The sequence below is a fragment of the Ranitomeya imitator genome, chromosome 2 (assembly GCF_032444005.1).
Source record: "Ranitomeya imitator isolate aRanImi1 chromosome 2, aRanImi1.pri, whole genome shotgun sequence".
NCBI classification, from domain to species: Eukaryota; Metazoa; Chordata; class Amphibia; order Anura; family Dendrobatidae; genus Ranitomeya; species Ranitomeya imitator.
In genome coordinates, this window is record NC_091283.1 from 105,203,188 (window position 1) to 106,170,696 (window position 967,509).

Sequence of the window (967,509 nt, forward strand, 5' to 3'; positions counted from 1 at the left end):
AATTTTTAATTGTATTATTGCTCTTTATACTATACTTAAAAATTAGATTTTTTTATGGACATTTTGATAAACGGTGTGAGCCTGAATATATTTGGATATGCCCTTTCTCGTAAGCCATGCTTCTTGTGAAAGCCACTCTTATTTTTACAATAATTCCTTATTTGTGTATCACCCTTTGAATAGCTCTTCAAGGTCAAAATCTGTGAATTATTTCGGACATATCAATTGACTACATATGATTGACTACTGCACTGTTGACATGATGTGCCGGAGACTAACCAGTTGACCCATGAACAGTGAGTACATGAGTGTAGCACGTTTTATTTTCGTACACTAAACTGTGTCCAGTTTAGTTTAGAAGATTGTCTGAAAGGGGACAACCCCTTTAAGCTCTTTTAGGAATGACTGTTTTCTCATCATGGCATCAACAAGGCATTCATTAAGTCTGGTTTTTCTACTGTGGTCGGGCATCTAACGAGCCTCCTCCTTTGTGAATATAGGCTCCTACTTTTACCCATCGTACATTTCTGCTTTTGGGCTAGAATGTATTGGACGTTAAAAAAAATACCACCCTCAGATAAACATAATAAATGGGCAATGGATGCATCAGGTTGGGTATACAAATGGTAATTTCAGAGACTAAAAGCCTAGAAGTAAGAACATTGGATGCATGATACAGGACACCTGTACACCATCAGAGCTGCAATGTAGAACTGATGTTTAATCTAAGAAATCTGAGCGTGGTCTGTGATGCTAATGGGGTAACGGTCCTTGGTTAATAATATAAAGTAGCTTGCGAAAGTATTCACATTCCTTGGCTTTTTACCTATCTTGTTACATTATAATCTGTGTTTAAATATTTTTGTAATCTGATTTGTGCATGCTGTATCAGCACTATAAAGTGTAAGTTGGTGAAATGAGAAAAATGTAGGTATAAATTTTAAAAATTGGCATGTGCATATGTATTCACCCATTTTGCTATGAAGCCCCTAAAAATTTCTGGAGCAAAAAATTACCTTCATAAGTCACATGCTTATTGATAGGAAGTCCCCTATGTGCACTCTAAGTGTCACATGGTCTGTCAGTATATACACACCCTTTCTGAAAGGCCACGGAGGTTGCAACCAATCAACACGATGAAGATCAAGCATATCTCTAAACAAGTCAAGGACAAAGTTGTTGAGTAGTACAAGTCAGGGTTGGGTTATAAATAGTTTTCTCAATCTCTAATGATGCCCCGGAGCACCACAAATCCATTATCATCAAATGGAAAGAACATGGTACTACAACAAACATGCAAAGAGAGGAATGCCACTCAAAACTCTAAGCTTGGACAAGGAAGGCATTAGTCAGACAGGCAGCACAGAGACCAAATATATCCCTCAAGGTGTTGTAATGTTCCCAAGCAAAGACTGGAGTATCTGTCCTCATGACGACAATAAGCCGTACACTCAATAGAGGGGGCCGTTATGGAATAGTGGGAAGAAAAAAGCCTTTACTTACAAAATTGAGTTTCTAAAAAGACATGTGTAAGTCCCCACTATCCCCACGAAGAAACATGGTGGTGACAGCATCATGCTGTGGGGATATTTTCCAGCAGCAGAGACAGGGTAAATGGTCCCAGTAGAAGGGAAGATGGATGGTGTGAAATACAGGGTTATTCTTGAGCAAAACCAATTTCAGTCTGTCAGTGTTTTGTCACTGGGACCCAGGTTCACCTTCCAACAAGATAATGACCCAAAGCATACTACTAAAGCAACACTCGAGTAGTTTCAGGGGAGGAGTGTAAATGTTTTGGAGTGGCCTAGTCAAAGCCAAGACTTTAATCCAATTGAGAATCTGTGGTCAGACTTGAAGATTGCTGTTCACTAGAGGAAACCATCAAACTTGAAGGAGCTGGAGCAGTTTCGTCTTGAGAAATAAGCATAAATTCCAGCATCAAGATGTGGAAAGCTCAAAGAGTCTTTTCGAAAGTGAGCTGCTGCTGTAATTGCGGCAAAAGGAGGCTCTACAAAGTACTGACTTTAGGGGGGTCAATAGTTATACGCACATTTTTTTGTCCTATTTGTTGTTTTCTTCACAATAAAACAAATGAACTGATGCAAGCCCTCACAAAAACAGTGAAATTCCAGGTTGACAGGTAGTGAAACACAAAAATGCCAGGGGGTGAATACTTTTGCAAGCCACTGTATAAGTGGTCAAAAGTAACAGCCACTGTGTTCAAGGGTAGGATAATTACCCGAAATCCACATACCCAGTGGATTAGGCACATTGACCCCTTAGTGACGGAGCCAAATTTTTGAAATCTGACCAGTGTCACTTTGTGGTAATAACTCTGGAATGCTTCAACAAATCCCAGTGATTTTGAGATTTTTTTTGTGACACATTATACTTTATGATAATGGTAAATTTAGGTCAATATGTTTTGTGTTCATTTATAAAAAATATCAGAAATTTGAGAAAAATGTTAAAAAATTAGCAATTTTCAAACTTTGAATGATTATCCCTTTAATCCAGATAGTTATATCACAGAAAAACCTTAATAAATAACATTTCCCACATGTCTGCTTTACATCAGCACCATTTGTACAATGTTATTTTATTTTCTTAACTCTTTTGGAAGGTTTAAAAATGTAGCAGTAATTTTTCATTTTTTCAAGCAAATTTACAAAATTTATTTTTTTAGGGACCTATCCAGGTTTGAAGTGCCTTTAGGGGTTTCATATATTGGAAAAAACCCCAAAGTGATACCATTTTAAAAACAGCACCCCCTGGCATATTGAAAACTGCCGTCACAGTTTATTAACCCTTCAGGTGATTTTCAGGAATTAATGCAAAGTGGCATGACAGAAACGAAAATGTGTATTTGTGTCATCTAAATGTCACTAACTTCTGAACAGGTTACAACAGCCGTCAAACTCTAAGGCCGCTATTTGGTCATGAATTGCCATGGCAAACATCAGGACCATACAATCATGATCTGAGGGCACCAATTGGGATAAAGAGGAAGCCCCCACACTCTGTTAACAGATTTGGATGGTGCCAACACTGATCGTGGCTAATGCAGCAAGGGTCAGCTATAGTGGACAGCCGGCAGGTGCTGGATTGTCACCTGTATGGGAATGCTATTCTCTTATATCTCTAGTCAGTTAAAAGTCGTATTGGCAGTAATTAAGGGGTTAAGTTAAAGATGTTGTCTCATGCTGTATCTTCAGTAGAGCACTGCGTCTCAGGTTTTTGACTTCCGGCTTTATAGGCGATGGTCTGCTACTAATTGATTGACAGTCCAGGCCAGCAGCATTCTTGCACTGGGGGGCCTGAATTATGCACTGTTCCAGGATGCTTTATTAGGCAACTTTGAAAGGAAAGCTGAAGTTGACCAGGATCAATAGCAAACAGTGCGGTCCAGTGATCTGGTTAACTTCAGAGCAGTGATTCCAAACTCTATAGAAAAGAGTTTGCAGCACAGCATTCTTTGCCTAGACCAACAGGCCACTGCTAATAAACTGCAACACTGGCCAAAATCTTAGGCAACAAGAATATATATATATATATATATATATATATATATATATATATATATATATATATACACACATACACACATATATATAATATATATATATATATATATATATATATATATATACACACACAAAGCAGGGATGTGAAGAGAATGGCAGACAGAAATGACAAGGAAATTGCATAATTTATACTTTTTTGCTGTGGACCATTTTCTATTTCTATAGAAGTTAAAAAATTGTTGAATTTAGCCTTATAAAATATGAATGCAACTTTTTAATTTTTCAACATTAATAAAAAAAAACACTAAGATAAAGTAATAACACAATAACGGCAACATGGCAATATATTTATTCATATAATGTATCCCTTGCATTTCAACTGATAAGCTTCATATTAGATTATGTTTTTAATGCGATTAGAAGCTTGGTGACATTAGTAGAATTCATTGAGAGCAATTGTTTTGATTCATCAGTAATAAAACCTGCTGCAGTAAATGTTATGTCCTGTAGTTATAACACCATAAACAAACAGCTAGACTCACATTATTTAGCCTTTCATCCCAAGTGACCACTTCTTCAAAATACAATCAAGCATAACTGTATTGATTGCACTGGGCAAACACATTTACTACCTATTTATCGAGCTACATTTCACTGGCACCTACTTGTTTAAGACGCTAATGGTCCTTCAACACAGTAGACATGTTGACAATTATAAGAAGAATAACACAGGCAATCCAGGCTGAAAGCTATGTAATCTAATTAAATAAGTCATGCATATTCAGGCCGCACATCATGTGCTCTGTGAGTTCAAGATGCTGATGGCAAAGATACAAGCAGAAGATCTTACCCTGTTTCGTATGCGAATATTTCTATTTACAGTACAGATGTATTGTACATAAGCTACTGAATTTTGCAAAATCAATCAGAGAGAACACTCGGAAGCTTAAATGCCAATAAAAAATATCAAATTTTATTAAATCACAACAATAAGTTAAAAACAAGTCTCATAGTAGCCAGTGGGAATACTAGTGACAGAATAATACTGACTACGTATAGGAATATGCCAAGTCACATAATACATTTACCTATATCTAAGGCATTAGCCACGCATAAATAAGAAGGTAAGAAAGGTAGAGACAAATCTCCTATATATATAGCCTATCAAATTTAGCCCAATCCTTAAGAACTACAGAAAATAAACATATGTGTAGCTCTATGATAGTGTACATATACCGTATTTTTCAGACTATAAGACGCACCGGGCTATAAGGCGCACCCAGGTTTTAGAGGTGGAAAATAGGGAAAAAAAAATATTTGAAGCTAAAAAATGTGGTAAAATATTTAATAACATAAATGACATACTATTATATGTGGTGTTATTATATATAATAGTATGTTATTATGTTGGAAGCTGCGGGACAAGTGTGGTGTCTGTACAGTACTATATGAAGATGCTGGAGGGTGAGTATAAGAATGGGGGCACAGGGCTTATATTTAAAGCACCACTCCAGCACTGCAATATAACATTGGAGTGCTGCTTTAAAATCCCATGGGAGAACTATAACTCCCAGCATGTCCTGCAGATCCTATGACATGCTGGGAGTTATAGTTCACCAAAGGAGTGGCAGAGTGCTTTATTGTGTTTTGTAAAGACTAACCTCTTAAATGTGGCAGCCAGCCACACTATGGTGAGGTTAAAGCTGGAGCATCCCATTACTGTACACAGAGCAGTCCCTCTTTCATTTCCATAGCACAGGTTATGAGGAAGCTGCAGTGGAGACTGGAAAGCCTGAAGGACCTGTGATGATGTCAAGAAGAGGGAGGGCTCTGAGCTGCCATGTGATGCTCCAGCCCGCCCACTCCTGACATCATCACAGGTCCTCCTGCACAGAACTCAGCGTCCAGCCCAGGCATGGCAGGCAGGTATGCAGCCATCTCCTCTCTCCCTTGGCCCCTGCTGCTGCCTCCTCTCCCCCGGACACACAGACCTGCCCAGCTGCTGCAGGAATCAGCGCTGGAGAAGCCATGTGTGTCCCTGCTTAAGCATTTGCTGCTCCCGGCTCACCGCTCAGCTGATAGGTGGGCGGGGAGCCGCTAATGAATATTCACTGCACTTAATCGTCGGGAGCACATGGTTTCTCCAGAGCTGATTCTGGGCAGCGGGGACATCCTGAAGTGGGATAACAGTGCGATCCCACTCACTGCTGCCCCCCTCCCCACATGCTACATCCGTACCATAAGACGCACCCACACTTTCCTCCCAAATTTGGAGGAAAAAAAGTGCGTCTTATGGTCGGAAAAATACGGTAAATGTTATAATGTCATATATCTAAATAAGAAAGGAGGGGCCTTAAATAGTAGTGAGGATAAGGGCAAATATATGCACAAAAATCCAATAGGGGTCCTCATACTGAGCTGCGTCTTTAGGTAATATGCCCTCTCTTTATTTTTAGGCCGATTATATGTCTTGCTTTATCGGATAAGGTTTTGCTTATTAGCAACTTTGCTATATATTGTGCCTGAAGGTATTAACCTTTTCCTTTATTATTTATGGTAACATCATTATCTATTGGCAGACATATTGGATTTTTGTGCATATATTTGCCCTTATCCTCACTACTATTTAAGGCTCCTCCTTTCTTATTTAGATATATGACATTATAACATTTATATGTACACTATCATAGAGCTACACATATGTTTATTTTCTGTAGTTCTTAAGGATTGGGCTAAATTTGATAGGCTATATATATAGGAGATTTGTCTCTACCTTTCTTACCTTCTTATTTATGCGTGGCTAACGCCTTAGATATAGGTAAATGTATTACGTGACTTGGCATATTCCTATACGTAGTCAGTATTATTCTGTCACTAGTATTCCCACTGGCTACTATGAGACTTGTTTTTAACTTATTGTTGTGATTTAATAAAATTTGATATTTTTTATTGGGTTTTAAGCTTCCGAGTGTTCTCTCTGATTGATTTTGTATTTATGGGAGTGCCTTTTGAGTTAGGCCTATTATTTGGTCAATGAATTTTGCAAAAGTAATTTTTTATAGTAAAGGATTTTTACAAAAATGGGAGGGTAGGGGAAGACATATTGAAACAAAGAATAATTACAAATGAAATTAAAAGTAATCAGATATAATACAAGTATGTCGACCCAACTACTTAAAAGCAGAAAAAAACTGGGAAAACAAGGAGTGGGAAAAGGGAAAGAGGAGAGGGAAAGGGAAGGGAAGAGAGAAAAAGAAAGGGAAAAGAATATGACCCCCTTAGTCATGTATGATCACGATTAACAAAATTACATAAGCAGTTGTATATGAAACACAAGAATATTATCTGGCATTGAAAACAATAACAGTTATGACAAAAGGTAATCTTTGCTGGGTGTATAGATGGCATCTCACAAATCTCAGCAGGATCGATATTAAGTTAAGGTATTATTCCTTATGGCAAAAGAATGCAAATAAATCATGACTAGATATTTTCTCAATAATGCCATAAATAGTTGGAATATTAGGAGTTTTCCATTTTGCATCAATGAGCAACCAAGCGACAGCTAAAATATGTATAAATAAATGTCTAGTTTCAATGGGAATGGATTCAGCTCCAAGAGAGAGAAGAGCAAGATGGGGGGAAATAGTCACTGAATTTTCCTTAATTTTGCTCAAACGTGCATCAATAGCTTTCCACAGAGGCCTAATTTTCTGACAGGTCCAAAATATATGGAAGATACTTCTGCTCTGGCCACAATTCCTCCAACATACATCAGTGTAGTCTGGAAAAAATGTCTTAAGTTTCACTGGAGTAAGGTAGCAATGAGACAATATTTAATTTTTTTTTTCGTGAATGTTGTCATTCAAGTGAAATTTATAAGTACACAACTTCTTTTTTCCCCCAAGACTGGGAAGAAAACTCTTTATTTAGGTCTTGTTCCTAATTTAGGATAGGTTTAGGTTTTACAAATTCAATCGGTGTTGAAAATAATATATACATTTTTAATGTTCCCAATCAAGTCTGATAGAGGATTATCTAAAAGAGTTATTCTAATTCTCGGAAGAGCCACAGAGAGAGCCAAGAGTATTCTTTATTCTTTATATACCTCCTTAGATTTAAAAGGATAAATATTTTCTCATCTGGTAGGCCATAGGAAATTTTTAACATTAAAAAATTAGAGATTGAAAATTTCTTATCTGCGGAGAGCAAAGAACAATAGTTGCCAATACCTAGATTTATCCATTTTTTTTATAAAGGAAATGGAGAAATATAAGTTGAAAGAAAGAAATGGGAATTTTCTCTAGAGCATAACTAGACATGTTGTTACAGGTTAATTTATATCATTTTTTTCCACATAGTAACTGCAGATTTCAAAGTCAGATGAGCAGAAGAAGGAAGGGAAGGGTCAAATAAATGTCCTACGATAGAGAGTAAAGGAATATTACTAGAAAGCTCATCTTCCAATTGAACTCAGTTTGGTTTAATATTAGACGAAAGCAAATTACGGGTTTGGAGGATAACATTAGAGTCTTTATAAGCTTTATAAGCCTGTATATTAGGAAGACCAATGCCATCTTTATTTTAGCTTTTAAACAAGAAAGTTGCATCAATTCTGGGTGGCTTATTTTGCCAAATGAAGTTAGAAAATTGTTCATGCAGCTTGTTAATCCACATAGCTGGTAAACATAAAGGGAAAGCTCTAAGAAAATGATGTACCGTGTTTTTGGAAGGATAATCATCTTACAAATAGTTATTCTTCCTAACCATGAAAGGTTTATCTTATTAAATTTTGATATCTCAGAATGAATCTCATGACAAATATAGGAAAAGTTCACATCCAGATTATGGCTTAATAGGTTTGTCATTTTGATACCCAAGTAGGTTATGCTTGAATTTTCCCAGGTAAGAAGGGGGTCTAAGGGGTATCGTTTCTCCTTATGGAGAGTGACATACCATCTCTGGCTTGTCAAGGTAAGGAGGCTTATTCACCGTGCAATGCTCCTCTGGGAAATATAATACACAAATTGCCTCTTCTGAGAAAAAGAGGACTTAAACTCTATAGCGCCACCTGTTGGAAGTAGCGATCCTACAAGGGTTGATTGTGACTTGTAGGATCGCTACTTCCAACAGGTGGCGCTATAGAGTTTAAGTCCTCTTTTTCTCCTTTTTCTCAGAAGAGGCAATTTACATATCCCAGGTAAGAAGGAATTCATCCTTCATTGCAAGATGAAGATTTTGATCCAGATTAAAACTTAGGATTTTTGGATTTTGTGTTATCAATGTTATAATATCTGGGGAAAAACTGTTTAGAATTTCAGAAACTTTCCTGAGGGAGTTAACAGGGTGAGTTAAGGTAATAAGAGAGTCTGCGAATAATCCTATTTTGTGTTTTGAAGGCCTGATGAAATACCTTTAATAGAACTATTAACTTTAATCGATTCCGTATAGGGTTCCATTACTAAAATTAACAGTAAGGGCAACAAGGGACAACCCTGTTTAGTTCCATTTGTTAATGCAGTATCAGAAAGTATCAGAATAATTATTGCTAACAATTACTAGATACATTCCTTGAGAGTTCTAGCTTCCAAAATGGTGTCACTTGTGTTTTTTTTCACTGTTTAGGCACATCAGGGGCTCTCCAAATGAGACATGACACCGACAGACCATTCAATCAAAGTCTGCATTCCAAAACGTCAGTCCGTTTCTGAGCCCCACCGTGAGCCCAAAAAGTAATTTACCCCCACATATAGGGTATTGGCATACTCAGGATAAATTACATAGCAAATTGTTTGGTGCAATTTGTCTTGTTACCTTCGTGAAAGTGCAAAATTTGGGCTACAAAACATTTTTGTAGGGAAAATGTGAATTTTTTTAATTTTCATGGCACAATGTTAGGAACTTCTGTGAAGTACCAGTGGGTTCAAGGTGCTCACCACACATATAGATATGTTTCCTGAGGGGTCTAGTTTACAAAATGGTGTCACTTGTGTTTTTTTTCTGTTTAGGCACATCAGGGGCTCTCCAGATGCGACATGGGGTTTGCTAGATATTCTAGCATATTTCACATTCAAAAAGTCAAATGGCGCTCCTTCCCTTCCGAGCACTGCCATGTGCCGAAATAGTGTTTTTTTCCTACATATGAGGAATTGGCATGCTCAGGAGAAATTGTACAACAAATTTTGTGGTCCATTATTTCCTGCTATTTTTGCAAAAATAAAAAAAGTTGGTTAAAATTAAAATTTTTGTGACAAAAAGTTAAATGTTCATTTTCCCTTTCACATTACAGAAATTCCTGTGATGCACCTGAAGGGTTAACAAACTTTTTGGATGTGCTTTTGAGTACCTTGAGAGGTGCAGGTTTTAGAATGTTGTCATTTTCGGGTATTTTATTTAATATACAACCCCTGGCAAAAATTATGGAATCACTGGCCTTGGAGGATGTTCATTCAGTTGTTTAATTTTGTAGAAAAAAAGCAGATCACAGACATGGCACAAAACTAAAGTCATTTCAAATGGCAACTTTCTGGCTTTAAGAAACACTAAAAGAAATCAAGAACAAAAAATGTTGTAGTCAGTAATGGTTACTTTTTTAACCAAGCATAGGGGAAAAATTATGGAATACTCAATTCTGAGGAAAAAATTATGGAATCACCCTGTAAATTTTCATACCCAAAAATAACACCTGCATCAAATTAGATCTGCTCGTTAGTCTGCATCTAAAAAGGAGTGATCACACCTTGGAGAGCTGTTGCACCAAGTGGACTTACATGAATCATGGCTCCAACAGGAGAGATAATTGAAACAAAGGAGCGGATTATCAAACAACATGGGAAGGTTGTTAAAGGCAAAAATACTGGTAGACCAAGGAAAACATCAAAGCGTCAAGACTGGAAACTTAAAGCAATATGTCTCCAAAACAAGAAATGCACAACAAAACAAATGAGGAACGAATGGGTGGAAACTGGAGTCAACGAACTGTAAGAAGCCACCTAAAGGAAATGGGATTTACATACAGAAAAGCTAAACAAAAGCCATCATTACCACCTAAACAGTAAAACAAGGTTACAATGGGCTAAGGAAAAGCAATTGTGGACTGTGGATGACTTGATAAAAGTCATATTCAGTGATGAATCATGAATCTGCATTGGGCAAGGTAATGATGCTGGAACTTTTGTTTGGTGCCGTTCCAATGAGATTTATAAAGATGACTGCCTGAAGAGAACATGCAAATTTCCACAGTCATTGATGATATGGGGCTGAATGTCAAGTAAAGGCACTGGGGGAGATGGCTGTCATTACATCTTCAATAAAAGCACAAGATTATGTTGATATTTTGGACACTTTTCTTATCCAATCAACTGAAAGGATGTTTGGGGATAATAAAATCATTTTTCAAGATGATAATGCATCCTGACATAGAGCAAAAACTGTGAAAATATTCCTTGAAAAAAGACACATAAGGTCCATGTCATGGCCTGCAAATAGTCCGGATCTCAATCCAATTGAAAATCTTTGGTGGAAGTTTAAGAAAATAGTCCATGACAAGACTCCAACCTGCAATGGTGATCTGGCAACAGCAATCAGAGAAAGTTGGAGCCAGATTGATGAAGAGTACTGTGTGACACTCATTAAGTCCATGCCTCAGAGACTGCAAGCTGTTATAAAAGCCAGAGGTGGTGCAACAAAATACTAGTGATGTTTTGGAGTGTTTTTTTGTTTGTTTGTCATGATTGCATAATATTTTCCTCAGAATTGATCGATTCCATAGCTTTTTCCCCTATGCTAGGTTCAAAAAAGTAACCATTACTGACTACCACATTTTTTGTTCTTGATTTCTTTTAGTGTTTTTTAAAGCCAGAAAGTTGCCATTTGAAATGACTTCAGTTTTGTGCCATGTCTGTCATCTGCTTTTTTCTACAAAATTAAACAACTGAATGAACATCCTCCAAGGCCGGTGATTCCATAATTTTTTCCAGGGGTTGTAGGCCCCTCAAATTAATTCACATGTTCTGTATTCCCCAAAAAATGGTTTTGTAAATTTTGTTGGAAAAATGAGTAATTGCTGACCATCTTTAATCCTGTATAACTTCTCAGCGAAAAAAAAATTATGTTCCAAAAAATGTGCTGATGTAAAGTAGACAAGTGGCAAATGTTATTAACTATTTTGTGTGATATAACTCTGATTTAAGGGCATAAAAAATAAAAGTTTGAAAATTGCAAAATGTTATTAGTTTTCACTTATAAACACAAGTCATATCAAAGACATTTAACCACTGTAATGAAGTACAATATGTCGTGAAAAAATAAGTTCAGAACCCATGGGATCTGTAGAAGCTTTCCAGAATTATTAGCTCATAAAGTGACTCTGGTCACAATTGTAAAAATTGGCCTGGTCATTAACGTGCAAACAGTCTTGGTGGGTAAAGGGGTTACCGTATTTTTCTGACCATAAGACGCACTTTTTTTCCTCCAAATTTGGGAGGAAAGTGTGGGTGCATCTTATGGTACGGATGTAGCATGTGGGGAGGGGGGCAGCAGTGAGTGGGATCGCACTGTTATCCCACTTCAGGATGTCCCTGCTGCCTAGAATCAGTGCTGGGGAAACCATGTGGTCCCGATGATTAAGTGCAGTGAATATTCATTGGCTACTCCCTTCCCACCTATCAGCTGAGGTGAGCTGGGAGAGGCAAATGAATACTGCACTTAAGCAGGGACACACATGGCTTCCCCAGCGCTGATTCCTGCAGCAGCTGGGGAGATCCGTGTGTCTGGGGGAGAGGAGGCGGCAGCAGCAGGGTCTGGGGGAGAGGAGATCGCTGTACCTTCCTGGGCTGGAGCTGAGTGCTGTGCAGTGTGCACAAGGAGGTCCTGTGATGATGTCAGAAGTGGGCGGGCTGGAGCATCACATGGCAGCACAGAGCCCTCCCTCTTCTTGACATCATCACTGGTCCTTCAGACTCCAACACTAGAATCTGCTGGCTTCCATTACCTGTGCTGTGGAAAGGCAACAAGAGGGAGGGCTCTGTGTGCAGTCATGGGATGCTTTTACCTCACCACAGTGTGGCTGGCTGCCACAATTAAGAGGTTAGTCTTTCCAAAACACAATAAAGCACTCTGCCACTTCTTTAGTGAACTATAACTCCCAGCATGTCATAGGATCTGCAGGACATGCTGGGAGTTATAGTTCTCCCATTGGATTTTAAAGCAGCACTCCAGTGTTATTTTGCAGTGCTGGAGAGGTGCTTTAAATATAAGCCCTGTGCCCCCATTCTTATACTCACCCTCCAGCATCTTCATATAGTACTGTACAGACACCACACTGGTCCCGCAGCTTCCAACATAATAACATACTATTATATGTGGTGTTATATATAATAGTATGTTATTAAATATTTTACCACATTTTTTTGCTTCAAATATTTTTTTCCACCTCTAAAACCTGGGTGCGCCTTATAGTCCGGTGCGTCTTATAGTCCGAAAAATACGGTAATTTAAATATTTCATCTTAAATCCTCAACCTCAAGGGTTGGCACTGTGGCTCAGTGATTAACACTGTTGCTTTTTCAGCACTGGAGTCTGTTAGGTGTCGAGTTCCCGCCTCTGCACAGGGGGAATCTTGAACCATCTCTGCTGCGGTCTCCCATTCTTCTCCAGCCGCAGTGGAGTCTGCTCAGCAGAGACGTCGGTCCCAGCGTCTTGCTCAGTCTCACTCTGTGCATAGGGTTGCTGCTGCTTTTCCTGCTTCTGCCATTGAAGCCAGTGCTGGGCAGCAGCGAGCAGACGCTTCTGAGACTAAGTCCTACTTTGCACACACTGAGCATGCCCAGGGCAAGATCTCTCAGTGGAGATCTAGGGTCACATGCTCAGGTACTGCAGCGACTTCCATTGGTCCTTCTCACGGAAGGTCCTGTAGATACTAGGACTAAGTTCTGCTTTACACACTGAGCATGCCCAGGGCAAGATCTCTCAGTGGAGATCTAGGGTCACATGCTCAGGTACTGCAGCAATTCCATTGGTCCTTCTTTGAAAGGTCCTATACGTGCTGCAGCTATTTAAGGCTCGCATGGCCGCACGGCCATGCGCTAGTGTACATTTGTAAACGTGTGTGTGTGTTGTGAGTGAAAGTCGCTCTTTAAATAACCCTCCCTATTGGATGACTGTTCGCGGAAGGTGTATGATTGCTATCTAGCGCCCGACTTATCCTACAGCACGTTACACACTAATACAGCGTCTGGTTGCTGTGTCCGCCAGTGCGGCACCGTGCGCTTTCACAGCGCTTTCCTGACCCAAGCCTGGGTGGTTAGTGGTGTCTGCCAGTGCGACACCGCACGCACTCTCGTGCATTCCTTTGTTATTATTTTGGTTACGCTGACACCTCAGTTGCGGTGTCGACCGCAAGTGGTCTACACAGACTCAGATCCCAAGTCTTAGGACTGAGCTCGGAGACTCCTTGCTTGTGCTCTTGTGTGCGGTACCGCAGCCCCGTGACTTAACAGGGTTTGCTTCCTTCACACAGGGTGAAGTTAACCCGTGTGTATTCACATTGCACCGCCATATAGTCCGTCAATACTTGGCAGCAGGTTCCATCTCTGCACGGTGGACCCCGGGCTGCAAACGCACCTTATTCTACCTATCTTATTATTTGGTGCGTTCCGCTAGCCCTAACAGGAGTCTTGTATTCAAATCCCACCAAGAACAACATCTCCAAGGAGTTTTATGTTCTCCCCATGTTTGCGTGGGTTTCGTCCAGGTTCTCCTGCTTCCTCCCACACTCCAAACACATACTGATAGCGAATTTAAATTGCGAGCCCCAATGGGGACAATAATGATGATGCTTGTTAAGCGCTGTGGAATATGATGGCACTATATAAGCAATAATAAATAAATAAATGCTGTGAATAGGATTTTAAGTATCGACTTATTCAACCATCAGTGACAAGCTTGATTGGGGGAGTACTATTATTACTTTTAAGAGTCTGCTTGGCACATGATCAGATCACATAATTCTTCCATGTGGTCCCTTTTAGATAATCTACCTACTGAGTCAAGAATAGATTAAGAGACTTGAAGAGGACACCGAGTTAAGATTAAATAAAATGAAAAATATAACAGACAAACAAGTTTACCAAGAATAAGAAGAATACCAAGAATAATTACTTGTCTTCTTCACTGAGATGAATCATTTACAAGAAGAAGAAGACAAGAAATGTTAAATGACAGCATGACAGCAGAGTGGGAAATGGATTATAGCCATAAAAATTAAATAAGGAATGCATTTAAATAAAAATTAAATAAAAAATTCCAGTATTTTTATAGGGTTTAAAATTTTACAAGGAACAGACAAAAAGAAACTTCTAAACTATAAGACTAAAGTCGGGGAAAGGAAAACGGTTAACAGGAATTGTAGGCGGGAAGGAAAAGAAACAAATTTTAATAATGGGGAAAAATTGAAGGGAAGGGAAAATAATAGGGAAATCAACAAATATACATTACATTATTATTATATACAGTACATAGCATCTTCATCGGAAACAATGTATTTAAATACAATGTATTGCAATATTGTAAGGGAGTTGCTTAAACATTCAAAATTATTTATCTAATCTATCTATCTTCTTAGTTGCTCCATATGTATACTGATTGGGGTCAATGCACTTGACCTGGTAAAAGGGTAAAAGTTTAGTTCAGGACAGGATATTGAAATTTCTTGAGAACAGAGTTAGTGCCAGTTCAGAATTAAATGTTCTTGATGCAGACCCTTTTGTCCTTTGAAGTTCACTCAATTACCCCAGGTTTAAAGCAATAGCAAGAGAAGGAATTAAAAAAAATCAAAATATAATGCAAATTGAGATGACAATTGTTACAAAGCTAACTAAATTGCCAAAGGACACTGTGAAAATAGGATTAAGACCACTGTAAAGCATTTGCTTTAGGGCAATACATACATCCATGAGAACAAACTTAAGATACAAATATACGTAAGATTTGAAAAATGTGCAATTGTATGGGGAGATTGTACACAGGGTTCAGAAATTCTGAAAATACAGAATTACAGTGGTATGCTTCACTGAAGGATTTATAGCCTTAAGAAACAAGTCCCTGAAACAAAAGGGTTATACATGTTCACTGACATATAAAACATGTAAGGAACAAAACCTCCGGAATGGAGAACACAATAAATGTGAAAATATATTGAATATCGTTTGAAACTTATGAATAGGATGGGTAGGTAAACTTTAATCGTATATTATTGTATATACAAAAGAAAATTCTGGACGGTCTATCCACAAAAACAGAAAAAGATGCGAACTCAAGACTGCCGAGCCTAGTGCATTTCCTAGAAGCAGAGAGTTACCAGCTTGTAAGTTCTCTGACCTTTTTTGCCCCCTTAGTGATGGTCACTGTATGTGTTCTGCAGCTGTGCACTCTCACTGTATATAGCAGGTTCAGGACCTGAGCCCGCTCCATGTAATGCGGGTATCAGCTATGTTACATAGTAGCCAACACTTGGCAGTAACTGATGTGATTGGAGCTAGCTCTGATTACATCAGCTTAACCAAACAAATGCTGCTTTCCTACATAACACCAGCATTTCAAAGTTTTCAAGATTTCTGTCAGCACTCAAATAGCCATTGGCATCACGTGATCACATTGGTTGCCATGGCAGTCTTCTGAAGACACCCCCATGTTTGCCAAATTAGATCTCAAATGGAGCACAGCCAGGCTTTATAGAAAATTGTATATATCACAATACACTGCAATACTTGAGTGTTTGAGTGTGGTATTGCTCAACTGATTAAAAATAAGTAAAATAGATATAAAAATATAACCGCCCCTTCAAAATGTAAACATATTAATCACCACCTTTTCCCAACTGTAAACTGCATAATGTAAAAAATATTTTGTTTATACATATTTCATATCTATGGATGAGAAATGGCCTTGACTAATAAACTATAAACATATTTACCCCATACAGAAAATGCCAAAATAGAATAAAAAAAGAGAAATGCCAGAATTGATGTTTTTTGGCCACCACGATTCCCCGAATAAATGCACTAAAAAATTATCAATATGTATGTGCCCCAAAATAGTATCAATAAAAATATCAGCCAGACGAAAAAAACAAGTTCTCAAAAAAACAAAAGTCATGGGTCTCAGACTACACAAGTTTGGTACTGTCATAATTCTGCATATTATGTTGTCAGGTCATTTTAATTGCACAATGAATGCCGTAAAAACAAAACAAAACCACCAAAATAATCATGGAGTTACATTTTTCCACCATTACACAGCGCTTGGATTTTTTTCCTCATTTTTCAGTATCTTATATGGTTATTTAAATGGTGAAATCATAACTACTACTCATCCCCACCCCTCAAAAAAAGCCCTGAGATCAGGCTCATATTTGGTGCTCACTCTGACCTAGGCAATCTAAGTTGTGATGCACCCTACTGATAAGTAGAGAACGACAAGGCACTCAACAAAAAATAACTTGTGGATGGTGCTCAAGTAGGGTATCCAACCTGTAATCTAAGCAAAAATAAACTTGGCCTCAATGAGTCCTTGGCATTTGTCTCTTTTCTATAGGATATGGTGATATTGTGGTTCCTCTGTCCCTACTGCTTCTGCCTTTTATTGTAATTGTAAGTATTGTTTTATCCATTGTCTCACTTTTTTTTATCTCTATTATAGTGATTTGCGCCACATGATATCCATGTGAAATTGGGAGCATCCACCGTATGTGGGATGGGAAGTCTATGGACCATGGACCTTCTATTTATGGACTTTTTATGGATTATTGATGGACTGTAATGGTTATGAAGTATAATATGGTCCTGTGTCGTGTCTCTTCCAACAAGATATCTTGGCGATAATTTATCCCTTTCCCCCTTTTTTTCTGGCCCCTCCTCCTCTTTTGCATGTCTTATCAATTTGTGTATAATGATTCCAATATATAGAGAATTGATATACTATCTATTAACTCTTTATAACATTTGATAAGCGCCTCTTTATATGGTTTGGAGTGATATGCATTTTTATCATGTTATAGTGACCAACATTGCATGGATATCTTTTCCTTGCGGACTTTGTGGCAGGCATGGAGTCTACTTACCCATTGGGGCTTCCTTTTGGTCATCAGTGGGTATTGCGACTTCTTCCCCTGCCGTTTTGTATTGTCATGGGGTGTTTTTTTTTCTCTTAGTGCATTTCAGTGTTTCACGCTCTGTCGGATTCACGCATGCGCAAATCTAACTCCCCTCTCTTACCATTTTTTTCATTCTGTCCCTGGCTCACTTTTCCCTGGCTCTCAGCAGCGATGCGGGCGGTTCTGTGCGGTGGCTTGGCGCCGGCCGCCGCATGTGACTGCATCTTCCAGAGTCTGTGTTGCCTGGGTTACAGAGTGTTCACCTTAAGGTGCATGAGTGACTCTGATTATCGTGATTGGTGCTATTCCACCATGTGACTGGGGAATCAGGGTATTTAGAGGCAAATCTGCTATTGTTAGCCACGCCCCCATGAGGAAGCAAACTTGTGTGTTTGTGAAACGTACATCGGGGTTGACCCGTGCTCCCGTGCTGTTACTACAATGGGTAAATGTTAATTTGATTTTATTGTGATATTGCATTCATGAACCTTGCATCAGTGACCCCCTCCAGCGGTTCTTTTTGACCGCTGTCATTGTCTGCAGAGGGTGCATTGTGCAAACACATGCAGATTATACCTTATTAGCAACTTACCACCGAACCGTTCTCTGCTGCTTCTCAGTGGGGTCTTGCAACCCTCTGAGTCCCATAGTGGATTAATGATAAACAGTCAGCGACTGTTTGTGTGGCTTGTTTACCCTTGTCCTTTTACATTTGGGTCTGCACTGGTCTCTATCACGTCTGGGTGATGGTCATTTTTTCTCCTCATCATTCAACATTTATTATGTAATTACTCCTAACAGGTTCTGATCTCATATGTGTCTTGTTTATATTATAATAAAGTTGTACCTTTTTAGTAGAGGACTGTCTCTCCTCCTTTTTTCTCATATCTACTTTAAGTCTATACTACACCTAAAATTCATGGGGATATTTAGCACACTGTTGCTTTACGTCTAAAATGCAATATTGGAGATTTTTTGCAGTAGTTAAAGTCCCGCATACACAACAGACTAATGTCGGTCAAACTCACTGGTATCACCGGGTTCGGGTGACAGTCTAATGGCGCCTGCTGACAAGTATATGACAAATCACCTGAGTTTCATCCAGAAAATTTGGACAATTTCTTTCTAATTTTCATCGGATTTTAATCCATGTGTCTGTTTTTTTATGTCCGTGTGCGATCAGTTTTTATACAACTACTTTAAAACACATCCATGATCACATACAGTTTCCTAGATTTATAATAGAAATCTATTCTTAAAAATTGGATGCCACTTGGATATTCCGTGTTGGATCAGATTTTTTTCTCGCACCCAAAGACTTCAATGTGTGAATCTCATCCGAGACTCGGTAGAAAGTAGGGCATGCTGCAATTATTTTCTCATGGACAGTCAGACCGCAAAAAATGATCCTTCATCTGAATAGCACTATTGCATCACATTGATCGATGCGGTGTCCATGTGCAATCTGATCACAAATCAGACAGCAAACGGACGATTTAAACGCTCATCTGCATGAACCCCAAAACAGCGGCTCTATCATGGAGAACTTGGTGTATGGGTTAGATGACTTGTTGTTTATAAATCATCTTTATCACTTTATACCTCTTAAAGGTAAAGATAACTCTGATCCAAACGTCATCTCCATAAAACTCACCTCCCACGTCACTCTGTCCCTGTGACATCGGTCACTTGAGATGAAACCTGGCATGTGTGCATTACTGTTTTCCTCTTTACGCCACAGTCTTCTGTCCAAACATCAAGTGCCATTTCCACTGTTCTCCGGCCCGTGCATCTAATCACACTGGAAACACCAAATGCAGAAGACACTTGATGCCTAGGACACAAGACTATGGAGGAAAGAAGAGAACAGCAATGCACACATGCAAGATTTCTTCTCGAGGTACCCTCACATGTAGCCTGTAACCCCATATCTACTCTCACATACATAGCCTGCAACCCCATATGTACTCTCACATATATAAAGCATGCACCCACATTTAGCCTGCAACCCCATATGTACCCCCACATACATAGTCTGCACCCCCGCATATATACTCTAACATACCGATTCACCTGCAGCCCCATATATACCGCCACATACCTCACATACTTAGCCTGCAACCCCACATATAGCTTCATAGGTCTCAACTGATCTAGATTCAGCAGGACTGTCTAACATCCCACCATAGCTGGTGACGACCTACATCCTCCGCTGGGGACGACCTACAGTGAATTGCATATTTTGTTTATATTAGCCAATTCTCCAGTGATCAGGACTCAAACTCATATCTCCATGTTCTCTACCAATGAGCCACAGCTTATAATGATACACATTGCAGAATTTGGTAATATTGACCCCTATTGCAGGCAATGAACCTAGAAGCAGAATATACATATCCCTAGAGATACATTGGATATATAACAATGCATTTCTATGGTCCCTTTACATGGAGGTGAAGAAAAATATATTTTTTTGCTTCTATAAAATTAGTAAAAATAATAATGACCAATTATAAAAGCATCATTTTACTTACATATACAGGTGCTTCTCACAAAGTTAGAAGATCATCAAAAAGTTAGTTCATTTCAGTTTTTCATACAAAAAGTTAAACTCATGAATTATATAGAGTAATTACAAACAGAGTGATGTATTTCAAATGTTGATTTCTGTTAATGTTGATGAGTATGGCTTACAGCCAATGAAAACCCAAAAGTCATTATCTCAGTAAATTGGAATATTTTATAACACCAGCTTAAAAAATTATATAAAAATCCAAAAGGTTGGCCTACTGAAATGTATGTTCAATAAATGCACTCAATATTTGGTTGGGGCTCGTTTGGCATCAATTACTGCATCAATGCGGCGTGGCATGGAGGTGAACAGCCTGTGGCACTGCTGATGCGTTATTGAAGCCCAGGTTGCTTTGATAGCAGCCTTCAACTCGTCTGCACTGTTGGGTCTGGTGTCTCTCATCTTTCTCTTAACAATATCCCATAGATTCTTTATGGGGTTACAGTCAGGCGAGTTTGCTGCCAATCAAGCACAGTGATACTGCTGTTTTTAAACCAAATATTGGTACTTTTGGCAATGTGAGCAGGTGTCAAGCACCGTGAGCTAGCGGGGATCTCACCGTGGTCGCTGCAGTCAAGCTCGGCTGGGAATCAAGCCTCACTGACCAGCAGTAATCTCAATGATGTCACCGCCGGTCACTGAGGATGCGCTCGCAGCAGCTCTATTCATGAGAACTGCGCCCCCTGTGGTCTAAAGAGGTGACTTAACTGTGTGGTTTGGTGCTTTTTTCTCTCTTGTCTATCTGGAGCCTAAAAAAAATTGTGTAAAAAAAACTGCAGTTACTTTTTTTTAAAGTGCAGAATCAAAGCATTACTGTACTATAAAAAACACAAATTGAAAATGCGCCTTTACTTCTGCACCAAAAACACGTTAAATTTCTTGTTTAGTTTGGTGGAGACATCTGATGAAATTAAAAAAATAGTAATTCTGCAATGTGTGAACACTGCCTTACAGACACAACATAAGCCAGCTGTTGTATAGTGATGCTGCATAAAGATGAGAAAGTTGTGAATATATGAACAAAAAATATCCCACAGGTCCCAACTAGAGATGGGCAGGATGCACAGATGACGCTGGCTAATCAAAAGCTGCTCTGGGGACGCCAGAAGGTTAGAGATTTGCTGCCTCCCATCAAGCTGCCAGGTAGCATGGATCTGCATGCTGGACCAGAGACCCATGAATCCATCTGCTCATATCTTGTCCCAACTGTCCCTGTTACAGTGGACAGTCTTGGATTTGGGTCTACACCCTGCAGTCTCGGGTGTATGCTGAGTTTCCCTCACTGTCAGCGCCCGTCTGACAACTCCTCCTGCCAGGAGAGAAATAAATGGTAAATGGGCATGGATTGGGGTGTGGCCAGGGGTGCGGTACACATGACCTGTCCCTCTTTCTATTCATAAAAAGATGGGAGCTTGCACCCCCATATAGCATGCACTATGCATATGTACCCTACACCAGCATATCTACCCTGCATCCCATATGTACCCCTGTTGCCTAATTACCTGTCAACAGTACCTCTTCCTGCGTGGGAAACACTTAATCACTTGTAATCTGAAGCATGTTTTCCCCATAAGTCACATGCCCATGACAATCACAGGTCCTTCAACTCTAGGATTTTTCTTTTTTCCAATGGGGCAGGGAGCTGATCAGTGCTCCTTTGCCCATGCATACCCCCTTCTAAAAAAGAAAACCAAAAAAAAGATTGCAGTTTTCATCCACAGTCCAACAGAAGTAAGATAAAGAGCAACATTTAAAAAAAATTAAACAAAAATATTCCTTCATGGTGCCCCCCGCAACCTTGCACCCTTAGGCACCTATCCTCGAGTGCCTAGTGGCAACTATGACCCCGCCTGAGATAACTATGGCTATGTCAGCTGAAAAATGTTACAGCTTTTAGAAGAAGGAGCGAAAAAAACAAAAGCATAAAACCAAGAGATTGCCCAATGCTTAAAGAGGTTGTCTCACGAGCAAAGTACATTGTAATTTAATAGATCTTAGAATAAAAGTAAGTTTACCAATTGGACGTGTTGAAAAAATGTTCCTGTGCTGAGATAGTCTTATAAATGTGCCCCTGCTCCGTACTGCGTAATGGCTGTGTCTGACTGTACAGGAGTATGAACTGATCATACCACAGCTCCTGGGCAGGGGAAGTATGCAGACATCACAGCATGGGATCTCCGCTTATTCTTTCTATGAGGTAAAACGTGTTTAAAAGCAAGCAGCAAATGTTTTACCTCACAGAAAGGATCTCATTCACTGGAGTGCTTGTTCGGCTTAGCACTACTGTGTCCTCTATGAGAGAGTCGCCGCCTGACATGATGGCCAATGACTTTTCTCTGGGATAAGAATACGATCAATAGACCAAAATTTAATATGTGCGCGAGACATGTCCACCAACAATCAGTCGGCCAGTGTTCCCATACATATGAGGCTGTTGGCAGAACCTTGTATGGGAACCTTTATCCAGTCACTGTGTCCTTATGAAAGAGACTTATATCTAAAAATACCGTCACACATAACGATATTGTGACGCCCAGGAGACCGGGGTACCCAGCACCGGACCAATGGGATCTGTCTCTTGAGGGAGATGTCACGGGTGGCTTGACCCGGTGCTGTGGCCTCAGGCAATGCACAGTGTAAGGGGTATCATGAGGGAACAGGCACTTACTTGATCAGCAGCAGGTTCTCCCAGCGGTGATGATCCTGATCCTGGATAGATGGCTATTGTCCAAATGAAAGACCGAGGCACTGAAACGTTTAACCAGTTTACTTCAACATAAAGGGATTTACAACCAGTCCTGTCACCGGAGTCTGTATGGGAACTCTAAATTACTTTGACCCTGCCGGGGTCTTCGCCTCTTATTGTACACAGTTTCTGTGTGGCCCTGCTGCTGTATGTGAACTGGCTGCCGGCCCAATTTGTCCCCTCCGGGTACTGGTTCGACGGGCAACCCGAGTCCTTTTATCGGCTTACCCCCTCCAGGAGTACCGCTGAACTCTGTGTCTGTTGCTGCGTCCGGCCCTAGTGAATCTGATATCACCTCACGTTTTTCCGGTTGCTGTATTATATATAATGAATACAGCCACGGATCCGGTATCCGTCTTTGCGCCTGTTCTGGGTAGTGATTAATGCTACCCGGTTCTCACAATGTCCTTTTTCTCTGTCCCTCTTCTCCTCAGGCCAGTGATTTAGGCCTGGAAACAGTCACAGGGCTGTTAGAAATTCAGCTGTATGACCTCTCACTTTCAGCTCCTTAGCCCAACTGCCAGTTTTTCTCTCAGACCAGAATGGATCAAGGGGAGTCTCTGGAGCTCCCCCTTCTGGCCGGAGGTGGTAGTGCAGTTTTGCTATCTTAGTACTTGTATTTAGTGTCAGTAACTATTTTTGTGGCAAATACCCCTAGGGGTGCCACAATATCGTTGCAACGTCACGCCTTTGGTGACGTAGCAACGATCCCGCTAACGATCTCGTTATGTGTGACAGCGACCAACGATCAGGCCCCTGCTGGGAGACCGTTGGTCGTTGGGGAATGATCAGGACCATTTTTTGGTCGCTGATTACCCGCTGTCATCGCTGGATCGGCGTGTGTGACGCCGATCCAGCGATGTGTTCACTTGTAACCAGGGTAAATATCGGGTTACTAAGCGCAGGGCCGCGCTTAGTAACCCGATATTTACCCTGGTTACCATTGTAAAAGTTAAAAAAAAAAACAGTACATACTCACATTCTGATGTCTGTCACGTCCCCCGGCGTCCAAAGGGTTAAAACTGCTTTTGGCAGGAGCGCTGCTAATGCACGCGCTGCTGCCGAGATGCACTGACTGTGTCAGCGCCGGCCGTAAAGCAGAGCACACGCTGTTACTGCCGGCGCTGACACAGTCAGTGCATCTCGGCAGCAGCGCGTGCATTAGCAGCGCTCCTGCCGAAAGCAGTTTTAACCCTGTGGACGCCGGCGGGGGACGTGACAGACATCAGAATGTGAGTATGTAGTGTTTTTTTTTTTTTTTTACTTTTACAATGGTAACCAGGGTAAATATCGGGTTACTAAGCGCGGCCCTGCACTTAGTAACCCGATGTTTACCCTTGTTACCCGGGTGCTGCAGGGGGACTTCAGCATCGTTGAAGACAGTTTCAACGATGTCGAAGTCTTTCCCCTGATCGTTGGTCGCTGGAGAGCTGTCTGTGTGACAGCTCCCCAGCGACCACACAACGACTTACCAACGATCACGGCCAGGTCATATCGCTGGTCGTGATCGTTGGTAAGTCGTTTAGTGTAAAGGTACCTTTAGCCATCCAAAGTGAGCTCATAAACTTCCTGCCATAAATCAGCAACAATGCTTTTTACTTGTGCTTTGCGATGATAGCAGTATCTTATGACAGGGCCAGTCTCACTGCTATCAGTCAATTGAATGCCATGTTTACTCAATAGGTAGATACATTGTTGGACATCTTTAACTCCGCTTTTCAATCATGCATTAGGACTTTAAGATGCTCATCTGCGGTGCACAAAATGTCACAATCTCATCAGTTTCTGCTAGTCCTCCTTCTCCATGTGTCTACATCTAATGTAAAGGCAAATAAGTAAATCTATCCCTCATCATAAAGTTTTGGAACCTCGAAAAGTGAAGATTTACAATTTTGATGTCTGTGCAACAACTATTAGTCAAAACCTAAGTGTTTCAGAAATGTGATAAGTGGAATTCTAAAGAACAAAAACCCATCTAAACATATTGCATTTCCTTTCAGTTTGATACTTTGCATCATAAAAGCCAATTCACAAGAATTTTCCTTTCGAACATTAGTTTATGCAATTGCATTTCTCTCCATCTGTTCCAATTACATTTTAGACGTTCATTATTTTACACAGTGGAGAGAACACAAAATTACAGAGCAGGTCACTGTATAACATTTGTATTGCTTATGTTCATTGTTAGGCTTAGACTCTAATTGCTCAGACCTGAGTTTGGAAAACAAGATTTAAAACAAACAACATTTAAATCCAATAATTAAAAATACCTTAGAGTGCTTTCCACGGTCTCAGATCAACCTTTAGCATCATTTAAAAAGTCTAGAAAGCATTACTTGAGAATGCATGTGGTACATTCGTACATCTATAAGTGGATTATGTGTTCCTGCTTCGCAGCCTCTACAATAAGTCTGTAATTTATACATAATTTCAAATACATTTCAAAGTATTTATACGGCTTTTGTAGGGTTGTAATCAAAACAAGGGTTTTACAGGTATTGAGGTTTTCTTTAAAGGAGCAAACAAATTGTACATTCAAAGGTAATAATGTTATGTTTCTGATGCCGTTCATTTTTTAAAAGCTACTTTAATTTGCTAATTAAACATTATTAAAACTAGCAGTTTGTTGAAACCACATTTTTCTAGTACTTAGATCTAATGCATAAAGGCTCCATGTAACCTCCATCTTTAGGTCCATACTGTACCTTTGTAATTGAACAGTCTCCTTTACAAGGCTCTGCTTAGTGTATGAAGTCTATATCTTGAAACCTAATTAGAGATGAGGAGATCATTTAAAATTGGATTTGCGGGGTTAGAGTACTGCACTGACCAAAAGAACTTAGGCTATATGCACACGTTGCGGATTTGGCTGCGAATCCACAGTGTATTGGCCGCTGTGGATTCGCAACTGTTTTCCAGGTGGTTGACAGTACCATGTAAACCTATGGAAAACCAAATCCGCAGCGCACATGCTGCAGAAAAAAGCACGTGGAAACGCTGTATTGTATTTTCAGCAGCATGTCAATTCTTTGTGTGGATTCCGCAGCGGTTTACACCAGCTCCTCAATAGGAATCCGCAGGTGTAAAACCGCAGGTGGAATCCACACAAAAACCGCAGGAAGTCCATGCGACAGAGAGAAAGAGAGAGAGCACTGCACTGACCAAAAGAGCTTACACTGTATGGAAAGATGACTATGCTGACCAAAAGAGCTTAAACTCTACAAGAGAGAGACAGAGGGAAAGAGAGAGGACTGTGCAGACCAAAAGCGCTAGCACTCTACGAGAGAAAGTACTGCCCTAGCTGTTATGGACCTGGTGGTTAGGAGCACCCGGAACGACCTGATAGTTAAACTCACACAGGACAAGCTCTGGGATGTGGGAGCTCTGCTGACCGCAACCCCTAATCCTATCACACAACTAGAAATAGCCGTGGAGCGTACCTAACACGACCTAGATGCCTCTTCACAGCCTAAGAGCTAACTAGCCCTAAAGATAGAAAATAAAGCCTACCTTGCCTCAGAGAAATTCCCCAAAGGAAAAGGCAGCCCCCTACATATATTGACTGTGAGTTAAGATGAAAGTCACAAACACAGAAATGAAACAGGTTTCAGCAAAGGGAGGCCAGACTTACTAAACAGACTGAGGATAGGAAAGGTATCTTTGCGGTCAGCACAAAAAACTACAAAAGACCACGCAGAGTGTGCAAAAAGACCTCCGCACCGACTCACGGTGCGGAGGTGCCACTCTGCATCCCAGAGCTTCCAGCTAGCAAGGCAAAATCATGATAGCCAACTGGACAAGGAAACAATGAACAAATAATTAACTAGCAGGGACTTAGCTTCTGCTGGAGTAGACAGGTCACCAGAAAGATCCAAGAGCGAACTGAACCAGTACAAGAACATTGACAGCTGGCATGGAGTAACGATCTGAGTGGAGTTAAATAGAACAGCCAGCCAAAGAATAAACTACGTCACCTGTGGAAGGAACCTCAGAAGCAGCAGCTCCACTCACAGCCACCAGACGGAGTCCATGGACAGAACTCGCCGAAGTACCATTCATGACCACAGGAGGGAGTTCAAAAACAGAATTCACAACACCTAGCCAAAATAGCTTACATTCTATGAGAAAAAGAGAAAGGACTGTGCTGACCAAAATAGCTTACACTCTATGAAAGAGAGAAGACTAGGCTGACCAAAAGAGCTTACACTCAGAGGGAGAGGACTGCGCTGACATACATAGAGAACATTCTCTAATGCTACAGTATTGTGTAAAATGATGTAGGCCATTTTTTTAAATTTTGCGATCCTCACCAACTGACTCGCAAACAATTAGAATTTTGCAAGGACCTGCAAATTTTAAGAAAATAAACTCGAAGTTGATCTTTTGTGGATAAGTCTGCTTTGTGCTCCTATGAATATACAAATGCTTCTCACAAAATTAGAATATCCTTAAAAAGTTAATTTACTTACTACTACAGTTCTTCAATACAAAAAGTAAAACTCATATTATATAGAGTCATTACAAACAGAGTGATCTATTTCAAGTGCTTATTTCTGTTAACGTTGATGGTTATGGCTTACAGCCAATGAAGACCCAAAAGTAATTATCTCAGTAAATTAGAATAATTAACAAAAAACACATGCAAAGGCTTCCTAAGCATTAAAAAAGGCCCATTAGTCTGTTTTAGTAGGCTCCACAATCATGGGTAAGACTGAAGGCTTGATAGATGTTCAGAAGGCAGTCATTGACACACTCCACAAGGAAGGTAAGTTAATGGAAAGTTGAGTGGAAGGAAAAAGTGTGGTAGAAAAAGGTGCACAAGCAACCGGGATAACTGCAGCCTTGAAAGGATTGTTAAGAAAAGGCCATTCAAACATTTGGGGGAGATTCACAAGGAGTGGACTGCTGCTGGAATCATTGCTTCAAGAGCAACCACACACAGACATTTCCAAGACATGGGCTACAAGTGTTGTATTCTTTGTGTCAAGCCACTCATGACCAATAGACATCGCCAGAAGCATCTTACCTGGGCCAAGGAGAAAAAGAACTGGACTGTTGCTCAGTGGTCCAAGTTGTTGTTTTCAGATTACAGTAAATTTTACACTTTATTTGTAAATCAAGGTCCCAGAGTCTGGAGGAAGAGTGGAGAGACCACAATCCAAGCTGCTGGAGGTCTAGTGTGAAGTTTCCACAATCAATGATCGTTTGGGGAGCAATGTCATCTGCTGGTGTAGGTCCACTCTGCTTCATCAAGACCAAAGTCAGCGCAGCTGTCTACCAGGAAATTTTAGAACATTTCATGCCTCCCTTTGCAGACAAGCTGTTTGAAGATGGAAATTTCATTTTCCAGCTGGACTTGGCACCTGTTCACACTGCAAAAAGTACTAATACAGGGTTTCAAAACAACAGTATCACTGTGCTTAATTGGCCAGCAAAATCATCTGACCTTATCCCCATAGAGAATCAATGGGGTATTGTTAAGAGGAAGATAAAAGAGACCAGACCCAACAATACAGATGAGCTGAAGGCTGCTATCAAAGCAACCTGGGCTTCCATAGCACCTCAGCAGTGCCACAGGCTGATCGCCTCCATGCCACGCCACATTGATGCACTAACTGATGCAAAATGAGCCCCAACCAAGTATTCAGTGCATTTACTGAACATACATTTCAGTAGACCAACATTTCGGAATTTAAAATCATTTTTCAAGCTGATGTTATAAAGTATTTTAACTATCATCAACATTCTAATAATCATCAACATTAACAGAAATAAACACTTGATTGATCACTCTGTTTCTAATGACTATATAATATAGGAGTTTCACATTTTGTATTAAAGAAATGAAATAAATTAACTTTTTGATGATATTCTAATTTTGTGAGAAACACTTTTAGCTTTATGAGCACTGCATGTTGCTGTTAATCAAGGTCTCCACACTATTGGTATTTGTACACTGTATGATTGCATTATTTGGTCACTATGTTGTACAGAAATAAAGAAGGGGTCATCAAAAGAAGATACTGTATAGAGAACTATACAACATTAGTCTGCCCTTGATCATGATTAATATTAGAGACCAGGGTGTGGATTGCCATCTGTCATTTAGCGCAGAGGTCCCCAACTCCAGTCCTCAAGGCCCACCAACAGGTCATGTTTTCAGGATTTCCTTTGCATTGCACAGGTGATGCAATTATTACCTGGGCAAAACTAAGGAAATCCTGAAAACATGACATGTTGGTGGGCCTTGAGGACTGGAGTTGGGGACCTCTGATTTAGAACATGTTATCAGTAGACAAACTTCTTATAAATTGCTGGCTAATTCAGATAACTTTCATTGACATGCCATTACAGAATCCGTACAGAAATACAAGCAATGGGTGGATTAAGGGTAGCCAGGGCCCCGGGCTGTTCAGACACTGTGGGCCCCCCGGTCATGTGACGGGGTCATGCGATGGGGTCATGTGATGGGATCATCATATACCTGAACCAGACTATTCCAGAAGAATAATTGCTGTGTGAAACTACAACCTGTCAAACATCCATTGATCTAGTCAATTTACCCTTCAGTTAGGAGAAAAAAACAAACAAACCGTACTATCACCATAAGTGCCAGTATTCACAGGAGATCTGTACTTAGTATGCAGTGTCTGTGTAGAGGTAATACAGTGATCACCGGTGACATTGTACACATGTCCTCTGTATATAGTATACAGTGTATAGTGTCAGTGTATAGGCAACACTGACTCACCAGTGATGTCTCTAGGTGAAGTCCTTCATCTTTCATCCAGCACAGACCACCATCAATTCATCCAGCCAGGTCTCGTCTCTGCAGGAAATAACACAGTTATCTCGAGCTCCGCTTGCAGAACACATTACTTAATTTTTCCCAACTTCTACCTTACACCACATGAAGAAAAAGAGGCAACATAGTGTCACTCTACACAGTAACAGGACTGCCCCCCCATTTAATACTGTGTCCTCAAAAAATAAAATAAATACATCACTACAGTAATAATATCCCTTAATTAGCCCCTATGGTAATAATAATATCCCCCATCCTGGCCCCGTGTATCTCACTCCTGGCTCCAGCCATATGTTCTCCCATCCTGCCCTCATGAGTATCCAATCCAGCCCCATATGATCTCCCCATCCTGCCCAATCAGTCTCCATTGTATCCATTCTGCCCCATGATCCTGCACGATCTGTCTCCAATCCTGCACCATGTCTTTCATTCTGCCCTGTGTCTCCAATCATGCCCCGTCTCTACATTCTGCCCATGTATCCAATCCTGCCCCATCTGTGTCCAGCATCCTGCCCCCATTGTGTCCAGCATCCTGGCCCCAGTGTGTCCAGCATCTCTGCCCCAGTATCTAGAATCTCTTCCCCCAGTGTCCAGCATCCTGCTCCCAGTGTCCAGAATCCTGCCCCCAGTGTGTCCAGCATTCTGCCCCCAGTATCCAGAATCTCTGCCCGCAGTGTCCAGCATCCTGCCCCCAGTGTCCAGCATATTGCCCCCAGTGTGTCCAGCAATCTGCCCCATTGTATCCAGCATATTGCCTCCAGTGTGTCCCTCATTCTGCCCCCAGTGTGTCCAGCATTCTGCCCCCCAGTGTGTCCAGCATTCTGCCCCCAGTGTCTCCAGTATATTGCCCCAGTGTCTCCAGCATATTGCCCCCAGTGTGTTCAGCATTCTGCCCCAGTGTGTCCAGCATTCTGCCCCCAGTTTGTCCAGCATTTTGCCCCCAGTGTGTCCAACATATTGCCCCAGTGTGTCCAGCATATTGCCCCAGTGTGTCCAGCATAATGCCCCCAGTGTGTCCAGCATTCTGCCCCAGTTTGTCCAGCATTCTGCCCCCAGTGAGTCCAGCAATCTGCCCCCAGTGTGTCCAGAAATGTGCCCCCAGTGTATCCAGCATATTGCCCCCAGTGAGTCCAGTATTCTGCCCCCAGTTTGTCCAGCATTTTGCCCCTAGTGTGTCCAGCATATCGCCCCCGTGTCTCCAGCATATTGCCTCCAGTGTCTCCAGCATATTGCCCCCCAGTGTCTCCAGCATATTGCCCCCAGTGTCTCCAGCATATTGCCCCCAGTGTCTCCAGAATTCTGCCCCAGCGTCTCCAAAAATCTGCCCCCAGTGTGTCCAGCAATCTGCCCCCAGTGTGTCCACCATATTGCCCCCAGTGTGTCCAGCATATTGCCCTCAGTGTGTCCAGCATTCTGCCCTAGTGTGTCCAGCATTCTGCCCCCAGTGTCTCCAGCATATTGCCCCCCAGTGTCTCCAGCATATTGCCCCCAGTGTCTCCAGAATTCTGCCCCAGCATCTCCAAAAATCTGCCCCCAGTGTGTCCAGCAATCTGCCCCCAGTGTGTCCACCATATTGCCCCCAGTGTGTCCACCATATTGCCCCCAGTGTGTCCAGCATATTGCCCTCAGTGTGTCCAGCATTCTGCCCTAGTGTGTCCAGCATTCTGCCCCCAGTGTGTCCAGCATATTGCCCCCCGTGTGTCCAGAATTCTGCCCCCAGTGTGTCCAGCATTCTGCCCCAGTGTGTCCAGTATTCTGCCAGAGTGTGTACAGCATTCTGGCCCAATGTCTCCAGCATATTGCCCCCAGTGTGTCCAGCATTCTGCCCCAGTGTGTCCAGCATTCAGCTCCCAGTGTGTCCAGCATTCTGCCCCAGTGTGTCCAGCATTCTGCACCCAGTGTGTCCAGCATTCTGCACCCAGTGTGTCCAGCATATTGCCCCGAGTGTGTCCAGCATATTGCCCCAGTGTGTCCAATATTCTGCCAGAGTGTGTACAGCATTCTGGCCCAATGTCTCCAGCATATTGCCCCAGTGTGTCCAGCATATTGCCCCCGTGTGTCCAGCATATTGCCCCCAGTGTGTCAAGCATTCTGCCCCAGTGTGTCCAGCATATTGCCCACAGTGTGTCCAGCATTCTGCCCCAGTGTGTCCAGCATTCTGCCCCAGTGTGTCCAGTATTCTGCCAGAGTGTGTACAGAATTCTGGCCCAATGTCTCCAGCATATTGCCCCCAGTGTGTCCAGCATTCTGCCCCAGTGTGTCCAGCATTCAGCTCCCAGTGTGTCCAGCATTCTGCCCCAGTGTGTCCAGCATTCTGCACCCAGTGTGTCCAGCATATTGCCCCAGTGTGTCCAGTATTCTGCCAGAGTGTGTACAGCATTCTGGCCCAATGTCTCCAGCATATTGCCCCAGTGTGTCCAGCATATTGCCCCCAGTGTGTCAAGCATTCTGCCCCAGTGTGTCCAGCATATTGCCCACAGTGTGTCCAGCATTCTGCCCCAGTGTGTCCAGCATTCTGCCCCAGTGTCCAGCATTCTGCCCCAGTGTGTCCAGAATTTTGCTCCCAGTGTGTCCAGCATATTGCCCGTAGTGTGTCCAGCATTCTACTCCCAGTGTGTCCAGCATTCTGCCCCAGTGTGTCCAGCATCCTGCCCTCAGTGTGTCCAGCATTCTGCCCCCAGTGTGTCCAGAATTCTGCCCCCAGTGTGTCCAGTATTCTGCCAGAGTGTGTACAGCATTCTGGCCCAATGTCTCCAGCATATTGCCCCCAGTGTGTCCAGCATTCTGCCCCAGTGTGTCCAGCATTCAGCTCCCAGTGTGTCCAGCATTCTGCCCCAGTGTGTCCAGCATTCTGCCCCAGTGTCTCCAGCATATTGTCCCCAGTGTGTCCAGCATTCTGCCCCAGTGTGTCCAGCATATTGCTCCCAGTGTGTCCAGCATATTGCCCCCAGTGTGTCCAGCATCTCTGCCCCTAGTGTGTCCAGCATATTGCCCCCAGTGTGTCCAGCATCTCTGCCCCCAGTGTCCAGCATACTGGCCCGAACTTGCGAGGGGATTGCCGCCCGTTCGCAATATAAAAAAAATGAAATAAAAAAGAGTTCTCCCCACTTGTCCGCGCTCCTTCGGCGAAGCTCTCTGCTCACAGCTGAAGCGCGCACTCGCTGGCGACTGACAATGATGTCAGATGCTGGCAACGTGAGCGCTGCGGCTGATGTCAGCTGCCAGCCTCCGATTGGCTGGTGGCTGTTAACGCCCGCACATCAATAGCGTTTAACTGCCACAGTGCCGGTAGGGGCCGGGGGAGCAGATGAGACAGGGCCCGATGCAGGCCCCCTCTGCCCACCGGGCCCATACTACGCCAGTCAGGGCAGTAATGCCCTGATGGCAGCGGGCAATCTGAGCGGTAGCCCAGGTCCCCCCCACACCACTGGGCCCTGGGCTACCGCCCAGATTGACCCTATTATAATCCGCCCCTGAATACAAGATGCAGCAGACAGCAGAATTCATCAAAGACACATCTTGCATTTATAATATAGTGACAATAGTAATATTATTCTGAAAAAAATATATGGTACCAATAAAAACTTAAACTCGTCCCACTAGACACAACTCCTTCATGACTCTGTTGACTGAAATATGGGAAAATTATAGCTCTCAAAATATGGGGCTGCAATTTTTGCAATAAAAAATGTATTTTAGTGTGTGACAGCAGCCAAGCATAAAAACCCGATATAAAACGGTTATCACTGTAATTGCACCAACCTGAAGAATGAAGTTGTTTAATCGCTTATACTGCACAAGGAAAAGTGTAAAAAATAAAACCAATTTTTTACCTGCTGTTGATTTGTTCATTCTTCTGCCTCCCAAAGATCGCAGTAAGGCTCGGCGCACATTTATCCTACGCTCTACTCTGAGCGCCTACCGTGGGGTCTCCATGTAAATCTCTGAAATACATGATTCAGATGGAACCCCAGACAGAAGATTCCCCTATAGCGAGTCAGATGGAGGCACTGTGGACATCATCTGACCTATTATCTGGCAGTGTCCATCTTTTTAGGCGTGCATAAAAGTGCAGTCGGCCAGAGTTTTGTGCACTTTTGAAAAGAAGGGCACCGCTGAGCAAAGGTCAGACAGTCCAAGGTAATTCTGTTTCCTTATTATAGTGAATGGATCCCTCAGGGGTTTCATCTGAATCACGTCAAAGATTTAGATGGAATCCCCAATGTAAGTACTCAGCATAGAGCGCCAAATAAATGTTACCCCAAACGTTATATAAAATGTTCCCAATAAAAGCTTCAACTCAATCCGCAAAAAAAAGCAAGTGCCCACTCAGGTCCGTTAACAGAAATAAAGGGGACTTCCACGTTACTAATAGCACATAGACTCTGGCTGCTCACTCTCCAAAAGAAATTCAGCAAAATTATGTGCTGCCAAATCCAAATGACCCACTCCCTTCTGAGCCCCAGTATGCCTAAACCACATATAGAGTCCCAAAATTTGGGGCATAATTTCCAAAATGGGGTCACTTGAGGGAGGGCTTCTGCTATAGCACTTGGGGCTCTGTATATGGAGTCGGCAAACTATTCTTGGAAAATCTGTGCTCCAGCAGGCAAATAGCGCTCTGTCCCTCCCGAGTCTTGTCATGTGGCTAAACAGTATTGTACAGCCACATATGAGGTATTGCTACTTTCAGTAGAAATTGTGGGACAATTTTTACTGTCTGAAAAGCATTTCCTGATTACGTGTAGGGTATTGGCGCACTCAGGAAACAATGGACCACAGTTTGTTGTAGAAATTTCTCCTATTAGCCCTTAGAAAAATTAAAAACTCGGGGCTAAAACAATATTTTAGTGGTAAAAATGTAAATTATTCTTTCTTCACCGCTCAATGGTATAAAATTCTGTGAGGCACAAGTGGTGTCAATATGAACACTGTACCCAGAGATTCATTGGGGGCTTTAGCTTGTAAAATGAGTTCATATTTGGGGGGGATTTCCATTGTTCTGGCACCTCAGAGGCTCTGCCAATGTGACATGGCACCCTCAAACCATTCCAGCAAAATCTGAACTCTAATATGGCACTTCTTCCCTTCTGCGTTTTGCACTGTGCTTCAAAAGTTTTCCCCCACATATGGGGTATCGGCGTACTCAAGAGAAAAAAATTGCAAAACAAGTTGTACAGTGCAATTTCTCCTGTTACCCTTATGAAACTAAAAAATGGGGCTAAAATTTTTTTTTTTTGTGGGGAAAACATGATTTTTTTTTTATTTTCACAGCTCAATGTTATAAACTTTTGTGAAGCACCTGGTTGTTCCAGGTGCTCAGCACACATCTAAATATATGCTGTGAGGGGTCTAGTTTCCAAAATGTGGGTCACTTCTGGGGGTTTCCACTGTTTAAGCACCTCAGGGGCTCTTCAAATTTGACATGGTATCCGCTAATGATTCCAGTAAATCTTACATTCAAAAAAAGTCAAATGACACTCCTTCCCTTCCGAGCCCTGCCATGAGCCAAACAGTAGTTTTGTCACACATATGAGGTATCAGCACACTCAGGAGAAATAGCACAACAAATTTTATGGTGCAATTTCTCCTATTATCTGTATGAAAATGCAAAATTTGGGGCTGAAAGCATTTTTTGTGGGAAAAATATAATTTTTTTATTTTCGCGGCTCAATGTTATGAACTTCAGTGAAGCACCTGGGGGCTCAAGGTGAACACCACACATCTAAATACATTCCTTGAGGGGTATGGTTTCCAAAATGGGGTCACTTGTGTCTGATTTCCACTGTTTATACACATCAGGGGCTCTCCAAACGCGACTTGGTGTCTGCTAATTGTTCCACCAAATTCTTAATTCGAAAAGTCAAGCAGTGCTCCTTCCCTTCCGAGCTCTACCGTGCGCCCAAACATTTTCCCCCACATATGAGGTATTGGAATGCTCAGGAGAAATTGCACAACAAATTATGGGGCCCATGTTTCCTGTTACTCTTGCGAAAATTGAAAAAAAAAAAATGGGCCAAAAGTAAAATTTGTGAAAAAAAAGCTAAATGATCATTTAAAAAAAAAACTTCTTGAGGCCGGTTTCACACATCCAGATAATTCCGGTACCCGAGAAATCGGTACCGGAGTTATCCGTGTCTGTGTGCTCACGTGGCACATCAGTGTGGCACACGTGCGGCAGCCGTGTGTCGCCCGTGTGACGACTGAGGACCACACGGACCGTGCAGGAGACAGCGCTACAGTTAAGCGCTGTCCCCTGCTTTTCATTCCTTCTCCCCAGCAGCGTTTCCTGGAGAGAAGGAATGAAAAATCATGTTTTTTTTTTGGTGTTAAAAATAAAATTTGTGGCTCTCCTCCCGCCTCCCATCCCCTGTGAGCCCGCCCGCTTGCCGAGAAATACTCGGCAAGCCACCCAGCTCCTGAGATGTATGCTCTCAGCGCCGGCAGCAGGTCCTGTGTGAGCGGTCATATGCGCATATTCATCACTATAATGAGCGGTACCATGCGACCACTCACACAGGACCTGCTGCCGGCGCTGAGAGCATACATCGCAGGAGCTGGGTGAGTATTTCTCGGCAAGCTGGCGGGCGCACAGGGCATGGGAGGTGGGAGGGGAACCACAAACTTTATTTTTAACACAAAAAAACCCTTGATTTTTCATTCCTTTTATCCAGCGAACGCTGCTGGGGAGAAGGAATGAATGCCGGCTTCAGCACCAAAAGCAGGGGACAGCGCTTAACTGTAGCGCTGTCTCCTGTACGGTCCGTGTGGTCCTCAGTCGGCACACAGGTGGCACACGGCTGCCGCACATGTGCCACACTGATGTGCCACGTGAGCACACGGACACAGATAACTCCGGTACCGATTTCTCCGGTACCGGAATTATCTGGACGTGTGAAACCGGCCTGAATGTGGTTTTAACCCCTTCATGACCCAGCCTATTTTGACCTTAAAGACCTGGCCGTTTTTTGCAATTCTGACCAGTGTCCCTTTATGAGGTAATAACTCAGGAACGCTTTAATGGATCCTAGCGGTTCTGAGATTGTTTTTTCGTGACATATTGGGCTTCATGTTAGTGGTAAATTTAGGTCAATAAATTCTGTGTTTATTTATGATAAAAACGGAAATTTGGCGAAAATTTCGCAATTTTCACATTTTGAATTTTTATTCTGTTAAACCAGAGAGTTATGTGACACAAAATAGTTAATAAATAACATTTACCACATGTGTACTTTACATCAGCACAATTTTGGAAACAACATTTTTTTTGCTAGAAAGTTATAAGGGTTAAAATTTGACCAGCGATTTCTCATTTTTACAACGAAATTTACAAAACCGTTTTTTCTAGGGACCACCTCACATTTGAAGTCAGTTTGAGGGGTCTATATGGCTGAAAATACCCAAAAGTGACACCATTCTAAAAACTGCACCCCTCAAGGTGCACAAAACCACATTCAAGAAGTTTATTAATATATGTATATTCGTGCTGGAGGTACCTATTTAATCTGAAAAACAATTAAAAAAGAGTTTGCTACATAGAATAATATCCACCGCACTATGTTCATACAAATACCTTATTGGCAGTGCGTTATGCAGCGTCTATTGTCCATATACAATCCCAGCGGCTACCAGATGTTCGCACATATATGTTCGTGACTAGGGTCTCCCAGAAATATGCGTAGCAGTAACTTCCCAAGAGTATGTGAGGAAAGGGTGTTAAACCTGTCCCGGCCGGTGACAGTCACCCCTTACCTCACAGTCGATGCTTCCAAGTCTCCAGCGGTAAAGACCGCGCTTCTACAAACAAATTGCCGGCGAGGTGCAGTAGAGCTGCAGGACCTCGCGTGACGTCACATACACGTGATGCTTCACGTGACCGGCTGACGGAATGCACCTAGGACCAAAAAGTTCTATCCAACGCGTTTCGAAGTGGACAGACTCCTTCCTCAGGGAAGGTCCTAGAGCACTTTAAACCCCCAGGTGCTTCACAAATTGATCCGTAAAAATGAAAAAGTACTTTTTTTTTCACAAAAAAATTCTTTTAGCCTCAATTTTTTCATTTTCACATGGGCAACAGGATAAAATGGATCCTAAAATTTGTTGGGCAATTTCTCCTGAGTACACCGATACCTCACATGTGGGGGTAAACCACTGTTTGGGCACACGGCAGGGCTCGGAAGTGAAGGCGCGCCATTTGGCTTTTTAAATGGAAAATTAGCTCCAATCATTAGCGGACACCATGTCGCGTTTGGAGAGCCCCTGTGTGCCTAAGCATTGGAGCTCTCCCACAAGTGACCCTATTTTGGAAACTAGATCCCCAAAGGAACTAATCTAGATGTGTGGTGAGCACTTTGAACCCTCAAGTGCTTCACAGAAGTTTATAACGCAGAGCCATGAAAATAAAAAAAAAATTTTCTTTTCTCAAAAATGATTTTTTAGCCCTCAATTTTTTATTTTCCCAAGGGTAACAGGAGAAATTTGACCCCAAAAGTTGTTGTCTAGTTTCTCCTGAGTACGCTGATACCCCATGTGTGGGGGTAAACCACTGTTTGGGCACACGTCGGGGCTCAGAAGGGAAGTAGTGACTTTTGAAATGCAGACTTTGATGGCATGGTCTGCGGACGTCACGTTGCGTTTGCAGAGCCCCTGATGTGGCTAACCAGTAGAAACCCCCCACAAGTGACCCCATTTTGGAAACTAGACCCCGAAAGGAACTTATCTAGATATGTGGTGAGCACTTTCAACCCCCAAGTGCTTCACAGACGTTTACAACGCAGAGCCGTGAAAATAAAAAATCATTTTTCTTTTCTCAAAAATGATGTTTTAGCAAGCAATTTTTTTATTTTCTCAAGGGTAACAGGAGAAATTGGACCCCAATAATTGTTGCGCAGTTTGTCCTGAGTATGCTGGTACCCCATATGTGGGGGTAAACCACTGTTTGGGCGCACGTCGGGGCTCGGAAGTGAGGGAGCACCATTTGACTTTTTGAATTCAAGATTGGCTGGAATCAATGGTGGCGCCATGTTGTGTTTGGAGACCCCTGATGTGCCTAAACAGTGGAAACCCCTCAATTCTACCTCCAACACTAACTCCAACACACCCCTAACCCTAATCCCAACTGTAGCCATAACCCTAATTACAACCCTAACCCCAACACACCCCTAACCACAACCCTAACCTCAACACACCCCTAACCCTAACCACAACCCTAATTCCAACCCTAACCCTAAGGCTATGTGCCCACGTTGCGGATTCGTGTGAGATTTTTCAGCACCATTTTTGAAAAATCCGCGGGTAAAAGACACTGCGTTTTACCTGCGGATTTACCGTGGATAGCCAGTGTTTTTTGTGCGGATTTCACCTGCGGATTCCTATTGAGGAACAGGTGTAAAATGCTGCGGAATCCGCACAAAGAATTGACATGCTGCGAAAAATACAACGCAGCGTTTCCGCACGGTATTTTCCGCACCATGGGCACAGCGGATTTGGTTTTCCATGTTTACATGGTACTGTAAACCTGATGGAACACTGCTGCGAATCCGCAGCCAAATCCGCACCGTGTGCACATAGCCTAATTCTAAAGGTATGTGCACACGCTGCGGAAAACGCTGCGGATCCGCAGCAGTTTCCCATGAGTTTACAGTTCAATGTAAACCTATGGGAAACAAAAATCGCTGTACACATGCTGCAGAAAAACTGCACGGAAACGCAGCGGTTTACGTTCCGCAGCATGTCACTTCTTTCTGCGGATTCCGCAGCGGTTTTACAACTGCTCCAATAGAAAATCGCAGTTGTAAAACCGCAGTGAAATGCGCAGAAAAATCCGCTGCGGAAAAATCCGCAGAGGACCAGAATACGTGTGCACATATCGAAACCCTAACCCTAACCCTAACCCTAGTTCTAACTCCAACCTTAGTGGAAAAAAAAAAATTATTTATTTTATTATTGTCCCTACCTATGGGTGTGACAAAAGGGGGGGGGGTCATTTACTGTTTTTTTTATTTTGATCACTGTGAGGTTTTATCACAGTGATCAAAATTCACATTGGAACGAATCTGCCGGCCGGCAGATTCGGCGGGCGCACTGCGCATGCGCCCACCATTTTTGAAGATGGCGGCACCCAGGAAAGAAGACGGATGGACCCCGGGAGGCTCGGTAAGTATGATGGCGTGGGGGGGGGAGCACGGGGGGTGGATCGGAGCATGGGGGGGTGGATTGGAACACGGGGGGGGTGGATCGGAGCACGGGGGGTGGATTGGAGCATGGGGGGGTTGGATCGCAGTGCGGGGGTTGGATCGCAGTGCGGGGGTTGGATCGCAGTGCGGGGGGTGGATCGCAGTGCAGGGGGGTTGGATTGGAGCACGGGGGGTGGGATTGGAGCACGGGGGGAGCGGACAGGAGGACGGGGGAGCGGAGCAAAGGACGGAGGGGAGCGGACCACAGATCGGGGGGCTGGGGGGGGTGATCGGTGGGGGGGGGCACATCAGTTTTTCCAGCCATGGCCGATGATATTGCAGCATCGGCCATGGCTGGATTGTAATATTTCACCAGTTTTTTAGGTGAAATATTACAAATCGCTCCGATTGGCAGTTTCACTTTCAACAACCAATCAGAGTGATCATAGCCACGGGGGGGGGGGGGGTGAAGTACAACTCCTCCTGTCCCTTTAGGCCAGGTGAAATTACAGTTAACCCTTTCACCTGGCCTGCAGGAGCCCAATCCGGCCATGACGCATATGCTGCGTCACAGGTCGGAATGGCACAGGTTTTCATGACGCATACGGTGCGTCAAAGGTCGGGAAGGGGTTAAGCACCATGACGAATGCAGTTTTTAGAATGGTGTCACTTTTTGGGTATTTTCTGTCATATAGACCCCTCAAAGTCAATTCAAATGTAATATGGTTCTTAAAAAAATGGTTTTGTAAATTTTGTTGGAAAAATAAATCTTTGGAGAACTTTTAACCCTTATAACTTCCTTACAAAAAAAAAATGTTGCTTCAAAAATTGTGCTGATGTTAAGTAGACATGTGGGAAATGTTATTTATTAACTATTTTGTGTGACATCTCTCTCAGATTTAAAGGCAAAAGAATTCAAAGTTTGGAAATTGCTAAATTTTCCAAATTTTCACCAAATTTACACTTATTTCCCAAATAAACCCAAGTCATATCAAAGAAATCCATTGAAGCGTTCCAGAGTTATTGGACAGGTCAGTGCAAACCACCTTGGGGGTAAAGGGGTTAAGGATATGTTTACACATAGCTTTTTAGGCTACTTTCACACATCAGGCTTTTTGTTTCAGGCACAATTCGGCAACTTTTAAAAAAACGGATCCGTTTTTTTTTTACGCCGGATCCGTTTTTTTCACATAGAGTTGTATTTGTGCCGGATTGTGCCTGATGGCCAGACGTTTCTTCCGTTTTTTGCCAGATCCGTTCAAATAGTCGTTTCCAGCAGACGGAGAAAACGTTTTTTTGTCTGGCGGAAAAAAACGCATAGTGACGGAATCGGCCAAAAACACATGAAACGGAGGTGTGAAACAGTAATCTGGGGTCCAGATCAGGTTTTCACAGCAATTTCTCTCTCTCTCTCTCTCTCGTCCCCAGAATCAGGAAGTCGCAAAAATATCCATGCGCATTAAAGACGACCGGATCCGGCGCATCAGTTTTTTGCAAGTTACGTCGGATCCATTTTTTTAAACATTGGCCGGATTTAGCCTAAAACAAAAAGCCTGATGTGTGAAAGTAGCCTTACACAGAGTATTTGGTGCTTAAAATATGCAGCGCTTTACAGTACCAGCATAACCTAATACATTTGTTAAATCATATGCACATACTGTTTTTTTTTCCTGCTTGTGTTTTGAGCCCTGTTGTATTTTTGCCAAGACGCACCATGTTAATTCTTTCAGAATATTTGCAGCACTTTTCATTCATTTAATTAAAAAGGCTGCATATTGTATGCAATGTTTGAACATGCCGTTATTTTATGTGTACAGACTTTTTGTCTGCTAGGTGTTTTAATTTTATTACTGGGTGTTCTGTATCTCATAGGGTGAAGCCAACATATAATATACAAGTTCACATTTACACCTCCGGGAGTGACTGTGACTTCAGCACTGTTTATAATTCCGCTGATGTGTTTGATGAACTTATTAATTAATGAATGAAATCCTTCAATTAAATATATTTAAAATGCTTCTTTCCAGCAGGCCTTGACTATTTCCATTTGTTCTGACAATCTTAGGTCTTAATAACAACATTCTTTCCCATCTCTGCAGAATAATAATCAGCGTGAAATTGATTTGATTGAGGATATGTTCCTGCTTCTTGGTTGCACTAGAACATAAATAATTTTCCTGCTTGTCGGGCTTACAATTGCCTTCTGCCTTTTCACTGCCAAATGCATCTCCTTCTGCTGAAAAACTAGGAAAAGGAAATAACACGTTTATTCTACTTTGAAACAGTTTGCTTTTCTCAGTTGTAAAAACAAGTTTCTCTGGGGACCAAAAAAATCTGGAGCAGCACTCTGATTTCATTTGCTCTTTTCAGGTTCTAATGTTATTGATAATCATGTCAAACAAAATGATGGTTTACTGACCAATACAAAGGCAATTAATCTGTGGACTGCTTACTCTCTGAGGCCTCCTACATACATCCTGATATTTCTATCCATGTCTGTGTGTACAATCTGTGTGTCATGGGGCTACCCCGACAGAGAGGTTCCAGAGAACCGCGGCGCTCTGGGCCTCCTTCACACACAATGAACAGAAGCTCTTCTCCTCAATTCTGACCTGGCTGTCTTGTGCCAGCAGGGCAGAAGTTAAACCTGGTTACTGAAGTTACTGAGAGCTTGGTCTCTCAGCTGATTTGGTTTTTGTAATCTCTGCTCCTATATAGACTCAGCTTTGACTACAACTGTTGTCAGAGATCAGTTCTGCTGCCTGGCTTGAAGTGGGAAGGAGCAGTGGTGTTTGGAGGTTTATCTACAGAGATTGTTGTCTGCAGTTTTGGTTGCATGTTAAACCTGTTTTCCTTCCTTGTTTTTTCCTTCTCTTCCCTTCTCTGTGTTTCCTATGTGGTTGTGTGAGCATTTGGTGAGTTTGAGATTTTAGTTACTTCTTCTGCATACCCTGTTTAATTGTCGTATTTATACACTGGTGCAGTCCACCTCCCTTGGGGGGAGAGGGGGCCACTGATAGGGTCTGCACAGGAGACAGGGATATGCTGGCGGCTCAGGCCTCCTAACCATTATGGGTACCCCTGAGATAAGGGAAAGTAAGGGCCCCATTATAGTGACAGGGACAGGTGCGGGTCCCAGTACGCCGTCCTGCCCCTTTATCGCCGTTAATGGCGTGACACTGTGTGTCATCCGTTTGTGCGTATGTACCATACATGTGGCATCCATGTGTCATTTGTTTGCAGCATCAATGTGACATGTATTGAAATAAAGTGCAGAATAGAAATGACAGATGTTTAGACGTGCTAAGATAGAAAATAGATAGAAAGATGTCCATGAGAGAGAGAATATATATATATACTCACACTCACACTCTACAGATCGAAAGCTTGGACACACCTTCTCAGTGAAAGATTTTTCTGTATTTTCATGACTATGAAAATTGTACATTCACACTGAAGGCATCAAACTATGAATTAACACATGCAGAATTATATACTTACCAAAGCAATGAAATTATGTCTATTATTCTACGTTCTTCAAAGTAGCCACATTTTGCTTTGATGACTGCTTTGCACACTCTTGGTATTCTCTTGATGAGCTTCAAGAGGTAGCTTCAAGAAAAATCTTTAATTGAGAAGGTGTGTCCAACTTTTGGTCTGTACTGTATATCTATCTATATAATCGTCTAAGGGGTACTTCTGTCTGTTTGTCTGTAACGAAAATCCTGCGTCACTGATTGGTCGTGGCCGGCCACGACCAATCATAGTAACATAGTAACATAGTAACATAGTTAGTAAGGCCGAAAAAAGACATTTGTCCATCCAGTTCAGCCTGTATTCCATCATAATAAATCCCCAGATCTACGTCCTTCTACAGAACCTAATAATTGTATGATACAATATTGTTCTGCTCCAGGAAGACATCCAGGCCTCTCTTGAACCCCTCGACTGAGTTCGCCATCACCACCTCCTCAGGCAAGCAATTCCAGATTCTCACTGCCCTAACAGTAAAGAATCCTCTTCTATGTTGGTGGAAAAACCTTCTCTCCTCCAGACGCAAAGAATGCCCCCTTGTGCCCATCACCTTCCTTGGTATAAACAGATCCTCAGCGAGATATTTGTATTGTCCCCTTATATACTTATACATGGTTATTAGATCGCCCCTCAGTCGTCTTTTTTCTAGACTAAATAATCCTAATTTCGCTAATCTATCTGGGTATTGTAGTTCTCCCATCCCCTTTATTAATTTTGTTGCCCTCCTTTGTACTCTCTCTAGTTCCATTATATCCTTCCTGAGCACCGGTGCCCAAAACTGGACACAGTACTCCATGTGCGGTCTAACTAGGGATTTGTACAGAGGCAGTATAATGCTCTCATCATGTGTATCCAGACCTCTTTTAATGCACCCCATGATCCTGTTTGCCTTGGCAGCTGCTGCCTGGCACTGGCTGCCCCAGGTAAGTTTATCATTAACTAGGATCCCCAAGTCCTTCTCCCTGTCAGATTTACCCAGTGGTTTCCCATTCAGTGTGTAATGGTGATATTGATTCCTTCTTCCCATGTGTATAACCTTACATTTATCATTGTTAAACCTCATCTGCCACCTTTCAGCCCAAGTTTCCAACTTATCCAGATCCATCTGTAGCAGAATACTATCTTCTCTTGTATTAACTGCTTTACATAGTTTTGTATCATCTGCAAATATCGATATTTTACTGTGTAAACCTTCTACCAGATCATTAATGAATATGTTGAAGAGAACAGGTCCCAATACTGACCCCTACGGTACCCCACTGGTCACAGCGACCCAGTTAGAGACTATACCATTTATAACCACCCTCTGCTTTCTATCACTAAGCCAGTTACTAACCCATTTACACACATTTTCCCCCAGACCAAGCATTCTCATTTTGTGTACCAACCTCTTGTGCGGCACGGTATCAAACGCTTTGGAAAAATCGAGATATACCACGTCCAATGACTCACCGTGGTCCAGCCTATAGCTTACCTCTTCATAAAAACTGATTAGATTGGTTTGACAGGAGCGATTTCTCATAAACCCATGCTGATATGGAGTTAAACAGTTATTCTCATTGAGATAATCCAGAATAACATCCCTCAGAAACCCTTCAAATATTTTACCAACAATAGAGGTTAGACTTACTGGCCTATAATTTCTGGGTTCACTTTTAGAGCCCTTTTTGAATATTGGCACCACATTTGCTATGCGCCAGTCCTGCGGAACAGATCCTGTCGCTATAGAGTCCCTAAAAATAAGAAATAATGGTTTATCTATTACATTACTTAGTTCCCTTAGTACTCGTGGGTGTATGCCATCCGGACCCGGAGATTTATCTATTTTAATCTTATTTAGCCGGTTTCACACCTCTTCTTGGGTTAGATTGGTGACCCTTAATATAGGGTTTTCATTGTTTCTTGGGATTTCACCTAGCATTTCATTTTCCACCGTGAATACCGTGGAGAAGAAGGTGTTTAATATGTTAGCTTTTTCCTCGTCATCTACAACCATTCTTTCCTCACTATTTTTTAAGGGGCCTACATTTTCAGTTTTTATTCTTTTACTATTGATATAGTTGAAGAACAGTTTGGGATTAGTTTTACTCTCCTTAGCAATGTGCTTCTCTGTTTCCTTTTTGGCAGCTTTAATTAGTTTTTTAGATAAAGTATTTTTCTCCCTATAGTTTTTTAGAGCTTCAATGGTGCCATCCTGCTTTAGTTGTGCAAATGCTTTCTTTTTACTGTTAATTGCCTGTCTTACTTCTTTGTTTAGCCACATTGGGTTTTTCCTATTTCTAGTCCTTTTATTCCCACAAGGTATAAACCGCTTACAGTGCCTATTTAGGATGTTCTTAAACATTTCCCATTTATTATCTGTATTCTTATTTCTGAGGATATTGTCCCAGTCTACCAGATTAAGGGCATCTCTAAGCTGGTCAAACTTTGCCTTCCTAAAGTTCAGTGTTTTTGTGACTCCCTGACAAGTCCCCCTAGTGAAAGACAGGTGAAACTGTACAATATTGTGGTCGCTATTTCCTAGATGCCCAACCACCTGCAGATTTGTTATTCTGTCAGGTCTATTAGATAGTATTAGGTCTAAAAGTGCTGCTCCTCTGGTTGGATTCTGCACCAATTGTGAAAGATAATTTTTCTTGGTTATTAGCAGAAACCTGTTGCCTTTATGGGTTTCACAGGTTTCACTTTCCCAGTTAATATCCGGCTAGTTAAAGTCCCCCATAACCAGGACCTCATTATGGGTTGCAGCTTCATCTATCTGCTTTAGAAGTAGACTTTCCATGGTTTCTGTTATATTTGGGGGTTTGTAACAGACCCCAATGAGAATTTTGTTACCATTTTTCCCTCCATGAATTTCGACCCATATGGACTCGACATCCTCATTCCCTTCGCTAATATCCTCCCTTAAAGTGGACTTTAGACAAGACTTTACATAGAGACAAACCCCTCCTCCTCTCCGATTTTTACGATCCTTTCTAAACAGACTGTAACCCTGTAAGTTAACTGCCCAGTCATAGCTTTCATCTAACCATGTCTCGGTTATTCCCACTATGTCAAAGTTACCTGTAGATATTTCTGCTTCTAGTTCTTCCATCTTGTTTGTCAGGCTTCTGGCGTTTGCGTGCATGCAGTTTAGAGGATTTTGTTTTGTTCCAATCTCCTCGCTGTGGATTGCTTTAGAAATGTTCTTACCTCCCATCTGAGTATGTTTTCCTGGGTCTTCTTTGTTCAAGTCTAATGTTTTTCTTCCCGTCCCCTCTTCTTCTAGTTTAACGCCCTCCTGATGAGTGTAGCGAGTCTTCTGGCAAATGTGTGTGCGACAGGCTTAGTCCGGCTGTGAATTGGCCCCTCCCTACTCAAGTCAGTGCACCCTCCCTACTCCCCTCCAGTCAGTGCCAGTGTGTCGCCCCATCCCAGACCAACTTTTTACTATTGATGCTACCTATGCAGCATAATAGTAAAAAGATATAATGTTAAAGATCCTAAAAAAAGAAAAAATTGTGCTATTCTCACCTTCTGCCGTCCACCGATGTGTGCGATGCTGCCGCCAGCTTCCGTTCCCAGTGATGCATTGTGAAATTACCCAGATGACTTAGTGGGATATGGTGCCCACACTGGTATGTCTGTATGTCTGTCTGTCTGTCTTCCGGCTGTTTGTCGTCTGTCTGTCGGGCTGGAAATACGCGCACCGCTGACCCCGTCTCGTGATCGGTGGTCATCGGTTCGTCACCATAAGAATCAGTGGTCTCCTTGAGACCTCTATGGTTATTGATGCCAGATTGCTATGAGCACCACCCTGTGGTCGGCGCTCATAGCAATGCAGTAATTCTGCTATATAGAGGTGACCTGAGCATCGCCTCTATGTAGCAGAGCCGATCAAGTTGTGGCAGCTTCTAGCTTCCTATGGAGGCTATTGAAGCATGCCAAAAGATAAAGAAAAATAGTTTTAAAAATATATAAATATATAAAAGTTTAAATCCCCCTCCCCTTTCACCCCATTCAAAATAAAAAAAAAAATCAAACACACATATTTGGTATTGCCCCGTTCAGAATCGCCTGATCGATTAATATAAAAAAATCGGTTTAACCTGATCGCTAAATGGCATAGCGAGAAAAAAATCGAAATGCCAGAATTACTTTTTTTGGTCACTGCAACATTGCATTAAAATGCAATAATGGGAGATCAAAAGAACGTATCTGCACAAAAGTGGTATCAATAAAAATGACCGTAAAGCACGCAAAAAATAAGCCCTCACCCAACCAGAAATTACAAAAAATGGAGACGCTATGGGTATCGGAATATGGCCCCATTTTTAATTTTTTTATTTTTTAGCAAACTTTGGAATTTTTTTTCACTACTTAGATAAAAAGAACCTAGACATGTTTGGTGTCTATGAACTCTTAATGACCTGGAGAATCATAATGCTTGAAGTCAGCTTTAGCATTTAGTGAACCTAGCAAAAAAGCCAAATAAAAAACAAGTGTGGGATTGCACTTTTTTCCCCAATTTCACTGCACTTGGAATTTAGTTCCCATTTTTGAGTACATGACATGCTAAAAACAATGTCGTTCAAAAGTACAACTCGTCCCACAACAAATAAGCCCTCACATGGCCATATTGATGGAAAAATAAAAAAGCTATGGCTCTGGAAAGAAGGGGAGCGACAAACGAAAATGCAAAACTGAAAAAAGCTCAAGGGGTTAATAGGCTGGGAAGGTCCATAAATATTGGCCCCTCCCCAGTCTACTAAGACTAGCCCTCAGGCGCCTCAGAAATGCATTCATTGAATCTGGTGCTTAGCCTTGGCTCTTCCTGATTGCGACGGCACCAGGGCAATCTGGATGATGAGATTGAGGGGATGATAATCCTATAGTTGGTACAAGTTAAGTAAAGACACAGCCAGAATAAAGTCTTTTTATTAATTAAAACACAACACAGTTTTACCATTTTATTGTTACTCCTAATCCATGCGACGCCCTCGATTTCCTGTAAGATAATAAACCAACAATATACCCATAGGTCTTGGTATGACCAGATGGAAATGCTCCTAACTTGATATGTATGTGGCACTATACAAATATTTGTGTGCTCTAGGTCTAAGTATGGCCAGATGAAATTGCTGCTAATTTCATATGTATTTTGCGCCATAAATGTATTATTAGTGATTTAAATACAGACCATATGGATTGTTAGCTACTATATGCAAAAGATTGGTTTGGAGATGAATATCAATTTATGAGAAGCATATTTTGCTGATTGATTTTCTCATTATTGGATGAATTGTACCTGTATATTCATTCTGTAGGTGAAGCATCTGCTGTTATTTTTCCCCTGTTTTAATATTTTTATATAGATTTTTCTAATTGTCTAATAAAGTTAACATATGGTTTTCTAATACTTATGGCATAGACTTCTTTGTGTAGGTTTTAATATACCCATACCTGTCCGTTGTTTTGTCCCACACCATAATCCATATCTGGGGTATATACAGTTTTCAACCAGAACGGTGCCAAGATGTGATCGCCCTGGCTGAAAACCATTGGTGAATGAGGAGATGCTGCCAGCGCAGCTTCAGTGACTAACGGTGCCGTCACTGAAGCTGCGCTCCCTCCCAGCCTGACCTGCGCTGAACTCTGGAGGGTGGCAAAATGAACTGGTTAAAAAATCGCACTGCAATCGCAATGCACTCAGATGTAAATCGGATGCTAGGTGTGAAAATCACATTGCACTCGCATGACACTCATCCGTTTTTTCGGTCCAGATTAAGGACAGTTTTTTTTTCTCACATATGAGTATGAGCCCTCAGACTTATTACCTATATAAATTGCACCCGTTTGAACTTGTTTCATATATAAAAGACACCTGTCCACACACAACCAATTACGTTCCAACCTCTGCACCATATCCAGAGATGCCCATTCTTCGTAGGTGGGAAAACTTTGCAAAATCACCAGTGTATCAAATACTTATTGTCCCCACTGTATACATAAAATGGAAGTATACAGAACAGAAGAAAGACTTGGGCATTTTGGTTACAAGTAAGCCGAGTAGCAGTACTCAATGCAAGCAGCAGCCCCAAAAGCAAACAAGATTTTATGGTGCATAAAAATAAAGATAAAAAGCCTGCAATCCCGACTTATTGTTACTTCTTTATAAATCACTTGTGAAGCCAAAACTAGAACATGGGATCCAGTTTTGGGCTCCACATTTTAGAAATGCTATGCAGAAATTAGTCAGTTCAAAGGTTGGCAACTAGATTATTACAAGGGATGGATGGCCTCTCATACGATGAGATGTTGGAAAAGTTGAGCTTGTTTATCTGAGAAAAAAGACATCTCAGATACCTTTATTTTTGACCAAAGGGCAGCTGCAAAGAGCTGTTCTTTCACCCCAGGACTTGGCATACCGATCCATGCATTATCTGGATAGCCTATTTACTTCAATGGACGTCAGAGTAAGGTCTACTACATTGCTGGTGCATTCGCCTTATTCCTGTGATCAGCATGTTATTGGGAGTCTTTTTATGTGGTATAACTCTTCATAGAAGTGCGAACATCTCCAAACACAGTACAAGGTGCTCTCTGAATCTAGTTGTATCTTTTAAGTTGCTGTTATACCACAATGTATATTGCAGAATTTTCTGTCTTTTTTTTTTATCATTTCCAGCTATCTAAAAATCCAAACTAGAGATATATTTAGACTTTTATTCTCTATAGACCCCTTTGCACCAAACAAGTTGAAGAAACACGTTGTCATTCTGCAATAACCGGTTCTCATTTATTATTTACACACTCCCAATCTTCCTTTAGAATTGAGCTTGGGTTATATTCAGAGCAGTCAGTAGGAGGACTACAGTGATGGTAACTGCACAGTTCGGCCCCCTCCACCTGTGTAGTCAGAGGCATGGCATGCATCAAAAAAACTGCTCCAGATCCTTCAAAGAGGAGGGCATGACAGCAGCGGGCACAGCACAGCTGTTCTTAATACAGGTGAAGAGAATGTCAGCTCAGATCAGAGAGCACAGTGACAGGCTCCCCGGGGCGGAAACTCTACACGAAACGGCAAATAAGTCAGGCAGTAATCCCTTTCCTCCTAGAATGATGTGTGCTGCAGTACATAGCATTGTGAAACACCAGCTTATTATTTTTCACAAGGAACATTTTTTAAAAAGTGTTTTTTTTTCCTCTTTTCAATGAGAACTTTGTGCAAGAACTTTAAAGGGGTTGTCCGGGACTTTAACATTGATGACCTATCCTTAGTCCTTAGGATAGGTCATCAATGTCTGATCGGTGGGAGTGTGACACCCGGCAACCCATCTGAACATCTATTCCTGGTGTTGGCCGGAACAGGTCAGTTGCGGAGCTTCACAACACAGCTATGTTGACTGTATAGTTGCTGCATCTGGGTACTGCATATCTGCCACCTATTCAAATCAATAAGAAGTGGATGTGCATTTCCCAGCCAAGACCACTATACAGTCAACGAAGTTGTGCTGTGCAGCTCCACTACTGAGCATTTCCAGCTACTGCCGACACCAGGAACAGCTGGTTGGCAGGGGCCTAGGTTTTGCACACCCACCTATTAGACGTTGAGGATCTATCCTAAGTATAGGCCATCAATGTTAAAATACTAGATGACCCTTTTAATCTCTTCCTAATTGGTCAATTTTTCATTTTTTGGGGCTTTCATTTTCTCCATCAACTCTAGCCATGTGAGTTCTCGTTTTTTCCAGTTTTGTATGATTGATTTTACCATATAATGTACTGAGAATTAGGAAAAAATTCCATGTCAGGTGAAATGGTGAAAAAATAGAATTCCGACATTGTTTGTTTTGACGGCTTTCATTGTGTGGTAAAAATTACATTGCAACATGATGATTAATGTCTGCATGATTACGGCTATACCAAACTTACAATGTTCATGGCTATCCTTAAGATAGGTCACCACCAGTATTAGATCTGACTGATAACCCCAGTTACATACTATAGATTCATCCTATTTAAGTGAATGGTATTGAGATATAATACCAAGTACAACTACTAGTAACAGTATGGAGCGGAGCCTGGTAAACAATGAAGAAAGTGTCCCAGCCCCTACAAACAGCTAATTGATAAAAGTGCCAAGAATCGCACCATGATAAATCAATCTAGATGTGGGAATAGAGCTCACAATAGGGTGTTACCCTATGGACTGAGAGTGGGTAAGTGCTAGCTACGATCAACTAGTGGAGTTGTGACATGCACAACTTCTATGTAGTAATCGTAGGGTTTCACTCGTAGGCATTAGGCATTAGACCTTAGGTAGCGTTTACACTGGCAAAGTAGTTTTGGTCCAAACACATGCAGGTTTATTGCTTTCCACAGCACTAAAACAAATTCCTAAACATAAATCCCTAGCCTTGTCCAGGTGCTAGCTAAATAGAACAGACCCTGGCTGAGCTATCCCCAGCTCGGTCAAACAAAACAGCTATTGTCCAAAGAAACCACTGAAACTTGCGGTTCTCTGCACATAGCCTGCACAGACTCTTCTCAGAGAGACAATCTTGCACTGCAGCTGTCACTCTCTGTAGCTACATGACGCATCCAGTCTCGTCAGCCTTCCTGAGATGTCTGACTTAGATGAACACCTAGCCCGTTTATACTCTGACCCAGCCAGGTGCACAAATCAAAGCCTGCAGAACTAGGATATAACCCTAGCCTACCTGGCGTTGCTACATCATGAAGAAAAACAGCTGCTGCTGCCCCATGGGCGGCGCATAAATCCTCCATTATATTTTGGATCCAGTTGGATAAAACACATAAGGTGGGCTGCGCTATTAGAGTAAATTGATTCTTCAACAGTGATGATGATAAAGTTATTTTTTTTTTTAAATTTACAACGCATTTCATTGCCGTACCGGGGTCTTTATCAAGTGAAAAAAAGTTTGCGTTTTTCATTCGATCTGAAAATGCTACAGTATTGAAACATGTTGTGAATAAAAAAAACCTTTTTATCGTCATCATTGTTGAAGAATCAATTTACTCCAAAAGTGTATGTGTTTTATCCAACTAGATCCAAGAATCGCAACGTAACAATTTTGATATCAGTAGGCTATCCTAAGAACGGACTATTAGTTTTGAAGTGCTGGATAACCTCTTTAAGGACAGCACAAAGGAAGATAATATACTGATTAAAATATAATCAGGATGGAAAAATGGAGGAAGCAAAGTGATAACCAGAAAGAACATGTTCAAAGGAAGGGGAAGGAAAACACGCCTAAACATATGTTGTAAGCTAACTTGACTGGAATTAGAGCATATGGCAAGTTTCGGAGATGATTGCAGGATGTCTTAAGAGATATGAAGAAAATGCTGGTAATTGTTTGGTGGGAGAAATTAAAGCATAAAGACGTAGATAATTAGGGCATGTGTGTGCTATGGAGCGTATGATTATCAACTTTCACTAATAACCTGTTCAGATAGACTTCTTAGTATATCTTTTAAATCTATTGCATTTCTGTTGATTGTTTTTTGGTAATTGACGTAGATGAGGATTTACACTCTGCTACTGGAGGTTACCATTACAAATGGCAATTAAGAGTATGGCAGTCAAGGGGTTAACAGGAAACAGAATTACACGTTGTAGCTTTTGCGGCTGTCTCTTGATTCTACAGATCTGATGTCTTTTTCAGGAGCTGCACTGCTTGAGGCAATATAGATTTACCTTTTAAATATCTAATTGCATGCATGACTCATTTTAATTTGCATGTATGTCTATAGTGAAGAACAAAGTCATGTTTCACTGAGGGCGCTGTGGTTATTCGCTTCTTTAATAACATTTATCCTGAAAGAAAAGACAAACAAGTGTCTTTTAAAACACGATCTCTTCTTCCCATCGACTATTGCTGAGAATTGTAACAAACAGCATTATAAGGGTTCTCTGGGATTTATTACTTTTATTTAGTGGCCCCTTTTTTTGGAGAATAAAACGGCTTTAAAGTTGGATGTTTTCTAATGGGAGTCCGTGAGCCCACAGCACATAACATTGTAGGGAATATAGCAACCTGTACAATTAGCACCTTTAGGGTACAAATTGCTGGGTCTGTTCTCTGGAAACTGAAGCTTAATCAAATATGCTAATTAGGGTGCTCAGTGCACGTTACGTGTGGCCAAGAGGCTCAGTGCACCCACTGATATTGCAAGCCCACACCTGTCTTCTCTGTTGATTGGCTTTCTTGCAACAAGCACTGTCTGCAGAAAGTTGGAGGAAAACCACAGCTATTGATTACCAGGGAGAGAGGCAAGCAGGTAAAACCAGTGGGTGGAACAGTACACTGAACCTATGGCCACACCAAGGGTTCACAGAGCACCTTAATTTGCATTATTGATTAAACTTCAGTTTCTGAAGAATGGAGACAATCATTAGAACACCGAAGGTGCAATTTTTAGATAGGTTAAATCCCCTACAAGGCTATGTGCTTAGTTTACATTATCAGCTTGAACTTACCGACTCCCATTAAGGGAAGAGTCAGCCGGCTGTATAACTCTGATGAGGATCGCAACGCAACGATAAAACTTTCCGTCTGCTTTCCTGACCCAAGTGTGAGAGCCCATAGTCGGGAGAGCCCATAGTCGGAGCATTGCGTTGCGATCATCATCTGTATTATACGGCCTTCTGACTCTTCCCTCACGCCTCTGCTACAGACTCTTTAAAAGGGGTAATCCAGTTATTATAAGTTGTCACCTATACACCCCCACAAATCTCCAGAACAGTAGCACCGGGTGTCCCATTGGAAAGTGATTGTTGCTGTGCATGTTCTTTGCTACTTATTTCCATTCTATTGGATGAATAGTGATAGGTGAGGACAGCACCCAGCTATCTCCTGCAGTAACAAAGATTGAAATCTGTAACAGTGGTCATATGTGACCTGACCACCACTTCAATTAGGGTTTACATTTCTTCTCTGCTGGTGAGTAGGGGGGTTGCAGCGGTAGAAAAGTTGCAAGCGGGGCCCTCACTCCTTTTGGTATCTGTTGATTTATGGGTCATTTTGTAATATCTTTATTGCAAGTCCTCTTTAAAATGTAAAGTGTTGCAGAATATGTTGGCAAAATAGAAATAAAGCGTATTAGTATTATTAATAATAACTCCAAAGATGTAGAAATTATCACCTATCTTTTGGAAAGGTGACAACTTGTAGTACCGTACCTGGAATACCCTTTTTAAAAAGTTGAACAAACACCATAACTGTGTGTAAAATCAATATCTCAGTATAATTAATAAACCCAGCCAATGTACCTGTACAATTATGTGCTGTAGTATTAATAATTACTTATCTATGATGAAGAGGATCATAGTTTTTTTCCCTTGTGCAAAATGTATTGTATTACAAATGTAGAAGAAGAATTAAAATGAAGAAGTTAACAGAACCAGTCTTTTCATTTCATTTTGGGTTAACATTCAAAATAATTTTTTTATTAAAAAGTAATCAAATCTTTCATCTATGTCAAGCATAACTAAGCATACAAAATTAATTTTATCACTGGATTTGACACAGTAATGACCTATAAGGGACAGTCTCTAAAAGCAATGAGGCTATGTGCCCACGTTGTGGATTTCTGTGCGGATTTTTCCGCTCAATTTTTGAAAAATCCGCAGGTAAAACGCACTGCATTTTACCTGCGGATTACCCTCAGATTTACAGCATTTTTTGTGTGGATTTCACCTCCGTTTTAACACCTGCGGATTCCTATTAAGGAGCAGGTGTAAAACGCTGCGGAATCTACACAAAGAATTGACATGTTGCGGAAAATAAACCACAGTGTTTCCGGTGGTAGTTTCCACAGCATGTGCACTGCAGATTTTATTTTCCATAGGTTTACATGGTACTGAAAACCAGATGGAAAGCTGCTGCGAATCCGCAGCGTCCAATCCACTGCAGATCTGCAGGCAAATCCGCAACGTGTGCACATACCCTAAATCTTTCCACCAAAACTAAAAACACATAGCTGTGTCTTCCACATACATTGGCATGATTGTGGATACATGTTTGATTGCACCTGCACTATTCATGGGGGCCAGTGCTCTCTCTAAGGCCGGCTTCACACTCAGCGTATGAAAATACGGTCCGTATATTATGGCCGTAATACGCTGAAAAGTCCCGAAAATAGTGGTCCGTAGCTCCTCCGTAGGCAGGGTGTTTCAGCGTTTTTTGCGCATGGCATCCTCCGTATGTAATCCGTATGTCATCCGTACTGCGTATTTTTATCGCAGGCTTGCAAAACCGACATACGGCTATACAAGGGATACATGTGTAAAAAAAACCCAAAACATATATATATATATATATATGTCAGGCTTCCCTAGTCTAGTGTTTCACTGTTTGGGCTCAGTCCTTTCATCTGCCCTTATTCACACTGAGGTCAACATTGACACATGGTAAGGTTTTAATATTAGATAGTTTAGGACTGTCCCGATCAGAGTTACCGTGGCGAGGTGGGATGGCTTTTGTGCTATTTTTTGGGGCCTTTTAAAAGGAAAAGTCCTTCCTTCCTTCTTCCTTCCTTCCTTTCTCCTGTGACCCATTTGTTGTTCAAGAGATAAGCCACTGCCAGAGCTGTCCAACAGCAGCAGTCTCCAATCTTCCCTTTAAAAACACAGGGGCATTCTGCTAAGCCCTCATGTATGAAAGCTTTAGGCCGAACAGCCAAATGAGTGGACCTATTCTAGTGTGGTTTCTTGTTTCAGCAATCAATGGATATTTGAGAGATATGCCCCACTATTGATTTAGCTTTACAAGCATTCACAAGCATCCACCTTCAAATCTAAAAAAAAATGCAAAATGCATTTTCTGTGTATTTACTTTCACTCATTGTAGATTAGAATTTAGTTACCAAATTTACTTGTTATATACAAGAGCTTTTCACAAAATTAGAATATCATCAAAAAGTTATTTTTTTCAGTTCTTAAATAGAAAAAAGAGAAACTCATATTATATAGAGTCATTACAAACAGAGTGATGTATTTCAAGTGTTTATTTCTGTTAACCCCTTCCCGACCTGTGACACAGCGTATGCGTCATGAAAGTCGGTGTCAATCCGACCTGTGACGCATATGCTGTGTCACAGAAAGATCGCGTCCCTGCAGATCCGGTGAAAGGGTTAACTCCCATTTCACCCGATCTGCAGGGACAGGGGGAGTGGTAGTTTAGCCCAGGGGGGGTGGCTTCACCCCCTCGTGGCTACGATCGCTCTGATTGGCTGTTGAAAGTGAAACTGCCAATCAGAGCGATTTGTAATATTTCACCTATTATAACGGGTGAAATATTACAATCCAGCCATGGCCGATGCTGCAATATCATCGGCCATGGCTGGAAATACTAATGTGCCCCCACCCCACCCCACCGATCGCCCCCCCAGCCCCCCGATCTGGCCGGTACACTGCTCCGGCTCCCCTCCATCCAGTGCTCCGCTCCCCCCCGTGCTCTTGTCCGCTCCCCCCATGCTCCAATCACCCCCCCGTGCTCCAATCACCCCCCCTGCATTCCGATCCACCCCCCCGTGCTTCGTTCCACCCCCCCGTGCTCCGTTCCAGCCCCCCCGTGCTCCGTTCCACGCCCCCCGTGCTCCGTTCCACGCCTGCCGCGCTCTGATTCCCCCCCGTGCTCCGATCCCCCCCCCGTGGTCCCCCCCCACCCCATCATACTTACCGATCCTGCCGGGGTCCCGTCCGTCTTCTCCCTGGGCGCCGCCATCTTCCAAAATGGCGGGCGCATGCGCAGTGCGCCCGCCGAATCTGCCGGCCGGCAGATTCGTTCCAAAGTGCATTTTGATCACTGAGATAGATTATATCTCAGTGATCAAAATAAAAAAATAATAAATGACCCCCCCCCCTTTGTCACCCCCATAGGTAGGGACAATAAAAAAATAAAGAAATTTTTTTTTTCCACTAATGTTAGAATAGGGTTAGGGTTAGGGGTAGGGTTAGGGGTAGGGGTAGGGGTAGGGTTAGGGGTAGGGTTAGGGTTAGGGCTAGGGTTAGGGCTAGGGGTAGGGCTAGGGTTAGGGGTAGGGTTAGGGGTAGGGCTAGGGTTAGGGCTAGGGTTAGGGTTTCGGTATGTGCACACGTATTCTGTTCCTCTGCGGATTTTTCCGCTGCGGATTTGATAAATCCGCAGTGCTAAACCGCTGCGGATTTATGGCGGATTTACCGCGTTTTTTTCTGCGCATTTCACTGCGGTTTTACAATTGCGATTTTCTATTTGAGCAGTTGTAAAACCGCTGCGGAATCCGCACAAAGAAGTGACATGCTGCGGAATGTAAACCGCTGCGTTTCCGTGCAGTTTTTCCGCAGCTTGTGTACAGCGATTTTTGTTTCACATAGGTCTACATTGAACTGTAAACTCATGGGAAACTGCTGCGGATCTGCAGCGTTTTCCGCAGTGTGCACATACCTTTAGAATTAGGCTATGTGCACACGGTGCGGATTTGGCTGCGGATTGGCCGCTGCGGATTCGCAGCAGTGTTCCATCATGTTTACAGTACCATGTAAACATATGAAAAACCAAATCCGCTGTGCCCATGGTGCAGAAAATACCGCGCGGAAACGCTGCGTTGTATTTTCCGCAGCATGTCAATTCTTTGTGCGGATTCCGTGGCGTTTTACACCTGTTCCTCAATAGGAATCCGCAGGTGAAATCCGCACAAAAAACACTGGAAATCCGCGGAATATCCGCAGGTAAAACGCAGTGCCTTTTACCCGCGGATTTTTCAAAAATGGTGTGGAAATATCTCACACGAATCCGCAACGTGGGCACATAGCCTTAGGGTTAGGGTTGGAATTAGAGTTGTGGTTAGGGTTGTGATTAGGGTTATGGCTACAGTTGGGATTAGGGTTAGGGGTGTGTTGGGGTTAGGGTTGTGGTTAGGGGTGTGTTGGGGTTAGGGTTGTGATTAGGGTTATGGCTACAGTTGGGATTAGGGTTGGGGTTAGTGTTGGGGTTAGTGTTGGAGGAAGAATTGAGGGGTTACCACTGTTTAGGCACATCAGGGGTCTCCAAACGCAACATGGCGCCACCATTGATTCCAGCCAATCTCGTATTCAAAAAGTCAAATGGTGCTCCCTCACTTCCGAGCCCTGACGTGTGCCCAAACAGTGGTTTACCCCCACATATGGGGTATCAGTGTACTCAGGATAAACTGCGCAACAATTACTGGGGTCCAATTTCTCCTGTTACCCTTGTGAAAATTAAAAAATGCTTGCTAAAACATCATTTTTGAGGAAAGAAAAATGATTTTTTATTTTCACGGCTCTATGTTGTAAACGTCTGTGAAGCACTTGGGGGTTCAAAGTGCTCACCACATATCTAGATAAGTTCCTTGGGGGGTCTAGTTTCTAAAATGTGGTCACTTGTGGGGGGTTTCTACTGTTTAGGCACACCAGGGGCTCTGCAAACGCAATGTGACGCCCGCAGACCATTCCATCAAAGTCTGCATTTCAAAAGTCACTACTTCCCTTCTGAGCCCCGACGTGTGCCCAAACAGTGGTTTACCCCCACACATGGGGTATCAGCGTACTCAGGAGAAACTGGACAACAACTATTGGGGTCCAATTTCTCCTGTTACCCTTGGGAAAATAAAAAGTTCTGGGGTAAATAATTATTTTTGAGGAAAGAAAACGTATTTATTATTTTCACGGCTCTGCATTATAAACTTCTATGAAGCACTTGGGGGTTCAAAGTGCTCACCACACATCTAGATAAGTTCCTTTCGGGGTCTAGTTTCCAAAATGGGGTCACTTGTGGGGGGTTTCTACTGTTAAGCCACATCACGGGCTCTGCAAACGCAACGTGACGCCAACAGAGCATTCCATCAAAGTCTGCATTTCAAAACGTCACTACTTCACTTCCGAGCCTCGGCATGTGCCCAAACAGTGATTTACCCCCACATATGGGGTATCAGCGTACTCAGGAGAAACTGGACAACAACTTTTGGGGTCAAATTTCTCCTGTTACCCTTGGGAAAATAAAAAATTGCAGGCTAAAAGATCATTTTTGAGAAAACAATTATTTTTTTTTTTTTCATGGCTCTGCGTTATAAACTTCTGTGAAGCACTTGGGGGTTCAAAGTCCTCACCACACATCTAGATTAGTTCCTTTGGGGGTCTAGTTTCCAAAATGGGGTCATTTCTGGGGGATCTCCAATGTTTAGGCACACAGGGGCTCTCCAAACGTGACATGGTGTCCGCTAATGATTGGAGCTAATTTTCCATTTAAAAAGCCAAATGGCGTGCCATCCCTTCCGAGCCCTGCCGTGCGCCCAAACAGTGGTTTACCCCCACATATGGGGTATCAGCGTACTCAGGACAAACTGGACAACAATATTTGGGGTCCAATTTCTCCTATTATCCTTGGCAAAATAGGAAATTACAGGCTAAAAAATCATTTTTGAGGAAAGAAAAATTATTTTTTATTTTCATGGCTCTGCGTTATAAACTTCTGTGAAGCACCTGGGGGTTTAAAGTGCTCAATATGCATCTAGATAAGTTCCTTGGGGGGTCTAGTTTCCAAAATGGGGTCACTTGTGGGGGAGCTCCAATGTTTAGGCACACAGGGGCTCTCCAAACGCGACAGGGTGTCCGCTAACAATTGGAGCTAATTTTCCATTCAAAAAGTCAAATGGCGCGCCTTCCCTTCCGAGCCCTGCCGAGTGCCCAAACAGTGGTTTACCCCCACATATGAGGTATCGGCGTACTCGGGAGAAATTGCCCAACAAATTTTATGATCCATTTTATCCTACTGCCCATGTGAAAATGAAAAAATTGAGGCTAAAAAATTTTTTTGTGAAAAAAAAGTACTTTTTCATTTTTACGGATCAATTTGTGAAGCACCTGGGGGTTCAAAGTGCTCACTATACATCTAGATAAGTTCCTTGGGGCATCTAGTTTCCAAAATGGGGTCACTTGTGGGGAAGCTCCAATTTTTAGGCACACGGGTGCTCTCCAAACGTGACATGGTGTCCGCTAAAGAGTGGAGCCAATTTTTGATTCAAAAAGTCAAATGGCGCGCCTTCCCTTCCAAGCACTGCCGTGCGCCCAAACAGTGGTTTACCCCACATATGAGGTATCAGCGTACTCAGGACAAATTGGACAACAACTTTCGTGGTTCAGTTTCTCCTTTTACCATTGGGAAAATAAAAAAATTGTTGCTAAAATATAATTTTTGTGACTAAAAAGTTAAATGTTCATTTTTTCCTTCCATGTTGCTTCTGCTGCTGTGAAGCACCTGAAGGGTTAATAAACTTCTTGAATGTGGTTTTGAGTACCTTGAGGGGTGCAGTTTTTAGAATGGTGTCACTTTTGGGTATTTTCAGCCATATAGACCCCTCAAACTGACTTCAAATGTGAGGTGGTCCCTAAAAAAAATGGTTTTGTAAATTCCGTTGTAAAAATGACAAATCGCTGGTCAAATTTTAACCCTTATAACTTCCTAACAAAAAAAATTTTGTTTCCAAAATTGTGCTGATGTAAAGTAAACATGTGGGAAATGTTATTTATTAACTATTTTGTGTCACATATCTCTCTGGTTTAACAGAATAAAAATTCAAAATGTGAAAATTGCGAAATTTTCTAAATTTTCGCCAAATTTCAGTTTTTATCACAAATAAACGCAGAATTTATTGACCTAAATTTACCACTATCATGAAGCCCAATATGTCACGAAAAAACAATCTCAGAACCGCTAGGATCCGTTGAAGCGTTCCTGAGTTATTACCTCATAAAGGGACACTGGTCAGAATTGCAAAAAACGGCAAGGTCTTTAAGGTCAAAATAGGCTGGGTCATGAAGGGATTAATGTTGATGGCTATGGCTTACAGCCAATGAAAATTCAAAAGTCATTGATCAGGGTCATTTGGAAGTTTAGGGTTGTCATTATGATTTAAAAAGAGAAAACACAGTATTTTGACAATAAATGGCTTCACTCAACCACTAACCATGAGTGGAGAAAAAATGTTGGTGTTATCATTCATATTCTCTGAAAAAAGGCAAAAAAAACAAAAATTCTGCCGGGGTATGTAAACTTTTGAGCACAACTGTATGTAAAAGAAACCCAGCCACAGCGCTGTTTCTCAAAATTCCAAACAATTCATCTTCTATAATTACCATTGTATATTTGTCATTCTTCCATCAATTTTTCACATTCCCAAATCCATCAAGTACAGTGGAAATTTGTACTCCAAATTTATGCCTTGTATCGTGGTCTTCTAGAGGTAGGCCTCATTTGGTGACCTATATAACCATAAATGCCTAATTCCTTTCACATCAATTAGAATTAAATACAACATTCCTCGCAATGAGTCATTTAAATACTTATGACATATTGATGAATCAGGACATACTAATTTCATGCTCATTATCTCAACTATCCAAACTGTTACGCCTTTAATTTGTATAAATGAATTAGGTATCAGCAAACTACCATATCAGAATAGAAGCAAGTCATTTCATTGCTCTATTTACAAACTTAATGATTAAAGTTTCAACAAATCATGAATATGAATATTTTTGCATCAACTTTCTGGATCTGTCAATCATCTAGAAAAATTCTAGCAAAATTGTTTATGGATGGTATATCACAGTTTATAAATTAGCACAAATGTATATGCAAATTGCCTCTTCAGAGAAAAAGAGCACTTGGAATCTATAGCGCCACCTGTTGGACGTAGCGATCCTACAAGTAACAATCAACCCTTTAACGAGTCTTGCAATATGACTTAGGATAAGAGCCAAATCAGTATCTCAATTCGCAGACACGGTGTTTTGGGCTGTTGGCCCTCGTCAGTAGAGTTGAGCGACCTTGACCTTTTTAGAGTCGAGCCGGGTTTCGCGAAACCCGACTATCTCAAAAGTCGGGTCGAGTGAAATCGGCCGATTATGACGTAAAGTCTGGATCGACCGAAACACGAAACCCAATGCAAGTCAATGGGGCAGCATAGTCGGCAGTGAGTGGGGGCCAGGAAAACACCTAGAGTGCCCATTTTAATGTCAAAACCATCCATTCTTCTTAATGAAGCTTGTCAAGCGTAATTTACCTTATAATAATTGGAAGGCATTTGAAATTGGGGGTCATTTGGCTAAAGTTGTGGTGGGTAGGGCTGGTTCAAGTAATTAGTGGGCCCAGGAAATCTGGACCACGTCACGGCAGTGGAGCAGGGAGAGGTAAGTATTTCAACTTTGCAAGTGCTGTGAACCTGAGCAAGCAGGGGGGGCCCACTCGTTGGCATTGGCACTGGCACAGGGCCCCTCAAAGTACAGCGGTGTGTTTGCACGGCGGGGGCGCCTCCCACCGGCAGCAACACTTTTGCGTACCATGAGAGGCCCTGTGCCAGTGACGTCGCCAACTAGTATTCCTCCCCCCACCTGATGAAGGAACCTGCACTTTCATCTGCACCTTCCTGTTTGTCCCCGTGTAAGGTGGTATGGTATGCGGGAAGGGGGACCTGACTTTCAGCAGGGTCACAATCTTGCAGTGTAGCGTGCACGGGAAATGTTGCGTTATGGGTCAATGTACCAGCAGACTCATCTATCACTGGCTGGGCAATGGGCAGGATGAGGAGGAAACACAGATATAGGCCCAAAGAATAAAGTGGGCTAAATGCAGTTCAAAATTGGTAACACAGGACTAATCAGGGGGCATTGCAGTGGAGGACAACTGGAATGAGAGGCTGACACAGAGAGTAGGCCCAAATCAGTAGGTAGTCGAAATGCAGTTCAAAATTGGCAACAGTAGTAAACAGGCGGCACAGCTTTGTTCAGTGGAGGAGAACAGCAAGGAGTGGCAGACACCGATAGTAGGCCCCAACCCAACTAGTAGGCCAAATGCAGTCTAACATTAACAACTACTTAACGAGCGCCTGAAAACGGAATTTCAGGACAGGAAACCAGGAGAACAGCAAGGAGCGGCAGACACCGATAGTAGGCCCCAAACCAACTAGTACGCCAAATGCAGTTGTTCCGTTTAACCACAATTTAATGAGAGCCTGAAGATAGAAGTTCAGGAAAGGCAACCTGGAGAACACCTTGGAGTGGAACACACCATCTCTCTACACCCCATACCCAATTTGTAGGTCTAATGCAGCGTAGTTTCCAACAACTACTAAACGAGAGCATGATGATCGAAGCATTGGCGAGGAAACCTGGGGAACACCTTGGAGTGGAACACACCATCTCTCTACACCCCATACCCAATTTGTAGGCCTAATGCAGCGTAGTTTCCAACAACTACTAAACGAGAGCATGATGATCGAAGCATTGGCGAGGAAACCTGGGGAACACCTTGGAGTGGAACACACCATCTCTCTACAGTGGAACACACCATCTCCAGTTTTGGGCACCGGTGCTCAGGAAGGATATAATGGAACTAGAGAGAGTACAAAGGAGGGCAACAAAATTAATAAAGGGGATGGGAGAACTACAATACCCAGATAGATTAGCGAAATTAGGATTATTTAGTCTAGAAAAAAGACGAATGAGGGGCGATCTAATAACCATGTATAAGTATATAAGGGGACAATACAAATATCTCGCTGAGGATCTGTTTATACCAAGGAAGGTGACGGGCACAAGGGGGCATTCTTTGCGTCTGGAGGAGAGAAGGTTTTTCCACCAACATAGAAGAGGATTCTTTACTGTTAGGGCAGTGAGAATCTGGAATTGCTTGCCTGAGGAGGTGGTGATGGCGAACTCAGTCGAGGGGTTCAAGAGAGGCCTGGATGTCTTCCTGGAGCAGAACAATATTGTATCATACAATTATTAGGTTCTGTAGAAGGACGTAGATCTGGGTATTTATTATGATGGAATATAGGCTGAACTGGATGGACAAATGTCTTTTTTCGGCCTTACTAACTATGTTACTATGTTACTATGTTACCCCATACCCAATTTGTAGGCCTAATGCAGCGTAGTTTCCAACAACTACTAAACGAGAGCCGGAAGATCGAAGCTCAGGAAAGGCAACCTGGAGAACACCTTGGAGTGGAACACACCATCTCTCTACACCCCATACCCAATTTGTAGGCCCAATGCAGCGTAGTTTCCAACAACTACTAAACGAGAGCCGGAAGATCGAAGCAATGGAGAGGAAACCTGGGGAACACCTTGGAATGTAACACACCATCTCTCTACACCCCATACCCAATTTGTAGGCCTAATGCAGCGTAGTTTCCAACAACTACTAAACGAGAGCCGGAAGATCGAAGCAATGGAGAGGAAACCTGGGGAACACCTTGGAGTGTAACACACCATCTCTCTACACCCCATACCCAATTTGTAGGCCTAATGCAGCGTAGTTTCCAACAACTACTAAACGAGAGCCGGAAGATCGAAGCAATGGAGAGGAAACCTGGGGAACACCTTGGAGTGTAACACACCATCTCTCTACACCCCATACCCAATTTGTAGGCCTAATGCAGCGTAGTTTCCAACAACTACTAAACGAGAGCCGGAAGATCGAAGCAATGGAGAGGAAACCTGGGGAACACCTTGGAGTGTAACACACCATCTCTCTACACCCCATACCCAATTTGTAGGCCTAATGCAGCGTAGTTTCCAACAACTACTAAACGAGAGCCGGAAGATCGAAGCAATGGAGAGGAAACCTGGGGAACACCTTGGAGTGTAACACACCATCTCTCTACACCCCATACCCAATTTGTAGGCCTAATGCAGCGTAGTTTCCAACAACTACTAAACGAGAGCCGGAAGATCGAAGCAATGGAGAGGAAACCTGGGTAACACCTTGTAGTGCAACACACCATCTCTCTACACCCCATACCCAATTTGTAGGCCTAATGCAGCGTAGTTTCCAACAACTACTAAACGAGAGCATGAAGATCGAAGCAATGGAGAGGAAACCTGGGGAACACCTTGGAGTGGAACACACCATCTCTCTACACCCCATACCCAATTTGTAGGCCTAATGCAGCGTAGTTTCCAACAACTACTAAACGAGAGCATGATGATCGAAGCATTGGCGAGGAAACCTGGGGAACACCTTGGAGTGGAACACACCATCTCTCTACAGTGGAACACACCATCTCTCTACACCCCACACCCAATTAGTAGGCCTAATGTAGCGTAGTTTCCAACAACTACTAAACGAGAGCCGGAAGATCGAAGCTCAGGAAAGGCAACCTGGGGAACACCTTGGAGTGGAACACACCATCTCTCTACACCCCATACCCAATTTGTAGGCCCAATGCAGCGTAGTTTCCAACAACTACTAAACGAGAGCCGGAAGATCGAAGCTCAGGAAAGGCAACCTGGGGAACACCTTGGAGTGTAACAAACCCTCTCTCTACACCACGGAAGGGCTGATTCTTAGGAAGGAAGGCTGTCGGAAAGAAGCAGGGCGCGTCCGAGGGTGATTATATTCTTATTAGGTATATACTCACCCTCGGACGCGCCCTGCTTCTTTATTTGTAATGAATGTTTATTTGCAATGTGGTTTTGACTTACTCTATTTTTTTGTTAAATAATGATTTTATTATTTTCATTGTTTTGCATCTTCTTGGCAATAATATAAAGAAGACGCGACAGGACAAAACTCGGTGGATGCCATATCTGTGTTTAAAATTGAAAAAACCTTTCAGTTAACTACTTGCAGGAGAAAGTTATTGTAGCTGGTGGCCATTTTTAGTACTGTACCAGATTTTTGTTGTATGTGTTTGTTTTTAATGTTAAAATGTCTGCATTTGATATCTCTCCAGTATTTTCTTTTTTATAAGCAAAATACTTATTTTTATATTTTCTGATGTTGGTTCCAGGGGTACACGGGCAGCAGTGGTGTGGTCAGTGGAGGCCTAGTGGAAGGAGTGACCGCAGACAGGCATCGAAGGCCTAAAATAATAACACATGGCTGTAGGCAATTTTAAATTGGTTCCAGGGGTACACGGGCAGCAGTGGTGTGGTCAGTGGAGGCCTAGTGGAAGGAGTGACCGCAGACAGGCATCGAAGGCCTAAAATAATAACACATGGCTGTAGGCAATTTTAAATTGGTTCCAGGGGTACACGGGCAGCAGTGGTGTGGTCAGTGGAGGCCTAGTGGAAGGAGTGACCGCAGACAGGCATCGAAGGCCTAAAATAATAACACATGGCTGTAGGCAATTTTAAATTGGTTCCAGGGGTACACGGGCAGCAGTGGTGTGGTCAGTGGAGGCCTAGTGGAAGGAGTGACCGCAGACAGGCATCGAAGGCCTAAAATAATAACACATGGCTGTAGGCAATTTTAAATTGGTTCCAGGGGTACACGGGCAGCAGTGGTGTTGTCATTGGAGGCCTAGTGGAAGGAGTCACCGCAGACAGGCATCGAAGGCCTAAAATAATAACACATGGCTGTAGGCAATTTTAAATTGGTTCCAGGGGTACACGGGCAGCAGTGGTGTGGTCAGTGGAGGCCTAGTGGAAGGAGTGACCGCAGACAGGCATCGAAGGCCTAAAATAATAACACATGGCTGTAGGCAATTTTAAATTGGTTCCAGGGGTACACGGGCAGCAGTGGTGTGGTCAGTGGAGGCCTAGTGGAAGGAGTGACCGCAGACAGGCATCGAAGGCCTAAAATAATAACACATGGCTGTAGCCAATTTTAAATTGGTTCCAGGGGTACACGGGCAGCAGTGGTGTGGTCAGTGGAGGCCTAGTGGAAGGAGTCACCGCAGACAGGCATCGAAGGCCTAAAATAATAACACATGGCTGTAGGCAATTTTAAATTGGTTACAGGGGTACACGGGCAGCAGTGGTGTGGTCAGTGGAGGCCTAGTGGAAGGAGTGACCGCAGACAGGCATCGAAGGCCTAAAATAATAACACATGGCTGTAGGCAATTTTAAATTGGTTCCAGGGGTACACGGGCAGCAGTGGTGTGGTCAGTGGAGGCCTAGTGGAAGGAGTGACCGCAGACAGGCATCGAAGGCCTAAAATAATAACACATGGCTGTAGGCAATTTTAAATTGGTTACAGGGGTACACGGGCAGCAGTGGTGTGGTCAGTGGAGGCCTAGTGGAAGGAGTGACCGCAGACAGGCATCGAAGGCCTAAAATAATAACACATGGCTGTAGGCAATTTTAAATTGGTTCCAGGGGTACACGGGCAGCAGTGGTGTGGTCAGTGGAGGCCTAGTGGAAGGAGTGACCGCAGACAGGCATCGAAGGCCTAAAATAATAACACATGGCTGTAGGCAATTTTAAATTGGTTCCAGGGGTACACGGGCAGCAGTGGTGTGGTCAGTGGAGGCCTAGTGGAAGGAGTGACCGCAGACAGGCATCGAAGGCCTAAAATAATAACACATGGCTGTAGGCAATTTTAAATTGGTTACAGGGGTACACGGGCAGCAGTGGTGTGGTCAGTGGAGGCCTAGTGGAAGGAGTGACCGCAGACAGGCATCGAAGGCCTAAAATAATAACACATGGCTGTAGGCAATTTTAAATTGGTTCCAGGGGTACACGGGCAGCAGTGGTGTGGTCAGTGGAGGCCTAGTGGAAGGAGTCACCGCAGACAGGCATCGAAGGCCTAAAATAATAACACATGGCTGTAGGCAATTTTAAATTGGTTACAGGGGAACACGGGCAGCAGTGGTGTGGTCAGTGGAGGCCTAGTGGAAGGAGTGACCGCAGACAGGCATCGAAGGCCTAAAATAATAACACATGGCTGTAGGCAATTTTAAATTGGTTCCAGGGGTACACGGGCAGCAGTGGTGTGGTCAGTGGAGGCCTAGTGGAAGGAGTCACCGCAGACAGGCATCGAAGGCCTAAAATAATAACACATGGCTGTAGGCAATTTTAAATTGGTTCCAGGGGTACACGGGCAGCAGTGGTGTGGTCAGTGGAGGCCTAGTGGAAGGAGTGACCGCCGACAGGCATCGAAGGCCTAAAATAATAACACATGGCTGTAGGCAATTTTAAATTGGTTCCAGGGGTACACGGGCAGCAGTGGTGTGGTCAGTGGAGGCCTAGTGGAAGGAGTGACCGCAGACAGGCATCGAAGGCCTAAAATAATAACACATGGCTGTAGGCAATTTTAAATTGGTTACAGGGGTACACGGGCAGCAGTGGTGTGGTCAGTGGAGGCCTAGTGGAAGGAGTGACCGCAGACAGGCATCGAAGGCCTAAAATAATAACACATGGCTGTAGGCAATTTTAAATTGGTTCCAGGGGTACACGGGCAGCAGTGGTGTGGTCAGTGGAGGCCTAGTGGAAGGAGTCACCGCAGACAGGCATCGAAGGCCTAAAATAATAACACATGGCTGTAGGCAATTTTAAATTGGTTACAGGGGTACACGGGCAGCAGTGGTGTGGTCAGTGGAGGCCTAGTGGAAGGAGTGACCGCAGACAGGCATCGAAGGCCTAAAATAATAACACATGGCTGTAGGCAATTTTAAATTGGTTCCAGGGGTACACGGGCAGCAGTGGTGTGGTCAGTGGAGGCCTAGTGGAAGGAGTCACCGCAGACAGGCATCGAAGGCCTAAAATAATAACACATGGCTGTAGGCAATTTTAAATTGGTTACAGGGGAACACGGGCAGCAGTGGTGTGGTCAGTGGAGGCCTAGTGGAAGGAGTGACCGCAGACAGGCATCGAAGGCCTAAAATAATAACACATGGCTGTAGGCAATTTTAAATTGGTTCCAGGGGTACACGGGCAGCAGTGGTGTGGTCAGTGGAGGCCTAGTGGAAGGAGTGACCGCAGACAGGCATCGAAGGCCTAAAATAATAACACATGGCTGTAGGCAATTTTAAATTGGTTCCAGGGGTACACGGGCAGCAGTGGTGTGGTCAGTGGAGGCCTAGTGGAAGGAGTCACCGCAGACAGGCATCGAAGGCCTAAAATAATAACACATGGCTGTAGGCAATTTTAAATTGGTTCCAGGGGTACACGGGCAGCAGTGGTGTGGTCAGTGGAGGCCTAGTGGAAGGAGTGACCGCAGACAGGCATCGAAGGCCTAAAATAATAACACATGGCTGTAGGCAATTTTAAATTGGTTCCAGGGGTACACGGGCAGCAGTGGTGTGGTCAGTGGAGGCCTAGTGGAAGGAGTGACCGCAGACAGGCATCGAAGGCCTAAAATAATAACACATGGCTGTAGGCAATTTTAAATTGGTTCCAGGGGTACACGGGCAGCAGTGGTGTGGTCAGTGGAGGCCTAGTGGAAGGAGTCACCGCAGACAGGCATCGAAGGCCTAAAATAATAACACATGGCTGTAGGCAATTTTAAATTGGTTACAGGGGTACACGGGCAGCAGTGGTGTGGTCAGTGGAGGCCTAGTGGAAGGAGTGACCGCAGACAGGCATCGAAGGCCTAAAATAATAACACATGGCTGTAGGCAATTTTAAATTGGTTCCAGGGGTACACGGGCAGCAGTGGTGTGGTCAGTGGAGGCCTAGTGGAAGGAGTCACCGCAGACAGGCATCGAAGGCCTAAAATAATAACACATGGCTGTAGGCAATTTTAAATTGGTTACAGGGGAACACGGGCAGCAGTGGTGTGGTCAGTGGAGGCCTAGTGGAAGGAGTGACCGCAGACAGGCATCGAAGGCCTAAAATAATAACACATGGCTGTAGGCAATTTTAAATTGGTTCCAGGGGTACACGGGCAGCAGTGGTGTGGTCAGTGGAGGCCTAGTGGAAGGAGTGACCGCAGACAGGCATCGAAGGCCTAAAATAATAACACATGGCTGTAGGCAATTTTAAATTGGTTCCAGGGGTACACGGGCAGCAGTGGTGTGGTCAGTGGAGGCCTAGTGGAAGGAGTCACCGCAGACAGGCATCGAAGGCCTAAAATAATAACACATGGCTGTAGGCAATTTTAAATTGGTTACAGGGGTACACGGGCAGCAGTGGTGTGGTCTGTGGAGGCCTACTGGAAGGAGTCACCGCAGACAGGCATCGAAGGCCTAAAATAATAACACATGGATGTAGGCAATTATAAATTGGTTACAGGGGTACACGGGCAGCAGTGGTGTGGTCAGTGGAGGCCTAGTGGAAGGAGTGACCGCAGACAGGCATCGAAGGCCTAAAATAATAACACATGGCTGTAGGCAATTTTAAATTGGTTCCAGGGGTACACGGGCAGCAGTGGTGTGGTCAGTGGAGGCCTAGTGGAAGGAGTGACCGCAGACAGGCATCGAAGGCCTAAAATAATAACACATGGCTGTAGGCAATTTTAAATTGGTTCCAGGGGTACACGGGCAGCAGTGGTGTGGTCAGTGGAGGCCTAGTGGAAGGAGTCACCGCAGACAGGCATCGAAGGCCTAAAATAATAACACATGGCTGTAGGCAATTTTAAATTGGTTACAGGGGTACACGGGCAGCAGTGGTGTGGTCAGTGGAGTCCTAGTGGAAGGAGTCACCACAGACAGGCATCGAAGGCCTAAAATAATAACACATGGCTGTAGGCAATTTTAAATTGGTTCCAGGGGTACACGGGCAGCAGTGGTGTGGTCAGTGGAGGCCTAGTGGAAGGAGTGACCACAGACAGGCATCGAAGGCCTAACATAACAAAAATGTCAATACAATGGTATTGTCAGTGGCAGGCATTGAAGGATGTCAGCGCATAGACTAAACATTGGTGGAGCTGTGAGATAATTTTGCAAGTGGTAGAGCACTGTTTGAGCTGGGGTGGGGGGAAACTGTCTTGTGGCCGGCGGTACAGGCCCAGGGCCCCTCATATTACAACGGTGTGTCTGACGTTGGGTGCGCACCACCACCACCAGAGACACTTTATTGTACTAGGAGGGACCCAGTGGCAGTGCCGTCAACCAAAAGCGGGCTCACCCACCTCTTCAGACAAACTGCACTCTCACGGGTGCTGTCGCCAAGTGTCGATACCACGGCCCCGTGTGGGGAGTTTGGCCATTTAGTGAGGTGTAAACATGTCGTATGCTGGACAATCAGGTGCAGAAAATTACGAGATTGGAAAAGGCATTCAGAATAGTCCACAGGCAAGACCTTTTCATAGGAAAGCTAGGTGTCAGCCGGGCAAGGTGGGGCAAAAGATTTCGAAATCCAGTTGTGGTTCATTTTAATGAAGGTTAGATCATCTACATTTTGGGTAGCCAGACGAGTCCTTTTTTCTGTTAGTATTGAACCTGCAGCACTGAATACTCTTTCTGATAGGACACTAGCTGCCGGGCAAGCAAGCTCCTGCAATGCATATTCTGCCAATTCTGGCCAGGTGTCTAATTTTGATGCCCAGTAATCAAATGGGAATGACGGTTGAGGGAGAACATCGATAAGGGATGAAAAATAGTTTGTAACCATACTGGACAAATGTTGTCTCCTGTCACTTTGAATTGATGCTGCAGTACCTGTCCTGTCTGCGGTCATAGCAAAATCACTCCACAACCTGGTCAGAAAACCCCTCTGGCCAATGCCACTTCTGATTTCTGCCCCTCTAACTCCTCTGGTCTGCTGGCCCCTGCAGCTCGTGTGAGAACGATCACGGGCGCTGTGTGCAGGGAATGCCAGAAGCAAACGGTCAATAAGAGTTGATTGTTTGGTTGCTAATATTAGTTCCAAGTTCTCATGTGGCATTATATTTTGCAATTTGCCTTTATAGCGAGGATCAAGGAGGCAGGCCAACCAGTAATCGTCATCATTCATCATTTTAGTTATGCGTGTGTCCCTTTTGAGGATACGTAAGGCATAATCCGCCATGTGGGCCAAAGTTCCAGTTCTCAAATCTGCGGTTGTGCTTGGTTGAGGGGCAGTTTCAGGCAAATCCACGTCACTTGTGTCCCTCAAAAAACCAGAACCCGGCCTTGCCGCGCCACCAATTTCCAGTGGCCCCGGAAAAGCTTCCTCATTAAAAATATAATCATCCCCATCATCCTCCTCGTCCTCCTCCTCCTCTTCGCCCGCTACCTCGTCCTGTACACTGCCCTGGCCAGACAATGGCTGACTGTCATCAAGGCTTTCCTCTTCCTCAGCTGCAGACGCCTGATCCTTTATGTGCGTCAAACTTTGCATCAGCAGACGCATTAGGGGGATGCTCATGCTTATTATGGCGTTGTCTGCACTAACCAGCCGTGTGCATTCCTCAAAACACTGAAGGACTTGACACATGTCTTGAATCTTCGACCACTGCACACCTGACAACTCCATGTCTGCCATCCTACTGCCTACCCGTGTATGTGTATCCTCCCACAAAAACATAACAGCCCGCCTCTGTTCACACAGTCTCTGAAGCATGTGCAGTGTTGAGTTCCACCTAGTGTTGAGCATTCCGATACCGCAAGTATCGGGTATCGGCCGATACTTGCGGTATCGGAATTCCGATACCGAGATCCGATATTTTTGTGATATCGGGTATCGGTATCGGAAGTGTAAAATAAAGAATTAAAATAAAAAATATTGTTATATTCACCTCTCCGGCGGCCCCTGGACATCAGCGGGAGGATCCGGCGTCCGGCACGGCTTCTGTCTTCAAAATGCGCGCCTTCAGGACCTGTGGTATGACATCCCGGCTTCTGATTGGTCGCGTGCCGCCCATGTGACCGCCACGCGACCAATCAGAAGCCGCGACGTCATTCCTCAGCTAAAGTCCTAGAATGAGCGCCTTTTAGGACCTGAGGAATGACGTCGCGGCTTCTGATTGGTCGCGTGGCGGTCACATGGGCGGCACGCGACCAATCAGAAGCCGGGACGTCATTCCACAGGTCCTGAAGGCGCGCATTTTGAAGAAAGAAGCCGTGCCGGACGCCGGATCCTCCCGCTGATGTCCAGGGGCCGCCGGAGAGGTGAATATAACAATATTTTTTATTTTAATTCTTTATTTTACACTTTAATATGGATCCCAGGGCCTGAAGGAGAGTTTCCTCTCCTTCAGACCCTGGGATCCATGAGGATACATTCCGATACTTGATGTCCCATTGACTTGTATTGGTATCGGATATCGGTATCGGCGATATCCGATATTTTTCGGGTATCGGCCGATACTATCCGATACCGATACTTTCAAGTATCGGACGGTATCGCTCAACACTAGTTCCACCTTGTTGCAACGTCTATGATTAGGCGATGCTGGGGAAGGTTCAAAGAACGCTGATAGGTCTGCATACAGCTGGAGTGTACGGGCGAACGGCGGATATGTGAGCAAAGTCCACGCACTTTGAGGAGCAGGTCGGATAACCCCGGATAACTTTTCAGGAAGCACTGCACCACCAGGTTTAAGGTGTGAGCCAGGCAAGGAATGTGTTTCAGTTGGGAAAGGGAGATGGCAGCCATGAAATTCCTTCCGTTATCACTCACTACCTTGCCTGCCTCAAGATCTACAGTGCCCAGCCACGACTGCGTTTCTTTCTGCAAGAACTCGTACAGAACTTCCGCGGTGTGTCTGTTGTCGCCCAAACACTTCATAGCCAATACAGCCTGCTGACGTTTGCCAGTAGCTGCCCCATAATGGGAGACCTGGTGTGCAACAGTGGCAGCTGCGGATGGAGTGGTTGTGCGACTGCGGTCTGTGGACGAGCTCTCGCTTCTGCAGGAGGACGAAGAGGAGGAGGAGGGGGTGCGAACGGCTACAGCCAATTGTTTCCTAGACCGTGGGCTAGGCAGAACTGTCCCAAACTTGCTGTCCCCTGTGGACCCTGCATCCACCACATTTACCCAGTGTGCCGTGATGGACACGTAACGTCCCTGGCCATGCCTACTGGTCCATGCATCTGTTGTCAGGTGCACCTTTGTGCTCACAGATTGCCTGAGTGCATGGACGATGCGCTCTTTAACATGCTGGTGGAGGGCTGGGATGGCTTTTCTGGAAAAAAGTGTCGACTGGGTAGCTCGTAGCGTGGTACAGCGTACTCCATCAGGGCTTTGAAAGCTTCGCTTTCAACTAACCGGTAGGGCATAATCTCTAACGAGATTAGTCTAGCTATGTGTGCGTTCAAACCCTGTGTACGCGGATGCGAGGCTAAGTACTTCCTTTTTCTAACCATAGTCTCATGTAGGGTGAGCTGGACTGGAGAGCTGGAGATCGTGGAACTAGCGGGGGTGCCGGTGGACATGGCAGACTGAGAGACGGTGGGAGATGGTATTGTTGCCACCGGTGCCCTAGATGCAGTGTTTCCTACTACGAAACTGGTGATTCCCTGACCCTGACTGCTTTGGCCTGGCAAAGAAACCTGCACAGATACTGCAGGTGGTGCGGAAAATGGTGGCCCTACACTGCCGGAAGGGATGTTGCGTTGCTGACTAGATTCATTGGCCGAGGGTGCTACAACCTTAAGGGACGTTTGGTAGTTAGTCCAGGCTTGCAAATGCATGGTGGTTAAATGTCTATGCATGCAACTTGTATTGAGACTTTTCAGATTCTGTCCTCTGCTTAAGGTAGTTGAACATTTTTGACAGATGACTTTGCGCTGATCAATTGGATGTTGTTTAAAAAAATGCCAGACTGCACTCTTTCTAGCATCGGATACCTTTTCAGGCATTGCAGACTGAGCTTTAACCGGATGGCCACGCTGTCCTCCAACAGGTTTTGGCTTTCCCACGCGTTTTGGGCAAGATACGGGCCCGGCAGATGGAACCTGTTGCGATGTTGATGCCTGCTGCGGCCCCTCCTCCTCCGCTTCAGAACTGCTGCCGCCTGCACCCTGTTCCCCCAATGGCTGCCAATCGGGGTCAAGAACTGGGTCATCTATTACCTCTTCTTGTAGCTCGTGTGCAACTTCGTCTGTGTCACCGTGTCGGTCGGTGGTATAGCGTTCGTGATGGGGCAACATAGTCTCATCAGGGTCTGATTCTTGATCAGCACCCTGCGAGGGCAATGTTGTGGTCTGAGTCAAAGGACCAGCATAGTAGTCTGGCTGTGGCTGTGCATCAGTGCACTCCATGTCAGATTCAACTTGTAATGGGCATGGACTGTTAACTGCTTCACTTTCTAAGCCAGGGACGGTATGTGTAAAGAGCTCCATGGAGTAACCCGTTGTGTCGCCTGCTGCATTCTTCTCTGTTGTTGTTTTTGCTGAAGAGGACAAGGAAGCGACTTGTCCCTGACCGTGAACATCCACTAACGACGCGCTGCTTTGACATTTACCAGTTTCACGAGAGGAGGCAAAAGAGCTAGAGGCTGAGTCAGCAAGATAAGCCAAAACTTGCTCTTGCTGCTCCGGCTTTAAAAGCGGTTTTCCTACTCCCAGAAAAGGGAGCGTTCGAGGCCTTGTGTAGCCAGACGACGAACCTGGCTCCACAGCTCCAGACTTAGGTGCAATATTTTTTTTCCCACGACCAGCTGATGCTCCACCACTACCACTACCCTCATTACCAGCTGACAATGAACGCCCCCGGCCACGACCTCTTCCACCATACTTCCTCATTGTTTTAAAAATGTAAACAAACTAACGGTATTTGTTGCTGTCACACAAATTACACGGTGAGCTATAACTTCAGTATGATTTAGCTACCCCTTTACAGGTGAGTGAGACCACAACGAAAATCAGGCACAATGTTACACACTCTGTTGTTGGTGGCAACAAATGAGAGAGATGCCACACACGCAGGACTGTCACTGAAGCACAAATGTAAATATTAATCTCCCACTGATTTGATTTTTTTTTTTTTTTAAGGGAGACTTTAGGAAAAAAAAATAATAGAATAAAAGGTTTTTTTCAGGAAGAATTTAGAAACCAAATAAAATAAAATGATTTTTTCAGGGAGAATTTAGAAAACAAATAAAACAAAAAAAGGCTTTCTATGGCCCACTGAGTGAGAGATGACGCACACAGGAGTCAGGAGTGGCACACAAGCCCAGAGGCCAATATTTATCTCCCACTGATTGATGTAGTGATTTTTTCAGGTAGATTTTGGAACCCAAATCAAGCTAAAAAAAATAATAGGCTTTCTATGGCCCACAATTGGAGAGAGAGAGAGAGATGGCACACCCAGGAGTCAAGACTGGCACACAAGCAGAAAGGGCAATATTAATCTCCCACTGATTTGTTTTTTTTTTGTTTTTTTTTCAGGGAGACTTTAGGAAAAAAAAAATAGAATAAAATGATTTTTTCAGGAAGAATTTAGAAACCAAATAAAATAAAATGATTTTTTCAGGGAGAATTTAGAAAACAAATAAAACAAAAAAAGGCTTTCTATGGCCCACTGAGTGAGAGATGACGCACACAGGAGTCAGGAGTGGCACACAAGCCCAGAGGCCAATATTTATCTCCCACTGATTGATGTAGTGATTTTTTCAGGTAGATTTTGGAACCCAAATCAAGCTAAAAAAATAATAGGCTTTCTATGGCCCACAATTGGAGAGAGAGAGAGAGATGGCACACCCAGGAGTCAAGACTGGCACACAAGCAGAAAGGGCAATATTAATCTCCCACTGATTTGTTTTTGTTTTTGTTTTCTTTCAGGGAGACTTTAGGAAAAAAAAAAATAGAATAAAATGATTTTTTCAGGAAGAATTTAGAAACCAAAGAAAATAAAATGATTTTTTCAGGGAGAATTTAGAAAACAAATAAAACAAAAAAAGGCTTTCTATGGCCCACTGAGTGAGAGATAACGCACACAGGAGTCAGGAGTGGCACACAAGCCCAGAGGCCAATATTTATCTCCCACTGATTGATGTAGTGATTTTTTCAGGTAGATTTTGGAACCCAAATCAAGCTAAAAAAAATAATAGGCTTTCTATGGCCCACAATTGGAGAGAGAGAGAGAGATGGCACACCCAGGAGTCAAGACTGGCACACAAGCAGAAAGGGCAATATTAATCTCCCACTGATTTGTTTTTTTTTGTTTTTTTTTCAGGGAGACTTTAGGAAAAAAAAAATAGAATAAAATGATTTTTTCAGGAAGAATTTAGAAACCAAATAAAATAAAATGATTTTTTCAGGGAGAATTTAGAAAACAAATAAAACAAAAAAAGGCTTTCTATGGCCCACTGAGTGAGAGATGACGCACACAGGAGTCAGGAGTGGCACACAAGCCCAGAGGCCAATATTTATCTCCCACTGATTGATGTAGTGATTTTTTCAGGTAGATTTTGGAACCCAAATCAAGCTAAAAAAATAATAGGCTTTCTATGGCCCACAATTGGAGAGAGAGAGAGAGATGGCACACCCAGGAGTCAAGACTGGCACACAAGCAGAAAGGGCAATATTAATCTCCCACTAATTTGTTTTTTTTTTTTTTTTTTTTCAGGGAGACTTTAGGAAAAAAAAAATAGAATAAAATGATTTTTTCAGGAAGAATTTAGAAACCAAAGAAAATAAAATGATTTTTTCAGGGAGAATTTAGAAAACAAATAAAACAAAAAAAGGCTTTCTATGGCCCACTGAGTGAGAGATGACGCACACAGGAGTCAGGAGTGGCACACAAGCCCAGAGGCCAATATTTATCTCCCACTTTTTTTTTTTTGTTCCAGGGAAAATTTATAAACCCAATAAAAAAAATAATAAATAGGCTTTCTATGGCCCACTATCTGAGAGACAGAGAGAGATGGCACGCTTAGGACTGGCACACAAGCCCAAAGGCCAATATTAATCTCCCTTTTTTTTTTAAGGGAGAATTTATAAAACTAAAAAAAAATAAATAAATAGGCTTTCTATGGCCCACTATTTGTGAGAGAGATGGCACGCTCAGGACTGGCACACAAGCCCAGAGGCCAATATTAATCTCCCACTTTTTTTTTTTTTTTCCAGGGAAAATTTATAAACCCAATAAAAAAAAATAAAAATAAATAGGCTTTCTATGGCCCACTATCTGAGAGAGAGAGATGGCACGCTTAGGACTGGCACACAAGCCCAAAGGCCAATATTAATCTCCCACTGATTGATTTATTGATTTTTTCAGGTAGAATTTAGAACCCAAATCAAGCAAAAAAAAAAAAAAAAAGGGCTTTCTATGGCCCACTGAGTGGGTGATGATGCACACAGGAGTCAGGAGTGGCACACAAGCCCTGAGGCCAATATTTTTCTCCCACTGATTGATGTAGTGATTTTTTCAGGTAGATTTTAGAACCAAAATCAAGCAAAAAAATAAATAGGCTTTCTATGGCCCACTGAGTGAGTGATGATGCACACAGGAGTCAAGAGTGGCACACAAGCCCTGAGGCCAATATTTTTCTCCCACTGATTGATGTAGTGATTTTTTCAGGTAGATTTTATAACCCAAATCAAGCAAAAAAATAAATAGGCTTTCTATGGCCCACTGAGTGAGAGATGACACAGACAGGGATGGCACTCTAGCAGAAATGTCAATCTTAATCTCCCACAAAAAAAAAAAAAAAAACAGGGAGTGTCCTTCAATTACTATCTCCCTGCAGTAATCTCAGCCAGGTATGGCAGGCAGCAATAAGGAGTGGACTGATGCACAAATTAAATAAAAAGTGTGTACAAACCAAAAAGATAGCTGTGCAGAAAGGAAGGAACAAGAGGATTTGTGCTTTGAAAAAAGCAGTTGGTTTGCACAGCGGCGTACACACAGCAATGCAGCTATCAGAGAGCCTTCTAGGGCAGCCCAATGAGCTACAGCGCTGAGGGGGGAAAAAAAAAAAATGTAGCTTCCACTGTCCCTGCACACCGAAGGTGATGTTGGGCAGTGGAAATCGCTACAGCACAAGCGGTTTGGTGGTTAATGGACCCTGCCTAACGCTATCCCTGCTTCTGACGAAGCGGCAGCAACCTCTCCCTAAGCTCAGATCAGCAGCAGTAACATGGCGGTCGGCGGGAACGCCCCTTTATAGCCCCTGTGACGCCGCAGACAGCAAGCCAATCACTGCAATGCCCTTCTCTAAGATGGTGGGGACCAGGACCTATGTCATCACGCTGCCCACACTCTGCGTTTACCTTCATTGGCTGAGAAATGGCGCTTTTCGCGTCATTGAAACGCGACTTTGGCGCGAAAGTCGCGTACCGCATGGCCGACCCCGCACAGGGGTCGGATCGGGTTTCATGAAACCCGACTTTGCCAAAAGTCGGCGACTTTTGAAAATGAACGACCCGTTTCGCTCAACCCTACTCGTCAGTTGTGAAGCATGAGAACTGATTTGGCTAGTTGAGAGGATTTGGACTGAGATTTAAGGGGTAAGGTTTCTCCTTGTGGAGAGTGACATACCAGCTCTTTTTCCCTGAAGAGGCAATTTGCATATTAAATTTCCCAGAGGAGCATTGCACGGCGAATAAGCCTCCTTACCTTGACAAGCCAGATCAGGTATGTCACTCTCCACAAGGAGAAACCTTACCCTTTAGACTTCAGTCCACAAATGTATAGAAATTTACTATTGCCGCTTGCTGGAGATTCGGTAGAGATAAGGCTGATACAAACATTTAGGGTACAATAATTACAAATTTTTGCTATTGAAAATCTTATTTGTGATATGCAAGTGTGTAATGAATTTTACCCCAATGCAAATGTAGGATGCTAGCAGGTGTGTAGGATGCAGTGACACAGGAGGCAGAACAAGAGTTAACAGGTTCTTTATGTATAAGAACAGTAATGGTACAAGCAGGGGGTAAGGAATGTGATTGGAGGATGGGGGGGAAGTCAAATACAACAGAATGTAACAGGTTAACTTATCAGTCTCTGTGCGCTGGAGAAAGGCGGCTGGGAGATCCCACGGCGGTGCCTCAGGCGGTGCGAGATGTCTCCAATCCGGTCCTGCAGATGAGCGATGCACTTTCTCCTTGTGATGACGAATCCTCTGGGTTCTTTGGCACACGATCTCCTGTTCCGTGCGCCTGGGGAGGCAGGGGTGATGGTAGGTGGCACAGAAGAAAAACCAGAGAGTTCAGTGAGCAAGGCCGCAGTAGGAGCACACATTCCAGGGGATACAGCCACAGGCACTGGCCGGTCCTCAGCAGGCACCGCAGGGATGGGACTAAGCGATGCCTCCACTGTGATGAGCGGAGCGAAGATCTGTACTTTATCCTGGTCACCACCCGGTGAGGAAGTCTCTCTGTACTGAGGGTAGGAAGCGTTGGCAATCTGGCTAGCTGGGGTATAGGCACAATAGCGGGTCCGTGAAGAGGGAGTTAACCGTCTTACTACTCACAAGCTCGGTCCCCCACAAGTGTCCTGTCTTCCTGCTCAAACTGCTATTAAAGTCCGACCCACCCCCATCAGTCAGGTGCCCTGTACTGCTCTATTCAGTAATCTCTTCCCCCTGCAACACTGGTGACGGCCCTGACTGTTCTGGCCCAGTGTTGTGAAAGGTAATTCAGTACCACAATGGACATAGAGGTCAGAACACATACAGTGACCTGACAATAACCCAAAAACATAGAACGAGCTCTGAGACGTGGGAACTCTGCTGACCGCAATCCCTAATCCTCTCCAACCAAACTAGAGGCAGCCGTGGATTGCGCCTAATGCTCCCTATGCAACTCGGCACAGCCTGAGAAACTAGCTAACCTGAAGATAGAAAATAAGCCTACCTTGCCTCAGAGAAATACCCCAAAGGAAAAGGCAGCCCCCACATATAATGACTGTGAGTTAAGATGAAAAGACAAACGTAGAGATGAAATAGATTTAGCAAAGTGAGGCCCGACTTTCTGAACAGAGCGAGGATAGGAAAGGTAACTTTGCGGTCAACACAAAACCCTACAAAAACCACGCAAAGGGGGCAAAAAGACCCTCCGTACTGAACTAACGGCACGGAGGTACACCCTCTGCGTCCCAGAGCTTCCAGCAAGCAGGAAAAAACAAATAGACAAGCTGGACTGAAAAAACAGCAAACAAAATAGCAAAGCGGAACTTAGCTATGCAGAGCAGCAGGCCACAGGAACGATCCAGGAGGAAACAGGTCCAATACTAGAACATTGACTGGAGGCCAGGATCAAAGCACTAGGTGGAGTTAAATAGAGCAGCACCTAACGACTTCACCACATCACCTGAGGAAGGAAACTCAGAAGCCGCAGTACCACTTTCCTCCACCAACGGAAGCTCACAGAGAGAATCAGCCGAAGTACCACTTGTGACCACAGGAGGGAGCTCTGCCACAGAATTCACAACAGTACCCCCCCTTGAGGAGGGGTCACCGAACCCTCACCAGAGCCCCCAGGACGACCAGGATGAGCCATATGAAAGGCACGAACAAGATCGGAAGCATGGACATCAGAGGCAAAGACCCAGGAATTATCTTCCTGAGCATAACCCTTCCACTTAACCAAATACTGGAGTTTCCGTCTTGAAACACGAGAATCCAAAATCTTCTCCACAATATACTCCAACTCCCCCTCCACCAAAACCGGGGCAGGAGGATCAACAGATGGAACCGTAGGTGCCACGTATCTCCGCAACAATGACCTATGGAATACGTTATGTATGGAAAAAGAATCTGGAAGGGTCAGACGAAAAGACACAGGATTAAGAACCTCAGAAATCCTATACGGACCAATGAAACGAGGTTTAAACTTAGGAGAGGAAACCTTCATAGGAATATGACGAGAAGATAACCAAACCAAATCCCCAACACGAAGTCGGGGACCCACACAGCGTCTGCGATTAGTGAAACGTTGAGCCTTCTCCTGGGACAAGGTCAAATTGTCCACTACATGAGTCCAAATCTGCTGCAACCTGTCCACCACAGTATCCACACCAGGACAGTCCGAAGACTCAATCTGCCCTGAAGAGAAACGAGGATGGAACCCAGTGTTGCAGAAAAACGGCAAAACCAAGGTAGCCGAGCTGGCCCGATTATTAAGGGCGAACTCAGCCAAAGGCAAAAAGGACACCCAGTCATCCTGATCAGCAGAAACAAAGCATCTCAGATATGTTTCCAAGGTCTGATTGGTTCGTTCGGTCTGGCCATTAGTCTGAGGATGGAAAGCCGAGGAAAAAGACAAGTCAATGCCCATCCTACCACAAAAGGCTCGCCAAAACCTCGAAACAAACTGGGAACCTCTGTCAGAAACGATATTCTCTGGAATGCCATGTAAACGAACCACATGCTGGAAGAACAATGGCACCAAATCAGAGGAGGAAGGTAATTTAGACAAGGGTACCAAATGGACCATCTTAGAGAAGCGATCACAGACCACCCAAATGACTGACATCTTTTGAGAGACGGGAAGATCTGAAATAAAATCCATAGAGATATGTGTCCAAGGCCTCTTCGGGACCGGCAAGGGCAAAAGCAACCCACTGGCACGAGAACAGCAGGGCTTAGCCCGAGCACAAATCCCACAGGACTGCACAAAAGTATGCACATCCCGCGACAGAGATGGCCACCAAAAGGATCTAGCCACTAACTCTCTGGTACCAAAGATTCCAGGATGACCAGCCAACACCGAACAATGAACCTCAGAGATAACTTTATTCGTCCACCTATCAGGGACAAACAGTTTCTCCGCTGGGCAACGATCAGGTTTATTAGCCTGAAATTTTTGCAGCACCCGCCGCAAATCAGGGGAGATGGCAGACACAATTACTCCCTCTTTGAGGATACCCGCCGGATCAGATAAACCCGGAGAGTCGGGCACAAAACTCCTAGACAGAGCATCCGCCTTCACATTTTTAGAGCCCGGAAGGTACGAAATCACAAAGTCAAAACGGGCAAAAAACAGCGACCAACGAGCCTGTCTAGGATTCAACCGCTTGGCAGACTCAAGATAAGTCAAGTTCTTATGATCAGTCAAGACCACCACGCGATGCTTAGCTCCTTCAAGCCAATGACGCCACTCCTCGAATGCCCACTTCATGGCCAGCAACTCTCGATTGCCCACATCATAATTTCGCTCAGCAGGCGAAAACTTCCTGGAAAAGAAGGCGCATGGTTTCATCACCGAGCAATCAGAACTTCTCTGCGACAAAACAGCCCCTGCTCCAATCTCAGAAGCATCAACCTCGACCTGGAACGGAAGCGAAACATCTGGTTGACACAACACAGGGGCAGAAGAAAAACGACGCTTTAACTCTTGAAAAGCTTCCACAGCAGCAGAAGACCAATTGACCACATCAGCACCCTTCTTGGTCAAATCGGTCAATGGTTTAGCAATGCTAGAAAAATGGCAGATGATAAAATGGCAGACGATAAAAATTAGCAAAGCCCAGGAACTTTTGCAGACTTTTCAGAGATGTCGGCTGAGTCCAATCATGGATGGCTTGGACCTTAACAGGGTCCATCTCGATAGTAGAAGGGGAAAAGATGAACCCCTTCTGAAACCTTCTGAACACCAAAGAGACACTTTGATCCCTTCACAAACAAAGAATTAGCACGCAGGACCTGAAACACCGTTCTGACCTGCTTCACATGAGATTCCCAATCATCCGAGAAGATCAAAATGTCATCCAAGTACACAATCAGGAATTTATCCAGGTACTCTCGGAAGATGTCATGCATAAAGGACTGAAACACTGATGGAGCATTGGCAAGTCCGAATGGCATTACTAGATACACAAAATGGCCCTCGGGCGTATTAAATGCAGTTTTCCATTTATCGCCTCGCTTAATACGCACAAGATTATACGCACCACGAAGATCTATCTTGGTGAACCAACTAGCCCCCTTAATCCGAGCAAACAAATCAGATAACAACGGCAAGGGGTACTGAAATTTAACCGTGATCTTATTTAGAAGGCGGTAATCTATACAAGGTCTCAGTGAACCATCCTTCTTGGCTACAAAAAAGAACCCTGCTCCTAATGGCGACGATGACGGGCGAATATGCCCCTTCTCCAAGGACTCCTTCACATAACTCCGCATAGCGGCGTGCTCAGGCACAGATAAATTAAACAGTCGACCTTTTGGGAATTTACTACCAGGAATCAAATCGATAGCACAATCACAATCTCTATGCGGAGGTAGGGTATCGGACTTGGGCTCATCAAATACTTCCCGGTAATCAGACAAGAACTCTGGAACCTCAGAAGGGGTGGATGACGAAATAGTCAGAAATGGGACATCACCATGTACCCCCTGACAACCCCAGCTGGACACAGACATGGATTTCCAATCTAATACTGGATTATGGACTTGTAGCCATGGCAACCCCAACACGACCACATCATGCAGATTATGCAACACCAGAAAGCGAATAACCTCCTGATGTGCAGGAGCCATGCACATGGTCAGCTGGGTCCAGTACTGAGGCTTATTCTTGGCCAAAGGCGTAGCATCAATTCCTCTCAATGGAATAGGACACTGCAAGGGCTCCAAGAAAAACCCACAACACCTAGCATACTCCAAGTCCATCAAATTCAGGGCAGCGCCTGAATCCACAAATGCCATGACAGAATACGATGACAAAGAGCAGATCAAGGTAACGGACAGAAGAAATTTTGACTGTACCGTACCAATGGTGGTAGACCTAGCGAACCGCTTAGTGCACTTAGGACAATCAGAGATAGCATGAGTGGAATCACCACAGTAGAAACACAGCCCATTCAGACGTCTGTGTTCTTGCCGTTCAACTCTGGTTAAAGTCCTATCGCACTGCATAGGCTCAGGTTTAAGCTCAGGTAATACTGCCAAATGGTGCACAGATTTACGCTCACGCAAGCGTCGACCAATCTGAATGGCTAAAGACATTGACTCATTCAGACCAGCAGGCATAGGAAATCCCACCATGACATCCTTAAGGGCTTCAGAGAGACCTTTTCTGAAAATAGCTGCGAGCGCACCTTCATTCCATTGAGTGAGTACGGACCACTTCCTAAATTTCTGACAATATACCTCTATCTCATCCTGACCCTGACACAGAGCCAGCAAATTTTTCTCTGCCTGATCCACTGAATTAGGTTCATCGTACAGCAATCCGAGCGCCAGGAAAAACTCATCGATATTACTTATTGCAGGATCTCCTGACGCAAGAGAAAATGCCCTGTCCTGAGGGTCGCCACGTAAAAAAGAAATAATGATCCTAACTTGTTGAACTGGGTCACCAGAGGAGCGAGGTTTCAAAGCCAGAAATAGTTTACAATTATTTTTGAAACTCAGAAATTTAGTTCTATCTCCAAAAAACAAATCAGGAATAGGAATTCTCGGTTCTAACATAGAATTCTGAACCACAAAGTCTTGAATATTTTGTACTCTTGCCGTGAGCTGATCCACACATGAAGACAGACCTTTAATGTCCATCGCTACACCTGTGTCCTGAACCACCCAAATGTCTAGGGGAAAAAAAAGGCAAAACACAGTGCAGAGAAAAAAAAATGGTCTCAGAACTTCTTTTTTCCCTCTATTGAGAATCATTAGTACTTTGGGCCTCCAGTACTGTTTTGAAAGGTAATTCAGTACCACAATGGACATAGAGGTCAGAACACATACAGTGACCTGACAATAACCCAAAAACATAGAACGAGCTCTGAGACGTGGGAACTCTGCTGACCGCAATCCCTAATCCTCTCCAACCAAACTAGAGGCAGCCGTGGATTGCGCCTAACGCTCCCTATGCAACTCGGCACAGCCTGAGAAACTAGCTAACCTGAAGATAGAAAATAAGCCTACCTTGCCTCAGAGAAATACCCCAAAGGAAAAGGCAGCCCCCACATACAGTAGGGCAAAAAAGTATTTAGTCAGTCAGCAATAGTGCAAGTTCCACCACTTAAAAAGATGAGAGGCGTCTGTAATTTACATCATAGGTAGACCTCAACTATGGGAGACAAACTGAGAAAAAAAAATCCAGAAAATCACATTGTCTGTTTTTTTTACATTTTATTTGCATATTATGGTGGAAAATAAGTATTTGGTCAGAAACAAACAATCAAGATTTCTGGCTCTCACAGACCTGTAACTTCTTCTTTAAGAGTCTCCTCTTTCCTCCACTCATTACCTGTAGTAATGGCACCTGTTTAAACTTGTTATCAGTATAAAAAGACACCTGTGCACACCCTCAAACAGTCTGACTCCAAACTCTACTATGGTGAAGACCAAAGAGCTGTCAAAGGACACCAGAAAGAAAATTGTAGCCCTGCACCAGGCTGGGAAGACTGAATCTGCAATAGCCAACCAGCTTGGAGTGAAGAAATCAACAGTGGGAGCAATAATTAGAAAATGGAAGACATACAAGACCACTGATAATCTCCCTCGATCTGGGGCTCCACGCAAAATCCCACCCTGTGGGGTCAGAATGATCACAAGAACGGTGAGCAAAAATCCCAGGACCTAGTGAATGAACTGCAGAGAGCTGGGACCAATGTAACAAGGCCTACCATAAGTAACACACTACTCCACCATGGACTCAGATCCTGCAGTGCCAGACGTGTCCCACTGCTTAAGCCAGTACATGTCCGGGCCCGTCTGAAGTTTGCTAGAGAGCATTTGGATGATCCAAAGGAGTTTTGGGAGAATGTCCTATGGTCTGATGAAACCAAACTGGAACTGTTTGGTAGAAACACAACTTGTCGTGTTTGGAGGAAAAAGAATACTGAGTTGCATCCATCAAACACCATACCTACTGTAAAGCATGGTGGTGGAAACATCATGCTTTGGGGCTGTTTCTCTGCAAAGGGGCCAGGACGACTGATCCGGGTACATGAAAGAATGAATGGGGCCATGTATCGTGAGATTTTGAGTGCAAACCTCCTTCCATCAGCAAGGGCATTGAAGATGAAACGTGGCTGGGTCTTTCAACATGACAATGATCCAAAGCACACCGCCAGGGCAACGAAGGAGTGGCTTCGTAAGAAGCATTTCAAGGTCCTGGAGTGGCCTAGCCAGTCTCCAGATCTCAACCCTATAGAAAACCTTTGGAGGGAGTTGAAAGTCCGTGTTGCCAAGCGAAAAGCCAAAAACATCACTGCTCTAGAGGAGATCTGCATGGAGGAATGGGCCAACATACCAACAACAGTGTGTGGCAACCTTGTGAAGACTTACAGAAAATGTTTGACCTCTGTCATTGCCAACAAAGTATATATTACAAAGTATTGAGATGAAATTTTGTTTCTGACCAAATACTTATTTTCCACCATAATATGCAAATAAAATGTTAAAAAAACAGACAATGTGATTTTCTGGATTTTTTTTTCTCAGTTTGTCTCCCATAGTTGACGTCTACCTATGATGTAAATTACAGACGCCTCTCATCTTTTTAAGTGGTGGAACTTGCACTATTGCTGACTGACTAAATACTTTTTTGCCCCACTGTATAATGACTGTGAGTTAAGATGAAAAGACAAACGTAGAGATGAAATAGATTTAGCAAAGTGAGGCCCGACTTTCTGAACAGAGCGAGGATAGGAAAGGTAACTTTGCGATCAACACAAAACCCTACAAAAACCACACAAAGGGGGCAAAAAGACCCTCCGTACCGAACTAACGGCACGGAGGTACACCCTCTGCGTCCCAGAGCTTCCAGCAAGCAGGAAAAAACAAATAGACAAGCTGGACAGAAAAAACAGCAAACAAAATAGCAAAGCGGAACTTAGCTATGCAGAGCAGCAGGCCACAGGAACGATCCAGGAGGAAACAGGTCCAATACTAGAACATTGACTGGAGGCCAGGATCAAAGCACTAGGTGGAGTTAAATAGAGCAGCACCTAACGACTTCACCACATCACCTGAGGAAGGAAACTCAGAAGCCGCAGTACCACTTTCCTCCACCAACGTAAGCTCACAGAGAGAATCAGCCGAAGTACCACTTGTGACCACAGGAGGGAGCTCTGCCACAGAATTCACAACAGCCCAGATACGCAGGAGAGACCATCAACTTGGTTCTCCTCCCTACACAATGTATATTGTCATTAGCACTAGATATATTTCTTTTAACAGAAAGCAATAACAATGCTGAGGCTAGATGGTGACTTTGGCCGTGACATCTTTTGCACCAAAATTTAATATTCCAACAGTATTTGATTTTTTGCGACTTGCTTGCCAGAGTCACAGTATGCTAGGTGTTGCAATGTGACCCCATTAACTTGTGTTGCGCTTTGATGTACCAGTGAAACCTATCAAACTTTAGTCTCATGACAGGCGTCGTGGCCAGAGATACTGTGTAGCCTCAACCTTAAGTCCACATTGATTGCCTCTAGATCACTAAATTGTTAAATATTAAATCCACCTTCATTATCTTGTCATCTCTTCTCTCCATTGTTTGCACAAGTTGTAGACAATGTGACCTTGGGGAAAGTCTGTTCTATCATTGGGGTCCATCAGGTAGTCGTTTCTTCTATCTGATAGAATCTACACTGCTCAAAAAAATAAAGGGAACACTTAAACAACAGGATATAACTCCAAATAAGTCAAAACCTCTGTGAAATCAAACTGTCCACATAGGAAGCAACACTGTTTGACAATCAATTTCACATGCTGTTGTGCAAATGGAATAGACAACAGATGGAAATTATTGGCAATTATCAAGACACACTCAATAAAGGAGTGGTTCTGCAGGTGGGAACCACAGACCACATCTCGGGTGCTTTCTGGCTGATGTTCTGGTCACTTTTGAATGTTGGTTGTGCTTTCACACTCGTGGTAGCATGAGACGGACTCTACAACCCACACAAGTGGCTCAGGTAGTGCAGCTCATCCAGGATGGCACATCAATGCTAGCTATGGCAAGGTTTGCTGTGTCTGTCAGCATAGTGTCCAGAGGCTGGAGGTGCTACCAGGAGACAGTCCAGTACACCAGGAGACGTGAAGGGGGCCGTAGGAGGGCAACAACCCAGCTGCAGGACCGCTACCTCAGCCAGAGCCCTACAAAATGACCTCCATCAGGCCACAAATGTGCATGTGTCTGCACAAACTGTTAGAAACCAACTCCATGAAGATGGTCTGAGTGCGCCACGTCCACAGATGGGGGTTGTGCTCATAGCCCAACACCGTGCAGGATGCTTGGCATTTGCCACAGAACACCAGAATTGGCAAATTCGCCACTGGCGCCCTGTGCTCTTCACAGATGAAAGCAGGTTCACACAGAGCACATGTGACAGACGTGACAAAGTCTGGAGATGCCTTAGAGTGCAATCTGCTGCCTGCAACATCCTTCAGCATGACCGGTTTGGCATTGGGTTAGTAATGGTGTGGGGTGCCAATTCTTTGGAGGGCCGCACAGCCCTCCATGTGCTCGCCAGAGGTAGCCTGACTGCCATTAGGTACCGAGATGAGATCCTCAGACCCCTGGTGAGACTATATGCTGATGCGTTTGGCCCTGGGTTCCTCCTAATGCAGGACAATGCCAGACCTCATGTGGCTGGAGTGTGTCAGCAGTCCCTGCAAGATGAAGGCATTGCAGCTATGGACTGGCCCGCCCGTTTCCCAGACCTGAATCTGATTGAACACATCTGGGAACACCATCCACCAACATCACGTTGCACCAAAGACTATCCAGGAGTTGGGGGATGCTTTAGTCCAGGTCTGGGAGGAGATCCCTCAGGAGACCATCCGCCTCCTCATCAGGAGCATGCCCAGGCGTTGTAGGGAGGTCATACAGGCATGTGGAGGCCACACACACACTACTGAGCATAATTTTCTTGTCTTGAGGGATTTCCACTGAAGTTAGAACAGCCTTCAACTTCATTTTCCACTTTGATTTTGAGCATCATTCCAACTCCAGACCTCCGTGTTGTTATTTACGTTTATCATTTTTAGGTTTTATGGTTCTCAACACATTCCACTATGTAATGAATAAAGATTTACAACTGGAATATTTCATTCAGTGATATATAGGATGTGGGATTTTAATGTTCCCTTTATTTTATTGAGCAGAGTATATTCTGCAGGTTGGAGGACTATATAGCTCTTTGTTTTTTGGACTTGTTGAACCAAAATGGTAGCAAAAAGTAGAATATCTCTCAGGCTGTCTCCATATTGAAACCAGATCTGTGGTATTTTACTCTCTCTACTAGTGAAGGGGAATTTGCAGTTCCTAATCTCTGGGTATATGCACTTGATGTCTTAAAGACATCGGCCTATCCATATAGCTTTTAAAGCACAAGATACTTTGTTAAAATGACAAAGCGGCATTTTTCCTGAAGTGTCTTCGCCTGATTTGTCACAAAATCTGATGGGTTTACTGATGCCGGCAAATTGAATGAGAATCCTGAAGTCTCATGCATGCGTTGCTTATTCTTGAATTCCAGATTTGGGGCAGATTTATATCAGCAGCATGTCAATTCTTTCAGTGTTTATGCTGCTGATTTCACCCATACTAATGAGTGGGAAAAATCTGCATTAAAAATGCAGGAAAAACCTCAACAAAAAAGTGCAAAACTGTGCTTTTTTGCCACTGTTTTTTTCCTGCCAACAGATGTAGAAATGTTTGCACCAAACATCTCTACTTTTGGTCTCTCACCTACAACAGTTTCATATGTTATCACCTATATATTGAAGAAATGTTTGAAATTCTAGGCACAGAACAGCTCAAATAAGCAAAATTCAATGGTTATTGTTTTTCTCTCTTTGCCTGTTAAAATATAGGAGAAATGTAGGAATATCTTTGCATAAGAACATCAGCAATAGCGCCACTAACAGGCACATTTAGGAATGCAAGGTATTTGAAGAAAGCCTTATCTCCAAGGTTTATATTGATCTGCCCACTACAACAATCTCTATAAATATCAAACATATAGCATAGTGAAAAAACAGTCAAAATAGAACGTGAGGATGGGTATTCTCGCACCACTGCATGCAGGGAGAAAGAACAAACCCACAAATGAATAGAGTGCTCTCAAAAGCCTACAACTTAGGAAGCAGGCAAAATTAAATGAAGTACGGTAATCCTTTCCCCCCCCCCCATCTGTAGCTATGTTCTGCGTATAGTTGGTGCTAGATATTTATTGCCACTAATGTTCTTGGTTGTCTTTCCTTTTCTAATTCTTATTATAGTATGTAAAGATTTATATGTTTGACACAAGAGTATACATTGCCTTAATGCTCAGTGAATCTAATACCTTTCTTTTTTTCTTAAAAAAATAGGTAATTGGGATTTTTGAAATATTTTTGCTAGCCTGCTTTTATGATGTTTCCAAGAACAAGTCTAGAAGTTTAATTTCATATATTGAAAGTGACTTATTGGCAATAGCTTTACATTATCTACAGGAAGCAGCCTGTAAGACATTCAGTGACAAAAGCGTAACACACAGGACTAAGCAGATTTGTGGGCGTCTTTTCAGGACCATTGCAACATAAGAAATTACGGCCCGATATTTTAATATTCACAGGAGACAACAATGACATCAATGAAATCAGGAATCAGGATTACATGATAAACTAATGAACAAGCATATTGGGACAAATTTCCAATTTTTTTAATATTTAAAAAGTGCTGAATTTGTCACAGTTGTTCATGCTGATGCATTTGATGTATCTTAGAAACTTTTGTCTAAGTTGACGCTACCTATTGGTTGTCTTACTTATCAGAAAGGGGGCAAAGCTTATCCGATGAGTCCCTCTTGCTTGTTGATTGCATTGTTAAAAGTGTCTAAACAAATAATAAATGGCATGCATATCAATTTTTGGGCACATTCATTATTGCTTTCTTCCAATTTTTTGGCATAAATACCTCTCACTTAGTGACTTTTTTGATTTGCAACAAATTCATCATATCACCTGTTCCTTTTTTCAAGTTGTCTTTTGTTAATTTTCAAAAAACATCAGCGAAAACCACAAATAAAAAAATGAAAATTGACTTAAAAAATCTTCAAACTATGAATTGAGTCAATTACTGTAAGTCAAAATTCTAGTGCATTTAGCTTTATTAATCTACACCAATATATTAATCTCTTCATTTTATAGCATTTTGGTCTCCACTCTCCATTCATCATTTGTGTTTTTTTTTTAGTCAGTTTCCTTTTTTGACTTGTGGTGTTATTTGCTGTTTTGGTGACAAATTTATCAATTCGTGAGTTTGGCTTTCTTCCCATCTTGAACTCTTTTTGTGACTTTTGGAGCCTAAAAAGTCTCAAATTGCAGCAAAAGTCTGATGTACTCAAAAATACATCCGGGGATGAAATGGTGGAAAAGGGGAGCAACTAGAGTGAAATTACACCAAATTGTGCAACTTTTTAAAAAGTTGCAATTTTTATACTGTACCAGAAACCATCTGGAATCACCAAACGCTGTTCACAAAGTGGAAAGCATTAAGGAAAACAGGCGCATGCATATCAAATATACTTTAAAAAGGTGCAAATAGAATACTGGATTGGGAGCAAAGAAAAAAATGGCGAGAAACAAACAAAAAAGGTGCAAATGCAATGATGAATCAATCGGGGCCTTCGTTCTAGTGCCTTCAGCTTAGGCTACTTTCACACTAGCGTCGTACGACGCACGTCGCAATGCGTCTTTTTGGAGAAAAAACGCATTCTGCAAAATTGCTGGAAGGATGCGTTTTTTCTCCATAGACTAACAATAGTGATGCATTGCGACGCTTTGCCACACGTCGCAACCATTGTGCGACGGTTGCGTCGTGTTGCGTCGGACCGTTGAAACCAAAAAATGTTGCATGTAACATTTTTTGGTGCATCGTGTCCGCCATTTCCGACTGCACATGCGCGGACGGAACTCCGCCCCTCCTCCCCGCAGCTCAGAATGGGGCAGCGGATGCGTTGAAAAACTGCATCCGCTGCCCCCATTGTGCGGCGCTTGCACAGTATGCGTCGGTACGTTGCAACGTGGCATTGCGATGTGCGTCGTACGACGCTAGTGTGAAAGTAGCCTTAGATGAGAGTTTTAGAGCTTGAAGCTGCATTGTTCCCACGTTTCTTCTGCACTTTTTTTTTTTCAACTGAAAGTAGCATTTCACAATACCTGCAAAGTGACAGAGATTTCTGAAATCTCATGCGGCCATTTTCTTCTTTGTGGATTTGAACCACTAGAACAATTTTTTCAAAAGTTTTTGCATCACTTTTCACCCATACAAATGAATGGGAACAATATGCATGTAAAAATATGTAAAAACTGGGCATATTTTAGGCAACATTTTCCTGCCAACACTCTGGTTTACTGCATAAAAATCTGCAGCAAATGCATGCACATACCTGTACAATAAACACACTGTATTTGTATAACTTTTACATCATTGTTGCTAAAACACATTTGTAACATGTTTCCTAAAGCGTGAGCAATAACAACAATTAGGTAGCACGTAGAGCTCAGCCAGCAATTAAAGGGTTTTCAAAGACAAAATAATAAGGGCGGACTGCCAATTAACCCATTACTTGCCAAATTAAATTTTTTTACAAGTACGGATTTTTCAGAAAAGGGCATCCCAATATTCAATTAAAAATGACAATGACATGATTTCCTATTTTGAAAACATTCATTTTACAAACACAACACAAAAAATTGGACCTAATTATAAAAATTATAAAATCTTAGTTGCTAGAAGCTAAAGATTAGGTGTCCCAAAAAAAGGACATTGGTAGATAATGGGTTAATAGTTAACATCTCCAGTAATACGCATTGAGAATAGAAAATACTGTATGCTAACACTGCTCAGATGATCAAACACCATTTCATCCTGCATTGGCAGCAGTGACTTACCTAAGTAAGGTAAACATGATTATTCTGCATTTCTTGCAGACACATTTGGGTCAACATAAAAGCAAAGCGAATACCTTGAGACATGCCAGGTGTCAGATTCGTTGGCAGGAAGAACATAACTACATTGCAGGGTCTTATAAATCAAGCAGATACTAATTCATCCTTATTGCTCATCATTAGTTCTTACTGATGAGATCTTACTGCAGACTGTACTGGTAAATCCATCCATTTAAAGGCAGGTGGTACTGAGCCGAGGTTAGGGCGCGTTGCCATCAATCAAGCTCTGAAACAAAAAAACAGCAAAAAAATAGATAAATTAGTCTGTTTGTGTAATATTTGTATGTGCCTTATATACATTTATATCACACTGTGCTAACTCACAAAGCTAAATTTAGCATTTATGAATTTGTATTGGTCGGTTTAGTGTTGGACGCACATAAATGTTTCTGAAGGAAGTGTTGGTAGAAGAACATATTAATCATTTCAAATTCATATGAATTATACATTCTCTACTAGCTGTTACCCATGTATTGGTCCAGAGTACAGCTACATTTGGGTAATGCTTAGCTGATGTTTCGTTAGCGTTGGCAGTTTGCTTTTTTCTTGTTCTCCACTTGGTCCCAGTAATGATCAGACATTTCAGGTTAAGGTAGCCTGAAATCCCATCTCTTGATTAAGGATGAATGGATTGATCCACGGACTATTGAGTTTGAGACTGATTTCCTAAAATATGCGGCTTCATGCAAATTCGAGCACTGACATTCAATATGGGATTCACAAGAAAAAACACACTGCTGAAGCATTAGAGAGTGGGCTACTGTCACTTTGTACTACCTCATGGGCTTTCCCATAATGCCTCTAGAATGTAAGCTTTTATGGTCAGCAGTGTCCTCTCTTCTGTACAGTATAAGCTTTTATGGTCAGCAGTGTCCTCTCTCTATTCTGTAGAGTGTAAGCTCTAATGGTCAGCAGTGTCCTCTCTCTATTCTGTAGAGTGTAAGCTCTAATGGTCAGCAGTGTCCTCTCTATTCTGTAGAGTGTAAGCTCTAATGGTCAGCAGTGTCCTCTCTCTATTCTGTAGAGTGTAAGCTCTAATGGTCAGCAGTGTCCTCTCTCTATTCTGTAGAGTGTAAGCTCTTATGGTCAGCAGTGTCCTCTCTCTATTCTGTAGAGTGTAAGCTCTTATGGTCAGCAGTGTCCTCTCTCTATTCTGTAGAGTGTAAGCTCTTATGGTCAGCAGTGTCCTCTCTCTATTCTGTAGAGTGTAAGCTCTTATGGTCAGCAGTGTCCTCTCTCTATTCTGTAGAGTGTAAGCTCTTATGGTCAGCAGTGTCCTCTCTCTATTCTGTAGAGTGTAAGCTCTTATGGTCAGCAGTGTCCTCTCTCTATTCTGTAGAGTGTAAGTTCTTATGGTCAGCAGTGTCCTCTCTCTATTCTGTAGAGTGTAAGCTCTTATGGTCAGCAGTGTCCTCTCTCTATTCTGTAGAGTGTAAGCTCTTATGGTCAGCAGTGTCCTCTCTCTATTTTGTAGAGTGTAAGCTCTTATGGTCAGCAGTGTCCTCTCTCTATTCTGTAGAGTGTAAGCTCTTATGGTCAGCCGTGTCCTCTCTCTATTCTGTAGAGTGTAAGCTCTTATGGTCAGCGGCGTCCTCTCTCCTGTAGAGTGTAAGCTCTTATGGTCAGCGGGGTCCTCTCTCTATTCTGTAGAGTGTAATCTCTTATGGTCAGCCGTGTCCTCTCTCTATTTTGTAGAGTGTAAGATCTTATGGTCAGCGGGGTCCTCTCTCTATTCTGTAGAGTGTAAGCTCTTATAGTCAGCAGTCTCCTCTCTCTCTTGTAGAGTGGAAATGCAACACCCGCTAGTGCCGTGGGGTACTCAGAACTGGGTTGTACAGCTCTTAAAGGGGTGGTCACAGCAGCAGTGACCCAGCCCGTGGCCCTGGGCGTGCAATTAAAAGGGAGGGTGATGGAAAGGAATAAAGTTTACATAAGAAAAGGGGATTGTTCGTGATGCCACAAGGGTTACAGTTTCCTTTACCTTTAATGCCAGGTTGCAGGTGTAGTCAGGGGCACAAGTCACAGCTGGTGATGGAGATCCGGGAAGCCTGGAAGCATTTCAGAATCCACCTAGCCAGGTGGATTTGGAGGCCTTCCCTCTGCACTGTTCTCTGGGTGCTAGGTGCTTTTAGTTATCCTCAAGTCCCTCTCTGTCTGTCCACTAATTGAAATACTAGCCACATGACAGGCAGCTTGAGCAAGTTCCAGGTGTCATTCCCTCGTGGTGACTCAAGGCTGTCCTATGCTGCTGTGCCTCTGGGTGTCCAATGGGGTTAGGAGACCTGCAATCTCCTGTGCTCCGGATTTGGTTGCGGGACCTGCAGTTCCCACACAACCATGGACTCTGGTGTCCAATCTTTGGCACTTAGTCCTGGGGTGAGCTAAGACGCAGCTCCTATCCCCCAGATTCACCTCACTTCTTGCCTCCTCTTCCTTCACTGTCTGCTCCCTCACACACACACACCAACTAACCCCGCCTCCAGACCAGAACTTATAGAGAAGTTCCCCTGAAATCCGGCTTAGAGCTCCCCCTTCTGGTCTGGAGTCAGGAAAGGTGTTGCATGTTGACTGTATTACCTGCTTAGGGGATCTCTTCTTGCTTCCAGGCATGGCATCACCCCCCTGAGGAAGGCAATGCCACTGTGGCAACCGGACTCCTGGGGTGCCACATAAGCTCTTATGGTCAGCGTGTCATCTCTCTCCCCCGTAGTGTGTCAGCTCTTATGATTAGCAGGGTCCTCGCTCTCTATTCTGTGGAGTAGAGTGTAAGCTCATTTGGTCAGTGGGGGTCTCTATCTTTCCTGTAGGGTGAACTGTAAGCTCTCATGGCCAGCAGGGCCTTATCTTTCTCTCTCCTTTCTCATGCGTGTTTTCTAAGAAATTTCAAGCTTTCCAATATTGAGATCTGTGCACATTTATTTATTTATTTTTTTTAGTAAAATTCGGCAAAGTTGATGAATTCAGATTCCAGGCTTTCATGGATGCCCAGTTTATCCTTAGTGAAATTTACTTGTTTAGACCAACCACATTGTAGAAAAATGCCAAAAAAGCCCATTATAATATGAAAGTGCATACAGAGAGGATTCCTAGTTAACAGTAAGTGCAAAATTCTATAAATTACAAAGTAATGGCAAAGTTACAAATACAAAAGAAAAGAAAAGGGCACATGCAAATAAGATCCAACAAAGGAAACCTTTCCAAGAACACATCTTTATAGAACTCATGATGTATCATTTCACAGAGATAAACAGTTCTGAGAAAAACTAATTGCACTGGTTTTCAATTCCATAATTGACATATGTAAAAATCTGATCCTTTGAATGTCTTAAAATTAGGTGAATACAACCTCAGATGAAGAAAAACTCATGAAAAATTCCACAGTGTCATCACTTATTTACCAACATTTAGACCACCTTTAGCTTAACCCTTTAGTGACAGAGCCAATTTGGTACTTAATGACCGAGCCAATTTTTACAATTCTGACCACTGTCACTTTATGAGGTTATAACTCTGGAACGCTTCAACGGATCCCACTGATTCTGAGATTTTTTTTCGAGACATATTGTACTTCATGGTAGTGGTGACATTTCTTCGATATTACTTGCGATTATTTATGAAAAAAACGGAAATATGGCGAAAATTTTGAAAATTTTGCAATTTTCAAACTTTGTATTTTTATGCCCTTAAATCAGAGAGATATGTCATGAAAAATAGTTAATAAATAACATTTCCCACATGTCTACTTTACATCAGCACAATTTTGGAAACAACATTTTTTTTTGTTAGGGAGTTATAAGGGTTAGAAGTTGACCAGCAATTTCTCATTTTTACAACACCATTTTTTTTTAGGGACCACATCACATTTGAAGTCATTTTGAGGGGTCTATATGATAGAAAATAATGAAGTGTGACACCATTCTAAAAACTACACCCCTCAAGGTTCTCAAAACCACATTCAAGAAGTTTATTAACCCTTTACGTGCTTCACAGGAACTGAAACAATGTGGAAGGAAAAAATGAACATTTAACTTTTTTTAGCAAACATTTTAATTCAGAACCATTTTTTTTATTTTCACATGTGTAAAAACAGAAATGTAACCATAAGTTTTGTTATGCAATTTCTCCTGAATACGACAATACCCCATATGTGGGGGTAAACCACTTTTTGGGCGCACCGCAGAACTTGGAAGTGAAGGAGCGCCGTTTGACTTTTTCAATGCAGAATTGGCTGGAATTGAGATCGGACGCCATGTCACGTTTAGAGAGCCCCTGATGTGCCTAAACAGTGGAAACTCCCCACAAGTGACACCATTTTGAAAACTAGACCCCTTAAGGAACTTATCTAGATGTGTGGTGAGCACTTTGAACCCCCAAGTGCTTCACAGAAGTTTATAACGTAGAGCCGTGAAAATAAAAAAATTGCATTTGTTTACACAAAAATGATCTTTTCGCCCACAAATTCTTATTTTCACAAGGGTAACAGGAGAAATTAGACCACAAAACTTGTTGTGCGATTTATCCTGAATACGTCGATACCCCATATGTGAGGGTAAACCACTAATTGGGCACACCGCAGAGCTTGGAAGAGAAGGAGTGCCGTTTTACTTTTTCAATGTAGAATTGGCTGGAATTGAGATCGGACGCCAAGTCGCGTTTGGAGAGCCCCTGATGTGCCTAAACAGTAGAAACCCCCACAAGTAACCCCATTTTGGAAACTAGACCCCCCAAGGAACTTATTTAGATGTGTGGTGAGAACTTTGAATGCCCAAGTGCTTCACAGAAGTTTATAATGCAGAGTCGTGAAAATAAAAAATATTTTTATTTTCCACAAAAAAGATATTTTAGCCCCCAAGTTTTTATTTTCACAAGGGTAACAAGAGAAATTGGACCCCAAAAGTTGTTGTCCAATTTATCCCGAGTACGCTGATGCGCCATATGTGGGGGTAAACTACTGTTTGGGCGCACGGCAGAGCTCGGAAGTGAAGGAGCATAGTTTTGGAATGCAGACTTTAATAGAATGGTCTGTGGGCGTTATGTTGCGATTGCAGAGCCCCTGATGTACCTAAACAGTAGTAACCCCCCACAAGTGACCCCATTTTGGAAACTAGACCCCCCAAGGAACTTATCTAGATGTGTGGTGAGAACTTTGAATGCCCAAGTGCTTCACAGAAGTTTATAATGCCAGAGTCATAAAAATAAAAAATATTTTTTTTTCCCACAAAAAAGATTTTGTAGCCCCCAAGTTTTTATTTTCAAAAGGGTAACAGGAGAAATTGGAACACTAAAGTTGTTGTCCAATTTATCCCAAGTACGCTGATGCCCCATATGTGGGGGTAACCCACTGTTTGGGTGCACGGCAGAGCTCAGAAGGGAGGGAGCACCATTTGACTTTTTGAGCGCAAAATTGGCTGTCGTGTTTGGAGACCCCCTGATGTACCTAAACAGTGGAAACTGTCATGATCCCAATGGCAGGGGATCACTAAAGGACAAGCACAGATACAAACAAGCTCTAGGGCGATGGAACCTGAGCTGACCGCGACCCTGAACCTAACACACAAATAACAGTAGCCGGGGAACGTGCCTACGATGATCCTAGACGTCTCGCTCCAGCCGAAGATCTAACTTCCACTATTAGAAGAAACACAGACCTCTCTTGCCTCCAGAGAAATACCCCACAGAAATAGCAGCCCCCCACATATAATGACGGTGAAATGAGAGGAAAGCACATACGCAGTATGAAAACAGTTTCAGCAAAATGAGGCCCGCTAAAGCTAGATAGCAGAGGATACAAAAGTGAACTGCACGGTCAGCGAAAAACCCTTCAAAAAACCATCCTGAAATTACTTGAACTCATGTGCCAACTCATGGTACATGAGGAGCAATTTCAGCCCACTAGAGCAACCAGCAGCAAAGAATCACATATCTACAGGCTGGACTAAAAAACCAAATAAAGCAAAACACCAAAACAGGAAAATCCAAACTTAGCTTGACCAGAAGGTTCTAGGAGCAGGGAGCAGAGGTAACAAGACACACTGGATACATTGATAACCGGCGAGGAAATGCCAGCAAAGCCAGGTTAAATAGGAAACTCCCATATCCTGATGGAACAGGTGGAACCCAGAGACCCAGGAAAGACAAGTCACCCAGTACCATCAGTAACCACCAGAGGGAGCCCAAAAACAGAACTCACAACAGTACCCCCCCCTTGAGGAGGGGTCACCGAACCCTCACGAGAACCACCAGGGCGACCAGGATGAGCCCTATGAAAAGCGCGAACCAAATCATCAGCATGAACATCCGAGGCAACCACCCAAGAATTATCCTCCTGACCATAACCCTTCCACTTGACCAAATACTGGAGTTTCCATCTGGAAACACGAGAATCCAAGATCTTCTCCACAACATACTCCAATTCTCCCTCCACCAGCACTGGAGCAGGAGGCTCAAGCGAAGGAACAACAGGTACCTCATACTTCCGCAACAACGACCGATGGAACACATTATGAATAGCAAACGATGCCGGGAGATCCAAACGAAACGACACAGGGTTAAGAATTTCCAAGATCCTATAGGGACCAATGAACCGAGGCTTGAACTTAGGAGAAGAGACCTTCATAGGAACAAAACGAGAAGACAACCACACCAAGTCCCCAACAAGAAGTCGAGGACCCACGCAGCGACGGCTATTAGCAAACTGCTGAGCCTTCTCCTGGGACAACTTCAAATTGTCCACCACATGACTCCAAATCCGATTCAACCTATCCACTACCATGTCCACTCCAGGACAATCAGAAGGTTCCACCTGACCAGAGGAAAAACGAGGATGAAACCCCGAATTACAAAAGAAAGGAGAAACCAAGGTAGCAGAACTAGCCCGATTATTAAGGGCAAACTCGGCCAGCGGCAAAAAGGTGACCCAGTCATCCTGATCAGCAGAAACAAAACACCTTAAATAAGTTTCCAAGGTCTGATTAGTTCGTTCAGTCTGGCCATTCGTCTGAGAAGGGAATGCAGACGAAAAGGACAAATCAATGCCCATCTTAGCACAGAACGTCCGCCAAAATCTAGACACAAATTGGGATCCCCTGTCAGAAACGATGTTCTCAGGAATCCCATGCAAACGAACCACATTCTGAAAAAACAGAGGGACCAACTCAGAGGAGGAAGGTAACTTAGGCAAGGGTACCAGATGAACCATTTTAGAAAAGCGATCACACACAACCCAGATGACAGACATTTTTTGAGAGACAGGGAGATCCGAAATAAAGTCCATGGAAATGTGCATCCAAGGCCTCTTCGGGATAGGCAAAGGTGACAACAATCCACTGGCCCGAGAACAGCAAGGCTTAGCCCGAGCACAAACCTCACAAGACTGCACAAAAGAACGCACATCCCTCGACAAGGAAGGCCACCAAAAAGACCTGGCCACCAAGTCTCTAGTACCAAATATTCCAGGATGACCTGCCAACGCAGAAGAATGGACCTCGGAGATGACTCTACTGGTCCAATTATCCGGAACAAACAGTCTCTCAGGCGGACAACGATCAGGTTTAGCCACCTGAAACTCCTGCAAAGCACGTCGCAAGTCTGGGGAGACAGCAGACAAAATCACCCCATCCCTAAGGATACCAGAGGGCTCAGAATTTCCAAGGGAGTCAGGCACAAAACTCCTAGAAAGAGCATCCGCCTTCACATTCTTTGAACCTGGCAGGTACGAAACCACAAAATTGAAACGAGAAAAAAACAGTGACCAACGAGCCTGTCTTGGATTCAGACGCCTGGCAGACTCAAGGTAAATCAAATTTTTGTGATCAGTCAAGACCACCACACGATGTCTAGCACCCTCTAGCCAATGACGCCACTCCTCAAATGCCCACTTCATGGCCAAAAGTTCCCGATTACCAACATCATAATTCCGCTCAGCCGGCGAAAACTTTCTAGAAAAAAACGCGCATGGCTTCATCACTGAGCCATCGGAGCTTCTCTGTGACAAAACCGCCCCCGCTCCAATCTCGGAAGCATCAACCTCAACCTGAAAAGGGAGCGAAACATCTGGCTGACGCAACACAGGAGCAGAAGAAAACCGGCGCTTAAGTTCCTGAAAGGCCTCCACAGCCGCAGGAGACCAATTAGCAACATCAGCACCCTTCTTAGTCAAATCCGTCAAAGGCTTAACAACACTAGAAAAATTAGATATAAAACGACGATAGAAATTAGCAAAGCCCAAGAACTTTTGTAGACTCTTAAGAGATGTAGGCTGCGTCCAGTCACAAATAGCCTGAACCTTGACGGGATCCATCTCAATAGTAGAAGGGGAAAAAATATACCCCAAGAAAGAAATCTTCTGGACTCCAAAGAGACACTTTGAGCCTTTTACAAACAAGGAATTGGCCCGCAGGACCTGAAACACCTTCCTGACCTGCTGAACATGAGACTCCGAGTCATCAGAAAAAACCAAAATATCATCCAAATACACAATCATAAATTTATCCAGATATTCACGGAAAATATCGTGCATAAAGGACTGGAAGACTGAAGGAGCATTAGAAAGTCCGAAAGGCATTACCAAATACTCAAAATGGCCCTCAGGCGTATTAAATGCGGTTTTCCACTCATCACCTTGCTTTATTCGTATAAGATTATACGCACCCCGAAGATCAATCTTAGTGAACCATTTAGCCCCCTTAATGCGAGCAAACAAATCAGTCAACAATGGCAAAGGATACTGATATTTTACGGTAATCTTATTCAAAAGACGATAATCTATACAAGGCCTCAAGGAACCATCTTTTTTGGCCACGAAAAAAAAACCTGCTCCCAAAGGGGACAAAGATGGACGGATATGTCCCTTTTCCAAGGACTCCTTAACATAATCCCGCATAGCAGTATGCTCTGGCACTGACAGATTGAACAAACGACCTTTAGGAAATTTACTGCCTGGAATTAAATTTATAGCACAATCGCAATCCCTGTGAGGAGGAAGCGAACTGAGCTTAGGCTCCTCAAAAACATCCCGACAGTCAGACAAAAACACAGGAATCTCAGAAGGAGTAGATGAAGCGATAGAAATCGGAGGTGCATCATCATGAACCCCCTGACAACCCCAGCTTAACACAGACATCGATTTCCAGTCAAGGACTGGATTATGAGTTTGCAACCATGGCAGACCAAGCACTAGGACATCATGCAAATTATACAGTACCAGGAAGCGAATCACCTCCTGATGAACAGGAGTCATACGCATGGTCACTTGTGTCCAGTACTGAGGTTTATTCATAGCCAAAGGTGTAGAGTCAATTCCCTTCAAAGGAATAGGGACTTCCAGAGGCTCCAGACTAAACCCACAGCGATTGGCAAATGACCAATCCATAAGACTCAGGGCAGCGCCTGAATCCACATAGGCATCGACGGAAATGGATGATAATGAACAAATCAGAGTCACAGACAGAATGAACTTAGACTGTAAAGTACTAATGGCAACAGACTTATCAACCTTTTTTGTGCGTTTAGAGCATGCTGATATAACATGAGCTGAATCACCACAATAAAAGCACAACCTTTTTTTCCGCCTATAATTTTGCCGTTCACTTCTGGACTGAATTCTATCACATTGCATTATCTCAGGTGACGGCTCAGACGACACCGCCAAATGATGCACAGGTTTGCGCTCTCGTAAACGCCGATCAATCTGAATAGCCATAGTCATAGACTCATTCAGACCAGTAGGCGCAGGGAACCCCACCATAACATCTTTAATGGCCTCAGAAAGGCCATCTCTGAACTTTGCAGCCAGGGCGCACTCATTCCACTGAGTAAGCACCGACCACTTACGAAATTTTTGACAATAAATTTCTGCTTCATCTTGCCCCTGAGAGAGGGCCAACAAAGCTTTTTCAGCCTGAATCTCTTGGTTAGGTTCCTCATAGAGCAAACCCAATGCCAGAAAAAATGCATCCGCATTAAGCAACGCAGGGTCCCCTGGTGCCAATGTAAATGCCCAATCCTGAGGGTCACCCCGCAGGAAAGATATAATAATCTTGACTTGCTGAGCAGGGTCTCCAGAGGAGCGAGATTTCAAAGAAAGAAACAACTTGCAATTGTTCCTAAAATTCAGAAAACGAGATCTATCTCCAGAAAAAAACTCTGGGACAGGAATTCTAGGTTCAGACATAGGAGCATGTACAACAAAATCCTGTATATTTTGAACCTTAGCGGCAAGATTATTCAGGCTGGAAGCCAAACTCTGGACGTCCATGATAAACAGCTGGGATCAGAGCCATTCAAAGATTAAGAGGAGGAGGAAGTAGCCAGGCTGCAATAATGCTAGGTAGCAAACTCTGAGGGAAAGAGAAAAAAAAAAAAACTTCCTCAGACTACTTATCCTCCTACTTTAGCCAATACAATTAACACTTTGTGGGCCGGTTATACTGTCATGATCCCAATGGCAGGGGATCACTAAAGGACAAGCACAGATACAAACAAGCTCTAGGGCGATGGAACCTGAGCTGACCGCGACCCTGAACCTAACACACAAATAACAGTAGCCGGGGAACGTGCCTACGATGATCCTAGACGTCTCGCTCCAGCCGAAGATCTAACTTCCCCTATTAGAAGAAACACAGACCTCTCTTGCCTCCAGAGAAATACCCCACAGAAATAGCAGCCCCCCACATATAATGACAGTGAAATGAGAGGAAAGCACATACGCAGTATGAAAACAGTTTCAGCAAAATGAGGCCCGCTAAAGCTAGATAGCAGAGGATACAAAAGTGAACTGCGCGGTCAGCGAAAAACCCTTCAAAAAACCATCCTGAAATTACTTGAACTCATGTGCCAACTCATGGTACATGAGGAGCAATTTCAGCCCACTAGAGCAACCAGCAGCAAAGAATCACATATCTGCAGGCTGGACTAAAAAACCAAATAAAGCAAAACACCAAAACAGGAAAATCCAAACTTAGCTTGACCAGAAGGTTCTAGGAGCAGGGAGCAGAGGTAACAAGACACACTGGATACATTGATAACCGGCGAGGAAATGCCAGCAAAGCCAGGTTAAATAGGAAACTCCCATATCCTGATGGAACAGGTGGAACCCAGAGACCCAGGAAAGACAAGTCACCCAGTACCATCAGTAACCACCAGAGGGAGCCCAAAAACAGAACTCACAACAGGAAACCTCCTAATTCTAGCTCCAACCCTAACCCCAACACACCCCTAACCCTAATCCCAACCCGATCCATAATCCTAATCACTAACCCTAATGATAATCACAACCCTTACCCCCAAACAACCCTAATGTCAACCCTAACCATAACCCTAATCAAAACCCTAAATCCAACACACCCCTAATCCTAATCTCAACCCTAACCTCAAACCTAACCCTAATCCCAATACACCCCTAATCACAACCTTAATCTTGACCCTAATCCCAAACCTAACCCTAATCCCAAGCGTAACCCTAATGCCAACCCTAACCCTAATACCAACCCTAATCCAAACCCTAACCCTAATCCCAACTCCAACCCTAACTTTAGCCCCAACCCTAGCCCTAACTCTAATCCTAAATTTAGCCCCAACCCTAACCCTAGCCCTAACTTTAGCTCCAACCCTAACCCTAGCCCTAACTTTAGCCCCAACCCTAACCCTAGCCCTAAGGCTACTTTCACACTTGCGTCGTTTGGCATCCATCGCAATCCGTCGTTTTGGACAAAAACGGATCCTGCAAATGTGCCCGCAGGATGCGTTTTTTGCCCATAGACTTGTATTGCCGACGGATCGCGATGGATGGCCACACGTCGCGTCCGTCGTGCACTGGATCAGTTGTGTTTTGGCGGACCGTCAACACAAAAAAACGTTCAATGTAACTTTTTTTGTACGTCGCGTCCGCCATTTCTGACCGCACATGCGTGGCCGTAACTCCGCCCCCTCCTCCCCAGGACATAGATTGGGCAGCGGATGAGTTGAAAAACTACATCCGCTGCCCACGTTGTGCACAATTTTCACAATGTGCGTTGGTATGTCAAGCCGACGCATTGCGACGGCCCCGTACCGATGTAAGTATGAAAGAACCCTAACCCTAAATTTAGCCCCAAACCCTAACCCTAAATTTAGCCCCAACCCTAACCCTAAATTTAGCCCCAACCCTTACCCTAAATTTAGCCCCAACCCTAACCCTAAATTTAGCCCCAACCCTAACCCTAAATTTAGCCCCAACCCTAACCCTAGCCCTAACCCTAATTTTAGCCCCAACTGCTCTTCCCTGCCGGCCGGCAGATGGCGATAGATGGTGGGCGCACTGCGCATGCGCCCACTATTTTCTTTCCCCATGAAGACGCCGGTGGGCAGGAGAGGACGCAGGAGGACCCATGGACACCTGTGAGTATAATAGGGTCCCCGAATCCCCCTATTTCTCTGTCCTCTGATGTGCGATCACATCAGAGGACAGAGAATTACACATTGCTTTTTTTTTGCGGTCGCCGGTAAACAGTTAATTACCGGCGATCGCAAAACAGGGGTCGGTAAAACCGACCCTGATCATGTTCTTTGGGGTCTTGGCTACCCCCGGCAGCCGAGACCCCAAAGATCCTCCCGGTGCCGGCCGGCTGGCGCACTGCGCATGCATCCGCCATTTTTTTGCCGGAAAAAGATGGTGGCGCCCATCGGGAGCCACGAGGAGCACCGGGGGAGACAGGTGAGTATCGGGGGGCTATCTGGGACCCCTTTTCTCTGTTCTCTGATGTGCGATCACATCGGAGGACAGAGAAATTAAAAGGGAAATCGCGTTTTGTTTTTTTTTTGCGATCGCCGGTAAACGGTTAATTACCGACGATCGCAAATGCGGGGTCGGTAAACCCCCCGAATCATGTTCTCTGGGGTCTCGGCTACCCCCGGCAGCCGAGGCCCCAGAGAAAATTGGACTCTTAATTAACGGTGCTGTGGTTTAAGTACCCTTAACTGCCACCGTTAAAAGGCGTATCGGCGGTCGTTAAGGGGTTAAATTACTTGAATTAATTGAATTCTTCTGACTTTAGTCTCTCAAATTGTTTTAGCCTACAGTTCTTTACAGCATTGCATAACGGAAACCCGTCATGCTGCACATGCAGTCCGATCTGTAGAGATCACAGTGTACAGAAGGAGAAGCTGAGAAGAATGATATACAGGATTGTTGGAAAAGTTTTGGTATAGCTTGTATTTTACCCTAGTGTCTGTTTGCATTTGAGTCCAGTGGGCTGTCCGCATTCATTGATATTTGTGGGCATTCATTTATACTCCAACTGTAACTGTTGAAGTGTGTTACATTGCATTGTTTTTATTGTCTGTACATGTCACCGCTTAATTGTAAAGTGCTGCGGAATGTGTTAGCGTTCTATAAATAAAATAATTATTATGTCTGGAGTTTGACTGGGCCACTGCAACACCTTATTTTCTTCTTCAGCTGATGTAGATAAATCAATCTTAATTATTTTACTGTCAAACTTGAACATTTAACATGCTAATTTAGGCCTTTAGGGTCTGAGCTGTACCTTGTGTTTCTTTTTTTTTGCAATTTCTCATAGCATTGCACAGTCTGACTGTGGGGTGATTTTTTTGGACTCCTGCAAAGATTGTCAACTGTCTTGGATGTTTTCCTCTTGTGAATAATATTTTTCACTGAAGAATTATGGACTCTAAATTGTTTGGAAATCACAACCTAACCACTTTCCAGATTGAGTGGTGTCAACAATTGCTTCTTCAATATCATTGCTGATTAGTGTTGAGCATTCCGATACCGCAAGTATCGGGTATCGGCCGATACTTGCGGTATCGGAATTCCGATACCGAGATCCGATATTTTTGTGGTATCGGGTATCGGTATCGGAGGTGTAAAATAAAGAATTAAAATAAAAAATATTGTTATATTCACCTCTCCGGCGGCCCCTGGAACATCACCGCGAGTCACCGGCGTCCCGCAGGCTTCTTTGTTCAAAATGAGCGCCTTTAGGACCTGCGGAATGACGTCGCGGCTTCTGATTGGTCGCGTGCCGCCCATGTGACCGCCACGCGACCAATCAGAAGCCGCGACGTCATTCCTCAGATAAATTCCTAGAATGAGCGCCTTTAGGACCTGTGGAATGACGTCGCGGCTTCTGATTGGTCGCGTGGCGGTCACATGGGCGGCACGCGACCAATCAGAAGCCGCGACGTCATTCCGCAGGTCCTAAAGGCGCTCATTTTGAACAAAGAAGCCTGCCGGACGCCGGTTCCTCGCGGTGATGTTCCAGGGGCCGCCGGAGAGGTGAATATAACAATATTTTTTATTTTAATTCTTTATTTTACACCTCACTATGGATCCCAGGGCCTGAAGGAGAGTTTCCTCTCCTTCAGACCCTGGGATCCATCAGGATACCTTCCGATACTTGGTGTCCCATTGACTTGTATTGGTATCGGATATCGGTATCGGCGATATCTGATACTTTTCGGGTATCGGCCGATACTATCCGTTACCGATACTTTCAAGTATCGGACGGTATCGCTCAACACTATTGCTGATGTCTTTCCTCTTTTTCATGGTTTTAACAGAAGTCTGAGCGTTCTAGGTGCTGCTATTTAGAATCTTAATTTATATGGAAGAAGTAAGGATGTACTTCATTTTACAAATTCTGCCTTTACATGTTGGCTTAGGCCCAGGTGTAACTACAAAGTGAGGGGCCCCGATGCGAACTTTCAAATGGACCCCCCCCCGCGCCAAAATATTTCCACGGAAATTCACATTGTCGACATGGCCGACTGCTATGTGATAAAACATTGCATATCATTCTGCCCAGTATTATTCTATGGGGCACATCAGATCTGCGATTTTCTCATGCCGATTTGGACCAATTGTGGCATGCTGCAAAATGTCAACACACTCCCTTACAATTCTATGGGTGCATCATCTCAGTGCAGTCCGATATACGCCGAGTCAGGCAATGGAAGAGATGGAGAAATTACTTTCTCCATCTCCTACTCGGCTGTGCTGCAATTTTCTCATTCAAGAGGATCGGAATATAGAAGCATGACACTCGGATCACGCTCACAGCAGAGCCGCAGCTGAGTGTCATTAGCATATTGCATCCGCTAGTCTCATACACTGCCGTTAATCTGGCCAGCATTGTGTATCGCAGTGCACGGACCCAGCGGCTCTATGTGCCGCAATACACTTTATATGAAAGAGTCACCGGATGCACATCCAGTTGAAGTAGACCCTGGCATCAGCGGGCCCCCCTAGCACGGGCCCCGGTCGATTGTACCCTCTGCAGCAGCGATAGTCACATGTTATGTATGCTAATGACAGGTGTTATGAAGGCAATCCAGAAACACAGTGTGCTTAGCGATCAGAGCGCACACAGTGATCTGACAAATACCCAAAAATACAAGAACGAGCTCTGAGACGTGGAAACTCTGTAGACTGCACACCTGATCCTATCCTAAACACAACTAAAAGCGGCTGTGGATTGCGCCTAACAACTACCTAGGCAACTCGGCACAGCCTAAGAAACTAGCTAGCCTGAAGATAGAAAAATAGGCCTGACTTGCCCCAGAGAAATTCCCCAAAGGAAAAGGCAGCCCCCCACATATAATGACTGTGAGTAAGATGAAAAGACAAAACGTAGGGATGAAATAGATTCAGCAAAGTGGGGCCCGATATTCTAGGACAGAGCGAGGACAGTAAAGCGAACTTTGCAGTCTACAAAAAACCCTAAAGCAAAACCACGCAAAGGGGGCAAAAAAAAACCCACCATGCCGAACTAACGGCACGGCGGTACACCCTTTGCGTCTCAGAGCTTCCAGCAAAACAAAAGACAAGCTGGACAGAAAAAAAGCAACAAAAAAGCAAAAAGCACTTAGCTATACAGAGCAGCAGGTCACAGGAACAATCAGGAGAAGCTCAGATCCAACACTGAAACATTGACAAGGAGCAAGGATAGCAGCATCAGGCTGAGTTAAGTAATGAAGCAGTTAACGAGCTCACCAGAACACCTGAGGGAGGAAGCTCAGAAGCTGCAGTACCACTTGTGACCACAGGAGTGAATTCAGCCACAGAATTCACAACAGTACCCCCCCCTTGAGGAGGGGTCACCGAACCCTCACCAGAGCCCCCAGGCCGACCAGGATGAGCCGCATGAAAGGCACGAACAAGATCGGAAGCATGAACATCAGAGGCAAAAACCCAGGAATTATCTTCCTGAGCATAACCCTTCCATTTAACCAGATACTGGAGTTTCCGTCTAGAAACACGAGAATCCAAAATCTTCTCCACAATATACTCCAATTCCCCCTCCACCAAAACCGGGGCAGGAGGCTCAACAGATGGAACCATAGGTGCCACGTATTTCCGCAACAACGACCTATGGAATACATTATGTATGGAAAAGGAGTCTGGGAGGGTCAAACGAAAAGACACAGGATTGAGAACCTCAGAAATCCTATACGGACCAATAAAACGAGGTTTAAATTTAGGAGAGGAAACCTTCATAGGAATATGACGAGAAGATAACCAAACCAGATCCCCAACACGAAGTCGGGGACCCACACGGCGTCTGCGATTAGCGAAAAGTTGAGCTTTCTCCTGGGACAAGATCAAATTGTCCACTACCTGAGTCCAGATCTGCTGCAACCTATCCACCACAGAATCCACACCAGGACAGTCCGAAGACTCAACCTGTCCTGAAGAGAAACGAGGATGGAACCCAGAACTGCAAAAAAATGGAGAAACCAAGGTAGCCGAGCTGGCCCGATTATTAAGGGCGAACTCAGCCAACGGCAAAAAGGACACCCAATCATCCTGGTCTGCAGAAACAAAACATCTCAGATATGTTTCCAAGGTCTGATTGGTTCGTTCGGTCTGGCCATTAGTCTGAGGATGGAAAGCCGAGGAAAAGGATAGGTCAATGCCCATCCTACCACAAAAGGCTCGCCAAAACCTTGAAACAAACTGGGAACCTCTGTCAGAAACAATATTCTCAGGAATGCCATGCAACCGAACCACATGCTGAAAGAACAAAGGTACCAAATCAGAGGAGGAAGGCAATTTAGCCAAGGGCACCAGATGGACCATTTTAGAAAAGCGATCACAGACCACCCAAATGACTGACATCTTTTGAGAAACGGGAAGGTCAGAAATGAAATCCATCGAAATATGTGTCCAAGGCCTCTTTGGGACTGGCAAGGGCAAAAGCAACCCACTGGCACGAGAACAGCAGGGCTTAGCCCTAGCACAAATCCCACAGGACTGCACAAAAGTACGTGCATCCCGTGACAGAGATGGCCACCAGAAGGATCTAGCCACTAACTCTCTGGTACCAAAGATTCCAGGATGACCAGCCAACACCGAACAATGAAGTTCTGAGATAAGTTTATTAGTCCACCTATCAGGGACGAACAGTTTCTCTGCTGGACAACGATCAGGTTTATTCGCCTGAAATTTTTGCAGCACCCGCCGCAAATCAGGGGAGATGGCAGACACAATGACTCCTTCCTTGAGGATACCCGCTGGCTCAGATAAACCCGGAGAGTCGGGCACAAAACTCCTAGACAGAGCATCCGCCTTCACATTTTTAGAGCCCGGAAGGTACGAAATCACAAAGTCGAAGCGGGCAAAAAATAACGACCAACGGGCCTGTCTAGGATTCAAGCGCTTGGCAGACTCGAGATAAGTCAAGTTCTTATGATCAGTCAATACCACCACGCGATGCTTAGCTCCTTCAAGCCAATGACGCCACTCCTCGAATGCCCACTTCATGGCCAGCAACTCTCGATTGCCCACATCATAATTACGCTCAGCGGGCGAAAACTTCCTGGAAAAGAAAGCACATGGTTTCATCACTGAGCAATCAGAACCTCTCTGTGACAAAACCGCCCCTGCTCCAATCTCAGAAGCATCAACCTCGACCTGGAACGGAAGAGAAACATCTGGCTGACACAACACAGGGGCAGAACAAAAACGACGCTTCAACTCCTGAAAAGCTTCCACAGCAGCAGAAGACCAATTAACCAAATCAGCACCCTTCTTGGTCAAATCGGTCAATGGTTTGGCAATGCTAGAAAAATTACAGATGAAGCGACGATAAAAATTAGCAAAGCCCAGGAACTTTTGCAGACTTTTCAGAGATGTCGGCTGAATCGAATCCTGGATGGCTTGGACCTTAACTGGATCCATCTCGATAGTAGAAGGGGTAAAGATGAACCCCAAAAATGAAACTTTCTGCACACCGAAGAGACACTTTGATCCCTTCACAAACAAAGAGTTAGCACGCAGGACCTGAAAAACCATTCTGACCTGCTTCACATGAGACTCCCAATCATCTGAGAAGATCAAAATGTCATCCAAGTAAACAATCAGGAATTTATCCAGATACTCACGGAAGATGTCATGCATAAAAGACTGAAACACAGATGGAGCATTGGCAAGTCCGAACGGCATCACTAGATACTCAAAATGACCCTCGGGCGTATTGAATGCAGTTTTCCATTCATCTCCTTGCCTGATTCTCACCAGATTATACGCACCACGAAGATCTATCTTAGTGAACCAACTAGCCCCCTTAATCCGAGCAAACAAGTCAGATAACAATGGCAAGGGATACTGAAATTTAACAGTGATCTTATTAAGAAGGCGGTAATCAATACACGGTCTCAGCGAACCATCCTTCTTGGCTACAAAGAAGAACCCTGCTCCCAGTGGTGATGACGATGGGCGAATATGTCCCTTCTCCAGGGATTCCTTCACATAACTGCGCATAGCGGCGTGTTCGGGCACGGATAAATTAAATAATCGACCTTTAGGGAATTTACTACCAGGAATCAAATTGATAGCACAATCACAATCCCTATGCGGAGGTAGAGCATCGGACTTGGGCTCTTCAAATACATCCTGATAATCAGACAAGAACTCTGGGACCTCAGAAGGGGTGGATGACGAAATCGACAAAAATGGAACATCACCATGTACCCCCTGACAACCCCAGCTGGATACCGACATGGAATTCCAATCCAATACTGGATTATGGGTTTGTAGCCATGGCAACCCCAACACGACCACATCATGCAGATTATGCAACACCAGAAAGCGAATAACTTCCTGATGTGCAGGAGCCATGCACATGGTCAGCTGGGCCCAGTATTGAGGTTTATTCTTGGCCAAAGGTGTAGCATCAATTCCTCTCAATGGAATAGGACACCGCAAAGGCTCCAAGAAAAACCCACAACGTTTAGCATAATCCAAATCCATCAGATTCAGGGCAGCGCCCGAATCCACAAACGCCATGACAGAAAACGACGACAAAGAGCATATCAAGGTAATGGACAGAAGGAATTTGGACTGTACAGTACCAATGACGGCAGACCTAGCGGACCGCTTAGTGCGCTTAGGACAATCAGAAATAGCATGAGTGGAATCACCACAGTAGAAACACAGACCATTCAGACGTCTGTATTCCTGCCGTTCAACTCTAGTCATAGTCCTATCGCACTGCATAGGCTCAGGTTTAACCTCAGGCAGTACCGCCAAATGGTGCACAGATTTACGCTCGCGCAAGCGTCGACCGATCTGAATGGCCAAAGACAAAGACTCATTCAAACCAGCAGGCATAGGAAATCCCACCATGACATCCTTAAGAGCCTCAGAGAGACCCTTTCTGAACAAAGCTGCCAGCGCAGATTCATTCCACTGAGTGAGTACTGACCATTTCCTAAATTTCTGACAATATACTTCTATATCATCCTGACCCTGGCACAAAGCCAGCAAATTTTTCTCAGCCTGATCCACTGAATTAGGCTCATCGTACAGTAATCCGAGCGCCAGGAAAAACGCATCGACACTACTCAATGCAGGGTCTCCTGGCGCAAGAGAAAATGCCCAGTCTTGAGGGTCGCCGCGCAAAAAAGAAATAATAATCAAAACCTGTTGAATAGGATTACCAGAAGAATGAGGTTTCAAGGCCAGAAATAGCTTACAATTATTTTTGAAACTTAGAAACTTAGTTCTAGCTCCAAAAAACAAATCAGGAATAGGAATTCTTGGTTCTAACATAGATTTCTGATCAATAGTATCTTGAATTTTTTGTACATTTATAACGAGATTATCCATTGAAGAGCACAGACCCTGAATATCCATGTCCACACCTGTGTCCAGAATCACCCAAATGTCTAGGGGAAAAAAAAAAAGTGAACACAGAGCAGGAAAAAAAAAAAAAAATGATGTCAGAACTTTTTCTTTCCCTCTATTGAGAATCATTAGTTGGGCTCCTTGTACTGTTATGTATGCTAATGACAGGTGTTATGAAGGCAATCCAGAAACACAGTGTGCTTAGCGATCAGAGCGCCCACAGTGATCTGACAAATACCCAAAAATACAAGAACGAGCTCTGAGACGTGGAAACTCTGTAGACTGCACACCTGATCCTATCCTAAACACAACTAAAAGCGGCTGTGGATTGCGCCTAACAACTACCTAGGCAACTCGGCACAGCCTAAGAAACTAGCTAGCCTGAAGATAGAAAAATAGGCCTGACTTGCCCCAGAGAAATTCCCCAAAGGAAAAGGCAGCCCCCCACATATAATGACTGTGAGTAAGATGAAAAGACAAAACGTAGGGATGAAATAGATTCAGCAAAGTGGGGCCCGATATTCTAGGACAGAGCGAGGACAGTAAAGCGAACTTTGCAGTCTACAAAAAACCCTAAAGCAAAACCACGCAAAGGGGGCAAAAAAAAACCCACCGTGCCGAACTAACGGCACGGCGGTACACCCTTTGCGTCTCAGAGCTTCCAGCAAAACAAAAGACAAGCTGGACAGAAAAAAAGCAACAAAAAAGCAAAAAGCACTTAGCTATACAGAGCAGCAGGTCACAGGAACAATCAGGAGAAGCTCAGATCCAACACTGAAACATTGACAAGGAGCAAGGATAGCAGCATCAGGCGGAGTTAAGTAATGAAGCAGTTAACGAGCTCACCAGAACACCTGAGGGAGGAAGCTCAGAAGCTGCAGTACCACTTGTGACCACAGAGTGAATTCAGCCACAGAATTCACAACAGTCACACACCTAAAAAATCTATATAATTATGTATACAATTTATATAGTGAAATTTGCTGACAGATCGGTTCTAAAACTTAGCCGAAATGATGACAAAAAGAAGATGAAAGACATGAACATGTCTGCCAATCTTACTTGTGGCGGAGCTGTTTTGAATGAAACCCCAATTGCTTCCAGTCTCCTTGTGATGGACACAACTGCTATTACCCTTATGACCCCCTAGTAAAATTTCATTGTAGCCATTTTACAGGGAAGCCTGTGTCAGTGATCTGACCTCCAAATAAAAACTTCCATGACCCTTTCAGTACTTCTCATCAGTAACACTGAGGGCTGTCAGCTCCAATGAACAATATCAAGTAGAAAACAGATGTAAACAGGACCACATAGCTGGACCTTTCTATCAAACAGGATTACAATCACATTCATGTGGACACAGATTGCTTTTACTCTATTAGGGCTCATTTCCACTTGCGAAAAAAACGGAAGAGTGCAATCTGATAAAAAAATCGGATTGCACTCGGACCAATGTTAGTCAATAGGTGTCTTTTCATTTGCGATTTTTTTCTCAGCCGAAATCGGACTGAGAAAAAAATCGCAGAATGCTGCGTATTGCTGCGATCCTCGGACGAGACTCTCCAATGCAAGTCAATGGGTGCGAGAAAAAAAACGCATGGAATACGGACCATCCGTATTCCGTCCGTTTTTTTACGGATACCTTACCATTCTGTGGCATAGAACACTGTAAATGGTCCTGTAAATGACTGTATAAAAATAGTTGCAGAGAAGAAAAAACGGATTGCATACGGATGTCATACGGATGTAAAACGGATGGTGCGATTAAAAAAATCGCATTGAACTCGCATGGCAATCGCATACTTTTCATCCCTTTTTTTCGGTCCAGATTACGGACCATTTTTTTTCTCGCAAGCGGAAATGAGCCCTTAGCCAGGGCTTTTAGTAAATGCCCTAAAATTGGCAATGAAAGAAACAAAGTCATGGTTTCTCTTTTGCCTTGATTTCGTGATAAATAGAACACTGAACATTGTTAATTTTTTTTAAGCTAATAGTTTTATAGAAAAGGCCTCTCCTTCTAAATAAAGTTATGTAAACAGGGACATTTCAGTTATTATTGAAAGGGGTATCCACATTTCTAAAAAATGAAATAGTAGCACATGCTTTAAGGGCAATGTGTCTGCATTATTTTTTTGCAATGTAATCAGACAGCATCAAACTGTAGAGACAGATACCCTAATTCCAGTGATGTATCACTTACAGGGCTGCTTGGTGTAGTTTTGATAAAGCAGTAATTTTATCAGCAGGAGATTATCAGTAGAGGACTAGTAAACCTGCCATGTAGTCCTCCATATTCATGATTTCTCGCCCCCCACCACTGATTGGCAGGTTGTTGCCTATGCACCGCGTACACAGAAAGCTACCAACCAGTAGTGTGGGATTATACAGAGCTCGGAATTCTGAGAACTGGTACATCTGTAAAAGGGACTTTATCAAAACTGCAGCAAGCAGCCAAGTAAGTGACACATTGCTTGACTGACATCAGGGCTGCCACTAGAAATTTCGGGGCCCCATACTGGCAAAATTTTCAGGGCCCCCTTGAGACTTCCCCCAGGCTCCACCCTAACCCCGCCTCCACGCTCTACCCCTCAAACTGTCCACGGTCCCACCACTCTCTCTTGGAAAAACTCCACTTCTCACCTATCACACATTAACAGTTCCCATCCCCAGATCACATACATAGCCAGCAGCTTTTGTTGTGGCCAAGAGATTTTTTAAGCCGCCACCATAACACAGTAGACACTTTTGGCTGGGCCCTACTCTTCTGTAACCTATTAAATATTTGTTAAAATATGCAATACAATTTAGGTATATTTTTATTTATTTTTCAATTTTTAAAATGACCAATAATGTGACATACAAGGAACAAATACTGCTACACCATGACCAGATTACATATTACCACCACATTGATCGAATAATATCACATACAAGGAACAAATACCGCAACACCATGTCCAGACCACACATTACCACCACATAGTGACTGAATACTACAATTCTGATCAGTAATAAAAAAAAGCATCATACTATCACCATAAGCGCCATTATACACAGGAGATCTGAACTTAGTATGCAATGTCTGTGTACAGATAATACAGTGATCACTAGTGAAATTTTACACAGGAGCTCTGTATATAGTATGCAGTGTATAGTGTCAGTATATAGGTAACACACTGACTCACCAGTGACGTCTCCAGGTGAAGTTTTTCATCTTTCATCCAGCACAGACCGCCATCACTTCTTCCAGCCAGGACTCGTCTCTGCAGGAAATAACACAGTTATCTCGAGCTCCGCTTGTAGAACACATTACTTAATTTTTCCCAACTTCTACATTACACCACATGAAGAAAAAGAGGTGACAGTGTCACTCTACACAGTAACAGGACCGCCCCCCCATTTAAAACAGTGTCCTCAAAAAATAAAATAAATACATCACTGCAGTAATAATATCCCTTAATTAGCCCCTATGGTAATAATAATATCCCCCATCCTGGCCCCATGTATCTCATTCCTGGCTCCAGCCATATGTTCTCCCATCCTGCCCTCATGAGTATCCATTCCGCCCCATATGATCTCCCCATCCTGCCCCATCTGTCTCCATCATATCCATCCTGCCCCATGATCCTGCACAATCTGTCTCCAATCCTGCCCCATCTGTCTCCAATTCTGCCCCCAGTGTCTCCAATCATGCCCCCATGTCTGCAATCCTGCCACTTGTCACCAATCATGCCCCCTGTGTCTCCATTCTGCCCTATTTGTCTCAAGTCATGGCCCCATGTCTTTCATCCTGCCCCGTGTCTCCAATCATGCCCCGTATCTCCATTCTGCCCTGTGTCTCGCATTCTGCCCCAATGTCCAGCATTCTGCCCCTGTGTCCAGCATTCTGCCCCGTGTCTCACAGTCTGCCCCTGTGTCCAGCATTCTGCCCCTGGGTCTCACAGTCTGCCCCTGTGTCCAGCATTCTGCCCCATGTCCAGCATTCTGCCCCATGTCCAGCATTCTGCCCCGTGTCCAGCATTCTGCCCCTGTGTCCAGCATTCTGCCCCTGTGTCCAGCATTCTGCCCCGTGTCTCAGTCTGCCCGTGTCCAGCATTTTGCCCCGTGTCCAGCATTCTGCCCGTGTCCAGCATTCTGCCCCAGTGTCCACCATTCTGCCCCCGTGTCTCACAGTCTGCCCCTGTGTCCAGCATTCTGCCCCCGTGTCCAGCATTCTGCCCCGTTTCCCGCATTTTGCCCATGTCCAGTATTCTGCTCCTGTGTCCATCATTCTGCCCCTGTGTCCAGCATTCTGCCCCTGGGTCTCATAGTCTGCCCCTGGGTCTCACAGTCTGCCCCTGTGTCCAGCATTCTGCCCCCATGTCCAGCATTCTGCCCCAGTGTCCAGCGTTCTGCCCCAGTGTCCAGCATTCTGCCCCAGTGTCCAGCATTCTGCCCCAGTGTCCAGCATTCTGCCCCTGTGTCCAGCATTCGGCCCCGTGTCTGTCTGCCCATTTCCAGCATTCAGCCCCATGTCTCAGTCTGCCCCTGTGTCCAGCATTCTGCCCCTGTGTCCAGCATTCTGTCCCATGTCCAGCATTCTGCCCCTGTGTCCAGCATTCAGCCCCTCTGTCCAGCATACTGCCCCTGTCCAGCATTCTGCCCCATGTCTCAGTTTGCCCGTGTCCAGCATTCTGCCCCAGTGTGTCCAGCATTCTGCCAAGTATCTCTGCCCCAGCGTGTCCAGCATTCTGCCCCGGGGCCCCCTGGATCGCCACTCTAAAAAAACGAGTTCTTATCTGGCCGTGCTGCTGCGGCAGGCGAAGCTCACTTCCTCCACGCAGGTGAAGCACGCACACGCCGGCGGCTGACAATGACGTCAGACACCTGTGAAGTGTGTACTGTGGCTCAAGTCAGCTGCCAGCCTCCGACTGGCTTGTGGCTGTTAACTATTGACGTGCGGGCGCCTGGAACGCGGACAGGTGAATATTACATACTTACCTGCTCCCGGCGTCCCGCTCCTTCTCCCGGACAGCTGTCTTCGGTGCCGCAGCTTCTTCCTCTATCAGCGGTCACCGTTACCGCTGATTAGAGAAATGAATACACGGCTCCACCCCTATCGGAGGTGGAGCCGCCTATTCATTTCTCTAATGAGCGGTCCCACGTGACCGCTGATAGAGGAAGAACTGCAGCACAGAAGTCCGTGGGACGGCAGGGGGAGCGTCAGGATCGCTGGGACTAGGTAAGTATACCTCAGCGCCCTCTCCCCCTCACCCGCTGACCCCACCGCCGACCGTGACTCGAGTATAAGCCGAGAGGGGCACTTTCAGCCCAAAAATTTGGGCTGAAAATCTCGGCTTATACTCGAGTATATACGGTAGCTTATATTGATCACATTTTTAGGAACATATAACTTTTTAAATCACTTTTTATTATACTTTTTTATACTTTTTGGGACATGGAGTGAAAAACAGCATTTCTGTATTCCTTTTTTTTCTTTTAAAGAGTGTTCATCTGTCAGTTTAATTGACCCTTTTCAGTCTAAAAGTTTATTACAACTTTTTGCTAAAGAAAAGCAAATACAATATTTGGTTACCATTTTTGAGACCCATGACACTTACTTTTTTCTAAAGGCAGAGTTGTGTGAGTGAATAATTTTTGCAGGACAAGTTGTATTTTTCAGCAGTACAATTTGAGTATTTTTTGCTAATTTTTTATTCAAATTTTTTTGTACAATGGAAGAAAAAAAATAGTTCTGGCTATGCTTTTTTGTATTTTTTGGTGTTGAAATTTTGCATAATAAATAAAAGATATAGTTTTATAGTATATATCAATTTAATTACAGCGATACAAGAAAAACAAAATAGCATCATATTCTGAGTGCCGTATTAATTTTTTATACTTCATAGATATCTGTGAGGTTTTGTTTTTTGTGCAACATTCTGTATATTTATTGGTACTATTTTGGGATAAATAAGACTTAGTGTTTATTGTGGTGCTAGATGAACAAAAATGTAAATTCTGTCAGATTTTGTTTTCAACATTCAGCATATAGGATAAATTAGGATACAGTTGTATTCTACTGATCATTGTGAATTCAGTGATACCAGATATGTACATTTTCTTTGCGTTTTTTATTTAGTATTAGATGAAGCTTCTTTTTATTTGAAAAAAAATTATTTTACATTATTTTTAAACATGTAAAAACATTTTTTAACATTAAGAAGTTTTCATCTTTCTACAAAATAGGTGATAACTTACTGGGATTACAAAAATTCCAAGCGTGGGGCACTGCAACGGCCGCATTGAATGGAGCAGTGGTTTCCCATTGTATATGGGACTGCAGGAGACAGCTAGGCTATATCGATGCTCCATTCTAAAGTGGGTATTTCAGAGCTCCATTCTTGAGATCTGTGAGGTTCCTATAGCTGAAACACCCAGCAATCAGCAATTTACCATATATCACCGATATGAATAGGTGTTATATTTGTAATATTTGCATGGTGCATCATTTTTTTGTGTTCATTTTAATTATTTCCAATTTACACTAAGGGGTAAAAAAAAACATTTTTTTGCTTATGCATATTTTTTCTTTAAGACCATTTTTATGCTCAGTATAGCATAAATGACAAATTGCATGAAATTGCAATGCTCCTACGTGATTTTTCATTGAAGGGAAAAAAGTCATTTACTGAATAGACTCCTTTGAAAAGCATCTGTCATACCTGGAACCATTCATCCATCAACAATTAAAACAAAGCAAGTTCTCAGTATGACTAGTTATGTTTCTTTGTACATTGTGACAATAGCTATAAGGTTGGCAGTAATGATCACTAATTCTGTCATTTGATAATGCGAGTCAGGGTCACAAGTGACTGGTACATGTATTTTAGATGCCAACATTTTCAATAGTTAAAAGGAACCTGTCACCATGAAAATGCAGTCCAATCTGCAGGTACCATGATGTAGAGCAGGGGAATCTGAGTAAATTGCCAATTAGTTTTGTGAGAAAAGACTCAGTATAAGGCCGGGGACACACACAACGTATAAAAAAACGGTCCGTTTTTGACGGACGAGAATCGCACAAATTTTTACAAAACAGTGATCCGAGTGCAGTGTGAGGATGCGATTTTCTCGCATCAAATGATCCGTTTGACATCCGTGTGACATCCGTATGACATCCGTATGGCGAGAATTTCTCGCAGGCTTGCAAAATGGACATATAACGGTTTTTCCACCTGAAAATATTTAAATCATCACCAAGAACATTATTTAATGGCCCAAAACACAGGTGCCACCCACCAATCTATGCAGTAGAGTCCCTGCTTGTGTTGATGCACTTCGGATTGATGAGCAACATGTCTGATCGACTGACTTTCAACACCACAGAGCGTGTGCTTTTCAACTGGGTACTTTCCCAACGTTTTGGCCAGCCATACCCAGTTATTGTAGATCCGAGGAGGCGGAGACGGATGTGGGTACATCCACTTATCAAACAACGCATCAATAAAGGCCATTTCAGCCGTCTGTATGCTGCTCTGAGGACTAATCCGGACAAGTTCTTCAACTATTGTCGGATGAGGATTCAAACCTTTGACATTTTGTTGGAGATTTTGCGTCCAGGGATCACGAAGAAGGACACCAGGATGCGCAAATCTATTTCAGCTGAGGAGCGCCTTATCCTTACCTTGCGGTATGCCTTAATACTAATTGACCCAATATGTTACTCATTTTTTTGTCGATACCCCTTCTTCAAATTATATACTTAAATGGTTAATTAACTTCAACATAATTTTTACTTATTTTCTTAATGTAATTTTTTTAAAAGATCAAAGCCATAGCTTTTTTTATTTTTTTAATTTTAAAAAAGTGTTTGATTGCCCCATATCACCCTGTATTGTGTTAATTTTATCTTTGCTAAAAATATTATTTTGTCTTTTAGCTTCCTTGCCACTGGCCTATCATATGCGGCCCTGCATTTAGAGTTTTTATTGGGCAAATCTACAATTTCTGGGATTGTGCGGGATACATGCACGGAAATCTGGAGAAGACTCCATCAAGAGGTGATGCCTGAACCAAAAATTGCAGACTGGTTACGTATTGCTCAAGGATTTCAGGACACATGCCAGTTTCCGCACTGTATTGGGGCTCTTGACGGAAAGCACATCCGTGTGCGTAAGCCGCCAGGTTCAGGGACCCAATTCTATAATTATAAACAGTTTTTCTCTGTAGTGCTGTTGGCCCTAGTCGACAGCAACTACAGGTTTATAATTGTAGATATTGGGGCCTATGGGAGAACTGGAGACTCTAGAGTCTTCAGTTCTTCCATTATGGGTCGGCGGCTGCGCAACAATGAATTGGATCTCCCACCCCCAAGTCACATACCAGGTGCTAATTTGGATGCGGTGCCTTACATGATGGTAGCAGATGAGGCCTTTCAATTATCAAGGAACGTCATGAGACCCTATCCACAGAGAGGCCTGGACTACCGGCGCAGAATCTTTAATTTGCGTCTTTCCCGTGCCCGCCGTCTGGTCGAGTGTTCATTTGGCATTCTCAGTGCAAAATGGCGGGTCCTTCAGTCTGCAATCCAACTGAGTGAAGGCAATGTAAATGGTGTGATAAAAGCATGTGTTGTTCTTCACAACTTTACAAGAGACCATGATTGCCCATCATCTGCTGCAGATGACATTGATTATGCAAATACTGTCTTGACAATTACACGTGTTCGTCCTTCACGTCGTCAGCCCTCTGGCCTAAAAGTTCGTGATGTTTTAACCAATTTTTTTGTGTCACCAGAGGGATCTACGGTTTGGCAAGACAATGCTGTTTTGCCTTAATTTTTGATTAGATTCTAAGTTAATAAATCACATAATTTCCTTCAGAAATTGGTGTAATATGTATCTGATGATGAAAAGATGTAAGTGTGTAAAGCTGACAAATCATGTATGTAGCTGGACCAAGACATAAGACTCTGTTTTCAGAACAAATTTTTACTGCTCTGCGCATATATATATGCATTCCCAAAACATATTTCAATTTTCATATGTAATTTAAACAAAACAAACAACACAGCTTTACATGCCATGGTCACAAAAAACTAAGGCCAACAAAAGGCCAAAATGACAGGCAAAATCTAACATCCAAAACATTACAGGTTATGGTAGGTTGGGGGTGGTGATGGTGATGGCGGGTGTCCAGCATGTGCGGAACTTGGCCTGGGTGGTTGACCAACCACTCTGTCTACCTGTGTTATTGCAGATAGAAATTGCGGGTGTTGCTGCAAGCTGCGATCATGTGTATGACCTAACACTTGATGTGGAGGGTAGAAAGGCATCAAGTCCTGGCTACTGGCTTGACCCATTTGTTCCGAACCCCCAATATGACCATGTCGAGCAGACACATGTTGGGACCAGCCTCCAAACATGTGTCTGTTCAAGTGGTCAAATTGGGGATGTGCTGCAAAATCATAAATACCCCTGTTTTGGCCTTGTTGTGTGGTTTGTACAGGCTGTGGAGCTATAGGTTGCGGGGGTGGTGCTGACACAGTTTGTGATTGGTCCTGTGGAAGGTCTTGCACCGCCAGAAGGTTGGTAGATGACATTTGCCACCGTTCAAGATAATTAAAGATATTAGTCGGGTTGTTTGGGGGTGTTGCCGCATCTAGCAAAATTTGGATGCAACCTCTGGTCCGCAGCCTGAGCGAGCGGGGAATGGGACGTAAATAGCGGGCAAGACTGCGGAAGTAAGCTTCCTCCCCATCATCATTGGCAGCTCGGGACAAATAGTCCAACACCCCGGTATCAACTTGCCTCCTGGTGCCAATGTTCAAAGCCACCCTTCTGCGACGACCACGGTTTGGTCTGGTAGTAGGCTGTGGTGATGTATCCAGAGCCAATGTTGGACTGCTGCTCTGGCCTCCTTCATCAACCTCAGGATTTGCCTCCTGTGGAGCGGTAGACGCTGCTGCTGGTTGTGGTGGTGGGGGAGGGTGGTTGCTGCCTGTTGCTTGCCCAGATGGTCCAGCCAATTCTGCATCTTCAGCAACAGGGTCAATCAGCAACTCAGAGTCAGATCCAGTCTCTCTTTCAGTCAGATTTGACTCTGTTCTGTATTTCACAAAACATTATTTATATTAAAAAATACATACATATTCACATCATAAAATGTGTTAAATATTTGTACACATGCATGCACTTACGGTCGTAGCTCCATCACCGGGGCAAGAAAATTTAGGCGGTCATAATAAAGGTATTTCCTTTTTTTGGGGGCTGCATCACCACTCCGCCCATGAACTTGACGCTCACGCCGGTATTGGTCCCGGCAACTCCGCCAGCGTCTATTTACATCATTGACTGCAAATATACAAAACATTTGAGATAAATATCACACACAAACAGTTACAGGCTTTGCAAAAACACATGGGCTAGGGGGACATAAAATTCCTTTGGCCCTATATTAACGGACTATAGCTAAATTAATTTAAAGCCATATTTGTGTCTCTTGGGAATGTTTTGGCATCTTCAACCAAGAGCATGGATGATTTACTAACATCATAAGCAAAACACATATGATGCTTTCAGGCTTGCATGAAAAAAAAAAACATTTGAAGAATGGTACTTACATATTTCTTGCTGAACCTCTTGAGGTCGCTCATCAAAATCGGGGAACATGTGGCGACATATTGCCCTCCATGCTGCGTCTTTACGTGCACGGTCTGCATAATGTGCGTCGAGTTGGTCCCATAATTCGGGCCTATCATGGACCAGAGCAATGAGCATCTCCACATTAATATGCCTGGCCATGCTGCTACTACAGAACACTCCGTGGAGGCGTGCTTCCTGGTTTGCAATCCAGCGTGGGCCTGAAATTAGCATTCCAAAGCTTCCTGATAATGGATGATTCAATTTCCTGTCACCTGGAGAAGTCTTCCGTATTTCTCGCAATGCACACGCATGGTCCGTATGTAATCCGATGTTTTCTCGCACCCATAGACTTTCATTGGCGAGTCTCGCCTGAGATACGCTGACAATCGCAGCATGCTGCGATTTCACTCGGATCCTGAATACGGCCGAGAAAATATCGGATGATGGGAGTTGCCCCATAGATTAACATTGGGGCGAGTGCTATGCGATTTTTTATCGCCTTGCACTCGTCCGTATTACGGTCTAGTGTGACCCCGGTCTAAGCTGTCCGCCCTGTCTACACCTTTTCCACTCTGTCGTGCTGAACCAATACCCAAATCTGGCCTGCCTGAGTAAAGTTCTGATCCTGATCCATCTGACTCACACCTGTGCTGCTAATCTCGCCTGCCCAGTATGAACCGGCACCACTGAAACTGCATCTGTGATCCTGTAACTGTGTCTCATCGAACAACGATCTTCCAGCCAAACCATCCCACTAAGGAGTTCCTGGCCAGTCCTGTATCCCTGTCCCCTTTGGGGATTACCTGGCACGGCTCCATGGGTCCATCCTGGAGTAGCACCTGGAGCCAAGTCTGGCACCACCATCATGCGCTTTAGTGATGAGTCAGGTGTTGGTTTACTTACACCCCTCCAGGCTTTTCCCGGACCATGGCACAGTGGTTTCACAAACAGTGGTTCCACAACCATGTGCATAAGGCTAGGTTCATATTTGCGTTGTGCAGTCCGTCTAGCGCATACGCTAATGGACTGCGTTAACAGAATGTCTAAAAAGGGATCACGTTTAGCGATCGCGCTAGTGCAGATGCCCGATCTGCGCTAGCGAGAACGGACCCAAAAACGCTGCAGACAGCGTTCGAGGTCCGTCAGAAAATAACGGAACATCGCTAACACATGCCAAAAATGGCATGCGTTAGGGATGCGTTACATACATTGCGGTCAATGGGTGCGCTAACGGATCCGTTACATTGCGTTAGTGGCGCTATGTAACGGATTCCGTCAGCGGACACCCAATAACGCAATGTGAACCTAGCCTAACACACACACACAAATATGGAATATTCAGGGGAGCAGCAGGAAAAAAAAACCTGTCTGCTTTTGACCTGGTGACAATTTTTCTTTAGCCACAGAGACACCATCAAATTTGAACAATAATGAAATGATCTTTTTTATGATCTACAAAAAAAGCTACTGTGGATGTCACTACAGTGGATAATGTTTTTAAAAGGTACCCATTTTTATTTCTGCAGTTAGGTCTAGAAATATTTGGACAGTGGCACAAGTTTTGACATTTTAGGTATAAAAGATACAGTTATATTATCAATATGAACTTCAAAAGCAAATTCTCAGCTTTCATTTGAGGCTATTCAGATCCTGTTTGGAATAAGGGTTTAGGAATTACCTCTCTTTAATGTGTTGCAGTCTCTTTTTAAAAGAGACCAATAGTAATCTTAAAAGCTCTTTAATTGGTTGCCTTGGCTACTCTCGTTAATCTATCATCAGTTAAGCAAGCAAAAAGTCTGGAGCCGATTTCAGGCATGGTATTTGTATTTGGAAGCGGTCACTGTGATCCCACAATAAGCGGACAGAGGAGCTCTGAATGGGAGAAGAACAGATCATCATTAGGCTGAAAAACAAAAATTAAAAAATCCATCAGAAAAATAGCAGAAATTTTAGGAGTGGCCAAATCAACAGTTTGGCACATTCTGCAAGAAAAAAAAAGCACTTTTTAAGCTTGGGAACTTAAAAAGGTCTAGAAGAAAATAAGTGGTGTATGATCACAGAATCCTTTCCATGGTTAAGAAAAACATCTTCACAACATCCACCTAAATGAAGAACACTCTTCAGGAAGTAGGTGTTTCAGTATCTAAGTATACCATATGGAGAAGACTTAATGACAGCAAATAAAGAGGGTTCACCAAAAAGTTCAAACCATTAATCAGCCTTAAAAATAGGAAGGGTTAGATTAGAATTTGCCAAACAACATCTAAAGAACCCAACCTATTTCTGAAAACGTATTCTTTGGACAGATGAAACTAAGATCAACCTGTACAAGAATAATGGGAAGAAGAAAGCATGAAGAAGGCTTGGAAAGGCTTAAGGTCCAAGCGACACCACATCCTCTGTAAAGCATGGTGGAGGCAGTGTGATGGCACAGGCATGCATGGCTTCCAATGGCACTAGGTCACTAATGGTTATTGATGATGTGACTGAAGACAAAAGCAGTAGGTGGAGTTCTGAAGTGTACAGGATGATACTTTCTACTCAGATTCAAGCAAATGCAACAAGGAACATTGGACAGCGTTTCACAGTACAGATGAACAATGATCCAAAACATACTGTGAAAGCTAGTGTTGAGCGATACCGTCCGATACTTGAAAGTATCGGTATCGGATAGTATCGGCCGATACCCGAAAAATATCGGATATCGCCGATACCGATATCCGATACCAATACAAGTCAATGGGACATCAAGTATCGGAATGTATCCTCATGGATCCCAGGGTCTGAAGGAGAGGAAACTCTCCTTCAGGCCCTGGGATCCATATTAAAGTGTAAAATAAAGAATTAAAATAAAAAATATTGTTATATTCACCTCTCCGGCGGCCCCTGGACATCAGCGGGAGGATCCGGCGTCCGGCACGGCTTCTTTCTTCAAAATGCGCGCCTTCAGGACCTGTGGAATGACGTCCCGGCTTCTGATTGGTCGCGTGCTGCCCATGTGACCGCCACGCGACCAATCAGAAGCCGCGACGTCATTCCTCAGGTCCTAGAAGGCGCTCATTCTAGGACTTTAGCTGAGGAATGACGTCGCGGCTTCTGATTGGTCGCGTGGCGGTCACATGGGCGGCACGCGACCAATCAGAAGCCGGGACGTCATTCCACAGGTCCTGAAGGCGCGCATTTTGAAGAAAGAAGCCGTGCCGGACGCCGGATCCTCCCACTGATGTCCAGGGGCCGCCGGAGAGGTGAATATAACAATATTTTTTATTTTAATTCTTTATTTTACACTTCCGATACCGATACCCGATATCACAAAAATATCGGATCTCGGTATCGGAATTCCGATACCGCAAGTATCGGCCGATACCCGATACTTGCGGTATCGGAATGCTCAACACTAGTGAAAGCAACTCAGAAGTTTAAGGTAAAGATTTGGAATACTCTGCAATGGCAGAATCAATAACCAGATCTCAACCCCATTGAAAATGATGCTTAAAATAAAACTTAAAGCAGAAAGACCCACAAACAAGGAACAATTCAAGTCAGCTGCAGTAAAGGCCTGGTAAAGCCTCACAAAAGTGGAAACCCAATGTTTGGTAACATCATTGGCTTCCAGACTTGAGGCAGTCGTTGCCTGCAATGGATTCGCTTTAAAGTTTTACAAAGCACTTTATTTATGATAAAGTACATTTTCCAATTACTTTTGAGCCTCTGAAATGAGGGGGCTTTGTAGAAAAATAGTTGCAATTCCTAAACATTTTACAAGATATTTTTGTTCAACCTCTTTAACCCCTTAGTGACAGAGCCAATTTGGTACTTAATGACCGAGCCAATTTTTGCAATTCTGACCACTGTCACTTTATGAGGTTATAACTCTGGAACGCTTTAACGGATCCCACTGATTCTGAGACTGTTTTTTCATGACTAGTGTTGAGCGATACCGTCCGATACTTGAAAGTATCGGTATCGGATAGTATCGGCCGATACCCGAAAAATATCGGATATCGCCGATACCGATATCCGATACCAATACAAGTCAATGGGACATCAAGTATCGGAATGTATCCTCATGGATCCCAGGGTCTGAAGGAGAGGAAACTCTCCTTCAGGCCCTGGGATCCATATTAAAGTGTAAAATAAAGAATTAAAATAAAAAATATTGTTATATTCACCTCTCCGGCGGCCCCTGGACATCAGCGGGAGGATCCGGCGTCCGGCACGGCTTCTTTCTTCAAAATGCGCGCCTTCAGGACCTGTGGAATGACGTCCCGGCTTCTGATTGGTCGCGTGCCGCCCATGTGACCGCCACGCGACCAATCAGAAGCCGCGACGTCATTCCTCAGGTCCTAGAAGGCGCTCATTCTAGGACTTTAGCTGAGGAATGACGTCGCGGCTTCTGATTGGTCGCGTGGCGGTCACATGGGCGGCACGCGACCAATCAGAAGCCGGGACGTCATTCCACAGGTCCTGAAGGCGCGCATTTTGAAGAAAGAAGCCGTGCCGGACGCCGGATCCTCCCGCTGATGTCCAGGGGCCGCCGGAGAGGTGAATATAACAATATTTTTTATTTTAATTCTTTATTTTACACTTCCGATACCGATACCCGATATCACAAAAATATCGGATCTCGGTATCGGAATTCCGATACCGCAAGTATCGGCCGATACCCGATACTTGCGGTATCGGAATGCTCAACACTATTCATGACATATTGTGCTTCACGTTGGTGGTAACATTTCTTCAATATTACTTGCGATTATTTATGAAAAAAACAAATATGGCTAAAATGTCTAAAATTTTGCAATTTTCAAACTTTGAACTTCTATGCCCTTAAATCAGAGAGATATGTCACAGAAAATAGTTAATAACATTTCCCACATGTCTACTTTACATCAGCACAATTTTGGAAACAACATTTTTTTTTGTTAGGAAGTTATAAGGGTTGACCAGCGATTTCTCATTTTTACAACAAAATTTACAAAACCTTTTTTTTTTTAGGGACCATCTCACATTTAAAGTCACTTAGAGGGGAGTACATGACAGAAAATACCCAAACTTGACACCATTCTAAAAACTACACCCCTCAAGGTGCTCAAAACCACATTGTCAGATCTTTTGGAACACCTGGAGTGGACCCGCAGATTCACGATAATGATCCTTCCAAGGGTGAGCTTACTAGGTAGACCACCCCCTATACAGGGAGCGTTAGGGGCAGACCCAAGGGAGACTATTGCCGCAAAAGCTGGAACCCGGAGACAGGTAGTAGGAGGTACAAAATAGAGAAGCTGGGCATTGGACGGACAGAGCGGGGTGAGATGAAGTACAGTACAGTTTGGTAAGAGCTGAATACAGGTGAGACCAAAGGAGCACTAGGAAGGGGAAGACACAAAGGAAGCAGGACAGGACAGATACACCAGACTAATAGAGTATGGAGCGGACACTGGGAAGGCTGGACTGGACGAGGAGACAAGGAAGCCTGGGAGAGGCAGAGAAGCTGAACTGGCTGGACAGAGCGGAGACTCAGAACAGGCAGTGCAAAGACAAAGGTGGACCTGAGTCACAGAAGCCCAAATCACAGACAGGCAAGGAGCAGAGGATGGAATTGCCTTAAATACATGGAGTGCTGAAGGACTTCCGGGTCATGGTCCCCCTGGATAACAGAGAGGAGATACAGAGCACCTGTAAATCAGAAAGAGGAAGTGTTGGAGTGGGCAGTGCGCACGCGCACCCGACGAGAACCAGGGAGCGGAGAAGAATGAAGGAGAGGACACGCGCCTGCAGGAGGAGCACGCCGCAGCAGGTAAGTATGAGCGGAGGGAGCAGCGGTGGTCCCGGCAGCAGGCACGGCCACAGAAGGAGTGGCCGTCACACACATTCAAGAAGCTTATTAACCCTTTACGTGCTTCACAGGAACTGAAACAAAGTGGAAGGAAAAAATGAACATTTAACTTTTTTTGCAAACATTTCACTTCAGAACCAATTTTTTTTATTTTCACAAGTGTAAAAAGAGGAAATTGCACAACAAATTTTGTGGTTCAATTTCTTCTGAAAATGCTGATACCCCATCTGTGGGGGTAAACCACTGTTTGGGCGCACGGCAGGGCTTGGAAGAGAAGGAGCACCATTTGACTTTTTCAATGCAGAATTGGCTGGAATTGAGATAGGATGCCATGTCGTGTTTGGAGAGCCCCTGATGTGCCTAAACAGTGGAAACCCCCACAAGTGACACCATTTTGGAAACTAGACCCTTTAAGGAACTTGTCTAGATGTGTGGTGAGCACTTTAAACCCCCAGGTGCTTCACAGAAGTTTATAACAGAGCTATGAAAATGAAAAAAAAATTAATCGCATTTTTCTGCAAAAATGATCTTTTCACTCCCAAATTTTTATTTTCACAAGGGTAACAGGAGAAATTAGACCCCAAGACTCAGAGTTGTTGTGCAATTTGTCCTGAGTATGCCGATACCCCATATGTGGGGGTAAACCACAGTTTGTGCGCATGGCAGAGCTTGGAAGAGAAGAAGTTCCGTTTGACTTTTCCAATGCAGCATTGCCTGGAATTGAGATCGGACACCATGTCGCATTTGGAGAGCCCCTGATGTGCCTAAACAGTGGAAACCCCCCACAAGTGACCCCATTATGGAAACTAGACCCATTGCAGAACTTATCTAGATGTGTGGTGAGCACTTTTGAACGCCCAAGTGCTTCACAGAACTTTATAATGCAGAGCCGTGAAAATAAAAAAATCCTTTTTTTTTCACTCAAAAAATAGAATTAGACTTACCGGTAATTCAGTTTCTAGGAACCTTCCACGACAGTCTCCTTGGAGGATGTCTCCCCGCCCTAATGGGGGACAGGAAACACAAAGAGGTTAAATAACCCTCCCCTTCCTGCTGTCTCCAGTGTTTTTTTCTGGACACACAAGCATGTATAGTTACCACAAAAAAAGCAGGAATCATCCAATAGGAATATCAGAGGGAAATTAGTGCTGTCGTGGAAGGTTCCTAGAAACCGAATTACCGGTAAGTCTAATTCTATTTTCTCCAGTCACCTTCCACGACAGTCACCTTTGAGAAATACCAACATCGACTTCTTTAGGGAGGGACTACAGCTTGCAGAACATGTCTGCCAAATATTAGATCCCTGTTAAAGCTCAGTCTATAATGTCTAGTGAAGATATGTACAGAAGATCATGTAGCCGCTCTGCATATCTGCTCAGATGAAGCATTCCCTCGCACTGCCCAGGATGTAGAGACCGACCGGGTGGAGTGAGCCTTTAGTGAAGCAGGAGGAGGAAGATCTTTTATCGAGTACGCTAGACAAATGGCCTGTTTGATCCAGTTTGCAATCATGCTTTTAGCTGCCTTCTTACCTTTCTTTTGGCCTGAAAACTGAATAAAAAGATTCTGGTCAATCCTCCAATCCCTGAATTGTTCCAGGTAATGGAGCACCACTCTGCGGACATCCAGAGTGTGGAAATTTTCTTCCTTTGCATTAGAAGGATTTGGACAAAATGAGGGCAGCACAATATCTTGACCCCTATGGAAGTCTGAGGAAACCTTGGGCACAAAGGAGGGATCTAAACGTAAAACTATACTATACCTTAAACTTAACCCAAACCTAACCCTAATCCCAAACGTAACCCTAATGCCAACCCTAATCCAAACCCTAATCCCAACCCCAATCCCAACTCTAACCCTAACTTTAGCCCCAACCCTAACCCTAACTTTAGCCCCAACACTAACCCTAACTTTAGCCCCAACCCTAACCCTAGCCATAACCCTAATTGGAAAAATGGAAATGCATACTTTTTTTTTCCTAACTAAGGGGTTGATAAAGGGCTTATTTACTATTTTTTTTATTTTGATCACTTTGATAGGATCTCACAGTGACCAAAATAAAACAAGAGGAAGAATCTTCCGCTGCCGGCCGACAGATCACCTGGAGGAAGAAGCCGGCGGCCAGTAGGGGACGCAGGAGGGTCCATGGAAGCCGGTAAGTATAACAGGGTCCCCGATCCCTCTATTTCTCTGTCCTCTGATGTGCAATCACAGAGGACAGAGAATGACACACCGCTTTTTATTTTGCAGTCGCCGGTAAACGGTTAATTACCAGCGATCGCAAAACAGGGGTCGGTAAAAACCAACCCCGATCATGTTCTTTGGGTTCTCGGATAGCCCCGGCAGCCGAGACCCCAAAAATCCACCGGATGCCGATCGAAAAAGATGTTGGCGCCAATCGGGAGTCACGAGGAGCATCGGGGGAGACGGGTGAGTATCGGGGGCAATCGCGGACCCCATTTCTCTGTCCTCTGATGTGTCCTCTGATGTGCGATCACATCGGAGGACAGAGAAATTAAAATGGGAAATTGCGTTTTTGTTTTTTTTTTGCGGCCGCCGGTAAACGGTTAATTACCGGCGATCGCAACCCGGGGGCCAACCCAAATCATGTTCTCTGGGGTCTCTGCTACCCCCGGCAACCGAGACCCCAGAGAAAATCTGACTTTGGGGGCGCTATATGCTTTTTCCACAGCGCCGTTAATTAACGGCGTTGTGGTTTAAGTCCCCTTAACTGCTGCCGTTAAAAGGCATATCGGCTGTCGTTAAGGGGTTAAATCTGAAAGTCTACATTTCAATTCTTCAATTGCAACTCAATTGTTTTGTTTTCAATCCAAAATAGTGGAATACAAAGCCCAAATCACAAAGATATTGTCACTGTCTGAATGTGTCTGGACCTAACTGTAACATAATTAACTTTTGTTTAACAGAGCTGATAAGTGAGCATATGGATCAGGAGTAAGGGTACCATCACACTGAAACGACGCTGCAGTGATACGACAACGATGTTGATCGCTGCAGCATCGCTGTGTGGTCGCTGGAGAGCTGTCACACAGACCGCTCTCCAGCGACCAACGATCCTGAAGTCCCCAGGTAACCAGGGCAAACATCGGGTTACTAAGCGCAGGGCCGCGCTTAGTAACCCGATGTTTACCCTGGTTACCAGCGTAAACGTAAAAAAAACAAACACTACATACTTACATTCCGTGTCTGTCCTCCGGCGCTGTGCTTTCCTCTGCATTGTCAGCGCCAGTCAGCCGTAAAGCAGAGCGGTGACGCCACCGCTGTGCTTTCCGGCTGGCCGGCGCTCACAGCCAGTGCAGAGAAGCACAGTGTCGGAGGACAGACACGGAAGATAAGTATGTAGTGTTTGTTTTTTTTACATTTACGCTGGTAACCAGGGTAAACATCGGGTTACTAAGCGTGGCCCTGCGCTTAGTAACCCGATGTTTACCCTGGTTACCAGTGAAGACATCGCTGAATCGGCGTCACACACGCCGATTCAGCGATGTCAGAGGGAGATCCAGCGACAAAAGAAAGTTTCAAACGATCTGCTACGACGTACGATTCTCAGCAGGATCCCTGATCGCAGTAGCGTGTCAGACACAGCGATATCGTAACGATATCGCTGGAACGTCACGAATCGTGCCGTCGTAGCGATCAAAATGCCACTGTGTGACGGTACCCTAAGTTTAAGCACGTGGCAGACATACAGTTGTGTGAAAAAGTGTTTGCCCACTTCCTGATATCCTATTCTTTAGCATATTTGCTGCACTTAAATGTTTCAGATCAAACAAATATAAATATTAGACAAAGATAACACTAATAATCACAAAATGCAGTTTTTAAATGAAGGTCTATATTATTAAGGGAAAAAGAAATCCAAACCTGCAGGGCCCGGAGTGAAAAAAGTTATTTCCCCCTAATCTTAATAACTGGTTGGGCCACCCTTAGCAGCAACAACTGCAATCAAGTGTTTGCAATAACTGGCAATTAATCTTTTACAACGCTCTGGAGGAATTTTGGCACACTCATCTTTGCAGAATTGTTGTAATCCAGTCACATTGGATGGTTTCCGAGCATTAACCGCCTTTTTAAGGTCATGCCACAGAATCTCAATCGGATTAAAGTCAGGCCACAGCATTTGGGGATCTGAAACATTTAAGTGTGACAAAAATGCTAAAGAATAGTAAATCAGGAAGGGGCAAATACTTTTTCACACAACTGCATTATTGGTGAAACGAGTGTAGCTGCATAGGAGCACAAGACATAAGGGGGGCCCATTTTCACCTTCAACTCAGAAAGTATGTTCTGTCACGGACACAAAGAGGGAACCATACAGTTGTGCTCAAAAGTTTACATACCTCGGCAGAATTTTTTCCTTCTTGGCCTTTTTTCCAGAGAATATGAATGATAACTCAAAACATCCAAATGACCCTGACCAAAAGTTCACGTACCCCATTTCTTTATACCGTGTATTGCCCCCTCTAACATCAATGACAGCTTGAAGTCTTTTGTGGTAGTTGTAAATGAAGTTCTTTATTTTCTCAGATGGTAAAGCTGCCATATATATTTTTGTAGAATGTTTTTTTATTTTTTTATAGTGAACTGGTATTTAAGGGGTGAGTAGTGTTGAGCATTCCGAATACCACAATATCGGGTATCGGCCGATATTCGCTGTATCGGAGTTCCGATACTGAGTTCTGATACTTTTACAATATCGAATACCGGAATCAGAAGTTCCCATAATGCAATGAGCCAGTTTTATTCTAATCAGCCAATGAGGATACTAAGAAGTGTGGGCACATCCTGTTAGGCATGTTAACTAATAGCATGGCTGTGATTGGCTGCTCAAATGATGTCATGATGGAGTGAGTGTGGGCATTGCGTGGGTGGAAACTGCATGTCTGTGTGTGCGCGCGGGGTCTGTGCGGGCCTGCTGGGGGTCTGTGCGGGCCTCTCGGGGGTCTTTGTGTCTGTGTGCAGAAATCGTCCGATGGGACTACAAGTCCCATCGGGCTATGCCTGCTACAATGACAGTGATTGACACATTAGCCAATGATGGGACAGTAGTAGTCCCATCATCCGGCTAATGTGTTGAATGTAAAAAAAACCCCACAAACATACATACTACATACAACATACTACATACATACATACTACATACATACAACATACTATATACTACATACATACTACATACATACAACATACTATATACTACATACATACTACATACATACAATATACCATATACTACATACATACAACATACTATATACTACATACATACTACATACATATTACATTCATACTACATACATGCTAAATACATGCTACATAGAATACATTCATACATTACATACAATACATACAGTACATATAACATAGAGTACATAGTCACCATCACTTGTCACTTTGTTCCCCGAAGCCAGTGTCATCTGTAAAAAATATTAAAATAATATACAAACAATATACTCCCTGATCCGCAGAAATCCACGAGTGTCCCACGACGACCTCTCGCGGAGAACAGCAGCATCAGCTAATGCGACCGCTCTCTAGGGGCTCCAGGAATACAATGACAGGAGGAAGGTATCCTTCCGCACTGTATTCCTCCGCCACTGTAAAAAATAGTCTCACTTTTGGCATTGCTGTGTTAGAAAGTTCCCACGCAGCTTTTGCCATAAAGTGAGACCAGTCAACTAAGGTAACTTCTCAGTGATGCACTGCAGGAGCCATTGTCTCCTGTCAGGTTGTCGCTGAGGGTCCTATAGAGCAGTGACATGTCACTGTTCTATAGGGGAGATCGTCGTGGGACACTTGTTATTAATTGGACTGCGTCAGACAGGAAGTATACGGTTTATTATTTTACATTTTTTGCAGGCACTGAAGTACGGTAGATATGGTTAAATTAAGAATAATAAAATACTTTTTTCTGGCTGTGTCTTTATTTTGTTTTTAACCCTTTCACTACTCTAGGAATAATAATTGATAGGTGTCTTATTGACGCCTCTCCATTATTAACCCGGCTTAATGTCACCTTACAATAGCAAGGTGACATTAACCCCTTATTACCCCATATCCCAGCGCTACTCGGAAGTGGGAAGGGAGGGGCTAAGTATCAGAATTGGCGCATCTTACAGATGTGCCATTTCTGGGGTGGCTGCAGCCTGGTATTTGTAGCCGGGGGGGGGGGGGGGGCAATATCCATGGCCCCTCTCTAGGCTATGAATATCAGCCCACAGCTGTCTGCGTAGCCTTTCTGGCTATAAAATATAGGGGAACCCCAGGTCATTTTTTTTGGGGTCCCCCTATTTCAATAGCCAGTAAAGGCTAGCAGACAGCTGCAGGCTGATATTCATAGCCTGGGAGGGACAGTTTTTTCTTTATGTTCATTTATCAACATCGGCCTATCTATGGATATATCTATAGATACATAGATGTTTCTATCCATACAGTTAGGGCCAGAAATATTTGGACAGTGACACAAGTTTTGTTATTTTAGCTGTTTACAAAAACATGTTCAGAAATACAATTATATATATAATATGGGCTGAAAGTGCACACTCCCAGCTGCAATATGATAGTTTCCACATCCAAATCAGAGAAAGGGTTTAGGAATCATAGCTCTGTAATGCATAGCGTCCTCTTTTTCAAGGGACCAAAAGTAATTGGACAATGGACTCTAAGGGCTGCAATTAACTCTGAAGGCGTCTCCCTCGTTAACCTGTAATCAATGAAGTAGTTAAAAGGTCAGAGGTGGATTCCAGGTGTGTGGTTTTGCATTTGGAAGCTGTTGCTGTGAGCAGACAACATGCGGTCAAAGGAACTCTCAATTGAGGTGAAGCAGAACATCCTGAGGCTGAAAAAAAAGAAAGAATCCATCAGAGAGATAGCAGACATGCTTGGAGTAGCAAAATCAACAGTTGGGTACATTCTGAGAAAAAAGGAATTGACTGGTGAGCTTTGGAACTCAAAAAGGCCTGGGCGTCCACGGATGACAACAGTGGTGGATGATCGCCGCATACTTAATTTGGTGAAGAAGAACCCATTCACAACATCAACTGAAGTCCAGAACACTCTCAGTGAAGTAGGTGTATCTGTCTCTAAGTCAACAGTAAAGAGAAGACTCCATGACAGTAAATACAAAGGGTTTACATCTAGATGCAAACCATTCATCAATACCAAAAATAGACAGGCCAGAGTTAAATTTGCAGAAAAACACCTCAAGAAGCCAGCTCAGTTCTGGAAAAGTATTCTATGGACAGATGAGACAAAGATCAACCTGTACCAGAATGATGGGAAGAAAAAAGTTTGGAGAAGAAAGGGAACGGCACATGATCCAAGGCACACCACATCCTCTGTAAAACATGGTGGAGGCAACGTGATGGCATGGGCATGCATGGCTTTCAATGGCACTGGGTCACTTGTGTTTATTGATGACATAAGAGCAGACAAGAGTAGCCGGATGAATTCTGAAGTGTACCGGGATATACTTTCAGCCCAGATTCAGCCAAATGCTGCAAAGTTGATTGGACGGCGCTTCATAGTACAGATGGACAATGACCCCAAGCATACAGCCAAAGCTACCCAGGAGTTCATGAGTGCCAAAAAGTGAAACATTCTGCAATGGCCAAGTCAATCTCCAGATCTAAACCCAATTGAGCATGCATTTCACTTGCTCAAATCCAGACTTAAGACGGAAAGACCCACAAACAAGCAAGACCTGAAGGCTGCGGCTGTAAAGGCCTGGCAAAGCATTAAGAAGGAGGAAACCCAGCGTTTGGTGATGTCCATGGGTTCCAGACTTAAGGCAGTGATTGCCTCCAAAGGATTTGCAACAAAATAATGAAAATAAAAATATTTTGTTTGGGTTATGTTTATTTGTCCAATTACTTTTGACCTCCTAAAATGTGGAGTGTTTGTAAAGAAATGTGTACAATTCCTACATTTTCTATCAGATATTTTTGTTCAAGCCTTCAAATTAAACGTTACAATCTGCACTTGAATTCTGTTGTAGAGGTTTCATTTCAAATCCAATGTGGTGGCATGCAGAGCCCAAATCGCGAAAATTGTGTCACTGTCCAAATATTTCTGGCCCTAACTGTATATCTATCTGGCTAATTTCACACATCAGGTTTTTGCCGTCAGGCACAATCCGGCGAGTTTTGAAAAAAAAGATCTGTTTTTTTTTCTGCTGGATCCGTTTTTTCTCATAGAGTTGTATTAGCACCGGATTGCGCTTGTTGGCCACACCTTTCATCCGTTTTTTGCCAGATTCGTCAAAAAAGCTGTTTCCGCCGGACTGAAAACAGAGGAACATTTTTTTCTGTCCGGTAAAAAAACGCACAGCGACGGATCCGGCAAAAAACGGATGCGAAAATATTCAGAAAATAGTTTCCTGAAGGAGTAACATGCCAACAATTCTTGAGAACGCTGTCTGTACACCAGAAAAAAAAAAAAGATCTACACCTGCAATGAGCTAAATTATATTTCTGCATAACTTTATGGTATAAATAATAATAAATCAGTGGGGCTTTGCTTGCCTTTGCCCTCTTTCTTAGCAAAATGCCTATAGCTGAAGACAATTGTAATCTTTATATGACAATTTTCTGGCATACACGTCTAGATAAAATTACCCCCAAAGCATTTTAGGCTTTTATGTTGGGCGAGGGGTTGACATTGACTTTTAGGATTGCTACTTCCTATAGGTGGCACTAGAATGTTAGTCTTCTTCCTCTCTGAAAAGACAATTTGCATATGTCCCAGAGGAGCATTGCAGCTTAAACATCTCATCTTGACATGCTTGACATCTCACTCTCCGCAAAGAAAAACGTTACCCCTTGGATCACAGGCTTTTATGTTAAAATCTGTGCTAATCATTTCTGTTAGCAATTGTCATGACTCATGACTTGGGAATCGTACAGTGTTGTATTGTTGCTGTTGCCTTGCTATGCAGTAAGGTTTGCCTATTAGAATCTTGTCCTCCCTCTATCCCTGTCTGCCTTCCTAGCTTTGATGTGAGTAAGTTCTCTCTTCTTCTGTCTCAGTCTCTGTATGTCTGCCATCTTAAGAAATGTATGTCTTGTAGATCTGGTTAAGAATATATTTTTTCACTTACTGCAGCTGTTAACACTCCTACTGCTGTAATTGTGCATAACTACAATAATTTAGATTGAAAATAAATCTTCTGGAATCGTCATACGTGTCTCTGCAGTCGAGTCAAGCTATCTGATAAAATCTCTTTGTGTGAGTAATGGTACATAGAGACAGCTATAGAAACGATGTCTCAATTTCATGGGCCATACACTCACAGCCTAGTTATTAAGTCAAAATAGTAAGGAATTTTTGTGGTACAGGATGACATAGAAAACATGGGACTCCATAGAAAAAGTCTTATTTGGAGCTCTCCTTCACATGAAAAAAATGATTGGCCTTGTAAGCACATTGCAGGCACTTAGGAGCAGTCACTTAAGGAAATACTAAAAGCGGATAATGCGGATAGGATCAGGCTCAACCATTGTTGGGTACTCTGCGGTAAAACGGTAAGACAATACAAAAAAGATTTAACCCCGACACACTCGAAAAACGTGAAGACAGAACTGTTCCTTTTAAAGTATTTTTAATATATCTTGTGCAAAAGAGAATGGAAACCATTCTCTTTTGCACACGATATATTAAAAAAAAAAAAAAAAAACTTTGAAAGCAACAGTTCTGTCTTCACATTTTTGGAGTGTGCCGGGGTTAGATCTTTTGTATTGACTTAAGGAAATACCTCCCAACTTTTACAGACAAAGAGGGGGCAATATATTAAGTCATGTACATTGGAATTGTTCCTGTACTAAAGCCCCTTAATATTTTTGCCCAATACAATAGTTTTTAATGGCTCCCAGAGTATGATACTCCTAAAAATGCCATTCCATACACAGTACGATACCAGCACAGTGAATTCTTCCACACAATTTTTCTCCACAGTACCCCCACATGCACAGTATGATGAGCCCACAGTGCCCCAACATAGTAGGATACCCAAACAGTTCCCCCAAAACAATATGATGCCCACACAAGGACCCGAACACAGTATGATCCTTCCCAGTGCCACCAACACAGTGAGATACCGTACCTCCACACAATATAATGCCTGCACATCTCGCAATACATATGATCACCCCCACATGCAATCTCTTTATTAAATATTTAAAAAATGCATAAAAAAATCCTACACTCATAAAGCTCCTTGATTGCAGAACAAACTAAAAATTGTCAAAATATGATTTAATTAATATTTAAACAGAAGCTATCTTCAGAAAATTAGCTATTTAAATCAGGTTTTTGTGTGTATATATATATATATATATATATATATATATATATATATATTTTTTTTTTACAATGGATTTTTATTACATATTACAACCTGTATTACAAGAGAGTCTGTCATTATGATTTCATACACAAAATCTTTATATTTGCATATAGCCCTTTCAAAGACGAAGTGCTCCTCTTGCTTTACATATGGCTCTTTCGCCTGAAATAAAACAACATAGAGACTATCAGTCAAGTAGGAGAAGATGGCACTGGGTGGGGAATAGGGCTGCAGTGACAGAGGCCTCCGAACTAAAGCCTCATTTGCATATATTTCCCAGTAACAGACTGTTTATGTAAAGATATTGCTGGGTTTGTCTCTGAAAGAGCTAAGAGCGCATGTAAATAGTTGAGAGGGTGGTGGTGGGGGAATTCTGGTTTTCTTACCTGAACAAATAAAAAAAAAAAATATAGAACTCTTGCTATTTTTACACTGGGGACAGACTTTTTTTTAAAACTCTAAATTACTATTGTTTCAGGAAATAATACATGTGCATTGCCACAATAGTTAGATCCCGGCACCATATTTTGTATTGAAGCATATAATGAGCATGTGCAAAGGTCATTGTAAAGGGAGGGGTATGGGGTCAGCTGTGGCATTGCCTGTTGCAATTGGTCGATCCTGTATTATGAGCTGGGTTACCTAGGTGAAACAGCAAAGGTGTTGGCTATCATTGTAAGCCTGCCTCTGACAACAAAGCCTTGCTAAAAACTATTGCTGAAAGAACAAGTAATAAGAGTCTAAAAATCCCCCCAGCGGCCAGTATAAAAATTGCAAAAGTACAATTTTTTTTTATAAAGATTCTAATATGGAAAAAAGTCATAGCAAATTTTTAAAAATACATGTAGCACAAAAACCTGGTTTACACAATTGGTTATTTTCTGACAATAGCGTCCGTTTAATATCTATATTACTTTGATAACTGGTGCGGTATGTGAACGTCAGAGGAAAAATAGCTCTAACGTTTTATGTGCCCCTGTGAGTATGTGAAAATATGTTACAGAACCGATATGACCCCAGAGTACTGTGTTTTTACATATCTATTACATTAGCAGCAGAGGCCAAATATGTTACAGATATTGTCGACTAAACATTAAATGTAATTCCATCAGTTGTGTTCCTTTTGTTTATAGCTCATAAAACATTCACAAAGTGGACAGTTTTGATTGACTCTTCCAAAATGCTAACTTTGCTATTTAAGAGCTACATAGACATGTGTACGCATATCCACTAATGTCAGCGGTAATACATACAATACAGCATATTTTATGAAAATTACTACTGTGCATCTGTCCTTTGATCATGTATCTTGTGATCTCGATGTGAACCCATCTCATTGAGGTGTGATTGACATTCTCTCATTCATCCTGTGTCATTCACTATCCCTGGTAATAGAAGAAAATTTGCGTGGAGGATCTCTCTACTAGATCTACACTGAGATGTCCTCTCCTTTATTCCTTTTATTTTCCTTTTATCCTGCCATTATTCGTGTACTGTATCCCTTTTTTATTGACCTACATTATGCTCTATTCCTATGTATCATTTTCTTCATTAGTTATATTTTTTTGAAAATGTAAAAAGTGGTTTTGTACATACTTTACATGTTGCATATGCTGGATGGTGCAACGGCTATTAAAAATAATGATTCTGGAGTTCTTCTAGCTCACAATAATACACTCAATCAGAGGTTGTCTGTTTCTAGCTCTGGTGGACAAAATGAAAGATTTTACAAGGCAACTGTCCACTTCTATGAATCCTGACCTTTGTGGGATGGAGCGGTCTGCATCCCGTCTTTCCACTAGATGCTAATTTATCCTGGTGAAAAACAGTAAATAAACAGTAATCTTAATTTACATTGTTCTGAACAACTGTGCAATGATGTGTAAAAAGATAAACAATGCTAGAAGCTGCAGAGACTTTCCTACTGAACCATTGTTCATTGTCTTCCAAAATGTAAAATTAAAGGGAATCTGTCAGATTTTTGCTACCTAAAGTAAAAGCAGCATAATGTACAGTACATTGAAGAGCAACCTAGATTACAGCGGTGCAGGGCACCTAGGACCTATAGTGCCATCGGGTCAGCCAGTTTGGGCATTTGCGCTGTCCAGCTGGAGTAAACAGCTTCCTGCCTTGGTCAACAGGGAAGCCAGAATATAGTTTCACTTGCCTGGTTCACAGCTCTTGTTGTTCTTACTTGTAATAAAGCAAGGCCTGTTTCCGGACTATTTTGTCATCTTCTGATTTTGTACCTTGACAGCCATCCTGGTTCTGACCCATGTTCCTTATTTATCCTTCCACCCTGTTTCATTGGTCAGCAATAGTGATGGGCGAACATGCTCGAATAGGATCTTATCTGAGGATGCTCAGTTGTTATCCGAATATTTTGGGCGTACTCGTATATTATGTTAGAGTCCCCGTAGCTGCATGATTTGTGGCTGTTAGACAACCTGAATGCATGTGGGAATTCCCTAACAACCGCAAATCGGACATAATATACAAGCACGCCCAAGATAGTCGGATAACACCCGAGCATCCTCGGATAAGATGTTAACCGAGCATGTTCAACCATCACTAGTCAGCAGCCAACTCCATGGCCCAAACCCAAGGGTCACTGTGTAAATCCAGATCCCTAAATAGTGGATAAAGTTTGAAGGCAAAGGCAATATCTACAATCAGAAAATGGAGATGCTTGTGTTAAGACTGTCCATGGTAGCCATTTTCCGAGTTTCCAGGTGACCATTGACAAACCCACACCATACTGTCTATCCCGCTGCTTATGGTAGATCAAAAATCAGCTCAACACATGCAATGCTTGGACTCCTACACCCTCCTGGTTAAATGCCTTCTTGATCCTGGAGACCAGCATTGATACCATGATGGCCTAAAACATCATCTATGGCTATCCCAAAGGATGAAAGCACAACTGAGAAATAAAGGTAGTGGTACACGCCTCTCAGAACTTGCTCCCAGCTAATCAGAAAATTTGGAAATAGAGATAGCAGATGGAATATATGGAATATTTTCTGAGCAATTTAACAATTATCTGCCACACTGTATGTAATATTATACACTATCTTCAATCGGGGCCGACAAATCATTGGTGCAACCTGGCCATAGACACCTCAGGGAGGCGCACACAGACTGAATAAGAAACAGGAGTTGCTGGCGCCAACCCCCTATGCACACAGATAGAAAGTGTAGACAGAGCAAGCGGCCAAGAAGCACATGGCATGGAGCCGGCAAAAGACAGATCTCACAGCATGGCACAGGGTGAATGAGTTGATATATCAAGCAGGTGGGGGATGGAAGGCCATGCAGTGATGCTGGAAGGGTTGTTACAGTAGCCCTCCTTTACGCCCCCTCTTCTTCAAACCCACCAGAATGATCTGTAGTAGAAGAAAGTGTTCACTCACAGTCCAAGTCATCATAACATCTTCTAGGTAGGATAAGGCAAGCGGGTCACCAGGAATCTCAGAAAACAAAGTATCTTTATGATCAACAGGGTTAGCTTCCACAACGGGCTGGACCATTTCCACCAGGTAGATCGGAAGCAGGGACTTGGATGCTATAGTCTTGACATCTGCATCAACCGGACACGTGGAAACTGGAAACCCTCTTACAGGGTTCAAATTCTACCTGTAGTCCCGAGAAAACTGGACCTCCTCTTCCAGATCAGGGGAACTCAGAGACAAGAAAACTTCTGAGATGGTATCTTCACCAGCCGGCCAAACGGAAGCTGAAGGAACTCTCACAGGATACATCTTCTGCATCTTCAGGTAGCAGAGATGTTCTAGAGTACTGAACACAGGAAAAATCATTAGAGCTGAGTGTGGAGAACAACAACTCCACCGGATCAGAAAAAAACTGAGAGGAAAAAACTTCTGTTTCGGAATCTTCACCAAACCGCCAAATGGATGATGAAGGTACCCACATAGGAACCATCTTCTGCCCGTTATCCAGAAGAAAATGTGCAAGAGGCAGGGATGTTTCCAGGAACAGGTTACTGGTATAGTCACTGGAGAGGTGTGGAGAGATAGTCACAGCTTCCCCATCTTTGCAGACGTTAGCACACCTTGACTCGATGACTAGCAGACCAGTAGAAGAAGACGACACAGTTGACTGTCTTTGACGCATGGGAAACAGACACCTCTCACGACTGGGTAAATTCAAATGAAGCATTTTGCTGGAACTCTGGACCAGAGCGGGTGGTAGAGTCCTTGGCTCAGAATGACCCATGGGCATAACAGACAGCATACAGGTTACAAACTTCTTCGAGTACAAGACTCAAACCTGGAGCTGTAGTTGTCCTTGAAGGACTAGACTGTTCTTGAGTAGGGCTTGACCAACTTCAGACAACGCCCTCACTGGATTTTGGAGCTGTATGACGGAGACCACACACCGACTCCGAATGGCTGGCGAATTTACCACACCAAAGCTTCCAGAAAACAGAGACACAGTCTTTGATTTTGGTGGAGAGGAAGTACTCTCACCTACGGCAGCCTCTCCTGCTGGCCCAGGGTTTTGGAGTTTTAGATCTACAGGGCAGAGACTGTCTGGATGTTCCTTGCAACCGCAGCGATACTGTGTTCCCTTCTTGCGCGTGAATTTGGGTTGCTGCTTTGCCAGCCCACTTTTATCAGCCTTCTTGGGTCTTGCTTGGGTAGCTGCTGGGACAGGTAGAGGCTTTAGAAATACCCTGGTTTAGGGAAAGAGGGAAAAAAAGAGACAAGTGCGGCGCTTCCTCTGAGCGTAATACGTTTTTACTTTTTACCAACAGTAAAAAAAATTATTTTAGTTGTGGTTATGCTCACCTTCTATCGGTAAGAAATGCACTTTGAGATTCTCAAGGAATCAATGCTTTAGGCAGCTCTTCTCCGTGTGTTGTATAAACCAATAAGGTGTGCAGCTCACTTTGGAGAACTATGTGTTGATCCTGCTTCGGATCCACATAGGTGGCGAATTCAAAGGGAAAATAAACTCCTAGTAAATGTGGCGCTAAGCACCTTAGGATTTTTTGAATGCATCCAATTCCAGTGAAAAATGTTAATAAAAATTCATTTATTTTCTCAAAACAAAAAAAGGGAAAAAAATATATATATACCGTATATACTCAAGTATAAGCTGACCCAAGTATAAGCCGATCCCCTTAATTTTGCAACAAAAAACTGGGAAAACTTATTGACTCGAGTATAAGCCTACCGGTAAATGCCAAAAATAAAAATAGATACCAATAAGAGTAAAATTAATTGAGACATCAGTAGGTTAAGTGTTTTTGAATATCCATATTGAATCAGGAGCCCCACATAATGCTCCATACAGTTCATTATGGCCCCATAAGATGCTCCATATTAAAATATGCCCCACATAATGCTCCATGCAGTTCTTTATGGCCCCATAGATTCCCCATATAATGCTCCATGCAGTTCTTTATGGCCCCATAGATGCTCCATATAATGCTCCATGCAGTTCATTAGGGTCCCATAGATGCCCCATATAATGCTCCATACAGTTCTTCATGACCCCATAGATGCCCCATATAATGCTTCATACAGTTCATTATTGCCCCATAGAAGCTCCATATAAAGCTGTGCCACATTTAATGCTCCATACCGTTCATTATTGCCCCATAGATGCTCCATATAAAGCTGTGCCACATATAATGCTCCATACCATTCATTATTGCCCCATAGATGCTCCATATAAAGCTGTGCCACATATAATGCTGCTGCAATAAAAAAATGACATACTCACCTCTCGTCGCTGCCCACTGCTCCTCAGCATCCCGCCTCTCCGCAGTGACTGTTCAAGCAGAGGGTGGCGCGCACACTAATACGTCATCGCGCCCTCTGACCTGAACAGTCACAGCAAGAGTACGGGAAGATGGAGCGGCGCCCGGCGGGTGGAACGCGGACAGGTAAATATGAAATACTCACCTGCTCCGGCGCGGTCCCTGGCTCCTTCTCCCGGACAGATGGTCTCCGGGCACTGCAGCTTCTTCCTCTGTCAGCGGTCACTGGTACCGCTCATTACAGGAATGAATATGCAGCTCCACCCCTATGGGAGTGGAGTCCATATTCATTACTTTACCACGGTACCACGTGACCGCTGAACAGAGGAACAGAGGAAGAGCTGCGGCACCCGAAGACCATGGGACAGGCAGGGGACAGCGCCAGGAGCGCCAGGAGCAGGTGAGTATGCGACAGTCCTCTCTCCCCCTCACCTGCCGACCCTGCCTCGAGTATAAGCCGAGAGGGGCACTTTCAGCCCAAAAATTAGGGCTGAAAATTTCGGCTTATACTAGAGTATATACAATGCGCTTTGGCTGCTATTTTTTACAGTGCAGCCTTCATCAGGTAGCAAAAAAAAAAACAGACATACAATAAGCACTATAAAGTATAATGCTGATTGTATGTCATCATACACTAGCTATTGAACCCGTTCTATGCCTGGGTGGCGAGCATTTATATTGGTATATGGTCTCCATCCTGGTATGTGTTGCTTCCATCCTGCGCCCTAATCTTGTCATGTGCTGCTCCCATCCTGCGCCCCCATCCTGTCATGTGCTGCTCCCATCCTGCGCCCCCGTTCTGTCATGTGCTGCTCCCATCCTGCACCACCGTTCTGTAATTTGCTGCTCCCATCCATATGCCCCATACGCTGCTCCATAAAGGTTGATGGCCCTCATAAGATGCTCCGTAGTATATGCCTCATATGCTGCTCTATTATGGTTGATGGCCCCCATAAGATGCTCCATAGTATATGCCCCATATGCTGCTCCATTATGGTTGATGGCCCCCATAAGATGCTCCATAGTATATGCCTCATATGCTGCTCCATTATGGTTGATGGCCCCCATAAGATGCTCCATAGTATATGCCCCATATGCTGCACCATTATGGTTGATGGCCCCCATAAGATGCTCCATAGTATATGCCTTATATGCTGCTCCATTATGGTTGATGGCCCCCATAAGATGCTCCATAGTATATGCCCCGTATGCTGCTCCATTATGGTTGATGGCCCCCATAAGATGCTCCATAGTATATGCCCCGTATGCTGCTCCATTATGGTGGATGGCCCCCATAAGATGCTCCATAGTATATGCCTCGTATGCTGCTCCATTATGGTTGATGGCCCCCATAAGATGCTCCATAGCATATGCCCCTTATGCTGCACCATTATGGTTGATGACCCACATAAGATGCTCCATAGTATATGCCTCATATGCTGCTCCATTATGGTTGATGGCCCCCATAAGATGCTCCATAGTATATGCCCCGTATGCTGCACCATTATGGTTGATGGCCCCCATAAGATGCTCCATAGTATATGCCTCGTATGCTGCTCCATTATGGTCGATGGCCCCCATAAGATGCTCCATAGTATATGCCCTGTATACTGCTCCATTATGGTTGATGGCCCCATAAGATGCTCCATAGTATATGCCTCATATGCTGCTCCATTATGGTTGATGGCCCCCATAAGATGCTCCATAGTATATGCCCCGTATGCTGCTCCATTATGGTTGATGGCCCCCGTAAGATGCTCCATAGTATATGCTCCGTATACCGCTCCATAAATGTTGATGGCCCCCATAAGATGCTCCATAGTATTATATGCCCCGTATGCTGCTGCAATATATAAAAAAAATAACATACTCACCTATCGTCGCTGGGCGCCGAGTGCTGGGGGCCTGAGCAGGCGGGGACACCGGCGTGCTGTGGGGGTCAGGTGCCGGAGTCGCCGCTAGCTCAGGCCCCCGACACTTGCTATAGTCACCTGGCCCTGATCCAGCGCTGCGTGCCGCTCCATCTTCCAGGTCCTCTGGCTGTGACTGTTCAGTCAGAGGGCGGCGCGCATTAAGCGCGTCATCGCGCCCTCTGAACTGAACGTCACTTTCAGAGGACCCGGAAGATGGAGCGGCACGCAGCACTGGAACAAGACAGGTGACTATAGCATACTCACCCTCCTGGCACGTCCCTGCTTCTCCGTTGGAGATCGCGGTGTGCATTCAGTGCTTACGCATACCGCGATCTCCTGGGCTGCGTCACTCTGTGGGGTCCTGACTGCGCCGGCGCTTGCGCAGTCTATAAAGGCTTCGGACAGAGTGACGCTTCCAGCGATATATTATAGATATATATATTTTTTCCCCCCTTTTTTTGTTTTGAGAAAATAAATTAATTATTAACATTTTTCACTGGAAGTGGATGCATTCAAAAAATCCTAAGGTTCTTAGTGCCACATTTGCTTGGAGTTTATTTTCCCTTTGGGACAGGTAGAGGAACAGGCTAGTTTTGGACGGATTTGGTCTGACGTGGCGGTTTCTTCGGGGGATTCGCTCGTCTGGACCGCCTCTGGGATCTAGTGAGGGAAGACTTTGCAGGAGAAGCTGACTTAGCCGCTTTGAAGGCTTTAAGGAAGACCTTCAGGAAGGCCTCAAGGTCAGAGAGGATTGGATCCCTTGCTTCCCAGAAGGGGTTAATCCAACTTAATGCATCTCCTGCTAGATAGGACATCAGGAATCCCACCTTGTACCGATCGGAGGGAAATTCAGAAGCATTCGATTCAATATACTGTACATCAAACTGCGCATCAGGAACTCCATGCACTCCTCTGGATCCCCATAGAATTTTGGTGGAGGCTTCAGACGGAGTTCTTCATAAGCAAGCTGATAATACGTCATCAGAGATTATGAATCGACCACCTGGAGTAGGTGTAGGTAGATCGTCCAATCGGATATAAAAATCTCTCGGGGGCCAATACTGGCTAGAAAAAAATTAATCTCGCTCCGAGAGCGACGGCTCATGGGACTCAGTGGGGATCATGGCCTGAGCAATATGTAACGCTCGCGCCAAGACTGGTTGGTGTGGGCATCCAGGGGAGTGGCCCCACTGGACCACAGACCAGACTTCCCTGGAAGAAGCGTAACTAAGTAGCTTCCTAGCTGTTCGCTGGAGCCTCTGATGGTGAGGACAGACTTGTGTGGCAGGTAGCTACCAGGTACCACTCCAGGGTGAGGTCGTACTGTGGATGCTGATCCCACCGGGGGACAGGACACAGGCAAGTAGGCACGGCAGTGACACTGGCTGACGGATGGGTATGGCAGAGGCCCTGACGGGCAGACTGGCTTGACAGAGATACTGGCAGGCAGACGGGTACGGCTGGCACTCTGGCAGACATGGCTGGCATTCTGGCAGACAGGTGGGTGTATGGAGACAGGTAAGATCCTGTTCAGAGTGGAGAGTATATGGAAACAGGTAGTGTTTCGGACTGGTGAATATAAAGAGACAGGTAGAGACCTGTACGGCAAGTTGCAGAACAGAGATATAGCAAGGCCACAAGAGCGGAAGCAAAGCGGAACCACAGGAGGTGGAGTTATGAGCAGGAGGTGGAGCCAAGAATAGAAACGCAGGAAAGAACAGAGAAGGAGAAGACTGAGCTAAGAGCAGAGAAGAGGAAGGCGGAGCTAATAGTGAAGAAGGAAAAGGCAGAGAAGGAAAGGGAGGCGGAGCCAAGAGCAGATACGTTGGAGGCGGAGCCAAGAGCGGAGATGCTGGGGGCGGAGCCAAGAGCGGAGGCACTGGAGGCGGAGCCAAGAGCGGAGATGCTGGAGGTGGAGCCAAGAGCGGAGACGCTGGAGGTGGAGCCAAGAGCGGAGATGCTGGGGGCAGAGCCAGGAGCTAGAAGGCACAGAGCCACAGGTAGTGGCGAGCGAAGCAAAGAAGCACAGAGCCTCGGGTAGTGGCAACCAGAGCAGAGAAGTGCAGAACCACAGATAGTGGGAAGCAGAGCAGAGAGATAGCGCAGAGATACACACAGCAGAGTGGGATTTGCAACAACCAAAGCAGGAACAGGAACAGACATAAACCAGAGTTCAGACAGGAATGGACATAGACCAGACTACAGCCACAGAAGTAACAGAAGAAAGATTCAGACCAGGGTAAGATGCCCCACTGGGTGGCGAACACAGATCAGGGTACTATGCCCCACTGGGTGGCGGACACAGAAATAGAACCAGACACCTCAGCAGCAAAGTACTAACTGAGGAAGTACGTTTGCTCAGGCATCCTCCCATGGGTGAGGACGCCTTAAGAATCAGAGGCCTCTAAGCTATTGGCCAGAGACACCTTAGGGAGGTGCACACAGACTGAATAAGAAACAGGAGTTGCTGGCGCCACCACCCTATGCACACAGACAGAAAGTGTAGACAGAGCAAGCGGTCATGAAGCACACGGCATGGAGTTGGCAGCAGACAGATCTCACAACATGGCAAAGGGTGAGTGAGTTGATGTATCAAGCAGCCGGGGGATGGAAGGCCATGCAGTGAAGCTGTTTTGAACAGCTGACATGTGCCCGCAATAGCGGCGGGTGGATTTGCGATTCACCTGCTATTAACTAGTTAAATGCCGATGTCAAATGCTGTAAAAAAAAAAAATCAAACCTACACATATTTTGTATTGCCGAGTTCAAAATCACCCGATCAATAAAAAAAGGGATTAACCTGATCATTAAATGGCATAATCCAAGAAAAAGAAAAAAAACGGTTTGCACTCACCAAGCCCGATAAAAAAACTCTTCTCTTTATTAGGACATGTGCGATACAGATTGGTTCACATGTTTTCCCTAAGGACGACAGCTGTTTCGCGCACAATGTGCTTCCACAGGTCCTGATGCCCAAAAGGAAATGAGGTAACGATTTAAACATTTTAAACCCCTCCCACCTATTGACATCATACAAAAACTCCCTTACACCAAAATGTGAATAAACATACACCAAAGCAATCACAAAAACATTAATTAAAAACAATCAACATAGATAGGAAAAAGCAGATACATAACATAGTATTTAAAACAAAAACTCAAAGAAGACTGACATGTCAATTTTTTCATCCAAACCCATTGGTCCCGTTGCGCATGTACGCAATATCCATATAGCTTCCCTCCTCAAAAGCAACCTGTTCAGACTGCTGCCCCGCTGCGGTAAAGATACCCTTTCCAAACCAACAAATTAGAGTAACCTTGTGTCACTACCATGGTGTTGTCTCACAAGATTTATAAGACTGGGAACACCCTTTCCTGTACGGATCGAATTGAAGTGTTCCCTTACTCGTACAAATAAAGGTCAAAAGGTTTTACCTATATAATAAAAGCCACAAGGGCACATTATGGCGTAAACAACATGTGTAGTTTTGAAAGAAATGAAATCCCACACATAGTGATCAATGGGGCCGATTTTAAAAGTCTTACCCGTTAAATGGAACGAACAGAAATTGCACTGACCACATCTGAAATTACCTTTAGGGACACCCTCGGTTAACCAATTATTTCGATCAGATTGTAAACGATTATGCACCAATAAATCTTTTATGCTTTTGCTGCGACAACTGGCAAAGAGGGGACCATTACTAGCCCTGTCCACCAGGTCACTATCCCTACTCAAAATATGCCAGTTTTTTCTGATTATTGATCTAATATAATCATCCATGGGGCCAAATTTGAAACAGAAAATAAACAGTTTGTCCTTCTCCATTTTTTTCTTCTTACCTGCGGTTCTGGAAGAAAAATTATTATCATTGCTCTTTTCCCTTGCAAAAGCCACATCCAAAACAAAACGTGGATAACCACGATCTTGAAACTTTTTGCAGTTCCAAAGATTGTTTCCTGAAACCAGCTAATGTGCTATTAATTCTTCTTACACTTAGAAACTGGCTGTAAGGTAAGGCGTGCTTAGTATAGTGTGGATGTGCGCTATTATAGTGTAGTAGCGAATTCGAAGAGGTTGGTTTATGAAAGACTTCAGTGTGAACAACACCCTCTCTTACCTCCAACTTAACGTCCAAAAATTCCAAAACTGCACCTCCGAAATGCGATGTAAATTTCATATTCATAGTATTTACATACCCCAAATACACTACAAATTGTGTAAAAATATCCTGAGCACCATCCCAAACCACCAAGATATCATCAAGATACCTTATAAATAGCTTAATATATTTCAAAAACGGGTTATCCATAGAATAAATAAATTTCTCCTCAAGGACAGCCAAAAAGAGGTTAGCCAGAGGATAAGAAATTGGACATTAAATTGGTAAATTTACAGACAGAAATAAAACAAAGATAACGGGATAAATTCATCCGTGATAAAGGTGACTGAGTCGGGTAGTTTTTACATGGAACAAACATGGTCAACAACAAGGCAACCATAGACATTTCAGAAAGAACTGAAGGAATAAGAGAAGGAATAAGATATTATCTCACCACGGACTCGGACACTAGTGCGAATGAGGATGGTACTGTGCCAGTGGAATCTACTGATCTTTTAGGTCCATGCCCATCATCAGTAGTCCCTTTAGACGTAGGACGCGGCGAGGGGGGAGGAGGAACAACATCTCGCAAAAGGAAGCAGGTCTCGTGGAGACCAGCAACATAGATCTTGTACCAGCTAATGTGATCAATTTAACGGACCATACTCTTAATGTGGCACATTATTCAGTCCTGTCTAAGGGTCTTAATTTTTGTTTACCAGAAGCTTTTGATATAGTGCAGTTTAAAGTGGATTTGTATAAAGTGGTTAGGAAGATTCATCTGTATAAATCGTTTAAATCCTCTAAACAGGTTGAAATAAAAAGGGCCAGGGGCGGTCCCATGTCAAGTGGGTCCTCTGGGGTTCATGGCGGTGGATAGTCAGGAGGGTGATTTTCAGAAAGATACACATCTTCTATTGAGCCTTACAGATGCCTTGGTTGATATGACAAGTTCTAACTGTGTTCCAGTTGAACCTTTTATGGGGGGTGTTAAATCTACCTTTGTGCCACCTGTTTCCCCGGGTAGTCCTATAGATATCTTTGAAGCACAGGTCAGTAAGGATATGGAAGCTGTGATTTACCGTACAGTACCCCCTAATCTTAATTCTGCTGAATTATGGGCTTTAAAGGACATACAAGGCTGGTTAGATACAGTGGTACGCCCCTTCGATGCGGGGGGCAATATCGTGCTTTTGTCTAAGGAGTATTATATAGCGGAAGCATTAAGACAGCTCTCAGACAGCATTACGTACGGTAAATTAAAGGGTGACCCTACACTGAAGTTTAATAATGAATTGCGTATTTTTTTGAGGCAGTATGTAGAGAAAGGGGTTCTGTCAAAAAAACAGGCCGAGAAGTTGATAGCTGATTTTCCTAATAAGCCATGTTGGTATCACATCCCTAAAGTGCACAAGTGTTTAAATAGTCCGCCAGGACGCCCAATAGTTTTGGGGGTGGGGTCTGCGACGGAGCCTCAATCCAGATACTTAGATTGGCTTTTTTTTTAGACCGCTTTTGTGGGATGTTCCGTCTTATGTGAAGGACACTAAAGACTTCTTACGTATCATCAGGCGTTTTGTATGACAGGAAGGTTTTAATTTAACTTCTATAGCTGTTGAAAGCCTTTACACTAGGATCCCGCATAACAAGGGGGTCGCAGCCATCAGGGATGTTTTGTCACATACACCCACGGATGAGGGTACAATTAACTTTATCTGTGAGGGCTTGTCCTCTGTTCTCAATCATAATGCTTTTCAATTTAATGACTCATGGTGCATACAGAAGAAGGGTACTGCCATGGGTACATTGGTTTCATGTACTCTGGCTAACCTCTTTTTGGCTGTCCTTGAGGAGAAATTTATTTATTCTATGGATAACCCGTTTTTGAAACATATTAATAATTATACTATTTATAAGGTATGTTGATGATATCTTGGTGGTTTGGGATGGCGCTCAGGATGTTTTTCACAATTTGTAGAGTATTTGGGGTGTGTAAATACGATGAATATGAAATTTACATCCCATTTCGGAGGTGCGGTTTTGAAATTTTTGGACGTTAAGTTGGAGGTAAGAGAGGGTGTTGTTCACACTGAAGTCTTTCGTAAACCAACCTCTTCGAATTCGCTATTACACTATAATAGCGCACATCCACACTATACTAAGCACGCCTTACCTTACAGCCAGTTTCTAAGATTAAGAAGAATTTATAGCACATTAGCTGGTTTCAGGAAACAATCTTTGGAACTGCAAAAAAGGTTTCAAGATCGGAGTTATCCACGTTTTGTTTTGGATGCCGCTTTTGCAAGGGCAGAGAGCAATGAGAATAATTTTTCTTCCAGAACCGCAGGTAAGAAGAAAAAAAATGGAGAAGGACAAAGTTTATTTTCTGTTTCAAATTTGGCCCCATGGATGATTATATTAGATCAATAATCAGAAAAAACTGGCATATTTTGAGTAGGGATAGTGACCTGGTGGACAGGGCTAATAATGGTCCCCTCTTTGCCAGTCGACGCAGCAAAAGCATAAAAGATTTATTAGTGCATAATTGTTTACAATCTGATCAAAATAATTGGTTAATGGAGGGTTTCCCTAAAGGTAATTTCAGATGTGGTCAGTGCAATTTCTGTTTGTTCCATTTAACGGCTAAGACTTTTAAAATCGGCCCCATTGATCACTACTAGTGTTGAGCGATACCTTCCGATATCGGAAAGTATCGGTATCGGATAGGATCGGCCGATATTCAAAAAATATCGGATATCGCCGATACCGATACCCGATCCCAATGCAAGTCAATGGGACCAAAATATCGGAATTAAAATAAACCCTTTCTTGCCTTGTAGGTTCATTCTACATGAAGGAAAACAACTAAGAATAATGCCGGATGTATTTGGGGAGGTGGCGGAGACATTAAAGTCATAGAGGTTTATCCCAATCAAATAGAATAGCATGTTTTTTTTTTTTTTTAAGACGTTCGGAGTGACAAAGATATTGACTATGTACATTTTTTTTTTATTTTGTCAGATATTGATGTTTCACTATTCCACGCCCTTCCCCTTCTTTTTTTTCTTTTTTTTTTTTCTTTTCCCACACTTTCATCTTCATCATCATCAGCATCTTTGACATCAACTTCTTCTTCACCTTATTCATCTTCTTCTTCATCCTTTACCTTTTTTTTTTTTTTATTACATTCTTCATATTCATTTTATTCAACTATTATTATTCTTCCTATTCTACATATTCTTTTTATTCCACTGTTATTATTCTTCCTATTCTACTTCTTCATCATATTCTCATTTGTGACAGGCATTCCCGTATTTGTTATCTATAAAAGTTGGAAGATTACACCTTCCGTTCTGCCAGTCACAAAAGTTACATTTGTCCGCGTTCAGTTTGGCCTGCAGCATCAGGCTTTATCCAGGGGCACCACGAGGAGGAACGGACTCACCCCCATACACTGCTTAGTCTTCTTCTGCATATAATTTAGATAATATCTTTTGCTCTGATATTAAGTCTTATGCTTAATGTTCTTCTGCTCTTTGTTATGCAGCCTCTTGTTCTTCTGCTTCTCGGTCTTCCATGTCGTCGTCTCCAGGGTCGTCGTCTCCAGTGTCGTCATCTCCGCCGTCGTCGTCTCAGCCGTCGTCGTCTCAGCCGTCGTCGTCTCCGCCGTCGTCGTCTCCGCCGTCGTCGTCTCCGCCGTCGTCGTCGTCGTCATCGGGGTGGTCTTCCGGGTCGTCGTCGTCGTCATCGGGGTGGTCTTCCGGGTCGTCGACTTTAGGGTCTTCAACTTGGAAATGTAGCAGAAGGTACAAGAAGGCTGAGAAAATGCCAAGAACCAGCTGATGGAACTGGAACTCGGATGGCTACCCGAAGGTTCAAGAGCCTATGGAACTACCGAGGACCAGCTGACGTTACTGGAACCCGGTTACTAAGCAGGAGGTACCCGTGCTAAAAAGCACTACCAAGGACCGCCTGATGTTGGCGGAACTCGGATACCCAGAAGGAGGCACCTAAGCCAAAGGCTCAGCCCGGAACCAGCTGACGGTACTGGAACCAGGATGGGGAGCAGAAGGTACAAGAGCAAAAGACACTGCCGAGAACCAGCTGACGGTACTGGAACCCGGATGGGTAGCCGAAGGTCCAAGAGCCAATGGAACTACCGAGGACCAGCTGACGTTACTGGAACCCGGTTACTAAGCAGGAGGTACCCGTGCCCGAAAGCACTACCAAGGACCACCTGACGTTGGTGGAACTTGGATACCCAGAAGGAGGCACCTAAGCCAAAGGCTCTGCCCGGAACCAGCTGACGTTACTGGAACCAGGATGGGGAGCAGAAGGTACAAGAGCAAAAGACACTGCCGAGAACCAGCTGACGGTGCTGGAACCAGGTGGTGGACCTGAAGGCCCACAGGAGAGGAGAGAACAGCTAGGCCGCGAGGCAGCCGCAGTTACCGAACCCCAACAGTCCTACAGGGGGAGCTGGGCCTACTGGCACTACAGAACCAGCCTTGACTACCAGTTCACGCAGCCCACATAGGAAGCTCCTAAACTGGAGGCACCCTGGAGTTGGCTAACCCGACAGCACCACGACGGGGCAAGCATAGGCGTCTCAGTGAGCTTGACACAACCCGGAAACAGCTGACGGTGCTGAAACCAGGCTTGGCACGAGGGAGTACCTGTGTCAAAAACACTGCCGAGAACCAGCTGGCGTTGCTGGAACCCAGATGCGTTGCCCCAGTGTGCAAGAGCCAATGGCACGACCGAGGACCAGCTGGCGGTGCTGGAACCCGGTTACTAAGCTGTAGGTGCCCGCGCTTAAAAGCACTACCAAGGACCGCCTGACGTTGGCGGAACTCGGATACCCAGGAGGAGGCACCTAAGCCAAAGGCTCGGCCTGGAACCAGCTGACGGTGCTGGAACCAGGTGGTGGACCCGAAGGTCCACAGGAGAGGAGAGAACAGCTAGGCCGCGAGGCAGCCGCAGTTACCGAACCCCAACAGTCCTACAGGGGGAGCTGGGCCTACTGGCACTACAGAACCAGCCTTGACTACCAGTTCACGCAGCCCACATAGGAAGCTCCTAAACTGGAGGCACCCTGGAGTTGGCTAACCCGACAGCACCACGACGGGGCAAGCATAGGCGTCTCAGTGAGCTTGACACAACCCGGAAACAGCTGACGGTGCTGAAACCAGGCTTGGCACGAGGGAGTACCTGTGTCAAAAACACTGCCGAGAACCAGCTGGCGTTGCTGGAACCCAGATGCGTTGCCCCAGTGTGCAAGAGCCAATGGCACGACCGAGGACCAGCTGGCGGTGCTGGAACCCGGTTACTAAGCTGTAGGTGCCCGCGCTTAAAAGCACTACCAAGGACCGCCTGACGTTGGCGGAACTCGGATACCCAGGAGGAGGCACCTAAGCCAAAGGCTCGGCCTGGAACCAGCTGACGGTGCTGGAACCAGGTGGTGGACCCGAAGGTCCACAGGAGAGGAGAGAACAGCTAGGCCGCGAGGCAGCCGCACTTACCGAACCCCAACAGTCCTACAGGGGGAGCTGGGCCTACTGGCACTACAGAACCAGCCTTGACTACCAGTTCACGCAGCCCACATAGGAAGCTCCTAAACTGGAGGCACCCTGGAGTTGGCTAACCCGACAGCACCACGACGGGGCAAGCATAGGCGTCTCAGTGAGCTTGACACAACCCGGAAACAGCTGACGGTGCTGAAACCAGGCTTGGCACGAGGGAGTACCTGTGTCAAAAACACTGCCGAGAACCAGCTGGTGTTGCTGGAACCCAGATGCGTTGCCCCAGTGTGCAAGAGCCAATGGCACGACCGAGGACCAGCTGGCGGTGCTGGAACCCGGTTACTAAGCTGTAGGTGCCCGCGCTTAAAAGCACTACCAAGGACCGCCTGACGTTGGCGGAAATCAGATACCCAGGAGGAGGCACCGAAGCCAAAGGCTCGGCCTGGAACCAGCTGACGGTGCTGGAACCAGGTGGTGGACCCGAAGGTCCACAGGAGAGGAGAGAACAGCTAGGCCGCGAGGCAGCCGCAGTTACCGAACCCCAACAGTCCTACAGGGGAAGCTGGGCCTACTGGCACTACAGAACCAGCCTTGACTACCAGTTCACGCAGCCCACATAGGAAGCTCCAAAACTGGAGGCACCCTGGAGTTGGCTAACCCGACCGCAACACGATGGGGCAAGCATAGGCGTCTCAGTGAGCTTGACACAACCCGGAAACAGCTGACGGTGCTGAAACCTGGCTTGGCACGAGGGAGTACCTGTGACAAGAACACTGCCGAGAACCAACTGGCGGTGCTGGAACCCAGATGCGTTGCCCCAGTGTGCAAGAGCCAATGGCACGACCGAGGACCAGCTGGCGGTGCTGGAACCCGGTTACTAAGCTGTAGGTGCCCGCGCTTAAAAGCACTACCAAGGACCGCCTGACGTTGGCGGAACTCGGATACCCAGGAGGAGGCACCTAAGCCAAAGGCTCGGCCCGGAACCAGCTGACGGTGCTGGAACCAGGTGGTGGACCCCAAGGCCCACAGGAGAGGAGAGAACAGCTAGGCCGCGAGGCAGCCGCAGTTACCGAACCCCAACAGTCCTACAGGGGGAGCTGGGCCTACTGGCACTACAGAACCAGCCTTGACTACCAGTTCACGCAGCCCACATAGGAAGCTCCTAAACTGGAGGCACCCTGGAGTTGGCTAACCCGACAGCACCACGACGGGGCAAGCATAGGCGTCTCAGTGAGCTTGACACTACCCGGAAACAGCTGACGGTGCTGGAACCAGGTTTGGCACGAGGGAGTACCAGTGACAAAAACACTGCCGAGAACCAGCTGGCGGTGCTGGAACCCAGATGCGTTGCCTATTAAAGATTGTCTTCCTAGAGCCCCAACTAGCGGTGCTGGAGCAAAGGGTAAGCAGGGGGAGCAGAGTGTAGGCCGAAGCCTGCACTGGAGGCAGCTTTGTGTCAGCGTTGCATTTGCAGGACACTTTGCCGGCTACACAGTGTGGGAACAGCTGGCGTTGCTGAACCCCACTAACACAATGGCGGGTGTTTTTCTCTGTGCAGCTAGCACTTGCGGGCAAAAACTTGCGATGTTAGAGCCCGTGGTGAAGCAGGAGGAGGAGGAGAGGAGCAGAGTGTAGGCCGAAGCCTAGTTGAACCAATTTCAAAGGAAACCTTTAACCCCCCCTCAGGTGTTACAAACTACAAGAGACACACCTTGTGCAGTATTAATGCTGCACAAGTGAAAGGTTGCTCTATTAATTTGTCTACTTGCACACGCTGAATGAAAGACGTACACAATTTAGCCCATTCTACAGTCAAACTGTAGTGGATGCGTGACTTGGCTTTTTAAGGAGATGCAGCACAGGTGTCCCAAATAACGCCTTGGTGCTTGGCGCAGCTTCCTGAGCGTTGTTATTTGCTGTACAGGAGTCTGCGCTCTTGTGTTATCCCTTGGCAATGCCCTGTTAGAGCTGCCCGTCTTATGACCTCATTTCATGTTGGCCGGTGCGGTTAACGATGGCCATAAATCCCAGACCCACAGTGCCTTTTCATAAAGTCACACTGCGGTGCTGGGATTCGTGGCCTTGAGCAGTAAATATTTTGGCCGCTCACACACGTCCTTACACCTGCTTCAGACTGGGCGGCCTCTGCTGATCCCTTCTCGCATGCCGCGGCCATGAGGCTGCACAGTCTGAAGAAGGCGGAAGGAGATGAGTTAAGACAGGCGAAGATATGCACTGCTCATGCCCATCAATCACACCCTCGCAGTCAAAATATATGAGACAACGAGGGGCGTTGTGTCGGGCAGGGCGGACGCACAGGCACAGCCAGCCAACCAATGATGTCAGAAGACGGGCAGCGCTAACAATGGGGGTGCTGCGTGTCATTAGAAAGGAAAGTCACACCTCAGGGACAGTGGAATGGTCTCTAATGAGACACATTTTGTACGTGTTGAGTTCCACGTGGGCAAGGAGAAAAAGTCAGCCACCTTGTACAAATGCAGCAGTACTGCTGTACAAGGTGGCTGTTATACATAGAAACACCTGGGGGGGTGGGGCCAGGTTACCTTTAATTTCAGTTCATGTGCCTGTGTGGCGTTTGCAGGTCACGTTGCCGGCTACACAGCAGGGGAACAGCTGGCGGTGCTGAACCCCACTGACACAATGGCTGGTGTTTTTCTCTGTGCAGCTAGCACTTCCGGGCAGAAACTGGAGGTGTTTGAGCCCAGGGTCAGCAGGAGGAAGAGAGGAGCAGAGTGTAGGCCGAAGCCTGCACTGGTGGCAGCTTTTGGTCAGTTGTGCCAGCGTGGCTTGTGCTGGACACGATGCCAGCTACACAGCGGGGGAACAGCTGGCGGTGCTGAACCCCACTGACACAATGGTGGGTGTTTTTCTCTGTGCAGCTAGCATGTCCGGGCAGAAACTGGCGGTGTTTGAGCCCAGGGTCAGCAGGAGGAGGAGAAGGAGCAGAGTGTAGGCCGAAGCCTGCACTGGTGGCAGCTTTTGTTCTGTTGTGCCAGCGTGGCTTGTGCTGCACACGATGTCGGCTACACAGCAGGGGAACAGCTGGCGGTGCTGAACCCCACTAACACATTGGCTGGTGTTTTTCTCTGTGCAGCTAGCACTTCCAGGCTACAACTGGCGGTGTTATAGCTCAGGGTCAGCAGGAGGAGGAGAGGAGCAGAGTGTAGGCCGAAGCCTAGTTGAACCAATTTCAAAGGTAACCTTTAACCCCCCCTCAGGTGTTGCAAGGTACAAGAGCCACACCTTGAACTGCATTAATGATGCACAAGTCAAAGGTTGCTCTCTTAATTTTGCTCCTTGCACATGCTGAATAAAACACGTACACTATTTAGCCCATTATACTGTCAAACAGTAGTGGAGGCGTGACTTGTCTTTTTAAGGAGACGCAGCACAGGTGTACAAATTTACACCTAGGTGCTGGGCGCAGATTCCTTACTGTTGTTATTTGCAGTACAGGAAACTGCGCTCTTGTGTTATCCCTTGGCAATACCCTGTTAGTGCAGGCCGTCTCATGACCTCATTTCATGTTGGCCGATGCGGTTAACGATGGCCATAAATCCCAGACCCACAGTGCCTTTTCCTAAAGTCACACTGCGGTGCTGGGATTCGTGGCCTTGTGCAGTAAATATGTCCGCCGCTCACACATGTCCTTACACCTGCTTCAGACTGGGCGGCCTCAGCTGATCCCTTATCGCATGCCGCGGCCATGAGGCCGCACAGTCAGAAGAAGGCGGAAGGAGGGGAGTGAAGACAGGGGAACATATGCACTGCTCGTGCCCATCAATCACACCCTCGCAGTCAAAATATATGAGACAACGAGGGGCGTTGTGTCGGGCAGGGCGGACGCACAGGCACAGCCAGCCAACCAATGATGTCAGAAGACGGGCAGCGCTAACAATGGGGGTGCTGCGTGTCATTAGAAAGGAAAGTCACACCTCAGGGACAGTGGAATGGTCTCTAATGAGACACATTTTGTACGTGTTGAGTTCCACGTGGGCAAGGAGAAAAAGTCAGCCACCTTGTACAAATGCAGCAGTACTGCTGTACAAGGTGGCTGTTATACATAGAAACACCTGGGGGGGTGGGGCCAGGTTCCCTTTAATTTCAGTTCATGTGCCTGCGTGGCGTTTGCAGGTCACGTTGCCGGCTACACAGCAGGGGAACAGCTGGCGGTGCTGAACCCCACTGACACATTGGCTGGTGTTTTTCTCTGTGCAGCTAGCACTTCCGGGCAGAAACTGGAGGTGTTTGAGCCCAGGGTCAGCAGGAGGAGGAGAGGAGCAGAGTGTAGGCCGAAGCCTGCACTGGTGGCAGCTTTTGGTCGGTTGTGCCAGCGTGGCTTGTGCTGGACACGATGTCGGCTACACAGCAGGGGAACAGCTGGCGGTGCTGAACCCCACTAACACATTGGCTGGTGTTTTTCTCTGTGCAGCTAGCATGTCCGGGCAGAAACTGGCGGTGTTTGAGCCCAGGGTCAGCAGGAGGAGGAGAGGAGCAGAGTGTAGGCCGAAGCCTAGTTGAACCAATTTCAAAGGTTACCTTTAACCCCGCCTCAGGTGTTGCAAGGTACAAGAGCCACACCTTGTGCAGCATTAATGCTGCACAAGTAAAAGGTTGCTCTATTTAGTTTGCTCCTTGCACACGCTGAATAAAACACGTACACTATTTAGCCCATTATACTGTCAAACAGTTGTGGAGGCGTGACTTGTCTTTTTAAGGAGACGCAGCACAGGTGTCAAAATTTGCACCTAGGTACTGGGCGCAGATTCCTGAGCGTTGTTATTTGCTGTACAGGAGTCTGCGCTATTGTGATCCCTTGGCCATGCGCTGTGAGCGCTTCCTGTCTTCTGACCTCATTTCATGTCGGCCGTTGTGGTTAGCGATGGACATGAATCCCAGACCCACAGTGTGTTTTCAAAAAATCACACTGCGTGGCTGGGATTCGTGGCCTTGTGCAGTAAATATGTTTGACACTCACACATGTCCTTACACCAGCTTCAGACTGGGCGACCTCATCTGATCCCTTATCGCCTGCCGCGGCCATGAGGACACCCAGTCTGAAGAAGGCGGAAGGAGATGAGTGAACACAGGCAAACATATGCACTGCACATGCCCATCAATCACACCCTCGCTGTCCAAAAAAATAAGACACCGAGGGGCGTTGTTTCGAGCAGGGCAGACGCACAGGCGCAGCCAGCTAACCAATGATGTCAAAAGACGGGCAGCGCTAACAAGGGTGGTGCTGCGTATCATTAGAAAGGAAAGTCACACCTCAGGGACAGTGGAATGGTCTCAATGAGACACATTTTGTACGTGTTGAGTTCCACGTGGGCAAGGAGAAAAAGTCAGCCACCTTGTACAAATGCAGCAGTACTGCTGTACAAGGTGGCTGTTATACATAGAAACACCTGGGGGTGGGGGGCAGGCTCACTTCAATTTCAGTTCATGTGCCTGCGTGGCGTTTGCAGGTCACGTTGCAAGCTACACAGCAGGGGAACAGCTGGCGTTGCTGAACCCCACTGACACATTGACTGGTGTTTTTCTCTGTGCAGCTCGCATGTCCGGGCAAAAACTGGCGGCGTTAGAGCCCAGGGTCAGCAGGAGGAGGAGAGGAGCAATGTGTAGGCCGAAGCCTGCACTGTTGGCAGCTTTTGGTCGGTTGTGCCAGCGTGGCTTGTGCTGGACACGATGCAAGCTACGCAGCAGGGGAACAGCTGGCGTTGCTGAACCCCACTGACACATTGACTGGTGTTTTTCTCTGTGCAGATCGCATGTCCGGGCAAAAACTGGCGGTGTTAGAGCCCAGGGTCAGCAGGAGGAGGAGAGGAGCAGAGTGTAGGCCGAAGCCTAGTTGAACCAATTTCAAAGGTTACCTTTAACCCCCCCTCAGGTGTTGCAAGGTACAAGAGCCACACCTTGTGCAGCATTAATGCTGCACAAGTAAAAGGTTGCTCTATTTAGTTTGCTCCTTGCACACGCTGAATAAAACACGTACACTATTTAGCCCATTATACTGTCAAACAGTTGTGGAGGCGTGACTTGTCTTTTTAAGGAGACGCAGCACAGGTGTCAAAATTTGCACCTAGGTACTGGGCGCAGATTCCTGAGCGTTGTTATTTGCAGTACAGGAGTCTGCGCTATTGTGATCCCTTGGCCATGCGCTGTGAGCGCTTCCTGTCTTCTGACCTCATTTCATGTCGGCCGTTGCGGTTAGCGATGGACATGAATCCCAGACCCACAGTGTGTTTTCAAAAAATCACACTGCGTGGCTGGGATTCGTGGCCTTGTGCAGTAAATAGGTTTGCCGCTCACACATGTCCTTACACCTGCTTCAGACTGGGCGGCCTCAGCTGATCCCTTATCGCCTACCACGGCCAGGAGGCCGCACAGTCTGAAGAAGGCGGAAGGAGATGAGTTAAGACAGGCGAACATATGCACTGCTCGTGCCCATAAACCACACCCTCGCTGACAAAATAAATATGACAACGAGGGGCGTTGTTTCTAGCAGGGCGGATGCACAGGCGCAGCCAGCTAACCATGATGACAAAAGACGGGAAACGCTACCAAGGGGGGTGCTGCGTATCATTAGAAAGGAAAGTCACACCTCAGGGACAGTGGAATGGTCTCAATGAGACACATTTTGTACGTGTTGAGTTCCACGTGGGCAAGGAGAAAAAGTCAGCCACCTTGTACAAATGCAGCAGTACTGCTGTACTAGGTGGCTGTTATACATAGAAACACCTGGGGGGGTGGGGCCAGGTTCCCTTTAATTTCAGTTCATGTGCCTGCGTGGCGTTTGCAGGTCACGTTGCCGGCTACACAGCAGGGGAACAGCTGGCGGTGCTGAACCCCACTAACACATTGGCTGGTGTCTTTCTCTGTGCAGCTAGCACTTCCGGGCAAAAACTAGCGGTGTTTGAGCCCAGGGTCAGCAGGAGGAGGAGAGGAGCAGAGTGTAGGCCGAAGCCTGCACTGTTGGCAGCTTTTGTTCTGTTGTGCCAGCGTGGCTTGTGCTGGACACGTTGCCGACTACACAGCAGGGGAACAGCTGGCGGTGCTGAACCCCACTAACACATTGGCTGGTGTTTTTCTCTGTGCAGCTAGCACTTCCAGGCTACAACTGGCGGTGTTATAGCTCAGGGTCAGCAGGAGGAGGAGAGGAGCAGAGTGTAGGCCGAAGCCTAGTTGAACCAATTTCAAAGGTAACCTTTAACCCCCCCTCAGGTGTTGCAAGGTACAAGAGCCACACCTTGAACTGCATTAATGATGCACAAGTCAAAGGTTGCTCTCTTAATTTTGCTCCTTGCACACGCTGAATAAAACACGTACACTATTTAGCCCATTATACTGTCAAACAGTAGTGGAGGCGTGACTTGTCTTTTTAAGGAGACGCAGCACAGGTGTACAAATTTACACCTAGGTGCTGGGCGCAGATTCCTTACTGTTGTTATTTGCAGTACAGGAAACTGCGCTCTTGTGTTATCCCTTGGCAATACCCTGTTAGTGCAGGCCGTCTCATGACCTCATTTCATGTTGGCCAGTGCGGTTAACGATGGCCATAAATCCCAGACCCACAGTGCCTTTTCCTAAAGTCACACTGCGGTGCTGGGATTCGTGGCCTTGTGCAGTAAATATGTCCGCCGCTCACACATGTCCTTACACCTGCTTCAGACTGGGCGGCCTCAGCTGATCCCTTATCGCATGCTGCGGCCATGAGGCCGCACAGTCAGAAGAAGGCGGAAGGAGGGGAGTGAAGACAGGGGAACATATGCACTGCTCGTGCCCATCAATCACACCCTCGCAGTCAAAATATATGAGACAACGAGGGGCGTTGTGTCGGGCAGGGCGGACGCACAGGCACAGCCAGCCAACCAATGATGTCAGAAGACGGGCAGCGCTAACAATGGGGGTGCTGCGTGTCATTAGAAAGGAAAGTCACACCTCAGGGACAGTGGAATGGTCTCTAATGAGACACATTTTGTACGTGTTGAGTTCCACGTGGGCAAGGAGAAAAAGTCAGCCACCTTGTACAAATGCAGCAGTACTGCTGTACAAGGTGGCTGTTATACATAGAAACACCTGGGGGGGTGGGGCCAGGTTCCCTTTAATTTCAGTTCATGTGCCTGCGTGGCGTTTGCAGGTCACGTTGCCGGCTACACAGCAGGGGAACAGCTGGCGGTGCTGAACCCCACTGACACATTGGCTGGTGTTTTTCTCTGTGCAGCTAGCACTTCCGGGCAGAAACTGGAGGTGTTTGAGCCCAGGGTCAGCAGGAGGAGGAGAGGAGCAGAGTGTAGGCCGAAGCCTGCACTGGTGGCAGCTTTTGGTCGGTTGTGCCAGCGTGGCTTGTGCTGGACACGATGTCGGCTACACAGCAGGGGAACAGCTGGCGGTGCTGAACCCCACTAACACATTGGCTGGTGTTTTTCTCTGTGCAGCTAGCATGTCCGGGCAGAAACTGGCGGTGTTTGAGCCCAGGGTCAGCAGGAGGAGGAGAGGAGCAGAGTGTAGGCCGAAGCCTGCACTGGTGGCAGCTTTGGGTCGGTTGTGCCAACGTGGCTTGTGCTGGACACAATGTCGGCTACACAGCAGGGGAACAGCTGGCGGTGCTGAACCCCACTAACACATTGGCTGGTGTTTTTCTCTGTGCAGCTAGCAGTTCCGGGCAAAAACTAGCGGTGTTTGAGCCCAGGGTCAGCAGGAGAGGAGCAGAGTGTAGGCCGAAGCCTGCACTGGTGGCAGCTTTTGGTCGGTTGTGCCAGCGTGGCTTGTGTTGGACACGATGTCGGCTACACAGCAGGGGAACAGCTGGTGTTGCTGAACCCCACTGACACATTGACTGGTGTTTTTCTCTGTGCAGATCGCATGTCCGGGCAAAAACTGGCGGTGTTAGAGCCCAGGGTCAGCAGGAGGAGGAGAGGAGCAGAGTGTAGGCCGAAGCCTAGTTGAACCAATTTCAAAGGTTACCTTTAACCCCCCCTCAGGTGTTGCAAGGTACAAGAGCCACACCTTGTGCAGCATTAATGCTGCACAAGTAAAAGGTTGCTCTATTTAGTTTGCTCCTTGCACACGCTGAATAAAACACGTACACTATTTAGCCCATTATACTGTCAAACAGTTGTGGAGGCGTGACTTGTCTTTTTAAGGAGACGCAGCACAGGTGTCAAAATTTGCACCTAGGTACTGGGCGCAGATTCCTGAGCGTTGTTATTTGCTGTACAGGAGTCTGCGCTATTGTGATCCCTTGGCCATGCGCTGTGAGCGCTTCCTGTCTTCTGACCTCATTTCATGTCGGCCGTTGCGGTTAGCGATGGACATGAATCCCAGACCCACAGTGTGTTTTCAAAAAATCACACTGCGTGGCTGGGATTCGTGGCCTTGTGCAGTAAATATGTTTGACACTCACACATGTCCTTACACCAGCTTCAGACTGGGCGACCTCATCTGATCCCTTATCGCCTGCCGCGGCCATGAGGACACCCAGTCTGAAGAAGGCGGAAGGAGATGAGTGAACACAGGCAAACATATGCACTGCACATGCCCATCAATCACACCCTCGCTGTCCAAAAAAATAAGACACCGAGGGGCGTTGTTTCGAGCAGGGCAGACGCACAGGCGCAGCCAGCTAACCAATGATGTCAAAAGACGGGCAGCGCTAACAAGGGTGGTGCTGCGTATCATTAGAAAGGAAAGTCACACCTCAGGGACAGTGGAATGGTCTCAATGAGACACATTTTGTACGTGTTGAGTTCCACGTGGGCAAGGAGAAAAAGTCAGCCACCTTGTACAAATGCAGCAGTACTGCTGTACAAGGTGGCTGTTATACATAGAAACACCTGGGGGTGGGGGGCAGGCTCCCTTCAATTTCAGTTCATGTGCCTGCGTGGCGTTTGCAGGTCACGTTGCAAGCTACACAGCAGGGGAACAGCTGGCGTTGCTGAACCCCACTGACACATTGACTGGTGTTTTTCTCTGTGCAGCTCGCATGTCCGGGCAAAAACTGGCGGTGTTAGAGCCCAGGGTCAGCAGGAGGAGGAGAGGAGCAATGTGTAGGCCGAAGCCTGCACTGTTGGCAGCTTTTGGTCGGTTGTGCCAGCGTGGCTTGTGCTGGACACGATGCAAGCTACGCAGCAGGGGAACAGCTGGCGTTGCTGAACCCCACTGACACATTGACTGGTGTTTTTCTCTGTGCAGATCGCATGTCCGGGCAAAAACTGGCGGTGTTAGAGCCCAGGGTCAGCAGGAGGAGGAGAGGAGCAGAGTGTAGGCCGAAGCCTAGTTGAACCAATTTCAAAGGTTACCTTTAACCCCCCCTCAGGTGTTGCAAGGTACAAGAGCCACACCTTGTGCAGCATTAATGCTGCACAAGTAAAAGGTTGCTCTATTTAGTTTGCTCCTTGCACACGCTGAATAAAACACGTACACTATTTAGCCCATTATACTGTCAAACAGTTGTGGAGGCGTGACTTGTCTTTTTAAGGAGATGCAGCACAGGTGTCAAAATTTGCACCTAGGTACTGGGCGCAGATTCCTGAGCGTTGTTATTTGCTGTACAGGAGTCTGCGCTATTGTGATCCCTTGGCCATGCGCTGTGAGCGCTTCCTGTCTTCTGACCTCATTTCATGTCGGCCGTTGCGGTTAGCGATGGACATGAATCCCAGACCCACAGTGTGTTTTCAAAAAATCACACTGCGTGGCTGGGATTCGTGGCCTTGTGCAGTAAATAGGTTTGCCGCTCACACATGTCCTTACACCTGCTTCAGACTGGGCGGCCTCAGCTGATCCCTTATCGCCTACCACGGCCAGGAGGCCGCACAGTCTGAAGAAGACGGAAGGAGATGAGTTAAGACAGGCGAACATATGCACTGCTCATGCCCATAAACCACACCCTCGCTGACAAAATAAATATGACAACGAGGGGCGTTGTTTCTAGCAGGGCGGATGCACAGGCGCAGCCAGCTAACCATGATGACAAAAGACGGGAAACGCTACCAAGGGGGGTGCTGCGTATCATTAGAAAGGAAAGTCACACCTCAGGGACAGTGGAATGGTCTCAATGAGACACATTTTGTACGTGTTGAGTTCCACGTGGGCAAGGAGAAAAAGTCAGCCACCTTGTACAAATGCAGCAGTACTGCTGTACTAGGTGGCTGTTATACATAGAAACACCTGGGGGGGTGGGGCCAGGTTCCCTTTAATTTCAGTTCATGTGCCTGCGTGGCGTTTGCAGGTCACGTTGCCGGCTACACAGCAGGGGAACAGCTGGCGGTGCTGAACCCCACTAACACATTGGCTGGTGTTTTTCTCTGTGCAGCTAGCACTTCCGGGCAAAAACTAGCGGTGTTTGAGCCCAGGGTCAGCAGGAGGAGGAGAGGAGCAGAGTGTAGGCCGAAGCCTGCACTGGTGGCAGCTTTTGTTCTGTTGTGCCAGCGTGGCTTGTGCTGGACACGTTGCCGACTACACAGCAGGGGAACAGCTGGCGGTGCTGAACCCCACTGACACATCACCTAGTGTTTTTTCTGTGTAGACAACACTTCCAGGTGGCAACTGACAGTGTTGAAACCCAGGGAATCAAAGAGGAGCAGAGTGTAGGCCGAAGCCTGCAGTGGAGCAAGTTGAAAGGGAACCTTTAACCCCCCCCCCCCAGGCATTTGTTGCTGAAAGAGCCATCTTGTACAGCAGTAATACTGCACATGGAAAATGGTGGCTCCGAAAATTATGCTCCTTGCAAACGCTGAAGTACACACTCATATAATGTGTCCCCTCACACCGTCAAACCATCCCGGAAGTGGGACTTTCCTTTGTAATGTGACACAGCACAGCCGTCATTCCAACCCCCTTGGTGCCGGGCGCCACCTCCTCAACGTTGTTTAGTTCTGTTACGGAGCCCGCGCTGTAATGTTATCCCTTGGCCATGCACAGTTAGCGGTGCCCGTCTTCTGACATCATGTAGGTGTCAGGCTGGCAGTGCCTGTGCGTCCAAGCTGCCCTAGATCCAACCTTGCAGTGTCATCTAATGTAGTCCCACTGCGGGCCAGGGATCCATGGGCATGCGCAGTGCATATCATCGCCTCTCACTCACCTCATTCCTGCTTCTTCAGACTGTGCGGCGTCACGGCCGTGGCATGCTATTAGGGATCAGCTGACGCCGCCTAGTCTGAAGAAGCATGAAGAAGGGGAGTGAGAGGCTAGTATATGCACTGCGCATGGCCATGGATACCAGGCCCACTGTGGGATCACATTAGACGACATTGCGAGGTGTGATTTCGGGCAGCGTGGACGCACAGGCGCAGCCAGGACGACAACAAATGATGTCAGAGGACGGGCAGCGCAAACTGTGCATGGCCAAGGGATAACATAACAGCGCAGGGTCCATGACGGAATCAAACAACGCTAAGGAGGCAGCGCACGGTGCCAAGGGGGTAGCAATGACGGCTGTGCTGCGTCACATTACAAAGGAAAGTCCCACCTCCGGGACGGTTGGACGGTGTGAGGGGACACATTACATGAGTGTGTAGTTCAGCGTTTGCAAGGAGCATAACTTCAAGAGCGACCTTTCCCTTGTGGAGTATTAGTGCTGCACATGGTGGCTCTTTCAGTAACAAACGCCTAGGGGGGGGGAGGGGACAGGTCCCCTTACATTTTAGTTGTGCCAGCGTGGCGGTCGCATGACACGTTGCCGGATACACAGCTGGGGATCAGCTGACGTTACTGAACCCCAATAACAGAGGAGCGACTGTTGACTGTGCACACAGCACTTCCAGGCACCAACTGGCGGTGTTAGAGCCCAGGGACAGCAGGAGGAGCAGATTGGAGGTATTGCCGCACATACAGCTGGGGATCAGCTGACGTTACTGAACCCCAATAACAGAGGAGCGACTGTTGACTGTGCACACAGCACTTCCAGGCACCAACTGGCGGTGTTAGAGCCCAGGGACAGCAGGAGGAGCAGATTGGAGGTATTGCCGCACACACAGCTGGGGATCAGCTGACGTTACTGAACCCCAATAACAGAGGAGCGACTGTTGACTGTGCACACAGCACTTCCAGGCACCAACTGGCGGTGTTAGAGCCCAGGGACAGCAGGAGGAGCAGAGGAACAGAGTGTAGGCCGAAGCCTGATTGGAGCAAGTTGAAAGGGAACCTTTAACCCCCCCCAAGACGTTTGTAGCTGAAAGAGCCATCTTGTGCAGCACTAATGATGCAAAAGGAAAAGGTGGTTCTTTTAATTATGCTCCTTGCAAACACCGAAGTAAACACTAAAAATGTGTCCCCTTATACCGTTAAACCGTCCCGGAGGTGCGAATTTCCTTCGTAATGGGACACAGCACAGCTGACATTCCTATCCCCTTGGTGCCGTGCGCTGCCTCCTCAGCGTTGTTTTAAGCTGTCACGGAGCCTGCGCTGTTCTGTTAGCCCTTGGCCATGCCCAATTAGCGCTGCCTGTCTTCTGACATAATTTGGTGTCAGGCTGTTACTGCCTGTGCGTACACGCTGCTCCAGATCCCACCTCGCAGTCTCGTCCAACGTAATCCCACTGCGGGCCTTGGAACCATGGACATGCACAGTGCATATCCTCGACTCTCACTCCCCTCCTTCCCTCTTCTTCAGACTGTGCGGTGTCACGGCCGTGGCATGCTATTAGGGATCAGCTGACGGCGCACAGTCTAAAGAAGGCGGAGGGAAATGAGCGAGAGCCCGAGGGGAAGATATGCACTGCGCATGGCCATGGATCCCAGGCCCGCAGTGTGACTCAATCAGAAGACACAGCGAGGCGGGATCTCAAGCAGCGCGGCCGCACAGGCGCAGCCAGCCTGACACCAAATTATGTCAGAAGACAGGCAGCGCAAATAGGGCATGCCCAAGGGATAACAGAACAGCGCAGGCTCCGTGACAGCTTAAAACAACGCTGAGGAGGCAGCGCATGGCACCAAGGGGGTAGGAATGACGGCTGTGCTGCGTCACATTGCGAAGGAAAGTCCCAGCTCCGGGACAGTATAACGGTATCAGTGAACACATTTTATAAGTGTTAAGTTCTGCGTGTGCAAGGAGCTAAAAAAAAAGAGCTACCTTTTCCTTGTGCAGCATTACTGCTGCACAAGATGGCTCTTTCAGTAACAAACGACGGGGGGGGGGGGATTCAGGTTCCCTTACATTTAGGTTGTTGTGCCAGCGTGGCGGTTGCAGGACACATTGCCGGCTACACAGCTGGGGATCAGCTGACGTTACTGAAACCCAATAACACTGGGTCGTATGTTTTTACTGTGCAGCCTGCACTTCTGAGCCGCAACTGGCGGTGTTGGAGCCCAGGAATAGCAGTTCAGGTGGTAGAAAGATGAACACAGCAGGAGACCTGGATGACACCCAATTACTTAATCAGGCAGAGGAGTGGCAAATTCCTGCGAGATCCAGGCCTGGTTCATTTTCAGGAAAGTAAGCAGGTCAACGTTATCGGAGGATAGTCGCATGCGACGGTCTGTTAGTACACCACCTGCGGCACTAAAGACACGTTCCGATAAGACACTAGCCGCAGGGCAAGCCAGCACCTCCAATGCATACTGGCTTAGCTCTGGCCATGTATCCAGCTTAGAGACCCAAAACTTGAACGGGGAAGAGCCGTCTGGGAGTACAGTAAGAGGGCAAGCCATGTAGTCTGTCACCATCTGACGGAACCGTTGCCTCCTGCTGACTGGAGCCGCCGGTGATGGTGTAGACATTTGGGGCGGGCACACAAAAGTGTGCCAGAGTTGTGCCATACTGGGCTTGCCTTGGGCAGAGGCACTGCTTCTGCTCCCTCTTTGGGCAGAGCCTCCCCCACTGCCTCGACGCACTGAGCTGCTTTGTAAAGCACTAGCAGCACTCCTCTCAGTTGGACAGGAGAAGATGATGGAATTCACCAGTGTGTCGTGGTACTCCCGCAATTTACGCTCCCGGGTCAACGCGGGGATGAGGTTTTGGACGTTGTCCCGGTAGCGAGGATCGAGGAGGGTGAACACCCAATAATCAGGCATGTTGAGAATGTGGTCGATGCGGCGGTCGTTTCTCAGGCACTGCAGCATGAAATCCACCATGTGCTGCAGAGTGCCAACTGGCCCAGAAACGCTGTCCCCTGCTTGAGACATGATCTCTGCCCGCTCGTCATCACCCCACCCTCGCTGTACACACTGACCACTGGACAATTGTGTCGCTCCCTCCTCTGGACGGAGCTCTTCCTCCTCCATTGACTCCTCCTCATCCTCCTCACAAATTGGCCCCTGCGTACCCCTTTGTGAGGAACCACGTGGCGCTGACTCTCCAGAAGCTGATGGAAAAGGTGACTCCTCATCCTCCACCTCTTCCACAACATCATCCCTTAACCCTTGCAAAGTTTGCTGAAGCAGGCAGATAAGGGGGACAGTCATGCTGACTAGTGCATCATCTGCACTTGCCATCCGCGTGGAATAATCAAAAGGACGCAAAACCTGGCAGACGTCCTTCATAGTGGCCCACTCTGTGGTTGTGAAGTCTGATCGGCGCTGACTGCGACTTCTTTGCGCCTGATGCAGCTGGTACTCCATAACTGCTTGCTGCTGCTCACACAACCGCTCCAACATATGTAACGTGGAATTCCACCGGGTAGGTAGGTCACATATGATACGGTGTTCCGGAAGGTGGAATCGGCGCTGCAGAGCAGCAATGCGGGATCTGGCCAAGCTGGAACGCCGCAAGTGAGCACACTCTAGGCGGACCTTGTGCAGCAGGGCATCAAGATCCGGATAGTCCCTCAGAAAACTCTGCACAACCAAATTGAGCACATGTGCCAGACATGGGATGTGAGTGAGGTTGCCAAGGGCCAAAGCTGCCACCAGATTTCGGCCATTGTCACACACTACCATGCCTGGCTGGAGATTCGCTGGCAGTAACCACACATCGCTCTCCTGCTTGATGGCATTCCAGAACTCCTGCGCTGTGTGGCTTCGATGCCCCAATGAAACTAGTTTCAAGACGGCCTGCTGACTTTTGGCCACGGCTGTGCTCATGTCGGTCATAGGTAAACGTTCACGGGTCCATGTGGAGGTGGACTGTGACGGATCCTGCAGAGAGGAATCTGAGGAACTGGTGTAAGAGGAGGAGTCGATGCGTACAGACTGGATTCCTGCAATCCTTGGAGTGGGCAGGACACGTCCTGCGCCACTCGCACGATCTGTACCTGGCTCAACAACATTAACCCAATGGGCAGTGAGGGAAACATATCGCCCCTGTCCATGCTGACTGGTCCACGCATCGGTGGTGAGGTGGACCTTGCTACTGACGGCGTTCAGTAGCGCATGTTTTATGTTTGCCTCAACATGCCTGTGCAGGGCAGGGACAGCCTGCCTGCTGAAGTAAAAGCGGCTGGGCACCTTGTACTGTGGGACTGCCAATGCCATCAAGTCACGGAAGCTGTCAGTCTCCACCAGCCTGAACAAGAGCATTTCCAGGGACAACAGTTTGGCAATGCCTGCATTCAGAGCCTGTGCTCGGGGGTGGTTGGCCGAGAATGCCCGCCTTTTCTCCCATGCCTGTACTACCGATGGCTGTAGAGTAGACTGGGAGTGTGAGGATGACTGGGAAGGTGGTGCTGTGGGTGGAATTACACTAGGTCTCTGGACAACAGTGGAGGAAGAGGCAACACGAGATGAAGAGGTGGTAGCTGCCGCTGTTGGTTGGCCTACGTCTTCACTGTGTTTCTGTAACTCCACCGCGTGCCTGTTCCGCACATGTTTCCACATATTTGTGGTATTGAGGTTGCTGACACTTTTACCTCTTTTTACTTTCTGATGACACAGCTTGCATTTGACAAAACAAATGTCATCTGCAACTGTGTCAAAAAAGGACCAGGCACTGCAAGTCTTGGGAGCGCCCTTTTTGGCTTTGGAAAGAGACAGGCTCCTAACGGGTGCCAAAGTGGAGGCTACAGGCTCTGCAGTCTTCCCCCTCCCTCTCCCTCTTTGGCCCGTAAGGGGAAGCTCTTCCTCAGAGCTGCTCCCACCACCTTCCTGTTCCTCACGCCACGATGGGTCAAGGACCTCATCATCTCCACTACCCTCTGCCACCAACTGCTCCTCCTGGGTAGTCTCGGCAGCACAGTACGCATCAGAAAGCGGCACCTGAGTTTCATCATCAGATGCGTACTGCGCTGTGGTCACCGGAGGCACTGGCCCACCTGCCTCTTCAGAGTCAGAGAGAAAAAGCTGTTGGGCATCACTGCACACTGCCTCTTCTTCCATTTCTCCAATGCTGCTTGGCTGGCCCCCTGTTTCCAAGCCAAGAGATTCAGAGAACAGAAGTAGAGACGGCTCCTGTCCTGGGCTCTCTGACTGCCTGGCCAATTTGGCAGGTGGTGAAGAGACAGATGGCTGCTCTCCAGTGCTCTGTGCCTGAGAGGATGTGGCACTAACTGAAGTCGATGCCGAGGCGTTAGCTGCCATCCACCCGACAACGGCTTCAATTTGGTCTTCACGCAGCAGCGGTGCACGGCGCTTTCCGACAAAGCTGCGCAAGAAGGACTGTTCCCTGCTGAAACTGAGTGACGACGAGTCACCGGCGCCCGCAGCAGGCACAGAATCACCACGTCCTCTCCCTGCTCCTCTCCCTGCTCCGCGCCCACGCCCACGTGCCTTACTCCCTGCCCTCTTCATCTTGGTTGACAGATAAAGATAAGCAGAAAAGTACTAAGGCCTTAGCGTGCTTATTCCTGAAATGCTCCTTCTAACAGGTGTAAGAAACACTAATGTTGTAAAGTGTGGACTAAACTTTATTATTTTTCAAATGTGGCCTACACAAGTGTTAAGTTGTGTTTGGTGAACTTTACTTTTTTTTTTGTGCAGATCGGGCTACAGAGCTAGTTTAAATCACACGGAGACCGTGCAGACAGCCGTAAACGGCGCTGCAAGGCCAAAAAACCCTCCTCTAGGTTATCCTATGTAGTGTTTTTCCACTATTTAGCTGGAGACGGGTGGAAAAACACTAATAGGGATTTTTTTTTTTAAATTTTAAACAGGCTGCACTATTTGAAAAAAAGGAAATTGTTTTTCAAGGTATGAGGCAGTAACGCACCCTGAGCTGAATCCAACCGGCTATGGCTGCACACAGACTACAGGGCGAGCTGCGCTCACACAGAGACCGTGCAGACAGCCGTAAACGGCGCTGCAAGGCCAAAAAACCCTCCTCTAGGTTATCCTATGTAGTGTTTTTCCACTATTTAGCTGGAGACGGGTGGAAAGACACTAAAAGGAATTTTTTTTTTTTAAATTTTAAACAGGCTGCACTATTTGAAAAAAAGGAAATTGTTTTTCAAGGTATGAGGCAGTAACGCACCCTGAGCTGAATCCAACCGGCTATGGCTGCACACAGACTACAGGGCGAGCTGGGCTCACACGGAGACCGTGCAGACAGCCGTAAACGGCGCTGCAAGGCCCAAAAACCCCCCTCTAGGTTATCCTATGTAGTGTTTTTCCACTATTTAGCTGGAGACGGGTGGAAAAACACTAATAGGGATTTTTTTTTTTAATTTTTAAACAGGCTGCACTATTTGAAAGAAAGGAAAATTTTTCTCAAGGTATGAGCCAGTAACGAACCCTGAGCTGAATCCAACCGGCTATGGCTGCACACAGACTACAGGGCGAGCTGGGCTCACACGGAGACCGTGCAGACAGCCGTAAACGGCGCTGCAAGGCCCAAAAACCCCCCTCTAGGTTATCCTATGTAGTGTTTTTCCACAATTTAGCTGGAGACGGGTGGAAAAACACTAATAGGAAATTTGAGAAAAAATGTGCAGCAGGCTGCACTATGAGCAAAAAAGGACAACTGTGTGAGGCAGTGTGAACCCCCCCTGAGCTGAATACAACCGGGTATATGGCTGCACACAGACTACAGAGTGAGCAGCACACACACACACACACACAGAGACCTTGCAGAACGCTGTTAAAACAGCGCTGCAAGGCAAGAGCAAGGTGAACAGTGAAGAACACACAGCGTTTTGCTAAATTAGCCTTTGGAAAGGAAAATAAAGCAATTAGCTAGCTCAACTGGCCCTCAGTTAGAACACAGCATCCTGTCCCTAACTGAAATCACAGCAGAGTGAGCGCAAAATGGCGGCAGCGTTTTTTATAGTGCAGAGTGACATCATTTCAGCAGCCAATCACAGCCTTGCCAGTACTTACATGCCCACCATGCTAAACAGGATGTGCCCACACTTCCAATCATTCCTCATTGGCTGCTGCGTTCTGTTTGAATTCTGGGAACTTCCGATTCCGGTATCCGATACGCGGGAAGTATCGGAATTCGGTATCGGAATTCCGATACCGCAAATATCGGCCGATACCCGATACTTGCGGTATCGGAATGCTCAACACTAATCACTACGTGTGGGATTTCATTTCTTGCAAAACTACACATGTAGTTTACACCATAATGTGCCCTTGTGGCTTTTATTATATAGGTAAAACCTGTCGCCCTTTATTTGTATGAGTAAGGGAACACTTCAATTTGATCCGTACAGGAAACGGTGTTCCCCGTCTTATAAATCATGTGAGACAACACCATGGTAGTGATACAAGGTTACTCATTTGTGGGTTTGGAAAGGGTATCTTTACCGCAGCCGGGCGGCAATCTGAACAGGTTGCTTTTGAGGAGGGAAGCTATATGGATATTGCGTACATGCGCAACGGGACCAATGGGTTTGAACGAAAAAATTGACATGTCAGTCTTCCTTTGAGTTTTTTGTTCTAAATACTATGTTATGTATCTGCTTTTTCCTTTCTATGTTGATTGTTTTTAATGTTTTTGTGATTGCTTTGGTGTATGTTTATTCAAATTTTGGTGTAAGGGAGTTTTTTGTATGATGTCAATAGGTGGGAGGGGTTTAAAATGTTTAAATCATTACCTCATTTCCTTTTGGGCATCAGGACCTGTGGAAGTGCATTGTGCGCGAAACAGCTGTCGTCCTTTGGTTCACATGTTCTCCCTGTCTGTATTGCACATGTCCTAATAAAGAGAAGAGTTTTTTTATCGGGTTTGATGAGTGCAAACCTTTTTTTTCTTTTTCTTGGATTATTATGTACTTTTCGGTTTTGCACCTGAAGTGCCCGTTTATATAGGAGGTGGTATGAGCACTGGAGCAGCATTTTTTTTTTTTTTAGCAAAGTTTGGATTTGTTGTTCATTACTTAGATAAAAAACAACCTATACATGTTTGTTGTCTATGAACTGAGCCAAACAAAAAAAAACAGTGTGGGATTGCACTTTTTTTGCAATTTCACCGCACTTGGAATTTTCTTCCCATTTTCTAGTATATGACATGGTAAAATCAATGATGTCGTTCAAAAGTACAGCTCGTCCCACAAAAAATAAACCCTCACATGGCCATATTGACAGAAAAATAAAAAAATTATGGCTCTGGGAAGGAGGGGAGAGAAAAACGAAAACACAAAAATACCCCGGGTCACGAAGGGGTTAATGTCCACTGTAATTGCATGGCATGCCATTTTTTATTAGTTCATTATTGATTATTATACTGATAATTAAAATAGTACTAATTTGAAATGGTGCAGACATACTTGAGTAGATGTACCCTTCTGGCCTTGGTTCCAGCCTATGTAGTATTTCTAGGTTTTTTTTCCCCTATCTCAGATACTTTACTATATGCATCAGTATATAAATCTTGCAGATGCAGAATGGCTTTTACTGACTTATTTCCATAAATATTCAGGAAATTATTTTCTACAATATTGGTAAGAGGAAATGAATACAAGTAACAGAAGGCATTTGCTGTTAAAATAAATCTTAAAAAAAAAATTCAAGTGTGGAATGCAAGTCATTGTTTGGGCAGGAGATTTAATCCTGCTCAGAGTAAATCAGGAGACCATCTTATCAGGGTAACAATAAATAAAGCAAAGTGTCATAGATTTATAGTTTGAATACATTACTGTGATCTGGGACATGATCCAGAGAGTGGAAATAAATCCACGAAAATATATTCTTTGTAATCATAAAAAGTACACTTTGCACATTCTGTTCAGATCTATATCATGAGAAAATCCATAATCCAGAGAACAGCATACTCAACATAAAGGCAGGCCACACCACTACTGTGAGACCCTTTGTAAAATGAGGCCCAGGGCGTGAACCCCTGTGCCAGCTATTGGGTGCAGCAGTCCAAAAAGCCAGTATAAACCCTTTATGCAGGAGAAGTTGGTCAGGGAGCTTCAACGGGATACACATGCAACACTAACTAGGTAGAGCCAAATAAGGCAGCTGGGTGCTCGCAAGGCTAGTGAGCACAGCCAAACAGGAAAAAAATGAGACAATAGCAGCACACCACGGATGAAAAAAAACTTTATTCAGGCATAGCAAGCCATATTAAAAACATGAAAAGCCTTACTTGTTTCAGGTGCATAAACAGCACCCTTAGGCCGGAGTCACACTACAGCGAGATACAGCCGAGTCTCGCAGGTTTAAAACAAGCTCTGGCATCGGCACTCCGGAGCGGAGCGTGTGGCTCCATGTATTGCTATGCGGCCGCACGCTCCGCTCTGGAGTGCCGGTGCCAGAGCTTGTTTTTAACCTGCGAGACTCGGCCATATCTCGCTGTGTGTGATCCTGGCCTTAGTCATAGGATAAACCCTTTAAGGAGTCTTGCCATGTGACTTAGGATAAAAGCCAAACCAGAATGTCAATTTGACACATCTTCAAATTGAGATTCTGGTTTGTCTTTCAGCCCAAGTCATGTGACAAGACTCGTTAAAAGGGTCGATATCGACTTTTAGGACCATTACTTCCAATAGCTGGCACTACAGAGAGAAAGAAGGTTTCAACTTAAGATGCAATTTGCAGACTTATTTAGAAAAAAAAATCCCCAACTTTTTTTCTTACTGCAATTTAATAAAGCCAAGCTCATCAATAGGTTGTGCATCCTGTTATGAATAAATAATTCAGAACCACAATGGACCTTGAAGTTCAGAGCACACAAGTGACCTGACAAAAACCACAAAACATAGGACGAGCTCTGAGACGTGGAAACTCTGCTGACCGCAATCCCTAAACCTATCAAACCACACAAGAGGTAGCCGTGGATTGCGCCTAACGCTCCCTATGCAACTCGGCACAGCCTGAGAAACTAGCTAGACCTGAAGATAGAAAAATAAGCCTACCTTGCCTCAGAGAAATTCCCCAAAGGAAAAGGCAGCCCCCCACATATAATGACTGTGAGTAAGATGAAAATACAAACACAGAGATGAAATAGATTTAGCAAAGTGAGGCCCGACTTACTGAATAGACCGAGGATAGGAAAGATAGCTTTGCGGTCAACACAAAAACCTACAAACAACCACGCAGAGGGGCAAAAAGACCCTCCGCACCGACTAACGGTACGGAGGTGCTCCCTCTACGTCTCAGAGCTTCCAGCAAGCAAGCAAAACCAAAAAAACAAGCTGGACAGAAAATATAGCAAAAAGTAACACAAGCAGAACTTAGCTTATGCTGAGCAGACAGGCCACAGGAACGATCCAGGAGGAAGCAAGACCAATACTAGAACATTGACTGGAGGCCAGGATCAAAGCACTAGGTGGAGTTAAATAGAGCAGCACCTAACGACTTAACCTCATCACCTGAGGAAGGAAACTCAGAACCCGCAGTACCACTTGTGACCACAGGAGGGAGCTTGATCACAGAATTGACAACAGTACCCCCCCCCCTTGAGGAGGGGTCACCGAACCCTCACCAGAGCCCCCAGGCCGACCAGGATGAGCCATATGGAAGGCACGAACAAGATCGGCAGCATGGACATCAGAGGCAAAGACCCAGGAATTATCTTCCTGACCATAACCCTTCCACTTAACCAGATACTGGAGTTTCCGTCTCGAAACACGAGAATCCAAAATCTTCTCCACTATATACTCCAACTCCCCCTCCACCAAAACCGGGGCAGGAGGATCAACAGATGGAACCACAGGCGCCACGTATCTCCGCAACAATGACCTATGAAATACGTTTTGGATGGAAAAAGAATCTGGAAGGGTCAAACGAAAAGACACAGGATTAAGAACCTCAGAAATCCTATACGGACCAATGAAACGAGGCTTAAACTTAGGAGAGGAAACCTTCATAGGAATATAACGAGATGACAACCAAACCAAATCCCCAACACGAAGTCGGGGACCCACACGGCGTCTGCGATTAGCGAAACGTTGAGCCTTCTCCTGGGACACGGTCAAATTGTCCACTACATGAGTCCAAATCCGCTGCAACCTGTCCACCACAGTATCCACACCAGGACAGTCCGAAGACTCAACCTGCCCTGAAGAGAAACGAGGATGGAACCCAGAATTGCAGAAAAACGGTGAAACCAAGGTAGCCGAGCTGGCCCGATTATTAAGAGCGAACTCATCCAACGGCAAAAAGGACACCCAATCATCCTGATCAGCAGAAACAAAACATCTCAGATATGTTTCCAAGGTCTGATTGGTTCATTCAGTCTGGCCATTTGTCTGAGGATGGAAAGCCGAGGAAAAAGACAAATCAATGCCCATCCTAGCACAAAAGGCTCGCCAAAACCTCGAAACAAACTGGGAACCTCTGTCAGAAACGATGTTTTCTGGAATGCCATGTAAACAAACCACATGCTGAAAGAACAATGGCACCAAATCAGATGAGGAAGGCAATTTAGACAAGGGTATCAAATGGATCATCTTAGAGAAGCGATCACAAACTACCCAAATGACCGACATTTTTTGAGAGACAGGGAGATCCGAAATAAAATCCATAGAGATATGTGTCCAAGGCCTCTTCGGGATCGGCAAGGGCAAAAGCAACCCACTGGCACGAGAACAGCAGGGCTTAGCCCGAGCACAAATCCCACAGGACTGCACAAAAGAACGCACATCCCGCGACAGAGATGGCCACCAAAAGGATCTAGCCACCAAATCTCTGGTACCAAAGATTCCAGGATGACCAGCCAACACCGAACAATGAACCTCAGAGATAACTTTATTCGTCCACCTATCAGGGACAAACAGTTTCTCTGCTGGGCAACGATCAGGTTTATTAGCCTGAAATTTTTGCAGCACCCGCCGCAAATCAGGGGAGATGGCAGACACAATTACTCCCTCTTTGAGAATACCCGCCGGCTCAGGCAAATCCGGAGAGTCGGGCACAAAACTCCTAGACAGGGCATCCGCCTTTACATATTTAGAGCCCGGAAGGTACGAAACCACAAAGTCAAAACGGGAGAAAAACAGCGACCAACGAGCCTGTCTAGGATTCAACCGTTTGGCAGACTCGAGATACGTCAAGTTCTTGTGATCAGTCAAGACCACCACGCGATGCTTAGCTCCTTCAAGCCAATGACGCCACTCCTCGAATGCCCACTTCATGGCCAGCAACTCTCGATTGCCAACATCATAATTTCGCTCAGCAGGCGAAAACTTCCTGGAAAAGAAGGCGCATGGCTTCATCACCGAGCAATCAGCACCTCTTTGCGACAAAACAGCCCCCGCTCCAATTTCTGAAGCATCAACCTCAACCTGGAACGGAAGCAAAACATCTGGTTGACACAACACAGGGGCAGAAGAAAAACGACGCTTCAACTCTTGAAAAGCTTCCACAGCAGCAGAAGACCAATTGACCACATCAGCACCCTTCTTGGTCAAATCGGTCAATGGTTTAGCAATACTAGAAAAATTACAAATGAAGCGACGATAAAAATTAGCAAAGCCAAGGAACTTTTGCAGACTCTTCAGAGATGTCGGCTGAGTCCAATCATAAATGGCCTGGACCTTAACAGGGTCCATCTCGATGGTAGAAGGGGAAAAAATGAACCCCAAAAATGAAACCTTCTGAACACCAAAGAGACACTTTGATCCCTTCACAAACAAAGAATTAGCAAGCAGGACCTGGAACACCATTCTGACCTGCTTCACATGAGACTCCCAATCATCCGAGAAGACCAAAATATCATACAAGTATACAATCAGGAATTTATCCAGGTACTCTCGGAAGATGTCATGCATAAAGGACTGAAATACTGATGGAGCATTGGCAAGTCCGAATGGCATAACTAGGTACTCAAAATGGCCCTCGGGCGTATTAAATGCAGTTTTCCATTCATCGCCCCGTTTAATACGCACAAGATTATATGCACCACGAAGATCTATCTTGGTGAACCAACTAGCCCCCTTTATCCGAGCAAACAAATCAGATAGCAGCGGCAAGGGGTACTGAAATTGGACCGTGATTTTATTTAGAAGGCGGTAATCAATACAAGGTCTCAGCGAACCATCCTTTTTGGCCACAAAAAAGAACCCTGCTCCCAATGGCGACGACGACGGCCGAATATGACCCTTCTCCAAGGATTCCTTTACGTAACTCCGCATAGCGGCATGCTCAGGTACAGATAAATTAAACAGTCGACCCTTAGGAAACTTAATACCAGGAATCAACTCGATAGCACAATCACAATCCCTATGCGGAGGTAGGGCATTGGACTTGGGCTCATCGAATACATCCCGGTAATCAGACAAGAACTCTGGGACCTCAGAAGGGGTGGATGATGAGATAGACAGAAATGGAACATCACCATGTACCCCCTGACAACCCCAGCTGGACACAGACATTGTTTTCCAATCTAATACTGGGTTATGGGCTTGTAGCCATGGCAACCCCAACACGACCACATCATGCAGATTTTGCAACACCAAAAAGCGAATATCCTCCTGGTGCGCAGGAGCCATGCACATGGTCAGCTGGGTCCAATACTGAGGCTTATTCTTGGCCAAAGGCGTAGCATAAATTCCTCTCAATGGAATAAGACACTGCAAGGGCTCCAAGACAAACCCACAGCGCCTAGCAAACTCCAAGTCCATCAAATTCAGAGCAGCGCCTGAATCCACAAATGCCATGACAGAATAGGAAGACAAAGAGCAGATCAAAGTAACGGACAAAAGAAATTTCGACTTTACCGTACCAATGGTGGCAGACCTAGTGAACCGCTTAGTGCGCTTAGGACAATCGGAGATAGCATGAGTGGAATCACCACAGTAGAAACACAGCCCATTCTGACGTCTGTGTTCTTGCCTTTCAGCTCTGGTCAAAGTCCTATCGCACTGCATAGGCTCAGGTTTATGCTCAGATAATACCGCCAAATGGTGCACAGATTTACGCTCACGCAAGCGTCGACCGATCTGAATGGCCAAAGACATAGACTCACTCAGACCAGCAGGCATAGGAAATCCCACCATGACATCCTTAAGGGCTTCAGAGAGACCCTTTCTGAAGATTGCTGCCAAAGCATATTCATTCCATTGAGTGAGCACAGACCACTTTCTAAACTTCTGACAATAAATCTCTATCTCATCCTGACCCTGACACAGAGCCAGCAAATTTTTCTCTGCCTGATCCACTGAATTAGGTTCATCGTACAGTAATCCGAGCACCAGAAAAAACGCATCAATATTACATAATGCAGGATCTCATGGCGCAAGGGAAAATGCCCAGTCTTGAGGGTCGCCACGTAATAAAGAAATAATGATCTTAACTTGTTGAACTGGGTCACCAGGGGAGCGAGGTTTCAACGCCAGAAACAGTTTGCAATTATTTTTGAAACTCAGAAATTTAGCTCTATCTCCAGAAAACAAATCAGGAATAGGAATTCTTGGTTCTAACATAGAATTCTGAGCCACAAAGTCTTGAATATTTTGTACTCTTGCAGTGAGAAGATCCACACATGAAGACAGACCTTTAATGTCCATCACCACACCTTTGTCCTGAACCACCCAAATGTCTAGGGGAAAAAAAAAGGCAAAACACAGTGCAAAGAAAAAAAAATGGTCTCAGAACTTCTTTTTTCCCTCTATTGAGAAGCATAGTACTTTGGGCCTCCAGTACTGTTATGAATAGGTAATTCAGAACCACAATGGACCTTGAAGTTCAGAGCACACAAGTGACCTGACAAAAACCACAAAACATAGGACGAGCTCTGAGACGTGGAAACTCTGCTGACCGCAATCCCTAAACCTATCAAACCACACTAGAGGTAGCCGTGGATTGCGTCTAACGCTCCCTATGCAACTCGGCACAGCCTGAGAAACTAGCTAGACCTGAAGATAGAAAAATAAGCCTACCTTGCCTCAGAGAAATTCCCCAAAGGAAAAGGCAGCCCCCCACATATAATGACTGTGAGTAAGATGAAAATACAAACACAGAGATGAAATAGATTTAGCAAAGTGAGGCCCGACTTACTGAATAGACCGAGGATAAGAAAGATAGCTTTGCGGTCAACACAAAAACCTACAAACAACCACGCAGAGGGGCAAAAAGACCCTCCGCACCGACTAACGGTACGGAGGTGCTCCCTCTGTTGTGATAGGCAATTCAGTATCACAATGGACATAACGGTCAGAGCACATACAGTGATCTGACAATAACCCAAAATAATAGAACGAGCTCTGAGACGTGAGAACTCTGCAGACCGCAATCCCTAATCCTCTCCAAACAACACTAGAGGCAGCCGTGGATTGCGCCTGACTCTGCCTATGCAACTCGGCACAGCCTGAGAAACTAACTAGCCTGAAGATAGAAAATAAGCCTACCTTGCCTCAGAGAAATACCCCAAAGGAAAAGGCAGCCCCCCACATATAATGACTGTGAGTTAAGATGAAAAGACAAACGTAGGGATGAAATAGATTCAGCAAAGTGAGGCCCGACTTTCTTAACAGAGCGAGGATAGGAAAGATAACTTTGCGGTCTACACAAAACCCTAAAGAAAACCACGCAAAGGGGGCAAAAAGACCCTCCGTACCGAACTAACGGCATGGAGGTACACCCTTTGCGTCCCAGAGCTTCCAGCAAAACAATTAGACAAGCTGGACAGACAAAATAGCAAACAAATAGCAAAGAAGAACTTAGCTATGCAGAGCAGCAGGCCACAGGAATGATCCAGGGAAAAACAAGTCCAACACTGGAACATTGACAGGAAGCATGGATCAAAGCATTAGGTGGAGTTAAGTAGAGAAGCACCTAACGACCTCACCAGATCACCTGAGGGAGGAAACTCAGAAGCCGCAGTACCACTTTCCGCCACAAACGGAAGCTCCCAGAGAGAATCAGCCGAAGTACCACTTGTGACCACAGGAGGGAGCTCTGCCACAGAATTCACAACAGTACCCCCCCCTTGAGGAGGGGTCACCGAACCCTCACCAGAGCCCCCAGGCCGACCAGGATGAGCCACATGAAAGGCACGAACAAGATCGGGAGCATGGACATCAGAGGCAAAAACCCAGGAATTATCTTCCTGAGCATAACCCTTCCATTTAACCAGATACTGGAGTTTCCGTCTTGAAACACTAGAATCCAAAATCTTCTCCACAATATACTCCAATTCCCCCTCCACCAAAACCGGGGCAGGAGGGTCAACAGATGGAACCATAGGTGCCACGTATCTCCGCAACAATGACCTATGGAATACGTTATGTATGGAAAAAGAATCTGGGAGGGTCAGACGAAAAGACACAGGATTAAGAACCTCAGAAATCCTATACGGACCAATGAAACGAGGTTTAAACTTAGGAGAGGAAACCTTCATAGGAATATGACGAGAAGATAACCAAACCAGATCCCCAACACGAAGTCGGGGACCCACACGGCGTCTGCGATTAGCGAAACATTGAGCCTTCTCCTGGGACAAGGTCAAATTGTCCACTACATGAGTCCAAATCTGCTGCAACCTGTCCACCACAGTATCCACACCAGGACAGTCCGAAGAGTCAACCTGTCCTGAAGAGAAACGAGGATGGAACCCAGAATTGCAGAAAAATGGCGAAACCAAGGTAGCCGAGCTGGCCCGATTATTAAGGGCGAACTCAGCCAAAGGCAAAAAGGACACCCAGTCATCCTGATCGGCAGAAACAAAGCATCTCAGATAGGTTTCCAAGGTCTGATTGGTTCGTTCGGTCTGGCCATTAGTCTGAGGATGGAAAGCCGAGGAAAAAGACAAGTCAATGCCCATCCTACCACAAAAGGCTCGCCAAAACCTCGAAACAAACTGGGAACCTCTGTCAGAAACAAGATTCTCTGGAATGCCATGCAAACGAACCACATGCTGGAAGAACAATGGCACCAAATCAGAGGAGGAAGGCAATTTAGACAAGGGTACCAGATGGACCATCTTAGAAAAGCGATCACAGACCACCCAAATGACTGACATCTTTTGAGAAACGGGAAGATCTGAAATAAAATCCATAGAGATATGTGTCCAAGGCCTCTTCGGGACCGGCAAGGGCAAAAGCAACCCACTGGCACGAGAACAGCAGGGCTTAGCCCGAGCACAAATCCCACAGGACTGCACAAAAGTACGCACATCCCGCGACAGAGATGGCCACCAAAAGGATCTAGCCACTAACTCTCTGGTACCAAAGATTCCAGGATGACCAGCCAACACCGAACAATGAACCTCAGAGATAACTTTATTCGTCCACCTATCAGGGACAAACAGTTTCTCCGCTGGACAACGATCAGGTTTATTAGCCTGAAATTTTTGCAGCACCCGCCGCAAATCAGGGGAGATGGCAGACACAATTACTCCTTCCTTGAGGATACCCGCCGGCTCAGATAAACCCGGAGAGTCGGGCACAAAACTCCTAGACAGAGCATCTGCCTTCACATTTTTAGAGCCCGGAAGGTATGAAATCACAAAGTCAAAACGGGCAAAAAACAGCGACCAACGAGCCTGTCTAGGATTCAAATGCTTAGCAGACTCGAGATAAGTCAAGTTCTTATGATCAGTCAATACCACCACGCGATGCTTAGCTCCTTCAAGCTAATGACGCCACTCCTCGAATGCCCACTTCATGGCCAGCAACTCTCGGTTGCCCACATCATAATTTCGCTCAGCAGGCGAAAACTTCCTGGAAAAAAAAGCGCATGGTTTCATCACTGAGCAATCAGAACCTCTCTGCGACAAAACAGCCCCTGCTCCAATCTCAGAAGCATCAACCTCGACCTGGAACGGAAGAGAAACATCTGGTTGACACAACACAGGGGCAGAAGAGAAACGACGCTTCAACTCCTGAAAAGCCTCCACAGCAGCAGAAGACCAATTGACCAAATCAGTACCCTTCTTGGTCAAATCGGTCAATGGTTTGGCAATACTAGAAAAATTGCAGATGAAGCGACGATAAAAATTAGCAAAGCCCAGGAACTTTTGCAGACTTTTCAGAGATGTCGGCTGAGTCCAATCATGGATGGCTTGGACCTTAACAGGATCCATCTCGATAGTAGAAGGGGAAAAGATGAACCCCAAAAATGAAACCTTCTGCACACCAAAGAGACACTTTGATCCCTTCACAAACAAAGAATTAGCACGCAGGACCTGAAAAACCGTTCTGACCTGCTTCACATGAGACTCCCAATCATCCGAGAAGATCAAAATGTCATCCAAGTACACAATCAGGAATTTATCCAGGTACTCTCGGAAGATGTCATGCATAAAGGACTGAAACACTGATGGAGCATTGGCAAGTCCGAATGGCATCACTAGATACTCAAAATGACCCTCGGGCGTATTAAATGCAGTTTTCCATTCATCGCCTCGCCTGATTCGCACCAGATTATACGCACCACGAAGATCTATCTTGGTGAACCAACTAGCCCCCTTAATCCGAGCAAACAAATCAGATAACAATGGCAAGGGGTACTGAAATTTAACAGTGATCTTATTAAGAAGGCGGTAATCTATACAAGGTCTCAGCGAACCATCCTTCTTGGCTACAAAAAAGAACCCTGCTCCTAATGGCGACGATGACGGGCGAATATGCCCCTTCTCCAGGGATTCCTTCACATAACTGCGCATAGCGGTGTGCTCAGGCACGGATAAATTAAACAGTCGACCTTTTGGGAATTTACTACCAGGAATCAAATTGATAGCACAATCACAATCCCTATGCGGAGGTAGGGCATCGGACTTGGGCTCATCAAATACATCCCGGTAATCAGACAAGAACTCTGGAACCTCAGAAGGCGTGGATGACGAAATTGACAGAAATGGAACATCACCATGTACCCCCTGACAACCCCAGCTGGACACCGACATGGATTTCCAATCCAATACTGGATTATGGGCTTGTAGCCATGGCAACCCCAACACGACCACATCATGCAGATTATGCAACACCAGAAAGCGAATAACCTCCTGATGTGCAGGAGCCATGCACATGGTCAGCTGGGTCCAGTATTGAGGCTTATTCTTGGCCAAAGGCGTAGCATCAATTCCTCTCAATGGAATAGGACACTGCAAGGGCTCCAAGAAAAACCCACAATGCTTAGCATATTCCAAGTCCATCAAATTCAGGGCAGCGCCTGAATCCACAAACGCCATGACAAAATACGATGACAAAGAGCAGATCAAGGTAACGGACAGAAGAAATTTTGACTGCACTGTACCAATGGTGGCAGACCTAGCGAACCGCTTAGTGCACTTAGGACAATCAGAGATAGCATGAGTGGAATCACCACAGTAGAAACACAGCCCATTCAGACGTCTGTGTTCTTGCCGTTCAACTCTGGTCATAGTCCTATTTCACTGCATAGGCTCAGGTTTAATCTCAGGTAATACCGCCAAATGGTGCACAGATTTACGCTCACGCAAGCGTCGACCGATCTGAATGGCCAAAGACATAGACTCATTCAAACCAGCAGGCATAGGAAATCCCACCATGACATCCTTAAGGGCTTCAGAGAGACCCTTTCTGAATATAGCTGCCAGCGCAGATTCATTCCATTGAGTGAGCACGGACCACTTTCTAAATTTCTGGCAATATACCTCTATCTCATCCTGAGAGCCAGCAAATTTTTTTCTGCCTGATCCACTGAATTAGGCTCATCGTACAGCAATCCAAGCGCCAGGAAAAACGCATCGATATTACTTAATGCAGGATCTCCTGACGCAAGAGAAAATGCCCAGTCCTGAGGGTCGCCACGCAAAAAAGAAATGACGATCCTAACCTGTTGAACTGGGTCACCAGAGGAACGAGGTTTCAAAGCCAGAAATAGTTTACAATTATTTTTGAAACTCAGAAATTTAGTTCTATCTCCAAAAAACAAATCTGGAATAGGAATTCTCGGTTCTAACAAAGAATTCTGAACCACAAAATCTTGAATATTTTGAACTCTTGCCGTGAGCTGATCCACACATGAAGACAGACCTTTAATGTCCATTGCTACACCTGTGTCCTGAACCACCCAAATGTCTAGGGGAAAAAAAAGGCAAAACACAGTGCAAAGAAAAAAAAATGGTCTCAGAACTTCTTTTTTCCCTCTATTGAGAATCATTAGCACTTTAGGCTTCCTGTACTGTTGTGATAGGCAATTCAGTATCACAATGGACATAACGGTCAGAGCACATACAGTGATCTGACAATAACCCAAAATAATAGAACGAGCTCTGAGACGTGGGAACTCTGCAGACCGCAATCCCTAATCCTCTCCAAAAAACACTAGAGGCAGCCGTGGATTGCGCCTAACTCTGCCTATGCAACTCGGCACAGCCTGAGAAACTAACTAGCCTGAAGATAGAAAATAAGCCTACCTTGCCTCAGAGAAATACCCCAAAGGAAAAGGCAGCCCCCCACATATAATGACTGTGAGTTAAGATGAAAAGACAAATGTAGGGATGAAATAGATTCAGCAAAGTGAGGCCCGACTTTCTTAACAGAGCGAGGATAGGAAAGATAACTTTGCGGTCTACACAAAACCCTAAAGAAAACCACGCAAAGGGGGCAAAAAGACCCTCCGTACCGAACTAACGGCACGGAGGTACACCCTTTGCGTCCCAGAGCTTCCAGCAAAACAATTAGACAAGCTGGACAGAAAAAATAGCAAACAAATAGCAAAGAAGAACTTAGCTATGCAGAGCAGCAGGCCACAGGAATGATCCAGGGAAAAACAAGTCCAACACTGGAACATTGACAGGAAGCATGGATCAAAGCATTAGGTGGAGTTAAGTAGAGAAGCACCTAACGACCTCACCAGATCACCTGAGGGAGGAAACTCAGAAGCCGCAGTACCACTTTCCTCCACAAACGGAAGCTCCCAGAGAGAATCAGCCGAAGTACCACTTGTGACCACAGGAGGGAGCTCTGCCACAGAATTCACAACATCCCTCTGCGTCTCAGAGCTTCCAGCAAGCAAGCAAAACCAAAAAAACAAGCTGGACAGAAAATATAGCAAAAAGTAACACAAGCAGAACTTAGCTTATGCTGAGCAGACAGGCCACAGGAACGATCCAGGAGGAAGCAAGACCAATACTAGAACATTGACTGGAGGCCAGGATCAAAGCACTAGGTGGAGTTAAATAGAGCAGCACCTAACGACTTAACCTCATCACCTGAGGAAGGAAACTCAGAAGCCGCAGTACCACTTGTGACCACAGGAGGGAGCTTGATCACAGAATTCACAACAGCATCCTAGTCAGTTACTGTCACTCACTCCACAAGGTAGGGCTAAAGGCACATGGCTTCCATGGTACATGAACAAAGTGCCCCTATACAGGTGAACTATAAATTTACGGCAAACATTGACTTTATAAAAATGTTCATCTGTTGAAGCACTTAGTGGCAGTAAGGGTATTATTTCTGGGAAATTGACAAATATTATCTTACATAAATGTAATAGGGTGCAGGGTTGAGTATGTCACCACGGAACAGACAGACCAACTGTTGAAGGGGATTTATTAACAGGGGTAAAATTCTCCTTGCAGGGAGTAAACAGGGGGTTAATAGAGACAAATCAAACAGTAAACAGTTAAGCGGAATCAAAAGAGTTAACGAGTGTTCTTGTAACTTATGAGCCCAGGGAGGTCCTGACTGGAGGGTCCTTTTTCCAACGTGGGTACAGTCACCAGCAGGGCTTGAGATCCTGGTCTCTTCTCTGTCTCGTGGAAACTCCGGGGTTAAGTATCTGCAGCCTGTTCTTCTCAAAGTGAAACTGGAACCAGGAAATAGCACAGTCTTGTCAGTCACTGCTGCAGGAGTCTCTGTAAGCCTGGCAGCTTCTCTGTAGTAAGGATGTCACACACACACTGGGCAGTTACTTATCACACTCAGGGATCTTCGCTTGTCACTGCGGTCACCAGGGCTGCACTCGAGTCACTGTCTCTGCTGTTATGATCCGGTGACCTTGGAGCAGCATGAAAACTTTCACTGGAGTAGGTGGTAACTATACTGAGCGCAAATCCTGATCTTAACACCGCCACTAGAAGTAGCCGTGGGGTGTACCTAACAAGCCCTAGACACCTCGTCACAGCCGGAGGACTAAATACCCCTAAAGATGGAAATAGGAATACTATCTTGCCCCAGAGCAGAACCCCAAAGGATAGGCAGCCCCCCACAAATATTGGCTGTGAGTAGGAGAGGAAAGACACACACAGTCAGAAAACAGGATTTAGCACAAGAGGCCACTCTAGCTAAAATAGGAAAGGATAGGACAGAGTTCTGTGCGGTCAGTATTAAAACCCTTCCAAAAATATCCACAGCAGATTATACAAAAATTCTTCCATCTAACTAAAGACATGGAACGTATATCTGCAACTCCAGAGACTACTAAACTCAGAGCAGGAATACAATCAAAAACAAGCACACAGCTTGTGTGCCATAGAAAAAGAAACAGACACTTATCTTTGCTGAATTGGCAGCTAAGCAGGAGAAGCCAGACAGAGATCAAATACTTCCCAAGAAACATTGACAACTGGCAAGGACTAATGAGTCCTGCAAACCTAAATACTCCAGTCAGAACTGCAATCAGTAGATACACCTGTCCAGGACTGCAGCCCAGAGACAACTGCATTACCACCTACAACCACCGGAGGGAGCCCAAAAGCAGAATTCACAACACTCTGCACTGTCAGGGGAAGAGTCTTCTCAGATTATAGAGGCTTCCAAGTCCCCACTCTCACTCCAGCCTTAGTGCCCTCACGGGGAGCACTCTGTCATGGGGAGCACAGCGCTGCAGCCTGCTTTCTCTCTGGCACGCTGTCCCCTTTCTCTGGCGCGCTCTGGTCTCCCGCACTTTACTGACCACACCCCCGTCTCTTCCTCCCTGCCCCAGCCATCACATGGTCCCTTGTGTCCAGAGCAGAAAGTCTTCCCCCCGGCAACCCAGCTGTCTGACTAAGTGGTTCCAGGTAAGGAGCAGGGACAGCAACATCCTTACATAAACACCTCGATACAGGTATGAGAAGCCTATAGCAAGTCAGTGAGCCCTTACAATAGGCATTTCATCATGAGGCTTGTTTATTATGAAAGAACACCTATATTATGAAGCTAAAAAGCAAGAAAGATAATGCATGATGTAAATTCTCCAGTTATCTAGTTCTAAAAATCAGAAAAAAGGCAAACTATGTTGTTTTTTAATCCAAACTCGTAATGTTTTCCAATACCTTACTCATCACCATGTAAATGCAGTCCAATCTGTAGGCATCATTATTTCAGAGCAGGGGGAGTGAAGCAGATTAATATATACGCACGTGGTCAAAATTGTTGGTACCCCTCGTTTAGTGACAGAAAAACTCACAATGGTCACAGAAATAACTTGAATCTGACAAAAGTAATAATAAAAAAAATTCATGAAAATGAACAAATGAAAGTCAGACATTGCTTTTCAACAATGCTTCCATGGAATTAAAAAAAAATTAAAATTAAAAACTCATGAAACAGGCCTGGACAGAAATGATGGTACCCTTAACTTAATATTTTGTTGCACAATCTTTTGAGGCAATCACTGCAATCAAACAATTCCTGCAACTGTCAATGAGACTTCTGCATCTCTCGAGAGGTATTTTGTCTGACTCCTCAAGAGCAAAACTGCTCCAGTTGTCTCTTGTTTGAAGGTTGCCTTTTCCAGACGGCAGGTTTCAGCTCTTTCAAAAGATGCTCAATAGGATTTAGGTCAAGGGTCATAGAAGGCCACTTCAGAATAGAAGACCAAGCTTTCTGACACTGGGCAGCACATTTCTCTCTAGAATCCCTTGATAGTCTTGAGATTTCATTGTACCCTGCACATATTATAGACACCCTGTGCCAGATGCAGCAATGCCACCCCAGAACATAACAGAGCCTCCTCCATATTTTACAGTAGGGACAGTGTTCTTTTCTTGATATGCTTCATTTTTCCATCTATAGCTGATGCCCCTTGCCAAGAAGTTCCACTTTTGTCTCATCTGTCCATAGAACATTCTCCCAGAAGCTTTGAGGCTTGTCAACATATAGTTTGGCAAATTACAGTCAGGCTTGTTTATGATTCTTTTCAACAACAGTGTCCCTCCTTGGTCGTCCCCCATGGAATCCACTTTGGTTCATACAATGACGGATGGTGCAATCTGCCACTGATATTCCTTGAGCTTGAAGTTCACCTTTAATCTGTTTAGCAGTTTTTCTGGGCTCTTTTGTTACCATTTGTATTATCCGTCACTTTGATTGGTCATCAATTTTCCTCCTGCGGCCACATCCAGGGAGGTTAGCTACAGTCCCATGGATCTTAAATTTCTGAATAATATGTGCAACTGTAGTCAAAGGAACATCAAGCTGCTTGGAGATGGTCTTATAACTTTTACCTTTCACATGTTTGTCTATAATTTTCTTTCTAATCTCCTGAGACAACTTTCCTTCGCTTCCTCTGGTCCATGTTGAGTGTGATACACATCATGTCACCAAACAGCACAGTGAGTATCTGTAGCCCTATATACAGGACCACTCACTGATTTCAAGATTGTAGACACCTGTGATGCTAATTAGTGGACACACCATGATTTAACATGTCCCTTTTGTCACTTTATTTTCAGGGGTACCATCATTTCTGCACAGGCCTATTTCATGAGTTATTTTTTTTAAATACTCGGTGGAAGCAAGGTTGAAAAGCAATGTCTGACTCTCATTTGTTCATTTTCATAGATCTTTTATTATTATTTTTGTCAGGCTTCAAGTTATTTCTGTGACCATTTCTGTCATTAAACGAGGGGTACCAACAATTTTGACCACGTGTGTAGTTTTGTGAGTAAAGTGTTGGTATAACCCGAGTTTCTATAATTGAATCTTCTGACCTTTCTGGGATTTTCAGTCCAGTGGGCGGTTCTGTAAGTGACTGACAGCTTCCTTTGTACAAGAGTGCATGCAGAGAAAGATTTCAGTCACTGATAGATTCACCCACTGGACCGAAAAACCCAGAAACATCAGAAAATTGATGAAAACAGAGGTTATACTGAATCTTTCTCAAAACAATATATCAATCTGCTCAGCTCCACTTGCTCTATAACATGGTACTTGTAGACTGGACTGCATTTTCATCCACAGGCTGCAGAGAAAAGCTGTCGGTCAGCATCAGGGTGCCAGGTCAATTATGTGAGTACAGCTTCTGAGCATGTGCAAATACTGTGAGCAGTATAGTTCAGGGGTGTCAAAGTATAGTTCAGGGGTGTCAAACTGCATTCCTCGAGGGCTGCAAACAGGTCATGTTTTCAGGATTTCCTTGTACTGCACAGGTGATAATTTAATCACCAACTCATTATTTGTGTAGGTGATTAAATTATCACCTGTGCAGTACAAGGAAATCCTGAAAACATGACCTGTTTGCAGCCCTCGAGGAATGCAGTTTGACACCCCTGGTATAGTTAATGCAGCAAATCCTGCTAATTGCACCAAAGATGCACTTAAAGGAGTTGTCTGGTCTTGTGGTGAACGTCTGCAGTCACTCTTTGCATAAAAAGATGTTTTATCCCTTAGTGCAATGGATAATAAAAGGTCGGAAAAATAATACATTTGCAGCATTTCCATTTTAAGCTTTAAGTGTATTCTGCAGAAATCAAACTATCAGTGATATAATGCAGACTTACAGGAAAAATAAGAACTGATGGACATTTTCAGCTACATGCCATTAATCTGCGCTGGGATTTATTGCATTACACTGCCTGATCATACGAGTTTACAATATTTCCAAAAATAGAGATTTGAACATTGCAACCCTATGGGGTATCAAGGAATTGAATCGCTGCTGAAGAAAAAGGCCTGTCTTGTAATTACCGTAGACGTAAGCATCGCCACATGAAAACCAGCAAATTCTATTTAACCAATCCTGCGCCGCTCTATATTGCACTGCAGTGTTCTGCAATGAAAATTATGCACCAAAGACAGGCATGGAAATCATTGTTTTTCATGAAGTGATCATTGTGGCTGCATTTACAAGGTGGGTATTCAATCCAAATGTATGACTGATTGATCACCCTTTTTATGGGAGAGATTTTTTGAGACGGAAAGACACTTGTGCCTGAGATAACCATGTAGTATTTTCAGTTCAGAGGAAAAAAAATGTAAAGAGGAAGCTGCAGAATACACCATAATTGCATATAGCTAGGTGAAAGTATAGAAAGGTATAATTAGCCATACTTTTCTTATATAGTCATGAATATGTCCTGGAACTGGATTACATGGTGATAAGACACTTATACATCACCCACATCAAGACTGCATTAAGTCTATGGGTTTATTATCACAATTCAAACGATTGGCAGATGCTGTAATGGAATTAATTTTTTTGTTATAGGTGAATACAAAATATTGCATTACTAAGTATATCTTCTACCAAAGCAGCTCATGGGCATTTACATTCAATGTCTATCTATGAAGTTTGAATAATATGGCCTCAGCTGTTAGTACTCTATTTGTCTACACTGAAACTGCAGACTTTTAAAGAAAATGTCCAGTCAGAAGCTCTTAAATGAAATGCAAGTCAGTACCCCAAAAATATGATTACATGCAATTTGTTTCTATCAGGTCTTGCTGCTTCACTACTTTTTAGCTAATTTCCATTGAGGCAGAGTTGTAATTATAGCTTAGCTACATTGTCTATAGGGAATGAAAAGTTACAGTAACAAGTCCTGGATGGGAGGTGGATGTCACCAAAGTGGCTAGTCTTGGTGATGTAGGACCTGCAGACTAAGGCTTCAGCACAGATGATTCCATCAGTTTTTTTTTTGTGCCTAGATTTCGGGTCCGTGTTTTAGGAATAAACTCAGAAAAACAACAGCACTCAGAGAATGTATTCAAATTGCATCATAAACGTGAAATATTAACTGAGGAGCACCACAGTGATCAATAAAGTATTGAGGTCTATCGGCCTAACAGACCACTGCGCTCTGCAAATGACTTTTGTATAACCTCTGCACTAATCCGTACCTCCCACTCCCGACTCCAAGACTTCTCTCGTGCTGCGCCAATCCTCTGGAATGCTCTACCCCAAGATATTAGGACCATCCACAATTTGCATAGTTTTAGGCGCTCGCTCAAAACACATTGGTTCAGAGCTGCCTACCACATTCACTAATCAAAGTCATTTTATGCTTGTGTGTGTGTAGCCCATTCACTATCACCATCTATCCCGCACCCCCTGAAGATGGCTGGACCATCATTGTAAATACATCATTGTAAATACACACCAGTGCTTTGTATCTCCCCCACCTCATTGTAGATTGTAAGCTCTCACGAGCAGGGTCGTCTTATTATTATTATTATTATTATTTTATATAGCACCATTGACTCCATGGTGCTGTACATGAGAATGGGTTACATACAAGTTACAGATATCACTTACAGTAAACAAACTAACAATTACAGACTGAGACAGAGGGGCGAGGACCCTGCACTTGCGGGCTTACATTCTACAGGATTATGGGGAAGGAGACAATAGGTTGAAGGTTGCAGGAGCTCCGATGTTGGTGAGGCGGTAGCTTCGGTAGTGGTGAGGATGCAGCGGGGTCATTGCAGGCTGTAGGCTTTCCTGAAGAGGTGGGTTTTCAGGTTCCGTCTGAAGGATCCGAATGAGGTTGATAGGCGGACGTGTTGGGGCAGAGAATTCCAGAGGATGGGGGATATTCGGGAGAAGTCTTGGAGGCGATTGGATGAGGAGCGAATAAGTGTGGAGGAGAGAAGGAGGTCTTGGGAGGACCGGAGATTACGTGAGGGAAGATATCGGTAGATTAGTTCAGAGATATATGGAGGAGACAGGTTATGGATGGCTTTGTAGGTTAGTATTAGTAATTTAAACTGGATACGCTGAGGGAATGGGAGCCAGTGAAGAGATTTGCAGAGGGGGAAGCGGAGGAGTAGCGAGGAGAGAGATGAATTAGTCGGGCAGCAGAGTTAAGGATGGACTGGAGAGGTGCAGGAAGGCCGCAGAAAAGGATGTTGCAGTAGTCAAGGCGGGAGATGATAAGGGCATGCACAAGCATTTTAGTAGATTGACGGTTGAGGAAAGGATGGATTCTGGAGATATTTTTGAGCTGGAGGCGACAGGAGGTGGAAAGAGCTTGGATGTGTGGTTTGAAGGACAGGGCAGAGTCGAAGGTTACTCCAAGGCAGTGGACTTCCGGCACGGGGGGAAAGCATGATGTCATTGATTGCGATAGATAAGTCAGGTAAGGAAGATCTATGGGATGGAGGAAAGATGATGAGTTCAGATTTGTCCACATTGAGTTTGAGGAAGCGAGAGGAGAAGAAGGAGGATATGGCTGATAGTCATTCTGGGATTCTGGACAGCAGAGTGGTGACGTCTGGGCCAGAGAGGTAGATCTGAGTGTCATCAGCATAGAGGTGGTACTAGAATCCATGGGACTTTATGAGTTGTCCCAGGCCAAGTGTGTAGATTGAGAATAGTAGGGGTCCTAGAACAGAGCCTTGAGGGACTCCAACAGAGAGAGGGTGGGATGAGGAGGTAGTGTGGGAGTGGGAGACGCTGAATGTGTGATTGGAAAGGTACGTGGAGATCCAGGATAGGGTGAGGTCTTTGATGCCAAAGGAGGAGAGGATCTTTAGTAGGAGGCAGTGATCAACTGTGTTGAAAGCAGAGGACAGGTCTAGAAGGAGGAGTCCAGAGTATTGTCCATTAGCTGTGGCGATAAGTAGGTTGTTAGTGATTTTGGTCAGGGCTGTCTCAGTTGAGTGATGGGGGCGGAAACCAGATTGCAGATTGTCAAAGAGCAAGTTAGATGAGAGGTGGGAGGAAAGTTCAGCGTGGACGTGCTGCTCCAGGAGTTTGGAAGCGAATGGGAGCAGCGATATCTGGACATAGCAGTTGGATCGAGGGTTGGCTTTTTAAGGATAGGCGTGATTGTGGCGTTTTTGAAAGCAGAAGGGAAGGTGCCAGAAGTTAGTGATAGATTGAAGAGGTAGGTTAAGGATGGGATAAGTGTGGTGGTGAGGTTGGGGAGGAGGTGGGATGGGATGGGGTCGAGCGCACAGGTGGTGAGGTGCGATTTGGAGAGGAGACAATTAAGCCCCCCTTAAGTGATGTTGGATAGGGAGGTTATGTGGTTTGGGCATTGGTCTGGTATACAAAGGGGTTGTGGTGGTTGAACAATGAAGACTTGCCTTGTCTGGTCGATCGTATTTTAAAAGTGTGTGGCAAAGTCCTCAGCAGAGATGAGGGAGGTTGGAGGGGGCAGTAGTGGGCGGAGGAGCGAGTTAAAGGTTTTGAATAACTGTTTGGGGTTGTAGGATAGGGAAAATATGAGTGTCGTGAAGTAGGCCTGTATAGCAGAGGTGAGAGCAGATTTAAAAGCGAGTGTTGCTTGTTTGAATACAGTGAAGTCATCTTGCGAGTGTGTTTTCTTCCAACGCCGCTTCGCAACCCTGGACACTTGCCGGAGCTTTTTAGTGGTGTTATTGTGCCAAGGTTGTCTATTAATATATTGCACTCTGCCATGGATGAGAGGGGCAACCATGTCAATAGCTGATGCAAGAGTGGCATTGTAGAAAGCAGTGGCAGTGTCTGTGTCGTGGAGTGAGGATATGGATGCCAGTGGTAGGATGGAGTCAGAGAGTGTGGTGGTGTCTAGGTGTGCAAGGTTTCTGCGGGGGTGCGCATGTTGCTGGACATGGATGACTGGTGAGGAGGACAGGGATGAGAAGGTGAGCAGATGGTGGTCGGATAGAGGGAGAGGGGAGGTGGTGAAGTTAGATAGAGCAGAGTCGAGTGAAGACCAGGTCTAGGGTATGTCCGTCTGTGTGGGTGGCTGCGGAGGACCACTGAGTAAGTCCAAAGGATGAGGTAAGGGACAGAAGTGTGGAGGCTGTTGACTGAAGGGTATCAATGGGGATGTTGAAGTCACCCATGATGATGGTGGGAATGTCAGCAGAGAGAAAGTGAAGGAGCCAGGTGGAGAATTGGTCAATAAAGGCAGTGGCAGTCTTATTGTGCTTTAATTATTGTATTGTTAACGTTGTTACTTATGACTGTTGTGTTTGAAACTGTTAAACTGTAAAGCGCTGCAGAATATGTTGGCGCTATATAAATAAAGATTAATATTATTATTATTTTTATTAAGGTAACGTTTCAACTCCTTGATGGGTCTTTATCAAACCTCACTTTAAAGTGGGGAGCAATAGGGAAAGGAGAGGATGCTGTCCAATGGATGGACAAAAAGGCTCCACAAGATACCAAAAACAGCTGGAGAGTACGGGGGTCCCGTACGGCATGGACAGGGAGCAGGATCCCTAAAGGCACTGTGGGTCCAGTGGCAGGGAGATCGGCGGTGGTGTAGACTGACTAAGCATTGAGACTAATGTAAATAGGTGGAGAGCATACCTCAGAGAGACTGTTTTACTTTAGGTTATACTGTTTTGCTGGTGAAAGTCCTTTTTTGTATTCATTTTAAGAAATGTGTAGATTAATAAATCTTTCTTTTTGATTAAGAACTTTGTTGCCTGTGCTTACCTCAACTGCTGCCAAAAAGTGTAATTCCAACATTGGGTGGAGAACGTGGACAGAAGTCCCAAGGAGCACAGGTTACTGCCGTATAAAGACTATGTTTTGGATGAAGGCAGCCTCTGCTGTTAAAGCATGGCCTAAAGCTATGGAGGAGCTAATTAAACAGCTGGCACAGGTTAACATACAGCAGCAGCAATGGCATCAACAACAGTGAGCCCTTCTGGAGACAACTAAACCAGCTGCAGCAGCAACAGATACTGCAGCGGTAGAAGAGGACGCTCTTGGCAGAGACAGTTCCCATCTGGAAAATTGCACCAAGCTGAAGTGACAAGACACAGGTGAGGAAGACAATAAGACGGACATTACAGAAGAGGACTTCTGGTGATGATTTGAGGCATTCCTGACTTTGTTCAGTCTCATGGTGGACCGGGAGAAGTTCCTTCTGAAACAGTGGGCAGGTGTTCTGGCGCCATATCTGAGTGGGGAACCTCAGAAGTTGTACTTTGACCTGGCTTTTTAGGATGCCAAGGAGTACAGCAAACTCAAGGAGGAGATCTGGGAACCACTGGGACGATTGCAGGGACAAGCCTACCCAATCTCAAATGTCTGACCTCTTCTGCACCTGAAGCAAAAATGACTGCAGCCTGAGACTTCTTCCCCAGCACAGATGGTGGAGAGAGTTGTGATGGATCGGTTTATCTGCTTGCTACGAGGACAATTCAATACTGGGCTGCCCGGGGAGATCCCCAGAATGCAGATGACCTGAGGAGCCTGGTGGAAAGATACCAGGAGGTTGAGAGTTCTCTTTGAAGTCAAGGTGTTTTGACAGCACATTACGGAGATCAGAAAGGAGGGGGGGTGCTGACAGAAGGGGGACTAAAACTGCACCTATGAGGCATCCAAAGTACAAGGAGGGATCGGTTCCATGCTGTAGTCTGCTGGAGGTGTGATGTCACCGATGTGATAGATCGACTTACTCAGCTGGACATGGAGATAGAACAAAAGTTAAAATAAACAAGACCCTTAGGGCAAAGCAGAGAAGCAAAACAAAATTCCTACATAGACACACGGAGTACATGTCCACAAAAACTGTCTCATAAAAATGTAGTTTATTAAACAAATATACAAAAGTCACACAAAAAAATCATGATAAAAACAGCTCATCATTGTAGGGCACAGAGGGCTTCCATGTGAGGACACAAGAAACAGAAAAAAAACCACTGAAAGAAATCAGGCTGGGCAGACTAACGGACATCATAAGATTTTCACCCCATTCAACTTTGATGCAATGGCAAAAAGGTGCATAATGCAAATAAAGGTGCAAACAATAGATCGAATGTCACAAGGTAGAGGGCTTAGTATGGGAGAGCATGCACCGCTCAATATAAACCCACTAACCAAATATCACTACCCAAGGGACAGAGACCATGTTCAGACAACGTCCTATTTACCCATGTAACCTGTCAGCGTGTGTCCAGAGCAGTCCCAATGCGCGCTTCACGTGGGTTTGTATATTTGCTTAATTTACTACATTTTTATGATACAATTTTTATGGACATGTACTCCGTGTGTCTGTGTAGGAGCTATATATTTTGGAGTGTTCTTGATCTTACTGATCTAGTCCTTGGAAAAGGCATTTGACCAGATTTGGTAACAAATGTATCAGTGGTTTTTGTTCAAAACAAAATTGTATACAATCTCGGCAGCTGCTGGGGATACGCCCGCTCAGGATATCACAAGTTCAGTACAGTTTAACACAAAACCATTTCTCTGGCGCAGCCAGCACCAGACCCAATGAACACCAAATGACTCAAAAAGGCTGGCTATTTATATCCCAGACCACACCCTGGGGTGGAGATATGAAGAACAACCTTCCACCCACTCTGTAATTGTTCTCAAAAACCCATTCCTTTTAAAAATGGATGTTTAACCCTTCTCAAAACTTAGTGTGCTGAAGCAAAACTTCTGGGTTTCAAATCACTGAAGCTAGTAGCCTCATTGAAAACATATCTTCCCTCCAGTGACTTTGTTACACTGGTCATATAGCCGTCCGGTGTCCCAAGATCTTGAAGCCCATGGACTGCAGCATAGGCCAGTGCTGTTCCTACTTCATATACCCTGCCTACAGCGCTGTTCCTAATCCTAGCGAGGGGCCCCAGGCATGCCTGTTATCTGTGAATGAGGTGCAATTGACAAGATTTCAGGACTTCGGGAGTTTGGTTACTCTGGTAAGGGCCATACTTCCACGATAGCTAGTCCTTGGGAAGGTGGTGGGTGTAAAGAATTATCCTGTTGCCCATGTTGATGTAAGCACCAACTCTGGTACCACATCCCATGTAGTTGTGGTGGTTAAGGAGATGTTACACCCAGTGATTATAGGACATGTCTTTCCTGTGTTTTGGGACTTGTGGGGAAAAGCAGTATCGCCTGATGACTTGGTTGACAACCTGGTCACAACCAAACAAATCTCGTCTTATGTTGCTGCTGATGAGCTTCCATTATGTGGTCCATTTTGACCAACTAAAGTTACCTAACTCTATGCCCTGGAAAATGTGACAGTGTTGAATGGTTTACCACAAGATTTGGGGGCTGACACACGGTACCCATATATTGTCACGGATGCTGAACCTGGCGATTATAGAAGTGTTGGTGCCAAAGTCAGATGGAGCATGGTACTGCTGTAACTTTTACAGAAAGCGGTCTCAAAGTTTGACGCCTACCCAATTTCGCTCTGGCCACTGGAGGACAAGATGGCATTTCAGGAATTAAAGTTAACCTCCTGTTGGCAGCCAGTGGAAATAGCGCTGGACTTTTCAAAGGAGTTTGTGGTCCAAATTGATGCATCGGATGACTGGCTGGGTGCAGTATTGTCACAGGAGGTTAATGGGGAGGCTGAACTGGTGATGTACCCAAGTTGGAAACGGTCCACTAGCTATCAAGTGGGCATTGGACACTCTTAGATCCTACTTGCTGGGAAGGAAATTTAAATTAATGTCTGACCATGCCCCACTAAGGTGGATGCAGGAGAAGAAGGGGAACAATGACTGGGTGGCATGATGGTTCCTGGCTTTACAGGAGTTTAGTTTTCAGGTCAAGCAAAGGCCTGGGAAACAGTATGGGAATGTGCATACCCTGTCATGGATATATTGCATTTTGGCAGAAGATGCTCAGCCCCTTGACTTTTGGCAGAGGGGTGGTATATAAAATTTCAGCCGGCAAGTCTTGGATGGGAAGTATGTGTAACCAAGGTGGACTCTTAAAAGAAGGTTCCAACACAGATAGTGCTGAGAGTTTTCTAATCGGCCCTAGTTTTAGGAATGACTGGAAGAGCTGGGTGGGAATGGTAATCCCCATTCTCCTATATATGCTTTGCAACCTATGTAAAATGCAACTGAGCTGCCTCATTTATTGTCTGGAAGTAGATGTGGGAACACTTCTGTTGTCTTGATCAGTTCCAGCTAAGAATGAGTAAGCATTGAGACCGATGTAAACAATAGGAACCCTGTACCTCTGAAAGACTGTTTTACAATATGTTAAACTGTGTTGCTGGTGAAAGGCCATTTTGTTTTCATTTAAAGATTCATTATTTTCAATAAAGCTTCCTTTTTGACTAAGAGCTTTGTTGTCTGTGCCTACCTCAACCCCTTATAAAGAGTGGAATCCCTACAGGAGCCAAAAGAGACACACTATCTATTTTGTCATTGGTTCAGGGAGCAGCTGTCTCCCACCCTCTTTTACTTTGCCTCCTTAGATTGGCTGCTACATATAAACACAAGTCTGTCATAGTCTAACCAGGATATTAGTGCGTGTAGACCAGATTTCTATATCTGGCTCAGTGATCAGCACTGTTTTGCAGAACTGAGGTCCTGAGTTCAAACCTTACCACAGACAACACCTGGAAAGAGTTTGTATGTTCTCTGAATGTTTGCATGGGTTTCCTCTGGGTTCTCCAGCTTCCGCTCACATTCCAAAAACATACTGAAAGGGAAAATAGATTGGGAGAGCCAATGGGGACAGTTATGCTGAGTCTAAAAATAAAAGGCGCTATGTAAGCAAATTCCTGGGGATCTTTCAGAACTGCTGCCAATTCATTATGGCTACATCATGAGTGACATTGATCTCTCATTCTACAGGAAACAACCTAGAAGACCTCAGCCCTGGTTGGAAGAATACAGATTTGTTCCACTGACCATCGCTGAACAATGGATACATTTGGAAAAAGCTAGGATTGGCACCTGCCAATTGCCTGGCTCCATGGAGATGTTCGGAGAAGCCAGGTTGTGACCCTCGTGTCAACTGGCCTTGGACCTCATTAGACTGTCATTTTCTTAAGCTTGTCATTACCTCCTGTGCATGTAACACAGGTGGGGTAGTCGACCCTAGCAACGCTGAAGTAACAGTTGCCATTATCCCGGTGAGTCAGCAGAAGGGCAAGACTCTAATGTGCACCATCTTGGGGTATTTTGCTGGGACTGTTCTACATGCTGCCTGTTTTGTGGTTCAATAAAACATTGCCACAGTTTTCCCACCACCTTGTGTTGTCTGAGTAGCGTTATGTCCATGTTTAAAAGCAGAGCGAGCATTCGGCGAGACAATCCCTGGTCCATGCGGTTTCAGGTAGCGGACCTGAGTGCCCGCTGACCCCCGGGTCTCCACACCTTATGTAATCCAAACAAATTCTGGTGACAGAAGAAGAAAAAAAACAAACAAAAAACCCCCCACAGATTTCTATATGTAGAAATGTATTTCCAAAAGGCAAGCCAAAATTTCCAAGCCAGGTGATAAAAAATAAATACATGCTTTCAACTTTCATAATCATTTGAAGAGTAATTAGGAGACAGGTGTAACTAATTACTAATTTACAAGATGAGCTAATCAACCAAACACCTGATCATGTCTGTGTCTATAAGGAACCTATTACACTTGCAGGTTTAGATTAGTTGTGTGGTGGAGTTTTTGAAGCTAAAGTGAGTTATGGATCCTAAAAAAGGGCTGACACTTTCACTTTTCTGAAAACCTGAACAAAACTTTAAATGTGCTATAAGACCCACAAAAAGTGAAATACTTGCAGTATAGAGTTTTAGAGCACTCATACAGTATGTGTACACAACGCAGAAAAATTTAAGGACATTGTATATGACCCCAGAGAAGCTTCTGAGAAATGCTATCACTAAACAGTTTGAAATTTACTAGTGAGAACAAATTTTACAGTGATAAGGATTATTTACAAATTGAGAGCTTTTAAGTTGACAATCTTCCAAAATGTTAGCAATCATCAGAATCAGCCCAAGGTCAGACCATTTGTTGTTCAAAGGAATAAAGAAAACCCTAAGGCTATGTGCCCAAATTGCAGAATAGAAGCAGAATTTTCTGCTTCAAATCTGCATACCCTTGGCAGGAAAAACACATGCGGCTTTAGACGCGCTTTTCTTTTTTTGTTTCAATAAGTTTTTATTATTTGAAAAATAACACAAAGTTCTCCCAACATGGGAGTTCTGGTTTTACAGTAAATACAAAAATATCAACAGCACCTTAATATTATGTGAGGGAGTTATAAATGTTGATACGTTTAAGACAAGACAAAGACAAGACAGAAACAAGGGGGATTAGGTACAGAATCATGAGTGATATAAAACTGTTCCACAATTTTACAAAATTGAAAATGAGAAAAGAGTATTTTTTTTTTTTTTTCCCCTGTGACAACAAATGTTGGTCCAGCCCCAGCACCGGCCCCCCTGGTGCCCCCATACCGCCACAAAGTTCGAAAAGATGCAACTCGTCATGGAGATAGGGTGAGAGCCCTCCTCACTTGATCATCCGGGTATAGTTCCAGCCATGGTGACCAAATTTGGAAAAAGGAGTTCCAGTTATCTGTCCTTGTCGCTTGAATGCGCTCGTAAATCATGATGGTGTTCATCCTATCTTTAACCTGAGAGATCGAGAGCAAAGGAGACTTCCACTTTGACGCAATGTGTATTTTGGTCGCCATTCCCAGCATGACCACCAGTTTATATAGGTTTTTGGGCAGTCCCTTTGGTTTTAAGCCCAGCAGGAAAGTCATTGGGCTCATTGATATCTATTTTCCATGCATCCTTTCTACCAGAAGCTTTACCTCTCCCCACAGATCGGTCGCCGCTGGGCAGGACCACCATATATGACCCATATCTCCTGGTGCATCACAGCCTCTAAAACATTTATCAGAAACCTGAGGATATATGGTATGCAGTCTCGTAGGGACCAAGTATGTTCTATGTAAGACCTTGAGGGAAGTCTCAACCAGGGATACCTGGTGGGACCCTCTCGATAAAGCACCACAACAGTTTTGCCATTCTTCCAGTGAGATATTAAACCCCAGGTCCTCCTCCCATTGTTGCATAAATCTATGTTTCTTTTCCTCCTTTGTATTGGTGAAGGATGAGTATAAATAAGAAATGACCCCTCCTCCCAGTGGGTCGGTTAAGCACTTCTGCTCGAACCCAGTTACTCGGAAAGACCTCCCATTCGTTGCACTCTTTCTTGCTAAATCAAAGACTTGATTAATACGAAATGTCTCTCAGACTGGCGGTTCGTATTTTTGAATAAACTCCTGTTTAGAAAGGATTATGTTAAACGGGGAGCAGAGATGTTTTATAGTGGTTATTCCTCTCAGGATCCACCATGAGAAGGATTGAGAATTGAGACCCGGGGGAAATACTGGGTTACCAAATAGCGAGTTTAATGGCGTATTTCTAGTCTGCAGCTCAATCTTAAACCTCTCTTTCCTCCAGAGGAGCAGTGACTGGGCCGCGAAAGGTGAGATGTCAGCGACGTGTTTAGGGAGTTTAGCCTCTGTCCACAGCAGACCTATCAGGGAATAGGGTTTTAACAAAAATGACTCCAGTTGGACCCATCTAGGTTTGTCTACAGTTGTGCATATTCTAGTTAGTTGGGCAATTTGGGCCGCTTTATAATAGTTTATAAAATTAGGTAAGGAGAATCCTCCTTTTTTCCGGTGGATAAACATAGTCTGTTGTTTTATTCTAGCTTTTTTCCCTAGCCATATAAATTTGGAGACCATTGTGTGTATTTCTCGTATTACTCTCAGGGGGACCGTAATGGGAAGGGAGCGGAAAAGGTATAAAAACCTAGGGAGAGAGACCATTTTTATGGCGTTTATTCTACCTAGCCATGAAAGAGTCAGCGACGACCATTTAGTCAGATCCCGTTGGAAATTTTTTATAAGGGGGATGTAGTTCCATTTATATAGATTAGATCGGTTAGACGTAAGGTTAATCCCTAGATAAGTTAGGTAGTGCTCTTTTTTTTCAAAACCAAAATGCGACACTAGATGTGCTTGATTTCTTTCAGGCGTATTCAAGAAGAGGGCCTCCGACTTGTCTATATTTATTTTAAGTCCTGATACTAACTCAAAGTCATGTAATAGCGAGAATAAATTTGGAAGAGTGGTATGTGGGTTAGAGAGGGTCAGGAGCAGGTCGTCAGCAAACAGACTTACTTTATATTGCTCCCCTAGATCGGGGGGTCCCAAGATGTCAGGGTTTGTCCTTATGGCTTCGGCTAGCGGCTCCATTGCCAAGGCAAACAGCGCTGGCGAAAGTGGGCATCCCTGTCTAGTACCTCTCTTTATGTTTATCGGGGTAGGTTGCAATGTTGGGAGTTTGAGGTATGCTGTTGGGTTATCATATAATAGTGTTAAGCAGTTGATTAATTTGTGGGGTAGTCCAAACAAGGATAGTACTTTGAAGAGATATGGCCATGACACTGAGTCGAATGCCTTCTCAATGTCTAAGGCTAAGAGCATAGTAGGTCTTTGTGAATTGTTTGCTGAGTTTATTATATCTAGATTGCGTCTTATATTGTCCGGTCCTTGTCTCCGCGGTATAAATCCCACTTGATCCCTATGTACCAGAGAGGGGAGCACTCTGTTGATTCTTTCTGTAATAATGGATGTGAATATTTTTAAGTCTACATTAAGTAGTGAGATAGGCCGGTAATTTTTCGTTAACTGATGATCTTTTTTGGGTTTGGGAATCACTGCAACGTGGGCAATATAAAATTCGGGGGGCATTTGGTTGCCGTTTAGAAGTGCATTGCAGATTTTTGTAATGTGTGGCGTGAGAATTTCTTTAAACTTTTTATAATATGGCGCTGAAAGACCATCGGGTCCGGGGGCTTTATCAGTTTTCAGTTTTTGGATTGTTAATTGTACATCTTCGTTTGTTATTTCAGCCTGCATTATTTGGGAGGATGATTCATTAAGTTTAGGGAGCGATAGATGTTGTAAAAAGTTTTGAAGTGAATGCGAGGGGGGGGCCTTAGGTGGAGAATATAGATTTTGGTAAAAGCTATGGAATTCTTTGTAAATTTCTTCAGGGTGGGCTGTGACATGGCCGTTACTTTTTTTAATTGAGTGGATGGTGTTCAATAACTCTTTTTGGCGCAGTTGCCGTGCTAATAGTTTGCTAGGCTTGTTTGCCAGCCTGTAAAAGGAGGCCTTTGTCCATGTTAGGGCACGTTCTGTTTTATGTGTGAGGACAGTATTCAATTGGTGTTTAACGTCTCGTATCTGTTTGATTAGGTACCGTGAGGAAGATTGTTGGTTGGCTTGTTCTAAGTTAAATAGTTTATTTTCTAGTTTGGTTTGTAATTCCGATCTGTTTTTTTTCCTGGTTGATGCCAGTTTAATGATGGTTCCTGTGATAAATTTCTTATGTGCCATCCATATGTTACCCGGGGATGACTCTTCACTAACGTTCGTTTGAAAGTATAGTTTAAGGTCATTGTTAATAGTTGCCGCTATTTCTGGGTCTGTCAATAGAGAGCTATTTAACTAGACGCACTTTTCATGCGAATTTTTAGCATTTTTGTAATGCTTGTCTATGGGTGCGGAATTGCCGCGATTCCACAAAAATAATGAACATGCTGCGTTTTTTTCTGCGATACGTTTACTGAAGAAATACACTGAGGAAAAATATATTTTCCAGGACATCCCTCCTGACAGCACCACCAGGAGGTTGTCCTTCGTAACCTTGATAGGGACAGGAACACAGAAGATGTTAAATAGCCCCTCCCCACCACCACCCATCAGTGTTTTTCCTGTACCCATCAGGGACAGATGCAGGAGAGGAGCACGGAAGGTGCGAAGACAGTTACCTGGAGTCCGGTCGAGCAGGACGGCTCCCGGTGAGATCCCATCCCTCCCTAGTGAGCTCTGGGGTGGTAAAGGATCGGTGACACGAGCTCTACAGCATTGCTGACACCGCAAGAGGTCCCTCAGTGGCCGGTTGAGCTGTGCGCTCCAGGTGCTGGCCACATCCCTCCTCAAAGGGCTCTGGGCAGCAGTTGCTGTGGCGGCGTTCTCAGGATGGGCTGCCATGAGGCCTGAACTTCTAGTCAGGAGGCACACCGCTGGTGAGTTCAGGGGGAGCCTCTCTGGCCGGCATCTCCCTGCTTCACTTCCGGCGAACCGCATCATCAGACCACACACCAGTGACGACTTCCGGGGGGCGTGTCCAGGGATACGGGAGCCAGGGTTTCTGGCGCTCTTCATTGTCAGGGGCGTGCCAGGTCAGGTCTTGGGGGGCGTGTTTTTGGGACCCAAGGAGAAGCAGGCGCTGAGCAGGAGTGCTTACGGTCCAGTCAGCGTGCGCTCCACTGGGCGCATGTGCAGTATGGTTGAACACCTACAGCAACAATATTGAGCAGCTGAGCTTGGAAGGAGGGCTAATCAGATGTATTGAAGGCTTCTTAACTACTTATGACAGACAGCTGACAGCACAACTGACTTAGTTAAGATGGAGAGTGCTAGCCATCCTGACATCCAGTCCTTAGAGCTATCATTGGACCACGTGAGTGGGGTATAGCAAGGGTGTCTCAGCTGAGCTATATCCAAAATAACTACAGGACCTTCCTTTCCATATTGTTTTCTAGGACAAGGAGACGCCTAAGCGATCCACGACAGCAATCAAAAGGAAGTCCGATAAGTGCCCATTATGCTCCACCAGACTTCCTAAAGCATATGACAAGAAAAAAAAACTGTGTGAAACATGCATCGTCAAGCTCCTTGCACAGGAGCAGACCTCTTTAGTGACTATTTTCAGACCAGGATCAGGGAAGAGGTTCAGGCTAGTGTCACTGCATTAGGACCATCCCAATCTCTCTCTCCTAAGAGACCCAGATGGGACATGGATCCAAGCTCGGAAGAAGGGGGAAGTGTCCGACTGCTCTGACCCAGCTTCGAGCAAGATTTATTTCAGAATAACGGAAGAGATAACCCTTTTCATCTGAGGACACGGACACTCTACTGCAGGCGGTCCAGGGTACCATGAAAGTTGAGGACTCCACGGAGCTATTAACAGTTCAGGATTAAATGTTCGGTGGCCAGAGGGCTCGTAGGAACAGGGCATTTCCCGTGAATAATCATATAAGGGCAATGATGCTAGAAGAATGGGAAGACATGGGGAAGAAGCTGGTGGTCCCAAGGGACTTCAAGTTTCGCCTTCTCCTTAATCCGGAGGAAAAAGGGAATTAGACCTACCGGTAATTCTGTTTCCAGTAGTCCCTCAGGACAGTACCATGGATGTAGTTCTTCCTTGACCTATAGCGGGACAGGATCACAGAGAGGTTAAAAGGCCCTTCCCACCTCCACTGTCCAGTGTTTTTTCAAAGTACCACAGAAGGATGGAAGGAAATTGTCTAAACACGCCCTTACACACGCGTATGTAATAAACCATTTAATGGCTTCATCTTAATCTCGAGCCATGGCAACCCAACGGATGAATGATCTGTCAGAAGATTGATCCTGTGCAAGCCTAAAGAGAAGCAGAAGAGAGGGAAATAAGGGTGCTGTCCTGAGGGACTACTGGAAACAGAATTACCGGTAGGTCTAATTCCCTTTTTCAATTACATCCCTCCGTACAGCACCATGGAGAATACCAAAGTAAAGGTCCCAGGGTGGGTACAGAAGTCCAAGGACAAAAGTCCCTGGCAAAACCAGGCTAGATATAGAAATGATCTGAAAGATGAAAGAAATATATATATCTAAAGAGATTCACAAAAGATAATCACCGTAGTGAGTGTCTGATATATGTCTATAATGGCCAATTTCAGTATGAATGTTGAAAACAAGGTATGGAGCAACACACACATTGTGCCCCAATACCAATAATGAACCGCAGTGAGATATTACAAGTTATTGTGATAAACACCGCAGCCCCAGGATAGGTTTAAAAACCTTATTGCCCAGCAAAAGTATGGTGATAGTCATAGACACTGCACAATGAGGAGTGTACAGACCAATAATCAGCTGCATGTGTTTATAACACAGGACTGTTCCTTCATCGGTCCTCCTGGGCGCAGATTAAATTTTGGTTAGAGACCAGCTTTCCAAACTACAAGGAGACCTGCAAGACAGAGACCCTGGACTGCGGGAAGATCAAAGCAATAACAGTTAGTACATGGATAATGGCACAGCATTGGGATGTATGCACATTACTCATCCCAGAGATTATGTCTATTCATAATCCTTAGAATCGCGATCTGCCCGCACCTATTAACTAGTTAAATGCCGCTGTCAAACGCAGACAGCGGCATTTAACTACCGCTTCCGGCCGGGTGGCCGGAAATGACGTCATCGACGACCCCCGTCACATGATTGGGGGTCGGCGATGCATCAGGATGGTAACCATAGAGGTCCTAGAGACATCTATGGTTACTGATCACCGGTGGCTGTGAGCGCCACCCTGTGGACGGCGCTCACAGCACACCTCCATTTCTGCTACATAGCAGCGATCATCAGATCGCTGCTATGTAGCAGAGGCGATCGAGTTGTGCCTGCTTCTAGCCTCCCATGGAGGCTATTGAAACATGGCAAAAGTTTAAAAAAAAAGTTTAAAAAAATGTGAAAAAAATAAAAAAAATATAAAAGTTTAAATCACCCCCCTTTCGCCCCAATCAAAATAAATCAATAAAAAAAATCAAATCTACACATATTTGGTATCGCCGCGCTCAGAATCGCCCGATCTATCAATTAAAAAAAAGCATTAACCTGATCGCTAAACGGCGTAGCGAGAAAAAAATTCAAAACGCCAGAATTATGTTTTTTAGGTCGCCGCGACATTGCATTAAAATGCAATAACGGGCGATCAAAAGAACGTATCTGCACCAAAATGCTATCATTAAAAACGTCATCTTGGACGCAAAAAATAAGCCCTCAACCGACCCCAGATCACGAAAAATGGAGACGCTACGAGTATCGGAAAATGGCGCAATTTTTTTTTTTAGCAAAGTTTGGAATTTTTTTTCACCACTTAGATAAAAAATAACCTAGACATGTTAGGTGTCTATGAACTCGTACTGACCTGGAGAATCATAATGGCAGGTCAGTTTTAGCATTTAGTGAACCTAGCAAAAAAGCCAAACAAAAAACAAGTGTGGGATTGCACTTTTTTTGCAATTTCACCGCACTTGGAATTTTTTTCCCATTTTCTAGTACACGAAATGCTAAAACCAATGATGTCATTCAAAAGTACAACTCATCCCGCAAAAAATAAGCCCTCACCTGGCCAAATTGATGGAAAAATAAAAAAGTTATGGCTCTGGGAAGGAGGGGAGTGAAAAACGAACACGAAAAAACGAAAAATCCCAAGGTCATGAAGGGGTTAAAGAATGAAGCAAAAGACGTTGGATCTGGGTCCAAAGCACAAAGACTTTAAAACCAGAGTTGAGGCCCAAGATAAAATGTGAAGTGGTAGGCCGATGATACAATGTGCGGCCATGCAACAAAGCACAAGTCAGAAGGTCTAACCCAAAGGCCTACAGCCAGAGGCAAAACAAGGCACAAGGCCCAAGGAACTACAGTATGAAGCACAGAGGCACTATGACAGACTAATGATACCCCATGAGGCACAGAAGCACTATGATGCAATAAGATGCACATAAGCACTGACACATTTTGATGCGTAAAGGCACTATGAAGCTTCATGATGCAACATGAAGCACCTATGATGCAATATGAAGCACTATAATGCAATATGAAGCACTATGATGCACTTATGATGCAATATGAAGCACTATGAAGCAATATGATGCAATATGAAGCACTTTGATGCAATATGATGCACAGAGGCACTCACAACACATCTAGATGAGTTCGTTAGGGGGTTTACTTTCCAAAATAGTGTTACTTGTGGGGGGTTTCAATTGTTTAGGCACATCAGTGGCTCTCCAAACCCAACATGGCGTCCCATCTCAATTCCTGTCAATTTTGCATTGAAAAGTCAAACGGCGCTCCTTCCCTTCCGAGCTCTCACTTGTGCCCAAACAGTGGTTTACCCTCACATATGGGGTATCAGCGTACTCAGGACAAATTGTACAACAACTTTTGGGGTCCATTTTCTCCTGTTACCCTTGGTAAAATAAAACAAATTGAAGCTGAAGTAAATTTTTTGTGAAAAAATTCCAGAAATTCCAAAAATTCCTGTGAAACACCTGAAGGGTTAATAAACTTCTTGAATGTTTTTTTGAGCATCTTGAGTGTTGCAGTTTTTAGAATGGTGTCACACTTGGTTATTTTCTATCATATAGACCCCTAAAAATGACTTCAAATGAGATGTGGTCCCTAAAAAAACTAAATGGTGTTGTAAAAATGAGAAATTGCTGGTCAAATTTTAACCCTTATAACTCCCTAACAAAAAAAATTTTGGTTCCAAAATTGTGCTGATGTAAAGTAGACATGTGGGAAATGTTACTTATTAAAGTATTTTGTGTGACATATCTCTATGGTTTAATTGCACAAAAATTCAAAGTTGGAAAATTGGGAAATTTTCATATTTTCGCCAAATTTCCATTTTTTTTTACAAATAAATGCAGGTAATATCAAAGAAATTTTACCACTGTCATGAAGTACAATATGTCATGAGAAAAAATTGTCAGAATCACCAGGATCCGTTAAAGCGTTCCAGTGTTATAACCACATAAAAGGACAGTGGTCAGAATTGTAAAAATTGGCCTGGTCATTAACGTGCAAACCACCATTGGGGGTAAAGGGGTTAAAAAAAAAAAATCGAGTCTCGAGCCGGAAAAGAGGAAAACATTTTTGGGTGTCATCCTAGCAGAAACAATATTCTCCTGGGCAGAACTCAATGTAAGATCCATAACGGCAGTACATCTGAAAGGCGAAAAAAACCAGGTAGCAGATTTTATCAGCAGGAAGAAAATACAAGCCTGTTGTGAATTCTGTGGCAGAGTTCACTCCTGTGGTCACAAGTGGTACTTCGGCTGATTCTCTCTGGGATCTTCCGTTTGTGGAGGAAAGTGGTACTGCAGCTTCTGAGTTTCCTCCCTCAGGTGATCTGGTGAGCTCGTTAGCTTCTTCTCTACTTAACTCCACCTGATGCTTTGATCTATGCTTCCTGTCAATTTTTCAGTGTGGGACTTGTTTTTTCCCTGGATCATTCCTGTGGCCTGCTGCTCTGCAAAGCTAAGTTTTGCTTATGTTATTTTGTTGCTATTTTTCTGTCCAGCTTGCTTTATTGGTTTTTCTCGCCTGCTGGAAGCTCTGAGACGCAGAGGGACCACCTCCGTACCGTTAGTCGGTGCGGAGGCTCTTTTTGTCCCCTCTGCGTGGTTTTTTATAGGTTTTTGTGCTCACCGCAAAGTTATCTTCCCTATCCTCGTTCTGTTCAGCTAGTCGGGCCTCACTTTGCTAAATCTGTTTCATCTCTATGTTTGTGTTTTCATCTTACTCACAGTCATTATATGTGGGGGGCTGCCTTTTCCTTTGGGGAATTTCTCTGAGGCAAGGTAGGCTTATTTTTCTATCTTCAGGATTAGCTAGTTTCTCAGGCTGTGACGAGGCGCCTAGGTTCTGGTCAGGAGCGCTCCACGGCTACCTTTAGTGTGGTTTGATAGGCTTAGGGATTGCGGTCTGCAGAGTTCCCACGTCTCAGAGCTTGTTCTATTATTTTGGGTTATTGTCAGTTCACTGTATGTGCTCTGACCTCCATGTCCATTGTGATTCTGAATTGCCTTTCATAACAGTACAGGAAGCCAAAAGTGCTAATGATTCTCAATAGAGGGAAAAAAGAAGTTCTGAGACCATTTTTTTTTCTTTGCACTGTGTTTTGTCTTTTTTTTCCCCTAGACATTTGGGTGGTTCAGGACACAGGTGTAGCAATGGACATTAAAAGTTTGTCTTCATGTGTGGATCAGCTCATGGCAAGAGTTCAAAATATTCAAGATTTTGTGGTCCAGAATTCTTTGCTTGAACCGAGAATTCCTATTCCAGATTTGTTTTTTGGAGATAGAACTAAATTTCTGAGTTTCAAAAATAATTGTAAACTATTTCTGGCTTTGAAACCTCGCTCTTCTGGTGACCCAATTCAACAGGTTAGGATCGTCATTTCTTTTTTGCGCGGCGACCCTCAGGACTGGGCGTTTTCTCTTGCGTCAGGAGATCCTGCATTGAGTAATATCGATGCGTTTTTCCTGGTGCTTGGGTTGCTGTACGATGAGCCTAATTCAGTGGATCAGGCAGAAAAAAATTTGCTGGCTCTTTGTCAGGCTCAGGATGAGATAGAGGTATATTGTCAGAAATTTAGAAAGTGGTCAGTGCTCACTCAATGGAATGAATCTGCGCTGGCAGCAATATTCAGAAAGGGTCTCTCTGAAGCCCTTAACGATGTCATGGTGGGATTTCCTATGCCTGCTGGTTTGAATGAGTCTATGTCTTTGGCCATTCAGATCGGTCGACGCTTGCGTGAGCGTAAACCTGTGCACCATTTGGCGGTATTACCTGAGCTTAAACCTGAGCCTATGCAGTGTGATAGGACCTCGACCAGAGTTGAACGGCAAGAACATAGACGTCTGAATGGTCTGTGTTTCTACTGTGGTGATTCCACTCATGCTATCTCTGATTGTCCTAAGCGCACTAAGCGGTTCGCTAGGTCTGCCACCATTGGTACTGTACTGTCAAAATTTCTTCTGTCCGTTACCTTGATCTGCTCTTTGTCATCATATTCTGTCATGGCATTTGTGGATTCAGGCGCTGCCCTGAATTTGATGGACTTGGAATATGCTAAGTGTTGTGGATTTTTCTTGGAGCCCTTGCAGTGTCCTATTCCATTGAGAGGAATTGATGCTACACCTTTGGCCAAGAATAAGCCTCAATACTGGACCCAGCTGACCATGTGCATGGCTCCTGCACATAAGGAGTTATTAGGTTTCTGGTGTTGCATAATCTGCATGATGTGGTCGTGTTGGGGTTGCCATGGCTACAAGCCCATAATCCAGTATTAGATTGGAAATCCATGTCGGTGTCCAGCTGGGGTTGTCAGGGGGTACATGGTGATGTTCCATTTCTGTCAGTTTCGTCATCCACTCCTTCTGAGGTCCCAGAGTTCTTGTCTGACTACCGGGATGTATTTGATGAGCCCAAGTCCAATACCCTACCTCCGCATAGGGATTGTGATTGTGCTATCAATTTGATTCCTGGTAGTAAATTCCCTAAAGGTCGATTGTTTAATTTGTCCGTGCCTGAGCACACCGCTATGCGCAGTTATGTGAAGGAATCCCTGGAGAAGGGGCATATTCGCCCGTCATCGTCGCCATTAGGAGCAGGGTTCTTTTTTGTAGCCAAGAAGGATGGTTCGCTGAGACCTTGTATAGATTACCGCCTTCTTAATAAGATCACGGTTAAATTTCAGTACCCCTTGCCATTGTTATCTGATCTGTTTGCTCGGATTAAGGGGGCTAGTTGGTTCACAAAGATAGATCTTCGTGGTGCGTATAATCTGGTGCGAATTAAGCAAGGTGATGAATGGAAAACTGCATTTAATACGCCCGAGGGTCATTTTGAGTATCTAGTGATGCCGTTCGGACTTGCCAATGCTCCATCAGTGTTTCAGTCCTTTATGCATGACATCTTCCGAGAGTACCTGGATAAATTCCTGATTGTGTACTTGGATGACATTTTGATCTTCTCGGATGATTGGGAGTCTCATGTGAAGCAGGTCAGAACGGTTTTTCAGGTCCTGCGTGCTAATTCTTTGTTTGTGAAGGGATCAAAGTGTCTCTTTGGTGTGCAGAAGGTTTCATTTTTGGGGTTCATCTTTTCCCCTTCTACTATCGAGATGGATCCTGTTAAGGTCCAAGCCATCCATGATTGGACTCAGCCGACATCTCTGAAAAGTCTGCAAAAGTTCCTGGGCTTTGCTAATTTTTATCGTCGCTTCATCTGCAATTTTTCTAGTATTGCTAAACCATTGACCGATTTGACCAAGAAGGGTGCTGATGTGGTCAATTGGTCTTCTGCTGCTGTGGAAGCTTTTCAAGAGTTGAAGCGTCGTTTTTCTTCTGCCCCTGTGTTGTGTCAACCAGATGTTTCTCTTCCGTTCCAGGTCGAGGTTGATGCTTCTGAGATTGGAGCAGGGGCTGTTTTGTCGCAGAGAGGTTCTGGTTGCTCAGTGATGAAACCATGCGCTTTCTTTTCCAGGAAGTTTTCGCCTGCTGAGCGTAATTATGATGTGGGCAACCGAGAGTTGCTGGCCATGAAGTGGGCATTCGAGGAGTGGCGTCATTGGCTTGAAGGAGCTAAGCATCGCGTGGTGGTATTGACTGATCATAAGAACTTGACTTATCTCGAGTCTGCCAAGCGCTTGAATCCTAGACAAGCTCGTTGGTCGTTGTTTTTTGCCCGTTTTGACTTTGTGATTTCGTACCTTCCGGGCTCTAAAAATGTGAAGGCGGATGCTCTGTCTAGGAGTTTTGTACCCGACTCTCCGGGTTTAACTGAGCCGGCGGGTATCCTCAAGGAAGGAGTAATTGTGTCTGCCATCTCCCCTGATTTGCAGCGGGTGCTGCAAATATTTCAGGCTAATAAACCTGATCGTTGCCCAGCGGAGAAACTGTTTGTCCCTGATAGGTGGACGAATAGAGTTATCTCTGAACTTCATTGTTCCGTGTTGGCTGGTCATCCTGGAATCTTTGGTACCAGAGAGTTAGTGGCTAGATCCTTTTGGTGGCCCTCTCTGTCGCGGGATGTGCGTGCTTTTGTGCAGTCCTGTGGGATTTGTGCTCGGGCTAAGCCCTGCTGTTCTCGTGCCAGTGGGTTGCTTTTGCCCTTGCCGGTCCCGAAGAGGCCTTGGACACATATCTCTATGGATTTTATTTCTGACCTTCCCGTTTCTCAAAAGATGTCAGTCATTTGGGTGGTCTGTGATCGCTTTTCTAAGATGGTCCATCTGGTACCCTTGTCTAAATTGCCTTCCTCCTCTGATTTGGTGCCTTTGTTCTTCCAGCATGTGGTTCGTTTGCATGGCATTCCAGAGAATATTGTTTCTGACAGAGGTTCCCAGTTTGTTTCGAGGTTTTGGCGAGCCTTTTGTGGTAGGATGGGCATTGACTTGTCTTTTTCCTCGGCTTTCCATCCTCAGACTAATGGCCAGACCGAGTGAACCAATCAGACCTTGGAAACATATCTGAGGTGCTTTGTTTCTGCTGATCAGGATGACTGGGTGTCCTTTTTGCCTTTGGCTGAGTTCGCCCTTAATAATCGGGCCAGCTCGGCTACCTTGGTTTCACCGTTTTTCTGCAATTCTGGGTTCCATCCTCGTTTCTCTTCTGGACAGGTTGAGTCTTCAGACTGTCCTGGTGTGGATACTGTGGTGGACAGGTTGCAGCAGATTTGGACTCAGGTAGTGGACAATTTGACCTTGTGCCAGGAGAAGGCTCAACTTTTCGCTAATCGCAGACGCCGTGTGGGTCCCCGACTTCGTGTTGGGGATCTGGTTTGGTTATCTTCTCGTCATATTCCTATGAAGGTTTCCTCTCCTAAGTTTAAACCTCGTTTTATTGGTCCGTATAGGATTTCTGAGGTTCTTAATCCTGTGTCTTTTCGTCTGACCCTTCCAGATTCTTTTTCCATACATAACGTATTCCATAGGTCATTGTTGCGGAGATACGTGGCACCTATGGTTCCATCTGTTGAGCCTCCTGCCCCGGTTTTGGTGGAGGGGGAATTGGAGTATATTGTGGAGAAGATTTTGGATTCTCGTGTTTCAAGACGGAAACTCCAGTATCTGGTTAAATGGAAGGGTTATGCTCAGGAGGATAATTCCTGGGTTTTTGCCTCTGATGTCCATGCTCCCGATCTTGTTCGTGCCTTTCATGTGGCTCATCCTGGTCGGCCTGGGGGCTCTGGTGAGGGTTCGGTGACCCCTCCTCAAGGGGGGGTACTGTTGTGAATTCTGTGGCAGAGTTCACTCCTGTGGTCACAAGTGGTACTTCGGCTGATTCTCTCTGGGATCTTCCGTTTGTGGAGGAAAGTGGTACTGCAGCTTCTGAGTTTCCTCCCTCAGGTGATCTGGTGAGCTCGTTAGCTTCTTCTCTACTTAACTCCACCTGATGCTTTGATCTATGCTTCCTGTCAATGTTTCAGTGTGGGACTTGTTTTTTCCCTGGATCATTCCTGTGGCCTGCTGTTCTGCAAAGCTAAGTTTTGCTTATGTTATTTTGTTGCTATTTTTCTGTCCAGCTTGCTTTATTGGTTTTTCTCGCCTGCTGGAAGCTCTGAGACGTAGAGGGACCACCTCCGTACCGTTAGTCGGTGCGTAGGCTCTTTTTGTCCCCTCTGCGTGGTTTTTTATAGGTTTTTGTGCTCACCGCAAAGTTATCTTCCCTATCCTCGTTCTGTTCAGCTAGTCGGGCCTCACTTTGCTAAATCTGTTTCATCTCTATGTTTGTGTTTTCATCTTACTCACAGTCATTATATGTGGGGGGCTGCCTTTTCCTTTGGGGAATTTCTCTGAGGCAAGGTAGGCTTATTTTTCTATCTTCAGGATTAGCTAGTTTCTCAGGCTGTGACGAGGCGCCTAGGTTCTGGTCAGGAGCGCTCCACGGCTACCTTTAGTGTGGTTTGATAGGCTTAGGGATTGCGGTCTGCAGAGTTCCCACGTCTCAGAGCTTGTTCTATTATTTTGGGTTATTGTCAGTTCACTGTATGTGCTCTGACCTCCATGTCCATTGTGATTCTGAATTGCCTTTCATAACACAAGCCGCAGAGTGGGCCTCAAATCAGGAGGTCTTTGCGCAACTTACCAGGGTCTGGGGTTCTCCAGAAATAGACTTGTTCGCCTCAAAGAGAAATATAAAAGCAGAAGACTTCTCGTTAAATCCAGCAGACAATCCGACTGCAGTAGAAGCCTTAGCACAGGACTCGGATATGGGGCTAGCATACATCTTCCCTCCACTGCCCTTAATACCAAGGGTTCTACGGAAAATCCAGGAAAGTCAGACATCAGTTATTCTAATAGTTCCGTACTGGCCCAAAAAGAGCTGGTTCCCGGTGTTGAAACAGATGTTGTTAGAAGACCCAATTCTCCTACCATCACAATGGAATCTTCTGACGCAGGGCCCTCCCATTCAACAGAATCTAGAGTTCTTGCAGCCTTCAGCTTGGATCTTGAGAAGGAGATCCTGAAATCAAGGCGCTTGTCGGAGTCAGTCATATCTACCTTGCAAAAGAGTAGAAAGCCTGTTACCTCAGCTATATAACTCAAAGTCTGGAAAACATTGTGTTCAGACTGTGCAGGCTCAGTATCCCTTCAGTAAGGATCCTAATATTCCTCAGGTTCTAGACTTTCTTCAGGCTGGCTTCAATAAGGGTCTAAGGCCTAGTACATTAAAAAGTTTTAGCCCTGGGTCTTTTTTTGATTATCCTCTGGCAGATCACCCCTGGGTGGCAGGGCCGCCATCAGGGCATTACAGCCATGACTGGCGTATGGGGCCCAGTGAGCAGAGGGGGCCCGCATCGGGCCCCATCTCATCTGCTCACCGGGCCCCCCCTACAGGCGCTGCGGCACGCCATTGACGTGCGGGCCCGCGCCCGCACATCAATAGTTAACAGCCGCCAGCCAGATGCTGGCAGCTGACTTGAGCCGCAGTACGCACTTCGCCGGCGTCTGAAGTCATTGTCAGCTGCCGGCGAGTGCGTGCTTCACCTGCGTGGAGGGAGTGAGCTTCACCCGCCGCAGGAGCACGGCCAGGTAAAAACTATTTTTTTTTTTTTTTTTTTTGAGAGTGGCGATCCAGGGGGCCCCGGGGCAGAGATGCTGGACACGCTGGGGCAGAATGCTGGACACGCTGGGGCAGAATGCTGGACAGAGGGGCAGACAGAGACATGGGGTAGAATGCTGGAAATGGGCAGACAGAGACGGGGGCAGAATGCTGGATATGGGCAGACAGACACGGGGGCAGAATGCTGGACACGGGGGCAGACAGAGACATGGGGCAGAATGCTGGAAATGGGCAGACAGACATGGGGGCAGAATGCTGGACACGGGGGTAGAATGCTGGACACGGGGGCAGAATGCTGGACACGGGGGCAGAATGCTGGACACGGGGCAGACTGTGAGACCCGGGGGAAGAATGCTAGACACGGGGGCAGAATGCTGGACACGGGGGCAGACTGTGAGACCCGGGGGCAGAATGCTGGACACAGGGGCAGAATGCTGAACATGGGGGCAGAATGCTGGACACAGGGGCAGAATGCTGGACACAGGGGCAGAATGGAGATACGGGGCATGATTGGAGACACGGGGCAGGATGAAAGACATGGGGGCATGACTGGAGACAGATAGGGCAGAATGGAGACACAGGGGGCATGATTGGAGACAAGTGGCAGGATTGCAGACATTGGGGCATGATTGGAGACACTGGGGGCAGAATTGGAGACAGATGGGGCAGGATTGGAGACAGATCATGCAGGATCATGGGGCAGGATGTATATGATGGAGTCAGATGGGGCAGGATGGGGAGATCATATGGGGCAGAATGGATACTCATGAGGGCAGGATGGGAGAACATATGGCTGACGCCTGTAATGAGACACACGGTGGCCAGGATGGGGAATATTATTACCATAGGGGCTAATTAAGGGATATTATTACTGCAGTGATGTATTTATTTTATTTTTTGAGGACACTGTTTTAAATGAGGGGGCGGTCCTGTTACTGTGTAGAGTGACCCTATGTCGCCTCTTTTTCTTCATATGGTGTATGTAGAAGTTGGGAAAAATTAAGTAATGTGTTCTACAAGCGGAGCTCGAGATAACTGTTATTTCCTGCAGAGTCGAGTCCTGGCTGGAAGAAGTGATGGCGGTCTGTGCTGGATGAAAGATGAAGGACTTCACCTACAGACGTCACTGGTGAGTCAGTGTGTTACCTATACACTGACACTACACACTGCATACTATATACCGAGCTCCTGTGTATAATTTCACTAGTGATCACTGTATTATCTGTACACAGACACTGCATACTAAGTGCAGATCTCCTGTGTATAATGGCACTTATAGTGATAGTATGGTGCTTTTTTTTTATTACTGATCAGAATTGTAGTATTCAGTCACTATGTGGTGGTAATATGTGGTCTGGACATGGTGTTGCGGTATTTGTTCCTTGCATGTGATATTATTCGATCACTGTGGTGGTAATATGCGGTCTGGTCATGGTGTAGCGGTATTTGTTCCTTGTATGTGACATTATTGGTCATTTTAAAAATTGAAAAATAAATAAAAATATGCCTAAATTGTATTGCATATTTTAACAAATATTTAATAGGTTACAGAAGAGTAGGGCCCGGCCAAAAGTGTCTACCGTGTTATGGCGGCGGCTTAAAAAATCTTTTGGCCAAAACAAAAGCTGCTGGCTATATGTGTGATCTGGTGATGGGAACTGTTAATGTGTGATAGGTGAGAAGTGGAGTTTTTCCAAGAGAGAGCGGTGGGACTGTGGACAGTTCGAGGGGTAGAGCGTGGAGGCGGGGCTGGGGTGGAGCCTGGGGGGAGTCTCAAGGGAGCCCTGAAAATTTTGCCAGTATGGGGCCCGAAATTTCTAGTGGCAGCCCTGCTGGGTGGTAAGGTTCATTAAGGCCCCTCAATGTATTACACCCACAATACGTAGCTCCGTGCCCCCCGGGACCTCAATTTAGTGCTAAATTATCTACGAAAAGACCCTTATGAACCTCTAGACCAAGCAGACCTCAAGTTGGTAACATTCAAAACAGTTCTTCTTTTAGCAATAACCTCAGCAAGACGTATAGGAGAAATCCAGGTTCTTTCCATAAGAGACCTGTATCTAAGGATCCAGGAGGACTGCATCATCTTAAAACTGGATCCTGCCTTTCTTTCCAAGGTGGTGACTGACTTACACAGACATCAGGAGATATTATGGTTTTGGCAGGAGGTGGGCAATACTAACGAGAAAGAAGGCTCTCTCCACTCTTTTAACATCCAAAGGACAATCCTACAGTATTTAAAACTCATGGAGAGTTGGAGAATGGACTCAAACCTCTTCATCCAGATAGCAGGAAAGAATAAAGGAAAGAAAGCATCAAAAGCCACCTTAGCCAGATGGATAAAATCACCGCAGCATATACTTCGGACAGACTCTGCCGGAAAGCCTCAGGGCTCACTCGCTGAGAGCAGTCTCAGCAACTAACTGTGAATACAATTGATGGAACAGAGTCATCAGCTCCCTCTTCCATCATTGAGCCTGTGCTTCTCAGAGAGCAGCAGGTGTAACAATGTCCCGATATCACGTGTGGGTGTCATACAGTGCTTGCAGGGCACCTGTGTTGGCATCATACTTTATGGGGACAATTAAAGTAAAAACTAACTAGGAATTCAATAGTATGAAAATTACTCAACAAGGGCTGCAAGTTGTGAGACATGTCTTCTGTGACCCACTAAAGATTTTTTTCCTTTCATTTGGGGCAAATAGGGGTGTGGGTGGGGGCATTTGAACTTCTGCTAAGGGGGCTCATGATTTCTATGTATGCCCCTGCTAGTGTGGCATGGCATTATATTGTGTTGTGAGCTGTCAACCAAGGTACAAGGACTTAATAAAAGCATATGCAGTATATAGAGTCTATAAGAAGCAGTGAATTATATCTTGCCGATTAGCTGCTACAGGGAAGAATACAGGTTACAATAAACTCTAATGTAACAAGTAGGGTTGAGCGAAACGGGTCGAACATTTTCAAAAGTCGCCGACTTTTGACAAAGTCGGGTTTCATGAAACCCGATCCGACCCCTGTGCGGGGTCGGCCATGCGGTACGCGACTTTCGCGCCAAAGTCGCGTTTCAATGACGCGAAAAGCGCCATTTCTCAGCCAATGAAGGTAAACGCAGAGTGTGGGCAGCGTGAGGACATAGGTCCTGGTCCCCACCATCTTAGAGAAGGGCATTGCAGTGATTGGCTTGCTGTCCGCGGCGTCACAGGGGCTATAAAGGGGCGTTCCCGCCGACCGCCATGTTACTGCTGCTGATCTGAGCCTAGGGAGAGGTTGCTGCCGCTTCGTCAGAAGCAGGGATAGCGTTAGGCAGGGTCCATTAACCACCAAACCGCTTGTGCTGTAGCGATTTCCACTGCCCAACACCACCTTCGGTGTGCAGGGACAGTGGAAGCTACATTTTTTTTTTTTTTTCCCCTCAGCGCTGTAGCTCATTGGGCTGCCCTAGAAGGCTCCCTGATAGCTGCATTGCTGTGTGTACGCCGCTGTGCAAACCAACTGCTTTTTTCAAAGCACAAATCCTCTTGTTCCTTCCTTTCTGCACAGCTATCTTGTTTGTTTGTCCACACTTTTTATTTAATTTGTGCATCAGTCCACTCCTTATTGCTGCCTGCCATACCTGGCTGAGATTACTGCAGGGAGATAGTAATTGAAGGACAGTTCCTTTTTTTTTTTTTTGTGGGAGATTAAGATTGACATTTCTGCTAGAGTGCCATCCCTGTCTGTGTCATCTCTCACTCAGTGGGCCATAGAAAGCCTATTTATTTTTTTGCTTGATTTGGGTTCTAAAATCTACCTGAAAAAATCACTACATCAATCAGTGGGAGAAAAATATTGGCCTCAGGGCTTGTGTGCCACTCCTTACTCCTGTGTGTGCCATCTCTCAGTGGGCCATAGAAAGCCTATTTATTTTTTTGCTTGATTTGGGTTCCAAAATCTACCTGAAAAAATCAATAAATCAATCAGTGGGAGATTAATATTGGCCTTTGGGCTTGTGTGCCAGTCCTAAGCGTGCCATCTTTCTCTCTGAGATAGTGGGCCATAGAAAGCCTATTTATTATTTTTTTTATTGGGTTTATAAATTTTCCCTGGAAAAAAAAAAAAAGTGGGAGATTAATATTGGCCTCTGGGCTTGTGTGCCAGTCCTGAGCGTGCCATCTCTCTCACAAATAGTGGGCCATAGAAAGCCTATTTATTTTTTTGGTTGATTTGGGTTCTAAATTCTACCTGAAAAAATCAATAAATCAATCAGTGGGAGATAAATATTGGCCTCTGGGCTTGTGTGCCACTCCTGACTCCTGTGTGCGTCCTCTCTCACTCAGTGGGCCCTAGAAAGCCTATTTTTTGTTTTATTTGTTTTCTAAATTCTCCCTGAAAAAATCATTTTTTTTTATTTGGTTTCTAAATTATTCCTGAAAAAAATCATTTTTTTTGTATTTTTTTTTTCTAAAGTCTCCCTGAAAAAAAAAAAAACACAAATCAGTGGGAGATTAATATTGCCCTTTCTGCTTGTGTGCCAGTCTTGACTCCTGGGTGTGCCATCTCTCTCTCTCCAATTGTGGGCCATAGAAAGCCTATTAATTTTTTTGCTTGATTTGGGTTCCAAAATCTACCTGAAAAAATCACTAAATCAATCAGTGGGAGATAAATATTGGCCTCTGGGCTTGTGTGCCACTCCTGACTCCTGTGTGCGTCCTCTCTCACTCAGTGGGCCCTAGAAAGCCTATTTTTTGTTTTATTTGTTTTCTAAATTCTCCCTGAAAAAATCATATTATTTTATTTGGTTTCTAAATTATTCCTGAAAAAAATCATTTTTTTTGTATTTTTTTTTCTAAAGTCTCCCTGAAAAAAAACAAAACACAAATCAGTGGGAGATTAATATTGCCCTTTCTGCTTGTGTGCCAGTCTTGACTCCTGGGTGTGCCATCTCTCTCTCTCCAATTGTGGGCCATAGAAAGCCTATTAATTTTTTTGCTTGATTTGGGTTCCAAAATCTACCTGAAAAAATCACTAAATCAATCAGTGGGAGATAAATATTGGCCTCTGGGCTTGTGTGCCACTCCTGACTCCTGTGTGCGTCCTCTCTCACTCAGTGGGCCCTAGAAAGCCTATTTTTTGTTTTATTTGTTTTCTAAATTCTCCCTGAAAAAATCATTTTATTTTATTTGGTTTCTAAATTATTCCTGAAAAAAATAATTTTTTTTGTATTTTTTTTTTCTAAAGTCTCCCTGAAAAAAAAAAAACACAAATCAGTGGGAGATTAATATTGCCCTTTCTGCTTGTGTGCCAGTCTTGACTCCTGGGTGTGCCATCTCTCTCTCTCCAATTGTGGGCCATAGAAAGCCTATTAATTTTTTTGCTTGATTTGGGTTCCAAAATCTACCTGAAAAAATCACTAAATCAATCAGTGGGAGATAAATATTGGCCTCTGGGCTTGTGTGCCACTCCTGACTCCTGTGTGCGTCCTCTCTCACTCAGTGGGCCCTAGAAAGCCTATTTTTTGTTTTATTTGTTTTCTAAATTCTCCCTGAAAAAATCATATTATTTTATTTGGTTTCTAAATTATTCCTGAAAAAAATCATTTTTTTTGTATTTTTTTTTCTAAAGTCTCCCTGAAAAAAAACAAAACACAAATCAGTGGGAGATTAATATTGCCCTTTCTGCTTGTGTGCCAGTCTTGACTCCTGGGTGTGCCATCTCTCTCTCTCCAATTGTGGGCCATAGAAAGCCTATTAATTTTTTTGCTTGATTTGGGTTCCAAAATCTACCTGAAAAAATCACTAAATCAATCAGTGGGAGATAAATATTGGCCTCTGGGCTTGTGTGCCACTCCTGACTCCTGTGTGCGTCCTCTCTCACTCAGTGGGCCCTAGAAAGCCTATTTTTTGTTTTATTTGTTTTCTAAATTCTCCCTGAAAAAATCATTTTATTTTATTTGGTTTCTAAATTATTCCTGAAAAAAATCATTTTTTTTGTATTTTTTTTTTCTAAAGTCTCCCTGAAAAAAAACAAAAAAAAACAAATCAGTGGGAGATTAATATTGTCCTTTCTGCTTGTGTGCCAGTCTTGACTCCTGGGTGTGCCATCTCTCTCTCTCTCCAATTGTGGGCCATAGAAAGCCTATTAATTTTTTTGCTTGATTTGGGTTCCAAAATCTACCTGAAAAAATCACTAAATCAATCAGTGGGAGATAAATATTGGTCTCTGGGCTTGTGTGCCACTCCTGACTCCTGTGTGCGTCCTCTCTCACTCAGTGGGCCCTAGAAAGCCTATTTTTTGTTTTATTTGTTTTCTAAATTCTCCCTGAAAAAATCATTTTATTTTATTTGGTTTCTAAATTATTCCTGAAAAAAAATCATTTTTTTTGTATTTTTTTTTTCTAAAGTCTACCTGAAAAAAAAAAAAAAAATCAAATCAGTGGGTGTTAGGAGTCGAGTTTCCTCTGCTGCACAGGGGGAATCTCGATCCGTCTCCGCTGCGGTCTCCCATTCCCCTCCAGCCGCAGTGGAGTCTGCTCAGCAGGGACGTCGATCCCAGCGTCTCGCTCAGTCTGACTCTGTGAGAAGAGTTATTGCTGCTTCTCCAGCTTCTGCCTTTGAAGCCTATTCTGGTCAGCAGCGAGCGGACTTCTCTGGGACTAAGTCCTTATCTGCACACACTGAGCATGCCCAGGGCAAGATCTCCCGTTGGAGATTGAGGGTCATGTGCTCAGGCTCTGCGGCACATTCCATTGGTCCTCTTGGCAGGTCCTAGAAGGGCAAAAGTTCTGTAGCCATTTCCTGTGCTGCAGCTATATAAACTGCGCATGACCGCACGGCCATGCGCTAGTATTGTCTTACAATTGATATGTGTGTATGTGTGAGTGCAAGTCGTTCTTGGTTACCCCTTCCCTATTGAATGTCTGTTCGCGGAAGGTGTACGGCTACTATCTAGCGCCCGACTTAGCCTACTACACTAAACACACATCACAGCGTCCTGTAGCTGTGCCTGCCAGTACGGCGCCGTGCGCCTGCCTTGCGCTTTCCATACCCAAGTCTGGGTGGTTAGTGGCGTCCGTTAGTGCGGCATCGCTCGCGCACTTGTGCGCTTATATTTCTGAAGGTTCTCTACACACCCAGTTGCGGTGTTGTGCCAGCAAGGGCCTAATCGGGCTTCAATCCCTTCTGGGGTTAAGTCCGCTGGCCACTTGCTCGCTCTCTAGTGCGGTATTGCGGTCCTGTGAATTAACAGGATCGCTTTCCTCACGCTGGGTGAGGTTTAACCCACGCGTGTTTACTTTAGTGTACCGCTATAGAGTCTGCAAATTGCTAGCAGCAGGTTCTCACCTGCACGGTGGACCCCGGACTGCGAACGCATCTTCGTCACCTGTCTTGGTGCGTTCCGCCAGTCCTAACATAATACTAGCGCCAGGGTCTGGCTAGTAAATGGCAGACGGTCAGCGTCTACAGCAGTACATCCAGCAGCTGGAGGGTAGGTTGGCGGCTCTCGAGCGCACAACCTCAGCTGTGGACGTTACTGCTGTCGCTGTTCAGGCTGCAAGTGCAGCTGCAGCCAGCTTGTCCGCTGCCACCCCTGCTCCGACCTTATCCCGTCTCCCGCTTCCAGACAAGTTTGCTGGTGACAGTAAGCCATGTCGGGGATTCGTGAGCCAGTGCTCCATACATCTCGAGCTGCTGGCTGCACGTTTTCCTACGGAACGGGCGAAAGTGGGATTCATTATATCTCTCTTGTCGGGCAGGGCGTTGGAGTGGGCAACGCCGCTTTGGGAACGTGGTGATCGTGTGGTGCAGAGTGCTCCTATCTTCCTGGACGCTCTGAGGCAGGTCTTTCTGGGACCTCGTGTCACCCACGATACCGCGCTCCAATTGTTGGCAATTACTCAGGCTTCGTCCATGGTCAGCCAGTTTGCCATCCTATTCCGGACTCTAGCTTCTGAGCTGGAATGGCCGGATAAAGTCCTTATTCCGGTGTTCTGGAGAGGACTGGCAGATCATGTGAAGGACGCCTTGGCCACCAGGGAGATTCCCGCCACACTGGAGGAGCTTATTACTATAGCTACCCGCATCGATCTCCGTTTTAACGAGCGGAGGTTGGAGCGGACCCAGTGTAGGCAGAGGTTTCGGCTGGCTCCCATCTTTGCCAAACCTCTAGAATCTCCTGTTATGGCGTCCGACTCCCATGAGGCCATGGAGGTTTCTCGAGCGGGATCTAGGTCTCAGACCGCTCGAGTGCCTGTGCTATGTAAAAATTGCCAGCAACCGGGACATTTCGCTAATAAATGTCCACGGCGGTCGGGAAAACGATCGCGTCTAGTGTCCATTGGAGGAGGTTCACTGGACACCGCGGCATTTTCCTCAAAATTGTCCTTTAAAGGGACAATCCTGTTAGGCATATCCACTCTTACAGTAGAGCTTTGTGTGGATTCAGGAGCAGAGGGAAATTTTATGTCTTCTGCTTTTGCTCAGCGCCACGCAATACCTCTGGCTATGCTAGCCAAACCAGTAACCGTGAGAGTGGTGAATGGGTCGACACTTCCATTACAGATCACACATCAGACTGTCCCTTTCACGTTAGCCATGTCCCCATCCCACCAGGAGACTATTTCCCTTCTTGTCCTTCCCGAGGGAATGGATGAGATTCTGCTGGGAATGCCCTGGCTTCGTTTCCACTCCCCACATATTGAGTGGACCTCTGGGAGGATATTGGGTTGGAGTGAATCCTGTAAGGGCAGATGTGTGAAAGAGTGCGTTCAGGTTTCCACCACTGAGATACCCGCAGATCTCTCTACTCTCCCCAAACACTATTGGTCTTATGCAGACGTCTTTTCCAAAAAAGCCGCGGAGACCCTTCCGCCTCACCGTCCCTATGACTGTCCTATAGATCTCTTGCCTGGAGCAGAACCTCCTCGGGGACGTGTCTATCCCCTCTCTCTCCCGGAAACGGAGGCTATGTCCCAATACATCCAGGAGAATTTGGCAAGAGGATTTATTAGGAAGTCAGTGTCACCAGCTGGGGCAGGGTTCTTCTTCGTACAGAAGAAGAATGGAGAGTTGCGTCCTTGCATAGACTACAGGGGTCTTAACGCCATCACCGTTAAAAATAAGTACCCGCTGCCCCTGATTTCTGAGCTTTTTGATAGGCTACGGGGAGCTAAGGTATTTACCAAATTAGACCTGCGGGGAGCTTATAACCTGATTCGCATTCGTGAGGGGGACGAATGGAAGACGGCGTTTAACACCAGAGATGGGCATTATGAGTATCTGGTGATGCCCTTCGGGCTCTGTAATGCCCCAGCCGTTTTCCAAGACTTTGTCAACGACATCTTCCGGGATATGCTTTCCACCTCGGTCGTAGTCTATCTGGATGATATTCTCATCTTCTCTCCAGATATTGACTCCCACCGGAGAGATGTTGGCAGAGTCTTCGACCTCTTACGGGCAAACTCTCTTTACGCAAAGTTGGAGAAGTGTGTGTTTGAGCAGGAGTCTTTACCTTTCTTGGGCTATATCATCTCTGCCCAAGGATTGGCTATGGATCCTGCCAAACTACAGGCTGTGATGGACTGGCAAGAACCCCATTCACTTAAAGCGGTGCAGCGCTTTATGGGGTTCATTAATTATTACCGCCAGTTCATCCCCCATTTCTCAACTTTGGTAGCTCCCTTGGTAGCCCTCACCAAGAAGGGAGCAAATCCCAAAGTGTGGTCTGAAGAGGTCTCCAGGGCCTTTTCTTCTACTAAGTCTCATTTTGCTAGCGCTCCCATCCTACATCGTCCCGATGTCGATAAGCCGTTTATAATGGAGGTGGATGCCTCTTCCGTTGGTGCTGGAGCAGTCCTCTTCCAGAAGGATGCTCAAGGTCGGAAGCATCCGTGCTTTTTCTTCTCCAAGACCTTCACACCAGCGGAGAGGAATTATTCCATCAGGGACAGGGAGTTGCTAGCGATGAAATTGGCTTTCTCTGAGTGGAGACATCTCTTGGAGGGGGCTCGTTTTCCCTTTCAAGTATTTACAGACCATAAAAATTTGCTATATTTGCAAACAGCCCAGAGGCTAAATTCTCGCCAGGCCAGATGGTCCTTATTCTTCTCCCGATTCCACTTCACCCTCCATTATGTCGCTGGGGAGAAGAACATTCGAGCTGATGCTCTTTCTCGCTCTGTTGTGTCATCTGAGGAGGAGGAAGGAGAGCCTCGGCTTATTGTTCCTTCTGAGAGCTTGAGAACCGTGGCTCCGGTGTCGCTTGAGTCTGTGCCTCCAGGCAAGACTTTTGTGCCCATAAATTTGCGACCGGAGGTTCTCTCTTGGGCTCATTCCTCCAGGGTGGGTGGACACTTTGGGACTAAAAGGACATCTGAGCTGCTGGCGAGGACGTACTGGTGGCCGCATATGCTGCGAGATGTCAGGGATTACGTTCTGGCGTGTGTCTCATGCGCCAAAAATAAGTCTCCTCGACAACGGCCGTCTGGGTTACTCTATCCCTTGCCGGTGGCAGACAGGCCCTGGGAGATGGTCGGGATGGACTTTGTAGTGGGTTTGCCCAAGTCTCGCGGCTGTACCGTCATTTGGGTAATTACCGATCATTTCTCGAAAATGGTGCACTTGGTGCCGCTTCCACGGTTACCTTCTGCACGGGCCTTGGCAGCGTTGTTCATAAGACACATCTTCCGCCTACACGGCATGCCAGACAAAATTGTCAGTGACCGGGGTCCCCAGTTTGCGTCTCGGTTCTGGAGAGAGCTTTGTCGTCTTCTCAGCATTGAGTTAAATCTCTCTTCCGCATATCATCCCGAGACGAATGGGTTGGTAGAGAGGGCCAATCAGACTCTGGTCACATATCTGCGACATTTTGTTTCTGCCAGGCAGGATGACTGGGCATCTTTATTACCATGGGCAGAGTTCGCCCTTAATAACGCTGTAGCCGATTCCACCGGTCAGACTCCTTTCCTCCTTAATTACGGCCAGCATCCGCGGGTTCCTGTGCCTATGCCCGTGTCCTCTGCTGACTCCAGGGTGGCAGACTGGGCAGTGGAGGCACGGGACATTTGGGACCGCACTCAGGATGCCATTCGGGCCTCGAAGGAGAGAATGAGGTCCTCCGCCGATGCACATCGGCGCCCTGCCCCGGCCTTTGCTCCTGGCGACTTGGTGTGGCTCTCCGCCCGTAACATCAGGCTGCGAGTTGAGTCCACTAAGTTTGCTCCTCGCTACTTGGGCCCATTCAAGGTCCTCGAGCAGGTTAATCCCGTGGTCTACCGCCTGGCTCTTCCTCCACGCTTGGGTATCACCGACACCTTTCATGTGTCCCTCTTGAAACCCGTATACATGTCCCGGTTTTCCGAGTCATCTGCCGGGACATCGGGTTCGTCTACGGACGATTACGAGGTGAACGCTATTTTAGGGTGCAAGGTGGTACGCGGCAAAAAGTTTTATTTGGTGGATTGGAAGGGTTATGGTCCAGAGGACAGGTCTTGGGAGCCTGCTGAAAACATTCGGGCCCCACAGCTCATAGCTGCCTTCGAGCGTAGCGAGGCCCAAGGAGGGGGGGGCCCTAGGAGGGGGGGTAATGTTAGGAGTCGAGTTTCCTCTGCTGCACAGGGGGAATCTCGATCCGTCTCCGCTGCGGTCTCCCATTCCCCTCCAGCCGCAGTGGAGTCTGCTCAGCAGGGACGTCGATCCCAGCGTCTCGCTCAGTCTGACTCTGTGAGAAGAGTTATTGCTGCTTCTCCAGCTTCTGCCTTTGAAGCCTATTCTGGTCAGCAGCGAGCGGACTTCTCTGGGACTAAGTCCTTATCTGCACACACTGAGCATGCCCAGGGCAAGATCTCCCGTTGGAGATCGAGGGTCATGTGCTCAGGCTCTGCGGCACATTCCATTGGTCCTCTTGGCAGGTCCTAGAAGGGCAAAAGTTCTGTAGCCATTTCCTGTGCTGCAGCTATATAAACTGCGCATGACCGCACGGCCATGCGCTAGTATTGTCTTACAATTGATATGTGTGTATGTGTGAGTGCAAGTCGTTCTTGGTTACCCCTTCCCTATTGAATGTCTGTTCGCGGAAGGTGTACGGCTACTATCTAGCGCCCGACTTAGCCTACTACACTAAACACACATCACAGCGTCCTGTAGCTGTGCCTGCCAGTACGGCGCCGTGCGCCTGCCTTGCGCTTTCCATACCCAAGTCTGGGTGGTTAGTGGCGTCCGTTAGTGCGGCATCGCTCGCGCACTTGTGCGCTTATATTTCTGAAGGTTCTCTACACACCCAGTTGCGGTGTTGTGCCAGCAAGGGCCTAATCGGGCTTCAATCCCTTCTGGGGTTAAGTCCGCTGGCCACTTGCTCGCTCTCTAGTGCGGTATTGCGGTCCTGTGAATTAACAGGATCGCTTTCCTCACGCTGGGTGAGGTTTAACCCACGCGTGTTTACTTTAGTGTACCGCTATAGAGTCTGCAAATTGCTAGCAGCAGGTTCTCACCTGCACGGTGGACCCCGGACTGCGAACGCATCTTCGTCACCTGTCTTGGTGCGTTCCGCCAGTCCTAACAGTGGGAGATTAATATTGCCCTTTCTGCTTGTGTGCCAGTCTTGACTCCTGGGTGTGCCATCTCTCTCTCTCCAATTGTGGGCCATAGAAAGCCTATAAATTTTTTTGCTTGATTTGGGTTCCAAAATCTACCTGAAAAAATCACTTAATCAATCAGTGGGAGATAAATATTGGTCTCTGGGCTTGTGTGCCACTCCTGACTCCTGTGTGCGTCCTCTCTCACTCAGTGGGCCCTAGAAAGCCTATTTTTTGTTTTATTTGTTTTCTAAATTCTCCCTGAAAAAATCATTTTATTTTATTTGGTTTCTAAATTATTCCTGAAAAAAAATCATTTTTTTTGTATTTTTTTTTTCTAAAGTCTACCTGAAAAAAAAAAAAAAAAATCAAATCAGTGGGAGATTAATATTGCCCTTTCTGCTTGTGTGCCAGTCTTGACTCCTGGGTGTGCCATCTCTCTCTCTCCAATTGTGGGCCATAGAAAGCCTATTAATTTTTTTGCTTGATTTGGGTTCCAAAATCTACCTGAAAAAATCACTAAATCAATCAGTGGGAGATAAATATTGGCCTCTGGGCTTGTGTGCCACTCCTGACTCCTGTGTGCGTCCTCTCTCACTCAGTGGGCCCTACAAAGCCTATTTTTTTTTATTTGTTTTCTAAATTCTCCCTGAAACAATCATTTTATTTTATTTTGTTTCTAAATTCTTCCTGAAAAATTCATTTTTTTGTATTTTTTTTTCTAAAGTCTCCCTGAAAAAAAAAAAAAAAATCAAATCAGTGGGAGATTAATATTGCCCTTTCTGCTTGTGTGCCAGTCTTGACTCCTGGGTGTGCCATCTCTCTCTCTCCAATTGTGGGCCATAGAAAGCCTATTAATTTTTTTGCTTGATTTGGGTTCCAAAATCTACCTGAAAAAATCACTAAATCAATCAGTGGGAGATAAATATTGGCCTCTGGGCTTGTGTGCCACTCCTGACTCCTGTGTGCGTCCTCTCTCACTCACTGGGCCCTAGAAAGGCTATTTTATGTTTTATTTGTTTTCTAAATTCTCCCTGAAAAAATCATTTCATTTTATTTGGTTTATAAATTCTTCCTTAAAAAATCATTTTTTTTTTTTTTCTAAAGTCTCCTTTTTAAAAAAAAAACACAAATCAGTGGGAGATTAATATTTACATTTGCGCTTCAGTGACAGTCCTGCGTGTGTGGCATCTCTCTCATTTGTTGCCACCAACAACAGAGTGTGTAACATTGTGCCTGATTTTCGTTGTGGTCTCACCCACCTGTAAAGGGGTAGCTAAATCATACTGAAGTTATAGCTCACCGTGTAAGTTGTGTGACTGCAACAAATACCGTTAGTTTGGTAACGTTTTTAAAACAATGAGGAAGTCTGGTGGAAGAGGTCGTGGCCGGGGGCATTCATTGTCAGCTGGTAATGAGGGTAGTGGTAGTGGTGGAGCATCAGGTGGTCGTGGGAAAAAAAATATTGCACCTAAGTCTGGAGCTGTGGAGCCAGGTTCGTCGTCTGGCTACACAAGGCCTCGAACGCTCCCTTTTCTGGGAGTAGGAAAACCGCTTTTAAAGCCGGAGCAGCAAGAGCAAGTTTTGGCTTATCTTGCTGACTCAGCCTCTAGCTCTTTTGCCTCCTCTCGTGAAACTGGTAAAAGTAAAAGCAGCGCGTCGTTAGTGGATGTTCACGGTCAGGGACAAGTCGCTTCCTTGTCCTCTTCAGCAAAAACAACAACAGAGAAGAATGCAGCAGGCGACACAACGGGTTACTCCATGGAGCTCTTTACACATACCGTCCCTGGCTTAGAAAGTGAAGCAGTTAACAGTCCATGCCCATTACAAGTTGAATCTGACATGGAGTGCACTGATGCACAGCCACAGCCAGACTACTATGCTGGTCCTTTGACTCAGACCACAACATTGCCCTCGCAGGGTGCTGATCAAGAATCAGACCCTGATGAGACTATGTTGCCCCATCACGAACGCTATACCACCGACCGACAAGGTGACACAGACGAAGTTGCACACGAGCTACAAGAAGAGGTAATAGATGACCCAGTTCTTGACCCCGATTGGCAGCCATTGGGGGAACAGGGTGCAGGCGGCAGCAGTTCTGAAGCGGAGGAGGAGGGGCCGCAGCAGGCATCAACATCGCAACAGGTTCCATCTGCCGGGCCCGTATCTTGCCCAAAACGCGTGGCAAAGTCAAAACCTGTTGGAGGACAGCGTGGCCATCCGATTAAAGCTCAGTCTGCAATGCCTGAAAAGGTATCCGATGCTAGAAAGAGTGCAGTCTGGCATTTTTTTAAACAACATCCAATTGATCAGCGCAAAGTCATCTGTCAAAAATGTTCAACTACCTTAAGCAGAGGGCAGAATCTGAAAAGTCTCAATACAAGTTGCATGCATAGACATTTAACCACCATGCATTTGCAAGCTTGGACTAACTACCAAACGTCCCTTAAGGTTGTAGCACCCTCGGCCAATGAAGCTAGTCATCAACGCAACATCCCTTCCGGCAGTGTAGGGCCACCATTTTCTGCACCACCTGCAGTATCTGTGCAGGTTTCTTTGCCAGGCCAAAGAAGTCAGGGTCAGGGAATCACCAGTTTCGTAGTAGGAAACACTGCATCTAGGGCACCGGCGGCAACAATACCATCTCCCACCGTCTCTCAGTCTGCCATGTCCACCGGCACCCCCGCTAGTTCCACGATCTCCAGCTCTCCAGTCCAGCTCACCCTACATGAGACTATGGTTAGAAAAAGGAAGTACTTAGCCTCGCATCCGCGTACACAGGGTTTGAACGCCCACATAGCTAGACTAATCTCGTTAGAGATGATGCCCTACCGGTTAGTTGAAGGCGAAGCTTTCAAAGCCCTGATGGACTACGCTGTACCACGCTACGAGCTACCCAGTCGACACTTTTTTTCCAGAAAAGCCATCCCAGCCCTCCACCAGCATGTTAAAGAGCGCATCGTCCATGCACTCAGGCAATCTGTGAGCACAAAGGTGCACCTGACAACAGATGCATGGACCAGTAGGCATGGCCAGGGACGTTACGTGTCCATCACGGCACACTGGGTAAATGTGGTGGATGCAGGGTCCACAGGGGACAGCAAGTTTGGGACAGTTCTGCCTAGCCCACGGTCTAGGAAACAGTTGGCTGTAGCCATTCGCACCCCCTCCTCCTCCTCCTCGTCCTCCTGCAGAAGCGAGACCTCGTCCACAGACCGCAGTCGCACAACCACTCCATCCGCAGCTGCCACTGTTGCACACCAGGTCTCCCATTATGGGGCAGCTACTGGCAAACGTCAGCAGGCTGTATTGGCTATGAAGTGTTTGGGCGACAACAGACACACCGCTGAAGTTCTGTCCGAGTTCTTGCAGAAAGAAACGCAGTCGTGGCTGGGCACTGTAGATCTTGAGGCAGGCAAGGTAGTGAGTGATAACGGAAGGAATTTCATGGCTACCATCTCCATTTCCCAACTGAAACACATTCCTTGCCTGGCTCACACCTTAAACCTGGTGGTGCAGTGCTTCCTGAAAAGTTATCCGGGGTTATCCGACCTGCTCCTCAAAGTGCGTGGACTTTGCTCACATATCCGCCGTTCGCCCGTACACTCCAGCCGTATGCAGACCTATCAGCGTTCTTTGAACCTTCCCCAGCATCGCCTAATCATAGACGTTGCAACAAGGTGGAACTCAACACTGCACATGCTTCAGAGACTGTGTGAACAGAGGCGGGCTGTTATGTTTTTGTGGGAGGATACACATACACGGGCAGGCAGTAGGATGGCAGACATGGAGTTGTCAGGTGTGCAGTGGTCGAAGATTCAAGACATGTGTCAAGTCCTTCAGTGTTTTGAGGAATGCACACGGCTGGTTAGTGCAGACAACGCCATAATAAGCATGAGCATCCCCCTAATGCGTCTGCTGATGCAAAGTTTGACGCACATAAAGGATCAGGCGTCTGCAGCTGAGGAAGAGGAAAGCCTTGATGACAGTCAGCCATTGTCTGGCCAGGGCAGTGTACAGGACGAGGTAGCGGGCGAAGAGGAGGAGGAGGACGAGGAGGATGATGGGGATGATTATATTTTTAATGAGGAAGCTTTTCCGGGGCCAGTGGAAATTGTTGGCGCGGCAAGGCCGGGTTCTGGTTTTTGGAGGGACACAAGTGACGTGGATTTGCCTGAAACTGCCCCTCAACCAAGCACAACCACAGATTTGAGAACTGGAACTTTGGCCCACATGGCGGATTATGCCTTACGTATCCTCAAAAGGGACACACGCATAACAAAAATGATGAACGATGACGATTACTGGTTGGCCTGCCTCCTTGATCCTCGCTATAAAGGCAAATTGCAAAATATAATGCCACATGAGAACTTGGAACTAATATTAGCAACCAATCAACTCTTGTTGACCGTTTGCTTCTGGCATTCCCTGCACACAGCGCCCGTGATCGTTCTAACACGAGCTGCAGGGGCCAGCAGACCAGAGGTGTTAGAGGGGCAGAAATCAGAAGTGTCGTTGGCCAGAGGGGTTTTCTGACCAGGTTGTGGAGTGATTTTGCTATGACCGCAGACAGGACAGGTACTGCAGCATCATTTCAAAGTGACAGGAGACAACATTTGTCCAGTATGGTTACTAACTATTTTTCATCCCTTATCGACGTTCTCCCTCAACCGTCATTCCCATTTGATTACTGGGCATCAAAATTAGACACCTGGCCAGAATTGGCAGAATATGCATTGCAGGAGCTTGCTTGCCCGACAGCTAGTGTCCTATCAGAAAGAGTATTCAGTGCTGCAGGTTCAATACTAACAGAAAAAAGGACTCGTCTGGCTACCCAAAATGTAGATGATCTAACCTTCATTAAAATGAACCACAACTGGATTTCGAAATCTTTTGCCCCACCTTGCCCGGCTGACACCTAGCTTTCCTATGTAAAGGTCTTGCCTGTGGACTATTCTGAACGACTTTTCCAATCTCGTAATTTGCAGCACCTGATTGTCCAGCATCCGACATGTTAACACCTCCCTAAATGGCCAAAGTCCCCACACGGGGCCGTGGTATCGCCACTTGGCGCCAGCACCCGTGAGAGTACTGTTTGTCTGAAGAGGTGGGTGTGCCCGCTTTTGGTCGACGGCACTGCCACTAGGTCCCTCATAGTACAATAAAGTGTCTGGCGGTGGTGGTGCGCACCCAACGTCAGACACACCGTTGTAATATGAGGGGCCCTGGGCCTGTACCGCCGGCCACAAGACAGTCCCCTCCCCCCAGGTCAAACAGTGCTCTACCACTTGCAAAATTTTCTCTCACAGCTCCACCAATGTTTAGTCTATGCGCTGACATCCTTCAATGCCTGGCACTGTCAATACCATTGTATTGACATTTTTCTTATGTTAGGCCTTCGAAGCCTGTCTGCGGTCACTCCTTCCACTAGGCCTCCACTGACCTGTCTACTGCTGCCCGGGTTCCCCTGGAACCAATTTTAAATTGCCTACAGCCAGCCCAATTTATTATGTTAGGGCTTCGAAGCCTGTCTGCGGTCCCTCCTTCCACTAGGCCTCCACTGACCTGTCTACTGCTGCCCGGGTTCCCCTGGAACCAATTTTAAATTGCCTACAGCCAGCCCAATTTATTATGCTAGGGCTTCGAAGCCTGTCTGCGGTCCCTCCTTCCACTAGGCCTCCACTGACCTGTCTACTGCCGCCCGTGTTCCCCTGGAACCAATTGTAAATTGCCTACAGCCAGGCCAATTTATTATGTTAGGGCTTCGAAGCCTGTCTGCGGTCCCTCCTTCCACTAGGCCTCCACTGACCTGTCTACTGCCGCCCGTGTTCCCCTGGAACCAATTGTAAATTGCCTACAGCCAGGCCAATTTATTATGTTAGGGCTTCGAAGCCTGTCTGCGGTCCCTCCTTCCACTAGGCCTCCACTGACCTGTCTACTGCTGCCGGGTTCCCCTGGAACCAATTTTAAATTGCCTACAGCCAGCCCAATTTATTATGTTAGGGCTTCGAAGCCTGTCTGCGGTCCCTCCTTCCACTAGGCCTCCACTGACCTGTCTACTGCTGCCCGGGTTCCCCTGGAACCAATTTTAAATTGCCTACAGCCAGCCCAATTTATTATGCTAGGGCTTCGAAGCCTGTCTGCGGTCCCTCCTTCCACTAGGCCTCCACTGACCTGTCTACTGCCGCTCGTGTTCCCCTGGAACCAATTGTAAATTGCCTACAGCCAGGCCAATTTATTATGTTAGGGCTTCGAAGCCTGTCTGCGGTCCCTCCTTCCACTAGGCCTCCACTGACCTGTCTACTGCCGCCCGTGTTCCCCTGGAACCAATTGTAAATTGCCTACAGCCAGGCCAATTTATTATGTTAGGGCTTCGAAGCCTGTCTGCGGTCCCTCCTTCCACTAGGCCTCCACTGACCTGTCTACTGCCGCCCGTGTTCCCCTGGAACCAATTGTAAATTGCCTACAGCCAGGCCAATTTATTATGTTAGGGCTTCGAAGCCTGTCTGCGGTCCCTCCTTCCACTAGGCCTCCACTGACCTGTCTACTGCTGCCCGGGTTCCCCTGGAACCAATTTTAAATTGCCTACAGCCAGCCCAATTTATTATGTTAGGGCTTCGAAGCCTGTCTGCGGTCCCTCCTTCCACTAGGCCTCCACTGACCTGTCTACTGCTGCCCGGGTTCCCCTGGAACCAATTTTAAATTGCCTACAGCCAGCCCAATTTATTATGTTAGGGCTTCGAAGCCTGTCTGCGGTCCCTCCTTCCACTAGGCCTCCACTGACCTGTCTACTGCTGCCCGGGTTCCCCTGGAACCAATTTTAAATTGCCTACAGCCAGCCCAATTTATTATGTTAGGGCTTCGAAGCCTGTCTGCGGTCCCTCCTTCCACTAGGCCTCCACTGACCTGTCTACTGCTGCCCGTGTACCCCTTGAACCAACATCAGAAAATATAAAAATAAGTATTTTGCTTATAAAAAAGAAAATACTGGAGAGATATCAAATGCAGACATTTTAACATTAAAAACAAACACATACAACAAAAATCTGGTACAGTACTAAAAATGGCCACCAGCTACAATAACTTTCTCCTGCAAGTAGTTAACTGAAAGTTTTTTTCAATTTAAAACACAGATATGGCATCCACCGAGTGTTGTCCTGTCGCGTCTTCTTTATATTATTGCCAAGAAGATGCAAAACAATGAAAATAATAAAATCATTATTTACCAAAAAAATAGAGTAAGTCAAAACCACATTGCAAATAAACATTCATTACAAATAAAGAAGCAGGGCGCGTCCGAGGGTGAGTATATACCTAATAAGAATATAATCACCCTCGGACGCGCCCTGCTTCTTTCCGACAGCCTTCCTTCCTAAGAATCAGCCCTTCCGTGGTGTAGAGAGAGGGTGTGTTACACTCCAAGGTGTTCCCCAGGTTGCCTTTCCTGAGCTTCGATCTTCATGCTCTCGTTTAGTAGTTGTCGGAAAGTAGGCTGCATTAGGCCTACAAATTGGGTATGGGGTGTAGAGAGATGGTGTGTTCAACTCCAAGGTGTTCTCCAGGTTGCCTTTCCTGAGCTTCGATCTTCCGGCTCACGTTTAGTAGTTGTTGGAAACTACACTGCATTAGGCCTACAAATTGGGTATGGGGTGTAGAGAGATGGTGTGTTCCACTCCAAGGTGTTCTCCAGGTTGCCTTTCCTGAGCTTCGATCTTCCGGCTCTCGTTTAGTAGTTGTTGGAAACTACACTGCATTAGGCCTACAAATTGGGTATGGGGTGTAGAGAGATGGTGTGTTCCACTCCAAGGTGTTCTCCAGGTTGCCTTTCCTGAGCTTCGATCTTCCGGCTCTCGTTTAGTAGTTGTTGGAAACTACACTGCATTAGGCCTACAAATTGGGTATGGGGTGTAGAGAGATGGTGTGTTCCACTCCAAGGTGTTCTCCAGGTTTCCTCGCCATTGCTTCGATCTTCCGACTCTCGTTTAGTAGTTGTAGAAAACTACACTGCATTAGGCCTACAAAATGGGTATCGGGTGGAGAGAGATGGTGTGTTACACTCCAAGGTGTTCCTCAGGTTGCCTTGCCATTGCTTCGGTCTTCCGACTCTCGTTTAGTAGTTGTAGAAAACTACACAGCATTAGGCCTACAAAATGTGTATGGGGTGGAGAGAGATGGTGTGTTCCACTCCAAGGTGTTCTCCAGGTTGCCTTTCCTGAGCTTCTATCTTCAGGCTCTCGTTAAATTGTGGTTAAATGGAACAACTGCATTTGGCGTACTAGTTGGTTTGGGGCCTACTAACTGTGTCTGCCGCTCCTTGCTGTTCTCCTGGTTTCCTGTCCTGAAATTCCGTTTTCAGGCGCTCGTTAAGTAGTTGTTAATGTTAGACTGCATTTGGCCTACTAGTTGGGTTGGGGCCTACTATCGGTGTCTGCCACTCCTTGCTGTTCTCCTCCACTGAACAAAGCTGTGCCACCTGTTTACTACGGTTGCCAATTTTGAACTGCATTTCGACTACTTACTGATTTGGCCCTACTCTCTGTGCCAGCCTCTCATTCCAGTTGTCCTCCACTGCAATGCCCCCTGGTTATTCCTGTGTTTCCAATTTTGAACTGCATTTAGCCCACTTTATTATTTGGGCCTATATCTGTGTTTCCTCCTCATCCTGCCCATTGCCCAGCCAGTGATAGATGAGTCTGCTGGTACATTGACCCATAACGCAACATTCCCCGTGCACGCTACACAACAACATTGTGACCCTGCTGAAAGTCAGGTTGCTCTTCCCGCATACCATACCACCTTACACGGGGACAAAGAGGAAGGTGCAGATGAAAGTGCAGGTTCCTTCATCAGGTGGGGGGAGGAATACTAGTTGGCGACGTCACTGGCACAGGGCCTCTCATAGTACGCAAAAGTGTTGCTGCCGGTGGGAGGCGCCCCGCCGTGCAAACACACCGCTGTACTTTGAGGGGCCCTGTGCCAGTGCCAATGCCAACGAGTGGGCCCCCCCTGCTTGCTCAGGTTCACAGCACTTGCAAAGTTGAAATACTTACCTCTCCCTGCTCCACTGCCGTGACGTGGTCCAGATTTCCTGGGCCCACTAATTACTTGAACCAGCCCTACCCACCACAACTTTAGCCAAATGACCCCCAATTTCAAATGCCTTCCAATTATTATAAGGTAAATTACGCTTGACAAGCTTCATTAAGAAGAATGGATGGTTTTGACATTAAAATGGGCACTCTAGGTGTTTTCCTGGCCCCCACTCACTGCCGACTATGCTGCCCCATTGACTTGCATTGGGTTTCGTGTTTCGGTCGATCCCGACTTTACGTCATAATCGGCCGATTTCACTCGACCCGACTTTTGAGATAGTCGGGTTTCGCGAAACCCGGCTCGACTCTAAAAAGGTCAAGGTCGCTCAACTCTAGTAACAAGTATTAACAGTAACAGTGAGACAGCAGACTTAGCCCAGTATAAAGTGCTAAAAATTGATATAAAACAGTAATAATTAACAGCATTAATTTCGGCGGATTAGTTCAGCGATCCACAACAGTCATGGTTTCTCATGCGGCCATATGGAAAAATGTATTGCCCACCCCTGGTTTAACTGGTTAACATGTTCGGAGACTGCCATTGAAAGATCACTGTTTGAATGAGGCCTTGTTTCTACCCTTAGACATTGTCCTAGAGAAGTTTCCAACCCTCCCCTGGCCTTATAATCAGTGAATGAGGATTGTGCGGCGTGGAACATGACTTATAAACATTTATGAATGCAGCACTTGTGATCAACATTATGTTGATGTATACAGAATGTATTAGGATGCAAATCCATGCGTGCAGTTTTGGCTCTGCATAAGATTTTTTTACCGATGCAAAGCTACTGATGAAGCCCCCTGGGCAAATTCACTGTACACAGATATCAACATGACAACTGCAGAACATGAAGAAGCAGATGGTAAAATTTATGTACATAGTAATTTTACTTTCCGCATTGGGAAGACCAAACAAGCGTACTTTGCCTGCTGTCTTTATCATAGTGCTGGTATTAGTACTTTTGTTACACTGTCTAATAATATTTTTACAAAGGCATCAAATTGTATTGGATTGTCTAAATAGCATAGGATAGTAGATTTGGAAAAAAAAAATCAATCAGGTTTTATCAGTATAAGCGCGCCCCAACCACCGATTAGCAGCTTTCTGGCTATGCACACTGTACACAGAAGGGTGCCAATCAGTGGTGTGGGTGGGGTTATAAAAAGCGCAGCATTTAGAGAACTGCTAGATCTGCAGCAGATAAAACAGGGGTTTTATTAAAACGACGTCAAGCAGCCCAGGAAGTGATACATTGCTGAAATCAGGGCTCCTTCATTATGCGGCTGTCGAACGGGGTAGCCCAATGTAAAAAAAAACAACATTTACCTCCCTCACTGGTGCTGACCCAGCAATGTTGGAAACAGGTCTTCTGAGGATCACTTGAGAGACATTATTATAACACATGGGCACTTCAGTGAAGACCAATGTGCTGCAGGTTCACACTTCCATTAAATGTCAGGTTTGTTTTAAGGACAGATCAAACAATAACTTCAGAGTGCCAAGCAAGGGCGTAACAATCACAGTTACACAAAATTAAGTAAAATCTGCGCTCCCATCCTTCTGAATGTTTGCATTACTGTAGCAGGGAGAACCCACTTAATTTATGAGATGTAGGTCTGCAAAAATACAAGTTGTGCACAATGTTTTGGGCACCAAGCTAGAATATTTGCAATTTTCATTCTGCAAAATCCAGTGTTCTTATTTCTTGAAAGCACCACTGGGGTCATATTATTCACTGCACCGTAGTGGAGTTCCCAAAAGGGTGTAATTTCAGAAATAGAGCTATTTAAGGGATTGTCTGATGTTCTAGGACTTAGGGGCTTTGCAAATGGAGTCTGCGAGTTATTCTAGAAAAATCTATGCTCCTAATGTCAAATTATTGACCTTTCCTCCAGAGCCTTGCCATGTGTCCAAACAGTACTGTACAGTCACCTATGGGGGATTGCTACATGCGGGAGAAATTGTGTAACCCATTATTGGGTCAAATTACTTGAGAGTGCAGTTTTCAAGTTGGGGTAACATGGATTTTTTTTTGCTTTTTTGGCACCTCATCGACTCTCCAAGTGCAACAAGGCATTCATAGTTAACTAGATGGTGGCCCGATTCTAACACATCAGGTATTCTAGAATATGTATGTATGTATGTATGCATATAGCAGCCACATAGTATATAGCACAGGCCACGAAGTTTATAGGAGCCATGTAGTATATAGCAAATACTATGTGGCCTGTGCTATATACTATGTGGCTGCTAATTACATGCATACATATTGCAGAATACCCGATGCGTTAATACAGGCCACGCAGTATATAACAGTGGCCACGCAGTATATAACCCAGCCCAAACAGTATATAACACTGTCCACATTGTATATAACACTGGCCACGTAATTTTATAACAGCCCACGCAGTATATAACACAGCCCACATAGTATCTAACACTGGCCAGGTAGTATATAGCAGCCACGCAGTATATAACACAGCCCACGTAGTATTTAGCAGTGTGGGCACCATATCCCTGTAAAAAAAGATAATTAAAATAAAAAATAGTTATATACTCACCCTCCGGCGCCAGCAAAGCTGTGCCGATGCGCGCGCGGCTGCCGCCATCTTCCGTTCCCAGGATGCATTGCGAAATTACCCAGATGACTTAGCGGTCTTGCGAGACCGCTAAGTCATCTGGGTAAGTTCGCAATGCATCTCTGGGAACAGAAGCTGGCGGCAGCCACGCGTGCCTGGGCAGACTACGGAAGGTGAGAATAGCAGGTTTTTTGTATTTTTTTAATTATTTTTAACATGACATCTTTTTACTATTGATGCTGCATAGCCAGCGTCAACAGTAAAAAGTTGGGGACACACAGGGTTAATAGCAGCGTTAGCGGAGTGAGTTACCCACGGCATAACGCGGTCCGATAACGGTGGCATTAACCCTGTGTGAGCGCTGACTGGAGGGGAGTATGCGGGCGCCGGGCACTGACTGCAGGGGAGTAGGGAGGGACTAATTCTCAGCCGGACTGTGCCCGTTGCTGATTGGTCGCGGCAGCCAGGACAGGCAGCTGGCGAGACCAAATCAGCGACGCGGGATTTCCGTGATGGAAGTTGCCGACAAACAGACAGACAGAAGGACAGACAGAAAGACGGAAGTACCCCTTAGACAATTATATAGTAGATTGCAGTAAAAATTGCGTTCCAAAAGTCTGTAATCATGGGAGTTTAGTTTTGCGACACTGAATGTTGTCATCACTTTGATTAATGTTTCAGGAACCAAGAAATATGTACAATAGCCTAAAATCTGCCTCTTGTACTGAAAGCATGTCCTGAATCCAGCCTTTATGAAGAACTGTGAAACTTGTAACTTGAAGCCCTGTGAATTTGCTTTTGCAGCGCCGAGGACCTAAGGGTATACATTTGTGGACTTGCCTTCATATTGAGCCCCAAGTGTATTTCTATGCCTATATCCTAAACCCCAAAATGTGCATCCTGAACCATAAAACCTTATCATGGAAATACCAAAAGTAGCAACATTTATGCACATGGTCATTGTAATTATGAAAAGTCAAGGGGAATTATTTTAAGGGGACACTTTCTTTAGGGAGCATTATTATCACAAGGAAGTACAGGACGGAAAATTATATTGTTGTGTAGGGGCACAGAAGGAAGGTACTGTTACTGTGCAAGACACCTAGGGGGAATTACTGCTCTCTATGATAAGGGTTAGAGCACAATATGGTTTGTGTAGAGGGGCAAAATGTGAGGAGGGGGCTGGTAAAGCAGTAAGCTGAAGATAACTCTATGTCACATTTTACAGGGATGAGCTATGGATGGGACAAGAAGTCATGGTGGTCTGGGTCCAATGGAAAAGAAAAGGAAAAAATGAATGACTATGATCACCAAGAACGTCACTGATGAGAACTTACACAGTAGATGTATATATGGTGAGTAGAGCACTGGTGTAAAACTGATACCATCATATGGGCTCTGTATGGTGGTAATCAGTGCTAGTGCAAAAGTTTTGGTTAATGATAGGAAGGGTGGTATTACCACTAGTTTATATGCTGGTGATATTTGTCTATTATATTGCAAACTTATTATTAAATCTTATAGCGGTATTATTGGAAATACAGGTCATGTAGTAAATCTTGATTTCCTGTAGTCCCCTTCCTTCGTAAGGGGATGGAGCTGTCGTGGGTCTGTGTTTTTTCAAATGCCAGGGCTGAATTATAATCCCAGTCCGTCAATGCTCACAATGCTTCCTGAGGGACAGTCTGCACTCTCCTCCTCTTTATGCATTCCAGGGTTTTGATGCACCAAAAACCTGCATCAAAAACAGCACAAAAACCCTCATCAAAAACAGCACAAAAAGCCTGCATCAAAAACTGCACCAAAAACCTGCATCAAAAACAGCATTAAAAACAGCATCAAAAACAGCACCAAAAACCTGCATCAAAAACAGCATCAAAAACCGCATCAAAAACAGCACCAAAAACAACATCAAAAACAGCACCAAAAACCTGCATAAAAAACAGCATCAAAAACAGCACCAAAAACCTGCATCAAAAACAGCATCCAAAAGCGCATCAAAAACTGCATCAAAAACCGCATCAAAAACAGCACAAAAAATACATCAAAAACAGCACCAAAACCTGCATCAAAAACAGCATCAAAAACTGCATCAAAAACAGCACCAAAACAGCATCAAAGACAGCACCAAAAACTGCACCAAAAACCGCATCAAAAACAGCACAAAAAGCCTGCATCAAAAACTGCACCAAAAACAGCACCAAAAACAGCATCAAAAACAGCACCAAAAACCTGCATCAAAAACAGCATCCAAAAGAGCACCAAAAACTGCATCAAAAACCGCATCAAAAACAGCACCAAAAATGCATCAAAAACAGCACCAAAAACCTGCATCAAAAACAGCATCAAAAACTGCATCAAAAACAGCACCAAAAACAGCATCAAAGACAGCACCAAAAACCTGCATCAAAAACTGCACCAAAAACAGCATCAAAAACAGCATTAAAAAACTGCATCAAAAACAGCATCAAAAACCGCATCTAAACCAGCACCAAAAAATGCATCAAAAACAGCACCAAATTTCACAAATGTCACAACAAATTTCACAATGTGCGTCGGTACGTCGGCCCGACGCATAGCGACGGATCCGTACCGACGCAAGTGTGAAAGAGGCCTTTATGAGCATTGAATAAAAAAAAACAAAAAAACGGCGTGGGCTTTCGCGCTATTTTCTGCGCCAGAGGGGGAAAGCCGACGGCTGGGGGCCATATTATGATCTGGTGACCTTGGAGCAGCATGAGAGCATGAGATGTACTTTGGAGAAGGTGGTCCCTGTACTGACCGCAAACCCTGAACCTAGCAGCTCAACTAGAAGTAGCCGTGGGGGGTACCTAACACTCCCTAGACCCCTCGACACAGCCTAAGATCTAACTACCCCTAAAGACAGAAACAGGAAACCTATCTTGCCTCAGAGAAAATCCCCAAAGGATAGATAGCCCCCCACAAATATTGACTGTGAGAGGAGAGGGAAAAAACATACGCAGATATGAAATCAGATTTTAGCATAGGAGGCCATACTAGCTAAAAAAAAAGAATAGAACAGAGTACTATGCGGTCAGTATAAAAACACTAGAAAATATCCACCACAGAAAATACGGAGCACCACATCTGACTAAAGACATGGGGGTATATCTGCATCTCCAGAGAAATAGCTAGGCTGCAAAAAATCCTTCACAGACCAAGCTGGACAAGACAAAAACATGAAAATGCACAGAACTATAAGGTCCACTACAGGTGGACAGCAAAAACAAAGTCAGGACTTATCTTTGTAGAAAAACACAGCAAACTGGAGAGACCAGCAGAGAAGTGAATCCTTCAAGAACAATGGACAACTGGCACTGACTAAAGGATCCAGCAAAGCTATATACCCCAGTCAGTTTTGCAATTAGTAGATACACCTGTCCACTCCTGCAGTGCAGGCACAACTGCATTACCCTCTACAACCACCGGAGGGAGCCCAAAAGCTGAATTTACAACAGTACCTCCCCCTTGAGGAGGGGTCACCGAACCCTCACCAGAGCCCCCAGGCCGATCAGGATGAGCACGATGAAAGGCACGAACCAAATCAACGGCAGAGGCAGAAACCCAAGAATTATCCTCCTGGCCATAACCCTTCCACTTGACAAAGTACTGAAGCTTCCGCCTCGAAAAACGGGAATCCAAAATCTTCTCAACAACATATTCCAACTCCCCATCGACCAATACAGGGGCCGGAGGATCAACAGAGGGAACAACGGGCTCCACATATTTCCGCAACAAAGATCTATGGAAGACATTATGAATAGCAAAAGAGGCCGGAAGCGCCAGGCGAAAGGACACCGGATTAATAATCTCAGAAATCCTATAAGGACCAATAAATCGAGGCTTAAACATAGGCGAAGAAACCTTCATAGGAACATGATGGGAAGATAACCAAACCAGATCACCAACCCGAAGCCGGGAACCAACACACCGACGACGGTTAGCAAAACGCTGAGCCTCCTCCTGAGACAGCACCAAATTGTCCACCACACAAGCCCAAATCTGCTGCAACCTGTCGTCCACAGAATCCACACCAGGAAGGTCAGAAGACTCAACCTGCCCAGAAGAAAAACGAGGATGAAAACCAAAATTACAAAAAAACGGCGAAACCAAAGTAGCCGAACTAGCCCTATTATTAAGGGCAAACTCGGCCAATGGCAAAAAAGCCACCCAATCATCCTGATCAGCAAACACAAAGCATCTCAAATAGGTCTCCAAGGTCTGATTAGTTCGCTCAGTCTAGCCATTTGTCTGAGGATGAAATGCAGAGGAAAAAGACAAATCAATGCCCAGCTTGGCACAAAAGGCCCGCCAAAACCTAGAAACAAACTGGGAACCTCTGTCGGACACAATATTCTCCGGAATACCATGCAAACGTACCACATGCTGAAAAAACAACGGAACCAAATCAGAAGAAGAAGGCAATTTAGGCAAAGGCACCAAATGAACCATCTTAGAAAATCGGTCACAGACAACCCAGATAACCGACATTCTTTGGGAAACAGGAAGATCGGAAATAAAATCCATAGAAATATGCGTCCAAGGTCTCTCAGGGAACGGCAATGGCAAAAGCAACCCACTAACGCGGGAACAGCAAGGCTTAGCCCGTGCACAAATCCCACAGGACTGCACAAAAGAACGCACATCCCGTGACAAAGAAGGCCACCAAAAGGACCTACCAACCAAATCTCTGGTACCAAAAATCTCAGGATGGCCAGCCAACACAGAACAATGAACCTCAGAAATCACTTTACTAGTCCATCTATCAGGAACAAACAGTTTCCCCACAGGACAACGGTCAGGCTTATCAGCCTGAAATTCCTGAGGAACCCGTCGCAAATCAGGGGAGATGGCAGAAAGAATCACCCCTTCCTTCAAAATGCCGACCGGCTCAAGAACCCCAGGGGAATCAGGAAAAAAACTCCTAGAGAGGGCATCAGCCTTAACATTCTTAGTACCAGGAATGTACGAGACCACAAAATCAAAACGGGAGAAAAACAGGGACCATCGAGCCTGTCTAGGATTCAGCCGTTTTGGCAGATTCGAGGTAAATCAGATTCTTATGATCGGTCAGGACCACAATACGGTGCTTGGCCCCCTCAAGCCAATGTCGCCACTCCTCAAATCCCCACTTCATAGCCAACAATTCCCGATTGCCGACATCATAATTGCGTTCCGCAGGCGAAAACTTCCGAGAAAAGAAGGCACACGGTTTCATCAAGGAACCATCAGAATTCCTCTGAGACAAAACGGCCCCTGCCCCAATCTCAGACGCGTCAACCTCAACCTGAAATGGAAGAGAAACATCTGGCTGACACAACACAGGGGCAGAAGTAAATCGGCGTTTAAGCTCCTGAAAGGCAGAAACAGCCGCGGAGGACCAATTCGTCACATCAGTGCCTTTCTTGGTCAAATCGGTTAGAGGTTTAAACACACTGGAGAAGTTGGCAATGAAACGACGATAAAAATTAGCAAAGCCCAAGAATTTCTGAAGGCTCTTCACAGATGTGGGCTGAATCCAATCATGAATGGCCTGAACCTGATCCATTTCTATAGATGAGGGAGAAAAAATGAAACCCAAAAAAGAAACCTTCTGCACTCCAAAGAGGCACTTTGACCCCTTCACAAACAAAGCATTATTACGGAGGATCTGAAATACCATCCTGACCTGTTTCACATGAGACTCCCAATCATTGGAAAAAATCTAAATATCATCCAAATATACAACCATGAATTTATCAAGATAACTCCGAAAGATATCATGCATGAAGGATTGGAACACAGATGGGGCATTAGAGAGTCCGAATGGCATCACAAGGTATTCAAAATGGCCTTCTGGCGTATTAAATGCAGTTTTCCATTCGTCACCCTGCTTGATACGAATAAGATTATATGCCCCTCGAAGGTCAATCTTAGTAAACCAGCTAGACCCCTTAATCCTAGCAAACAAATCAGTAAGCAAAGGCAAGGGGTATTGAAATTTAACCGTGATCTTATTCAAGAGGCGATAATCAATACAGGGTCTCAAGGAGCCATCCTTCTTGACAACAAAAAAGAACCCCGCTCCCAACGGTGAAGAAGATGGCCGAATATGCCCTTTCTCCAAAGACTCCTTAATATAGCTCCGCATGGCGGTATGTTCAGGCACAGACAGGTTGAAAAGTCGGCCCTTAGGGAACTTACAACCTGGAATCAAATCAATAGCACAATCACAGTCCCTATGCGGTGGAAGGGAACTGGATTTGGGCTCATCGAATACATCCTGGAAGTCAGACAAAAACTCAGGAACTTCAGAAGAGGGGGGGGGAGAGGAGATTGACATCAAAGGAACCTGATCATGAACCCCCTGACAACCCCAACTAGTCACAGACATGGATTTCCAATCTAACACCGGATTATGTAGCTGCAACCATGGAAAACCCAGCACAATATCATCATGCAAATTATGCAACACCAGAAAATGACAATCTTCCTGATGGGCTGGCGCCATGCGCATGGTCAGCTGTGTTATGTTTGCTAATGACAGGTGTTATGAAGGCAATCCAGAAACACAGTGTGCTTAGCGATCAGAGCGCACACAGTGATCTGACAAATACCCAAAAATACAAGAACGAGCTCTGAGACGTGGAAACTCTGTAGACTGCACACCTGATCCTATCCTAAACACAACTAAAAGCGGCTGTGGATTGCGCCTAACAACTACCTAGGCAACTCGGCACAGCCTAAGAAACTAGCTAGCCTGAAGATAGAAAAATAGGCCTGACTTGCCCCAGAGAAATTCCCCAAAGGAAAAGGCAGCCCCTCACATATAATGACTGTGAGTAAGATGAAAAGACAAAACGTAGGGATGAAATAGATTCAGCAAAGTGGGGCCCGATATTCTAGGACAGAGCGAGGACAGTAAAGCGAACTTTGCAGTCTACAAAAAACCCTAAAGCAAAACCACGCAAAAAACCACCGTGCCGAACTAACGGCACGGCGGTACACCCTTTGCGTCTCAGAGCTTCCAGAAAAACAAAAGACAAGCTGGACAGAAAAAAAGCAACAAAAAAACAAAAAGCACTTAGCTATACAGAGCAGCAGGTCACAGGAACAATCAGGAGAAGCTCAGATCCAACACTGAAACATTGACAAGGAGCAAGGATAGCAGCATCAGGCGGAGTTAAGTAATGAAGCAGTTAACGAGCTCACCAGAACACCTGAGGGAGGAAGCTCAGAAGCTGCAGTACCACTTGTGACCACAGGAGTGAATTCAGCCACAGAATTCACAACAGTACCCCCCCCTTGAGGAGGGGTCACCGAACCCTCACCAGAGCCCCCAGGCCGACCAGGATGAGCCGCATGAAAGGCACGAACAAGATCGGAAGCATGAACATCAGAGGCAAAAACCCAGGAATTATCTTCCTGAGCATAACCCTTCCATTTAACCAGATACTGGAGTTTCCGTCTAGAAACACGAGAATCCAAAATCTTCTCCACAATATACTCCAATTCCCCCTCCACCAAAACCGGGGCAGGAGGCTCAACAGATGGAACCATAGGTGCCACGTATCTCCGCAACAACGACCTATGGAATACATTATGTATGGAAAAGGAGTCTGGGAGGATCAAACGAAAAGTCACAGGATTGAGAACCTCAGAAATCCTATACGGACCAATAAAACGAGGTTTAAATTTAGGAGAGGAAACCTTCATAGGAATATGACGAGAAGATAACCAAACCAGATCCCCAACACGAAGTCGGGGACCCACACGGCGTCTGCGATTAGCGAAAAGTTGAGCTTTCTCCTGGGACAAGATCAAATTGTCCACTACCTGAGTCCAGATCTGCTGCAACCTATCCACCACAGAATCCACACCAGGACAGTCCGAAGACTCAACCTGTCCTGAAGAGAAACGAGGATGGAACCCAGAATTGCAAAAAAATGGAGAAACCAAGGTAGCTGAGCTGGCCCGATTATTAAGGGCGAACTCAGCCAACGGCAAAAAGGACACCCAATCATCCTGGTCTGCAGAAACAAAACATCTCAGATATGTTTCCAAGGTCTGATTCGTTCGTTCGGTCTGGCCATTAGTCTGAGGATGGAAAAATAGGCCTGACTTGCCCCAGAGAAATTCCCCAAAGGAAAAGGCAGCCCCCCACATATAATGACTGTGAGTAAGATGAAAAGACAAAACGTAGGGATGAAATAGATTCAGCAAAGTGGGGCCCGATATTCTAGGACAGAGCGAGGACAGTAAAGCAAACTTTGCAGTCTACAAAAAACCCTAAAGCAAAACCACGCAAAGGGGCAAAAAAAAACCACCGTGCCGAACTAACGGCACGGCGGTACACCCTTTGCGTCTCAGAGCTTCCAGAAAAACAAAAGACAAGCTGGACAGAAAAAAAGCAACAAAAAAACAAAAAGCACTTAGCTATACAGAGCAGCAGGTCACAGGAACAATCAGGAGAAGCTCAGATCCAACACTGAAACATTGACAAGGAGCAAGGATAGCAGCATCAGGCGGAGTTAAGTAATGAAGCAGTTAACGAGCTCACCAGAACACCTGAGGGAGGAAGCTCAGAAGCTGCAGTACCACTTGTGACCACAGGAGTGAATTCAGCCACAGAATTCACAACACAGCTGTGTCCAAAACTGAGGTTTACTTTTAGCCAACGGTGTAGCATCAATGCCCCTCAAAGGAATAGGGTTCTGCAAAGGCTGCAAGGGAAAACCACAACGTCTGGCAAATTCTAAGTCCATTAAGTTCAGAGCGGCGCCTGAATCCACAAATGCCATGACAGAAAATGATGATAATGAGCAGATCAAGGTCACAGATAACAGAAATTTAGGTTGTATAGTACTGATGGCAACAGAACTAGCGATTCTCTTAGTACGCTTAGGGCAATCAGAAATAACATGAGCAGAATCGCCGCAGTAAAAACACAGCCTATTCTGACGCCTGAATGTTTGACGTTCAGCTCTAGACAAAATCCTATCACACTGCATAGGCTCAGGGCTCCGCTCAGAGGACAACGCCACAGTGTGCACAATTCTGCGTTCGCTCAAGCGCCGATCAATCTGAATGGCCAGAGACATAGAATCACTCAGACCAGCAGGCGTGGGGAACCCCACCATAACATCTTTAACGGATTCAGAAAGACCCTTTCTGAAAATTGCCGCCAAGGCATCCTCATTCCATTTAGTCAGTACAGACCATTTTCTAAATTTCTGGCAATACAATTCTGCCGCTTCTTGACCTTGACACAGGGCTAACAAGATTTTCTCAGCCTGATCCACAGAATTAGGCTCATCATACAACAACCCCAATGCCTGAAAGAACGAATCAACATTAGGCAAAGCAGGATTGCCATATTCCAGGGAAAATGCCCAATCCTGTGGGTCACCACGCAGCAGAGATATGATGATTTTAACCTGCTGAATAGGATCACCAGAAGACCGGGGTCTTAAAGCAAAAAAAAAGTTTACAGTTATTTTTGAAACTCAAAAATTGGGATCTGTCACCAAAGAATAAATCAGGAGTGGGAATCTTAGGCTCTAAGGCAGGAGTCTGAACAATGAAATCTGAAATACCCTGTACCCTAGCAGCAAGCTGATCCACCCGAGAAACTAACTCCTGAACATTCATGTTAATACTAGACTCCGTAGCCACCCAGAGGTAAAGAGGGAGGAACAGACCAAACAGGCTAAGGGAAAAAAAAGGCTCAAAATCTTTCCACCCTTCTTCTGAGATGCAATTAACTCATTGTTGGCCAGTTGTACTGTTATGATCTGGTAGCCTTGGAGCAGCATGAGACGTACTCTGGAGAAGGTGGTCCCTGTACTGACCGCAAACCCTGAACCTAGCAGCTCAACTAGAAGTAGCCGTGGGGGGTACCTAACACTCCCTAGACCCCTCGACACAGCCTAAGATCTAACTACCCCTAAAGACAGAAACAGGAAACCTATCTTGCCTCAGAGAAAATCCCCAAAGGATAGATAGCCCCCCACAAATATTGACTGTGAGAGGAGAGGGAAAAAACATACGCTGATATGAAATCAGATTTTAGAATAGGAGGCCATACTAGCTAAAAAGAAAGAATAGAACAGAGTACTATGCGGTCAGTATAAAAACACTAGAAAATATCAACCACAGAATATACGGATCACCACATCTGACTAAAGACATGGGGGGTATATCTGCATCTCCAGAGAAATAGCTAGGCTGCAAAAAATCCTTCACAGACCAAGCTGGACAAGACAAAAACATGAAAATGCACAGAACTATAAGGTCCACTGCAGGTGGACAGCAAAAACAAAGCCAGGACTTATCTTTGTAGAAAAACACAGCAAACTGGAGAGACCAGCAGGGAAGTCAATCCTTCAAGAACAATGGACAACTGGCACTGACTAAAGGATCCGGCAAAGCTATATACCCCAGTCAGTTTTGCAATTAGTAGATACACCTGTCCACTCCTGCAGTCCAGGCACAACTGCATTACCCTCTACAACCACCGGAGGGAGCCCAAAAGCTGAATTCACAACAGGGCCAATATTTGTAGCCTGCTATGAATGTCAGCCCGCAGCTGTCTGCGTAGCCTTTACTGGCTATTAAAATAGGGGGACCCCCCCAAAAATGACGTGGGGTCCCCCTATATTTTATAGCCAGAAAGGCTATGCAGACAGCTGCGGGCTGATATTCATAGCCTAGAGAGGGGCCATGGATATTGCTTTCCCCTTCCCCCCCGGCTACAAATACAAATACAAAGTACGCAGCCGCCCCAGAAATGGTGCATCTGTAAGATGCGCCAATTCCGGCACTTAGCCCCTCTCTTCTCACTCCCGTGTAGCAGTGGGATATGGGATAATAAGGGGTTAATGTCACCTTGCTAATAAGGTTCCTGGTCGTTGCAGTAATATCATTCTCCTCTAGGGGGGAGTGATGTTACGTTTGGAGGCAATAAAGGAGATATTTTTACCTGGTACCACAAGCATACAACGTATTTCATACTCCTGTCCACCAGGGGGAGCTATGCTCCTATTTATTAGGGCACTCTTCACACTTAGGTAAAAACTGGTGGCCTGGATAGGAAGTTAGGCACATGCTGACTGGGTGTGATCACCTAATATTACAAATGCGCATGGGTAAGGCTTGTATAAGGCATCAGTCACATAGATGTAGTGCGCACTGTCTGGTTTATATCCTATTAGTGACACCCATGCTCAGAGCCGAACTGGGACTAAAAAAAAGTAGCCCTGCCACACAATTCTCACCAGCCCACATACTATAACACTCCCCACCCTGATCAGCACATTTTGCTATACTTTGTCGTGCCCTCAATACTCCTTCTAAAGGCATTATTTGAAGAGCCACATATGAATGGCGTCGCAGTGCGCATAATCGACCACAGCTCCTTTTACATGGTGCTCTTTAGATCACCAGTTCTTGGGATTATGGGGGTCCCATCGGTCAGACTCCAGCGACTGCAAAGTTCTCGGGACAGGGGATTACTTGGGAAAATCCATTTTAAATGTGTTTTCCAATATTTTTATTTTTTAACCCCTTCACGACATGCTCCGTACTAATGTGGCGCATGTCGTGTCTCCCCCTGTGATGTGGGCTCCGGCGCTGAGCCCACATCAAAGTCGCGACATGTCAGCTGTTTCGTACAGCTGACATGTGCGCGCAATAGCGGCAGGTGGAATCGCGATCCACCTGCCGCTATTAACTAGTTAAATGCCGCTGTCAAACGCTGACAGCGGCATTTAACCGGCGCTTCCGGCCGGACGGCCGGAAATGAGCGCATCGCTGACCCCCGTCACATGATCAGGGGTCAGCGATGCTTCTGTATAGTAACCATAGAGGTCCTTCAGACCTCTATGGTTACTGATCCCGGCTAGTTGTGAGCGCCACCCTGTGATTGGCGCTCATAGCACACCTGCATTTCTGCTGCATAGCAGCGATCTGATGATCGCTGCTATGTAGCAGAGGCGATCGAGTTGTGCCAGCTTCTAGCCTCCTATGGAGGCTATTGAAGCATGGCAAAAGTTAAAAAAAAGTTAAAAAAAATGTGAAAAAAATAAAAAAATATAAAAGTTTAAATCACCCCCCCTTTCGCCCCATTCAAAATAAATCAATAAAAAAAATCAAACCTACACATATTTGGTATCGCCGCGTTCAGAATCGCCCGATCTATCAATAAAAAAAAGCATTAACCTGATAAGTAAACAGCATAGCGAGAAAAAAATTCAAAACAGAATTACGTTTTTTTGGTCGCCACAACATTGCATTAAAATGCAATAACGTGTGATCAAAAGAACGTATCTGCACCAAAATGGTATCATTAAAAATACCAGCTCGGCTTGCAAAAAATAAGCCCTCAACCGACCCCAGATCATGAAAAATGGAGACGTTACGGGTATCGGAAAATGGCACAATTTTTTTTTTTAGCACAGTTTGGAAATTTTCTTCACCACTTAGATAAAAAATAACTTAGTCATGTTAGGTGTTTATGAACTCGTAATGACCTGGAGAATCATAATGGCAGATCAGTTTTAGCATGTAGTGAACCTAGCAAAAAAGCCAAACAAAAAACAAGTGTGAGACTGCACTTTTTTTGCAATTTCCCCGCACTTGGAATTTTGTTCCCGTTTTCTAGTACACGACATGCTAAAACTAATGTTGTCATTCAAAAATACAACTTGTTTTGCAAAAAATAATCCCTCACATGGCCATATTTACAGAAAAATTAAAAAGTTATGGCTCTGGGAAGAAGGGGAGCGAAAAACGAACACGGAAAACGGAAAATCCCAAGGTCATGAAGGGGTTTTTAATAGAGTCCGCTGCACCTGCCAGTGCATTTGTTTTGGAGGCCTGAGCAGGTAATCATCTCTGCTTTTTTCTCTGTAACTTTTTTTCAAGAATAGAGGGGCCCCCACTAGAGATGAGCGAATATGTTCAGAAAACAATATTTAATAACAAACATAAATTCGACACAAATATGGCACATTCGGATTTGTGCTCAGAAACACGAACATTTTTTCTTAAAATCGAAAAAAAATCGGTAAAATTCTGTAAAAGTGCAAGAAAATAATTGCGTTACCACTAAAGTATTTTAAAGTAGATGAAGTAGTAGTAAAGTAGATGATAGATAAAAAGTCGGCAATTGAGCAGCTGCGTACAGTAAAATCTCAGCAGGACCCGACAGGATAGAATAGATGGATTACATACAGTATATGCATAAAAAAATAGTTATACAGATATCATTGACATACTTAATTAGTGCAGTGTGTGTGCAGCTTACTGTACATGTACTTAATTATTAAAAGATTATTTTTCTGAAAAAAATTAAGTGGGGGCAGATGTTTATAACTTGGGAAGAGGGTAGTACCCATGGAGCTTCCCAGGCTATTAATATCAGCTCACAGCTGTATACTTAGCCTTTACTGGCTATTAAAATGGGGGACCCAAAAAAAAAGATGTAGGGCCCCCCTATAATTAATGACCAGCAAAGGCAAAAAAAAATTTAGAATTGAGAGTCCTCAGTGGTTGACACCTTTTAATGGTTCGGCGGGCACGTCAAAACGCTGCATGGGGAATCATCCACATACAACACATCACCACGCATGTCCCTGAATACAGAATGTTAAGGATAGGTACGCAGGACGGATGTATGCCGATCTGAATGTAAGAAGTACGCAGCCCTATGCTGCATACACAAATGCTAGTGTGAACCCAGCCTAAGTCTATGCCTGATGAAGAGACCCGAGTAGTCTGACATCACCGCGAGCGTGAGAACTTGCTCGCAGTGTTGTCAGAAAGGTCCTGGGAGTTTACAGCCAATGAACTCACTTCACCTAACTGAGGTCAGCCCTCGCAGTGGGAAAATACAGTGGGGCAAAAAAGTATTTAGTCAGTCAGCAATAGTGCAAGTTCCACCACTTAAAAAGATGAGAGGCATCTGTAATTTACATCATAGGTAGACCTCAACTATGGGAGACAAACTGAGAAAAAAAAATCCAGAAAATCACATTGTCTGTTTTTTTTATCATTTTTTTTTTTTGCATATTATGGTGGAAAATAAATACTGACTAAATACTTTTTTGCCCCACTGTATCTAATGGCACTCATTTTATAGACTTATTTCCATTACTAAGCCATGGGCTTGATGTCATCTGACAATACAAAGGTGACAACAACCCCACAAATAGGAACCCCACTTGCCACTGCTGCAGGGCAAGTGAGAAGAGCTGGCCAAAGCACCAGAATTGGCGTATCTAATAGATGTGCCTTTCTGGGAGGCTGCAGGCTGCTATTTTTAGGATGGGGAGGCAATATCCATGGCCCCTTACCAGCCTGAGAATAGCTGCCCCAGCTATCTGTTTTAGCTTGACTGATTGTCAAAAATGGGTGGGACCCCACGCCATTTTTCAAACTTTTTTTATTTAGATAAAGTCTGAAATGTTGACTCTTCTTTTATGCAGGGTCATTGAGCAATGATGTTTGCTGATATGCTAAATGCACATTGTCTAGGTCAGCTAGTTTGTTGACTTGAAAAACAGAAGAGGAAAAAATATGCAAATAGATCACCATTCGTCCCCTCTGGGGAATGCTGGTTTGAAGGATATTTGTTAACTATACAAAGGAGAGAGAACTCCAGACAGCCAAAAGATCCAGAGAACGAGATACTTCTACAGGACAGCAGCCAAGACATCATGGTTCCATCACGAGGGACACAGATTTGTCATTCTACAGGATGCCAGCTTAGGGGACTTCGGCTCTGGCTTGAAGAATTCAGATATGCTCCATTGACCATTGCTGAAACATGGATACATTTATGAAAGCCAGGAATGAGACCCACCAGTTGCCTGGCTCCATGGAGATGTTCGGAGAAGCAAGGTTGTGACCCTCCGGTTAACTGGCTTTGTACCTGAATGGACTGTCATCTTCCTAAGCTTGTTGTTACCTCATCTCTGTGTGCATGCCACAGATGGGGTAGTCGGCCTTCGTAGCTCTGAAGTCACAGATACTCCTATCCTGACAAATCAGTAGAAGGTTTAGACTCTGTAATGTGCACCATCTTGGGTATTTTGCTGGGGCTGTTCTATTGTTATCTGCCTGTTTTGCAGCTCAATAAAGTATTGCCACACTGGTTTCTCCTTAACCTGTGTTGTCTGAGTAGTGTTATGCCCACGATGAAAGGAGCGACCCCCACAGACAGAGGTTGACTAGTCTGTGATCAACTGCATCAAAACATTGTGGAAAACTTTCAGTAAAATGTTGTTCAACATAAAATTTCCACTGCAGTGTTTTTTTTTTCTTTATTTCAGAGCTGGAGTCATGCTACTTATGCAAGATCCCTCCTCTTAATATTATACTTACCAGCTGCCATCTTCAGCTTTTCCCGAGGCTGCTCTGGCCTGTGCCGCCATATTGTTACCACAACTGTTAACTGTCTGGAACTCAGAGGTAGCTATCACAAGTTCTTCTCAGTATAAGTCAATGACAGCCTTGTTCTGGTCTCGTTCTGGGTTTCATAGACTTACATGGAGTTGTGACTTCTGGCTCACACAGCAACAACTGGAACGTTGTGGCAGGTCACAAACTACTGGAGACCGACTGGTGCGGCACCGAGAAAAGATGAAGATGACTGCTGGTAAGTAGAAGACTAGGGGAAGGCAGCTTACATTAGTGATAGCACTCCAGTACTGCAACAAAAAATACTGAAGTGGGGAAAAAATTAAGTTTCTAAAAGAAAAAAAATAAGTTTGCGTTACCATACACTGAGACTCATAATATCATTAATATAGCTAAGTCATCATTTTTACATGTTTCCTAAAACAAGTGTTCTCTGTTCATATATAATGAAGATTTTGCTGACACATAACAAGGACATATTGTCTATAATTGTTTTTTATTTTCCATAACGTAGTCTGTTTCTTCCACACTGTGTGCTCTGTCATTTTAATGCCATCAACACATTATTATGGAACCTTGACTGAATTTAATAGCTGGCACTTATAGCTTGGCAAAGTAATTCCATTAACTTCATCTGCTTAAACCAAGTCTTAAAAGGAAGAAAAGCACAAGATTAGATGCAAAGTACTGACGTATTCACACTATAGGAAGCAAAGAATACGTAGATTAAGGGTACCGTCACACAGTGGCATTTTGATCGCTACGATGGCACGATCCGTGACGCTCCAGCATCGTAACAATATCGCTCCAGCGTCGTAGACTGCTGTCACACTTTGCAATGTACGACGCTGGAGCGATAATTTCATGACGTATGTGCGATGTAGAAGCCGTTGGTTACTATGCGCACATCGTATACAATATCGTGCACACCTTTGTTACACCATGCGATCATGCTGCCACAGCGTGACACTAGACGATGAAATAAAGTTTCAAACGATCTGCTACGATTCTCAGCGGGGTCCCTGATCGCAGGAGCGTGTCAGACACAGCGAGATCGCTGGAACGTCACGGATATATCGCTGGAACGTCACAAATCGTGCCGTCGTAGCGATCAAAATGCCACTGTGTGACGGTACCCTAACAGTTGTCACAGTGAAAAGTTTTATCTCTCTGAACAGGGGGAAAGTAGCCACAAGGAAATAATAATGGATATTGGGCAACATCTGTGAATTAATTTCTAAGTGGAAAAAATACTAGAAGATTAGTAGAAATGAGCAGCATTAACCCCTTCCCGACCCATGACGCCACGTAGGCGTCATGAAAGTCGGTGCCATTCCGACCCATGACGCCTATGCGGCGTCATGGAAAGATCGCGTCCCTGCAGATCGGGTGAAAGGGTTAACTCCCATTTCACCCGATCTGCAGGGACAGGGGGAGTGGTAGTTTAGCCCAGGGGGGGTGGCTTCACCCCCTCGTGGCTACGATCGCTCTGATTGGCTGTTGAAAGTGAAACTGCCAATCAGAGCGATTTGTAATATTTCACCCATTATAACGGGTGAAATATTACAATCCAGCCATGGCCGATGCTGAAATATCATCGGCCATGGCTGGAAATACTAGTGTGCCCCCACCCCACCCCTCCGATCGCCCCCCCACCCCCCCAATCTGGCCGGTACACTGCTCCGGCTCCCCTCCGTCCAGTGCTCCGCTCCCCCCCGTGCTCGTGTCCGCTCCCCCCGTGCTCCAATCACCCCCCCGTGCTCCAATCACCCCCCCTGCACTCCGATCCACCCCCCCCGTGCTCCGTTCCACCCCCCCGTGCTCCATTCCAGCCCCCCCGTGCTCCGTTCCACGCCCCCCGCGCTCCGTTCCACCCCTCCCGCGCTCCGATTCCCCCCCCCGTGCTCCGATCCCCCCCCCCCCGTGGTCCCCCCCCACCCTATCATACTTACCGATCCAGCCGTGGTCCCGTCCGTCTTCTCCCGGGCGCCGCCATCTTCCAAAATGGCGGGCGCATGCGCAGTGCGCCCGCCGAATCTGCCGGCCGGCAGATTCGTTCCAAAGTGCATTTTGATCACTGAGATATAATCTATCTCAGTGATCAAAATAAAAAAAATAATAAATGACCCCCCCCCTTTGTCACCCCCATAGGTAGGGACAATAAAAAAAATAAAGAAATTTTTTTTTTTCCACTAATGTTAGAATAGGGTTAGGGTTAGGGGTAGGGGTAGGGCTAGGGTTAGGGTTAGGGTTAGGGGTAGGGTTAGGGTTAGGGGTAGGGTTAGGGGTAGGGTTAGGGGTAGGGGTAGGGTTAGGGCTAGGGTTAGGGTTAGGAATGTGCACACGTATTCTGGTCCTCTGCGGATTTTTCCGCTGCGGATTTGATAAATCCGCAGTGCTAAACCGCTGCGGATTTATGGCGGATTTACCGCGTTTTTTTCTGCGCATTTCACTGCGGTTTTACAATTGCGATTTTCTATTGGAGCAGTTGTAAAACCGCTGCGGAATCCGCACAAAGAAGTGACATGCTGCGGAATGTAAACCGCTGCGTTTCCGTGCAGTTTTTCCGCAGCATGTGCACAGCGATTTTTGTTTCCCATAGGTTTACATTGAAATGTAAACTCATGGAAAACTGCTGCGGATCCGCAGCGTTTTCCGCAGCGTGTGCACATACCTTTAGAATTAGGCCATGTGCACACGGTGCGGATTTGGCTGCGGATTCGCAGCAGTGTTCCATCAGGTTTACAGTACCATGTAAACATATGAAAAACCAAATCCGCTGTGCCCATGGTGCGGAAAATACCACGCGGAAACGCTGCATTGTATTTTCCGCAGCATGTCAATTCTTTGTGCGGATTCCGCAGCGTTTTACACCTGTTCCTCAATAGGAATCCGCAGGTGAAATCCGCACAAAAAACACTGGAAATCCGCGGAAAATCCGCAGGTAAAACGCAGTGCCTTTTACCCGCAGATTTTTCAAAAATGGTGCGGAAATATCTCACACGAATCCGCAACGTGGGCACATAGCCTTAGGGTTAGGGTTGGAATTAGGGTTGTGGTTGTGGTTAGGGGTGTGTTGCGGTTAGGGTTGTGATTAGGGTTATGGCTACAGTTGGGACAAGGTTTAGGGGTGTGTTGGAGTTAGAATTGAGGGGTTTCCACTGTTTAGGCACATCAGGGGTCTCCAAACGCAACATGGCGCCACCATTGATTCCAGCCAATCTCGTATTCAAAAAGTCAAATGGTGCTCCCTCACTTCCGAGCCCTGACGTGTGCCCAAACAGTGGTTTACCCCCACATATGGGGTACCAGCATACTCAGGACAAACTGTGCAACAATTACTGGGGTCCAATTTCTCCTATTACCCTTGTGAATCTAAAAAAATGCTTGCTAAAACATAATTTTTGAGGAAAGAAAAATGATTTTTTATTTTCACGGCTCTGCGTTGTAAACGTCTGTGAAGCACTTGGGGGTTCAAAGTGCTCACCACATATCTAGATAAGTTCCTTGGGGGGTCTAGTTTCTAAAATGGGGTCACTTGTGGGGGGTTTCTACTGTTTAGGCACACCAGGGGCTCTGCAAACGGAACGTGACACCCGCAGACCATTCCATCAAAGTCTGCATTTCAAAAGTCACTACTTCCCTTCTGAGCCCCGACGTGTGCCCAAACAGTGGTTTACCCCCACATATGGGGTATCAGCGTACTCAGGAGAAACTGGACAACAACTTTTGGGGTCCAATTTCTCCTGTAACCCTTGGGAAAATAAAAAATTCTGGGCTAAATAATTATTTTTGAGGAAAGAAAACGTATTTATTATTTTCACGGCTCTGCATTATAAACTTCTATGAAGCACTTGGGGGTTCAAAGTGCTCACCACACATCTAGATAAGTTCCTTTCAGGGTCTAGTTTCCAAAATGGGGTCACTTGTGGGGGGTTTCTACTGTTTAGGCACATCAGGGGCTCTGCAAACGCAACGTGACGCCCGCAGAGCATTCCATCAAAGTCTGCATTTCAAAACGTCACTACTTCAATTCCGAGCCCCGGCATGTGCCCAAACAGTGATTTACCCCCACATATGGGGTATCACCGTACTCAGGAGAAACTGGACAACAAATATTGGGGTCAAATTTCTCCTGTTACCCTTGGGAAAATTAAAAAATTCTGGGCTAAATAATTATTTTTGAGGAAAGAAAACGTATTTATTATTTTCACGGCTCTGCATTATAAACTTCTATGAAGCACTTGGGGGTTCAAAGTGCTCACCACACATCTAGATAAGTTCCTTTGGGGGTCTAGTTTCCAAAATGGGGTCACTTGTGGGGGGTTTCTACTGTTAAGCCACATCAGGGGCTCTGCAAATGCAACGTGACGCCCACAGAGCATTCCATCAAAGTCTGCATTTCAAAACGTCACTACTTCACTTCCGAGCCCCGGCATGTGCCCAAACAGTGATTTACCCCCACATATGGGGTATCAGCGTACTCAGGAGAAACTGGACAACAACTTTTGGGGTCAAATTTCTCCTGTTACCCTTGGGAAAATAAAAAATTGCAGGCTAAAAGATCATTTTTGAGAAAATAATTTTTTTTTTTATTTTCATGGCTCTGCGTTATAAACTTCTGTGAAGCACTTGGGGGTTCAAAGTCCTCACCACACATCTAGATTAGTTCCTTTGGGGGTCTAGTTTCTAAAATGGTGTCATTTCTGGGGGATCTCCAATGTTTAGGCACACAGGGGCTCTCCAAACGTGACATGGTGTCCGCTAATGATTGGAGCTAATTTTCCATTTAAAAAGCCAAATGGCGTGCCATCCCTTCCGAGCCCTGCCGTGCGCCCAAACAGTGGTTTACCCCCACATATGGGGTATCAGCGTACTCAGGACAAACTGGACAACAATATTTGGGGTCCAATTTCTCCTATTATCCTTGGCAAAATAGGAAATTCCAGGCTAAAAAATCATTTTTGAGGAAAGAAAAATTATTTTTTATTTTCATGGCTCTGCGTTATAAACTTCTGTGAAGCACCTGGGGGTTTAAAGTGCTCAATATGCATCTAGATAAGTTCCTTGGGGGGTCTAGTTTCCAAAATGGGGTCACTTGTGGGGGAGCTCCAATGTTTAGGCACACAGGGGCTCTCCAAACGCGACATGGTGTCCGCTAACAATTGGAGCTAATTTTCCATTCAAAAAGTCAAATGGCGCGCCTTCTCTTCCGAGCCCTGCCGAGTGCCCAAACAGTGGTTTACCCCCACATATGAGGTATCGGCGTACTCGGGAGAAATTGCCCAACAAATTTTATGATCCATTTTATCCTACTGCCCATGTGAAAATGAAAAAATTGAGGCGAAAAGAATTTTTTTGTGAAAAAAAATTACTTTTTCATTTTTACAGATCAATTTGTGAAGCACCTGAGGGTTTAAAGTGCTCACTAGGCATCCAAATTAGTTCCTTGGGGGGTCTAGTTTCCAAAATGGGGTCACTTGTGGGGGAGCGCCAATGTTTAGGCACACAGGAGCTATCCAAACGCGACATGGTGTCCGCTAACGATGGAAATAATTTTTCATTCAAAAAGTCAAATGGCGCTCCTTCCCTTCCGAGCCTTACCATGTGCCCAAACAGTGGTTTACCTCCACATGTGAGGTATTGGTGTACTCAGGAGAAATTGCCCAACACATTTTAGGATCCATTTTATCCTGTTGCCCATGTGAAAATGAAAAAATTGAGGCTAAAAGAATTTTTTTGCGAAAAAAAAGTACTTTTTCATTTTTACGGATCAATTTGTGAAGCACCTGGGGGTTCAAAGTGCTCACTATGCATCTAGATAAGTTCCTTGGGGCGTCTAGTTTCCAAAATGGGGTCACTTGTGGGGGAGCTCCAATTTTTAGGCACACGGGGGCTCTCCAAACGTGACATGGTGTCCGCTAAAGAGTGGAGCCAATTTTTGATTCAAAAAGTCAAATGGCGCTCCTTCCCTTCCAAGCCCTGCCGTGCGCCAAAACAGTGGTTTACCCCCACATATGAGGTATCAGCGTACTCAGGACAAATTGGACAACAACTTTCGTGGTTCAGTTTCTCCTTTTACCATTGGGAAAATAAAAAAATTGTTGCTAAAAGATAATTTTTGTGACTAAAAAGTTAAATGTTCATTTTTTCCTTCCATGTTGCTTCTGCTTCTGTGAAGCACCTGAAGGGTTAATAAACTTCTGGAATGTGGTTTTGAGTACCTTGAGGGGTGCAGTTTTTAGAATGGTGTCACTTTTGGGTATTTTCAGCCATATAGACCCCTCAAACTGACTTCAAATGTGAGGTGGTCCCTAAAAAAATGGTTTTGTAAATTTCGTTGTAAAAATGACAAATCGCTGGTCGAATTTTAACCCTTATAACTTCCTAACAAAAAAAAATTTTGTTTCCAAAATTGTGCTGATGTAAAGTAAACATGTGGGAAATGTTATTTATTAACTATTTTGTGTCACATATCTCTCTGGTTTAACAGAATAAAAATTCAAAATGTGAAAATTGCGAAATTTTCAAAATTTTCGCCAAATTTCCGTGTTTATCACAAATAAATGCAGAATTTATTGACCTAAATTTACCACTAACATGAAGCCCAATATGTCACGAAAAAACAATCTCAGAACCGCTAGGATCCGTTGAAGCGTTCCTGAGTTATTACCTCATAAAGGGACACTGGTCAGAATTGCAAAAAACGGCAAGGTCTTTAAGGTCAAAATAGGCTGGGTCTTGAAGGGGTTAAAAACAAAGCAAATTAAGATATTCTGATTCATTGTAAAAAAAAAAAAAGTTAAATCTTCACATTAACATTGTAAAGAAGCATCAAATATTTTCTGGTATTCTTTTTAATATACTTATCATCCTGTTCTTTGAGTAAAGTGGCTTCAACACGTCCTGTTCTGCCGCTGTATAATTTTTGAGAGATAAGGACAAGCTATGCTTATTCCGAGGCCTTGAGGCCTTTGCCGGTTCAGCTGGTACCTAATGTTCTATTACGGGTGACAAGAAATCATATTTGACACAACAGGAAAATAGATTTCCCACTACCTCGTAGTTAAAGATGCCCTGTTATCACCTATAATATAATTTTTCAACTAATGAAAACTTTATACAAAAACATATTTTTTTATAATCAGTTTTAACCCCTTTCCAATGTTGAACGTAATAATTCAACCACGTCAGAATCCCTCCTTGAGCCCATATCTTTCCCAGAACGTTACCTGTTTTGAACAGCTAATGTGTGCCTCTAACACTAGTTAACTAGTTAAATGCCGCTGTCAATCTCCAGCAGCAGCATTTAACTTGCGCTTCCGGGAAGCACGCCGGAAATCCCGCCCATCGGTAACCCCTTCACGTGATCGTGGGTCACCTATGGGTTGGCATGCCAATCAGAGTTCTCCAGCAGGTTGTCATAGCCAAATTGCTTTGAGCACCGCCAGGTGGTCAGCGCTCATATGATCATCGCCTTTATGTAGCAAAGTCGATCAGACAACTGCAGCTTGTAGTCTCCCATAAAGACTATTGAAGCATGACAAAAGTAAAAAAGAAAAAAAAGTTTTTAAAAATCTAAAAAAATATATAAAATCTCAAATCACCCCCCTTTCGCCCCAATCAAAATAAAATAATTAAAAAAATCAAACATACACATATTTGGTGTCACTGCATTAACAATCGCCCGATCTATCAATATAAAAAAAAAATTAACCTGATCGTTAAACATCGGAATTAGGAAAAAAGTCAAACCGCCAGAATTAATTTTTTTGGTCGACGCTACATTGCAATAAAATGCAATAGCAGGCGATCAAAAGATCGTATCTACACCAAAATGCTAGCAATAAAATGTCAGATCGGCACGTAAAAAATAAGCCCTCACCCAGCCCCAAATCATGAAAAATGGAGACGCTATGGGTCTTGGAATATGGCACTTGTTTTTAAAACAAAGTTTGGACTTTTTTTTCACCACTTAAATAAAAAAGAACCTAGACATGTTTGGGGTCTATGAAATCATAATGACCTGGAGAAGAATCAAAATAGCAGGTCAGTTTTAGCATTTAGTGAACATAGTAAAAAAAACCCAGAAATCCACATTTTCTTAATATGTAAACGAGCTGTTAAAATCTCTGGATCGGACACTGATCTCCCTGATTATCTGACTCCAGAGATTATTTTAAATGAAAAGGGAGTTACCAGTGTAAGACATGTAGATCAGGAGAGCAGACTTTCGGTCATTACATGTCTCACACTGGTAACATCCCCTGTCATGTAAAATAAGCCCTGGAGGCAGATGCTCCAGGAGATCTGTGCCGGACCAAAGATCTTAAGGCTATGTGCACACGTTGAGGATCCGCAGCATTTTTGGACACACGGAATTGCATCAAATCCACAGTGTAGTGGACAAGCAATGTTAGTCAATGTGAAATTGACATTTTGTGTGCACATGCTGTGGAAAAAAATGCTGCTTTTTTTTTTCCACAGCATGTCAATTCTTTTTGCGGATCTGCAGTGCTTCTGCACCCATTGACTTCCATTGTGTCAGGCCAATCCGCAGCAAAACCGCAGGTTTAAAAAAAATCTGCGGATTTGCTGTGGATCTGCCTGTGAGAAATGTTGCAGATCGGGAGGGGAGAGTGTGTGGGCGGATACTATGTGTGTGGGCAGAGACTGTGTGTCTGCGGAGAAGATGTGCGGGTCTGTGTGTGGGTGTTTGTGTGTGTCTGCGGGGGTGTGCGGGTCTGTGTGTGTGTGGAGAAGATGTCCGGGGCTGTGTGTGTGTGTGTGCGGGTGTTAGTGTGTATCTGTGTGGGTGTGCGTGGGTGTGCGGGGCTGTATGTGTGTAAGTGCCGGGCTGTGTGAGTGTGCGTGCGGGTCTGTGTGTAGGCAGGCATCATCTGATGGGACTGCTAGTCCCATCCGGCTATGCCTGCTACAGTGACAGGTAGCCGGATGATGGGACAGTAGTAGTCCCATCATCCAGCTACTGTGTTCAAGTGTAAAAAACAAAAACGACAAAAAAACATACACATATGTGGCACCCCTAGGGGTATTTGCCACAAAAATAGTTACTGACAGTAAGTACAAATACTAAAATAGCAAGACTGCACTACCATCTCCGGCCAGAAGGGGGAGCTCCAGAGACTCCCCTTGATCCATTCTGGTCTGAGAGAAGAAATGGCAGTTGGGCCAAGGAGCTGATAGTGAGAGGTCATACAGTTGAATCTCTAACAGCCCTGTGACTGTTACCAGGCCTAAATCACCGGCCTGAGGAGAAGAGGGATAGAGAAAAAGGACATTGTGAGAACCGGGTAGCATTAATCACTACCCAGAACAGGCGCAAAGACGGATACCGGATCCGTGGCTGTATTCATTATATATAATACAGCAACTGGAAAAACGTGAGGTGATATCAGCTTCACTAGGGCCGGACGCAGCAACAGACACAGAGTTTAGCGGTACTCCCAGAGGGGGTAAACCGATACAAGGACTCGGGTTGCCCGTCGAACCAGGACCCGGAGGGGACAGATTGGGCCGGCAGCCAGTTCACATACAGCAGCAGGGCCACACAGAAATTGCGCACAATAAGAGGCGAAGACCCCGGCAGGGTCAAAGTAACTCAGAGTTCCCATACAGACTCCGGTGACAGGACTGGTTGTAAATCCTTTTATGTTAAAGTAAACTGGTTAAACGTTTCAGTGCCTCAGTCTTTCATTTGGACAATAGCCATCTATCCAGGATCGAGATCGTCACCGCTGGGAGAACCTGCTGCTGATCAAGTAAGTGCCTGTCCCCTCATGATACCCCTTACACTGTGCATTGCCTGAGGCCACAGCACCGGGTCAAGCCACCCGTGACATCCCCCTCAAGAGACAGACTCCATTGGTCCGGTGCTGGGTATCCCGGTCTCCTGGGCGTCACAATTGGCGTCACGAACAGGATCTAGCCAGCCCGTATACCGGGTATTGTGTGCCGTGATTGGAGCCCAAAACTGTGAAAACTGGGATGAAAAATCTTGAAAATTGACTTTATTAAAGAAAAATCCATTCCCCATTGAAAACTATTGAAAGTGACTTTTCCCCATTGGTTATAATGGAGTAAAGATGGCCGCCATCCCCTGAGGTAATCACTTCATAACCGTTAGGCACGAGACTGTTAATTGAGCTACGCCATCACCTGAGCCCCAGTCTAACTGAAAAACTTCAGAATCCGCCTTTACAGAGCGCGGTGGGTGGGAGCAGCAGGGGGCGTGTCATTGTGGGCGGCACCAAGCTGAGCGCTCTGACATCAGAGCAAGGGGAAAATCGATCCTGCTGCACAGCGGAACGAATCTACACTATCCCGACGGAAGCGGAGGACCGGAAGGGTCCGGATTAACTAAGGGGGCACAGTATGTCGCAGCACGGAGACGCCGCAGCACTCGGCAACGCTAATGCAGCTGAAAGACAGAGTGTCAATAGAGAGTCCGGCAGCGCAGCGGTTCAAGGAGTGGCGCCCATCATGCCGGTGCTGATGCCATATACCCCGGGTGGCCCATGGCTTCCAATGTATGAAGGTGAGCCTAATACCCTTGACGATTTCAGAGAAAAGATGCTGGCCCATTTTGACATGTTCCCTGTGGGTGAAGTTCAGCGTGTTAGTCTCCTGATGATGCAGTTAAGTGGCCATGCTAAGCGAGAAGTTACAGCATGGGCAGCTGATCTAAAAGGCACTGTTGAACGCATATTTGCTGGATTAAAAGCTACATTTGAAACCACGGCCAGCAGCAAAGCTAAAATACGATTCTTTAGTTGCAAACAAAAAGCTAATGAGGGCGTGAGAGACTTTGCCTTAAACCTGCAGGAAGCCCTTAAATCACTTACACTGGCTGAACCCATTTTTAACACCGGAGCGGATAAACTGCTAAGAGATCAATTTATTGAGGGACTCTACACCCCTTCTCACCGGGGGCATGTGAGCATGCTTGTTTTTAAGAACCCTGAATTGACATTTGCCCAATTAAAGGAGAGCGCTATACGTCTCCAGCTGGCAGAGGCACCTCGGGATCAGGATCCTGCGCAACCCATGGCAGAGGCACCTCAACAACAGGGAGTGCCAGTGACATCAGCTATGTCTGGGGCCATTGCTAAGCCCCTGGGGCCCAGTACTAATGAGGCTCTTCAACAAAAGCTTGACTCTTTAGCTGATGTTGTTGCTTCAATGGCTAAAACCATGCAGGAGATGAGAGGACACAAGATGGAGTTGGCAAACTGTAGAGAGGATGTTCCATGGATGAGACCCCGGAGATACCTGACATGGAGAGGACGACCCCGCGACCGCTACCAACCGGATGGACAGCCCATTTGCCGCCGTTGCCAGCAGCCGGGCCACTTTGCACGAGATTGTGATTTAAACGGGAATCCCCTGGGAATGCGGGCCGCTTCGCAGGAATGAACTTTCAAGGCCCAACACCCTGGCACAACAGGTACATCGGAGGACGACCCATTATCCCTATCGTGCTGGACGGAATTCCCCTCAACGCTTTGCTGGACACAGGTTCCCAGATTTCATCTATACCGTATATCCTTTATAAGAGGTACTGGGCTGATGCAGATATTGATAAAGGGCCCTCTGATGTTGAACTAGATATATGGGCCAGTAATGGTAAGTTGGTACCGAAACTAGGATTCAGGGAGATGACCATAAAGATTGGTAAAGTAGAACTGAAGAAACAGGGTTTAATTGTTGTTGATGTTGACCGGCGGAACTGTGAACCAACTGTATTGATAGGAATGAATGTGTTAGAGAACTGCTTTTCCGAAGTCATTTCTGTCTTACAGCAAATTGCTGAAACTGCCCAATCCTGCCAGCAGAGAGTTCTCCGGAGGGAAATAAAAGTATTGATGTTAAGGCAACAGGTAGAAGTTGCAGGTGGAGAAATCGGCAGTGTGAGGGTAAGTGATCCAACGTCTATTGTAATCCCACCAAAAACAGAAATGCTGGTATGGTGTAGAGCAGCCATTGGTACTAAGGGACGAGATTATCAAGCCTTAATAGAACCAGTGTACACCGACAGCAGGCCCACTATACTCACAGCACGAGGGATAGTCGAGGTACACCGGGGACGAGTGCCGGTACGACTTTTGAACTGTGGAGAGGAAGAGGTCACTTTGCCAAGGTATGCTACAATGGCAAAGCTATATACTGTTGACAACAATGCCATCACAACCATTGAGCCCTTAGAACCAACCTGTCAGGTGGAAGGCAATGGCTCAGATGGAGAAATGGAGGATTGGTGCCAACAGCTACACGTGGGCATAAATTCAACACCTACCCATCAAAAACAAGGGGTGTATAGGCTAGTGATGGAATATGAACAAGTCTTCAGTAAACACCCATTGGACTTCGGACGGATAGAAGGGGTAGAACACACAATCCCCACAGGTGACCATCCCCCAATAAAAGAAAGATATAGACCCATACCGCCCGCTCACTATCAATGTGCAAAAGATATGCTGAGGGAAATGAAACAGGCCGGGGTAATAAGAGACAGCTGTAGCCCCTGGGCGGCCCCTCTAGTGATTGTCAAAAAAAAGGACGGAACCATGAGAATGTGCGTAGACTACCGGAAGATTAATAACATCACCCATAAAGACGCCTACCCCTTGCCTAGGATAGAAGAGTCCTTAACTGCTTTGAAATCTGCTAATTATTTTTCCACCTTAGACTTAACAAGCGGGTATTGGCAAGTCCCTGTGGCTGAGAGAGATAAGGAAAAGACGGCATTCACCACACCAATGGGTCTATGTGAATTTAATCGCATGCCGTTCGGACTCTGCAACGCATCCGGTACCTTCCAGCGGCTGATGGAATGCTGCCTCGGACACAAGAACTTCGAGACCGTCCTCCTGTACCTAGATGATGTGATTGTCTACTCAAAGACTTACGAACAACACTTAATAGACCTGGCAGAAGTGTTCGAAGCCTTATCCAGGTATGGCATGAAAGTCAAGCCATCCAAATGTCACCTTCTCAAGCCAAAGGTACAGTACCTGGGACACATCGTGAGTTCGGAGGGAGTAACACCAGATCCCGAGAAAATAAGCGCCATAAGGGATTGGCCAAGACCTACCAGCGCAAAAGAAGTGAGACAATTCCTGGGATTGGTGGGTTACTATCGCAGATTTATAAAAGGATTTACCAAGTTGGCAGCACCCTTGCAAGACACCTTGGTAGGGCAGACGAAGAAACCTTCAAACCGAAACCCTCCTTTTCAGTGGAACGACGAAAGGGAAGACTCCTTTGAACAACTAAAGAAGGCACTAACTGGAGAAGAGGTTCTGGCATACCCAGATTACCATAAACCTTTCATCCTCTACACCGATGCCAGTAATGTGGGACTAGGAGCGGTGCTGTCACAAAAGCAAGAAGGTCGGGAGAAAGTCATCGCCTTTGCAAGTAGAAAGCTCCGGCCTACTGAAAGAAATTCAGAAAATTACAGCTCCTTCAAATTGGAACTACTGGCAGTAGTTTGGGCTGTGACGGGGCGTTTCAAACACTATCTGGCCGCTGCAGAATTTATTGTCTATACTGACAACAATCCGTTGACCCACCTGGACACAGCCAAATTAGGTGCGTTAGAACAGCGATGGATAGCCCGGTTATCTAATTACAACTTCATAATCAAGTATCGAGCAGGTCGCAAGAATGGAAATGCCGATGCCCTATCCCGGATGCCACACTTGAGAGATGTAGAAGAGGAAACGGGGGAGCTTGAAGAAATTGAACTACCAGCCTTCCATCGTCCCAAGGCAAAACATCATCAGTCAAGTACCTATCAGAAACAACAAGAGGTGAATTTTAATCCGTTAGCACACTATAGATGGGCTGACACCCAAGACAGCAATCCGGCTGTGAAGTTGGTGAAGGAACTGTTGACTGAGCACAGTGCATATCCCTATGAGGATGCCCCAGAAGAGATGCATCAACTCTGGAAAGAGAGAGGCAAAATGTTCCTGTATCAAGGGAAGCTCTGTAGAAGATACACCAATCCGAAAACACATGAATTGGTTTGGCAGATTATTGTGCCTAAACAAGATGTGAAGATGGTCCTCGAAGCTTACCATAATCGTGCTGGTCACTTCGGTTGGAAAAAGTTAGAAGTACTTCTAAGAGAAAGATTTTATTGGGTCGGGATGAGAAAATCAATCGAACAGTGGTGCAGAAATTGTGGCCCGTGCAACCTCAGAAGAAACGATCAAAAGAACCAAAGAGCACCACTGCAGCCCATAATCACCAAACAACCACTTGAACTTGTAGCCATGGACCACGTGAAGTTGACACCAAGCCGGTCCGGCTATGTCTATGCCTTGACCATCGTGGACCATTATTCACGTTTCTTGGTAGTAGTACCCGTAAAAGATCTGACAGCAAAAACAGCAGCCAAAGCGTTCCAAACGTACTTTTGTAGACCCCATGGATATCCGGAACAGGTTCTCACCGACCAAGGTACAGCCTTTGAATCAGAGATCTTCAGAGAATTCTGTAATATGTATGGTTGCAAAAAGATCCGGACGACGGCCTATCATCCACAAACAAACGGCTTATGCGAAAAGATGAACCATATTGTAATAGACCTACTAAAGACTTTACCTGAGACAGAAAGGAATCAATGGCCAGAGAAATTGCCTGACTTGGTGGATCTGTATAATCATGTCCCGGTGAGCTCCACCAACTGCACCCCAGCTTACCTTATGCGTACAAGACCCGGCCAATTACCAATCGATCTAGAAATGGGAATTCTGAAACCAGACGCAGAAGTTCAAGACTCCAATTGGGATATCATACGGCAAAAGCAGTATCGCCAAGTGCAAGAGAGTGTGGAAAGAAGCCTTCAGCAAACTAGAGAAAGACAAGAGCGAACTTTCAACCAGAATGCTCTAGCGACCCCATTAAGACCGGGTGACCAAGTGCTCAAGAGAAATCGTCGAACCAATAAACTGGACAATCAGTGGGAAGCCGTACCCTACACAGTTTTACCAACAAGAGTGGATAATCCTAAAATGTGTCTCATTAGCAAAAACGGAGGCTTAACATCTGTACTAGTGTCAAGAGACAATCTTAAATTATGTCCGGAAGCATTGAAAGAGCCAGACGTTGTCCAGCCAGAACCAGAAGTTATTCAACCCATACAGGTTCAACCAGTAAAGGAAAAAGAAGAGGAAGTGTATCACACCTGTATAGGAGACTTTCCCAAAACCCTACTAACATACCATGGTGCAGTAGTGGTTCCCATGGTGGCCTTTTACCCAACACCGAACCCAATACCAGAAGTCCCAAGACAGGAAGAGGCTGACCCCGTACTACAGGAGGTTCCAGGCCAGGAAGAACAGATTCCTGGTCAGAGTAATCCCATTCACGGTGGACTTGCCAACTCCATAGTCGTGGAATTATCTTTAGCAGAGCGGGCAGATACTACATCCGCAGTAGACAGTAGTACACCACATGAAGAGACACCGCTATTACGTAGATCACAGCGTAGTACCCAGGGTCAATTACCGGCCAGGTATGCAGATTACCAACTATAAAGCTCATAATGTGAATTGTATATATGTTATGCCGTATATAGTTAAACAGAAAATGTAGTATAGTCATTGCTATCAGTCTGCAACGTTTAAGCCCAGTGCCTACAGAGACTTGTCTGTATGAACTTATTGCATATTCTTGAACTTTTTATCAGCCCGGAGGTACTAAATCAAAGCTCCGGAAAGACTGCTTTTTGAACTTTGCTTTTTGCTCTTTTTGAACTTTCTTTAGACTTTATATTGATAACTCCGTTGGAAAAATGGAACTAAATTCCTGGACACTAAGTACAGTGCCGTTCCTAATACCTTCAAGGATAGAACTGTATTAATGGACGCTATTTGAAGTGACTTTTTACAGAACTCTATTTTTGTTTCCTTGAGTGGTTTTTGTAACTTTTCATTTTTAAGACTCTGTACATATTAATTGTTATTTCAAAATGTTATTGTCCCACAGTCCCGGAGTACTGTTCTTAACTAAGGGGGAATGTGGCACCCCTAGGGGTATTTGCCACAAAAATAGTTACTGACAGTAAGTACAAATACTAAAATAGCAAGACTGCACTACCACCTCCGGCCAGAAGGGGGAGCTCCAGAGACTCCCCTTGATCCATTCTGGTCTGAGAGAAGAAATGGCAGTTGGGCCAAGGAGCTGATAGTGAGAGGTCATACAGTTGAATCTCTAACAGCCCTGTGACTGTTACCAGGCCTAAATCACCGGCCTGAGGAGAAGAGGGATAGAGAAAAAGGACATTGTGAGAACCGGGTAGCATTAATCACTACCCAGAACAGGCGCAAAGACGGATACCGGATCCGTGGCTGTATTCATTATATATAATACAGCAACTGGAAAAACGTGAGGTGATATCAGCTTCACTAGGGTCGGATGCAGCAACAGACACAGAGTTCAGCGGTACTCCCAGAGGGGGTAAACCGATAAAAGGACTCGGGTTGCCCGTCGAACCAGGACCCGGAGGGGACAGATTGGGCCGGCAGCCAGTTCACATACAGCAGCAGGGCCACACAGAAATTGCGCACAATAAGAGGCGAAGACCCCGGCAGGGTCAAAGTAACTCAGAGTTCCCATACAGACTCCGGTGACAGGACTGGTTGTAAATCCTTTTATGTTAAAGTAAACTGGTTAAACGTTTCAGTGCCTCAGTCTTTCATTTGGACAATAGCCATCTATCCAGGATCGAGATCGTCACCGCTGGGAGAACCTGCTGCTGATCAAGTAAGTGCCTGTCCCCTCATGATACCCCTTACACTGTGCATTGCCTGAGGCCACAGCACCGGGTCAAGCCACCCGTGACATCCCCCTCAAGAGACAGACTCCATTGGTCCGGTGCTGGGTATCCCGGTCTCCTGGGCGTCACAATATATAAACATACAGAACATACAACGTACAGTATATACTCACCATACACCTAGTACCCGAAGCCCTTGATCACCTGTAAAAATAATAAACCAACAGTATACTCCCTGATCCGATATAATCCATTTAATAACGAGGGTCCCATGACGATCTCCCATGGAGAGCTGTCACATCGGCAGGGGCTCCGGGTATCTCCAGGGGCTCCGGGATACAATGATGAAAGGTATCCTTCTGCACTGTATCCCTATGATGCTGTGAGTACAGTAAAGTTCTCATATTCTCATGCAGCAGTCCCATAAAGTGAGAGACCATTGAACCCTCGGTGATAACACTGCAGGAGCCTTTCTTTCCTGTCAGTGTGTCTCCTGATGTGACAGCTCTATAGGGGAGATCATCATGGGACTCGTTATTAATGGGACTGCACTGGACCAGGGAGTATACTGTTGGTTTATTATTTATTATTTTTTTGCAGGTGATCGATGGCTTCGGGGAATTAGGGGTGGTTTTAAGTATGGTGAAATTAAGAATATTAAAATACTTTTTTCTGGCTGTCTTTATTTAACTCTTTCACTACTATAGGATTAGTAATGGATAGGTATCTTATTGATGCCTCTCCATTACTAACCGGGCTTAATGTCACTTAGCAATCAAAGGTGACATTAACCCCTTATTACCCCATATGCCACCGCTACAGGGCAGTGGGAAGAGAGAGGCTAAGTGCTGGAATTGGCGCATCTTACAGATGTGCATTTCTGGGGTGGCTGGGGGCTGGTATTTGTAGCCAGGGAGGGCCAATATCCTTAGCCCCCCTCTAGTCTATGAATACCAGCCCATAGCTGTCTGCATAGCCTTTTCTGGCTATTAATTATAGGGGGACCCCACGTCATATTTTTTTGGGGGGTCTCCTATTTTAATAGCCAGTAAAGGCTAAATATACAGCTGAGGGTTGATATTCATAGCCTAGGAAGCTGTTGTGAATTCTGTGGCTGAATTCACTCCTGTGGTCACAAGTGGTACTGCAGCTTCTGAGCTTCCTTCCTCAGGTGTTCTGGTGAGCTCATTAGCTGCTTCGTTACTTAACTCCACCTGATGCTGCTATCCTTGCTCCTAGTCAATGTTCCAGTGTTGGATCTGAGCTTCTCCTGATTGTTCCTGTGACCTGCTGCTCTGTATAGCTAAGTGCTTTTTTGCTATTTTGTTGCCTTTTTTCTGTCCAGCTTGTCTTTTGTTTTGCTGGAAGCTCTGAGACGCAAAGGGTGTACCGCCGTGCCGTTAGTCCGGCACAGTGGGTCTTTTTTGCCCCCTTTGCGTGGGTTTTGCTTTAGGGTTTTTTGTAGACTGCAAAGTTCGCTTTACTGTCCTCGCTCTGTCTAAGAATATCGGGCCCCACTTTGCTGAATCTATTTCATCCCTACGTTTTGTCTTTTCATCTTACTCACAGTCATTATATGTGGGGGGCTGCCTTTTCTTTGGGGTATTTCTCTGGGGGCAAGTCAGGCCTATTTTTCTATCTTCAGGCTAGCTAGTTTCTTAGGCTGTGCCGAGTTGCATAGGTAGTGGTTAGGCGCAATCCACAGCCACTTTTAGTTGTGTTTAGGATAGGATCAGGTGTGCAGTCTACAGAGTTTCCACGTCTCAGAGCTCATTCTTTTGTTTTTGGGTATTTGTCAGATCACTGTGTGCGCTCTGATCGCTAGGCACACTGTGTCTCTGGATTGCCTTCATTACACCTTTCATTAGCAGACATAACAGTACTAGGAGCCAACTAATGATTCTCAATAGAGGGAAAGAAAAAGTTCTGACATCATTTTTTTTTTTTTTCTCTGCTCTGTGTTCACTTTTTTTTTTCCCCTAGACATTTGGGTGTTTCTGGACACAGGTGTGGACATGGATTTTCAGGGTCTGTGCTCTTCAATGGATAATCTTGTTATAAATGTACAAAAGATTCAAGATACTATTGATCAGAAATCTATGTTAGAACCAAGAATTCCTATTCCTGATTTGTTTTTTGGAGATAGAACTAAGTTTCCAAGTTTCAAAAATAATTGTAAGCTATTTCTGGCCTTGAAACCTCATTCTTCTGGTAATCCTATTCAACAGGTTTTGATTATTATTTCTTTTTTGCGCGGCGACCCTCAAGACTGGGCATTTTCTCTTGCGCCAGGAGACCCTGCATTGAGTAGTGTCGATGCGTTTTTCCTGGCACTCGGATTACTGTACGATGAGCCTAATTCAGTGGATCAGGCTGAGAAAAATTTGCTGGCTTTGTGCCAGGGTCAGGATGATATAGAAGTATATTGTCAGAAATTTAGGAAATGGTCAGTACTCACTCAGTGGAATGAATCTGCGCTGGCAGCTTTGTTCAGAAAGGGTCTCTCTGAGGCTCTTAAGGATGTCATGGTGGGATTTCCTATGCCTGCTGGTTTGAATGAGTCTTTGTCTTTAGCCATTCAGATCGGTAGACGCTTGCGCGAGCGTAAATCTGTGCACCATTTGGCGGTATTGCCTGAGGTTAAACCTGAGCCTATGCAGTGCGATAGGACTATGACCAGAGTGGAACGGCAGGAATACAGACGTCTGAATGGGCTATGTTTCTACTGTGGTGATTCCACTCATGCTATTTCTGATTGTCCTAAGCGCACTAAGCGGTCCGCTAGGTCTGCCGTCATTGGTACTGTACAGTCCAAATTCCTTCTGTCCATTACCTTGATATGCTCTTTGTCGTCGTTTTCTGTCATGGCGTTTGTGGATTCAGGCGCTGCCCTAAATCTGATGGATTTGGATTATGCTAAACGTTGTGGGTTTTTCTTGGAGCCTTTGCGGTGTCCTATTCCATTGAGAGGAATTGATGCTACACCTTTGGCCAAGAATAAACCTCAGTACTGGGCCCAGCTGACCATGTGCATGGCTCCTGCACATCAGGAAGTTATTCGCTTTCTGGTGTTGCATAATCTGCATGATGTGGTCGTGTTGGGGTTGCCATGGCTACAAACCCATAATCCAGTATTGGATTGGAATTCCATGTCGGTATCCAGCTGGGGTTGTCAGGGGGTACATGGTGATGTTCCATTTTTGTCGATTTCGTCATCCACCCCTTCTGAGGTCCCAGAGTTCTTGTCTGATTATCAGGATGTATTTGAAGAGCCCAAGTCCGATGCCCTACCTCCGCATAGGGATTGTGATTGTGCTATCAATTTGATTCCTGGTAGTAAATTCCCTAAAGGTCGATTATTTAATTTATCCGTGCCCGAACACGCCGCTATGCGCAGTTATGTGAAGGAATCCCTAGAGAAGGGACATATTCGCCCATCGTCATCACCACTGGGAGCAGGGTTCTTCTTTGTAGCTAAGAAGGATGGTTCGCTGAGACCGTGTATTGATTACCGCCTTCTTAATAAGATCACTGTTAAATTTCAGTATCCCTTGCCATTGTTATCTGACTTGTTTGCTCGGATTAAGGGGGCTAGTTGGTTCACTAAGATAGATCTTCGTGGTGCGTATAATCTGGTGAGAATCAGGCAAGGAGATGAATGGAAAACTGCATTCAATACGCCCGAGGGTCATTTTGAGTATCTAGTGATGCCGTTCGGACTTGCCAATGCTCCATCAGTGTTTCAATCCTTTATGCATGACATCTTCCGTGAGTACCTGGATAAATTCCTGATTGTTTACTTGGATGACATTTTGATCTTCTCAGATGATTGGGAGTCTCATGTGAAGCAGGTCAGAATGGTTTTTCAGGTCCTGCGTGCTAACTCTTTGTTTGTGAAGGGATCAAAGTGTCTCTTCGGTGTGCAGAAAGTTTCATTTTTGGGATTCATCTTTTCCCCTTCTACTATCGAGATGGATCCAGTTAAGGTCCAAGCCATCCAGGATTGGATTCAGCCGACATCTCTGAAAAGTCTGCAAAAGTTCCTGGGCTTTGCTAATTTTTATCGTCGCTTCATCTGTAATTTTTCTAGCATTGCCAAACCATTGACCGATTTGACCAAGAAGGGTGCTGATTTGGTCAATTGGTCTTCTGCTGCTGTGGAAGCTTTTCAGGAGTTGAAGCGTCGTTTTTGTTCTGCCCCTGTGTTGTGTCAGCCAGATGTTTCTCTTCCGTTCCAGGTCGAGGTTGATGCTTCTGAGATTGGAGCAGGGGCGGTTTTGTCACAGAGAGGTTCTGATTGCTCAGTGATGAAACCATGTGCTTTCTTTTCCAGGAAGTTTTCGCCCGCTGAGCGTAATTATGATGTGGGCAACCGAGAGTTGCTGGCCATGAAGTGGGCATTCGAGGAGTGGCGTCATTGGCTTGAAGGAGCTAAGCATCGCGTGGTGGTATTGACTGATCATAAGAACTTGACTTATCTCGAGTCTGCCAAGCGCTTGAATCCTAGACAGGCCCGTTGGTGGTTATTTTTTGCCCGCTTCGACTTTGTGATTTCGTACCTTCCGGGCTCTAAAAATGTGAAGGCGGATGCTCTGTCTAGGAGTTTTGTGCCCGACTCTCCGGGTTTATCTGAGCCAGCGGGTATCCTCAAGGAAGGAGTCATTGTGTCTGCCATCTCCCCTGATTTGCGGCGGGTGCTGCAAAAATTTCAGGCGAATAAACCTGATCGTTGTCCAGCGGAGAAACTGTTCGTCCCTGATAGGTGGACTAATAAACTTATCTCTGAACTTCATTGTTCGGTGTTGGCTGGTCATCCTGGAATCTTTGGTACTAGAGAGTTAGTGGCTAGATCCTTCTGGTGGCCATCTCTGTCACGGGATGTACGTACTTTTGTGCAGTCCTGTGGGATTTGTGCTAGGGCTAAGCCCTCCTGTTCTCGTGCCAGTGGGTTGCTTTTGCCCTTGCCGGTCCCAAAGAGGCCTTGGACACATATTTCGATGGATTTCATTTCTGACCTTCCCGTTTCTCAAAAGATGTCAGTCATTTGGGTGGTCTGTGATCGCTTTTCTAAAATGGTCCATCTGGTGCCCTTGGCTAAATTGCCTTCCTCCTCTGATTTGGTACCTTTGTTCTTTCAGCATGTGGTTCGGTTGCATGGCATTCCTGAGAATATTGTTTCTGACAGAGGTTCCCAGTTTGTTTCAAGGTTCTGGAGAGCCTTTTGTGGTAGGATGGGCATTGACCTATCCTTTTCCTCGGCTTTCCATCCTCAGACTAATGGCCAGACCGAACGAACCAATCAGACCTTGGAAACATATCTGAGATGTTTTGTTTCTGCAGACCAGGATGATTGGGTGTCCTTTTTGCCGTTGGCTGAGTTCGCCCTTAATAATCGGGCCAGCTCGGCTACCTTGGTTTCTCCATTTTTCTGCAATTCTGGGTTCCATCCTCGTTTCTCTTCAGGACAGGTTGAGTCTTCGGACTGTCCTGGTGTGGATTCTGTGGTGGACAGGTTGCAGCAGATCTGGACTCAGGTAGTGGACAATTTGACCTTGTCCCAGGAGAAGGCTCAACTTTTCGCTAATCACAGACGCCGTGTGGGTCCCCGACTTCGTGTTGGGGATCTGGTTTGGTTATCTTCTCGTCATATTCCTATGAAGGTTTCCTCTCCTAAATTTAAACCTCGTTTTATTGGTCCGTATAGGATTTCTGAGGTTCTCAATCCTGTGTCTTTTCGTCTGACCCTCCCAGACTCCTTTTCCATACATAATGTATTCCATAGGTCATTGTTGCGGAGATACGTGGCACCTATGGTTCCATCTGTTGAGCCTCCTGCCCCGGTTTTGGTGGAGGGGGAATTGGAGTATATTGTGGAGAAGATTTTGGATTCTCGTGTTTCTAGACGGAAACTCCAGTATCTGGTTAAATGGAAGGGTTATGCTCAGGAAGATAATTCCTGGGTTTTTGCCTCTGATGTTCATGCTCCCGATCTTGTTCGTGCCTTTCATGCGGCTCATCCTGGTCGGCCTGGGGGCTCTGGTGAGGGTTCGGTGACCCCTCCTCAAGGGGGGGGTACTGTTGTGAATTCTGTGGCTGAATTCACTCCTGTGGTCACAAGTGGTACTGCAGCTTCTGAGCTTCCTTCCTCAGGTGTTCTGGTGAGCTCATTAGCTGCTTCGTTACTTAACTCCACCTGATGCTGCTATCCTTGCTCCTAGTCAATGTTCCAGTGTTGGATCTGAGCTTCTCCTGATTGTTCCTGTGACCTGCTGCTCTGTATAGCTAAGTGCTTTTTTGCTATTTTGTTGCCTTTTTTCTGTCCAGCTTGTCTTTTGTTTTGCTGGAAGCTCTGAGACGCAAAGGGTGTACCGCCGTGCCGTTAGTCCAGCACAGTGGGTCTTTTTTGCCCCCTTTGCGTGGGTTTTGCTTTAGGGTTTTTTGTAGACTGCAAAGTTCGCTTTACTGTCCTCGCTCTGTCTAAGAATATCGGGCCCCACTTTGCTGAATCTATTTCATCCCTACGTTTTGTCTTTTCATCTTACTCACAGTCATTATATGTGGGGGGCTGCCTTTTCCTTTGGGGTATTTCTCTGGGGGCAAGTCAGGCCTATTTTTCTATCTTCAGGCTAGCTAGTTTCTTAGGCTGTGCCGAGTTGCATAGGTAGTGGTTAGGCGCAATCCACAGCCACTTTTAGTTGTGTTTAGGATAGGATCAGGTGTGCAGTCTACAGAGTTTCCACATCTCAGAGCTCGTTCTTTTGTTTTTGGGTATTTGTCAGATCACTGTGTGCGCTCTGATCGCTAGGCACACTGTGTCTCTGGATTGCCTTCATTACACCTTTCATTAGCAGACATAACAGGAAGCTCCATGGGTATTAACCCTTTCCCAGGCTAGAAACATCGGCCCCCAGCGTACAGCTTTCGCTCTCTGGCGCAGAAAATTGTGCAGGAGGCCACGCCATTTTTTTTTCCTTTTTTAAAAAATTAAAGATATTGCGTGCAGATTTTGTGTGTCTTTATTTAACTATTGATGTACCATTTTATTAGGTTCATTACTAAACATCGGCCTTGGTATTATCTATCTATCTATTATCTATCTATAATGATAATAATCTTTATTTTTATATAGCGCTAACATATTCCGCAGTGCTTTACAGTTTGCACACATTATCATTGCTGTCCCCGATGGGGCTCACAATCTAAATTCCCTATCAGTATGTTTTCTTGGAATGTAGGAGGAAGCCGGAGTACCCGGAGGAAACCCACGCAAACATGGGGAGAACATACAAACTCCTTACAGATGTTGTCCTTGGTGGGATCTGAACCCAGGACCCCAGCGCTGCAATGCTATCCACTGAGCCACCGTGCTGCCCTATATTATATATACATTATATTATATATCTATATCTGTCTATTATCTATCTATCTATCTATCTATCTATCTGTCTGTGTAAACATTATTCTTCAATGGAGTATGTAAAATAAGAGGTTGGACAAAGAAATTACATCACAATTCTTTTTTGTTAAAGAATAGATCTTTATTTAGGTTACAAAAACGCAGACAAATCCGCATGAAAAAACGCATGAAAAACAGCATGAAAAACGCAGCAAAAATGGATCAAAAACGCGCAATTTTTACCTGCGTTTTTTGCCAAGAGATGCAGATTCTGTGCAGAAAATTCTGCAGACAAATCTGCAATGTGTGCACACACCCTAACAGCTCGTTTAAATATTAAGGAAAATTTAGATTTCTATGGAATAAGACATTGAATCGAAGATATTAAGGTATCATTTTATTCAACTTCCTATGATCTACATATAGATGGTTTAGGAGGGGTGATCTTGTTGAGAGATTTTCTTTGCATAAGCCCTCTTTTCTAGGTTGAACAACAATTGCTTTGCAGCAGCCACATTGACATAAAAAAGTGTGTAGAATACTTATTGCCTTCTATGAGAAAACAATGTTATATTCAACCAGCTTTAAATTTGAAGTGCTGCCTTTTTGCAATCTTGCCTGTGTTATAACTGTTATGAAGGCTAAGATGGTAACTTGACATGTCAGCCTACTATGAAGCTCAACCTACTATGAAGCTCAGGGTTCAGTGTGAAAACAGCTAAATATCAAAAGGGTTGAAAGAATATTGAAAAACAAGTAACTCATCTTGTAGCAGAGTGGAAGAAAGATCAGGACCCTCTGAAGATCATATAGTTTTGTGTTATGATCTGGTGACCTTGGAGCAGCATGAAAACTTTCACTGGAGTAGGTGGTAACTATACTGACCGCAAATCCTGATCTTAACACCGCAACTAGAAGTAGCCGTGGGGTGTACCTAACAAGCCCTAGACACCTCGTCACAGCCGGAGGACTAAATACCCCTATAGATGGAAATAGGAATACTATCTTGCCTCAGAGCAGAACCCCAAAGGATAGGCAGCCCCCCACAAATATTGGCTGTGAGTAGGAGAGGAAAGACACACACAGTCAGAAAACAGGATTTAGCACAAGAGGCCGCTCTAGCTAAAATAGGAAAGGATAGGACAGAGTTCTGTGCGGTCAGTATTAAAACCCTTCCAAAAATATCCACAGCAGATTATACAAAAATTCCTCCATCTAACTAAAGACGTGGAACATATATCTGCAACTCCAGAGACTACTAAACTCAGAGCAGGAATACAATCAAAAACAAGCACACAGCTTGTGTGCCATAGAAAAAGAAACAGACACTTATCTTTGCTGAATTGGCAGCTAAGCAGGAGAAGCCAGGCAGAGATCCAATACTTCCCAAGAAACATTGACAACTGGAAAGGACTAATGAGTTCTGCAAACCTAAATACCCCAGTCAGAATTGCAATCAACAGATACACCTGTCCAGGACTGCAGCCCAGAGACAACTGCATTACCACCTACAACCACCGGAGGGAGCCCAAAAGCAGAATTCACAACAGTACCCCCCCTTGAGGAGGGGTCACTGAACCCTCACCAGAGCCCCCAGGCCGATCAGGATGAGCCAGATGAAAGGCCCGAACCAAATCAGCGGCATGGACATCAGAGGCAAAAACCCAAGAATTATCCTCCTGGCCATAGCCCTTCCATTTGACAAGGTACTGAAGCTTCCGCCTCGAAAAACGGGAATCCAAAATCTTCTCAACAACATATTCCAACTCCCCATCAACCAACACAAAGGCTGGAGGATCAACAGAGAGAACAACGGGCTCCACATATTTCCGCAATAAAGATCTATGGAAGACATTATGGATAGCAAAAGAGGCCGGAAGACCAAGTCGAAAAGACACTGGATTAATAATCTCAGAAATCCTATAAGGACCAATAAACCGAGGCTTAAACTTAGGAGAAGAAACCTTCATAGGAACATGACGGGAAGACAACCAGACCAGATCTCCAACCCGAAGCCGGGAACCAACACACCGACGACGGTTAGCAAAACGTTGAGCCTCCTCCTGAGACAACACCAAATTGTCCGCCACATGAGCCCAAATCTGCTGCAACCTGTCAACCACAGAATCCACACCAGGACAGTCAGAAGGCTCAACCTGCCCAGAAGAGAAACGAGGATGAAAACCAAAATTACAAAAGAATGGCGAAACCAAAGTAGCCGAACTAGCCCGATTATTAAGGGCAAACTCGGCCAATGGCAAGAAAGCCACCCAATCATCCTGATCAGCAGACACAAAGCATCTCAAATAAGTCTCCAAAGTCTGATTAGTTCGCTCGGTCTGGCCATTTGTCTGAGGATGAAATGCACAAGAAAAAGACAAATCAATGCCCAGCCTAGCACAAAAGGCCCGCCAAAATCTAGAAACAAACTGGGAACCTCTGTCGGACACAATATTCTCCGGAATACCATGCAAACAGACCACATGCTGAAAAAACAACGGAACCAAATAAGAAGAGGAAGGCAATTTAGGCAAAGGCACCAAATGAACCATCTTAGAGAACCGGTCACAAACAACGCAGATAACCGACATCCTCTGGGAAACCGGAAGATCTGAAATAAAATCCATAGAAATATGCGTCCAGGGCCTCTCAGGGACCGGCAATGGCAAAAGCAACCCACTAGCATGGGAACAACAAGGCTTGCCCCGCGCACAAGTCCCACAGGACTGCACAAAAGAACGCACATCACGCAACAAAGAAGGCCACCAAAAGGACCTACCAACCAAGTCTCTGGTACCAAAAATGCCAGGATGACCAGCCAACACAGAATAGTGAACCTCAGAAATCACTCTACTAGTCCATCTGTCAGGAACAAACAGTTTCCCCACAGGACAGCGGTCAGGTTTGTCAGCCTGAAATTCCTGAAGAACCCGTCGTAAATCAGGGGAAATGGCAGAAAGGACCACCCCTTCTTTCAGAATACCGACCGGTTCTAAGACCTCAGGAGAATCAGGCGAAAAACTCCTAGAGAGGGCATCAGCCTTAATGTTCTTAGAACCTGGAAGGTACGAGACCACGAAATCAAAACGGGAAAAAAACGAGGACCATCGAGCCGGTCTATGATTCAGCCGTTTGGCTGACTCGAGGTAAATCAAATTCTTATGATCGGTCTAGACCACAATACGGTGCTTAGCTCCCTCAAGCCAATGTCGCCACTCCTCAAACGCCTACTTCATAGCCAACAACTCCCGATTGCCGACATCATAATTGCGTTTAGCAGGCGAAAACTTATGGGAAAAGAAGGCACACGGTTTCATTAAGGAACCAACAGGATCCCTCTGAGACAAAACGGACCCTGCCCCAATCTCAGAAGCGTCAACCTCAACCTGAAACGGAAGAGAAACATCCGGTTGGCGCAACACCGGAGCAGAAGTAAATTGACGTTTAAGCTCCTAAAAGGCAGAGACAGGCGCAGAGGACCAATTCGCCACATCAGCGCCTTTCTTCGTTAAATCGGTCAAGGGTTTAACCACGCTGGAAAAATTAGCAATGAAACGGCGATAAAAATTTGCAAAACCCAAAAATTTCTGAAGGCTCTTCACGGATGTGGGCTGAATCCAATCATGAATGGCCTGAACCTTAACCGGATCCATCTCTATAGACGAGGGAGAAAAAAATAAAGCCCAAAAAAGAAACCTTCTGCACCCCAAAGAGACACTTAGACCCTTTCACAAACAGGGCATTGTCATGAAGGATCTGAAATACCATCCTGACCTGTTCCACATGAGACTCCCAATCATCGGAAAAAATCAAAATATCGTCCAAATATACAATCAAGAACTTATCAATATAAGTCCAGAAAATATCATGCAAGAAGGACTGAAAAACAGATGGAACATTAGTGAGCCCGAATGGCATCACAAGGTATTCAAAATGGCCTTTGGGCATGTTAAACGCAGTTTTCCATTCATCACCCTGCTTAATACGAACAAGATTACATGCCCCCCGAAGGTTAATCTTCGTAAACCAACTAGTTCCCTTAACTAGTTCCCTTAACATGCGCATGGTCACCTGTGTCCAAAACTGGGGCTTATTTTTAGCCAAGGGTGTAGCATCAATGCCCCTTAAAGGAATAAGGTTCTGCAAAGGCTGCAAGGGAAAACCACAGCACCTGGCAAACTCAAAGTCCATTAAGTTCAAGGCGGCGCCTGAATCCACAAACGCCATGACAGAAAATGATGACAATGAGCAGATCAAGGACACAGATAACAGAAATTTAGGTTGTACAGTACTGATGGTAAATGAACTAGCGATCCTCTTTGTCCGCTTAGGGCAGACTGAAATGACATGAGAAGCGTCGCCACATTAATAACACAACCTATTCTGACGTCTGAATCCTTGTCGTTCCGTTTTAGACAGAATCCTATCACACTGCATTGGCTTAGGAGTCTGCTCTGAGAACAACGCCACAGTGCGCACAGTTCTGCGCTCCCGTAAGCGCCGTTCAATCTGAATGGCCAGTTGTACTGTTATGATCCGGTGACCTTGGAGCAGCATGAAAACTTTCACTGGAGTAGGTGGTAACTATACTGACTGCAAATCCTGATCTTAACACCGCAACTAGAAGTAGCCGTGGGGTGTACCTAACAAGCCCTAGACACCTCGTCACTGCCGGAGGACTAAATACCCCTAAAGATGGAAATAGGAATACTATCTTGCCTCAGAGCAGAACACCAAAGGATAGGCAGCCCCCCACAAATATTGGCTGTGAGTAGGAGAGGAAAGACACACACAGTCAGAAAACAGGATTTAGCACAATAGGCCGCTCTAGCTAAAATAGGAAAGGATAGGACAGAGTTCTGTGTGGTTAGTATTGAAACCCTTCCAAAAATATCCACAGCAGATTATACAAAAATTCCTCCATCTAACTAAAGACGTGGAACGTATATCTGCAACTCCAGAGACTACTAAACTCAGAGCAGGAATACAATCAAAAACAAGCACACAGCTTGTGTGCCATAGAAAAAGAAACAGACACTTATCTTTGCTGAATTGGCAGCTAAGCAGGAGAAGCCAGGCAGAGATCCAATACTTCCCAAGAAACATTGACGATTGGAAAGGACTAATGAGTCATGCAAACCTAAATACTCCAGTCAGAACTGCAATTAGCAGATACACCTGTCCAGGACTGCAGCCCAGAGACAACTGCATTACCATCTACAACCACCGGAGGGAGCCTGTTATGATCTGGTGGTTTAGGAGCAACATGGAACGAGCTCTGAAGGAAGTGGTATCTGTACTGACCACAGTCCCTAAGCTCAACACAACACTAGAAGTAGCCGTGGGATGCTCCTAACACTCCCTAGGCACCTCGTCACAGCCTGAGAACTAACTACCCCTAAAGATAGAAACAGGAAAACTATCTTGCCTCAGAGAAAATCCCCAAAGGATAGATAGCCCCCCACAAGTAATGACTGTGAGTGGAGAGGGAAAAGACATACACAGAATGAAACTAGGATGAGCATAGGAGGCCAGTCTAGCTAGATAGATAGGACAGGATGGAATACTGTGCAGTCAGTATTAAACACTACAAAAAATCCACACAGAGTTTACAAAAATCTCCACACCTGACTAAAGGTATGGAGGGTAAATCTGCTTCCCAGAGCTTCCAGCATCACAGAATTACATAGTAACATAGTAACATAGTTAGTAAGGCCGAAAAAAGACATTTGTCCATCCAGTTCAGCCTATATTCCATCATAATAAATACCCAGATCTACGTCCTTCTACAGAACCTAATAATTGTATGATACAATATTGTTCTGCTCCAGGAAGACATCCAGGCCTCTCTTGAACCCCTCGACTGAGTTCGCCATCACCACCTCCTCAGGCAAGCAATTCCAGATTCTCACTGCCCTAACAGTAAAGAATCCTCTTCTATGTTGGTGGAAAAACCTTCTCTCCTCCAGACGCAAAGAATGCCCCCTTGTGCCCGTCACCTTCCTTGGTATAAACAGATCCTCAGCGAGATATTTGTATTGTCCCCTTATATACTTATACATGGTTATTAGATCGCCCCTCAGTCGTCTTTTTTCTAGACTAAATAATCCTAATTTCGCTAATCTATCTGGGTATTGTAGTTCTCCCATCCCCTTTATTAATTTTGTTGCTCTCCTTTGTACTCTCTCTAGTTCCATTATATCCTTCCTGAGCACCGGTGCCCAAAACTGGACACAGTACTCCATGTGCGGTCTAACTAGGGATTTGTACAGAGGCAGTATAATGCTCTCATCATGTGTATCCAGACCTCTTTTAATGCACCCCATGATCCTGTTTGCCTTGGCAGCTGCTGCCTGGCACTGGCTGCTCCAGGTAAGTTTATCATTAACTAGGATCCCCAAGTCCTTCTCCCAGTCAGATTTACCCAGTGGTTTCCCGTTCAGTGTGTAATGGTGACATTGATTCCTTCTTCCCATGTGTATAACCTTACATTTATCATTGTTAAACCTCATCTGCCACCTTTCAGCCCAAGTTTCCAACTTATCCAGATCCATCTGTAGCAGAATACTATCTTCTCTTGTATTAACTGCTTTACATAGTTTTGTATCATCTGCAAATATCGATATTTTACTGTGTAAACCTTCTACCAGATCATTAATGAATATGTTGAAGAGAACAGGTCCCAATACTGACCCCTGCGGTACCCCACTGGTCACAGCGACCCAGTTAGAGACTATACCATTTATAACCACCCTCTGCTTTCTATCACTAAGCCAGTTACTAACCCATTTACACACATTTTCCCCCAGACCAAGCATTCTCATTTTGTGTACCAACCTCTTGTGCGGCACGGTATCAAACGCTTTGGAAAAATCGAGATATACCACGTCCAATGACTCACCGTGGTCCAGCCTATAGCTTACCTCTTCATAAAAACTGATTAGATTGGTTTGACAGGAGCGATTTCTCATAAACCCATGCTGATATGGAGTTAAACAGTTATTCTCATTGAGATAATCCAGAATAACATCCCTCAGAAACCCTTCAAATATTTTACCAACAATAGAGGTTAGACTTACTGGCCTATAATTTCCAGGTTCACTTTTAGAGCCCTTTTTGAATATTGGCACCACATTTGCTATGCGCCAATCCTGCGGCGCAATTAAATCATACTGACAAGCTGGACAAACATAGAAAGCACAGAACGGATAAGTCCACAACCTGTGGACAGAAAAGAGCAAGCAAGGACTTAGCTTTGCTGAACTGGTCAGGATAACATAAGTAAAAAAAATTTTTACAGCCTGCAGACCCTTATCATGTGGAATACTGCTGTATAAGGCTTCCACATCTATGGAGGCCAGATGTACATGATCATTAAGAGTAACTTCCTCCAGCTTAAGAAGGAGATCAGATGAATCCCTGATATGAGGGCAAAGACGTAAAAAAGGGCCCCAGCAACTTATCGATGTAAACACTTGAATTTTAGGTGATAGTGGCTGGGATTGATTCTATTGGCGTCAACGCCCCCTGACTAAGCCAACACAAAACGTGCATTGGGGCTGCACGGTAGTGAGCCAGACGAAACCACAAAAAGGGTAAGATAGCCAGGGCATGGGAGGTTATCATATTGACAGGGCACTGGTCTCTGGGGATGTAGGATTTCTACACCAGCTACATCTACCACCCTTTTTCCTGGTTCTCTTTCCTATTTGTTTCATTACAAGGCACTATGCACTTTACTTCATAATGTATGTGGTTATCTCTGACTGACCCAGCGGTCATTTCGATCTGTTTTCCTCTCTGAATTTCTAATGGTCATCAGTATTTTAGCTATTTTTTGCTCACTACTTGTGAATAATGTGCTAATTTTTATAATACATTTAAAGCTTTTTAATCTATTTGGACTTGAACTCCATTTTTTCTTTTTGGGTACAAGGATTCAATGTTGGAGTGTCCCCATCTTTATTCTTCTGCTCTCTGCTCCCCCACTTGGTGTTAAGCATGCATGACAGACTAATATATATTTCTTCCATTGTGGGTTGTATTTATCTCATTGTATGATATGTATTGTATAATTTACTTGTTGCATCTTGTTAACTGTTATAACTATTGCAAGTTTTCCACCAAATCTGAGGAAATAAATAGCTCATTGATTGTGCCTGCCTTGTGTTCCTCAGCGTGCTGTATTCGACCACCTGCTAACACGTGTAGTTACATCACAGTGAGCATTACCCCGTTAAAATTAGCTTTCTATCAGAACAGGAATCCATAAATAGTGGCAGAAGCATTATCCTAGAAGGGAGTACAACTTGGTGGGAAGCTTGGAGAAGCCTGAACGGGAACATAGTTGGGAATTGTGGAACACAGTTACTGGTGGTTTTGAGACTGCTGTGGGCTACACAAGGTCGTCCTGATACAGTGTTGGACTGTCAGGCGCCAACCTAGTGTGGAAGATTTAGTGAGGAAATTCTGTGTCTTGCCTCATGGGAGTGTAATGCAGGTGTGTGGATGCAATGCAGAGAGAGCACGAGGCGGGAACAGCCAGGGATCATTATAGTTCTATTTATATACATCAAAAATGTAAGGCCATGTTCACACAGTGCGTTTTTTACTGCGGAACCGCAGCGGTTTTGCCGCTGCGGTTCCGCAGCTGTTTTCCATGCAGGGTACATAACAATGTAACCCTATGGAAAACAGTCACTGCTGTGCACATGATCCGTAATTTCGTTTAAAAAGCCGCGCAGAATAGCTGCGGCAAAAAAGAAGGAGCATGTCACTTCTTTTTCCTGAACCGCAGCGGTTCTGCACCCATAGACCTCCATTGTGAGGTCAAAATCGCAGTAAAACCCGCAGATCAAAAATATATCTGCGGGTTTTACTGCGATTTGATGTGCAGAACTGCTGCAGCAGGAAGTGCGGGGGAGCGGGCGGAAGTGCGTGGGCGGAGTGTGGCTGCCCCCCCGTGCTCCGATCCCGCCCCCCCGTGCTCCGATGCCCCCCCCCCCGTGCTCCGATGCCCCCCCCAGTGCTCCGATGCCCCCCCCCGTGCCCTAATCTCCCCCCCTTATACTTACCCGGCGTCCCGGTGTCCGTCCGGCCGTCTTCTCCCTGGGCGCCGCCATCTTGCAAAATGGCGGGCGCATGCGCAGTGCGCCCGCCGAATCTGCCGGCCGGCAGATTCGCTCCAAAGTGCATTTTGATCACTGAGATATAACCTATCTCAGTGATCAAAATAAAAAAATAGTAAATGACACCCCCCCCCACTTTGTCACCCCCATTGATAGGGACAATAAAAAAATTAAGAATTTTTTTTTTTTTTTTCACTAAGGTTAGAATAGGGGTAGGGGTAGGGTTAGGGGTAGGGTTAGGGTTAGGGGTAGGGTTAGGGGTAGGGTTAGGGTTAGGGTTAGGGGTAGGGTTAGGGGTAGGGTTAGGGTTAGGGGTAGGGTTAGGGGTAGGGTTAGGGGTAGGGTTAGGGTTAGGGGTAGGGTTAGGGTATTTTCAGCCATTTTAGCCCTAAAAAGCTTCCTAGGAAACACACAGTCTCTGCATAGAAAACTGCATAAAAAAAGGATAAAAAAAGCATCAAAAAACGCATCAAAAAAGGACAAAAAAAGGACCTGCGTTTTCTGCCAAGAGCTGCAGTTTTTTAAAAAAACTGTCCTGAAAAAAAAAAGGATGGAAATCCTGAACGTGTGAACATACCCTAACAGTGATTTTTTAAAGTAACTGTAAACAATTAGTGTTAGTAACTAAAAGATCAACATTCAAACAAGAATAAAATTAAACTTGGAAAAGCAAAGAACGTCTCACTATCAAACATTAATGTTCTTTTCACAAAGGGGGCGCGCCAAGTTGTGGGAGTCACCATGTAAGTTCTCTCTCTGCAGCTCTGGCCCTAGTGGGAATCACCGGATTTTCATGCTAGGTCACATGTGTTTTTCTGACATAGTCTATCCCAGCCCGTTGAGCCTCCCAAGCACCAACAGGACCCCTCCCAACCTATGGTCCTAATGGTCCTAATCCCAGCCGATCCTGATACCATAGGTGATTTCTGGAAGTGATGGCCCTGCTCACACGCGCAGTTTGCATCTCAGCTTTGGGAAAATGGCCGCCGCGATCTCTTGTGCGCACGCGCGGCATCCCGCGGCCATTTTCCTGAAGCCCCGTGCAGCAGAGCACTCCATCTGCGCACGCGCGGCCCCAGGAAGATGGCCGCCCCCACCGATGAAAGGGATGACAGCGCAGATCGCGTGCTGTGTCTTCACGTGGGTGCAGGGAATTCGGACCTTGGACATGCGCACACCACTACGCCACCAACGGAAAGCTGGGGAAGAAAAGAGCGCTGTGAACACGCCCACCTGACCAGACCAGCCTGATTGACAGGCGAAAACGGCGACTTTGGTAATGTATTTCTCAGCATACATGGGGAATCAGGGTACACTACATACACTATAGTAACGCACAGCACAGGCCCTATTTAACAGTATTTATAGCTCAATCTGAAAAAACGGGGTGACAGGTTCCCTTTAATACATTTAATTGCACCAAAGTGCTTTCATGGTTGCATTTTAATTCTCCATGTATTAGACGCTGACAAAAAGAAGTATGTTCAAAATTGGCCTCAATTAGGCAACTTACATTTAGAATGTAGGTCACAAGTACAGGAAAAAACAATTACTTTGTTAAATGGTATTATCAATGGGTTTAGACATATTTAGCTCTATAGACAGCTTTAGGTCTACCCATTAATCGTACACTGTGCTCTGCTTTGTAATCTATGAATTAAAGGCATAGTCTAAAGGCTTATAGCTAAACAGTTCCAAAATAGTGCACATTTGTGTTTTCCATAGCATATTTGTACTGGTATTACTGTCTGTAAGTGCTGAAATATATACAGTATATAATATATATATATATCTACTATATAATTGTCTAAGGGTCACTTCCGTCTATCTGTCTGTCTGTCTGTCTTTCTGTCTGTCATGGATATTCATTGGTCGCGGCCTCTGTCTGTCATGGAAATCCAAGTCGCTGAAACAAAACAGCCACGACCAATCAGCGACCGGCACAGTCCGGCTGCAAAATGGCCGCTCCTTTCTCCCCGCAGTCAGTGCCAGCTCCATAATCCCCTCCAGTCAGCGCTCACACAGGGTTAATGGCAGCCTTGACCGCGGTGTAACGCACTCGGTTAACGCTGCTATTAACCCTGTGTGACCAACTTTTTACTATTCATGCTGCCTATGCAGCATCAATAGTAAAAAGATCTAATGTTAAAAAAATAAAAAAATAGTTATATACTCACCGTCCGTCGGCCCCCCGGATCAGGAACAGGTCTTTCACGCTCCTCGCGATGCCCCGGTGACCGCTCCATGCATTGCGGTCTCGCGAGATGATGACGTAGTGGTTTCGCGAGACCGCTACGTCATCATCTCGCGAGACCGCAATGCACTCTTCCGACCGGAGCGCGCGAGGAGCATCGGTCACTGCTCCGATCCGGGGGCCAACGGAGGGTGAGTATATAACTATTTTTGTTTTAATTCTTTTTTTTAACAGGGATATGGTGCCCACATTGCTATATACTGCGTGGGCTGTGCAATATATTACGTGGGCTGGGCAATATACTCCATGGGCTGTGCTATATACTACGTGGGCTGTGAAATGTATGCTGTGCAATGTGCAGCGCGGTCTGTGCAATGTACTGCGCGGGCTGTGCAATATAGTGCGCGGGCTGTGCAATATAGTACACTGGCTGTGCAATATAGTACGCGGGCTGTGCAATATAGTACGAAGGCTGTGCAGTATAGTACGCAGGCTGTGTATATACTGCGTGGGCTGTGCTATACACTACGTGGCCTGTGTTATACACTACGTGGCCTGTGTTATACTCTGCGTGCATGGTACTGCGCGGGCTGTGCAATATACTACGCGGGCTATGCAATATACTACGTGGGCTGTGCAATATACTACGTGGGCTGTGCAATATACTACATTGGCTGTGCAATATACTATGTGGGCTGTGCAATATACTGCGTGGGCTGTGCAATATACTGCGTGGGCTGTGCTATATACTCCATGGGCTGTGCTATATACTCCATGGGCTGTGTTATATACTATGTGGCTGTGCTATATACTACATGGCTGTGCTATATACTTCGTCCGACATCCCCTGGACGAAGCATTTCTTGCGAAATGCGCGTCGGGTGTGGTGGGTCTCCCATTGGTAACTATGCCTTAAGTCTTTTCAGATAAATGTTTGATCCTTATCTGTATTGGTGACAGTGTTGCATGCCTGCTTAATTTGTGCCTCTACTGTGGTCTTACTATATTTGTTTACTTTATATTCCTTATTTGGGTATGTACTTATACTTAGTTTTTAACCTACGTATGCACCGCTTGCACTTTATGATCTTGTGGCTTGCATGTTTCAAGCATTTATTATATTTGGATCAATCATTTACATACTAGGTGCAAGCTTTTTTTGGCTGCACCATGAAGTAAGACTTGGGGGTGTTGTTCGGCGGTTCCCCACCGTTTTGTTCCTGCATGTTTTGGGTTTATTTGTGCTTTCTTATGTGAATAATATTAATAAAGATATATATTTTCTATTACGTTGCCTTGTGTGAAGCTATTTTTTAGGTTTTGTTGTATGTTTCGCTTCATGGCCCCTTAGGGGATTTATTAGGTGTTCTTTTTAATGCAATGTTGCGGCGTCCAAAAAAACGTAATTCTGGCGTTTTGATTTTCTTTTATCGCTACGCCGTTTAGTGATCAGGTTAATTCTATTTTTACTGATAGATCAGGCGATTCTGAACGTGGCGATACCAAATATGTGTAGGTTTGATTTTTTGTCATTGTTTTATTTTGATGGGGTGATTTGAACTTTTATTTTTTTTATTTTTGTATATTTTTAAACACTTTTTTTTAACTTTTGGCATGCTTCAATAGCCTCCATTGGAGGCTAGAAGCTGCCATAGTGCGATCGCCTCTGCTACATAGAGGCGATGCCCAGTTCACCTCTATGCAGCAGAATTACAGGCTTGCTATGTGTGCCGACCTCAGGGTGCACCGTACATGGTCAGCCGAATGATTCACTGCGCCTGCACGCAATTCGCATAATAAGTGCTTGCATATGTGTACATCAGCGATTTATGTTATTTCAGTGGAAAATTCAGAATATACTGTTTCAGAAAAAGTTCACATATGAGTTTTTAGAATTATAACAGAATATTATTATGTGTCGTGTCATTTCTCAAAAAAACCTTACGTGATAGGAAAAATCTGAAGTCATTTCTGAAATCAGCATGAAAAAAAATCAATCAGGAACACTCAAAATTGTCCGAAGGACAGAACCTTTGTAACACAGTGTAGGCAGGTCCTGTACTATGAAGGTATTGTTGCCAGTTACTGGCCCTCACATTCCCAAGAACTGAACCCCTGAGCATGAGAAAACAGACTGAATAAGATCTGCCTTCAAATGGCAAGCATGCATTTTACAAATGTTTCCGAAATTAACCCTGATAGACTCTATACATCTTCCTATCACATTGGTAACAGCCACCTGTTCAGACAAGTAGAAGAAAGTAAAGGAACTGGATGCACAGGTAGTTTTTTCTTCTATCCTTCCAGTAGACGGGCATGGCACCAGGAGATGGAACAGGATCCTTGATGCGAACAACTGGCTAAGACGATGGTGCAGACAACAAGGATTCAGATTCCTGGACCACGGTGTGAATTACTTCTACGATGGACTCCTCGCCAGAGACGGACTACACCTCAACAAACCTGGGAAACACACATTCGCCAGAAGACTCGCTACACTCATCAGGAGGGCGTTTGTTGTGAGTTCTGTTTTTGGGCTCCCTCTGGTGGTTACTGATGGTACTGGGTGACTTGTCTTTCCTGGGTTTCTGGGTTCCACCTGTTCCATCAGCATATGGGAGTTTCCTATTTAACCTGGCTTTGCTGGCATTTCCTCGCCGGTTATCAATGTATCCAGTGTGTCTTGTTACCTCTGCTCCCTGCTCCTAGAACCTTCTGGTCAAGCTAAGTTTGGATTTTCCTGTTTTGGTGTTTTGCTTTATTTGGTTTTTAGTCCAGCCTGCAGATATGTGATTCTTGCTGCTGGTTGCTCTAGTGGGCTGAAATTGCTCCTCATGTACCATGAGTTGGCACATGAGTTCAAGTAATTTCAGGATGTTTTTTTGAAGGGTTTTTCACTGACCGCGCAGTTCACTTTTGTATCCTCTGCTATCTAGCTTTAGCGGGCCTCATTTTGCTGAAACTGTTTTCATACTGCGTATGTGCTTTCCTCTCATTTCACCGTCATTATATGTGGGGGGCTGCTATTTCTGTGGGGGATTTCTCTGGAGGCAAGAGAGGTCTGTGTTTCTTCTAATAGGGGAAGTTAGATCTTCGGCTGGAGCGAGACGTCTAGGATCATCGTAGGCACGTTCCCCGGCTACTTTTATTTGTGTGTTAGGTTCAGGGTCGCGGTCAGCTCAGGTTCCATCGCCCTAGAGCTTGTTTGTATCTGTGCTTGTCCTTTAGTGATCCCCTGCCATTGGGATCATGACAGGCGTTAAACTAGAAGAAGAGGGGACGGGAAGAAAAACATTAGACTCGAACAAAGAAGACCCAGGAAAACATACTCAGAAGGGAGGTAAGAACATTTCTAAAATAATCCACAGCGAGGAGATTGGAACAAAACAAAATCCTCTAAACTGCATGCTCGCAAACGCCAGAAGCCTGACAAACAAGATGGAAGAACTAGAAGCAGAAATATCTACAGATAACTCTGACATAGTGGGAATAACCGAGACATGGTTAGATGAAAGCTATGACTAGGCAGTTAACTTACAGGGTTACAGTCTGTTTAGAAAGGATTGTAAAAATCGGAGAGGAGGAGGGGTTTGTCTCTATGTAAAGTCTTGTCTAAAGTCCACTTTAAGGGAGGATATTAGCGAAGGGAATGAGGATGTCGAGTCCATATGGGTCGAAATTCATGGAGGGAAAAATGGTAACAAAATTCTCATTGGGGTCTGTTACAAACCCCCAAATATAACAGAAATCATGGAAAGTCTACTTCTAAAGCAGATAGATGAAGCTGCAACCCATAATGAGGTCCTGGTTATGGGGGACTTTAACTAACCGGATATTAACTGGGAATCAGAAACCTGTGAAACCTATAAAGGCAACAGGTTTCTGCTAATAACCAAGAAAAATTATCTTTCACAATTGGTGCAGAATCCAACCAGAGGAGCAGCACTTTTAGACCTAATACTATCTAATAGACCTGACAGAATAACAAATCTGCAGGTGGTCGGGCATCTAGGAAATAGCGACCACAATATTGTACAGTTTCACCTGTCTTTCACTAGGGGGACTTGTCAGGGAGTCACAAAAACACTGAACTTTAGGAAGGCAAAGTTTGACCAGCTTAGAGATGCCCTTAATCTGGTAGACTGGGACAATATCCTCAGAAATAAGAATACAGATAATAAATGGAAAATGTTTAAGAACATCCTAAATAGGCACTGTAAGCGGTTTATACCTTGTGGGAATAAAAGGACTAGAAATAGGAAAAACCCAATGTGGCTAAACAAAGAAGTAAGACAGGCAATTAACAGTAAAAAGAAAGCATTTGCACTACTAAAGCAGGATGGCACCATTGAAGCTCTAAAAAACTATAGGGAGAAAAATACTTTATCTAAAAAACTAATTAAAGCTGCCAAAAAGGAAACAGAGAAGCACATTGCTAAGGAAAGTAAAACTAATCCCAAACTGTTCTTCAACTATATCAATAGTAAAAGAATAAAAACTGAAAATGTAGGCCCCTTAAAAAATAGAGAGGAAAGAATGGTTGTAGATGACGAGGAAAAAGCTAACATATTAAACACCTTCTTCTCCACGGTATTCACGGTGGAAAATGAAATGCTAGGTGAAATCCCAAGAAACAATGAAAACCCTATATTAAGGGTCACCAATCTAACCCAAGAAGAGGTGCGAAACCGGCTAAATAAGATTAAAATAGATAAATCTTCGGGTCCGGATGGCATACACCCACGAGTACTAAGAGAACTAAGTAATGTAATAGATAAACCATTATTTCTTATTTTTAGGGACTCTATAGCGACGGGGTCTAATCCGCAGGACTGGCGCATAGCAAATGTGGTGCCAATATTTAAAAAGGGCTCTAAAAGTGAACCTGGAAATTATAGGCCAGTAAGTCTAACCTCTATTGTTGGTAAAATATTTGAAGGGTTTCTGAGGGATGTTATTCTGGATTATCTCAATGAGAATAACTGTTTAACTCCATATCAGCATGGGTTTATGAGAAATCGCTCCTGTCAAACCAATCTAATCAGTTTTTATGAAGAGGTAAGCTATAGGCTGGACCACGGTGAGTCATTGGACGTGGTATATCTCGATTTTTCCAAAGCGTTTGATACCGTGCCGCACAAGAGGTTGGTACACAAAATGAGAATGCTTGGTCTAGGGGAAAATGTGTGTAAATGGGTTAGTAACTGGCTTAGTGATAGAAAGCAGAGGGTGGTTATAAATGGTATAGTCTCTAACTGGGTCGCTGTGACCAGTGGGGTACCGCAGGGGTCGGTATTGGGACCTGTTCTCTTCAACATATTCATTAATGATCTGGTACAAGGTTTACACAGTAAAATATCGATATTTGCAGATGATACAAAACTATGTAAAGCAGTTAATACAAGAGAAGATAGTATTCTGCTACAGATGGACCTGGATAAGTTGGAAACTTGGGCTGAAAGGTGGCAGATGAGGTGTAACAATGATAAATGTAAGGTTATACACATGGGAAGAAGGAATCAATATCACCATTACACACTGAACGGGAAAACACTGGGTAAATCTGACAGGGAGAAGGACTTGGGGATCCTAGTTAATGATAAACTTACCTGGAGCAGCCAGTGCCAGGCAGCAGCTGCCAAGGCAAACAGGATCATGGGGTGCATTAAAAGAGGTCTGGATACACATGATGAGAGCATTATACTGCCTCTGTACAAATCCCTAGTTAGACCGTACATGGAGTACTGTGTCCAGTTTTGGGCACCGGTGCTCAGGAAGGATATAATGGAACTAGAGAGAACAAAGGAGTGCAACAAAATTAATAAAGGGGATGGGAGAACTACAATACCCAGATAGATTAGCGAAATTAGGATTATTTAGTCTAGAAAAAAGACGACTGAGGGGCGATCTAATAACCATGTATAAGTATATAAGGGGACAATACAAATATCTCGCTGAGGATCTGTTTATACCAAGGAAGGTGACGGGCACAAGGGGGCATTCTTTGCATCTGGAGGAGAGAAGGTTTTTCCACCAACATAGAAGAGGATTCTTTACTGTTAGGGCAGTGAGAATCTGGAATTGCTTGCCTGAGGAGGTGGTGATGGCGAACTCAGTCGAGGGGTTCAAGAGAGGCCTGGATGTCTTCCTGGAGCAGAACAATATTGTATCATACAATTATTAGGTTCTGTAGAAGGACGTAGATCTGGGGATTTATTATGATGGCATATAGGCTGAACTGGGTGGACAAATGTCTTTTTTCGGCCTTACTAACTATGTTACTATGTTACTATGTTACAATTACCCGGATGAGGTCAGGTTGAATTTAATGTGCGTTTGTGCTGCTTGCAGATTATTTCAGATTTCAATTGGCTGTATTAAACCAATGCAATCTATTATATGAGTACTCCATCTAAGTAATGCTTCAGCTAAGCCACTTAATCAAAATGTCTGTGTGCATTTGCATGATTTTAATGTTATTGTTTTGCATTTGTTTCTATTTGCAGGCACTTTTAAATATAACAGATTGACAGTGCTGGGATAGCTCAGTTCCAGAATGTATAAGCTGCTCGATAGCATGCAAAATACTGAGCAATATAACCCTTTTACGATAGCTCTGTCTGCTATGACTCCAGTTATGGCAGCTTAGAGTACATGAACTTGGGATTAGTGCTGAATGCTATAAATAGTTATGACATACAATTTAGGAAAATGCAGTGAATTGTTAAAATAGCACAAAAGTTATACTGAAATCATTTGTAAGGAGAAAGACATATTGCCCATGTTCCTCCTTGTAGAAACAATTGTGATATATAATGTGAATTGTGACTTGTTTTAGTAATGTCAATAATAAGGAAAGCAAAAGTTAATGGTTGGGATCAGCCCAGAGTGGGAGAGGCCAACCTGAAGGGAAAGAGACAGTTTCCAGTTGTGAAGTCAAATAGATTGCGTTAGTCTTATATGGCACTATTTTAGGGTGCCAGTCCATATACAAGGAAAAAAATAGAACTTGGCACTCCTTTTCAATGCCTAAATAATATATTTACTTCACAAATAGAAAAAAACAGAAAGATCCACATAAAAAAAGCATTGACTTTTTCGGCCTAATCGGCCTTCCTCAGAACATGAGGTGGGTCAGTGATGAATAATAATTGCTGTATACTGTACAGGCAGTAACGCCTGCAGTAGAAATGAAACATCCTGCGCTGCAGAGAAAAGCACAATCGTGCTGGGGAAATGTCAACACATTTTGTTATGTGGATCTTTCTGTTTTTTCTATTTGTGCAATAAATATATTATTTCAGCATTGAAAAAGAGTGCCAAGTTCTATTTTTTTTTCTTCATGAAGTCAAATAGAGTTCAGATTGCGTAATGAAGAGACCTAATAATAATCTAATAATAATAATAATAATCTTTATTTTTATATAGCGCTAACATATTCCGCAGCGCTTTACAGGTTGCACACATTATCATCGTTGTCCCCGATGGGGCTCACAATCTAGAATCCCTATCAGTATGTCTTTGAAATATCTAAGGTCTGGTGTGAGCAGTAGAGATGACCGAACTTGCTTCCCAATCTCAAATTCGGCACAAATGTAGCTCATTCGGATTCCAAAGCATTTTTCCCTCAAAGTCTGCAAAATTCAGATGCAGTTTGCATTTCCACTAGTGCTTTTGTTAGGATTTTGGTTAGGATAGTGGTGCTGTATGATGAGCGGGAGAGATGCGTTGGATGTGGGGAGAGGTCAGAAGAGCCGACTGTAATATATATATATATATTTACAGTACAGACCAAAAGTTTGGACACGTCTTCTCATTTAAAGATTTTTCTGTATTTTCATGACTATGAAAATTGTACATTCACACTGAAGGCATCAAAACTATGAATTAACACATGTGGAATTATATACTTAACAAAAAAGTGTGAAACAACTGAAATTATGTCTTATAGTCTAGGTTCTTCAAATTAGCCACCTTTTGCTTTGATGACTGCTTTGCACACTCTTGGCATTTTCTTGATGAGCTTCAAGAGGTAGTCACTGGAAATGGTCTTCCAACAATCTTGAAGGAGTTCCCAGAGATGCTTAGCACTTGTTGGCATTTTTGCCTTCACTCTACGGTCCAGCTCACCCCCAAACCATCTTGGCGTAGCATCCTATCACTCTCCTTCTTGGTCAAATAGCCCTTACACAGCCTGGAGGTGTATTTGGGGTCATTGTCCTGTTGAAAAATAAATGATGGTCCAACTAAACGCAAACCGGTTGGAATAGCATGCCGCTGCAAGATGGTGTGGTAGCCATGCTGGCTCAGTATGCCTTCAATTTTGAATAAATCCCCAACAGTGTCACCAGCAAAGCACCCCCACATCATCACATCACACCTCCTCCTCCATGCTTCACGGTGGGAACCAGGCATGTAGAGTCCATCCGTTCACCTTTTCTGCGTCGCACAAAGACACAGAGGTTGGAACCAAAGATCTCAAATTTGTACTCATCAGACCAAAGCACAAATCTCCACTGGTCTAATGTCCATTCCTTGTGTTCTTTAGCCCAAACAAGTCTCTTCTGCTTGTTGCCTGTCCTTAGCAGTGGTTTCATAGCAGCTATTTTACCATGAAGGCCTGCTGCACAAAGTCTCCTCTTAACAGTTGCTGTAGAGATGTGTCCAAACTTTTGGTCTGTACTGTATATATATATATATATATATATATATATATATATATATATATACAGTTAGGTCCATATATATTTGGACGGAGACAACATTTTTCTAATTTTGGTTATAGACATTACCACAATGAATTTTAAACAAAACAATTCAGATGCAGTTGAAGTTCAGACTTTCAGCTTTCATTTGAGGGTATCCACATTAAAATTGGATGAAGGGTTTAGGAGTTTCAGCTCCTTAACATGTGCCACCCTGTTTTTAAAGGGACCAAAAGTAATTGGACAATTGACTCCAAGGCTATTTCATGGACAGGTGTGGGCAATCCCTTTGTTATGTCATTCTCAATTAAGCAGGTAAAAGGCCTGGAGTTGATTTGAGGTGTGGTGCATGCATTTGGAAGGTTTTGCTGTGAAGTAAACATGCGGTCAAAGGAGCTCTCCATGCAGATGAAACAAGCCATCCTTAAGCTGCGAAAACAGAAAAAACCCATCCGAGAAATTGCTACAATATTAGGAGTGGCAAAATCTACAGTTTGGTACATCCTGAGAAAGAAAGAAAGCACTGGTGAACTCAATAAATCCAAAAAGACCTGGGCACCCACGGAAGACAACAGTGGTGGGTGATCGCAGAATAATCTCCATGGTGAAGGGAAACCCCTTCACAACAGCCAACCAAGTGACCAACACTCTCCAGGAGGTTGGCGTATCAATATCCAAATCTACCATAAAGAGAAGACTGCATGAAAGTAAATACAGAGGGTTCACTGCACGGTGCAAGCCACTCATAAGCATCAAGAAGAAAAAGGCTAGACTGGACTTGGCTAAAAACATCTAAAAAAGCCAGCACCGTTCTGGAAGAACATTCTTTGAACAGATGAAACCAAGATCAACCTCTACCAGAATGATGGAAAGAGAAAAGTATGGTGAAGGCATGGTACAGCTCATGATCCAAAGCATACCACATCATCTGTAAAACACGGTGGAGGCAGTGTGATGGCTTGGGCATGCATGGCTGCCAGTGGCACCGGGTCACTAGTGTTTATTGATGATGTGACACAGGACAGAAGCAGCCGAATGAATTCTGAGGTCTTCAGAGCCGCCATACTGTGTGCTCAGATCCAGAGCATTAAAAAGGAGGATACACAGCGTCTGGTGATGTCCATGAGTTCAGGACTTCAGGCAGTCATTATCAACAAAGTGTTTTCAACCAAGTACTAAAAATGAACATTTTATTTAAAATTATTGAATCTGTCCAATTACTTTTGGTCCCTTTAAAAACAGGGTGGCACATGTTAAGGAGCTGAAACTCCTAAACCCTTCATCCAATTTTAATGTGGATACCCTCAAATGAAAGCTGAAAGTCTGAACTTCAACTGCATCTGAATTGTTTTGTTTAAAATTCATTGTGGTAACGTCTATAACCAAAATTAGAAAAATGTTGTCTCTGTCCAAATATATATGGACCTAACTGTATATATATATATATATATATATATATATATATATATATATACAGTATATATTTTATTAACTTAATGTGTGTCAGGACGGGAGCAGTACAGGGGCACGACTGGGTAGCATAGCTATTGTCTACTTTTCCCTTCCCCTTAAATGTACATGAGGACGCTCCTGAAAAACGACTGATGTGGTGAGATCAAACCATTTTTATTGAGCACTGGTTATTTTGAGCACTATATGCACTTTTCACTGTTTTGTCCATAAAAAATCATTTTAGAAGGATATAAATAAAGGTTATGTTTTAGATTTATCAGGTTCCTCCTGGCTTTATATATATTGTGTGAAATCGACCTTTCAGCATCTAACTAATTTGTGTTGATAGTGTGTTGCAGGCACCAGCCCGCATTTCATAAACCAATACCTAGACACTTTTGCCTACACCATCAGTGTGACCCCAAACATCTGAAGATATGGGGGATTGATAGAATACGTGCTGGCATTAGGGTGGGTGATTTGAAGCGCAAATTAGCGCAATGTGAATGTAGGTGGATCACTTTACTTAATACTCTGTCCCCATTAGGGCTCAACGAACACCTTAGTTTCAGTTCCTTCTTATAAATTGTCTCCAGTTTTCTTTTTATTTTTGTTGTATTGTCTGTGTTGTGTATTGTATTTGTGTCTAATCTTATGTCTTTTATATTTTTTCTATTATTTCTATGTATAGTCTTTACGCCCTACAGCATATGTGTGCTGATGTATTGAATGTTCCGGATGCAACTTGGATCAATATTATACTGCCTGTGATTGAAGCGCTGCCATCAGTTTTCATATTGGACTATTCACCTTCACGAAATATGGGATTTCCAGTGGCGGACATTATAAATGGATGGATTTGTTCACATGTATTGTCTTATATTTATTTTTTCCTTTTTTCTCTTTTTTCCTTTTTTTATGTTTAGTTGCATATTGGTGTTTTCATTATGCGTCACAGATATTAGTAACACAATGTGATCTCTCTGTGTACCTGTTGGTGCGCGGAGAGGAATTATATAATGACTGACACAGTCCATTATCTGTGGAAATAATATATATAAAACAATTTGTTTTGATTATATTTTTATGGAATATTGTATGGTATATATAACATCATGATACTGGGCATTTTTTGTGGACTGTATCGTCATTTAATGTGTCTATTTTCAAGTGTCATTTATCACTAGCACTGTTATTAGTCTAATGAATATGTAGTCCGCTATCTATTGTTATGCACGAACGCACTTTTAACACGTCACCTTGTGCCATATGAGTGATGGCTTGTGGCTTCTGTTTAGTGCCGAGTGCGCATGTCCTCTATGGTTGCGGCCGGGGCATTGTGGGCGGCGCCCTGTAATGACGTCTGCGGGTCAGTGGCGTCACCTTGACGCGACTGTGAACCGCGGCGCCATGTTGGATGCGGCCTGGGATGCAATTCCCGGCGCGACTAATGGAGGAGATGCGCCGCAATCAGGCACAGCTGATCCGGAACGCTAGGCATTATAAATCTGGCCCAGTACAATGCACTGCACTGCCCCCTGACGAAGCCAACGCGAAACGTGCGTTGGGGCTGCGGCGGTGACCCCTGGAGATCGCAGTTCACTTTATATGGGTAAGAGCCACTAAACCAGCTTTTGTTATGATTTAGGCCGTTGTCTTTCTTGGACTATCGGCACCCCACTGAGGGAAGTTAAGAGATGTACCTGCATTTTTCTGGAGGTGGTGGCGTTTGCCTGCTCTAAGTATCTGTACTTGATTGGAATCTTTATTACAAAATGGTATATGCGGATCTCTGGGGTTCACCGTAGCTGTAATTTTTTCAGTGCTATCCCAAGTCTCCCTTATCTGTGTGTTCTGTATTTGGTGATTACTTGTGTTTTTAATATTGTGAAATAAAGTATATATTTTTATATTTCTAAGATGGGACGTGTACTCTATGTGTTTTCTTCTGGGTTTCTTACAGTCCACATTTCAGCATATAAATCTTTTGTGCTAATTCTGTGGTCTATCTACACTATCTTAGCCAATAAATATTGATTTTTAATTTTGTGACAGGTGACTGACAAATCTGGGCCTTGGGTTGTGAAACAGCTTGTTAAAAGAGGGGAAGTGTGCATCCACCATGATTGGGAAAAAGCAAGGTTGTGGTGGAAGGTGGTAATGTTACTGAAAGCCCCAGTGAACCAACATCGGCTTGTCCTATCCATAGAGAACTGCCAACTTCTGTTACTGGCTGGATTACTCAACTCTTTCTTTGGCAGCAGCACAGCAGTATGCCTTGTAGATGAGGGTTACGCCCCCAGGAAGAAGCTTACGGGTGAAACGCGCGTCGGGGCGCACCTGGACGGTTCGGTGGGCTCATATCTCTCGATCACAGTCTCCCTGGGAACACCCGTGTGTGTAAGTAAATGCCTTAGGATATATGCTGTATTTTAATAGCGGTGTGAGTACAGGACTGTCAGTCTGGAAACACTCTAGATATATGGGTCATTTACACACTCATGGTTTCCCGGTATCAGTGGAGTGATATGCATGGTGGATAGGCATGGTTGATTCTGAATAGGTGATATATCGCCATTAGGACTATAAATAGCAAGTCCACTACATGTCGTCCCTGAATAGGCTGTTACAGTAATATATGATAATTAATAGCAATTGATATATAAATATATTGAGTTGAGCTCTACTTATTCCACTCCTTTTGACACATTTTTGTTGATGTATGTCTTACTTGCCTGTGTGTATATTTTTATAGAATTTTGTGTTAATAAAATAAATCTTGGTTTTAACATACGAATATGGATCTCTTCATGCGGCAGCTTTGGATATAAGTCCGCTATTGTTAGGAGTATTGTTGGAAGTGCCATAATCTATTTTGTTGGTGGACTATTGAGGTGGCTTGTAGATGAGGGCCAGAAAGAGCATGTGCTTCAGTCGATGGCAGCACTGCATCAAGTGGCCTATCCTCCTCTTCCTCTACCTTCACATCACACACAGTACAGTCCTCAGAGATGGCACCACACTTAAGGCCCCGTCACACATAGCGAGATCGCTAGCGAGATCGCTGCTGAGTCACAAGTTTTGTGACGCAACAGCGATCTCAGTAGCGATCTCGCTATGTGTGACACGTACCAGCGATCAGGCCCCTGCTGTGAGATCGCTGGTCGTGTCGGAATGGCCTGGGCCATTTTTTGATCGTTGAGGTCCCGCTGACATCGCTGAATCGGCGTGTGTGACGCCGATTCAGCGATGTCTTCACTGGTAACCAGGGTAAACATCGGGTTACTAAGCGCAGGGCCGCGCTTAGTAACCCGATGTTTACCCTGGTTACCATCCTAAAAGTAAAAAAACAAACAGTACATACTTACCTACCGCTGTCTGTCCCCGGCGCTGTGCTCTGCTCTCCTCCTGTACTGGCTGTGAGCGTCGGTCAGACGGAAAGCAGAGCGGTGACGCCACCGCTCTGCTTTCCGGTCGCTGTGCTCACAGAGACAGTACAGGAGGAGTGCAGAGCAGAGCGCCGGGGACAGACAGCGGTAGGTAAGTATGTACTGTTTGTTTTTTTTACTTTTAGGATGGTAACCAGGGTAAACATCGGGTTACTAAGCGCGGCCCAGCGCTTAGTTACCCGATGTTTACCCTGGTTACCGGCATCGTTGGTCGCTGGAGAGCGGTCTGTGTGACAGCTCTCCAGCGACCAAACAGCGATGCTGCAGCGATCCGGATCGTTGTCGGTATCGCTGCAGTGTCGCTATGTGTGACGGGGCCTTTACCCTTATTTCTACCCATGTCACTACTCTCCATCTGCCCAACTGACCCAGAGTACATATAGTATAATTGTGCAGCATGGATGCATGGGGCAGGGCCTGGAACAGGGCTTGGACTAGCATTTCTAGCTGAAACATTGATCAGTAATAGTGGATGAGTAACAGGTATAGGCCTGGTGCTCTGAGAACCCAGCCAAATTCAGGCAACACACATGAAGGAGACCCAACTAGTAGCCCAAACATTTCCAAAAATTAGGGACAAACACCACTAAAGTATCATCAATTTCCCCAGAGTAAAAATAGTATAATGCTGGTCTGACACACCTTCCACTACAGGCAACCTAGCAGATGGAAACACAACTTGGAGTCTCCACATTTCAAAAAAATTGTTAGTAACATTAGCAGCAGTAGCAACAGCAGACACAGAAGCCATTACAAAGGTGTCAGAGACTGCTATAACGCAATATCAATACAGCACACTAAAAACTACACCATCGCCTAGTCTGCCCAGTCTGCGACTGGGGTGCAAATGTGGAGATCCATGACTTGCTGATCTCAATGTAAGTTAGGTTGTCTACACTTTCAAGAAACAGCTGGATATGATTATCCATCAGGACACCACTAGCAGCGCTGAAGACACATTCTGAGAGAACGTTGACTGCCTGGTATGACAAAACCTCCAAGGTGTGACTGGCGAGCTCAGGCCACTCTATTTTTGAAGACCAAAATGCAAAAGAATCCAATCACCCTGATTGCATTGATATTGAGCTCCAGATACTCCTGCACCATCCTCTCCAGTCTTTCACAACGTGTCAGACTTGAACACTGTTTTGCTGGTGCATGGGCTGCAGAATATGTTAGCGCTATATAAAAATAAAGATTATTATTATTATTATTATTATTATTATTATTATGGGCTGTTGTAAAAAATGTGAGATGCAATTCACAGAAATTGCTTCTGCCACTAACACTGCTGCTAATGTTCTCAGTGTTGGAAGTCTATAACTGAGAAGCACACTGTGCCTCAGTGCTGTCTTGGAGAAAACCACTCATAAGATTGTCTACAAATGTGTTTCGATACTCCAGCATATGTGCATCCCTTTCCAAGGGGGAGGAAGAATCTGGCAAAATGTATTCTTGTACCATTGATCTAACAGAGTGGCAACCCAATGGTCAACACTTTTTTTTAACCCTAAGAATACTGGCATTATACAGCAGATAGTGCATTAAGAAGGCGTTTATGTGTAAATGCTTACTTGAGGTACAAGTCCATGGTGTGTTGGTGGGGTAACGTCCCCTCCAACCAATCACTGACAACAGAGTGGGGATCATTATCCTCTTCAACTCCTGACTGTGCCCATCACCTTTTCCTCCTACTCCATTTGTTCTTTGGCTCCTGCACCTTAGCTGACCTTAACTAACAGTTTGTCCATTACCATGACCCCCCCTTCGATCACTGTAAACCATCTTCCCATGGCACCCGCTTGAGCGATGACAGTTTGGAACTTAGAAATATTGCTATCCCTCCCGCATCCTCCTCTGTTTTCTCTTCTTCCTCCGGGACCACCAACTCCTCCTGCAGACTTTTCAAAAGTGTGCTCCAGAATGTTGATGACAAGAATAGTGATGTTGAGGATATCGTCAGCGCTAACCATCTTAGTAGCCATTTGAAAATTGTGCAGAAGAGAGAAGAGGTCATTCATCTGTGCGCAATCCACAAACTCAAAAATATTTTCCTGGATCCATACATTCCTTAATCAAGAATCTGCAAAAACCCTAGTCCATTCACTCATCTCCTCCAACAAATGAACAGGCTTTACAGGATTGCTTTCATCTTACAGACTGGGATGTGCTGCTTGGGACAATGGACGAGTATACAAATGTTAATGAAGTGGTTGGTAGAGTGACTGACTACATTAACTTCTGCACTGATATGCTGGTGCCGACTAAAAAGATTAGGTGTTTTGCAAACAACAAGCCATGGATAACAAAGGAATTGAAGCATTTGCTCAACAGGAAAAAAAAGGCATTTAAAGTAGGTGACAAAGAGGAAATTAAAATGATACAGCATGAATTGAAGCATAAAATAAAGGAGGCCCAGGAAGCCTTCAGAATTAAACTTGAAAAAGAAACTGTCCCACAATAATACCAGAGAGGTTTGGTCAGGAATGAAATTACTGACTGGGCTTAAGCTGAGGCCTGAAAATCATGGTGGAAATCTAGACAAGGCTAATGAGATGAACGAGTATTTCAACAGGTTCAGCAGTACATGTGTACATGTGCCAACTGATAGTGGAGGGGACCTGGGTGCAAATTCTGCAACATCGATATTGGAGGATGAGCAGACTAATTTTAGAGTATCCGAAAATGATGTGAGGAGGCAGTTTAAGTCACATAACATTGGTAAAGCTGCAGGACCTGATGGACTCAGCTCACGTGTCCTTAAAGTTTGAGCAGACCAGCTGTGTACTGTCTTTACACGCCTATTTAATGGAAGTATACAAACACAGAGGGTACCTGTGTTATGGAAAACTTCCTGTCTGGTGCCGGTACCCAAGACTTCTTCTCCTGCAACCCTAAATGACTATCGTCCTGTAGCCTTAACATCTCACACTATGAAGGCCTTGGAAAGATTAGTGCTTGCTCACTTAAGACCAAGGGTCAATGCTTTTATCGATCCCCTTCAGTTTGCTTACCGACATAGATTGGGGGTGGATGATGCTATTCTTTCTCTGTTACATAGGGTACATTCATTTCTGGAGATTGACGGAACCACGGTGCGAGCGATGTTCTTCGATTTCTCGAGTGCATTTAACTCCCTGCAGCCACTTTTACTACACAAAAAGATGACTGATATGAAGGTTGAGGAGGGGATGAGAAATTGGATAACTGACTACCTATCAGATCGGCCACAGTTTGTACAGATGGGAGCAGTGGTGTCAAGCAGATTATTGAGCAGTGTAGGTGCCCCCCAGGGAACGGTGCTTGCACCCTTTCTTTTCACTCTGTATACTTCAGACTTTCAGTATAAATCTGAACTTTGCCACCTTCAAAAATTTTCGGATGACTCTGTGGTTGTGGGATGCATTAGGGGAGATCAGGGGGATGAGGAATACAGAAGTGTGGTGTCGAATTTCGTGGATTAGTGCAATGGTAACTATCTACAACTAAATGTTAAGAAAACTAAGGAGTTGGTGGCCAACTATAGCAGGATTAAGTTGGAATGCTTACCGATCACTATTGCTGGTCAGGAGGTCTAGCAGGTGGAGAGTTACAAATATTTGGGGGTCCATTTGGATAGCAAACTGGACTGGAGATGCCACTCAGAGTTTGTCTACAAGAAGGGGATGAGCAGATTGTATTTCCTAAGGAAACTGAGGTCTTTTAATGTGTGCAGCAAAATGTTAGAAATGTTCTACCAATCTGTAGTGGCAATTGCCATCTTTTTTGCAATCACGTGCTGGGGTAGTAGTGTGCAGCCTCTGATGCTAATAAGCTGAATAAGATTATCAAGAAGGCAAGTTCTGCTGTGGGCTGCAATCTGGACTCTTTTGAGGAGGTAGTGGAGAGAAGAACTCTGAAAAAGTGTATGGCAATTATGAACAATAATGCACATCCATTATATGAGCTATTCATGAGACAGAAGAGCACCTTCAGTAATCGGCTAATACTTCTGAGGTGTAAGAAGGAAAAATATAGGAAATCATTTGTGCCAACTGCCATGGGAATGTACAATAATAACATTAGGGTTAAACCACCAAGGTGAAAGTCTACTTATTTCTCTACATTTCAGTTCACTCGTTGTGTATGTCCTATTCTAATGTATAATGTATAATGTTCTTCTGTCAACAAACTGTCATGTCAACTATGTAATTCCTTTATGATTTTTATGATTTAAGTTGTGCTGCTGTGATACCATAATTTCCCACGGGATCAATAAAGTGTATCGTATCGTATCGTATCGTATCTCCCACTTCGACTACTTCTAACACTCTCGCACCCCTCCAATCAATCCTAAACACTGCTGCCTGACTAATCCACCTATACCCCAGCTATTCCATGGCCTCTCCTCTCTGTCAATCCCTTCACCAGTTCCCCAGTACCCAGAGACTCCAGTTCAAAATCCTAACTATGGTATACAAAGCCATCCACAACCTGTCTCCTCCATACATCTGTGACCTAGTCTCCCAAGACTTACCTGCACACAACCTTCCATCCTCACAAGATCTCCTTCTCTACTCCCTTGTTAACTCCTCTTCCCACAATTGCATACAAGATTTCTCCCGTGCATCCCCTATACTCTGGAACTCTACCCTAACATATACTCTCGGATACCATGGGAGCCTTCAAAAGGAAACTGAAGAACCACCTCTTCAGACAAGCCTATAACTTACAGCATCCATTGTTCCACCATACCACTGCAGCTCTACCATCACCTATTGTATCCTCACCCATCCCTTGTAAACTGTGAGCCCTCACAGGTAGGGTCCTCTCTCCTCCATTATCAGTCAGTGACTTGTATTGTTTAAGAATATTGTAATTGTTCTTATTTTGTATACCCCTTTTCACATGTAAAGCACAATGGAATAAATGGTGCTACAACAAAAAAATAATATCTCTGTGTGGCTGCCAACGAAAGGGAGTTGGGTAGCCCGTCTGGTAATAAGTTGTCAAAATGCTGCACAATTATACTATTCTACCATGGGGAAATTAATGCCACGTTAGTGGTGTGTGGCAATAATTTTTGGAAATGTTTGGACTGCAAGCGTGGTCTCCATCATGTGTGTTGTCTGTAGCAGTAGGGCTCCCAGGCTGGCAGGCCTGCACTTACTTTCAGTCAACTACCTGTTAGGGCTAGCGGAACGCACCGAGTAGAAATAGATATTTATTATTAATGGTGCGTTCGCAGCCCGGGGTCCACCGTGCAGGAAGAACCTGCTGCTAGTGAATGGTGGCACAATATGGCGGTGTAGACTAGCTCTGTTACCTCACAGAGCAGCCGCGAGAGGAAAGCACTGCGCCCTGTTAGCCTCACAGGAGCACACGCTTACTGCCAAGCTGATAGCAGTCTGTGGTTAAGCAACACGCAATCTCCTCACCGGAGAAGCCGGTATTCTAGGGGCTTATTTCAGCCGGGTCCCTAAACACACTCATACAATCTCCTCACCGGAGGTGCCGGTATTCTAGGGGCTTATTTCAGCCGGGTACCTGAACACACTTGTGCTAACCACACTGGCGCAAAGCACATATGACTTGATACTAGCGCATGGCCGTGCGGTCATGCGCAGTTTATATAGCTGCAGCACAGGAAATGGCTATAGAACTTTTGCCCTTCCAAGACCTGCCAAGAGGACCAATGGAATGTGCCGCAGAGCCTGAGCACATGACCCTCGATCTCCAACGGGAGATCTTGCCCTGGGCATGCTCAGTGTGTGCAGATAAGGACTTAGTCCCAGAGAAGTCCGCTCGCTGCTGACCAGTATAGGCTTTAAAGGCAGAAGCTGGAGAAGCAGCAGTAACTCTTCTCACAGAGTCAGACTGAGCGAGACGCTGGGATCGACGTCCCCGCTGAGCAGACTCCATTGCGGCTGGAGGAGAATGGGAGACCGCAGCGGAGATGGATCGAGATTCCCCCTGTGCAGCAGAGGAAACTCGACTCCTAACACTACCTGTGTTATTATCATTAAATGTTTCTAACAATAGTTAGAAAATGAAGCTAATATTTGGGCCACCTGAGTGTGGCTGAGCAGAAAAGCAGTTTGAGCTGTTGCATGAGGTATCAGGAAATCAGAGAGGAGGAGGGGTTTGTCTCTATGTAAAGTCTTGTCTAAAGTCCACTTTAAGGGAGGATATTAGCGAAGGAAATGAGGATGTCGAGTCCATATGGGTCGAAATTCATGGAGGGAAAAATGGTAACAAAATTCTCATTGGGGTCTGTTACAAACCCCCAAATATAACAGAAACCATGGAAAGTCTACTTCTAAAGCAGATAGATGAAGCTGCAACCCATAATGAGGTCCTGGTTATGGGGGACTTTAACTACCCGGATATTAACTGGGAAAGTGAAACCTGTGAAACCCATAAAGGCAACAGGTTTCTGCTAATAACCAAGAAAAATTATCTTTCACAATTGGTGCAGAATCCAACCAGAGGAGCAGCACTTTTAGACCTAATACTATCTAATAGACCTGACAGAATAACAAATCTGCAGGTGGTCGGGCATCTAGGAAATAGCGACCACAATATTGTACAGTTTCACCTGTCTTTCACTAGGGGGACTTGTCAGGGAGTCACAAAAACACTGAACTTTAGGAAGGCAAAGTTTGACCAGCTTAGAGATGCCCTTAATCTGGTAGACTGGGACAATATCCTCAGAAATAAGAATACAGATAATAAATGGGAAATGTTTAAGAACATCCTAAATAGGCAGTGTAAGCGGTTTATACCTTGTGGGAATAAAAGGACTAGAAATAGGAAAAACCCAATGTGGCTAAACAAAGAAGTAAGACAGGCAATTAACAGTAAAAAGAAAGCATTTGCACTACTAAAGCAGGATGGCACCATTGAAACTCTAAAAAACTATAGGGAGAAAAATACTTTATCTAAAAAACTAATTAAAGCTGCCAAAAAGGAAACAGAGAAGCACATTGCTAAGGAGAGTAAAACTAATCCCAAACTGTTCTTCAACTATATCAATAGTAAAAGAATAAAAACTGAAAATGTAGGCCCCTTAAAAAATAGTGAGGAAAGAATGGTTGTAGATGACGAGGAAAAAGCTAACATATTAAACACCTTCTTCTCCACGGTATTCACGGTGGAAAATGAAATGCTAGGTGAAATCCCAAGAAACAATGAAAACCCTATATTAAGGGTCACCAATCTAACCCAAGAAGAGGTGCGAAATCGGCTAAATAAGATTAAAATAGATAAATCTCCGGGTCCGGATGGCATACACCCACGAGTACTAAGGGAACTAAGTAATGTAATAGATAAACCATTATTTCTTATTTTTAGGGACTCTATAGCGACAGGATCTGTTCCGCAGAACTGGCGCATAGCAAATGTGGTGCCAATATTCAAAAAGGGCTCTAAAAGTGAACCTGGAAATTATAGGCCAGTAAGTCTAACCTCTATTGTTGGTAAAATATTTGAAGGGTTTCTGAGGGATGTTATTCTGGATTATCTCAATGAGAATAACTGTTTAACTCCATATCAGCATGGGTTTATGAGAAATCGCTCCTGTCAAACCAATCTAATCAGTTTTTATGAAGAGGTAAGCTATAGACTGGACCACGGTGAGTCATTGGACGTGGTACAGTGGGGCAAAAAAGTATTTAGTCAGTCAGCAATAGTGCAAGTTCCACCACTTAAAAAGATGAGAGGCGTCTGTAATTTACATCATAGGTAGACCTCAACTATGGGAGACAAACTGAGAAAAAAAATCCAGAAAATCACATTGTCTGTTTTTTTAACATTTTATTTGCATATTATGGTGGAAAATAAGTATTTGGTCAGAAACAAAATTTCATCTCAATACTTTGTAATATATCCTTTGTTGGCAATGACAGAGGTCAAACGTTTTCTGTAAGTCTTCACAAGGTTGCCACACACTGTTGTTGGTATGTTGGCCCATTCCTTCATGCAGATCTCCTCTAGAGCAGTGATGTTTTTGGCTTTTCGCTTGGCAACACGGACTTTCAACTCCCTCCAAAGGTTTTCTATAGGGTTGAGATCTGGAGACTGGCTAGGCCACTCCAGGACCTTGAAATGCTTCTTACGAAGCCACTCCTTCGTTGCCCTGGCGGTGTGCTTTGGATCATTGTCATGTTGAAAGACCCAGCCACGTTTCATCTTCAATGCCCTTGCTGATGGAAGGAGGTTTGCACTCAAAATCTCACGATACATGGCCCCATTCATTCTTTCACGTACCCGGATCAGTCGTCCTGGCCCCTTTGCAGAGAAACAGCCCCAAAGCATGAGGTTTCCACCACCATGCTTTACAGTAGGTATGGTGTTTGATGGATGCAACTCAGTATTCTTTTTCCTCCAAACACGACAAGTTGTGTTTCTACCAAACAGTTCCAGTTTGGTTTCATTAGACCATAGGACATTCTCCCAAAACTCCTCTGGATCATCCAAATGCTCTCTAGCAAACTTCAGACGGGCCCGGACATGTACTGGCTTAAGCAGTGGGACACGTCTGGCACTGCAGGATCTGAGTCCATGGTGGCGTAGTGTGTTACTTATGGTAGGCCTTGTTACATTGGTCCCAGCTCTCTGCAGTTCATTCACTAGGTCCCCCCGCGTGGTTCTGGGATTTTTGCTCACCGTTCTTGTGATCATTCTGACCCCACGGGGTGGGATTTTGCGTGGAGCCCCAGATCGAGGGAGATTATCAGTGGTCTTGTATGTCTTCCATTTTCTAATTATTGCTCCCACTGTTGATTTCTTCACTCCAAGCTGGTTGGCTATTGCAGATTCAGTCTTCCCAGCCTGGTGCAGGGCTACAATTTTGTTTCTGGTGTCCTTTGACAGCTCTTTGGTCTTCACCATAGTGGAGTTTGGAGTCAGACTGTTTGAGGGTGTGCACAGGTGTCTTTTTATACTGATAACAAGTTTAAACAGGCGCCATTACTACAGGTAATGAGTGGAGGAAAGAGGAGACTCTTAAAGAAGAAGTTACAGGTCTGTGAGAGCCAGAAATCTTGATTGTTTGTTTCTGACCAAATACTTATTTTCCACCATAATATGCAAAAAAAATGTTAAAAAAACAGACAATGTGATTTTCTGGATTTTTTTTTCTCAGTTTGTCTCCCATAGTTGAGGTCTACCTATGATGTAAATTACAGACGCCTCTCATCTTTTTAAGTGGTGGAGCTTGCACTATTGCTGACTGACTAAATACTTTTTTGCCCCACTGTATATCTCGATTTTTCCAAAGCGTTTGATACCGTGCCGCACAAGAGGTTGGTACACAAAATGAGAATGCTTGGTCTGGGGGAAAATGTGTGTAAATGGGTTAGTACCTGGCTTAGTGATAGAAAGCAGAGGGTGGTTATAAATGGTATAGTCTCTAACTGGGTCGCTGTGACCAGTGGGGTACCGCAGGGGTCGGTATTGGGACCTCTTCTCTTCAACATATTCATTAATGATCTGGTAGAAGGTTTACACAGTAAAATATCGATATTTGCAGATGATACAAAACTATGTAAAGCAGTTAATACAAGAGAAGATAGTATTCTGCTACAGATGGATCTGGATAAGTTGGAAACTTGGGCTGAAAGGTGGCAGATGAGGTTTAACAATGATAAATGTAAGGTTATACACATGGGAAGAAGGAATCAATATCACCATTACACACTGAATGGGAAAACACTGGGTAAATCTGACAGGGAGAAGGACTTGGGGATCCTAGTTAATGATAAACTTACCTGGAGCAGCCAGTGCCAGGCAGCAGCTGCCAAGGCAAACAGGATCATGGGGTGCATTAAAAGAGGTCTGGATACACATGATGAGAGCATTATACTGCCTCTGTACAAATCCCTAGTTAGACCGCACATGGAGTACTGTGTCCAGTTTTGGGCACCGGTGCTCATGAAGGATATAATGGAACTAGAGAGAGTACAAAGGAGGGCAACAAAATTAATAAAGGGGATGGGAGAACTACAATACCCAGATAGATTAGCGAAATTAGGATTATTTAGTCTAGAAAAAAGACGACTGAGGGGCGATCTAATAACCATGTATAAGTATATAAGGGGACAATACAAATATCTCGCTGAGGATCTGTTTATACCAAGGAAGGTGACGGGCACAAGGGGGCATTCTTTGCGTCTGGAGGAGAGAAGGTTTTTCCACCAACATAGAAGAGGATTCTTTACTGTTAGGGCAGTGAGAATCTGGAATTGCTTGCCTGAGGAGGTGGTGATGGCGAACTCAGTCGAGGGGTTCAAGAGAGGCCTGGATGTCTTCCTGGAGCAGAAAAATATTGTATCATACAATTATTAGGTTCTGTAGAAGGACGTAGATCTGGGGATTTATTATGATGGAATATAGGCTGAACTGGATGGACAAATGTCTTTTTTCGGCCTTACTAACTATGTTACTATGTTACTATGTTACTAGGACCCCTGGCACAGCAGGTCTACACTTGTCCCTCACCCACCTCTTAATTCGAACTTAAATTGAAAACTGTAATTGCTGGCCCAGACCCTGGCTCAAAAATTGCCCATGCCTGACTGTTGCTTTGCCTTTATGAAATTTCTACTGTGGGTTAATTGATACCACTTTTCCTTGCGTTTGCCCCTAAGTTTTGTAAATGGAATTGTTTGGACTCCTAGTTGGGTCTCCTTCATGTGTATTGCCTGGCTCTCAGAGGACCACGCCAAGACCTGTCACTTGTCCACCTGTTACTGATCAAAGTTTCAGCTAGAAATGCTGGTCCAAACCCTGTCTCACGCCCTGACCCATGCATCTATGCTGCTCAATTATACTATTTTTACTCTTAGTCAGTAAAGTGGTTGGAGAGTTTCGCCACTCCCCCTCTACCACCTTTCCCCATGCCCTCCCCTCATCAAACACGTCCTTCCCGCTCATCATACATGTCCTTCCCGCTCATCATACGGCACACTATCGTAGCCAAAGTTCTAACAAAACCATTTACCGAACTGTGGCCAAATTTTGCCAGCTTTGAGGACAAATGCTTGTGAATCCAAACACGAATCCGAATGTGCTACGTTCATGCCCAATTTGAGATTGGTGAATATTTTCCAAACAAGTTCACTCATCTCTAGTTTTGAGCCCAACTCTAGTATGATAAATTAAATATAAAATTTCACTGCTGAAAAAAAATTGCAGTATTACTATTGCAGGAAAATTTGCACACCTCAGATGGATGTATTCGACTGCAGAACCAATATAGCAATGCTACTGAGATCCAACCAAGTCTGACTGTATGCTTTTCACACACAACTGCCACAGTAGAAATGGTGTACAATATTTTCCCTGCTCAAAGCAATTTGCAGGATTAAGAGCAAAAAGAATATTAGCCCTGAGAAGGGGTTATAGTATGAGTTGCAGGCCGCAGCATGAAGGACGTGCAATTCACCCTAACCTGTCCTACACGATCCATTAAACAAAATCTCTCCCTAAGTGCTACTAATAGGAGTATTACTATTGATTAATAGAGATGAGCAAATATTTCAATGATCGGTTTGGATTATGATCACCAAATTTGCAATATTCGACAATTTATTTAGTCGAATATTTGCCGAACATAGCCAAACGCCATTCATATCAATGGGAGGCAAAAACAAACACATGCAGAACACTTTATAAGGGCCCCAAATGCTGCCAAAACACATTAAGTGAGGGACAGACACCAGGAAAGTTGCCTCAATTCACCCACAGTACAAATTGTAACATGGCACTGCAGCAATAAGCCATGCATGAGGTATCGGGGTCTGGGACAGCATTTATAACTTTCAATTGAACATCACAGTAAGAAAAGGTGGGTGATGGATCAGTGTAGGCCTCCTTTGCTAGGAGTCCTGAAACCACATGTAACACCTCTACCTGCTTTCATCCTGAGCCACACTCAGGTGACACAAATATCAGTTTTGTAGACTACCTGTCACGATCAGCTGCGGCCGCAGATGAGGCCCAGCCCATAGACGCCCCAAAGCCGACCAACCTCAGAAGGCGTGGGGCGCGCGTCCCCCGGGGACGAAATACGGACCCTTTAAACCGCAGAGGGGGACCCGGCCTACCCGAACTAGGGGAGGGCAGCGACCGGGGTTCTGTGGCAGCTGAGCATGTGGACAAGGAAAGAAACACGTAGGACATGATTACACCAATACTTCAGGTATAGAGAAAGTAAAGTTTACTAAAGTAAAGTCACACAGTACATAAACAAAACATGACGATGTCAGGCTCCCGATTCCACACCTCAGAAGGGTACCACCTAGTGGACCCCAAGGCACCAACGGATCACCGAGGCACAGATAGGTGGGACATCAGGACCCAGGCAGGTCATCAGGGTACATGAGGACATCAGGGTACAGGCAAGACATCAGGATACAAACTGGACATCAGGACATCTGGACTCAGGAAAGACCTCAGGACATCAGGACACAGGCAGGGCATCAGGGTACAGACAGGACATCAGGACATCAGGGTCCATGAGGTCATCAAGACCCAGGCAGGACATCAGGATACAGACAGGACATCAGGACATCTGGACCCAGGGTCACCGACAGACATCAGACAGGAGTCGTTCGATTCCGGACATCCGACACGACCTACAGGCACCACCAGAGTCATCAGGCTCCAAGCTCCAGACAGCGGTCATCAAGTTCCAGACTGCGGTCGTCAGGCTCCGGGCATCGGACCTAGGAGGGAACTCAAGCGTGATGGTGCAAACACCGCCGTACTGGACATGAGCCAGACGGGGTTAACACCACATGGTAGTCAGAGCACAGAGTAGTAGATGCTCAGCAGAAACACCGATTTCAAGAGACTCAAAGTCACTGGGAGTGAGGCTCCAGATGCAGAGGGATTCCAGGAACATAATCACAGCAGACACAGTTCAGACAGGTACAGGATCAAGGATTCGGGCCTGGATATACCACCTCCAGGACAGGCGCCAGAACAGGACAAAACAGGATTCAAGGCAAGGACTTTGGTACCAAAACATGGGAGAAGTGCAGGAACACAAACACACATAGCAAAGTTCAAGAGCTTTGTGAGTGTAGCTCAGGCCCCACCCATAGGGCAGGGGAGCTTTATATATGAGCTGCCCCTCAGCAATTGGCTGGGGACAGCATTTGAAGTACACACCCTAACCCTGATAAAAGCAGGGGAGGTGTGCCCTTGCACGCCCTAAGCACACACAGAAACCATTACAGCACCATCAGTGCAGGATCTGAGGCTCAGGGCACCTGGCTGAGATTGCATGCACTGAGCCACGTGGAAAGTCATGCACAAGCCGCAAATGACCTCACAACCCGCGAACAGCTTCACAGCAGCAACAAGGGACCGCACATGAGGAAGGTATGCAGCAGGGCAAATACCTAAACACCCATGTACGACTGCGCAGCAGAGCAGGGAACTGAGAAGGCTCCATTCAGGTAACAACCAACAGTATCCCAGCTCAAATTGGGGGGAAAAGAGTTAAGGGTTAAAGCAAACATATGCATTGTCATGCCAAAAACCAGAAACAGACAGAATGGCATGACACTACCATTGTCATAAAAATTTAAGGATAGTAACACAGTAGTGGAGTCCAAGGAAGTGGAGGCCTGACGGCCTCAAAGACCTACTGCCACAGGCAACACACATGAAAGAGACCCGACCAGGAGTCTACGCATTTTCAAAAATTATTGGCAGACCATACCAAAGTGGCATAAATTTCACGAAAGTATAAATAGTATAATAGGGACCGACAGGTCTTCCACTACGCCCAATCCAGCAGATGGACACCCAACCTTGAGTTTTCACATTTAAAAAAAATGAGGGTCTGACACCGCCAAAGTGGAATAAATGTCACAAGAATAGAAATAGTATAATTGGGACCGACACGTCTTCCACTACAGCCAACCCAGTAGATATAAACCAACCATGACTGTTCACGTTTCCACAAATTTGTGTTAACATTAGCAGCAGGCACAGAAGCCACACTAAAGATATCACAGAGTGCAGTTATGCAACATTTATGCAGCATACTAAAAAAATTCAATATCGCCTAGTCTGTACAGTCTGCAATTGGGGTGCAAAAGTCCTTGGAGATCCATGACTTGTTCATCTTGATGAAAGTTAGGCGGTCTACACTTTCAGGGGATAGCCATCTGTGCTTATCTGTCAGGACACTACCAGCAGCGCTGAAGACATGTTCTGAGAGAACACTGGCTGCCAGTGGTGATAAACCCTCCAAGCCGTGTGAGGCAAGTTTAGGCCACTCACCCATTTTGGAAGACCAAAATGTGAAAGGGTCCATACCCTCCCTGATGGTTTTGATATTCAGTTTTAGATACTTATGGACCATCCTCTCCATTTGTTCACCACGTGTAAGACTTGGACTCTGTTGTGCTGGTGCACGAGTTGGTCTAAAAAAGTGTCAAAGGACTCACAGAAGTTGCTTCATCCACTTCCACCGCTGCTGCTGCTAAAGTTTTGGCGTTGATGAATTGACGTGCCGGAGGTTGTAAGTCTACAGCTGCAATGCGAACTGTGTACTTCGTTGCTGTCTTGGGGGAAAAGCTCTCTTAAGGTTGTGCAAAAGCGTGATTTGATACTCCAGCATTCACAGGTCCCATTCTAGGGTGGGAATCATCTGTCAAAATTTGGTTTTATAACCTGGATCTAATAAAGTGGCAACCCAGTAGTTAGCATTATTCCTAATCATAACTATACTGGGATCATGTTCCAGTGCAGCAAGAAGGCACTTATATGTCCGGCTATACCATGACGTCCAAGCCCATGCTGTGTTGGTGGCTGGATAACAATGAGGCTTGTTACCTCCATCCCTTCCCGCCAACCACGAACAACAGAGAGGGGAGGATTATCCTCTTCATCTGACAGTTGCTCACCCAGCACCTCTTCCTCCTCCATTTGTTCCTTGGATCTTGCACCTTCGTTAACAGTTTGTTTGTTATCACCAGCCCCCCTCGATCGTAGTAATCCACCCTCCCATTGCTCCCGCCTGTGTGACAACTGACTTGAACATAAAGACAATGTTATCCCTTCTACATGCTCCTCTTCTTCTGGGACCACCATTTCCTCCCGGAGGCTATTCAAAGTCTGCTCCATCATATAGATGACCGGAATAGAAATGCTCTTGACAGCATCGTCGGTGCTAACCATCTTAGTAGCCAATTCGATACTGTGCCCACTCTGTAAACATGATATGCACCACGTCCATAGTGTGTTGGCCCAGATTATACGACATGACATACTGCATCAAGGCTCATTGCTGCTGCAACAGTTGGTGCAACATGTGCAGAGGGGAATTCCATTGTGTCAGCACATCGTATATCAACCCGTTAGCTGGCATGAACAAAGACCTCTATATCGATGCAAGTTGATGACCCGAGAGGTGTGAACAGCGGAAATGAGCACACAGCTTACGTGCTTTCTGGAGCAGCTCACCCAGGCCAGGATAGTGGCATAGAAAACGCTGTAACACCAGGTTGAGGATGTGAGCCATGCAAGGTACGTGTGTGAACTTGTCTGACCATAGGGTCGCCACCAGGTTCGCAACGTTATCGGACACGGCTTTCCCTGGATGCAGGTTCAGCAGAGGCAGTCATTGATCAAACTCAGCCTATAGAGCTGTCCACAACTCTTCAGCTGTATGACTGCGATCTCCAAGGCATATCATTTTTAACACTGCCTAAGTGCAGTGAGCCCTGGATGCGTAGTACGGAAGTGGTGGGGATTCACTCTGCACTGTTAGAATGAGTGTCTCATTGAGGGTGCAGGTGGAGGCCCTAGATGAGATAGAGGAGGCAGAAGCAGTGGAGGAAGTGTTAAATCCAGAGTTTGTCCTGCAAGCCTTGGAGATTCCCAGACTTGTGGAGCAGCGCCTGTCCCCACAGCCACCAGAGTCATCCAGTGCCCAGTAAGTGAGATGTAACACCCTTGGCCATGCTTACTCGTCCTAGTGTCTGTGGTGTAATGCACCCTGGCAGACAGAAATTTTGTCAAGGAATGGGTGATGTTGTCTGCAAAATGCTGGTGTAGTGCAGGCACAGCTTTCTTAGAAAAGTAAAGTCGAATGGGTAATTGGTACTGTGGGACTGAGACGGCCATCAGCTTTCAGAAACCATCTGTATCTACCAGGTGGAAAGGTAGCATTTCCGTGGCCAATAGATTGGAGATGGTAGAGTTCAACCTTTTAGCTTTGTCATGGGTAGGAGGAAACAATCTTTTATGTGACCACAACTGCGGAACTGTGGGCTGGCTGCAGTGCTGAGAGAGGGTGGAGTACTGTGAACCGGACAAACTGCTGGACCGTGAGAGAGGTGCAGGCAGAGAAGTTACTGTGGATTGAGAAACTTGTGGTGTGATCATTCTCTGAGATCGGTAAAAAAACAGCAGGCATGTCCGCTTCTGTTACAGCTGACAGTGAGCTCTGTCAGCGTGACTGAAGCGGTTAAAGAAACCGAGGTTCTGCAGTTGAAGACCTGGGTCCCAATAGTTGGCACGGTAACAGAGGAGGATGAAGAAGCAGGAAACTTGATTTGTGGGGCAGCTGATGGTTGTTGAGGCCCACTGGTCAGCATTTTTGCGCAGTAGGATTCACACAGTAGCGCATGTTGATTGCGTATATGAAGGTTCATACATACAGTAGTCAAATTATTGCAGTTTTTACGTTCATTCAGTTTTTTTTGCAAAGTTGGCAGATTATGCGAGTTGGCTCATCCTTTGCAGTGTCAAAAGAGGCCCAGGCTAGGCAACCTGTTATGATCTGGTGGTTTAGGAGCAACATGGAACGAGCTCTAAAGGAAGTGGTATCTGTACTGACCGCAGTCCCTAAGCTCAACACAACACTAGAAGTAGCCGTGGGATGCTCCTAACTCTCCCTAGGCACCTCATCACAGCCTAAGAGCTAACTACCCCTAAAGATAGAGACAGGAAAGCTATCTTGCCTCAGAGAAAATCCCCAAAGAATAGATTAGCCCCCCACAAATAATGACTGTGAGAGGAGAGGGAAAAAGACATACACAGAATGAAACCAGGATGAGCACAGGAGGCCAGTCTAGCTAGATAGATAGGACAGGATGGAATACTGTGCGGTTAGTATAAAACACTACAAAAATCTATGCAGAGATTACAAAAATCTCCACACCTGACTAAAGGTGTAGAGGGTAAATCTGCTTCCCAGAGCTTCCAGCAACAGAATTAAATCATACTGACAAGCTGGACAAACATAGCAAGCACAGAACGGATAAGTCCACAACCTGTGGACAGAAAAGAGCAAGCAAGGACTTAGCTTTGCTAAACTGGTCAGGATAACAGGGAAATCCAAAGAGATGTGAATCCAACCAGGAACCATATACAAGTGGCACTGGCTGAAGAAAGAGTCAGGCATAAATAGCCAAGCAGAAAAGACAATCAGTGGAAGCAGCTGAAGACAGCTAAATCCAAGGAGCAGCCATACGATTTGAAACCACAAGAGGGAGCCCAAGAACGGAATTCACAACAGCAACCCTTGCCACCCCTGCGAGCTGCTGGTCACAGCCAAATTTGTGGCTGGGGATGCATTGCTTGTCGTGGCTGCATCACTACATGTCTGCCACAAATGGCACAACGTAACCTCCTCGTTTTCCTCCTCAGATGACCTAATCAGCTGTGTGCCTCTATGTTCATGCCAACTGGGATCTAACACCTTATCATCATCCTCCTCTATGTTATCACATTCCTCACTCTTGGAGTCACCCTCCTCCTCTTCCTGCTCTGACAGCAAAGAACAGTCTGCATGAGCCTCAGCTATCTGAGTCTCATCAGGATCGCCTCCCCCAGGGGTTAATGTCTTATGACGAGGGTCAGGATGCTGTTCGGACCCTACTTCGTCCTGCTCCGGATCCAAGCTAAAAAAAGTTTGGGTATCGGTGCAGATTTCCTGCTCTTCAGTCTGTGGAGCTTTTGAGTACACTTCTGGTGACCATGGCATAGAATGTGTGAACAACTCTTCATACTCACCCATCTGTGGTTCCATACAGTCAGTTGTACAGTTGGAGAGTTGGGACGTGGGGTGAAGCAAGGGGAATTTGGGTATCACCTCTGTAGACTGTACTGGGTGTGATGTTGAGGTGGAGGAAGAGGAGGAGAGGCCACTTGAAGTTGCGCTTGCCATCCACTCGAGTACATGCTCTTTCTGGGCCTCATCAACAAGGCGTACAGCTGTGCGTCTGCCAAAGAAAGGTAGTGTAGCAGCCCGTCCAGTAACAGAAGTTTTCAGATGTCTTTGCATAGGACGTGACATTTTTGGTTCACTAATGCTTTCACTAACCTTACTACCTACCCCACGTACACCTTGAACACCAAGCCTAATTCCCCTTCCGCCACGGCCTAACTTTTTCCCAGTCATACTGCTCAGACAGTGTGGTAGGAGCACAGTATTGGCAGCAAAAATTTGATTTTAAACTCTGCACTACCTCTGCAAAGAGTTGAATTTCAGCAGCAGTAAATTCCGAGATGAAATATGGCATGCTGTATCACATTAGTCACAGAAGAAATAATTGTTTGAGTGTTGATAAGGCCTGTATGACATAGAAGATATACTACAAACAATTTGAAAGTCCGATATCCCCTACTGTATGACATTATTACCATAAGCATTTTTTGTGGCCTCTGGATCAGGCATCTATAATATACTAGATGCTACTAACTATTTTAAAGTCAGGTCCCCTACTGTATGACGTTTAGCAACAGAAAAAAAATTGGTTACAGTTGTGCTCAAAAGTTTACATACACCAGCAGAATTTTTGCTTTCTTTGCCTTTTTTCAGAGAATATAATGATAACACTAAACCTTTTTCTCCACTCAGGGTTAGTGGATGGGTGAAGCCATTTATTGTCAATTGTTTTCTCTTTTTAAATCAAAATGACAACCCAAAACATCCAAATGACCCTGACCCTGATCAAAAGTTCACATACCCTATTTCTTAATACCGTGTATTGCCCCCTCTAACATCAATGACAGCTTGAAGTCTTTGTGGTAGTTGTGGAAGAGGTTTTTTATTTTCTCAGATGGTAAAGCTGCCAATTCTTCTTGGCAAAAAGCCTTCAGTTCCTGTAAATTCTCTGAGTTGTTGCAGTGTCAAAATGGCGCTATAACAAGATGTCCGCTGATTATATGGAGAAAGACATGTGATTTCAACAGTCAATGACACAAGCGGCTGTGTCAGGACATTGCGGATGTTTCCTGGGTCCTGATTGGCTAACCGCAATGTGCACACAAAAAGTTAGGGAAAAAAAAAGTTTACAAGAATGCCGTGCCTCGGAGCTCTGCAATCCTCCTCCCCTCATTAAACACATGCCAAACGCTCATGATGCACCACCATTATCGTTGCAAAAGTGCTAAAAATACTTTTGTGGCAACGCAAATATTTTCCCGCTCTTTCTACCAAATGTTACCAATTTTTACCAATTTTATAAAATTTTACTCGTGTTTCTGATCACAAATTTGAATGTGCCACATTTGTGCCGAATTTATGTTTGGCGATCATTTTCAGAACAAATCCGCTCATCACTATTGATTATTATTAGCCCAAGAAGGACAATGTTGCACTTAAAAGAAATGTTAAAGTGGTTGAATCCTTGGCTAATGCGCAGGCACGTTTCTGTCCTTCTTTCACCAGCACCTCTCCTTGCTCAACTTGTCCCTGGCGTACAGTGTTAGGAGCAAAGCATCATGGGTCTTATATAGACCTGACGAAGCTATGTGGCTAGCCAATCACAGTAATGCCACAACCAAGATGGCCATGGCATTACAGTGACAGGCAAGCAATCCCCACATGTTCATTAGTTGTCTGTCTAAAAAGCACCAAACATGTGGGGCGGGGACTCGAGCTCCCGCTCAAACATTAAAAGAATATTCGCTGAGTAACGAGCATCCTGAGTACACTGGTATTCGATTGAGTAACGAGTAGTGATGAGCACGCTCACTCATCACTAGTCACTGCCATTAGGGCATACCTCTGCTATAAAGGGTTTACATCGTCTACAACAGGGATTTCAAACTCAAATACACAGAGGACCAAAATTAAAAGCTTGGAAAAAGTCACAGGCCTGCTTTGATATTTATGTGTCTACAGTTGAGGAAATGTTTCCTTAATGTCACAATAGGACTGGCGAGTAAACTGGGACTAGGGGTACCTTTCCTGACCCTAACACTAGGGGGCGCCCTAACACGCCCTGTTCCCCGGGATACCTCAGATGGCGAGGATGCCAGGGCCTCCGCCCTTGCCCTGTCTCCTAACTGCAGCCCTTCCCCCACCGACAGACGGGAAGAAAGACTAGAGTAAAAGAAAAGTCCACTCAAACAAATATACTCTCACAAATAACAGAGGCATTCACCAGGGTGTGAAGGTCGGGGGAAGAAAATAAGGCATGTAAGGATGAGGAATTTTCAAGCATACAAACCAAGCAACAGTTGCACAATAAACTCCTCCAGCTCTCCAGACACCAGCTCTTCACTCTCCAGATCTATCTAGCAAGTGCTAACTCAGACAAGGATCTGGCCAGAAGGCCTAGCTTTTATAGGAGAGAGGGGTGGCTAACCAAGCACAGCTGAAAGCAGGGATTTCCACATGGCCAATTAACCCCCGTCCTGCTCAAAGAAAACAAACAAATTTAATACACCTGAGAAGTGCTTCTTCTCAGCAGCGAAGCAGGAGCCATCAGACGCTGTGGTCTCCTGGTACTGCTCTGTCGTGGTAACTCCGTGACAGTACCCCTCTTCTATGAGGGAGCTTCGGAACCTCAGGGTCTGGTTTATCTGGGTGGGCCACATAAAAGGCCTGAACCAGTCTGGTCGCATGTACGTCAGAAGCTGGAACCCACATCCTCTCCTCTGGACCGTACCCCTTCCAATGTACCATGTATTGAAGTGACCATAGAACAAGACGAGAAGGCTATGTGCACACATTGCAGATATGACTGTGGAATTTTCTGTTCAAATTCTGAATTTCTTGGCAGAAAACGCAGGTCAGAATCTGCACCTTCTTTTGGTATGTGCACACATTGCAGTTTTTTGTGCAGATTTCTTCCTTTTTTTCCCCTGCAGATTTCTATTATGGAATGGGTGCAGAAACGCAGCAGATCTGCACAAAGAATTGACATTCTGCTCCTGTTTCTTCATGGTGTCTTCAGATCCTCTGCACATCTCGGCACATCGGGCACGTTGTAGTGATGTCATTATGCTGGCTGTGCTGAGATGTAAAACGCAGAATAGGAATAATGGGAAAAGGAGCATCAGCTACCACTCCCTCGACCATCATTGCGTTTAACTATATTGGTATTCAGGATGCTGATCTTTTTGAAAGGGTGATGCTGGGTGAAAGTGCGATGCCTGGCAGGAGACCAGCCTGGTGTTGCGGGCCAAATACGCTCGAGGGATCGGCCCTGGCGTCGTGGGCCAAATGTACTCACCCTGCTTGCCAGATTTGGCTCATGGGCCAGAGTTTGACATATGGGGTCTACAACAATGTTTAGGTAAGGGGTAATGGTCAATGCGACTTCCACTTAAATGCCAGGACCCATTGTGGTGTTTTGCTGATGACACTGTTAGTGATTTATTCAAGGCACATGTACCCAGTATAACTGTGAGGCATCAGGTATATAAGGTGTGCTCCCCAGTAGGGAGGTGTGTTGTGAATTCTGTGGTCAAGCTCCCTCCTGTGGTCATGAGTGGTACTTCGGCTGGTTCTGTCTATGGGCTTCCTCTGGTGGATGTGAGTGGGGCTGCGGCTTCTGAGTTTCCTTCCTCAGGTGACGAGGTTAAGTCGTTAGGTGCTGCTCTATTTAACTCCACCTAGTTCTTTGCTCCTTGCCTCCAGTCAATGTTCCAGTATTGGTCTCGCTCTCTCCTGGATCGTTCTTGTGGCCTGTCTTCCCTGCATAAGCTAAGTTCTGCTTGTGTTTCTTTGTTTGCTATTTTTTGTCCAGCTTGCTATTTTTGGTTTGTCTTGCTTGCTGGAAGCTCTGGGACGCAGAGGAAGCACCTCTGTACCGTTAGTCGGTGCGGAAGGTCTTTTTGCGCCCTCTGCGTGGTTGTTTGTAGGTTTTTGTGCTGACCGCAAAGCTATCTTTCCTATCCTCGGTCTATTCAGTAAGTCGGGCCTCACTTTGCTAAAATCTATTTCATCTCTGTGTTTGTATTTTCATCTTTACTCACAGTCATTATATGTGGGGGGCTGCCTTTTCCTTTGAGGAATTTCTCTGAGGCAAGGTAGGCTTATTTTTCTATCTTCAGGGCTAGCTAGTTTCTTAGGCTGTGCCGAGGCGCCTAGGTCTGGTCAGGAGCTCTCCACGGCTACTTCTAGTGTGGTGTGATAGGATTAGGGATTGCGGTCAGCAGAGTTCCCACGTCTCAGAGCTTGTCCTATGTTATTAGTAACTATCAGGTCATTCTCTGTGCTCTTAACCACCAGGTCCATTGTGGTTCTAAATCACCAGTTCATAACAGAGGTGCCTGAGCAACCACCTTGATTTAGTTAGTGTGGTGTAACTAGTTAGTTACCAGGTCTTCTGTGATGCCCGAATTTGTAATACCGGTGTAGTCCAATACTGAACCTGTTCTTGAAACCTGTGCTATCTGTCCCTGAACCTGAAGTTGCTCCTGCAGTGCCTGAACCTGAAGCCACTCCAGCAGAACTTGAAGCTGAAGCCAGTTCTGTCTTCCTCACTAGTATTCCAGCATCCGAGTCTTGCCCTGCCAGTGACTACGAGCCCGTGTCCGTGACTGCTATCCTAAACCATGGGATCCGCAGCTGCAGTACTTGGGACTGCCCCAGAGTGGAATCTGGTGGCTACCGGTAGCGCTAGACTAACTCGACCATCAGGAGCTCTAGTGAAACCCAGATAGCCACCGCTCTCCTCGGTAAGTCCGGATTTTGGCAAAGTGAGTCCACAATCCACGTGTGTGACAGTTTTGCTGTCTTCAGTCTGAATCTGCAGTGTGTACATTCCAATATGAACAAGGAAAATTGTTGCATGTCCAAACATTTGACTTATACTGTATGTTTCCAGCACAATCTTAAAAACCCATAGAGAAAAGATAACAAATTTTGCGAATTATATCATATATGCTGTGAAAAACAAACACGCAGAATAAAATAGATGTACCCCATCATATCCTATCTCTCAAAACATAAGCACTAATATATACTAATAGAAATTTTAAAAGACTTATAGATTTTGAAATGTGCCAAAGCAAAAACAACATTTCAGTAAAAAATGATTTTAGAGCAAAGGTGCAATATCTCCTACAGGACATCTAACTATCATGTGCCTTTAGTACTATTGTTCTTCCTACATAAGCCAAAGGGAATGACCAGAAAACATTGAAAACAGCTTTGTACTGAAGTTCAAAACAGATTACTGGGTATGAAAATAGCACTGTAGAAAAATTCTTACAAATATAAAAAGATGATTATTGTGAAAATATAGTCTAGGTGTAACTTGCATGTTTGGTTTTTTTTTTTTTTTTGCTTTTGTGATAGAAATATATATATATATATAAATATATATATATATATATATATATATATCATGTAGATCTCACTTGCATGTATACTCCTCTATAATCATATATACTCATATATCCACAGCTAATATATACTCAGCTAGTTTATAATCAATTGCTCGATTTGACCACATAAGCTAGGCCAGATGGTTCCTCGGTGTTTTCCAGACACCCGAAAAGCAGAACAACACTAGATCTATTACGTGCTGATCAGATGTCTCAACTTTGTCCCAGATGCAGAGATCTACATTTTAGTTGCTTAATCAGCATTCATATGTGCATTAATCACAATATTCCATATATATTTAGGTAACCAATAACAGAGGAGCTAGACAATATGGTAATTAACTAACCACCCCTAACCACTCCTTTCTATATGCAATTATAAAACTATGTATGTACAATAAAGTATCAGTATTGATGAAATGCTTTTCTGTCACAATGGTGTACAGTCTATTCTTGATGAGTACTCAAAATACTCAGTCTTATTGGGAACGGCCGCAGCACACACAGGGATAGATTTATCCAAACCAAATTTCCATAACATCTGGCGCCCAACAACCTGTCTAATGTTTTCTTCAGTGTTCCCCTTCACCCGGATGACCAGTACCTGTTTGCGTTAATGCACCAGGGGGGACAGCATACATGGACAGTGATGCCACAGCGGGCCTAGAACAGCCCTTCACAGTTCAGCAAAGCAATGTCCACAGTCCTTACCAACTGGCTCACAGAACATGCAGAAGTAACCCTGCTACAATACGTGGACGATCTACTCCTTTGTGCAGTTGACATTGACACGGGTAAAGCCCGTTCCTTGTCTCTCCTACTCTACCTGGTGGAGCAGCACTGCAAGGTCTCAAAGAACAAAGTCCAGTGGTGTCTGAAGCAAGTTACGTTCTAGGGACACTGTATTGCTTACCAGATGAAACACCTGACAGATGACCGAAAGACCACAGTGGAGAAGATGGTTCCTCCAACAACTCCAAAGGCGCTACAGGCCTTCCTTGGTCTAGTTTCGTATTGCAGAGCCTGGATCCCTGATGCCTCAGTCCTAATGCAGCCTCTGTACGATTACGTCAACATAACCCCGTTCCTCCTGACAGATGCAGCCTTCAGCTCGTTCAAGAAGTTATAAGGCTCTGTAGTCTCAGGACAAGCACTAGGTCTACCTGACTACGAGAAGCCCTTCCGTCTCTACCTGATGGAAAAAGATATAAAAATACCAAAAGACTAACAAACGGACTCTCAATACTAATAAATAAATAAATATATATATATATATATACGTAAAACAAAGAAATGTACCTATATATATAGAAGGCCACAAGAGGATAAATTAGATGAAAAAGCCTTTATTTATAATAGTATGGCAACATTACAACATTAACACAAAAAGTGCATGTGCTTGGGGAATAAATACACACAGGTATACAGGTAAAAATATACGGTAAAAATATATACAGTATATCTCTAAACAAGTCCCACAATCTGATTATAAGCGCATGTAAAAAAGATAATTGTGTGCATACACAGGAGGTAGACACAAAAGAGAATAGTAAAACCAAAAACACTCAGTTTGAAAAAATGTTGCAGTAATCCGCAAGTGCTAGTAAAAGATGTAAAAAACAGGGTATTTGGTTGATACGTTTTTTGCAAAAAATGTATACTAAGCTGCTCTACCAATCTTCACGGTATACCCTTATCAGAGCAGTCCTAACTAATGTGTTCCTGTTTCCATACACAGGAGGTAGTGTTGTAAGTACAAAAAGTGCTGGAACTAATAAATAATAAAAAATTTTTTTGTGCAAATGTGTCCTCAATAGGACAGTGTGCAGGAAGGTGAAACCAAAAATTTGCGTGCAAAATTTGCATATAAAAAGAAACTAAGTCTACAAAGTGCCAAGTGTCCTCCACTGCACAATAGTATCAAAAGTACGTGCACCAATATACACTGTAAGATATGTGGGAATCTACCAAATGTTCTCCGTATATATACCTGATGATCCTGCGGGCCCAAGCACAGAGCACCCCGACGCGCGTTTCGATGATTTCTTCGTCAGGGGGTGATGTGCAGGCAGAACCAAGGGGGTATATATACTCACCAAAGGCGCCGATAAGTGTGAGCTAAGACTATTGCGGCGCACGCGCTGTTAGGAGGACACCGGAAGCGCTCAGAGCCAGCGTCACGCAACCCGGCAGTGGAGGAGCCACTGCTAGGCAACCAAGACGCTGGATGAGCGCCAGCCGGGACACAGGCAGCGCATACGCACAGTCATGCCCAACACTATGGACGCTGGATGGTAAGAAACAATGCCAGGTATGGAGAATAGATGGGCGGGGAACTGAGACTGAGTGAAGAGGGAGGATGAGAAAGGGAAGGGGAGGGGGAAATCTACGTGAAACCGCTTTATCCACAGATCAAAAGAAACGGTCACTACCAAGGAAAATCTATGCAGAACCGTTCATCTACACTGATCTAAAAAACAGTAACTACCATATGATACACCTTCTGGGTATAAGTGTAATATAATATAAATAAATTAGATGTGCAAAGACCAAATGAGTAAAAAATAAATGATAAATAACTAAATTATCTCATTAATATTATATAGTGTATAAATGTGTATAAAGAATACACAGTAAAACATACCACATGTATATCAACCCGTAAATCAGTGGCCATAGAGAACATATAAGAAAATGTATTACACAAAAAAATAACATTTGACATAAATAAACATAATATGACGAAAAAATCTTTATCTTCATTTCAGTGAGATCCATATGGAGAAATCTTGACACGATCATGGTATCACGGAATCAAGGAAACATCATTCCAAGTAATACAGGCTTATTATTATTATTATTATTATTTATTGTTATAGCGCCATTTATTCCATGGCGCTTTACATGTGAGGAGGGGTATACATAATAAAAACAAGTACAATAATCTTAAACAATACAAGTCATAACTGGTACAGGAGGAATGAGGACCCTGCCCGCGAAGGCTCACAATCTACAAGGGATGGGTGAGAATACAGTAGGTGAGGGTAGAGCTGGTCATGCAGCGGTTTGGTCGATCGGTGGTAACTGCAGGTTGTAGGCTTGTCTGAAGAGGTTGGTCTTCAGGTTCTTTTTGAAGGTTTCGATGGTAGGCGAGAGTCTGATGTGTTGTGGTAGAGGGTTCCAGAGTAGGGGTGATACGCGAGAGAAATCTTGTATACGATTGTGGGAAGAGGAGATAAGGGGGGAGTAGAGTAGGAGATCTTGTGAGGATCGGAGGTTGCGGGTAGGTAAGTACCGGGAGACGAGGTCGCAGATGTATGGAGGAGACAGGTTGTGGATGGCTTTGTACGTCATGGTTAGGGTTTTGTAGTGGAGTCTCTGGGCAATGGGGAGCCAGTGAAGGGATTGACAGAGGGGAGAGGCCGGGGAATAGCGGGGGGACAGGTGGATTAGTCGGGCAGCAGAGTTTAGAATAGATTGGAGGGGTGTGAGAGTGTTAGAGGGGAGGCCACAGATCAGGAGCTTGCAGTAGTCAAGGCGAGAGATGATGAGGCATGGACTAGGGTTTTTGCAGATTTATGGTTGAGGAATGAACGGATTCGTGAAATATTTTTGAGTTGAAGTCGGCAGGAAGTGGAAAGGGCTTGGATATGGGGTTTGAAGGAGAGATCAGCGTCAAGGATTACCCCGAGGCAGCGAGCTTGTGGGACTGGGGAGAGTGGGCAGCCATTTACTGTAATGGATAGGTTCGTTGGGGGGGTCGCGTGAGATGGGGGAAAGATGATGAATTCTGTTTTGTCCATGTTAAGTTTCAGAAATCTAGCGGAGAAGAAGGATGAAATAATGGACAGACATTGAGGGATTCTGGTTAGAAGGGAGGTGATATCTGGTCCAGAGATGTAGATCTGTGTGTCGTCAGTATAGAGGTGATACTGAAAGCCATGAGATTCTATGAGCTGTCCCAGGCCAAAGGTGTAAATGGAGAAGAGCAAGGGCCCAAGGACTGAACCTTGTGGGACTCCGACAGATAGGGGGCGAGGTGAGGAGGTGGTGTGTGAGTGGGAGACGCTGAATGTCCGGTCTGTTAGGTATGATGAGATCCAGGATAAGGCCAAGTCTGCGATGCCAAGGGATGAGAGGGTTAGTAATAATAGGGAATGGTCCACTGTGTCAAAGGCAGCCGACAGGTCGAGGAGGAGGAGGACAGAGTAGTGTCGCTTGCTCTTGGCGGTTAAGAGGTCATTGGTGACTTTAGTTAGGGCAGTTTCGGTGGAATGGTGTGACCGGAAGCCAGATTGTAGGCGGTCAAAGAGGGAGCAAGAAGAGAGATGGGAGGACAGTTCAAGGTAGACGTGTTGTTCCAGTAGTTTGGAGGCATAGGGGAGAAGTGATATAGGGCGATAGCTAGATACAGAGGATGGGTCAAGAGAGGGCTTTTTGAGGATAGGTGTGATGGAGGCAAGTTTAAAGCTTGAGGGGAAGACACCAGTTGTTAGTGATAGGTTGAAGAGATGGGTTAGGGTTGGGATGAAGATTGTGGTGAGGTTTGGGATGAGGTGGGATGGGAGTAGGTCAAGTGCACAGGTGGTGAGATGCGATCTTGAGAGTAGAGTGGAGAGTTGATCTTCTGTAATGGTGGAGAAGTTGGTTTTGGAGGTGGAGGGCTGGGAAATCGGGAGGAAGGGCTCTGGGGGTTGTTGACCAAAACTGTCTCTAATGCTATCAATCTTCTGCTTGAAAAATGAGGCAAAGTCTTCAGTGGAGATAAGTGGGGAGGGAGGAGGTGCTGGGGGACGGAGGAGAGAATTGAAGGTGTTGAATAACTGTTTAGGGTTGTGAGAGAGAGCGGATATGAGAGATGAGAAGTAGGTTTGTTTAGCTGTGGCGAGTGTGGTCTTGAAAGTAGTGAGGGACTGTTTGAATGCGATGAAGTGCTCGTTGGAGTGGGATCTTTTCCATCTGCGCTCAGCAGCCCTGGAAGCTCGCCTCAGTTCTTTAGTCAGGCTGGTGTGCCAGGGCTGTCTGTTGATTTTGCGAGCTTTGGTATGTGTAAGTGGGGCAGCAGATTCCAGAGCTACAGCTATTGTGGTGTTATATAGAGCAGCAGCGTCATCCGTATTGTGTATGGAACTTATGCCTGTGAGGGGGAGGAGGGATTCAGAGAATGAATGTAGGTCAAGATGTTTAATATTTCTGTGAGGGTGTGAAAGTTTGTGGGGTGGGGATTGTAGACATGGAGTGGAGAGGGATGAGAATGTGAGAAAGTTGTGGTCAGAGAGTGGAAGAGGTGAGTTAGAGAGGTTAGATAGAGAGCAGAGGCGGGTGAAGATGAGGTCCAGTGTGTGACCGTCTTTGTGAGTGGCTGCAGAAGACCATTGAGTGAGGCCGAAGGAGGAAGTGAGAGTTAGAAGTTTAGTGGCAGCTGAGAGGGAAGTGTCAATGGGGATGTTGAAGTCACCCATGATGATAGTGGGGATGTCCGCAGAAAGGAAATGAAGTAGCCAGGTGGTGAAGTGGTCAAAGAAGATGGTGGCTGGCCCTGGGGGGCGGTAAATGACAGCCAGTTGGAGGTTGGTGGGGGAATAGATGCGCACAGAGTGCACCTCAAAGGAAGGGAGGGTAACAGAGGGTGGCAGTGGGATTGGGGTGAAGGAGCAGTTATCTGACAGAAGAAAACCAACTCCTCCGCCATGTTTGCTGCTGGGGCGGGGTGTGTGGTAAAGGTGGAAGCCACCGTAAGAGAGTGCAGCAGGGGAGACTGTGTCAGAAGGGGTGAGCCAGGTTTTGGTGATGGCGAGGAAGGAAAGTTTGGTAGTAACAAAGAGATCGTGGATGTAGGAGAGCTTGTTGCAGACAGAGCGAGCGTTCCACAGAGCTCCTGTAAGTGGGACTGGGGAGGCGGGGGCTGGGCGAATGGGTATAAGGTTAGAGAGGTTACGGAAGTTTGTGCTAGAGCGTGGGTGGGAGGTTGAAATGATTGTGGGAATATGGTGAGGAGGACCAGGATTTGGAGAGATATCACCAGCAGTGAGAAGGAGCAGAGAAAGTGTTAGCAGGTGGGAGCAGGAGAGGGCATGAGGGGGCTGTCTGTGCTTGGAGACAGAGGATTGTATGTTAAGGAACAGTTCTGAGGAGGAGGTGAGATGGATGGGGAGGATTGAAGAGGAGATGAACAGTTCCTTACTTGGTGTAGGGATCAGGGAAGTTAGCAGAAAGTGAAGGATTATAGGGGTGAAAGTGAAAACTAAGAGAAACATTGTTTACAGTGACTGTGGCCAGTTACCTTCTGTTCGCTTAAAAAGAAATTTGATTATAAGGTTAAAAACACCAGTAAAATCTATAAACATTAATACTGGAAACATGGTTAAAAAGTAAATATATAAATAAAAACGGAAGGAAAGGGAAAGGGGGTGGGGGGGAAAGGGGGAGGGGAAGGAGGAGAGGGAGGGAGAGAATGTTGTAAAGGGGGAGGGGGGGAGGGAAAGGGAAAAAGGAGGGGGGAGGGGAAGGGGAGAAGAGGAAAGGGAAGGAAGGAATCGGGATAGGGAATGGGATGGTGGGGATAGGGGGGGAAGGGGGGGGAAGAGGGGAGGTGGGGGGAAAAGGGAAGGGGAATAAAGGGGGGGTGGAGGGGGGGGAGGGGACGAAAGGGAAGGGAAAGAAAAAGGGAAAGAGAAGAAAAAAAAATGGATGGAAAAAGAAGGCCTTGCTACTGGAGTCCTGATGCAGCTTCAGGGGGGAAAGCAGAGACCTTTGGGCTACTTTTCAGCTCATCTGGATCCAGTTGCAAGGGGAGCCCCTCCTGCATTAGAGCAGCATCATTCTTGGATATCCATTAGAAATCCTAGCTCCGCATGACATCTCTGCAATCCTCAACCGAACCCAGCCAAAACATCTCTCCACCGCCAGGCATCTTCACCTCCAGTGCTCTCTACTCCTGCCTGACAATGTCACCATCTCCAGATGCACAATCCTCAACCCGTACACTCTACTCCCACTCCCAAGGGGGGATACAGATATGGACCCTCAGATCAAAATTCTGATCAAAATCTGCATGATACCTTCCGCAGGGATCTGGATTTGCTCCGGACGGATGACCATGATTGCTTCAGCATCATGCAACAGGAAACAGCAGGACTACCCAAGGTGGCAGAAGAGCAACTGACCAAGCCAGAGTTGATCCTCTACATAGATGGCTCCAGATTTGCAGATGATGAAGGAAGATTCCACATGGGATGTGCAGTGACCAGCAATCAAGAGATCCTGTGGTCCAGAAGTCTGCCGCCTAGTCTGTCAGCCCAGGAAGCAGAACTGATAGCGCTGACAAAGGCCTGCCAGATTGCAGAAGACAAAGCTGCAAACATATACACAGATTCAAGATACTCGCAAGGCGTAGCACACGACTCTGGACCCGTCTGGACTGCAAGAGACTTCATCACAGCAAGCGGAACAACCGTGAAGCATCATGGAGCCATCAAGGACCTGCTGGATGCACTCCAACTTCCAAACATGGTGGCAGTACTAAAAGTCAAAGCACATGGAAAATTGAACACAGCAGAGGCACAGGGCAACAACATGGTGGATATAGCAGCCAAAGAAGCAGCCAAAGGAAGACAATATGGAGAAGTGGGAGAGGTCGTAGAGCTGGATGGCTACTACATGACGACTGAAGACAAGAAACCTGACCAGATGACGTCCTGGGATCTGATCAAAAAGCTGCAAGAGCAAGCCCCAAAAAAGGACAAGAAGGAATGCTGGATGCGGAAGGGAGCAACACATGAAGAAGGACGGGTATACTCAATGGACTACAAACCCTGTTTACCCCTAAGCATGTACCCTATCGTGGTCCAGTGGGCACATGGGCCCACACACAGATCAAAGACACAAATGAATGATCTGATTGGTGCTTACTGGTTCGCTCCAGGGATCTCTACCCTAACAGCCAAATTCACTAGCAGCTGTCTGACCTGCGGCAAATGCAACCCTGGAAGAATGCAGAAAGTTCCCACACATCATCTTGCCTGACCACTGTACCGCTTCCAGAGGATCCAGATAGACCACATCCAGATGCCGCCAAGTGGAGGATTCGAATATGCCCTTGTGGTCGTGGACGTGTTCTCAGGATGGCCAGAAGCTTTCCCATTGAGGAACCAGTCAGCAAAGACTACTGCAAAGAAGCTACTCTCAGAGATGAGATATGCAGATATGGGGTACGAGAAGTGATAGAGAGTGACCAGGGACCCGCATTCACAGCAAATGTCACACGGGAGATCTGGTCAGTAGTAGGGTCAGACTTAGGCCCACACACTCCTTACAATCCCCAGGGTAGCGAGAAAGTGTGAAGACTGAATGGGACACTTAAGAACAGGATGTTGAAAGTTGCCCAAGAGAGACACAAACCATGGCAGGAGACACTCCCAATCACACTACTTAGTGTTAGGCACACTCCTAGAGGCCCAGGAAAGCTGTCACCATATGAAAGTTTGTTTGTTTGGGTCTAGTCCCAGGTTAGGGGTATTCTTTCCTTCAGCAGCTGACTATGCAATATGATACTTTGTCTGCTTATGTAATTGAACTCACCAAGAAACTTGCTAATATCCATTCTCGAGTTTTTTCTTCATTGCCAGATCCAGATTCAGTGTCCGGTACGTACTCCTTGAAGCCAGGAGATTGGGTGTTGGTGAAAAAAGTTTGTAAGGAGAACACCACTAGATCCCAGATTTGATGGTCCTGTCCAAGTTCCGCGGATGACACCAACCTCTGTGAAGCTGGAGGGAAGACCCACTTGGATCCACTCATCGCATTGCATGTAAGCTCCCCTACCAGAGGATGACACCCAAGCCAGAATGATGTTGTGGATGCCCTGCCTGACCGAATAGATGACCTACCTGATAAAGAATACACTACACATGCTATTTGTTGTGAATTCTGTGGCTGAATTCACTCCTGTGGTCACAAGTGGTACTGCAGCTTCTGAGCTTCCTCCCTCAGGTGTTCTGGTGAGCTCGTTAACTGCTTCATTACTTAACTCCGCCTGATGCTGCTATCCTTGCTCCTTGTCAATGTTTCAGTGTTGGATCTGAGCTTCTCCTGATTGTTCCTGTGACCTGCTGCTCTGTATAGCTAAGTGCTTTTTGCTTTTTTGTTGCTTTTTTTCTGTCCAGCTTGTCTTTTGTTTTGCTGGAAGCTCTGAGACGCAAAGGGTGTACCGCCGTGCCGTTAGTTCGGCACGGTGGGTTTTTTTTTGCCCCCTTTGCGTGGTTTTTCTTTAGGGTTTTTTGTAGACTGCAAAGTTCGCTTTACTGTCCTCGCTCTGTCCTAGAATATCGGGCCCCCACTTTGCTGAATCTATTTCATCCCTACGTTTTGTCTTTTCATCTTACTCACAGTCATTATATGTGGGGGGCTGCCTTTTCCTTTGGGGAATTTCTCTGGGGCAAGTCAGGCCTATTTTTCTATCTTCAGGCTAGCTAGTTTCTTAGGCTGTGCCGAGTTGCCTAGGTAGTTGTTAGGCGCAATCCACAGCCGCTTTTAGTTGTGTTTAGGATAGGATCAGGTGTGCAGTCTACAGAGTTTCCACGTCTCAGAGCTCGTTCTTGTATTTTTGGGTATTTGTCAGATCACTGTGTGCACTCTGATCGCTAAGCACACTGTGTTTCTGGATTGCCTTCATAACACCTGTCATTAGCAAACATAACAGCTATTGACTAAGAGACTGATTGCAACGAACCCCCGTTAGGGACAGATCTCCTGGCCACCCATTTGCGAAAAGTCTGTACGGAGTGAGGCGTAGGCGCTAGGCTTGCGTCAGTTCACCGGCAGCACAAAAGAGTTGCAGCGCTTTGGGACAGGAGGCTAGGATTAGGGCAAGTGATATCTAAGGGGGCTTGTGATAGAAATATATACAGTATATCATGTAGATCTCACTTGCATGTATACTCTATAATCATATATACTCATATATCTACAGCTAATATATACTCAGCTAGTTTATAATCAATTGCTCAATTTGACCACATGAGCTAGGCCAGATGGTTCCTCTGTGTTTTCCAGACACCCGAAAAGCAGAACAACGCCAGATGTATTAAGTGCTGATCAGATGCCTCAACTTTGTCCTAGATGCAGAGAGCTACATTTTAGTTGCTTAATCAGCATTCATATGGGCATTGATCACAATATTCCATATATATTTAGATAACCAATAACAGAGGAGCTAGACAATATGGTAATTAATTAACCAACCCTAACCACTCCTTTCTATATGCAATTATAAAACTATGTATGTACAATAAAGTATCACTATTGATGGAATGCTTTTCTGTCACAATGGTGTACAATCCATTCTTGATGAGCGCTCAAAATACTCAGACTTAGTGGGAATGGCCGCAGCACACACAGGGATAGATTTATCTAAACCAAATTTCCATAACAAAAACCAAAAACAACTAATCTAATCAATAACTTTATTTCAAAACCATTGGATTAAAACAAGCACGACACCGGGCAGGGGCGCCATATTGCGTCCAAGAGGGTGCCAACCTCCGCAGATAGGCAGGGAGCATATATTAGGGATATATAGGATTTTTTTATCCCATTTTTTTGCTCCCTTTACCTTTGCCCTTCTCTCACCAAACCGGGCTTTTTATAAACCCACTCCTACCATAAGGAGTTGGGGTGTCGTGCTTGTTTTAATCCAATGGTTTTGAAATAAAGTTATTGTTTAGATTAGTTGTTTTTGGTTTTTTCTATTGATACTAATTCTGGCTTATCAGAAACTGTACTTTTTTCAAATTTCCATAACACTTTTCTGATTGAGAGTTGTTAACTTTAAAACTTAGTACCAAACTTTTTACACAGCCCAATATGTGGTATGTGCCTCTGAGTAAATTTGGTGTATTTAAATACAACTATTTTCCATTTAATACTAGAGTATTAAATGACAATTTCAATAAATCTACCTCTGTGTTAATGAATCTATTTCCAAATGAACATGATGAAGAGGAATATTTATTAATAATTCTAATGCGCACATTTTTTAAGGTGCCTTCCTGTTACTAAATCTATGCAATGTATTACATTCGGAAGAGAGTCAATCTGCTTTTGCTCATTTCTAACATTTTGCTCTAGAGAGAAAATAAGAGAAAAACATGAAAAGATGCCATCTGTGGTTCAATATTATGTATATATAATTTCCTCTTTCATCAAGGAAAACGGTGCATCTGGGTACAATAAATGCGATTTCCATTATAAATAAACTTCATCTACTGACTGACCACTTCAATAGAAAGTACAATGATTACCGTTACCACTAATAACTAGTATTTATTGTCACTTTAATTAACGTAGAATGATTGTCAAAAAAACCATTTAAGATAACATGGAAAACATAAGCACTCCAAGTTATTTTTAATGCCTCATGGACACAGCTACATTTGACATTGAGGACAGAGCATTTTTTGTGAATTTTCAAGTCACAGGTCACACATCATGGCAAGACTGAGCACAGCAGCAAAACACAAGGTAGTTATACTGTATCAACAAGGTCTTTCAAGCTTTTTTAAATTGAATCTGTCACCCTCTGGGGTGTATATAACCTATTAATGTGGGCATAAAGGTGATACTGTAGAAATGTTAAACTAGTCCTACCTGTATGCCTCATATTAGCGGTCTTGTTGTTGAGAAAACTTATTTTATTTATTTATGCCAATGAATTCTCCCAGGCTCCGGGGCGTGCGGTGCCTGGAAGAGATCCCTGCCTCCTGTCTTCATTATAATATCACCCACCTCCCATGAACGTCACAGTGCCCTGTGAAATGTTGCTGTGGTGCCGAATACTGTGCCTGCGCCCTGCACTCCATCCACAATCCATATCTTTTCTCCATATTCCCTGGAGCATGGAAGAAATCATTAGCATAAAGAAATACAATACATTTTCTCAACAGCAAGACTGCTAATATGAGGCATACAGGTAGGACTAGTTTAACCATTCTATCACCTGTAAACCCATATTAACTCCTTTCCGACATCAGGCATAGTAGTACGCCAGTGTCGGACTCTCCGTTTGGTGCGGGCTCCAGCATGGAGCAGGCACCTTCCGGGCACATGACATGATATATATAGCTGACATGTGTTCGCAACAGCGGCGGGTGGAATCGTGATCCACCCGTGGCTGTTTACTAGTTAAATGCCACTGTCAATCTCGGACAGGGGCATTTAACTCGTGCTTAATGGAAATACATCACTAATCCTGCCCATCGGTGACCCTGTCTCTTAATCGCGGGTCACCAATAGGTCAGAATGACAACCAGAAGTCTCCAGCAGACCTCTATGGTTGTCATAGCTGGATTGCTATGAGCACTGCCCAGTGGTCGGCACTCATAGCAAGTGAGCATTTCTGCTACACACAGGCGATCTGATAGTTAGTAGGTTATACACATCCCAGTATGTGACAGATTCCCTTTAAATCACCAATAAATAGGCAACATTGGGAAACCATAGATTTAGTGGTCTGCCAAGGAAGTATAATGCAGCAGATGAAAAACACATAATGCTTATTTGCCTTCAAAATTGTAAGGTGTCCATCAGTGCCATCAATTCAGAACTGGCAGCAATCAGTGTTACCCAGCTATACCCATCTACTGTTCGGAGAAGTCTGGCCAGAAGTGATCTTCAGGAAAGAATTGCTGCCAGAAAGCCCCTTTTTTTTCTTTTACATAAAACATTGCCTAGCGACTCAGCTATACATAAAAATATAGATACTAGGGTGCAGAAAAATGGCAGCAGGTGCATTGGACTGATGATTTTTAGTTTTAACAGAAGGCAGTTTGTTCACTGAAGTGCTTGAGAGCGGTATAATAATGAGTGTTTGAAGGTGGCAATAAAGAATGGTAGGGATTCCTGCAAAATTCCTTCAAAATCTGTGTGCGAGTGTATCTAGAATTTGATTGTAAGGTAAATGTTGGTCACATCAAATAATGATTTAGTTTTGATTTCTCTTCTGTTCATTCACTTTAAATTTTATTAATTGATAAACACAGTACTGTCTATACATATTGTAGAGATTCAATCTCTATAGCAAATGTTAGGGTACACACCGGAACATGGTTTTGTGTCAAACAGTGTAAGTTTTCTTATACTTAATAAACTTCCACAAAGCCCAAAAGAGAAGAAACAACAGCCCTTTTCCAGCACAAATGAATAACAGAACAGTCCTTTCTCTGGGTAGGCAGAAATATTTCAAAACTGTCTATCCCAAATAGCTTTACATACACCTCAGGCTTTGGCAGACCATCATTCCACTGTCAATGGCCTTTTCCATCTTTGAGCACCATAGACACTGCTGAGCTAGCTCAGATGCTTGCTATTTGATGAGCAAATCCCAGGCTGGAGTGGATGGGAGCGACCTTTCCCACCCAAGCTATTTTGGTCGCTCCTAAATCCCGGACCCAAAATCTGGTTCAAAAAAAGAAAATCATCTCAGTAATCAGTTTTTACCGGCGTAGTTTCCTCTGGAAGGTACATCACTGAAGCCAGCCACCTCAGTGACACATACCTGCCATCCAGTACTTTACCTCTTGCTTCCCTACAATATGCATATATATTTATGTAATGGGAGTGGTGGAACCACTGTGCCATGGTCTGAAGAGAGCCTGGAGGGCTGTGACTTTTCATCAGAGCCTCTGATGTTGGGGTTAAGCTTGGCTCCATAAGAACAACAGGTGCTGCTCCAGGACAGACCATGGGCACACAGCAAATTATCCCCAAGAGACTGGTAGCTGTATCAACTGGAGGGAAAGGACAGCTGATGCAGGTAGGCACTGGCGGAAGCAGACTAGTACGGCTGATACACAAGTTGGCATGGCAAGTGCACATGAGTACGGCTGATGTACAGATTGGCATGGCTGGTACAGGCAGGTTCGGCTAATTTACAGATTGACATGGCTGGTGCAGGTGGATCCAGCTGATATACAGATTGGCATGAGTGGTACAACCAGGTACAGCTGATATATAGATTGGCATGGCGAGTACAGGCGGGTCTGGCTGATATACAGATTGGCAAGACTAGTACAGGCAGGTCCGTCTTATATACAGATTGGCATGACTAGTTCCCGCAGCTCTGGCTGATATACAGATTGGCACAGCTGATATACTGTACAGACTAGCATGGCAAGTGCTGGTGGATCTGTTGTAATATAGACTGACAAGGCATGTACTGGCAAGGAGGTTAGGGACAGACAGACACTATCGAGAGCTAGCAGACTGGGACCTTAAAACTAGCAAGCATGTTTGGGAAAAGACCAATGACATTGCACAGGCACTTCCCATCAGGTGGCAAAGGACACTTTAGAACAGTGCACACTGTCCTTTTAAAAGGGTGGCACTGGCCAAGTGCGCACCCTAAGTGCTGTGCAAGGAAACCTGCGAGCCATGCGCAGACCCCAGGCAGCAGCAGGAGAAGGAGGAGGGAGTGCGGGGCCGTGGTTATGAGTGAGTCAGCATCCCTTCATAGCAGAATGTCAGTCAAGGGTCAGATGGAGTAATATTAGCACGTTCAGTGTGTAGTGTGTGGTGACTGCTACAGCCCTCTGCACCACCCCAATAACAGGAAGAAAGCAGCTGCAGAGAGAATATAGTTTAATTTTCTCCCTGTAGTCAATGTTTCAGTCAAACTGCCAAAACATGATTTAACGCCTTCTCAACATCCACCACAGATGGCAAATAATGGCTGTGACACACAGCCAGGATCTTCTCTAACAGCTGTGAGCTCAGCCCGCAACTGTTAATCTATTAACCCCTTAGTCATGGAGCCACATTTTTTAAATCTGACCAGTGTCACTTTATGTGGTAATAACTCTGGAATGCTTCAACAAATCCCACTGATTTTGAGACTGTTTTTTCGTGACACATTATACTTTATTATACTAGTAAATTTAGGTCAATATGTTTTGTGTTTATTTATAAAAAATATAAAAAATTTGAGAAAAAAGTTAAAAAATTAGCTATTTTCAAAGTTTGAATGATTATCCCTTTAATCCAGATAGTCATACCACAGCAAACCATTAATAAACAACATTTCCCTCATGTCTGCTTTACATCAGCACCATTTGTAAAATGTTATTTTAATTTGTTAGCATTTTAGGAGGTTTAAAAATGTAGCAGCAATTTTTCATTTTTTCAAGGAAATTTACAACATTAATTTTTTTAGGGAAGTATCCATGTTTGAAGTGACTTTAGGGGTCTCATATATTGGGAAACCCCCAAACGGGATACCATTTTAAAAACAGCACCCCCTGACATATTGAAAACTGCAGTCAGGTAGTTTATTAACCCTCCAGATGCTTTACAGGAATTAATGCAAAGTGGTATGACAGAAATTAAAATGTGTATTTTTACCACCTAAATGTCGGTAACTTCTGAACAGGTTACAACAGCCGACAGACTCTAAGGTCGCTATTTCGTGAATTGCCATCGCAAACATCAGGACCACAAAATCATGATCTGGGGGCATCAATTGGGATAAAGAGGAAGCCCTCACACTCTGTTAACCATTTATAATGATGTAGTCACTATTGACAGCAGCATCTAAGGGGTTAAACAGATATGTACAGTGCAAACACTGATCATGGCTGATGCAGCAAGTTGTCAGCTACAGTGGACAGCCGGCAGCTGCTGGATTGTCTCCTGTATGGGGATGCTAGTCTCTTATATCTCAGGTCAGTAAAAAGACGTATTGGCTGTCATTAAGGGGTTAAATGTCGCTTTCAATCTTTTACTTATGCATTAAAAGTGATGGCATGGGGTTATGTCATTCTATGTGCCCACTGACCGCCCCACAATTTATCTCAGGGCACTGATGGGTTGTTTTAACAGTCAGGAAGTGCCTGTCATCACAGAGCTCCACAGAAAACCAAGCATGTTGCTGGGCTTCAAAGAGACCATGATTTTTGCCATATACCCCAGTATAGTGGTAATGCAGTATGTAACACTAGCGATCAGATAAGGGGACTATACAGTACAGTAAGAATTAAAAAAATAGCAAAATCTGAAAAAATATAACAGTTTTCCCACCCTTTTTCCTTGTTAAAAACAAAGTTATAAGACTCGTGGAAGTTGTTCATGGCTGGCATCCCACTAATATTTTCTTGGGTGTAGATTTAAATACCCTTCATGACATCTTCCTTGACAGATCCACACCTCCGCCTGCATCTCATTCTTCAAGTGGAGCGCTTTCTACCCTGCTAGATAGACTTGATCTAGTTGATGCTTGGAGATACTGCCATCCTACGGAGAGAGAAAACACTTTTAATTCTAGAGTACATGACGTTCATACTCGTATTCATTATTGGTTATTCTCTGCCCCACTTGTTTGCTTCTTAAAAACAGTTGATATCCTCCCATTGGTTATCTCGGACCATTCTCCGGTTTTATTTACTTTGGAACTCCCCACTAGAAGAACTGTAACTTTTCGTTGGCGTTTTCCCTCATATCTTTACACTTCGGATGAATTCAAACACTATATGACTGGTTGGTGGGAGACTTTCATGAATGTTAACTTGGAACACTTGGACGATATTAACTTGTTTTGGGCCACTGCTAAGACGGTGCTTAGAGAACATATTATCTCCTTTGTACCTAAAAAAAAAATTGTTGTCCTCCCTGTCACCTCTCTTGGACCCGCTTACTCAAGCATATAGGGATTTTAAGATACATAGTACTCCTTCCTTATCTTACAACTAAACAAAATTTAAACACCTTACGGCACGAACAAGCACACAATCAGTTAGCTCATCAACATAACCGATCTTTTCGGTGGGGTAATAAATTAGGCCGTCTTTTGGCGTCCTTGATGAAGCCATTCAAAGCAGCCACTAGAGTCTCTAATATTACATTATCCGATGGCTCTATTACCCATAACCCAACTCAAATCTGTGCAGTTTTTAGAGATTTTTGCGCAGACCTTTATGGCCCATCCCTAGACTCCAGGAGGGATGGATACAAATTTTTACATAAGGTTGATCCACCAAAACTTTCTGCTTCCCAAAGGGACACTTTAAATCAACCGATTTCTCCTGGAAAGGTGGGATCAGTCATTAAGTCTTTAAAGTTGCTTAACCCCTTCATGACCTTGAGATTTTTCGTTTTTCCGTGTTCGTTTTTCACTCCCCTCCTTCCCAGAGCCATAACTTTTTTATTTTTCCGTCAATTTGGCCATGTGAGGGCTTATTTTTTGCGGGACGAGTTGTACTTTTGAACGACATCATTGGTTTTAGCATGTCGTGTACTAGAAAACGGAAAAAAAATTCCAAGGGCGGTGAAATTGTAAAAAAAGTGCAATCCCACACTTGTTTTTTGTTTGGCTTTTTTTGCTAGGTTCACTAAATGCTAAAACTGACCTGACATTATGATTCTCCAGGTCAGTACGAGTTCAAAGACACCCAACATGACAAGGTTATTTTTTACCTAAGTGGTGAAAAAAAATTCCAAACTTTGCAAAAAAAAAAAAAAAATTGCGCCATTTTCCGATACTCACGATCTGGGGTCGGTTGAGGGCTTATTTTTTGCATGCCAAGATGACGTTTTTAATTATAGCATTTTGGTGCAGATATGGTCTTTTGATCGCCCGTTATTGCATTTTAATGCAATGTCGCGGCGACCAAAAAAACGTAATTCTGGTGTTTCGCATTTTTTTCTCGCTACGCCGTTTAGTGATCAGGTTAATGCTTTTTTTTAATTGATAGATCGGGCGATTCTGAGCGCGGCAATACCAAATATGTGTAGATTTGAATTTTTTTTAATTCATTTATTTTGATTGGGGCGAAAGGGGGGTGATTTAAACTTTTATATTTTTTTTATTTTTTTCACATTTTTTTAAACCCCTTTTTTTTACTTTTGCCATGCTTCAATAGCCTCCATGGGAGGCTAGAAGCAGGCACAGCACGATCGGCTCTGCTACATAGCAGCGATCTGCTGATCGCTGCTATGTAGCTGAAAATCAGGTGTGCTGTGAGCGCCGACCACAAGGTGGCGCTCACAGCTGCCGGGGATCAGTAACCATAGAGGTCTCAAGGACCTCTATGGTTACTATTCTGAAGCATCGCCGACCTCCGACCATGTGACGGGGGTCGGCGATGCGGTAGTTAAATGCCGCTGTCTGCGTTTGACAGCGGCATTTAACTAGTTAATAGGTGCGGGCAGATCGCGATTCTGCCCGCGCCTATTACGGGCACATGTCAGCTGTTCAAAACAGCTGACATGTCCCGGCTTTGATGCGGGCTCACCGCGGAGCCCTGCATCAAAGCAGGGAATCTGACCTCGGACGTACTATACCGTCCGAGGTCAGAAAGGGGTTAAAGCACCTGATCCGGATGGGTTCTCGGTTGAATTCTATAAAATGCTACAACCTTTACTCACTCCTCACCTAACTTCTCTTTTCAATCATATTATTGACTCGAGTTCTATGCCTGACCGATTCAATGAGGATTGATTATCTTTGTTGTTAAAACCAGGCAAGGATCCGCTTCTCCCTGCCTTTACCTTCTTTAACTTTGTAAGGACAATTTATACCAATCTCCAATCTTCATTGTGGCTTAATGGCATTCAGTCAACTTCTTTTTCCATCTTCGGGGTACGAGGCAGGGCTGTCCATTGTGACCTTTGTTATTTAATATTGCCCTAGACCCTTTGCTAAGATGCCTGGAGATGATCTCTTCCTTTGGGAGTATTGGGATCGGCCACCATACACTTAAAACATTGGCATTTGCTGATGATATTTTCCTCATGACAGCCAATCCTAAGGAATCGATTCTTTCTATAATGGATGCTTTTAATGAGTTTAGAGCAGTTTCAGGATTTCGTATAAATTATAAATCTCATGCTTTGGCGATCTTCAAAGCTGCTCAGAAACGGTGGTCGTTCCCTTTCCCCTTTCAATGGAGGAGAGATTCCTTGCATTATCTTGGAGTATATTTAGCCTCAAATCCTCATGACATTTATAAACTAAATGTTTGAGCCCTCATTTCTGCAGTTATACATGAAATACAATCCTGGAAATCTCTTAAACTATCCTTTGCAGGCAAGGCCCATCAGATTAAAATCATCTCTGTCTATAGAATACTTTATCCCTTACACAGACACTACTGGTTCCACTATCTAAAACTGATGAAAGGCTTTTGACAAAAGTCTTCCGTCAATTTATCTGGGGCTCAAACTGGGGCTCTAGATTAGTATTTTTAAATTACAGCAAACAAAATCCCTAGGTGGCCTTAATCTCTCTAATCTATGCCTATATAGTATAGCGTCTGTTTTTCACCACTCCCTGGATGGGATCTACGCCTTCACCCACTTCACTAATACTCCAATAGATGAGGTGATGTGCAGACCTTTTAGTCTTCCTACCCTGCTTCACTTATGACAAGCCAAGGTCCCAGTGGAGGTTAGGGATAACCCCCTTCTGTGGTCAGTAATCTCGGGATGGCATCATGCTAGATTAATTAGTAGACTAGACCCTCATATCTCAGTGTTTCTTCCCTTCCAAGGCAGTCCCTCCTTTCCATGCTTGAGAATAATGGCTGTCAATTGGTTAGGGACATGTTAACAGACAATCAGTGTCCTCTTACTTTGAAAGATACTCTCTTGAAATACCCAAATTAGACACTATGTAGGCTCAGTACTGCGGGAAATACCAGATAACGATAGAATACACCCTTTAAATTTAATCTCCATTAAAGCCCACACAGGGAATTATTCTTTCAGTCTTATATACAAATGAATAAAACATTCCATACAGTGATCAGACTCTTCACCGGGTCCGAGGAGGTGGGTATCGCAACTAACCGACTGTCAGGTAAAAGACCTCTTGAAAGCTAGATTACGTATTAAATCTATGTTACCGTATGATAGCTACACAACCATGACTCTCATGATATTCCATAGAGCACATATCTCCCCAGAGGTTAAATTTAAAATGTCCCTTTCAGGTGATTTTTCCCTGCCCTAAATGCTTACATTCTCCAGCTAATATTTGGGGTGGAAAGTTGGTTATAGTTATAATACACTGTTTAATATTTAAAAGTACTGTAAAATTTTATTTCTCAAATCTTTTCTGATGCTTTTGCACAATGTTTATACACTCTGTTTTTTGTTCAATAAAGACGGTTTATAAAAAAAAAAAACAAAGGTAAAAAAAAGACGTGGTATTGCCACATCCAGAAAAGTTCGATCCATCAAGATATAAAAATAATTAAATTGATTGGAAAACACCACAAACAGTGAACAATAAAAAAAATGTTAAAATTGCATTTTCTGGGGTCACCATAGCACCAAAAAATCCTGTAAGAACCAAAATGTCATACCTATTCCAGAATGGTAATAATAATAATGCTGCCCTCACAAAGTTCCATCAACTGAAAAATGAAAAAGTTACAAGTCTGGGAAATTGGCAATACAATCAAAAAAGTGTTTGTTTTTTCTGTTTTTTTCACCACTAAAATAATAACAAAACTGGACAAGTTTTGTATCAGTGGAATGGTTTTGATGAGGAAAATCATATTGCCAGGTCAAATTTATCACAAAATGTATGCCTTAAAAACACGTGCCAAAAACCTATTAGAATCGTGCTATTTTTGTAATCTCACCTAACTTGGATTTTTTTTCTTGTTTTCCAGTGTAGTATGTGTAAAATAAATCATGTCATTCAAAAGCAAAACTCTTCCCACCAAAAACAAAACAAGCCCTCTTATGTCTAGGTGGACAGAAATATTTAAAGAAAATGGCTCTTGGGGAAAGGAATGGAAAGAACTTACAGATTACCCCTTTATCTGCAGGTAAATAGTGCATTTAAATATCACTGGTTCTCTGGGAGGCTGTACCAATACATCTCTTGTAATTGCTTGCCAGTTCCAAACCTGAGTGCTAGAGAGGAGCAGATTGCTTTAAATCCGAAAAACTTTTATTAATTGAATTTTCCCCCAAATTTGTTTTACAGTGAGTAAATTTGCTGTCAATCTTAATGGTGCAAACTAAGCCTCTAATTGTTTTAGGCCAGACAACCCTTTTAAAGCCATATGTCAAAATGGCCAATTATGATATGACTTGTCGCAAGGACTGATATTCCATACATTTGTATCATTTTTTTTCCATAATCAAATAAACTACTTAAGTCAGAAGCCAGCAGTGCATAACATTACTATTACTCATCAGTGATGGCTGGGCTAATATCCTGAGCTTGTGAAGGAAACTTTATGCAAATCTCCCATACAATGTCTAAAGGTACCTTCACACATAACGATATTGTTAACGATATCGTTGCTTTTTGTGACGTAGCAACGATATCGTTAATAAAATCGTTATGTGTGACAGCGACCAACGATCAGGCCCCTGCTGGGAGATCGTTGGTCGCTGAACAAAGTCCAGAACTTTATTTCGTCGCTGGATCTCCCGTGGACATCGCTGGATCGGCGTGTGTGACACCGATCCAGCGATGTCTTCACTGGTAACCAGGGTAAACATCGGGTAACTAAGCGCAGGGCCGCGCTTAGTAACCCGATGTTTACCCTGGTTACCATCCTAAAAGTAAAAAAAACAAACAGTACATACTTACCTAACGCTGTCTGTTCTCCAGCGCTGTGCTCTGCACTCCTCCTGTACTGGCTGTGAGCGTCGGTCAGCCGGAAAGCAGAGCGGTGACGTCACCGCTCTGCTTTCCGGCCGCTGTGCTCACACAGACAGTACAGGAGGAGTGCAGAGCACAGCGCTGGAGGACAGACGGCTGTAGGTAAGTATGTACTGTTTGCTTTTTTTACTTTTAGGATGGTAACCAGGGTAAACATCGGGTTACTAAGCGCGGCCCTGCGCTTAGTTACCCGATGTTTACCCTGGTTACCGGCATCATTGGTCGCTGGAGAGCGGTCTGTGTGACAGCTCTCCAGCGACCAAACAGCGACGCTGCAGCGATCCGGATCGTTGTCGGTATCGCTGCAGCGTCGCTTAATGTGAAGGGGCCTTAACTGCAAAGGGTAATGTAGACTATACTTTACATTCCTCTTGCCAGGAGGCAGCAAACAATGCTCACCAATTCTGCAAACAGCAGAAATAGACGTGACACTTGCACTTACATATTCAAGTCATGAAACAACGTATCAGCAATAAACGAAAGGAGCGGGTATTCCTAATCCCTGCCACCAGAAGTAGATAATTGCTTCAAGACACTAATATGTCAAATCTCTACTTTTGTGTCCTGCAGCTTTATTTAAGAGGGCTTGAGTAATATGAATTTTAATGAGACATTACTTTACACAATAACACAAGTATATACTGTAAATGTTACACTCAATCTTGCAACCTTACAATATTAATAATATACTAATATTACAAGGAGATGATATAAAGTCAGAACAAAATGGATACAAATGTTGCCTAACTGTGCTCTGTGTGACTCTACAACCCCCATATTTTTTACTCACTCTTATATACACTCATATGTGTTTGTATAAATATGGTCTAGGAACACTTTTTCCTGCAGGAGTATAAAACGCAGATCATCTGCCAGTGACTGGCGCTAGCTCCAATTGCTCCCGCTCAACCATTTAAATGACACTGTCAATCACTGACAGTGGCAATTAAATTGCTGCTTGCCATTGCGAACCAGCTTCCATTGCCCCCTCTGCATGGCAATTACAGGGACTGATGGGTTATCTTGGTAGCCTTGGGCCTGCCAAAGACCCCCATGGCTGTCCTTGTAGATTTAATGTGCAGTGCAGTAGTGTCAGGCTGGGCTTCATAAGAAAATAGCAGTTACATTATATGCTAAAATAGCGTGGTTTTGCAGGTTCAAGTTCCCTAGAAAAATAAATAAAAACATAATAATTTAAATATCTCCAAAAATATATTGAAACAAAATACAATAAATCAGAAAGTTTAAATCACCCCCACTTACAATTTCAATAATCCAAAAATGTAAAAAAAAAAAAAATATTTGGTATCATTGTGTCCGTAAAAGTCCAGTCTATCAAAATATAAAATAATTTCAACAGGGCATTAATCGGAAAAAAGAAAAAATTGAAACGCGATACTTGCTGTTTTTCAGTGGCTGTACTCCTTCAGTTTGGTATTGCCTTACTTGTACTGACCACATTGTCAGGTCATTTTTACAACACTGTGAAAACAGTAAAAACAAAACCCAAAGCACAGTAGTGGAATTGCGTTTGTTTGTTAAACGTTGTGGCTTTTCAAAGAGCAGGAGGAAAATATGAAACTGCAAAAAAAAAACATTGTCAGGTCCTGAAAGGGTTAAAACAGAAATACATACAAATTACTCATCTAATTCAACTCAGAAAGGTATTCTGATAACAACTGTGGTCCTAGCAGCTCCATTTTCCTCTTGGGTTTGACACAAAAGACAGATTCCTGTGATGGCACTTGATTAAAGGGAACCTGTCACCTGAATTTGGCGGGACTGGTTTTTGGTCATATGGGCGGAGTTTTCGGGTGTTTGATTCACCCTTTCCTTACCCACTGGCTGCATGCTGGCTGCAATATTGGATTGAAGTTCATTCTCTGTCCTCCGTAGTAGACGCCTGCGCAAGGCAAGATTGCGCAGGCGTGTACTACGGAGGACATAGAATGAACTTCAATCCAATATTGCAGCCAGCGGGTAAGGAAAGGGTGAATCAAACACCCGAAAACTCCGCCCATATGACCAAAAACTGGTCCCGCTAAATTCAGATGACAAGTTCCCTTTAAGTACTGAAATGCCCAATCAACTAATCCCCCTTCACATATATTAATGTCAGATCTGCCCTTTGTTGAATACATGATGGAAGTGAAGACCACCTTGATATCCTGAGAATGGGGAACCTTTCTTAATGAAAGTGTATGAGTAAATTCTATATGATTCCATTTTAGAAACATCTAAAGCAATATTTTTTAACAGCTGATCATCCCTTTTAATTATACAAGTTAGTATGGTCGGGACAACGCCAAAATCCTAAGGCTAGATATTTTCATGTACAGCGGACATTGCACATCAGGTATTAGCTCATATTTTGGCCTAAATCTACAGTCTGGAATTCACATCAAGAGTCATCATTTTCTTTGCAATCAATTCACAGTATCAATAAAATAAAGCCCCTGAAAATGTACTTTGTTTCACCAAGAAAAATTCATATTGGTATTTTATAGTTTATGCTGTATGTCTGTGTGCCCAAACCAGACCTTGGCAAAATAAGAACCATCCAGGTAAAAATAATGGAATCCTTACCTGTCTGAGGACTTCCAAGGGTTTAATCTGCACCATTTTGCTTTATTTTCCGTTCTTTTCTCTTCCGTCACTTCTATAACCATTCCTGCTAAGCTTGGGTGTATTGGTTTAATAGACACATTCCTGTAACTGCATAATGGGCATCACTCCTACATAAAAATAGTGCTTCAATAGTGATAGAGTAGTAATTCCTGTTGTGACCACCAGTCTGTGTGTGGCCAACTTTAGAATTGCCCATAAATAAGCCGAACTGAAAACAATATTATTTGTGCACCTTAGATACATTTTTGTAATACATTTTAAAGAAATATGAGTAAAGACAAATAAAAACTTAATTTTATTTTATGCATGATGAATTTTAATTAATGAGGTGAAATAAGTGAAAAAAATATCTACACTTGCCATTTGTCTTAATTTAGCTTGTTAATTAAATAATTTTAGATTGTGTTGATCATTTGGACAATACACTGTGTTGTGTATGGGTGCTCTCCAAATTGCATGTCTTAACTCATCATCCTGTTTCATGATTTCTTTATTGAGTTATTTTTAATTGAATTAGTCTTCTGCAATCTATTGCTAAGCGGAGTTCAACAAGAAATGTGGCCTCTCAGTGACAAGCACTCATGCCCTCAGCTTTTTTTACATTTGAAACATGTATCAAGTGGTTTACATAAAATTATTGCCTGCGATATTTATTGACTCTCATTTATTATATCTGTATGATTAAATGTTTTGAAATCTAAATTTGCTTAGTTCAATGAATATTTCCCAAACCATGTGATTCATAGCAAATTAACTTGCTGTGAATGCAATACTGCAAAGTCTCAGATTGCCCTGAAAAGGCATGTGAAACAATCTTTGGTGTTCTACCACTGTATCCAACCCCGTTCAAGCTCTTTAAGATAAAGACAGCCTTAGCAATGTCATAGTGACCTTACAATGTAAACATATTTTAACCATGTAGTAACAAACTGTCCATTTAATAACAAAGCACACTCAGACTTTTTATGTCTTTTTTAACAAAATTGGTCTAAAAATTATCCATCTTTGTCATTTTTGACCAGGCAGACTGTTCTGAATCAAGCTGATGGAGTCGCTGTCAGAGGTAACATTATCCTGACACGACTAAGTCAAGTGATGTGCTACATATTCTATAATCCCCTCAACTACTTCCCACTAATATGCATGTGACTTGTTTTTTGCAGTACTACAGCCCAGACAACTGTTGAAAGTGTCTCAAAAAAAAGGACAAATGGAGTTTTAAAAAAAAATGTACAAAAGCCTTTATTGACACAATAATAAACATACAAAAAGACAGATAAAACCATGTGCTATAAGGGACACCAGAAAAAGTGGTTGCGTTCAGTACAAAGTATAGCTCAATTCACAGTAACTAAGTAACTAACTTAGTAATAGTAAGAAGAGGACGTACTGGTTGAGCTCAGATAGTCACATAACAATGCCCCCTGCTGTAGTCAAAAAGTACTATCAGCCATTATACTACTCCTATGTCTATACTAATACCCAGGATTGCATGGTTTGTGGTCAAGAGCCCAGGGTCCAAAACCAATCTGACATGACAATCATCAAAGGTTCCCCAAGTTCATTTGTATAATACACAGTCACAAAATCATCTTACACCCATGCTGAAATGCCAGCACCCAAATCCTGACATGCGTTTCGCTGTCCCTTGACTCTGCTTCCTCAAGGGGGAGTACTATTCTTAGTCAGGCTACAGGACCCTTTATCTCCATAGTAACAAGTTGTGATAATCACATGACCGACCTCACATGGTAAAGTATTAATGTAATGCACCATGGAATAAATGGCGCTATAATAAATAATAATAATAATGACAGGACCTTTCATCTCCATAGTAACAAGTCATGTGACAATCACATGACCTGCCTCACATGGTAAAGTAATAACGGCAGGACCTTTCATCTCCATAGTAACAAGTCATGTGACAATCACATGACCGGCCTTACATGGTAATGTACAGTATTAACGGTGCATGCCCCCTGTGGCCAAAACACTGCCGCACCCACGCCACCTGGCAAGCTCCACAGACCATTGAGCGTGGGGGAGACGGCAATTTCCAAAGCCCTCGGTTGGGCGTCCGAGACGCCAAAATGCTGGATAGCAAGGGGCAGCAGTAGTGCTGGGCAAGCCGGCGCACGCACACCACCACCATAGAGCCTGGAGGATATATATGTGTGGGAGATAACGCCTGTGTATGACACTATAATCATATACCTAGTCAATGCAATAATAAACATCAAAAAAGGCAAACTAGAAGCAATGTAGCCATAAAATAGTCAAATTTTTATTAGAACACATATATACACAAAATATTCAAACGGATAAAAAGTGGGGCAGGAAAATATGCAAATAGAATAACCACCATCAGGCAAAACATACTGTAAAATGCCAATTATGCCATATAGAAAAAATAATAATAAATAGGTTAAGTAACTCCAATTAAATATAATAATTCATGCGCAATATAGAGCAAAAAATGGTAAAAAGAGTCACAAAAGGACTTCTGAAAATAAAATAATGACAGATATGGGTGTAGCATACATTGCGCATAAATTAGAACATCAAACAGGCATGCTAAATGGTTCTACCGAACAATATCCTCATAAAACATATAGAGTATAATCAAAAAAGTGAAGATCCTCCAAAATAAACCATAGTAAGGTAAGTAAAGTGCTGCAAGGAAGACTATATACTAGGAAAAAGATCCTTAGCCAAAAAACAGCCTCATTATAAATAATTAAATGGTCCAAAAATTTGTTTTGCAACAGAAACCATATATGCAAAATAATACATATGGTGCCAGATCCGTGTCTAAAAAAAGAGATTAGATTACTTGAAAAGTGCACACAGCTAGGCAGTAACGAAAGAGGATCAAATATGGATAGAGAACCTATCTCAATGTAGACTCATATATGTAAAAGCTTATAGTATAGCAAGTGTGAGGATAGCAGCCAGGAGAATTACCTGTCGGTGGTAGCAGCAACCCGACGCGCGTTTCGCGTGTAGCTTCGTCCGGGGATGAATGCATGGGCATTCATCCCCGGACGAAGCTACACGCACGTTTTTACCTGTCGGTGGTAGCAGCAACCCAACGTGCATTTCGCGTGTAGCTTCGTCCGGGGATGAATGCCCATGCATTCATCCCCGGACGAAGCTACACGCGAAACGCGCGTCGGGTTGCTGCTACCACCGACAGGTAATTCTCCTGGCTGCTATCTTCACACTTGCTATACTATGAGCTTTTACATACTGTATATGAGTCTACATTGAGATAGGTTCTCTATCCATATTTGATCCTCTTTCGTTACTGCCTAGCTGTGTGCACTTTTCAAGTTATCTAATCTCTTTTTTTAGACACGGATCTGGCACCATATGTATTATTTTGCATATATGGTTTCTGTTGCAAAACAAATTTTTGGACCATTTAATTATTTATAATGAGGCTGTTTTTTAGCTAAGGATCTTTTTCCTAGTATATAGTCTTCCTTGCAGCACTTTACTTACCTTACTATGGTTTATTTTGGAGGATCTTCACTTTTTTGATTATACTCTATATGTTTTATGAGGATATTGTTCGGTAGAACCATTTAGCATGCCTGTTTGATGTTCTAATTTATGCGCAATGTATGCTACACCCATATCTGTCATTATTTTATTTTCAGAAGTCCTTTTGTGACTCTTTTTACCATTTTTTGCTCTATATTGCGCATGAATTATTATATTTAATTGGAGTTACTTAACCTATTTATTATTATTATTATTTCTATATGGCATAATTGGCATTTTACAGTATGTTTTGCCTGACGGTGGTTATTCTATTTGCATATTTTCCTGCCCCACTTTTTATCCGTTTGAATATTTTGTGTATATATGTGTTCTAATAAAAATTTGACTATTTTATGGCTACATTGCTTCTAGTTTGCCTTTTTTGATGTTTATTCCAATTTGGAGCATTGCCATGTAACTAGGCAGGTATTTCTCCTATATTTGATCAATGCAATAATATTAAGACAGTTACAGTATAGAAGCCCCACAAATATTCCTCTTCACAGGTAATTAATATCATATGCAGAGACAAGTTCTTCTTAGCCATAGATGGCAGTCACATAACATTTTAGACATTTGACAATGGAGATGATATCTATCCATTAATCCACAGAAGACTAAAATTAGATAAGCCAAATATACAAAAAATTAACATATAACAAGACAATAATTAAAAACAATTAAACGATACAGATGGAGGGGGTGACAGCTTATAGCTACTTCATAAAAATGGTGCAAAATTCAATGATTTTTTTAAACCAGCAGCTTTCATGGTTCCCAGCCTAACGATCCATTGTATTTCCCGTCTTGCAAGGAGTTGCTTTATATTTCCACCGCGTATCCCCCATGGACAATGTCTATCCCTAGAACCATAAATTCTGTGGGATCGCAGTTGTGGGTCAACTTAAAGTGCCTTGGGATGGTTTTTAATTCCAGTGGATCCACTGTAGTCCTTGCTGCGCCAATGTCCCGCACATGCTCCCTCACTGTCAACCATAGCTTTCTGGAGGTAAGTTCCACATATATAAGTGGGCAACTGCATGATGCAAATATATCATATTTGTACTGCTGCAATTGATATATTACCTAATTTCAAAATTTCTTTTACCGCCAGCGGAGTGAAAAGTGGAGCTGCGAAGGACATTGGCGCAAGTGGCACAGTGGCCACAACTAAAGCACCCCTTCATTGTTCTTCTTGCCCCAAAAGGATTTTTGACCGATGCAACATAATGGCTCTTAGTCTTTACTAAAAGATCCTTCACATTTTTGGACCTGCGAGGGGTCATCAGGGGGTAATCCGCCAGATAGGGTCCCAGGGAGGGTTCCGCACTCAATATAGGCCAATATTTCTTTAAAATGGCCCGCATTTTCTCCCATTCATGGTTGTAAATGAAATAAATCTAATTTTATAGTCCGTCTTACCTTTCTTTCTATTTTGATACAACAATTGATTCCGAGGTGTGGATTTAGCCCTGTTGTATCCATATTTCACACACCTTTTGCTATAACCACGCTGATAGAATCTTGATCTTAAGTTTCCTGCCTGTACCTCAAATTTCTGGTCTGTAGAGCATATCCGCCTCATCCTCAAGAACTGTCCAACCCGAACAGCCCCAATGTTGGCTTGACTGTGTGCAGACTTCGCATGGATCAAAATGTTAACTGCAGTTTTTTTTTACGAAAAACATCATTCTGGATGGAAAGATTGGCATCCACCTCCAGGCTGATGTCCAAAAAGTCCATTTTTGACTGATTATACCTACAGTTAGGGCCAGAAATATTTGGACAGTGACACAAGTTTTGTTATTTTAGCTGTTTACAAAAACATGTTCAGAAATACAATTATATATATAATATGGGCTGAAAGTGCACACTCCCAGCTGCAATATGATAGTTTCCACATCCAAATCGGAGAAAGGGTTTAGGAATCATAGCTTTGTAATGCATAGCGTCCTCTTTTTCAAGGGACCAAAAGTAATTGGACAAAGGACTCTAAGGGCTGCAATTAACTCTGAAGGCGTCTCCCTCGTTAACCTGTAATCAATGAAGTAGTTAAAAGGTCAGGGGTGGATTCCAGGTGTGTGGTTTTGCATTTGGAAGCTGTTGCTGTGAGCAGACAACATGCGGTCAAAGGAACTCTCAATTGAGGTGAAGCAGAACATCCTGAGGCTGAAAAAAAAGAAAAACCCATCAGAGAGATAGCAGACATGCTTGGAGTAGCAAAATCAACAGTTGGGTACATTCTGAGAAAAAAGGAATTGACTGGTGAGCTTGGGAACTCAAAAAGGCCTGGGCGTCCACGGATGACAACAGTGGTGGATGATCGCCGCATACTTAATTTGGTGAAGAAGAACCCGTTCACAACATCAACTGAAGTCCAGAACACTCTCAGTGAAGTAGGTGTATCTGTCTCTAAGTCAACAGTAAAGAGAAGACTCCATGACAGTAAATACAAAGGGTTCACTTCTAGATGCAAACCATTCATCAATACCAAAAATAGACAGGCCAGAGTTAAATTTGCAGAAAAACACCTCAAGAAGCCAGCTCAGTTCTGGAAAAGTATTCTATGGACAGATGAGACAAAGATCAACCTGTACCAGAATGATGGGAAGAAAAAAGTTTGGAGAAGAAAGGGAACGGCACATGATCCAAGGCACACCACATCCTCTGTAAAACATGGTGGAGGCAACGTGATGGCATGGGCATGCGTGGCTTTCAATGGCACTGGGTCACTTGTGTTTATTGATGACATAAGAGCAGACAAGAGTAGCCGGATGAATTCTGAAGTGTACCGGGATATACTTTCAGCCCAGATTCAGCCAAATGCTGCAAAGTTGATTGGACGGCGCTTCATAGTACAGATGGACAATGACCCCAAGCATACAGCCAAAGCTACCCGGGAGTTCATGAGTGCCAAAAAGTGGAACATTCTGCAATGGCCAAGTCAATCTCCAGATCTAAACCCAATTGAGCATGCATTTCACTTGCTCAAATCCAGACTTAAGACGGAAAGACCCACAAACAAGCAAGACCTGAAGGCTGCGGCTGTAAAGGCCTGGCAAAGCATTAAGAAGGAGGAAACCCAGCGTTTGGTGATGTCCATGGGTTCCAGACTTAAGGCAGTGATTGCCTCCAAAGGATTTGCAACAAAATATTGAAAATAAAAATATTTTGTTTGGGTTATGTTTATTTGTCCAATTACTTTTGACCTCCTAAAATGTGGAGTGTTTGTAAAGAAATGTGTACAATTCCTACATTTTCTATCAGATATTTTTGTTCAACCCTTCAAATTAAACGTTACAATCTGCACTTGAATTCTGTTGTAGAGGTTTCATTTCAAATCCAATGTGGTGGCATGCAGAGCCCAACTCGCGAAAATTGTGTCACTGTCCAAATATTTCTGGCCCTAACTGTATAAGTCAGTTTAATGTTGAAAGTATTAGAATTTAGCACAGCCATGAAATCCCCGAGCTGCTGCGCCATTTATCGCCAAAAAAATGAAATATCATGGATATAATGCAGCCAAACCAGCACATGGTCAGCGGCCCCTGCCCCCGCATCACCGAAAACCAACCTCTCCCTGTACCTTAGAAAGAGGTTGTCGGGCGCACCGGCCGCAACCATGGCCACCCCGTGTTTTTGGTGGTAAAAACGGGCTTTAAAAGTAAAGAAATTGTGCGATAGCACAAACTGCAGCAGCTCAAGGATAAGCTCACACAGGCCTTGGTCGGAGGCCTTGAGAAAGAAGCGGACAGCCCACAGAACATCAGCGTGGTTAATACAAGTGTACAGCTTTTCAACGTCCTCTGTCACGAGTAAAATTCCAGCATCGACAAAGATGTTGTCAACCCTGGTTTGGCCATCCATCGTGTCTTTAGCAAATGACGGCAAAGTTTCCACTATTGCCTTGAGGTAGAAATCAATAAATTTACAGATGAGATCGGACAATCCCCCCATTCCAGACATGATTGGGCGAACAGGTAGAAAGTGGGAACCTTAGGAAATTGGACTGTCAAGCCCTCCAAAAAAATTTTAATTAATTATTCCCTGTTCAAAGGCCTATTCAAACTGTTGAAATTGGTAGTAATAGTCCTAGACTGCTGTGGTATGTATTATTTTCATTGACACTACCTCAAAAATTATCCTTGCAGCTTCATCTTTTACCATGCATTTTTTACAACACTATAATTAAATTTGACAGTCTTTTCAATCCCATTTATTCAACCCTTACCAAAAAGGACGTAATAACGAAATACTAGGTAGGTAGGTACATGTACAGAAAGCAAAATTCGTCACAGCAAGCGGCAGTACAGGTGTCACGTATATGGTTTTCACATTTGACTAGTAAAAAGTGTGCATAAACAGACATGTACTGCTAAATATCTACATTAGAAAAAAATGTAACACAAAAAAAGATTAATTGATATATTTTTAGCAAAAATCAACTGTCCAAAACACAACTTGATAAAAAATGATATGTAGGTGCGCATCCAAAAAGTCAGCATCTATAACATGTTATGGTATGTATGGATGTAAAATATTAAAAATAGAAAAGCAGGAGCACCACCAGCATAAGGTGGGTGTAGAGTCTCCATGGCAAAAACCAAACCATACACATAAAAAGTAACAAATGGAGGCCACAAACTAGACAATATGGTAAAAAAGTGGTTTATTAGCCCATAGTGGCAGTGGCGAATGCTTTCAGACCACATATCGTAGTCACTTATTTACAGTCATGTTAAATAATCACAATCTGTTACATTAAAAATAACAGTTAACAATACTCAGGGGCTGACTGGCAAATTTTGGCCTGGGGGGGCAAGCACACAGCAGTGGCCCATGAGTAGCGGCTCATCCTTAAAGGGGTCTTCAGATCTTATGCTACATGTCTACAGACACTATGTGTGAATCCTCATATCATGCGCGATGAAGATTCTCTGGTGCCGGCAACAGGTGGTCTTGTGACTGCAAGCATGCGATATATATATTCCCAGCCACATTTCGACTAGACTGTTTTGGGCCTTGTTCAATACAGTTGCATTAGGCCATGCAAGTCTAGTCTGCATGTGACCGCATGTATGCAAATCACAAACTTACAGCCACACACCTGCCAAATGACCACAGCACTGCCAGCAATGTGAGAAGCACAAGTCTGCAGTCCAAAGAATGACAGAGTGAATGCACCAATGACACACACATGCACAGCCCCACTGTATAATGACACACATGCACAGCCCCACTGTATAATGACACACACACAGCCCCACTGTGTAATGACACACACACAGCCCCACTGTATAATGACACACACACAGCCCCACTGTATAATGACACACGCACAGCCCCACTGTATAATGACACACAGCCCCACTGTATAATGACACACAGCCCCACTGTATGACACACGCACAGCCCCACTGTATAATGACACACACACAGCCCCACTGTATAATGACACACACACACGCACAACCCCACTGTATAATGACACACACACACACATGCACAGCCCCACTGTATAATGACACCCACACAGCCCCACTGTATAATGACACCCACACAGCCCCACTGTATAATGACAGGCACATGCACAGCCCCACTGTATAATGACAAGCACATGCACAGCCCCACTGTATAATGACACGCACGCGCACAGCCCCATTGTATAATGACACGCACATGCACAGCCCCACTGTATAATGACACACACACACACGCATGGCCCCACTGTATAATGACCCACACACACAGCCCCACTGTATAATGATACACACACACGCATGGCCCCACTGTATAATGACACGCACAGCCCCACTGTATAATGACCCACACACACAGCCCCACTGTATAATGACACACACATAGCCCCACTGTATAATGACAGGCACATGCACAGCCCCACTGTATAATGACACACACACGCACAACCCCACTGTATAATGACACACACACGCATGGCCCCACTGTATAATGACACACACACACGCATGGCCCCACTGTATAATGACACACACACGCACAACCCCACTGTATAATGACACACACACACACGGCCCCACTGTATAATGACACGCACACGCACAGCCCCACTGTATAATGACACGCACACGCACAGCCCAACTGTATAATGACACACACACGCACACAGCCCCACTGTATAATGACACACACACAGCCCCACTGTATAATGACAGGCACATGCACAGCCCCACTGTATAATGACAGGCACACGCACAGCCCCACTGTATAATGACACACACACACGGCCCCACTGTATGACACGCACATGCACAACCCCACTGAATAATGACACATGCACAGCCCCACTGTATAATGACACACACGCACAACCCCACTGTATAATGACACACGCACAGCCCCACTGTATAATGACACACATGCACAACCCCACTGTATAATGACAGGCACACGCACAGCCCCACTGTATAATGACAGGCACACGCACAGCCCCACTGTATAATGACAGGCACACGCACAGCCCCACTGTATAATGACACGCACACGCACGGCCCCACTGTATAATGACAGGCACATGCAGCTCACACGCACGCAGCTCACACACACACACACGCACGCAGCTCACACACACACACGCACGCAGCTCACACACACACGCATGCATGCAGCTCACACTCACGCACGCAGCTCACACACATGCACGCAGCTCACACACACACGCAGCTCACACACACACATGCACGCAGCTCATACACACACGCACTCTCCTCATACACACTCACGCACTCTCCTCATACACACATCACACACTCTCCTCATACACACATCACACACTCTCCTCATACACACACACATACACACTCTCCTCATGCACACATCACACACTCTCCTCTGTGGTGCAGGGCCGGCTGATGTCCATGTGCAGCTCTTCAGTTTCTCCTGCTCACAGCTCTGCACTGTCCGGGCACCTCCCCCGTCTCTACTTCTCTGCTGGGATAGCAGATAAGAGCAGGAGAATCTGGAGCTCCGTGCACACACAGGTCAGTATGCCGGTATGCTGACCTTTCATCTTGGCTGCTGGCTCTCTCCCTCAGAGTGGCAGTGGCGCATAGGAGCTTGCTCATCACATACCCCTGCAGCCTGCATGTCAGGGCTGCTGGCGGGATGACACCACCGCGCACTACAGGTGCGCTATGTATTAGTCACTGCCAGTCCTCCAGCAGCCCTGTGCAGCTGCTTAGACTCCGGCCCGGGGGGCATATGCATTTCTGCCACCCGGCCCAGCCCGCGCCTGACAATACTTTAATAGCACATTGAAACTACTTCTACTACTATTAATAAAATCTACTACTAATGAATTGTGGTATTTTGGATAGAACATATAACGTGTAACACTTGGAATAAGTTAAGAAAATATATTCAATAAAAACCCTGGTGGTTTGCCTTGTGACCTACAGTCTGTCCGTAAAGTCATGGTGCACTGTATAGTTTACATTTTGGCGCCCTTTCTCTGGCCTAATCATATCAGACCTGTTCATCAGGAGAGATAACAAGAACCAATCAAGCAACACAAACTCATTTAAGCTGTTGCTGAGCCCTCAGTCAGATTAACCCCTGATAAACTTAACTGATGAACCCCTTAACCCCTGGAGCTTTTTCGGTTTTGCATTTTTGTTTTTCGCTCCCCTCCTTCCCAGAGCCATAACTTTTTTAATTTTAATTTTTCCATCAATGTCGCCATGAGAGGGCGTAGTTTATTGTGGGTCGAGTTGTACTTTTGAACGACACTATTGGTTTTACCATGTCGTGTACTAGAAAACAGGAAAAAATTCCAAATGCGGTGAAATTGCAAAAAAAGTGCAATTGCACACTTGTTTTTTGCTTGTCTTTTTTTGCTAGGTTCAATAAATGCTAAAACTGACCTTCCATTATGATTCTCCAGGTCATTATGAGTTCATAGACACCAAACATGTCTAGGTTATTTTTTACCTAAGTGGTAAAAAAAATTCCAAACTTTGCTAAAAAAAAATAAATTGCGCCATATTCCGATAGCCGTAGTGCCTCTGTTTTTCGTGATCTCGGGTTGGATGAGGGCTTATTTTTTGCATGCTGAGCTGACTTTTTGAATAATACCATGTCGGTGCAGATATGTTTATTTGATCGCCCGTTATTGCATTTTAATGTAATGTCACGGCGGCCCCAAAAAATTAATTCTGACGTCTTTAATTTTTTTTCTCGCTACGCTGTTAGGCGATCAGGTTAATTCTTCTATTTTATTGATAGATCGGGCGATTCTCAAGGTGGCGATACCAAATATGTGTAGGTTTTTTTTTTATTGTTTTATTTTGAATGGGGCAAAAAGGGATTATTTAAACTTCTATATATTTTTTTCATATTTTTAAAAACATTTTTTTATAACTTTTGCCATGCTTCAATAGCCTACATGGGAGGCTAGAAGCTGGCATAGCCTGATTGGCTCTGCTACATAGAGGCAATGCTCAGATCGCTCCTATGTAGCTGAATTACAGCATTGATATGAGGGTTGACCACAGGGTGGCGCTCATAGCAATCTAGCATCAACAACCATAGAGGTCTCCAGGAGACCTCTGGTTGTCATGCCGATGCACTGTTGACCCCCGATCACGTGACGGGGGTCTGCGGTGTGAGCATTTCCAGCCCGATGGCTGGAAGCGTTTGTTAAATGCCACTGTCAGAGTTTGGCAGCGGCATTTAATTAGTTAATAGGGCCTATTGCTGGCACATGCAGCTGTTGAAAACAGCTGACATGTCGCAGCTTTGAGGAGGGCTCACCACTGAAGCCCACCTCAAAGTGGGGGTACTGACCTCGGATGTACTATTCCGTCCGAGCTCAGTAAAGAGTTAATACACTGCCAGGTCTGTGACATCATGCAACCACAAGCTTATGCTATCGCTTGGATGTGTGTAGGGCAACAAAGGGAGCCCACATCGAACTGCACTGAATAGGTATGAAACTGGGAGATTTTTTCTTTTATTTGGAGCAGATTTCACATTTCTATCATTTTTTTGTTGCTTTCCAGTGACTGGTCAAAAGTGCACTATGACTTTACGGGCACAGTGTATTTAAAGTTTTACCCACCTATTTGGTTGTCATCCAAATACTCCCTTAACTTAGACTTGCTTTTTAGATTCTTTTTGCTTATTTCAAAGTTTTGCACAGTACAAATATCAATCATAATGACTAGAGATGAACAAATATTTTGAAATTAAAATTGGCCAGCTTTGATACATTTTTTTCAGTCATTGAAACTCACGATTATCAACTTAATGATCTGGTGGTCTCCCTAGCAGCCATGAGCAAGGTGTTCGATGACCCGATAATCAGAGAGAAGATTGTAAAAATGAAATTCAAACTCGTCCCGTAACAGTAACCGTTACCTTCCTGTTTCAACCACCAGTCCCAGAGACTTTGAGAGTTCTCACATATCTAAAATGACCTCATGCAAGTTGCCAGCCTATTAAAATGTGAAAGTGCTGAGAAAAAAGAATGGAGACTTCAGGAAAATCAATGTTTGTATTGTATCAAGTCGGACCACTTTCTTATCAATTGTCCTTCTCGACTACATAAGGCTGGTTTCACATTTGTGTTTTTTGCCGCTGCGTTTTAGCGCAAAAAAAGCATGCATTTTTTTCTATACTTAACATTAAAAACGCATGAGTTTTCTTGCATGCGTTTTGCCGCGTTTTGACGACGCATTCGTTTCTATGCTTGGTTTTGTTGTGGAAATGCAACATGTAGTAATTTCTAGCTGCGTTTTTTTGCGGCAAAAAAACGTATTGCTGTCTATGTAAATGCATGCGTTTTTAAACGCATGCGTTTCAATAGAAACACACAAGAAAACACACTGATAAGCCACCCCCCAACCATAACCCTAACCCTAACCCTAAAGGCATCCTAACCGTAACCCTAACCCTAACCCTAGGGATCCTAACCCTAACCCTAACCCTAAGGGGGTTAACCCTAACCCTAGGGATCCTAAGGGGTTAGGGTTAGGATCCCTAGGGTTACTAGTAGTGTTGAGCATTCCGATACCGCAAGTATCGGGTATCGGCCGATACTTGCGGTATCGGAATTCCGATACCGAGATCCGATACTTTTGTGGTATCGGGCATCGGTATCAGATCCATAGGGATGTGTAAAATAAAGAATTAAAATAAAAAATATCGATATATTCACCTCTCCGGCGGCACCTGGACATCACGCTGGTAACCGGCCGGCTTCTTTGTTTAAAATGAGCGCCTTTAGGACCTGAGAATGACGTCGCGGCTTCTGATTGGTCGCGTGCCGCCCATGTGACCGCCACGCGACCAATCAGAAGCCGCGACGTCATTCTCATTCACTAAACTCCTAATTCTAGGAATTGAGGACCTGCGAATGATGTCGCGGCTTCTGAATGGTCGCGTGGCGGTCACATGAGCGGCACGCGACCAATCAGAAGCCGCGACGTCATTCGCAGGTCCTAAAGGCGCTCATTTTAAACAAGGAAGCCGGCCGGTTACCAGCGTGATGTCCAGGGGCCGCCGGAGAGGTGAATATATTAATATTTTTTATTTTAATTCTTTATTTTACACCTCACTATGGATCCCAGGGCCTGAAGGAGAGTTTCCTCTCCTTCAGACCCTGGGAACCATCAGGATACATTCCGATACTTGATGTCCCATTGACTTGTATTGGTATCGGATATCGGTATCGGCGATATCCGATATTTTTCGGGTATCGGCCGATACTATCCGATACCGATACTTTCAAGTATCGGACGGTATCGCTCAACACTAGTTACTAGGGATCCTAACCCTAACCCTAACCCTAGCTATTTCTGCTTATAGTGGGTTTTCTAGTTGATTTTGATGATTGGCAGCTGTCACACACTTCTCATCATGCGTTTCAAAAACGCAAACGCAGGAAAAAACGCATGTAAACACGTCAAAACGCCGCATTTGTTTTAACACATGCAAAAACGCATGCGTCTAAAAAATGCAGCGTTTGCACGCGTTTACATGCGTTTTTTTTCACCACTTGCGTTTGCGTTTAAAACACTGCGTTTTTAAACGCAAATGTGAAACTAGCCTAAAACAGTGGCAGTGGTAGGGAATCCAAACTTTTCTTACAAAGTATCAGTGTTGTCTGAACTAGTGCCTCCTCCAGTGAATGCCATCATCCATTCAATTTCCTCTATTGCACCCAACATAAAAAAAAGAAAACAAGGACTCTCATTGCTTAATTTCTATGAAGCTTCAAGTTGATTGTCAATGGATTTCCAAATCAGCCATGGTTGACTCAGAAGCAAACTGAAATTTTATGGACATCTCTATCACAAAAGAACATTGGGTAAAAATTAAAAACAGGCCTTCATCGATTATTATGGAAACTGTTGATGGATCTCCACTAAATTTGAAACCAGTAAATCAAGAGACTAAGCCTTTAGTGATAGTTATGCAACCTAATTGTTAGGACTACAGAGATGGGTACGAGAGTGGACCCTCTGGACCGTGGAAGTCCCCCTCGTGGGCGAGCAGACCCGGTGTTAACCAACCCCTATACAGGGGCTGTTTAGGAGCAGGCCCAGAGGTTACCATACCACGGTAGCGGATACCAGAAGGGACGGCTCAAGTAAATGGAAGGTTGGCGAGAGGACAAAACTGAGGACCGGAATGAGCAGCGGGAAATCCAGAGGCAGAAGGTACGGGAACGGAAGGCAGGAACGACAGAGGAGAACCAGGGACGGAGAGGGAACTGGAACAAAGAAACGGAAAAAGCAAACACAGTAAATACTAGCGCCGAGCACAGAGCTAGTACAGAGGTAAAGCGAACGGCCAGAGACTAAGCAAACACTAAAGACACTCAGGCACCTCCTAGCAGAGGAGGTGGCCTGAAATACCGTGCTCTCCATGGTGATTGGCTGCAGATGCACCACACCCGGTGCTAGAAGATCCGGAGCCGAGAGGCTGTATCTAACGCTGAAGACTGCGCGCCTGCGCAGGAGCGCCGGAAGTAAGGACGCAGGAACGAGCGATGCCGGAAGAAGAGGGCGCAGCCCGAGAGGAGGAGAGGGCAACGCGCCGAGCGCTGAAAGAAGAGCGGTGAGCAGCCGCTGTAACAGTACCCCCTCTTTAAAATCCCCCTTCCTAAAACTAGAGAGGAATTTATTAAGTAGACGAGGTGCATTAATATTCTCCCGAGGTTCCCAGGATCTTTCCTCAGGCCCAAACCCCTTCCAATCCACTAGGAAAAACTCTCTCCCGCGAATACTCTTCTTGGCTAGAATATCCCTCACTTCAAAGATGTTATCAGCATGGACAGGCTGAGGAGAGATGCAGGAAGAAGGATGGAAGCGATTAAGAGCAACAGGCTTGAGCAGAGACACATGAAAAGTGTTGGGAATCCGGAGCGAAGCGGGCAACTTCAGCTTGTAGGCAACTTCGTTGACTCGACTCAGAATCTCGAAGGGACCGATGAAACGAGGACCAAGTTTATAGGATGGTATCTTGAGCCTAATGTAACGAGAGGCAAGCCAAACTTTTTCGCCTGGTAAAAATGAGAAAGAATCTAAGCGCCTCTTGTCGGCATGTCTCTTCATTTTAACAGATGTCTTTTTGAGGGCTTCTTTAACCTCACCCCAAATTGCAGAAAAATTCAAAGTCAAAGAGTCTGCTGCTGGAACTCCTGTAGAGGAAGAAATTGGAAGAGGCATATTCGGATGTTGTCCGAATACGACAAAAAAAGGAGATTTAGCTGAGGATTCACTAGAATGGTTGTTATAGGCGAATTCGGCCCAAGGCAGAAGGTTTACCCAATCATCTTGGTGGGAATTGATGAAATGACGAAGATAGGCAGTCACAATCTGATTTGTCCGTTCAGCTTGACCATTAGTCTGAGGGTGATAGGCTGATGAGAAATCTAGTGATACCTTCAAAAGTTTGCATAACGCTCTCCAGAACCGTGACGTAAACTGGACTCCTCGGTCAGACACGATGTTTAGAGGGAACCCATGGAGTTTGAAGATATTGGAAATAAAGATCCTCGCCAATTCTGGAGCTGAGGGAAGTCCAGACAAGGGAATGAAATGGGCCATCTTAGAGAACCGATCTACCACCGTAAGGATGACTGTACAACCAGAGGATCTCGGTAAATCGGTAATGAAGTCCATGGCAATGTGTTGCCAAGGACTCGAAGGCACAGGAAGAGGAAGTAACCCTCCACGAGGTAATTGTCTAGGCACCTTGCACTTGGCACAGGAAGGGCAGGAGGCGACAAACTCCTCGACATCATGACGTAACGAGGACCACCAATAGTAGCGAGAGATGAGAAGGAAGGTTTTTCTAATCCCGGCGTGGCCTGCCAGTTTGGAGGAATGTCCCCAACGCAGCACTGTCTCTGTGTCCTTCTCAGTGACAAAAGTCTTACCCGGAGGTGGACAGCTTATACTTAAAGGGGCCACAGTAACGATTTTACCGGGATCCACAATATGCGCTGGTTCCTCGTCGATGTCCTCAAGCTGCGATAGTCTGGACAGGGCATCTGCTTTGACGTTCTTGTCGCCAGGACGAAAACGAAGCTCAAAGTCGAAGCGGGCAAAAAACAGGGACCATCGAGCTTGCCGTGGATTAAGTCTGTGTGCGGTCTGAAGATAGGCCAAATTCTTGTGGTCAGAAAAAATCACAAACGGATGAACGGCTCCCTCCAGAAGATGCCTCCACTCCCCTAGAGCCAGCTTTATGGCCAAGAGTTCTCGGTCCCCAATGGTATAATTACGTTCCGATGCTGAGAATGTCTTGGAAAAGAAGCCACAGGGAACCAGGCGACCAGTAGAAGATCTTTGAGAGAGCACTGCCCCGGCACCGGTCGAAGAGGCATCCACCTCGAGAATGAATGGTCTATTGATCCTCGGATGATGTAAAACTGGAGCGGAGGAAAAGGATTGCTTCAGAAGCTCAAAAGCTTTTTCGGCCTCTGGGGTCCAAGACTTCGGATTGGCACCTTTACGAGTGAGAGCAGCAAGAGGCCGAACTACCGAGGAGAAATGTGAAATAAATTGCCTGTAGTAGTTGGCGAACCCTAGAAAGTGCTGGATGGCTTTTGTTCCATAGGGATGTGGCCAACTGAGAATGGTCTTCAGCTTCTCAGGATCCATCTTGAGACCAGTATCCGAAATGACGTATCCGAGAAAAGGCAGTGAAGTTTGTTCGAAGAGACACTATTCAAACTTAGCATAAAGACGATTCTCTCTAAGGCGTTGCAAAACCAAACGGACGCTTCTTCTGTGAGATGATAGGTCAGCCGAAAAAATTAGGATGTCGTCTAGATATACTACAACACAAGAGTAAAGAAGGTCTCGGAAAATGTCATTGATGAATTCTTGGAAGACAGCGGGAGCATTGCAGAGACCGAACGGCATGACCAGGTATTCATAATGCCCGTCCCGAGTATTAAAGGCAGTCTTCCATTCGTCGCCGGCCCGGATTCGAACTAGATTATAAGCACCTCGAAGATCCAGCTTCGTAAAGATTCATGCCCCTCTTAATCGGTCGAAGAGTTCAGGAATAAGGGGCAGAGGGTACTTGTTCTTGATAGTAATGTTGTTCAAACCTCTGTAATCAATGCAGGGTCGAAGAGATCCGTGTTTTTTCTTGACGAAGAAGAACCCCGCACCGGCAGGGGAAGAAGACTTTCGGATGAATCCCCTAGATAGATTCTCTTGGACGTACTCAGACATAGCTTTAGTCTCAGCAGGAGACAGAGGGTAAATCCTCCCTCTAGGTGGAGTGGAACCGGGAAGAAGTTCAATCGGGCAATCGTAGACTCGATGCGGAGGAAGACTCTCTGCTTCTTTCTTGTCAAAAACATCAATGTAGGACTGATATGGAGTACGTAGTCCAGGGAGAACGGAATTAGTCGGAAGCGAAACTACAGGGCGAACAGGCAGAAGGCATTGTGTTTGACATGTAGATCCCCAACGGAGTACATCACCAGAACGCCAGTCCAGGGTGGGTTCGTGCAAACGGAGCCAAGGTAAACCTAGAAGCAGAGTATGGGTTAGATTAGGCAAAACATAGAGAGTTATCTTCTCACGATGAAGAGCCCCGATACATAGGTCTATCTCCTCCGTAATCAAAGTGACGGCGTCTTGCAAGGGTCTCCCATCTACGGAAGCAATCTGACAAGGGGAATCCAACGAGAGAACTGGAACGCGAAGCCTCCGAACCGCCTCAAGACTGATAAAGTTGCCCGCCGCGCCCGAATTCACATACGCGACCTCAGAAAAACGCTTCTGATTAAGCACTAACAAAACGGACAGAAACAAGGGTTGAGAGGAATCAGAAACACCTAGGGAGGCCTCTCTTACCTGTCCTAGGCGGAGGAGTTTTCCGGCCTCTCAGGACATGCTCGTAGTAAATGTGAGGCGCTACCGCAGTAAAAGCAGAGTCCTTGGGATCGTCTCTCCCGACGGCGTTGCTCTGCTAGCTTGACCCGATCTATTTGCATGGGCTCTGGCAAGGAAGTTGTAGTAGATGACAAGGGACGCGGACTTCCTGACCTGCGGATGGGAGGTAGAGAACGAACAGACCTCTTTTCTCTAGTGGCCTCACGCGTTCGCTCCTGAAAGCGTAGGTCTATGCGCGTGGACAGGGAAATGAGGTCATCTAAAGACGTTGGGGTATCCCGTCCAGCCAGCTCATCCTTTATTCGACTGGACAGGCCTCGCCAAAAGGCGCCTACCAGGGCCTCGTTGTTCCACCCTAATTCAGAGGCTAAAGTACGAAAACGTATGGCGTATTGGCCAACAGATAGAGAACCTTGCTGGAGGTTGAAAAGCGACTCAGTTGTGGAAGCTAGGCGCCCGGGCTCATCAAAAACCCTGTGGAAAGTCTCTAGGAAAGAAGCCAGTTGGGTAACTACGGGATCATCCCGCTCCCACAGAGGATTGATCCAGGCCAAAGCCTCCCCCTCTAAATGAGATACTATAAAAGCCACTTTGGCCCGGTCGGAAGGATACTGTTCGGGAAGGAGCTCAAAGTGGAGGCGACACTGGTTCAGGAACCCCCTAAAGAGCTTGGGATCCCCGCTAAACCTGGGAGGTTTGCCGAGGCGAGGAAGCGGATGGGGCGAGGGAGTCGAATCTTGCGAAGCCTGAGCGGAAGCCGTAGAGAGAGACTGCAAATTAAATAAACGGTCGTCTATGGAAGCCAAATAGGATAGCATACGCGCCTGCGTATCGCGTTGTTGGGAGAGTTCCTGCTGCATGACTGCAATTTGATTAGTATTAGCAGGGTCGGCGGTTTGCAAAGAGGTTAGGCGAGACTCCAAATTTTTTAAGAAGGACATGATTCGCTGCTGATTGTCGCGTATGTGTGCCAGTTCCTTCTGAGCAGAAAACGCGGCACCCGCGGGGTCCATGGCCTGAGTGTACTGTTAGGACTACAGAGATGGGTACGAGAGTGGACCCTCTGGACCGTGGAAGTCCCCCTCGTGGGCGAGCAGACCCGGTGTTAACCAACCCCTATACAGGGGCTGTTTAGGAGCAGGCCCAGAGGTTACCTTACCACGGTAGCGGATACCAGAAGGGACGGCTCAAGTAAATGGAAGGTTGGCGAGAGGACAAAACTGAGGACCGGAATGAGCAGCGGGAAATCCAGAGGCAGAAGGTACGGGAACGGAAGGCAGGAACTACAGAGGAGAACCAGGGACGGAGAGGGAACTGGAACAAAGAAACGGAAAAAGCAAACACAGTAAATACTAGCGCCGAGCACAGAGCTACTACAGAGGTAAAGCGAACGGCCAGAGACTAAGCAAACACTAAAGACACTCAGGCACCTCCTAGCAGAGGAGGTGGCCTGAAATACCGTGCTCTCCATGGTGATTGGCTGCAGATGCACCACACCCAGTGCTAGGAGATCCGGAGCCGAGAGGCTGTATCTAACGCTGAAGACTGCGCGCCTGCGCAGGAGCGCCGGAAGTAAGGATGCAGGAACGAGCGATGCCGGAAGAAGAGGGCGCAGCCCGAGAGGAGGAGAGGGCAACGCGCCGAGCGCTGAAAGAAGAGCGGTGAGCAGCCGCTGTAACACTAATCACCATGATGTTTTACCCTTCTAATCTCATCTCCAAATTTTCCAATAATCCTGGAGTTGCCATGGCTACAGACTCAAAATCACAAAATCAATTGAGAATCCAAAGACGTGTCTCTTCCTTCTGCTATCAACTCCCCACAGGCTGTGCCAAATGATGAGGTTGTAGAGGATTCTGAACAATCTTCTAAACTACCATCTATATACAGCATGAAGATTTTGCTGATGTTTGTGACAAGAAAAATGCTGACAAACTCCCTCCTCATCGGCCATATGATAGTCCAATTGATCTATTGCCTGGTGCAGCAATACCGTTCGGAAGCATTTACCCCTGGCAGAACAGGAATTAAAAACATTCAAGGAATACATCAATGAAAATTTAGCTAAAGGGTTCATTTATCCATCTTCATCACTGGAAGTTGCTCCTTTATTTTTGTTAAAAAGAAAGACGGTTCCTTAAGACCCTACGATAATTACAGAGAATTGAATAAAATTAAGGTAAAGAATTCTTACCCTCTGCCTTTTATCCCTGAGTTTCTGGACAGAGTTCATCATGCAAAGTTGTTTACAAAACTAGATCTTTGAGGGGCATATAACTTGGTTCATGTTAGACCAGGTGATGAAAAGCAGCATTTAGATCACTTTATGGACACTGAGTACTGAGATTCAAGCTATCATTGAGTGGCTAATGTCAAAAAAACATGAAAAAAATCTAATGGCTTGTAAGCTTTGTCAATTTTTACAGAAGTTTCATTAAGAATTTTAGGGTATAATGGCACCAATCAACAAATTAACAAAAAAGGCATATTGTATGTTTTGTATCCTCAATCACAAGATGCTTTTTCTTGCCTGAAGACGAAGGTCACCACAACTCCTATGCTGATTCATCCCAATCCTGGTCATGCCTTTATTGTAGAAGTGGATGCTTCAGGTGGTGCAGTAGGGGTCATTCTATCACAAAGAATAGGAACAAAAGATTTGCTACATGATTGTGCCCATTTCCCCCGAAGTTTGACCGTGTCAGAAAATAATTATGCTGTGGGGAACAAAGTGCTCTTAGCTATCATTGCTGCTTTCAAGGAATAGAGACATGATCTAAGAGCAGCTCAACAAATTGTTGTTGTAACTGACTATCATAACCTTGAATTTATCTTGTCTGCCAAATGTTTGACCCCCCCCACGCAATCTTGAAGGAGTCTTTTTCTTAACCCATTCAATTTTATTATCTCACAAATCTGTCTTCCGTAGTGGTAAGGCTGATGCTTTATCTAGGATGTTCTCCAAAGATTATTCTATTGCAGCACCACCAACAATATTCTGCCTGACTCCAACCTTGTAGGAGTGATCTGTAACAAAGACTTGCTGGAAGATATACGGGACGCATATGAGACAGACCCAATTCTTCTGCATCCACCAGATGATATATCTCTTACCTTTCAAAATAAAGTATGGATTAGTGATGAGGGAACGTGCTTGCCACTACTCGTTACTCGCCTGAGTATCAGTGTACTCGGTGTACTCGCCGAGCACCGAGCATTTCGGTGATTATTCGGCGGTAACTGGTGTCTCCACCCAGCATTTTTGGTGGACTTTAGAGACCCAATCACGTTGCAGGGATTGTCTGCCAGGCCATGAAACGCCGCAGCCATCTTTGTTGTAGTCGTGCAGTGATTGGCTTGGCCATGCAGCATCATCCCGAGTATAAGAGACCTGGCGCCGCCCTGCTCGCCGCATTCAGCTCTGGATTCAGCGAGAGTAGGGAGAGCTGCTGCTGAGATAGTGTCAGAATCATGGTTTTTATAGTTAGTGTAGGTCTGCAACTGTTAAATCCACAACTCCTGAGAAACCAACATTCCTTTTTAGGGCTAATTCATGGGTCCCGATATTGCAGCGCTAAATGGGCAGGGCACAGCATATCCACATCAGTACAAGGCCTGCAGGCACTGTATGTGCGTACATTGCTCCCACTGCATCCCTCTCAAAGCTCCATAACTGTCTGCTGCTGCTGCAGCTTCTATACTATATACCTAGTTGCATTTTTTTTCCCAAAAAATTCACCCCCCCAAAAAAAATTATACAGTCTGTTCTGTCAGACTGAGGCCTGTTGTAAGGATTCCTGTTATGAAAGGCAATTCAGTATCACAATGGACATGGAGGTCAGAGCACATACAGTGATCTGACAATAACCCAAAATAATAGAACGAGCTCTGAGACGTGGGAACTCTGCAGACCGCAATCCCTGATCCTCTCCAAACACAACTAGAGGCAGCCGTGGATTGCGCCTAACGCTACCTATGCAACTCGGCACAGCCTGAGAAACTAACTAGCCTGAAGATAGAAAAAATAAGCCTACCTTGCCTCAGAGAAATACCCCAAAGGAAAAGGCAGCCCCCCACATATAATGACTGTGAGTAAGATGAAAAGACAAACGTAGGGATGAAATAGATTCAGCAAAGTGAGGCCCGATATTCTAGACAGAACGAGGATAGGAAAGATAACTTTGCGGTCTACACAAAACCCTAAAGAAATCCACGCAAAGGGGCAAAAAGACCCTCCGTACCGAACTAACGGCACGGAGGTACACCCTTTGCGTCCCAGAGCTTCCAGCAAAACAAATAGACAAGCTGGACAGAAAAAATAGCAACAAATAGCAAAGAAGCACTTAGCTATGCAGAGCAGCAGGCCACAGGAATGATCCAGAGAAACACAAGTCCAACACTGGAACATTGACAGGAAGCATGAATCAAAGCATTAGGTGGGGTTAAGTAGAGAAGCACCTAACGACCTCACCAGATCACCTGAGGAAGGAAACTCAGAAGCAGCAGTACCAGTTTCCTCCACAAACGGAAGCTCCCAGAGAGAATCAGCCGAAGTACCACTTGTGACCACAGGAGGGAGCTCTGCCACAGAATTCACAACAGATTCCCAGACTTCCCTTGTTCCTATTCGCCCTGATCCAAGACGGAGTCTTGGATCTCACCCTGTCATGGAACTGCCTGTCTGTCCTGATTATTTAAGTTCGAGTCATGTGTTCTTCTGTGCCTGAGTATTTTGTGCTGCTGGCTCCTGAGCTTCTGCCTGTGGTCTGGTGAACTCCCAGTTTCAGCTGCTCACTACTCAGTGGTCTGCCTTCCCCTGTTCAGCTGCTTCTCACCTCCGGAACTGCTGTGATGAGCAGCACACCTGTGGAAGGTTTTCCCTTGTTTGTTGAACTTTTCCCAGTGTTGTGCCTCTTTGCACAACCACACCAGGTGAGCAAGATTCAAGTGTTGCTTTTCTCACCAAGAAAGTTTTACTCATCTACTACGTTTAGATAGCGCTCTCCCTCTTTTTCCCTTCATCATCTTTCTCAAGACTTCATGCTCAACGCACCACCTGCGTACTATTAAACTTCCACAAACAAGTGCTGTGCGCACGTGTGATCAAGTTTTGCTGGACTTCCACGTTTAATTACTGTGTGCATTTACACTAATAACCTACTGGACTTCCTTGTCAAGAGCCTTGTTTGCTGCCTCGTCATATCCTTGCTGGACTGGTTCATATTAGCGGCCACGTCCCGCTATTCACTGTGCTGTGATTTACTATATTGTGCTGAGTAATGATTTAAATACATCATTTACTGCAGATTTACTCTCAGACTGGTTTTATCCCACTCTATCAGATTCCTTAGTACCTACATAATTGTTACACCTGTTTAAAAAACATAGTTTGTCAGGTATACATAGCATAGTTGTGTGTGCTAGCCTTGTGCCACTGTTTTTTTGTTGTTTTTTTTTGGGGGGTGTAGCATGGCTAAAGGGTGTCTAATCGATGGGAGATATGTCCCTTATAGATGGCTTGCTACTGTGATGTAACCATAGCTACCTATATGTGTTTCAGGACCTGTGGTGATGTCACAACCACATGTCTGGTCATGTGATGGGTTCTGGGTGTGGTTAGACATATAAAAGAAAGCCTAATGCTTAACACAGAGAGATATGTGTGGAGGTGAGACCCTCCTGAGTGTGTTACGGCTTCAGGACTGAGCCGGATGAACTGGACCCTTGTTTTTCTTTGCCTGACCCAAAGGCTATTTGCTTTCTGTTGTTTTGTCATATGGTTTATGGAGCAATATACCCAGTGAACTTTAAAGGAACCTGCCTCCTGAGTGTCAGCCGTCGCAGCTGAGTGAGTGGAACCCCTACAATTGGTGGTAGACATGCGAGCAGCGTTCCCAGCGGAGAAGTGAGTTTATTTTTTGAATGTCCTGGGTCAAGGCTGTTGCAAGCCAGCAAGCATTGCCGGAGAAAATGGAGGACTTGCTGAAACACTTGGTCCAGCAGGAGCAAAGGCAGCAAGAGACCAACAGGCTGTTGATGCAGCAGGTACAACAGAGCCAGTAGCAGATGCAGCTTCTGGCAACCGCCATCCAGGGCAAGGCGAGCGCCCCAACCCCAGGTTTGGCTGATGACACCCACGTCCGAAAGACGGTAAGACGCGCATTGCAGAAAATGACTCCCGGGGATGATGTTGAGGCCTTCCTGACGGTGTTTGAGAGGGTCGCTGAGAGGGAAAAACTTCCGCCAGAGCAGTGGGCAGAGGTACTTGCGCCGTACCTGACAGGAGAACCCCAGAAGGCGTACTATGATTTGACCTTGCAGGATGCCAAAGAGTATCACAAATTGAAAGCCGAGATTCTCGCACGTTTGGGGGTGACACTGACTGTCAGGGCACAGCGAGTTCACTCCTGGGGCTATCACCAGGACAAACCACCTCGTTCCCAAATGTTTGATCTGTTGCACCTGGTCCAGAAATGGCTGCAGCCAGAATCCTCTGCGCCTGCACAGATGGTAGAACGGGTGATGATGGATCGGTTTGTCCATTCCCTCCCGAGGCCTATACAGTCTTGGGTTGCCCAGGGTGATCCCCAGAATGCCGACGAGCTGATCGGACTGGTTGAGAGATACCAAGGGTTGGAAGGCTCCTTCGGGAGGCAGCCCATGCTGTACTGGGGGTCCCAGAAGGCAGCTGAGTCCCAAAAAGGGGTGGTGCGTCCAAGGTCACAAAGGGCGGGGGAGGTGGTGCCCAAGGTCCCCACGGGTGATATTATTTGTTGGAGGTGCCACAAGCCAGGACATATAGCTGCCCGTTGTTCCCAAACCACTGAGCAGATGGACTGCAGTATGGGACGCCGTTGTTCATACTATGCGTATCCAGCCTGTAGTGTGAACTCTCCATCTAACGAGGGACCTCAAGCGTGTCCCGTAAAGGTGAACGGTCGAGCAGTAACGGCACTGTTAGACTCGGGGAGCCTAGTGACCCTGGTGAGGGCCACTTTTCCTCTCCACCTGCTCCCAGGAAAGAAGGTCGGAGTGCGGTGCATACATGGTGATGCAAAGGACTACCCTATGGCCAGGGTGGACATTGAAACGGCATGTGGCACTGAGTCCCACATAGTCGGCGTAGTTCAGGACTTGTTGCACCCTATAATTATTGGCCGGGATTTCTGTTTGTTTTGGGATTTGTGGGGAAAAGGTTCTGAGCTCCCTGGCAGGGAACCAGTGAACCCTGGAAGGGTATCGCCACACCCAGAGGCAGACAGCTTTCCTTTTTGTGTTCTGGTTGGGGATGAGGAGGAAGTATCCCCTACATCTGACATTTTGGAGTTAGAAGTTACCGGTGAAAATTTTGGGACTGCCCAACATAGGGACCCCACTCTGAGGGAAGCCTTTAATAATGTCACAGTTATTGACGGGGTGGTACAGGAGCCGGGGGCAGACACAAGATTTCCCCATTTTCTGTTGAGGGGGGAGTTGTTGTACCGGGTCACGAAAATAAGGGAGGAGTTGGTAGAGCAGTTGATAGTGCCGGGTCCGTATAGACGGAAAGTGTTGGACATGGCCCATTCACACATCTTGGGTGGACACCTGGTGGTGGAAAAAACGCAGGAACGGGTTGTGCAGAGGTTCTATTGGCCTGGGTGTCACCGGGAAATAGTGAACTATTGCAGGTCCTGCCCTACATGTCAGTTAACTGCTCCCACTCCTCATTTCCGGAACCCCCTTGTGCCACTGCCCATTATTGAGGTACCGTTCGAGAGAATTGCCATGGACTTGGTCGGTCCCTTAGTTAAATCAGCTCGGGGCCATCAGTATATATTAGTCATCCTGGACTATGCCACACGCTATCCTGAGGCAATTCCCTTGAGAAATTCTTCCTCAAAAAGCATAGCCCGCGAGTTGGTCCATGTCTTTTCCCGGACAGGTCTGCCAAAGGAGATCCTGACTGACCAGGGTACACCTTTCATGAGCAAGGTGATGAGGGAGTTGTGCAAAGCCCTGAAGATCTCCCAGTTGAGGACCTCGGTGTACCATCCCCAGTCAGATGGCCTTGTTGAGAGGTTTAACAAGACACTAAAGAGCATGCTGAGAAAAGCTATAGAGAAAGACGGTAGAGACTGGGATTGTCTCTTACCCTATCTGATGTTTTCCATTCGTGAAGTTCCACAGGCCTCCACAGGGTTCTCACCGTTTGAGCTTCTATATGGCCGACATCCACGAGGACTCCTGGATATAGCCAAGGAAACCTGGGAGGCCGAAGTCACGCCCCACAGAAGCGTCATTGAGCATGTGGCCCTGATGCAGCAGAGGATTGCAAAGGTAATGCCGATCGTGAAAGAACACCTTCTCCAAGCACAAGAAGCTCAAGCCAGGGTCTACAACCGGTCTGCAAGAGTGAGGCAGTTCAATCCGGGAGACCGAGTTCTTGTGTTAGTTCCAACGGTGGAAAGCAAGTTCTTGGCCAAATGGCAAGGGCCATATGAGGTTGTCGAGAAACTTGGTGAGGTAAATTATAAAATTCATCAACCAGGAAGACGGAAACCATTCCAAGTTTACCATGTCAACCTCATCAAGCCATGGCAAGATAGAGAGCCGACAGTAACTCCGTCATTGTTAAGCAACCCAGAAGGTGAGGTTGGAGCGGTTACTATAGCAGAGACGCTATCAAAGACCCAGAAACAGCAGTGCCGGGAGTTACTCCAGAAAAACAGGGACCTGTTTTCAGAATTGCCAGGATACACGAAGGTCATAGAGCACGAGGTCCTAACAGAGCCACATGTGCGGGTGAATGTGAAACCTTATCGTATTCCTGAGGCTCGTCGAGAAGTTATCTCCAAGGAAGTGGAGCGTATGTTGAGGCTTGGAGTCATTGAGGAATCCAAGAGCGGTTGGTCGAGCCCAATTGTCCTGGTCCCAAAACCTGATGGGAAGTGGAGATTTTGCAACGACTATAGGAAGTTGAATGAGGTCTCTAAGTTCGACGCATATCCCATGCCCCGCGTTGATGAGCTCATCGAAAGGCTTGGGCCCGCCAGGTACATAACCACCTTGGATTTGACGAAGGGGTATTGGCAGATCCCCATGGCACAGGAAGCCAAGGAGAAGACGGCGTTTTCTACACCAGATGGGTGCTTCCAGTATGTCCGGATGCCATTTGGCCTACAGGGAGCTCCGGCCACCTTCCAAAGGGCTATGGATAGAGTCCTTGCACCCCACAAGGCATACGCTGCTGCGTACCTAGATGATATCGTCATCTTTAGCCCGGACTGGGAGAGTCATCTGGAGAAAGTCCAAGCGGTGTTTGATGCTATAAGAGAGGCCGGATTTACAATAAACCCGAAGAAGTGTGCATTGGGTAAAGAAGAAGCTAAGTACCTTGGATACATAGTGGGTCATGGAGAAATAAAACCCCAAATCAGTAAAGTGGAGGCAATTCAAACATGGCCAAAACCAGTTTCCAAGAAGCAAGTTAAAGCCTTTCTGGGAATCGTGGGATATTACAGGAGGTTCATCCCAAACTTCGCCACAATGGCGGCGCCTCTGACTGACCTGCTAAAAGGGACAAAATCAGTAATGGTTAAGTGGTCCGAAGAAACAGATTCAGCCTTCCAAGAAATGAAAGAGGCTTTATGTAAGCAACCCGTTCTGATGGCCCCAAACTTCAAGAAAGAGTTTATTCTTCAAACAGATGCCTCAGATGTTGGGGTGGGAGCAGTCCTTTCCCAAGAACTACATGGAGAGGAGCATCCTGTTCTCTATCTGAGTAGGAAGCTGTCCTCGTCTGAAAAGAACTACTCAGTCGTTGAAAAGGAGTGCTTGGCCATAAAATGGGCAGTCGACACATTACGATACTATTTGCTGGGACGTAAATTTAGACTGATATCCGACCATGCCCCACTTAGGTGGATGAGGGAAACGAAGGGTAGAAATGCTAGGGTCACCCGTTGGTTCTTAGCCCTGCAGGACTTCTGTTTCCATGTGGAACATAGGGCCGGAAAGCTGCACGGTAATGCTGATGCCCTGTCAAGAATCCCTTGTCTAGTGGGAGAAAGTGCCAAGCCCCACGGCTTTAGGCAGAGGGGGGAGGTATGTAGCGTGGCTAAAGGGTGTCTAATCGATGGGAGATATGTCCCTTATAGATGGCTTGCTACTGTGATGTAACCATAGCTACCTATATGTGTTTCAGGACCTGTGGTGATGTCACAACCACATGTCTGGTCATGTGATGGGTTCTGGGTGTGGTTAGACATATAAAAGAAAGCCTAATGCTTAACACAGAGAGATATGTGTGGAGGTGAGACCCTCCTGAGTGTGTTACGGCTTCAGGACTGAGCCGGATGAACTGGACCCTTGTTTTTCTTTGCCTGACCCAAAGGCTATTTGCTTTCTGTTGTTTTGTCATATGGTTTATGGAGCAATAAACCCAGTGAACTTTAAAGGAACCTGCCTCCTGAGTGTCAGCCGTCGCAGCTGAGTGAGTGGAACCCCTACAGGGGGGAGGGGATTAAATTCACCAAAAAAGGCCTCATACTGTATATCTGCGAGCTTCAAGTTTTTGGCATTTTAGGCCATTTTGCCACTTTTTTTTGCTGTCTGTTACTCTAATTATATACAGCACTATTTTGAATTAAAAGAAAAACAGGCCACATATTTGGCAGTATGGTATTTCCGTGACAGGCCTCATATATCTGCGTACTCCTAGTTTGGCCATTGTAGGCCGGTTTCCCACTTTTTTCCTGTCTGTTACTCGAATTATATTCTGCACTTTTTTGCATTCAGAAAATACAGGCTACATATTTGGCAGTGTGATATTTCCATGACAGGCCTCATATATCTGCTTGCTCCAAGTTTGGCCATTTTAGGCCGGTTTCCCACTTTTTTCCTGACTGTTACTCTAATTATATACAGCACTATTTTGCATTTACAAAAAACAGGCCACATATTTGGCAGTGTGGTATTTCCGTGACAGGCCTCATCTATCTGCCTGCTCCAAGTTTGGCCATTGTAGGCCGTTTTGCCACTGTTTTTGCTGTCTGTTACTCTACTTATATACAGCACTATTTTGCATAAATTAAATTCACATAAAAGCTCCTAAAAAATAGAATACAGTCTGTATGTCAGACTGAGGTCTGCCTGATGTCTGTCTTTGAAAAATCGTAGATGTGCATGCATTCTGATCAGATCTTTTTTTGCTCCTAATAAATGCATTTGTGTTGAGCTTTTGAAATAGTGCATTAGTCTATTTAAAATGGGCAAGGGAAGGGGCAAGGGACAGGGAAGTAGACGTGATGGTGCATGCAGAGGACGAGGCTGTTTTGTCTAAGGTGAAAGTGGGCCACAGCAAAGACCCATATCTTCTCGCTCGACTTTCCTGTCCCAGTTTCTAGAGGACCACAGCACACCACTATTGAAGCCAGAGCAGTGTGAAACGGTTGTTTGTTGGATAGCCGATAATGCTTCCAGTCATTTAGCCGCCACCATCATGTCTTCCACACAGTCAAGTCTGAGTAGCCGTGAGTGTGGCCCGGATAGTTCTCACCCTGGTCCTCCTTCCTCCCACCATGTCGAGTGCCCTGAGACAACTGATCCCACACTTCGACACTCTGAAGAGCTGTTCAGTTTTTCATTTCAAGATTCCAGACTCTCGGCCGGTCAACTTAAAGTGGTGACAGCTGAGATCGCATGTAGAGATGCCCAAAGCTTTGACCAGCCCCGGTCACACAAAGGCGATGGTGGGAAAGTGTCAGAAGAGGTGGACGATGATGAGACACAATTGCTAGAAAGTCAGGAGGAGGAGCAGGGTGCAGATGTGGAAGACGAGGTGGTGGATGACTATGTGACTGACCCAACCTGGCAGGAGGACATGCAGTGCGAGGGCAGCAGCACACATGGAGAAGGAGGCATATCATCCCAACAGGCAGGAAGAAGCAGTGTGGTGGCCACAGACAGAAGGCATGCATCCGTTCCAGATAACACCAACATGAGGGAAGTTGCCATTCCAACTGTTAGGTCTTCCTGAGTCTGGTTATTTTTTAAAGACTCTGCCGATAATCCCAAACAGGCCATTTGCAGCACCTGCCATTCTCACATCAGCAGGGGTAGCAAAACAACCAGCCTGACCACTATCAGCATGATCAGGCACATGGCAGCAAAGCATCCGACTTTGTGGGCCGACCCTAGGCTCCAGGACCGCTGTCTGCAGGTCACACCATTGCTTCTTCCACTGTTTTGTGTAGAAGCCAATCCCCAGTCCACCATGCATGTGAAGATGCCTCTAGCCCTGCACATGTTGTTGCCCACAGTCAAGCAGCACCATCTTCAAGCCTGTCCATGTCCTTGTCCCAGTACAGCCTTCGGTTGTCTATACCCCAGTCTTTGGAATCCAAGCGGAAATGCCCAGCCAACACCCCACAGGCCACAGTCCTAAATTCTAACATTTCTCTTCTGCTTGCTCTTGAAATGTTGCCTTTTAGGCTAGTTGAGATAGAAGCTTTCCACAACCTGATGGTGGCGGCCGTTCCAAGGTACTCGGTCCCCAATTTGCCCCTATTTCTCCCTGTGTGCCGTACTGGCATTACACCAGCATGTGTCCCACAACATTACCCATGCCCTCAGCAATACTGTTACAGGGAAAGTCCACGTAACCGTGGACACGTGGACAAGTGCTTGTGGGCAGGGACGGTACATCTCAATGACTGCACACTGGGTTAACATAGTGGAAGCTGGTACCCATTTGGACCTTGGGATGGAACACATCCTCCCCATGCCGAAGATTGCTGGCCCTACGTCAATCAGGGTTGCCCACACAGTCTACAGTTCCTGCACCTCCTCTTCCTCCTCTTCATCCTCCATCTCTGAAATCAACACATCAGTCAGAAGTTGGAAGCACTGCATCACTGCCTCAGCCAAGTGGCAACAGGATGTGCTGAAGCTAATCTGCATAGGTGACAAACCGCACAATGCAGAAGAGTTGTGGACAGCGCTGAAAGAGCAGTCAGATATTTGGATGACACCACTGAACCTACAGCCAGGCGTGGTCATGTGTGACAATGGCCATAACCTGGTGGCAGCTCTGAGACAAGGTGAGCTCACACACGCACCTTGCTTGGCCCATGTGCTTAACCTCGTGGTTCAACATTTTCTGAAAAGCTACCCGGAGCTGCCGGATCTGCTAGTGAAAGTACGCCGTCTGTCTGCCCATTTTAAAAAGTCAGCTACAGCTTCAGCTGCCCTTGCTGTGCTTCAGCAGCGTTTGCAGCTTCCAGCTCAATGACTGGTGTGTGATGTCCGCCGCGCTGGAACTCTACGCTGCATATGTTGGAAATGATTTGTGAGCAGAAGAGGGCAGTTGTTGACAACCAGCATCAACGAAGCCATTGATATTCAGTTCAGACTCCACACATAAGACCTCAAGAGTGGGCATGGATGTCAGATATGTGTACCATCCTCCAAACCTTTGAGGACTGCATTAAGATGGTGAGCGGCGATCACACCATAATTAGCGTCACTATCCCACTTCTCAGCATTCTGAAAATCTCTCTGCTCACAATTAAAGAGGATGCATTGCAGGCAGAGTACGAGGACATGGAGCAAAGAACCATACAGGGGGAATACACTCAGCCCAGCCTCATGTCTTCTCAACGTGGATTGGTAGGCAATGAGGAGGAGGAGGAGGAAGAACAGGAGGTACTTTCATGCGCTATAGACGGTACTACAAGCACAGCTGTCATACCGTCTGTTCAGTGTGGATGGCCTGAGGATAGGAAGGAGGAGGATGAAGAGGAGGAGGAGGACAGCATGGTCAGCTGTCCTGTTGGTGAGGACACGGAACTCTTTCCTGTTAGCAGTCTGGCACGCATGGCTGACTTTATGTTGCACTTTGTTTTAAGTCATCCTCACATTATAAAAATTTTGGATGACACTCATTACTGGTTGGTGACACTTCTAGACCCACGCTACAAGGAGAACTTTCAATTTCTTCTGCCAGAGGCAGAGAGGTGTACTAAAATGTTGCAGTAGCAGAGGGCACTTGTCGCGGAATTACTTAGAAAATTCCCATGTGAGAACGCTGGCAGCAGAGTTGGTTGTACAATCAAGGACTCCAAGGAAGAGAGGCAGAAGTGCAATCCAGCTCCGGCAGGGGAACAATGGCAAAGTTTTGGGACAGTTTTCTCAGACCCTCCCATCTTGACGGCACAGGGGCACGGGGTGCTGTCACAAGAAGTGCAATGTTTGGGAAGATGGTGAGGGAGTACCTTGCAGATCGTACAAATGTCATCCGTGATTCCTCTGTGCCTTTTTATTATTGGGTATCCAAGCTGGACACGTGGCATGGACTGGCTCTCTATGCCTTGGAGGTCCTGGCCTGCCCTGCTGCTAGCGTTCTGTCAGATCGGATTTTTACAGTAGTGCCGCTGGTGGAATTATAACAGATAAGCGCATCTGCCAGTCAACTGAAAATGCTGACAGGCTGACTCTTATAAAAATGAGCAAGGGCTGGATTGGGAAAGACATCTGTACACCACCAAGTGAAAACAGCGAAACATAAACTCAAATACATTCTCTGTTTTGGGGAAGTCAAGGAAAAAGAGTAGCGGTCACCGCACAGAATAGTTGGAGATCAACCAAATGCATATATATAGATATATATATAACAGTAAAAACCAAACAAAGAGAAGATAAGCACACAACTGGGATCAACCTCGGAAAATATGTAATCTTTATTAAATCCAATGCAAAAACACAACCAGGCAAAACATACTATGTTAAAAACATTTAAAACCAAGAAAGATGGATGATAGGCCAAACATCCCCCCAGGTAAATAGATAACTTGTCCAGACAATAGATATAAAGAATGGGATGCTCAAACCCCCTGCCTATCTACTGCCAGCTATACAGGATATCACTCTAATACAACGCCCATATCCTAAATACAGGGATATTAGTGTAGTCATATTTACCAAACATGCTGTGCAGGAATCAGGTCCAAAAAGTAGAAAGAGACACCCCAAGGGAACCTATAGTCACTTATCAAAACTGTTAGTCCGGACACCTAATAAACCTAGGTGGTCAGATGGAAATACAGCGACCGGTAATCAAGTGCTGACCATGGGGGGAGAAAGGAACCAAAGCCCCACGCGTATCGACACTATCAAAGCGTCTTCATCAGGGGAAGTACAAAAAGTACAAAAAACATCATCCCGCCCCGTTTTATATACACATACATAATCGAATAAAGGAATAATCACCTGTGGGCATGCATCGGCGCGCAGCTTTCATGGCGTGTCTAACAGAGTGAACTACTTCCGATTCGGCGAGTTCACAAACTCGCACCTGCGCAGTAACACGCATTTGCGCAGATGCTGCGACTGCAGTTGTCAGCATACTGGGAGAAGGGAAAACCTCCAATGTAAAGGTACGAGCCTGCGCAGAGGTGTACTAAGACAATGAGGCTGCGTGAAAATACACACAGTCTCTTCTTATTCCTCCTTAAAGTTACTAGTGACAGTCACTTATAAAGGTACGACGACTGCAGTAGTGCAGAATACTCGGCGAGGGAGCAACCCATCATATAGAAAGAATCATTAAAGCCCAAAAACTGCATAGAGGAACCCACAGTCTCATGGCAATAGTTTCTAAAGTTACAGTTAATGTTCTATATAGCTATGCGCTTGCGCTTATCATCCAAGAATTTGTCCAAAATAAACAAATCCCTATACCCAAGTAGGGAGATCACAAACTGCCACATTATGAAGAGAGTCGCTGACCTTGTCCCAATCTAGTTTGTTTAGTATCCAAATATACACAAATGTGGGCAGATTGTACCAAACAAAGCTGCCAAAAAGTTAATACGAAGATTTACAGCGGTAACATAGTGATATTGAATGATCACCTATTGCTGGTATATGTGCACAGTAATATAATACATCCATTGTACTGGCTGACAGACAGTCACATTTGCTTATAAAAGCCAGTGTATAGCAGTTCCTCATTGATTCCTCCCCCCCAAGGGTGGTTTGCACGTTAATGACCAGGCCAATTTTTACAATTCTGACCACTGTCCTTTTATGAGGTTATAACTCTGGAATGCTTCAACGGATCCCAGCGATTCTGACAATGTTTTCCCGTGACATATTGTACTTCATGTACTTCATGATAGTGGTAAAATTTCTTTGATATTACCTGCATTTATTTGTGAAAAAATGGAAATTTGGTGAAAATTTTGAAAATTTCGCAATTTTCCAACTTTGAATTTTTATGCAATTAAATCACAGAGATATGTCACAAATACTTAATAAGTAACATTTCCCAGATGTCTACTTTACATCAGCACAATTTTGGAACCAAAAATTTTTTTTGTTAGGGAGTTATAAGGGTTAAAATTTGACCAGCAATTTCCCATTTTTACAACACCTTTTTTTTTAGGGACCACATCTCATTTGAAGTCATTTTGAGGGGTCTATATGATAGAAAATACCCAAGTGTGACACCATTCTAAAAACTGCACCCCTCAAGGTGCTCAAAACCACATTTAAGAAGTTTATTAACCCTTCAGGTGTTTCACATAAATTTTTGGAATGTTTAAATAAAAATGAACATTTAACTTTTTTTCACAAAAAATTTATTCAGCTCCAATTTGCTTTATTTTACCAAGGGTAACAGGAGAAAATGGACACCAAAAGTTGTTGTACAATTTGTCCTGAGTACGCCAATACCCCATATATGGGGGTAAACCACTGTTTGAGCGCATGACAGAGCTCGGAAGCAAAGGAGCGCCATTTGACTTTTCAATGCAAAATTGACTGGAATTGAGATGGGACGCCATGTTATGTTTGGAGAGCCACTGATGTGCCTAAACATTGAAACCCCCCACAAATGACACCATTTTGGAAAGTAGACCCCCTAAGGAACTTATCTAGAGGTGTGGTGAGCACTTTGAGCCACCAAGTGCTTCACAGAAGTTTATAATGCAGAACCGTAAAAATAAAAAATCATATTTTTTCACAAAAATTATCTTTTTGCCCCCAATTTTTTATTTTCCCAAGGGTAAGAGAAGAAATTGGACCCCAAAAGTTGTTGTACAATTTGTCCTGAGTATGCTGATACCCCATATGTGGGGGTAAACCACTGTTTGGGCACATGGGAGAGCTCGGAAGGGAAGGAGCGCCGTTTGACTTTTCAATGCAAAATTGACAGGAATTGAGATGGGACGCCATGTTGCGTTTGGAGAGCCCCTGATGTGCCTAAACATTGAAACCCCCCACAAGTGACACCATTTTGGAAAGTAGACCCCCTAAGGAACTTATCTAGAGGTGTGGTGAGCACTTTGACCCACCAAGGGCTTCACAGAAGTTTATAATGCAGAGCCGTAAAAATAAAACAAAACTTTTTTCCCACAAAAAATATTTTTTAGCCCCCAGTTTTGTATTTTCCCGAGGGTAACAGGATAAAATTGGACCCTAAAAGTTGTTGTCCAATTTGTCCTGAGTACGCTGATACCCCATATGTTGGGGGGAACCACTGTTTGAGCGCATGGCAGAGCTCGGAAGGGAAGGAGCATCATTTGGAATGCAGACTTAGATGGATTAGTCTGCAGGCATCACATTGCGTTTGCAGAGCCCCTAATGTACCTAAACAGTAAAAATTCCCCACAAGTGACCCCACATTGGAAACTAGACCCCCCCAAGGAACTTATCTAGATGTGTTGTGAGAACTTTGAGCCCCCAAGTGTTTTAGTACAGTTTATAACGCAGAGCCGTGAAAATAAAAAATCTTTTTTTTTCCACAAAAATTATTTTATAGCCCCCAGTTTTGTATTTTCCCAAGGGTAACAGGAGAAATTGGACCCCAAAAGTTGTTGTCCAATTTGTCCTGAGTACGGTGATACCCCATATGTTGGGGTAAACCCCTGTTTGGGCACACGGGAGAGCTCGGAAGGGAAGGAGCACTGTTTTACTTTTTCAACGCAGAATTGGCTGGCATTGAAATCGGATGCCATGTTGCGTTTGGAGAGCCCCTGATGTGCCTGAACAGTGGAAACCCCCCAATTATAACTGAATCCCTAATCCAAACACACCCCTAACCCTAGTCCCAACGGTAACCCTAACCACACCTCTAATCCAGACACACGACTAACCCTAATCCCAACCCTATTCCCAACCGTAAATGTAATCCAAACCCTAACCCTAACTTTAGCCCCAACCCTAACTTTAGCCCCAACCCTAACTGTAGCCCTAACCCTAGCCCTAACCCTAACCCTAACTCTAACCCTAGCCCTAGCCCTAACCCTAGCCCTAATGGGAAAATGGAAATAAATACATTTTTTTAATTTTTCCCTAACTAAGGGGGTGATGAAGGGGGGTTTGATTTACTTTTATAGCGGGTTTTTTAACGGATTTTTATGATTGGCAGCCGTCACACACTGAAAGACGCTTTTTATTGCAAAAAATATTTTTTGCGTTACCACATTTTGAGAGCTATAATTTTTCCATATTTGAGTCCACAGGATCATGTGAGGTCTTGTTTTTTGTGGGACGAGTTGACGCTTTTATTGGTAACATTTTCAGGCACGTGACATTTTTTGATCGTTTTTTATTCCGATTTTTGTGAGACAGAATGACTAAAAACCAGCTATACATGAATTTCTTTTGGAGGAGGCATTTGTACTGTTCCGCGTTTGGTAAAATTGATAAAGCAGTTTTATTCTTCAGGTCAGTATGTTTACAGCGATACCTCATTTATATCTTTTTTATGTTTGGCGCTTTTATACGATAAAAACTATTATATAGAAAAAATAATTATTTTTGCCTCGCTTTGTTCTGAGGACTATAACTTTTTTATTTTTTTGCTGATGATGCTGTATAGTGGCTCGTTTTTTGCTGGACAAGATGACGTTTTCAGCGGTACCATGGTTATTTATATCTGTCTTTTTGATGTTATTCCACTTTTTGTTCGGCGGTATGATAATAAAGCGTTGTTTTTTGACTCATTTTTTTTTCTTACGGTGTTTACTGAAGGGGTTAACTAGTGGGACAGTTTTATAGTTTGGATTGTTACGGACGCGGCGATACTAAATATGTATACTTTTATTGTTTGTTTTTTTTATTTAGATAAAGAAATGTATTTATGGGAATAATATATATATTTTTGTATTATTTATGAATTTTTTAAAATTTTTTTTTACACATGTGGAACATTTTTTTTTTTACTTTTTTACTTTGTCCCAGGGGGGGACATCACAGATCGCTGATCTGACAGTTTGCACAGCACTCTGTCAGATCAGCGATCTGACTTACAGGGCTGCAAGCTTACCAAGCGCCTGCTCTGAGCAGGCACTTGGTGAGCCACCTCCCTCCCTGCAGGACTCGGATGCCGCGGCCATTTTGGATCCGGCCTGCTGCAGGGATGGGAGGTAAGAGACCCTCGCAGCAACGCGATCACATCGCTTTGCTGCGGGGGTCTCAGGGAAGCCCGCAGGGAGCCCCCTCCCTGCGCGATGCTTCCCTGTACCACCGGCACACCACGATCATGTTTGATCGCGGTGTGCCGGGGGTTAATGTGCCGGGGGCGGTCCGTGACCGCTCCTAGCACATAGTGCCGGATGTCAGCTGCGATAGGCAGCTGACACCCGGCCGCGATCGCTCTGGACGTATTATTCCGTCCATGGGAATTAAGGCCCACCCCACATGGACGGAATAGTACGTCAAATGACAGAAAGGGGTTATGCGGTGGCACGCTATATGATTGAATATGGATTTGGGGGCCCGTGAGGCGGCGTGGCGCAATCAGGTTTCTGGTGTTTTTGGCTGCACTGATGGTACATTAGCAGCGCCCGCAGAGCATGATGAAAATTTCGCTAAACTTTGTGGTATGGGACGCATGCTGTGTCCTGCATTGCCAATGACATCATCCTAAAATGTGTTCCTTACAAAATTGCCAGAACAAATCTACAGGTAGCACCAGGGCCGGACTGGGACTGAAATTCAGCCCTGGCATTTGAAGTTACACAGGCCCACTTGTCACATGATGACTGTATAATATCTTTGTACATTTGTAGGCAGGGCCGGATTTAGGCAAAGTGAGGCCCTAGGCATAGTTTAAAATGGGGCCCCAAATTCTAACATATTGCACATCACACAAAAGCATTTCAGTTGCATTTAGAAGCGCTGAGTTCAGGCCGCTAAATGAGTTTGATCGACAATACTGAAGTTGTTCAACGCTTGTTTCCCGGCCTATTTCCACCAGCTGAGGAATAATGGTGGGACAGAACGACCACTAATAGATCACTAACAGATCACCGTACAGTATCATGTTATCAGCAGCACATCTACAGTTTACGCTGGCGATACGCTGCTCAGAACAATGATTTTTGGTCCAGCAAAAACAAACTGAATATGCAGAATTTTACTTGTTTAATAAAATACACCCCATAGTCCTCCATATATTATAATGTGCACCACAGTCCTATATACAGTATAATCCACTCCCTATAGTACTCCATATAGTTTAATGCACTCCTCATAGTGCTCCATATAGTATAATGCACCACCATAGTCATCGTTGTAGTACAATACACCTCCCATAGTATAATGCACCCCATAGTTCTTCATATAGTATAACGTATTCGCAATAGTCCTCGATACTGTTTAATGCAGCCCACATACAGTATAATGCAGCCACCACCCTACAAAATATAATGCAGTCACCCCAGAGTATAATGCATCCACCCCAGAGTATAATGCAGCCACCCCATAGAATATAATGCAGCCGCCTCATAGAGTATGATGCAATCACCCCTCAAAGAATATAAATATAATGCTGCCCCCCATAGAATATAATGTAGCCCCGAATAGACTATAATACAGCCCACCACCCCACAGAATATAATGCAGCCCCATCAAAGAGTATGATGCAATCATCGCTCATAAAATCTAATACAGCCCCCATATAATATAATACAGCCCACCTCTCCATAATATAATGTAGCCCCATAGAATATAATGCAGCCCCCCATAGTATATAAGACAGCCTCCCCCATAGAATATAATATACCCCCATAGTATATAACACAGCCTCCCCCATAGAATATAATATACCCCACAATAGTATATAACACAGCCACATAGTATATAACACGGCCTCTCCCATAGAATATAATATACCCCCCATAGTATATAGCAAAGCCAGCATAGTATATAGCACAACCCGGATAGTATATAGCACAACCCACATAGTAGATAACACAGCCCACGTAGCAGTATACAGCACAGCCCATGTAGCAGTATACAGCACAGCTAACGTAGCAGTATACAGCACAGCCCACATAGCAGTATAAAGCACAGCCCAAGTAGCAGTATACAGCACACCCACGTAGCAGTATACAGCACAGCCCACATAGCAGTATACAGCACAGCCCACGTAACAGTATACAGCACAGCCCACACAGTAGTATACAGCACAGCCCACGTAGCAGTATACAGCACAGCCCACGTAGCAGTATACAGCACAGCTAACGTAGCAGTACACAGCACAGCCCATGCAGCAGTATACAGCACAGCCCAAGTAGCGGTATATAGCACACCCACGTAGCAGTACAGTATATAGCACAGCCCACATAGCAGTATACAGCACAGCCCACGTAGCAGTATACAGCACAGCCCACATAGCAGTATACAGTATACAACACAGCCCACGTAGCAGTATACAGCACACCCACGTAGCAGTATACATCACAGCCCACGTAGTAGTATACAGCACAGCCCACCTAGTAGTATACAGCACAGCCCACACAGTAGTATACAGCACAGCCCACGTAGCAGTATACAGCACAGCCCACGTAGCAGTATACAGCACAGCCCACGTAGCAGTATACAGCACAGCCCACGTAGCAGTATACAGCACTGCTCACATAGTAGTATACAGCACAGCCCACACAGTAGTATACAGCACAGCCCATGTAGCAGTATAGAGCACACCCACGTAGCAGTATACAGCACAGCCCACGTAGCAGTATACAGCATAGTCCACGTAACAGTATACAGCACAGCCCACACAGTAGTATACAGCACAGCCCACACAGTAGTATACAGCACAGCCCACGTAGCAGTATACAGCACAGCCCACGTAGCAGTATACAGTATACAGCACAGCCCACATAGCAGTATACAGCACACCCACGTAGCAGTATACAGCACAGCCCACATAGTAGTATACAGTACAGCCCACATAATAGTATACAGCACAGGCCGCATCTCTCCTCCCCCCTCGAGAATGGCCCCACAGTCCAGTAAAAAAAAAAACACACTCCTCACCTCTCCTCATGCCCGCGTTGCTCCCTGCTCCTGACTCGGCGGCTGCCGCTGCGCTGCCTTGCACAGAGTGAGTTCGCGCGCACCCGCAGTGTCAGAGGCAGAACGGGGAATTATGGGAGAGGGGACATTAGCAGACACTCTCTTTTCCATCATTGCATTCAACTGTACCGGTGTCATAGATGCCGGTATAGTTGAATGCGGCGACGCTGGTTGGGGTGAGTCGGCGTGCAGCGGCCCACTACTGGCACCGGCCCTTCTGGCATTTGCCCGAAGTGCCCGATGGCCAGTCTGGCCCTGGGTAGCACATAGTGTATAGTAATGCATTAGGTATACACTTTATCCACATTACCAGATGCTTAATTTATGCAGCCCTAATGTACTCTGTGTGTGAGAACAACATGCCCGCTTCATGTGTTGTAGGTAGAAAAAAGACATGCTATTACTTACCTAGAGCTCTATTTTTCACAAATTGGCTTGCTCAGGAGGTCAGATTGCTTGAAACAATTAGTAACATGTAAAACAGTAAAACAATTAGTAAGATTTATCAACAGTGCTATTGGGTGTCCTGAATTAAAAGTTGGCAAAAAGGTGCAAACAAAATTATTCTCGCCCTCCCCCATTACATTGGAAATTTGCAAGCTTGGTGCTGTTTGCAAACAAGAATATGTTAACCTCTTAAAAACTCAGGATTTTTCCTTTTTGCCCTTTCATTTCTTCCCCTTCTTCCAAGAGTCAACACTTCAATATTTTTCTTACCAAATTGGCCATTAGAGCTTGTTTTTTTGTGGGACAAGATGTAGTTTTGAGTAGCAGCATTCACTTTACCATGTAACTTACTAAGAAGTGGGTAAAAAAAAAATCCAAGCATTGTGAAATTGAGAAAATAAAAACAAATTCTGACATTTTTTTCCCAGGTGTTTTTATTGCATTCATTGTGCGATAAAAATATCCTTACAAATTGATTTTCCATTTCAATTATATAGCTGTAAGAAAGCTTGCTTTCGCATGCTGAGCTGATGCACTTATTTGTACCAATTTGAGGTACATGCAATGTTTTAATAATTTTTTTTATTGTATTTTTATGGAAAAAGTAGCAACTGAAAACCTCCAATTTTGGCTTTTAGGACATTTAACCCCTTCATGACCCAGCCTATTTTGACCTTAAAGACCTTGCCGTTTTTTGCAATTCTGACCAGTGTCCCTTTATGAGGTAATAACTCAGGAACGCTTCAACAGGTCCTAGCGGTTCTGAGATTGTTTTTTCGTGACATATTGGGCTTCATGTTAGTGGTAAATTTAGGTCAATAAATTCTGCGTTTATTTGTGATAAAAACGGAAATTTGGCGAAAATTTTGAAAATTTCGCAATTTTCACATTTTGAATTTTTATTCTGTTAAACCAGAGAGATATGTGACACAAAATAGTTAATAAATAACATTTCCCACATGTTTACTTTACATCAGCACAATTTTGGAAACAAAATTTTTTTTTGTTAGGAAGTTATAAGGGTTAAAACTTGACCAGCGATTTGTCATTTTTACAACGAAATTTACAAAACCATTTTTTTTAGGGACCATCTCACATTTGAAGTCAGTTTGAGGGGTCTATATGGCTGAAAATACCCAAAAGTGACACCATTCTAAAAACTGCACCCCTCAAGGTACTCAAAACCACATTCAAGAAGTTTATTAACCCTTCAGGTGCTTCACAGCAGCAGAAGCAACATGGAAGGAAAAAATGAACATTTAACTTTTTAGTCACAAAAATTATCTTTTAGCAACAATTTTTTTATTTTCCCAATGGTAAAAGGAGAAACTGAACCACGAAAGTTGTTGTCCAATTTGTCCTGAGTACGCTGATACCTCATATGTGGGGGTAAACCACTGTTTGGGCGCACGGCAGGGCTTGGAAGGGAAGGAGCGCCATTTGACTTTTTGAATCAAAAATTGGCTCCACTCTTTAGCGGACACCATGTCACGTTTGGAGAGCCCCCGTGTGCCTAAAAATTGGAGCTCCCCCACAAGTGACCCCATTTTGGAAACTAGACGCACCATGGAACTTATCTAGATGCATAGTGAGCACTTTGAACCCCCAGGTGCTTCACAAATTGATCCGTAAAAATGAAAAAGTACTTTTTTTTCACAAAAAAATTCTTTTAGCCTCAATTTTTTCATTTTCACATGGGCAACAGGATAAAATGGATCCTAAAATGTGTAGGGCAATTTCTCCTGAGTACGCCGATACCTCATATGTGGGGGTAAACCACTGTTTGGGCACATGGTAAGGCTCGGAAGGGAAGGAGCGCCATTTGACTTTTTGAATGAAAAATTATTTCCATCGTTAGCGGACACCATGTCGCGTTTGGAGAGCTCCTGTGTGCCTAAACATTGGCGCTCCCCCACAAGTGACCCCATTTTGGAAACTAGACCCCCCAAGGAACTTATTTAGATGCCTAGTGAGCACTTTAATCCCTCAGGTGCTTCACAAATTGATCTGTAAAAATGAAAAAGTACTTTTTTTTCACAAAAAAATTATTTTCGCCTCAATTTTTTCATTTTCACATGGGCAGTAGGATAAAATGGATCATAAAATTTGTTGGGCAATTTCTCCCGAGTACGCCGATACCTCATATGTGGGGGTAAACCACTGTTTGGGCACACGGCAGGGCTCGGAAGGGAAGGCGCGCCATTTGACTTTTTGAATGGAAAATTAGCTCCAATTGTTAGCGGACACCATGTCGCGTTTGGAGAGCCCCTGTGTGCCTATGCATTGGAGCTCCCCCACAAGTGACCCCATTTTGGAAACTAGACCCCCCAAGGAACTTATCTAGATGCATATTGAGCACTTTAAACCCCCAGGTGCTTCACAGAAGTTTATTACGCAGAGCCATGAAAATAAAAAATAATTTTTCTTTCCTCAAAAATGATGTTTTAGCAAGCATTTCTTTATTTTCACAAGGGTAACAGGAGAAATTGGACCCCAGTAATTGTTGCGCAGTTTGTCCTGAGTATGCTGGTACCCCATATGTGGGGGTAAACCACTGTTTGGGTGCATGTCGGGGCTCGGAAGTGAGGGAGCACCATTTGACTTTTTGAATACAAGATTGGCTGGAATCAATGGTGGCGCCATGTTGCGTTTGGAGACCCCCTGATGTGCCTAAACAGTGGAAACCCCTCAATTCTAACTCCAACACTAACCCCAACACACCCCTAACCACAGCCCTAACCCCAACACACCCCTAACCCTTATCCCAACTGTAGCCGTAACCCTAATCACAACCCTAACCCCAACACACCCGTAACCCCAACACACCCCTAACCCCAACACAACCCTAATTCCAACCCAACCCTAGCCCTAAGGCTATGTGCCCATGTTGCGGATTCATGTGAGATTTTTCAGCATCATTTTTGAAAAATCCGCGGGTAAAAGGCACTGCGTTTTACCTGCGGATTTACCGCGGATTTCCAGTGTTTTTTGTCCGGATTTCAACTGCGGATTCCTATTGAGGAACAGGTGTAAAACGCTGCGGAATACGCACAAAGAATTGACATGCTGCGGAAAATACAATGCAGCGTTCCCGCGCGGTATTTTCCGCACCATGGGCACAGCGGATTCCATATGTTTACATGGTACTGTATTGCGATAAATGAGGTGCTCACTGTAATTAGAGGTGCTCAGGAGAAAATCAATATATATAGATGAAAAAACTCCGGCACACTGAGAAGTCCAAATGAGATTAAGGTTTATTTTCCAGCAAATTTCAGCAATATGTGCTATCACAAAAGATTTCCAAAAAAGACTTTTTCTGTACACTTTGACGGACATACACTTTCTCAACGTTTCGGCTGAGGCAGCCTTTTTCAAGAGAAAAAGTACTCGCAAGTATGTTTTTTCTCACATGTACACACGTGGTGGTGGCAGATTTCCAGCGCTGATTCATTTACACTTTCTGGTGCAACATATATGGCTGTTAATAATCACCTTATATAGGGTACTCAATCTGATCTGATTATATATCATGGCGTACAATTTTTCATGTATATGGTGACTTATCTGAGTATTCCGTCTTTTCCATAGATGGATTTTTTTACATTTGATTTAGAGGAGCCTCTATGGTTTAATCTTTTTCTGGGTCTTTTTGACATTTCTTTATTCAGAAGAGACATGATGTAATCTTCTCCAGCTCTTTTCTTTACTTTATTTTATATTAGTGATTTATGTTATTCTCATGTATTTTTCAGAAGGACAATTAATCTCTTGAAAAAGGCTGCCTCAGCCGAAACGTTGAGAAAGTGTATGTCCGTTAAAGTGTACAGAAAAAGTCTTTTTTGGAAATCTTTTGTGATAGCACATATTGCTGAAATTTGCTGGAAAATAAACCTTAATCTCATTTGGACTTCTCAGTGTGCCGGAGTTTTTTCATCTATACATGGTACTGTAAACCTGATGGAACTCTGCTGCGGATCCGCAGCGGCCAATCCGCACCGTGTGCACATAGCCTAATTCTAAAGGTATGTGCACACGCTGCGGAAAACGCTGCGGATCCGCAGCAGTTTCCCATGAGTTTACAGTTCAATGCAAACCTATGGAAAACAAAAATCGCTGTACACATGCTGCAGAAAAACTGCACGGAAACGCAGCGGTTTACATTCCGCAGCATGTCACTTCTTTCTGCGGATTCCGCAGAGGTTTTACAACTGCTCCAATAGAAAATCGCAGTTGTAAAACCGCATTGAAATGCGCAGAAAAAACATGATAAATCCGCCATAAATCCGCAGCGGTTTAGCACTGCGGATTTATCAAATCCGCAGCGGAAAAATCCGCAGAGGACCAGAATACGTGTGCACATACCGAAACCCTAACCCTAACCCTACCCCTAACCCTAACCCTAACCCTACCCCTAACCCTACCCCTAACCCTAACCCTAACTCTAACCCTAACCCTAACCCTAACCCTAGTTCTTACCCCAACCTTAGTGGAAAAAAATATATATATATATTTTTTTTATTGTCCCTACCTATGGGGGTGACAAAGGGGGGGGGTCATTTACTTTTTTTTTTTATTTTGATCACTGAGATATAACCTATCTCAGTGATCAAAATTCACTCTGGAACGAATCTGCCAGCCGGCAGATTCGGCGGGCGCACTGCACATGCGCCCGCCATTTTGGAAGATGGCGGCGCCCAGGAAAGAAGACGGACGGTCCCCGGGAGGCCAGGTAATTATAAGGGGGGGGAGATCAGGGCACGGGGGGGGCGTCGGAGCACGGGGGGTGGATCGGAACACGGGGGGTGGATTGGAGCACGGAGTGGGGGATCGCTGTGCGGGCGGGTGGATCGGAGCACGGGGGGGAATCGCTGTGCGGGGGGGGATTGCTGTGCGGGGGGGGGATCGGAGTGCGGGGGGGGGATCGGAGTGCGGGGGGGTTTGATTGGAGCACGGGGGGTGTGATTGGAGCACGGGGGGAGCGGGCAGGAGGACGGGGGAGCGGAGTACAGGACCGAGGGGAGCAGACCACAGATCGGGGGGCTGGGGGGGCGATCAGAGGAGTGGGGTGGGTGCACATTAGTGTGTCCAGCCATGGCCGATGATATTGCAGCATCGGCCATGGCTGGATTGTAATATTTCACCATTTTTTTAGGTGAAATATTACAAATCGCTCTGATTGGCAGTTTCACTTTCAACAGCCAATAAGAGTGATCGTAGCCACGAGGGGGTGAAGCCACCCCCCCTGGGCTAAACTACCACTCCCCTTGTCCCTGCAGATCGGGTGAAATGGGAGTTAACCCTTTCACCCGATCTGCAGGGACGTGATCTTTCCATGACGCATATGCTGCGTCATGGGTCGGAATGGCACCGACTTTCATGACGCAGCGTATGCGTCAAAGGTCGGGAAGGGGTTAATGTACATTTTCAATAATTTTATATTTTAATGTATGAGACATTTTGGGATTCCATGATACCAAATAGGGTATGTTTATTTTTTATTTTTAAAGTTAACAATGGGGAAAAGAGGGTGAATCAAATTGTTTTATACTATACACTGCATTATTACTATAATACTATATAGGTGTATATAGGGAAATTGTGTTTTTTCGGTGGCACTCAGCCTTTAGTTGAAATTATTTTGAGGGTGAAGTCATGTCGGAAGGAGGCCATAGAAGTCCAAACAGTTGTACTTACAATTGCTTCTGTTAGACATGTCAGCATCATTTCTGTGGTTGCACTCGATCAATTGGAGGAAGCTCTGTCTTCTGTAGTTACAGGCACATGCCAGCTGTGTAACACTGCTGTTATCTGTGCTTCATAATGTCGGGGCAAGCAGTCTGATTTCAGTGATGTATCACTTACTGGGCTGCTTGGGGCAGTTTTGGTAGAATCCCTGTTTTCTTTGCTGTACATCTACCAGTTCTCTGAATGCTGAGCTCTGTACCTAACCCCGCCCACAACACTGATTGGTAGCTGTGCACACTGTATATTGTCAGAAAGCTGCCAATCGGTGATGGGGCGGAGTTACACCGATTATCTGGACTGCCTGGCATGAGAAACCTAGTCCTGCAGTGATAATTTATTGCTGATAAAACACTGATTGTCTTCAAATTACAGCAAGCTGCAGACCAAGTGACACATACCTGGAATCAGGCTCTCTGACCCTACGTTATGTTGCTCTCAGGTTGAGTAGCAAAAAGCTTCCAAAAGATTCTCTTTAAGGGGTTAAATAGATTAGTTGTGTCAATGTAACAAGTGTTTCTCCAAATTCGGCACAAAATGTCAATTTTGTTGACAACGGCAGTGTTAGAATTATTCCATTCTTTCATGACAATTGTTATTAGAACTCAGAATGTAGAATTATAAAATGGTGCAAAAAATAAAATAAAAAAAGATAATTTCCTTCACAAACAAGGTAGTAGTTACTAAAATAGTAATGGTATTGAATATTCCTAGAGATACAGATGGAGACATACAGTAATTAGCAAGTTTTAGTTGGCATGATACATTTTGTGCAGCTCTAGGGATGTCTTCAGTCCTTACTGAAACATCAATACCTTCCTAAAAATTAATTTGATACACTTTGCAATTATCATATAGTTAGAAAATCATCATATAGTACAAAATTGGTAAAGTAAGCTGTCATTACTGTGCTGTGTGAGAAGGAGCAGTGCCGCCAGAACATCCGCATGCTGGGTGACTTTTTTTTCTCCTTTTGCTGTAATCTGTCTGATGCTGTTGATTTTATTAAGATGCAAGCTTCACCTTAATCACAAACATCCTCTCTATGATTAGCTTTCTTTCAGTTCCTTCCTCAAAAATCAAGAATTGTACATAGAAGCTCACACTGCAATCATGGGCTCGAAACCATACTTTTCTCAACTAATCAAAGGCACTCACAGTAAGGGTAAGTTCACACGGGGCGTTTTTTCAGCATTTTTTCTGCAGCAAAACTTGATCTCTTCGCAGAAAAGAAGCTGCAGAAAAAATCAGGTTTTCCTTATTTTTTTCTTGCGTTTTTGCTGCTTTCTTGTACAGTTTTTGCTGCAGTTTTGGCATGATAGATGTGTCTTTTGTACATGCTGATAAAGTTTAGTGTTGAAAAAAGTCTATTCTATACAATCTGGTTTGGGCATAAAAAACGCAGCAAACCTGCATTTTTGGTGCATTTTATCAGCGGTTTTTTTCACTGCTCATTAATTTCAGTGAGTGAAAAACGCTGAGAGAAGTGACATGCTCCATTTTGCAAAAAACTATGCAAAGCACAAAATCTTGATGCCCCAAAACAAGCTTTGTGCAAGGAATTTCTAAAATCTCATAGACTTTGCTGGTGCTTTAAAATGCAGCTGAAAATTCGCATTAAAAAAAGCCTTAAAAAAGTTGCAAAAACGCCTAGAGTGAAGTTATCTATATATATAAGAGGAATCGTGATTACTCGCTAATCCCGCCCCCTGCACAGTAGCTCTGCCTCCCACCACATTACCACACACAATCCCGCCCCCACCACATTACCACACACAATCCCGCCCCCCACCACATTACCACACACAATCTGCACATCACCACACACAATCCCGCCCCCCACCACATTACCACACACAATCCCGCCCCCACATTACCACACACAATCCTGCCCCCACATTACCACACACAATCCTGCCCCCACATTACCACACACAATATCGCCCCCCCACCACATCACCACACACAATCCCGCCCGCCCACCACATCACCACACATAATCCCGCCCCCAACACATCACCACACATAATCCCGCCCCCCCACCACATCAACACACATAATCTCACCCCATTATCACACATAATCCTGCCTCCCACCACGTCACCACACATAATCCTGCACCCCCACCACATTACCACACATAATCCCGCCCCCCCACCACATCACCATACATTATCCCGCTGCCCACCCCATTACCACACATAATCCTGCCCCCACCACATTACCACAAATAATCCCACCCCCCCACATTACCACACGAGGCTCTGTCCTCACACATTACCACACGAGGCTCCGTCCCCACACATTACCACATGAGGCTCCGTCCTCACACATTACCACATGAGGCTCCATCCTCACACATTACCACACGAGGCTCAGTCACCACACATTACCACACGAGGCTCCGTCCTCACACATTACCACACGAGGCTCTGTCCACACACATTACCACACGAGGCTCCGTCCACATACATTACCACACGAGGCTCCGTCCACGCACATCACCACACGAGGTTTCGTCACCACACATTACCACATGAGGCTCCGTCCCCGCACATTACCACACAAGGCTCCGTCCACACACATTACCACACGAGGCTCCATCACCACACATTACCACACGAGGCTCCGTCCCCACACATTACCACACGAGGCTCCATCCTCACACATTACCACACGAGGCTCCGTCCACACACATTACCACACGAGGCTCCGTCCCCACACATTACCACACGAGGCTCCATCCTCACACATTACCGCACAAGGCTCCGTCCCCACACATTACCACACGAGGCTCCGTCCACGCACATTACCACACGAGGCTCCATCCCCACACATTGCCACACGAGGCTCCGTCCCCGCACATTACCACACGAGGCTCCGTCCCCATACATTACCACACGAGGCTCCGTCCCCGCACATTACCACACAAGGCTCCGTCCCCGCACATTACCACACGAGGCTCCATCCCTCACACATTACCACACGAGGCTCCGTCCCCGGACATTACCACATGAGGCTCCGTCCCCGCACATTACCACACGAGGCTCTGTCCCCGCACATTACCACACGAGGCTCCGTCCTCACACATTACCACACGAGGCTCCATCCCTCCACATTACCACACGAGGCTCCATCCTCACACATTACCACATGAGGCTGCGTCAAGGAAAGATCTTTGAAAATGTTAACTTAATTTGTTTCGTTATGAAATTTGTTTAGATGCTGGAATGAATAAAAAACGCACATCTTACTGAATCCAGTTTGTTTTTTATTTTACACTGTGAATAAATTGTATTATTAGTATTATTCTGATTTTTAATTATTATTATTGTTATTAACTTAATTTTAAGTTAATTTACCACCTGCGTAAGCGCTATTGAATGTTGTTATTATTTACATTAGTTTAATCACCAGCAGCGTTAATTAGATAGCAATGAGCGTGCCGAGCGTTAGCTGGCTGGAAACAGCTAGTCCTTAATATAGACAAACTGAATGATGCAAATGGAGAATAAAAATCCTCTATTCTACTATCCAAGACTGTTGGTAACCTTGGTCATGGGTCGCTTGCTTTAGTTTGTTCACCTCTTAGCCTAGTGACATAGTTATCTGCCATCCTTGCAATAAAAAACATATTAAAATCTGTAAAATAATTTAAAGCTTGATGTAATATATGACGATATTTTACTGGTAAATTTTATCATTTAATGATCTTAAGGAAATGCTGTCACCAATAAGATAATAATAGGTAGCCACATATTAAACAGTTATCTAAATATCTCTAATAAAAAAGAAGTGAAGAATACGCTTCCTAAACGGCCTCAGAACTGGTTTACTGTTGTAACAACTACACCGCCACAAGAATGCAATTACAAAATGTGATATGACCTCTGTGTATGAATACAGCATCCCAGCTGAGTATTCATGTTCTCATTTTTTAAATAACCCCTTAGTGACGGCGCTAAATTTTTTAAATCTGACCAGTGTTACTTTATGTTGTAATAACTCTGGAACACTTCAATGGATCCCAGTGATTTTGAGACTGTTTTTTTGTGGCACATTACGAGGGGCGATCCAAAAGTAATGATAATCGGTTATTTCTATTGCACACAGAAATTAAAATATAATTTTTTTTTTCTCTCTTAGGTACCCACTAGTCCAGGAAAAAAAAATCACTTAAATAGACCACGATTCCCGGGAGCTACATTCATTTGAATATGAACTGCCGAGGAGTGAACATCAAAATGGAAAAAAACGAGCTCAGAGCTGTCATCAAATACCTCAGCTTGAAAAAAATGACTACCAAAGACATACACAGCGACTTGGTGGAAACATTGGGGGACTCTTCTCCTCCATATTCCACAGTTGCATGCTGGGCCAAGGAATTTAAGCTGGGAAGAACATCGACGGAAGATGAACATCATGAAGGACGCCCATCCACGTCCCTCAATGAAGAAAACGTGAAAAAAGTTGAAGAAGTTGTATTGGCAGATCGAAGAGTGACTATCAGGCATGTAGCTGAGGTCACAGGGATCTCATATGGCAGTATTCAACGAATCCTTGCAAAAGAATTGCATATGAGAAAGGTCTCCGCGCGATGGGTGCCAAAAATGTTAACCGACGAGCAAAAGAAGAAACGAGTTGACATTTCAATAGCAAATCTCGAAAAGTTCCAAGCAGACAAGGAAAATTTTTTGTCACGTTTTTTGACCATGGTCAAGACCTGGATCCACCACTTTGATCCCGAAACTAAACAACAATCGATGACGTGGAAATGAGCCGACGAACCGACGCCGAAGAAATTCAAAGTGTCAAGCTCAGCAGGGAAGGTTATGGCGTCCGTTTTTTGGGACGCTGAAGGAATTATTATGGTGGACTATTTGGAGAAGGGAGCCACTATTACGGGCTCCTACTACGCAGAACAAATAAGAAGATTGTGGGAGGCTATCAAGGAGAAAAGGCGCGGCAAACTGCGGGCTGGAGTGCTGTTTCACCAAGATAACGCGCCGGCTCACAAAGCTGCAGTTGCCATGGCTACCATTCAAGAAGCGGGCTTTGAACGGGTGGAACACCCCCCCTATTGGCCAGATCTAGCCCCCAGTGACTTCTTTCTCTTTCCTCGGCTCAAGGAACACCTCCGGGGCAAGAAATTTGATGACAATAGCGACGTGATAACCGCTGTTGGGGATTTTTTTGAGGGTCAAGATCAAGAATTTTTTCTAAGGGAATTCTAAGTTTAGAAAAGAGATGGACTAAATGTATAGACTTGTTAGGAGGCTATGTAAAAAAATTAAAAAAAAATTTGACTATATTCATTGTGTTTAGTATTGATTATCATTACTTTTGGATCGCCCCTCGTGATATGTTTTGTGTTTATTTATAATAAAAAATATCAGAAATTTGACCAACATTTTTAAAAATTAGCAATCTTCAAATTTTGAATGATTAACCTTTTAATCCAGATAGTCATACCACAGAACAACATTAATAAATAATATTTCCCTCATGTCTGCCTTACATCAGCACCATTTGTGAAATGTTATTTTATTTTGTTAGCATTTTAGGAGGTTTAAAAATGTAGCAGCAATTTTTCATTTCTTTAAGGAAATTTACAAAATTTATCTTTTTTATAGAACTATCCAGGTTTGAAGTTATTTGGGGGCTCCTATATATTGAAAACCCCCCGACATATTGAAAACTGTTGTCAGGTAGTTTATTAACCCTTCAGGTGATTTTCAGGAATTAATGCAAAGTGACATGACCAAAATGAAAAGTGTATTTTTACCACCTAAATGTTGTTAACTTCTGAAGGGGCCACTATATCCGGCAGACGCTAAAGGTACCTTCACACTCAGCGACGCTGCAGCGATACCGACAACGATGTCGATCGCTGCAGCGTCGCTGTTTGGTCGCTGGAGAGCTGTCACACAGACAGCTCTCCAGCGATCAACGATCCCGAGGTCCCTGGGTAACCAGGGGAAACATCGGGTTACTAAGCGCAGGGCCGCGCTTAGTAACCCGATGTTTACCCTGGTTACCAGCGTAAAAGTAAAAAAAACAAACACTACCTACTTACCTACCGCTGTCTGTCCCCGGCGCTCTGCTTCTCTGCACTCCTCCTGCACTGGCTGTGAGCACAGCGGCCGGAAAGCAGAGCGGTGATGTCACCGCTGTGCTTTCCGGCTGACCGACGCTCACAGCCAGTGCAGGAGGAGTGCAGAGAAGCAGAGCGCCGGGGACAGACAGCGGTAGGTAAGTATGTAGTGTTTGTTTTTTTTACTTTTACGCTGGTAACCAGGGTAAACATCGGGTTACTAAGCGCGGCCCTGCGCTTAGTAACCCGATGTTTACCCTGGTTACCAGTGAAGACATCGCTGGATCGGTGTCACACACGCCGATTCAGCGATGTCTGCAGGGAGTCCAGCGACGAAATAAAGTTCTGGACTTTCCACAGCGACCAACGATCTCCCAGCAGGGGCCTGATCGTTGGTCGCTGTCACACAGAACGATTTCCTTAACGATATCGTTATGTGTGAAGGTACCTTAAGGCCGCTATTTGGCCGTGAAATGCCATGGCAAACATCAGCACCACACAATCATGATCTCAAGGTGCCGATGGGGATAAAGAGGGAGAAGCCACACTTTGATTGCCTTCTAAGGTTTAGAAAAATGCTGGCTGAAGGCCTCATTTTGCTAAATCCATGTGGATTTTTGGCAAATAAAGATTTTTGTTAAATTCTATTACAATTCAATTTCACTGCAATTTATTCACTCATCTCAGCTCAATACCTGAATACTGGGCTGCCACTAGAAATTTTGGGGCCCCATACTGGCAAAATTTTCGGGGCCCCCTTGAAACTCCGCCCAGGCTCCACCCCAGCCCCGCCTCCAGGCTCCACCCCTCGAACTGTCCACAGTCCCACCGCTCTCTCTTGGAAAATCTCCACTTCTCACCTATCACACATTAACAGTTCCCATCACCAGATCACACATATAGCCGGCAGCTTTTGTTTTGGCCAAAAGATTTTTCAAGCTGCCACCATAACACGGTAGACACTTTTGGCCGGGCCCTACTCTGCTGTAACCTATTAAATATTTGTTAAAATATGCAATACAATTTAGGTATATTTTTATTTATTTTTCAATTTTTAAAATGACCTATAATACTACATACAAGGAACAAATACCACAGCACTATGACCAGATGACATATTACCACCACAGTGATCGAATAATATAAAATACAAGGAACAAATACCGCTACACCATGACCAGACCACATATTACCACCAATGACTGAATACTACAATACTGATCAGTAATAAAAAAAAAGCCACAATACTATCACCATCAGTGCCATTATACACAGGAGATCTGTACTTAGTATGCAGTGTCTGTGTAGAGGTAATACAGTGATCACTGGTGACATTATACACAAGACCTCTGTATATAGTATACAGTGTATAGTGTCAGTGTATAGGTAACACTGACTCACCAGTGACGTCTCTAGGTGAAGTCCTTCATCTTTCATCCAGCACAGACCGCCATCACTTCATCCAGCCAGACTCGTCTCTGCAGGAAATAACACAGTTATCTCGAGTTCCGCTTGTAGAACACATTACTTAATTTTCCCAACTTCTACATTACACCACATGAAGAAGGCAACATAGTATCACTCTACACAGTAACAGGACCGACCCCCCATTTAAAACAGTATACTCAAAAAATAAAATAAATGCATCACTGCAATAATAATATCCCTTAATTAGCCCCTATGGTAATATTCGCCATCCTAGCCCCCGTGTGTCTCATTCCTGGCGTCAGCCATCTGTGTCCAATCCTGCCCCATCTGTGTCCAGCACTCTGCCCCATCTGTTTCCAATCCTGACCTGCCCCATCTGTTTCCAATCCTGCCCCATCTGTGTCCAGCACTCTGCCCCATCTGTGTCCAGCACTCTGCCCCATCTGTTTCCAATCCTGCCCCATCTGTGTCCAGCACTCTGCCCCATCTGTGTCCAGCACTCTGCCCCATCTGTGTCCAGCACTCTGCCCCGTCTGTTTCCAATCCTGCCCCATCTGTGTCCAATCCTGCCCCATCTCTGTCCAGCACTCTGCCCCATCTCTGTCCAGCACTCTGCCCCATCTCTGTCCAGCACTCTGCCCCATCTCTGTCCAGCTCTCTGCCCCATCTGTTTCCAATCCTGCCCCATCTGTGTCCAGCACTCTGCCCTATCTGTGTCCAGCACTCTGCCCCATCTCTGTCCAGCACTCTGCCCCGTCTGTTTCCAATCCTGCCCCGTCTGTGTCCAATCCTGCCCCATCTCTGTCCAGCACTCTGCCCCATCTCTGTCCAGCACTCTGCCCCATCTGTGTCCAGCACTATGCCCCGTCTGTTTCCAATCCTGCCCCATCTGTGTCCAATCCTGCCCCATCTGTGTCCAGCACTCTGCCCCATCTGTGTCCAGCACTCTGCCCCATCTGTGTCCAGCACTCTGCCCCATCTCTGTACAGCACTCTGCCCCATCTCTGTACAGCACTCTGCCCCATCTCTGTCCAGCACTCTGCCCCATCTCTGTCCAGCACTCTGCCCAATCTCTGTCCAGCACTCTGCCCCATCTCTGTCCAGCACTCTGCCCCATCTCTGTCCAGCACTCTGCTCCATCTCTGTCCAGCACTCTGCCCCATCTCTGTCCAGCACTCTGCCCCATCTCTGTCCAGCACTCTGCCCCATCTCTGTCCAGCACTCTGCCCCATCTCTGTCCAGCACTCTGCCCCATCTCAGTACAGCACTCTGCCCCATCTCTGTCCAGCACTCTGCCCCATCTCTGTCCAGCTTTTTGCCTCTGTGTCCAGCGTTCTTCCCTGGGCCCCCCGGATCGCCGCTCTCAAGGAAAAAAAAAAAAAAAGTTCTTCTTACCTGGCCGTGCTCCTGCGGCGGGCGAAGTTCTCTGTCTCCACGCAGCTGCAGCGTGCACTCGCCGGCGACTGACAATGATGTCAGACGCCGGCGACATGCACGCACGCTGCGGCTGACGTCAGCTGCCAGCCTCAGATTGGCTGGCGGCTGTTAACTATTGACGTGCGGGCCCGCGTCAATAGCTTTAAACAGCTGCAGCATCGGTGCTAAGGGCCCGGTTAGCCTGCGGCTGCCGGTAGGGGCCCGGTGAGCAGATGAGACGGGGCCCGATGCGGGCCTCCTCTGCCCACCGGGCCCCATATGCCAGTCACGGCCGTCATGCCCTGATGGTGGCCCTGTAAAATGCTCACATATATACATACAGTATACCAGTATATGACGTCTTCTCACGCATTATAGGTGAGGTGTGTTATTAAAGATAATTAGTGTTGAGCATTCCGATACCGCAAGTATCGGGTATCGGCCGATACTTGCGGTATCGGAATTCCGATACCGAGATCCGATACTTTTGTGGTATCGGGTATCGGTATCGGAGACATAGAGATGTGTAAAATAAAGAATTAAAATAAAAAATATTGATATATTTACCTCTCCGGCGGCCCCTGGACTCAGCGCGGGTAACCGGCAGGCTTCGTTGTTCAAAATCAGCGCTTTTAGGACCTGAGAATCACGTCCCGGCTTCTGATTGGTCGCGGGCCGCCCATGTGACCGCCACGAGACCAATCACAAGCCGCGACGTCACCGCAAGCTATTAACGCGCTCATTTTTAAAAATGAGCGCGTTAATGGCTTTCAAAGACGTAGCGGCTTGTGATTGGTCGCGGCCACGCGACCAATCACAAGCCGCGACGTCACCGCAAGCTATTAACGCGCTCATTTTTAAAAATGAGCGCGTTAATGGCTTTCAAAGACGTAGCGGCTTGTGATTGGTCGCGGCCACGCGACCAATCACAAGCCGCTACGTCTTTGAAAGTCATTACCGCGCTCATTTTTAAAAATGAGCGTGTTAATAGCTTGCGGTGACGTCGCGGCTTGTGATTGGTCGCGTGGCCGCGACCAATCACAAGCCGCTACGTCTTTGAAAGTCATTAACGCGCTCATTTTTAAAAATGAGCGCGTTAATAGCTTGCGGTGACGTCGCGGCTTGTGATTGGTCGCGTGGTGGTCACATGGGCGGCCCGTGACCAATCAGAAGCCGGGACGTGATTCTCAGGTCCTAAAAGCGCTGATTTTGAACAACGAAGCCTGCCGGTTACCCGCGCTGAGTTCAGGGGCCGCCGGAGAGGTAAATATATCAATATTTTTTATTTTAATTCTTTATTTTACACATCCCTATGGATCCCAGGGCCTGAAGGAGAGTTTCCTCTCCTTCAGACCCTGGGAACCATGAGAATACCTTCCGATACTTGATGTCCCATTGACTTGTATTGGTATCGGATATCGGTATCGGCGATATCCGATATTTTTCGGGTATCGGCCGATACTATCCGATACCGATACTTTCAAGTATCGGACGGTATCGCTCAACACTAAAGATAATTCATAAAAATACACACATGCATTGTGTGCTGGCATTAGGGTACAGAGTGCAGCACTCCTCTGTAGACATGGAATCTCTACACTGATAGAACTATAATATATATACATACACACACACTGTACATTGTGTACAATATATGCTACAGATACAAGGATCATATATATATACAGTGGGGCCAGAAATATTTGGACAGTGACACAATTTTCGCGAGTTGGGCTCTGCATGCCATCACATTGGATTTGAAATGAAACCTCTACAACAGAATTCAAGTGCAGATTGTAACATTTAATTTGAAGGGTTGAACAAAAATATCTGATAGAAAATGTAGGAATTGTACACATTTCTTTACAAACACTCCACATTTTAGGAGGTCAAAAGTAATTGGACAAATAAACATAACCCAAACAAAATATTTTTATTTTCAATATTTTGTTGCAAATCCTTTGGAGGCAATCACTGCCTTAAGTCTGGAACCTATGGACATCACCAAACGCTGGGTTTCCTCCTTCTTAATGCTTTGCCAGGCCTTTACAGCCGCAGCCTTCAGGTCTTGCTTGTTTGTGGGTCTTTCCGTCTTAAGTCTGGATTTGAGCAAGTGAAATGCATGCTCAATTGGGTTTAGATCTGGAGATTGACTTGGCCATTGCAGAATGTTCCACTTTTTGGCACTCATGAACTCCTGGGTAGCTTTGGATGTATGCTTGGGGTCATTGTCCATCTGTACTATGAAGCGCCGTCCAATCAACTTTGCAGCATTTGGCTGAATCTGGGCTGAAAGTATATCCCGGTACACTTCAGAATTCATCCGGCTACTCTTGTCTGCTCTTATGTCATCAATAAACACAAGTGACCCAGTGCCATTGAAAGCCATGCATGCCCATGCCATCACGTTGCCTCCAACATGTTTTACAGAGGATGTGGTGTGCCTTGGATCATGTGCCGTTCCCTTTCTTCTCCAAACTTTTTTCTTCCCATCATTCTGGTACAGGTTGATCTTTGTCTCATCTGTCCATAGAATACTTTTCCAGAACTGAGCTGGCTTCTTGAGGTGTTTTTCTGCAAATTTAACTCTGGCCTGTCTATTTTTGGTATTGATGAATGGTTTGCATCTAGATGTGAACCCTTTGTATTTACTGTCATGGAGTCTTCTCTTTACTGTTGACTTAGAGACAGATACACCTACTTCACTGAGAGTGTTCTGGACTTCAGTTGATGTTGTGAACGGGTTCTTCTTCACCAAATTAAGTATGCGGCGATCATCCACCACTGTTGTCATCCGTGGACGCCCAGGCCTTTTTGAGTTCCCAAGCTCACCAGTCAATTCCTTTTTTCTCAGAATGTACCCAACTGTTGATTTTGCTACTCCAAGCATGTCTGCTATCTCTCTGATGGATTTTTTCTTTTTTTTCAGCCTCAGGATGTTCTGCTTCACCTCAATTGAGAGTTCCTTTGACCGCATGTTGTCTGCTCACAGCAACAGCTTCCAAATGCAAAACTACAGACCTGGAATCCACCCCTGACCTTTTAACTACTTCATTGATTACAGGTTAACGAGGGAGACGCCTTCAGAGTTAATTGCAGCCCTTAGAGTCCATTGTCCAATTACTTTTGGTCCCTTAAAAAAGAGGACGCTATGCATTACAGAGCTATGATTCCTAAACCCTTTCTCCGATTTGGATGTGGAAACTATCATATTGCAGCTGGGAGTGTGCACTTTCAGCCCATATTATATATACAGTATAATTGTATTTCTGAACATGTTTTTGTAAACAGCTAAAATAACAAAACTTGTGTCACTGTCCAAATATTTCTGGCCCTAACTGTATGTATATATATATATACTAGCTGAAGAGCCCGGCGTTGCCTAGGCAAAGTAAATATCTGTGGTTAGTTATAGCACGTCACTTCTCTTATTTTCCCATCACGCCTCTCATTTTTCCCCTCACATCTCTCATTTTCTCCCTCACACCTCTCATTTTCTCCCTCACTCCTCTCATTCCCCCCTAACACTTGTCATTTTGACCTCACATCTGTCATTTTCGTATCACTACACTATTTTCCCTCACTCCTCTCATTTTGCACTCACACCTTTTCATTTTCACCTCACACCTCTCATTTTCACCTCAGTATATACATGTTTGTAATCTCCCTTATATATAGTATACACCTGTATGTCATCTCCTGTATATAGTATATACCTGTATGTCATCTCCCCTGTATATAGTATATACCTGCTGTGTGTCATCTCCCCTGTATATAGTATATACCTGTATGTCATCTCCTCCTATATATAGTATATACCTGTATGTCATCTCCTCCTATATATGGTATATACCTGTATGTCATCTCCTCCTGTATATAGTATATACCTGTAGGTAATCTGCTCCTGTATATAGTATATACCTGTGTGTCATCTCCTCCTGCATTTAGTATATACCTGTATGTCATCTCCTCCTGTATATAGTATGCACCTGTATGTCATCTCTTCCTCTATATAGTATATACCTGTGTGTGTTGTCAAACCAATCTAATCAGTTTTTATGAAGAGGTAAGCTATAGACTGGACCACGGTGAGTCATTGGACGTGGTATATCTCGATTTTTCCAAAGCGTTTGATACCGTGCCGCACAAGAGGTTGGTACACAAAATGAGAATGCTTGGTCTGGGGGAAAATGTGTGTAAATGGGTTAGTAACTGGCTTAGTGATAGAAAGCAGAGGGTGGTTATAAATGGTATAGTCTCTAACTGGGTCGCTGTGACCAGTGGGGTACCGCAGGGGTCAGTATTGGGACCTGTTCTCTTCAACATATTCATTAATGATCTGGTAGAAGGTTTACACAGTAAAATATCGATATTTGCAGATGATACAAAACTATGTAAAGCAGTTAATACAAGAGAAGATAGTATTCTGCTACAGATGGATCTGGATAAGTTGGAAACTTGGGCTGAAAGGTGGCAGATGAGGTTTAACAATGATAAATGTAAGGTTATACACATGGGAAGAAGGAATCAATATCACCATTACACACTGAACGGGAAACCACTGGGTAAATCTGACAGGGAGAAGGACTTGGGGATCCTAGTTAATGATAAACTTACCTGGAGCAGCCAGTGCCAGGCAGCAGCTGCCAAGGCAAACAGGATCATGGGGTGCATTAAAAGAGGTCTGGATACACATGATGAGAGCATTATACTGCCTCTGTACAAATCCCTAGTTAGACCGCACATGGAGTACTGTGTCCAGTTTTGGGCACCGGTGCTCAGGAAGGATATAATGGAACTAGAGAGAGTACAAAGGAGGGCAACAAAATTAATAAAGGGGATGGGAGAACTACAATACCCAGATAGATTAGCGAAATTAGGATTATTTAGTCTAGAAAAAAGACGACTGAGGGGCGATCTAATAACCATGTATAAGTATATAAGGGGACAATACAAATATCTCGCTGAGGATCTGTTTATACCAAGGAAGGTGACGGGCACAAGGGGGCATTCTTTGCGTCTGGAGGAGAGAAGGTTTTTCCACCAACATAGAAGAGGATTCTTTACTGTTAGGGCAGTGAGAATCTGGAATTGCTTGCCTGAGGAGGTGGTGATGGCGAACTCAGTCGAGGGGTTCAAGAGAGGCCTGGATGTCTTCCTGGAGCAGAACAATATTGTATCATACAATTATTAGGTTCTGTAGAAGGACGTAGATCTGGGTATTTATTATGATGGAATATAGGCTGAACTGGATGGACAAATGTCTTTTTTCGGCCTTACTAACTATGTTACTATGTTACTATGTTACTATGTTATCTCTCCTGTACATAGTATATATCTGTGTGTCATCTCCCCTGTATATAGTATATACCTGTGTGATCTCCTGTATTAGACCTCGTTAACACGTTATTTGCTCAGTATTTTTACCTCAGTATTTGTAAGATAAATTGGCAGCCTGATATATCCCCAGCCAACAGGAAGCCCTCCCCCAGGCAGTATATATTAGCTCACACATACACATAATAGACAGGTCATGTGACTGACAGCTGCTGTCTTTCCTATATGGTACATTTGTTGCTCTTGTAGTTTGTCTGCTTATTAATCAGATTTTTATTTTTGAAGGCTAATACCAGACTTGTGTGTGTTTTAGGGCGAGTTTCGTTTGTCAAGTTGTGTGTGTTGAGTTGTGTGTGGCGACATGCATGTAGCGACTTTTGTGAGATGAGTTTTGTGTGGCAACATGCGTGTAGCAACTTTTTGTGTGTCGAGTTGCATGTAACAGGTTAGTGTAGCAAGTTGTGTGCAGCAAGTTTTGCGCATGGCGAGTTTTGCGCGTGGTGAGTTTTATGTCTGGTGCCTTTTGAGTATGTGCAAGTTTTGTGTGAGGCAACTTTTGCATGTGTTGCAAATTTTGTGCATATGGCAATTTTTCCGCGTGCGCAAGTTTTGCGTGTGGCGAGTTTTCCATGAGGTGAGTTTTGCACTTGTGGCGAGTTTTGCGTGAGCCTAGTTTTTGCATGTGGCGAGTTTTGCGCGTGGCGAGTTTTGAGTGGCGACTTTTGTGTTTCGACTTTTATGTGGCGAGGTTGGTGTATGTGTGGTGAAATGTGTGCTGAGGGTGGTATATGTGTTCAAGCACGTGGTAGTGTGTGGCGCATTTTGTGTGTGTGTTCATATCCCCATGTGTGGTGAGTATCTCATGTCGGGGCCCCACCTTAGCAACTGATCGGTATATACTCTTTTGCGCCATCGCTCTCATTCTTTAAGTCCCCCTTGTTCACATCTGGCAGCTGTCAATTCGCCTCCAACACTTTTCCTTTCACTTTTCCCCATTATGTAGATAGGAGAAAAATAGTTTGGTGAATTGGAAAGCGTGGAGTTAAAATTTCACCTCACAACATAGCCTATGACGTTCTCAGGGTCCAGACATGTGACTGTGCAAAATTTTGTGGCTGTAACTGCGACGCCTCCAACACTTTTCATTTCACTTTTTCCCCATTATGTAGATAGGGGCAAAATTGTTTGGTGAATTGGAAAGTGCGGGGTTAAAATTTCACCTCACAACGTAGCCTATGACGCTCTCGGGGTCCAGACGTGTGACTGTGCAAAATTTTGTTGCTGTAGCTGCGACGGTGCAGATGCCAATCCCGGACATACACACACACACACACACACTCAGCTTTATATAGTAGATATATATATATATATATATTTATATATATATATACACACACACTGTACGCTATACATTAACAACACTACATACTGCAGATACACTATTACGTATACAAGGATCATCTCCAGTATATCCATACACATTTACAAACAAGAAAATACATATACTGCACACTATATATTACATACACTATATACTCCATAGTATCATACGCACACTATTATATATACTTACCTATGCTGCAGGGCCTTCACCACCTGCACCATTATCCCAGGCTAGCAGACAGCCAGGGCAGCAGTCAGCAGGAGACTATAGAGCAGCTGCTTCCTCTTCCAGTGCAGACCCTTGGTCACCCCCTCCCCCGTCCCGACTGCAAGTGATGCGAGTACAGGGAGACTTCCTACACAGCAGTTTCCTAGCACTGGTGTTATAGAGGGACAGAGAAGTGTAGTGTAGCATAGTGCCGGCAGCTTGATCCCACAGGAATAGTGGGGCCCCGGGGTCCCTCCTGCAGCCCAGTGAAGCCCTAGTTCTGGAACCACTAGGAGGCAGCATCACAGAATTGCTGACCTTTCCTGGCTTCAATCTCTTCCTGCAGAGCTCCGGTCACTGCTGCTGTTATGTTCTGGAGTAGGTGAGGGTGAGAGATGCTGGAGGCGGCACCGAGCTCTGTACAGAGCAAAAGCCCAGGTCCTTGTGCAGCGTCTGCTGCAGTGAGTGCGGCCACATCAGACAGGAGCGATGCAATCACCTCATAATGTCTCCAGACCGGCAGGAAAAGAGGTGGGGCCCAAAGTGTATGAGACATGCTGACTGCGTGTCTGGTCAGTCCGGGCCCTCCCTCCTTACCTCTCCTCACCGGGCCCCTTACACATGTAATGGCTGTAATGCCCTGATGGCGGCCCTGCCTGAATAGTTTATTTGCATTAGCATGTGTTGTGGATTCTGATATATGCAGCAGGTCTGTAGGACACCTGCTCATATCATGCATTCTCAACGATCTTGGCTCAGAAACAAAATGAACATTTTAAAATAATCTAAAATCTAATGTCATTTTTTGTTCTTCTTAACTTATGCATTTTTATCCTTTTTATGATTGGCTGCCATGATTTTTTTTTTTAAATCTGATATTAGCAGAATCATATTAAAGCATACGCATGGTGAGTGCAGATAAAGTCCAATTTATTCATTCCAATTTTTTTTTCTGCTAATGTAATATTTTCAAATAAAAAAGCCGAGAAAGGTGATGTAAGACAGGAGAAATCCCATTTGAATACAAGCGAGAGCCTTGTGTCACTACCAAGATTACTTACTGTAGTGTTACCATGACAGCTTCCAATTGAAAGCCCAGACACAGAGGCAACCATCCTTAAAGGGACACTGTCACCTGAATTTGGAGGGAACAATCTTCAGCCATGGAGGCGGGGTTTGGGGGTTTTTGATTCACCCTTTCCTTACCCGCTGGCTGCATGCTGGCTGCAATATTGGATTGAAGTTCATTCTCTGTCCTCCATAGTACACTCCTGCGCAAGACAAGATTGCACCTTGTGCAGGCATGTACTACAGAGGACAGAGAATGAACTTCAATCCAATATTGCAGCCAGCGTGCAGCCAGCGGGTAAGGAAAGGGTGAATCAAAAACCCCCAAACCCCGCCTCCATGGCTGAAGATTGTTCCCTCCAAATTCAGGTGACAGTGTCCCTTTAAGGCCAGTCTCACACGTCCAGATAATTCTGGTACCGGAAAAATCGGTACCGGAATTATCCGTGTCCGTGTGTCCGTGTGCTCACATGGCACATCAGTGTGGCACACGTGCGGCATCTGTGTGCTGCCCGTGTACCGAGTGGGTACCACACGCACCGTGCAGGAGACAGCGCTACAGTTAAGCGCTGTCCCCTGCATCTGGTGCTGAAGCCCCATTCATTTCTTCTCTCCAGCAGCGTTCGCTGGAAAGAAGGAATGAATAATCTTTTTTTTTAATTTATTTTTGTTTTTAAAATAAAGTTGCCGGTAATCTGCCCCCTCCCACCCCCTGTGCACCCGCCCGCTGGCATTAAAATACTTACCCAGCTCCCTCGGCGCTTGCATCCTCTCAGCGTTGCAGCTCTTCCTGTATGAGCGGTCACGTGGTGCCGCTTATTACAGTAATGAATATGCGGCTCCACCCCTATGGGAGGTAGAGCCGCATATTCATCACTGTATTGTGCGGCACCACGTGACCTCTCATACAGGACAAGCAGCGACGCTGAGAGGATGTAAGCGCCGAGGGAGCTGGGTAAGTATTTTAATGCCAGCGGGCGGCCGCATAGGGGGTGGGAGGGGGCAGATTACCGGTAACTTTATTTTAAAAACAAAAATAAATAAAAAAAAAAGATTATTCATTCCTTCTTTCCAGCGAACACTGCTGGAGAGAAGAAATGAATGGGGCTTCAGCACCACACACGGGGGGGACAGCGCTTACAGTAGTGCTGTCTCATGCACGGCACGCAGACTGCACACGGACAACATCCATGTGTGGTACGTGTTTTACACGGACCCATTGACTTTAATGGCTCTGTGTAATACTTGAGCTCCAACGAGCACTGACATGTCTCCGTGTTTTCCAAACGGACACACGGTCCGTGAAAACACGCTGACATGTGCAGACACACATTGATTTCAATGTGTCTACGTGAGTCAGTGTCTCCGGTACGTGAGGAAACTGTCACCTCACGTACCGGAGCCACTGACGTGTGAAACCGGCCTAAAATGTGTGGTCAGTCAGCCTTTTAGCTGCTGCAGGGGTCATACTATTGGATGGTCATGTCTTATCAAGGGATGGCCAATAAAGGAGTGTATAAATGCAACGCGAGTGACTAACAGGGCACACTGCAATTTACAATTGTCCTGCGGCTGATGCTGGTCCCCATTTTACTTCTAAATTATCTTTTTTCTTATTAAAGTATTATTAAGTTTATTTTTCTTAACAAATATCTTCTAAATTACTGGTTTATTTTATAATGTTAGGCCACACATAAGACGTTAGCTGACATCAAAGTCTTTGTTGTTTGGTCTTTCAAGTGGCATTTAGTAATTCCTTACGTGCGAAATCACTGATGCCTTGCCGATGTTTCCATCTCTAATTATGCTTTGTTTTTTGAGACGCTTTGTGCATTTATTCTGAATTGTGGCATTATACAGAGAATGTGCTATAAATGTTGCTTTCTGCTCAGGTAAGCAGCAACACTCAATCATTAACATTACTGTTTCTTCACTGATTATGTAATGAAAAACAGAAAGCTGTCACAGCTGATGGACAGAGTTTTTAACATTGCTGTTCAGGCATCCAACCTTAAATATATTAATAGGTATAAGGTATAGTGCAAAAAAAAGAGAAAATATTAATTAGGACCCGTCACTTCTCCTAAAGTGTTTTGGTAAATATTTGTATTCTGCATGAAATTAAAATTCTGCTACACTTTCTGTAGAAGTCTGCTTCATGCTGCTCCAAGACAGCTAGAAATTGAAAACTGAGCGTTATCTTGTGGAGTTGTACCAGTAGGAACATTCGTTTTTACATATGGGTTCTATTTGTGTTTTCCAAGCATAGGATATGTACCCATTATACTCCATTCATTTTTCTGTGGTCCACAAAAAGATCTGGAGACATGTTCATTTCATTTGTTTTATCTGTGTCACAGATCAAAATCACCATGAAATTCTATAGGTTTGGGAATTTTTATTTTTTTTAGCAGATGACAAAATAGCTTATAATACAATGATGATAAAAACAGACACATGGAGCAAATACTTATCAAAATCTAATCCAGCAAACTAATGAAAATCAGGTTTGCAAGAGAATAGAAAAGGATGTCTGACTGAGGTCTACCCTGTTTAAGAGTACAGTGCCGGCAAAAAAAAAATCTTTACACTTGCGCAGCAAAAAAAAACTTTACATATAAAATCCACATCATAATTTCACTTTTTAAAAGTGTACACAATGGGGGAGATAATAAAAAACTGTCTAATATTAAAGCTGGCTTTGTTGCAAATATCAACCAATCAACGCTCAGTTTTTACTCCTCTGGTAAAGCGAAAGCTGCACTCTGATTGGTTGTTATGTGCAGCTCAGCCAGTTTTGCTATTAGGCAGTCTTTTATTATCTCCCTCAGTTTTTTATTATCTCCCACAATGGGTCGAAAGAAGCTTAAAATGGAACAGAAATCTCGTGCCTTGACTCTGCTCGAGAAGGGGGATTCGGTGATTGTTGCAGCTAGAGATCTGGGATTGTCAAGAGAAGCAATTTATCAACTGAAGCGGTCGGCGGCATCATTGCCTCCTGGGATGGTGCCACAGAGGAAGCCAGGCTCTGGCGCACCTAAGAAGACTTCACCGAGGACTGATAAGCTTCTGAAGCGTGAAGTGATGTCACATCCTTCTATAACTGCTGTTGAACTAAAAAACAAGTACCCTGTGCTCCTCCAGAACATCGCAACTAGGACAATTCATCACCGCCTGCAGAAGGACCTGGGTCTACCAAGTTGCCGTGCCGCAATGAAGCCCCTGCTCACAGCAGCAATGAAGAAGAAAAGGCTTGCCTTATGTAAGAAATATCAAGATTGGACATCTGAAGAGTGGAAGAAAGTGATGTTTAGTGATGAGAGCACTTTCAGGCTGGTCAGGGGAGGCTCAAAGGTTGTGCGTCATCCGAGAACCGTGTCACGGTATGACCCAAAATATACAGTTAAGACTGTTAAACACCCTGACACTGATGGTGTGGGTAGCACATACTTAGCCAGCCTTGCTGAATCCATGCCTAAACGACTGCAGATGGTGATAAAATTTAAGGGTGACATGACAAAATACTAACTGTAATAAAATATCCACAATAAAACACTTGAATCCACTTGAATATTAAGATTTTGTGGTTTCATTGAACTTGTAAAGATTTTTTTTTGCCGGCACTGTAGGTGCACATGACTGTTTTCTCTCCATCCGAAAAAAAATTGTCCTGTTATTCTGGTCAGAGCTGATCAGAATGGGATCAGTTTTTCCCAGAATTAGCGAGGGAGAAAAAAGTTTTTCACCTATTAAATTGAATCTGTCAGCAGGTTTTCACTACCTCTTCTGAGAGCAGCATGATATAAAGACAGATACCCTGATTCCAGGTGTGTATCCTTTAGTTTAATGTGTGCTACAGTTGTGATAAAACAGTTTTGTCTGCAATAGATGTAGCAGAGCTCAGAATGCTGTACTTAATATAACCCCACCTATATCACTCTGTATTGTTAGAAAACTCCTAACCCCTTGGTGTTGGTAGGATTACACACAGAAGGTGACTAAGGGGCACAAGACACCTAGTCCTGTAAAGATAATCTGCTGATATAAGACTGACTTTATTGAAACAACAACCCAGCCTAGTAAGTCGCACATCACTGAAATCAGAGTCTCAGTCCCTACATCATGCTGCTGTCAGATTACATATCAAAAACCTCAAGAGACATTCCCTTTAATCTCAAACGTAGTGAGCCAAGTGATACCCTCCAAATTGTTTTAAATAGTAGTGTGCAGAGAAAATTGTCCATACAAATATTCCAACCAGCACATGAGGATATCCAAATAGTCTGGCCACAGAGCCCATGCATGTATGTATGCTCTATAAGGGCAGTTGAATTTAATGACGTGGGTCCCTGAATTAGAACACCTTTTAATTGTACCATCAAACCTTTCCCCTCTTGGTTTGGATAAATGATTTCCTAACATAGTTAAAGAAAAATTATTTTATCTTACAATTTTTGTAAGGATTCCATAATGACTTCCACATTTTTTTGTATAAATTTTGTAACATTTCATTTTATTATTTCAAGAAAGGTTTAGTACTCTTTTAGGCTGGTTTCACATTGGCGTTTTTTCGGGTGCGTTTTTGCGGTAAAAAACGCAAAAAAACGCATGGTGAAAAAACGCATGTAAACGCGTGTAAACGCTGCGTTTTTTTGACGCATGCGTTTTTGCATGTGGTGAAAAAAACGCTGCGTTTTACCGCGTTTACATGCGTTTTTTCATGCGTTTACGTTTTTTAAACGCATGCAGAAAAATGTGTGACAACTGCCAATCATCAAAATAAAGTAAAAAACCCACTATAAACAGAAATAGTTAGGGTTAGGGTTAGGGTTAGGGGTAGGGTTAGGGGTAGGGATCATAACACTAACCCTAAAGGGATCCTACCCCTAACCCTACCCCTAACCCTAACCCTACCCCTAACCCTAACCCTAAGGGATCCTAACCCTAACCCTAACCCTACCCCTAACCCTACCCCTAACACTAACCCTAAAGGGATCCTACCCCTAACCCTACCCCTAACCCTAACCCTACCCCTAACCCTAACCCTAAGGGATCCTAACCCTACCCCTAACCCTACCCCTAACCCTACCCCTAACCCTACCCCTAACCCTACCCCTAACCCTAACCCTAAGGGATCCTACCCCTAACCCTAACCCTAACCCTACCCCTAACCCTAAGGGATCCTACCCCTACCCCTAACCCTACCCCTAACCCTACCCCTAACCCTAACCCTAAGGGATCCTAACCCTAACCCTAACCCTACCCCTAACCCTAACCATAAAGGGATTAGGGTTAGGGTTAGGATCCCTTAGGGTTAGGGGTAGGGTTAGGGGTAGGGTTAGGTTCCCTTTATCACCTTTATGCTGGGGGGTGGCATATCAGTATGTTTTCTGGTTTTTTAATAAAAAAACGCATGCGTTTTTTACCGCAAAAAACGCATGCACCAAAAAACGCATGCGTCCCCATTGACTCCAATGTATTTTTTGACCCAAAAAAAACGCATGAAAACGCATGCGTTTTTTTTTGGTCCAAAAAACGCTTCTAAAAATACTACAAGTAGCATTTCAGAAAATGAACGCATGCAGTAAAAAAACGCATGCGTCAAAAAACGCGACCAAACGCGTACACAAAAAAACGCATGCGTTTTCAATGTTAAAGATAGGAAAAAAAAACGCATGCGTTTTTTTGAAAAAAAACGCTGCAGACAAAAACGCAAGTGTGAAACCACCCTTAGATTGTCCAAAAACTAGATTATTGTCTTGCAATGGCCTTTTGTGCTCTCCCTCCTCTAAACACACTATAATAATAAATTATAGGAGTTGTCCCAAGATTGCAACTTATCACTTACAGACACTCCTGTTTATGGAATGTTTTTTCTTCCTCTTATTGGTATGTGCATATAGTAGATTCAGATGGAAGGCATTAAAACCATTAAGAAGCACTTATGGAAACAAGATGTAAAGAAACATGAGTGAAACAAAGCAGAATATGTGTTAAACCTTAGTTCTTCAAAGTAGCCCCTTTTCTGTAATGACAACTTTACACACCATTGGCATTCAATAAAGCAGCTTAATCAGGTAGTTAACTGGAATTGCTTCAAAAGAACAAGTATACTTTGTCAAGAGTTCATTTGTGAAATTTTCAGCCTTTGGAACGTATTTGCAACTATTAGGTGTGTTTTGCAGAGGAAGTGTTGATACACAGTTCCACACAGTGTTAAGGCCAATTCCATAACTGTTTTAAGCTAGAATATGGTAAGTACCACTCAACTAAGTAAAGTGAACTGACAGACCATATTTACTTTAAGAGATGGAGGTCAGTCATTCCATAAAATTGCTTGAGCCTTGAAGGTATTGTCATGCAATCATGAAAACCATCAATCTCTATAATTAAACTATCTCCTATCAGCACTGTCTCAGAAAACGAAGACCAACAATTACCTTTGCTGCAGAGGATAAGTTTATCAGTGTTTGCTGTCTCAGAAACTGCAAATTAACATCACCTCAGATAAGTCTTTATAAATTCTACAAAGACATCAAGTAGCAGACAAATCTCAACATTAACTGTTGTGAATTCTGTGGCAGAGTTCACTCCTGTGGTCACAAGTGGTACTTCGGCTGATTCTCTCTGGGATCTTCCGTTTGGGGAGGAAAGTGGTACTGCAGCTTCTGAGTTTCCTCCCTCAGGTGATCTGGTGAGCTCGTTAGCTTCTTCTCTACTTAACTCCACCTGATGCTTTGATCTATGCTTCCTGTCAATGTTTCAGTGTGGGACTTGTTTTTTCCCTGGATCATTCCTGTGGCCTGCTGCTCTGCAAAGCTAAGTTTTGCTTATGTTATTTTGTTGCTATTTTTCTGTCCAGCTTGCTTTATTGGTTTTTCTCGCCTGCTGGAAGCTCTGAGACGCAGAGGGACCACCTCCGTACCGTTAGTCGGTGCGGAGGGTCTTTTTGTCCCCTCTGCGTGGTTTTTTATAGGTTTTTGTGCTGACCGCAAAGTTATCTTCCCTATCCTCGTTCTGTTCAGCTAGTCGGGCCTCACTTTGCTAAATCTGTTTCATTTCTATGTTTGTGTTTTCATCTTACTCACAGTCATTATATGTGGGGGGCTGCCTTTTCCTTTGGAGAATTTCTCTGAGGCAAGGTAGGCTTATTTTTCTATCTTCAGGATTAGCTAGTTTCTCAGGCTGTGACGAGGCGCCTAGGTTCTGGTCAGGAGCGCTCCACGGCTACCTTTAGTGTGGTTTGATAGGCTTAGGGATTGAGGTCTGCAGAGTTCCCACGTCTCAGAGCTCGTTCTATTATTTTGGGTTATTGTCAGTTCACTGTATGTGCTCTGACCTGCATGTCCATTGTGATTCTGAATTGCCTTTCATAACAGTACAGGAAGCCAAAAGTGCTAAGGATTCTCAATAGAGGGAAAAAAGAAGTTCTGAGACCATTTTTTTTTCTTTGCACTGTGTTTTGTCTTTTTTTTCCCCTAGACATTTGGGTGGTTCAGGACACAGGTGTAGCAATGGACAGTAAAGGTCTGTCTTCATGTGTGGATCAGCTCACGGCAAGAGTTCAAAATATTCAAGATTTTGTGGTCCAGAATTCTTTGCTTGAACCGAGAATTCCTATTCCAGATTTGTTTTTTGGAGATAGAACTAAATTTCTGAGTTTCAAAAATAATTGTAAACTATTTCTGGCTTTGAAACCTCGCTCTTCTGGTGACCCAGTTCAACAGGTTAGGATCGTCATTTCTTTTTTGCGCGGCGACCCTCAGGACTGGGCGTTTTCTCTTGTGTCAGGAGATCCTGCATTGAGTAATATCAATGCGTTTTTCCTGGCGCTTGGGTTGCTGTACGATGAGCCTAATTCAGTGGATCAGGCAGAAAAAAATTTGCTGGCTCTTTGTCAGGCTCAGGATGAGATAGAGGTATATTGTCAGAAATTTAGAAAGTGGTCAGTGCTCACTCAATGGAATGAATCTGCGCTGGCAGCAATATTCAGAAAGGGTCTCTCTGAAGCCCTTAAGAATGTCATGGTGGGATTTCCTATGCCTGCTGGTTTGAATGAGTCTATGTCTTTGGCCATTCAGATCGGTCGACGCTTGCGTGAGCGTAAACCTGTGCACCATTTGGCGGTATTACCTGAGCTTAAACCTGAGCCTATGCAGTGTGATAGGACCTTGACCAGAGTTGAACGGCAAGAACATAGACGTCTGAATGGTCTGTGTTTCTACTGTGGTGATTCCACTCATGCTATCTCTGATTGTCCTAAGCGCACTAAGCGGTTCACTAGGTCTGCCACCACTGGTACTGTACAGTCAAAATTTCTTCTGTCCGTTACCTTGATCTGCTCTTTGTTATCATATTCTGTCATGGCATTTGTGGATTTAGGCGCTGCCCTGAATTTGATGGACTTGGAATATGCTAAGCGTTGTGGGTTTTTCTTGGAGCCCTTGAAGTGTCCTATTCCATTGAGAGGAATTGATGCTACGCCTTTGGCCAAGAATAAGCCTCAATACTGGACCCAGCTGACCATGTGCATGGCTCCTGCACATCAGGAGGTTATTCGCTTTCTGGTGTTGCATAATCTGCATGATGTGGTCGTGTTGGGGTTGCCATGGCTACAAGCCCATAATCCAGTATTAGATTGGAAATCCATGTCGGTGTCCAGCTGGGGTTGTCAGGGGGTACATGGTGATGTTCCATTTCTGTCAATTTCGTCATCCACTCCTTCTGAGGTCCCAGAGTTCTTGTCTGATTACCGGGATGTATTTGATGAGCCCAAGTCCAATACCCTACCTCCGCATAGGGATTGTGATTGTGCTATCAATTTGATTCCTGGTAGTAAATTCCCAAAAGGTTGATTGTTTAATTTGTCCGTGCCTGAGCACACCGCTATGCGCAGTTATGTGAAGGAATCCCTGGAGAAGGGGCATATTCGCCCGTCATCGTCGCCATTAGGAGCAGGGTTCTTTTTTGTAGCCAAGAAGGATGGTTCGCTGAGACCTTGTATAGATTACCGCCTTCTTAATAAGATCACGGTTAAATTTCAGTACCCCTTGCCATTGTTATCTGATCTGTTTGCTCGGATTAAGGGGGCTAGTTGGTTCACAAAGATAGATCTTCGTGGTGCGTATAATCTGGTGCGAATTAAGCAAGGTGATGAATGGAAAACTGCATTTAATACGCCCGAGGGTCATTTTGAGTATCTCGTGATGCCGTTCGGACTTGCCAATGCTCCATCAGTGTTTCAGTCCTATATGCATGACATCTTCCGAGAGTACCTGGATAAATTCCTGATTGTGTACTTGGATGACATTTTGATCTTCTCGGATGATTGGGAGTCTCATGTGAAGCAGGTCAGAACGGTTTTTCAGGTCCTGCGTGCTAATTCTTTGTTTGTGAAGGGATCAAAGTGTCTCTTTGGTGTGCAGAAGGTTTCATTTTTGGGGTTCATCTTTTCCCCTTCTACTATCGAGATGGATCCTGTTAAGGTCCAAGCCATCCATGATTGGACTCAGCCGACATCTCTGAAAAGTCTGCAAAAGTTCCTGGGCTTTGCTAATTTTTATCGTCGCTTCATCTGCAATTTTTCTAGTATTGCTAAACCATTGACCGATTTGACCAAGAAGGGTGCTGATGTGGTCAATTGGTCTTCTGCTGCTGTGGAAGCTTTTCAAGAGTTGAAGCGTCGTTTTTCTTCTGCCCCTGTGTTGTGTCAACCAGATGTTTCTCTTCCGTTCCAGGTCGAGGTTGATGCTTCTGAGATTGGAGCAGGGGCTGTTTTGTCGCAGAGAGGTTCTGGTTGCTCAGTGATGAAACCATGCGCTTTCTTTTCCAGGAAGTTTTCGCCTGCTGAGCGTAATTATGATGTGGGCAACCGAGAGTTGCTGGCCATGAAGTGGGCATTCGAGGAGTGGCATCATTGGCTTGAAGGAGCTAAGCATCGCGTGGTGGTATTGACTGATCATAAGAACTTGACTTATCTCGAGTCTGCCAAGCGCTTGAATCCTAGACAAGCTCGTTGGTCGTTGTTTTTTGCCCGTTTTGACTTTGTGATTTCGTACCTTCCGGGCTCTAAAAATGTGAAGGCGGATGCTCTGTCTAGGAGTTTTGTACCCGACTCTCCGGGTTTATCTGAGCCGGCGGGTATCCTCAAGGAAGGAGTAATTGTGTCTGCCATCTCCCCTGATTTGCGGCGGGTGCTGCAAAAATTTCAGGCTAATAAACCTGATCGTTGCCCAGCGGAGAAACTGTTTGTCCCTGATAGGTGGACGAATAGAGTTATCTCTGAACTTCATTGTTCGGTGTTGGCTGGTCATCCTGGAATCTTTGGTACCAGATAGTTAGTGGCTAGATCCTTTTGGTGGCCCTCTCTGTCGCGGGATGTGCGTGCTTTTGTGCAGTCCTGTGGGATTTGTGCTCGGGCTAAGCCCTGCTGTTCTCGTGCCAGTGGGTTGCTTTTGCCCTTGCCGGTCCCGAAGAGGCCTTGGACACATATCTCTATGGATTTTATTTCTGACCTTCCCGTTTCTCAAAAGATGTCAGTCATTTGGGTGGTCTGTGATCGCTTTTCTAAGATGGTCCATCTGGTACCCTTGTCTAAATTGCCTTCCTCCACTGATTTGGTGCCTTTGTTCTTCCAGCATGTGGTTCGTTTGCATGGCATTCCAGAGAATATTGTTTCTGACAGAGGTTCCCAGTTTGTTTCGAGGTTTTGGCGAGCCTTTTGTGGTAGGATGGGCATTTACTTGTCTTTTTCCTCGGCTTTTAATCCTCAGACTAATGGCCAGACCGAGCGAACCAATCAGACCTTGGAAACATATCTGAGGTGCTTTGTTTCTGCTGATCAGGATGACTGGGTGTCCTTTTTGCCTTTGGCTGAGTTCGCCCTTAACCCCTTAATCCCATAAGACGTACTATCCCGTCCAGGTGACCTGGGACTTAATTCCCAGGGACGGGATAGTACGTCATATGCGATCGGCCGCGCTGACTATCGCAGCTGACATCCGGCACTATGTGCCAGAAGCGGTCACGGACCGCTCCCGGCACATTAACCCCCGGCACACCGCGATCAAAGATGATCGCGATGTGCCGGCGGTGCAGGGAAGCATCGCGCAGGGAGGGGGCTCCCTGCGTGCTTCCCTCAGACGATCGGTACACGGTGATGTACTCACCGTGTACCGAGCATCTTCTCCCTGCAGTCCCCGGATCCAAAATCCGGGGACTGCAAAGTGAACCTGGAAATTATAGGCCAGTAAGTCTAACCTCTATTGTTGGTAAAATATTTGAAGGGTTTCTGAGGGATGTTATTCTGGATTATCTCAATGAGAATAACTGTTTAACTCCATATCAGCATGGGTTTATGAGAAATCGCTCCTGTCAAACCAATCTAATCAGTTTTTATGAAGAGGTAAGCTATAGACTGGACCACGGTGAGTCATTGGACGTGGTATATCTCGATTTTTCCAAAGCGTTTGATACCGTGCCGCACAAGAGGTTGGTACACAAAATGAGAAAGCTTGGTCTGGGGGAAAATGTGTGTAAATGGGTTAGTAACTGGCTTAGTGATAGAAAGCAGAGGGTGGTTATAAATGGTATAGTCTCTAACTGGGTCGCTGTGACCAGTGGGGTACCGCAGGGGTCAGTATTGGGACCTGTTCTCTTCAACATATTCATTAATGATCTGGTAGAAGGTTTACACAGTAAAATATCGATATTTGCAGATGATACAAAACTATGTAAAGCAGTTAATACAAGACAAGATAGTATTCTGCTACAGATGGATCTGGATAAGTTGGAAACTTGGGCTGAAAGGTGGCAGATGAGGTTTAACAATGATAAATGTAAGGTTATACACATGGGAAGAGGGAATCAATATCACCATTACACACTGAACGGGAAACCACTGGGTAAATCTGACAGGGAGAAGGACTTGGGGATCCTAGTTAATGATAAACTTACCTGGAGCAGCCAGTGCCAGGCAGCAGCTGCCAAGGCAAACAGGATCATGGGGTGCATTAAAAGAGGTCTGGATACACATGATGAGAGCATTATACTGCCTCTGTACAAATCCCTAGTTAGACCGCACATGGAGTACTGTGTCCAGTTTTGGGCACCGGTGCTCAGGAAGGATATAATGGAACTAGAGAGAGTACAAAGGAGGGCAACAAAATTAATAAAGGGGATGGGAGAACTACAATACCCAGATAGATTAGCGAAATTAGGATTATTTAGTCTAGAAAAAAGACGACTGAGGGGCGATCTAATAACCATGTATAAGTATATAAGGGGACAATACAAATATCTCGCTGAGGATCTGTTTATACCAAGGAAGGTGACGGGCACAAGGGGGCATTCTTTGCGTCTGGAGGAGAGAAGGTTTTTCCACCAACATAGAAGAGGATTCTTTACTGTTAGGGCAGTGAGAATCTGGAATTGCTTGCCTGAGGAGGTGGTGATGGCGAACTCAGTCGAGGGGTTCAAGAGAGGCCTGGATGTCTTCCTGGAGCAGAACAATATTGTATCATACAATTATTAGGTTCTGTAGAAGGACGTAGATCTGGGTATTTATTATGATGGAATATAGGCTGAACTGGATGGACAAATGTCTTTTTTCGGCCTTACTAACTATGTTACTATGTTACTATGTAAAATGGCCGCCGGGCTGCATCCGGGTTCTGCAGGGAGCACTTCCGGGTCAGGATCAGGCTGCAGCTGCAGCTCTAATCCTGCCCGGCTGTATGTCAGATCACCGATCTGATAGAGTGCTGTGCACACTGTCAGATCGGTGATCTGTGATGTCCCCCCCTGGGACAAAGTGAAAAAGTAGAAAAAAAAATTTCCACACGTGTAAAAAAAAAAAATATTATTCCCATAAATACATTTCTTTATCTAAAAAAAACCAAAAAAACAATAAAAGTAGACATATTTAGTATCGCCGCGTCCGTAACGACCCGACCTATAAAACTGGCCCACTAGTTAACCCCTTCAGTGAACACCGTAAGAAAAAAAAAAAAAACGAGCCAAAAAAACAACGCTTTATTATCATAATGCTGAACAAAAAGTGGAATAACACGCGATCAAAATGACAGATATAAATAACCATGATACCGCTGAAATCGTCATCTTGTCCCGCAAAAAATGAGCTGCCATATAGCATCATAACCAAAAAAATAAAAAAGTTATAGTCCTCAGAATAAAGTGATGCCAAAATAATTATTTTTTCTATAAAATAGCTTTTATCGTATAAAAGCGCGAAAACATAAAAAAATGATATAAATGAGGTATCACTGTAATCGTACTGACCCGAAGAATAAAACTGCTTTATCAATTTTACCAAACGCGGAACGGTATAAACGCCTCCCCCAAAAGAAATTCATGAATAGCTGGTTTTTGGTCATTCTGCCTCACAAAAAATCGGAATAAAAAGCGATCAAAAACTGTCACGTGTCCGAAAATGTAACCGATAAAAACGTCAACTCGTCCCGCTAAAAACAAGACCTCACATGACTCTGTGGACCAAAATATGGAAAAATTATAGGTCTCAAAATGTGGAGACGCAAAAACTTTTTTGCTATAAAAAGCGTCTTTTAGTGTGTGACAGCTGCCAATCATAAAAATCCGATATAAAAAACGCTATAAAAGTAAATCAAACCCCCCTTCATCACCCCCTTAGTTAGGCTAGGTTCACATTGCGTTAATGGGTTAACGCTAACGGACAGCATTGCACGGCGAAAATGTCACAATTAATGCCGTGCAACGGGTCCGTTAGCACACCCATTGACAGCAATGTGATTTTCGGGTGTAGCGCATCGCTAGAGCGTGCCATTTTTGGCTCGCGCTAGCAAGGTGCCGTTCTTTTGTGGCGCGCCTCGGACGCTGCTTGCAGCGTCCGTGGCGCGCCCGAGGTCCGATCCCCGATCTTCCAGAGCGGGGACGTTAACGCGACCACTAAACACGACACCTAAAAAGACATTGCGTTAGCGCAATCCGCTAGCGCTAAACGGATTTCCCTAACGCAATGTGAACCTAGCCTTAGGGAAAAATAATAAAATTTAAAAAAATGTATTTATTTCCATTTTCCCATTCGGGTTAGGGCTAGGGTTAGGGTTAGGGTTTGGATTACATTTACGGTTGGGATTAGGGTTGGGATTAGAATTAGGGGTGTGTCAGGGTTAGGTGTGTGGTTAGGGTTACAGTTGGGATTAGGGTTAGGGGTGTGTCTGGGTTAGAGGTGTGGTTAGGGTTACTGTTGGGATTAGGGTTAGGGGTGCGTTTGGATTAGGGTTTCATTTATAATTGGGGGGTTTCCTCTGTTTAGGCACATCAGGGGCTCTCCAAACGCGACATGGCGTCCGATCTCAATTCCAGCCAATTCTGCATTGAAAAAGTAAAACAGTGCTCCTTCACTTCCGAGCTCTTCCGTGCGCCCAAACAGCGGTTTACCCCAACATATGGGGTATCATCGTACTCGAGACAAATTGGACAACAACTTTTTGGGTCCAAGTTCTCTTGTTATCCTTGGGAAAATAAAAATTTGGGGGGCTAAAAATCATTTTTGTGGGAAAAAAAAAGGATTTTTTATTTTCACGGCTCTGCGTTGTAAACTGTAGTGAAACACTTGGGGGTTCAAAGTTTTCACAACACATCTAGATAAGTTCAGTGGGAGGTCTAGTTTCCAATATGAGGTCACTTGTGGGGGGTTTGTACTGTTTGGGTACATCAGGGGCTCTGCACATGCAACGTGACGCCTGCAGACCAATCCATCTAAGTCTGCATTCCAAATGGCGCTCCTTCCCTTCCGAGCTCTGCCATGCGCCCAAACAGTGGTTCCCCCCCACATATGGGGTATCAGCGTACTCAGGACAAATTGGAAAACAACTTTTGGGGTCCAATTTATTCTGTTACCCTTGTAAAAATACAAAGCTGGGGGCTAAAAAATCATTTTTGTGAAAAAAAAAAGAATTTTTATTTTCACGGCTCTGCGTTATAAACTGTAGTGAAACACTTAGGGGTTCAAAGTTCTCACAACACATCTAGATAAGTTCCTTGGGAGGTCTAGTTTCTAATATGGGGTCACTTGTGGGGGGTTTGTACTGTTTGGGTACATCAGGGGCTCTGCAAATGCAACGTGACTCCTGCAGACCAATCCATCTAAGTCTGCATTCCAAATGGTGCTCCTTCCCTTCCGAGCTCTGCCATGCGCCCAAACAGTGGTTCCCCCCCACATATTGGGTATCAGCATACTCAGGACAAATTGGACAACAACTTTTGGGGTCCAATTTATTCTGTTACCCTTGTGAAAATACAAAACTGGGGGTTAAAAAATAATTTTTGCGAAAAAAAAAAAAAAATTATTTTAACGGCTCTGCGTTATAAACTGTAGTGAAACACTTGGAGGTTCAAAGCTCTCAAAACACATCTAGATAAGTTCCTTAGGGGGTCTAGTTTCCAAAATGGTGTCACTTGTGGGGGGTTTTAATGTTTAGGCACATCAGGGGCTCTCCAAACCAACATGGCGTCCCATCTCAATTCCAGTCAATTTTGCATTGAGAAGTCAAATCGCGCTCCTTTCCTTCCGAGCTCTGTCATGCGCCCAAACAGTGGTTTACCCCCACATAAGGGGTATCATCGCACTCAGGACAAATTGCACAACAACTTTTGTGGTCTAATTTCTTCTCTTGCCCTTGGGAAAATAAAAAATTGGTGGCAAAAAGATAATTTTTGTGAAAAAATATGATTTTTTATTTTTACGGCTCTGCATTATAAACTTCTGTGAAGCAATTGGTGGGTCAAAGTGGTCACCACACATCTAGATAAGTTCCTTAGGGTGTCTACTTTCCAAAATGGTGTCACTTGTGGGGGGTTTCAATGTTTAGGCACATGAGGGGCTCTCCAAACGCAACATGGCGTCCCATCTCAATTCCTGTCAATTTTGCATTGAAAAGTCAAATGGCGCTCCTTTCCTTCCGAGCTCTGCCATGCGCCCAAACAGTGGTTTACCCCCACATATGGGGTATCAGCGTACTCAGTACAGATTGTACAACAACGTTTGGCATCCATTTTATCCTGATACCCTTGGTAAAATAAAACAAATTGGAGCTGAAATAAATTTTGTGTGAAAAAAAGTTAAATATTCATTTTTATTTAAACATTCCAAAAATTCCTGTGAAACCCCTGAAGGGTTAATAAACTTCTTGAATGTGGTTTTGAGCACCTTGAGGGGTGCAGTTTTTAGAATAGTGTCACACTTGGGTATTTTCTATCATATAGACCCCTCAAAATGACTTCAAATGAGATGTGGTCCCTAAAAAAAAATGGTGTTGTAAAAATGAGAAATTGCTGGTCAACTTTTAACCCTTATAACTCCCTAACAAAAAAAAAATTTGGTTCCAAAATTGTGCTGATGTAAAGTAGACATGAGGGAAATGTTACTTATTAAGTATTTTGCGTGACATATCTCTGTGATTTAAGGGCATAAAAGTTTAAAGTTGGAAAATTGCGAAATTTCCGTTTTTTTCACAAATAAACGCAAGTTATATCGAATAAATGTTACCACTAAAATGAAGTACAATATGTCACGAGAAAACAGTGTCAGAATCGCCAAGATCCGTTGAAGCGTTCCAGAGTTATAACCTCATAAAGTGACAGTGGTCAGAATTGTAAAAATTGGCCCGGTCATTAACGTGCAATCCACCCTCGGGGCTTAAGGGGTTAATAATCGGGCCAGCTCGGCTATCTTGGTTTCACCGTTTTTCTGCAATTCTGGGTTCCATCCTCGTTTCTCTTCTGGACAGGTTGAGTCTTCAGACTGTCCTGGTGTGGATACTGTGGTGGACAGGTTGCAGCAGATTTGGACTCAGGTAGTGGACAATTTGACCTTGTCCCAGGAGAAGGCTCAACTTTTCGCTAATCGCAGACGCCGTGTGGGTCCCCGACTTCGTGTTGGGGATCTGGTTTGGTTATCTTCTCGTCATATTCCTATGAAGGTTTCCTCTCCTAAGTTTAAACCTCGTTTTATTGGTCCGTATAGGATTTCTGAGGTTCTTAATCCTGTGTCTTTTCGTCTGACCCTTCCAGATTCTTTTTCCATACATAACGTATTCCATAGGTCATTGTTGCGGAGATACGTGGCACCTATGGTTCCATCTGTTGAGCCTCCTGCCCCGGTTTTGGTGGAGGGGGAATTGGAGTATATTGTGGAGAAGATTTTGGATTCTCGTGTTTCAAGACGGAAACTCCAGTATCTGGTTAAATGGAAGGGTTATGCTCAGGAGGATAATTCCTGGGTTTTTGCCTCTGATGTCCATGCTCCCGATCTTGTTCGTGCCTTTCATGTGGCTCATCCTGGTCGGCCTGGGGGCTCTGGTGAGGGTTCGGTGACCCCTCCTCAAGGGGGGGGTACTGTTGTGAATTCTGTGGCAGAGTTCACTCCTGTGGTCACAAGTGGTACTTCGGCTGATTCTCTCTGGGATCTTCCGTTTGTGGAGGAAAGTGGTACTGCAGCTTCTGAGTTTCCTCCCTCAGGTGATCTGGTGAGCTCGTTAGCTTCTTCTCTACTTAACTCCACCTGATGCTTTGATCTATGCTTCCTGTCAATGTTTCAGTGTGGGACTTGTTTTTTCCCTGGATCATTCCTGTGGCCTGCTGCTCTGCAAAGCTAAGTTTTGCTTATGTTATTTTGTTGCTATTTTTCTGTCCAGCTTGCTTTATTGGTTTTTCTCGCCTGCTGGAAGCTCTGAGACGCAGAGGGACCACCTCCGTACCGTTAGTCGGTGCGGAGGGTCTTTTTGTCCCCTCTGCGTGGTTTTTTATAGGTTTTTGTGCTGACCGCAAAGTTATCTTATCTATCCTCGTTCTGTTCAGCTAGTCGGGCCTCACTTTGCTAAATCTGTTTCATTTCTATGTTTGTGTTTTCATCTTACTCACAGTCATTATATGTGGGGGGCTGCCTTTTCCTTTGGGGAATTTCTCTGAGGCAAGGTAGGCTTATTTTTCTATCTTCAGGATTAGCTAGTTTCTCAGGCTGTGACGAGGCGCCTAGGTTCTGGTCAGGAGCGCTCCACGGCTACTTTTAGTGTGGTTTGATAGGCTTAGGGATTGCGGTCTGCAGAGTTCCCACGTCTCAGAGCTCGTTCTATTATTTTGGGTTATTGTCAGTTCACTGTATGTGCTCTGACCTCCATGTCCATTGTGATTCTGAATTGCCTTTCATAACAATTAACTGTCCAATGTAAACGGTGAGAAGCAGGCCTTTATGGTTGAATGGCTGCAAAGAAGCCACTACTGAGGATTGCAAACAAGAAGAGACTTTTTGGACCAAGTAGCACAAGGCCAGAACATTGGATCAGTTGAAATCTGCACTCTGCACTTAGTAGGACTATCATTTGTGTTGCAGCAGGAAATAACTTGCCAGGAGTAATTTCTTACAATGCTGAAGGATCAGAATGCAAGTTAGCATATTTGTGCGTTGCTGCACAGGCTTTCCAATAATGCCCTGCAGCTATGATATCTCATGGATTATCATACATTGTGTAGTAGGAGGGGGTTGGTACCTGGCACATCTAATGGAGCTTCCCAGCCTGCTTTTCCTTAGTTATGAAAAAATGGGGGGGACCCTTGGAGAAAGACTTGGTGTCCCCCTTATTTTTAGTAACTAGCTAAGGCAAAGCAGGCTGGGAAGCTCCTTTAGATGCACCAATTATGGCACTCAGCCTTTGCTCTACCCGATTGCACTGGTGCACCTATAATGTAATTCATTGTGGCATCCACAACCCCAGCGATTCTCTACTGCAACCTATGGAGCGTCGTTTTGAGAATGATGCTCCATAGGTGACTCCTGGTCATGTCTCATGAGCGATGGTGTCATGGGAACCAAGAGTAACCAAGATGATGATGCTGGGATTATTTTTTAATAATAAATGTGTGAACCAAGAAATGTGTTGGGGAGTCTTTATTCAAATAATTTTTTTTTCTTGTGTGTGAGTGGACTTTATGCCAGATAACATCAATCTCAAAAACTATTCCCCCTATTGCCACCACACCAGGGCAATTGTCAAGAGCCAAGAAGTAGGTAGCTGGGTGACAGAAGAAGTGGTAGAGGGTAGTGCTAGGGAGTCCATCTCTGTTCTCTGATCTGGCACTTCCAAGTTAATATGACTATTTGGCTGATATTAGGAATGCAAGCCCAGAACTGTGATCACTACAGCAGAGCGTTGCAACCAGGAAAACCACTGCTATAGGAAGGAGGGAAATGGTAGTGCAGCAGAGGCCACAGGTGTTCATGGTAGGGGACTCCATAATCAGGAGGACAGGCAGGGTCATTTGTCGCCGAAACAGTGAATGCCAAACAGTGTGTTGTCTGGTGGGTGCTTGGGTTTGATATACTGCTGATGGGATAGACAGATTACACATCAGCACCAATGACAAAGTTAGAGGGGGTGGAAGGTCCTTAAAAGCTATTACAGGGAACTAGGAGAGAAACTGCCATGGTGGTGTTTTCAGAAATACTGCCCATGTCACGAGCATCACTAGAAAGACAGAAGGTGCTTAGCGAGATAAACAAATAGCTTAGAAATCGGTTCCAGAAGGAAGGGTTTGGGTTCATGGAGAACTGGGTTGACTGCTCTGTTGGTTTAAGGCTCTACAGTAGGGACAGGCTGCACCATAATGGCGAGGGCGCAGCTGGGCTTGGGGAAAAATGGTCATACAGATGGAGGAGCTTTAAAACTAAGATCATGAGTAAGACCTCACAGTCGAAATGCGTTGGTCGTTATTCCATCCTAATCCCTTTGTGTGCTCTCAACATGTTCATTTTAATGCATTACCAGTAAATGTGAAGTCTTAATTTACCACGCTGGAGACATTCTTCCATATAGCTTTAAAACTAAGATCTGGTGGGTGGGAGGGAGGGTGGTTTGGCTAATAAGGGGACAGATAGAGTAGACAAAGAGAGTGAGGCCATAGGGATTAATGAGAATTTTGGGGGTCTCGAATATGCAAGGAAAGTAGGAAGCTGAATAACAAATGTTCTAATAGTATTATATGTCTGCTGGCAAATGTAAGAAGTCTTGCAAACAAAATGAATGAACTGGAGACACAGGTGCACCTCACAAAATTAGAATATCATCAAAAAGTTAATTTATTTCAGTTCTTCAATACAAAAAGTGAAACTCATATATTAGATAGTCATTACAAATACAGTGATGTATTTCAATTGTTTATTTCTGTTAATGTTAATGATTATGGCTTACAGCCAATGACAACCCTAAAGTCATCATCTCACTAAATTAGAATACTATATAACACCAGTTTGAAAAAATCATTTTAACATCCGAAATGTCATCCTACTGACATGCATGTTCAGTAAATGCACTCAATACTTGGTCGGGGCTCCTTTTGCATCAATCACTGCATCAATGTGGTGTGGCATGGAGGCGATCAGCCTGTGGCACTGCTGAGGTGCTATAGAAGCCCAGGTTGCTTTGATAGCAGCCTTCAGCTCATCTGCATTGTTGGTTCAAGTGTTTCTCATCTTCCTCTTGACAATACCCCATAGATTCTGTATGGGGTTAAGGTCAGGCAAGTTTGCTGGCCAATCAAGCACAGTGATACTGTTGTTTGTAAACCAGGTATTGGTACTTTTGGCAGTGTGGACAGGTGCCAAGTCCTAATGGAGAATTAAATTTCCATCTCCAAATAGCTTGTCTGCAGAGGGAAGCATGAAGTGCTCTAAAATTTCCTGGCAGACGGCTGCGCTGACTGTGGACTGGATAAAACACAGTGGACCTACACCAGCAGATGACATGGCTCCAGATATTTAACATCCAGATATCAAGAAAATAGCTAAGTACTGATAATTCCTCTGTCTGAAATAAATCATATTGAGTTAAATTGATCACTGTTTTTTAACTCTTAAAAAAGAAATATTGTACCTGTTTTGTCAACCAAATTTATGGAGTAAATGGCCCGTGCTATACCATAGCCACAGACTTGTCGCCTTGTTACAGTCATATGGCTTTTATACCTTTTTGATCAAAGGGGTGTTAAGCTAAGTACCCCATGATATTTCCATTTATTGCTATTTGATCTCTTGCTGCAGTGTGCATGCATATTATGTCTTTATTCTAGGTTTTGGTTGTTGATGGCTACAGCGTATATCTGGACTGCACTTACATATTAATAATAATAATAATAATAATTTTATTTATAAAGCGCCAACATATTCTGCAGCACTTTACTTTATAGAGGGGATTTGTACAGACAATAGACGTTACAGCATAACAATAAGCACAGATCAAAACAGATACCAGGAGGAGTGAGGGCCCTGATCGCAAGCTTACAATCTATGAGGAAAAGGGGAGACACGAGAGGTGGATGGTAACAATTGCTTTTGTTGTTCGGGTCAGCCATAGTGTAAGAAACAGGTGTTCAAATAAAGCTGCATGAACCAGTTGACAGCCTACATATGTAACATATTACATTAATATTCATGGATAAGTCGGCCCTGTCTTTGATTTCCCATATAAATCCATGCACACGACTCTGCCTTATGTGTGTATTGTCAAACATGATAAAATAGAATATGTCATCCTTAAATTAAAAAGAAGCCAAACAGGCACGAAATAGTGAAAATGCATTAACAGTAATCATAGCACAGGGGTGGGGAACCTCAGGCCCCAGGGCCATTTACGGCCCTCTAATCAGGCCCCCGAGCAGATTCTCAGGGACCGCATTCTTGGGCAGGGAGGTTTATTTTGATTACAACCAGCTCATTAATTTCTTCTTTCTCTGTTAACACACACACACACACATACACACACACACACACACACACTGTTCACTACTAAACATTGAAGGGCATGCAATGAAAGATTACGTCCTGAGACCAGTGCCAGAGTCAGGTTGTACTTTGTGGGCGGAGTTTGTACGGCCCCCGAAGGATGGAATAAATATTCAATTTGCCCTTGGCAGAAAAAAGATTCCCCACCCCTGTCATAGCACATTCTTGTTTACAGAATTATGGACCTTTTTGGTAAAATTTTCCAAAGTTCACTATGCATACAGTATATTAGATACATCTCATTAATTTCAGGCTATTTATCTAAGCGTCTATGTCACTTCTCTTACAAGTTTTGAAAAATAAACTGGATTAAGGGATTATTTGGTTGCAGATTTAATTTTTTTACTGTTTTGCATCTTTTGCTTCTATTTATTAGTAAAAACATATTAATTTGAGTTAGTAAACAAGCTGTAAGATGTAAATATGTTTCTTTAATTAATAAATCTAATAAATCTCCACTGTGCAAATAGGTGTGAATGTTTTACCAAACTAATTTACTATGGGAATTGTTGTACAGAATGAATGACATGCTACATACATAGTGAGGTTAATGGTGCTGTACATTCTAGCATTTATTTTTGCATAACAGATGCGCATTGAAAGATGTAAAGCTTTATATGTAAACAACAGGGGCGACGTTCACCCCAAGGGGTTTAGAGGCGACCGCAGCACCGATAGTGGAGAGATACAGTCCTAATCATCTTCACTCATTCTGGTCCTGTGCCTCCTCCTGGGAAATTAGGGGCTCACAATGATCTTGGTGTTTTATATACATTTTGTAGGTGTAAAGAGAATTTGTCAGCTCTGGTTCACAAGATTTAAGGAGATGGAATTAGTTTCTGGCTGTCCAGTGGGTTTGGAGAAAAACTTGCCTGACGTTAGATAAATGGTAAAATGTGAGCAAAAAAGAATTATCGCTTAGGGTACTTTCACACTAGCGTTTTTTGGAAATCCGTCACAATGCGTCGTTTTGCAGAAAAAACGCATCCTGCAAAAGTGCTTGCAGGATGCGTTTTTTCCCCATAGACTTCTATTGGCGACGCATTTGCGACGGATTTGCACACTTCGCATCCGTCTTGCGACGGATGCGTAGTGCTTTGGCGGTCCATCGGGAAAAAAAAACCCTAAATGTAACGTTTTTTTCTCCCGACGGACCGCTTTTTCCGAGCGCGCATGCGCGGCTGGAACTCCGCCCCCACCTCCCCGCACCTTATAATGGGGCAGCGGATGCGCCGGAAAAATGCATCCGCTGCACCCATTGTACAATGCAGCAAACGCTAGCGTCGGAATCTCTCCCCGACGCATTGCGACGGGGAGATTCCGACGCTAGTGTGAAAGAAGCCTTAGTTAAAAAGTAACTCATTTTAATTTTTATCTCATGGGACTCATGAAAATAAGAAACATATCTAGTTTATAAGAGAAATCTGCGTCTTTCTCCATCAGGACTGATCATTGGTTTTCAAAATTCTCAATTGATGGGAAAATCTGTATTCAGTGAATACAAATTATTACATTACTGATCAAAGAGGTGATAGTTACTACTAGGGTTGAGCGAAACGAGTCGGCCATTTTCAGAAGTCGCCGACTTTTGGCAAAGTCGGGTTTCATGAAACCCGACCCCTATGTGGGGTCGGCCATGAGGTCGGCGATCTTCTGAATCTGGTATCGGAATTCCGATACCGAGTTCCGATATGTTTGCAATATCGGAAATCGGTATCGGAATCCATATTTAAGTGTAAAATAAAGAATTAAAATAAAAAATATTGCTATACTCACCCTCTGACGCTCCCTGGTACTAACTGGGAGCCTTCCTTCCTTAGAATCAGCATGTTAAGGGCCTTAGATGACGTCGCGGCTTGTGATTGGTCGCGCGACCGCCCATGTGACCGCTCGCGCGACCAATCAGAAGCCGCGACGTCACCGAAGGTCCTTCAAGCGCTGATTCTTAGGAAGGAAGGCTGCCGGAAAGAAGCAGGGTGCGTCCGAAGGTGAGTATATACCTAATAGGAATATACTCACCCTCGGATGCGCCCTGCTTCTTTCCGGCAGCCTTCCTTCCTAAGAATCAGCGCTTGAAGGACCTTCGGTGACATCGCGGCTTCTGATTGGTCGCGCGAGCGGTCACATGGGCGGTCGCGCGACCAATCACAAGCCACGACGTCATCTAAGGCCCTTCACGCGCTGATTCTAAGGAAGGAAGGCTCCCGGTTAGTACCAGGGCGTGTCAGAGGGTAAGTATAGCAATATTTTTTATTTTAATTCTTTATTTTACATTTAAATATGGATCCCAGGGCCTGAAGTAGAGTTTCGTCTCCTTCAGACCCTGGGAACCATTGGAAACCCAATGCACTGCATTGGGTTTCGGGTTTCGGCCGACCCCGACCCTGACTTTTTTATAGGATCGGCCGATTTCACTCAACCCGACTTTTGAAAAAATTCGGATTTCGTGAAATCCGACCCGATCCTATAAAAGTAAAAGTCGCTCAGCCCTAGTTACTACTGATAAGATTCTATGTCGATGCAAGGAGGGAGGAGGAAGCTCTAGCTCCTCTCCATTCCCATCTTCAAAAATGTTATCAGCACCAATTATCATCTTCTATCTCTTTATTGTGAAAATCTGTCTTCACTGAAGACAGATTTTTACTCAGGAATTCAGAATTTTGAAAATGAAAGATCAGTCCTGGCAGAAAAAAAAGCAGATTTCTTGGATAAAATATATTACAAAGTTTCTTATATTCACATGTATTGATTTTATGAAATAAAAATAAAGTGTATTAGCAGAAATAAGAATACAGATAATAAATGGGAAATGTTTAAGAACATCCTAAATAGGCAGTGTAAGCGGTTTATACCTTGTGGGAATAAAAGGACTAGAAAGAGGAAAAACCCAATGTGGCTAAACAAAGAAGTAAGACAGGCAATTAACAGTAAAAAGAAAGCATTTGCACTACTAAAGCAGGATGGCACCATTGAAGCTCTAAAAAACTATAGGGAGAAAAATACTTTATCTAAAAAACTAATTAAAGCTGCCAAAAAGGAAACAGAGAAGCACATTGCTAAGGAGAGTAAAACTAATCCCAAACTGTTCTTCAACTATATCAATAATAAAAGAATAAAAACTGAAAATGTAGGCCCCTTAAAAAATAGTGAGGAAAGAATGGTTGTAGATGACGAGGAAAAAGCTAACATATTAAACACCTTCTTCTCCACGGTATTCACGGTGGAAAATGAAATGCTAGATGAAATCCCAAGAAACAATGAAAACCCTATATTAAGGGTCACCAATCTAACCCAAGAAGAGGTGCGAAACCGGCTAAATAAGATTAAAATAGATAAATCTCCGGGTCCGGATGGCATACACCCACGAGTACTAAGAGAACTAAGTAATGTAATAGATAAACCATTATTTCTTATTTTTAGGGATTCTATAGCGACGGGGTCTGTTCCGCAGGACTGGCGCATAGCAAATGTGGTGCCAATATTCAAAAAGGGCTCTAAAAGTGAACCTGGAAATTATAGGCCAGTAAGTCTAACCTCTATTGTTGGTAAAATATTTGAAGGGTTTCTGAGGGATGTTATTCTGGATTATCTCAATGAGAATAACTGTTTAACTCCATATCAGCATGGGTTTATGAGAAATCGCTCCTGTCAAACCAATCTAATCAGTTTTTATGAAGAGGTAAGCTATAGGCTGGACCACGGTGAGTCATTGGACGTGGTATATCTTGATTTTTCCAAAGCATTTGATACCGTGCCACACAAGAGGTTGGTACCCAAAATGAGAATGCTTGGTCTGGGGGAAAATGTGTGTAAATGGGTTAGTAACTGGCTTAGTGATAGAAAGCAGAGGGTGGTTATAAATGGTATAGTCTCTAACTGGGTCGCTGTGACCAGTGGGGTACCGCAGGGGTCAGTATTGGGACCTGTTCTCTTCAACATATTCATTAATGATCTGGTAGAAGGTTTACACAGTAAAATATCGATATTTGCAGATGATACAAAACTATGTAAAGCAGTTAATACAAGAGAAGATAGTATTCTGCTACAGATGGATCTGGATAAGTTGGAAACTTGGGCTCAAAGGTGGCAGATGAGGTTTAACAATGATAAATGTAAGGTTATACACATGGGAAGAAGGAATCAATATCACCATTACACACTGAATGGGAAACCACTGGGTAAATCTGACAGGGAGAAGGACTTGGGGATCCTAGTTAATGATAAACTTACCTGGAGCAGCCAGTGCCAGGCAGCAGCTGCCAAGGCAAACAGGATCATGGGGTGCATTAAAAGAGGTCTGGATACACATGATGAGAGCATTATACTGCCTCTGTACAAATCCCTAGTTAGACCGCACATGGAGTACTGTGTCCAGTTTTGGGCACCGGTGCTCAGGGAGGATATAATGGAACTAGAGAGAGTACAAAGGAGGGCAACAAAATTAATAAAGGGGATGGGAGAACTACAATACCCAGATAGATTAGCGAAATTAGGATTATTTAGTCTAGAAAAAAGACGACTGAGGGGCGATCTAATAACCATGAATAAGTATATAAGGGGACAATACAAATATCTCGCTGAGGATCTGTTTATACCAAGGAAGGTGACGGCACAAGGGGGCATTCTTTGCGTCTGGAGGAGAGAAGGTTTTCCACCAACATAGAAGAGGATTCTTTACTGTTAGGGCAGTGAGAATCTGGAATTGCTTGCCTGAGGAGGTGGTGATGGCGAACTCAGTCGAGGGGTTCAAGAGAGGCCTGGATGTCTTCCTGGAGCAGAACAATATTGTATCATACAATTATAAGGTTCTGTAGAAGGACGTAGATCTGGGGATTTATTATGATGGAATATAGGCTGAACTGGATGGACAAATGTCTTTTTTCGGCCTTACTAACTATGTTACTATGTTACTATGTATGTTAGCTAATATATGAAATGTAATCATTTTAATTTCTATGAATCTTCACGCATCTTTTTAGATACAGTTTTGAACAAATAATTTGAAGACTTCCCTCCTGTCCAAATAGTCTGTCTCCGGCGTCTTTTTAACCGTACGTTTTTCTCTGAAAACAACACAATATCTCCGAGTAAAACATACCTGGCTGAGATCATACAGGCACGAGTTGGACAGCATGAATCAGATGCCAGGTTCTCTTTAACAACGAAGGGTAGGGTACAGATGTGACCTTTCAAACTTTTTCCACATTTTGCTAAGAGCTTCCATTTTTCCGGATACACATTCAATGCGGGATTCCAGAAAAACCTTGAACATTAATGCCTGAGGGTGGTGAGGTGACACACGTAAGATAAACATCTCCCAACAGAGTATCATAAAATTATGTTTGTTTTGTCTTTTTTTTTCCAACCAGCTCCCCTCTCCTGTCGAGTTATGTACAGCCAAGAGGAAAAGTTAAAAAAATCAGACATTTGTAACTCAGATCGCCCCATTATTCTGAACCGTGGCAGCTAATTTGTCCCTGTTTTCATGATCCTGATATAAAAGTTGAGGAGTTGCCCAAACGATTCCAGCAAATCTTATGTCAAAGGAAAATAATAAAGAACTTGTGTAATAAAAATATGGACGACTCGGGGGTATACAAATCTGGCAAATAAATAATGTTAATATTCTCTAAATGAATATGATATTTTTGCCTTTGCATAAATATAGCATTCTATTTACAATAAAAGGCAGTGATCGCTCTCCCAATGTTAAGCTGCACACACTGGCCGCACATGATCCCTAGCAATGGATAAGAAGACACATTATTATTTTTTTCCCCCCTCCTAAGGATATGGACGTTATGGATGCATGGAATCTAACGACAGGAAAAAAAAAACAACAAAAAACCAGACTGTTTCATGTCGGTCGCTTGTTGCGATGAATGAAAAATCCAGATTAACCTCTTAATGTCCTGTAATATACTACAAAGTTCTGGAAGCTTTCTACACGCTGCCCGCAATATACTTAATTACTTTAAATGCATCATCAGCTGCCATCGCCATAGAAACCTACAGTTCTAAAAGCTTACTGGGTGGAGTGGATGGCTTAACCTCTTCTTGGGTGATGACCGTGCATTGCACCCCAGGATAATATTGATAATATTCTCATGATATGTGGTGACATCTGGCAACCTCTATATTTGTTAGGACTGTGCTCTGTTTTTAAAACAATACAAAAAAAAATATTACTGTAGTAATAGTATAATAGTCATAACAACGGTAATAATAAAAAATAACAAATGCAGCCAGGTAATGACGTATTTGGGAAAAGTTACACTGTTCATTAGTTAAGTTTCTAGATCTTGTGGTGACTTTGAATTAGTTCTACCGAATGACCAACCATCTTCTGCTACGCCGAGATCCTCAGCTCTGCTACGTGTTTAATTTGACAGATATCAAACAGGTATTGAGAATGGCGAAGTTGGAAGAACAAGGAGACGGTTTGCTAATTTTTGGCCCTTTTTACAGTAGCGCACCCATCAAAGCAGAGATTGTGGACGGATCCTGAGTGTGCATCCGCATTGGTGGCATGTGTATGTGTGCAAGGTGTTAGGCAGAGGCTGACGGAGGGAAAGATGGGAGGGAGAGGATAGAGGGAGGTGCGTGCATTGCACTGACGGCTGCTTCTGCTCCCTGAAACACACACACATACAAGCATCATACAACAGCATCCGCAGCCTTCATCCAAAGGTAGCCCTTTCCAGGAAGCATTTTCTCATCTATTTGGGAAATGATGACAGACAAGACCGTTTTATGGCATTGTGCGATACAACAATGAGTTATGGTAGGGGTCTGCTAAACTCTCCCCTGTTTTTCCACTGGAAGATGCTCTGATCTCCAGGTTTCTATTGAATCAAAGAAACCATGATATTGCTGCTGTATATAATCTCTAAATGGAAAAGAGGTTATTGGTTCCTTTTATCGCTGTAGAGAAGATATAAGAAGAAAGTGCCGTCATTAATACCTACGGTGTTTATTTATTACAGTTCCTTTTCTGCAGCCATGGGGAAGTTTGGGAGAGACTAGGAATATGTGTGACTTAATGGACTTACTGGGCATCGTCTTAGGTTGACAAGAGGATGTATAGCAGAAGTGGATGCAGCGTACACAAGGAGATCTCTGATCATGTAGACCATAAGTGTCAGCCTAGGTAAGTCCATACCATCTCCATCTATTGTTCTCTGTTGTATCCCTGCTCGCCAAGGGGCCTCGAGCAGACAATCTAAGCAATGCTGTGCCAATACAGGTTAAATAGGCAGGCGGTATTAATTATTGATGTCTCAGATCATTTTCATATCATAATATTTAATGAATTCTGCGCCGTAATTTTTTTGGGGATTCGCTGTACCTATCCTTCACCCTGACCTGATGCACCATAAACCTTAGCTTAAGTATTAATACCCACCAGAAAGGAAAAGCCGGAGTTAAGGCAATTAAAGGAGCCTGATGTTTAGTCCACACAGTGATTCACGGAATTAGATCCGCTGCATTGGCAGAATATTTAAATATTACTTCGGGTTTTTTGTCTGACCCAGTTTTTCAACACTGGAAATTCTGTTTTGTGCTCGGTTTCTAAAATAAAAAAAAAAAAAGAATGTGAATTGTTCCAGTGTGATCCTTGACCTCTTCAATGTCAGGTTTATTGCTTATATGGCGCCGCCATACGTACGAACACTTACTGGCTGCATGATACAACACACAGTCACAGCGATATACGTGAACTGACAGCTCGTGTTTACAAGCGCACATTTTTGGAGATTTTCTCCTTGCTCTGCTCCTCAGATCTGCATAGTGTCCTGCGTCTTGAGTGGGATCGGATGGCAAGCCTTTGATGGCTCTTTTGTTTTTATGATTGCAGGTGAAGGTTCCCGTTCTGATCGTTCAGGAATGGCTAGTTATTAGTAAGAATAATTCATTTATTAGATTATTTTGAAGGCGCCTTGAATGATTATGTCGCTGTTCAGCCCCTGCATGGTGTGTTCGCCTGAACGAAGAGGGAATGTAATGCTGGGAGCAGATTTAGGGTATTGGTCCGCACCAATCACTAAGCTCCTGGCTATTATTATTCTTCTGAAATGTATGGATGGCTAATAAAGCAGCTGCATCATCCTTATACCTGGATATTTGCAACAGGTAGATCCCTTCCTATAAATGATTTAGTAAAGCAGCAGCTAGGACTGCTGATGTCTTATCTTCCTTACATGTAGCCATGTTACATGGATTAGTGCAGTATGGACCCTGTATATATTGTGCTTTTATAGCCGTATTCTGCACACACACATCATAGTGCAGATCTTCAAGGATGTCGACTTCATTGCATCATGAATATAAGCGGTATTAGTGCAATATATAGATGATCATTTTTAATACCTTTATTTAAAGGGAACCTGTCACCCCGAAAATCGCGGGTGAGGTAAGCCCACCGGCATCAGGGGCTTATCTGCAGCATTCTGTAATGCTGTAGATAAGCCCCCGATGTTACCTGAAAGAGGAGAAAAAGACGTTATATTATACTCACCCAGGGGCGGTCCCGCTGCTGGTCAGGTCGGATGGGCGTCTCCGGTCCGCTGCGGCGCCTCCTATCTTCTTTCCATGACGTCCTCTTCTGATCTTCAGCCACGGCTCCGGCGCAGGCGTACTTTGCTCTGCCCTCTTGAGGGCAGAGGATAGCACTGCAGTGCGCAGGCGCCGGAAAGGTCAGAGGCCCGGCGCCTGCGCACTGCAGTACTTTGTCTGCCCTCAACAGGACAGAGCAAAGTACGCCTGCGCCGGAGCCGTGGCTGAAGATCAGAAGAGGACGTCATGGAAAGAAGATAGGAGGCGCCGCAGCGGACCGGAGACGCCCATCCGACCTGACCAGCAGCGGGACCGCCCCTGGGTGAGTATAATATAACGTCTTTTTCTCCTTTTTCAGGTAACATCGGGGGCTTATCTACAGCATTACAGAATGCTGTAGATAAGCCCCTGATGCCGGTGGGCTTACCTCACCCGCGATTTTCGGGGTGACAGGTTCCCTTTAATGGTAAAGGGCCCATTTTACAGCATACATGAGAATGTTATAAAAATCATGTAATTCACCAATAATACAGTTTAAAAACATATATCATTTTACATAAAACTGGACTAAAAGCAAAATATTGCTACCCTAGTCCCCCACAACCAACTTAAAATGAATTTGTGAACATAATATGGCCATGAAATGTTCTTATTTTCATGGTTTGTTAGTTGCCATCCTCTTTTTTTTTTATAGCTGTTCCTTTTCGTCAGCACCATAGGTGCCGGAACTTTCTTTCCTCATCACCCAGCATGCATTGCTACTGTGACCATTGACCAAATAGGAGGCTTGAGCAGATTATTTTATGCTGATATATTTGTTCATAGAAGGCCAATAATAGTTATTTCTATAATCAATTGCTTGATTTGGTTGACAGCTTTACTATTTGAATGTTCCAGTGCAGTAAACCTGACGCTGTGGAGTTCCCCTCGCAGGTCACTGTTATTGGGTAGCCACAAATGAATGCTATGTTTGATCTTGGATAATGACTCATCCCAGGATTCTGGCTAAGGGATGGCACATGTTTGGTGACCTCTTCTTCATTGCCATATCTTGCTCTAATAAGATGAACACCCCTCTTATGTATAAACTGTTTCTGCACCTGTACAGTATGAATTGGGCGTCCATTTTCATCACTATCAAATACTGTTTGATTTATGATGTACTAGGCCATTATTATTAATACAATGTCACTGTGTCACTTATATGGTCGAATTTACTAAATCTATTGTTTAAATCATTTTCTTATTATCAGATGACTTGGACCTGGATAGGCCCCAGCAGTAGTACAACAAAAGTAGTAGAGGCATTTTACAGACACAATAGGTCCCCTGTTTCTAAAGTGTCTGAGAGGCCTAAAGGATGACAGATCCTGTATAGATTTCAAAATCAGATGTCTATACACTTGATATTTATCTATTTATTTGATTGTATATATTATCAAATAATCATATATATATATATATATGTATGTATGTGTGTATATATGTGTGTATACATATATATATATATATAATGAATACTTACAAAGAAATATGCAAACAGAAAATCAATAAAAAATATATTCTTTATTGTATAACAAAATAATTTAAAGCATTAAAATACTAAAGGTAGGTAACTGATTATAACAAAACTTCCTTGTGTGAACACTACAAATCAAGACTGAGTTATATGCAAACACAGTATTGAGCATTGATACTTGAAAGGTACAAGCCAAAATAACCAGTGGTGTATGTTATGTCCCTTTTAAGATACATGCAGATAAACGGGGAAAGTGAGAAAGTTCATGTCATCATAATATTGCACAGTGGCATGAAGGACACTTTATCTATCAAAGACAATGTACCCGACGCGCATTTCTCCTCAAGCTTCCCTCTTATATATTACTAGATGGCAGCCCGATTCTAAAGAATCGGGAGTCTAGAATCCATATATACTTTATTTATTCAAATGTAAGAATAATACAATTAATAAATAATAGTAAGAAAGAACAAAAATAATAGGCAGTATATGGAGAAAACACCAAACAAAAGTTCAAAATTGGTGTGAAAATGTCACTGAACCACTTCACAACTAAATATATATAGTTTTGGTAAATGGTATTATCATTTTTTTGACGAAATTCGGCAGGAGCTTGAAGAGCAACGTCACTGGGCCCGCCTCCACGCAGTAGAAACTTGCTGTGAGGTAAAAATTCAAAAATCACACCAAAATGGCGGGCGGAGTGTGTCACAGTACGGCACGTTTCTGATTGGTCGCTCGCAGCAGGCGGCAACCAATCAGACACTGGACACTGTTGACGTCACTTATCTCCGGACATTAGCTCCGGACATTAGCTCCGGACATTAGCTCCGGACCTTAGCTCCGGACAGGAAGTTGGCACAAATTGCAGGAAGTAGTATTCTAGGCAATTATATATTAGATATTAATTTATGTCTCAATATTATCTAATGGGTCTGTGTCCTCAGTAAGATATGCTTAGGTATTAGGCCGTGCTACCTCTCTGGCCTTTAGTTTTTGGACACTGCATCAATATTGCCCTTCCTACTGTGCTACCACTTTATTACTCTTAGGCCTTATTCACACCTTCAGTATTTGGTCAGTATTTTACCTCAGTATTTGTAAGCCAAAACCAGGAGTGGGTGATAAATACAGAAGTGGTGACGTGTTTCAATTATTGTTCCACTCCTGGTTTTGTCTTACAAATACTGAGGTAAAATACTGACCAAATACTGCTAGTGTGAACGTGGCCTAAGAATGCATTTGATGATTGTGATACTTCTGCATTTGCCAATTGCATGGTCCAATAGGTCAAAAGTAGTGTTGAGCATTCCGATGCCGCAAGTATCGGGTATCGGCCGATATTTGCGGTATCGGAATTCCGATACCGAGTTCCGATATTTTTGTGATATCGGGAATCGGTATTGGGATTAAGATTGATGTGTAAAATAAAGAATAAAAATAAAAAATACTGATATACTTACCCTCTGACGCACCCTGGTCGTCACCGCTGCAACCGCCTTGCTTTCGTTCCGAGCGCGTAAAGGGCCTTCGATGACGTCGCGTCTTGTGATTGGTCGCTGAGCGGTCATTTTATTTTTATTCTTTATTTTACACATGAATATGGATCCCAGGGCCTGAAGGAGAGTTTCCTCTCCTTCAGACCCTGGGATCCATTACAGGATACCTTCCGATATTTGTGTCCCATTGACTTGTATTGGTGTTGAGCGATACCGTCCGATATTTGAAAATATCGGTATCGGATGGTATTGGCCGATATCCGAAAAATATCGGATATCGCGGATACCGATATCCGATATTTTTCGGATATCGGCCGATGCCATCCGATACCGATACTTTCAAATATCGGACGGTATCGCTCAACACTAGTCAAAAGGCAATAATGGCGTCTGTTCAGCTTCTGTATTAGTGTCGAGAATGTTACTAGACTAAATACTACTACACGCTTTACTATTTTGTCTGGAATTTTTAATCCCATTACATTCCACTTTTGGAAGAGAGCTGATGTTTAACCTATAAATCTGTTTGTATGTACATTAGACAAACTGTACATCAAAATATTCTACTATTATACTAGTTAAAAAAAAGAAACAAACACACAAAAACCATGACATGTATACCAAACAAGGTGTCTCCTGTCTATGAACGCTGTCTGAAGTGTACAGATGGACAGAAATGAAGGGCCCTTTTATTGTAATCTGTTGTGGTTCTGTCTATTTCTCTCCAGTGAATTGCTAATAGATTGCGTGGTTGATATAATTGATTTCCACATCCTCCCCAGACATTTACATCAGACACAGCAGTGATGATAATAGTGATCATCGGGCATTCTCTACTATTTCACCAAGTTCTTAAAAGTCAAATGAAAACAATGCTACATCTCATATTTCGCTCCTATTCTGCTGAACAAGGGAGTTACCTACCTTTCAAGTACTTTTGATTATATCTATCTGCAAAAGGAAAGCAAGTGCTCTCTACACTGCTGTTCAATGGTATTTGACTTGTAAACCGTCAGATATAACGGTAATACAGCCCCTTCATTGAATTACTTTGTGGAGTAGGTTTGAAAAAGTCATTGACAATTTATTCCCTATTTGATTGAATCATGTGCCATTTCCAGGATTTAATTCCAAACTGCATCAATATATTGTCAAGGAGTTACCATAAATAAATATAGATATATGGATACATCCATGAACCTATTAAACACATTCAAAGCAATCTCTTTGTCCAAACGGTTTAGAATGGAAGCGCTCTCATTTAAAAAAAGAGTGAAAAATTGTATTTATTCCTATATTTGAAAAAGGCTCATTGCCAGAGCTGAAACGTGTACATAGGCTTGGAATGAATAACATTTTTCACTTTTTCTAATGGGAGTGCTGCCATTCTTCATTGTTTGGATTTTATACTTAAGTGGTCTGGACTCTGACTTTTCCCCTTCACTTTTTGATCAGTGCTGATTTACCCCCCTTTTTCTGGGATTGTATCTATTTATCCATCTATAATGCCACCTAAATTCATACCATTTGTTTAACATCTTTACCCGAGCATACACAACTACCTGTTTAACACAAAAAATATTCTTAAACTGGCCATACATATTAGATTGCTGTCGGCCCAACTATTATTTGGTTAATAGATCTCCCTTGACTATGACATACTCCCCCATCTCTAAGACAGATCTGCTGCCAAAATGATCTGGCAGTGTCTAGTCTCTCCAATAAGCAAAAGGATCAGGTGTTTACATTCAAGGGACAGTCAGGACTCAGGAGCCCCTTATATACATGAATTGGTGGTTAGATCCCACCAAAACCGGAGTGTTCAACTTACTTTTATCGAATGTGAATGGTGTCTTTTCTGATTCAACATAAAGGTATAAGAGGTGTAATATTTTTTTACAGGTAATTATGTAACTTTTGTTTTGCATTAAAAACTCTTTCGCCATTGTTGTACATACATGACATATCATCTTAAAGGGACACTGTCACCTGAATTTGGAGGGGTTTTTGATTCACCCTTTCCTTACCCGCTGGCTGCATGCTGGCTGCAATATTGGATTGAAGTTCATTCTCTGTCCTCCATAGTACACGCCTGCGCAAGGTAAGATTGCCTTGCACAGGCGTGTACTATGGAGGACAGAGAATGAACTTCAATCCAATATTGCAGCCAGCATGCAGCCAGTGGGTAAGGAAAGGGTGAATCAAAAACCCCAAAACCCCGCCTCCATGGCTGAAGATTGTTCCCTCCAAATTCAGGTGACAGTGTCCCTTTAAGACACTAATCATGATATATATTAATAAATTATGAATTATACAAAAACGTAATAAACTCCAGTAGCCTATTCGGATTAGTTGTCCATTGCTGAACCTCATGGACCACATGGTGGCTCGGTCCACCAAGGAGATATTTGCTTCCCTGCTGGAGCATTGTGACCCTGAATAAATTACAATCTGATTGTTCTAAATTAACATGCAGACAGTATTTATAAAAATATAATAAACTTTTTTTTTTATAAAAATATTCTTTTATTTAAATTACCGTATATACTCGAGTATAAGCCGAGATTTTCAGCCCAAATTTTTGGGCTGAAAGTGCCCCTCTCGGCTTATACTCGAGTCACGGTAGCGGTGTGGTCAGCGGGTGAGGGGGAGAGGGCGCTGAGGTATACTTACCTAGTCCCAGCGATCCTGGCGCTCCCTGCCGTCCCACGGTCTTCTGTGCTGCAGCTTCTTCCCCTCTTCAGCGGTCACGTGGGACCACTCATTAGAGAAATGAATAGGCGGCTCCACCTCCCATAGGGGTGGAGCCGTCTATTCATTTCTCTAATCAGCTGTGCCGGTGACCGCTGATAGAGGAAGAAGCTGCAGCACAGAAGACCGAGGGACGGCAGGGGGAGCGCCAGGATCGCTGGGACTAGGTAAGTATGTCATATTCACCTGTCCGCGTTCCACACGCCGGGCGCCGCTCCATCTTCCCGGCATCTCTCCACTCTGACTGTGCAGGTCAGAGGGCACGATGACGCATATAGTGTGCGCGCCGCCCTCTGCCTGATCAGTCAGAGCGGAGAGACGCCGGGACCGGACGCCGGGAGCTGCAATCAAGAGAGGTGAGTATGGCTTTTTTTTTTTTATTGCAGCAGCAGCAGCGGCACAGACTTATGTGGAGCATCTATGGGGAAATATGAACGGTGCAGAGCACTGTATGGGGCACAGCTATGGGGCAATATGAACGGTGCAGAGCATATATGGGGCACAGATATGGGGCAATATGAACGGTGCAGAGCACTATATGGGGCACAGATATGGGGAAATATGAACGGTGCAGAGCACTATATGGCACAGATATGGGGCAATATGAACGGTGCAGAGCACTATATGGCACAGATATGGGGCAATATGAACGGTGCAGAGCACTATATGGGGCACAGATATGGGGCAATATGAACGGTGCAGAGCATATATGGGGCACAGATATGGGGCAATATGAACGGTGCAGAGCACTATATGGCACAGATATGGGGCAATATGAACGGTGCAGAGCACTATATGGCACAGCTATGGGGCAATAATGAACGGTGCAGAGCACTATATGGCACAGCTATGGGGAAATAATGATCTATTTTTATTTTTGAAATTCACCGGTAAATGCTGCATTTCCACCCTGGGCTTATACTCGAGTCAATAAGTTTTCCCAGTTTTTTGTGGCAAAATTAGGGGGTCGGCTTATACCCGGGTCGGCTTATACTCGAGTATATACGGTACTCCTGGTAACTCTATACTCAAAGATTTATTCTACAGTATAAATAATTGTGTTTCCGGTAGCCTGAATAGAAGAGCAAAATGAAAAGCTTTATACTGTAAAAGGATTTTATCCATGTTACCTATTACTCGTTGGCCAGTTGATATTACAGGGACAACTCTAAAAGTGTAGTTGGCCATTATGAGAGAAATGTTTCATTAAGTATAATTGATTCTTGATATTTCATGACCTTTTCATTAACCAGACAGAGAAAGTGGCAGGGTTTATGTCAATTCGCTTTGGTGGTTTAGGTGCATTATTGGGTGAAATGCAGGTAGAGTTTAAAATATAAAAATAAGTATTTCATGTTTTCAATACAAATAAGTCACTCTTTGAGCTGACCAGAAAAAACCTTCTCAACAAAGAGAAGTTCACATGCACTGATTAATTGAAAATACTGCTTAATAAATTACCAATAAGAATTTAATTTTAATTTACGTTTGCCTTAAATCCAGTTTTCTCGTAAACTCAAAATTGTCAAAATAAGTAGTTATAGTCATGTTACAATTATGACTACAATTTCTACATTGATATGCTCAATGTGACAAGCAGTGCTTTCCATTTAATATCTACATCTCTAAAAAAAAACTCTTCAATTACCAAGCCAAGACTCTAAGAATATCATAATATGAATAACAGACATACAATTTCAATAGAATTAACAATTGTTGGCCCTCATGTAAGTGGCATAGATGTTTAATGGTGACACCTGGAAGCAGAGCCATTGTGAGGCAGGCAATAAAATCTCTATGCATACATCTGATGGCAAGATCTTGATGAAGCATTTATGCGAAACGCAGCGGAAAAAATATCTGCATTCCCCATGTATATTGAGGTACGGTAAATACTCTATATAAGTCGATACTTAGCTGTTATACTTTAGTTCTAAAAGGTTTTATAGCTATGAGTCTGAGGTCTTATGTTACAACTAGATGGTGACCCGATTCTAACGCATTGGGTAGTAGTATATTGCCCAGCGATGTAGTATATTGCCCAGCCACGTAATATATTGCCCAGCCACGTAGTATATTGCCCAGCCACGTAGTATATTGCCCAGCCACGTAGTATATTGCCCAGCCACGTAGTATATTGCCAAGCCACGTAGTATATTGCCCAGCCATGTAGTATTTTGCCCAGCCACATAGTATATTGCCCAGTCACGTATTGCCCAGCCACATAATATATAGCAGAGCCACATAGTATATTGCCCAGTCACGTAGTATATTGGCCAGCACAGAGCCACGTAGTATAGAGACTTAAAAAAAAAAAAAACATATACTCACCTATAGCCCGTTGAAGTCCTGCTATACTTACCATCCGCCGCCTTTGCCGCTCCTCGCCACGCTCCCGGGACCGGTAACCGCTCCATTGCAAGCGGCAGCTTGTGTTCCCAGGGCTGGTGTGAGCAGGACCTATGATGATGTCGCGGTCACATGACTGTGACGTCACGGCATGTCCTTGTCGCACACCAGCCCTGGGACGGGACCGGAAGCTGCCGCTTGCAATGGAGCGGTCCCGGGAGCGTGGCGAGGAGCGAGAATGGCGGTGGAGGGTGAGTATAGCAGGTTTTTTTTTTTTTTTTATTATTTTTAACTTTACTATTGATGCTGCATAGGCAGCATCAATAGTAAATAGTTGGGGACACACAGGGTTAATAGCAGCGGTAACTGAGTGCGTTACACCACGGGCCGTTACTGCTGCCATTAACCCTGTGTGAGCGGTGAGTGGAGAGGATTACAGAGCGGGCGACGGGCAGTGAGTCCAGGGGAGTAGGGGAGGGACTAATTGGACTGTGGCCGTCGCTGATTGGTCGTGGCAGCCATGTCAGGCAGCTGCCGAAACCAATCAGCGAACGAATAACCGTGACAGAAGGACAGACAGACAGACGGAAGTAACCCTTAGACAATTATGTATATAGATAGAGCCAAAAACTTGTAAGATTGCAATTTAACTATTTTGTTTGACAATAAGACTCAAAGTTTTGCCGTAATTTTTCTTAAATTCAAATCAAACGTTTATTGTAGAATACATTAGGGTAGATTTGCAATGACAAATTGGTCAGAATTCTAGCACAGATTGCACAATAGAAAGCATGCATGCCGTGTTTTCGAGTTGTTACATGATTTAGTCACTTAATGGGGGGCATGGCTAAGTGACACCCTAAAATGCACAAAAATTATCATTGATATGTGCCCCATTCTTAACACAATGGCATAAAATAGAGAAACGTTTGTAACATGTCTATCACGATTTGTCAAATCTATCAAACAGCGTTTGTGCAATGTGATGAAGTTGTTGTGTCTTCGGCCTGTCTCTTCTGGGTGTTTTCTGTCTTTATTTTTGACAATATTAATAAATCTTCCTAAATATGTTTTTAAGAAACGTGAATGCATCATTTAAGGCAACGTCATCCATCATTAATAAAAGTGAGAGATGTTTGCTAATGTCTAGAACTTCATGTTTTTAGACGGTTCGCTGTTATATTTGTTCTAAGCATTCTGTATATCTATTTGTTATAAAATGTTACATTTTGAATTCTTATTATCAATATATGTATAAAAAGTAGTAATCGGAATAATAAAGTCAAAGTAATAATGACACGATCACTTCTAAAAATCAGTTTTGTTTCTGCATTAAAGGAATTGTCCCATTAAGACAACCCCTTCTATAAAAGCAGTGGCCGCAGCTATAGCTGATATTGCTGCTGGCAATTTTGATTAACCAGTAAAATATATAATATTACATTTCAATAAATGATAAGCTTTGTAATGCTAATATATTTTAACTATTTAATAAAGTAAAACAGCCATTCTCTGGATCAACACTTCATGTTAAGGCTAGAAACAATCATGTAATTTTTGATGCAGTGTACTGTAAGTCCTTTCTTTACATTTCTCATGACTCCACGTCTGGCTTTGTTTCAGCACCAGTACCAAAAACTGTCACAAAAACTACATGTGTAGCTTCAGCTTAATAGGTTAAATTTAATGGACTTGAACATTCACGTCTTTAATTTATTGCTCAGTACCTTATAATGTTACAAAATCTATATATCCATTCAATATACAAACACGAAGGCCCAGATTCATCATTGCCTTTGTTCCTGTTTTTGTCTAATTTTGTGTGTTTTGCGCCTTTTTTTGTACGTACTCAATTCATTATACTATTTACACCTTTTTTTAAGTCGATTTTATATTTACTGATCTGACTTTTTTTGTTTATGCTTTGTGGACAGGGTCTAGCAATTCCAGTCCCATTTTCGTTCCAGTCCCTTCCTTGTATATTTTTTTACTACGTCAGCACTTTGGCACAATTTTTGCAACTTTTGGAGATAACATAATACCAAAAAACAAAAAACAAAATAGGAAAGTAGCTTAAAAAAAAACAAATGATGAATCGGCACCTATATGTTAAGTAGCAATAAATAATAATTTCCATTATTTTCAAATATGTTTTAAAAAGAAAATGAAAAGAAAAATAAGAAAAAAAAAACCTATGCCTCAAATTTATCATTTGCAGATTCTTTGAAACTATTTTTCTTTTTTGTATTGTGGTATTCGTTGAAGTTTTTTTTTCACCAAGTTGTTCAAAATGGTGCAGGAGTGGTTGATGAATTTTGCACAAACTCAATGATGCTCTTTTTCTTGGTTTTTTTTATCATTTTTTTTTCTTTTTTAAGCAAAAAGTAGGTTGGAAAATCCCACAACATGTAATTAGACTTCAACTGCACACATACAGGTATGACTAATTTCAGCTGTATACAACTTGTATGCCCATATTAACTCAAAAAGGTGATAGATTCTCCTTAAGTACACCTTTCCACCAACTTATTTTCCATCTATCTCTGCCACTCTATGGCTCCATGAGACCAGAGCTATCAAAGAGGGGAAGAGATATTGGGAAAACAAACAGGTGGGAAAGTGTGTTTAAATGTTTGGCCACGCAATTGTTGCACTGAGCACCAGAGTTTGGTGAACAGTCTGTGCTGACAGCACCTTTCAATGTAATTTTATTGGGAATGTATTAAAAAAAACATGTTGCATACAGCTCTGGCAAAAATTAAGAGACCACTGCAAAATTTTCAGTTTGTCTGATTTTTCTCTTTATAGGTATATTTTTGAGTAAAATGTAAATTGTTCTTTTATTCTATAAACTGACAACAAGTTTCTGAAGTTCCAAGCAATAAATTTTGTATTTATTTTCTGAAAATTAGAAACGGCCAAAATAACAAAAAAATGCATTGCTTGCAGACCTCAAATAATGCAAAAAAACAAGTTCATAATCATTTAGAAACAACAATACTAATGTTTTAACTCAGGAATATTTCAGAAATCAATATTTTGTGGAATAACCATGATTTTTAATCACAGCTTTTAAGCATCTTGTCATGCTTTCCACCAGTCTTTCACACAGCTTCTGGGTGACTTTATGCCACTCCTGGTACAAAAATGTAAGCAATTCTTCTTTGCTTGATGGTTTGTGACTATCCATCTTCCTCTTGATCACATTCCATAGGTTTTCAATGGAGTTCAGGTTTGGAGTTTGGGCTGCCCATGACAGGGATTTGATGTGGTGGTCCTTCATCCACACCTTGATTGACCTAGCTGTGTGGCATGGCGCATTGTCCTGCTAGAAATACCAGTCCTCAGAGTTGGGGAACATTGCATGAGCAGGAGGAAACAACTTTTTTTTCCAGGATAACCTTGAATGAGGATTGATTCATACGTCCTTCACAAAGATTAACCTGCCCAATTCCAGCCTTGCTGAAGCATCCCCTGATCATCACCAATCCTCCACCAAATTTCACAGTGGGCATAAGACACTGTAGATTGTACACCTCTCCAGGTCTCCATCTAACCATTAGATGACCAGGTGTTGGGCAAAGCTTAAACTTAGACTCATCAGAGAAGATTACCTTACTCCAGTCCTGTATGGTCCAATCCTTATGGACTTTGGCAAACTTCAGCCTGGCTCTCCTTTGCTTCTCATTGACGACAGTTTTTTTCTAGCTTTACATTAGTTGAGTCCTGCCTCTAGGAGCCTGTTACAAACTGTTCGTGCCGTGCACTTCACCGCAGCTACCATTTGGTATTCCTTTTGTAGGTCACTTGATGTCATCCTACAGTTGCTGAGTGACATTCGAATAAGATGACGGTCATCCCGGTCAGTGGAGAGTCGTTTTCGCCCTCTGCCGGTCTGTAGCTTTGTTGCCTTCTGCTTGACCTTGTTGTAATGGATTGATGTCTTAGAAATTTTAACCCCTTACTGACTTCCGCCATACTATTACTGCGGAGGTCAGATCCCCTGCTTTGATGTGGGCTCCGGCGGTGAGCCCTCCTCAAAGCTGGGACATGTCAGCTGTTTTGAACAACTGACATGTGCCCGCAATAGTGGCATTTGAAATCGCGATTCACCCGCCACTATTAACTAGTTAAATGCCGCTGTCAAATGCTGACAGAAGTATTTAACCGGCGCTTCCATTCATCGGGCAGGAAATGAGCGCATCTCCGACCTCCTTCACATGATCAGGGGTCAGCGATGCATCGGCATAGAACCAGAGGTCTCCTTGAGACCTCTATGGTTGCTGATGCCAGCTTGCTGTGAGTGCCACCCTGTGGTCGGTGCTCATAGCAAGCCTGTAATTCAGCTACATAGGAGCGATCTGATGATCACTGCTATGTAGCAGAGCCGATCAGGCTATGCCAGCTTCTAGCCTCCCATGGAGGCTATTGAAGCATGGCAAAAGTAAAAAAAAAAGTTTAAAAAAATATGAAAAAAATAAAAAAATATAAAAATTTTAAATCACCCCCCTTTCGCTCTATTCAAAACAAAGCAATAAAAAAAAATCAAACCTACACATATTTGGTATCTCCGCGTTCAGAATTGCCAGATCTATCAATAAAAAAAGGATTAACCAGCTAAGCGAGAAAAAAAATTAGAAATGCCAGAATTATGATTTTTTTGGTCGCCGCGACATTGCGTTAAAATGCAATAACAGGCGATCAAAAGAACGTATCTGTACCAAAATGGTATCATTAAAAATGTCAGCTCGGCACACAAAAAATAAGCCTTCACCTGACCCCAGATGACAAAAATGGAGACGCTACGGGTATTGGAAAATTGCACAATTTGTCTTTTCTTTTTTTTTTAGCAAAGTTTGGATTTTTTGTTTTACCACTTAGACAAAACGTAACCTAGCCATGTATAGCGTATATATGGACTTGTAATGACCTGGAGAATCATAGTGGCAAGTCAGTTTTAGCATTTAGTGAACCTAGCAAAATAGCCAAACAAAAAACAAGTGTGGGATTGCACTTTTTTTGCAATTTCACCACCCTTGGAATTTTTTTCCCGTTTTTTTTTAGTACATGACATGCTAAAACCAATGATGTTGTTCAAAAGTGCAACTTGTCCCGCAAAAAAAAGAAGCCCTCACATGGCCAAATTAATGGAAAATTCAAAAGTTATGGCTCTGGGAAGGAGGGGAGCGAAAAACGAGAACGCAAAAACGGAAAAGGGCAAGGTCGTGAAGGGGTTAAGGATGGAGGCAACATGACGCTCACTGTGTCCCTCTGCTTGTAAGCCAGAATTGAGTCCTTCTTTTCCTCACTCACGACTTTTCTTTTCAACTTTTGGCATGGTTAAAAGTTATTTTTTCATTCCTATTACTTTTGGGATATTACTAGCACTTGTTTTGCTATCCAGCTTGTCCTATTGCAAGAAGATTGTGATCACCACAGCAGGGTTTTTTATACTTTCCTTCGTTAAATAAGATTTGGTTCAGGTGATCACCTAATCAGAAGCACATTAAGTAGAATGAGGCGTACTCTGGTTGGAATTCAACTGACACTGGAATGGAATAGCTGTCAGACATGTAGCGAAGCTGATTTTCATAAAACTGTGCAGTGGTCTCTTGATTTTTGCCAGAGCTGTATGTGACCTGCATAGAAGAGAAATTGACCCATAGCAAAGGTCAAAATTGGTCCACCACATTGTGATGTTGAATTTGACCACTCAGGGTAGGTGTGTTGGTTTCCACGCCGCGCCCATTCCATGTTCAATCCGAACGCCATTATTTTTTAATAACATTTCATTTCCTATGGACAGGAGGATTCTCGCATAGGTTTTTGCAACGTGGTAGCATAAGGTATTGGGCCAACTATAGCTAGACTCTCTCTTACTTGTCCCATACTAACGCCACATTCTTCTTCTACAGAATGCCATTATCTGCATCCATATAGCACTCTACGATCTTATGCCACCGATCAATCCTCGCTTTCACAGTACATAGTTGTCACCATAATTCCCTGTTGATTAGCACAGAATTGTGATTAAGAAATAAGAGCACTTATTAATCATTAAATTGCTTTATGGCATGTAGAGAAGCAAACTGTTGCTAATTAATTGTATTTTTTTAAATGCGTACTGTGTATTTGTACTGAGGTCTGACTATTTGCATGAGAAACCATGTATAGTTGATCTGGTTTGATTTTATTTGAGCAATTACAGTGTATTTTTATTATTTATTCAGCAGGGTGCTTTCAACCATAGGTCTGATTACTTCATTTGTATTTTAGTCAATACTAATTTGAGAACGTGCTTCTCCTCAGAGCTACCAAATGATGCAACCAGTAGAGGAAACTGCATTTACCAGGCTGGGTGGAATGCTAATTAGCAGTTTGCAGTTCAATTAGTTAAACTGCTAGCAATAATTGTATCTGTTGAGAAGAGGTTTTCAATGTGTTTTAACACAATGTCACCTTTCCTTGCCTGTTAGCTGTGGCTGGCTGTATTAGGTTAATCTGCCTGTGAAATGGTGCAATTTAACAGGCTGCAAGGCAAAAGCAATAAACAGAAACAACAGTAAAAAAAATAAAAAACAATATATATACAAATAACAAGATGGTGGCCCGATTCTAACGCATCAGGTATTCTAGAATATGTATGTCCACGTAGTATATTGCCCAGCCACGTAGTATATTGCCCAGCCATGTAGTATATTGCCCAGCCACGTAGTATATTGCCCAGCCCACGTAATATATTGCCCAGCCACGTAGTATATTGCCCAGCCACGTAGTATATTGCCCAGCCACATAGTATATTGCCCAGCCACGTAGTAGATTGCCCAGCCACATAGTATATTGCCCAGCCACGTAGTAGATTGCCCAGTTAGGCTGCCATCACACTAGCAGTATTTGGTCAGTATTTTACCTCAGAATTTGTAAGCCAAAACCAGGAGTGGAACAAATAGAGGAAAAGTATAATAGAAACATATGCCCCACTTCTGCATTTATCACCCACTCCTGGTTTTGGCTTGCAAATACTGATGTAAAATACTGACCAAATACTGCTAGTGTGACGACAGCCTTACATTGTATATTGCCCAGTGACATAGTATACAGCAGAGCCACATAGTATATTGCCCAGTGACGTAGTATATTGCCCAGGGACGTAGTATATTGCCCAGTGACGCAGTATATTGCCCAGTGACGTAGTATATTGCCCAGTGACGGAGTATATTGCCCAGTGACGTAGTATACAGCACAGAGCCACGTATCATATATTGCCCAGCCACGTCTGACACAGGTTAAAAAAATAAAAAATAAACATATACTCACCTTCCGCAGGCACATTGTAGCACTGTCGCCTGTGTGGGGTGCAGGCGGCATCTTCCGGTCCCAGGGTGTGCTGACGTCGCGTTCACGTGACCGTGTCGCGGTGACATGATCGTGATGTCACGGAAGGTCCTTGTCATGCAGGAGCTGTCATGACGTCGCGGTCACATGACCATGTAGCGGTCACATGACCGTGACGTCACGGCAGGTCCTTTCCGCGCAGGCTCGCAGGACTTGTGATGACTAGGGTTGAGCGAAACGGGTCGTTCATTTTCAAAAGTCGCCGACTTTTGGCAAAGTCGGGTTTCATGAAACCCGACCCCTGTGTGTGGTCGGCCATGCGGTACGCGAATTTCGCGCCAAAGTCGAGTTTCCATGACGCTAAAAGCGCCATTTCTCAGCCAATGAAGGTGAACGCAGAGTGTGGGCAGCGTGATGACATAGGTCCTGGTCCCCACCATCTTAGAGAAGGGCATTGCAGTGATTGGCTTGCTGTCTGCGGCATCACAGGGGCTATAAAGGGGCGTTCCCGCCGACCGCCATGTTACTGCTGCTGATCTGAGCTTCGTCAGAAGCAGGCATAGCGTTAGGCAGGGTCCATTAACCCCCAAAACCGCTTGTGCTGTAGCGATTTCCACTGTCCAACACCACCTTCGGTGTGCAGGGATAGTGGAAGCTACATTTTTTTTTTTTTTCTCAGCGCTGTAGCTCATTGGGCTGCCCTAGAAGGCTCCCTGATAGCTGCATTGCTGTGTGTACGCCGCTGTGCAAACCAACTGCTTTTTTCAAAGCACAAATCCTCTTGTTGCTTCCTTTCTGCACAGCTATCTTTTTTGTTTGTCCACACTTTTTATTTAATTTGTGCATCAGTCCACTCCTTATTGCTGCCTGCCATACCTGGCTGAGATTACTGCAGGGAGATAGTAATTGTAGGACAGTCCCTGTTTTTTTTTTTTTGTGGGAGATTAAGATTGGCATTTCTGCTAGAGTGCCATCCCTGTGTGTGCCATCTCTCACTCAGTGGGCCATAGAAAGCCTATTTATTTTTTTGGTTGATTTGGGTTCTAAATTCTACCTGAAAAAATCACTAAATCAATCAGTGGGAGATAAATATTGGCCTCTGGGCTTGTGTGCCACTCCTGACTCCTGTGTGTGCCATCTCTCACTCAGTGGGCCATAGAAAGCCTATTTATTTTTTTTATTTGGTTTCTAAATTCTCCCTGAAAAAATAATTTTATTTTATTTGGTTTCTAAATTCTTCATGAAAAAATCATTTTATTTTATTTTGTTTCTAAAGTCTCCCTGAAAAAAAAAAAAAAATCAGTGGGAGATTAATATTGCCCTTTCTGCTTGTGTGCCAGTCTTGACTCCTGGGTGTGCCATCTCTCTCAAATAGTGGGCCATAGAAAGCCTATTTATTTTTTTGGTTGATTTGGGTTGTAAATTCTACCTGAAAAAATCAATAAATCAATCAGTGGGAGATAAATATTGGCCTCTGGGCTTGTGTGCCACTCCTGACTCCTGTGTGCGCCATCTCTCACTCAGTGGGCCATAGAAAGCCTATTTTTTTAATTTGGTTTCTAAATTCTCCCTGAAAAAATCATTTTATTTTATTTGGTTTCTAAATTCTTCCTGAAAAAAATCATTTTATTTTACTTTGTTTCTAAAGTCTCCCTGAAAAAAAAAAAAAAAAATCAGTGGGAGATTAATATTGCCCTTTCTGCTTGTGTGCCAGTCTTGACTCCTGGGTGTGCCATCTCTCTCTCTCAGATAGTGGGCCATAGAAAGCCTATTTATTTTTTTGGTTGATTTGGGTTCTAAATTCTACCTGAAAAAATCAATAAATCAATCAGTGGGAGATAAATTTTGGCCTCTGGGCTTGTGTGCCACTCCTGACTCCTGTGTGTGCCATCTCTCACTCAGTGGGCCATAGAAAGCCTATTTTTTTTTTAATTTGGTTTCTAAATTCTCCCTGAAAAAATCATTTTATTTTATCTGGTTTCTAAATTCTTCCTGAAAAAATCATTTTATTTTATTTTGTTTCTAAAGTCTCCCTAAAAAAAAAAATAAAAAATGGGAGATTAATATTGACATTTGTGCTTGAGTGACAGTCCTGCGTGTGTGGCATCTCTGTGATTTGGTGCCACAGAAAACAGAGTGTGTAACATTGTGCCTGATTTTCCTTGCGGTCTCACCAACCTGTAAAGTGATATCGAAATCATACTGAAGTTATAGCTCACCGTGTAAGTTGTTTGACAGCAACAAATAAAGTTACTTTGGTTAAGTTTTTAAAACAATGAGGAAGTCTGGTGCAAGAGGTCGTGGCCGTGGGCGTTCATTGTCAGCTGGAAATGATGGTAGTGGTAGTGGAGCATCAGGTGGTCGTGGGAAAAAAAATATTCCACCTAAGTCTGGAGCTGTGGAGCCAGGTTCGTCGTCTGGCTACACAAGGCCTCGAACGCTCTCTTTTCTGGGAGTAGGAAAACCGCTTTTAAAGCCGGAGCAGCAACAGCAAGTTTTGGCTTACCTTGCTGACTCAGTCTCTAGCTCTTTTGCCTCCTCTTCTGAAACTGGTAAATGTAAAAGCAGCGCGTCGTTTGTGGATGTTCACGGTCAGGGACAAGTCGCTTCCTTGTCTTCTTCAGCAAAAACAACAACAAGAGAGAAGGATGCAGCAGGCGACACAACGGGTTACTCCATGGAGCTCTTTACACATACCGTCCCTGGCTTAGAAAGTGAAACAGTTAACAGGCCATGCCCATTACAAGTAGATTCTGACATGGAGTGCACTGATGCACAGCCACAGCCAGACTACTATGCTGGTCCTTTGACTCAGACCACAACATTGCCCTCTCAGGGTACTGATCCACAATCAGACCCTGATGAGACTATGTTGCCCCGTCACGAACGCTATACCACCGACCGACACGGTGACACAGACGAAGTTGCACACGAGCTAGAAGAGGAGGTTATAGATGACCCAGTTGTTGACCCCGATTGGCAGCCATTGGGGGAACAGGGTGCAGGCGGCAGTAGTTCTGAAGCGGAGGTGGAGGAGGGGCCGCAGCAGGCATCAACATCGCAACAGGTTCCATCTGTTGGGCCCGTATCTGGCCCAAAACGCGTGGCAAAGCCAAAACCTGTTGGAGGACAGCGTGGCCATCCAGTTAAAGCTCAGTCTGCAATTCCTGAAAAGGGATCCGATGCTAGGAAGAGTGCAGTCTGGCATTTTTTTAAACAACATCCAATTGATCAGCGCAAAGTCATCTGTCAAAAATGTTCAACTAGCTTAAGCAGAGGTCAGAATCTGAAAAGTCTCAATACAAGTTGCATGCATAGACATTTAACCACCATGCATTTGCAAGCCTGGACTAACTACCAAACGTCCCTTAAGGTTGTAGCACCCTCGGCCAATGAAGCTAGTCAGCAACGCAACATCCCTTCCGTCACTGTAAGGCCACCATTTTCCGCACCACTGGCAGTATCTGTGCAGGTTTCTTGCATGTTAAACAGCGCATCGTCCATGCACTCAGTCAATCTGTGAGTACAAAGGTGCACCTGACTACAGATGCATGGACCAGTAGGCATGGCCAGGGACGTTACGTGTCCATCACGGCACACTGGGTGAATGTGGTGGATGCAGGGTCCATAGGGGACATCAATTTCGGGACAGTTGTGCCTAGCCCACGGTCTAGGAAACAGTTGGCTGTAGGCGTTCGCACCCCCTCCTCCTCCTCCTCGTCCTCCTGCAGAAGCGAGAGCTCTTCCACAGACCGCAGTGGCCCAACCACTCCATCGGCAGCTGACACTGTTTCACACCAGTTGTCCCATTATGGGCCAGCTACTGGCAAGCGTCAGCAGGCTGTATTGGCTATGAAGTGTTTGGGCGACAACAGACACACCGCGGAAGTTCTGTCCGAGTTCTTGCAGCAAGAAACGCAGTCGTGGCTGGGCACAATAGATCTTGAGGCAGGCAAGGTAGTGAGTGATAACGGAAGGAATTTCATGGCTGCCATCTCCCTTTCCCAACTGAAACACATTCCTTGCCTGGCTCACACTTTAAACCTGGTGGTGCAGTGCTTATTGAAAACTTATCCTGGGTTCTCCAACCTGCTCCTCAAAGTGCGTGGACTTTGCTCACATATCCGCCGTTCGCCTGTACACTCCAGCCGTATGCAGACCTATCAGCGGTCTTTGAACCTTCCCCAGCATCGCCTAATCATAGACGTTGCAACAAGGTGGAACTCAACACTGCACATGCTTCAGAAACTGTGCGAACAGAGGTGGGCTGTTATGTTTTTGTGGGAGGATGGCAGACATGGAGTTGTCAGGTGTGCAGTGGTCGAAGATACAAAACATGTGTCAAGTCCTTCAGTGTTTTGAGGAATGCACACGGCTGGTTAGTGCAGACAACGCCATAATAAGCATGAGCATCCCCCTAATGTGTCTGCTGATGCAAAGTTTGATGCACATAAAGGATCAGGCGTCTGCACCAGAGGAAGAGGAAAGACTTGATGACAGTCAGCCATTGTCTGGTCAGGGCAGTGTACAGGACGAGTTAGCGGGCGAAGAGGAGGTGGAGGACGAGGCGGATGATGGGGATGAGTATATTTTTAATGAGGAAGCTTTCCCGGGGGCACTGGAAATTGGTTGCGTGGCAAGGCCGGGTTCTGGTTTTTTGAGGGACACAAGTGACGTAGATTTGCCTGAAACTGCCCCTCAACCAATCACAACCGCAGTTTTGACAACTGGAACTTTGGCCCACATGGCGGATTATGCCTTACATATCCTGAAAAGGGACACACGCATTACTAAAATGATGAACGATGACGATTACTGGTTGGCCTGCCTCCTTGATCCTCGCTATAAAGGCAAATTGCAAAATATTATGCCACATGAGAACTTGGAACTAATATTAGCAACCAAACAATCAACTCTTGTTGACCGTTTGCTTCAGGCATTCCCAGCACACAGCGCCCGTGATCGTTCTCACATGAGCTCCAGGGGGCAGCAGACCAGGAGTGTTAGGGGTGCATACATCAGAAGTGGCGTTGGACAGAGGGGTTTTCTGACCAGGTTGTGGAGTGATTTTGCTATGACCGCAGACAGGACAGGTACTGCTGCATCAATTGAAAGTGACAGGAGACAACATTTGTCCAGTATGGTTACAAACTATTTTTCATCCCTTATCGATGTTCTCCCTCAACCGTCATTCCCATTTGATTACTGGGCATCAAAATTAGACACCTGGCCAGAATTGGCAGAATATGCATTGCAGGAGCTTGCTTGCCCGGCAGCTAGTGTCCTATCAGAAAGAGTATTCAGTGCTGCAGGTTCAATATTAACCGAAAAAAGGACTCGTCTGGCTACCCAAAATGTTGATGATCTAACATTCATTAAAATGAACCACAACTGGATTTCGAATTCTTTTGCCCCACCTTGCCCGGCCGACACCTAGCTTTCCTATGAAAAGCTCTTGCCTGTGGACTATTGTGAATTACTTTTCTAATGTCTAATTTGCTGCAGCTGATTGTCCAGCATACGACATGTTTACACCTCCCTAAATGGCCAAACTCCCCACACGGGGCCGTGGTATCGCGACTTGGCGCAAGCACCCGTGAGAGTGCTGTTTGTCTGAAGAGGTGGGTGTGCCCGCTTTTGGTCGACAGCACTGCCACTGGGTCCCTCATAGTACAATAAAGTGTCTCTGGCGGTGGTGGTGCGCACCCAACGTCAGACACACTGTTGTAACATGAGGGGCCCTAGGCCTGTACCGCCGGCCACAAGAGAGTTCACCCACCCCCAGGTCAAACATTGCTCTGCCACTTCCACAGTTATCTCTCACACTTCCACAAATGTTTAGTCTATGCACTGACATCCTTCCATTCCTGCCACTGACAATACCATTGTGTTGACATGTATGATGGTACTTAACATAGTCAGGGGCAGTGTCCTCTATTTACCACAGTAAATTCTTTGCGCTAAATTAGTAGGTCTGAAACTACGCAGAGGATCCCACCCCTGTGATCCTGTGATTGCACCATTTAGTGTTTTCGTTTTGTTTTAATGCGAGACATTCACATTTATTTATTGTTTTGGACTACTAACTGGCAGACACTCATTACAATCGGCCTCCGCTGACCAGACCACTGCTGCCCGTGTACCCCTGGAACCAATTTTAAATTGCCTACAGCCAGCCCAATTTATTATGTTAGGCCTTCGAAGCCTGTCTGCGGTCCCTCCTTCCACTAGGCCTCCACTGACCTGTCTACTGCTGCCCGTGTACCCCTGGAACCAATTATAAAGTGCCTACAGCCTGTCCAATTTTATTATGTTAGGCCTTCGAAGCCTGTCTGCGGTCCCTCCTTCCACTAGGCCTCCACTGACCAGACCACTGCTGCCCGTGTACCCCTGGAACCAATTTTAAATTGCCTACAGCCAGCCAAATTTATTATGTTTGGCCTTCGAAGCCTGTCTGCGGTCCCACCTTCCACTAGGCCTCCACTGACCTGTCTACTGCTGCCCGTGTACCCCTGGAACCAAATATAAAGTGCCTACAGCCTCTCCAATTTTATTATGTTAGGCCTTCGAAGCCTGTCTGCGGTCCCTCCTTCCACTAGGCCTCCACTGACCTGTCTACTGCTGCCCGTGTACCCCTGGAACCAATTATAAAGTGCCTACAGCCTGTCCAATTTTATTATGTTAGGCCTTCGAAGCCTGTCTGCAGCCCGTTCTTTCTACTACTCCTACACTGACCAGACCACTGCTGCCTGTGTACCCCTGGAACCTATTTAAAAGTGCCTACAGCCCAATATTTTTTTATGTTAGGCCTTCGAAGCCTGTCTGCGGCCCGTTCTTTCTACTAATACTACACTGACCAGTCTACTGCTGCCCGTGTACCCCTGGAACCAATGTTAAAGTGCCTACAGCCCAATATTTTTTTATGTTAGGCCTTCGAAGCTTGTCTGCGGCCCGTTCTTTCTACTACTCCTACACTGACCAGACCACTGCTGCCCGTGTACCCCTGGAACCTATTTAAAAGTGCCTACAGCCCAATATTTTTTTATGTTAGGCCTTCGAAGCCTGTCTGCGGCCCGTTCTTTCTACTACTACTACACTGACCAGTCTACTGCTGCCCGTGTACCCCTGGAACCAATGTTAAAGTGCCTACAGCCCAATATTTTTTTATGTTAGGCCTTCGAAGCCTGTCTGCGGCCCGTTCTTTCTACTACTCCTCCACTGACCAGACCACTGCTGCCCATGTACCCCTGGAACCTATTTTTAATTGCATAGAGCATCCTTTTTTTAATAGTAGGCGTACAAAGTCTGTCTGCGGTCCACTATTGAAATTGTCCTCCACTGCCCAGAGCAATGCTGCCTGTGTACCCCTGTAACCTTTTTTAAGCTGCAGTGAGCCACATTTTTGGTTTAAGGCCTACTACCTGTGCCTGTCTGCGCCACTCAATACAGCTGTGTTCCTTTGAAAAAAGCTGAGCGTCAATAGTCTTGTTTTCAGCCTCTAGGAATTTTAAAACTGCATTGGGGCTACAACTTTGGTAGGGCCTACTAACGGTGTCTGCCGCCCCAAGGTGTGCCCCAGGTTTCGTCCACATTGCTTCGATCTTCCTACTCTTGTTTAGTAGTTGTTGCAAACTACACTGCATTAGGCCTACAAATTTGGTATGGGGTGTAGAGAGACGGTGTGTTACACTCCAAGGTGTTCCCCAGGTTTCGTCCACATTGCTTCGATCTTCCTACTCTCGTTTAGTAGTTGGTGAAAACTACACTGCATTAGGCCTACAAATTGGGTATGGGGTGTGGAGACGGTGTCTTCCACTCCAAGGTGTTCTCCAGGTTGCCTTTCCTGAGCTTCTATCTTCAGGCTCTTGTTAAATAGTGGTTAAATGGAACAACTGCATTTGGCGTACTAGTTGGTTTGGGGCCTACTAACAGTGTCTGCCGCTCCTTGCTGTTCTCCTGGTTTCCTGTCCTGAAATTCCATTTTTAGGCTCTCGTTAAGTAGTTGTTAATGTTAGACTGCATTTGGCCTACTAGTTGGGTTGGGGCCTACTATCGGTGTCTGCCACTCCTTGCTGTTCTCCTCCACTGAACAAAGCTGTGCCGCCTGTTTACTAAGGTTGCCAATTTTGAACTGCATTTCGACTACTTACTGATTTGGGCCTACTCTCTGTGTCAGTATCTCATTCCAGTTGTCCTCCACTGCAATGCCCCCTGGTTAGTCCTGTGTTACCAATTTTGAACTGCATTTAGCCAACTTTATTCTTTGGGCCTATATCTGTGTTTCCTCCTCATCCTGCCCATTGCCCAGCCAGTGATAGATGAGTCTGCTGGTACATTGACCCATAACGCAACATTCCCCGTGCATGCTACACAACAAGATTGTGACCCTGCTGAAAGTCAGGTTCCTCTTCCCGCATACCATACCACCTTACACGGGGACAAAGAGGAAGGTGCAGATTAAAGTGCAGGTTCCTTCATCAGGTGGGGGGAGGAATACTAGTTGGCGACGTCACTGGCACAGGGCCTCTCATAGTACGCAAAAGTGTTGCTGCCGGTGGGAGGCGCCCCCGCCGTGCAAACACACCGCTGTACTTTGAGGGGCCCTGTGCCAGTGCCAATGCCAACGAGTGGGCCCCCCCTGCTTGCTCAGGATCACAGCACTTGCAAAGTTGAAATACTTACCTCTCCCTGCTCCACTGCCGTGACGTGGTCCAGATTTCCTGGGCCCACTAATTACTTGAACCAGCCCTACCCCCCACAACTTTAGCCAAATGACCCCCAATTTCAAATGCCTTCCAATTATTATAAGGTAAATTACGATTGACAAGCTTCTGTAACAAGAATGGATGTTTTTGCCATTAAAATGGGCAGTGTAGGTGTTTTCCTGGCCTCCACTCACTGCCGAATATGCTCCCCCACTGACTTGCATTGGGTTTCGTGTTTCGGTCGATACCCGACTTTTCGCGATAATCGGCCGATTCCACTCGACTCGACTTCTAAGATAGTCGGGTTTCGCGAAACACGGCTCGACTCTAAAAAGGTCAAGGTCGCTCAACCCTAGTGATGACGTCACGGTCACATGACCGTGACGTTATGGCAGGTCCTTCTGCCAGACCATCCGTGCGACCGGAACGTGCTGGCTGCATCGCGAGGAGCTGGAAAGGCGGCGTAGGTGAGTATATAATCATTTTTTATTTTTTAATTATTTTTAACATTCGATGATTTTACTATTGGCGCTGCATAGGCTGCGTCAATAGTAAAAAACTTGGTCACACAGGGTTAATAGCAGCGGTAACGGACTGCATTGCACCGCGGGCCGTTACCGCTGCCATTAACCCTGTGTGAGGGCAGACTGGAGGGGTGTATGCGGGCGCCGGGCAGTGAGTGCGGGGAGTAAGGAGCGGCCATTTTCTTCCGGACTGTGCGCGTCGCTGATTGGTCGCGGCAGCCATGACAGGCAGCTGCCGAGACCAATCAGCGAACGAATAACCGTGACAGAAGGACAGACAGAAAGACGGAAGTGACCCTTAGACAATTATATAGTAGATGCTTGCAGACTTGCTTTTCCTGGACTCACAGCTGCATAGACCAAATCAATAAAGAGGGTACAATGCTAATTCAGGGCTGCACCATCCTTACTCTGTCTTTTGTCAATCATGTAAAATACTAAAAATAACCCATTACTTTAAACGTAGGCATCCTACTTCGATATATGCAAGATAAGTTTCTGGCATAGAACCTCAATGACTTTATAATCCACTTGTTTAATATTATACTCACATACCATAATAAGTCAAAAAGGCCATCAGAACAAGTTCAAATATATATAAATTATTTTCTGTTATGCCTGATTGGTTTCGCCTTATATCTGACACTAGTGCTTCCTCTGGGGTGAAAGAATGCTGAGAAGCATCCTCATGCCCAATCAAAATTACATGCCGCTCTCACACAGGAAATTAATTATGACACTTACCTAGACCACGCTACACAGAAAGTTTTCACAATTTTCATGTTGTATCCAGGTGATTTCAATCAGGACAGTGAGTTGATACCGAAGTTAATAGGTCACATTTGTTTCTGTGTATCTCAATAATCCAAGTTTTGTAACTATTGATCTTATGTCTAAAAATATTCAAAAATATCTATATCAATTGGGTCTGAATAATAGATAACAAACAAATAAATATACAGTGGGGCAAAAAAGTATTTAGTCAGTCAGCAATAGTGCAAGTTCCACCACTTAAAAAGATGAGAGGCGTCTGTAATTTACATCATAGGTAGACCTCAACTATGGGAGACAAACTGAGAAAAAAAAATCCAGAAAATCACATTGTCTGTTTTTTTAACATTTTATTTGCATATTATGGTGGAAAATAAGTATTTGGTCAGAAACAAAATTTCATCTCAATATTTTGTAATATATCCTTTGTTGGCAATGACAGAGGTCAAACATTTTCTGTAAGTCTTCACAAGGTTGCCACACACTGTTGTTGGTATGTTGGCCCATTCCTCCATGCAGATCTCCTCTAGAGCAGTGATGTTTTTGGCTTTTCGCTTGGCAACACGGACTTTCAACTCCCTCCAAAGGTTTTCTATAGGGTTGAGATCTGGAGACTGGCTAGGCCACTCCAGGACCTTGAAATGCTTCTTACGAAGCCACTCCTTCGTTGCCCTGGCAGTGTGCTTTGGATCATTGTCATGTTGAAAGACCCAGCCACGTTTCATCTTCAATGCCCTTGCTGATGGAAGGAGGTTTGCACTCAAAATCTCACGATACATGGCCCCATTCATTCTTTCATGTACCCGGATCAGTCGTCCTGGCCCCTTTGCAGAGAAACAGCCCCAAAGCATGATGTTTCCACCACCATGCTTTACAGTAGGTATGGTGTTTGATGGATGCAACTCAGTATTCTTTTTCCTCCAAACACGACAAGTTGTGTTTCTACCAAACAATTCCAGTTTGGTTTCATCAGACCATAGGACATTCTCCCAAAACTCCTCTGGATCATCCAAATGCTCTCTAGCAAACTTCAGATGGGCCCGGACATGTACTGGCTTAAGCAGTGGGACACGTCTGGCACTGCAGGATCTGAGTCCATGGTGGCGTAGTGTGTTACTTAAGGTAGGCCTTGTTACATTGGTCCCAGCTCTCTGCAGTTCATTCACTAGGTCCCCCCGTGTGGTTCTGGGATTTTTGCTCACCGTTCTTGTGATCATTCTGACCCCACGGGGTGGGATTTTGCGTGGAGCCCCAGATCGAGGGAGATTATCAGTGGTCTTGTATGTCTTCCATTTTCTAATTATTGCTCCCACTGTTGATTTCTTCACTCCAAGCTGGTTGGCTATTGCAGATTCAGTCTTCCCAGCCTGGTGCAGGGCTACAATTTTGTTTCTGGTGTCCTTTGACAGCTCTTTGGTCTTCACCATAGTGGAGTTTGGAGTCAGACTGTTTGAGGGTGTGCACAGGTGTCTTTTTATACTGATAACAAGTTTAAACAGGTGCCATTACTACAGGTAATGAGTGGAGGAAAGAGGAGACTCTTAAAGAAGAAGTTACAGGTCTGTGAGAGCCAGAAATCTTGATTGTTTGTTTCTGACCAAATACTTATTTTCCACCATAATATGCAAAAAAAATGTTAAAAAAACAGACAATGTGATTTTCTGGATTTTTTTTTCTCAGTTTGTCTCCCATAGTTGAGGTCTACCTATGATGTAAATTACAGACGCCTCTCATCTTTTTAAGTGGTGGAACTTGCACTATTGCTGACTGACTAAATACTTTTTTGCCCCACTGTATACACATTTGCAATTGGAAGATGTGTGCTGGAGTTTTGTTATTAATTGTGTGAATTGTAAGTCCTACTTCAGATACTCTGATTTTTCAGAGTCTACACTGGGACCAATTGTATCAAATGTAAGGCAAATAGATGACAGTTCTTCCAGGATGAAGAAACTCTAGGCTACCATGCTTCTCTCTGAGTGACAGATTAGAGTCATGAACATGACATCCTTCAGAATTACCTAGAAGGACATTTGAATGTATTTTTTAAATCAGGAAACCATATTAAAGGCAGCATCTTATCTAAGTATGGCTCAGAAGGGTTACTACAATAATCTACATATAAAATGTATAGTTCTTTTATAAAAATACTGGATGGAAGCCCGATGCTATCGCATGGGGATGGCGGTAATGTCACAATGAGGGCAGGCTTTGCAGCATTGAGAATTGCTCTTCCAGAGTCTCATTTGCCCGTTGTTGTCTTCGATGTTGTGCCTTTGCTGCTTTCATTGTAATTGGCGTACTTTTTAGGAGGAGCCATGTTGGGGTTGATATTTGCTTTTTAAAGGGTTTTCTCACAAACGAAAGTTCTTTTTAAAAATTGTCTTTGTCTGACCATGTACAGAACATACCACAGCTCCTGGGCAGGGGAGGATGCAAAAGACAATATTGACATTACAGCAGGAGATCACAGAGGATACATTTTGTGAGGTAAAATATTGTTTAAAAACAGTCAGTGAAATATTTTACCTCACAAAATGAATCCACTGTGATCCCCTGCTGTAATAATGTCAGTATTGTCTTTTGCATCCTCCCCTGCCCAGGAGATGTGGTATGCTCTGTACACGGTCAGACACAGACAATTTTTCAAATTAACTTTCGTTTGTAGGAAAACTCCTGTGACCGGCTTCCTCTGCCTGTAGACACGTCGTGCATCTGCTGTTGGGATCAGCCGAATGATTCACTGCACCTGCGCGGAATTCGTGCAGGCACAGTAAATCAGACCGCTGCCATCTTTGTGCAGACAGATAGTGGCGGTCACATTAAAACTGTGTACGTGCTCTTCCTGTACAAAGATGGCAGCAGTCAGTGAATCAGTCGGCTGATCCCGGCGGCGGCGTGTTCGTGACGGTGTTCCGCTTGTAGTACCATGCAAGAGGCTGCGTACAGCATATGCAGTGTGGGTGTGTGTGTGGTGCTTACTGCATGCATAGTGTGTGTTTAGTGTATGTGTGTTGTGTATGGCGTATACAGTGTGTGTGGTGCGACGGTGGTGGTACAGCGCAAGAGGCCGGTACCATCAGCAGCTTCCATATTGAGACACCCATCACTTTGGTGTCCCAATATGGCAGTCGGTGAACTTCCACCGCTTGGAATTCTGGGATCCGGACACATCTAGATGGAACAGGATGTGAAGACATTACAAGGTAAGTATATATTAAGATTGCACTGAAATTTATGAATCCAGTGTATGCACTGAAAAGAGGATTCTTGTGCCTCTCCTCACCTTTTTGTTTCCCTCGCATCAATCATTCCCAAAATTAAAAGCAGCAGCAAAATATTGCTTAGGTCAATCTCATGCTGCCAAAACTCCTTGATCTCATTTTTCAAACCAGTTAAACATTTTTTTGCAATGTGGCGAAGTGCATTATCCTGCCAAATTAAGTTATGTGCTTGGAGCGCCCCCAGACACAGGGCCACAGTTCACTCGGTACCGGTCCTTTCTGCTCGGTTCTGGGGCTGTCACGGTGGCTGGACCCGGTCGTAACCCTGCTAAGGGGCATCCAATGAATATGGTAGTACAGTCTGTCAGTAGTTCGTGACGCCACCTGTGGTGTTCGGTCAGGGTGACCGACGCTGCTGTGGGGTCCACTGGGGTGATGGAATAGCAGCTGGATGGTATACCTTCCCACAGGTGAAGTAAATCCCCAGGGCTTCCCAGTAGTGTGGATGGAGATGGTGTGAGGTGCAGATGGAAATCGTTGCCTACCAATAGCGCCTGTGTGCTGTAGTCCTACCCTGCTGAGCATTTGGAATAGTCCTCACAACTGCTGTTCTCCTTTGTTCATTCTCTACAGCTTTCTCTCTCTCTCTCTCTCGTTCTTTGGTTCCAGATGTTGCAAGTTTCTAACGTCCCCCAGATATAGTATGTCTAGGATGCCACCCGTTTGACGGGAATGCTTGGAGGTCTTCCGGGACCCTAGAGATGCCCCTCTCCCAATGTTGCCCCTATGTCTTCATAGGTGTAAAAGGTAGACAGCCAACCTATATTCAACTGCCCAGTGGAATTTGAAGTAAGGCCTGAAGTCAGTTACTCCTACGGTGATCCGGCCACCAACTACGCGCCTCAGTAAGATGTTGCCTTCCTCTCTCGGCACGACTCTTACTGGCTCTCCTTTGTGCTGATCTCGTTTACACTGTTCCACAATATTCTTCCCCTCTTGTCTCTTTCTTAGGATACCGCCGCAAGGTGTGCAGGTGCGGTTCAGTTCCTTTCTGTTCTGTTTGCTAGGCGCCTGCCAGGTTCCCACGCCTGATCGGGACCCCCCTGTGTCTTCTCCCCACAACACCCCCTGCCACGGGATGTTGCCTGGTTCCAATCCAGTCAGCTTCTGACTAACTTCCTCCCCAGCCCCTAGTTTTACCAGTGTGAGTAGTGGCCCAATAAATAAAGCCTTTTTCTCCCTCTAGTGGCCGGAGTGTGAAGTGTAATGTGTTCTGGTGATACCTGGTCAGGAGAACTCCTTAGTGCCATCGGACGTACCGCTACTCGCCTTGGGGCCATACTGCAACGACCAGGTCTCTGGGGCGCTGCATGCTCACAATGAGTTTTTGGTGACTTTTTGATGCTGTGTATTTTCGCTGTGTCATAAATGCCGGGTCTCCTAGTTCCAGCAAAGTGGATGCAATTTATAGAAATCTCATGCCCATTATGCTTTTTTACTCAGCGTAAACTGACCCATGATGGGTGTTTTAAATCCACAGCATGTCAACTTCTCGTGCAACTTCTTCTGAGTTTTAGGTGTAGATTTTCCGGCCACCAACTAGCAGTAGATGCGTAAATTCTTCAAGTAAAAAACGCACATGCATTTTTAGTGCGTTTCTTCAGTGGAAACATATAAAAAACACATGTAACCTGCACATGACTAAACCAATAAACTTATGTCAAAGCCAAATATCAGCACCAAAAACTATGCAGCTTTATTTGAAACATGATATACCAGCAAGGCTATGTTTCCATGATGAGCTTTTGGTGAGTTTTTTGATGCAGCGTCAAAAACGCATGTAAAAGAATGCATAAAAAAATACAAGTTCAGAAATTATGCAAATATCTGTAACATCAAAAACTCACAAAAACTTCATCATGGGAATGTAGCTTTAGAACAATGCTGTTTGGAAATACTTTGCCATGAAGGGTCGTACTTGTTTGGCAGCAATTAATAGGTAGGTGGTACACGTTATGGCAAAGTCACTGGCATGGTGCTGCAGGGGAGATATGTTTCACTAACGCTAATGACTTCAGTGATTTAAACACTCAGAAGTTTTTCCTTCAGCACATTAAGTGTGGCAAGGGGTTAACAGCCAATTTGTTTAAAGTGCTGTTTTTTTGTGGATAACCATAGATTGGGTGGGAGGTTGCCCAACTAAGCTCCACCCACAGGGTGTGTTCTGGGGCTTAAGTAGCTGGCCTCCAGAGGCAGTCAGTGTTCAGTGTCTGGAGAGGAACACTCCAGAGCAGTGGTTGTGTATGCTAATACCTGATCCGTGGGTCTTGCTATCTCTGAGTGGGCTGATACCCCGCTAAAACAAGGACTGTGTTTTGTGCTACTACAGGGTGGGCCATTTATATGGATGCACCTAAATAAAATCGGAATGGTTGCTGATATCAACGTTCTGTTTGTGGCACAGTAGTATATGGGAGGGGGAAAACTTTTCAAGATGGGTGGTGACCATGGCGGCCTTTTTGAAGTCGGCCATTTTGGATCCAACTTTATTTTTTTCAATGGGAAAAGGGTCATGTGACAAATCAAACTTACTGAGAATTTCACATGAAAAACAATGGTGTGCTTAGTTTTAATGTAACTTTGTTCTTTCATGAGTTATTTACAAGTTTATGACCACTTATAAAATGTGTTCAAAGTGCTGCCCGTTGTGTTGGATTGTCAATTTAACCCTCTTCTCCCACTCTTGAAACAATGATAGTAACACCACAGAAGAAATGCTAGCACAGGCTCCCAGTATCCATTGTTTCTCATATCTTCACAGCATAGACAATTGCCTTCAGATGAGCCCAAAGATAAAAGTCTAAGGGGGTCAGATCAGGAAACCTTTGTGGCCATTCAACTGGCCCACGATGACAATTCACTTTCCAGGAAAATGTTCATGTAGGAATGCTCGGAACAGACTCCCAAGATGGTGCACCACTACATTATGTTTGTCAGGTCTGAGCATTCCTACATGAACAGTTTCCTGTTCATCCACCCTATCTGCCAATATATGAGTATCGAGATTTGAGATTTTTTGAGGGTTACTCACAAGTCATCATCTGGACACTTGCCTTTTATAGCTGTTTGATAGACCTGGCCCTAATGCACTAAGCTGGCAGACAGCCACCAGCCACACATGATGGGTCCATGAGACTCATGTTGTTCGCGAGCCATAGGTTGGGGACCCCTGACCTAAATAGTCTGTTTAATAAACAGATACTTATTTCTTTGAAATCCATTACTTAAACTCATACATTGCAGCAGACTTAAGACAATTGAGATTCTGATACTGGTATTTCAGCTCATAGAACAAACCTTTAAAATAACAAAAAATTATTTTGCCATTGTTTTATTTAGAACAATGAAGTTTTCGAAATAGCACTCATGAGGTCGCTAATTTTGTGCAAAAAGTGAAATTATCTGGTAAAATGTAGCAGGCAACTCTAACATTTCAGCAACAACTTCTGGTGTCCAAAAAAAGAAATCATTCCATGGGAACACTGGAGTACATTTGCGCTAATATTATACAATTCTACAAAATCACAAATAGCGAACCAGCCAGAAATATCTGTAATATGAATATGAAATTTTCATTTGTGGTTGTCATGAAGGAGTCTGAGTGACTCTGAAATGCGTTGACAATAAGGCCAGTCTCTCACGTCCAGATAATTCCAGTACTGGAGAAATCGGTACTGGAGTTATCCATGTCCGTGTGTCCGTGTGCTCACGTGGCACATCAGTGTGGCACACATGCGGCAGCCGTGTGCTACCCGTGTGCCGATTAAGGACCACACGGACCATGCAGGAGACAGCGCTACAGTTAAGCGCTGTCCCCTGCTTTTGGTGCTGATGCCGGCATTCATTCTTTCTCCCCAGCAGCGTTTGCTGGAGAGAAGGAATGAAAAATTAAGTTTTTTTTTGTTAAAAATAAAGTTTGGGGTCACCTTCCGCCTCCCACTCCCCGTGCACCCGCCCGCTTGCAGAGAAATACTCACCCAGCTCCCGCGATGCCTCCTCTCAGCGCCGGCAGCCTGTCCTGTGTGAGCGGTCACATGGTACCACTCATTACAGTGATGAATATGCGGCTCCACCCCTATGGGAGGTGGAGCCGCATAATCATCGCTGTAATGAGCGGTACCACGTGACCGCTCACACAGGACAAGCTGCGACGCTGAGAGGAGGCATCGCGGGAGCTGGGTGAGTATTCCTCTGCTAGAGGGCGTGCGCGTGGGAGGTGGGGAGGGGTGGGAGGCATTAGATGACCCCCAAACTTTATTTTTAACAAAAAAAACTTGATTTTTCATCCCTTCTCTCCTGCAAGCGCTGCTTTCAGCCGAGGAGGACAGAAGGGATGACAGGGGACAGCACTTACTGTAGCGCTGTTCTGTGTGGTCCTCAGGCAGCACACGGATGGCACACGGATAGCATCCGTGTGCGGTATGTGTTTACATGGACCCATTGACTTTAATGGGTCCGTGTGATGCGTGCACTCCCTCGAACACTGACATGTCTCCGCGTTTTGCAAAAGGACACACGGTCCATGAAAACACTCTGACATGTGCAGAGACACATTTATTTTAATGTGTCTACGTGAGTTAGTGTCTCCGGTACGTGAGGAAACTGTGACCACACGTACCGGAGCCACTGACGTGTGAAATAGGCCTAAATCAGCATCCCATATTCCATTGTGGCTTGTCATTTTTCCAGCAGCGCACGATACTTCCATTACCAGTCGCAAATTTCATACAAAATTCTCTGGAGGCTGCAGCAGCTGGAGTCCATGCATTTCTAGTTGTCGTGTCTTATACAACCCTATAAGGTGAGAATAATGATCTATTGATCCATCTTCACTACTTGGATAAGATCCTATTGTGCTTCTTCATTTTTATCAAGGAAGCAGAGAAATAATACATGACCACAGGATCGGACTGCACAGAATTGTATTTTTAGTTTATAAGCAGGAGGCAACAAATGCATGAACCTAGGCCAGCACTGGAGCTTTGGACACAAAACGATTGGAGTTTTTTTTCCTAAAAAGAAACAATATGGCATGATGCAAATTTTTAATTTTAGGTGTTTTGGAAATTTGACTGTAAAGTTATACAGGTCCTTCTCAAAAAATTTGCATATAGTGTTAAATTTCATTATTTACCATAATGTAATGATTACAATTAAACTTTCATATATTATAGATTCTCTATCCACCAACTGAAATTTGTCAGGTCTTTTATTGTTTTAATACTGATGATTTTGGCATACAACTCCTGATAACCCAAAAAACCTGTCTCAATAAATTAGCATATCAAGAAAAGGTTCTCTAAACGACCTATTACCCTAATCTTCTGAATCAACTAATTAACTCTAAACACATGCAAAAGATACCTGAGGCTTTTATAAACTCCCTGCCTGGTTCATTACTCAAAACCCCCATCATGGGTAAGACTAGCGACCTGACAGATGTCAAGAAGGCCATCATTGACACCCTCAAGCAAGAGGGTAAGACCCAGAAAGAAATTTCTCAACAAATAGGCTGTTCCCAGAGTGCTGTATCAAGGCACCTCAATGGTAAGTCTGTTGGAAGGAAACAATGTGGCAGAAAACGCTGTACAACGAGAAGAGGAGACCGGACCCTGAGGAAGATTGTGGAGAAGGACCGATTCCAGACCTTGGGGAACCTGAGGAAGCAGTGGACTGAGTCTGGTGTGGAAACATCCAGAGCCACCGTGCACAGGCGTGTGCAGGAAATGGGCTACAGGTGCCGCATTCCCCAGGTAAAGCCACTTTTGAACCATAAACAGCGGCAGAGGCGCCTGACCTGGGCTACAGAGAAGCAGCACTGGACTGTTTGCATGTCATTCGGAAATCAAGGTGCCAGAGTCTGGAGGAAGACTGGGGAGAAGGAAATGCCAAAATGCCTGAAGTCCAGTGTCAAGTACCCACAGTCAGTGATGGTGTGGGGTGCCATGTCAGCTGCTGGTGTTGGTCCACTGTGTTTCATCAAGGGCAGGGTCAATGCAGCTAGCTATCAGGAGATTTTGGAGCACTTCATGCTTCCATCGGCTGAAATGCTTTATGGAGATGAAGATTTCATTTTTCAGCACGACCTGGCACCTGCTCACAGTGCCAAAACCACTGGTAAATGGTTTACTGACCATGGTATTACTGTGCTCAATTGGCCTGCCAACTCTCCTGACCTGAACCCCATAGAGAATCTGTGGGATATTGTGAAGAGAAAGTTGAGAGACGCAAGACCCAACACTCTGGATGAGCTTAAGGCCGCTATTGAAGCATCCTGGGCCTCCATAACATCTCAGCAGTGTCACAGGCTGATTGCCTCCATGCCACGCCGCATTGAAGCAGTCATTTCTGCCAAAGGATTCCCGACCAAGTATTGAGTGCATAACTGAACATTATTATTTGATGGTTTTTTTGTTTGTTATTAAAAAACACTTTTATTTGATTGGATGGGTGAAATATGCTAATTTATTGAGACAGGTTTTTTGGGTTATCAGGAGTTGTATGCCAAAATCATCAGTATTAAAACAATAAAAGACCTGACAAATTTCAGTTGGTGGATAATGAATCTATAATATATGAAAGTTTAATTGTAATCATTACATTATGGTAAATAATGAAATTTAACACTATATGCTAATTTTTTGAGAAGGACCTGTACTCTTTGTTTTGTAATGCATTGTTATTTTCAATTCTTTTAAATAATGTAACTACTCTCTCCATTTTTCCATTGGGCTATTGGGATAGAACCTGAACTGTAACAAGTCATGTGAAAATGTTTGGTGTAAATCTGGGGTGGTGAATAATAAGTAATTGCCTAGTCTGGAACATTATGATGATATGGTGGTAAGCTGTTACAGATTTTGATGGGGTTTTTGATGTGTCTTTGTGTTTAGACGCTCTAGCTTCTTTTTTGTCATGAAAAGAGAAGAGCAGATCAGGAAAAATTTAAATTTGCTGTTTGTGTAAACCAGGGGTCCCCAACTCCAGGCCTCGAGGGCCGCCAACAGTGCAGGTTTTCAGGATTTCTTTAGTATTGCATCGGTGGTAATGTGATCATCTGCACAGGTGATGATTCCAACCCCTGTGCAATACTAAGGAAATCCTGAAAACCTGCACTGTTGGCGGCCCTCGAGGCCTGGAGTTGGGGACCACTGGTCTAAACTGTCCCGGAAATTTGATTCATGGAGAAGGTTTTTTTTGTAAATTGAATGTCCTTTATTAAGCCCAGGACTTTCTCCAGACATGAAAGACATGTAATATTTAAAAAATCGAAAATAATCCTTACACTCACCTCACCGCTCAACTCTATGGCCTCTCCGCTGCTCATCATCACCTGCCCAGTCTTTGTCATAGCTTCCGATCCTCGCAGCTTGTACTGAAATTCTCAGGCTTCTCATGCTGAGCCAGGACTTCTGACTCTGATTCGGCCCAGGAGGACTCTGCGCAAGCACATGAAAAGTCATGGCAGCACCACCTTGCGCGTACTTTCCTGGGCTTTGAGATTTCACTGTGAGCGGCTGGGATCAAAAGATGCTATAAGGACCAAGCTTGTGAAGGTGAAGAGTGAAGGGGCCAGAAAAGTGAGCGGTAAGCCAAATATGTAAGTATGAGGATTTTTTTAACCCTTTGACTGCTATTTACAGTTCAGAAAAAATGGCAGCTGTGCAGAGGTGACTTACAAAAAATATGCTTTCGGGCTGTGCCTAAATGGTGGAAAACCTTGAAGAAGGGTAAATTTAATCAAAGGTTTATATGGGTTATCTGTGGGGAGATTTGTTTTTTAAATTATGGAAATTAGTAAAAAAAAACAAAAAAAACACCTTACCATGTGGTTGACTGCAGTACTGTCCATGTGATTGACTGCAGCAGTTACATGTCACCGTGGCTAAACATCACGACTACAGAGATCAGCAGGGACCAGAGAGTGATGGAACATAATAAGCAGAGATTGGTGAGTAGACTATGGCTTTTTTTTTAATCACTAATTTCCAATATTTTGCCTCAAACAATGTCTTTAATATTAATACTCTAGGCATAGCCATCAAACATAAGTATCATGAGGAGTGGTGGCAGAGTAGAAGTTCTCTTGGGACACATAGAAACATTATTTTGATATTTTGACAAGTTGGTTGCGGTATGAGACAGAAAGGTTTAGAAGAGAAGTATAGAATGAGAAAAAATAGTGTAATTTTCCTTTTTCTTTTTTTTTGTATGTCTTACATTTTAGCCTCCTTGATGAGCTTTTCTATTAGTCTATTCACTTGCAAATGATTATACTTCATCTGAAACATGTCACAATTTCATAAAATTAAAAAAGAACATGCACTGTACTAAAATAATGCTATTGGGGATTAGGAAGTTGGTCTGATGCCAGTACCATTGATCTTCATTTAGAGGCAGCAAACACTTCAGATACGGAGCCATGTGGATAGTTACTGCATGAGGAAGTATACATGTCCCTGACCGTGTTTGTACCAGGGCGGGAACTTGTTCAAAGCAATACAGGCATGGAGAAACCTTTGTCAGGCCAAATAGAAGTAGTGATGTTTCTTTCATTACTGAGCCTTTTCTGCAACTATTTGCCTATCGTTAAGTCTAAAGTGACGTGAAGAGTAGCGGCCATTTATTCTCATAAGAAACTAATTACACTATCCATCAGAGTCACAGATAGGTAACTAAATAGCCACGATTTTCCCGGGCATCATTTTACCATTAAAAGAGAAAATTCATCAGCTAAATTAACTGTGTTCATCAGTATCACAGGCCCAAATCTATTAACACTGGCAATGCAATTTTATGTGTCAGATTGAAAAAAAGGTTTTGAAGTGAATTACAATTTTTATAATGCATGCACGCCTTTTTATAAATGCGGTGCCTAAAATAAACTAAATATGTTCATTCTTTGGGCAGCTTCCACTTAGATGCTGCTCATTGTTTGTCTAGCGTTCAAAATACAAGGAAAAGACGCAGCAAAAACAAAGGTTAAGAATGCCAATTAAACACTCCAGGAAAAACACTGCTGGCATTTTTCCTGAAGTGTATTTGACTTGGAAACTTCATCAGATATGCTGGTTGCTAAAATACACTGTTTGCACATGGCCTTAATGTTTGTTGCGATTCCATAGATATACAGGTGCTTCTCACAAAATTAGAATATCATCAAAAAGTTAATTTATTTCAGTTATTCAATAGAAAAAGTGAATCTTATGTATTATATAGAGTCATTACAAGCAGAGTGATCTATTTCAAGTGTTTATTTCTGGTAATGTTGATGATTATGGCTTACAGCCAGCTTCTTTAGCAATGACCTTTTGTGGCTTACCCTTGTTGTAGCTGTTTGCATTCTGACCCAATGTCAGACATGCCAGATTACCAGTGAGGTCAAATCAGGAGGTTAAGCCCTTCATTGACAAGCGCGCTTGGAGAAAAAGTAAACTGCACATGTGCTGTGAGCAAAGTCACTTTATCTGATCTAATGGAGCAAGAGGCAGCATTTTATACCATTTACAACAAATGTAACTCTCAATGTAATTCATGTAGCCCTCCCCCCTGTTACCCCGGGTCATGCTGGCCTTTTTTTCTCATGTACCCAGAACATGCTGTTTGCTGACTATTGAAAACATATAAGAAGTATACAATCCTTGAAGAGGAGACTACCAGACTACAGCATCATAAGAATACATTCTAGCAATTCTAGCTATTAAAGGCAAAAGGCAATTAAAGGCAAAACATTAACCCTTCTATATCACCCTCCTTGTGGAGTGCGTCAATGACTGCCTTCTGGACATCTGTCAAGTCAGCAATCTTCTCCATGATTGTGGAGCCTACTGAAACAGACTAAGGGACCTTTTTAAATGCTTAGGAAATCTTTGCAGGTGTTTTTTGTTAATTATTCTAATTTACCGAGATAATGACTTTTGGGTTTTCATCGGCTGTAAGCCATAATCATCAACATTAACAGAAATAAACACTTGAAATAGATCACTCTGTAAGGACTCTATATAATATGAGTTTAACTTTTTGTATTGAAGAACTGAAATATATTAACTTTTTGATGATATTCTAATTTTTTGAAATGCACCTGTAATGTACACAGTTGGCCATAAATTTAAAACCACTAAATATTTATTAGCGCATTATAATGGTACTCATCAAGAGGTGGGATGAACAATATGTGTGTATGTAAGCAGTCAGTACTTGAAATTGATGTCTTGGACTGGATAACAGATCTTGTGGGATGTTCCCAGTATGAACTAGTTAGCAGCACCTATCAAAAGTATTCTAAGGAAAGACAACCAGTAAAATGTCAACAGGAACATGTGTGCCCAAGGTTGTATGTGGGGAGATAAAGTGTTATTTCCAACTGAGTAAGTCGTCACCAAGCCACAAGATAGGAAAAAAGTTACTGATTGATTCGGCCAGAACACTAGGACCCTACTGAGCCCAAGGCCCTGAAATTGCGTAACAGATTCCCTCGATGTGAGACAAGTTCGGAAATGCTATAGGCCAGAGTAGCACTTTTTTAGGCCAAGCAGGCAGCTCAAGGTATGACCAGCAATATGCAGCTGGTGTTGTGTTGAGAAAGAGCACTTGGGACACTTGAGAGAAATAGCCACACCATGGGATCTACAATTGATCCATTTTTTGCTATAATTAAAATTGGATGTCACATAGCAAGCCTAAGGTGTCAAACAGTGTATATACAAACTATCGGAAGGCAGTGGGTTATGAGCCACTGAATTTACACCACCACTCTCAAAGGCTACCATGGTGCTCAGCGAGATGAAAATGGGGACAGGAAAGGAGGTACTGTAAATCCTCATCATCCATGAGTTCCGCTTTTGGCTGGGAAGAAATAGTAGACAATGGTAGCCATAGATAGGTCTGAAAACAACGTCGGCAAAGGCATGAAGGAAACATAAAATTCTCCGAATAGCTGATTCTCAACATGACAAAGCCAGGCCACATGTTGCTCATTCTGCTGTGAGCAGCCTGCAAGCCCTACACATGCTGCCATGGCCTGCAGCTTCTCCTGACTTGTTTCATCGAGTACATCTGAGGTGTAATTGGTCGGCAACTGCAACGGAGCTACCAGTAGTACAGTAATTTGCCCAAGTACATTCAGCTTGGCAGAACATTCCTCAAACAACTAGTAGTAATCTCAATGATAGCAGCCAAGGTGTGAGAGTGCATGGATTTCTGTACGTGGCCCACATACTTGATACTAAATAAATTGAGATGTTTCGAACATTTTTTCCATTTTTTCATAATTTGCATATCATTAACCTGTGTATCCATCCTGTGATTTTCAGAATTCAATAACTTTTTTTCTGGTGTGATTTCATTTACATGTTTTTAAAAATAAATGTCAAGTTTTTATCTAAGTTTTGTTGCAGTTGCTGAGCTTTGCCATAATTCATTGTTTTTGCAACAGCACATGCCAGTTAACAGGTGTGCCTAATTCATTACGTGACATGTGTCTCTTAATGCATTAGGCACATCATAACCGAGCAAGCCCCTTCGTTAACATGGGCATGTGCAAATCAGTGTTCATGAATCTTCACATAAAACGTACAAGACTTCGGCACGCAGGCCTTTCTCTTTCATGTTATTTCTCTGCTCATTTGAGGTCCAGACACATAGAGAGGTGGATCTTTAGAACTTAGAATTTCATATAAAATGAGGCCACCTTGTCGCTGATGGGAGGGTCTATATTGTTTTAATCAAAACTGTAAACTACATACCTCACAATTTTTAAATGTGTAGCTATAGTGGAGTTCATGTATTCATGAATGCAGATTGTTGTTCTTCCCCTCTGACACTGATTGTCTGCAGCAGTCAAGTGACCAACAATGGACACATCACTGAGATTGGAAGAGCTGTGCCTGTACAGATAGGGTACACCTTGTTATTGGGGGTAAGTATAAAGTTTCTATTTTATGATGAGCTAGCTGTAGAACCTGGCGCTGCCTGGGCATAGTAACTAACTGTGGTTATAACAAATTATACACAACCTCATACTGCAGCAGCACCTCACTCCTCTCATTTTCCACTCACACCTCTCATTTCCCCCTCCCCTCATTTTCCCCTCATGCCTCTCTTTCCCTCACACCTGCACAGCAACTTCCTGTTATGAGCACAGCAGTGTAATCCATGAGGCTCCTCCCTTTCCCTTGACATCATGCCTCACAGGAGCAACTCCATTTTAGACACGACGGAGCTAGATACTCTGAAGGTGGTGGCCCTGATTGCAGCTCAAAGCAGCTGGAACATTGCAGCCGGTGTGTTTTGCAGGGTGGCTTTCGAGGTGATTGTGTCTCCACTCTTGTGCGCTAACAACATAGCTCGCGTGGACTGGGCTTTGCGTGTGGAGTCAGTATGGCTATGCGGAGTGGGTGGGGCTATGTGGAGTGGGCGATGCTTGATAAACACACATATACATACACTCAGCTTTATATATATACAAGCTTTGTTATGCTGAGAATGTCCTTTGTTGCCTATATTACCCAATCAGAGCTCAGATTAATTAACTGTTGCAAAATAGAAGCTGAGCTGTGATTGGTTGTTATTGGCAGCCTGATAAATCCGCAGCCAACAAGAAGTACTCCCCCCTGGCAGTATATATTATAGGGGTTAAGTATAACGTTTCTATTTTATGATAAATTTAAGGCCTATTCATAAGTGGACAACCCCATTAATGATGAAATTAGATGATCCATAGACAGAGGTCAGTTCAAAGAACATTGGCTCCGATTCTTCATAATGTTAACTCCTTAGAAACAGAATGTTTGGATTTAGCAACTTTGGGCATTATTACTCTAGTTTTTGGCAGCACTATCAAAAGGGGCAGAGTTGGGGAGAGCGTAGGATGGGGCATAGCAACACCTGCCTGACAAATTCATAAAAAATTGCTGGCATTGCTTACTCCAGAAATGGCCATGACTTGGGTAAAATTTCTGGTCTGGAGAGGCAAAGCCATTGATAAATGCATCAAATTTATTTAGTGTCGCTTCTCCCTTATTAAATTAGGTGAGTCTCATTCCTGCACGATCATCATTGAGGTTGGTGTGCATAATATCAGTCTAAATTAATCGGGGTCTTCGTGTCCGTTATCTGTCATCTAATACATTTTCTAGCCTGCTCAGGGGTAATGGAACCTGCATCGTGTACTTAACAAATTAATGAACGACCATTTGTCATTTTGACAAATTGGAACCAAAGTAAGAATAACTATGTAGCATAACAAATGTCTTGTACTGATATGCTACTTGCCATATCTTTTTCTGCATCATTAGGAGCCGAAACCTCATTGTGTATGATTTTTATATTTGCTCTTGTGGTTATTGAGTGCAGAAGATAAGGGTGGGGTGAAAGGGGAATCCTATCCAACTGAAAAAGTGGAAGTGGTTTTCATTGTCACACTTCAAGGCTTCCTCTCTGTCCATTTGCTATTGATAAAATGCAAGTACTGCAGACTGTAATGTCAATTTAATTTAATATAAAACTAATGAATCTTTTCTGAAGTCAGTTAGGGCTTGAAATTAAGTTTTATTTTATTTGAATTTCCAGCTTCCTTCCACCCAGTAAACAGGATCAATATTTTGCATGTTATTATATGTTTTCTTATAGTTACAAAATTTACATTTAGGAAAATAGTAAATACTACTAAAGCACACCGCATCTGTGGTTGATTTTCATTCTGTCAAAGTTGAAGTTAACTGATAAGAAATAGAAGAATTTATCTAACATACGTGGTGATCCAAAGTTGTAGCTCAAGATCCACTGATAGGCCTTCAAGTGTTGACCTAAGTGTGAATATGGTTTGGGATAATAAAAGTGGGAAGGTAGGGTCTCATGTAAAAACATCAAAATGGGGCACTGTGCTGTGCCATTACATGTCACCATACCTGACAATCTGGTGACATGTGAGCCAGTGCATGTTGCTTTGGAGGATTGGAGGCAGTATTACTCTCTGGGCTTTAGCTACTTGAAAATGAGTCTAGCGTAGTCCCATGACATTGGAAAGATGGGCAGAGCAGGCCTGAGCGGTGCCGATATTTCTTTTGCAAACAGAGAGGAACAGAGAGGAACAGGACTAGAACTCTAGTGCCACCCATATAAAGTAACAATCATAAAAATCAATATCAACTTTTTAACGAGCCTTGTCACATGATTTAGGATACAAGCCAAAACTAAAATCTCAACTTACAGACACTGTGTTTCAATGTATTACCCCTCGTAAGAGCAAAGTGTGAGATCTGGTTTGGCTAGGTGAGAGGCATCTGACCGGGATCCAAGGGGTAACGTTTCTCACTGCAGAGAGTAACAAGTCAAGTCAGACATGTTGAGGTGAGGAGACTTTTAAGAAGCAATGCTCCTCTGGAAATGTGCGAATTGTCTCTTCAGAGACTGAGAGGAATAGAACTCTAGTGCCACCTATAAGAAATAGCAATCCTAAAAGTCAATGTCAACCCTTTAATGAGCCTTGTCACATGACTTAGGACACAAGCCAAGATCTTTGTTATGGTTTCATTACTGTGACAAGGGTTTTTTCTATGATGTGTTCCATATGCATGTATACTGCCTGTACTGACTAATCAACTTATAGCATATAGGTTCATTATGGGTAGAACTCTACTAAGCAGCAGGACAAACAAGTGCTTCCATGTCAGCATGTCAAACTACTGGCTGGTACATTTTACTATATGATCCTTGCTCCATTTTAGAACCACAGTCTGTAGCCTTTTTGTTCATTTACAGCAATAATATGATCTGGCTCCTTGCAGAAGGGATTTTCATAGAAAATTATATTATGGTACACAGTTGTGCTCAAAAGTTAAAACATACCCCGGCAGAATTTTTTCTTTCTTGGCCTTTTTTCAGAGAATACGAATGATAACACCAAAACTTTTTCTCCACTCATGGTTAGTGGTTGGATGAAGCCATTTATTGTCAAACTACTGTGTTTTCTCTTTTGAAATCATAATGACAACCCAAAATATCCAAATGACCCTGGTCAAAAGTTTTCATACCCCATTTCCTAATACTGTGTGTTGCCCCCTCTAACATCAATGACAACTTGAAGTCTTTTGTGGTAGTTGTGGATGAGGTTCTTTATTTTCTCAGATGGTAAAGCTGCCCACTCTTCTTGGCAAAAAGCCTTCAGTTCCTGTAAATTCCTGGGCTGTCTAGCATGAACTGCACACTTGAGATCTTCCCAGAGTGGCTCATTGATACTGAGGTCAGGAGACTGAGATGGCTACTCCAGAACCTTCACTTTGTTCTGCTGTAGCCAATGACTTATGTTTTGGATCAGTGTCATGTTGGAACGTCCAAGTACGTCAGGGAACCTGGCAGCAGGTTTTACTACCACAAACCAAACACATCTATGTTAGATTGCTGTAATCCAGAATCAATCCAAACCTTTGTTTTTGTAATCCTTCATTGCATTCCAAAATAATCCTCTATTCAGTTTATATGCTAATGAGTCCCAAGTGTAGAGGGCTAAGCTTGAGCCTGCACTAACAGCAAACCATCTTCTTTCCAATATTCCTCATCCCCAGTAGTCCTTTGCTTCCTGATTGACATGTCACTCTTGTCTGAGTAACCTGGCTCCCTGCCTGAAAACTTGTGCAGTTCTCTCAAAACTTGTGCAGGTCACTCAGGCAAGGAAACCTGGCAGCAGGTTTTAATACCTGAGCCCAAACACATCTATGTTAGGTTGTTGTAATACAGAATTAATCCATACCTTAATTTTTGTAATCCTCTATTCAATTTTTACCCTAATTGGCTTGCATCTACAGCTCTCCTCTTTCCAATCCTTTTCACCCAGCACCGTTCCTTGCTCCTTGACTGACAGGTCACTCTTATCTGAGTCACTCCGCATGGCGGTCAACTTCTTGGGAGGGCGCGGAGCATGTGCAGAGCCATAGTGATGATCTTGCTGTGGCGCCATTAGGACTTTACTGCATATGGATTACAGCCACCTAACAAATGTGTTTAGTTTGTGGCTCACTTTCAGTAATTATCTTTTATACAGTAAATACAAATGTTAACATATCTAATGTATACTAGTATTAAAACTGGCATATTGTGTTCTAATATCTAAATTTTTCTCTAACTGCAATATCCATCCATATGTAGTGTAGTACATGCTGGAAAGACAAAATGAATAGTGTTATGACACGAAAAAGAGAACAACACAGAAAAAAATGGACCCAAGACAATTATAGAAAGTAATGTTCAATTCAATGAGTCTGCTTTATGATTGGAAGTGTTGTTCATCCTGATAAATCAGAAGGTCACTTTGGGTCATCCAAAACTAAAATATATTTTCAGTCTAAATGACATGACATAAATAACATAATTAAAAAGTCCCTACCGTTCCTTCACTATTCTGTCTAACTGCATTATATGTTTTTTACTACTTCCTCTTTGACAACGCTTTGTTTGAGAATCCCATTGTATACTGGGATAGTCAAACAAGTCATCATCAGGCGGCAGAGGTGACGGTCACTGACGCAGCCTATGGCACCACACTGAAATGTTGTATCATCATTGACATTCCTTTCAGGGATTGGGTTAGCCAATACTCTATGGAGCATGCATCGGCTGTCAATTCGGATGTACGCTCAGTTGATTCTTGCTACTGTGCAATATACACAGTGACAGTGCGCTCGCTCTTCTTCTCTGATCAGAAGTAATAAGCCAGCGAGGGAGTGTACTGTCACTATGCATATTATACATTGAGTAGAATCTACTGAGCATACCTCAGAGGTGACAACCAACACATGCTCAGTAGAGTGAGGACTAGCACAGCCCCTGAAAAGGATGTCACTGTTGATGCTTCCTTTCAGGGAGGAGGCAGAGGTTGCAGTAGTGACCCCTGGTGATGACTTGTTTGACTATCCCAGCATGCACTGGGATTCTCAAACAAAAAGTAGTAAAAAAATAAATAAAGCAGTTAGAGCAGTGAGGGAATGGTAGGGACTTTTTAATTAAAGTATATTAGAAAATAGATTAGATTATGACATTAAATTAGATAGACATTTAGAATTACAATACATTTTATTTTCGGATCAAACTTTTAAGTGTGGAGTAAAAACAGCATTGAATTATCTGAAAATTCCAAGAGAATTAAAAAGGCTAAAAGCCTAAAGGTGCCATTACACCTCTAACAGCTGAGCCCAATCGCTATTCCTTCAAACCACGATTGAAAACACATGCATGCTCCGCTGAATTCTAATTGTAGAGTATGCCGCTCCTAGACACCTCTGGCAGCTATGGCTTATTCACCCAGAGAATAGAAATATCAGCTGTTACAACCAAACATGCTCAGTCCTTTTTCCTATATCCTCTGTCAAAGAAAAATCAGGTGGCCCCCCTCAACTTTGACTAAAATTGACAGATTTATCCATATTCACTCTTTTTTTTAGATGACTAAATAAATTAGTATATTTTGTCAAGCTTTATATCATGCCAAATCTTAACAGTGTGTAAAATACACACTTTTATGATTTTTGGATTCCGCTCTGCTTTCTGTTGTGAGTGATTATCACATGACTAATTGTATGCAATTTTGTGTACTTGCACTCATATGCTGATGACCTTGTCTTCCTGCTTTTCTCAATTGAACATTGGAACCTAGAGAGAAGAAAGTAACCACAAGGTCCACACCACTAGGATTCGTCATGAAACAGTGCCAGCTGAAAACTAGCCCTGGCCCCTTTAACTTTGCAACTACTGAAGTACAACAGATCATACCAGACTGTGTCCCCTAATTGTCTTTTAACGTGCTCCATATCCTATTCCCATTTTAACATTATGTCATCTGATGGTTGTAGCTTCTCTTCCAGAATTATATATTGGAATAACTTAATCCCACCAAGGACAACATCTGCAAGGAGTTTGTATGTTCTCCTCATGATTCCTCCGGGTTCTTCGATTTCCTCTCACACTACAGAGACATACTGATAGGGGATTTAGATTGTGACCCCCAATGGGGACAGTGCTGATAATTTCTGCAAAACGCTGCAGCATATGATGGCGCTATATGTTGTGAGTTCTGTTTTTGGGCTCCCTCTGGTGGTTACTGATGGTACTGGGTGACTTGTGTTCTCTGCGGTCTCTGGTGTCCACCTGTTCCATCAGGTTATGGGAGTTTCCTATTTAACCTGGCTTTTTTATCATTTCCTCGCCGGCTATCAATGTAATCAGCGTGTCTTTTTTACCTCTGCTCCCTGCGTCTGTTATCTTCAGGACGAGCTAAGTTTTGATTTTCCTGTTCCACGTCTTGCTTAATTTTTGTCTTAGTCCAGCTTGCAGATATGTGATTCCTTGCTGCTGGTTGCTCTAGTGGGCTGAAATTACTCCTCATGTTCCATGAGTTGGCACATGAGTTCAAGTAATTTCAGGATGGTTTTTTTGAAGGGTTTTTCGCTGACCTCGCAGTTCACTTTTGTATCCTCTGCTATCTAGCTTTAGCGGGCCTCATTTTTGCTGATTCTATTTTCATAACTACGTATGTGCTTTCCTCTCATTTCACCGTTATTACATGTGTGGGGCTGCTATTTCTGTGGGGTGTTTCTCTGGAGGCAAGTGAGGTCTGTGTTTCTTCTAATAGGGGAAGTTAATCCTTCGGCTGGCGCGAGACGTCTAGGAATCATCGTAGGCACGTTCCCCGGCTACTGCTAGTTGTGTGTTTAGGTTCAGGATCGCGGTCAGCTCAGGTTCCATCACCCTAGAGCTTGTTTTGTTTTTGTGCTTGTCCTTTTGTGATCCCATGCCATTGGGATCATGACAGTATAGCCGGCCAAAAAAAAAATTGGTCATCGTTTTGGCTGAAGTAGGAGGAAAAGTAGTCTGAGGAAGTTTTTTTTTTTTTTTTCCCCTCCTCAGTGTTTGCTGCCTAGCCTTAATTGCAGCTTTCCTGCTTCTTTCCTCCTCTTAATCCTTGAATGGCTCTGACCTCAGCTGTTTATCATGGACGTCCAGAGTTTGGCTTCCAGCCTGAATAATCTTGCTGCTAAGGTTCAAAATATACAAGATTTTGTTGTACATACGCCTATGTCTGAACCTAGAATTCCTGTCCCAGAGTTTTTTTCTGGAGATAGATCTAGTTTTCTGAATTTTAGGAACAATTGCAAGTTGTTTCTTTCCTTGAAATCTCGCTCCTCTGGAGACCCTGCTCAGCAGGTCAAGATTGTTATATCTTTCCTGCGGAGTGACCCTCAGAATTGGGCATTTGCATTGGCACCAGGGGATCCTGCGTTGCTCAATGTGGATGCGTTTTTTCTGGCATTGGGTTTGCTCTATGAGGAACCTAACCTAGAGATTCAGGCTGAAAAAGCTTTATTGGCTCTCTCTCAGGGGCAAGATGAAGCAGAAATATATTGTCAGAAATTTTGGAAATGGTCGGTGCTTACTCAGTGGAATGAGTGCGCTCTGGCTGCAAAATTCAGAGATGGCCTTTCTGAGGCCATTAAAGATGTTATGGTGGGGTTCCCGGCGCCTACAGGTCTGAATGAGTCCATGACTATGGCTATTCAGATTGATCGGCGTTTACGGGAGCGCAAACCTGTGCACCATTTGGCGGTGTCTTCTGAACAGGCACCTGAGATAATGCAATGTGATAGAATTCAGTCCAGAAGTGAACGGCAAAATTATAGGCGGAAAAATGGATTGTGTTTTTATTGTGGTGATTCAGCTCATGTTATATCAGCATGCTCTAAACGCACAAAAAAGGTTGATAAGTCTGTTGCCATTGGTACTTTACAGTCTAAGTTCATTCTGTCTGTGACGCTGATTTGTTCATTATCATCCATTTCCGTCGATGCCTATGTGGATTCAGGCGCTGCCCTGAGTCTTATGGATTGGTCATTTGCCAATCGCTGTGGGTTTAGTCTGGAACCTCTGGAAGTTCCTATTCCATTGAAAGGAATTGACTCTACACCTTTGGCTATGAATAAACCTCAGTACTGGACACAAGTGACCATGCGTATGACTCCCGTTCATCAGGAGGTGATTCGCTTCCTGGTACTGTATAATTTACATGATGTCTTAGTGCTTGGTCTGCCATGGTTACAAACTCATAACCCAGTCCTGGACTGGAAAACAATGTCTGTGTTAAGCTGGGGATGTCAGGGGGTTCATGATGATGCATCTCCGATTTCTATCGCTTCATCTACTCCTTCTGAGGTTCCGGTATTTTTGTCTGATTATCGGGAGGTTTTTGAGGAGCCTAAGCTCAGTTTGCTTCCTCCTCACAGGGATTGCGATTGTGCTATAGATTTGATTCCTGGCAGTAAATTCTCTAAAGGTCGTTTGTTCAATCTGTCAGTGCCAGAGCATACTGCTATGCGGAATTATGTTAAGGAGTCCTTGGAAAAGGGACATATCCGTCCATCTTCGTCCCCTTTGGGAGCAGGTTTTTTTTTTGTGGCCAAAAAAGATGGTTCCTTGAGGCCTTGCATAGATTATCGTCTTTTGAATAAGATTACAGTCAAATATCAGTATCCTTTGCCATTGTTGACTGATTTGTTCGCTCGCATTAAGGGGGCTAAATGGTTCACTAAGATTGATCTTCGGGGTGCGTATAATCTTGTGCAGATAAGGCAGGGTGATGAGTGGAAAACCGCATTTAATACGCCTGAGGGCCATTTCGAGTATTTGGTGATGCCTTTTGGACTTTCTAATGCTCCTTCTGTCTTCCAGTCTTTTATGCACGATATTTTCCGTGAATATCTGGATAAATTTATTATCGTGTATTTGGATGATGTTTTGGTTTTTTCTGATGACTGGGAGTCTCATGTTCAGCAGGTCAGGAAGGTGTTTCAGGTCCTGCGGGCCAATTCTTTGTTTGTAAAGGGTTCTAAATGTCTCTTTGGAGTCCAGAAGATTTCTTTTTTGGGGTATATTTTTTCCCCTTCTACTATTGAGATGGATCCCGTCAAGGTTCAGGCTATTTGTGACTGGACGCAGCCTACATCTCTTAAGAGTCTACAGAAGTTCTTGGGCTTTGCTAATTTTTATCGTCGCTTCATAACTAATTTTCTAGTGTTGTTAAGCCTTTGACGGATTTGACTAAAAAGGGTGCTGATGTTACTGATTGGTCTCCTGCGGCTGTGGAGGCCTTTCAGGAACTTAAGCGCCAGTTTTCTTCTGCTCCTGTGTTGCGTCAGCCAGATACGTCGCTTCCTTTTCAGGTTGAGGTTGATGCTTCCGAGATCGGAGCGGGGGCGGTTTTGTCACAGAGAAGCTCCGATGGCTCAGTGATGAAGCCATGTGCGTTCTTTTCTAGAAAAGTTTCGCCCGCTGAACGGAATTATGATGTTGGTAATCGGGAGCTTTTGGCCATGAAGTGGGCATTTGAGGAGTGGCTTCATTGGCTTGAGGGTGCTAGACATCGTGTGGTGGTCTTGACTGATCACAAAAATCTGATGTACCTTGAGTCTGCCAAGCGTCTGAATCCTAGAAAGGCTCGTTGGTCACTGTTTTTCTCCCGTTTCAATTTTGTGGTTTCATACCTGCCAGGTTCAAAGAATGTGAAGGCGGATGCTCTTTCTAGGAGTTTTGTGCCTGACTCTCCTGGAAATTCTGAGCCCACTGGTATCCTTAGGGATGGGGTGATTTTGTCGGCTGTCTCCCCAGACTTGCGATGTGCTTTGCAGGAGTTTCAGGCGGATAAACCTGATCGTTGTCCGCCGGAAAGACTGTTTGTTCCGGATAATTGGACCAGTAGAGTCATCTCCGAGGTCCATTCTTCTGTGTTGGCAGGTCATCCTGGAATATTTGGTACTAGAGACTTGGTGGCCAGGTCTTTTTGGTGGCCTTCCTTGTCGAGGGATGTGCGTTCTTTCGTGCAGTCTTGTGGAGTTTGCGCTCGGGCTAAGCCTTGCTGTTCTCGGGCCAGTGGATTGTTGTCACCTTTGCCTATCCCGAAGAGGCCTTGGACGCACATTTCCATGGACTTTATTTCGGATCTCCCTGTCTCTCAAAAAATGTCCGTCATATGGGTTGTGTGTGACCGCTTTTCTAAGATGGTTCATCTGGTACCCTTGCCTAAGTTACCTTCCTCCTCTGAGTTGGTCCCTCTGTTTTTTCAAAACGTGGTCCGTTTGCATGGCATTCCGGAGAACATCGTTTCTGACAGGGGATCCCAGTTTGTGTCTAGATTTTGGCGTACGTTCTGTGCTAAGATGGGCATTGATTTGTCCTTTTCGTCTGCATTCCATCCCCAGACGAATGGCCAGACGGAACGAACTAATCAGACTTTAGAAACTTATTTAAGGTGTTTTGTTTCTGCTGATCAAGATGACTGGGTTTCCTTTTTGCCGCTTGCCGAGTTTGCCCTTAATAATCGGGCTAGTTCTGCTACCTTGGTTTCTCCTTTCTTTTGTAATTCGGGGTTTCATCCTCGTTTTTCCTCTGGTCAGGTGGAGCCTTCTGATTGTCCTGGAGTGGACATGGTGGTGGATAGGTTGCATCGGATTTGGAGTCATGTGGTGGACAATTTGAAGTTGTCCCAGGAGAGGGCTCAGCAGTTTGCTAATTGCCGTCGCCGCGTGGGTCCTCGACTTCTTGTTGGGGACTTGGTGTGGTTGTCTTCTCGTTTTGTTCCTATGAAGGTCTCTTCTCCTAAGTTCAAGCCTCGGTTCATCGGTCCCTATAGGATCTTGGAAATTCTTAACCCTGTGTCGTTTCGTTTGGATCTCCCGGCATCGTTTGCTATTCATAATGTGTTCCATCGGTCGTTGTTGCGGAAGTATGAGGTACCTGTCGTTCCTTCGCTTGAGCCTCCTGCTCCGGTGCTGGTGGAGGGTGAATTGGAGTATGTTGTGGAGAAGATCTTGGATTCTCGTGTTTCCAGATGGAAACTCCAGTATTTGGTCAAGTGGAAGGGTTATGGTCAGGAGGATAATTCTTGGGTGATTGCCTCTGATGTTCCTGCTGCCGATTTGGTCCGTGCTTTTCATAGGGCTCATCCTGGTCGCCCTGGTGGTTCTCGTGAGGGTTCGGTGACCCCTCCTCAAGGGGGGGGTACTGTTGTGAGTTCTGTTTTTGGGCTCCCTCTGGTGGTTACTGATGGTACTGGGTGACTTGTGTTCTCTGCGGTCTCTGGTGTCCACCTGTTCCATCAGGTTATGGGAGTTTCCTATTTAACCTGGCTTTTTTGTCATTTCCTCGCCGGCTATCAATGTAATCAGCGTGTCTTTTTTACCTCTGCTCCCTGCGTCTGTTATCTTCAGGACAAGCTAAGTTTTGATTTTCCTGTTCCACGTCTTGCTTAATTTTTGTCTTAGTCCAGCTTGCAGATATGTGATTCCTTGCTGCTGGTTGCTCTAGTGGGCTGAAATTACTCCTCATGTTCCATGAGTTGGCACATGAGTTCAAGTAATTTCAGGATGGTTTTTTTGAAGGGTTTTTCACTGACCGCGCAGTTCACTTTTGTATCCTCTGCTATCTAGCTTTAGCGGGCCTCATTTTTGCTGATTCTATTTTCATAACTACGTATGTGCTTTCCTCTCATTTCACCGTTATTACATGTGGGGGGCTGCTATTTCTGTGGGGTGTTTCTCTGGAGGCAAGTGAGGTCTGTGTTTCTTCTAATAGGGGAAGTTAATCCTTCGGCTGGCGCGAGACGTCTAGGAATCATCGTAGGCACGTTCCCCGGCTACTGCTAGTTGTGTGTTTAGGTTCAGGATCGCGGTCAGCTCAGGTTCCATCACCCTAGAGCTTGTTTTGTTTTTGTGCTTGTCCTTTTGTGATCCCCTGCCATTGGGATCATGACCGCTATATAAACAAAGCATAAATTAGATATTGACCACAGTCTTGGGTCCTAACCTTTGTAATGGATAATTTTGATGTCTAAAGAAATTGTTCTGTTCATTGAGAGTGTAAATATATACTTTCTTTCGTGTGATATATCATGTTCCACTATAAATTGTGTTTGTAAAATGAACAAAATCAATAAGAAATGTCTCTAATTCATCAATACTGTTATTAGTTCATGTCAAAAGACTGCATGTGGGAACATTTGGACCACATTATTAATTTTTATCTTCATCATACAAACAAATAGTAAAACCACAAAACCACTCTAATGCTGAATAAAAGTTCACCGGTCCTAAATCTTTTTTCTCATTTTCACATTTTTTTTACTTCATTTATTCATATCTGTCTACATTTACTACCAATGCAAATTATGCTTTACATACACCCCATTTACATATGCACCTCTACCAAACTCAGTGGCATACCGCCATTGGCGGCAGGCCATGTGACTGCTATGGGGCCCGAGGGGTGAGGGGCCCGCTGGAGTTGGACTGCAATGGCTGTGCTGTGCCATGTGCCTTTAATTAAATGTGTGCGCCGCCGTCACTCTGTACCTGGCTCCTCCTAACTCCTCCTTTCTAGTCCTGCACTGCTCCCGGCTGAACTCTCTGGCTGGATTTGCATAAGGATGCCATGCCTCCTGGCTGACGTAGCTTTCTAGCCAGAGAGAGCAGTGTATGGTGGGCCCAGCCGGAAGTAGTTGCACATGTGAGAGCGGCTACCGGCTGTTGGAGGCGGAGTGTAAGGAACTGAGGTTGTGTGGAGACGCAAGATAGAGAGCTGGGCCCGGCGGTGAATTTTTTATTTTACGTGTCCCATTGCCACTATGCTGGCACTTAGAAAATAATAATATGTCTGGCTCTTGAACACAATTTGGAGGGGTAAATAGTGGCTGCACTGCTGCAGTTTGCACCTTATAGTGTGGGGGCAGTGGAGGGGAATATTTTGCCTGCAGGCCCCTGCACACAATTTGGAGGGTGGAGGAGGGGGTTAAATAGTGGCTGCAGTTTACACCTTACAGGGTGGGGGGAATATTCTGCCTGCAGCCCTGGATATAATTTGGAGGGTGGAGGAGGGGGTAAATAGTGGCTGCACTGCTGCAGTTTGCACCTTATAGTGTGGGGGCGGTGGAGGGGAATATTCTGCCTGCAGGCCCCTGCACACAATTTGGAGGGTGGAGGAGGGGGTTAAATAGTGGCTGCAGTTTACACCTTACAGGGTGGGGGGATATTCTGCCTGCAGCCCTGGATATAATTTGGAGGGTGGAGGAGGGGGTAAATAGTGGCTGCACTGCTGCAGTTTGCACCTTATAGTGTGGGGGCGGAGGAGGGGAATATTCTGCCTGCAGGCCCCTGCACACAATTTGGCGGGTGGAGCAGGGGGTTAAATAGTGGCTGCAGTTTACACCTTAAGGCTATGTTCACACTTTGCGGATTTTGCTGCGGATCCGCAGCGGATTTGACCGCTGCGAATCCGCAGCAGTTTCCCCTGAGTTTATAGTACAATGTAAACCTATGGGAAACAAAAAACGCTGTGCACATGCTGCGGAAAAAAACGTGCAGAAACGCTGCGGATTACATTCCGCAGCATGTCACTTCTTTTCTGCGGATTTTCACCTGCTCCAATAGGAAAATGCAAATGAAAATCCGCATAAGAATCCGCAGTAAAAACCGGGATAAATCCGCAGTAAAAACCGCGACGGGTTTTCACTGCTGATTTTGGAATTCTGCTGCGGAAAAATCCGCAGTGGAATCCGCAAAGTGTGCACATAGCCTAAAGGGTATTCTGCCTGCAGCCCTGGACACAATTTGGAGGGTGGAGGAAGGGGGTAAATAGTGGCTGCTGCAGCAGTTTACAGATTACAGGGGTGGGAGGATATTCTGCCTGCACACAATTTGGAGGGTGGAGGAAGGGGGTAAATAGTGGCTGCTGCAGCAGTTTACAGATTACAGGGGTGGGAGGATATTCTGCCTGCACACAATTTGGAGGGTGGAGGAAGGGGGTAAATAGTGGCTGCTGCAGCAGTTTACACATTACAGGGGTGGGAGGATATTCTGCCTGCACACAATTTGCACATTAGTGTGGAGGAGGAGGGGGGTAAACAGGGCCTTTTAATTGTCTTCTATTTCAAGGCAATCTCTTTCTTGTACAATGTTTGGCCTATATCTATAACATGCATGCTTGGAGGTAAGAGCACCTGTTGATTATTTTATTTATTCATTTTTTTTTTTTTGGGGGGGGGGGGCATTCAGACTTTTGCTATGGGGCCCCATGATTTATATGTAAGCCCCTGACCAAACCTGTTCATTGTTCCATTTATTATGATCTGGGTCTCTATATTACTGTATAACCTCATTAAAGCAGCCTGGATTCTAAGAATAGATTGCTTAAATTCATTTGTTTTCTCAGAAGTACCATCCCAATGGTCTGAGTGCCAAGTCCCGGTAATTAAGCCATGCTTTAAATGTGATATGTTCAGCGTGCTAATTAAAAAATCTCGTCATATGTATATCCACTGCAGCGCTGACACATGTTTCCACAATATGCCTCAGTTCTTAGTAGTGTTAGAGAATATAGAAAATAGTTGAATAGGAAACATTTAAAGGGAATCTGTCACTCCTTGGGATGTACAGTGGGGGAAATAAGTATTTGATCCCCTGCTGATTTTATAAGTTTGCCCACTGACAAAGACATGAACAGTCTATAATTTTAAGGTTAGGGTAGGGCAGCAAGGGATCAAATGCTTATTTCTCCCACTGTATGTGACCTATTAATATGGGTGTACATGTAATAGAAATGTTACACTAGTCCTACCTGTATGCCTCATATTAATGAACTTATTGCTGAGAAATGTTATATTCTGTCTTAATGATTTCTTCCAGGCTCTGGGGCATATGGTGCCTGGAAGATATCCCTGCCTCCTGTCTTCATTGTAATAGTACCCCCTCCCATGCACATCAGTTGTGGGCCTGGAATCTCGCGCCTGCGCCCTGCACTCTCTTGGAAATCCATACCTCATCCTCCCTTTTATGGACACTGCATTTAGGGATGTTCTGCGCAGGTGCCGGCGGGTCACTGTGACCTCCGATATGTGCGCCAATAATATGCTCTCCCCACTTTTTTCCTTGCATAGTCATCGCTATGTACACATGGTTCCTAGCGATGTGTCATGCACAGTGTAGGAAGGACTAAGTGCAACAAGTAGGGATAAGGGGAAAGGAGTCCAACACTAGGGAAATGGGGAATGGCGAGTCCCTAAGCAGATCTAACGTTACCCTGTCTGCCCTAAGCGACCATAAATTGGTTATGAACCTATCACTGAGAAGGATACCTATTCCCTGTCTGACCCTAGCTGTAAGCCCTACTTAAGGATAGACGGGGTAGCACTGGTCGATACCCACTACAACTAAAGACAAATGGGATAGACAAACAAGGGGAACACTTAGCTTGAGTAGACTCAGAGAGAAACATAGAGTTCCTCCAAACACCAAAGAGGAAGACAGCCTACTGCTATAGCTCCAAGCCTCAATTGGGGGAAATGGAAATATCACTGGCAACTCCTAGAAGCAAGCTGGGAGTTATAAACACCCAGGTCCAGGTGTGTCCATTAGAGTAGAAGGAAGGTTGCCACTGGTTCCTAGAGTCAGAAGGGCCAGGAAGAAGTCTACAAAGCAAACTGCTGAGACCTTCTGCAGCCAGATGCAGTGCGATGGTCTGCAGCCTCTGACAGTGCGATGGTCTGCAGCCTCTGGAGGGAGCATAGTGTTATGAACAGGTAATTCAGAACCACAATGGACCTTAAAGTTCAGAGCACACAAAGTGACCTGACAATTACCAAAAACATAGGACGAGCTCTGAGACGTGGGAACTCTGCTGACCGCAATCCCTAATCCTATCCAACCACACTAAAGGTAGCCGTGGAGCGCTCCTGACCAGTCCTAGGCGCCTCGAGCACAGCCTGAGAAACTAGCTAGCCCTAAGAAAGAAAAATAAGCCTACCTTGCCTCAGAGAAATACCCCAAAGGAAAAGGCAGCCCCCCACATATAATGACTGTGAGTAGAGATGAAAATACAAACGCAGAGATGAAATAGATTTAGCAAAGTGAGGCCGAACTTAATGAACAGACTGAAGATAGGAAAGATTGCTTTGCGGTCAACACAAAACCCTACAAACAACCACGCAGAGGGGGCAAAAAGACCCTCCGCACCGACTAACGGTACGGAGCTGCTCCCTCTGCGTCCCAGAGCTTCCAGCAAGCAAGAAAAACCAATATAGCAAGCTGGACAGAAAAAATAGCAAACAAAAATGACACAAACAAAACTTAGCTTATGCAGGATAGACAGGCCACAGGAACGATCCAGGAGAAAGCAAGACCAATACTAGAACATTGACTGGAGGCCAGGATCAAAGCACTAGGTGGAGTTAAATAGAGCAGCACCTAACGACTTAACCTCATCACCTGAGGAAGGAAACTCAGAAGCCGCAGTACCACTCTCATCCACCAAAGGAAGCTCATAGACAGAACCAGCCGAAGTACCACTCACGACCACAGGAGGGAGCTTGGCCACAGAATTCACAACAGAATCCCCCCCCCCTTGAGGAGGGGTCACCAAACCCTCACCAGAGCCCCCAGGCCGACCAGGATGAGCCACATGAAAGGCACGAACAAGATCGGCAGCATGGACATCAGAGGCAAAGACCCAGGAATTATCTTCCTGACCATAGCCTTTCCACTTAACCAGATACTGGAGTTTCCGTCTCGAAACACGAGAATCCAAAATCTTCTCCACTATATACTCCAACTCCCCTTCAACCAAAACCGGAGCAGGAGGATCAATAGATGGAACCACAGGTGCCACGTATCTCCGCAACAATGACCTATGGAACACGTTATGGATGGAAAAAGAAGCTGGAAGAGTCAAACAAAAAGACACAGGATTAAGAACCTCAGAAATCCTATATGGACCAATGAAACGAGGCTTAAACTTAGGAGAGGAAACCTTCATAGGAATATAACGAGATGACAACCAAACCAAATCCCCAACACGAAGTCGGGGACCCACACAGCGCCTGCGGTTAGCGAAACGTTGAGCCTTCTCCTGGGACAAAGTCAAATTGTCCACTACATGAGTCCAAATCTGCTGCAACCTATCCACCACAGTATCCACACCAGGACAGTCCGAAGACTCAACCTGCCCTGAAGAGAAACGAGGGTGGAACCCAGAATTACGGCGAAACCAAAGTAGCCGAGCTGGCCCGATTATTAAGGGCGAACTCAGCCAAAGGCAAAAAGGACACCCAATCATCCTGATCAGCAGAAACAAAACATCTCAGATATGTTTCCAAGGTCTGATTGGTTCATTCAGTCTGGCCATTAGTCTGAGGATGGAAAGCCGAGGAAAAAGACAAATCAATGCCCATCCTAACACAAAAGGCTCGCCAAAACCTCGAAACAAACTGGGAACCTCTGTCAGAAACGATGTTCTCTGGAATGCCATGTAAACGAACCACATGCTGGAAAAACAATGGCACCAAATCAGAGGAGGAAGGCAATTTAGACAAGGGCACCAAATGGATCATCTTAGAGAAGCGATCACAAACCACCCAAATGACCGACATTCTTTGAGAGACGGGGAGATCCGAAATAAAATCCATAGAGATATGTGTCCAAGGCCTCTTCGGGACCGGCAAGGGCAAAAGCAACCCACTGGCACGAGATCAGCAGGGCTTAGCCCGAGCACAAATCCCACAGGACTGCACAAAAGAACGCACATCCCGCGACAGAGACGGCCACCAAAAGGATCTAGCCACCAAATCTCTGGTACCAAAGATTCCAGGATGACCAGCCAACACCGAACAATGAACCTCAGAGATAACTCTATTCGTCCACCTATCAGGGACAAACAGTTTCTCCGCTGGGCAACGGTCAGGTCTATTAGCCTGAAATTTTTGCAGCACACGCCGCAAATCAGGGGAGATGGCAGACAAAATTACCCCCTCTTTGAGAATACCCGCCGGCTCAGGCAAACCCGGAGAATCGGGCACAAAACTCCTAGACAGGGCATCCGCCTTCACATTTTTAGAGCCCGGAAGGTACGAAACCACAAAGTCAAAACGGGAGAAAAACAGCGACCAACGAGCCTGTCTAGGATTCAACCGTTTGGCAGACTCGAGATAAGTCAAGTTCTTGTGATCAGTCAAGACCACCACGCGATGCTTAGCTCCTTCAAGCCAATGACGCCACTCCTCGAATGCCCACTTCATGGCTAGCAACTCTCGATTGCCAACATCATAATTTCGCTCAGCAGGCGAAAATTTCCTGGAAAAGAAGGCGCATGGTTTCATCACCGAGCAATCAGAAGTTCTCTGTGACAAAACAGCCCCTGCTCCAATTTCAGAAGCATCAACCTCGACCTGGAACGGAAGCGAAACATCTGGTTGGCACAACACAGGGGCAGAAGAAAAACGACGCTTCAACTCCTGAAAAGCTTCCACAGCAGCAGAAGACCAATTGACCACATCAGCACGCTTCTTGGTTAAATCAGTCAATGGTTTAGCAATACTAGAAAAATTATTGATGAAGCGACGATAAAAATTAGCAAAGCCCAGGAACTTCTGCAGACTCTTCAGAGATGTTGGCTGAGTCCAATCATAAATGGCCTGAACTTTAACAGGGTCCATCTCGATAGTAGAAGGAGAAAAAATGAACCCCAAAAATGAAACCTTCTGAACACCAAAGAGACACTTTGACCCCTTCACAAACAAAGAATTAGCACGCAGGACCTGGAACACCATTCTGACCTGCTTCACATGAGACTCCCAATCATCCGAGAAGACCAAAATATCATCCAAGTATACAATCAGGAAGTTATCCAGGTACTCTCGGAAGATGTCATGCATAAAGGACTGAAACACTGATGGAGCATCGGAAAGCCGAATGGCATAACCAGGTACTCAAAATTGCCTTCGGGCGTATTAAATGCTGTTTTCCATTCATCGCCCCGTTTAATACGCGCAAGATTATATGCACCACGAAGATCTATCTTGGTGAACCAACTAGCCCCCTTAATCCGAGCAAACAAATCAGACAGCAGCGGCAAGGGGTACTGAAATTTGACCGTAATTTTATTTAGAAGGCGGTAATCAATACAAGGTCTCAGCGAACCATCCTTCTTGGCCACAAAAAAGAACCCCGCTCCCAATGGCGACGATGACGGGCGAATATGACCCTTCTCCAAAGACTCCTTCACGTAACTCCGCATAGCGGCGTGCTCAGGTACAGATAAATTAAACAGTCAACCCTTAGGAAACTTACTACCAGGAATCAAATCGATAGCACAATCACAATCCCTATGCGGAGGTAGGGCATTGGACTTGGGCTCATCGAATACATCCCGGTAATCAGACAAGAACTCTGGGACCTCAGAAGGGGTGGATGATGAGATAGACAGAAATGGAACATCACCATGTACCCCCTGACAACCCCAGCTGGACACAGACATTGATTTCCAATCTAATACTGGGTTATGGACTTGTAGCCATGGCAACCCCAACACGACCACATCATGCAGATTATGCAACACCAGAAAGCGAATATCCTCCTGGTGCGCAGGAGCCATGCACATGGTCAGCTGGGTCCAATACTGAGGCTTATTCTTGGCCAAAGGCGTAGCATCAATTCCTCTCAATGGAATAGGACACTGCAAGGGCTCCAAGACAAACCCACAGCGCCTAGCAAACTCCAAGTCCATCAAATTCAGGGCAGCGCCTGAATCCACAAATGCCATGACAGAATAGGAAGACAAAGAGCAGATCAAAGTAACGGACAAAAGAAATTTTGACTGTACCGTTCCAATGGTGGCAGACCTAGCGAACCGCTTAGTGCGCTTAGGACAATCGGAGATAGCATGAGTGGAATCCCCACAGTAGAAACACAGCCCATTCTGATGTCTGTGTTCTTGCCTTTCAGCTCTGGTCAAAGTCCTATCGCACTGCATAGGCTCAGGTTTATGCTCAGATAATACCGCCAAATGGTGCACAGATTTACGCTCACGCAAGCGTCGACCGATTTGAATGGCCAAAGACATCGACTCATTCAGACCAGCAGGCATAGGAAATCCCACCATGACATCCTTAAGGGCTTCAGAGAGACCCTTTCTGAAAATAGCTGCCAGCGCACATTCATTCCATTGAGTGAGCACGGACCACTTTCTAAACTTCTGACAATAAATCTCTTTCTCATCCTGACCCTGACACAGAGCCAGCAAATTTTTCTCTGCCTGATCCACTGAATTAGGTTCATCGTACAGCAATCCGAGCGCCAGAAAAAACGCATCAATATTACATAATGCAGGATCTCCTGGCGCAAGGGAAAATGCCCAGTCTTGAGGGTCGCCACGTAATAAAGAAATAATGATCTTAACTTGTTGAACTGGGTCACCAGAGGAGCGGGGTTTCAAAGCCAGAAATAGTTTACAATTATTTTTAAAATTCAAAAACTTAGCTCTATCTCCAGAAAATAACTCAGGAATAGGAATTTTAGGTTCTAACATAGGATTCTGAACCATTAAATCTTGAATATTCTGTACATTTATAGCGAGATTATCCATCAAAGAGAACAGACCCTGAATGTCCATGTCCACACCTGTGTTCTGAACCACCCTGATGTAAAGGGGAAAAGAAAGACAGAACACAGTGCAAAGAAAAAAAAATGGTCTCAGAACTTCTCTTTTCCCTCTATTGAGAAGCATTAGTACTTTGGGCCTCCAGTACTGCTATGAACAGGTAATTCAGAACCACAATGGACCTTAAAGTTCAGAGCACACAAAGTGACCTGACAATTACCAAAAACATAGGACGAGCTCTGAGACGTGGGAACTCTGCTGACCGCAATCCCTAATCCTATCCAACCACACTAAAGGTAGCCGTGGAGCGCTCCTGACCAGTCCTAGGCGCCTCGAGCACAGCCTGAGAAGCTAGCTAGCCCTAAGAAAGAAAAATAAGCCTACCTTGCCTCAGAGAAATACCCCAAAGGAAAAGGCAGCCCCCCACATATAATGACTGTGAGTAGAGATGAAAATACAAACGCAGAGATGAAATAGATTTAGCAAAGTGAGGCCAAACTTACTGAACAGACCGAAGATAGGAAAGATTGCTTTGCGGTCAACACAAAACCCTACAAACAACCACGCAGAGGGGGCAAAAAGACCCTCCGCACCGACTAACGGTATGGAGCTGCTCCCTCTGCGTCCCAGAGCTTCCAGCAAGCAAGACAAACCAATATAGCAAGCTGGACAGAAAAAATAGCAAACAAAAATGACACAAGCAAAACTTAGCTTATGCAGGATAGACAGGCCACAGGAACGATCCAGGAGGAAGCAAGACCAATACTAGAACATTGACTGGAGGCCAGGATCAAAGCACTAGGTGGAGTTAAATAGAGCAGCACCTAACGACTTAACCTCATCACCTGAGGAAGGAAACTCAGAAGCCGCAGTACCACTCTCATCCACCAAAGGAAGCTCATAGACAGAACCAGCCGAAGTACCACTCACGACCACAGGAGGGAGCTTGGCCACAGAATTCACAACAGGATAGTATTATAATGAGGACAGGAGGCAGGGATTTCTTCAAGGAAGCACACGCCCCGGAGCCTGGAAGAAAACATTAACATAAAGAAAGAATACAACTTTTCTCAGCAACAAGACCATTAACATGAGGCATACAGGTAGGAATAGCTTAACATTTCTTAACAGGTGTTACCTGTGAGCATATTTATCAGAAATGAGGATCGGTGGCAGTTTCTATTATGTCATTTCCCTCTGCACATTGCTGTTGTGTATCATAAATGAATTATATCAATTGATTCTATTGCTATTTCACATGTTGTGAATACTCACTTTATGATTTATAATGGTATATATTCCAAACTGTTACATTCCAGACCTCTTTTTTAGCTTTCTCGGGTTAAAGGGCATCTGTCAGTAGGATCATCCCTCCTAAGCCATCTATATGGGCATGTAGGTCATAGAAAGCTGAATAAAATGATATATTGACATCTGTGATCCGATGTCTTATTCCAGAGTAATCCAAATTTTTCTTAATATGAAAATGAGCAGTTAAGATCTATGAGGGGGATATAGATCTCCCTGAAAATCTGCCTACAGAGCTCATTTTAAATGAAAAGGGTGGGAGTGTTACCAGTGTGAGACATGTAATGACTGACCGTCTCCTCTTCTGATTGACATGTTTCACACTTCTAAGTCTTCTTTTCATTTTCAATAAACTTTACAGTGAGATCAGTGTCCGGCCCATAGATCTTAACAGCTCATTTAAATATTAAGAAAAATATAGATTTCTCTGGAATAAGGCCTCAGATCAGATATCAAGGTATCATTTTATACATAAGAAGTTGCACTCTGTCGTGCTAAAGCAAGTAATATGGAATATATGAAATATGAATAGCAATACTGCTCTGGATAATAAGAAAAAATTGAGACGCTTAGCACATAATTTGGCCAAGTCATGCCTGCCTAGCAACCTATGGCAAGGTGGTCTCAAGCTGCTGGGTCCTTACGTGTCTAGTGTCAATACCTCTAGTGTAATTAAAACCACATGTTGAAGGGCGGAGTGCTCGGTCAGAGAGCTAACATACAAATAACAAAAGACCGAGCAGTATTGATAATCATATTTCACATTGACATGCTTTAGCACTACAGAGTGCAACTTATTTTGTATATTGTATATGGAGGTGGCTGCTCCTAGTATGCACTTGTTCACACGAGCTTGGGAGTGCCAATCAGTCTTCTGTTATAAGGTATCATTTTATTCATCTTTCTATGACCTGCTACTGACAGATCCCCTTTAAGTTCCCACAATGAGTTTTTGTACAGTTTTTGATGCGGCAGTTTGCACTGTTTTGTTATGCCAATAACGCAGCGTCTTACAGCCCCAGCAAAGTGATTGGGATTTATAGGGATCTCCTTCCCACTGTGCTTTTTTAACTCCTCATAAACTGATCTGTGTTTGAAAACGATAACATATCAATTTCTGTTAAGGGTGCGATGAGTTTTATGTGTGGATATTTCCCATAGAATAGCATTAGAAACAGAGTATTTGTAGTTAAAAAGCGCACGCTTTTCTTTTGTGTTTCCTCTGCGGTAAGCGCTAAAAATGCATTTAATCTGCGCGTCTGTATCTATTATTATTTTTTTCGTCCAAGACAAATACTGAGGAGTCTTAAAAACTTTAAAAAAAATTGTTATGCAAATTTTCAGTCGCGCTTTTCAGCATCGGCAAAGTCTATGAGATTTCAGAAGTCTAATGCACACTGCTTGTTTTTTGTCCTCATTATTTTGTGCAAATACAGCATGTCACTTCTTTCAGTGTTTTTTCAGTGTTTCTCACCCATTGAAAGAAATGGGTGTTGCAAAAAAAAAAAAAACGCTGAAAAAACTATGCAAAAACGCAGGTATCAGGTTTTGCTGGATTTTTGATGCCAAAACCTGATGAAGTAGAATCAGATTTTTTTTTTATGCACTAAACTTTATCCGCATGTGCAAGGGATAGATGAACCCTGATAAAAATGCAGCAAAAACGCAACAAAAACTAAGCAAGATCTGCTTTTTTAAGGCAAGTTTCTTACTTCCAAGAGAACAGGTTTTGACTTATGAAAAAAATGCAACATGTAAACATAGCCTAATGCTATGTGCCCACGTCGCAGAAAGTATGCAGAATTTTCCTGATGAAATCCGGACGCCCATCGCAGGAACTCCGCTTTTTTTGGCGTTTTAATCACGTATTTGTCTTGTTTTTTTCGCGGATTTTTAGCTTTTTTTTTTTCCAATGGTCCAAATACAATTCTATAGCAGCAAAACTGCCGATTTTTCGCAAAATTAATGAACATGCTGCATTTATTTCCGCAATGCTTTTCCGCTGCGGGAAGAAAATGCAGCATGGGCACAAAAATTGCGGAATGCATTAAAATAATGGGATGCTTTATGTAAGCATTTTTTAAGCGTTTCCGCAGGGGAGAACCGCTGCAAAAACGCGTAACAAACGCTAAAAATCCAGAACGTGGGAACATAACTGGCTTTTTTTTGCTTTTTTCTTGAATTTTTCTTGCAGCTTTTGGGTCAGAAAATGTGCTTTTTCCATACCGAACTGCATGAAAAAAAAAATCAGTGTAAACTCGCTCTTAGGTATGGAATGGCACATTTCTTGAAAAGGAAAAGAACATTTGCTGAAGCTTGACCAGTGTTTGTATATGCTCCAGTTAGTGGTTCGCACTGGTTATTTGCAGTAAATAGCAGCACTGGATTTATATCTGGCCAAGATGAATATCATCAGGAAGCTTCTATGCTTTTCTTTTGCGTTGTTGCCTGGCTTACTATTGCTTCCTCCAACAATCCATAATTTTCCTCCTATGGAATAATCCTAAGGGTATGTGCACACGTTGCGGATTAGCCTCTGAAATTTTTTGTGCAGATTCTGCGTCACTTGGCAGAAAAGGCAGGTGTGGATTTGATGCGTTTTTTATGCGGATTTTGTGCGGATTTGCTGTGGATTTTGTGTGGATTTCTTGCGTTTTTTACCCCTGCGGATTTCTATGATGGAATGGGTACAAAAACACTGCAGATCCGCACAAAAGAAGCAACATTCTACTTCTTTTAAACCGCAGCGTTTCCACGTGGAATTTTCCGCACCATTAGCACAGCATTTTTTTTTCCATTGATTTACATTGTACTGTAAGTCACTTGCGGATCTGCAGCGTTTCTGCATGGTAAAAAACGCTGCAGATCCGCAGAGAATCCGCAACGTGTGCACATGGCCTAAGTGTGCGTCTGAAATAGGCAGATTAAAACCAAACCCCCCATCGGACTAATCTATGTACCTCGCCATGGAATATGTTGGTGCTATACATGTAGCACGAAAAAGATCAAATTAATTTCTACTGACCCAATTAGTGATTGGTGTCTGACTCGTAGAGAACGATGCTCACTCATGAGCCTGGGTGCAATCGGCATTGCCAGTTTTCTTAGGGTATGTGCACACATTGCGGATTTCCTGCGGATCCGCAGCGTTTTTTACCGCGCAGAAACGCTGCAGATCCGCAAGTGATTTACAGTACAATGTAAATCAATGAAAAAAAAAAAATGCTGTGCTAATGGTGCGGAAAAATCCGTGCGGAAACGCTGCGGATTAAAAGAAGTAGCATGTCACTTCTTTTGTACGGATCTGCAGCATTTTTGTACCCATTCCATTATAGAAATCCGCAGGGGTAAAAACGCAAGAAAGCCGCACAAAATCCACAGTAAATCCGCAGCAAATCCACACAAAAAATGCATCAAATCCGCACCTGCGTTTTTTGCCAAGAGATGCAGAATCCGCACAAAAAATTCCAGAGGCTAATCCGCAACGTGTGGACATAGCTTTACATTGTAGCAAAAGATTGGGAATGTTTGAAGAACTTTAAGAAGTTTTCTTAGGGTATGTGTCCACGTGCAGGAAACGCTGCGTGTCTGACGCTGCATAGAGCCGCAGCGTCAGACACGCAGCGTCCAGATGTTACAGCATAGTGGAGGTGATTTAATGAAATCCCGTCTCCACTATGCGTGGTAACACGTACGCGGCGGCCCTGCGACTCCGGACATGCTGCGCGTCTTTTCAGATCGCAGCATGTCCGTATATCTTGCGGCGACGCTGCGTCGCTGCAAGATATAGCACAGGGCCCTATGGTGGGGAGCGATGATGCCGGATGTGTGCTATGAACACATCCGGCATCATCGCGTCCCAGAAAGGGGGCGGGGCTTACCGCAGAGCTGCAAAGCCGCTCCGACGATGCCGCCGGCCATCCTGAAAGTGGACACATACCCTAAGACTTACCATAATTTACCGTATCTAAAATCTGCCCAATTTAACTGCATAGTCATTTTTGCTGCCCATTCTGTATGAAATCAGATTAGATGATGTGAAGGAAGAACTCCGGCTTAGTTTCTTATTTATTTTCAGCCAAAATTCTGTCTGCTTGCCTTACATTTTTAACCTTCCTTCAGAAACAAAAAAAAAATCTATTAAAACTGTTGTCAATGCAGAATAAAATTTCCTTGGATGAGAAACAACCTCTGTACTTAAGATATTACGGAAGTGACTTGCATTGCAGTATTGTTCTAGCTGAGGATTCTGCTGACTTGTGCACATTTGGTGCAGATATGCAGAGAGACTGGAACTGTGGATTTATTTTGTATATGCTGTGAAACAAATTAATTGTTTAAAAAGGTAAAGAAATGTATTTTCTTTGGGATAGTTCTGACGGACTGTTTGTGCCATGTCTGTGTATAAAAAAAAAAAATGATGACCGTGGTCAATTTAACAGAGAATAAAATAGGTTAGGGTATGTTCACACGCTGCGTTTTGTGCATTGTTCTTTTCAGTGCATTTTTTGTCTGTTTTAAAGTACCAGGAAAAAATGTGATTTCTGAAATCTCACCCACATGCTTCTTTTTTTTTTTTTTTTCTGGTGTATTTTATCCATCAATGCCTTTTTCCAAATCTGCCGCAATTTTTTCAGTGTTTTTTTTTTTTCAGCGCTTTTCACTAAAATTCGAATGAATGCATAAAAAAACAAACAAAAATGCAATGAAAATGCAACAAAAACACACATATTACACATAATGCTGCAAAGCTCAATGTGTGAACATGCCCCTAGAAAAGGCGTTCACAAAAAATAGGCCTGTGTTTCATCTAATAATGTTACAGTCTAAAATTAGAAAAATGAATTAGAAAAGATGAAGGGACCTTGGATCAAACATTGTATTGACTTTTTTTTCTTTCGGTGCACTGATTGATAGGTATATCACCACACCACTAGGCATTTTCTGCCTTTTAATTGGATTAATGCACAGTATAGACTTATTTGACAGCTTCCAGCCATGAGACGCGAGTATTGACAGACCGCAAAGAACATCATGTACTTTTCTTTAATACTAGATCATGTATGCAGTAGTAAATGGATCTCAGTGGTTTTCACAGACACTTTTTAACGCTCTGGACATTTCCAGTGGAGCAAGACTACCATTGCCCTTAGGCCGCCGTCACACATGCGAGTTTTACGGACGTAAGAGCGCAGAATCTACGTCCGTAAAACTCGCAAAAAATACGGCACAATTATTCTCTATGCCCCTGCTCCTATTTGCCGTATTTTACTGATCAGTATTATACGGCTTTCTACGGCCGTACAAAATCGCAGCATGCTGCGTTTGTCACCGTACTGCGCAAGAAATACGCCAATGAAAGTCTATGGAAGCGTGAAAAATACGGATTACACACGGACAAGCAGTGTGACTTGCGAGAAATACGCAGCGCTGTTAGAGAGAAAAGCCGGTAATTCAGTGCGGTGTACAGTAAAATCACACTGACAGCTTACAGAAGAATAGGTAGAATAAATGTGTACACATAGAATAGGTATATATATATATATATATATATATATATATATATGTCAGTGAGACACATATATGTATATATATTAATATTTATTCCAGCGCTATACAGCTTGAAAGCCGGTAATTCAATTACCGGCTTTTTCCTTCTCCTTCCTAAAACCCGACATGATTTGAGACATGGTTTACATACAGTAAACCATGTCTTCTCTCCATTTTTTTTGCAGATTCCACACTACTAATGTCAGTAGTGTGTATCTGCAAAATTTGGCCGTTCTAGCTCTTAAAATAAAGGGTTAAATGGCGGAAAAAATTGGCGTGGGCTCCCGCGCAATTTTCTCCGCCAGAGTAGTAAAGCCAGTGACTGAGGGCAGATATTAATAGCCTGGAGAGGGTCCACGGTTATTGGCCCCCCCCTGGCTAAAAATATCTGCCCCCAGCCACCCCAGAAAAGGCACATCTGGAAGATGCGCCTATTCTGGCACTTGGCCACTCTCTTCCCATTCCCGTGTAGCGGTGGGATATGGGGTAATGAAGGGTTAATGCCACCTTGCTATTGTAAGGTGACATTAAGCCTAATTAATAATGGAGAGGCGTCAATTATGACACCTATCCATTATTAATCCAATACTAGTAAAGGGTTAAATAAAACACAAACACATTTTTTTAAATTATTTTAATGAAATAAAAACAATGGTTGTTGCAGTATTTTATTCAACGCCCAATCCAGTCACTGAAGACCCTCGTTCTGTGAGTAAAAAAACATAATAAACCAACAATATACTTACCCTCCGCAGATCTGTAACGTCCAACGATGTAAATCCTTCTGAAGGGGTTAAAACATTTTGCAGCAAGGAGCTGTGCTAATGCAGGCTGCTCCTCGCTGCAAAACCCCAGGGAATGAGGCTAAAAATAGATCAATGATCTATATTTAGCTTCATTTGCGGTGAGGCGCCCTCTGCTGGATGTTTATAGATCGTGGGAACTTGCCTAGAAAGCCTGGGAGCTTTCTAGGTAATTTCCCACGATCTATGAACAGCCAGCAGAGGGCGCCTCACCGCAAATGAAGCTAAATATAGATCATTGATCTATTTTTAGCCTCATTCCCTGGGGTTTTGCAGCGAGGAGCAGCCTGCATTAGCACAGCTCCTTGCTGCAAAATGTTTTAACCCCTTCAGAAGGATTTACATCGTTGGACGTTACAGATCTGCGGAGGGTAAGTATATTGTTGGTTTATTATGTTTTTTTACTCACAGAACGAGGGTCTTCAGTGACTGGATTGGGCGTTGAATAAAATACTGCAACAACCATTGTTTTTATTTCATTAAAATAATTTTAAAAAATGTGTTTGTGTTTTATTTAACCCTTTACTAGTATTGGATTAATAATGGATAGGTGTCATAATTGACACCTCTCCATTATTAATTAGGCTTAATGTCACCTTACAATAGCAAGGTGGCATTAACCCTTCATTACCCCATATCCCACCGCTACACGGGAATGGGAAGAGAGTGGCCAAGTGCCAGAATAGGCGCATCTTCCAGATGTGCCTTTTCTGGGGTGGCTGGGGGCAGATATTTTTAGCCAGGGGGGGGCCAATAACCGTGGACCCTCTCCAGGCTATTAATATCTGCCCTCAGTCACTGGCTTTACTACTCTGGCGGAGAAAATTGCGCGGGAGCCCACGCCAATTTTTTCCGCCATTTAACCCTTTATTTTAAGAGCTAGAACGGCCAAATTTTGCAGATACACACTACTGACATTAGTAGTGTGGAATCTGCAAAAAAAATGGAGAGAAGACATGGTTTACTGTATGTAAACCATGTCTCAAATCATGTCGGGTTTTAGGAAGGAGAAGGAAAAAGCCGGTAATTGAATTACCGGCTTTCAAGCTGTCTAGCGCTGGAATAAATATTAATATATATACATATATGTGTCTCACTGACATATATATATATATATACCTATTCTATGTGTACACATTTATTCTACCTATTCTACTGTAAGCTGTCAGTGTGATTTTACTGTACACCGCACTGAATTACCGGCTTTTCTCTCTAATATATGTGTCTACTGACACATATATATATATATATATATATATATATAGACAGTATATATATATTTTCTTTTCTTTTTGGGACACATGGATCACTTCTATAGCGGTATGTTGGTTTTGCTAGCCTGCGAGAAAACCACGCAGTACGGATGCCATACGGATTACATACGGAGGATGCCATGCGCAAAAAACGCTGACACACCCTGCCTACGGAGGAGCTACGGACCACTTTTTTCGGGACTTTTCAGCGTATTACGGCCGTAATATACGGACCGTATTGTTTTACGCTGTGTGTGACGCCGGCCTTAATGACCCTGGTAAGTCACTGGGGACTCGTATAGAAAGATATATAACTGGCTAATCCACTGTCTGTGAAGAAGAAAAGTTGTCTAGAAGCTTGTATGCCAGGTAGAAAGAGATGATCCAAGCTACTTCTCTCAGTGACATTCACAGAGGCTACAGGGAGGACTCAATGACACATTTCCCATTGCCGTGGCTGCAGACTTCTCCAGAAGGTAATGGCATTGCAACTTAACCAGTATGGCCTATTTATAATGTGCGATATATATTATCTATAATATAATTAGGGAAAACCATGTCATATTCTTGAAACATGTCCCTCAATATTAGACATAATCAATATTAAAGCGCTATAGTCAAAGGGAACGAATAGGGATCACAATATGGATTTGTACCAAGACGCATTGCCTTGGACATGTCGTTCCCGCCTGAGTAATCAGTAATTACTGCTGCATGGACCGGGAGGTAGGTGGATACCAAGGAGCAACTATATGCTCAATATATACTTGACACCCCCCAGAAATGAGACTTTTCATCACACTGGTTGATTTATAGCATTTATTTCCCTTTAACTACTTGCTGACTGCCTTAAATTAGGCACTATGCCCAAATGCTGACACTTTGGGTGAACCGCCATTAGTGAGAACCTTGTGCCCTTATTTTGTCTTCATTATTTAATACACTATATTCACTAGAAGTCATGTGACAAGGGAATCTGTCATCAGGTTTTGGCTTCCCTATCTGAGAACAGCATGATTTTGGGGCAGAGTCCCTGATTTCAGTATTGTGTCACTTGCTGGACTTGTTGCTGCAGTTTTCATAAAATAACAGTTTTATTGGCTATGGTTCTCTGAATACAGAGTTCTGTGTAACCCCGCCCACACCACTGATTGGCAGCTTTCGGTGTACACTGTGCATAGGCAGAAAGCAGACAATGAGTGGTAGGGTTGGTCTACATGGCAGCAGGTTTACTAGTCCTGTAATGATAATCTCCTGCTGATAAGACAGTGATTTTATCAAAACTGGGGCAAGCAGCTCAGTGACATCACTGGAATCAGGGTCTCTGCCTCTTCATTATGCTGCTCTCAGATTAGATGCCAAAAGCTTGGTGACCGATTTTCTTTAAATATACTATGTCTCATATTTGATAAATTTATTAGAATCTCATATTATTAAATGTTTACAAGTTATTAACTGGGAAATAAGAGTAAAATGTTCAAGGGTTCTCCCACAGATTCACGAATGTGAATTACTTGGCTACATATAGTAAAATACAGTCAGCAGTATTCCACCTATAGAATACTGTATTTGGTAAAATCTTTCCAATCATCATGTGTCTTAAGTTACAATTATAATCAAATGAGACCATCTAGTGCCTAGCTTCTAATAAACTCCTGAAATGTGAATAATCTAACCCTGCATATCATCCATTATTTGCACCAGTATAAAGTCTTTTCACCTCTTCTTTTTTACATTTGTAAATCAGTATTCTGTCCTTCATCTACTATATAATTGTCTAAGGGTCACTTCTGTCTTTCTGTCTGTTCTTCTGTCACGGTTATTCATTCGCTGATTGGTCTCACCAGCTGCCTGTCATGGCTGCCGCGACCAATCAGCGACGGGCACAGTCCAGAAGAAAATGGCCGCTCCTTCCTCCTCGCAGTCAGTGCCTGTCGCCCACATGCTCCCCTCCGGTCACCGCTAACACAGGGTAATGCCGGCGGTAACAGACCACGTTATGCCGCGGGTAACGCACTCCGTTACCGCCGCTATTAACCCTGTGTGTCCCCAACCTTTTACTATTGATGCTGCCTATGCGGCATCAATAGTAAAAAAGTAATGTTAAAAATAATTAAAAAAAACAAAAAACCTGCTATACTCACCCTCCGTTGTACGCTGAGCCACTCCCGCCGGCCGCCATCTTCCGCTGCAGTTTCCGGTGGCAAAGATGGTATGGCAGAAGGACCTGCCATGACGTCACGGTCATGTGACCGCGACGTCATCACAGGCCCTGCGCGCCTGCGCGACAAGGACCTGCCATGACGTCACAGTCATGTGACCGCGACATCATCACAGGCCCTGCGCGCCTGCGCTAGGAAGACCTGCCATGACATCACAGTCATGTGACCGCGACGTCATCACAGGTCCTGCGCTGTGATACCAACCCTGGGACCGCAAGCTGCCGTGGCCTTCGGAAAGGTCAGTATATGTTTATTTTTTCACCTGTGACAAACCTGGCTGGGCAATATACTACGTAGCTGGGCAATATACTATGTGACTGGCCAATATACTACGTGGCTCTGTGCTGTATACTATGTTGCTGTGCGATATACTACATCACTGGGCAATATACTACGTAACTGGGCAATATACTACGTAACTGGCCAATATACTATGTGGCTGTGCAATATACTATGTGGCTGGGCAATATACTACGTGACTGGGCAATATACTACGTGACTGGGCAATATACTACGTGACTAGGCAATATACTACGTAACTGGCCAATATACTACGTGGCTGCGCAATATACTACGTCACTAGGCGATATACTACGTGACTGGGCAATATACTACAAAACTGGCCAATATACTACGTGGCTGCGCAATATACTACGTCACTGGGCAATATACTACGTGGCTGGGCAATATACTACGTGGCTGGGCAATATACTACGTGGCTGGGCAATATACTACGTGGACATGCATATTCTAGAATACCCAATGCGTTAGAATCGGGCCACCATCTAGCAGTCTATAAACCACTTTAACGTCACTGTATCATTATTGCTATTAAAGTGAATCTGCTATGTCCCAAAACGGTATTATCCTGCAGATATTGGGTTAATCTGCCAGTTCATAGCGTTCTAAAGCCATGCCACAAACTGATATACCAAGGAGTAAATTAACTTTATTGCTCCCGGCAGCCTCAAGCTTTCAGTCATAGAGGCACAATCGGTGTGACTTCAGTTATCGTTCAGTGCATAGTGAACCATGCCTGTAATCTCGCCCCTAGCACTGACTGACAGCCAGCTCAGCGAGTGAATCAGTACAGAGCTGGCTGTCAGTCAGTGCCGAGGAGTAGTTACATCCGCCGCTCACTATGTACTGAGCAGCAACTGAAGCCGTGCTGGCCACGCCTCTATGACTGAAAGCTCGATGCTGCTGGGAGGATTACAGTTCCTTTCATTATTTCAGCAGCATTCTTTCAGTGCAGTTTTTAAAATGCTGTTAACCTGTAGATTAACCCCATATCTGCAGAATATCATTTTTTGACATTGAAGTCATCTATCAATTATTTTAAGAGAATATTTAGTTTTGTTATGTTCTTGTAAATATTCTTTCTTATTCCTTTAAATTGAAGCCTTTATATCTTACTAGATCTAAGTGATAGCATTTAATAAGGGAAAATGATCCAACCTGCAGGTAATACGGCTCCACTGTGCTCAGAAAACCAGGCAGCGCAGCAGGGAAGGCGATTAGAAAGTAATCTTATTGCGCAGTTCTTGCTCTACTATGTAATCGGGGGAAAAATACAACATTTTTTTCCCTGTGACAAATAAAGTTACATTGCTCCAGAGAGGGAAAAAGCCTTGAAGGCCAAAATTATGACTGGGACCCGACTTAAATCTTTTTACGTGTGAGATTCATCTTGCCCTAAAATGTGCCACCAAGAGATTCTTCAGCCTGTAAACCTGAAAATCAGAATCTAATTCTTTCCACAAATTATACTTAGTTTAATCATAAAAATTTAACGCCATTTGGTTCAATTTTTGGAGTTAATTGAAGGAAAAATGAAATATTTGGCACATGGCTAAACATAGGAGACGGCAGCTGCAAATCAGGAATCCTTTTGGAAGTTTATCTTCTCTTTTCTTTTTTTTGGCATTTCCCATGAATGGCTGTAATGTAATACTTAAAGCCATACTAAAAGGTTTTCTTATTAGCCATTAACACATTATGACATGTTATCGATGAGATCCATAAACCTGGGCGAATTGCCGAATTACTGCCTGATTTCTGTAAAACCTGCTCCGTTCATTTCAGTGGAGTTGTATCAGGAGAATTGTCAAAAGAATCAAGTTTCAGAATTCTCCGACGATACCCAAAGGCTTTCTGGTGCTTCACTGCGGCTTCTCTAACCTAACAATAACTAGGGATCTGAATCACCAAAAATATTTTGTAGCGGGTCCCAGAAGCATGGATGTCTTCTCATATAAACCAGAAGGAGGAGGGAATTAAAGTAAATTCTCCATCATGGAGCCACTTTACAGAACGTATTAGTAAATTCCTACAATGGCAAGTCTCTAAAACAGAATTATTATAACAAGGGGTAATTTATTAACATGCTGGTCCTTGGAGCGCTTTGAGTTTTCCTTGTAGATTTTTCCACAGACACAGATGGTTTTATGATGTCAACCATTGGAAGCCATGAAGATCCTTGGCAGAAATTTAGTTGCATAATCTTACGATACCGGTGAAGGATGGCTGGAATCCAATGGCTGGAGGAGCATTAGCGGGGAACAGCAGACGGTGGTGGAGGTAGCAATAGGAGTTGTAGGAAACACTCCAGAGAGGGGTGGGAACAGTCTGGGAAAGACAATTTTCAGGAGCTGGAGACTTGAACTAGACAAGCAGCTAGACACAATGCTCAAGCATGAGTGAGGGATCCATGTGGCTTTAGGTAGGTCCAAACAGGAAACAAGATGGCTTCCACAGGCTCACAATCTGCCATCTTAGTAAAGAGCGATTGCGGAACACAACAGCAGCCTCTAGTGGTAAAGAATGGAACTGCATCATAATTATCAATGGCAGCCACTAGTGGTCAGCCCACAGAAAGACAACAGGAATCCTGACACATCACTTGATTGCAAATGGAGCTGAATTTTCGTCACTTGAATAGTGAATAATTGAGAAAAAGATTTCAGACAATATTTCCAGGAATGACTTCTTCAAGGAAAAGTATAAGTATACTCTATTCTAGGACTGTGTCCAAATGGTCAGTCCACTCTCACCTGCTCATTTATATTTTTTTATTATGTTATTCTTTCCCTTTCTTTTTTTTTTTATTTTTCGTTCGTTATTATTTTTTTTAAAAAAGTCTTATTTTTTTATTTCTATTATTTTTTATGTACCTTAGGGATAGTACATCTGTGAAAGGTCTTTAGCACTTCTCTGAATGACATGGTAACTCTGCAGTTTGTCTCTTTTTGGTATTTGTATACATTGTATTTTTGTGTATTAATAAAGATTTATATTTTTGCGTTTGGGCATCTACTTCCTTGTTCTGTAGATTTTTGGTATATCAGTATTTCCCTTCAAAAAGAGTTTTGTAGCCTAAGCCAGGAATTCACTTCATAGCAAGAAGCCAGTTAACTATGTGATAAGAGTATTTGATTCTAGAGTGGAACATTGATTTGGAGCATCTAAGCTATAGGGTTGTGGGGTCGGATACATTGGAGTAGGATTGTGTATTATAAGGTTGTTCCCAGAAAAGTAAGTTATCCCTTTAGAGTCCCATATACCTGTGTACCTCCGCTCCATTGAAGAAAGGGCCGTGCAAAGATCTCTTCCCGGGGTCTAGTGCATCATATTTGGGGTTCCAGTAGTTGGCCCTCAATCATCAGTAAGTAATCCCCTATGCATTGAATAAGGAATAATTACTATTTTATCAATAACCCTTTAATGTATCCAGTAGCAGTCAATGAACTTTTCATAGTGTATATCGGGCTCATAAATGTAATATTAGGACGTTAATCTGCTCATGAATATAATAGATAGACTTGGCCTTGTTCATTGTAAGTGTATTGAGCAAGGACAGATACAGTCTAGTATAATGTGGCCAGAAATATGCAAATCACATACTTGGGGTCACATGACCCACTACTCTTGGCGCTGACACCGGAGAATCCTCACAGCGGTTGCTATCCTTCCAAACCTTTAACTCAAGTATATGTATTTGTATTCTCTGTTTATGTACAGTCGCTTCTTCTCTATTACTTTCCGATGACCCCAATCATCAAGAACACTCATTTTTACTGAAGGTTTTAATATTATTATTTTGCATCTTGAGCCAGAATCCATGCATTGGTTTAGGGTAAATTTGAAATGCTTTATGTCGTCTTTTCCACCTAATGACTATATATGTCAGGACACATTATGGCAACCTTGTGCATTCAAGGAAAGGATCTAGTCTTCACGGTGGATATAAACTGAAATTATCAGCTGAATAAACATTCTAGAGAAGCCCCATGGGTCTGTTATGACCTAGGTGACTTCACAAGCCAGTTTTTGTTGTCTTTGGAAACAGTATTTCCTCATCTGTATGGTTAGTTATTTCATGTTGCCTTAGCCGAAAATGGGTTGAAAGCAGATTGTCTCGATGTTCTGCTGTGCAAGGTAATTTACCAGACACAATGTATGCAGACTTCATTGTGTCGGTTGATCTTTCTGCCTCCCTATGTAGTCCAGGTTCCTAAGTTCACCCGAAGGATTTGCAGCCCCATATGTTTCTTTCTAAATTAGATAAGGTCACCTTGGATGTGAGTGATACCTTTCTCAAGTTCATCTTGTTTTATAATAGCATGTAACTCGTCTTCTGTCAAAACAAGGTAAATTAAGACAATATTCAGAGAGGTAGGACAAGCAAGCACTGCCCAAAGGACTAACGTCTGTCAAATCAAAGGCCTTCATTAACGTCACGGTCAAAGAAGATGCCAGTAAAAAAGAGTTTTTCCCAATAGCACTAGACCACACCTGTGCCCTATATCTTTTTTTATTATTATTAATTTGAAGCATTAATAGTATACCATACTCAAAGGTTTTTTGTACAGCTTATTTTTCAACTTTGCTTTGTAGACTGGGACAGAGTCAGCGAAGGATGACAGATAAATGCACCATTTAGCTGCTGGAGGCTTGATAAACCAGGTCAACACTATACAAACAAATGCCATCTCTATATGCATCATTTTATTTTCTACCAGCTAAAATTAAAATTGCCTATACACATAAGGTAAATGTTTGCCAAATCAGCTTATTTCTGCTGGATGGGCTACCACATAATCAGTATGTGGGTCAGCAGTCTTTTCCCTGATATCGGAGAAATGAAGGATGTTATATGGGATTTCGAACTGCCCAATCCTTTGATCCAGTGTGAGATAAGCCGCTGCAAAAGGCATCTGACAGAAGTTTATTGCCTTCTTGTGATTAGAAATATAAGTCTACCCAATGAAGTTGAGTGTGGATTTATTATGGGGAAAACAAAAGGGATGAATGTCATGTGAATAAGTGCCCTGCTTACAGCCAGCTAGGGGCTCTTGTAAGACATTTTTGCTGTTTTTTCCATTATTTACCCATTTCTCTAACTCCCTTGCCAACAAAATGTGCAGAAATATACAATAGGGTATGTGTACACCAAAACTGTACAACTCATTTCAGACAAAACAATCCCCCAGGATGATGTTCATAAGCAAATAAAAAAGTACTCGAATGAGGAAAAAACCACCACATATTTGGCATCACCTAATTTGTACCAACCCATATAATGAAGTTTCAATAATTGCACAGTTTCACTCTGATGGGTGTATAAGCACTGCACCACGGGCCAGGATTAGCCTGGAAGGGTGTAACTAAGCTGCTACCTGGTCACTCACTCTGATAGTGAGGTTAAGCTTGAGCTGCGGCTAGCCACCAGGCACCATTCCAAAGCAGTCCCTGTTACTGCAGCAGCTTAAGTCCCCAGTACTGCAGCAGGGGTCAGGAATGCAGGTACGGGGTTGGAGTGTCTGGCAGGACAAAGACAGGAAAACTGTCAGACAGGATGGCTGGTTTAAACAGGATGGGTTCAGGATCACTGGCACTGGGTCAGAAAGGGAGGCTGATATAAACAGGACAGGTTCAGAATCATAGGTACTGATTCTGACAGGATGGCTGGTTCAGACAGGATGAGTTCAGGATCACATGTACTGGTTCAGGCAGGGCAGCTGGTTTAAACAGGATGAGATCAGGACCATAGGTACAGATTCAGGTACTGGATGGGGACCTGACAATGAACTAGAAGTTTAGAAGACAAGTTAGAAACTAAAATTGCCCCGGCACCTCCCTACAGAGGAGGGTGCCTTAAATACATGATACCTACCAGCAATAGGCTGGAGACACTTTTGGAGTGCACTTGCTGTCCCTTTAAGAAGCAGGCAGGCGGAAAAGCAGAGCAGCCATGAAAGTGAGCATGTCGGCGTCCCTGCGGGGGAAGAGGGTAGAGGGATGTAGAAACACCGGCATTGCATGCAGTTTACAACGAAATAAAATAAAACAACAAATGTAGAGTTGCTGTTTTTTGCACTCCTTCTTACCAAAATAGTAAAGTTAATCAATAACTTATAAGTACCCCAAAATTGATGTGAATACTTTTCTGCCCAATGATGACAGAAGTATTCTATGAGTGATACCTTTATTGGCTAACCAGAAAATAATATGTTTGCAAGCTATCAGAGCACAGTGGCTCCTTCTTCTGGCAAGATTACAAATAGGTACCACAATACAATTTGTTATTGTACATCAAGTACCCCAAAACAATGCCACTAAAAATACAACTTGTCTTAGAAAAAAACAAACAAACCCCTACACATCTACATTGATAGAAAAGTAAATAATGGCTCTCGGACTGTGATAATAAAACAACTTCTGAAAAGGGGTTTTTACATTAAATACATTTTCACTTAACTGCAGGATAATTGATAAATACACTGCTCAAAAAAATAAAGGGAACACTTAAAACTATAACTCCAAGTTAATCACACTTCTGCCAATTGTGAAGCAACACTGACTGTGAATCAACTTATCCTGCTGTTGTGCAAATAGAACAGACAACAAGTAGACATTTAGCAAGACACCCATTATAAAGGAATGGTTCTGCATATGGTGACCATAGACCATTTCTCTGTTTTCATCTGTTTTGGCTGTTGTTTTGGTCACTTTTACATTTTGTCATTGCTCTCACCCCTGGAGGTAAAGTAGCATGAGGCATTGTCTACAGTACAACCCACAGACGTTGCTTAGGTAGTGCAGCTCATCCAGGATGGCACATCAATGCGAGATGTGGCAAGAAGGGTCGCTATGTCTGTCAGCACAGTGTCAAGAGCATGGAGCAGATACAAGGAGACAGGCCGGTACACAAGGAGATGACATGGAGGGGGCCTTAGGTGGGCAATAACCCAGCAGCAGGACTGCTACGTCCTCCTCCTTTGTGCAAGGAGGAACACAAGGAGCAGGCCACTAACATTCATGTGTATGTTCAAAATATCAGAAACAGACTCCACGAGGATGGAATGAGGGCCCAACGTCCACAAGTGGTTGTTGTGATAACAGCCCAACACCGTTCCGGTCAATTGGCATTTGCCAGAGAACACCAAGATTGGCAGATTCGACATTGGCGCCCTGTGCTCTTCACAGATGAGAGAAGGTTCAGTCTGAGCACATGTCACAGATGTGATGGAGTCTTGAGACGCCGTGGAGAATGTTCTGTTGCCTGCAACATCCTCCAGCATGACCGGTTTGGCAGTGGGTCAGTAATAGTGTGTGGTGGCATTTCTTTGGAGGGCCACACAGCCCTCCATGTGCTAGCCAGAGGTAACCTGACTACCATTAGGTATCGGGATGAGAACCTCAGACCCATAATGAGACCATATTCGGGTGCATTGGGTCCTGGGTAAATTCTGATGCATTGCAATGCTAGGCTTCATATGGCTGAAGTGTGTGAGCAAAACCTGCATGGAGAAGTTATTTATGCTATGGACTGGCCTGCCCGTTACCCTCGACATGAATCCAATCGAGCATATCTGGGACATCATATCACGTTCCATCTACCAATGCCATGTTGCATCACAGGCTGTTCAGGATTTGACTGATGCTTTAATCCAGGTCTGGGAGGAGATCCCTCAGGAGACCATCTGCCTCATCATTATGAGCATGCCTAGGCATTGTAGGGAGGTTATACAGGGACATGGAAGCCACACACACTACTGAGCATCATTTCATTTTCTTGAGGAATTTCCACTGAATTTGGATCAGCCTGTAATTTGATTTTCCACTTTGATTTTGAGTATACCAAATCCAGACCTCCATGGGATATTCATTTAGATATACATTGATCATTTTTATGTTTTATTGTTCTCAACACATTCAACTATACAATGAATAAAGATTTGTAACAAAAAAATGTAATTCGGTGATATCTAGGATGTGTAATTTTAGTGTTCTCTTTATTTTTTTGAGCAGTGTATAATGATCTCTGATCGTCCAATTCATAAAAACAGCAGTCCGCTGTGTGAATGGAGCAGTAGTGTCCATACATAACCATCATTCCCTTAATTTTCTATGGCACTGAGGCTAGATGCACACAACCGTGTATTCTCCTATCTGAGAATCGATTACAAATCACACTGATTATAATGTGATCCAATTCTCTCAATAGCGAGAAGATGGAGAAAAAAAATCTCCATTTAGTCAGTCTGTGAGCATGGGACTGTACTCAAATGTCATCCAAGTGCAGTCTGATGGTTTTCATGAACGCATTGACTTGCATGGCTGAGTGTGATCTCAATATCATATCAAACTCTGGCATGCTGCGATTTTGATGAGTGCAATACGTCAAAACAATGGATAGCACTCATCTGATTATTACGGTCGTTTGCATGAGCCCTAATGGAGATCGTCCACAGCCAATTATGTAAATCCCTTGCCAGTATATAACGTGATAATAAAATGTATTTAATGATTTAGTGGAAAAAGAGTATGAGGTATGGATAAATATTTAAGTTATACCTATACAAATAATGTATTTTTTTAAATCTGATATAGAATTTTTTTAAATTATGAAACTACCTTTCTTTTTAAAACGTGTACGTTTCTCTACCTTTTTAAGTATATCTTCCCTTATTTGAAAAAGAAATATAAATTGTTACCCGGTCTTACCTTCTTTGAAATTAGAATGAAACTACTTTCTATGTGTCAAAAATGACAGCATACCATAGCTGACAATTATCATGGGAAATTATTCCGAACTAAGGGATGCAAGCTGTAAAAAGGCTGACAGCAAGACAGATACTGACAATGACATTAGAAGAAATCTTTGCCTCACCTACATAGAGACCCTTCAGTGTGCGATGCAACATCAGGAAAGGCCTGCTACCAAGAAAGGATATTGCAGAGACATTGCCATAAAAAGCATTTGTAAAATAAGATCATTGGAAAAAAGAATCTGGTTAAGAATATGAGTGTTACAATCAGACATATAGTAAGTAATTTTCCCCTTGTCATCACACCTTTCACCCTGCAGTAGGACATAATCAAAATGTGCTGTAGTAGTTTTGCAGATACTTCAAAAAGACCTGAGCATGTTAATATTTGTGTGCTGTCCAATCAATGCAGCTCGATATTACATTGATTTGGTTGTAGAACCAGTGGTACAGCCATTTCTCCAATGTTCCCAGGACCCTTTTTTTAACACAGCTATGCCAAAACACATGTTGCTCGTACTACTACTACTACTACTACTACATTTACAGAATGGGAGGAATAGTAAGATAGTAACATATTTAGCAAGGCCGAAAAAACCATTTGTCCATCCAGTGCCGCCTATATTCCGTCAAAATAAATCCCCAGATCTACGTCCTTCTAAGAACCTAATAACTGTATGATACAATATTGTTCTGCTCCAGGAAGACATCCAGGCCTCTCTTGAACCACTCGACTGAGTTCGCCATCACCACCTCCTCAGGCAAGCAATTCCAGATTCTCACTGCCCTAACAGTAAAGAATCCTCTTCTATGTTGGATTAAAAAACCTTCTATCCTCGAGACGTAGAGAATGCCCCCTTGTGACCGTCACCTTCCTTGGTATAAGTTAATACCAAGTTAATACCAGTTAATGAGATGCTTGTGTTCCAGGGCAGGACTGCAGGCAGAGTCTTATCTTCCTGCTCTAAGCCAGAGAAACCAAGGAGAGACCTGCCCACAGGCCGCCCCGAAGCACAGTCAGTCTGTCTCTATGATAAGGAATATATTTGTGATTCGGGGCGGCCTGTGGGCAGGTCTTTCCTTGGTTTCTCTGGCTTAGAGCAGGAGGATAAGACTCTGCCTACAGTCCTGCCCCGGAGCATGGGCATCTCATTAACTGAAAACTTCTAACACTGATTACACAAGGACTACAAGATGGATTTTTGCACCACAGGTATGCTTTTAACCAGTATAACAGCGACGACTTACAGTTTACTTTACAGTTTACTTACAGTAGTAAGGGGGAGGTATGTTTTGTCAAAAAGAAATCTGACAGGTGCCCCGCCCACTATCAAATTGATATCAAATTGTATCAAATTGATCTTATAGGGAATTAAATAGATATTGTACGGCTATTATACGATCATCGTATAATATCTATTTTATTCACTTTAATACACTACGATAGCCGTACGATATCTATTTACCGTATATACTCGAGTATAAGCCAACCCGAGTATAAGCCGACCCCCCTAATTTTGCCACAAAAAACTGGGAAAACTTATTGACTCGAGTATAAGCCTAGGGTGGAAATGCAGCAGCTACCGGTGAATTTCAATAATAAAAATAGATCATTATTTCCCCATAGCTGCCCCATATAGTGCTCAGCACCGTTCATTATTGCCCTATTGCTGTACCCCATACAGTGCTCTGCACCGTTCATTTCGTTTGTTTTATTTGGTTCTCTTTATCTACTTTTAGGACTCGTGAAAATCTTTCTAATTTTTCACCAAATTTATGTAGACATGTGGAAAATTCTGAGAGGTTCACAAAGTTCCCAGCACCACTGTACATGAGTCAGAAATCAATATTGAATATTGTAGTTTAGAAGTCCTCTGCAGGAGAAATATTTAGAATACGTTTCCTTGTTTATGAGACCTTGTTCTCTAGAGACAGTAATATATTACCTGCTGAAGAAATCAATATGACAAATAGTTTCCATTTATAGTAGGCTCCCAGCTAAACTTAGAAATTAAACATCAAACAGATATTAACTGTTCCAGTTTACCAGGGTGCGAGACTATAGTGCATGTTTCTCGCAAGTGTGACCCCGGCCTAACACAGATTTTGTGTGTGTCTTTATTTAACTCTTTATGTACTATTTTATTATGCTTGTTACTAAACATCAGGCTTGGTATTATCTATCTATCTATCTATCTACAGGCCGGGGTCACAATTGCGAGACACTCGCATGAATCTCGCATTTCAATACCCGGTACTGCCGCCGGGACCGGAGTGTGCGGCAGCATGTATTTCTATGCAGCTGAATGATCCGGTCGAGTGCCGGTGGCAGTGCCGGGTACTGAGGTGCGAGACTCGTGCAAATTTCTCGCAAGTGTGACCGCAGCCTAAGGCTGGATTCACACTGCCATTTTCTCGTGCAATAATCGCATTGCACTGCACGGACTGGCCTTCACCTCTCCTGACCCAAGCATGACAGCATGATGGTTTACTATTCAGCTGTCAAGATCAGGTCAGGAGAGCCGTCAGCGAGTACAAGTTTTACCATGCGATTCTCGCAGGAGAAATACTGCAGTGTGACTCCAGCCTAACACAGATTTTGTGTGTGTCTTTATTTGACTCTTTATGTACCATTTTATTATGTTCATTACTAAACATCAGGCTTGGTATTATCTATCTATCTATAAATATATATATTTATTTATCTATATATATATATATATATATATCTATAGATACAGTATATCTACCCATCTAGCTATCTATAGACCTATCTATCTACCTATCCGTGTGTGTAAACATTATTCTTCAATGGAGTATGTAAACAGGGCCGCCATCAGGGCATGACAGCCATGACTGGCGTATGGGGCCCGGTGGGCCGAGGGGGCCCGCATCGGGCCCCGTCTCATCTGCTCACCAGGCCCCCCTGCAAGCGCTGCGGCACACTATTGACGTGCGGGCCCGTGCCCGCACGTCAATAGTTAAACGTCGCCGCCAGCCAGTCGGAGGCTGGCAGCTGACTTGAACGGCCGCAGTGCGCAGTCGCACCTCGCCGGCGTCTGACGTCATCGTCAGCCGCCGGCGAGTGCGTCCTTCACCTGCGTGGAGGAGCTTCGCCCGCCGCAGGAGCACACGGCCAGGTAAGAAGTATTTTTTTTTTTTTTTGGTAGCGGCGAACCAAGGGAGGGGGCCCGGGGCAGTATGCTGGACACGGGGGCAGAATACTGGGCATGCTGGAGGCAGAAAGCTGGGCAGAGAAGATGCTGGACACGGGCAAAATGCTGGACAAAGGGGCAGAAAGCTGGGCAGAGGAGATGCTGGACACAGGGGCAAAATGCTGGACAAAGGGGCAGAAAGCTGGACACGGGCAGAGGAGATGCTGGACACGGGGGCAGAATGCTGGACAAAGGGGCAGAAAGCTGGACACAGACAGGGGCATTATGCTGGACACATGGGCAGAATGCTGGACACATGGGCATTATGCTGGACACAGGGGCAGAATGTTGGACAAAGGGGCAGTATTCTGGACACGGGCATTATGCTGGACAAAGGGGCATTATGCTGGACACAGGGGCATTATGCTGGACACAGGGGAATTATGCTGGAAAAGGGGCAGTATTCTGGACACAGGGGCAGAATGCTGGACACAGGGGCATTATGCTGGACAAAGGGGCAGTATTCTGGACACAGGGGTATTATGCTGGACAAAGGGGCATTATGCTGGACACAGGGGCATTATGCTGGACACAGGGGCATTATGCTGGACACAGGGGCAGAATGCTGGACAAAGGGGCAGTATTCTGGACACAGGGGCAGAATGCTACACAGGGGCAGAATGCTGGACACAGGCATTATGCTGGACAAAGGGGCAGTATTCTGGACACGGGCAGAATGCTACACGGGCAGAATACTGGACACGCTGGGGCAGAGATGCTGGACACAGGGGCATTATGCTGGACAAAGGGGCAGAATGCTTGACAAAGGGGCAGAATGCTGGACAAAGGGGCAGAATGCTGGACACAGGGGCAGAGATGCTGGACACAGGGGCAGAATGCTATACAGCAGCAGAATGCTGGACACGCTGGGGCAGAGATGCAGGACACGGGCATTATGCTGGACACAGGGGCATTATGCTGGACACGGGCATTATGCTGGACAAAGGGGAAGTATTCTGGACACAGGGGCAGAATGCTGGACATGCTGGGGCAGAATGCTGGACACGGGCAGAATGCTGGACAAAAAGGCAGTATGCTGGACAAAGGGGCAGTATGCTGAACAGAGGGGCAGTATGCTGGACACAGGGGCAGAATGCTGGACACGGGCAGAATGCTGGACAAAGGGGCAGTATGCTGGACAAAGGGGCAGTATGCTGGACACAGGGGCAGAATGCTGGACACAGGGGCAGTATGCTGGACACAGGGGCAGTATGCTGGACACAGGGGCAGTATGCTGGACAAAGGGGCAGAATGCTGGACAAAGGGGCAGAGATGCTGGACAGGGGCAGAGATGCTGGACACGGGCAGAATGCTGGACATGGGCAGAATGGAGATACGGGGTATGATGAAAGACATGGGGGCATGACTGGAGACAGATGTGGAAGGATTGGAGACAGATGGGGCAGAATGGAGACACAGGAGGCATCATTGGAGACAAGTGGCAGGATTGCAGACATGGGGGCATGATTGGAGACACTGGGGCAGAATTGGAAACAGATCTTGCAGGATCATGGGGCAGGATGGATATGATGGAGACAAATGGGTCAGGATGGGGAGATCATATGGGGCAGAATGGATACTCATGAGGGCAGGATGGGAGAACATATGGCTGACGCCAGGAATGAGACACACGGGGCCAGGATGGGGAATATTATTACCATAGGGACTAATTTAGGGATATTATTACTGCAGTGATGTATTTATTTTATTTTTTGAGGATTCTGTTTTAAATGAGGGGGCGGTCCTGTTACTGTATAGAGTGATACTATGTCGCCTCTTTTTCTTCATGTGGTGTAATGTAGAAGATGGAAAAATTAAGTAATGTATTCTACAAGCAGAGCTCGAGATAACTGTGTTATTTCCTGCAGAAACGAGTCCTGGCTGGATGAAATGATGGCGGTCTGTGCTAGATGAAAGATGAAGGACTTCACGTAGAGATGTCACTGGTGAGTCAGTGTGTTACCTATACACTGACACTATACACTGTATACAGAGCTCCTGTGTATAATTTCACTAGTGATCACTGTATTATCTGTACACAGACACTGCATACTAAGTACAGATCTCCTGTGTATAATGGCACTTATGGTGATAGTATGGTGCTTTTTTTTTATTACTGATCAGAATTGTAGTATTCAGTCACTATATAGTGGTAATATGCGGTCTGGTCATGGTGTAGCGGTATTTGTTCTTTGTATGGGATATTATTGGTCATTTAAAAAATTGAAAAATAAATTAAAATATACCTAAATTGTATTGCATATTTTAACAAATATTTAGTAGGTTACAGTACAGTAGGGCCCGGCCAAAAGTGTCTACCGTGTTATGGTGGCGGCTTAAAAAATCTTTTGGCCAAAACAAAAGCTGCTGGCTATATGTGTGATCTGGTGATGGGAACTGTTAATGTGTGATAGGTGCGGCACGGTGGCGCAGTGGTTAGCACAGCAGCCTTGCAGCGCGGGAGTCCTGGGTTCAAACCCCACCAAGGACAACATCTGCAAAGAGTTTGTATGTTCTCTCCGTGTTTGCGTGGGTTTCCTCCGGGCACTCCGGTTTCCTCCCACATTCCAAAGACATACTGATAGGGAATTTAGATTGTGAGCCCCATCGGGGACAGTGATGATAATGTGTGCAAAATGTAAAGCGCTGCGGAATATGTTAGCGCTATATAAAAATAAAGATTATTATAGGTGAGAAGTGGAGTTTTTCCAAGGTCATCATGGTAGACTGTGCTCCACCTTGTTTTGTGATAGGTGCAAGTAATTATGGGGAAAACATGATCAAGGTCATGGAAGCCTTCTCTGGATGATGCAGTCTCTGCAATGTGTAAAATGTGAGCAGATAATTAAGACAGTTTGCACAGAGAGGATTTCCGAGAATTCGATACTTATTCGAGTTGCTCATCTTTAATATTTTCCACTTTTTCCCAAAAATTTAAAAGCAATCACTAAAATTTGGACACCTTCTGTGCAAGCTGTAGAGATATTTTAGCAAAATCAGTTTGCAATCATAGCCAAAGGAATTCTCCAAAACGCTCATGGACAGGACATCAATGTTTAATTGGTGCAGCTTAGACCACTGGGACTCCTGCAAATCAGTATGATGAAGCAATTGTGGAGCAACTGTGACTGCCACAATGGAAACTCCCTTAAAATGGTGGCATTGTTCAGTCTACAAATTCCCAGGGGTTGCCCTGGCCTTTATCCGTGAACCCCTGTACAGAGATCTGGTCTTAGGGGTACGGTCACACTATCAGTATGTGGTCAGTATTTTACATCAGTATTTGTAAGCCAAAACCAGGAGTGGAACAAAGAGGTGAAAGCTATCATATAAACATGTCACCAAGTCTGTATTTTTGACCCACCCCTGGATTTGGCTAACAAATACTGATGTGAAATACTGACCAAATACTGATAGTGTGGCCACAGTCTTAGGGCCCCTTTCCACTTAAAAAATCGGATTGCACTCGGACCAATGTTATTCAATAGGTGACATTCCATTAGCGATTTTTTTCTCAGCTGAAATCGGACTGAGAAAACAATCGCAGCATGCTGCGTATTGCTGCAATTTTTGGACGAGACTCGCCAATGCAAGTAAATGGGTGCGAGAAAAAAAATTGCACAGCACTCGCACCATGCGAGTACTGTCCGATTTTTACACACCGGTGTCCTTTGAAAAGCCGGCAATTCAGCGCGGTGTACAGTAAAATCACACTGACAGCTTAGATTAGAGTAGATATATACACATATAATAGGTATATATACATATATACAGTGGGGCAAAAAAGTATTTAGTCAGTCAGCAATAGTGCAAGTTCCACCACTTAAAAAGATGAGAGGCGTCTGTAATTTACATCATAGGTAGACCTCAACTATGGGAGACAAACTGAGAAAAAAAAATCCAGAAAATCACATTGTCTGTTTTTTTTAACATTTTATTTGCATATTATGGTGGAAAATAAGTATTTGGTCAGAAACAAAATTTCATCTCAATACTTTGTAATATATCCTTTGTTGGCAATGACAGAGGTCAAACGTTTTCTGTAAGTCTTCACAAGGTTGCCACACACTGTTGTTGGTATGTTGGCCCATTCCTCCATGCAGATCTCCTCTAGAGCAGTGATGTTTTTGGCTTTTCGCTTGGCAACACGAACTTTCAACTCCCTCCAAAGGTTTTCTATAGGGTTGAGATCTGGAGACTGGCTAGGCCACTCCAGGACCTTGAAATGCTTCTTACGAAGCCACTCCTTCGTTGCCCTGGCGGTGTGCTTTGGATCATTGTCATGTTGAAAGACCCAGCCACGTTTCATCTTCAATGCCCTTGCTGATGGAAGGAGGTTTGCACTCAAAATCTCACGATGCATGGCCCCATTCATTCTTTCATGTACCCGGATCAGGTGTCCTGGCCCCTTTGCAGAGAAACAGCCCCAAAGCATGATGTTTCCACCACCATGCTTTACAGTAGGTATGGTGTTTGATGGATGCAACTCAGTATTCTTTTTCCTCCAAACACGACAAGTTGTGTTTCTACCAAACAGTTCCAGTTTGGTTTCATCAGACCATAGGACATTCTCCCAAAACTCCTCTGGATCATCCAAATGCTCTCTAGCAAACTTCAGACGGGCCCGGACATGTACTGGCTTAAGCAGTGGGACACGTCTGGCACTGCAGGATCTGAGTCCATGGTGGCGTAGTGTGTTACTTATGGTAGGCCTTGTTACATTGGTCCCAGATCTCTGCAGTTCATTCACTAGGTCCCCCCGCGTGGTTCTGGGATTTTTGCTCACCGTTCTTGTGATCATTCTGACCCCACGGGGTGGGATTTTGCGTGGAGCCCCAGATCGAGGGAGATTATCAGTGGTCTTGTATGTCTTCCATTTTCTAATTATTGCTCCCACTGTTGATTTCTTCACTCCAAGCTGGTTGGCTATTGCAGATTCAGTCTTCCCAGCCTGGTGCAGGGCTACAATTTTGTTTCTGGTGTCCTTTGACAGCTCTTTGGTCTTCACCATAGTGGAGTTTGGAGTCAGACTGTTTGAGGGTGTGCACAGGTGTCTTTTTATACTGATAACAAGTTTAAACAGGTGCCATTACTACAGGTAATGAGTGGAGGAAAGAGGAGACTCTTAAAGAAGAAGTTACAGGTCTGTGAGAGCCAGAAATCTTGATTGTTTGTTTCTGACCAAATACTTATTTTCCACCATAATATGCAAAAAAAATGATAAAAAAACAGACAATGTGATTTTCTGGATTTCTTTTCCTCAGTTTGTCTCCCATAGTTGAGGTCTACCTATGATGTAAATTACAGACGTCTCTCATCTTTTTAAGTGGTGGAACTTGCACTATTGCTGACTGACTAAATACTTTTTTGCCCCACTGTATATGTCAGGGAGACACCTATATATATATTTATATTTAATGCAGCGCTAGATAGCTTAAAAGCCGGTAATTCAATTGCCGGCTTTTGCTATCTCCTTCACAAACCCGACAGGATATGAGATATGGTTTACATACAGTAAACCATCTCATATCCCCTTTTTTTTTGCATATTCCACATTACTAATGTTAGTAGTGTGTATGTGCAAAATTTGGGCGCTCTAGCTATTATATTTAAGGGTTAAATCGTGGAAAAAATTGGCGTGGGCTCCCGTGCAATTTTCTCCGCCAGAGTGGTAAAGCCAGTGACTGAGGGCAGATATTAATAGCCTAGAGAGGGTCCACGGTTATTGGCCTCCCCCTGGCTAAAAACATCTGCCCCCAGCCACCCCAGAAAAGGCACATCTGTAAGATGCACCTATTCTGGCACTTGGCCACTCTCTTCCCATTCCCGTGTAGTGGTGGGATATGGGGTAATGAAGGGTTAATGTCACCTTGCTATTGTAAGGTGACATTAAGCCAGATTAATAATGGAGAGGCGTCAATTATGACACCTATCCATTATTAATCCAATTGTATGAAATGGTTAAAAAACACACACACATTATTGCAAAGTCTTTTAATGAAATAAAGACACAGGTTGCTGTAATATTTTATTAGACTCTTAATCCACCTGAAGACCCTCGCTCTGTAACAAAGGAAAAATAAAAAAACAACAATATCTCATACCTTCCGATGAGCTGTCACGTCCCACGATGTAAATCCATCTGAAGGGGTTAAATAATTTTACACCCAGGAGCTCTGCTAATGCAGTTGTGCTCGTGGCTGTAAAACCCCAGCAAATGTATGGAAAGTAGGTCAATGACCTGTAGTTACTTTCAGTTCCGGTGATGCGCCCTCTGCTGGATGTCCTCATATGAACTCGAGTGTGGGAAAATATTCAGAAAAGTTCCCAGGCTCGAGTTCATATGAGGACAACCAGCAGAGGGCGCATCACCGCAACTTAAGGTAACTACAGGTCATTGACCTACATTCCGTTCATTCGCTGGGGTTTTACAGCCACGAGCACAGCTGCATTAGCAGAGCTCCTGGGTGTAAAATTATTAGGTACCTTTAAGGTACCGTTACACTAAGTGACGCTGCAGCGATATAGACAACGAGCCGATTGCTGCAGCGTCGCTGTTTAGGTCGCTAGGAGACGTCAAACACGGCAACAGCTGAACGATGCAGGAGCGATCCAGTGACGTACTTATCGTTCTCGCTGGTTGTTCGCTCCATGAAAAAACATTGCAGGCATCGTTGCTTTTGCTGTCAAACATGACGAATCACGCCGACCTGATGACCAAATAAAGTTCCGGACTTCTAGCTACGACCAGCGATGTCACAGCGGGATCCTGATCGCTGCTGCGTGGCAAACACGAGATCACTATCCAGGACGCTGCAACATCACGGATCGCTGTCGTTCTCGTTCTAAAGTTGCTCAGTGTAAAGGTACCTTAAGAGTCTAATAAAATATTACAACAACCTGTGTCTTTATTTCATTAAAAGACTTTGTAATAATGTGTGTGTGTGTGTGTTTTAACCATTTCAGACAATTGGATTAATAATGGATAGGTGTCATAATTGACGCCTCTCCATTATTAATCTGGCTTAATGTCACCTTACAATAGCAAGGTGACATTAACCCTTCATTACCCCATATCCCACCGCTACACGGGAATGGGAAGAGAGTGGCCAAGTGCCAGAATAGGTGCATCTTCCAGATGTGCCTTTTCTGGGGTGGCTGGGGGCAGATGTTTTTAGCCAGGAAGGGGGCAATAACCATGGACCCTCTCCAGGCTATTAATATCTGCCTTCAGTCACTGGCTTTACCACTCTGGCGGAGAAAATTGCGTGGGAGCCCACGCCAATTTTTCTGCGATTTAACCCTTAAATTTAATAGCTAGAGCGCCCAAATTTTGCACATACACACTACTAACAGTAGTGTGGAATATGCAAAAAAAAAGGGGATATGAGATGGTTTACTGTATGTAAACCATGTCTCATATTATGTCAGGTTTGTGAAGGAGATAGCAAAAGCCGGCAATTGAATTACAGGCTTTTAAGCTATCTAGCGCTGTATGAAATATAAATATATATATATAAGTGTCTCCCTGACATATATATATATATATAACTATTCTATGTGTATATATCTACTCTAATCTAACCTGTCAGTATGATTTTACTGTACACTGCGGTGAATTACCGGCTTTTCAAAGGAGACCTGTGCGTAAAAATCGGACAGCAATACGGATGTCATACGGATGTTGCGATAAAAAAATCGCATGGCACTCGCATGACACTCGCATGACACTCGCATGACAATCGCACACGTTACATCCGTTTTTTTTGGTCCGTAAATCGGACCGTTTTTTTTCTCACAAGTGGAAAGGGGCCCTTACACAGAGACTCCTGGGCTGGGGCCATAGGAATGGCTAGTGTTCGGTGTGGCAGGCCGGCAGGAACGACCACGTAGGTGTTTCAGAAGAAGCAGAGTAGACCAGGTCCAAATATATCAGGCAAAAAAATGGACAAAAAATGAGCTTTGGTTAGAAAGGGGTGAATCCACAAGAAACCAAGAGCTCAAAATCAGTTTAATGATTAAAGAATCATGTAACAATTCAAAACCACCTGAAAAACAACACCAAAAACACTCTCATTGGTGACATAGTGTTAATATGGTGTGGAAATAGAAATGGACGATGCACTCTGTACTTTCCAGGCTAATGATTGCATTAACAATAAGTAGCTCTCATTGGTGATGCAGTGTTATTGTGCTTGAAATAAGCGGTACTTACTCAGCCCATATGTTGGTGTTGTTATTAAGTCCAGTGTGGAAGGTGGTGGTTAAGATTGGAACTGCATCAATGGAGGTGGGAGACAAATTGCTGCAAGTTTGCAGGGACCTAGCAATGAGGAAATGAGAGGCCGCGGGTGTAGAGCCAGGGGTGCTCCGGCCGGTAGCGTCCCTGGATACCTGAATCCAAAACGGACGGCGGAGCTGAAAAAAAGTGTGGCATCGCACAGTACGGAGTCCCCTAGGTGCCAAAAAGGAAACCAACGCGTTTCGGGAAATGCTTCATTCCTGTTCGTCAGGGTAATTGCTCCAGGCTGTACATAGTGAGCCTTTTATGATCGGGAATGCAGCCTTCCTTTGCTTGTTATAGAAGATAACTTGTTGCATTATGAACACTTTATATGTCTGCATTAAATTAATTGATATGATTGAATATACCACTTGAATATGTGAGAATAGGCAATTTTATTCTATAAGAATGTGATTTTATTTTTAAATATATTTTAGACCTCACTATTTCAGTAGATCAAAGTCAGTTAGTAACAAGAAATTTCCCGAAAGAGGTCGACTCAAAAAGTTACATACCAATAACCAGTTGTTATCTTCCATCATGGCTGCTTAATATAACAAAAAGTCAATTCACTCGAATCCGGAGAAATTGCAGCCGGATTACGGACTACATGGAGGAGGCCCAATTTTTGAAGAACCAGTTCATTGTTAAAGGTTACCCTATGGAAAGGCTGGGATTCTCACTCGAAGTCCAGGATATAAGATCATCACTGATCCATAAAACTAATCTAATACAAATACCTCCTAAGTTGAAACAACAAATATAGAAAGTACCTATTATTACCCAATATCACACAAATAATGTTTATTAAAAAAGATTATTAAGAAATATTGGCACATTCTCAAAGAGGACAAGATTATTGGGGACCTGTTACCAGCATTTCCAAAATGTGTATATAGACGAGCACCAAATTTAGGTTTAAAGCCCCCACTAATAAGGGCATATGCCCAACTGTATCCAAAGAAACTAATAAACAACAAACTGTGGGGGGCTTCTTTCCATGTGGTTCCTTGCACTTGCTGTAGACAACTATCAAGAAGGAACCCCGGTAGAATTGACTTTCAAAATTCAGAAGCTATCAAAATGTACTCCATTAGGGATAAAATCTCATGTTCCACTACTGGTGTCATTTATATTCTTAAATGCCAGTGTGATAAAATGTATGCAGGATGTGCAAAACGGAAATCATCACAAAGGATAAATGAACACCTTAAGAATATTAAAACGTTCTTTGAAGGGCATCCATTGTCAAAGCTATTTAAGGACCTACATAATCAATCAATCAATGTAAGGACCTGGAATTTGTTGGCATCCAAATTATTCTTACACATTGGAGAGGGGGTGACCATATTAGCCCCATGTCAAGAGTAGAATCAAAATGGATCTTCCTTCTAGATAACCTGGCACCAAAAGGCCTGAACTTTGAAATTGAGCTATAGGCCTTGTGATGCAGTGACCCATGCTGCTGCTAGGGGGCGCTGTATGTGCACCTCAGCATATGCATGGAGGCGTAACTGTAATGGTGATAATGAGATAATGACTGGCATTATTGTAAATGGCCGGTATGTGTCGCGGAGGGAGTCTGCGCTGTAAGCCTGAAGTAATGTTGTTGTTCTGGGACCTGTAGTCCCACAAGTGTTTGTATAGTTGTAAAGGGAGGCTTACAGGGTTAGTTTGAGTGCTGGGCGGGTCAAACTAACCACACACCTCCTACCTATGTGAGTGGTTACAGGTACATAATGTGACCATGGTGTGGTAACATGGTCTCTGTAAGGGAGAGTGTGTACATCCGGGAAGGCTTGTGTGTTGGGAGGTCCTGTGTGTTGACCAGATCTTTGAATAGCACATTGAGAGGCTGTGGATCTGAAGACTTGTGTGTTGAGAGATACTGGGACTAGGATCGGATCCCTGAATAGTGCACTGAGAGACTGGTGTGTTGGACGGTCCCAGGTGGGGACGGACGTCCTGAATAGCACACGCAGTGGCCTGTGTGTTGGATGGTCCCACGTGGGGACGGACGTCCTGAAAAATGCATGGAAAGGCTGAATGTATGCAGAGTCTGCAACGGCACTGCATTGGGGGAGCTACAGCCCGTCTGAGGATCTGGACTGTCAGGTGGCCTGGTGAGCAAGGCATTGTCTGGGACGGTGATCCCAGTTCCACAGCTTCCCTGGGAACAAGGACTGAGGAGGAGTCAGCGTGTGGAGCAGGAGCTCCAGGAAGGTAACCCAGAGTATGGGGAACTGTGTGCACTGACAGGGGGTCAGTTAATGAACTGTGCAGTCACCCATGGTAACTGGACGGATTAAGGTCCAGCATGTTTAGAGACTGCAACTTAATGTTATCTGTTGGTGCCTATTGTGTTCTATGAAGTATACAGTAACCTGTGCATAACCTCGTTTATGACTGCATAATAAACCGCATGGACTGTTTATGTGAGAAAAACGTGCCTGTGTGACTGAATCCCGTTGCTAAGCGAGTGTCCCTAAATACATGCAGTAAGCGCTGTCTTACAGCCTTTCAATGCAATATACTGTATAATCCCCGTTGTATCTTCCCCCTTTTTTTCCTCTCCATTTTCTTTTGTTTCTCATAATTTCCCTATTTGTTCCATTTCCCCCGTTGTTTTACGTATCCTCTCCATTTTCTTATATTACGTTAATCATATTAATTTTATTATTATATATCCCATCTTTTGTAAACACATAATTTTATCAAAATACACTTATATATTATTTTTAATCATATTGAATATATCTATTTTTTAATGATGATACTAATAAATATATATACTTTAAAAAAATCATATTCTTACAGAATAAATTGCATATTCTCACATGTTCAAGTGGTATATTCAGTCATATCATACTGTAGGTATGATTAATGAATTCCTTTAATACAGACATACTGAGTATTCATAATGCAACAAGGTATGTTCTAGAGCAAGCAAAGGAAGGTGGCATTTGTGGGGTTAAGGAATTTTCATAAAGGAGGCTGACAGTCCCCGATCATAAAAGGCCCTCTATGTACAGCCTGGAGCAAAAACCCTGACGAAGGGGAACTGTTGTGAATTCTGCTCTTGGGTTCCCTCCAGTGGTTGTAGGTGGGAATGCAGTTGTCTCTGAGTCACAGTCCTGGCCAGGTGTATCTGCTAATATCTGTTCTGACTGGGATATTTAAGTGTGCAGGATTCTGGCTTCTCCTGCTAGCTGCCAAATTCAGCAAAGATAAGTGTTAGGTTTTTTGTGTCTGTGGCACACTGCTGTGTGCTTGTTTTTTTTTGTATTCCTGCTCTGATTGTAGGATTCGCTGGAGTTGCAGATATATGCTCCTACATCTTTTGTTAGATGTAGGAAGTTTTTGTATATTCTGCTGTGGATATTTTTGAAGGGTTTTAATACTGACCGCACAGAACTCTGTCCTATCCTGTTCTGTTTAGCTAGAGTGGCCTCCTGTGCTAAATCCTGTTTTTCTGCCTGTGTATGTTTTTTCCTCTCCGACTCACCGCCAATATTTGTGGGGGGCTGTCTATCTTTTGGGGATCTGCTCTGAGGCAAGATAGTATTCCTATTTTCATCTTTAGGGGTATTTAGTCCTCCGGCTGTGACGAGGTGTCTAGGATTGTTAGGTACACTCCATGGCTACTTCTAGTTGCGGTGTTAAGTTCAGGATTGCGGTCAGTATAGTGACCACCTTCTCCAGTGAAAGTTCTCATGCTGCTCCAAGGTCACCGGATCATAACAGGGAACGAAGCATTCTCCGAAACGCGCTGGTTTCCTTTTTGGCTCCTACGGGACACCATACTGTGTGACATCACACTTTTTTTTAGCGCCGCCATCCATTTTGGATCCAGGCATCCAGGGACCGAGCGCCCTTGGCTCTACACATGCGGCCTCTCCTTTCCTCGTTGCTGCCTCCCTGCAAACTCGTGGCAGTGTGTCTCTTGTCTCCAAGGATGCAGTGGGAAGGTGCACTGAATTGTTTGGCCCCACTAAGGGTGCACCGAGCACCTATGATTTGTTTGAACAGTTATTTTGTCATGACAGACTCCCTATAATCTCGTTGATTTTATCAATAGGAAAGGTACCATTTTGCAGCTTTTTATAAACAGTACTCTCTACAACACTTAAATATAAAATCAAACAAAAAGATAGAAACAGAAACAAATAAGCTACAATCACAAAGCGGCAGTTCCACATCTGCTATTTTGTAACAATGTTAACATTTGTACATTACAAAGTGAAATGTTATATCCTCTGTATTTATTAAAGCCCAGAATAACAGTATTTATAGTTAGGATTAATCGTTCATTGGCTTTCGGGAGGGTAAAGAGATTGACTGAGCAAAGAATTTCTTTCTAACGAAGTCGCTGCTTTCCCTTTAATGCCTGAGGATTACAGTCTGTGAAAAGCTCAGCTGTTGGCAGTATAAATTGAAAGATGTAATAATAAATGTTGGGTGTCATTGTGAGCAGTTTAACAGAACAGTGCTAACCTTTAGAATTTCGCTCACAGGTACATTTCAGTATCAATTCATAGACACAAGGTAATCTTTATCCTTTTCAGCTCTTAAATTATAGGGTCTGCTGACACACTGACTAAGACAAGGCTGTATGAATTTCAAGATCTACCCCCTAATATTCCAATATAATGATTACAATACTAGTTATAGGTATCATTCTTACAGAGATTTTATCAGTATAGCAAGTGGATAGAGTAAATCCTATTATACATTGAGGCTGGGTTTACATATATCCAGCCCTGTCTCATCATTTCTACCCATATCCTGTCCTGCATCGTCATTTCTATCCATATCCAGCCTTGTGTCATCATTTCTATCCATAACCAACCCAGCGTCGTCATTTCTATCCATAACCAGCCCTGTGTCGTCATTTCTATCCATATCCAGCCCTGCGTCATCATTTATATCCATAACGAGCCCTGCGTCGCCATTTCTATCAATATTCAGCCCTGCATCATCATTTATATCCATAACGAGCCCTGTGTCGCCATTTCTATCCATACCCAGCCCTGTGTCATCATTTCTATCCATAACCAGCCCTGCGTCATCATTTCTATCCATATCCAGCCCTGCGTCATCATTTCTATCCATAACCAGCCCTGCGTTCCCATTTCTATCCATATCCAGCTCTGCGTTATCATTTCTATCCATATCCAGCCCTGCGTCGTTATTCCTATCCATATCCAGCCCTGCGTCATCATTTCTATCCATATCCAGCCTTGCGTCATCACTTCTATCCATAACCAGCCCTGCGTCATCATTTCTATCCATAACCAGCCCTGCGTCGCCATTTCAATCCATAACCAGCCCTGCGTCATCATTTCTATCCATAACCAGCCCTGCGTCATCATTTCTATCCATAACCAGCCCTGCGTCATCATTTCTATCCATATCTAGCCCTGCGTCATCATTTCTATCCATAACCAGCCCTGCGTTCCCATTTCTATCCATATCCAGCCCTGCGTTATCATTTCTATCCATATCCAGCCCTGCGTCGTCATTCCTATCCATATTCAGCCCTGCGTCATCATTTCTATCCATATCCAGCCTTGCATCATCATTTCTATCCATAACCAGCCCTGCGTCATCATTTCTATCCATAACCAGCCCTGCGTCATCATTTCTATCCATAACCAGCCCTGCGTCATCATTTCTATCCATAACCAGCCCTGCGTCATCATTTCTATCCATAACCAGCCCTGCGTCGCCATTTCTATCCATACCCAGCCCTGCGTCATCATTTCTATCCATAACCAGCCCTGCATCATCATTTCTATCCATAACCAGCCCTGCATCGCCATTTCTATCCATAACTAGCCCTGCGTCATCATTTCTATCCATAACCAGCCCTGCGTCGCCATTTCTATCCATATCCAGCCCTGTGTCATTGTTAATATCCAGTATTTAACAAAAACACCAGATAGAAACTGATGAAAGAACTAATCACGTTTTTGGCAATGGAATAATTTGCCCTTTGTCCTGCACATGAGTTGTTGTGCTTGATAGGTGCGGATGTTCTGGCCATTTCTATCCATACCCAGCCCTGCGTCATCATTTCTATCCATAACCAGCCCTGCGTCATCATTTCTATCCTTATCCAGCCCTGCATCATCATTTCTATCCATAACCAGCCCTGCGTTCCCATTTCTATCCATATCCAGCTCTGCGTTATCATTTCTATCCATATCCAGCCCTGCGTCGTCATTCCTATCCATATCCAGCCCTGCGTCATCATTTCTATCCATATCCAGCCCTACGTCATCATTTCTATCCATATCCAGCCCTGCGTCGTCATTCCTATCCATATCCAGCCCTGCGTCATCATTTCTATCCATATCCAGCCTTGCGTCATCATTTCTATCCATAACCAGCCCTGCGTCATCATTTCTATCCATAACCAGCCCTGCATCATCATTTCTATCCATAACCAGCCCTGCGTCATCATTTCTATCCATAACCAGCCCTGCGTCGCCATTTCTATCCATAACCAGCCCTGCGTCATCATTTCTATCCATAATCAGCCCTGCGTCGCCATTTCTATCCATACCCAGCCCTGCATCATCATTTCTATCCATAACTAGCCCTGCGTCATCATTTCTATCCATAACCAGCCCTGCGTCATCATTTCTATCCATAACCAGCCCTGCGTCGCCATTTCTATCCATATCCAGCCCTGCGTCATTGTTAATATCCAGTATTTAACAAAAACACCAGATAGAAACTGATGAAAGAACTAATCACGTTTTTGGCAATGGAATAATTTGCCCTTTGTCCTGCACATGAGTTGTTGTGCTTGATAGGTGCGGATGTTCTGGCACACTACGTTTCATATAACATCGTGATCCAGATTTGGAACAGCTCCTAGAAGTAATTGAGAAAAAGGCCCAATGGCAACATATGTAAATTTGCATCAGTTCTGTTCTGGTTTAAAACGCTGAGCCTGATGCAATGGATATATGTAGATCCTGCCTTAGACATGATTTTTTTTTATTATGTCTGAAATAGTTAAAGGGTTATTTCCAAGATAAAAACATATATCTTATCAAGTAATTTATCCCCTGTACATAAAATCATAGAATGTTCGAGTTGGGAAGGATCTCCAGGGTCATCGTGTCCAACCCCCTGCTCAATGCAGGATTCACTAAACCATCTCAGACAGATGTCTGTCCAGCCTCTGTTTGAAGACTTCCATTGAAGGAGAACTCACCACATCTCGTGACAGCCTGTTCCACTCATTGATCACCCTCACTGTCAAAGTTTTTTTTCTAATATCTAATTTGTACATGTTATTATTCTTGGGAATTATTCTTTAAGTAGAATAGAAGTGCGGAGAATAATCTAACTTGTAGATCTTCCATTTTTTGCATGCCATACACCGACTCAATATAATGGTAAATGAAAACACATACCGTTCTAAAAATATCTGGAAATGTATTGGTGCATTCATGACTAATTGCTCAAACTAATACCAATAGTGTCTCCTTGGCACACCACATGCTGGTATGATTCCCCATTCCCCATCACCATTCCTAATCATCATTCCTCTTTCTTCTACTGCTTTTAAATTCAAGAGTATATAAAAGTATATCAGATCAAAAATGTGAAAAAACCCTTTAAACTCAAACACATTAGACTAATATCTGTGGATCTCGGTCTGATAGACGTGGACCTCACCTCTCGGACCACCACGTATCTTCAGAACAGGTCCCTGTCTCATGCTGCTAAGTAGACCTGAATGGATTACTTCTCATAATCTGGTCCACGGTCAAAGTCAGTGATCTCTGGCGGTGGACAGGAGCTGCCCGAATCTCCAGAGTTTCTGAATTCCCCAGCGCAGTAATGTATCAGTGGCTTGGCGTGAAGTCATTTGTGCAGAGTGTGATACACAGATGATGTCTCTCCTGCCGGGCTAATCATAAGCTGAGCCTGGGATCCCAGAGGGGTAGGAAATTCATGCAGCTCCTGTCCAAGGCCAGACAGCACTAATCTGGATAATGGACCAGGTTTGACCAAGCGATCCGCTCATTTCTACTGCTGAGTCTACAGATGTGACTCTCTCTACTTCTATAGAAAGCTAAAAAAGGAGCAATGCTTGGCAATTTTTGATAGGTGTGTTTTTATTTTTTAATTTTTGAAAACACTTTTTTTTTACTTACCCAAAGAAACATAAATGTGTGGTCATGGTATTGCATATACTATATACTATAATACTGCAGCATTGCAGAATATAGGTAATTTATCAGTCTCCTATTAAGTTAAACTTTGAAAGACCAGAAAATGGCAGTGACCGAGTCTCTCAGTAGCCATCTGGCTGGCAGAGCAACCCATTGACAATGAGGAGGGCAAAAGAAACTGTAATCAGTAGGGTTGAGCGAAACGGGTCGAACATTTTCAAAAGTCGCCGACTTTTGGCGAAGTCGAGTTTCATGAAACCCGATCCGACCCCTGTGCGTGGTCGGCCATGCGGTACGCGACTTTCGCGCCAAAGTCGCGTTTTAATGACGCGAAAAGCGCCATTTCTCAGCCAATGAAGGTAAACGCAGAGTGTGGGCAGCGTGATGACATAGGTCCTGGTCCCCACCATCTTAGAGAAGGGCATTGCAGTGATTGGCTTGCTGTCTGCGGCGTCACAGGGGCTATAAAGGGGAGTTCCCGCCGACCGCCATGTTACTGCTGCTGATCTGAGCTTAGGGAGAGGTTGCTGCCGCTTCGTCAGAAGCAGGGATAGCGTTAGGCAGGGTCGATTAACCACAAAACCGCTTGTGCTGTAGCGATTTCCACTGCCCAACACCACCTTCGGTGTGCAGGGACAGTGGAAGCTCCTTTTTTTTTTTTTTCCTCAGCGCTGTAGCTCATTGGGCTGCCCTAGAAGGCTCCCTGATAGCTGCATTGCTGTGTGTACGCCGCTGTGCAAACCAACTGCTTTTTTCAAAGCACAAATCCTCTTGTTCCTTCCTTTCTGCACAGCTATCTTGTTTGTTTGTCCACACTTTTTATTTAATTTGTGCATCAGTCCACTCCTTATTGCTGCCTGCCATACCTGGCTGAGATTACTGCAGGGAGATAGTAATTGAAGGACAGTTCCTTTTTTTTTTTTTTTTTTTTTTGTGGGAGATTAAGATTGACATTTCTGCTAGAGTGCCATCTCTGTCTGTGTCATCTCTCACTCAGTGGGCCATAGAAAGCCTATTTATTTTTTTGCTTGATTTGGGTTCCAAAATCTACCAGAAAAAATCACAACATCAATCAGTGGGAGAAAAATATTGGCCTCAGGGCTTGTGTGCCACTCCTTACTCCTGTGTGTGCCATCTCTCACTCAGTGGGCCATAGAAAGCCTATTAATTTTTTTGCTTGATTTGGGTTCTAAATTCTACCTGAAAAAAATCAATAAATCAATCAGTGGGAGATTAATATTGGCCTTTGGGCTTGTGTGCCAGTCCTAAGCGTGCCATCTCTCTCTCTCTCAGATAGTGGGCCATAGAAAGCCTATTTTTTTATTATTTTATTGGGTTTATAAATTTTCCCTGGAAAAAAAAAAAAAGTGGGAGATTAATATTGGCCTCTGGGCTTGTGTGCCAGTCCTGAGCGTGCCATCTCTCTCACAAATAGTGGGCCATAGAAAGCCTATTTATTTTTTTGGTTGATTTGGGTTCATAATTCTACCTGAAAAAATCAATCAATCAATCAGTGGGAGATTAATATTGGCCTTTGGGCTTGTGTGCCAGTCCTAAGCGTGCCATCTCTCTCTCTCAGATAGTGGGCCATAGAAAGCCTATTTATTATTATTTTTTTTATTGGGTTTATAAATTTTCCCTGGAAAAAAAAAAAGTGGGAGATTAATATTGGCCTCTGGGCTTGTGTGCCAGTCCTGAGCGTGCCATCTCTCTCACAAATAGTGGGCCATAGAAAGCCTATTTATTTTTTGGGTTGATTTGGGTTCCTAATTCTACCTGAAAAAATCAATCAATCAATCAGTGGGAGAAAAATATTGGCCTCAGGGCTTGTGTGCCACTCCTTACTCCTGTGTGTGCCATCTCTCACTCAGTGGGCCATAGAAAGCCTATTAATTTTTTTGCTTGATTTGGGTTCTAAATTCTACCTGAAAAAATCATTAAATCAATCAGTGGGAGATTAATATTGGGCTTTGGGCTTGTGTGCCAGTCCTAAGCGTGCCATCTCTCTCTCTCTCAGATAGTGGGCCATAGAAAGCCTATTTATTATTATTTTTTTTATTGGGTTTATAAATTTTCCCTGGAAAAAAAAAAAATGGGAGATTAATATTGGCCTCTGGGCTTGTGTGCCAGTCCTGAGCGTGCCATCTCTCTCACAAATAGTGGGCCATAGAAAGCCTATTAATTTTTTTGCTTGATTTGGGTTCCAAAATCTACCAAAAAAAATCACTAAATCAATCAGTGGGAGATTAATATTGGCCTCTGGGCTTGTGTGCCACTCCTGACTCCTGTGAGCGTCATCTGTCACTCAGTGGGCCCTAGAAAGCCTATTTTTTGTTTTATTTGTTTTCTAAATTCTCCCTGAAAAAATCATTTTATTTTCTTTGGTTTCTAAATTATTCCTGAAAAAAATCATTTTTTTTGTATTTTTTTTTCTCTCAAGTCTCCCTGAAAAAAAAAAAAAAAATCTGTGGGAGATTCATATTGCCCCTTCTGCTTGTGTGCCAGTCTTGACTCCTGGGTGTGCCATCTCTCTCTCTCTCCCCAATTGTGGGCCATAGAAAGCCTATTAATTTTTTTGCTTGATTTGGGTTCCAAAATCTACCAAAAAAAATCACTAAATCAATCAGTGGGAGATTAATATTGGCCTCTGGGCTTGTGTGCCACTCCTGACTCCTGTGTGCGTCATCTGTCACTCAGTGGGCCCTAGAAAGCCTATTTTTTGTTTTATTTGTTTTCTAAATTCTCCCTGAAACAATCATTTTATTTTCTTTGGTTTCTAAATTATTCCTGAAAAAAATCATTTTTTTGGTATTTTTTTTTCTCTCAAGTCTCCCTGAAAAAAAAAAAAAAATCTGTGGGAGATTCATATTACCCCTTCTGCTTGTGTGCCAGTCTTGACTCCTGGGTGTGCCATCTCTCTCTCTCTCCCCAATTGTTGGCCATAGAAAGCCTATAAATTTTTTTGCTTGATTTGGGTTCCAAAATCTACCAAAAAAAATCACTAAATCAATCAGTGGGAGATTAAAATTGGCCTCTGGGCTTGTGTGCCACTCCTGACTCCTGTGTGCGTCATCTGTCACTCAGTGGGCCCTAGAAAGCCTATTTTTTGTTTTATTTGTTTTCTAAATTCTCCCTGAAACAATCATTTTATTTTCTTTGGTTTCTAAATTATTCCTGAAAAAAAATCATTTTTTTTGTATTCTTTTTTCTCTCAAGTCTCCCTGAAAAAAAAAAAAATCTGTGGGAGATTCATATTGCCCCTTCTGCTTGTGTGCCAGTCTTGACTCCTGGGTGTGCCATCTCTCTCTCTCTCCCCAATTGTGGGCCATAGAAAGCCTATTAATTTTTTTGCTTGATTTGGATTCCAAAATCTACCAAAAAAAATCACTAAATCAATCAGTGGGAGATTAATATTGGCCTCTGGGCTTGTGTGCCACTCCTGACTCCTGTGTGCGTCATCTGTCACTCAGTGGGCCCTAGAAAGCCTATTTTTTGTTTTATTTGTTTTCTAAATTCTCCCTGGAACAATCATTTTATTTTCTTTGGTTTCTAAATTATTCCTGAAAAAAAATCATTTTTTTGGTATTTTTTTTTCTCTCAAGTCTCCCTGAAAAAAAAAAAAAAAAAAAATCTGTGGGAGATTCATATTACCCCTTCTGCTTGTGTGCCAGTCTTGACTCCTGGGTGTGCCATCTCTCTCTCTCTCCCCAATTGTTGGCCATAGAAAGCCTATTAATTTTTTTGCTTGATTTGGGTTCCAAAATCTACCAAAAAAAATCACTAAATCAATCAGTGGGAGATTAATATTGGCCTCTGGGCTTGTGTGCCACTCCTGACTCCTGTGTGCGTCATCTGTCACTCAGTGGGCCCTAGAAAGCCTATTTTTTGTTTTATTTGTTTTCTAAATTCTCCCTGAAACAATCATTTTATTTTCTTTGGTTTCTAAATTATTCCTGAAAAAAATCATTTTTTTTGTATTTTTTTTTCTCTCAAGTCTCCCTGAAAAAAAAAAAAAAAATCTGTGGGAGATTCATATTGCCCCTTCTGCTTGTGTGCCAGTCTTGACTCCTGGGTGTGCCATCTCTCTCTCTCTCCCCAATTGTTGGCCATAGAAAGCCTATTAATTTTTTTGCTTGATTTGGGTTCCAAAATCTACCAAAAAAAATCACTAAATCAATCAGTGGGAGATTAATATTGTGCCACTCCTGACTCCTGTGTGCGTCATCTGTCACTCAGTGGGCCCTAGAAAGCCTATTTTTTGTTTTATTTGTTTTCTAAATTCTCCCTGAAACAATCATTTTATTTTCTTTGGTTTCTAAATTATTCCTGAAAAAAATCATTTTTTTTGTATTTTTTTTTCTCTCAAGTCTCCCTGAAAAAAAAAAATAAAAAAATCTGTGGGAGATTCATATTGCCCCTTCTGCTTGTGTGCCAGTCTTGACTCCTGGGTGTGCCATCTCTCTCTCTCTCCCCAATTGTGGGCCATAGAAAGCCTATTAATTTTTTTGCTTGATTTGGGTTCCAAAATCTACCAAAAAAAATCACTAAATCAATCAGTGGGAGATTAATATTGGCCTCTGGGCTTGTGTGCCACTCCTGACTCCTGTGTGCGTCATCTGTCACTCAGTGGGCCCTAGAAAGCCTATTTTTTGTTTTATTTGTTTTCTAAATTCTCCCTGAAACAATCATTTTATTTTCTTTGGTTTCTAAATTATTCCTGAAAAAAATCATTTTTTTGGTATTTTTTTTTCTCTCAAGTCTCCCTAAAAAAAAAAAAAAAAAAAAAAAAATCTGTGGGAGATTCATATTGCCACTCCTGTGTGCGTCCTCTCTCACTCAGTGGGCCCTACAAAGCCTTTTTTTTTTTTTTTTTTCCTAAATTCTCCCTGAAACAATCATTTCATTTTATTTGTTTTATAAATTCTTCTGTAAAAAATAATTTTTTTTTAATTTTTTTTTTTCTGAAGTCTCCCTTTTAAAAAAAACAAACACAAATCAGTGGGAGATAAATATTTACATTTGCGCTTCAGTGACAGTCCTGCGTGTGTGCCATCTCATTTGTTGCCAACAACAACAGAGTGTGTAACAATGTGGCTGATTTTCGTTGTGGTCTCACCCACCTGTAAAGGGGTAGCTAAATCATACTGAAGTTATAGCTCACCGTGTAAGTTGTGTGACAGCAACAAATACCGTTCGTTTGTTAACATTTTTAAAACAATGAGGAAGTCTGGTGGAAGAGGTCGTGGCCGGGGGCGTTCATTGTCAGCTGGTAATGAGGGTAGTGGTAGTGGTGGAGCATCAGCTGGTCGTGGGAAAAAAAATATTGCACCTAAGTCTGGAGCTGTGGAGCCAGGTTCGTCGTCTGGCTACACAAGGCCTCGAACGCTCCCTTTTCTGGGAGTAGGAAAACCGCTTTTAAAGCCGGAGCAGCAAGAGCAAGTTTTGGCTTATCTTGCTGACTCAGCCTCTAGCTCTTTTGCCTCCTCTCGTGAAACTGGTAAATGTCAAAGCAGCGCGTCGTTAGTGGATGTTCACGGTCAGGGACAAGTCGCTTCCTTGTCCTCTTCAGCAAAAACAACAACAGAGAAGAATGCAGCAGGCGACACAACGGGTTACTCCATGGAGCTCTTTACACATACCGTCCCTGGCTTAGAAAGTGAAGCAGTTAACAGTCCATGCCCATTACAAGTTGAATCTGACATGGAGTGCACTGATGCACAGCCACAGCCAGACTACTATCCTGGTCCTTTGACTCAGACCACAACATTGCCATCGCAGGGTGCTGATCAAGAATCAGACCCTGATGAGACTATGTTGCCCCATCACGAACGCTATACCACCGACCGCCACGGTGACACAGACGAAGTTGCACACGAGCTACAAGAAGAGGTAATAGATGACCCAGTTCTTGACCCCGATTGGCAGCCATTGGGGGAACAGGGTGCAGGCGGCAGCAGTTCTGAAGCGGAGGAGGAGGGGCCGCAGCAGGCATCAACATCGCAACAGGTTCCATCTGTCGGGCCCGTATCTTGCCCAAAACGCGTGGCAAAGCTAAAACCTGTTGGAGGACAGCGTGGCCATCCGGTTAAAGCTCAGTCTGCAATGCCTGAAAAGGTATCCGATGCTAGAAAGAGTGCAGTCTGGCATTTTTTTAAACAACATCCAATTGATCAGCGCAAAGTCATCTGTCAAAAATGTTCAACTACCTTAAGCAGAGGACAGAATCTGAAAAGTCTCAATACAAGTTGCATGCATAGACATTTAACCACCATGCATTTGCAAGCCTGGACTAACTACCAAACGTCCCTTAAGGTTGTAGCACCCTCGGCCAATGAAGCTAGTCAGCAACGCAACATCCCTTCCGGCAGTGTAGGGCCACCATTTTCCGCACCACCTGCAGTATCTGTGCAGGTTTCTTTGCCAGGCCAAAGCCGTTAGGGTCAGGGAATCACCAGTTTCGTAGTAGGAAACACTGCATCTAGGGCACCGGTGGCAACAATACCATCTCCCACCGTCTCGCAGTCTGCCATGTCCACCGGCACCCCCGCTAGTTCCACGATCTCCAGCTCTCCAGTCCAGCTGACCCTACATGAGACTATGGTTAGAAAAAGGAAGTACTTAGCCTCGCATCCGCGTACACAGGGTTTGAACGCACACATAGCTAGACTAATCTCGTAAGAGATGATGCCCTACCGGTTAGTTGAAAGCGAAGCTTTCAAAGCCCTGATGGACTACGCTGTACCACGCTACGAGCTACCCAGTCGACACTTTTTTTCCAGAAAAGCCATCCCAGCCCTCCACCAGCATGTTAAAGAGCGCATCGTCCATGCACTCAGGCAATCTGTGAGCACAAAGGTGCACCTGACAACAGATGCATGGACCAGTAGGCATGGCCAGGGACGTTACGTGTCCATCACGGCACACTGGGTAAATGTGGTGGATGCAGGGTCCACAGGGGACAGCAAGTTTGGGACAGTTCTGCCTAGCCCACGGTCTAGGAAACAATTGGCTGTAGCCGTTCGCACCCCCTCCTCCTCCTCTTCGTCCTCCTGCAGAAGCGAGAGCTCGTCCACAGACCGCAGTCGCACAACCACTCCATCCGCAGCTGCCACTGTTGCACACCAGGTCTCCCATTATGGGGCAGCTACTGGCAAACGTCAGCAGGCTGTATTGGCTATGAAGTGTTTGGGCGACAACAGACACACCGCGGAAGTTCTGTCCGAGTTCTTGCAGAAAGAAACGCAGTCGTGGCTGGGCACTGTAGATCTTGAGGCAGGCAAGGTAGTGAGTGATAACGGAAGGAATTTCATGGCTGCCATCTCCCTTTCCCAACTGAAACACATTCCTTGCCTGGCTCACACCTTAAACCTGGTGGTGCAGTGCTTCCTGAAAAGTTATCCGGGGTTATCCGACCTGCTCCTCAAAGTGCGTGGACTTTGCTCACATATCCGCCGTTCGCCCGTACACTCCAGCCGTATGCAGACCTATCAGCGTTCTTTGAACCTTCCCCAGCATCGCCTAATCATAGACGTTGCAACAAGGTGGAACTCAACACTGCACATGCTTCAGAGACTGTGTGAACAGAGGCGGGCTGTTATGTTTTTGTGGGAGGATACACATACACGGGCAGGCAGTAGGATGGCAGACATGGAGTTGTCAGGTGTGCAGTGGTCGAAGATTCAAGACATGTGTCAAGTCCTTCAATGTTTTGAGGAATGCACACGGCTGGTTAGTGCAGACAACGCCATAATAAGCATGAGCATCCCCCTAATGCGTCTGCTGATGCAAAGTTTGACGCACATAAAGGATCAGGCGTCTGCAGCTGAGGAAGAGGAAAGCCTTGATGACAGTCAGCCATTGTCTGGCCAGGGCAGTGTACAGGACGAGGTAGCGGGCGAAGAGGAGGAGGAGGACGAGGAGGATGATGGGGATGATTATATTTTTAATGAGGAAGCTTTTCCGGGGCCACTGGAAATTGGTGGCGCGGCAAGGCCGGGTTCTGGTTTTTTGAGGGACACAAGTGACGTGGATTTGCCTGAAACTGCCCCTCAACCAAGCACAACCGCAGATTTGAGAACTGGAACTTTGGCCCACATGGCCTGCCTCCTTGATCCTCGCTATAAAGGCAAATTGCAAAATATAATGCCACATGAGAACTTGGAACTAATATTAGCAACCAAACAATCAACTCTTGTTGACCGTTTGCTTCTGGCATTCCCTGCACACAGCGCCCGTGATCGTTCTCACACGAGCTGCAGGGGCCAGCAGACCAGAGGAGTTAGAGGGGCAGAAATCAGAAGTGGCGTTGGCCAGAGGGGTTTTCTGACCAGGTTGTGGAGTGATTTTGCTATGACCGCAGACAGGACAGGTACTGCAGCATCAATTCAAAGTGACAGGAGACAACATTTGTCCAGTATGGTTACAAACTATTTTTCATCCCTTATCGATGTTCTCCCTCAACCGTCATTCCCATTTGATTACTGGGCATCAAAATTAGACACCTGGCCAGAATTGGCAGAATATGCATTGCAGGAGCTTGCTTGCCCGGAAGCTAGTGTCCTATCAGAAAGAGTATTCAGTGCTGCAGGTTCAATACTAACAGAAAAAAGGACTCGTCTGGCTACCCAAAATGTAGATGATCTAACCTTCATTAAAATGAACCACAACTGGATTTCGAAATCTTTTGCCCCACCTTGCCCGGCTGACACCTAGCTTTCCTATGAAAAGGTCTTGCCTGTGGACTATTCTGAATGCCTTTTCCAATCTCGTAATTTTCAGCACCTGATTGTCCAGCATACGACATGTTTACACCTCACTAAATGGCCAAACTCCCCACACGGGGCCGTGGTATCGACACTTGGCGACAGCACCCGTGAGAGTGCAGTTTGTCTGAAGAGGTGGGTGAGCCCGCTTTTGGTCGACGGCACTGCCACTGGGTCCCTCCTAGTACAATAAAGTGTCTCTGGCGGTGGTGGTGCGCACCCAACGTCAGACACACCGTTGTAATATGAGGGGCCCTGGGCCTGTACCGCCGGCCACAAGACAGTTTCCCCCCACCCCAGCTCAAACAGTGCTCTACCACTTGCAAAATTATCTCACAGCTCCACCAATGTTTAGTCTATGCGCTGACATCCTTCAATGCCTGCCACTGACAATACCATTGTATTGACATTTTTGTTATGTTAGGCCTTCGATGCCTGTCTGCGGTCACTCCTTCCACTAGGCCTCTACTGACCACACCACTGCTGCCAGTGTACCCCTGGAACCAATTTAAAATTGCCTACAGCCAGCCCAATTTTTTTATTTTAGGCCTTCGATGCCTATCTGCGGTCCATTCTTTCAACTACTACTACACTGACCAGGGCACTGCTGCCCGTGTACCCCTGGAACCAATTTAAGATTGCCTACAGCCATGTGTTATTATTTTAGGCCTTCGATGCCTGTCTGCGGTCACTCCTTCCACTAGGCCTCCACTGACCACACCACTGCTGCCCGTGTACCCCTGGAACCAATTTAAAATTGCCTACAGCCAGCCCAATTTTTTTATTTTAGGCCTTCGATGCCTGTCTGCGGTCCATTCTTTCAACTACTACTACACTGACCAGGTCACTGCTGCCCGTGTACCCCTGGAACCAATTTAAAATTGCCTACAGCCATGTGTTATTATTTTAGGCCTTCGATGCCTGTCTGCGGTCACTCCTTCCACTAGGCCTCCACTGACCACACCACTGCTGCCCGTGTACCCCTGGAACCAATTTAAAATTGCCTACAGCCAGCCCAATTTTTTTATTTTAGGCCTTCGATGCCTGTCTGCGGTCCATTCTTTCAACTACTACTACACTGACCAGGTCACTGCTGCCCGTGTACCCCTGGAACCAATTTAAAATTGCCTACAGCCATGTGTTATTATTTTAGGCCTTCGATGCCTGTCTGCGGTCACTCCTTCCACTAGGCCTCCACTGACCACACCACTGCTGCCCGTGTACCCCTGGAACCAATTTAAAATTGCCTACAGCCATGTGTTATTATTTTAGGCCTTCGATGCCTGTCTGCGGTCACTCCTTCCACTAGGCCTCCACTGACCACACCACTGCTGCCCGTGTACCCCTGGAACCAATTTAAAATTGCCTACAGCCAGCCCAATTTTTTTATTTTAGGCCTTCAATGCCTGTCTGCGGTCCATTCTTTCAACTACTACTACACTGACCAGGTCACTGCTGCCCGTGTACCCCTGGAACCAATTTAAAATTGCCTACAGCCATGTGTTATTATTTTAGGCCTTCGATGCCTGTCTGCGGTCACTCCTTCCACTAGGCCTCCACTGACCACACCACTGCTGCCCGTGTACCCCTGGAACCAATTTAAAATTGCCTACAGCCAGCCCAATATTTTTATTTTAGGCCTTCGATGCCTGTCTGCGGTCCATTCTTTCAACTACTACTACACTGACCAGGTCACTGCTGCCCGTGTACCCCTGGAACCAATTTAAAATTGCCTACAGCCATGTGTTATTATTTTAGGCCTTCGATGCCTGTCTGCGGTCACTCCTTCCACTAGGCCTCCACTGACCACACCACTGCTGCCCGTGTACCCCTGGAACCAATTTAAAATTGCCTACAGCCATGTGTTATTATTTTAGGCCTTCGATGCCTGTCTGCGGTCACTTCTTCCACTAGGCCTCCACTGACCACACCACTGCTGCCCGTGTACCCCTGGAACCAATTTAAAATTGCCTACAGCCAGCCCAATTTTTTTATTTTAGGCCTTCGATGCCTGTCTGCGGTCCATTCTTTCAACTACTACTACACTGACCAGGGCACTGCTGCCCGTGTACCCCTGGAACCAACATCAGAAAATATAAAAATAAGTATTTTGCTTACAAAAAAGAAAATACTGGAGAGATATCAAATGCAGACATTTTAACATTAAAAACAAACACACAACTAAAATCTGGTACAGTACTAAAAATGGCCACCAGCTACAATTACTTTCTCCTGCAAGTAGTTAACTGAAAGGTTTTTTAAATTGAAAACACAGATATGGCATCCACCGAGTGTTGTCCTGTCGCGTCTTCTTTATATTATTGCCGAGAAGATGCAAAACAATGAAAATAATAAAATCATTAATTACCAAAATAATAGAGAAAGTCAACACCACATTGCAAATAAACATTCATTCCAAATAAAGAAGCAGGGCGCGTCCGAGGGTGAGTATATACCTAATAAGAATATAATCACCCTCGGACGCGCAATGCTTATTTCCAACAGCCTTCCTTCCTAAGAATCAGCCCTTCTGTGGTGTAGAGAGACGTTGTGTTACACTCCAAGGTGTTCCCCAGGTTGCCTTTCCTGAGCTTCGATCTTCCGGCTCTCGTTTAGTAGTTCTTGGAAACTACACTGCATTAGGCCTTCAAATTGGGTATGGGGTGTAGAGAGAGGGTGTGTTACACTCCAAGGTGTTCCCCAGGTTGCCTTTCCTGAGCTTCGATCTTCATGCTCTCGTTTAGTAGTTGTCGGAAACTACGCTGCATTAGGCCTACAAATTGGGTATGGGGTGTAGAGAGAGGGTTTGTTACACTCCAAGGTGTTCCCCAGGTTGCCTTTCCTGAGCTTCGATCTTCCGGCTCTCGTTTAGTAGTTGTTGGAAACTACGCTGCATTAGGCCTTCAAATTGGGTATGGGGTGTAGAGAGAGGGTGTGTTACACTCCAAGGTGTTTCCCAGGTTGCCTTTCCTGAGCTTCGATCTTCCGGCTCTCGTTTAGTAGTTCTTGGAAACTACACTGCATTAGGCCTTCAAATTGGGTATGGGGTGTAGAGAGAGGGTGTGTTACACTCCAAGGTGTTCCCCAGGTTGCCTTTCCTGAGCTTCGATATTCCGGCTCTCGTTTAGTAGTTGTTGGAAACTACACTGCATTAGGCCTACAAATTTGGTATGGGGGAAACATTGGCGCATCTGCGGTCCCTCCTTCCTCTAGGCCTCCACTGACCTGTCTACTGCTGCCCGTGTTCCCCTGGAACCAATTTTAAATTGCCTACAGGCAGCCCAATTTATTATGTTAGGGCTTCGAAGCCTGTCTGCGGTCCCTCCTTCCACTAGGCCTCCACTGACCTGTCTACTGCTGCCCGTGTATCCCTTGAACCAACATCATAAAATAAAAAAAAAAGTATTTTGCTTATAAAAAAGAAAATACTGGTGAGATATCAAATGCAGACATTTTAACATTAAAAACAAACACACAACTAAAATCTGGTACAGTACTAAAAATGGCCACCAGCTACAATTACTTTCTCCTGCAAGTAGTTAACTGAAAGGTTTTTTAAATTGAAAACACAGATATGGCATCCACCGAGTGTTGTCCTGTCGCGTCTTCTTTATATTATTGCCGAGAAGATGCAAAACAATGAAAATAATAAAATCATTAATTACCAAAATAATAGAGAAAGTCAACACCACATTGCAAATAAACATTCATTCCAAATAAAGAAGCAGGGCGCGTCCGAGGGTGAGTATATACCTAATAAGAATATAATCACCCTCGGACGCGCAATGCTTATTTCCAACAGCCTTCCTTCCTAAGAATCAGCCCTTCCGTGGTGTAGAGAGACGTTGTGTTACACTCCAAGGTGTTCCCCAGGTTGCCTTTCCTGAGCTTCGATCTTCCGGCTCTCGTTTAGTAGTTGTTGGAAACTACGCTGCATTAGGCCTTCAAATTGGGTATGGGGTGTAGAGAGATGGTGTGTTCCACTCCAAGGTGTTCCCCAGGTTGCCTTTCCTGAGCTTCGATCTTCCGGCTCTCGTTTAGTAGTTCTTGGCAACTACACTGCATTAGGCCTTCAAATTGGGTATGGGGTGTAGAGAGAGGGTGTGTTACACTCCAAGGTGTTCCCCAGGTTGCCTTTCCTGAGCTTCGATCTTCATGCTCTCGTTTAGTAGTTGTCGGAAACTACGCTGCATTAGGCCTACAAATTGGGTATGGGGTGTAGAGAGAGGGTTTGTTCCACTCCAAGGTGTTCCCCAGGTTGCCTTTCCTGAGCTTCGATCTTCCGGCTCTCGTTTAGTAGTTGTTGGAAACTACGCTGCATTAGGCCTTCAAATTGGGTATGGGGTGTAGCGAGAGGGTGTGTTACACTCCAAGGTGTTCCCCAGGTTGCCTTTCCTGAGCTTCGATCTTCCGGCTCTCGTTTAGTAGTTCTTGGAAACTACACTGCATTAGGCCTTCAAATTGGGTATGGGGTGTAGAGAGAGGGTTTGTTCCACTCCAAGGTGTTCCCCAGGTTGCCTTTCCTGAGCTTCGATCTTCCGGCTCTCGTTTAGTAGTTGTTGGAAACTACGCTGCATTAGGCCTTCAAATTGGGTATGGGGTGTAGAGAGAGGGTGTGTTACACTCCAAGGTGTTCCCCAGGTTGCCTTTCCTGAGCTTCGATCTTCCGGCTCTCGTTTAGTAGTTCTTGGAAACTACACTGCATTAGGCCTACAAATTGGGTATGGGGTGGAGAGAGATGGTGTGTTACACTCCAAGGTGTTCCCCAGGTTTCCTTGCCATTGCTTCGGTCTTCCGACTCTCGTTTAGTAGTTGTAGAAAAGTACACTGCATTAGGCCTACAAAATGGGTATGGGGTGGAGAGAGATGGTGTGTTACACTCCAAGGTGTTCCCCAGGTTGCCTTTCCTGAGCTTCTATCTTCAGGCTCTCATTAAATTGTGGTTAAATGGAACAACTGCATTTGGCGTACTAGTTGGTTTGGGGCCTACTATCGGTGTCTGCCACTCCTTGCTGTTCTCCTGGTTTCCTGTCCTGAAATTCCATTTTCAGGCTCTCGTTAAGTAGTTGTTAATGTTGGACTGCATTTGGCCTACTAGTTGGGTTGGGGCCTACTATCGGTGTCTGCCACTCCTTGCTGTTCTCCTCCACTGAACAAAGCTGTGCCGCCTGTTTACTACGGTTGCCAATTTTGAACTGCATTTCGACTACTTACTGATTTGGCCCTACTCTCTGTGTCAGCCTCTCATTCCAGTTGTCCTCCACTGCAATGCCCCCTGATTAGTCCTGTGTTACCAATTTTGAACTGCATTTAGCCCACTTTATTCTTTGGGCCTATATCTGTGTTTCCTCCTCATCCTGCCCATTGCCCAGCCAGTGATAGATGAGTCTGCTGGTACATTGACCCATAACGCAACATTTCCCGTGCACGCTACACTGCAAGATTGTGACCCTGCTGAAAGTCAGGTCCCCCTTCCCGCATACCATACCACCTTACACAGGGACAAACAGGAAGGTGCAGATGAAAGTGCAGGTTCCTTCATCAGGTGGGGGGAGGAATACTAGTTGGCGACGTCACTGGCACAGGGCCTCTCATAGTACGCAAAAGTGTTGCTGCCGATGGGAGGCGCCCCCGCCGTGCAAACACACCGCTGTACGTTGAGGGGCCCTGTGCCAGTGCCAATGCCAACAAGTGGGCCCCCCCTGCTTGCTCAGGATCACAGCACTTGCAAAGTTGAAATACTTACCTCTCCCTGCTCCACTGCCGTGACGTGGTCCAGATTTCCTGGGCCCACTAATTACTTGAACCAGCCCTACCCCACACAACTTTAGCCAAATGACCCCCAATTTCAAATGCCTTCCAATTATTATAAGGTAAATTACGCTTGACAAGCTTCATTAAGAAGAATGGATGGTTTTGACATTAAAATGGGCACTCTAGGTGTTTTCCTGGCCCCCACTCACTGCCGACTATGCTGCCCCATTGACTTGCATTGGGTTTCGTGTTTCGGTCGATCCCGACTTTACGTCATAATCGGCCGATTTCACTCGACCCGACTTTTGAGATAGTCGGGTTTCGCGAAACCCGGCTCGACTCTAAAAAGGTCAAGGTCGCTCAACTCTAGTAATCAGCAAGCTGCCAGGAACACACTACTTCACTACACTAAGGACTGACAGTGGCAGTTAAAGAGGACTTATTAATGTAGAGAAAAATGCAAGAAGTTACAGTGCTCAAAATCTGGAGAGGTTGGTATGTACTAACTTTGAGAGGGGGGACAATAGTATACAGCATCTTAAAGAAGCACTCTTCCTCCCATCAAAATTTTTATCCTCTTAATATATTGCATTCACATATTATACAGCACGGTTTACTTACAATTGCTCATTTTGACTTTCTACCCAGAGAATTAATCTCTTTTCCATTAGGTCTAAGACTTCAAGTGATTAAAAAGTGACTAGCTGAATCCTTTTAATCTCTATGTAGAAAAAGGAGGTCACTTTTCCATCTATGATTCATGAGTCACTGCAAAATTCCCTAGTAGAGGACTGGGGGAAACAAGTGGATCAGGAGTTGAAGAGGGGAATAAGAAGAGACTTCTTGTTTCTACATAGAGCAGAGAAAAGAGAAATATTAGCTGGGTAGAAAGGCAAAACGAGCAATTGTAAGTACACAGTGCTATATAATATGATGACTGCAATATATTAAGAGGATTACAACTTTGATATGGGTGCAACTTCAATGTGAAAGGGAGCCTTGTGCTTAGATCTTCAGGATTTAGGGTGACTTTGTCAATTCCCTTGTTTTGTCAAGTTACTTATCTATTGGTCTCAATGGTAAATGTATAACTTTTTATCCTAAATTCTCCTAAGATTCACAAACATGATGATCATTTTCACAAACATAATGATCATTTTCACAAACAAAACCAAATGATCAGATAATGAGTGAGATACAAATCATCGAAAACTTTTCTCCCCTTCAGCCAGGAGCCATGACTTTACTTTACCCTCACTATTGTTATTTATCAAACATAAAAACACTTAAGGATGTGAAACTTCTTTATAAAAGGCTGAAAAAACATCTTTATTGTAAAAAGGTAGTTAAAAAGACATATACAGCTCTGGCAAAAATTAAGAGACCACCGCAACAAAACCCTGTCATGGGCAGCCCAATCTCCAGACCTGAACCCCATTGAAAACCTCTGGAATGTAATCAAGAGGAAGATTGGATAGTCACAAGCCATCAAACAAGGAAGAACTTCTTAAATTTCTGCACCAGAAGCAGTGTGAAAGACTGGTGGAAAGCATGCCACAACGCATGAAAGCTGTGATTAAAAATCATGGTTATTCCACAAAATATTGATTTCTGAACTCTTCCTGAGTTAAAACATTAATATTGTTATTTCTAAATGATTATGAACTTGTTTTCTTTGCATTATTAGAGGTCTGAAAGCACTGTTGTTGTTTTTTTTTTAATTTTGACAATTTTACCTTTTCAGAAAAAAAATATTATTGTATTGCTTGGAACTTCAAAGACATGTTGTCAGAAGTTTATAGAATAAAAGAACAATTTACATTTTACTTAAAAATATACCTATTAACATATCAAAAGGCGGTACATAATGACCACAAAAAGAGTATAATCCTTAAATAAACATTTTATTGAATAACAAACATCACAAAAATCGCGAACAATGGATAAAAAGGAACTACTGGAAACCACTAGTCAAAGGGAGCACTGTGACCAGCACACAGCCAATGCCTATGTAAACACGATCACTCAATACTAGGGTTGAGCGAAACGGATCGTTCATTTTCAAAAGTCGCCGACTTTTGGCAAAGTCGGGTTTCATGAAACCCGACCCAATCCCTGTGTGGGGTCGGCCATGCGGTACGCGACTTTCGCGCCAAAGTCGCGTTTCGTATGACGCGCTTGGCGCCATTTTTTTCAGCCAATGAAGGGGCGTGGGCAGAGTGATGACATAGGTCTTAGGGGCGTGGACGCCTATTGCCATGTTGTCGCTTGTGCGCTGTAGCGATTTGCACTGTGTAACACCAGCTTTTCAGTTCAGGGACGGACGGAGGAGAGAGAGAGAGAGAGAGAGAGAGAGAAAGAGAGAGAGAGAAAGAAAGAAAGAAAGAAAGAAAGAAAGAAAGAAAGAAAGAAAGAAAGAAAGAAAGAAAGAAAGAAAGAAAGAAAGAAAGAAAGAAAAAAAAATCCCCATTGGCTTTGCATTAGGTTTCGTGTTTCGGTCGATCCTCGACTTTTCGCCATAATCGGCCGATTTCACTCGACTCGACTTTTGAGATAGTCGGGTTTCGCGAAACCCGGCTCGACCCTAAAAAAGTCAAGGTCGCTCAACCCTACTCAATACCTCTCAAATGTTAATGTGCAAGGTACAGACATAGCGGTCTGTACAAATGGCTTTGGATTAAATAGCAGCATTTCATTATATCTAAAGTGCATAGTGCATCATGTCCATAATGGACCGTTTTTGGAATGCATAAACCATGCATATTACCAGCATCATGCCTGCTTAAGTCTGTAAGTATTTCATACCTCTCTTTTATGTTTGGTTTATGCATTCCAAAAACGGTCCATTATGGACATGATGCATTATGCACTTTAGATATAATGAAATGCTGCTATTTAATCCAAAGCCATTTGTGCAGACCGCTATGTCTGTACCTTGCACATTAACATTTGAGAGGTATTGAGTGATAGTGTTTACATAGGCATTGGCTGTGTGCTGGTCACAGTGCTCCCTTTGACTAGTGGTTTCCAGTAGTTCCTTTTTATCCATTGTTCGGGGTTTTTTTTTATGTTTATGTTATTCAATAAAATGTTTATTTAAGGATTATACTCTTTTTGTGGTCATTATGTACCGCCTTTTGATATGTTAATACGTATTTGAGTTTTTGTCCTACTAGACCTTTTTGGGGCATTTGTTTTGTGTTAATATTAAAAATATACCTATAACAGACAAACTGAACATTTTGCAGTGGTCTCTTAATTTTTGCCAGTGCTGTATATAAAACCAATATCACAATAAATTAACAAGAAAGGGAGAAACAAGTGCAGGAAAAGGGTGGGTACACCTGGGTAGTATACCGTATGATACACTGTACAGTCCATATGAAATCCGGCAAATGCAAATAAGCATTGTGCCAGACAAAACATAGTGTCCATATGGCAAATCAGAAGAGGTGCTATGTAAAGCGCGAATAAGTCACAGTGACGATCCTGCATAGCACCAATCTATCGAGCAATATATAGGCTACACATATAGGACTAAAAATAAAGGTAACATTACCAGCAGTGTATGGAACCAGGGACCCACCACACCCTACTCTCCAGGGACAAAGCATTTCATTGCAAAACGCGCGTCGGGTGTGGTGTGGCCCTGGTTCCATACATGGTCTTTGTTTACTTTTTAACGTTTCTCAGACGATGATAGGTCCCTCTTTAAAGAGAATCCAGCCTAATGTAGAGACAGACACCCTCATTCCAGTGATATATCACTTACTAGTCTGTTTGCTTTTCACAAGAGGACTAGTAAACATACTGCCATGTAGTTCTTCATATTCATTAGCTCTGTATAACCCCTCCACCACCAAAGCTTTCTGCTTATGCACAGTGTACATAGAAAGCTACCAATCAGTGGTAAGGGCGGGGTTATACAGAGCTTAGCATTCAGAGAACTGGTAGCTCCACAGCAGATAAAACAGGGATTTTATAAAGACTGCTGCAAGTAAGTTATACATTGCTGGAATCAGGGTCTCTGCCCCTTCATCATGCAACTAGCAGATGAGATAGCAAAAAAACTGATGGCGCATTAACCGAGCATGCTAGGGTGTTAGCTGAGTATCATGGGGGCTTGAGTACTATGTTCAAGTCCCCACGGCTGAATGATTTGAGGCGGATAGACAGCTGCAACACATGCAGGTTTGCCTATCAACCATGAGGCATGCAGACGTGGGGATTTGAACATATTACTCGAGCCTCCGCAATACTTGTATAACACCGGAGCATGCTCAGATAACGCTGTATCAGAGCACGCTCGCTCATCACTACTAATATACTTTACTATACATTACATGATGGCCATTCATGAACAGATCAAGATCACCAAACTGTTGCTCTGTTCTGACTTATAGGGGAAGGTTCAAAGCAGGGGGCCCTCCATAACCGGGTCTGTATGCTCAATAGGAAAAATGAAAAGCAAAAAGACACGGTCAAAAGAGCGCTAAGGATCAGAGGTTAAAATGATGAATCTTTATTCCACTAGGCGTTTCAACGGACAACGCCATCTTCATTAGGTGGCAATGGGTAGCCACGTAGTGGAAAAAAGAGTCATCATTTTAACCTCTGATCCTTAGCGCACCTTTGACCTTGTCTTTTTGTTTTTCAGTCATCCTTCCCCCTTCTGAGGGTACACGGCTGGAGCTGCAGCGGACCCACCACTTCCCACCTCTGACCGGCTCACAGCGCTCCTGAAGACAGAGGTTGTCTTTATTGGACAGCTCCTTTAAATGGTATTTGGTTACCAATCAGTATGCAGTAGGAAGAAATAGAAGAAATTATGGAGCTCAGAGGGTAGAGGAACAACAATGCAAACCGAGAAGAAAGCGCACTAAAAAGAGCATATCTCATGACGGCTACAATATAAAGAGTGTGCATAGAATTTATTGTACTAGTGTTTGATTGAGTATGACTGAGTGGGCGCCATGGACCCTGGGAATTACAATTTAGCAAGGATACGTATCTGCAATAGACGTTAATGGCAGGTTACATCAACCTCATAAATCTTGAGACAAGTGGGGAACAAAAATCAATATGCAAGGTGATATTCAATAACATTGTCTCCGGTGGTTTGACTGTCCTTAAGGAAAAGGAATAAGATTCTTTGCAGAGATAGCAATAGGAGACACAACCCACCAATCTTCTATTTCTTATTATTCCTCTTCTTTCAGAAAAGGGAAAGCTTAGTTTGTGTTATAGAATCACATATGTTCGTTATGTAACTTACCAATGACACGAAGAATCAGATACCCAATATGTCTTCCCCTGACTGAAGACTAGATGGTAACGAAAACCACTAATGATCCTATTAAGGCAGAAAAAGAATAGCTATTGATCTATCGGGTCTGTTTGCAGGATGCATTTTTATAAGCCGCTACAATGGGGGGATATAATTAACCCCTGCGAGATATGTAATAATCTGGAGCAGTGCAGAGTGCGGGGGAGGGGGGCCGAAAATACATTTTGAAATTCATGCTCTTAGTTCCAGTGTCAGGTGCATATAATCAGCATTGGTTCTCAGTGATTTTAATTAATTTAATTGGCCATATGAGCTCAGGTTGTTGCCTCAGAACAGAATTGTCCTTTACGCGACCTTTAAACATCTGGATATCGGATTCAACAAATGGACATATTAACAATTTGTCACCAAGGCTTTATAACAATGAAGCAAGTGTTTATTATGGCTGAAATGCCTTTTATTACAGCTTATTCACACAGTCCGGTCATATTGTGGCCGCACATTAATGTACCCCTAAAGTGTCAGGCTCATCATGCTACTATTAAAAAGTTAATATTTAATTAATTAGGTTTTATACTTAATTTTTTACAAAATTAAAATTGGATTTAAATATGCTTTCAAATCAATGTGATTTCAGAGTCAAATTCTCATAGGCAAATATTCGCTAGGTATTTGTTTTTTTTAGAGGAAGCCTATCATTTCAGAGAACATTTTGTTTAAGGCCTCTTTCACACTTCAGTTGTTTGGCGTCTGTCTAAAACCGCCATTTTCCTCAAATAATGGATCCGTCATTTTTTTTTGACGGATCTGCTATTTTCCCATAGACTTGCATTAGCGACGGATTGTGACGGATGGTCGTCCGTTCCATCCGCCATGCGACGGATCCGTCGAAATTTGGCGGACGTCATCTAGAGATAGACGGACATTATAACGTTTTTTGTCAACGCCGAAATGGCGGATCGCGACGGATCCGTCGCGTCCGCCATTCCATAGATTGCCCTCCTATGTGCGATGGATCCGTCGCGACCGTCATTTCGGCGGATCCGTCGCCCCAATCCGCTTTTTCAATTGCGCATGCTCCAAAAAGTAGATACTTTTCCCAGACAACCCCCAAGTAACGGATCCGTCAAAAAAACGGATCTGTTAGAACCGTTTTCTCAACAATTGTGACGGATCCGTCGATCCGTCACTATGTCAGAAGTGACTGACGCGTGAAAACTGAAGTGTGAAAGAAGCCTAAGTAGCAGACTAAAAACCATAGGGTGAGGTGAGACTAGCCCTGGCCGGCTACTCCCAGCACTTCTCTAGGTGATCGACAGACCTATTTCCTGTGTGTACTTAGCGAGAGATCTGACAGTCGCCTGGAGCAGAACTACTGGTTTTATTTTTACTTGCCGATTCGGCATGAGAAAAAAATAGCTGCATGCTGCGATTGGTAGCATATATCAGATACCGCGCACCCATACAAGTTTATAGGTGCATGCAAAACATCGGACTACACTCTGATATTATCTGATTGCAGGCTGAAAAACGCCACTCGCTGAATGGAGAAGATGGAGAAACTAAGTTCTCTGATTCTTCCATGAGAGACAACCGGATCACAGTAAAGTTACACTCCGCTCATGCTCACCGCTGAGTTTGAGCCGAGGGTCGTTTCCTTATGGCATGAGAGACTCATCAGATGCTGTACGCTAGTTTGAGTGAACCCTCAGAATCTTCGCCGTTTGTCTCAATGTTCTATCGAATGAAGTGGGCAGAGACTCTAGTCAGCAGATGACCACAAGCCTGGCAATCACATCTCCATGGTTGAGCGACGACCTCTGGAACTGGCAAATGGACAGTACAAACCATTACTATTCAACAAGCTAATAATACAAAAAAATGTACTTACATCGTGCCAACATATACCGCAGCACTTTACAATTAAGCTAGCGAAAATTTACTCAAGGATTAAGAACTGCTTTGAATAGGACCTTTCACCACATTATTCATATTGAGCTGGACACATCATGTAAAAGTGGATGCAGGTCAATGATTTGAAAATCAATGTAAGACCCCTGTTCTCCAGATAGGTGCGGAATCTGACCCGATCAGACCTTCATTACTTGTGGAATTGATATAGATTCTTCTTTGAAAGTTTCTTTTTCTTCTAGTATACATTCAGAAATGTGATGATCACATGCCTTTAAAACCTATACAATACTGTAAAAAAATATTATTTGTTTCTCCTGTAAATAACATATCCGAAAATTGCTTCAATCTTCCATGTGAGTGCTTTGATAATAATTTGCCAGACTGTGCTGCCCTTTTCTTGCCACAGATGAAAGTCGCTACTTATCATATGCTACTTATTATAGTCACGGTGGATGAAGAAATGTCTTCAAACCGCTCATGAAGCTTGAGGGAATAAAATCGATGACCTTGTTAATAGACAATCCTTAAAAACTTTGCATGACATGGCCTCTCTTTCACCTCCTCAGACCGGTCTCTAGACAGCAGCCAATATTTCAGGAACTTTATATTACCTAATGGAGGAGGTCTCTGGTGAAGCGTGTGCTCGTATCTATAGTTAGACTGATTCATCTTTTCTGTCATACATGTATATACAAACCTTTGCTTTTAAGGGATTCCCGAGGGACCAGTTTATAGGTCCATGAAATAATAATGGTCATCTAGCAAGCTCAATTCCTATTATTTACTTATCACCCTAACAAACCTATGTTATCAATTTTACGTCCTGGAAAAACCAACACTGGGAATAAGAATTTTTTTTTTTACTTTCACTCTGTTTTCTACTTTGGTGTGCTGATGTAATTTTAAGAAGGGGAAGTCTTTTGTTAGTACTATAAGCTAGATGTCTAATAAATACAAGAGGTTGTATGGGAAGGGATGTAAAGAACATTCAACATAGAAGAAATGAATGATAAAAACAAATAGCAATAATCTTGCCTAGTTTGTTTGTCAGTCTACTGGATTATATTTATGTCGAAAAGGCAAAAAACTTCCAAGAGTACAAAAAGGAGTTCATTTTATTTAGATTTTATGCATTTTTGGCTGTCAGACAAAAAGATGGGGTTAGACAGGTATTTTGGTGTAACATTCAGTTGCTGCAGGTACTTATCTCACGCCAGACACATGACTGATACATCTGTCATAAAACTGTTGAAAATGGCAGAAATTTTGGTCTTAAATAGTAGAGATGAGCAGATTGATCTGCGGATGATTGAGATCGAGTCAAATTATGACTATTTATATGAAACTATGTGAAATTTGAGTCGTAGTTTGTAAAAAAACCTTTCCCCATCATCACTTCCCATACTGCTGAAGCTATGATGCATTGCAATCATGACATCTAGTGGGTTATCATATCTTGTACAGTGGGGGACAGTACCAGGGCCATTGCCGATCAGCGGTTTCCCATGGAGAACATTTTGTACGGCAGAGTCATTTTCCATCTCGAGAGTCACTGGGTAAGTCTTTCTCTCCTGTAGAGTGTAAGCTCTTATGGTCAGTGGGGTCCTCTCTCTCCTGTAGAGCATAATCTCTTATGATCAGCAGGGTCTTTTCTCTATCTCTCCTGTAGAGTGTAAGCTCTTATCATGGACCTCTCTATCTCTGTCCTATAGAGTGTAAGCTCGTATGATGGACCTCTCTTTCTCTGTCCTATAGAGTGTAAGCTCTTATCATGGACCTCTCTTTTTCTGTCCTATAGAGTGTAAGCTCTTATGATGGAACTTTTTCTCTCTCCTATAGAGTGTAAGCTCTTATCATGGACCTCTCTTTTTCTGTCCTATAGAGTGTAAGCTCTTATGATGGAACTCTTTCTCTGTCCTATAGAGTGTAAGCTCTTATGATGGAACTCTCTTTCTCTGTCCTATAGAGTGTAAGCTCTTATGATGGACCTCTCTTTCTCTGTCCTATAGAGTGTAAGCTCTTATGATGGACCTCTCTTTCTCTGTCCTATAGAGTGTAAGCTCTTATGATGGACCTCTCTTTCTCTGTCCTATAGAGTGTAAGCTCTTATGATGGACCTCTCTATCTCTGTCCTATAGAGTGTAAGCTCTTATGATGGAACTCTTTCTCTGTCCTATAGAGTGTAAGCTCTTATGATGGACCTCTCTATCTCTGTCCTATAGAGTGTAAGCTCTTATGATGGACCTCTCTTTCTCTGTCCTATAGAGTGTAAGCTCTTATGATGGACCTCTCTTTCTCTGTTCTATAGAGTGTAAGCTCTTATGATGGAACTCTTTCTCTGTCCTATAGAGTGTAAGCTCTTATGATGGACCTCTCTATCTCTGTCCTATAGAGTGTAAGCTCTTATGATGGACCTCTCTATCTCTGTCCTATAGAGTGTAAGCTCTTATGATGGAACTCTTTCTCTGTCCTATAGAGTGTAAGCTCTTATGATGGACCTCTCTATCTCTGTCTTATAGAGTGTAAGCTCTTATGATGGACCTCTCTTTCTCTGTCCTATAGAGTGTAAGCTCTTATGATGGAACTCTTTCTCTCTCCTATAGAGTGTAAGCTCTAATAGCCAGCGTTGTTCTCTCCCTCCCTCCTGTAGAGTGTAGGCTCCTATGGTCAGTAAGGTGATCTCTCTTCTCTCTCTGATGTTTATTTTCTGAGCAATTTTAAGCTTTCCAGTATTGAGATTCATGCAAATTATTTGCTGCAAATCAAATGGGGTAAGGTAGTGAGTCATATACATGGATCTAAATATGGTTATGAGATCCACGTGATAACCCAAGCGTCCCCTCAACTCAATGTGCACACCCGGAAGAAGCTGGTGGTGAAACGTGCGTCGGGGTGAGGGGACGCTTGGGTGATCAGGCCTATGCACAGTGTACACAGAAAGCTGCAATCAGTGGTGGGGCAGGGTTATACAGAGCTCATGAATACTGACTATATGGCAGCAGGTTTAAGGATGTGAGCGGCACATCCGTCCAACAATAATTAAAAATGTTTTCATGCTTTATTCAAAATGCATTAAAGATGTGGAATCCAAAAAATATATATAAAACCTGATACGATTCTGGAGCAAGTGCACTTAATCATTAGACATCCTATGACTAAGGGCGCTTGGACGCCAGAAACGCATCGTCGGGTTTTATATATTTTTTGTATTACATGTTTTTAATGAATTTTTAATAAAGCATGAAAGAATTTTTTCTTTTTGTTGGACGGATGTGCCGCTCATTTCCTCGTATCCTTGAACCTTTGGCTGAACTTCACCAGCAGGACCGACACCCGACATACAGATCTCAACCCTAAACATCGGACGATATGGCATGGTGAGCTCACAATTCCCCTCTGGCAAAATGGCAGCAGGTTTACTTTTCTCCCATACTTTTTTACTTTTATCTGGGAGGACTAACTGGTTCCTTCTATTTGTTGCTCCTTCACCTTATTTGAATCTGTCTTAGCGTCTCACCTTGGGTTCTTGTATCTCTCCTCACACTTGCCTTTCCCCTTATTGGTAGTGTGTTTCGGCCTCCACTCTGGTTCCTCAGGGGGTACGAGAAATTCCTTGAAGGCCTTTTAGGGAGCCAGGTCCGAGGTGGTGTTTTTTAGTTGTGTGGCTAGGGCCTCTCTAGTCTGTACAGGGACCAAATGGGTGTGAGTGTGAACACGTTCATAACACACATAAATCAGTGATTGTGTTAAAGGCACAGCAAGCAGCCTAGTAAGTGACACATCATGGGAATCAGGGTCTCTGTCTCTACTTTACTCTGCTCCCAGATTAGGTGAAATCTGGTGAAAAATTCGCTTTAATACAGATCATAAAAAAAAATAAAAATAAATGTAACATAAAAGCCTGATTTAAATATTAGATCATTCCCTTTAAGTCATCTATCCAGTACGTGCCAAACACTGCCTGCCTATATCACTACCATTACCTGACAGATTCATTTGTATTTTTAGCAGCTATTCCTGCTTTCTCTCCTGCACCTGTTTAATACTTAAAGGGACACTGTCACCTGGATTTGGAGGGAACAATCTTCAGCCATGGAGGCGGGGTTTTGGGGTTTTTGATTCACCCTTTCCTTACCCGCTGGCTGCATGCTGGCTGCAATATTGGATTGAAGTTCATTCTCTGTCCTCCGTAGTACACGCCTGCACAAGGCAATCTTGCCTTGTGCAGGCGTGTACTATGGAGGACAGAGAATGAACTTCAATCCAATATTGCAGCCAGCATGCAGCCAGCGGGTAAGGAAAGGGTGAATCAAAAACCCCAAAACCCCGCCTCCATGGCTGAAGATTGTTCCCTCCAAATTCAGGTGACAGTGTCCCTTTAATGGTGTTTTCATGTTATTGCCGCTTCTGTATGGCTAGTAATTATGATAATGTGATTTACTACTTAGTGATCTGTTATTTGTCCTAACCGATAACAAAACCGTCATAATTAATAGAAAACAAAATACTTCCTGCCTATTTTTTTTAAGTCTTCTTTTTTCACTCTACTTTAGTTTTGACAAACTGGAAGTATAAAGCAAGGAGCAATAATGAACAAATTTACTTATATTCTCTTAATATTAGTAATATTAATATCTATCAAATATATTTAGACTAGATAGTGGCCCGATTCTAACGCATCGGGTATTCTAGAATATGTATGTAGTTTATTTATGAAGATTTGAGAATAATGCAATGAATACACAGGATTCGGCCGGCCAGCCGGGTGCGACCAATTAGTGAAGCGTGGTTCAAATCCCGCGCCAATTGGTGGCCGGACTGCATCTGTCGCTGATTGTTTGCGGCCGGCCGGGCACGACTAATCAGTGGAGCCAGGGCGAACTCCAGGTTTTTGAGGACTCCGGGCGAAAGAGTCTCACAGCCACGTAGCATATAACACAGGCCACATAGTATATAGCACAGCCCACGTAGTGTATAGCACAGCCACGTAGTGTATAGGACAGCCATGTAGTATATAGCACAGCTATGTAGTATATAGCACAGGCACGTAGTATATTGCACAGCCACGTAGTTTATAGCACAGCAGCCGCATAGTATTTATCACAGCCCACGCAGTATATAACACAGGCCATGTAGTATATAACACAGCCACATAGTATATAGCACAGCTGTGTAGTATATTGCACAGCCACGTAGTATATAACACAGCCACGTAGTATATAGCACAGCCAACGTAGTATATAGCACAGCCCACGTAGTATATTGCACAGCGACGTAGTACATAGCACAGCAACATAGTATATAACACAGCCCACGCAATATATAGCACAGCCCACACAGTATGCAACACAGCCCACATAGTATATAGCAATGTGGGCACCATATCCCTTTTAAAAAAAGAATTAAAATAAAAAAATAGTTATATACTCACCTTCTGGCGGCCCCTGGATCCAGCGACGCTCTGTTCCCAGTAATGCTTTGCGGCAATAACCTGTGATGTAGTGATCTCGCGAGACCGCTACGTCATCTCCGGTCATTGCTGCAATGCATTCTTGGGACCAGAGCGTCACGAGGAGTGGGAAAGACTGATGCGGACGGCGGAAGGTGAGAATATAATGATTTTTTATTATTATTATTTTTAACATTATATGTTTTTACTATTGATGCTGCATAGGCAGCATCGCTAGTGAAAAGTTGGTCACACTTATAGGGTTAATGGCAGTGTGACTGGACTGCGTTACACCGCGTTGTGCCGCAGTCCATTAACGCAATGTGGGCTCTGACTGGAGGGCAGTATGGAGGGGGCACTGACTGGAGGGGAGTAGGGAGGGGTGAATTCGTGGCCGGACTGTGCCTGTCGCTGATCAGCGACATGGGATGTCCGTAACAGACAAACAGGCAGACAGACAAAGATGATTATATAGATAGGTCAAAAGATTTCCCCATTTGACACTTAGACCCATAATTATTATACATTATTTACATTATACCATCATAATATGTTAGATAATTAGATAATCTGTGATTTTCTATACTGATTTTAATTTGGTGCTTGACACGTCTCCGGAAATCATCCAACGCACACAAACCTGACAGCTGCCAAAAAATAAAAGACAAAAATGGATTTAACCAGTCTTTAAATAGAGCAAGAACAATAGATCCTGGGGTCTGGCCAGAGGCAGTGCAGAGAAGCACAAAGCAAACACTTAGAAACCTAGCTTCACAGGATAAGCAATGATACCTGTCTGGAGCCACAAGGAGCTCCGTCCCAATTTAGAAGTATTAAATGTATTCATCTGGAGCTGCTGAAAAGCTTCATCTCCATCCGCCAGACTTATTGCAGGGATTCTCTGTGGCTGTGAGGCCTTGAAATGTATTATTAGCAAATATCATAGTTTCAAGAAGTAATGCTCGGTGTTAGAAGAACTTGCTGAGGTGCGGCCTTCGTAGTTTTAAAATGTCAGGGCTCTGAGGAAAAGCTATGACATAAGCATGTCAGGATTTGCGGAAAAGTGACAATGACTTACGTCCAGGGAAACAGATATCTGAAATGTACTTGTTGTTCCTAGACTGTATCCTATTCAGTGTTATTCTGAGAATTTAGGCATGAAAGAATCATACTTTAACCTATTGCTCCCAGATGATGTTTAAAGGGAATCTGTCAGTAAGATCAACCCTCTTAAGCAATCTATATGGACATGTAGGGCATAGGAAGCTGAATAAAATGATACCTTAATATCTGCAATCCAATGTCTTATTCCAGAGAAATCAAAGTGTTTCTTAATATGCAAATGAGCCGTTAAGATCTATGGGCAGGACAAAGATCTGCACGAGAATCTGCCTCCAGAGATTATTGTAAATGAAAGGGAGTGTTACCGGTGTGATGTGTAATGGCCGCTCTCTGCTCTCCTAATCTCACTGCAGAGCGGTGTGTGATTATAGCCAACACATCTTGCAGGTTCCTCTCAGCTTCCGCTTCCATCTCGCAGTCGGCCAGTACAGTTCAGCAGAGCTGTGAGAACCTCAGTTGCTAACGTGTTTGTAAGGAGACAATGTTCGGCTCTACTATTCTGTTTTAGTTGTATGTCTCACACTGGTAACTCCCCCTTTCATTCTGTCAAGTGCACAAATGTGAAATACCAGGTATATTAGAAATATGTAGAACTTTTCTCTCATGCACTGGTTAATGGGGTTGTCCATCAATATGTCAAATGAATGAACCTTTTGGGGACATTATAAAATAACAAACAACCATGCCTCAAATATCATATCCAGTGCTGCCCCAACTCTGATGTCCCAGTGGTCCCTGCAGTGATAACGTGCCACACCAGTGATACCGGTAAGTACGGTAGTTATCTGCTGTATATACCGTTAATACTACTGAGGTGAGTGATTAGTTGCAGCATTATTAGTAGACAAAATTTCAACAAAGACCATCATGGACCACATGGATTTGATGAGTAATCGACAATTTTTGTATAACATTTTCTGCAGGTACTTTCATTACACTCTAGGTCTAGGACAATCCCTTAAAATACATAAGGCCTCTACAAAGTTACTGTTTGTGAGGTCTTAAATGACTATTGTATTTCCAGGAAACTTGATCTTATATAAAGGGAATCTGTCAGCAGATTTTTGCTATATAATCTAAGGGCAGCGTGACATAGGGGCTGAGACACTGATTTCAGTGATGGTACACTTTTTAAGCTGTTTACTGTTGTTTCAATATAACTGTTTTATTAGCAGAAGATTATCATTACAGGACTACAGCTCATGTGTATCCTGGTCCAACTCCGCCCCTCCACTGATTATCAGCTTACTATCAATTTAAAATGTACACTGAAAGCTGCTAATGAGAATTGTGGGTGGGGTTAGCTTTCTCAGCTTTGCTACATGCTACATCTTAAAAACTCTGATTGTGTCCCAACTGCTAGACCTAGAAAACTAAGTGATACATTGTTGGAATCAGGGTCTCTTTTCCTACATTATTCTGCTCTCAGATGAGGTAGCAAAAATCTGGTGACAGATTCCCTTTAACAGGAAATCTGTTTAATAGACAGTCTGCAAACCACTAAAGGTCACTCCAAGGTAATGGTTATTCGATGTCTCTCTTTTGACTAACTAGCTGCTTGTTGCCTATTATATAGGAAATCTGTGTTAGCATAAAAGATATCTGAGATGGATTACAGGAATTGTGGTGGGGCTTTAATTCTCTGCTCCTTCTCTTCTGTCTATTAAACTGCATGGAGGCATAACAGAAAAGAGGGCTTTTACAGTGAAGGAAATAAGTATTTGATCCCATGCTGATTCTGTAAGTTTGCCCACTGACAAAGACATGAACAGTCTATAATTATAAGGGTAGGTTAATTTTAACATTGAGAGATAGAATAACAAAAATAAAATCCAGGAAATCACATTGTAAAAATTATTTAAATTTATTTGCATTTTGCATTGAGAAATAAGTATTTGATCCCCTACCAACCATTACGAGTTCTAGCTCCTACAGACCAGTAAGGCCGGCGTCACACTGGCATTTTAAATGGCCGAGTGCAATGCGATAAAAAAATCGCATTGCACTCGGACCAATGTTAAGCTATGGGGCAGCTCCCACCAGCCGACTTTTTGTCGGCCGTTTTCCTCGGTCCGAGACAATCGCAGCATGCTGCGATTGTCTCGGACCAAGGAAAACTCTCGGCTCACTCGCACCCATATAAGCCTATGGGTGCGAGTGAGACAGCGCACACCACTCAGATATCATCCGAGTGATGTGCGTTATAAGGGGACCCCAGCAATGAAGGAGATGGAGAAATTAGTTTCTCCGCCTCCTCCGCAGCTGTGCTCCGATCCTCCCGGTGTGAGAAAATCGGAGCACAGACGCATGACACTCGGCTCCTGCTCTGCTGCGAGCAGGAGCCGAGTGTCATTAGCATATCGCATCCGATGATCTCGCATCGGTGCAATACGCCAGTGTGACGCCAGCCTTAGACGCTCCTAATCAACTCGTTACCTGGGCAAGACAAAAGAGCTTTCTAAGGATAACAGGGACAAAGTCATAGACCTGAACAAAGCTGAAATGGCCTACAAAACCATAAGTAAAGCGCTGGGTGAAAGGGGTCAGTTGGTGCAATAGTAAGAAAATGGAAGAAATACAAAATAACTGTCAATCAACAGTGATCTCGGGCACTATGCAAAATCTCATCTCGTGGGGTATCATTGATCATGAGGAAGGTGAGAAATCAGACTAAAACTACACCAGGGAACTTGTTAATAATCTCAAGGCAGCTGGGACCACTGTCATCAAGAAAACCATTTGTCACACATTACGCCGTAAAGGTTTAACCCCTTTTACAACCAGAGGTATTTTTGGTTTTGCATTTTCACTTTTTGCTCCCCTTCTTCCCAGAGCCATAACTTTTGAACGACACCATTGGTTCACCATATCGTGTACTAGAATACGGGAAAAAATTCCTAGTGCGGTGAAATTGCAAAAAAAAAAGTGCAATCCCACACTTGTTTTTTGTTTTGCTTTTCTACTAGTCTTACTGAATGCTAAAACTGACCTGCCGATATGATTCTCCTGGTCATTACAAGTTCATAGACACCAAACATGTCTAGGTTCTTTTTTATCTAAGTGGTGAAAAAAAAATCCAAACTTTGTTAAAAAAAAATAAAAAATTGTTCCATTTTCTGATACCCATAGTATCTCCATTTTTTGTGATCTCGGGTTACGTGTGCACTTATTTTTTGCGTGCCGAGTAGTGTTGAGCATTCCGATACTGCAAATATCGGGTATCGGCCAATATTCAGTGTATCGGAGTTCTGATAATGAGTTCCAATATTTTTACAATATCGAATACCGGAATCGGAAGTTCCCATAATGCAATGAGCCAGTTGAGGATCCTAAGAAGTGTGGACACATCCTGTTAGGCATGTTAGCCATGTTAACTAATGTCATGGCTGTGATTGGCTGCTGAAATGATGTCATGATGTCATGTAATGGAGTGTGGGAGGTGCGTGGGCGGAGACTGCATGTCTGTGTGTGCGGGCAGGGTCTATGCGTGACCCTGCGGGGTCTTTGCGGGCCTGCCGGGGGTCTGTATGGGCCTGCTGGGGGTCTGTGCGGGTTGCCGGGGGTCTGTGCGGGTTGCCGGGGGTCTGTGCGGGCCTGCCGGGGGTCTGTGCGGGCCTCTCGGGTGTTGTGTATACCGGAAACCAATACAAGTCAATGAGACAAATATCGGAATGAAAATAAACCCTTTCTTTCCTTGTACATCCCTGTCGGGAGGGGGGAAGAATGTGGGCGGTGCGTGGGCGGACACTGTACGTGTCTGTGTGTGCGGGCGGGGTCTGTACGGCCTCTCAGGGTCTGTGCGGGCCTGTCGGGGCCTGTACGGGCCTCTCAGGGGTCTGCACGGGCCTGCCAGGGGTCTGTACGGGCCTCTTGGTGTCTGTGCGGGGCTGCCAGGGTTCTGTGCGGGCCTACCGGGGCCTGTACGGGCCTGTCGAGGGTCTGTGCGGGCCTGCCGGGGGTCTGTATGGGCCTGCCGGGGGTCTGTGTGGGCTGCCGGGGGTCTGTGCGGGCCTCTTGGGTGTTGTGTATACCGGAAACCAATGCAAGTTAATGAGACACAAATATCGGAATGAAAATAAACCCTTTCTTTCCTTGTACATCCCTGTTGGGAGGGGGGAAGAATGTGGGCGGTGCGTGGGCGGACACTGTACGTGTCTGTGTGTGCGGGCGGGGTCTGTACGGCCTCTCAGGGTCTGTGCGGGCCTGTCGGGGCCTGTACAGGCCTCTCAGGGGTCTGCACGGGCCTGCCAGGTGTCTGTACGGGCCTCTTGGTGTCTGTGCGGGGCTGCCGGGGGTCTGTACGGGCCGCTCGGGGTTCTGTGCGGGCCTGCCGGGGCCTGTACGGGCCTGTCGGGGCCTGTACGGGCCTCTCAGGGGTCTGCACGGGCCTGCCAGGGGTCTGTACGGGCCTCTTGGTGTCTGTGCAGGGCTGCCGGGGTTCTGTGCAGGCCTACCGGGGCCTGTACGGGCCTGTCGAGGGTCTGTGCGGGCCTGCCGGGGGTCTGTATGGGCCTGCCGGGGGTCTGTGTGGGCTGCCGGGGGTCTGTGCGGGCCTCTTGGGTGTTGTGTATACCGGAAACCAATGCAAGTTAATGAGACACAAATATCGGAATGAAAATAAACCCTTTCTTTCCTTGTACATCCCTGTCGGGAGGGGGGAAGAATGTGGGCGGTGCGTGGGCGGACACTGTACGTGTCTGTGTGTGCGGGCGGGGTCTGTACGGCCTCTCAGGGTCTGTGCGGGCCTGTCGGGGCCTGTACGGGCCTCTCAGGGGTCTGCACGGGCCTGCCAGGGGTCTGTACGGGCCTCTTGGTGTCTGTGCGGGGCTGCCGGGGGTCTGTACGGGCCGCTCGGGGTTCTGTGCGGGCCTGCCGGGGCCTGTACGGGCCTGTCGGGGGTCTGTGCGGGCCTGCCGTGGGTCTGTGTGGGCCTCTCGGGGGGTCTTTGTGTCTGTGTGCAGGCATTGTCCGATGGGACTACAAGTCCCATCGGGCTATGCCTGCTACAATGACAGTGATTGACACATTAGCCAATGATGGGACAGTAGTAGTCCCATCATCCGGCTAATGTGTTGAATGTGAAAAACTACATACATACTACATACATACATGCAACATACAGTACATACTACATACATACATACATACTACATACATACTACATACATGCAACATACTATATACATACAATATACTATATACATACTACATACATACAACATACATACTACATACATACATACAACATACTACATACATACGACATACATACTACATACATACAACATACTATATACATACTACATACATACTACATTCATACATTACATGCAATACATTCATACATAACATACAATACATACATACAGACATACAGTACATATAACATAGAGTTCATACTCACCATCACATGTCACTTTGATCCCCGAAGCCAGTGTCATCTGTAAAAAATATTAACATAACAAACAAACAATATACTCTCTGATCCGCTGAAATCCACAAGTGTCCCACGATGATCTCCCGTGGGGAATAGCAGAATCAGCTGATGCGAACGCTCTCTAGGGCCTCCAGGAATATAATGACGAGAGGAAGGTATCCTTCAGCACTGTATTCCTCCACCGCTGTAAAAAAAATAGTCCCTAGTCTCACTTTTGGCATTGCTGTGTGAGAAGGTTCCCACACAGCAATTCCATAAAATGAGACCCTTAACTATAGTAACCTCTCAGTGATGCACTACAGGAGCCATTGTCTCCTGTCAGTGTGTCACTGAGGGTCCAATAGAGCAGTGACATCACCCGATGTCACTGCTCTATAGGGAAGATCATCGTGGGACACTCGTTATTAATTGGACTGCGTCGGACAGGGAGTATACGGTTTATTATTTTACGTTTTTTGCAGGTGCTGAAGTATGGTAAGTATGGTTAAATGAAGAATATTAAAATACTTTTTGCTGGCTGTGTCTTTATTTTTTTTAAACTCTTTCACTATTGACATAGTAACATAGTAACATAGTTAGTAAGGCCGAAAAAAGACATTTGTCCATCCAGCTCAGCCTATATTCCATCATAATAAATCCCCAGATTTAGGTCCTTCTACAGAACCTAATAATTGTATGATACAATATTGTTCTGCTCCAGGAAGACATCCAGGCCTCTCTTGAACCCCTCGACTGAGTTCGCCATCACCACCTCCTCAGGCAAGCAATTCCAGATTCTCACTGCCCTAACAGTAAAGAATCCTCTTCTATGTTGGTGGAAAAACCTTCTCTCCTCCAGACGCAAAGAATGCCCCCTTGTGCCCGTCACTTTCCTTGGTATAAACAGATCCTCAGCGAGATATTTGTATTGTCCCCTTATATACTTATACATGGTTATTAGATCGCCCCTCAGTCGTCGTCTTTTTTCTAGACTAAATAATCCTAATTTCGCTAATCTATCTAGGTATTGTAGTTCTCCCATCCCCTTTATTAATTTTGTTGCCCTCCTTTGTACTCTCTCTAGTTCCATTATATCCTTCCTGAGCACCGGTGCCCAAAACTGGACACAGTACTCCATGTGCGGTCTAACTAGGGATTTGTACAGAGACAGTATAATGCTCTCATCATGTGTATCCAGACCTCTTTTAATGCACCCCATGATCCTGTTTGCCTTGGCAGCTGCTGCCTGGCACTGGCTACTCCAGGTAAGTTTATCATTAACTAGGATCCCCAAGTCCTTCTCCCTGTCAGATTTACCCAGTGGTTTCCCGTTCAGTGTGTAATGGTGATATTGATTCCTTCTTCCCATGTGTATAACCTTACATTTATCATTGTTAAACCTCATCTGCCACCTTTCAGCCCAAGTTTCCAACCTATCCAGATCCATCTGTAGCAGAATACTATCTTCTCTTGTATTAACTGCTTTACATAGTTTTGTATCATCTGCAAATATCGATATTTTACTGTGTAAACCTTCTACCAGATCATTAATGAATATGTTGAAGAGAACAGGTCCCAATACCGACCCCTGCGGTACCCCACTGGTCACAGCGACCCAGTTAGAGACTATACCATTTATAACCACCCTCTGCTTTCTATCACTAAGCCAGTTACTAACCCATTTACACACATTTTCCCCCAGACCAAGCATTCTCATTTTGTGTACCAACCTCTTGTGCAGCACGGTATCAAACGCTTTGGAAAAATCGAGATATACAACGTCCAATGACTCACTGTTGTCCAGCCTATAGCTTACCTCTTCATAAAAACTGATTAGATTGGTTTGACAGGATCGATTTCTCATAAACCCATGCTGATATGGGGTTAAACAGTTATTCTCATTGAGATAATCCAGAATAACATCCCTCAGAAACCCTTCAAATATTTTACCAACAATAGAGGTTAGACTTACTGGCCTATAATTTCCGGGTTCACTTTTAGAGCCCTTTTTGAATATTGGCACCACATTTGCTATGCGCCAGTCCTGCGGAACAGACCCCGTCGCTATAGAGTCCCTAAAAATAAGAAATAATGGTTTATCTATTACATTACTTAGTTCTCTTAGTACTCGTGGGTGTATGCCATCCGGACCCGAAGATTTATCTATTTTGATCTTATTTAGCCGGTTTCGCACCTCTTCTTGGGTTAGATTGGTGACCCTTAATATAGCGTTTTCATTGTTTCTTGGGATTTCACCTAGCATTTCATTTTCTGCCGTGAATACCGTGGAGAAGAAGGTGTTTAATATGTTAGCTTTTTCCTCGTCATCCCCCTATATTTTATAGCCAGAAAGGCTACGCAGACAGCTGCAGGCTGATATTCATAGCCTAGAGAGGGGCCATGGATATTGCCCGCCCGGCTACAAATACCAGTCCGCAGCCACCCCAGAAATGGCGCATCTGTAAGATACGCCAATTCCGGCACTTAGCCCTTCTCTTCCCATTCCCGTGTAGTGGTGGGATATGGGGTAATAAGGGGTTAATGTCACCTTGCTATTGTAAGGTGACATTAAGCCGAGTTAATAATGGAGAGGCGTCAATAAGATGCCTATCCAGTATTAATCCTACAGTAGTGAAAGAGTTAAAAAAAAAATAAAGACACAGCCAGAAAAAAAGTATTTTAATATTCTTAATTTAACCATACTTACCATACTTCAGCGCCTGCAAAAAACGCAAAATAATAAACCGTATACTACCTGTCTGCCGTAGTCCAATTAATAACGAGTGTCCCATGAAGATCTCCCCTATAAAACAGTGACATCGGGTGATGTCACTGCTCTATTGGACCCTCAGTGACACACTGACAGGAGACAATGGCTCCTGCAGTGCATCACTGAGAGGTTACTATAGTTCAGGGTCTCACTTTACGGCAAAAGCTGCGTGGGAATCTTCTCACATAGCAATGCCAAAAGTGAGACTAGGGGCTATTTTTTTACAGCGGTGGAGGAATACAGTGCGGAAGGATACCTTCCTCTCGTCATTGTATTCCTGGAGCCCTTAGAGAGCGGTCGCATCAGCTGATGCTGCCGTTCTCCACGGGAGATCGTCGTGGGACACTCGTGGATTTCTGCGGACAGGGAGTATATTGTTTGGTTGTTATTTTAATATTTTTTACAGATGACACTGGCTTTGGGGATCAAAGTGACAAGTGATGGTAAGTATGTACTCTGTTATATGTACTGTATGTCTATATGTATGTAATGTATGAATGTATTGTATGTAGTATGTATGTATTATGTATGTAGCATGTATATAGTATGTATGTTGTATGTATATATGTAGTATGTATGTAGTATGTATGTATGTAGTATGTATGTAGTATGTACAGTATGTAGTATGTATGTTTTTTTGTTTGTTTTTTTTTACATTCAAAACATAAGCCGGATGATGGGACTACTACTGTCCCATCATTGGCTAATGTGTCAATCACTGTCATTGTAGCAGGCATAGCCCGATGGGACTTGTAGTCCCATCGGACAATGCCTGCACACAGACACAAAGACCCCCCGAGAGGCCCGTACAGACCCACGGCAGACCCGCACAGACTCCTGAGAAGCCTGTACAGACCCCCGGCAGGCCTGCACAGACCCCCAAGAGGCCTGTACAGGCCCCCGGCAGGCCCGTGCAGACCCCTGAGAGGCCTGTACAGGCCCTGGCAGGCCCGCACAGACCCCAAGAGGCCGTACAGACCCCGCCCGCACACACAGACACGTACAGTGTCTGCCCACGCACCGCCCACATTCTCCCCCCCTCCTGACAGGGATGTACAAGGAAAGAAAGGGTTTATTTTCATTCCAATATTTGTGTCTCATTGACTTGCATTGGTTTCCGGTATCGGAATCGGCGATACCCGATATTTTTTGGGTATCGGTCCGATCCAATCCGATCCGATATTTCCTGATATCGGAAGGTATTGCTCAACACTAGTGCCGAGCTGATATTTTTAATGATACCATTTTGGTGCAGATACGATCGTTTGATCACCCGTTATTGCATTTTGATGTAATGTCACGACGACCAAAAAAAATGTATTTCTGGTGTTCTGACTTTAGCAATTAAGTTAATCCTTTTTTTTATTGATAGATCGGGCGATCTTAAATGCGGCGATGCCAAATATGGGTATGTTTGATTTTTTTATTGCTTTACTTTGAATGGGGCGAAAGGGGGGTGATTTGAACTTTTATTTTTTAAAATTTTTTATATTTTTTAAAACATTTTTTTACTTTTGCAATGCTTCAATTGTCTCACTAGAAGTTGCCATAACCTGATCAGTTCTGTTACATGCAGGCGATGATCAGTTCACCTGTATGTAGCTGAATTACTCACTTGCTATGAGCGCTGACCACTGGGTGACACTCACAGCAAGCCGGCAGTGAACCATAGAGGTCTCCAGGAGAAATCTGGTTGTCATGCCAACCTATCAGTGACCCGCAATCACGTGACGAGGGCCACCAATGGGCGGATTTCCGGCTCGATTGTGCATGTTTGACAGCAGCATTTAACGGGTTAATAGCCGTGGGTGGATCGCGATTCCACCCATGGCTGTTTCGGTCACATGTCAGCTGTTCAAAACAGCTGACATACCAGGAAATATGTGGACTCACCGCCGGAGCCCACATCAAAGGGAGGGTGTTCGACATCGGCGTACTTTTCCGCCCAATGTTGGAAAGGGATTAAAATCCTGCAATGTCCACAAGGCCCTCCTGCTCAAGAAGGCAAATATGCAGGCCTGTCTGAAGTTTGCCAATAAAAACCCGGATGATTCTCTGAGTCATTGGGAGAAGGTGCTGTGGTTAGATGAGACAAAAACTGAGCTCTTTAGCATTAACGCAACCCGCCATGTTTGGAGGAAGAGAAATGCTGCCTTTGACCCAAAGAACACTGTCCCCACTGTCAAGCATGGAGGTGGAAACATTATGTTTTGGGGGGTTTCTCTGCTAAGGGCACAGGACTACTTCACCGTATCAATGGGACAATGGATGGAGCCATTTACCATAAAATCCTGAATGACAACTTCCTTCCCTCCACCAGGACATTAAAAATGGGTCATGGCTGGGTCTTCCAGCAGGACAATAACCCAAAACATACAGCCAAAGCAACAAGGGAGTGGCTCAAAAGAAGCACATTAAGGTCATGGAGTGGCCTAGCCAGTCTCCAGACCTTAATCCCATAGAAAGCTTATGGAGGGAGTTCAAGCTCTGAGTTGCCAAGTGACAGCCTCAAAATCTTTATGATTTAGAGATGATCTGAAAAGAGGAGTGGACCAAAATTCCTCCTGACATGTGCACAAACAACATCATTAACTACAAAAAATGTATGACTGCTGTGCTTGCCAAGAAGGGTTTTGCCACCAAGTATTAAGTTAAGTCTTGTTTGCCAGAGGGAACAAATACTTATTTCTCACTGCAAAATGCAAATAAATTTATGTAATTTATACAATGTGATTTTCTGGATTTTATTTTTGATATTCTATCTCTCAATGTTAAAATTAACCTACCCTTGAAATTACAGATAAGTTCACGTCTTTGTCAGTGGGCAAACTTATAAAATCAGCAAGGGATCAATAAATTATTTCCTTCACTGTATTATAGAATAGTCAAGAGAATGACAGGAGAAAGACATGCTGGGAGTGAGGGAAAAGAAGTTCTTGCACCTATAGTGCGGCACAATGTTGATAAAGAGGAATCGCCCACTAAAGAAGACTCAGTAGCAAGGTAAAAGGCCTGAGTATGAGGACAGTTCTTACTGGACTGGCACTTGAAGCAAAGGCAATGTGCTTTGTTGTAGAGAATGAGGCTATACTAATCTACAGGCTTTAGATGAAAACACAAGTACGCATCTACTATATAATTGTCTAAGGGTCACTTCCGTCTTTCTGTCTGTCCTTCTGTCTGTCTTTCTGTCACAGATATTCATTGGTCGCAGCCTCTGTCTGTCATGGAAATCCAAGTCGCTGATTGGTCGCGGCAAAGCAGCCACGACCAATCAGCGACGGGCACAGTCTGGAAGAAAATGGCCGTTCCTTACTCCCCGCAGTCAGTGCCCGGTGCCCGCATACTCCCCTCCAGTCACCACTCACACAGGGTTAATGTCGGCGGGTAACGCACTCCGTAACTGCTGCTAATAACCCTGTGCGTCCCCAACATTTTACTATTGATACTGCCTATGCGGCATCAATAGTAAAAAAATACAATGTTAAAAATAATAAAAAAAACAAAAAAACTGCTATTCTCACCCTCTGTAGTATGACGATGTGCTCGTGCCGGCCGCCATCTTCTGTTCCCGGCGATGCATTGCGAAATTACCCAGAAGAAGTCATCTGGGTAATTTCGCAATGCATCCTGGTTATGGAAGATGGCGGCAGCCGGGTGCGTATCGCCGGAGCTTCGCTGGATCCCAGGGGTGAGTTTATAACTATTTTTTATTTTAATTATTTTTTTTAACAGGGATCTGGTGCCCACACTGCTGTATACTACGTGGGCTGTGTTAGATACCGAGTGGCTGCTATATACTACATAGGCCGTGTTATATACTATGTGGACTGTGTGATATACTCCGTGGGCTGTGCTATATACTGCGTAGGCTGTGCTATATATTACGTGGCCACTGTTATATACTGCGTGGGCAGTGTTATATACTACGTGGCTGCTATATAGTGCGTGGGCTGTGCTATATATTACGTGGCCAGTGTTATATACTGCGTGGCCTGTGTTATATATTATGTCGCCAGTGTTATATACTGCGTGGCTGCCATATACTGCGTGGGCTGTGTTATATAGTACGTGGCTGTGCTATATACTGCGTGGCCACTGTTATATATTGCGTGGCCTGTATTAACGCATCAGGTATTCTACAATATGTATGTATATAGCAGCCACATAGTATATAGCACAGGCCACGTAGTATTTGTCTGCTATATACTACATGGCTCCTATATACTACGTGGCCTGTGCTATATAGTATGTGGCTGCTATATACATACATAAATACATATTCTAGAATACCCGACGCATTAGAATCGGGCCACCATCTAGTTTTTTAATAAAACCTTTATGCAAAAAAATTATACTGTAGCTTGTAACAAAAAAAGCATTGAAAGTTATTCTGTTCGAAGTAGTAAATTATTAAGATCAATGAAGTGTACAGATTTAGAAGAAGATTAATGTTCTTGCATATTATTTCCTTTTATTTTCATTTAGTCGATAGTGCTGTAGCTCTCCCTGCACAATGACACTACGGCGCGTAACGTCCTGGCAGATAATGACAATGGCTCCACTTACTCTGTGTTTGGCTCTTAGGATCGATTTTGTTGTTCATATTGTTTTCAATTGCAAAAACTCCCAGTCTTTAAAGAACTGCAATAATTGATGGCGTTTAACCGACTGGTTGCTAAATCTGTATCGATCTTCACAAAAAAATCGAACTCATGTCATGCAGGCTGTCACTGTCGGTCGAGTTCTGCTCGGTCTTTAGCTGAAAAAGTAAAATGATTACTTGGCATTTTACTGCTATTTTTCATGATACAATGAAGGGAAGCTTCCCAGTTCGCACATGTCAGATGATGGCTGTGCTTTACATCCGGCATCTGTGTGTAACGGCAGCGATCAGAGCTACATCCGATTACTGTTGTTTGATCTTAATTAGTGATGAGCGAATATACTCAGTACTCGAGATTTCTCGAGCACGCTCGGGAGTCATCCGAGTATTTTTTAGTGCTCGGAGATTTAGTTTTCTGCGCCGCAGCTGAATGATTTACATCTGTTAGCCAGCATAAGTATATGTGGGGGTTGCCTGGTTGCTAGGGAATCCCCACATGTACTTATGCTGGCTAACAGATGTAAATCATTCAGCTGCGGCACAGAAAACTAAATCTCCGAGTACTTACAAATACTCGGAGGACACCCGAGCGTGCTCGGAAAATCTCGAGTACCGAGTATATTCGTTCATCACTAATCTTAATACCATTATCAAACACCAATATCACTGCATTTAATTGGAGTGATGTACCATTTCCTATCAACCCCCTGCAATGCGATCTCAGGGTGTCGATAGGTTATCATGGCAACCATGGGCCTGCCAAAGGCGTCCATGGCTACCATCTTGCTATTCCAGGGAAATCCAGCCACAGTAAATGCTGCAATATTGAAGCATTGCAAAATATAAAACAGACAAACAATCAAAGGAATGATTGCAGGTTCCATTCCCCTAAGGGGATTAAGAAAAAATGAAAAAAAAAAAAAAAGTTGATAAAATCTAACAAAAAATAAAATAAAAAAATGTACAAAATTTGAAACATCCTTTTTTTCCAGTTTAAAATAAAAATCAAAAAAGCATATTTGGTGTCACTGCAGCTGTAAAGGTAAAGAATCCATACCATAGACTCCATAAAGAGAAAAAAAAACATGCAGATACTAGAATTTCAGATTTAGGTTGCATGCCATAACAAATAATTGAAACAATTACACGTCCCAAAATAGTTTCAAAAACACCAGCCTGCCATGCAAAAGGCATCTGAGGGTATGTGCACACGATGCGGAAAACGCTGCGGATCCGCAGTGCTTCCACAGCAGTTTCCCATGAGTTTACATTACAATGTAAACCTATGGGAAACAAAAAACGCTGTGCACATGCTGCAGAAAAAAATCGCGGAAACACAGCGGTTTACATTCCACATCATGTCACTTCTTTCTGCAGATTCCGCAGCGGTTTTACAGCTGCTCCTATGGAAAACTGCAGTTGTAAAACCGCAGTGAAAACTGCAGAAAATCCATGGTAAATCTGCGGTAAATCCGTGATAAATCTGCAGCAAAAGCGCAGCGTTTTTGCCCTGCAGATTTATCAAATCCGCTGCGGAAAAATCCGCAGTGGGCCAGAATACATATGCACATAGCCTAACAGTTCCATTGCTAGAAATATGAGACAGAAATCTCAGAAAATGTTGATAAATTTGTATTTTTTGCACAGTTATGCATTATGAAAGTTACTAATATAATTTAAAAAAAACTATACAAGCTTGGTATCTCCATATTCATACTGACTTGAAGAATATGTTGAACAACATTATTTTGAGATATAAATGAAATCTTTAATAAAAAAGTATTTAACTATGGAATAATGAAAATTAAGTAACTATAGCTTTATTAAATTACTATTTTTAAAAATAGTAAGAATAAAACAGAAATTGTCTCTGGTAGGGGCATGGAATGTACCTGGAAAATACCCTGTAGAAATAAGAAACAAATAGCATTGCATAGAAACATATGGAGAAGAAAATTTGTAAATGTGCCAGTGCAAAGTATAGAAAATGTCCTCCTCCTATTGTTATCTAGAGTAATATGCACTGAATAGATAATAGTACCCAATGCTACCTATATATAAATTAATTATTCTATAGGTGTAAATAATTCTTAGGGCAGAGAAACACTGCCGTATTTCTCGTGGGAGAATCGCATCGTAAAACCCGTACTGGCTGTTGGCTCTCCAGACCTGAGCCTGACAGCTGCCTAGTAATCCATCATGCTGCCATGCTAGGGTCAGGAGAGGTACCGATGCGATGCGGCAATGTCTCTGCCCATAATAATAAAATCACCTCTGATGGGAATATGTCCAGCTCTGTGTCCCTACACCCTGACGCGTGTTTCGCCTTGCTTCTTCCATAGACACGGAGAGTGGCATATTCCCATTTTTCATTATTCCATAGTTCACTTCTTTTTTTAAAATTTGTTTTATGTCTTAAAATAACATTGTTCCATGGTAAGTTTGAAGTTGTATGTAACTTTATCAGGACACTATTAACAACTGAAGAATATATTGTCATGTCATTTTTACCATACACTGAATTTTATACAAACTAAACCCAAAAAACAATGGCGGAATTGCATTTTTGTTTTTCACCAATTAATTCTACTTGGATTTTGTCTGACTTGTCAGTACATTATATGGTAAAATGAATCATGCCATTCATAACTCCAACTTGTCCTCCCAAAAACACACTCTCATTTGGCTACATTGAAGAAATGAAAATAGTACCTAAAAACCAAAGCATAAAATGAAAAATTATTAATATAGGAGAGAATATATAGAAAGCATTAATAATGGTGGAATTCAACATTTCTAAGTACTAAAACAGTTAATTAAGTTCTTTAAATTGAAGAATATTCATAATTTCAAGAAGACATATATCTTTCTCGGCACCATCTACGGTAATTCTTCCGAAAGAAGTTCAGTATAAAGGATACTTCTAATTTTTACTACAGTAGATAAGACTGTGTCCACATCCCTTTACATTCAATTAACTTTTTGAAGCATAGGCTCCAGAAGTTTGTTTGTGTGTGTATATATATTTACATATATTTATATATTATGTTTTTGATTGAAAATTGTTGCACTTCCCACTACAGTTGAGACGAATGTAAACTGTTGTTTACCAGCTAAATCTATACAACGACACACTTTTGACATGCATTTGGCTGATAATAGCCTAAGGGTCCTTGGTTACAAGAGACAAACGTGAGCACATTTAATAGAAAATTGTGCTTGATGGCATACTGCAAAGTGACAGCCAAATCCAAGTACAGCGACAAGCTGCTATAATAATCATATCCCTTACACTAAAACAGTCACTACATATTAATTACACATGGAATTTTCTAAAAAACAAAATCACATATCATGGCTTTATGATAATGATACAGTAGGAATTTACATTGTATACACAGATCGTCGCATTACACAGCATTATGAGCAAATATCACACAACTTTAGTAGACGTTAGGGGGTTACCTATGGTATCCTAGCCCCATATAATCTTTTCATCAGTTTTTTTCATTGAAACATATATTTTAATTTCTTATAATGAGGTTTTATAGTTTGCATGTGTATATACAGTACATGTGTAATTACATATATAGTAGCTAAGCCAGGTAGGCTCGGGTTCAATCCTAGCGTCCCAGCACTAGAGGCTCTGAATGGGTGCACCTGGCTATCTCTACATATTTCCAGGCTAGGTGTTCACCTTCATCAGTCAGCTGTGGGAAGCTGAGCAGACCAGATTGTGTTGGAGCTAAAGAAAGACAAGCAAAACTCTCTCTATCAGAAAAGTCTGTAAAGGCCGTGTGCATGAAACTGCAAGTATCAGTGGTTTGCTATGGATGATAGCTGTTCTGTGGGACCAAACTGGTACTAGCTCAGTGGTGTCTGAAGTAGCCAGGGTCTATATTGTTTAGTTGGTGTCTAGACAAAGATTTATGGTTTTGTTTTCAGTGCTGTGCTACCTGTGGAAATGAAACTGATGAGCATGAATAGCTACAATATATATATATGTATATATATATATATATATATATACACACACATATATATATATATATATATATATATATATATATATATATATATATATAGTACAGACCAAAAGTTTGGACACATCTCATTTAACCCCTTTACCCCCAAGGGTGGTTTGCACGTTAATGACCAGGCCAATTTTTACAATTCTGACCACTGTCCCTTTATGAGGTTATAACTCCGAAACGCTTCAACGGATCCTGGTGATTCTGACATTGTTTTCTCATGACATATTGTACTTCATGATAGTGGTAAAATTTCTTTGATAGTACCTGCGTTTATTTGTGAAAAAAACGGAAATTTGGCGAAAATTTTGAAAATTTCGCAATTTTCAAACTTTGAATTTTTATGCAATTAAATCACAGAGATATGTCACACAAAATACTTAATAAGTAACATTTCCCACATGTCTCCTTTACATCAGCATAATTTTGGAACCAATTTTTTTTTTTGTTAGGGAGTTATAAGGGTTAAAAGTTGACCAGCAATTTCTCATTTTTACAACACCATTTTTTTTTAGGGACCACGTCTCATTTGAAGTCATTTTGAGGGGTCTATATGATAGAAAATGCCCAAGTGTGACACCATTCTAAAAACTGCACCCCTCAAGGTGCTCAAAACCACATTCAAGAAGTTTATTAACCCTTCAGGTGTTTAATAGGAATTTTTGGAATGTTTAAATAAAAATGAACATTTAACTTTTTTACACAAAAAATTTACTTCAGCTCCAATTTGTTTTATTTTACCAAGGGTAACAGGAGAAATTGGACCCAAAAAGTTGTTGTCCAATTTGTCCTGAGTACGCTGATACCCCATATGTGGCAGTAAACCACTGTTTTGGCGCATGGGAGAGCTCGGAAGGGAAGGAGCGCTATTTGACTTTTCAATGCAAAATTGACAGGAATTGAGATGGGACGCCATGTTGCGTTTGGAGAGCCACTGATGTGCCTAAACATTGAAACCCCCCACAAGTGACACCATTTTGGAAAGTAGACCCCCTAAGGAACTTATCTGGATGTGTGGTGAGCACTTTGACCCACCAAGTGCTTCACAGAAGTTTATAATGCAGAACCGTAAAAATAAAAAATCATATTTTTTCACAAAAATTATATTTTTGCCCCCAATTTTTTATTTTTCCAAGGGTAAGAGAAGAAATTGGACCTCAAAAGTTGTTGTCCAATTTGTCCTGAGTACGCTGATACCCCATATGTGGCAGTAAACCACTGTTTGGGTGCATGGGAGAGCTCGGAAGGGAAGGAGCGCAGTTTGACTTTTCAATGCAAAATTGACAGAAATTGAGATGGGACGCCATGTTGCGTTTGGAGAGCCACTGATGTGCCTAAACATTGAAACCCCCCACAAGTGACACCATTTTGGAAAGTAGACCCCCTAAGGAACTTATCTAGAGGTGTGGTGAGCACTTTGACCCACCAAGTGCTTCACAGAAGTTTATAATGCAGAACCGTAAAAATAAAAAATCATATTTTTTCACAAAAATTATATTTTTGCCCCCAATTTTTTATTTTTCCAAGGGTAAGAGAAGAAATTGGACCTCAAAAGTTGTTGTCCAATTTGTCCCGAGTACGCTGATACCCCATATGTGGCAGTAAACCACTGTTTGGGCGCATGGGAGAGCTCGGAAGGGAAGGAGCGCCGTTTGACTTTTCAATGCAAAATTGACAGGAATTGAGATGGAACGCCATGTTGCGTTTGGAGAGCCACTGATGTGCCTAAACATTGAAACCCCCCACAAGTGACACCATTTTGGAAAGTAGACCCCCTAAGGAACTTATCTGGATGTGTGGTGAGCACTTTGACCCACCAAGGGCTTCACAGAAGTTTATAATGCAGAGCCATAAAAATAAAACAAAATTTTTTCCCCACAAAAATTATTTTTTAGCCCCCAGTTTTGTATTTTCCCTAGGGTAACAGGAGAAATTGGACCCCAAAAGTTGTTGTCCAATTTGTCCTGAGTACGCTGATACCCCATATGTGGGGGGGAACCACCGTTTGGGCGCATGGGAGGGTTCGGAAGGGAAGGAGCGCCATTTGGAATGCAGACTTAGATGGAATGGTCTGCAGGCGTCACATTGCGTTTGCAGAGCCCCTAATGTACCTAAACAGTAGAAACCCCCCACAAGTGACACCATTTTGGAAAGTAGACCCCCTAAGGAACTCATCTTGATGTGTTGTGAGAGCTTTGAACCCCCAAGTATTTCACTACAGTTTATAACGCAGAGCCATGCAAATGAAAAATATTTTTTTTTCCACAAAAATTATATTTTAGCCCCCAGTTTTGTATTTTTCCAAGGTTAGCAGGAGAAATTGGACCCTAAATGTTGTTGTCCAATTTGTCCTGAGTACGCTGATACCCGATATGTGGGGGGGAACCACCGTTTGGGCGCATGGGAGGGCTCGGAAGGGAAGGAGCATCATTTGGAATGCAGACTTAGATGGATTGGTCTGCAGGCGTCACATTGCGTTTGCAGAGCCCCTAATGTACCTAAACAGTAGAAACCCCCCACAAGTGACCCCATATTGGAAACTAGACCCCTCAATGAACTTATCTAGATGTGTTGTGAGAACTTTGAACCCCCAAGTGTTTCACTACAGTTTATAACGCAGAGCCGTGAAAATAAAAAATCTTTTTGTTTTCCCACAAAAATTATTTTTTAGCCCCCAGTTTTGTATTTTCCCAAGGGTAACAGGAGAAATTGGTCCACAAAAGTTGTTGTCCAATTTGTCCTGAGTACGCTGATACCCCATATGTTGGGGTTAACCCCTGTTTGGGCACACAGGAGAGCTCGGAAGGGAAGGAGCACTGTTTTACTTTTTCAACGCAGAATTGGCTGGAATTGAGATCGGACGCCATGTCGTGTTTGGAGAGCCCCTGATGTGCCGAAACAGTGGAAACCCCCCAATTATAACTGAAACCCCAATCTAAACACACCCCTAACCCTAATTCCAACGGTAACCCTAACCACACCTCTAACCCTGACACACCCCTAACCCTAATCCCAACCCTATTCCCAACTGTAAATGTAATCTAAACCCTAACCCTAACTTTAGCCCCAACCCTAACTGTAGCCCCAACCCTAACCCTAACCCTAGCCCTAACCCTAGCCCTAACCCTAGCCCTAACCCTAACCCTAACCCTAGCCCTAACCCTAGCCCTAACCCTAGCCCTAACCCTAACCCTAGCCCTAGCCCTAACCCTAGCCCTAACCCTAGCCCTAGCCCTAACCCTAGCCCTAACCCTAGCCCTAACCCTAGCCCTACCCCTAACCCTAGCCCTAACGGGAAAATGGAAATAAATACATTTTTTTTTATTTTTCCCTAACTAAGGGGGTGATGAAGGGGGGTTTGATTTTCTTTTATAGTGAGTTTTTTAGCGGATTTTTATGATTGGCAGCCGTCACACACTGAAAGACCCTTTTTATTGCAAAAAATATTTTTTGCAATACCACATTTTGAGAGCTATAATTTTTCCATATTTTGGTCCACAGAGTCATATGAGGTCTTGTTTTTTGCGGGACGAGTTGACGTTTTTATTGAAAACATTTTTGGGCACGTGACATTTTTTTTATCGCTTTTTATTCCGATTTTTGTGAGGAAGAATGACCAAAAGCCAGCTATTCATGAATTTCTATTGGGGGAGGCGTTTATACCGTTCCGCGTTTGGTAAAATTGATAAATCAGTTTTATTCTTCGGGTCAGTACGATTACAGCGATACCTCATTTATATCATTTTTTTATGGTTTGGTGCTTTTATACGATAAAAACTATTTTACAGAAAAAATAATTATTTTTGCATCGCTTTATTCTCAGGACTATAACTTTTTTATTTTTTTGCTGATGATGCTGTATGGCGGCTCTTTTTTTGCGGGACAATATGACGCTTTCAGCGGTACCATGGTTATTTATATCTGTCCTTTTGATCGCGTGTTATTCCACTTTTTGTTCGGCGGTATGATAATAAAGCGTTGTTTTTTGCCTCGTTTTTTTTTTTTTCTTCTTACGGTGTTTACTGAAGGGGTTAACTAGTGGGACAGTTTTATAGGTTGGGTCGTTACGGACGCGGCGATACTAAATATGTGTACTTTTATTGTTTTTTTTTTTTTATTTAGATGAAGAAATGTATTTATGGGAATAATATTTTTTTTTTTTTTTCATTATTTTGGAATATTTTTTTTAATTTTTTTTACACATTTGGAAAATTTTTTTTTTACTTTTTTACTTTGTCCCAGGGGGGGACATCACAGATCAGTGATCTGACAGTTTGCACAGCACTCTGTCAGATCACTGATCTGACATGCAGCGCTGCAGCCTTCACAGTGCCTGCTCTGAGCAGGCTCTGTGAAGCCACCTCCCTCCCTGCAGGACCCGGATCCGCGGCCATCTTGGATCCGGGGCTCGAGCAGGGAGGGAGGTGAGGAGACCCTCGCAGCAACGCGATCACATCGCGTTGCTGCGGGGGGCTCAGGGAAGCCCGCAGGGAGCCCCCTCCCTGCGCGGTGCTTCCCTGCACCGCCGGCACATCGCGATCATCTTTGATCGCGGTGTGCCAGGGGTTAATGTGCCGGGGGCGGTCCGTGACCGCTCCTGGCACATAGTGCCGGATGTCAGCTGCGATAAGCAGCTGACACCCGGCCGCGATCGGCCGCGCTCCCCCCGTGAGCGCGGCCGATCGGCTATGACGTACTATCCCGTCCAGGGTCAGATAAGCCCAGGGCACCTCGACGGGATAGTACGTCTAAGGTCACAGAGGGGTTAAAGATTTTTCTGTATTTTCATGACTATGTAAATTGTACATTCACACTGAAGGCATCAAAACTATGAATTAACACATGTGAAATTATATACTTGACAAAAAAGTGTGAAACAACTGAAATTATGTTTTATATTCTAGGTTCTTCAAAGTAGCCACCTTTTGCTTTGATGACTGCTTTGCACACTCTTGGCATTCTCTTGAGGAGCTTCAAGAGGTAGTCTCCAGGAATGGTTTTCACTAGAGTTGAGCGACCTTGACCTTTTTAGAGTCGAGCCGGGTTTCGCGAAACCCGACTATCTCAAAAGTCGGGTCGAGTGAAATCGGCCGATTATGACGTAAAGTCGGGATCGACCGAAACACGAAACCCAATGCAAGTCAATGGGGCAGCATAGTCGGCAGTGAGTGGGGGCCAGGAAAACACCTAGAGTGCCCATTTTAATGTCAAAACCATCCATTCTTCTTAATGAAGCTTGTCAAGCGTAATTTACCTTATAATAATTGGAAGGCATTTGAAATTGGGGGTCATTTGGCTAAAGTTGTGGTGGGTAGGGCTGGTTCAAGTAATTAGTGGGCCCAGGAAATCTGGACCACGTCACGGCAGTGGAGCAGGGAGAGGTAAGTATTTCAACTTTGCAAGTGCTGTGAACCTGAGCAAGCAGGGGGGGCCCACTCGTTGGCATTGGCACTGGCACAGGGCCCCTCAAAGTACAGCGGTGTGTTTGCACGGCGGGGGCGCCTCCCACCGGCAGCAACACTTTTGCGTACCATGAGAGGCCCTGTGCCAGTGACGTCGCCAACTAGTATTCCTCCCCCCACCTGATGAAGGAACCTGCACTTTCATCTGCACCTTCCTGTTTGTCCCCGTGTAAGGTGGTATGGTATGCGGGAAGGGGGACCTGACTTTCAGCAGGGTCACAATCTTGCAGTGTAGCGTGCACGGGAAATGTTGCGTTATGGGTCAATGTACCAGCAGACTCATCTATCACTGGCTGGGCAATGGGCAGGATGAGGAGGAAACACAGATATAGGCCCAAAGAATAAAGTGGGCTAAATGCAGTTCAAAATTGGTAACACAGGACTAATCAGGGGGCATTGCAGTGGAGGACAACTGGAATGAGAGGCTGACACAGAGAGTAGGCCCAAATCAGTAAGTAGTCGAAATGCAGTTCAAAATTGGCAACAGTAGTAAACAGGCGGCACAGCTTTGTTCAGTGGAGGAGAACAGCAAGGAGTGGCAGACACCGATAGTAGGCCCCAACCCAACTAGTAGGCCAAATGCAGTCTAACATTAACAACTACTTAATGAGCGCCTGAAAACGGAATTTCAGGACAGGAAACCAGGAGAACAGCAAGGAGCGGCAGACACCGATAGTAGGCCCCAAACCAACTAGTACGCCAAATGCAGTTGTTCCGTTTAACCACAATTTAATGAGAGCCTGAAGATAGAAGTTCAGGAAAGGCAACCTGGAGAACACCTTGGAGTGGAACACACCATCTCTCTACACCCCATACCCAATTTGTAGGTCTAATGCAGCGTAGTTTCCAACAACTACTAAACGAGAGCATGATGATCGAAGCATTGGCGAGGAAACCTGGGGAACACCTTGGAGTGGAACACACCATCTCTCTACAGTGGAACACACCATCTCTCTACACCCCATACCCAATTTGTAGGCCTAATGCAGCGTAGTTTCCAACAACTACTAAACGAGAGCCGGAAGATCGAAGCAATGGAGAGGAAACCTGGGGAACACCTTGGAGTGTAACACACCATCTCTCTACACCCCATACCCAATTTGTAGGCCTAATGCAGCGTAGTTTCCAACAACTACTAAACGAGAGCCGGAAGATCGAAGCAGTGGAGAGGAAACCTGGGGAACACCTTGGAGTGTAACACACCATCTCTCTACACCCCATACCCAATTTGTAGGCCTAATGCAGCGTAGTTTCCAACAACTACTAAACGAGAGCCGGAAGATCGAAGCAATGGAGAGGAAACCTGGGGAACACCTTGGAGTGTAACACACCATCTCTCTACACCCCATACCCAATTTGTAGGCCTAATGCAGCGTAGTTTCCAACAACTACTAAACGAGAGCCGGAAGATCGAAGCAATGGAGAGGAAACCTGGGGAACACCTTGGAGTGTAACACACCATCTCTCTACACCCCATACCCAATTTGTAGGCCTAATGCAGCGTAGTTTCCAACAACTACTAAACGAGAGCATGAAGATCGAAGCAATGGAGAGGAAACCTGGGGAACACCTAGGAGTGTAACACACCATCTCTCTACACCCCATACCCAATTTGTAGGCCTAATGCAGCGTAGTTTCCAACAACTACTAAACGAGAGCATGAAGATCGAAGCAATGGAGAGGAAACCTGGGGAACACCTTGGAGTGGAACACACCATCTCTCTACACCCCATACCCAATTTGTAGGCCTAATGCAGCGTAGTTTCCAACAACTACTAAACGAGAGCATGATGATCGAAGCATTGGCGAGGAAACCTGGGGAACACCTTGGAGTGGAACACACCATCTCTCTACAGTGGAACACACCATCTCTCTACACCCCATACCCAATTTGTAGGCCTAATGTAGCGTAGTTTCCAACAACTACTAAACGAGAGCCGGAAGATCGAAGCTCAGGAAAGGCAACCTGGGGAACACCTTGGAGTGGAACACACCATCTCTCTACACCCCATACCCAATTTTACTTACAGGGAGAAACAAGAGTTTTCTTGGGTAAACAGTAAAAGGTCAAAATTTATTGATAGTTCACATTACATATCATAAATAATTTTCAAAGAACAATCAGATAAAGTGATACATGTGCAGATACAATACCGGGGTAACCAGGAATCACCGGTTGCATTTGCCCCTTAGTGCAAAATAATCCATTTAGACATAAAGTGCATGTGCATTAGGGTATAGCACCAGTAAGTAGCCTTGCCCAGAATCGATCTTATATATATAGTAACAAGGGGTCTATATAATATAGTACCCTACAGGGCCGGTACACACTTACCACGGGCAAACGCTGAAGGGGACCTGGGGCGGGTGTAGAAAAAGCCCGACGCGCGTTTCGCGTCTCCAATAGAACGCTTTCTCAAGGGAAGTGAGAATAACATATGCAGGAGGACCTTTTAAGGTCAAAGAGTGCATCACATGCCCATCAAGGGCCAATCAAAGGTGGCCGAATAGCGGCGCATGCGCACCGCGTGTCACAGGTCCTGGCAGTGCAAAGGAGCGTCAACGTTACTGCGCACGCGCGGGGAGTAAATAATAATCCCCAGGCGTGCGAGCAAGGTAATAAGACGCGCCGTCGCTCAGCAGGAATCCCGGGCACTGGCGCGCATGCGCACAGCCACTATATCACCAACGTAAAGAGGAGAAACCTCTACATTGCACCGGAAGTGCAGAAAACGTATAGTACCAAGTACGGTACCTAAGAGAAATTGAACATATATATGACATCATAAGAACCACAATATATCAATAATTATATCACAGATCACAAGTAACACAGTAATCAAGTTTAGTTCGATCCAAAAAGTGGTTCTCAGTCCATCAATTTCACATGATATTGTCTTGTGCATCTTCCGGCAGTTGATAAGTAGCACAGATGGTGACAGTTAGTATCCTGAATCCAAAATAGATGAAAGAAGGGGCCACAGACTTTTGAGGTCCCACTGCAAGGTTATAAATGTAACAGAATTACACAAAACATAAAAAGAAATTAAAAACAATAAAAACATAGACACCCTAACCAAATGTCCATAGGACCATGACAGGAGCAAAAACCAATAGAATATAAGGAATAGATAATCAGGATCCCAAAAATGAGGCAAAAGAAAGGGACTCATTCAGCCCCCTAGGGGTCAGTGTATCCAATAATGTGATCCATTTCGCCTCGACTTGTGCCAAGGTTTTCTTGTAGTCCCCCCCTCTTATACCAAGATGAATTACATCTATCCCCCTCACCTTAAATGAAGATGGTTCACAATTATGGTATTGTCTAAAGTGACGGGGGATGGTTTTGAGGAGGGTAACATCGGTCGCTGTCCTGGCCGCACAAATGTCCCGCACATGCTCCCGCACCCTTATTCTAAGCTCTCTTGAGGTGAGTCCCACGTAAATTTTGGAGCACCCACATGTAGCATAGTAGATCACATTTGTGCTGCTACAAGAGATCCGATGTCTTATATCATAAGTTTTTTTACCGTCTGAAGAACAGAAGGTAGAGCAGCGCAGGACATTTGTGCAGGCAAGACAGCGACCGCATGGTATGGATCCCAATGTTGGACCCCTAGAACTGAATGGGTGCTTCGTGGTAGGCACATAATGGCTTTTTACAAGGAGATCCTTTAAATTTTTGGATCTCCGTGCAGTCATTAGGGGGTAATCACCCAAAGATGTTCCCAGGGAGGGCTCAGTATTCAAAATTGACCAGTGTTTAGAAAGGATCTGCCGCATATCCTCCCATTCATGATTGAATATTGATATAAACCGAATAGGTCCATTCTCGATTGTACGTGGCCGAGCCCTGGTAGCTTTGAGGAGATCGCCACGTGGAGTCGCCCGTGCCCTCCGATATCCTTGTTTGATGCACCGGTTAGAATAACCGCGTGCAGCAAATCTGGATTTAAGATCGGAGGCCTGTACTTCAAATTTTGCATCAGACGAACAGATCCGCCTCATCCGGAGGAACTGTCCGACCGGGACGGCCCTAATAGTAGAGGAAATGTGAGCTGAGGACGCATGAATCAAAGAATTCACAGATGTCGGTTTACGATATACATCTGTTTGAATGGACCTATCATGGTCCACTTCAAAGGTAACATCTAAAAAATTAACCCTCTTGACATCATAATTATAGGTCAAAAATATATTCAAAGGATTCCGATTCAGCGTCCCCATAAATTCCTCGAGTTGCTGCACCGTCCCATCCCACAAAAAGAAAACATCATCCAAATACCTATGCCAGCACAGCACATGGGAGGCGGCCCGTGGGCCCTCGTCGCCAAAGATTGATCTCTCCCAGGCTCCCAAGAAGAGATTAGCATACGAGGGCGCACAGGCCGCGCCCATGGCTGTGCCACGCCTCTGTAAATAAAAACAGTCCTTATAGACAAAAAAAAAAAGGACTGTTTTTATTTACAGAGGCGTGGCACAGCCATGGGCGCGGCCTGTGCGCCCTCGTATGCTAATCTCTTCTTGGGAGCCTGGGAGAGATCAATCTTTGGCGACGAGGGCCCACGGGCCGCCTCCCATGTGCTGTGCTGGCATAGGTATTTGGATGATGTTTTCTTTTTGTGGGATGGGACGGTGCAGCAACTCGAGGAATTTATGGGGACGCTGAATCGGAATCCTTTGAATATATTTTTGACCTATAATTATGATGTCAAGAGGGTTAATTTTTTAGATGTTACCTTTGAAGTGGACCGTGATAGGTCCATTCAAACAGATGTATATCGTAAACCGACATCTGTGAATTCTTTGATTCATGCGTCCTCAGCTCACATTTCCTCTACTATTAGGGCCGTCCCGGTCGGACAGTTCCTCCGGATGAGGCGGATCTGTTCGTCTGATGCAAAATTTGAAGTACAGGCCTCCGATCTTAAATCCAGATTTGCTGCACGCGGTTATTCTAACCGGTGCATCAAACAAGGATATCGGAGGGCACGGGCGACTCCACGTGGCGATCTCCTCAAAGCTACCAGGGCTCGGCCACGTACAATCGAGAATGGACCTATTCGGTTTATATCAATATTCAATCATGAATGGGAGGATATGCGGCAGATCCTTTCTAAACACTGGTCAATTTTGAATACTGAGCCCTCCCTGGGAACATCTTTGGGTGATTACCCCCTAATGACTGCACGGAGATCCAAAAATTTAAAGGATCTCCTTGTAAAAAGCCATTATGTGCCTACCACGAAGCACCCATTCAGTTCTAGGGGTCCAACATTGGGATCCATACCATGCGGTCGCTGTCTTGCCTGCACAAATGTCCTGCGCTGCTCTACCTTCTGTTCTTCAGACGGTAAAAAAACTTATGATATAAGACATCGGATCTCTTGTAGCAGCACAAATGTGATCTACTATGCTACATGTGGGTGCTCCAAAATTTACGTGGGACTCACCTCAAGAGAGCTTAGAATAAGGGTGCGGGAGCATGTGCGGGACATTTGTGCGGCCAGGACAGCGACCGATGTTACCCTCCTCAAAACCATCCCCCGTCACTTTAGACAATACCATAATTGTGAACCATCTTCATTTAAGGTGAGGGGGATAGATGTAATTCATCTTGGTATAAGAGGGGGGGACTACAAGAAAACCTTGGCACAAGTCGAGGCGAAATGGATCACATTATTGGATACACTGACCCCTAGGGGGCTGAATGAGTCCCTTTCTTTTGCCTCATTTTTGGGATCCTGATTATCTATTCCTTATATTCTATTGGTTTTTGCTCCTGTCATGGTCCTATGGACATTTGGTTAGGGTGTCTATGTTTTTATTGTTTTTAATTTCTTTTTATGTTTTGTGTAATTCTGTTACATTTATAACCTTGCAGTGGGACCTCAAAAGTCTGTGGCCCCTTCTTTCATCTATTTTGGATTCAGGATACTAACTGTCACCATCTGTGCTACTTATCAACTGCCGGAAGATGCACAAGACAATATCATGTGAAATTGATGGACTGAGAACCACTTTTTGGATCGAACTAAACTTGATTACTGTGTTACTTGTGATCTGTGATATAATTATTGATATATTGTGGTTCTTATGATGTCATATATATGTTCAATTTCTCTTAGGTACCGTACTTGGTACTATACGTTTTCTGCACTTCCGGTGCAATGTAGAGGTTTCTCCTCTTTACGTTGGTGATATAGTGGCTGTGCGCATGCGCGCCAGTGCCCGGGATTCCTGCTGAGCGACGGCGCGTCTTATTACCTTGCTCGCACGCCTGGGGATTATTATTTACTCCCCGCGCGTGCGCAGTAACGTTGACGCTCCTTTGCACTGCCAGGACCTGTGACACGCGGTGCGCATGCGCCGCTATTCGGCCACCTTTGATTGGCCCTTGATGGGCATGTGATGCACTCTTTGACCTTAAAAGGTCCTCCTGCATATGTTATTCTCACTTCCCTTGAGAAAGCGTTCTATTGGAGACGCGAAACGCGCGTCGGGCTTTTTCTACACCCGCCCCAGGTCCCCTTCAGCGTTTGCCCGTGGTAAGTGTGTACCGGCCCTGTAGGGTACTATATTATATAGACCCCTTGTTACTATATATATAAGATCGATTCTGGGCAAGGCTACTTACTGGTGCTATACCCTAATGCACATGCACTTTATGTCTAAATGGATTATTTTGCACTAAGGGGCAAATGCAACCGGTGATTCCTGGTTACCCCGGTATTGTATCTGCACATGTATCACTTTATCTGATTGTTCTTTGAAAATTATTTATGATATGTAATGTGAACTATCAATAAATTTTGACCTTTTACTGTTTACCCAAGAAAACTCTTGTTTCTCCCTGTAAGTATGTTTGTTTGAGTGGGTATACTTTCTTTTTGTATGGGCTAATTTTAGCCTTCTATGCTGACAGAATTATGTCAAAGAGGTTGTGGTGGCTACTAATTATTTCTGTGTTTTTCACAGTGGACCTCTATGGTAATATGGATTTCCGTGCGCGCGATCAGACGTGGCGCGCACTAATTAATGATACTGTGCAGGATGATGCAGAGGGTTGTTCGGTGGGATCTGACAGGAGCATACAAGATGCTATTAACAAATTTAAAGATCTATTAAGGAGACGGACACGTATTTGGTGGAACCATGCGTTCCTAGAGAAATATATACAAAAAGATCTGATACCCCGAGGTTTACGGGTGCAGGTCTTCCCATCCTTTCCTGTTGAAGACGAAACATTTAAAAACAAGTGGGAAACCTTGACTAACACATGCTCTAGAGGTTTCCTGGAACTCCTGAAAAATATGAACCAGGATTCCCTGACCTCTTTGGAGGTCGAAATTGAGGAGTTACAGGTTATTCTACGTAGGGATATGACGACTGACGCCCTCAAAAAGCTAAATGAGGAGATGGACTCGCTCTCCCAAAAATGGGCGAATGAAATCCAGACTACGAAAAGTAAGAAATTTCAGAGGGATGTGGAAGATAAGAGGCTCTCACGGATCTATAGGTGGCGGAGTGGTAATGATCGGTCTAGGCCACAATTTAGAAATTCGTCATATTCAAGGTCACGATCGACATCCGCTAGATCTAATATTTCAGGAGAGGAGGAGATGGTATCTAAAAACACCAAACTGAGTGGGACTTCGGGAGGCACATCAAGTTATAAACGGACAACGAGACAGATTGTTAAATCTAAGGCCAACACAGGGGCATCATCCGATTCCCAGGGGGGGCTCCAGGTAGTTAATCTATCATCCTATCAACTTACAGATGTTCAGTTACAACTCTTATCTAAGGGATTATCTTTTTCTCCTACTAACTCATTTCATTATTTTACAGCTATAAAGGATCTGCACTTATTCTCCCGGAAGCTTCTATTAAAGAAATTACATCAGAAAAAGAATTTTTGTGAACCCATGACTGAGATCGAGAGGGAGGCTCTCCAGAATCTGGAGGATCTTCTGGATGAACAGGTTGGTTCAGACACCAATAAATTTCCTACTTCATCCTTACCCAGATCTACCAGGTTCCCCCCCTTGTCTCTGAGCCCGGCGATTGAGGTCTTCACTAGATGTGTTAGTGAGGACTTCAAGAAACTTTCAACAAGGAGACGTTATGATAATTTGACACATAAGGAACGCCTGGCTTTATCTCAATTACAATCTTTGCCTGATATTGTCTTTAAATCAGCAGACAAGGGGGGGAACATTGTGATCTGGCCTCAGGATAAATACGAGCGTGAGGCCCTCAGACAATTGAGGAACCCCGACACATACTCCAGATTATCCTGCAGTCCTCTGGTTGGCTTCTCTCTCGATCTACAGGGCATTTTGGTCCGAGCCTTGGACAGAGATGTTATTACTAAACAGGTGTTAGAGGGTCTAACGGTGAAATTCCCTAAAATTCCAACCTTCTACCTGTTACCTAAGATCCACAAGAATGCCCTCGACCCCCCAGGGCGTCCCATTGTGTCTGGCATCGGGGGTCTCTGCAATCCGATCTGTCAATTCATTGACTTTTACCTTAAACCCCTAGTGGAGACATTACCGTCATATGTACGGGACACAACGGACGCCCTGGCGAGGGTTGACGGCATTCTTGTGGACCATGATACTTTGATGGTGACCGCCGACGTGGAGAGCCTTTACACTTGTATTGACCATCAACATGGCATGGAGGCAGTCCGCCTCTTCCTGGGGGCCTCCGACCGTGACGGCCCTTTATGCGATTTTATCCTCGAGTTGCTGCACTATGTCCTTACCCATAATTTTTTTGTCTATAAGGACTGTTTTTATTTACAGAGGCGTGGCACAGCCATGGGCGCGGCCTGTGCGCCCTCGTATGCTAATCTCTTCTTGGGAGCCTGGGAGAGATCAATCTTTGGCGACGAGGGCCCACGGGCCGCCTCCCATGTGCTGTGCTGGCATAGGTATTTGGATGATGTTTTCTTTTTGTGGGATGGGACGGTGCAGCAACTCGAGGAATTTATGGGGACGCTGAATCGGAATCCTTTGAATATATTTTTGACCTATAATTATGATGTCAAGAGGGTTAATTTTTTAGATGTTACCTTTGAAGTGGACCGTGATAGGTCCATTCAAACAGATGTATATCGTAAACCGACATCTGTGAATTCTTTGATTCATGCGTCCTCAGCTCACATTTCCTCTACTATTAGGGCCGTCCCGGTCGGACAGTTCCTCCGGATGAGGCGGATCTGTTCGTCTGATGCAAAATTTGAAGTACAGGCCTCCGATCTTAAATCCAGATTTGCTGCACGCGGTTATTCTAACCGGTGCATCAAACAAGGATATCGGAGGGCACGGGCGACTCCACGTGGCGATCTCCTCAAAGCTACCAGGGCTCGGCCACGTACAATCGAGAATGGACCTATTCGGTTTATATCAATATTCAATCATGAATGGGAGGATATGCGGCAGATCCTTTCTAAACACTGGTCAATTTTGAATACTGAGCCCTCCCTGGGAACATCTTTGGGTGATTACCCCCTAATGACTGCACGGAGATCCAAAAATTTAAAGGATCTCCTTGTAAAAAGCCATTATGTGCCTACCACGAAGCACCCATTCAGTTCTAGGGGTCCAACATTGGGATCCATACCATGCGGTCGCTGTCTTGCCTGCACAAATGTCCTGCGCTGCTCTACCTTCTGTTCTTCAGACGGTAAAAAAACTTATGATATAAGACATCGGATCTCTTGTAGCAGCACAAATGTGATCTACTATGCTACATGTGGGTGCTCCAAAATTTACGTGGGACTCACCTCAAGAGAGCTTAGAATAAGGGTGCGGGAGCATGTGCGGGACATTTGTGCGGCCAGGACAGCGACCGATGTTACCCTCCTCAAAACCATCCCCCGTCACTTTAGACAATACCATAATTGTGAACCATCTTCATTTAAGGTGAGGGGGATAGATGTAATTCATCTTGGTATAAGAGGGGGGGACTACAAGAAAACCTTGGCACAAGTCGAGGCGAAATGGATCACATTATTGGATACACTGACCCCTAGGGGGCTGAATGAGTCCCTTTCTTTTGCCTCATTTTTGGGATCCTGATTATCTATTCCTTATATTCTATTGGTTTTTGCTCCTGTCATGGTCCTATGGACATTTGGTTAGGGTGTCTATGTTTTTATTGTTTTTAATTTCTTTTTATGTTTTGTGTAATTCTGTTACATTTATAACCTTGCAGTGGGACCTCAAAAGTCTGTGGCCCCTTCTTTCATCTATTTTGGATTCAGGATACTAACTGTCACCATCTGTGCTACTTATCAACTGCCGGAAGATGCACAAGACAATATCATGTGAAATTGATGGACTGAGAACCACTTTTTGGATCGAACTAAACTTGATTACTGTGTTACTTGTGATCTGTGATATAATTATTGATATATTGTGGTTCTTATGATGTCATATATATGTTCAATTTCTCTTAGGTACCGTACTTGGTACTATACGTTTTCTGCACTTCCGGTGCAATGTAGAGGTTTCTCCTCTTTACGTTGGTGATATAGTGGCTGTGCGCATGCGCGCCAGTGCCCGGGATTCCTGCTGAGCGACGGCGCGTCTTATTACCTTGCTCGCACGCCTGGGGATTATTATTTACTCCCCGCGCGTGCGCAGTAACGTTGACGCTCCTTTGCACTGCCAGGACCTGTGACACGCGGTGCGCATGCGCCGCTATTCGGCCACCTTTGATTGGCCCTTGATGGGCATGTGATGCACTCTTTGACCTTAAAAGGTCCTCCTGCATATGTTATTCTCACTTCCCTTGAGAAAGCGTTCTATTGGAGACGCGAAACGCGCGTCGGGCTTTTTCTACACCCGCCCCAGGTCCCCTTCAGCGTTTGCCCGTGGTAAGTGTGTACCGGCCCTGTAGGGTACTATATTATATAGACCCCTTGTTACTATATATATAAGATCGATTCTGGGCAAGGCTACTTACTGGTGCTATACCCTAATGCACATGCACTTTATGTCTAAATGGATTATTTTGCACTAAGGGGCAAATGCAACCGGTGATTCCTGGTTACCCCGGTATTATATCTGCACATGTATCACTTTATCTGATTGTTCTTTGAAAATTATTTATGATATGTAATGTGAACTATCAATAAATTTTGACCTTTTACTGTTTACCCAAGAAAACTCTTGTTTCTCCCTGTAAGTATGTTTGTTTGAGTGGGTATACTTTCTTTTTGTATGGGCTAATTTTAGCCTTCTATGCTGACAGAATTATGTCAAAGAGGTTGTGGTGGCTACCCATACCCAATTTGTAGGCCCAATGCAGCGTAGTTTCCAACAACTACTAAACGAGAGCCGGAAGATCGAAGCTCAGGAAAGGCAACCTGGGGAACACCTTGGAGTGTAACAAACCCTCTCTCTACACCACGGAAGGGCTGATTCTTAGGAAGGAAGGCTGTCGGAAAGAAGCAGGGCGCATCCGAGGGTGATTATATTCTTATTAGGTATATACTCACCCTCGGACGCGCCCTGCTTCTTTATTTGTAATGAATGTTTATTTGCAATGTGGTTTTGACTTACTCTATTTTTTTGGTAAATAATGATTTTATTATTTTCATTGTTTTGCATCTTCTTGGCAATAATATAAAGAAGACGCGACAGGACAACACTCGGTGGATGCCATATCTGTGTTTAAAATTGAAAAAACCTTTCAGTTAACTACTTGCAGGAGAAAGTTATTGTAGCTGGTGGCCATTTTTAGTACTGTACCAGATTTTTGTTGTATGTGTTTGTTTTTAATGTTAAAATGTCTGCATTTGATATCTCTCCAGTATTTTCTTTTTTATAAGCAACATACTTATTTTTATATTTTCTGATGTTGGTTCCAGGGGTACACGGGCAGCAGTGGTGTGGTCAGTGGAGGCCTAGTGGAAGGAGTGACCGCAGACAGGCATCGAAGGCCTAAAATAATAACACATGGCTGTAGGCAATTTTAAATTGGTTACAGGGGTACACGGGCAGCAGTGGTGTGGTCAGTGGAGGCCTAGTGGAAGGAGTTACCGCAGACAGGCATCGAAGGCCTAAAATAATAACACATGGCTGTAGGCAATTTTAAATTGGTTCCAGGGGTACACGGGCAGCAGTGGTGTGGTCAGTGGAGGCCTAGTGGAAGGAGTGACCGCAGACAGGCATCGAAGGCCTAAAATAATAACACATGGCTGTAGGCAATTTTAAATTGGTTCCAGGGGTACACGGGCAGCAGTGGTGTGGTCAGTGGAGGCCTAGTGGAAGGAGTGACCGCAGACAGGCATCGAAGGCCTAAAATAATAACACATGGCTGTAGGCAATTTTAAATTGGTTACAGGGGTACACGGGCAGCAGTGGTGTGGTCAGTGGAGGCCTAGTGGAAGGAGTCACCGCAGACAGGCATCGAAGGCCTAAAATAATAACACATGGCTGTAGGCAATTTTAAATTGGTTCCAGGGGTACACGGGCAGCAGTGGTGTGGTCAGTGGAGGCCTAGTGGAAGGAGTGACCGCAGACAGGCATCGAAGGCCTAAAATAATAACACATGGCTGTAGGCAATTTTAAATTGGTTCCAGGGGTACACGGGCAGCAGTGGTGTGGTCAGTGGAGGCCTAGTGGAAGGAGTGACCGCAGACAGGCATCGAAGGCCTAAAATAATAACACATGGCTGTAGGCAATTTTAAATTGGTTCCAGGGGTACACGGGCAGCAGTGGTGTGGTCAGTGGAGGCCTAGTGGAAGGAGTGACCGCAGACAGGCATCGAAGGCCTAAAATAATAACACATGGCTGTAGGCAATTTTAAACTGGTTCCAGGGGTACACGGGCAGCAGTGGTGTGGTCAGTGGAGGCCTATTGGAAGGAGTGACCGCAGACAGGCATCGAAGGCCTAAAATAATAACACATGGCTGTAGGCAATTTTAAATTGGTTACAGGGGTACACGGGCAGCAGTGGTGTGGTCAGTGGAGGCCTAGTGGAAGGAGTGACCGCAGACAGGCATCGAAGGCCTAAAATAATAACACATGGCTGTAGGCAATTTTAAATTGGTTCCAGGGGTACACGGGCAGCAGTGGTGTGGTCAGTGGAGGCCTAGTGGAAGGAGTGACCGCAGACAGGCATCGAAGGCCTAAAATAATAACACATGGCTGTAGGCAATTTTAAATTGGTTCCAGGGGTACACGGGCAGCAGTGGTGTGGTCAGTGGAGGCCTAGTGGAAGGAGTGACCGCAGACAGGCATCGAAGGCCTAAAATAATAACACATGGCTGTAGGCAATTTTAAATTGGTTACAGGGGTACACGGGCAGCAGTGGTGTGGTCAGTGGAGGCCTAGTGGAAGGAGTGACCGCAGACAGGCATCGAAGGCCTAAAATAATAACACATGGCTGTAGGCAATTTTAAATTGGTTCCAGGGGTACACGGGCAGCAGTGGTGTGGTCAGTGGAGGCCTAGTGGAAGGAGTGACCGCAGACAGGCATCGAAGGCCTAAAATAATAACACATGGCTGTAGGCAATTTTAAATTGGTTCCAGGGGTACACGGGCAGCAGTGGTGTGGTCAGTGGAGGCCTAGTGGAAGGAGTGACCGCAGACAGGCATCGAAGGCCTAAAATAATAACACATGGCTGTAGGCAATTTTAAATTGGTTACAGGGGTACACGGGCAGCAGTGGTGTGGTCAGTGGAGGCCTAGTGGAAGGAGTGACCGCAGACAGGCATCGAAGGCCTAAAATAATAACACATGGCTGTAGGCAATTTTAAATTGGTTCCAGGGGTACACGGGCAGCAGTGGTGTGGTCAGTGGAGGCCTAGTGGAAGGAGTGACCACAGACAGGCATCGAAGGCCTAACATAACAAAAATGTCAATACAATGGTATTGTCAGTGGCAGGCATTGAAGGATGTCAGCGCATAGACTAAACATTGGTGGAGCTGTGAGATAATTTTGCAAGTGGTAGAGCACTGTTTGAGCTGGGGTGGGGGGAAACTGTCTTGTGGCTGGCGGTACAGGCCCAGGGCCCCTCATATTACAACGGTGTGTCTGACGTTGGGTGCGCACCACCACCGCCAGAGACACTTTATTGTACTAGGAGGGACCCAGTGGCAGTGCCGTCGACCAAAAGCGGGCTCACCCACCTCTTCAGACAAACTGCACTCTCATGGGTGCTGTCGCCAAGTGTCGATACCACGGCCCCGTGTGGGGAGTTTGGCCATTTAGTGAGGTGTAAACATGTCGTATGCTGGACAATCAGGTGCAGAAAATTACGAGATTGGAAAAGGCATTCAGAATAGTCCACAGGCAAGACCTTTTCATAGGAAAGCTAGGTGTCAGCCGGGCAAGGTGGGGCAAAAGATTTCGAAATCCAGTTGTGGTTCATTTTAATGAAGGTTAGATCATCTACATTTTGGGTAGCCAGACGAGTCCTTTTTTCTGTTAGTATTGAACCTGCAGCACTGAATACTCTTTCTGATAGGACACTAGCTGCCGGGCAAGCAAGCTCCTGCAATGCATATTCTGCCAATTCTGGCCAGGTGTCTAATTTTGATGCCCAGTAATCAAATGGGAATGACGGTTGAGGGAGAACATCGATAAGGGATGAAAAATAGTTTGTAACCATACTGGACAAATGTTGTCTCCTGTCACTTTGAATTGATGCTGCAGTACCTGTCCTGTCTGCGGTCATAGCAAAATCACTCCACAACCTGGTCAGAAAACCCCTCTTGCCAACGCCACTTCTGATTTCTGCCCCTCTAACTCCTCTGGTCTGCTGGCCCCTGCAGCTCGTGTGAGAACGATCACGGGCGCTGTGTGCAGGGAATGCCAGAAGCAAACGGTCAACGAGAGTTGATTGTTTGGTTGCTAATATTAGTTCCAAGTTCTCATGTGGCATTATATTTTGCAATTTGCCTTTATAGCGAGGATCAAGGAGGCAGGCCAACCAGTAATCGTCATCATTCATCATTTTAGTTATGCGTGTGTCCCTTTTGAGGATACGTAAGGCATAATCCGCCATGTGGGCCAAAGTTCCAGTTCTCAAATCTGCGGTTGTGCTTGGTTGAGGGGCAGTTTCAGGCAAATCCACGTCACTTGTGTCCCTCAAAAAACCAGAACCCGGCCTTGCCGCGCCAACAATTTCCAGTGGCCCCGGAAAAGCTTCCTCATTAAAAATATAATCATCCCCATCATCCTCCTCGTCCTCCTCCTCCTCTTCGCCCGCTACCTCGTCCTGTACACTGCCCTGGCCAGACAATGGCTGACTGTCATCATGGCTTTCCTCTTCCTCAGCTGCAGACGCCTGATCCTTTATGTGCGTCAAACTTTGCATCAGCAGACGCATTAGGGGGATGCTCATGCTTATTATGGCGTTGTCTGCACTAACCAGCCGTGTGCATTCCTCAAAACACTGAAGGACTTGACACATGTCTTGAATCTTCGACCACTGCACACCTGACAACTCCATGTCTGCCATCCTACTGCCTGCCCGTGTATGTGTATCCTCCCACAAAAACATAACAGCCCGCCTCTGTTCACACAGTCTCTGAAGCATGTGCAGTGTTGAGTTCCACCTTGTTGCAACGTCTATGATTAGGCGATGCTGGGGAACGTTCAAAGAACGCTGATAGGTCTGCATACGGCTGGAGTGTACGGGCGAACGGCAGATATGTGAGCAAAGTCCACGCACTTTGAGGAGCAGGTCGGATAACCCCGGATAACTTTTCAGGAAGCACTGCACCACCAGGTTTAAGGTGTGAGCCAGGCAAGGAATGTGTTTCAGTTGGAAAAGGGAGATGGCAGCCATGAAATTCCTTCCGTTATCACTCACTACCTTGCCTGCCTCAAGATCTACAGTGCCCAGCCACGACTGCGTTTCTTTCTGCAAGAACTCGGACAGAACTTCCGCGGTGTGTCTGTTGTCGCCCAAACACTTCATAGCCAATACAGCCTGCTGACGTTTGCCAGTAGCTGCCCCATAATGGGAGACCTGGTGTGCAACAGTGGCAGCTGCGGATGGAGTGGTTGTGCGACTGCGGTCTGTGGACGAGCTCTCGCTTCTGCAGGAGGACGAAGAGGAGGAGGAGGGGGTGCGAACGGCTACAGCCAATTGTTTCCTAGACCGTGGGCTAGGCAGAACTGTCCCAAACTTGCTGTCCCCTGTGGACCCTGCATCCACCACATTTACCCAGTGTGCCGTGATGGACACGTAACGTCCCTGGCCATGCCTACTGGTCCATGCATCTGTTGTCAGGTGCACCTTTGTGCTCACAGATTGCCTGAGTGCATGGACGATGCGCTCTTTAACATGCTGGTGGAGGGCTGGGATGGCTTTTCTGGAAAAAAAGTGTCGACTGGGTAGCTCGTAGCGTGGTACAGCGTAGTCCATCAGGGCTTTGAAAGCTTCGCTTTCAACTAACCGGTAGGGCATCATCTCTAACGAGATTAGTCTAGCTATGTGTGCGTTCAAACCCTGTGTACGCGGATGCGAGGCTAAGTACTTCCTTTTTCTAACCATAGTCTCATGTAGGGTGAGCTGGACTGGAGAGCTGGAGATCGTGGAACTAGCGGGGGTGCCGGTGGACATGGCAGACTGAGAGACGGTGGGAGATGGTATTGTTGCCACCGGTGCCCTAGATGCAGTGTTTCCTACTACGAAACTGGTGATTCCCTGACCCTGACTGCTTTGGCCTGGCAAAGAAACCTGCACAGATACTGCAGGTGGTGCGGAAAATGGTGGCCCTACACTGCCGGAAAGGATGTTGCGTTGCTGACTAGCTTCATTGGCCGAGGGTGCTACAACCTTAAGGGACGTTTGGTAGTTAGTCCAGGCTTGCAAATGCATGGTGGTTAAATGTCTATGCATGCAACTTGTATTGAGGCTTTTCAGATTCTGTCCTCTGCTTAAGGTAGTTGAACATTTTTGACAGATGACTTTGCGCTGATCAATTGGATGTTGTTTAAAAAAATGCCAGACTGCACTCTTTCTAGCATCGGATACCTTTTCAGGCATTGCAGACTGAGCTTTAACTGGATGGCCACGCTGTCCTCCAACAGGTTTTGGCTTTGCCACGCGTTTTGGGCAAGATACGGACCCGGCAGATGGAACCTGTTGCGATGTTGATGCCTGCTGCGGCCCCTCCTCCTCCGCTTCAGAACTGCTGCCGCCTGCACCCTGTTCCCCCAATGGCTGCCAATCGGGGTCAAGAACTGGGTCATCTATTACCTCTTCTTGTAGCTCGTGTGCAACTTTGTCTGTGTCACCGTGTCGGTCGGTGGTATAGCGTTCGTGATGGGGCAACATAGTCTCATCAGGGTCTGATTCTTGATCAGCACCCTGCGAGGGCAATGTTGTGGTCTGAGTCAAAGGACCAGCATAGTAGTCTGGCTGTGGCTGTGCATCAGTGCACTCCATGTCAGATTCAACTTGTAATGGGCATGGACTGTTAACTGCTTCACTTTCTAAGCCAGGGACGGTATGTGTAAAGAGCTCCATGGAGTAACCCGTTGTGTCGCCTGCTGCATTCTTCTCTGTTGTTGTTTTTGCTGAAGAGGACAAGGAAGCGACTTGTCCCTGACCGTGAACATCCACTAACGACGCGCTGCTTTGACATTTACCAGTTTCACGAGAGGAGGCAAAAGAGCTAGAGGCTGAGTCAGCAAGATAAGCCAAAACTTGCTCTTGCTGCTCCGGCTTTAAAAGCGGTTTTCCTACTCCCAGAAAAGGGAGCGTTCGAGGCCTTGTGTAGCCAGACGACGAACCTGGCTCCACAGCTCCAGACTTAGGTGCAATATTTTTTTTCCCACGACCAGCTGATGCTCCACCACTACCACTACCCTCATTACCAGCTGACAATGAACGCCCCCGGCCACGACCTCTTCCACCATACTTCCTCATTGTTTTAAAAACGTAAACAAACTAACGGTATTTGTTGCTGTCACACAAATTACACGGTGAGCTATAACTTCAGTATGATTTAGCTACCCCTTTACAGGTGAGTGAGACCACAACGAAAATCAGGCACAATGTTACACACTCTGTTGTTGGTGGCAACAAATGAGAGAGATGCCACACACGCAGGACTGTCACTGAAGCACAAATGTAAATATTAATCTCCCACTGATTTGATTTTTTTTTTTTTTTAAGGGAGACTTTAGGAAAAAAAATAATAGAATAAAATGATTTTTTCAGGAAGAATTTAGAAACCAAATAAAATAAAATGATTTTTTCAGGGAGAATTTAGAAAACAAATAAAACAAAAAAAGGCTTTCTATGGCCCACTGAGTGAGAGACGACGCACACAGGAGTCAGGAGTGGCACAGAAGCCCAGAGGCCAATATTTATCTCCCACTGATTGATGTAGTGATTTTTTCAGGTAGATTTTGGAACCCAAATCAAGCTAAAAAAAATAATAGGCTTTCTATGGCCCACAATTGGAGAGAGAGAGAGAGATGGCACACCCAGGAGTCAAGACTGGCACACAAGCAGAAAGGGCAATATTAATCTCCCACTGATTTGTTTTTTTTTTTTTTTTTTCAGGGAGACTTTAGGAAAAAAAAATAGAATAAAATGATTTTTTCAGGAAGAATTTAGAAACCAAATAAAATAAAATGATTTTTTCAGGGAGAATTTAGAAAACAAATAAAACAAAAAAAGGCTTTCTATGGCCCACTGAGTGAGAGATGACGCACACAGGAGTCAGGAGTGGCACACAAGCCCAGAGGCCAATATTTATCTCCCACTGATTGATGTAGTGATTTTTTCAGGTAGATTTTGGAACCCAAATCAAGCTAAAAAAATAATAGGCTTTCTATGGCCCACAATTGGAGAGAGAGAGAGAGATGGCACACCCAGGAGTCAAGACTGGCACACAAGCAGAAAGGGCAATATTAATCTCCCACTGATTTGTTTTTTTTTGTTTGTTTTTTCAGGGAGACTTTAGGAAAAAAAAAATAGAATAAAATGATTTTTTCAGGAAGAATTTAGAAACCAAAGAAAATAAAATGATTTCTTCAGGGAGAATTTAGAAAACAAATAAAACAAAAAAAGGCTTTCTATGGCCCACTGAGTGAGAGATGACGCACACAGGAGTCAGGAGTGGCACACAAGCCCAGAGGCCAATATTTATCTCCCACTGATTGATGTAGTGATTTTTTCAGGTAGATTTTGGAACCCAAATCAAGCTAAAAAAAATAATAGGCTTTCTATGGCCCACAATTGGAGAGAGAGAGAGAGATGGCACACCCAGGAGTCAAGACTGGCACACAAGCAGAAAGGGCAATATTAATCTCCCACTGATTTGTTTTTTTTTTTTTTTTTTTCAGGGAGATTTTAGGAAAAAAAAAATAGAATAAAATGATTTTTTCAGGAAGAATTTAGAAACCAAATAAAATAAAATGATTTTTTCAGGGAGAATTTAGAAAACAAATAAAACAAAAAAAGGCTTTCTATGGCCCACTGAGTGAGAGATGACGCACACAGGAGTCAGGAGTGGCACACAAGCCCAGAAGCCAATATATATCTCCCACTGATTGATGTAGTGATTTTTTCAGGTAGATTTTGGAACCCAAATCAAGCTAAAAAAATAATAGGCTTTCTATGGCCCACAATTGGAGAGAGAGAGAGAGATGGCACACCCAGGAGTCAAGACTGGCACACAAGCAGAAAGGGCAATATTAATCTCCCACTGATTTTTTTTTTTTTTTTTTTTTTTCAGGGAGACTTTAGGAAAAAAAAAATAGAATAAAATGATTTTTTCAGGAAGAATTTAGAAACCAAAGAAAATAAAATGATTTTTTCAGGGAGAATTTAGAAAACAAATAAAACAAAAAAAGGCTTTCTATGGCCCACTGAGTGAGAGATGACGCACACAGGAGTCAGGAGTGGCACACAAGCCCAGAGGCCAATATTAATCTCCCACTTTTTTTTTTTTTTCCAGGGAAAATTTATAAACCCAATAAAAAAAATAAAAATAAATAGGCTTTCTATGGCCCACTATCTGAGAGAGAGAGATGGCACGTTTAGGACTGGCACACAAGCCCAAGGGCCAATATTAATCTCCCACTGATTGATTTATTGATTTTTTCAGGTAGAATTTAGAACCCAAATAAAGCAAAAAAAAAAAAAATGGGCTTTCTATGGCCCACTGAGTGAGTGATGATGCACACAGGAGTCAGGAGTGGCACACAAGCCCTGAGGCCAATATTTTTCTCCCACTGATTGATGTAGTGATTTTTTCAGGTAGATTTTAGAACCAAAATCAAGCAAAAAAATAAATAGGCTTTCTATGGCCCACTGAGTGAGTGATGATGCACACAGGAGTCAAGAGTGGCACACAAGCCCTGAGGCCAATATTTTTCTCCCACTGATTGATGTAGTGATTTTTTCAGGTAGATTTTATAACCCAAATCAAGCAAAAAAATAAATAGGCTTTCTATGGCCCACTGAGTGCGAGATGACACAGACAGGGATGGCACTCTAGCAGAAATGTCAATCTTAATCTCCCACAAAAAAAAAAAAAAAAGCAGGGAGTGTCCTTCAATTACTATCTCCCTGCAGTAATCTCAGCCAGGTATGGCAGGCAGCAATAAGGAGTGGACTGATGCACAAATTAAATAAAAAGTGTGTACAAACCAAAAAGATAGCTGTGCAGAAAGGAAGGAACAAGAGGATTTGTGCTTTGAAAAAAGCAGTTGGTTTGCACAGCGGCGTACACACAGCAATGCAGCTATCAGGGAGCCTTCTAGGGCAGCCCAATGAGCTACAGCGCTGAGGGGGAAAAAAAAAAATGTAGCTTCCACTGTCCCTGCACACCGAAGGTGGTGTTGGGCAGTGGAAATCGCTACAGCACAAGCGGTTTGGTGGTTAATGGACCCTGCCTAACGCTATCCCTGCTTCTGACGAAGCGGCAGCAACCTCTCCCTAAGCTCAGATCAGCAGTAGTAACATGGCGGTCGGCGGGAACGCCCCTTTATAGCCCCTGTGACGCCGCAGACAGCAAGCCAATCACTGCAATGCCCTTCTCTAAGATGGTGGGGACCAGGACCTATGTCATCACGCTGCCCACACTCTGCGTTTACCTTCATTGGCTGAGAAATGGAGCTTTTCGCGTCATTGAAACGCGACTTTGGCGCGAAAGTCGCGTACCGCATGGCCGACCCCGCACAGGGGTCGGATCGGGTTTCATGAAACCCGACTTTGCCAAAAGTCGGCGACTTTTGAAAATGAACGACCCGTTTCGCTCAACCCTAGTTTTCACTTCACAGGTGTGCTCTGTCAGGTTTAATAAGTGGGATTTCTTGCCTTATAAATGGGGTTGGGACCATCAGTTGTGTTGTGCAGAAGTTTGGTGGATACACAGCTGATAGTCCTACAGAATAGACTGTTAGAATTTGTATTATGGCAAGAAAAAAGCAGCTAAGTAAAGAAAAACGAGTGGCCATCATTACTTTAAGAAATGAAGGTCAGTCAGACCGAAAAATTGGGAAAATTTTGAAAGTGTCCCCAAGTGCAATGGCAAAAACCATCAAGCACTACAAAGAAACTGGCTCACAAGAGGACCGCCCCAGGAAAGGAAGACCAAGAGTCACCTCTGTTTCTGAGGATAAGTTTGTCCGAGTCACCAGCCTCAGAAATTGCAGGTTAATAGCAGCTCAGATTAGAGACCAGGTGAATGTCACACAGAGTTCTAGCAGCAGACACATCTCTACAACAACTGTTAAGAGGAGACTTTGTGCAGCAGACCTTCATGGTAAAATAGCTGCTAGGAAACCACTGCTAAGGACAGACAACAAGCAGAAGAGACTTGTTTGGGCTAAAGAACACAAGGAATGGACATTAGACCAGTGGAAATCTGTGCTTTGGTGTGATGAGTCCAAAGTCCAGTGGAAATCTGTGCTTTGGTCTGATGAGTCCAAATTTGAGATCTTTGGTTCCAACCACCGTGTCTTTGTGCGACGCAGAAAAGGTGAACGGATGGACTCTACATGCCTGGTTCCCACCGTGAAGCATGGAGGAGGAGGCGTGATGGTGTGGGGGTGCTTTGCTGGTGACACTGTTTATTCAAAATTGAAGGCATACTGAACCAGCATGGCTACCACAGCATCTTGCAGCGGCATGCTATTTCATCATGTTTGCGTTTAGTTGGACTATCATTTATTTTTAAACAGGACACTGATCCCAAATACACCTCCAGGCTGTATAAGGGCCATTTGACCAAGAGGGAGAGTTATGGGGTGCTACGCTAGATGACCTGGCCTCCACAGTCAACAGACCTGAACTGTTGTGAATTCTGCTCTTGAGTTCCCTCCAGTGGTTGTTGGTGGGAATGCAGTTGTCTCTGACTCGCAGTCCTGGCAAGGTGTATCGGATAATTACAATTCTGACTGGGATATTTAGGTGTGCAGGATCCTTTAGCCCTTGCCAGTTGTCAATGTTTCTTTGGAAGTATTGGATCTCTGCCTGGCCTCTCCTGCTTAACTGCAAATTCAGCAAAGATAAGTGTTTTGTTTTTGTATCTGTGGCACACTGCTGTGTGCTTGTTTCAGTTTTATTCCTGCTCTGTTTGTAGGATTCACTGGAGTTGCAGATATACGCTCCTGCATCTTTAGCTAGATGTAGGAAGTTTTTTGTATATTCTGCTGTGGATTTCTTGAAGGGTTTTAATACTGACCGAACAGAACTCTGTCCTATCCTGTCCTATCTAGCTAGAGTGGCCTCCTGTGCTAAAATCCTGTTTTTCTGCCTGTGTATGTTTTTTCCTCTCCGACTCACCGCCAATATTTGTGGGGGGCTGTCTATCCTTTGGGCATTTTCTCTGAGGCAAGATAGTATTCCGATTTCCATCTTTAGGGGTATTTAGTCCTCCGGCTGTGACGAGGTGTCTAGGTGTGTTAGGTACACTCCACGGCTACTTCTGGTTGCGGTCTTAAGTTCAGGATTGCAGTCAGTATAGTGGCCACTTTGAAGCTCATCAAGAGAATGCCAAGAGTGTGCAAAGCAGTCAAAGCAAAAGGTGGCTACTTTGAAGAACCCAGAATATAAGACATAATTTCAGCTGTTTCACACTTTTTATATATAATTCCACATGTGTTAATTCATAGTTTTGATGCCTTCAGTGTGAATGTACAATTTTCATAGTCATGAAAATACAGAAAAATCTTTAAATGAAAAGGTGTGTCCAAACTTTTGCTCTGTACTGAATATATATATGTATATTTTATATTGTAGGGATAGATTCTAAAGATTCCTAGAAGTTTATATTGTAGGGATAGATTCTAAAGATTCCTAGTGGTTTCCTATAGTAACCCTCCCATTATAATTCATTAATGGGGAGTTGCACCAAATGAACTTATGGTCCATTTTCATTGCATGATTATAGTGATCGAGTGGTTCTAGGAATACTTTTTTTCATGATAATCTTGTATTGAAAACAATCTGCCAATCACTGGACTAACGGTCAAACTGCTCATTCATTGGGTGAAATGATCTTTTGGATTCCTCAAAGATCATCGTTCTCAACAGCACATCGTCCTATGTAGCCAGGACTTTGAACTGTCAAGAACAATTTCAGCCTGTGTGCATTGAGTGATATATTGCTGATCTATTACAGGCTGTGCAGTGTGCATCAGAAGGACAGTCTGCCTGTGTAAACAGGCTTACTAGATGACCGCCAATCAGCAAAAATCCAAAAATCAGATCAGACTAATGCATTCTGTGAGGTTTTTTTTCACACTGACCATTGTTATTGGATCAGGGTACTTTTTGCTGACCATCTAAACTAGACCTAATACTGATACAGTAAGGAGGAAGACCGGACTGCAGGTACCTGTGCCTGACCGGTTCCGGAACTGTTGAGGCTGCATCCCATGTTGTCCGGGGAAAGGCAAAAAGGCCCGGACAGGTTCCCTGACCCGGAAGCTGGGGGGCGCAGTTAGAAGTAAAAGCGTGTGCAGCATCGGACAGTTTCTCGCCAGCGGTGACATAGGCAAGGTGCGTGCGTAGCGGGCTCCAAAGGGTGTGCAGCCAGGCCAAAACGACACGCGGCTGATCCGATGCCAGGATGCTGCTGGAGCCCACCGCAATAATAAGGAAAAAGCCGGAAGCTCTGTTCAGCTAAGCGCCGCACGCCAGCCTAAGTGCCAGGGCAGAGTTCAGGAGTTGGATTGTTCGCTGCTGCTCTCGTTGTTGGACCATTGTCTACAGGACCTTTTTGGAGAAACCTCACGCCAGCTGTTGTCGGCATTACAGACTTTGTGGGAACAGGCAGCACGTAGCACAGAGAGAGAAGTTCAGCATGCCCGGTGGCTGACAGAGAGCGAGGTGCCTTGTGCTTCGTGACCTTGAGTACAGCGCACATGCCACAAAGAGGGAACCGGGTACTGGACAGATGCTTCTAGCTTACCTTATTAGCATATACCTTCCCACCTGTGTGTGCTAGCCTTGTGCCACTTTTTTTTGTGCTTTAAATTCACCGAAAATATATCAGCGTGCTCCAAGTTTTTGCATTTTAGGCTGTTTTGCCACTGTTTTTGCTGTCTGTTACTCTAATTATATCCAGCACCATTTGGTATTTTAAAAATATAAAGGCCACATATTTGCCAGTGTGGTATTTCCGTGACAGTCCTCATATATGCTCCTCATATATGCATATATGCCCCATGCTCAAATTTCCTCCCACGTCTCATCTAACTCTCTCCTTGACAACCTCCAATCTGGCGTCCGCCCCCACCACACTCCACCGAAACTGCCCTGACAAAAATTACTAATGACTTACTCACAGCCAAAGCTAACAGACAGTTCTCCATCCTCCTCCTTCTTGACCTGTCCTCTGCTTTCGACACAGTCGATCACTGCCTACTGCTACAGATTCTTGCTTCCCTTGGCATCAAAGACCTTGCCCTGTCCTGGATTGCTTAATACCTTTCTGACCGCACATTTAGCATTTCCCACTCCCACACTACCTCCTCATCCTGCCCCCTCTCTGTTGGAGTCCCTCAAGTCTCTGTCCTAGGGCCCCTACTTTTTCCATCTATACTCTTGGCCTAGGACAACTCATAAAGTCCCATGGCTTCCAGTACCACCTGTATGCGGACGACACTCAGTTCTACCTCTCTGGCCCAGATGTCACCTCTCTGCTGTCCAGAATCCCAAAGTGTCTGTCAGCCATATCCTCCTTCTTCACCTCTCGCTTCCTAAAACTCAATGTAGACAAAACCGAACTCATCATCTTTCCCCATCTCACGTATCCCCCCTACCTGACATATCTATTATGGTAAATGGCATCACGCTCTCTCCCGCACCTGAAATCCACTGCCTCGGGGTAACTCTCGACTCTGCCCTGTCCTTCAAACCGCACGTCCAAACTCTTGCCACCTCCTGTCGCCTCCAACTCAAAAATATTGCCAGAATCCATTCCTTCCTCAGCCCACAATCTACCAAAATTGTTGTGCATGCCCTCATCATCTCCCGCCTCGACTACTGCAACACCCTCCTCTGTGGCCTCCCTGCTAACTCTCTTGCACCACTCCAGTCTGTCCTCAACTCTGCTGCCCGGCTAGTCCACCTCTCTCCTCGCTACTCCCCTGCTTCTCCCCTCTGCAAGTCCCTCCACTGGCTCCCAATTCCCCAACGAATCCAGTTCAAACTACTAACACTGATCTACAAAGCCATCCACAACCTGTCCCCTCCCTGTATCTCTGAACTAATCTCCCAATATCTTCCCTCCGATCCTCCCAAGACCTCCTTCACACTTATTCGTTCCTCACACAACCGCCTCCAAGATTTCTCCCGAATATCCCCCATCCTCTGGAATTCCATGCCTCAACACATCCGACTATCCACCACCCTAGGAACCTGAAAACCCATCTCTTCAAGAAAGTCTACAGCCTGCAATAACCATTCTGACGCCTCGCCATTGCCAGAGCCACCGCCTCGCCATTGCCAGAGCCGCCGCCTCGCCATTGCCAGAACCGCCGCCTCTCCATCGCCAGAGCCACCGCCTCGCCCCTACCTTCTGCCTCTTCCCCACTATCCCATAGAATGTAAGTCCGCAAGGACAGGGTCCTCTCCCCTCTGTACTAGTCTGTCACTGTAAACTTGTTTACTGTAAACGATATCTATAACTCTGTATGTAACCCCTCTCTCATGTACAGCACCATGGAATTAATGGTGCTATATAAATAATAATAATAATATATCTGCGTGCTCCAAGTTTTGGTATTTTAGGCCGTTTTGTCACTGTTTCTGCCATCTGTTACTCTATATATACAGCACTATTTGGCATTTAAAAAAAAACAAAAAACATATTTGCCAGTGTGGTATTTCCGTGACAGCCCTCATATATCTGCGTGGTCCAAGTTTGGGCATTGTAGGCCGGTGTACACCTTTTTTTGCTGCCTGATACTCTAATTCTATACAGCAATATGTAGCTTCAAAAATTATAAAAAGGCCACATATCTGCCAGTGTGGTATTTCTGTGACAGCCCTCATATCTGCGTGGTCCAAGTTTGGGCATTGTAGGCCACTGTACCCCTTTTTTTCTGTCTGATACTCTAATTCTATACAGCACTACTTTGCATAAATTTACTTCACAAAAAAGCCCCCCAAAATTGAATACAGTCTGTTATATCAGGCTGAGGCCTGCCTGGTGTTTGGGTTTTAAAAATCGTAGATTTGCAGGCATACTGATCAGATATTATTTCGCTTCTAATAAATATATTTGTGTTGAGCATTTGAAATAGTGCAGTAGTCCATTTAAAATGGGCAAGGCAAGGGCCGGGTATTGGACGTGATGATGATGGTGCATGCAGAGGACGTGGCCGGGGCCAAGGTGAAAGTGGGCAACAACAAAGACCCACATCTTCTCGCTCGACCTTCCTTTCCCAGTTTCTAGGTGACCGCAGCACACTACTATTGAAGCCAGAGCAGTGTGAAACGGTTGTTGGTTGGATAGCGGATAATCCTTTCTGTCACTTAACCACCACCACCACCATGTCTTCCACACGGTCAAGTATGAGTAGCCGTGAGTGTGGCCCGGATATTCCTCACCATGATCCTCCTTCCTCCCACCATGCCGAGTGCCCTGAGACAAACAGATCCCACACTTGGACACTCTGAAGAGCTGTTCAGTTTTCCATTTCAAGATTCTGAACTCTCGGCTGGTCAATTTGAAGTGGGGACAGATGAGATCGCATGTACAGATGCCCAAAGCTTTGACCAGCCCCAGTCACACAAAGACAATGGTGGGAATGTGTCAGAAGAGGTGGACGATGATAAGACACAATTGCCAGAAAGTCAGGAGGAGGAGCAGGGTGTGGATGTGGAAGATGAGGTGGTGGATGACATAGTGACTGACCCAACCTGGCAGGAGGACATGCAGAGCGAGGGCAGCAGCACACATGGAGAAGGAGGCATATCACCACAACAGGCCGGAAGAAGAAGTGTGGTGGCCACAGACAGAAGGCATGCATCCGTTCCCCGTAACACCAACATAAGGGAAGTACCATTCCAACTGTTAGATCTTCCAAGTTTGGTTATTTTTTAAAGAGTCTGCCGATAACCCCAAACAGACCATTTGCAGCACCTACCATGCGCGCATCAGCAGGGGTAGCAAAACAACCAGCCTGACCACCACCAGCATGATCAGACACCTGACTGTGTGGGCCAAACCCTAGGCTCCAGGACCACTGCCTGCAGGTCACACCACTGCTTCTTTGACTGTTTGCCGAGAAGCCAGTCCCCAGTACACTGTGTATGTGAAGATGCCTCTAGCCCTGCACCTGTTGTGGCCCACAATCAAGCAGCACCATCATCAAGCCTGTCCTTGTCCCAGCACAGCCTTCAGTTGTCTATAACCCAGTCTTTGGACACAAGCAGAAATACCCCGCCAATGCCCCACAGGCGACAGTCCTAAATTCTAATATTTCTCTTCTGCTTGCGCTAGAAATGCTGCCTTTTAGGCTCGTTGAGATGGAAGCTTTCCACAACCTGATGACGGTGGCTGTCCCAAGGTACTCGATCCTTAGTCGCCACTATTTCTCACGGTATACCGTACCGGCATTACACCAGCATGTGTCCCACAACATTACCCGTGCCCTCAACAGTGCTGTTAAAGGGGAAGTTCACCTAACCACGGACACGTGGACAAGTGCTTGTGGGCAGGGATGGTACATCTCACTGACGGCACAGTGGGTTAACATAGTGGAAGCTGGGACCCAGTCGTACCTTGGGATGGAACACATCCTCCCCATGCCGAGGATTGCTGGCCCTATGTCAATCAGGGTTGCCCCCACAGTCTACAGCTCCTGCACCTCCTCCCCTTCATCCTCCATCTGTGAAATCAACACATCAGTCAGAAGCTGGAAGCACTGCAGCACTGCCTCAGCTAAGTGGCAACCGGCTGTGCTGAAGCTAATCTGCATTGGTGACAAACCACATAATGCAGAAGAGTTCTCAACAGCGCTGAAAGAGCAGTCAGATGTTTGAATGACACCGCTGAACCTACAGCCAATCATGGTCATGTGTGACAATGGCAGTAACCTGGTGGCAGCTCTGAGGGAAGGTGAGCTCACACACATACCTTGCTTGGCACATGTGCTTAGCCTCGTGGTTCAACATTTTCTGAAAAGCTACCCGAAGCTGCTGGATCTGCTAGTGAAAGTATGCCATCTGTATGCCCATTTTAGAAAGTCAGCTACAGCGTCAGCCGCCCTTGCCGTGCTTCAGCAGTGTTTGCAGCTTCCAGCTCACCGGCTGGTGCGTGATGTCCCCATGCGCTGGAACTCTAAGCTGCTTATGTTGGATAGGCTTTGTGAGCAGAAGAGGGCAGTTGTTGACTATCAACATCAACAATGCCACCGATATTCAGTTTAGACTCCTCAGGAGTGGACATGGATGTCCGACATATGTACCATCCTCCAAAACTTTGAGAACTGCACCAAGATGGTGAGCAGAGATGACACCATAAATAGCGTCACCATCCCGCTTCTCTGCATTCTGAAAACTTGTCTGCTCACAATTAAAGAGGATGCATTACAGGCAGAGCACTTGGACATGGAGCAAGGAACCATACAGGGAGATTACACTCAGCCAAGCCTCATGTCTTCTCATCAAGGATTGGTAGTCAATGAGGAGGAGGAGGAGGAGGAAGAACAGGAGCTATGCTCATGCGCTATAGACGGTACTACAAACACAGCTGTCATACCGTCTGTTCAGCGGGCATGGCCTGAGGACTGGGAGGAGGAGGATTAGGAGGAGGAGGACAGCATGGTCAGTCATCCTGTTGGTGAGGACACGGATGTCTTGCCTGTTAGCAGTCTGGCACGCATGGCTAACTTTATGTTGCACTGCGTTTCACGTTACCCTTGCATTATAAAAATTTGGGGTGACACTCATTACTGGTTGGTTTCACTTCTAGACCCATGCTACAAGGAGAACTTTCAATCTCTTCTACCAGAGGCAGAGAGGTGTACTAAAATGTTGGTTGCAGTACCAGAGGGCCATTGTAGTGGAATTACTTAGAAAATTCCCATGTGAGAATGCTGGCAGCTGACGTCAGAGTTTGTTGTACAACCAAGGAGTCCAAGCGAGAGAGACGGAAGTGCAATCCAGCTCCGGCAGGGGAACAATGACAAAGTTCTGGGACAGTTTTCTCAGACCCTCCCATCGTGATGGCACAGAGGCAAGGGGTGCTGTCACAAGAAGTGCAATGTTTGTGAAGATGGTGAGGGAGTACCTTGCAGATCGTACAAACGTCCTCCACGATTCCTCCGTGCCTTTTAATTATTGGGTATCCAAGCTGGACAAGTGGCATGAACTGGCTCTCTACTGTTATGAACTGGTGGTTTAGGAGCAACATGGGACGAGCTCTGAAGGAGGTGGTACCTGTACTGTCCGCAGTCCCTAAGCTCAACACAACACTAGAAGTAGCCGTGGGATGCTCCTGTCACTCCCTAGGCACCTCGTCACAGCCTGAGAACTAACTACCCCTAAAGATAGTTTTCCTGTTTCTATCTTGCCTCAGAGAAAATCCCCAAAGGATAGATAGCCCCCCACAAGTAATCACTGTGAGTGGAGAGGGAAAAGACATACGTAGAATGAAACCAGGATGTAGCATAGGAGGCCAGTCTAGCTAGATAGATATGACAGGACGGAATACTGTGCGGTCAGTATTAAAAACTACAAAAATCCACACAGAGTTTACAAAAATCTCCACACCTGACAAAAGGTGTGGAGGATAAATCTGCTTCCCAGAGCTTCCAGCTTAACTGAATTAATCCATACTGACAAGCTGGACAAAACATAGAAAGTACAGAACGAATAAGTCCACAACATGTGGACAGAAAAGAGCAAAGAAAGGACTTATCTTTGCTGAACTGGTCAGGATATCAGGGAAATCCAAGAGAGATGTGAATCCAACCAGGAACCATTGACAACTGGCACTGGCTGAAGGAAAGAGCCAGGCATAAATAGCCGAGCAAAAAGACAATCAGTGGAAGCAGCTGCTAAATCCAAGGAGCAGCCATTCCACTTAAAACCATTGGAAGGAGCCCAAGAGCAGAACTCACAAAAGTGCCACTTACAACCACCGGAGGGAGCCCAAGAGCGGAATTCACAACACTCTACGCCTTGGAGGTCCTGGCCTGCCCTACTGCTAGCGTTCTGTCAGAGCGGGTTTTTAGTGCCGTTAGTGGAATTATAACAGATAAGCGCATCAGCTTGTCAACTGATAATGCTGACAGGCTGACTCTTATAAAAATGAACAAATGCTGGATTGGGAAAGACTTCTGTACACCACCAAGTGAAAAGAGCTAAACATAACCTCAAATACATTCTCTCTTTTGGGGAGGTGTATTCTCATGCACCTCTTCACAACCACACATGGGTATACGTTTCCTGATTTGGTCTGTTTGTTGTTTGTTGTTTGGTCCTCATCATCCAGAACCACTAGATGACCAGGGTGAACGGGCTCTGTACTGTTATAGGCCGGAGAATTTGGGGCACGGGGGCTGTGAAAGCACTATTTTATTTAGTAAAAACAGGACCCCACATTGGGGAATTGGCCATTACATTACATTGGGCTTACTTCTTAACTCTGTCTCCTGCAATGTGTCCTTTAACTGCCATTAGATGACCAGGGTGAACATGCTCAGTACTGTTATAGGCCGGTGAATTTTGGGCAAGGGGTCTGCGATGGCAATAGTCTATTTTTAAAAAAGGTACCCCCATTGGGGAATTGTTTGGCAGCTCATGCACTCCATTTTAAGTCTCAGTGACCCACACCACTACATTGGACTTACTTCTTAACTCTATCTCCTGCAATGTCATATGTTGATCTAAAGCCACTAGGTAAAAATTTATATACTGAACATGAGGTTTTCAGTTTAACATTCTGATCAGACTGTATGAAGCCCACCTCCACGCCATGGCAAACCTCGTAGTGGGCCCTACCGCCTTAACGGAGCGGAGCCGTGCGGCGACCACCATCACAGCGGCAATGCACCAGCAGGGCAGATGGCCTGTTGCCCCACAGCACCCAAGCTGCAAGATTGAGCCCCCACTCCATACCGTGCCGCCCCACCAACACAAAGCCACGGCAACAATGTCCGCCACACAGCACCAGCACCAAAATGAAAGGAGCACTGAAACTCGCCTTCGTCCAGCACTTCAGTGAGAGACAAAATGGGCTAGACCCCTTACTTTGCAGTCTCCTGCTAATTAAAATCACCTGTGCTAAATGGGAGGAGTGCTGGTCCAAGAAAGACTAGAACATGCTTTGTACAAAAAGAAAACAAGAGCATGAACATTCTGATCAGACTGTATGAAGCCCACCGCCATGCCACAGCAAACCTCGTAGTGGGTCCTACCACCCTAACGGAGCGGAGATGTGCGGCGACCACCGTCACAGTGGCAATGCACCAGCAGGGCAGACAGCTTGTTGCCCCACAGCACCCATGCTGCAAGACTGAGCCCCCATAACTCCAGACCACGCCGTCCCACCAGCACAATGCCACGGCAACAATGGCCGCCACACAGCACCAGCACCAAAATGACACAGGCTTAAGACGATCCACCTGCATGGGTTCTGGGGCAGAATTAGCAGAAGAAGACCGAGGATGGGAAGAGCTAAGAGAAACAGGAGGAAGTCGAGGAAATCTCTCTCTAGCGGATTCTCGAGAACGTTCTTGAAAACCTAAGTCAATGCGGGTTGCCAACGAGATGAGATCCTCCAAGGAAGTCGGAGTATCATGACCTGCCAACTCATCCTTAATTCGAGGAGAAAGCCCCTGCCAGAAGGCTCCCACCAAAGCCTCATTATTCCATCCTAATTTGGATGAAAGGGTGCGAATCGGGATAGCGTATTGTCCCACCGAAAGCGTACCTTGTTGAAGGTTGAACAGAGACTCGGTGGTAGAGGCCAAACGACCCGGTTCATCAAACACTTTGTGAAAAGTATCAAAGAAGGTGGAGAGTTGAGAAACAAGGGGATCATCCCGCTCCCAGAGAGGATTAACCCACGCCAATGCCTCACCCTCTAAGTGAGAAATTACAAATGCCACTTTAGAATGGTCAGTGGGATACTGCATGGGAAGTAACTCAAAATGAAGCTGGCATTGATTTAAAAACCCTCTGCACAATTTTGGATCCCCAATATAGCGAGGAGGTTTAGCCAGATGGGGAGGTGGGTGAGGAGCCGAGACCAGAGAAGATACGGGAGCCGAAGACTGGAGGGCGCTCCACAGAAGCCATAAAATTTAGAATATGAGCTTGAGTGTCACGCTGTTGGGCCAGCTCCTGTTGGAGACTTGCTAACTGCGAAGCGCTCCCAGGATCGGAGGCCTGCAGGGACGAGAGATGAGATTCCAGGGTTTTCAAAAAGGACATAATCCTAGACTGATTCTCACTAAGGAACAATAATTCCTTCTGGGTAGGAGACCGGGTACCAGCGGGGTCCATGGCCTGTCTGTACTGTGAGATCTTTCGGAACACCTGGAGTGGACCCGCAGATTCATGACACCAGACCTCCCAAGGGTGAGCTGACCACGTACACCACCCCCCATACAGGGAGCGTTAGGGGCAGACCCAAGGGAGACTATTGCTGCAGAAGCTGGAACCCGGAGACAGGTAGTAGGAGGTACAAAATAGAGAAGCTGGACGGACAGAGCGGGGAAAGATGAAGTACAGTTTGGTAAGAGCCGAGTACAGGTGAGACCAAAGGAGCACTGGGAAGGGAAAGACTAAAAGGAAGCAGTCCAAAAAAAGAGAAAAAAATCTCAAAAGGCTTTGAGAAAGAACATACCATTGTTCCAAACGCGTAGCTTGCTAATCTTCACTATGTGATTTATTGGATTGGACTGGACTTTGCCTTTTATCCTGAATAAATTTGTAAGTTTTTGGAAGCTGGATTTTTTTTTCTCTTTTTTTGGATTGCTTGCTCACGTGATGACTACACGTTATCCGTGCTTCCCCACAACACATGCCGACAGGTGAGCTGGTATATATTTTTTTCTTTTTTCTGCTAAAAGGAAGCAGGACAGGACAGAGACACCAGACTAACAGAGTATGGAGCGGACACTAGGAAGGCTGGACTGGACGAGGAGACAAGGAAGCCTGGGAAAGGCAGAGAAGCTGAACTGGCTGGACAGAGTGGAGACTCAGAACAGGCAGTGCAAAGACAAAGGTGGACCTGAGTCACAGAAGCACAAATGACAGACAGGCAAGGAGCAGAGGAAAGAATCGCCTTAAATGCATGGAATGCTGAAGGACTTCTGGGTCACGGTCCTCCAGGATCACAGAGAGGAGATACAGAGCGCCTGTAAATCAGTAAGAGGAAGTGCTGGAGTGGGCGGTGCATACGCGCACCTGACGAGATCCAAGGAGCGGAGAAGAATGAAGGAGAGGACGCGCGCCTGCAGGAGGAGTGCGCCGCAGCGGGTAAGTATGAGCGGGGGGAGCAGCGGTGGTCCCGGCTGCCAATGTGTAAAACAAAGGAGTACGGGAGTACAAAATGCATATTTTGAAGTTGATTTTCCTGGGCACATCCAGTATGTATGTTCAAAGGCATAATGGGGTGCATATGAATTGCTAGAAGGGGAGGCCTTGAATTCAATGCAACATTTTTTCAGGACTCCACCCTGGACATCTTATGAAAGGGGTATTGTAGTGCGTCGTAATTCTTGGCAGCGCATCCACCCACAGCCTAAGCTACAACAGCTTAGGAGACCCACTGTTTCATAATGGCCCTTTAAGAAAATTAATGCCGCCAGATTCACCAGTAAAAATAGGCTCTATGACTTTGAGTCCCTCCTTCATAAACGAAACAAGATGGGTCTGCTTATGAGTCACACACCACATGGCCAGCTAGGGGTGTTAAATGTTACAATGACATTTCCCAGTGAATGCATTTGTATTGGTTGAAAGCAATGTTAAAGTTGAAAAACGCTTAAAAAACGCTGCATCTGAACTAAGCCTAACTGGGGGAAGAAATTTTGGTCTGGGGTTAAATATTTGGCCTTACAGGCAAGTTATTATCCTGCAAAGGATGTACCTTGACATATTTCCCAGCAAAACCCGTTTTGGTTTCGTTTTAATATGTTTTTTGTGGCAGCGGGAAAAATGGCATCAATCTAGGAAAAAATTGATTAAAACTGTGAACTAGGAGTCAGGAATGCTTCCAGGGGCGATCCCCATGATGTCCCTGTGTCATTTGAGCAGTGTTTCCATCATTTTCAGACGTTTGTAGACCTTAAAAGGACCCGGGGGGGGGGGGGGATCGCGGTAAAAATACTCGGGTCTCCAATAGACTTACATTGGGCTCGTTGTTCTGGCCGAGTACTCGAGTATTCCAATCTGCTCGACCCGAGCAACAAGCACCCAAGCATTTTAATGCTCGCTCATCACTAATGAACACACATACGCAGACATGCACACATACAATACACAAACATGCACACACATAATAATAATAATAATTTTATTTATATAGCTCCAACATATTCCGCAGCGCTTAACAAATTATAGAGTGGACTTGTACAGACAATAGACATTACAGCATAACAGAAATCACAGTTCAAAATAAATACCAAGAGGAATGAGGACCCTGCTCGCAAGCTTACAATCTATGAGGAAAAGGGGAAACACGATAGGTGGATGGCAACAATTGCTTTAGTTAGTCGGACCAGCCATAGAGTAAGACTCAGGTGTTCATGTAAAGCTGCATGAACCATTTAACTGCCTAAGTATGTAGCCATACAGACACAGAGGGCTATTAACTGCATAAAGTGTATGAGAACATGATGTGAGGAACCCAATTATGTTTTTTTTTTTTTCTTTTTGAATGGCCACACAGGGAAAGTTAGGTTAATGCGTTGAAGCGGTAGGCCAATCTGAACAAATGAGTTTTTAGGGCACGCTTAAAACTGTGGGGATTGGGGATTAATCGTATTAACCTAGGTAGTGCATTCCAAAGAATCGGCGCAGCATGTGTAAAGTCTTGGAGACGGGAGTGGGAGGTTCTGATTATTGAGGATGCTAACCTGAGGTCATTAGCGGAGCGGAGGGCACGGGAAGGGTGGTAGACTGAGACCAGAGAGGATATGTAGGGTGGTGCTGAGCCATGGAGTGCTTTGTGGATGAGGGTAGTAGTTTTGTACTGGATTCTTGAGTGGATGGGTAACCAGTGTAATTACTGGCACAAGGTAGAGGCATCGGTGTAACGTTTGGTGAGGAATATGATCCTGGCTGCATCATTCAGGACAGATTGGAGAGGGGAAAGTTTGGTAAGAGGGAGGCCAATTAGTAGAGAGTTACAATAGTCCAGACGAGAATGAATAAGTGAAACAGTAAGAGTTTTGCAGAGTCGAAAGTAAGAAAAGGGCAAATTCTAGAAATGTTTTTGAGATGCAGATAAGAAGAGCGAGCCAGTGATCAGATGTGGGGGGTGAATGAAAGCTCGGAATCAAGTATGACCCCAAGGCAGCGGGTATGTTGCTTTGGAGTAATGGTGGAACCACACACGGAGATGGCAATGTCAGGCAAAGGTAGGTTAATAGAGGGAGAAAACATGAGGAGTTCAGTTTTTGACAGATTCAGTTTCAGATAGAGGGAGGACATGATGTTAGAGACAGCAGTAAGACAATCACTGGTGTTTACTAAAAAGGCCAGCGTGATAACAGGAGAAGAAGTGTATAATTGGGTGTTGTCAGCATAGAGATGGTCCTGGAACCTAAATCTACTGATTGCTTGTCTAATAGGGGCAGTATACAAAGAAGAGGAGGGGGCCTAGGACTGATCCTTGAGGAACCCCAACAGTAAGCACACATACACAGACATGCACACATACAGTATACAGTGCTGATGTGCTTTCTTTTTTCTATATAATGCAGTCTGGCAGCTTGCACATATTCATACTTAGGAGGTGCTGGTTAGTCTTTTTGTATATTTGACTATGGGATGTTGGCTGCATCCAGCCTTATTCTGCACTCCTCCCATTGACCTGCCGGTGGCCATAATCAGCTCTACTTGCCCATAAATTGTAGGCTAAACCCAGGAGCAGACATGAGTGTCCAAAATTGAAGGTTGATAGTCAAAGAGAAGGCATGTACAGTAGAGCAGGAACCCAGCAAAGGGGGGTTACCTTGCCATGGTTGATGGGCATACATGAATTGGCCAATTTATGCGCTAAGAACATTCATTTTCATTCATTTCCGTAAGTTTAAAAAGAAAATTATTGAAAAAAAATATATTTGAGTAGTAAAATCTAGATTATATGTTTTTAATGTTTTTCTGTGTTTTCACATAACCTAAACTTATACGTAGTGCTGCTATGCTTTCTTTTTTCTATATAATGCAGTCTGGCAGCTTGCACATGTTCACTGTACATGCACACATTCAGTACACAGACATGCAAACATTCACACACATATGTGGACATGCACACACATATGAAGATATGCACACATACAATACGAAGACATCTACACACATACGCAGACATGCACACATACAGTACTCACACATGGTTTTGGGTGTATGCTTTCCTCAGTGTCCTATTTGCATTTGGTTGGTGCATTCCTATCCCTCCCTATATAACTCTGTACCTTTGGTGTTTTGTATGTTTGTTGCCCTCTATTATCCCTATCTGTCTTACATGCTAAAACACTAATATATCTGTCCCAGTCCTGCTGGGGAAGAGGGAAGGGACAACTTAGGGAATAACAGGAGAACAGGGGATTTGGATGTTTCGCCCCCAGAAGTTCGCCCCAGCTGTTCACCCCCAGCAGTTCGATTCCAGCAGTTCGCCCCCGGGTACATTTCACCCTTGTACCCTGTTTTGTCCCCAGAATTTTGTGTTTGGATGTTTTGCCAGTTTGTCCTTGTGGTTCATGAATTGCAATCCGTCATCAATCCACATGTCACAAAAGTACTGAACAGAGAACTGCACTTTTGTGACATGTTAAATCAACTGTTTCCATCTGACGTCACGGGGAACCGCTGGACTGCACTCCGTAACTCAAGGAGCTGCAGTAGCGACAGGTAAGTATCATCCTGGGGACCAAATGCTGGGGACAAAATGTGCGTGGGCGAAATGTACCCGGCGGCAAACTACCGGGGGCGAAACATCCTATAACCGGAGAACAGTATGGCTAGTGACCCAAACCTTCTCATCTTTAGAGGTACCTTTGGGAACAGGGATAGTTAGGGCCCCAGTCCTAAGGACTGTTCAGGGCCCCTTTCCTTATTCATATACAGTCACAGTGCGACCACATGAGAACTGACAACCAACGTCTGCTCAGTAGAGCAAGCACTAGTCGAGCCCCTAAAACAGAGGTGGGGACAGAGGGTGGGGACAGAGGCTGTGGCAGTGACCGCCGCCTCCGCCCCTGATGACGTTCTGTTTGAATATCCGAGCATGCACTGGGTATTTTCAAAGATTCATCAAAACAGAATTAGGTAGAAGATAAAATAAAGCAGTTACATTATTATTATTAGTATTAATGCCAGCATCATTATCATTTTTTCGGTCATGCACTATGCAGCTATGTAGTGTTTCTAACAATTGCTCCAATATAACATTTCTGTTCTATTGCTTCTGGATTAATTATACAAGCTGTTTAGCAAGGGGGCAGCGCATGAGTTAATCATACGCATCTTTACAGCCAGGTATTTGTAGCACGGTACCTTCTATTTCTTTTGACTAATCCAAGTTATGCCTATATTTGTATAATGTTATGCCCACTTTCTACAATCAGTCTTATTTAAACCACTTGTGCAATTGGAATTATCTACAAGCTATTTAGACCTGTCTCAAAACATATTCATCTCAGCAAAATGTTCAAAAGAAGTTGTAAACCTCATTTTACATTTTATTTAACAGAAAAAAAATACATACCACAGCCAAGTGAACTGGGCACATAAATAAGAAATGTTTGCAGGTCCCTGTAGAACAACTAATTTAAATAAATATTTGATTAAAAAAGTATGTGATTTATACTGAAGTGGCAAAGGAATATATTAGTGCTGGATTTCTCACAATCAGAAAACCATAGCCTGCCTGGGAATCACACTGTAACGAACTGCTATGATACTCAAACATTTATAGAGATGCACAATAAAAGCTAATAATTAAAAGCCGATGGCCATAAATAGGCTCGCATTAATGTTTATAATTCAGCAGAATATGGGAGTAGTGCTTAGCTGTTAAAAATAATATAATATGCACAGAACAGAATTCTTTACTTGTTGTGCTTTATTATAGGAGACAAACAGAGATCTTGTGTATTCCAGAATGTTCCTCAAATGCCATGTAAATTGAGAACATTGGCTTTGGTGTAAACTGTAGGGGGCTCCATATGCGACCAGCAATGAGAGGAAAGAGCCGTCATATGGAGGACCCAGTATTTTTGCCAAGTGCCCAATTTGTGCTGAAACAATAGACACCCGCTGACGGCTGAGTCTCCAGTAACTTCTGACCAAGGAAATAGCTAAAAGTGATTTAATAAATTAATCATTCTTTAAATATAATTAATAAAATAATAGTGCCATAGAAAAAGCAGAGTAAGATGAAAATCCTGCAATTCTGCACTTTAGTCCAATTCTCACAAAGTGCTCACATAACCAAGATGCCAAATTAAGATGGACACATCTTATCCATAAAATCTCGGAGAAGAAAATATTGCACTTAGAGTTGGTCCTGCTGGGGCACATAATTTATTAGACACGTTGGATTCCTATAAGTGGTTCGAAAGTAAATGCTGAGCCTGTCACATGTCCACTAAGCCACCATGCCGCAATTGCCAACACACCACACCATGAGTAGAAACATTTTCTCTGTCAAAGAAGCATGTATAGAATAAATTAAAGGGGTAGTCCATGGAGATTAAAATGTATTTTCATCAACATAAAATAAAAACTCTAAAGGCTCATATCTATATTACTGATTTTAATTGCAACTTTATTGAGTGTTCCCCCTCCCTTCTGGCATGCTGTGTGACAAATCACGAAGCATGGCTTGCTTCTGCCACCTTTTATGCAACCAGCCCCCTGACAAAGCATCCTTCCTAGAAGTCACATATCAAGAGGTGTAGATTGTTGTGTTGTCCCATACAAGTCATGTTCCTGACAAAGTCCTGACTCTGATAGTAGCCTGTTTGTATTGTCATGCCTAGATCTCTGCCTCCCACCCTTCCTGTGCTCCCTGCCTGCACTTTCACAGCTTTTATGTAACACTAGATGGTGGCCCGATTCTAACGCATCGGGTATTCTAGAATATGTATGTATTGTAGCATAGAGCCTACTACGTGTCTTGGGGGACACTCGCTTGGCACGGGATTAACGCACTCAGGCACGTATTTCTTATAAAACAGAGTCTTTTAGGTTTATTTCACATGACATAAAGCACATCCTCAGGAACTTGGCAACAGCTTGAACACCATCTGGACATATTCAACTTCACCACAGTTCGTCACTAACCCCGGTTAGCATAATACACGGATCCCTATCCGTTACCTGTGGGCAACCTTCACAGGTTCCTGGACACCTCTTGGCCTCAGAGGTGCCCCATACACAATGACTCTCTCTTCTAACCCCGGTTAGCATAACACGGACCCCTTTCCGTTACCTGTTGGTGCCGCACAGGTTTCTCAGATACCTCTCCTCCACAGAGGTATCCTTCAGACGTTTCTCACTCTGACCCCAGTCAGTACAACACGGATCTCCATCCGTTCCACACACTGGCATGTGCTAGGTCCAAGAGCCCTGCCATGTGCTCTTCAGGAATCCTATTCTCCAGGACTTCCAACACAGGCTTCCAGGACCTTCCGGCATAGATCATTCAGGTCCACACTTCAAGACCATGTGACCAGACCTCAGTCACATTATATAGTACTAACCACTCCCACAGGTGGGAGTGTGGATGTGTGGCTAGTTTGTCCCGCCCATCTCACACAACTAACCTAGTAAGTCTCCCTTACAACTACACCATACATATACACACTCTTGAGGGACTACAGGTCCCAGAACAACAATATTGCATCAGACTTACCACGCAGACTCCCTCTGCGACACATATCGGCCATTCACAACACTGCCGGACTTTGTCTCATCAGAATTATGCCTCCAAGTGCATCTTGCAGCGCACACACAACACCCACTGGCTGTACCATTGGTCACTACACCACAGTATGTATGTATATAGCAGCCACATAGTATATAGCACAGGCCACGTAGTATATAGGAGCCATGCAGTATATAGCAGACAAATACGATGTGGCCTGTGCTATATACTTTGTGGCTGCTATATTCAAACATACATACATATTGTAGAATACCCGATGCGTTAATACAGGCCACACAATATATAACAGTGGCCACGCAGTATATAACACTGCCCAAACAGTATATAACACAGCCCACGCACTATATAACACAGCCCACGCAGTATATAGCAGCCACACAGTATATAACACAGGTGACGTAGTATATAACACAGGCCACACAGTATATAACACTGGCCACGTAATATATAACACAGCCCATGCAGTATATAACACTGTCCATGTAATATATAACACAGCCCACGCAGTATATAACACTGGCCACGTAATATATAGCACGGCCCACGCAGTACATAACACAGCCCACATAGCATTTAACACTGGCCAGGTAGTATATAGCAGCCACGCGGTATATTACACAGCCCACACAGTATATAACACTGGCCACGTAATATATAACACAGCCCACGCAGTATATAACACTGGCCACATAATATATAGCACTGTCCACGCAGTACATAACACAGCCCACATAGCATCTAACACTGACCAGGTAGTATATAGCAGCCACGCTGTATATTACACAGCCCACATAGTATATAGCAGTGTGGGCACCAAATCCCTGTTAAAAAATATAATTTAAATAAAAAATTGTTATATACTCACCTGCCGGGATCCAATCCAGGGAAGCTTTGGCGCAGGCGATGAGTGCGCGGCTGCTGCCATCTTCCGTTCCCAGGATGCATTGCGAAATTAAAGTCTTCTGGGTAATTTCACAATGCATCTCTGGGAACGGAAGATGACGGAGGCCGCGCACGGCTCGGCGGACTACGGAGGGTGAGAATAGCAGGATTTTTGTTTTTTTATTATTTTTAACATTACATCTTTTTACTCTTGATGCTGCATAGGCAGCATCAATAGTAAAAAGTTGGGGACACACAGGGTTAATAGCAGTTACGGAGTGCGTTACCCATGGCATAACACGGTCCGTTAACCCTGTGTAAGCGGTGACTGGAGGGGAGCATGCGGTGACTGGAGGGGAGCATGCGGGCGCTGGGCACTGACTGCAGTGACTGGAGGGGAGCATGTGGGCACCAGGCACTGACTGCGGTGACTGGAGGGGAGCATGTGGGCGCCGGGCACTGACTGCGGTGACTAGAGTGGAGCATGCGGGCGCCAGGCACTGATTGCGGTGACTGGAGGGGAGCATGCGGGCACCAGGCACTGACTGCGGTGACTGGAGGGAAGCATGTGGGTGCCGGGCACTGACTGCGGTGACTGGAGGGGAGCATGCGGGCGCCAGGCACTGATTGTGGTGACTGGAGGGGAGCATGCGGGAGCCGGGCACTGACTGCAGGGGAGTAGGGAGGGACTAATCGGACTGTGCCCGTCGCTGATTGGTCGTGGCAGCCATGACAGGCAGCTGGCGACACCAATCAGCGATGCGGGATTTCCGTTACGGAAGTTGCAGACAGAAAGACGGAAGTACCCCTTAGACAATTATATATATAGATGTTAAGGAATGTGAAGTAGCTGTTTCCTCTGCAATCACTCCACGCTTCTTGACATTTCACATACAAGCTGTAATGAAGCAGACAGGAAGGACAGAGAATGTGAGGAGGCAAGTAGATGTTATGTTGGCATAAATATACTATAATTCCAGCCAAGTACCCCTTTAATGGTTGGGTCATCCAATAAATAAATATTGAAATCCATACAATTAGTCATATGATCAAAACACAGGCATAAACTGGGCAGTTTTACATAATAAAATGTAAGATCAAGCTACAATCTTGGAAAAATCACGTGTAATATGGACCTAAATATGGTGATTTATAGAATCTCTGTGTTCATGTTACTGTATCACTGTATGGCACCATTGGGAGGCAAGATATTCTGCTTTATTTACCAAAAATGTTGAACCGCCTTATAATTATAACTCTATGACATATCCTAGTATTGGAAGAAAAAGTGCTAGGAGACCAAAAGGAGCACAATAGGGTCTTATCCAATGGCATTGGTAGAATAAGTAATATGAGACCACTCATCTGATGTAGTTGCAAATAGCAACAAGAGATAAACACGTATTTCAGCTGCTGCAGGACACAGGTCACAATGTGCCCAGGGTGAATAAAAAGTAAGAAGGAGGTATCATCGACTGTGCTGCTGATAAGGACTCAAAAACAGGAACTTCACAAGGTAGAAGTTAAAAAAATAAACAACCGATATTTGCTTTATTTTATGTGAAATACAATTATATTGTTAAGGCTCACCAGGTGAGTTGAAATCACTAAGTCTTAGGTCTGGGTGGGCACATGGACCCTGGGCATTGATGTTCCAATCAAAAAGGCATTTTGGCATTGAGGACTGTAAATGTACACCAGGAATGTCAGGATTAACAGGATGGATGCACACACAGCACACATGGTGGAGCACACCTGACAAAGAAATAAAGGAGTCTTAATCCCAATACAAAGTTGTGTGTGTCAATGGGCCTTAAATACTGTATGTCTAGGGAGATGGTGGCATTGCTACATGCCGAGCAACTTGCAATGCCTCATGTGGAGCACAACACAGAGCAGTGGAGGCAGGGGAAGGAAGCGGAACCGCAGAAACCCGGGACAGATGTGTAACATATATAATACAAAATAAATCTTCATGCTTTTTAGGTGGTCCTGGCCTTAGACCTTAGCTTTAAAAGATATATACAAGCTGAAATGCTTTGTCTTCTGCACTGGGATACTATTATAATTCATTATTTTGTATTGTAGAATAATAAATTATGCATTATGCATACTGCAGAATCATGGCCACATATAGTAACATTTTGGCAGAGATACATTACAATAAAAAAAAATACTGTGTGATTTAATTTTGTAAACAAATTGTCTTAGTAATGAGCAAAGATGCTCTGATTTTCATGTAGATGGGGTTCAGTGAACATGTTTCTAGATTAAAATTCAGAACAAATGCAGGACATAAAATCTCATTACTAAAGTGGATAGTTAAAAAACAATAACTGCTGCAACTCGAATAATAAAATGAGATGATGCATTTGACAGGAATACCACTTTGATGAACAAATAGAGATGGCAATCATCTGTTCAATGAGAATAATGCAGTTTATGGAGATAGGAAGACTAGATAACTGCTGGGCATGGCAGAGTTGAATTTAGTCTAGACTATATAGACTTGTTGTCATGTTTGGTATACAAGCTGCAGGAATTAGTCCTCATTTAAAAATTAAATAATCAGTCAATAGTTTCAAGACACATAGCCTTTAATGGCTGAACGTGGAAAAGCCTAACATGGTCATATCACTCCTTTCAATAACTAACATATTCCAGGTATTAACTCAGAAACAAGAAGCTTCCTCACGATCTATGCCTAAATATCCTACAAATACATTAAATAAATTAACGGTAATCAAAATGTTTTGTAGGTGTTTTGGGGGCTCCTGAGAGGTAGAAGCGCATCATCCATTATGAAAAGTGAAAACTTCTCAGACAATACCCTTCTCTAACTGCAAATATACTATATCTGGCATAATATCTTCATTTTCAACCTCCAATTGGGCTAACTGTTTGGTGCTATTTCGTATTTTGGCTCTGCCTAAAAAAAAAAAAGCTAAAAACACCATGCTGAAAGACTATTGGAAATAATTTTGTGAATCCCTAATGCTAAAATAATTGCCATCCACAGCACAAACACTTACAGGGCACTCTGTAAATATTCTGTTCTGAAACATTATAAATACAAGCAACAAAAATACAATGAAGTAAATCTTCATGAGACTCTTGGAGAAATGGTCGTTTTGAACATCATACAATATAGCATACCTTACATACATTCTTCTAGCTTTCATTGATCTAACATTCTAACATTACAGAATTTAGTATTAAAATTGAAGATAGTACCAAGCACAGAAAGATGAACCCTTGGTTTCTTTATAGAGATAGTTTTGACTAAGGTATATAGATAACCTCAAGCTCTCTCAGATCTGGTAACAATTTCTCAGCTGAAAATGGTCTTTGACAGTCAGGTTTTGTGCTCGATTCTTTGTTTAGCACAGAATTAGGTTCTTTTTGGCTTTTGCCCTACAACCTCTATATAACCATCTGGTCTTGCTGCCGGCCGAAAACAGTTTTGGACAGGGGTGCGAAGGGCCCATCAGTGACATTAATTCTGATGGTCCGCTGATCACCTACATGCAATATTATTTAATCCTTGTTCATGAATTTGTATATGTTTCTCTGTAATAATAATCTGGGTAATTTGTTAAATGAATGATAGGATGCTGCAATTGTCTGTACATGTTTCATCAAGTGTACTATGACAGAAACTTCACCTAAGTGGGTGGCAGGGCCACTCCTGTAAGTCTACCTTCCCAATCCTTCCCAGATTTGCCTGCTAAGTAGCCTTGAATCAAAATTAAACTAGCCAAGGCCAAAACCATATCATCAACCAGTGCAGACTGAGAACTAAAAACAAAGTGAAGGATAAATAGGAATTAGTGAGACCAATCTAAATCAATCCAGAATGTGCAACCATGGGTTAATCCAAAAGAATAATCGTGAATAAAGCCAGGTCGCAACAGCAGAATAATAATCTAATTTGTGTACCACCATAGTATAGAAAATACAAAAGGTGGCACAGAGATTAGGAGTTAAATATGCACCTTTTCTTCAGAGAGGAAGAGGACTTGAACTCTAGTGCCACCTATTTGGCTTTTATCCTCAGTCATATTTCAAGGCTCGTTAAAGGGTCGATAATGACTTGTAGGATTGCTACTTCCAATAGGTGGCATTACAGTTCAAGTCCTCTTCCTCTCAGAAGAGATCATTTGCATATTTAATTTCCCAGAGGAGCTTGCAAGACATTTAAATCTCCTCATACTGGCATGCCAGACCTGGCATGTCACTCTCCACAAGGACAAACCTTACCCCTTAGATAGGAGTTAAATAGAAACTCTAAAAAAAACACTGAACACACACTGAGATTCGTCCACTAAACGGCTCCACAAATTGACGACTGCCAAGTCAGATGTTTGGAGGACCAGAAGCGTTACCTGTCAATATATATATGATGCCCAGTATCTCTACCAATGTCACTGAAAAGACAGAAATTATGACATCAGAAAAAAAGTATGGATTTCTTGATGACGTAGGGAAAAGGGAATTTATGATTGATGCCCAGTGGTACACAGATGATGATGGGTATAGAGCATGAAGGGAAGAAGTACAAACTAAAAAACTGTATCTATGGCTGGACAGGTTGGATTTTGGTTATATTATAAGACGCATTTAGGTCAGAACCATTGGAGGTAACTGGGGTTATTGTGCTTGGATAAACAGGAATTTAAGGTCAGTTTTCTAAAGGGGGTTAAGATCAATATTGTTCTTTCTTTGCAAATCTACAACAGTTGTGGCACAGTGTCAACTTAATAGGTACCATCATCCTGAGTAGCATTTACTTAAGTGGGTTGTCCTTGACTTTAACATTAATGGTCTTTCCTTAGGCTAGGTCATCAATGTCTGACGGGCAGGAGTCCCTGTTGATCAGCCGCCAATGAAATAGTGGACGCAGCTGGGTACTACACATGCATACCGTATTGATTTGAATAGGTGGCGGATATGCAGTACCTGGCAGCGACCACTATTCAGTTGATGGAGCTGTGCTTTGCATCTTTGAAACTGTGCAACGAGGAGATACGGGACCGGAAATGGGAGCATGAGGTCAGACGCCGAGGGTAAAAGACACTCTCATTTAAGAAACTCCTGATGGAGTAATCCATTTATGCCACTCACTCAAATAGGATCTGTGACACAGATGGTCACACCTAGACAGTAGAATACCTGCCACAGCAGGATTTTACTCTATGTATTTCTTATTGGAGAAATCTACATCTTTTTCCCACTTAATGCATGACTTTTAGATTCCCCTGATGAATCCCCCTTATTGTGGAAGAAACGCATAGGGAATACACATTTATAGAGTAATGGTGGGCACCCCATAGCAGTGTATACTTGGGGACCGTCCTTGTCAGGACGGGAGCAATACAAGGGCACGACAGGGAAGAATAGAAATATCTTCTTCCCTCCCAAGCAAATATATTGGATCATGTATCCTGCTCCTGTCCAGGCTGAACCTGCTATGGGAAAACATATATTGCAATTTTTTAATTGAGCACTGATACTCACGAGCACTTTATTGGTATTGTCTTTTGTGTCACTGTTATTGTTGGTCCGGAGGAAATTTAATTTTAATATTTGTTATTAAAGGTTAGATTTTATCTTATTGAATTAGGACTCATCGCTAAACTCCTATCCTAAGGATAGGCCATCAATGTTAAAGTGCCTGACAACCCCTTTAAGGGTTTTATCTGCATTTAGTGCTTCTTCTTACAGTCCAATATAGTAGGAGCAGGTTATTCAGATTTTCTCTAATGGCGAAAAACTATAAGCTCTACTGGAGCAGGGGTGGATAGGAATGAAAAATTAGTAGATAATTGGAAAGCATTGAATAATATTTTGCAGCATACAATTAAACTCAAATAATTAGCTCTGCAGTAAGAATGATTATCATGTAAAAAGCTTACACAAACAAAATGCATTGGCCTTAAAATGCTTGCAAATACATATTTCCACATTGGAAGGGGGTCGATGCCAAATATTTATCAGCACTTCATTATTCTTTTATTTGCTGGTTACAATCTGCATGATTCCTATCCTTAGTAAGAATTGTCACCACTCTAGATGGAACACTAACTGTATGTTATTAATTCAAAATTATACCTCTCTCAAAATCCTCCACTATACTTACTTTAATATGCTGTAAAGCATAGAGCATTTAAGGGTTTATTAATTATTTCTGCAATCTTCCTAAAGTCGTAAAATAGTATTATAGTACATTAATATATACTGTATGTATAGTGTAGAAATACATATTTATATAATACATATGATGATTCATGTTATTATTGAGCGAACATAGTGATGGTGGTCAATCTAAGGATAATAAACCTGGATATTCAAGGAAGAAAAACTGAGGTTTTGTTTACATAGGAAAATATCGGTGTGCAGAACTATTATTCAACTAAATGAAAAGCGTACATTTTTCCATCTCAATTGTTTGTCTTTATCCATTAAAATGAGACTAATAACCAATCAACTTAAAATGTCCAAAAATAAATTTCTTACAATTAAAAAAAAAAAAATCAGTGACCAGTATAGCCTCCCTTTTTTTCAATTCCAGTCATAAGCCTTCCATCTGTGGAGTTGGTCAGTTTCTTAATCTGTTGATCAACTTTTTGGGCATCTCCAATCACAACCTCCGGGACAACGATCAAAGAGGTGACTGTTTTCTTTCCCTGTAAATCTCCTGTTTAAGAAGAGCTCAAAGGTTTTAGTTTAGCTAGCTCATCTTTAATAATACCAGCCCACAGCAGTACCCAACTCCACCATACTGGTGTCTGATTCGAATTGGAGGGTTCAACCCATTACTGATTCAATCACTGTCCCATCTATCTGGTCTGTCGAAAGTCACTCTCATCTCATCAGTCCATAAAACCTTTCAAATCTGTGTTGAGATATTTCTTGGCCCAGTCTTGACGTGTCCAATTCTGTGTCTTGTTCAGTGGTAATCGGATTTCAGCCTTCCTTACCTCGGCCGTGTCTCTGAGCACTGAACACCTTTTATTTCTGGGCACTTCAGGGTGTTTGCAGTTCTGGAATATGACAGCACTGGAGGATAATGGGTTCCTTCACATTTGATTTTTCTCAAATCTTTGGCAGTCAATGTGCATGTGTTTTTCTCAACTTTTTTTGTGACCCTGTTGATTTGACTGCAGAGAACCCAAAACGAAGCTACCAATACCCTGTAGAACAAATAAAGACACACAAATTGATGGGTCAAGGTCAGTCACAGCTTTTCTTATTAATATACAGTACAGACCAAAAGTTTGGACACACCTTCTCATTTAAAGATTTTTCTGTATTTTCATGACTATGAAAATTGTATATTCACACTGAAGGCATCAAAACTATGAATTAAGTCATGTAGAATTATATACTTAACAAAAAAGTGTAAAACAACTGAAATTATGTCTTATATTCTAGGTTCTTCTAAGTAGCCACCTTTTGCTTTGATGACTGCTTTGCACACTCTTGGCATTCTCTTGATGAGCTTCAAGAGGTAGTCACCAGGAATGGTCTTCCAACAATCTTGAAGGACTTCTTAGAGATGCTTAGCACTTGTTGGCCCTTTTGCCTTCACTCTGCGGTCCAGCTCACCCCTAACCATCTCGATTGGGATCAGGTCTGGTGACTTTGGAGGCAAGGTCATCTGGCGTGGCAAATAGCCCTTGGTCAAATAGCCCTTACACAACCTGGAGGTGTGTTTGGGGTTATTGATCTGCTGAAAAATAGATGATGGTCCAACTAAACGCAAACCAGATGGAATAGCATGCTGCTGCAAGATGCTGTGGTAGTCATGCTGGTTCAGTATGCCTTCAATTTTGAATAAATCCCCAACAGTGTCAGGTGGGAACCAGGCACGTAGAGTCAATCCTTTTCTGCGTCGCACAAAGACGCAGTGGTTGGAACCAAAGATCTCAAATTTGGACTCATCAGACCAAAGTACAGATTTCCACTGGTCTAATGTCCATTCCTTGTGTTCTTTATCCCAAACAAGTCTCTTCTGCTTGTTGCCTGTCCTTAGCAGTGGTTTCCTAGCAGCTATTTTACCATGAAGGCCTGCTGCACAAAGTCTCCTCTTAACAGTTGTTGTAGAGATGTGTCTGCTGCTAGAACTCTGTGTGGCATTGACCTGGTCTCTAATCTGAGCCGCTGTTAACCTGCAATTTCTGAGGCTGGTGACTCGGATAAACTTATCCTCAGAAACAGAGGTGACTCTTGGTCTTCCTTTCCTGGGGCGGTCCTCATGTGAGCCAGTTTCTTTGTAGCACTTGATGGTTTTTGCCACTGCACTTGGGGATACTTTCAAAGTTTTCTCAATTTTTCAGACTGACCTTCATTTCTTAACCCCTTACTGACATCGGACGGTATAGTACGTTCGATGTCAGCTCCCCTGCTTTGATGCAGGGCTCCGCGGTGAGCCCGCATCAAAGCCGGGACATGTCCGCTGTTTTGAACAGCTGACATGTGCCTGCAATAGCGGCGGGTGAAATCGCGATTCACCCGCCGCTATTAACTAGTTAAATGCCGCTGTCAAACGCAGACAGCGGCATTTAACTACCGCATCCGGCCGGGCGGCCGGAAATGACGTCATCGCCGACCCCCGTCACATGATCGGGGGTCGGCGATGCGTCAGGATGGTAACCATAGAGGTCCTAGAGACCTCTATGGTTACTGATCACCGGTGGTTGTGAGCGCCACCCTGTAGTCGGCGCTCACAGCACACCTCCATTTCTGCTACATAGCAGCGATCAGCAGATCGCTGCTATGTAGCAGAGGCGATCGTGCTGTGCCTGCTTCTAGCCTCCCATAGAGGCTATTGAAGCATGGCAAAAGTTAAAAAAAAGTTAAAAAAAATGTGAAAAAAATAAAAAAAATATAAAAGTTTAAATCACCCCCCTTTCGCCCCAATCAAAATAAATCAATAAAAAAAAATCAAATCTACACATATTTGGTATCGCCACGCTCAGAATCGCCCGATCTATCAATAAAAAAAAGCATTAGCCTGATCGCTAAATGGCGTAATGAGAAAAAAAATCGAAACGCCAGAATTATGTTTTTTTGGTTGCCACGACATTGCATTAAAATGCAATAACGGGCGATCAAAAGCACGTATCTGCACCGAATTGGAATAATTAAAAACGTCAGCTCGGCACGCAAAAAATAAGCCCTCAACTGACCCCAGATCATGAAAAATGGAGACGCTACGAGACGCTACGAGTATCGAAAAATTGCGCACATTTTTTTTTTTTTTTTTAGCAAAGTTTGGAATTTTTTTTCTCCACTTAGGTAAAAAATAACCTAGTCATGTTAGGTGTCTATGAACTCGTAATGACCTGGAGAATCATAATGGCAGGTCAGTTTTAGCATTTAGTGAACCTAGCAAAAAAGCCAAGCAAAAAACAATTGTGGGATTGCACTTTTTTTGCAATTTCACCGCACTTGGAATTTTTTTCCCGTTTTCTAGTACACGACATGGTAAAACCAATGATGTTGTTCAAAAGTACAACTCGTCCCGCAAAAAAATAAGCCCTCACATGTCCAAATTGACGGAAAAATAAAAAAGTTATGGCTCTGGGAAGGAAGGGAGTGAAAAACGAACACGGAAAAATGAAAAATCCCACGGTCATGAAGGGGTTAAAGTAATGATGGCCACTCATTTTTCTTTACTTAGCTGCTTTTTTCTTGCCATAATACAAATTCTAACAATCTATTCAGTCGGACTATCATCTGTGTATCCAGCAGACTTCTGCACAACACAACTGATGGTCCCAACCCCTTTTATAAGGGAAGAAATCCCACTTATTAAACTTGACAGGGCACACCTGTGAAGTGAAAACCATTCCTGGTGACTACCTCTTGAAGCTCATCAAGAGAATGCCAAGAGTGTGCAAAGCAGTTGTGACGCCCAGGAGACCGGGATACCCAGCACCGGACCAATGGAGTCTGTCTCTTGAGGGGGATGTCACGGGTGGCTTGACCCGGTGCTGTGGCCTCAGGCAATGCACAGTGTAAGGGGTATCGTGAGGGGACAGGCACTTACTTGATCAGCAGCAGGTTCTCCCAGCGGTGACGATCTCGATCCTGGATAGATGGCTATTGTCCAAATGAAAGACTGAGGCACTGAAACGTTTAACCAGTTTACTTTAACATAAAAGGATTTACAACCAGTCCTGTCACCGGAGTCTGTATGGGAACTCTGAGTTACTTTGACCCTGCCGGGGTCTTCGCCTCTTATTGTGCGCAATTTCTGTGTGGCCCTGCTGCTGTATGTGAACTGGCTGCCGGCCCAATCTGTCCCCTCCGGGTCCTGGTTCGACGGGCAACCCGAGTCCTTTTATCGGTTTACCCCCTCTGGGAGTACCGCTGAACTCTGTGTCTGTTGCTGCATCCGACCCTAGTGAAGCTGATATCACCTCACGTTTTTCCGGTTGCTGTATTATATATAATGAATACAGCCACGGATCCGGTATCCGTCTTTGCGCCTGTTCTGGGTAGTGATTAATGCTACCCGGTTCTCACAATGTCCTTTTTCTCTATCCCTCTTCTCCTCAGGCCAGTGATTTAGGCCTGGTAACAGTCACAGGGCTGTTAGAGATTCAACTGTATGACCTCTCACTATCAGCTCCTTGGCCCAACTGCCATTTCTTCTCTCAGACCAGAATGGATCAAGGGGAGTCTCTGGAGCTCCCCCTTCTGGCCGGAGGTGGTAGTGCAGTCTTGCTATTTTAGTATTTGTACTTACTGTCAGTAACTATTTTTGTGGCAAATACCCCTAGGGGTGCCACATTCCCCCTTAGTTAAGAACAGTACTCCGGGACTGTGGGACAATAACATTTTGAAATAACAATTAATATGTACAGAGTCTTAAAAATGAAAAGTTACAAAAACCACTCAAGGAAACAAAAATAGAGTTCTGTAAAAAGTCACTTCAAATAGCGTCCATTAATACAGTTCTATCCTTGAAGGTATTAGGAACGGCACTGTACTTAGTGTCCAGGAATTTAGTTCCATTTTTCCAACGGAGTTATCAATATAAAGTCTAAAGAAAGTTCAAAAAGAGCAAAAAGCAAAGTTCAAAAAGCAGTCTTTCCGGAGCTTTGATTTAGTGCCTCCGGGCTGATAAAAAGTTCAAGAATATGCAATAAGTTCATACAGACAAGTCTCTGTAGGCACTGGGCTTAAACGTTGCAGACTGATAGCAATGACTATACTACATTTTCTGTTTAACTATATACGGCATAACATATATACAATTCACATTATGAGCTTTATAGTTGGTAATCTGCATACCTGGCCGGTAATTGACCCTGGGTACTACGCTGTGATCTACGTAATAGCGGTGTCTCTTCATGTGGTGTACTACTGTCTACTGCGGATGTAGTATCTGCCCGCTCTGCTAAAGATAATTCCACGACTATGGAGTTGACAAGTCCACCGTGAATGGGATTACTCTGACCAGGAATCTGTTCTTCCTGGCCTGGAACCTCCTGTAGTACGGGGTCAGCCTCTTCCTGTCTTGGGACTTCTGGTATTGGGTTCGGTGTTGGGTAAAAGGCCACCATGGGAACCACTACTGCACCATGGTATGTTAGTAGGGTTTTGGGAAAGTCTCCTATACAGGTGTGATACACTTCCTCTTCTTTTTCCTTTACTGGTTGAACCTGTATGGGTTGAATAACTTCTGGTTCTGGCTGGACAACGTCTGGCTCTTTCAATGCTTCCGGACATAATTTAAGATTGTCTCTTGACACTAGTACAGATGTTAAGCCTCCGTTTTTGCTAATGAGAGACATTTTAGGATTATCCACTCTTGTTGGTAAAACTGTGTAGGGTACGGCTTCCCACTGATTGTCCAGTTTATTGGTTCGACGATTTCTCTTGAGCACTTGGTCACCCGGTCTTAATGGGGTTGCTAGAGCATTCTGGTTGAAAGTTCGCTCTTGTCTTTCTCTAGTTTGCTGAAGGCTTCTTTCCACACTCTCTTGCACTTGGCGATACTGCTTTTGCCGTATGATATCCCAATTAGAGTCTTGAACTTCTGCGTCTGGTTTCAGAATTCCCATTTCTAGATCGATTGGTAATTGGCCGGGTCTTGCACGCATAAGGTAAGCTGGGGTGCAGTTGGTGGAGCTCACCGGGACATGATTATACAGATCCACCAAGTCAGGCAATTTCTCTGGCCATTGATTCCTTTCTGTCTCAGGTAAAGTCTTTAGTAGGTCTATTACAATATGGTTCATCTTCTCGCATAAGCCGTTTGTTTGTGGATGATAGGCCGTCGTCCGGATCTTTTTGCAACCATACATATTACAGAATTCTCTGAAGATCTCTGATTCAAAGGCTGTACCTTGGTCGGTGAGAACCTGTTCCGGATATCCATGGGGTCTACAAAAGTACGTTTGGAACGCTTTGGCTGCTGTTTTTGCTGTCAGATCTTTTACGGGTACTACTACCAAGAAACGTGAATAATGGTCCACGATGGTCAAGGCATAGACATAGCCGGACCGGCTTGGTGTCAACTTCACGTGGTCCATGGCTACAAGTTCAAGTGGTTGTTTGGTGATTATGGGCTGCAGTGGTGCTCTTTGGTTCTTTTGATCGTTTCTTCTGAGGTTGCACGGGCCACAATTTCTGCACCACTGTTCGATTGATTTTCTCATCCCGACCCAATAAAATCTTTCTCTTAGAAGTACTTCTAACTTTTTCCAACCGAAGTGACCAGCACCATTATGGTAAGCTTCGAGGACCATCTTCACATCTTGTTTAGGCACAATAATCTGCCAAACCAATTCATGTGTTTTCGGATTGGTGTATCTTCTACAGAGCTTCCCTTGATACAGGAACATTTTGCCTCTCTCTTTCCAGAGTTGATGCGTCTCTTCTGGGGCATCCTCATAGGGATATGCACTTTGCTCAGTCAACAGTTCCTTCACCAACTTCACAGCCGGATTGCTGTCTTGGGTGTCAGCCCATCTATGGTGTGCTAACAGATTAAAATTCACCTCTTGTTGTTTCTGATAGGTACTTGACTGATGATGTTTTGCCTTGGGACGATGGAAGGCTGGTAGTTCAATTTCTTCAAGCTCCCCCGTTTCCTCTTCTACATCTCTCAAGTGTGGCATCCGGGATAGGGCATCGGCATTTCCATTCTTGCGACCTGCTCGATACTTGATTATGAAGTTGTAATTAGATAACCGGGCTATCCATCGCTGTTCTAACGCACCTAATTTGGCTGTGTCCAGGTGGGTCAACGGATTGTTGTCAGTATAGACAATAAATTCTGCAGCGGCCAGATAGTGTTTGAAACGCTCCGTCACAGCCCAAACTACTGCCAGTAGTTCCAATTTGAAGGAGCTGTAATTTTCTGAATTTCTTTCAGTAGGCCGGAGCTTTCTACTTGCAAAGGCGATGACTTTCTCCCGACCTTCTTGCTTTTGTGACAGCACCGCTCCTAGTCCCACATTACTGGCATCGGTGTAGAGGATGAAAGGTTTATGGTAATCTGGGTATGCCAGAACCTCTTCTCCGGTTAGTGCCTTCTTTAGTTGTTCAAAGGAGTCTTCCCTTTCGTCGTTCCACTGAAAAGGAGGGTTTCGGTTTGAAGGTTTCTTCGTCTGCCCTACCAAGGTGTCTTGCAAGGGTGCTGCCAACTTGGTAAATCCTTTTATAAATCTGCGATAGTAACCCACCAATCCCAGGAATTGTCTCACTTCTTTTGCGCTGGTAGGTCTTGGCCAATCCCTTATGGCGCTTATTTTCTCGGGATCTGGTGCTACTCCCTCCGAACTCACGATGTGTCCCAGGTACTGTACCTTTGGCTTGAGAAGGTGACATTTGGATGGCTTGACTTTCATGCCATACCTGGATAAGGCTTCGAACACTTCTGCCAGGTCTATTAAGTGTTGTTCGTAAGTCTTTGAGTAGACGATCACATCATCTAGGTACAGGAGGACGGTCTCGAAGTTCTTGTGTCCGAGGCAGCATTCCATCAGCCGCTGGAAGGTACCGGATGCGTTGCAGAGTCCGAACGGCATGCGATTAAATTCACATAGACCCATTGGTGTGGTGAATGCCGTCTTTTCCTTATCTCTCTCAGCCACAGGGACTTGCCAATACCCACTTGTTAAGTCTAAGGTGGAAAAATAATTAGCAGATTTCAAAGCAGTTAAGGACTCTTCTATCCTAGGCAAGGGGTAGGCGTCTTTATGGGTGATGTTATTAATCTTCCGGTAGTCTACGCACATTCTCATGGTTCCGTCCTTTTTTTTGACAATCACTAGAGGGGCCGCCCAGGGGCTACAGCTGTCTCTTATTACCCCGGCCTGTTTCATTTCCCTCAGCATATCTTTTGCACATTGATAGTGAGCGGGCGGTATGGGTCTATATCTTTCTTTTATTGGGGGATGGTCACCTGTGGGGATTGTGTGTTCTACCCCTTCTATCCGTCCGAAGTCCAATGGGTGTTTACTGAAGACTTGTTCATATTCCGTCACTAGCCTATACACCCCTTGTTTTTGATGGGTAGGTGTTGAATTTATGCCCACGTGTAGCTGTTGGCACCAATCCTCCATTTCTCCATCTGAGCCATTGCCTTCCACCTGACAGGTTGGTTCTAAGGGCTCAATGGTTGTGATGGCATTGTTGTCAACAGTATATAGCTTTGCCATTGTAGCATACCTTGGCAAAGTGACCTCTTCCTCTCCACAGTTCAAAAGTCGTACCGGCACTCGTCCCCGGTGTACCTCGACTATCCCTTGTGCTGTGAGTATAGTGGGCCTGCTGTCGGTGTACACTGGTTCTATTAAGGCTTGATAATCTCGTCCCTTAGTACCAATGGCTGCTCTACACCATACCAGCATTTCTGTTTTTGGTGGGATTACAATAGACGTTGGATCACTTACCCTCACACTGCCGATTTCTCCACCTGCAACTTCTACCTGTTGCCTTAACATCAATACTTTTATTTCCCTCCGGAGAACTCTCTGCTGGCAGGATTGGGCAGTTTCAGCAATTTGCTGTAAGACAGAAATGACTTCGGAAAAGCAGTTCTCTAACACATTCATTCCTATCAATACAGTTGGTTCACAGTTCCGCCGGTCAACATCAACAACAATTATACCCTGTTTCTTCAGTTCTACTTTACCAATCTTTATGGTCATCTCCCTGAATCCTAGTTTCGGTACCAACTTACCATTACTGGCCCATATATCTAGTTCAACATCAGAGGGCCCTTTATCAATATCTGCATCAGCCCAGTACCTCTTATAAAGGATATACGGTATAGATGAAATCTGGGAACCTGTGTCCAGCAAAGCGTTGAGGGGAATTCCGTCCAGCACGATAGGGATAATGGGTCGTCCTCCGATGTACCTGTCGTGCCAGGGTGTTGGGCCTTGAAAGTTCATTCCTGCGAAGCGGCCCGCATTCCCAGGGGATTCCCGTTTAAATCACAATCTCGTGCAAAGTGGCCCGGCTGCTGGCAACGGCGGCAAATGGGCTGTCCATCCGGTTGGTAGCGGTCGCGGGGTTGTCCTCTCCATGTCGGGTATCTCCGGGGTCTCATCCATGGAACATCCTCTCTACAGTTTGCCAACTCCATCTTGTGTCCTCTCATCTCCTGCATGGTTTTAGCCATTGAAGCAACAACATCAGCTAAAGAGTCAAGCTTTTGTTGAAGAGCCTCATTAGTACTGGGCCCCAGGGGCTTAGCAATGGCCCCAGACATAGCTGATGTCACTGGCACTCCCTGTTGTTGAGGTGCCTCTGCCATTGGTTGCGCAGGATCCTGATCCCGAGGTGCCTCTGCCAGCTGGAGACGTATAGCGCTCTCCTTTAATTGGGCAAATGTCAATTCAGGGTTTTTAAAAACAAGCATGCTCACATGCCCCCGGTGAGAAGGGGTGTAGAGTCCCTCAATAAATTGATCTCTTAGCAGTTTATCCGCTCCGGTGTTAAAAATGGGTTCAGCCAGTGTAAGTGATTTAAGGGCTTCCTGCAGGTTTAAGGCAAAGTCTCTCACGCCCTCATTAGCTTTTTGTTTGCAACTAAAGAATCGTATTTTAGCTTTGCTGCTGGCCGTGGTTTCAAATGTAGCTTTTAATCCAGCAAATATGCGTTCAACAGTGCCTTTTAGATCAGCTGCCCATGCTGTGACTTCTCGCTTAGCATGGCCACTTAACTGCATCATCAGGAGACTAACACGCTGAACTTCACCCACAGGGAACATGTCAAAATGGGCCAGCATCTTTTCTCTGAAATCGTCAAGGGTATTAGGCTCACCTTCATACATTGGAAGCCATGGGCCACCCGGGGTATATGGCATCAGCACCGGCATGATGGGCGCCACTCCTTGCACCGCTGCGCTGCCGGACTCTCTATTGACACTCTGTCTTTCAGCTGCATTAGCGTTGCCGAGTGCTGCGGCGTCTCCGTGCTGCGACATACTGTGCCCCCTTAGTTAATCCGGACCCTTCCGGTCCTCCGCTTCCATCGGGATAGTGTAGATTCGTTCCGCTGTGCAGCAGGATCGATTTTCCCCTTGCTCTGATGTCAGAGCGCTCAGCTTGGTGCCGCCCACAATGACACGCCCCCTGCTGCTCCCACCCACCGCGCTCTGTAATGGCGGATTCTGAAGTTTTTCAGTTAGACTGGGGCTCAGGTGATGGCGTAGCTCAATTAACAGTCTCGTGCCTAACGGTTATGAAGTGATTACCTCAGGGGATGGCGGCCATCTTTACTCCATTATAACCAATGGGGAAAAGTCACTTTCAATAGTTTTCAATGGGGAATGGATTTTTCTTTAATAAAGTCAATTTTCAAGATTTTTCATCCCAGTTTTCACAGTTTTGGGCTCCAATCACGGCACACAATACCCGGTATACGGGCTGGCTAGATCCTGTTCGTGACACCAATTGTGACGCCCAGGAGACCGGGATACCCAGCACCGGAACAATGGAGTCTGTCTCTTGAGGGGGATGTCACGGGTGGCTTGACCCGGTGCTGTGGCCTCAGGCAATGCACAGTGTAAGGGGTATCGTGAGGGGACAGGCACTTACTTGATCAGCAGCAGGTTCTCCCAGCGGTGACGATCTCGATCCTGGATAGATGGCTATTGTCCAAATGAAAGACTGAGGCACTGAAACGTTTAACCAGTTTACTTTAACATAAAAGGATTTACAACCAGTCCTGTCACCGGAGTCTGTATGGGAACTCTGAGTTACTTTGACCCTGCCGGGGTCTTCGCCTCTTATTGTGCGCAATTTCTGTGTGGCCCTGCTGCTGTATGTGAACTGGCTGCCGGCCCAATCTGTCCCCTCCGGGTCCTGGTTCGACGGGCAACCCGAGTCCTTTTATCGGTTTACCCCCTCTGGGAGTACCGCTGAACTCTGTGTCTGTTGCTGCATCCGACCCTAGTGAAGCTGATATCACCTCACGTTTTTCCGGTTGCTGTATTATATATAATGAATACAGCCACGGATCCGGTATCCGTCTTTGCGCCTGTTCTGGGTAGTGATTAATGCTACCCGGTTCTCACAATGTCCTTTTTCTCTATCCCTCTTCTCCTCAGGCCGGTGATTTAGGCCTGGTAACAGTCACAGGGCTGTTAGAGATTCAACTGTATGACCTCTCACTATCAGCTCCTTGGCCCAACTGCCATTTCTTCTCTCAGACCAGAATGGATCAAGGGGAGTCTCTGGAGCTCCCCCTTCTGGCCGGAGGTGGTAGTGCAGTCTTGCTATTTTAGTATTTGTACTTACTGTCAGTAACTATTTTTGTGGCAAATACCCCTAGGGGTGCCACACAGTCATCAAAGCAAAAGGTGGCTACTTTGAAGAAACTAGAATATAAGACATAATTTCAGTTGGTTCACACTTTTTTGTTAAGTATATAATTCCACATGTCTTAATTCATATTTTTGATGTCTTCATTGTGTATGTACAATTTTCAGTCATTGGTCTGTACTGTATATATATTTATATATATACATTAGGTCTCGAGTTCCCGCCGCTGCACAGGGGGAATCTCGAGCCACCTCCGCTGTGGTCTCCCATTTTTCTCCAGCCGCAGTGGAGCCTGCTCAGCGGAGAAGTCCGTCCCAGCGTCTGGCTCAGGTTAATACTGTGCACTGGGTTACTGCTGCCCTTCCAGGCTCAGCCATTGTAGCCAGTACTTGTCAGCGGCAAGCAGACGCTTCTGGGACTAAGTCCTGCTTTTCTCCTTCTGCTCAGGTCCTGTTGCGGCTCCTATTGGTCCACTAGGAAGGTCCTGAAGAAGCTACAACTATACAAGGTTTGCTTGGCCGCACGGCCATGCGCTTGTATCAATTGTGTTTGGCTGTTGCCAGTGAATACTCTACCACTCAGTCATATGTGGAGAGTCTGTTTAGCTCTGGGGCTGTACACTCAGGCAGGCAGCTAGCGTCAGTGGGGGCCATTAGCCTTGGCTTAGCATCTGGTTCCTTCATGTGTGCGGTTAGCACAGAAGAGTTCCAGAGCAAGCACAACCCTAGTTAGGGTAATAGTTTTCTGTGTACAGCGTGAATCTGTGAAGCAACAGAGGTCGCTTACATTTCACACGAGGTGAGGTTAACCCACGTGTGAGCTCAGTGTCCATCCACCATTACTTAGCAGCAGGTATCTCTGCAAGGTGGACCCCAGGCTGTGGACGCACCTCGCATCTATCTCTCTTTACTCGGTATGTTCCACTAGCCTTAACATATATATATATATATATATATATATATATATATATATATATATTGTAGTGTAACAATAATAAGGATGGCATTTAAAACTTTTGAAGAACTGGGCTAGTAGCCAAATGTCCTGTAGCACTTCAACAGGCAAGTCAGCCTACGTAGATAAAACATCCCGGCGCTCCATTTCTTTAATTAAACAGCCGATGGACTTGAATTTCTATAACAAAGTAGCAAAACTTAAAAACACACACAAAGAGAGGGGAGCAAGGGTGAAATGAGCACCTAAGGGACCCAAAATTAAAAGAGGATGAGGCTGGCTATGGGTGAACATGAAAGCAAGACAAAGAAGTTGTACTGACTATTCTGGCTCTTATTAGCCACCTTACAAGGAACATACCACTCACCAAGACAATATAGGGGTGGGGCGGAAGACATCATAAAGCATCCCAAAATTGGGAAGGGGCGCTGCAGTAAAACCACCGCAGTGAAGGCCTGGCAGAGCTTCTAAAAAGGAGGAAACACTGCGTCTCGCGATGTCCATGAGTTCAAGACTTCAGGCAGTCATTGCCAACAAAGGGTTTTCAACCAAGTACTAAAAATGAACATTTTATTTAAAATTATTGAATCTGTCCAATTACTTTTGGTACCTTTAAAAACAGGGTAGCACATGTAAGGAGCTGAAACTCCTAAACCCTTCATCCAATTTTAATGTGGATACCCTCAAATGAAAGCTGAAAGTCTGAACTTCAACTGCATCTGACTTGATTTGTTTAAAATTCATTGTGGTAATGTCTATAACCAAAATTAGAAAAATGTCTCTGTCCAAAAGTATATGGACTTAACTGTATATATATACTGTATATATGTGTATATACACATATATATATATATATATATATATATATATATAATGATTATGCATTTCTACATGTCATCTATATATATAATTACCTAAGGGTTTTTCCGTCTGTCTGTCTGTCTTTCTGTCTGTCTGTCCTGGAAATTCCGTGTCTCTGATTGGTCGAGGCCGCCAGGCCTCGACCAATCAGAGACCGGCACAGCATCGACGTAGAAATCCCGCGCCTCTGATTGGTCAAGGCCGCCAGGCCTCGACCAATCAGCAACGGGCACAGCGACGATGATGTCATAAAGGACGTAGACATCTCACGTTTCTGATTCAGCGACGGGCACAGTATCGACGTAGATGTCATAATGGTTGCCATGGCGACGACGATGTCATAAAGGTTGCCTCGACCAATCAGCGACGGGCACAGTCTGCCGAGAATTCTGGAATCATCATTGTCCATATACTATGGGGACATGCATATTCTAGAATACCCGATGCGTTAGAATCGGGCCACAATCTAGTCTATATATATAATTGTCTAAGGGTTTTTCTGTCTGTCCGTCTGTCTGTCTGTCCTGGAAATCCCGCGTCTCTGATTGGTCGAGGCCGCCAGGCCTTGACCAATCAGCGACGGGCACAGCATGGCGACGATGATGTCATAAAGGTTGCCTCGACCAATCAGCGACGGGCACAGTCTGCCGCGAATTTGCCTCGACCAATCAGCGACGGGCACAGTATCGACGTAGATGTCATAATGGTTGCCATGGCGACGATGATGTCATAAAGGTTGCCTCGACCAATCAGCGACGGGCACAGTCTGCCGTGAATTCTGGAATCATCATTGTCCATATACTACGGGGACATGCATATTCTAGAATACCCGATGTGTTAGAATCGGGCCACAATCTAGTACATATATATTTATATAATTTAAGCTGAATTGTTGGGTTGTTAGTTGTGGTAAATGCCTGGATTCAATTTTTCTGAGACTTAATAAAGTGGGTGTTCACCGGAAGTCATCTGTCCCATAAAATGACTTAGAAGTAAATCCAATGACTTGCTATAAGGCTGTTGGTGCTCCTGATACACACATTATGTGTCTGGCTCATACGGGCAGAATCCAATAATGAAGGTATGTATCTATTTTTTTTTTTACAGAATGCATAGTCTTTATATGTAGTATCATGTTGTAACATCTATATCCATAATATTTTTATGGAATGATGGTGAATAGACTTTTGCCCAAGACTCTAATAAATTTTCAGAAACAATGCAAACAATTGGTCGACAATCTTGATATGTACTACTATGGTTAGTCTGAAGGATAGGCTCAAATGGTAGAATTATTTGTAGATAATGGTAATTACCAGCATCCATTGAGACTAAAGAATTCTTCCATGACCCCCAACTCCTTTGCTATTTCTTTTTTCCTTCATATCTATTACACATTACAGAATAAATGAAAGATCAATTCTACATCTATGGTTACGTCAGTTGCAATAAAACCTGGTAGATATGGGGTTAAACAGTTGCTCCTGTTAGAGACATCTAAGAGGTTTATGAACGTCTGGTGAAATAGAGGATGAAAGGATAAGGTAGGAATTGGATGTGATTTGTTTCAAGAGGACCCATAATAACCAATACATCAGTTTTCTGTGCTATGGTACAGATTCCACAGGGATCCCAGTACAGCAGAATTACTTCAAATAAGCAGTGTGTGCAGCAAACCACAGCTGCTTCCACCGACGATTAAAATAATTCTGCATTTCAGACATGTTTTTAGGTTGTTTAACCACATCCAGTAATTTTGTTTTATCTTTTCAAACCGGCTGTCTCTTTCATTATTTCGTCCTTTCTCTTTCGTTTCACCTCCCCTTCATGTAATGCCTTTGTGTTTAGTTAAATGCAGATAAAGTACATTTTGTCCTAGTTAGACAATCCATCTTTGTTTCCTGAACTCGCGGACCATATTAGATGCTTAACTTTTATAAGTGCTGATTCTATTACATATACTCGGTATTGTGGAATGCAATAACAAATCCATCTACCCGGCCCATAAACAGGGCGAATGGTAGAACATAATAAACATGTGTTGTTCCACACATATGAGGACTTAATAAATTAAAGAAGCATTACCATCAACTTTTTTATCCTCTTAATATATTGCAATCATCATATTATATAGCACTGTGTAACAATTCACAGAGGAAAATAGGTAAAACACTAGAAACTGTAGCTGACCCAGCCTATTCCTGTACAGACTAGGAATTCAGTCCCTAGAGGTTGGAACAGCCCAAACAATAGACTAAATGATGGCAGCTCGGACCTCTGCTGCCTGAAAGGCCATCAAGTGCTTCATGTTCCTCCCAAGGAACTGAAGGGCAGAGCAGAGTGCGGTTTACCTACAGAAGGGAAGGTGTATTGAAATAGAAAGAGTGAGTTAAAGAGTGAGTTAAAACAAACCACAAAATACAAACTGAGTATGCCGCCTACTTCCTAAACAAGAAACAGAACATAGGTGCAGGGTGAAAAACATAATCAGCAGACAGATAAACCCTTGCTGGTCTTCCACTGACTAGCATAAACAATGGCAGTATGGCTGGACATCCAAATTAGGCTATCACCAGCAGGAGGAAAGTATATATAGCCGCACCCACAATGTGATAGGGCAGATAAATGAAAACACCTGTTAGCTTAAAATGTCTAACGCAAGGATAACAGACAAGAAACACCCGGAGAAAAGGTGTGGCTGCTGTGGCTCAGCGGATAGAGAAGACTACTCCAAAGTGCAGGACCAAGGGTTTGAGCCCAGATGCATGACAGGAGTTGAAGAGGAGGATAACTCATGCAGGGTCAAGTCTATGACATCATGTGATTTAAAACTGACGAGCTAAATCCTTCTAAGTTCTATGTAGAAGCAGGAAGTCTCTTTTTCCTTGCATGAATTATCCCCCTCTTCAATTTTGTGGGGTTTGATTTAAGATAAAAACAAGTTATATTATGTTTCAGCAATGGTGGTCACATACAGAAGAGAGCCCCTGTGCTAGAACAATAAATGTGGCTGTAACAAGACCTGGTTGCTACTTTGGAGGTGAAAATAGCTCCCTCACACCTTGAGCCCCTGTGCAGCTGCTCAGGGTGCACCAATGGTATGCCTGCCCTTGTGTTTCAGACAGCAATCTGAATTTCTCCATTCAGTTATCATGATATTCAATAAACTGATAGTTTGAAACATGGCTCCAAGTTTCAGACTTTTCTCTTATGGACGTGTCCCTCATAGTAATACATGCTAGATTGAAGATTTGTCTCTATCCAGGGGGCTGCTACCTTTATTAGTTCTCATGTGTCAGAACAGATTAGTTTCTAGAGCAATTTCGCAATGTGTTTTGAATCAGATCTACCCTCCCTAATAACTTACATGCTTTCTCTCTGACTCCTCTAATGTGTTTTTCACCACATCTACACTCTCTAATAACTTACACGCTTTTTCTCTGACTCCTTTGATGTGTTTTTCACCACATCTACACTCTCTAATAACTTACACGCTTTCTCTCTGACTCCTCTAATGTGTTTTTCACCACAACTACACTCTCTAATAACTTACATGCTTTCTCTCTGACTCCTCTAATCTACTATGTACAACCACTTCACCTTTCCTGCTGTTATCTATAATACTGATAGAAAGAAAGGAGAGAGCAAATAAAGAAAGCCAGTGGAGCGGAGCTCTGAAGTACATTTATCAGACTGTGCTGATTGACTTGCTAGACAAAGGTCTGTGCAGCAGCAAAACTGTAAGAAAATTTGAGTGAAGACTTTTATTAACCCCTCTGTGACCTTAGACGTACTATCCCGTCGACGTGCCCTGGGCTTATCTGACCCTGGACGGGATAGTACGTCATAGCCGATCGGCCGCGCTCACGGGGGGAGCGCGGCCGATCGCGGCCGGGTGTCAGCTGCTTATCGCAGCTGACATCCGGCACTATGTGCCAGGAGCGGTCACGGACCGCCCCCGACACATTAACCCCTGGCACACCGCGATCAAAGATGATCGCGATGTGCCGGCGGTGCAGGGAAGCACCGCGCAGGGAGGGGGCTCCCTGCGGGCTTCCCTGAGACCCCCGGAGCAACGCGATGTGATCGCGTTGCTGCGAGGGTCTCACCTCCCTCCCTGCTCCCTCCAGCCCCGGATCCAAGATGGCCGCGGATCCGGGTCCTGCAGGGAGGGAGGTGGCTTCACAGAGCCTGCTCAGAGCAGGCACTGTGAAGGCTGCAGCGCTGCATGTCAGATCAGTGATCTGACAGAGTGCTGTGCAAACTGTCAGATCACTGATCTGTGATGTCCCCCCCTGGGACAAAGTAAAAAAGTAAAAAAAAAATTTTCAAATGTGTAAAAAAAAATAAAAAAAAATATTCCAAAATAATGAAAAAAAATATATATATTATTCCCATAAATACATTTCTTTATCTAAATAAAAAAAAAAAACCAATAAAAGTACACATATTTAGTATCGCCGCGTCCGTAACGACCCGACCTATAAAACTGTCCCACTAGTTAACCCCTTCAGTAAACACCGTAAGAAAAAAAAAAAAAACGAGGCAAAAAACAACGCTTTATTATCATACCGCCGAACAAAAAGTGGAATAACACGCGATCAAAAGGACAGATATAAATAACCATGGTACCGCTGAAAGCGTCATATTGTCCCGCAAAAAACGAGCTGCCATACAGCATCATCAGCAAAAAAATAAAAAAGTTATAGTCCTGAGAATAAAGCGATGCAAAAATAATTATTTTTTCTGTAAAATAGTTTTTATCGTATAAAAGCGCCAAACCATAAAAAAATGATATAAATGAGGTATCGCTGTAATCGTACTGACCCGAAGAATAAAACTGATTTATCAATTTTACCAAACGCGGAATGGTATAAACGCCTCCCCCAATAGAAATTCATGAATAGCTGGTTTTTGGTCATTCTTCCTCACAAAAATCGGAATAAAAAGCGATCTAAAAATGTCACATGCCCGAAAATGTTTTCAGTAAAAACGTCAACTCGTCCCGCAAAAAACAAGACCTCACATGACTCTGTGGACCAAAATATGGAAAAATTATAGCTCTCAAAATGTGGTATTGCAAAAAATATTTTTTGCAATAAAAAGGGTCTTTCAGTGTGTGACGGCTGCCAATCATAAAAATCCGCTAAAAAACCCGCTATAAAAGTAAATCAAACCCCCCTTCATCACCCCCTTAGTTAGGGAAAAATTAAAAAAAATGTATTTATTTCCATTTTCCCATTAGGGCTAGGGTTAGGGCTAGGGTTAGGGCTAGGGCTAGGGTTAGGGCTAGGGCTAGGGTTAGGGCTAGGGTTAGGGCTAGGGTTAGGGTTAGGGTTAGGGCTAGGGTTAGGGCTAGGGTTAGGGCTAGGGCTAGGGTTAGGGCTAGGGTTAGGGCTAGGGTTAGGGCTAGGGTTAGGGCTAGGGTTAGGGCTAGGGTTAGGGTTGGGGCTACAGTTAGGGTTGGGGCTAAAGTTAGGGTTAGGGTTTAGATTACATTTACATTTGGGAATAGGGTTGGGATTAGGGTTAGGGGTGTGTCAGGGTTAGAGGTGTGGTTAGGGTTACCGTTGGAATTAGGGTTAGGGGTGTGTTTAGATTAGGGTTTCAGTTATAATTGGGGGGTTTCCACTGTTTCGGCACATCAGGGGCTCTCCAAACACGACATGGCGTCCGATCTCAATTCCAGCCAATTCTGCGTTGAAAAAGTAAAACAGTGCTCCTTCCCTTCCTAGCTCTCCTGTGTGCCCAAACAGGGGTTTACCCTCACATATGGGGTATCAGCGTACTCAGGACAAATTGGACAACAACTTTTGTGGACCAATTTCTCCTGTTACCCTTGGGAAAATACAAAACTGGGGGCTAAAAAATAATTTTTGTGGGAAAACAAAAATATTTTTTATTTTCACGGCTCTGCGTTATAAACTGTAGTGAAACACTTGGGGGTTCAAAGTTCTCACAACACATCTAGATAAGTTCATTGAGGGGTCTAGTTTCCAATATGGGGTCACTTGTGGGGGGTTTCTACTGTTTAGGTACATTAGGGGCTCTGCAAACGCAATGTGACGCCTGCAGACCAATCCATCTAAGTCTGCATTCCAAATGATGCTCCTTCCCTTCCGAGCCCTCCCATGCGCCCAAACGGTGGTTCCCCCCCACATATCGGGTATCAGCGTACTCAGGACAAATTGGACAACAACATTTCGGGTCCAATTTCTCCTGCTAACCTTGGAAAAATACAAAACTGGGGGCTAAAATATAATTTTTGTGGAAAAAAAAATATTTTTTATTTGCACGGCTCTGCGTTATAAACTGTAGTGAAATACTTGGGGGTTCAAAGCTCTCACAACACATCAAGATGAGTTCCTTAGGGGGTCTACTTTCCAAAATGGTGTCACTTGTGGGGGGTTTCTACTGTTTAGGTACATTAGGGGCTCTGCAAACGCAATGTGACGCCTGCAGACCATTCCATCTAAGTCTGCATTCCAAATGGCGCTCCTTCCCTTCCGAGCCCTCCCATGCGCCCAAACGGTGGTTCCCCCCCACATATGGGGTATCAGCGTACTCAGGACAAATTGGACAACAACTTTTGGGGTCCAATTTCTCCTGTTACCCTCGGGAAAATACAAAACTGGGGGCTAAAATATAATTTTTGTGGGAAAAAAATTTTGTTTTATTTTTATGGCTCTGCATTATAAACTTCTGTGAAGCCCTTGGTGGGTCAAAGTGCTCACCACACATCCAGATAAGTTCCTTAGGGGGTCTACTTTCCAAAATGGTGTCACTTGTGGGGGGTTTCAATGTTTAGGCACATCAGTGGCTCTCCAAACGCAACATGGCGTCCCATCTCAATTCCTGTCAATTTTGCATTGAAAAGTCAAACGGCGCTCCTTCCCTTCCGAGCTCTCCCATGCGCCCAAACAGTGGTTTACTGCCACATATGGGGTATCAGCGTACTCAGGACAAATTGGACAACAACTTTTGAGGTCCAATTTCTTCTCTTACCCTTGGAAAAATAAAAAATTGGGGGCAAAAATATAATTTTTGTGAAAAAATATGATTTTTTATTTTTACGGTTCTGCATTATAAACTTCTGTGAAGCACTTGGTGGGTCAAAGTGCTCACCACACATCCAGATAAGTTCCTTAGGGGGTCTCCTTTCCAAAATGGTGTCACTTGTGGGGGGTTTCCATGTTTAGGCACATCAGTGGCTCTCCAAACGCAACATGGCGTCCCATCTCAATTCCTGTCAATTTTGCATTGAAAAGTCAAACGGCGCTCCTTCCCTTCCGAGCTCTCCCATGCGCCCAAACAGTGGTTTACTGCCACATATGGGGTATCAGCGTACTCAGGACAAATTGCACAACAACTTTTGGGGTCCATTTTCTCCTGTTACCCTTGGTAAAATAAAACAAATTGGAGCTTAAGTAAATTTTTTGTGTAAAAAAGTTAAATGTTCATTTTTATTTAAACATTCCAAAAATTCCTATTAAACACCTGAAGGGTTAATAAACTTCTTGAATGTGGTTTTGAGCACCTTGAGGGGTGCAGTTTTTAGAATGGTGTCACACTTGGGCATTTTCTATCATATAGACCCCTCAAAATGACTTCAAATGAGACGTGGTCCCTAAAAAAAAATGGTGTTGTAGAAATGAGAAATTGCTGGTCAACTTTTAACCCTTATAACTCCCTAACAAAAAAAAAAATTGGTTCCAAAATTATGCTGATGTAAAGGAGACATGTGGGAAATGTTACTTATTAAGTATTTTGTGTGACATATCTCTGTGATTTAATTGCATAAAAATTCAAAGTTTGAAAATTGCGAAATTTTCAAAATTTTCGCCAAATTTCCGTTTTTTTCACAAATAAACGCAGGTACTATCAAAGAAATTTTACCACTATCATGAAGTACAATATGTCACGAGAAAACAATGTCAGAATCACCAGGATCCGTTGAAGCGTTTCGGAGTTATAACCTCATAAAGGGACAGTGGTCAGAATTGTAAAAATTGGCCTGGTCATTGACGTGCAAACCACCCTTGGGGGTAAAGGGGTTAAATCCTTGCTTCCATTTTCTTTTAGAAATCCAGTCAACAATAAAATTCAAGACAAATGTGTACATTTCTGTCAGGTTTTGGAAGTTAGCTCTTATCTCCCGCAACTCTTTGGCAGATGCATGAATTGGTTCTTTTTCCACTAGCCTTAAAGAGTCAGGAGATAACTTCCAAATATTGCTCAAACTCTAGTGCACAAGAACTAGTGGAAGATGAATCAGTCATCGCCAACGTCAAAGTCTTCCAAATTTTTAAAATCAACCATTTGGGAAGAGGCAATTTGACATTGGGCACCAACTTTTTCCAGATTGGAGGTGATGGAAGAGGGGCTATGTAACAATACAAATTCCCTATACAACTGCCAATGTTTTAGTTGCCAATAATGATAAAAATAGTTTTAGCGTGTTTATAGTCTCATCCAATTAGGTTGTGACTTACCCTACTAAACTGTTAACATAGCTTAAAAAAAAGGGTTTGATATGTTTACAGCACTATCGAGTTCCCCAACCCATGAGTCGTTTTTCAATTTGTAGTAAAACTGCAGGGTTGACCGAATGTCCTTACGCCATATTAAGACAAATATTTTTAAAAAGAAAACTACATTGATTTCCCATTGATCTACTATATAAAGCTGAATGTGTGTATGTGTGTGTGTGTATGTGTGTGTGTGTGTATGTCCGGGATTGGCATCTGCACCGTCGCAGCTACAGCCACAAAATTTTGCACAGTCACACGTCTGGACCCCGAGAGCGTCATAGGCTACGTTGTGAGGTGAAATTTTAACCCCACGCTGTCCAATTCACCAAACAATTTTGCCCCTATCTACATAATGGGGAAAAAAGTGAAAGGAAAAGTGTTGGAGGCGTCGCAGCTACAGAAACAAAATTTTGCACAGTCACACGTCTGGACCATGAGAGCGTCATAGGCTACGTTGTGAGGTGAAATTTTAACCCCGCGTTTTCCAATTCACCAAACTATTTTTACCTTATCTACATAATGGGGAAAAAGTGAAAGGAAAAGTGTTGGAGGCAAATTGACAGCTGCCAGATGTGAACAAGGGGGACTTAAAGAATGAGAGCGATGGCGCCAAAGAGTATATACCGATCAGTTGCTAAGGTGGGGCCCCGACATGAGATACTCACCACACATGGGGATATGAACACACACACAAAATGCGCCACACACTACCACGTGCTTGAACACATATACCACCCTCAGCACACATTTCACCACACATACACCAACCTCGCCACATAAAATTCGAAACACAAAAGTCGCCGCTCAAAACTCACCACGCGCAAAACTCGCCACATGCAAAAACTAGGCTCACGCAAAACTCGCCACAATTGCAAAACTCACCTCATGGAAAACTCGCCACACGCAAAACTTGCACACGCGGAAAAATTGCCACATGCACAAAATTTGCAACACATGCAAAAGTTGCCTCACACAAAACTTGCACATACTCAAAAGGCACCAGACATAAAACTCACCACGCGCAAAACTCGCCATGCGCAAAACTTGCTGCACACAACTTGCTACACTAACCTGTCACATGCAACTCGACACACAAAAAGTTGCTACACGCATGTTGCCACACAAAACTCAACACACACAACTTGACAAACGAAACTCGCCCTAAAACACACACAAGTCTGGTATTAGCCTTCAAAAATAAAAATCTGATTAATAAGCAGACAAACTACAAGAGCAACAAATGTATCATATAGGAAATACAGCAGCTGTCAGTCACATGACCTGTCTATTATGTGTATGTGTGAGCTAATATATACTGCCAGGGGGAGGGCTTCCTGTTGGCTGGGGATTTATCAGGCTGCCAATTTATCTTACAAGTACTGAGGTAAAAATACTGAGCAAATAACGTGTTAACGAGGTCTAATACAGGAGATCACACAGGTATATACTATATACAGGGGAGATGACACACAGATATATACTATATACAGTAGAGATGACACACAGGTATATACTATATAGAGGAGGAGATGACATACAGGTACATACTATATACAGGAGGAGATGACATACAGGTATATACTATATACAGGAGGAGATGACCTACAGGTATATACTATATACAGGAGGAGATGACATACAGGTATATGCTATATATAGAAGATGACATGCAGGTATATACTATATACAGGAGGAGATGACACACAGATATATGCTATATACAGGAGGAGATGACATACAGGTATATACTATATATAGGGGAGATGACACACAGCAGGTATATACTATATACAGGGGAGATGACATTCAGGTATATACTATATATAGGGGAGATGACACACAGCAGGTATATACTATATACAGGAGATGACATACAGATGTATACTATATATAAGGGAGATGACAAACATGTATATACTGAAGTGATGAGGTGAAAATGAGAGGTGTGAGGTGAAAATGAAAGGTGTGAGTGCAAAATGAGAGGAGTGAGGAAAAATAGTGGAGTGATCAGAAAATGACAGATGTGAGGTTGAAATGACAAGTGTTAGGGGGGAATGAGAGGAGTGAGGGAGAAAATGAAAGATGTGATTGGGAAAATGAGAGGCGTGATGGGAAAATAAGAGAAGTGAGGTGCTATAACTAACCACAGATATTTACTATGCCCAGGCAACGCCGGGCTCTTCAGCTAGTCAGTAATATATTTAGATAATAAAGCAAGTTTTACAGCAGATGCAACATGTAAATTGTATCAAGATCGACCCAGAGTGCTGTTTATTTGTTGTGCCATATATTGCTTGGCATAGGCTAAATACAACCAGGGGAAACAAAATGCCAAAATCCAGTGCAGATTAACCCATTACTTGCCAAATTAAAATTTTTACAAGTACGGATATTTCAGAAAAGGGCGTCCCAATATTCAATTAAAAATGACAATGACATGATTTCCTATTTTGAAAACATTCATTTTACAAACACAAAACAAAAAATTGGACCTAATTATAAAAATTATGAAATCTTAGTTGCTAGAAGCTAAAGATTATGCGTCCCAAAAAAAGGACATTGGTAGATAATGGGTTAAGGCAATATGCGCTTTTTCATCGAAACAAAAAGAAGAAATGATTCAATAAGGGTTAAGGTAAATATAAACTACCAAGGCATCCCTTAATTTAAGGCATATGGACATCATAGAGGGAGGTCCACCATTTAGGACCCCTATTTTATGACAAAAAGTAGAGATTGAGAATGCTGTGTAAATTGAGACATCCTTGTATCACATGAACATTCATTCATCCAAATGGCTACCATGAATTGCTACATTTCCCGGCCAGAGACTAATGCAGGAAAAAGGAAATTAAAGGAGAACTGGCAATTTGTAAGGCACTTTTTATAAAAATAACTTTACTTTTTCATTTCAAGTTCTCCAAATAAGTCAGTGATAGAACATTTAGCTTCTGAGCCTGGTATCAACGATTTACATTGCTTTTTCATAGTCACTATTGCAGCCCATGAAAAGTTTATTAAAGGTGGAACTTAACAAACCCCCTTACAAAGTCCTCATTTCATGTGTCACTATTCTTATTTTTTACTCACTAATGGCTCTCACTAATGGCTTATCATTTTGTTTATATTGATTGTAATACTTTAACTTGTGCTCTACGCGTGGTCAAATCTGAGAAGGCTGGGAAAAAGGCAGATGATAGCAGCCTGACACCCTTATCTCATATCGCCTCAGATTTCCGAGCTCAGCAGGGTGTCAGTCCATAAAGTATGGCAGAAAGGACTGTGTTATCCAATACTAGGTACATATGTTGGGGATTACAGCTTTAACAACTAAATGGGAATACGGTAATACTTGCAGTCCAGCACCAATAAAAAAAAAGAAAAATATTATTTAATTAACAAATTGGGGAGAACCTCAAATAACCCTTACTAGAAAGCCTTCAAATTTAGCTTTAATTTATTTATTATATAAAAATACTTTGGCAACCCGGGGTGTTACCCATTAAGTTAGAGATGCTAAGCATTGAGCACTTTATTATTGACTAGATGGCAGCCCGATTCTAAAGAATCGGGAGTCTAGAATCCATATATACTTTATTTATTCAAATGTAAGAATAATACAATTAATAAATAATAGTAAGAAAGAACAAAAATAATAGGCAGTATATGGAGAAAACACCAAACAAAAGTTCAAAATTGGTGTGAAAATGTCACTGAACCACTTCACAACTAAATATATATAGTTTTGGTAAATGGTATTATCATTTTTTTGACGAAATTCGGCAGGAGCTTGAAGAGCAACGTCACTGGGCCCGCCTCCACGCAGTAGAAACTTGCTGTGAGGTAAAAATTCAAAAATCACACCAAAATGGCGGGCGGAGTGTGTCACAGTACGGCACGTTTCTGATTGGTCGCTCGCAGCAGGCGGCAACCAATCAGACACTGGACACTGTTGACGTCACTTATCTCCGGACATTAGCTCCGGACATTAGCTCCGGACATTAGCTCCGGACAAAGCCACGGAAGTTGGCACAAATTGCAGGAAGTAGTATTCTAGGCAATTATATATTAGATAAATCGAGGCATATTAGGGACAGAATTTTATATACCCTAATGCGTTTTTAGATAATAATAAATCAATAAAAGCTAAATTTTAAGGCTTTATAGGGTTTTAGGCTTTAAGGGTTTAAGGGTTTAGGCTTTAAGGGTTATTTGGGGTTCTCCCCAATTTGTTAATAATTGATATATACCTCCAATGCCTTTTTCTTTATCTTCAAATCTTCACTTTGTTATGAAATATTATTTTATTTCCATCTCAGTTTAAAAAAAAATGAAATGAAAACACGGAATTGGGAACACATGGCCACTTACGCGTTTTGAACTCCCACAAGTTCTTAATCAGAGCATTGCTCTGAATCTGGTCCAAATAATATATAGTCTAAAAAAAACAGGGAATAAGGCATTGGATTTTATTATTAAATGCGTGATCTCCAGTAGGTTAAGATTGTGACTTTTACTTGGTTCATTGATTATAATTAGTTTTGTGATACCAATCATGAGAGAGGAGGGAGAGGTTTCAGAGCTGATATAATTCCAGGGCTGCTTCATCTGCAACTATTAATCTTATTTTTCTTCTGTCTATTCTTATATGTTTCTTCACTTACCGTGAGCTGATTTTCTTTTTTCAATTTTGTGCTTATAACAGCTAAATGCCAGATCTAACCAATATAAGAAGATAACTGGTCTAAAACATTCAAAGAGTAATTGTTTATATTTTTATGCCATAAATCAATATTAGACGTGAAAATAAGTCTCATTTTATTCTATCATGTCAGAGATTGCTGCTTCTTTCACCTCTTGGACAGATCCTTCTGTCTCAATTCAAGGGTAAATCTGTATTCAGTGAAGATAGATTTTCCCATTACTGAGATAGGAAATTACAGTTTGTGCTTTAAAAATTCTATGAGGAACAGAGGAACCAGAGGCACACGCAGATATTCTACTGCAAGTTCTCCTGAAACAACAGTTAAGGTATGTGCACACGTAGATGGAACCTCTGCGGATTTTTCCGCACCTGTTTTGAGAAATCCGCAGGTAAAAAGCACTGCATTTTACCTGCGGATTACTGCAGATTTTATGCGTTTTTTGTGCGGATTCCACCTGCGGTTTTACACCTTCGGATTTCTATTATGGAGCAGGTGTAAACTGCTGCGGAATCCGCACAAAGAATGAACATGCTGCGGAATAAACAATGCAGCGTTTCCGCGTATTTTTTCCGCAGCATGTGCACTGCAGATTTTGTTTTCCATAGGTTTACATGGTACTGTAAACTCATGGAAAACAGCTGCGGATCCGCAGCAAAATCCGCAACGTGTGCACATAGCCTTACAGTTCTCCATAGAATTTTATGAGCACCAACTGCCATCTCCTATCTCAATAATGGGAAAATCTGTCTTCACTGAAGACAGATTTTACCTGTGAGTTGAGAATTTTGGACATGTATGATCAGTCCAGGAGGATCAAGAAGCAGATTTCTCTAATATGATGTAATACTAAATTTTTCTATTTTCACGTGTTCTATTGATTTATGGACAAATAAATTAAAATCATGGTTATACTTTAATAAATCAGTCCCATATGCTGGCCTTGAAAGATAGGTGCCCTTTTTTGCTAATAGAAATAGAGGGTTAGGTATTTTTGTTAGAAAAGTGGTGAGGAATCTTCATTCAATGGCTATACTGAACTTCTTTTTTTTAAGTAATTATCTAAACTACAACCATGTACCCAGGTATGAAATATGCTCTATATATTGACACACCCAAGTTATACAGTGCAGGCAAGAAAAAAAGAAGGCACTCACTGATCTAAAAGTTGGCAATCTTTATTCAATCTTCATATAAAAACTTCATGGCCAGGGGAGTAAAGAAAGGAGCATGCTAAGCTGTAGAAGCGCAAGCACAGCGCAAAACGGCCGTCGTTTGCTCCTGCTCGCATGAGCTCCTTTCCTCACTCCCCCGGCCATTACGTTTTTATATGAAGATTGAATAAAGATTGCCAATTTTTAGATCGGTGAGTGCCTTCTTTTTTCTTGCCTGCCCTGTTGGAATTGTCTGCTTCATTCTGAAGAGCACCCGATCTGAGCATATGTGGCTGGCTGTGCAATAACTGTTGATTAACACCTGGCTCCAGGAGTGGAGCGGCCTTGGCTTTGTTCAGACAGTGCCGTTTTTTGACTTTTTGGTCGATGGACACCCAAGTTATAGCCAAGCCTTTCATTGAGTGTTTTGAAGGGAACAAATGTCCACTACTTTTGATTCTGCTTTTCAGAAAAGGATTATGACTAGTTTATGATTACTGTATACTACTAGCAATGATGTATTTACACCTTCATTCGTCAACCTGACCCGAAATCGAGCTCAATGCTTGTGATCATCAATTCATGATATAGAATATAGGTCACAAAGGATTTCTTTGCACTGTGCAAGAAACCAATCTGACATTTGTCTTCTTGACTGAGGTCCTTGAGAATTGCACTTGAGAGACACTTCTATTAATGCAGTACAGTCTTCTCCATCATTCATGGTAGTCGATGTGTACAATAAATGACTCCCACGCCATACAGTGTATTTATAAGGAAAACCAACTGTCTCATTGGAAACACTGATTATCATCCTGCTCTCCAGCAATTGCCAAGATATGATGAGAATGGAATAAAAAAGGGCTGTTTTCCAAAATAATATTATGCTTTGTAAAATGTCCATGTGAGCTTATCATTACATGTACTTGTTGACCACAGAAAGCTAGCGCTAAAAGCCAACCGGGCTGGTGGCCAGCACTGCACACTTAGGTAACAGTACGATCTGCCAGCATACCTTGTATTGCTAATTAGCTTTGGAAGCACATCAAGGGCAATGCCACAGTCTCATAAATAAGAAAAGGAAAGAACAGCTGGCAACATCGAAATGGGATTGAATGTTTATAATTGGATGCTAGAGTGCAGTCATTTGGAGCTAGTCTATCTCCGGCATTTATACTACTAATGCCGCCTCTAAAAATACAATTCCTATATCCCCTCCTCTGTTAAATATATTGGATACTAATATTTACTCGGGACTATTTTACCTTCCTTCATTTTATGGCTAAACATAACTTCACAACTTACTTCTACTCTAGCAGCCTATGAAACATTAATAATAGTAAAGATAGTTTTGATTTCTGTGGAAGTTTTGCATGGAAGAAAGTATCTAATTAAAGTTTTCTTCCTGTTGATGTCAACCAGCGTTTTCTAACCCTAATTTTCAAATACAGCAAAGAAATATGAGGACATTCTATGAGTATGTCCTACAGAGAACTGATTTCAGATGTACTGACAATTATTAGATCACCTGTTCATTTCTAAAGAAAAGCCTGAAAACTTGAAACCCCCCAGGGGATACTCAACAAAGCCTTCAAAATGAATTCTCTAATTTAGAATCAGGTTTTATGTTTTTGTGATGAGTATCAGCCTGACCTAACTGGAGACTAAATGGAGAGATGTCCATTCTTGTCCATAGTTGTCTCCATTCATGTCTGGGATTAAGGGCATGAGGTTGAAACAATTCATAGCATTAGGGTATGTGCAAGAATTAAGTATTTGCTGCAGACATTTCTGGGAAAATGCTACAGAAAAAAACACAAACATTTACAAATATTTTTATCAGTATTGTCATCCAAGTTATATCCTTTTGTCCGTATTTTACATCTACATTTCGACTACAGTTGAGCGAATTTTTCAAAATTCGGTTACGATTACGATTGGTGGCGAATTTTGTTTTTGCAATATTCGGCGAACACAGCCGAATCTTGCCTTGCGCAGGCGTGTACTACGGAGGACATAGAATGAACTTCAACCCAATATTGCAGCCAGCATGCAGCCAGCGGGTAAGGAAAGGGTGAATCAAACAAACAAAAACTCCGCCCATATGACCGAAAACCGATCCCGCCAAATTCAGGTGACAGGTTCCCTTTAAGGTGAAATGGGTGAGGGAAGGTACAGCTTTTTTATTTAATAATTGGAGGCAAAATAAGGCTACACAGTCCATATTAGTTTAATGCATTACTATATGTCCATATCTTCTGTATTAATGTATCTGTTATTTTATTAAAAAGATGATAATTAAGAGATGGAAAAAGATGAAAATTAAACTTTTCTTTTTTCATGCCTTCGGATCCAGCTGTATGAATACTGTTTATGCAGTTGTCTTTAGTACGACTTTACAAGTCACGCTTTAATAATTTTTGTATGTACTTGAGAAGACATTTTTTAATTCTAGATGTGTTAATATGATCTTTTCCATTTGTTTCATTATGCTTTATTCAGTTTTAGTGCTGAAATAACCCATGTAATTGATCTTTACTGAATACTTACCATTCATTATCACATGGGTAACTAAAATGTGCTCTCATTAGACTAAAGACAATGACAAAAAATGCTGTTAAATCCATACTTTCTGCAGATGTCCACAGCCTTTGTGCAAGAAGAGAAATAAAATCTAGAATTAGCAAATACAAACCTGCAAATGACTGGCCAGGTAACAACCTGGAAATCAATCATATACTGTATACAAGCCGTGAATCAACAAGAACGGCTTTTTTCATGTCGATCTTGATGAGAAGGTGGGATACAGTTTGAGGCTTCAGAACTGGCGTGTACCTCAATGTGTGTCTCGCCATAATATTACTCCAGTCGGAGACTGGAGTAGAATTTGTAATATGCCAAATGCCAGCACTCATTAATTTGATGGTCGGTAGTAGCCATGCACTTTTATGCCCCAGCTTTGCCAACTTCAGCAGACCTGTGCGGAAAAGTATGAAAAGTCACACCATTCGCAAACTTGCATTGCGGAAAAATGTTACAACTTTTCAAAGCTTTTTATTCCAGAATTTTGGCAAAAAGTTGTGATGAATCAGAGCCATAGTTCTAAGGGGACTGCCCACCTTTGGGACCATTTTTATTTATATTTTGTTTTTACTTGTATTTCTGACTTAAAATTTTTTTTTGTAATTGTGTTGTTTTATAAATTTCACTTTTACAGTTTTTTTGTCTACCTATACATTCAACTTTGATGTGGTATGACGTCATTATTAATAATTTAACAGGCACCCAGAAAAAGATGGGAGAGAATGTAGATATTATAAGAATGTTTAAACTAGCTCATTTAACTTTTTCTGAAACAAGCAACAGACAGTACAACATGGAGATTGGAAAAGGCAAACGGTGCACATGTTTTAATGACACACAATTTATTAAAAAAAGACCCAAATGCACATATTTAACCCATTATCTACCAATGTCCTTTTTTGGGACGCCTAATCTTTAGCTTCCAACAACTTAGATTTTATAATTAAATCCAATTATTTGTGTTGTGTTTGTAAAATGAATGTTTTCAAAATAGGAAATCATGTCATTGTCATTTTTAATTGAATATTGGGACGCCCTTTTCTGAAACATCCATACTTGTAAAAATTTTAATTTGGCAAGTAGTGGGTTAAGTTAAAAAAAATGGAAAATTTGTCACAAAAGTGGACAACCACTTTAAGGCTAGTATTATCTAATTATAGAGATTTCATATACAGTATCTAGGAAGCCAAAGTGAGCTTAAACTACCTTATACTGCCTAACATGTTTTGTTAAATTTAGTTTCAACAGGTTTTATTTAGAAATAAGATATTGAAAGTACACAACAGTTTGGGTAGGTTCTTCCACGCAGGGGAGGTGATGTATTATTAAATTTAATGGATTTGTCAGATCCATATAAAACAGCATACTAAAATATTTTGCCTGTTTGGAGGAATAGCAACATGACAAAATGTAACCATGCAAGTAGTGTGAACAGAGTCATCGTGCCTTAGATCTAATGGAAAAAGAAGATATCTGATGTGCATGCAGACATTACACTACAGTGCTTACAAATAAAGTTGCACTCTGTAGCGCTATAGCACGTAAACCCTAAACATATGAAATCTGAATTGCATTACGGCTCTAGATATTAGGAAAAAATTAAAATACTTAGTGCATAATTTGGCCAATTCATGCATGCCCCACGGCCAACGACAAGGCGCTCTCTGTTTGCTGGGGACCTATCCTAATGTGAATCATCTCCTAGGCTAAACTTACTATTTGTATTCACCTGTACACACCAGTTTTCTATTTGGAAGTAACTGTCAGTCTTTTTTTATTTACACATAAGCCTCTGACCGAGCACTCCACCCGTCAGCCTCTGGCAGTTTTAATTACAGCAGAATCCTACCTACCCATATAAATGTAGGCTTCAGCCTAAGAGAAGATTCACATTAGGAAAGGTTCCCAGAAAACTGAGATTGCCTTGTCATTGGCTGCTGGGCACACATAAATTGGCCAAATTACGGTATGTGCTAAGCATCTTCAGGGAAATTGGAGGCTTTGGAGCATTTTCGATTCCAGATGAATCGATTTGCTGCAAATCAAAATTCAAAGAAATCAGTAAGTTTGAATATCTGGAAATTCGCTCATTGCTACTCTCAGTTAGGGAAACAGTGCCTTAATCATGTAACTTATTATTATATTGATATTACAAGGATCTTTAATTTTTCTCCTGTTCCAGGTTGTAATGTCACTATGAACAATGGCCCAGCTCTACTACAAAAAGGTGAATTACTCACCCTACAGAGATCGGATTCCACTGCAGATTGTGCGGACAGAGGCAGAGTTGTCACTGGAGGAAAAGGCCTACCTCATTGCTGTGGAAAAGGGAGACTATGCCAGCGTCAAGCATGCTCTGGAGGAAGCCGAAATCTACTACAACATCAACATCAATTGCATGGATCCACTTGGCCGAAGCGCTCTTCTCATAGCCATAGAGAACGAAAACTTAGAGATCATGGAGCTTTTGCTCAGCCACAGTGTCTATGTGGGAGATGCTCTTTTGTATGCAATACGGAAGGAAGTGGTGGGAGCTGTGGAGCTACTGTTAAGTTACAGAAGATCAAGTGGAGAAAAGCAGGTGGGTGATAGTATCACATCTGACGCAGAACTGTAAATTCAATATCTGTTTTAATGATATCTTCTGACAGTGATGATTTGACGAAAACATTGCTTTTTTTGCATGTTTAATATCACATGTATTATAAATAAAAAAAAAAATCACATTATGCTAAATATGTGCAGTATATCACAGAATATTTACTGACAGTCTAGATTTATTTTTTAATACTTTCATTTATTACGATAGAATTTTTTTATTTTTAAATACATGTTTGAGAGGGTTTTATTTTTTTTTATTACTTTGACTTTGTTATTTTAACACTATAAATATATATCAACAAGGAAAAAATATATAAAGATAAAAAGTTTCATTTTTTGAGCTGGAAATCGGGGGAAGTAGGGGAGGTAAGACATGTTTCCATTCAGTCATCTTAAAGGGGTTGTTCGGGACTTATATTGATGGCCTGTCCTTAGAATGGGTCACCAATATCTGACCGGGCAATAAGCATTTTGTCTAAACCAGCAGTAGCCACTGTGAGGGAACTGTATCTTTACATAGCGACCCTTCATGGAACATATGGATGGTTCAAAAATACCAGAACTAGAGTCTCTCTAAAGGTACCGTCACATTAAGCGACGCTGCAGCGATATAGACAACAATGCCGATCGCTGCAGCGTCGCTGTTTAGTCGTTGTGCGGTTGCTGGAGAGCTCACACAGACAGCTCTCCAGCGACCAATGATGCCGAGGTCCCCGGGTAACCAGGGTAAACATCGGGTTACTAAGCGCAGGGCCACGCTTAGCAACCCGATATTTACCCTGGTTACCATTGTAAATGTAAAAAAAAAAAACACTACATACTTACATTCCGGTGTCTGTCGCGTCCCCCGGCGTCAGCTTCCCGCACTGACTGTGAGGGCCGGCCGTAAAGCAGAGCACAGCGGTGACATCACCGCTGTGCTTTACGGCGGGCGCTCACAGTCAGTGCGGGAAGCTAACGCTGGGGGACGCGACAGACACCGGAATGTAAGTATGTAGTGTTTGTTTTTTTTTACATTTACAATGGTAACCAGGGTAAATATCGGCAAACAAAGAAAGAAACATGCATAAACGCAGGGAGCGTCAAATATAACAACATTTTATTAAGTAACAAGTCCTTAGACCACACACTATACACATTTTAAAACATTTAAAAACAGACATAGAAAAATTACCCAAGAAAATAATCCACATGGGAGAAGATCCCCCAAACTTTCCCCTCAAAAGTCAGATAATATCCTAAACTGGTAAGTCCACTGATATAGTGATCTCTAATATAAATCACGGAGTACAACAGTACCTATATATTTCAATCTGTCAGATCCTATATTCTAATGGCATATAGCCAAATCAACATAATAGCCACAAATAAGACAGAAAGGCCAGAGAACATATTACCAAAACCGGCTCCCAATGGACATGCCCATAGATGATCAGAACGCTATACTGTGAGCGCACAAATCCGGACAGCGGACATCATGGGGAAATCCCCCTAATTGTGCACACCACCAACCACGCACCCATAAGGCTAGCACTTCAGCGCCCACATGCGCACGGTTTCATACTATATCACCGCCGCTTCTAATCTAATTCCCGGACACGAATGCGCATGCCCAGAGATATCCAATCACGCCGCAGTGTAGAGGGAACAGTATCCTAGGTGACGCCTGAAGCGTCACCTCTATGCGCAGGCGCCGCCTATGAACTAAATAAAAATTTTGATATACTACACTCCTCCAACACTCCAAAAAAAGGACGGATGCCCGGATGGTGTTCTGCTATGAAGGGCCCAATCACGCAGACACCATCACCGCTTCCTCCAAGCTACAGAGAACTTATGTCTGTACAGTCACTGTTAACGGAACACTGCAGCACCAATGATATGTGCCCAAATCCATCACCCAGGTCAACACCATGACCGCACAACGCTGCTACAGCACGCACCCCAGATATTGTCCAGGGATGACAAACAGCATATATTACTGCTATAAAAAATCAATGTGGTTCAGGCGATACATGTTTTACCCGCAGTGGGGAGGGGGGAGAGGGGAGTTGTGAGGGAAGGGGAAGAGGAAGAGAAAACCCTGTCTTTGTCAGTCAACCTGTTAAAGGCTGTTAGCCCTCCAAAGTATTTATATAAGCCCTATCACACCAAAGGTGGGGGACATTCATAGGTCCCACAAGATCCTTGCACAGAGATGGAATAACTTCACCTAAACAAACAAGGGCTGAGCTCTCCCCATACCAATAGAAGAATACTTCTTTCAAGAGACAACAAATCGCACAAAGAGAATGAGACGGCCCATTGTCCACTGTCCGCTGTCCAGATTTCTCACAGTATAACGTTGTTTAGTCACCAAGATTACCATTAACCATGCGCAGTAGACACTTCCGGGACGCCGGAAACTGGTGCTTAGTGGTGCTGCTTGCTCCCTCGTGGGATCTCTCCGCAGCTGCGGTTCATTGCACAATCAGTAAGTACTGTATAAATTAGGATCCAGGAGTCCACACACTACCATTACCCCTGATGAAGTCACTTATCTGACGACACGCGTTGGGTGGGCCACATGGGGGCTGTTTCCCTACCTACTTTTCTCTCCTCAGCGTTCTGATCATCTATGGGCATGTCCATTGGGAGCCGGTTTTGGTAATATGTTCTCTGGCCTATCTGTCTTATTTGTGGCTATTATGTTGATTTGGCTATATGCCATTAAAATATAGGATCTGACAGATTGAAATATATAGGTACTGTTGTACTCTGTGATTTATATTAGAGATCACTATATCAGTGGACTTACCAGTTTAGGATATTATCTGACTTTTGAGGGGAAAGTTTGGGGGATCTTCTCCCATGTGGATTATTTTCTTGGGTAATTTTTCTATGTCTGTTTTTAAATGTTTTTAAAATTTGCATAGTGTGTGGTCTAAGGACTTATTACTTAATAAAATGTTGTTATATTTGATGCTCCCTGTGTTTATGCATGTTTCTTTCTTTGTTTGCCATATTTGTTTTGACATGCAGCGGGTTGAGTGTACAGGAACAATTTAGATGGTGCCCTCTATCAAGTAGGTTTGTCATACAGGGTAAATATCGGGTTACTAAGCGCGGCCCTGCGCTTAGTAACCCGATGTTTACCCTGGTTACCAGTGAAGACATCGCTGGATCAGCGTCACACACGCCGATTCAGTGATGTCAGCGGGTGATCCAGCGACAAAATAAAGTTCTGGCCTTCTAGCTCCGACCAGCGATGTCACAGCAGGATCCTGATCGCTGCTGCGTGTCAAACATAACGATATCGCTATCCAGGACGCTGCAACGTCACGGATCGCTATCTTTATCGTTGTTAAGTTGTTCAGTGTGAAGGTACCTTAAGATTAGTGTTGAGCGATACCGTCCGATACTTGAAAGTATCGGTATCGGATAGTATCGGCCGATACCCGAAAAATATCGGATATCGCCGATACCGATATCCGATACCAATACAAGTCAATGGGACATCAAGTATCGGAATGTATCCTGATGGTTCCCAGGGTCTGAAGGAGAGAAAACTCTCCTTCAGGCCCTGGGATCCATAGTGAGGTGTAAAATAAAGAATTAAAATAAAAAATATTGATATGCTCACCTCTCCGGCGGCCCCTGGACATCACGCTGGTAACCGGCTGGCTTCTTTGTTTAAAATGAGCGCGTTTAGGACCTGCGAATGACGTCGCGGCTTCTGATTGGTCGCGTGCCGCTCATGTGACCGCCACGCGACCAATCAGAAGCCGCGACGTCATTCTCATTCACTAAACTCCTAATTCTAGGAATTTAGGACCTGTGAATGACGTCGCGGCTTCTGATTGGTCGCGTGGCAGTCACATGAGCGGCACGCGACCAATCAGAAGCCGCGACATCATTTGCAGGCCCTAAACGCGCTCATTTTAAACAAAGAAGCCGGCCGGTTACCAGCGTGATGTCCAGGGGCCGCCGGAGAGGTGAACATATCAATATTTTTTATTTTAATTCTTTATTTTACACATCCCTATTGATCCGATACCGATACCCGATACCACAAAAGTATCGGATCTCGGTATCGGAATTCCGATACCGCAAGTATCGGCCGATACCCGATACTTGCGATATCGGAATGCTCAACACTACTTAAGATCTCTCCATTCTTACTCAGAGACAGTGGAGACAAGTAGGGGGCTTTCGTTATTTACATCCATATGCTCTGATGAGGTCAATAGACATAGGTTGTCAATGTTAGCTTTGATTAGTACATACAGAAATAAGAAGACATGGACTATGGCTCTACTCTACTTTCACTTCTTGCTCATGGTGTAAGGCCCCTTTCACACATCCTGATGACACCGGTACTGGAAAAACCAGTACTGGCGTTGTCAGTGTTGCGTGTCTGTGTGAAATACTTGTGTACATGTGCTGCTATCGTGTGGCGTCCGTGTGCATCATTCATGTAGCGTACGTGTGCTGTTCATGTTACACACACCAGAATAAAATGCCTTGCAAAAGATGATGATTTTTATGTGTTAAATGTGTTGGACATCTAATTTCACAACACAAGGACACATTATAAAAAATATACCCTTTTGTTCCTTGCATATTGACCTAATGTTACAGCTATTAAGCTAATAAATAAATAAATGAAAATAATGATGTTGGCCCCCACCCCATTATTTATAACCAGCAAAAGTAAAGCAGACACCTGAGAGCTGATATTATCAGGCTGGGAAAGTCCATGGTTATTTAGCCTTTCCTAGCCTAAAAATATCAGCCCGTAGCCATCCCAGAAGTGGTGCATCACATTAGATGATCAAATTCTGGTGCTTAGACTTAGACTTCCTGTTGCCCTGGTGCGCTGGCAATCGGGGTAATGGTAGTTGGGGTTGATATCTGCTATGAATTGGCCTAAAACACAGCTTATATACATCAAACCCTGGTGTTAATAATGGAGAGGTGTCGATCAGACACCCGTATTACCAACCCAGTACTAAAAAGAAAAAAAAAACGCAAAAAATACTTTGTTTGAAAAGCCACTCCCTGACTCTTTCCCTGGGTTCACAAATTTATATTAAAAAAAAGCCCACCCTGGTCCGACGTAGTCCAGAGAATCCGATGTAGTCCACAAATAGAAACCTGAAAAAACATAAAAAGAGAGAAATAAAAACAGGACACTGTCTCGCTCACAGACATATTATAAAAAAAGTTTCCACGTAGGTTTGCCATGGTCCAGCGCTTCCCAAAATGTTCCCTGAATTCGTCATCCAATACCTACAGAGCCTCGTTATGAGGCTCTATAGGCACTAGCATCAGCCACTCCCTGCTCACGCTGTGCTCTGCGAGACCCGGCGACTGTGAAGAACAGTAACGTTACTGACGTCACCGCTCATCAGAGTCGCCGGGTTACTATTGATGTGCATACCTGTATAGGATAATGATATCGCAGTATTCAGGATCAGTAGATACAGAATATGAGTACTGCCACATATGTATTACAGCTTTATTCCCACCTATTACAATATGACAATGATAGAGCCATGTACTATACCTCACTAAGGCATAACTGATTTGTTGTAAACTGCAAAGTTGTTAAATGCTAATAAAGCAACAGTATTCTTTGCTTCCTTGCAAAAACAGTAGTCCGAGAACTATATTATTAGCTTTACTATGCATTAGCTGTTTTATAGTCATACACACTACATGGGGCGGTTTTCCAAGCCAAAAAATTAAGTTCCATCAAAGCTGTGTTCGTTGGCCCGAGAACAATCCTCCCGAGGCTGCTATCGCTCCCCAGTAGACTTCTGCTGCATAATATGGAGGAAATGCCTAGCACTAAGCAAGTGAATTCATATTCCCGTTCTTGTCTCGATTACTATGAAAGCATCTATGTAAGCTGTAATTACTGCTGGAGCATATTTGTTTTCAAATAACAAAGGAAATGAAATGCTGATCGCTGCAATGTTGACGCAACATCAATCTTGTCCATCTATGCTAATGGCTACATTTGAATGATTTCTTTTGCTTTCTGCATTTTACAAGAACCATTAACAAGGATTTTTTATGTCTAGAGTTGAGCTAATCAATTTGATGCAAATCGCATTCATGCTGAATTTTTAGGAATTCGCTGAAACTGGCGAATTTGATCAATTTGCAATTCACTTTGGGTGAATCGCCTATAATGGCCACAGTCATTTTACACATTGCAAAAGACTGCATCAGCCAGTGAGGAATCAAAACAACCCTGGTGTGGCCGATTGGTCTTCCTCATAATGCAGCTATTACTGTACATCACATACAGCCAAACAAGAGGAATTATGATAGCCTATATAAAAGCAGGGGCAGAGAATGCAGCAGCCATTGTGGGATGAACCAGAATAGTGAGAGGCCACCACAGCTTAGCCATATAGATAGTTTAAGAAAATTAAAGTTGATACGAATTCAGCACATCCAAAAAATAGAAAAAATCTTCAAATTTTATTCCATAAGTATCAATAGCCATCGAGATAGGGAAAGAAAGCCATAAAGCAATGAGGGAACTGTACAGATAGTGTTGAACAGTACAGCGGTGAAGAATATTAGTGTGTGAGCAAAAGAGAATAGTGTCATACACGTTTTTGAGGCCAATTGGAAGCTGTTGAAATATTGGGAAAATGTGGTGAATCTGTAGAATTCAAATTTGTAAAGGTTTGCTCTTCTTATGACCTTTACTTTCCATAGAACTGGAAAGATATCCAAGTGACGTAACATTCTGCCTTTCATATCACATAGGGAAACTTTAAGATAATAATTACTCAAAAACTAAGCCTGCCCATTGACTAGATAACATTCATTGTCATTGAAGAATATTTTAACATGACATTAAAAGGATTGTCTGAGGATTTAAGCTATTCTCCATATACCGTATTAGGTCATACAGACAACACAGAGAATGGGGGTCCGTGTATTACATGGATGTATTACGCCATTGGTCAAGCATGCACATTACGGCTCTATTCATATGGGATCCATAATCTAGTAAATGGTAGGGTTGAAAGCAAATGGATCCTCATCAATTATAAATGTATCCCCTATCTTGTGGAAAAAAAACTAATAGATATTGAATCCTGTAGCATGTAAGGGTCCTCGCCCCTCTGTATCAGTCTGTAATTGTTAGTTTGCTTACTGTAATGATATCTGTAATTTGTATGTAACCCCTTTTCATGTACAGCACCATGGAATCAATGGTGCTATATAAATAAATAATAATAATAATAATAATAATAATATTAAAATGAAAACCCTCAAACACAAAGATCAAAATCAAAACATTCTCTAAACAACCAGAAGTAACACAAAAAATGATCTTTTGCAGGGGTCATCAGGTCTCGACAATGACATTTTATTTTGCAAACCCTTTTAGGCAAGTCGATCATATAATTAATTTTTCACTGGAAGTCTCTACAAGTCCCATTGAAATCAAAATGCATTTATACCATCATCATCCACACTGTTACTAATATGCCCCCGATTTGTCATCGTCGTCGCTCCTGTTTTTGGCCCAGTTTTGTATTTTTGCACCTTTTTTCATTGCCCCCATTTCGTCATTCTATTTGAGACTTTTTGATGTCTGTTTTATATGTGATTGCCTGTTTTTTTGTGCAAAATTTGGCACAAATCTACCCCCTGGAGTGGTTTTATGCCCTTCAAGTAAAAAAAAAACAAAAAAAAAAACATTGTTTGCGACTTTTTGTTGAAAAAGTTGAAAAAATGGTTAAAAGGGAAACAAAATGTTAGACTTTGTGCAAAATTCATGAACCACATGAGCGATTTTGATGAATTTGGTGCAATAAAAGTCAGTGAGTACCACAAGACTAAAAAAAAAGAAATGTGACATAAACGCAAATGATGAATCGGGCAGCGATGTTTACTTCAGCAATTTCTCAGTTCTGCTTTATGTCTATAAGAGACCATATGTAAAGGTGAAAAATGTTATGAAATAGCTATGAAAAGAAGATTATTTAAATGCAGATGACTATATGGGTTGGGAATGATCACCAAATGCTTTGTATTAATAAATTCCAGCCGCCCGTAATACATTGCGTTCAATGGAAGAAAGTATAATTGAAAAATAAACCATTAATTTGATATTGTGCGTGATTCTTCACCCTAATATTATCAGACATTAGTATAAGTGCTATAAATAAAACAGATAAATCTCTTACAAGGTCTCTTTTATGAGGTTAATTTACATATTTCCTATGCGTTCATAAAGTTATGCTAATTAATTTTAGAGATTGAATTAAAACAACTTTAATTTCTTGGGTTGCATTGCAGGAGAATCCGTAGAGATTCTATCCAGAGGGATAATTTAGGAGCAGAGTCATTAAATTATTTCTACCCTCTGTGAGATAAACAAGTTAGCTGCTGTAGGAGAGACTGATTACTGATGATGTATTATTTTTCTAGTGATAGTGATAGGATTATTGCTCGTTCCTTACAAGCTACGATACAGATCTTCAGAACACAGGCTTACCATTGTCTTAGATCTCTATAATCAACTCTCATGCCTTGTCATAATGGTTTCTGCCTAATGCAAAACAAGAGAATCTCATTACTCTTAATTATAAAGGTCTTCTACGGTCTCAGTGAAAACGCCGTTAATAAAGAATAATAAGGATGGAGAATAAGCATTAGTACTAAAAGCAATGCAGCAAGGATCGGGCAATTTTCATTTATTTATTTTTTCATTTTTGTGCTTTTGTTTTTTTTTCTTTTGTTTTCTGCCCTTCTTGTCATGATAGCTAGTTTTATCTTGAGGAACTAGTTGTACTTATGAATGACACCATTCATTTTACCGGCGGCCGTTTCACGCCGATCTGGCGCTTCAACGGGTACCCGTTGAAGCGCCAGATCAGCGCGAAACGGCCGTCGTTCTGCTCCCACATTCTCTTGTTCATACACCCCCGAGCCGTCAAGAATTTTTAACCAATAAAGAAACCTGTTAAGAAGATCAGTGAGTGCTGCCGTTTTCGATTCCATTCATCTATGATATCTGTCTTTCTGGCCGAAGCACCCGAGATCTGGGGGCCAGCTGCGGCTAATCAGCCTGGAGCGGAGGCAGTCAGCTGCAGCGGTGGTGCGGTCAGCTGTGCTTTTTCTGTTTATTCACATTAATTTTACCGTACACCATGTTTTTTGGATTACAAGACCGACTTTTTTTCCCCAAAAAATTGGAGGGAAAATGGGGGTGCATCTTATAATCAGAAAATAACCTGCTGGGGGAGGATACTGTGGAGCGGGGTCCCAGGGGACAGGATTGTTGCTGCAGGAAGCTGGAGGCGGAGACAGGAATGGTGTGATGCTGTGGAGGAGGGGGTGTTCGTCGAGGCTGCCGCGAAACCAAGGGTTTTACACAATTGTCGTCCAAGCACTTCCCATGGTTTTCATTATAATGAACTTTGGGAAAATGGCTGCTGGAGGAGGCGCATGCACGGATTTAAATTTTGGCTCCCAATATCTCATCTCCTGAGATCTTGAGAGTTGTGGCAACCAAAGAAATGAAATTCTGGCATTTCATTGTTTTCTTTTTACTGTTTTTACTGCTTGGGTTCATTTTATTTTTGGTTTGAGAAGAAAGTGAATCACATTTTTATAATACTTTTATTTTTTAAGACCTTTTTTTTTCTTTTTACTTTTTACTGTTTTTCAGTCCACCTATTGGAGTTGAACCTGCAATTGTCTGATCATTTATAATATATACAGCAATACTACAGAATTGCTGTATATTACACAAATCACGGTTGTGACTGGCACCATTATAACAGGTACAGAGGTCTTCAGAAAGCCAATGGCTGTCATGACAAGCCATTAGCTGGGCCAACGGGTGGATAGCACAGAAGGGCTCCCCTGCCCCCCGGGCCATGCACTGTAAAGAAGGCAGTCTGAGAATGACAGCGTTATTTCACAGGATAGCAGTTGCGGGCTGAGCTCCGCTCCAATCACGATTATTACAGGTAGACAATGACTAAATAACACGGTCATCAACTTCTAAGCCAGCCCCATTCATCCGCTTCCTACAATAGGCGAACATGTATGGCATTCATCGTTACGGGGTTAAGGGAGTTTTCACCCAATAATAGACAGTTATCACCTATTCAAGGGATGCATAATAATTGTTAAATATCTATGGAACCCTTTACTAGTTTCCTTATGTTATATAAACTCCTCCCCCGTTCACCCCAGGAGTATTGGGGAATACAGGACAGTTGGCAATTATGCAATCTATTGGTAGTTTCTGCAGAGGAGATATTATAATCCTGGTAATGAAGTACATAATATATGGACAGTATATTTCATAGAATATAGAGCTCCGCATACATATACTATACACATATTATGTACAAGAGCCCATAGTATTTATGCACTACATGCCAGAATATTCAGCACTAGCACAGTATGACATATTTGTTGAGTATTCACTATTATGTGGGTATTGAATGATGCCAGTTTGTCATTAACGAGAATCTATCACAGGTTTTTGCCACGTAATCTGAGAGCAGCATGACGTACAGGCAGAGATCTTTATTCCAGTGATGTGTCACTTGCTGGGCTGGTAGCTGTAGTTTTCATAAAAAACACTGGAGATTGTGTCTTGAGTACTAGTAAACCTGCTGCCATGTTGTCTTCCATTTTAATGAGCTTTGTATACCCCCGCCCCCACCACTGCCCATACACACTGTATACTGTATCACTTCCATTCAGTGGTGTGGGCAGGGTTATACAGAGGTCAGTATTCAGAGCACTGCTAGATTAGAGAAAACTGATTTCATCAAAACTGCAGGAAACAGCCCAGGAAGTAATACATTGCTGAAATCGGGGTCTCTGTCTCTTCACTACACTGTTCTCAGATGAAGAAGTAAAAATATAGTAAGATATTCCCTTTAATAAAAAGGCCAGATGCCTACTGCTCTACTAAAACTCTTGGGTCAGTAATATCTACATAGTGGATGAGTGCAGGAACTGCCTACTGTTTACAAGCCCTAGATCGGTCTGTAAATTGGGCCAGAATAATGTATTCATGTGGAACATACACCATGTTCATTTGCACAATGGGTTTGTGTGCTCTCTGTGTACTGTCCATGGCGGATACAGAAGCGCATGTACATACAATAAGGTCATCTGCACAATCCTTCTGTAAGGTAACATTTGGCATTTTGGGCATATTTCCACAGTGTATTTTTGCAGTATAAGTAACTTCATATTTCCATTTCATGCACATTTCACCCAAAGCATTTTGTTTATTTCCTTTACACTTGACTTAAATGGCAAAATGTAAATCTTCAACATAAATATGAGGAAATGCACAGCAAAGCATGAACTGAACATGCAGCTATTCAACGGAGCTGTAGTGAAAATATGCCGCTACAGAACTAATCCTGTACATACCACATGTAGGAGAACATTTCCTCTAGAAACATTAAAGTTTACATGTTAATGATGTAATGATGTGCCTTACTCCCCACCTAATCTCGTGCATGGACGTTATTCACACCAATAATGTGCGCCGTGCCCAATGTGATCACCTGGCGCCTTCTCTGCATCAGCACCCGCCAGAAGATCCCGAAGAACGAGACCAAAGAGAAGAAGAGGAGCAGTCAGAGGACCACGCAGGATCCGCCAAAGTGAGTATAATAGATTATTGCGTTTTAACGCCTTCCTGGGACTCTGAACGCTGACAGGCTGACCCATATCTTGCTAGAAGGAAAGTCTGCGGCATCCACTGCTTCTTGTCTAAGCAATGAATGCCTCTGACTTTCCCTTTTCGCTGGCGTTTGCATTTTCTTATGATCTAGAGGACTGATGAACGTCTTGTTGGCCGAAACGTCTTATTCTTTGCTGGATATTCCACATTTAATAAAATACTCCTGTTGATGGATTTTATGAGTGCCATGTATCTTTTTCATCTCTATGGACAATTGTTTTTTTTGTATTGTTTTATTATTGCATGCATATATTTTTGGTTAAAAAATAATTTTTGTAATTGGGTTTCATTAACAATTTTTCCTTGTTTTTCTCAATCAGCTAAGAAATCGTCAGTGATTTTATTCTGACTGGAGAATATATATCTTTTACCCCCTATTTTCTGAGCTCCTCTCATTTAATTTATGACTATAGATATAGATATAACATTACAAGTTGTGGAAACTATGTTGCCATATGTGGATTTGGGGAAAAAAATTCCATTAATATGGGGCAATTAGCATCTACCTCCTGGCTTTTTTTGCCTTTTCTGGATATTAAGTTATGGGTTGATCTTGATGCACTTTCAGTATGTCTTCTTTTCGAACTTGAAAACTATGAAACATTAAAACTTTCATGCGGTCATAATTGAGCTGAGAGGATCTAAAATGAAAAGTGAGAGTATGTGTTTTAAATTCTGCAGTCAGTTCAAGCTCGCTGATTGATACTTACTTACCGTAACTCACTCTGTAGCCAGCAAAATATAATGCAAAGCATATGCTATAGAAGGCAAATTATGCAGCATTGTTAATGAAACTCAGTTACAAAAATATTTTTTTTTGCCAAAAATGCCCCTGAAGGTGTTCATATGATTTAACTTTTTATAAAGGCATGTGTTACGGCTGTAACCGCAGACGTGGCCGAGCCAACGCCTCCATGTCGCCAGACCATAACGACGTGGGCGAGTGTCCCAAGTGGGGACGGAAATGTGGACCCACTGGACCACATAGAGTAACCTGGACTTACCCAGACTAGGGAAGGGCACTCAGCAGGGTCTGTGGCAGCTGAGCAGATGGCAATGTGCAGAACTCGATTACACCGCACAACTTCAGGTATGAAGAAACAAAGTTTACTTAAATGAAAACACAGTATATAAAGAAAACATAATGATATCAGGATCCCGATTCCACACATCAAGGAAGGGTACACATCACAGGATAACGGGTGAAGGAAGGAGGACATCACGGGTTGATGCAGTCCAGGGTTATCTGGCACGGGCATACTAGGACGGCCTTTCTCTCAGACCTCAGGCGCAGCCCAGGCTCAGCAGGAGAACATCAGTCACTGGCCTCGGACAGACTTCAGACTATGGCAGGGGTCATCACGGGTTGATGCAGTCCAGGGTCATCTGGCACGGGCATACTAGGACGGCCTCTCTCTCAGACCTTAGGCATAGCACAGGCTCAGGAGGAGAACACCAGACACTGATCCCGGATAGACGTCATCACAGGGTGGACCCCAGGGAACCAGTGGAACATCAGGTCACAGGCAAGACATCGAGACACAGGCTAGACATCAGGACACAGGCTGGACATCGGACACAGGCTGGACCTCAGGACATCGTACACAGGCTGAACATCAGGACATCGGGCACAGGCTGGACATCAGGACATCGTACACAGGCTGGACATCAGGACATCGGACACAGGCTGGACATCAGGACACAGGAAGGATGTCAGGACATCTGGACACAGGCTGGACCTCAAGACTCAGACAGGGCATCAGGACTAAGACAGGGCATAGGAGAGACATCTGGGACACTGGTGTGGCAACCCAAGGCATCGGAATGACATCTTGGACACAGGCGTGGCAGCCCAAGGCATCGGAGATATCTGGGACACAGGCGTGGCAGCCCAGGGCATCAGTTACATCAGGACATCAGGGATACCGGATAGACATCTGGGACACTGGCATGGCAGCCCAGGTCATTGGCTGGGGCACGGATGGCACAGGACCAGGCAGCGGTGGTCATCAGGCTCCTAGCTACGGCCGTCAGGCTCCGGGCATCGGACCTAGGAAGGAACTCAAGTGGGATGGTGCAAGCACTGCCAGACTGGACCTGGGCTGGACGGAGTTAGCACCTCATAGCAGGCTGAGCACAGCGTAGTAAAAGCTAAGCAAGAACACCGGACTCCATCTTTAAAAGATGAGGCCAGGAAGTTCACAGTCACTGGGTATTGGATGCCAGACACAAAAGGACTTCAGGAACATAACACAGAGGACACAGTTCAGACAGGGTCAGGTACTGGATATGAAGCCTCCAGGATAGGATCTCGGTACTCTGCCCCCAGAAAAGGCAGAAAAACAAGACACTAACGGATCTGGGTACTCTGCCCCCAGAACAGGCAGAAAAACAAGATACTAACGGATCTGGGTACTCTGTCCCCAGAGCAGTCGAGTTCTGGCTAATCTGCCCCCAGAACAGGTGGAAAACAGGTATCGGCACTCCCAGAACATACTGCAGAAAGAACGGGAGCTGGATACCTCACACACAAGGCAAGACTCAAAAACACAATGCAATGCTCTGGCAACGCCCAACAGGAAAAAGAGAGTTTATACATTAGCTGCCCCCCAGCGATAGGCTGAGGAAAGCAACACAGCTGCACACACAAACCCTAATAAAAAAGGGTAGGTGTGGCCGCGCGCACCTTAAGCACAAACAGAAACCATTACAGCACAGACAGCACAGGGACTGTGGCTTAGGTCACCTGGCAGTGACTGCTATCCTGAACACACGTGGAAAGTCATGTACCAGCTGCAGAGGACCTTGCAACCCGCGGATAGCTTCCATAGCGGCAGCCAGGGACCGCACTAGCGGGTGGTCATGCAGCATGGTAAAGCCATCACAGCACATGTACAGTTACACAGCGGCACAGGGAACTGAGCCGCATCCATACAGGTAACAGACTACAGTATCCCTGCAAATTAGGGGGAGAAGAGCAAAGGGTTAAAGCAGACATGCAGAGTAATACCGAAGAAACAAGGTATAAACTTACCGGCGTTACAGCATGTGATTGAATATGCCACAATTTTTCTACCTTTGGATTGCACTAAAACCAATGGACTGGAATAGTAAGGCACTGTACACACCTATGGGTGTTTTAGTAGAATTGGTCTCCTAAACAGTATTTTAAACAAAGCACCCCTGCTCTTTCTCATCTAAAAGACAGTTCTGCACAGGTAGTAACATAATCAAAAGCTGACGACCCTAAAGATTGCTGTGCTTGCATATAGGTCTCTCCATTTGACCACATTCACACATCATTATTTGGTCACTATGGATTTGTATTTAACATTGTGGGTACCTGTGGCAGGCATCTTCGTATGTTGGGGCGATTGTAGGGACATTATACTGTGTGGGTGGTTGTGGTGGCGTTACACTTTGGGGGTAATGAAGGCTTCATACTTTGTGGGTGGCTGTGGGGGGGCATTATACTGTGAGGGTTGCTTTGGGGGGCATTATACTGTGTGGGTGGCTGTGGTGTGTAGGATTCTGTGGCATAATACTGTATAGATAGCTATGGGGCATTATACTGTGTAGGTATCATACTATGCTGAGGTGTCTGTGAGGGCATTCTGTGGGGAGGGCTCTATGGTCATTACACTTTGGGGAGGGCTTTGTGGGCATTATACTGTGTGGATGGCTTTGGGGATTTACTGTGTAAAGGTGGCTGTGGGGCATTACTCTGTGGGGGAGGCCATAGGGTCATCAATCTGTGGGGGACATTATACTGTGTGGATGGTTGTTGGCACTGTATATGGAGCGCCCCCATGGAGCTGTGGGGTACTCGGTACCGGGTCCTTCGGTTCACAGGGGGATGTCACAGTGGCTGACCCGGTCCGTGGCCCTTGGGGCATCCGTGTAAATGGGAAAGGTCTTTAAAGGGAATGTTAGTGACTCCACCTGTGGTATTCGGCCAGGGTGACCGACGCTACTTTAAAGGGTCCGCTGGGGTGATGTTATGGCAGCTAGATGGCATACCTTCCCACAGGTGAAGTATGTCCCCAGGGCTTCCCAGTGTGTAGATAGTGGATGGTGAGAGGCGTTGTGAAGATCAAGGACACAAGGTTGCAGTCTCTTTACCTTTTACTGGAGGCTTCAGCATCCACAATCCAGGGCACCAGACCACAGGGCAGGCAGAGTCCGGCCGGTTTGGAGGCAAGTCCAGAGTCCCCTTATCCAGGTGGAAATCAGTAGCCTTCCTTTGCGCTGCAGTGTTGTAGTTCCTTACTGCTAAGCTTCTCATAAGGTCCTCACAACTGTTGTAGATGTTATGTCTCTCTCTCTGTCCCCCAGATAGGATAGGACAAACCCGTATGACTGGTGGCTTGAGGTGGTTTGTAGGGACTCTAGCATGCCCCAGCCTCTGGGAGTTGCCACCGTGCCTCCTGGGTACAGGTCGGACAGGTACCGTGGAAATAGCTGTCCTGCTGGTATCTGAAGTAAAGTGTAGAGATACTTACTCCCTCGGTATGCCGACCACTGGATTTCTGTGCCTCAGAAGGAAGCAGCCTGCTCCTGGCTGATCTCCCTCTGATATCCTCTCCTTTGCTTTGCTTTCCTTCACGCTTGCTGCAATATGTTCTGCTTTCTATCCGTCTGTTTCCTAGGAGCTGCAGCACTTCATGCCACAGAGTTCCTCTGCCTCCTTTCCCTCTGTCTTTTTGACGGGAACTGAACCCTTTCCCTCCAGATCAGGATGTTCTTATAGGGGAATTCACCTTAAACAGGCTTAGAGCTCCCCCTTCTGGTCTGGATTGTGAACATGTTGCATGTATTGTGTTACCTGACAAAGAGTTCTCCTTCACTGCCTCCAAACATAATATCACTCTCCCCAAGAGGAAAGCAATACCACTGAGACGACCAGGACCCTGGGGTGCCACATATACTGTGTGGAGGGCACAGGTGAGGCCATGAAGGCATGTGTGGAAACACTAATGGGCTTCACTAGTATCAATATATCTGTGTGGGCCCATATAAAACACTGAGCAAGGTTAGGTTAGTGGCTTAGTGTAAAGTAAAAATCGGTACATCATGTTAGTCAGTTTGTGTCCCTCTTTCTTGACTTTCAAAGATGGGAAACATCGAAATATTAAGCGGCACATACAGAATATAGATGGTTAATGAATATGTAATACAATATCTTCACACAAGCATGTTGAAAGTCTACTGTAATCCATGTGATTAATATTAGCATATTTTAAACTCATTAATGTTGCGAGCATCTGGTATGCAAAAATATGCAGTTTCCCGAGAATGTGCTCTCACATAGGAAGACGATACACACTTCGCAGTTTGCCAGCCTTCTGTAATGCTCACAATGGCTTGAAAAGTCATAAAGTTTATTTCCAGTCACCTGTTTTAAATCTCCTTGCAGAATGTGCCTAAAGCTGACCATACTTTTTGAGCAAAAATGTTATATAAATCCATGGTGTTTTGATTCCTGGTGGTCGGCAGTAGGGTTGAGCGAAACGGGTCGAACATTTTTAAAAGTCGCCGACTTTTGGCGAAGTCGAGTTTCATGAAACCCGATCCGACCCCTGTGCGTGGTCGGCCATGCGGTACGCGACTTTCGCGCCAAAGTCGCGTTTCAATGACGCGAAAAGCGCCATTTCTCAGCCAATGAAGGTAAACGCAGAGTGATGACATAGGTCCTGGTCCCCACCATCTTAGAGAAGGGCATTGCAGTGATTGGCTTGCTGTCTGCGGCGTCACAGGGGCTATAAAGGGGAGTTCCCGCCGACCGCCATGTTACTGCTGCTGATCTGAGCTTAGGGAGAGGTTGCTGCCGCTTCGTCAGAAGCAGGGATAGCGTTAGGCAGGGTCCATTAACCACAAAACCGCTTGTGCTGTAGCGATTTCCACTGCCCAACACCACCTTCGGTGTGCAGGGACAGTGGAAGCTCCTTTTTTTTTTTTTTTCCTCAGCGCTGTAGCTCATTGGGCTGCCCTAGAAGGCTCCCTGATAGCTGCATTGCTGTGTGTACGCCGCTGTGCAAACCAACTGCTTTTTTCAAAGCACAAATCCTCTTGTTCCTTCCTTTCTGCACAGCTATCTTGTTTGTTTGTCCACACTTTTTATTTAATTTGTGCATCAGTCCACTCCTTATTGCTGCCTGCCATACCTGGCTGAGATTACTGCAGGGAGATAGTAATTGAAGGACAGTTCCTTTTTTTTTTTTTTTTTTTTTCGTGGGAGATTAAGATTGACATTTCTGCTAGAGTGCCATCTCTGTCTGTGTCATCTCTCACTCAGTGGGCCATAGAAAGCCTATTTATTTTTTTGCTTGATTTGGGTTCCAAAATGTACCAGAAAAAATCACAACATCAATCAGTGGGAGAAAAATATTGGCCTCAGGGCTTGTGTGCCACTCCTTACTCCTGTGTGTGCCATCTCTCACTCAGTGGGCCATAGAAAGCCTATTAATTTTTTTGCTTGATTTGGGTTCTAAATTCTACCTGAAAAAATCAATAAATCAATCAGTGGGAGATTAATATTGGCCTTTGGGCTTGTGTGCCAGTCCTAAGCGTGCCATCTCTCTCTCTCTCAGATAGTGGGCCATAGAAAGCCTATTTTTTTATTATTTTATTGGGTTTATAAATTTTCCCTGGAAAAAAAAAAAAAGTGGGAGATTAATATTGGCCTCTGGGCTTGTGTGCCAGTCCTGAGCGTGCCATCTCTCTCACAAATAGTGGGCCATAGAAAGCCTATTTATTTTTTTGGTTGATTTGGGTTCATAATTCTACCTGAAAAAATCAATAAATCAATCAATCAGTGGGAGATTAATATTGGCCTTTGGGCTTGTGTGCCAGTCCTAAGCGTGCCATCTCTCTCTCTCAGATAGTGGGCCATAGAAAGCCTATTTATTATTATTTTTTTTATTGGGTTTATAAATTTTCCCTGGAAAAAAAAAAATGGGAGATTAATATTGGCCTCTGGGCTTGTGTGCCAGTCCTGAGCGTGCCATCTCTCTCACAAATAGTGGGCCATAGAAAGCCTATTTATTTTTTTGGTTGATTTGGGTTCATAATTCTACCTGAAAAAATCAATCAATCAATCAGTGGGAGAAAAATATTGGCCTCAGGGCTTGTGTGCCACTCCTTACTCCTGTGTGTGCCATCTCTCACTCAGTGGGCCATAGAAAGCCTATTAATTTTTTTGCTTGATTTGGGTTCTAAATTCTACCTGAAAAAATCATTAAATCAATCAGTGGGAGATTAATATTGGCCTTTGGGCTTGTGTGCCAGTCCTAAGCGTGCCATCTCTCTCTCTCTCAGATAGTGGGCCATATAAAGCCTATTTTTTTATTATTTTATTGGGTTTATAAATTTTCCCTGGAAAAAAAAAAAGTGGGAGATTAATATTGGCCTCTGGGCTTGTGTGCCAGTCCTGAGCGTGCCATCTCTCTCACAAATAGTGGGCCATAGAAAGCCTATTTATTTTTTTGGTTGATTTGGGTTCATAATTCTACCTGAAAAAATCAATCAATCAATCAGTGGGAGATTAATATTGGGCTTTGGGCTTGTGTGCCAGTCCTAAGCGTGCCATCTCTCTCTCTCAGATAGTGGGCCATAGAAAGCCTATTTATTATTTTTTTTTTTATTGGGTTTATAAATTTTCCCTGGAAAAAAAAAAAATGGGAGATTAATATTGGCCTCTGGGCTTGTGTGCCAGTCCTGAGCATGCCATCTCTCTCCCCAATTGTGGGCCATAGAAAGCCTATTAATTTTTTTGCTTGATTTGGGTTCCAAAATCTACCAAAAAAAATAACTAAATCAATCGGTGGGAGATTAATATTGGCCTCTGGGCTTGTGTGCCACTCCTGACTCCTGTGTGCGTCCTCTCTCACTCAGTGGGCCCTACAAAGCCTTTTTTTTTTTTTTTTTTCCTAAATTCTCCCTGAAACAATCATTTCATTTTATTTGTTTTATAAATTCTTCTGTAAAAAATAATTTTTTTTAAATTTTTTTTTCTTCTGAAGTCTCCCTTTAAAAAAAAACAAACACAAATCAGTGGGAGATAAATATTTACATTTGCGCTTCAGTGACAGTCCTGCGTGTGTGCCATCTCATTTGTTGCCAACAACAACAGAGTGTGTAACATTGTGGCTGATTTTCGTTGTGGTCTCACCCACCTGTAAAGGGGTAGCTAAATCATACTGAAGTTATAGCTCACCGTGTAAGTTGTGTGACAGCAACAAATACCGTTCGTTTGGTAACGTTTTTAAAACAATGAGGAAGTCTGGTGGAAGAGGTCGTGGCCGGGGGCGTTCATTGTCAGCTGGTAATGAGGGTAGTGGTAGTGGTGGAGCATCAGCTGGTCGTGGGAAAAAAAATATTGCACCTAAGTCTGGAGCTGTGGAGCCAGGTTCGTCGTCTGGCTACACAAGGCCTCGAACGCTCCCTTTTTTGGGAGTAGGAAAACCGCTTTTAAAGCCGGAGCAGCAAGAGCAAGTTTTGGCTTATCTTGCTGACTCAGCCTCTAGCTCTTTTGCCTCCTCTCGTGAAACTGGTAAATGTCAAAGCAGCGCGTCGTTAGTGGATGTTCACGGTCAGGGACAAGTCGCTTCCTTGTCCTCTTCAGCAAAAACAACAACAGAGAAGAATGCAGCAGGCGACACAACGGGTTACTCCATGGAGCTCTTTACACATACCGTCCCTGGCTTAGAAAGTGAAGCAGTTAACAGTCCATGCCCATTACAAGTTGAATCTGACATGGAGTGCACTGATGCACAGCCACAGCCAGACTACTATGCTGGTCCTTTGACTCAGACCACAACATTGCCCTCGCAGGGTGCTGATCAAGAATCAGACCCTGATGAGACTATGTTGCCCCATCACGAACGCTATACCACCGACCGACACGGTGACACAGACGAAGTTGCACACGAGCTACAAGAAGAGGTAATAGATGACCCAGTTCTTGACCCCGATTGGCAGCCATTGGGGGAACAGGGTGCAGGCGGCAGCAGTTCTGAAGCGGAGGAGGAGGGTCCGCAGCAGGCATCAACATCGCAACAGGTTCCATCTGCCGTGCCCGTATCTTGCCCAAAACGCGTGGCAAAGCTAAAACCTGTTGGAGGACAGCGTGGCCATCCGGTTAAAGCTCAGTCTGCAATGCCTGAAAAGGTATCCGATGCTAGAAAGAGTGCAGTCTGGCATTTTTTTAAACAACATCCAATTGATCAGCGCAAAGTCATCTGTCAAAAATGTTCAACTACCTTAAGCAGAGGACAGAATCTGAAAAGTCTCAATACAAGTTGCATGCATAGACATTTAACCACCATGCATTTGCAAGCCTGGACTAACTACCAAACGTCCCTTAAGGTTGTAGCACCCTCGGCCAATGAAGCTAGTCAGCAACGCAACATCCCTTCCGGCAGTGTAGGGCCACCATTTTCCGCACCACCTGCAGTATCTGTGCAGAATTCTTTGCCAGGCCAAAGCCGTCAGGGTCAGGGAATCACCATTTTTCGTAGTAAAAAAGTGCATCTAGGGCACCGGTGGCAACAATACCATCTCCCACCGTCTCTCAGTCTGCCATGTCCACCGGCACCCCTGCTAGTTCCACGATCTCCAGCTCTCCAGTCCAGCTCACCCTACATGAGACTATGGTTAGAAAAAGGAAGTACTTAGCCTCGCATCCGCGTACACAGGGTTTGAACGCACACATAGCTAGACTAATCTCGTTAGAGATGATGCCCTACCGGTTAGTTGAAAGCGAAGCTTTCAAAGCCCTGATGGACTACGCTGTACCACGCTACGAGCTACCCAGTCGACACTTTTTTTCCAGAAAAGCCATCCCAGCCCTCCACCAGCATGTTAAAGAGCGCATCGTCCATGCACTCAGGCAATCTGTGAGCACAAAGGTGCACCTGACAACAGATGCATGGACCAGTAGGCATGGCCAGGGACGTTACGTGTCCATCACGGCACACTGGGTAAATGTGGTGGATGCAGCGTCAACAGGGGACATCAAGTTTGGGACAGTTCTGCCTAGCCCACGGTCTAGGAAACAATTGGCTGTAGCCGTTCGCACCCCCTCCTCCTCCTCTTCGTCCTCCTGCAGAAGCGAGAGCTCGTCCACAGACCGCAGTCGCACAACCACTCCATCCGCAGCTGCCACTGTTGCACACCAGGTCTCCCATTATGGGTCAGCTACTGGCAAACGTCAGCAGGCTGTATTGGCTATGAAGTGTTTGGGCGACAACAGACACACCGCGGAAGTTCTGTCCGAGTTCTTGCAGAAAGAAACGCAGTCGTGGCTGGGCACTGTAGATCTTGAGTCAGGCAAGGTAGTGAGTGATAACGGAAGGAATTTCATGGCTGCCATCTCCCTTTCCCAACTGAAACACATTCCTTGCCTGGCTCACACCTTAAACCTGGTGGTGCAGTGCTTCCTGAAAAGTTATCCGGGGTTATCCGACCTGCTCCTCAAAGTGCGTGGACTTTGCTCACATATCCGCCGTTCGCCCGTACACTCCAGCCGTATGCAGACCTATCAGCGTTCTTTGAACCTTCCCCAGCATCGCCTAATCATAGACGTTGCAACAAGGTGGAACTCAACACTGCACATGCTTCAGAGACTGTGTGAACAGAGGCGGGCTGTTATGTTTTTGTGGGAGGATACACATACACGGGCAGGCAGTAGGATGGCAGACATGGAGTTGTCAGGTGTGCAGTGGTCGAAGATTCAAGACATGTGTCAAGTCCTTCAGTGTTTTGAGGAATGCACACGGCTGGTTAGTGCAGACAACGCCATAATAAGCATGAGCATCCCCCTAATGCGTCTGCTGATGCAAAGTTTGACGCACATAAAGGATCAGGCGTCTGCAGCTGAGGAAGAGGAAAGCCTTGATGACAGTCAGCCATTGTCTGGCCAAGGCAGTGTACAGGACGAGGTAGCGGGCGAAGAGGAGGAGGAGGACGAGGAGGATGATGGGGATGATTATATTTTTAATGAGGAAGCTTTTCCGGGGCCACTGGAAATTGGTGGCGCGGCAAGGCCGGGTTCTGGTTTTTTGAGGGACACAAGTGACGTGGATTTGCCTGAAACTGCCCCTCAACCAAGCACAACCGCAGATTTGAGAACTGGAACTTTGGCCCACATGGCGGATTATGCCTTACGTATCCTCAAAAGGGACACACGCATAACTAAAATGATGAATGATGACGATTACTGGTTGGCCTGCCTCCTTGATCCTCGCTATAAAGGCAAATTGCAAAATATAATGCCACATGAGAACTTGGAACTAATATTAGCAACCAAACAATCAACTCTTGTTGACCGTTTGCTTCTGGCATTCCCTGCACACAGCGCCCGTGATCGTTCTCACACGAGCTGCAGGGGCCAGCAGACCAGAGGAGTTAGAGGGGCAGAAATCAGAAGTGGCGTTGGCCAGAGGGGTTTTCTGACCAGGTTGTGGAGTGATTTTGCTATGACCGCAGACAGGACAGGTACTGCAGCATCAATTCAAAGTGACAGCATACTGGACAACATTTGTCCAGTATGGTTACAAACTATTTTTCATCCCTTATCGATGTTCTCCCTCAACCGTCATTCCCATTTGATTACTGGGCATCAAAATTAGACACCTGGCCAGAATTGGCAGAATATGCATTGCAGGAGCTTGCTTGCCCGGCAGCTAGTGTCCTATCAGAAAGAGTATTCAGTGCTGCAGGTTCAATACTAACAGAAAAAAGGACTCGTCTGGCTACCCAAAATGTAGATGATCTAACCTTCATTAAAATGAACCACAACTGGATTTCGAAATCTTTTGCCCCACCTTGCCCGGCTGACACCTAGCTTTCCTATGAAAAGGTCTTGCCTGTGGACTATTCTGAATGCCTTTTCCAATCTCGTAATTTTCAGCACCTGATTGTCCAGCATACGACATGTTTACACCTCACTAAATGGCCAAACTCCCCACACGGGGCCGTGGTATCGACACTTGGCGACAGCACCCGTGAGAGTGCAGTTTGTCTGAAGAGGTGGGTGAGCCCGCTTTTGGTCGACGGCACTGCCACTGGGTCCCTCCTAGTACAATAAAGTGTCTCTGGCGGTGGTGGTGCGCACCCAACGTCAGACACACCGTTGTAATATGAGGGGCCCTGGGCCTGTACCGCCGGCCACAAGACAGTTTCCCCCCACCCCAGCTCAAACAGTGCTCTACCACTTGCAAAATTATCTCACAGCTCCACCAATGTTTAGTCTATGCGCTGACATCCTTCAATGCCTGCCACTGACAATACCATTGTATTGACATTTTTGTTATGTTAGGCCTTCGATGCCTGTCTGTGGTCACTCCTTCCACTAGGCCTCCACTGACCACACCACTGCTGCCCATGTACCCCTGGAACCAATTTAAAATTGCCTACAGCCAGCCCAATTTTTTTATTTTAGGCCTTCGATGCCTGTCTGCGGTCCATTCTTTCAACTACTACTACACTGACCAGGTCACTGCTGCCCGTGTACCCCTGGAACCAATTTAAAATTGCCTACAGCCATGTGTTATTATTTTAGGCCTTCGATGCCTGTCTGCGGTCACTCCTTCCACTAGGCCTCCACTGACCACACCACTGCTGCCCGTGTACCCCTGGAACCAATTTAAAATTGCCTACAGCCATGTGTTATTATTTTAGGCCTTCGATGCCTGTCTGCGGTCACTCCTTCCACTAGGCCTCCACTGGCCACACCACTGCTGCCCGTGTACCCCTGGAACCAATTTAAAATTGCCTACAGCCATGTGTTATTATTTTAGGCCTTCGATGCCTGTCTGCGGTCACTCCTTCCACTAGGCCTCCACTGACCACACCACTGCTGCCCGTGTACCCCTGGAACCAATTTAAAATTGCCTACAGCCATGTGTTATTATTTTAGGCCTTCGATGCCTGTCTGCGGTCACTCCTTCCACTAGGCCTCCCCTGACCACACCACTGCTGCCCGTGTACCCCTGGAACCAATTTAAAATTGCCTTCAGCCAGCCCAATTTTTTTATTTTAGGCCTTCGATGCCTGTCTGCGGTCCATTCTTTCAACTACTACTACACTGACCAGGTCACTGCTGCCCGTGTACCCCTGGAACCAATTTAAAATTGCCTACAGCCATGTGTTATTATTTTAGGCCTTCGATGCCTGTCTGCGGTCACTCCTTCCACTAGGCCTCCACTGACCACACCACTGCTGCCCGTGTACCCCTGGAACCAATTTAAAATTGCCTACAGCCAGCCCAATTTTTTTATTTTAGGCCTTCGATGCCTGTCTGCGGTCCATTCTTTCAACTACTACTACACTGACCAGGTCACTGCTGCCCGTGTACCCCTGGAACCAATTTAAAATTGCCTACAGCCATGTGTTATTATTTTAGGCCTTCGATGCCTGTCTGCGGTCCATTCTTTCAACTACTACTACACTGACCAGGTCACTGCTGCCCGTGTACCCCTGGAACCAATTTAAAATTGCCTACAGCCATGTGTTATTATTTTAGGCCTTCGATGCCTGTCTGCGGTCACTCCTTCCACTAGGCCTCCACTGACCACACCACTGCTGCCCGTGTACCCCTGGAACCAATTTAAAATTGCCTACAGCCAGCCCAATTTTTTTATTTTAGGCCTTCGATGCCTGTCTGCGGTCCATTCTTTCAACTACTACTACACTGACCAGGGCACTGCTGCCCGTGTACCCCTGGAACCAACATCAGAAAATATAAAAATAAGTATTTTGCTTACAAAAAAGAAAATACTGGAGAGATATCAAATGCAGACATTTTAACATTAAAAACAAACACACAACTAAAATCTGGTACAGTACTAAAAATGGCCACCAGCTACAATTACTTTCTCCTGCAAGTAGTTAACTGAAAGGTTTTTTAAATTGAAAACACACATATGGCATCCACCGAGTGTTGTCCTGTCGCGTCTTCTTTATATTATTGCCGAGAAGATGCAAAACAATGAAAATAATAAAATCATTAATTACCAAAATAATAGAGAAAGTCAACACCACATTGCAAATAAACATTCATTCCAAATAAAGAAGCAGGGCGCGTCCGAGGGTGAGTATATACCTAATAAGAATATAATCACCCTCGGACGCGCAATGCTTATTTCCAACAGCCTTCCTTCCTAAGAATCAGCCCTTCCGTGGTGTAGAGAGACGTTGTGTTACACTCCAAGGTGTTCCCCAGGTTGCCTTTCCTGAGCTTCGATCTTCCGGCTCTCGTTTAGTAGTTGATGGAAACTACGCTGCATTAGGCCTTCAAATTGGGTATGGGGTGTAGAGAGATGGTGTGTTCCACTCCAAGGTGTTCCCCAGGTTGCCTTTCCTGAGCTTCGATCTTCCGGCTCTCGTTTAGTAGTTCTTGGAAACTACACTGCATTAGGCCTACAAATTGGGTATGGGGTGTAGAGAGAGGGTTTGTTACACTCCAAGGTGTTCCCCAGGTTGCCTTTCCTGAGCTTCGATCTTCCGGCTCTCGTTATTAGTTGTTGGAAACTACGCTGCATTAGGCCTTCAAATTGGGTATGGGGTGTAGCGAGAGGGTGTGTTACACTCCAAGGTGTTCCCCAGGTTGCCTTTCCTGAGCTTCGATCTTCCGGCTCTCGTTTAGTAGTTCTTGGAAACTACACTGCATTAGGCCTTCAAATTGGGTATGGGGTGTAGAGAGAGGGTGTGTTACACTCCAAGGTGTTCCCCAGGTTGCCTTTCCTGAGCTTCGATCTTCCGGCTCTCGTTTAGTAGTTCTTGGAAACTACACTGCATTAGGCCTACAAATTGGGTATGGGGTGGAGAGAGATGGTGTGTTACACTCCAAGGTGTTCCCCAGGTTTCCTTGCCATTGCTTCGGTCTTCCGACTCTCGTTTAGTAGTTGTAGAAAAGTACACTGCATTAGGCCTACAAAATGGGTATGGGGTGGAGAGAGATGGTGTGTTACACTCCAAGGTGTTCCCCAGGTTGCCTTTCCTGAGCTTCTATCTTCAGGCTCTCATTAAATTGTGGTTAAATGGAACAACTGCATTTGGCGTACTAGTTGGTTTGGGGCCTACTATCGGTGTCTGCCACTCCTTGCTGTTCTCCTGGTTTCCTGTCCTGAAATTCCATTTTCAGGCTCTCGTTAAGTAGTTGTTAATGTTGGACTGCATTTGGCCTACTAGTTGGGTTGGGGCCTACTATCGGTGTCTGCCACTCCTTGCTGTTCTCCTCCACTGAACAAAGCTGTGCCGCCTGTTTACTACGGTTGCCAATTTTGAACTGCATTTCGACTACTTACTGATTTGGCCCTACTCTCTGTGTCAGCCTCTCATTCCAGTTGTCCTCCACTGCAATGCCCCCTGGTTATTCCTGTGTTACCAATTTTGAACTGCATTTAGCCCACTTTATTCTTTGGGCCTATATCTGTGTTTCCACTTCATCGTGCCCATTGCCCAGCCAGTGATAGATGAGTCTGCTGGTACATTGACCCATAACGCAACATTCCCCGTGCATGCTACACAACAACATTGTGACCCTGCTGAAAGTCAGGTTGCTCTTCCCGCATACCATACCACCTTACACGGGGACAAAGAGGAAGGTGCAGATGAAAGTGCAGGTTCCTTCATCAGGTGGGGGGAGGAATACTAGTTGGCGACGTCACTGGCACAGGGCCTCTCATAGTACGCAAAAGTGTTGCTGCCGGTGGGAGGCGCCCCCGCCGTGCAAACACACCGCTGTACTTTGAGGGGCCCTGTGCCAGTGCCAATGCCAACAAGTGGGCCCCCCCTGCTTGCTCAGGATCACAGCACTTGCAAAGTTGAAATACTTACCTCTCCCTGCTCCACTGCCGTGACGTGGTCCAGATTTCCTGGGCCCACTAATTACTTGAACCAGCCCTACCCCACACAACTTTAGCCAAATGACCCCCAATTTCAAATGCCTTCCAATTATTATAAGGTAAATTACGCTTGACAAGCTTCATTAAGAAGAATGGATGGTTTTGACATTAAAATGGGCACTCTAGGTGTTTTCCTGGCCCCCACTCACTGCCGACTATGCTGCCCCATTGACTTGCATTGGGTTTCGTGTTTCGGTCGATCCCGACTTTACGTCATAATCGGCCGATTTCACTCGACCCGACTTTTGAGATAGTCGGGTTTCGCGAAACCCGGCTCGACTCTAAAAAGGTCAAGGTCGCTCAACTCTATACTCTGGACTAAAATTGGCTTCTAAAATGGTGATCCTAGTACATATTTCACATAGAATGCAGTATTTGTAGCAATCTGTGTGAAACTATATCTTGACTGAAGTGACATGTTGACATTCTGCACCAGTCTGGATGCTAATTCCATAAGAATACAGTAATTGGGATCTGTCAACTGCTCTGGTTTTTTTTACTTGTGTGACAAAAGAGAGAAAAATAAAAGAATAGATAGGATACTAATGTGAAAAATACTATACTGCGCTTTTCATCAAGCATGAGCACCTAAATTAGCTAATTTACAGTTTATATAAGGGACACTGATATAGATCAGTGCTGTATTACCACTGCTATAACATAATTTTCAGTATAACCACATTTGTGAATGATACAACTGATGCACTTTAAAGGGAATCTGTCAGAAGTTTTTTGCTATGTAAACTGACAGCAACATGACGTAGGGACAGAGACACTGATTCCAACGATGCTCACAGCAGGGACATATTTATAAGATTATCTTAGCACAGGAACTTTTTTTAAAAACACATCCAATTGTGGAAATTATTATTATTCCATTATCTATTACCGTACATACTCGAGTATAAGCCGAGATTTTCAGCCCATTTTTTTTAGGCTGAAAGTGCCCCAACGTATACTAGAGTCATTGTCCCAGGGGGTCGGCAGGGAAGGGGGAGCAGCAGGAGTTGGCGGCTGTCACATCTTACTCACCCCCTCCTGGCGCGGTGTCTGCACTTCCAAGCTTCTCAGATGGTCTCCGACGCCGGCAGCTCTTCTTGTGTTCAGCTGTCATGTGGTACCACTCATTAAAGTAATGAATATGCACAGGACTCCACTCCCAAAGGCGTGGAGTGCATATTCATTACTTTAATGAGCAGTACCACGTGACCGCTCAGCACTGGAAGGAGCTGCCGCCCCGGGACAACAGAGAAGCAGGGAATTGCAGAGACTGCACCATGAGGGTGAGTATGATAGGGAGGGTGAGCCATGCAATATTCACCTGTCCCTGTTCCACAGCCGGGCTGTGTCCTCTGCATCCTCTGGCTTTGACGTTCAGGTCAGAGGGTGTGATGATGCCCAGATACAGCAGAGAAATATAGCACAGCCATGTAGCATATAACACAGCCCACGTAATATATAACACAGCCCACGAAGCATATAGCACAGCCATATAGCATATAACACAGCCCACGTAGTATACAACACTGCCCACGTAGCATACAGCACAGCCACGTAGTATATAACACAGCCATGTAGTATATTGCATAGCCCACGTAGCATATAACACAGCCCACGTAGTATATAGCACAGCCATGTAGTATGTAACACAGCCACGTAGTATATAGCACAGCCACATAGCATATAACAAAGCCCATGTAGTATATAACACAACCCACATAGCATATAGCGCAGCCACGTAGCATATAACACAGCCATGTAGTATATAAATCAGCCACGTAGTATATTGCACTGCCCACATAGCATATAACACAACCCACGTAGTATATAGCACAGCCACATAGTATATAGCACAGCCACGTAGTATAAAGCACAGCCACATAACATATAACACAGCCACGTAGTATAAAGCACAGCCACGTAGTATATTGCACAGCCACGTAGTATATAGCACAGCCCACGTAGTATATAACACAGCCCACATAGTATATAGCACAGCCCATGTAATATATAACATGGCCCACGTAGTATATAACACAGCCCACGTAGTATATTACACAAGCACGTAGTATATAACACAGCCCACGCAGTATATATCACAGCCCACCTAGTATGTAACACAGGCACGTAGTATATAACACAGCTCACGCAGTATATAACACAGCCCATGTAGTAGATAACACAGCCCACGTAGTATATAACACAGACATGTAGTATGTAACACAGCCCACGCAGTATATAACACTGCCCACGTAGTATATAACACTGCCCACGCAGTCTATAACACTGCCCACATAGTTTATAACACAGCCCACACACTATATAACACTGCTCACGGAGTATATAACACTACCCACGTAGTGCATAACACAGCCCACGTAGTATATAACACAGGCACATAGTATATAACACAGCCCACGCAGTATATAACACAGCCCACGCAGTATATAACACAGCCCACGCAGTATATAACACAGCCCACGCAGTATATAACACAGCCCATGTAGTATATAACACAGCCCACTTACAGTAGATATAACACAGCCCACGCAGTATATAACACAGCCCACACATTAAATAACACTGGCACGTAGTATATAACACAGCCCACGCAGTATATAACACTGCCCACATAGTATATAACACTACCCACGTAGTATATAACACTGCTCACGTAGTATATAGCACTGTCCACGTAGTATATAGCAGCCACGCAGTATAAAACACAGCCCAAGTACTATATAGCAGTGTGGGCACCATATCCTCGTTAAAAAAATTAAAATAAAAAATAGTTATATACTCACCCTCTGGCGGCCCCCGGATCCAGGCGAGGCATTTAGCGATGCTCCTCGTGACACTTCAGTCCCAAGAATGCATTGCGGTCTCGCGAGATGATGATGTAGTGGTCTTGCGAAAGTGCTACGTCATCATCTCGCGAGACCGCAATGCATGGCCCGGAGCATCGCGAGGAACGGGAAAGGCGCCGGAAGGTGAGAAGAGCACGATTTTTTTAATTTTTGTTTTATTTTTAACATTAGATCTTTTTACTATTGATGCTGCATAGGGTAAGGTGGGGCCCTGACATGGAGTACTCACCACCAAAAGGGATATGAACACACACACAAAATGTGCCACACACTAGCATGTGCTTGAACACATATACCATCCTCAGCACACATTTCACCTCACATACACCAACCTCGCCGCATAAAACTTGAAACACAAGAGTCACCGCTTAAAACTCGCCACGCGCAAAATTCGCCACATGCAAAACTCACCACATGCAAAACTAGGCTCATGCAAAACTAGCCACACCTGCAAAGCTCACCTCATGGAAAACTCGCCACACACAAAACTTGCACACGCGGAAAAATTGCCACATGCACAAAAGTTGCAACACATGCAAAAGTTGCCTCACACAAAACTTGTAAATACTCAAAATGCACCACACATAAAACTCGCCATGCGCAAAGCTTGCCATGCGCAAAACTTGCTGCACACAACTTGCTACACTAACCTGTCACATGCAACTCAACATACAAAAAGTTGCTACACGCATGTCGCCACACAAAACTCATCTCACAAAAGTCACTATATGCATGTCGCCACACGCAACTCAACGCACACAACTTGTCACATGAAACTCGTTCTAAAACACACACAAGTCTTGTATTATCCTTCAAAAATAAAAATCTGATTAATAAGCAGACAAACTACAAGAGCAACAAATGTAATATATAGGAAATATGGCAGTTGTCAGTCACATGACCTGTCTATTATGTGTATGTGTGAGCTAATATATACGACCAGGGGGGAGGGCTTCCTATTGGCTGGGGATTTATCAGGCTGCCAATTTAGCTTAGAAATACTGAGGTACAAATACTGACCAAATAACGTGTGAACGAGGTCTAATACAGGAGATGACATACAGGTACATACTATATACAGGGGAGATGACACACAGGTATATACTATATATATATATATATATATATATACAGGGGAGATGACACACAGGTATATACTATATACAGAAGGAGATGACTTACAGGTATATACTATATATAGGAGGAGATGACATACAGGTATATACTATATACAGGAGGAGATGACACACGTATATACTATATACAGGAGGAGATGACATACAGGTATATACTAAATAAAAGAGGAGATGACACATAGTTATATAGAGGAGGAGATGACATACAGCAGATATATACTATATACAGGAGATGACATACAGGTATATACTATATATAGGAGGAGATGACATACAGGTATATACTATATACAGAAGAGATGACACACAGGTATATACTATATACAGGAGGAGATGACACATAGGTATTTACAATATACAGGAGGAGATGACATACAGCAGGTATATACTATTTACAGGGGAGATGACAAACAGGTATATACTATATAAACGGGAGATGACATACAGGTATATACTATATACAGGAGATGACATACAGGTGTATACTATATATAAGGGAGATGACAAACATGTATATACTGACGTACAAAGCCATCCACAACCTGTCTCCTTCATACATCTGTGACCTCGTCTCCCGGTACTTACCTACATGCAACCTCCAATCCTCACAAGATCTCCTTCTCTACTCCCCTCTTATCTCCTCTTCCCACAATCGTATACAAGATTTCTCTCGCGTATCACCCCTACTCTGGAACCCTCTACCACAACACATCAGACTCTCGCCTACCATCGAAACCTTCAAAAAGAGCCTGAAGATCCACCTCTTCCGACAAGCCTACAACCTGCAGTAACCACCGATCAACCAACCCGCTGCATGACCAGCTCTATCCTCGCCTACTGTATTCTCACCCATCCCTTATAGATTGTGAGCCTTCACGGGCATGGTCCTCTCTCCTCCTGTACCAGTTATGACTTGTATTGTTTAAGATTATTGTACTTGTTTTTATTATGTATACCCCTCCTCACATGTAAAGCACCATGGAATAAATGGTGCTATAACAATAAATAATAATAATAACAATAATAATAATAAACTGAGGGGAAAATGAGAGGTGTGAGGTGAAAATGAGAGGTGTAAGGTGAAAATGAAAAGGTATGTGTGCAAAATGAGAGGAGTGAGGGAAAATAGTGGAATGATTGGAAAATGACAGATGTGAGGTTGAAATGACAAGTGTTAGGGGGGAATGAGAGGAGTGAGGGGGAAAATGAGAGGTGTGAGGGAGAAAATGAGAGATGTGAGGGGGGAAATAAAAGATTTAAGGGGGGAAAATGAGAGGTGTGATGGAAAAATAAGAGAAGTGAGGTGCTATAATTAACCACAGATATTTACTATGTCCAGGCAACGCCGGGCTCTTCAGCTAGTATATATATGTATACAGCTCTGGCAAAAATTATAGATATAGGTATATTTTTGAGTAAAATGTTAATTGTTCTTTTATTCTATAGACTTCTGATAATATGTCATATTTCCAAGCAATACATTTTTTATTTTTTTTCTGAAAAGGAGAAATGGTCAAAATTAAAAAAAAAAAAACCCCACAGTGCTTTCAGACCTCAAATAATGCAAAAAACAAAACAAAAACAAGTTCATAATCATTTAGAAACTACAATACTAATGTTTTAACGCAGGAAGAGTTCAGAAATCAATATTTTGTGGAATAACCATGATTTTTAATCACAGCTTTCATGCGTTTTGGCATGCTTTCCACTAGTCTTTCACACTGCTTCTGGCGCAAAAATGTAAGCAGTTCTTCTTTGTTCGATGGCTTTGTTGTGACTATCCATCATCCTCTTGATTACATTCCAGAGGTTTTCAATGGGGTTCAGGTCTCGAGATTGGGCTGCACATGACAGGGTTTTGATGTGGTGGTCTCTTCATTTTTGCAAGAGCTGTATATCTATATATGAGATAGATAGATAGATAGATAGATAGATAGATAGATAGATAGATAGATAGATAGTGAAGATGTCGCAAATTTGAATAATAGTTGTGACTTCCCCTACATCTTTTCTATCTGTTCTGTGCTAATGTTATTGAACCATAATATAACATAGAATATTTAATGTAATTTCCAATGGTGCTTTGACTTTCAGGAGATGACAAGTTGACAGGTTACAGCTGGCAGGCAGTTTTATGGTTGAACGGTTTGGTGAGTAATTGGATGCTATGTGCACACATGGCATTCATGACATAGCATCTATTGTCAATCACATACGTATGAATGCAGAGCCATTTAGCTAATGTGGTAACTAATAACTAAAGCTACAAACTTTATACTGAAGTGTAAGTTAACAAAAAATAAAGTTCTGCTTTTCTTTCCTTTGTTCTCTGTGGTTTACACAAAGTACAGTGGGGAAAAAAAAGTATTTAGTCAGCCACCAAAGAGTCAAAACGAGAAAACAAATCCAGAAAATCACTTTGTCTGATTTGGCAAGATTTATTTTGCAAATTATGGTGGAAAATAAGTATTTGGTCACCTAAAAACATGCAAGATTTCTGGCGCACACAAACGTGTACCTTCTTCTTTAAGAAGCTCCTCTGTCCTCCACTCATTACCTGTAGTAATGGCACCTGTTTGAACTTGTTATCAGTATAAAAGACACCTGTCCACAACCTCATACAGTCACACTCCAAACTCCACTATGGTGAAGACAAAAGAGCTGTCGAAGGACACCAGAAAGAAAATTGTAGCCCTGCACCAGGCTGGGAAGACTGACTCTGCAATAGGCAAGCAGCTTGGTGTGAGTAAATCAACTGTGGGAGCAATAATAAGAAAATGGAAGACATATAAGACCACTGATAATCTCCCTCGATCTGCGGCTCCACACAAGATCTCACCCCGTGGAGTCAAAATGATCAATGGTGAGCAAAAATCCCAGAACCACATGGGGGATCAAGTGAATGGCCTGCATAGAGATGGGACCACCATAACAAAAGCTACCATCAGTAACACACTGTGCTGCCAGAGACTCAGATCATGCAGTGCCAGATGTGTCCCCCTGCTTAAGCCAGTACATGTGTGGACCTGTCTGAAGTTTGCTAGAGAGCATTTGGATTATCCAGAAGGAGAATGTCACATGGTCTGATAAAACCAAAGTAAAACTGTTTGGTAGAAACAAAACTCGTCATGTTTGCTATAGAGCATATGGATTATCCAGAAGAGTATTGGGAGAATGTCATATCGTCTAATGAAACCTAAGTAGAATTGTTTAGTAGAAACAAAACTCATCATGTTTGGAGGAGACAGAATACTGAGTTGCATCCAAAGAACACCATACCTACTGTGAAGCATGGGGGTGCCAACATCATGCTTTGAGGCTGTTTCTCTGAAAAGGGATGACTGATCCGTGTATATGAAAGAATGAATAGATTTTGAGAGAAAACCTCCTTCCATCACCAGTTAGTCAGTGAGAGGAGAGTGAGGAGTGCGGAAGGAGACTGGGGCCGTGCAGCCACGAGAGGTGCTGCAGCTCCTGGGAAGATCAAAGAAGAGAGCAGAGCAGTCTGTAAAGAGACTGAGTGGGGAAGTGGAGCACAGGAGAATGAAGAGCTGGAGAGAGAAGCTGCGACTGAGCTTCCTCAACGCCGAGCGCAGATACCGGTAGCTGGAAGACCGAGGTTGTGAAGTACTCTACATCTCACAGCAGAAAACAGCGGGACAGCTGGATTGCAAGCCACCTGTCCACCATTGACACCTGAGGACACAGTAGCAGTATAGAGTCCAGGTCGTGATAGAGATCCTGTAAAAAGGCTCGAACTACCTGTCGTACCAATAAAGGGTACAGAGAGAATGTGAGGAGCTTGTGTAAGGCCTAAGGCAGCAAGGGACTACACCACCGCGCTAGTAGGAAGGCTTCCGACCCCACCAAGTAAAGGGGATTCCAGAATTGCTTGCAAGCCAGCCAGACCATACCTGCACCTGTGATCCCGTACCCTGGACTGTGGCTGCTTGAATCCATCTGTAAAAAGGTAAAGCGACTGCAACCTTGTGGCCTCTGTTTCTTTCTACACCACCTACCACCTGTCCCTACTACACCAGGAGCCCAAGGGACCCAGTTTCACCTGTGGGAAGCCATACCATCCCTGCTGCCACAACATCACCCCAGAGGACCCCTTTAAGCTGCGTCGGTCACCCTTGACCGAGTACCACAGGTGGAGTCACAAACAAACTTTATTCAAACCCCTTTTAAAGACTGTCCCTTTTAATTGGGCTCCCAGGGCCACGGGCCCGGTCCCCGCTGCAGTGACACATCCCCTTTAAGTACCAGACCTGCACTGGTGGGCGTTCCATAAGCTTCTTTAAGATGAGGAGTTTATTTTTGTTGCACGGCAAAGAAAAGGTTGCATGGGTAACATTGGCATTAGTGGTAACTAATTTTTTTTAAAACTCAAGAGCAGATAACTATGAAGAGTTAGTGCAAAGTCTCCTCAAAACATATAAGGATCTTGGCTGTAACATGTCTTTAAAGATTTCTTTCTTACATTCACATCTAGATTTTCTTTTAGAAACTGCAGAGCAGTGATGAATAAACATGGTGACTGGTGAGCAATTGCACCAAGATATTGCGGCTATGGAGAAAAGATATCAAGGAAAATGGAATCCATTAATGCTTTCATATTACTGTCGGACAATTCAAAGTGATGAACCGATGCAGGAGTACAAGAGACAAGCAAAAAAGAGTTGTCACTGAATGAGGAGCAAATTTTGCAGTGCAATTTCTGTAACTGTTTAGAATTTGCAATAGTGTTTAGACATGTTTAATTTATTTGAAATGTTGCTAAGTTTCCTCTAAATAAATATCAGAAAATTGGCATTACGAAATATTCTGCATCTTTAGATTTGCAAAAGTAATAATGAGAAACGTTACCCCTTAGGCCCCAGTCCAGAGCCTCTCACCTAGCCAAATTCGTTCTCATGCTTCGCACTGACGAGGGCCTACAGCCCGAAACACCGTGTCTGTGAATTGAGATACTGATTTGGCTTTTATCCTAAGTCATATTGCACGACTCGTTAAAGAGTTGATTGTGACTTGTAGGATCGCTACTTCCAACAGGTGGCGCTATAGAGTTAAGTCCTCTTTTTCTCAGAAGAGGCAATTTGCATATTTAATTTCCCAGAGGAGCATTGCAAGGCGAATAAGTCTCCTTACCTTGACAAGCAAGCTGGTATGTCACTCTCCATAAGGAGAAACGTTACCCCTTAGACTCAAAGTACTGAAACATGCATTAATTATATGTAGCAGTAAAAGGAAAACTCTTTGCTATCATAGATATAAAGAGCCAACTAAAAAATCTCAATGTCAGATTTGAATTCAGGAGGTCAAAATCATTAAGAAATGGTTTGTTTCATAATTGAATCTGACAACTTTTGAGAATATGTGTGACAGTGTTATCAGTAAGAAGCATTAAGTTTCTAATCTATGTAAAAAAAAGGGAAGACATTATTATGATGCATTTGTGCAGGGGTGCATTCGTGCACTATTATTCGTCTACATTTGTTCAAAGAACTTTTTTCTAAGTACTTCGGCAGTTATAACATGGCAGTTAGACAGGGCAGGAGACAGGTAAGAAAAACTAAATATATTCACTATTCATTTGAAACAGAACAAATACTCACCATATGTATTTGTATAATCTATATCCTGGCTGCTGCATTCACTCACATTCACCGCCCTCGCATAAACTCTTTACACTCCATCCATATCGGCCCCTCTGTCCTCTCCTCTCCTATGTATAGCACTCATGCTTTGTTCACATTGCTTAACAGCGCTGATCCATTCAGTCCCACCATCCAACACAAGAGACACACTCACAAATCACTTAACCATCTGCTCACTCTTTCTATCCTCCTTCTCCTAGTTGCTGGAGACATCTCTCCCAACCCCGGCCCCCCATGTTATAGCCAGTCAAACCTCCCAACTGCTACAGTCAGAAACCCCTCTAACCTTATTGATATTCCATGCATGCCTTCTGTATCCTTCAAATGTGGCCTTTGGAATTCTCACTCTGTGTGTAATAAACTCTCCTTCATTCATGACTTCTTCCTTTCTAACTGTCTTAATCTCCTGGCTCTTACTGAAACCTGGATCCAGCAGTCAGACACCACCGCTGCTGCTGCTCTTTCATATGGTGGACTACACTTTTCTCATACCCCAAGATCAGACAACAGAGCAGGTGGAGGCGTTGGTCTGCTCCTTTCACCCAAATGTACCTTCCAAATTATCCCCCAAGTACCCCCACTTGTATTCCCTTCCTTTGAGGTCCATGTTGTCAGACTCTACGTCCCCTTCTCCATGCGAGTGGCAGTGGTGTATCCTCCTCCTGGCCCCTCTCATGAGTTCTGGGATCACTTTGTCACCTGGCTTCCACACTTTGTCTCCTGTGACACCCCCACCCTTATCATGGGTGATTTCAACATTCCCATTGCTTCTCCCCTCTCCCCATCTGCTTCTCACCTTTTATCTCTAACCTCCTCTTTTGGCCTCTCGCAGCTTACTAACTCTCCAACATATGAAGATGGAAACTCCCTTGACTTGGTCTTCTCCTGGCAAAGTGCTACGGATGAAGCTGCACCTCCTATACATAGAACAACTCAGCACAGACGGCGACAACCGTGGCACACGCTGCAAACACGTTTCCTGCAGCGGTGCTCCAGGTGCGCCGAACGTCTGTGGAGAAAATCTAATCTACCTGAAGATTTCATCCATTATTAGTTCATGCTAAAAACATACAACTCTGCCCTTCACCTCTCCAAGCAAACCTATTTCAACACCTTGATCACCTCACTGTCAAATAACCCTAAATGTCTCTTTGACACTTTCCAGTCCCTACTCAACCCAAGAGTGCAGGCCCCAACCACGGATCTCCGCGCTGACGATCTGGCCAATTACTTCAAAGAAAAATTGACCACATTCGACAGGAAATCATTTCCCAATCTCTTCATACCATGCACTGTCTTCCCTCCCTTACTGCATCTAGTTCACTCTCTAACTTTGAACCAGTTACAGAAGAAGAAGTAGTCGGGCTCCTTGCATCTTCTCGCCCGACCACTTGCACCAGTGACCCCATTCCGTCACATCTCCTCCAGTCCCTTTCCCCGGCTGTCACCTCTCACCTAACAAAAATATTCAACCTTTCTCTCACTTCCGGTATTTTTCCCTCCTCATTTAAGCATGCCATCATACATCCATTACTTAAAAAACCATCCCTCGACCAAAACTGTGCCGCTAATTATAGACCTGTCTCTAATCTTCCCTTCATCTCTAAACTCCTCGAATGCCTGGTCCACTCCCATCTTACCCGCTATCTTTCAGATAACTCTCTTCTCGACACTCTTCAATCTGGCTTCCGCTCTTTACACTGTACTGAAACTGCCCTCACTAAATGATCTAATGACCTACTAACAGCTAAATCTAATGGTCACTACTCCATGCTATTTCTCTTGGATCTCTCCGCAGCATTCAATACTGTGGATCATCAGCTCCTCCTCAATATGCTCCGCTCCATCGGCCTCAAGGACACCATTCTCTCCTGGTTCTCCTCCTATCTCTCTGACCGCTCCTTCACTGTATCTTTTGCTGGTTTCTCCTCCTCTCACCTTCCCCTTACTGTTGGGGTTCCTCAAGGATCAGTCCTAGGCCCCCTCCTCTTCTTTGTATTCTGCCCCTATTGGACAAACAATCAGTAGATTTAGGTTCCAGTACCATCTCTATGCTGACGACACCCAAATATACACTTCTTCCTCTGTTATCACGCCGACCTTTTTAAAAAACACCAGTGATTGTCTTACCGCTGTTTCTAACATCATGTCCTCCCTCTATCTGAAACTGAACCTGTCAAAAAATGAACTCCTCGTGTTCTCTCCCTCTACTAACCTACCTTTGCCTGACATTGCCATCTCCATGTGTGGTTCCACCATTACTCCAAAGCAACATACCCACTGCCTTGGGGTCATCCTTGATTCCGAGCTTTCATTCACCCCCCACATCTGATCACTGGCTCGATCTTCTTATCTGCACCTCAAAAACATTTCTAGAATTCGCCCTTTTCTTACTTTCGACTCTGCAAAAACTCTTACTGTTTCACTTATTTATTCCCGTCTGGACTATTGTAACTCTCTACTAATCGGCCTCCCTCTTACCAAACTCTCCCCGCTCCAATCTGTGCTGAATGCTGCAGCCAGGATCATATTCCTCACCAACCGTTACACCGATGCCTCTACCTTGTGCCAGTCATTACACTGGTTACCCATCCACTCCAGAATCCAGTACAAAACTACTACCCTCATCCACAAAGCACTCCATGGCTCAGCACCACCCTACATCTCTATCTCTGGTCTCAGTCTACCACCCTACCCGTGCCCTCCGCTCCGCTAATGACCTCAGGTTAGTATCCTCAATAATCAGAACCTCCCACTCCCATCTCCAAGACTTTACACGTGCTGGGCCGATTCTTTGGAATGCACTACCTAGGTTAATACGATTAATCCCCAATCCCCACAGTTTTAAGTGTGCCCTAAAAACTCATTTGTTCAGATTGGCCTACCGCCTCAACGCATTAACCTAACAATCCCTGTGTGGCCTATCATAAAAAACAAAAAACAAAAAAAAACCATAATCAGGTTCCTCGTATCATGTTCTCATACACTTTATGCAGTTAATAGCCCTCTGTGTCTGTACTGCTACATACTTAGGCAGTTAACTGGTTCATGCAGCTTTACATGAACACCCGAGCCTTACACTATGGCTGGTCCAAATAACTAAAGCAATTGTTACCATCCACCTCTCGTGTCTCCCCTTTTCCTCATAGTTTGTAAGCTTGCGAGCAGGGCCCTCACTCCTCTTGGTATCCATTTTGAGCTGTGATTTCTGTTATGCTGTAATGTCTATTGTCTGTACAAGTCCCCTCTATAATTTGTAAAGCTCTGCGGAATATGTTGGCGCTATAATAAATAAAATTATTAATATTATTATTATTATTATGATCTTAAGGCTCTGTTTAGAAGGGGTGGATTTGCATACATGAAAATCAACTGCGAATTCACAACTAATTGTATGTTTTTGACAATCTGATTTTCATCACTGATTTCACATTTAAAAAGGGTAATCTGCAGGAGAATGCAAACAATAAATTTGACAAACTGTAGAGTTAAAATTTGCACTGCCTGTCAGTTCCTGCATTTTTGCAGCATGAGAATGAGACTTGCTACAATCTCATCTACACAGATTCACCTCACATCGAACCAGAAAAAGCATGATGTAGGGGAAGAGCTTCCTATTCCAGTGATGTATCACTTAGTTTACTAGATGAAGCAGTTATGATAAGATCATAAATCTCTCTGCTGTAGTTCTAGTAGAGCTTTGAATGCTGAGCCCCATTCACAAGGCTGATCAACAGTGTTTTGTGTACACTGTACGGTGACAGAAAGCGGCTAATCAGTGGTGGGGTCAGGATTACATACCGCACTGGACTAGGAGGCACAAGACACCTATTCCTGTATTGGTAACCTCCTGGTGATAAAACACTGATTTTAATGAAACAGTAACACACAGCCTAGTACAGTTGTGCTCAAGAGTTTACATACCCCAGCAAAATTTTTGCTTTCTTGGCCTTTTTTCACAGAATATAAATGATAACACCAAAACTTTTTCTCCACTCATGGTTAGTGGTTGGGTGAAGCCATTTATTGTCAAACTACTGTGTTTTCTCTTTTTAAATCATAATGAAAACCCAAAACATCTAAATGACCCTGATCAAAAGTTTATATACCCTATTTCTTAATACCGTGTATTGCCCCCTCCAATATCAATGACAGCTTGAAGTCTTTTGTGGTAGTTGTGGATGAGGTTCTTTATTTTCTCAGATGGTAAAACTGCCCACTCTTCTTGGCAAATTTGCCTCCAGTTCCTGTAAATTCCTGGGCTGTCTAGCATGAACTGCGCGTTTGAGACCTCCCCAGAGTGGCTCAATGATATTGAGATCAGGAGACTGAGATGGCCACTCCAGAACCTTCACTTTGTTCTGCTGTAACCAATGGCAGGTCGACTTGGCCTTGGGTTTTGGATCATTGTCATGTTGGAACATCCAAGTACGTCCCATGCGCAGTATTTGCTGATAACGTGCTGCATTCATCTTTCCTTCAACTTTGACCAAGTTTCCTGTGTCTTTGTAGCTCACACATCCCTAAAACATCAGTCATCCACCTCCGTGCTTTACAGTAGGAATGGTGTTCCTTTCATCATAGGCCTTGATGACCTCTCTCCAAATGTAACGTTTATGGTTGTGGCAAAAAAGTTAAATTTTGTTCTCATCACTCCAAATTACCTTGTTCCAGAAGTTTTTAGGCTTGTCTCTGTGCTGTTTTACATATTGTAGGCGAGCTACTTTGACTCGACTATGCAATCCATTTTTCTTCAAGTGCCTCCATATTGTGCATCTTGAAATAGCCACACCGCTAGTTTTCAGAGAGTCCTGTATTTCAGCTGATGTTATTTGTGAATTTTTCTTTGTATTCCAAACAATTTTTTCTGGCAGCTGTGGACAAAATTTTTGTTGGTCTACCTGATTCAAACCCATTTGTGTCAACTTATGTGAATGTTATCAGCCCAAAATTACCAGAGTATGTAAACTTTTAATCAGAGTCATTTGGATGTTTTGGTTGTCATTAAGTTTTAAAAAGAGAAAACACAATAAATGGCTTCACCCAACCACTAACCATGAGTGGAGAAAAAGTTTTGGTGTTGCCATTCATATTCTCTGAAGAGAAGGCCAAGAAAGCAAAAATTCTGGCGGGGTATGTAAACTTTTGTTCAACTGTAACTGACACATTGCTAGAATCAGGCACTCAGACCCTACAATGCTGCTCTCAGATAACGTGCTCTAAGTGTTTATTTTCTATTCTTTTTCTAGTAAGTGTCCATTAAAGAGAGAAAATTTGTTTTTCAAATCCTTTGAGTTTTCATTATGAGTCTTATAATTTGCACAATGCAGTAGAGTAGCTACTGGGGAGGCAGAGGGTGTGGGCGCCCCGGGCCCGGTGCTCTGAGGGGGCCCACCCGAAGCTATGCTACTGTAACTGTATCGGCACGTGCAGCGCGCCGATACAGTTACTTTCTGCAGCAGAGCAGGGAGAATCGATCTCCCTGCTCTGCCGCCCGGCCGCTGTGCAGCCCCTGAGCAGGCGGGGGGGCCCTGTGCCAGCAGTGCCCCCCCGCCGTCATCGGAAGATCAGCTGTACCGGCATTTAGACGGTCTGACGTCGCCGACACTGACAGCGGGCGTGATGATGTCACTGCTCGGCATCGGCTGTCAGGAGATCAGCGGGAGCAGCGCAGGAGCCAGGAAGAAGAGAGGTGAGTATTTATTTATTTTTTAATGGGTGCTACTACCTTATTGCAGGGTCTGCTTATGGGGGGGCTACCTTAGTACAGGGTCTAACTATGGGGGGCTGCCATATTACAGGGTCTGCCTCTGGGGGGCTGCCTTATTACAGAGTCTGCCTATAGGGGTGCTGCCTTACTACAGGGTCTGCCTATGGGGGGCTGCCTTATTACAGAGTCTGACTGTGTGGGGCTGCCTTATTACAGGGTCTGACTATGGGGGTGTTGCCTTATTACAGGGTCTGACTATGGGGGTGCTGCCTCATTACAGCATCTGACTATGGGGGTGTTGCTTTTTTAACAGGGTCTGACTATGAGGAGGCTGCCTTATTACAGGGTCTGCTTATGGGGGGGCTGCCTTAGTACAGGGTCTAAGTATGGGGGGCTGCCATATTACAGAGTCTGCCTATGGGGGCTGCCTTATTACAGGGTCTGCCTATAGGGGTTAGGGGTGCTGCCTTACTACAGGGTCTGCCTATGGGGGGCTGCCTTATTACAGAGTCTGACTGTGTGCGGCTGCCTTATTACAGCATCTGACTATGGGGGCTTCCTTATTACAGGGTCTGACTATGAGGAGGCTGCCTTATTACAGGGTCTGATTGGGGGGGCTGCCTTATTACAGAGTCTGCCTATAGGGGTGCTGCCTCATTACAGGGTCTGACTATGGGGGCTGCCTTATTACAGGGTCTGACTATGGGGGCTTCCTCATTACAGGGTCTGACTATGGGGGTGCTGCCTTATTACAGGGTCTGCCTATAGGGGTGCTGCCTCATTACAGGGTCTGACTATGGGGGCTGCCTTATTACAGGGTCTGCCTATAGGGGTGCTGCCTTATTAGAGGGTCTGACTATGAGGGTGCTGCCTTATTACAGGGGCTGCCTTTTTACAGGGTCTGACTATGGGTGTGTTGCCTTATTACAGGGTCTGACTATGGGGGTGCTGCCTTATTACAGGGTCTGCCTATAGGGGTGCTGCCTCATTACAGGGTCTGACTATGGGGGCTGCCTTATTACAGGGTCTGCCTATAGGGGTGCTGCCTTATTACAGGGTCTGACTATGAGGGTGCTGCCTTATTACAGGGGCTGCCTTTTTACAGGGTCTGACTATGGGTGTGCTGCCTTATTACAGGGTCTGGCTATGGGGATGCTGCCTCATTACAGGGTCTGACTATGGGGGTGCTGCCTTATTACAGGGTCTGACTATGGGGGCTGCCTTATTACAGGGTCTGCCTATAGGGGTGCTGCCTTATTAGAGGGTCTGACTATGAGGGTGCTGCCTTATTACAGGGGCTGCCTTTTTACAGGGTCTGACTATGGGTGTGCTGCCTTATTACAGGGTCTGCCTATAGGGGTGCTGCCTCATTACAGGGTCTGACTATGGGGGCTGCCTTATTACAGGGTCTGCCTATAGGGGTGCTGCCTTATTACAGGGTCTGACTATGAGGGTGCTGCCTTATTACAGGGGCTGCCTTTTTACAGGGTCTGACTATGGGTGTGCTGCCTCATTACAGGGTCTGACTATGGGGGCTGCCTTATTACAGGGTCTGCCTATAGGGGTGCTGCCTTATTACAGGGTCTGACTATGAGGGTGCTGCCTTATTACAGGGGCTGCCTTTTTACAGGGTCTGACTATGGGTGTGCTGCCTTATTACAGGGTCTGGCTATGGGGATGCTGCCTCATTACAGGGTCTGACTATGGGGGTGCTGCCTTATTACAGGGTCTGCCTATGGGAGTGCTGCCTTATTACAGTGACTGCGTATGGGGGCTGCCGTATGCTATAGAGTCTGCCTATGGGGAGTGCATTATACTATATTGTGGACTATTTGGTGCATTATGCTACTGTATATGGAGGCTTTCTAGGGGCCATCATACAGTATGGAGATTACAGTGTGGGGGTTATTATATATTGTTGGAGCTATCAAACAGTTTGGGGGCTACTAAGGGGTCAGTATACTGTGTATAGGGGAGCTGTACAGGGGAAGACTCGAGACTTTATTAAATGTAAAGTGGGCACTTATTGTTATAGGGGAACTCGTGTTACTGTGGCTATCAAAGGGGCACACACAGGGCATTATTACTTTCTAGGGGCAAAATATGGGCACTGTTTTCTAGGGCACTTGCACCCGGCATTACTATATTATAGAGGGGTGCTTTAGAATTTAGAGGGCACAGAGAACCACACAGCAGGTGCAGTAATAGGGACACATACGGCAGCAGCGGCTCAGTATTGGGGTATCAGGTGCAGTTATAGGGACACATACGGCAGCAGCGGCTCAGTATTGGGGTATCAGGTGCAGTAATAGGGACACATACGGCAGCAACGGCTCAGTATTGGGGTATCAGGGGCAGTAATAGGGACACATACGGCAGCAGTGGCTCAGTATTGGGGTATCAGGTGCAGTAATAGGGACACATATGGCAGCAGCGGCTCAGTATTGGGGTATCAGGTGCAGTAATAGGGACACATACGACAGCAACGGCTCAGTATTGGGGTATCAGGGGCAGTAATAGGGACACATACGGCAGCAGTGGCTCAGTATTGGGGTATCAGGGGCAGTAATAGGGACACATACGGCAGCAGCGGCTCAGTATTGGGGTATCAGGGGCACTAATAGGGACACATACGGCAGCAGTGGCTCAGTATTGGGGTATCAGGTGCAGTAATAGGGACACATACGGCAGCAGCGGCTCAGTATTGGGGTATCAGGGGCAGTAATAGGGACACATACGGCAGCAGCGGCTCAGTATTGGGGTATCAGGGGCAGTAATAGGGACACATACGGCAGCAGCGGCTCAGTATTGGGGTATCAGGTGCAGTAATAGGGACACATACGGCAGCAGCAGCTCAGTATTGGGGTATCAGGTGCAGTAATAGGGACACATACGGCAGCAGCGGCTCAGTATTGGGGTATCAGGTGCAGTAATAGGGACACGTTCGGCACCAGCGGCTCAGTATTGGGGTATGAGCAGGATGAGGAGTTTGTGCAGGTTGGGAATAGATGGTGATGGGGTTGGAATGTGAGAAGTGAAATGTGTCTTTGTTGTATTCTCTACAGACGAGTCGTGACTGGAAGAAGTTGTCATGTCGGTCTGGGCCATATGGAAAAGACTGGAAAAATGAATGATTCCATCAGAAAGGACATCAGCGGTAAGACTTTATCTGTAACAGTGCTGTGATCTCTTATATGTTCTGTATGACTTGTATCTACCACTGACCATATGGCGGTAATATCCATATTGGTCTTTATATAGAGATTATCCTCAGTAACAGCGCGGTCATCTGCTGAGGTTCTCCTCCACTATTAGGGTGCGTCACCCAGTTGTAATCCAAGTTACCTGGTTAGGGGCCCACTCAGAAGCTTCGCCCCCCCTGAACCAAAACCCTAGCTACTCTTCTGGCACAATGAGATTGTGACATAGGTAATTTCTTGAATGGCTGAGAGATAGTGCTGTGTACCTGGCCTGCTGAGCCCCTTTTTATGCACATGAGTATACAAGTAAATTACTAAGTAATTACAGAGGGATTGCGCATTACTGTGTACTTACAAGGCAAAATGTGCAGCCCCATGAGTGTTTAGAAGTTTATTTTTCAGGATAAGTGATGTTTGTATTCCATTATCTCGAGATGACTGATTCATTTTTTATACTGCTCATTTTTTGAGTGTAATCTGAAAACACAGTCGGGAATTTTCACAAAGGATTTGCGCAGTTCTTATGATGCATAGATTAACCCATCAGCGCTTGTAGAATACACCGTGTATATCGCCTGTATGGAGGAAGGAAGGTGATGTTAATTTGCTGCTATCTTTTATACCCTCCATTATCAGCACCTTATGTAGAAAGCAATGGATTATCACCAATAATTATTCTTTTTTTTTTTCACTAACACCTCATTGTGGCAGCATATTTGAGGCTTTGCTTATGTGTCTCCATAAAACATTCTTCCATTAAATATTAATATGTTGTGATGCTGTCATAAGGGAAATATGAAAACTGAACAGAAATAGAAGTTTTATGTCTGTGGAGCAGGAGCTATAATTGTAATAAACAATACAGGAATTGTTGCAGATTTTTCTTTGAATTCAATTATTTTATTCTTCCTTTGATGGTTTATCATGGACACATCGCAGACATATTGTAGTGCTAAAACAAGTAGAGATTTTTTCCAGCGCATGTCTATGGCTGGGAGATCAGATCAACATGATGTAATGCAGGGAGCAAAGAAGAAATGCAATGTTACCATCCATAAGTAGAGTCACATCACTACCAGGACCTGCTCCGGTGACATCTGCTCTGTTACCAGGCACCACCATATTCACAATGCGGACAGCGCTGGTGATGGAGAGGACATCACGCCCAATATCACTGGACAGCACCAACACTGGACAGCCAGGAATACTTGTGTGGCTGGGACTTGTGGTGCTGCCAAGCCGGATAGTGTGGGTTTGTGTGCTTTCCAGCATCGCAGCAGACACAATCAGCTTAAGGCTGTGGCCACTGTGGCCGCACAACACCCTGCTGGGATTTGCCAGCTATAACGCTTGGTTTACGTACTGTTCTCTGGTGCTGGTCTTCTGGATCTCATCCTTCTCTTGATCTGGCCAGTGATACTGAATACGGTATATCTGTCATAATTCCCCCTGTTCTGATCTTAGCTTGTTTGACTTTGCTTTTGACCCCAACTATTCCTGAGGCTACAATTTTGCCATATGATTCTGTCTCTGATTTTTTTCTCTTTTGTCACTGACCTGGCTAGTTTTTATTTTTTATTATACCTGCCTCAGGCCAGTTCCCCCTGCTAGCAGCTACTCCATGGATTAAAGGTCAGGCTGGTACTCCTCTGAGATTTACTTGATGATGTAGATAACACTAAGGGTAAGTTCACATTAGGCATTTTTCAGCTTTTTTTCTTGTATTCGTTTAATGGATTTTTTGGTGCGGTTTTGACATGCTAGATTTGTCTCTTGTGCATGCTGATAAAGTTTAGTGTTGAAAATAAAGTCCTATACTATAGGATCAGATTTTGGCACAAATTAACACAGCAAAACCTGATACCCGCCTTTTTGGTGCATCAAGCCCATGGCTTAGTAATGGTGAGGCATCTAAAAGACACCTATCCATTGCTAATCCTATAGTTGTAATGTTAAAAAAAGACACAGCCAGCATAAAGTACTTTATTTGAAAAAATTACACAGACTCCTTTAATGTTCTAAATTAAACCATACTTACTGTAACACCTAATTACTTGACGACATTGATCTCCTGTAATAGAAGTAAAATAATAAACGAACAATATACAATACCTGTCTATGAGTTCCCCGAGTCTCAGCCATGGGATGCGATCCCGATTGATTTTTTGAACTGTTGGTACTGTAATGCAGGATACTTCAGTACCCAGGCGGCAGGAGCAGATAAAGTCGCGCAGAGCCAGAAGCGCCCCGGCCGGTGGCGTACCTGGATGCGCGGCTGAAAAAAATGGCCAATAGTGCTCAGCAGTGTGTGACGTCACGAGGCTTATGAAGCCTTGCTGGGGCAAAATACAGGATGTCACCCTGACAAAGAGGGACGAAGTCCCTTGAAACGCGTTGGTTGTATTTTGGCCAAGTAAGGCTCCGTAAGCCTTGTGACGTCACACGCTGCAGAGCACTGTCGGCCATTTTTTTCAGCCGCGCATCCAGGGATGCCACCGGCCGGGACGCTTCTGGCTCTGCGTGACTTTATCTGCTCCTGCCGCCTGGGTACTGAAGTATCCTGCATTGCAATACCAACAGTTCACCAAATCAATCGGGATCGCATCCCACGGCTGAGACTCAGGGAACTCATAGACCAGTAAGTGTTTGTTACAGCATTGTTTACATTACCATCATTGGTCTAGTGGTACACCAGTCCTCTTGAGTGGTAGAGCTTATTGTTTACAGCCAGCTCAACACTAGGTACTGTTCTTAGCGCGATACCTTTATTTTCCATTATCATTTTGTATTAGTGACAGAGGTGGCACAGCATCTGTTTGGTATCAGCAGCTCCAGTGCCCTTGTTCTTAGCGCCAGTGTGATATTAACCATTTTATATACCATACCTGTCCATCGTTGTGTCCCACGCTGTAATCCAAGTCTGAGGGCTAAATATTTTTCTGGTTGGCTCATTAAAATAGGGGGAAACCCACGTCGGGTTTTTCATTAATTTATTTCCGAGCGATCGCATCTGGCGGCTGTGGAATACCCCAATCATCTGCACCTACTGTCACTGTTATTAGCAACAGCAGGTGTCAGATGATGAGGTAACAGTCCCAAAAGCCACCATCTGCTGTCGTTCGGGCTATAATATAACGCTCATCATTCTCCTCTGCACTTTGGCAGAGCAGGGGAGAATGATGACAGCTGGCTTCAGCACCAGCCGCCGGGGAGCAGCGCTTACTGTAGCGCTTTGTCCCCGGCAGCAGTCCGTGTCACATGGAGGACATCAAAGTGTGTTCTCCGTGTGCACATGTGCAGAATGTTTTGCCGTCCATGCTAAGGGCAAAAAACAGACATGTCAACTTGTTTTGCCCACTGACACACGGTCCGTGGAAACACATTGACACGTGCACAGACCCATTCATTTGAATGGGTCTACATGTGTACGTGTCTCCGGTATGTGTGAAAACTGTCACCACACGTACCAGAGACATGGACGCGTGAAAGGGTCCTTAGGTATTTGCAAGATCGTTTATTTTTCTCTGCGAGACATATAATTGGCATACACAGGAGAACTACAAGTAATATATTGAACAGTTCCTGTCTTCACTACTCCTCTCTGCCTCTGGAAATGAGACACTACATGTGCAGGGTCCATTCTTGCATTTAACTGCAATGCACGACCTACTAATTTTTGGGGCAACTAAAATACTAATAATATACAAGGAAATTAACTAGCAAATGTTCTGGGTTATGCCAACAATTTCTCAGTGTTGATGAGAACATGCAAATCTGCCAAAATATGGATTTAAGTAGAAGAAACTGGAAGGACGTCCTCTTCCTCCAGCATAACCAACCGTCCAGGGGAGAATTCCATGGCAGTGACGTCAGTCGGATATGGTGGTAGAATAGATAAGTGGCAAGATTGGTAGTTTTTTTTCTTTTTCATGCCTATTCCAGCTCTCTACAAATCAGCAAAATGGCAGCTGAATTTGCAAAATTTGGAGAATCCAAGTTTTTGGGGAAAAATTCACAGCAATGTTAATTTGCTTTGAGACAATTCCCTCATCTCTAATGTCTAAGATTGCTATTGACAGGGTCTACTCTACAGTAATGAATCAATAAAAAAGGAGGAAGTTTTCTTTAATTAAAGATACTTATCTATGGGCATTCGTTACCACCAGTTTGACCAGGGAGGTAATTTTTGTAGAGTATTCTTCTGCTAGGTAAGAAGGTGGCTTGAACAGCTCACAATTCTTTATGACACTCCCACGTACAATAAACTGATGGTGCACCCAGCACCTTAATCCCAGCAGTGCATGGCCGTACAGTGCTGGGTGGGTCTGGACAATCATTGGAGCCGCCATTAATAATAATAATAATATATTTATTTTTATATTATTGGATCTCGGCCAGGAGCGAGACACCAGCCTTTACTACCTGTTATCTAGGTGAATGACTTACCATTTTCACCTGCAGAAAGTATGTAATACATTTTTGATGTAGAGTATTTAGTAGATCGATTGATTTTGTGTTTAGGAATCAATTTAACAATTTGAAAAAGTTAAAAAAAAAATAAAAGCATTAAAAAAAAATCAATGCAAACATGTACATAACCTTTAAATAACTTTGAACATACTTAATGTGTCTTTTTTCCACGGATATAAAACTCATGCTGGCAATAATATTAGTTATTTAATGCACAAAGCTAATGAGAAAAAACTATATTTAAGCCGACCTTCACTTTTTCAGTGTAAATACAAGAACTGCCTGAGTATAAAATGTATAATTTTCATATAAAGAAACCTTGATAGCAATCTGCTTTTCATAGGATAAATTACAAAAGGGAAACATTTCTGCATTAAAGAAGATAGACTTGAAGTGAAGCTTTCCTGAAAAGCTTAGAGTATCCTTATCCGCTAATTCTTTTTTTCAGGACAAGGTTTTGAAAATCTGTTATAGCTATTTAATAGAAAGTGTTACAGACCCTGCAATCTGAGTTGTATAATAGGCTCCTCTATGAGGGAGATATAGTGCAGGCTGAAAAGCCTATCAGCAGAGAAGTACGCAATCCGTCTTCCCTTTTATCTCGTAAATGGTGGGTTTAGATACATTGTGTCTTTCTTACTGATATAAAAATACCCTAGAATCACTCTGTATTACATGCCTTATTTATAACATATATTATTTTTAGTACACTACACCATAAAAATAGGAATGTACGTTCTGCAGCTGTTTGTTACAATCCTTTACTTGCCTTAGAAGATTATTGAGAAGTAAAAGTTGGAGAAATGTACAAATACTACTTTATTATTACTATTGCTAAAAATAATTAATAGGAAAAAATAGAACTTGGCACTCCTTGTCATGCTGAAATAATATATTTATTGCACAAATAGAAAAAACTGAAGGATCCACATAAAAAAAGCGTTGACGTTTCGGCCCAATTGGCCTTCCTCAGAACTAAAATATAACAGATAAACAGACATAATTACCACACACGTATAAATGATTATACATCATTCCATAATACATGAAAAAAAAAAGAAAGATAAAGGGATCTCATATGAAATACACTGCTCAAAAAACTAAAGGAAACACTAGAATCCCACATCCTAGATATCACTGAATGAAATATTCCAGTTGTAAATCTTTATTCATTACATAGTGGAATGTGTTGAGAACAATAAAACCTAAAAATGATCAATCTAAATGACAACTAATATCCCACGGAGGTCTGGAGTTGGAATGATGCTCAAAATCAAAGTGGAAAATGAAGTTACAGGCTGATCCAACTTCAGTGGAAATGCCTCAAGACAAGGAAATGATGCTCAGTAGTGTGTGTGGCCTCCACGTGCCTGTATGACCTCCCTACAATGCCTGGGCATGCTCCTGATGAGGCGGCAGATGGTCTCCTGAGTGATCTCCTCCCAGACCTGGACTAAAGCATCCGCCAACTCCTGGACAGTCTGTTGTACAATGTGACGTTGGTGGATGGTGCCAGACATGGTGTCCCAAATGTGTTCAATCGGATTCAGGTCTGGGCAACGGGCGGGCCGGTCCATAGCTTCAATGCCTTCATCTTGTAGGAACTGCTAACACACTCCAGCCACATGAGGTCTAGCATTGTCCTGCATTAGGAGGAACCCAGGGCCAACCCAGCATATGGTCTCACAAGGGGTCTGAGGATCTCATCTCGGTACCTAATGGCAGTCAGGCTACCTCTGGTGAGCACATGGAGGGCTGTGCGGCCCTCCAAAGAAATGCCACCCACTGACCCACTGCCAAATCGGTCATGCTGAAGGATATTGCAGGCAGCAGATCACTCTCCATGACGTCTCCAGACTCCGTCACATCTGTCACATGTGCTCAGTGTAAACCTGCTTTCATCTGTGAAGAGCACAGGGCGCCAGTGGCTTGCCAATCCTGGTGATATGTAGCAAATGCCAATCGTCCTGCACGGTGTTGGGCTATGAGCACAACCCCCATCTGTGGACGTCGGGCACTAAGACCATCCTCATGGAGTCGGTTTGTAACTGTTTGTGCAGACACATGCACATTTATGGCCTGCTGGAGGTCATTTTGCAGGGCTCTGGCAGTGCTCCTCCTGTTCCTCCTTGCACAAAGGCTGAGCTAGTGGTCCTGCTGCTGGGTTGTTGCCCTCCTACGGCCCCCTCCACATCTCTTAGTGTACTGGCCTGTCTCTTGGTAGTGCCTCCAGGCTCTGGACACTAAGCTGACAGACACAGCAAACCTTCTTGCCACAGCTCGCATTGATGTGCCATCCTGGATGAGCTGCACTACCTGAGCCACTTGAGTGGGTTGTAGAGTCCGTCTCATTCTACCACGAGTGTGAAAGCACAACCAACATCCAAAAGTGACCAAAACATCAGCCAGAAAGCACTAGTCCCGAGATGTGGTCTGTGGTTCCCACCTGCAGAACCACTCCTTTATTGAGTGTGTCTTGATAATTGCCAATAATTTCCATCTGTTCTCTATTCCATTTGCACAACAGCATGTGAAATTGATTGTCAAACAGTGTTACTGCCTAAGTGGACAGTTTGATTTCACAGAAGTTTGATTTACTTGGAGTTACATTCTGTTGTTTAAGTGTTCCCTTTATTTTTTGAGCAGTGTATATATAAAGAAATGGAATTTACAGTAGAAATCATATATAATGGACATAAGAAATAAATATTCAAAATATCATAATGAAATAGCAAAAGGAAAGGGTAAGAACTCAACTCCAGATCATCTAATCAAGTGAATATCACAGCAATAAGAGTAGTAAAAATTGGAGAAATGACTGATGATAACAGTGATTTAAATGAAAAAAGCGCCACATTACCATATGGTGGATCAATGGTGAATAATAAATGCTGTATACTGTAAAGGCTGGAAAAAGAATAAAATACAATAAGAAATGGTAATTACTATTCTCAATCATCTGGTGTCTATAGAATAGATGCAATACAGACCTGACACAGAATCCATGCACTAATAGCAAATCAACAGAAGGAGTCAGCAGAGAAAACACTCACCAGTGAAGGCTACAGTAGAAATCAGACAGCCCGCACTGCAGAGAAAAGCACAACCGTGCTGGTGAAAGCGCTGTATAATGTGCTTTACAGTTGGTTTATGTAGGGACTCACGCTGGTTTAGGAAGTGACGTACTTCCGGTTTTCGTCCGGTCAGGTGATACAAATTGTGCATGTGACAGGAAGTGACGCGCATGGAAAAAGTGTAACCAATCAGGCGCCATGAAAGGCGACACTTTTTCCATGCACATCACTTCCTGTCACATGCACAATTTGTATCACTTGACCGGACGAAAACCGGAAGTACATCACTGCCTAATCCAGCGTGAATCCCTGTATTATTATTATTTATTATTATAGCGCCATTTATTCCATGGCGCTTTACATGTGAGGAGGGGTGCACATAATAAACAAGTACAATAATCTTGAACAATACAAGTCACAACTGGTACAGGAGGAGAGAGGACCCTGCCCGCGAAGGCTCACAATCTACAAGGGATGGGTGAGAATACAGTAGGTATAAACCGGCTGTGAAGCACATTGTACAGCGCTTTCACCAGCACGGTTGTGCTTTTCTCTGCAGTGCGGGCTGTCTGATTTCTACTGTAGCCTTCACTGGTGAGTGTTTTCTCTGCTGACTCCTTCTGCTGATTTGCTATTAGTGCATGGATTCTGTGTCAGGTCTCTATTGCATCTATTCTATAGACAACAGATGATTGAGAATAGTAATTACCATTTATTATTGTATTTCACTCTTTTTCCAGCCCTTACAGTATGCAGCATTAATTATTCACCATTGATCCACCATATGGTAATGTGGCTCTTTTTTCATTTAATTCACTTTATCATCAGTCATTTCTCCAATTTTTACTACTCTTACTGCCATGATATTCACTTGATCTGATGAGCTGGAGTCACATTCTTACCCTATTTTATTTTGCTACTTCATTATGATATTTTGAGCACTGTATTTTTCGGACTATAAGACGCACCTAGGTTTTAGAGGAGGAAATTAGGGAAAAAAAACTGAAGCAAAAAATGTGGTCAATTCTGTACTTAATATTCCCTATCTTGGTGTATATGGTCCCCACATCCCCATTCTGATACACATGGCCCCTCATCCCTATCCTGGTATGCATGGCCCCCTAATCCCTATTCTGGTATGCATGACCCCCTCATCCCTATCCTGGTATGCATGACCCTCTCATCACTATCCTGGTATGCATGACCCCCTCATCCTTATCCTGGTATGATTGGCACCATTCCTTTCCTGGTATGCACGGCCTCATCTCAGTTGTGGTACGGTTGGCCCCATCACGGTCCTGGTTTGATTGGTTCAATCCTTATTCTGGTATGATTGTTCCCATCCTGGTCCTGGTTTGATTGGTCCCATCCTTATTCTGGTATAATTGGCCCCATCCCATTCCTGGCATGATTGGTCCCATACTTATTCTGGAATGATTGTCCCCATCAAGGTCCTGGTATGATTGGTCCCCCGTCCTTACTCTGGTATGCTTGTGCCCATCAAGGTCCCGGTATGATTGGTCCCATCCTTTTTCTGGTATGAATAGCCCCAATCATTTTCTGGTATGATTGGTCCCATCCTTTTTCTGGTATAAATGGCCCCATCCTGTTCCTGGTATGATTGGTTCCATCCTTTTTCTTTTATAACTGGCCGCATCCTGTTCCTGGTATGCATGACCACATCAGGAAAGATTAAGAAAAAAACAAACCATTACACTCACCTTCCTCCACTCCCTCTCCATCGCAGCATTCTGCTCCGGTGCCAGCAACTGCTTAATGCTTGTAAGCAGCGCATGGGAGGGACATCATGCGCTGCTCACAAGCAGTGCACAGCTGCCAGAATACTCACTGGAACCGTTCACCGCAGAGATCCTCTTCAGTAGCGCGCAGTGTCAGCCAGCGGCTTCCTGCTGCTGCGGCAGTCACGTGTGCAAATACTAAAGAGAGATGAATATTCTGAATAATCATTTCTCTTAAGTATCGGCACACGTGACCACCGGCAGCAGCAGCAAGGCCCTGGATGACACTATGTGCTACTGAAGAGGAATGGATACTCACCGCTCTCTGCGATGAACGGTCCCGGTGAGTATTCCGGCAGCTGCTGGCACCATATCAGGACACTGTGAGGAAGCAGAGGAAGGTAAGTGTAATTTTTTTTCTTTTCTTAAACCTTTTCTGATGGGACCAATCATACCAGCAACAGGATGGGGCCAATCATACCAGGATGCCAGAAAGAAATGCATATTCATTGCCCTCCATGCCCATGGGTGTGGAATACAGTGCATATTCAGTTCTCTTTAGCAATGGGCACAGGAATAAGCTGGAGCCACCGGCTCCAGCCTCCTGTGACTCGATGCTCCACTAAAACAGCTCCCCCACCTCCCCACCACAGCCAGAGCCCATACATACGGACTTTAAGACTCACCCCCCATTTTCCTCAACATTTTGGGAGGAAAATAGTGCCTCTTATAGTCCGAAAAATACGGTATTTATTTCTTATGCCCATTATATGATTTCTAAATTCCTTTTTTATATATATACTGTATCATATGATGTCCCTTTATCTTTCTTTTTTCCATGTATTATGGAATGAGGCATAATAATTCATATGTGTGTGGTAATTAAGTCTGTTTATCTGTTATATTTTAGTTCTGAGGAAGGCCAATTGGGCCGAAACGTTAACGCTAGAGTTGAGCGACCTTGACCTTTTTAGAGTCGAGCCGGGTTTCGCGAAACCCGACTATCTCAAAAGTCGGGTCGAGTGAAATCGGCCGATTATGACGTAAAGTCGGGATCGACCGAAACACGAAACCCAATGCAAGTCAATGGGGCAGCATAGTCGGCAGTGAGTGGGGGCCAGGAAAACACCTAGAGTGCCCATTTTAATGTCAAAACCATCCATTCTTCTTAATGAAGCTTGTCAAGCGTAATTTACCTTATAATAATTGGAAGGCATTTGAAATTGGGGGTCATTTGGCTAAAGTTGTGTGGGGTAGGGCTGGTTCAAGTAATTAGTGGGCCCAGGAAATCTGGACCACGTCACGGCAGTGGAGCAGGGAGAGGTAAGTATTTCAACTTTGCAAGTGCTGTGAACCTGAGCAAGCAGGGGGGGCCCACTCGTTGGCATTGGCACTGGCACAGGGCCCCTCAAAGTACAGCGGTGTGTTTGCACAGCGGGGGCGCCTCCCACCGGCAGCAACACTTTTGCGTACTATGAGAGGCCCTGTGCCAGTGACGTCGCCAACTAGTATTCCTCCCCCCACCTGATGAAGGAACCTGCACTTTCATCTGCACCTTCCTCTTTGTCCCCGTGTAAGGTGGTATGGTATGCGGGAAGAGCAACCTGACTTTCAGCAGGGTCACAATGTTGTTGTGTAGCGTGCACGGGGAATGTTGCGTTACGGGTCAATGTACCAGCAGACTCATCTATCACTGGCTGGGCAATGGGCAGGATGAGGAGGAAACACAGATATAGGCCCAAAGAATAAAGTTGGCTAAATGCAGTTCAAAATTGGTAACACAGGAATAACCAGGGGGCATTGCAGTGGAGGACAACTGGAATGAGAGGCTGACACAGAGAGTAGGGCCAAATCAGTAAGTAGTCGAAATGCAGTTCAAAATTGGCAACCGTAGTAAACAGGCGGCACAGCTTTGTTCAGTGGAGGAGAACAGCAAGGAGTGGCAGACACCGATAGTAGGCCCCAGCCCAACTAGTAGGCCAAATGCAGTCTAACATTAACAACTACTTAACGAGCGCCTGAAAACGGAATTTCAGGACAGGAAACCAGGAGAACAGCAAGGAGCGGCAGACACTGTTAGTAGGCCCCAAACCAACTAGTACGCCAAATGCAGTTGTTCCATTTAACCACAATTTAACGAGAGCCTGAAGATAGAAGCTCAGGAAAGGCAACCTGGAGAACACCTTGGAGTGGAACACACCATCTCTCTCCACCCCATACCCATTTTGTAGGCCTAATGCAGTGTAGTTTTCTACAACTACTAAACGAGAGTCGGAAGACCGAAGCAATGGCAAGGAAACCTGGGGAACACCTTGGAGTGTAACACACCATCTCTCTCCACCCGATACCCATTTTGTAGGCCTAATGCAGTGTAGTTTTCTACAACTACTAAACGAGAGTCGGGAGACCGAAGCAATGGCAAGGAAACCTGGGGAACACCTTGGAGTGTAACACACCATCTCTCTCCACCCGATACCCATTTTGTAGGCCTAATGCAGTGTAGTTTTCTACAACTACTAAACGAGAGTCGGAAGACCGAAGCAATGGCAAGGAAACCTGGGGAACACCTTGGAGTGTAACACACCATCTCTCTCCACCCCATACCCAATTTGTAGGCCTAATGCAGCCTACTTTCCGACAACTACTAAACGAGAGCATGAAGATCGAAGCTCAGGAAAGGCAACCTGGGGAACACCTTGGAGTGTAACACACCCTCTCTCTACACCACGGAAGGGCTGATTCTTAGGAAGGAAGGCTGTCGGAAAGAAGCAGGGCGCGTCCGAGGGTGATTATATTCTTATTAGGTATATACTCACCCTCGGACGCGCCCTGCTTCTTTATTTGTAATGAATGTTTATTTGCAATGTGGTTTTGACTTACTCTATTTTTTTGGTAAATAATGATTTTATTATTTTCATTGTTTTGCATCTTCTTGGCAATAATATAAAGAAGACGCAACAGGACAACACTCGGTGGATGCCATATCTGTGTTTTAAATTGAAAAAAACTTTCAGTTAACTACTTGCAGGAGAAAGTTATTGTAGCTGGTGGCCATTTTTAGTACTGTACCAGATTTTTGTTGTATGTGTTTGTTTTTAATGTTAAAATGTCTGCATTTGATATCTCTCCAGTATTTTCTTTTTTATAAGCAAAATACTTATTTTTATATTTTCTGATATTGGTTCAAGGGGTACACGGGCAGCAATAGACAGGTCAGAGGAGGCCTAGTGGAAGGAGGGACCGCAGACAGGCTTTGAAGGCCTAACATAATAAATTGGGCTGGCTGTAGGCAATTTAAAATTGGTTCCAGGGGAACACGGGCAGCAGTGGCCTGGTCAGTGTAGTAGTAGTGGAAAGAACGGGCCGCAGACAGGCTTCGAAGGCCTAACATAACAAAAATTGGGATGTAGGCAATTTACAATTGGTTCCAGGGGAACACGGACAGCAGTAGACAGGTCAGTGGAGGCCTAGTGGAAGGAGGGACCGCAGACAGGCTTCGAAGCCCTAACATAATAAATTGGGCTGGCTGTAGGCAATTTAAAATTGGTTCCAGGGGAACACGGGCAGCAGTAGACAGGTCAGTGGAGGCCTAGTGGAAGGAGGGACCGCAGACAGGCTTCGAAGCCCTAACATAATAAATTGGGCTGGCTGTAGGCAATTTAAAATTGGTTCCAGGGGAACACGGGCGGCAGTAGACAGGTCAGTGGAGGCCTAGTGGAAGGAGGGACCGCAGACAGGCTTCGAAGCCCTAACATAATAAATTGGGCTGGCTGTAGGCAATTTAAAATTGGTTCCAGGGGAACACGGGCAGCAGTAGACAGGTCAGTGGAGGCCTAGTGGAAGGAGGGACCGCAGACAGGCTTCGAAGCCCTAACATAATAAATTGGGCTGGCTGTAGGCAATTTAAAATTGGTTCCAGGGGAACACGGGCAGCAGTAGACAGGTCAGTGGAGGCCTAGTGGAAGGAGGGACCGCAGACAGGCTTCGAAGCCCTAACATAATAAATTGGGCTGGCTGTAGGCAATTTAAAATTGGTTCCAGGGGAACACGGGCAGCAGTAGACAGGTCAGTGGAGGCCTAGTGGAAGGAGGGACCGCAGACAGGCTTCGAAGCCCTAACATAATAAATTGGGCTGGCTGTAGGCAATTTAAAATTGGTTCCAGGGGAACACGGGCGGCAGTAGACAGGTCAGTGGAGGCCTAGTGGAAGGAGGGACCGCAGACAGGCTTCGAAGCCCTAACATAATAAATTGGGCTGGCTGTAGGCAATTTAAAATTGGTTCCAGGGGAACACGGGCAGCAGTAGACAGGTCAGTGGAGGCCTAGTGGAAGGAGGGACCGCAGACAGGCTTCGAAGCCCTAACATAATAAATTGGGCTGGCTGTAGGCAATTTAAAATTGGTTCCAGGGGAACACGGGCAGCAGTAGACAGGTCAGTGGAGGCCTAGTGGAAGGAGGGACCGCAGACAGGCTTCGAAGCCCTAACATAATAAATTAGGCTGGCTGTAGGCAATTTAAAATTGGTTCCAGGGGAACACGGGCAGCAGTAGACAGGTCAGTGGAGGCCTAGTGGAAGGAGTGACCGCAGACAGGCTTCGAAGGCCTAACATAAGAAAAATGTCAATACAATGGTATTGACAGTGCCAGGCATTGAAGGATGTCAGCGCATAGACTAAACATTGGTGGAGCTGTGAGAGAAAATTTTGCAAGTCGTAGAGCACTGTTTGACCTGGGGGGGGACTGTCTTGTGGCCGGCGGTACAGGCCCAGGGCCCCTCATATTACAACGGTGTGTCTGACGTTGGGTGCGCACCACCACCGCCAGACACTTTATTGTACTATGAGGGACCTAGTGGCAGTGCCGTCGACCAAAAGCGGGCACACCCACCTCTTCAGACAAACAGTACTCTCACGGGTGCTGGCACCAAGTGGCGATACCACGGCCCCGTGTGGGGACTTTGGCCATTTAGGGAGGTGTTAACATGTCGGATGCTGGACAATCAGGTGCTGAAAATTACGAGATTGGAAAAGGCATTCAGAATAGTCCACAGGCAAGACCTTTTCATAGGAAAGCTAGGTGTCAGCTGGGCAAGGTGGGGCAAAAGATTTCGAAATCCAGTTGTGGTTCATTTTAATGAAGGTTAGATCATCTACATTTTGGGTAGCCAGACGAGTCCTTTTTTCTGTTAGTATTGAACCTGCAGCACTGAATACTCTTTCTGATAGGACACTAGCTGCCGGGCAAGCAAGCTCCTGCAATGCATATTCTGCCAATTCTGGCCAGGTGTCTAATTTTAATGCCCAGTAATCAAATGGGAATGACGGTTGAGGGAGAACATCGATAAGGGATGAAAAATAGTTTGTAACCATACTGGACAAATGTTGTCTCCTGTCACTTTGAATTGATGCTGCAGTACCTGTCCTGTCTGCGGTCATAGCAAAATCACTCCACAACCTGGTCAGAAAACCCCTCTGGCCAACGCCACTTCTGATTTCTGCCCCTCTAACTCCTCTGGTCTGCTGGCCCCTGCAGCTCGTGTGAGAACGATCACGGGCGCTGTGTGCAGGGAATGCCAGAAGCAAACGGTCAACAAGAGTTGATTGTTTGGTTGCTAATATTAGTTCCAAGTTCTCATGTGGCATTATATTTTGCAATTTGCCTTTATAGCGAGGATCAAGGAGGCAGGCCAACCAGTAATCGTCATCATTCATCATTTTAGTTATGCGTGTGTCCCTTTTGAGGATACGTAAGGCATAATCCGCCATGTGGGCCAAAGTTCCAGTTCTCAAATCTGCGGTTGTGCTTGGTTGAGGGGCAGTTTCAGGCAAATCCACGTCACTTGTGTCCCTCAAAAAACCAGAACCCGGCCTTGCCGCACCACCAATTTCCAGTGGCCCCGGAAAAGCTTCCTCATTAAAAATATAATCATCCCCATCATCCTCCTCGTCCTCCTCCTCCTCTTCGCCCGCTACCTCGTCCTGTACACTGCCCTGGCCAGACAATGGCTGACTGTCATCAAGGCTTTCCTCTTCCTCAGCTGCAGACGCCTGATCCTTTATGTGCGTCAAACTTTGCATCAGCAGACGCATTAGGGGGATGCTCATGCTTATTATGGCGTTGTCTGCACTAACCAGCCGTGTGCATTCCTCAAAACACTGAAGGACTTGACACATGTCTTGAATCTTCGACCACTGCACACCTGACAACTCCATGTCTGCCATCCTACTGCCTGCCCGTGTATGTGTATCCTCCCACAAAAACATAACAGCCCGCCTCTGTTCACACAGTCTCTGAAGCATGTGCAGTGTTGAGTTCCACCTTGTTGCAACGTCTATGATTAGGCGATGCTGGGGAAGGTTCAAAGAACGCTGATAGGTCTGCATACGGCTGGAGTGTACGGGCGAACGGCGGATATGTGAGCAAAGTCCACGCACTTTGAGGAGCAGGTCGGATAACCCCGGATAACTTTTCAGGAAGCACTGCACCACCAGGTTTAAGGTGTGAGCCAGGCAAGGAATGTGTTTCAGTTGGGAAAGGGAGATGGCAGCCATGAAATTCCTTCCGTTATCACTCACTACCTTGCCTGCCTCAAGATCTACAGTGCCCAGCCACGACTGCGTTTCTTTCTGCAAGAACTCGGACAGAACTTCCGCGGTGTGTCTGTTGTCGCCCAAACACTTCATAGCCAATACAGCCTGCTGACGTTTGCCAGTAGCTGCCCCATAATGGGAGACCTGGTGTGCAACAGTGGCAGCTGCGGATGGAGTGGTTGTGCGACTGCGGTCTGTGGACGAGCTCTCGCTTCTGCAGGAGGACGAAGAGGAGGAGGAGGGGGTGCGAACGGCTACAGCCAATTGTTTCCTAGACCGTGGGCTAGGCAGAACTGTCCCAAACTTGCTGTCCCCTGTGGACCCTGCATCCACCACATTTACCCAGTGTGCCGTGATGGACACGTAACGTCCCTGGCCATGCCTACTGGTCCATGCATCTGTTGTCAGGTGCACCTTTGTGCTCACAGATTGCCTGAGTGCATGGACGATGCGCTCTTTAACATGCTGGTGGAGTGCTGGGATGGCTTTTCTGGAAAAAAAGTGTCGACTGGGTAGCTCGTAGCGTGATACAGCGTAGTCCATCAGGGCTTTGAAAGCTTCGCTTTCAACTAACCGGTAGGGCATCATCTCTAACGAGATTAGTCTAGCTATGTGTGCGTTCAAACCCTGTGTACGCGGATGCGAGGCTAAGTACTTCCTTTTTCTAACCATAGTCTCATGTAGGGTGAGCTGGACTGGAGAGCTGGAGATCGTGGAACTAGCGGGGGTGCCGGTGGACATGGCAGACTGAGAGACGGTGGGAGATGGTATTGTTGCCACCGGTGCCCTAGATGCAGTGTTTCCTACTACGAAACTGGTGATTCCCTGACCCTGACGGCTTTGGCCTGGCAAAGAAACCTGCACAGATACTGCAGGTGGTACGGAAAATGGTGGCCCTACACTGCCGGAAGGGATGTTGCGTTGCTGACTAGCTTCATTGGCCGAGGGTGCTACAACCTTAAGGGACGTTTGGTAGTTAGTCCAGGCTTGCAAATGCATGGTGGTTAAATGTCTATGCATGCAACTTGTATTGAGACTTTTCAGATTCTGTCCTCTGCTTAAGGTAGTTGAACATTTTTGACAGATGACTTTGCGCTGATCAATTGGATGTTGTTTAAAAAAATGCCAGACTGCACTCTTTCTAGCATCGGATACCTTTTCAGGCATTGCAGACTGAGCTTTTGGGCAAGATACGGGCCCGGCAGATGGAACCTGTTGCGATGTTGATGCCTGCTGCGGCCCCTCCTCCTCCGCTTCAGAACTGCTGCCGCCTGCACCCTGTTCCCCCAATGGCTGCCAATCGGGGTCAAGAACTGGGTCATCTATTACCTCTTCTTGTAGCTCGTGTGCAACTTCGTCTGTGTCACCGTGGCGGTCGGTGGTATAGCGTTCGTGATGGGGCAACATAGTCTCATCAGGGTCTGATTCTTGATCAGCACCCTGCGATGGCAATGTTGTGGTCTGAGTCAAAGGACCAGGATAGTAGTCTGGCTGTGGCTGTGCATCAGTGCACTCCATGTCAGATTCAACTTGTAATGGGCATGGACTGTTAACTGCTTCACTTTCTAAGCCAGGGACGGTATGTGTAAAGAGCTCCATGGAGTAACCCGTTGTGTCGCCTGCTGCATTCTTCTCTGTTGTTGTTTTTGCTGAAGAGGACAAGGAAGCGACTTGTCCCTGACCGTGAACATCCACTAACGACGCGCTGCTTTGACATTTACCAGTTTCACGAGAGGAGGCAAAAGAGCTAGAGGCTGAGTCAGCAAGATAAGCCAAAACTTGCTCTTGCTGCTCCGGCTTTAAAAGCGGTTTTCCTACTCCCAGAAAAGGGAGCATTCGAGGCCTTGTGTAGCCAGACGACGAACCTGGCTCCACAGCTCCAGACTTAGGTGCAATATTTTTTTTCCCACGACCAGCTGATGCTCCACCACTACCACTACCCTCATTACCAGCTTACAATGAACGCCCCCGGCCACGACCTCTTCCACCAGACTTCCTCATTGTTTTAAAAACGTTAACAAACGAACGGTATTTGTTGCTGTCACACAACTTACACGGTGAGCTATAACTTCAGTATGATTTAGCTACCCCTTTACAGGTGGGTGAGACCACAACGAAAATCAGCCACAATGTTACACACTCTGTTGTTGTTGGCAACAAATGAGATGGCACACACGCAGGACTGTCACTGAAGCGCAAATGTAAATATTTATCTCCCACTGATTTGTGTTTGTTTTTTTTAAAAGGGAGACTTCAGAAAAAAAAAAAATTAAAAAAAAAATTATTTTTACAGAAGAATTTATAAAACAAATAAAATGAAATGATTGTTTCAGGGAGAATTTAGGAAAAAAAAAAAAAAAAGGCTTTGTAGGGCCCACTGAGTGAGAGAGGACGCACACAGGAGTCAGGAGTGGCACACAAGCCCAGAGGCCAATATTAATCTCCCACCGATTGATTTAGTTATTTTTTTTGGTAGATTTTGGAACCCAAATCAAGCTAAAAAAATTAATAGGCTTTCTATGGCCCACAATTGGGGAGAGAGAGAGAGATGGCACACCCAGGAGTCAAGACTGGCACACAAGCAGAAGGGGCAATATGAATCTCCCACAGTTTTTTTTTTTTTTTTTTTTTTTTTCAGGGAGACTTGAGAGAAAAAAAAATACCCAAAAAATGATTTTTTTCAGGAATAATTTAGAAACCAAAGAAAATAAAATGATTGTTTCAGGGAGAATTTAGAAAACAAATAAAACAAAAAATAGGCTTTCTAGGGCCCACTGAGTGACAGATGACGCACACAGGAGTCAGGAGTGGCACACAAGCCCAGAGGCCAATATTAATCTCCCACTGATTGATTTAGTGATTTTTTTTGGTAGATTTTGGAACCCAAATCAAGCAAAAAAATTAATAGGCTTTCTATGGCCCACAATTGGGGAGAGAGAGAGAGATGGCACACCCAGGAGTCAAGACTGGCACACAAGCAGAAGGGGCAATATGAATCTCCCACAGTTTTTTTTTTTTTTTTTTTTTTCAGGGAGACTTGAGAGAAAAAAAAATACCAAAAAAATGATTTTTTTCAGCAATAATTTAGAAACCAAAGAAAATAAAATGATTGTTTCAGGGAGAATTTAGAAAACAAATAAAACAAAAAATAGGCTTTCTAGGGCCCACTGAGTGACAGATGACGCACACAGGAGTCAGGAGTGGCACACAAGCCCAGAGGCCAATATTAATCTCCCACTGATTGATTTAGTGATTTTTTTTGGTAGATTTTGGAACCCAAATCAAGCAAAAAAATTAATAGGCTTTCTATGGCCCACAATTGGGGAGAGAGAGAGAGATGGCACACCCAGGAGTCAAGACTGGCACACAAGCAGAAGGGGCAATATGAATCTCCCACAGTTTTTTTTTTTTTTTTTTTTTTCAGGGAGACTTGAGAGAAAAAAAAATACCAAAAAAATGATTTTTTTCAGGAATAATTTAGAAACCAAAGAAAATAAAATGATTGTTTCAGGGAGAATTTAGAAAACAAATAAAACAAAAAATAGGCTTTCTAGGGCCCACTGAGTGACAGATGACGCACACAGGAGTCAGGAGTGGCACACAAGCCCAGAGGCCAATATTAATCTCCCACTGATTGATTTAGTGATTTTTTTCAGGTAGATTTTGGAACCCAAATCAAGCAAAAAAATTAATAGGCTTTCTATGGCCCACTATTTGTGAGAGAGATGGCACGCTCAGGACTGGCACACAAGCCCAGAGGCCAATATTAATCTCCCATTTTTTTTTTTCCAGGGAAAATTTATAAACCCAATAAAAAAAATAATAATAAATAGGCTTTCTATGGCCCACTATCTGAGAGAGAGAGATGGCACGCTTAGGACTGGCACACAAGCCCAAAGCCCAATATTAATCTCCCACTGATTGATTTAATGATTTTTTCAGGTAGAATTTAGAACCCAAATCAAGCAAAAAAATTAATAGGCTTTCTATGGCCCACTGAGTGAGAGATGGCACACACAGGAGTAAGGAGTGGCACACAAGCCCTGAGGCCAATATTTTTCTCCCACTGATTGATTGATTGATTTTTTCAGGTAGAATTAGGAACCCAAATCAACCCAAAAAATAAATAGGCTTTCTATGGCCCACTATTTGTGAGAGAGATGGCACGCTCAGGACTGGCACACAAGCCCAGAGGCCAATATTAATCTCCCACTTTTTTTTTTTTTCCAGGGAAAATTTATAAACCCAATAAAAAAAATAATAATAAATAGGCTTTCTATGGCCCACTATCTGAGAGAGAGAGATGGCACGCTTAGGACTGGCACACAAGCCCAAAGGCCAATATTAATCTCCCACTGATTGATTGATTGATTTTTTCAGGTAGAATTATGAACCCAAATCAACCAAAAAAATAAATAGGCTTTCTATGGCCCACTATTTGTGAGAGAGATGGCACGCTCAGGACTGGCACACAAGCCCAGAGGCCAATATTAATCTCTCACTTTTTTTTTTTCAGGGAAAATTTATAAACCCAATAAAATAATAAAAAAAATAGGCTTTCCATGGCCCACTATCTGAGAGAGAGAGAGATGGCACGCTTAGGACTGGCACACAAGCCCAAAGGCCAATATTAATCTCCCACTGATTGATTTATTGATTTTTTCAGGTAGAATTTAGAACCCAAATCAAGCAAAAAAATTAATAGGCTTTCTATGGCCCACTGAGTGAGAGATGGCACACACAGGAGTAAGGAGTGGCACACAAGCCCTGAGGCCAATATTTTTCTCCCACTGATTGATGTTGTGATTTTTTCTGGTAGATTTTGGAACCCAAATCAAGCAAAAAAATAAATAGGCTTTCTATGGCCCACTGAGTGAGAGATGACACAGACAGAGATGGCACTCTAGCAGAAATGTCAATCTTAATCTCCCACAAAAAAAAAAAAAAAAAAAAAAAGGAACTGTCCTTCAATTACTATCTCCCTGCAGTAATCTCAGCCAGGTATGGCAGGCAGCAATAAGGAGTGGACTGATGCACAAATTAAATAAAAAGTGTGGACAAACAAACAAGATAGCTGTGCAGAAAGGAAGGAACAAGAGGATTTGTGCTTTGAAAAAAGCAGTTGGTTTGCACAGCGGCGTACACACAGCAATGCAGCTATCAGGGAGCCTTCTAGGGCAGCCCAATGAGCTACAGCGCTGAGGAAAAAAAAAAAAAAGGAGCTTCCACTGTCCCTGCACACCGAAGGTGGTGTTGGGCAGTGGAAATCGCTACAGCACAAGCGGTTTTGTGGTTAATGGACCCTGCCTAACGCTATCCCTGCTTCTGACGAAGCGGCAGCAACCTCTCCCTAAGCTCAGATCAGCAGCAGTAACATGGCGGTCGGCGGGAACTCCCCTTTATAGCCCCTGTGACGCCGCAGACAGCAAGCCAATCACTGCAATGCCCTTCTCTAAGATGGTGGGGACCAGGACCTATGTCATCACGCTGCCCACACTCTGCGTTTACCTTCATTGGCTGAGAAATGGCGCTTTTCGCGTCATTGAAACGCGACTTTGGCGCGAAAGTCGCGTACCGCATGGCCGACCACGCACAGGGGTCGGATCGGGTTTCATGAAACTCGACTTCGCCAAAAGTCGGCGACTTTTGAAAATGTTCGACCCGTTTCGCTCAACCCTACCAGAGTATGCTAGAGTAAAATGTCAGAAATCCTTATGTAAAAAAAAAACAAGAGAACAAGCCATAACTACTCCATACAAAGGTGCAAAACTTCTGTGTTGGTTGGAGGAATGCATGAAATAAAGACTCTCATGTTGTTCTATGTCTTTGGATCATAGCAATCCAAATAGCCATATAATAAAAGATCGTAAAGTGGGGCTCTCCATGCATTTTGTATTTCTTTATTGCATGTCATATGACAGTACACAAGACAGGAGGAGCTCGGGGATTCAACAACTCCTTTCCTGTGTATTGTCATATGCCATTACATTGGAAGAAAAGAATAATGCATGGCGATCAGCACATTGCGATCCTTTATTCTCTGGTTATTTAAAATGTCAGAAACTTGTTGCATCCTTGCTTGTCCGTGCATCAAAAAAGGCAAATCTATGTATTCTATAAGCTATGCCTGCTGTGGTATTATTGCCATTTTGGTAATTTAATAGTAAAAAAATGCATGTAGGCTCTCCAGGAGTAAAGAAAATGTCTTATCAGTGCCACCTACCGTATATTAACTAGCCTTTAAAGATCCTTTGAAAGACATTTAAAACATGACTCGGGTTAGGCTCTGTTCACATGCCCAGAAGTGATCAGTTAGAACGAGTCCTGCAGCAATTCGATTGCGAAAAAGTTGTGAAGATGCAACTTTTAAGTCTGTTCTAAAATAACTGATCTCTGCTGGATCCATTTTTTATTTTCAACTTTGAAGTCTATGGAAAATGGATCCAATAATTAGCCGTCCCTTCTTCTTTAATTTGTAATGGATCCATTTTTTGCTTACTGGATCCATATACGTAGGTTATATATTCATACTAGAATGTGAGCTTCTCTGCTCCCTTCTGTCCTACCCTCAGACGGGCAAAAAGTTTGCAAATGGATGTAAACCTATAAAAGCACACTAGGTTGCGGGGTGAATGGAGATGGGTGAATACAGAGCCCATCAAAAATAGAAATATGTCCGAAAGTCCACAACCAAGCGGTAGAGGTATCAAAAACAATTTTATTAAAGTGTCAAATGCACAGAATTATGATAAATATACATGGACAAAAAACAATGGATGGGAAAAAATAGGCAAAACAACACCAGAATGAAGATGGCCCTTCCCTGCTCCCACCACGCCGGCGTTCTGTCACCAGCATGTCCCAAGGTAATGTTACAGCACCATTAGCAGCATACATGTATTTTTCCTAGGACTTGGGTTTGCTGGTGACATTCACACCTCTATGCCCTTGATCTTTTTGTACACAGTTATACATTTTTACGAGATATTTTACTCTGATGGGCTACCTCTATGGGTTTGTTATATATTATCTTATACTATGATGTCCTCCCTTAGGGCTGCCCATCCGTGAACCTTTTTCATTTTTGACCAATGAGCATATACCGGCGTGTTGGTGTAGTTAGGATGCCTGGATTTTTCTGTGTCTTTCCCCAGCATTTAGTTTAACATCTTCTATGCTGGTGTTGTTTTGCCTATTTTTTCCCATCCATTGTTTTTGTCCATTCTGTGCATTTGACACTTTAATAAAATTGTTTTTGATACCTCTACCGCTTGGTTGTGGACTTTCGGTGGGCTCTGTATTCACTCATCTCCATTCGCCCCGCAACCTAGTGTGCTTTTATAGGTTTACATGTTTTGGCCTAGAGGTATGCCCTCTGCTGGCCGAGAGGGCATTTTTGGTTTAGGTGCTCCAAGTTTGTAAATGGAGTCTGAGCATGGGAAAGGAGAGAAGAGAAGGTCACATTCCAATGTGGATATTTACTAAACTTGCATCAAAACAGCTGTTCTAAGTGCATGAACAAGGCAGCTAAAACGGCCCTTTCAGAATGGAGCTTGAGAGACAAAGAAGCAAGACAAGGTAGTGGAGTACCTTACAAAGATTCATAACTGTGCAAAGAATGGTCAATAATTCAATGAATTAAAAAAATGTTTTGCTATGCTATAACATGTGAATTGCTTTTTGAAATTCTCACTTGAGGAAAAAAAAACTAAGCACTATTTCTAAATATTAACATTTATAAAACGATATTTTCATTGTGTCCATTACAGAATTATTACTTATGTTTGCAGCAACTCCCCCTTAACTCCTTTCATTTTCAAAAGAATAGACAGAATTAAAATAAACCAGGCATCCTCATGGACATCAGGATGTCTTCATCTGATTGCAGTCTTAAGGTAGAGCCGTCTTATTGTTTCTAAGCAGCCACAAGACTAAAAAATCTACGTTTCAACATCCTTACCCGTGCGCCTCTGAACTCTCCATCAGTAGAGGGATTAATTTGGATACACTTGACTGACTTGAAACTGAAAAAGACCTGAGATATTGGCCTATTTATACGGCATTTCTTTTTTTATTTAGTTTAATGCTGTGGAATATATTGTCATAATAGATCTACCTCTAACGCCATTTCCAGCTCAAGGAAGAGAACCAGCACAGCAGAAAGGAACCAGAGGAATCTTACATAATAAAAGAGCTATTTATCCCCACTGCTCACTTCAAAGTCGACTGCGTAGTAATGATTCAGGCCGGTCTATTTTAAGATTTCTTTTATGGCTATTATTTTCAATAAAGATCGGTTTAACATCAAGGTGAGCAAATCCAGAAATACAGATTTATCATTGCTTTAAAACTGATAATCCCTCTTTCTATATAAAAGCATCTACATCAGCAATTATCCCTTTAAACCTTTGGTGGAAATTGGAGCTATATGCTATCTGCGGTTGCATCTGGACAGAACATAAGCTTAACTTGACTTTATTTCCGTGGAACTTGTTTTTCCTGCATGGTGGAATGGTGGTGAGTGTTTGACATAGAATCATAGAATGTCAGAGTTGGAAGGGACCTCCAGGGTCATCATGTCCAACCCCTGCTCAATGCAGGATTCACTAAACCATCCCAGACAGATGTCTGTCCAGCCACTGTTTGAAGACTTCCCTTGATGGAGAACTCACCACCTCTCATGGCAGCCTGTTCCACTCACATTTTACTTTCCCTTTTTTTATTACATTTTCTTGTTTTTTTTTATGTAACTAATTTATTGCTTAGCTCTAGCCCAAGACCAAGACCTAACCCTAGCACTGGTAAGTGTTAAAAAAAAGTTTGAAAATATTTAAAATGTATAATATTGTTGTCTTATTTTATTTTTTTATTTTTTTATTTATTTAACCAAAGGAGACTTTAATAAATTTCAGACAGCACTTCTAGTAGATCTCAGTCTCTACTCTCACAAAAAAGTGAGAGGAGAGGCAAATGTCAGCATATGTGGAGTGGACATGATTGAGGCTTTCCCAGCCACAACCGGGCGGATGCAAGTCGCTCCAAGAAATCATTTTTGCAGCAGGAAAATTTGACAATGGGGAAGAAAAAGGAGCTCAAAATGTTGTGCCCCTATATAATTTGGCAACAGGGTCAACTGTTCTTGTAGCTCCTTCATGATATGCCACTGAGTGTAGTCAAAAGCCAGAACATACCTATCATATTCTCTTTATATAACTAAGGGCTCAGTCAGACGGCTGTATTAAAAACACATGCTATCACGCTCAGGTCAGAAGAACCAACAGGGGATTGCGATGTGATCCTGGCATGAGTAATATGGCCATCTGACTGCACCCTAAAGAGTACACTCGACTTCTTCTTTGTCCCTCATGCTTTGTCCTATCGGTCGGAGGTGTGCTGTAATTTGAAGCTCCATGGCCTCAAAGCAAAATCTGTAACAGGGCCAACCACTTGCATATATACTTACAGTGAGGGAAATAAGTATTTGATCTGATTTTGTAAGTTTGCCCACTGACAAAGACATGAACAGTCTATAATTTTAAGGGTAGGTTAATTTTAACATTGATAGAATATCAAAAATAAAATCCAGAAAATGACATTGTATAAATTTTATAAATTTAATTGCATTTTGCAGTGAGAAATAAGTATTTGATCCCCTACCAACCCCTTGTTGGCAAGCACAGCAGTTTGAGCACTTGTCAGGAGGAATTTTGGTCCACTCCTCTTAGCAGATCATCTCTAAATCATTAAGATTTTGAGGCTAAAAAATGGTAGGGACACACTGGCGCTAAGAATAAGTGGGTTTAAAGCTGCTGATACCAGACAGGTGCCGTGCCACCCCTGTCACACCCACAAGGTGGAAGAAAGAAAATCTAACAAGTGAGGTATTGCGCTAAAACATCTACAACAAGCTAGAAATGTGGGTTCTTACATAGAACCTATAGTGTGCCCATAAACGGCTGATGCTGGAACTAACAATATGATAGTGATAGCTGTGATAAAGCAAAATAACACTACAAACTTACTTCTTGTCTGGACCGCGGAAGGTATGCCCGTAGGTATAGAGGCCTGCGGGTGTTGTTGGCAGGGGTTCAGGCACACTATAGGTTCTATGTAAGAACCCACATGTCTAGCTTGTTGTAGATGTTTTAGCGCGATACCTCACTTGTAAGATTTTGAGGCTGTCACTTGGCAACTCAGAGCTTCAACTCCCTCCATAAGTTTTCTATGGCATTAAGGTCTGGAGACTAGCTAGACTACTGCATGACCTTAATGTGCTTCTTTTTGAGCCACTCCCTTGTTGCCTTGGCTGTATGTTTTTGGATATTGTCTTGATGGAAGATCCAGCCACAACCCATTTTTAACATCCTGGTGGAAAGAAGGAGGTTATCACTCAGGATGTTATGATACATGGCTCCATCCATTCTCCCATTGATGCGGTGAAGTAGTCATGTGCCCTTAGCAGAGAAACTCCCCCAAAACATAATGTTTCCACCTCCATGCTTAACAGTGTGGATGGTGTTCTTTGGATTATAGGCATTTCTCTTCCTCAAAAAACGGCGATTTGAGTTAATGCCAAAGATCTCAATTTTTGTCTCATCTGACCACAGCACCTTCTCCCAATCACAGAATCATCCAAGTGTTCATTGGCAAACTTCAGACGGCCTCCACATGTGCCTCCTTGAGCAGGGAGACCTTGCGGGCACTGCAGGATTTTAAACCTTTACGGCGTAATGTGTTAACAATGATTTTCTTGGTGACTGTGGTCCCAGCTGCCTTGAGCTCATTGACAAGTTATCCCCGTGTAGTTTTAGGCTGATCTCTCATCCTCCTCATGATCAAGGATCCCCCACAAAGTGAGTTTTTGCATGGTGCCCCAGATCGATGTTGATTGACAGTCATTTTGTATTTCTTCCATTTTCTTTCTATTGCACCAACAGTTATCTCCTTCTCACCCAGCATCTTACTTATGGTTTTGTAGCCCATTGCTGCTTTGTTCAAGTCTATGATCTTGCCCCTGACATCCTTAGAAAGCTCTTTGGTCTTGCCCGCCCATATTGTAGAGGTTATACTCTGACTGATTAATTGAGTCTGCGGACAGGAGTCTTTTATAAAGGTGACTATGTAGGACAGCTGTCTTTAATGCAGGTAACAAGTTGATTAGAATTGTCTAATTGGTCTGTAGGAGCCAGAACTCGTAATGATTGGTAGGGGATCAAATACTTATTTCTCAATGCAAAATGCAAATAAATTTATATAATTTATACAATGTGATTTTCTGGATTTTATTTTTGATATTCTATCACTGAATGTTAAAATTAACCTACCCTTAAAATTATAGACTGTTCATGTCTTTGTCAGTTGCAAACTTACAAAATCAGCAAGGGATCAAATACTTATTTTCCCCACTGTACATATATTTGTATATACTTACATATACTTATAATACTAGTGTGATGTTAAGTGGCAGAATGGTCTCTGGGCCCAGTAAGTATCCATGGGGGTGATTCATCAAAACCAGTGATTCTCTCACCGGTCTTGATGATGGTGTGCTGCAGTGGATGCTTCTGATTAAATAAGAGGATTGAATGAGGCGAGCTATGTAGTGGTGGGCGCCACTACGGGCCTCTCTCCACACATCTTACTCAATATTTGTGGCTTTAGAAGTGTCACCGCTCATTATGAATTTGTTGCCCGGGTCCCCCCATGCCCCGTCACACTGCGGTCTCACCACATCTCTACCCAGTCTGTCAGAGATGGGTCAAGAATGTCGTGAAAACAGCAGAAGTCACATTTTTTGCTCATCCTTGCATTGCACAAAAAAGTTGAAACTTTTCAGCATTTTTTTTTTTTAAGAATCGTCCCCTATATTCTTGAGATGACTGCTACCCTTTGCACCCGAAATAATCTACATTACTTTCTATTTTCTTAGAAAACAAAACATGTTTTTTTATGAGAGAAAATATTCCAACCTGATGTGTAAAGGGATGTTCCATCATTTAGTAAGTCAGTTTTTTAGAAGCCAACATTATTAGAAAAAAGATTAAGCAAGTTTTAAGAAACAATTATCCAGCCTGGAAAGCAGAGCCAAAGAGTGACTGCGCGTTTCATCAACAATTTCTTCTCTCTGTTATTTCTTCGCTCAGACTGCCCTGCATTTTCATTTCCAGTTTACTATGATTGTTGGTTGTCATGGCAATCCCATCTTTCCTAATTTCTGTGACTCAGAGAGGTCATTTTACATTCTACTGACAAAATATTTTTGTATGGGAATGACTGATTACTGCCAAAAAAATATTGTTGTTCTGTAGAAATTAACTATTGCCAAAAACATATGTGTCTGACCCGGCATAGTAATTGCCAAAGACTAAGGAACAAATTTGTAAACAGGTAACAAGATTCATTATAGGGAAGCTTCCCCATAGCCCAAGTTAATGATTATATTTAGAAACTGCATAAACAGCAGTTCTTTTATATCCTGTGCTTAGTGAAATTATTTGCCCAAGCTGCATTTTTCTAATATCCTGTAAGGCTTCAGGAATTTTCATTTTCCATTGGTGCCTCATAAAATGCACAAAGTTTTAGCACATTCTGTAATTCGCACAGTTTAAACAGCAGTACACTACAATTAAGTGGCCCTTAAGTTACAATGGCCTTAAGATTACAGTACAATATTTTTAACATACAAAGGTCTATACCTTTAATATATAATGCCAACATAAGCCTGCTTATCTGCATGGGCATATCACTGGTAAAACATCTGTATTCAAGGCCGGACTGGCCATCTGGCAGTTCTGGCAATTGCCAGATGGACGGTTGCCAGCAGTGAGCCACTCAGTCACTCTGTAGGGCTTTCCTGTAACAGGAATGCTCAATAAGAGGTCATTCATCAAATGCTTTGGATCAGTTTTGGAATTTAAAAGAAGGGGTGTAAGGAATATCGTCTCTCCTTGTGGAGATTTCCATGCCTGACATGCCAGTGTAAAGAGACTTACAGGCTATAAAATGCCCATGTATTGATGTAGCTACCCATTTAAAAGAAAAAAATGCATCCCTTGGGATCAGTTCAGTACGTCAATGTGGCCCTTGGGCCAAAAAAATGTTGTGTGTCCCTGTTTTAGACAATAACATTTTGACTTTCCCCATCACTGTACTTTCAAGCTCTTTTGATTCATCTAATTTTGTGGTGAATTTTCCGCTAGATGAGTTGTTTTCCAGAGGAAGTACTAAGCAAGATGTTAATTTGGTTATGCCAGGGCATAGAGTTCATAGACTATGAATTAAGCCTCAGGTCATTAAAAGGCCATAATATTCTACTTACAAGTATCAAACAAGTATCAAACTATATTATTTGTATTTTTAGCTGTAAATTGCGAGGATGCAGATGTCTCGTCGGGACCTTTTTCTGCAAGTTTTAGAAAACTTCTCATAAACAACAGGATTCGAGCATATGTGCTGACGGGGCCTAGACTATAATGGTGCTGACAGAGTGAACATGCGCTCTTATGTGTATAATTTTCTGGTGTATATCTCTGAATATAGGAATCATTAAACCGTAAAGACGCACAGCACAAAATGTTCACCAAATTATAGCCTTATGTGCTTTTATCCATAATTTGATGAACATATTCCTAAAACATCTGTAAGTACGTGCAGTATGTTTTCATAAGGCTGGGTTCACATTACGTCCAGGCAGTCCGTTAAACGGACTGCGTTACACCGCGGCATAACGCCCAAAAATGGGCGTGCGCTTGCGATGTGTCGTCATTCAGTGACGGACCCTGGGACGCAGGCTGCAGCGTTTCTGGGTCCATCACCGCTTAGCGCAGATAGAGCATCTGCTAGCTCTATCTGCACTAGCGCGATGGCATGTTGGCAGCACTTGCGTTAACGCAGCCCGTTTAACGCACGTGTTGAACGGCTGCTTTAATGCAATGTGAACTTAGCCTAAGACTAAGTAGAAACAACATGCCGTATAAACCAGCACTATGAAAACAGCAGTAATCTAGCACACAGATGCATGCCATCCAATAGTCTTTGGGCGAGAATCTAAAAAATTCCTACTAATTTCACAAGATTATTAATTATATTTCAAAGGTCAGTATAGGGTTGCAAGTGTTGGAGTTGGATGTCAGATAAAATAAGTTGCAATCTTCACCGATAAAAAAAATAAATTATAAGATAGCATCTGCCCGATAGTACTCTCATGATGCCAGGCATCGCCATGCGGGCTTCCACATAATGGTTGAAGCTATTACATCATGTGGTCTAGCGCAGTCAATCAGGACTATCACAAAGACAATAAAATATGAGTGCAGGGAAATCAGTGGCAAAGATTTTGAAGTCTAGGGATAGGAGTTCAGAGCGCACAGTCCATCATTAAAGGTAGGGGATAAAAAGGCCTAAATCTTATTGTGATGTACTGTAACAACACAGAAAAACATAGAAATGGGAGTGGTTGTCTCAGTCTGTGAATAATAATAAACAGATTCAAGTAATAGAGAGGTGCTGGACCTGCAGAGTTGGTGTGAACTGTGAATCGATTGAACTGTGATGCACTTCTGTAACAGTACTTTAACAAAGCAATACTTTTTTTACCCTTGATACACGTACAAACAAGCAGAGCTGTTTAATACCCCTTTGCTCTAATTTTGGGCTTCCATTGAAGAGCTCAACAAGGGATTAATACATTACTAGGAGACCTCATAGTGCTGTGTTCTAGGCAATTGGAGCCTTTACAGTATTGATATTTACAGCAAATGTATTACCTCATAAATCTAATTTTAGGGGAAAACTTAATGAAGCTGTGGAATTTGTATTTCAAAAGATGAGATCATCTCTAATATTTAGTCTAAAAGAACCCTGTAAGTAAAACTATGAGCTCCTGGGCCTCAATACTTTATGTAACGACCTGAAATGACAGCTGCTTCTGAAACCGACGACAGTTACGTCTCTGAATCTCATAATCCAGGAATCAAATAATAGTGAATGTCATACTATACGTCTGCCTATTTAATTACTAATCTAATCACTTTTCTAATGCACTTCATTTACAACTTCCCTACTCTTTCCTCTCTACTCTAAGCTCCAGTCTGATTTTTTTAACTTCCAATGATCGTTTAGTTTGAGTCTCCTAATATGCACTTGGGATTCTCAAATGTATCGTCATCAGAGAGCAGGGGCTGCTGTCACTCTCACAGCATCCTTTTCCTCCCTATAATGAATCGTTATAGGAGTGGCAGCACTGTGGCCACTTCATGCAGCTACTTTCCCTGTCATTAAGCAGTATGTCATTAGGAACATCCTTTTTAAGGCCAGGCTATGTTTTTTTCTACTGAGCATGTCCCGGTTGTCAATTCTGGCACATGCTCAGTATGGTGTCACTGCTTTCCGCGCTCCTTCAGAGTGTAAGACCACCCCTATAAGGAATCTGTATATACCATAATCTTATTTCGCTGCCTTGTACAATATGAAGTTTGCATTCGCAATTAGTCTCTATCTTCAGACAGCCCACAATGTTTTTTTCTACTTTCAGTTTATTTTTATGCATTTGCTTTACCTTTTCTTATGTACTGTAACTTTGCAATGTTGAAGAATGCAAAGCAATTTAGTTATTTTTTCTTCATTTCTCTTCCCAGGTGCCAACATTAATGATGGATACACAGTTTTCAGAATTCACGCCAGACATTACGCCCATTATGTTGGCAGCTCACACTAATAACTATGAAATTATAAAACTTTTAGTCCAAAGAAGGGTGACAATACCTCGCCCACACCAGATACGTTGCAACTGTGTGGAATGTGTCTCCAGCTCGGAAGTTGACAGTCTCAGACACTCCAGATCGAGACTCAACATCTACAAAGCTCTAGCCAGCCCATCTTTGATTGCCTTATCCAGTGAGGACCCTATATTAACAGCTTTCCGCCTTGGGTGGGAACTGAAAGAGCTCAGCAAGGTGGAGAATGAGTTCAAGGCAGAATATGAAGAATTATCTCAGCAATGTAAGAAGTTTGCCAAGGATCTACTTGACCAAGCAAGGAGCTCTCGAGAACTGGAAATTATACTTAACCACAGGGATGACCAGAGTGAGGAGCTGGATCCTCAGAAGTGTCATGACCTGGCTAAGCTAAAAGTAGCAATAAAGTATCATCAGAAAGAGGTAAGGTAAACTTACTGTATATAAACAGCTCTGGCAAAAATTAAGAGACCACTGCAAAATGTTCAGATTGTCTGATTTTTCTCTTTATAGGTATATTTTTGAGTAAATTGTAAATTGTTCTTTTAGTCTATAAACTTCTGACATGTCTCCGAATTTCCAAGCAATGATTTTTGTATTTTTTTTCTGACAAAGAAAAATGGTCAAAATTAAAAAAAAACAGGGCTTTCAGACCTCAAATAATGCAAAGAAAACAAGTTCAAAATCATTTAAAAACAAAAATGCTAATGTTTTAACTTCGTAAGAGTTCAGAAATCAATATTTTGTGGAATAACCGTGATTTTTAATCACGGCTTTCATTCGTCTTGCCATGCTTTCCACCAGTCTTTTACACTGCTTTTAGGTGACCTTATGCCTCTCCGGGTACAAAAATGTAAGCAGTTCTTCTTTGTTTGATGGCTTGTGACTATCCATCTTCCTCTTGATTACATTCCAGAGGTTATCAATGGGGTTCAGGTCTGGAGATTGGGCTGCCCAAGGCAGGGTTTTGATGTGGTGGTCTCTTAATTTTGCCACAACTGTATTTTTCCTTTTTTTATTGCATATATTTTGAGAAAAAAAAAGGCAGTGAGAGTCTGTAAAGTTCCAAATGGTACGATAGACTCGCTCTGGAGACAGAGTTCCTCAGGTTAGATCCACAAGCTTAGAATTGAGTAGAGGGATGCCTATATGACCAAACACGCCATACAATTTTTTTTCTGGACATAGTGGTCTTAGGGGGAATGCTTCTACTTGTGGAAAATGTCAAGCCAGAATAAGGAGACTTATAGGCAATGCAATATTCCTCTGGAAATTAAAATATGCATATCGCCTCTTCAGAGAGAAATAGGACTTGAACTCTAGCGCTAGCTATTTGTTATAGCAATCCTTAAAGTCAATATCGACCCTTTATGGAGCCTTGCTACATGATGTAGGATAAGTTCAAGTCTTCTTCCTCTCTGAAGAGGCTATTTGCATATTTTAATTCTCAGAGGAGTATTTCAAGGTCTATAAGTCTCCTTATGTCGACTTGGTACTCTTCACAAGGAGAAACATTCCTAAATTGCCCCCCAGTCAGAGGATTCTCACCTAGCCAAATAAGATCTCCTGCTTTGCACTGAGGGGCAAACTCCCAAAACACATATCTGCAAATGGAATTTCTGGTTTGGTTTCATTTCATAAGTCATGTGACAAGGCTCACTAAAGGGTTAATCATGACTTTTAGGACTGCTACATCCAATAGGTGGTGCTAGTATTCAAGCCCTTTTTCTCTCTGAAAAGGCTATTTGCATTTCTGGGGTATAAAGACTCTGTTCTGGAGGTCAGTGGAGATCTAGCATAAAACCCACACATATTTAATAATTGTCACCTATCTAGTAGATTGATCCCCTGTAGCATAAAGAATATTTTATTATTTGCAAAATAAATAAAAAAAGGTTCATATTTTAGTGTCTTTCAGTGAGATCAGCTACCCCAAAGACTACATCTTTTCTCATACGGTTAAACATTTCAGTATCAGTTATGTGGAGAAATTAAGTTTGATGTATTTAGGTTTTAAAGAGTAAAAAGCCTCCAAAGGAGAATATATATTAACACAAATTCTTACAAGGAAAAATGAAGGCACTCACCAGTCTTCCAAAAGATTCCTTTATTAACACCAACTCCAGATAAAATTCATGGCCGGGGGAGAGGGAGCCGAAGCTCGTGTGAGCAGGGGAGGACAACGGCCGTTTCGCGACGGTGCCTGCACTTCTACGGGTCCTGTAGAAGCGCAGGCACAGCGCGACACGGCCGTCGTCCCCCTCTGCTCACACGAGCTTCGGCCCCCTCTCCCCCGGCCATGAATTTTATCTGGAGTTGGTGTTAATAAAGGAATCTTTTGGAAGACTGGTGAGTGCCTTCATTTTTCCTTGTAAGAAATTGTGGACTACAGACTGTCATTTCTGAAGAGCACCCAAAGTCCCATGTTATCTCGGTTTGTGGAGAGTGACATCGAGCAATATATTGTGTTATCACCTGAAGTTAGTCCGGTGTGGACCCGAGTTGTGGGGGCAGTGCCGCTCATTTCTTTTCTTCCTGGACTGGAGAATATATATTATATGACATCTCTTTGACAGGAAGGCATTCTGGAGTTTTACTCTCAATTCAAGATTCCCTGGATGTTTGAATCTAATGAGAGAATGAATGCTTCATTAATAAACTGTTGTCGTTAGTTAACTGTATCTGTATTTATCAGAAATCAATTATATTTAGGAGCCTTATTTTTTCTTATGATTTGCTGAATGACTACCACTACAGTAGAAACATGGAAGTGGTCTCATTCTCGGTTGAAATAGATTGTAATATTTTGAAATAATATATATTGTCTTTTGACCTAAATGTTGGATCACTGTATAACTTAAAAGAATTCCAGAACTGCCCATTTCTATCGATTGGAGCTGGTAATTCCAATAACATCCCACTCATTTAGAACACTGCTGAGCTCCTGAAGGAGGTTTCCATGTCATAAGATCCTATTGTCAGAACATACCAAGATATGACGTTATCCCATATTGAATGAACAAAGCCAAGATGCGTATACTCAATCTCCACTCTTTAAGAGCCTCGGCAAAGGGTCAGCTATGGTCCCAATGGTCCTACCACCAGTGAACAGGAACTCATCCCCTTTACTATGAATATTAGATAACTTCAAATTTTGATCCCAATTCTTCCAGGAAGAACAAAGAAGTGCAACATCATTCAATCTAAGCTGAAAAAAAGTATTCAGCAATGAACATTTTTTTTTACAAATCGTGATTAAAACAGTGTAATGACAAATAATACCCCCTGAAAGACCACAAAAAAGCCCCAGAGGAGGGGCGAAACCATTTCAAGCTGTGTTAGGAGTAGAACATGTGAAACATATATTTTATTTATTGTATTCTCTCATTTTTTGACTTTTCTATTTTTTTATTTATACTCAATGCAACTAACCATCTATTTTTAAAAGAATAAGTAATAGAGAATCAGATACAGGAAAGCTCCTAGGAGGCATGAATGCCATTTTATAGTAAGCTCACACACAGTGCCTTGGGCACACCAACATTAAATACAGCCTGAATAGTGTCAGACAGGCACTTCCCTCCCCCAGTGTTTTACTGCTTCAGTAATCCAGCAATTATTCACGCCTGCACTTTGCTGTCAGTGTACTGTAGATCCTGGCTACATCAAAAGCGTTCATTCAATTCAGCCATTGTGGCATGAATGGACTTCAGCGGTTATACTGTCAACAATGCTCTGGTATAAAAAAGGGATAAATGATGTTAATAGCAGTCTGCAGAAGGTACTTCTATTAGGCAAAGTGTTAGGAGCCAACATTGGAGTGGGAAAGGGTCCCTCAATAGGTTCAACATTGACCCATTTATAGGTTGATGGAGCTCATCAGATGCAATTTAGATCCGTCATATAATAAATCCAGCAAAGCATCACGGCTGCTGTTGACAATTTTATCTTCTCAAAGTTTGGCTGCCAGCTTCATATTCTGCACAATACTCCTTGGAATTTCAGAGTGCCTTTTTTTGGCTACATTTTGTGGGTATCTTTCTGTAGACTTTTTTCAAGAGAAGGAATACACAGTCACCAATTTTTAGAGCAGGCCTTAATACAGTTGGATCCTCGTTGTCCTTGTTTGGGTGAAGCCCATCCCTCACCTTGGATCTCTTTGACCTATATGTAATGAACATAGACTATACATCAGATGAAGAGTTTTTCACCTGAAATGTTTCTTAATACTGTACTTACTGTGGTGTAACCAATGGATATGAAGTATTGCCAATAAATCTATATTTGAAGCATATCCACGTGTTTGGGGGTGCAGTTCCTTCACTCTGTCTCCTGTTGTTCTATAGGAACTCAATGGTTTGCTCCAGAGGAACTAGCACCCATTTCAAGCTAAGGGCGCAGTGAGACTGCCTTTTAAATCGGACCACAATGCTTGTACTAGGCGTGACTTTCCAGACCCGCGCATGACAGCTGCATAGATATACATAAAGTTAGGAGCTCAGTGGCCAATCCGAACATTGCAGTCCGATTTATGCAGCCGTCTGACGGCGCCCTTACTCTAATTCGCCATGTGTGCCACCTACATGTTTGATTACCAATTTTTACCTGTCAAAGAACAGAAAAATGTTAACATTTTTCATACTCGCTTGTCACATTTTTTTTATTATCATTTGTTTTATGTGATATTGGGAGTTGCACTTTGATATTTTTTTTCTACACCGTGATATTTGGTTGTGACTCAGAAAAATCATACAGCTTCAAAATTTTCCCAGAAAAGTTCCAATTTTATTGCAATAATTTTTAAATGGTTGAAAAGGGAATAGTAATAATTTAGAAATGGTAGAACAGGGAGATTTAAGAGCAGTAAACCACTGCTGGTGTCCCAGCAGACTAGGAATGCAGCGAGCATGGAAGGCGCTATACCTGCTGCTATCAGGTCCCTTCCTGACTCTGTAATTCTCCAGTGTAAGATCAGGTAGCTCTTCAACCTAGGAAGAAATCAGGAGCCGTTATATGTCAAATAAATGCATGCTATGAATTTCACAACACTACCGGTGGCTAATTATTTATTTAGCAGACAGAAGGGACATAATTGTTATACATTTATGCATCGCACACATGAAACATTAATTCAGGAGATGGAAAACCTCTCTTTTTATAAAATGCATACTCATTTTCTCCCCAGTTATTACATAACCCCCTCATTTCCTATGGTAATAGGGGTGACAGGGCAAGGTGTATGGACGTCAATGTAATAGGTTACTTCTGGCAGCATCCTGTGTTCTATGTGACATTGCTGACAACATGGAAAACAAATGTAGCGCGTGACGGAGTCATTATCACATTGAAGGTCATAGTGTGTGATAATAAGGCATCATTATAATGCCAGTATTCTATTACTATAGAGCAGCCTCTAATCTGTTTTTTTTCTCTCGTAAGTATTACTTTTGAATGCAGTGATAAATATTCCATTCATCTCATTCATATGCTTTTCCTCATAAGATACTAAGTGACAATCAATATTGACAGTCATACCCGTTCTTCAGACCGGGATCACATCTCTTCTTGGATTCACGATTCAGTCTGGGGCCTCCATCTGAATCATAAAAACTTTGGAATTTTTTGAGCTGTGTTGAGTTTTTTAGGCAAAAACACATAAGTGCAGTCTACTACACCATTGCGGTCAGCAAAAAAGAAATGGACACAATGGTTTCCATTACTATATTGAAATCAATGGCTCAGTTTATTGGAGACTGAAGTTCTGAAGAAATTGTGAACTGGGACATGATGTGAACCCAACTTTGTTGTATCTTTTTTTGTACAGAGTCATTATATATAAGCTATAAATTTTCATGTGCCCCCTACGGTAACTGTCTCTAACGTATAAAGTGTTGTTTTCTACCAGATCATATATAGTGATGAGCGAACTTGCTTGAATAAGGTGTTCATGCTCTTTCAATTCATCACCAGAAAAATGGCATCCCAACAAACAGACAGAAGTAATTGCACCTTAAAAAAATGCAAAACATTTGGTCATCCCCACTGTATATACAGTATATGTCATTGATCTGTTCAGGGCTATGAACTGGACACTGATCTCCCTGAGAATCTGCCACCAGAGATCATTATAAATAATAGGGGGATTTACCAGTGTGAGACATGTATTTGACCCAGAATAATAGAATTGAACGTTTGTCTCCTTGCAAACACATTTTTTGCAGCTCTCACAGCTCTGCTGTATTGCAGTAAGCTATGTCTGTGAGATGGAACCTGAAAGGAACCTGCAGATGTGTCAGTTACAATCACACACAGCCAGGGCCCGACAGGGACTAAAATTCAGCCCTGGCATTTGAAGTTACACAGGCCCACTTGTGACATGGTGACTGTATAATATCTTTGCACACTTGTAGGTTACAAGAAGTGAGGGGAGTGTAACACGACTATATATACATATATATGTATCCAGCCGCTACTTTACCTACATAACTGGATCTCGTAGATAATGAAGGGATTGAGACGACCAAAGGCTATGGAACCTCATTCTGATGCTCCATAAACTTTGCCTACAGCCATTTTTGGTTCCGCTGCACATCACAAGACCCGGTGACTCTGAAGAGCAGTGACATCAGTAGCGTCACCGCTCTTCAGATATTCCAGGTCTTGCGCTGAGCTCAGCGACTGTGAAGAGTCCTTGCCTGGTCTCCCTGTGAAGCATTTCTGCTGTATTTGCATGCGCTGATCTCAGGCCACTAAACGAGTGTGATCAACAATAGTGAAGTCATTCGCTTGTTTCCCGGCCTCTTTACACCAACTGAGAAAGAATGAAGGGAACAAAACAATCACAATTAGATCAATCTGTCCCCATACAGTATCATGTTATCAGCAGCACAACTACAGTTTACACCGGCTATGTGCTGCTGATAACAATGATTTCTGTTCCCACATAAACAATCCAATCACTCGATTTTGCTTGTTTAGTATAATACACCCCATAGACCTCCATATATTATAATGTACACCTCAGTCCTCCATATAGTATAAGACACTCCTCAGTCCTCCATATAGCATAATACACTCCTCAGTCCTCCATATAGCATAATACACTCCTCAGTCCTCCATATAGTATAATACACTCCTCAGTCCTCCATATAGTATTATACACTCCACATAGACCTCCATATAGTATAATACACTCCTCATAGACCTCCATATATTAAAATACACTGCAATTCCTCCATATAGTATAATACACTCCTCAGTCCTCCAAATAGTGTAATACATTCCTCAGTCCTCCAAATAGTATAATACATTCCTCATAGTGCTCCATGTAGTATAATGCCCTGCCATTGTCATCCATGTAGTACAATTCACTTCCCTTAGTATAATGCACCCCATAGTTCTTCATATAGTATAAAGTATTCCCCATAGTCCTCGATACAGTATAATGCAACCCACATATAGTATAATGATGCCACCCCAGAGTATTATGCAACCACCCCACAGAATATATTGTAGCCCCCTGAGTATACTGTAACCCCCAGAGAATATAATGCAGCCCCCTCATATAGTATAATGCAGCCCCTGCATATATAATATATGGTAGCCCATTCATAGAGCATAATGCAGCCCCCCATAGAATATAATGTAGCCCCTCCATAGAATATAATACCGCACCCCATAGAATGTAATGCAGCCAGCCCCCCATAGAATGCAATGCAGCCAGCCCCCCACAGAATGTAATGCAGCCAGCCCCCATAGAATGTAATGCAGCCATCCCCCATAGAATGTAATGCAGCACCGCCCCATAGAATGTAATACAGCACAGCCCCATAGAATGTAATACAGCACAGCCCCCATAGAATGTAATACAGCACTGCCCCCCATAGAATGTAATGCAGCCAGCCCCGATAGAATGTAATGCAGCACAGCCCCCATAGAATGTGATGCAGCACAGCCCCCATAGAATGTAATACAGCACAGCCCCCATAGAATGTAATACAGGACAGCCCCCATAGAATGTAATGCAGCACAGCCCCCATAGAATGTAATGCAGCACAGCCCCATAGAATGTAATACAGCACAGCCCCCATAGAATGTAATACAGCACAGCCCCCATAGAATGTAATGCAGCACAGCCCCCATAGAATGTAATACAGCACAGCCCCCATAGAATGTAATACAGCACAGCCCCCATAGAATGTAATACAGCACAGCCCCCATAGAATGTAATGCAGCACAGCCCCCATAGAATGTAATACAGCACAGCCCCATAGAATGTAATACAGCACAGCCACATAGAATGTAATACAGCACAGCCCCCATAGAATGTAATACAGCACAGCCCCCATAGAATGTAATACAGCACTTCCCCATAGAATGTAATGCAGCACAGCCCCCATAGAATGTAATACAGCACAGCTCCCATAGAATGTAATACAGCACAGCCCCATAGAATGTAATACAGCACAGCCCTCATAGAATGTAATACTGCACAGCCCCCATAGAATGTAATGCAGCCAGCCCCCATAGAATGTAATACAGCCCCTCCAATAGCCCCACAATCCAGTTATCACTCTGATATATTTTTTTTAAAAATCACCTCTCCTCATGCCCAGCGCTGCTCCTGGCTCCAGTCTCAGCAGCTGCAGTCTGCCCGGTCACACAGCAGGTGCGCGATGATATGACGTCATCGCGCACCCGCAGTGTCAGCGCCAGGCAGAGCGGGGAATGATGGGAGAGGGAGCGTCAGCAGACGCTTTCTCCTCCATCATTGCATTCAACCGTACCAGCGTCATAGACGCTAGTATAGTTGAATGCAGCAGTGCTGGCGGGAGAAGTCGGTGCTGGTGAGCGGCCCACGACTGCCACCGGCCCTTCTGGCATTTGCCAGAACTGCCCGATGGCCAGTCCGGCCCTGCACACAGCTCTGCAGTGAGATCAGGAGAGCAGACTGTCAGTCATTCCATGTGTCTCACTGGTAATGCTCCCTGTGATCCTTGGAGGCAGATTCTCAGGGAGATCAGTGTCCAGCCCATAGTTCTTAACAGTGCATTAACAAAAAAAATGTGGATTTCTCTGGAAAGACATTGGATCGCAGATAACAAAAGTATCATTTTAATCAGCTTCCTATGACCTACATGTCCACATAGATGGCTTAGGAGAGTTGATCCTACTGACAGATGCCATTTAATAAAAAAAAATCACTCTCATTGTGAGGTCTTTTCATTGTCTATATGGGTAACAGGTACTAGGTAAGATACTAGGTAGATACTTGTGGCAAAGATTTCATTGCTTGTTGTAGGTTGTCACTCAGTTTTTAATAGACCCTGTATCTGCATAAGAGTACACTGGCACAGACCTTAATATTTTCCCCTATTGGATTTGTATGTAATTAGTGATGAGCGAACGTGCTCAAATGAGATGTTATCCAAGCATGCTCAAGTGCTAATAGAGCATAATCAGCGTTCTCTAATACTATATTTGAGTCCCCGCGGCTGAATGTCTCATGGATGTTTGACAGCCGCAACACATGCAGGGAGGATTACCTAACAGTGTGTAGAGCCAGTGTCAGTCAGGGCTGGGGGTGCGGTTACAGAGGCCACTCTGTATACTGAGAGCGGTGACTGAACCTGCCCCATGACTGAAACAGAATGCTGACGGGGAGAATAAAGATAAATTTCTCACTGCTGCATTTGGCTACATGCAGACACCTGGCAGCATCACAATGTTGCTAGCCTGCAGATTAACCCATATCTGCAGGGTAACAGCGCTATTCCTGGTGAATGGTGATAGGTTCCCTTTAAAGAAATGAGTACGGTATGCCGAATGCCAAAAGTCTGCAATGCTGTAATTGCTGCAAAGGGAGCATTCTTTGACGAAAGCAAAGTTTGAAGGAGAAAATTATTTTTAAAAAAAATCTTTTTTTCGAACCTTGTCAATGTCTGGACTAGATTTTCAATTCATTTAGCAGCTCATTTGATTAATAAAAGTATGAATTTTCATGGAAAACACTTAGAATTGAGAGTCCTCAGTGGTTGATACCTTTTAATGGCTAACTGAAACAGTTAGCCATTAAAAGGTATCAACCACTGAGGACTCTCAATTCTAAATATTTTTCTATCCACTGGCTAACACGGTACCAAGATATATTTCTTTCCTGCATGGAAAACACAAAATTGTCTTTGTGACCCTAAACTTTTGAACGGTAGTGTAGGTGAAAACAAGTTAGGGATATTTTTAAAATATCCCTACATAAACCTAATATGAAATGCTGTGCAATAAGGTAACATTTTTTTCTGGTAAAATTCTACCACATCATAAGTCTTATTTCCCAAAATCTGCAAAATATTGGAAAAGATACAACTGTTTCATGAGTGGGATACTTAAATAGAGTTGCCAATGGTATTCTTATCAATCATAATATATACAGTTGCGTGAAAAAGTGTTTGCCCCTTCCTGATTTCCTATTCTTTTGCATGTTTGTCACACTTAAATGTTTCAGATCTCAAACAAATTAAATATTAGACAAATATAACACAAGTAAGCCCAAAATGCAGTTTTTAAATGAAGGTCTTTATTATTAAAGGAAAAAGAAATCAAAACCTACAGGGCCCTGTGTGAAAAAGTGATTGTCCCTAAACCTAATAACTGGTTGGCCACCTTTAGCAGCAACTGTAATCAAGCCTATGCAATAACTGGCAATGAGAATTTTACAATACTCTGGAGGAATTTTGACCCACTCTTATCTGCAGAATTGTTGTAATTCAGCCACACTGGAGGGTTTCCAGGCATGAACTGCCTTTTTAACGTCATGCCACAGCTTCTCAATCGGATTAAGGTCAGGACTTTGACTAGGCCACTCCAAAGGCTTAGTTTTCTTTTTCTTAAGCCATTCAGTGGTGGACTTGCTGGTGTGTTTTGGATCATTGACCTGCTGTATAACCCAAGTGTGCTTCAGCTTGAGGTCCCAAACAGATTCTAATTCAGGATTTTTTGGTAGACAGCAGAAGTCATGGTTCCATTTATCACAGCAAGTCTTCCAGGTCCTGAAGCATCAAAACAGCCACAGACCACCACAATACTACCAAAATATTTTACTGTTGGTATGAAGTTCCTTTTCTGAAATGCTGTGTTACTTCTGCGACTGATGTAATGGGACATACACGTGCCAAAATGTTCAACTATTGCCTCGTCAGTCCACAGAGTATTCTCCCAAAAGTCTTGGGGATCATCAAGATGTTGAGACCAGCCTTTATGTTCTTATTGCACAGAAGTGGTTTTCGGCTTGTAACTCTGCCATGCAGGTCATTTTTGTCCAGTCTCTTTCTTATGGTGGAATCATGAACACTGACTTTAACTGAGGAAAGTGAGGTCTGCAGTTCTTAGGATGTTGTGGTGGGGTCTTTTGTGACATCTTGAATGAGTCATCGCTGCGCTCTTGGGGTAATTTTGGTCATCAGGCCACTCCTGGGAAGGTTCACAACTATTCCATGTTTTTGCCATTTGTGGATAATGGCTCTCACTATGGTTTGCCATAGTCCCAAAGCTTTAGAAATGGTTTTATAACCTTTCCATACTGATAGATTTCAATTACTTTGTTTCTCATTTATTTCAGAATTTCTTTCGATCGCGATAGCTTTTGAGAACCCTTTGGTCTACTTCATTTTGTCTGGCAGGTCCTATTTAAGTGATTTCTTGATTGCCAACAGGTGTGGCAGTAATCAGGCCTGCGTGTGGCTGGGAAAGTTGAACTTAGCTTCCCAAAGATGTGATAAACCACAAGTTAATTTATGTTTTATGGGGGAGCAATCACTTTTTCACTCAGGGCCCTGTAGGTTTGGATATACTCTTCCATTAATAATAAAAACCTACATTTAAAAACTGCATTTTGTGTTTACTTGTGTTATCTTTGTTTAATATTTAAATTTGTTTGGCAATTTGAAACATTTAAGTGTGACACACATGAAAAAGAATAGGAGAAATTTAGACAAATCCCATGCTTCATCCAACCAGAATTGTGTGCGTAATACGTGCATGTACTTAAGACTCCATAATTTGATGTAAATAACTTATTCATATTCTAGGCAGTGTCTAAAACACTAAATTCTCCTGACAATATGTGACCAGTATTGTAAATCGACAATCTATTAAATTAATAATAGTTTATCTAACCATCATTTTCTCATCCTGAAATTGCACAATAAAGAGCTCATAATAATAATGGTCATTTAAAGAATGGGGAAAAAAAGTGGTTGGTGGAATAATCTTACTAGACAGGGCTCCTGCGTGTGAGGGGAGTCGAGAGAGATAACTGTAGGCCGACATCTATCTTTTGTGTATTGGGGGGCTTTGAACCATTTACTTGCATAGTATGATGCCAAGTGGTGTTGACAGCGTATAGCAATGTGCAGGTCTATGTAAGAAGCCACATGCTGTTGGTCACACATGCTTAGATTTCTGCATAGTGATTCATAAGTAGTTTTAGATCGTAGAAACACTAATATTCTTGGGAGACATGCTTTTTTTTTGTTTGTGCCTTATCATCTGCACGTCTAATAAAGAAAAAATGTACTATGAATGAAGCAATTCCAATTTAGAAAAAATATATATACTGTATCCAGTTGTCGCAAAATGAGGCTTCTTCAAATTCTCTGATCTTAATAATGGCTCTCAGAGAAAATATATTGAAAATCGTTCCGTCTTTTGTCGGCTCATAGCAGGACACAGCGTGAGCACCACATGACATGGCTGTAGATAGCTGCAGAGAAACAACGGACTTGGAACAATACTTTAGGAGTTAATTAAGAAATGTTAAAGCTCACATTTCATTCAAAACTCATGTTATGACGCGCTTAAAATAAATGAAAGTAAATTACTAATTTTCCTGTGGCAAGTCGCTGTCATAATATTTCATTAATTTTCAGAGTGAAGAAAATTTATGAGAGCATTTTAAATAAAGAGCAAACCATAAGTAATTATTTCATTCATAAATCAGTCATATTCTGTATCTTTATTTCTCCCAGTGGTAACTTTAAAGGGAACCTGTCACCCCGTTTTTTCAAGATGATATAAAAATAGCGCTAAATAGGGGCAGAGCTGTGCTTCAAATTAGTGTATTTTTGGAGCCTTTATTCCCCACCTATGCTGCCAAAATACCTTTGTAAAGTCGCCGTTTTGGGCTGTCACTCACGCTGGTCTGGTCATATGGGCGTGGTGACAGCGCTGTTTCTCCCCCAGATCTCCGTTGGTGGCGTAGTGGTGTGCACATGCCCAGCAGGCGAATCCAGTACGAAGGTGAAGGAAAAAAGCGTGATCTGCGCTATTCTGCGGTTTATTGGTGGGCGCAGCCATCTTTGTGAGGCCGCGTGTGCGCAGATGGTACTTCTCGGCTTCCCGGGGCTTCAGGAAAATGGCCGCGGGATGCCGCACGTGCGCAGATGGAGATCGCGGCAGCCATTTTCCTGAGGCCGAGATGCGAACTCGGCTTCAGGAAAATGGCCACCGCGATCTCTATCTGCGCAAGTGCGGCATCCCACGGCCATTTTCCCGAAGCCCCGGGAAGCTGAGAAGTACCATCTGCGCACGCGCGGCCTCACAAAGATGGCCGCACCCACCAATAAACCGCGGAATAGCGCAGATCACGCTTTTTTCCTTCACCTGAGCAATGGATTCACCTGCTGAGCATGCGCACACCACTACGCCACCAACGGAGATCTGGGGGTCAGCGCTGTCACCACGCCCATATGACCAGACCAGCGTGAGTGACAGCCCAAAACGGCGACTTTACAAAGGTATTTCGGCAGCATAGGTGGGGAATAAAGGCTCCAAAAATACACAAATTTAAAGCACAGCTCTGCCCCTATTTAGCGCTATTTTTATATCATCTTGAAAAAACGGGGTGACAGGTTCCCTTTAAGAAAGGTTTTTCACCTAAATATATTTAAACCGATTAAGTTAAAAAGAGAATCAGGGTTTTGAAAAAAAAAATCTGTAACAAGAAACCAAACACACTAATACTAGCGGCTGTTATTTGTCATTGAGTGTGTAGGACCATTCTGCATACTCAGTTATCATTTGGTTTAATGTATAAAAAGTATACCCTAAACTCTAAAGCTCCCTCTAGTGGTGGTTCATGGTTGTCACAATCCAGTGACGTCACTGGATATCTGTATAAGAGATTTACAGCTCTTTGTAAGGAAAGCAGGACACCAACCACTGTAAATATGTGGAAGGGAATTAACTCCTTCGCATTGAATTATTCAGACATTATCAGCCTCTAACAACTGCAAATGGAGTGGATCAGATGATCACACAGTCAAGTCCCCTAAGAGTACTAACAAATATAGTATAGAGTGAAAAAAATGTAAAAAAAAAATTAAAAAAACACCCCCTTTTGCCCCATTAAAAAATAAAGCAATAAAAAATGCATACATGTTGTATTACTGTGTTCATAAAAGTCTTATCTATCAAAATATAAAATAAAGTAACCCGATCACTAAACGGCATAACAAGACAAAGTCGATATGTCAGAATTATTTTCTTTGTCCATCGCAACATTGCAATTAAATTTGATAAGAGGCAATCAAAACATTGTATCTATTTTAGATAGCTTACGGCATTTGAGATGTTAATATCAACCAGAATTTGGACCTTTAGGAAAATATCTAAGCTTTGCCATGAAGTTATAGTCATATGATCACAATCTAAGCCATCGTTTATTCTGCTTTGGTTAGTGCGTTAGTCTTTGTGACAACAAATCGTGAATAATGCTCCATAATTCTCATAATTGGTCAATATACTTGAACTCTCGGCTTTGCCAAGTATTCCTGTGTTATCAATAAGAGAGCCACTGCCAGACATCTTAGCTGGTTTGGCCGATTTCATCCTAATGGATATGGAGGCTTTAACTGATCTGCCCTATACTTAAATAGCACCAGGCATTTCTTCGAGGTGAGAACAGCAGAAGACTCGCATTCATTATGTTCCCATAGATCAACAACTCCTGGTGACACAAGAATCGATTGGCAGCCACTAGTACGCTCAATTGTTGCACCACGTGATCAGCATAAAACATCTATAAAATATTGCCAGATACAAGACTTTCGGAATTATCCATCTCTGTTTTCTGTCTGGATCTAAAGTGCGTATTTCCTGCTCTAGAGACAGGTGATAAATATGATTGTGGCCAACTGTGTCTGCCCTAGTTTACCATCTGTAGTCTGTGAAGCTTCACCACCAGGAAAAGAAATGATGTAACATGTTTGATAAGACAACATGCATACAAAATATTACTAAATGCTAATGTTCTTTTCTGGCTGGGAGTAAAGAGAGACCGGAAAGAAGACAGGAGTGACTGGAGGACTTGTACGGTGTTTACATGATTCCGACGCCCACTCAGTTCTCCGCCTGTGCTTCTGTTATTTCTTCTACTCATTGTTTGCATTCTTCACTTGATGCAACCTCATTACAGGACTCTTTCTAATAACGACATCTCATACTTCAGAGTAGTTTACTAACTGTAATGTATTCTGATAAGTCAATAGCATCACCTGAAAACATCCTATTTCAGCAGTCACCGGAAGGAAAGGACAACCCGGTTCTCAGCTACGCTTACTAATTATAAGAAAATCTACAGATGGTGCTTGCAGTGTGGCAATGTCAGTTTTGTTGATTCCTACCTACAGTTAAGGTGCAATTACTTATAAGGGTCAAACAAAAATGATTGATGGCAGAATAAAAAAAAAGAAAATGAACAATTGTATCCAAAAATGTAATTTAAAGGTTATTACGCCAATCAAATTATTTTTTTTTAATGCACAGTAAAGGAAAACCTATTGTTAATAAATAAACTAAACCCAACATAAAGTTTATTTCTTTAACTTTCGTTTTTTTACATATTTATCCATCTGTCCCTCTCTGCATCCACCTTCAGATTTCTGAATGGGCGGTCCTATTCTTATTTGCTAAAACTACATTTCCCAGCAGCACTTGCTATTTCTCATAGCTAAAGATCCCTCCTTCTGTCTCCTGACTCAGATTTATCGTCAAGTGAAACTAAGTGTAGAATTCACGGTATGCTTCTGTGCACGTTCTACTCATTTACAGTACCCTGTCTGACTGATTTTATCTTCTGCTATCCACTTCAGTATAGCTGCAAGCGTAATTTTACCTAATTGATAGCTGGTTTCTAGCAGAGCTCAACACTCCATAAACATCCACAAAAGAGCTTGTAATTACTAGGCAGTGCAGAGCTGTATTTGTTGTCTACTTCTGACAGGTCAGTGATGGGAATCTACAAATGTTGCTCTACTAATGCTAATGGCAGAGGATTATTTTCTGTCATATGCATCAACATAACAGTATTTGCAGTTTCATATCATAGATCTCACAGCAGCAGTCAACAAATGCAGCCTCATCCAACAGTATATCACTATCACTCTTCTCAGCCCAATATATACATCTCCATCTTGAAGTACATCACTTCTTTCAGCCCTGTTAAATACAGCCCCATTCTGCAGTATATCACTCCTCTTAGTCCCCCTAAAAACAGCTCCATACTGTATTATATTACTTCTCTAAGCCCTCGATATACAGCCCCATCCTGTAGTACATAATTCTTCTCAGCCCCTCTATATACAATCTTATTTTACATTATATCACTCCTCTCAGTCTCCTACAAACAGCCTTCCTTTATTTCTTCAATTCACACAGCAAAAATAGGGCAGCAGTATTTACCTCTCTAGGTCTCAGAACTAGTGATGAGCGAATAGCATTGTTGCTCGGGTCTCCCCGAGCACACTCAGGTGGTCTCCGAGTATTTGTTAGTGCTCAGAGATTTAGCTTTCTTCGCCTCAGCTGCATGATTTATGGCTGCTAGACAGGCTGAATACATGTGAGGAATGCCTGTTTGTAAAAGTACCGTCACACTCAGCAACTTTGCAAAGAGAACGACAACAATCCGTGACGTTGCAGCATCCTGGATAGCGATCTCGTTGTGTTTGACACGCAGCAGCGATCTGGATCCCGCTGTACCATCGCTGGTCGGAGCTAGAAGTCCAGAACTTTATTTCGTCGCCAGGTCGGCGTGTATCGTCATGTTTGACATCAAAAGCAATAACGCCAGCAACGAGCATAGGGCCTCTAGATGTGTGTCGGATCGGTACACTCCGGCTGTTTGACATGGAGCTAACAACCAGCGAGAACGAGAAGTGAGTCGCCGTTACGTCACTGGATCGCTCCTGCATCGTTCTGGAGTTGCTGTGTTTGACGTCTCTGCAGCGACCTAAACAGCGACGCTCCAGCGATCTAGTTTAGGTCGGCTCGTTGTCTATATCGCTGCAGCATCGCTGAGTGTGACGGTACCTTTAGAGAATTCCCGCATGTATTCAGGCTGTCCAGCAGTCGTAAATCATGCAGCTGAGGTGATGAAAACTAAATCTCCAAGCACTAAGATCACCCGAGAATGCTCGGGGAGACCCGAGCAACAATGCTATTCGCTCATCACTTCTCAGAACTAATGCACTATCAGGATGTAGCAAACCTATATAACAAAGATGGCGGCAACACAGGTGCAAAATACAGATGATATAACCACTCACACCCTATCAGTTAATGGAGGGGCTGTGTTATGAACAGGTAATTCAGAACCAAAATGGACATTGAAGTTCAGAGCACACAAAGTGACCTGACAATTACCAAAAACAAAGGACGAGCTCTGAGACGTGGGAACTCTGCTGACTGCAATCCCTAATCCTAACACACCACACTAGAGGTAGCCGTGGATTGCGCCTAACGCTCCCTATGCAACTCGGCACAGCCTGAGAAACTAACTAGCCCTGAAGATAGAAAAATAAGCCTACCTTGCCTCAGAGAAATTCCCCAAAGGAAAAGGCAGCCCCCACATATAATGACTGTGAGTAAGATGAAAATACAAACACAGAGATGAAATAGATTTAGCAAAGTGAGGCCCGACTTACTGAATAGACCGAGGATAGGAAAGATAGCTTTGCGGTCAACACAAAAACCTACAAACAACCACGCAGAGGGGCAAAAAGACCCTCCGTACCGACTAACGGTACGGAGGTGCTCCCTCTGCGTCTCAGAGCTTCCAGCAAGCAAGAAAAACCAATAAAGCAAGCTGGACAGAAAAAATAGCAAGCAAAAATAACACAAGCAAAACTTAGCTTATGCAGGATAGACAGGCCACAGGAACGATCCAGGAGGAAGCAAGACCAATACTAGAACATTGACTGGAGGCCAGGATCAAAGCACCAGGTGGAGTTAAATAGAGCAGCACCTAACGACTTAACCTCATCACCTGAGGAAGGAAACTCAGAAGCCGCAGTACCACTCTCATCCACCAAAGGAAGCTCATAGACAGAACCAGCCGAAGTACCACTCTCGACCACAGGAGGGAGCTTGGCCACAGAATTCACAACAGGGCTGATTGCTTAGTATTAAAATTGCACATCAAAAAGGCTTTTATAGGGCACTGGTCACATACAGGTGGTGCACAGTGTCTGGCTTAGGGTACTTTCACACTTGCGTTTTTTGCAATCCGTCACAATCCGTCTTTTTGGGAAAAAAACGATCCTGCAAATGTGCTTGCAGGATGCGTTTTTTTGCCCATAGACTTGTATAAGCGACGGATCACGACGGATGACCACAAGTCGCATCCGTCGTGCGACGGATCTGTCGTGTTTTGGTGGACCGTCGTCACAAAAAACTTTTAATGTAACTTTTTTTGTCCGTCGTGTCCACCATTTTCTACCTCGCATGCGTGGATGAAACTCCTCCCCCTCCTCCCCGGACTTCAGAATGAGCAGCGGATGCGTTGAAAAACTGCATCAGCTGCCCATGTCGTGCAGAAATTTCACAACGGACCCGTACCGACGCAAGTGTGAAAGTAGCCTTACAGCCTATTAGTGATGCCCATACTATAATAGGCGGGCTGTCCAGCACTAAGTGCACCACATGGGGACAGACACTCCAATTTACAAGGCCAATGTTAATGGGTCTGGCTGCACCCTGAATATAAATAGTGTGCAAAAAATATATATTTATAATATATACAGGTGCTTCTCACTAAATTGGAATATCATAAAAAAGTTAATTTATTTCAGTCCTTCAATATAAAAAGTGAAACTCCTATATTATATAAAGTCATTACAGAGTGATATATTTCAAGTGTTTATTTATGTTAATGTTGATGATTATTTCTTACAGCCAATGAAAGCCCAAAAGTCAGTATCTCAGTAAATTAGAATAATTAACAAAAAAACACCTGCAAAGGCTTCCTAAACGTTTAAAAAGTATGTTTCAGTAGGCTCCACAATCATGGGGAAGACTGCTGACTTGAAGATGTCCAGAAGGCAGTTATTGTCACACTCCACAAGGAAAGGAAATTTTGCGTTTCATTTGGAAATCAAGGTCCCAGAGACTGGAGGAAGAGTGGAGAGGCCACAATCCAAGATGCTTAAGGTCTAGTGTGAAGTTTCCACAATCAGTGATGGTTTGGGGAGCCATGTCATCTGCTGGTGTAGGTCCACTGTGCTTTATCAAGACAAAAGTCGGTGCAGCCGTCTACCAGGAAATTGTAGAGCACTTCATGCTTCTCTCTGCCGACAAGCTTTTTGCAGATGGAAATGTCATTCTCCAGCAGGACTTGGCACCTGTCCACACTGCCAAAAGTACCAATACCTGGTTTAAAAACAACAGTATCGCTGTGCTTGATTGGCCAGCAAACTCGCCTGACCTTTACTCCATAAAGAATCTATGGGGTATTGTCAAAAGGAAGATGAGAGACACCAGACCCAACAATGCAGATGAGCTGAAGGCTGCTATCAAAGCAACCTGGGCTTCCATAACTCCTCAGCAGAGCCACAGGCTGATCGCCTCCATGCCACGCCGCATTGATGCAGTAATTGATGCAAAAGGAGCCATGACCAAGTATTGAGTGCATTTACTGAACATACATTTCAGTAGGCCAACATTTCAGATTTTAAAATCATTTTTCAAGCTGGTGTTATAAAGTATTCTAATTTACAGAGATAATGACTTTTGGGTTTTCATTGGCTGTAAGCCATAATCATCAACATTAACAGAAATAAACACTTGAAATAGATCACTCTGTTTGTAATGACTCTATATATGATATAGGAGTTTCACTTTTTGTATTGAAGGACAGAAATAAATTAACTTTTTGATGATATTCTAATTTAGTGAGATGCACCTGTATCTAGTATTTGTCAGTGATGATAAATTGGCCTATATTTGAAGTCAGCAATATTTGCAATAAAATAATCATTGGACTGACATGCATATATTGGAGAAATAAAGAGTGAACTGAAATAAATGAACTAATAGCAAAGATAATTTTATAACAAAGAATGCATGCATATAGGTAAACAAGAAGTCCAAGCTACTTTGGCGGTGAATGACCGGGCCCCATTTTTTAAATCTGTCCACTGTGATTTTATGTAGTAATTACTCTGGAACGCTTCAACAGATCAAACTGCTTCTGAGAACGTTTTTTCATGACATATTGTACTTCATGATAGTGGTAAAATTTGTTAGAGATTACTTGCGTTTTTCATACTGAAAGTATCAGTATTTTGCAATGTTCAACTTTTTAATTCTTATGCCCTTAAACCTGAGAGAAATGGCACACAAAATAGTTAATAAACAACTTTTCCCACGTGTCTACTTTACATCAGCACAATTTTTTAAACTAATTTTTTTGTTAGGAAGTTGTCAGTGTTAAAAGTTGATCAGCAATTTCTCATTTTCACAACAAAATTTACAAAACCATTTTTTGGGGGGGCGACCACATTACACTTGAAGTGAATTTGAGGGGCCTATATGACATAAAAAACCCAAAAGTGAAACCATTCTAAAAAATGCACCCCTCATGGTACTCAAAACCACATTAAAAAGTTTATTAACCATTCAGGTGCTTCATAGGAATTAATGGTCTTTGGAAGGGAAAAATTAACATATAACTTTTTTCTCAAAAATGTTACTTTAGCCCCTATTTTTTTATTTTTACAAGGGTAGCAGGAGAAAATTAAAATTAACATGTGTTGTGCAATTTCTCCTGAGTGCGCCAATACCCAACATGTGGGTGAAAACTACTTTTTGTACCAGCTCTCCGGGCGCCATCTTAGAAAATCTGACACAATAGGAGTATTTACCTGCCCATCTCTATACAGCACCAAGCCTCCCCGGTCTGCCGGCGGAGGCAGAAAAGAACAATTAAGGATTCAGGGAGGATCCGGTGAAGTGACAGACAGCGCTTCTCGCCACCTCCGACACTCCCCTGGACTTCGCATCATAGGAGAAAACAGAAGACGCCGCCATTTTATTGGTGGCCAGCGGCGGACCAGGCGACACACACGACCGACTCCTGTTAAAGCTGCGCTGGACAACCCAAGCTGGACCCGATCAGCTGCAAATCTAATCGGCGGTAAGTTCCAGCTCCTGGCTGGGAAAGTCCCTGCACCGGAAGACGACAACGCGGCAACACAAGCTGAGGACTTAGACAGCCAGCCGGACTGCTTCAGCACCATTTCTGGAGGTGGCGAGTTCCAGCAGTTGGCTTTGAAGACCCTGCCAGATCCAGTAGCAAGAAGAGGAGACTACAACACAACTAATCCTGCTGACGACTAGTTAGGAGCCTGAAGGGCTTTTAATGCAAAAGAGCTATAACCTAATTTCTCTGGTAGGATCAAACCCAGGTGAATAGTATTAGTTTACACACCCCTCTGCATCTCTGCATAGTCATAACTACTGCCTGCCTATATAGTACCTTCTCTCTCCTAAATTATATTCTTAGGGTTATTCTAATAAGCAACCCTTTGTCTCTTACTTCAGAGTTACCAGTAGAGAATTCTGATTAATCCTCCCTAAAATTCTTCCACGACAACATATAAATCATTCTATATAACTCCAACTTTGCTGGGAGATTTAGAGTGTGGGCAACCCTCCTACCCTATTCTGTGACTGTCTTAGTTACTACTATCTGAATTCTAGAGCACGGATCGGGGATAATTATGAGTAAATCCTCGGCCAAACCCCAATTCTCAAACATGGCCTTATCTAATTCTCAAAAAGCCCAAAAATGTAAAGGGGTAGGGCGAAATACATCAAAAGACTTGATAACTAAAACAAGTCCCAATATGTCCAGGTCCCCACTAAAAGATGAGGAAGATTCAGACCACGAAAAACTCTCTAACCAAAATGAAGTAAAACAATCCTCCCCCACTACTATTATAGAGATGGATTCATCTACCTCTTTAAAGAGGAAAATTCCAGAGGTTATAGCCGAAAAATACACTACTCCACATGACTCATCTGACGAGGTCTCAGAAACCTCTCCTAACTTGAGTCCAGCTAAATCCAAGCAAAAAATAAGTAACCCAAATATAGACGATACCCAGGGATTTGATCTGAATTCTGTGGGGATTCTTATATCTAAATTGACAGAGAAAATGGACAAATTCGAAAATGGTATGAATGAAAAATTTGATAAACAAAATAAATTACTAGAAGACTCATTGTCCCTACTCAGCAAAAGGATGGACGGGTTTGAGGACAGAATTAAAAAAATAGAAGAGAGACCAGATCTAACCTCTAAAATAAATAAAGACATCACAAAAGAGTTGCACAAGCTGAAGCTCAAAGTAGCGGATTTAGAAGATCGAAATCGCAGAAACAATATTAAAATTAGGGGCATCCCCGAGACCATAGGCCCAAACAAACTGGAGGAATTTACCAAAAAATTATTCAGGAAAATTATTCCCTCCCTAACAGAGCAAGAGCTAGAAATTTACAGAATACATAGGCTGCAAAAAACCGCCCACCATCCCTAAAGACCTACCCAGAGACACACTCATGAGAGTGCACTTCTTCAAAACAAAAGAAAGAATCCAAAATTACTTTAGAGAAAATAAACATTTCCCTGAGCCATTTGAAAAACTAAAAATATATGCTGACCTCTCCAAAGAAACGATTGAAGGGAGGAAAACTTTTCAAAGCATTACCATACCTCTCAGGGACAATGAAATCTCCTATAAGTGGGGATTCCCACTCAAGTTAATAGTCAACTACAAAGGCAACTTTATCGTTCTTAATTCTCCAGAAGAAGGCAGAGACTTCTTGCACTCCATCAGTATTCCTCTTCAACCACGACATAAGGATCGCCTTGACTCTGATGGTAAAACATGAAGAGTTTTTGTTCAAGTTTATTGTTTACTTAAATGGGAAACTATCCCGATAAGAAGCTAATACCTATTTTTGGTCGTTCTTGTTAATGTTACATGGGTATAAGTTCAACAACCAAGAAGGTGTTGCTTGGGAGCTAGTAACACGAACTTTTCCCCCAACAGGTGAAGTCAGGTTCACCGTAGTGGACCACTTCAAGTGGACATTACAGTTTATTGTTTATTGTTCTTACTCTTACTTAACATATATTGATTTCTTAATCCTCACAGGTTTGCTGCTACACAATGAGTTTAAAGATATTATCTTACAATGTTAGAGGCTTAAATAGTCCACACAAAAGACACACCCTTTGGAGAGAACTATCCAAAAGCCATGCCGATATAATTTGTTTACAGGAAGCCAAATTTAAACACTCAGACAACCCAAAATTTTCGCATAAAAATTTCCCACATATTTACAAGTCGGACAACACAAAAAAGAAAGCCGGTGTGGTCACAATCGTTAAAGGAACTATCTCATTTGAATTTCTAGAGGAGATCAAAGATGCTAAAGGGAGGCTTCATATTTTTGTTTGTTCCTTGAATAACCAGATTTGCACAATCATCAATATTTACGCCCCCAACACAGGTCAAATAGGTTTTCTAAACAAAGTAAATAAAAAAGTAATGTCAATCAAGAGAGGTGCCATGATTTGGTTGGGAGACTTTAATTTGGTACCAAATGCAAATATGGATTCCTCCACCCCAAATAGATACCGACCACATACTTTAGACAATTGGATACACCAAAATGAATTATTTGACATCTTTCGGTGTCTAAACACCACTTCAATTGAATACACCCATTTCTCTGACCCTCATCAATCAGCGTCACGAATTGATTTAATCTTATCGGACATTTTTACGCTCCCTAAAATCTAAAGAATCACAATAGAAAGGAAAACATTCTCGGACCACTCCCCAGTTTCAGCAGAAATCCAAATTGGCCACTAGAATACCGGCACCTCCGGTGAGGAGATTGTATGAGTGTGTTCAGGGACCCGGCTGAAATAAGCCCCTAGAATACCGGCTTCTCCGGTGAGGAGATTGCGTGTTGCTTAACCACAGACTGCTATCAGCTTGGCAGTAAGCTTGTGCTCCTGTGAGGCTAACAGGGCGCAGTGTTTTCCTCTCGCAGCTGCTCTGTGAGGTAACAGAGCTAGTCTACACCGCCATATTGTGCCACCATTCACTAATAGCAGGTTCTTACTGCACGGTGGACCCCGGGCTGCGAACGCACCATTAATAATAAATATCTATTTCTACTTGGTGCGTTCCGCTAGCCCTAACATAATACTAGCGCCAGGGTCTGGCTAGTAAATGGCGGACGGTCAGCGTCTACAGCAGTACATCCAGCAGCTGGAGGGTAGGTTGGCGGCTCTCGAGCGCACAACCTCAGCTGTGGACATTACTGCTGTTGCTGTTCAGGCTGCAAGTGCAGCTGCAGCCAGTTTGTCCGCTGCCACCCCTGCTCCGACCTTATCCCGACTCCCGCTTCCAGACAAGTTTGCTGGTGACAGTAAGCTATGTCGGGGATTCGTGAGCCAGTGCTCCATACATCTCGAGCTGCTGGCTGCACGTTTTCCTACGGAACGGGCGAAAGTGGGATTCATTATATCTCTCTTGTCGGGCAGGGCGTTGGAGTGGGCAACGCCGCTTTGGGAACGTGGTGATCGTGTGGTACAGAGTGCTCCTATCTTCCTGGACGCTCTGAGGCAGGTCTTTCTGGGACCCCGTGTCACCCACGATACCGCGCTCCAATTGTTGGCAATTACTCAGGCTTCGTCCATGGTCAGCCAGTTTGCCATCCTATTCCGGACTCTAGCTTCTGAGCTGGAATGGCCGGATAAAGTCCTTATTCCGGTGTTCTGGAAAGGACTGGCAGATCATGTGAAGGACGCCTTGGCCACCAGGGAGATTCCCGCCACACTGGAGGAGCTTATTACTATAGCTACCCACATCGATCTCCGTTTTAACGAGCGGAGGTTGGAGCGGACCCAGTGTAGGCAGAGGTTTCGGCTGGCTCCCACCTTTGCCAAACCTCTAGAATCTCCTGTTATGGCGTCCGACTCCTATGAGGCCATGGAGGTTTCTCGAGCGGGACCTAGGTCTCAGACCGTTCGAGTACCTGTGGTATGTAAAAATTGCCAGCAACCGGGACATTACGCTAATAAATGTCCATGGCGGTCGGGAAAACGATCGCGTCTAGTGTCCATTGGAGGAGGTTCACTGGACACTGCGGAATTTTCCTCAAAATTGTCCTTTAAAGGGACAATCCTGTTAGGCACATCCACTCTTACAGTAGAGCTTTGTGTGGATTCAGGAGCAGAGGGAAATTTTATGTCTTCTGCTTTTGCTCTGCGCCACGCAATACCTCTGGTTATGCTTGCCAAACCAGTAACCGTTAGAGTGGTGAATGGGTCGACACTTCCATTACAGATCACACATCAGACTGTCCCTTTCACGTTAGCCATGTCCCCATCCCACCAGGAGATTATTTCCCTTCTTGTCCTTCCCGAGGGAATGGATGAGATTCTTCTGGGAATACCCTGGCTCCGTTTCCACTCCCCACATATTGAGTGGACCTCTGGGAGGATATTGGGTTGGAGTGAATCCTGTAAGGGCAGATGTGTGAAAGAGTGCGTTCAGGTTTCCACCACTGAGATACCCGCAGATCTCTCTACTCTCCCCAAATACTATTGGTCTTATGCAGACGTCTTCTCCAAAAAGGCCGCGGAGACCCTTCCGCCTCACCGTCCCTATGACTGTCCTATAGATCTCTTGCCTGGAGCAGAACCTCCTCGGGGACGTGTCTATCCCCTCTCTCTCCCGGAGACGGAGGCTATGTCCCAATACATCCAGGAGAATTTGGCAAGAGGATTTATTAGGAAGTCAGTGTCACCAGCAGGGGCAGGGTTCTTTTTCGTACAGAAGAAGAATGGAGAATTGCGTCCTTGCATAGACTACAGGGGTCTTAACACCATCACCGTTAAGAATAAGTACCCGCTGCCCCTGATTTCTGAGCTTTTTGATAGGCTACGGGGAGCTAAGGTATTTACCAAATTAGACCTGCGGGGAGCTTATAACCTGATTCGCATTCGTGAGGGGGACGAATGGAAGACGGCGTTTAACACCAGAGATGGGCACTATGAGTATCTGGTGATGCCCTTCGGGCTCTGTAACGCCCCAGCCGTTTTCCAAGACTTTGTCAACGACATCTTCCGGGATATGCTTTCCACCTCGGTCGTAGTCTATCTGGATGATATTCTCATCTTTTCTCCAGATATTGACTCCCACCGGAGAGATGTTGGCAGAGTCTTCGACCTCTTACGGGCACACTCTCTTTACGCAAAGTTGGAGAAGTGTGTGTTTGAGCAGGAGTCTTTACCTTTCCTGGGCTATATCATCTCTGCCCAGGGATTGGCTATGGATCCTGCCAAACTACAGGCTGTGATGGACTGGCAAGAACCTCATTCACTTAAAGCGGTGCAGCGCTTTATGGGGTTCATTAATTATTACCGCCAGTTCATTCCCCATTTCTCAACTTTGGTAGCTCCCTTGGTAGCCCTCACCAAGAAGGGAGCAAATCCCAAAGTGTGGTCTGAAGAGGTCTCCAGGGCCTTTTCTTCTACTAAGTCTCATTTTGCTAGCGCTCCCATCCTACATCGTCCAGATGTCGATAAGCCGTTTATAATGGAGGTGGATGCCTCTTCCGTTGGTGCTGGAGCAGTCCTCTTCCAAAAGGATGCTCAAGGTCGGAAGCATCCGTGCTTCTTCTTCTCCAAGACCTTCACACCAGCGGAGAGGAATTATTCCATCGGGGACAGGGAGTTGCTAGCGATGAAATTGGCTTTCTCTGAGTGGAGGCATCTCTTGGAGGGGGCTCGTTTTCCCTTTCAAGTATTTACAGACCACAAAAATTTGCTATATTTGCAAACAGCCCAGCGGCTAAATTCTCGCCAGGCCAGATGGTCCTTATTCTTCTCCCGATTCCACTTCAGCCTCCATTATGTCGCTGGGGAGAAGAACATTTGAGCTGATGCTCTTTCTCGCTCTGTTGTGTCATCTTAGGAGGAGGAAGGAGAGCCTCGGCTTATTGTTCCTTCTGAGAGCTTGAGAACCGTGGCTCCGGTGTTGCTTGAGTCTGTGCCTCCGGGCAAGACTTTTGTGCCCATAAATTTGCGACCGGAGGTTCTCTCTTGGGCTCATTCCTCCAGGGTGGGTGGACACTTTGGGACAAAAAGGACATCTGAGCTGCTGGCGAGGACGTACTGGTGGCCGCATATGCTGCGAGATGTCAGAGATTACGTTCTGGCGTGTGTCTCATGCGCCAAAAATAAGTCTCCTCGACAACGGCCGTCTGGGTTACTCTATCCCTTGCCGGTGGCAGACAGGCCCTGGGAGATGGTCGGGATGGACTTTGTAGTGGGTTTGCCCAAGTCTCGCGGCTGTACCGTCATTTGGGTTATTACCGATCATTTCTCGAAAATGGTGCACTTGGTGCCGCTCCCACGGTTACCTTCTGCACGGGCCTTGGCAGCGTTGTTCATAAGACACATCTTCCGCCTACACGGCATGCCAGACAAAATTGTCAGTGACCGGGGTCCCCAGTTTGCGTCTCGGTTCTGGAGAGAGCTTTGTCGTCTTCTCAGCATTGAGTTAAATCTCTCTTCCGCATATCATCCCGAGACGAATGAGTTGGTAGAGAGGGCCAATCAGACTCTGGTCACATATCTACGACATTTTGTTTCTGCCAGGCAGGATGACTGGGCATCTTTATTACCATGGGCAGAGTTCGCCCTTAATAACGCTGTAGCCGACTCCACCGGTCAGACTCCTTTCCTCCTTAATTACGGCCAGCATCCGCGGGTTCCTGTGCCTATGCCCGTGTCCTCTGCTGACTCCAGGGTGGCAGACTGGGCAGTGGAGGCACGGGACATTTGGGACCGCACTCAGGATGCCATTCGGGCCTCGAAGGAGAGAATGAGGTCCTCCGCCGATGCACATCGGCGCCCTGCCCCGACCTTTGCTCCTGGCGACTTGGTGTGGCTCTCCGCCCGTAACATCAGGCTGCGAGTTGAGTCCACTAAATTTGCTCCTCGCTACTTGGGCCCATTCAAGGTCCTCGAGCAGGTTAATCCTGTGGTCTATCGTTTGGCCCTTCCGCCACACCTGGGTATCACCGACACCTTTCATGTGTCCCTCTTGAAACCCGTGTATATGTCCCGGTTCTCCGAGTCATCTGCTGGGACATCGGGTTCGTCTTCGGACGATTATGAGGTGAACGCTATTTTGGGGTGCAAGGTGGTGCGTGGTAAAAAATGTTATTTGGTGGACTGGAAGGGTTATGGTCCCGAGGACAGGTCCTGGGAGCCTGTTGAGCACATTCGGGCTCCGCAGCTCATTGCTGCCTTCAAACGTAGCAAGGCCCAAGGAGGGGGGGGGCCCTAGGAGGGGGGGGGTAATGTTAGGAGTCGAGTTTCCTCTGCTGCACAGGGGGAATCTCGATCCATCTCCGCTGCGGTCTCCCATTCTCCTCCAGCCGCAGTGGAGTCTGCTCAGCAGGGACGTCGATCCCAGCGTCTCGCTCAGTCTGACTCTGTGAGAAGAGTTACTGCTGCTTCTCCAGCTTCTGCCTTTAAAGTCTATACTGGTCAGCAGCGAGCGGACTTCTCTGGGACTAAGTCCTTATCTGCACACACTGAGCATGCCCAGGGCAAGATCTCCCGTTGGAGATCAAGGGTCATGTGCTCAGGCTCTGCGGCACATTCCATTGGTCCTCTTGGCAGGTCTTGGAAGGGCAAAAGTTCTATAGCCACTTCCTGTGCTGCAGCTATATAAACTGCGCATGACCGCACGGCCATGCGCTAGTATCAAGTCATTTGTGCTTTGTGCCAGTGTGGTTAGCATAAGTGTGTTCAGGGACCCGGCTGAAATAAGCCCCTAGAATACCGGCACCTCCGGTGAGGAGATTGTATGAGTGTGTTCAGGGACCCGGCTGAAATAAGCCCCTAGAATACCGGCTTCTCCGGTGAGGAGATTGTGTGTTGCTTAACCACAGACTGCTATCAGCTTGGCAGTAAGCTTGTGCTCCTGTGAGGCTAACAGGGCGCAGTGCTTTCCTCTCGCGGCTGCTCTGTGAGGTAACAGAGCTAGTCTACACCGCCATATTGTGCCACCATTCACTAGCAGCAGGTTCTTCCTGCACGGTGGACCCCGGGCTGCGAACGCACCATTAATAATAAATATCTATTTCTACTCGGTGCGTTCCGCTAGCCCTAACAGCTAGTTCCTCAGGTAAATTCCCAGCAGAAATGTTAGAATCGACAATTATTTTAATTCCCAAACACAATTCGGACTTAACCCTTGTTAATAATTACAGGCCAATTTCCTTAATCAATACAGATCTGAAAATTTACTCCAAGCTAATTGCAAATAGGCTCAAATCCTATTTGCCGTTATTGGTTCATGGGGACCAAATGGGTTTTATAACAGGTCGTCAAGCGTCAGATGGTACTAGAAGACTTATCAACTCAATTAAATTGATTCATTCCTCTAAAGTGCCATCTGTAATTATTACTCTAGACGCCGAAAAGGCTTTTGACCGATTAAACTGGCTTTATTTAACATCAGTACTTCAAAAATTTGGGTTTAATGAAAAATATATCAACAGCGTAATGGCACTCTATTCAAAACCAACAGCCAAAATTTATGCAAACAACTACTCCTCTACACCATTTAACATTTCAAATGGTACAAGACAAGGGTGCCCTTTATCTCCGCTGCTTTTTATTTTATCAATGGAACCACTAGCGCAATCAATTAGGCAAAATAATTCCATAAAAGGTCTACAAACGCGAACACGCCATTATAAGATAGGGCTCTTTGCCGACGACATGATGTTTACCCTGACGGACCCCTATGAATCAGTTTCGGAGCTACAAAAAACCCTTAAATTTTTTTCAACTATTACCCTTTTTAAGATAAACGAAAATAAATCCAAAATATTGCCATTTTACTTGACGGAATTAGAAACAAAGAAAATAAAAGATATAGTTTCATTCAGTTGGTCGGAAGGAGACCTAGACTATCTAGGTATAATCATTTCAAAAAACTTAGACACATTAATGAAGAAAAACTTGAACAAACTCTTGGAAAATATAAACAAAGACCTGGGTTTCCTCAGTACAAAAGACCTCTCATGGTGGGGCAGAGTATTGGCAACTAAAATTTTTATTGTCCCAAAAATCTCTTATATACTGAGAACACTTCCCCTAATAATCAACACTTCCTACCTGACTAGCTTCCAATCAACAATAAATACGTTTATTTGGAATAAAAAAAGGGCCCGCATTTCCACAAACATTCTATATAAATGCAAGGAATTTGGGGGCATAGGCTTACCAAACATTACAGCTTTATATCTATCGAATTTAATAAAACAAAGCCAGTATTGGTTCATGAAAGAAGATCCTCCGAATTGGCTTGACCTTGAAATTGAACTTAACCATAGGAAATCTCCCAAAGAATTGGTTTTTGACCATATTCTCAACAGACCTTATAAGGCCTACGCCCATCACCCTATCTTTTCTCCCATTATATATGCCTGGAATAAATTGTCCAAACGAAAGAGAGGCTCCAACAGGAAAATCCTCCTCCAAAATACCCCTATAGAGATTATCATGCTTACCCAAAATATTAACCCCTCCCCCATATGGAGAGACAATGGGATTCAAAAATTAAATGATATTCATGATGGGGTTAAATTTCTCACCTTCAGCTCTATTAAACAAAAATTTAAAATTCCCTCCTCAGCCTTTTTCCCTTACATGGTACTAAAGGACCAAGTTCAAAAATTCATTACAAACAAACCAAAAATATCTGAAGCAACTATTAATTTACTAAAAAATCCCACACACAATTTATTTTGGAATAACAAGCAAATATATCGGTGGTTTAACAATGACATACAATTCAATAAGTTAGCTCATATGATAAAATGGGAAGGGGATCTGAATGTAACGTTCACTCCAGAACAGTGGGAAAATGCAATCCACTTTACTTATGCATCAAACATCTGCATGACACTGAAAGAGGCTTACTATAAAATAATAACAAGATGGTACTATACTCCGGCTCGCCTTTCTCATCTGCCGTCAGGAGGATCTCCAATATGCTGGAGAGAATGTGGAGAGCGTGGAAGTTTGCTACATGTGTTTTGGTCATGCCCCCGGGTAAAACCCTTATGGAGGCAAGCCATAAAATTAATTAACAAATTATTAACAGGTAATATCATAGTTACCCCTGCAATGGCCTTGTTGTCCCTGAACTGGGAAAAAATAGACACAAATGTGAGATCTCTTATCATCCATATCTGCCTTGTGGTCAAACAAATCATAGCTTTCCATTGGAAGAATCCGACTTTACCAGCTTTTACTGAAATTATAGACCAAATTAACTTACACAAGACATACGAAGAAAACTTCGCAATAGTAAATAATTACTATACGAAACATGATAGGAAATGGAAGAAATGGGTTGAGGTAAACTCCAATCTATCGCATTAAAGGAAAGATGATGGCTTCTACATACCTGTGAGGTTATTACGACTTATTATATGCTCTTTGCTATTATTATATGCTATTATATGTTACTATATGTTAATCTGTTAAAAATTGTTAATCATTATCAAATTTTGTTTAAAATGGACAGTGTGTCCACAATGTTGTTCTTACCTTTCCCCAAACCCCCCCCCCCCACCTCCTTCCCTCTCCTTCCCCTATTCCCTTGTGAGCTGACTCCACATGCTAATATTAAATTTCAAAGATATAATAAAATTATTTGAATAAGTATGATCACAGGTTACCATTCCCCAAACCCATCTCCCCTACCTCCCTCCCTCTCCTTACCCTTATTCCCTTGCGAGCTGACTATATGATTATTTCCACATGCTAATATTAAATTTCAAAGTTATAATAAAAATTATTTGAACAGAAAACTACTTTTTGGACAAATGGTAGGGCACAGAAGTGAAGGAGCATCATTTGACTTTTTGAATGCAAAAATGGCTGGAATTGAGAGCGGACACCATAGCGTCAGTGATACCCCTTGGCATTGAACTGTAACTGCATGTCTACACGCAGTGATAGTTCAAAGTCATGATGATCATGGTGCGAGAATTGTCACCTGCTCATGACGTGCTATATATGTCATTGGGAGTAAAGGGTTAGTGAGAAGCTATCATCAAAAATACATATATGTTTATTTGTTTTTTCATAATGTTTTCATTTGTTTTTTCAAATTGCAGTCTTTATTAAAAGAAAAATAGTGGTCTTGCAATTTTTATACTGGTCTCTGAGGTGTTTGTAGACTTTACGTTTATAGAAAAGCTCCGTAATATCACAGACAGAATTACAATGACAACGACAAAGCAAAAATCATATAAGTTTTACTCCATAATAATAAGAAATCAAACAAATGTATATAAACAATAAATGTGTCATGGCACTAATTGCAGGGAAACCAGACATTGAGGTCTTATTTGCCCCCCTCAGGCTCAGTAAACCCGTGACAAATGTTTTACTGAGGTACCCAACTACATGATAAAAATTAAAATGTTAAAATTAATAATTAAGATCAAGAAGCATTGAAAGCAAGGGGAGGCTGAAGAGAGACACAAAAAAATTAAGAAAACAATGCAAAGTGTAGCCGCCAGATGGCAGAATATTTCCAAGGAATAATGATAGTAGGTATATATATGCGTATATATGTGTATGCATGTGAATATTCACATGGTTAATTACAATTAAATTCTGAAAGTTAGATCAGTGAAAATCTGTTGCAATATAATGCACACAAATAGTGTGACGTAATACACAGAATTAAAACAATAGTGAGGAGATAATGATGCATTATAGCCAGACATGCCCAAACATACAAACAGAATGTTGCATACACCGCATTGACCTTCACCTCAGACCAAGACAACTAGTAATGAGCGAGCATGCTAAGTTATAGCATTATCCGAGCATGTGTTATTCAAGTATCGCGGGGGGCACAAGTAATATATTTGAGTCCCCGCGGCTGCATGATTCGCGGATGTCAGACAGCCGCAACGAATGCAGGGATTGCCTAACAAACAGATGAATAAAACTTGGCACGCTCAGCGTTGCTCCTCTCTGCCCTGCTCCACTGAGCGCTTAGGATCCAGCACCGCTACTCCCCTCAGGCTCTGTGCCTTTTCATGACGCGGCACTCTCCATTGTGATCCTCCAGCATACTGCAGCTCTTGGATTTTCTGTTCTTGCTAACGCTCATCCAGGCTTTCTGGCTTCCTCATCCAGTCAATGTCAAAGAAACGCTCTGACGAAGGTCCGGTGTGGACCGAAAACGTTTAGCACTTTTGTTTGTCTGGATGCATCAATAAACTAAGAAGCTTTTCTTCTCAAATTGAGTGCCAAGTTTTATTCATCTGTTATCTACGGGGTGGACACCCTACTAGAGCACCGCCAATCCTCATATTTACTGAGTGCCGTGTTCTCTAATCGTTGCCTAACAAACAGCCGCGAATCATGCAGCCGCGGGGACTCTAGGGTCAGGATTTGGCCTTTGTGGCTAATGTACATGTGTTGTTCCTGAAACAATATGAAGTTAGAGTCAAAAAAGCCCTAGTGGTCAGTGTGAAAATTGCAAGATTTATATTTTTTGTATTTATAATACAGATTGTGATATAAAAACAAACAAGCCCCCAAATATTCCAAAGCTATAAAAAAAAGTTAAATATAGACAAAAATAATGATTTTAGTTTTGTTTGTATTTAGCTACTGTATCTAAGGCTGCTTTGTGTTTTACATTATTTTGATACTTATGCAACCATTTTTTCCAGATATGTATTTTATACGTCAACTGATGCCTGTGTAGAGAATACAGCCACGATAAAGGCCACTGTTAGAGGGTAATTCATGTTTTATGCATGCTGTAGATGAAAATAAAGGCACATGAATAGCCCCATGGTTATCTCTAGCTGTATATCCTTTTTTTTTTTTTAGTACAGAACTAATAAAGATCCTAAATGTCATTGTGTAAATGAGGCCTAAAATGTAATAATCTTTAATGCTCTCAGCTGCTTATTACCGCAGCAATCAAAAGATCCTTCAAAGATCTCATAGGAAGAACTGATTTCTGCCAGACATTTTGTGAGCTTGCAACAAGTGTTGACTCGCGACACACAATATATATGTCAGGGACTTCACATTTGATTGGTTTTGTGATCCATGTATTTGAACTGTTTCCAGTTACAATTATAGCTAGTGTAGTGTGACCCACTCAGCCTTGTAATACAGGGAAGAATCCAATTATTTCCTGCTCAGCTGGATCCTGATATAATCGGAAAATAGGTTGGAACTTATCATTAGGGAAATAGGTGTTTTTTTTTATAATTAGATTGAGAAATACATAAATTTATTGAATGAGAATAATCAAGAAAACTTGGTTTTGAATAGTTACATAAACAGTCAGCTTTGCTTACTATGCATCTATGATCTTGCAAGCCCAGAAAGCCTCCACTGATCCATTGCATCTGTGTCACATTTTATTAATGCTTGTCTGATTCAATCAGAATTCTCTGATTTCACCCAAAATGACTAGTGGTCGACATAACAATGTTGTCTGGCGTAGATGGTTGGTTAGTGTCATAAAATGAGCAAACCAAGACTACGGGGGGTATATGGGAAATCATTGAGTTGACAGAAAACTTATGTCCAATCAATCTCCATCGGTCTTCAAAGTGGAAATAAATGAGCTATAGCAATGGAAACCCCCAAATAAATCATTCAGTACAAATCATACTAAGATTATTGATCCTATCATATATGAGAAATATGAAAATTAGACAAGGGACTGCTGCAAGTTGTAGAATATATTGGTGCTAAAAAACTAATACAAAACAAAAAAGTTCTATAAAACTAGTATAATTTCTCTTAAAAAGGACCGTTCCACAGATTTTTCACTTTAACTATACACATCATGTAATAGTGGCTGCAGAGCTGAATAAAATGCGTGTTTCTTATTTTAGTTGAGCCTTTCCATTGTAGAGATATTAGCAATCAAAATATTTGGCACCCAATAGGTTAACTTTTTTAAGTGCAAGTGGGTGTTATCAGAAAGTTTTCACTTGGGGCGTGTACTTCTACTCCCTGTATGAGGCTGGCCAATGATAAGCAGGCAGCAACACTCAATGGAAAAGAAAAACACACCCCCACTATAGCTTAGAGTAGGTTTCTGATGGAGTGATATAATCACTGATCACATTATTATTATTATTATTATTTATTTATTTATATAGCACCATTAATTCCATGGTGCTGTACATCAGAAGGGGTTACATAAAAATACAAATATCACTTACAGTAAACAAACTAACAATGACAGACTGGTACAGAGGGAAGAGGACCCTGCCCTTGCGGGCTTACATTCTACAGGATTATGGGGAAGGAGACAGTAGGTTGAGAGTTGCAGTAGCTCTGATGGTGTTGAAGTGGCCGTATGGTCATTAAAGGCTGTAAGCTTCTTTGAAGACATGGGTTTTCAGGTTTCTTTTGAAGGAGCCAAATGTGGTGGATAACTGGACGTGTTGGGGCATAGAATTCCAGAGGATGGGGGATATTTGGGAGAAGTCTTAAAGGCGATTGGGTGAGGAGCGAATAAGCATGGAGGAGAGAAGGAGGTCTTGGGAGGACCGGAGACTACATGAGGGAAGATTTTGAAAGATTAGTTTGGAAATATACGGAGGAGGAAGGTTATGGATGGCTTTGTATGTCAGTGTTAGTAGTTTAAACTGAATATGCTGGGAAATTGGGAGCCAGTGAAGGGATTTGCAAAGAGGGGAAGCAGGAGTGTAGCAAGGAGAGAGATTAATTAGTCGGGCAGCAGAGTTAAGGATGGACTGGAGGGGTGCGAGAGTGTTAGAAGGTAGACCACAGAGGAAGATGTTGCAGTAGTCGAGGTGGGAGATGATTAGGGCATGCACAAGCATTTTGGTAGAGTGAGGGTTGAGGAAAGGATGGATTCTGGAAATATTTTTGAGCTGGAGGCGACAGGAGGTGGCGAGAGCTTGGATGTGCGGTTTGAAGGACAGGGCCGAGTCAAGAGTTACTCCGAGTCAGCGGCTTTTGGGGACAGGGGAAAGTGTGATTTCATTTATTTTGATAGATGGATCAGGTAGGGAAGATATGTGAGATGGAGGAAAGATAATTAGTTCAGATTTGTCCACATTGAGCTTGAGGAAGCGAGAGGAGAAGGAGGATATGGCTGATAGACACTCTGGGAATCTGGAAAGCAGAGAGGTGACATCTGGGCCAGAGAGGTAGATCCGAGTGTCATCAGCATATAGATGGTACTGAAAGCCGTAGGACCTTATGAGTTGTCCCAGGCCGAGTGTATAGATTGAGAAGAGTAAGGGCCCTAGGACAGAGCCTTGAGGGACACCAACAGAGAGAGGGCGAGATGAAGAGGTAGAATGGGAGTGCGGTTGGTAAAGCATGAGTAGATCCAGGACAGGGCCAGGTCTTCGACACCAAAGGGCAGAGGATCTGTAGTAGGAGGCAGTGGTCAACTGTGTCGAAGGCAGAGGACAGGTCTAAAAGGAGGAGTATAGAGAATTGTCTGTTAGCTTTGGCTGTAAGTAAGTTGTTAGTAATTTTGGTCAGGGCAGTCTCAGTGGAATGGTGGGGACGGAAGCCAGATTGTAGGTTGTCGAAGAGAGAGTTAGATGCAAAGTGAGAGAAAAGTTCAGCATGGACGTGCTGCTCAAGGAGTTTGTAAGCAAATGGAAGCAAAGATATGAGGCGATAGCTGGACATAGCGCTTAGGTCAAGGGATTTCTTTTTGAGGTGATAGAGAAATAAGGGACCACCTTGATATGTTCTTATAATTCATACACATTCAAATGGCTCTGAATATGTCCAGACATGCCTGGCTCTGCTAAGTCATTCTGCTGACTATTGATTACCAATTAGAATTGCTGAGAGAGGTAAAAGGCTAATCAAGAGATGAGACTTAGGACCTTAGCCCCTTATGTGTCTAAACCAAAGTTACCTCTTATGTAAGGATTACCTATCCACAGTTCTGTCCTTATTAGGAATAAACCTGATGAATTAAGAATGATCTCATATGTAATAAACAGCTGATTTGCGCACAAACATGATGTATACGCCTACTCAAAAGTGTATATAACTGAATGTCCTTTTCCAGTAAATTTATGGCTTCTGAAACAGATTACGTCTGTCTCTGTCCATTATTTCTCCGGAGAACTCACAGATTTGGCAGCCATCCAATATCCCTGAGGATCTGACTTGCAGACCACCCTAATAGAGGATAGCTGTGATTGTGCATGTTTGAAAGCAGAGGGGAAGGTACCAGAAGTTAGTGATAGGTTGAAGAGATGGGTTAGGGATGGGATTAGTGCAGTGGTGAGGTTGGGGAGGAGGTGGGATGGGGTTAAGCGCACAAGTGGTGAGGTGTGATTTGGAGAGAAGATAAGCAAGATCCCCTTCAGTAATTTTGGAGAGGGAAGTTATGGGGTTATGGCATTGGTCTGGTATACAAAGGGGTTGTGGTGATTTGAAAACAAAGACTTGTTTGGTCTATCTTATTTTTGAAGTGCGTGGCAAAGTCCTCCACAATGATTAGGGAACTCAGAGGGGAAAGTGGTGGGTGGAGGAGGGAGTTAAAGTGTTGAACAACTGTTTGGCGTTGTGGGATAAAGAAGATATGAGGGATGTAAAATAGGCCTGTTTAGCAGAGGTGAGAGCTGATTTGAATGCGAATGTTGCTTGTTTGAGTGCAGTGAAATCATCTTGCAAATGTGTTTTCTTCCAACGTCGTTCTGAAAATCTGGATACTTGCCGAAGCTTTTTAGTGATGTTATTGTGCCAGGGCTGTCTATTGATTTGTCACACTCTGCTATGATGGGCGACAATGTCAATAGCTGATGCGAGAGTGGCATTGTAGAAAGCAGTGGCACTGTCTGTGTCGTGGAGTGAGGATATGGATGCTAGTGGTAGGATAGAGTCAGAGAGTGTGTCTAGGTGTGATAGGTTCCTGCGTGGGTGCACATGTTGCTGTACATGTGTGACAGGTGAGGAGGACAGGGATGAGAAAGTGAGTAGGTGGTGGTCGGATAGAGGGAGAGGGGAGGTGGTGAAGATAGATAGGGAGCAGAGACGGGTGAAGACCAGGTCTAATGTATGTCGGTCTGTGTGGGTGGCTGAGGAGGACCACTGAGTAAGTCCAAAAGATGAAGTAAGGGACAGGAGTTTGGAGGCTGCTGACTGGTGGGTGTCAATGGGGATTTTGAAGTCACCCGTAATGATGGTGGGAATGTCAGCAGATAGAAAGTGAAGGAGCCAGGTGGAGAATTGGTCAATTGGTCAGTGGTCGGGCCACATCATCAAAGGCCTTGCTCTAAGTACATATATAGTAAAGAGAAAGCCAGCTCACCTAGTACTTGAAGTCCAGCTTGCACGGAACCAGGTAGATACACACCAGATAATATGCTCAAGGAAAGAAAGGTTGCTGTTCCAGTGTCTGGTGCAGCACCCCAGAGACCTGGTCGTTGCAGTATAGTGCTCTGCCACTAAGGGGAGCAGCGGTACGTCTGATGGCACTAAGGAGTTCTCCTGACCAGGAATCACTAGAACACACTACACTTCACACTCCGGCCACTAGGAGGAGAAAAAGGCTTTATTTATTGGGTCACTCCTCACACTGGTAAAACTAGGGGCTGGGGAGGAAGTTAGTCAGAAGCTGACTGGGTTGGAACAAGGCAACATCCCGTGGCAGGGGGTGTTGCAGGGAGAAGACACAGGGGGGTCCCTGTCAGGCGTGGGAACCTGGCAGGTGCCTAGCGAACAGAACAGAATGTAACGGAACCGCGCCTGCACACCTTGTGGCGGTATCCTAAGAGAGAGACAAGAAGGGAAGAATATTGTGGAACAGTGTAAACGAGATCAGCACAAAGGAGAGCCAGTAAGAGTCGTGCCGAGAGAGAAAGGCAACATCTTACTGAGGCGCGTAGTCGGTGGCCGGATCACCGTAGGAGTAACTGACTTCAGGCCTTACTTCAAATTCCGCTGGACAGTTGATTATAGGTTGGCTGTCTACCTTTTACACCTACGAAGACATAGGGGGCAACATTGGGAGAGGGGCGTCTCTAGGGTCCCGGAAGACCTCCAAGCCTTCCCGTCAAACGGGTGGCGTCCTAGCCAAAATATACCTGGGGGACGTTAGAAACTAGTAACATCTGGAACTAAAGAATGAGAGAGAGAGAGAAAGCTGTAGAGAACGAACGAAGGAGAACAGCAGTTGTGAGGACTGTTCCGAATGCTCAGCAGGGTAGGACTACAACACACAGGCGCTATTGGTAGGCAACGATTTCCATCTGCGAGGGAAACTCTGGATGTGCCCATCAGACCGGCCGGTCTCTGATAGCCCGGTTGAACGTGCTCTGGACTGAGTATATTGAAGCCTTCAGTAAAAAGGTAAAGAGACTGCAACCTTGTGTCCTCGTTATTGCCTGCACCTTACACCATCATCATCCACCCTACTGGGAAGCCCTGGGGATATTTTTCACCTGTGGGAAGTCATACCATCCAGCTGCCATTCCATCACCCCAGTGGACCCCACAGCAGCGTCGGTCACCCTGACCGAATACCACAGGTGGCATCACGAAGCCCAGACAGACTGTACTACCACCTTCATTGGACGCCCCTTAGCAGGGTCACGATCGGGTCCAGCCACCGTGACAACCGCAGAACCGAAGGAGAAGGGACGGGTACCGAGTGACTTGTGGCCCTGTGTCTGGGGGCGCTCCAACTTGGCGTCACGAACAGGATCGTACTTAAGCCTGAAGAATTGGGTCATGTGTGCCTTGAAACTGTGATTGAAACGTGTTGGACTGTGATTTATTGCAAAGACTGTGTGCTACTATCGCCGCAAGATTCCCGCCAAAATTGCCACCATTATAGCGCCACGAGGAGCACAAGAGAAGAAGAAGGGCGTGGAAGTGGGCGTGAGTAAGCTGGAGAGCGCGAAAGATAATGGCCGCCCAGTCTAAATATTTCTGCACCTTGAGGACGTGTCCGTCAGCAGCAGAGATCCGCCTCCTGATCCTCAATGGGGGGCGGAGGAACAAGAAAAGAAACCGCCCACGAAGTAGAGAGCAGGAAAGAGACCAGGAAGCGACCCACGTGGAGGACACCATGGCCAGTAGCTCAGACCCAGACTGCGGGGTTGAAGCGGAGGGCTCCCCCAGCTACCCGGACGAGCCCAGCAGCCAAACCTCCACCATTGGGACCGGTCTCCTGCAGAGTGAGATGGAGGATCTTATGGAGCAGCTGCTCCAGTGGCGGCTGGAGGCTAAGGCCCCGTGCCAAGAGACGCCGGCGGAGGAACCCCTGATCCCGGACCCTCTGCTATCGCCGGAGCCGACCGCAGGGGAGGAAGTCGCCTCGACCGGTGAGTCTGCCGACCCCGTCCCGCAGGCACAGGACCTGTTAATCGGCCCCGTCGCAGCGCCCCCTCTCCCCGGGACCCATAGACTCCAACGTCTCCCACAATGGGACCAACCCACGGGCATGGAGCACTTCCTTAAGGCCCCGATCTCACCGCTTACCATGCCAGGTGAGGTCTACGCAGAGCGTACGGTGTGCCGCTGGGTGAACCCGGGGACGAACATCATGGGGTTTCCCGGAGTGCAGACGCAAGAGGGAGAGCTGGTCCAGGCCCTTAGCTGGGAGCAGTACCAGTCCCAGCTGGATCGGCAGTGGAAGGAGTCAGAGGAGCATCGCCAGGCCCAGCGAGAAGCCCACTACCGGCGGGACCTTGAGGTGAAGGACCGGGCCCGCAAAGACCGTACCGCCCACCAGGCCCCGCGCAGGCAGGTCACTGTTGTCGAGTTCCGGATTCGTGGAGGATGGGGCTTTATCAAGGAGCCAGACCTATATTCTGAGGTCTTTGTGAACCGGAGAGATGTAGAGTCCCATCTCAGAGAGGGCCACCCGGATCGGGATTTGTACAAGGGGGATGAGGTCACCTACACCCGGCACTTCGGAGAGAGGGGTTGGTTCGCCCTGAACGTGCGTAAGCGGCCAACCTCCGGGTCATCATCCGTCAAAGCGGCAGAGAAGCCGTCCCCCATAGCAAGGGTGCCCCCTTGTGACCGGACCACGAATGTCACCGAGACCACGGTGGTGCTCCTCACATGTACTGTGGTGGAAACCACTACCTGCACTGTGGACACTGTCACCGCGGTGGTGACCGAAAGCTCTGCCTCTGGGGTGGTCAGTTCCGCGGGTGTTGCGGGATTCAGAACCGTCGCCACCCAGACCCCGGATTGGAGCTCAGAATCTCCTGTGACCACGCCGAGTGTCCACCAGTACCCGGGTGGGTGCCCCCGCCCAATGCTGCCGGTGAAGACGTCAAAGACACTAATGCCGAGGAAATAAACCTCGAAAACCCGATTTGTACATAGTTCATCGTTTCCTGCTGCTACCTTCAACCCGTCCAGGGTTAACTCCTAGGGATCCCTTTGTTTACCCGGGATCCCTATTATTTTCTATTGTTTTATTTTCTACTGTTAACCAACGTTCATCATTGTTTTAAAGACTGTCGGATCATGGACGGTGAATGATTCAGATCTGCCTTGTAAATAGTTTGCACCTTCTTAAAGGTGCTCCCTACTGGTTTTATAACATAGTAACATAGTAACATAGTTAGTAAGGCCGAAAAAAGACATTTGTCCATCCAGTTCAGCCTATATTCCATCATAATAAATCCCCAGATCTACGTCCTTCTACAGAACCTAATAATTGTATGATACAATATTGTTCTGCTCCAGGAAGACATCCAGGCCTCTCTTGAACCCCTCGACTGAGTTCGCCATCACCACCTCCTCAGGCAAGCAATTCCAGATTCTCACTGCCCTAACAGTAAAGAATCCTCTTCTATGTTGGTGGAAAAACCTTCTCTCCTCCAGACGCAAAGAATGCCCCCTTGTGCCCGTCACCTTCCTTGGTATAAACAGATCCTCAGCGAGATATTTGCATTGTCCCCTTATATACTTATACATGGTTATTAGATCGCCCCTCAGTCGTCTTTTTTCTAGACTAAATAATCCTAATTTCGCTAATCTATCTGGGTATTGTAGTTCTCCCATCCCCTTTATTAATTTTGTTGCCCTCCTTTGTACTCTCTCTAGTTCCATTATATCCTTCATGAGCACCGGTGCCCAAAACTGGACACAGTACTCCATGTGCGGTCTAACTAGGGATTTGTACAGAGGCAGTATAATGCTCTCATCATGTGTATCCAGACCTCTTTTAATGCACCCCATGATCCTGTTTGCCTTGGCAGCTGCTGCCTGGCACTGGCTGCTCCAGGTAAGTTTATCATTAACTTGGAACCCCAAGTCCTTCTCCCTGTCAGATTTACCCAGTGGTTTCCCATTCAGTGTGTAATGGTGATATTGATTCCTTCTTCCCATGTGTATAACCTTACATTTATCATTGTTAAACCTCATCTGCCACCTTTCAGCCCAAGTTTCCAACTTATCCAGATCCATCTGTAGCAGAATACTATCTTCTCTTGTATTAACTGCTTTACATAGTTTTGTATCATCTGCAAATATCGATATTTTACTGTGTAAACCTTCTACCAGATCATTAATGAATAGTGTTGAGCGATACCGTCCGATACTTGAAAGTATCGGTATCGGATAGTATCGGCCGATACCCGAAAAATATCGGATATCGCCGATACCGATATCCGATACCAATACAAGTCAATGGGACATCAAGTATCGGAATGTATCCTCATGGATCCCAGGGTCTGAAGGAGAGGAAACTCTCCTTCAGGCCCTGGGATCCATATTAAAGTGTAAAATAAAGAATTAAAATAAAAAATATTCTTATATTCACCTCTCCGGCGGCCCCTGGACATCAGCGGGAGGATCCGGCGTCCGGCACGGCTTCTTTTTTCAAAATGCGCGCCTTTAGGACCTGTGGAATGACGTCCCGGCTTCTGATTGGTCGCGTGCCGCCCATGTGACCGCCACGCGACCAATCAGAAGCCGCGACGTCATTCCTCAGGTCCTAAAAGGCGCTCATTCTAGGACTTTAGCTGAGGAATGACGTCGCGGCTTCTGATTGGTCGCGTGGCGGTCACATGGGCGGCACGCGACCAATCAGAAGCCGGGACGTCATTCCACAGGTCCTAAAGGCGCGCATTTTGAAGAAAGAAGCCGTGCCGGACGCCGGTTCCTCGCGCAGATGTCCAGGGGCCGCCGGAGAGGTGAATATAACAATATTTTTTATTTTAATTCTTTATTTTACACTTCCGATACCGATACCCGATATCACAAAAATATCGGATCTCGGTATCGGAATTCCGATACCGCAAGTATCGGCCGATACCCGATACTTGCGGTATCGGAATGCTCAACACTATTAATGAATATGTTGAAGAGAACAGGTCCCAATACTGACCCCTGCGGTACCCCACTGGTCACAGCGACCCAGTTAGAGACTATACCATTTATAACCACCCTCTGCTTTCTATCACTAAGCCAGTTACTAACCCATTTACACACATTTTCCCCCAGACCAAGCATTCTCATTTTGTGTACCAACCTCTTGTGCGGCACGGTATCAAACGCTTTGGAAAAATCGAGATATACCACGTCCAATGACTCACCGTGGTCCAGCCTATAGCTTACCTCTTCATAAAAACTGATTAGATTGGTTTGACAGGAGCGATTTCTCATAAACCCATGCTGATATGGAGTTAAACAGTTATTCTCATTGAGATAATCCAGAATAACATCCCTCAGAAACCCTTCAAATATTTTACCAACAATAGAGGTTAGACTTACTGGCCTATAATTTCCAGGTTCACTTTTAGAGCCCTTTTTGAATATTGGCACCACATTTGCTATGCGCCAGTCCTGCGCAACAGATCCTGTCGCTATAGAGTCCCTAAAAATAAGAAATAATGGTTTATCTATTACATTACTTAGTTCCCTTAGTACTCGTGGGTGTATGTCATCCGGACCCGGAGATTTATCTATTTTAATCTTATTTAGCCGATTTCGCACCTCTTCTTGGGTTAGATTGGTGACCCTTAATATAGGGTTTTCATTGTTTCTTGGGATTTCACCTAGCATTTCATTTTCCACCGTGAATACCGTGGAGAAGAAGGTGTTTAATATGTTAGCTTTTTCCTCGTCATCTACAACCATTCTTTCCTCACTATTTTTTAAGGGGCCTACATTTTCAGTTTTTATTCTTTTACTATTGATATAGTTGAAGAACAGTTTGGGATTAGTTTTACTCTCCTTAGCAATGTGCTTCTCTGTTTCCTTTTTGGCAGCTTTAATTAGTTTTTTAGATAAAGTATTTTTCTCCCTATAGTTTTTTAGAGCTTCAATGGTGCCATCCTGCTTTAGTAGTGCAAATGCTTTCTTTTTACTGTTAATTGCCTGTCTTACTTCTTTGTTTAGCCACATTGGGTTTTTCCTATTTCTAGTCCTTTTATTCCCACAAGGTATAAACCGCTTACACTGCCTATTTAGGATGTTCTTAAACATTTCCCATTTATTATCTGTATTCTTATTTCTGAGGATATTATCCCAGTCTACCAGATTAAGGGCATCTCTAAGCTGGTCAAACTTTGCCTTCCTAAAGTTCAGTGTTTTTGTGACTCCCTGACAAGTCGAAGAAGACTTTGCGAAGACCTGATGCAGAAGGACTTGCTGATTGCGAACTTGCTGCTGAAAGAGAGTCTGCACCAGAGACTTGGGTCCCTCTTAAAGGGAATGTTTGATGATTGTTTTCATAAAGGATTGAGACGTTAATAATGTCGAAGAACTTAGATAGTTAATAATGTTGGTAAAGATTGAGGACAGGAAAGCCTGGAAGTGAACCCGAAGGGGTTAGAGAGAGAGGGTCCTCTTGAGAAACGTAGAAAGATGGTTGGTACAATGACAGTAGGCCCAGCCAAGGAGCTAGGCGGTCCTGCATTGGGGAAGTTAGAATGGAAAGAAACGAGTTATGTAGCATTTTATGGTAGGCCTTTAGTGGGTTCAGCGAACATGCCCTTAAAGGAAGAGTTAGTTATTTGTTCCAAAAATTTGCACTTAGTAGGATACCCGGCTGGGTACTAAAGGTTGTTTATAATATAAATGTTATTTAAGACTATTTAATCTTGTTATTGTTTGCAACATTTAAGCGTCCTTACCTCCCATAAAGGGAAGCACCTTTTCTAATTACTTGTTCTTAGCATTCAAAAATTTTTGTATGTCTTTCACTGCATTATATTGTTGTTCTTCTTCCCAGTCCAGGAGTACTGGATTTAACCGGGGGGGGGTGCAGCGCCCCAGAGACCTGGTCGTTGCAGTATAGTGCTCTGCCACTAAGGGGAGCAGCGGTACGTCTGATGGCACTAAGGAGTTCTCCTGACCAGGTATCACTAGAACACACTACACTTCACACTCCGGCCACTAGGGGGAGAAAAAGGCTTTATTTATTGGGCCACTCCTCACACTGGTAAAACTAGGGGCTGGGGAGGAAGTTAGTCAGAAGCTGACTGGGTTGGAACCAGGCAACATCCCGTGGCAGGGGGTGTTGCGGGGAGAAGACACAGGGGGTCCCTGTCAGGCGTGGGAACCTGGCAGGTGCCTAGCGAACAGAACAGAATGTAACGGAACCGCGCCTGCACACCTTGCGGCGGTATCCTAAGAGAGAGACAAGAAGGGAAGAATATTGTGGAACAGTGTAAACGAGATCAGCACAAAGGAGAGCCAGTAAGAGTCGTGCCGAGAGAGAAAGGCAACATCTTACTGAGGCGCGTAGTCGGTGGCCAGATCACCGTAGGAGTAACTGACTTCAGGCCTTACTTCAAATTCCGCTGGACAGTTGATTATAGGTTGGCTGTCTACCTTTTACACCTACGAAGACATAGGGGGCAACATTGGGAGAGGGGCGTCTCTAGGGTCCCAGAAGACCTCCAAGCCTTCCTGTCAAACGGGTGGCGTCCTAGCCAAAATATACCTGGGGGACGTTAGAAACTAGTAACATCTGGAACTAGAGAACGAGAGAGAGAGAGAAAGCTGTAGAGAATGAATGAAGGAGAACAGCAGTTGTGAGGACTATTTCGAATGCTCAGCAGGGTAGGACTACAACACACAGGCGCTATTGGTAGGCAACGATTTCCATCTGCGAGGGAAACTCTGGATGTGCCCATCGGACCGGCCGGTCTCTGATAGCCCGGTTGAACGTGCTCTGGACTGAGTATATTGAAGCCTTCAGTAAAAAGGTAAAGAGACTGCAACCTTGTGTCCTCGTTATTGCCTGCACCTTACACCATCATCATCCACCCTACTGGGAAGCCCTGGGGATATACTTCACCTGTGGGAAGTCATACCATCCAGCTGCCATTCCATCACCACAGTGGACCCCACAGCAGCGTCGGTCACCCTGACCGAATACCACAGGTGGCGTCACGAACCCCAGACAGACTGTCCTACCACCTTCATTGGACGCCCCTTAGCAGGGTCACGATCGGGTCCAGCCACCGTGACAACCGCAGAACCGTGAGTGATTTGTGGCCCTGTGTCTGGGGGCGCTCCACTGGTAAAATAGTTCTTTCTTTATTTTTAGCTGTGATAATGCACGGAACCAGGTAGATCCACACCAGATAATATGCTCAAGGAAAAAAAGGTTGTTGTTCCAGCATCTGGTAAAATAATTCTTTCTTTATTTTTAGCTGTGATAAAGAGCACAAGTGAGCGCTCGAAACGCGTCTTCCTCCCTTGCCCTGTCTAATGTGGAACTCCCGCCAGGGCCGTGGGGTATTGGTACTGGGTACAGTACTTAAAGGGGCTGTCACGGTGGCGGTGACCCGGTCCGTGGCCCTGGGTGCCCAAGTAAAGGGAAATGTCTTTAAAGGGGTTTTGAATAAAGTTTGTGTTCGTGATGCCACCTGTGGTTCTCGGTTAGTGATGACCGATGGTGCTCACAGGGGTCCGCTGGGGTGATGTTATGGCAGCTAAGATGGTATGGCTTCCCACAGGGGAAGCTGGGTCACCAGGGCTCCTGGTGTATAGATGAGGATGATGGGTGGTATAGCAAGAAACGAAGGACACAGGTTTGCAGTCTCTTTACCCGGTTTACTGGAGGATTCAGGCAGCCACAGTCCAGGGTACCAGATCACAGGTACAGGTAGGGTCTTGCCGGCTTGGAAGCAAGTTGGGAGTCCCCTTTACCAGGTGGAGTTAGAAGCCTTCCCTCTAGCGCTGTGGTGTAGTTCCATGCTGCCCTAGGCCTCTCACAAGGTCCTCACGTGTTCGTTCTTTCTTCCTTGTAAGTAGGACACTAACCCGTATGACAGGTGGCTCAAGCCTTTTTACAGGGTCTCTATCACGACCCGGGCTCTATGCACCACTGTATCTCCAGGTGTCAGGGTGGACAGATGATTTGCAATCCAGCTGTCCTACCGGTTTCTGCTGTAAGCCATGGAGTCCCTCACAACCTTGGTCTTCCGGCTACCAGTGTCTGTGCTCTGTAGGGAGGTAGCCCAGTCGCAGCTATTCTCCCCAGTTCTCACTCTCCTGTGCTTCACTTCTCCTACATGCTCTTTACAAATTGTTTGGCTTTCTCCTTCTCTCTTTCTTTTCAAGAGCTGCACCACTTTCTCGTGGCTGCATGACCCTTCTGCTTCCTTTTCCTTTATCTCTCTGACAGGAACTGACTCTACTTGCCCTCCAGACCAGAATATATACAGGAGAGCCACCCACAAGCTGGATCAGAGCTCCCCTTCTGGCCTGGAGTGTGAACATGTTACATGCTTGTGTGTACCTGATAAGAGATCTTTCATCACTTCCAAGCATGACTTCACTTACCCAGTGAGGAAAACAATGCCAGTGTAACAACCAGGAACCTGGGTTGTTACACTCCTCCCCCCTTAAATCCAGTAGTACTCCCGGACTGGGGTACACAAAAACAACAGTACAGGTTAGACAGAGATGAGCCGCCCGCCAGGGCCGTGGGGTATTCGGTATCGAGTCTGGTCGGCTTAAAGGGAGATGTCACTGTAGCGGCGATCCGGTCTGTGGCCCTGGGTGCCCAAGTTAAAGGGAATGTCTTTAAAGAGGTTTTGTGAATAAAGTTTGTTCATGACGCCACCTGTGGTATTCAGCCAGTGGGGACCGATGCTGCTTAAAGGGGTCCTTTGGGGTGATGTTATGGCAGCTAAGATGGTATGGCTTCCCACAGGGGAAGCTGGGTCACCAGGGCTCCTGGTGTATAGATGAGGATGATGGGTGGTATAGCAAGAAACGAAGGACACAGGTTTGCAGTCTCTTTACCTGGTTTACTGGAGGATTCAGGCAGCCACAGTCCAGGGTACCAGATCACAGGTACAGGTAGGGTCTTGCCGGCTTGGAAGCAAGTTGGGAGTCCCCTTTACCAGGTGGAGTTAGAAGCCTTCCATCTAGCGCTGTGGTGTAGTTCCATGCTGCCCTAGGACTCTCACAAGGTCCTCACGTGTTCGTTCTTTCCTCCTTGTAAGTAGGACACTAACCCGTATGACAGGTGGCTCAAGCCTTTTTACAGGGTCTCTATCACGACCCGGGCTCTATGCACCACTGTATCTCCAGGTGTCAGGGTGGACAGATGTTTTGCAATCCAGCTGTCCTACCGGTTTCTGCTGTAAGCCATGGAGTCCCTCACAACCTTGGTCTTCCGGCTACCAGTGTCTGTGCTCTGTAGGGAGGTAGCCCAGTCGCAGCTATTCTCCCCAGTTCTCACTCTCCTGTGCTTCACTTCTCCTACATGCTCTTTACAAATTGTTTGGCTTTCTCCTTCTCTCTTTCTTTTCAAGAGCTGCACCACTTTCTCGTGGCTGCATGACCCTTCTGCTTCCTTTTCCTTTATCTCTCTGACAGGAACTGACTCTACTTGCCCTCCAGACCAGAATATATACAGGAGAGCCACCCACAAGCTGGATCAGAGCTCCCCTTCTGGCCTGGAGTGTGAACATGTTGCATGCTTGTGTGTACCTGATAAGAGATCTTTCATCACTTCCAAGCATGACTTCACTTACCCAGTGAGGAAAACAATGCCAGTGTAACAACCAGGAACCTGGGTTGTTACACTCCTCCCCCCTTAAATCCAGTAGTACTCCCGGACTGGGGTACACAAAAACAACAGTACAGGTTAGACAGAGATGAGCCGCCCGCCAGGGCCGTGGGGTATTTGGTATCGAGTCTGGTCGGCTTAAAGGGAGATGTCACTGTAGCGGCGATCCGGTCTGTGGCCCTGGGTGCCCAAGTTAAAGGGAATGTCTTTAAAGAGGTTTTGTGAATAAAGTTTGTTCATGACGCCACCTGTGGTATTCAGCCAGTGGGGACCGATGCTGCTTAAAGGGGTCCTTTGGGGTGATGTTATGGCAGCTAAGATGGTATGGCTTCCCACAGGGGAAGCTGGGTCACCAGGGCTCCTGGTGTATAGATGAGGATGATGGGTGGTATAGCAAGAAACGAAGGACACAGGTTTGCAGTCTCTTTACCCGGTTTACTGGAGGATTCAGGCAGCCACAGTCCAGGGTACCAGATCACAGGTACAGGTAGGGTCTTGCCGGCTTGGAAGCAAGTTGGGAGTCCCCTTTACCAGGTGGAGTTAGAAGCCTTCCCTCTAGCGCTGTGGTGTAGTTCCATGCTGCCCTAGGACTCTCACAAGGTCCTCACGTGTTCGTTCTTTCCTCCTTGTAAGTAGGACACTAACCCGTATGACAGGTGGCTCAAGCCTTTTTACAGGGTCTCTATCACGACCCGGGCTCTATGCACCACTGTATCTCCAGGTGTCAGGGTGGACAGATGATTTGCAATCCAGCTGTCCTACCGGTTTCTGCTGTAAGCCATGGAGTCCCTCACAACCTGGGTCTTCCGGCTACCAGTGTCTGTGCTCTGTAGGGAGGTAGCCCAGTCGCAGCTATTCTCCCCAGTTCTCACTCTCCTGTGCTTCACTTCTCCTACATGCTCTTTACAAATTGTTTGGCTTTCTCCTTCTCTCTTTCTTTTCAAGAGCTGCACCACTTTCTCGTGGCTGCATGACCCTTCTGCTTCCCTTTCCTTTATCTCTCTGACAGGAACTGACTCTACTTGCCCTCCAGACCAGAATATATACAGGAGAGCCACCCACAAGCTGGATCAGAGCTCCCCTTCTGGCCTGGAGTGTGAACATGTTGCATGCTTGTGTGTACCTGATAAGAGATCTTTCATCACTTCCAAGCATGACTTCACTTACCCAGTGAGGAAAACAATGCCAGTGTAACAACCAGGAACCTGGGTAGTTACACTCCTCCCCCCTTAAATCCAGTAGTACTCCCGGACTGGGGTACACAAAAACAACAGTACAGGTTAGACAGAGATGAGCCGCCCGCCAGGGCCGTGGGGTATTCGGTATCGAGTCTGGTCGGCTTAAAGGGAGATGTCACTGTAGCGGCGATCCGGTCTGTGGCCCTGGGTGCCCAAGTTAAAGGGAATGTCTTTAAAGGGGTTTTGTGAATAAAGTTTGTTCATGACGCCACCTGTGGTATTCAGCCAGTGGGGACCGCTGCTGCTTAAAGGGGTCCTTTGGGGTGATGTTATGGCAGCTAAGATGGTATGGCTTCCCACAGGGGAAGCTGGGTCACCAGGGCTCCTGGTGTATAGATGAGGATGATGGGTGGTATAGCAAGAAACGAAGGACACAGGTTTGCAGTCTCTTTACCCGGTTTACTGGAGGATTCAGGCAGCCACAGTCCAGGGTACCAGATCACAGGTACAGGTAGGGTCTTGCCGGCTTGGAAGCAAGTTGGGAGTCCCCTTCACCAGGTGGAGTTAGAAGCCTTCCCTCTAGCACTGTGGTGTAGTTCCATGCTGCCCTAGGACTCTCACAAGGTCCTCACGTGTTCGTTCTTTCCTCCTTGTAAGTAGGACACTAACCCGTATGACAGGTGGCTCAAGCCTTTTTACAGGGTCTCTATCACGACCCGGGCTCTATGCACCACTGTATCTCCAGGTGTCAGGGTGGACAGATGATTTGCAATCCAGCTGTCCTACCGGTTTCTGCTGTAAGCCATGGAGTCCCTCACAACCTTGGTCTTCCGGCTACCAGTGTCTGTGCTCTGTAGGGAGGTAGCCCAGTCGCAGCTATTCTCCCCAGTTCTCACTCTCCTGTGCTTCACTTCTCCTACATGCTCTTTACAAATTGTTTGGCTTTCTCCTTCTCTCTTTCTTTTCAAGAGCTGCACCACTTTCTCGTGGCTGCATTACCCTTCTGCTTCCTTTTCCTTTATCTCTCTGACAGGAACTGACTCTACTTGCCCTCCAGATCAGAATATATACAGGAGAGCCACCCACAAGCTGGATCAGAGCTCCCCCTTATGGCCTGGAGTGTGAACATGTTGCATGCTTGTGTGTACCTGATAAGAGATCTTTCATCACTTCCAAGCATGACTTCACTTACCCAGTGAGGAAAACAATGCCAGTGTAACAACCAGGAACCTGGGTTGTTACACTCCTCCCCCCTTAAATCCAGTAGTACTCCCGGACTGGGGTACAGAAAAACAACAGTACAGGTTAGACAGAGATGAGTCGCCCGCCAGGGCCGTGGGGTATTCGGTATCGAGTCTGGTCGGCTTAAAGGGAGATGTCACTGTAGCGGCGATCCGGTCTGTGGCCCTGGGTGCCCAAGTTAAAGGGAATGTCTTTAAAGGGGTTTTGTGAATAAAGTTTGTTCATGACGCCACCTGTGGTATTCAGCCAGTGGGGACCGATGCTGCTTAAAGGGGTCCTTTGGGGTGATGTTATGACAGCTAAGATGGTATGGCTTCCCACAGGTGAAGTTGGGTCCCTAGGGCTCCTGCTGTGAAGCTGGAGATGGTGAGTAGTGTATAAAGAAACGGAGGACACAGGTTTGCAGTCTCTTTGCCTGGTTTACTGAAGACTTCAGGTAGCCACAGTCCAGGGTCCCGGATTACAGGTACAGGCAGGGTCCGGCTGGCTTGGAAGCGAGTTCAAAGTCCCCTTTACCAGGTGGAGTTAGAAGCCTTCCTACCAGCGCTGTGGTGTAGTCCCTTGCTGCCTGTGGCCTCTGTCAAGGTCCTCACTGTTCTCTCTGTCCTCCATAAAGGTGGGACACTAACCCGTATGACATAGTTACATAGTTACATAGTTACATAGTTATTAAGGTTGAAGGAAGACTATATGTCCATCTAGTTCAACCCATAGCCTAACCTAACATGCCCTAACATGTTGATCCAGAGGAAGGCAAAAAAAAAACCCATGTGGCAAAGAGTAAGCTCCACATTGGGGAAAAAAATTCCTTCCCGACTCCACATACGGCAATCAGACTAGTTCCCTGGATCAACGCCCTATCAAGGAATCTAGTGTATATACCCTGTAACATTATACTTTTCCAGAAAGGTATCCAGTCCCCTCTTAAATTTAAGTAATGAATCACTCATTACAACATCATACGGCAGAGAGTTCCATAGTCTCACTGCTCTTACAGTAAAGAATCCGCGTCTGTTATTATGCGTAAACCTTTTTTCCTCCAAACGCAGAGGATGCCCCCTTGTCCCTGTTTCAGGTCTATGATTAAAAAGAAAATCAGAAACGTCTTTGTACTGTCCCCTCATATGTTTATACATTAAAATAAGATCACCCCTTAGTCTTCGTTTTTCCAAACTAAATAGCCCCAAGTGTAATAACCTATCTTGGTATTGCAGACCCCCCAGTCCTCTAATAACCTTGGTCGCTCTTCTCTGCACCCGCTCCAGTTCAGCTATGTCTTTCTTATACACCGGAGACCAGAACTGTGCACAGTATTCTAAGTGTGGTCGAACTAGTGACTTGTATAGAGGTAAAATTATGTTCTCCTCATGAGCATCTATGCCTCTTTTAATGCATCCCATTATTTTATTTGCCTTTGTAGCAGCTGCCTGACACTGGCCCCTGAATATGAGTTTGTCATCCACCCATACACCCAGGTCTTTTTCATTGACTGTTTTGCCCAGAGTTTTAGAATTAAGCACATAGTTATACATCTTATTTCTTCTACCCAAGTGCATGACCTTACATTTATCCTCATTAAAGCTCATTTGCCATTTATCAGCCCAAGCTTCTAGTTTACATAAATCATCCTGTAATATAAAATTGTCCTCCTCTGTATTGATTACCCTGCAGAGTTTAGTGTCATCTGCAAATATTGAAATTCTACTCTGAATGCCCCCTACAAGGTAATTAATAAATATGTTAAAAAGAAGAGGGCCCAATACTGACCCCTGTGGTACCCCACTGCTAACCGCTACCCAGTCCGAATGTGCTCCATTAATAACCACCCTTTGTTTCCTATCCCTGAGCCAGCTCTCAACCCACTTGAGACTTGACAGGTGGCTCAAGCCTTTTTTACAGGGTCTTTATCACGACCCGGGCTCTATGCACCACTGTGTCTCCTGGGTATTAGGGTGGACAGGTGATGTGTAGTCTAGCTGTCCTGTCGGTTTCTGCTCTGCCTCCTGGAGTCCGACACAACCTTGGTCTTCAGCTACCGGAATCTGTGCTCTGCAGGGAGGTAGCCAAATCTCAGCTGTCCTCCCCAGTTGTCACTCTCCTGTGCTTCGCTCTCCTGCACGCTCACTACAAGCTGTTATTCCTTCTGTATTATCTCTGTCCAGGAGCTACAGCACCCTCTTGGCTGCACTGCCCCTTCAGTCCTTCCTTCACCTCTGTCTCTCTGACAGGAGCTGACTCTCAGACTCGCTGTGCTCTGTCCCTCTGATAGACTAACTAACTTTCCCTCCAAGCCAGAATATATACATAAGGGGAGCCACCCATAAGCTGGATCAGAGCTCCCCATTCTGGCCATTCTGTTTTTGTTTACCTTATAAAGAAGATCTTCCGTTGCTTCCAAGCGTGACATCACTCTCCACGTGAGGAAAGCAATGCCACTGTAACAACCAGGACCCTGGGGTGTTACAGAGACATACAAAATTTTGAAATGCATATAAACAGGTACAAAACTCTTCTTCCCTTTATGGGAGGTAATTGATACTTTAAATGTTGCAAACTTCAATACAGGGTATAAATAACTTTCAAAAATAGAACTTTCTTATAATATTAATTATTAAATACTAAATATGAAACAACGATTACCCTTTAAGGGTATACTATCTTTATTAACACTTCTTTAACTCATCTGCTAATATACACAACTCTCTCTACAATACTCACTATTACTGGTGCATACATTAACTATCTGACATATGAAATACTATTCCAGCTCACTTCTCTAACAATATTAAACATCACTTTCATAAAGTGCAATCAATTCAACATTTTCCTATCCTAAGGTAGTGTAATTAAGGGTGCAATCAATATACAAGTCATTCAATAACATTTAAACAGCAGCAACGATGCGGGGGACCCATCATAAACTCCCAATGTAGTCTTTGGGCGGGCTACGAGGCAAAGCATCCAGACCTGGTCTTCAGCCACGCCAGGTTGACTTTTAACTATGCACAGTCATGTTCAAACTTGTTATCAAAACTGTTTATCTCCTTTGCTAGGGTAGCTCTGAAAGGCTGATACTCCCTGACTTGGAAAATTCAGGATCATATTGTTCCACTGGTACGGCATACCAGGGCCTACTGGCTGGTTCCACCACTCGTGTCTGGGTGGACTGATGGCATTTGGTAGTTGGCCTGGCCTGGCCTGGCCTGCTGCTGTTCCTGCAGGGACTGAGGTTGATACACATCTCCTACATTCCAGGGCGCACCACCCTTTGTCGCCGATATGGTGGGTATATGTCACTCTGTCACTGGGACACAGATCCCTGTCCAGATGTCCCTCCATTAATTGAGATTCCACATCCCTCCGGATTGAAGACCTGATTGAAGACCACTACTTCTCCTTGCCGCAGTAGTCCCTTTCTGCCTGTGAGATCTTGTGCATTCGGGCCTTGGCCTCTAAGTTCCTCTCCTCAAAGGCTGCTTTCCAGGTCAAGGATTCCATCCTCTTTCTCCTCCCGCCATCTGCAATGCTCCCGCCATGTTATGATGGGGATTTCCCCTTGGAGCGCAATCATGTCCTCCTCCGCAGATCCCTCTGCAAACACCACAAGCTCCTGATAGCTAGCTTGGTGCTCACAGGTTGGGATTGGCAGAGCTGCCTACTGATCTGAGCTACCATCTCCCCTGTCCCGATACAGGCGATGGCGTACTTCTCCAGGCCTTGGAATCGGTGGGGCTGGTAAGGGGCCCACCAGGGTGTCATCTAGCACAGGGGTTGCTGCGGGACTTTAGGCCGAGGTACCCTCGGCGTACAGTGACATTTCGCCGAAGGACCCATATACCAGCTGTCCTGCTGGTTTCTGCTGTGAGCCGTGTAGTCCCTCACAACCTCGGTCTTCCGGCTACCGGTGTCTGCGCTCTGTAGGGTGGTAGCTCTACAGCTATTCTCCCAAGTTCTCACTCTCCTGTGCTTCACTTCTCCGATACGCTCTCTACAAATTGTTTGGCTTTCTCCTTCTCTCTTTGTTTCCAGGAGCTGCAGCACTTCCTCGTGGCTGCACAGCCCTTCTGCTTCCTTCTCCTCTGTCTCTCTGACAGGAACTGATTCTACTTTCCCTACAGACCAGAATATATATAGGAGAGCCACCCACAAACTGGATCAGAGCTCCCCCTTCTGGTCTGGAGTGTGAACCTGTTGCATGCTTGTGAGTTCCTGATAAAAGAGATCCTTCATCGCTTCCAAGCATGACAGCACTCTCCCCGTGAGGAAAGCAATGCCACTGTAACAACCAGGAACCTGGGGTGTTACATATACAACCACTGTAATTTTTGTAAATTTTTAAGGGACTTAAAATAAAGAAAGAACTATTTTACCAGATGCTGGAACAACAACCAGATAAGTCTATTGCTTCTCTATATCATAGGCCAACACTCAAACAAGTGTGCATAGCATTGACCCATGGCTGATGCAAGTTTGAGATTGCATTACAAAATTGCTAGATGTGATATCAATTGGACCATAGGATTCAATTACACAGAGCTATTGGCGGCACTAAACTATCTCCAGTTGAAAAATATTTACCGATTGGATGTCATTTTATAGTCTGCTTATATAGACCCATCGTGATAAACAATGTACACTGAACGACCTGTAATAAATCATTCAGAATCAGTACGTTTAGACTACCATTGTTCTCGGCAGCACATATTCTGTTTACACAGGATGGTGTGCTGCTGAGAATGATGATTTTTTTGTGCTACACAAAAGATCAATTCACCTCATGAATAAGCATTTTGATAATTCATTGGCTGATTGCCAGCCTGTTTGCACCCAAATGATCTTGAACGAGCGTTCTTAAAAAGCTCGCTCACAATAAACTTTCAGTTTAAATGAACCTTTACCTATGGAGGCATTGTTGACATGCAGCCGGTCGCTTTCTCCTCTGGGGAGTTTAACCAGAGGCCATTCATTGGGTAGTGTATATTGGCTCATTACTTTATTTCATATGTTGATAATATTTTTTTTACACTTGAATAAACACGTTTATTGAATACTGTATCCAATTCAGCATCGCCTCTTCTTCTGCAGTGATATCATTATAGGCTCAGTGACTACACAGTCTGCACAGATCACATGTTTTGTGCGCCATACCTCTTTATTTTGTATTGTTCTACTGGGAAAAATATATAATTAATGAGTATTTGTCACCAGATTATTTGACATTCTATCCCATACTGACTTGTGCTCATTATCCTCGCATCCGATACTTCATGTGTCAAATCGAGTGCATTGTACGTTTATAGTCTGACTTAGTATATTGTCCTTCTACTTTGATACCTAGCTTGGCATTCTTCCTTCATTTACAATTACTCCTGACGAGCATATAAACTTCCTGCACAGTGTTACTGTGAAGCACAGTATATAAAAAGGCTAAAAGAAAAATATAAAATAATATAAAGTAGGATATAAAAGGATATATAACAAAAGGATTAAATAGGCATACAGATATCCAGCATATTCTCAAAAATATTGCTAATGACTTACAAAACTCTGTGTATTAGTTAGACATAGGCATACTACCTCTGTTTGCATCGGCATCATTGGCAACATTACTACATTTTTCCGGACTGTCCTGATTTTTAGAGGGAGTGCTGAGATATATTGGTCCAAGACACTGTCCTTCAAATAAGTAGTTTAAAACTAATATAAAAAGAGAGTGATTGTTATTTATTTTTTATTTTAATTTTTAAACTATTTATCTGATACATGGTGGCTCCTGCGCTGGATCATCATCTGGTGCAACTGCAGCTAATTCCTTCCATACAACAATTGATATTACTTACCTCCACGCTATTTGGGTGTTGAAACAGAGGAACCTGTGAACACATTTCTAGGCTGTAATAAATGCAAATCCACATAATTAGTATTTTTATGTAGACAGAAATACAATGCAAGCGTGCAACTAGACGGACATATACCGTATTTTTCGGACTATAAGATGCACTTTTTATCAAAAAAATTGTGAGGAAAGTGGGGGTGCATCTTATAGTGCGTACGCAGGCTTACCGGTTGGTTGCAGCAGTGGTGTGGTGGTGGCAGAGGTGCAGTGGGCGGTACAGCGTGCACCTGAGCTGTGTCCCTTCCTCAGGTGGGGTGATACCGCAGCCTGGTGTCCACAGAGAGCAGAGGAGGATGAATCACGGGTTTCTCGGTGGCAGCGGCCATCTTCCTGAGGCCGCGTGTGCGCAGAATGAGTTCTCTGCTTCCCGGGGCTTCAGGAAAATGCCCGCAGGAGGCAGCGCATGCGCAAATTGAGATTGCGGCGGCCATTTTCCTGAAGCCCAGTTTTCAGATTGAGATCTCGGCTTCACTCAGCTAATAAGTTTATTTCACAAGTATTTTAGTTGCCATTTTTTATTTTGTACCATTTTGTGCAATGCTTTTTTTATTGCTGATATTTTCTCAGGCCACTGTTTGTCACTAAATATTCGGAACATCCTCCAAGAACTGCAATGTTAAGATGTTCTGACCAAGTCATCTACCCATCAGAATTATTCCCTTATCCTGATCTGATTTATGTATGTTTTCCGGATGATAAAAACATATACCTTAAGATATAGCATTCTTTTTACAAAAGTGTTCAGTATACAGTTACGCAAGTCAGGGCTTTATGTATGATGGGGCACATACTTGTAGAGTTTTCCAAATTAGTTTCTGTGGCAAACAGAAATTCCAAATATTGGGTGAAATCAAAATAAAATTTAATTAGAATATTAGATAAAATTAGATTAGATAAAATTTAATTAGATATTAGAATATCATCAAAACGTTAGGTCCACTGTGTTTTATCAAGACCAAATGTTAGAGCACTTCATGCTTCCCTCTGCCTGACAAGCTTATTGGAGATGGAATACCAATACCTGGTATAAAAACAACAGTATCACTGTGCTTGATTGGCCAGCAAACTCGCCTGACCTTAATCCCAAAGAGAATCTATGGGGTATTGTCAAGAGGAAGATGAGACACACCAGACCCAACAATACAGAGGAGCTGAAAGCTGCTATCAAAGCAACCTGGGCTTCCATAACACCTCAGCAGTGCCACAGGCTGATCGCCTCCATGCCATGCCGCATTGATGCAGTAATTGATGCAAAAGGAGCCCCGACCAAGTATTGGGGGCATTTACTGAACATACATTTCAGTAGGCCAACATTTAAGAATTTTAAAATCATTTTTCAAGCTAAGGTTATAAAGTATTCTAATTTACTGAGATAATGACTTTTGGGTTTTCATTGGCTGTAAGCCATAATCATCAACAGATCATTCTGTGTATAATGACTCTATATAATATGTGAGTTTCACTTTTTGTATTGAAGAACTGAAATAAATTAACTTTTTGATGATATTCTAATTTAGTGAGAAGCACTTATATTATATACTCTGACCTTTTTCTAATATCCTGTATTCTGTTTGAGCCACCTGGCATCTAGTAATCATTCACGTTACTGCTGCTAGTATTATTTTGAGAAGAGTGGCTCTGGTACACCAAAACCAGTATGCACAACCTCCAAATTACACTTATGATGAACGAGATCATAGCAGATGGCATTCCCCTCAGTAGCAGTAGTTTTTTTGTTGTTCTTAGTATTATCATTGATGCAATAATACTTTTTTAAGAGTGCTTGCACACTGCATTTTGACATCCATGTGTTGATCCCATCAGGGCTTATGTCCAAACGCTGTCACTCTGTGATGATCTTCGATAAGGAAGGGAGACCTCAAACTGTCCCTGGAGCTGGGACCATAACTATCCCTGTCTCGAGTGTATTCTTGAAAGTAGAGGGGCCCAGTCTCCAACCTTACTATGCTCCTGTTAAACTCTGATCTGTCCCCTCCCACACCCTATGAAGCATGGGACAGAAAAGTAAGGTAAACAAGACACAATAACAAAACAGAGAACAGAAAACTTCTATCGTACAAAACCACTGACCAACAATAGGGAGGAGGATAGGGACAGGGAGGAATAAACTAAATGGGAACAGAGACCAAGAGATAAACACACATGTGTACATCAACAAACTACTACTACAACAACTCTACTCCAGCCACTTAGCTTTAGCACACAGCACAGGAAGACAAATCTTTCACTTGTAAGGACCAGTTTTTGTAGAAAGAGTTAATGACCAGATCAAAAGCAGCTGAAATGGAGCTGCATGTTTCTGACCAGCATAGAAAGGGTCTTTAACATCTTCAGCACCAGAGGAAACTAAATCCATTCAATATGGGACACAAATCATACCATCTCTAAAGAAGACCTGCGATTCATTACCTGACTTGACCGTCTATTTCTAGGTCTTCCAGGGGGATATGACACCCTCATGACTAACCCCTGCAAAATGGGATTCGGGCGTATTTGCCAGCGGGACCATATACTATTATGGTGCTGACAGAGTGAATATGCGATCTGTCGTGCATCATTTTCGTACATGTACGCTTACTGGAGGCAGACACTCAGACTGAACGCAGTGTGAAACACCTTAATTGTTTTATTTAAGATAATGTTTTTTTATTTGTTTATTTCCGAGTATAGCAGCAAAAACAGCATGTCAGAGCAAAGTACTGTCGTGCGCAGGTGCCGGGAAATGTCAGAGAGGCCCAGCGCCTGCGCACTGCAGTACTTTGCTCTGTTTTCAACAGGGCAGACAAAGTACGCCTGCGCCGGAGCTGCGGCAGGAAGACAAGAAGAGGACCTCATCACATGAAGATAGGAGGCGCTGGACCCAGACCGTGATGCCCATCAGACCGGACCGCAGCAGGACCGCCCCTGGGTGGGAATAATATAACCTGTTTTTCTTACCTTTCAGGTTACATTGTAGGTTTATCTACAGCATTACAGAATGCTGTAGATAAGCCCCTGATGCCGGTGGCCTTAGCTCACATACGATTTTTGCAGTGACGGATTCCCTTTAAGGCTATATATCACGATGATAACCACAGTGTGGTGTGAGACTGCTGCCAACCTAACCAGGTCCTCTGGGGCAAGAGACATTTTTAGTATTAGTAACCACTTTTCTCTCCGGGCACGAGATGAGGGTCCTAACATTTGGGCTCCTTGTATTAACTCTTAATTTCGTATTAAGTTTTATGATAAGGAATTATCTAAATTGGGGAACCCCATTAAGGAAGAACTGCAGTTTGTTGCAAACTGAAAGACTGAAACTTATTAATCACTTCACCACATTTGACATACATTTACGTCATATGTCTCGTCGCACGCTGAGCCCGCATCTTTCCCACATCTTTATCAGCCATCATGTGTCTTTAGCAGCCATGGCTGAAACTGTGCTCCATCCTAGGCTGTTGACCTGTTAAATCTTGCTGTCAATCTCTGATAGCGGGATTTAACTCGAGCCAGCTGGTGAGTGCGTCATTCCATGTTCCCACTGGTGTGCCCGTGACGTGATCGCAGGGCCTGATGGGTTGTCATAACAGTCAGGGGTCTGTTGTTCACCCCCATGCCTGTCATTACGATCCTCCTGTGAAAGCCAGCCCGTGCCTGGTATTCATAGGAGATCATGATTTTTGCTATACATGCACTGCTTTGTATAGCACAAACGATCAGATGAATACAGTGCAAAGTTTAAAAAAATATATATATATATATTTTTTTAAAATATATTAAAAAAAAACACAGGTTGAAATCACCTTCTTTTGCCCCATTGAAAATAAAACAAATAAAGATAAAAAAATTAAATATTTGCTGTCGCTGCTTTCGAAAATATCCAATCTATCAAAATATAAAATAAACTAATCCGATTGGTGAGCAGCGTAATGAAAACAAAAATCTAAATGCAACATTTTTCTTAAAAATTTCCATTTTTTTTCACTACTTAAACTATACATGTTTGATATCTGTGTACTCGCCTTGATCTGGAGAATCATTTTACCAGATCAGTTTTCCCATATAGTGAACATGGTAAATAAAATAAAAAACAATTATGGAATTTCACTTTTATTTGCAATTTCACTGTGTTTGTATTTTTTCTCCTGTGTTCCAGTACGCTACGTTGTAAAATGAATGATGACATTTAAAAGTGCAACACATCCCTATACAGCTATATGGCTAGTAAAATAAAAAAATAAAAATTACGGCTCTTGGAAGAAGTGGAGAAAAAAAAGCAAAAAATGGAAAACGTCCCAGGGTTGAATGGGTTAAAATGTAAAATGCATTTATACATCTGCAGTAATTCATCGTTGGATTAAGTAGGCTATACACTACACTGCGGTAGTGAACTATGTGATTGCCTATTAGTGTCGCTTTTGACTTCTATGATTTGAATTATCAAATCATGGGAGTCAAAGGAAACACTTTAATATTATGTTTATATATTATTACATTTTTATATATTTACTATCTTATACATTAGATGTATTGGTGTTACAGAAGAAGACCTAAATTGTAGTATTGCATCAGACTAAATTATAGAAAATATAAAAAAAACTTTTATAGCTAAAATAACCTTATACATTTATTATCTACATTTTGTTTTTCTGGGGTCTTCCCTCTTAATATGACTTTGTTCCCCCTGTTATCGGAGTCTTCATAATGTAGAAAGTCCAGACCCCTCAGTACTGAGCTCACCGCTTAGATCTGAGGCTGAAGAAATATTATCTCAGTCTTTCCTTCAAGTTTCCCTAGCATTTTGCCGCAGTAGAGCAGATCAGATCCACACTATCACCAGGCCCCTTTAATTTCAATTTTTCGCAGCTCATAAATGCTATAGATTAATAGTAAATTAAAAATAGAATAGATGAATACCAGTTCTGAAATTAATATCTGCAGAAGCAAAGTAGAAAAAAAAGAGCAATTAAAATGATGTATGGTTAGTGTCTGGAGCTTATTAGGAAATGATATTGCGGAACCTGCTGCTTTCTGTCCTGAGTGTTGGCAGAAACTGAGCCTCAAACTGACGATGCGGCACATCGAAGCTGATAACCATACAGATTTAAAGTAATGTGTATCGAATAGCAATAAAGAAGTACATTAATAAAGCCAACGTCATTCCGCATTCTGGCCTCGCTGCTGATTTCAGGCATTTTTCTCAAGGTCCAAACAGAAATGCATATACTGCAGAAGTGACTGGAAGGAGGTAAAGTTATTTATATGCGCTGACCAATGAATTTTCCATTTCATGCCAGCAGAATCAGCTCATTGCAGGTCTCACGCACACATAGATCTCTCAAGGACACTCTTACATGAGTTATTTTTTTTTTGTATTTATTTTAAAGGTTTAATTTTTTATTTAAAGAGCATACCACAAGGACAACAAAGTCCAAGTTACTGATCTGTGGTTGCAACCTGCATATCCTGCTGATTTCCCATGAGAGAATCAATGGTTGTCAGTAGTGAGTTAGCGTCGCTATTTAGTGGATGGATTTAGGGCTCATTAATATTAACTTTGTACCCTGAAATCTACAATTACTTAAAGTCTATCCCAATGACAGATCTGCCTTTAAGGCCTCTTTGACACGTCCCTGTGCACCATCAGTGTGACGCGCACCAGCATCTCGGAAAGGAGCACAGTTAACGCTGTTCCCAGGCGCCGGGTGCTGAATACAGCTCTCATCATCGTTGCCTGGTCTACCTGTGATCAGTGCGATGTACTCTGATGTAGCAGAGTTGGGGATCGTCTTGGGACGATGGATAAATGGCGGACAGGTGAGGATTACTTGGATTTTTTATTTTTATTTTTAGGTTAATAAATTGGTAAAAGAAATAATTGTTAAGGAGTGATTTGTACAACTAAAGGGTTTTTCTGTGTGCGTGTCTTTATTAATTTTGACTACAGGGTTAGTAATGGGGGTGTTTGATAGATGCCTCTCCATTACTAATCCCTGAGCTTGATGTCAGCAGGCATAAAACAGAAAACATCAACCCCAAAATTACCACTCCACTTGTCACTGCACCATGGCAAGTGGGAAGAGCTGAAGCTAAGTGCCAATATTAGTGCATGTAATTGATGCACCATTTCTCGGGCTGCTGAGGGCAGGTGTTCTTAGCCTGGGAGGGGGCCAATATCCACGGCCGTTAACAGCCTATTAATATCAGCCTGCAACTCTGTTTAGTCTTTGCAGGTTAGTGAATATAGGGGGGGACCCTACATTCTTTTTTTTTTATTTTTAGTCCTCCATATCAGCATGGGTTTATGAGAAATCGCTCCTGTCAAACCAATCTAATCAGTTTTTATGAAGAGGTAAGCTATAGACTGGACCACGGTGAGTCATTGGACGTGGTATATCTCGATTTTTCCAAAGCGTTTGATACCGTGCCGCACAAGAGGTTGGTACACAAAATGAGAATGCTTGGTCTGGGGGAAAATGTGTGTAAATGGGTTAGTAACTGGCTTAGTGATAGAAAGCAGAGGGAGGTTATAAATGGTATAGTCTCTAACTGGGTCGCTGTGACCAGTGGGGTACCGCAGGGGTCGGTATTGGGACCTGTTCTCTTCAACATATTCATTAATGATCTGGTAGAAGGTTTACACAGTAAAATATCGATATTTGCAGATGATACAAAACTATGTAAAGCAGTTAATGCAAGAGAAGATAGTATTCTGCTACAGATGGATCTGGATAAGTTGGAAACTTGGGCTGAAAGGTGGCAGATGAGGTTTAACAATGATAAATGTAAGGTTATACACATGGGAAGAAGGAATCAATATCACTATTACACACTGAACGGGAAACCACTGGGTAAATCTGACAGGGAGAAGGACTTGGGGATCCTAGTTAATTATAAACTTACCTGGAGCAGCCAGTGCCAGGCAGCAGCTGCCAAGGCAAACAGGATCATGGGGTGCATTAAAAGAGGTCTGGATACACATGATGAGAGCATTATACTGCCTCTGTACAAATCCCTAGTTAGACCGCACATGGAGTACTGTGTCCAGTTTTGGGCACCGGTGCTCAGGAAGGATATAATGGAACTAGAGAGAGTACAAAGGAGGGCAACAAAATTAATAAAGGGGATGGGAGATCTACAATACCAAGATAGATTAGCGAAATTAGGATTATTTAGTCTAGAAAAAAGATGACTGAGGGGCGATCTAATAACCATGTATAAGTATATAAGGGGACAATACAAATATCTCACTGAGGATCTGTTTATACCAAGGAAGGTGACGGGCACAAGGGGCATTCTTTGCGTCTGGAGGACCCCACAACATTTTTTTTAAATAATTTATTTAATATGTGCGATACACATACGTTAGGTGCTGACTACAACTGTCATCAGGGTTGCCAGGGTCTCACTGATTGCAAGGAGATGAGGTGATGATGATGAGAGTTGTAGTTAGCGCTATTCCCAGGTGGCATGTGCTGACTACAACTGTCATCAGCGTCACCTGGTCTTGCTGATCGCAGGGAGACCAGGCGACAATGATGAGAGTTGGATTTAGCACCCGTCGCCTGGAAACAGAGCTAACTGTAATGCTTTTCCCGGATGCTGATATGTGTCACACTGATGAAACGCGGATGTCATCCATGTGTTGTCAGTGTGCACGTGTGTGGTACATATTGCGGACCATGCTGCCTGCAAAAACAGACATGTCTATGTGTTTTGCACAGCAACACACGATCCATGGAAACACACTGTTAGGGCTGGTGGAACGCACCGAGTAAATATAACGATAGTAAAGGTGCATTTGCAGCCCGGGGTCCACTGTGCAGGAGTGGAACCTGCTGCTAGGTAATGGCGGCACTATATGGCAGTACTACACCAGAATAGACATGGGTTCCGTCACCGAAGGATGAGGCATCCACCTTCATTATAAATGGTTTATCTACATCGGGGCGATGTAGGATGGGAGCGCTAGCAAAATGAGACTTAATAGAGAGGAAGGCCTTGGAGACCTCCTCCGACCACAATTTTGGATTTGCACCCTTCTTGGTGAGGGCTACCAAGGAAGCTACCAGAGTTGAGAAGTGAGGAATGAACTGGCGATAATAGTTAATGAACCCCATAAAGCGCTGCACCGCTTTGAGAAAGTGGGGTTCCTGCCAGTCCATCACAGCCTGTAGCTTGGCAGGATCCATAGCCAATCCCTGGGCAGAGATGATATAGCCAAGAAAAGGCAAGGACTCCTGCTCAAACACACACTTCTCCAAATTGGCGTAGAGGGAGTTTGCCTGTAGGAGGTCGAAGACTTTGCAAACATCTCTCCGGTGGGAATCCAAATCTGGAGAGTAGATGAAAATATCATCCAGATAGACTACCACCGAGAAGGAGAGCATATCCCAGAAGATATCGCTAACAAAGTCTTGGAAAACGGCTGGGGCATTACAGAGCCCGAAGGGCATCACCAGATATTCATAGTGCCCATCCCTGGTGTTAAAAGCCGTCTTCCATTCATCCCTCTCACGTTTAAGAATCAGGCTGTAAGCACCCCGCAGATCTAGTTTAGTAAATACCCTTGATTCCTGTAGCCTATCGAAGAGCTCAAATATCAGGGGCAAAGAGTACTTATTCTTAACGGTGATGGCGTTAAGACCCCTGTAGTCTATGCATGGACGTAGTTCTCCATTCTTCTTCTGCACGAAGAAGAGCTCCGCCCCTGCAGGTGACACTGACTTCCTAATGAACCCTCTTGCTAGATTCCCCTGGATATATTGAGTCATTGCCTCCATCTCCAGGAGAGACAGGGGGTAGACCCAACCCTGGGGAGGCTGTGTCCCAGGCAAGAGATCAATAGGACAGTCATAGGGGCGGTGAGGCTGAAAGGTCTCTGCAGCCCTCTTGGAGAATACATCCGCATAGGACCAATAGTGCTTGGGGAGAGAAGAAAGATCTGCGGGTACCTCTGTAGTGGCAACCTAGTAGAATCTCGTCTATTCCCTCGGGAATGACAAGAAGGGAAATAATCTCCTGATGGGATAGAGACATAGATAACGTAAATGGGATGGTCTGGTGTGTTATTTGTGAGGGCAGTGTCGACCCATTCACCACTCGTACAGTCACTGGCTTGGCGAGCATCAAGAGGGGTATTGCGTGGCATTGGGTGAAGGCAGAGGACATAAAATTCACAAAAAGCTCGACTGTAAGAATGGATGAGCCTACAGTGATTGTCCCTTTAAAGGACAGTTTGGAGGAAAATGCCGCTGTGTCTAGTGAACCTCTTCCTACGGTTACTAAATGCGGTCGTTTCCCGAGCTCTGGGGACATTTCTTGGCATAATGTCCTAACCGCTGGTAGACATTACAGACCATGGGTATTTGAGCGACCCGGGACTTAGGTCCCGCTCGAGAAACCTCCATGGCCTCATGGGACTCGGACACCTGAACAGGAGATTCCAGAGGCCTGGAGAAGGTAGGAGCCAACCGGAACCTCTGCCTACACTGGGTTCGCTTCAACCTTCGTTTGTTAAAACGAAGGTCGATGCAGGTGAATATGCTCTTCCAGTGTGGCGGGAATCTCCCTGGTGGCCAAGGCGTCCTTCACATAGTCAGCCAGTCCCTTCCAGAACACTGGGATAAGGACTTTAGCTGGCCACTCCAGCTCAGATGCCAAAGTTCGGAAGTGGACGGTGAATTGGCTGACCATAGACGAGCCCTGTGTCAATGCCAGCAGTTGGAGCGCCGTATCATGGGTGACAAGAGGTCCCATAAAGACCTGTTTCAGAGAGTCCAAGAAGCGAGGAGCACTCTGCACCACATGATCATCATGCTCCCACAGCGGCATTGCCCACTCCAACGCCCTGCCCGACAAAAGGGATATAATAAATCCCACTTTAGCCCGTTCAGTGGGAAAACGTGCAGCCAGGAGCTCTAGATGTATGGCACACTGGCTCATGAATCCCTGACACAGCTTACTGTCACCAGCAAACTTGTCTGGTAACGTGAGACGGGATAATGTCGGAGCAGGGTGACAGTGGACAAACTGGCTGCAGCTACGCTAGCAGCCTGAATAGCGACTGCGGTAACATCCACGGCTGAGGTTATGCACTCAAGAGTCGCCAACCTACCCTCCAGCTGCTGGATGTATCATTGTAGACGCTGATCGTCTGCCATTACTAGCCAGACCCTGGTGCTAGTATACTGTTAGGGCTGGCAGAATGCACCGAGTAAATATAACGATAGTAAAGGTGTGTTCGCAGCCCGGGGTCCACCGTGCAGGAGTGGAACCTGCTGCTAGGTAATTGCGGCACTTTAGGGTGGTACTACACCAGATGAGACATGGGTTCCATCACCCGGTCTGTACAGGAGCGAACTCTGTTGCTTGACAGAGTTGCAGGGAATCAAGGAAACGCTTTGCCCTGTTAGCTGTCACAGGGAGCAGCAAATGAGTACTGGTGGGATACCTGCAATTCACCCCCACTATGCTGGTGCTTGATCCCGCTCTGACCCTCAGTGGCTTTTGAGCCCACACCTGAGGACACCCTGAGTCAGATGCGGAGATCAAGTGGGAGTTCCCACCCTACACTGACCGATTGTCAGGAGCAATAGACGATAGCCGCACAGAGTGCGTACAGCAGTGCACTGGCAGTCACTGCTAGTTAGACGTAGTACAGATTGTGCTCTTGTGTATAGATTAGCCCTGTCAGGCGCTAGTTAACTCCAACATTCGAGCATTCAACATCACTAGGAATGGGAATTATTAAGGAGCAATCACCAGAACAGGCATACAACCACACGCACACGATAACAGGTTTATACTAGCGCATGGCCGTGCAGCCATGCAAACCTTTTATATCTGTAGCTCTCCAGGACCTTCCTAGTGGACTAATAGGAGCTGCTACAGGACCTGAGCATGTGACCCCCAACCTCCAATGAGAGGTCTTTCCTTGGGCATGCTCAGCAGGAGAAAAGCAGGACTTAGTCCCAGGAGCGCCTGCTCGCCGCTGAACACTACTGGTTATAATGGCTGAACCTGGACGGCCAGCAGTAACCAAACACGCAGTATATGTCTGAGCCAGGCACTGGGACCGACGTCTCTGCTGAGCAGGCTCCACTGCGGCTGGAGGAGAATGAGAGACAGCAGCGGAGGTGGTTCGAGATTCCCCCTGTGCAGCGGCGGCAACTCGACACCTAACACATACTGACATGTGTGCAGACCCATAGAATTGAATGGGCCTACATGTGTAAGTGTCTCCACTGCGCTCTGCGTTTTACCTGCGGATTTACTTCAGATTTAGTGTAGTTTTTGTGCGGATTTCACCTGCGTTTTTACACCTGCGGATTCCTATTAAGGAATACAGTAGGTATAAAACGCTGCGGAATCCGCACAAAGAATTGACATGCTGCGGAAAATAAACCACATTGTTTCCGTGCGTTTTTTTCCGCTGCATGTGCGGATTTGGTTTTCCATAGGTTTACATGGTACTGTACATCACATGGAAAACTACTGCGGATCCGCAGCCAAATCCACAACGTGTGTACATACCCTAAGTGTTTGCATTTCTTGTGCAATCCTTTTTGTGAGGGTTTATTTTTTTTAAATACAATAGAAAATTTCCCATTATTAAGACATTTACCTATGATTTATGACTGTCTACTTCACAAAGTGTGCATTTTGCAAACAATTTTTTTGTACACATCTGTTTTACTAGTCGAATGTTACATCTATACATCTTACCAACACCGTTCCCTGTAGCAAGTGCTGGCTTTTTGGACGTGGAAGCATATGACATCTCTTATTACATTATTTTTGAAAAGAGGGTTGAATTTTATTAAAATAAATAGAAAAAACTCTGTGCATATCTATTTTTGCTCACCTGTTTTACTGTTAACTATTTTACTGTTAAGCGTGTACACCACATCTATTCTGCGGCCTGCTGCTGCGTTTTGTTTTCGGTACATGTACTTACCAATCTGCCCTTTCTTGTTGTTATATCTTTGTTGGCAAGGGTTGAATAATTTTCAAAAGATGATTATAGTATTGTACAAAATGCACGATAACAGAAAAAGTACAATGGCAATGGACAAGGTAGTGTAAAAAAAAAAGCTCATTCATGGCTAAGCATAAGCACTATTTATCATAAAAATGATCATGGATGATGTGTCATTGCTGTTTACATTTTTGCAATAGTCTTCTCATCTAAACCCAGACATCCAAGCAGAAGTGCAGTACTACCATGGGGTTTCTGCAACAGAGAAGAGCTAGAAGACCACGGTGTCTGATCTCTCCCATTCCTGCGCCGAGAAGAAGCACTTCTCCTTCATTTTAATGGTGTTTATTCCTTCTGGCAGAACAGGGGTTAATCGGCCATGTTGGAAATCTCTGTGCTCGCAGCTGAGCTCAGTTAGCCACTCCTTTTCCCTTTATAATCTGTGCTCTGATACAAATCCTTGTCAGAGCTAGCATTTGCTGCATGGCTAATGTAGGGAGAGGAGTTAATATGAGGAGAGTTGGAGGAGTTATCTGTGACTGTTGCTTGGTTTGTATGTGTGGTAAATCCTTATCCTTCTCTATTTTGGCTTATTCCCCTACCTCCATGCATCGGTGCATTCCTCTGTTATATGTGAGTGAATATTTTGTATGGAGTTTTCTGTTAACCCTTGTTTGTCAGGTTGGTGTACTACAGTGCACAGTAATGCCCCTCTTCCCTGTGTGGGTGAAGAGAACGGACGGAGGGCTAACTCAGGAGATAAGGCGCGGGTGGTGGCCCCAACATCTTCGCCTTCAGAAGTATCCCAGGGAGTAGGACAAACTAGGGCGCCTCCTAGTGTTAGAGACAGGGAAGGAGCCCCTGGTCCTGGTTCACCCGACACTTGTGTTATGACAATAGGTCACAATTTGCCTCTGGCAAACATGTTAGTGGGAAGAAAGCTTATGACATAATGAAATATATGTCATATTACTCGTCTAAGTCACAACAGAATGATGATATCTCTAACAGTGACACTGTCAATTTGAGTCAGCATTCTACACAGAATGGCCTGCCTAATCACAATTAACTAAGAGGGATAAATACATGGACTTTATGTGTCAAAAAAGAGAGAAACACCAAAGTAAAGCAGTACAGCCTGCAATAGAGACCCAATCTGTACTTAGTCCTGAACGCTGGAAACCCGACGGTGTCGGGAGGTGCTCGCGTGTGAAGCAAGAAAAAAACATGTAGCAGTCATAGAACAAAACGCGGCAACACTCGCCAATCCTGTGATAAGGGCTTGTCTTTATTGAAGCATATGGTAAGACATCTTCACGGCACGGGGGAGTGAAACAAAGGAAGAGGTCGTTCTTCCCTGCTCACCTCTTCCTTTATTTCACTCCCCCGTGCCGTGAAGATGTCTTACCGTATGCTTCAATAAAGACAAGCCCTTATCACAGGATCGGTGAGTGTTGCCGCGTTTTGTTCTATGACTGCTACATGGACTTTATGTATTCATTACAGAATGCCAATGCATAGTGTCTGTATATATAGTTGTGTTCAAATTTAGTTCAACCTCTCAGTTTCCCAGTTTGACTAAGTTAACTGTAAGGAATCCTTGCCCATATTATTTTCTTCCCTTATTTGCTTTTTTCTACAAGTAAACAATGTCCCCAGGAACCTTTTAACGTTCTTCTCTTGAATAAGTCATGTACCATTTTGTTACTTTAACCCCAAGTTCTGTATGAATTCAACAGAAACAAAACTGTAACATGCGCTATTGGATGAAATGTTACATATGTTGATAGGGAAAGTTGTAAAATAGTGTTCACTGGGATATTGCATTCAAGCAAATCGATCTAGTTGCTTGGTTTTTGTCCCAGTGCATCCAGTAAAGAACAGTATGGCAAGTTTTCTGTGCTTCACAGAGGTGGAAATCCATATGGAGGATAGGAGTAACTCAATCGCTCCATTTACTAAAATATTATTTACAATATAAAGTCGTACCTTTTTTTTTTCATTTTCTTCTGATCACTTTCTTGATCATTTCTTTTTTGCTTTTTTTGTATCCTGAAATAAATACACAGAGATCTATTTTCCTTCCAGATAATAGCAAATAATTTAGCTTTTTAAGGTTATTATAATGGATGATTCAACTTGCTAAAATTGAGAAGATGAGGTCTTAGTCTTTATTTGTTGGGTAAATAGAGAAATGTACATACCATATAAAATAAACAATGAGATTAAATTGGGAGACGGATGGTAGAATTTCTGTGTAAGAAGACATGAGCATATCTCTCATACAGAAAGGTCTCATTTCAGGTTGGCTTTATTAATTTTTCAATCCATTTGCCAAAGGCTGGTATCTTCATAGAAGAAGCAATGCTAGCAAACATGGAGATGGAAAATAGGGGCAGCAGGACCGTGGGTCAAAGTTGTTGAAAAGTATGCTGATATAAAGAAATTTGAAGTGTCTAATGATTGTCTTTGCCATGGAGCAAATGTGCACCAATGCCTGAAAAAGTTACAATATCAACTAATGATATATTTTTTTTTATTTTGAGATAAGAGGGTAGACTTTTATATTATGGCTAGCCCTCCATGTATGTCTGCTCTAGTCTCCAAAAATAATCCTAGAGCCAGCCAAAGACATGAGATAGAGATTAGCTGAACATTCCTTCAGCACACAGCTTATCTCTCCTCTCCGCTGAGCGTTCATGTGTTTTCATTGGGGACAGAAAAAAAAAGAAATGGATGTTGAAATTAAAACTGTCAGATAATTCTCTATCCTGACATCATTTATCACACCAATACATATCAGATGGTCTGGAGGTCCAGGCAAAATCGGAGTTCTGCCAATTTTTAGTTGCTCTTTTCTATAGACAAAACCTAGGATAATAATAAAATGAGCACATACCCTGCTGTAAGTAAGTAACAGTAAATATGAATAACCTAGGGTACTTTGTAAACACTGTTTTTGATTTAAAAAAAAAGCATAAAATCCATCCCACCGCGACAAGGTGCACCCAAATTTGGAAAGGCTTATCTTCTAGTATTTAAACCTCACCTAGTGTTAGATGACCTCAGTGTAGATGGGGCAGAGCAGGACCGGTTGATCAGACACCTGGACATGGGAAGCTATATAAATGAAATGCCTGGCTCAAAAAAAAGGAGCCAGACCCCTGTTTATTAAAAGCATAAAAAACTACAGCAAAACCATAGAAATGAGCCGGAGCATAAGTTCTAGATGCAGATAAATTAGCAAATCTTTGACCAATCAAAGCTGGATGGCCAATAATAAAAAAAGCAGCAAACAATCTTTTGCAGAATGTATAGTGAAAACGACACAGGATAGGTTTTATTTAATTGGCAGCAAAGCGGAAATATATTCATCTGTCTCATATGCTTAACACTCAATAAATGGCTTACTCTTGAGTAAAATGCCTGCGTCTGCACAAGGTGTGAAAAGCTTTGACTAAATAAGAGAGAGAGAGCTCCTGTGAACAATGTGTGATATCACGTCACATTTCCGCAGAGGTGCCAGCCACACTTTTCCCTACAAATTACTTTAACTTTGACATCTAAATAGTCTAAACACTGTATTAGAAAAAAATACACTGAAAGGCTTGATATTAGTCTTTAAAAAATAATTCATTTTATGGTCAACTCACCGACATTAACATCACAGATTCTCCTACAAATATTGATAAAGGAAAGCCAAAAATAAAAGTTTCAAGAATTCTGATTTAAGTGGATTTAGTTTCCAAAAAAATGGGAAAAGGACAAACTTTTACAGTGGTATGACTGGGCAGAGGAGAAATTACAGCTTCTGGGTAAAAAATCAAAATATGAAATGCTTCTTTAAACTTTTATATTACTTGTTTCTACAAAAGGGACAGAAGGACACTTTGAACCCCTGAACCTGTATGTAGTAGCTGCACAAAGATGAACAGGTTGAAGCAAGATGTAATTCATGATTACCTAACACCAGTAGTGATGGTGGTGGACAATGTGGCAAGGTGTTTCTTTTTTTTTCTAAAACTGGAAACTAGTGGGTTAATCTGTGCTGCCATTGAAGAAGAATGAAGGATGCAAAATCCAAATGTAAGCAGTTTATTCGTCAACGCGTTTCAAAGTTTACAACTTCTTCAACTGGACAAACCATGTGGTTTCCAGAAGAGTCTGGTCCGTGAGCTTCACTAGGGGAGTAGTCACATGACCGCAGCGCAAGTAACATGCGGGTGACCGCTATCCAGAATACGCCAGGCACAGTGCAGACCTACAAAGGTCAGCCAATCCTGGCTATAGCCTCATTGCTATGACGATGGGAACTCACAGTTAACCTATGAATTAATTCAATTATGAGTTAGCAGAAGTGGAAGGGGAAGAAGGGGGAGAGGTCACAAAGAAACACAGACAACAAATGAAAGGACAATTCTAATATTATATCCATAACAGGGCAAAACATGTCTGTTTTCAACAACACATGCCAATCTACATCCCCACAGCTTCATCTACCTTCACCCCTGTCAAGGGGAAATCACCTATAAAAGAAAGAAAAAAGAAGAATATTAAAAAGTATACATATATACCAATGATGAATGTAGAGTAAGAGATCAAGGCAGACAATCTGTAAGCTATACTCAATATTTAAACCTCTAGGCTGAAGGCTTTCTAATTCAAATATCCACCTCAGCTCATTTCTTTTATAGAGTTTGTCCCCACCTCTACTCTGTATAGGAACACTATCAATAACCCCAAACCTCAATTGGTTCACCGAGTGCCTGCTCTCTTGAAAATGTTTGGGCACGGGAAATTCAGTGAGCCCAGTCCTAATGGTGCTTTTGTGCTTACTTCGTGCACATATCTCTATCATAGTCTCACCTAGCCTGCATGGACAGGAGATAACTTAAATTACACAGTTAGATGAACACGTGTATATTTCATTGATAAAATAGCGTTTCCCAATCCGGGGATGATAGAAAGAATCTCAGTTCAGCATGTTGAACCACAACACACACAAGCTAAGCAGTGAAAATTTTCCTGTCTGGGTGTGCTAAGTGTAGTTTGTATTGACACTATTGAGGTGCCAAAATCTGATTTAACTTATCAATCCTTCAAATTTCGGCCCGCCTATGAGATAGAAGAGGCCGAGATTCAAAGTCCTCTATCAATGCAAGGCCCGTATGTAATAAGGGACAGTGTTTATTCAGGATCACCACCAATAGTCAACTAATAGGGCAAAATGTAGAACCAAATGGAATTCTTTTCTTAGACTGTTTAGGAGGTGTAACCCTCAAAAGGTCCTCATGTTCAAGTTCTAATGCGCTGCAAGTTTCAGTGATCAGGTAACCCCTGGATCTAAATTTCAGACCCATTTCCTCCAATCTCACATCTGTCCTCTCCTCACATGAGACTATTCATCTAACCCTAATTAACTGGCTCCAAGGAAGAGAATTAATTATTCTACGTGGGTGATCGTTATCTAAATATAATAAGCTGTTTCAATCTGTGTTTAAAAAACCTTGTTTACCAGGGTATACAGGAATTATAAATCAGTCGTAGAATTAGTCAGTGTGAACTGTAGCTCTAGTAGAACTTAGATTAATCTCATTCTGAAAGGCAAGGTTCAACAACAATACCCTCCCACAGTAAAAAAAAGTAATTCATATAACACCAAAAGGATAACACAGAGCTCCAAAAAGATGGAATTGGACACGCACCTGTCCTCATATTCTGCCAAGTGGATGTTAGCATAAGTGAGTGCTCTACTGGACCCCATGGCTGTACCCCAATGCTGCAGGAAGTAATCATCACCGAAGAGGAAAAATTTCAACCACGTGGTTTGTCCTGATGAAGTTGTAAACTTCAAAACGCTTTGACAAATAAACCACTTACATTTGGATTTTGCGTCCTCCATTTTTCTTCAACCGCAGTGCAGATTAACCCATTGGTCTTCAGTTTTGTGTCTTAATTTCCTTGAGGGTCTGCAGCAGCCTCAAGCCCTTTCAGTGCTTGTGTGCACACAATTGTACGAGGTGAGCACCTTTGTGAATGTCCCCAAATATCTTTATACATAGATAAGACCCTATTGTGCTTTTTCCTTCCCAGCTTTTCTCTTCCATTATTTCTTACTTATAGGATTATTTCAGTGATAATCAATGATCACTTCTACACTTGATCTCAGATTAGAGTTAGATAGATAGGGCTAAACTTGAGGGCCCCCACTGATTGACAGAAAGTGATTCAAATTTTCCAAATTCCTTACCAGCTACAAGAGGAGGAAATGAATGAAGCAAAAGGCAAGCATATGCACTGCGGTAAAGATGCAAAATCCATTCTCTCTGGCTGTGGCCAGGAGCAGAGTGAATTTCCTTTCCCTTTGGGATCCTTGACTCATCTTATGATTAACTAGGTTGGCGAGACTTCACCTGTGCACCACACACCGCATAGATGAAGTCATGCAAATCCTATGTATGAAACACCAAGTCGGGAACCCAAAAGCTCAGGAAATTCGCACAGCTTCTTCCATGGCCAAAAAGCACTGACTTAGACCATGGACCAGGGTTGTAAGAAGTGACCTGCTCATCTATACTCTCCTATACTCTCTATTTATAGCCTCAATCCTCTGATGATGCCAGTTGTCTGGTGAAACATATTGGGAAGGCTTAGGACTGTTTCTGAATAAGCACTGGTCAGTTATGTAGATAATGAACATAGTGAGATAGGATAGTGTAGGTCCACGTCTTGGGGTATATATTAGATGGAGCAATAGATAGATATTGTTAGCCCCTATTTTTTCCAAACTACATACTGATCTCTGCTAATTTTAATATGTTATTCCTATTAATAGTGTAAATAAAAGTAAAATTTAATAGTTTAATAGGGATTTTTTGCCTTTTGGAAGTTTGATAATATTTGTATGTACCCTACGCTGACTTTTTGAACACCATAGTTTGGTTTTTGATCTCTACTCTGCGGCTCTATCCTAAGTCTATGACACAGTGTAAGATGAAGCAATATTTGTAGCTCTTCTTTTGATTGTTGGGGGTTCTCGCAATCGAACAGTTATCACCAATTAACCCCTAACAAGCAAACAGTTATCATCTATTCAGTGCAGAGATGATAATTTGGTATAGTGTCAATAACCTTTTAAAGACTTTCAATTTCAGAGGCAAAGTTCTACAATGCAATGGTCTATAGGTGATGATAGCTGTCGAGACTATTGGCTCCTATTAGATATGTGTGAAAGATGTTAAAATTAATGTGGTGATTTAATATAGAGCAGTTGGTGGATGTATTCTAATTATTTTCTGTTTTTATACTTCCAGTTTGTGGCACAGCCAAATTGTCAGCAGTTACTGGCTACACTGTGGTACGATGGATTCCCAGGTTGGCGCCGGAAGCACTGGGTAGTGAAGCTGTTGACCTGCATCACCATTGGATTGCTTTTTCCTGTGCTTTCTATGGCATATTTAATTGCACCCAAGAGCAGGCTGGGACTGTTCATTAAAAAGCCATTCATCAAGTTTATTTGCCACACAGGCTCCTATCTGACTTTCTTATTCCTCTTGCTTTTGGCATCACAGCACATAGTTAGGACTGACTTGCACATGCAAGGGCCTCCCCCCACTGTGGTTGAGTGGATGATATTACCATGGGTCCTAGGTAAGTTTATCTACTTATATTATTATGTGACTATTGAAGAACATGTATTTAATAGGAAAATTGCTGGGAAAATTGTGAGAAGGTATTCTTCATATAAATAATAATAATAATAATAATAAAAATCGGACTATGGTTGAATAACAATTCGCTAGTCACATTGTATATGGCGTCATGTTAGACAAGTACCCCAGAATGCATGGATTTAAAATTATTCCAGTGTCTGATACTAAAGGGGTTCTCCGAAGCTGAAACATTGGTAGGTCATCCTTAGGAAAGGCCAATGTTTAATTCATGACCGTCCAACATCTGTCACTCCCACCAATCAGGACAATGAAGGTGTCTTTGGAGTGAAATGCAGAAATGTGCTGATCAGTAGCTTCCCAGAGGTTGGAGTCCACATGATGAATATCACTTGTTGTCCTATTAATAAGTCAGAATTATGGCTGCAGAGATTTCTTCCACTATTTACCTAAATGCCCAAAGCTGATGAGGGTGTTAGTTTGTAGTTTTCATTAGTATCATTAAATAATGCAATGTCTTTAAAGGGTAAAATAAATGCCCTGCTTGTGTTTTTAATGGGATCATCTTGCTGGGAGAACTTCCCAACCCACTCTTTATTTCTCCAATATATGCACGTCAGTCCAATGATTATTTTATTGCAAATATTGCTGACTTCAAATGTTGGCCAATTTATCATCACTGACAAATGTTAGATATCTATAACAAGATGTATTGTTATACATGCTGTAATCTAGCTGCAGTCAAAGTCTGTGGTGAAGTCTGAACCATCAGTGTAACAGGATAATTGTTCTACTTGGTTCCAATACATGAAACCTAATTGGAGATTTCCGCTTAGACAGCGCTGCAGCTAATCACTGAGCTCAGCAGCTTGTGATGTCAACTCAGGCAGAGCCACTGAGCTCAGTGATTGGCTACAGCGCTGATGAGGTGACATCAGCGCTGCAGACAATAACAGACACTGGAATTAGCGGTGGAGTCTCAACGCTTGACCCAGGGAGGGTGAGAAAAGCAACGTTTGTTTGTTTCTTAATACAATCTGCAGCCGGGAAACTTGGGTTTTCCAAAACTGTAAAACCCCTTTCAGTTTTTAATATATATTTGTAATCCAGGTTACTAATAATGTTATATTGTATTACCGTTGATTATGTCAAAAGTACGGTATATCATAACAGAAAATATAAATTGTAATAAATGGTCACCATCAGCGTGAAGAAGCGATCAAATTACCTTGAAAAATGTAATGAATATGTAGACCCTCACAGCCATTTATAGTTGGTAATATTCCTGTAGAATCAGACAACACAGGGGATGTCGTCGACAGTTTCCTAATAGTTTGTGTATTATTTCAGGAGACCTCCTAGTGTCACAGGAGCCATGGGCTGTGTCCCTCTGATGGTGTCACAGTAGTGGAGGCACGGAGTCACGGGCTGAGTTATAGAGAGATGGTGTCAGAATTGTTTTTGTTGCTCTATACCTGTGTTTTATTGTTATGATCTCACTGAAATATATGTAATTATTTTTTGGTTGTGCTCTATTTTGATGATGTTACAAATGAATGTTTGCCTTTATTCCTGCATTGTGGACCGCTGTGGTGATTTCACACTACTTTGTGTTTTTTTTTTAATTTTGCCATATTCAATTGTTTATTCCTTTATGGATCTATGCTATTGTGGCTTGAGTATTATTAAAAAGTCATGTTCTATTAGGATGATAACATAATTAGGTATTTTATATATTATTTTGCTGTTTTCTATTTTTAAATGAGTGGTCTGAAACACAAATTAATTTTCATCCTAAATCCCTATCGATTTAATGCCATGATCCAATCTAATTTTGAATATACTATAGGTAAAAAAACACTATCTAACTGCTTAATTTTTTTACTACTTCCTTATTCTGATGCTTTAAGAATCCCAGTGCATGCTGGGATACTCAATTGATGCGTCATCAGGGGGCAAAGGCTGCAGTCAAAGCTGCAGCCTCTGTTACCTCCGTTTCAGGGGCTCTACAAGTCTCTGCTCTGCAAAGCATGTGTCAGTTGTCAATTTGGATGCATGCTCAGTAGATTCTTGCGCAATAGAGGGCTAACAACAAACCCTGACGAAGCTGGGCGAAACGCACGTTGGGGCTGCAGGGCTGTACACCTAACAGAGCACCATATTATTGCTATATAAGTTTGCCTCCTATACTCTTCTACCTCATGTTTTTGTTAACCCTTAGGAAATGTACTGCAATAGATATGTGGGCATACTAATTATATACTGTTTATAGCCTTGGCAGGTTCATTGTTATGGGGAAGTACCCCAATATGCAAATATGGGGCGCCGTTGTGCACCGAAGTCTTGGCCACACTAAAGCCCCCTCGTTAGCATGTAAAGTTATATTTCCAGGCTCTGTGCCAGTAACAGGTAAAATGCTAGTCTGGTTGTTATAGGGGCTAAGTCCCCAACTACTCTGTGTAGCCTATTTAAAATTAATTTTGGGGGTTGACAGACTACCTTTAATAGTTATTACTGTGTGATTATATCAAATTAGTCTTATCCTATGATGTATAGGTATGTCATGGGTCGCCTCCTTCTTTTTGATGCAGGCTCCGGCACTGAGACTGTATCTTTTCAGGCACATGTCAGCTGATCTGGTAAAATTGCAACTGTTAGCATGTTAAATATTGAGGTAAATCTCTGACTGCAGCATTAAACATGAGCATGCCGGAAGTGTGTATCAAACCCTGCCCATCGGCGCCCCCTACATGCTGAAAAGTAGCTGTGCCATAGAGCGATTTTTTTTGCCGTGCCACCTATGTCATGGAGAAACTTGCTGGATTGTTTATGACATTGCTTTAAAATGCAATAACGGGAGATCAAAAGATTGTATTTGCAGCAAAATGGTATCATTAAAAACGTAAGCTCGGCACTGCTTGATTAACAGGCGTAGGCATAGAAAGAGTTGTCAACCAAGTCCGGCCAGGTCTTCAAAGAGCCAGAGATGAACCAAAAAGCATGAAACTGTTAACAGGTTCCCTCTAAATATCTTTTTATCAACACAAATTTACATTGCTAAATTAAGCGAGTAAAATAGAATCTTGACCAAAAGATATCGAAAATTAAATGGAAAATCAAATGGACTGTGAATCAACACATGTTCTAATACTTTAACTTGGGATCGTAAGGTTAAAGACTTTCACTCTCAATATCTTTCTTTTTCTGTCTCTCTCACTCTTCTTTCTTTTGTTATGTTGCTCTGTTACGGGAATAAAAAAATAAATCATGGAAGGGTTTTTAATGATATCATTGCAGCACAGACACTTATGGTTTATTCATTAACAAGAGAAATATTAAGCCACCGACATGATGATTTGTCAAAGTGTCTGAGCCCCCGTGATTTTACTATTTTTTGTATATTTGCGTGTTTTTATTTCCTTGCTGTACTCCACTATGATGACACAATAGTGTTTGTCTTTCAGTATACTTTGTCTATAGTATTGTGATGATGTCAAAATACCAATTGTATATATCTATTGGCAGTGTTGTATTGTAATGATGTAACAATAGTGTTTGTCTTTATTTCTATGCTGCTTATAAATATGATGTCATAAAAATGTTTGTTCTTATCTATATATTGTGATGATGCCACAATACTTTTTGCCCATCGGACAAGCAAGCCAAACTTATTCAGTAGAAATGTATCCATAGAGCTTTAATCCCTTCCCAAAATTCTCTGTACATGTACAGGCAGTGGGTGCCAACTGTGTTATACAGGTGACATCTGTCTGCAACTCCCAGAGTTGAGGATGACTCAGAACCTGGCAGTATAATCCTTTATATACCACGGTCAATAGAGTCCGCAGCATGTAGACAGGCAGAGGAACCCTCCCCAACAGCCAACCTCAGTGCTAATAGTTTGTCATGGTAGATAGGGGTGTAATAAATGAATATTTGTAGATTTTTCTTTAATTGTACTTTTTAGCTAGAGATCAAGCTATTAACATATTAATGTAATTGTTAGCTTTTCAAAAGTTGCCTAAAACTTTTTTTTTGAGCGGCGGGTGTTATACGTGACCAATCACCAATTTTAAAGCTACAACAATTATTTATGTAATCTGAAAGAAACATGATGTAGGAGCAGAGCCTCTGAATCCAGGGAAGTGTCACTTAGTCAGCTGTGTTTTGCTGTTTCAATAAAGTCAGGGTTTTATCAGCAGGATATTATCACTGCTGGACTAGTTGTCTTGTGCCTCCTGGTCCAATAACACCCCCAGCACTGATTAGCAGCTATCTGTCACTATACAATGTACACAGAAAGATGCCAATCAGTGGTGTGGGCAGGGTTATACCCTACTCAGCATTCAGAGAACTGCAAGATCTGCAAAAAATCACAACAGTGCACCGTGGTGAAACATCACTGGAATCAGGGTTTCTCCTGCTGTCGGAATACATGGTAGAAACCTGCTGACAAATTCCCTTTAATGTTCACCATAAATGATAACTACTGCATATTGGATCCAGTTGGATGAAAACATGGGTGGGCTGTGCTGCTGGAGATAATCAGTTTTTCATAAATAACAACGAGGAAAAGGCTTTTTATGCACAACGCGTTTCAACACTATCAACAGCAGCAGCAGTTGTTTTTCTCCGTGCCTATGTAGGAGTTGTGGCTACACAACATCACCAGGTGAGCGTAACCAGCACTCTCCTACTCTACCTCCATACTGTATCACCCTATTAAGTGTTTCCCACATCTAGATTTACACAACTATTATATATTCCTTTCAGTCTTGCACAGCTAAAATAGAAACACTTCCAAAAAGTATTTTTCAGATTTATGCAAGATAGCTATCTAGAATCAATTCTATCATGCAAAAGTACGTTTTTTATTTATTTTTTTTACAAGTAATTTTTATTAAATTTAAATTTTAACAAGGGAAACCAAATAATAACATATCAATTCGTAGCATAAGAGTGGAGAAGAGGGAAAGTAAATGCAAAGGAAGGAATAAGGGAAAAAATCTTAACTAAAACCAAAAAGTTGTTAAAGTTGAAAGGTAATGGGGAAGACATAAATAGGACAAAGTGGAAACGGGAAAAAAAACCCACACAAAATAAAGAGTCTAGGAATATGTGAGCGTCAGCCGGATCTGTAGTCATGGCCTACATAGGTGTCTGCACAAGCGCGCCCCAGCCACCCGCATCATATAGATAAAGTCCCACTTCCTTACTTGCTTGGTTTCCCGGGTGCTCCCTGGGACGCAGAAGTACTACTTCTTCTGACTTAGTACACAAAGCGACAGAGACTGATTCCAACTTCAACCGAAGAACTTTACTTGTTTGCATACACAGCACATCTATGTCAGTAACAGCATCAACATACAGGTCCACACAACTCACTTCTTTGTCTTTCCCTGCGTTCATTCCTACATCCTTCAGTAGGTCACGGGGTCGTGCCGTTTCGACTGGCACTGCAGCATCCTCACTGTTCAGCTTCACTACTTTCAGGTATTCCCCTGTCTGTTTCGCTACAGACATGAAGGCATCAGCCCATGCAGTAAGCTGCCACATGATGAAGCAACCTGCGTCCCTTTCCTTCTGCACAGCATCTCTTTCTTGTTGCACTGCTGCACTTCTGGCCTCCCTGGCCCCTGGTCAGCTGGGCTTCTTACTTCAAACATTACGGAGCCATCCGTCCTGTGCGGGCTCCCCAGCCCTTCTCCATCAACACAGGAAAACCCTATATCCTATACACAGTTGACTCCTCCTATGTGTAACTATTGACAGTCCTAAATACTGCCATGTCCCCATCTAGTGGACTAACTATATGCTGCACTTTCCCTATCACACAGTATATGCATATGTACATAACAGCATAATGACATAACAATAAGTTAGATGTACAAGTCATTAAAATGGGACATATTAGAGGACACAGCAGTTCTGTAACCCCGCTTACAAATACACAGAATATGGTCAAGAATTGACCAATATATACATAGTAAATTATTTTCAATTGAATTCAAAAATAAAAACCCCTTAACATCAATTAACTTGAGTTAACCTCTGTTTGAGAGAAGGGACCTACAGATAAATGTCTAATGTAAAGGGGTTACGACAAAGAAGTTGCACATTTCTTGTTCCAAAGGGACCGAGCTTTCTCATATTTTTAAAATATTGCAATTTTTAAAAGCATGATTATGCTCATATACGTTATGTGTTGCTACTCGTTCAATGACATCTTCGATACAAGGAGTGTCTTTATGTCTCCAGAACGTAGCTACTAAATGACTGGTAGTAATTAGTATGTGGGAGACAACATATTGGTGCTATTTTAACAGTATATCGATGCCCAAGGAAAGAATTGCTAGGGAAGGGGAGAGTGAGATTTGGTTACCTAAGACTTCATTAACCCCTTTGCGACATGAGACGTACTATCCCGTCGAGGTGGTCTGGGCCCCTATGACCACTGACGGGATAGTACGTCATCGCCGATCAGCCGCGCTCACGGGGGAAGCGCGTACAATCACGGCCGGGTGTCAGCTGAATATCACAGCTGACATCCGACACTATGTGCCAGAACACTGCGCTCAAACATGATCGCAGCATTCCGGCAGCATAGGGAAGCATTGCGCAGGGAGGGGGCTCCCTGCGTGCTTCCCTGGGACCCTCGGAACAACGCAATGTGATCGCGCTGTTCCGAGCGTCTCCTCCATCCTCCTCCCTGCAGATCCCAAATCCAAGATGGCCATGGGGGCCTTCTGGGTCCTGCAGGGAGGTGGCTTGCAAGCGTTTGCTGAGAGTAGGTGTCAGCAAACTTGCAGCACTGCCTGTCAGATCACTGATCTGACACAGTACTGTGCAAGCACTATAGCATGATGTCCCACCCTGGGACAAAGTAAAAAAAAATATTTAAATGTGCAAAAAGAAAAAAAAATCCTAAATAAATAAAAAAATATATATATTGTTCTAATAAATATATTTCTTTATGTACATACAAAAAACAATAAAAGTACGCATATTTAGTATCGCTGCGTCCATAGCGACCCGACCTATAAAAGTGTCACACTAGTTAACCCCTTCAGTGAACACCGTAAAAAGAAAAAGAAAAAAAGAGGCAAAAACACAATGCTTTAAACACAATGCTTTATCATCATACTGCCGAACAAAAAGTGGAATAACATGCAATCAAAAAGATGGATATAAATAAACATGGTACCACCGATCATCTTGTCCCGCAAAAAACGAGCCACCAAACAGCATCATCAGCAAAAAATAAAAAAGTTATAGCCCTCAGAATAAAGCAATGCAAAAATAATTATTTTTTCTCTAAAATAGTTTTTATTGTATAAAAGCACCAAAACATAAAAAATGATATAACTGAGCTATCGCTGTAATCATACTGAACCAAAGAATAAAACTGCTTTATCAATTTTACCAAATGCGGAACAGTATAAACGCCCCCCCCCCAAAAGAAATTCACGAATTGCTGTTTTTTGTTTTTTCTGCCTAACAAAAATCGGAATAAAAAGCTATCAAAAAATGTCATGTGCTCAAAAATGGTATCAACTCGTCCTGCAAACAACAAGACCTCACATGACTCTGTGGACCAAAATATGGAAAAATTATTGTCACGGGGCTACCACAACTAAGAGGCTTCAGAGAACCGCAGCGCTCTGGGCCTCGTTCACACACAGTGAACAGAAGCTCTTCTCCTGAATTCTGACCTGGCTGCCTTGTGCCAGCAGTGCAGGAGTTAACCTTGCTGCTGAAGTTGCTGAGAGCTTGGTCTCTCAACTGAATTGGATTTTGTAATCTCATCCTCTATATAGACCTAGCTTTGACTACAACTGTTGTCAGTGATCAGTTCAGCTGCCTGGCTTGGAGTGTGAAGGAGCATAGTGCTGGAGCTTGGAGGTTTATCTACTTAGATGGTTGTCTGCTTATTTGGTTGCACGTTAAACCTGTTTTCTCTCCTTTGTTCTTTCCCCCCCCCTTTTTTACTATTCAGTGTTTCCTCAGTGGTTGTGTGAGTTTTCAGGATGTTTGCTATTTAAGTTACTATTTCTGTATTCCCTGTCTATTTGTCATTTTGCAATTTTTGTGCAGTCCTCCTTCCTGGGGGGAGAGGGGACCACTGATAGGGTCTACACAGGAGACAGGGATACGCTGGCGGCTCAGGCCTCCTAACCATTATAGATACCCCTGAGGTAAGGGCAAGTCAGGGCCCCTTTATAGCATCAGGGACAGGTGCGGGTCCCAGTACGCCATCCTGCCCCTTTATTGCCGTTCACGGCGTGACAATTATACCTCTCAGAATGTGGTAATGCAAAAAATATTTTATGCAATAAAAAGCGTCTTTTAGTGTGTGACAGCTGCCAAACATAAAAACCCTCTATAAATAGTAAGTCAAACCCCTCTTTATCACCGCCTTAGTTAGGTAAAAATAATAAAATTACAAAAATGTATTTCCATTTTCTCATCAGTGTTAGGATTAGGGTTGGGGCTAAAGTTAAGGTTAGGGTTGGGGCTAAAGTTAGGGTTAGGGTTGGGGCTAAAGTTAGGGTTAGGGTTGGGGCTAAAGTTAGGGTTGGGGCTAAAGTTAGGGTTAGGGTTGGGGCTAGAGTTGGGGTTAGGGTTTGGATTACATTTACGGTTGGGCTAGGGGTGTGTCAGGATTAGGGCTATGGTTAGGGTTAGGGGTGTGTCGGGGTTAGGGGTGTGCTGAGGTTAAGATTAGGGTTAAGGGTGTGTTTGGGTTAGGGGTGTGGTTAGGGTTGAGATTAGGGGTAGGGGTGTGTTGGGGTTAGGGGTGTGGTTAGGGTTGGGATTAGGGTTAGGGGTGTGTTGGGGTTAGGGTTGGAGTTAGAATTGGGAGGTTTCCACTGTTTAAGCACACCAGGGGCTCTGCAAACGCAACATGACGTCCGATCTCATTCCATACAATTCTGCACTGGAAAAGTAAAATGGTGCTCCTTCCCTTCCGAGCTCTGCCGTGCGCCCAAACAATGGTTTACCCCCACATATGGGGTATCAACGTACTCAGGACAAATTGCACAACAACTTTTATGGTCCAATTTCTCCTGTTACCCTTGGAAAAATACAAAACTGGGGGCTAAAAATCATTTTTGTGGAAAAAAAAAGATTTTTTATTTTCATGGCTCTGCGTTATAAACTTTAGTGAAACACTTGGGGGTTCAAAGTTCTCACAACACATCTAGATAAGTTCCTTGGGGGTTTAGTTTCTATTATGGGGTCAATTGTGGGGGGTTTCTACTGTTTAGGTACATCAGGGGCTCTCCAAATGCAACGTGATGCCGGCAAACCATTCCATCAAAGTCTGCATTCCAAAACGCCACTTCTTCCCTTCCAAGCTCTGCCATGCACCCAAACGGTAGTTTTCTCCCTCATATGGGGTGTCAGCATACTCAGGACAAATTGCAAAACAACTTTTGGGGTCCAATTTCTCCTGTTACCCTTGGGAAAAATAAAAAATTGGGGGCAAAGAATCATTTTTGTGAAAAAAATAAGATTTTTTATTTTTACGGCTCTACATTATAAACTTCTGTGAAGCACTTGAGGGTTCAAAGTGCTCACCACACATCTAGATAAGTTTCTTATGGGGTCTACTTTCCAAAATGGTGTCACTTTAGGGGGTTTCCACTGTTTAGGCACATCAGGGGCTCTCCAAATATGACAAGGCGTCCTATCTCAATTCCATCCAATTTTGCATTGAAAAGTCAAATGGCGCTCACTCCTTCCCTTCCGAGCTCTGCCATGCGCCCAAACAGTGGTTTACCCCCACATATGGGGTATCAGCATACTCAGAACAAATTGTACAACAACTTTTAGGGTCCAATTTCTCCTGTTACCCTTGGTAAAATAAAACAAATTGGATCTGAAATAAATTTTATGTGAAAAAAAGTTAAATGTTAATTTTTTTTTAAACATTCCAAAAATTCCTGTGAAACACCTGAAGAGTTAATAAACTTCTTGAATGTTGTTTTGAGCACCTTGAGGGGTGCAGTTTTTAGAATGGTGTCACACTTGGGTATTTTCAATCATATAGACCCCTCAAAGTGACTTCAAATGTGACGTGGTCCCCCAAAAAATGGTGTTGTAAAAATGGGAAATTGCTAATCAACTTTTAATCCTTATAACTACCTAACAAAAATTTTGGTTCCAAAATTGTGTTGATGTAAAGTAGACAAGTTGGAAATGTTACTTATTAAGTATTTTGTGTGACATATTTCTGTGATTTAAGGGCATGAAAATTCAAAGTTGGAAAATTGCAAAATTTTCAACATTTTCGCCAAATTTCCATTTTTTTCACAAAGAAACTCAAGTAATGTCAAGGAAATTTTACCAGTATCATGACTTACAATATGTCATGAGAAAACAATGTCAGAATCGCCGAGATCCGTTGAAGCGTTCCGGAGTTATAAAACTTTGCACAAGAAAGTAGAAGAATGCGGCACTCACCCAGGTTGCGAAGTGAATATCTTTAATCTGTCTTTAATCCATGTGCAGACTTTGCATAAAAGACAAGCGGAGACGACGAGGGTGTGGGGAGAGTGAGCTGGACGACGGTCGTTTCGCACAATTAGTGCTTCCACGGGCTTCCATGGACCCGTGGAAGCACTAATTGTGTGAAACGGCTGTCGTCCAGCTCACTCTCCCTGCACCCTCGTCGTCTCCGCTTGTCTTTTATGCAAAGTCTGTACATGGATTAAAGACAGATTAAAGATATTCACTTCGCAACCTTGGTGAGTGCCGCATTCTTCTACTTTCTTGTGCAAAGTTTTACTGTGCTGTTATGACTTTTTATGCTGAGCACCACGCTCCAGTACTGCATGGATACCGCACGTTGTGGGTCTAAAGAGGTGTATTTGATTCAGCGCTCCCAATACTGCATTGTTGAGTCCTGGTGCCGTTTGTCTCTTTGAACTTCCGGAGTTATAACCTCATAAAGGGACAGTGGTCAGAATTGTAAAAATTGGCCCAGTCATTAACGTGCAAACCACCCTTGTGTGTACAGGAGTTAATAAGAGATTCAAACTTTTTATAAAGTACTAGATGGCAGCCCGATTCTAAAGAATCGGGAGTCTAGAATCCATATATACTTTATTTATTCAAATGTAAGAATAATACAATTAATAAATAATAGTAAGAAAGAACAAAAAATGGCTGCACTCACCAGCTCTTGACAATTCTTGTTATTTAAGGTACAGTTACACAGGATGTGAAAATGTCACTGAACCACTTCACAACTAAATATATATAGTTTTGGTAAATGGTATTATCATTTTTTTGACGAAATTCGGCAGGAGCTTGAAGAGCAACGTCACTGGGCCCGCCTCCACGCAGTAGAAACTTGCTGTGAGGTAAAAATTCAAAAATCACACCAAAATGGCGGGCGGAGTATGTCACAGTACGGCACGTTTCTGATTGGTCGCTCGCAGCAGGCGGCAACCAATCAGACACTGGACACTGTTGACGTCACTTATCTCCGGACATTAGCTCCGGACATTAGCTCCGGACATTAGCTCCGGACATTAGCTCCGCACATTAGCTCCGGACATTAGCTCCGGACAAAGCCACGGAAGTTGGCACAAATTGCAGGAAGCACAAAGCACCAGCCCATTTCCCCTACAACCAGGATGGGCAACACTCCAAAAATACTAAATACATACTACTAATAGAGTTATTAAACTCCACATAGTAAAGAAGCGTTTTAAATTTAAACAAATAACTTTATTAACATGTAAAAACCACATAAACTTAAAAAATGCCTCACAATCAAAATTAGTGAAAACCAGACAGAGGTCAGCTCACGAATCGGCAGAACACATACATCTTATGGTATCGTACATATGTCATATGTTACCTCAAAATTGGTAGGGCCACGCAATGTAAATAGTTTTAAAATACCGGTACAGATTACATATATAGGGCACTGTCTGCGACTATCAAAAAAATGTCAAAGCACACTGTATACTCCTGTCCCCTTACCACAAATGGAGAGATAAAATTACTCCCCCATTTCAAGGGCAATTGCCCAGTGTTGAATATGGCATGGATAGACCTTATATCCGTATTGAAACGCTAATCCAATCACCAGGGATAGCCCATATAACCTGCATGTATTGCCAGTATCAGTATAAGGAAAGTACAGAGCTGCCAAGAAAATCCCCAGACAAACCCCTATTGCACCTCCCGTACGGCCCACACATGAACACAATTAAGAGATCAGAATCTGATCTCATACATATTACCTCTCGGTGTTTGCCGTAATCCTAGCCTCGTGGCACGCTGAACCTCCGTCAACCCCGACGCGCGTTTCGCATCTGCTTCCTCTTGGGGGCCCCCAAGAGGAAGCAGATGCGAAACGCGCGTTTGTCTGGGGATTTTCTTGGCAGCTCTGTACTTTCCTTATACTGATACTGGCGATACATGCAGGTTATATGGGCTATCCCTGGTGATTGGATTAGCGTTTCAATACGGATATAAGGTCTATCCATGCCATATTCAACACTGGGCAATTGCCCTTGAAATGGGGGAGTAATTTTATCTCTCCATTTGTGGTAAGGGGACAGGAGTATACAGTGTGCTTTGACATTTTTTTGATAGTCGCAGACAGTGCCCTATATATGTAATCTGTACCGGTATTTTAAAACTATTTACATTGCGTGGCCCTACCAATTTTGAGGTAACATATGACATATGTACGATACCATAAGATGTATGTGTTCTGCCGATTCGTGAGCTGACCTCTGTCTGGTTTTCACTAATTTTGATTGTGAGGCATTTTTTAAGTGTATGTGGTTTTTACATGTTAATAAAGTTATTTGTTTAAATTTAAAACGCTTCTTTACTATGTGGAGTTTAATAACTCTATTAGTAGTATGTATTTACAAATTGCAGGAAGTAGTATTCTAGGCAATTAATCTCCGGACATTAGCTCCGGACATTAGCTCCGGACATTAGCTCCGGACAAAGCCACGGAAGTTGGCACAAATTGCAGGAAGTAGTATTCTAGGCAATTATATATATAGATACTGATACTACTAGGCTCACAGAACATGTGTTTTAAATTAGCACTGTGTCCACATTCTTTCCAACAAAGGGGAGATTGGGATGGAGAGATCTTATTCAATCTTCGAAGTGTGAGATACCATCTAGTAAGTAACTTATAACAAGTTTCATGTAGGGTGACACAAATGTTTGATTTGTACATGATTTTCAGAGCTCTCTCCCACTCCAACTAGAACTTTTTATTTATTTATTATTTTTGAATAAATCTTTTTTTTATAGTCTTTAGAGTCGTTTCTAGGTTAACTTCTATCAATTTGTTTGGATCTCTTGTAATTTCGATATTCAGAAATGGGATAGTTTGGCCCTCCCAATTATATTCAAACTCGCCCTGAATTATTTGTTTTAGCTCACTGTCTATGTTTAAGTCTAATATTTTGGATTTAAATAATTTTATTTTATAATAGAGACCTTTGTGAATTCTTTGATTTCTTTAGAAATTTCGCTCAAGGATGATAGTGAATTTGCTTACCGGAAGAATGACATAGTCTGCAAATAAACTGGTTTTAAAATTTCGAATTTCAGTAGGACCTCATGCTATTATTTTTTTCTCTTTCAGCAAATGGCTCCATAATTAGAGCAAAAGAATAGGGGATAATGCACAGCCTTGTCTGGTGTCATTAGAAATTTTAAAAGTACTGATGCGTGATTGTTGGAAATCACTCTTATAGATGGATTATTATATAGAACCAAGATTTCTTTCATTGTGCCGTTAAAGTCAAATTTTACAAAAGTTTTTTAAAAAGCCCCAAAGGATTCTGTCAAAGGCCTTTGACAGAATCTAATGAAAGGAACAGGTAAGGTACTTTGGCAAAATCAATAACTTTTAAAGGATTAATCTGCAGGTGGCATTTGAAGTTTGCCTGCTGTTTATAAAACACACTTAAACCTAGTGGACCAAATAATAATTTGGGGATTATTAATTTTAATCCATTAGCAATGGCCTTTGTGTAGATTTTTACATCGGAATTCAAAAGGGAAAACGGCAAATAGTATTTGGTAGAGGTTGGATCACCTTTGACTTTTGGGATGAATATAATGTTGGCTTGTGTCATTTCCATTGGAATATTACTGGATACTAGAAAGTTACTAAAGAGGCTCGTTAATGAGGGGGTAAGATGATTTAAAAAGGTGAATAAAATTCGCTATTAAAACCAGCTATACTTGGTGATTTACCTTTTTTTAGATTTCTAATAATGTCACTTATTTCTTCTGTAGAGAAGGGTTTGTTGAGATAGTCAGTTTTGTCTAAAGTCAATTTGGGGAGATGTAAAAATTTGTTAATATTGTTGTCAGAAGGTTGAGGAATGGACAGATAATTTTAAGATTTCTTTTGGATTAATACAGTCCTGACCATTTTCCCTTTTCAGCAACAATATTCACATTTTGGACCATTGGACTTTATTTCCTCTTGTCATTAACCTAGTGGGTTTATTATTGGAAGCATAATAGTTTCTGTTATGCTTTTGGTAATCTTGTCATACTCTTTTGCTAAAACGGTTTTTAGTTTTATCCTAAGGTCTAATATGTGTTTCTGAAGAAGGGTGGAAGGGTTAAATTGATATAATGAACTCAGGGATTGGATGTTTTTGGTTATTTCTTCGGTTTATTTTTATCTTTAGTAAATCTATAGGGTTGAGTGACTTTTACTTTTATAGGATCGGGTCGGGTTTCACGAAACCCGACTTTTTCAAAAGTCGGGTCGAGTGAAATCGGCCGATCCTATAGAAAAGTCGGGGTTGGGGTCGGCCGAAACACGAAAACCAATGCAGTGCAATGGGATACTATGGTTCCCAGGGTCTGAAGGAGAGGAAACTCTCCTTCAGGCCCTGGGATCCATATTTAAGTGTAAAATAAAGAATTAAAATAAAAAATATTGCTATACTTACCCTCTGACGTGCCCTGGTACTAACCGGCAGCCTTCCTTCCTTAGAATCAGCGAGTGAAAGACCTTAGATGACGTCGCGGCTTGTGATTGGTCGCGCGACCGCCCATGTGACCGCTCACGCGACCAATCACAAGCCGCGACGTCACCGAAGGTCCTTCAAGCGCTGATTCTTAGGAAGGAAGGCTGCCGGAAAGAAGCAGGGCGCGTCCGAGGGTGAGTATATTCCTATTAGGTACCAGGGCGCGTCAGAGGGTAAGTATAGCAATATTTTTTATTTTAATTCTTTATTTTACACTTAAATATGGATTCCGATACCGATTTCTGATATTGCAAACATATCGGAACTTGGTATCGGAATTCCGATACCAGATTCAGAAGATCGCCGACCTCATTGCCGACCCCACACAGGGGTCGGGTTTCATGAAACCCGACTTTGCCAAAAGTCGGCGACTTCTGAAAATGGCCGACCCGTTTCGCTCAACCCTATAAATCTAGCAGAAATTTGAATCAGAACACCTCTCAACACCATTTTTTGGGCGTTCCACAAGACCTGTGACGAGATGTCATCCCTATCACTTTTCAAAAAATAACTTTCCAGTGATTTATCAATGAGTTCCCTATTTTTGCAGTTGAAAAAGAAAAGATTAATATCTCCAGTTAAGTGAATTTTGTATTATAATTTTAATTAATTAATTGTATTCACAAAAGTCCCTTCAGTCAACCAGTTATCCAAGTTATTCTTGGTATCCTATTCCTAGCTGTGGAATCAAGTTTTCATTTGGGATCACGTTGAAAACCCCCAAAAATAAGAAGCTCCCCTTTTTAATTGACTCCACTAGCTCTAACACCTTTCCTAGAAAAGATAGCTGGCCTTTATTTGGGTTATAAATATTTACTAGGGTAAGTTCGGTATTATTAATTTTAAACAAAATGATAATATATCTCCCTTCAGGATTAAAAAATTAGTCAATTGGCTGAAAGTATATCCTGTTTTTTAGCAGCAGAGCGACCCCTGTTTTCTTTTTGGTATTGCTGGCAAGTATAATGTGGGGGAAGTCGGGAATATCAAATATAGGACATTTGCCTGAGCAAATTTTGGTTCTTGTAGGCCAACAATGTCAGCATTTTAATTGTATTCTGAGTTAGAAAATCTTAAACATAAGGGGGGAGATTTACTATTCTAATTGATGCAGAATTCTGGTGCAATTTGCCCCAATACAATAGCTGCCATACATGCCTTGTGCCACATTTAACATGTATTTTACTCCTAATGTCTAACGCATCAATGTGACATGACTTTGCATTAAAGTTATGGTGCTTGAAATGTGACCGAGTATTCATAAAAATGTGCCAACATTTGGTCACAAAGTAAGATATTTTATAGGTGGTGTAAGCTAGGTTAAACAGTCTAAGTCTACTTTGTCTTGAAATTAGACAGTGTTAGTAAATCTGCCCCAATGTTACTGTGTAAAAAATGAAAGATTGCCAAACCTTGCTCTTGGCAACCATCCACTTAGAGTGAATTATCATCAATCCCTTGAATTGGAGGGTGTCTCATCGCTAGAACCTGCACCCATCAGGAAATTTTTATCCCTGATGCAGGACCTTTCAAAATGGAGTCAGATACTTGACCTTCGCTCCATTCATTCTCTAAGGGGCTCCTGGAAAAAGCCGAGCTCTGTGCCCTGCAGTCCCATATTTACTGAATGAAGCATAGTTTGCACATCTGCAGTGCTATTCCATTCTAAAGGGGGAAAAGTGACCAGTCCTGCCTATTAGTGAAGGTCCCAGCAGTCAGACCCACTCTGATCAACAAGCGACCACATCTCCTGTGGATATGTTGTCACTTTTTTAACAAGACATCCCTTTATAATAATAATAATTTTATTTATATAGCGCCAACATATTCCGCAGCGCTTTACAAATTATAGAGGGGACTTGTACAGACAATAGACATTACAGCATAACAGAAATACAGTTCAAAACAGATACCAGGAGGAGTGAGGGCCCTGCTCGCAAGCTTACAAACTATGAGGAAAAGGGGAGACACGAGAGGTGGATGGTAACAATTGCTTTAGTTATTCGGACCAGCTATAGTGTAAGGCTCAGGTGTTCATGTAAAGCTGCATGAACCAGTTACCTGCCTAAGTATGTAGCAGTACAGACACAGAGGGCTAATACTGCATAAAGTGTATGAGAACATGATGCGAGGAACCTTTTTTTTTTTTTTTTTTTTTTTATTATAAATAGGCCACACAGGGATCGTTAGGTTAATGCATTGAGGCGGTAGGCCAGTCTGAACAAATGAGTTTTTAGGGCACGCTTAAAACTGTGGGGATTGGGGATTAATCGTATTAACCTAGGTAGTGCATTCCAAAGAATCGGCGCAGCACGTGTAAAGTCTTGGAGACGGGAGTGGGAGGTTCTGATTATTGAGGATGCTAACCTGAGTTCATTAGCGGAGCGGAGGGCACGGGTAGGGTGGTAGACTGATACCAGGGAGGAGATGTAGGGTGGTGCTGAGCCATGGAGTGCTTTGTGGATGAGGGTAGTAGTTTTGTACTGGATTCTGGAGTGGATGGGTAGCCAGTGTAATGACTGGCACAGGGTAGAGGCATCGGTGTAACGGTTGGTGAGGAATATGATCCTGGCAGCAGCATTCAGGACAGATTGGAGCGGGGAGAGTTTTGCAAGAGGGAGACCGATTAGTAGAGAGTTACAATAGTCCAGACGAGAATGAATAAGTGAAACAGTCAGAGTTTTTGCAGAGTCGAAATTAAGAAAAGGGCGAATTCTAGAAATGTTTTTGAGATGCAGGTAAGAAGAGCGAGCCAGTGATCGGATGTAGGGGGTGAATGAAAGGTCAGAATCAAGGATGACCCCAAGGCAGCGGGCATGTTGCTTTGGAGTAATGGTGGAACCGCACACGGAGATGGCAATGTCAGGCAAAGGTAGGTTAGTAGAGGGAGAGAACACGAGGAGTTCAGTTTTTGACAGGTTTAGTTTCAGATAGAGGGAGGACATGATGTTAGAGACAGCGGTAAGACAATCACTGGTGTTTTCTAAAAAGGTCGGTGTGATATCGGGAGCAGAAGTGTATAATTGGGTGTCGTCAGCATAGAGATGGTACTGGAAACCAAATCTACTGATTGTTTGTCCTTTAGGTTTTCATTATACAAATTTCAGAGCTGAGTTTGACATATTTCATTATGTGCCCTGCTGTCACCATGTATTTGACATTACATAGTGACTTGCCACATGTTTTTATAACTGGGGGCTCAAATACTGATATCATCACCAATGACTGACACAAAATGCTTACTTTAAAGATCCATGCCAGAATAACTGTTTAATCCTTTATTAAATGTTAACTTACTTTCTGTTGACTGATTGAATGCTCCTCTTCTGCAGGCCATTCAACAATGCGCTAGTATAGAAGGTTTGCAAATTAAGGGCATACATTATAAAACTGCGGCATTTGCAGACGACTTATTATTAATCATTTCTAAACCCTTAAGGAGCATTCCAGCCATAATGAATATTATGGAGATCTATAGCAAATTATCTAATTTCAAAATAAACTAAACAAAATCTGAACTACTAAATTTAGGATTACCAGTCAAAGTAGTAAATAACATTAAATCTGCATTTCCCTTTCCCTGGCAAACGAAAAGTCTAACATATTTAGGTATACAGCTATGTGCATCTGACAAATATCTCTTTACTCTTAACTTTAATCAATTATTAACGACCACAACATCACGAATCCGTTCCTGGAAAGACACTTTCCTGTCTTGGATAGGAAGGAAAAACATCTTAAAAAGCTTAATAATACCAACATTTCTTTATATCTTTAATATGCTCCCAATCCAAATCCCCCTCTCTTACCTGTCCAAATTACACTCCTTATTCTTCAGCTATATCTGGCAAAAAAGAAAACCACGCATTAATTCTAAGACCCTTGCTCTGCCGAAAGACTTCGGAGGAATGGGTGCCCCGGATATTGTAAAATATTACCAAGCAACACATATAACAAGAATGATCTATTGGATTAGAAAATTGGATGATAAACAATGGTTAAACATAGAAGAAGCAATGTCTCCTCTCCCTTTGCGTTCCATTCTACTTGGACAAAACAAAGATCTGTCCTCATACAAAATAACAAATGTACACACAATAGCCACAGTTAAAATTTGGGAGAAACTAGGCATGTCCTTAGCCCCACCACTATCTCCACTGACTAAAATCTCAGATCTCTTAGACTCACTTCTCAGTACCGCCATGCACATACCAATAGAACAGTTGTTTAAGGCTGGAGTACTACTATCCTTACAAGATTTAAACAAATTACCTGGACTCTCGGGTCTAACGTTCTTGCAACATGGCAAACTCTCCTATCTTTTTCACCAAAAGTACCGGTTGATTGACACTAATAGATCTCTAACCCCCTTTGAAATCTTATGTGCAAGAGCGAAAACCCCTACCCGAACCCTTTCAATAATATATCAATCATTAATTAGTATTGATACACCATTGAAACGTGCTTATTTGGCTAGATGGGAAAAAGACATAGGTACCTCCTTCTCTGAAACACAAACTAAATATATATATAGAAACTCGCATGGTCCATCTACATGTGTGCGGATTCAGGAAAATTCGTATAAAATTATCTCCAGATGGTATATAACACCCAAACTCACCCAGAGATGGCATTGCAATATAAATACCAACTGTTGGAGATGTGAAGTAGCGGACGGTTCCTACATACACATGTGGTGGTCCTGCTCGCAACTTACTCCAATTTGGAGTGAGATTAACTCTATTATATATAAGGTTTTGGGAAAACAGACAACTCTGAAACCGGAAAATGTCCTTTTAAATCTTCCTCTTTGGCCAAATGAAAAGAACGTCTCCAAAATGGCTCAATTCATTATAGCGGCTGGGAAATCTTTAATTCCGTCATATTGGAATACTAAGAACATACCCACCTCCAGCCAGCTTTACTCCAAAATTGAGCAATTGTTCCACATAGAAGAATTAGCTGCAAGAGTGAATCATACCACTGATAAGTTCTATAACACTTGGAATTCATGGATCCAATTCAGAACCCAAAATACTTTTTACTTTGCAATAGCATAATAAACCATTCAATCCTCAAGGTGTCATCCTAATCCACCCCCCCCCACCTCCTCCCCCCTATCTTACCTCTATCTCTCTCTGTTCCCCCTTATACCTTCTCATCTCTCTAAATCTATAAAGTTACTCCCGTATTAACAATTTTGAACGAGTTGTTAGACTCATTTTCTTTAAAAGTATATGGACTTATTAGTGTCAGTTGGCCTGAGTTTATATTGCTAACTTGTCACATGTTCTTTTGCACTTTGATATGCTCATTCGTAGTTCTTGATGTTCCACTTGTCTGTAATTATTAAAACTTCAATAAAAAGAAAATTGAAAGAAAGAAAGAATGCTCCTCAGTGTCCCTCCTCCCTTCTGCTGCTGAGACCTCACACTGCTAAGTACAAGCTGCTGCTATCAATCATGCTGGGAGGGTGGAGAATAAATACACTTTGACTGATGAGCTGTTTCATTCTATAACTGGCTGGACTTATAAAATTCTAATTTTAATATAAGAATCATACAGCAATTCTGACATGAAATTTCAAAGTAAATGCACCAGTGTCATCAGCTCTAAAAGATTAAATATTTTATGCTCAATCTATTTTATTAAACATTTTATAAACACAAAATATATTATATGAAAAATGATAATATATAGAATCATAGAAAATATCTTGTATTCAAAATGAGGATACCACTTTTAACAGTAAGTCAAACATACCATGGTAGACAATAACGAGGTATTTAAGAAAGGAAGTATCCTCTAAATTATGTAGAAGAAAGTCATAGGATTAGAAAAAGAGGGAAAGAAAGACAAGGGAAGAGAAAAGAAAACAAAAAAGGGAAAAAAAGGGGTTATGGATAAAGGGGTCCTTAAAATCATATATATTAATGTGCAAATTCCTATGTAACTGTAAAAGTCAGCGGAACAAATTATGGAAATCAGGTGAGTCCAGAACTAAAATTCATCCACTCCAAATCCTTCTAAATTTATTGTTTGTTCCATTGCATTCTGCTGACAGCGCCTCCACTCTACAAAGATTGACCATTTCCTTATACCAGTCTAATATGTCAGGGGGGTTTGTAAGTTTCCAAAACCGCGGGATTACCATTCGTGCTGCTGATAGACAAAACCGAAGAATATCTCTTTTCTGAGTCCCTATTGAAGAAGGTGACATTGACAGAAGAGTTATTTGAGGGGACCTTCCTACACTGTTCCCCGTGATTCGTTAATAACTGTCAAAAACCTTCTCCCAGAATGGCTTGATCTTAGAGCACTCCCACTGAATGTGAATCATAGAGCCCACCTCCCTCTTATATCTCCAACATACCTCTGAAACTGCTGGATATATTGTGTCTAGTATAGAAGGGTAATTATACCATCTCATAAGTATTTTATAGTTCTTCTGTTGTGCAGTCCCAGCACTAGCAAGTGTATGAGTGAAGAGAAACCCTCTTTCCCATTCCTGAGGAGACAAGCTTCTCCCCAAGTCTCTCTCCCATGCCTGCTGAAATGTTAATTTCTCCACTTCACCCTCTCTGCTCAATCCCCCATAAATCACTGATATAGCATGTGGCGGCCTATTTTCTTCTAAGAACAATTTCTCAAAAAAAGGTGAAGTTCGAAATTTTATCAAAATTATGTGCCACTAGAAAGGATTGTAATTGCAAGTATTCAAACCACCTAATTTTCTCATTTGGAAACTGATCCTGTATAGAGACAAAAGAAGGCAACGCCCCGTCTTCTAGCACCTGAAACAATCGGGTATCCTCCACTGCGCTCCAACCGAGAAAAGATCGGCGCAATATCCAGGGAGAAAGGATGGATTGAAGAACATTGATGGAAGTGGGCTAATATTCCTATCTGGGAACCCCTTCTTTCGAGATTAAATATTTTATGCAGTTTGCATTGTGAAATCTTTTGATCTATCTATTTTAAATCCAGTTACTATTTAAAAAGTCTGTCTAGGATTTACTATAAATGTAATTTGTATGTTGTAAATGAAAATCTAATAAACAAACCAATAAAAGTTATTACAGAATGAGCCCAAGGCCTCGCTTGAGTAACCTATGCTGATATGTCACCTGCTCTGCTGCCTGTACAGTGCCTTGAAAAAGTATTCATACCCTGTGAACTTTTCCACGTTTTTTCACGTTACACCCACAAATTTAAATGTATTTTATTAGGATTTTGTGTGATGCACCAACACAAAGTAGCAAGTATTTGTGAAGTTTAAAGAAAGTGATACATGGTTTTCTAATTAATTTAAAAATATAGATCTGAAAATTAGGACATGCATTTGTATTCAGACCCTAAATAGAATCCTGTGTGACCTATTGTATCCAGAAGTCACATAATTAGTACATTTAGTCAAACTGTGTATAATTTATTCTCAGTATAACTACATCTGTTCTGTAAAGGCCTCAGAGGTTTGTTTGAGAACAATAGGGATCAAACAGCATCATGAAAATCAAAGAACACATCAGACAGGTCAGGGATAAAGTTATGGAGAAAAGTAAAGCAGGGTTAGGTTATAAAGAAAAAAAGTAGCCTAAGCTCCAAACATGTCACAGAGCACTGTTCAATCCATTCTCCAAAAATGGAAGGAATATGGCAAAACTGCAAACCTACCAAGACATTGCCATCCACCTGAACTGACATCGCAAGCAAGTAGAGAACTAATTAGAGAAGTAGCCAAGAGGTCCAGGATTACTCTGAAGGATCTGCAGAGATCCACAGCTGAAATGAAAGAATCTGTCCACAGGACAAATATTAATTGTATACTCCACAAATCTGGCCTGCATGGAAGAGTGGCAAGAAGTAAGCCATTTTTGAAAGCAAGACATAAGAAGTCCCATTTGGAATTTTCAAAAAGACATGTAGGGGACACAGCTAGTATGTGGAAGAATTATTAGGTTATTTAGTTTAATGCAAAACACTATGTGTGGTGGAAAATGAACACTGCACATCACCTTAAAAACAGCATCCCCACAGTCAAACATGGTAGTGACAGCATAATGCTGTGGGAATACTAATCTTTAGCTGGAACAGGAAAGCTGGTCAGTGTTAGGGCTTGTTTTCACTTGCGAGGAACACGTCCGTGTCTCGCATGTGGAAACGAAGCTCTGGTGCCCGCACTCCGGAGCGGAGCGTGCGGCTGCATGTGTTGCTATGCGGCCGCACGCTCCGCTCCACAGTGCCGGAGCCAGCGCTTCATTTCCACATGCGAGACACGGACGTATATCTCGCAAGTGAAAACAAGCCCTTAGTCAGATGATGGATGGAGCTAGATACAGGGCAATCCTGTAGGAAAACCTGTTAGAGGCAGCAAAAGACATGAGATTGAGGTGTAGGTTCACCTTCCTGCAGGACAATGATCCTAAACATACTGCTGGAGCTACAATATATGGTTTAGACCAAAGCATGTTCATATGTGTGAATGGCCAAGTTCCAGTCCAGACCTAAATACCATTGAGAATCTGTGGAAAGACTTGAAAATTGTTGTTCACAGACGTCTCCATCCAAGTTCACTGAGCTAGAGTTAGTTTCCAAAGAAGAATGGGCAACAGCAGATATTGCATTGAAAGGTGGTCCTTCAAAGTACTGACTCAGGGGGGTTGATTACAAATGCATGTAAAAATTTTCAGATTTATGTTTTTAAAATATTTAGAAAACCATGGAGCATTTCCTTTCCACTTCACAAATACTTGTTAATTTGTGTTGGTATATCATATAAAATCTCAATAAAATACATTTACATTTGTGGGTGTAACATGACAAAATGTGGAATAGTTCACGGGGTATGAATGCCTTTCATGGCATTGTATATTTCTGATTTCTGGACCACATTTTTTAAATATGGCATCCTATTATTATGGTGATAATAGAACATTGATGGTCTTATTTTAATCTAAAAAATATAAATATCAGGAGAACATTAAATTGTCACTGCCGTCTAACTGGAAAAAAAATTGTTCTATATGAAGCATTTCATTTAAAATATGACCATCCAGGATTGAGCTCTATGTATGTGAGTCATGATGTTCCTTCAGTTCCTCATTAATACTGCATGTGGATCTGGCTTGAAAACTTCATGTTATTACACAAGATAAGACAAGGAGTTGTTAACAGCAGAAGTAAAGCGGATTACACGTTTCTCATTGATAAAGCAGCAGTTGTACATCCTCCAGAAGCAAGTGCCGATCGACTAAATAACAAGCAGATCAGCACTATTGGAAGGGCCCTTTCACAGGAACCAATACAACCTATCCCCATGAAGGATGTATATTGTTAGCAGCATCTTCCCTGTTTACACGTCATAGAGGTATTCTGCCCAGAACGATGAATTATATTCCGGCATCAAGGATCCAATTAATGTTATGGAATGTACCCTATTACTGTGTGACATACATGTCCCTTCTCCTATGGACCACCAGTGCACTTGTGACAATGGCAAAAAAAAAAATTCTTGCAACCTCTACCTTACTCCTAGTCCTACCCTAAGTTTCCAACTAGCCTATGAACACAAATACAATCCAGATGTTTTTTATAGGTAAATGTTCATGCTAGCTGGAGTTCGGCCTTTAGATTAGCTTTTAGGCTCATGTTTCCTATATCTATTGAATACTCATCAAGGCCCTTTCACATGCACCGAATCGGCAGAATTAAGGCACATAGGATGCTCATTCCCAATTATTGGCAAGTGCAAACATTCCACCAATCAGACATAGAATGCTTGATTATCGTTTAAAGGGCTGCTAGGTGGCTCAGTAGTTAGCACTGCAGCCTTGCAGTGCTGGGGTCCTTGGTTCAAATCCCACCAAGAACAACATCTGCAAGGAGTTTGTATGTTCTCCCCTTGCACGGATTTCCTCCAGGTACTCTGGTTTCATCTCACACTCCAGAAACATACAGTTAGAGAGTAGACATGAGCAGACCCCAGGAAATTCGGGTTTTGATGCCCGAACCGATCTTTATTCCAAACTTTGGTTTGGGTACCAGAACTATACCTGAACTTGAACCAGAACACAAACCCCATTGAAAAGAAAGTAGACCTAAACGTTTGGGCCACAAAATTATCTCTCTGAACTTCAAACATTTGGACTTCTGTGGAAAGTCCATGTTCAGCATTTAGCATCGGACAGTAACTGTCCAGTACGAACTCCAAACTTTTAAGTTCAGGTTCGCTCATCTCAAAAAAGGGAGTTCATTTTGTGAGCCCCAATGGGGACAGCGATAATGATGATGTCTGTAATGAGCTGCAAAATATATAGATCAATATATATACAGTTAGGTCCAGAAATATTTGGGTAGTGACACAAGTTTTGGCATTTTAGCTGTTTACCAAAGCCTATTCAATATACAGTTCTATAATCAGTATGGGCATAAAGTGAGCCTGTCAGCAGGACTGTGCAAATTAACCCACAGATAGGGTTAGGTCGGTGCTGTTATACTGATTAAAATGATACCTTGGTTGACTAAATCCATCTTGTGTTTGTTGCTTAATCTTTATTTGCAGTTTTCACTTAATGAGATTCTGGGGCTCCAGGGCGGCCTGTGGGCGGTCTTTACGTGGTGCTCTGCTTACATATTCATCTTTATGGGCTTACGAAAGGTCACTGATCCATCTGCCCCCTATTTTACATACTGCATATACTATTGTGGAATTAGAAAAAAATAATTCAACTTCATCAAAATGGCACAAGCAGATGGGTCTGTCCTGTAGCATTATACATGCCTAATATGCCTATATCTCTCGCCGATAGATGCTACTGTGCAGGTGCCTCCAGCAGCATAATTTTGATGGAGCCAATATTTTTCTCTAGCAAAAGGGCAGTAGCGCTTACGCAGCAGCATCTATCGGAATGCGATAGATGCTACTGCACAGGCGCAGCCGGCGGAGCCATTTTGATCAAGATAATTTATTTTTTACTCCACAATATTACAGGAATAAAGCATAAATGCATTTAGGCATATTAGGCATGTATAATGTCATTTTCCCACACTCAAGAGTTCATCCGAGTTCATTCTGTGAGGGAGGACAGCTTCAGTGATGTCACCGCTAGTCACTGAAGCTCAGGTCCCAGGATTTCATTCATTCCCCAGTAGTTTACAGCTGGGTCGGTCACATTAGCACAGCTCCCGGTTGTAAACTGTATATACCCCAGATATGGATTACGGCATGGGACTGACTGTATGCCGGACAGGTATGGGTATATTGTTGGTTTGCTATTTCTTCATTTATTACAGGAGGGCGTTGCATGGATTACCAGTAACAATATATTTAATTAAAATACTTTATTCTGCATGTGCGCGTGTTTATTTAACCCTTTACAAACTATAGGATTAGTAATGGATAGGTGTCTTATTGACACCTCTCTATTAATAAGCCAGGCTTAATGTCACCTTACAATACAAAGGTGACATTAACCCCTTATTACCCCATATGCCACTGCTACACGGTAGTGGGAAGAGAGAGGCTAAGTGCCAGAATTAGCGCATCTTACAGATGCGCCTTTTCTGGGGTGGCTGGGGGCAGATGTTTTTAGCCAGGGGGGCAAGAACCATGGTCCTTTTCTAGGCTATTAATATCTGCCCTCAGTCACTGGCTTTCCCTCTCTGGTGCAGAAAATTGCGCGGGAGCCCGCACCAGTTTTTTCCGTAAAAACATTATTTTATTAAATACATACATTACATACAGGTCCCAAATTTTACACACACATTAGACACTGACTTATATAAATCTACCTGTTCTGCAATGGTTTACTGTATGTAAACCATGTCTCCTATCCTGTCGGCTTCTGCAATGATTTTGCAGAAGCCGACAAATGAATTATTGGCTATTCTGCTATCTCTATGAAATATAGGAGGAGATGACATACAGGTATATACTATATATAGGAGGAGATGACGTACAGGTATATACTATATACAGGAGGAGATGACACACGTATATACTATATACAGGAGGAGATGACATACAGGTATATACTATATAAAAGAGGAGATGACACACAGGTATATAGAGGAGGAGATGACATACAGCAGGTATATACTATATACAGGGGAGATAACATACAGGTATATACTATATACAGGAGATGACATACAGGTATATACTATATATAGGAGGAGATGACATACAGGTATATACTATATATAGGAGGAGATGACACATAGGTATATACAATATACAGGAGGAGATGACATACAGCAGGTATATACTATATACAGGGGAGATGACATACAGTTATATACCATATACAGGAGATGACATACAGGTGTATACTATATATAAGGGAGATGACAAACATGTATATACTGAGGGGAAAATGAGAGGTGTGAGATTAAAATGTGTGAGTGCAAAATGAGAGGAGTGAGGGAAAATAGTGGAGTGATCGGAAAATGACAGATGTGAGGTCGAAATGACAAGTGTTAGGGGGGAATGAGAGGAGTGAGGGGGAAAATAAGAGGAGTGAGGAGCAAAATATGAGAGTTGTGAGGGAGAAAATGAGAGATGTGAGGGGGAAAATGACAGATGTGAGGGGAAAAATGAGAGGCGTGATGGGAAAATAAAAGAAGTGAGGTGCTATAACTAACCACAGATATTTACTATGCCCAGGCAACGCCGGGCTCTTCAGCTAGTATATATATATTTATATATGTGTGTGTTTTGAAGATTATTTGGTTTTAAAACTATGTGAATAGTTGTATTTTATAATGCGATTTTAGCATGAGCTTTTACATACAGAAAACTGCTGTATTTAAAACCTCATGTAAAGGTCAATTTGCATACGGATTGCATACGCATGTCATATAGATGTTCCACTGAAAAATCACACGGAAATCACATTATACTCGCATGACACTCGCATTGCACTCATCCGTTTTTTCGGTCCAGAAATCGGACAGTTTTTTTTCTCGCAAATGGGTATGAGCCCTTAATTTGAGGTTATTCACATCCTAATAGGAGTAAGAATTTGGGAATTACAGATCTTTAATATGTACAGTGGCATGTAAAAGTTTGGGCACACCTGGTCAAAATTACTGTTATTGTGAACAGTTAAGCAAGTTGAAGATGAAATGATCTCTAAAAGGGTTAAAGTTAAAGTTTTCTTTTTGTATTTTAGGTGAAAATTTATATATATATTTTCAAGTTTTACATTTTAAATATAACAAAAAAGAAAATAGGCTGATGCAAAAATGTGGGCACCCTGCATGGTTAGTACCTAGTATCACCTCACCTTGAAAGTATCACAGCTTGTAAGCATTTTTTTCATTCCTCCTTGGAAAATTCTTCCAGTTCTGTGAGATTCCTGGGTCATCGTTCATGCGCTGCTATTTTGAGGTCTAGCCACAAATTTTCAATGATGTTCAGATCAGGGCATTGTGAGGGCCATTGTAAAACCTTTAGCTTGTGCCTTTTGAGGTAGTATATTGTGGATTTTGATGTGTGTTTAGGATTATAATCCATTTGTAAAGCTATACGCTTTTCAGCTTCATATTTTTTTCCAGATGATGTTATGTTTGCATCAAGAATTTGTTGAAATTTCATTGAATTCATTTCTCCTTCTACCTGTGAAATGTTCCCCGTCTCATTGGCTGCAACATAACCCCAAAGCATGATTGATCTACCCCATGCATATTGGTTGGCAAGATGTTCTTTTCCTTAAATTGTGTGCCCTTTTTTCTCCACACATAACTTTGATCATCATCATCCTAAATAGGCAGTGTAAGCGGTTTATACCTTGTGGGAATAAAAGGACTAGAAATAGGAAAAACCCAATGTGGCTAAACAAAGAAGTAAGACAGGCAATTAACAGTAAAACGAAAGCGTTTGCACTACTAAAGCAGGATGGCACCATTGAAGCTCTAAAAAACTATAGGGAGAAAAATACTTTATCTAAAAAACTAATTAAAGCTGCCAAAAAGGAAACAGAGAAGCACATTGCTAAGGAGAGTAAAACTAATCCCAAACTGTTCTTCAACTATATCAATAGTAAAAGAATAAAAACTGAAAATGTAGGCCCCTTAAAAAATAGTGAGGAAAGAATGGTTGTAGATGACGAGGAAAAAGCTAACATATTAAACACCTTCTTCTCCATGTTATTCACGGTGGAAAATGAAATGCTAGGTGAAATCCCAAGAAACAATGAAAACCCTATATTAAGGGTCACCAATCTAACCCAAGAAGAGGTGCGAAACCGGCTAAATAAGATTAAAATAGATAAATCTCCGGGTCCGGATGGCATACACCCACGAGTACTAAGAGAACTAAGTAATGTAATAGATAAACCATTATTTCTTATTTTTAGTGACTCTATAGCGACAGGGTCTGTTCCGCAGGACTGGCGCATAGCAAATGTGGTGCCAATATTCAAAAAGGGCTCTAAAAGTGAACCTGGAAATTATAGGCCAGTAAGTCTAACCTCTATTGTTGGTAAAATATTTGAAGGGTTTCTGAGGGATGTTATTCTGGATTATCTCAATGAGAATAACTGTTTAACTCCATATCAGCATGGGTTTATGAGAAATCGCTCCTGTCAAACCAATCTAATCAGTTTTTATGAAGAGGTAAGCTATAGACTGGACCACGGTGAGTCATTGGACGTGGTATATCTCGATCTTTCCAAAGCGTTTGATACCGTGCCGCACAAGAGGTTGGTACACAAAATGAGAATGCTTGGTCTGGGGGAAAATGTGTGTAAATGGGTTAGTAACTGGCTTAGTGATAGAAAGCAGAGGGTGGTTATAAATGGTATAGTCTCTAACTGGGTCGCTGTGACCAGTGGGGTACCGCAGGGGTCAGTATTGGGACCTGTTCTCTTCAACATATTCATTAATGATCTGGTAGAAGGTTTACACAGTAAAATATCGATATTTGCAGATGATACAAAACTATGTAAAGCAGTTAATACAAGAGAAGATAGTATTCTGCTACAGATGGATCTGGATAAGTTGGAAACTTGGGCTGAAAGGTGGCAGATGAGGTTTAACAATGATAAATGTAAGGTTATACACATGGGAAGAGGGAATCAATATCACCATTACACACTGAACGGGAAACCACTGGGTAAATCTGACAGGGAGAAGGACTTGGGGATCCTAGTTAATGATAAACTTACCTGGAGCAGCCAGTGCCAGGCAGCAGCTGCCAAGGCAAACAGGATCATGGGGTGCATTAAAAGAGGTCTGGATACACATGATGAGAGCATTATACTGCCTCTGTACAAATCCCTAGTTAGACCGCACATGGAGTACTGTGTCCAGTTTTGGGCACCGGTGCTCAGGAAGGATATAATGGAACTAGAGAGAGTACAAAGGAGGGCAACAAAATTAATAAAGGGGATGGGAGAACTACAATACCCAGATAGATTAGCGAAATTAGGATTATTTAGTCTAGAAAAAAGACGACTGAGGGGCGATCTAATAACCATGTATAAGTATATAAGGGGACAATACAAATATCTCGCTGAGGATCTGTTTATACCAAGGAAGGTGACGGGCACAAGGGGGCATTCTTTGCGTCTGGAGGAGAGAAGGTTTTTCCACCAACATAGAAGAGGATTCTTTACTGTTAGGGCAGTGAGAATCTGGAATTGCTTGCCTGAGGAGTTGGTGATGGCGAACTCAGTCGAGGGGTTCAAGAGAGGCCTGGATGTCTTCCTGGAGCAGAACAATATTGTATCATACAATTATTAGGTTCTGTAGAAGGACGTAGATCTGGGTATTTATTATGATGGAATATAGGCTGAACTGGATGGACAAATGTCTTTTTTCGGCCTTACTAACTATGTTACTATGTTACTATGTTACTATATTGTGGCCAAAGAGTTCTATTGTAATAATGAGAAATGACACAGGGAAAAAGTATTGCCCACCCTTACTAAAATTTATTTAATACTTTGTACCTAAGCCTTTATTGCTGAAAGACACCACCTGTTATGGAGAAACTAGTCGCATGTATTTCTCAGGTGTGATTTTGGCCCATTCTTCCACACAAACGCTCTTCAAAGCCTGACGGGTCTGTGAGGTCCTTCTATGATCTCGGAGCTTAAGTTCCTTCCATAAATGTCCTATTGGATTCAAGTCAGCTTTGTCCATTCCATTGGTGATTCCTCCAAAACCTCCCATAAAGCTCGACCCGTGTTTAGGTTTGGCTGTCTTTAAAAAAAATGATTACAATATTGCAAAATAAAAAATAGACTATATGAACGTATGCTTAGCTATAATTTATTAATGAGGTACTGTATGTTTCTCAAAAGATGTGTGCCATATTGATTATTGTGCCAGTGGACCATTCTAGCAACCAAACAGCTTGTGAAAGTGTGGGGTGATGTGAATTAAAGATATTTCTGTGGTTTGACATATATATTTTTTCATTTAGGTCAGATATTTAAAATGGTTTATTGTTGAAGAAACTAAAAACTATGCTATGTAGTGAAATACTTTTCTCCATGTTCTTCTAGGCCACGTGCAAATGTTTTTTTTAACCTTTTAAATCCTGAAAGTGTTCATTTTCCTCTGTCCATTGATGTAGCCATTAATATTTGTTAATATAGCGGTATCCATATCTCCGCACCGCAGGGAGGCTGCATTGTCGCTGTGTGTTTGTCTCTCATGATTGATGTGCATATGTTTATTTTTCTCCGCGCACTCCTCTGAGCTAGCATTTCTGTTTATTTGCTTTCCAATGTCAAAAAGACTTATTAATGTGAAAATATTTGCCAGGACAAACATGCCTCTCACTGATCTGTGTGTGCAGCAACGGCCTGATCTCTCCGTCATCAAATCCATCCTTGTTAGTTGTGATGAGGAGTGCGGACAACTTATCAGAAAATAGTGCAGTCAGGAAACCTAACACTTTACAAATCTTATATTACAATGACATTGTTTTTTTTATGCATGGGACAAGTTTGATACAGCACAATAGTTTTTATGGGGTTATAGTGATGTAAAGTCCACCAACATTGGTCTATGGAGCATTGGAAATATCTTCTCTAGAGTGAAGAGCCATATTTTATTTATATGACAATCTGATGAATCTGAGTTTGGAGATACCAAAAGACCATGACCTACCAAAATGCATAGAGCCTAATGAAAAATTTGAGGAGGTATAATGGTGTGTGGTTTGATTACATGGTTTGAGCTAATCCCCTCATTTTCAGGAAGAGGCAATGTTTAGAATGCAGCTTCCAGATATTTTGGAAAATTGTACACTTCCAACTTGTAGTAACAGATTGGAGAAGGCCTTTCGTGGTCCTTATATTACTGTGGCTTTATGGCCACCATTGGATGAGTTTGTTATGAACAGATTACAGCCTGCAGAAGATGACAGGATTGGCTCCTATAAAAAATGAAGACAGCAGCTGGGCGGCAGCTGGAAAGTATAATGCTAAAACGCTGGAGTGGTGCTTTAAGTTTCCTATATAAAGCCCAGATCTCAACCCTTCCAAACTATTTTAGAGGATTCAGCAGAGTGGTGACAAATTCCCACAGGTATTCTCTAAAATCTTAAAAACCTACAGAGACAATTGAGTTAAACGCCCCAAGATAATGTTAAAAATGTATATGTTATTTTTAAGTATTTAAGGTGGACAACACTGTATGTGTTAATCAGTATACAAAAAGTTTATTAAATACATATGCATATGACAAACATATAATAGGTAATCTGTAACAAAAGTAGTGAAAATGAAGGGACATGGTGAAGATAATGCACAGAGGCACTCAGTTATGGCAGATGTCAGATGACACACAAAAACACACATCAAGGCAGTAAAAGAATATCTATGATGCGTTAGTAGGTCCAAGTATAATAATACCATAAAAAGGCACTATACCAGGGACAAAAATATGGCAATAAAACAGTTCAAAATAACACCACAATGAGAATAACGAAGGCAGACGCCGAAACGCGCGTCGGGGCTCGGCACATCCCAGGGACTTACATCCTACATAACAGGTAAATACCAGGTGGCTCTTTCCTTACCTACATGTTGTTTTTTGGCACATATAGTAGTTCTTTTTGCCCGCATATGGCTCATTACTATATGGGCTGCCACATTATGGGTCTCATCACATATTGATTAGTCCATACTCTTTCTTTTTCTTTCTCTATTAGGTTGTAGCCACTTTATCTTGCACATGCACTTTACACCCTAGATCTGGTATTACCACCATTTATAGCTGTATGGCATATATATTTATACAATTATGCACGTATATGAAAAATTCCCATTGTGGTGTTATTTTGAACTGTTTTATTGCCATATTTTTGTCCCTGGTGTAGTGCCTTTTTATGGTATTTTCTCACCGTACCATTTTTTGATTTATATATTTTAATAAATATTGTTATATTATACTCTAATTTTCGGACTCTGTGTCGGGTTTTTCTTCGTCTTTATTGTTTGTTTTCCGATTGTCCAGTACATTCCAATTGGTGCACACTGGTGGTGATGTTTCCCTCCCTTACATAAAGTACCTGTGTGCACTGTGCCTTGAGTTTTTTATATCCAAGTATAATAATAATAGACAAAATTGGAACTTTTTGGCAAGGCACAACAGTTTTATGTTCAAAGATGGAAAAATGAATCATATCAAGAAAAGAACACTGTCCCTACTGTGAAACATGGAGGAGGCTCTGTTATGTTCTGGGGCTGCTTTGCTGCATCTGGCACAGGGTGTCTAGAATCTGTGCAGGGTACAATCGAATCTCAAGACTATCAAGGTATTCTAGAGAGAAATGTCCTGCCCAGTGTCAGAAAGCTTGGTCTCAGTCGCAGGTCATGTGCCTAGTGTCAGAAAGCTTGGTGTCAGTCGCAAGTCATGGGTCTTGCAACAGGATAATGACCCAAACCACAGAGCTAAAAGCACCCAAGAATGGCTAAGAGAAAACATTGGACTATTATGAAGTGGCCTTCTATGGGCCCTGACCTAAATCCTACTGAGCATCTTTGCAAAGAGCTGAAACCTGCCGTCTGGAAAAGGCAACCTTCAAACATGAGACAACTGGAGCAGTTTGCTCTTGAGGAGTGGGCCAAAATACCTGTTGAGAGGTGCAGAAGTCTCATTGAGAGTTACAGGAATCGTTTGATTGCAGTGATTGCCTCAAAAGGTTGTGCAATAAAATATTAAGTTAAGGGTATCATCATTTCTGTCTAGGCCTGTTTCATGAGGTTTATTTTATTTTTTTAATTCTGTGGAAGCATGGTTGAAAAGCAATGTCTGACTTTCATTTGTTCTTTTTCATAGATTTTTTTTTATTTATTATTACTTTTGTCATAATCTAGTTATTTCTGTGATCATTGTGGGTTTTTCTGTCACTAAACAAGGGGTATCAACAATTTTGACCACCTGTGTATAATGCTAAAATGCTGGAGTGATGCTTTAACTTTCCTACATAGAGCCAAGATCTCAACCCTTCCAAACTATTTTGGAAGGATTCAGCAGAGTGTGGATAAATTCTTGCAGGTATTCTCTAAAATCTTGTAGTTGATTGTCATAGCTTTAAAAAGACCCAACTTCATATTAACATCAATGGTTTTGGAATGACATCAATTTACCGTATTGTGAAAAATATTTAAGCAGGTGTGGAGAGTGGAAAAAATGTTGCAAAGGATGAATGTTTTCAAATATAGAAGTTTAATTTTTATTAATTAACAAAATGCAAGGTGAATGAACAAAAGAGAAATTTAAATCAAATCAATTTGGTGTGGCCGCCCTTTGCCTTCAAAGCTACATTCATTCTCCTACAGTAGGTGCACTTTCCTGCTTGTTGAAGGAACACATTTTTTCCACACCTGCCTAAAACTTTTACACAGTACGGTAAGCATGATCGTCAGGTTTCCACATACGTTTATCCATAAAGTGGAGTTATAAGGTTTCACTTTACGTATTACAAGGTACCAGAAATATGAAATTTAGGAAAATCAATTAATTTAGTAACATTAAAAGTGAAGAAAAAAATCAATTGAAATAAGCTCTTTAATTTGTTTCTACATTCTCTCGTCAAACGTCCCCACATATCTCCCCATCTGGTGTGTTTATAGAGGAAATACTTTCAGCCGGCTGCTGCTTAATTGATTTTGAGATTTTCAGCCTCTTTATGATATAATTTGAACAAATTGGAATATTTTGGTTACATATCAGTTCTCTTTTGAGATAAAAAGTAAACAATTAGACAACAAACAAACACTGTCTTAACTGGAGAAGTATGCAGCCCTACAGCAACAAATCAATATTTCTTGATAAGATAGCTGAAATGAATTCAACACGATGGTGGCCATCTGGTGATAATGACCTGTGGTGGGTCTGATGTAGCAATACTACAGATTTGTCATTACACAATCCATATCATGTACTGTATCTGCTATTCTTTCTGCAGGACTCTTTGAATAGACAGCAGTAGACGGTAAACTTGTTCTTATGCCCATTACTCTCTTTACGAACCTTAAGTTTGTATATTGTTGAGACAACCATTTCTACATCAGTAAGTGCAGCCATATTAATTGTCATTCTTTTATTCGCTTCTCAGAAAATACCATCTGACTGTCACCTTGTCAGCATTCAGTCATTGACAAAGTGGAAGCTATGTGGACTTTTTCACACTGTGGTTGGGGTGTACATTATTTATTATGCTTAGCTTATGTAGCACCATTAATTCAGACATCATCATTTTCCCTGTCCCCATTGGGGCTCACAATCTAAATTCCCTATCACTATGTCTTTGGAGTGTGGGAGGAAACCAGAGAACCTGGAAAAACCCACGCAAACACAGAGAGAGAACATACAAATGCCTTGCAGATAGTGTCATTTGTGGGATTTACACCCAGGACTCCAATGCTGCAAAGCAACAGTGCTAACCACTTGGGATGAGTAAACATACTAGGTGATACTCAGTTATCACTCGATTTTCACGGTGCTTTGATGTGCTCGTTTGATGTGCTCAGCGAGTAATGGGCGGTGCTCGATGTAAAACTCGAATCCATGCCCCGCATCTTTGGCGCCTGTTATGCAGCCAATAAGTATGCAGGGATTGCTTGTGATTAACTGCCTGTCAGTAATTGGCCATCTGACATCATCACAGATTATAAAAGGACAGCTCGACCCAGCTCAGCACATTGACGCCATTGCATAGCTCTGTAACACTTCATATAGGAATGAGAGAGTGCTTGTCTAGGCTTGTGTGCACAATATAACAAATCAGAGACGTGTAGTGTTGATACTGGTGCTGAAGCTGAGCTATCATACTAACAGCCCCTCTATGGGCTAATTGTTTATATCACATATAATCTGCATTTAGCCTAGGGAGAAAGAGGGAGTCACAGGAGCAGGAAGAGTGACAGAATCCAGTCTAAAGACAGGGATTAAGCCTGTCCCAGCCCATCGTTCAGCTGTCCCTAACCCAGACCTTGGAATGAAAAAATAAAGTTTCCTGACACCCACACACAAGCCCAAATGCTAAACGGCCACATTTCCAGGCTGCTTGGAGTGGAAAAATTGCCATTTAGGCTGGTAGACACAGGATTTCCTCTGACTCATGGCAGCAGTCTTCCCTCAGCACTCGGTCCCCAGCTGTCACTTTTTCTGCTGGTGTGGCATCCCGCCTTATTTCACTAAAGGCAAGCATCCTTGCCCAACCAAGGAGAAGGGGACAGGGAGACACACAGCAGAGGCAGGGGTACACTGTCAAAGGCATGGATCAAATTCATGACACCAGTCCAGCGCACAGGGCCTGATGACGGGTATTTTTGACAAGGATGGAAATGTTTTTGAAGATGGTCAAGCAATACCTGGTCGACTAAACCAGTGTACTCCCTAATTCCTCTGAGACTTTCAGCTATTGGTTCTCAAAGCTGGAAACCTGGCATGAGCTTCCCCTCTATGCCTTGGATGTCTTGTGCTGCCCTGTTGCTAGTGTCTTGCCTGAGTGGGTTTTTAGTGCTCTGTGGGGGTCATTAAAGACAGGCTCTTTCACCTGTTAGCAGAGAATGCAGACAGGCTCACTCTCATAAAATGAACAAAGCCTGGATTAGCCCACACTTTTCCACACCACTAGATGACAGCAGCACATAAAATGTTTGTAATATTCAATATTTTAATGAGGCCCGCCAGTTGTTTCCCTACAGGGGTCTATGGATGAGCCTCCTCATAATTGCAAAGCCTTTATGACTGTATAAGTACATCAACTACACTTTCAAAATATTTTTGTTCAAAATTTGTTTATGGATTCAATGACTCATCCATACAGTTTAACACTATTATTGTTGCATTATGGTAGTAAGTAAAACTTACAAAAAAGCGTAGAAAAATGTTTTAGGATTATATTACTCATTCATACAGTATTATGTGCTCTCTGTCAATTTTTTATGGTATATAACAGTAGAAAAAAGCATTTGAAAATGTATGTTATTTCTTCACATTTCTTAAGACCATATAATGAGAAGAAAAATGATGCAGCACTCACCCTTGCGCTTCTTCCAAGTGTGCTCTTTATTCAGCAAAACATACTATGCATAGTATGAACCGGCATACGCAGTGATCTGTGAGGGAGCGGGAGTGAGGAGAGACCGGACGACGGCCATTTCGCGCTACGGCGCTTCTACGGGTCCATGCAGAAGAAGCGCCGTAGCGCGAAACGGCCGTTCATACTATGCATAGTATGTTTTGCTGAATAAAGAGCACACTTGGAAGAAGCGCAAGGGTGAGTGCTGCATCATTTTTCTTCTCATTATATGGTCTTGTACAAAACTCTGACGATTGCATAGCACCACCCGCAGCTCATAGCAAGGGAGACCTCATGTGTCCTTCTGAAACAGATCGTTTAAGCGAATCTCCAATTGCGCTATAGTGAAGCTCTGTGCCGATCATCTTTCTGTTTCTTCACATTTCTTAGGCTAGGGTCACATTGCGTTAGTGCAACCCGTTTAGCGCTAGCGGGTTGCGCTAACGCAATGTTTTTAATGTGGCCGCGTCCCGGGGTCGCGGTAACGTCCCCGCTCTTGCAGATCCCCAATCTGCGAGAGCGGGGAACGGACCGCGGGCGCGCCTCGGACGCTGCGAGCCGCGTCCGCGGCGCGCCAGGAAACACCGGCGCGTCGCTAGCGCGTGCCGAACATGGCACACGCTAGTGCTGCGCGTTCCCATTGCCGTGAATGGGCGCGCTAATGGACGCGTTGCACGGCATTAATTTCGCCATGCAACGCTGTCTGTTAGCGCATTAACGCAATGGGAACCCAGCCTTACCCATTCCATGTTCTGAGGTTTGTGCGATAAACAACACTAAAAAAAAGTTTTAAAATGTTGCTGGGTTACATTTCTCAGTCATACAGTATTACATGTTCTTGGGTATGTTTCATTGGTATATAACCCTCAAAAAAACTTGTTGAAAATGTTATTGTAATTATGTTGATTACCCATAGACTATTCTGTGGTCCAAAGTACATTTCCTTGGTATATAGCCTTCAAAAAAGTCTTCAAAATTTATTGGTATTATATTGTTCATCCATAGGGTATTACATCTAATTGGTTACATTTTGTTGCTATAATAGAGTCAAAAAAATTGCCAAAATATTATTCTAATCCACCCAGGTATATGCCTAGGGCAATAACAATCCATATAAAGTTATTCTTATGCATATGCAATCACATTCAGAAGTTGGTCACCAATAGCTAACATATGTAATCATTGTATATAAAGTATGGTATATACCTCTAGAGAAAATCTCCCAGCAGACTGAGTGGTGCAGAGTACGTACCCAAATGTCCTCCCTCGTGCACCCCCGGAAGAAGCTCTGGGCGAAACGCGTGTCGGGGCGCACGAGGGAGGACACTTGGGTACGCACTCTGCACCACTCAGTGCATTACTTCTTCTTGGGTACATTTTCTTGCTATAAAAGCCTCAAAAATATTGTTAAAAAATGTATCGCTATTACAATGCTCACCTGTACACTATTCCATGGTATGGAGTACATTTCAATGGTATATAACCCACAAAAAACTTGTTCAAAATGTATCAGTATTATATTGCTCATCCATACGGTATTACGTCTTCTTGGCTACATTTCGTTGCTATAAAAGCCTAAAAAAAATTGTTCAAAATGTGTCGTACTATACTGCTTCTCCATAGAGTATTACATATTCTTAGGTACATTCATTCGTATATTACCCTCTAAAAAACTTGTAAAAAAATTGACTGTGGGTATAAATTGCAGATTTGGTGCATTTTTGTCACATTTTTTCTGCGCGGATTTGTGACAAAAACCTGAAGCAAAACCTGATACCAGCAAAGCAAATAAGAAGCTTAAAGTATCATGCACCCATTGAATATTTTTGACTTGCAGATTTGGTGCAGAAAATAATCTGCAGCATGTCAATTCTCTGTGCATTTTTTAAAGGGCAAAAAAAGCACCAAAAACGCGTGTTTTTGCAGCTGCGTTTTTTCTGCCAAGAGATGCAGAAATGGTGTAGAAATTGTACTCAGCCTGTGCACATATCCTTATCGGTATTATATTGCTCACCCATAGTCTATTCCATGGTCTGGAGTACATTTCCTTGGTATATAATCCTCAAAAGTGCATAGCCTTTATGAGTCTAGGAGTACCTATACATGACAACTTTAACAGAGTGTGAATGAGGCCCTCCTTTATGTCTAATACCGCGTGCATCTGAGTACCTCCGAGACCCTTATTTTCGGCAGTTCTTGCTTCCTTCATAAATGAAACTGAAATGTATTATTTTTTTAATAAAAAATCAATTTTGGTTTACTTAAATTATATATTTTTTTACATCCTTTTAAAGTTTTGCCTTATATACAAGTCGTTATACGGGAAAAAATGTTTCTTAGCATGTAACAATGATTCTTCAAAGGAGCCGAACAGATCTGGTACATCCTCTCATTTTGGATTAGGTTGTCCTGTTTAATTTTGTGAACTTCTTCAAATGCTTACATGCTTCTGCACTTTTGATTATTGATGTTTGGTACAGTTGTGCTCAAAAGTTTACATACACTGGCAGATTTTTTGCTTTATTGGCCTTTTTCAGAGAATATGAATGCTAACACCAAAACTTTTTCTCCACTCATGGTTAGTGGTTGGGTGAAGCTATTTAATGTCAAACTACTGTGTTTTCTCTTTTAAAATCATAATGACAACCCTAAACATCCAAATTACCCTGATCAAAAGTTTATACACCATTTTTCGAATTACCGTGTATTGCCCCCTCTAACATTAATGACAGCTTGAAGTCTTTTGTGGTAGTTATGTATGAGGTTCTTTATTTTCTCAGATGGTAAAGCTATCTTCTCCTCTTGGCAAAAAGACTCCAGTTCCTGTAAATTCCTGGGCTGTCTAGCATGAATTGCGCGCTTGAGATCTCCCCAGAGTGGCTCAATGATATTGAGGTCAGGAGACTGAGATGGCCACTCCAGAACCTTCAGTTTGTTCTGCTGTAGCCAATGACAAGTCAACTTGGTCTTGTGTTTTGGATCATTGTCATGTTGGAATGTTTACGTATGTCCCATGCGCAGCTTCCGGGCTGATTGCAAATTTGCCTCCAGTATTTGCTGACAATGTGCTGCATTTATATTTCCTTCACCTTTGACCAAGTTTCCTGTGCCTTTGTAGCTCACACATCCCCAAAACATCAGCGATCCACCTCCATGCTTTACAGTAGGAATGGTGTTCCTTCATCATAGGCCTTGTTGACCTTTCTCCAAATGTAACATTTATGGTTGTGGCCAAAAAGTTCAATTTTGGTTTCATCACTCCAAATTACCTTGTTCCATAAGTTTTGAGTCTTGTCTCTGTGCTGTTTTGCGTATTTAGGTGAGACACTTTGTGGCATTTGAGCAGTAATGGCTTTCTTCTGGCGACTTGACCATGCAACCCATTTTTCTTCAAGTGCCTCCTTATTGTATATCTTGAAACAGCCACACCGCTAGTTTTCAGAGAGCCTAGTATTTCAGCTGATGTTATTTGTGGGTTTTTCTTTGCATCCCAAAAAAATTTCCTGGCAGTTGTGTACAACATTTTTGTTGATCTACCTGATGGTGGTTTTGTTTTTACAGAGCCTCTGATTTTCCAGTTGTTAATCAACATTTGAACGCTGCTGACTGGCATTATCAATTCCTTGGATATCTTTCTGTATCCCTTTCCTGTTTTATACAGTGCAGCTACCTTTTCCCATAGATCCATTGACAATTCTTTTGCTTTCCCCATGACTCACAATCCAGAAATGTCAGTGGCTGGATGAAAGATGCAAAAGTCTGTCTGTATCCCAGAAACTCACTCAGCTTTTATGCACACACACTATTTACAATAAACAGGTCAAAAGTGAGGATGTTACCTTTAGTAGCCATTTAAACCCATTTGTGTCAACTTCAGTGCAAGTTATCAGGCCAAAATCACCAGGGTATGTGAACTTTTGAGCAGGGTCATTTGGATGTTTTGTGTTGTCATTATGATTTCAAAAGAGAAAACACAGTAGTTTGACAATAAATGGCTTCACCCGACCACTAACAATGAGTGGAGGAAAAGTTTTGGTGTTATCATTCATATTCTCTCAAAAAAGGCCAAGAAAGCAAAAATTCTGTTGGGGTATGTAAACTTTTGCGCACAACTGTATAAAAGTGAAAATCTAATGCAATGCTATACACTGGAAACTATTTTTCTGAATTGTTTTAATAACTATAACAATTTAAATTGTGTGAAGCTAAAATAATCTTGAGTCAATGCCAAGACTGTAATTAGAGGGAAGATTCCTAATGCCATGCAACAAATAATCCTCTTTGACACCTGACAACTAATTCAGCAGATTGATCACTACACTAAAAAATGTAAATGATTAACAGATTTCCATTGAGTTTAGTGCTAAATTTTTAATGGGAATGTGCAATCAGAAAATGTCTGATACGTTACGTAAAAAAAATCTGAAATCTTGCAGTTATCTCTTTGGCCTCTAAGCCTAATAATACGCTGATACTTCCTATTTTGTAGAGAACATTTCCAACAATCATTACAGACAAGATTACAATGACAGATATTACTTCTGGATATAATATAATAATCTTTATTTTTATATAGCGCTAACATATTCCGCAGCGCTCTACAAGTTGCACACATCATCACTGTCCCCGTTGGGGCTCACAATCTAAGTTCCCTATCAGTACGTCTTTAGAATGTGGGAGGAAACCGGAGAACCTGGAGGAAACCCACGCAAACACGGAGAGAACATACAAACTCTTTGCAGATGTTGTCCTTGGTGGGATTTGAACCCAGGACCCCAGCGCTGCAAGGCTACAGTGCTATCCACTGCGCCACCGTGCTGCCCAGTCATAGATAATCCCCAGTCATTTTTACTAAATTTGACAAGCGGGTTTGGCCATGCCCTGTCCCGGCTCCTCTACAGCTTTGACCATTTTGGCAGAGCTTCTTCAAGCTGGCATTAAAACGCCTACACTTTTGCACAACTCTGCATTGTTTGCGACACTTCAGATCATTTTACACCAATTTTCTGGTGTAAAAGCTTTGCCGAATATTCCTTATTATGCTCTGGAATTACAGGGTGTAAAATAAAGATAGTAATAAATAGTCACCTATCTGCTCAGCAGACTGCCATCCTCACTGCATACCATCTGGTCCTTTCCATTTCTTCATTTTCCCTTTCCCCATTGTGCACATCCTCTTCGACATCTGCTCTCCAAGCCGTGGTTTTCTACTCAACTTGGCCTCAGACAACCCTGCGTGATGTAATATGTTGTAACATCATGACATCACTATGTGCACCATGATGCGCAGTGACATCAGAGATCTTTTTGAGCTGGAATCCAGAGTTTGGAGTGAAGAGGTTTGCATGTGATGGGGGAAGGGGATATGAGGACTGGACAGCGGGTTATGTGGATTGCAGGCCAGGTGAGAGGTTAGGCGAATTTTATTTTTGCCGAGTCTGTGTAGAGCGAATTGCAAGAAATCTGTTTCCTGAAAAAAACAATTAAAATTCAAGGAGAATTTAATTCTGCTCATCTTTAGTTTTTACACTCCATTATATTTTTTCCCAAACATGTCTCCCTACTATTTCTTAGTGGTCCCCTATATGCCTCCTTAGCAGTCACTTATCTACAAAATCAGCAGGACAGTCAATGACTGGTACAATTAGGGAAATATTGCATGGTGTATTCTTTTTCTGTTGATTGACTTCAGAATGTCTTTGATCGTCTTACATAGAAGCAGGATAAAAGGAATGATTGTAATCCAGCATCAAAAAAAATATTTAAAACGACGATCTTTATTCAACAATTGCCTCCATAAAATCAATTATAAAATAAAAAAATAGAAATAAATTATAGTCTCGGACTGGTAACAGTCCTTAGTCATAGAAGTCCATAGACTATGATTTATTTTATAGGGGCTTTTTGCTTTAAATTATTTTATGCAGACAATTGTCTAATAAAAATTCTCTTTTAAATATTTTTTGCGGTCCTGGATTACAATTATTCCTAATTAATCTGTCACTACTTGAGGACAACGGTCTAGATGTTCCTTGCATCGCACAAAGTCCTATTTTTTTATTTTCCGTATTGGTAGTGAGCTGATTTGTTTTCTTCTTCTTTGTCTATTATATAGAGGCAGGCTATATATTGGCCACATCTATATGTCAGTATCGGATATCTGTCAGGCCAGTATCCTAAGGCTTGTTGCCTGATAGTGACTGTGTATAAGTCGTGCTCTTAAGGATTTCTGTATGTTATATTGTTTTTTTTTGTGAGTTTGTCTGTCAAGTCAAGGACCATCTCTAGTATCACCATTTTTATTTTTCAAAATTCTCATTATTTTATTATCAAAAGTTCCTAATACACTAATGGGCCCTCTTTTTATTGATGACAGTTCCCTTAATCTTGGTTGGTCTCTTTTTGGGGAATGAATAATTGAGTTCTGTTTGCCATCATCACAGTTTTATGGGCTAGAATTGACCCCACATATGCATTACCTGATGTTTGGAATCTGCAAAAGAGGAGTAGTTTCATATAATCCTAAAATAATGATAATTTGGTATTTCCTATTCTAGACTAGTGGAATGTTGATTTTCCAAGTTCACCACATAATTTATGACCATTGGTACCTGCACCTGTTGGAGAGGACAGGGAGCTTCTGACAATGATGCTTCTTAGATTTGGGGGCTGCCTAAAACACAGTAGTTGAGGATCTGGAAAAATGGATTGTAATCAGGCATCTTTTTGTAGTAAATGTTGTCATTTCCGTGCAGCTCCTCTTAGCACCTCCAGATTTGGATTGTAGGTGACTAATAGAGCTGCCCGGTTATTTTCTTCTTTAGCTTTGTAATGTAGCAGGTGATTCCTTGATATTCTGGTGTCTCTTGTGATTTGTTTTTCCATTGTTCTTGGATGGTAGCGCTGATTCAAAAAGGTCTTTCTAATGCCACCAAGGTGTTCATCTCTATCCATTGGATTGGAACATATACGATTGTATCTGATGGCTTGGATGTAGACAATAGAGTTTATGTGTTTTGGATGGAAACTGTCCCATTTAAGGTATGTTGGACAGTCGATTGGCTTCTGATACAGGGATGTCTCTTTCATTGTTCTGCAGCTTAATGATGGTGTCCATAAAGTTAACTTCAGTGCAGGAGTAGTTGAGTGTTAAGTTGATGGTAGAATGAAATTGATTAAACTGTTCATGGAACGTCTTTAGCTGTGGCTCAGACTCCGTCCAGATGATTAAAATATCATCAATGTAGCGGTAGTTGGCCAGAGGCCTGATGGGACATGAGGACAAAAAGTCACTTTCAAGCTTGGCCATGAAAAGATTTGCATACTGTGGGGCCATTTTACTTCCCATTGCTGTGCCAGTCTCCTGTATATACAGTATATCTTGTTGTCAAATTCAAAGTAATTGTGGGTGACGATGAATTTTATAAATTTCACCACAGAATCAGCATCAGTCCCTGTGTTTACCATGAAGAATTTGCAGGCATTTAATCCATCCTGGTGTGGGATATTAGAGTACAAAGATTCCACTTCCATGGTGGCCAGGATGGTTCCTTCTGGTAGAAGACCTATTGCTGCTAGTTTATTCAATAGGTCAGTTGTGTCCTGAATAAAGCTGGGTGTATCCTTTACCAGGGGTTTAAGAATACCCTCTACCATCCAGATATCTGCTCAGTAACGGTGCCCACACATGAAATAATTGGTCTTCCTGGGTTTCCAGATTTGTGGATTTTGGGAAGCATGTAGAATGTCCCTGTTCTTGGACTTTCTGGTATCAGGTCATCGGCTCTTGTGGATTTGTCATGCAGACAAGATACCAACTTGTTTAGTTCCTCGTAATAATCCTGTGTAGGATCTGACTCCAATTTTTTGTAGTAGCGTGTGTCCATAAATTGTCTGTTTGCTTCCTTCATATAGTCTGATGTGTTCATCATGACATTGCACCTCCCTTGTCAGCAGGTTTGATGATAATTTATTTGTTGGTTTTCAAAGACTGTATGGCCTTTCTCTCCTGGGCACTGATGTTGGATGCTTGTCTCCTGTTGGTGCCTATGATAGTGAATTTTATCAAATGTCTGAAGGAGTCTATATATTTATCCAAATGAGGGTTGCGTCCAGGTGGGGGTGTCCAGTTTGACCTCTTCTTGGTTGCTAGGATCCCTTTTCCTTCAGTCCGAGTGTTTTCTGAACCTTCTGTATCATTGAAATATTCCCTCAGGCGCAGTCTCCTGAAAAATTTTTCCATATCACTGGAGAGTTCAGTTTTATCCAGGGCCTTAGTGGGACAAAAGGAGAGTCCTCTAGAAAGCACGGCCAGCTCCACTTTGTTGGGTTTATAATCTGAGAGATTAATGACACAGTTACATGCTTTTGTCTCTAGAATGGAGTGGTTGTCCAAGTTTTCAGGTTTTGGACAGCATAAAGAATGGTGCCATCCTGTCTTCAGTTTTATTTATTTTGCCTGAAGCGACATCCCTCATTGCTCCCATACTTATTTTCACACATTTTGCCTTTATGATTTCATTAATACCTTGTTCCTCTATTATCCATTATTTCTTTCAGGATTTTAGTATTTTTCTTTGTACTGAGATCTCTCGGGCCGAAAGTTCAACTTGCAAATTACATTCTTGAGTTGCATTCAGCAGGGATCTCATGATGTTCAGAAGTAGCGTGTGTTCTGTAAGCTTTTGTCTAATTCTCATTGACAAGAGGACATTCTTCTACTATTCTCTTCTATTAAATTATGTGTACTGTAATTTATGTACAGATGTAATCAATATGGGAATATTCTGCTTGTTTTAGCTGAGGGTATTTTGCTCAATGACCCATGTTAATGATCATGCGCCCTTATAACCTGACAACCATGAAAATAAAGATGTCCAGAAGTAAAAAGGGGGCTGACAACACTCACTAAGCTGGATGCTCGGATAAAATTCTAGGGAACAAACTTCAAATGTTCACAGCATACATGAAAGCAAACCTCTTCTAATCTCGGGTGATGAGTTCAAAAAAGTCAAATTTTATTCCACAATAAAATAACATTTTGATCTATTGCAGGTCTTGACACTCGATAAAGACCTGCAATAGGTCGAAATGTTATTTGATGATGGAATAAAATTAGACTTTTTGGAACTCATCACCCGGGTTTAGACACTGTTTGCTTTCAATTTACACCATATAAATAATTCATGGCAGGCTGTAAGGACCTGTTCTCACTGCAGCAGATTCAAGTCTCTGCCTAGTGCTTCTGTGCGAACCCCCAAACAATGGGATTCAATGCACACCTGGCTGAAACATTGATTTGATTAAAGTAAATGGAATATGAAGTATACAGTTTGGGGTTCCATTTGTCCTTCTTTCAGGCAGTCTACATCTTTTCAAACAAATGTATTAATACGAGAGCCCAGGACATAGGTATGAACATACTGCAAGTGTGAATTCCTTTAGTTATTACAATATTAAATGTAATATTATTCTCCAAATACAATATTTTTGTATGCTAATGTTCCACAAAGTGCTGTCATGTAGTAGTAATGTGCTCATATGTGAGTGACAAGGAGGTAGAGGAGCGCAGATGGAGTAAGTTCTCTGAAAATCTCAGTGGGTATAATCACTGGCGGCATTGCTAACGGTCCTGCACTAAACCATGAAAGCGTCAATCTACTCTATACAGAATGTAAGAAGTACAGCTGCAGCGCTCTCTACTCTCGTCATTGCGGATGGGATCATGTACAGAGATGCCTACGGACATTTCAGACATTGATGCATATCAGTAGATCAGCACTTTGGGATTAAATTTTAACTCAGATAATATTAGCATTGTCTGGAAAAACCTTCTTCATAACAAAAATAATCAAATTTGCAGCAAAAGAACCACAAAAATTAAAGCGTACAGATGATAAATAATTCAATATGCCAAAATAGTGTGAGAAATATATTAACAAAATATGCAGATAGTCTTTTAAGAAGCACATACACAGCAATGAGGCAGATAGACTTGAAAAAAGTCACATCAAATATAATATTGGCCCGATCAGAACATAAGATACCGTAATACAAATTTCAGCCAGGTCCGGAGTGTCAACCAAAATTTGTATTATCTTATGGTTTGAGTGTTCTGATCATATATTCATTGTTTCTTAATTATGTCATGGTTACCTATGGTTATCAAATGATCACAGCTGGTCCAACTGATGTGGACTATCAATTGATATTGCCAAAAGAAGGTATGTGAAGCTTCGCTACTTCAAGGCCTGAGTGGTCACTCCCATTGTTTAAGAGTAAAAGTTGATCTATCTTCTAGTTAAGGCCTAATATGACATTGGATTGTGCTAGTGAGGCACCAACCCTTTTGCTGATTGTGCTTAAAATGTTATTGTATGTAATATTCTTACTTAATTTAAAAGATTGCATTTTTTCTTTTTTGCTCAGTCATGACAAAGCCTCTACTTGCGGAAGATCCTACTGGGACTAATGATTTTTTGCAGCACTGAGTGAATAAAAAACCTTTTAACACCATAACTAGCTAACTTATCTTTAGTCATATTTCTTCATTCATTTGTATTTTCGATTGATTAAAAAAAAATAGAATTTACAAAAAAAGATGAGAATTTCTAGACAAGAATTACTTTTTTTATGTCTTTAAATTTAACACCCCTGTATTAGTATCTGACTGCTTTCTTTTTTACAGGTTTTATTTGGGGAGAAATAAAAGAAATGTGGGATGGGGGATTCAATGAGTATGTTCATGACTGGTGGAACCTCATGGATTTTGCAATGAACTCCTTATACCTTGCAACCATCTCTCTTAAAATTGTTGCTTACGTGAAGGTAAGATTTATCCCGTACTGTACATTCAGTAAGATACAATCCTAGGGTTTCTTATAGAGATGAGCTAATCAATTTACAGGACCTTGGTCCAGTGACCATGTCAGTATTCCATGGTTGCCGGATGGGAGCCCTGTGAACTGCCTTCTACCTGCCGGCCTTATCTGATTATTAGTATGTCAGGTGCTACGTCACGCGTTTGTCACACAACAATGTTGGCATTGCATCGGGCCAACAAATCAAAGGAGGTTTCAAGGATTTTGGCTGGTAGTGGGCATCTGACAGGGTTATAGACATGGCCGCTGGACCAGGGTCCTGCAGATAGATTCATTTAAATCTAGTTTCTTATAATGGCTTAGTTTGTAAGGCTGGCAAATTTAGCAATGTATGTTGCTCTAATGAGGCAAAAATATAAAAAATTAAGTTAGCAACTATCTAAATGGCAAAGTCTTGCTAACAAATATTGGGGTATTATTTTGCATATACAACTTTTAAAGGGAATCTTTCAGTATGATCAACCCTATGGGCATGTAGGTCATGTCAACAAACAAATATAAATAGAAGACAAAATAAATGGCTATGCATATATTAGGTCCTCAGACTTTTATTGGGTATAATATGTGACAATGTAGAGCATTATCCAAATTTGTAGCCAAACATCAGTCCATTCCTAATAAGGTACTAATACACAGACTAGTAATATTAGATATTACTAGTGAATAGGGACATTTCCTTATTAGCAGTGACTGTGAGTGATAATGTTCGCGGTATCTAATCTCTCTCTCCCAGTATTAGACAACCTGTTACCTTGCTAGATGCCGGCCTTGTATTAAAAATGTAATATCAGTTACTAAGCTGGGCTGGGATTTTAATCTACTTGTTGTTGTGACCTTGTAAAGTGGGCATGCTGAGATAAGTCAAATTCAAAGCTCTTCAATGCAAGTAAACATGACATTTCCTGAGGCAGAAGGGCAATGCTACCATTGATTAAATTCACCATTTGGCAAAAGCCGTAGGACATTTTCTGTGTGACTCAACCTGGATAATTTACAGCTTGTTCCTGTATTTATTCCCTCAGTACAACGGCTCACGGCCAAGAGAGGAATGGGATATGTGGCACCCAACATTAATTGCCGAAGCACTCTTTGCAATATCCAACATCCTGAGCTCTTTGCGCCTCATCTCATTGTTCACTGCAAACTCCCATCTTGGCCCTCTACAGATTTCACTAGGACGGATGCTGCTGGACATTCTCAAATTCCTCTTTATCTACTGCTTGGTGCTTTTGGCTTTTGCCAATGGACTAAACCAACTTTACTTTTATTATGAGACCAGTGCCTCTGAGGAACCTAACAACTGCAAAGGAATACGCTGTGAAAAACAGAACAACGCCTTCTCCACGTAAGAGCCATCCTGTCCTCCCCATTTGTTTCTTATGATATGTTTCTATCATCATCTCTGCTGGCAATAATTCTTACACTATATTCTGACATTCCCGGGCTGCTCTTGATTTATGCTGGGGACAACTGGAAGTGGCTGGTTATGGAGCTTTAGGAAAACACAGCCATAAATCATTCTTCTGTACGCTAGGGACATGGAAACGTTTAACACTGACGTATAGATAGGACTTAACGCAGAATTAAAGAGAAAAAAATCAACTTTTAAACCAAATGAAACTGTATATAACTAATCTTTAACTACTTAGCAATAGATAATTTTGCGATTTTGTACTAGATTTTGTTTTATTTTTTCACCATTTTTAATACCACTATTAATGACAGTGGATAAAACATTCTTTATCCAAGAGGCTAAAAGAATACTATAGTCAGTCTATCATATTGCGCACATATATATTTAGAGAGATATCTTTAAGGTGCAAAATACAATTATCTACTGGTTGAAAAACATATCAAAACTTATGGAAGTAATGTTCTTTATGAGTAATACAGCATTTATACAACCTTTAAGAAAATTACAGCATTTACAAAACGTGAAAAAAGTATAGTAATTTAAATAATAAAATCTATTTGAAAAAAAAGGACTATATCTCAATAAAATATGTATAAACTTTATTAAGTAGCAATAAAAACCCTAAGCATGCACATAGTATAAAAATAACAATTGTGCAGGGCTCAACATCTAATACATCCCAAGTCCAAATAAATGCTAAAATAAAACACAACCTAAGAACACATTAGCCACTGGTAGAAAATTACCACATTGATCAAACTCAAGTCATAAAAAGCAATAAAGTAATGTAATTACAAGTTAGTAACTCACCTTAATACAGCCAAGTAGCCTGATCCCCCAGAGTTTTTGTTCTGTTTCGTCAGATAGATGTCCCTTGACAAGCCATCGCAGAATGAGCACTGTGGACAGGGGCACTCAGCCAAATAATAATGAGCAAATTGATTCTAAAAGAGCCATATTTGTTTCAAAGTTACCAAAATCCATGAAATCTTGCAAATACGAATTTTTGGGAAAACTATTTGAGCCTCTAGAGCAGAAGAGTGGGACATTATCTGCTGGATTTATTAGCTCTAGGAGTGGGTTAAAAACAGTAATACATCATACTCACCGCTGATCATCCAGTGCGATCTGGGAAGACGGGTTCCCTCTGCAGCTTATTTGATAAGCGCTATAGCTTGCCGAATAAGCCCTGACCTGATCAAATTCGTTCATCTCTAGTTATGGTACCTCGCACAGTCATATGGGGTGACATAGCCAAGGTTTGACGCATGCCATGATGCTGTAACGCAATGATGTCATAATGTCAAGGCCTAGTCACGCGAGAAGCACCAGTGCCTTAGAGAGTAGGAGGGTGGGAGAATAGCAGGCAGGTTGACAGGTGGAGTATGATATTTTTATTATTTTTAACCTCTTCTTGTAACATCCGTTTATTATGCTTTGGGGTTGGCAAAACTCAGAGCATAATAAACTGCTTTTTTAATGGCAATCGAGGTACATTAAACTTGTACTAACTAAATTCAATTCAAATTGAGCTTTCTGGTCAAATTTCAGCAAATCTGACAACATTTGAATTTCAGCAGATTCGTTCGTCTCTACCAAATAGCTTTTAGAGTTCTCTCATTTCGATGTGAAAGCTGTAGTTGCATGTCTTGCTTATACACTATATTTTGGTTGTAATCATTTAAATAATAGAAAACAATACACCCCACATCTCAACACCTCTTTCTCTAGCTCAGAAAGGACAGTGATGAATTCACATTAAAAGGGGTGATCTGGGGTGAAATTAACAGAATGCAGTGACTATGTGATAACTGAATCGTGACAGTGTGCCTTCTAAACACAGTCATGATTCATCTTTGTTTTGGGCGATTTGCACACCTGCTGTCATGTGATGACTGGACTGACCAGGTTTCAGTAGAAGAAAACTGAGAGAGACGTAGGAATCTAGTCAGCACAAGACTGCAGGTATGCAAATCGCTTACATGTAGTCACGTGACTTCCTACCCGGATGGGGAACACAGGGGAATTATGACAGTGTGCACATCAAGTACTGTCAATATTTGGCAGTCTGTGGAAAACCTGTCTAAAGATTACATAAAGATTCCTGCCAATAATTGTCTCAAGGGTGTCACACTCAGGGAGCCAGACTCTGTTCGCTACTGAGGACAGACAAGAAGTCCGGAACAGCTGTCTTTGGATAAGGATTTATTCCCTTGAATGTTGTAAGGCGTGATAAATCATCAGACATTGACTTATAGGAAAGTTACCTCTCCTAGGTTATACATGAGAGTTCATTCTGTGAAAAAGCTAATTTGCATACTTTTTTTGCCTATAGAAAACTGCAAACTAGACTCCGTATTCCATCTGTCTCTTTAGGAAGAACCAGTATTCCCCCCATGTGACTGTATTGCGGAAAAAAAACAAATTTTAAACTTTATTGCTGAAAATGAAGAAATTAGTAAAAGAAAATTACTATCTTAAAGGGCATCTGTCAGTAGGATCAACCCTCCTAAGCCATCAAAATGGACGTGTAGATGAAAGGAAGCTGAATAAAATTATACCTTTATATCTGCAATCTGATGTCTTATTCCACAAAAATCCATGTTTGTCTTAATATGTAAATGAGCTGCTAAGATCTATGAATTGGACACTGAACTCCCTGAAAATCTGTCTGCAGAACTTATTTTATATGAAATGGAGTATAACCAGTGTGATGTGTAATGGCCGCTCTCTGCTCTCCTGATCTCACTGCAGAGCTGTGTGTGAATATACCTGACACATCTGTAGGTTCCTCTCAGCTTCCATCTCACAGGCAGACAGGGCTGCAGTACAGCAGAGCTGTGAGAGATGCAGCAAATGTATTTATAAGGAGATAAAGTTCATTTCTACTGTTCTATATTAGTTATATGTCTCACAGTGATAATGCCACTTAATTAAAATAATCTCTGGAGGCAGATTCTCAGGGAGATCTATGTCCGGCCCATAGCACAGAAGAGCTCATTTACATATAAGAAAAACATGAATTCCTCTGGAACGAGACATCGGATCACAGATATCAAGGCATCAGCTTCCTATGACCTGCATGCCCATATAGACGGCTTAGAAGGGTTGATCTACTGACAGATTCTCTTTAAGCAATTTAGTATGATATTTCATATCCAGTTACAAACTGTCTTTATATAGTATGAATAGTAGAAAAAAAGACATATGTCCATCAAATTCATCTGAGGAATGTGAGAGGATAAACCTAAGTTGCATAGTTACAACCATAATGCATTAACCATTTATACTTAGCAGTGGGTATCAAACGAAGCAATAAAGAAATTAGTATTTCATTGTAAACCTGGTCACTGAATGGACACAATATCAGGATACTTTGCTGAGTAAAACCTAATAGTTTTGTATCATTCCATCCATTCAATCAGTACTGAAGGTCAATGCATTACATGTTCCCTCGCTGCTATGGCTCCACCGTATATCTATCGTGTCTCATATCTCACCCCTGCAAACACTGCAGAAGGCGAGCAGTTTATCAAAGCTTTTATAGACAGATGCTGATTTATTGCATCTAAACTGCTCATAGCCTCCTCATTTGTCTGACAAACTGCTACAATGTTAATAGAAATGACATTGCAGCCATTATCTATGTCTGCTGCATAGAATTTATTTTCAGATCTTCCACGGGAGGTTATCTGTAATCATAAATTGTTATCATGTATTGAAACAGTAGAATTAAAAAAAATTGGAGACCTTTCCTCCCCAAAATGCCGCACATTGCCGAGTCGCGAGGCACGCAGAGCCATGCTATCATGCCTACAGGTAAATTGGCCACCAATTTCCTGTTTTACTGTATTGGTCACGCTACACAAATAAGCACCCATTTATCCTGCCTGATCCCAGCCATTAAAGGACTAACCAACAGCTATTCACAGGCCGATTGGCAATCGGTTAACCCTTCAGTGCAAATGGACATAACTGTGCTGATGTGTGCAAGTGTGGCGGTAGCTCAGGAACTACCAGCTCCACTTGCTATTGTTTAACCATTTAGATACCACTGTCAATCACTGACAGCAGTATATAAAAGGAATAGTCCACCGGAGCTTGCATGCACCAGCTCCCATCAGCCCAATGGGCTCAATGGTCCAATCTAAGGGTGTCATGGGTTACCATGATATGGGGAGACCTGCTGAAGGCCCACATGTCTGCCATCTTAGTAGTCCAGTGAAGCCCAGCTTCAGGCGAGGCTTCACAGGAGACCACCATTTACACTATATATTGCAATACCCTTCCTTATCCAAGTTACATATGTAGAGATAATAAAACAACCATAAATGTGAAAGTCTTTAATTAACCTAAATGGTAAATGATGTACTGAGAAAATAATTCAAATACCAGAGTTGTGGATTTTTGGCAGCAGAACCTCTTTAAAAATACAATATAAAGTGATCATCATATGTAACCCAATTTGACATCAATAAAACGGTCAGCTTGGCATGCAAAAAGCAAGCCATCCCATTGTTCCATCGACAGGAAAATAAAAGCTAATGACTTGAAAAATGGCTACACAAACCTTAACACCTTCCCAACATGCACCGTATATACATAGTGCCGCGGGAGCTGCATTCCTAAAAACATCTGTGTATATACGGAGCCGTGATCATGCTGGCCCATGCTGAGTGCTGCCACATGATTGGGTGCGGGTGTCAGCTCTATGTGAAAGCTGACAACCTACAGAAATGCCCAAGATCGGTGGACGTTTAACCCCTCTGATGCAGCTGTCAATATTGGCAGCAACATCGAGGAGCATCGCAGAGGGAGTGAGATCCCTGTCTGCTTCCATCGGCACAACGTTATGCAATCATGTTGTGCCAATGGTCTCCATAGTGACCCTAGGCAGCAAGATGTCATGGGCTCCTTCATGGTCCTTCAGGGAAGGTGGCTTGTGAGTGCCTGCTAAGAGCAGGAGCTGATACGCCACCTACCTGCCTGCCAGACATTGCTGTGATGCTCTGCAGTGCAGAAGCATTGCAGAGTATCAGATCAGCGATCTGTCAGTATAAAGATGATGTCCCATAGTGGGACACTGTAAAAAAGTTTTTTAAAAGTTATTGAAAACTGGAAAACTTAAAAAAAATCCCAAATAAAGAACAAAACATAAATCAAAAAATATAAATCCAATAAATACATTTATTTGTGCAAAATAAAAACAAAAAAGTACACATATTTGGTCTTGCCATGGCCAAAATGACCCGACCTATAAAATTGTTACACTAGTTAACCCCTTTAGTTAACACTGTAAAAAAAAACGGAGTAAAAAAACTATGCATTATCATCATACTGCTTAATAAAAACTGCAATAAAACATGATCAAAACGTCATCTTATCCCACAAAAAAACAAGCCCCCATACAGCTCCATCAGCAGAAAAATAAAAAAGTTATAGCTCTCAAAAGAAAGCTGTGCAAACATAATAAAATATATAAAAACTATATATAAAAAATATTTATGTAAAAGCACCAAAACATCAAAAAATATATCAATGAGGGATCGCTGTAATAGTACTGACCCAAAGAATCAAGCTGCCTTATCAATTTTACCACCACACGCAGAACGGAATTAAAAAAAAGTATTCCTGAATTTTCTGGTTTTTGTTAATTCTGCCTCCGAAATCGGAATAGAAAGCAAAAAAAAAAAAGTCATGTGCCAAAAATCATACCAATAAAATTGTTAACTCGTCTTGCAAATAAGAAGCTATCTACTGACTCTGTGGGCCAAAATATGGAAAAATTATAGTTGTTTAAATACGGAGATGCAAAAACTAGTTTTCGCAATAAACAGCGTCTTTTAGTGTGTGACAGCAGCCAAACATAAAAACCCGTATAAATCTGGTATCGCTGTAATTGCACTTACCTGAAAAAATTAAGTCATCTAATCATTTATACCTGCAAAAAAAAAGCTGTCACATGACTCTGTGGGCCGAAGTATGGAAAAATGATAGTTGTCTAAATATGAGGATGCGCAATAAATAGCATCTTTTAGTGTGTGACAGCAGACAAAGATAAAAACACAATGTAAATCTGGTATCGCTGTAATCACACCGACTCAAAGAATAAAGTTGTCTAATCACTTATACCGCATGAGGAACTGTGTAAAAAATAAAACCAATTATTCACCTGCTGTCAATTTGTTCATTCTGCCTCCCAAAGATCGCAGTATGGCTCTGCACACATTTATATTGCGCTCTATGCTGCGCACTTACACCGGGATTTCCGTGTAAATCTCTGAAATATATGATTCAGATAGAGACACTGTGGATGCCGCAGGCCCTATGATCCAGCGGTGTACATCTTTTTAGGCGAGCATAAATGTGCGATCCACCACAGTTTTTTGCACTTCTGAAAAGGACACCACTGAAGAGAGGACAGATGGTCTCCAGAGTAACTCTGCTGCCTCATTATAGTGAACAAAAAGAAAACAAAAAGACGGTCACCTAGTCTAAGTAAAGATGTGTAAATTTTATTTAGTATCAAAAGATGATAAAATTACATATAGATTCAGGAAAGGGAAGGGATGGGTGCACAACACAGGCAAAAATGGCAAACATGGGGCACAGAAGGTGGTGGATTTGTAGCAGTGGTCATATTTTATAATTAAATCATAATCAACCTGTAATAAGGACACACTGCACAAATGGCCCACTATTTATCCCTCAATAGCCATAATATCTAGACCATGTGGTCATTTGTGCAAAAAAAAAGAGGTACAAACACCTACTGCCTGTGCAGCAAAGGGAAATCGGCACATATATGCAGAAATCACAATGTGGGCAATAATAGCCCAAGTTGCACCATTATCAATAATCACATATTGAACATGTATAACTTGAAGATGCACACAATGATGGTACAGGTCCACAGGACCTCATTATAGTGAATTGATCCCTCAGGGGTTTCATCTGTCACATCACTCAGAGATTTAGATGGAAACTTCAAAGTGTTCAGCGTAGAGCGCCACATAAATGTGATCCTAAACGTTATGTAAAATGTTCCCAATAAAAGCTTCAGCTCAATCCACAAAAAAGCAAGTCTCCTCTCAGGTCCATCATCTGTTAACGGAAACATAAGGGGCATCCAGGTTGCTAGCAATACAAAGGTTCTAGAAAGGTGCTATGGCACCTCACTCTTCAAAATAAAAAACAAGTGAATTCTGAGTTCCAAAATTCAAATCCCCCCTCTCCCTTCTGAGCCCCACAGTGTGCCTTAAACCACATTTAGGGTCCACATGTTTGACATTTCTGTAGCAATAAGAGCCCACCTAATTTACGGATGCGTGTCTCCAGAAGCGAATACATTATACTAGCCCCTACAATGTATGGGCACTACAATAGTAGATTAGCAATTTTCACTCAGCAACATCCACTGCTGCTTGTTTCTGGAAAACACTTATGGAGTCAAAATCGTCACTACATCTGTAGATAAATTCCCAAAGGGGTATAATTTCCAAAATGGGGTCACTTGAGGGAGGATTCTGCTTTACTAGCACTTAGGGGCTCTGTATATGGAGTCCGCAAACTATTCTAGGAAAATCTGCGCTCCAGGAGGCAAATAGCACTCCTTCCCTCCCGAGTCTCACAGTGTGGCTAAGCAGTACTGTACAGCCACATATGGGGTATTTCTACATACAGCAGAAATTGCTGGACAAATTTTGGTGCCATTTTTAGCCATTTCCCAGTGTGAAAATGTACAATTTGGGGCTAACACACAATCTTGATGGTAAAATTTTAATTATTTTTTTCTTCACTGCCCAATGATATAAAATTCTGTGTCACACCTATGATCACTGCACCCCTATATGAATTCATTGAGAGGTTTACTTTGTGAAATGTGGTCAATTATAGAGAGTACTAGATTGTGGCCCGATTCTAACGCATCGGGTATTCTAGAATATGCATGTCCCAGTAGTATATGGACAATGATGATTCCAGAATTCGCGGCAGACTGTGCCCGTCGCTGGTTGGTCGAGACAACCTTTATGACATCATCGTCGCCATGGCAACCATTATGACATCTACGTCGATACTGTGCCCGTCGCTGAATCAGAAACGTGGGATTTCTATGTCCTTTATGACATCATCGTCGCTGTGCACATTGATGATTGGTCGAGGCCTGGCGGCCTCGACCAATCAGAGACGCGGGATGTCTACGTCCTTTATGACATCATCGTCAACGAGTCATCGTCGACTAGTCTAGACTACTAGTCTAGTCTACTGGCTAGTCTACTACTAGTCTACTACTACTGGCCAGTCTAGTGTAGTCTGGCTTTTTTATGTTTCTTTTGGAGTAATAGCTTCTTACTGGCAGAGTAGCCTTTCAGCCCATGTTGATACAGTACTAGTCATCGACGATGTCAACTAGTAGATTGTGGCCCGATTCTAACGCATCGGGTATTCTAGAATATGCGTGTCCCCGTAGCATATGGACAATGATGATTCCAGAATTTGCGGCAGATTGTGCCCGTCGCTGATTGGTCGAGGCAACCTTTATGACATCATCGTCGCCATGGCAACCATTATGACATCTACGTTGATACTGTGCCCGTCGCTGAATCAGAAATGTGGGATTTATACGTCCTTTATGACATCATCATCGCTGTGCCCGTCGCTGATTGGTCGAGGCCTGGCGGCCTCGACCAATCAGAGACGCGGGATTTCCTGGACAGACAGACAGAAAGACAGACAGACAGACAGACAGAGATGGAAAAACCCTTAGACAATTATATATATAGATTGCTGGTCTGGCACCTCAGGGGCTCTACCAATGTGACATGGCACCATCAAACCAGTCAGCAAAATCTGAACTCCAATATGGCACTTCTTCTCTTCTGAGCTTTGCACTGTGCCTTAAAAGTACTTTTTGACCTCATATGGGGTATCGGTGTACTCAGGAGAAATTGCACAACAAATGTTTATGTCCATTTTCTCCTGTTATGCTTCTGAAATGCAAACTTATGGGCTAAAAAACATTTTTGTGGGAAGAATTACATTTTTTTATTTTCACTGCTCAACGTTATAAACTTCTATGAAGCACCTGGGTGTTCAAGGTGTTCACTACACATCTAGATAAGTTCTCTGAGGGGTCTAGTTTCCAAAGTTATGTGAATTGTGGAGAGTTTCCACTGTTTAGGTACATCAGGGCCTCTCCAAATGCAACATAGCTTCCGTTAATTATGCCAGCAAATTTTACATTCAAAAAGTCAAATGGCTCTCTTTCTCTTCCGCCCCTGTCGTGCATGCAAACAGTGGTTTTCCTCCACATATTGGGAATCGGTGTGCTGAGGAGAAATTGCACAACAAACTGTATGGTCCATTTTCTCTTTTTATCTTTGTGAAAGTAAAACAAATTGGATCTAAAAGGAAAAATTTTAGGAACAAAAAGTTAAATGTTTATTTTTTAATTCCACATTCCATTAATTCATGTGAAGCACCTGAAGGGTTAATAAACTTCTTCTGGAATGTGAGGTGGGCCCAAAAAAAATGGTTTTGTAAATTTTGTAGTAAAAACAAGATATCACTTGTCAACTTTGAACCCCTCTAACTTCCTAACGAAAAAAAAAAAAAATTTAAAAATTGTGCTGATATAAAGTAGACATGTGGGGAATGTTACATATTAACTATTTTATGTGACATATCTCTGACTTAGGGGTATAAAAATTACTTAGAAAATTGAAAAATTTTCAAAATTTTCACCAAATTTCCGATTTTTTCACAAATAAACATAAGTCATATTAAAGAAATTTTACCACTACCATGAAGTACAATATGTAATGAAAAAATATTCTCAGAATCAGTGGAATCTATTGAAGCATTCTAGAGTTATTATCTTACAAAGTGGTGCTGGATCTAGTTGGATAAACACGTGGGTAGGCTGCGCTGCTGGAGTTAATCAATTCTTGAGAAAAGATGATGAGAAAAAGGCTTTTAATTCACGATGCGTTGCGTCTATTTCAAGTGAGAAAAAAAAGAAATGTGCCATTTGTTTTTGTCGCTTGAAAAAGACGCAATGCGTTGTGAATTAAAAGCCTTTTTCTCATCATCTTTTCTCAAGACTTGATTCACAGCACAAGAATAGCCCAACCATGTGTTTATCCAACTGGATCCAATATCTCCTGGAGGATTTATCCACCAGCCATGGGGCAGCAGCAGCTATTTTTCTTCATGCCTACACAGGAGTTGTGCGCTCTGTTTCCAATTGGTAGATTTACACATAGAGTGATACTGGCCATAATTGAAGAAATTGGCCTAGTCAGGAAGGTGAAAACGGACTTCAGGGCGAAGCACTTAAAATTGATTTTCAGCCATTTAAATAAAAGAGATATAAATGTTTATTGTCCAAAATTGTAGTGCCCTGTAGAATCCATGGTCACTTTTACCATACAATGAATGCCGAAAAAAATAAAAACCAAAGAACAATTGTGGATTTGCATTTTTTTCACCATTTAATCCCACTTGTAAATTTTTGGCCTGTTTTTCAGTCCATTATATGATAAAATGAATGGTGTTATTCAAAACTACAAATTGTTCTGCAAATAAACAAGGCCTTAGATATCTTTCGGTGAAAAAAAGGAAAACATAATGGATTTTGGATGAATAAGAGGAAAGAAACAAAAATACAAAAATGAAAAATTGCTGGCATGTTAAAACCCTGCTGTTCTGTTGGTCAAAAATGACCGACTTTGAACTTCAATATTCTTTAAAATATTCAAGATGCGGCTCTGAAACCCGTGGCCGACCGACCCATCCTCATTTAAGTCAATCAACCACAAGTTTCAGAACCGCATCTTGAACACCCCAAAAAATACCAAAGTTCAAAATAGGTCTCCCCGGACCGAACAGAACAGCAGGGTTTTAAAGGGTTATAGTCTCTTTCGACAAGACAATCAAATTCTGTGTGTGCAAAATCACCGTTAATGTGATCAATTTACCAAACCTTGTCCACAAATTGTTGTTCAATTAACACCTCAAGCCTGTCTATTTATGATGTGGTCTTTCACTATGGCTTTAACTCTTTATAAAGAGTGAAATCTATGGCAAATTCATAACAAATCACCAACTTATGAAAATGTTACTGTGGATTCAGCACAGATTCATTTCACTTAATCTACATGTAATGTGAATGTTCCCTAAGGCTGGTGCTATATGGTGACAGCAGTGACACGGGTCGACATTTTGTGACTTGCATGTGTTGATCGCTGTACCGTTGGTACTGTAATGTGACTATATTCACCTGTGCTATGATGTGATGTAACTGCAGTATAGTGATCTTTGGCAATACGACCTATGTCTTAATTTTCAGAGCATAAAATGACCTTTGCTTGGCACTATATCTTTCAATTACTCTAAGCATATCTGCTTTTGATAGGCCACTTCAGGGACTGTTATGACTAGATATATTATGCACAAATCATTCTCAAATAAGAATGAATAATATTGATAAAGTAATAAAAAATGTAACTAGGAAATTAAAGACAAATAGCTATGTCCCTGAAGACTTGGAATCCGTCCCCAGTGCAATTAAGAACCTGTATCCAGCGCTTACAGCAGAGAGCGCTTTATCATTGGAGAACGCCTTTAGGGCGCTCGAGAGAAAGGCATGTGCTGGATTAAAAGTAAACTTGTGCAAGAACTCTTATGATAAAACCACAAATGTTTGCCCTCAACCTAACTCTGATAGATTTTAGATTAGATTTATGGTAACAGTGACATATTATTGGATATCACTAAGGCTATGACTTTTTGAAGACTGTGTGGCACCTGTGTCTGTAGCGCCGCCAAATGCCTGCATGTGTGATATACTTATAAGTGTACTGCCAGCAGTGGTTAGGGCTGGTTTTTCTGCTTGGAAAAACTGCATCCACACATTTTACCTGATTTCTTACTAGAAGATTGTGCACTTTTGCCTGAACCGGGAAGTGTGCATGATCCCTCAGGGAGGAGGAGGTGCTTCTGAGAGGTTGCAATGTGCAAAGCAGTGAAGAGGTAGAAACGTGGAGGTCCGCAGGCAAAGGAGATGAACGTGCTAAACTGAAAGACTCCTTGGTTTTCATATAACAAGCAGTAGGTGCTTCTGCCCAGGAGCTCAGCAGTGCATAGAATCAGGGAAACTGCAGAAGAGAAAGTGTTTTCCACTGGATTTGAGATGCCTGCTTGTTGGAAGGGATCATGGATCCAGTAACTGTTTACCTTGGACCCTTGAAATTGTTTACCAGAGGTATAATTAGCAGCAGGAAGACTATTCTACGTCACGGTAGAGAAACTGAACTCTCACCATGCAATCCTGACCAAAACCCTGTATGTGAATTGTATGGAAGCTCCTGGAGCCATTTGCAGAACTTCAGGAAAAGATACAAACTGATCATTACCCTGTGTAATGCTGATAATTCTCTGCTGCATCATTCCTGCTCCAACTCCCCTAGGAGCCAGCCCAAGTTGGGAAGGTGTTAATCATCTGGCACTGTCCATCACCACCTAACTCCCAGGGACCTTCATCAGTGCCCGCGCCATACCAGGCCCAACATTCCAGCTGGCGTCATGAACCTTTAGTTATTTTCATTATTAACCTCACAAGTGACAAAGACTGGCGCGCCCTCCCGGTCAGACTCAACCAGCACTCGGAACCACTGTGAACTAGTTACGTTACAGCAGCAGCCCGGCTGGGGCGGCACAACTGCATCTTGTTTTCGATTAATTGGTTGCTAAGATTCATTCCCTTGGCACTCTTAAATAAAACAACTATAGAGATGATTGAATCGATTTGATGTGAATCAAAGTCAAGTAAGATTTTATTAAATTTACAGGTCGGAGGAATTTGAATAATTTGCTATTTGATTAAAATCAATAACATGACAGCCACCTTTTCGCACACTGCAGAGGACAATTACAGAAAATTGGAGATGGGAGATATACAACAAAAAGCAAAAAAACTGGGAAATCAGGGCAGAAGATAAAAATATTTTTCAGAAGAAATGATTTTGTATTAATTTTTTTACACCCTAATGCCGAATTTCCATTTTTGTCTTTTGATGCATACGTACATATGGATTTTAATGAATTTTGCATGAGGGCTCGCTCACACTGGCATAGATTCTCTCATGTGAGTGAATCAGGCCGATTATGCTAATGACACTTGGCTCAAACTCTGTCAAAGTTTGATCCGAGTGTGATCTGATTCTTTCACATGAGAAAAGTGCAGCACAGGTGCGGAGAAGATGGAGAATTTAAGTTCTCCATCTTCTCTATTGTTTGTGTGTGTGGACATCGGAGAGCACTCAAATGATATCTGAGTGCAGTCCGATGTTTCACACGCACCCATATACTTGTATGGGTGTGCGTGATCTGAATCAGCATGAGAAAATAATCACAGATCTGCACTGCCCCATAGCATAACATTGGGCCGATTACTGTTCGATAAATCATCGGATAGCACTGGGCTGTGTTATACGCCGATGTGAGCAAGCCCTGAAGGGGGATTTTTAAATTAACATTGGAGATTCTGAATTTCTGCAACATGTTTTAGTCTCAGTACTATTTACCTGGAGACCACCAGGGATGTTATCTATGCATCCCATTTATTGTACACTGCTCAAAAAAAATAAAGGGAACACTAAAGCCCCACATCCTAGATATCAATGAATGAAATATTCCCGTTGTAAATCTTTATTCTTTACATAGTGGAATGTGTTTAGAACGATAAAACCTAAAACTAATCAATGTAAATCACAACTAATATCCCACGGAGGTCTGGAGTTGGAATGATGCTCAAAATCAAAGTGGAAAATTAAGTTACAGGCTCATCTAACTTCAGTGGAAATGCCTCAAGACATGGAAATGATGCTCAGTAGTGTGTGTGGCCTCCACGTGCCAGTATGACCTCCCTACAATGCCTGGGCATGCTCCTGATGAGGCGGCGGATGGTCTCCTGAGGGATCTCCTCCCAGACCTGGACTAAAAGATCCGCCAACTCCTGGACAGTCTATGGTGCAACGTGATGTTGGTGGAGACATGGTATCCCAGATATGTTCAATCGGATTAAAGGTCTGGGGAACGGGCGGGCCAGTCCATAGCTTCAATGCCTTCATCTTGCAGGAACTGCTGACACACTCCAGCCACATAAGGTCTGGCATTGTCCTGCATTAGAAGGAACCTAGGGCCAACCGCACCAGCATATGGTCTCACAAGGGGTCCGAGGATCTCGGCACCTAATAGCAGTCAGGCTACTTCTGGCCAGCACATGGAGGGCTGTGCGGCCCTCCAAAGAAATGCCACCCCACACCATTACTGACCCACTGTCAAACTGGTCATGCTGAAGGATGTTGCAGGCAGCAGATAGCTCTCCACGGTGTCTCCAGACTCTGTCACATCTGTTACATGTGCTCAGTGTGAACCTGCTTTCATCTGTGAAGAGCATAGGGCGCCAGTAGTGATTTTGCCAATCCTGGTGTTCTGTGGCAAATGCCAAGCGTCCTGCAAGGTGTTGGGCTGTGAGCACAACCCCCATCTGTGGACGTCGGGCACTCAGACTATCCTCATGGAGTTGGTTTCTAACAGTTTGTGCAGACACATGATCATTTGTGGCCTGCTGGAGGTCATTTTGCAGGGCTCTGGCAGTGCTCCTCCTGTTCCTCCTTGCACAAAGGCTGAGGTAGCGGTCCTGCTGCTGGGTTATTGCCCTCCTCCACATCTCCTGGTGTACTGGCCTGTCTCCTGGTAGCACCTCCAGCCTCTGGACACTACGCTGACAGACACAGCAAACCTTCTTGCCACAGCTCACATTGATGTGTCATCCTGGATGAGCTGCACTATCTGAGCCAGTTGTGTGGGTTGTAGAGTCGGTCTCATGCTACCACGAGCGTGAAAGCACAACCAACATTCAAAAGTGACCAAAATATCAGCCAGAAAGCATTGGTACTGAGATGTGGTCTGTGGCCCCCACCTGCAGAACCACTGCTTTATTGAGTGGGTCTTGTTTATTGCCAATAATTTCCATCTGTTGTCTATTCCATTTGCACAACAGTATGTGAAACTGATTGTCAAACAGTGTTGCCTCCTAAGTGGACAGTTTGATTTCACAGAAGTTCGATTTACTTTGAGTTATATTCTGTTGTTTAAGTGTCCCCTTTATTTTTTTTTTAGCAGTGCATGTACAATGAAAAGCCTGGGCGAGCAGATAAGATGATTGCACTTTTTTATTTTCTAATAGCAGTACTATGAAAAATATATTAACAATAAAGTAGCGCAGAATGTTGGACCAAAAAAATGACCTGAAAATACAATGTGAATTTTCATTTGTGGTGCACAAATTAATTTTTATTCACAGTAGTCTCGAAGTATAACACATTGTAGGAGATGCTCGTATTTTCTGCACCAGTGCTGTGTATTAGTATTGTGTACTTCCAAAAAAACACCAGTAAATTATGTCACCATAGAGTGTTTCTGAGACTTTCTGCTTTATTTGAGAAATGATTGCTAAAAAGCCTTTTACTCTATGAATAGAAGAGGGGTTAAGCAGGTTTCTTTCCTCTTGTACATGCACAGGCAGAATCCTGACAAATTAGGGTATGTTCTCGCCTTTAAATGACTATGGAATAACATGACGCAGGATGTCTCCACAGACCTTTGTCACTTTAACTTGCAGTTTCCAAGGAGAAGACGTCCATGCTGACAAGTGAGCTCTGTCTCCAAATCTGCACCATCACAAACTGGTTCTAGCATTGTAAGCAGACAGGACACAAAATATCAACCTCTAGCAAGACGGCTCCAAAGACAACTAAGAGAAAATGGCAGGCCACTCATCCGTGACAAGCAGGGGGCTACTGAGCTTACAGTTATGCTAAGCTACATGCTGCTCGGCAGTAATGTCTCCAAGACAGTTTTTCTTCTGACAGTATGCATTTATTATCTACTCATAATATACATCAGGCTTATAAAATTATGAATTGAAATTCTTAGCTTTAGATCTTCCACCTATGCACCATGCTTAGACAAAAGGTGGAATTTTAGCTAATTCTAGCAAAAGAGGACATTTCACAAGCCTTGAGCAGGCTAAACTGGCCACATCATGGAATGTTACAAATAGAACTGAATAACACAGTTTATTTTATTTTTTAAGTTCTCTTCTACAGAGAGATTAGCTTTTAAAGTTTAAATTCTAATTAATAAGTCTAATGGGGCATTACCAGAGATTTGCTTCTGGGGGAGTGTACTTTTTCCCCTCTATAAAGCTGTCCAATCATAAAAATGCAAGACAAAAAAATTAACAGGCCTTCAGAAAGTCAGAAGAACATGCCTTCTTCGGTGAGATGCTCTCAGACCTGATCTCTGCACATTATAGATCAGAGTTGAGTGTGATTACAAACACTTTTAGCTTTAGGCTGGAGTCACACTTACCGTCTTAAAAAAAAAAAAAAATAAAAAAAAAAAAAAATCGGTCCAATTTTGACGGCAAAGGATCTCACAAATGTTCTCTGAACAGTGATCGGTATGTAAGTCGTTTGCAATGCGAGAATGCGATTTCCTCGCAACTAGTAACAGTGTGACATCCGTATGGCATCCATATGCAATGCAATTTTAACACGAGCTTTTACATACAGCAGTTCTCTCTGTAAAAGCGCATGTTAAAATCGCATTGTAAAACACTACTGTAAACAGTTTTGATACCAAATAATCTTCAATATATATATATATATATATATATATATATATACATACACATACACATACATGTGCATCTCACAAGATTAGAATATCATCAAAAAGTTAATTTATTTCAGTTGTTCAATACAAAAAATGAATCTCATATATTTTATATAGTCATTACAGACAGAGTGATTTATTTCAAGGGTTTATTTCTGTTAATGTTGATGATTATGGCTTGCAGCCAATGAAAACCAAAAAGTCATTATCTCAATAAATTAGAACACTTTATAACACCAGCATGAAAAAGTGATTTCAACATCCGAAATGCTGGCCTACTGAAATGTATGTTCAGTAAATGTACTCGATATTTGGTAAGGGCTCCTTTTGCAGCAATTACTGCATCAATGCGGCGTGGCATGGAGGCTATTAAGCCTGGGGCACTGCTGAGGTGTTATGGAAGCCCAGGTTGCTTTTATAGCAGCCTTCAGCTCGTCTGCATTGTTGGGTCTGGTGTCTCTTATCTTCCTCTTGACAATACTCCATAGATTCTCTATGGGGTTAAGTTAAGACGAGTTTGCTGGCCAATCAAGCACAGTGATACTGTTGTTTTTAAACCAGGTATTGGTACTTTTGGCAGTGTGGACAGGTGCTAAGTCCTGCTGGAGAATTAAATTTCCTTCTCCAAAAAGCTTGTCAGCAGAGGGAAGCATGAAGTGCTCTAAAATTTCCTGGTAGATGGATGTGCTGACTTTGGTCTTGATAAAACACAGTGGACCTACACCAGCAGATGACATGGCTCCCCAACCATCACTGATTGTGGATACTTCACACTAGACCTAAAGCAGCTTGATTTGTCATTCTCTCCACTCTTCCTCCAGACTCTGGGACCTTGATTTCCAAGGTCTAGTGTGAAGTATCAACTGCAAACAAGTGTTTGCGATAACTGGCAAAGAGTCTTTCACAATGCTCTGGAGGAATTTTGGACCACTCATCTTTGCACAATTGTTGTAATTCAGCCACAGTGGAGGGTTTCCAAGCATAAACCGCCTTTTTAAAGTCATGCTGCTGCATCTCAACCATATTAAGGTCAGGATTTTGACTAGGTCACTCCAAAGCCTTAATTTAGTTTTTCTTATGCCATGCAGAGGTGGACTTGTGCGCTTCTGCTTGAGGTCACAAACAGATGGCCAGACATTCTCCTTCAGGTTTTTTTGGTAGACAGCAGAATTCATGGTTCTATTTACCACAGCAAGTCTTACAGGACCTGAAGCAGTAAACCCACGCCAGACCATCACACTACCACACCATATTTTACTGTTGGCATGATGTCAGGTGTTTCCTAGTCTGGGACTTTTTTAAAGAGATTACTGAGAAAAACAAAATGGTAATTTCCAACATGTATCATGCCAAGATCAGCAGGGGCTTGACCACTAAGAGCCTAAGCAGCACCAGCATGATCAGGCACATGTCATCTAAGCAACCAACTTGGTGGGCAAAATGCCTGGGTCCACGATTGGTGCTAATGGGTGACACCACTGCATCTTTCCCTGTTCTAGGTGCTTCCCAATCCCCTGTCCATGATACTGGCAAAGATGCCTCCTACCGAGCACCCATCCTTGAACATTCTGACACACCATCATCAGGCACTTCCAAATTATTGTCCAAGCGCAGTGCTCAGCTGTTCCTATCCCAGTCATTGGAACAAAAGAGAAAGTTTCCAGCCACCTACCCTACAGCGCCAAACACTAAACAGGCACATTTCCAGGTTGCTTGCCTTGGAAATGTTGCCGTTTAGGCTTTTTGACAAGGAGGATTCCCACCAACTCCTGGACTCCACACATAACAATTGAAGTGTAGGCATGGATGTCTTACATTTGTGCGGTTCTCCAAAACTTTGAGTACTCCACAAAGATGGTGAGCAGGGATGATGCCTTAGTCAGCTCAACCATCTGTGCCTATTTAAACAGTCGCTGCACACAATTAAACAAGACGCTATGCATATGGGCCAGGTAGAGATAGAGGAAGACATGAGACAGGGAATTACTTACCAGCCCAGCATCATCTCTTCTGGCCAGCAGAGATTGGGTAACAATGAGGAGGTGGAGGCTGAGGAGGAGTATCAGTAGCTAGTTGCTAGCACAACGTGCTATGTGAATGGGCTGAAGAGGAGAAGGAGCAGGAGGACATGGAGAGTCATTATCATGGTGGAGACAGGGAAGTGTTGGCTATAGGGAGCTTGGAACATATGGCTGTCTTTATGTACCGCTGCCTTTCCCGTTACCCTCACTTTATATTTATCTTGGCCAAAAAAGAGGACTGATTGTACTGGGTGCCCTGTCAAAGGCCTGGGCCAATTTCACTACACCATCCTAATGTTCAGGGCCTGATGACCAGGTATTTTTGACAAGGAGGGAAAATTTTTTAAAGATGGTCAAGCAATACGTAGCCAACCAAGCCGGCATACTCCCAAGCTCCTCTGTGACCTCCAGCTATTGTGTCTCAAAGCTGGACACCTGACTTGAGCTGTCCCTTTATGCCTTGGAGTTGTTGTGCTGCCCTTAAGCTAGTGCCTTGTCTAAGCATGTTTTTGTGTCGATGCCGGGGGTCATAACAGACAGGTGCTTTCACCTGTTAACATGGAATTGCTGACACACTTACTCTGATAAAAATGAACAAAGCCTAGATTAGTCTTTTTCACTTTTCCACACCACCAGATATCAGCAGCACATAATGTGTTTTAATGTTCAATATTTGAATGAGGCCCTCCAGTTGTTGCCTTCAAGTGTGTATGGATGACCCTTATATTTTTTTTTGTGCAAAGCCTTTATGAGTGTAGGAGTACCACAACTACACTTTGTTCACAATATTTGAATGGGACACTACAGTTGGTGACTTCACGGGTAAATGGATACCTCTGCTTGTAATTTTTGGCAGGCTTTGCAGTTAGTGCATAGCCTTTATGAGTCTTGGAGTACCACTACATGAAAATTTGAATATAATGTGTATGAGGCCCTCCTTTATGTCTAATACATGGTGTATCTGAGGCACGCTTCCATCCCATTTTTGGCTGTTCTTGCTTCCTTCATAAACTACACTGACATTTCCAATTTTTTATTAAAAAAATGAATAAAAAAATAAAAACTTTAATTTTGATTTACTTAAATTATACTTTTTAAATAATTTTTAAATTTTGCCTTATACACAAGTCATTATACAGGAAAGAATGTTTCTCAACTTTTTTCCTGTATACTTCAATTTCTCTTTGATTTTGAATTCCCCATGTCTTTCTTCTATTCAGCACTATTTGCATCCATTTCAAAATTTTCACTACCCCTCCCCAGACCCTTGTAGGGTCTGCTGGAAAAATACTCAACTTTCCCACTGACTACCATTATACGTGTTACTCTAAACGAGCATCTGATCATTTTAGCACTCGCTCATCCCTACTATTAATTCCATGCTAGGTAGGGACTGAACAATGTGTTCTAACACAGTCCCAGTTAAAGATTATCTTGTCCTTGGCAAAGCTGCTCCAACTCTGTATTTTATATCTTGCTTCCAAACCAGTAAAAGAGAAACATGCTTTAGGCAAGCTATGAGTTGTCAGAATGCATGTTGTGCCTGTTAGAACTTGCAATTTATATTAGGCAGATGAGTGTTCCTACACTCTTGACCCTCTTTCCTTATTTAGAACTACATTATCATTCATTCGTACTCCTCTGTCCACCAGGATTTTAAGCTAATTTATCTTCATAAATGAGTTTAGCATCATTCTGCTGCCACTAAATTCATGTTATTCATAATGATGTTAAAGGGAATCTGTCACTAGATTTTTGCTATTTCATCTGAGAGCAGCATGATGTAGGGGCAGATACCCTGATTCCAGGAAAGTGTTACTCACTGGGCTGTTTGCTTCAGTGTTGATAAAATTGTTGTTTTCTCTGTTGCAGATCTAGTAGTTCTCTGAATGCTGAGCTCTGTATAATCCCGCCCACACTATTGATTGGCAGCTTTCTGTGTAAACTGGGCATAGGCAGAAAACTGCCAATCAGTGGTGGGGGTGGGGTTATAGAGCTCATGAATATAAAGGACTATCTGGCAGCAGGTTTTCTAGTCGTTTAGTGATAATCTTCTGCTGATAAAATGGTGATTTTTATCAAAACTACAGCAAGTAGCTCAGTAAGTGACACATCACTAGAATTAGGGTCTCTGACTAAACATTATGCTGCTTTCAGTTTAGGAGGAAAACCTGGTAACAGATTCCCTTTAAGCAGAACTGTACCAATAAGAACATGGAAGCTTCGAGGCCAGTAGAGAAAATATATATAATCACTAGTCAACCATTGAAAAAACTTAATGTGACAGGAAAAGCTATCACTTGCCCAGTTAGAACATGTTGGGAGGTCAAATATGTGCTGAAAGAACAGTGAATATTGATCTGTGTGCATCTATATAATGCATTTTATATATTTTTTATATTATATTATGTCTCCCAATTTGTTTCGATAAGTAGATGCTCCTTACAAACGCCTTACAATAATGAGGATCATCCTGTTTTCCTTTATTACAGCCTTTTTGAGACCCTGCAATCTTTGTTCTGGTCAGTGTTTGGTCTTCTGAACTTGTATGTCACCAATGTGAAAGCACGTCATGAATTCACAGAGTTTGTTGGTGCCACGATGTTTGGAACGTACAACGTGATATCCTTGGTTGTGTTACTCAATATGTTGATAGCCATGATGAATAACTCTTACCAGCTGATTGCCGTGAGTACCATTTTCTTTTCCTTTTGTTTTTCAAATTAAAATTTGTGGGTTACACTTTCCTGAACCCTCTACTGCTATATCTCTGTCTGCTTACAATTTCATAAAATGGCAAAAGATATTCAGTACAAATATGATTTTAAAAACATAGCTAACATTACATCTACATAAGACGTATTTGTAGTTTCTCAATCTATAGAACAACCACATCCATTTGATACCTAATTTTAGACATTATTACATTTTTTTGACAAAATTTGAAAATTTTTTGGACCAATTCATCAAGACTGGCATTGCACCCGCCAGTCCTAATGAAGGGGTCTCTGGAGTACGATGCGGCAAATTCTTTAAGCGGCATACAGGAGAACGTTTAATAAATTTGACAGGTGGGCATTTGTAACACCCCAGGAATTTGGTTGTTACAGTGGTATTGCCTTCCTCATGGGGAGGGTGATGCCATGCCTGGAAGCGAGGAAGATCCCTTTAACAGGTAACACGTACACACAACACTGTCCTGACTCCAGGCCAGAAGGGGTAGCTTCCCCATATATTCTGGGTGGAGGAGGAGTTAGTAGTTAGTTTAAGTGAGGAGTGGAGGAGTCCGTGAGGACAACTGGAGCCATGCAGATACAAGGTTCTGCAGCACCTGAGATGAGAGTCAGACAGTCTGTAAGACACAGTGAGGGGAGAAGGAGTAAAGGAGAAGAGAGAGAAACTGGAGGGGAGCTGCGAGTAGGCTCCCTCCATGATCAAGCGCAAGAAACCGGAGGCTGGAATTCCGAGGTTGTGGGGGTAACTATATGCCCCACAGCAGAAACCGGCGGGCAGGAGATTCCAAGTCTCCTGGCCCCCACTACTCCCGAAGGCACAGCAGCAGATAGAGCCCAGAGTCACCACGAGAAGGGACACCTGTAAAAAGGCTTGAGTTGCCTGCCATGAGGGAAATGTCCACCTAAAAGGACAGAGCGAGAGAGAAAGAGAGGACCTTGTACCAAGCCTCAAGCAGCAAGGGACTTAGAACACAGCACAGTAAGGAAGGCTTCCAACCCCACCTGGCTAAGGGGATTCCAAAGATCATCTGTAACCTGTACCTGAACTGCATCAGTAAAAGGTAATGAAATTGCAACCTTGTGTCCTCCAATTCTTTCCTGCACTTCACCATCTATCATCATTTCTAACTACATCGGGAGCCCTGGGGACTAAGCTCTACCTGTGGGGAGCTGTACCATCTAAGCTGCAATACCATCATCTAGAGGGGACCCCATTAAGCAGTGACGGCCATCCCTGGCCGAGTACCACAGGTGGCATTGAGAACATGCTACATTAGACTATATTCCCAATTCCATTAATTCCCTTTTTACTGGACACCCAGGGCCACGGACTGGTTCATTGCCTCCGTGACCACCCCTTTAAGAACAGACCCAGCCCGGTACAGAGTACTCCACGGTCCTAGCGGGCGCTCCACATAGACATGCTCTGTCCTGCCTCAGTTCCTCCCTAGTACCGCCAATTTTGGTGGGGTTGTTTCAAACTGGCGAGAAAACCCAAAAAAGTCGAACAATTTTTTTTTCGCAACTCTGCATTGCATAAAAAATTTGGAGACTTTTCAAAGCCTTTTACACCAGTTTTCTCATTTAAAAGCCTTGATCAATTGGCCCCAATCCCTTTGACTTAAAGAACCATTTACTTACAATGTAATATCAGTAATTAGAAATTTTGGAAAGTCCGGCTGAGTGCTCCATATATTTCCGGGAGACAATACTACAATTGACATTCCAAAATCGCACAAGCCGGACCGATATTTCCCCCAATAATAAATTGTCAAGGGACCCTATATACATTAGATTATTGGCATCGATGGGTTCGGATGACATTAGTCTAATGTGTGGGAGGCTTTTTTCAATTATAGAAAGTCACAATCCTAGAAGTGTGCGAATTGTCTCTTCAGAGAGGAAGAGGACTAAACTCTAGTGCCGCCTATAGCAAGTAGCAATCCTAAAAGTCAATATCGACTCTCTAAGGAGCCTTGTGACATGACTTAGGATAAAAGTTCAATCCAAAATCTCAAATTTGCAGACACTGTTTTGGGATACTGCCTCTCGTCAGTGCAAACCCCTTGAATCCCAGAAGTGTAATGTCAGCTGCCCTGCAGCTTATAAAGGGAGCTATTATAATAAGAGAAGAATATTACCGTGTAGACAAATTCTCCTATAAGCCTAGACCCTGTATGCTGTAAATTGGCATCATAATGCAAGTGGGGTCAGATATTTATTTTAACTTAGATTCCTTTTAAGCAGCACCCTATAATAATAAGTGAAAATGAGTAAGACCTCAGCACCACCATCTGTCTTACAAATACCGGGGGTACATCGCCTAGCAGGTATCCCCTTACTTATAAAGGCACAGGCTGTCCCCAGCATGTAAGGAGAGAAGGTGCGAGTCAGTGATCAACTTAGTATTGACATTTCACACTGAGAGGAGGTCAGGATAATTATATTGAAGCTGCTTGCCTGAAAACACAGCTCCCATGTATCTTATTTAGTACATGTATTTCCTTATCCAGGATCTGGTCATGGCTTGAATAGACATAGCATCAAATAAATCTTTATTTCTGCATGGCTTCATTTAATTACCTGACCTCGTTTGCATGAACGACCAAATAATACCTTTCTTTCTATTCTGCAGTAGCCATGCATTACAACATACGGACGTAGTGTTATTGGCGCACTTCCCATGCTCATTATTTGTTCAAAATCAGAATGACAGCTAACACTGCAAAATAGTATTAGAACAAAATGTCTCGTTGTGAAAAAAGAGAGAATAAATAACGAAAAAATGAATATTTTAACAATTGTAGCATAATGTGTTCAATTGAAAGGTGCCTATTGTGATGGTAATATCCATTGTTTCATGAATTTACTCTGTAATGCGCTAGTTTCCCTGTTAGATAGAAAAGCTTTGGGAAATGTTATTTTTTTCAACTTCCCAGCTTGTCCTCACGACACACAGATTTTCAGAAATGTAACTAAACTTTCAGCGATTTTTTAAATATTATTTTTTCATTTTTCAAGCTATTATTATTGCTGATTATGGATGCTCAGGTCTTGAGACCCTTTCTGATTGCTCAAAAAATCTCCAAAAAGTGCACAGTTCCACTGAGAGGCATACAGCTCCTATCTGAGCATGCAAACGGAGCAAGGTACTGACTGATTCACTACTGAGCATAAGTTACAAAGCCTATTCTAATTATGAAATCCGTTCTCCACTTTGTGTGCTTGCTCAGGAAGGAGCTGTTTGATGTCTCCTGAGCTGAGCGAGTACTTCTTGGGGGGTCTTTTGAGCAATAAATGGGGATCTCAGGACCTGGATTCTCACTGATCGGCACACAATTAAAAAGCTTTCCAAATATGATAAAGTTTAGCTAATCTTTATCTGTCAATTTGAATATTTGCTTTTATGAATGTTGGCCTGTAACATAAAAAAAATAAAAACAAGGAAAAAATAACTTTAAAAGCAGTGCTGGTCAGACACATCAGGATCACTTAAGAAAATCATAAATCCAAGAAAAATGCATTAATTGCCTTATCCTGGTGTAGCAATGCCAGGTAGGCTAGGGTTAAATCTTATCTCTGCCGGCTTTGATTAGGGAACCTGACTGGCCCTACATATATACAGCCTAGGTGTTCATCTGAGTCAGTCAGCGCAGGGAATCTGACCAGACTGGATGTGTCTGGAAGCTGAAAAGAGGTCAGAATCCCTTTCTGAGAAGAGACTGCACAGGTCGTGTGCAGAGAATCACAAGTATTGGTGGTTGATGTATAATAGCGGTTTTGTTTGACCGAGCAGGGGCAACTCAGCAGTGTATGAGTAGCCAGGGTCGGTTCTGTTTAGCTAGCACCTGGAGAAGGCTAGAGATTTATGCTTGCTTTGGTGCTGTGCAACCTATGGAAAGCAATAAAGACTGCATGTGTTTAGACCAAAACTGCACTGCCTGTGTGAACTCTACATAATGCCTATTGTCTACAAGATTATTATTATTATTTATTATTATTTATTGTTATAGTGCCATTTATTCCATGGCGCTTTACATGTGAGGAGGGGTATACATAATGAAAACAAGTACAATAATCTTAAACGATACAAGTCATAACTGGTACAGGAGGAGTGAGGACCCTGCCCGCGAAGGCTCACAATCTACAAGGGATGGGTGAGAATACAGTAGGTTAGGGTAGAGATGGTCATGCAGCGGTTTGGTCGATCGGTGGTAGCTGCAGGTACCTTCACAGGTTATTGGGCGTTAAGGTATTTTGTGTGAGGCAATAGGTTTAATTTAGTCTTATTGAGAGCTTCTTGTATGGAAGTGTAAGGGTTTCCTTTATGAAGTGTTTTGTCAGTATGTTGGCCTGTTTCAAAAGAAAACACGGGTATTACACACCTGGTAATGTGTTTTTTCAAGAGACATGACGGCACCACAAGAGAGGGGATCCGCCCTTCAAGAACAGGAAACCTTCAAGATAAAAGGGACGACTCCTCTCTCCACGAGTTGTTTTACAGAGTATGAGAGGAACTCTGCCGGTTAGTGTACATAGTTACATAGTTATTAAGGTTGAAGGAAGACTATATGTCCATCTAGTTCAACCCATAGCCTAACCTAACATGCCCTAACATGTTGATCCAGAGGAAGGCAAAAAAAACCCATGTGCAAAGAGTAAGCTCCACATTGGGGAAAAAAATTCCTTCCCGACTCCACATACGGCAATCAGACTAGTTCCCTGGATCAACGCCCTATCAAGGAATCTAGTGTATATACCCTGTAACATTATACTTTTCCAGAAAGGTATCCAGTCCCCTCTTAAATTTAAGTAATGAATCACTCATTACAACATCACATGGCAGAGAGTTCCATAGTCTCACTGCTCTTACAGTAAAGAATCCGTGTCTGTTATTATGCTTAAACCTTTTTTCCTCCAACCGCAGAGGATGCCCCCTTGTCCCTGTTTCAGGTCTATGATTAAAAAGATCATCAGAAAGGTCTTTGTACTGTCCCCTCATATATTTATACATTAAAATGAGATCACCCCTTAGTCTTCGTTTTTCCAAACTAAATAGCCCCAAGTGTAATAACCTATCTTGGTATTGCAGACCCCCCAGTCCTCTAATAACCTTGGTCGCTCTTCTCTGCACCCGCTCCAGTTCAGCTATGTCTTTCTTAAACACCGGAGACCAGAACTGTGCACAGTATTCTAAGTGTGGTCGAACTAGTGACTTGTATAGAGGTAAAATTATATTCTCCTCATGAGCATCTATGCCTCTTTTAATGCATCCCATTATTTTATTTGCCTTTGTAGCAGCTGCCTGACACTGGCCACTGAATTTAAGTTTGTCATCCACCCATACACCCAGGTCTTTTTCATTGACGGTTTTGCCCAGAGTTTTAGAATTAAGCACATAATTATACATCTTATTACTTCTACCCATGTGCATTACCTTACATTTATCCCCATTAAAGCTCATTTGCCATTTATCAGCCCAAGCTTCTAGTTTACATAAATCATCCTGTAATATAAAATTGTCCTCCTCTGTATTGATTACCCTGCAGAGTTTAGTGTCATCTGCACTAAACTCTACACATAAATAATACATCCTATACGGTTCTAATCACCAACACCCGAGGGAGTGTATAAAACTAATAATGCACCCAACTAATGATGTGATCAAAAGGGTGGGAATATAAAGGTGCCCTCATGTCTCATGAAAAACACATTACCAGGTATGTAATACCCGTGTTTTTCCATCATACATGACGGCACCACGAGAGAGTTACAGAGATTTGTATTCTCTTTTAGGGAGGGATCACTGCTTGTAACACTCTTCTCCCAAATGTGAGATCAGAGGTAGCAGATAGGTCTAGCCTATAATGTTTAAAAAATGTAGACGGAGAGGACCAAGTGGCCGCCTTACAGATTTGGTCGATGGTGGCATCTGCTCTCTCCGTACACGACGTCGCCATGGCCCTCGTGGAGTGGGCTTTCAGACCCTGTGGAACAACACTGCCTGCACTACTATACGCTAGAATAATGGCCTCTCACCCATTTAGCGATAGCTTGTTTTGAGGCCCTTCCTTGATTCCTGGAATGAAACAAATAAAGCCCTCTGCTTCCTCCAGGATTTTGTCATCTCCAAATACTGTAGGATACATCTGACATCTAGGCAATGGAGTCTCTCCTCTTTCTTGTTGCTAGGATTGGGACAGAAAGAGGGTAGGGTTATATCCTGAGCCCTATGGAATCTCGATACCACTTTGGGGAGATATACCGGATCTAATTTTAATACAACTCTATCGTCCATAATTTGCATGTAAGGGGGGGTCAGCTGACAATGCGTGTAAATCCCCCACCCTACGGGCCGATGTAAGTGCCACTAACAAAGCTGTCTTTAATGTTAGTATTTTATCTGAAGCTGCATTTAACAGCTCAAAGGGGCTTTCTGTCAAAGCTGTCAATACTAAATTTAGATCCCGTGGTGGAGGAGTAGGGGATAGAACAGAGTCAGCTCTACTACAGGCTTGGACAAACCTCAACACCCACCTATTGCTCGCCAGGTCACAGTTGAATAAGGCTGCTAAAGCTGAAATGTGTACTTTGAGGGTACTAACAGCTAATCCTAGATCTAAGCCCTTTTGTTTGAACTCCAGTATTGCCACTATCGGGACCTCCCCTTCTGGTATTGGCCCTGAGCTGGACAGGAATTTCTTCCATATTCTCCCATAGATCTTGGTTGTTACTGGTTTTCTGCTACTAAGTAAGGTGGATATTAAAACAGCTGAGAATCCTGCTCTCTCTAATAACGACCGTTCAAATGCCAGGCTGTCAAATGTAGCCTGGAATTCTGCGGATGGTTGAAGGGACCCTGTGTTAGAAGGTCCTGGTCTTCCGGGAGTACCCGCGGGTCCGTCACTGACATCACTCTCAGCCAGTAAAACCATGGTCTTTTCAGCCAGAAGGGAGCTATTACAACTACCATGGCCTTGTCCTCCCTGATCTTCTTCAGAACTGCTGGGATTAGACATATCGGTGGGAAGGCATAGAAGAGTCCTGACGTCCATTCTATGCTGAAGGCGTCTACTGCCAACGGTCTGTCTGCTGAGTTCAGAGAGCAGAACTTCTGAACGTTCTTGTTGGCTTTTGAGGCAAAGAGGGCTACACTGGGTCTTCCCCACATGTGTATTATCCGATGATAAATTTACTTTTTTAGGGACCATTCCCCTTGCCTTAAGTGGTTCCTGCTTAAAAAATCTGCCTTTATATTGTCCACACCTCGAATATGCAGGGCCGACAATGAAAGGAAATGCCTTTCGGCCAGAGTCATGAGTCTTTTGGTTATGTGCATCAATGACCGAGAACGGGTGCCCCCCGATGGTTTACATATGTGACCGCTGTTCAGTTGTCCGATAGGACTCTCACATGATGCCTTGTTAAGTGTGGAAGTAACTTTCTCAGCATTTTCTCGATTGCTAGGAGTTCCCACTCGTTTGAGAATAGAATTCTTTCCCCTTGAGCCCAGGGGTCTTGGACCCATAGTGTGTCTGAGTGAGCTCCCCAACCCCATGGACTGGCGTCCGTTGTGATTACTTTGGAGGCTGGGTATGTCCAGGGAACTCCTTTCGGGACTTTTTCTCCAGTTTTTGCCATTCCCTCTTAACCAGTTCTTCTGTCTTCAGAAGTCTTCTATCTTGAGGGTTCCCTGTCAAGGACAGGAAACCAACTGATGTGGAGAGAGGAGCCGCCCTTTTATCTTGAAGGTTTCCTGTCCTTGAAGGGCGGATCCCCTCTCTCGTTGTGCCATCATGTATGATGGAAAAATTAAAGTTTGAGGTGCTATTTTTCATATCCATTTGATTTGGCCAAATGGGATATTTTTGAGCCATGATAGGTGCCGGGCATTGCTGTAATCAAGGTAACTGTTGGCATCAACTGTTTTCAATAATCTGTAGGTTTATATTCCAGTGTGAATTCCAGGAGAGATGCTGAAAAAAAATGACAAGCCCAGGTTACTGTTATTGAGGTGAATTATGAAATTGTTCACATCTCTCCCAAATCTTTAAAGTATGTTCTTTTTTTTCTGAAATGCTCCCGTGTTTCAGAGATAAACATACATGGTTGAAACTGCAACCAGGACTATTAGAATACTGACTGCCTGTGGCCACCACTAGAGGGCATTTGGGTGCTGACTGCATTCTGCTCATACATTGTACTCTATAGAACAGCATGCAGGCGTACAATAAGGTCACAGCTTAGGCTCGGTTCATACTGCGTTTTAGGCGTCTGTTAGACGGACTATGCTACACCGCAGCATAACGCGGTGTAACGCAGTCCATTAACGCCGCCATTAAGTCCAATGTCGGACACATCAATAGCGCACGCCCACAATGGGTGTGCGCTAGCGATGTGCCGTCATTGAGTGACGGACCCTGGGACACGGGCTGCCGCGTTTCCGGGTCCGTCACTGCTAGCGCAGATAGAGCATCTGCTAGCTCTATCTGCGCTAGCACAATGTCATGTCAGCACTTACGTTAACAGCAGCCTGTTAACGCATGTGTTGAATGGGCTGCTGTTAACGCAGTGTGAACCTGGCCTTACTCTAGTGGTGGCTGCAGGCAGCTACAGTTGTTTTATTTCTGTCTCTGCAAAGTGGGTTTGTGGAGCTGAATTAAAGAAAATGGGATCCATCAGCCATTAAGTTATATAATGATTTTAAGTGGTGCCTGTGACCAAGTGACTTTAAAGGGAAACTGTCAGGAGGCTTGTGCTACGTAATCTGAGAGCTGAATAATGTAGGGGCTGAGACCCTGATTCCAGTGATATGTCACATACTGTCCTGCATGATGTAATTTTGATATAAGTCCTGTATAACCCCACCCATGCCACTGATTGGCAGCCTACCATACACATTGGCAACTTGCTGCAGTGGTGGGGCGGAGTTACACAAATTAGCTGGACTGGCACATGAGACCTAGCCCTGTAGTGATAATCTCCTACTGATAAAATACTGATTGTGTTGATACTACAGCAAGATGCTGAGCAAGTGACAAATCACTCTGAGTCTCTGCGCCTGAACTATGATACTTTCAGATTAAATAACTAAAAAACTGATGACAGATTCCTTTTAAAGAAGCACTCCTCCTCCCATCAAAGTTTTTGTCCTCTTAATATATTGCAGTCATCATATTAAATAGCACTGTGCACTTACAATTGCTCATTTTGCCTTTCTACCCAGATAATTCTTCTCTTTTCCATTAGGTCTATGACATCTCGTGATTAATAACTGACTAGCTGAATCCTTCTAAGCTTTAAGTAGAAACAGAGGTCAATTTTTCCTACATGAGGCATCAGTCACTGCAAAAGTCCCTGGCAGGAAGGAGTGGAGGAGCTGGGTCAGGAGTTGGAGAGGGGAATGATAAATGCAGGGAAAGAAAATTCCTGTTTCTACAGCAGAGAAAACAGAAGAGTTAACTGGGTAGAATGGCAGAACTCAAGCCTCTGGTTACATTTGATGTCTGCATTGGGAGTTGGGAGCTTTTCCATTGCATAAAGCAGGAAAGGAGAGAGATGGGGTGCACTTGATTACAGGTGATCTGTTACATAACTGAATGGTCAATGCTGGCAGTGTTTGATTATTTATAGCCTTGACCGGTACAGTTGATCCCTTGTCCCTGGAATCCTTAGCTTGGCAGGGATAGAGAAAATTTACCGAGGATGTCAAAGTTCTAGCAAACCCAGGGGCCTTCGCATCTGCACAGGTTTGTCTGATACCGACACCAGTGCTGCTTTTATAGATGCTTCTGTGCTTTCCTGTCGATCCAGGCAATGTGACATGTCTAATTCATGCTTCCACTTGTCTACAACCTCACTAGTTCCCTATGGGATGGGAAGAGTAAAAATCTCAGGAGTTCGGCTGTGGTCAACTTTTGTCTTTGTAGGAAAGCACAGAGTTGCCTGCTAGGTAAAGCAGCTATTTAGCAGCACGCTTGTGTTCCTGTGGAAAGGTAAAAATCTACGGAAAATCAAACACTGGATAAACTTTATGCAACTACAATCTCATAAATGCAGAAATATTAATGTATTGGAATGTTTAGATTTTACGACTAAATGATAAGATGCATCCAAGTGCAGATAAGTGAAAAAAGGGGGAAAAATAATCCTCATCTCGTCTCAATAGCAGTCAGAAAAGCAAATGGAAACGCCGGGGCAGATTTACTATTGCTCTTGTGTATGATTTTGTACCAAACTTTTAACAGTTTTTGTTTAGGACCTAATTTTTGATGCTTTTACATTAAAAAGTATGAAAGTCTGCGACAGGTCATTTCTTTCTGCTTCAAAAGTATACTATATACAATATACTATAATGTGCCAAATTAATGAAAATATCAAAATTAAAGGCAGTCTGTTACCCCCAAAATGTAAATTAAACCATTCACAGATTAACCCCTTAACGACCGCCGATACGCCTTTTCACGGCGGCAAATAAGGGTACTTAAACCATAGCGCCGTTAATTAATGGCGCTGTGGAAAAAGTGTATAGCGCCCCCCAGAGTCGCAATTTCTCCGTGGTGTCGGCTACCGGGGGTAGCTGAGACCCCAGAGAACATGATTCAGGTCGGTGTTTACCAATCCCGCTGTTGCAATCACCGTTATTAACGGAATAACGGCGACCACAAAAAAAAAGTCCAATTCTCCATTAGGGTTGGGATTGGGGTTATTGGTGTGTTGTGGTGACGGTTATGGTTAAGGTTAGGGGTGTGTAGGGGTTAGGGTTGGGATTAGGGTTACGGGTGTGTTGGGGTTAGGGTTGGAGTTAGAATTGGAGGGTTTCCACTGTTTGGGTATATCAGGGGGTCTCTAAACCTAACATGGCGCCATCTTGATTCCAGCCAATTTTGTGTTCAAAAAGTCAAACGGTGCTCCTTTCCTTCTGAGCTCTGCCATGCACCCAAACAGTGGCTTTCCCCCACATATGGGGTATCGGCGTACTCAGGAGGAATTGCACAACAAATTTTGTGGTCAATTTTCTCCTGATACCCTTGTTAAAATAAAAAAAATTAGTTCCAAAGTAAATTTTTTGTGAAAAAAGTAAAATGTTCATTTTGTCCTTCCACATTGCTTTAGTTCTCGTGAAACACCTGAAGGTTAATAAACTTCTTGAATGTGGTTTTGAGCACCTCGAGGGGTGTAGTTTTCAGAATGGTGTCACTTTTGGGTATTTTCTGTTATAGTCACACCCCGAAAGTCACTTCAAATGTGAGGTGTCCCTGAAAAAATGGTTTTGCAAATGTTGTTGTAAAAATGAGAAATCACTGGTCAACTTTTAACCCTCATAACGTCCTAACAAAAAAAAAAATTGTTTCCAAAATTGGGCTGATGTAAAGTAGACATGTGACAAATTTCTCTGATTTAAGGGCACCATATTTCTATTTTTTTTTTCATAAACGCAAGTCATATCAAAGAAATTTTACCACTAACATGAAGTACAATGTCAAGAAAAAACAGTCTCAGAATCAGTGGGATCTGTTGAAGTCTTCCAGGGTTATAACCTCAAACTGACAGTGGTCAGAATTGTAAAAGTTGGCTTGGTCATTGAGCTGCAAATTGGCTGTCAGTAAGGCTACATTCACATTAGCGTTGTGTGCCGCTGCGTCGGCGACGCAACGCACAACGCACGCAAAAAAATGCACCAAAACGCACGCAAAAATGCTGCGTTTTGCAACGCATGCGTCGTTTTTTGCCGAAATTTGGACGCAAGAAAAATGCAACTTGTTGCGTTTTCTTGGTCCGACGCTTGCGGCAAAAAAGACGCATGCGTCGCACAACGCAACAAACAAAAATGCATGCGTCCCCCATGTTAAATATAGGGGCGCATGACGCATACGTCGCCGCTGCGTCGCCCGACGCAAACCCGACGCAAACTAGCATAACGCTAGTGTGAACGTAGCCTAAGGGGTTAATATAGGGGACTTTTCCGGTATACAAACCATATACATTTCAATGCTAAAATTGCAGGATAATACATTTTTATTTAATATGCAAGTTAGGGGAGCATCAATGCATCCTCAGCGTGTCCTATGACTTGGTGTAACTGTCACGCCCTCTGATTTGCATATTATGGCCAATTTCTAATATTTGACAGCAAGTGCTGTCTAAAATAAATCCCTGTTTCTGTGCTTGTATGTTGACACTAGAGGCGCCCAGCGATGCGTTCACAGTACCAGTGGGACCGATCACACAATGCGGCTGTGGGCACTCACTGATGCCTGTCCGCAGCCGCAAATCTGCAATGTCCCCTCCTCCTTGGTAGAACCGTAAGCTCACTGCATTTCCACGTGTATCAAGCAGCGATCACAGAGCGTCAGGAGCCAGGCATGAGAGCGCACCCACAGCCACATTGTGTGCACGATCGCACCGACACTGTGAGCGCACCGACACTGTGAGCGCACCGACACTGTGAGCGCACCGACACTGTGAGCGCACCACTGGGTTTCTCGAATGGCAATGCTCAAGTGCAGAATCAGGGATGGAATTTAGACAGTGCTCGTTCTTACCAAGCGAACATTGTAATCAAGGCAAGGGACTGGCTGTAATATGCAAATATTAAACCGTGCACCAAGCCATAGGCCACACCAAGGGTGCACCAAAGCGCCCACATTTGCATATTATATAAAAGTACATTTTTTTTTTACTTTTGCAAATATAATGTATATTCCTAATATGATTTTTATCAAAGCAAGATTCTCTATATAAGCAGTTTAATGTGTATTTTGTGGGTGACTTGCGTTTACAGACCGGTAGGCACAGAATTGCCAAGAATAAAAAACCCCAGAAATTGTAAATATTTACTAAACTATTTTGGTTTTTATATTAAACCTGTAATCTGAACCTTTTTGTTAGATCTATTTAACAATTGCAGTAAACTTATGTAATATGTAAGAGCCATGACGAGGTTCTTTGGGGCCACTGAGCAATAGTCTCCACCATGCATATAATGTGTGTTTATCCAGTACGATGGACCACACTCCTAGACAGGAGCGCGAGCAGCTTGCTTACAGTTCAATAAATTAAAGAAATGTACCCAAACACATTTAATGGCCAGATGCATTTGTTTGATTTATTGAACTCCGGGCTTGGCGAATGCTTTTTGTTCTTCAGTATTTGATACGGTGCCTAGAAGCGCCGCGTAATTGTAGATCCTTCATGTGAACATATTTGGGAATATTGTACTGTACATAGGCAGATGACATATCAGTGGTTCCAAAATAAAGTAGCGAGAAATTGGGGTCAGAGGTGGAACTAGCAGCAGAGGCAGCGCTATCTATAGTCATCAGTGTGCTAATTAAATAAAGTGTGGTTATGTAAGTAGAGACTGGAATACGGCATTAATGCCGCCATACAGAGCTACATCCATGAGACTGCAAGTGGTTACTACTGGATGATGGCACTGTAAATCTCAGGTAGCATCGTCTCACTGTAGGTGCCCTGTTTCCTTCTCTTCCCCCCCTAGACTGCTATTATAACTTCTCCTGATCTCTGCAGAACTTTCTTCCAAGATATATTTGGACCCCCCACTTCTGCAGCCTCTACCGCAACAAAAAACAATTTCAGATCCAGACCAGACCCCTTAATTGATTCATCTTAAAGGGAATGTCAGCAGGGTATTGATATGGCATCTAGGAGCACCACGTGATCCTGATTCCAGCGCTGTGTCCCATACTGGATTCCTTGGTGTACTTTTGATCGAATCCCTGTTTTCTCTGCTGTAGATATAGCAGTGCTCAAACCCTGAGCCCTGTATAACCTGCCCACACCCCCGATTGAACAGTGTACACAGAAAGCTGCCATTGTCAACAAGCTGCCAATCAGTGGTGGGGGTGGGGTTACACAGATTAGCTGGACTGGCCTACACATGACACCTAGTCCTGAGGACTAGTAAGTGACACATCCCGTGAATCAAGCTCTCTACTCACTACTTAAATACCAAAAACCTACTGACGGATTCCCTATAAATAATCTTCCTGTACATATGGTTAAAACTTAAGAACATGGAAAATAAGATGCAGGAAAATGATGACGGCTATAGTACTTTTCAGCCTTTAGCTCTCTAGATGCTATTACTATCTATAATAGGATATGCTGGACTTGCTAGTCCCAGAATGTCCGGAGTGATGGTTCTGCTGCAGGACTTCTATCACCCCAGATGTTCAGAGATGATTACTCCCAGCTTGCCCTGGCCATTGCTGGTCAGCGGAAGGTCGTGAGCTGCAGAGTGTCTATATATATATACTAGATGGTGGCCCGATTCTAACGCATCGGGTATTCTAGAATATGCATGTCCACGTAGTATATTGCCCAGCCACATAGTATATTGCTCAGTCACGTACTATATTGCCCAGCCACGTACTATATTGCCCAGTCACGTAGTATATTACCCAGTCACGTAGTATATTGCCCAGTCATGTAGAATATTTCCCAGCCACATACTATATTGCCCAGCCACGTAGTATATTGCCCAGCCACGTAGTATATTGCCCAGTCACATAGTATATTGCCCAGCCACATAGTATATTGCCCAGTCACGTAGTATATTGCCCAGTCACGTAGTATATTGCCCAGCCACGTACTATATTGCCCAGCCACGTACTATATTGCCCAGTCACATAGTATATTGCCCAGTCACATAGTATATTGCCCAGTCACATAGTATATTGCCCAGTCACATAGTATATTGCCCAGTCACATAGTATATTGCCCAGTCACATAGTATATTGCCCAGTCATGTAGTATATTGCCCAGCCACGTACTATATTGCCCAGCCACATACTAGATTGCCCAGTCACGTAGTATATTGCCCAGTCACATAGTATATTGCCCAGTCACATGGTATATTGCCCAGTCATGTAGTATATTGCCCAGCCACGTACTATATTGCCCAGCCACGTACTAGATTGCCCAGCCATGTAGTATATTGCCCAGTCACATAGTATATTGCCCAGTCATGTAGAATATTTCACAGCCACATACTATATTGCCCAGCCACGTAGTATATTGCCCAGCCATGTAGTATATTGTCCAGCCACGTAGTATATTGCCCAGTCACATAGTATATTGCCCAGTCATGTAGTATATTGCCCAGCCACGTACTATATTGCCCAGCTACGTAGTATATTGCCCAGTCACATAGTATATTGCCCAGTCACATAGTATATTGCCCAGTCACATAGTATATTGCCCAGTCACATAGTATATTGCCCAGTCATGTAGTATATTGCCCAGCCACGTACTATATTGCCCAGCCACATACTATATTGCCCAGTCACGTAGTATATTGCCCAGTCACATAGTATATTGCCCAGTAACATAGTATATTGCCCAGTCATGTAGTATATTGCCCAGCCACGTACTATATTGCCCAGCCACGTACTAGATTGCCCAGCCATGTAGTATATTGCCCAGTCACATAGTATATTGCCCAGTCATGTAGAATATTTCCCAGCCACATACTATATTGCCCAGCCACGTAGTATATTGCCCAGCCATGTAGTATATTGTCCAGCCACGTAGTATATTGCCCAGTCACATAGTATATTGCCCAGTCATGTAGTATATTGCCCAGCCACGTACTATATTGCCCAGTCACGTAGTATATTGCCCAGCCACGTAGTATATTACCCAGTCACGTAGTATATTGCCCAGCCATGTAGAATATTTCCCAGCCACATAGTATATTGTTCAGCCACGTACTATATTGCCCAGTCACGTAGTATATTGCCCAGCCACGTAGTATATTGCCCAGCCATGTAGTATATTGCCCAGCCACGTAGTATATTGCCCAGCCACATAGTATATTGTCCAGCCACGTAGTATATTGCCCAGTCACGTAGTATATTGCCCAGTCACGTACTATATTGCCCAGCCACGTAGTATATTGCCCAGCCACGTAGTATATTGCCCAGCCACGTAGTATATTGTTCAGCCACGTAGTATATTGCTCAGTCACATAGTATATTGCCCAGCCACGTAGTATATTGCCCAGTCACGTAGTATATTGCCCAGCCATGTAGTATATTGCCCAGCCACGTAGTATATTGCCCAGTCACGTAGTATATTGCCCAGTCACGAAGTATATTGCCCAGCCACGTAGTATATTGGCCAGCCACATACTATATTGCCCAGCCACGTAGTTTATTGCCCAGCCACGTAGTATATTGCCCAGTCACGTAGTATATTGCACAGCCACATAGTATATTGCACAGCCACGTAGTATACAGCACAGAGCCATGTAGTATACAGCACACAGCCATGTAGTATACAGCACAGACACGTAGTATATTGCCCAGTCACGTAGTATACAGCACAGACATGCAGTATATTGCCCAGCCACATATGTAACAGGTTGCAAAATAAAAAAGAAACAAACTCACCATCCGAAAAGCCCGTTGTAATTCCGGCGCCTGTGTGCGGTGCACACAGCAGCTTTTGGTCCCAGGGTTGGTATGAGCGCAGGACCTGTGATGATGTCGAGGTCACATGACCGTGACGTCATGGAAGGTCCTTCTCCCATAGCATCTTTGGAAGTGGAACCTGCCGCTTGCAGTGCCGAGGACAGTGCGTGACGTCGGAGGGTGAGAATAACGTTTTTTTTATTATTATTATTATTATTATTTTTAACATTAGATCATTTTACTATTGATGCTGCGCACTTAAGTGATGAAAAAAAATATCAAAAGTTTGTTTAAAAAAAAAAATGTGCCATTTTCCAAGGCGTGTAGCGTCTCTTATTTTGGGCTTGGGTAAGTGTTTATCTTTTGCAGATGTTTTTATTGATACCATTTTGGGATAGATACAATTTTTTGATCGCCCATTATTGCATTTTATTGCAATGTTGCGGCGATGAAAAAAATGTAATTCTGGCGGGGTTTTTTTCCACTATGCAGTTTACAGATTGGATTTTTATATTTTGATAGATCGGGCGTTTCGGAACTCAGCGACACCAAATATGTGTATTTATTTTATTTTGAATGGATGATTTAAACTTTTGTATTTAAATTATTATTTTTTTAAAATATTTGTTTTCTACTTTTTACTTGCGTCACTTCTTATGAGACTTGAACCTGCGATCATCTGATTGATACATTGCTACACATAGCAAGGATTCAGCCCTGCTATGTATAGGGAACGTCATCACCTCTTATGAGGAGACGCCAGGGACCAGCATTCATAGGAGATCTGCAGTGACAAGTCTTCTGCAGACCCCCATTGCCATGCCAGCCCGTCAGTGCCTTGCGATCATGTGACAGGGCGCCGATGCGCGGGGTTTGTGACACAGCACAAGTTAACATGGTAACAGCTGTGGGTGAAAACAAAGTTCTCAATGTTTTCATAAATCCCATATTTCGTAATAAGCATGTGTACACAGTGGTAACTGGGACCAATGGACCCCATTGACTACAATGTAAGTAACCCCGCCTACTCCGCTGATTGGCAGCCTTCTGTGTACACTGTGTATAGGCAGAAAGCTGCCAATCAGTTTTGAGGGCAGGGTTATCCAGAGCTCATGAATATGGAGGACTACATGGTAGCAGGTTTGCTAGTCCTCTAGTGATAAAATCACTGTTTTTAAGCAGATTATCAAAACTACAGTAATCAGCCCAATAAGTGACACATCGCTGGAATCAGGGTCTCTCCACATTATGCTTCTCTCAGATTAGGTTGCAAAAACCTAATTACAGATTTCCTTTAAGTGTTAGGTATTAGATCGTGGAAGGTATTTAATTTCGAATAAAGAATATTTCAACAATCTGACTTTTTTATTTTAGCTTTTGTGCATCCAAAAAGTGAAATCTAATGAGATACAATAGCGGATACTTATTGCAAAAAAATACTGCCAAATGCAATATTGAATTTGCATATCAGTAGGTGATATAATGTGTGCATCCTGCTTTACACATTGGAAGCATGTAAGCTAATAGTTGGTCATTTAGTAATATAAGGTTAATAGTATCATTATGGCTTCAGTAGAACTCACTGCTTTTGTCATAAAGTAGGAATATGCGGTAATAATAACATATCTCAGCCGTGGTATTATTGCTTAGCTGTTTTTCTTGTGTTTTTCTTGATTTTTTTTATTTTGTTTTCTTCAGAGTATATATCTGATTATATTGCCTATACTGCCACCATGTGGTTATCTTCAGTCACTACATATGTACACATGTTTATCTAGCTTTGATATTCGTAACTCAGCATTTATTATACGTGCTATTAATTACATATCTGCCTTATATTTGGTTTGGCTTGTATATTGTGGCTTTAATGCTTGTCCAGCATGGATCCATGCCATGAATTTCTTCAGCTCTACAATAGGTCATGATCCCACCTAATTTTAGATAATATTAAATAAATTAAACAAAAAAGAAAAATTAAACAAAAAATATTTGTATTTTCTTCTATGAAGATGTTAAAATGCTATATATCTGTATCTTAGTTATATTTATGTTTGTATAGACATGTATTATGTTTTCTGAAGTTTAAAAGTGACTAAATGCAATGGTGACTTTTAAATGGAATCTGCCACCTGTTATTTGCACCCGAATCTGAAATCAGCATAATGTAGGGGCAGAGACATTAACTCCAGCTATGTGTCACTTACTGGGCTGTGTGATGTAGGTTTTATAAAATCATTATTTTATCAGCAGGAGATTATCACTAAAGGACTAGTAAACCTGTTGCCATGTAGTCCACCATATTCATAAGCTCTGTATAACCCCGCACCTACCAGTGACTGACAGCTTTCTGCCTATGCACAGTGTAAATAGAGAACTGCCAATCAGTGTTGTGGGCGGAGTCATACAGAGCTTTGCATTCGGAGCACTGCTAGATCCGCAGTAGATGAAACAGCAATTTTATCAAAACTGCAGCAAACAGCCTAGTACGTGAAATCGCTGGAATCAGATTATCTGCTCCAACATCATGATGAGCAAAAACCTGGTGATAGATTCCCTTTTTAGTGGCCACAGAGTCATCCTGTCTACTTCAAGTATTTCTTAAAGAAGTTGTCCACTACTTTGACAACTTTTTCTCATACCCCTCCCTTGGCCCCATAAAATAATACTCTCCTCCCGTACCAGCACCGTTCCCGCGGTGTCGGCACTCTGACTCCCGGGGCTGTTGTTGTGACACGTGACCCCAGCGCCCAATCAGCACTGGCGTCACTGTCCCCCCTCCTGTCGAATTGAGCAGGAAGAGGAAGTCAGAGATCTGCTGTAGCCCGGACTTCCTCTTCAAGTTCAATTTGTTCCAAAGGCGGGGACCGCGATACCAGTGCTGATTGGTCATTGGGGTCATGTGTCACAACAACCGCACGAGAGCCCAAGACCGCGAGTGCCGACGCCGAACATTTGAGTGCCTTTTTCAGTGATTGACAGCGACATCTAAATGATTGGATCCATCTCCAGTCACTGCTGCTTACAGGCAGATGCTGGCTGTGTAACACAGCTGGCATCCACTATATATGGGGCAGACACTGCTCCTGTATTTTATAGTGTGGACATGTGATAAAAAAAAAATCTCTGTATAGCAGCACAGACCGGCCATTGGCTGCTCACATCTGTGCCCGAGGAGCCAGGGTCCCTAGGGTACAGGAGACAACAAGGGTTTAAATGTCCAGCAGAAAGCAACACCATTCCGAACTTACTTTAGAGTCAATCACTTGCCATTTGGGCACAGTAAGACGACCATATAAATCGGGCAGAGATCAGACCCCAATGGACGAACTGGTTGGCAGCTCTCCTGACATCAGAGTGATAGCTTCATAGAAATATCTGAAGTGGTCACTCTTGGGATGGGAGAGCCGCCAGCCAGTCCGTGTATTATGGTCCGAGCTCGGTCCGATTTATATGGTCGTCTGACTGTGCCCAAATGGCAAGTGATTGACTCCAACGTAAGTTCGGAATGGGGTTGCTTTCTGCTGGACATTTAAACCCTTGTTGTCTCCTGTACCCTAGGGACCCTGGCTCCTCGGGCACAGATGTGAGCAGCCAGTGGCCGGTCTGTGCTGCTATACAGATTTTCCGCTAATTTCCAAATCTATTGAATTTATTGCTGTGTTAATTAAAGCAAAGTTCACCTTATAAGAATATGCAACAATTCAACCAAATGCATTATCTATTGCGATGCAAGGATTATACAGCTGGAATTTGCTCAGTCATCCGGGATTAAATGACATCATTTCTTTGGCAGGATCATGCTGATATTGAATGGAAGTTTGCAAGGACAAAACTGTGGATGAGTTACTTTGATGAAGGTGGAACTCTGCCGCCTCCTTTTAATATAATCGCCAGCCCAAAATCTATCTGGTATCTGTGCAAATGGATCCACTACCAGCTCTGCCCGGGAAAACGTGACGAGGAACTCCAGAAGCAACATGAAAACCTAAAAACCTTCACCGTAAGACACATTTATTACATTTTCATATGTTCTTTTTAAAAGCAAAGTAGCCAAGCTGGCTTTAGCCAAATGGACTCTCTGGGGAAACATAATCGGACTGAACTGATGCTAAGGAAATTCACGTATACGTTTTTTACTTGCAGGAGCGGCATGCTGACAATCTGATTCAAAATCAGCATTACCAGGTGAGCTCTGCTGCATTACACAGTCCCGGCCCTGTCTTCTTGGCTCGACTCCAAACATTTGTCACCAGCAGGACTAGACTTTCGCTTACCGAGCGTTGTCACAAAGCTCCTGCATTCTGTGCTTAAAACGGAATACAATATGCATGACTTCCCCGCAGACGGAGGTGACTCATTTTTGGCTTTCTGCCTCTTTAAAGCAGGTTATGAAATTTGCATTCAGTAAAACAAGTTCTATTAGGTAATTGACAAGAGAGGCAGAGACAAGAATAGTTCTCCAATGCGGACAATTTCACCTTCCATTAGGATGTTTGGAATATTTCTATGTGACTTTTGTGTTCTTTCTTAAAAGGGACTGTCAGCACAGAATGACTGTTCAAACCAAGTACAGGTCCTTGGTGCTTCATGGGGGGACAATCATTTATATACACCTCCCCACCTGCTTGTTTTCCATGATGACGAATAATCAAAATTTGAAAGGATTGTAAACTCTTTTACATGCTTAAAATTGGGAAGTGCTTGTAATTGTAATCAACTTTGGAATTTAACTTGGTTCACAAGAACACAGGTATTTTTACTCTTATGGTTTACTGGTTGCTTAGGCAAGGAACATAGTCCTTGCAAGGTCCAAGCTGTAGAGCTTGCAGTTAGAGATGGGTGAAACTGAAGGGTAAAGTTCGAGGTCCATACCGGACACCTAGTGTCAATGCAAGAACTCCAAACACAGACTGCCCTTGGAAGTCTGTGTTACTGTTCGAGTTTGGCAGCCAATCAACAAGCTTTACTGTGTGGGCACTTCCAGGTCAATCACAGGCATTTCAAGTATTGGCATAGCTGTGATTGGCCGACGCATACTGTAAAAATTTTTTTTTTAAAGTACAGTCCTCTCTATTTTTGATAACCAGCCCAGGCAAAACCGACATCTGTGGGCTACAGTCCCCAGCCCTATCTTGGCTGGTTATCAAAAATAGAGGGGTCCCCATGCTGTGGTTTTTAATTTTTTAATTTTTTTTTTTTTAAATTGGGTGGGTCCCCCCTATTTTTGACAACCAGTCAAACTAAAGCAGACAGCACTGCAGCAGAGAAAACAGTCCTTTTATAAATGTTGCTTCAAGCTGTCCTGTAAGTCAGGGGTGTCAAACTGCATTCCTCAAGGGCCGCAAACAGGTCATGTTTTCCGGATTTCCTTGTATTGCACAGGTGATAATTTAATCACCAGCACAGAGAATGATTCGAGCACCTTGTGCAAAGCTAAGGAAATCTTGAAGACATGCACGGTTTGCGGCCCTCGAGGAATGCAGTTTGACACCCCTGCTGTAAGGCTGCTTTCAGGCACAATCCGGCAGTTTCAGGCATAATCTGGATCAGTTTTTTTCTTACGCCCGATCCGTTTTTTCCCCATAGAGTTGTATTACTGCCGGATTGTGCCTGAAGGACATGCGTTTCGTCCGTTTTGTGCCGGATCCGTCCCTTCAGGCTTTTTTGCCGGACACAAAAAACGTCTCCTGCAACGTTTTTTGTGTCCGACGAAAAAGCCTGAAGGGACGTTTCCGGCAATAAACGCATGGAACTGATGTGTGAAAGAGCATTTCCGGCGACCGAATCCATTTTTAACACACTGAGCATGCCCAGAAGCTTTGTTCTCTCTCTCTCTGTCTCTCTTTCTTCAAAAACCATGCCCAGGAACTCAAAAAACATGCGCAGTACATAGAGCCGGATCCAGCTAAAAAAAAAAAATGGATCCGGTGCATCAGATTGCATCCGTTTTTTCACTATGTACTCCGGATCCGTTTTTTAGCAAATTTGCCGGATTGTGCCTGAAACCAAAAACCTGATGTGTGAAAGTAGCCTAAGTGATACATTGCTGGAAAGAGGCTCCCTGCCCCTACATCATGCTGCTATTAGATTCACACAGACCGCTCTCCAGCGACCAACGATGCCGAAGTCCCCGGGTAACCAGGGTAAATATCGGGTTACTAAGCGCAGGGCCGCGCTTAGTAACCTGATGTTTACCCTGGTTACCATTGTAAAAGTAAAAAAAAAAAAACACATACTCACATTCCGGTGCCAGTCACGTCCCCGGCGTCCGCTTCCCTGTGGCGCTGACACAGGAGGCAGGAGGAGGGCAGTGAAGCGGACGCCGGGGACGTGACAGGCACCGGAATGTGAGCATGTGTTTTTTTTTTTTTACTTTTACAATGGTAACCAGGGTAAACATAGGGTTACTAAGCGCGGCCCTGCGCTTAGTAACCCGATATTTACCCTGGTTACCAGTGACCACATCGCTGGATCGGCGTCACACACGCCGATTCAGCGATGTCAGCGGGTGATCCAGCGACGAAATAAAGTTCTGGCCTTCTAGCTCCGACCAGTGATGTCACAGCGGGATCCAGATCGCTGCTGCGTGTCAAACACAACGAGATCGCTATCCAGGACGCTGCAACGTCACGGATCGCTATCGTTATCGTTGTAATGTTGTTCAGTGTGAAGGTACCTTAACTTATAATAGTGAACTGTACTACAATGTTTTACAATATAGCTTTATTGTGTACATTATTATAATTAACCATGGTCTTGTAACTAAAGACTTTGTCTCTATCATTAAAAACTGATTGTGTTAATGTTAAATTAGAAAAAGTGAAAATGAAATGTAATATGTAGGGAAAAAAATAGCACTTTAAATTGTTGTACATTTATATATTTTATACTTTTTAACATTCCAAATTATTTTCTCCTACTGTAGGAAGTTATCAGAAATCTGGTGAAGCGATATGTTGCAGCAATGATTAGGAATTCAAAAACAAATGAAGGGTTAACGGAAGAAAACTTCAAGGTAATAAAGCATTGTTGTATTATGTTTAGATTGTATTTACGAGATCTATATTGTAGGTCCTGTATGTATTGTATACATTTTATAAAGTACTGTGGCTTTTACAAATGCATCACGACAGAAGTGGGCAAAGAGTAGCCCTCAGGTCCCATGCTTCTCTTTGGCTGTTCCGACGCCGCCCAATGACTCGAACAGCCAAAGAGCTGGATACAGTGGAACCACGAGGCCATGTCCTGCCCGGGATCTCTGCATCTTCAAGATGTAATTACCAGTGAAAGCAATGATGAAACAGAGAGCCATCGGGTCCCTTTTGCATCACTGAGCCTGTTCTTCTGAGAGCGCAGAAGGCGCGATGGCGTTACTATGATGTGCCTCAGAACGCAGAGTAGATCGGAGCAGCAAGTGGACAAGGTGAGGTGAATAGCTTTTTTTTCCAATTGATAGAACATTGTTGGAAACTGTGGGAACATAATGCTGCTTGGGGAGCTATGTGGGGACATAATATTGTGCAAGGGGCTGTGTGGCTACACAATACTATGTAAAGGGGCTGTGTGGTGACGTAGAACTGAGTAGAGGGATGTGTGGGGACAATATATTATGTAGGGAGGCTGTATGGGAATGTCATACTGTACAGGGGCTCTGAGGTGACATATGAGGGGGCATACAAGTGTAGGAGGATGTGTGGGAATGTCATACTGTATGGGGGCTCTTGTAACAATGTGAGAGGACATACTGTAATATATGAGGGGACATACAAGTACAGGAGGATGTGTGGGGACATTATATTGTGTAAACAGGGCTCTGTGAAGACGTCATACTGCATGCAGGCTTTGTGGTGATATACTGTGAGGAGACATCATACTGTTTGAGGAGCTTTATGGGGACCTCATACTATCTGCGGAGACTGTTGGGGCATCATATTGCGTTGAGAGTTATAGATATATAGCAAAACTAAAATGTGCCACATTGATAGTCTGTCACCCCAAAACACTAACTAAACCACTTAGACAGGTATGTAGGAGATTTGGGCCCTATAAAAATCATACCATAGTATAGATTTTAGTGGGGATTTTAGTTGGCATAAAAACTATTTTGTATGCAAATGAGGGACTCCCTTACTTTTATAAACTTTCAAAATAAGGATGTGTGGCTACTAGTGTTGAGCATTCCGATACTGCAAATATCGGGTATCTGCCGATATTCGCTGTATCGGATTTCCGATACCGAGCTCCGATACTTTTAAGATATTGGATACCGGAATCGGAAGTTCCTATAGTGCAATGATGCACTATAATGGAGTGTGGGCGGAGACAGCTGTCTGTGTGTGCGTGACCGTGGGGGGGTCTGTGCGGGCCTGCCGGGGGTCTGTACAGGGCCTGCCGGGGGTCTGTACGGGCCCCTCGGGGGTCTGTGCGGCCTGCCGAGGGTCTGTGCGGGCCTCTCAGGGGTCTGTGCGGCCTGCCAGGGGTCTTTGGGTTTGTGTGCAGGCATCTTACAGATGCGCCATTTCTGGGGCGGCTGCGGACTGGTATTTGTAGCCAGGGGGGGCAATATCCATGGCCCCTCTCTAGGCTATGAATATCAGCCCACAGCTGTCTGCGTAGCCTTTCTGGCTATAAAATATAGGGGGACCCCACGTCATTTTTTGGGGGGTCCCCCTATTTTAATAGCCAGTAAAGGCTACGCAGACAGCTGCGGACTGATATTCATAGCAGGCTACAAATATTGACCCCCGGCCGTCGGCTTTCCCCCTCTGGCGCAGAAAATTGCGCGGGAGCTCACGCCGTTTTTTTTTTTTTTAAATTAAATGCTCATTAAGGCAGTTTTTCAATGCATCCGCTGCCTATTCTGAAGTCTGGTGAGGAGGGGCGGAGTTTCGGCCGGGCATGCGCAGTAGAAAATGGCGGACGCGACGGTCAAAAAACTTTCACTTGAACGCTTTTTCGTGCTGACAGTCCGCCAAAACACGACAGATCCGTTGCACGACAGACACGACGTGTGGCCATCCGTCACAATCTGTCGCTATTACAAGAACGCATCCTGCGAGCACATTTGCAGGATCCGTATTTTTCTGCCAGATCCGTTTTTTTCTCATAGAGTTGTATTAGTGCCGGATTGTGCCTGATGGCCACACGTTTCATCTGTTTTTTGCCGAATTCCTCAAAAAAGCTGTTTCTGGCGGACGGAAAACACATGCAGAGGAAAATTTTTTTGTCCAGTGAAAAAACACACAGCGACGAATCCGGCGAAAAACGTATGAAACTGAGATATGAAATGATGAATACGGCCTCAGAATCCGTTTTTTCATGCATGTCTCCATTCAAATCATGCACATTTTCCTCTTTTAAATTTATTTCCAAAAACTGCATCAAAACCGTGCAACAACCGCACCAAAAACTGCATCAAAACTGCACCAAAATTGCATCAAAAACAGCATCATAACTGCACACAAAAAATTCAAAACTGCACCAAAAACTGCATCAAAACCTGCATCAAAAATTGCACCAAAAACTGCATCAAAACTGCACCAAAAACTGCATCAAAACGGCATCAAAAACTGCATCAAAATGGCATCAAAAACTGCACCAAAAACCTGCATTAAAAAAGGTGCAGTTTTGATGCAGTTTTTTGATGCAGTTTTGGGGCAGTTTTTGGTGAAGTTTTGATAGTTTTTTTGGTGCAGTTTTGATGCAGTTTTTGGTGCAGTTTTTGGTGTGATTTTTGATGCAGTTTTTGGTGCAGTTTTGATGCCGTTTTTGATATGGTTTTTGATGCAGTTTTTGGTGCAGTTTTGATGCAGTTTTTGATGCTGTTTTTGGTGCAGTTTTGATGCAGTTTTTGGTGCAGTTCTTGATGCAGTTTTTGGTGCAGTTTTTGGTGCAGTTTTTGATGCCGTTTTTGGTGCAGTTTTTGATGCTGTTTTTGGTGCTGTTTTGATGCCATTTTTGGTGCAGGTTTTGATGCGGTTTTTGATGCAGTTTTTGGTGCAGTTTTTGGTGCAGTTATGATGCAGTTTTCGGTGCGGTTTTTGATGCAGTTTTTGGAAATAAATAAACAGAAAATGTGCATAATTTGCATGGAAACATGCATGAAAAAATGGATTCAGAGGCCGGATTCATCATTTCACATCTCAGTTTCATCCGTTTTTCGCCTGATCTGTTGCTGTGCGTTTTTCGCCGGACAGAAAAACCGTTGCTCTGTATATGTTTTCCGTCCGGCGGAAACAGCTTTTTTCATGGATCCAACAAAAAACGGATGAAACGTGTGGCCATCAGGCATAATCCGGCGCTAATACAACTCTATGAGAAGAAACGAATTCAGCAAAAAAAACTAATTTTTTTTCAAAATTTTGGAAAAATCGATCCGTTTTTTTTCTGCTGGACACACACATTAGGAAAAAAGTATTTTAATATTCTTCATTTAACTATACTTACCATACTTCAGCGCCTGCAAAAAAGTAAAATAATAAACCGTATACTACCTGTCTGCCATAGTCCAATTAATATAGAGTGTCCCACGATGATCTCCCCTATAGAACAGTGACATCAGGTGATGTCACTGCTCTATAGGACATTCAGTGACAAACTGACAGAAGACAATGGCTCCTGCAGTGTATCACTGAGAGGTTACTATAGTTCAAAGTCTCACTTTATGTCAATTGCTGCGTGGGAAAATTTCTCACACAGCAATGCCAAAAGTGAGACTAGAGGCTATTTTTTTTTACAGCGGTGGAGGAATACAGTACGGAAGGATACCTTCCTCCGGTCATTGTATTCCTGGAGCCCCTAGAGAGCTGTCGCATCAGCTGATGCTGCCATTCTCCACAGGAGATCGTTGTGGGACACTCGTGGATTTCTGCTGCAGATCAGGGAGTATATTGGTTGTTTGGTATTTTGTCATCTGGAAACTCCTTCAAGATTGTTGGAAGCCCATTCCCGGTGACTACTGTTGTGAATTCTGCTCTTGGGCTCCCTCTGGTGGTTATGAGTGGTAGTGCTGCGGTAGTTGGATCGCAGCATTTATCAGGTGTTTCTATTTTTTGCAATTTGGGCTGGGCTATTTAGTCCTGCTTTATCCTTTAGTCAGTGCCAGTTGCCCATTGTTTTTGGAGGATTCACATCCATACCTGGTCTCTTCTGTTCTGCTGTTCATTTCAACAAAGATAAGTTCTGGCTTTGTTTTTGCTGTCCACCTGCTGTGGACCTTATAGTTCTGTGCATTTTCATGTTTTGTCTAGTCCAGCTTTGTCTGTGAAGGATTTTTTGCAGCCAAGCTGTGTCTCTAGAGATGCAGATATACCCTCCATGTCTTTAGTCAGATGTGGTGATTTGTATTTTCTTAGGTGGATATTTTCTAGTGTTTCAATACTGACCGCATAGTACTCTGTCCTATTCTTCCTTTTTAGCTAGTATGGCCTCCTATGCTAAATCCTGATTTCATGTCTGCGTATTTTATTTCCCTCTCCTCTCACAGTCAATATTTGTGGGGGGCTGTCTATCCTTTGGGGATTTTCTCTGAGGCAAGATAGGTTTCCTGTTTCTGTCTTTAGGGGAAGTTAGTTCTTAGGCTGTGTCTCGAGGGGTCTAGGGAGTGTTAGGTACCCTGTTGTGAATTCCGCTCTTGGGCTCCCTCCGGTGGTTGTTAGTGGCATTTTTGTGAGTTCTGCTCTTTGGCTCCCTCCTGTGGTTTTTAGTGGTATGGCTGCTTCTTGGATTTAGCTTCAGCAGCTGTTTTCACTGATCGTCTTTCTGGCTCGGCTATATTAGTCTGGCCTTATGCCTCATTCAATGCCAGTTGTCAATTGTTCCTGCCTGGAGTCATTGCTCTTAGGACTTTCCTGACACTCTGACCAGTTCATCAAAGCTAAGTCCTTTCTTGTGCTTTTGCGGTTCTCTTGTTGTGTACTTGTTGTTCAGCACTTTCTTGTTTTTGTTCATTTGTCCAGCTTTTCAGTATGGATCTATTCAGCTAAGCTGGAAGCTCTGGGCAGCAGAGTTTGCCCTCCACACCTTTAGTCAGGTGTGGAGATTTTTGCATTTCTCTGCGGTGGACTTTTTCTAGTTTTTATTACTGACCGCACAGCGTTCTGTCCTGTACTATTTTCTATCTAGCTAGAAGTGTGTTATGATAAGGTAATTCAGTACCACAATGGACATAGAGGTCAGAGCACATACAGTGACCTGACAATAACCCAAAAACATAGAACGAGCTCTGAGACGTGGGAACTCTGCTGACCGCAATCCCTAATCCTCTCCAACCACACTAGAGGCAGCCGTGGATTGCGCCTAACGCTCCCTATGCAACTCGGCACAGCCTGAGAAACTAGCTAGCCTGAAGATAGAAAATAAGCCTACCTTGCCTCAGAGAAATACCCCAAAGGAAAAGGCAGCCCCCACATATAATGACTGTGAGTTAAGATGAAAAGACAAACGTAGAGATGAAATAGATTTAGCAAAGTGAGGCCCGACTTTCTGAACAGAGCGAGGATAGGAAAGGTAACTTTGCGGTCAACACAAAACCCTACAAAAACCACGCAAAGGGGGCAAAAAGATCCTCCGTACCGAACTAACGGCACGGAGGTACACCCTCTGCGTCCCAGAGCTTCCAGCAAACAAATAGACAAGCTGGACAGAAAAAACAGCAAACAAAATAGCAAAGCAGAACTTAGCTATGCAGAGCAGCAGGCCACAGGAACGATCCAGGAGGAAACAGGTCCAATACTAGAACATTGACTGGAGGCCAGGATAAAAGCACTAGGTGGAGTTAAATAGAGCAGCACCTAACGACTTCACCACATCACCTGAGGAAGGAAACTCAGAAGCCGCAGTACCACTCTCCTCCACCAACGGAAGCTCACAGAGAGAATCAGCCAAAGTACCACTTGTGACCACAGGAGGGAGCTCTGCCACAGAATTCACAACAGAAGTGGCCTCCTGTGCTAAATCTTGTTTCATACTACGTATGTCATTTCCTTCTCCTCTCACAGTCATTATTTGTGGGGGGCTAATCTATCCTTTGGGGATTTTCTCTGAGGCAAGATAGTTTTCCTGCTTCTATCTTTAGGGGTAGTTAGCTCTTAGGCTGTGACGAGATGCCTAGGCAGAGTTAGGAGCATTCCACGGCTGCTTCTAGTGTTGTGTTGAGCTTAGGGACTGCGGTCAGTATAGTTGCCACCTGCTCAGAGCTAGATGCATGTCGCTCCTTAATCACCAGATCATAACAGTACCCCCCACGGCTACTTCTAGTTGCACTGCTAAGTTCAGGGTTTGCGGTCAGTACAGGTACCACCTTCTCCAGAGTACGTCTCATGCTGCTCCTAGGCCACCAGATCATAACAGACTACCTCTTGAAGCTCATCATGAGAATGCCAAGAGTGTGCAAAGCAGTCATCAAAGCAAAAGTTGGCTACTTTGAAGAACCTAGAATATAAGACATATTTTCAGTTGTTTCACACCTTTTTGTTAAGTATATAATTCCACATGTGTTAATTCATAGTTTTGATGCCTTCAGTGTGAAGGTACAATTTTCATAGTCATGAAAATACAGAAAAATCTTTAAATGAGAAGGTGTGTCCAAACTTTTGGTCTGTACTGTATGTAGAATGTATGTAGTATGTGTGTATGCATGTAGCATGCATGCAGCATGCATGTAGTATGCATGTAGTATGTATGTGTATGTATATAGTATGTATGCATGTAGTATGTATGTATGTATGTATGTATGTATGTATGTATGTAGTATGTATGTAGTATCTACTACAACAGGAGGAAAAAAAGGAGGAAAAAACCTCCACTATTCTAGAAAAAACACCACAGAAAAACAGGCAAAGGTGCTTAACTGTCTAGGCCTCAAATCAAATGCACTCTCATGGTGCAGTGGGCCCAAGTAAAGATGGCGACTACACAGGTGTGATAATACCAGATAAGACAGCCAGCCTACAATCAGGGAATGGCTGCTTGGCACACCAATGCAAATAAATAATCTGCAGCAGTGTTCACACAGAGTATGCACAGGACTGGCAAGCGTGAGGACCCTTGACGTGGGTTGCCAGCTTATGTATTGTGGCCATAATATTAATAATAATAATAATTTTTATTTATATAGCGCCAACATATTCCGCAGCGCTTTACAAATTATAGAGGGGACTTGTACAGACAATAGACATTACAGCATAACAGAAATTACAGCATAACAGAAATACAGTTCAAAACAGATACCAGGAGGAGTGAGGGCCCTGCTCGCAAGCTTACAAACTATGAGGAAAAGGGGAAACACGAGAGGTGGATGGTAACAATTGCTTTAGTTATTCGGACCGGCCATAGTGTAAGGCTCGGGTGTTCATGTAAAGCTGCATGAACCAGTTAACTGCCTAAGTATGTAGCAGTACAGACACAGAGGGCTATTAACTGCATAAAGTGAATGAGAACATAATGCGAGGAACCTGATTTTTTTTTTTTTTTTTTAAATAGGCCACACAGGGATCGTTAGGTTAATGCATTGAGGCGGTAGGCCAGTCTGAACAAATGAGTTTTTAGGGTACGCTTAAAACTGTGGGGATTGGGGATTAGTCGTATTAACCTAGGTAGTGCATTCCAAAGAATTGGCGCAGCACGTGATAATATTAACTAATACCTTACATATTTTGATATGTTCTTGTGCACTTTTTTTACTTTTACTTTTTGAGGTGCAGTTGGGCTCTGATGGCTTTGTAAGTTGTGGCCTCTGTTCACACGGGACGCATTACAGTTAGCGCTGGTCAGCCCGCCACATGGCGTTACTAATAGGCTAGGATCCAGTTGCTGTGCATACTCTGTGTGAACACTGCTGCAGATTATTTATTTGCACTGGTGTGCCAAGCAGCCATTCCCTGATTGTAGGCTGGCTGTCTTATCTGGTATTATCACACCTGTGTAGTCGCCATCTTTACTTGGGCCCACTGCACCATGAGAGTGCATTTGATTTGAGGCCTAGACAGGTAAGCACCTTTGCCTGTTTTTCTGTGGTGTTTTTTCTATGTATGTAGTATGTAGTTTTTTTTGTTTCTTTTTACATTCAACACATTAGCCGGATGATGGGACTACTACTGTCCCATCATTGGCTAATCTGTCAATCACTGCCATTGTAGCAGGCATAGCCCGATGGGACTTGTAGTCCCATCGGATGATGCCTGCACACACAGACCCCCGGCAGGCCGTACAGACCCTGGAGAGGCCCGTACAGACCCCCAGCAGGCCGCACAGACCCCCGAGAGGCCCATACAGACCCCAGGCAGGCCGCACAGATCCCCAAGAGGCCCATACAGACCCCCTGCAGGCCGCACAAACTCCTGAGAGGCCCGTACAGACCCCCGGCAGGCCGCACAGACCCCCGAGAGACCCGTACAGACTCCCCACGGTCCCACGCAGACACGCAGTCTCTGCACATTGACTTGTGTCCCATTGACTTGCATTTGTTTCCGGTAACGGTATCGGCGATATCCAATATTTTTTGGATATCGGCCGATACAATCCGATCCCGATATTTCCGAATATCAGAAGGTATCGCTCAACACTAGTGGCTACGTTTATTTGAAGAATATACCAAATCTATTGTTTCCTCAGTCTTTTGGTGTAAAAAATGGAATTCCAAGAAATGGTGTAAAGATGAACATGAATGTCTAAAACTGCACCACTTTTAACAAGTATAAGCCACTGTGATAAATTTAGCACGCTATAATGCTGTCTAATCTAGCTTTATGCTGTCTAGGAAATAGACAGGATTATTAAATCTTCCCATAAGAATGTTAAATGGGATTGTCTGTCATTGCACTGAATTTGACACTTGACTGAGGCGCATACGGGGTTAGGACAAAAGCAAAAGCTGATGGCTCACTATAGGAGCAGGGTCTAACATCGGATATTATGTAACTGAGTATGCATTCTAAAAATATCAATGACCACATTGTGAAATACCCCTGTAGAAGTAAAAATCTGTAAAGTCTAAGAAAAAGGTAAAAAAAACAAAAAAAAAAAAACTTTTCTTTTAATTCTGCAAAAGTGATCAATGAAACATAAAAACAGCAATTACTATATTGTGCGAACAACATATTTTAACAGTACAAGAAAAATGGCATAAAAAGAAACAAAAGACAATTACAGTAGAATTTTGCTTATTTTCCTTTTTTCACCCACCCCCTTCAAAATTATAAAAGGTACCCAATAATTTGTATGTAAGCAAAAGTCGTTTGTCTCATCCCTCCAAAAACCTAGCCAACATATGGCTGTAATGGTCAAAACATCTATTCAAATCAGAACGCTAGAGTCCTGCTACATAAGAACTTGAATTTGTTGGCCATTAAATGTGCTACAGTTGTAAAACATTAAAAAATATACTAATTGTATTGTATGTATAATCATACGGACCCATAGGATAGAGGCGATATGTTACCTATGCTGTACAATGAATAAAGTACATTTAATATGAAAAATAGTGTCAAGTTTGCTGCATATTTTTTATGTTAATAAGTACCCCCAAATTGCAGCATTTAAAGAAGTACAATTAATGACCGTAATACAACAAGTCGCAGCTATGAAAAAAAATAGGGGTACACCCTCTGGTAATTAAATGGTTAACTTTCAGATTTTTTACTCTGTGCTATCTAGAAAAAGATCAGCACCTCCCTGGAGACCATCAGTAAGAAGGATAGCTGCTTTGGACTGAATTAGTTATGGCTTATGTGAAAGCTGATGATGGCGGCACTTAGAATGTACTGATGATCTGATGATTTAGCGTAGAATGTGAAAGCTGATGATGGCGGCACTTATAAGCATATGCACTGATCATTTGATGATGCTTAGTGGAGAATGTGAAAGCTGATGATGGCGGTACTTATACGCACATGTACTGTACATTGATGTTTAGAGTAAAATGTGAAAGCTGATGATGGCGGCACTTATAAGCATATGTACTGATGATCTGATGATTTAGCACAGAATGTTAAAGCTGATGATAGTGGCACTTATACGCACATGTCCTGTACATCTGATGATGCTTAGAGTAGAATGTGAAAGCTGATGATGGCGGCACTTTTAAGCACATGTACTGATGATTTCATGATGCTTATTGTAGTATGTTAAAGCTGATGATGGCGGTACATATACGCACATGTCCTGTACATCTGATGATGCTTAGCGCAGAATGTGAAAGCTGATGATGGCGGCACTTATACGTACACGTACTGATGATCTGATGATTTAGTGTAGAATGTGAAAGCTGATGATAGCGGCACTGTTAAGCACATGTACTGATGATTTGATGATGCTTAGTGTAGGATGTTAAAGCTGATGATGGCGGCATTTATACGCACATGTACTTTTGATCCTTAGAGTAGTCTGATCAGGGGTGTCATTTTAGGCATTGCAGTTGTACCCAAGTCCTAGAGCACCCATGGTCCCAAATTGTCCCTTTGGTCTCTAAGATAATAACAAAGACCCATACTCCTCGGGAGTTGTCTTGGAGATTTTGCATTACCGGTCACGAACTTGAAGTCATGCCACAGAGTCTGATTATTATTTGTGTGTCCTGAGCTGTGATGGTAATTGGGGAGAATTGGGTCAGTCTCGCACCATGCCATGCTCTGTACTGTGACTGAAATATATAATAGCACTTTGCTCCAGAAATAATTCTTAACTGAATAGTTAATCAGAAATGTTATTGTGTGTCTGTGTTGTGTGTCGGGCACATGAAAGATTCATATAAGCCACACTCAGATACACCCGTCTCACAGGAAGCAGTTGTTTCTCCTCACAGCTGGTCTTCTCACCATCTCTGATGGATGTTCATACAGCTATGAAATCTGCTGTTTACCTGGTTTTCACATATTCATCATCTTTCTGTTATTAAGAACCCGGTATCTAGCTCCCTTGTGTGTCACTGTCGACTAAAAGGGAATAACCCTGTTATTTTATTAGTTTCATTACTTAGATGTAAGAATAACACATCTGTTCTTAAAAAAATAAAACACAAAAATAAACATTGCAGTTACAGTAGTGTTCAAAATAATAGCAGTCCAATATGACTAACCAGATGAATCAATGTTTTTGATATAATTTATATTACCACGTGTCAAACAATTTATCAGTTCATTCAGTAGATTCTAAGAAAACCACCAGACTCTGCATTCATGATCTGCAGGTTATTGAGTCTGTGTGTTAGAATAATTAATTCCAAGGCCATGTGTTCAAAATAATAGCAGTATGGAGTTCAATTAGTGAGGTCAATCATTCTGTGAAGAATCAGGTGTGAACCAGGTGACCCGTATTTAAGGTTGAAGCCAGGACATGTTGTACATGCATTTCTTATTGAAAGCCTGAGAAATATGGGTCATGGGAGACATTGTTCAGAAGAACAGTGGACTGATTAAAAAGTTGATTGGCGAGGGTAAAACTTATAAAGAAGTGCAGACAACGATTGGAGATCATTTTAGCTGAACAGCCTATGCTTTAAAATGCAAAGCCAAACCAGAGAGACGGAAGAAAACGGAAGACTACCATTCAAATGGATGGAAGAAAAGCCAAAATGGCAAAGGCTCAGCCCATGATCAGCTCCAGGATGATCACAGACCACGTAAGTTACCTATGAGGCCTGTGACAGTTAGAAGATGCCTGTGTGAAGCTATAGGAAAGATATACATCTAGGGACCACATAAGCCAGAAGATACAAAAATATTTAGAATTGAGAGCCCTCAGTGGTTGATACCTTTTAATGGCTAACTGAAAAGATGGTAACAAATAGCGAAAGCTTGCAATCTGTTACCATCTTTTCAGTTAGACATTAAAAGGTATCAACCACTGAGGACTCTCAATTTTAAGTATTTTTGTGTGAAGCTAATCTCTTAGCAAGAAGTCCCCGCAAAGTCCCATTGTTAACAAAAAGACATGTACTGAAGCGGGTAGAATTTGCCAAAGAACACATTAACTGGCCTAAAGAGAAATGGAGAAACATTTTGCGGACTGATGAAAGTTAAATAGTTCTTTTCGGGTCCAAGGGCCGCAGACAGTTCATCAATCGTCAGACGACCCCCGAACTCTGCATTCAAGTCACAGAACACTCTGAAGACAGTGAAGCATGGTGGTGCAAGCATCATGATATGGGCATGTTTCTCTTACTATGGTACCGGACCCATTTACCGCATACCAGGGATCATGGGCTAGTTTACATATATTAAAATACTTGAAGAGGTCGCTAACGAGGATATGCCCTTGAAATGGTTGTTTCAATAAGACAACGACCCTAAACACCCAGTAAACAAGCAAAATCTTCGTTCCGATGCAACAAAATTGAGGTTATGGAGTGGCCGGCCCAATCCCCGGACCTTAATCCGATAGAACACTTGTGGGGTGACATTAAAAATGCTGTTTCTGAGGCAAAGCCAACAAATGCCAAAAAATTGTGGGATGTAGTCCAAGCATCCTGGTCTGGAATAACAGGTGACAGGGGCCAGAAGTTGGCTGACTCTATGCAACATAGATGTGAAGCGATTCTAAAAAAAAAAAAAAAAAAATACTGTGTATACAACTATATTAGGTTGGCGATTCTCAGGAATGCTAAATCCACAAAAATAGTACGTATTGTGAGTTTGTAAAGACAAAGACAGACACTATTTTTTGCTATTTTCTGTAAAGTAGTTAAAAATTATCTACATTTCTCTTCATGTTTTGAATTAGAAAACAGTATGCAATGTCCACAATACATTAACTTATGTTTCTGAACACTTATTTTGAACACTACTGTATTTATTTACACTTTTTAACACCTCCCTTCTAGGGAAGATTCCCTCCCCCGTATACAGATACACTGCCTCCCCTGACTCCACAAGTCCAATCAGCAGCCTGAGAGGCCCCATCCACATATGCTCAATGCAACACTAAATTTGTGTCAGTGAGCAGAGGGCCTGTGCACCTAAAGCTGAATGATAATAGCCAGATTCTAATGTTTTCGTAACAAATTATCAAGATACAAAAAATTAACAGTATTACATATAGTCAAAAGTATTGTAGATTTGTTATATATATATATATATATATATATATACACACACATATATGTATATATATATATATAACAAATCTACAATACTTTTGACTATATGTAATACTGTTAATTTTTTTGTATCTTGATAATTTGTTACGAAAACATTATATATACACTATATAATGAATTATATAAATATATATATATATATATATATATATAAGAGAAAACCAGCGCTTGAGAAAGGATATCACATCCGAAACGTCGCCACGCCATTGGACAATAAAGTCCATTTTTTAAAAAAAAATTTGTGCTGTTTTTCACTTTTTTTTAACCTTATTATGAGGAACCATTGGATTGTTGATTGGAAAGCTTTGCACCCTAATCTCTCTGTGAGGTAAAACTTGTTTTTAAAAATGCAGGGGAATGTTTTACCTCACAGAAAGCAGCAGCTTTGATCCCCTGCCATCCTGTATGTATAGTCTCTTGTTTCCACCCCAGTCTATACATATATTTATCCGAAGATGCCCTTAAAAATATCTTTTTCTTTTGATTCTTCCCAATCCAATGTTTTAAGAACACTGGTTTCACACGTCTGACTTTTACGGTCCAAGCAAGGGAGGCGGTATCTCCTGATCTATGCAACAGCCTCTTATGAGGATACTGAGTTTTGGTCAGGAGACCTGACCGTTCTGGTCTGGACATTGGGGTTCATATTCAGACCATGCAATCCGGATGCATCAAACCAGATGCAGGGTAGCAGGTCCCCTTAGAGAAGTATTGGTTGGATTGCTGCGATGGCAGCACTGTGTAAAGGAATAAGTCTCACCGTACCAGGAGTAAAACTATTTTGCCTATCTGTTGAAAACACATTCTAAAAAATAATTCCCCAAAAATGTTTTTAAAAATATAACCTTGCTCCTCTGTCTATTATAACAGCAAATCACATTATACTTATCTGAATGTCTCATTTACCCAAATTTCAGAAGCTTTTCAATTCTGCAAGATGATATGTGCAAACTGTTCTTTACAGGTAGCACCTACTTTGCTTAAAAATATCTCACACAAATCCTTTGAGAACACAATTGCTGTCACATGGGATTTTTAATGTGCCAATTTATATATTTGTCCTAATGTTGGAATTTTGTATTACCTTGGACACAGTAAGTTATCATTTCTGGCCAGTGACCACTGTTGTAATCATATCAACAGGTTCAAAAGTTTCAGAATTGGATTAGGAATTAACCTAAGAATAAACTAAATTAGATATAAAAAACCCCCACAGATTTTCCATACCATGTGTACACCTTTCAATGTTCTTTTATAAATTTTGCTTTGTACCCGCAGGAATTAAAACAAGACATCTCCAGCTTCCGCTATGAAGTGCTCGACCTTCTAGGAAACAGGAAACCTCCGAGGAGAAGCTATTCCACCAGCAGCACAGAGGTGTCCCAAAAAGAAGAAGCACCAGAAGAAAAACCCAAGGAGAAAAGTGTGTCTTTCAATGTAGCCAACAAAAAAAAAGACTTCAACGTCTCAGCTCTTTTTAAAACAATGTCTGGGATTGAGATAATGGAAGATACTCCCAAATGTAATGGCATTAACAAGCGTTCCTTTATTCGAAACGGCAACAAACTCCAGAGGCTTTCAAGCTCCAAGAAGGAGTCCTTTAAAAGACTAGGCTTACTTTTTTCCAAGATGAATGGACACGTGCCAGAGCCTGCTAGTGAAGCAGTATATACCATCTCTGATGGTCTGGTCCAGCCTCATTACATGTGGCAGGACGTAAAGCAAACTGATCCAGAGCCAGAGTGTTCTAATAGTGAAATTAACCTCAATGAGGTGAGTCAACATGGGAGCATTGGTGGAATAAGTCAGGATCCTACTCCTGTTCATACTAGCTCCCTACACTGTGCTTCCGACCTCTGCTCTTCTAATGCCAAGTTGATAGACTCAACAGAGGATGTGTTTGAGTCATGGGGAGAAGCATGTGGTCTGCTCATCAACAAGTGGAAAGACGGGCAGGAGGAGCAGGTCACGACAAGACTATAAGATAACTATATAGGACTGCTGTAAAATTTAGCAACTATATATTTGTAACAATTTCCTTTTACAGAGCGTTAAATAAGGTAGGAATCCCTTCCCGTTCACATAGCTGAGTGTGGAAGTCCATTAACAGCGATCTATTTTGCAATATTTTTTTACCATTTTCGTTTGCTTTTTATATCGAAGCTTACTAAGCTGTGTCTAAGCTTTCATGTTAGTCGTTCAGCATCAGCAGGGCTTTCTGACTACTGAAGAACACTAAAGGGGAATGCAGAACATGTGTAGCAAAATGGAGCTGCACTACAATATAACAGCTTGCCAATAGATAGATTTTTCTTGATATTTAGCCAAAATGATCTTTTCTGATGCATCATTTCAAATTTTCTAAAGCGATTTCCACCAGCAGCATGTGGGTTTTGACATGTTTGCACAAAAAAAAAAAAAAAACGGTTTGTCAAGCAGGTTACAGACATTAGCTTATTCTTAAGGGTTGTTAATCTTACAACCTCTTCTCCTAGCACTTTAGAACTAAATTCAATTACTATAAATGGAATGGTTATTGTACAACAGTGTATTCCTATGATTTATCTCTGTGGTATAGTCTGAACCACAAATGTAGCGTCATACAATACAAGTAATATTGCGGGAATGTTTCAGGAATTGGAGGAGGTGGGTCACAAATATATTTAATCTTTTATATGTAAGAGCATTCTCTAATCCTCCACTATTTGGAGTTTTATTGTTGATCCATTTTTCATGGAGATTAGTGCCCGCTAACATTATACATTTAAATTTGCTAATTTAGCTGACTGCTTGGTCTTTTATGGATTGAAATGGTTTTGTTAACTCGAGAACTCAGGAACAAGTTTCTATGGCTTTGAAAGCTCTACTACATAGTTAAGAATTATATCCAATCTACATTTCCAGTAAATCAATAGGAAGAATGATTACAGAAGCACTCGCAGCAAAGGTTTTATCCTCTTAATATATTGCAATCATATTTTATAGTACCGTGTACTTACAATTGCTCATTTTGCCTTTCTACCCAGCTAAGTATTCTTTTTTCTTTGCTCTATGTAGAAACAGGAAGTCTCTTGTCCCTGCTTTTATCATCCCCCTCTTGATCTCTTGACCAAGCTGCTACCTCCTCCCCCTGCCATAGACTTTTGCAGTAAGCTTAGAAGGGTTCAGCTAATCAATTTTTAATCACCTGATGTCATAGAACTAACGGGAAACAGAAGAATTGACTGGGTAGAAATGCAAATTGAGCAATTGTAAGTACGCCGTGCTGCATAATATGAATGATTGCAATATATTAAAAGGATAAAAACTTTCATGGTAGTGCTTGTTTAAGAAGTAGATCTAGTAGGGAAGAAATACAGCTTATGTATTGGCCATCTACCAGCCACTGTTCACATATCTTATGGGCTCAGAGAGCAATGATTCTTGGCCAATACATTTTTCACATTGCAACAAGGCCAAGTGTGGACATTTGGTTGAAAATTGGGAACAATTTACAGTTTTTTTTTATGGCATTCAAATAAAATTGAGGCACAGCAGAGAATGGTTTGGTTTATAGAAGCCATCCTATGAAGATTTTATTTGTAATACATCTGCGTATAGGTGTTAATTTACTCATCTACCACTGCCTTCTCCGATATCCAATGCCATTCTGCTCCTCTTCTCAGTGACATCACAGTTTTTCAGACTCTCTGGCTCAATCTGTGTGTGTGAGCTGGAAGTCTTTTACAATGTAGGTCTATGGACCTTCGTTCGGACTCTCCACAGGCTTACATTGTCAATTTTACAAAGTGCAGTGTGACCCGGAGAGCCTGAAGATCAGTGACATTACTCAGAATCTCAGAAGAGAAGCAGAATGGCACTGGATTCCAGATAAGGTAGCGTTAGATGAGTTTAATAACACACGGACACTACACTACATGCACATATATACAGCGGGTAAGGAAATTATTCAGACCCTTTTACATTTTTCACTCTTTCTTTCATTGCAGCCATTTCGTAAATTCAAAAAAGTTATTTTTTTTCTCTCATTAATGTACACTCTCCACCCCATCTTGACTGAAAAAAACAAATGTAGAAGTTTTTGCAAATTTAATAAAAAAATAAAAACTGAAATTTCACATGATCATAAGTATTCAGACCCTTTGCTCACACTCATATTTAAGTCACATGCTGTCCATTTCCTTGTGATCCTCCTTGAGATGTTCTACTCCTTCACTGGAGTCCAGCTGTGTTTAATTAAACTGATAGGACTTGGTTTGGAAAGGCACACATCTCTCTATATAAGACCTCACAGCTTACAGCGCATGTCAGACCAAATGAGAATCATGAGATCAAAGGAACTGGCCAAGGAGCTCAGAGACAGAACTGTGGCAAGGCACAGATCTGGCCAAGGTTACAACAGAATTTCTGCAGTACTCAAGGTTCCTAAGAGCACAGTGGCCTCCATAACCCTTAAAGGGAACCTGTCACCCCCGCCTGGCATTTTTAACTAAAAGAGCCACCTTGTGCAGCACTAATGCTGCATTCTGTCAAGGTGGCTCTTTTATTTGGGGTCCCTTCCAATGCTGCAATATTCGTTTTTTTAATTAGCCCGCCATACCTGTAGTCTGTCCGGGAGGCATGTCTTTTCCCCCCGTACACAAACGCCTCCCAGCCATCCCTCAGCCCCTCTGTGCGCCGGGCGCCGCCTCCTCTGTCTTCATTATGTCCCCGGCGCCTGCGCTGTATGTTCCTTTTTCGGGCATGCGCAGTGTGCGCTGCTCTGACTCCCATCACATGATGGGAACTTACAACACAGGTGCCAGGGACGTTAATAAAGACAGAGGAGGCAGCACCCGGAGCACGGAGGGGCTGAGGGATGGCTGGGAGGCGTTTGTTTTCAGGGGGAAAAGACATGCCCCCCGGAAAGACTACAGGTATGGTGGGCTAATTAAAAAAACTAATATTGCAGCGTTGGAAGGGACCCCAAATAAAAAAGCCACCTTGACAGAATGCAGCATTAGTGCTGCACAAGGTGGCTCTTTTAGTTAAAAACGCCAGGGGGGAGTGACAGGTTCCCTTTAAATGGAAGAAGATTGGGACCACCAGAAGTCTTCCTAGACCTGGCCGTACAGCTAAACAGAGCAATTGTGGGAGAAGAGCCTTGGTGAGAGAGGTAAAGAGGAACCCCAAGATCACTGTGGCTGAGCTCCAGAGATGCAGTAGGGAGATGGGAGAAAGTTTCACAAAGTCAACTATCACTGCAGCCCTCCACCAGTGGGGCTTTTATGGCAGAGTGGCCCGACGGCAGCCTCTCCTCAGTGCAAGACATATGAAAGCCTTCAAAGAGTTTTCTCAAAAACACATGACTGATTCCCAGACTATGAGAAATAAGATTCTCTGGTCTGATGAGATGAAGACAGACCATTTTGGTGATAATTCTAAGCAGTATGTGTGGAGAAAACCAGGCATTGGTCATCACCTGCCCAATACAATCCCAACAGTGAAACGTGGTGGCAGCATCATGCTATGGGGGTGTTTTTCAGCTGCAGGGACAGGATGACTGGTTGTCATTGAAGGAAACATGAATGCGGCCAAGTACAGAAATATCCTGGATAAAAACCTCTTCCAGAGTGCTCTGCACCTCAGACTTGGCCAAAGGTTCACCTTCCAACAAGACAATGACCCTAAGCACACAGCTAAAATAACAAAGGAGTGGCTTCAGAACAACTCTGTGACCATTCTTGACTGGCCCAGCCAGAGCCCTGAAACCCAATTTTGCATCTCTGGAGAGACCGGAAAATAGATATCCATCAACGTTCACCATCCAAACTGATGGAACTAGAGAGGATCTGTAAGGAAGAATGGCAGAGGATCCCCAAATCCAGGTGTGAAAAACTTGTTGCATCTTTCCTAAGAATACTCATGGTTGTACTAGCTCAAAAGGGTGCTTCTACTCAATACTGAGCAAAGGGTCTGAATACTTATGACTAGGCTTGAGCGAAACGGATCGAACAAATTCAAAAGTCGCCGACTTTTGGCAAAGTCGGGTTTCATGAAACCCGACCCGATCCTAGTGTGGGATCGGCCATGCGGTCGGCAATCTTCGCGCCAAAGTAGTGTTTCATATGATGCGTTTGGCGCCATTTTTTCAGCCAATGAAGGAGCGTGGGCAGAGTGATGACATAGGTCTTAGGGGCGTGCACGCCTATCGCCATCTTCTCGCTTGTGCGCTGTAGCGATTTGCAATGTGTAACACCAGCTTTTCGAGAGAGAGAGAGAGAGATTTCCCATTGACTTTGCATTGGGTTTCGTGTTTTGGTCGATCCCTGACTTTTCGCGATAATCGGCCGATTTCACTCGACTCGACTTTTGAGATAGTTGGGTTTCGCGAAACCCGACTCGACCCTAAAAAAGTAAAAGTTGCGAAACCCTACTTATGACCATGTGATATTTCAGTTTTTCTTTTTTAATAAATGTGCAAAAATGTCAACATTTCTGGGGTTTTTTCAGTCAAGATGGGGTGTAGAGCAGGGGTGTCAAACTGCATTCCTCGAGGGCCGCAAACAGGTCATGTTTTCAGGATTTCCTTGTATTGCACAGGTGATAATTTAATCACCTGCACAGAATGATTCCAGCACCTTGTGTAATGCAAAGGAAATCTTGAAAACACGCATGGTCTGAGGCCCTCGAGGAATGCAGTTTGACACCCCTGGTGTAGAGCGTACATTAATGAGAAAAAAATGAACTTTTTTGAATTTACCAAATGGCTGGAATGAAATAAAGAGTGAAAACTTTAAATGGGTCTGAATATGTTCTGTACCCACTGTATGCACAGATTTAGAAAAGAAAAGTCTTTATATGAGGGCTTTGTTAATCATGGTTAAAAAATTATTTATATATGTGTAGAAATGTAAAGAATTTAATAAACACATAATGTTAAATATTCAATTTAGTTATTGACTAATGGTAAAACCAAAAATATCCAAACCCCATGTTTGGTACATGAATATTTATATTGGTTTATCAAAATTATAATATTACAAGCTTGACATAGTTTTCGTTACAGTGGAGCAAAAATTTGGACTGCCATGGTCTAGCATCTACTCTGGCCCTCAATGACAGCTGGATCAGTGCAGTCTTCACTTTTTCATCCTTGGTATTTACTAGACCCCACAATGTAATGATGCATGTTATGTTGTTTGCTGGGCCTTGTAAATGCCAGAGGCCAAGGATGCACTGAAGATTGCACTGGTCTGGCTGCCAAAGCAGGGCAGAGAGTCCTTTATTTTTCTCTACTCTAGCATACATGCCTTCTTTACTACATGAGCCTGGGTAAAAAGAACAAATGTCCTCCTCAAAGCTCAATTCAGCAATGAGATGGAAGATGAGTAATAGGAATCATTTTCTTAAATTAGGCGATTAATTAAAATTACCAATCAAGACCGTGTCCCAAGATCCAGCACCCACTCATGAGCTTTTATACCTATTTTAGGAGAACTAGCCAATTTGACTTCTCTGTGTATTCTTGATAGTATTTCAATGTGTAAAGACTATACGAATCTTCAACCAAGCTTATTAAATTAGTATCACTTTTTAATTGCTCACAGTCCAACTATAATGTAAGAAGCAATGAACCTTTGCACTAAATATATGTAATTTTACTTAATTCTTGTCCGTTCACTATAATATCAGAAGCTGGGGTGCAGCCCCAATTAAATTGTTTGTAAACAAAGCACCATTACATTTTCAGCAAAATTCAGTCAAACAAAATCATAAAGCACAAAGCTTGGTGGTCAGGGGGATAACGCTGACACTACAGCGTACAAAGACTATGGGATACATTCAATAGCTTGTGGAGCTCTTGAGGTATCGATTGCCCGGGTTTTAACTATGGGTAAGGTTGGGGTGTATAATTCTGAGAAATTTTGTTTGTTGAGTAAATAAAAAAAATGGTATTTTAATAATACCATTCTATCTACGGTAGTTATTCAAACCAGGTCTTGTCATTTAGAAACACTGGCACCTAAAATGTTGCCCACTAGTTATTAGCATTCATTAGTCTGGATAGGACTAAGTATATAACTCAGGGTGACTGAGCATTTGCCAAAAAAAGTGCAAATTTAAAGTGGTCCTCTAAGGAAGAAGCTGCAAGCTCTAGTCTTGTCCTGAGGGAAACTGCCTGCCTCAATATAATCCTTACCTGGTTACCAGTCTTTCAGAGATCCATCGGGGTCTTTCAGCATGGTTGCACGTTCTGAGGCTGTTATGAGCCACCTGAGAACCTGTTCCGGAAATAACTCTCCATGCATGCATCAGCTTTTTCCCCAAAGGGTCACTTTAAAAATGTAAATAAAAGTGCAAAAATGTTTATTCTACTCTTATTTTTGCTACGCATTGTAAAGGGGAGCAGGAATAAAACAAAAAATCATACAGGGAGTATAAAGCGTTCTTTATGCTAGAAAAAGTAAATTAAAGAAGGTTTGAATGACTCATTTGTAAAATCAAGTCATTATATAAAAGATAACTTTCTACCTGCAGAAGATCACTATAATATTCTCTTTTATTAACATTTTTTGAGATCATTTGAGTCTTCTCCCAGAGGTCTGGAGTGGATGTCACATTCAGAGCATTGAAATTTTTACAGCTCAAGTACTTTATAGGGTAAATTGAGTTATGATGAGAAATAGTTCCATTTTTTTTATTTCAGGTAAATCCAAAATTAGCTGTCATATGTGTGTGTATGAGGAATACCGCTATTTCTGGCTGTGACTTGTATAATTCTACTAGTTTTCTAGTCTGTATTTTCTCATTTTCAGTTCTCTCTGAGCTGGTGGATGGAGACTAGCTGCAATGATATATCCAATGCACAGCACACGAAAACAGGGAGTCCTGCTTTTCTTTCTCTCTGTACCACACAGACAGAAGCAGCAAAGCATGGACTTTGTCAGCACAGAATGACAGTTCAAACTAAGTCCCTTTAAACTAAGTTTTTCTCTAAACGCTGCAGTATTTCAGCGTGAAACATATGGTATATGGCTGATATCATACAGCCGGTGTTTGATACATGCTGCCTGTTGTGAATTCTGTGGCAGAGCTCCCTCCTGTGGTCACAAGTGGTACTTCGGCTGGTTCTCTCTGTGAGCTTCCGTTGGTGGAGGAAAGTGGTACTGCGGCTTCTGAGTTTCCTTCCTCAGGTGATGTGGTGAAGTCGTTAGGTGCTGCTCTATTTAACTCCACCTAGTGCTTTGATCCTGGCCTCCAGTCAATGTTCTAGTATTGGACCTGTTTCCTCCTGGATCGTTCCTGTGGCCTGCTGCTCTGCATAGCTAAGTTCCTCTTTGCTATTTGTTTGCTGTTTTTTTCTGTCCAGCTTGTCAATTTGTTTTTTTCTGCTTGCTGGAAGCTCTGGGACGCAGAGGGTGTACCTCCGTGCCGTTAGTTCGGTACGGAGGGTCTTTTTGCCCCTTTGCGTGGTTTTTGGAGGGTTTTGTGTTGACCGCAAAGTTACCTTTCCTATCCTCGCTCTGTTCAGAAAGTTGGGCCTCACTTTGCTAAATCTATTTCATCTCTACGTTTGTCTTTTCATCTTAACTCACAGTCATTATATGTGGGGGCTGCCTTTTCCTTTGGGGTATTTCTCTGAGGCAAGGTAGGCTTATTTTCTATCTTCAGGCTAGCTAGTTTCTCAGGCCGTGCCGAGTTGCATAGGGAGCGTTAGGCGCAATCCACGGCTGCCTTTAGTGTGGTTGGAGAGGATTAGGGATTGCGGTCAACAGAGTTCCCACGTCTCAGAGCTCGTTCTTGTTTTTTGGTTTATTGCCAGGTCACTGTATGTGCGCTGACCTCTATGTCCATTGTGGTACTGAATTACCTTTCATAACAGCTGCCTGTGGATTGGGCAGCAAGTATCAGCTGTCAGGTTCCTTTCAAGTGAACAGGTGGGGAAGAAGTGGCTCTTAAGTGGAGACAAGCATATTTCTCTAATATTAGAAAATGTGTTATACTTTCTTCTACTATTAATTTATGCAAAGATTGTTAAAATGACAGTAACTATTTAAGTGTATTGTCCCAAGCTGTTCCTGCACCTCATTATTACCCCAAAACTTGTGCATTCATCCTACAGGTCAATTTGGCATCACATGATACTACCCCAAAGCATTTTTTACATATGGCATATATGCTCCTATCCATTTCCTATATTCACACACATTCATCATTTCCATAAATAATTGAAATTCTTCTCATGATTATTGCCCTTTAGGCAATTAAAGTATGCAAATATATTTAAGTTTAAAGTTCATACCTTACTTTACATGTGTTCTATATATATAGCAGGTACAAGATAAGATGCCATCACATGTAGGGTTCATATATCTGCATGCCTATGTAAGGCTGTTTCACACTTGCATTTGGCTGGTCTGCGTATGGCTGCGTACATCCTCTGTTAAGCTCCACCTACTTCCGCATGGGTCCTGCGTCATCCTGTGTATCCATCTGTAACAATGGGTATGCAGGGACATGCATTCCCGTGCTGTCAGCGAGCACGTCAAAATGCCGCATGTGGACGCATCCGCATACATGTCCCTGAGTACCCAATGTTAAAGATAGGTACACAGGATGCATGTGGAGTAGGTCAAGCATAGGTGGAGCTTACTGGAGGATGTACGCAGCCATACACAGACCAGCCACACGCAAGTGTGAAACCAGCCTAACATACACTGTACCAGAAGATGATTGTGCCATGAGTACAGGAACTCCTGCAAGGAAAGTTTTTATGTTAAACACTCCATAATCAAAATTACATTAGAGTCACACAAGTAGACAAAATTATTGGTGTCCTTCTGGTAAAATAACAAAAATAAGCGGTGGTAACTTAATCAACTTGAAAGTGACAAAAGTAATTTTCATTTTAAATTTGCCAAATATCAACTAATGAAAATTAGAGATAGTTTTTGAATTGATGTTCAACAGAAAAAAAAAATACTACAGAAAATGGTGCGGACAAAAATAATGGTACCCCAAGAAAAGATTGAAAATAATTTGACAAAAGGGACATAAGAAACTAAGGAGTGCCCTATAATTAGCATAACAAACGTCTACACACTTGTAATCAGTCAGTCTGCCTTTTTCAAAGGGTGAAAAGTAGTCACTGTGCTGTTTGTTATCATGGAGCATAGCATGCTGAACATTGACCAAAGAAAACTTAGGAGAGAGTAGTTTTAGGAGATTAGAAAGAAAATTATAGACAAACATGTTAAAGGTAAAGGCTATAAGACTATTTTTAAACAGCTTGATCTTCCCTGTTACTAAAGTTTACCATATTCTAAAGGATTAAGGTCTATGGTACTGTAACCGACCTCCCTAGACGTGGCCACAAGAGGAAAATTGATGACAAATTGAAGAGATGGATAATACGTACTGAAGAGCCCAGAACAATTTCCAAAGAATTTAGAGGTAAATTCCAAGCTTAAAGTACAGCAGTGCCAGATAGCACCTTGCATTGCTGTCTTGCCCAAAAGTGGAAGTGCAAGATGTTCGAGGGGAAAACCACTGTTGAGAACAAATCATAAAAAGCGAGACTGGAATTTGCAAAAATGCATATTGACAAGCCACAAAGCTTCTGGGAGAATGTCCTTTGGACAGATGTGACACAACTGGAGCTTTATAGTTTCAGATCAGCTCTATGTTCTCAGGCACAAAAATGAAGCATGTAAAAAAGACCATTTTACCTACTGTGAATCATGAAGGAAGCTCAGTTATGTTTTGGGGCTGCTTTGTTACATCTAGCAAAGGGTGTATTTAATCGGTGCAGGGTTCTATGAAATCTTAAGACTATCAAGGCACTCTGGAGCGACATGGTGCTACCCAGTGTTATATTCAGAAGCTATCATCAAACATAAAATCGACACGAACATGGCACATTCGGATTCGGCGATCGTTTTCCAAACATATTTGCTCACCTCTAGTCATAGGTCCTCCAACAGAATAATGACGCAAACACACAGCTATGAACAGCCAAGAATGGCTAAGAACAAAGCATTGGACTATTCTGACGTGGTCTTCTATGAGCCCTGATCTAAATCCTATAGAACATCTGTGGAAGGAGCTGAGACCTGCAGTCTGGAGAAGACACCTTCACACCTGAGACACAAGGAGCAGTTAGCCAACAAGTGGCCAAAATACTTGTGGACAGATGCAGAAGTCTCATTGAGAGTTACAGGAATTGTTTGATTGCAGTGATGGCCTCAAAAGGTTGTGCAACAAAATATTAACTCGAGGGTAATATCATTTTTGTCCAGGTCATTTTCATTATCTTTTTTTTTCAATTTTCTGTTGAACCAAAATTCTAAATCAATGTCTGATTATCATAGTTTGATATACAGCAAATGTAAATTGAAAAATACTATTGTCAGTTTCAAGTTATTTCAGTGACCATTGTGTTTTTCTTTTTACTTGTTAACAGAGGGGGATCCACAATTTTGTCTACGTGCGTATTTACAGTATATTGGTAGACTTTTCTTATTCTACAGCTTATGCTAGCAACAGTATACGGCACTTTTCACACTGCTGTCAGAGCTTTAATTCGGCAGTCTTTGAAGAATTGATGGAAACAATAGTCTTGCATGCAGAGTTACCGGAAAATTATGCAAAACACAATTGAATAGTAGGAGCATTTTGGCTTCAGTTACAAAATGCCACATAGGTATCATAACGGAGTCTGCTTACTATACACTACAATGTTGCAGAACTCTACAGACCTGTTTTTCAATTCTTTCAGATAACAGAAAACCAGGGATAATACTCCAGAAAATCGCACATCTTTAGGATACAAGGCAAGGCTAGAAAGGGAAGGGCAAAAGTAAACATTAGTAAAATATCTGCCGATACTATCACTGAGCTAAACGGCTTGTGCTGTCGACATCGGCAGAGCCGCTACGATAAGTGATTGGCTGCAGCTCTGTTGAGGTGATGCTACTGCTGCAGACTATACACAATCACCGGAACAGCGGCGAAGACAAAGCGCAGGACTGGGGAGCGTTCCAGCTGTTTTGCTATTTTTATCATGGCAAGCACAATTTTTTTAATAAACATATGAAAGGGGAGAACCTCTTTAATTCTACACCAGACATATCCCTAAAAAATAAATGTAGAAATATATATTTCACTTATCAATCCATGAGGGAGTTATTTTCAGATTCTACATATCGCGGTTTCCTCTAAAGCTTTACTCCATAAGGCCACGTTCATACATTCAGTATTTGGTCAGTATTTTACATCAGTATTTGTAAGCCAAAAACAAGAAGAGGAGGAAGCATTCTGAAGTGGTGCATATGTTTCGATTATACTTTTCCTCCGAATGTTCCACTCCTGGATTTGTCTTACAAATACTGATGTAAAATACTGACCAAAAACTCAACGTGTGAACGTGGCCTTTTAAAGCATTTCATCTTTGCTTTAACGTTGAAATATGGAGTCCATGAACAAAATCATTGAAGAAAAGGCTGAAGAAAAACAAGAAGTGTAGAAATGCATACTGAGTAGTTACAGAAATCTACAGAACTATAGACATCTGATACAGTAACTTGGGGGGAGTTTAAATTTGTAAAGTACAAACTACAGTAACATGGAAAATAATATTTTTATGGTTAAATAGCTAGAAATGCCAACAAAAGTGTAGATTTATGGTAGAGGTTTGGTGATCAGATCAGCTTCAATCACGGATTTACTGTGTAGTGATCACTGACTGTACGCACCAGTGTCATCCCGATGACAAAGCGAGCGGCTGCAGCGAGAAAATAACAATTTTCTCCCTGCAGCTCTACTTCCAAGTATACACCTGCAGATTACCACTTTGGCTGCAGGTAAATACCTTTTTTTGTTGTTGCTGACAGGTTCCCTTTAAACGGTTTCCAGAAATTAGATTCACGCATGCATGAGCTGTTATAAAAAAATGCAAACATTTACAAATAGAGCCTACAAATTATTACACTCTGACACTCTCACCATCCACCCCCCAAGACTGCTTCCTAAGACTGTTTCACAGAGTCTGCATTCACGCGCTCGGATCAGAATACCTGGCACAACCCCCGGCTCTCTTAATGTGCCGTAACTGCCTCATATGTGCTCACAAGGCAGTTAACGCACGAGGCCCAATGGTGAGGCCGGATATTCTGACTCAAGCATGGACCACATTTCGCAGCCATGTAAAATCAGCTTAAGAATGAAGATTTTTCCGCTGCAAAATGGTGTTCTCCACCCAATGTACATGAAACTCATACTCAATGCACAGCAAGTTGCAAAGAGCTGCACTGTGCCGGCTAAAATTTGTGGGTTTAGCTCCTCTGTTTTCAGGATAAGTGGTCCTGGACCCTGCTAAATATGTCATTAGATAGTACAGTGATATACCATAACGCTATATGATGAAAATATTACCTTATGTTGCCCTATTGGCAGGATCCCACTGGGGTTCTTAGGTCCATGATATATTTATAAAGAATCTGTGAACACGCACATTTAATTTGCTTTTAGTAGGATCACTGTGCACACAAGACATTTCATTAGCATATATAATAGGTTGTGAATTAACTTGCAAGAAATAGACTTTTATGTCCAACGTGGCTACTATGGAGTCATCTCTTATAGAACATTTGAAGTCTTGTTGGATTAGGATTGTTGTGTCAGAGCCTGAGCTCATCGGAAGATCGTCCGGTACGCAAGTAGTCCGCTCTGATTGATAGGCAGGAATCGGTGAGAATGTGCCTTTCTGTAAAAAGTAGCAAAGACTGTTGAAAAGAAAGAATGTAGAGGGGGGGGTAATTTTATTACCACTAAGGATTTTTTTTATTTTTTTTTTCCAACTCCGAGGCCAGTTTTAAATGACATAGTATATAGTATGGCCAACATAGTATATAGTATGGCCAATTCTGTGTTGTGGCTATTTTATGACTGCAAAAATTAGGATGGGTTTCTGGGTCACGTGGGGTTTGTTAGTCGAGAAAGTTGGACTATCAGCGGTAACATTTTTTAATGCACTGCTTATCAACAATAAGACATTCTTATGGTTAGGTAAAATTAAATGTGCAGATACAGACTGTGCTGATTTACAAGTCTCAAAGAATCAGATATTTAAGTAACGCCAAACTCACAAATCTGTACCAATACTGTGATGCGTGAACGTCCCGCGGGTCTCCTTACCCGAACTTGACTGCCTCATGTATGCCAATGAGGCTGATGAGTTTGGTCCGGGAGACCTGCGGCTAGTCAGTGAATCATGACACGTGGATATGTGACTGCAGTGAAACAGAGTTTTTTTTTTTAACTTTGCATTTTTTTTTATATGTATTTAAAAGAAACCCTGTCATTTCTCATATAGTTTTTGGTCTGCAGACAGCATGTTGATGTGTAAGATGAGCTTACTCTTTTTTTTAAATATACATACATACAATTCACTCTCCGAGTCCTATTCAGTGGTGGATAATTTCTCTGCATGTACACTTAAAGGGATAGTCCCATCTCCAAGATTTTATCTCATTGTGCAGTAGGTGTACTTATATTAACAAATACCTCCAATTAGAAATGTAGTAGTTTTTCTGATTCGCTATGTCTCTTCTCATGTGCAGGCATTGCAGGATCTTAGTTAGTTGCTAGTGGTCGTAAACATGGATACCTAGCTGTCACTAGATCATTGGTTGTAACCATGGATAGCTAAGGTCCTGCAATGCATGTACATGAGGAAAGAAACAGAAATGTAGTACAGTTTTTCTGGTTTGCTAGATATAAAGATCACTGCACACGTACAAAGCGAAGATATGTTCTCAAGTGGAAGTTTATTATTGGTGGATGCAAGATAAAGCGACTGGTCAATTTTGACAATTTCGGCTAAGACATAGCCTTGGTCACAACGTCGCTAGAGTGCAGAGTCCGTCTCAGTTCAGGATAGTGCAGGTGTAGCACTGATACGAGGTAACAGCCCTGTGAAAGGCTTGAGCTCAGGGTTGAGCAATATATCTTTGCAAGAATGGTTAAATGGGTAAAGATCCAGGTTCTGTGCCAGAGGCCTGCGGGTATGTTTAGAGGCAAAAGCACTTTTCTAAGTGGTGTGCCAGAAAATTCACGTGTGGAGGTATTTACTTAATGTTCCTTGGGGTGAAGTACCCAGGTATGAAGCAGTCCATGTAAGTCCTGTTGGTCTGAAGCTGACAAAGCCGTGTCAGAATGGGAGTAGGAGCAGGTGCTCCTAATGGTACCTTAATGTGGGCGGCGGGCGGCGCTGTAAGGCGATCAGCGTTGCTGGAGACACAGCCGTGTCTCGATGGGTGATAGCGCTGGCGCTGGGACTTCCCAGGGAGAAACCGATGCTGACACTCCCGTGTCTCAGCGGTGACCGGCGTGGAGGGGAAGTCTCTGGTTTGCTAAGTGGTGGCATTTGCTAATATTATTTCATCTACTACATATTGTGATAGGTTCTTGAAAATGGAAATACCCTTAAGGGTATGTGCATACGTTGCGGAGGATTCTCTGTGGATCCTCAGCGTTTTTTGCAGTGCAGTACAATGTAAATCAATGAGAACAAAAAAAATGCTGTGCACACGTTGCGGAAAATCCAGTGCGGAAACGCTGCGGATTAAAAGAAGTAGCATGTCACTTCTTTGCAGATCTGCAGCGTTTTTGTACCCATTCCATTATAGAAATCCGCAGCGATAAAAACACGCAGTAAATCCGCAGCAAAAAAAACGTTGCGGATCCGCACAAAAAACGCGACAAATCCGCAGGTGCGTTTTCTGCCAGGAGAGGCAGAATCCGCTCCAGAAATTCCTAAGGCTAATCCGCAATGTGTGCACATAGCCTTAAAGTCCCCATAAATATTAAACTAAGGTTGGCCAATACAATCTGTATATGAAAGCCCTCAAAAATTTCTAGGGGAAATAATCCAGAATGCTCAATTTCGCATTCCCAATCCTTTTGTTCTCTTAGGCCTCTTTCACACTTCCGTCGTCTGCAATGCATCGCAATCCGTCGTTTAGGGCAAAAAACGGATCCTGCAAATGTGCTCGCAGGATGCGTTTTTTGCCCATAGACCTGTATTAGCGACGGATCGCGATGGATTGCCACACATCGCGTCTGTCGTGCAACAGATCCGTCGTGTTTTGGTGGACAGTCATCACAAAAAAAGTTCAATGCATGTGCGACCGAAACTTCGCCCCCTCCTCACCGGACTGCAGACTGGGCAGCGGATGCGTCGAAAAACTGCATCCGCTGCCCAGGTCGTGCAAAAAATCACAACGTCCGTCGGTACGTCGGCCCGACGCATTGCGACAGGCCCATACCGACGGAAATGTGAAAGAGGCCTACGAGAGAAGCCATCGCCCAATTATGTCTGGTGGAGGGTCTCTTATAGAGAACACAGGAGCTCTCAGTTGAACAAGCACTCTAATGTATAGGAGAGCCAGGCAAGATATAAGTCTGTCGAAGCATTGTTCAACCAAAAGGCATCTCATGTATATGGTGGGCATTACGCATGAATGTCTCTGAACTACTATTACTACTGATCTAAAACACCCAGACTAAGCAGAGTTTGAACTGAATATACGACTGTTCATAAGGCAGCATTTCAAATATGACACTGCACTTTCTCCGATCTGAGTAGTATCGAACGGCAGCCGATGATCATAACATCTCTTCACACTGCAGAATCTCAATGTATCGTATGTGATGCAGTTTCAGCCTTTCTTCACGGCCTCCTGCTTGTGATAGGCTTCTCTGTTTCATCTTTTAAAAATAGTAGATTACACTAGAGATTATGCACACAGCACTTATATTGTAGACAGTTAGCATGAGTCAGAGGTTTATAACTGCAGATAATTATTGTATGGACTTTACTTTATTACTTATACAAGACAACTTATATTTTCAACTGAATATGGGTGATATAGAAAAACAAGGAGTTTAGGGCAGAGTAAGGAGCAGAAGGGTCTGGGAGCAGCCACAAGTGATGTTATAAGTGATGTCATCTTGTAGTTTCCAGGAAGTCAGCCTGAATTACTGTCTAAACAGGATAACTGGAATACAGATACAGGAAAGATATATATTTTGGTACCGTGTTAGCCAGTGGATAAATATTTAGAATTGAGAGATAATATCTAATTGTTCATAATGTAGGGATTCAAAATGTATGGATGCAACTGAAGGAGATTCCGCATTAAAATATTGCATGTGAGTTTGCATTAGATGTGAAAAAATAGCTGGTGTTACTTTAAGATCTAAAATCACGATAGACATGTAAAGTTCCAGTTATTGACTTAAATCACACCTCTGATTGGTGCACTGAAAACATAAAAAGATGTGTGTTCTCAATGTGATAAACATCCAAGCACCTGGGAGCTGCTGTGTGATACTTAGACAAACATTAATTATAAGTGCTACTTCCTTGCACGTAAAATAAGATAATGAAATGTTGTCAGTAACACATTAGAAGAAGATCACACCCACTAATATGCAGACTGAATAGCGATTACATCTTGCAACTTGTT

General features: G+C 43.6%; 2 protein-coding genes across 2 annotated transcripts; both read left to right on the top strand.

The window, feature by feature from the left end:
• The first annotated feature begins 451,566 nt into the window (after positions 1–451,566).
• On the top strand, positions 451,567–951,405 carry TRPC5 (transient receptor potential cation channel subfamily C member 5). Its single transcript, XM_069747115.1, has 11 exons — positions 451,567–452,131; positions 685,416–685,814; positions 763,563–764,084; positions 840,721–841,057; positions 889,358–889,497; positions 890,573–890,895; positions 912,224–912,419; positions 932,699–932,905; positions 933,049–933,090; positions 935,831–935,920; positions 950,276–951,405. The coding sequence occupies exons 2-11, from the start codon at positions 685,437–685,439 to the stop codon at positions 950,978–950,980; spliced, it is 2,940 nt and encodes a 979-aa protein (XP_069603216.1). The 5' UTR covers positions 451,567–452,131; positions 685,416–685,436; the 3' UTR covers positions 950,981–951,405.
• LOC138667218 (uncharacterized) lies at positions 612,406–615,549 on the top strand. The gene is made up of 2 exons (XM_069755495.1): positions 612,406–613,172; positions 615,415–615,549. Exons 1-2 carry the CDS (start codon positions 612,501–612,503, stop codon positions 615,469–615,471), a joined length of 729 nt encoding a protein of 242 aa, XP_069611596.1. The 5' UTR covers positions 612,406–612,500; the 3' UTR covers positions 615,472–615,549.
• Positions 951,406–967,509: the final 16,104 nt, after the last annotated feature.

Coding starts and splice junctions, on each gene's coding strand:
- LOC138667218 (XM_069755495.1), top strand. CDS start 612,501: ATGAACCAGGATTCCCTGACCTCTTTGGAGGTCGAAATTGAGGAGTTA. Junction 613,173..615,414: donor AGGATCTTCTGGATGAACAG/GTTGGTTCAGAC, acceptor ATAACCTTGCAG/TGGGACCTCAAAAGTCTGTG.
- TRPC5 (XM_069747115.1), top strand. CDS start 685,437: ATGGCCCAGCTCTACTACAAAAAGGTGAATTACTCACCCTACAGAGAT. Junction 764,085..840,720: donor TAAAGTATCATCAGAAAGAG/GTAAGGTAAACT, acceptor TTATACTTCCAG/TTTGTGGCACAGCCAAATTG. Junction 935,921..950,275: donor TAACGGAAGAAAACTTCAAG/GTAATAAAGCAT, acceptor TTGTACCCGCAG/GAATTAAAACAAGACATCTC.